Here is a 1,108,469-nt window from a genome sequence, read left to right on the forward strand (position 1 = left end):
CCTGGCGCTGGCCTTCGGCAGCCGCGGCCTGGCCCGGAGCCGCTCCCGGGAGCGCCGGTCCCGGGAGAGCCTCCGCAGCCTGCGCCGGGCGTCGTCCGTCGATGACATCGAGGCCATGAAGGGCGACGGGGACAGGCGCTGCCGCAGCCGCCACGCCAGCGCCGGCCTGCGCCGCGGCTCCGGCACCGGCACCGGCACCGGCACCGGCTCCGGTACGGCCGCGCGGGCACCGCGACGGCTGGGGTCGGGGCTGGGGTCGGGGCTGGGGACGTGGGGCGGCCACAGGCACAGACCCGCTGAGCCCATTCCGCTGCCCCAGGGGCTGGGGACACCCCCGTCACCCCCCGTCACCCCCATCACCACCGGGACCCTCCCAGCCCATCCTGCAGCCCCCTGAGCCACGGGGGAGTCACCCGGGAATCGCCTGGGGAGCCGCCCCGCCGGCCCCAGAGCTCATTAAGCGTATTAAGATAAGGGACAATTAGTGTAATGGCATTAGAGGTAACTGAGAGCAGCTCTGCAGGTCCCGGGGCGGGGACACACGCCTGGGGGGCTGCCCCGCCCTGGGGCTCCTCATTCCCTTCACCTGCCATGGGCCCCACCTGGGAGCTGTGGGACCCCGGGAGCCGTGGGACCCCTGCCCCGGGAGCCGTGGGGAGCCGTGGGCCTGCTCCAGGAGCCGTGGGGAGCCGTGGGGAGCCGTGGGGAGCCATGGGGAGCCGTGGCCCTGCCCCGGGAGCCATGGGGCGCCGTGGGGAGCCGTGGGCCTGCCCCGGGAGCCGTGGGGCACCGTGGGGAGCCGTGGGCCTGCCCCAGGAGCCGTGGGGAGCCGTGGGGAGCCGTGGGGAGCCGTGGGGAGCCGTGGCCCTGCCCCAGGAGCCGTGGGGAGCCGTGGGAAGCCGTGGGGAGCCGTGGGCCTGCCCCGGGAGCCATGGGGCACCGTGGGGAGCCGTGGGGAGCCGTGGGCCTGCCCCGGGAGCCGTGGCCCTGTCCCGGGAGCCATGGGGAGCCGTGGCCCTGTCCCGGGAGCCATGGGGCGCCGTGGGGAGCCGTGGCCCTGCCCCGGGAGCCGTGGGGCGCCGTGGGGAGCCGTGGCCCTGCCCCGGGGCCCGGGCCGTGCCCCGCGGTGGCGGTCCCCCCGCGGCGGTGACGCCGTGTCCCCCGCAGGCGCGGCGGCCGCCGTGCGCAGCGCGCTGCTCAACTCCACCTCGGACTCGGACCTGGCGCGGTTCCGGGCCATCGGCCGCATCCCCCAGATCACCCTCAACTTCATGGACCTGCAGCCGGGGGGGCTCCTGGCTCCCGCCCCGGCCCCCCGGCCCATCATTGCCCCCACCAAACTGCGCGACCGCACCCACAACGTCACCGAGAAGGTCACACAGGTGAGACCCGGCGGGGGGACGGGGGGACAGGTGACACTGGTCACACAGGTCACACGGGTGAGACCCAGGTGACACTGGTCACACAGGTGAGACCCGGCGGGGGGACGGGGGGACAGGTGACACTGGTCACACAGGTGAGATTTGGATTGGGTGACAGATTACACAGGTGACACTGGTCACACAGGTGAGACCTGGACAGGGGGGACAGGTGGCACAGGTGACACAGGTCATGCAAGTGAGACCTAGACGTGGGGACAGGTGACACAGGTGACACTGGTCACACAGGTGAGACCTGGACAGGGGGGACAGGTGGCACAGGTGACACAGGTCATGCAAGTGAGACCTGGATGCGGGGACAGGTGACACAGGTGACACTGGTCACACAGGTGAGACCCGGACAGGGGGACAGGTGACACAGGTCACACAGGTGAGACCTGGATGGGGGGACAGGTGACACAGGTCACACAGGTGACACAGGTGACACAGGTGAGACCTGGACGCGGGGACAGGTGGCATGGGTGAGCCCTGAGGGCTGTGGAGGCCCCCAGATTTGGGTGGGAGCTGACTGGGTGATGCTGGAGGTGACAGGGGGTGCCAGAGGTGGCCAAGTGGTGACAAAGGTACCGGGGAATGCCCTAGTGGCCAGGTGCTGCTGGAGGTGGCCAGGTGACGCCAGGTGCCCAGGAGGTGCCAGAGGTGGCACGTGGCGCAGAGGTGGCTGGGATGTACTGAGGTGTTGGGACAAGTTCAGTGATGATGTGGCCAGGCTGTGCCAAGGTGGCCAAGCAGTGACAAAGTGTCCGAGCAGTGACAAGATGTCCAGGCAGTGCTGGAGGTGGCCGAGTGGTGCCAAAGTGTCCGGGCGATGCCAGAAGCGTCCAGGTGGTGCCAAAGTGACCGGGCAGCGCCAAGGTGGCTCAGTGAGGGGTGCGGGGCTGCCTGGGGGTTGTGACCGTGGTGTTTTGGGGCGGTGGGTGCCATGGCTGGGGGCAGTGGGTGCCATGGCTGGGGGCAGTGGGTGCCATGGCTGGAGGCAGTTGGGTCCAGGACAGTCCTGGAGGGCTCCAAGTGAGATGCAGGGAGCAGACACTGCCAGTGCTGCGGTGCCCCTCGCCCCGGTGCCGCGGTGCCCCTCTCCCCGGTGCCCCTCTCCCCGGTGCCCCTCGCCCCGGTGCCGTGCCTGCCGGGTGCCAGGCGCTGGCGGGCGCCGCTAATCCGCGGCCCGTTGTGTAACCGCCATCTGCCGCGGGAGCAGGAGGCGCCGCTTAATTACACCCTGATTTCCCCCGCTAATGATCCGGGGGGGTCGCGGCTCCGGGCAGCCCCGGCGGCCGTGCGGGCGGGGGCACCGCTGTCTGTCCCTCCCCGCCGCTGTCTGTCTGTCCCTCCCCGCCGCTGTCTGTCTGTCCCTCCCCGCGTGTCCCCAGGCCTCCCGCGGGTCCCGGCCGGGGCTGTCCCCGGGGTCCCGGGCAGCTGGCGGGGGACGGAGCGGCCCCGGCGCATCTGCCCGGCCGCCTCGGCTCCCCCCGGCCCCGCAGCCGCCCGCACACGTGCGGGGCCCCGTGGGACCCCCGCTCCCACCCTCGGCTCCGCGCCCCGCTCGGGCTCCGGGCGGCCGGAGCAGCCGCGGGGCCCTCGGTGGGGCGGGGAGACCTTCTGTGGGGTGGAGGGACCCTCTGCGGGGTGGAGGGACCCTTCTGTGGGGTGGAGGGACCCTCTGCGGGATGGAGGGACCCTCTGCGGGGTGGACGGACCCTCTGCGGGCTGGAGGGACCCTCTGCGGGCTGGAGGGACCCTCTGCGGGGTGGAGGGAACCTCTGTGGGGTGGAGGGAACCTCTGTGGGCTGGAGGGACCCTCTGCGGGCTGGAGGGACCCTCTGTGGGGTGGAGGGAACCTCTGTGGGCTGGAGGGCCCCTCTGCGGGCTGGAGAGACCCTCTGCGGGCTGGAGGGACCCTCTGTGGGGTGGAGGGACCCTTCTGTGGGGTGGAGGGACCTTTTGCGGGCTGGAGGGACCCTCTGTGGGGTGGCACCCCCGTCACTCCGCACCCCGAACCCCCGCTCCTCACGGAACCCCTTGATCGCCTCGGCCGTGATTAATTGTGCCGCCAGGGTGACGCTGCGCTGTCACTTCCCCCGCCATTGCCACGGGGACCGTGAGGGCACACGGGGACCGTGAGGGGACACGGGGGCCATGGGGGCACATGGGGACCATGACGGGACACGGGAACACGGCTGCGGTCACCGGGCCGGGCTCTGCCCCCCGCACGGCGAGGGATTCTCGGGGTGCCCCGGCTGTGCGGAACCGGGGACACGGCACAGGCGGTGCGGGAACTGGGCCGGGGGGCTGTCCCCGCTCGGGCACGGGTCGGTGGCGCTGGGGGACAGGGTGTCCCTGCAGCGGCACCGTGATTCACCCGCGGGGCCGCAGCCAAGCGCCCGTCAAGGTCACCGCGCGCTGGGTGACAGCGACGGGCCCGGCGTGGCTGGGGTGGCCGTGACGTCCCCACGGCTCATGGGACCCCCGGGAACTCCTGGTCTGTTCTGCAGGGATCCCAGGGTGCGGCAGGATGGGGCTGGGGGACCCCAGACCCACTCAGGGCGTGTGGGGACCCCGCGGTGCCACCAGCCAGGAGGTGCCACCGAGGCGTCGCTGGCTCTTGGGGACACCAGGGACCCCCACTGCGGGACGAGTCCTGCCGACCCCGGCCCCGCCGGCACCGCCCGGGTGGGCGAGGGCGCTGCCCCACAGACCCCTCTCACTGGGGCTGGGGGTGCCCGGGGGGCCGGGGGGCACAGCCGTGGGGCACTGCCAGGGCTGGGCAGCGGCCAGGGACACGGGGACACCGGGAGCCGTGAATCAGCCGGGGCTGCCAGGGCCAGCTCAGCGCCACCGTCACTGTCCGCGTCCCCGTCACCGTCCGTGTCCCCACCATCGCTGTCCTTGTCGCCGCCACCGCCGTCCCCATTCCCGTCCCCATCCCGGCGTCACGGGGCTGTGCGAGTCACACTTCGGGGATCCCGCGCGGGGCCCGGCGGTGCCCGCTGGCAGCGGGGAGGGAGTGCCAGTGGGGCAGGCGGGGAAGGCACGGGCTCCGCGGACCCCCGTGCCCCACCGGTGTCCCCGCGGGGCCGTTCCCGGGCGCTCCCGGTCCCTCCTCCGGGGAGTGGCGACGGCTGGAGCCGGGGGGGCCCGGCGGGGGCGAGCGGCGGGGAGGGCTCGGGGGGTCCCGCCCCGCTCCATCTGCCGCGCAGGGCCGGGGGGGCGCGGGGACCCCCGAGCGCGGCCATGGCCCCGGCGCGGCGCGACAGCGGCGACCGCGGCGACCGCCCCGACGGGGAGCGGCGGGAGCGGGTCCGCCGGGCCGTGCGGGTGTCCAGCCTGGTGGCACAGGAGGTACGGCCGGGGGGCGCCGGGGGTCGCGGGGGTCCTTACCGGGAGGGGAAACGGGACCCACGCTTGGCACCGCCGCACGCGGGCTCGGGGTCCCGCGGGCGTGTCCCCCCCCGGAGCGGGCGGGCACCGGGGGTCGTTGGGGGCGGCTCTGGGGGCGCTGCGGAGGGTCCCCCCGCTGCGGGATCGGGGTCCCATTGTCCCATTGTCTTCACCGTGCGCGGGGCTGTCCCCGTGCGGGATGCAGGGCATGGAGCGCTGGGGACCGCGGTGGGCGCTGCAGGCGGCTCTGAGGGGCCCCGGGGGGCTCGGAGGGTCCCCCCGCGGCAGAAACGGGGTCCCGCAGCACGGGGGCCCGGGGGTGTCCCCGTGCCGGGATGGGGGGGAGGGGGGCGGGCACCGGCGATCGTGGCCGGAGTGTTTGGATGGGTTTGGTGGTCCCGGCATTTTCGGGAGGGGGGGTTTCCCCAGCGGACACGGGGACCCGCAATTTATCCTGCCCCGCGTGGGTGCGGGGTGCCGGGGGTGTCCCCCCGCCTGGATGGGGGACACGGAGCGGGGATGGCACCGGGGGTGGCAGCGGGCGGCTCTGAGGGGCTGCGGGGGGCTGGGGGGCCCGGAGTGTCCCCGGCCAGGGGAGCGGCTCCTGTGGCTCATCCCGCCCTCAGCGGGTGTGGGGTACCGGGGGTCCGCCGCGCTTGAATGGGGGGCACTGCTGGTTGTGCTGGGCGACTCTGGGGTCCAGCGAGATCTGAGGCCCCCCAGTGCCTCCCGGGGGTTGGGGGGTGTAACCCCCTCGTGGGTCCCCACTGCCCACCTGGTGCCGTGGCCGGGCCCGGTGCTGTGTCCAGCTGTGCCATGGTGGCTTGGGGTAACTGCTCGTGGCCTCTGCTTTGTCCCAGCCGGTCCCCAGTGTGTCCCAGCCTGTCCCCAGTGTGTCCCAGCCGGTCCCCAGTGTGTCCCAGCTGGTTCTTGGAGCCGTTCCCTTGCCGGTGGCCCGTGCCTTTGGGGTGGCTGCGGGTCAGTGCCAGCGTCACCGGGTAGGGGTCGGAGCTGGGGCGGGCGCACCGCCCCCAGGGACGTCACCCCGTCCCACAGGGACGTCACCCTGTCACGGGGCTTGTCCCCCACCCTGCCACGGGTGCCACAGGCAGCGGGTGTCACTGTCGCCGCCCGCCCGGGCGGCCCTGGTCCCCTGCGCCCATGTCGGGGGGTCCCGAGGGTGCTGCGACGCCGCAGCTCAGCGCCGTGAGTACCCCCGATGCCACCCTGGGGGGCTGCAGTGCCGGGAGGGGAACGTGGGGGGACCCCAGCACCGGGATGTCCGTACTAGTGGGGTGTCTCCTGTGTCGGGGTGTCCCCGCGGTGGTCTGGGGTCCCCTGGCTGATAGCTGGTGCTGCCCTGCTGGTGACCAGAGCGGGTGACAGCTGCAAGGTGACAGGGATGTCATGGGGGGTCAGTGTCCGTCTGGCTGGAGGTGTCCCCGGGGCTCCCAGCGCCTCAGGGTCAGTGACAAGGTGGGTGTCAGTACATCAGTGTTCAGGTTTGTGAGCTCTGGGGGGTCTTAGACCCTGGTGGGGCATTGGGTGGGTGCCAGGGCCTGGTTAGGGCCCATGTGGGGTACCCAGGCAGGTATCAGGTACCCAGGAAGGTGTGGGGTACCTGCCAGTGCTGGTCTTGGGTGCCTGTGGGTGCTGGTCCCTGCTGGGGCAGGATTTGGGGCTGTGTGCCCGTGGGGTCCCTGCTGGGGCAGGATTTGGGGGTCTGTGCCCGTGGGGTCCCTGCTGGGGCAGGATTTGGTGCTGTGTGGCTCTCAGGTCCCTGCTGGGGCAGGATTTGGGGCTCTGTGCCCGTGGGGTCCCTGCTGGGGCAGGATTTGGGGCTCTGTGCCCGTGGGGTCCCTGCTGGGGCAGGATTTGGGGGTCTCTGCCGGGTGCTGGGGCGCCACTGCATCCGTGCTGAGCGGCCCGAGGGCCGGGCAGTGGCGGAGGCCGTGTCAGTGCCTGGGGGCCGTGTCCGGGCGCAGGGGGGCTGTCGGGGTCCCGGGGGGCTGTCGGGTCCCGGGGGTCAGTCGGGTCCCGGGGGCCTGTCGGGGTCCCGGGGGTCAGTCGGGTCCCGGGGGTCAGTCGGGTCCCGGGGGCCTGTCGGGGTCCCGGGGGTCAGTCGGGTCCCGGGGGTCAGTCGGGTCCCGGGGGTCAGTCGGGTCCCGGGGGCCTGTCGGGGTCCCGGGGGTCAGTCGGGTCCCGGGGGTCAGTCGGGTCCCGGGGGTCAGTCGGGTCCCGGGGGCCTGTCGGGGTCCCGGGGGTCAGTCGGGTCCCGGGGGTCAGTCGGGTCCCGGGGGTCTGTCGGGTCCCGGGGGGCTGTCGGGGTCCCGGGGGGCTGTCGGGTCCCGGGGGTCAGTCGGGTCCCGGGGGGCTGTCGGGGTCCCGGGGGTCAGTCGGGTCCCGGGGGTCAGTCGGGTCCCGGGGGTCAGTCGGGGTCCCGGGGGCCTGTCGGGTCCCGGGGGGCTGTCGGGGTCCCGGGGGTCAGTCGGGTCCCGGGGGTCAGTCGGGTCCCGGGGGTCAGTCGGGTCCCGGGGGTCTGTCGGGTCCCGGGGGGCTGTCGGGGTCCCGGGGGTCAGTCGGGTCCCGGGGGTCAGTCGGGTCCCGGGGGGCTGTCGGACCCCCTCCCCCGTCCCGGCCCGGTATTTGGGGTGCGCCGTGGGCGCGGGTGTCTGGGTCGCGCAGGTGCGCTCCGGTGTCCCGGGGGGCGGTGTCGCCGCAGGTGTCGGGGACGCGGCAGCAGGGCGGGACGTGTCGCCGCGTGCTGCCGAACGTGTCACCGGCGCCGCCGCCATCTGTGCCGCCGTGACTGACGGGTGTCGCGGCGGGGGGCGGCACCGGGCCCGGGGTCGGGATGTCGCCGCATCTCGGCCCCGTCCTGGCAAACGCGACAGGGGTGGGGGTCCCACCCGTGCGGGGGGGAGGGGGGTCCCCAGCCCCTCTTCGCGGCACCCCCGAGCCCTGCAGGCACGGGGGGTCTGGGGACTGTCCCCATGGCGGGGGGACACGCTGGGCCGGGGGCTGCCCCGCCACTCGGGGGGCTGGGGCTCAGGGGGGCTCTGCGTGTCCCCCCGTGCGTGCGGGGGGCTGGCACAGGGACGGGGTGCCAGGACAGTCCCTCGCCCCTCGCTGGGACCCCGGGAACCGGCATGGGCTGCACTGGGGCGGCTGACCAGCTGCTGGGGGGTGGGGGTCAGTTTTGGGGGGACCTGACAGATGTATCCGTGGGGCTGATGCGTGGGGGTGTATTCTGGGGGGCTGTGACCAAGTGGGCGTCCCGGTCACTCTCCCGTGCCTTCCATCCCTGCGCAGGTTCCTGCAGATGGGGGTCCCCACTTAGGGGTCACGGGATGGGGGCGAGTTCAGGTGGGGTGCGGGCCACCCCCAGCCCACGGGGGCCACACGGTTTGGGGGGCCCGTAGCCGGGGGTCCCCCCTGCCCCCGGGGCCTTCCTCGGGTCCCCCGCCCCCCGCGCCGCGGGCCGGGATTTGTCCCACTTTGCCGTGGCAGCGCGATAAATTTAGCGGCGGGAGCGGCGGGTGGCTGGGGCCGCCCCCCGACCCCTCCCCCGCTGCCCCCGGGACCCCCGTCCCACCCCCAGGGAACGCGCCGGGGCCACGGGGGGTGTGGGGGTGCAGCCCCCCGGGAAGGGGCTGGGGACGGGGACCCCCGGCACGCGGGCCGGTGTGGCCTCGTCCCTCCGTCACACGGTGCGTGGGGACTCGGGTGGCGCCGGGAATCCCCCGCGTGGGGGTGGCGGCTGTGACGCAGGAGCTGCCGTGTGTCCCGGCGCTGTCATCGCGTGTCACCGTGTGTCCCGGCGCTGTCACCGTGTGTCCCGCCGCTGTCACCCTGTGTCCCGGTGCCGTGGCTCCGTGCCCCCGGGGCTGTGTGCCTCTGCCACTGTGTGTCGCCGCGTGTCCCTGGCACTGCGTGCCCGTGTCACCGTGTCCCGCTGCCATCCCCCGGTGTCTCAGCGGTGTCGCCGTGTGTTCCCGCACCGCGTGTCCCATCGCCCCGTGCCGGTTCCCGCGGCTGTGTCGCGGGGGCCGTGGCACGTTTTGGGGACCCGCACCCGTGGGCACCGCCCGGGTGGGGACGGCCCCGGCGTGTCCCTGTCGCAGTGTGGGCCCTGAGCCGCTGCTCAGTGCTTGGGCAGCGCTGTCCCCCCACACCTGGCCAGGTGTGGGTGCCCTGGGGGTGCCCTGGGGGTGCCCGGGGCAGCGGGGGGGTGACACGTCCCACCCGTGCCGTGTCGCTGTGGGCACCCAGCGCCGCGGCAGTGCCGGTTCCCCGGTGTGTGCCGGTGCCGGGGGCCGGGGGGGCTGCCCTGGCCGCGGCAGCGGAGCAGCCTGGGAAACATTTCCGCCCCAATAATTCCCGTCGGCTCCGGCGGAGCGCGGCTGGCGCGCACCGCGCCGGGGCTCCCCGCTGCCTCCGCCGGTCTCCGCTGCCGCCGAGCTCCCCGTTGCCGCCGGGGCTCCCCGCCGCAGCCGGGGGTCCCGGGCACACAATGGGCACGGGGCCGGGCTGGGGGTGTCCCTGGCACCCCCGGGCCGGCGGGGGCTGAGCCCCGCTGCCGCCCCGAGGATGCTGCCCGCGCTCCTGCAGCTGCTGCAGGAGCTCCCGGGCGCCTCCCCGGCGCCCCCCCGGCCCGGGCCGCCCCCCGGGCCCTGCCCCATGCCCGGGGTCCCCCTCTGCAGCGCCTGCCTGGGGCTCCGCCGCGATGGCACCGGGCACGGACAGGAGGAGAAGGTACCGGTACCGCCCCTTCCGCGCCCCCCGGGACCGGCAAGGGGGGCTCCGAGCCCACCCGAGACCTGGCGGTGGCCGTGGGAGCCTCGGGCCGTGCTCTCGGCACTCGCTCGGGAGGGTTTGGGGGCTGACAGAAAGCTCTGGCTCTGCGTGGTGGGGGCAGCCCGGCCCCCAGGGGTGCCTCGGGGCTGGGGGCCGATGGGGCGGGGGGCCAGAAGGGAGGGGTGACCCCTGTGGACACAGTTTGGGGGGGCCGCGGGCCACCTCCTGTTCCCTCTCACCCTTGCCGTGGGGCTGTGCGTGGTGATGGACCCTGTAGACCACCCCCAGGCACCCCCAAGATTGACCGAGACCCCACGGAGACCCCTGGGGTTGTGCCCCCAGGACGTGCAGGTGTTCTGCACGGGGACTGGCACGTGGGGAGGGGTCTGTGTGCCCCTGGTGGGGGTTGGCACGGCGGGGGGCGCAGGGCAGCACCGTGTCTGTGGCTGTTCGGGGTGGGGGCTGCCCTGGTGGTGTTTGTGGGGCAGGAAGGGGCTGGGGGGCAGCTCTGTGGTGTGCGGGGGCCTTTCCCCCCGTGCCCCGCAGCCCTGGTCACACGTGGTGGGGTCCCTGCACCCCCTCATCGCCTGCGCTGGGCCCCTGTGCACCCCCAGGGTCTCAGAGCCGTCGGTTTTTGGATGGATGTCTAGAACCATGAGGTGCAGTGTGGACCCAGAGCCCCTGGCCAGGTCCCCACCCCTCCCCAGGCTGGGGTCTGCACCCTGCAGCAGCACCGCCCCCCTGCAGCCCCCCCATGCCCTTCCTTGCCCTTTTTGGGGTCCCACCGCACCCCAGAGAGTCCCAGAGCTGCTGAAGCTGTAAGGGACCCTCAGAACCGCCGGGTCCAGCCCTGACCCAGCGTGGCCAAGGCCGCTGACCCACGGCCCCAGGCCCCACACTGCTCGGGGTTGGAGGGGCTCGGTGCTGGGGCTGTTGTGTCACTACAGGACACGAGAAAGTACCACACGAACTGCTGCTGTTGTAAAGGCAGCAAAAGGAAGTTTATTTTCTGACTCTGGTATTTATAGTTTTCTAAAGGCGACAGTGGATGAGGGTGCAAGTGTTATTTCTCTAATGAACACTGGACAAACTACCAGTCTATGAAATTTCTCTACCTCTATGAAGGAATGTAAAAACAATAAGTTATTTACAGAAAGAGCGTGAGAAGGTTTGTTACGAGTGTAAAGTCAGCAGGCTTTAGGAAATGTTCAAAAGTCGGGGCGGCAGTGCTGGGGTCGGGACTGAGCCCGTGTGTGCCCCGGCCCAGGTGCTGTCCCTGGGCGCCGACGTGCTCCCCGAGTACAAGCTGCAGGCGCCGCGCATCCACCGCTGGACCATCCTGCACTACAGCCCCTTCAAGGCCGTGTGGGACTGGCTCATCCTGCTGCTGGTCATCTACACGGCCATCTTCACGCCCTACTCGGCCGCCTTCCTGCTCAGCGACTCCGAGGAGGCGCAGCGGCACCAGTGCGGCTACTCCTGCAGCCCCCTCAACGTGGTGGACCTCATCGTGGACATCATGTTCATCATCGACATCCTCATCAACTTCCGCACCACCTACGTCAACTCCAACGAGGAGGTGGTGAGCCACCCCGCCAAGATCGCCATCCACTACTTCAAGGGCTGGTTCCTCATCGACATGGTGGCCGCCATCCCCTTCGACCTGCTCATCTTCGGCTCCGGCTCCGAGGAGGTGACGCGGGGACGCGGGCTGCGGGGCACGGCTGCACTGCTGGGCAGCGCTGCTCCACGCTGGGGGTGTCTGGGGGTCCCACCTGTGTGTTCTGTGCTGGGGGTGTCTGGGGGTCCCACCTGTGTGTTCTGTGCTGGGGGCGTGTCTGGGGGTCCCACCTGTGTGTTCCGCGCTGGGGGTGTCTGGGGGTCCCACCTGTGCTGTTCCGTGCTGGAGGTCCCACATGTGTGTTCTGTGCTGGGGCCGTGTCTGGGGGTCCCACATGTGTGTTCTGTGCTGGGGGCGTGTCTGGGGGTCCCACATGTGTGTTCTGTGCTGGGGCCATGTCTGGGGGTCCCACATGTGTGTTCTGTGCTGGGGCCATGTCTGGGGGTCCCACCTGTGTGTTCTGCGCTGGGGGTCCCACCTGTGTGTTCCGCACTGGGGGCATGTCTGGGGGTCCCACCTGTGTGTTCTGCACTGGGGCCGTGTCTGGGGGTCCCACCTGTGTGTTCTGCGCTGGGGCCGTGTCTGGGGGTCCCACCTGTGTGTTCTGTGCTGGGGCCGTGTCTGGGGGTCCCACCTGTGTGTTCTGCACTGGGGGCGTGTCTGGGGGTCCCACATGTGTGTTCTGTGCTGGGGCCGTGTCTGGGGGTCCCACCTGTGTGTTCTGCACTGGGGGCGTGTCTGGGGGTCCCACATGTGTGTTCTGTGCTGGGGCCGTGTCTGGGGGTCCCACCTGTGTGTTCTGCACTGGGGGCGTGTCTGGGGGTCCCACATGTGTGTTCTGTGCTGGGGCCGTGTCTGGGGGTCCCACCTGTGTGTTCTGCACTGGGGGCGTGTCTGGGGGTCCCACCTGTATGTTCTGCGCTGGGGGCGTGTCTGGGGGTCCCACATGTGTGTTCTGTGCTGGGGCCGTGTCTGGGGGTCCCACCTGTATGTTCTGCACTGGGGGCGTGTCTGGGGGTCCCACATGTGTGTTCTGTGCTGGGGCCGTGTCTGGGGGTCCCAGCTGCGTGTTCTGTGCTGGGGCCGTGTCTGGGGGTCCCACTTGTGCCCCCAGTGCTGGGCTGGGTGTTGGGGGGTGGGTGCTGTTCCTGGGTGCTGGGTCCTGCCGTGGGGAGTGCCTGGGGGTCCCGCATGCACCACCAGGCCAGGACACCACCAGGGCCCCTGGTGACCCCCCTGAAGCTCCTTCCCGGACCACCTTTGCTCAGGGTGGGACAGCAGGGGCTGATGCGGGGAGAGGGGCAGGGGCTCTTGGCACCCTCTGCCCCTCCAGGGATCTGTGGGACCTCTCTGGCTCTGCTGTCCTGGCGACCTCCCTTTCCTCCCTGCCCACACACCTTCACCCCGGGGGGCACTGGGGCAGGAGGAGACCCCCAGAATGGCAGCGCTGGCTTGGGGCAGGGACCCCCCACCCTTTTGGGTTCCGAGGGCGTCTCTTCACTGTTGCCCCCCCCACCTTTTTCCCGTCCCCCAGATAAGGACGCTGCTGGGGCTGCTGGTGTGGGGAGAGAGCGCGGAACGCCCCTCGCCCTTCTGGGGGTCCCCGGGGCCTCCCCAGCCCGGTAACCCTTTCCCTGCCGCTCCGCAGACCACGACGCTGATCGGGCTGCTGAAGACGGCGCGGCTGCTGCGCCTGGTGCGCGTGGCGCGGAAGCTGGACCGCTACTCAGAGTACGGAGCGGCCGTGCTCTTCCTGCTCATGTGCACCTTCGCCCTCATCGCCCACTGGCTGGCCTGCATCTGGTACGCCATCGGCAACGTGGAGGGGCAGCGCACGGGCTGGCTGCACGCGCTGGGACAGCAGATCGGCAAGCCCCTCAACGGCAGCTTCGGGCCCTCCATCAAGGACAAGTACGTCACCGCGCTCTACTTCACCTTCAGCAGCCTCACCAGCGTCGGCTTCGGCAACGTGTCCCCCAACACCAACTCCGAGAAGATCTTCTCCATCTGCGTCATGCTGATCGGCTGTGAGTGCCCGGGCAGGGGGCAGCGGGGCGGTGAGGAGCTGGGTGAGGTGTGACCACACCGGGTGTGTGAGCTGTGCCTGACTCTGGGTGTGTGTGTGTGTGAGCTGTGCCTACACACCGGGTGTGTGTGAGTTGTGCCTGACTCCGGGTGTGTGTGTGTGTGTGTGAGCTGTGCCTACACACCGGGTGTGTGTGTGAGCTGTGCCTGACTCCGGGTGTGTGTGTGTGTGAGCTGTGCCTACACACCGGGTGTGTGTGTGAGCATCTGTGTGTGCAGCCGCGTGTGTGAGTGCCCTGAGCAGAGGGGCAGCAGGGCGGTGAGGAGCTGGGTGAGCTGTGTCTGCACACCAGGGTGTGTGAGTATCCTCACCCCTGTGTGCACACCTGTGTGTGTGTGTGCACACCTGTGTGTGTGTATCCTCAGCCCTGTGTGTGTGCACGCCTGTGTGTGTACCACACCCGGGGGGCTGCAGGGGCACCCCAGGCTCCGTTTCGGGGCCAGCCCCAGTTGGCACCTTCCCCGCTGCTCTGGGGATCGGGGTCCTCGCAGCCCAGCTCGGGTGGCACGGCTGGCTGGGCTGTGGCTCTGTGGGGGACAGGAGGCTCTGCAGGGATCCACGAGCTGGGGACAGTGTGGGTCACACCAGCCCCTGGGTCACCCCAGCCCCTGGGTCACCCCAGCCCCACGAAACCCCCAGGCCAGGCACAGGGGCTGGACCTGAGCCCAGGGGTGCCCGGGTGGGCAAGAGGCCGACGGCCCCTGGTGGTGCCAGCCCCAGTGTGGGCACGGCCCAGGGCAGGGATTGTCCCCTGTGCTGGCCCTGCTGAGGGACCCCCTGGAATCCTGGGGGCAGCTCTGAGCCCCTCCGAGCAGGGGAGCCCTGGAGGGGCTGGAGTGTCCAGGGAATGGAGCTGGGAAGGGGCTGGGGGAGCTGGGAAGGCTCAGCCTGGAGAAAAGGGGATCAGGGGGGACCCTGTGGCTCTGCACAGCTCCTGCCAGGAGGGGACAGCCAGGGGAACAGGGACAGGAGGAGAGGGAACGGCCTCAGGCTGGGCCAGGGCAGATTTTGGGAATGTTCCTCCTGGAAAAGGCTCTCCAGCTCTGGCATGGCTGTCCGGGGCAGGGTTGGAGTCCCCATCCCTGCAGGGATTTAAAATCCCTGTGGATGTGGCACTTGGGGACATGGGACAGTGGTGGCCTTGGCAGTGCTGGGGATCAGGTGGGCTTAGGTGTCTGAGAACTCCCTTGAGCACTCTTGGCACCACGGTGACAATGACACCCCTCCTCGACAATGGGGACCTCCATGACAACGGGGACCCTCACAACGATTGGGTCCAGTGACAGTGGGAACAGTGCGGGGATGGGGACCACTGTGACAGTGGGCACTCCCGTGAGGATGGGGGCACTCCCATGATGGTGGGGACACTCCCGTGAGGATGGGGACACTCCCGTGAGGATGGGGACACTCCCATGATGGTGGGGACACTCCCGTGAGGATGGGGACACTCCTGATGACGGAGGCACTCCCATGAGGATGGGGGCACTCTCGTGAGGATGGGGACACTCCCATGAGGATAGGAACACTCCCGTGAGGATGGGGACACTCCCATGATGGTGGTGACACTCCTGTGAGGATGGGGACACTCCTGATGATGGAGGCACTCCCATGAGGATTGCACCCCCGTGGCAAAGGGCACTCTGTGGTGATGGACACCCCCTGTGAGGATGGGGACCCCCAGTGACAGTGGAGACCCCATGAAATGGGGACCCTCCACGATGATGGGTACCCCACACGGCAGCCCTGGCAGCAGTGGGGGTTTTGGGGAGCTTTGTGGGGGTTTGGGGGTGCAGAGCCCCCCGACGCGTCCCCCGGCACCGATGTACGGCAGCACCTTCGGGAGCACCTCGGCCCCACGCGGTGCTCGTGCCCGGGGACACGGGGACCCTGCCCCCCGGCCGGGGGTGGCAGCGGAGGTTTGGGGGGCTCGGGGGCGCAGAGCCGGCCTGACCCCGCTGCCCCCAGCGCTGATGTACGCCAGCATCTTCGGGAACGTGTCGGCCATCATCCAGCGGCTGTACTCGGGCACGGCGCGCTACCACACGCAGATGCTGCGGGTGCGCGAGTTCATCCGCTTCCACCAGATCCCCAACCCGCTGCGCCAGCGCCTCGAGGAGTACTTCCAGCACGCCTGGTCCTACACCAACGGCATCGACATGAACGCGGTGAGGCCCGAGGGACCCCAAAGCACCCCAAAACCGACCCAAAAGCACCCCAAACCTCCATGGAACCCCTAAACCCCATGCAGCCCTCAGCCCCTCTTCCAGCATGCCTGGTCCTACACCAACGTCATCAACATGAACCAAGGAACCCCAAACCACCCCAAAACCACCCCAAAACCACCCCAAACCTCCATGGAACCCCTAAACCCCATGCAGCCCTCAGCCCCTCTCCCAGCATGCCTGGTCCTACACCAATGGCACTGACATGAATGTAATGAGACCCCGAGGAACCCCAAAGCACCCCAAAACCGACCCAAAACCGACCCAAAACCACCCCAAAGCACCCCAAACCTCCATGGAACCCCTAAACCCTGCCTGGCCCTCAGCCCCTCTCCCAGCACGCCTGGTCCTACACCAACGGCATCGACATGAACCAAAGAACCCCAAACCACCCCAAAACCACCCCAAAACCACCCCAAACCTCCATGGAACCCCTAAACCCTGCCTGGCTCTCAGCCCCTCTTCCAGCACGCCTGGTCCTACACCAATGGCACTGACATGAATGTAATGAGACCCCGAGGAACCCCAAAGCACCCCAAAACCAACCCAAAACCACCCCAAACTTCCATGGAACCCCTAAACCCCGCCTGACCCTCTGTGCCTCTCCCAGCACGCCTGGTCCTATACCAACGGCACTGACATGAACGTGATGAGACCCCGAGGAACCCCAAAGCACCCCAGACCTCCAGGGGGCCCCCGAACCCCCCTGGCCCTCAGCCCCCCTCCCCAGGGAGCGCTTCCAGCACGCCCAGCCCTGCCCCAGCGGCATCGACGTGAGCGCAGCGAGACCCTGCAGGACCCCTAAAGCTGCCACAGCCCGGGGCCCCCCAAAGCGCTGTGCCCCGCTGTGACCCCCGGTCCCCCCCAGGTGCTGAAGGGGTTCCCCGAGTGCCTGCAGGCCGACATCTGCCTGCACCTGAACCGCAGCCTGCTGCAGAACTGCGCCCCGTTCCGGGGGGCCACCAAGGGCTGCCTGCGGGCGCTGGCCATGAAGTTCAAGACCACCCACGCGCCCCCCGGGGACACGCTGGTGCACGCCGGGGACGTGCTGACCGCGCTCTACTTCATCTCCCGCGGCTCCATCGAGATCCTGCGCGGCGACGTCGTGGTCGCCATCCTGGGTGAGCCCCGGGGGCGGCCCGGGGGTCCCGCGGTGCCCCACGGGGCGGCCGCTGCCCCCGGGGCTCCGGTGCTGCCACCCGGTCCCGGTGCCCCCAGGGTGACACCCCATCTCCCAGAGACCCCCGGTGCTCCTCCGGTGGCACCCCACCTGCCTCCCGAGGGATCCCCCCGTCCCGGGACCCCCGGTGCTGGGGGAAAGCCCAAACTGACCCCCGGGGCCCCCCGGTCCTGTGCACAGCCTGAGTGTCCCCCTGGCGACACTGTGGCTCCCGGGCACGCCGAGTGACTCCTGCACCTCCCGGAGCCCCCCAGCTTTGGGGTCACCCTGAGTGCCCCGGGGCTCCCCCAGCTTTGGGGTCACCCTGAGTACCCCGGGGTTCCCCCAGCTTTGGGGTCACTCTGAGTATCCCGCGGCTCCCACGGCTTTGGGGTCACCCTGAGTACCCCGGGGTTCCCCCGGCTTTGGGGTCACCCTGAGTGCCCCGGGGCTCCCCTGGCTTTGGTGTCACCCTGAGTACCCCGGGGTTCCCCCAGCTTTGGGGTCACCTTGAATACCCCGGGGCTCCCCCAGCTTTGGGGTCACCCTGAGTACCCCGGGGTTCCCCCAGCTTTGGGGTCACCCTGAGTGCCCCGGGGCTCCCCCAGCTTTGGGGTCACCCTGAATACCCCAAGGCTCCCACGGCTTTGGGGTCACCCTGAGTGCCCCGGGGCTCCCCCGGCTTTGGGGTCACCCTGAGTGCCCGGGGGCTCCCCCGGCTTTGGGGTCACCCTGAGTGCCCCGGGGTTCCCCTCAGCTTTGGGGTCACCCTGAGTACCCCGGGGCTCCCCCGGCTTTGGGGTCGCCCTGAGTGCCCCGGGGTTCCCCTCAGCCCTGTCCCAGCCCTGAGGTGACCCCTCCCTCCCTCCCTCCCTCCCGGGTGTCCCCCCGGCCCCCCCGGGCCGGGAGGGCACCTCTGGGCGCCGCCGGGCCCCGCGGAGCCCCGCAGCGCCGTGACCCCCGCACCCCGCAGGTAAGAACGACACCTTCGGGGAGCCGCTGCACCTGCACGCCCGGCCCGGGAAGTCGCGGGCGGACGTCCGGGCGCTCACCTACTGCGACCTGCACAAGATCCTGCGAGAGGACCTGCTCGAGGTGCTGGACATGTACCCCGAGTTCTCCGACCGCTTCTGGGGCACCCTCGAGATCACCTTCAACCTGCGCGACGTGAGGGGGGGCCCGGGGGAGGGTGGGCTTCCAAAATGGGAGGTCCTGAGCGAGCCGGGAGGTCCAAGTGACCCGGGGAGCCCTGGAAAATTGGTGCTCCTGGGCAAATAAGGGGGTTCAGGGCGAGCTGAGGGGGGTCCTGGGCACTTTGGAGGGTCCTGAGCAAAGTGGGAGGCGTGGGGAAGCCGGGGCCGTTTGGAGCAGGCTGCTGAGGGGTTTCCAGCAGTCTTGAGGGACTCCGGGCAAGGCAGGAGAGCCCCGAGGAAGGCTGGGGGGTCCTGGGCAGGTTGGGGGGTCCTGAGCAAGGGAGGGGGCGCTGAGCGAGCTGTGAGGGGCTGGGAGCTCTGGGGGGGTCCTGAAGGAGCGGGAGGGGTCCGGCAGCCCCCGACCGTGCCCCCCGTGTGCCCGCAGACCAACATGATCCCTGGCTCCCCGGGCAGCGACGAGCTGGACGGAGGCTTCTCCCGGCTGCGGCGCCGCAAGCTGTCCTTCCGCCGGCGCCCCGAGAAAGGTGGGGCTCGGGGGGCCGGGACCCCCGGGGTGACCCCGCTCCCGGTGGCCCGGCCCTGACCCCGCCGTGTCCCCTGCAGAAGCCCCCAGCCCCGAGGAGTCCCGGGCGCTGCGGGGCGACGGCGGGGGGGGCCAAGCCCCCGGAGCCCCCCGAGGCCCGGCCGAGTGGGACCCCCCCAGCCCGTCCAGCTGCGGCTCCAGCGACGAGGAGGAGCCCCCCGCGCCCCCGCCGGGGGCCACGGCGCTGTCCCCGTTCCGCAGCGCCGCCCCGGCTCCCCCCGAGCCCGAGGAGCGAGAGGGCAGCGACATGTGCAACCCCCTCTCAGGTGGGTGGGGGGCTCGAGTGGGGGGGCGGCCCCTTCCTCCCTCCTCACTCGGGGCTCAGAGGACGCCCCAAAAGCTGGCACTGCTGTCCCCAGCCCCGCCCCAGCCGCCAGCCCCCGTCCAGTGCCCGCCACTGCCCCCTGTGCCCCCCTAGCTGGGCATGGGGAGTCCCCCCTTCCTTCCCTCCCCGCTCAGGGTCCTGCAGCCTCCCCAAAAACTGCAGCGCACCCTGGCTCCCCAGCCCCCGACCCCCCTCTCCCACTGCCCCTGCACCCCTGGAGCCCTCCAGGTGAAACTTGGGCTGGGCTGGGGGTTCCCCACTCCTGCTCTCCTCACTCGGCGTTCCAGAGCTCTCCCCAAACCCTGAACCCCCCATTCTCAGCCCTCCCCCTCAACTGCCCCTGCACCCCCTCAGGTGGGGATAGGGGTCTCTGTTGGGCAGGGAGGGTCCCAATCTTCCCCTCCCTGTTTAAGGCTGCGGAGCCCCCCAAAAGTCCCAGCCCCCCAAAAGTCCCAGCCCCCCCCCACCCCTCCCCCAGTCCCCTGGATCCCCCAAATCTCCCCCCTCATTTCACAACCCCCCAAAACCCATTCACTCCCCTCTTTTTCCAGGCGCCTTCTCGGGGGTCTCCAACATCTTCAGTTTTTGGGGTGACACCCGGGGCCGCCAGTACCAGGAGCTCCCCCGTTGTTCCCACGGGCCCCCCCCAAATCCCCCTCCGACCCTGACCCGCCGCCAGCGCTCCGACCTGGAATCCCGCTTGGATCTGCTCCAAAAACAGCTCAACAGGTAAATCTGGGGGGCTCAGGCGGGACCCGAGGGGGGCTTAGGCCAGTGGGACCCCATGGGAGCCCCCCGTTTCCAAAGGGGGCTGCAGAACCCTGAGCAGGAAAAGAAGGGAGACCCCCAGCCCAAGCGGAGCCCCCCGAGCCACCTGGGAGCTGGGTGGGGCAGGGATGGGGGTGCCGGGGCGCGGGCTGGGGGTCCCAGGGCTGATCCCGCGCGGCTGTGGCAGGCTGGAGTCGCGGCTGAGCGCGGACATCTCCTCCATCGTGCACCTGCTGCAGCGCCAGGGCCCGGTGCCGCCCGCCTACAGCGCCGTGACCTCCCCGCACCGGCCCCCGCCGGGGCCGCTGCCCCCCGCCCTGCCCGGGACCCCCATGCGCCCGCTCGCCCAGGTGAGGGGCCCGGGCCACACGGGCGTTTGGGGTGTTCCTCGGCCGGACTCGTGCGCTGGGGTCACCCCGAGCCCCCCGGGATGCGGGTGTGCCTGGTCTGGGGGGGCATCCCTTCGTCTCGCTGTCCATCGTGGGCTGGGGTCACCCCGCACCCCCCGGGATGGGGCTGTGCCTGGTCTGGGGGGGCATCCCTTCGTCTCGCTGTCCATCGTGGGCTGGGGTCACCCAGAGCCCCCCGGGATGGGGCTGTGCCTGGTCTGGGGGGGCATCCATCGTGCTTGCTGTCCATCGTGGGCTGGGGTCACCCAGAGCCCCCCGGAATGGGGCTGTGCCTGGTTTGGGGGGCATCCCTTCGTCTCGCTGTCCATCGTGGGCTGGGGTCACCCAGAGCCCCCCGGGGCAGGGCTGTGCCTGGTTTGGGGGGCATCCATCGTGCTTGCTGTCCATCGTGGGCTGGGGTCACCCCGGGATGGGGGTGTGCCTGGTGTGGGGGGCATCCCTTTGTCGCACTGTCCATCATGGGTTGGGGTCACCCCGGGATGGGGCTGTGCCTGGTTTGGGGGGCATCCCTTTGTCGCACTGTCCATCATGGGTTGGGGTCACCCCGATCCCCCGGGATGGGGGCACTGCCCTCCCGCCCCTCAGTGCACGGGGTCACCCTGGGGTGCCGGCTGCGGGGGATGCCCGGAACCCCGGAGCCCCCCACACCGAGCCCCCGTTCCGCAGGTGGTGCCGCGCCCCCCGGACCCCCCGGACGTGGTGCTGCTGCTGGAGCCGCCCCCGCCGCGGCGCCGCTCCCTGCCCGGGGCGCTGCCCCCGCCCGCGGGGACCCCCCCGGGGACCCCCCCGCTCCAGAGACACTGCTCCGACCCCGGCAGCTAATGGGAGCGCCGGGGCGCGGCGGGACCCCCGGAGCCACGGGACCCCCGACCCCGGAAAGCGGGACCCCCGGAGCCCAGGACGCGGGAGCCCTGACCCCGGAGTGTGGGAGCCCCGGGACCCCCGGAGCCCGGCACGCGGGACCCCCGGAGCCGCAGGACCCCTGTCCCCAGCATGTGGGACCCCCGAAGCCCAGGCCGTGGGACGTGCAGACCCCTGACCCCGGAACGGGGGGACACAGATCTCGCAGCCCTGGGGTCCCCAGAGCCTCCCCCGGCCCGGCCCGCCGGGGCTCCGGCCGCTGCCCCGTGGACGCGGCCCTCGGTGCCGGCGGCCGCGGGGGAACCGGGGGCCGCCGGGACCCCCGTTATCCCGCCTCATCCCGGGGCCCCTGCCCGGACTGTCAGACTGTGCTGCTCTTCCTCCTCCTCCTCCTCCTCCTGCTCCTCCTGCTCCCCCCCGAGCCCCGGGGCGGCGGGGGTGCACAGGTGTGTGTGCACAGGTGTGCACAGTGTGTGTGTGCACAGATGTGTGTGTGTGCACAGGTGTGCACAGGGTGTGTGTACACAGTGTGTGTGTGCACAGGTGTGCACAGGTGTGTGTGTGCAGTGTGTGTGCACAGTGCGTGCGTGCACAGTGTGTGTGTGCACAAGTGTGCACAGGTGTGTGTGTGCACAGTGTGTGCATAGGTGTGCGCCGTGTGTGTGTGTGCACAGATGTGTGTGTGTGCACAGGTGTGCACAGGGTGTGTGTGTGCACAGGTGTGCACAGGTGTGTGTGCGCACAGTGTGTGCGTTCACAGGGGGTGTGTGTGCACAGGTGTGCACAGGTGTGTGTGCGCACAGTGTGTGCGTTCACAGGGGGTGTGTGTGCACAGGTGTGCACAGGTGTGTGTGTGCACAGTGTGTGCACAGGTGTGCACAGGGGGTGTGTGTGCACAGGTGTGCACAGGGTGTGTGTGTGCACAGGTGTGCACAGGTGTGTGTGTGCACAGTGTGTGTGTGCACAGGGTGTGTGTGTGCACAGTGTGTGCACAGGTGTGTGTGTGCACAGGTGTGCACAGGGTGTGTGTACACAGGGTGTGTGTGTGCACAGGTGTGCACAGGTGTGTGTGTGCACAGTGTGTGTGTGCACAGGGGGTGTGTGTGCACAGGTGTGCACAGGTGTGTGTGTGCACAGTGTGTGTGTGCACAGGGGGTGTGTGTGCACAGGTGTGCACAGGTGTGTGTGTGCACAGTGTGTGTGTGCACAGGGGGTGTGTGTGCACAGGTGTGCACAGGGTGTGTGTGTGCACAGGTGTGCACAGGTGTGTGTGCGCACAGTGTGTGTGTGCACAGGGGGTGTGTGTGCACAGGTGTGTCCCCGGGTCCTGTCCCCAGGACGTCGCGTGTGCTGGGGGGTCCCGCTGCGCTGGGACACGCGTGTCGCCCCCCGGTCTGTGTGTGCGTGTCCCCCCGCCGTGTCCCCCCGCAGGACCCCCGGCGGCGGCGGGGCCGGCGGGTCCGTGTGTCCCCTCCGTGTCCCCGGGGCCGGCCCGGCCGAGGGAGGGTCGGACCCTCCGCGTGCCCCTTCCCGTCGGGCCGCGCCCCCCGAGCCCCCGGCCGCTCCCCCCGCACAGCCGGGTGGCACCGGCACTGTCACCCCACGCACAGGGAGGGGGACGCAGGGCTCGAGGGGCCGCCGCTGCCCGGCGCCCCGTAGCGTGTGCTGTGTTTGTCCCGTGTCAGCCCTGCATGTCACCCCCGCGTAGGTGCCCCCAATAAACCAGACGGAGACCCCCGGCTCTGCGTGTCACCGCCTGGGACAGTGACCTCGGATGTCACCGTGATTAAACGTTGGGACACTGGGTTGGAGCATGCCGGTGGCCGCAGCATTGGCAGAGACATGGGGACGGAGGAGGTGACATCACCTTTCCTGAGCCCAGCACATGTCCCACACCGTGGTGTCCCTGTGACACTGGGGTCCCGTGTGGTGGCATCACCTTTACTGAGCCTGACGGGCGGTACCGTGTGTCACAATGGGACGTGAGCCGTGCCGTGGTGTCCTGGTGGCACCAATGTCCTCCTGCCAGTGCCAGCAGAGGTGACATTGCCTTTACTGGCATATGGCGCCGTGTGACACCGTGTAGTGTCCCATAGCCCAGCGTCCTGGTGGCACCAGGGACCCACATGCTGGTGGAAGGGTTGGCATCGCCTTTACTGAGCCTGACAGGTGTGACACATCCCACACCGCGGTGTCACCAGGGTCTCACATGGCACTGGTGCCAGGGTCAGAGGAGGTGACACTGCCTGTGCTGGGCCTGGCACGTGGCAGCGTGTGACACGGTGTGTGTGACGTGGCAGCGTGTGACATGGTGTGATGTGTCCCACACCCGCTGGCAGCAGTGTCCCCGTGGCGCTGGGCTCAGGAGGTGGCACCGCCTGTGCTGGGCCTGACACGTGGCAGCGTGTGACATGGTGTGACATGGCAGCGTGTGACATGGTGTGACATGGCAGCGTGTGACACGGTGTGGCATGGCAGCAGTGTCCCCGCGGCGCTGGGCCGGGGAGGTGATGGCGCCGCTGGCTCTGTCGCACGAGCCTGGCCCAGCCCCGCCCCGGCTCGGTGTCCCTGGCTCGGTGTCCCTGGCTCGGTGTCCCTGGCTCGGTGTCCCCGGCCCAGCCCCGGGTCGGAATCCCCGGCTCGGGGTCCCCGGCTCGGTGTCCCTGGCTCGGTGTCCCTGGCTCGGTGTCCCCAGCTCGGGGTCCCCGGCTCGGTGTCCCTGGCTCGGTGTCCCCGGCTCGGGGTCCCCGGCTCGGTGTCCCCGGCCCAGCCCCGGCTCGGTGTCCCCGGCTCGGTGTCCCGGGCTCGGTGTCCCCAGCTCGGTGTCCCTGGCTCGGTGTCCCCAGCTCGGTGTCCCCGGCTCGGTGTCCCCAGCTCGGGGTCCCCGGCTCGGGGTCCCCGGCTCGGTGTCCCCGGCCCAGCCCCGGCTCGGGGTCCCCAGCTCGGTGTCCCCGGCTCAGGGTCCCCAGCTCGGGGTCCCCGGCTCGGGGTCCCGTGCCGCTCACAGCGGGCGGTAGGTGCCGTTGTAGGAGAAGGGCTCGGGGTGCACGCAGGGCCCGGGGCTGGCCGGGGTCCAGCGCCGGATCTGCAGGCGGGAGCAGGCCGGCGGGTCCAGGGGCCGCACGATGACCGGCGCTCGCGACGCCACCGACGGGTCCTCGTCGAAGAAGTTGAAGGGGCGCAGGAAGAAGCCGACGGCGTTGCCGGGGGTGGCCGTGTTGGGGATGTCCTCGGCGTGGGGCACGTGCAGGAAGCCCACGGTCACCCAGGCCACCAGGTCCTGGGGGGAACACCACGGCGTCAGTGGCACCGTGGACCCCCCTGGAGCTGGGGCGACCCTCTGGAGCTGGGGAGCCCCAGAGATGGCCCCGCTCTGGGGAGGAAACCCCCAGCCCCGTGTGCCCGGCGTCCCCCCGGTGTCACCTGGTCCTCGATGGTCTCATTGTCACGGATGAAGCTCTCAAAGGTGACCGGGGGGTCCCAGGGGTTGTTCTGGCTGTAGATGCTGCTGCTGCTCGGCTCGTTCTCGTGGCGCCGTGTCACGGCCAGGTGGTACCTGCGACAAGGGAGGGCTGGGGTCAGCCTGGGGGTGGGGAGCTCCTGTCCCACCCCCGCCCCGGTCCCCCGACTGTGCCACCCACGGCCCAGTCACGCCAGGGGGGCACAGGACTGGTGAGGGGCGTGGGGGTCCCCAGCTTTGTGCGCTCCTCAGCTCCTGAGGGGTTCCACAAGTCCAGGGGAATTCCCCAGCTCCCGAGGGGTTTCCCAAGCCTGGAGGATGCCCAGATCTTGGGAGGATCCCCATTTCCAGGGCTCCCTCATCTCCCAGGGTGTTTCACAGCTCCTGGAAACTCTTCAGCTTCCAGGGGCTCCCCAGCTCCGCCAGCCCCCTGGGCCCCGGGGTGTCCCAACCTCCCACGGGCTGCTCCAGCTCCCAGGGGTTTCCCGGCTCCAGGGCCATTCCCAGCTCTGGAAGCTCCCCGGCTCCCAGGGATGGAGAGGTGCCAGCGGGGAGACACGCCGTCCCAGGAAGGCGTGAGCGGGGCAAGGACGCCGTGCCCCACAGGTGCCACCGTGCCCACGCCGCGGAACCCCGCGGTGCCCACCTGGCCCAGGTGACGCCGCGCTCCTCGCGCCAGCCGCGGGGCAGCACGGGCCCGGCGTGGGAGCTGAGCTGCAGGCGGAAGGTGCGGCGGTGGCCCCAGCGGTTCCGCCGGCGCGGGTTGGAGAAGAGCAGGTACCGCGGCGCGGGCCGGCCCAGCGGCAGCGCGGCCTCGCGCTCCCGGCGCCGCGGCTCCCGGTGCAGCCGCGGCTGCACCACGCGCGCCCCCGCGCTCCAGGGGTTGGAGATGTTCTCGAAGCGGATGTCCATCGTCTCGAAGCTGTTCCCGGAGCCTGCGGGGACCGGGTGTCGGTGCAGGGGCCACGGCGGCGCAGCTCCCCGGGGTGCGGGGCTGGGACACCGCCGAGGTGCCGCCCTGGAGGGGTGGGACACCGCGGGGGTGTCACCACGGATGGGGACTGGGACCTCGTGGAGATGCCAACGCGGCGGGCTGAGGTGCCAGCCCAAGGAAGACTGTGACCCCACAATCGAGCCATCGTGGTGGGCTGGGGTCCAGTTTGGTACACCAGCATGGAGAGGAGGCCCTTTGAGGAGATGCCGGCACAGCAGGCTGCGACACCTTGGAAATGCCACCACCACCACAAGGGGCAGAGACACCAGGAGACCTTGCCATGGATGTGGGCTGGGAAATATCACCCGTGGGCGGCTGGGACTCCAGAGACGCCACCATGAGGGGCTGGGACCCCAGGCAGATGCCATCACCCATGGGGGACTGGGGCCCTGCAGAGATGCCATAGAGGGCCCGAGGCCCAGACATCACCAGGGCCGGGAGATCCCACTGCCATGGAGGGACGTGACCCTGCAGAGATGCCAGCACGGAGGGGATCATTGTCTGAGGGTGCGGGTGGTGCCCAGGTGATGCCACCCTTCCAGAAACAAGGCACCTGAGCCCCTGGAACCCCCCGTGGGTCCAGCCCCTCTCCCGGCACCCTCCCCACGGCCAGGGGGCGTCGGGAGCCGTCAGGGCCCTTCACCTGCCACATCCAGGTCCACCTTGTAGTGCACCAGGTGGGTGTGGATGTTGCCCAGGAGGTGGCTGTGCACGCGGCTGCCGTAGCGCCGGCCCTCCGGCGTGTAGAAGGTGGCGTGGATGTAGCCGGTGGCGTGGACCTTGGCCTCCAGGACGCCGTTGGGGTAGAGCAGGAAGTCCCAGATGTAGTCGTAGTTGTAGACGGTGGAGGTGGTCCTGAGCACCAGCGCCCGTCCCTCCAGCCCCGCGTAGAAGTGGAAGCCGCCCTGGAAGTCGCTGTCGAAGTGGCGGCGCAGGGGAACGCCCGTGGGCAGCTCGAAGACGCAGAGGGCGCGGGGGAAGCGCACGGGGCCGTCGGCGTCCAGGAGGTGGTGGGCGTCCAGGAAGGCGGCGGTCTCGGGGCAGTCCACGCCGCGCGCCAGCTCGTAGCTGGAGGCGCCCATGGCCCAGCCGGCGTCCATGTACTTGGTCTGCATGGCGGCCGGCGAGTGGCCGCCGTAGAAGGCGATGGCCTCCTGCACGCTCAGCTCGTAGGCCACGCGCTCGCCGCCGAAACGCACGTCGAAGAGCTGCAGGCCGGCGGACGAGCGCAGCCGGAACGCCAGGCTCCAGCCGCCGTACTCCAGGCGGTTGCCGCGCAGGCGGTAGCGCCGGCCCTGCGGCTCGCACACCTTGGCGCCGTGCGCCTCGGTGCGGGTCCCGCCGGGGAAGCGCCCGCGGGGCTCGTAGCTGGAGAAGAGGCGGCGGGCGGGGGGCTCGGGCAGGCGGGCCAGGGGCAGCGCGCCCCGCGCGTGGCTCTCGGCCAGCTCCCGCACGCTGCCGAAGTAGCGCCCGTTGTACCAGAGGCGCAGCACGGCCCAGCGCCGCGGGTCGGGGTCCCGGTGGTCCAGCAGCACCTCCAGCCCCGCGGGGTGCAGGAAGAAGCCCTCCACGAAGCGCTGGATCACCAGCCAGCTGCGGCGCTCGCCGGGGCCCAGCCCGCGCGGGGCGACGTCGGAGAAGGTGAGGCAGCGCTCGGAGCAGTTCTGGAAGCCGAAGCCGGTGGCCTCGCGCAGCAGCGGCTCCAGCGGCGCCACGGCGGCCGCCAGCGCCTCGTGCAGCAGCTCGTACTCCCGCCGCGTCATCGGCCGCGCCCAGAACGGCACGGCCCGGCCGGCCGCCAGGGGCAGCGGCCGGTAGGCGCGGGGCCGCGGCAGGGGCCCCACGGCCAGCTCGGTGACGTTGGGCTCCGCCTGCGCCCCGAAGAAGAGCACGACGCGCGCCTCGCGCGGCGGCCGCGCCCCGCCGCGCTCCAGGAAGCGCAGCGCCGAGCGCTTCTCGGGCGGCAGCAGCTCGGCCAGGAACAGCGAGTTCTTGGCCAGCGGCCCCCCCCGGCTCGGCGACAGCCCCAGCTCCGGCCGCTCCATCAGGAAGGTCCGCACGGCGCGCAGCTCCGCCGGGGACAGGTCGGCGAAGATGGACGCGGGGTCCGGGGGCTCCGCGGAGGGGCCGGAGGCGGCGGCGGCGGCCAGCAGCGCCAGCGCCCAGGGCAGCCCCAGCAGCCGCATCCTGGGGGCCGTGGGGACGGGGCTCAGCACCGGAGAGGGGACGGGGCACGGCTGAGCACCCCCCGCTCCAGCAGTGCCGCCATCCCGGCAAAGCTGGGGCCAGCCCCGGCAAAACCGGGGGGACCGAGGCAGGACCCCCAGGAACCACCAAGGGGGGAACAGAGGGCCCAGAAGAACCAGGTGGAACATGGGGGGGCCCCCAGTGAAACCGGAGGGACCATCGGTGTCCCCCGGGGAACTGGGGACACCGTGGGGTAAGCCCCGAAAACTGGGTGGCCCCCAAAAACCTCCCGCCCAGCCCGGAGCCCCTCAGCACCCCCAAACCCCTCTGTCAGGTCGGCTGTTGAACCCCGGCCCGGCGCTGAACCCCCGCTGGGGAGCCCCCGGTGTCAGGACCCCGAGTCGCCCCCGCTCGCCCCGGGGAGCCCCCCACGCCCCCCACCCACCTGCGCTGGCTCTGCCGCCCCGTCCGAGCAGCGCTGCCGGTCTGTGCCCGGCGCCGGGGCACTGACCCCCGCCGGGGCACTGACCCCTCCCGCCCCCCGGGCGCTGCCCCCTCCCGCCCCTCCCCGCCCCCGGCCGCCCGGGGTCACGGCCACCGGCGGCACCGGGGTCCCCGCTGTCCCCCCCGCAGCCCCGTCCGCACCTTCGCTGTCTCCGCCGCATCGCGCCCGCGCGGGGGCGGGGGGAGGGACCCCCGGCACCGACCCCCGGTACCGACCCCCGGCACCGACCCCGGTCCCGACCGCCGCCCCCCGCGGGTTAATGATCACCCGGGGGGGGTCACGGAGGCTCCGCGGCCGCCCGGTCGTTGTCCCCCCCCGCGCTGGGGCCGCTCGGGGCGATCGGGTTCCGGGCCCGAGGCGGGAGAAGAGCCGGGAAATCCCTCGGGAGCCGCGGTCCCCGGGCCGGGGGCGCGGGGCGGCGGCGCTCCGGACCCCCGAGCCCCCCGGGCTCCGCAAAATCCAGGCGGAAGATGCCCCTCGGAGCCTCCGTCCCGCATCCCGTTGCCATGGCAGCGCGTCCCGGCCCTCCCGTTGCCACGGGAACCGGGCGCCCACCCCCAAACTCCGCGCGGAACGGGCTCCGGGACCCCCAGACTCCGCGGCCGCGGCCCGTTCCCACGGCAGCACCGCGGCTGACTTCAAAAGCAAAATAAAATGGGATAAATCATTTTAAAAGAAAAAAAAAAACAAACAAACAAAAAAAAAACAAAAAAAAACAAAAAAAAAACACCAAAAAAAAACCCACCAAAGTGGTTTTAAAAAGCAAATGTCACCCCAGGAAAAGCCTCTGAAAAGCCCCAAAATTTGTTTCAATATTTTCAATCCCCTCGGGGAGGGATGGGTGGTTTGAACGGCCAAAAAAAACCCAGCATAAGCAATTTTAAAAAGAATGGGATAAGTGATTTTAGAAAACTCTGGAAATTTGGTGTGTGGTCGTAAAAGCCCCAAAACTGGGATTTAAATCGCTCAAAAAAGTCCCAAGATAAGTTATTTTTAAACTGAAAAAAAAAAGGTAAGTGATTTTAAAATGGCTCCGGAAAAGGGTTGAGGTTTTAAAAGCCCCAGAATTGTGGTGAGTGGTTTTAAAAGGAAAAAAAAATAAAAAGAAAGAAAAAAGATAAGTGGGGTTTGAAGCAGAAAAAAGTGAGATAAGAGGTTTTTCAAAGACCACGAAAAATGGCCTGAGTGCCTTGAAAAGCCCCAAAACCCAGGAAAAGTCGATTTTAAAGTCCCATAAAACAGAACAAGTGGTTTGAGAAGCCATTAAAAAATACTCTAGGAAAAGTCATTTTTAAAGCCAGAAAAGGGGGGAAGAAAGGTTTTAGAGCCTCAGAAAATGGTGTAAGTGGTTTTAAAATCATGGAGGGGGGAAAACCAACAGAGGATAAGTCCTTCTTTGCAGCCAAAAGAACAAAATGTGACAAATGATTTAAAAAAAAAGGGCAGAGGTAAGTGGTTTAATAAAGCCCAAAAATCGAGATAAGTGGTTTTAAAGCTAAAAAAAAAAATCCTAGGATATATTATTTATAAAACAAACCCAAAAAAAAAAGGATAATTAGTTTTGAAAGTCTCAAAAATGGGAAAAGTGATTTTTAAAGTGAAGAGGGGGAAAAAAATATTTTAAAAGCAAAAGAAACCTTCAGGATAGGCAATTTTAAAAGCCAAAAAATGTCAAAGCCTCCAAAATGGTGACGTCTTTATAAAAGGCTCCCAAAACTGGGGAAAAGAGAGGAGAGGAGAAAGAAAAAGAGAAAGGAAAGAAAAACTGCTTTTAAAGCCAAAAAACCCAGCAGGGCCAAGTGGTCTAAAAGCCCCACGGAATGTTTAACACACATCCTCCCCCAAAAATAGGAATAAATAATTTTAAAAGCCAAAAAGCAAAGGGCTAGAAGTGAATTGGAAGCCCCAGAACTGGGGGAGGCTCCAAAAAGGGCCCAAAGTGGGGAAAAGGGCCCCTAAAGGTCAGAAATTATCGCTGAAGCCAAACTCGAGGCAAAATCGCTCCCCAGAGCTCCCCAGAAATGGAATAATTTGATTTAAAAGCAACAATCTGAATGAAGGGTAGGAGCAGTTTCGAAAGACCAAAAAGCCCAAAATGAGAGGCTTTAAAAGGAAATTAAAAAACCAAAAAGTGAAGTGGCTGAAGGGGCTTTAAAAGCTTTGGAAATGGGAGGAGTGGTTTTAAAAGCAAAAAAAAAACCCAGGTAAGTAAAATAAAAATGAAAAAGTCTGGGAGGGTTCTCAAAGGCCTCCAGAAGGGGGTGAGGGCCCGAGAGGATTTTAGGATTTTACAGCCCCTCAAAAAGAGGATAAATAGCTTGAAAAGCTAAAAATGGATTTGTGGCTCTAAAAGCAAAAGGACCCAGGACAGATCCTTCTAAAAGCCCCAAACCCAGGAAAAGTGGCTTTAAAAACCTCGAAAAGTAGGGTGAGGGATTTTAAAAGCAAAAAAGAACCAAACCCAACCCAATCCCCCTGAAAAAAACCTAAAAGTTCACCAGGATAAATGAGTAAAAATAAATAAATAAAATAAATGGTTGTAAAGCCCCTAAAATAATGGGCTCAGTGATAAAAGCCAACATCATCAAAAACAAACCAAAACACCAAAGAAGCCCAGGAAAAGTCTTTTCAAAGGGCAAAAGTGGGACAAGTTCCAGATTCCAGCGGGACGTTCTGGAATATATATTCATATATAAATATAAAATGCATAAATACATAAAAATATAAAATGATATAATTATATATATATATATATATATATATATATATATATATATATATATAATAGAATTATATATAAATATATAAACGTATTATAGATATATACATCTATATAAAACTATAAAACTATAAAACTATTTATTTATATAAATATATATATATAAGATATATAAATTATATTTCTAATATAAATATATAGTTAAATAAATATCTTTCATATCACTTATGTTAAGTGATATTAAATATAAATATATGAATATATAGGTACGTTTTATATTTATATATAAATGTAGAAATATTTAAATGTGTAAATATTTACATATAAAACCATAAAAATAAAAAGGTAACAATATAAAAATACAAAAATACAATTATGTGAAATAATAATTATATATATATATATAAAATGTGAGGAAATATGAGAACATTTCCCCATTTCCATGGGAAGCTCCATCTATCTATCTATATCTATATCTATATCTATATCTATATCTATATCTATATCCACATCTACATCTACATCTACATCTGTATCTGTATCTATATCTATATCTATATCTATATCTATATCTATATCTATATCTATATCTAAATCTATATCTATATCTAATCTATATCTATATTTCTATATCTATATCTATATCTATATATCTATATCTATATCTATACCATCTATATATCTATATCTACATCTACATCTACATCTATATCTATACATCTATATCTACATCTATCTATATCTATATATCTATATCTACATCTACATCTATATCTATACATCTATATCTACATCTATATCTCTATCTATATCTACATCTATATCTCTATCTACATCTATATCTATACATCTATATCTACATCTCTATCTCCATCTCCATCTATACCTATGCAGATATATGTTTCAAATAGAATAAGTAGCTGTTCTAGACCCATGGCCAGTCCTGTTCCAGGAGCTCTCCTGAGCCCCGTGTCCCTTTTCCCAGCTGCTCAAGGCTGGTGATTTCCCTTCTCTGGAACATTCTGTCCCTGCCCTGCCGAGCTCTGCCAGCAGCTCGGCCTGGCACTCCGCGTGGCACCCGGGGCAGCGTTTGTGTTTTATACCCAGAGCTGCCTGTGCCATGTTTGCAGGAGCTGCCAATATCTAGAATCCATACTGGACAGCGTGTCCTAAACCTACAGAAAAGTGGCACCAGCACAGCGAGGCATGGAGGGCGAGGAGAAGGAGAAGGTCAGGACACATCCAAATCCATCTTGTCCCCTTGGACCCCACATCAAACGCACGGACTGAACACGCTTACATACTAAAATATATGTTAAATGCACAGACCAAACATGCTTAAATATTAAAATACAAATTAAGTGCACGGACTAAACACAGTTAAAATTAAAATACACTTTAAATGCACATGCTAAACACGATTAAAATTAAAATACATGTTAAATACGCATACTAAACACAGTTAAATATAGGTATTAAATTACTCATTAAATACATGTATTAAACACAGTTAAATATTCAAATACACGTTAAATGTATGGACTGAACACAGGTAAATGTTAAAATGCACGTTAAATACATGTATTAAACATGGTTAAATATTAAAATACACATTAAATGCACAGACTAAGCATGGTTAAATATAGGTATTAAAATATATGTTAAAAGAGCGGATTAAACACAGTTAAATATAGGTATTAAAATACACGTTAAATGCACACATTAAACATGGTTAAATATTAAAATACACATTAAAATACATGTATTAAACAAAGTTACATATTCAAATACACGTTAAAAGTACAGACTAAACACAGTTAAATATTAAAATACATGTTAAATGCATGTACTAAACACAGTTAAATATAGGTATTAAATTACTCATTAAATACATGTATTAAACACAGTTAAATATTCAAATACACGTTAAATACACGTATTAAACACGGTTTAATGTTTAAATACATGTTAAATGCACGTACCAAACGCAGCTAAATATTAAAATACATGTTAAATGCATGGACTAAACAGGGTTAAATATAAGTATTAAATTACTCATTAAATACATGTATTAAACACAGTTAAATATTCAAATACGCGTTAAATGTATGGACTGAACACAGTTAAATGTTAAAATACACGTTAAAACATGTATTAAACATGGTTAAATATTAAAACACACATTAAATGCATGGACTAAACACAGTTAAATATAGGCATTAAAATACTCATTAAATACATGTATTAAACACAGTTAAATATTCAAATACACATTAAATACATGTATTAAACATGGTTAAATATTAAATACACGTTACATGCAGAGACTAAATGGTTAAATATTCAAATACACATTAAATACATGTATTCACCACGGTTAAATATTAAAATACATGTTAAATACATGTATTAACCACAGTTAAATATTAAAATACACATTAAATACGTGTATTAAACATGTTTAAATATTAAAATACGCGTGAAATGCACGTACTAGACACGGTTAAACACAGGAGGTGTGAGGGCTTGGGGTGTGAGGAATTTGGGGAGCTGTGAGGAATTTGGGGGGGTGAGGGTTTGGGGTGTGAGGGGTTGGGGTATGAGGGTTTGGGGGTGTGAGGAATTTGGGGAGCTGTGATGAATTTGGGGAGCTGTGAGGGTTTGGGGGTGTGAGGAATTTGGGGGTGTGAGGGTTTGGGGGTGTGAGGGGTTGGGGTATTGGGGCTCAGGGGTGTGAGGGTTTGGGGTGTGAGGAATTTGGGGGTGTGAGGGTTTGGGGTATGAGGGGTTGGGGGTGTGAGGGGTTGGGGTATGAGGGTTTGGGGGTGTGAGGAATTTGGGGAGCTGTGATGAATTTGGGGAGCTGTGAGGGTTTGGGGTGTGAGGGTTTGGGGGTGTGAGGGTTTGGGGTGTGAGGGGTTGGGGGGGTGAGGGTTTGGGGTGTGAGGGTTTGGGGGTGTGAGGGTTTGGGGTGTGAGGAATTTGGGGGTGTGAGGGGTTGGGGTGTGAGGGGTTGGGGTATCGGGGCTCAGGGCTGTGGGTTTTTGGGGCTCTCAGGGGTCCAGGCAGCTGAGCCGCTCCCCAGCTCTGCCTGGGGGATGCGGGTGCAATTTGTACATTTTGATGCGCAAAAGTTCTCACAGAAAACACAGAGCACAAACCTTTTCCTGCCAGACCTGAGAAAACCTTTTCCTCTAAGAGGTGCTGGTTTCACGTCAGGCCTGCGCTCCGCCACAGATCTCGGCTGAGGTTTAATTTTGGCACAAAACAAAAGCTGTGCCTTGACTCTTGTTGAGCTTATAAATACAATTAATTCCTTTTCAAAGCTAGCTGATGCTTTTCCCGCCCTGTTTTTCATGTCTGCGGGTAACTGCCCCATTCCATCCCATCCCATCCCATCCCATCCCATCCCATCCCATCCCATCCCATCCCATCCCATCCCATCCCATCCATCCCATTCCATCCCATCCCATCCCATCCCATCCCATCCCATCCCATCCCATCCCATCCCATCCCATCCCATCCCATCCCATCCCATCCCATCCCATCCCATCCCATCCCATCCCATCCCATCCCATCCCATCCCATCTCTTTTTTGCAGGGAGCTGCACCCACGGCTCAGGAACGCCAGCGCTGTAATTCCCTGGGAAACTCAGGATTTTCATTTCCCTGGGACACTGGCAGGAAACCCAGCGGTGCCCCGGACGTGCTCAGCGCGACTGCGAGTGTTCCCAAAAACGGTTACGGGGCTCGAGGGCTGCTGAGAGGCTTTTCTGATTTCCTCCACCCCCCTTTGGTGTTTTCTTCTGCTAAAATCCTTCCCTTCACTCGCTAATGCTTTTCTAAAAGCTCCCCAAATCATCACAAATTTCACTCCCTCTGGGCAGGCCTGGGAAGGTTAACACAGGATCGCACGATCCCACATCGTCACACCAACTCCCAGCTTGGTTGGACTTTCGGATTCTTCACTGGTTGAAACAAAAGTATGAACCCATAAGATGAAAGTTTTTCTGTCGTTATTCTCTCTTTTTCAATAGAAAGGCAAAATAAAATCAGAAAAAAAGCAAATTAACAGCACATAAACCAGTTCTGTTTACATAACTCTGTAAATATTTGGTCTCCCGACAAGTTGCTCTGGATGAAAACAGGAACAAATCACCAAAGCCAATAAAGTGATAACACAAGCGATGATGGGGGCGGATCAAAGCGCCAGCGGCTTCTGTTCCTGTGAAAGGAGAAGTGAAAGTTCCACCTGCCCCAGAGGGACCATGACAAAAGGAAAAACAAACAGAAAAAGGGCAGAATCCACCACGGGCTCCGCTTCCGCTTCTGTTTCCCAGCGGTTCCTGACGTTTCAGCTCCGTCACTCGTTAACGTCCCGGTTCCCTGCCCACGCCAGGCCCCGTCCCTGGGGCTGTGCCAGGCCACTGGAATTTGGGGTTGTGCTGCCCAATGGAATTCGGGGCTGAGCTGCCCACTGGAATTTGGGGGTGTTCCAGCCACTGGAATTTGGGGTTGTGCTGCCCAATGGAATTTAGGGCTGTGCCAGGCCACTGGAATTTGGGGCTGAGCTGCCCAATGGAATTTAGGGCTGTGCCAGGCCACTGGAATTTGGGGCTGAGCTGCCCACTGGAATTTGGGGTTGTGCTGCCCAATGGAATTTGGGGTAGTGCTGCCCACTGGAATTCGGGGCTGAGCTGCCCACTGGAATTTGGGGATGTGCTGCCCACTGGAATTTGGGGTTGTGCTGCCCACTGGAATTTGGGGATGTGCTGCCCACTGGAATTTGGGGGTGTTCCAGCCACTGGAATTTGGGGTTGTGCTGCCCAATGGAATTCGGGGTTGTGCCAGCCACTGGAATTTGGGGCTGAGCTGCCCACTGGAATTTAGGGCTGTGCCAGGCCACTGGAATTTGGGTTTGTGCTGCCCACTGGAATTTGGGGCTGTGCTGCCCACTGGAATTTGGGGCTGATCTGCCCACTGGAATTTGGGGCTGAGCTGCCCACTGGAATTTGGGGGTTGTTCTGCCCACTGGAATTTGGGGTAATGCTGCCCACTGGAATTTGGGGGTTCTGCCCACTGGAATTTGGGGCTGAGCTGCCCACTGGAATTTGGGGGTTGTTCTGCCCACTGGAATTTGGGGGTTGTTCTGCCCACTGGAATTTGGGGTTGTGCTGCCCAATGGAATTTGGGGTTGTGCCAGGGCATCGCAGCTGTCGGGGCAGGGCTCCCTTTCCCAGCAGCCTCTCCAGCTGCTCCGTCAGCTCACGGATTCCCTGGAATTACCGGGGCCTTTCCAACCTGCTGGGCTTCACTTTTCTGCCCTTGGTGGGATTTTGGCCGATTTCTCCTTTGTGCCTCGCAGGGGCCTGGGGGAACCTGGCCGGGCTCAAGGAGGGGTTCCCAAAGCCTGGCACTGTCCTGCTGCAGCGGGGCACGCTGGCACTGCAGCGCCCTGCTCCTGGCACCCCGTGCCCGTGGGAGCCCAGGGCTTCCCTCTGGCTGCCCTGGGACCCTGGCAGGGGTCAGGAACCCCCTGGACAGAGCCCCCAGAGACACTGGCTGTGATCTCTGCCCATGGAAAAGAGTTTTCTATATACAGGATGAATTACAGGCTCTGAGTGTTTGATATAAGTAATAATTAAGTGTGGCACGGGTGCAAAAGTAAAATTTTAGGATTCTAGATGAGGGGTCCAAAGGGGACAAGCTGGAGGAAATTGGGTGTGCCTTGTCCTTTTTCTCCTTCTTCACGCCCTCCATGTCTCACTGTGGTGTTGGCATTTTTCTGTTGGTCCAGGCTGGGGACACACTGTCCAACGTAGGTGACAGATATTGGCACGTTCTTGTAAATGCAGCCCAGGGAGTTTCTGGTATTTAATGTTTGTCACATCCCACTGAGGGCAGAGCCCCACACGCTGCCCTGCAGGACAGAGCTGGGCAGGGCAGCAGAACATGTGAGAGATCAACAGAATAAACAACCTGGAAACCAGCACAGACCAATTATGGCTTCTGCTTTGGCAGGGGGCTGACAGACAGAGACTTTTACAATCCCGGGATCATCAATGCCTCAGATTCGGACACGTGCCCTGCTCCTGGCTCCCATCCAGCTGTGCCCAGCTGTGGCACAGAGCAGCTTTGGTGCTCCCGGCCCCAAACCCCGCAGGCCCCACGGCCTCGTGCTGCACTGGCGCCGTCCGAGCGCCGCAAGGTTCGGGATTCTCGGCTCCAGAGCAAAGCCTGTCCTGCTCCCTGGGGCCCGAGGGTCACCGGAGCAGCTCCAGCGTAACGCAGGGGACCCGGTGGGAAGGAGTGAGGATGTCAGAAGGATGAATGATTTCTGTATTATAACTGTGCTAAAATACATTAATATACTATATAAAAGGAGGATAATAAAACTACAAACTACTTTCTCTGACTCTAACACAGCTCGTGACCCTCTCTGGAGAGTCCAGCCCCAGGTGGGTTGGATTGGCCACCAGGCTCAAACAATCCTCACCAGAATCCAACCAAGCAATCACCCCAGGTAAACAATTCTCCCAACACATTCCACATGGGAAAACAAGGAGCAGAAATAGAAATTGTTTTCTCTTTCTTTTCTCTCTGTGCACCTCTAAGAACAATCCTGAGAGGGATTCCAAACCCATTCCTGGATAGGAACATTCCAGAATGGGCCATTCCAAACCCATTCCTGGCAGGGAACATTCCAGAATGTGCCATTCCAAACCCATTCCCAGCTGGGAACATTCCAGAATGTGCCATTCCAAACAGGAACATTCCAGAATGGGCCATTCCAAACCCATTCCTGGATAGGAACATTCCAGAATGGGCCATTCCAAACCCATTCCTGGCTGGGAACATTCCAGAATGGGCCATTCCAAACAGGAACATTCCAGAATGTGCCATTCCAAACCCATTCCTGGTCAGGAACATTCCAGAATGTGCCATTCCAAGCCCATTCCCAAATAGGAACATTCCAGAATGTGCCATTCCAAACCCATTCCTGGATATGAACATTCCAGAATGTGCCATTCCAAGCCCATTCCCAAATAGGAACATTCCAGAATGTGCCATTCCAAGCCCATTCCCAAATAGGAACATTCCAGAATGTGCCATTCCAAGCCCATTCCTGGATATGAACATTCCAGAATGTGCCATTCCAAACCCATTCCCAGCCAGGAACATTCTAGAATGGGCCATTCCAAACCCATTCTGGGACAGGAACATTCCAGAATGGGCCATTCCAAACCCATTCTGGGACAGGAACATTCCAGAATGGGCCATTCCAAACAGGAACATTCCAGAATGGGCCATTCCAAACCCATTCCTGGCTGGGAACATTCCAGAATGGGCCATTCCAAACCCATTCCTGGCTGGGAACATTCCAGAATGGGCCATTCCAAACCCATTCCAGGACAGGAACATTCCAGAATGTGCCATTCCAAACAGGAACATTCCAGAATGGGCCATTCCAAACCCATTCCTGGCTGGGAACATTCCAGAATGTGCCATTCCAAACCCATTCCTGGATAGGAACATTCCAGAATGGGCCATTCCAAACCCATTCCTGGCTGGGAACATTCCAGAATGGGCCATTCCAAACCCATTCCTGGCTGGGAACATTCCAGAATGGGCCATTCCAAACCCATTCCAGGACAGGAACATTCCAGAATGTGCCATTCCAAACAGGAACATTCCAGAATGTGCCATTCCAAACCCATTCCTGGCTGGGAACATTCCAGAATGTGCCATTCCAAACCCATTCCCACCAGGAGCTCCCCTCACCCTTCGGGACCCCCCGGGAATCTTTTGCCGCCCCTCCCCGGTCCAGGGAAGGGCGTGCTGCTCCTCCCGGGGCTCCTGCTCCCGTTTCCTGCGGTCCGGGGGTCGCAGCTTCTCCCCAAAGCCCCCGAGGTGCCGCGATCCCTCGGCCCCGCTGAACTCCGGGAGTGGGTCCCACCCCGGTGCTAAGAGTGATGCCAGAAAGGGGTAAAACTCAAACTGCTGAGCGCCAGGGGAGCAGATTCCCTGCTTCCTAGCGCTGCCCTGGCGCTCAGGAGTTTCATTTCCGTGATTTTCCGTATCCTGGCCGGCGTTTCCCTAGAGCTGGGCATCCCCTGGGCAGGCTGCCGTGGGCAGCGGCACGGGGTGAGCCTGGGCATCCAGGGAGCGGGGCAAAGAGGAAATGCCCTCCGGGCCCCGCAGAGCCCGGCCAGCCTCCCGCCCCCTCCGGGGCTCAGCTCCAGCAATGGAATTCCCGGATTTTTTGGCACTGAGGAGATTCAGCCCCACAAACTCCCGTCCTTGAGGCACCTCCGCGCCCTCCCGGCCCCGCTCTAATTTCGGGAATTTAATTGGGAAAATGTCTCCCGGCCTCGTGATCTTATCTGAAAGGGAAAAAAAAGAACAGAAAAAAAACCCGAAGGGAAACTGGGGAATTGTCCCGGTGATTCGAGGCCCCAGCACAAAGGACCGGGCCCAGCGCCTCCCCCCGTGTCCCGTCCTCCCGACCCGATTGCGGCTCCTCCGCCTGCGCTCCCGGGTGGAACTGGGACATCCCAAAAAAGCCACCGGGGCCGCGGCGCTGTCGCAGCCGGGGGTGGCAGGAGGTGACACCGCCGGGGAGCGCCGGGCTGGCAGTGCTGGCAGCAGCCCCGGTGGCACCGAGGGGCATCGGGCAGCGTTTTGGGGCTGTTCGGGGAATCTTCCTGCCGGGAAGAGCTGTCCAGCCCCGGCGGTTTAAGAGCCGCGTGGATGTGGCACCCGGGGACGCTGCCAGCGGTGGCCGCGGGGACGGGGCACCGGGGCCACCGGGGCTTCTCCCATCTCCCAGTCCCGGTGCCGCGGTGCCCCAGATTCCGCCGCGCGTCCCGCCCCCGCTCCAGCTCTGCGGGCAGATGGAGCGCGTGGGGAGCGTGTCCCCGTTCCCCCGGGAGCGCCACCATCTGTCCCCTGCTCGGTGCCATCCGCCGGGGACATTCCCGGTGCTCCCGGTGCTCCCTGCACGGACTGGGCCATACTGGGAGCAGCCGTGGGGCTGCGGGCGCCCCCGGGCGTGCGGACCTTCCCCCGCCCCCGCGGTGGGTCCCCCCCGTCCACAGCTTCTACTCGTTTCTACTTGAACTCGGATTTTTGGCGGTTATTTATTTGGGGGAGGGGGACACTGGCGGGACGTGGTGGCTCCTGCTGTCACAAGAGCCCGGTCATGGTTCGGCCACGACAAAGAGCCCAGAGGAGTCTCCTTCCTCCCTTCCTCCCTCCCTTCCTCTTCCTCCCTTCCTGCCCTTCCTCCTAAAATAAATACAATTTAAAGGGAATAAATAGAATAGAAATGAATAGAATTAAATGGAATAGGAAGGACAGAATGGAGAAGGAGAACCGGAGTAAGCACAATAACAGAATAACAACTGGAATAACTTAAATAGAATAAAATAAACCAGAAAGAATAATAAATGACATAGAAAGAATTTAAAATAAATAGACTTAAAGAAACTTCTGGCTTTAAATACAAAGAGGGGGCAGGGCACTGCCACAGAGGTGGAACTGGCAGGGACTGGAAATGCCCGGGAGGGACATTCCAGGATCCAAAGGCACTTCAGTGTCTGAAGAGAACGCGGAGAAACGTCCCAGAGGGACTTTTCAAGGTCCGGAGATTCTTCGAGGTCCCGGGGCACACGGAGCAGCATCCCCGGGGGATTTTCTCAGGTGCAAAGGTAACCTGGAGAACCATCCCAGAGGGATTTCCCAGGGTCTGCGAGAACTGGGAAGCGCTGCAGGACATGCCAAGGCGCAGAGGGACACGGAGAAGTGTCCAGGAGAGACCTGAGGTGCGAAAGGCACACGGGGACCCGGCCCAGAGGGACTCCCGAGCTCCAGGGGGACACGGGGAACATCGCAGATCCTTTAAGATCCAGAGGGAACGCAGAGACACATCCCGGAGGGATTTCCCGAGTCTAAAGGGACACGGAGAAGTCCCTGCGTTCCAGGAGCCTCCGGGGGCTCGTGGCTCCGGGGTGCCCCGGGGTGGCCGCGGCCCCGGCGAGGTCACATCCCCCGGAGCACCGGGACGGCCCCGGTCCCGCGGCTACTGCTGGTCACCGGCCGGGAGGTCCCTGTCCCTGAGGAGGTCCCCGTCCCCACAGGGCTCCCTGTCCCTGTCCCTGTCCCTGTCCCTGTCCCTGAGGAGGTCCCCGTCCCCACAGGGCTCCCTGTCCCTGTCCCTGTCCCTGTCCCTGTCCCTGAGCGGGTCCCCGTCCCCACAGGGCTCCCTGTCCCTGTCCCTGTCCCTGTCCCTGAGGAGGTCCCCGTCCCCACAGGGCTCCCTATCCCTGTCCCCATTGCTATCCCCGTCCCCATCCCTACCCCTATGTGTATCCCCATCCCTGTCCCCCCAGGGGTCCCTATCCATGTCCCAGTCCCTGAGTGAGTCCCTGTCCCCGCAGGGGTCCCTGTCCCCATCCCCAACCCTACCCCTATGTGTATCCCCATCCCTGTCCCCCCAGGGGTCTCTATCCATGTCCCTGTCCCTGAGCAGGTCCCTGTCCCCGCAAAGGTCCCTATTGCTGTCCTTGTCCCCAGGCGGGTCCCTGTCCCTGCGGGGGTCCCTGTCCCTGTGCCTGTCCGTGTCCCCACGGGGGTCCCTGTCCCTGTCCCTGTCCCCGTCCCCGCTGAGGTTCCTGTCCGTGTCCCCTAGGGGGTCCCTGTCCCTGTCCCCGTCCCTGCGGGGGTCCCTGTCCCCACGGGGGTCCCTGTCCCCGCTGAGGTCCCTGTCCGTGTCCCCGCGGGGGTCCCTGTCCCTGTCGCTGTCGCTGTCCCTGTCCCCGCTGAGGTCCCTATCTCTGTCCGTGTCCCCGCGGGGGTCCCTGTCGCTGTCCCCACGGGGGTCCCTGTCCCTGTCCCTGTCCCTGTCCCTGTCCCTGTCCCTGTCCCCGCTGAGGTCCCTGTCCCTGTCCCTGTCCCTGTCCCTGTCCCCGCTGAGGTCCCTGTCCCGGTCCGTGTCCCCACGGGGGTCCCTGTCGCTGTCCCCACGGGGGTCCCTGTCCTTGTCGCTGTCCCCACGGGGGTCCCTGTCCCTGTCCCCACGGGGGTCCCTGTCCCTGTCGCTGTCCCCACGGGGGTCCCTGTCCCTCGCGGGGCCCTGGCCGCGGGGCCGGCAGTGCCGGCACGTCCTGCGGTGGGCGCTGAGCTTGGCCAGCGAGGCGAAGGCGCGGCCGCAGCGGGCGCAGGGGAAGGGCCGCTGGCCCGAGTGCGCCCGGCGGTGCAGCGAGAGGTGCCCGCGGTGCGGGAACACGCGGCCGCACTCGGGGCACGCGTGGGCGCGCTGGGCGGCGCGGTGCCCCCGCAGGTGCAGCTCCAGGCTCTCCCTCCAGCCGAAGCTGCGCCCGCAGCGCCCGCACTCGAAGGGCCGCTCCTCGCCCGGCCGCCGGCGGCCCGGGGGCCGCGCCCGGTGCTGGTGGCGGTGCCGCAGCAGGTCCCCGCGCAGGCAGAAGCTGCGGCCGCACTCGGCGCAGCCGTGCCGGGCCCGGTTCCCCCGCCGCAGCTTCTTGTGCGCCAGGAGGCTGCGGCGGTGCCGGAAGGCTCTGCCGCAGGCGCCGCACGGGTACGGCCGGCCCGGCTGCGCCCCGGCCCCGCCGCTGCCGCCGGGCGCGAGCCCCGGCGCCGCCGGCACCCGCCGGGGCCCGGCCCGGGCGCGGCCCCCGCGCTCGGGGTCACGGCGGCCGGAGCGGGGGACGCCGGGCCCCGACTCCCAGCGTCCCTCGGCGTCATCCTTGCCGTCGGAACCGCTCGAGGCACCTGCTGGGAGCGGAGCGTCACCGCGGGGGCGTCCAACCCGGCCCGGGGGGTGGCACGCGGGGGCCCCGGCCAGGGCCGGCCCCTCGTCCCACAGCGAGCCCCCAGCCCCACAGGGTGTCCCCGGGCACTCACGGGTGTCGGTGGTGTCGGTGTCCCCGCTGTGCCCCCCGGCGCAGGGAACCCTCCCGTGCGACTCCTCCTTCATGTGGGTGAACCTGGAGTTGGGCTCTGTGCGGGAGGGAGGGTCCTCAGTGCCCCCCGCAACGCCCGGGAGGGTCACGGTCGCCGGGAATCGCCACCAGGCCGGGGTGCCCGGTGCCGGGGTGCCCGGTGCCGGTATTCCTCGCGGCCGGGACACGCCGGAGCCCCGCTCTGGCAGAGATGGGGCTGAGCCCTGCGGGGCCATCGGGCTGCAGAGCCCCGGCTCAGCCTCCGCACCCACAGCTCGGCCTCGGAGCCCCCGCCATGTACCCCGAGCCCTGGCTGACCTCTGAACCCCGGCCGAGCCCTCAGACCCCCAGCCAACCCCCCAAACCCCGGCTCAGCCTCTGAACCGTGCCCGTCAGCCGTATCCCCAGCCCTGGGCACCCCCTGCCCCGGGCACCCCCATCCCTGGGTACCCCCACCCCCGTGACACCCCCATCTCCGTGGCCCCCCCAGGCCTGGGCACCGCCAGCCCTTGGTACCCCCAGGCCTGGGCACCCCCAATCCGTGGCACCTCCAGCCCCGTGACACCCCCAGTCCCATGGCACCCCCATCTTCGTGGCCCCCCCAGCCCGTGGCACCCCCATCCCCGTGGCACCCCCATCCCTGGGTACCCCCAGCCCGTGGCACCCCCAGCCCTGGGCACCCCCAGCCCGTGACACCCCCTGCCCTTGACACCCCCAGTCCCATGGCCCCCCCATCCCTGGTCACCCCCAGCCCGTGGCCCCCCCAGCCCGTGGCACCCCCAGCCCTGGGCACCCCCTGCCCTCGGCACCCCCAGCCCGTGACACCCCCTGCCCTTGACACCCCCAGTCCCATGGCACCCCCTGCCCTTGACACCCCCAGTCCCATGGCCCCCCCATCCCTGGGCACCCCCAGCCCGTGGCTCCCCCAGCCCCACGCCCCCGGCCCCTCACCCAGGCTGGCCACCAGGCCGTAGTTGTCGGCCATGACCTCTCGGTGCAGCGCCCGCTGCCAGGGCGCCAGCTGCGCCCACTCCTCGGGGGAGAAGGACACGGCCACCTCCTCGAATGTCACCTCGGGGGGCAGCCCCTGGCAGGGACAGGGGGCTCAGGGGGGCCGGCGGCAGCGCCCCGAGCCGGGCACGCCCGAGCCCCGCCGCTCCTCACCGGTGCGGCGGGACAGCCCCGCCAGCCCCCGCCCCTCCGCAGGGACCCCCGGCGCCCCCCGCCCCGGGCAGCCGCCGCCGCCCGCCGAGCCCCGGGCACGGCCCGGGCTCACCCGCTGCATGGCCGGGCGGGGCCGATGGCGGCGGCGGAAGGGGCTGGGCCGGGCCGGCGGCACCGGCGGGGGAGAGCACCGGAACCGGGGCTGGGGGCGCCGGGGGCCCCCGGCGAGGCGGGGCTCTGCCGGTGCGGCGGCGGCTGCACCGGTGAGCCGGGATCGGCCCATTCCCCGTGCCCGGTGAGCCCAGGACCCGGTCCCTTCCCCGTGCCCGGTGAGCCGGGATCCGCCCCTTCCCCGTGCCCGGTGGGTGCCGGGATCGGCCCATTCCCCGTGCCCGGTGTGCCCGGGATCGGCCCATTCCCCGTGCCCGGTGAGCCCGGGATCGGCCCATTCCCCGTGCCCTGTGAGCCCAGGACCCGGTCCCTTCCCCGTGCCCGGTGAGCCGGGATCGGCCCATTTCCCGTGCCCGGTGGGTGCCGGGATCGGCCCCTTCCCCGTGCCCGGTGAGCCGGGATCCGGCCCCTCTCCCGTGCCCGGTGAGCCGGGATCGGCCCATTCCCCGTGCCCGGTGGGTGCCGGGATCGGCCCCTTCCCCGTGCCCGGTGAGCCCAGGACCCGGCCCCATTCCCCGTGCCCGGTGAGCCCAGGACCCGGTCCCTTCCCCGTGCCCGGTGAGCCGGGATCGGCCCATTCCCCGTGCCCGGTGAGCCCAGGACCCGGTCCCTTCCCCGTGCCCGGTGAGCCCGGGACCCGGTCCCTTCCCCGTGCCCGGTGAGCCGGGATCGGCCCATTCCCCGTGCCCGGTGAGCCCAGGACCCGGTCCCTTCCCCGTGCCCGGTGAGCCCGGGACCCGGTCCCTTCCCCGTGCCCGGTGAGCCGGGATCGGCCCCTTCCCCGTGCCCGGTGAGCCGGGATCGGCCCCTTCCCCGTGCCCGGTGAGCCGGGATCGGCCCATTCCCCGTGCCCGGTGAGCCGGGATCGGCCCCGCTCGCCCAAGCAGCGTCACCCACCCCCCAATCGGGGCTCCTCGGGGGCACGGCCCTGTCCGTCTGTCCCCCCAAATCCCGAGGAGCCGGCCGGTGGCCCCGGCTCTGGGAGCCCCGCGGTGCCGGCTCCCCCAGAGGAGCCCGGCCCGAGGGTCCCACGCCGCGTGTCAGCCCCGGGGACACCGGGGCTCCGCGGGTCCTGCCCTGCCGCCCCCGTGCCCAAACCTGACAGAACCCACCCGGTGTCCCCAGCCGGGGCAGGGGAGCACGGCCACACGCCTGGCCGGGGGCGCCGGGTGTCCGTGTCCCAGTCGGTGCCCCCGGTGCGAGACCCCCCCCGTCTGTCCCCAGGGAGCACCGGGGCGTTGGTGCCACCCCCGTGGATGTGACAGTGACCCCGGGGCTGGCCCGGTGGCCGCCCTGACCCCGAGCTCTCACCGGGTGTCCGGGTGAGGTCTGGCGGTCACGGAGCACCCTGGAAGGCCCTGGCGCTGTCCTGGTGGCCCCTGGCCATGGACTAGGGGGCAGAGCCTTTCCCGGGGCTCAGGCCACGACTGAGGCTGCAGAGACCCCCGTGTCCCCCCCAGGCCCAGACAGAGCACCTGGAGCCCAGAGCCATCAGAAGCTTTTATTTTAAATAACCTCAAAAAATAGAATTGCAGAGAGCAGAGCTGGGGGAGGGGGACTGGGGAGGGACCCCCTGCCCAGCCGGGGCTCGGGGGTGGCTGTCCCGGTGTCGGTCCCGTCAGAGGATCCGATTCCCTCTGGGATGCAGGAATGGCAGCTCCCAGCGGCGTCTGTGGCCGAAGTTCCTCCCTAGGCCGTGGATCCCCGGCTCTGTCACACTGAGGGGACAGGGAGAGGCCACACAACCCCAGCAAACAGCCCCGTGCCGCTGGAGCCTCCCACAGCCCCACCAGCACCACTCCAGCTCCGGCTCCAGCGGCCCCCCCAGCGTCTCCCATCCCAAATCCGCAATATTGAGTTCCAAAGCGCGCAGTTACCCAGAGCAAGCAGAAGCACGAGCTGCCCCCCATCCCCCCGGCACCGGAGGCGTCTCCGGGGCCCCGCTGCAAGCAGAGCTGAGCCCTTCCAGGCCCTTTTCCTGGCCGTCTTCCCAGCGCGCTCCCAACTCCTCCACGTGGAGCGGCCCCGGGGACCGCGGAGCTCAGCCCGCAGCAGGGCGGGCCCAGCGCTCCCACCCCAGCCGTGTCCTCGGGGAACGCCATCCAGCCCGCAGCAGGCCGGAAGGTTCTGGAAGCAGAGCGAGCCCTTGAGGGCCCCTCTTGTCCCAAGTCTGGCTCCAGTGGATGCAGCTCCACTGTGCCCAGCTCTTCCTGGTGTGTGTGGCTGGAGCCCGCACGCAGATCCGGGTCCAGCACTGTCGCCTCCAGCCCTTTGCCATCTTCCCAAGGCAGAAGTGTGCCATGTCCCAGCCCGGCTGTGCACAGAAGTCCCAGGGCTGAATGCAGCTGGCGGTGCCACCTTGGCACCGAGCCCTCGGCTCCGTCCCTTTCACTGTGTCCTTTGGCCCTGTCCCCTGGGCTCTGTCCTTTGGCTCTGTCCTTTGGCTCTGTCCCCTGGGCTCTGTCCCCTGGGCTCCATCTCCTCCAGGCTCACCGTGGGCGAGCGCAGGAGCCGAGGGCCGGTCCTTGCTGGGGGTGTCCCGGTGGGGGCTCCGGTGTGGGGGTCCCGGGCAGCCGGGGCAGGGCGGGGGTCCTGGTGCGGGGGTCTCGGCGCGGGGGTCACGGGCAGCGGGGCGGGTCCCGGGGCTCACAGGCAGCCGGGACACGGGGCCGGTTTCTCCTCGCCGCACTCGCGCTCGGGCGCTCCCGGCGCTCGCTTCTCCTCGAAGGCCCGGGCGCAGCCGCCGGCCTTGGCCCAGAGCTGCCCGCGGGGAGGCTCGGGAGGGCGGGGGGCCAGGCAGGCGGCGCAGCAGCACGGCGGGGGCAGCCCCGGCGCCCGGGGGCTCGGGGCCCCGCCGGGGCACTTACAGGGGGGCACCGGGGCGGCGCCGGGGCCGGGGGGCGGCTCGTCCTGCATCAGCTGCAGCAGGATGTCGGCGGCGCCCGAGGGGCTGTCGGGGCGCGCCGGGGGCGCCCCGCGGGAGCAGGGCGGCAGCAGCAGCGCGGGGGGCTCGGGGCCCTTGGCCAGCGGGTCCCCGGCGGCGCAGGGGGCGGCCAGGCCGGCGCCGTGGGTGCGGCGGTGCCGCAGCAGGTGAGCCTTCTGGCTGAAGCCCTTGCCGCAGTCGGCGCAGCGGAACGGCCGCTCCCCGGTGTGCGTCCGCAGGTGCACGGCCAGGTTCACCTTCTGCCGGAAGCGCTTCCCGCACTCGGCGCACGCGTGGGGCCGCTCGGCGCAGCCGTGGGGACACTCGGCGCACGCGTGGGGACACTCGGCACACGTGTGGGGCTGCTCGGCGCAGCCGTGGGGCCGCTCGCAGCCGTGGGGCCGCTCGCACGGGTGAGGGTGCTCGGCACAGGCGTGAGGATGCTCGGCGCAGCCGTGGGGACACTCGGCGCAGGCGTGGGGCTGCTCACACGCGTGGGGCCGCTTGGTGCAGGCGTGGGGCTGCTCGCAGGGGTGGGGACATTCAGCGCAGGGGTGCGGCCGCTCGGCACAAGGCAGAGGCCGCTCGGCACAGGGCAGAGCCCGCTCGGTGCAGGGCAGAGCCCGCTCAGTGCAGGGCAGAGCCCGCTCGGTGCAGGGCAGAGCCCGCTCAGCACAGGGCAGAGCCCGCTCGGCGCAGGGCAGAGCCCGCTCGGCGCAGGGCAGAGCCCGCTCGGCGCAGGGCAGCGGCCGATCGGCGCAGGGCAGAGGCCGCTCGGTGCAGGGCTGTGGCTGCCCACAGGCGTGGGGTCGCTCACAGGCGTGGGGATGCTCCACACAGGCGTGAGGATGCTCCGTGCAGGCGTGAGGATGCTCCGTGCAGGCGCGGCGCTGCTCGGCGCAGGTGTGGAGCCGCTCGGCGCAGCCGTGGGGCCGCTCGGCGCAGCCGTGGGGACACTTGGCGCAGGCGTGCAGCTGCTCGGCGCAGGCGTGCGGCCGCTCGCCGCCGCCGTGGCCCGGCCGGAGCCCCCCGTGCTCCGCACAGGCCTCCCCGCAGAGCGCGCAGGGGAAGGGGCTCCCGGCGGGGTCCAGGGCGCCGGGGGCCGCGCCGGGGGTCCCGGTGTGCACCCGCTGGTGCACCCGCAGGGACAGTTTGCTCTTGAAGCGCTTGGGGCACTCGAGGCAGGTGAAGGGCTGGCGGCCCAGGTGCGTCTTCTGGTGCGCCAGCAGGTTGGGCTTCTGCGCGAAGCGCTTCCCGCACTGGGCGCAGGCGAAGGGGCGCTCGCCCGTGTGCACCCGGTAGTGCGTCACCAGGTTGCCCTTCTGGTTGAAGCGGCGGCCGCAGACGCCGCAGGTGAAGGGCCGCTCACCTGTGTGGATGCGCTGGTGGGTGGCCAGGTTGGTTTTGAGGCTGAAGCGCTTGCCGCAGGTGTCGCAGCGGAAGGGGCCGCGCCCGCCGGCGCCGTGCCCGTGCCGCGGCGGCCGCTCGCACTGCGCCAGGCCCCGCCCGCACTCGGGGCACGGCCAGGGCCGGCCCTCGCCCGCCCGCGCCGGGGGGGACCCGGGGGGCTGCTCGGCGCCCGGCTCCGCGGGGGGAGCGCCGGGGCACGGCTTGTGCCCCGCGTGGCTCTTCTGGTGGGCGACGAGGGCGAGCCAGAGCCCGAAGCTGTTCCCGCACTGGTTGCAGATGAAGGGCTTTTCCGGGGAGAGCACGGCTTCCGCCGGCCCCGGCTGCGCCCCCAGGGGCCCCAGCACGGGCGGGCCGGGGGCAAAGGGCGCGGCGGGCGCCTCGGGGGGCCGCAGCAGGGGCACCTTGGGGCAGAAGCCGTCGCCGCAGTGGGCGCAGGGGAAGGGGGGCTCACCCGGGGCCGGGGGGGGGAAGCCCTTCTCGGGGCACGGGAACAGCTCGGCGCCCTCGGGGAGCTTCGGGGCGGGCGGGAGCGGGGCAAACGGGGCGGGGTCCTGCGGGGCGGGCGCGGGGGGCAGCAGGGCGGGCGCGGCCCCGAAGGGCGCGGCGGGGGCCGGGCCGCGCGCGGGGCAGCGGCGCTGGCGGGGGATGTGCGTCTTCTGGTGGGCCTTGAGGGACACCTTGTCCTTGAAGCACTTGTGGCACTGGGCGCAGGGGAAGGGGCGCAGGTCGGTGTGGGTGCTCTGGTGCGTGACCAGGTTGGTTTTCTGGGTGAAGCGCTTGCCGCACTGGGCGCAGGCGAAGGGCCGCTCACCTGTGTGCACCCGGTAGTGCGTCACCAGGTTGGTTTTCTGGTTGAAGCTGCGGCCGCACAGGAAGCAGGAGAAGGGCCGCTCGCCTGTGTGGATGCGCCGGTGCGTGATGAGGTTGGGCTTCTGCCGGAAGCTCTTCCCGCACTCGGGGCACACGAAGGGCGCGTCCTCGGGGCAGCCCCGCGCCGGCGCCCGCGCCCGCGCCTTGCCCTCCTCGGGGTGGGCGCCGTGGATGCGCTGGTGCGCCAGCAGGTTGGCCTTCTGCGAGAAGCTCTTGCCGCACTGGGCGCAGGGGAAGGGCCGCTCGCCCGTGTGCACGCGCCGGTGCGTCAGCAGGTTGGGCCGCTGGCTGAAGCTCTTGCCGCAGTCCCCGCAGCGGAACGGCTTCTCCCCGGTGTGGATGCGCTCGTGCGTCACCAGGCTCTGCTTCTGCCGGAAGCCCTTCCCGCACTGGCCGCAGCGGAAGGGGCCGGGGACGCCCCCCTGGGCCCCCCAGCAGCCGGCACGGGGGGCAGGGGGGTCCCGGGGGGGCTCGGGGCCGCGCTGCCCGCCGGGGAACCAGCGGCCGGAGCTGCCGCCCGCGGCCGGAAACAGCTCCAGGGAGCCGGCGCCAATCCCGGGCTTCTCCTCGGGTTCCACCTTGCTCACCCGCCCGGGCTCCACTGCACCGGAGAGATGCCGGTGTTATCCCGGCTCCCGGAGCACCCCAGGCTGTCCCGAGTGGGGAGGACCCGGGCCCAGCCGCCCCTTTCCTCATGGGCCCCTCGCTCCTGAACCACGGGGACCTGGGACACCCCAAAGGGCCTCAGGTCCCCAAGCCTGTCCTGGCGCGTGACACTCCAAACCCTCCAGTTTGCGACACCCAGGTCCAAAATGGTCCAAACTGGCTCAGAATGGCAAAAACTAGTCTAAAATGGCCAAAAGTGGCTCTCAAAAGTAGCCCGCAATAGCCACAAACTGGCTCAGAATTGCCATAAGCTGGTCATAAATGGCTGCGAGCTGGCACAGGAGGGCCCCAAAATGGCTGAAAACTGTCCCAAAATGGCTGAAAAAGGCCTTTAAACCGGTCCTAAGTGGCTCAGAACAGTCCCCAACTGGCTTCAAAAAGTTCTAAACTGGCTCAGGATGCTCCAGAAGGATCCCAGCCCATGTTCCCCCCGAGCCCCCCAGTCCCACGGATCCGGGCTCACCAGCGCAGGGGCTGCCCAGGGCCTTGGACTCCTCCGGGCCCGTCCGCGCGGCTCCGAACGGCTCCTCCGGCGGCTTCATCCCGAACAAACCCCCCGGCTTAAAGAAGCGGTACCCTGGGGGGACACGGGCACCGCCGTCGGCACCACCGGAGCGCCGGGACTGCTCCCGGGAGAGCCGGGCTTGCCCCTCGAGAACCTGGCTCCAGGTGAGCCGGGACGAGGTGAGCCCCTCCTGGGCTCCGGCTTCTCCCCGCAGCCTCTCCCATCCCCGGGAATCCCCAGAACGCTTTCATCGTCCCAGTTCAAAGTCCCCACAAAAATGCACCGGGCTCTGTGCGGAGGATTCCAGCCCAGGGCGTCCCCCCTCACCTGTGCAGGGATCCGAGGGGATCTCGGCGCCGACGGCATCCAGCTGGGACCCGGCCCGCGGCGCCGGGCTCAGCCGGGAGTACGGCAGCAGATCCAGGGCGTGGGCGGGCTGGGGAGGGGGCAGCGGCTCAGAGGCGTTTTGGGGCCATTTGGGTCATTTTGGGAGGTCTGAGGACCTTTCCCTGGGTTTGGCCACAGGCCAAGGACAGGGATCATGCCCCTATTCCTCCATCCCAAATAGGAGATTCCTTGCTCCAGGATGGAACCCACTTCCCTGCTCCCCAAACCAGACCCCTGCTCCCCCAAATCACATCCCCACCCCCCCAAAACCAAATCTCTGCTTCCCCAGCAGATCCCTGCTCCCCAAACAAGATCCTTGTTCCCCCAAAACAGATGCCCCACCCTGCTCCTGCAGACCGGACCCCTGACCCCCAAACCGGGTCCCTGCCCCCCCCATGCCCACTGCCCACCCCCCAAACCAGCTCCTTGCCCGGCCAGGACCCGCACGAGGGAGGAACCTTTCCCGAAGAGCCAGTCCCGCTTTTCCGGGGACGCTGAACCCCCCAAGTCCCCCGTGCCCTCCCGCGTCCCTCCCGTGTCCCCAAACCCCGGGAGCCCGGCGGCGGCAGAACCGGGGGGTGCGGCCCCCCCGCGCCGCGGGACTTCCCGGTGCGCGGATTTCCCGGAAAAACTCTTGGGGGGCTCCAGGGGCCGAGGAGAAAACCATCGGAACCGGCCGCGGGGATCCCCCCGGGATCCCCCCACGCCCCGGGGCTGGCGGAGCGGGGCAGCCCCGGAGCTCCCCCGGGATCCCCGCGTACCTGGGGCGCTCCCCCCGCCGACATCGCCGCCCCGGGCCGCTCCCGGCCGCTCCGGGCTCCCCGGGCGCTCCTTCCCCGCCGCTCCCCGGCTCTTCCCGGCCGCTGCCCGGCCTCGGCCTGGTCTCCTTCCGCCTCCGAGTCCCTCAAATGGCCGCGGCGGGTCCTGGGAGAGCGGGAGAGCCGCGATGTGAGCGGGAGGGGACCGGGCCGGGAGGGCAGCGGGACCGGGCCGGGAGCGGCTCCGGCGGCCTCGGACCCCCGTCCTCCCCCGCCTCCCCCCGGAATTTGGGGTGCGGAAGGCGCCGAGCGGGGCCGGATCCGGCTGGGAACGGCGAGAGCTGGGGAGCGCTGGGAGTTGTAGTTCGGGAGGGGCTGGGATGGGATGGGATGGGATGGGATGGGATGGGATGGGATGGGATGGGATGGGATGGGATGGGATGGGATGGGATGGGATGGGATGGGATGGGATGGGATGGGATGGGATGGGATGGGATGGGATGGGATGGGATGGGATGGGATGGGATGGGATGGGATGGGATGGGATGGGATGGGGATGGAGATGGATGGGATGGGATGGGATGGGATGGGGCTGTAGATGGGATGGGATGGGATGGGATGGGATGGGATGGGATGGGATGGGATGGGATGGGATGGGATGGGATGGGATGGGATGGGATGGGATGGGATGGGATGGGATGGGATGGGATGGGATGGGGCTGTAGATGGGATGGGGTGGATGGGATGGGATGGGATGGGATGGGATGGGATGGGATGGGATGGGATGGGATGGGGCTGTAGATGGGATGGGGTGGATTCGATGGGATGGATTTGATGGGATGGATTCCATGGGAGCGAGCGGGAGCAGGAAATCGCCCCGGCACGGCATCAGCCCGTCCAGCCGGGAACAGCCCCGGGAGTTGGGAACAGCCCCGGCAGTTGGGAAAAGACCCAGAATTTGGGAATAGCCCCGCTAGCCGGGAATAGCCTGGGAATTCGGGAATAGCCCCACGAGCTGGGAATAGCCCCGGAATTTGGGAATAGCCCCAGAATTTGGGAATAGCCCCGGTACAGCAGCACCTGGAGAACCGGGAATAGACCCGGGAGTTGGGAACAGCCCCAGGAGCTGGGAATAGCCCCGGGAGCCGGGAATAACCCCAGGATTTGGGAATAGTCCCGGTACAGGAGCGCCTGGAAAACCGGGCATAACCCCGGGAGCCGAAAACAGCCCCAGGAGCTGGGAATAGCCCCGGGAGCCGGGAATAGCCCCAGGATTTGGGAATAGCCCCGGTACAACAGCACCTGGAGAACCGGGAATAGCCCCGGGAGCCAGGAACAGTCCTGGAGTTTGGAATAGCCCCGGGAGCCGGGAACAGCCCCGGCACAGCCCCGCCTTGGAGGTCAGGAATAGCCCTGGGGCTCGGGAGGAGCCCTGGCGTGGAATCACCTCATCAGCCGGGAACGGCCCCGGGAGCCGGGAACAGCCCCGGGGCCACCGGGCCGGGCTCCCCCGGCGCTCGGGGATCCCGGCGCTCGGGAGCCCGGCTGTCCCCGGTGCCGGCCGTGCCCCGGGGGGTTCGCGGTGAGCCCCGTGCGCCCCAGCACCGGCTCCTGCGGAAGCCCCGGACCCGCCGCCGCCACGGGGGTTCCCCCCGGAGACTCCGACAGTTCCTGAGACCCCCGGTCCCCCCGGTCCCCCGGTCCCCCGGCCACGTGCCCGCGCCCCGGGACCCTCCCGGGGAAACTCACGGGCGGCCGCTGCCCGGGCTCGGTGACGTCACGCGCGCGGTGACGTCACGCGCGCGGTGACGTCACGGTGTCAGCCCGGCCCCGTCCGGCCGCGCCCCGTTCCGGGTCGGGGGGCGGGGCCCGGGCAGCGCCCCCTGGCGGCGCCGCGGGACAGCGCAGGCGCGAGGGGGTGGGAGGGGCCGGAGAGACCCCGCCCACCCAGCGTCCCCCAGTGTCCCCCCAGTGTCCCCCCAGTGTGCCTTGGTGTCCCCCAGTACAGCCCCAGTGCCCTCCAGTGTTCCCACAGTGCTCCCCAGTGTCCCCCCAGTACAGCCCCAGTGCCCCCCAGTGTTCCTTGGTGTCCCCCAGTACAGCCCCAGTGTCCCCCCAGTGTGCCTTGGTGTCCCCCAGTACAGCCCCAGTGCCCCCCAGTGTTCCTTGGTGTCCCCCAGTACAGCCCCAGTGTCCCACAGTGTCCCCCAATACAGCCCCAGTGTCCCCCAGTGTTCCCAGTGCTCCCCAGTGTTCCCACAGTGCTCCCCAGTGTCCCCCCAGTACAGCCCCAGTGTCCCCCCGGTACAGCCCCAGTGCCCCCCTATGTCCCCCAGTACAGCCCCAGTGCCCCACAGTGTCCCCCCAGTGTCCCCCAGTACAGCCCCAGTGCTCCCCAGTGTCCCGCTCCGGAGCGCATCCCGGGGAGCAGAGTTGATTCCCGGCTGTTCCGGGGGACCGGAGCCGATCCCGGGGATCTGAACCCATTCCCGGGGATCTGAGCCCATTCCCGGGGACTGCAGCCCATTCCCGGGGATCTGAGCCCATTCCCGGGGATCTGAGCCCATTCCCGGGGACTGCAGCCCATTCCCTGGGGACAGGAGCCCGTTCCCGGGGACAGGGGCCCATTCCCGGGCTGTTCCCGGAGGATTGCAGCCCGTTCCCGGGGATCTGAGCCCATTCCCGGGGACAGGAGCCCATTCCCGGGCTGTTCCCGGGGAACTGCAGCCCGTTCCCGGGGGTCTGAGCCCATTCCCGGAGGACTGCAGCCCGTTCCCGGGGGTCTGAGCCCATTCCCGGGGAACTGCAGCCCGTTCCCGGGGATCTGAGCCCATTCCCGGGCTGTTCCCGGGGAACTGCAGCCCGTTCCCGGGCCCGGCGCCGTTCGGGCTGCAGGGAGCTCCCGGTGCAGGTCTGCATTCCCGCAGCCCGTGACGCCGTTCCCGGGGTCTCTCCCGATCCCACGCCGGCCCCTCCTCCCGCGCCCCGCGGGGTGGGGGGGTCACCCGCGGGGCCGTCCCGGGGGCGGATTTGGGGGCAGATCCCAGGAAATGGGCTCGTGCCAGCCCGCGGCCCGCGGATCCGTGAGGCCGCTCCCGGCGGGATGAGGCTCCCGGTGTCCCTGTGGCTGCCGCTGGCCCTGGCGGCGGCGGCGGCGGCGGCGGCGGCGGCGGCGGGGCAGTCCCCGCTCCAGCGGCGCGTGGTGCGGGACGTGCTGGAATATTTCCACGGGCGCAGCAACGTGCATTTCCTCTTCAAGGAGCGGGAGGTGGACGGGGTCACCGAGCGGGTGAGGGACGGCATTCGGCACCGGGAGCCGCCGCTCGGGCTCCGGGATGGCCACGGGAACGGGGCTCGGGCAGGGGCTGCGGTCCCGGGAGCGTGCGGAGGAAGGGGAGCAGCATTGGGATTGGCGTCGGGATCTCGGATTTGGGGCTCCGATGGCCGCGAGAACAGCGAGGGGTCAGGGTGGGTGTCCCGGAGGGAGCAGGGGAGCGGCGGGATTCGGGATTGGGGTTCGGGGTTCAGGAGCCGGGATGACCATGGCACTGGGGAGGGTGTTGGGGTGTCCCCGAAGGAACAGAGAGAGGGCTGGGAGGGGGTTGGGGTGTCCCAGAGGCAATGGGAGATGGACAGGATCGTCGAGCAGGTGTGTTGGGATTTGGGATTTGGGGTTCAGGACTGGGATGCGGGATGGCCACAGGGATGGGGAGGGGGTCGGGTGTCCCAAAGGGAAGCGGCGGGTGCTGGGGTGTCCCGGGGTGCTCTGGGACCGGCCCTGCTGGCCGGGCTGAGCTCGGTTATTCATTAACAGATCCGAGCTGATCCCGGTGCCCCCAGAGCCGGGTCCACCCCGGGGTGCCCCTGGAAATGTCCTGGTCTGGGAAGGGCCAGGACTCCAGGGACCCCACTTGGGGCCACGTGCCCGTCCTGGAGCCACCCTGGGGTCATTCCTGGCAGGGATTTACCTGAGGCTTTCCAGGATTCAGGATCCCTCCCAGAGTTCAGGGTCCCTCCTGGGATTTGGGGTTCCTATGGGAGTTTTGGGGTCCTTCTCAGGGGCTGGCATCTGTGGGGTTCAGGGTCTCCCCCAGGATTTGGGGTTGCTCTCAGGGTGCTTGGGTCACTCCTGGGGTTCGGGGTCTCACCGGGGGCTGCATTCCCTGGGAATCTGGGGTTTGGGGGTCACTCTGGAGGTTGGGATCCCTCCGCAGGAGGATCCTTCGGGGACGTTCGTGCAGCTCCGCCTGGGCCTGGCACAGACGAGCTGCCGCAAGCGAGCGCCGCAGCGGCACTGCCGGGTGCTGGAGAACCGGGTGAGGGGCTGGGCACAGGGCTGGGTGCCCCTCCTCCCCTGGGCACAGGGCTGGGTGTCCCTCCTCCCCTGGGGCACGTGGGGTGTCCCTCTTCCCTTGGGGCACGTGGGGGGTGTCCCTTTTCCCTTGGGGCAACATCCCAAGGTGTTCCCATCTCCCTTGGGCACATCCTGGAGCGTTGTCCCCTCCCTCAGGACACTTTCCAAGCTGTCCCTCTCCCTTGGGCCACATCCCCACTCCCTTGGGGCCTATCCTGGGGTGTCCCTTCTTCCTTGGGGCCTATCCTGGGATGTCCCCTCTCCCTTGGGGCACACCCTATTCCCTCTATAGGGCCTCATCCCTGAATGTCCCCCATCCCTTGGGCTGATCCCTGGGTGTCCCCTCTCCCTTGGGCCCCATTCCAGGGGTCCCTCAGCCCCCCACAGACCCCCCACCCCCCCACCACGCTGCTGAGGGTGCCAGGGTGGGCAGAGGGGACGGCAGTCAGTGCCAGAGGGTCCCTGGGGCTCCCGGGGGTGACACACACCGTGTCCCAGAGGAAGCCCACCTGCCTGGCCTGCTACAAGTTCGACACCAGCGATGTCCCCAAGGTGCTGGACAAGTACCACAACTGCGGCCCCAGCCACCACCTGGCGGTCAAGGTGAGTGCCCCCGGTGTCCCCGGTGTCCCCCAGCATCCCACCGGTGCCAGCCCCTGCTGTGCCCGCAGGAGATCCGGCAGCGGGACGAGGCCGAGTGCCGGGCGGTGGAGGAGGCCGGCAGAGGGGTGGACGCGCCCTACCTGCCCGGAATGTTCGCCTTCTCCCGGGGGCTGCCAGCCTAGGTGGGTACGGGACAGCCCTGGGGACAGCCCGGGGTGGGGACGGGGACACGGGGATGCCAGCACGGCCGCCGCTCCTCGTCCCCTTTGCAGGCGCCCCGGCACCGACGGACGCTGCCACGGTGCTCCCGGCCTGCCCCGCTTGCCACCCCCAGCCCCGTGGGACCACGGAGGGTCCCGGACGTGTCCCCCGCTCCCGCCTGGCCCCGCTGCCCAGTAAACAGCGCTGCCTCCGCTCTCACGGCTCTGATTCCCACCCGCGCCAGCCCCTGCTGTCCCCAGGGATGGGGGACACGGTGGGGGGGGTGGCTCCCTGTCACCACCGCCTGTGTCACCTCTTGTCCTTCCCCGGGTGGGGAAAGACAGGAACGCGACGGGCTGAGCAGTGCGAGACCCCTGAGGCCGCAGGACAGAGGGACACTGGCGGGTGGGACACGTTTAATGCACAGAGGGACACTGGTGGGTGGGACACATTTAATGCACAGAGGGACACTGGTGGGTGGGACACATTTAATGCACAGAGGGACACTGGTGGGTGGGACACATTTAATGCACAGTGCCACCACGGCCCGATCCCCGTGATGTCCCAAAGCCGAGGCCGGGTCCCCACGGCTCCTCTAGTGCTCCCTGGGGATCCCACACTGGGCTGGGCTGGCTCTGGGGGTACCCTGGCTGCAGTCTGGGGGTCCCACGGCTCAGAGCAGGAAGGAGACAGGCTTCTGGTGGCTCTGGGGGTCTCACGGTGACAGTGTGGGCTCTGGGGGCTTTCCTGGATCCATTTCTGGGCCGGCGTGGCTAAGAGAATGAAGTTGGGCAGGGGTGGCACTGAGGGGCTCCTAGACCTGATTTTGGGGTCTCACAGTTCAGAAGATGAAGGAGCTGGACTTGTGATGGCTCTGGCGGTATCTCAGCCCTGGTTTTGTGGTCCCACAGGCTGTGGTGGCTCTGGGGGCTCTCCTGGCCCTGTTTTCAGGGTTCTGTAGCTCAGATGATGGTGGCTTTGGGCTGGGTGGCTCTGGGGGCTCTTCATTCCCCATTTTCAGGGTCCTATGGCTCAGATGAGGGTGGCTTTGGGCTGGGTGGCTCTGGGGGCTCTCCATTCCCTGTTTTCAGGGTCCTGTAGCTCAGATGAGGGTGGCTTTGGGCTGGGTGGCTCTGGGGGTTCTCCATTCCCCATTTTCAGGGTCCCGTGGCTCAGATGAGGGTGGCTTTGGGCTGGGTGGCTCTGGGGGTTCTCCATTCCCCGTTTTCAGGGTTCTATGACTCAGAGGAGGGTGGCTTTGGGCTGTGGTGGCTCTGGGGGCTCTCCATTCCCGGTTTTCAGGGTCCTGTGGCTCAGATGACAATGGCTTTGGGCTGGGTGGCTCTGGGGGCTCTCCATTCCCTGTTTTCAGGGTCCTGTAGCTCAGATGAGGGTGGCTTTGGGCTGGGTGGCTCTGGGGGTTCTCCATTCCCGGTTTTCAGGGTCCCGTGGCTCAGATGACAGTGGCTTTGGGCTGGGTGGCTCTGGGGGTTCTCCATTCCCCGTTTTCAGGGTTCTATGACTCAGAGGAGGGTGGCTTTGGGCTGGGTGGCTCTGGGGGTTCTCCATTCCCCATTTTCAGGGTCCTGTGGCTCAGATGAGGGTGGCTTTGGGCTGGGTGGCTCTGGGGGTTCTCCATTCCCGGTTTTCAGGGTCCCGTGGCTCATATGACAGTGGCTTTGGGTGTGGTGGCTCTGGGGGTTCTCCATTCCCAGTTTTCAGGGTCCTGTGGCTCAGATGATGGTGGCTTTGGGCTGGGTGGCTCAGGGGGCTCTCCATTCCCATCTTTGGGGTGCCACAGCTGCGACACCGTGGGCTCCAGGCCGCGTCGCCTCCGGGGCCCGGCCGGTCGCTCAGAAGCCGAAGTCGCCGTGGTGGCGGCGGCCGAGCGCGCGCCGGGCCTGAGCGATGGAGTCGTCGGCGCGGCGGCCCAGCTCGCGGCACTCGCGCAGGGCCTGGCCCAGCTGCCGCGTGGCCTCCTCCAGCACGGCGCCGCGGCGCGCGGGCCGCGCCTCCCAGAAGCCGGCCCGCACCCAGGGCCGCGGCGGCTCGGCGGGCGCGGCGGGCGCCCCGTCGCCGTCCAGCGCGGCGTCCAGCTCGCCGCACAGGCGGAAGAGCTCGCTGCCGCGCCCGGCCACGCGCTGCCCGTCGATGGCCTTGAGGCCGGGCAGCATGGCGGCCAGCGCGGCGCGGTAGGCCGGCGCGGCGCACAGCGGGTTGCCCAGGTTGCCCAGCGGGTCCCGCAGGCGCAGGCTCTCCAGGTGCCGCAGGCCCCGCAGGCAGCGCAGCTGGCGCAGGCTGCGCAGGCGGTTCCCGGCCAGGTTGAGCCGGCGCAGGCTGAGGCAGCCCCGCAGCGGCTCCACGCTGGCCACGCGGTTCCCGGCCAGGTTGAGCACGGCCAGGGCGCGCAGCGCGGCCAGCGGCGCCAGCCCCGCGATGGCGTTGCCCGACAGGTCCAGCCACTCCAGGTTGGAGCAGTCGGCCAGGCAGCCCAGGTGGGCGATGCCGCGGCCCCGCAGCCGCAGCAGCAGGATGGACTCCAGCGAGAACTCGCCCGTCGTGGCCTTCAGCAGCGCCGGCGTCACCCGCACCCCGGAGCCTTCATCCTCCTCCTCCTCCTCCGCCTCCTCCTCCTCCTCCTCCGATGGCTCCGACAGCTCCGGCTCCGGCGCCTCCTCCCCGCGCCCCTCCATCACTGCGGGGAGGTCCTGGGGGGACGGAGGGGCTGGGGCGGCAGCGGGGACACTGTGTGTGCGAGTGGGGCACGGGGACACGCGTGGGGCATGTGTCAGGGGGTGAGGAGCACGAGGAGACGTGGGGCACAGCTGGCGGTGTCACCTCCTCCTCCCCACGCCCCTCCATCCCGTGGGGGTCCCGAGCAGGGAGAGGGGCTGCGGGTGGCACCGGGGAGCGGCTCTGGATGGACACGCTGGCTGTGGGACGGCCCGGGGTGCGGGGACACGTGTGGGACACATCTGGGCGGGAACTGGGATGCACAAACACACGTGGGAAACATCTGGGGGCGTCTTGGGGGTCTGGGGACACGCGTAGGACCCGAAGGGCATCGCTGTGGTCAGGGGACACGCGGGGCTCATATCTCGGTGGAACCTGGGGTACAGGGACAGGTCCAGAGCCCATGGGGAGCCCCCACACCCCGACACCCCCCAGACCCACCGAGCTCCATCCCCCGGTGCCCCCAAGCCTCCCCAGAGCTCCCGGACCCAGCCCCCGACCTCACAGCCCCCCCGCTCCCTCCCCCGCTGCTCCCGGGCCCTTCTGCGGCCCTCTCCCGGTGCTCCCGTGACCCTCCCCGGTCCCCTCCATCCCACCCGCCCCGCAGCGCCCCCCAGGTCCCCCCAAATCCCCCAAATTCCCCAAATCCCCGCTTCCCCCCACTCTCACCGCACGGCAGCTCCCGGCGGCCCCGAGGCCCCGCCCCCGTTGCCATGGGAACGAGGCCCCGCCCCCGTTGCCATGGGAACGAGGCCCCGCCCCCGTTGCCATGGGAACGAGGCCCCGCCCCCGTTGCCATGGGAACGAGGCCCCGCCCCCGTTGCCATGGGAACGAGGCCCCGCCCCGTTGACATGGGGATCAGGCCACGCTCATCAGGAGGCCACGCCCCCCGCGCCCCGGCCCGCGATTCCCGGGAAATTCCATAAAAAACGGCTTTATTGGCACTTCCCGCACTGCCGCTGCCCCTGCCCACGCCCCTCGTGTCCCTCACCGGCGGCTTTCCGGCGCCACCGGCCACAGCCGCCCGGGATCCTGTGGGATCCCCCCGCCGGAGCCCCCCGGCACATCCCGGCGCTCAGGATGTGGCACCAGCGCATCCTGGCACCTTCCGGCACATCCCAGGGCTCAGGATGTGGCACCAGCGCATCCTGGCACCTTCCGGCACATCCCAGGGCTCAGGATGTGGCACCAGCGCATCCTGGCACCTTCCGGCACATCCCAGGGCTCAGGATGTGGCACCAGCGCATCCTGGCACCTTCCGGCACATCCCGGTGCTCAGGATGTGGCACCAGTGCATCCTGGCACCTTCCGGCACATCCCAGGGCTCAGGGGTCACCACCGGCGCCGCTGCGGGCACGGGCACAGCCCGGCACAGCCCGGCACAGGCTGCCAGCGACGCAGCACTGGCAGCCACTGGGGAAGCCGGCACTTCCCAGTGCTCAGGATGTGCCACCGGGTCCCCCGGCACATCCCGGCGCCGGGACTCGCCACCGGCAGCCATCAGTGCCCGTGGCACCTCCCAGGAGCACATCCTGACACCGCAGTGCCAAGGATTCACCATCGGCACCCACCAGAGCCCCTGGCACCTCCGGGCGTTCAGGGGCAGAGGGTGGGGGGCTCTGGCCAGCTCAGCTGGGCCCCGGCGATGCCAGTGCCACCGGCAGCGGTGGCCGTGCCCATCCCCGCACCGGTGGTGGCCGTGCCCGTCCCCGTGCCCATCCCGGCGCCGGTGCCGTGGGTGCGCTCGTGGCGCTCCAGGTGAGTTTTGCGGGTGAAGCCGCGGCCGCAGCGGGGGCAGCGGTGGGGCCGCAGCCCCGTGTGCACGGCCTGGTGCCGGGCCAGGTTGGTTTTGGAGCTGAAGCGGCGGCCGCAGCGGGCGCAGGCGTGGGGCCGGGTGCCCGAGTGCACCAGCAGGTGCCGCGCCAGGTGCGCCTTGCGCCCGAAGCCGCGCCCGCACTGGGGGCAGGCGAAGGGGCGCTGGGCAGGCGGCACCTGCGGGGGATCCTGCGGGTCCTGGGCACAGCCCCGGCCGCTTTTGGCACCCGGCGCCCGTGGCTGCTGCTGGTGGTCCTGGGCACCGGGCGCTTGCGGGGGCTGCGGGAGGGGCGGGGGGTCCTGGGCGCAGCCGAGGGCGCAGTTGGCACCGGGCACCTGTGACAGGAGCTGGGGGTCCTGCATGAAGGGGGGCTCGGCCGTGGGTAGCTCCGAGGGGTGCTGGGGGTCCTGGGCTGGGGGCTCCTGCGGGGGCTGCAGGGGGTGCCGGGGGTCCCGGGCACAGCCGAGGGCTCGGTTCTCCGGGTGCCGCCAGGGGTGCGGCGACGCGTTCGGCTTCCAGGCGCGGCTGGTGCCGCACTGGGGGCAGATGAGCAGCAGCTCCTCGGCCGGGCCCTCCCCGCCCGCGTCCCGGCGCTCCTCCGCGTGTCCGTTCCCGGCTCCGGGCGCCGCTCCCGCGGGCGGCCCCGGCGGCGACGCCGGGCTCTGCTTCCAGGCGAGGCCGATCTCGCAGGCCGGGCAGGGCGGCGGCCGCTCCTCGGCGGGGCCGGCCCCGCGCCCGTCCCCGGCGCGGAGCCCGTGGGCGGGCGCGGGGTCCCCGTGCAGGCGCAGGTGCCGCAGGAGGTGCTGGCGGTGGGCGAAGCGGCGGGCGCAGCGCGGGCAGGGGTGCGGGCGCTCGCCGGTGTGCGTGCGCAGGTGCCGGTCCAGGTGGGTTTTCTTGCGGAAGCGGCGGGCGCAGCGCGGGCAGGGGTAGGGCCGCTCGCCCGTGTGCGTGCGCAGGTGGGAGCGCAGGTGGATGCGCTGCCGGAAGCGGCGGCCGCAGTGCGGGCAGGGGAAGGGCCGCTCGCCCGTGTGCACCCGCAGGTGCCGCGTCAGGTGCGCCTTCTTCCCGAAGGCCTTCCCGCACTGCGGGCAGCAGAAGGGCCGCGGGCCGGGCTGCGGGCAGCGCCCGCGCCCCGCGGCGCCGGGGCTCGTCCCCTCGCCCGCGCCGAGCCCCAAGCCGAGCCCGAGCCCGTCCGGGCACGGCCCCGGCTCCCAGGCCGGCAGCAGCCCGTATGCCAGCTCCTCCGGGCACGGCTCCTCCGCCTTGCAGGCGCCGGCGCGCCCCGGCGTCCCGGCGGGGTCCGGGGGGAAGGCGCCGGGCGGCGGCCGCGCGCCCAGCGGGGCCCCGGCCCCGACTGCGGCCGCCCAGGCCTCGGCCTCGTCCTCCTCCTCCACCTTCACCTTCCGCACCAGCCACGGCCCTGCGGGGACACGGGAGGGGACGTGCCAACGCTGGCATGGTCCGGCACGGCCCCGCGACGCGGGAGCTGTCACCCGAGGACACGGAGCCGCCGCTGGCACCGGACTCGGTGACCCTCGAGGCCAACGGCACCGGGGACGTGCCGACCGTCGCCGCAAGGACCTGGCACGGTCGCTGGCCCTGGGGACACGGTGACCGTCCCCCAGGGACGCGGCGCTGCCACCAGGCCCGGGCCAGGGTGGCTGTGACCCCACGGTCCCCAGAGACGTCCGGCTCACCTGAGTCGTGCAGCTCTGGGTCCCCTGGATCATCCGCGCCGTCCTCGGGGGTCACCTCCGCCTTGGGGACCACCAGCCACGCTGCGGGACAAAGAGGCACAGACAGGTCCCTCCCCGGCTCGGGGGTGGCCCCATCACCCCGGCACCCCACCCGAGCCCCCCCAGAATCCCCCAGGCCCCACCTGAGCCGGTGCATCCCGGTGCTTCCATCTCCTCCGGCTCCGTCCTGGCCACGGGGGGACCTGCGGTGGGGGGGCACGGCGTGAGCCCCCCAGACCCGAGCGGGAGACCCCCGGCACGCCGGGGGCTTCGGGACCCCCGGGACCCCGGGCACGTAGCCAGGGCACGGCGGGGGCAGACGCTCTCCTGCTTGGTGGGTCCGGGGGTGTCTGCAGGGCTTCAGGGGGGTTCGGGGGGATTCAGGGGGGTCAGGCGGGGTTCGCAGGGATCCGGGGGGGTCCCGTGGCATTCCGCGGGGCTCTGGGGGGGCCCGCGGGGTTCCCGCGGAGTGGCGTCCCCGTCCCTGTCCCCCGGGAGCTCACGGCCACGCCACCCCCGCTCTCCGTGCCCCCCGGACCCCCCCGTACCCCCACCCGAGCCCTCTTCGCCCCCTCGGTCCCCCTCGGTCCCCCCACCCGCCGTTTTTGTTCCCCCGCGTCCCCTCCGCGCCCCCTTCCCGTCCTCGCCCTCCCATCCTGCCCCTCCCCGCCGGACCCCCGCCCTTCCTGCGCCTCCCGAGCGCGGCCCCGGCCGCGATCCCGGCCGCGATCCCGCTCCGGTCTCGGTGCCGCCCGTACCCGTGGCCTCCGGGCCGCCCCGGCCCTACCGGCGCCGCCGCCGCCGCCGCGCCCCGCCCCCCGCGGTGGCCGCCGGTCCCCCCGCCCCGCCGGGACCGCCTCCGGTGTGCGCGCCCCCGGTGTGCGCGCCCCCGGTGTGCGCGCCCCCGGTGTGCGCGCCCTCGTGTCCCTCCGTGTCCGCGTCCCCCCCGGTGTCTGCACCCCCCGTGTCCGCATCCCCCGTGTCCCCCCGTGTCCCCCCGTGTCCCCCACCGCCGTGCCGTACCGGGTGTCCCCCTGGGAGGGGACACGGACACGGACACGGCTGGGTCGGGGACAGGGTGAGGGGGGCACGGAGACACGGACAGGGACCGGGGACACCGGGACCTGCGGACACCGGGGGGCCTGGGGACACTGGGGAGACATGGGGACACCGGGGGGCCTGGGGACACCGGGGGGACATGGGGACACCCGGGGGACATGGGGACAGCAATGGGCAAGGACACGGGATAGAAACGGGGACACGGGAGGGACATGGGGAGCACAGGACCGGGCTTGGGGGGACACGGGGCTGGGGGGACACGGGAGACACGAGAGGACACAGGACAGGGACACGGGGACACGGGTGGGTACAGGGGACACAAGCAGGACATGAGGGGACACAGGACAGGAACACGGGGGGGTACAGGGGACACGGGGGGTACAGGGGACACAAACAGGACATGAGGGGACACAGGACAGGGACACGGGGGGGTACAGGGGACACGGGGGGTACAGGGGACACAAACAGGACATGAGGGGACACAGGACAGGGACACGGGGGGTACAGGGGACACAAACAGGACACGAGGGGACACAGGACAGGAACACAGGGACACGGGGGCTGAGCGTGACCAGGAGCCGCGGCGCTGCCACATCCGTGTCCCCGCGGCGCTGCCACATCCGTGTCCCCGCGGGCCGTGGCGGATCCCGGATGTCCCACGCCATTGCCTTCTCCCGGGAAACGGGGAGCTGTCACCCCGGTGTCACCATGCCCCCCCAGCCGCCAGCTGTGCCCAATCGGCGTCACCGCAGCTGGCGGCGCTTCGGGGGCCCGGCCATAAATCCCGGAGCCGCCGGGCAGCGCCGCAGCCGGGCTGTGAGCGGCGCGGGGCCGGTGACACCGGGCTGACCCCGGGGCACCCTCTGGCCACGGGGCCACCCCGGGAGTTGTGGCAGCGGAGGCGCCTGCATCCCGCTTTTCCGGGAACACCGGGATCCGCCATGGCCGCGGGGGTCGTGGCCATCGCCGCGCTGTGGGTGACAGCCGTGGGGGCAGCCACAGGGTGAGGGACCGGGAACGGGAACGGGGAACGGGACCGGGGAACGGGAACAGGGAATGGGAATGGGAATGGGGATGGGGAACGGGAACGGGGAATGGGAACGGGGAATGGGGATGGGGAACGGGAACCGGGAATGGGGATGGGGAATGGGAACTGGGAATGGGGATGGGGATGGGGAACGGGAACCGGGAATGGGGATGGGGATGGGGATGGGGAATGGGGAATGGGGAATGGGGAACGGGGATGGGGAACGGGAACTGAGAATGGGGATGGGGATGGGGATGGGGATGGGGATGGGGAATGGGGAATGGGGAATGGGATTGGGAACGGGGAATGGGAATGGGAATGGGAATGGGGATGGGGATGGGGAATGGGGAATGGGAATGGGGATGGGAATGGGGATGGGGATGGGGATGGGAATGGGGATGGGGATGGGGAATGGGGAATGGGAATGGGAATGGGGATGGGGATGGGAATGGGGATGGGGATGGGGAATGGGGATGGGGATGGGGAATGGGGAATGGGAATGGGAACGGGGGATGGGGAATGGGGGATGGGACTGGGGAATGGGAATTGGGGATGGGAATTGGGAAGGGAGCTGGGAATGGGGAATGGGAACAGGGAATGGGTTTGAGAGCTGGGAAAGAGAACTGGGAACTGGGGGTGTGAACTGGAGATCAGGGCCTGGAACTGGGAATGGGAGTGGGGAGCTGGGGTGGGTGTCAGGAGCAGGGATGGGAACTGGGAATGGGTGCCAGGAGCAGGGATGGGAGCTGGGAATGGGTGCCAGGAGCAGGGATGGGAGCTGGGGTGGGTGCCAGGAGCAGGGATGGGAGCTGGGAATGGGTGCCAGGAGCAGGGATGGGAGCTGGGGTGGGTGCCAGGAGCAGGGATGGGAGCTGGGAATGGGTGTCAGGAGCAGGGATGGGAGCTGGGGTGGGTGTCAGGAGCAGGGATGGGAGTTGGGGTGGGTGCCAGGAGCAGGGATGGGAGCTGGGAATGGGTGCCAGGAGCAGGGATGGATCCCTGGGGGTGCTCACAGGGGCTGGGAGCAGGGATGGGTGCCCGGAGTGGGGATGGACAGGGGGTGCCAGGTGGGAGCTGGGATGGAGCTGGGATTGTGCCAGGCGCAGGCGGATCCCGGGCAGATCCTGGGCGGATCCCCGCGGATGCCGCGGATCCCGGTGGATCCCGGGTGGATTCCGGGCGGATTCCGGGCGGATCCCGGCGGATCCCAGGCGGATCCCGGGTGGATCCCGGGCAGATCCCGGGCGGATCCCGGGCAGATCCCGGGCGGATCCCGGGTGGATCCCGGGCAGATCCCGGGCGGATCCCGGCAGATCCCGGGTGGATCCCAGGCGGATCCCGGGCAGATCCCGGCGGATCCCCGCGGATCCCGCGGATCCCCGCGGATGCCCTGGCTGCCCGCAGGCGCTGGTGCGAGCGGACGGTGCCGGTGCCGGAGCAGGAGGAGGTGAGGCCGCGGCGCGAGGCCGCGGTGCCGTGTCCCAGTTTGTACCAGTACAGCCTGGCCGGGTGGCGGCTGGACCGGGACCGCACGCGCCGGGAACGCGGGAATTCCCCCGGGAGCACCGGCCCCGACCCCGCCCTCTGCTACATCTACCGGTGAGCCCGGGGGCTGCGGCACCGGCCGGCACCGGCTGGCACCGGGGACGCGGGGTGACGCCGGGCTGTCCCCGCAGCCCCCCGGAGGTGCAGCCGGTGGTCCGGAACCGCACGGAGCGCGGCTGCTGCCCCGGCTGGAGCGGCCCCCGCTGCACCGAGGGTGAGGGGACACGGGGGTGGCACCGGGGGCATCCCTGCTGTGCCATCCCTGCCGGGAGCTGGGATGGGAACTGGGAGCCAGGATGGGAACTGGGAGCAGGGATTGGAGCTGGGAACTGGGATGGGAACTGGGAGCTGGGATGGGAACTGGGATGGGAACTGGGAGCTGGGATGGGAACTGGGATGGGAACTGGGAGCTGGGATGGGAACTGGGAGCCGGGATGGGAACTGGGAGCTGGGATGGGAACTGGGAGCTGGGATGGGAACTGGGATGGGAACTGGGAGCCGGGATGGGAACTGGGAGCCGGGATGGGAACTGGGAGCTGGGATGGGAACTGGGAGCTGGGATGGGAACTGGGATGGGAACTGGGAGCCGGGATGGGAACTGGGAGCTGGGATGGGAACTGGGAGCTGGGATGGGAACTGGGATGGGAACTGGGAGCTGGGATGGGAGCTGGGATGGGAACTGGGAGCTGGGATGGGAACTGGGATGGGAACTGGGAGCTGGGATGGGAACTGGGAGCTGGGATAGGAACTGGGAGCTGGGATGGGAACTGGGAGCTGGGATGGGAACTGGGAGCCGGGATGGGAACTGGGATGGGAGCCAGGAGCCGGGATGGGAACTGGGATGAGCGTCATTCCCAGCACATCATTCCCGGTGTGACCCCCTCCCTGTGCCAGTCCCGCTGGGCTGGGCTGGGGGCTGGGACGGGGGCTGGGTTGGGGGCTGGGGTGAGTGCCACCCCCTGTGCCCCTCGGTGCCACCCACCGTCCCCGTGCCCCAGGCCCCGGCTCCCTGGGCCGCTGTTTCGGCGCCTGGCAGTGCCAGGACGGCGCCGGCGGCCGCAACGGCAGCGCCATGAGCCGCGCCGAGTGCTGCCAGCAGCCCTGGGGACGCAGCTGGCGCGGCGGGCACCCCGGGGACGGCGGGGGGCCCTGCCTGCCCTGCACCCGCCTGCCGCTGGGCGGGGACGGGGGCTCCCCGCGCCACCGCAGCCCCCCGGCCGCGTGCCAGGCCTGGGCCGGGACGCGCTTCCGCACCTTCGACGGGCGGCACTTCGGCTTCGCCGGGAGCTGCCGGTACCGCCTGGCCGCCGCCACCGACGGCACCTGGGGCGTCACCGTCGGACTGGGACGGCCCCGGGTACCGCAGACGGGCAGCGGGGCACGGGGAGGGGCGCCCAAATCGCTGCCGGCGTGGAGCGGGGCGGGGACGGATGGCGGGAGCGGGGATGGGTGCGATGTCACCGTCGGGCACCCAGACACCGGGGAGGGGGACAGGATGGGTCCCCTGGGGTCCCTGGGCCTGTTCCCAGGGCACGAGTGGGGCTGGGAGCTGCAGTGGGAGCCAGGCTGGGAACTGGCAGCGGGGATGGCAGCTGGAACGGGTTGGGGGGCTGGGATGAGTCCGGGGCCTGGGATGGCGCAGCCACGGGTCCGTCCCCGGCACCGTGGCACACACGAGTGTCCCGTGCCCGTCCCCGTGCCTGTCCCCGCGGTCCCTGGCACGCCTGAGCGCCCGGTGCCTCCCCTCTGCCACAGGAGCTGCACATGAGCTTCGGGACGGACACGGTGGTGGCCGAGGGACGGAACGTGTCGGTGAACGGCGCGGCGGTGCCGGAGGGACGCCCCTACCTGCACAAAGGTGAGGTCCCCAAGGCCAGCGGCCCGGCCAGGCTGGGGATGAGCCCCCAGAACCATCGGGGGGCACCGGGACACGGTGACCAGCCGCTGCCAGCGGAACCGCCGCCCCAGCCGCCCCGTCCCTGGCGCAGGGCTCGGGGTCACCTGGCCGGGTGACTGGGTGGCCGTGGCCAGCAGCCTGGGCGTGCGGGTGGCCTGGGACGGGCACCTGGCGGTGACGGTGACGGCGGAGCCCGAACTGCGCGGTGCCACCTGGGGGCTCTGCGGCACCTACACCGACGACCCTGCGGGTGAGTTCCGCGCGGGCGGCGCCGCCCCCGCCCCACCTGGGGGGCCGGGGGTCGCCCCACGCCCCCCACCCTGCCTGTCCCCACAGACGACTTCGTGCTCCCCGACGGGGACATCGCCGCCGTCGCCGCCGCCTTCGGCAACGCCTGGAAGGTGCCGGCGGCTGGCACAGAGGTACCTGAGGGGCCGGGGTGGCACCTCGTGCCCGTCTGGGGGTCCCCGGGGGTCGCCCCCGCGCTGAGGGACCCCCGCCTCAGCCCCCGTGCAGGGACGTGCCGGAGGCTGGCACCAGGTGTGGCCCGGCTGAGCTGGCACCGGCGGTGGCCACGTGTGGGCAGCTGCTGGCCCAGCCCTTCCGGCAGTGCCACGGCGAGGTCGGTGGCACCAGGGGTCCCGGGGGGCTTGGGGTGTCCCAGGGGGTCTCGGCGGGTCTTTGGGGGGTCCCGAAGGGTTCCGGGATGTCCCGGGGGACCCGCGTGGTCCCGGGGCTGTCCCGGGAGGCTCCTGGGGGTTCTGGGGCATCCCAGAGTTGTCCCGGGATGTGCTGGGGACTCCCGGGGGTCTCTGGGGAGATCGGGAGGCTCCCAGGGGATTCCAGAGAGTCCTGGGGGGTCTTGGAACTTCCTGGGGGGTTCTGCAAGATCCCAGGGAGTCCTGGGGTATCCTGGGGATCCCGGGAGTCCTGGAAGGTCTGGGAAATTCCAGGGGGTTCATCAGGAGGGATGTTCTGGTTTCTTCTGGGGAGTCTTGGAAGATTCTCACTGCTGCTCCCCCCCACCCAAGGTGGACCCCAGCGGGTTCTATGCAGCGTGTGTGGCACTGCTGTGTGGGGACGGGGCCCCCGTGCCACCCCCTGATCCCCTGACACCCCCTGATCCTCTGCCACCCCCTGATCCCCTGTCACCCCCTGATCCCCTGCCACCCCCTGATCCCCTGTCACCCCCTGATCCCCTGTCACCCCCTGATCCTCTGCCACCCCCCGGTCCCCTGCCACCCCCCGGTCCCCCGCCCGCCGCCGCCTGCGCCACCTTCGCCGCCTACGCCCGGGAGTGCTCCCGCCGCCAGCTCAACGTGTCCTGGCGCCGTCCCGGCTTCTGCGGTAGGAATTGGGGTGTCCCCCCCCCGGGCGCTCCCCGCGGTGCCCCGGTGCCACCGCGGTGTCGCCCGTCCGCAGAGCGCCGCTGCGGCGCGGGGCAGCGCTTCTCGGACTGCGTGTCGCTGTGCCCGGTGACCTGCGGCACGGCGGGCAGCGCCGAGCAGGGCACCTGCCAGCGCCACTGCCACGGCGGCTGCGAGTGCGGCCCGGGGCTGGCCCGCGACCGGGCCGGCTGCGTCCCGCCGCCCGCCTGCCCCTGCCACCACCGGCGGCAGCGCTACGAGCCCGGCCAGAGCATCCGCCAGCGCTGCAACCGCTGGTGGGTGGCACGGCGGTGGCACCGGGCTGGCACCCGCTGGGGAGGGCCCCGCCGACGGGCAGCCCCGGGGTCCCCTTTGGCGTGTGCCCCCCAATCCTCGCGTCCTCCATGATGTCCCCTCACCCCGCGGTCCCTGCGGGGTGTCCCCCCTTAATCTCAGGTTCCCTGAGACGTGCCCCGCCGTCCCAGCGTCCCCTGCCACGCGTCCCCCATCCTGGAGTCCCCCGCGGCGTCCCCGCATCGCCGCGCGGTCCCTGCGGTGTCCCTCCCCGCTGAGCGGTGTCCCCGGTGTCCCTCCCCGCTGAGCGGTGTCCCCGGTGTCCCCGGTGTCCCTCTCCGCTGAGCGGTGTCCCCGGTGTCCCCGGTGTCCCCAGCACGTGCGAGGGCGGCCGCTGGCGCTGTGAGCAGCGGCGGTGCCCGGCCGAGTGCGCGGTGCTGGCGGGGCGTCACTTTGTCACCTTCGACCGCCGCCGCTTCTCCCTGCCGGCCGCCTGCGCCCACACGCTGGTGGAGGTGAGGGGACACGGGGGACACGGCGGGCGGCCGGGCGCTGGCGGGGCGGCGCTCCGGTGGTGGCCGCGGTGCTGTGCTGGTGACGGGGAGGTGGCCGGGGGTGATGCGGGGTGGCCGCGGTGGCCGTGGCGGTGGCCGGGGGTGATGGGGGGTGGCCGCGGTGGCCGAGGGGTGATGCGGGGGTGGCCGCGGTGGCCGGGGGTGATGGGGGGTGGCCGCGGTGGCCGTGGCGGTGGCCGGGGGTGATGGGGGGTGGCCGCGGTAGCCGGGGGATGATGGGGGGTGGCCGCGGTGGCCGTGGCGGTGGCCGGGGGTGATGCGGGGTGGCCGCGGTGGCCGGGGGATGATGGGGGGTGATGCGGGGTGGCCGCGGTGGCCGGGGGATGATGGGGGGTGGCCGCGGTGGCCGTGGCGGTGGCCGGGGGTGTCACCCTGTCTCTGCCCCCAGGACTTGGTGGCGGGGCGCCTGCTGATCACAGCCGAGCAGGAGCCGTGTGACAGTCACGGGCCCCACGGCTGTCCCCGCAGCCTCACTGTCACCACCAACCGCACCACGGCCCGGCTCCACGGCACAGGTGACACAGCTGGACGGAACCGGGACCGGGACCGGGACCGGGACCGGGACCGGGGCCGGGATCATCCCCACGCCCTGGTGGTGCTGCGGCAGCGTCCCGGTGCCTGTCCCCACTGTCCCCGCAGCAGCGGGTCTCAGCCCTGTGCCCATGCCCCCTGTCCCCGCGGCGCTGGGTGACATCCCAGCGCCCGTCCCCAAGTCTCCGTGGCGGCGGGAGCCCCTCCGGCGCCCGTCCCCGATGTTCCCGCGGCGATGGGACCCGTCCCGGTGGCCACCGCATGGAGCCACTGTGTCGCCCTCAGGGGAGGTGACAGTGGCCGGGCGGGAGGTGACGCTGCCCTTCTCCGGGGCCGAGCTGAGCATCCGCCGCGCGTCCTCGACCTTCCTGCACCTGCAGCTGCCCGACGCCCACCTGCTCTGGGGCCTGGGGACCCCCGACACCTTCATCACCCTCCAGCCCGCCATGGCCGGCACGGTGAGTGGGAGCCCCGGACCCGCGGGATGCCCCAGCGGGACGGAGCTGCTGGGATGAGGCTGTGCCGGGCTGTGCCCTGCTCCGGGCTGGAGCCGCTGGGATGAGGCTGTGCCAGGCTCCAGGCTGGAGCCGCTGGGGTGAGGCTGTGCCGGGCTCCGGGCTGGAGCCGCTGGGGTGAGGCTGTGCCAGGCTCCGGGACAGAGCCTCTGGGATGAGGCTGTGCCAGGCTTTGCCCTGCTCCGGGCTGGAGCCGCTGGGATGAGGCTGTGCCAGGCTCCAGGATGGAGCTGCTGGGATGAGGCTGTGCCGGGCTGTGCCCGGCTCCGGGCTGGAGCCGCTGGGATGAGGCTGTGCCAGGCTGTGCCCTGCTCCGGGCTGGAGCCGCTGGGATGAGGCTGTGCCAGGCTGTGCCCTGCTCCGGGCTGGAGCCGCTGGGGTGAGGCTGTGCCCGGCTCCGGGCTGGAGCCGCTGGGATGAGGCTGTGACCTGAGCCGGGCTGGAGCCGCTGGGGTGAGGCTGTGCCCTGCTCCGGGATGGAGCCGCTGGGGTGAGGCTCTGCCGGGCTCTGCGAGGCTCGGCCCTGCTCCGGGCAGGTGCGGGGGCTCTGCGGGACCTTCAACGGGGACCAGCGCGACGATTTCACGACGCCGGAGGGGGACGTGGAGCCGGGGGTCGCCGCCTTCGCCAACGCCTTCCGGGCGGCCGGAGCCTGCCCGGCGCTGGGCCCCGGCATTCCCGATCCCTGCGACGCCTTCCCCGGGAGCCGGGAGCGCGCCGAGGCCGCCTGCGCCGTGCTGCTGGGGCCGGCCTTCCAGGTGAGCCCCCGCGGGGCGAGCGGGGCCGGCGACGCGGCCGTGACAGTGTCCGCGGCACAGCCGTGACAGTGTCCCCCGGCACAGCCGTGTGTGACAATGTCCCCTCGGCACAGCCGTGACAATGTTCCCCCGGCACAGCCGTGACAGTGTCCCCCGGCACAGCCGTGACAATGTCCCCCGGCACAGCCGTGACAATGTCCCCGGCACAGCCGTGACAGTGTCCCCCGGCACAGCCGTGTGTGACAATGTCCCCTCGGCACAGCCGTGACAATGTTCCCCCGGCACAGCCGTGACAGTGTCCGCGGCACAGCCGTGACAATGTCCCCGGCACAGCCGTGACAGTGTCCCACGGCACAGCCGTGTGTGACATTGTCCCCCGGCACAGCCGTGACAGTGTCCCCCGGCACAGCCGTGTGTGACATTGTCCCCCGGCACAGCCGTGACAGTGTCCGCGGCACAGCCGTGACAGTGTCCCCCGGCACAGCCGTGTGTGACAGTGTCCCCCGGCACAGCCGTGTGTGACAGTGTCCCCGGCACAGCCGTGTGTGACAGTGTCCGCGGCACAGCCGTGACAGTGTCCCCGGCACAGCCGTGACAGTGTCCGCGGCACAGCCGTGACAGTGTCCCCGGCACAGCCGTGACAGTGTCCGCGGCACAGCCGTGACAGTGTCCCCGGCACAGCCGTGACAATGTCCCCCGGCACAGCCGTGACAGTGTCCGCGGCACAGCCGTGACAATGTCCCCCGGCACAGCCGTGACAGTGTCCCCCGGCACAGCCGTGTGTGACAGTGTCCCCGGCACAGCCGTGACAGTGTCCCCCGGCACAGCCGTGTGTGACATTGTCCCCCGGCACAGCCGTGTGTGACAGTGTCCCCCGGCACAGCCGTGTGTGACATTGTCCCCCCGGCACAGCCGTGTCACCGCGTGGTGGACCCGGAGCCGTTCGTGCAGCTGTGCCGCTGGGACGTGTGCTCCTGCCGGGAGCGGCAGCGGGAGCGCTGCCCCTGCCCGGCGCTCGGCGCCTACGGCCGGGAATGCGCCCGGGAGGGGACGGAGCTGGAGTGGAGGAACCGGAGCCTCTGCGGTGGGAAGGGATGGGATGGGATGGGATGGGACGGGACGGGACGGGACGGGACGGGACGGGACGGGACGGGACGGGACGGGATGGGATGGGATGGGATGGGATGGGATGGGATGGGATGGGATGTGTTTGGTATCGGAATGGGCATGGGATGGGAACAGGATGGGACGGGATGTGTTTGGTATCGGAATGGGCATGGGATGGGGACAGGATGAGGTGACGTCTGCCCCCCCGGTGACCCCCATGTCCCCCCAGACGAGCCGTGTCCCGGGGGGCAGCAGTACCGGGACTGCGGGGGTCCCTGCGGCCGTTCCTGCTCGGAGCCCCCCGGAGCCAGCGACTGTCCCCCCCCGGACACCCTCTGCGTCCCCGGCTGCCGCTGCCCCCCGGGGCTGCTGCTGGCCCAGGGGGGCCAGTGCGTGCCCCCCGCCGCCTGCCCGTGTCCCCGCGGCGCCCGCCTGTACCCGCCCGGCGCCCGCATCCGCCGCGGCTGCCAGGCCTGGTGGGTCCGGGGGAATCTGGGGGTCACGGGGAGGTTTGGGGGCTGGAGGGGCACCCACGGGACGGGGGTCACCCCGGCAGAATGTGGCGGTGACGGTGACACGCGATGAAAGCCCCTCCGGCCCGGTGTGACGCCCCGCGGGACGGAGGGGCTTTCGTCCCGTGTCCCACCGTGGGGACAGCGACGGGGCCGCGGCGCAACCGGGGAGCGGGGGGACCCCAGTTCGGGGCCCTCGGTGGGATGGGGACCCCCGGGGATGGGGCTGCAGGGGACCAGCTGGGAGATGAGAATGGGGGTGCAGTGACCGCGTTGTGGGGTCTCAGAGGGATTTGGGGGGAGGAGGGGTGGGGATGGGGACATGGGGACCGCGGCATGGGGGTCTCAGCAGAATGAGGGGGCCGGAGCTTGGGGCGCCCCGATGAGGGGGGGTTGGAGGGTGCTGGAGATGTGGGTGGGGACCCCGGGGCGTTCGGTGGGGTTTGGATTTTGGAGTTTGGGGCCTCAGGCGGACGGGGATCCCTCCCGCCCCCGCAGTGTGTGCGCAGGGGGGTCGTGGCGCTGCGCCCCCGCCCCGTGTCCCCCCGCCCCGCGCTGCCCCCCGGGGCTGCTGCACGCCCCGGGGTCCTGCCTGCGCCGCTGCGACCCCGCCGAGCCCGCCGGCACCTGCGGCGGCTCCGCCGACGGCTGCGTGTGTCCCCCCGGGACCCTGCTCCTGGTAGGTGACACCCCGGGGGGACGGGACGGGACGGGACGGGACGGGACGGGACGGGACGGGACGGGATGGGATGGGACGGGATGGGACGGGATGGGATGGGATCAATGGGATGGGATCAATGGGATGGGATGGGATGGGATGGGATGGGATGGGATGGGATGGGATGGGATGGGATGGGATGGGATCAATGGGATGGGATCAATGGGATGGGATGGGATGGGATGGGATGGGATGGGATGGGATGGGATGGGATGGGATGGGATGGGATGGGATGGGACGGGACGGGACGGGACGGGACGGGACGGGACGGGACGGGATGGGATGGGATGGGATGGGATGGGGGACCCCCCCTTCACCCCCCTCACCCCCCTCACCGCGCTCTGGTGGCAGGACGGGCGCTGCGTGCCCCCGGCCGAGTGTCCCTGTCACCACGGCGGGCAGCTGTACCCGCCCAACGCCACCATCGCCCGCGACTGCAACACCTGGTGGGACCCCCGGGCACCCCCAGGGCCTTGCTGGGCCCTCGGAGCCGCCCCCAGCCCCCGCGGTGGCACCGAGCCTGTCCCCGCAGCGTGTGCCGGGGACAGCGGTGGCACTGCGGGCGCGAGGAGTGCGCGGGGACCTGCGTGGCCACGGGGGACCCCCACTATGTCACCTTCGACGGCCGCGCCTTCACCTTCGCGGGGGACTGCGAGTACCTGCTGGCCCGCGAGGCCACCGGGCTCTTCGCTGTCACCGCCGAGAACGTCCCCTGCGGTGCCAGCGGCGTCACCTGCACCAAGTCCGTGGTGGTGGCCATGGGCAACACCGTGGTGCACATGCTGCGGGGTGAGGGGACACAGGGACACGGGGGACACGCGGGACACGGGGGACACGGGGGACACCGTGGTGCACATGCTGAGGGGTGAGGGGACACGGGGGACACGCGGGACACGCGGGACACGGGGGACACGGGGGACACCGTGGTGCACATGCTGAGGGGTGAGGGGACACAGGGGACACGCGGGACACGCGGGACACGGGGGACACGGGGGCCATGGGGGGACACGGAGGGACACGGGGAAGTGGCGGGGTGACCCACAGTGACACCCCAGCCCCGTCGCGGCAGGGTGGGGTTTGGGGGGAGAGCATGAGGGGACACGGGGGACACGGGCAATACGTGGGAGGTCACGGGGGCCATGGGGGGACACGGGGGGATGTGGGGGAACAGGCAGGGGGACACGGGGGTGACCCTCGGTCCGCACCGGCAGGGCGAGAGGTGACAGTGAACGGGGTGGCCGTGCGACCCCCCAAGGTGTTCGGGGGGTCGGGGCTGGCGCTGCAGCGCGCGGGGCTCTTCCTGCTGCTCCTGACCCGCCTGGGGCTGGCCGTGCTCTGGGACGGAGGTGAGGACACGGGGGACAGGGGGGACACGGGGGGACACGGGGGGACGGGGGGACACGGGGGGACACGGGGGACACGGGGGACACGGGGGGACACGGGGGACACGGGGGACACGGGGGACACGGGGGGACGGGGGGACACGGGGGGTGGCCGTGCTGTGGGACGGAGGTGAGGACACGGGGGACACGGTGGGGGGGGTGTCACCATGCGGGGTCCCTGGCACCGCACGGGGCCCGCAGCGCCGGTGGCACGGCGGAAGGGTGCCCGTGGGGTGCCGTGGGTGCCGCGGGTGGCACCCTGGCAGGCGCGGTGCCCGCAGGGACACGCGTGTACGTGCGGGTGTCCCCGCGGCTGCGCGGCCGCCTGGCCGGGCTCTGCGGCAACTTCGACGGCGACGCCGAGAACGATTTCGGGAGCCGGGACGGGGCCCTCGAGGCCACCCCCGAGATCTTCGGGGACTCCTGGCGCCTCAGCCCGCTCTGCCCCGAGGCCGACGGGCACCGCCCGCACCCCTGCGACGTACGGGACACGGGGACAGGGGGACAGGGGGGGATATGGGGGGACGGGGGGGACATGGGGGACAGGGAACTGGATAGAGACACCGCGGGGCACGGGGAGGCACAGGGGGACACGGGGAGCTGGCAGGGAGACACGGGGAGCTGGCAGGGGGACACTGGCAGGGGGACACTGGAGGACACAAGAGGTGGCAGGGGACGTTGGGGGTTACCGTGGGGCAGTGACGGTGTCGAACCCCAGAGGGAGGAGGATGAGGAGGTGCCTTGGGCTCGGCTGAAATCCCCCCCGGCAGTCTCAGCCCCGCGCTGACCGCTGCGATCCCCGGGGACGGGGCCAATGTGGGGACACGCGGGGCTCCGGCGGGGTGTCCCCGGGGGTCTGGCGGGGTGTCCCCGGGGGTCTGGCGGGGTGTCCCCGGGGCTCTGCCGCGGTGTCCCCGGGGGTCTGGCGGGGTGTCCCCGCGGGGCTCTGGCGGGGTGTCCCCCCGGGGGTCTGGCGGGGTGTCTCCGGGGCTCTGCCGGGGTGTCCCCGGGGGTCTGGCGGGGTGTCCCTGGGGGTCTGACGGGGTGTCCCCCCGGGGGTCTGGCGGGGTGTCCCTGGGGGTCTGACGGGGTGTCCCCCCGGGGGTCTGACGCGGTGTCCCCGGGGGTCTGGCGGGGTGTCCCCCCGGGGCTCTGACGGGGTGTCCCCGGGGGTCTGACGGGGTGTCCCCCCGGGGGTCTGACGGGGTGTCCCCGGGGGTCTGACGGGGTGTCCCCCCCAGGACAGCCCCCAGCGCTCGGCCTGGGCGCGGGGTCGCTGCGGGGTCCTGCGGCACCAGCTCTTCGCCCCCTGCCACGACCTGGTGCCCCCCCAGCGCTTCTACGAGTGGTGCCTGTTCGACGCCTGCGGGTGAGTTTGGGGGCGCGGGGGGTCCCCAAGCCCCAGGGCGGCTCCGGGCGTGGGCCCCGTCCCACGGCGCGTGTCGCAGCTGTGACAGCGGCGGGGACTGCGAGTGCCTGTGCACGGCCCTGGCCGCCTACGCCGAGGAGTGCGGCCGGCGGGGGCGACCCCTGCGCTGGCGGAGCCAGGGGCTGTGCCGTGAGTGCGGGGCAGGAGGGGGTGCCGGGGGACCGGGAGCGACCGGGGGAACCGGGGGGTGCCGGGGGACCGGGAGCGACCGGGGTTACCGGGGGGTGCCGGGGGACCGGGAGCGACCGGGGGTACCGGGGGTACGGGGGCACGGGGGGTCCCGGGGGTGCGGGGGCTGGGAGGCACGGGGGGTACCGGGGATATGGGGGCACGGGAGTTCCGGGGGGCACGGGGGACACGGGAGGCACAGGGCGGGTACCAGGAGTGCGGGGGCCGGGGGGCACGGGCGGGGAGGAGCCGGGGATGTGCCGTGACTCTGGGGGGGCTCAGGAGGGCACAGGGGGGCCCGGGGGGAGCCGGGGACACGGGGGTCCGGCCAATGGGTCTGGGGGCGCAGGAGCCCCCATAGGGGTCGTGGCGCAGGGGGGTCCCCCGCGGGGCTGTGGGAGGAGGGGGGGCAAGAGCCTCGCGTGGTGTTTGGGGGTCCCAGGCTGGGCAGTGGGGGGTTCCACCCCCCTAACCCCCCGATCTCCGCAGCCCTGCAGTGCGAGGGGGGGCAGGAGTACAGCCCCTGCGGCCCCCCCTGCCCCCCCACCTGCCGCGACCTCGGCCGGGCGCCCCCCGAGCCCTGCGGGGCCCTGGGGTGCCTCGAGGGCTGCTTCTGCCCCCCCGGGCGGCTCCTGCACGGTGAGGGGCTTGGGGGGGCGGGGGCAGGGAGCTGGGGGGCGCCGGGGGGCCGGGACGGGGCTCACGGTGCCCCCCGTGCCCCCCGCAGACGGGCTGTGCGTGGAGCCCCCCGCCTGCCCCTGCTTTTGGGACGGCTTCGCCTTCCCGGCCGGCGCCACCGTGACCCAGGGCTGCAGCAACTGGTGAGCCACTGGTGGATACTGGGGTCCCGGGCGGCGGCCTGCCGGGGTCCGGACACCGGGACACCGGGACATGGGGACACCGGGACACCGGGACACCGGGACATGGGGACACTGGGATCCCGGGCGGCAGCCTGCCGGGGTCCGGGACACCGGGAAACCGGGACAGTGGGACACTGGGACACCGGGATACTGGGACACCGGGACGTGGGGACACAGGACACCTGGGAAATGGGATATTGGGATCCCAGGACATTGGAACACCAGGACACGGAGACAGTGGGATTTGGGACACGGGGACCCCTGGACACCGGGACACTGGGACAGGGGCACACCGGAACGCCGGGGCGGGGCGCACCGGGACCCGGCAGCCCCCGGCCCCCTTTGAGTCCCGTCCTGTCCCGCCTTCAGCACGTGCCTCGAGGGGCGCTGGCAGTGCCCCCCGAGCCCGTCCCCGTGTCCCGCCGCCCCCGGCTGCGCCCCGTGGGAGTTCCGGTGCCGGGCCGGGGGTCTCTGCGTGCCCGGGGCCTGGCTCTGCGACAACGAGGACGACTGCGGGGACGGCTCGGACGAGCTGTGCGACCCCCCCTGCGCCCCCCAGCAGCCGCGCTGCCCCGGCGGGCGCTGCCTGCCCTGGGGGGCGCGCTGCGACGGCGTCACCCACTGCCCCGACGGCTGGGACGAGGCGGGGTGCCCGGGCCCGGCCTGCGCGCCCCCCGACTTCTCCTGTGCCGGGGGGCGCTGCCTGCCCCCCGCGCGCGTCTGCGACGGGCGCCTCGATTGTCCCCCCGGGGACGACTCGGACGAGGCGGGTGAGTGAGCACGGGGGCTCGGGGGGGCCTGGGAGTGGGGGGCTGCAGGGGGTTTTGGGGTCCTGGGGAACTAGAGAGCCCTGCAGGCTTTGAGGTCTGTGCGACACAGTGGGGTCCCTGAGCCCCCCAACACTGGGGGTCTGTGCCCCACACTGAGGGTCCCTGAGCCCCCCAACATTGGGGGTCTGTGCCCCACACTGAGGGTCCCTGAGCCCCCAAACCCTGGGTATCTGTGCCCCACATTGAGGGTCCCTGAGCCCCCCAACCCTGGGGGTCTGTGCCCCACACTGAGGGTCCCTGAGCCCCCCAACATTGGGGGTCTGTGCCCCACACTGAGGGTCCCTGAGCCCCCCAACCCTGGGTGTCTGTGTCCCTCACTGAGGGTCCCTGAGCCCCCCAACATTGGGGGTCTGTGCCCCACATTGAGGGTCCCTGAGCCCCCCAACATTGGGGGTCTGTGTCCCACACTGAGGGTCCCTGAGCCCCCCAACATTGGGGGTCTGTGCCCCACACTGAGGGTCCCTGGGCCCCCCAACATTGGGGGTCTGTGCCCCACACTGAGGGTCCCTGGGCCCCCCAACCCTGTGCCCCCCGCGGCATCTGGAGGTCGCGGGGATGGCGCCGCTCGGGAGTCCCCGGGAAGCAGAGACCCGCCGGTGCCCCGTGCGGTGCCGGTGCCCCCGGTGGGAATGTCCGTGCCCACCTGGGGGTCCCGTCCCCGCAGGCTGCGCCCCCCGGTGCGGGCCGGGGCAGTTCAGGTGCGGGGGGGGCAGGTGTGTCCCCTACGGCCACCGCTGCGACGGCCGCGACGACTGCGGGGACGGGAGCGACGAGAGCGGCTGCGCCTGCCCCGAGGGGCACCTGCCGTGCCCCGGCGGCGGCTGCCAGCCCCCCGCCGCGCTCTGCGACGGCCGCCGCCACTGCCCCGACGGCGCCGACGAGGCCAACTGCCCCGGTGAGCGGTGCGGGGGGACAGCCGCTCCGGGACCCCCCCGACCCCTCTGCCCCGGCAGCGTCCCACCGGGGACCCCCACCGGGCACCCTTCACCTGGGAACCCCCACCGGGGACCGACGCGGGACCCCTCTGCCCTGGGAGCACCCCACGAGAGCACCCACCTGGGGACCACCCCCATCCGCCCCGAGAGGCTCCCGATCCAGGGACTCACCCCCCAGGGACCCCCTACCCGGCATCGCCCCTTTGGGGACCCCACCCCGCGACCTCCTCGCCCCTCTGGGACCACCTCCCGCCCCGGGACCCCCCCTCGGACAGCATTCCCCCGGCGGCGGTGTCACCGCTGTCCCCGCGTCCCCAGCGCGGGCCACCTGCGCCCCCGGGACCGTGCCCTGCCCCGACGGCTCCTGCGTGCCCGAGGCCGCCGTGTGCGACGGCGCCCGCGACTGTCGCGACGGCTGGGACGAGAGCCCGGCGGGGTGCGCGGTGGCGCTGCCGCCCGCGCCGCTGTCCCCTGTCACCGCTGCCACCGCTGCCACCGCCGCTGCCACCGCTGCCACTGGCATTGTCGCGCACGCTGTCACCGCCGACACGGTCAGCGCGGTCACCGGCAGCTCCATCGGCGCTGTCGCGAGCACTGTCACTGTCAGTGACACTGACGCTGTCGCCGACACCGTCCTCGACACCGCTACTGTCACCGTCCCCGTCACCGACACTGTCCCCGTTCCCGACACCATCCCCGACATTGACACCGTCCCCGCCACCGACACCGTCCCCGACACCGAAATCGTCCCCGTCACCGCCACCGACACCGTCCCCGACACCGTCTCCGACACCGACACCGTCCCCGACACCTTTACTGTCACTGTCCCCGACACCGACACCGTCACCGCCGGCGCCCCGGCCGCGCCCTGCCCGCCCCGGTCCCTGCGCTGCCGCAGCGGCGGCTGCGTCCCGCGGGGGTGGCGCTGCGATGGCGACAGCGACTGTCCCGACGGCAGCGACGAGGGAGGCTGCGCCCCCCCGTGCGCCCCCGGCCACCTGCCCTGCGCCCCCCCGTGCGCCCCCGGCCACCTGCCCTGCGCCCCCGCCTGCGTGCCCCCTCCCCGCCTCTGCGACGGCGTCCCCGACTGTCGCGACGGCGCCGACGAGAGCCCCCAGCTCTGCGGTGAGACCCCCGGCATCCGCCTCTGGGGACATCGGGGGGAGGTCTGGGGGTGCCCCCGCCTCGCCTCCTGGGGACCCGGGGGTCGGGTGGGGGGGCGACCTCCGGGGTCCCCGGGGACGGAACGGGAAACAGCGGGGAGGGGATCCCAGCGGGGAGGGCTCGGCCGCGGGTACCCCCGGCCGCACCCCCCGGCACCCCCCGAGTCGCCTCTGTGCCCTGGGGACCCCTCAGAGCCCCCTTGCCCCCCCAGAGCCCCCCGGCCCCGGCAGCAGCCCGCGGGGTCCCTGCGCAGAGTTCGACTGCGGGGACGGGGAGTGTGTCACCTTCCATCAGGTAACGGGGCCGCGGGACGCCGCCACCCGCCCGGGCCACCGCGGTCCCCACCCTCCCGGTGTGCCATGGAGCCCCGCGGTGTCCCCGATCCCTCCTGCTGCCACCCCCGGCGTGTCCCCGACCCCTTTCCAGGGACACCCAGCTGTCCCCCACCCCTCCCGGTGCCATCCCCGCTGTCCCCTGGTCCCTCCCGACGCCCCCTGGACCCCCCTCCCGGTGTCCCTGACTCCCGTCACCCCCTCCCGGTGCCACCCCGGTGTCCCAGAGTCCCTGTCAGTGCCGCTTGAGCGTCCCCCGGCTCCGTGCCGGTGTCCCCGCCGTGTCCCGCCGCAGCCGCCGCCGCCGCGGTGTCCCGCAGGTGTGTGACGGGCTGCGGGACTGCGCCTCGGCGGGGGACGAGCGGGGCTGCGGCCTCTGGGGGCCCTGGGGGCCCTGGGGGTCCTGCAGCCGCCCCTGCGGGCCCGGGGGGCAGCGCCGCGCCCGGGGATGTCACCAGCGCCAGCCCGGCCTGCTGCGGGGCTGCCGGGGGCCGCGCCAGCAGGAGAGACCCTGCTTCCACCGGGCCTGCCCCGGTGAGCGCGGGGTCCCGGGGCTGGGGGGGTCGGGGGGGCCCCGGTGAGCGCGGGGTCCCGGGGCTGGGGGGGCCGGGGGTGTTGGGGTGCCGGGGGCAGCGCAGGCAGGGGCAGCCCCGATAGTGCCACGTCTGCCCAGGGAAGTGGGGGGGGACCGCGGGGGAGCTGGGGGGTCTCATGGGGTACCTGAGGGATTTGGGGGTCCCCGCGGTTCAGGCTGCCCGGGGGGGTTTCGGGGACCCCACAGTCCGGGGGTTTGGGGGTTCTGAGGCGCCCTTAACTCGCCCCCCGCAGTGGACGGCGCGTGGGGCCCATGGGGACCCTGGTCCGACTGCCCGGGGGGCTGCGGGGGGCTCCGGCTGCGCAGGAGGGGGTGCCAGCCCCCCCAGAACGGCGGCCGCGCCTGCGAGGAGCTGCGCGGGGGGAGCCCCGGAGCCCTGGAGATGGGTGGGTGCGGGGGGCTCGGGAGGGGTCTGGGGGCGCGGGGTCCCGTGGGACGAGGGGAGCCCATGGGGCGGGGGGCTCGGGAGGGGTCTGGGGGCAGGGCCCGATGGGGTGGGGGGTCCCGGGGGGTTCCATTCGAGGGGCAGACGAGCCCCAGGGTGGGGGGCGCTCGGCGGGTGGGGGTCTCCTCAGGGTGAGGGGCTCTGTGGGACGGGTGGGCCCTGCCGGGACCGGGGGGTGGGGGGCTCAGGGGGGCTCAGGGGGGCTCAGTTGGCAGTGTCCGACCCCTGCCCGCAGCCCCCTGTGCCCCGGGGGGCTGCCCCAACGCCTCGGAGTGCGCGGAGGGGCTGCGCCCCCTCCCCTGCGCCCCCTGCCCCGCCTCCTGCGCCGACCTGGCGGCCGCCGTGCCCTGCCCGCGACCCCCGCCCTGCCGCCCAGGTGAGGGGGCACGGGGGGCTTTGGGGGGGCGCCCCAACGTGAGGGGGACCCCCTGAGCCGCCCCCCGCCCCGCAGGGTGCTGGTGCCCGGCGGGGCAGGTGCTGGACGCCCCCGAGGCGGGCGCGGGGCCGGCGCGGTGCGTGCGGCCGCCGCAGTGCCCGTGCGGGGCCGGGGGCCGCCGGTACCCGCCGGGCGCCCCGGTGCCGCTCGGTTGCCGCCTCTGCTCGTGCCTCGAGGGGCGGCTGCGGCACTGCCGCCCCCACGCCGGCTGCTCAGGTGGGTCCGGGCGCGGCGCTGCCCGCGGGCTCCCGGTGCCCGCCGCCCCCGCGGCGCCGCCCGGCGCTGCCCCGAGCCCGGCGGTCCCGCCGCGGGGCGCGGGGGTCCCGGCTGACCCGGTGTCCCCCCCAGTGGACTGCGGGTGGTCGTCGTGGTCGCCGTGGGGCTCGTGCGCGGGCGGCTGCGGGACCCCCGGCGTGCAGTGGTCCTTCCGCAGCCCCTCCGACCCGGCGCGGCGCGGCGCGGGGCGGCCCTGCCGCGGCATCTACCGCAAGGCCCGGCGGTGAGCGGGGCCCGGGGGCGGCGGGGGGCCCGGGGAGCGCCGGTGCTGAGCGTCCCGCCCGCAGGTGCCGCGCGGCGCCGTGCCGCCGCTGCCGGGAGCGCGGCCGCTGGCGCGGGGCCGGCGAGCGCTGGCGCGGGGGCCCGTGCCGGGTGTGCCAGTGCCTGCCCGGTGGCACCGTCCGCTGCGTCCCCTACTGTCCCCCGCGCCGCCCCGGCTGTCCCCGGGGCCGGGGGCTGCGGGAAGGTGACGGCGGCTCCTGCTGCGCCTGCGGCCCCGCGGGTGAGTGCGGGGTCCCGGGGCTCCGGGGGAGGTGACCCCATCCCCCGGTGCCCGTCACCGCCGCGTCCGTGCCCGCCGCAGGTGACAACGCCACGGCCGCCCCGCCCGCCACGGCGACACCGATGTCCCCCCCCGCGCCGGCCGAGGCCCCCGGCAGCCCCGGGTACGAGAGGGGCGCGGCGAAGCCCCGGGTTTGGGGGTCCGCAAAGCGGGGGGCACTGCGGGCATCCCCTGCTGCCCCTCTGCCTCACTGTGCCCCCTCCAGCCCCACGGCCGGGCCCGAAGGGCTCCGAAGCGCCGGGACCCCGCCGGAGCCCCCCAGAACCGCGACCCCAGCCGAGGACACCCCGAGACCCCCCGAAGGCTCCGCGACCCCCCACGAGCCCCCCCAGCTCCCTGCGCTGTCCTCGCCGGCTCCCACGGGGGTCCCCGCCGCGACCCCCCCAGGTGAGGGGTCCCGGGAGGTGGGGAGGAAAGGCCCCCCCAGAACGGCCCCCCGGGACGGGGGAGTCCCGGTGGAACGGGGGGACGCGCCCCGAAACGGCCGCCCAGGGCCGGGGGATTCGGTCCCGGCCGGGGAGCCGCGCGGTCCGAAATGGGGAGCACCGGGCTTGGGGGGTGGCGGGGGTGGGTCCCCCAAACACGGGGGTCACCCTGCCGCCCCCGTGTCCCCCAGGCTGCGCCCCCCCGCCCTGGGGGCAGTGGGGGTCCTGCAGCCGCTCCTGCGGGGTGGGGGTCGCTCTGCGGCGCCGGGGGGAGACCCCGCCCGAGGGGGGCTGCGCCCACCCCCCCGACACCGACAGCCGCGTCTGCTTCCTGCGAGCCTGCCCAGGTACCCCCGAACCCCGAACCCCTCAGGGGGGGACCCCCATTCCCATTTGGGACCCCCAGGGCCTGGGGACCCCCCTCCCCGGCCCGAGGGGCTCCTCAGGGGGCGGGGGGCTCGGGGTTCGGAGTCCCCGAGTGGGGGGGGTCGGTGCCCACTCGGGGGGTCCGGAGGGGTCCCCGAGGGGGGGACTCCGTGTTAGGGGCGGCCGGGGGGCTCAGCACCCCCGTCCCTGGGTGAGGGGTGACCCCGGGGCGGTGTGGGGGTGCTGACCCCCCTGAGCGCCCCGTGCCCCCCCAGTCGCGGGCGGGTGGGCGCCCTGGGGGTCCTGGAGCGCCTGCGACGCCCCGTGCGGGGGGGGGCACCGGAGCCGCCGCCGCAGCTGCAGCGACCCCCCCCCAAAAAACGGGGGGCGGCCGTGCGAGGGAGGCGCCCTGCAGAGCCGGCCCTGCAACCTGCGGCCTTGCGGGGACCCCCCAGGTACGGGGGGCACCGGGGACACCCCTCAACCTTACCCTCCCTAAATCCCCCCCGAGCCCCCAAACCCCCAGTGCTCACCCCAGCCCCCTAAAATCCCCTAAACCCCCCCAACCCCCCCAACCCCTCCATCCCGACTGCTCCAGTGGCCTCCCCCATGCCTGACCCCCCTGCCACCCCAAATTTCCCCCGAGGCTGCCCACCCCCCCTGACCCCCGTGTCTCCCCCAGCCTGCGCCCCCCAGATGCTGCTGGTGCCCCCGGGGGGCTGCGAGGCTCTGGGGGTCCCCCCCTGCCCCCCCACCTGTGCGGACCTCAGTGGGAACAGCTCGTGCCCGGGGGGCTGCGAGGAAGGTCGGGGGGATTTTGGGGGACACGGGGGGGGTCTTGGGAGGGTCTCGGGGGGGTGACTTGGGTAGGGCTGGCGGGGGACACGGGGGAGTCTGGGGGACGTGGGAGGACCTGGAAGGGCACGGAGGGGGCTTGGGGGGATTTGGGGGGATTTGGGGCTCGGGAACTTGGGGGGCACGGAGCAGTCTCGGAGGGGGGAAGGATTTAGGGGGCGTTGGGAGGGGTACAGGGGTTGAAGCCCCCCTGAACCGCCCCCACCCCCAGGCTGCCGGTGCCGGCCCGGGCTGGTCCTGCAGGGGAGCGGCTGCATCGAGCCCGGGTACCCCAAAACCCCACCGTACCCCAACCCCATAACCCCGACACCTCTGAACCCCGAATCCCACCCGTACCGTGAAACCTGCTGCACCCCAAACCCATCGGTACCCCAAATCCCGGTGCTGGGCGTCCCCAAAAACCGGGGTCCCTGAGCACCGGGGGCCTCCCAGGGGCTCCCCGGGATTCGGAGCCGCCCCCTCTTCCCTCCAGCGCCTGCGGGGTCCCTGCGGGGGTGCTGGGGGTCCCCGGGAACCGGGGCCCCCCTGAATCCTGCGGGTGGTCGCGCTGGACCCCCTGGACCCGCTGTGACTGCGGCAGCGGGACCCGGCAGCGCTTCAGGTGAGGGGCGCCCCATAACGGGGGTCCTGCCCCAAAACGGGGGGGTCACACCCATAACGGGGGGTTCTGACCCATAACGGGGGTCCTGCCCCAAAATGGGGGTCCTGCCCCATAACGGGGGGTCCGACCCATAACGGGGGGGTCACACCCATAACGGGGGTCCTGCCCCAAAACGGGGGGTCCTGACCCATAACGGGGGGTCTGCCCCATAAATTGGGGGGTCTGCCCCGTAACGGGGGGTCTGACCCATAACGGGGGGTCTGACCCATAAATGGGGGGTCCTGCCCCATAACGGGGGTCTGACCCATAACGGGGGTCTGACCCGAAACGGGGGGTCTGCCCCATAACGGGGGGTCTGACCCATAACGGGGGGTCCTGCCCCATAACGGGAGGTCTGACCCATAACGGGGGGTCTGACCCATAACGGGGGGTCCTGCCCCATAACGGGGGGTCCTGACCCATAACGGGGGTCTGACCCGAAACGGGGGGTCTGCCCCATAACGGGGGGTCCTGACCCATAACGGGGGGTCTGCCCCATAACGGGGGGGGGTCACACCCATAACGGGGGTCTGCCTCATAACGGGGGGGGTCCTGACCCATAACGGGGGGTTTGCCCCATAACGGGGGTCCTGCCCCACCTCCCCCTCCCCACAGGTCTCCCACCAACCCCGCGGTCGCGGAGGGCGGCGCCCCCTGCACCGGGACCCCCCGAGAGGTCCGGGGCTGTGCCGAGCTCTGCGGACCCGGTACGTGCCAGGACCCCCCGAGCCCCCGGGCCCGGAGCTGGGACCCCCGAGTGCCACCGGGACCCGCGAGCCTCGCGTCCCTCTGTCCCCAGAGCCCGGCAGCGCGGGGCCGCCCGGGGCCACCGAGGAGCCCCCGCGCCCGGGGTCCCCGCGGCCGCCGGGGGGCACGGAGACCCCCGAGCCCCCGGGGGTGCCAGTGTCACCGCGGGGCTCGGAGCCCCCGTGGGTGCTGGTGTCACCGTGGGGCTCGGAGCTCCCGGGGGTGCCGGTGTCACCGTGGGGCTCGGAGCCCGCCCGGGGCCGGTGGTCGCCGTGGGGGCCCTGGGGCGGCTGCAGCGCTCCGTGCGGGGGGGGCGAGCGCTGGCGCCGCCGGGGCTGCGGGACCCCCCCGTGCCCGGGCCCGGCCCTGCAGAGCCAGAGCTGCCACAGCCACGCGTGCCGCGGTGAGTGCCCCGCGGGCACCGGGACACGGGGACGGGACACGGGGACGGGACACGGGGACGGGACACGGGCACCGGGACACGGGATGGTGACACGGGGACGGGGACACGGGGACAGTGAAACAGGGACAATGACACCGGGACCGGGACACGGGATGGTGACACGGGGACCGGGACACGGGGACGGGACACGGGGACGGGACACGGGGACAGTGCTCAGGGGTGTTGGGGGCGCTCAGGGGTTTTGGGGGCGCTCAGGGGTTTTGGGGGGCGCAGACGCCGGGCGCCCTCGGCTCTGAGCGTTTTTCGGGGGGCATGGGCCGGGTGCCCTCGGCTCTGAGCGTTTTTCGGGGTGCAGACGCCGGCTGCCCCCCGGGCCGCACCTTCCGGGAGTGCGGGGGGGACTCGGGGTGCCCCCGGAGCTGCGCCCACCTGGGGGGCGCCGTGGGGTGCGCGGGGGGGTGCCAGGAGGGGTGCCAGTGTCCCCCCGGCACCCTCCTGCACCGCCGCGCCTGCCTGCAGGTGAGACCCCCGCCACCCCGGGGTGCCCCACGCGGGGGGTGGGATATGGGGTACGGGGGGGATTTGGGGATTGGGGGGGCCCACACACCCACGGCCGCCCCTCAGAGCGCTCGGGGGTCCCGGGGTGGGGGCTCCCGCTTTGGGGGGGGTGTCATGGGGGTGGGGGGGGGGTTCCCTGGGTTCCCCCCCCGGCAGGGGATCCCTGGGTCGGGGGGAATCACGGGAAGGGGTGAGGGACCCCTGGGGCAGTGGGGGGTCCCCAGGGTGCCCCTCAGGATGGTGGGTGCCCGCCGGAACGGTGGGGGGTTCACGGCGGCCCCTGGGGCTGTGCTTTGGGGAGCTTTGGGGTGCCTGGGTGTGTGGGTGCCCCCCGGGCGCCCCCCACCCCCGCCTCAGCCCCAGCAGTGCCCCTGCTCCGTGCCGGCCGCGCTGCTGCGGGGGGGCACGCCCGGGACCCCCCCCGGGACCACCCCCGGGACCCCCCCCGGGCCGGAGCCCTCCGGGAGCCCCGCCGGGGACCCCCCGATCGTGGAGCTGCCGCCGGGCGGGACCCTGACCGTGGGGTGCGCCCGCTGGTGAGGAGGGGACCCCCGGAAGCCTCCCCAGCCCCCGCGGTCCCTCCCCAGCCCCTTCCCCCGCTGAGTGCCCCTCTGCCCCCCGAGTGCTCCTCTGCCCCCTGAGTGCCCCCCTGTGCCCCCTCACTCCCCTCTGCCCCCCGAGTGCCCCTCTGCCCCCCGAGTGCCCCTCTGTCCCCTCACTGCCCCTCTGCCCCCTCACCGCCCCTCTGCCCCCCGAGTGCCCCTCTGCCCCCTCACTCCCCTCTGCCCCCCGAGTGCCCCTCTGCCCCCCGAGTGCCCCTCTGTCCCCTCACTGCCCCTCTGCCCCCTCACTGCCCCTCTGTCCCCTCACCGCCCCTCTGCCCCCCGAGTGCCCCTCTGCCCCCTCACTGCCCCTCTGTCCCCTCACTGCCCCTCTGCCCCCTCACTGCCCCTCTGTCCCCTCACCGCCCCTCTGCCCCCCGAGTGCCCCTCTGCCCCCTCACTCCCCTCTGCCCCCTCACTGCCCCTGTGCCCCCTCACCGCCCCTCTGCCCCCTCACCGCCCCTCTGCCCCCTCACTGCCCCTCTGCCCCCTAACTGCCCCTGTGCCCCCTCACTGCCCCTGTGCCCCCTCACTGCCCCTCTGCCCCCTCACTGCCCCTCTGCCCCCTTACTGCCCCTGTGCCCCCTAACTGCCCCTCTGCCCCCTCACTGCCCCTCTGCCCCCTCACTCCCCTCTGCCCCCTCACCGCCCCTCTGTCCCCTCACTGCCCATCTGCCCCCCTCACTCCCCTCTGCCCCCTCACTCCCCTCTGCCCCCTCACTCCCCTCTGTCCCCTCACTCCCCTCTGCCCCCCTGACCGCCCCTCTGTCCCCAGCTCCTGCCTGTGGGGCCGCCTGCGCTGCGCCCCTTCCGGGGTCTCCCCGTGCCGCGGGACCCCCGCCCCGCCGCCGCCGCCGCCCTGCCCGAGCCCCCCGTGCTCCGGTGGGTCCCGGCCCCGCCGCCCCCCGCCCGCCCCGGGGCCCGCGGCCCCACTGAGGCTCCCGGCGGGCCCGGGGCGTCACCGCCGATCTGTGCCCCGCAGCGGAGCCCGGCCCTACAGCGGAACCCGGCCCCACAGCAGAACCCGGCCCTATATGGGAACCCGGCCCCACAGCAGAACCCGGCCCTACAGCGGAACCCGGCCCCACAGCGGAACCCGGCCCCATATGGGAACCTAGTCCTATATCGGAGCCTGGCCCCAGAGCAGAACCCGGCCCTATATGGGAACCCAGCCCCACAGCAGAACCTGGCCCTACAGCAGAACCCGGACCCATATGGGAACCCGGCCCCATATGGGAACCCGGCCCCACAGCGGAACCCGGCCCTATATCGGAACCCGGCCCCACAGCGGAACCCGGCCCCATATGGGAACCCGGCCCTACAGCAGAACCCGGACCCATATGGGAACCCGGCCCCATATGGGAACCCGGCCCCACAGCGGAACCCGGCCCTATATGGGAACCCGGCCCCACAGCGGAACCCGGCCCCATATGGGAGCCCGGCCCCACAGCGGAGCCCAGCCCTATATGGGAACCCGGCCCCATATGGGAACCTGGCCCTACAGTGGAACCCGGCCCCATATGGGAACCTAGTCCTATATCGGAGCCTGGCCCCAGAGCAGAACCCGGCCCCATATGGGAACCCGGCCCTACAGCGGAACCCGGCCCTATATCGGAACCCGGCCCCACAGCGGAGCCCGGCCCCATATGGGAGCCCGGCCCCACAGCAGAACCCGGCTCCACAGCAGAACCCGGCCCTATATGGGAACCCGGCCCTATATGGGAACCCGGCCCTACAGCAGAACCCGGACCCACAGTGGAACCCGGCCCTATATGGGAACCCGGCCCCATATGGGAACCCGGCCCTACAGCAGAACCCGGACCCACAGCAGAACCCGGCCCTATATGGGAACCCGGCCCCGCAGTGGAACCCGGCCCCATATGGGAACCCGGCCCTACAGTGGAACCCGGCCCTATATGGGAACCCGGCCCCATATGGGAACCCGGCCCTATAGGGGAACCCGGCCCCACGGCGGATCTCGGCCCCACAGCCCCAGGTGAGGGTCCCGTCCCCCCCCGGTGCCGCCCCGGCTCTCCCCGCCCCGCGGCACCGACGGGCGCTTCCCTTCCCGCAGGGCACGCGGAGGAGCCCGGGGGTGCCCCGGCGGTCCCGGCGGTCCCGGCGGTCCCGGTGATCCCGTGGGGGCCGTGGGGGCCGTGGGGGCCGTGGGGGCCCTGCAGCCGCAGCTGCACCGGCCCCGGGAGCCCCGCGAGCCGCGGCCGCCGCCGGGACTGCGCGGGGAGAGCGTGCGGGGCGGGCGGCAGCGAGCGGCGGCCCTGCAACCTGCCCCACTGCCAGGGTACGGGGATTGGGGATTTGGGATTTGGGATTTGGGGTGATCCCTGCACCCTGCCCCACTGCCAGGGTACGGGGACTTGGGATTTGGGGTGATCCCTGCACCCTGCCCCACTGCCAGGGTACGGGGATTTGGGATTTGGGGTGATCCCTGCAACCTGCCCCACTGCCAGGGTACGGGGATTGGGGATTTGGGATTTGGGGTGATCCCTGCACCCTGCCCCACTGCCAGGGTACGGGGATTTGGGATTTGGGGTGATCCCTGCACCCTGCCCCACTGCCAGGGTACGGGGATTTGGGGGGGCTATCGGGGGCCATTGGAGGTTGGGGGGGGTCCTGTGGGTCCCTGGGGGCCCTGGAGAGTTTTGGGGTCCCGGCATCCTGTCCCCTTGTGAAGGTACAGAGGTTTGGGGGGCTCTGGGGTTCTGGGGGGTCCCGCGGGTTCTGTGCCCCACTGTGCGGGTTCTGGGGGTCCCGCGGGGTCTGTGCCCCACTGTGTGGGTTCTGGGGGTCCCGGGGGGTCTGTGCCCCCCTGTGTGGGTTCTGGGGGTCCCGCGGGGTCTGTGGCCTCCTATGTGGGTTCTGGGGGTCCCGCGGGGTCTGTGCCCCCCTGTGCGGGTTCAGGGGTGCTGCGGGGTGCCGCTGACGCGGGGGCTCCCCGCAGCCCCCCCCTGCGTGACGCCCCCCTGCCCGTGCCGCTGGAGCCCCTGGGGGCCCTGGGGGTCCTGCTCGCGGCCCTGCGGGGGGGGGCAGCAGCGGCGGCTCCGGGCCTTCGTCCCCCCCGGCCCCGGGGAGCCCTGGTGCCCCCAAATCCAGGGGGGCCACGAGCAGCGGCGGCCGTGCGCGGTGACGGCGTGTCGGGGTGCGGGGCGCGACATCGGGGGGCCGGGGGGGCCCGGGAGGGTGTGGGGGCCATGGGGGGGCTACGGTGGGACACGGAGGGGGTTTTGGGGTGGCCGGGGGGGGATGTTGGGGGAGCTCAGAGGGGCTGTGGTGGGATCAGGGGCTTGTGGAGACCGGGGGGGCGTGGGGACCCCTGGGGGCTTTGGAGAGGGGGGGCTAAGGGGGACCGGGGGGCTGGGAGGGGCTGTGGGAAGCGGGGGGATGAGTGGGGGGCTCGTGGGAGCTGAGGGAAGCGGGAGGCTCGGGTGGCTGGGGGTCTGGGGGTGCTGTGGGAAGCGGGGGGCTCGGTGGGGCCTGGGGGGCTCGGGGGACTGGGGGGCTGTGGGAAGCGGGAGGCTCGGTGGGGCCTGGAGGTCTTGGGGGGGCTGTGGGAACCGCGGGGTTCGGGGGGACTGGGGGGCTCGGGGGGCTGGGGGGCTGTCCGTGCGGTTCAGGGGGGCTGGGAGCGGGGGTCTCGGGGGTCTCAGGACGAACCCCGGCTTTCCGGGGGTCACCGCTGTCCCCCCGCAGTTCACGGCGCGTGGTCCCCGTGGGGTCCCTGGTCGCGCTGCGACGTCTCGTGCGGGGGGGGCCGCTCCGTGCGCAGCCGCTCCTGCTCCCGGCCCCCCCCAAAAAACGGGGGCAGCCCCTGCCCCGGGCCGGGGCACGAGCTGCGGGTCTGCAACCCCCGGCCCTGCGGTACGGGGGTGCGGGGGGGCACCGGGAGGGACCGGGGGAGGCTCCGGGACCGGGGGGTCACCGGGGGGATCTCCGCTGGAGACCGGCGGCGGGGGAGCGGCGGGAGGCTGGGGGGGCTCGGGGGGTCCCTGGGGGTGTCGCGGCGCTGACGGTGCCCCCCCAGGCCCGCGGTGCCCGCCCGGGCAGACGGTGTCCCCGTGTGCCAGCCGGTGCCCGCGGAGCTGCCGGGACCTGCAGGAGGGGGTGTCCTGCGCGGGGGGCGCGCCCTGCGAGCCCGGCTGCCGCTGCCCGCCCGGTGAGCCCCCCGCCCCCGTGAGACCCCCGGGGGTCCCGCGGCCCCGGCGCGCCCTGAGCCGCTCCCTGCGCCCCCAGGGACCCTGGAGCAGGACGGGGGCTGCGTGCCCCCCGCGCTCTGCGGGTGCCTGGACGCGCGGGGGCACCTCTGGGTGCCGGGGGGCGGCGGCCACCCCCGCGGCTGCCGGAACTGCACCTGCGCGGGGGGGCGGCTGCGCTGCGTCCCGGGGGGCTGCCCCCCCACCGGGACCCCCCCCGGGACCCCCCCCGGGACCCCGCCCTGCGCCTGGAGCCGCTGGAGCCGCTGGGGACCCTGCAGCGTCACCTGCGGGGGGGGGCGGCAGGAGCGCTACAGGTGAGCGGGGGGGACGCGGGGGTCTGGGGGGGCTCGGGCCACCCTGGGGACAGGTGACAGCCGGGGAGGGGGGCACGGAACCGCGGCACACAGAGCTCGGGAGGGAACGCGGTATCTCCCGGGGGGCATGGCCCTGGGGGGCTGCGGGTGCCGCTCCCCAGGGCCCCGTGTGACCCCCCCATCGCCCCCCAGGACCCCCATCCCCGCCGAGGCCGGGGGGGGAGCCTGCGGGGCCCCCCAGGAGCAGGCTCGGCGCTGCGAGGAGACGCCGTGCCCGCCCCTGTGCCCCTGGGCGGGGGGCGAGCGGGCGCTGGGCGAGCGCTGGAGCCCCGGGCCCTGCCGGCAGTGGTGAGCTGGGGGGCCGGGGGGGCCGGTGGCGGGGGTCTGAGCGCCCCCCACCCACCGCGTGTGTCCCCCCCGCAGCACCTGCACCCCCGAGGGACCCGAGTGCTGGGACACCCCGTGTGCGGCCGGTACGGGGGCCCGAGGGGGACCGGGTGGTCCTGGGGTCACACGGGGCATTGGGGGTGATGGGGGGTCCCGGTGACCCCGGTGGCCCCCCGTGCCCCCCCAGAGCCGTGTGACTGGAGCCCCTGGGGGCCTTGGGGACCCTGCGGAGACCCCTGTGCGGGGGGGTCCCGCCTGCGCCACCGGCACCCCCTGAGCCCCGAGAGCGCCGGGCGGGCGTGCGCGGGGGTCCGCACGCAGAGCGAGAGCTGCGCGTCCAGCGCCTGCCCCGGTAACGCCGCGCTGCCGCCCCCTCCCCGCCGCCCCGGGGCGCGGCCCGGGCGCTCAGCGCTGCCGTGCCGCCCCCAGACCCCGGCTGCGGCGGCGGGGGCCGGGCCCGCAGCCCGTGCGCCGGGCGCTGCCCCCGCACCTGCGCGGACACCTGGGCGCCGGTGCTGTGTCTGCAGGGACCCTGCGAGCCAGGTACGGCCGCGCCGCCGCGGGGCCCGCGGGCGTCCCCCCGGTGCCCGGGCGCCCACGGTGCCCCCCGCGCCCCCAGGGTGCCGCTGCCCCCCCGGGCAGCTGCTGCAGGACGGGCGCTGCGTCCCCGTGAGCCGCTGCCGCTGCGGGACCCCCGGCGGGGACCCCGGGAGCCGCGAGGTGTCCCCGGGGACCCTGACACGGGTCGGGTGTCACAACTGGTGGGTGACGCCGCGGAGGGGGCACGGCTGGGACACGTGGGGGACACGATGGGTGGGCACCGTCACTCGGGGACAGACGGGGGTGGGGGGGACACGGGGGGACGGCACGGGGCCAGGGGGTGGGCAGGCACGGCGGTGGCAGCGGGACGGGCACGGGAACGGTGGGACGGGCACGGGGACGGTGGGACGGGCACGGAGACAGGGTCGGTCGGGCACGGGGTCAGGGTGGGACGGGCACGGGGACGGTGGGACGGGCACGGGAACGATGGGACGGGCAAGGGGTCAGGGTGGGAGGGGCACGGGGACAGGGTCGGACGGGCACGGGGACAGTGGAACGGGCACGGGGACCGTGGGACGGGCACGGGGACGGTGGGACGGGCATGGGAACGGTGGAACGGGCACGGGGACAGTGGGACGGTCGCGGGTGACAGGGTGGGACGGGCACGGGGACAGTGGAACGGTCGCGGGTGACAGGGTGGGACGGGCACGGGGACCGTGGGACGGGTACGGGGGACAGGGTGGGACGGGCACGGGAACGGTGGGACGGGCACGGGGACAGGGTCGGACGGGCACGGGAACGGTGGGACGGGCACGGGGACAGTGGGACGGGCACGGGAACGGTGGGACAGGCACAGGGACAGTGGAACGGGCACGAGGACAGTGGGACGGTCGCGGGTGACAGGGTGGGACGGGCACCGTGCTGGCGGGACGGGCACCGTGGCAGTGCCACACGGCAGGACCCCACGCGCGGTGATGGTGACACGCGTGTCACCCCCGGTGCAGCACCTGCGAGAACGGGACCCTGACGTGCCCAGCGCTGGCGTGTCCCTCGCCGGGGCCCGCCACGCCCGCCACCCCCGTGTCCCCCCGGTCCTCCGTGTCCCCCCCGTCCCCCTCGTCCTCTCTGTCCGCCCTGCTCCCCCTGTCTCCCGAGACCCCCGTGTCCCCCGAGACCCCCGAGTCCCCCGAGACCCCCGAGTCCCCCGCCGTGTCCCCGTGGTCCCCCTGGTCCCGCTGCTCCCGCAGCTGCGGCGGCGGCACCCGGCGGCGGCAGCGGCAGTGCCGGGAGGGCCCCGGGGCGGGGCCGCCGTGCCGGGAGAGCCCCGCGGAGGAGACGGCGGCGTGTAACCCCCAGGCGTGCCCCGGTGAGAGCGGGGACACCGGGAGGGACGGGAGGCGCAGGGCTGGGGCGGCGGAAAGGAGGGACGGGGGAACGGGGAGGGGAACAGAGGGACGGGGAAACGGGAGAGGGGAACGGAGGGACCGGGAAACGGGAGAGGGGAACGGAGGGGTGGGAGAAGGAAGGTGGGTGGGTGCACCGAGGAAAAGAGGGAGGGGGTGGACGGAGGGCCGGGGCAATGCAAGGAGGGAGGGCCGGGGATCAGGGCGGTCCCGGTGCCGCTCCCGGTGCCATTCCCGGTGCCGTTCCCAGCGGGATTCCCGGTGGCCACGAGCTGCCCCCCGGGCGAGGTTTGGCTGGACCCCGGCCCCGCCTGCGAGCGCAGCTGCCAGGACCTGGCGGAGCCCCCCGGGATTTGCGGGGGGACCCCCGCGACCCTCGGAACCTCCGCATCCTCCGCGAGCCCCGCGACCCCCGTAACTCCGGACAGCTCCAGCCCCCCCGGGATCCCCGCGGCCCCCACGACCCTCGGCACCCCCGCGACCCTCGGGACCCCCTCGCCGCCCCCGCGCTGCGCCTGCGCCCCGGGGCGGTACCGGAACGGCTCCGGGCAGTGCGTGAGCGCGGGGGGCTGCGGCTGCCGGCACCGCGGGGCGCCGCGAGCGGTGAGCAGGGCGGGGGGCGCGGGGCGGGGGTCCCCGCTCCCGTGTCGGGGGTCCCTGACCAATATTTGGGGTCTCCGCCCCCCTGCAGGCCGGCAGCGAGTGGCAGGAGCCGTGCGGGACCTGTCGCTGCTCCGAGGGACGCGTCACCTGCGCCACCTCCTGCCCCGCACTCACCTGCCCGGAGGTGGGGGGCTCCGGGGGCGGTCGGGGGGCGCGGGGGGGGTCCCCGCGGGCAGGGGCTGAGCCTGGGGGTCCCCGCAGGGCGCGGAGCCGGTGCGGGAGCCCGGGAGCTGCTGCCCCGTGTGCCGGGACGAGTGGCCAGGTGAGAGCCGCAGCCGGGAGCCGCGGGGAGGGGCGGTCCCGGCGGCCCCCGCCGCTGACCCGGGGCCGTCCCCCCGGTGCAGAGGAGCCCCCCGGGCCGTGCCGGCTCCTCACGGCGCTGCGGACCATCGCCAAGGGCGCGTGTGTGCTGCGGGGCGTGCGCGTCTCCTACTGCGCGGGGGCGTGCCGCTCCCGCACCGCCGTCAGCGCGCAGGTACGGGGGGCGCGGGCGGGGGCCCGGGGCCGCTCCCGGAGCCGCCTCGGCACCGGGGCCGCCCGGGGCGCGCCTCGGCCGTGACCGCTGTCCGCAGGAGCCCTACGTGCGGTCGCTGTGCGAGTGCTGCAGTTACCGGCTGGACCCCGCGCGGCCCGTGCGGGCCCTGCTGCTGCCGTGCCCCCGCGGCCGCGCCCGGCCCGCGCTGCTGCCCCGCATCGCCGAGTGCCGCTGCGAGCGCTGCCGCGGTGCGGGGAGCGGGGGAGCGGGGGAGCGGGGGAACGGGGGGTCCTGCCGGGGCTCGGGGAGCGGGGGAGCGGGGGAACGGGGGAACGGGGGAACGGGGGAGCGGGGGAACGGGGGTCCTGCCGGGGTGCGGGGAGCGGGGGAACGGGGGAACGGGGGGTCCTGCCGGGGCTCAGGGAGCAGGGGAGCGGGGAGTCCTGCCGGGGTGCGGGGAGCGGGGGAGCGGGGGAGCGGGGGATCCTGCCGGGGTGCGGGGAGCGGGGGAGCGGGGGATCCTGCCGGGGTGCGGGGAGCGGGGGAGCGGCGGTCCTGCCGGGTTGCGAGGGAACGGGGGTTCTGCCGGGGAGCGGGGCTCGGGGGAGCGGGGGTCCTGCTGGGGTGCGGGGGCCGGGGGTCCCTGCAGGGGCTCGGGGGGTCCTGGCGGTGTGCGGGGCCCGGGGGAGCGGGGGGTACTCCTAGGGTGCGGGGGTCCTGCCGGGGCTCAGGGGAATCCTGCCGGGGTTCGGGGGTCCCTGCCGGGGTGCGGGGGTCCCTGCCGGGGCTCGGGGGGTCCTGCCAGGGCTCGGGGATCCTGCCGGGGTGCGGGGGTCCCTGCCGGGGCTCGGGGGTCCCGGCGGGCTCAGAGCGCTGCGGATGGAGGTGGGCTGCGCTGTCCCGGGGGTCCCGGGGGCTCGGGGAGCCGCCGGCGCGCCCGGGGTGACACCGGAGCCCCCGTCCCGCAGGCGGCGACTTCAGCCGGCGCTGAGGAGAGCCCCGGACAACGCCCCTCCCCCCGCGCGGCATCGATCCGCATCGATCCCAATAAACGGAGTGATCCATGGAGTCCGATAATCGATCACTGACCGGGGATGGATGGGGGATCCATGGAGTCCCGTAATCGATCACTGACCGGGGATGGATGGGGGATCCACGGAGCCCCGTAATCGATCACTGACCGGGGATGGATGGGGGATCCATGGAGTCCCGTAATCGATTACTCATCTGGGGGCGGCACTGGGAGGAACTGGGGGCACTGGGATGAATTGGGGGACACTGGGAGGAACTGGGGACACTGGGGACACCCGGGAGGGACACTCTGGGGACACTTGCGACACCCTGGGGACACTCTGGACACACCCAGGGGACACCCTGGGGACACTCTGGGGACACTTTGGGGACACCCTGGGGACACTCTGGTGACACTTTGGGGACACTTTGGGACACCCTGGGGACAATTTGGGGACACTCTGGGACACCCCGGGGACACTGGGGACAGTCTGGGGACACTTTGGGGCACTCTGGGGACACTCTGGGGACACTTTTGGGCACTCTGGGGACACTCTGGGGACACCCCGGGGACACCGGGGACAGTCTGGGGACACTTTGGGGCACTCTGGGGACACTCTGGGGACACTCTCGGACACCCTGGGGACACCCCGGGGACACTCCGGGACATCCCGGGGCGCCCCGCCCCGATGGCGGCCGCGCGCTCGTCACGGCCGCGGCGCCGCCGCGCCGGGTGATGACGTAAGCGAACGGCCAATAGCCAGTGGGCGCGGTCTGGTGACGTCAGAAGTGCGCGCCTCGGCGGCGGCCCGTGCGCGGGGCCCGGGCGGGAGAGGTCAGAGAGGGACCGGGAACGGGAACGAGAACGGGAATGGGAATGGGATCGGGAACGGGAACGGGAATGCGAACGGGAACGGGAATGGGATCGGGAACGGGAATGGGAACGGGAACCGGAACGGGAACGGGAATGGGATTGGGAACGGGAACGGGGATTGGGAACGGGAATGGAATTGGGAACGGGAACGGGAACGGGAATGGGATCGGGAACGGAATGGAACGGGAACCGGAACGGAACGGGAATGGGATTGGGAACGGGAACGGGGATTGGGAACGGAACGGAACGGAACGGAACGGAACGGAATGGATCGGAACGGAACGGGAATGGAATGGAACGGAACCGGAACGGAACGGAACGGAACGGAATGGAATGGAACGGAACGGAACGGAACGGGAATGGGATTGGGAACGGGAATGGGATACGGGAATGGAATGGGATTGGGAACGGGAATTGGGAATGGAACGGGAACGGGAATTGGGAATGGGAACGGGAATGGGAATGGGAACGGGAATTGGGAACGGGAATGGGAATGGGAATGGGATCGGGAACGGGAATGGGAACGGGAATGGGGATTGGGAACGGGAACGGGAACGGGAATGGGAACGGGAATGGGGATTGGGAACGGGAACGGGAACGGGAATGGGAACGGGAATTGGGAATGGGAACGGGAATTGGGAATGGGAACGGGAACAGGAATGGGAACGGGAATTGGGAATGGGAACGGGAACGGGAATGGGAAAGGGAACGGGAATTGGGAATGGGAACGGGAACGGGAATGGGAACGGGAACGGGAATTGGGAATGGGAACGGGAACGGGAATGGGAACGGGAACGGGAATTGGGAATGGGAACGGGAACGGGAATGGGGAACAGAAACAGGGAACGGGATTGGGGAACGATAATGGGGAATGGGAATGGGGATGCATAATGGGAATGGGGAACAGGAACGGGATTGGGGATTGGATTGGGAACGGGAATGGGAATGGGATTGGGCACGGGAACAGGGATTGGAATGGGGATGGGGATCGGAATGGGGATAGGAAGGGGAACAGGGATGGGAATGGGAATTGGGACTGGGAGCAGGAATGGGAATGGGAACAGGGATTAGGATCGGGGATTGGGAATGGGATCAGGGATTGGAACGGGAATTGGGATCGGGATCAGAGCAGGATCAGGGATGGGAATAGGGATAGGGACAGGGATGGGGATGGGAACGGGGTCGATGATTGGAATTGGGAATGGGATCTGGAATGGGAACAGGAGTGGGGATGAGAACGGGACTGGGATTGGGGATTGGAATGGGAATGGGAATGGGAATTGGGATGGGGATGGGAATGAGGATTGGAATGGGAATGGGAACAGGGATGGGGATGGGAACAGGGATTGGAATGGGAACGGGGATGGGAGCAGGATTGGGATTGGGGATTGGAATGGGAATGGGAACGGGACCAGGATCGGGATGGGAACGGGATTAGGATTGGGGATGGGAATGGGGATGGGAACGGGGATTGGAACGGGACTGGGATCGGGGATTGGAATGGGGATGAGAAAGGGACCGGGATCAGGATGGGAACGGGATTGGGATCGGGATCCGGAGCGGGATCGGGGTCAGGCCCGGGGCCAGCGTTGGGGTCGGGGCTGTGGGACACGGGGGAGGGGAAGCAGCACCGGAGAAGGGCCGCGGGAACCGGGGGGCCGGGCCCGGCGGGAGCGGGGCAGGTCCCGGTGCCGGTGCCGGTGCCGGCGGGGCCCGTTCCAACGCTCGGTCCCACACAGCGTCCCGGGATGCGGCGCTGAGCCCCGCCATGGCTGCACAGCTGCTGCGCCGCTGCCGCCGGCTCCGGCTGCTGCCGGGGCCCGGCCTGAGCACCGGCCCGGCCGAGGCATCCATCCGGAGCCCCGGCCTGGGCGCGGAGCCCGGCCCGAGCCCCGGCACGGGGCCGCGGGCCGAGGCCGAGGCCGAGGAGGAGCGGCGGCTGCGGGAGCGGATCCGCGCCGCCGGCAGCGCGCAGGAGCTGCTGCAGCTGGGCCGCGGGCCCGGCCTCAGCAGCAACGTGGCGGCGCTGGCCATCGGGCGCCTGGCCCACGTCAGCCGCCAGCAGCGCCTGGACTGCGCCGGCCTGCACGGGGACCCCCGCTTCCAGCAGCTGCTGGCTGCCCTGGACACGCAGGTGGGTGGGATGGGGATGGGATGGGGATGGGGATGGGGTGGGACAGGGCTGGGAGTGCTGGGACAGGGATGGGACAGGGATGGGACTGATGGGACAGGGCTGGGAAAGGGATGGGATGGGGCTGGGACAGGGATGGGAGTGCTGGGACAGGGCTGGGACAGGGATGGGACGGGGCTGGGACAGGGATGGGATTGATGGGACAGGGATGGGACAGGGATGGGAGTGCTGGGACAGGGATGGGACTGATGGGACAGGGATAGGATGGGGATGAGACAGGGATGGGACAGGGATGGGACTGATGGGACAGGGCTGGGAAAGGGATGGGATGGGGCTGGGACAGGGATGGGAGTGCTGGGACAGGGCTGGGACAGGGATGGGACTGTGGGGACAGAACTGGGACAGGGATGGAACGGGGCTGGGACAGGGATGGGATTGATGGGACAGGGATGGGAGTGCTGGGACAGGGATGGGACGGGGCTGGGACAGGGATGGGATTGATGGGACAGGGATGGGACAGGGATGGGAGTGCTGGGACAGGGCTGGGAAAGGGATGGGAGTGCTGGGGACGCACCCGGGAGTGCTGGGACAGGGCTGGGGGGATTGCTTGGGACACTCCTGGCAGGGCTAGGGACACCCCTGGCCGTGCTGGGGACACCCTTGGCACTGCTCCTGGGACAGGGCTGCAGTGCCTGCTCCGCTCTGCTCTGTACCTGAGCACTCAGGGCACACCTGTGGCACAGGCTGGCAGTGCCCAGCTCCCTCCAGCAGGCTCAGGGCACACTGGCAGGTGGCACAGGTGCCCCAAGTCCTCCCTGGCTGCCCCTGTCCCACATCTGCCACACCCCTGTCCCTGTGTCCCCATCCCCTGCAGATCTCTCAGGTGTGGAACGCGCCGCTGCTGCAGCTCCTGTGCAGCCTGCCGGCGCTGGGGCTGGCGCGGGGCGGGCGCCCGCTGCGCTCGGTGGAGCAGGAGGTGCTGTGGCGGCTGCGGCGCCTGCCCCTGCGGCAGCTGGTGCGGCTGGCCGAGCAGCTGGCACCGCAGGGCCCCGGCGGGCTCCTGCTGCCCGAGGTGCTGCGCAAGCTGGAGCTGCGCTGGACCGAGCTGGACGGCACCCGCGCCGTGGTGACGCTCATGGCCAAGGTGGGCCACCTGTCCCCCGCCCTGATGGAGCGCCTGGAGGACAAGGTGGGAGCCGGCACCGGGCCGGGGCTGGGACGCTGCGGGCACCCGGGCCCTCAGCCGGGGCTGCCTGGGCTCACCCGGGGGCAGCAGTCCCTGCTGGGGTCACCTGCAGCACCTGGGACCTGTGTGCCTGTCCCTGTGTCCCCTGTCCTGTCTGTGCCAGGCTCTGGGGCTGGCAGAGCAGTTCTGTCCCTGTCCCCTGTGTCCCTGTCTCACCTGTCCCTGTCCCTGCCAGGCGCTGGAGCTGGCCGAGCAGTTCTGTCCCTGCTCCCATGTCCCTGTCCCTGTCCCATGTCCCTGTTCCCATGTCCCTGTCCCTGCCAGGCTCTGGAGCTGGCAGAGCAGCTCTGTCCCTGTTCCTATGTCCCTGTCCCATGTCCCTGTTCCCATGTCCCTGTCCCTGCCAGGCTCTGGAGCTGGCAGAGCAGTTCTGTCCCTGTTCCCATGTCCCTGTCTCACGTGTCCCTGTCCATGCCAGGCTCTGGAGCTGGCAGAGCAGCTCTGTCCGTGTTTCCATGTCCCTGTCCCATGTCCCTGTTCCCATGTCCCTGTCCCTGCCAGGCTCTGGAGCTGGCCGAGCAGTTTGACCCCGACGAGCTGCGCCGCGTGGCGCTGGCGCTGGCGCTGCAGCAGCGCCGCTGCGTGCCCCTGCTGCGGGCGCTGTGCTACCACCTGCTGCAGAAACCCGCCGAGCTGCCCGTGCCCGTGCTCACCGACCTGCTCTTCGCCTTCAGTGAGTGCCCCGCGGGGCTGGGGACCAGCCCTGCCTCCCTGTCCCTGTCCCGGGGGGCCAGGCCAGCTTTGGGGTCCCAAATTTTCCTCTCCCGGCCAGGTGGGCCCGAGCAGCAGTTCCCCGGGGGTTGTCCCATCCTGGGTGGGAGCAGGGGGCCCTGCGGGTCAGCTCTGTGCTCCAGGGGTGGAGCAGGGACGTCCAGCAGGCCGTTCCAGGTGTCCTGGCATTCCAGGTGTCCCACATCCCTGGGAGCTCACATGGGGCCCTTCCATCAGCCCGGGTGTGCCCAGTCCCTCCCCAGCTCCCCTGGAGCCCCTTCAGGCTCCGAGGTGTCCCTGGAGCTTCTCCTCTGCGGGTGACCGTCCCCAGCTGTCACCTGTGCTCCGGGGGGGACAGAGGTGCTGGGAGCCCCCCGTGCTGAGCCGTCCCCCCTTGGCACAGGTAAGCTGAGCTTCCAGCAGCCGCAGGTGCTGCACCGCCTGGCCCTGGAGCTGCAGCCTCACGTGGGCAGCCTGAGCCCGGCCCAGCTGCTGCGCTGCGCCCGCTCCTTCGCCAGCCTGCGCTGGCTCAGCCGGCCCCTGGCCGAGGCCATGGCTCAGGTGAGGCCTGGGGACACGGGGGCACCTCGCTGGCCACGGGGGAGGCAGGGGACACTCACCTGAGCGGGGCTTTGTCCCCTGTCCCAGCAGGAGCCGGGCAGAGCAGGGTCCCCTGCCTGTCCCCTCCCTGTCCCCATTCCCAGTGGGAATCAGGGATCATTTCCTGCTGCATTTGGCTCCATCCAGACCCTCCAGCTGTGACTGCTGGTGCTGCTTCTGGCCCAGTTCTGGCCCAGTTCCCCTCTCTGCCCACCCCCATCCAAGCTGAGACATTCCAGGCCTGCCCTTGCAGCTGGAGGAGATCCCAGGGATCCCTCACCCCTGGTGTCCCACCCAGCATGGTTCCTGCTGATGTTTCCAACTTGTCCTTGCTGCTCTTCTCCCTCATGTCCCAGTTCCTTCCAGGTTGATCCCCCTGCTCTTTCCCACCCACGTGGGGTGTTTCAGAGCCTGCCCTCGTCCCTGGAGAAAGTCCCAAGGTTCCCCACTCTGCTTTCCCCACCTGGAGGTGTCTGTGGCTGACGTGTCCAAGCTCTCCTGTTCCTGCTCTGACATCCCACGTTCCCGTTTTCCCCACAGTACTGCCTGGACAACACGGAGAGCCTGTCCCTGCCCCAGCTCTGCGGGGTCCTTGTGTCCTTCGCCCGCCTCAACTTCCAGCCCAGCTGCAGCGAGGAGTTCTTCTCCATGGTGACGTCCCTGGCACCCAGAATTCCCCGGTGGGCTGGGTGGGGAGGGACCCCAGAGACCCCCACAGCTGGATTCCTTCCCCAAACCCCCCGTTCTCCCCTGTCCTGGCACTCCAGGTGGCCCAAACCCCTCCCAGCTCCCACCTTCAGCACTGGGAGAAGCCCCGGAACCCCTCCAGGTGACCCCCAGAGCTGTCACCTGTCCCTGGCATCGCTGTCCCCTGGCACATTCCCCTGACACAGGAGCTGTGGGATGGCCGAATCGTGGGGCCACAGCATCGCCTGGGAGGGGAGGGGGACCCTGCTGCCCACCTGGGGGACAGGGGCACACCTGGGTGGCTGTGCCAGCCCCACCTGGGGGACAGGGGCATGGGGGGGGCCCTGCAGCCCACCTGAGGGATGTGGGCACACCTGGGTGCCCCTGCTGCCCCACCTGAGGGACACGGGCACACCTGGGCACCCCTGCAGCCCACCTGAGGGACGTGGGCACACCTGGGTGACCGTGCCAGCCCCAGCTGAGGGACACGGGCATGGGGGGGGCCCTGCAGCCCCACCTGGGGGACACGGGCATGGGGGGGGTCCTGCAGCCCACCTGAGGAACACGGGCACACCTGGGTGCCCCTGCTGCCCACCTGGGGGACACGGGCACACCCGGGCACTGTGCCAGCCCCAGCTGGGGGATGCGGGCACACCGGGCACCGTGCCAGCCCGGCTCTGCGTGTCGTGCAGGTGCAGCAGCGGCTGCAGGGGCAGGAGCAGCAGCTGGACGTGCACCTGCTGACGGACGTGGTGTGGTCCCTGTGCGTCCTGCGGCGGCCCCGGGCGCCCCAGCTGTGCCAGGTGCTGTGCCCCGAGTTCCAGGCGCGCCTGCGAGGTGAGCCGGGGGCGCCGCCGTGCCAGCGGCTGCAGCCCAGTCAAATTCGGTGCCGTCCCCCCGTGGCGGGCACCGGCCACCGGCTGCCACAGCACCTCCGTGGCCGCCTGCCCCGGGTCCCCTCCCGTGGGGCCCGGGCGGCGAATCCCACCGGAGACACGGGCACACCTGGGGCTGGGGGGCTCGGGGCTGGAGTTCACCTGGGGTGCAAACTGTGTCTGGATGCTGCACCCAGCGGGGCTGCACAGCCCTTTCCATGGGAATGTTCCCCAAATCCCCCCCAGGCTGGGGCTGCACAGCCCTTTCCATGGGAATGTTCCTGAAATCCCACCCGGGCTGGGGCTGCACAGCCCTTTCCATGGGAATGTTCCCCAAATCCCACCCGGGCTGGGGCTGCACAGCCCTTTCCATGGGAATGTTCCTGAAATCCCACCCAGGCTGGGGCTGCACAGCCCTTTCCGTGGGGATGTTCCCCAAATCCCACCCGGGCAGCCCCGGGGCCGTGCCCGTGTCCCCGGTGCCACCCGGTGCCACCTGTCCTGTCCTGCAGGTGACGGCTCCCCGCGGGCACCGGGCTCGTGGCTGAAGCTGCTGCACATCAACGCCACGGCCCGGCTGGAGGCCCCGGGCTACCGGGGGCCCTTCCTGCCCCCCGAGGCGCTGGGGGGGCACGGCCACGGGCACGGGGACGCCGAGAAGGGCACCCCCCTGCAGCGGGCGCTGCGCGAGGCGCTGCCCGCGGCGCTGGGGGGCCCCGACCTCGTCCGCTGCAACGTCAGCACGGTGTACGGCTGGCACATCGGTGAGTGCCAGCTGCTGCCAGCCCCGGGCGCCCGGGCGGGTGGCAGTGACACCCCCGGGTCTGCCACCCCCGGGCACCTGCCAGTGCCACCCCCCAGCCCCGGCGCCTGCCAGTGACACCCTGAGCCTGCCACCCACCCGGGCACCTGCCAGTGATACCCTGGTGCCATCCAGTGCCACCCCCGGGTCTGCCACCCCCAGGCACCTGCCAGTGCCGCCCCTGGGCCGGGATCCGGGCACCTGCCAATGACACCCCTGGGTCTGCCACCTGCCTGGGCACCTGCCAGTGCCACCCCCAGGCACCTGCCAGTGCCACCTCCCAGCCCTGCCACCTGCCTGGGCACCTGCCAGTGCCACCTCCCAGCCCTGCCACCCCCGGGCCAGGCACCCCGGGCACCTTCCAGTGCCACCCCCAGGCACCTGCCAGTGCCACCTCCCAGCCCTGCCACCTGCCTGGGCACCTGCCAGTGCTACCCTCGGCATGGTATCGACCTGGGCACCCCTGGCCTGGCACCCCCAGCGCTGCTGCCTTCCCCTGTGACCCCCAGTCCCCCCAGCCCTGTCACCTTCCAGCCCTCCTGGCTCTGCCACCCCCTGGCACCCCCCTGGCACCCCCTGGCACCCTCCTGCAGCCCAGTCAAATTCGGTCCCTGTCCCCCAGTGACGGGGACCGGCCACCGGCTGCTACAGCAAGCCCCGTGCCCCGGTGTCCCTGTCCCTGCCGTGGGACCGGGCAGGGGTCCCCACGGACACACCCCCCCCCGGGCTGGGCTCAGAGCACCCCTGGGTGCTCCTGTCCCCCGGGCTGGGCTCAGAGCACCCCTGGGTGCTCCTGGGTGCTCCTGTCCCCCGGGCTGGGCTCAGAGCACCCCTGGGTGCTCCTGGGTTCTCCTGTCCCCTGGGCTGGGCTCAGAGCACCCCGGGGTGCTCCTGTCCCATGTCCCCGCAGATGCCGAGGCGGTGCTGGACAGTGACAACAAACCCCTGCCCGTGAGGGACTTCGCTGCCCCCCACTTGTCCCACTCCGAGGGGACAAAGGCGCTGCCAGCGGGGGCCAGGAGGTGGCAGGGGACAGCGGGGAGGGGCGGGAGGGGAGGAAGGGGAGGGAGGGGAGGAAGGGGAGGGAGCAGGGAGGGGATGAGGAGGGGACATGGAAAGGGTCGGTGGGGGAGGAGAGGGACAGGAGGGGACATGGGACAGGAGGGGAGGGGGCCACGGCTCGGCGGGTTGGGGGTGGCCGTGCTCAGTCCCTGTCCCCAGTGTCCCCATCCCTGTCCCCAGCGTGGCCATGCTCAGTCCCTGTCCCAGTCCCTGTCCCCAGTGTCCCTGTCCCAGTGTCCCTGTCCCCAGTGTCCCTGTCCCCAGTGTCCCTGTCCCAGTCCCTGTCCCAGTCCCTGTCCCAGTGTCCCTGTCCCCAGTGTCCCTGTCCCAGTCCCTGTCCCCCCCCAGGGTGGCTGTGCCCTGTCCCTGTCCCCAGTGTCCTTGTCCCAGTGTCCCTGTCCCAGTGTCCCTGTCCCCCCCCAGGGTGGCCATGCTCAGTCCCAGTCCCTGTCCCCAGTGTCCCTGTCCCCCCCCAGGGTGGCTGTCCCCAGTGTCCCTGTCCCAGTGTCCCTGTCCCCAGTGTCCCTGTCCCAGTCCCTGTCCCCCCCCAGGGTGGCTGTGCCCTGTCCCTGTCCCCAGTGTCCCTGTCCCAGTGTCCCTGTCCCCAGGGTGGCCATGCTCAGTCCCTGTCCCCAGTGTCCCTGTCCCAGTGTCCCTGTCCCCAGGGTGGCCATGCTCAGTCCCTGTCCCCAGTGTCCCTGTCCCAGTGTCCCTGTCCCCAGGGTGGCCATGCTCAGTCCCTGTCCCCAGTGTCCCTGTCCCAGTGTCCCTGTCCCCAGGGTGGCCATGCTCAGTCCCTGTCCCCAGTGTCCCTGTCCCAGTGTCCCTGTCCCCAGGGTGGCCATGCTCAGTCCCTGTCCCAGTGTCCCTGTCCCCAGTGTCCCTGTCCCCAGTGTCCCTGTCCCAGTGTCCCTGTCCCCCCCAGGGTGGCCATGCTCAGTCCCAGTCCCTGTCCCCAGTGTCCCTGTCCCAGTGTCCCTGTCCCCCCCAGGGTGGCTGTGCCCTGTCCCTGTCCCAGTGTCCCTGTCCCAGTGTCCCTGTCCCCCCCAGGGTGGCCGTGCTGCGCTGGGAGCCGCCGCAGTTCAGCTCTCCGGGCCGGGAGCTGCTGGGCCGGGGCTCGCTGGCCCGAAGGCACCTGCGGGCAGCCGGCTTCCTGCTGGCCGAGGTGAGCGCCCGGGCACGGCCTGGGCATGGCCCGGGCACCCCCTGGGCACCCCCCGGGCACCCGGCAGCACCGGCGGGTGCCCAGCACTGCCACATCCCCGTGGCACCCGAACCCTCCCAGCCCTTCCCAGGAGAAATGTTCCCAAAAACGTTCCCCGGACGCCCCCTGAGCTCCCTCCCGGGAGCAGAGCCCGGCCCCCACCCCGTGAGGTGCCCCCAGACTCGGGGCGGCCTCACCTGTGCCCAGCCCCGGGGACGGTCCCCGTGCCACCCCGGTGACCCCGCCGGGTGCCAGTGTCCCCCTGGCACACCTGGGCACGGCTGGCTCCGCCGGGATGGGGGCACCGACTCCAGCCTGAGCCCGGGGCTCAGCAGGGATGAGCCACCGTGATCCCCCCGGGCCACCTGCCAGCCGCCGGGGGGACAGGGGTGACAGGGAGGTGACACAGCCGAGCTGATCCTGTGGGGTCATCCGGGATTAACCCGGGTAATTATAGCCCGGGGGGAGCGTGACGGCCACGTGCCAGCCCCGGGTCACTGCCAGCCCCTGCTCTCCCTGGCAGTGTCACTGTCACGCCTGGCGGGCGGTGGCACCCCAGATTGGCGCTGGGAGCCTCGGGGGTGCCACGGCGTGGGGCCGGGAGGGGACAGGCGCGCCCCGGGGCTGCTGTCACCCCCTGTCCCCCGCAGGTGCCCCACCACGAGTTCCTGGAGCTGAAGCTGGAGCGGCAGCGCGTGGCCTACCTCAAGGACAAGGTGGCCAAGGTCCTGGCCAGTGACACGGCCGGTGACACGGCCACCGACGCGGCCACCTAACCCGCCCTCCAGGTGCCCGCGTCCCTGTGCCAATGCCAGCAGGTCACCACGCCCAGCCGGCCCAGCGCTGAGCCCAGGTGGCCATGTCACCACAGCCAGGTGGCCACGTCACCGGGCCACCGTGCCCGGGTGGGCACGTCCCCACAGCGAGGTCCCCGTGTCCCCACAGTGCTGCTGCCCATGTCACCAACGGCTCAAATAAAACCTGAACTGTACAGGAACAGGGCACTGGGGATGGGTGGCACTGGGGACGGGTGGCACTGAGGACAGGTGGCATTGGGGATGGGTGGCATTGGGGCTGGGTGGCATTTGGGACATGACATCAGGGATGGGTGTCATAGGAGACTTTGGGGACAGTGGGGATGGCTGGCATTGGAGACGCGTGACATTGGGGACAGTTGGCATCAGTGCCAGGTGGCACTGGGGAGTGGGTGACACCCAGGCTGGGTGGCACTGGGACAGGTGACGTGGGAGCAAAGTGACATCTGTGGCAGTTGGTGTTGGGGATGTGACATGGGGAGTGACATGGGAGCTGGGTGACATTGGGGCCGGGTGACAATGGGTCTGGGTGGCATTGGGGGTGGGTGACATTGGGGTGACAGCAAGGACAGGTGACAATGGGGCTGGGTGACATCGAGGCTGGGTGACATTGGGGGTGGGTGACCTTGGGGTGGGTGACAGCAGGCACAGGTGACCTCGGGGCTGAGTGCCATCGGGGTTGGGTGGCAGTGGGTGGCTGGCAGTGGGGTCAGTGCCATCGGCATTGGTGGCACGTGGCAGTGCCCGCACCCCCCGTGTCCCCCGTGTCCCCCGCCGGGGCCGCCGCTCTGAGCCGGGATCGGCACCAGGAGCCGCCGGCCTTGATTCCCGATTATCCCGGGATTGTCCCGGGGAACGGGGACAGGGACCGGGGCGAGCACCGGGACCCCGGGGGGACGGGACAGGGACCGGGGCCGGCGGGGGAGGGGGCGGCACCGGGACCCCGCACCCGGGGGTGTCTCTGAGCGGGGGGGTGACATCCCGGCCGGAGCCCCATCAGTGACCCACAGGCCACCGCACGGGGCGGGGGACAAAGGTGACCTGGGACAAGCCTGGGGTGACAAAGATGACCTGGGACAAGCCTGGGGGTGACAAAGGTGACCTGGGACAAGCCTGGGGGTGACAAAGGTGACCTGGGACAAGCCTGGGGGGGACAAAGGTGACCTGGGACAAGCCTGGGGGGGACAAAGGTGGCTCGGGACAGGCCTGGGGGGCACAAAGGTGACCTGGGAGCAGTCTGGGGCTGACAAAGTTGGCCTGGGACCAGCCTGGGGGTGACAAAGGTGACCTGGAAGCAGCCTGGGGGGGACAGAGGTGGCTCGGGACAGGCCTGGGGTGACAAAGGTGACCTGGGAGCAGTCTGGGGCTGACAAAGGTGGCCCGGGACAAGCCTGGGGGGGAAAAAGGTGGCTCGGGACCAGCCGGGGGTGACGCACCGGGGCCGGGAAGGGCTCTGGGGACGCACCAGTGGCCCCCCGGCCCCGGGACCCCTCCGGCCCCCGGGAAGGGGACGCGGGCCGGCCGGGGGGACACACGGGGCCGGGGGGACACACGGGGCGGGCGGGAGCTGCTGAGTCACCGCCGGGGCCGTGCCTGGCACCGGCAGGCGGGCACGGCCGGCCGCGGGGACAATGCCCGCCCTCATCCCGCACCCCCGGGGCTCCGCGACACGCGGGGGGACACGCGGCTCCCTCCCGCCCCGGTGTCACCGCGCGGGCGCTTCGGGGGGCTCCGCCCTGCGCCCCCTCCCCAGTCCCCCCCAGGGCACCGCGGGATGCTCATCCCCCTTCTTTGGGAGACAAAGTGGGGGAAACTGAGGCCGGCCCCGCCCTCGCGCCCCCCCCGGAGCTGATGCAAGCGCTGGGTGGGCCCGGAGCCCCCTCCCCGCCCCGCCGCAGCGCCGCCGGCACGAAGCGTCTATCGCGACAGAGCCGGGCCGGGCGGGACGCGACTCCCGCTGACATCAGCCGGGCCGGGCCCCCCGCCCCGGCCCCGCCGATGCTCCCGCGCCGCCGCCGCCGCCGCAGCCGCGTCCGCCCGGCCGAGCCGAGCGCGGGGAGCCGGGCCGGGGCGGGCCGCGGGCAGCGCCGGGCCCGGAGCCCCTGAAAGCCGCCGGGGGGGCGGCTCGGAGCCGCAGAACGGGATGCCGGAGGGAGCGGAGCCAGGTGAGGCCGGGGAGCGGGAGGATGAGGAGGGAGCGGGAGGACGAGGAGGGAGCCGGGAAGATGAGGAGGGAGCGGGAGAATGAGGAGGGAGCCGGAGGATGAGGAGGGAGCGGGAGAATGAGGAAGGAGCCGGGAAGATGAGGAAGGAGCGGGAGGATGAGGAAGGAGCGGGAGGGTGAGGAGGGAGCCGGAGGATGAGGAGGGAGCCGGAAGGATGAAGGACGCAGCCGGAGGATGAGGAGGGAGTTGGGAAGATGAGGAAGGAGCCGAGAAGATGAGGAAGGAGTCGAGAAGATGAGGAAGGAGCCGGGAGGATGAGGAGGGAGCGGGAGGATGAAGGACGCAGCCGGAGGATGAGGAGGGAGCCGGGAAGATGAGGAAGGAGCCGGGAAGATGAGGAAGGAGCCGGGAGGATGAGGAAGGAGCCGGGAGGATGAGGAGGGCGCGGGAAGAATGGAAGCGCGGGGAGGGGGGTGCGGGATGCAGCCCGAGGATGGGATGAGGATGGAGCGGGGGGGATGAAGGACGGAGCCGGAAGGATGAAGGACGGAGCGGAAAGGAGGGAGCAGGAGGATGAGGATGGAACAGGAGGATGGAGCGGGTGGGATGAAGGACGGAGCAGGGAGGATGAGGATGGAGCGGGTGGGATGAAGGACGGAGCAGGGAGGATGAGGATGGAGCGGGGGATGAAGGATGGAGCAGGGAGGATGAGGATGGAGCGGGGGGATGAAGGACGGAGCAGGGAGGGCTGCAGGAAGGGAGGATGAGGATGGGGCAGGGGGAAGGCGGATCGAGGTGGGGGATGAAGGACAGAAGGGCAATGATGGAGCCGGAGGATGAGGATGGAGCGGGGGATGAAGGACGGAGCGGAGGATGAGGATGGAGCGGGGGATGAAGGACGGAGCGGAGGATGAGGATGGAGCGGGGGGATGAAGGACGGAGCGGAGGATGAGGATGGAGCGGGGGGATGAAGGACGGAGCGGAGGATGAGGATGGAGCGGGGGATGAAGGACGCAGCCGGAGGATGAGGATGGAGCGGGGGATGAAGGACGGAGCGGAGGATGAGGATGGAGCGGGGGGAGCGGCCCGGCCGCGGCTCTCGGCAGCCGCCACCGCCCGGGCCGCGGGCCTGGCACAGCCGGGGGGCTCCGGCCCGGCCCCGGGGGGCACGGGGCACTTCGGGGACATCGCCTGGGGTCACCGCCGCCACCCCGGGACCCAGCGGGGGTCGGCATCGGGCTGTGCCCCCCCCGCACTGAGGGGCTGAGCCTCGCCCCCCCCCGCAGCACCATCCCAGCCCCGTGGGGGGAAACTGAGGCACGGCCCAAGGTCACCCCACGGCGGCGTCCGCGGGGCCCTGTCACGCGTGGGGGGGGCTGGGGACAGCGGGGAGGAGTCACCGGGGCCCCCCGAGCTGAGGCTGGGGGTCCCCAGGAGAGGGGCGAGGGGGGTCGGGGTGTGCCCCGGGTGTACACAGGGGACCCCAAAACAGCGCCCGGGGCGCGCGGCAGCCGCGGCCGGGCCGGGACGCGCTGATGAACGGGGTCCCGGCAGCCCCCCCTCGAACGGGGCAGAGTCACCCCAAAACGGCACCGGGGGTGTCGGAGGGACACGACCCCCCCCCCCAGTGAGCCTTTCGGGGGTCCCCAGCACGTGGCGGGGGGGTTGTGCCGGACGGAACCATTTCCGAGCGGGGGGGGGAGCGCGGGCCCGCCCCCTCCCGGCTCCCCCCGCGCCGCCCCGCCCCCCGCCCCGTTATAACGCCCGGGGGGGGGCGGGGGGGCCCGAGGCTGCACGAGGGGCCGGGGGCGCCGCGGGACCCCCGCCCGCCCATGGAGCCGAGCCCGGGCGCCGCAGGGAGCGGCCCAGGTGAGGGGGGGCGCGGGGCTTTTGGGGGAGCGGTGGGCGCGGCGGGGCTGCGGACCCCCCCCAAACTGAGAGCACGGTGGGGAGGGGGCTGTGAGCGGGGACGTGCCCGCCGCCCCCCACCCCGGGGTTCGGGGCTGGGGTCCCGCCTTGGTGCCCCCAAACCTCCCGGGACCCTCCCGCAGCTGCTCGGGGTGGGGTCACCCTGTTCCCCCCACCCTGCCTGGTGAGGGGGGCACCGGCCCGGCCCCGGTGCTGCCCTGGGGGTCCCCGGTCCACCGTCACGGGATGGCCCCGGGGACTGCGGCACTCGGGGTGTCCCCCCTCCCCACGGTGACCCCGGGGTGGGGGCTGCGGCACTCGGGGTGTCCCCCCTCCCCACGGTGACCCCCGGGGACTGCGGCACTCAGGGGTGTCCCCTCTCTCCGCAGCCCCCTCGCCGATGCCCGCGCCCCCCCCGCCGATGCCGGCCAAGGACGAGGCTCGCCCCCCGCCCGAGGGGGCCAGCTGCGAGCCCGGCGCCGCCGCCGCCGCCGCTCCCGGTTCTCCGTGCCGGCCGCCGCCGGGCGCGGAGCCGCTGGACGCGCGCATCGTGATGGGCGAGGAGACGCGCAGCCCCCCGGCCGAGCCCCGCGCCGCGCCCCCCGTGCCTTGCCCCTTCCCCGCGCCCCCCAAGGAGCCGCCCCCGGGCCGCGGCCCGCCGCCGGAGCCCGAGCCGTTCTTCACCGCCCCCTCCACGCCGGTGCGGGCGGGGGGCGCGCGGCCGCCGCCCCCCGAGGAGCCGGCGGCGGACGGGGACAGCGAGGGGCCGTGCTCGCCCCCCACGTCCCCCTCGGGCTCCTACATGACGGCCGAGGGCGGCAGCTGGGGCTCCTCGGGCACCGCCAGCACCTCCCCGTCCTGCTCGCCCAACCTGCCGGCCGAGGCCGAGGGCCTGGGGGAGGGCGAGGCCGAAGGTCTGGGGGGGGCCCTGCTGCTGCCCCCCGGCCTGGGGGACCCCCCGGCCTTCCCCCCGCTGTCCCCCGAGGAGGAGGATGACGAGGAGGATGATGAGGAGGAGGAGGACGAGGACGGTCCCTTCGCCCCGCCGGGCTGCGCGGATGACGAGGATGAGGATGAGGAAGGGCAGACGCCGGAGGAGGAGGAGGAGGAGGAGGGCTCGGCGCTGATCCCGGCGGCGCTGCTCCCGTTCCGCGGCAGCCTCCTCTTCCAGGCCGAGGCCGTGGAGATCTCGCCGCGGGGCCCCGCCGAGCAGGAGGAGGAGGAGGAGGAGGATGAAGGCAGCACCTCGGCGTCCTTCCTGCGCTCGCTGTCCGAGAGCTCCATCCCCGAGGGGGGGGACGAGGCCTTCGCCTTCCGCGACGACACCGATGCCTCCTCGGACTCGGCCGCCTACGACGGGGACGAGGACGAGCGGCTCTACGGCCGCGAGCGGCACGCGGGGGGCGCGGCGACCCCGCCCGGGGCCCGCCCGGCCTCCCCCGGCCCCGCCGGCGTCGAGCTCCACCTCCGGGCCGGCTCCCCGTGCCGCCCGGCCCCGGGGTCCCCGGGGACACCCCCGGCACCCCCCGGGGGGTGCGGGGAGCTGGACGGGGCCGCTGTCCCCGCTGTCCCCGCTGCTGTCGTCACCGCTGTCCCCATCGCGGCGGCCACAGAAGATTCCAGAGCGGCACCGGGACACGGAACGTGCCCGGAGCTGGCAGGGCCCGACCCTGTCCCCCCGGCCCCCGAGCTCTGTGCCCGGGACCCCCGGAGCCACCGGCCGGGGGGGAGCGATGGGGAGCCCCAGGGTGGCCCCGGGGGTGACAGCGATGGTGACAATGACCTCGAGCTCAGCACTGGGACAGCAGAGAGCGCTGAAGGCCACAGCGAGCTGGACTCAGCAGCCACCGGCCTGGGGACACCGACACCCCTGGGTGAGATGGACACTGTGGCCACCAGCCTGGGGGCACCGGTGACACTGACATCTTTGGATGAGATGGGTGCTGCAGCCAGTGATGTGGTGACACCAGAGACACCCAGCCTGATGGACGCTGCAGCCACTGACCTGGTGACACCAGTGGCACCCAGCCTGATGGACTCGGTGGCCACCAGCCTGGGGACACCAGTGACACCGACACCTGTGGATGAGATGGACACTGCAGCCACCAGCCTGGAGACACCAGTGACACCCAGCCTGATGGACTCTGTGGCCACTGACCTGGGGACACCAACACCCCTGGATGAGATGGACACTGCAGCCACCAGCCTGGGGACACCAGTGACACTGACACCCCTGGATGAGATGGGTGCTGCAGCCACCAGCCCGGTGACACCCAGCCTGCCTGATGAGCCAGACACTGTGGCCACTGCCATGGTGACACCAGGGACACCAACCCTGCCGGACGAGCTGGATGATCCAGTGACAGCCAGCCTAATGGACAGCACGGCCACCAGCCTGGTGGCACCCAACCCGTCAGATGCTGCAACCCCTGATGTCGTGGCGTTGGTGACACCAAGTCCCCCAGATGAGCGTGACACCGTGGCCATGGGTCTGGTGACACCAGTGACACCGAGCCCCCCAGATGAGCTGGACACCGTGGCCATGGATCTGGTGACACCAGTGACACCGAGCCCCCCAGATGAGCTGGACACCGTGGCCATGGATCTGGTGACACCGAGCCCCCCAGATGAGCCCGACACTGCGGCCACCAGCCTGGTGACACCAGTGACACCGAGCCCAGCACATGAGCTGGATGTCACGGCCCCTGAGCTGGTGACACCGGTGCCACCCAGCCTGCTGGACAAGATGGAAGATGTGGACGCTGTCCTGGTGACACCAGTGACATCCACCCTGAAGGATGCTGTGGCCACCGACTCGGTGACATCAGTGACACCTGCCCTGACGGCTGCTGCGGCCACCAGCCTGGTGGCATCAGTGACAGCGCCCGCCCTGGATGAGAGTAAGGCTGCGGCCATCGACCTGGGGACACCGGTGCCACCTGCCCCGATGGGCACCACGGACGCTGCCCTGGTGACCCCGAGCGCGACGGACACCGCGGACACGGAGCCGGTGGCACCGGTGACATCGGTGACATCGACCTCCCAGCACGACACGGCCGCGGTGACCACCGAGGCGGCGCCCCCCGGCCCCCCGGCCGCCGTCCCCGCCCCGCGTCCCCCCGCCCGGGCTGTGTCCCCCGTGCCGCTGGCAGCGGGGCTGGCCCCGTCCCCCGAGTCCCCGGCTGTCCCCCCGTGTCCCCTGGCACGGGCGGTGCTGTCGCAGCCCCCCGGGGATGTCCCCGAGGGCTCGGGAGACGTGGCCACCGCCCCGGCCGAGGCTTTGTCCCCGGAGCTGCCGGGCACGCCGAGCCCGGGAGAGCCCGAGGAGGAGGAGGAGGAGGAAGAGGCTGCGGCCCCCGCGCCCCCCTCGCCGCGGTTCACGGCCTCGGAGCGGGAGGTGTTTGTGGGGACCCCCCCGGCCCCCCCCGAGCCGCTCCCACCACCCGGTGCCTTTTTGGGGCGCGGGGCCGGGCCGGGTGTCACCGCCCCGCTCTGGGGGTCCCCGGGGGTCCTGCCCCCCGCCCCGCAGGAGCCCCCCGGCCACGCCGCGGGGGACCCCGATGCCAAAGTCCCCCCGAGTCCCCCCGCCGCGCCCCCCGAGCCGCAGGAGGACGAGGAGGCCGTGGGGGGGGTCGCTCCCAGCCCCCCGCCCGCTGCGGGGGCTCAGCCGGGGCCCCCCCGCCCTGAGCCCCCCAAACCCCGCCAAGTGCCTCCCGCCGCCCCGGCCCCCGGCCGGGAGCCCCCCCCGGGACCACCCCTCTCCAGGAAGCACCCCGAAGGTAAGAGAGCCCCCCGACCCCCATGGCTCTGGGTCCTGGGTGGGCGCTGCCCACGGGGGGCTTTGGGGGTCCTGGGTGGGTGTGCCCACAGGGGGCTTTGGGGGTCCTGGGTGGGCGCTGCCCACGGGGGGCTTTGGGGGTCCTGGGTGGGTGTGCCCACAGGGGGGTTTGGGGGCACCACCAGCTCAGCCCCCTCTTGCCATGGGGTGTCGGGACCAGGGTGGGTCAGGGGAGCTGGGGAGGCCTTTGGGGGGTCCCAGGGAGGGCGATGGGGGGAAGCAGGCAGGGCTGAGCCCCAGAGGGGTTTTGGGGACCCCCGCTCAGCCCCTGTGCCCTCGCAGCCCCCCAGCGCTCCCCGCAGAAGGAGCCGGAGCCCCGGGGCCGGGCGGGGGTCCCGGGGCCGGGGGCGGGCCGGGCGCCCCCCCGGGGGTCTCTGCAGTCGGAGTCGAGCTCGTCCAGCGAGGCCGAGGCCCCCCGGCGCCCCCCGGCCCCCCAGCGCTGCCAGCCCAACCACCGAGGTGAGGGGGGTCCCGGGGGTGCCTTCGGGGGGTCCGGGGAGCCCCTCTGAGCGCCCCCCCCTCCGCGCAGGGTCCGGGAACGAGTCCGAGAGCAACGACGAGTCCATCCCGGAGCTGGAGGAGCCCGAGGGCTCGGAGCTGCCCCCCGCCCAGCCCCAGGTGGGCTCTGGGGGCTCGGGGGGGTGGGGACCCCCGGGCCCGGGGCTCGCTGACCCCCCCCTCTCGCAGGTGCCCCTCGGCCACGCGCTGGGCCCCGGCGAGGAGCCGCTCAGCAAAGCCAAACAGAGCCGCAGCGAGAAGAAGGCCCGGAAGGTCGGGGGGTCCCTGGGGTGCCCCTGGGGGTTGGGGTCCCATCACGAGGTTTGGGGAGGGGGGCAGTGCTGGGACTTTGGGGGGGCAAGTCCTCGCTCTGGGAGGGGACTCGGGGGGTCCCCACCGTGGCCTGGGGGTCCCATCCCGGCCACGGCGTCCCCCGTCCCCCCGTTCCCCGGGGATTTGGGGGGCTGCCGGGCGGGTGCGGGGGGTCACCGTGTGCCCCCCCCAGGCCATGTCCAAGCTGGGGCTGCGGCAGATCCACGGCGTCACCCGCATCACCATCCGCAAGTCCAAGAACATCCTCTTCGTCATCTCCAAACCCGACGTCTTCAAGAGCCCCGCCTCCGACATCTACATCGTTTTCGGGGAGGCCAAGGTGGGCTCGGGGGGCCGGGGGGGAGCCCCCGGCGCGGGGGGCCGCGGTGACCCCGGCCCGTGTCTCCCCAGATCGAGGACCTGTCGCAGCAGGTGCACAAGGCGGCGGCCGAGAAGTTCAAGGTGCCCCTGGAGCCCTCGGCGCTGGTGCCCGACGCCGCCCCGGCCCTGGCCATCAAGGAGGAGAGCGAGGAGGAGGAGGAGGTGAGGGCTGGGGGGTCCCGAGCCCCCCGGGGTGCCATGGGGGGGTCCCTGGCACCCAGGACTGGGTCTGTGCCATCTTGGGGGGGGTCTGTGCCATGGCGGGGGTCTCTGTGCCACCATGGGGGGGGTCTGGCACTCAGAGCTGGGTCTGTGCCACCTTGGGGGGGTCTGTGCCACCTTGTCCCACAGCCCTGTGCCCCCCCCCAGGTGGACGAGACGGGGCTGGAGGTGAGGGACATCGAGCTGGTGATGGCCCAGGCCAACGTGTCCCGGCCCAAGGCCGTGCGGGCCCTGCGGCACAACAACAACGACATCGTCAACGCCATCATGGTGAGCGGGGGGCCGTGAGACCCCTTTTCCTTTTCCAGGGGAACTGGGGCCGTGAGACCCCCTTTTCCCACTGGGAATTGGGGCTGTGACCCTCTCCCCACAATTTTCCTCCTGGGAATTGGGGCTGTGACCCTTTCCCCTCTCCCCTTTTCCCCCTGGGAATTGGGGCTGTGACCCCTCTCCCTCCCTTTTCCCACTGGGAATTGGGGCTGTGACCCTCTCCCCACACTTTTCCCCCTGGGAATTGGGGCTGTGACCCCTCTCCCTCCCTTTTCCCCCTGGGAATTGGGGCTGTGACCCCTCTCCCCTTTTCCCCGTGGGAATTGGGGCTGTGACCCCTCTCCCTCCCTTTTCCCACTGGGAATTTGGGCTGTGGCCCCTCTCCCTCCCTTTTCCCCCTGGGAATTGGGGCTGTGACCCCTCTCCCCTTTTCCCCCTGGGAATTGGGGCTGTGACCCTCTCCCCACACTTTTCCCCCTGGGAATTGGGGCTGTGACCCCTCTCCCTCCCTTTTCCCCCTGGGAATTGGGGCTGTGACCCCTCTCCCCTTTTCCCCGTGGGAATTGGGGCTGTGACCCCTCTCCCTCCCTTTTCCCACTGGGAATTTGGGCTGTGGCCCCTCTCCCTCCCTTTTCCCCCTGGGAATTGGGGCTGTGACCCCTCTCCCCTTTTCCCCCTGGGAATTGGGGCTGTGACCCTCTCCCCACACTTTTCCCCCTGGGAATTGGGGCTGTGACCCCTCTCCCCTTTTCCCCCTGGGAATTGTGGCTGTGACCCCTCTCCCCCCCTTTTCCCACTGGGAATTGGGGCTGTGACCCCTCTCCCCTTTTCCCCCTGGGAATTGGGGCTGTGACCCCTCTCCCCCCCTTTTCCCAGTGGAAATTGGGGCTGTGACCCTCTCCCCACACTTTTCCCCCTGGGAATTGGGGCTGTGACCCTCTCCCCATCAGGAGCTGGGGGTGACCCCCAATTCCCTCTGCTCTCTCCCACAGGAACTGACCATGTAGCAGCCGGGGGTGTCCTGGCCCCCTGTATAGATGCACAGAGCCCCCCCAAATCCTTCCTGCTGCCCCCCATCCTCCTCCCGGCCCCCTGGACTGCTCAATAAAGGCCTCCTGCACCCCTTGGATCGCACCTCGCCTCCCAGGCCTGATTTTGGGAGCTTGGGGATCCCCTTTTCCAGCAGTGGGATGGGAGGGCAGCGCCCGGGGGTGTAACTGGGACGGGGGAGGTGGAAGGACAGGTTCTGGGGGAGTGGCAGCACCCCAGGGTGCTCCCCGCATCCTGGGGGATCAGGGATACCCCTCCCCTCCAGATTTGGGGTGTAGCACAGCCCTGGGGTGGGAATGAAGCCCCTGAGCTCCAAGGGCTGGGAAGGGAGGGAGCTCTTGTTCCCCAAATCCCAGGGGTGGCAGGGACCCTCTCCTGATCCCCATTTTCTTGGTGTTGGAAGGGGAAAGGCCCAGGTGAGTCCCCAGAGGTGCCTCAGCTCGTGGGACACCTCAATTCCAGAGGGAGGAGGGGTTGGGATACCCCTGGGAAAGGGGGGGGGGTCACCAGTGGGGTGACGGTGTGGGGGGACACCCCAGGGTGGTGGGCAGGGTGAAGGGGGCAGAGGGGGCTGCAGGCACCGGGGGGCTCTGGGGCCTCTGGAATGTGCTGGAACCCCAAAGTGCCGAGTCAGCATCTGGCTCCGGAGTGGGGGAGCAGCAGAGCCCCGGGGTGTGGCTGTGGGGTAACTGGGGACCCCAGCCAGGGAGGAGACCCCGGGGGATGCAGATAAAGGGGGGCTCTGGGGGTCCTGCCGAGCTCCTCTCCGCAGCAGGGCCCTGGGGAGAATCCCAGACTGGGGCAGCTGGAATGTTCAGGAATGCTCCAATACCATGGATGAGAGGGTGAAAAAATTCACATTGTGGTACAACTTCATTTGGGGGGGGAGGCGAGGGCAGTTCTGGGGGACCCGCTGTGCAAACTGTAAACTGGGGGGGAGCAGATCCAGCCCCTTGGGAACGGATCCCAACACTCAGGACATCCCTCAGGAGCAGATCTGCCCCCAAAATCCAAACCCAGGTCTGTCCCCCCAGCCCCAGCTGGAGCCCCTGGAGCTGGGAATGAGGCTGGGGCAGTGCAGACCCCCTTTCTGGAGCCCCCAGACCCCACAGGAGGGGTCTGGGAGCCCTCTGAGGGCGTCTCCATGTTCCAGGATCTCCGTGAGGGCACAGGTTGGTGGTGTTGGGCACCTCCAGAGTTCCCTTGGGGCAGATCCACGTTCCATGTCCCCCCGAGGGCAGCTCCGTGTCCTGGGATCAGCCTGGGATCAGCTCCATGCTCGGGGGGCAGCCCCAGGTGTTCCCCCAGGGCAGCTCCATGTCCCGGGGTCCCTCCAGGGCCAGCTCCATGTCCTGGGATCAGCTCCACACATGGGGGACAGCCCCAGGTGTCCCTCCAGGACCAGCTCCGTGTCCTAGGATCAGCTCCACGCTCGGGGGACAGCCCCAGGCATCCCCCCAGGGGCAGCTCTGTGTCCCGGGGTCCCTCCAGGGCCAGCTCCATGTCCTGGGATCAGCTCCACACATGGGGGGCAGCCCCAGGCGTCCCCCCAGGGGCAGCTCTGTGTCCTGGGGTCCCTCCAGGACCAGCTCCGTGTCCCGGGATCAGCTCCACGCTCGGGGGGCAGCCCCAGGCGTCCCCCCGGGGGCAGCCCCGGGAGCGGCTGCGGGGCCGGGCTCCGTCAGGACGAGTCCCGGTCCAGGCTGCAGCCCAGGGCCTCGATGTCGCTGCTGATGTGGGAGATCATCCGGTCCCACTCGTCCTCCTCCGAGGGCACGGACTGCTCGTCGGAGCTGCCGGCGGCGCCGGTGCCGTTGGAGGCGGAGGCGGCGCCCAGCGAGCGGCGGTAGCGGCCAAAGCTGTCCGTGATGATGCCGCGGCCGTCCTTCACCCCGATGGTCTCCAGGAAGTTCTCGAAGTGCTGGCTGTCCTTCTCGGGGATGAAGGGACGCAGGCCTGCAGCCGGGACGCGGCGGGGCCACGGTGAGTGCGGGGACCCGGGGCTCCTCACCCGGGGCTCCTCGCCCAGGGACCCGGGGCTCCTCACCCGGGGACCCGGGACTGCTCACCCAGGGACCCGGGACTGCTGACCCAGGGACCCGGGACTGCTGACCCAGGGACCCGGGGCTCCTCGCCCGGGGACCCGGGGCTCCTCGCCCAGGACCCAGGACTCCTTGCCCGGGGACCCAGGACTCCTCGCCCAGCCCGTTCCCGAGCTGTCCCACACAGCCCGGGAGCCTCTCTGTGCCCGTCACTCCCACCTGAGGCTGCAGCCGCTGCTCACCGAGGGCAAAACCCGGCTCAGGCGGGATTTTCTGAGCTCCCAAGCACCTAATCCCTCAGCCGGCATCTCGCTGGGCTTTGCTGAGCTTATCCCAGTGATCTGTCCCACCAGGGACATCTGTGCCGGCCCCTCGGTGCCCCAGGGGGAGGGGGACTGCAGGAGACACTGCTCCTGCTCTGTGGGCACTGGGACTTGCTGACCCCTTCTCCTTGGCTGTCACACTGCTCCTGTCCTGGGAGGATTTTGTGCTCCTGACCCGTTTTCCCAGGATATCGGAGGCCAGCTTGGTTAAATACCCCTGGTCTGGAGGAGGTTTCCTGGCCTGGAGATTTCCAGTTCTGAATTAAATTCCCTGGCTCTGGAGGGGGTTTCTAGGTCTGGGAGAGAGTCTGAGGTCTGGAGGAGGCTCCCAGGCGCTTCACAGGCAGATGGGAGCAGGGAACAGCTCTGAGGAGAGCCTGAAGCTGTGGGATGAGCTGGGCTGGATGCACCAGCTGCCCTCAGGAACAAGAGCCTGAAGCTGTGGGATGAGCCGAGCTGGATGCACCAGGTACCCTCAGGAATGAGAGCCTGAAGCTGTGGGATGAGCCGGGCTGGATGCACCAGGTACCCTCAGGAATGAGAGCCTGAAGCTGTGGGATGAGCCGGGCTGGAGGCACCAGGTACCCTCAGGAATGAGAGCCTGAAGCTGTGGGATGAGCCGGGCTGGAGGCACCAGCTGCCCTCAGGAACAAGAGCCTGAAGCTGTGGGATGAGCCGAGCTGGATGCACCAGGTACCCTCAGGAATGAGAGCCTGAAGCTGTGGGATGAGCCGAGCTGGATGCACCAGGTACCCTCAGGAATGAGAGCCTGAAGCTGTGGGATGAGCCGGGCTGGAGGCACCAGCTGCCCTCAGGACAGAGGAGAGCCTGAAGCTGTGGGATGAGCCAGGCTGGAGGCACCAGCTGCCCTCAGGAATATCCACAGATGGATTGGGATGTTCCTCCCCTGGTGGTGGCACCCCAAGGCCTCCCTGTGCCCCCAGCCCCTCACCCCTCCCTGGCAGCCTCAGCTCCCACACTCACCCAGGAGCAGGAATTTCCTGCTGTCCCCGTAGAGCTGCTTGAGGTTGATGCAGAACTCGTGGATGGAGGCCCCGTTGCGGTACTCGTGCAGCAGCATGGCAAACTGCTGGATCTCCTGCGAGGACAGCTTCGTGCGCAGCTGTGGGACAGCACGGCCCTCATGGCACCCGGCACGGGGCTGGGAACGGCCCGGCAGGACCGGGAACCCGGCACGGGGCCGGGAACGGCCCCGGCAGGACCGGGAACCCGGCACGGGGCCGGGAACGGCCCCGGCAGGACCGGGAACCCGGCACGGGGCCGGGAATGGCCCCGGCAGGACCGGGAACCCCATGGGGACACAGGGTGAGCTGTGGGGCCACTGGGACTGGGGCACGAGGGGACTTGGATGCTGGGGAAGGGAAAAGTGTGGGGGGAAAGCAGAGAGACCCAGAGGAGGCTCCAGAGCTGCTCCAGGGCTGGGAGAGCTGGGAATGTTCCCCTGGAGAAGTTCCAGGGAGAGCTCAGAGCTCTGCCAGGGCCTGAGGGGCTCCAGGAGAGCTGGAGAGGGACTGGGGACAAGGGATGGAGGGACAGGACACAGGGAATGGCTCCCACTGGAAAAGTGGTGATTTAGATGGGACAAAATTCTTGGCTGGGAGGGAAGTGAGGGACTTGAGTGGATTTCCCAGAGAAGCTGTGGCTGCCCCTGGATCCCTGGCAGTGCCCCAGGCCAGGTTGGATGGGGCTTGGAGCAGCCTGGGCTAGCGGAAGGTGTTCCTGCCATGGCAGGGCGTGGGCTGGGATCATCCTTACAGCCCCTCTCCGCCCAAACCATTCCATGTTTCCATGACATGGGCCCACCATCAGGCCCTCCAAGCCCAGTCTGGCTGGGAAGGACAAGCTGTTCCTCCAGCCCTGTCCCTCCCTCAGGGGCCAGGTCCCAGCCCCTGGTCCCAGACGCCAGTCCCGGTGCCAGCTCCCAGCCCCAGCCCAGCTCCCAGCCCCGTCCCAGCCCCATCCCAGCTCCCAGCCCCATCCCAGCCCCACCGTCATCATGTAGTCCTGGAGCAGCTCGGTGGCCGTGGTGCTGAGCTCGCTCTCGCTGGCCGTGGTGACGTGTGGGGACGGCTGTGCCGAGAAGGAGGACGGGGACGTGTCCCCCGCTTCCAGCGTGTCTGCAAAGGAACTGAGCCCGGCACGCCTGAGCCCCCACGGCCCTCGGGGAGCTGCTGCCGGGGTTTTGGGAGTGGGGCTCTGACCCTTGGGGGGCCTCCCGACCCAGGACGGTCCATGATGCTGGAAGCCCCCAGCTCCTGAGGGCACCCCAAGACTCGCAGGGAACTGAGCACTGCTGTGGTGACAGTGACAGTGGGGAATTCCTCTGTGGGGAATTATCCCTGTGGCTGCTTCCTCACTGGGAAAAATCCCCACGCTCCCTACCTTGGGCTTAAACGTGCAATTTTCAATAAGGTTCCCAATTCCCCCATGCTAAACACTCCTATTTATGTTGGCTATTCCCAGAGCAAAGTTAACCAGCTGTTTGGGTTTCATCCCACAAACACTGCTGATGCTTCCAGTGATCCAGAAGGGAGAAGCTTCCCAGGTAAGAAGTTTTTGGGGAAAACCCTTCTCCCAGCTCCAGCAGTGACCCCGCACCATGCTGACACAGGCACTGCTGGCTGTGGACGTGACTCCTGGAATGCTGAGGGCACAACAATCCAGGCCCAGGCAGGATTGTGCCAAGCCCCGGGGCCCGCCGGGCTCAGCAGCGTGCTGATGGCAGCAGCCCCGGGCTAATCCCCGCTCCAGGGCCATGGATCACTCACAAAGTGCTGGCATCTGCCTCGAAGGGCTCCTTCACGTCCACTTTGGTGGAAGAGTCATCTGCAGGGGAAAAATTTGGGAGATGGGATGTGAGAGGCACAAACTCGGTGTCTTCCCAAGCCAGGAGAGACACAAAGTGATTTCCTGACTCGGCTGGAAGGGAGAAAGCCGGGAGTGAAGGACTGGGTAAGAGGAACCAGCCTCAGGCTGTGCCAGGGGAGCTTCAGGCTGGATCTCAGACGGATTCCTTCGTGGGAAGGGTGGTCAGGCATGGAACAGGATTCCCAGGGAAGGGTGGAGTCCCCATCCCTGTGGATGTGACACCTGGGGACACGGGCAGTGCTGGGGGCTGGGTGGGCTCGGGGGGTCCTGAGGCTTTCCCAACCTCAGGCACTCCTGTGTGTGAGCCTGGGGAGGTGCAGGGTGGGCTCGGGGGGTCCTGAGGCTTTCCCAGCCTCAGGCACTCCTGTGTGTGAGCCTGGGGAGGTGCAGGGTGGGCTCGGGGGCTCCTGAGGCTTTTCCAGCCTCAGCCACTCCCAGCTCTGGCCCTGAGGAGGTGCTGGGGGCTGGGTGTGCTCGGGGGTTCCTGAGGCTTTCCCAACCTCAGGCACTCCCAGCTCTGCCCTGGGGAGGCACTGGGTGTGCTTGGGGGTTCCTGAGGCTTTCCCAACCTCAGGCACTCCTGGCTGTGGCCCTGGGGAGGCACTGGGTGAGCTCAAGGGGTCCTGAAGCTTTCCCAGCCCCAGGCACTCCCAGCCCTGGCCCCGGGGAGGCACTGGGTGAGCTCAGGGGGTTCCTGAGGCTTTCCCAACCTCGGGCACTCCTGGCTGTGGCCCTGGGGAGGCTGGGTGCGTTCAGGGGGTCCTGAGGCTTTCCCAACCCCTGGCACTCCCAGCTGTGGCCCTGGGGAGGCACTAGGCGGGCTCAGGGGTTCCTGAGGCCTTCCCAACCCCATCCACTCCCAGCCCTGGCCCCGGGGAGGCCCCAGGGAGGTCCTGAGGAGGTCCTGGGGAGGTGCAGGGTGTGCTCAGGGGTTCCTGAGGCTTCCCCAGCCCCTGGCACTGCCAGCCCTGGCCCTGGGGAGGTGGGGGCAGCAGCAGCCCGGGCACAGCTCTCACGCACCGCTGTGCAGGGACAGGTGCCGTGTGGGCGTCGAGGCGCCGTCGAAGATGGCGCGGTCCAGGAAGTCGATGGTGGACTCGGTGTAAACGATCTGGAAGACCTGGCTGAGCAGGGAGCACAGCTCCTCGGCACCCACCTGGGAAGGAGCAGGCAGCTGTGGCAGGGGCCACGCAGGGACGTCCCCCTCTCCCTCTGGCTCTGTGGGGTGGGAGGACAGGGCTGGCCCACAGCCCAGGTCCATCGCCCTCCCGGTGTTCCCACCCACAGCAGGAGCTGGGATGCTCCAGCATCAACCCAGAGCCCCCCACGTTCCGTGCCGAGGCTCCTCCGAGCAGCTCCCTGGGATTTTGGCTCATCCCAGAGGGGTGCAGGTGCCCCAGGCAGTGTCAGAGCTGGGAATGAGGGGAGTGAAGCTCCACCCTCAGTGGAGATCAGAGAGGCTGAGACTGGAATCCCTGGATCCAGACATTGCATGAAACAAATTCCCAGCTCAGCACAGGGAAAACAGCCCGATCAGCAAATCCCTTTTGTGGGAATGTCCTCGTGGATTCTGTGCTGCTGCAGAAGGCTCTGGGCAACAGGGACCAAGGGCAACACTTCCTGGAGACCCTTTCATGTCCCAGGGTTGGGACAGGGATCAGGAGCCCTTCTCCAGGTGCTCCAACCACACCTGGAATCCCTAAATCTGTGTTTCACAGGTGAGAGAGCAGGGGAGGATCGGGATGCACCACAGGACCTGGCCATGGTGGTGTTTGTGGCTCTGCCATCGCCACGGTCCCCGAGCCAGCAACCTCCCAGCAATGCCAGAGGCTCTGAGGCCGGGCTGGGGTGGCAGCAGTGCCAGCCATACCTTGTTCTCCGTGGCCAGGACCACCAGGCAGCAGCACTCCAGGGGCCCCCCGGCGCTCTCCGACAGCGAGCCCGACGTCAGCGCCTTGGAGCCCTCGGCACACAGGCTCTGGCTCGGCGAGATCCCGGGATCCTGGGCTGAGGGCAGAGCAGAGGTGAGCGAGGGGATGGGAAGGAGTCCTGCAGGGCAGGAGGAGCCCTGAAGCAGGAGAATGGGCTGAACAGCCTCCAGTTTGGAGCTGGTTTTGACAGTTATCTGCCCCTTTCCACAGCTTGGAATTTCCCCCAGATTTCCAGCCCAGCCCCTGAGGCATTTATTCCTTTATTCCACAGCCTATCCATGAGGTTTGTACTCAGCTAAACCCCTGGCTCAGCCCTCCCCAGCTCCCTGTTCCCAAACCATGCAGGTGTGACATGCAGAGCTGCACAGGACACGGAGCGAGGTGTCACGGAATGCTTTGCGCTGGAGAGACCTCGAAGACCACCCAGCCCCACCCCTGCCACGGACAGGGACACCTCCCACTGTCCCAGGTGGCTCCCAGGGGGACAATCCCAACTCCAGGCCCACAGCTCACCCGTCTTGAGCACCACCAGGTGTGCGGAGTCGTCCCGGATGTAGGACACGGAGGCGATGTCGTGGATGGGCACCCTGAGGATCAGGTCCTCCCCGTCCCTCCACACCAGCTTGATGTTGTAGGCAGAGAGGCTGATGACGGCGTCGTGCTCCGGGCTCAGCTGCCCTGGGAGCTGGTGGGCTCTCTGCAACACCAGGATTCACAGGGATTTACTCATGGAATGGCTGGGCTTGGAAGGAGCTGAAGGATTATCCAGCTCCCTGCCACGGCCAGGGACACCTTCCACTATCCCAGGCTGCTCCCCATCCACCCTGGTGTGGGATATTTCTAGGGATGGGTCCACAGCTTTTCTGGGAAAGGCATTCCAGCCCCTCACTGGGGTGTTTCCCCTGGGGAACAGCGGGCTGGAGAGCAGCAGCCTGCATTTGTGCTGCTGGGAGGCTGATTTGTGCTGCCCGAGCAGCCGAGCGCTCACCTTGGCGTTGTCGATCAGGTGCAGGATCTCCGTGCGGCTGGAGGGGTTCAGGTACCCCGGGATGGAAGTGAGCTGCCCTAAATACTGGGACAGAAGAGCCACAGCGTTACCACGGCGCAGACACCGTCCTGGACGTGGCAGAATGAGTCATGGAGATGCTCCAAGCAAAACTGGAGATGGCCGAGAGGTGGGAATGTCCTGAAAGAAGCTCCACAGAAACCTCAGAGCCTCTTCCAGTGCCTCAGGGGCTGCAGGAGAGCTGGAGATCTGGACAAGGGGGAACGGGCTGTCCCTGCCAGCTGGGATATGGGGAAGGCATTCCCAAGGAGCAGGGCCCCTGTGGATACCTTGACTTCCTTCTCGATGTAGTCGTGGAGCAGCAGGTCGGGCTCCACGCGGTCGGGGAGCGCCACCACCACCGTGTGCAGCGGCCGCCGCTCCGTCACCTTCTCCTGAGCCTTCTTGTCCCGGCCCTTCTCCCCCTTCAGGAACACTCGCTTGAACGGGGACACGATTCCAGGCTGGGAGAGGAACAGGAGCACCGGGGCCGGGGTGAGGAGGGGGTCTGGCAGCCCCTCCTGCCCGCCAGGCAGACCCCCAACCCCATCCTGCTGCTTTTGCCCCATGGACAGCGCTCCGTTTGGAGCCATAAATCCGTGGCTTTCCAGAGAAAAGCCTTCTCCTGGGACACAACACGGGTGCTGAGCGTTCCCACTACCAAAATATAGGGATTTCCCCCCAGAGTCACTGTGTGAAACCTTCCAGGTAAGAGAAACACAACTCCATATGCAGCAATATATTCCAGGTAAACAGAGGATCTGTGGTTTTGTACCTCCCCGAGGAGCTGATGGGGCAACTCAACAAGGAATGCCAAAGAAACAGGCAGGGATGTTCCAAGGAGACCCCAGACAAAGAAAAAATGACCTGGAAAGTGGATTTCCCTGGGAAAAACGGGAAATGCCAAACCCCGAAGCGCCAAGTTTGGAAAACCACTGGAGCCAACACACAGCTGTCCTTCGGCACGGGAATGCCACGTGGATCTTCCCAAGCTCCACACCAGATAAATGACTGGGAACATCCCCCAGCTGCTCCAGTTCCAGGTGTCCCAGGGCAAGTGGATGTTTGGAGCAGACATGTCCATGGCTGGACCCAGGAACTCCTCGGATGTGTGACTCCAGTGTCCCATTCCCTGGTGTGCTTCCCACCCCAGCACAGCCACATCCCAGCTTTCCTGATCCTCAGGGCAAGGGAAAGGAATGTGGGATCTGAAGGGGCAGACAACATGCTTCCAGTGGTGGATTCATTAATTACAAAGCAAGGAAAAGCTGCTGGGACAACGGGAATTACCAGCTCACAAGGAAACACAAGGACACTGGGGACAGCCCGGCCTGGAAAAGCAGCCCCTGGATCAGGGAGACAGGAAGGGATCTTCCAGGACAGAGAGGAGAGGAAACAGCTCCACAGCCCTGCTGCAGGAGCAGCAGTGTGGAATTTTGGGGGGCATCCCTACACAGCATCCAGGAGAAGAACCCCACGATCCTTGATCAGGGTGTTCCACCATCCTGCCGAGGGGCTGGGATGCCGGAGAGAAGGGAATCCTGGACACAGCAGGTGAGTTTAGCAAGAGCAGAGATTTGGGGAGTCTCCAACTTTGGGATGTCCCACCCGAAATCCTGCCTGCCAATGCTTAGGGATGCATTTCCACAGGAATCTTTCAGGAATTCACAGCAGAGCAATGCAGGAATGTGCCACCGAGGCTGTACCCAGACCCTTCCCCCTCCGCCAGGCAGGATCCAGAGCCACCCCAAGGCAGAGGAACCCCCTTTTCCCCCCAGGAAGTGGCTGCACCCCGAGGGCTGGGCTGATTCCGGGCTCCCCTGGCTCTCCTGGGCACCCCAAAGCCTGGGGGGAGGCGCCTCCGGTGTGACGCAGCCCGAAACAGCTCCTGCTTTTGGGGCGCCCCAAATCCCAGCACCCACCTCGTCCTCCATGGAGCCCGGGACAGGGGGAGGGAGCCGTGCTGGGGGGCTGCAGAGCTGGGGGGCACGAGGGGACGGGGCACGCTCCCCTCCTTTCGGGGTGCTGCCGTCGGGGCCAGGAAGTGCCACGGTTTCCTCTGCCCCACGTGACGGGCGGAGCGGGGCAGGGACCCACGGCGGGGCATGAGCCTGTTCCCTGCTCCCACCCTGCACCCCGAAATCCCTGACAGCACCCCAACCCTCCATCCTGTGCCACAGCTGGGGGGGATGCACCCCAAAATCCCCAGCAATGCCCCAACCGGGGGGGGAATGGCCCCGTGCCGAGGGAGGCTGAGCCCTGGTTTCTGTTCCGACTCCCAGCTGCATCCCAGCTGCTGCTCCCGGAGCAATTCCCAATCCCAAAGGTCCCACAGCCCCCTGAGTGCGTGGGCTGTGCAGCTTCTTCCTGCCCAGAGCAGCTGGGGCTGCCCCTGCATCCCTGGCAGTGCCCAAGGCTGGGCTGGGAGCTCCTGGGGCAGGAGAAGCTCCTCCACCAGCCCCATTCCCAATCTCCCAGCAGATCCATGATTCTCCTGCATCCCTGGCAGTGCCCAAGGCTGGGCTGGGAGCTCCTGGGGAGGGGAAGCTCCTCCACCAGCCCAATTCCCAATCTCCCAGCAGATCCACACTGCTCCTGCATCTTGGATGCTCCAAAATCCACTTCATCCCCCAGAGCAGAGGGGTCCCAGCCCTGCAGCAGCTCCAGGCCCTTGAGCTGCTGGATCTGGGGCAGCTCTGCAGGTGGGGTCTCACCTGAGGGGCACAATCCCCATTTCCTGCTGCCCACGCTGGGGATCAGCCCGGGCATGGGGCTGGAAATGTGGGATAACAAAGGAATTTCAAGAAGAATTTCCCCCAGGGATGTAACTCCGAGCTCAGCAGCTCCTTGTTTCAGGAGGGAAATGCTGGAGCAGCTGCTGGGAGAGGCAGGTGGCACCAGCCTCAGCTCTCCAGGGCCTCCCCGAGCTGGAAAAGCTGGGAATGTCACACTAAGAGCTGAACCTCAGGGAATTCCCTCAGGGAAACCCTGCAAGCTTGGGATCCCTGGCACGGCTTGTGGAGTCAGAGCAGCAGGGAGATCACTCCCAGAAAATTCTCCTTCCCCCACACTTCCTGGGGATAAGCAGGTGGGAGCACCCATCCATCCATGCTCCCCTGAGGCTCCAGGTGTGACACCAAGCCCTGCCAGATTCCCATGGCCTGCTGGAATTCCATCCTGCCTCCCAGGACTTGTGGGGAATGCTATTCCATCCCAGGACAGCTCCCTTCCCGCTGGGATAACCCCCACTGAGAGCCAGGGAACAGCAGCTCCTGAAGGAATTCCAGGGCTCCAGTTGAAACCAGGTTGGATTTTATCCAAAGCTGGACTCGACCCCAAAGCCAGGCTGGGATTTTCCTCCTTATCCCAACCAACCCTGCCCTGATCCCTCGGGAACTCAGTGCCTCCACTTCAGCTCAGAGTGCTGCTGGAACCATCCAGAGTGGGAGAAGCAGGGAGCAGAGCTCTCCCTGCAGCTGGAACACCTGAGGAAGACAAGGACAGGTCTGTGCTCCACAGGCAGCAGCTCCAAGGGTTGGTTAACCACCAAACCCAGGGAACAGCTGCTCCAGGGAAGCTCCACGAGGCCTTGGAGCAGCTCAGGAGAGGCCACAGGTGAGTGCCAGCTCAGTTCTGCTCCAGAGGCACCGGGAGCTCTTGCTCCAGCGGGATGGGGATGGGACAGGGCCCGAGGAGGCTGCAGGGACCAGAGAAATGGGATTTTCCAGGTGGGATGGAGGGTGAGGAACCAGCCCAGTGTGTCCCTGGGGCAGGGAGGAGGGAGGATCCAAACTCTTCCCAGTGCCAGGAACCACAGCGGGGAGCCCCAGCTGAGCTCTGCCCAAACCCCCTGGAGCTGACTCCTTCCCAAAAGCAGCTCCATCCCGTGTGCAGGTGAGAAATTCCACCAAATTCCTCCCAGAGTGGCATCACGGGGGGTTTAATTCCCAGACCTGCCTGTCCGGGAAGCCTGGAGGGCGATTCCCCACAAAATCCCACTCAGCCTCACTCATTCTGGAACCTGCTGCCCCGGGGCTCCCAAAATCTCCAGTTTTTCCCCAAAAGGACGGGCTCACACCCAGCCTCGGCCTGCAGCTCTGGCTGAGCCTCCCCGAGGCCACAGAATGGGGCTGGGAGGAGGGAAACCAGGCTGGAGGTGCTGAGCCGCGAGCCACAACAACGGCATCAATTAACGCAGGAACGAATTCAATGAATCCGCAGCAGTAATAACATAAATAAATTAGCAAACCCATAAATTAATCCCTCCGTAATTAATACCCCCATCGATTAATAACAACCTTCTCCAAGCCCTCGGGCACAGCGGGACGCTCTGGGCTGGGGGCTCTGGGTGGCTCCCGGGAAGGGGATGCGGGAACGGTCCCGGGAAAGGGATGCGGGAACGGTCCCGGGAAGGGGATGCGGGAACGGTCCCGGGAAGGGGATGCGGGAACGGTCCCGGGAAGGGGATGCGGGAACGGTCCCGGGAAGGGGCAGCCAGTGGCTCCCGGGAAGGCGCTCTGGAACAGCCCCGGGAGGGGATCGGGCACCGCCGGGGAGTTCCGGGCTGGGGCCGGGGGCGGACCCGCCTGGGCTGAGCCACCCTCGGGGGGCACAGCGCGGACCCGGCCGCCCCCCGGGCCCCGCTCTCACCTTCTTGCCCTTCTTGCCCTCCTCCTCCATGGCTCCGGCGGCGGCCCGGGGCCCCCCCGGGGCATCCCGGCCCGGCTGAGGGGCGGGGCCTCAACGCGCGGCGGCGGAGGCGGCCATGGCGCGCCCGGTTCCCGCTCCAGCCCCGCCTCCAGATCCCGATCGCGGTCCCGGTTTCCCCTCCCGGTCCCGGCGCGCCTCAGCGCCCGCGGCTCTGCCCCGCCGCCATCTTGGGCGGCGCCTTCCCGTGACGTCATCGTCCCGCCGCCGGGGGGAGACGAGCGCAGTGCGCCTGCGCAAAGCCATCGGCGCGCGCAAACCACGCCCACCACTGATTGGTCACGCCTACTAGCCACGCCCCATTATGATGTCATCGCATATCACACGCTGCATTAGACCACGCCCCTCGCTGGACCCGCCCACCCGCTCCTCTATGACGTCATCGGGAGGCGCCCGCTCTTTCAGCCATGGCCGCTGCCGCCGCTGGTGAGGGGTATGGCGGTCTGCGCTCATCCGCCGGCATCCGCCGGCATCCGCCGCCATTCGCGGCCGCCACCGCTGCCTCCCGAGCTCCCCGCGCATCGGGCCCCGCCGCGGTGCGTTCCGGGCCGGGCTGTCCCGGGAAACCGAGGCTGACCCGGGAGCAGATTCCCGCCGCAGGCTCCAGCATGGCGGGGCCTGTCGTGGCCCCTGCCATTCCTGCAGCGCTGCCAGAGCATCCCGGGGCCGTTTGAGGCCGCTCCCGGCGCCTCCCGGGGGCGGTTATAGAAACCTCGGACACGGCCGGGCTGGGGAGGAGCTCGGTGGGACACGGGGGGCTGCGGGGTCCCGAAAGCCCCGGCACGGCGGGGCCGGTGACATTGCTGCTGTTCTCCGTTCCAGGCTCCTGCTGCGCGGATCCAGAGGGACTCAGGAAGCCGCCAGGAAGAAAGAAGTGCATTCAAGGGGGCTGGCACCGTAATTAGCCCGGTTTCGGTTAATTAAGGCTACCGAGGCCTCGACCCTCGTCTCCCAGGGGTGAAGTTCTATGGGAATGCCGTGACTGAGACACGGTGGCAGGAGTTGCCTGTCGGCAGCACTGCCCAGGTGAGGGCCAGCCCCGGCTCTGCCCGGGGGGAGGCTGCGGGACTGGGACGCCGTGGGAATGTCGGGGGCCACGTTCCTGGAGCTGCCCGGGGCTCTGCCGTGCCCGGTTCCCCCGGCTCCTGCCGCCGCAGGCACCAGCATGGCAGGGCCTGCCGTGGCCCCTGCCATTCCTGCAGCGCTGCCAGAGCGTCCCGGGGCCGTTTGAGGCCGCTCCCGGTGTCTCCCGGGGGCAGTTATAGAAACCCCGGACACGGGACCCCGAGCCCGCTGGGATTTGGGGACAGGGGCAGCAGGGCCAGGGCCATTCCTCATTCCTGCCTTTCCCATTGCAGGCTCCCTCCGTGGGCATCCAGAGGGCTCCGGGAAGGCTGCAGGAAGGAGAAGGTGGGCACAAGGCTCTTGTCAGTGTAATTAACTCTGTGGTGGTTAATGAGCGCTGGCAGCACGAGCTGTGTGCTGCTGTCACTGCCTGGTGTCATTGCCTGGTGTCACTGCCAGCTGTGTGCCACTGTCACTGCCAGGTGTCACTGCCAGCTGTGTGCCAGTGTCATTGCCTGGTGTCACTGCCAGCTGTGTGCCACTGTCACTGCCAGGTGTCACCACCAGCTGTGTGCCAGTGTCATTGCCTGGTGTCACTGCCAGCTGTGTGCCCCTGTCACTGCCAGCTGTGTTGCTTTATCCCACAGGGACCTGTCCAGAGGCGTGGAAGGAGAGGCCAGGCTGGTGTGGCAGATTCCCCATGGCAGGACAAGGAGGATTCGGCGGCGCCACAATCGAGGAATTAAACCCATTTAATTGACCCATAATTAAACCCATAATTGAACCTGTGGGTTTAACGTGCTTTGGTTCCACAGCTTCTTTATTTCCTGTTTCTGGTCCAAAGGGATGGAAATGGGCATTCGGGGGAGGAAGCTGCTCCAGGTGCTGGAGCAGAGATTCCCCAGGGGAGCAGGAGCCCCCCGTGTCCCCAGGGTCACCTGGGCTGGCTATCCCCATGTGCCAGGCTCAGATGGCCCCATTTCCCCCAACCTCAGTGTCCCCAGTGCCCAGGGTCCCCAAATCCTGATGTCCCTTGTCCCTGAGCTCACGTCCCGTGTCCCCAGTGCCTGGTCCCTGGCTGGGTGGCAGCAGAGCCGGGACAGGGACACGCCGGGGGCTCAGCTCTGCTCCTGCTGGGATCCTGAAGCTGCTGAGGAGCTGCTCCTCTACCAGAACCCATCAAAGAGCTCCGCTAATGGCTCAAACAATTAGATGAGCGAATCAATTAACGGAGCAGATAGTTAGACCAGCAGGTTCAAGGGGCACAACGAGGTGTCCCTGGCACCACCGAAGCGTCCTGGAGCCCTGAATGCACTGCGGGACGCTGGCGGGGCGGGGAGGTGTGGAGAAGGCTAATTAACGGGGTGATTAATTAGCGGGGGGAGGCTGGGCGTGGCGGTTGCCGTGACAACCGCGCCGCTTCCGGGGCGGGGCCTGTCCGTGACAACGGCCGTGTCATCCAATCAGCGGCCGAGGCGTCGCCATGGCAACAGCGCACGTCCCGCCCCCGGTGGGCGTGGCCATGCGCTCCCCTTTGTGGGGGCGGGGCGTTGCCATGGGAACGGGGCCGGAAGTGCGGCCGCGCTCGGAGCCCCGCGGACTCGGTGTCCCGTGAGCCCCCGCGCGCGGTTCCGGCGGGCCGGGCCGGGCCGGGAGCGCACCGGGAGCGGGCCGGGCCGCGCCGCGCCGCGCCGGGATGGAGGCCGTGCCCCGCATGCCCATGATCTGGCTCGACCTCAAGGAGGCCGGCGAGTTCGCCTTCAACGCCGCCGTCAAGAAGGTGCGGCCGGGCAAGGCCCGGCGGGGCGGGCGCTGGGGGCTGGGAGGGGTCGGGAGCGGGCCCGGGGCACGGGGAGCGGGCAGGCGGTGCCCGGGGGTCCCTGCAGCCGCCGGCGCCGGAGCTTTGGATGGCGGACCCCCCCGCCCCGAGCCGCCGGGGGCTGGCGCCGTGTCCCTGCCGCCCCCGCGGGGCCTGGTTAATTAGTCACTTCATTAAGGGCTGTAGCAGGCTCCGGGCCCGCACAGTTTGCGGGTGCGGGGCGCTGCGGGGCTCCTGGCGCGCGTGCCGCTCCCCCCGCGGTTTTGCGGGGCGCCCGGGCGGCCCCGGGAGTGTCCCCGGCGTGCCGCACCTGGGCCGGGCACCTTCCCGGTGCCCGTAAGTGCCTTTTCCACCCTCGGCCGTTCCCGAGCCCGTTCCCGACCCAATCCCCGATGCCATTCCCCGATCCCATCCCTGATTCCCTGTGCCCATTCCCCGCTCCCGTTCCCCGATGCCATTTCTGATCCCGTTCCCCGTTCCCGATCCCATTCCCCGTTCCCGTTCCCCGAGCCCATGCCTGGAGCCATTCCCCGCTCCCATTCCCCACTTCCATCCCCTCCTATCCCATTCCCGGTGCCCGTTCCCCGCTCCCATTCCCGGTGCTCGTTCCCCGGTGCCCATTCCCCGGTGCCCATCCCCTCCTATCCCGTTCCCGGTTCCCCGTTCCCGTTCCCCACTCCCTTTCCCGGTTCCCACTCCCCGCTCCCATTCCCACTCCGCGCTGCCGTTCACCGGTGCCGTTCCCTGCTCCCCTTCCCGGTGCCTGTTCCCCGGTGCCCATTCCCTCCTATCCCCTTCCCCGGTGCCCGTTCCCCGTTCCCGGTTCCCACTCCCCGCTCCCACTCCCCGCTGCCGTTCCCCGCTCCCACTCCCGGGGTGCCCGTGGGTGCCATTCCACCCCTCCCGCCCGGTGCCCCGGTGTCCCGCCGCTCCGGGAGCCGGTCCCGGCCGCTCAGCCTCTGCCGCCCCCAGTTCGTGCTGAAGAACTACGGGGAGAACCCGGAGAGCTACAACGAGGAGCTGCGGAAGCTGGAGCTGCTCCGGCAGGTGAGGGACGCTCCGGGCCGGGGCGGCTCCTCTCCCCCGGGGCCGGGGCCGGGGCCGCTCCTCTCCCCCGGGGCCGGGGCCGGGGCCGCTCCTCTCCCCCGGGGCCGGGGCCAGGGCCGCTCCTCTCCCCCGGGGCCGGGGCCGGGGCCGCTCCTCTCCCCCGGGGCCGGGGCCGGGGCCGCTCCTCTCCCCCGGGGCCGGGGCCGCTCCTCTCCCCCGGGGCCGGGGCCGCTCCTCTCCCCCGGGGCCGGGGCTGGGGCCGCTCCTCTCCCCCGGGGCCGGGGCTGCCGCTCCTCTCCCCCGGGGCCGCTCCTCTCTCTCCCCGTCCTTGCATCATCCCCGGAGCAGCCCTTGGGTGGTCCCAGAGACCCGGGAGCTGCTGGGGGGGCAGGGACAGCTCCTACTGCCGGCCACAGGCTCCCCAAACCCGGGGGGCCCAGCCACCCCCAGCCCGGCTCTGGGGTTTCTCCTCTCGCCGTGCCCCAGGACACCCAAATCCCGTGGCTGTCCCGGCCCGGGGAGCTGTGCCGGGGGTGCAGAGCCTCATTTTGCTGCCCCGCTGCCCCCATCCATGAGGGAGCTCGTTTTTGGGAGAACTCGGCTGTTCCCGAGGCTTTCCCGGAGCCCTGCCCCATCCCGAGCGTGCGGCTGGCTCCGGCCTCCCCTGCGGGACAGCTGCTGGTCCTGCCTGGCAGTGCCCTGAGCCTCTTCCTCCTCTCCCTCCTCCTCCTCCTCCTCCTCCTCCCCCCGGCCCCTTCCCAGAGCGCCGTCAGCGTTCCCAGGGACTTCGAGGGCTGCAGCACCCTGCGCAAGTACCTGGGGCAGCTGCACTTCCTGCAGAGCCGCATCCCCATGGGCCAGGGCCAGGACGCGGCCGTGCCCGTCACCTGGTGAGGGGGTCGGGTGGGGGAATTGGGGTGGGGGAGTTGGGATATGGGGGGCTGGGATGGGGGGCTGAGCCAGGCAGGATGTGGCCATGCCCACCCCTTGGGGAGAAGCTGCTCAAGGAACCCCCTGGGAATGTGGTCCTGGCCAGGGTGGCACTGGGGGATCCCAGGGACCTTTAGGGAATGGGGTCCTGGGGATGGGGATCTCAGGAATCCCTGGGGAAGGGGGATCCCAGTAACTCCTGCTCCCGGGAGAAGCCCTGCTTGCTCCCTGTGCTGTGCCCCTGCCCCCAGGACTGAGATCTTCTCGGGCAAGGCGGTGACGCACGAGGACATCAAGTACGAGCAGGCCTGTGTCCTCTACAACCTGGGTGAGCCCCCCAAATTCCCGCAGCTCGGGGGCTGCCTGGCCCGGGCCCCCGCTCCCAGGGGTGTCCCTGCCCCGCTGAGCCCCCCGTCCCCACAGGAGCTCTGCACTCCATGCTGGGAGCCATGGACAAGCGCGTGTCCGAGGAGGTAACGCCCGCGGCACCGGGCAGTGCCAGCTGGGAGTGACAGGGCTGGGCTGGGCAGGGCTGGGAGGGGCTGGGCAGGGCTGGGAGGGGCTGGGACAGGGATGGGCAGGGCTGGGACAGGGATGGGCAGGGCTGAGAGTGACTGGGCAGGGCTGAGAGGGGCTGGGACAGGGGCTGGGCAGGGCTGGGCACCAGCAGAACCTGGGATCTCTGGGCTTTGGGGTGTCTGGAGCACCAGGAGGGACCCTGGGGACAGGAGGGGACAGCCAGAGGGTGGGGCTCTGCTCCCGGGTGACAGGACAAGAGGGAACAGCCTCAAGGGCAGGTTCAGGTGGGATATTGGGAATGTTCCTCCTGGAAAAGGCTCTCCAGCCCTGACCCAGCTGCGAGGGCAGGGCTGGAGTCCCCATGGCTGGAGGGATTTCCAAGCCCTGTGCATGTGACACTTGGGGACACGGTCAGGGATGGCCTTGGCAGTGCTGGGGGCTGGGTGGACTCCATGATTTGGGAAATCATCTCCAAACCAAACAATTCCATCCCCTCAGGGCATGAAGGTTTCCTGCACCCACTTCCAGTGTGCTGCCGGTGCCTTCACCTACCTGCGGGATCACTTCCCACACTCCTACAGCGTGGACATGAGCCACCAGATCCTCAGCCTCAACATCAACCTCATGCTGGTACGGGCTGGGCACTGCTGCCACTGGCACCCCTCCAGGTCTCCGTGGCCTTGGTGCTCCCCGAGGATCCACGGGCACAGGACTCCCCTGTCCCCCAGGGGTTCTCTGGGGGTCTGGGCTCTCCCCTGGGGTGTGGGGAAGGAGGTTTTGGGAGGCACTGGGGGGTCAGGGAAGGCTCAGTGCCATTCCTGGGCTCTCCAGGCACCCTCAGGGCTGGTATTCCCTGTGCCACATCCATCCCCTGGGAAAGGGGCTGGAGCCAGTGGGTCCTGCCAGGGGTCTGGGCTGTCCCAAGGGCTGGGGACACTGAACATTGCTCTCTTGTCCCTGGCAGGGCCAGGCACAGGAGTGTCTCCTGGAGAAGTCCATGCTGGACAACAGGAAAAGCTTCCTCGTGGCCAGGATCAGTGCCCAGGTGAGCTCCAGGAGCTGCTCCCAGCACGGCCCTGCTCCCACTGGGATCAGGAGCTGGAGAGGGACTCTGGGCAAGGCCTGGAGCGACAGCACACAGGGAATGGGAGATGTGGGCGAGTGTTGGGAAGGAATTCTTGCCTGTGAGGTGGGTGAGGCACTGGAATGGATTGGGATGGGCTGCCCCTGGGTCCCTGGCAGTGCCCAAGGCCAGGCTGGACGGGGCTTGGGGCAGCCTGGGCTGGTGACAGTCCCTGGCTGAGGTGCCAAGCACATCCCTGAGCTCCCCCCACCATTGCTCCGGGTGATCCGAGTCCTTGGGCTGGTGCTGCCCAGGGTGCCCAGGCTTCTCCCGTGCCCTCCCCCCAGGTGGTGGATTACTACAAGGAGGCCTGCCGGGCCCTGGAGAACTCGGAGACGGCCTCGCTGCTGGGCAAGATCCAGAAGGACTGGAAGAAACTGGTTCAAATGAAAATCTATTATTTTGCTGCCGTGGCCCACGTGAGTGAGGGGGAGCTGGGGCTGGGGGGCTCTGCCTGTGCTCTCATCCCACCTTGGGATGCTCCTGGCTGCTCCCTGGAGTTTTCCTGCCCCTCTCTCAAAGCTCTCCCTGGAGTTACAGAGCTCTGATCCCAGTTTTCTTCCAGCTGCACATGGGGAAACAGGCCGAGGAGCAGCAGAAGTTTGGGGAAAGGGTAAGTGGGGCCGTGTCATCCCGTTTCATCCTCGGCAGCCCCTGGGTCGGGGTCCTGGGAAGGGGCTTGTGTCCTGGAGAGGCTGGGCATCCACAGCCAGGCCCGTGGGGAGCCCTGGGCCGGGCAGAGCCAGGACGGTGCCCCCGTGCCCAGCCCAGCTCCCGCTCTCTGCAGGTCATCTACTTCCAGAGCGCCCTGGACAAGCTCAACGAGGCCATCAAGCTGGCCAAGGTGGGTTCCTGCCCCGGGCCTGGGGTGGGTGTCAGGAGCCAGCTGCCTCCAGGCCCCTCCGACCCCGTCCGGAACGCTTCCCCCTCTCCATCCCACAGGGCCAGCCTGAAACGGTGCAGGAAGCTCTGAGGTTCACCATGGATGTCATTGGTGGCAAGTGAGTCCGTGGGGCAGCCCAGGGTGTCTCCATCCTCTCCCAGGGGTCGGGAATGTTGGCGGGCAGGGAGCCTGGGGAGCGTTCCCATGGAGAGCTGCCCCAGGCCCCGTGCATGGATGGCTGCTGTGGGAATTGCTGGGGCAATGCCAGGAGAGCCGGGGGGGAGCTTAGGGAGCCAGGGGTGCCAGCTGCCCCTTCCCCCCAGCACCGCTTCCCCTTTCCAGGTACAATTCGGCCAAAAAGGACAACGACTTCATCTACCACGAGGCCGTGCCCGCGCTGGACACTCTGCAGTCCGTGAAAGGTCGGGGGGCTCTGGGGACAGGGAGCTGCAGGGATTGGGGGGAGCCTCCCTTCGGGAGCGGTGCCAGCCCGCCGTGTGCCTCAGGTGCCCCCCTGGTGAAGGCTCTGCCCGTCAACCCCACCGACCCCGCCGTCACCGGCCCCGACATCTTTGCCAAGCTGGTGCCCATGGCTGCCCACGAGGCCTCGTCCCTCTACAGGTGTGTCCTGAGTATCCCTGTACAGGTACACGTGTGTCCTGGGCATCCCTGTACAGGTACACGTGTGTCCTGGGTATCCTTGTACAGGTGTGTCCTGGGTATCCCTGTACAGGTACACGTGTGTCCCGGGCATCCCTGTACACGTGTGTCCTGGGCATCCCTGTACAGGTACACGTGTGTCCCGGGCATCCCTGTACACGTGTGTCCTGGGCATCCCTGTACAGGTGTGTCCAGGCTCTGGCCAGGACGGGATGGGATGGGACAGGATGGGACAGGACAGGATGGATGGGACGGGATGGGATGGACGGGATGGGATGGATGGGACAGGATGGGATAGCTGGGGCTGTGGAGCCCGCTGTGTTCCCCTGGGCTCATGGACTGTTCCCTTCTGTCCCCTCCCAGCGAGGAGAAGGCCAAACTGCTGCGGGATGTGATGGCCAAGATCGAAGCCAAGAACGAAGTGCTGGAGTACGTGAGGGGCCCGGCCCTGCTGCCCCACGGGGCCTTGGCACTGCCCAGCCTCTGCAGCGGGCACAGTGCCACCCCTGAGGGGCCCCTCTGTGTCCCACAGCCAGTTCATGGACTCCATGCAGCTGGACCCCGAGACCGTGGACAACCTGGACATGTACAGCCACATCCCGCCCGTGCTGATGGAGAAATGCGCCGCGCTCAGCGTGCGCCCGGACACCGTGCGCAACCTCGTGCAGTCCATGCAGGGTGAGGGTGCTGGGGCTGGGGCTGGGGCTGCTGCCTGCCCGGGGCTGGGGCTGGCACTGCTCCCTGCCTGGGGCTGGCACTGCTCCCTGCCCAGGGCTGGGGCTGGCACTGCTCCCTGCCCGGGGCCCTGGGGCCAGCATCACTCCCTGCCCAATGTCTTGGGAGTTTTTTCTCCGACGGCTGGTTCTGTAGTGGCATAAATTCCTGAATGCCAAAGCATTTTCCCTGTTGGATGGGAGGGGGAATCGCCCCAAGGGTGGGGGTGCCCAGGAGCCCAGCACCCCAACGCCCGGGCTGCCGTGTCCCAGCCCCTGGCTGCCCGCAGCTGGGTTTATCCCCGGAGCTGCCGTGTCCATGCCCAGCTCCGTGCCCGGGGCAGGCAGGAGGTGGCCCTGTGCCCACCAGCCCCCCCGTGCCCCCACAGTGCTCTCCGGGGTCTTCACGGACGTGGAGGCGTCGCTGAAGGAGATCCGGGACCTGCTGGAGGAGGATGAGGCGCAGGAGCGGAAGCTGCAGGAGCTGCTGGGGAGGATCCCGCCGGCGCCAGGGTCGCCCCCGGGGCTGGCCGAGGTCAGCAAGGAGTGCTCCAAGTACCTGGAGCTGCACGAGAAGGCGAGCTTCACCAACACCGAGCTGCACCGCGCCATGAACCTGCACCTGGGCAACCTGCGCCTGCTCGGCGGCCCCCTGGAGCAGGTGCGGGCAGCGCTGCCCACCCCGGCCCTCTCCGAAGGTGAGTCCTGGCCCGGGGCGCTGGGGGAGGCAGGGCTGTGCCCCTTGTGTGTCCCCACGGTGCTGGGAGAGGCAGGGCTGTGCCCCTTGTGTGCCCCCAGGGCGCTGGAGGAGGCAGGGCTGTACCTCTTGTGTCTCCCCTGGGTGCTGGGGGAGGCAGGGCCATACCCCTTGTGTGCCCCCAGGGTGCTGGCAGTGCCCCTGGGCTGGGGGAGGCAGGGCTGTGCCCCTTGTGTCCCCCCAGGGCGCTGGGGGAGGCAGGGCTGTGCCCCTTGTGTCTCCCTAGGGCACTGGCAGTGCCCCTGGGCTGGGGGAGGCAGGGCTGTCCCTCTCCGTGCCCCCCGGGGGTCCCCGTGTGTCCCCCGGCACTGGCACCGTCCCTGTGGCCGAGCGGGTCCCGTTTGGGGCCAGAGGGGACAGAGTGTCCCAGCCCAGGCCTGGCTCCGCAGCCCCACCCCGCGGGTTCCCTGCGGTTCCCCGGGACCCCCTGACCCGCCCCACCCGCAGAGGACAAACAGGTGCTGCAGAACCTGAAGCGCGTCCTGGCCAAGGTGCAGGAGATGCGGGACCAGCGGCTGTCCCTGGAGCAGCAGCTGCGGGAGATGATCCAGAAGGACGACATCACCACCTCGCTGGTCACCGCCGACCGCTCCGAGATGAAGGTGGGCTTGAGGCCGGGCCTGCGTCCCCCTCGGGGACCGCGCTGCCCCACGGCCCCGCCGACCCTCCCGTGCCCCGGCAGAAGCTCTTCGAGGAGCAGCTGAAGAAGTACGACCAGCTCAAGGTGTACCTGGAGCAGAACTTGGCTGCCCAGGAGAACGTGCTCAAGGCCCTGACCGACGCCAACGTCAAATACGCGGCCGTGCGCAAGGCCCTGGCCGAGGTGGAGCACAAGTGAGTGAAGAGGGGGTCTCAGTGCCCTGGGGAGTCTCGGTGCCCAGGAACAGCCCTCACCCCCTGGGACCACCACCAGCTTCTGTCCCACCCCACTGCTGAGGCTGTGGTGGCTTTGTCCTGTCCTCGTGCCCATCCCAATGGGAACCGGAGGGTCCCTGGAGCCGGGTGCCCACCGTTACCCTGGTGCCTTGTCCTGCTGAGCCCCTCTGTGCCCCTGTCCAGGTGGAACACCACCGTGCAGACCCTGGTGGCCTCCTACGAGGCCTATGAGGACCTGATGAAGAAGTCCCAGGAGGGGAAGGATTTCTACACGGACCTGGAGGGGAAGGCGGCCAAGCTGCTGGAGCGGGCGCGGGCGGCGTGCCAGGCCAGCGAGGCCCACCGGCAGCAGCTGCTGGAGAGGTGGGTGGGCACCGAGAGCCCCGGCCTGAGAGGGGCCTTTGGGAGCTGTGGGCGCGCTCTGGGGGCAGGGGCGGGCTCCTGGTGCCCGTGGGGCAGCAGCCGGCCCCGCGCTGAGCCCCCTGCCCCCGCAGGGAGCTGAAGAAGCAGCCGCCCCCCCGGCCCACGGCCCCCAAGCCCCCGCTGCAGAAGAAGCCGCCGGAGGAGGCCGGGGGCCCCGAGGCCGCCGAGCTGGGCTCGCTGGCGCTGGCCGAGCTGCCGGAGGAGCTGCGGAGCCTCCCCCCGGAGCTGCTGCCCGGGCCGCCGGGCCCGCCGCCGGCGCTGGCCGCCCTGGCCGGGGGGCTGCGGGCCGCCGAGCCCTACGTGCTGCCCGGGGGGCTGGCCAGCGCCCCGCTGCCCCCCACGCCGCCGTTCCCGGGGCACTACCGCCTGCCCGCGGCTCCCGCCGGCCCCGGCCCCTTTGCGGCGCCCGGGGCGGTCCCGGCGCCGCTGCTGCCGCCCCCGGCCGCTCCCGCCGCGCTCTTCCCGGCCGCGCCGCTGATCCGCGCCCCGGCGCAGCCGGCCTTCGGAGCGCCCCACGGGCCGGCCCCGCGCTCGTCCCCGCAGCACGGGCCCCTGCCCGGCCCCGCCTTCGGCCTGGGCCCGGCCCCCGGCCCGCTCCGCCCGCCGGGTGCCCAGCCGGGGCCGGGCGGCCCGGAGCCCCCGGGGACGCGCCCGGCCACCACCACGGTGGACAGCGTGCAGGCCCCCATCTCCAGCTGCCCCGTGCCGCCCCGGGCCCCCGCGGGCCCCTTCCTGCCCCCGCAGCGCCCGCCGGGACCCTTCCCCTACCCCGCGGCGGGGGTCCAGCCCTTCGGGGCGCCGGCTCAGCCCCCGTTCCCCCCGGCACAGCCCCCGCCCGCCTTCGCCCAGGGCCCCCAGCAGTTCCCCCCGGGTCCCTTCCTGCCGCCGGGCCGAGCCCAGGCGCCCCTGCCCTTCCAGCAGCCCCCCCGAGTGCCCCTGGCGCCCCCGGCCCAGTTCCCCCAGCAGCGCTTCGCCGCTCCGGGGCCGCCGCTGCCCCCCCAGCTCTACCCGCTGCCCGGGCAGGACCTCGGCCCGCACCCGGGGGCCGTGCCCTTCCCCAGGACGCAGAGCGGCGCCCCGGCCCTGGCGGGGCTGCAGCCGGTGCCCCCCGGCTCCCCCGCGCTGCCCTTCTGCCCCAGCCCGGCTCCCCCCGGGACCGCGGCCCCGGGGCCGCCCGCCCCGCCCGGCCAGGCCCCTTCTCCCGGCCCGCTGCCGGGCACCGTGGTGCTCCAGGGCCCGCTGGTCCCGTCCCCGGCGCCGTCCCCGTCCCCAGCCCTGCCCGTGCAGCCCCCGGCGCCGCGGCCGCCCGCCGCGCTGCCCCCGCCGGGCTCCGGGGACGCGCCGTTCCCCCGGCAGAGCCCCTGCCCCGCCGACCTGCTGTCGTCCAGCCCCGAGAGCCAGCCCGGCGGCTCGGCCGCGCCCGGGGGGCTGCTGCAGCCCACCAAGGCGGGGGCGCAGGAGGGGCAGCGGCCCCGGGCCGTGCAGCTCATCGAGGCCGACCCGTACGCGGAGCCCGAGCGCGTCCGGCGGCTGCTGGCCGAGCTGGAGCGGTTCCGCGGCCTGGCCGAGCGGCTGGAGCGGCCCCTGCCCGGCGGCGGCTCCGAGCTGGACGCGCTCTGGAAGGAGCTGCAGGAGGCGCAGGAGCGCGACGCCCGGCAGCGCTCCATCGCCATCGCCCGCTGCTACTCCATGAAGAACCGGCACCAGGACATCATGCCCTACGACCGCAACCGCGTCGTGCTGCGCTCGGGCAAGGACGACTACATCAACGCCAGCCGCGTGGAGGACCTGTCCCCGTACTGCCCCGCCCTCATCGCCACGCAGGCCCCGCTGCTCGGCACCGCCGCCGACTTCTGGCTCATGATCTACGAGCAGAAGGTCTCCGTGGTCGTCATGCTGGTGTCCGAGCAGGAGCTGGACAAGGTGCGCCCTGTCCCGGGGACGGGACGCCCCGCCCGGTGCCCACGGGCGGGACCCGAGGGCCGCCGGGCCGTGCTGACAGCCTGTCCCCGGCAGAAGGTGCTCCGGTACTTCCCGTCGGAGCGGGGCCAGCCCGTGGCCCACGGCGCCCTGACCGTGGTGCTCACCGGCCTGCGGGTCACCCCCACGCACGTGGAGCGGATGCTGACGCTGCAGTACCGGGACCAGAGCCTCAAGCGCACCGTGGCCCACCTCCAGTTCACCTCCTGGCCTGAGCTGTACGCCGGGGGACAAAGGGGGAGCTTGGGGGGGCCCCGATCTTCTGCGGGGGCGGTTCTGGGACCTCGGCTCCGGGGTCGGGGAGGGCATTTGGGCGGCCCTGACCGTCTCGGGGGGCCTGAGTGCGGAGCCCCCCCAGCGAATGCGTGTTCCCCCCCCAGGGGCCTGCCCGACAGCAAGGGGAGCCTCCTGCGCTTCGTCCAGGAGGTGCACGGCCATTACCTGCACCAGCGCCCGCTGCACACGCCGGTCGTGGTGCACTGCAGGTGAGCGGGGCCGGGGGCTCTGGGGGCGGGCGAGAGGGGCTCCCCCATCTCCGGGCTCTGTCACGGCCCGGGGGTCTCTCCGCAGCTCCGGCGTGGGCCGCACCGGCGCTTTCTGCCTGCTGTACGCCGCCGTGCAGGAGGTAGAGGCCGGGAACAGCATCCCGGACCTGGCGCAGCTGGTGAGGCGGATGCGGCAGCAGCGCAAGCACATGCTGCAGGAGAAGGTACTGCTGGGGGCGGCGTGGGGGCCGGGGGCTGCTCCCCCCGGGCCTCACCGCCTCCCCTGCCCTGCAGCTGCACCTCAAGTTCTGCTTCGAGGCCGTCCTGCTGCACGCCGAGCAGCTGCTGCTGCGCCACGGCGTGGGCGGCCCCGGCCCGGCCAAGCCCCCCAGCAGCAGCTCCCCCAAGGTGGGTCCAGGGGCAGCCGCGGGTTTTGGGGAGCGCTGGCACCGCCCGGGCTCACGGGCCGCTCTCCGCCAGCTCTACTTCCAGCAGGACCCGCAGGACCTGGTGCTGGGCGGGGACGTGCCCATCAGCTCCATCCAGGCCACCATCGCCAAGCTCAGCATCAAACCGGGCGCGCCCAGCGCCGAGCCCGGCGAGGGCTGGGGGCCGGATCCCGGCCCAGCCCCGGAGCCCGCGGAGCCCGAGGTGCCGCCGGCGATTCCTGACGGCGTCGTGGATGGAGTCGGGGCCCCCGACCCCCCTTCCCCGAGGCCGCCCCTCCCCGAGGCATCTGGCGATGCTGAGAGCAGCAACCACGTTGGGGGGGAGAGCCCCGAGGGGCCGGGCGGGCCGCCGGAGCCCCCCGCTGCCCCCGCGGCCTCCTCGTCCTCCTCCCTGGAGCTGCTGGCCTCGCTGACGCCCGAGGCTTTCAGCCTGGACGCGTCCCTCAAGGGCAAACAGCGCATGAACAAGCAGAACTTCCTGCAGGCGCAGCCGGGCGAGGGGCTCCGGGCGCCCCGGCCCAGCGACGACCCCCTCAGCATGCTCGACCCCCTCTGGACCCTCAACAAGGCGTGAGGGGGGCGGGGGCCCCCCGGCCCCCAGCCCCACTTGCTCCGACTCCAGGTAGAACTGACTTTTTCAGCTCTTTGCTACTAAAATAAAGCGAGTTTATCTGCAGCGCCGGGCCTGGTGCTGCCGGGGGCGAGGGGTCAGCGCGGAGCCAGGCTCGGGTTAGTTCCGTTTAATGGATGTTCTGCACACGTTATAAAACACGATCGGTACAAAAAGCGTCCCCTGTACAGCACAAAGGTACAGCCGGGCGAAGGCCACCCGCGGGGGCTGGGCCGGGGTCCCGGGGGTCCCCCCTGCCCCAGCCCGGCGCCGCCTCTACAATCACCGGGGGTCGAGAACGGACACGGGCGGGAGGGGTCGGGAGCCCCGGCTCGGGGAACCCCGGTTTGGGGGGAGCCCCGGTTGGGGATCAGCCCCGGTTCGGGATCAGCCCCGGCTTGGGGGGAGCCCCGGTTGGGGATCAGCCCCGGTTGGGGAGCAGCCCCGGCCCGGGGGCAGCCCCGGTTGGGGATCAGCCCCGGTTGGGGAGCAGCCCCGGCCCGGGGGCAGCCCCGGTTGGGGATCAGCCCCGGTTGGGGATCAGCCCCGGTTGGGGAGCAGCCCCGGCCCGGGGGCAGCCCCGGTTGGGGATCAGCCCCGGTTGGGGAGCAGCCCCGGCCCGGGGGCAGCCCCGGTTGAGGATCAGCCCCGGTTGGGGATCAGCCCCGGCCCGGGGGCAGCCCCGGTTGAGGATCAGCCCCGGTTGGGGAGCAGCCCCGGCCCGGGGGCAGCCCCGGGTGCTGCACCTTGTCCTGGTCCCTGGCTGTGCGCGTTGGTCCCGCTGTGCCCCCGCCCGGGTCCCTCCCCGGCGCCTGCAGGAGGGGGGCGAGAGCTCCGCCCGCTCCCAACCTGAGAAAAGCCTCCTCGGGCCCCGCAGCGGGAGGAGGAGGAGGAATGGCAGGAGGAGGAGGAAGAGGAAGGTGCTATTGCTGCAGACGGGGCGCAGGAGGGAGCCGGGCAGGGCGGCTATGCCAGGACACGTCAAGGGCAGCGCTGGCGGGGCTGGAGCCCCGCGCCCCCCGCCCCAATAAATAACTATTTACAGCGTATAAATAAATAGAGTGGGGGCAGCTGCGGCCCCGGGCGGGATCGGGCGGGGCCCTGCCGCGCCCTAAGGCACGTGCGGGCCGAGCCATGCCCGGGCCGGTGCCGGCCCTCCCCCGGCTGCCGGCCCGGGGCTGTCCGGGGGCTGCTCCGTGTCCTGCGGCGCTGCTGGGCCGGGACAGCCGCTGCCGTCCCCGCTCCTGCCCCTCCGCGCCGCCGGGGCTCCCCGGGACCGCCGGGCCGGGCGGAGCAGCCGCGGCCCCTCCCCGCTCGGTGAGCCGAGTCCTCCGGTGGCACCGACGGAGCCGAGCAGCCCGCGGCCGTGTCCCCCCGCCGGCCCCTCCTGCTGCTCAGTCCAGCTTCTCCAGCACCGAGGGCACGTAGACCAGGCTGAGCTCGCTGCCGAAGTTGCAGACGATGGCGGCGTTCTCCAGCACCAGGATCTGCCGCGCCGGCTGCGACTCGTTGCTCTTGCCCAGGTAGACGGTCTGGAGCAGGTCCCCGTAGCCGATGTCCCAGAAGGACACGCAGCCCTGGCCCCCCGTCACCAGCAGGTTGTCGGAGATGACGCCCAGGCTGGCACCGCAGCCCAGCTCCTGCGGGAGGGCGCAGAGCTGAGCTCCGCGGGCACGGTGCCCCGCGCTGGACCCGGCCCGAGCTCAGCCCTGCATGTCACAGGGAGGCTCCTCAGCCCCCAAGCGCAGCAGAGGTGTCTGCAGGGACTGGTGGGGGCCTGGAAAACCCAGCAGGACCCCTGAGGGGTGTGAGATGGAGCTGGGAAGGGGCTCAGCCTGGAGCAAAGGGGGATCAGGGGGCACCTTGTGGCTCTGCACAGCTCCTGACAGGAGGGGACAGCCGGGGGGTCGGGCTCTGCTCCAGGGAACAGGGACACGACAAGGGGAAATGGGCTCAGGGTGGGTCAGGGCAGGCTCAGGGTGGGCAGCAGCAGGAATTTCCGCATGGAAAAGGTGATGAGACTTTGGAAGGGGCTGCCCAGAGTAGCAGAGCAGCCCCCTTCCCTGGAAGGATTTAACAGCCCTGTGGATGTGAATCTGAGGACACAATCAGCGGTGGCTTTGGCAGCGCAGGGGGGTGGTTGGACTCTGTGGTCTCCGAGGGTTCTCCAAGCCAAGCACCTCCTGGTTAACCCTGCGCAGCTGCCCCCAGGTCCCACCTGCTGGATGGAGTAGAGCTTGGTGCCCGAGCTGCGGTCCCAGATGCTGATGACATCGTCCAGGCCGCTGCTGATGACGCAGGACGTGGTGCAGGTCAGGGAGGTGACGTCCCCGCGGTGGGCGAACATGTGGCTGACCCGGCTGCCCGTCAGCACGTCCCACAGGCAGATGGCCCCGTCCTGGCCGCCGCTGGCCAGCACCATGGTCTGCGGGGCACCGGGGCCGCCTCAGTGCCCGGGCACCCCGGCAGTGCCCGCTGCAGGAGCCGCCCTGCGCGGGGGCCGGTGCCCGGCGCTGCCAGCCCAAGGCTTCCCCGCCTGTCTGGGAGCTTGAGCAGGCTGGGGGAGCAGCCCAGCTCCCCCAGGAGCCCCAAGTGCAGAGGCACCCGAGTCACTCCCAGGGCTGGGAGAGCAGCTGGGGGCACACGCTGCTCTAGGGAGCGCACTGGGGACCCCCATCCTCCGGGGGGCTGGGGGCAGAGCCTCCCTGGGGGCTCAGACTCCGTTTCAGGCCTGTTCAGCCCGATCTGGCAGTGCAGGAACGGGGATTCCCTGCTCCAGAAGGACAGAGAAGCGAGAGATCTCCAGGGAATGATTGCTGAGCTCACAGGGAACTGGGGGAAAACTCTGGCTTGGCCAGGGAGAGATGCAGGGACCCAGGTGAGTGCCTCCAGCCGAGCCACGGGCTCAGGGCTGGGAGCAGGGATGAGCCAGGGCTGGGCCGAGGGGTGACCTCAGGGATGGGCTCGGGCCCAGCAGCTCCCCGTACCTGGTCGATGTACACGGCCGTGATGGCTCCCGAGTGGCCCTGCAGGGTGAACAGGCAGCACGAGTCCTCCAGCCGGAACACCTGGGGCAGGACAGGCCCAGTCAGGCTCTGGGACCAGCCCAGGTCCCACTGGCACAGCCAGGGCCCTCGGGGTGCAGGGCAGGGGCACGTCAGGGCTGGCGGGCAGTGCCAGGGTGGTGACAGGGCAGTGACTGCACAGCTGAAGGGGACAGGGGACATCCCGGAACCGGGATCTGCCACTCGGGGCATGTCACAGCAACCTCATGGAATGCTCCAGTCTGGGCACACGGGAGCTGGAAACCTGGGAAGGGCCCTGGGGTGCTGCTGGATGTGATGAGCTGTGCCCAGGTGTGCAAGAAGGTAACAGCACCTGGATTGTATCAAAACCAGTGCGGCCACAAGACCAGGGCAGGGACTGTCCCCCTGTATGGCCCTGCTCAGGGGCCTCAAATCCTGGGAGCTGCTTTGGATCCTCCCTGACAGGAAGACCTGGAGCGTGTCCAGGACAGGGAATGGAGCTGGGAAGGGGCTGGAGAATTCCTGAAGGAGCTGGGAAGGCTCAGCCTGGAGAAAAGGGGGATCAGGGGGGACCCTGTGGCTCTGCACAGTTCCTGCCAGGAGAGGACAGCCTGGGGAACAGGGACAGGAGGAGAGCGAAGTTTAGGTTGGATATTGGGAAAACTCCTTTGTGGGAGAGGGTGGTCAGACACTGGAAGGGGCTGCCCAGGGCAGTGGTGGAGTCCCCATGCCTGAAGGGATTTTAAAGCCATGTCGATAGGGAATTGGGGACATGGGTTGGTGGTGGCCTTGCCAGTGCTGGGGACTGGCTGGATTTGGTAGTCTTGAAGATCTTTCCCACCCTCAATGATTCCATAACTCTTTGAAGTCACCCACTGCCAAGGCATGAGGGTTCAGAGTGACACTTGCCAGGCTCTGTCCTTCAACTCCTCCCATGGCCCATCCGGGCAGAGGAACAGACCCCAGGGAGCTCCTGGAGCCACCCTCCCCACGTGTCCCTGCAGCTGTCCCTGTCCCACTCACCCATGGGCTGTGCTCCCTGTCCCTGTCCTGGTCCCACGGGCTGTGCTCCCTGTCCCTGTCCCACTCACCCATGGGCTGTGCTCCCTGTCCCTGTCCTGGTCCCCGGGCTGTGCTCCCTGTCCTGGTCCCACGGGCTGTGCTCCCTGTCCCTGTCCCACTCACCCATGGGCTGTGCTCCCTGTCCCTGTCCTGGTCCCCGGGCTGTGCTCCCTGTCCTGGTCCCACGGGCTGTGCTCCCTGTCCCTGTCCCACTCACCCATGGGCTGTGCTCCCTGTCCCTGTCCTGGTCCCCGGGCTGTGCTCCCTGTCCTGGTCCCACAGGCTGTGCTCCCTGTCCCTGTCCCCGGGCTGTGCTCCCTGTCCCGGTCCCTGTCCCTGTCCCCGGGCTGTGCTCCCTGTCCCCATCCCTGTCCCCCAGCCGTGCTCCCTGTCCCCACAGCCATGCTCCCTGTCCCCATCCCCCCGGCTGTGCTCCTGGTCCCCCATCCCTGTCCCCATCCCCTATCCCTGTCCCGGTCCCCCGTCCCTGCTCCCGGTCCCCCATCCCTGTCCCCATCCCTGTCCCTGTCCCCATCCCCCATCCCCATCCCCCATCCCTGTCCCCGTCCCCATCCCTGTCCCCGTCCCTGCTCCCTGCTCCCCGTCCCCCATCCCTGTCCCCATCCCCTGTCCCTGTTCCTGTCCCCCGTCCCTGCTCCCAGTCCCCCATCCCTGTCCCCTGTCCCCCATCCCTGTCCCCATCCCCCTGTCCCTGCTCCCGGTCCTTCATCCCTGTCCCCATCCCTGTCCCCGTCCCCATCCCCGTCCCCCATCCCTGTCCCCATCCCCGTCCCCGGTCCCCGTCCCCGCTCACGCGCAGCGTGTGGTCCTGGCTGCCGGTGACGAGGCGGCCCCCTGTCACTGTCCCCATCCCTGTCCCCGTCCCGGTCCCGTCCCGGTCCCGTCCCCGCTCACGCGCAGCGTGTGGTCCTGGCTGCCGGTGACGAGGCGGCCCCCTGTCACTGTCCCCATCCCCATCCCCCATCCCTGTCCCCATCCCCGTTCCCGTCCCCGGTCCCGTCCCCGCTCACGCGCAGCGTGTGGTCCTGGCTGCCGGTGACGAGGCGGCCGGCGGCGGCGCGCAGCGCGGTGATGGGCTTGTGGTGCGCGCAGGCCACGCTGTGCGTCAGGCGGCAGCGCAGCGCAGCGCCGCGGCTCAGCTCCGGCGACGGCGGCAGGCTGCTCCGGCCCGGGCCACCTGCGGGCACGCGCAGCTGGGCAGGGCAGGGCGCCTCCGAGGGGTGGAGGCGCCCTTAAAGCCCATCCCACACCTCCCGCTGCCCCAGGTTGCTCCTTGGCCTGTCCAGCCTGGCCTTGGATGCTTCCAGGGATGGGGCAGCCACAGCTTCTCCAGGAAATTCATCCCAGTCCCTCGCCACTCTCTCAGGGGAGAATTTCCCCCCAGTGTCCCATGTGAATCATCCCGTGTTCTGCTCCAGAAGCAAAGGAGCCCCGTGCCCTAACCAGTCACCCCCACGGCCCCTCTGGGCTGTGCTGTGGTTGTGCCGAGGGCTCGGGCTGTTCCCGGGCTGGGAGCAGGTGAGACAGGGAGAAAGGAGGGAGAAGTGGAAGGAGGTGAGGGCAGAGCTGGCCCTGGAAGCACATGGGAGCCTCTGGCCCCATGCCCTGGGGAAATCCAGCAGGGGGATGATGGGGAAAGGTTAGGATTAGGGTTAGGGCTAACCCGAGTGCTCCTCCCCAGCACAGGGAGCTCCCCCAGCAGCCCTCAGCTCGGCACAGCCCCGGGTGCTTTTGGAGCAGTTACCACCAAAGTTACCAGCAGTTACCACCAAAGCTGAAGGGGCTGTGAGGAAGACTCAGCTACGAGGAGGAAGAGGGAGGAGGGCAAGGCAGGAGCCCAGGGCAGCCACTGACATCCCAACGCCTGCTCACCTCGGAACTGCAGGTGGTTCAAGGACGTGTGTGTCTCCAGAGAGAAGAAATCCAAGGAGCCGTTCAGCCGGGCAGCCACGATCCTGAGGGAGAGACGTGGGGGCTGAGGAGAGGCCCCTCCCCGAGCCCCAAACCTGGGCACCCCCGGGCCATGCACGGAGCACCCACCCCCGGGAGGAGGCCGCAGGGAGCTGGGCTGGGACACTGGCCACAGCTCTGAACGGACTGGACAGTGGCAGTGCCTCTGGAGCAGCAGGGACCCAAAGGTGCCCCAGCCCTGGAACCCTCCGGACATTCAGCTGCTGCAAGACTGAGGGCTGAGGAAGTGGCTGCTGGAGCAGGCCTGGAGCCAGGAAAGCTGGTGAGAGGTGGACACACAGAAGGATCAGGCTGGACGTGAGGCTGGATAGCGAGAAAAGGTGGTTGGGCACTGGATGGGCTCCCCTGGGAATGGTGACGGCTCCAACCCTGAGAGCTCAGGAGTGTCTGGACAAAGCTCTCAGGCACAGGGTGGGGTTGTTGGGGTGTTCTGGGCAGGGCCAAGGTTGGACTCCATGATCCTTGGGGGCCCCTTCCAGCTCAGGACATTCCATGACACCGATTCCAAGGAAGAGACGTCCCAGCCCAGCCTCTGCTGCCGGGAGCAGCCGTGGAGGCCGGGGCTGGGGCTCTCCCAGCACCTGCCCAAGGAGTTACCTGTTGTTGAGGAAGACGAGGGCCGTGATGCCGGATTGTCCTTCATCATTGCTGCTGCGGAGGGTCCCCTCGATGGCATCCCACACCTGGGGGAGGAGGGGTCTCTGCGGTGACACTGGCCAGAGGAGCACGGGACACGGGGAGCTGGGATCCTGAACAGCTCCCTGTGCTCTGCTGCCAGCCCCCGAGCTGAGTGAGCAGGTCACAGCTCCCTGTGCACGCTCCCAGGCTGGCTGTGTGACCTCCACCTCCCATTACTGCATCCCTGCTCCTCACCTCCACCTGTTACTGCATCCCTGCTCCTCATCTCCACCTGTTACTGCATCCCTGCTCCTCTTCTCCTGCTTCCCATTACTGCATCCCTGCTCCTCATCTCCTGCCTCCCATTACTGCATCCCTGCTCATCTCCTGCCTCCCATTACTGCATCCCTGCTCATCTCCACCTGTTACTGCATCCCTGCTCATCTCCAGTTTCCCATTACTGCATCCCTGCTCCTCTTCTCCACCTGTTACTGCATCCCTGCTCCTCACCTCCACCTCCCATTACTGTGTCTGTGCTTGTCATCTCCACCTTCCATTACTGTGTCCCTGCTCCTCATCTCCACCTGTTACTGTGTCCCTGCTCCTTACTCCACTCTTTTACTGTGTCCCTGTTCCTCACTTCACCTCCCTGTTACTGTGTCCCCATTCATCTCCATCTTCCCATTACTGTGTCCCTGCTCCTTACTCCACCTCCCCTTTACTACATCCCTGTCCCTCATCTCCACCTTCCATTACTGTGTCCCTGTCCCTCATCTCCACCTTCCATTACTGTGTCCCTGTCCCTCATCTCCACCTCCCCGTTACTGTGTTCCTGTCCCTCATCTCCTCCCTGTTACTGTGTCCCTGTCCCTCATCTCCTCCCTGTTGCTGTGTCCCTGTCCCTCATCTCCTCCTCCCCATTACTGTGTCCCCATTCATCCCCACCTCCCCACTGCCGTGTCCCCGCTCCTCACCTCCAGCTTCCCGTTACTCCTGCCAGCCACGATGAGGTTCCCCTGCAGCTCCAGGCTCCAGATGGAGCTCTCCAGGTCGCCTCCCCAGGAGTGCAGGGGTGAGGCTCTGTCGCAGCCCGCGCAGGGCTCGTCCCCCGGGCCGCGCTCCCCGAGGCTGCGCCGGCGGCCGCCGCAGCCGCCCTCGTCGGGGCCGCGCGGGGCCGCGAGCCCCGGGAAGCTCCCGTTGCTCCTGCAGCCGGGGCCGCCGTGCTCCTCGTACACCTTCCCCACCAGGCTGCTGAAGTCGTAGCCCGAGTCCCTGTGGCGAGCGCCCACGGCGCGCAGCCGCGGCTCCGAGCCGGCCGCCCCGGCGCGCTCCAGGAAGTTGGTGTCGATGAGGGAGCTGAGGTCGGGCTGGTCGCAGAACAGGGGGGCCGGCGGCGGCCCCAGCAGCCGTTTCAGCTGGTGGCTGCTCTCCAAGGACTCCTCCAGCCCGCTCTTGCCGTCCGGGCTGGCATCCCAGCCCTCCTGGTAGTCGAAGATGCCGCTGCTGTCCCTGCGCAGCCTGCAAGGAGGACAAAGCTCAGCAGCGCGGGGGTGGCTCCTTCCTGGGACCAGGGGCTGTGGGGACAGGGACAGGGCCAGGGACATACCTGGGTTTGGGGGAGCAGGGGCTGTGGGGACAGGGCCAGGGACATGGAGAGGGACAGGGACATACCTGGGCGTGGGGAGCAGGGGCTGTGGGGCTGTGGGGACAGGGACAGGGAGAGGGAGAGGGACAGGGCCAGGGCCATACCTGGGTTTGGGGGAGCAGGGACTGTGGGGACAGGGCCAGGGACACGGAGAGGGACAGGGACATGCCTGGGCGTGGGGAGCAGGGGCTGTGGGGACAGGGAGAGGGACACGGAGAGGGACAGGGACATACCTGGGCTGTGGGGCTGTGGGGACAGGGACAGGGCCATACCCAGGTTTGGGGAGCAGGGGCTGTGGGGCCAGGGCCATACCTGGGCTTGGGGGAGCAGGGGCTGTGGGGCTGTGGGGGCAGGGACAGGGCCATACCCAGGTTTGGGGAGCAGGGGCTGTGGGGCCAGGGCCATACCTGGGCTTGGGGATGACGGTGAGGCAGTCGCCCGTCTGCGCGTCCCACACGCGGATCTGCCCCACCAGGCAGCAGCTCACCAGCAGCATCCCGTCACTGGCCAGGCACTCGATGTCCTGGGAGGAAGGGAGGACAAGCACAGCTCAGTGTGGCACCACCAAGGCCTCTGGATCTGCCCACAGTCTGGTGTGGCTGCAGAACTGCAGAGATGATGGGTTTTAGGTCAAAATTGGCTGGTTTAGGAACTGAGGGTTGCTGAGGACATGGGCATCCCTGGAAGGATCCGAGGGCAGGTTGGATGGCGCTGGGAGCAACCTGGGATAGGGGAAGGCGTCCTTGCCATGGCAGGGGTGGCACTGGATGAGTTTCAACCCAAACCATCCTGAGATTCCAGGATCTCTGCCCAGAGACCTGAGTGTGCACTGGACTGCTGCAAATCCAACAGACTTCATCTTGTCTTGCCTCCCCTAAAAAATTCCACCCCAGTTTGAAGGCGGGCTCAGGAGCAGAGATACAGCTTTTCTGGGAGACACAGCACAGCGCTGTCAACTCGTCTGTCTGAATGCCCAGAACAGGAGGAATCCCAGGCTCATCCCAGGCTGGAAAAGCCCTCCTGAACCACTGAGTCACACCTGTGAGTGATCCCCACCCTGTCACCCAGCCCAGAGCACCAAGGTGCAGAGATCCCAGCAAAGCAGGGAACGGAACCAGAGGCGGTGGGAATCGCAGACAGCAAGCCCCAGGAGGAGATGAGAACACGCTGCAGGAATTTCGTGCTCCAATAACTTTTCCTCACGTGCTCCCTCCTAAGCTGGACCTACCATGAGGTGCCCCCTGAGGACCAGGGGCACGATCTCGGTCTCGGGGGGCGAGTAGCCGTAGTCGTCGCAGGGCAGGTCGCCCCGGCGCCGCCGGCCCGGCCCGTTCTGCCCGTAGTTCTTGGGGCACAGCACCCGGTAGAGGCAGAAGAGCAGCAGCACCAGCAGCATGCCCGACGCCAGGCCCAGAGCAGCCACCCTGGGGGACACACACACACCGAGGAGAGAAGGTAAGAAAATAAACTCCCGGTTTCTAGCCCACGGATAGATTTGGGAAGCCTTGTGCCAGGATTACTCATGCGCTGGTTTGAATTTCTCAGCTGAGGAAGCTTTTCAACAAATTACAGAGATTTGTTGGAAATTAAGCAGGGGGTTAATGGGAAAATGACAATTTCTACAAGATTTTTGAGGCTTTTCAGTAAGGAAAGTAATGAGCAACTAAGGTTTTAAGAAAACACCAGCTGGGGACTGGGATAACAGAGTGTGCTCAGCACTTGCAGATTCAGGCAGGGGTTGTGAGCTGTTCTCTCCACGGAGAGGGAAGTTCCTTGCACCAGAGATTGATCTAACCCCCAGTAAATCATTATCAAATTATATCCAGGTGGTGGCTGCCCCTGGACCCCTGGCAGTGTCCAAGGCCAGGTTGGAGCACGCTGGGATGGTGGGAGGTGTCCCTGCCATGGCACAGAGTGGGACTGGATTGGTTTTAAGGTCCCTTCCACCCAAACCGTTCTGGGGCTCTATGAAATCACATTTAAACCCCCAAGTTTGCCCTTCTGTCCTTATCACCCCGTGGTCATCCCCCCACTGCAGCAGGAGCACAGCCCGTTCCTGCCCCCAGCAGACGGAAAGCTGCCAGGAGACAGCAATGTCCCTTGGCAGGGAGCACCCCGAGCTGTGGCACTGGGCCCTCGGGAGCTTTTCTGTCTCCCAGCAGCAGGAGCAGCCCCGGGGCCGAGGCAGGACACGGTACTTGTAGAGGGTGACGTCCTGGGGGGCGCGGGGCTGCGCGGCCGGGGCGCCGGGGTCGGCCAGGAAGGGCTGGGAGCGAGAGGCCTCCTGCGGGTGCCGCAGCTCCAGGGCCTCCTGAGGCTTCAGGTACAGCGTCACGGGGATGGCCGGCAGGATGCTGATGTACCTGAGGGGCACAGGGCATCGGCTCAGGATGGCACGAGGGGGCAGCACAGCTGCTGGGCAGCCACGGCAGGAGCTGCCTCCAGCGGTGCTCTCATCTCCTCGGAAGGATCTCCTTGGAAATAAACTCCTCTGAAGTTATTCCCCAGGTTATAACCCTTCCAAGAGCCAAAAGAAATGGAGTCCTGGTGAGATCAGGTGGATCCCATGGGTTTAAGTCTAGTTTCCTGTGTGCTGCAGGCTGGGAGGTCTCACCAAGAAGCTTCTTTGGCTCTGCTGTCTCTTCCTCACATGTACTGTTTCCATCCCTTACAGATGATTGTATCAGACAACTGTGGAATTACTGAGGCTGCAAAAGCCCTCTGACACCATCAGGTCTGACTGCTCCCCCTTGTGCTGCCAAAGCCACCACTAACCTATGTCCCCAAGCCCCCCATTCACACAGCTTTCAAATCCCCCCGGGGATGGAGACTCCACCACTGCCCTGAACAGCTGTGCCAGGGCCAGACAACCCTTTTGGGGAAGGACTCTCCCCAATACCCACCGTGACCCTCCCCTGGGAACACTTGAGGCCATTCCCTCTCCTCCTGTCCCTGTTCCCTGGAGCAGAGCCCGACCCCCCGGCTGTCCCCTCCTGTCAGGAGCTGTGCAGAGCCACAGGGTCCCCCCTGAGCCCCCTTTCCTTGTTTTGTAAAATCTGAAACTTCACTTCCAGGGTCAAGGAAGACACAAGACACCCAGCACATTCAACAGCCCAGAGTGAAACAACCCTGATTCCCAGAGGAACAGCCCGGGGGGTTTGTGAGCTCTGCCCACCCAGGGGACCTGCTCAGCAGCTCCTCCCTGACACAGCTGGAATGAGCCCATGGAAGCAGTGAGCATGGGACACCAAGGACAGCAGCACGACAAACCCTTGGGGTCAGCTGCCCAGGTCCCCGTGCCGGTGGCACTCCATGCCAGCCCACTTGCCTCTTGGCCAGGGTGATGTTGTAGTAGCTGAAGAGGGCTGGCCAGTGCCTGAAGGAAAGTTTCCTCCAGATCTCCTCATCCTCTGCTCCCCAGGTAACCTCTGCTTCCGCTCCCAGCTCCAGCTGCCCGTTCCCTCTGCCCCCGGGCCCCTGGGCCCAGGTGTGCTGGTTGGGCTCCTGCTGCTCCCGCTGCTGCGTCTGGTTCTCCGGCAGCTGCACGGGCTCCGACGGGAAGACCGAGAGGTCCATCTTGGGGTCCCCAGCAGGCAGCACCCCTCCAGGGACGGGCATGGGAGGCAGGCCTGCGTCCCCCAGAGGACTCTGCTCGGTGACCTGCGACGTGAGGTAGGTGCGGAGCCCAGCAGGATCCGTGTAAACCAGGATTCCAATCCAGATCACCGTCCCGGCCTGAGCAGGAGGAGCAGAGAGAGACAGAGCTGCCCTCAGTGCCACCACCCTGTCCCTGTTTGAGCAGGATGGGCAGAGACACAGCTGCCCTCAGTGCCACCACCCTGTCCCTGTCTGAGCAGGAGCAGAGACACAGCTGCCCTCAGTGCCACCACCCTGTCCCTGCCTGAGCTGGCCCATGGCACCCCAACCACAGGTACCCCACGTTTCCTGCAGCCTCAGCCCCAGCACTGCTCCGTGGGGGAGATCTGGAGCACTGCCCAGCACACACAGAACCTGGACACCACTTTTCTGTGATCCACGTGATGGCCAGAACCCAAATTCTCTCCCCAAACGCGCAGCAGGAAGGAGACTCGGTGCTGGCAGCTGGGACCAGCACATCTGGCTCTCCAAGCATGATGGAAAGGCTTAATTTGGGATTTTGGATCCACACTCGTGCAGGACCCACTGCTCTGGGACTGTGTGGGGATTGAACTTAGGCTGCCTGTGCTGGCTGGCCGGGCTGGGAACAGAGATCCCTGTAATTCCACCAGAGACATCCAAAACAGAGAGAGGGGAAAGCAGGAGCAGGGCTGGTGTGGCTGCAGCAGCTGTAGAGTGAAAGCTCGAGCAGAATCTCTCCCAAATGCCTTTATCCCCGTGTGCAGAAGGAACTGGGACTGTAAAATCACCTCAGGACTCGGCCAGCCTCGGCCATCTGCTCCTGCAGCCCAGGGGGCAGAGCCAGACCCGTGTGGGAGCAGCACACGGAGGTGGGTCACGCCTGGTGGCCGTGGGTGGCTGGCAGGGTGGGCAGCCCTGCCAGCCTGGCTGTCTCGGTGCCAGCCTGGCTGTCTGGGTGCCAGCCTGGCTGTCTGGGTGCCAGCCTGGCTGTTTGGGTGCCCAGCAGGGTGGGCAGGGGTGCCAGTCTGGCTATTTAGGTGTCAGTCTGGTTGTTTGGGTGCCCAGTGGGGCAGTCTGGGTGCCATCCCAACTGTCTGAGTGCCATCCCACTGGTCTGGCTGTCTGCCATCCCAGCAGCCTGGGTGCCATCCCACCACTCTGGGTGCCATCCCACTGCTGTGGTTGCCATCCCACCGCTCTGGCTGCCACCCCAGCAGCCTGGCTGCCACCCCACAGGTCCGGCTGCCATCCCACCAGCCTGGGTGCCATCCCACCAGCCTGGGTGCCATCCCACCACTCTGGGTGCCATCCCACTGGTCTGGGTGCCATCCCAGTGCTCTTGGTTGCCATCCCACTGCTGTGGTTGCCATCGCACCGGTCTGGCTGCCATCCCAGCAGTCTGGTTGCCATCCCACCAGCCTGGTTGCCACCCCGGCTGCCTGGGTGCCATCCCACCACTCTGGGTGCCATCCCAGCGCTCTGGCTGCCATCCCACCAGCCTGATCGTCACCCTGGCTGCCTGGGTGCCATCCCAGTGCTCTGGTTGCCATCCCACCGCTCTGGCTGCCATCCCAGCCCTCTGCCTGCCACCCCAGCAGCCTGGGTGCCACCACAGCAGCCTGGGTGCCACCCCACAGGTCCGGCTGCCACCCCAGCAGCCTGGTTGCCACCCCAGCAGCCTGGGTGCCCCCACGTACCATGATGAGGCGCTGGGCCAGGCGCGTGCGGGCGAAGAAGTAGATGAGGCGCAGGCGCTTGGGCAGGCGCAGGTTGCGCAGCGAGGACGGCTGCAGGGTGATGGTGTGCGGCGTGTGCGACACGTGTGGCGCGTGCGACGCGTGTGACGCGTGCCCGTGTGGCGCGTGCGGCGCCGCCGGGCGCAGCGAGGCCGCCCGGGCCCGGCACGGCGCCTTGGCCAGGCACGACTCGGCGGGCAGCCGCTTGTTGAGGTCGGCCAGCTGCAAGAGACGTGGACAGGGATGAGGGGTGAGAGCAGGGGGGATCCCCGGGGAGCCTCCCCTGGGGAGGGATTCTCACCCCAGGGTGCAGGTGGTGGCTCCTGGGGGCTCCAGTCAGCACATTGCAGACTTGGGGAACCACAGGATGCTCGGGATGGGAGGGACCTCAAAGCCCACCCAGTGCCACCCAACCATGGCAGGGACACCTCCCACTGTGCCAGGCTGCTCCCAGCCCTGTCCAGCCTGGCCTTGGGCACTGCCAGGGATCCAGGGGCAGCCACAGCTGCTCTGGGCACCCTGTGCCAGGGCCTGCCCACCCCCAGAGAGGAGAAGTTCCTCCTCATGTCCAACATCAACCTTTTTTTGATCAGTTTGAAGACATTCCCCCTTAACCTGTACAACATCCCTCTCCACGTTTCTTGTGGGCTCCCTTCAGGCCCTGGAAGGCCACAGGTAGGTCTCTAAGCTTTCCTTCTCCAGGCTGAGCTATCCCAATTCTGTCAGCCTTTCCTCCTTTATGGAGAGCAGAGCTGCTCCATCCCTCCCATCAGCTTGATGCCTCCTCTGGATTTGCTCCCACAGCTCCATGTCCTTCCCAGGAGTGTCTTTTCCCTCAAGTGCTGTTCCCAAGCCCCGTGTGTGTAACCAAGTATGGAAGCAGAACTTTAACAGCTCAGGGCAAGGGGAAACAGCCTCAAGCTGACCAGAGGAAATTTAGGTAAAATATTGGGAAAAATTGCTTCCAGCAATGGGCTGTCCAGCCCTGCTGCCCAGGACAGGGGCAGAGTCCCCATCCCCAGGGGGATTTAACAGCCATGGATGTGGCACTGGGCACACAGGTCAGTGACAGCCGTGTGCGTGTGGCACTGGGGACACAGGTCAGTGACAGCCATGTGTGTGTGGCACTGGGGACATGGGTCAGTGACAGCCATGTGGGTGTGGCAGTGGGGATAGTGGTCAGTGACAGCCATGTGCATGTGGCACTGGGCACACGGGTCAGTGACAGCCATGTGGGTGTGGCAGTGGGGACACGGGTCAGTGACAGCCATGTGCGTGTGGCAGTGGGGACACGGGTCAGTGACAGCCATGTAGGTGAGGCAGTGGGCACACGGGTCAGTGACAGCCATGTGCGTGTGGCACTGGGGACACAGGTCAGTGACAGCCATGTAGGTGAGGCACTGGGGACATGGGTCAGTGACAGCCATGTGGATGTGGCAGTGGGCACACGGGTCAGTGACAGCCATGTACATGTGGCACTGGGGACATGGGTCAGTGACAGCCATGTGCGTGTGGCACTGGGCACACGGGTCAGTGACAGCCATGTGGATGTGGCACTGAGCACACGGGTCAGTGACAGCCATGTGCGTGTGGCACTGGGCACACGGGTCAGTGACAGCCATGTGTGTGTGGCAGTGGGCACACAGGTCAGTGACAACCATGTGTGTGTGGCAGTGGGGACAGTGGTCAGTGACAGCCATGTGCGTGTGGCACTGGGCACACGGGTCAGTGACAGCCATGTGCGTGTGGCACTGGGCACACGGGTCAGTGACAGCCATATGTGTGTGGCACTGGGCACACGGGTCAGTGACAGCCGTGTGCGTGTGGCAGTGGGCACGCGGGTCAGTGACAGCCGTGTGCGTGTGGCACTGGGCACACGGGTCAGTGGTGAGCACAGTGCTGCTGCTGGGGATGGTGGGACTCCATGTCCCCAAAGGCCCCTCACAGCTCCCCGAGGCTGTGCCTCTGCTCTGGCCCTGTCCCTCTCTGGCCCTGGGTGCTGGGCTGAGCTCCCTGCCCCCCCGGCCGTGCCCCTGCCCACCTCCATGCGGCGGATGTCGATGGACAGCACGGTGGTGAAGAAGAACATCTGCAGGAAGAAGTCTGACACCAGCCCCACCACGGCGAAGAGGCAGAACTCCTGTGGGTGGCACACAGGGATTAGCTCCCACTGCAGCCCAGAACCAGGGACACCCAGCAGTGCTTGGCTGGCAAACCCCCTGAGCCACCTCTTGTGCCGGCTCCGAGCTCAGGGCTGGGTGAGTCCACGTGAGAATCCAAGGATATTCATTCTAATTCACATTCTCTGCTCTTTTTGGCCACAACCCACCAAACCCCTGGGACTCTGCTCCCAGGGAACAAGGGACAGGATGAGAGGAAAAGGCCTCAGGTCGTGGCAGGGGAGATTTAGATTAGAATTTATGGAAAATTTCTTCCCCAGAAGGGGCTGTTAGGCATTGGAAGTGCCCAGGGCAGGGTGCAGTCCCCGTGCCTAGAGGGATTTAACAGCGTGGCTGTGGCACTGGGGGACGCGGGGCAGGGTGGTCTTGGCAGTGCTGGGGAACAGTTGGACCTGGTGCTCTCCAAGGCTTTTCCAAGGCAGCAATTCCCTGCTGCCCGTGCCCCCCTGCAGGGTGAGGCTCTGTCCTGCCAGCCCCTCTCACCTGGATGGCCGGGACCAGGGTGAAGTACCCGATGAGGATGATCCCCAGCTCCGTCGCCATGTTCTTCATGATGGACCAGCTCTCATTGCTCAGGCCTGGGGAAGGGCAGGGTCAGGTCAGGGGAGCCTCCTCAGTGTGCCAGACATGAACACAGCAAAAGGAGCAGCACTTCCCCTCTTTAAAACCAGCAATTTACAGGCAACAGGCCAAAAAGGCCCTTCCAGGCTAAAATTCCCAAGTGCAAAGGCCCACCGGAGTTCTGGGTCCTGTTTCCCAGCTAGGATCCAAACCACTTGTATTTTTAAACTAAAATCAGCATTGCTCTAGAATCTCTTCTCCCTGATGTTTAGAAACAGCTTTGAAGATTACAAATGCCATTTATCCATGGTGTGAGCACACTCAAATCCTTCCACAGGCACAGAGCATTTATAGAATGGAAGAGACTTTGTCACACATTCAGGGGAATTTTGTAGGACCTGTGTTCTGCACTTCTGATATCCATGACCTGAGCACAGTGCTCAGTATCCACACCAGGAGATCCATCTCTCCCCTACTGATATTTTAATATGTTTATTTAGCCTGTTTCAGCCAACAATCCCAGCAAGCAGAGCCCATGACAACAGCATTATGTTCTTGGAATTCACAACAAAAGCTGCACCACTCACCTTGTTTCCATCCCAGAGCTGAGTGAGACCGTTCCCCCTCTCCCAGCCCCTGGCTCTCCCCACTTTTCCCTCCCTGCAGTGCCCCAGAGCAGGGTCCCACCTTGGGCGATGCGGAGCTTCACCTCCAGGTCCACGGGCGTGGACACAACGGACTTGGTGAGGACCAGCACGTTCTCCAGGCCAATCACCACCACCAGGTATGGGAATATCTCCCTGGGGGAAACAGAGGCACAGCTGAGGAGGAGATCCGTGGGGAAAGAGGCAAGTCTGGAGCAACCACAGCCCTGGGAGTCAGCTGAGGGGAGGAGACACCACCCTGTGCCCCAATCCCTTCACTGCACACGGAAAAGGTTTGTGCTTCCTCTGCCTTGGGCAGAAATCACCGTTTTTGCAAAGCTGCAGGAATTCCCATTGTGGAGCACCACTAAATTAATCTTGGTGCTTCCCAGGGACAGAGCTCTCTCCTCTCCAGCATCAGGCACAGAACAGAGATGGACCTGGAACACCCTGTGAGGGACTGGGAGGTGGCTGGTCACTCATCAGGAGGGGCAGGGAGTGTGTCCCACCTCCTTTAAGGAGCACCCAGTGCCATCCCTGCCACGGCAGGGACACCTCCCACTGTCCCAGGCTGCTCCAAGTGCTCAGCCTGGCCTTGGGCACTGCCAGGGATCCAGGGGCAGTCACAGCTCTGGGAAATCTGTTCCAGTCCCTCACAGGGAAGGATTTCTTCTGTCTATCTCACCTAAAGCTCCCCTCTTTCAGTCTTTCATTGCTCCTTGTCCTAACACTGCAGTTCCTGATGAAGAACCCCTCCCCAGCTTCCTGTGGGCTCCCTCAGACACTGGAAGGGGAGAATGTCACTGAATGTCCACAGTGAGTGAAACAACCACCAACAAACACGAGCCTCCCGTGGGCAGCTTCTTGCTCACGCCCAAGAATCCAAAATTCAGCAAGAGCAACTCAGGCCTGCCTTTAATGAAAGCATTTTCAGCTGATAACCCCGGGCAGCAGCAGCACAGGACGGAGAGGGGGGACAAGCTCCTTGGGAATCTCTGACCAGACAGGAGGAGGCTGTGGGGGCCCCAGGAATAACGAATTATCCCAGCAACTCCTCCTGCCTGGCGCCCAGAAGCTCCGAATAAGGAATGTCCGGGAGGTGTGGCCAGCAGAGGAGCAGGTCCCCACCGTGTGCCGGTGCTGCAGGAGCCGCATCCGGCAGGGTGGCAGGGTGGCAGGGTGGCAGGGTGGCAGGGTGGCACGTACCCGCCGTTGAGCGTGGGCGTGAGGCCGAAGAGGGTGCAGAGCCCCACGGACATGAGCAGGGAGCTGAGCACCGTCACCACCGCCGCCAGCGCCAGCCCCCACTTGGACTTCACCATGTCGATCTTGCCTGCAAGACAGCCCCAGGCAGGTCACGGGGACAGCAACGGGGGGACACGGGGGGACACGGGATGGACATGGGGGGGACACGGCTGGGGACATGGGATAGACACGGGATGGACACGGGATGGACACGGCTGGGGACACGGGATGGACATGGGGGGGACACGGCTGGGGACTCGGGATGGACACGGGATGGACACGGGATGGACACAGGGGGACTCGGGATGGACACGGCTGGGGACATGGGATGGACACGGGGGGACACGGGATGGACACGGGATGGACACGGGATGGACACAGGGGGACTCGGGATGGACACGGCTGGGGACATGGGATGGACATGGGGGGGACACAGGATGGACATGGGGGGGACACGGCTGGGGACACGGGATGGACATGGGATGGACATGGCTGGGAACACGAGGGGACACGGGGGGGACACGGGATGGACATGGGGGGGACACAGGATGGACATGGCTGGGGACACGGGGACACGGCTGGGGACACAGGTGGGGACACGGGGGGGACATGGGATGGACATGGGGGGGACATGGGATGGACATGGCTGGGGACACGGGGACACGGCTGGGGACACAGGTGGGGACACGGGGGGGACATGGGATGGACATGGGGGGGACACGGGATGGACATGGCTGGGGACACGGGGACACGGCTGGGGACACAGGTGGGGACATGGGGGGGGACACAGGTGGGGACTTGGCTGGGGACACGAGGGGGGGACACGGGGGGGGACACGGCTGGGGACACAGCTGGGGACACAGAGGGGGACACGGGGGGGACACAGAGAGTGACACAGGGGGGACACGGCTGGGGACACAGCTGGGGACACAGAGGGGGACACGGGGGGAACACAGAGAGGGACACAGGGGGGATACAGGGGGGACACGGCTGGGGACACACCTGGGGACCACACGCTCGTCCTGCCCAGCCCCAGCAGGTCCCAGGATGTCCCCAGCCCAGAGGGAAGGTGCTGCAGTGCTCAAGTCCGAAATGCAGCTCCCACAGCCCCCCGGGACGAGGGGACAAGGTGGGACAGGGGACAGTGCTGGGACCTGTCTGATGGTGGATGAAACAAACTGGGAAAAGGCATTCCTGTGGCATCCGAGGGTGCACAAGGCAGGAAACACCGTGGAGGATGTAAAAGAATCATGGAATAGTTTGGGTTGGGAGGGACTTTAAAGATTGTCCCATTCCACGCCCTGCCATGGAAAGGGACCTTCCACTGTCCCAGGCCTTGGGCACTTGCAGGGATGGGGAAACACCTCCAGCTGGGAGGTGGATCACGGGGAGTAACAGCACCCTGGCTGAGAGGAACCAGTAACCAGCTCCTAATTGTCTCCCTGCCAGTCCAGGACAGAATTCCAACACCCCTCTCCTGCTGGAATGGGTGGGAAGCGCAGTGGTGCTAGACAGGAGCCTGCTCCTGTGGGTTTTGGATTTAGTTAAAGAAAGAAACGGAGAGTTTCCAGCCAGGCAGAGGCCCGAGAAAGAGCTGGGAAAGAATAGAAATAATTCTTTATCTCTCTTGGTTTTTACATTGTTTATAGTTAAGTTTTATATTAAGGACATGATTGCATAGGCAGAGCCTTGCATGATTCTTCTATTAAGTGCACACACCTTACAAAAATAATTCTAATGAATGCAAATCAAAGCAAACCTGCTGCACCTTACTGGCTGGGACAAATCCCAGAAGCCTAAAGGCTTTGCAGCTCTAACAAACAGATGTTATCCATCTTGCCAAATTCAAATTTAGCTGATTTGGGTATGCGCACGTGTTATAAATACCTTCTTTTCTGTCAGGTCATACTCACACTGAGAAATAAGTTTTAACAAATTAGACTGCCAGTTCCTTGACAGTCTGACAATGAATTGTTACTGTCTTAGAGTTAGTAACTGATTCCTTAAAAATTATAAGTTTAGAAGCTCTTTAACCAATCTAAGCCAACATCCAATGAAGTTTTAAATTATCAACTAGTGAATCTTGGAGTTGTGTTTGTCCTCTTTTTTACACGGTGTTCTGACAAACACTGCCTCATTCTTTAAACAAAAAAGGAGGAAATGTGGGTCTCAGATTCAGTCAAAGAAAGAAACGGAGAGTTTCTAGCCAGGCAGAGGCCTGGGAAAGAGCTGGGAAAGAATGTAAATAATTCTTTATCTCTCTTGTTTTTCACATTGTTTATAGTTCTATCACTGCGTGTCAAGCACTGTGCACTGTGTACCAATGCTGGATTTGGTCCTTGAGGAGCTCCGTATAAAAGAGCAGTGTATTTTGAATAAATCAGAGTTTTTACTCTCACATCCTTCTGAATCAGAGCCTCTCCATTCCCCCCTGCCTCCACAGCGCCGCGCACCCTGCCCCCAGCCAGGTGGCCCAGACCTACGTGTGGAGAAGTAGATGTAGGCGAAGAGGATGATGTAGGTGGTGACGAGCGGGATGAGCTCGGCGATGCCGATCTCCTCCTTGAAGTGCACGTGGACCACGCTCTCCTCCCGCAGGCTGCAGTTGGGGCTGGGGTGCAGCAGCTTCAGGCGGGAGCGCAGGCTGCCCAGGAACCTGGGGAACAGCAGCTCTCGCTCAGCCTGCCCCAGAGAAAAGCTGGCAGCTCCTGCAGGAGCACGGGGCAGCTCCGCCTTCGCACGCGCCACCAGAGCAGGGCTCTCTCCAGGCCGTGCTCCCAAGCCTGCTCCTTGCTGGCCCCAGCCACCCACAGCTGATTTCTACAGAGCTCTGCTGGGCTGGCTCACCAAAACTCTGTTTAAAGCAAAGGCTCGATAAGCACGGCCCGGGCCTGTGGGGCAGAGCACGCCATGGCCTCAAACGCTCCCAGAATTTAGGCAGAATTACAGAATTCTGTGTAAAAATGGCTGATGGAAGGTGCCACACAGTGGCCCGCAGGGCTCAGTGCTGTGGAAGAGGAAGTTTAAACTCCATCTCAGCATCCCTTGGGGAATTCCGTGCAGCTCAGAGTCCTCAGATCCACTCGATCCACGCCGGTTTGGCCAACACTGCCAGAGTGTCTTCACCAGGTGAAGCAGTGCTTACTGGAAGCAAACCAGTCTGTGTGCAAATGGGTGAACACAGAGCCACTGGGCCCTGGCTGCCACAGAATCCCCTGGCAGCTCCGGATGCCGCGGGCACCGCCTGTGAAGAGGAGCTGAGAACTGAGGGGAGTTTATTCCCATAAAACACAGCAAGCTTTCCGCCCAGAAAAGCACCGTGGGAGAGGAGAGATACCCTGAAGCATGAGGCGATGGAGGACAGGGAGAAGAGCACGAGGGGAAGCAGCAGCTGTGGCTCACCTGGAGTCGTAGCGCTGCAGCCCCAGCGTGACGGTGTAGGACACCACGCGGCGCCGGTTGGACAGGCTGACCCCGCTGTACCTGCCGGGCAGCCCGAAGAGCAGGTCTGCAGAGACAGGGCCAGGGTGCCGTCAGGGAGCAGCACCCATGGGTGCTCCCTGCCGGCAGCACCAGCGGGAATCGCTGCTCCTGTCCCTGCTCCCATCCCTGTTCCCATCCCTGTTCCATCCCTGCTCCATCCCTGCTCCATCCATGCTCCATCCCTGCTCCATCCCTGCTCCATCCATGCTCTATCCCTGCTCCATCCCTGTTCCATCCCTGCTCCATCCCTGTTCCCATCCCTGCTCCATCCCTGTTCCATCCCTGCTCCATCCATGCTCCATCCCTGCTCCATCCCTGTTCCCATCCCTGCTCCATCCCTGTTCCCGTCCCTGCTCCATCCCTGTTCCCATCCCTGCTCCATCCCTGCTCCATCCATGCTCCATCCCTGCTCCCATCCCTGTTCCCATCCCTGCTCTATCCCTGCTGCATCCCTGCTCCATCCATGCTCCATCCCTGCTCCCATCCCTGTTCCCATCCCTGCTCTATCCCTGCTGCATCCCTGCTCCATCCCTGTTCCCATCCCCGCTCCATCCCCGTTCCATCCCCGCTCCATCCCTGCTCCATCCCTGCTCCCGTCCCTGCTCCATCCCTGCTCCCATCCCTGTTCCCATCCCTGTTCCCATCCCTGCTCCATCCCTGCTCCATCCCTGTTCCCATCCCTGTTCCCATCCCTGCTCCATCCCTGCTCCATCCCTGTTCCCATCCCTGCTCCATCCCTGCTCCATCCCTGCTCCATCCCTGCTCCCATCCCTGCTCCATCCCTGCTCCCATCCCAGTTCCATCCCTGCTCCATCCCTGCTCCATCCCTGTTCCCATCCCTGTTCCCATCCCTGCTCCATCCCCGTTCCCATCCCTGCTCCATCCCGCACTCCCCAAGCTCTGGGCAGACCCCATGGACGGGGTCACACCGAGCTCACACGCTGGATGTTCAAAAACAACCTTTAAAGCAAACTTCCTTTGGGGTTCCGAGCCCCTTTTGGGATGTGTAATGCAGTGCACCACACACTGCCCGATCCCTGGAGCTCCTTTAAAAGCAAAGGATCCAGCCTGGGTACAAACCAGCATTTCCTCTGGCATTACGGAACCACTAATGATCCCACGCACGCTCAGAGGGTTTCTTTATAGTTAAGAGATAGAAATAGTTTTATGATATCCATTGTCAGCTCGGGCTATGTGCAAGGAATTGGAACAAACACTGGAGCAGGATGAATGTTCATTTATCTGTGACAATGAGACAGCCTTTGAGTGCGACAGAGGGAAAAGCCAGGCTGGAGCATGTGTAGAGTGAGAGGAACAAAACCCTGCTATTTCTGCCTGCAGAAAGAAGCCTGATGAGTGATTTGTTCACTTCTCACAAATACAGATCAGGGCTCCAATACACATATGAAATGAGAGTCAACAAAGACTGGGCAGCTTCGGCTGCTGTGAATGAAAAAATACTGCCCAAATTGGCACTGTCAGCATTCCAGGTGCTGGAACTAGTGAGGATGGAATAACAATGAAGCTGTAGGCAACTCCCAGCTGCCCTGGCTCTGCAGCCCTCACCTTTGAGAGTGGCTGACGTCTGCAGGGTCTTTGGCTCATGCTGGTGGATGGTTTTGATGATATCTGGGTCGGCGTTGAAGCGCTCGCGGTCGTTCTGCCAGAAGTTGCCCGGGGACAGCAGCAGGCAGCCGTGCTCTGGGAGCAGATCCCGCAGCTTCCTGAGGCCGGGCAGCAGGTCTGTCACCTGCAGGCAAACCTCCTCCAGGCTCCTGACGCCGGAGCTGAAAGGCAAGCACAGCCCTGCGGGACCCGCTGGCAGAGGGGGACCTGCACCAGGTGGGGTGCTCGGCCTCCTCGCAGCCCAGAGCAGGAGCTGGGGCTCCCTGGAACTGCCACCAGCTCCAGAACTCCATCCCCATTCCTCCTGGCCCCACAGCTCCTGCTCCTCGCCACGCTTTCCCTTCCACATTTAAGTCACTTCCACCTGACAGAGAAACTCTCTCTGGAATTCTTCCAGCCCTCAAACCCCTCTCTGCACCTCTCTCCAGGCGTGGATGGTTTGCAGGAGTCCTGCTCAGCCTTCCTGAGGAGGATCCTTTGAGGTGCCTGTGGGAACCCCAGCCTTGCTCTGGGGTCCCATGTGCTGGTGAAATTCCTCCTCCAAGCTGTGCTTCCAAAGAAAAACTGCGCAGGCTCTTGCTGTTCAGTCTCAAGGCAGTTTATTGTGAGTTATCTGAAAGATTTTCTCCTTGAGCTGCTGTGGTTTGCTCACAGCTCAGGCAGAGGCACACACACACCCTGACATCCTCTCTGTCTGTGTCTTCTTCTTCTCTCTCCTCACCCAGGGCTGCTGCTATCTTTTATATGATATATTACGTATTACATGTTTATAGTTTTCCCCCAGTACCTACTACCTATATTACAAAGTGCTTTTCTACTCTAAACCAATCTGTGAGTGCCAGCATCACCAAGAACATGGAGGCGAGGAAGAAGAGGGAGGAAGAACAGGATCAGCCCACTTTCCTCCATCTTAGAACTCCTGACCCCCATGTACAAAGTAAAAACCCCCTGGACAGGTGCTAAAACCCCTCTGTACAATACTAAAAAATTCCCCTCTGTTTTGTAACTACTTTTACTGTCCCATCTAACCCTTTGTGAGTGCTTGTTCCACCTCCAAAGTTGGTAACTCATCCCATGGCTCAAACCCAAAATCACAGCTGTGTCCAGCTGCCTGCCAGGCTCTAAAATGCTTCTGACCAAGGCCTGGAACCTCTAAAAATGTCTGAGGGACATTTTGAGTTCCAACAGGTGCCCTAAAAGGCAGCCAGGATTCAATGCCTGATGTGGGGTGCTGTGTCCCAGCTCCTGCACGGTGTGGAAAGGAGAACTCCCGAGAGCCCCAGGGTGCACACAGCTGTCACTGGTGTGAACTGGAACCTGGCACCATCCTGAGCAGCCACCAAGTCCAGCAAGCCCCATCCTGGCTGTCCTACGGGCCCTGGTGGGAAGGGTGAGTGCCAGGGCAGCTGCTGGGAGGGACATCTCGGGATCTGTGGTGTTGGGGTGACCCCGAGAGTGTAAAATCCTCATTTCCCAGCCCTGCAGCCAAAGGAGGAGTCTGGAATTCACAGCATCAGCTTATCAAGGCTGGTTATTTTCCCTTCTCTAGAACATTCTCTCCCTGCTGAGCTCTGGCCAGCAGCTCAGCCATGCCATTCTGTCTGCCCTCCAGGGTGGTGTTTGCATTTATACTAAAATCTACGTGTATTATGTTTAAAACATTGTGCCAATACCTATCATTTATGTCAGTGAGTCTCTATCTTAAGCCAAAAGAAAAGTGCCACCAGTGATAGTAAAAGGGTTTTAAAATCATGGGGATTTAGGGTTAAAAGGAAAAATAAGCTTAGTAGGCCCTGGAAAAACAAACACTCTAAGCACACGGAGAACTCAGACTTGCTAGAACTGCACCGTGTAACTAGTACATGATAATTGATGTAATTAAATACAATTACTGTTTAATTGTAAGAATCATCATGAGAAACTCTGGTCAGTGACCTAAGAAAGATCACAAGAAACTCATGTCAATGTATACAATAGAACAATGTAAGTTTAATAATGAATATGTGAGTTGTGTAAGGATAGAATATAAAATACGTTCAGCTCGAAAGCCGTGCCGGAGTCAGATTTGGGTCTGTGCTCCTGATTTCAGAGCTCTCAATAAAAGCACCTGCAGATAATCATATCCCATGATTATGTGTGTTTTTCTGAACGCTGACATTTTGGTGACCCAGTGGGACCCTGCAGTGCTGCTGAGGACCCCACGACCCGACCACGCTGCAGCTGGCACCGAGGGATTCTCGGGGAGCCCATCAACCCTGCAACCCTCCACTGCTCACAGTGTCCCCTGGAGAGAGGGAAGGTGCTTTGACTCTGGTGTGGAACCTGCCAATAACACGCAGCAAAAGCCATGCTTGGTTGGGTTAAAGGAATTCCTGTGGGGTTGGGTTAAAGGAATTCCTGTGGTACTGCAGGGCGCCGTCCGTTAGACATCACAAAAGCGTTGCAGGTTCAGCATTCTGTGGTGTTTTGTGGCTGTAATATAGAGAAGCTTAAAGGTCTCTTGGGCAGCAATGCCCCCATAGCACGTTCTTCTCCTTTGGGGTGCTTAGTAGCACACTGGAAACAACATAATTCTGGGCAAGACTTATGTAGGAGTAAGTTAATACATATAATACATGGTGGTCAGAATATGTTTTGGAAGGTGGTGAAAAATGGCCACTGCATGGAACATTGCAACATAACACTATTTTGCAATTGATGTTGTTTTGTAAACACGAAGGAAAACGAGATGAGGGTCCATATATTGATTTGTTTTTCTTCTTGCGAGATAAGCCAGAATGGCAGGTTGAATGTGGACTGATGGTAGTTAAGGCACGCACAAGTGATAAGTGTGAGGTTCGTGTGAAGGAGAAACGTTGTTTAGAACATTTTGTATTGAAAGAAAGTCTGAGGAACGATACAGATGTTGATTCACAGATAACCCCTGCAAGACCAAGGGAACCTCACCCTATCCTGCCTGCCCCTACCCCCACTTCATCATCTGCTTCACCCAATCCTATTTTGTCTAGTCCTATTTCACCCACTAAACCCTTCTCTCCCTATTCTCCTCTTCCACCATCACCTGTCCCCTCTTCCCCTGGAGATGATCTAAATTTAACTGTGATGCATAGAAGGGGGGCGGATGAAAGTGAAGGAGATAGAGATAGTGGAGATGAAAGTGAATCTGTTACTGGTATCTCATAGGACTTGGAATTGCTCAAAGCCCACCCCAGTTTTGGCCAGAAAAGATCTGGGTAGATGGAAGTGGACTGTGCTTGCCCCCTTATGACAGGGAATAGGAGCGGAGAGGCCGGTGTTTGTAAAGGTACCTTTTTCCCCTGTGGATTTAGTAATTTGGAAACAGTCAGCTGGAACTTATAGGGAAAATCCTGATAAAGTGGCAAGAGTGGTAAAAATGCTTATGAAAACTCAGAATCCCGATTGGGATGATATACAAGTAATGTTAGACACCCTAATGGATTCTACAGAGAAAGAGATGGTACTTAAAGCAGCCAATGAAATAAGTAAAAAGCAACAGCAAAACCTCTTAGCAGTAATACAAGGGAAAAGAAAACTCAAGATTCAGAAAAAAAAAAAAGAAAAAAAAAGAAAAAGAAAAAAGAAAAAAACAGGGAAAAAAAACCCAAACCAACACAAAAAAACCCCAACAACAACAACAACAAAAAACACCCAAACAAACAAACAAAAAAAAAACAACCACAAAGGTGGCCGTGGACGAGGGAGGGGAGGTGGACTTGGCAGGGGACATGGAGGAACTGCTGTGCCAAAATTAGGATTTAACCAGTGTGCTTTTTGCCTGCAAGAAGGTCACTGGAAGAATGAGAGTCCAAACCAGTTTTACCAAGGCAACCAGCCAAGCCAGGATCAAGATATTGCAAAATTAATGGTGGTGGGACAATACAGCAGCTGTCTAGAAAATAGCAAGGAACCTTTCGTGACCACACAGCTAGGTGACAGAGCAGTAAAATTCCTGGTGGATACGGGGGCCACGTATTCTGTACTGAATGATTTGCAAGGACAAACTGGGGACAAACAAACAACAGAAGGAGGAAAATCGGCCATTCCTAAAACCCTTAGAGCTGTGTTTTGGAAATAAGGTCCAGACACATGAATTCCTGTGTGTGCCTGAGTGTCCAATTCCCCTTTTAGGTAGAGATTTACTGGCAAAACTTGATGCGATGATAACCTTTGAGAATGGGGAACTTTTAATGAAAATACCTGAATCAAAGACAGGAAAAATTTTAATGATTAAGGAAAAACCAGCTCCCTCTATTCCCAGGGAAGTAGAAGATGCAGTAATTCCTTCAGTATGGAAAACAGATATACCTGGGAAATCTAAATTAGCACAACAAATACATGTTGAATTAAAGGAAGGGGCAAAAGCAGTACAGATTAAACAGTATCCTATAAAACCAGAAGCACGGCAGGGAATAGTAAAAATCATTGATAAATTTGTGAAATACCAAATTTTAGAAGAATGTGAATCAGAATATAATACACCTATATTTCCAGTGAGGAAACCCAATGGTGAGTATAGACTAGTGCAGGATTTGAGAGCAATAAATTAAATAACTAAGGACATTTATCCAGTGGTTGCCAATACTTACACATTGTTAACATCCGTGAAAGAGACGTATAAATGGTTTACAGTAATTGATCTAAAAGATGCCTTTTTCTGCATACACCTTGACAAAGAAAGTAGGAACCTGTTTGCCTTTGAATGGGAAAATCCAGGAAACAGAAGAAAGACCCAGCTCACCTGGATTCAAGCACAGTCCCACCCTATTTGGAAACCAACTGGCAAAGGAGTTGGAGACCTGGACGGTGAAGGGGCAAGTACCAAGAGAACAATACCTGCTGCTACGGTATGTTGGTGATATACTGATAGCCACAGAGGAGAAAACAACCTGCATAAAGGTAACAATCGAGATTTTAAATTCACTGGGAATGGGAGGATATAAGGTATCTAAAGAAAAAGCACAAATTGCCCAACAGACTGTGATTTACCTGGGAGGTGAAATCTCACCAGGGCAGCGAAAACTGGATACTAACCACATTTGAGCTATTTGTGCCATTCCAGAGCCCCAGAATCTAAACGAGCTGTGAGTCTTCCTTGGGATGACAGGGTGGTGTTGCCTGTGGCTCATGGACTATGGACTAATTGCAAAACCCTGTATGAGGCCCAGAAGATGCAGCCATTTACCTGGGGCAAACCACAGAAGGAGGCTTTCCTCAAACTAAAGGAGGCCTTGACAACTGCTCCTGCATTGGGGTTACCTGCTTTGTCCAAAGATTTTCAGCTGTTTGTACATGAAAGGATGCATCTGGCATTGGGAGTCCTAACCCAACATTTGGGAAGCTGGAAAAGGCCGGTGGGCTACTTTTCCAAACATCTTGACAATGTCAGTGCTGGATGGCCTTCATGTCTGCAGGCAGTCGCAGCCACTGTGATCCTGATACAAGAAGCCAGGAAGCTCACCATGGGAAGGCACAGAGATGTCTGTGTACCACATTTGGTAACTACTGTGTTGGAGCAGAAGGCTCTCCCAGAGTCGAATGATGAAATTCCAGGTAATCTTAATGGAGCAAGATGACGTAACATTAAAAACAACTAACCTTTTGAACCCAGCCTTGTTCCTAGGTACAACATCTGAAGAAAGCCCATTGGAACACGATTGTGTGGAAGTAACAGAACACACCTGTGCAGCTAGAGCAGATCTGAAAGATGTCCCCCTAGAACAGCCAGACTGGGAGTTGTTCACAGATGGAAGCAGTTTCATGGAGAACGGAATCAGACACGCTGGATATGTGGTAACAACAATCAGTACAGTGATAGAGGCAAAAGCATTGCCACCAAATACATCCACCCAGAAGGCAGAACTCATTGCTTTAACCACAGCACTAGAATTAAGTGAAGGGAAAAAGGTGAACATATGGACTGATTCAAAAAATATGCATTTGGAGTAGTGCATGTGCATGGGGCCCTATGGAAAGAACGGGTCCTGTTTTTCTCTCAAGGGATGCACATTAAACATCAAGATGCAGTTCTGCAACTGGTAGGAGCAGTACAAAAACCTGAACAAGTGGCAATTGTGCACTGTAAAGCACATCAATCAGGAAACTCCAAAATTTGTGAGGGAAATCGAAAGGCAGATTGGACAGCTCGACAGGCTGCTTGAAAGGTACAGACAACAATGGGATTGGTCCCTTTAAAACTTAATGTATCTTAATTCAATTTACCTCCACAGCCGAAATATTCAGCAGAAGATGATAAATTGGGACAGTTGCTGAATGCACAGAAGAATCCAGAAGGGTGGTATGTAACTGCACACGGACAGATAGTGGTACCGCCCTTGGTAATGGCAGAGGTTCTACAAATTAAACCTAACGAATGTCATTGGGGTGCAGAGGCATTGGTAAAATTTCTAAAATGTTATTCGGTCTCAGTACGAATATTAACAATGGCAAAATCAATAATGTCAAAGTGTGAGATCTGCTTGGAAAATAACCCAGTGGCTAGACGACAGGCACAGCTAGGAAGGGTTCGGGTAGGGATAGAACCAGGAGATTATTGGCAGGTAGATTTTGTAGAATTACCAAGAACTCAAGGATACAAATATTTGTTAGTAGGGGTTGATACATTTTCTGGATGGCCAGAAGCCCTTCCCTGTCACACGAACCAAGCAAAAGAAACAATTAAGTGGTTACTACAAGAAATCATTCCCAGATTTGGGGTACCTCTAGGGATATCATCAGATAGGAGACCCCATTTCATAGCCAGGGTGGTAAAAGAAGTACGTAGGTTGCTGGGAATAACTTGGGACCTCCACACACCATGGAGACCCCAGTCAAGTGGACAGGTGGAGAGGATGAATCAGACACTAAAAAGGCAAATCAGTAAAATATGTCAAGAAGCCAAACTGCAGTGGTCAGAGGCTTTACCAATAGCATTGCTGAGAATCCGGATAAAGCCTAGGTAGGAGTGGGATGTCAGTCAGTCCTTATGAGATATTGTATGGGAAACCATAGGAATCTCCTGGACCCAATCCAAAAGTACACATCACAGGAAAACAGGAAGTATATAACTATGTTCTGTCTCTTGGGAAAACTTCAGCATGGCTTCAGAGCATCCTCGTGTGGAATAGGCCGCTGACTCTCGAGAATCCTGTCCATGACATACATCCAGGAGACGAGGTGTACGTTAAGAATTGGAATGAAGAACCATTGAAAGAGAAGTGGACTGGACCCCATCAGGTACTACTGACCACCTTTACAGCAGTCAAGGTAGCTGGAGTGGACTCCTGGATAACTACTCTGAGTGAAGAAAGCCCATCCCAGACTGCGGACTGTGTAAACTGTGCACCAACAAAGTTACAGATAAGATGTGTTTAATTGTTTCAGGAATGTTACCAGTAATTGTACCAATGCTCATTACATGGTCCTTGGGATGTGGAATGCAAAAAGATCAATTAACCACTCTTCATTCTAGAATGAAGAGAAAGGTGCAGGCAGAAACACAGGTGATAAAGGTTTCCAATGCAATTCGGGCTGAGAATGTAATGATTGGATTAGTTAAAGATTTTGCCAAAATGCAGAACACTAGCAGAATAACTGCCTGTCTGCCAATACCTAAGGCAGCGGGAGACCCAATAAACTGGGGAATCATAATGACAAAACTGCCTGAAATACAAAAGAATAAAACAATTATATGCAAACAGGTACCAGAATCAAGACAGGTAAGTAAGACCTGGAAAGTAATAAGACAATGGTTGCATCCTTTGAGTCAACGAGACTGTCTTCAAAATAATGGCACAATAGGATATCCTATAGAATGGGCGGGGGGCATCCCAAATCAATGGCAATGCTACTTACCACATTATAAAAAGGTAACAGAAAATGTTACAGAAACCACTCTGGTGTGGAGGTGTGAGGCAGAAGATCACAAAGGTCAAATAGAGCCTTGGTACAGTGCTTGGTCTCTGAGTATACTTCAAAAATTCCAGTACATGGCTACCACTCCTTGGTGCATTACATGGGAAGGTTCAGAAAATGAAACAAATCCAGCAGTAGTGAACACTGCCACTAGTAGTGGAACACAGACAGACAAAGTAAGTTGGTGGGCATGTAATAAAACTTATGATTGCACTTCTGATGACATAGAAATAAAACAAATTCCACCACTGGCAGTGGCCTTACAAATTGGTTGTGCCTGCAGAGGTATCAAACACAAACAGGGTAAAGTGAATTATAAAATACTTGTAGGATGCACCAAGAGTACACTCCGAAGTCCAGGACAATTTGTATGGGCAACAAGTGATGGTACCTGGACAACCCATCTACCTGTTGATGGGAAAGTAAAAGAAATTACTTTAGGCCTCCCCACTTTGTGTCCAATTTAGAAAAGTCCCCATTTAAGGGAAAAGATGAACTTCTGCAGATAAGAACAAGACGAGAAGTTCCAGATAATGAAAATCAAGATGAAACCTGGCAAGAACCCTCTAGTGGAGTGAAATTTGGGTGGGCCTTGGAGTCTTTACTTGGTCCTACAGCAAACTATCAGAATAAAAAATGTTGTACAAACTTACAGGTCAGGTACATAGATGGCTAGGGTCACTAAGGAAGGATTTAGAGAATTGAATGTACAATTACAAGCCACACAAAAATGACCTTACAAAATTGATTTGCCTTAGATTTGTTACTTCTGAAAGAGCATGGAGTGTGTGGATTTTTTAAGGGACAGATTGATCATTGCTGCATCCACATCCCAAATGTAACTGCAAATGTAGAATATGACATCAATCAGTTAAATAGAGCATGAAGTACAAGAAGAGCAGAAAGATTTGACTACAAGCTGGTTAGACAAAGCCTTTAAAGGGTTAGAGTGGAATGTGAGTTCATTAAATCTATCATTGAGAGTGTAATAATCCTATTATTGTATTCTTAGTAATTTGGTTAGTCTACAATATCCTAAAAAGAAAAATACGGAAGAGGACATCCTGGAACCAGAAAATAATCAAGGCACTGACACGGGATCCACACCCATCATCCTCTGATCCTCCAGTCCATGATAACGTCCACGTCAATCCCAGATTTGATGAACATCATTTTGTGGTGGTTTGACACGGAAAAAGAATTTTTTCCGGGAGGAAGAGGTCGATTTAAATACTGACCAATTGAAGGTGGACACGCCTCTGAGAACACAGAGGGGTTAAAAGCAAAATTCCCAAGAAAAGTCACTCTCTTTAGTTGCAGTCAGCGTGCAGTGCAGAACTCTCCCCTGCCCGGCCGTGGCTGGGTGGGGAGGGGAAGGCCCATAGGCTAACTGAGGTAAGCCATAGAGTAAAGAAACTAAAACCAAGCTAATTCTTGCAGATAAAAGAGTAAAAAAATCGAAGATGTCTCTGTTCCCCCCCCAGAATTTCTCTCCTGAGACAGTAGAAAAGCAGCGGGGGGGGCACAAAGTGCTCAGTCGTGTAGGAGTTGCTAGAGTCTAAACACCAAGCCATCCAAAGAATTTAAACTTTTAACCTTTCCTTAAGAAATAAAAGCTTTATAAATTTTCCTTTCCCCTCCTCAGTTTAAAAAAAGAGAAAGAGAGACACCTTAGACCCTGGGATGTTAGAAGGAGAAGTTCTAAATGAGAAGGGGACAAAGAGTAGTTTTTAGCTAGACTTTTCCGTGTTAGCCACAAACTAAACCAATCTTCTCCTCCAAGAAAAACTATGTTTTAAGAATATGCCAGTAAGTCAAGAAACCTACTTCAGCTGAAAAAAGACAGGAGTAAACAGAAAAAAAAGTTAGAGAGTTTATAGTAGTGCCCACTGTCCTCAAAAAAAAAAAAAGAAGAGAAGAAAATCTCTGTTCTTAAACCCTCAGCCCCAGGGGAAATAGAAAATAGGGGGGACTGTAGTCCTAAACAATGAAAAAAATAAACTGTTATTTTCTCCCCTCTTAGCAAAGCATCCTTAAAAAAAAAATCCTAAAAGCAGTCTATCCATCCATGCATTAATAGTGAAAACACTGTACATAAAAAAGAAAAGAGTCACCATAGCAAACTTTTCTCCGGGCGGTGCCATGTGTGACATGGAAACACAGGATGTTCCAGCTGTGCTTCTTTAGAGGTCTGTGGCACAGGAGAGACTCCTGTGTTCCTCAATGAGCTAAATATTAATTGTCTAGAAAGCAGAAACCTGATTAAAGTCCAGATTGTGTCTCACTGTAATTTATTAAAGTTGAGTAGTGGGAAAAAAGAATGTTTTGCAAGGTTTTCATTTTAATCTTTGTGTGCTTTTTTTTTTTTTCCTTTTTTCTTTCTTTTTTTTCTTTTGTAATAATAGCTTAATAAAGTTTTTTCCCTGTTATTAAGCTTAAGCCTACTTTACTCTGTTCTCAATTCCACTTCACAACATTCAAGAGAAAAATTACATTTTCATAAAGGCACTGGCATTGTGCCAGTGTCAAACCATAACACATGTATAAACTTAGGAACCAAAGACTGTATCAAGTGAAAGTATTTGCACTTATGATGAAGTGAAAATACTTTCAAAGGGGGGAAAATGATAGTAAAAGGGTTTTTAAATCATGGGGATTTAGGGTTAAAAGGAAAAATAAGCTTAGTAGGCCCTGGAAAAACAAACACTCTAAGCACACAGAGAACTCAGACTTGCTAGAACTGCACCGTGTAACTAGTACATGATAATTGATGATTGATTAGTAATTAAGTATAATTACTGTTTCATCATAAGAATAATCATGAGAAACTCTGGTCAGTGACCTAAGAAAGATCACGAGAAACTCCTGTCAATGTATACAACAGAACAATGTAAGTTTAATAATTAATATGTGAGTTGTGTAAGGATAGAATATAAAATATGTTCAGCTCGAAAGCCGTGTTGGAGTCAGATTTGGGTCTGTGCTCCTGATTTCAGAGCTCTCAATAAAAGCACCTGCAGAGAATCATATCCCGTGATTATTTGTGTTTCCTAACGCTAACACCAGCACAGCAAGGAGAAGAAGGTCAGGACACATCCAAATCCATCTTGTCCCCTTGAACCCCAGTCCAAAAGCCCCAAAATTCTGCCTTTTCACCCTGTGTTAACTCAAATATCACACTGCTCAAACCCTTGTGGTCTGTAATTCCTCACACAGAGTTGGCAGCTTTTTCCACGGGCTAAAATCCAAGCCACGGGCGTTTGTGACTTGGTGCCAGGGCTGGGGTGTGCTGGGCTCCCACAGGACACGGAGGGGCACCAGGAGGTGGCACCCAGCAGGAGCTGCCCTGCTGCCTGGCACCTCAGTGCTCACCCAGTGCCAGGGCCTCACAGAGCTCCTGCCGTTGTCTGCTGGGAGTTTTCCTGCCTGCACAGGGATCTCACTGCTCTGCTTTCTCCCAGCTGCCCAAAAACACCTCCCTGTGAAGTGAGGCCTGGGACACTCCTCACCAAACCTCCCTGGACAACCTGTAACATCCTAAATTGACACTGGAGCTCAGAGCTCTTTAACTACTCCCAAGGATGCTAAAAGGCTCAACTTAGGTTTTAAAAATAGAGAAGTTCATTTAATTAGCTTTAATGGAAAAAGTATTCTCTGTTACACCACCCAAGTGTGTTTATGGTTACCTGGGGAAAAGTGACTGACTTCACACACATTTGTGATGGCAGATCATGAAGAAGACATTTTAGGGTGTGACATCCTTAAAGGGAAGCTTTGCCAGTTGCCAACCAGGGATCTTTGGTCCTTTGGACCCAACAAAAACACAAAAAAGAGTAATCTTTCTGGGAAGAGTAGGAAAATCAGTCTCTTAAAAAGGGCTCCACTTTTACCTGTCTCTAACTAACATTAACCAGTACCCTGTGCCTCCTGCAGCCAAACAAGGGATAAATGAAGTAATCAAAGATTTAGAACAAAGGGCCATTCTATTTAGGATGCATTCACAATCCCCCTGCTTGACAGGTGATAAACAAAGACAGGAGCTGGCATTTAGAAATTGATTGTCCAAGGCTTGATGCCGACACAGAACCACTCCCTGCAGCAGCCCCAAATATTGCACCGCTGCTCTGCAGGAAGCTGCACACAAAGGGATGGCAGCCTGGCACAGGAAAGATGGTTTTGATGGTCCCAAACCTGCATGCACTGGGAAGGAACACAACCCACCTTCGGCTGCCTGCCTCAGGGGTTTATGCACCCACCCAGCAGAGCACACAGTGCTTCAGCTGAACTCCACGGAAGAAAACCTCAGGAAGGAGAACAGATTTATCACTGCTTTGCTGATGTGCTGGCAGCAGGTGAGGAGAAAGTGCAGGAAGAACAGCAGCTCAGGATCCCCAGAACAGATGAAATGGGGAGGGGATAGAAGTGCCCTCAGCTAAGAGCCCAGGCCCCCCTAAAGAGGCGGAATTCCTGGAACCTGGGGGTAGCAGGCCAAGCTGTAATTCCAGCTGAAACCATTACAAAATTAGATGCTACATCTACCCCCACTACTGAAAAGGAACCTCAAAAGATGCTTGGGGATACTGGAAAAATCATATTCCTGGATTTTCTATAACAGCAAGACCCTTGTACACATTGATGAGGAAAATCCAAAACTGGGAATGGCTTGAGAGCCACAAACAGGCTTTGCAAATGCTGACAGAAGAGTTAAAACCAGCAATCACTTGGGTCAGTTCATGCCAGTGATCCTCTAACAGCTGAATGGGATTTTGCTGAACATGGGACTTGCTGTAATTTGTTCCAGAAAGGGCCACACGCACCCAGAGAAGCATTAGGGTTCTGTTCCACAGCACTTAAAGACACTGAAAACAGAAACAGTGCCTGGGAGAAAGGATTATTGTCCCTCACCTGAGCTCTTGGACAAACAGAAAACATTCAACAGCAGCAAGCTGTGAAGAGCCAGGAGCTTTCAGTCTGGGCCAGTGTCCAGAAGGGCAGCACGCAGAGGGGACTGCAGTGACAGTGCACAAACGGGCTGTGTCTCAGCTCAAAGGGGCTCAAATCCTACAAAATCCCAGAGCTGGACTCCAGGCAGGCAAGGCAGACAAGAGCCACGGAGCTGCTCCTGCCCTGGGTGCTCCTGCTCTCAGCTCAGCCTCTGGAGCTGGGGATGCCTGGGGCCAAGGACGAGGATGGGCACTGGGGTGCAGAGCCTGGAACTGGAGAGGAGCAGGGCCAAAAGGAGCCAGCAGTGCAAGCAAAGGGAAATGTGCCTGTTGTGGTATTAATTAAAGGCTCCCTTATTAATTAAAGACACTACGATCAGACTAAGAATGGTTTCTTGCTTAGATAACGTCAGCCTTCAAGGCCAGGAGATTTATAAGGTTGTTGGTTGTGGTCTGGGATGGTCACAAGTTCTGTGCTGTAAGACAGTGCAGAATTTTCTGATCCAGGCAGCACAGAGTGTGTTTTGCTTTTCTGACCTGTCACCTTTCTTTTTTTCTACTGCAATGTGAATACTTTTATCTAATAAGGTCTGAGTACATGTACACATACATTTCTCTATTATAATATCTGAACTCTTAGCTTATTCTATTACAATCACATTACTACATTATATACTATAAAACCCTTCATTATCTAACACAGTTTCTTACTATTTAAGGCATATTCTTATAACTGTAGAAACATAAATTTATGATTTCTCTGCTCAATGTCTGCATACTTTGCTTTCACATCACTCAAGGCTTCTTCTAAGGCTGAAAATCAAACTCTTTTGTGTTTGTGAGGATTTCTGTCTTTTCAATTCCAGTGTGATGGTGCAAGACTGGGCCAAAAAAGAAGGTATTCAATGGGGTTTTTCATATACCTTATTACCCCCAAGCAAATGGGATTGTGAGGTGTGCCAATGGTTTGCTAAAGCAGTGCCTTAGGCCACGTGAATCTGGCTGGGATAAAAGGTTACCCTCTGTGTTATGTCAGATACAATAAACAACTTATATCCAACATCATAAATAGACAAATAAATAATATATATTTTATTTATTTTATATGTGTGTTCGTAGATGTATCTATATCTACATCGATACAAGTAAAATGATGGGTTTGGGTTGTCCTTAATGATATGCCTTGTCACTGTAACTGGTTTTTGTCAGTAATCATTATATGTATCTATATATATATATCTGTATCAGTGTGTATATATATATATAAAATTAATCATTATATATCAATATATAATCTATATATATATCATTATTATATATCTATATCTACATCTACATCTATATCTCTCTATATCTCTGCATATATATACATATTTATAAAAATATAATAAATAACTGTTCTAGACCAATGGCTAGCCCTGTTCCACAAGCTCTCCTGAGCCCCGTGTCCCTTTTAGCAGCTCCAAATGGCAAAACTGAAGTTTTTTAGTAGGACTGGCAGGGAAAGTCAGTCATGCTGGGGCCCGTGCCCGGGTGGCTCTGGGTTCTGATGGCACAAGGAGCCCCAAAGGAGACTCTGATCCACACACTGGTCCCAGTCTGTGTTTTGCTCCCAAATGTGGGAGCCCAGCACACCCCTCTGGCTGCCCTGGCTGTCCCCAGCCCTGGCACCAAGTCACAAACACCCATGGCTTGGATTTTAGCCTGTGGAAAAAGCTGCCAACTCTGTGTGAGGAATTACAGACCACAAGGGTTTGAGCAGTGTGGTAGATGAGTTAACACAGGGTGAAAAAGCAGAATTCTGGGGCTTTTAGACTGGGGTCCAAGGGGACAAGATGGATTTGGATGTGTCCTGACCTTCTCCTTCCCCTCGCCCTCCATGCCTCGCTGTGCTGGTGCCACTTTTCTGTAGGTTTAGGACACGCTGTCCAGTATGGATTCTAGATATTGGCAGTCCCTGTAAACATGGCACAGGCAGCTCTGGGTATAAAACACAAACGCTGCCCCGGGTGCCACGCGGAGTGCCAGGCCGAGCTGCTGGCAGAGCTCGGCAGGGCAGGGACAGAATGTTCCAGAGAAGGGAAATCACCAGCCTTGAGCAGCTGGGAAAAGGGACACGGGGCTCAGGAGAGCTCCTGGAACAGGACTGGCCATGGGTCTAGAACAGCTACTTATTCTATTTGAAACATATATCTGCATAGGTATAGATGGAGATGTAGATAGAGATATAGATGTAGATGTATAGATATAGATATAGATGTAGATATAGATATATAGATATAGATAGATGTAGATATAGATAGATATAGATATAGATGATATAGATATAGATATAGATATAGATATAGATATAGATATAGATAGATATAGATGTAGATATAGATTATACAGATATAGATGCAGATATAATGATATAGATGTATAGATATAGATATAGATATAGATGTAGATAGAGATGTAGATATAGATATATAGATATATAGATATAGATGGTATAGATATAGATTAGATATAGATATAGATATAGATATAGATATAGATTATATAGATATAGATATAGATATAGATATATAGATATATAGATATAGATGTAGATATAGATAGATATAGATATAGATGTAGATATAGATGTAGATATAATGATATAGATATAGATAGAGATACATATAGATATAGATGTAGATAGAGATGTAGATGTAGATATCGATGATATAGATATATATGTAGATAGATATATAGATATAGATAGATGTAGATATAGATGTAGATGTAGATATAGATTATATAGATATAGATGTAGATGGCTATAGATATATAGATCTATAATAATGAATTCCAGACTCCTTTGGCTCTGGGGCTGGGAATGAGGAGTTTTACACTCGGGGTCACCGCGACACCCGCACCCCGAGAGGGACCCGGGACCGAGCCCGGGACCGAGCCCGGGACCGAGCCCGGGACCGAGGCCGGGACCGAGGCCGGGACCGAGCCCGGGACCGAGCCCGGGACCGAGCCCGGGACCGAGCCCGCAGCGCCCCCGCGTGGCGGCGGCCGGAGCTCTGCCTCCCCCGGGACGGCAAGAGGAATTCCCACCTAAAGCTCCTGCAACAGCGCTGTCACAGCTCCTGCTGGATTTGTGCTCAGTTTCCGCTCATTCCATGAAAAGATTTGCATGATGGGAATTCCACACCAAACATGTGTTTTCCAGTGGCCTTCCTCCAGCTGGAGCGATGCTCCTTCTGGAAGGAGTGACAACCCAAATCTACACACTGGTAAAACCCTGCTCAGCATTGTTAAGGTGCAGAACATTTGAGCTTTCAATTGTTTGGATTCATATCTGCTTATGGTTTGTGCCAGTAGTTCTGCAGCGTATCTGAGTTATTGCTTTGGAACGCTCTAGTGTCTTCAGATTGTCACAGGGGGTGGAAAAGATTTCCCCCTGAATGTAACTTGAATTTTCATATGATTCTGGAATCAGGTTTGTGCACCTCTTCCTATCTCCCCGGGGTAAGGTGTAAAATGCCCCATTGCAGCAGGAAGAATTGGAGTTTTGTTCCACCTGTGATCCCCCTGGGGCTATAATCAGATTATTCTGTAGCACATACACACTTGGTCAGGTTATTGGTCAGCTTAGAGCTGTCTAACACCTGACATGGTGAGCAAGGACATGAGAAATGCTGAGCTTCACTGAGGAACACTGGGCTGAGAACCATGAATGGAAGTGAAGGAGCCACTGACCCATCACTGAACTCTTCCAACCACTGCAACTGAAAAAATAACTCCAGGAACTTTCCTGGATCCTGATTTGCATCCCATCTTTCCTATGATTTTTAACCTCAAGGGGTGGGAAGCATCCTGATCTACTCAGACTGGTAACAATACAGGTAAAATTACTTGTTTGGGTTGTCCTCAGCTACCATGAACACTCTGGATTTAATGCTATACCTTGTCACTGTAACTTTTTTATCAGGAATCATTATATATCTACATCTATCTATCTATCTATCTATCCATCCATCCATCCCCTGAGCAGGGGGATTTGCTTTGTGGTTACTCCAGGGGCTGAGTGAAGGAACCTGAACATTTCCCCATTTCCATGGGAAGCTCCATTTCACTCCCAATATTTTTTTTTTTATTCCTTTGCCAGCTTTAACACAGGCACCTCAATATCTGCAGTGTTTATGTTGTGCTGTAATCTACTGGCAGTTTTTGTTTTATACTGGGGAGTGTTTGCGATTAAGATTTTCCATCTATTTCCTGTTGGTTCAATAAATAATTCATTTTGTTTATAATTAATAATAATAATAATAAATAATTCATTGTATTTAAAGACACCTCATTTGCCATCACTAGAATGTGTGGCCCAGAGGGAGTCCTTAGATTTAAAATGTTGTCAAAATTTGAGGCTAAGGCCTGCCTGGCTCTGGCCCTGCACATCACAGGAAGGTGCTAACAACCTCCAGCTCCCTCCTGGAATAGAAAATAATATAAAAGATACATAATAGAACAATAAAGAATATAAAATAGAACACAAAACAAGCCAGTTTGCATTTGAAAAACCTATTTCTGCTCAGCTTTGTTACTGGCAACAAACAAGAAGAACTTCGTAATGACTTTTGAGGTAATTGCAGGATTTATCTCTAAATTAGACGTTTCCTGAAATATCCAAATGCATCCCCAAAATGGCAACCTTGCCCCAAGGTTTAGGTCTAAATGTTGAAGTAATTTTCTTTTGGTGGTATGAATAATAATAATAATAAAAGTAATAATTTTGTTTCTGTGTTGCATCACTGCTCACCAAGGGCAATGCCAAGGGGAGATAATGAGAATACAATGGGAAGACAAGGGAGATAATGAGCACAAAACACAGGCCTGGGAGCACGAGTGCAACTGGCAACAGCTGATTATCCCAGAGGACAAGGGAGGAGAGGGACTGGGCACACGCACAGAAGGTCAGTGCCAAGGCTGGGGGAGCTGGCAGGGAGAGGAAAGCTGAGGAAATGTGAAGAGCAAAAATGGCATTTCTAAAACATGACCTCGGAGAGCAGCAGCTGGGGGTGAAGGATGGGTCCCCAAAAGGACAAATCATCAGTGAGAGGAGCAGGGTGGTCACTGATCATTTATCAAAAATGATAAATGCATTAGTGCTTTCTCTTAACAGCACCAAGATCAAGACCCTACTTAGGGGTAAAAAGAATTTCTGCTTTCAGGTGGGAGCTGGCCAGCTGGAAAGGACAGAGGGACATGAAAAATCTTAATGTGCAAAACTGATGTGAGTGGCCATGAAAAATGGATTTGTGATCTCAGAGGTGTTCCAGGAAAAGGCTTTCCATGGAAAACAGCCACAGGTGAGACTCCCCTGGCAGCCTGTGCCTGGCTCTGCTCTCCCAGCCCCCGGAATGCCACGCTGGCAGCAGTGCCAGCAGCAGCCAGGGTGGCACATGGAATGCTGAGCCCTCACCCCTGAGCCCAGAGTCTTCTTTTAACAAACTGGGGGAGTTTGCAGCTCCCCCTGCAAACGCCCTGGAAGGTGAGGAAAGCTGCTGTTGTATAGAGCTGCAACAGGATAAAACCAAGCAGGTGTGAACTGGTCCTAGAACAGCCAAAGAAAGTCAGGAGAAGGTTCCTAAGCAGGAAATTCCAGCAGTGGCCCAGAACTCCCTGTGATACAGAGCTGCTGTGGTGGGGAAGGAATTCTGAGACACTGCACCTGCATCACCTTGCAGGCCCCTTCTGGACTCTGACCAGAAAATTCCTGAGGGTTTTCAGTGCTTTACCTGGAGCACAGGTGTTGCCCAGATTTTTAAAAGTGTTTTCTTTTACAGTTCTTTCAGAAGTCTTAAAGTTCTGATAAAACTCCTTCAGCCTTCTAATCTGTTTACATATTTCTACTGGAGTTCTCCTATACTATTCATGTAAATAATAGTCGTTTTACATTCTTCTTTGTAAGAGAAGAGAACTAATAAACTGTTAGTTTAACCAGTGTGGCTAAAGGAGTAATTCCATCCTCCAATCCACAGTCACCTCTAGAATTCTATAAATGTCAAATACTCAAATAAAGCACTCTCCTTTTCAGCCTTTAAACTCACCAAGCGTTTATGTGCTTACTTCGTGTCCCATAGCAACACACAGGGAGCTCTGCAGCACAGCTGTGAGCTGCTCCTGGGGCAGGATGTCCCTCACCCCATCTCTCACCTCCTTCAGGACAGCAGCACCTGAGCCCTGCCCAGCCTGGAGCAGTGTCAGAACTCAAAATGTCCCTCAGACATTTTTAGAGGTTCCAGGCCTTGGTCAGAAGCATTTGAGACCCTGGCAGGCAGCTGCAAACAGCTGGGATTTTGGGTTTGAGCCATGGAATGAGTTACCAACTTTGGAGGTGGAACAAGCACTCACAAAGGGTTAGATGGGATAGTAAAAGTAGTTACAAAACAGAGGGGAAATTTTTTTAGTATTGTACAGGGGGGTTTTAGCACTTGTACAGGGGAGATTTTTACTTTGTGCATGGGGGTCAGAAGTTCTAAGATGGAGGAAAGTGGGCTGATCCTGTTCTTCCTCCTTCTTCTTCCTCACCTCCATGTTCTTGGTGATGTTGGCACTCACAGATTGGTTTAGAGTAGAAAAGCACTTTGTAATATAGGTAGTAGGTACTGGGGGAAAACTATAAACATGTAATACGTACTATATAAAAGATAGCAGCAGCCCTGGGTGGGGAGAGAGAAGAAGACACAGACAGAGAGGATGTCAGGGTGTGTGTGTGCCTCTGCCTGAGCTGTGAGCAAACCACAGCAGCTCAAGGAGAAAATCTTTTAGGTAACTCACAATAAACTGCCTTGAGACCGAACAGCAAGAGGCTGCAGAGTTTTTCTTTGGAAGCTCGGCTTGGAGGAGAGACTTTTCCAGCACACGAGACCCCAGAGCAAGCCCAGGGTTCTCACAGAGCAGGAGCCCAGCCCAGCAGCAGCTCCCTGAGCCTCATTTGTCCCTCAGGGCTCATCAGGACATCAGCATCCCAGCCCTGCCCAGCCCTGTGGAGCAGGAACCCAGCAGCTCCCCAGCCTCACCTGTCCCTCAGGGCGTGGTTCCTGATCTCCTCCACCAGCTGGAAGACGCGGGCCAGCGGCGAGCGGAACACGTCCACGGCCAGGAAGTTCTTCTGCCACGGGGACACGGTGGCTTTCACGAGGATCTGCTGGATGTAGGCCACGGGAGCACCCACGTACTGCGGGGACACACGGCAGCCTCAGGCCCCGGCCAGGGGTGACGCCGGCCAGGGGACAGTGCAGAAATCCCCAACGGGATCCCAGGACTGCTGAGGAATGCACCTCGAGCTGCTTCATCTCCTCATCATCACTCTCATGACACGGTTATGACAATGGCAAGGTGCCAGCAGCTCACATCCCCGCCAGCAGGCAAAGAACTCAGCGTTATAACTTATTTAAAAGTTTTCTGAGCAATCACACAAAGCAAAATCATATTGACAGTAGCTCTGTCTAACCACTATAAGCACACCTACCTTCAGCTAAAACAGTGCTTGTTAATTTTGAATGCAATATCTGCTTGTAAGCCTTAAAACACAGTGCACTGAGTTCCACTGTTAAGCTCACAACTTCTTAATATCTTGCTAGACATACTTTCCCCAAACCCTCTGATTTTACAGATTCCCACAGCCAGGGAGCTCCCAGAGAACCAGAGCAGGAAGGGCTCTGTCCTCCCTTCCCAGATGAGAGGTGCAGCACGGCAGGGCTCGGCAGGAGCCCGATCCTCTGCTTGCATCGCAGGGACCTCGCGCCCCGCGGGTGCCACCTGCGCTGTGCCAGCTCTGCCAGCCGGGCCGGGCTCGGCTGTCCCGTGGCACCGGGGCAGCCCCGTCCCTCCCCCTGGCCCGGGACTCACCCAGTCGGGGCGCTCGCCGGGCTCGCCGCGCCGCGGCCCCGGCGGGGCGTAGTCCTTCAGCGGGGTGCTGAACTCCACGGGGCCCGTGCCCGGCAGCGGCAGCTTCAGCAGCGGGGAGCTGGGGGGACACGACAGCAGCTCGCTCACTTGGGGTGGTCACGGATGTTTATGGCACAGGAGGTCAAGGAACGAGCGGGCACGCTTCGGCAAAGAGACACACACAGGGCTCGGCCTCCGTGGGCCAGGCTGCTGAACCACAGGCCTTCCTTCTCTGTGGGAATCCAGGGTTCCCTCTGGCTGCCCTGGCAGGTCTGGGACCCTGGCAGGGCTCAGGAACCCCCTGGACAGAGCCCCCAGAGACACTGGCTGTGATCTCTATCCATGGAAAAGAGTTTTCAATCTTACAGGATCAATTACCAGCTCTGAGTGTTTGATGTAAGTAATAATTAAGTGTGGCACAGGTGCAAAAGTAAAATTTTAGGATTCTAGATGAGGGGTCCAAAGGGGACAAGAGGGAGGAAATTGGGTGTGCGTTGTCCTTTTCCTCCTTCTTCATGCCCTCCATGTCTCACTGTGGTGTTGGCATTTTTCTGTTGGTTCAGGCTGGGGACACACTGTCCAACATAGGTGACAGATATTGGCACGTTCTTGTACATCCAGCCCAGGGAGTTTCTGGTATTTAATGTTTGTCACATCCCACTGAGGGCAGAGCCCCACACGCTGCCCTGCAGGACAGAGCTGGGCAGGGCAGCAGAACATGTGAGAGATAAACAGAATAAACAACCTGGAAACCAGCACAGATCAATTATAGCTTCTGCTTTGGCAGTGGGGCTGAAAGACAGAGACTTTCTACAGTCTCAGAATCATCAATACCTCAGATTCTGACGTAACTGGCATCCCTGGGTGGGGACCACAGATTCCAACACTTCTCCCTTGGAAAGGGATGGAAAAGTCCTGGGAGGGAAAGCAGGGAGACCCTGCAGGGCCTCTCCTGAATTCCTCCAGCCCAGTTAGCTGTGGCAAAACCCAGTAAGGCCATGGCTCAGTGCCTGTGTATCCCACCCAAACCCCAGACACTGCGTGGCTGCTCCCTGCCCCAAATCCTTTATAGTCCTCTGCTTTTCCTCATTTAAATTCAAACTATCTCCAAAACTCATCAATAACTTCACTAGTCCTCACAGCACTTTTAAGAGCAGCAGTGAGACACCAAAACTATGAGATCTTGATCTTCTTGCTGCTTTGCCACCACAACCTCCAGTGATCGTAACTCTTGTCCCAAAACAGAGACTTTGAACTATTCAAAAACTGACAACACGAGGTTACAGAGAGTTTAGAATGGGAATTTTACCTCCAAATGTTCTCAAAAGTGGTTAAAAGGAAATCAGAATTGAACTGGTGGGAAAAGCAAGGCTGCTGGCACACAGAGATCCACTGAGAATCTGGAATTGTCAGCACCAAACTGATCTGGAGAACAGAACTTCAGGCTTTTTGTGGCCTTACAATTCCTCATATATTTCCCTGTTTGTAGATTAATTTTGTGGCAATATTGACACACTAAATAGAAAGGCCTTGGAATTGTTTTCCTGCAAGGCTCTGCCCACTTCATTAGGGATTAGCTTGGATCATCAAGGGCCATGGAGGAACAAGCAGCATCTAAACACAAGGCTTCAGAGAGAACAACAAACAGCTGAAAAAGAACAATGAAATCAGAAGCCAAGCTTGTCAGATTTGCTTTTCATTGGGCTGACAGAAATACATCTAATTATTAGCATTTCATTGTGCAAGAGTAGGGAAGAGAAAAAGGAATAATAGGTCAAGTGTAAGTGATAAACAAAGCAGAGCACATTCAATAGATGATTAAGGAGGAACTATTTTTTCCCTAAATGATTTCAGTGTTGGTGACTGTGTCCAGAAATCCAAGGAAAAGACTTGAGACTCACAGAAGGTGCTTCTGCAGGGGGTATTCCCCATGAATCCCCTGTGAGTTGGGAGGAGTCAAAACAAACGTTTTTTGTAGAATTTGATAAATTTTCGATCAGAGATTGTTCAGGTTTGTTCTGGCTGTGGAGCGTCCCCTGGCCTGGCTGTCTGTGCTGGCAGTGCTGCTGCTGTCCCAGTCCTGTCCAAGGGGATCTGTCACCCCTGGGACCCCCGGGGCAGCAGGAGCCTCCAAGGGCAGGGGGCTCAGCTCTCCCCAGGGCAGGGCCAGGAGCTGACTCCAGGTGGGATGAGCAGCTCTGCCGTGAGGCCAGAGCAGGATGGGATCCTCTGAGCTCTCACTCCTGGTTCATGGCTCAGCCTTGAGGGAAAAGGGATCCTCGTGGGAGCTTGGCCTCCCCGGTTTGGGACCCACCAGGTGCTGGCAACACGGAACGTGGAGTGGTTTGGGATGGAGGGACCTTGAGGAACATCCAGTGCCACCCCTGCCGTGGCAGGGACACCTCCCACTGTCCCCGGGTGCTCCAGGCCCTGTCCAGCCTGGCCTGGGACCCTTCAGGGGCAGCCCCAGCTGCTCTGGGTGTGCTGTGCCAGCTCTGGGTCACTGGCACTGCAAGGGTGCCCAGAGGGAAGAACAGCCCCACCTCAGCTCCAGGGAAGGCATTTTCAGCACTGGGGTTCGACTCTCCTCACATTTCCCTTTGTTAGAATTTTTTGAGGGGAACACGAGAATGGAAAGCACAGGCAGAGGAGGGAAGAACAGCAGGACCTGAAGTGGCCACAAAGCAAACCACAGCAGCTCCAGCTCAGCAGGAGGAAGAGCCTCTCTCCATGGAGGGGCAGCTGCCCAGGGGGGCTGGAGACACCCCAAACCCACCTGGACACACCCCAGGGACCCTGCCCTGCCAGGGGCCTGGCCTGGGTGACATCCAGACCCCCCCAAGCCCACCCCTCCTGGCACCTAACAAAGATGACAGGAAAGCTCAAGTTGTTCTGGTTTTGGGAAAGGCTCTTTCCAGATGCTCCTGAAACTCCTCTGAAAGCCCAGAATAAAGGAAACACAGATCCTGCAAGCAGCTGGGACTGGTGAGCTGCAGCAGGAACTGCATTTCAGGCAGCAGCAGGAGGGAGGTGCAGGCACAAGTGCTCATCCAAGCACCTGACAGATTTCCAAGACAGCTCAGGGGGCCAGGAGAGCTCCAGGCAAGTCCCTCCCTGCACATTCCCCCTTCCCAGCCCCGAGGGCAGAGGGAAGCAGGGAGCTGCCAGGTCTCAGGGAGCAGCAAAGGAGCTGATCCATGGAATTAAAGCAGCTCCCAGCTCTGCTGGCTCCCAGCAGGACAAGCTTTTGGCCTGTGTGCGGCCAGGACAGAGCAGCTGGAACGCCACTGCTGAGGAGGGAGGGAATCTGCTAACAGGTCCTGCCAGAGCTGCTGGCAGCAACAGTGCCTCTTTAGCCTTGGCAAGTGCACCAACAGCCTGTCCCTGAGTGAGTGGTGGTGGCTGTGCCCTGCTTCCCTCTGACAGGGCCTGGAATTCTGCACTGGAGAGGAAATTCCCCTTTCCTGCTCCCAGTGCCATGCTGAAAGCCCAGAGGAGACTCTGCTCTCTGGGGATCTGGAACATGAAGAGTCTGGCTCTAATTCAGGTCCTCTGATTGCCACATGCCAAGGGTGAAACAGAAGAGTGCAGGCTCCAGGGAGAACAGGACAGGCAGGTGTGCAAAGAAAGATCACTTTCCTTCTCCCCATTTTTAATTCATGGGTTTGGAGTCCACTACCAGGTGCTTGAGAGTTACTTTCATCTCATTTATTGCTTCACTTAGTCAATTAATTTTTACTTATTAAACCAGATGAAGACACTTCATCACTTCATCCCTGCTGTTTCTTTGGTCCCACAAAAGGAGACGACAAAACCTCTAAATTCTAAATAAAAAGGAGCTTCTGGGTGGGCCCAGAAGGGAGAACCCCCCGTCCCCAGTGGCACGAAGGACTCACCAGCAGGCCAGGATGCAGAGGGCAGTGAAGAGGATGATGGGGATGGGGTAGGAGGCGCAGAGCAGCCCGTGGCTGTAGAACGCCCGCGAAATCCTCTCGCGCAGCCTTTCAGTCAGGGTCATCCTCACCTCCAGGCCATCCCGGGCACCTCCAGCGTGGGCAGCCCCTCAGGGAAGGCTCTGGCTCCAGCTACGGAGGGCAAAGGAGGAAAACAGATCAGGAGAAGGGAATTAAACATCATCAGCTCGTTTGAGAAAGCGTTCAGGAATGAGTTGTTCCCTGGCAGGGTGGCAGCCCTGGCACAGGGTGCCCCTGGAGCCCTGGCAGTGCCCAGGGCCAGGCTGGGCAGGGCTGGGAGCAGCCTGGGAGGTGTCCCTGCCATGGCAGGGGTGGCACTGGATGGGCTTTGAGGTCCTTTGCAGCACAAACCATTCTGGGATTTATTTCTTGGTTCTATGCAATGACTGAGCAGATCTCGACCTCACTGTCAGGACTGGACCATCTCTGTTCCAGGAGGAACTCAAGAACAACGTGGATCTGCTGCTCCTGTGGCACAAAATACATCAAAAGTGGCTCTCTGACCAGCCTGAGCTGCCAAAAGCTGCTCTGGGGAGGAGCACAGCACTGGCAACAACTTCAGGTAATTTCAAGGAGCAAAACTTTCTATTTACTCTCCTCACGTGCTGTCCAACAGGAGGAGCATTCTGCAAGAAAACTCAGAGCATTCCAAAGCCACTGTTTCTTTATCACTTGGGCGGGCTGCATATTAAAATCTGGCATCTTTATTTGCTTTACGCTGTGACAGAGCTCCTAAGAGTGAGCAGCAGGAACTGTTCCTGCCCCAAGGCATTTCTGCAAACAGAGATCATCTAAGCCAAAATAAACCTGTGGACAAATGTTAAAGGAGAATTTCTTGCCTCTTGCATGACTGCAGATCCAAGCCAAAGTCTGCTGGAAGCACGAGGGCAGCAGGATGTGCCCACCCTGCAGCCCCACAGGTGACATTCGTGGCTCAGGTACGAGAGGTGGACACGCAGCACAGAATCCCAGGATGAGTGAGCTGGGAAAAGCCCTCCCAGGCCACTGCCCCACCCTGTGCCCCACGGCCACCGTGTGCCCAGCCCTCCGTGCCACATCCAGGGACAGCTCCAGGGACGGGGGCTCCAGCACTGCCCGGGCAGCCCTTGCCAACACTAACCCACTCTTCAGTGAAGGAACTTCCCCAGTGCCCACCCTGAGCCTGCCCTGGCCCTTCCCTCTCGGTGGGAACTCCAAATGTCCCTCAGACACTTTTGGAAGTTCCAGGGGCAGGTCAGAAGCATTTGAGACCCTGGCAGGCAGCTGGAAGCAGCTGTGATTTTAAATGTGAGAACAAGAAGATCAAAAAAATCACAAAATTTAAATGTTATAGTAGGAGTAGTCACAAAGTAAAAAGAGACATTTTGGAGTGCTGTACAAAGTGGTTTAAGTCCTGTACAGGGGTGTTTTGGTTTTGTACATGAGAGTAAAAAGTTTTAAGATAAAGGGATTTAAGCCTATCCTTTCATCCCTCTTTCTTCTTCCTTACCTCATATTCTTAGTAATATTAGCAGTCACAGATTAATTTAGAGTAGAAAAACACCATTTAATATAAGTAATAGACATTAAAAAAAACTATAAACATTTAACACATAATGTACCATATAAAAGATAACAACAGTACTAGGCAGAAAGAAAAAAAAAAAGTCAAAAGTGTGTGTACCCTTGCCTAAGCTACTAAGCAAACCTCAGCAGCCCAAGAAGACAATCTTTCAGACAACTTACAATAAACTGCCTTGAGACAAACAACAAAAAATTTCTGAGCCTTTTTTTAAAAACACAGGTTAAAAGAAAAATTCTTCCAGCACACAAAGCCACCCACAAGCTTAGGTGAACTCCACCACCTCTCCTCCTGTACCTGGCTCCTGTGGCCTGCATTCCTCCAAAAACAAGGCTGGCCAGCAGAAGGAAGAGATGGAAAACTTCCTTTTGTGGGAAAAATTAACTCAACCTTGCTACTTTTCCTCTGACAAAAGCTTTCATCTCACTCAACAATAGTTCCGTGTTCCAAATTCTTTACATTTCTGTCTGAAAGGCTTTACAGCCTTCCCAGGAGCCTCCCAGGACACTAAGAGCAGGGAAACACAGCAGAGCCCACTGAGCTTAGAGGACAAACTAACCAAGGTAGAAAACTTTCCTTTTTCTAGCACAGTCACCTGGGGTTTTAGGCGTGCTCAACTCCATTTCCCACAAAATGTTCTGGAAGCAGGCCCCAGCATTAGTGTAATAAAAACATACAGCTGAGGCAGTGAAGCCTGGAGGTGGAAAATACAGGGAAAAATCCAAAATAAACCCCTGTCCCACGGTACTTTTCTTGCATTCAACACATCCAATAATTTGCTCCGTCACGTCGCCTACAGCTGAACCTCCAAAGGGAATCCCAGTGTTTTCCAGGTACAAGCCCGAGCTTGGCAAAGCAGGGACAGACCCAGCATGGGCCTTGTGGCCCCACACGTTGGGAAGGGTGGATAAATGTAATTGCCTGGCAGAAAACTCACCATAGGACAGCCAGACACCCACAGCCCCTTTTCCAGCACCCCTTTTCCAGCAGCCACAGAGGCGAGGGCTGGCCTGGCTGTCCCCAGCTGCCCTGCAGATGGACACCCCAGCCCGGGGCAGATGTGCCATGTCAGGAGTGCTCCTGCCAAGGCCCTGCTTGGGGAAGGGCAGGGGAGGAAAGAAGGAGGAATTTACTAAAAATGAGAATTTCTGAGGTCACTGGGTTGGTCTGTGCTGGTGCCCAGGGAGCAGCTCAAAGTGATGCTCACACACCTGAGGGCCAGGTGGGCCAAGGACCACCAGCAGTAACCCCCCTGCTGCTGCAGGGACTGCCTGGTATCCAAAAATCCATCCATCCCACACAGGCACCGGGGGATCAGAGCACCTCCTGCCTCCAGAGCTCCCCAAATCCTGCTGTGACTGACACGTCCCAGCGGGGCCCCGAGCCAGGAACGGGGCTGTGGCAGCACAGGGCACCTCGGGGCCACCCTGGCACTGGCACACACACAGAGGTGCCACAGGTGTTGGCCACATCTGGGTTCCTCACAGCACACACAGAATATGGAATTTCCTGGGTTCATCACAGCACACACAGAGCAGAGGATTTCCTGGGCTCCTGGGCTGCTCACAGCACACAGAATTTCCTGGGATCCTCAAAGCACACACAGAATTTCCTGAGCTCCTGAGCTCCCCACAGCACACAGAGAACACAGAATTTCCTGGATTTATCTCAGCACACAGAATTTCCTGGGCTCATCACAGCACACAGAGAACACAGAATTTCCTGGATTTATCTCAGCACACAGAATTTCCTGGGCTCCTCACAGCACACACAGAACATCACAGCACACACAGAACACAGAATTTCCTGAGCTCCTGAGCTCCACAGAGCACACACAGAACACAGAATTTCCTGGGATCCTCAAAGCACACACAGAATTTCCTGAGTTCCTCACAGCACACACTGAACACAGAATTTCCTGGGCTCATCACAGCACACACAGAACACAGAATTTCCTGGGCTCCTCACAGCACACACAGAACACAGAATTTCCTGAGCTCCTGAGCTCCCCACAGCACACACAGAATTTCCTGGGTTTATCACAGCACACAGCATTTCCCGGGCTCCTCACAGCACACACAGAACATCACAGCACACACAGAACACAGAATTTCCTGGGCTCATCACAGCACACAGAGAACACAGAATTTCCTGGATTTATCTCAGCACACAGAATTTCCTGGGCTCCTCACAGCACACACAGAACACAGAATTTCCTGAGCTCCTGAGCTCCCCACAGCACACACAGAATTTCCTGGGTTTATCACAGCACACACAGAACATCACAGCGCACACAGAACACAGAATTTCCTGGGTTTATCACAGCACACAGCATTTCCTGGGTTTATCACAGCACACAGCATTTCCTGGGCTCCCCACAGCACACACAGAACATCACAGCGTACACAGAACACAGAATTTCCTGGGTTTATCACAGCACACAGCATTTCCTGGGCTCCTCACAGCACACACAGAACATCACAGCGCACACAGAACACAGAATTTCCTGGGTTTATCACAGCACACAGAATTTCCTGGGTTTATCACAGCACACAGCATTTCCTGGGTCCCCACAGCACACCCAGAGCAGCATGCACCATCCCCCAGCATCCCCCAGCGAGGCCGGGGACCATTCCCCAGGACTTCAGAGGTGGGAAAACAAGCTCCAGCCAAGGCTCCTTCACAGAAAAGCTGCACAATGGGCTCTAACACCAAGCTCCTGCTCTCCCCTCGCATTCCCATGGGAAGAATAAGGGGCTTTGTGCTGCCAGAGGACATGGAGGTCACAGGAGCAGAGCACTTCCTATGGGAAAATCCCAGCCACGGCCTCAGCCCGGAGGCTGCTGCCTGCAAGGGTTAATCCCACACTGCTGTGGGGAACAGGAACAGCCTCCCAGCCCCAATGGACTTTCCATACTCAAAAGGTAGAAAATGGCATTGCTGAGTCCCCTCCCTCCACTCCGGCTCTGCGGCTACAGCAGGGCTGAAAGTCTGACACAAGTTGTTGAACCACATTTCAATCCCCAAAATGTGCAAACTTACTTCATTTTACCTGTTCTGCCTGACTTTCAGTTTTGCCCCACTTCTTCTTGCCTGTTTTCCTCCCTGTACAACAGTTATTTGTGGTCTGAGTTTAAGACTTCAGAGGTTATCTGGAATAGACCCCGTTTTATAAGTGGTATTTCACTCACAGTACGTATTATTAACCTCTCTTGAAAAGCTGGATAGCAACAACAACAAAGATTTACAGAGAACACTTCAATAATCTCTACATGTCAGATAAAGTGATCTGCTCCCAAAACAGGGGCTGACATTCAAAACCAATTTCCAAAACGGTTTTCAGGACATTTTTAAACTTTTCTGCCACAAGAGGAGAACCTCAGTTACACTCCTGCTTTGGAAGTCATTCACTGAGTGTGGTTTTTATCCTTTATTCCTTCCCAAAATACTCCCAACAGCCCAGACAACAACTGGCTGCTGTGGATGATGAGACAGGATGGGATGTTCCACATCAGAGCTGCAAAGCACAGAAGCTTGGCTTTTGTGACAATAAGATAAAAGACCCAAATTTAAAGCAAACATGATTTCAAAGTTCACTCCTCTTGCTGCATCCAGCCAAGGGAAGCTCCCTTGCACACGAAGAACAGACTCCAAGCAAAGGAAACATTTCCCAACCCCTTCTTCTCCAGCGTGGAAATCTTGCCCCAGCTGGAGTGACCCACCTGCACAGGCACAGAATCCCAGAGGGGTTTGGGCAGGAAGGAACCACCCAGCTCCAGCAAGGGGGATGTGAGGGGCACAGGGAAAACACCAGCCTGGGATTCCCTGGAGGAGTGCCAGGATGCAGAGTGAAACAGGAAACTGTGGGATGTAAGTCCATCCTCACCCGTGCTGGGTGCTGCACACAGCACGGAGAATTCCTGCTCCTCCTCCTCATCCCACAGGGGACAGGAGAGCTCAGGGATGGCCAAAGGCACACAGCAGCTCCAGAGAGGAGCAAAGGGCTGTCTCTGTTATCCCGGGATAAATCAGCTCCAGAGAGGCAGCAAAGGGCTGTCTCTGTTATCCCGGGATAAATCAGCTCCAGAGAGGCAGCAAAGGGCTGTCTCTGTTATCCCGGGATAAATCAGCACCACAGCAGCTCCAGAGAGGAGCAAAGGGCTGTCTCTGTTATCCCGGGATAAATCAGCTCCAGAGGGGCAGCAAAGGGCTGTCTCTGTTATCCCGGGATAAATCAGCTCCAGAGAGGCAGCAAAGGGCTGTCTCTGTTATCCCGGGATAAATCAGCTCCAGAGAGGAGCAACGGGCTGTCTCTGTTATCCCGGGATAAATCAGCTCCTGAGAGGAGCAAAGGGCTGTCTCTGTTATCCCGGGATAAATCAGCACCACAGCAGCTCCAGAGGGGCAGCTCAAAATAAACACGAGGTAAGGCAGGGAAATTTTCTCCCCAGACCACTGTCCCTGTGCCAGGGTGACACAACCCCAGGCCACTGTCCCTGTCCCAGGGGTGACACTGTCCCTGTCCCAGGTGACAGCCCCAGGCCACTGTCCCTATCCCAGGGGTCACACAGCCCCAGGCCACTGTCCCTGTGCCAGGTGACAGCCCCAGGCCACAGTCCCTGTACCAAGGGTGACACTGTCCCTGTCCCAGGGTCACACAGCCTTAGGTCACTGTCCCTGTCCCAGGGTCACAGAGCCCCAGGCCACAGTCCCTGCCCCAGGTGACATAGCCAGCAGAGTGAGCCCCAGGCCACTATCCCAGTTCCAGGGGTGACACTGTCCCTGTCCCAGGGTCACACAGCCCCAGGCCCCTGTCCTGCCCCAGGTGACAGAGCAGCAGAGCTGGCACTGCTGAGCACACCAGGGTCCCTGGGCCCCGGGACACGAGCCCTGGCTGGCTGCAGTGCCCAGGCTGCCCTCGGTGCTCTCCTGTCACGCTGAGGGACAGCCAGGCACCCAGAGAGGCCGGGAGCTGCCTGGCACAGGTCCTCACACTCTGCCAGCCACATGAGCCCTTGGAATAATCTCCTCCTTTTTGTTTATCAGGGCAGCTCTCCACAAGTGGCTGGGGAATCACTTTCTCCTAAAAATACCAGAACTGATGCAACACCCGCGGGCAGTGCCGCCCAAGAGCATCCCCAGCAGGCCCAGCTGGGCAGTGCCAGCTTTGCCCTCTCCTGGCCCTACATCCCAGCCCAGTGCCAGGCACAGACACCAGAGCCTCCATCAGTGCTTCACTCGGGGCTGCAGCCTCGTGAAAACAGCTTGCCCAGCACAGCCCTGCAACGCTCTTCCCTCTCTCCTACACGTGGGATTTCTACTCATGCTCTTTTCTAATCCTCTCCACCACACCAGGGTCAACATCTCAGGCCAAGCATCTTGTTTGGAGTATAAAACAGGCAAAATGCTTTTGGATCATCTGCCTGGATTTGTGCAAAATCTTGGGGTCCAACAGCACAAGGAGCTGCTGGAGCCCTCTGCTCTGGAGCCAGGCTGGGAGAGCTGGGAATGTTCACCTGGAGAGGAGAAGCTCCAGGGAGAGCTCAGAGCCCTTCCAGGGCCTGAAGGGGCTCCAGGAGAGCTGGAGAGGGACTGGGGACAAGGGATGGAGAGACAGGACACAGGGAATGGCTCCCACTGCCAGAGGGCAGGGATGGATGGGAGATTGGGAATTGGGAGTTGTTCCCTGTGAGGGTGGAGAGCCCTGGAAGAGCAGAAGCAGCAGTGGCTGCTCAATCCCTGGATTATCCAAGGCCAGGCTGGACAGGGCTTGGAGCTGGGAGAGGGGCAGGGAATGGAACAAGATGGGCCTTCAGGCCCTGTCCAACCCAAACCATGATTCTCTGCTCTGGGCCATTCATGGAATGGTAACTTGGTCTGATCTGTGCCCTCCTGAGGATCCCAGCACTGCTCATGTCATGGACAAGCCACAAAGAGCCCGGGCCACCCTCGGTGCCCAGCAAAGCCTGTGAAGGACACAAAGTGCAGCTGAGCCCTTGGGCACCCCCTGACAGCTCCCTGGGCATCGCCTGAAGGACACAGCCAGCCTGAAGGACACGGCCCTGCTCATCCTGCAGTGACAGCAAGGACACAGCCCTGCCCTTCTCCACTGCACAGAACCCCTGGGAGCAGTGGCAGTGACAGCAAGGACACAGCCCTGCCCTTCTCCACTGCACAGAACCCCTGGGAGCAGTGACAGTGACAGCAAGGACACAGCCCTGCTCCTCTCCACTGCTCAGAGCCCCTGGGAGCAGTGGCAGTGACAGCAAGGACACAGTCCCAGTGACAGCAAGGACACAGCCCTGCCCTTCTCCACTGCACAGAACCCCTGGGAGCAGTGGCAGTGACAGCAAGGACACGGAGCTGGAGTGACTCTGGGGGCTCTGTACCCAACCCTCACTCAGCATAACGAGTTTTGCTCCAGTTATTCCCAGCAGATTTTATCCAGTTTGCTCTTAAGCAGTGCCAGGAGTGTCTAGAGGTGTCAGAGAGGGTTTGGTACCTCTTGGTACCTTTTCCCCGGGCTCCTCCCTGCTGCCATGGGCACAGCCAGCCCCAGCTGTGGCACGTGGAGCCATGGAATTGTGAGGCTGGAGCAGCCCTGGCAGCCCAACTGCTCCCACAGCGCTGCCAAGGCCACCACCACCAATTTCCACACTCCAACTTTCACCTTCCCACACACACAGGAGGTCACCAGTCTCTTTTTAATTAGGGGTTACACCTCATCAATTATCCTCATGCCTGCAGTGGCTATTTTTGCTTGGATCCCAACCTCACCACCAGCCCATTTGCAGGCCATGTTTAATTGCTCATTTCTCACTCCTGAGGCACACGTGCAGCCCTTGCCTGCTTTATGCCATGTACAAATTGAATGTGCACGGTCTGTTTTGTCCCTTCAGTGATGAGTGAGACCCCCGAGCCCCCAGTGCCCCCCAGAACACCCAGACCCATTAACAAGGCTGTTACTGCCACTCTGAATACATTTATTTAACCACTGTTTTATCCACCATAGACTGGCACCTTCTTAGGTTTGGGTTTGCTTTAACTGCACCTACTCAAGACTCTAATTTGGGATAAAAATCAAACCTTAGAGGATTCATGGCCACAGCTGCTTTCCTGCAGCCAGAAACAGCCCTGGTATCTTATCCTGGAAAGAGCAAACTCACCTTGCCAAGGAGAAGCTGTGGCAAAGCAGCACCAGCTATTCTGCACTCCTGTCCCCTGCCAGGTGCTTTTCCCACCCGCTGCAGGATTTTGGGATGACTGCTACTCCCCATTCTCCTTGTCCCACTCCCACCCACACCAACTGCCCGCTCTCCTCCAGCCTTTAAAAACATCACTGACTTCCCATGTCTCCAAAGATGCCTCCTAAAGCTTCTCAGGTCTTTTTTAGTCCCTGCTTTGAGCACACAGACAGAAATACCTCCCTGAAATGACAGCTTGCAAAGCTGCTCTTCCTTTTTGTAGCCTGCCACTACCACCAGTTGCTCACCAAGAGTCAAAAGGTGCAGAACACTCCAGTTTTGGGGATGCCAGACATCAAGTTTACCTCTCTGTTCTTTCTTTTACCACCTTCTTGCCACGAGGACATTCCCAGAATAATTGTGTGTCCCTCCGTGTGCCCTCTGACAGTCAGGTTTGATTTTTATCTTCATCCTCCCCTTGTGCTCTTCAAAGGAGGAACAGGAACACCTCTGGGTTTGAATCACCCTGAGTGCAGGAGTGCTGAAAGCAACATAAATCAGCATTTCAAGGACTTCTGCCCAGCTCCAGCTCTGCTTTTGTGAGGCAGAGTTTGCCTGGACCATCCCGAGGAACTCAACTGAGGAAAAGAGTGAATCTCCACTACCTTCCACCTCAGCAAACCAGGATCTGAACTGAGCACAGCTCCTCCCCTGCTTCTTTCTCTAGGACAGAGGACACATTTCCTGGCTCAAAACTCTCCTTCAGAGCAGAAATCAGCATTGGTGGTTAATGACCAATATTAGGAAATAAAACCCAAACCAGCCTGTTTAATGCAGGCAAACACATTCTGGCTGTACGGTTTGGTGTTTGTTTTTGAAACAGATAAATCTAAAATTCAAATTCATGTCTGAATAACTGAACTGCACCTTCTCTGCAACTCCTTTTAAGGGATGTGCCATGACAGATGCTTCCATGCTTTACCCCACAGTTTGATGGGCAGGGACACTTAAAGAGGGCAGTAACACCTTCAGGAGTGCCCAGGGTGGGCAAACATTGCCCATGGAAGGAACTGGAGCTCCTTTCCCAGCCCTGCTGCAGCCCCAGGAGCAGACAGCAGCTTCCCAAAACCCTCCCCAGGTAAAGCACATCCCTGTGAACCCTGTAAATCCAGAATTCTGCATTTTCCAGACCCATAGCCCAGATGGGGCCCTTCTGCCTCTTAGGAGAAAATCCCTCCAAAAACCCCTCAGAAATCTCTTGTGAGCACCACGGAACACCCAAAGTCCAGCTCTGAGTGGCAGGAGTTTCCTGATTTCCTGCAATTAGAGCTCGGTCAGACAGAGTTTATCCGTTAGGCACTATCATTTCCCTGAAAAACACCTTGTGGAAACATCACCCAAGGGTGCTCCCATTCCGGAGGGAGGGCCGGGGTGCAGCACCAGGGGCTCCTGTGAAGCTTTGCACAACCTGTGGGTTTGGCAGGGGACCAGGAGCGTGCCCTTGGCTCTCTAGGGAACACGTTCTCCCTTCCACACAGAGCCAGCCAGAGCTTCAGCCGTGCCTCCACCCCAGGCTCCAGAATTCTGGAAGCTCTGGTGTCACTCGTGCACTCACAGGGATGCCCTGACAGGCACCATGTGCAGGATGGCAAAAGGGAGACAAAGCCCACGGTTCTGACCATCAGTCCAAGAAACAAAAAGCAAAAATTCCCCTGCGTGGTTCCCTTGGAATTAACCCCAGAGCTTTGCTCAGGACAGCTTCCGTGGCTCAGGAGTCTGCACTGCCACATCTCAGGGGCTCCCAGAGGGACACAGCACCTGTAAGGTGACACACCTGCCTGGATTGGCTTTCCACAGGTTCTGGGTCACACCGGGCAAGGCTGAACACACCAACTGCCAGGGACACCTCAGAGCACCACGCACAACTCAACGTTTTCCTTTCTAACCATCAGCAGGCTCAGGAAATCACTGCACTCTTTCTTCCAGATGGAGAAACCATCCCAAAACCCCTCTGTGAGGCAGCAAGTCCCCAATCCTGACTGGGACATTGTCCTCTGTAAACAAACCAACTATTATTCCTTTATCACAATGCTCCACACAGGATTCATTCAGATTTAAGAACTGCAATCCTGCTCCCCTCTCCACTGCCCACCACACTCTCACTCCAGCTGAAACCACTCTTTTCCTGGGAGGGGAACTTTACTTTTTCCCAGTTATGCCAAAAAGCCAAGGCTGTTCTGAGCCTTTGGGGCTGGGTCTTCACCTGAGGACGTGAATGAAAAGATTCCCTCCAAGACAGCCACCCTCAGGCCCCTGTTCCTCCCTGTCCTGGGTACCTTGGATGTGAGCAGCAGCACTCCCAGACGTGGGAACAGCAGCTGCACCACCACAGAGCTGCTCAGTGCTCCTTCAGCTTTCCTTTCTCACCCTTTAATGCGCTGCACAAGGTGGGGAAAGGCATTCAAAGGAATTATAATCACAGATATTAGAGGCAAGGAAAGCTGCTTCCACACCTCCTTCCAGTCTCTGGAGCCCTCCGTGCTCCCAGCACAGGGACTGTGCCCACACCTCCCCCAGAGCTCCTGGAGTCTCCTGGGAGAGGGGAAGGCCTGGCCTGGAAAGGATTCCCAGGACTCAGGAGCTGCTGGAAGTGCTGTGCTGCTGCTCCTCACCGACTACATTCCACTGCAGGCGGGTAATGCTATTTTTGTTCCTCAAGTTGTACCTGTTCTACTTTCTCAATTCTCATCAGAGAGGGGGGAAAAAAGGAGTTTTTGGTGCATAATGATCCAAGCTCTGACGCCAGACAGGCCCAGCAACCCCCTGACTGAAAACAGTGTTGAGTAACTCGGTGAGATCCTGACTAATTCATTCATCATAGGATTCTGACACTTAAAATACTATTTGAATGCCTCTGAGACAAACCCTGATTGTTCGTGGCTCTTTTGGGATGCTATATTTGAATCGTGATCGGAAAAATAAACTATGTCAAGTTGTACCTGGAAACACGGAGCTGTGCCACACGTTCAGGGAACATCCCGGGGTGTTCTCTCTTCCCAATCCCAGCCAGCTAATCTCCTTTCTGCATTACACAACAGCTCGAGTAATCCCAAATTCACCACCCTCGTGCTGCCCTCACAGCTCTGGTTTCACAGAGAGGGAGCTCACGCCTCATCTCTGCCCTTTGAATGAAAAGAAACTTGGTTTGCCTTTCAACAACCCGGAAAAACACGTGGATGCTGCATTCAGGAAATTCTGGCACTAAGGCCAAAATCTTTCCGGAGCCCTTTCCTCCCAAACACAGCCCCACCACTGCCTCAGCATTCCAAAAGCTCCTCGCTCGTTATAGCAAAGATAATGTAAAGATGTTCATCCTGACTCCCGTGAGGAAGGCGACTCCTAAATTTTGACCAAATCCCCAAGTTCAGCAAGCCTCGGGGGGCGAGATAAGCGCAGAGAGCACGGAGCCAGGTCCCGGGAGAGGCAGGGCAGCAGATCCGCCTGGTTCTGCGGCTCGGGGAGCTGCACAAACCCCGGCAGCGTTCCCCTCCCGTCCCCCGCTCCACCGGGCTCCTCCTTTCCCCTAAAACGCTCTCTGCCCATCCTGCAGCAGCGGCGATCCCCGCTCCATCTCTGGATTGGGAGCACCGGCCCGGCTCCAGAGCCAGGCATGGGTTATCCGGGGAGCCGCGGCAGAACCCGCGGGACAAACGGCGCCGCTCCCCCGTTCCCCTGAACACATCCCCCAGACGCAGCGGGGCTGCGGGCCGGCAGGCCCGGGCCCCGCCGCGCGGGGAAACTGAGGCACGGAACGGGCGGTGAGGGGTTATTTCCATACCGACCGCGCGGCCGCCGCCCGCCCCGGCCCCGGCCCCGTCTCGCCTCACCGGGAAGCGGCTCCTTCCTCACCTCCGCCCTTTGACCTCCCAGCAGCCGCGGCTCCCGCGCTTCGCGGTTGGAGGGTCTCCTCGGCCTGGTTTTGTTTAGTTAGGGTGCCGTGGGGTCTCGTAGCTCCGGACCCGCGTTAATGCCGAGCTCTTCCGCCCGTTCCCGGCCCGGTTCCTCCCACCCCCTCCCGCCCTCCCCCCGCTGCCGCCGCCGCCGCCGCCGGGCCCCGACCGCGCGCGCGCAGCGCCGCACGCCGGCCACGCCCCCCGCCGTCGGCGCGGCCACGCCCACGCCCCGCCGGCCACGCCCCCAAGAGCGCAGTGAGTCCCCAATATGGGCGCTATTTGCATGGCCACGCCCACGCGGCGCGAGGCGCGTCTTTATTTGCATAATCACGCCTGTAACCACGCCTCCTCCCCCACATCGGCCACGCCCCCGGAAGCGGCGCGGAGGCGGCGGGAGCACGTGGAGCGGGGACCGGGCCCGCGGCGGCGGCGGGACCCGGCGGCCAAGGCAGCACTGGCACCGGGCCCCGCGGCGGCGCCGGCACCGGGCCCCGCGGCGGCGCCGGGACTGGCACCGGGCGGCCAAGGCAGCACCGGCACCGGGCCCCGCGGCGGCGCCGGGACTGGCACCGGGCGGCCAAGGCAGCACCGGCACCGGGCCCCGCGGCGGCGCCGGCACCGGGCCCCGCGGCGGCGCCGGCACCGGGCCCCGCGGCGGGCGGCGCCGTGCGAGCAGGGCCGGGCACCGGCCGCGCCGCGGTGCGGCGGGAGAGCGGAGCCGGCCCGTGCACCCGCGCATGGCGGGAATGTGCGAGTCCGGCGCTGGCAGTCCCGAGTACCCCGGGAGGGGCCGGAGGGGTTGATGGCGGGGATTGGGCATGAGGAGCCCTGGAGCATCCCGGGGCAGAGCACATCGGGAGGGAGGACCTCGCAGCGGGAGCCCTGGCTCGGTGTAGGGGGCAGAGGTGACTGGTTCCCGGGAACAGAAGTGGGCCAGGCACTGGCAAGGGGCAAGCAGTGCCCAAAGGCCAGGGGCTCCTTCTTTCTCCCCAGACATGCCCCTGCTCTCCTGCCAGCATGGCGTGGGATGCTGCAAAACACATGCCCTGCTCCTTCATCTCCGTGGGCCGAGCCTTTCCAGAGTCCTTCTGGCAGAGCAGCAGTCCCTGCTGCCTGCCGCTTTCCCAATATAACACATCCCCTTCTCGCAGGGCCCTGCACCCCTGACCGCCAGCCCCAGCCTCGGTGGGGCCTCCCCTGCTTGCAGGTCCCTCCGAGCTGAGCCCTCGGGCCAAGTCCCACCCGGTTTCTCAGCGTTGCCCAAGCTCGGGCTGGCACACCAACAAACCCGGCCCTGAGCACGCAGCTGGCGGCTGACCCCGGGCAAGGCCACCCCGTGCTGCCACCGATGGCACCATTCCTGACATCCAGTCCCCGCAGCGCCAGCCCCACAGCGAGGCCCCGGCTGGGTCACGGCCGCGCCGGTGGCCTCGGCTCCGGGCAGCCGCCCCGTCGTGTCCCGACGGCCAAGGCCACAGCAGGACGCTGGGCTGGCCTGGCTCTGGGCCTCGACTCGGCAGCCCCCGCAGGTCTCAGGGCCCTGTCCGAGCTCGCAGCGCTGCACAGCGCAGGCAGAGGCTCGTCCCAAAGGGCTCGGATGCCAGGAACACCCCCTGCACGGGGATGTGGCGGGTCAGGCCGAGGCTCCGAGGCTCCTCAGCCCGTTTCCTGGATACAGGCACCGGTTAAGGGCAGAAGAAGCAGGCAGAAGCCAGCAGCGATGATGCCACACAGCCATGATGTCACACAGCCATGATGTCACACGATGACCCTGCTGGTTTCAAAAGAGGGAGGCAGAGCCTGGGAGCCAGGCTTTGGGATCTCTCCAAGGATAACCATACAGATGTTACCCCAATTACACACCATTCTGTGCCCGTCACAGATGCACTTTGAGCTGCTGCTACCGCTCCTCTCATCCTCCCTTTGCAGACTGTGGCAGTGCACTGCCCCCTGGGCACTGCCAGCACGCTGGGACAGCAGCAGTGGCACTGGGCACTGCCACAGCAGAGCACGGAGAGCCCAGGGGACACCAGGGACGAGTGATCCCGTAGCACACACACGGCCTGGCTCCCCTCCCTGCATGTGGCTTTGCCACAACTCCTGGAGCCTGCCTAGCTCAGCAGCCACAGCCCTGAGCTTGCCATGGCTCCCAAAACTCTAAGGCAAAGGGCACTTTCCCAAACCAGCATGGGATGGGTCACTGAGTCTAAGTGGAAAATCAGGAATGTGTCCCACTGCCAGAGTTGCTATCCCAGCTCTGGAGCTGCAAGGACCTGGCAGGCTGCTCTGGACTCTCACAAGTGTGTGGGATGTTTTGATCTCCCAGGATAAATGCGATATCCCAGCAGGAGAAGCTACCAGGAGACCTCCAAGCCAGAGCTCTGCTCCCAGGATTGCCCCCGTGGCCATGGGGAAGGCCCTGTCCTCATCCAGCCTTGGGAGATGCCCATTCCTGCTCCCTGCCAAGGATCAGGTGGGGAGCAGTTCCCACCCAGAGATCCGTGGTTACTCAATCCCTGTACCCTTATCTCACTAAAATTGTGGATTATTAATAAAAAACCCGCTTCAGCACAGGCAGGTCATGTAATTGCTAGTCAGGGTTTGGGATGAGGAAGCAGTGGCTGAGACAAGGCTCCCAGAGGGGTTTATCCAACCACAAGGCCCACCTTGGGAAGCCACAGGGGATAAAGCAGAGCAGCACCCAGGTCCCAGCACAGCCAGGTGAGGGCTATACACGGAGCTGTGGATTTACCACCTGCGTGGAAGCTGGGCAGATCTTTGCCAGCCAGAGCTGGGAGCGAGGAGAGGATTGCGCCAGGCTCCCGGACCGTCCCTGCTCCACCCGCTCTGTGTCATCTCCTCCCGTGCCAGCGGCAGGGAGGGGGTGCTCCCTTCCTGCAGTGCCTGGCACTGCCATGCTGTGCCCAACCACCGGAAAAGGTGAGGCGAGGCACACCCAGCCTGCAGGGCACCCCTGCCTGTATTTACATGCTCTAAGGGCCATTCTTGCAAGTTCTTGCTCCCTTCCTTGGCCTGAGCGTGTTGGGAATGGGGTGGGAGAACAAAGGGATGCAGCAGGGCCCAGGCAGGCTGATCCCACGCTGGCAGCACTTCCAGGTGTGTCTGAGCGTCCCTCCAGGGTCAGTTTGCTGTGCTGCTCCTGAGAGGTGCTGGTGGTGCTTTTGCAGAGGCAGGGACTGCCACTCCCGGGCTCGCACGGTCACAGTGTCACAGGACCGCAGCCGACAGCCCCGGCGCGAAAAAGGAGACGTTCCTGTCCTGGATCTTGTACTGGTAGGTCTGCACCAGATCCTGCTCCGCCGCCTGCCGCAAGGACAATCTCTTGATTATCTTAATCTGCAAAGGGAAAGGAATAGGAACACTGTCCCCGTGGCTGCCCAGAGCATCCTTGTCCCCCATGCCTCTGGCTGGTCTGCAGGGAAGGGATGGCACTGATAAATAATGCGTTGGCAACTCCCTGTCCCTGAGCCCTTGGTGGCAGCCCCTGATGAGGGATCACACAAGCATCAGCACCCTCCCGGCCCTGCAGAGATCACCACAGGCTCAGATGCACCGTTTGGGGAAACATCCCAGGAAAGTTTTCCCTCACCCTGGGGTGGGAGAAGCCTGCACTGCTGTATAAACCCTGGAAAGCTTCCACAGGTGGGGAGTCCCAGGTGGTAGGATGTCCCTGAATATCCCCACAGAAGCAGAGCGACAGCGGGGTGCTCCAGCACACCCTGGTGCCCACGGGATTAGTCCTTAAGCACACTGCAGCCTGGGCTGTCTCCCACAAGCCCGGGGCCTGCAGTGTTGTAGGTGGCAGGGACACGTGCCACCTGGCCACGCTCTGCTGTGCCTCACCTGCCCGTGAACATCCTTGCAGAAGCCGGTGGCCAGCCCCTCTGCCCACAGGATGAGGTCACTGTGATGACACAGGGAGTTCACAACCAGTTCATTCTCCTCATCTTCTGAATCCTCGTTGCTGTGAACCAGCACCACGACGTTCCCCTGGAACGGGAGCAGCAGGCAGGGATGAGCCCCCGGCTGGGTCTAATCCTTTAGGGGAAGGATGGAGGGGGGTGGCAACAGGAGCTTTCACAAACACCCCATCTAAGCTCCAGCTTGGTCTGAATTCCACTGGGAAAATATCCAGCAGCTGCTAGTGGAGAGGTTGGACATGCCCAGCCAGAAACCCCCCATACCCTGGTTAATCCCCAGTGTGGGCAGCAGAGGAGGGGGAATTCTGCCCCACTCAGATGAGACCCCCTCACAGAGCTGCCTCCAGCTTTGGGCCCAAACCAGAGATGTCCCTGCCCACAGCACACATGATCTTTATGGTCCCTTCCAACACAGGCTATTTTATGACATACAAACACTGAAGAGCTCACTGCACGTTGTGTACATGCACATACATGTAGCATGAGGTCTAAAAATACCTCTGGCCTTTGTGAGGAGACAGCGGCTGAACCAGTCTGTCAGGCTGGGCAGATGGCACTAACTGAATTCAGAGCAGGTAAATAAAGAGGTGGCCAAAGGGCTGCAGCAATGCTCACACCCTCACAGCTCTGACAGGGAGCAAACACCTCCCCAACACACCGACTCTATTAACATCCACCTCAAGAGACTGCCTCAGCCCATGCAAGTCACCAGTGACTTAACACAAATTTTCAATCAATTAAAATGTACTTGAAAGCTTCAGAACACCTCAGACAGAAATAGCACAGTGTTAGCGTGGTTTATCATCTTTTTTAGCTCTTTGGAGGTAAATATTCTCTGCAAGCAGATCATCCCCTGTCAGCACGTACAGCCCAACACCCCACGCCGTGTGAAGTGCAGGGCTGCAGGGTGACAACAGCCGACACCATTGGCTCATTCCTCACTCCTGCAGGGAAGAGCCCAGGGGGGGAACGCTGCCTGTGATGGCAGTTTGGATGTGACTGCGAGCACTTCTGGCTGTGCTGCTCTCAGGAGTCCCCACCTCGCTGGCAGATCTCTGTAGGCCATCACCCCACCTTGGAGAACAGCCACGCTGGAGGGTGTGGGAGGAGGGGCTGGTGTGCCCCTGAAGGGCCCTTCACTTCTGTCCCCTGTGAGACTCACCAGCCCCTCACACGACCCCCTTCCACCCCTGCCTTCCCACACAGGGCTGTGAGTCAGGATCTTTGCAGAGCCAGGAGCTCCAAAACCCACCGTTTTACATCTCAAATCCCCGTTCATACATCAGAGAAGCACAGAACCCTTCTCTGGGCAGCATCTCACAGGAATCCAGCTGAACAGGAGCCTGCACAGGTACTCAGGGACCCACACCCCAGAGCCATGGACAGCCACAGCCTTTCAAACACCTCAGCATGGTGAGAGGGGAAGAGAAATGAAGGCAGGCTGTGCTGGAGGCTCTGTGCACAGCCAGAGCCCGGGGAGCAGTACCTTCAGCTGGCAGCACACGTACACTCGGCAGTAGTGGATGAAGTCCAGCACGGCCACGGGTGCAGCCCCCAGGCTCAGCAGGACACTGAGGTCATCCACCAGCAGCACGGGGCCTTTCCAGGAATCAGCAGCACTCAGGGACACCCGCACAAAGTCAAACAGGGCTCGCAGCTCAGGGGTGCTCCCGCTGGAACACACGAAGGAGGTGTCAGCGACTGGCACTGCGTGTCCCCCTCCTCACCCACTGACCCAGAGTGGGGATCACCGGCCTGTCCCTCCCCGCTGTCCCCACTGCTGTGACAGTCAGCACATCACTGCCCTTCAGCCCCTGCTCCTTTATACCTGCGTGTGTGAAACCCTCCTGCCCTGCTCCAGGGGTTGTGGAATGGTTTGGGTGGGAAGGAAACTCAAAGCCCACCCAGTGCCACCTCTCTGCCATGGCATGGACGCCTTCCACTATCCCAGGCTGTTCCAAGCCCTGTCCAACCTGGCCCTGGACACTGCTGGGGAAGTGTTTGGCCTCTGCTGAGCTTCCCAGAGAACATGGAGAAAATGATGTGAGAATAAACCCAAAAGCCAGCACAGATAAAGCAGTACTGTTCTCTTAGAAAATAATAAAACTCAAAAAATATCAAAAAGGGAATAAAACCACTTAGCTGGGGTTTTGTTTGACACAAATGTGTGGAGTGCTGAAATGAATGCTCTTCTAGACCTGTGACATGCTTGGCAATGAGGATGGCGAAGTTCCCCTGAAATTCTGGAAAGGGGGACAGGATTCCCCCCTGAGCAGCAGCGAGGGACAGGCCAGGACACTTAAGAGAGATGTGCACAATGCTGGCATTTCCCTTCACTTGGTGTCCAGCTGAGCCCTTGGGCCTTGGAGGGGAGCACAGAGGGCAGCAGGAGCCTCGGGTGGTGCTCTTGGGGCAGCAGATGTGAGGGGAACACTCCATGCTCGAGCTCACCTCACAAACTGCAGAGGATTGGGCTGTCCTGGCTGCTCCTCCTCCCCAAACAGGAGGTCAAGGCAGGACTGGAGGCCCTCCAGGAAGACAAGCTGTCCCTGCTCCTTGGCAGCTGCCAGATTGACTCCCTGAGAGAGGAAAAACAGAGGAAAACATCAGGTTTCAAAGTGAACACTTATGGAAAACGGTGCACACAGAACCACGTGGGTCAACGACCAAACTTTCATTCTTATTGAATCAAATCTTATCTAAATGTGCTGATAATGTCAGTGCTTCAGGGATGAAATGGGCACTTCTGTTACAGTCGCTGGTGGCATATTCACTCTTCCATACTTTGCTAGGAAACCAAAACACAAATAACAAAACACAAATAACAAAAACACACTGTGATTTGGGGGCTCAAACATCCTGGAATTCCTTCTGGGAAGCCAGCCTGGTATGCAGAGGCAGGGAGAGAACGGCCCAGGCTTCTCCAAAGGCCTGCTGTGAGCAATTCCTTCACCTCCCTCCCTGGGTGGTGAAAGCTTTTGTTTTTCACTATCTCCAGATCATGACTGTGGCAATGAGGGCTCCTGGCACAGCCCACGCAGCTGAGCCTGGCACGGCTTGGATCCAGAGAGCGCCGTGGGCTTGGCATCCTGACACTTGCACAACACCTGGGAGAGAGCAGCCAGGGCTCCCACGGGAAGCAGCCCTGACTCCACCTGGAAGAGAAGGAGGAGGAGGAGGAGCACGACAAACGCCTGGGGCTGCGACTCAGACTCAAACTCAGCTGGCTTGTAGCCCTGCCTGGTGCTGAGGCCATGTGCTGGGAATGTCCTGCTCCACGTGCTGGGAATGTCCAGCTCCACATTCTGGGAATGTCCAGCTCCACGTGCTGGGAATGTCCAGTTCCAATGGAGCAGTCCCACAGCTGCAGCAGACATGGAGAAGACTCCAGCTGGAGATCACAGAATTCTAGAAAGGCTTGGGTTGGAGGGATGTTTAAAGATCATCCAGTGCCATCCCTCTGCAGGGACACCTTCCACTGGACGAGGTTGCTCCAAGCCCTGTCAAGGAGCCCTTTCCTCGCAATTCTCCCCAACACAGCCCCACCACTGCCTCAGCATTCCAAAAGCTCCTCGCTCGTTATAGCAAAGATAATGTAAAGATGTTCATCCTGACTCCCGTGAGGAAAGCGACTCCTAAATTTTGACCAAATCCCCAAGTTCAGCAAGACTCAGGGGGCAAGATAAGTGCAGAGAGCACGGAGCCAGGTCCCCAGAGAGGCAGAGCAGCAGATCCACCTGGTTCTGAGGCTCTGAGCTGGAGGGGCTGGACAAGAGGAGGCTCAGAGGGGATCTTCTCGCTCTCCACAGTTTATTCTCAGGCATTGGAAGGGGCTACCTAGGGCAGTGCAGGAGTCACCATCCCTGGGGGGATTTAAAAGCCTTGTGGATGTGGCACTTGGGTTAGTGGTGGCCTTAACAGTGCTGGGGGACAGGTGGATGCAAGGATCCTTGAGGGCTTGCCAACCTCAATGATTCCATGACCATGTGCAGTACAATTATCTCCTGCAGGATTGGACTAGGTGACCTTTTCAGGCGTCTTCCAACACAAACTATTCCATGATTATCTTCCTAGGCTCAATTTTGCAGCACTATCACTTTGTAACACAGATATTAATAATAATCTGAGGCCTGACCAAACTCCCATCTGCTGGCATCTGTTCCCTTCTTTAAATGGAAGCTGCTTGAACTCCCGAGCCTGGGAATCCTGCTGCCTGAGAAGAATGCTTCCTCTATTTTCCTTCTGCTCAGCTGGGAAGGAACGTATGCCTGAATGCTCACTCCCTCTTCAGACTCCCCCTGTAAAGCAATAGATTTTTTGGGCACTACCCCTCAGTAACAGCTTCAGAAATAGCAGCATTATTGGGCAATTCTGAGCACACACCATGGAAAACTTCCTAGCCAAGGACAGAACCACCTTCATGTGGCAGGTGAGGAGCAGGGAACAGCCAGCAAATAAATACCTGCCATGCCATAAAGAAGGGCTGGGCTGCACAGAAGCCTCACAACGTCAATCCCTCAAGGATTTCTGCAGTCCATAGCACTGGGAACTTGCAGAAATGTTGTGACTAAATTCACTATTAATATCAATAATTCAGCAACTGATTTTACCTTTGCTTCAGCCATTCCTTCCTGCATACACAAACTCTCAGATCTGCAAGTGTCCCCTCCTTCCAAAAGGAACTCAGTGCTGTGACAGCCAGAGACAGAGACAGAGACGGGCCACAGCAGCCAGGGACAGGGTGCCTGTGTGCCAGACCAAGAATTCAGCCCCTCAGTGCCATGGCATGAACTCAGCAAGTCCAGCTTCATTTTCCAGCAGGGGAACAGGTCCCAGAGAAGCCTAAACTCATCCACTGCAGTCATCTGTCACAGCAAACCTCTGCCTGTCTCCCTGCTGGCAGCCCACCAAATGGGACCTGTGGAAGCAGCACAGGAAGCATCAGACAGCTTGGAAAAGTGGGATAAGTGCTGAAAATGGCCAGTGACAGCTTTCTGAGTGTACAGACAGGACTGATATCCCCACAGCAGAACCAGGGCACTGCCCAGCACCCAAACAGCCTGAAAGCTTTCACTGTGAGCCAGCATCCCGCTCCATTAGCCTGGAGCACAGGACATTATCTCTGGCATGCTGTCAGCCATCGACCCAGCCCAGGAGTGCTCCTGCAGCAGCAGCTCAGCTGCTCCTGTCCCTCTGGGGAGCTGCTGGGGCGTGGTGCCCCCCGGCCTGCCAGCAGTGCCACCCCTCAAAGCTCCCTACGGGAAAGCAAAATATCTGAGGGACAGAAGGATGGTGAGCAAAGCAGGGGAATGAGCTCATCAGCAAACACAGCTGTGGGACAAAGTGTGGCCATCACTAATCAGGCCACACCACGTCCTCCAAGCTGTGAGCTCAGAGCAGGGGACAGGAGATGGGCACCAAATGGGGACAAATCTGGTTTCTCTGTAAAACAAAACAAACTTTGTACAAGTGAGGGTGGGAACACCAACCTGGCAGGGTGCCCTGCTGCTGTTTGTCCTGATATAGCCCTGCATGTTCTCTGCAAGGTCAGGGCCAATAACATTGACAGTGCCTTAACATGAAGTGTGGGTCCTCAGGGAAAGGGGACACAGGCACAAAAACAGCCAGGGAAGTTTTTTTTCCTGCAAGTAAAGATACATCCCTGCATTTAGCTAACACATAAGGAAGTGGTTTGGGACTTGTAACACCTGGTACACTGAGAAAGCAGCAAGTCCCTGGAAACATCACTTCAGCTGTGTATAAATACTCACTTTATCACCACACACCAGTGCTACAAGTGTAACTGCACAATCCACCCTGACTCCAGGAGCCTCCTCCTGGGCCTGGGACTGCCCTGCTCCCAACAGAAACTGGGGCATTGCTCAGTTCTGAAGCTCTTCCAAGTGCAGGCATAATCACAGTTGCAGGATCACTGAGGCTGGAAAAGTCCTCTGAGTCCATCCAGTCCAGCCATTTCCCCAGCACTGCCAAGGCCACCACTATCCCAGGTCTCCAAGTGCCACCTCCACAGGGATTTTAAATCCCTTCACCAATGGGGACTCCACCATGGCCCTGGGCAGCTGTTCTAGGGCTGGACAATCCTTTTGGGGAAGGAATTTTCCCAATATCCAACCTGAACTTCCCCTGGCAACCCTTGAGGGGAGGTTGAGCCTGAGCCCCCCTGGCTGTCCCCTCCTGTCAGGAGTTGTGCAAAGCCACAAGGTCCCCCGTGAGCCTCTTCTTCTCCAGGCTGAGCCCCTTTCCAGCTCCCTCAGCCCCTCCTGGGGCTCCATTCCCTTCCCTGGACACACTCTGTCCTGTTCCTGGGGACCACAAAATTGCCCCCAGGACTGGAGGTGTCTCAGCAGTGCCAGCACAGGGGATGGACACTGCCCTGAGCCTGTGGCCACACCATTACTGCTCTCCAGTAAAGACCTACAGCAGCAAGTTCTTAAGCAAATTTAAGAGTGAAAACTACCCAGCCAAAACCCACCTTTTCTGAGCCTGACGTATTCTTCTGCGCAAAGGATTAAAGCAAAGAGATGTGATGGAAAGTTGGATATAAATAACTGATGTTGCAACCTCCAGCTCCTCAGAGCTTGAGAAGAATTCACAGCAAGGACCACAGGGGCACCTAAGAAGCTGCAATGCAAGAGTGACTCAGAGCTGAAAGCAGCTCAGCGCTTCTCTGAGCCATACTTATCACCTCCTTTGTGGCAGCCACCTTTTGTTCAAGTATCAGACAGCAGATCGCCCCCATTTGCATCGCACGTGGCTCCAGCTAATCCTCGTGCCCTCTGCCTCCTCAGCCTCCCAGGCAGGGAGATGTCAGCAGCTCCCCTTAAGCGAACACCGGGAAATCTGGCATTAGGAAACACGCCGGCTCGAGGAGCAGGCAAGGATCCCGTATTTAACAGCTGCCCTTCCTCCCCACACCGGTTGCTGTGCCCCATTTCCTGCCCCACTCAGCAAGTTCCCTCCACGATTTCCTCCTCTCTGCACCACAAAGGCCAGGACAGCTCTGTGCTCCTGGGGGGTGATCTGCTCTGCAGGGGGATAACACCTTGAGCTACAGCTCCCTGGGTAAACACTTTATTTGCTCAGCCCACTGTATGTACCCCGGGCCACTGATCTCCTTTCAAAAGGTAAAAACTGAGCAGAAAATAAAATACAGTTGTTTAGCAGCACCATGTTTACAGTGGGGAATACAATACCTGGTTCCTCAACACCTGGGAGTCTTTATGAGCAGCAGTGCTGCTGGATTCTTATCAGAACCAGAGGAGGGAGGAGCACTGCAAGCCCTCATCCCTTCAGCCCTGGAAGGTCACCTGCACTTCCCACCTGGAGCATTTCACCTTGCAGAGTTGTACAAAGAGCTGAGCGAAGCAATTTGGAGCTCAGACAATATGCTGACATGCAGAATTACCCTGCCTGCTTTGTCTCTGTTTCCTCATTTCAGAGTACACATAATCCTTGTCCAACTCACCGTGGGAAGGAAATCCCCAGGAACTTACCTGTGGCTCCTCACAGAGCTAAAAGGATGGCTCAGTCCAGAGGCCAAAGGAGGCACACAGGTGTCCTCGCGACTCAGCCCTCCATCCCAACAGGAGCCAGGGGACAGGGGACAAAGCCACCTCAGGAGCAGGGCTGCAGGGGTCCTGGGAACACTGACACCACAGCATTTTCCTCTCCAGGGGATTAAGGAACCTCCACCTACCAGTCTGTTTCTGTCTGGGGAACACTGATCCCCAGAAAACACTTCTGAGCACAAGGCAAGCAGCAATCCAGCTCTTGGCAGGGCAGAGCCTGTGGGGCTCCTCACAGCCAGGTTTTTGCCCCAAAATGCTCTTTATCCCCATCACAGGAGCACCAATCCTGACCGTCCCCACCAAGACCTGGAAACATTTGCTCACGCACAATTCCTGCTCCCCATTCCCATTCTTTCCCACCCAACAGAAACCACCTGGACCCGTAATAATGAACCTCTGCCAAGAGACTCACCAGCTTCTGCGCCACGATGTTGTAGTGGCTGAAGGACTGGAGCAGGGCCACAAAGCAAACCTTGCAGCCAGCTGGGGAGGGACAAAAGCACACATTAGCAGTTCCACTTTGCAGCTGACATTATCAGAGCTCATAAATCACAGCAGCCAGGCCACAGAGCTGTCTGGAAAGATCTTGAAGTGATGCAGGTCTACACAAACCCTTCTTTGCTTTCAGTTCTTACCCCTCTAAAGGATATCTGAATTAGTGAAAGTGTTATTTAAAAAGAGAGGGAAAGAAGGAAAGAGTTGACTTTAAAAAGTATAAGGCTCCTTTTCTGTCTTGTGCCAGGCCAGCCTGGCATCTCCTGATCCTGTTTGCTGGTGTTACAGTAAGGAGGCCAAGGGCCAGCTGTGACACTGAACTAGTGAAACCACAGACATACCAAAAATTCCCATTTTGGCTCTCACAGGGCAAATGACCTTGACTGGAAAAACACAGAACAGGGAATTGTGTCAGAGACCTAAATAAAAAGTGATTTTGGAACACAGTTTGGGTATGAACATAACCATGTTTGTTGGACGTGGATTTCAAGTAGAACAAATCAATGGCCCCAGATGAACCTTCAGATGTCCCAAAGCTTTTGGGCACCACATGGACAACACGGGGGTGCTGCAAACAGGGAATAACTGCACCCAGGTCCTGGGCTGGAGAGGGGCAGGTGACAGCCAGCACACCTGTCCTGAGACACATTCATGTCCCACAGGGCTGCCCACCCACCAGGGATGGAAGGCTTCTCCCAGGCACACAGGCAGCTCTGGAAAGCAGCTCCCAGGGCACTGCTGTGGGGCACCACCAATGCCCAGGACACTGCTGTGGGGCAGTGCCAACCCCCAGGACACTGCTGTGGGGCAGTGCCAACCCCCAGGACACTGCTGTGGGGCACCACCAATGCCCAGGACACTGCTGTGGGGCAGTGCCAACCCCCAGGGCGCTGCTGTGGGGCAGGACATCCGCAGAGCCTGAGGCAGTGTCTCTTTGAACAATTCACACTGTTACCAACCCACTTTCCATGGGATTTCCTTTCGTTTCCCTCTGTTCCATTAAGTAAAAACTATTTCAAAGCAGGGTGAAGCCCCATTTGAGGCAGTGGCAGCTCTGGGGGCACAGTGTCCTCATCCCATGGCCTGCCCAGCACTCTGAGCTCCCTTTCAGGTTGCTGGGCTGGTGGCTGTGCCAGCAGAAAGCTGGAGGAGTCCCTGAGTCCAGCGCTTGCCCTGCAGGGGCCAGGAGGTTACTCACAGGGGAAACTGCTCCCAGAAAAGTAATCAGCCACCTTGCCAGGCTCTGTTTGTTTCTTGACTCACTCTGAGCTTATCTGTTGCTAATTGGTCCTGAGATGTGTAATTACATCATAAAATGGCCGCAGTGAGGGAATTGCAGTGAACACCTTCCTGTCAGAGCCTGTGTGATTTACAACCATCCCCACAATCTATGATGAAACATGGCACAGAATTATGGGATGTACCCAAGGATACAGAGGAGTCCCAGGAACAAGTCAGGACCGGGATCCATTAATCCTAACCTCAAAGCCTTGTGTTTATCCAAGGATAACTCACACTCTGCAGAACTGCCCTTTGCTCATGGAGGGAAGCCCTGAGGTGTCCCTGCCCCAGGGAGTGCTGCTGCTGACCCACCTCTGAGGTAGAAGGAGAGGAAGTGGTGCACCAGGAAGCTGCCATCTGTCCGGGTGTCTCGCAGCAGTGTGAATTTACCCTGGAAGACAAGAAGCAAAATAACAGAGTAAGGTGAAGGCACCAACTGCTCTTGGTAGACAAGATGTTGGCTCAAGCTGCAGGAATTCTGCAGGTGCTACTCAGAGGAAGAAGTGGACAAACAGAGCTCCAGCTGCCTGTTTACAAAGGGAAGCCAGCACTTCCTCCAGACACAGCCCACGGGGAGGCATCTGAACCACAGCATCCCTAGGGCTACAAAAGCCCTGTGAGCCCATCAAGCCCAGCCATTAATCCAGCTCAACCACTGACCTAGCACTGCCGAGCTCACCACTGAACCACGTCCCCACATGCCCACCAGCTAAAAACCCTTGTGCTCAACTGCAAGGCCAGCTGGATGCCCAGCTCTGTGCCCAGCAGGTGCCACCCCCTCCCCTGGCAACAAGGGACGTGCAGCACGGTGTCCCCAGTGCCACCACAGCCGGAGCCTCTGGTGCTGGACACCATCAAGGGGGCTCTGGGCAAATTCCACCTCCCAGCTTTGTGTCCTCTCCTCCAATCCACAGGCATCTTTCTTCTGCCAGTGGCAGGGGAACAACAGCCACTTGCTCCCTCCGTTCCCAGCCCATTCTCCCCCTGCCACAGCCAGCACTGCCAGTGTGTTTCAAATGTCAGCACCCCTAGGGCTGCTGCTCCTCCTGTGCCCAAACAGCCCTCCCTGGCCTCCCTTCCAGGTTTACTTCCAGTGTGCCACCTTCGGGGTAGAAAATCTTATCACCTAAATTCTGTAGCACAAGGTATAAACCTTGTTTTGATCAGGCAGAAAATTAATTCTGTTCATTAGTGCACACTCATTATCAGCCCCAGCCTCATCAAGGTGTTTGTTTCCATGAAAATCTTAGTCAGGATGTTTCTTTAATCAATATAAATCATAGATGAGCTGCTTGGAAACACAAAGAACTTATCAAAGTGGGAGGTTTTTCTACTCCCAGAACACAAAAAAGCCTTTCACAGCAACAAGCCCTCTCTGCAGAGGCAATTCCCAAGCCAGCCAGCAGAACAAACTCCCCGGTGCCTAAAGCCTGAAGCAGAGTGAATGCAACGGCAAACACGGAACGTGACTGCAGGGAATGCAAAGCAGAGGCCAGGGCAGGGAAGCTGCTATCCCTCAGCCAGAGTGAGGGCTCTTCTCCCCAAAAAAGGCTTATGCCTCAATGGCCACTGCAGTGACAGGGACACTACCCCAAGACATGCCCTCCATGGAGGAGATTTGTGCTCAAACAGCACAAACCCAGACGTTCAGGGCTTTATCCTCTGCAACTCCTCCCCACCAGAGCCCGGGAAGAGCAGGCCGAGCGCTGCCCTCCCTGCCAGCCGGCTCCCGGAGGCTGCGCTGGCACGGTGGGATTTGTCACTCCTGCCCTTCCAAAGGCAAAGCCCTCCTGCAGCTTCTCCTCCGTGAAGCCCAGCCCGTCTGTCCGTGCTCTGCCCTCACACGCTCAACACCTGCAGGCTGCGAGGCAGAAGCTGCAGCTACTTGTTAGGACCTGGTGTCACAACGCCAGGGTGACACAGCAGCCACACCCAGAGCCGCACCGGCTCCTGGCAGCCCCGCGGGGACAGCGCCTGTCAGCTCGGGGAGCGGCAGGGCCACCGTGGGGCTGCGGGATCGGGAGGGCAAAGGCAGGTCTGCAAAGGGCCGGGACGGTGACAGCAGGGCCGGGGGCCAGGTGGGGATCCCAGCGCGCTCCAGGGCCTGGCGCTGCACAGGCATCGCTGAGCAGGACTTGCACACACACCTGCTCATGGTTCACTACCGAGTAAACCAGAGTCAGCACCACGAGTATCGCAGAGGGCAGTCCCCCACTCGGGCCACGCTGCTGTGACGCCGGACGGAGCGGAACCCGCAGTGTGAGCCGGGATGGGAAGGGCCAGCTCGATCCAGGGGAGTTCCTCACACAGCCAGGCCTTGGTCAGCTCCTGCTCTGGCTGCCAAATCCAAACCCAGCATCCCGAGGCCAGCTCGATCCGGGGGAATTCCTCACACAGCCAGGCCTTGGTCAGCTCCTGCTCTGGCTGCCACGTCCAAACGCAGCATCCCGAGGCCAGATCTTGGGCTTTCGCTCTGTGGAATTTCCTGCTTACACCAAGGTGAGCTCCTTGCCTCAGAACCAAGCTCGTGGATGACCATATTGCTGTTCAGCCCAGAGCTCCACCACCAAACACACCTTAGAGCACAAACTCCACTGAGCACTTCTCCCTTAGTACTTCACATGCATTAAAAACCCAACACCAACCACAGGAACTACAGCACTTTGGAACTCTGCACAGTCACTGTCCTTTACTACCACCGAGCCTCAGCCAACACCTCCACCAGGTCTGCTTTGAGCCCAGGGGCACCATCCCAAATTCCCCTCAGCACTGCTTGCCCATCAGACCAGCACTGCCCCACTCCAGCCAGCCTGACAAGGAATGACCTTCCAGATGAAGGAGAAACCTCCCCTATTCCCATCACAAGCTGGTAGTAGGGCAAGGGGGAAACTGGAGACAAAGGGGGAAACCCAGACTTACAAATTATCACCCAAAGCTTGCTTTTATTATCTAAGCTCGTGACTGCAGGAAAAACACGGAGTAACATGCAGCACATGGATGATTTATTAATAATTGATGACAGCAAGCTGCTGGTGTGATCACACACCAGAGGGACGGGATGGGGCACCCAGAGGGACCTGCAGAAGCGGACATGCAGAAGTGGGTCCATGGCATCTTGGAGCCACGAGGTTCAACAAGGCCAAGTGCAAGGGTCAGGACAAACCCCAGAATAAGCAAAGGATGGGGGATTGAGGGATGGAAAACAGACAAGCTGCTCCAGGGCTGGGAGAGCTGGGGATGTTCACCTGGAGAGGAGAAGCTCCAGGGAGAGCTCAGAGCCCCTGGCAGGGCCTGAAGGAGCTCCAGGAGAGCTGGAGAGGGACTGGGGACAAGGGATGGAGGGACAGGACACAGGGAATGGCTCCCACTGCCAGAGGGCAGGGATGGGTGGAAGATTGGGAATTGGGAATTCCTGGCTGGGAAGGTGGACCAGCCCTAGAACAGAATTCCCAGAGCAGCTGTGGCTGCCCCTGGATCCCTGAAGCGCCCAGGGGCAGGCTGGGGAGGCTTGCAGCAGCCCGGGATGGAGGAAGGCGTCCCCGCACAGGACAGGAGGCAGGACTGGATGTGCTCCAAGGCTCCTTCCAGCCCAAACCACTCTGCGATTCCGTGACTGACACTTCACCTGCGCAGCCCTCACAGACAGCGGGGCTGTTTAGCTCCTGCGTGACTTCATTATCACAAAACCTCCCTGCAAAAGCGACATCGGTTCATTTAGTGCCCTAAGTGACAAACATCGCTAGATCAGCTCCCGGTCCGGAGCAGCGCCCGCCAGCGGGTTTAACGCCCAGTTCTGTGCTTATTCCCCGCACGGGAGCACAGACACACGGCGGGAACGGAGCTCGGCCGCTTCCATGCGGCGGGTGCGGGAGCCAGCGCCGTGAGAGGCGGCGGCAGCCGGTAACGGAGGGTGGAAGGGCCGAAAGCGGCTCAGCCCTGCGACCGGCCGCGGCCGCCGCCTCCGCCTGCGAAGGCCGTGCCCCTCCCAGCGTGCCCGGCCGCTGCCGGCCCGTCCCTCCCGCCCTCTCGGCGCCTTCTCAGCGCCTTCTCAGCGCCTTTCCCGGCGCCCTCTCACCGCGTCCGGGCGCTCCGGGGCGGCCCCGAGCAGCTCGTTCAGCTCCGCCAACATGGCGGCGCCGCTGAGGGGCCGCGGGGCGGGCAGCGCCGGGCCGCGCATGCGCCGCGCGGGGCGCCCCCGGTGGCGCCCCCCGATGGCGGGGTGCGGCCACTGCCGCCCCTGGGAGCCGGCCGGCAGGGCAATTAACGGGCTGGATTCATTAATTAATGGGGTTGGATCGGTAATTAACGGGGCTGGATGGGGAATTAGCGGGGCTGGATAGGTAATTAACGGGGCTGGATGGGCAAATAACAGGGTTGGATTGGTAATTAAGGGGGCTGGATCAGTAATTAATGGGGTTGGATCGGTAATTAACGGGGCTGGATGGGGAATTAGCGGGGCTGGATAGGTAATTAACGGGGCTGGATGGGCAAATAACAGGGTTGGATTTGGTAATTAATGGGGCTGGATTGGTAATTAATGGGGCTGAATGGGGAATTAGCGAGGCTGGATCAGTAATTAACGGGGCTGGATGGGCAAATAACAGGGCTGGATTGGTAATTAATGGGGCTGGATCGATAATTAACGGGGCTGGATTGGTAATTAACGGGGCTGCATGGGTAATTAATGGGGCTGGATCAGTAATTAACAGGGCTGGATCAGTAATTAACGGGGCTGGATCGGTAATTAATGGGGTTGGATCAGCAATTAGCAGGGCAGGAGCACCCAATAATGCCGCTGGGCCCGCGTCCCACTGCCAATTAAAGCGGCTGGATCCTCACCCGTGTGGTTAATTAAAGTGCTAAATGGGACTGGATCCTCATCAGGTAATTAATTAATGGGGTTGGATCACCATCCCAGCGTTAGTTCATTGGGCTGGATCCTTATCCCATCATAATTAATGGAATTGGATCCCCATCCCATCATTAGTTCATGGGACTGGATCCCCATCCCATCATAATTAACAGGGCTGGATCCCCATCCCATCGTTAGTTAATGAGACTGGATCCCCATCCCATTGTTACTTCCCATGGCTGGATCCCCATCCCATCGTTAATTAACGAGGCTGGATCTCCACCCCGTTGCCCATGAAGGCCACGCTGGCTCTGGATCCCCATCCCATTGTTAATTAATGGGGCTGGATCCCCATCCCATCGTCAATTAACGAGGCTGGATGCCCACGCCGTTGCCCACGAAGGCCACGCTGGCTCTGGATCCCCATCCCATCATTAATTAACGAGGCTGGATCCCCGCCCCGTTGCCCACCAAGGCCATGCTGGCTTTGGATCCCCATCCCATTGTTAATTAACGAGGCTGGATGCCCACCCCATCGTTAATTAACGAGGCTGGATGCCCACCCCGTTGCCCACGAAGGCCATGCTGGCTCTGGATCCCCATCCCATCGTTAATTAACGAGGCTGGATCCCCATCCCATTGTTAATTAACGAGGCTGGATGCCCACCCCAGCCCCGAGCCCTGGTCGCAGGGTGCCCCCTGCCCCTTTCCTCACCCCCGCGCTCCTGTGGCAGATTGGATCCCTCTGGGACACTCTGGGACATTATTTGGGGCATTTGCGAGGGGTCTGTTACTCTCTCACTGTTTCCTCTTTCCTTATCAGCACTTTGGGAAGTGCTGAACATCCACTGAGCACCTAAAAATAATCTGCAGTAACAGCAAATTTACAGCCCATAACCACCAAAATCCACAATTTTTGGTGCCATTTTTTGCCTCCAAGCATGAATTTGAGTTGTTTCACACTTCATTCACCTTTCCATTTGCTCCAGCAAAGCTTTTGTAACCTTTCATCACGAGTTTCATCATGGAAGCAGGGATTGCCCTGCTGAGAGATATGCTGGGACTGGAGAGAGGATCCTGGAGCCAGGGATGTGCCAGGGAGATTGGAGTGAGGATCCTGGAGCCAGGGATGTGCCAGGGTGATTGGAGAGAGGATTCTGGAGCCAGGGATGTGCCAGGGTGATTGGAGAGAGGATTCTGGAGCCAGGGATGTACCAGGGTGATTGGAGAGAGGATTCTGGAGCCAGGGGGATTGGAGTGAGGATCCTGGAGCCAGGGATGTGCCAGGGTGATTGGAGAGAGGATTCTGGAGCCAGGGATGTGCCAGGGGGGTTGGAGTGAGGATCTTGGGGCCCGGGAGGTGCCAGGGGAGTTGGAGTGAGGATTTTGGGGCCTGGGAGGTGCTCAGCCACCACTGGAGGCCAGGATGCTGGGCTGTGGGCATCAGGGGCATCCCACGGGGTGGTCAGAGCCGGGAACAGGGGATGGAGGTGCTGCCGGGGTTCAGCTCCGCGGAGCCGCCGGGCATCGCTGCCAGGCACTGCGTGGGCTCGGGAGCGGGCTGCCACGGGAGAAGGGGACAGGGCTGTGGACATCTGGGGAAGCCCTGAGCTGCAGCTCCCTGGGAAGAGAGCAGTGGGAATGAGAGAGGGGTTCCCTCGGCATTCCCTCAGCGTTCCCTCGGCGTTCCCTCGGTGTTCCATCGGTGTTGCCTCGGTGTTCTCCCTTGGCATTCCCTCGGCATTCCATCGGTGTTCTCCCTCGGCGTTCCCTCAGTGTTCCCTCGGTGTTCTCCCTCGGCGTTCCCTCGGCATTCCCTCAGCGTTCCCTTGGTGTTCTCCCTCAGTGTTCCCTCGGCGTTCCCTCAGTGTTCCCTTGGTGTTCTCCCTCGGCGTTCCCTCGGTGTTTCCTCAGTGTTCCCTCGGCGTTCCCTCGGTGTTCTCCCTTGGTGTTCCCTCGGCATTCTCCCTCGGCGTTCCCTCGGTGTTCCCTCGGCATTCTCCCTCGGCGTTCCCTCGGCGTTCCCTCAGTGTTCCCTCGGTGTTCTCCCTCGGCGTTCCCTCGGTGTTTCCTCAGTGTTCCCTCGGCGTTCCCTCGGTGTTCTCCCTTGGTGTTCCCTCGGCATTCTCCCTCGGCGTTCCCTCGGTGTTCCCTCGGCATTCTCCCTCGGCGTTCCCTCGGCGTTCCCTCAGTGTTCTCCCTCAGCGTTCCCTCGGCATTTCCTCAGTGTTCCCTTGGCGTTCCCTCAGTGTTCCCTCAGCATTCCTTCAGTGTTCTCCCTCAGTGTTCCCTCAGTGTTCCCTTGGTGTTCTCCCTCAGTGTTTCCTCAGCGTTCCCTCGGTGCTCCCTCGGTGTTCCATCAGCATTCCCTCAGTGTTCCCTCGGTGTTCCCTCGGTGTTCTCCCTTGGTGTTCCTTTGGCGTTCCCTCAGTGTTCTCCCTCAGTGTTCCCTCGGTGTTCCCTCGGTGTTCCCTCAGTGTTCTCCCTCAGCGTTCCCTCGGTGTTCCCTCAGCATTCCCTCGGCATTCCTTTGGCGTTTCCTCAGTGTTCCCTCAGTGTTCTCCCTCAGTGTTCTCCCTCGGCGTTCCCTCGCCTTCCCACAGATGGATTCCTGTAGGGAAGATGGAGAGGGTGAGGGTTTGGCTGAGGCCCTGCGGCCGCTCTTCTGCCCTCATTCCCGATTTCTGCGTGTGTTTTACCTCTGAAATTCCCCATGCTGCTCTCCAGCCGGGCCCGGGTCCCCGGCGTGCCCCGGAGCCCGCTGCTGCCGGAGCCGCCGCCGCTTCCCTTGGATGCCCCCCGTCCTGCCAAAGCTGGGGCTGAAGGCTTCTCTCAGAGCCCGGCTCGCTCTGCTTTGTTCCCCCAGCCTCCCGGGGGGCTGGGAGCCCCGCTCCGCTCCCCGGAGCTCCGAGATGCTCCCTGCCCCGTGCTGGAGCGGAATTCCTGCAGGAGAGAGCCTGGCCCGGCCTGGCTCCCGGCTCCCCGGGCCTGTGAGAGCCAATTCCACCGGCCAGGGGCTCCCCAGGCTTGTGAGAGCCAATTCCAGTGGCCAAGGGGCTCCCCGGGCTTGTGAGAGCCAATTCTGGTGGCCAAGGGGCTCCCTGGGCTTGTGAGAGCCAATTCCACCAGCCAGGGCCTCCCTGGGCTTGTGAGAGCCAATTCCACCAGCCAGGGGCTCCCCGGGCTTGTGAGAGCCAATTCTGGTGGCCAAGGGGCTCTCTGGGCTTGTGAGAGCCAATTCCTCCAGCCAGGGGCTCCCTGGGCTTGGGAGAGCCAATTCCTCCAGCCAGGGGCTCCCTGGGCTTGTGAGAGCCAATTCCTCCAGCCAGGGGCTCCCTGGGCTTGTGAGAGCCAATTCCACCAGCCAGGGGCTCCCTGGGCTTGTGAGAGCCAATTCCAGTGGCCAAGGGGCTCCCTGGGCTTGTGAGAGCCAATTCCAGTGGCCAAGGGGCTCCCCGGGCTTGTGAGAGCCAATTCCTCCAGCCAGGGGCTCCCTGGGCTTGTGAGAGCCAATTCCGGTGGCCAAGGGGCTCCCCGGGCTTGTGAGAGCCAATTCCTCCAGCCAGGGGCTCCCTGGGCCAGGGCAGCTCCTGCAGGTGCTCTGGAGGTGCCCTGGAGGTGCCCCGGAGGTGCCCTGGAGGTTCTCTGGAGGTGCCCTGGAGGTGTCCTGGAGGTTCCCTGGAGGTTCTCTGGAGGTGCCCTGGAGGTGCCCTGGAGGGGCTCTGGAGAGGCTCTGGAGGGGTTCTGGAGGGGCTCTGGATGTCCTCTGGAGGTGCCCCGGAGGTGCCCTGGAGGTGCCCTGGAGGTTCTCCCTCCTGGCTGCATTTGTATGCGAGGCAGCCCCGCTCAGCTCCTTTGTCTGCCCGGTCACGTCTCCCTCCCTGTGGCACTTCCCTCCCGGCTCCTCAGGAGCCGCAGAGCCCAAATGCCTTGGAAATCCAACAGCAAATCCTCTCTTTTTCTCTCCACGGTGGGAAGGGGACCAGAACCTCATGCAAAGTGCAGCTGCATCTCTCAAAACACCTCTTGTCCTTCCTAATATATTCCTTCCCACATCCCAGGACTTGTTACCGTGCGAAGGCAGCGAGGATTTTGCTCTTGGAACTGGTGCCCCTTCCCTCCCATCTGCTCCGTGCCTATTTCCAGTATTTATCATGGAGCTCTTTCCCAGAGGAGCCATATGGGATCCATAGGTATCCACGCTGCTTCCAATGAAGCCCCCGTGGCAGAGCAGTGGGTGAAAAGCAATTCATGCCCAAAAGTAGAAAAAAATCCCCCATCAGAACAGATAAAACCAATTAATCTTGCAGTGTTTGAGGCGATTCCCAAGAGCCTGGCAGGGAAGGGGAGCTGAACCCACCAGGTTTCACGAGGTGAGTGTGTGAAAAATTATTTTTAGGGAGAAAACACTCGGATTCACCTCCCGTGGTTGTTGCTTATTGCTGAGCTATCCAGGATGGATTTCAGCGCACAAATCCCATCCCACCCCAGCAAAAGGAGGTTTTTCTTCTCCCAGGACACCTCGGCTGTTGCTGACACAATGCCAAGAGCTCTGGAGTCATAAAGGATCACCAGACCTGCGGGGCCAGCGGGGGTTAACAGGAGCAGATGTTGGCCGGGTCAATGGCCGGGGAAGAAAAGAACGGGACAGTTCTGGGATAAATCCCTCCTCCTCAATGAAAAATCCCTCCTCCTCAATGAAAAATCCCTCCTCCTCAATGCCCGCCCTGACGGCAAAGAGCAGCTGGAAGGAATAATGGATGAGCTGAAGCAGGTGCTGGATTTCTCTGCAGAAATGCAGGAGCCAGAGTTGGAAAAGAATTGCTCAGGCAGGCAAGGATCGGTGGGGCAGGCAGCCTCCAGCCCTCCTGCCTTCCCAGAGCCCTTCTCTCGGGGAAAACTCAGGGAAAACCGGTCTCTTTTGGACCTTCCCCTCTGCTTTGGCTTGGCTGGGTTGGGAAAAGTGCTGCCAAATCCCCCAGGTTTTTACAAACTCTGCACATCATGGAATGGTTCGGGTTGGGCCGCAGGGACAAAGCACAAAGGGCGGGACAAGGAAAATAAATATGGATTTAGATCCTTAGGGCATGGCAAAATGGCCAGGACACCTGAGCTGCCCCTAAAAAGATTCCAAACCACGGAGCAGCATCAGTTCCTGGCTCCCTCCTTTACCTTCTCCTTCTACTGCTCGCCTGAGGCCAAATCTTCAGGATGGAGTTCTCACCTCGTGGTATTCCTCGTGCTGGAAGGTTTCATGGGAGACTGATACAACGGGAAAATACAAGAAAAATAGAGGAAATTTATGCTTATTTTTCCCCATTGTAAATCTTACTTTTTGCTTGCTTTTATCCATATAAACAAACATATCTCTGGTGAAAGGAGCAACTGAGAAATGTTGGAAAGAATGACGAGGGCTGAGCTGATCAACCTGCTCTGCACGCCCTGGCAGGGGGAGGGAAGGGCTGGGCTGACATTTCTGATGGAAGAAAAGCAGGATCACTGAGCATGAGGCCACAGGGGCTTCGAGAGGTCGCTGAGACGAAGCAACACCTGCCACCAACAAAATCCGCTCAGCTTCAACCTTCCCTGGCAGATGCTGGTCCAGCCTGCTCCCAAAAACCTCTCCTGGCATTCCTTCCCAGCCCCCCTTGGTTCCCACGCCGTGTCCCCGTGTCCCCCAGGCGTCCTTGTCCGTGCTGCTTCTGCCCATTGCTCCTGGCTGGGGAGAACCCCGGCCTTGCTCTGGGGTCTCGTGTGATGGAAAAGTCTCTCCTCCAAGCCGAGCTTCCAAAGAAAAACTCTGCAGCCTCTTGTCATTCAGCCTCAAGGCAGTTTATTGTGAGTTATCTAAAAGATTTTCTTCTGGGGCTGCTGTGGTTTGCTCACAGCTCAGGCAGAGGCACACACACACCCTGACATCCTCTCTGTCTGTGTCTTCTTCTTCTCCCTCCCCACCCAGGGCTGCTGCTCTCTTTTATATGATATATTACATGTTACATGTTTATAGTTTTCCCCCAATACCTACTACCTATATTACAAAGTGCTTTTCTACTCTAAACCAATCTGTGAGTGCCAACATCACCAAGAACATGGAGGTGAGGAAGAAGAAGGAGGAAGAACAGGATCAGCCCACTTTCCTCCATCTTAGAACTTCTGACCCCCATGTACAAAGTAAAAACCCCCTGGACAGGTGCTAAACCCCCCCTGTACAATACTAAAAAAATTTCCCTCTGTTTTGTAACTACTTTTACTATCCCATCTAACCCTTTGTGAGTGCTTGTTCCACCTCCAAAGTTGGTAACTCATCCCATGGCTCAAACCCAAAATCCCAGCTGTTTGCAGCTGCCTGCCAGGGTCTCAAATGCTTCTGACCAAGACCTGGAACCTCTAAAAATGTCTGAGGGACATTTTGAGTTCCAGCACTACAGCAACAATCTCTGCCTTTTCTCCCGAATCCTTCCTGAAATCTCCTCTTTTCCAGCAACCCCCCCAGGTTGGACTGCTCTTGCCTGCTGTGGCAGGCACTGCTGTCTCGCTGCTTCGCCGTGCTCCTCAGCCCACCAGATCCTCCCATCTGCCGGCTCGTGCCTCCACGTGAAGTTCTCAGCTCTGCCACCACAGCTGCATTTTCACGCTGCATTTCTGTAGCTCCCAGCAAAAGGTGATGGAGACTCCTGGGTGCTCCTGCAGGATGGCTCCAGGCTCCTTTCAGAGATGCAGATTGCACACACAGAATGAATCTCGGAGTTCTGGAGTGGGCTGGGTGGGAAGGGACCTTAAGGATCATCCCATCCTGGGGACACCTTCCACTGTCCCAGGCTGCTCCCAGCCCCATCCAGCCTGGCCTTGGGCACCTCCAGGGATCCAGGGGCAGCCCCAGCTTCTCTGAGCAGCTGTGCCAGGGCTGGACACCCTTTCCATGAAGGGATTTGCCCAAAATTCACCCTGAACCACTGGCACAGCTTGAGGCCCTTCTCCCTCGTCCTGTCCCTGTTCCCTGGGCGCAGAGCCCGACCCCGCTGGCTGTCCTCTCCTGCCAGGAGCTGTGGGGTCCTCAGACACTGTTCCCACATCTCCCTGGCTCTCCTGTTCTCCCACTGCCCACCCCTCCTTGCTGGATCTCTCTTCTTGCTTCTCCTGGACCTTCTCCCGTGGCTTCCATCCCATCTTTCCATACGTGACATGCCCCAAACTGGACTGGCTCTTGGAAACCCTCAGCCCTCCCTTGTGCCACCAAACAGCTCCCAGTTGGCTCTAACTGGTTTTTACCAAACAGCTCCCAGTCGGCTCTAACTGGTTTTTACCAAACAGCTCCCAGTTGGCTCTAACTGGTTTCCCAAGCAGCCCAGGATGAGTTCTGAGGGTCAGAAGCAGTCTGGCTGTGCTGTTCAATATTCCCATTTTTCGGTTGCCGCTCTCTCGGCAGCAGCAGGGCACCTCATTATTGTGGTGGGCATCTGCTGGCACTTGGCACCTCTGAAGGCTGGGGGTTGAAGAGGTTTAAAACATGCCAGTGATCCTGCTGAATTCCCAGCCTCCTTCGCCAGCCGCCTTCCTCCTTCCCTGGGTCCAGACCAACGCTGCCTTGCTCATTCTCCTCCTGCTGATGGAGCCTTTTCTTCTTCTCCTTAATGATTCCTCCCAATTTCCATCTCAATTTGGCCTTTCTGATGTCTCCCCACATGCTTATGCTCCCCTCGTAACTGTCCTTAGTAAGCTGACCTAGTTCCCACCTCCCATAAACCTTTTCCTGGAGCCTGAGGTCAGTGAGGAGCTTGTGATGCAGCCAGGCTGGTTCCTGCTACGTTTCCTATTGGGAATTCCTGTGTGTGCTGCTCGCAGCGTTCCTTTCAAGTCCCGCCAGCTTCCTTTACTCCTTTCACTCCTAAACCTGCCTCCCACCAGATCCCGCTCCCGCTTCTGCAAACCTCTCAGCATCCCTTGTCTTTATTTTTCCCTTCTCTCCCACAGCCCTCCGTGAGGCTGTGAGCTTGGCCGCCCCGCGCTCAGCCTTGGCCACTTTTCCTGCTGCCTTCGTGTTCCAAGGCAGTCTCTGGTGCTGGTGGCTGGCAGTGCCTGCTCCGTCCCCCTCCCAGTGGCACCAGTCATCCCAGTGGCACCAGTCAGTCATCCCAGTGGCAGAGCAGCTGCTGGCCCAGCCCTCGCTGGCGTCAGCGGGCGCATGCCCAGCTCCTCGTTCCCACACTGGGCATTTTACAGTTCACCGAGTTAAGAGGATTTTGCTTTTCTCCTCCCTTTAAATCCAGCACGGAGAGGGTTTAGCACTGGAACCGCTCCCGGTTGCAGCCAGGCTGTGGCTCATGGTGACTGGTGTTTGGTGTTTCCCAGCACTGGGATCCCATCTGCACAAATCCCACCAGGTCCCTCCCAGCACTGCTGGGACACCGGGATGTCCCCAGGCTGCTCCCAGGAGCTCCCCACAGTCACCTACAGGACACGTCCCCTCCCAAACCTCTGGCTCGCTGGGAAGCACCCCAGGGCTCAGCACACAACGCTCCTGTGCTGGGGTCAGCAGAGCAGCTCCCAGGGATGCTCCAGAAGAGTTTGGGAATGGTTCCTCAGGCCTGATCCTCCTTCTCCTGGGAGCTGGGACAGCCAGGCTGGGATCCATCCCACCACTGTAGCTCTGTGTGACTGGAGCCACCGGCGAGCAGAGCCAGACCATGCCACGCTGGAAGATGGGGGACAGAAGCACCAGGCAGGGGAAGGGACACAGCCTGCCTCATCTTCCAAAAATTCCTGCAAGGGAAAGGCTGTGGAGCCAGCCCTCGGGCAAGGAAATGTCCTCGGAGGTGTCTAGATGGGGACAAGGGACAGCATGGCACTGCCAGCTCCTGGCACCTCAGGGAGGGACAGACCCACCTGTAATCCCAACGGAGAACGTCCTGTGCTGAAGGTGTGGGGCACAGCTTGGGGTGCGTGGGGGCTGACGGGGACCACCGAGCTGCTGCCACCCCCTCCTCCAGCCCTTCATGCTCCTGAGCAGCACGGTGACTCAGAACACTTGGTTATGAATCCAGATTTGGTTGGTGAGTTGGGACTTTTGGCAGTGAGGACTCAGCCAGCGATGGGAACTCTCAGTTCCAGGTGAACCTGCCCTCGGACCATGAATGTGAGCTCTTGGTCCATGGATCAGGACCCTGGGTGGTGAGCTGGGCCTCGTTTGGTGGATCAGGACCCTGGGTGGTGAGCTGGGTCTCCTTTGGTGAATGGTGACCCTGGGTGGTGAACTGGACCTCGTTTGGTGGATCAGGACCCTGGGTGGTGAGCTGGACCTCCTTTGGTGGATCAGGACCTGGGTGGTGAGCTGGACCTCCTTTGGTGGATCAGGACCCTGGGTGGTGAGCTGGACCTCGTTTGGTGACTCAGGACCCGGGGTGGTGAGCTGGACCTCCTTTGGTGGATCGGGACCCAGGGTGGTGAGCTGGGCCTCCTTTGGTGGATCGGGACCCTGGGTGGTGAGCTGGACCTCGTTTGGTAGATCAGGACCTGGGTGGTGAGCTGGGTCTCCTTTGGTGGATCAGGACCTGGGGTGGTGAGCTGGACCTCCTTTGGTAGATCAGGACCTGGGTGGTGAGCTGGGCCTCCTTTGGTGGATCGGGACCCTGGGTGGTGAGCTGGGTCTCCTTTGGTGGATCAGGACCTGGGGTGGTGAACTGGACCTCGTTTGGTGGATCAGGACCCTGGGTGGTGAGCTGGGTCTCCTTTGGTGGATCAGGACCCTGGGTGGTGAGCTGGGTCTCCTTTGGTGGATCAGGACCTGGGGTGGTGAGCTGGGCCTCCTTTGGTGGATCAGGACTCACCCCATGGATCCCCACTCCAGAGATTTTGCTGCAGCAGCCGGAGCCTGTCAAGGGAAGAAAGGCTCCTTGTCCCGGGGTCGTGGCTCTGGCCCTGTTGTGTGTCTGCGAGAGAAAAGAGGATGGCAGAGAGAGGAGTCCAGCCCCGCTGCCCATGCCAGCCCCGCTGCCCATGCCAGCCCCGCTGCCCATGCCAGCCCCGCTGCCCACAATGGGCCCATCTCCCTCCAGCCAAGCAGCCAAGCATTGAAATTTAATAGCTCAGGCCTCTCTGCATCGCAGCGCTGAGGTCTGTGATCAAAGCCCCTGTGTTGCCTTGCTTGCTGGGAGGCAAATTCCTCCACAAGGCCGTGAAATCCGTGCCCGCTCCTCGCCCGTGTCCAAGCGGGCACTGATGGGAGCCCTCGGATAACCCCGGCCATCCCTCCAAAATCCACCCCTCCAAAACCCATCCCTCCAAACCCCGGCCATCCCTCCAAAATCCACCCCTCCAAAACCCATCCCTCCAAACCCCGGCCATCCCTCCAAAATCCACCCCTCCAAACCTCGGCCATCTGTCCATCCCTCCAAACCCCGTCCATCCCTTTAGTCCATCCCTCCAAACCCTGTCCATTTGTCCATCCCTCCAAACTCCATCCATCCCCCCAGACCCCAGCCATCCCCCCAAACCCCATCCCTCCAAACCCCGTCCATCTGTCCATCCCTCCAAACCCCGTCCATCCCTCCAAACCCCGTTCATCTCCCCAAACCCCATCCATCCCCCCAAACCTCGCTCCTCCTCCTCTGGGAAGGCAGAGGGGATGATGAGACCCCGCGGGCTGGGCTGGGCCGGTGGCCCCGGCAAACGGAGGCACGGCGGGGGACACGGAGCCAGAGCCGGGCAGCCCGGGCTCACGGCCGGCCGGAGCAGCAGGACGGAGGCTGCTGGGCCCCCGGGACACCGGAGCGCCCCGGGAAGGTGAGCAGGGTCCGAGGGAGCGGAACAGCCCTGGGGAGAGATGGGCTCAGAGCAGGGGGACAGGGCACAAACCCCAGCCTGGGCAGGAGCAGGAGCATCCTTAACCCGCTGGAATCCCCAATCCCAGGAAATCCCTACAGCCCATGGGCAGAGCGGCTGCAGCTGCGGATGGCTCCTGAGCCCAGGGCACCTCGGTGGGGTGGGACTCCTCCGTGGGGCTCCTCGGTGGGGTGGGGCTCCTCGGTGGGGTGGGACTCCTCGGTGGGGCTCCTCGGTGGGGTTGGACTCCTCGGTGGGTCATCCCTCACGGCTCCGAGGCAGGGAGCTGAGAGCCACTGCCTGGCTTTGCAGAGGGGACTGTGCCACCAGTGCCCACCCGGCCACGCTGGGCTCCTGGGAAGGGACAAAAACGGGTGGCGAGGGAATGTGGGCACTGCTCCAAGGTGGGCAACTCTGTGTGGAGGTCCAGGGTGGAGGGGCTGTGCCAGGCTTGAGGGTCTGTGCCATGTCTCCCTCAGCTCCGAGGTGGCACTGTGCACGATGTGCTGTGCCAGTGTCACCTGCACAGTGACAGCAGCCACGGTGGGTGGGCTGTGTCACCCTCAGCTCCGTGGTGACACTGTGCACGGTGTGCTGTGCCAGCCTCACCTGCACAGTGACCCTCGGTGCCACCATGGCCAGTGTCCCCAGGCAGAGTGTGGCTGGACAGACCCACGGACACCGTCAGGGAGGATCCCCGCGAGGAGCAGGCGGTTTCCAGCCCTGGCTGGACTCGCTCCTTGCCTGCCCCACCCCACCCCGTGTCTGCCTGCATCCCACCTTGCTGATCCTCCACGGGCAGCTGGAGATGAGGGGTGGCCTTCCCCACCCCGCAGTGCCCCTTCCGTCCCCCACCCCACCCCACCCTCAGCAGGGCATCACTCTGGGATCCCCGGTGCCCTCTGGCACACACCCCTGTCCTCACACAGCCGGTTCTCCTCCTCGCACACGAGCACAGACCCTCTCTGGTCACAGCGATGCTCGCCCCACCCCAGCTCCCCTTCCCTCCCTCCCATCCCTCGGGAAGCTGCTGCCAGCCTCTGCCCGTGCCAGGGCATCCCACCTGGCTGGGGGTTTGCTCGGCATCCCACCAGCACGCCCCTCTCCCTCCGTGCCACCCTTTTCTTGCCCTGGCCACGTCCCCAGCGCTTTCCCCGTGGCTTTACCTGTCCTGAGCTCCGTGCTGGAGGGGTGGCACAGACCCAGCCCCGCCGGGGTGGATGCTGCGGCCGGGGGAAGATCCTGAGGATTCCACAGCGGTGAGCCCTGGCCGCGCCCGCCGGGATCCCACCAGGTTCTTAATCCCCCGAGAATGAATTTCAGCGGCTCCCGGGTGGAATGTCACCGGGAACACCCGGTCCGGGTGGAATGTCACCGGGAACACCCGGTCCACGCGGAATGTCACCGGGAACACCCGGTCTGGGTGGAATGTCACCGGGAACACCCGGTCCGGGTGGAATGTCACCGGGAACACCCGGTCCACGCGGAATGTCACCGGGAACACCCGGTCCGCGTGGAATGTCACCGGGAACACCCGGTCCGCACGGAGCTGCGGCTCTGGCTCCCCCCGGCCCGGAGAGCGCCGGCGGCATCCCCGGTGAGGGGATCGAAGTGTGAGTGGATCATTGATCCCTAAATGGGGATCAATGTGTGTGTGGATCATCGATCCCGGTATGGAGATTAATGTGTGTGCGGATCATTGATCCCGGTGCAGGATCGATGTGTGTGTGGATCATCAATCCTGGTATGGAGATTAATGTGTGTGTGGATCATTGATCTCCAAGTGGGGATCAATGTGTGTGCGGATCATTGATCCCGGTGGGGGGATCGATGTGTGTGTGGATCATCGATCCCGGTATGGAGATTAATGTGTGTGTGGATCATTGATCCCGGTGCATGTATCAATGTGTGAGTGGATCATTGATCCCGGTGCATGTATCAATGTGTGTGTGGATCATTGATCCCGGTGCATGTATCAATGTGTGAGTGGATCATTGGTCCTGGTATGGAGATTAATGTGTGTGTGGATCATTGATCTCCAAGTGGGGATCAATGTGTGTGTGGATCATTGATCCTGGTGCATGTATCAATGTGTGTGTGGATCATTGATCCCCTTTGCATGTATCGATGTGTGAGTGGATCATTGATCCCCAGTGCATGTATCAATGTGTGTGTGGATCATTGGTCCTGGTATGGAGATTAATGTGTGTGTGGATCATTGATCTCCAAGTGGGGATCGATGTGTGTATGGATCATTGATCCCAGTGCATGTATCAATGTGTGAGTGGATCATTGATCCCAGTGCATGTATCAATGTGTGAGTGGATCATTGATCCCAGTGCATGTATCGATGTGTGTGTGGATCATTGATCCCGGTGCATGTATCAATGTGTGAGTGGATCATTGATCCCAGTGCATGTATCAATGTGTGTGTGGATCATTGATCCCCTTTGCATGTATCAATGTGTGTCTGGATCATTGATCCCTGTGCATGTATCAATGTGTGTGTGGATCATTGATCCCAGTGCATGTATCCATGTGTGAGTGGATCATTGATCCCGGTGCATGTATCGATGTGTGAGTGGATCATTGATCCCGGTGCATGTATCAATGTGTGTGTGGATCATTGATCCCAGTGCATGTATCCATGTGTGAGTGGATCATTGATCCCGGTGCATGTATCAATGTGTGAGTGGATCATTGATCCCGGTGCATGTATCAATGTGTGTGTGGATCACTGATCCCCTTTGCATGTATCAATGTGTGTGTGGATCATTGATCCCGGTGCATGTATCGATGTGTGAGTGGATCATTGATCCCCGTGCAGGGATCGATGGCTCCGTGTCCTCTCTCCCAGGGGCCCGCAGCGCTGGCACGTGTGTGAATCCCTCTCCAGAAGAATCCCGTTCCTGCTGGAAGCACGACGGAGCCGCGGCCGGAGGGGAGGGTGCTGGGCGTGCCGGGGGTCCCTGGGGAGAGATCCCTGCACCGTGCCCGATCCCAGGGATGGCAACAGGGCCGGCCTGGCCTTGCCAGAGCCTCTGGGACAGTGGCGCTGGTTCTTCTCCACCCAGATGGAAACTGGGGGCTGATAACCCCGGGGTGTTTCACCCCAAATCCCACCGACACCCTGGGCAGCTGCACTGAAGGAGCCTGTTGGAGCAGGAGCGGCTGGGAGCTGTCACACCGAGTGCAGCCACGTTGTTTGGGGTGACCTTATGGGGACAGGGCTGGAGCAAACCCTGGTGCAGCCCAGGCACCTCCACCAGACGTCCTGAGGTGTCCCAGCTGTTCCCAGGCGTGCCCAGGGCCAGGATGTGCTGCGCTCCTGGCCTGGCAGAGGCAGGAAGGTGCCTGGAGAGGGTGACAAGGAGGGGACCAGGCACCCACCACCCCCGGGTGACGCTCAGATGGGACCCTGTGGAAGCAGGGTCTGAACCTCTGTCAGGAGACATGGATGTCCATGCTGGGAGACTGCTGGCACCGGCAAGAGGCTTAACTTTAAAAAAAAAAAAAAGGTTTATTTATTTCAAGATCTTACTTTTTTTTTTTTTTCCCTCTCCTTTTTTGTTGTTTTTACCTGTATTTCAAAAAAAGTGGGGCGAAAGTACAAAAAAAGTCAGTTGCGGGACGGCAAAGGTTTAGAAATCACAGCGCGGAACGAACCCAAGCGAGAAACACGGAGCACGAACCAAACACCCCCACCACGACACGGCCGAATTATGACTGGAACTTTTGTTTTCCTCGGTACAAACCACACCAAAGCATGCCACGGAGCGGGAAGGGAGGCGGGCCGGGGGAGAGCTGCGGCCGGGGGCGCCCGGCTCCGGCCCCGCCGGCCCGGCCCCGCCGCTCACGTCAGGTTGTTCTGGAGGCAGTTGGGCTCCCCCGCGTCCTGCTCCCCTTTGCCGCCCTCGTGCTTGGGCGACGTCGAGTTGTGGATGTTGAACGGCTCCTCGTCCTTCAGGCAGGACTTCAGCGAGTCCTGCAGCTTGTGGGGAGCGCTGGGATCGTCCTGCGGGAGAGAGGGGCGTCAGGCAGGGCCGGGATTGGGGGCGAGACCCAGGGGATGTTCCCGTGTCCCCCTGACCCCGTGCAGAGCCGCTGGACGGGACAAATGACAAATGTCCCCTCCCGGTGCTGGCGGCGCGGGGACAGCGCCCGACGCCCCCGCGGTGACCCAGCACAGCCTCCCCACCCCGGGGTGCTGCGGCTCCCGAAGCGCCCAGGAGCTGTGCCAGCCCAGGAGCCCGTGCCAGCCTCGGGCACATCGCCCCGGCCACCCCGCCCGGTTCCTCCTCCCGGCCCGGCGCGTCTCCTCGTCCCCGCCACAGTCAGGCACTCCCGGGCGCTTGGCAGGAGCCCAGAGGGGTTGGCTTTATTGCGGTTCCTCAGCGTACAGCCCGTGCCCCGCGCCGCTGGCAAAGCCGGGCTCGCCTCTTCCCGACGTCCCCGCTGGAGCATCCTCCGTGCCAGGGCCGGGCTGCGCCCGCGTCCGTCCCGCACCCACGGGAGCAGCGGCCCCGCGGGCACCGGCGCCGGGCTCCGGCCGTGCCCACACGGTCCCACGGGGCGGGCAGGGCACGGCAGGGCAGGAGGAGCCCTGGCCGTGGTGGTTACGGTGCTCCCGGTGCCACGCCGAGAGCGGCAGCCGGACGGGGACACCGAGGGCCGGCGTCACACCGGGGCAGGATCCTCATCTCCCGGGCAGTGCCGTCCGGCCGGTCCGGAGCTGGTGCCACGGGCTGCAGGATCCCCAAAAACCCCTTTCCGGGGGTGCTGACCCCGCTGACCCCTCCTCATCCTCGGAGTGCTGCGTCCCAGGCACCGTGTGCCAAACCCTCCGACTCCGGAGGGGCCGAGGGATGCGGCAGAGCCGCCGGGGAGCGGCACCGAGCTCATCCCGGGCTTCATCCTCTCGGCAGCGGGGAGGGAGCCGGCCCCGGAGCCTCCTGCCAGGGCTGCTAAAGGCGCTGGGGAAGCGGGGAGCACGGCCACGGGCAGGGGAAGAAGGCTAAAGGGACCTACGCTCCTCCTCCGGCCCGCGCTCCGCCGAGCCCTTCGCTTCTCTCTGTTCCGAGCCGAAAGACAGCAGGTTGGCAGGGCACCCCGAGCGTGCCATCCTCCAGGGTCACCGCTGCTCCTGCCCAGCCGTGCCACAGCCACGGAGCCTCGCCCGCCCCGCTGTCCCCTCCCTGAGCTGGCACGGCCACCCCTGCCACCCTCACACGGAGCCAGAGCCATCGGGAGCTCGGGATGTGGCTCCTGAGGAGCCACACAGGGGACGGGGAAGGGACAGGGGGTGACACCACCCCCCTGCCTGGCCTAGGCCCAGTTTAGGTCACCGGGGACCCATCGGCGAGGGGACAGAGCCGTGACCATGACAAGATGGGACAGAGCTGTGGCCACGGCAGGATGGGACAGAGCCGTGACCACGGCAGGACGGGACAGAGCTGTGACCACGGCAGGGTGGGACAGAGCTGTGACCACGGCAAGGTGGGACAGAGCTGTGACCACGGCAGGATGGGACAGAGCTGTGACCACAGCAGGGTGGGACAGAGCTGTGACCACGGCAGGGTGGGACAGAGCTGTGACCACGGCAGGATGGGACAGAGCTGTGACCACGGCAGGGTGGGACAGCAGGGCAGCCCTGGCATCATGGGGGGTTCAGAGGGTACCAGACAGAGGGACAAGGACGGGACAGGAAGAGGGACGGGGGGACGGTGCCACGCGGCTCCTTACGTTGGGGTGGGAGCCCTCGGCGATGGTGGACAGGGAGAAGTTGTCGTTGTGCAGCTCGGACGGGGTGCGGTATCTGCGGGGTCAGGAGAGCAGCGGTGAGAGCAGGACCCCCCCACAGCCCCACCCACGTTTTGGGGTGACCCTGGTTTTGGGGGGTGGGTAATTGTTCCCAGTGCTGGAGGTCTGGAGAGGTAGATGTCCCCAGAGATGGAAGTCTGGATTAAATAGCCCCAGATCTAAGGGCTCTGGAGGGATCCATCTTCCCTACTCTGGAGGTTTAGGGTTTTATACCCCCAGCTCTGAGGATCTGGGGAGCTAAATGCCTCCAAGTCTGGGGGCTTTGAGGACTTAATATACCCAGAGATGGAGGTCTACGGGCTTAAATGTCCTGAACTCTGGAGGTTTGGGGACTAAATGTCCCCAGGGATTGAGCTGGGGCTAAAGGAGCCCAGTGTGACATTTTGGGGGGCTCGGTGCCCCCAGCTCTGGGGTTTTGGGGATAGCTGGGCTGGGCAGGAGAGCGGGAAGGGCAGCCCGGGGCAGGGCTGGAGAGGGAGACCCGGGAGCTGGCACCGAGCTTCCCTGCTAATTACACTTGGCATTTCCAAACACTAATTAACAGCTCATTAGGGACCGGGCTGGGAAGGCTCCCTCCTCCCTGCTGCGGGAGCTGGGCAGCAGCGGCTGGGGCTGGGGGGTGACCCCAAACCCTCCCTGTCGCCCCCCAGCCCTGTCCCCAAGCCGGGCCGTCCCCGATGGCCGCCCAGCCGGTGTCGCAGCTCCCAGCTCAGCAGATTAACCGGTGCCAGTCAGGAGCAGCTTTAAGGGATTAGCGCGGAGCGGTCTGCCGCCTCCGGCAGCTTCCCCAGCCGCGGCCCCGGGGCTCCCGGGCTGGCAGCAGCGGGGCAGGGCCGCTCGGGCCCGGCCCGGCACTCACTTGGTCTTGCGCAGTTTGCTGTTCTCCGTCTTGAGCAGGTAGAGCTTCTTGGCGAAGAACACGGTGAGCATGAAGAGCAGCAGCACCACGAGCGCGGCCGAGCCCACGGCCACGCACATCACCTGGAAGTCGGTGACGATGGACTCGCAGCGTGTGCCCTTGTGCCACGTGTAGTCCTGCGTGTTGCACCTGCCGGGGGGCGCGGTCAGAGGCGTCCCCCCGCCCCAAAACGCGTCCCCCCGCCCCAAAACGTGCCCCCGTCCCGCAGAGCATCCTCGGGGGATGCGGTGTTCGCTCCTGGGGGGTTACGGGTGTCAGAGGGGATGATGAGCGGGTCCCGAGGGGGGTGACCCCGAGTGAGATGGGGACACCGGGAGGGTCCCCGCGTCCCCCCGAGCGGGCGGGCCCGGTGCCAGCCGCAGGGCACCGGTGCGGGCGGCACGGCCGGCGTCGCCTCCCGGCGCAATCTGCCGGGGCCGATTAGCGCGACCGCCCCGCAGCCCCGGCTGCATGGCCCTGACCTAATTCCTGCCCAGCCGCCGCCCGCGGGGCAGGGAAAGCCCCCCGCAGCCGGCGGGACGGGATGGAGAGCCCGGGAACGGGGGGCCAAGGGGGCGGGAAGGCTCGGAATGGAATGGAAAAGGAGTTGGAAAGAGTGGGAATGGGGTGTTGGGGGGATGGAGAGCCCAGGGATGGAGCACAGAGAATGGAGAGCTCAGGGAGGATGGAGAGCCTGGGAATGGAGTGCGTGGAGAGGGAGGCTCCAAGGACGGGGTGTTTGGAGGATGGGGAGTGGGGTACACAGTGGATGGAAACCCTGAGAATGCCGGGCCGGGAGGATGGAGAGCCCAGGGATGGGAGAGGGAATGGAGAGCCCAGGAATGAGGTACTTGGGGTGGGACAGACTAGGAACGGGGTGAAAGGGATGGAGACGCCAGGAATGGGTTGCAGGGAGATGGAAGCACTGGGAATAGCGTGCATGGGTGGTGGAGATCCCAGGGATGGGTACAGGGGGATGAAGAGCCCAGGGATGGGATGCATGGAGGATGGAGAGACTGAGAGTGAGGGTGTACAAGGGCTGGGAGGACTGGGAATGGGATAGATGGGAATGGAGAGCCTGGGCAAGGGGTGCAGGGGATGAAGAGCTTGGAGATGGAGTGCAGGGGATGGAGAATCCCGGGGTGGGTGCAGGGGATGGAGAGCCCCGGGATGAGTGCAGGGGATGGAAAACCCCGGGATGGAGTGCAGGGGATGGAGACCCCCAGGGTGGGTGCAGGGGATGGTGAGTCAGGGATGGCGAGCCCGCACAGCCCCAGCCCGCCGGGCCCCGTCCCTTACCGGCAGAAGGCCCCGTGGCTCTCCACCAGGTAGCACTGGCCGCCGTTGTGGCAGTAGCTGGGGACGAGGTCGCAGAGGGAGCGGCAGGAGCTGTTGTGCCGCACGTAGCCGCTCCGGCACTCGGAGCCGTTGTCGGGCGGGCCCCGCTCCCCGGGCCGCGGCCAGCCCGTGGGGCCGCCCCCGGCCGGCGGCGGCGGGGCCGCGGCGCGGTGCCCGGTGGGCCGGGGGTCCCGCGGGCCGGGCGCGGCCGAGGCGGGCGGCCGGTAGCCGTTCTCGTCCTCCAGGCCCCCGGCTTCCTCCTCGTCGTCCTCCTCGTCGTCCTCCAGCTCGTCCTCGTCGTCCCCGTCGGCGTAGAAGGAGGTGGTGGGGTAGAAATCCGCGTCGTCGAAGGGCGTGAAGTCGTCGTAGAGCTCGTGGAGAGCCCAGGGCGTGGCCGCCCCCTCGGGCTCCCGCCGCCGCGCCGGGCCCGCCGCGCCCCGGCCGCCCCCGGGGAAGCGCCCCGGTCCCTCGCCGCCCTCGAACAGCTCGTAGTAGTCGACGTCGATGATGTCGGAGCCCGTCCGCTCGGCCGGCGCCTCGGGCGGGCCGGTGGCGGCGGTGCCGGGCTCCCGCAGCCACGTCAGGTCGGTCCAGCCGCGGGCGCCCTGCGCCGGGGCCGGGCTGGAGGCGGCGGCCCGGAGCTCCGGGGGACCCCCCGAGTCCCCCCCGGCGGCGGCCACGGGGCCGGGCTCGGGGCTGCGCGGCGCGGCCGAGCCCCCGGCCGCCGGCAGCGGCTCGGGGTCGGCGGAGCCGGTGGCGAGCCGGGGCCCGGGCGGGCTCGGCAGCGCGGCCGGGAGCCCCCCGGAGCCCCCCGGGCCGGGCGGGGCGGCCGGCGTGGGCCGATCACCGCTGCCCGGCTCCTCGGGGCTGCCGAGGGCCACCGGCACCGTGCCCCCGGCCCCGGGCCAGGTGACGGCTCGGGGGGGCACGGCGCTGGCCTCGCCCTCCGACGGCTCCGTGGTGGCCGTGTCCCCCCCGGGGGGCTCTAGCTGGGGTCCTGCCGCGGCCCCGCCGCCGCTCGTGCTGTTGCTGGGTCCCCCCGGGGCGTCTCCACTCGCCAGGTCCCATTTCGGGGGGCTGCTCTCCAACGAGCCCTCCCAGGCTCTCCCCTCGCCAACGCTGGAGTTTTGGGGGGGCCACGCGGATGCTGATGGGGGGGGCAAGGAGAGAAAGAGGTGTCAGAGGTGCCCCCGCACCCCTGCGAGGACGTGGCAGCCTGGGGGGGTCCAACAGGTCCCCACCTGCTCCGCCCTGCACCCACCTGGATGCACGAAGGACCTGGGGGTGGGGGGGGCTGCGCCCCGAATCCTTGAGCCTCTCCCGGGGTCTGATGGGGTGAACCCCACAGAAGCCCCCAGCTCTGTGGGTGCCCTCACAGAGGCACAGCCCCCCCAACCCAAGTCTTCCCCGGCCCTGCCCCTTCAGCTGCCCTTCAGGGGGCTCCATCCCCCTGCAAAGGGATCCAGCCCCCCCTGCGAGGGGAGCCAGCCCTCCCCAAAATAAATCAGCCCCCCTTAAGGGGATCCAGCCCCTCCCCAGGTAGATGCAGCCCTCCTGTGGTTCTGGTAAGTGCACTCCGTACACGCCCCGGGCTCCGGCTCCCCGCAATGGGATCCGGCCCCGCTCCCCGCCCCGCGGATCCGGCCGTGCGGGGGGATCCGGCCGTGCGGGGGGATCCGGCCGTGCGGGGCGATCCGGCCGTGCGGGGCGATCCGGCCGTGCGGGGGGATCCGGCCGTGCGGGGGGATCCGGCCGTGCGGGGGGATCCGGCCCCTCCGGCTGCTGCGGATGCGGCCGCTACACACAACGGGCTCGGCCCCTGCGGCGGGATCAGCCCCTCCGCAATGGAATCCGGCCCCTTCCGAGGGGCTCAGCCCTCTCTGCCTCCCGCACGTCCATCCAGGCGCACACCGGGATCCAGCCCTCCCCGCACCGGGATCCAGCCCCCTGCGAGCCGATCCAGCCCTCCTCCGGTTCCTGCCAGTGCACCCCATACACGGAGCCAGATCCCGCCCCTGCAAGGGGATCCAGCTCCCGGCAAGGGTATCCAGCCCCTTTCCAAGGGTATCCAACTCCCCCTGCAATGGAATCCAGCCCCTTGCAAGGGGCTCCAGCCCTTCCCCGGCTCCTGCGGATGCTCCCCCTGCACACGCGGGGATCAGCCGCTGCCGCAAGGGACCGGCCCCGGCGAGGGGATCCCGGCCGCCCTGCAGGGACCCGGCCCCGGCGAGGGGATCCCGCCCTTCCTCCAAGGGGATCCGGCCCCCGGCAAGGGGATCCCGCCCTTCCCCGGCTCCTGCAGACGCCCCCCCCCCAAAAAGAGGATCCAGCCCCGGCAACAGGATCCACAGCATCGCCCCCCCCGCAGTGGGATCCAGCCCCGGCCGGGGGGATCCACCTTCCCCGGGGCTGCAGCCCCCGCAGCGGGATCCGGCCCCGGCCGGGGATCCCCCCAGCCCCGCAGCCCCCACCGGGGATCCCCCCGCGCCGGGATCCGCCCCCCCGCGCCGCGCCCCCGGTCCCGGTCCCGGTACGCACCGAGGGCGCCGATCGCCAGCAGCAGGGCCAGGGCGCGGGGGGCGCGGGGGGCGCGGGGGGCCATGGCGGCATGGAGGGACCCCGGCTCCGCCAGGGGCCGGCACCGGCAGCGGCTCCGCCCGCCCCGCTCCGAGCGAGCCGCGCCGAGCCGAGCGGAGCCGCGCCGAGCCGGGGGGCCGGGCCGGGCGGCGGGGGCGGGACCGCGGGCGCGGCGGCGGCTCCGGGCACGGGCACGGGCACGGCACCCCGCGGGCAGCGCCGGGGGGCGCAGCGGGGACCCCAGCACCGGGGAACGCGCAGCCCGGTACCCCAGCACCGGCATCCCCGCAGGGGCACACCGGGGACGCGTCCCGGCAGCCCCCAACACCGAGGGACGCACATCCTGGCAACCCCAGCCCGGGCATCCTCGGAGGGCACCGGGGCACATTTGGGCACTCCCAGCATCGGGGGGGACACCCCCCGGAAGCCCCCAGCCATCCTCGGGGAGGGACAGCGGGGGACGCATCCCGGCACCAGCGTCCCGGGGCACAGAGGGCACAGAGGGCACAGAGGGCACCCCCTGGCACCGCTGCCCCTGGGGGGACACCGGGGACCCGTCCCGGCACCCCCCAGCAGTGGGGGATCCCATCCCGCAATCCCCCAGCGCCGGCACCCCTGCCTGACCCCCCAAACTGCTCCTGCATGGGGCGGGGACCCCCTCCCCGTCCCCAGCTGGTGCGGGGGTCCCGCCCCGCGCCCACCCCCGCTCCCGCACCGGCCCGGGCGGGGCTGTGCCCCCCGGCAGAGCCCCCCGGGTCGGGCTGGACCCTCCCTGTCCCCCCCGCGCCCCTGGCATTGCCAGACCGGCCCAGTAGCCACCAGCTGCCGCCACGGCCTCTGTCACGCGTGGCCCGTCCCGCGGGCACCGTGGGCACCGTGGGCACGGTGGGCACCCTCCCACGGGCAGGGGGCTGCGCCCGGATGGAGCCGGGGAAGAGCCGGGAGAGGAGAAGGGCGCGGACATGAGTGGCCACGGCCCTGGGCACCCCCGGGCACCCCGGGCACCCCGGCCACCCCCGGGCACCCCGGGCAGACCCCGGCGCCGCAGGGCAGGGGTGGCGGTGCCAGGGCAGCTCCCGGGGACACCCCGGGCTGCTCCGGGCCCATCGGGGCTCCTCCTCGGCTGTCCCTGCCCCGCGGGCTCCGTGGATCCCTGCAAGGTCACCGCGTGTCCTTGGCACCTCCACCCGCAGGAGTGTGCCCGCCCTGGCTGCTCCACAGCCCGTGTCCCGCGGCGGGCACGGCCCACCCTGCATCGGGGTCCTGCACCGGGCACCCCAAATCCCGCACGGGACAGCCCATGTCCCAAATCCCACATCCTGTATCACAAATCCTGCACAGGGCAGCCCATGTCCCAAATCTCACATCCCGTATCCCAAATCTCACATCCCATATCCCAAATCTCACATCCCATATCCCAAATCTCACATCCTGTACCCCAAATCTCACATCCCGTATCCCAAATCTCACATCCTGTATCCCAGATCACACATCCCACATCCCAAATCTCACATCCTGTACCCCAAATTCCGCACGGGGCAGCCCATGTCCCAAATCTCACATCCTGTACCCCAAATTCCGCACGGGGCAGCCCATGTCCCAAATCTCACATCCTGTACCCCAAATTCCGCACGGGGCAGCCCATGTCCCAAATCCCACATCCTGTATCCCAGATCTCCCATCCTGTATCCCAGATCTCACATCCCACATCCCAAATCTCACATCCCATATCCCAAATCTCACATCCCGTATCCCAGATCTCACATCCCATATCCCAAATCTCACATCCCAGCTCTGTCTCTCATCAGAAATCCCTTACCCCCCACCCCACCCAGACCGATGCAGGATGCCGGGGTTGGGGGTCCCAGGGGTTTGGGGGTCCCAGGGGTTTGGGGGGTCCCAGCCTGGCAGCAAGAGGCTGAGGGAAGGAGGGTGGGATCCAGGAATGGGGAAAGTGCTGGGATGGAGGGAGTGGGATCTGGGAATGGGATCTGGGAATGGGGACGGTGCTGGGATGGAGGGAGTGGGATCTGGGAATGGGATCTGGGAATGGGGACGGTGCTGGGATGGAGGGGATGGGATCTGGGAATGGGATCTGGGAATGGGGACAGTGCTGGGATGGAGGGGATGGGATCTGGGAATGGGATCTGGGAATGGGGACGGTGCTGGGATGGAGGGGATGGATCTGGGAATGGGATCTGGGAATGGGGACGGTGCTGGGATGGAGGCTGAGCAGGGCAGCAGCCCCTGGAAGCTTCCAGCACCCACAGGAACTCCTGGCGGTGGGAAGTCGGTGGGACTGGCAGAGACCCCTGGGACCCCTGTTCAGGCCTGGAGCCACCCAGGGTCCCATCTTGGACATGTCCATGGCCAGAGTTCTCACCAGCCCTTGGGACAGGCCAGGCTGATATCCTGGAGCCCTGCACCCCAGGATGGAGCTGTGCACCCCAGGATGGAGCCCTGCACCCCAGGGATGGAGCCCTGCACCCCAGGATGGAGCTGTGCACCCCAGGATGGAGTCCTGCACCCCAGGGATGGAGCTCTGCACCCCAGGATGGAGTCCTGCACCCCAGGGATGGAGCCCTGCACCCCAGGATGGAGCCCTGCACCCCTTGATGGAGCTGTGCACCCCAGGGATGGACCTGGCATGGCCTTTGGCACATCCTTGGCACAGCCCTGGCAGGGACCTGGCACGGCCCTTGGACGAAGCAGAGTGAGGGGACAGTGCACACTCAGACACCTCAAACTCTCCCTGAGCCCCAAGGTGCATTTTGGGCCTGAAATCAGCCAGAAAAGGCCAAAAATGCAGCTTTTCAGGCAGCCGGGGTGGGGTTGGTATCTGAGTTGGCATCAGGGGCAGGACACGGAGGTTTTGGGATGGGCAAAGGCTGTGCCAGCTCCAGCAGTGCTGAGGAACATCCCCGGATCTCCCTTCTCCAGCAGGATCCATTCCTGGGATGAAGATGCAAACCCCTCCCAGGCAGCAGGGACAGGGAATTCTGAGCTCACCCTGAGCAGGAATGAATTCCCTTTGTCCCAAGGACATCTCGGATTGAAATGATCCCGAGTGCTTTTGGAGCACCTCGGAGCCCTGTCCTAACCCCCCTTCCAGCTGCTGCACCACACAGGAAAGAGAACAGCCCAAAATTCATCCCTGATCCCACTCCCAGCCCCGGCCCCACCCCATGCCCAGCCCGGCTGTGGGGATCCCAACACTCCAGATGGTTTGGAGGGACCCCAAATCCCACCCAGTGCCACCCTGCCATGGCAGGGACACCTCCCACTGCCCCAGGGCGCTCCCAGCCCTGCCCAGCCTGGCCCTGGGCACTGCCAGGGATAATCCAGGGGCAGCCCCAGCTGCTCTGGGAATTCCATCCCAGCCAGGAGTTCCCAATTCCCAATATCCCACCCATCCCTGCCCTCTGGCACTGGGAGCCATTCCCTGTGTCCTGTCCCTCCATCCTTGTCCCCAGTCCCTCTCCAGCTCTCCTGGAGCCCCTCCAGGCCCTGCCAGGGTCTCTGAGCTCTGCCTGGAGCTTCTCCTCTCCAGGGGAACATTCCCAGCTCTCCCAGCCCTGGAGCAGCTCTGGCACAGGGGGGGTCTCTGGCCACTCCTTCACCCACCAGCATTCCCAAAACTGGGATCCCCAAACCCAGCCACTCTTCTCTCCCTCCCTCCAGCTCTGCCCGGCCCAGCCTCGGCAGCTGCTGCGACCACAAAGATTCAAAGTCTGTAAAATGAAAACTTCCAAACCTGGCATTTATAATTTACCACTTCCTGCGGATCCCTCCGGAAAATGATCCTCAGGACGAGGAGAAATGACCAGTGCTGGGACAAGCCTTGCTGGAATGCAAAGATCCAAGAGCTCCTTCCCTTTTCTTCCCGTCCTGCAGCTCCACGGAGCCCATAGAGGATGTTCAGCAGGAGATCCAGCCCATCCAAGGAGGAATTCCCAGTTGGGATTGTGGCTTTCGTGGCACGTCCTGAACCCAGGGACACAGCTCTACCCCTGGGCTTTTCCTTCCTAGGGAATTAAGGACTGTGGGCATTACAGGATGCCCAGGAAGAGGTGCCACTCCTGAGGCAGAGGCGGCAGGAATGGCTGGAATAAAATCCAGCCTGGATTCTGGTTTCAGCTCAAGGAACACCACAAACCCTGCTGGCAGCCTGTGGAGCCTGGCAGGATCGGAGGGGAGAGCGGGACAGGCAGCAGGAGGGAACCTGGCACAGCAGCTGGGTGGGAGAGCAGAGGGACAAAGCCTCCCCCAGCCCACCCTGGCACGTCAGAGCTGCCCTCCAGGTGATCCAAGCGGGCAGCAGGCCCCCAACAGCAGGGATGCTGTGAGAATGTGGGAATCCAGAGCTTCCCTCTGGCTGTGGGAGTCCAGGAACCCCCCTGGACAGAGCCCCAGAGACACTGGCTGTGATCTCTGTCCATGGAAGAGTTTTCAATCTTACAGGATGAATTACCAGCTCTGAGGGTTTGATATCAGTAATAATTAAGTGTGGCACGGGTGCAAAAGTCAAATTTAGGATTCTAGATGAGGGGTCCAAAGGGGACAAGATGGAGGAAATTGGGTGTGCCTTGTCCTTTTTCTCCTTCTTCATGCCCTCCATGTCTCACTGTGGTGTTGGCATTTTTCTGTTGGTTCGGGCTGGGGACACACTGTCCAACGTAGGTGACAGATATTGGCACGTTCTTGTAAATCCAACCCAGGGAGTTTCTGGTATTTAATGTTTGTAACATCCCACTGAGGGCAGAGCCCCACACGCTGCCCTGCAGGACAGAGCTGGGCAGGGCAGCAGAACATGTGAGAGATAAACAGAATAAACAACCTGGAAACCAGCACAGACCAATTCTGGCTTCTGCTTTAACATCAGGGCTAAAAACCAGAGCCTTTCTACAATCTCAGAATCATCAATACCTCAAATTCCAACATGAGACTGCAGCTGTGCCCTGCTGCAGCCACCCCTGAGCCCTGAGCCCCTGACAGGACCTGTCCCCCCAGCACACCCCCACTGTGGGAAGGGTTTGTGCTTCCCCTGTGGCTTCTGTGCCTCCCCCAAGCTCAGGTGCTGTTTTTGCTCCTCTGGAGTTCACATTCAGCCCCAAAACAGCCCCGGATCACAGAGACGATTCCCAGCTCTTCCCGCACACAAAGGCAAAGGAGACTTCACAAACTCCACAGGCTTTGTACAAAAACCGCTTTTTTTTGCTTTTATTTCACAAAATTGGGTGGCTGCTGCAGGAATCAAACCGGCCCTATACAGAGATCAGGTGAAAAAGTGGGCACATGGATTTTTTATACAGAAACAAAACAGAGTCCAGGATCCAGGTCCTCGGCAGGACCAGCACTAGGACAGTAAAAAATAGTCTCCACCTGGATCCTGGGAATTGCTCACGCTAAAAACAACCTGAGGTTACTCTAAACTGGACTAAGGGCTGCACCAGAAATCCCATGCTCACCCCAAAGACCCTGCAGGGGAAGGAAGCCTTGGGAAGGGGAATGGGAAGGCCCCGGCCGCTCTCTGCGCGGCACCGTGGAGTCCTGCTGGAAGACCTGGCAAATCCTTAATTTTTAAACGGTGGAAGCGGTTCTGGAGGTTTCAGAGTTTTTGAGAGCCTCTCTCCAGCCCAACCTCAACTCCCAGCTGGCCAAAAGCCACCCCTGAAATCAAGGAGCAGCGTCCGCCCCCTCGGCAGGGAAACCCTGAACGCTCCTGGGCCAGGACGAGGGCAGAGACCCCGAAGCACGGGCAGAAAAGGACTTTTTGCAGGACTTTTGCCCAAGGTTTGGCAGCCTGGAGGTGTGCAGCAGCAGCTCTGGAGTGCTCCCAGATCTGCCTGCTGCAGCTGGTCCCCTCCCCACCCCTCCAGGGTGACAGGGGCTGTCCCAGCCGCGTTCGCTGCCGCCCCGGCCGTCCAGAGGTAGTTCTGGCATTCCCATCCCAGCCATCCCAACCCAATCCCAAATTCTAGCACTTCTTCGCTACCTACTTTTTTTTTTTTTGTTTGTTTTGCTTGTTTTCTTCATTTTAAAAAGTACAAAGTATATGCTCCAAAAAAAGGGACTAAAAACGGGGGGGTTATTCCTCAGTTGGCTACTGCACCAAACTACTCAGGGAAGGTCCAACTACCACCTCCAAAGGCAAAGGAAAGGTAAAACCTGGAGCGAGCAAACTCCTACCATTGAGTGGTTTTATTCCGATTGATTGGCTCCTGGTTTCATTCCCATGGATCAATATTTCCTGTAATAAGTTAGAGGCAGCTCTGGCCGCAGCCACCAGGAACCCTGCGGGCACGGCTGCCGGCCCGCCCGTGCTGCAGCACGCTCTGCTTCTCCTGCTCTGCTCCAGCTCTGGTTTGGCCTCTCCTCTGGGTGCTTTGCTGTGCCCAGAGTCCCCAAACACCCCGGAGAGGGCACGTCCTAAAGCTCAGCTCTGCCCTGACACCCGGCTTCTTTCACCCTCCGGGAGAAGCCCAAGCTCAAAGCACCAAGAGGGAGGAAACCAGCGTGGAGCTCCGCAGGGCAAGCAGGCCAAGGGGTAAAGGACTTCAAGGACTTCCCAGCAGCAAGATGGGGGCACTCCTGGCACCCCCAAGGCGGCTGTGCCAAGGGGACGGGGAGCGCCAACGCGTGCCAAGCACGCAGCCGCGGCCGGAGGCGAGGGGACACCTCCCCGGGGGACAGGAGGGAACTGAGGAATTCTCTTTTGGTCACCACTACGCTGCTGTGGAAGCTCCTTCCTCCTTCCTTGGCTGCCTAGGGAGCGGCCGAGGCCGGCGGGGCTCCGGCCGGGGGTGGGGTCACTCCTTCGGCGGGTGGTGGTGCAGCCGGGCCGGGATCTGCGGGGACACAACGGGACAGTGAGGGACGGGGGACAGGGGGGGACAGGGGGGACAGGGAGGGATGAGGGGGACAGAGTGGGACTGGGGGGACAGGGAGAGACTGGGGGGACAGTGGGACAGGGAGGGACTGGGGGGACAGGGGGGACAGGGAGGGATGAGGGGGACAGAGAGGGATGAGGGGGACAGGGAGGGACTGGGGGGACAGGGGGGACAGGGAGGGACTGGGGGGACAGGGAGGGATGAGGGGGACAGGACACAGAGAAGGGACACAACGCCCGCATGTCTCCAGACCATGGGACAGTCTGTCCCAGGGGAATTCCAGACCCAGGAATGGCACCATGGTGGCTCCTGAAGCTCTGCTGCACCTTTAGTTTGATCTTCCACCACCCAGCACCCTTTCCAGGTGAAAGAGGAAACAATTCCTGTATTTTTATGGGCTAGGTGCTGGGGATGCAGCTCAGCAGCTGGCAAATCCATGCCAAGCAACTTCCAGAGCTGGAATTGGCACCTCTCACCTCCCAGCTCTGTGCTCGAGCCCAAATTACAGCTCTTTTCCGTTTAAAAAGATGGAACAATAGGTTTGATACAAACACGGGCTGCTCCTCCCTCTGAAGGATGGATGTAGGTTAAAGCAGAGGAATGCACAGACGCAGCGAGCAGGAGGGAATAAAGGAGGGATACAAAGAGCCAGCCTCGTGCCCAGAGAGGAGATGCTAATGGAACACGACTGACTTGTTTAGCAGGGGAGGACAAAAAGGAGAAGTTAAGAGAAGGGAAGAGAGCAAACAGGAATACAACCTGACACAAGACATCCCCAGTGGAAAAGGCTGGACAAGTAAGTAAAGCTGGGGAGCAGAGGAACGGGAGCAGTGCCCAAACAGAAATAGCACAGGCGGAGTTCTCCCGCTGGGGCTGGGAACGCCCGTGAGTCACAGCTCGCAGCAGCTCCTGCTGCTGGAGCCAAAACCTAAAGGGCTTCTCCCAATTATTTTTTGGGAGAGGTCCTACAAGTGATGACAATTCCTGCTCGTCCAGTGAGAGCCACACCGAGCGTTTTGGGGGTGAGGGTTCCTGAGCAGCAGCTGGGCCAGGCTGCAATTAATAATGGCAAATTGATTGAGGAATTCCTGATGGAGAATTCCCCAGTCATTCCTCCCTGTGCCAGCCTGTCTTCTGGGCTTGGCCACACTCTCACACTCATTCAAGCAACTCCCACACCACGGCTCCTGATCCAGCTGCTTTTTTGGCTGCCATGAATTAACTTCATTTAGAGAGGTACAGATTTTATACTGGGAATGTTCTTTACGTGGTTTATCTTCTCCTTTTTCCTAATCAGCACTTCCTCGCTCCAATTCCAGGGTGCCAAGTTTTCAGTATGGAATTATGGAATGGATCCTGCTCTGACCTCCACTATTTAGAAATTATAGTTAATTCCTGACCCTCCACTAAAGTCAGAAGCTTTTGATCCTCACCACCAAGCCTGTGCATCGCTATAAATAAAAGAAGGGATGCTATAAATAAAATAAAGGACGATGGAATGTGCAGGGATACCCCGAGGGCTGAGGAGCACTTACAGGTTGCAGCACATCCCTGGCACTGCCCTGGGGCTGGCAGCGTGCAGGGATGCTGCTGTTGGCCTGGGAAGCAGGGCTGGGAGGGGCTGGGCAGGGATGGGCAGGGCAGGGATGGGATGGGCAGGGATGGGCTGGGATGGGCAGGGCAGGGATGGGATGGGCAGGGATGGGATGGGCAGGGATGGGATGGGCAGGGATGGGCAGGGATGGGATGGGCAGGGCAGGGATGGGATGGGCAGGGATGGGATGGGCAGGGATGGGATGGGCAGGGATGGGCAGGGATGGGATGGGCAGGGCAGGGATGGGATGGGCAGGGATGGGATGGGCAGGGATGGGATGGGCAGGGATGGGCAGGGATGGGATGGGCAGGGCTGGGCAGGGCAGGGATGGGCAGGGCAGGGATGGGCAGGGATGGGCAGGGAAGGGCAGGGCAGGGATGGGATGGGCAGGGCAGGGATGGGCAGGGCAGGGATGGGCAGGGCAGGGATGGGCAGGGCAGGGAAGGGCAGGGCAGGGATGGGCAGGGCAGGGAAGGGCAGGGCAGGGAAGGGCAGGGCAGGGATGGGCAGGGCTGGGCAGGGCAGGGCAGGGATGGGCAGGGCTGGGATGGGCAGAGCAGGGATGGGCAGGGCAGGGCTGGGCTGGGCAGGGCTGGGGGCACTTACACATCCCGTTGGGAGCCGCCAGTGGCACGCGTGGCCCCAGCAGGCTCCCGGCCATGGGCGCCAGCCCGGCCGGGGCGGCGCCACCTCCGCCGTGGATGCTGGCAGACATCATCCGGCCTGGCATGGGCTGGCCTGGCAGCATGGAGCCAGGCCCTGGCAGCTGACCTGCAGAGGGGAGAGACACGGCCGTGAGCCCTGGCACTGCCAGGAGGCACAGGCAGTGTGGGACATGGCTGTGAGCCCTGGCACTGCCAGGAAGAGACACAGCCATGAGCCCTGGCACTGCCAGGAGGCACAGGCAGAGGGGAGAGATGTGGCCGTGAGCCCTGGCACTGCCAGGAGGCACAGGCAGTGTGGGACATGGCTGTGAGCCCTGGCACTGCCAGGAGGCACAGGCAGAGCAGGACATGGCCATGAGCCCTGGCACTGCCAGGAAGAGACACGGCCGTGAGCCCTGGCACTGCCATGGGGCACAGGCAGAGCAGGGATAGACACAGCCATGAGCCCTGGCACTGCTGGGAGGCACAGGCAGTGTGGGACATGGCTGTGAGCCCTGGCACTGCCAGGAAGAGACACGGCCGTGAGCCCTGGCACTGCTGGGAGGCACAGGCAGTGTGGGACATGGCTGTGAGCCCTGGCACTGCCAGGAGGCACAGCCGGTGGGGCTGGGCTCCCGGCCCTGCCGCAGCCCCCTGGCAGAGGTGGTGCCAGGCGTGCCCCTTCCCACCCCCCAGCACAGCTCCAGCAAGGGCCAGGGGGCACCTGGAAGCCCTTCACGAGGGAGAAAGCACAGCCAAAGCCAGCGCTGGCACTGCCAGCAGAAAGGGCATCCACGGAATCCAAGTGCTGGGAAGCAAATGGAGCAACGAGGATCAGAGGAAGAGCTGCCATGAAGCCTCATGGATAAATTCAGTGGGAGAACTGAGATTGTACAGTTAAAACTGGGCTGCACAGGGATTCCTACTGTGATTTCTTGCTGTGAGGGAGGATTCCAAGGCTCTTCCTCACAAAGCAGCTCTGTGGGAAACCTCCCTGTTCCAGCTACAACACCCGGCCTTGGGCACCTCCAGCGAGGGGTCGATGCTTTCAGACCTCATCTCAGGGATGCTTTGGCACAATCCAATTCCATTTCCTTCAACACACTTCCATGGAGGGACAGAATTTTAATGAGACAGGGATGGAAGTGGCTCCTTTCCCAAACCCCAGGAAGGACCTAAGGGCCAAAGGGGCTCCAGGAGAGCTGGAGAAGGACTTGGGACAGGACCCAGGGAATGGTTTCCCACTGCCAGAGGAATGGGATATTAGGAAAATCATCCAGTTCCAACTTCCCAAAGACTCAGAGGCTTTGTAGCAGAAGGAGAAGATGTTCACAGCTACAAGGCACGTCATTCGCTGCCAAAATTAAGGTTGATCAGGGAATAAAAATATAACAACTGGAACAATACAGCTGTGTTTGAGAGGCCCAGGAAAGGTGGGAACTGAGAAATTCCCATTCATCCCTGAACACCAAGGGCCTACGAGATTCTCTCTCACTAACAAAGTGATTAATATTAAAATCCCTCCTCTGAAACACCTGCAGCTGAATCAGACTTTACTACACCCTGAGTGGCTTCACGTGAAATTCCAGCACTGGGCAAGGATTCCTTCAGGGAAAGGCTGCCAAACCCACAGGGATGTGAAGATTCAAGGATGTTTTATATGCAAATCAACCCCAGTTGAGCTAAACCCACCACTGAACAGAAACTACATCTACTTTATAAAATGTCTTTTCTTCATAAATGCAAAGTGTGCCCCATCCCTGGCAGTGCCCAAGGCCAGGCTGGACAGGACTTGGAGCAGCCTGGGACATGGGAAATGTCCTTGCCGTGGCAGGGATGGCACTGGATGATCCTTAAGGTCTCTTCCAACCCAAATCAACTCCAAATCTCCCAGCAATGTTCACTGGGAAGCTCCCTCCTCCCTGGGCTGTGGAGTGTCCCCAGCTTTTTTCCCTGTTAAACCTAGGAGGTTTACATTTTTCCCTTCCTGACATGGGCTGCAACATTTTTATCTCAAAATTAGCCTAGGGAGCTGGCAGAGGAACAAGGCCATCCCATCCCAGCTCCAAAACACCCGAGCTGAGAGTACCCAAGCACTGACCCCATCCTGAGTGGGATTAACCAAGGGGAAATCACTGCTGCCACCACAGCAGAACCAGAGCCCTGCTTCTACAGAGATGGTTTTCTTTTTTTTTTTTTCCAAGAGAAAGCGCTCCAAGACAGCGGCTCAAGCAGAAAATGTGGAAGTGTGACCTACATAGGGGGGAGAGCTTAGGAACAGCAGCTGCAGCAGGAGATCCAGCCCAGAGGTTGAACACAATGAGATTTAACTGACTGCAAACCCCTCACACGGAGGGGCTGGGCAGGTTCACCTTCCCCTGCTGCCAGTGCAGCTCCACATCCCAGGGAAACGGGGAGGAACTGCCTTCAGAGGCTCTCCAAGGTATTTATCTCCATTAAAAAGCCTCTCCCTCTATTAAATCAGCACTTGAGGAGCACTGGGCTGATAAGCAGACAGAGGGGTTTTGTTTTGATGCATGAGGCTTGGAGCTGATCCAAATCCTGCCTGCCCAGGGAAAACCTGTGGGCACAGCCAGCGCTCCGTGCTGGAGTGGCCGTGGTGGGCAGGGAGCAGCTCTGGGGCTGAGCCCAGCTGCCAGCCTGCTCTGCTGCTGGAGGAGCTGTTCCCAGCTCAGGGAATCCCTGCTGGCATCCCGAGGTGTGCTCCTTCCCACTGGGAATGGGCTTCAAGGGCTCTGGGCATCCTGCAGTGGTTTGGGTTGGAAGGGACCCTAAAGCTCATCTCATCCCAGGGACGTTCCACCTTTCCTTCCTCCCTCCCCACAGCCAAGCAGGGTGAATAATTAACCACAACAACTCATTTAGCCTCGTGTCTCGTGTCTGGGGGAAGGAGAGGCAGAATTTCCACTTCACTGGCATCCAGCATTTCTGTTCTGCCCCTGCCTCGAGCGTGGGGCCGGGCACCAGAGGCAGAAGCTCCAGGTCACCATTCCCAGCCCCTGGGGCAGCACGTGGGAAGCTCTGCTCCCCTCCCAGAGCAAAGCATCCTCCAGCAAACGTGCAGGGAGAGCTCAGCCCTGGCAGGGGAGGGCAGGGCAGCACGGCCTGCGGTCGCTCTGATTGACTCCGAGTCCAGCAATTCTGAAATACAGCAGATATTTACTCCTATCACTGCTCCAGCCCCAAACACCTCCTGCCCGGGGCAGGTTTCCAACAGCCAGAGTGCACCAGAGAGAGCCCAGTGTGGTGTCAGTGCTCCTGTGTCACCAGCCACCCTCACGGCTCCAATCCCAAATTCCACCCTGGTTACAAAGCCATGGGTCAGCTCCGACCCCTTCACCACCCCCTGGCTTGGGTTTCCTTCCATCCCACTGCTCCCTGCACCTCCCCAGCAAGCTCTGCACATCTGATGGAAAACAGGAAGCACTGACAGCTGTTAGGGAGTATTTACCTAAAGGAAGGGAGCTCAAAATCCTTTTCTGTACCCAAAAAGCCCCCTGGAATCATCATCACTCCAATAAGGAAGCAAAAAGCATCCAGCAACTTAATTTAAACCCACAAATAATTAAATGCTCAGCACCTGGAAAACCCCAAAGCCCAAAATTCCTGACAAAGTCTTTTTTTTGAGTATTTCGACCATTGACAGAAAATGAGGTAAAATCTATCAGGGAAAAGGTTATTAAAGTTGCTCATCCAGTTGTGGTGGGAAGTGCATCCTGCCCTCCTCATTCCATTTTTGCCTTAGGTCAGAAGTTATTTACCAGGTGAAATGCCACCTGAAGGAAGAGTTAATAATGATAGCTACTAATTCCCAGATATCTCCCTTTCTCCAAGGATTTCCAGAAGTTTCTCCTATTCCACACCACGGGTATCACCAGAACCAGGAGTTCTGATCACCAGCCCAGAGCCTGAAGAGAAATCAGTGAAGTGCCAAAAGTGGTACCATGGGAAGAAACTGGGAATTTGATTTCCTATCACAATGACAAGGTGCAGCTTTTCACAATGAAATTGGAATCCAACTTTGTTTTCCTATTCCAGGGCAAAGAGGAGAACAAAATAAGCTCAGGGAAAATGAATTCTATGGTCCAGCAGAGCCAGACACGGCCATGCCAAGGAGAACTGGGTGACCCTTGGCTGGAGATGATCTCCTGATGGGTCCAGCACAACCCTGCACTGGAGATGTTCTCCACCATCGTGTCCAGACTGACAGCTGAGCTAAAAACCACACTTCTGGGAAAAGCCTCACTTTTACCTTTTAGGTGAGAGCTTGACTTTACTGCTTCTGCCCCTGAGCAGGGATTTTCCCTCCTCTCTTCCCTCTCCAATGCCATCTAAATCCTCTCCTCCCTTTGCTTCCCACCATCCCTTCAGCTCTCATCCATCACTCGAGGATGGCGATGCCGCGTTCTGCTCACGGTCTGCTAAGCCCAGGGGGGCACCTTCAGCTGCTGCTGAGGTCAGAACCTGTCTGGAACCACCAGAACCTGTCTGGAACCACCAGAACCTGTCTGGAACCACCAGTGAGCCCCAAGGTCTGCAGTGAAACCTGTCCATCCCAGCTGCTCCATGGTGCTCCTGGATCACTCTCAGGGGTTTGGGGGTTTCTTCTCCCCATCCCTGGCACTGCCCAGGGCCAGGCTGGGCACAGGGGCTTGGAGCAGACTGGGACAGTGAAGGTGTCCCTGCCCACGGCAGGGGGTGGCACTGGGTGATTTGGGTGCAACCCAAACCATTCCAGGACTCCACGATCTCCTCACACTCACCAAATTTTGGGATCTCCACAAAGGCTGCAGGAGACCTGGGGGCAGATCCACTGAGGGAACTCACAGGTGTGGGGTCAGGCTGTCATTTCCTCTCCATGCTCTCAAGCCAAAGTAACTCTACTGTGCAGCCAAAGAGCTTTTTTACCACACTCCCAATCGAATTCCAGCAAAATCCAAACCAGCTCCCAATCCCAGGGATTTTTGTCCACAGTGAACCCAGGAACTCCCTGAGTCTCAAAAACAGAGGGAGCCTGAGCCTCACCAGACGAATCTTCCTGCCCAGCCACCAGAACTCTGCACCTGCTGAGGGAACCCACTTTGATTATTCTGCAGATCCACTTGGATTAGATACTTCCCATTTTCCTGGTCACCTGCAAATCCTTCTGCTCCTTCCCAAACCAAACACTTTTTGTCTCATGAGGAAAACTCAAGTTCCTGCAGCTTCTTGTTGCCATGTTCTACGTGGATTATGACACCCAAACAATTCCAGCTTCTTCAGCAGCTGCCTATGAGAAATCTTCCCAAATATTTTTGGCTAATAATTGATCAGGTTTTCTTCAAGGTCAAGCTCCTCCTTGGCTGTATCCAGTCCCACAACCAGGTTCTCACATCCAGGCTCTATTATTTGATTTTAAATTACCATTTCAACAAGCTTTAGCAAGTAAAAGCTGCCAATTCACATCATCAGCTGATCACCCCACCCTCTGGAATCAGGGGTACCCACCCTTGGAGACAGGCAGCTCTCAGCAGGACTGGAGACTTCCAGGTGTCCCCTCTGACCAACACGGTCCTGTGACCCTCCCCTGGCACCACACACACCCAGGCAGGCCACAGGAACCTCTCACAGTCAGGTCTCCTGCCAGAGAAGGTCCCTAAGGAGCTTCCTGCCTCTGCTGCTCATCCCAGTCCTTTCCCTTAATTTCTGTACGTTTGGTGTGCCATGAACTGGAGAATTTGAGGAGTGATTGTTTTTGAAGGAGCATCCACTCAGATCATCCAGTATAAAACAACTCTAAGGAAATACAAATAACCTAAAACATCTGGCAGTGCTTGGGGCAGCTTCATATTTCACTTTAGAGCTTGAGTATCCCAGGCAGGGGACTCCCAGCCCTGCTGGACAATCTGCTCTGGGGCTGATGAGCCTCCCAGGGAAAAAAGTGTTTTCCTGTGGCTGGAAGGATTTTCTCCTGCTGGTGCCCACGGCCTGCCACCCTGGCACTCCCCCACTCCTGACTTTTGGGGTTCTCACCCTCCTGCACACATCTGGAACGGGGGTGGAAGCTCCACAGTGAAGCTGCAGAAGGTGCAAAGCTCATCTTTCCAGCAAACCCTGCCAGTGGCACCACTATAAACCAGTAACCAGTAAACCAGTAACCACCCAGGGCCCCTTGGGCAGCCTCCCCTGGCAGCTCCTCCCCCTCGGGGCTCAGGGCAGGAGCTCCCAGCTCTTCTCTTACCTGGCTGAGGTGGGTGAGGAGGTGGCATCTGGTGGTGCATCATGGGGTAGGGCGGGGGCTGCTGGTGGGGCAGCAGCCCTGGGTGTGCTGGTGCCCCCAGAGGGTTGATGCCAGGCCCGCTGGGGTGCTGGTGGGGCTGCTGGGGGTTCTGGCTGTGCTGCTGCTCCATTTGCTGGCGAGCCCTTAACTCGGCGTACTTCAGCTGCTCCATGTGGAAGTTCTGCCTCTCCGTCAGCAGCTGCTGCCTCTGCTGCTCCAGCTGTGCCAGGAGGGGACAGAGGGCACAGGTGGGTTAGCAATGGCACAGGTGGGTCAGCAATGGCACAGGTGGGTCAGCAATGCTGCATTTCAGGGGTGCTGCTGCTCCAGCTGTGCCAGGAGGGGACAGAGGGCACAGGTGGGTTAGCAATGGCACAGCTGGGTCAGCAATGCTGCATTTCAGAGGTGCTGCTACTCCAGCTGTGCCAGGAGGGGACAGAGGGCACAGGTGGGTTAGCAATGGCACAGGTGGGTCAGCAATGGCACAGGTGGGTTAGCAATGGCACAGGTGGGTCAGCAATGGCACAGGTGGGTCAGCAATGCTGCATTTCAAACACGCTCCTGCCACTCAGTGGGCTGGCTTGGAAGAAGCCTCCCATCCCAACCCCAACCCAAAAGGAACTGCTGTCCTTTGGATGTTTGCAGCAGGTTCTGGGAAAGGCTCTGGATGAACTCACCTTGTTCTGTCCTAAAACCCCCCAGCAGCACAGCTCGTTACTCACTGAGCTCTGCACTGAGGACTCAGCCCTAGCACAGCTCTGGAAGAAACTGGGGGTTTTTTCTCTCCACCTTCTGCTTGCTGGATCGAGGCAGAACAGGAATCTCAGGGGATTTTCTAGGTAAGCCTGAAGCAGAATGTGTGTGCAGCTGCAGGAGGTCAGGGATCAGAGGCAGGACCCTTCTCCATCCTTTGAGTGCAGGAATTGGAAGTCACAGCAGCCAGACACAGATTTGCACTATTAAGAGCTTTATGTAAAAAACCTCATGTCATTTGGGCCAATTAACATCAAATAGGCTACTTTGATTAATTATGAAGTCATGTAGGGAGTGAAACCTGAGCAATCTGGCCTAGGGAAGGTGCCCCTGCCCCGGGATGATCCAGAAGATCCTTCCAACCCAAACCAGTCTGAGATTCCACGAAAAGGCAAAAAAAGCTGCAGAAAGCACCTCCTGCCACTGGGCATTTGTATGATGGATCAGGTGCCAGTGAAGGAAGTGATATTTGACTTATTCCAGGAATATCGACCATTCCCACATTATCACCGGACCGGGGGCTGCGTGACCGGTTTACAAATATTTCAGCAGTGTTTTAAGGTAGACTCCACAATTCAGCTGAAAAGCAGGTTGCCAAGGAGACTTTCACCTAGCAGGAGTTCTCCAAAAATCCCAAAGCTCCCTCAGTAGCCGGCGCTGGCAGGCTGGCTGCTGACAAGGCAGGGATGGGGAGGGGAAGGCAGCTCCACAGAGCCGGCATTGAGCAGCCCAGATGGGCCGAGCTCATGAATTAAACATGATCCTGGCCGGGTGGAGGCTGCTGCGGGCCCACAATGGCATCATTCACGCTGCCCTGGCTCTTTTCTGCTCTGATATGCTGAGGGAAGCACCAGATAAATCTACCCCACCGGGGAAATGGGGTGTGTGGGGAAACATTCCCGAGGTGGCAGACAGCTGGGAGAGGAATTCCTGCAAATGACCCCAAACAAAGGCTCAGGCAACACTTTTTTGTTCCTTTGAGACCCTTTTGTGGCCTTGCTTTGCTCTCTTCAGGGCACCCCATCCTGTTACAGTTTAAAAGAGTCTTTGCAAGGATGCCCAAACAGCAGCCAGTGCCTGAAAATTCACATTAGAGAACAAAAACCAGGGAAAACTTCCCTTCTACACAATCCCTATGCCCGGAATGAGGAAAGACAGTTGGGCAGAGGAAAAAAAGGACAGAAAGGCAAGTTATGAGCTGGTGAGGCACTCACAAGCTGGTGCTAAAGCTGAGCCAAGCTTAAGCTTGGGCTCTAGTGCAGACCCAAAGCCCTGGTTCTGCAGCAGGCTGTCACCACCTCAGACACAACCCCAGCTGCTCCCCCAGACTGGCATTAAAACAGCTTTTTCCAGGAGCACATTTCCAATGGAAACTCCGTCAGTGACTTGCAGCTGCTCTCCCATCTCAGTCCTTCCTGCAGCTGGAACGAGGCAGGAGTGAGGCTGAGAACCTCCAGCAAGGTCAGCTCCTGCCACCAAACCACCCCAGAGCTCCTGGGCTGGGAGGGTCTGGATGTCACCCAGGCCAGGGCAGGGTCCCTGGGGTGTGTCCAGGTGGGTTTGGGGTGTCTCCAGCCCCCCTGGGCAGCTGTCCCTCCATGGAGAGAGGCTCTTCCTCCTGCTGAGCTGGAGCTGCTGTGGTTTGCTTTGTGGCCACTGCTCCTTGTCCTGTCACTGGGCAGAGCCTGGCACCTTCTCCTGGCACAGTTTGGGAGATTTGTGTGGCTCCCCTCTGAGCCTTCCCTCCTGCAGCCTGAGCAGCCCAGCTCTGCAGTCTCTGCTCAGCAGAGATGCTCCAGAGCCCTGAGCAGCTCGGTGGGCTCTGCTGGACCCTCTCCAGCAGAGTCTGCCCACAAAAGCCCACCCAGGGAATGAGCTGGAATTCAGGCAGGTGGCTCTGGGTGCCACACCTGACAATGCCCCAATATCCAACACAACTGTGCTGCTGTCAAAGTGCTGCAATGGGAGGGGCAACTACAAGCACTTAATGCCCACTCCTACAACAAATCAGTGTGCTACAGCTTCATCTCCAGCACAGAACTTCCTTTCAGGGGAATTTCCCCATGGAAAGGGTGCTCAGGCCTTGGCAGGGGCTGCCCAAGGAGCTTTGGAGTGCCCATCCCTGGAGGTGTCCAAGGAACACCTGGAGGTAGCACTCAGAGCTCTGGGCTGGGGATTGGGCACAGCTGGGACTCCATGGTCTGGGAGGGCTTTTCCAACCTCAGGGATTCAGGAATTCCTCCCTGAACAGAACCAGCAAAGCTTCAGGTGCCATTAGAAATTCTGAGTTGGCCAAGCTCCACCAGCAGCTCCTGGTTCCCCACACTGAGCACTGGCATTGCTGACACTGCTCAGCTCAAACACAAATAAACGTGTTTTGCCTGAAATGTAACAGCCTGCAGTCTGCAGCACTGATTCCTGTCAACACTCACAACCCCTGCTCCTTCCCTGCAAGGAGAAGCCAGGGCAGCAGGAACGACAGGCACAGTGTGCAGTGGCAGCAAGGAGCTTTTGCTGCTTTAATTATTCCACTAAATATCCACAATGACAGGTGAAAAGAGCGAATTTAACCACCAGGAAGCCAAGAGGGAAAATCTGTATGCACATTTTTAAAAAGGGAAATGTCATATGCCTCAAAAGGAGGGAAAAAAACCCTCCCTGTCACTAATGGAATATATCCCCCAAAGAAAGAATCTGCAGGGAACCTTTCCAAAAGAGTTGGGTCCATTTCCTGAGCTGCCAATCACACACAGACTGAAAGAGCAGAGGATGTGGAGCAATCCAGAAATTCCTGCTGACATCCTGCTCCAAGAGACGTCCACATCTTGTCAAACTCCATCAGTGTGGTTAGGGGAACTCTGCATTGGGAAAGGTTCTCCATGGGGAGGGTGGCCAGGCTCCCAGGCTGGGCAGGGCTCAGGGAATGCCTGCATGATGCCCTTGGTCACAAGGCTCAGTTTTGGGTGCTGTGAGGGGCAGGAGCTGGGCCTGGTGCCCCTTCCAGCCCGAGACAGGGTTCCATGAATGACAAAATTCCATTCAATTCACACAGAATGGCAAATGCAGAAATCCCTGCAATTATGAATCGACACAATCCAGGTTGAATCTTCAACACACCTGTAGTAACTGTCTACTCACAACAGGGAGCAGCTGCACAATAGAAGAAATTAAAAACTGGCCATTCTGACAGAAATGAGATTTTGAGTCATCTTTCAAGCAGCCAGAGAGGAAACACTTCTCCAAAGCCTCTGGCACTACACATGACACAATTGCTCGTAATTCCTGAGTAATCCAGGCCCAGACAGCTCCTCTCCATGTCCTGAGCCCACTCCCTTCCCCTCTCCTGAAGCTGCTGCTGCCTTCCCAGCTCAGGCAAAGCCACCATCATCACCACAAAGTGAGGCTGTCACTCCTGCATTCCCCTTGCACCTCCACATCCCACTTCCAGGGCTTTCCCAGGAGCTGCCCCCAAAAACCTGAACTGTCTCCTTGGAAGCCCCTCTTCACTGGGCTCAGGGGGAAAGGCACACAGGGAAGGGAGGGCTCCACCCCTTTCACTCTTGCCAGGGAAAAGCTGTTCTTAGCTCAGACACAATCCATGTGGAAAGGCCACACAAGGCTCAACTCCATGTTCCTGCTCGGAGTAAGGATGAGGAAGCAAATCCAGGATACCCCAGTGTGCTGCTGATGGAATAGAGAAAACACTGGATGGAGGAGGACAGGGCTCAGATGCCTCTCTGGGAGGGAATTATGGATTGCAGCTGAAGGAGAAGGACACAAAGGAGAGCAGAGGAGCTGCTGGTTTTCCAGATGTTGGCCCACAGACCTTGGCAGCGAGAGATTTAATCCCAAATTCCACTTACTGCCTCTTTCTCCCGGTCCATGATGGTTTCCAGCTCCTCAAAGTGGCGAAGTTTTATCTCCAGCTTCTTCATCTGAGTCTCCACCAGAAGGGCCACCAGGGACTTGATCTTCCTCTCCTCCACAGCTGCCAAGTGCTGGGGATGAAACACAGAGGTTGTTCTGTGACACTGGGCACAGGAAGGGGCTTGGAGGGAGGGAATCCTCCAGCTTCAGCCATCCTGTTCCACTTCTGGCAGGAAACAGGGAATTAGATCATGAATTTATGCTAGGAACCAGAGGCCCTTGGAAGATTATTAAGGTTTTGATCAAATAAATAGGTGTGAAGGTTTCATACAAGGGGTGTGGAGGGTGCTCAGAGCAACCCAGCACTGGGCACAGGGGAATGCAGATGAGGGAGAAGGAAGGGTCTGATCAGTGGAGTCAGCTGAGGGGCACCCAAAAAGCTGCCAGCAGGACACACACAGGAGGCTGTGACCCGGAGTGACCCCAAACCAGGGACATGGCACTGCCACGTCTTTGCCATTAAAACAGATTTTTCTCAAGGAGAAGGCAAATTGATTTTTACAAGGATTAACTTCATGCCATTTATAGCCACACATAAATAACACCAGAGATCTGTGTATATATATTTGATACATGAGGCAGCCATGCGAGTGTTTCACACCCTCAGAGTGTGACAATGTGGTCATGATGCCTTTCCCTGTTGCTGTAAAAAACCTGCTGCTCAGCATGAGAGCAGCCTGAGCTGCACCCTGCCCGGGGCTCTGTGCTCACAGATGTGGCCCAGGACACACCCAAGGGCAGGAGGACACAGGGAAAAGCTGGAGCTCATCCAGCTGCAGCTGCAAACAGACCCCTACCCAAACTGCCTCAGAGCTGGAGGAAACAGCAGTAAAAACCTCCCTGGAACCCTCAGCAGAATCTGAATTTCTCAAAACCCATGTGACACCGTGCCATTTGACAACGTTCACCTCCCTGACCCAGTAAACGTGGGTAAATGCACTCCTGGCTCTCTAAAGTGAATTTCAAATCAGGTCTGAGAGAACCAGAGTGACCCCAAGCTCATCCAACACCACATCCCTGAGAAATTGCAGCAGCTGATCCAAAACTGACCAAAGTGCTGCACACAAAATAATGAAACAAAGCTGACAGAACAGGAAATTTCATGTCAAATAACACTGTTTGGTAAAATAAACTTGTTTGTATGAAAATTCAGGGTGAAGGAATCACCTGGTGCTTCAGAGTCTTCTACCAAACATTTCACTCTGTTTCACATGTGCAATTTTAATGAAATGGGATGAATATCTGATCAAAGCATGTGCTTAGGTAAAGGACAGGTCTCAAAATACACCTTGGAAAGGAAATTATCCCTGAAGTTTTTCCTAGAGAGACTCAAAGAGACTCAGCCTGGCAGTACCCAGGGCTTTCCATGGGCAAAGGACAAATCCCTGCAGCTGAGGAAAATCAGGAACACAAATTCAGAGGTAATTTTAAATGCTTGATAAACCCATCACTGCACCAGCCTCGAGTCATCAGTGAACAAGTGATCCTGAAGGGCTTTTCCAAACTAAATGATTCTATAAAAAAAAGAATCATGGAATGCATAAATGGTTTGGGTGGGAAGGGACCTTATAACCCATCCAGTGCCACCCCTGCCATGGCAGGGACACCTTCCCCTGTCCCAGGCTGCTCCAAGTGTCCAGCCTGGCCTTGGGCACTGCCAGGGACCCAGGGGCAGCCACAGCTGCTCTGGGCAGCTGTGCCAGGGTCTGACCATGCTCATAGCCAGGAATTCCCAATTCCCAATCTCCCATCCATCCCTGCCTCTGGCAGTGGGAGCCATTCCCTGGGTCCTGTCCAGTCCAGCTCTCCTGGAGCCCTGTAGCACCACTGGGATCAGCAGCTTCTAGGAATGATCTCTTCAGTCCCAGCCACCTCAGCCAGGAATTTGGGGAGGTCATGAGATCAGTTCCTGGGCAGGATGTCAAACTGGGAGCAGAACAGTTCTGGGAAGGGGCAGTGGTGGATCGAGAGCAGCAGCTCTGCAGCTCCAGCTGGAGCAGAGCAGGAGCCATCAGGGATGCTGTGGCACAGACAGGAAAAAACAGCTCACTTTGGGTGTCCATTGAGAGGAAAATGAGCAGAAGGTACTTAAATTCTAATGGTGTTTGTTCAGAAACCAGAACCTGTGAAAACACATTTCAATTGTTGGTCCGTATGAAATGCAGATCTCGCCCTGAGCATTCATGTTCACCACTTCTCAAACAGCACAACTCAACTTTTAAAAGCCACTGATCCAAAAGAAAAAAAACCAAAAAACTCCAAACAAAACCCCCACTCAATCCCTTGTCTTTAACCCCATCTTCACTCAGAATCCAACTGCAATATTGCTCTGATATAAAATCCTAAGGAAAACAGCTTTTCACATGAGCAGGCCTAGAGTTTATGATGAAGAATTTAATTACTCCCTCAGACAAGACACAGACCACCCAAAGCTCTAACAATGTCTGGCTTTTTAAGGGAGTGGGAAGAGAAATCCCTGCTGAACCTGAATTCTACTCTGAAGTGTCAACCTCCTAATTACAATGCATTATTATTCCCTGTAATGGAAAGCTGAGGCTCTTCCAGAACATTATTATTGCCATAATGAAAAGTGCCATCAGCCAGGTCCCTGCCCCCTCCAACTCCTTATCTCCAGAGGAAGGGGAGCAGCAGATCATCTTCACTTGGAGCAAGTGGCCCTCCATAAAACACAGATTAAAGCTCATGTCTCCTCATACAGAGGTTTTTCCAGCTTGGCTGAAGATATCTGTGAGTTTGATGAACTGAGAGCCACTATGGACTCTGCACTTCACCAAAATACTGAACCTCAGTTTTGCCAGCAATTTGGGATTTTAATGGACAGGGAGCTGTCTGCCATGTGGGATTTTACAGCCTGGTTTGAAAGGTAAGAACTGAAACATCCTCCATCTCCTGGGTTCAAAATGAGGGACTGCACAGGACCCACCATCCTCACTCTGGGGGATGCAGCTGGGGAAAAAGTCTAAAGTTAAAGAGTCAAAGAACAGAGTGGAAAAGTGAACAGAACACACACCACCTCCTTCTAGCCATGGAAATCCATCAGGAATAAACACCCAAGCCTTGCTCTTGGTTTCTGTAGAGCAGGTGGATGTGGAATGTGGTACTGAATCCAAGAGCTATTAAAAAACCCAAATTAAAACTTGGATCCAGACAAATTTGTAAAGACAAAACAGATTGGAAAAAGATACTCTAAAAGCAACGAAAGCAGTGTGGTTCCTGCAGAAGGAAAGGCAAGACAACGTGCAATTAGTAATTACAGGGTAAAGAAAAGCTGATTCAACACAGCTCATTAGAGACCACACACAAACAGGAGTTTAAGGGGACACACCAACGTGCTTTTAACAGAACCCTTAACAAAACACAAGATCATTAAGATGTCTGTGAAAGCTGCAGAGCCAGGACTGAACATCCCTCGTGTCTGCCCCACCCAGAGCCCAGGGATTTTTGTGGAGCCCCGGGGCAGCAGGGGAGGACATCAGAGGGTTTGTGCCCCTCAGCACCACAGCCAGACCTCCCAGCAGCCAAAAGCCCTGCCAAGAAATCACACACACTTCGGGGCTATTCCTTAGGGATGCTCATCCAGTCCAGAATCACCCGAGGATCTGCTTAATTACAGCTGTCCATGATCCCCCCGGGGGCTCAGGCAGGAGAAGGGAAGGCAGCCCTCGAGCACTCCAGGCACAGCCCTGCTGTCCCGGGGAGCCAGGCCAGGCTGTGGCACAGCACCAACCTTGGCTTTGGTGGCAGCAGAGGCCAGGGCAGCAGCTGCAGCTGTGGCCACGTTCCCCTCCGAGATCTCGTGCTCCACTTTCTTCTTCCCAGCCTCGGCCTCCTTGTCCTTGCTGCCGTCAACGTTCTCCTTGTTCTCCTCTGCCTCCTTCTCCTCTGCAAGACATCCCAGCCCAGTCTGTTACACGTGTTCCGGGATGGGAGGGCACCCCACTAATTACTCAGGCACTAATTAACTCATCCCCAGGTCCAGCACTGCTCCCCATCCAAATGCTGACTGGAACTCCAGTTTGAGAGGATCTGATCCAACAAATGGGGCAACTTTAAATGCTTTTCATTCAGCACCTGCCATCAGCTTCCCCTCATCATTTACCAATCAACTCCATCAAATCCAAATACTCCTTATTCTACACAGGGATAAAATTCTGAATGTGAGTTGAAGGAAAAAAACAATATATCCATTCCCACACCTGGCAGTGTCCAAGGCCAGGCTGGACAGGGCTTGGAGCAGCCTGGGATGGTGGCAGGTGTCCCTGCCACGGCACTGGATGATCCTTACAGTCCCTTCCAACCCAAACCCTTCCATGATTTTATGAGGCACGGGGGAGATGACAAAAAGAAAAAGGTTTTATTTTATGTAGATGTTGTTACTCCTCAGCCTGTCAAAATCCAGGCTCTGCATCACTTCCCAGGGAAACTGAGCTGAAATATTAACTTGCAAGGGGAGAAGTGAGCAGAGAATCCCAGAATGGTCTGGGTTGGAAGGGGCCTTAAAGCCCATCCAGTGCCACCCCTGCCATGGCAGGGACACCTCCCACTGTCCCAGGCTGCTCCCAGCCCTGTCCAACCTTAAACACCTCCAGCAGTTCCACTTCCTTGCATCCAAAGTGACCAAATGTTGTGGAATTTGGGCAACCCCCCCATTTCTATGACCCACAGGCACTCTGGGGCCGCAGCTCCTCCCCATGCCCAGGGCTGGGAAGCTCAGGGAGGGATTGGCTAGGACTTAAATTTTAAACTGGAGTGACATTTTTTAACGTATTATTCAAAATAAAGTTTGCATTAATAATATATATATGATATTTAAAACACAATCACTTATTATAACATTTTTATATAAAAGAAAGACTTGAAATTTAAGATGATAAATTGATTAGATGATCTGATGCCTGAGCTCTGCAGGGAGGTTCAGGTGGGACCTGCTGCAGCCCGAGGTGCCAGGGCAAGGTCACAGCTGGGCTGAGGCCTGTGCCAGGCACTCTGGGCAGGAGGTGGGGCAGGAGCTGGGGCAGGGGCAGGAGCTGGGGCTGGGGCAGGAGCTGGGGCTGGGGCAGGGGCAAGAGCTGGGGCAGGAGCTGGGGCAGGAGGAGGGACAGGGGCAGGAGCTGGGGCAGGAGGAGGGACAGGGGCAGGAGCTGGGGCAGGAGCTGGGGCTGGGGCAGGAGCTGGGGCAGGGGCTGGGGCAGGGGCAGGGGCAGGAGCTGGGGCAGGGGCTGGGGCAGGAGCTGGGGCAGGGGCTGGGGCAGGGGCTGGAGCTGGGGCAGGAGCTGGGGCAGGAGCTGGGGCAGGAGCTGGGGCAGGAGCTGGGGCAGGGGCTGGGGCAGGGGCTGGAGCTGGGGCAGGAGCAGGGGCAGGAGCTGGGGCAGGAGCTGGGGCAGGAGCTGGGGCAGGAGCTGGGGCAGGGGCAGGAGCTGGGGCTGGGGCTGGGGCAGGAGCTGGGGCTGGGGCAGGGGCAGGGGCAGGAGCTGGGGCTGGGGCAGGAGCTGGGGCAGGGGCAGGAGCTGGGGCAGGAGCTGGGGCAGGGGCAGGAGCTGGGGCTGGGGCTGGGGCAGGAGCTGGGGCTGGGGCAGGGGCAGGGGCAGGAGCTGGGGCTGGGGCAGGAGCTGGGGCAGGGGCAGGAGCTGGGGCAGGAGCTGGGGCAGGAGCTGGGGCAGGAGCTGGGGCAGGGGCAGGAGCAGGGGCAGGAGCAGGGGCAGGGGCAGGAGCTGGGGCAGGAGCTGGGGCAGGGGCAGGAGCTGGGGCTGGGGCTGGGGCAGGGGCAGGAGCTGGGGCTGGGGCAGGAGCTGGGGCAGGGGCAGGAGCTGGGGCAGGAGCTGGGGCAGGAGCTGGGGCAGGAGCTGGGGCAGGGGCAGGAGCAGGGGCAGGAGCAGGGGCAGGGGCAGGAGCTGGGGCAGGAGCTGGGGCTGGGGCAGGAGCTGGGGCAGGGGCAGGAGCTGGGGCAGGGGCTGGGGCAGGGGCAGGAGCAGGAGCTGGGGCAGGAGCTGGGGCTGGGGCAGGAGCAGGGGCAGGAGCAGGGGCAGGAGCAGGGGCAGGAACAGGAGCAGGGGCAGGAGCTGGGGCAGGAGCTGGGGCAGGGGCAGGGGCAGGAGCAGGGGCAGGAGCAGGGGCAGGAGCTGGGGCAGGAGCAGGAGCTGGGGCTGGGGCAGGGGCAGGAGCTGGGGCAGGGGCAGGAGCTGGGGCTGGGGCAGGAGCTGGGGCAGGGGCAGGAGCTGGGGCAGGAGCTGGGGCAGGAGCAGGGGCAGGGGCAGGGGCTGGGGCAGGAGCTGGGGCAGGAGCTGGGGCAGGAGCTGGGGCAGGAGCTGGGGCAGGGGCAGCTCTCACCTGTCTTGGGCTCCGCAGCCCCTTCGCCCTCGGGCTCCTTCTCTGCGTTCCGCTCGCTCTCCCCTTCCAGGACCTTCTCCCCCTCCTCGGGCTCACTCTCAGCTTTGCTCTCCACCTGAAAGGATGGGATTGGTGGGACAATGGCAGGGAGAGAAGATATTTACTGTCAGCTTTGTTCATGGCCTTCCAAGGAATTCATTACCACAGTGGAAGAGATCACACTTTAAAGGGCAGCTGCTGCTGGAGCCAGAATTGACAAACAAACCCAAAATGTGAATAAAAGTGCTAAACTGAACCAAGTCCAGTGACCCAGGCCAAGCTGGGTCATTCTGTGGGCACAAAACCTCCTGAACTAAGATCACAGAATCATGGGATGTGTGGGAGCATGCAGATTTCCAAGCCCTGAGTGAGTTTCCCCACTTATCTCTTCCTGTTTATCAGGGAGGCAGAACTACCTGAAAACAGAGTGGGATATAACCCCAAAGCTGCACTGATCAGCCCCAGGCTAGTCTGGACTCCTCACCTGGTGAAGGAGACAACAAGAAATATCTCCTGTTGCTGCAGACTCCAGAAAAAAAACCATCTCCATTTATTTGTCAGAAATGTAGCAGGAATAATAATTTAAAAATTAAATTTACATATACAATCAAAATATTAATTTATTTTAATACATATTAAACATCATTATATTAATACATAAACAAAATAATAATAATTTAGTTGTGAGAATAATTTAGCAGGTGAATTCAGGATTTAAGTGCCAGGAAACTCCTGCCAGCAGACCCAAACTCACCTTCTCTGCTGGCTGCCCCTCTGCCTCTGTTTCCATCTTCTCTTCCTCAGCTCCATCTGAGAAACAAAGAGGGAGGGCTTTAGAATTGCCCCCACAGGCACTCCCCACACTCACTCTATTTTGGGCTAACCAAAAGCTGCTGCTCTCCACCCGTGGCATCAGGAAAAGGAGCAGCTGCTCCAGCCCCAAACCAGACCAGAGAGGGCCCAGCTGCTGCTCAGGTGACACCAACATGAGGGCAGAAGAGGAATAATAAAGATGATGATGAAGAAGTCACTGTTCCAGGGGCTGGATGGGTGCACCTCAGAGCAGGAGTGCTGGAAGAGCTGGGATTGCATCCCCCGTGCACTGTTAGGCAATTCATTTATTGCTTTACAAAACACTGATTTAAAATGTTCCTGTAATGCCAGCAGGTGCTGGAGATCAGGGGATAACAACCAGCCATGGAAACACCATGGAGGTGCCTGGATCATGTTCTAGAATCCCTGATATTTGGTGGGATTGCTTAGAAGTTGAAGAAATCCCAATTTATCCACAGCTCTGCAAGGAGGGACAGGAGGAAGCACAACCTCGTGGTCCTGGCCAAGGATTTCACAATTTATAGAGAGGCATTACAGGAGCTTATTTAGATCCTGGACTGGGGTGATGCAGAACTGCTGCTGACAAGCCCTGATCCATCTCTAAGCTTCTGAAGACATCAGCTGCTGCTGGGGGTTCATTTTCAGTAATCCTCATTTTCCTGCTAATTCCTGTGTGCTACACTGAGGAAAAACAAGGTACGAAGTGTTCTTGAACAGCAACACTCCTGTAGAGAGATTTTTACACGAGTCCCTTCCATATGTAAGAAAAACCAACTAAAACATCTGACTGAAGGGTAATAGTTTTCCTTTTGGCCTATTTTAAGATGATAAACCCACTTATCTGAACTATCTGCCACCATAATTCAATTTAGGGAGACTGGGGACATTCTCCCTCACAGGTTTTATCTCAGAGTTAGGATTTAGTGACCCAATAATGTCACAGGGAAAATCTCGATTCGATTTTGTCAGACAGCTCTTTCAAGCCTAGAAGCAGAGTTTCAAACTGGGCTGGAAAGTGTCATTCCTCCTAGGAAAGGGAAGGATTTACAAAGAAAGCTGGATTCAATCCTTTAAGACAAAAAAGGGAGACAAAGCGCAGAACACTCCGAGTGTGCCCAGGTTGGTGGAACTCAAACAAACAAACAAAAAAAATACTGCATAGAAATATCTAATTTTACATTCTAGGGTGGGGGGGATCATTGAGATCATCCCATCCCCACTCTGCCATGGCAGGGACACCTCCCACTGTGCCAGGCTGCTCCAAGCCCTGCCCAGCCTGGCCTTGGGCACTGCCAGGGATAATCCAGGGGCAGCCCCAGCTGCTCTGGCCAGGAGACCACTCCATGGACCATGGGAGGTGTTGAGGGACTGATGCTGCTGCTGGGGAGAAATTCACAGGATCCCAGGATTACTGGGGCTGGAAAAACCCTCCCAGCCCATCAGGTGCACCCTGTGCTTGGTCCCCACCTTGTCCCCAGCCCAGAGCTCTGAGTGCCACCTCCAGGGCACACCTCCAGGGATGGGCACTCCAAACCTCCCTGAGCAGCCCCTGCCAAGGCCTGAGCTCCCTTTCCATGGGGAAATTCCTCCTGCTGTGCCTCCCCTGGCCCAGCCCGAGGCCATTTCCTCCTGTCCCTGTTCCCTGGGAGCAGAGCCTGACCCCCCCAGCTGTCCCCTCCTGTCAGGTAGGATTTCAAACAAACAGGACATCCCAGAAAGACAAACTGCTTCCCATCCACTCTTCAGAGAGGATTTTCTCAAGGAAAAGCACACAGAGCATCTCCAAGTGCTCCCAGACCCTCTTGTGTGTCAGGACACGTTGATGGACACCACCCAAACCCCAGCGCTCCTTCCCTGTTCCCAGGGACAGCCTGGGAAGGAAGGGACGTGTGACACTGAGATTATTGCCAACATCCTGATTTAACCTCGCTCCTCTGGCTCTGCAGCAGCACGTGTGAGGTTAAAACCAGGCTGACAGCTCCAGACAGGTTGTAGTCAATGGGTTTTGAAAAGTGTTTTCCTGCATCAGCTGCAGAGCCCTGACACGCAGCGACAGCACGGTGGCTGCAGCTCCCAGGGCCACCACAGGACAAGGGGACATCAGATTCAATTCTCCATTGTTAGGTTGGGGGGGAAATGAGTTTGCCTGGGTGGAAGCAGGTTTTTGGGTCTAAATCACAGGCTGCTCAAAGGATCCCAGAGCCATTAAGGCTGGAAAAGACCTTCAGGACATCAAGTCCAAGCTGTGCCTGATCCCCACCTTGTCCCCAGCTCAGAGCACTGAGTGCCACATCCTGGGACACCTCTGGACTCCACCACCTCCCTGGGCAGCCCCTTCTAATATTTAACACCTTTTCCATGAAGAATTCCTCAAAATAGTAGAGTCTGGTAAAACTTACTCTGTAATTGCAAAATGAAAGGATGACACAAAGCCCCAAACACGCCTGAGCTTCTGCACAGCCATGACAGAACTGCCTCTGGCCCCTGGCACAGACACAAACACAACTGTACTGATTTTCCTGTGTGATCTAATGAGCTTAATGAAAATACATCCCAGAGGAATTGATCAGCTGGAGATCCCTGTCCCTGGGACAAAGAAAGAAGGCTTGATTTTAAGGAGAGAGCTCCTAAAATCCCTTTCCTCTGCGCCAAAGAAGCTCTTGAACTCTCTTCAGCAAGTTTGATATTGCACCTTGCAGGATGTGGGAATCCAGGATCAAAGAATCCCAGAATCATTAAAGCTGAACACACCTCCCAGCCAGTCCACCCTGGGCCAGTGCCCACCTTGTCCCCAGCCCAGAGCTCTGAGTGCCACAGCCAGGAATTCCTGGGGCACCTCCAGGGATGGGCACTCCAACCCTCCCTGGACAGCCCCTGCCAATATTTAACAACTTTTCCATGGAGAAATTCCTGCTGATGTCCACCCTGAGCCTCCCCTGGCACATTCTAAGGCTGTTCCCTCTCCTCCTGTCCCTGTTCCCTCAATGAAAGGACATTTCTTAGGTCAGCAAGAGGCAGATGGTTGTGAGCCACCCCAGGACACCTCTCAAAAAGGAAAATCCACTGGGAGATGAGGAATCATCACCTCTCCAAGCCCCTCTTTCCACCTGAGTCAGCAGGTACTCCATTTCTGTGGAATTTTGCTCTGTTTTGCACATTTTCTCCAAGAACATAGAAACTTTTTTTCTAACATGTGAAGAACTCGGAGCTGAGCTCTGCCCAAGCCAGTGACTTCACAGAGAACTTAAATGGACTTTAGGTCAACAAGGAAACCCGTGAAACATCTCCCTGCCAAGAACTCCCTGCGTTACCAAAGAGATGCAGAAGCAGCAGATCCAGAACCTCTGCTGTCGTGAGAGGAACAAACAAAGCTCTGCAAACACAAGTGGAGTCACCTGCCTGAGCTTCAGCTCAGCAAACAGTTTAAGATGCCCTCCAGACACTCCAGACTCCTCTCTTCTCACTGAGGCAACACACAACCTGTCACAGCCAGGCTGGGACATTAATATTTAATTGAGAGGAAATACACGATAGCTGTTAAATATCCCAGCCCTGGGTATGACAATGATGCTGTTATCTAAACCATCATTTACATTTCCCACAATAAATCAGGGCTGCACAGCCACCAGAGCTGCCTCTGCTCCTGCCTCACACAGCCTGGGGGCTCAGCAACAGGGGGGCTCCATGGGGAAGCCTGGGAATGCTGCTGGGGGAGCAGGAAAAGCCACAGCAGCTTCTGTGTGAGCCACAGAACTCACCAGGAGAGGAGTGATGGGCTCAATCCCCTGCTGGTGCAGTCTCAGGCACCAGGGCACACCCAAAGCTGCATTATTATTATTGTATTATTGTTATATTCCAGGCACTGTGGAATCCACTGCTTTAGGAATGCTTCCATCACCTCAGAGTTCTCACCCTGGAGAGCAGCAGAGAAATCTCCCTGCCAAACATGACTAAAACAACTGTGTCTATGTGCTCTCCTTGTGTGTGTAGGAATGAATCAAATCCATGCCCAAAATGGTGAATTAACCCTCCCCTGGCACTGTTTGCAGGTGATGGATGCAGGAAATGAAACCACAGTCCCTTACTCACTGGCACAGAGCAGCTCCAGCCTCAGGCCCTCAGGACTGGTGTCAGTGGAAATACTTGTTGGAGTAAGACCTGAAATGCTCAGGTTCCTCCAACAGAGCCCCTTCAGAGAAATCAGTGTCATTAGCACCTTGGAAAGACATGAAAAGGCTTCCTAGGAATGATAAAATGATAAAAGGTGTGCTGATATTGCCCTTCTCTGGAGCTGAATCAAACCTGAAGAGCTGGATCCCCTTTGCTCCCCTCGGGCCACTGTCACTGCCACAGCTGCAGAGCAGCTCCTGTCACTTCTCCACAGCCTGCCCTGGGGCAGGACTCAGAAAGGTCCTGGCATTTATTGTGGGGAACTGTTTTAGAGCCTTAGAGCAGATTGTCCAGAGAAATGGGGCTGTCCCTGGATCCCTGGCAGTGCCCAAGGCCAGGCTGGATGGGGCTTGGAGCAGCCTGGCACAGTGGGAGGTGTCCCTGCCATGGCAGGGGTGGCACTGGGTGGACTTTAGGGTCCCTCCAACCCAAACCTTTCTGGGACTATGACAGCAGGAGACAGAGTCCACCACTCTCACCACTGCATCTGAATCACTCCAGTCTCCTCATAACTTCACTGCAGCCTTCACTTTATCAACTTAAAAGGAATTATCACCAGCTCTTACAAAAGCTAACAATGAAGACTTAGAAGAAGAGATTCTTGGGTATTAACTTAAGCTCCTCCAATCTGTTCCAGTCATTTTCCCTTTTCACATTCCATACTGACTATAATTCACTGATATTAAATAGTTTTAAAATTACTATGGAGCTCTGATATAATTTTATTCTTGAAATATAACAACTAATGAACTTCTCTGCCAATATAACAGCCAGTGGACTTCCACTGCCATGTGGCAGCCCCAGCAGGTGCTTCCATCCCAGGGATGTTTCCATCCCTGCACAGCTCCGGGGTACAATCCCCGGTGTCCGAGCACAGCCACGGCCACAGCCCATGGCACAGCCTCTGCCACGGACACTGGGGGTCCCCGTGCCCAGCTCTGGGGGGTGGGAGGCACCACAGATTGCTGAGTGACCCAGTTCACTCGGGCTGAGCAGCTCCCCCAGGGACAACCATCTGCTCCTGCCCTAATTTATTCCATTAGTCACAGCCCAGCACAAATCGCATTAACGCCGCCGGGGCAGGGCTGGCCCAGCTCCCCACACTGCTCAGCCACAACTGACTGCGGGCTGGCATCTGCCCGAGACCCCCAGACACCAGTGCCAGGCTCCTCACAGTCCCCACTGCCAGCTTGGGCACAGACCCTCCCAGAGGAGAGGCCAGAAAGAACCACCCCACACCCCTGGGGAAAACTCTAGCAGCAAATGTGGTCCAGGGGCACATGCTCAGGACAAGAGGGAACGGCCTCAGGACATGCCAGGGGAGCCTCAGGGTGGACATCAGCAGGAATTCCTTTGTGGAAAGGGTTGTTAAATTTTGGAGGGAGGTTTAGAGTCCCAATCCCTGGAGGTGTCCCAGGAAGGGCTGGAGATGGCACTCAGTGCTGGGGACAATGTGGGCATCAGGCAAAGCCTGGGCTCGGTGACCTTGGAGGGCTTTTCCAACTGAAATGATCCTGTGAAGTTCTTACCAACCCACAGTGGCACCTGTACTGGGAGAATATGGGAAAGGGGAACAAAGACTGGAAGAAAAATTCAACTCAAACTGACCTTATTTTAAAACAACTATGAAATTAAACTCAGCCCCAGATGGAGTAACACAGAGATTTGGTTTATAGCTGACTTGTAAATAAACCCCAAAGCTTGTCCTTCCAGCAGAGCTTCAATGCCTGCTGTCAGCTCAGAGGAACAGGGAGCAGCAGATGTTCCAGATGTTTCTCTTCCCTTTCCAGCACACAATGCCACCATCCCAAAGCACCGAGCTGCCTCACGGCAAGTCTGTCCCACTGAGTGCAGAACTGAGATGTGTGACAGAAGGGCTGAGTGGTTTGTTTGCTTCTTTTCTAATTAAAAACTATCTTGGTGATTTAAATGGCATTTTGCAATCTAATTTACTGGGTAGTTTTGCACTGGACATTGGGTGCTATAAATAGCAGCCCTCTGTGGGCAGCAGTTGATAACTGAAGAGCACCGAGCACAGCCCCTCGTGATGCCATCCCAAAATCTGGCACCTTGCTCGTGTCCCTGCACAGGGTGACAGCAGGTCAGCTCTGCAGTGCAGGAGCACATCCCAAACCCAGCCTCCCATCAGGCTCCTTCACGTCCTGCTCAGCTGTACCCACAGCCAGACGTGCCTTTTCCTGTCCAGTCACTAAACTCACTGAAATCACTTGTGATGAGCTGAACAAAGCAGGAGCCAACAGGGCTGAGAGGAAGCAACAGTGACAAGATTGTGGATCTGTAACCAAATGAGGAGAGCAAAGCCTGAGCAAGCCCTGGGGATGGAGTAAACTGTGTCTGCTCCTCCTGCTGGGGAGAGCCACCAGGGCCAACAGAGAGGGGCACGCAGGGCTTCACTTCCCAGGGAGCTGCTTTGGCACTCCAGAGCAACGAGGAACCAATTTACACCAGGCAGGGCTCCAGAGAAGAGACTTAATAGCAGAATAATTGCTGAACACGACAGGAGTCAAACCAGAGCTTGCTAACACACACAGGTAAAGCCCAGCAGAATTCCAGCCCAACCAGAGCCAAGACTGGACTATCATGTGCCAGTCCAGCACTTGATCAGAAATTCCTCTGCTGCTGCCTCCACAGGGAGCAACACACTCAAAGTACCAGCTCCACCCTAAAACCCACTGCCCAAACCCTCAGTCTGCTTTAACACCACAAAGGCAGCATCCTCCAACAGCCCAGTCAATGGAATATCCTGCTCTGGTATTTTTGGTCAGTCCACTCTGTGCATCCCAAGCAACAGCATTTCCACACAGCGAGAGCAGGAGAACAAACTCCAAAAACTCAAGGTAGCCCTAAATTCCTCAGTTCGGTGTCTGAGTCAATCCTGCAGTGAGCAGAACGACCCATCCCCTCCTCCCTACCCACAACTTCCATCTGCTGCTGGAGAAGGAGAATTTGGAGGTGAATTCTGGGTTTCTCTCAGGACTCAGAGGAGAATGCCCCAGGCAGCCCCAGCTGCAGCACTCGGGGGAGGCAGCACTCACCCATCTTCTCGGGCTCCTCGGGGCCCGTGCCAGCGATGCAGCTGCTCTCCAGGCCGTAGGTGGGATCCACCTTCCCAGAGGCTCGAGCAGCTTCCTGCACCTTCTTCACGTGGGCTTCCACCAGCTCCAGGGGCACCTCCTCTCTGACCCGGGAAAACTCCTCTGTGAAACACCACACACAAAGTGAGACATTCTGGGGCTTTTGCAGCAAATCAAGTCACATTTTCTCTGACTGGTGTGCAGGTAAACCCTGGGACAAAGGGAATTCTCAAGTATCCGAGTTCCTTCCTGTCACACAAGGTGGTTGATTCTGTCTTTCATGTGTGATAGAAAAGAGCCTCTTCCCAATTACATAAAATGGTGTTTTATGTGGAAAAACAATGAAAAAATTGAAAGGAACTATTTTATCAAGTGGACACATCCAATACCCACTCAAGACTTGAACATTCTAGTGCAAGATGTTCCAGGAGGGTGAAGCAGGAGGTTCCTTTAAGGCCCCTTCCAACTCAGTCCAGTCTGGGAATTCTAGGATCTCTGGCAAATCATTTCACACAGGTAAAACAGGAAAACTTTAAGATCCCCACTGAATTTACCCAGAGCTGCACTGGTGACAGTGGTCAGAGGAACACCAACCACCAGGTGCAAACACATCAGAGCAGTGAGGGCAGAAGGCAACACCGGCCATTCTTGGGCACTCAGCGGCCTTCTGGAGCCACTCCAACTTCACACAGAGTGTGGCTTGGGAGGGTCTGGATGTCACCCAGGCCAGGCCCCTGGCAGGGCAGGGTCCCTGGGGTGTGTCCAGGTGGGTTTGGGGTGTCTCCAGCCCCCCTGGGCAGCTGTCCCTCCATGGAGAGAGGCTCTTCCTCCTGCTGAGCTGGAGCTGCTGTGGTTTGCTTTGTGGCCACTGCTCCTTGTCCTGTCACTGGGCAGAGCCTGGCACCTTCTCCTGGCACAGTTTGGGAGATTTGTGTGGCTCCCCTCGGAGCCTTCCCTCCTGCAGCCTGAGCAGCCCAGCTCTGCAGTCTCTGCTCAGCAGAGATGCTCCAGAGCCCTGAGCAGCTCGGTGGCCTCTGCTGGACCCTCTCCAGCAGAGTCTGCCCACAAAAGCCCACCCAGGGAACGAGCTGGAATTCAGGCAGGTGGCTCTGGGTGCCACACCTGACAATGCCCCAGTATCCAACACCACTGTGCTGCTGTCAAAGTGGCTCCTTGGACTGAGGAGCCCAGAACTGGACACGACGGCCCAGCTGTGCCCCACAAGGACAGCCCGGCTGCAAAGGGGATTTCAGGAGAGCAGAAGAGCTTTTCCTCCATGAGCTGCACCCCCGAATTCCGTGACCACGGAGGAGCCTGGGCCCCGTGGCCGGAGGGGCAGCGCGCGCAGGGTGGGGAATGCGGGGTGGAGGGGATGTGAGGGACGGGGCCGGCGTACCGAGGGCGGCCTTGGCGGCGGCCGAGGCCACGCGCGGATCCACCACGGAGGCCAGGAAGGCCACGGTGCTCATGACGGGGTTGCCCGACTGGCTGAAGGGCACGGGCTGGTAGGCCAGGGGCCCCAGCGAGGCGTCCGAGTTCTCCAGGTAGGGATCCTCGATGGGCAGGCGCAGGAAGTGCAGGATGCACTCGTCCTGCGTGCGGCTGCCCACGTGCTCCGACACCTTGTTCCAGTCGTCCTTGTACATCTCCAGCGCCTGCAAAAAGGCAAAACCGGCGGCTACTCGGGGCAAGCAGCGCTGCTGTGGGCAGGGAGATCATCCAGACTGGTTACTGCGAGATGGAGCAGTGAATGGGGAGAGGGCAACTACTCAAAATGGGGTTTTTTTGCTATCAAAATTATCTGTGTAAGAAATGTCAGGATTTCCCTGGAGTGTCAGTGAGGTTGAAGCCACAGGGATCAGAATGAATTGTCAGAAGACTTGGCATTTACTAATATTTGCACAGTAGGTGTTTCCCCATTCTGCTTGCACAGACAACTAAATCTGCCTTTCCTACCAAGTCTCACAATCCTTAATTCCCAGCACTCGCCCCCCAAGGAGTCCTGTTCCCTCTCTGAACACAGGAGCTCTTTGGGGCAGGAACAGGATCCATTTCTCTATTTCTAAATGCAGACTGGCTGTGATGGTGAAATCCAGTCTTTAGGTCCAACAGATGCTATGGAAGTGGAAAACCATCAAACAAATAGACCAGGGCAAAAGGGAAATCTATCCCAGATCCTGAAGCCAGGAGAGATCAGCTCTGCAGGAGCTGTGCACAGTGTAATTTTGATTAACATTGAGGATAACAAGTCATTACTGGCTAGATAAGGAACCTGATAAAGTAAGAACTTGCAGATCATATCAAAGACATTAATTCTGAATTTAATTTTTAAACTTCCTCAAGAAATGTCTTAAAACAATTCAACAGCAAGGAGCTACTGAAGGCCCTGCACTAGCTCCTGAAAAACCAACACATTAATCCTGTAAAACCCTCCAAGTCACAGCCTAATAAATTATTACTCCTTAACAAGCCATTTTTTCCCCTGAAAATTGTTTTAGTGCAGTATCTGGACAGCATAAAATAAATACTGACATACCCTGAACCATTAACTTTTACATTTCTGAGAGGACTCATGGTGCAGTCACCCAGAAAAGGCAAAAAACCATTTGAGTTTTTGACAAAAGATGCTCAGTGTGAAAATGAGTTTTTCCCAAGTAAATCCTCCCCACAAGGCTGAGAACTCCCAGAAATCTCAACCTTCCAGGCTGACTTCACTCTCGGAGCAGGGAGGGAGAACTCGGAGCTGGGCTGGATGTGCCAGAGGTCCCGTGGAGAACATGGCCAAGGTGGGAGAGCAGAGCACACAAGGTTCCTGTGCTGGGGCTTTCAGCACCTCCCAGGGACAAGTGGAAGATCCACACTGAGCCACCAGCCTGGTGCCCAGAATTCCTCCCTCTGGGAAGGGACAGGGTACGTACCAACTTCTGTGAACACCAAGACCAGGCTGGATGGGGCTTGGAGCTACTGGCAGAGGGGAAGGTGTCCCTGCCCGTGGCAGGGGTGGGATGAGCTCTAAGGTGCCTTCCAAACACACTGCTGTCCTCAGAGCAGCTCTGAAGCGTTTTAGTATTTGCTCAGTTAAAAGGCAAGCTCTGAGAATTCCTCAAGGACAAAACATGGATCTGCATGGGGCCCTCAGGCACATGGTGGCTGCAGAGGGTCAGCTGAGGTCATGAAAACGTTTGCAAAAAATGCTCCTGTTTGCAAAGCCGTGGCAGCAAACTGGCTACAAGGACAGATAATTCAATCCAAAAGCATCAGAGATCCAACAGGGATCAAACTGGAGAGACGTGCCCAAGCTGCCTCAGTGGGCAGCACTTCCCAGAGTGATTTAAGTTTAAACCTGGCTCAAGTGTCTCTCTCCCTGCTTAACTTGGGTGGGAGGGAGAACTCCCAGCGTGTCTCCAGAAAGCCTCTGGCTCCCTGCTCCTCCCCAGCTGGGTGGGGAGAACGCCCAGGAGCTGCTGAAGAGCCCGAGCAGCAGCACGAGGGGTTGGGAGAGCTCCATGGAGAGCCCTGGCCTGGGGAATGGCCTGGCACAGGCTGTGCCAGCCAGCCTGCTCCCCACCACGGGAATCCACAGCCCAAACCCTGCCCAGCCCTCCTCCTGCCCCCTTCCAAGGGTCTGACAGAGGACAGACTGCTCAGCCCAGCAGGCCACACTCGGGGAGGTATTCATTCTCTGCTCAGCCTTTATTTCCCTCTGCCTAACTTCAGGCTCTCAGTCCCTGTCTCCATTTTTAACCCCACTGGCACAGGAGAGCAGCTCTGCTTCTCAGCTCCTGAATTTCTGCTTTCTGCTCCTCCTCCTTCCCCGTCTGTTGTTTTCCTGCCAGACAAACCCTCGCTCGCAATAAATGTCCTTCCTAAAAATAGCTGAAAATGCATTTAACTCTGCCTGAGCCGTGGAGACACGCACAGGGCCGTGCAGGGAGGGTGGTTTGGGGAGCAAAACTCTATTTCCTCCCCCAAATTATTCAGTCAACAGGCAGAAGGCCAGTAATTATATTTCAGATACGATTTATTATTTGGAACTTCGCTGCCTATTTGCCCAAAGCTGCCCTGAGGATTTAATTGGACTGAGCTGGCTTGTTACAGCTGAATTACTTATGCTTGAACTGATATACTCTTTACTGATTTATTCATAGAGCAAGTCCATGAAAAAGGAGGAACAAAAACATTATTAATTTAAACTCATTAAACAGAATTGCAATCTCAAGATTTAGGGGGGGTTTGGTTTGTTTTAAACACACAATATGTCATTAGATTATTTCATTGGGCTACAATGTGCAGTGTACAATCATAAGCTAAAAACATACAAACCAATGAATTTTAAATGCTAGTGCTATTAATATTAAATATTTAAATAATATATTTAAATAAATTAAAAAAAAAAATAAGTCAGTATATCACGGCATTAGCTTTGTTTCTCCTTACAAGAATGCCATGGAAAACAGCTCTTTACACCCTAGAAGTAAATTTTTTCCATGTGCCAATAGAAAAATATTGGCTAAACAGCAAATATCAACCTAAAATAAATAGGAAAAAAAGGGAGATTTTGGCTGCTTGATGACCACACTCCATATGTGTGAAGACTGAATCACAGCTGCTGATTTGGCACTGACACAGGTCCATCCTCCAGGCCTTTCCCCAGGAAATTAACTTTTCAATGGGTTTATTGACACATGGGAAGACAAAAAAGCTGAAACAATCAGGCAATTGCAGTTTGCTCTGAGCTCTGCAAATAAAACCCAGCAGAAACAGAGCCCCACACTGGAATCCTCAGAACCTTGAATTACTTTAAAAGAAAGAAATCAGCCATGCAGCCTCTACATCAGGAAAACGTTCTTGTGAGGAGAAGATCTTTTCTTTGCAGAAGTGGCAGCACTTGAAATGATTTCAGGCCACTGAGATTCTTCTGCTGAAGCAGAGAGGAACAATGCCCTGATGTGAGAGGCCAGAACCCTCTGCAGCTCCTCTGGAGGGCTCCATCCCCACTGAATTCCAGGGATCCAACCATCCCCGTGTGCTCCAGAGCTTCACTTGAAGCCACCTGGGGACACCAGCCTGCATTATAAGGTACCTCAAGGAGTCATCTCAGGATTTTTTTTTTGGTAGACTTCCAGAAAAAGCTCAAAGAACACCCCAAGTGCAGCTCCAGGGAGAAAAAGGAGGAGACAGATGGGATGAAGGAGCTACCAAAGAACTTCCTTCTCAGTGGCCTCATGTGTTTCTCAACCAAAATGAGCTGTTTCCCTAACCTATAGCATGGGAAATCAAAATCTCCAAATATTTATCTGAGTGCCAGGTAAACCTTTACCTGAATTATTTACCACTATTTGAATTAGTGACATTATTTCACACTGTCAGTGAGTCCTGCTGAATGAGAATACCTCTCTGCACTGCAAAACCTGTTCCTGACTTACACAAAATTCTTAAATGCTTCATTTCTACCTCAGACCCAGGCAGCCCCTCTCTCACAGAGATGCTCCTGCCATCTCTTTTTGGTAGCAACACTCTTGTAGCCATGACTGCAGCTGTCATCTAACTCCAAAAAATGCACATGTGGATTTTTAAAGCCTGACCCACTCCTCCTGGCTTGGTTTCCTGCCCTTTGGGGCTTGGCCTCATGAACTCACCTCTAACAGCAGCAGTGTCTCCTGCTCTGTCCATTCTCTGCCAGCACTTGCACCTTTACTCTACAAAAGACAGGAGGGAAAAAAAAAGGTGAAACACAGCACTTCTTGCATAAAACCTTGGAGAAAACACTGAGGAGGGAAGGGGAAGGAGCTGTGATTTGATCCACTCCAACCTCCCCCTTCCAGCTGAGCAGCCCCTGGTCACCCCATGCAGGGGTCCATGAGATTTACCCCTCAGTGAAGGCACAGCTGGGGGGTTACACACCCCAAATTCCTGAGCTAAAGCAAAGGGATCTGCACCCTCCTCTCCCAGTGATCCGTGCCTGCACACACAGCAGACAGGGTTTTCCTGAACAATAAACCCCCTCTGAGCACTGGAGGCAGAGTGGGCTGCTCCAAAATAAGTTAATTTATCTGCAAGTTCATCAGTAACTCAGTAGAGAAATAACAACTCTTTACAGGGGGATGAGCTGTGTGAGAAGGCAGGAGGATTCCAGCAGGATCATCTGCTCCAAGGGCTGTTGCTCCCAAATCTAGACCTGCTCAGATTGCACAAAAATTCCAAATTCATGGTAAAACTTCCCCTGACAGCTGGGGACTTGCTCCCAGGGAACATCAGCACCACTGGATGGCTCCGTGCTAGACTGAGAGGAAGAGGCTATTTAGGATAATAAATGTTATCTCCAGATGCATTTCAAACAGCTCATTAACCCCCACAGAACATTAATCAATGTGAGTCACCCAACTGCTGCTCTCCACACCCAAAAGCCCCAGCACACAGAAACCAAACAGGGCAATCTGCCAACAAACCTGCTCCAGTTCACAGCTCCTGTAAACAGAGCCAGAGCCCAGAACCAGCAACAGATTTATCCATTTGGAGAGTATTTATACCTTCCCTAATAAGTGAGTAAGTCAATCCATGAAATGCGAGATGGAACCAGCCTTATAAAAATACCTCTGGAACTGGTTTGGGTTTGTGAGGTTTTTAAAGGATGGTCTGAAGTGGCAAATAGTGTTTAAATAGTTATTTTTTAGGTTTAAACAATGACCTCTGAGGACAATGAACCAATGACATGGAATTAGCCTGATGCCACCCACGAGGGGCACTACCCAGTTCCCACTGGGGGCTGTGCTGAGGTACCATGGCATTCCCACAGCACCTCCAGGGACACATAGGGAGCAGGGAAAAGCAGGAGGCTGTGCAATCACCACAGCACTGCAATGGTGTCTCCATTCATTGCTCTGTAACACTCTGCAGTGACAGTGCCCAAAGGTGCCCTGCAGCTGCCCAGGACACCCAAACCAGTGGGAATGGGGTCCCTGTTTGTCAGCCTGGAAAGCAGGAGAGGCAGAGATCCTGCTGGAAGCTCTCTGTGTCCTAAATCCTTGGATCATTTCCTGAAGCTGAACCATTCCAGCAGGACAAGCAGGAACAAAGTGAGTTTGGCATCTGAGGGCTGACAGTGTGGACTGCTCTGGGAAGCTGCCCATGTCTTTATTCCCATAAAATCAGAACTCCAGCACAACCTCCCACTGCAGTGTCCTGCACAGGGATGGAAGACATCTAAACCAGGAGTGGAGGAGCAACACAAGTCACCTCAGTGCCACAAAGTGGGGGACACCTGAGGAATAACAAAGCTCACTGGGAGCTGGAGGGAGAATCCCTGGACACTTGCCTTGGCCAGAGTCTTTTTGGAGTAGATGTCTGTGCGAAGACCAAAGTTCTGCAGGTCAGTTGGCTTCTCCTTGTTCTTCTCAGGGAAGCTCAGCATTTGCTGGGCAGCTGGAATCTGGGAACAAACACAAACTGAAAGTTATTCAAGGTTTTCAGACCAACACTCAACAGAACATGGACTGAACAGAGAAGCTGAACAAGCCCAAGACACTAAAACAAATGTGAGAGCAACGTGTGAGTGGTTCTGCACAGAACTGCTCCAGATGCTGGGCCCAGCTGCCCATCCATGGGGACATTTCCCCCCAGCTGCCCAGCTAGGGGGGACACTTGCCCAGCCAGGGAGGACATTTCCCCCCAGCTGCCCAGCCGGGGGGACACTTGCCTAGCCATGGGGACACTTGCCCAGCCATGGGGACACTTGCCCAGCCATGGGGACACTTGCCCAGCCAGGGGGGACATTTCCCCCCAGCTGCCCAGCTAGGGGGACACTTGCCTAGCCAGGGGGACACTTGCCCAGCCATGGGGACACTTGCCCAGCCTGGGGGGACACTTGCCCAGCCATGGGGACACTTGCCCAGCCATGGGGACACTTGCCCAGCCAGGGGGACACTTGCCAGCTGGACACCAGGCCCAGGCCGGGCAGGGGCAGGCCCCTCCTGGCCCAGGGCTCACCTGGGGCGTGCGGATGTGCAGGGGCATCAGCCCCGAGGGGGTGTCGGCCAGCACGTTGAAGTGGGGGGTCGGGGGGGGCCCCATGGCCATGGGGCGGCTCTCGGGATCCACCTGGTAGTTGATGAGCCCCCACTGCTCCAGGAAGGCATGGACCCTGCAAGAAACAGCACAAATCCAGCCTTTGCCACCACAGCTTTGCTTGTGCTTCGTGTGGGAGGGCACAAACAGAGCTGGTGTTTCTGGATCAAATCCAGAGCCAGGAGCTCCTCTAGTCCTTCATTAATCCCAAACAGCAAAACAAATCCCAGAGCAGGAGCTGTGTGCACACCTGAGGACATTGCAGTGTGATGGATTAACCAAAGCCTGACTCTGTCCAGTTCTGGGCCCCAAAGACCCTGAGGGGCTGGAGCATGTCCAGGGAAGGGAACAGAGCTGGGATGGGGCTGGAGAATTCCTGAGGGAGCTGGGAAGAGGCTCAGCAGGGAGAAAAGGGGGATCTGGGGGGACCTGGTGGCTCTGCACAGCTCCTGCCAGGAGGGGACAGCCGGGGGGTCGGGCTCTGCTCCAGGGAACAGGGACAGGAGGAGAGGGAATGGCACCAGGCTGGGCCTGGGGAGGTCAGGGAGGACACCAGAAGGAATTTCTCCATGGAAAGGGTGGTTGGGCCTTGCCGAGGTTCCCAGGGAGGTGACCAAGGAAGGCCTGGATGTGGCACTCAGTGCTGTGCTGGGGATGAGACACGGGCTGGGCTCGATTTTTAGAGGGCTTTTCCACCATCAGCTAATTCCACCATGCTGCTGATGCCCGAAATGGCCAGGAGCTCCAGGCTGGCACCTCATGACGGCGCAGACGTCCCCGGTGAGGTTCCTCCTGCAGGCTGTGCTGGTCAGGTACTCCTGCGGGTTCAGCCGGTACGTGTCGATCATGAAGTTCCTGTAGGCCAGGTATCTGCAACACAACAGCCACCAGCTGAGTCCCTCAGCTCAAAGCATCATTTCAACACCCAACCCCCAAACACCGACCAGGAAACACCCACAGATCTTTTATCGGTGCAATTCCAGAACCAGCACCAACACCTAGACGTAAGTTGTTGGAACTCAAAATGTCCCTCAGACATTTTTAGAGGTTCCAGGCCTTGCTCAGAAGCATTTGAGACCCTGGCAGGCAGCTGCAAACAGCTGGGATTTTGGGTTTGAACCATGGGATGAGTTACCAACTTTGGAGGTGGAACAAGCACTCACAAAGGGTTAGATGGGATAGTAAAAGTAGTTACAAAACAGAGGGAAATTTTTTTAGTATTGTGCAGGGGGGTTTTAGCACCTGTCCAGGGGGTTTTTACTTTGTACATGGGGGTCAGGAGTTCTAAGATGGAGGAAAGTGGGCTGATCCTGTTCTTCCTCCTTCTTCTTCCTCACCTCCATGTTCTTGGTGATGTTGGCACTCACAGATTGGTTTAGAGTAGAAAAGCACTTTGTAATATAGGTAGTAGGTATTGGGGAAAACTATAAACATGTAACACGTAATATATAAAAGATAGCAGCAGCCCTGAGTGGGGAGAGAGAAGAAGAAGACACAGACAGAGAGGATGTCAGGGTGTGTGTGTGCCTCTGCCTGAGCTGTGAGCAAACCACAGCAGCTCAAGGAGAAAATCTTTTAGATAACTTGCAATAAACTGCCTTGAGACCCAACAACAGAGACTGCTGAGTTTTTCTTTGGAAGCTCGGGCTGGAGGAGAAATTTCACCACCACATGGGACCCCAGAGCAAGCCTGGGGTTCCCACAGTAAGTGGAATTCACACCCTTCCAGACTGTTTCACTCTGGCTTTTCTCCTGTGTTTGGATTAGCAGCACATGGAAACATGTTTAAATTATCACACAATTATCTGTTGTAACTTGGTCACCGATCAAATGTTCCCACAATAGAACAGAAGCTGCAGGATGAAAATAACAGTGTCTGGTCTTCACACAGGAACAGGATAAATAATCCTTGTGCACCCCTGCGTGAAGGAAAAAAGCTGCACAGAAAAGGAGAAGTGGATGGAACACTGCTGTGGCTGCATGTGGAGTTTTTAATGGATGAGAGGCTGGAGAACAGCAACATGGAGAAGAAAAGATCTTTGAAAAGCAGAGGACAAGAGCCCAGAGCCAGCACAGCTGGGAACAGCTGGAGCAGAAACAATCCCTGAGAGATTCCCCCATTTCAGGAAGTTTCTGGAATGTACTGATGCTTCCTAATACAAATTATCCTGAAGAGAATAACCATAAAATTATTGATAGTCCTGCTCCTTAGAGGGAACAAACCCAATCTGCCACAGACAGGATGGCACCATCCAGGCTGGATGGGGCTTGGAGCAACCTGGACAATGGAAGGTGTCCCTGCCCATGGCAGGTGGGTGGAGTGAGGTGGGCTTTGTGGTCCTTTTGTACCCAAATTATTGCAGCACTCTGTCTAGTAAGTACCCAATGCAAAGCTGTGTGTAAAACAGTGGTTTTAAAGCAGATTTCTGCCTTTGGAAATTTCCAGGGGGGAATGTTTCACATACAGCGTGAAGCAGCTGGGAACAAAAAATATAAATCATGCAGGCAAGGCCTGAGCAGGCAGATGCTGCAAGCACATGTCCCTGCCAAAATCCCACATCTTCCTCCTGACCAGATCATATGTGCAACTGGCTGGAAGAAAATTGCTGGAGTAGGTGTTTGGCTCTGTGTGGGATGCTGGGGAGGCAAGAAACAAAAAGGAGCTTCTTCCACAGAGGAACACTGAGAACATCTCTGAATGCTCCAGGGGAGGAGGGGAAGAACCTGCCCAGGAACAGGTCCTGGCTGCAGGAATTAGTATTTATTAGCAAAGGTCACAGCACGAGGTGGAGAGAGAAGCCCAAGGCAGAAACATCCCCAGGTTGATTCTGAAGGGAGATGGCTTTGAGCCATGACACGACCCATCAGCCCAGCCCTGTCAGCAGTGGGAAGTCAAGCAGGATTTAGCTGAATCCCTTTGCAGCCAGGGCCCACCCCAGGCACTGCTGTCACAAGGATGAACCTGTGTGAGCTCCTCCAGCACGGCGCTTTGGCCTGAACGTTCAGCTGAAGGCCACTCAGCTCCATTCAAAGGGATGTTCCCCTTTTATCTCAAAAGAAAACAGAGCCAGGACCACGTGCTGCTCCTAGAACCCCGAAAAGGCACCACAAGGAGATCTCCAGGATGACAGGAGGACTGGCAGGAGTCCCCAGGCTGCTTCCATGGCAGGCAGTGACCAGGGAGGAGCAGCAGGAGCACTGAGCTGTGATGCCAGCTGCAGAAGGGCACCCGGGCCTGCAGTGACAACCACAGGGACCAGAGATGCAGGAGGGAAACTTTCCTCCCACATTGCAGCTGTCTGCTGCCTCTCACTCTGAGAAACCCCCACTTTACAATCTCCTGGGCAGAAAACCTGCTGGAACAGAGTCAGTGGTGGATGAGCTGTGGAGCAAACCCATTTTGCAATGGCAGGGAGTGGAACAAGAGGATCTCTGCAGTCCCTGGCTCCCAGGCTGTGCTGGGCTCTGGGATCCAGCTGTGGTCACTCTGCACTCACACATGCAGAGCAGCTGTGAGGACAGACCAAGGACTGGCAATCCCTGGAGGTGCCAGGAGCCAAGCTCCTGCTCAAACCATGAATTGTCACCAGGTTTCTTAGGGCTTTGTCCAGGCAGGCCTGAAAGACTCCAAGGAGAAGCAATCCCAATTTCCCAAGCCCCCATCTCAGTGCCTCGTCTTGTTCAGAGCCCAAAACTGCCCTTTCCTCCAGCCAGAACCTGCTGCTCCATCCCAGCCTGAGCTGTTTCTGCCCTGTCACAAACCCAGGCACAGCCTGGCTGCACCCCAGGGACCTCCTGGGGCAGGGGACAAGCATCTCCAGGGCCCCAGAAAAAAGGACAGTCCCTAATTTCTGTTTCTTTACCAGACCCAAAGCATCACAGACCAACAGCCACACCTGAGGTGGGATGTGGGAATCCAGGGCTTCCCTCTGGCTGCCCTGGGACCCTGGCAGGGGTCAGGAACCCCCTGGACAGAGCTCCCAGAGACACTGACTGTGATCGCTGTCCATGGAAAAGAGTTTTCAATCTTACGCTCTGAGCGTTTGATACAAGTAATAATTAAGTGTGGCACAGGTGCAAAAGTCTAATTTGAAGTTTCTAGATGAGGGGTCCAAAGGGGACAAGCTGGAGGAAATTGGGTGTGCCTTGTCCTTTTTCTCCTTCTTCATGCCCTCCATGTCTCACTGTGGTGTTGGCATTTTTCTGTTGGTTCAGGCTGGGGACACACTGTCCAACGTAGGTGACAGATCTTGGCACGTTCTTGTAAATGCAGCCCAGGGAGTTTCTGGTATTTAATGTTTGTCACATCCCCCTGAGGGCAGAGCCCCACACGCTGCCCTGCAGGACAGAGCTGGGCAGGGCAGCAGAACATGTGAGAGATCAACAGAATAAACAACCTGGAAACAGCACAGACCAATTATGGCTTCTGCTTTGGCAGCAGGGCTGACAGAGACTTTCTACAATCTGGGAATCATCAATAGCTCAGATTCTGACAGTGAGAGATCCAGCACAAGGACAACCTCTGCAGGAATTCTCCTCTCCAGGCTGGGAGAGCTGGGAATGTTCCCCTGGAGAGGAGAAGCTCCAGGGAGAGCTCAGAGCCCCTGGCAGGGCCTGAATGGGCTCCAGGAGAGCTGGAGAGGGACTGGGGACAAGGGATGGAGGGACAGGACACAGGGAATGGCTCCCAGTGCCAGAGGGCAGGGATGGATGGGAGACTGGGAATTGGGAATTCCTGGCTGGGATGGAATTCCCAGAGCAGCTGTGGCTGCCCCTGGATCCCTGGCAGTGCCCAAGGCCACGTTGAAGCAGCCTGGGACAGTGGAAGGTGTCCCAGCCATGGCAGGGGTGGCACTGGCTGTTTTTTAAGGTCCCTTCCAGCCCAAACCATTCCAGGATTCCAAGGAATACTGTGTATGAGCAATGAAGGGCCCAGATGACATCAGGACAATGAGGAGACAACTCAGACACTTCCTATAGTACTTGATTTTAAAAAACTCCTTATAAAATCCTCAAAAGCTGCTTTGGAACCAAGCCAAGATTTGACAGCAGGACCAAGTGACCCCAACCGGGCCAGTCCCACTGCCCACACTGACCAGCACACACTGGTGTCCAAACCCAGGATTTTTTGATGTGAAATCTCAGGGTTTAGGCTCATTTTAAGAGAAACAAGCATATTGCTTAAAACCCTTTGACTATATTTGCTTTATCCGTGGCCCTTTCAAGATCACTCTGAATAACCAAACTCAGAACAGAAAATTCACTCCACAGCCTGAGACAGGATCTACAACACACAGAAATACAGAAATGGAGCATGGCATGAGGAGAGAGGGAGGAAGAGGGAGGACTGTTCCACTTTTACCCTTTCATGACATTTTAACATGACTTTGGGAGTTGATCACATCTTGTAGCACACAGAGTTGAATAATTTGTTCTAGTATTACTTGGGAGAAAGTAGTTTTATTTTCCCTGAATAACCATTGGTAAATACCACTTTGGTGTTGAAACTTTTACCTTTACCACAACAATGTACAAACTTTGCCAGTGGCTCTGTCCCCCTTTCAGGCCCTGCAGGAAGTACCAGCCTCACACGCACCCAGCTGTGTCCACAGGATTTATGGAATGGGAAGCTCCTTTATTCTGTTACACTGTCACTGCCCATTTCCCAGGTTTTACTCACATTTCTGGAGTCTTGGACTTGTTTTTCCCATTGAAGAATTCTGGAAGTGCACGACGTTCAATCACGTGGATGCTGCAACAAAAGCAGTTCAGGCATCAGATCCTGAGACAGCCCTGACTCCAAGGAGACTTCCCAGCTGCAACAAATGTCCTCCCTCTGGAATCAGTGGCTTCTCCTCCAAGTCAAAATTAAAAGGCTTTCAGTAGTAGAGATAAACACAGAATGGTCAGACAATGAGTAGAGAAGTAAAAGAGAGAAAGGAATTAAGGTGGGAATTACAGGGAAATCAATGTAAGCAAAACCAGCTGAGGAGGCAGAGTGAAGATCTCTGCTGCTTAAAATTCTCTTCCTCATTCCCAACCCCTGAGAAGGGCCAGAAAAATTTCAGCACAAATCACAGGAACCAGACCTAAACAAGAATCACTTCCTTCAGCTCCCAGGCTGATGGGTGAGAAAACAAAACTAAATGAAGCCTGCCTGTGGAATCCTCTGAATCCTTCCCCCTCAGGGGAATCCCCAGGGCTGTTGTGGAATCCTCTGAATCCTTCCCCTTCAGAGGAATCGCCAGGGCTGTTGTGGAATCTTGAATCCTTCCCTCTCAGGGGAATCCCCAGAGCCTTGCCTTGGAAGAATTTACCATAGATTTTTCCCAACCTAGGCTGAAGGAGAAGACTTCCCCATGGAGTCTTGCACAATACCACAAACCACTCCAGCTCCTTCCCTGAAATCTCCCAAATTCTGGTGGTTTCTCCCTTTCCCTGTTCCCTCGTTGGCTGTGGTATTCCTGGTGGCTGGCCCTGTCTTCCCTGCAGCCCAGTGCCCTTTGTGCCAGCCCCATGCCCTCCCATGCTTAACCTGGTGCCCACCACACATCTGGTCCTCTGTCCCTGATTTCCCCTGGGTGTGCTGAAACAAACCTGGCTGGAAGTGACCCTACAAAAGCCCTCCTGCCTCTCCTGTGAGCGTGCTGTGTGTGCAAGCCAGGCAGCCCTTCCTCAGGAGATGCTCCAAGGGGAAGAAGCCACAGGCAGCAGCAGCAGCCAGTGTGGCACGTGAGCCCCTGGCACCCCTGGCAGCCCTGGCAGCCCAGCCCTCACCAGTTGTAGTCGAACCAGGAGGCATAGCTGGGGATGATGATGTGGTTGGTCTGCTCGGTGACGTTGTCCTCCCCCGCGTCCACAGAGCGGCTCTGGTCGCCCTTGTTGGGGTCCTCGTCCTCCTGGGGGGACACGCAGCAGGGTGAGGGCAGGACAGGAGCTCCCCAAGGCCACCTCCTGGGACACCCCCAGAGCAGGGACAGCTCTGGGCCCTCTGCACCCAAGCCTCCTGTGAACGGCTGCTCTCCTGCAACTCAAGTTCCAAGTCCTGACCCCAAGTGATGGTGAGGAGGGCACAGAGGAGGCAGCGAAACGGGGTCAGGATATGTCAAGAACTGCACAAAACGCCTCAGGTGTTGTTTGAGCAACGTTAAAAACAGCCAAGTCCCACAGGCACACCCTGAGGAGTCACTGGTGTCAATAATGGATCTGTATCTGTGATCAGGTCTTTATCTGAGCTCCCCCAAAGACAACAAGGTACCACTCTGAGCACGTTCAGTGAGCTGACATCTGTTAAAAATAGTGCCTGGCGTGCCACAAATGCAATTCAATACAGAAACTACCCTGCAGCTCTATTGAAATGATCAGGAAGCCAAAGCAGGGTTTAGATTTAGTCTTAAAACCTAAAAAACAAAGCAAAACCTCTGAAAAACCTCTCATCTAAAGAATGTTTCTTGGAAAACACTTGGCATCTGTCCCCTCATTCTCCTTTTTAATACACTAGATTTAAAAATATCAAGTCATGCCACAGAATCTGGAGAGTTTTACACTAACAAACCCTCAATCCTGTCAGTAACTGATTTAATCTTACAGATCCCTGGAAAATGAGTTCAGGTGAAGTTGCTGAAGGTGAGATTAAAATATTGACAGGACACAGGGAACAGCTTCAAAGAGAGAGAGGGCAGGGTTGGATACTGGGGAGGAAATCTTCCTGGTGAGGGGCCAGGATGGAATTCCAGAGCAGCTGGGGCTGCCCTGGGTCCCTGGCAGTGCCCAAGGCCAGGCTGGACACTTGGAGCAGCCTGGGGCAGTGGGAGGTGTCCCCGCCATGGCAGGGGTGGCACTGGGTGTTTTTTAAGGTCCCTTCCAGCCCAAACCATGTGGGATTGTACAATCTCAGTTGTTAACAAATTTAGGAAGCAGCAGGTGCTGTTACCTTTCCTCCAGTCGCCACTGTCTCCTCATCCTGCTCATCTGAAAGGTAAAAACATTGGGAATTACACCAATAAACTCATTTAAATGTCCATGAGCTCTTCCAGCAACACAAATGTTTAACTGGAAAGGACATTTCATTTCTTTTGGAAGGGAAGGGAGGGGGGAAACAAAGTGGATCCCATATAACTAAAGCAATTACACCTTTACCTATCCCAGACCAGGAAACAGGTAAGAATACAGAGAAAGGATAATTAGAATTTCTCAACACTTCAGGATGCATAATTAATTACTTCCTTTCTCAGTGTCTGGATGACTCTTGTATAATAAGACACAGAATACAAGTTTGTATTTCGTGTCAAAGCTCAGGGAACCTGTGATTTACCCTGATTCCCAGTTAAAAAAAACATCTGCTAGAAAAGAGCTTGTATGTCATGTTAAAAAAATAAAAATAACAGTAGCCTATGATGAAACAGCCTTGCAATGAAGAGCAGGTACGACGGAACTCGAATATGCATGAAATATGAATTAATTCAACCAAATAGCAGAAGTAGAGATTGCTTTTTAAATGGAGGGATTTAGAAATACTTCAAATATATTTTAAAAGATGGACTGCAAGCAGGATGTGAGGGTGAGGCTTGGGGCTGCAGGGGCTTTACCCAGGTCTGCCACGGTTCCTCCTTTCACGGGCGTGTTCTCACTGTCCTTCTTTGGGTTCACTGCAAGAACAGGAGTGATGAGAGAGCAGCAGACAGGAGTTCTGAGCCTGGCCTGCTTTCCCTGGGCTCTGTCTGCAGCTCAGGAGTTCCCAGGCAGCACAAGGGCCCGTCTGTGCCATTGCCCTGCACTGCCAGCTGCACAGAGAGCAGGACAGCCCCGCTCCTCCCCGCCTGCCCAACACACAGCAAGGCTGCAGTGCAGATCCAAACCAAGAACACCCACATGGAGAGACTCCACAATTATCTGGGGCCAGGGATGCACAAGGAATTCTTCTTCCCAGACTTATTATTGCCCACACCAACACTTCCCAGAAAAGGACTAAAAGCACTTGACACGTAGCACATTTTCCACCCATTTAACATCCTCCTTCTGGGGGCTTGGCAGGGAAATACTTTGCTCCAGAAAACTCCATTTCCCCCAGCATGAGCCCGTGAAATGAAACATCTAAGCAGATCATTGCAAATCTATTTTTAGAAGTGTCTTTTATAAATGTAGTTTTGTATTTTGAAAGGCCAAAAGGAGGTGACACTGCTGCCCTTTTGAGCTGTTACATGTCTGACCAGATAAATTTATGGGCAGAGACCACCTGCCCCATGGCCACGGAGTATTTCAAAGATTTGACAAAATGTATACACAATTTTAATGTGGTTTCATTTCTAACATTCAAAGAGCCCAAAGTGTTCTCGTATTTTACCATTTTTGGGAAGTACCACTTCTTCTATGTTGGGTACTGGGGTGGGATCCTCCATGTCCTTGGTGAGATCCTCCTGCTCATCCTCCTCCTTCTGTCCCCTCCTTTTGCCATAGAGAGCAGCTTGGCTGGAACAGAGCAGACACAGGGGCTGTGCCAGATGTTCCTGCACGATGCTCAGGTGCCAGGACAGGAGGGTGAAACCCTCCTGAAACCACTCTGGGAACAGAGGCAGAACCAGCCCCACATCTCCTCACAGACTCCAACTCAGGCTTTACACTTGGAAGGAGGAATTCACATTCATTCTTGATAAAATTCCAGTTTTGTCTTATTAGAGTACATAAACAAGCCCTGAATTTTTAGCTTTGAAGTGCTCCCCTCCACACCCACACATAATACCCCATAGTTAGTAATTAAGTTTTAATTACTAGTAAAAACTTCCTTATTACTATTTCATTAATAGCAATTAAGTTTTTCTTTGTGTAAAATACTGGTAGAATACGGAATTGCACATACTCCTCAGGAATAATCCCTCAAGCCTATCCAGAAATAATTAGAGAACCCCAGGTCACAGAGCTCTCCCCATAAACATTTCTTGAATTTCTTCTTTTCCTCATTTCTTTTCACCTCAAATTCCAGGCCTCTGGAAACCTCCAAACACTCACCCTTTCTTCCCTGTCTTTTTCCTGGACTCCACAGGAGTGGGGGGTGGAGAAGGGGAATGTTTCCTTTTCCTTGTGCTGGCTGCTGCTTTCCTGTCCCTCCTCTCAGGGCTCCGCACGGGCTGGGAGGGAGCAGAGTTCTGAGTTACTCCCAAATTCTCCCACTGCAGAGCTGGAGGCTTCATCCTTCCTTAGCCCACCCCAAAACAGGATGCCACAGCTGCTCTGGGCACCCTGTGCCAGGGCCTGCCACCCTCCCAGCCAGGAATTCCTCCCAGTCTCCCATCCATCCCTGCCCTCTGGCAGTGGGAGCCATTCCCTGTGTCCTGTCCCTCCATCCCTTGTCCCCAGTCCCTCTCCAGCTCTCCTGGAGCTCCTTCAGGCCCTGGCAAGGCTCTGAGCTCTCCCTGGATCCCTCCCTTTTCCAGCTCTTTGCATGCAGAGATAAAGGACGTTCCTGTCCCCCCAGGCTCCCCTCGGCAGAGCACCACTCACCTCCTCATTCTTCATGGAGATCCTCTGGCGAAAGCTCACGGATTTCCTGTTCTCATCCACCTCATAATCCTCCTCATTCATCCACTCATTGAACACATCCGTGTCCAGAATCCACTTGGCATGAACCTGCACGACAGGAGACACGGGGAGGTTGATGCTTTGGGAAGAAATCACTCCATGAGAGACCGCCCAAGATTAAGGACATTCCCAGAGCTTTATCAGGTCTGAATGTCTCAATCCCTCTGGTTTCACACATGCTGTGGCAGTGTCACAAGGCAGGACCACAAGGGATGAACAGGACTCAGAATTCAACCTCTGCTCCTCAAGCATTTTCAGGTCTCCTGAAGCGTGAGGTCAGTTCTGAGAGCTGGGACAGCAGCTCTGGGTTACCAGTGTTCTTTGGATGCTGAAAATTGCCATCAAAACCTCCTAAATACACACATCCCCTTGGCAGGTGTGCCACAAACACCAAAACGTGAGGAAGAGTTGGTCATTCCCTGGAGGGACAAAACCAACTGTCAGGGTTATAACATCCACCTTTAGATAATTTGGTTCACACGGCTGAAAAACCTTCTGGTGCTTTAGGGTCATTTATACAATCTATTACTGATTTATTAATACTTCACACAATTCTCTCTGACCATTCTTAGGAAGGTTTATACCCCAAAATCCTATTTTCCAGTGGGTTACAGACTCACCTCCAAGGACTGAGCTAGACTCACCTTCCAGGGCTTCTCAGGGATCGGGGCGTCCTCAATTTCTGCATCGATTTCGTTGGCGTGGACCCAGGTGTCGTAGCTGGGGAGGGGTCAGAGAGAGCAGCTCAGCCACCAGGAACACCAGCAATGGTTTTCCAGCAGCTCTGGCACGTGCAGATCTCACTGCTGGCACGGCAGGGCTTCCCACGGGGAACAATCCTGCTCTGTGCCACAGGAACTGGGCACAGGGAGGGTCCTGGGGCATCTAATGCACATCAGGATGTAAAAATCCTCCCAGTGAACCAGCTCCAAGTGCAAGTGTGGAGAGATTCAGGGGGCAAAGGCAGCTCTGAGTCACCCAACCAAACCCTGCCCTAATTCACTTCTTTCTGTTCTTGTGACTTCAAAGCAAGAGCTACTGGATTCCTGGAAGGGAGGAAGTTGCACTCCGTCCTAGAATCCATTCATTATTTATATTCACTCTTCCACATGATTCCCTCAAAAGTCTATTTATTAACAAACTGCACTGAGCGACAGCAAAGCCAAAGTCCTTTGTAAGCAACAGCAGGTGCTGAGGACCAGGGAGGAGTCAGGTGCAAGGAGAGATGTGCACAAAGCATTCCTGGCTTTATACTGTTTTGTGTGTACCTGGTTTAAAAACACCAATAAAAGCTTGACTACTGACAGAAATAAAAAAATATTTAAAGGCTCTTCATCTGTATGAATAGAAAACTTCAGTCTAATTACTGTTTGCTCTCCTCCATTGAAAGCCCCATGTGAAATAGAGTGCCTAGTAATTTGGTGTGTGAACAGATTTTAGTGGCCTGAAAAACTTAATTAAACAGAAGTCAATACTGGCTTATCAATGTTTTGATCTTCCATAGCCTGGGCTCAGAAACCAGTTATTGCAAATACAGTGAATTCCTATCAGCATATACACTGAATTTTAACATGTTCCAAGAGCACAGGGCAGGTTTCTCAAAGGGGTGCTTTAACAGTCACTTGCACCTGACTGAAGACAACCCTTGGAGTGAAATCTCCTTGGCAGAGTTCAGCCAGGTGACTGGAAGTTCTCCCTTTAAAGTTTAAGGAAAGACTCATTCCAGCTTTAAAATCTGCTTCAATTTCCAGCCAGTGCCTTATGGCTCTGCAGAACTCCTTTTCCAGCCTCACCCACCTGCCAGTGCCACAAATGGATGTGGATATTGCAGTTTTAAATCATTGGTTAATTCTTTTCGAGCTTAGCACACTGGGATCAAGACTTTTTCATCAACAAACAGTTAAGACTCAGGGTTTGCTTTCCCCCCAGTTTTTGGGTTTTTTTTACCTGTCTGGAAAAAAGCCCCAATGTACCAGCACCTGCTTGTCCTTTTTCATCACAGGTCTCAACCACTCATCTGCAAAGGGAATGAGATCCAGGTCAGATGTGGAGGGAAAAGCACAACAATTCTCTTTTCCAGAGAGTCAGAGGGATCCAGGGGCAGCCACAGCTGCTCTGGGAATTCCATCCCCGGGCCTGCCCACCCTCCCAGCCAGGAATTCCTTCCCAATATCCCACCCATCCCTGCAGTTCTCAAGTACCAATCCCTGCACCCCAAATCCCCAAAGCAGAGCCCAGAGAAGCATTACAGGAGAAACCCCAAGGATGTGAACCTGTCTCTCTAATCCCTGCTGGAATTTTGGGCTGCTCCCCACAGTGTGACCTGGGGCTCAGAGCCTGGGACACACACAGGGCTGAGCTGCTGCTGCCAGAGGTACAAACCATCCCTGATCCCTGCAAACTGCAGGGAGCACTTCCATCTAGTGGCCAGCACAGGCCAGGGAATGTGGAAAAGGGATTTATTTTTGTCTGTCTCAAGCAACTTGGGCTTGAGGACAATGACCCACCAGGTAATTGAATTTATTTAAGATGAAAAAGGGAAGAAATGTTTTTTGCTATTTGCCAAAAGAGGCAGCTGTGAATTTGCTTTTTTAGATCTTGCACTTCATGCAGGCAGAATGAACTTTAACACAGTCAAGCCTCATGGAGGAGCTCTCCTTGCCACCCACACACCAGCATTCCCTGCAGGATTCCGGGAGAGCCAGGAACTCGGAATCAGGGAGTTGCTGAGGCTGGAAAAGCCCTCCAAGATCAGAGTGCAGCCATTCCTCAGCACTGTCCCGTGTCCCACATCCACAGAGCTCTGAAATCCCTCCAGGCACTGGACTCCACCCCTGCCCTAGGCTGGAGGAGCTTCCCCAGTATCCAGCCTAAACCTCCCCACACACATTATCCACACTGCAGCAAGTGTTCCTCAGCAGCAGGCTGGCAACAGTCCTGGTGAACACTTCCACAACTTCTCATGGCATTAATTACAAAACTATTCCCACTTAAAAAGTGCCACAGAACGTTACCATCATCCATTGAGGTAGGACTTGGATACACGTGGTGGGTAGCCTTGGATTTCTCTTCAGTGACTGTTCCCTGTGGGAAACACGGGAGAAGGGGAGAAACTGCATGAGAAACCCTCAGCACATCACCCCAAAAGGCAGCTGGTGTTCAAAACTTACATCCCATAAACACGTAAGAGATTGATTTAACAGCACAACGAGCTGCAGAGCCCACCCTTGGATGGCAGCAGCAGGAATTGGAATGGTGCTGTGGGAGTGGGATGTGGGATGCTCTGGGGTCAGGGGCTGAAGGACAAGAGTTCCCACAACTCAGCAAAGGGACAGGGGCAGCTCTGAGCAGCAGCAAAGGAGGGAGCTGGGAAACAACAGAAGTTGGAGCAGGGAGAACTTGGGATACAAGTACCGAGATGAGGTAGTGAGGAAATGACAGCAAGGGGTTAAAAAATGAAAATAACCACCACAGTGAGGAAGCAAAGTTAGTGACAAGATGAGAATTCAGAGGCAGAGCAAAGGAAAGCCCAAAAAGCAGAATTAGGGACAATTTCTGTTTTCATCTCCTCACATCCTCGTAGAGACAAAGCTGCTTTAAAAATCCCTTAAATCACTCATGGATACAGCGTGGAGCTCACTACAGACTTCCTTTATGAAAGGAAAATTGACTCATTCACTCTAATTTAAGCAATAACACCCATCCTGAATCAGCCAAATCATTAAGAGCAACTTGTGAAAATCTGCCCAACTGAGGCTGAGACAATGGTTCATAATCACAACACAGGAAATACATTAAATCTGGAAAAGAAACTCTTTGGCTACAGCTGTGAATTGTCCTGACACAAAAGCCATCAGACCATCCAGAGGTCACATTCCAGGTTATTTCTCTCCAGACAAGTGAGAAGACTGTTTATGTTTTTAAGGATGAAGCCATTAATCTTGCTCAAGTCATCCTTGAGCACCTGGAATTACGAGGGCAAGGCTCCCTGAGGCTGCCTGGGCTCTGCTCAGCACCAGCAATCAAAGAGTGAAATAAAGCAGAAACCAACGAGCACTCGAGGAGCGAAGCTTCCTTCTGCTGTCCCACACATCTGGAACAGCTGCCTCACTCCCTGCTTCAGAGCCAGGTTTGGCCAAATCTGTACTGACAATAAATCAGCTGGGGCTGCCCCCAGCTCAGCCAGAGCCATCTGGCAGCAGGTCCAGGTGTGCTTTTAGAGCACAGCCAGCCTTCAGCCTCCAGGGGAGGAGAAAAACCATTCCAGAGGGGAGCTGCTGCTGCTGCCTGTGTCCTCAGAGCCTCCAGGCTAAGGCAGAGCAGCCCAGGGTACAGCTGTGCTGTGACACTCACCTGGTGACGTTTGACAATGTCCTTCAGCTTGTTGGCCAGCTTCAGCTCCATGTCAGGGATGAGGTAGATGGTTGGTCTGCTCAGACAGTTGTTCTGTGAGAGAACAGCAAGTTGAACAAGGAATTAGGAGGTGATCTGTGGCAAAAATCAGCATATTCCTATAAAAATCCCCAGTGCTGGAACTCCAACAGAACCCAGACCAGGGAGTGACCCAGGTCAGTGATCCCAGCTCCAGGAGCCCTGGGACAGGGACATTCCCTTCACACAGCTCCCCAGCAAAGCCCTGCCCAGGCTTTATTATGTACTGAAACCACTGTACGTGAACCAGGTTTTTTTTTATAATAAGAATATTGTTGCTATTTGCTGTTCTTCCTGTTTCCATTCCTAATGGACACCTGAAAGTTATGTTTTGACTGCATCATACACTGAACTTGGCTTCAGAGCTTGAAAAAAAATCATCTATTATTCACACAAAGCAGTTAAAAAATTTAACTTCAAATGAGACTCCACAGAGCTGCTTAATGGGTACAGATAATATCTTGTTTGGTAAAGTGAGAGTAAAATGGATGTTAACCTGAAAAAGGCAGTTTTAGATCCAACTGGAAGTCAGCCCTGGAATGTGTTCAGGAGCAGGCACCCAGCCCCAAGGGTGCCACCTCCCCAGGGACAGGGGGACACCTGGGATCTTTTATCTTTCCTTACAACAGGTTTTCCTCACATAAATAAATAAAATGAAAACCTCTGCATATCCACAGAGGGCCAATGGAAACATTCTGCATTTTTCAAGTGAAAAACGTGGAATTGTGACTACACTGGGTGGGAGAGGGAGGGGAGAGTCCCCCATTGCTGCAGAGGGCCGGGGTGAAGTCGTTCTGAGTGCCCAGGGCACCGTCCTTGCCTGCACCAGCGTTTTCTCAATATTCATGAACATCTCCACGTTCCGATCCATCCGGGAGGGATTCTGCAGGTCAAACCTCCTCCTGTGGAGGGAAAGGATTCACAAATTTTAACTGCACATCACCCAGCTGCCAGCAGTCCAGAACCTTCCCTGCTCCACACGAACACCGGATGGTGGCAGCCGTGCCGGGACACTCGGCACAGCCACAACTACTCCTGCTGCACTTGGCACCCTGGCCAGCAAGAAACCCACATGGACAGATGCAGCTGATCTGGGAGATGTTTAGGGAGGAAAAGGAAGGCTGACAATGTCCACCAATCCCTCAGCAGGGTCGTGCATTCCTCCACAGTCACGGGGGTAACTGAACACACAAGCACCGTGGATTCCAACAGCAGATGGGAAAACTCATGGAGGAGCTCTCGTGGCTCTCTTCCTCCTAGCTGCACCCATCCACCAGTCCTGGGAACTCAGAGAACCAGCAATTCCTCTGCCTGATGTGAGAACAAGCCACCCCAGGACACAGGCAGCTAATAATCCATGGCAGCATTTTATCACTGCCTTTACCGGAGCCTGGTGCTTGAAGTTTGTTATTTCACAGACAAATCATCACAATTACTGCAATGCCAATGGAGAGCTGTCCATCAGAAATGGGGGGAGGACACAAAACCTGAGAAATCCTCCTGGGAAGAAGCATGAGAGCCCCCACATTCCCTCTGCTGTGCCCTCCTGACCCCTAAACACGTCTGGAACTCATGGATGGGACAACCCAAATGAGGGACTGGGGTGGTGACCCCAGGGCTTGAGGAGGGACAACCCCAGCCCCAAACCAGCCCCAGCAGCGCAGGGATTGCCACGGATGGGGCTGAGCCCTCAGGATCCAGCCTGTCCCAAAGCTCCAAGCTGTGTCTCCAGGATGCAGAACACAACCTGGAGCATGGCTGCACCTCCAGGTTTGGGAACACGCTGCTGCTGGGCTCTGGAAAGGCTCCCTGGGTGTGGGGTGGTGGCAGGGTGTGAAACCCAAAGCCCTGCACAGCCAGTGCACTGGGAGGCACTGACAGGCTGCAAGCAGCACCCAGCTCACAGCAGTCCCTCACAGCCAAGGGCAGCTCCTATAAACACACCCCTGCTCCCAGCAGCAGATCCCTTTTTCCAGTCCTTAAATGTTCAGAGGTGAAGGAAAGCAAAGCTTAGCCCCAAGGCTTTTAGCCCCAGGCCCTGTGACCCCACTAAATAAAACATGACACCCCAGCTGGGTTACCACGATCTTCTCCAGAGGATTTTCAGGAGGGAGAAGCCCAGGCAGGTATTTCTGTGGAAATACCCTGAGGTCCTGGGCAGCTCTAGCAATATCCTCTGTCAGGGAGGATGGTTTCTGTCCTAAAGCACATTACCCTTCACACCGAGCACACGGCAAACAAATCAAATGTAAGATCCTGGCACATTTATTGGAATCAGTCTTTTAAAGAGGAATTTATGACTTTGTTGTGTGCTTTGGAAAGTTCACCCTGACTTGCAAAAGCAGGGCCAGACATCAAGGCTGTCAGGGCACTGTTAATAAGGTATTTTACAGCTGTAATACTGAGGATTTTTTAGTCAAGATCAAGCCCCTTCTCCAGGATTTAGTTTAGCCATGGTGTGTATCCAAAACACCCAGAATGGGACACAGATGCCAAATAAACACCTACAGACCTCTTGACACCTGTGAGACAAAGACACTCAGGGCACGACCAGAACGTTGACATTTTTTTGCTCAACACCTGCACTGTGCATCCATGGAATGCTGCATGCCCCCAGATCCCTGCCTGCTCCAGAAGCCCAGAGGAGAACATGGACACATTAATAACAGCACTGCTTCAGCTGCCCATTTGGATAAAAGGGCACTTAATTCTTCCTGTGCTCAGCTGAAGAGGCTCCCTGGGCCAGGCATGTCCAGCTCTCAGACATACCTATTGTGGCGAGGAAAGGGACTTCTCCTATAAGACAGATCAGTCACAAACAGGTTAAGCAGGAGCGACAATGCAGACCAAAAATAAAAATCAAATCAATCAGAGAGGGCAGGCAAAGAGCAGGGATTACTTGGCAGAGCCAGTGGGGAACAATTCCAGGCTGACCCTGAGTTAAGGTGCAGGATCAGCCCACATGCACACACACCAGGCACTACCACGCTAATCCTGAGCAGCAGCAAGGCAGGGACAGGGGAGGAGGCAGCTCCAGAGCCCAGCTGGGCAGCTGACTGCAAACCACACTTGCTTGGGAAAAATGTGGGGTGGTGAAATATTGAAATGTTCCTGAAGTTGGAATCATTTCATTCCTGTATCTTAAGGCAGAGAGGTAGCAAGACACTGCTGATAAACCACACTGCAAAGAGGTGCCTGTCCCAGGTGCTGGTAAGCTCAGGCAAGTCCCTGAGACTGGTTTATTCCTGATATAGCCACCTCAGACAGAGCAAAAATGAATCTAAATAATTCCTAAAAACAACCAACCGTTCTCAAACAACTTTGTTTTGCCTTTTAAATGGCTCTTGTGTGTAAAACCAACCCAGTCAATTCCAGGAATGCTGTTGCAGATTTAAATTTGTGGACAGGAACAATCTCTGCTTAATTTTATTGTTTGTTTACATTTACTGAATTTTCATCCCCACTTTTTTTTTTCCCCAGTGTTCTCAAAAATAGCAATTTCAAGGCCAGGTTGAACACTGGGGCTTGGAGCAGCCTGGAATAGTGGAAGGTGTCCCTGGAATGGCAGGGGTTGGAACTGGATGGGCTTTAGGGGCCATTCCAGTCCAAACCATTCCAGGATTTTATGATGCTGTGCTGCTGCTCCTTTGGGAAGAGGATTATAACTTAAAAACACCCAGGTTAAAGCACTCCTGAGATGTCCCAGGGCTATTTTTCATCCCAGTACCAACAGCTCCAGGGGCAGAGTTTCTTAGTGCTCACACTCCCCATTTTTGGAGCAATGGAGATCTGAGTATTTCCTAGGATCTGCAGTGCTTCATGCTTTCACAGTTATAACTAAACCAAATAATCAATACAGCAACAAAGATTTATGTCTCACAGATGCGCGACTGATTCTGGTTCATTTCCTCAGTCAGACTGCAAGAAAATAAAAAAGGAGCCTCAAACTTGTAATTAACTTCAACTACAGGCCCAAAACCTTAAACTTGCCCAACTCCTCTTTAAATTTAGAAGTGTGGGGGTGTGTCTTAAAAAAGCTACCATCAGCAAAACAGGAAAAAAGTTCCCTCTTCCCATCTCCACTGCCTTGCCTGCCCGATTCTCCAGGAAGGATTAAATTTAGGTAGTTTGCATAAGCAATTCATGTGCTTGGTTTCATGCAAAAGGTGTATAAACCACAAATAAAAACTTACCAGCCCTGTTCATTCTTATATTTGTAAGCAGCACCAAGAATGTGACATAATGTACCTCCAGCTTTGAAATCCATGAAGCACTTTGCCTGAAACCCAAAAAACAAGGAAAAACAGTGATACTGACTTTCATGCAATTATTTTAAACAAATACATATGGGTTAGCTGAGCTTTAGACATAGAACATATCAAAGGAAAAGTTAATTTTCAGATGAAACACTTCTGGAGTTTGAGGTTCTCATTTCAGAATTTTTCTGAAGATTAAATGTATTTGGATTAAGCAGAAATCCGTGTTTGAAAAAACGTGATGTATCTGAAAGCTCCAAGTCCTTCCTTGCAGAGCTGTAAAAACCCAAAGTACACTTTGAACACCCATTTCATAGTAAATTAAACCTCACACATTGCAGCTGTCAGGGAAGCAGCTTTTCATCTGTATGAGAGCATCAAAGCAGATCAGCAGGAATGAGCACCTGAAGCAGAGTTCAGATATTCCACACTCACATCCCTCCCCCAGGGAAAGCTGTGCAGATCTGCCCCAAAACACCAAAACCAGCTCATTTCTTCCCTCTCAGCTTCACCAGAGCACATCTGAGCCACCCATTCCCAAAGCAGCAATTCCACAACATTCAAACAGGAGCACGAGGAGGCTGGAAGCTCTGGAGTCCCACCAAGTCCTTTCTCTGAAAGGTTATCAAAAACCACCCTGTTTCCTGCACTGAAAGCTCAGTTTTTCTGATACATTTTAGTCTGGGATTTGCATTTTTCCTGCTCTCTCTGGTCAGGATGGTTGTGCCTGTGGTCAGAGTCCAGAGCTGCTGGAAATGGAGTCAGGTGGATGGGGCAGCTGAAGGCAGGACAGGGACAGACAGCACCAGGATCTGCTTTGGTCATGGATTATTCTGTGTTTCCCAGTAAATATAAAAAACTTGGACAAGGTACAAAGCAGAATTTGGGGAGCTGCTCAGAGCCAAGGGCTTTCTGCTGGCAGCAGAAGAGACCCCCACAAACAGCAGCACCCCTGGAGATGCACTGAGGAGTTGTCTCCTGCTGGAGGTAACCGAGATCCAAGTGCTGTAAATTAACCTGAGCAAATTTGGCCAGATTAGAGCTTTGAAGCAGCGAGAACAAACACAGGAACAACATCTTTATGATGCCACTGCAACGTTTATTGCCCACTTTTAAGATAAGACAAATTGATTTAAGGCTTGGGAGCACTCCAGTGGTTTATGCACTTGAGGAATGTGGGCAGGTTTATGGTTTGTGCTGCCACATCCAAATAAAGCTCTGCAAAGCTCTCCCTGTCCCTAAAGCTTCCCACTATCACTGAGGTATCAGGAGGGGTGGTGAGATCTTGGGGTGCTTCTAGGTGCACTCCAAAGCACCAGGAGATTCACAGAACCCCAAAATGGTTTGGGTTGGAGGGAGCTTAAGGCTCATCCAGTACTCCCCATGGTGTGGGCAGGGACACCTCCCACTGCCCCAGGGTGCTCCAATGTCCAGCCTGGCACTGGACACTGCCAGGGACAGCCACAGCTGCTCTGGGCACCTGTGCCAGGGCCTTAGCACTCTCAAAAGGAAGGATTCCTTCCAAAATTCATCTGGGAATTGTTCTGGGATTCACCCCATGAGTGAAAACCCTTCCAGTGAAGGAGTGTGCACGTCCCACCCTCATGGAGAGGTTGCAGGGACACCAGCAAAGAACAAAAAGAGGACTGCCCTGTCATGTGCACCCACCACAGGAGTTCTGCCAACAGTTTTCAAGCCAACTTCAGTTTCAATGGGCTTCAACACCTTAATTGGCTATAAATTATTCCAGCTTTGTGCACCCACCCCAAAGAACCCCAGAGGCACGACCCCCAAGGCCAGCACACATCCTGTGGCAAAGATGAGCACACACCTCCCTGCTGGTGCCACACTGACAGGTTTAGGACAATTGTCCTGGCCCACAGACCTCCCCTAAATCACCCAGCTGGGCCTTGGCATCAGGCTGGCATCCCTTCCCTCCTCCCAGACCCCTCTGTCTGCATCCCCTCCCCAGAAGCTGATCCTGTGGTGGTGGGCAGGGCACCAGGCTGCAGAGTGACAGCACAGCCCTCACAGAGCTGACATTGTTCCTGGCTACCTGTGTCCCGAGGGACTGGAGAAACATCCCAGGGCCAGCAGCTCACTGCTGCTGCAGAACGTGGCAAAGTCCTTTCTCAGCCGTGGCAACTTCACAAGTCTGGAGCTTCATCAACCAGAACACCTAATGGGAGCTTGTTTGCCCTGGAGAGTGCATTTTACTCACTCCGTTTAGGATGCACCAGTCCAGATTTGACTTTAATTACACTGAGTTTCAGCAGAAATGAAAATCTTCTCACAGCATTCCAGAAATCATTTCTAATACACAGGGAATAAGCTGTATTACACTGAAAATCTGCACTAAGGAGAGGTGTGCTACTCCAGCCCTTCCAGAGGCTGCACCAGGAGGAGCCTGGGCTGGAGCAGGGATGTCCCAGGAGCAGGACATTGAGCTGTGCCAGCAGAGTGAGAGTCCCAATACTCACAGGAAGCTTTGTGAAGGCAGGATTGGTGACATGTTTTCCAAAGGCATCTTCCTGGAATTGCAGCAGCTGCACCACCAGCCCAGCCAACGTTTTATTGGTAGGAGCATCTGCCTGAACGTACTGCAAGACAAAAAGCACACGTTTGTTGGGGACAGGGAAGCTGGGAGTGAAGGCTGGCTACCCTCCTGCACTTGCAGAGTTCCAGCATTTTGGGATCCCTGCGTGGCTGGGAAGGGCTGCAGGGGGGTTTGCACAGGAGAAGCACCAAGCCAAAACATTTCCCAAGCTTCAGGCTGAACATCCAGCACTCACCTGTGGCTGATGCCCAGCTCCTCAGGCTGGTTCCAGACAAGGATTAACCACTCAGGATGATCTCAGCTCCTAATAAAGGAACAGGCTTGTGCTGCCCCCACACTCAGAGCTTTCTGCAGTAACTCCACAGCCTCCTGCTGTAATCAACTCCTAATTAATCCTCAGAGCAGCCCTTTGATATAAATACGATGTCCTGCACAGAGGGAAAAGCTGAGCCACACAAAGGTGCCTGCGATGTTTTGGGACAGTCTCAGCAGCTCCCAAGGTTCTATAAAATTACATTTACGTGGTGAATGTAAAATCACAGCATGGAATATTAAATCCCTCCCACGGTGCTGAGTTTTTGTCACCCTAATATCCAGTATTCACTCACTGGATGTCACCTCCTCGCTGTGCCAGGTGACTTCCAAGAGAACAAACATCACTTTTCCAGGAAGAACATGGAGCAATTTGAGCTACCCCAGTCTCTCAGCTTTTCCTCTTCCCTCAAATCAGATTCTTCTAAAACCCCTTAAAAAAAAAAAAAGCTTTTGAGACCCAGAACTCTCAAAGTTTTAAAGCTGTGGTGCTAAATAACAGTCAAACCTAACTGAGCTTTGCAAAGCATCAGCTCAAAGCCAAAGACACCACAAAGACACAGTGAATGGAAACAATTATCATTTCAGTGTCTGACCACCCTGAGATGTGACTTCCCCCAGCACTTTCTCAGGAGCAGGCACATATCTGAGAAATTAAATCTTCCCAACTCAGAGGACACAAATTCCCATGGGGCTCCCCAGTGTCCTGTCCTGTGTATAAATCCTGAACTAGAAACACGAGCCTGGAAAGAAGTGAAAGCTAACATTTCAAAGCTGCATTTCAATTTGCCCTCTTCCCTCCCCCTGGAATTAATGTTTTAATTATATCAAAATCACAGAATATCCTGAGTTGGAAAGGATCCACAAAGATCACCGAGTCCAACTCCTGGCTCTGCACAGGACTTTGGACAAGGGCTGGAGGGACAGGACAAGGGGGAACAGCTTCCCACTGCCAGAGGCAGGGATGGATGGGAGATTGGGAGTTAGGAATTCCTGGCTGGAAGGGTGGGCAGGCCCTGGCACAGGGTGCCCAGAGCTGCTGTGGGTGCCCCTGGATCCCTGGCAGTGCCCAAGGCCAGGCTGGGAGCAGCCTGGGACAGTGGAAGGTGTCGCTGCCTGGCAGGGGTGGAACTGGATGATTTTTAAAATCCCTTCCAACCCAAACCAATCTGGGATATTATGAATCTCCTTCAAAAAACAAATCCAGAAGAATTTGCATCCTTGTACTGATTTATTCTACTTCTCTTTTCCAGATATTTTCCTTCAGAGAAAAAAGAAAATTACATGAGAATGCACCTTGCAAAGCCTATCCTTAGTCATGTGAACTTTTTCAGACAATAAATTTCTTTTCTTGCAGCTCCCATTTTTACCTCTTGCAGGAGGCACTGACAGCTGGAAGCTAAAAAGGAGCACAACACCTTCTCATCCTCCTTTGCACTGCCACTATCCTGCAGATCCTTTTAATGAGAAGCCCATTACCTTGCCTGAGGTTCCCTGAACAATAAGGGGGAAAACCCTTCAAAAAGAAGCCCAAGACTCCCCTCCATCATTTCTGCATCCTAATGAGCAGCACAAATGGATCTTTAAGCAGTAAAACACAGCAGCCAATTTCCCAATCAATTCACAGTGGCTTTGAGGGATCACAGAGGCATCAAGTCCAACAGGTCTCCAGGTTCTCCCCTCATGCCCACAAAATGATCCTGCAGCAAATAAAGGTTTCTAAGCAGTGAATTCCAGAGGACAGAATGATGCTCTGTTCCATAAGAGGATTTTGCTCCCATGCTGAAATGCCAAAGCCCCACTGACACAGCAGAGTTCTCCAACCTTTCCACAATAATTAGAAACACAAACCACCCCCTGTCTTTAAGCAGAAAATGTGTGGTCAGAAAGCAGAGTGTGAGCAGCAGCAGAGGGAACGACTGCAGCCAGAGCTGCACTGCAGCTGCCCTGGCAGCATTTGTCACTGGTGGGGGACAGATCCACAGGCAGCTGTGATGTGGGCACTGACCTCAAACACCCACACCAGCTCTGCAGGTGGCTCTGTGCACAAACCTTCCCCAAACAAAGCACATTTCAGCTCAGGGCACACATGAGAGCCAAGGGAAACCCCACACTGAAATGCTTTGATTTGGGATAAACCTTTGTTCCTTTGCAAAGGTGAGAGCACAGAGGAGCTGCAGACAGAACCTCCCTGGACCCCAGCTGCACACACAGAACCCTCCCTGGATCCCAGCTGCACACACAGAACCCTCCCTGGACCCCAGCTGCACACACAGACCCTCCCTGGATCCCAGCTGCACACACAGAACCTCCCTGGATCCCAGCTGCACACACAGAACCCTCCCTGGATCCCAGCTGCACACACAGAACCCTCCCTGGATCTGAGCTGCACACACAGACCCTCCCTGGACCCCAGCTGCACACACAGAACCTTCCCTGGATCCCAGCTGCACACACAGAACCTCCCTGGATCTGAGCTGCACACACAAAACCCTCCCTGGATCCCAGCTGCACACACAGAACCTCCCTGGATCCCAGCTGCACACACAGAACCTCCCTGGACCCCAGCTGCACACACAGAACCTCCCTGGATCCCAGCTGCACACACAGACCCTCCCTGGACCCCAGCTGCACACACAGACCCTCCCTGGACCCCAGCTGCACACACAGAACCTCCCTGGATCCCAGCTGCACACACAAAACCTCCCTGGATCTGAGCTGCACACACAGAACCTCCCTGGATCTGAGCTGCACACACAGAACCTCCCTGGATCCCAGCTGCACGCACAGAACCTCCCTGGATCCCAGCTGCACACACAGACCCTCCCTGGATCCCAGCTGCACACACAGAACCTCCCTGGACCCCAGCTGCACACACAGAACCTCCCTGGATCCCAGCTGCACACACAGACCCTCCCTGGATCTGAGCTGCACACACAGAACCTCCCTGGATCCCAGCTGCAGACACAGAACCTTCCCTGGATCTGAGCTGCACACACAGACCCTCCCTGGATCCCAGCTGCAGACACAGAACCTTCCCTGGATCCCAGCTGCAGACACAAAACCCTCCCTGGATCCCAGCTGCACACACAGAACCTCCCTGGACCCCAGCTGCACACACAGACCCTCCCTGGATCCCAGCTGCACACACAGAACCTCCCTGGATCCCAGCTGCACACACAGAACCTTCCCTGGATCTGAGCTGCACACACAGAACCTCCCTGGACCCCAGCTGCACACACAGACCCTCCCTGGATCCCAGCTGCATGCACAGAACCTTCCCTGGATCTGAGCTGCACACACAGACCCTCCCTGGATCCCAGCTGCACACACAGACCCTCCCTGGATCTGAGCTGCACACACAGAACCCTCCCTGGATCCCAGCTAAAACCCCTCCCAAACTACCTTGGAAAGAGTTTTCAGAGACAACAAATAACTGCTTTGGGACAGCCCATTTTAATATGAGGGATTATTGAGAAAGGAACTGCCTGAACAATGCACAATGTCCTAGATAAATGAGCATTGAGATAATAAAAAGAGAATTGCCCAGTTTACTTCTACACTGTGAATTTCTAAGTTACTATGGTGACATCAAGGTGTCCATTACAGCCTTTCCAAATTACTTTGAACAAGGGATCGAGGGACAGGACACAGGGAATGGCTTCCCACTGCCAGAAGGCAGGGATGGGTGGGATATTGGGAAGGAATTCCTGCCCGGGAGGGTGGGCAGGCCCTGGCACAGGGTGCCCAGAGCAGCTGTGGCTGCCCCTGGATCCCTGGCAGTGTCATGGACAGGGCTGGGAGCAGCCTGGGACAGTGGAAGGTGTCCCTGCCATGGCAGGGGGTGGAATTGGATGGGCTTTAAGGCCCCTTCCCACCCAAACCATTCCAGGATCTGTGACTTTGTTCCATGTAAGTCTCTCAGATGCCCCAGGACTCCAAACCCACGGCATGAGCCCATTCCCAGCTCTCAGGGAAGCAAGGCTCCACCATCCCTACTGCACCCGTACTGCCTGGGATGGGGCTGGCCACCTCCTGCATCCCTTCATGCACAGAACACCACAAACCCACTTCCAGACACTCCACACACAAACTGGGAGCAGGAGGGAGCCTGGAATAAATCTGCTCAGTACAATACCAATAATTTAATTTTCTATCATTGTCTTTGGTGCCTGTCAATGAGTTTTTCAAGGTCCAGTGTGAGTCTTCCACACTACTACTGAAACCTCCTTTGCTCTAAATTGTACTCTGAAGATACAGAGAGCTCCTCCACAGCTGTTGTACTCTAGAAACACAGAGAACTCTTCAATATTTAAGTCTTGTCTAATCCAGAGACAAAATGAGCAGCTCTGTAAATGCAACTCTCCAACCCTCCCTGCCCCTCAGGACCTCTGGATCCCTGACTGAGCTCGGTGGTGCTCTGGGATTATCTCCAGCTGGTCCCCAGTGTCCCTGGAGCTGGACACACCAACTGCTGCTGACAGCTTCACCACTGAGATGTACAAACATCTATTTTTAAGAGTATAGACTGGACAAAAGCCAGTTAAAATCACCACGTACTTCTCTGGGAGGAGCCACGCACCTACAGCAGGATGAAAACAGAACAAGTTGAACCAGAGTCCATTTCCAGCACATCCAAAAGGGAGCCAGCCCTTCCCTCCTGGAGTGTTAAGGCTTGATCCTTGAGCACTAGTATCAGTTTTCTTGTTTCCTCAAACCAAAATTACTTTTCATTTTTTAAAAGGATCGTCACAGCAACATTCCAAAACTCACTCACCCTGTAAAGTCTCCTTAGCCCAACTCTAATTACCTTTCAGATTCGCGAGAAATAAATACCTATTTTAGATAACCAGTTTGAAAGGAGGGGCTTTCCCTTGGCTCCCATTGCTGCACCACACAGAGCCAGCACAGAGCCAGCCTGGCCGGGGATTTCGAGCCACAGCAAATCCTTTCCGTGCTCAGCAGGGCACCTGGGCCCTTCCCGGAGCAGCGATTTCCCGGGATCATCCCGGGGCTGCTCGGCCAGGGCAGGGAAAGGCGAAACCACAGCTGCTCCAGGGCGTGGGACAGCACAGAACCGCAAGCGGAACAAGCCAAACTGCACGAGTATTCCGTAACATTTCCCCGTCAACACAAAGAGCTCGAGCGGCCGCTGCAAACGGCGCCCCACGCCCCGAGCCCAGCTGGAAGGACTGGAAAAACACACCCGAGCCCGGGCGGCTCCCACCCCAGGGCGCTGCAGCTCGGATTCCCAGGTCGGATCGCCCTTCTCGGATTCTCCGCCTCACAAAGAAGCCAAGCGCCAGCCGGGGCTGCTCCAGGGGCGGTGACAGCGGGGCTGCCCCAACCCGGGGAACGGCGGCGAGGAGGCGGGCCGGGGCCGCGCGGCTTCCCCGGGCACCGCCGCGCGGCGGAGCCGCTGCCAAGCCACGCCGGCCATCCCCCCCGGCTGCGGACCGAAATGGAGTTAGAAAGTCAGCACGCTTTAAAATTAAAACGCATAAAGAAAGCGAAGCAGCCGGGGCGTGCGAGGAGGAAGAGGAGCCCGCGGGCAGCAACGACGCTGCCGCAAGCGAGCCCGGGGCACGGCGCGGGGTTCAGCGCGGCTCCCAAAGCTCCCGCTGCGGTTTCCTCCCTTTGCCCAGCACTGCCGGCACCGCCGGGGCGCGGCTGAAGCGAAACCCGGCGGGGCCGGGACCTGCCCGCGCAGGAAAGTCGCTGCCGGGGCGAGCGGGCACCGGCCGGGCCCCGCGGGCAGCGGGGACGTCCCGGGGCCAGCGGGGCTGCCCCAAGCGCGGCCCCGGGCACCGGCCGGCGCCGAGGGAACGGAAATGTGCCCGGCGCTGCCGCCGAGCCGGCCCCGCGCCCGCCGCGGCTCACAAAGAGCGGAGCAAAGCTGCGGCCCCCCCCCGTCCCGTCCGCCGCCCGCCCGGTGCCCTCCGCCCCCGCCGGGCCGCACCTTCTTGTAGTGCTTCCCCAGCCACACGCGGACCGAGTCGAGCTGGGACACGGTGTCGGGGCTCTCCCAGAACTTGCCGGCAGGGCCGCCGTCCTTGCGGCGCGCCGCGGCCAGCGCGGGGCCGGGCCCGCCCGCCGGGGCCGCCGCGGGGCCGCTCCCGGGGCCTCCGCCCGCCGCCAGCGCCGCCGCCGCCATTGTCCCCGCGCGCCCCGCGCCGCGCATGCGCCGCGCCCGCGCCCCGCCCACCCCGGCAGCGCGCCCGCCGCCGGAGCGGGAGCGCGCTCGGGGACGCGCTCGGGGGGTCGGAACGGGAGCGCGCCCTCGGCACCGGCAAGGGGGTGCTCCGGGCCCCGAACTCCCCGTCCGTGCCCTCGGTACCTCTCTGGTCTGCTCAGGCCCCGCCTGGAGACCCCGAGCCCCAATTAAGGAGTAAATTGGGTGCTGACATAATTACCTGCAGGTGTCTGCACCAAGTCTTCACTGTTTGGGTGCCTTTATCTTTCCACAACCAGAGCCCTGGAACGGGTCATTATGAAGCAATTCCCCCCAATTTTCCTTTATAGAAACCACTTAGTTTTGAGTGTCTAGTAATGTTTTATTTGTGAATTGAACATAACAGAGAAAAAATTTAACAAACCAAAACCATGATAAACCATTTAAAAATACATATTTTAGTTCCAACATTATTAAATAGAGCACCAAGAGGTCCTTCATTAAAATCACAATCCCCAGTATAAAACTGTCCCTTGCATTTACAGTAGTTTGTAAATGTTCCTCGTCCCTGAACACTCCAAAGCAGAAATAAACACCTGCAGGAAAGGAAACCTCTGGAGATACAGGGAACAATAAACCCAGCAAACATCCTGCAATCTGAACTTCACCATTTCAGAACTGCCATTCTCAAAAGGCAGCACAATGAGCCCAGCCAACAATTCCAGAGGGTCTGTCTTGGGAGAGCCATAAAATCTCATCCCATCGCATCCCTGATTCCAGAGGGTCTGGCTTGGGAGAGCCATAAAATTTCATCCCATCGCAGCCCTGCCGTGGCGGGGACACGGAGCACTCGCTCCCTTCCCCTGTCCCGGCTGCTCCAGCCCCAATGGGACACTGGCCTGGGACACTGCCGGGGATCCAGGGGCAGCCACGGGTGCTCTGAGCAGCTCCCCGGTTGGGATCGGGATCGGGGCTGGTCCTTCCCCAGGATCGGGATCGGGGCCGGGATCAGGATCAGGGCCGGGATCGGGGCTGGGATCGGGATTGGGGCCGGGATCGGGATCGGGATCAGGACTGGGGCCAGGGCCGGGGCCAGGATCGGGGCTGGGATTGGGATCGGGGCTGGGATCAGGATCGGGGCCAGGATCGGGACCGGGATTGGGATCGGGGCTAGGATTAGGATTGGGGCTGGGATCAGGGCTGGCCAGGTCCATCCCCGGGATCGGAATCGGGGCCGGGGCCGGGATTGGAGCTGGGATCGGGATTGGGGCCAGGATCGGGGCTGGCACGGTCCATCCCCGGGATTGGGATCAGGGCCGGAATCGGGATCGGGATTGGGGCCGGGATCGGGGCTGGGATCGGGATCAGGGCCGGGGCCGGCCGGGTCCATCACCAGGATTGGGATCAGGGCCGGGATCGGGATTGGGGCCGGGATCGTGACCGGTGCCGGGATCGGGGCTGGCCGGGTCCATCCCCGGGATCAGGATCGGAATCGGGATCGGGGCCGGGATCGGGACCGGGATCGGGATCGGGATCGGGCCTCAGACCGGGATCGGGACCAGGACCGGGACCGGGACCGGGATCGGGCCTCAGACCGAACGGGTCCCACGGCGGGGCCGAGGCTACAGCGCCCCCAGAGGCCGCGCCGCCCATTGGCTCTGCCGTTGCCATGGGAACAACCCTCGCCGCCCATTGGCTCTGCCGTTGCCATGGGGACATCCCTCACCGCCCATTGGCTGTGCCGTTGCCATGGGGACAGACCCCGCCCCGCGCCCACGAGGGGCATCGCGCCGCGGCGCCGCCGGCCGCGGGGAACGCGCGGGCCGCCTCAGTTCCGGGGAGAGCGGAAGTGAAGTGCGCCGCGCCGGAAGCGCGCGCGGGTGCTGCCGGGAGCTGTAGTCCCGAGGGGCGGCCCGGCGGCGGCAGTCGCGGTGCGGAGGTCGGTGCTGGGCGGGCGGGGGTCGGACCGCGACCCCTGCGGAGAACCGGGGGGGCCGCGGGGGCGGCACGGCGGCGGGAGGCGGGGGACGAGCGGGGGATGGCGCCGAGCAGCGCGGGCTGAGGCGGGGAGGGCCGTGCGGGGCCGCGGCCTGTGCGGGCGGGGCGGCGCGGGCGGGGATGCTCGGCGGCACCGGGGATGCTCGGCGGCCCCGGGGATGCTCGGGAGGCCTCGGGGATGCTCGGGGAGGCTCCGGGGCACCGCTCCCCGCGGGCCCTGGGCGAGGGGTCGGCGGGGGGAGCCCCGGGAAGCGGCCGCGGAGCGCGGCTGTGCCCGGAGCTCCGTCCCTGCCCGGGGCAGGCTCCGCTCCGCTCCGCTCGGAGCTGCTCTGCCGCTGCCCTTCCCGCTCCCGCCTCTCCGCGCCCGCCTGCGGCTCGTCCCCGCCGGCCCCGTGGAGCCCCGGGGCCGCGGGAAGGGTCGCTCCGGGTCAGCGGTTTGGCCCCGGCGCCCGGGGCCGCTCGGAGCCCGGTGCCACCGGCAGCGCGTCCTTGCCGCCGCTCAGCAGCGAGGGTCCTGCGGGGCTGGCCGGGAGGAAAGGATTCCTGTAGGGAAAGGTTTCCTGCAGCCCTCCGCCGCTCCTTCGGCCCAAAGCACGGAAAGTACAGGATAAATCACGGCTGCGAGCGGCGGGCTGGCGCTGCCCGGAGCCCGGGCAGGCAATCCTTGGGCTGGATGTGCCGACAGCAGGATTTCTCCTTTGTTCTCCTCACAAAGCACTCGGGGCTCTGCCCCTTCCAACACCGCTGGACTATCCCAGCAGCCAATAATCGGAATTGCTGTGATTTTCCCTGCGTCTCTCTCGGCGATGTGGTTTTTCCTCATGTAGTTGTTTTCCAGTGGATCAAGGGACCCCAGCAATTCCTTCCCATCCTTTGGGATTTTATCTGACAATGTTCCGTGCCGCTTTGCCTGGTTTCACTCTTTGCCTTCGCAGCAGGAGCACTGAGTCTGTTCCTAACAAACTTTTAGTGTTTCTTGTGCCACTCGGGGCTCTGGAGTTTGCTGGGTGTGAGGCACAGGGCTCCACACTCCTGTGGATTCTCATTCCAGCTGTGCCATTGCCTGTCCAGGCCATTTCTTCACAAATCCAGTGTCCTCGGAGCTCCCACATCTCTCCTGTCATCAGACAAAATCCATTTTGAGTCTTGCAGTATCCCTTTCCATCTCTGTGTTTCCCTGCGGGCTGGAGCAGCTGCCACAGTTGGACACTTATTATTTGGGATTAGGATCTGCAGGAGCAAACCCTGGGATTTCCCCCAGGCTGCTGGATGTGCTAAAAGTGATTCCCAGGTTGCGCTCCTGCTGTCCAGATTCAGCAGATCCTTTATTCTCCTCCCTGTCCTGCCCCACTCCCACCCAGTCTGATTCTTACTGGTTCCCAGTAAGGCTCCCAGCCCAGCTGGGATCTGCAGCCAGGATCCTACCAACAGCTGGGTTGGAATCTTGCTTATCCAAGGGGATCTCAGTTGTTCACCTTGGAGCCTCATCCCCGGAGGGTTCTCCATTTTTTATTTCTTTGTTCTTGAGCAGAAAAGACCACTCTCATCAACTTTGTATTGCATTTACCCTTTTGGGTTGGAAGAGAGTGTAAGGATCATCCAGCAAGGCCGTGGTCAGGCTGTTCCCAATGTCCAGCTTGGTCTTGGACACTTCAGGGATGCAGGGAACACCCACAGCTTCTCTGGGAATTACATCCCAGCCCCTCCCCACCCTCCCAGCCAGCAATTGCTTCCCAATCTCCCATCCATCCCTGCCCTCTCTCAGCTCAAAGGCATTTTTGGAAGAACCCTTTTCCCCACCCCAGCATGGCTGGGGCATTCCTTGTTCCTGCTCCCTGAATTCCCACTAGGGAACGCTGCAGTTTACCTGCCCATCCTGTCCCAGGAGCTGAGGGAGGGATTCCCTGGATGATTCCCTGGGGTACCCCCAAAAACAGCTGCCCCTCTTTGGTCAGAATGTGCAGGGGGATGTGGCCAGTGCCCTGGGAGATGCATTCCCTGCAGCATTCCCTGTCCCACTCCTGGTTTCCTCTCTGCAGCACTTCTGGAGCATTCAGGGATTGGCTCCTTTCTGTCAGAGCAATACTGGACTCACCCAACTCATCAAAATCCCCTTGGCTTTAGGGCAGTTTAAGCCAGGCTGGGGTGATCCCCATGGAAGGGGACACAGGCTCCAGCCTTGGCAATCTGGCTCCAGAACCACAAAAAACCTCCCCGACTTTGTTCCCTGCAGTGATTTATCACACCAGGGACATTCCCCTCTGAGAATCACCACAGCACACGTGGGGTTGAATTCTTGCCAAGTCAATTAATCTGGTTTTATTGATTTCATCCTTGGAAAAGGCCAGGTGTGGCCCTGGCAGCCAGGGCAGGTTGGTATCCGTGTGTCCGTGGGGAGGAACCCATGGACCATGGACAAGGTGTCACATCCAGAGATGTGGCCAGAAAATGGGCTGGGTTTATTTGAAGCCTTTTTTTTTTTTTGCTACTGAAGTAATTTTGTCTTACTGAAAGCAGAAGTGAATAATTGGAATGATAATTGCAGGCTATTAATTGCATGCTCAGGAAGTCATTGATGGGGACAGTCAATGTCCATAGAATCCCAGAATATCCTGCCTTGGAAGGGATCCACCAGGATCATGCAAGTTCAGCTCCAAACTAACTTTGTGTGTAAATAATGACCTTCACTCCTCACCCATCTGACCTGAGTTTATAGAAAAGCCTTGTTACTGTTTCCAAGAATCCCTACAGTGTATTTAACACTTGGCATGACAGATAAAACACCCCAAAACAAAGTTGGTTTTCTTAACTGAGTGAAAGTTATTTTAGTAAGAAAATAAATAGGAAGTTTAACACAGTTTCAGTAAAGAACATTATCAAAATTACAGTTCTCTTTCTTCTCCTGGTTTTTTTGGTTTTCATTTAAAGGGAATAATGGCAACAATCTACTTCACCTTGGCCTAAAAGGCTTTTAAAAACCCCTCATTTTCACCACTGAGCCAAAGCAGAAGCACCTGAAACATTTTAAAGGAACTACCAATTCTAACTTGCAGTTTCTTTGTGCTCCCTCCTGCTGTCCCAGGAACCCACCCTTCCCGCTGGGATGGAGATGTTCTCGCTGAATTCCCTCAAAGGTAAGAGCTGGCACAGCCTGGGGCTGCACTGGGGATTGTCCTGAGCTCGGAGGGGGAAGCTGGAGCAGGTGGCTGAGGAGGAGGAGGAGTTCACTGGGTGAGGAAGGAGCTCAGTGTGGCAGCAGAGCTGGCCCAGGAGGGACAGGACAGGATTTCAGGGAAGCAGAGGAGCCCTGCAGTGTTATCCAGAGACATTGGACACTTGCTTGCTGTTCAGCTTCAAGCACAGGTTTTTTCCCTTTTAATTTTGTCCTCCTAAATATTCCTGTATCCCTCAGTACCTACTCCACGAGCTCTTTATCCTTGGGATTTGATCCTGTAATACCTGTCACTGTCACCATGGCTCTTTTCCCTGCCATTGCTTTGCCAGCCTTCCTTTCAATCATATTTTGTCCTCAGAAATCCCTCCAGTCACCATTTTCTGCTTTAACTTGTGGATCTTTCCTGAGCTCTGTTACTTGGTCTTAAAGAGAGTGGATAGAATGGACTAAAATATTCCCGCTCTGGCTGAGGCAGAGGGAGCCTGCCTCCATCCCAGGGAATTCATCCTTTCCCCTGGCACTCAGGACACGCAGCAGTGACCCCACCACTCCTGTCACTGCCCTGCTCTGAGCCACCAGCACTGGGGCTGCTGGATTTACCCTAAAAATCCCAGAATTCTTCCCAGCCCGGGGCAGGAATTGTGTACAGAGTGCCTTCAGCTGGGAACAAAGCCCCTCTCCTCCACCAAATCCTGTCAGTGGGGTTGGAGTTGGGTGGAGAGACGGAATTTCCTGGTGAGGGCTGGTGGTTTGTCACAGCCAGGCTGGGTTTGGGACTCGGGATGCTCCAGCCCTGGGGATGAAGGAATTCCTGAATGACCCGTGGCTCCTTAAGGAGCTGCTGCCCCTGCACAGGCTTGGCTGGAGGGGCAGGTCCAGCCCAGCTCATCCAGGAGCTGCCAAAGCTGGGAGATGGCTCTGGAGACCCTGCCTGTGCTGGCTAACGCTGCTCTCTGCAAAATAAAGATACCTGGAATCGGCGACCTCTGGAATTTTTTAATAAATTGAGTCTTCACCGCTCTTTCTGTGCCCACAAGATAATTTTTTATATCATTTTTGGTGACAAACCACCAGCCCTCCTCACCCCTGACTGTCCCTGCACACTGGGACTGCCTGTCAGCCTCTTCCCCCAGCTTTTCCAGTCTCCTGTCTGTGTGTTTCCAAGATTTCCCCAGCTTTTCCAGCCCCTTCCTGTGTGTTTCCAGGATTTCCCCAACTTTTCCAGCCCCTTTCTGTGTGTTTCCAAGATTTCCCCAGCTTTTCCAGCCCCCTTCCTGTGTTTCCAAGATTTCCCCGACTTTTCCAGCCCCTTCCTGTGTGTTTCCATGATTTCCCCAACTTTTCCAGCACCCTGTCTGTGTGTTTCCAAGGTTTCCCCAGCTTTTCCAGCCCCCTGCCTGGATGCTTCCATAATTTCCCCAACTTTTTCAGGCTCTTCCTGTGTGTTTCTGAGGTTTTCCCAACTTATCCAGCCCCCTGCCTGTATTTCCAAGTTTTTTTCCAGCTTTTCCAGCCCCCTGCCTGTGTGTTTCCAAGGTTTTCCCAGGTTTTCCAACCGCCTGTCTGTGTTTCCAATATTTCCCCAACTTTTCCAGCCCCTTCCTGTGTGTTTTTGAGGTTTTCCCAGCTTTTCCAGCCCCCTGCCCATGTTTCTCCAAGATTTTCCCAGCTTTTCCAACCCCCTGTCTGTGTTTCCAAGCTTTTTCCCAGCTTTTCCAGCCCCCTGCCTGTATTTCCGAGGCTTTCCAGCCTCCCTTTCCTTCCAGTCCTCCCTGAAGCTTTTGCTTCCAAACCCACCTCAGTTTATTCCTGAATAAAAAGTAAAAATTATGGTAAAACAGTAAAAACAATAGTTTTTACTGTGCAACGTGCTGTCACAAGATTAACACAGGATTAATTCCCTTAAATGGAATGAGTTGTTTTCCTTTTTAGGGGTCTGGGTGATCTTTGGACGATTTTTGAATGAACAATCAGTTTTGAATGATTTTTCCCGATTTTAGTGGACCAATCTCTTAAAATTTGTGGTCCAAGTGCCAGAATAACTTAATGTATTTCAAAAAAGAAAAAAAAAGGTGGGTTTTTTTTGTCATCTGGTGCCGATTCAGGATCTGGGTTTGTGTCTCCACTTGTTGGGTTTGTTTTTTAGTAAAAGAACTTACAAAGACAAATCAGCAGCTAATTCAGAGGTTCTAAAAAGGGAATACATGAGAAGGCAAACTTGGTGTAATATGACTTTTTTGAGTGTTGAACTCTTCTAAAAAGTTGGGTTGTTTTTTTTTTTTCCCCTTTTTCTTAGTTTTTTTTTTCCTTTTTCCTAAGGGGTTTTATTTGATTACTTTATTCATCTTGAACCTCTTCTCATGGAGCCCAGGCTTTGTAAAACTGAGCTGTGCCATTGTATTAGTCAATATTTTTTACCTTATTGAAGATTTCTCTTTCTGATTTAAAGAAAAAATCAGAAAAAAACCAAAAATAAGCAAACCCTCCTGAAAAACTTTTAAAAACCCCTTTTGCATCATGGTGCTTAACCAGCCATTCATGTTAATTTTCACTTTACACACAAAATACTCAATAATAAAGTTTTTGACATAGAAATGAGACCCTGGTTTAAAGAAACGCAAAACTTAATGGTAGTCCCAGTACAGCCAGGGCTAATGGAGATTAATTGCTTAGGAAAACAAAAAATCAGATTTAAATAAATAATCCTGTAGGGTCAGAATTTCATTCGGCTCTAGAGCCTTAAGAATTCTAGACCTGGATATGAAATAATTAATGTAGAACTAATTATTAAATAATGAGTAACAGGAGACTCGGAGTTGTGGGGAAGAGCTGACTTATTTCATGAAGATTCTAAGATCTTTAAGATTTTCATTTTTGATTGTGTAGATTTAAGACTCGGTAAAAATTTAAGTTTTTAAGTTCCTTAAAAGACTTCTTTTAAAGCTTATGAAGATTTTGATTTTTTCAGTGTGTATCTCAAATATTAGCAAACGACGGGCTGCAGGAGCAGCTGGATTTTGGGGATACGCACTTGACCGTGAGGGTGGGACAGTGGCTCTGGGCACCGCGGTGCTCCTGGGCTGGAATTCCCGGTGTTCCCTGGCCGTTATTCCCGGTGTCCCCATGGCTGGAATTCCCGGTGTTCCCTGGCCGTTATTCCCGGTGTTCCCCGGTGTCCCCATGGCTGGAATTCCCGGTGTTCCCTGGCCCTGATTCCCGGTGTTCCCCGGTGTCCCCATGGCTGGAATTCCCGGTGTTCCCTGGCCCTGATTCCCGGTGCTCCCCGGTGTCCCCATGGCTGGAATTCCCGGTGTTCCCTGGCCCTGATTCCCGGTGCTCCCCGGTGTCCCCATGGCTGGAATTCCCGGTGTTCCCTGGCCATTATTCCCGGTGTTCCCCGGTGTCCCCATGGCTGGAATTCCCGGTGCTCCCCGGCCGTTATTCCCGGTGTTCCCCGGACGTGATTCCCGGTGTCCCCATGGCCGTGATTCCTGGTGCTCCTGGGCTGGAATTCCCGGTGTTCCCTGGCCCTGATTCCCGGTGTTCCCCGGTGTCCCCATGGCTGGAATTCCCGGTGTCCCCATGGCCCTGATTCCCGGTGTTCCCCGGTGTCCCCATGGCTGGAATTCCCGGTGTCCCCATGGCTGGAATTCCCGGTGTTCCCTGGCGTTATTCCCGGTGCTCCTCGGCCTCGATTCCCGGTGTCCCACGGCTGGAATTCCCGGTGTTCCTATGGCCCTGATTCCCGGTGTTCCCCGGCCACTATCCCCGCTGTCTCTATGGCTGGAATTCCCGGTGTTCCCATGGCCCTGATTCCCGATGCTCCCCGGCCGGACTTCCCGGTGTTCCCCGTCCACGATTCCCGGTTCTCCCCGGCCGGAATTCCCGGTGTCCCTATGGCTGGCTGGAATTCCCGGCGCTCCCCATGGCCGCTATCCCCGGAGTCCCTATGGCCGCGATTCCCGGTGCTCCTCGGCTGTTATCCCCGGTGTCCCTATGGCTGGAATTCCCGGTGTTCTCCCACCGCAGTTCCCGGTGCCGCACGGCCCAGGAGCCCCGGAGCGCGGCCCAGCGGAGCCCCGGAGCGCGGCGGGTCCGGGAGCGCGGCGGCCCCGGAGCCCTGGGAGTGCTGCGGGCCCGGAGCCCCGGAGCGCGGCGGGCCCGGAGCCCCGGAGCGCGGCGGGCCCGGAGCCCCGGAGCGCGGCGGGCCCGGAGCCCCGGAGCGCGGCCCAGCGGAGCCCCGGAGCGCGGCGGGTCCGGAGCCCCGGAGCGCGGCCCAGCGGAGCCCCAGAGCGCGGCGGGCCGGGCCGGGCCGGGCCGGGCCGGGCAGCGGCTCCTGCTCCGGCTCCGCTCCGGGTCCCTCGCCGCCCGCCGGGCCGCTCTCGGTCCTCCCGGCCGCCGGGGGGCGCTGCCGGCGCGGCCCGCGGGCGCGGGGCGGCCCAAGATGGCGGCGCTGGGGCTGCTGCTGCAGGCGGCGGGGCCGCTGCGCCTCTGCCGCGGCCCCCGCGGGCCCTGCGCGGGGCCCCGCGGGCTCTGCTCGGCCTCCCGCGGGCCCGCCGAGCCCCGCCGGGACGAGGAGGACGAGGAGGAGCCCGAGGCGGCGCAGGGTGAGCGGCGGGCCGGCGCTCGGGGCCCCGCGCGGCGCAGCGGAAGGGAGGGGCGAGCCCGGGCCCGCGGCGGGGCGGGGGAGCCGCCACATCCCTCCCTCAGTCCCTCCCTTCTTCCCGCGGCTCCGCCGGGACCGGGATGCGCGGCCAGGGAGAGGAGCCGCCGAGCTGCGCAGGTACCGGGGGGAGCGCGGGGCTGCCGCGCGGCCGCCCCGCCGGCCCTTTGCCGCCCGCGCTCGGGTTTCCCGGTGATTCCCCTCAAGGTCGCGGGGCCGGGCCTGGGCGGAACTCCGGCCGCCTCCCGCGGCTGACGCGGGCGGAGAATCCCCGCGGGGCTGCGGCGGAGAGCGGCCGGGCGCCGCCGCTCGCCGTGAGCGCCGCTCCCCGCTCTCCGTGCCCGGGATCGCGCGGCTCCGGCGGGGCGGCCCCGGGCCGGGTCCGCGGCGCCGGGCCCGGGGCCGCAGCCCGGAAGGTTTTCCCCGGTCGGATGCCGGCGGTGCGCGGGCCCCGGTGGGAAGGGTGAATGCCTTCGGAGTTGTCGCTGCTGTAAGAGAATGTTTAAAACTCGGCTGTGGTGTCATGTTTTCAATCGCTTTTTGTTGGATTGTGGAGCGTGGAGAACACTTGGAGCTTAGAGAGATGAGAGTGGAGAGATGAGAGTGGTTTTGTGCCAGAGGTTGTGACTTGAACCATTTTTCCTTACAAAAAATCGCTGTTTTGGTTTCAGTTTTCTTTCGTGGGCTGTGTTTTGAAAACGTGAAGTGTTATTGTATTTGAACATTTTTTTCTCAGCCCTCATGCTTCTGTGTTTGGTGGTTTTTTTTCCCATGCCTCAGCATTATTAAGGTTATTATTTTCTCAGTAATTTCTGGATTCTTTGGATCTTGGTTCCATTTATCTTTCAGAAGCTACCGAGTTTCATCTTGGAGTTCAGAGTGGGATGGTGTTTCAGTTGTTAAATACAAGCTCTTCAACTAAGCAAATTACCTCCCTGCTAAAGCAAGTGCTGAACCACCCCAAATTATTGTTTAACGAGCTGCTTCAGGTGTTGCCTGAGAAAAGGAATAAGCCAGGATTTTTTTTCTCTTCTTTCTTCTTTTGTACTTCATCCCGCATCACTTTTTTCTAACTTGTTTTCAGACAGTCTCTGAGTACTTTTATTTTTGGTCTTCAGTTCACTCATCCTCCCAGTTTGTACGATGGATTGACCATGGAAGGCTCTTGATCTTGAGATGGGAGTGTGGTGATACTGGAATTGTTTCCAGTAATGGATTTGTTTTGGATGAACAAATAAAAGCCCTCAGGGTCTAGTGAACCTGCCCTACCTGTCCAGCTGCTCCTTGAACACGTGGAGATGAGAAGTGTCATTTGAAAAACCTCTTTCTGAGGTTGGTTCTGAGCCCTCAGCTTGTGAGCTGATGTCTCATTAGCTGTGCTCATTTGGCTGCTTTGTTATTAGCCTTGGATGCAAATATGGAAAAATCCACTCAGACCCAGGCCAGCTTCAGAAAGTCACTGTTAGATCCCTGTTGTTATTGAGGCTTCAGGGTTTTGGCTCAGACAGGGGGGTTTGGGAGCTCAGGGATGGTTTCAAACCCCCCAAATTCCCCCAAAGCCGTGCTTTGGTGTACTCCAAGCTAAGCTGCCAGGTGGAACCTCCTGTGTTTCCCTCCATCTCTGCAGTGGAACATGTCTGGGCTAATTCCTTGTGAAATGGATATTGTGGAGCCACAGGGCTTCTTTACTTCCTTGGGGATTTTTGATGTCTTGGAAACACTTTTGGATTTATTACTTGAATTTGTCATGGCTTGAGGATTTTTGTCTTTGACAGTTTGTCCTTGGTGCTCGTTTGTTACTTTTCCAGGGAGTAGAACTGGAGAGAAACTGATGGATGTCCTCTGTCCTCCTTGAACAAGACTTTGGGCTGTTTTGTTTGTGCTCTGGTACCTGAGTGTTTCCACTCCTCACGTTGGTTGGGGTTTGGAGGAGGCTGGGGCTCTCCAGCTTTGTGGTTTGTTGGTTTTGGGGTCTGGTTTTTGTGGTTTTCAGCGTAGCTTGGAATTACCCTGGACTTTCACAATCAAATTAAGCTAAAGCACTTACTGGCTTTGAGGAACTTTAATTAGTTAATTGGCTTCTTTGATAGCCCCACCCTGACTTGTCTGCTGTCCAAGACAGGCTTTTAATATTCCTTCGTTATGTCAGAGCCGTGGTTTGGGTGTCACGTGTGGCTCGGTTTGGGGAGTTTTGGGTTGTACTCCTTGTGCTCCCACTGACACGATTCCCACCCAAACATCCACCCTCAGCTGTGGCAGACCTGAGACGCTCCTTGGAGCAAGATGCTGAGAAATCCCATTTGGCAGGGAAGGGAACATTCTGCAGATCCAGTTCTGCAGTTGTTCCTGTAAAAGCTTCAAGGGAGGGATGGCTTCCTGCAGGATAAGATCCTCTCAGCTCTGGAACTGGGGCAGGAATGGGCTGAAGGTGATCCAGCAGCCCTTGGCACAGTCAGAACGTGGTGCTGAGTGTGGCATTGTCAGCTGGGGAGAAACCACTGCACCTCGTTGGGAATTCCAAGCCTGAGCTGTCACCAGAACTGGGCTTTGTTAGTCACAGATCCTATTTTCCTCTCTAGAGCAGATTAAATATTTAGTCTTCACTGAGGAGTCACCTCAGAATGTGAGAAAGCGCCTTTGTTGTAAGTAATTGCACTAGGAGGGCATTAAAAAAATGAGTTGCACACCCCTTATCACAGAATTTCCCAGGTTATTGTTTGTGAAAGAGGAAACAACTGGAAGCCGAATCACCAGCCTGGTGCTGGAGGTTTGCTTTTTGCTTTTCTTTTTAATTAGTGAATTGAATGGTGCATTTGGGAGCTGTGTTACTGCTCCTCCCTCTGCAAGTCCCAGCAATGTGGAATGGAATAGAACTGCAGAGTGCCAAAATCTTGGACACTTTTCCAGTTTTCCTGAGCAGGCCAAAGTCTGAATATAGAGGGATTTGCTTCAGTAGATAGAAATAGCACATCTGCCGTATAATTAGAGAAAATTGGCTTATAGTTTTTCATAAGGCTGAGACCATTTTCCTTCTCCCTTGGCCAATATATAGAAGGTAATTCATGGACAAATTGTGTTCATAAATCAGAGTAATTCCTGCAATTCCCCTGGAGTTATCCAAGGCTACTGAAAGCATTTCTCGAGATCCAGGTGGTTCTTCTATGGTATACAAGAAGCAGTTTCAAAACTGAGTGTCACCAGTGCATCTTCTGTGCTGAGCTGTGGACCAGGCTGCTGGGTTTGGCTGGAGAGGGTGATGGGATCAGCAATGGCTTTTTGTTCTCCTTAGCCAAATGTCCAAGGCAGTGTCAGGCCTGCAGTGGCACGGCACAACTCTGCTCTCTCTGAATCTCCTGTGGTTTCCCAGTTGCTCCCTTCCAGCTGGGCCCTCCTGGGACATCACTGTAATGAGCAGCTTCTCAGAGAGAATCTCTTCCACTGCCTGTGGGACAGAGCCTCTCCTAAATTCCTCTTGAACATCTCGGGAAGTGTCCAAGGCCAGGCTGGATGGGCTTGGAGCAGCCTGGGATAGGTGCCCCTGCCCATCTGTTAAATAAATGAATGCAAGATCTTCATGGATCTTTCCAACCCAAACCATTCTGGGATTGCCTACAGCTCCTGTGTTTTTCACGACACTAACTCCAGAATCAGTTTCCATCAGACCATGGTGGCACATCTTGGTGATGCTCAAGTGAGTGACTCTTGGCTCCTCCTTTCTCCTTGGATTTGGTGGCTCAGTTGGAAATTCTGGTTTCAGTACCAGTGATCTCTGTGCTGGCTTCTGATTCATTGCTGAAACTCACTCTGGATTCCTGCAGGGGATGTAGAAACTCTCTTAAGAGGGAATGCTCACCCCCAGGGTGGTGTGCAGGGAGGTTACCCAAGTCCTGGCTGCCCAGGGAGCGTGTGTGGGATGAGGCTGAGTGAGCTGTGCTTGGTGCTGCAGAGAGGAGATCCCATCCCTCTCCCTGTTCCCTTGTGCAGCTTTTGGTACCTGCAGGACTGGCTGATTTACTTGTGAGCCCAGCAAAAACGTGTGGGTTTCCTTTTCCTGCCTTGGCTTTCTGTGGGATTAGGGCTGCAGATTGGCTCCCTGCATGTCTGCCTCAGTGGGAGTGTTGGAGCCTGGGAGAAGGGGCAGCTGCCCCTCTCCACAGTTGGAGCTGTGAGTCTGTGAGGTGTTGGAACATCCAGAATTGTTATCACATTGATCTGATCACGCTGGACCTGCTGCTGCAAAAAAAGGCCCTTCCCAGTGCTGGCCATGGCAGTGGGGCAGGTGAGAAAAGCTGGAGTTGGTCAGGGAGGAGACTGGGACAGGAGGTGGGTGTGACATGGCTTTGTGGGGTTTTATTATTGTTATTATTATTTTAAATGAGTGATTTGATCTGACCATGAACATCCCCTCCCTGCTGTACCCTGAGCAACATTTCCCTGTGGGGGCAGAGGCCAGTCCCACCTGCCCTCTGTCCTGCTGCCTCTGGGGCTGCTGTGTCTCCAGACCCTGTTGGCAAACTTCTTTCCAGGGGGTTCTCTGGGCAGTTCAGTACTAAACCACATTCCCAGGCTCTAATCCAGCCATCTCAGTCATTTCAGGAAGAAGTCCTCAGGCATTTTTTCTTGTTCCTACTGCTGGTTGGATCTCATGTGTACCTTGTGAGATCCTGGATTTAACCCACGGCTGGGGGGGACGTTGCAAACGCCCAAATCGTGCAAAGTTGTTAATGCTCAGCTGGGTTTTGATATTGAGGAGTGACACAAACAGAGCTGGTGGGGAAACAGCACCGGCTCCATGCTGGTGACAGGGGCTGGACCTGAGCCCAGGGGTGCCCGGGTGGGCAAGAGGCCGACGGCCCCTGGTGGTGCCAGCCCCAGTGTGGGCACGGCGCAGGGCAGGGATTGTCCCCTGTGCTGGCCCTGCTGAGGGACCCCCTGGAATCCTGGGGGCAGCTCTGAGCCCCTCTGAGCAGGGGAGCCCTGGAGGAGCTGGAGTGTCCAGGGAATGGAGCTGGGAAGGGGCTGGGGGAGCTGGGAAGGGGCTCAGCCTGGAGAAAAGGGGATCAGGGGGGACCCTGTGGCTCTGCACAGCTCCTGACAGGAGGGGACAGCCAGGGGAACAGGGACAGGAGGAGAGGGAACGGCCTCAGGCTGGGCCAGGGGAGGTCAGGGTGGACAGCAGCAGGAATTTCCCCCTGGAAAGGGTGCTCAGGGCTTGGCAGGGGCAGACCAGGGAGATCTGGAGTGCCCATCCCTGGAGGTGTCCCAGGAACACCTGGACATGGCTCTCAGGGCTGGGGACAAGGTGGGCATTGGGCACAGGGTTGATTTGATGATCCTGGAGGTCTTTCCCAACCTCGGGGATCCAGGAGCTCGCTGGTGCCTGGAGATGCTGCAGGTGAATCCTGGACCCTCTGCCTGCCCCCCGTCCTCCCCAGGAGCCAGAGCTGGAATGGGACTGCACAGCAATTGGGAGACATTTAGCTCCTCTTTGGTTTTTTTTCCAGATTCCAGAGACTTACTAAAGGAATTTCCACAGCCTAAAAACTTGCTCAACAGTGTGATTGGCCGAGCCCTGGGCATTTCCCATGCGAGGGACAAGCTGGTGTACATCCACACTAACGGGCCAAGGAAAAAGGTAATCCCATGCTGCTGGAAGGGTGGGACACAGAGAGTGGGAAGGGAGCCACAGAACTGCTAATCCTGGAAGTAGCTACCTAGAGAAAATCATAGGAGAGTTTTAATTCCACTTAAAAGTTGTGTGATAATCTTTCAGACAAGAAATATTCTCACTTCTTTATATTTTTCCTGATCTTTGTGTGTTTTAAAGGTGTGTAAATGCAGGTGCTGTTCCTCTTTTTTGTGTGGATATTTTTCTTTTAAATTACTTGCTGTATCTGGCCTTTCTCAGCAGAAAGACACATAGTCTGTTGCTTAAATGTGCTTGAAGGTGTCCTACTACCTTAGAAAATTATGATTGAAAAGCTTTATTGTAGCCCTGCAGACCCCTAGATTTGATTGTAAATTCCGACAGAACAAATTCTGAAGCCTAAAATGTCCAATTGTGACCAGAAAAGAGGAGTTTCTTTGCAATGGAGGGAGGCTTCTGATAGTACTTAGGAGCAGAATGAAATACAGCCTCTTTGTTTGTTAAATGAAGCAGAGGAGTCCCAAGCAAACAGTTTTCCAGTTGCTTTGAGCTGTCACTGGGATGCCCGAGCCCCAAATCGGTGTCTGAGCTATGAACTGAGCAGGAATTCTCACCTAATGGTGCTCCATGGCCAAGGCTGTGCCTCCTCCTGCCACACCAGCTCTCATTCCAGAGCTGAAAGCCCTTTCCAGCTGAAGTTTAACTGTAACCTACATTCCAGGAAAAGACTCAGTTCTGAAGGCTTAACATTTTCCAACAGCATTCTGTCTAAAGTTTCCCAGACAGTTTTTATTGCCACATCCTTTTTAAGCATCCCTGGATTTTTGGGGATACGTTAGTAATGTTGCTTCAGAGTCCTTCATTATTTTTGTTTGTTTTTCTTGCTCTTTCTCAAGCAGTAGTGCAGTTTCCCAGCTTAAATTTTGGAATACCATAGCCAGTGCCTCATCCCTAAAATTCGGAATACCCCAGGCAGTGCCTCATCGCTTTAGTTTGTGTAATTGGTTCCCATTCTTGCCAGCACTTAAATAGATTAATGTGGAGAGTAACTTCAGATTGAAACAAAAAACTAAACCAGGAAAACGATAAAGGAGATAAAGGAGCCTTGGGAAAAAATGAGGGTTGGCTCACAATTTAAAAACAACCCAGCTGAGAGCCTGGAGAGCTCTTGTTGGATGTGAACAAGGGGTTGTGAGCACTTGGCCTTCCTGAGACACCTTTTTTCCCAGCAGGTCTGTGCTTTCCAGGCTGTGCCCGAGGCAAAACCCATAGCAATTCCCTCCCTGAGCCAGGTGCAGGGGCAGGAAGGCAGCCAGCCAGGTGCTGGGGAGTCAGGAGCCTGTCTCCAGCCTTGGGGGATCCACTGCTGCCTTTCATCTGTGCTGCAGAAGCAGGAGAGAATTCCCTGGGCATTTCCCTCTTGGAGCCTTGTGGCATCTGCAGGGCCAGGAGCTGAGCGAGCTCTTGATTTGGAGCACTTCTTTGAAGAGGACAGAGTTCAGCTCTCAGCATTCCTTGCCTCTGCAGGTTTTCTGTGCTCCCTGGCAGGAGCTGTGGTTCTGCCAGGGCTTGTGTTGGGCTGGAGCTGGGTGCTCCTGTGCCTGGTGAATGCTGGAGTGCCTGGGAGCTGAGGCAGCCCTGTGCTGCTTCCATTGCAGTGAGGAAGCAGCTGGGAAGATTTCCTGGCTGTTGCAACTGGAAGGTGTTGGAGAGGGGATTTGCTCCAGGGCACGCTCTGGCTGCTGCAGTGTGCAGAGGGGCAGCCCTGGGATGGAATTGTTCCTGCAATGCCCTCCTGGCATTTATCCCTGGGAGCTGACACACTGTGGCACCACAGGCCATGCTGGACCTCAGCCCTGCAGCTCCTGTGGGGCTGTGGCACCTCTGTGCCCCGCTCTGCCTTTTCTTGCACTGCTGCTGCTGTGGAGCTTCCCGTGAAGGGACCAAGACGTTTGTTCCATTTTCTTCTGTATTTCTCTTAGCCTGGAGTGCAGCGATGTTTGCAGTGGGTGTGCTCTGGTGGAGGGGAGAGCTTGCCCTGGCTCACCCTGTGGTTCTCCTTGCCTTTCAGAAAGTCACTCTCCATATAAAGTGGCCGAAGAATGTGGAGGTGGAGGGCTATGGGACCAAGAAGATCGATGCGGAGCGGCAGGCGGCGGCTGCGGCGTGTCAGCTCTTCAAGGTGAGCCCTGCTGTGTGCAGCCAGCCTGGCCTGCTGATGGGAGCTTGCTCTTTGTCTGTGCACTCCCTTAGCTGGCCCCTCTGCTAGTCAGGGGTAGAGGGCCAAGACCTGAGTCTGAATCCATTTGAGCTCAAAATCCCACATGCCTCAGGTAGTCCTGGTCCCTGTTCCTTTTGTTCCTTTTCATCAACTCCTTAGCCTCAGCATCTACAGCGAGTAGAGTTTCCCTCAGATGGGTTTGCTGGTCACTAACTCCCACTTCTGCCAGTGCAGCTGGGTGTGTTTGCAGTTGTACAACATTCAGAGCCTCCTGTTTCCTCTTCATCAAAGCCAGTGTGGCAATTACATGTAGTAATTCACTATTACTCCCCAGTTATGCTTTGTTTGGCACTTATTTACAGCTGGAAATGGATGTGTGCAGCCAGTATCAAACAGGCACAGGAAAACTATAAAGGTCACTCTTGAAGGTGTGAAAAAGATGCAGTTTTATCTCCAGCTCTGCCCCTGGTGGTTCTGTGTTACCTTGAGCAAGTGAGACTGATTTTGGAGTTTCCTGTTAATCTATTCAGTGGGAACAGGGGGATCTCTGTGCTCAGGAGAGGATGCTGAGGATGCTCTGGCAGTGAGACAGCTTTTGATTTGCTTGTTGATCAGAATGCTCTTTGAGGAAATAGCCAGCCTTCAGAAATTCAGGAGGGCAGTGTGAAAACTCAGCTTCTTCAGCTGCTTAAACTGGTCCTCTAATTCTGTGATCAGCAAAATTTGCTTCACTCACTGACTTCATTGCACCTCACTCAGTCAGCACTCACTGGGAATACATACTGGTTCATCCTCTCTAGTCCAGTTCCCTGTTTTCTTTGAGACCCTGGAAGTTTTCAAAGGAAGGAAAATACCCTACTAATACATTTTCCCCTAGTTTTTTTGGAAATGGCTGAAGTGTACTTTAGAGCTTAAACCAAAACCCAACCACCTGAAACCACAGATTGAACGTGCAAAGCTTTCTTTGCCAGCTAAACTGGAACCTGGCAGAAGACCCTTGGGGTGGGAGGCCTTGTGTGATCACAGCTATAAAAAGAGCTAAAATGCTGCCTTAAAAAGTCATCAGTCCAAGAAAATTGTTAATGTCTAATTAGTGCAGAGAGTGAATACAGAGGCTTTGAGTAGAGCAGCGAGCCAGGTGAACTTTGATGACTTAGGCACTCCCACAGCACAAAATAATACAGCTTTTTCTAATGTAGGGCCATTAAGTCCATTAAATGGCCTACAGTTGTAACGTTTAATTTATTAAAATTAAAGCTAGAACTTATTGTAGCAGTGTGGTAATTCCAAAATGGTGTGTGCTGCACTCTGGATATGTCTGGAGTTTCCTGCAAGATTCAGTCCTAAATGGTGATGGCAGGAAAGATTTTAATTGCTGCAGGCTTCTTCAGGACATTTTCCTGCTGCTTGTACAAATAAGTGTTCCTGGGAGATAGAAGGAGATGAACCATTCCCTGAATTCTCACCCTGTATTATCCCAGATTATGCTACTTCAGATTAGCCTTCCCAAAAAGATGCATTTCCTGCTCCAAAGGGTGGTTTCAAAACTTGAGGGTGCTAAATACAGCCAAGAGTTTGTAAAAGGCCAGGAACTCCCGGCCCACCCATTCTGAGGAGCTGTGTGGGGCTGAGGGCCGTACCCTGGGAAGGGAGGGCAGGGACCAGATTGCCGCTGGGACAGAGCAGTGGGGAAGCTCAGAGCTCCTGCAGGTGCCTTTCCTCGCTCTGCCTGTGCGTGGGCAAGGGGGAGGCCGCTCCTGCCCCGTCATCCCCAGCAGGGTGGGGGTTCCCAGAGCTGCCCCTTCTCTCTGCAGGGCTGGGGCTTGCTGGGGCCCCGCAACGAGCTCTTCGACGCGGCCAAGTACCGGCTGCTGGCCGACCAGCTGGGCTGTCCCGACGAGCGCTGGTGCTCCGAGGGCAAGTGGCGCTCCAAGTCCGGCCCCTCCCTCGCCGACCTGTCCACCTGCTGGCGCCGCATGGAGCCCGACGATGCCATCCAGCCCATGGAGCAGGGCAGGATGCCCAAAGCCATGAGGAGGGAGGAGCTGGAGGAAGGGGAGCTGGAGGAGGGGGAGCTGGAGGAGGGGGAGCTGGAGGAGGAGGCCATCGATGTCTCGGATTACCTGCCCATGGCACACCAGGACGCCCGGACCCCCGGCAGAGACGCCAGGTGGGTCTGACTGGGAATGCTGAGCCAGGGCAGAAGGAAGGGAGGGTTTTCCTGTAGCTGGGGGGGCCTGGAGGTGGGCCAAAGGAATAGTGGGGCAGCCTGGTCTTGTACCTGGCTGCCATCCAGGGAATGCATAGACTTTTCTCTGCAGCTCTGCCCTGTGGAGAGACTGCTGCCAGTCTTGTTACCTGCCTGATTCTTCTGTGCCTAAAGACATTTCCATCCCCAGAAGTGGTGCATGTGCCTAAAGACACCAGATTTTGACCACCCTGGTTTTGAGGGCAGTGTTAAATCTGTTCTCTTCCATCCCCATAGCTGCCTGGGGAGTACAAATCTTGGATTTTTACTCGGCAGCAGGAGCAAGATCTGTAAGGTGTGGTGTGTTTTTTAAATTCAGAATTATGTATTAATTAAATCTGTCTCAATCTGTTGATGCTATCTAGTTTGCAGCCTTGGTGTAAAGGTTTGATTCCTCTGTAATAGGTGGCTTTGCTGGGCTGGGTGGTTGTGGCTGACAGATTTTAGTAGCAAGGGACAGCTGGACTCTGCCCATCACCAGAATTACCTGGGCTTCAACTGAGTCGTTTCAGAGCTCAGTAGCACTCCTGGAGTGAGGCAGGTCTGAGCACAGGTGGGCATTTGTACATCCAACTCTCCTCATGTCCCACGCAGCCGAGGAGGGAGTTCCATTGAAATGACAGACGACAACACTGCCATCCGTGCCCTGACGCAGTTCCCACTTCCCAAAAACCTCCTGGCCCAAGTGATTCAGATTGCAACCTCTTCCTCCACAGTCAAGGTAAGGTGCTGTCTGACCCCTGCCAGGGAGGAAGCCCAGGGGCTCCACCTGGAATCATTTTGGATGCTTTCTTTGGGCAGCAGAACTGGGGAGAGGAGGGAAGTTAAAACTAGGCCTAGAGAAATCAGTGTGAACAGCAAAGGAAAGACTTCGTGGTCAGAACTGGAGGGAATGTCGTAACAGAACCCTGAGGAATACTGCTCCTGAGGCCAGGGCAGTACAGGAGCTGCTATCTGAATGAAGGAGGTATTTTCTAAGGTTTCCTTTCCCCATATACCTGCAAGAAGCACAAGTTTGTGTTGCTGGGAGCAATGTGTAACTTCTGTGCTGATAGAATCTTTCCACAGCTCCATTCTTGCCCGTATCCGGTGATCCTCCTTCCCGGGATGTGTCACCCACCTCCCAGAGCTTGTGTGCTCAGCAGGAAGGAGCTGAGCTCCACCCTGAGGCTCTCAGGATGTTCCCCACAGCTGTCTGCTCTCACTTTGGCTTAGACAGCGCCTTGTGAACTGGGGATTCAGTGCAGTAATCTTCTTCTAGTGCTTCACTTGAAAAAAATCCAACAAGTCCAGCAAAAAAATCCATGGTGAAAGGTCAGAGGGGCCACACAAGGAGTGACTGAGGCCACTGGGTTGGTTCAGCTGGAGCAGAGCAGACTGAGGGCAGAGCTCAGCAGGGGCTGCAGCTCCTCCCAAGGGACAGCTCCAATCTCTGCTCCCTGTGACAGGGACAGGACCCAAGGGAGCAGCTGGAGCTGGGCCAGGGAGGGTCAAGCTGGAGATCAGGGCAAGGCTCTTCCCCAGAGGGTGCTGGGCACTGCCCAGGCTCCCCAAGGAACGGGCACAGCCTCGAGGCCGTCAGAGCTCCAGGAGCGTTTGGACACGGCTCCCAGGCACAGGATGGGGTTGTTGGGGTGTCTGTGCAGGGCCAGGGCAGGGGCTGGGTGGTCCCTGCTGTCCCATGAGCCTGGTGCTGTCGTTCCTGCAGGAGTACATGCAGTTCCGCACGGTGGGCACCAAGACCAAGATCTGCAAGCTCACGCTGCGCTGGCCCTGCCCCATGACCTTCGCTGCCAAGGGCCGGCGCAAGGTGGAGGCCGAGAACAAGGCAGCAGCTCTGGCCTGTCAGAAGCTGAAGGTGAGTGCCCCTCGCTGCGTTTGAGCCTGGCAGGGATGCTGGAAACTTCCTGAACTTTGACTTGTGTAATGAGCTAATGCTTAATAAACATCTATTTGCAAAAAACGTTGGGACTCGCAGCATGCCAGAACCACAGCAAGGGACTCGGCAAGAGGGTTTTGCAGTCATGGCTGCTGTTCCTTTAATGGATCTGTTTGAGAACTTGCAGGTGTAGTATCAGGGCAGGTGGTTGGTTCTGGTGTGTGTGGTCCTCCAGAGTTGGAGTGGGATCGTGTCTGGTTTCTTGCTGTGGCAAGAAAAGCAGGAATTGATGGGTTTGGGATGGTAAGCAGTTGGCCTATCCAAACATGGGATCCAAGTGCTCTGTATCCCAGCCCTTGGTGTGAGCAGCCTCAGACCTGATGGTGTTGTTTGCCTGTTCCCTGCAGAGCCTTGGCCTGGTGGACAAGAACAACAACCCCCTGAGCCATGCCATGTACAACATGACTTCCCTGCGGGAGCTGGGCGAGAACCAGAGGAAGCCCTGCCACATCAAAGTCCCTGAGGCCACCCTGCGCAAGATTGAGAACTACCTGAACCACGTAAGGCTCAGCCCCCGAGGATCCCCTTTGCCTGATCCCCTTTCACTTCAGGAATTGGATGTGTTTGAAAGTTTCCTGTCACAATGTTGAGGGAATTCATGGTTTGATTGTTGTCACAAAACCTGATCACTCTTTGCTGCCCTTTCTGGGCAGTGGTCTTCCCTTTTGGAATACTTGGGGGTTCTTAAGGTTGAATCCAGAAGATGTGACTGATTAAAAGTTCAACAACTTTTAATGCCATTAACATCTGGGCCAATGCTTTGATTTGTATTCTAGACAATTCCTGACCTCTTGCTCCTTGTAGTTCTTCTTGTGGGATGTGGGACTTCATTTTTTTCTTTTGCCAAGACAGAATATTTCTGGCTTAGCCAAAAGCTTGTCTTTTGCCCAAGTTATGTGTCTGGGTGGTGGTGTAACTTGATAGTTTCCAAAAGTTGTCTTTGAGGGGCCGTTGCATCGCAGAGCTGAAGTTACTGGTCTGTGCCTGTCGGTTCAGGCAGCAGCACTAATACCCCTCCTAAAACAGGGAATGCAGCAGGAAGCACACAGGGGGCAGCCCAAATTAGTTCTCACTTAAATAACCTCAGCTCAGAACATGACTGAGTTACCCACGATCTGAGGACACCTTGGCAGAGCCTTGGCCAAGCCAGACTGGCTGAGTCTGTTCCAGGCACTTGTTCCTTTCTGTCCTTCGTGGGACCAGTACTAACCTTGCTGTCCTCGCCTGCTTTCTCCCCCTCTCCCAGTATCCCGTGGACATCAGGGAGTCCCGGCCCCGGATTGCCGATGACATGATGAACCTGACCAAGGAATCGGGAGCGATCAGCGACGCCATCACGGGCAAGACCTACATCCCCATGCTGGAAGCAGAGGAAGTGCGCCTCAGCCAGAACCTGCTGGCCCTCTGGAAAAGGAGAGGAGCCTCCTGGCAGGAGAGCCACCCGCTGCCAGTAGACCCTCACAAGGACACCATCCTGTCAGCCATCGAGCAGAACCCCGTGGTGGTGATAGCGGGAGACACGGGCTGCGGGAAGACCACGCGGATCCCGCAGCTGCTGCTGGAGCACTACATCCTGGAGGGCCGCGGCGCGCGCTGCAACGTGGTCATCACCCAGCCCCGCCGCATCAGCGCCATCTCGGTCGCCCAGCGCGTGGCGCAGGAGCTGGGGCCCAACATGAGGAAGAACGTGGGCTACCAGGTGCGGCTGGAGAGCAAACCCCCTGCCCGGGGAGGGGCCCTGCTCTTCTGCACCGTGGGCATCCTGCTCAGGAAGCTGCAGGGCAACCCCAGCCTGGAGGGCGTCAGCCACGTCGTGGTGGACGAGGTGCACGAGCGGGACGTGAACACGGATTTCCTGCTCATCCTGCTCAAAGGCATCCAGAAGCTGAACCCTGACCTGCGCCTGGTGCTCATGAGCGCCACGGGGGACAACCAGCGCTTCTCCCACTATTTTGGGGATTGCCCTGTGGTCAAGGTGCCGGGCTTCATGTACCCGGTGAAGGAATACTACCTGGAGGAGATCCTGGCCAAGCTGGGCCGGCACCGACACCGGCACTACGAGATCAAGGTGGGTGTGCAGCCAGGGGGGAAGCTGGCCCCTTGGATGGGGCACTGGCTTCTGCCTATCAGCAGGGGGACAGTTCAGGCCTGGGACTGCTCCTGCTTCCCTGTGGTTGTTGCACACTGCTTGCTTAGCTTTAACTCCATGCCAGTCCTCGTGAGGTGAAGTCAGCTTAGCAGAACCTCAGAGTATTTTGATTAAATTATGTATAAAGATGACTTTGCATTGGGGTCTAGTTGCTTTTGTCTCCCTTTAATGGGAAGTTTGATGTTTGAGTAGGCTGAGAGCTCATTGCTGTGTGTACACAGACACAGAGTTTAATGTTTCCACACCCTAGGCAAGCCTGGCCCAGGAGTGGGATGGCTGTAGCTTCCAGCACTGTTACCTCAGTGCTCACCGTCCTGCATGACTGAATTCCCTGATTGCTGCTTTCTGCAGCTGGTCTGTCCCCCTGGAAAATGCCCTCAGACATGTGCAGTGCTCTGGGTAATCCTACACCAGTGCTGGGTCATGGAGTCACACACTCACAGAGGTTAGCCAGCATCTCCAGATGTTTTCTGGTCCAACCAGCTGGTCTGGAGTCTGTCAGCCCATTTTGCCAGCCTGGAGAGATCCCTCCCTGTGGCTGAGCAAGTGTCTGGAGTATCAACCACTTCTCCCAGTCCTGGATCATCAGCAAACTCGCTTGGGCTATCCCATTGCCTCCAGGACATTCTTCCTGTTTCTGTTGTGGCAGGGATTTTATGTGAGCTTTAGTAGTCTGTTCCAAATTCCTGAGAGCTACAGAAGCTCCTGCTCGGAGCCTGATGCATTTGAACTCCCAGGTGCATGTGGCAGTTTTGTCCACAAAAATCTTGTGGGAATTCTGTTACTTGTGAGGTGCTGTTCAGCAGATCTGGACAGTGGGAAGGGACTGTGTGTTCTCTCTGCACAGCAGGGAAACTGGCAGCACTCGTGACCAGATCAGGCTCCAGATGGAGCCCAGAGCAGGCTCCTGGCTCCAAGTCCTGGGCAGGCTGTCCAAGTGAGGCGTTTGCTGCCTGCAGAAGGTGCTTTGGAGTGTCCCTGTGCTGTGCTGCCACCCCCTGACCCCCCTGTCCTGTCCTACCCAGCAATCCGACGATGAGTGCGTCCTTGACCTTGACCTGATCACCGACCTCGTGCTGCAGATCGATGCCCACGGAGAGCCAGGTGGGTCCTGCCTCGCCCCGAGCTCTTCCTTCTGCTGGGGGGAGAGAAGGGGGAGCCTCCAGAGCCTTTGCAGAGACACCAAAGCAAGGGATGCTGAGCCTCTCGTGCAAGGGCTCCTTGATTTCCTGCTGATCCAAGTGGTCGTGAGCCATGGGGCACGAGCAAATTCTGAGTCTGTAGCTAAGAAAGGGCTGGACTCCTCAGTGTCCTGGCAGCTGCTCCAAGCCTTGTTTGTGCTCCAGCACTGGGAGCCTTGTGCTGCCTAATTACCTTTTCTATTGGAGTCTCATCCCTGTCAAATACCCTTGCCTGGAAGGTGATGTGTTTGGGAGGAAGGCAGGACTCTCAGGTGACTTCAAGAGATTTAAGTGTTTCAAAGCTCGTGGGTATTCACTGTCAAACTCCAGGCAGTGTAGTAGCTTTCTGCCCTGGAAACATGTGTCTCTAGCTAGGGAAAAGCACCTGGATTTAGAGGCTGTGTGTTCTTAAGTGCTGGTGTGTTCCAGGTGGGATCCTGTGCTTCCTCCCTGGCTGGCAGGAGATCAAAGGGGTGCAGCAGCGGCTGCTGGAGATGCTGGGCTCGCAGAACAGCCGCTACCTCGTCTTGCCAGGTGAGAGGGCAGGGCCAGCCCCTTCTTCCCAGGATTCGGGAGAATCTGGGACAGTTGGCTTGATGTGCCCCTTCAGCTTTGCTCTGCTACAGAGCTGGTGAGCTTTGATGTCCCAGCTGTGTAATGGTGTGTGGTAAGGGTGAGTAACTCCTCCTAGCAGAGGCTGAGTAACTCCTTTGTGTGATCAAAGACAGTGGCTTCCCATTTGCCTCCAGCAATTTGGAATTAGGCAAGGGAAAACAGCTCAGTTCTGCCCTGCTGTGCCTGCATGCTGGGCCTGCCCAGAAAAGATCTCAGGACCTGTTCCTTGGGGTGCAGGTGGACTCTGGAGCTTAGCTTTGATCAGTGAATTTAACATTCCTTGCCCCAGGAGGAAATTCACAACAAAAGGCAGCTTTGCTCTGCAAAGCTCTTAAGGTTTTTGGCATTTTTTGTTTGTTTTTTAGCAGCTCTGCCTATTCAGTGTCAAACCAGGCAGGCAGGAGCAGAGCATTGAGCAGCTGGGCTGTTAATTGAGTGCAAGTGTAGTTTGGTGGAAAGCGCTTGCTCCCCTCTTCCCTGCCGTGCTCTCCCAGGAATTCCTGCATGGTGCTGAGCTGTGGCAGGGAAAGCCGGGATACAGGACAGCCATGGGCCCTCACTGAGAGCACTTCTGACAGAGTGGCCCATGTGGCAGTGAGAATCCCTGCCCCAGGGGACTTGGGAGGAGGGGCAGCTGCAGAACTGGACTGTGGGAGGCTGTGGGATTTCTGCCAGGGATATTCCTGGGGTGCCACCACGCTCTGGGACAGGAGGTGAACAGAGCTCGTGCTGCCGCTGAGCCACACGTTGAAGCAACTGAAATGAGGCCTTCTCAAGTGACTTGTGGCTGGCAGGGAAACTTTTCCTGGGGTCTGGAAGCTGCTGGCTGTGCCCACTGGCAGCTGGAATCCCCATTCCTGCGAGAGGTGACGGTACAAGGAGAAGCTCAGCTGGGTGGGTCTGACTCTGCTTTGGTTTCTCAGTGCACTCCAACATCCCCATGATGGACCAGCAGAACATCTTCCAGAGGCCTCCACCGGGCGTCAGGAAGATCGTCCTGGCCACCAACATCGCGGAGACCTCCATCACCATCAACGACATCGTGCACGTGGTGGACAGCGGCACGCACAAGGAGGAGCGCTACGACCTCAAGACCAAGGTACTGCTGCCCTGCTGCCTCTGACTCGTTTGGGACACTCTGGAGCAGAGGGCTGTGCTCAGAGGAACATTGGAGGTGCCATTAATGGGATGATGGAGCTGCTTCCCATTTGGCCCCTGTTCCCATTTGGGGCACAGGCGTTGTGTTGTCTGAGGAGAGTGCTTGACTCCTCAATCAGTGTTTGCTGTGTCCAAGCTCTGGGCCAGGCTTCCCACCAGATTCTGAGTTTTTTCAAAGAAATTTAAGGCAAATCCTCCTCCCTTCCCAGCTCTGTTTCACTATAGAACACCAGTAGCTTTTCTCTTTGCTTTCAGCCTTTTTTATAATTTCTCAAAAACCTCTTGCTGTCTCTCCTGACCTGTTAGATCCTGCTCTTGTTTCCAGCTGTCCTTGCCCAATCCCTCAGCTTTCCAAGGGGGATCTGCTGCCCCCAGGCCCATTCCCTGCAGTGCTGGGCCCTGAGCCTGGGAAGGCTCGTGAGTACACCTTTGCAACAAAGTGAAGGCAACTGTGCTCCTGTTGCTGTTGGGAAAAGGAATTTGGCAACATCCCTCTGCCCCTGTTCTAGAACATCATCTCCCAGGGCCATTCACACTTTGGAACAGTTCTGGGCTGGTTTAAACCCAGCCCTTTGGTATTTGCCCAGTTTCTCCCAGTTCAGAATGCAGACCCCAGGCAGGGCTGGGATGAGGAGCCCTGGGATGGGACAGGGACAGGTGTCCAGCAGGTGGCATCTGGGTCCCATCCACGCAGCCCAGAGCTGCTGCTGGACAGAGACTGGCACTGCACGAGGCAGGAGAGTGGGAAAGGCTTCCCTGGCCCTTTGGGACCATTCATCACTCATGACAGTCTGAGTTCTCTTGGCTGGGAGGAAAGATGGCAAAGGGAGGGACTTTGGATATGGACCTGCAGTGACAGGACAAGAGGGAATGGATTCCACTGCCAGAGGGCACGGTTGGACGGGATACTGGGAAGGAATTCTTGGCTGTGAGGGTGGGGAGGGGCTGGAATGGATTTCCCAGAGCAGCTGTGGCTGCCCCTGGATCCCTGGCAGTGCCCAAGGCCAGGTTGGACAGGGCTGCAGCAGCCTGGGACAGTGGGAGGTGTCCCTGCCATGGCAGGGGTGGCACTGGGTGGGCTTTGAGGTCCCTTGCAGCCCAAAGCAGTCTGGGGCTCTGTGGTTTGAGCAGGCCAGAGCTGCGGGAGTGCTCACCCTGCTGCTGTCCCCACAGGTGTCCTGCCTGGAGACCGTGTGGGTGTCCAAGTCCAACGTGGTGCAGCGGCGCGGGCGCGCCGGGCGCTGCCAGTCGGGCTTTGCCTACCACCTGTTCCCACGCAGCCGCCTGGACAAGATGCCCACGTACCAGGTGCCCGAGATCCTGCGCACGCCCCTGGAGAACCTGGTGGTGCAGGCCAAGATCCACATGCCAGAGAAAACGGTGAGCACCGCACTGGCTGCGGGACTCGGGGCTTTGTGCAGCCCCAGGGACCGGAGTGGGAAGAACCCAAGGGCTGATCGCTTGAGTTCCTGCTTGGCTAAACATGCTGCTGTCCTGGGAAGTTCAGACCAGGAAATGTAGATCCCTGAGATCACAGAGTGTGTCTGGAAGCTTGAAGGAATGGAGAGGGATGAGCTCATATCCCTGGAGGCGAACAAAGAGGGAATTGTGCTGCAGTCTGGGTTCCCGAGGGCTCTCACACCTGTATGGGAAACAGGCTCACTTCTTCCCTCTTCCCTTTTCCCTTTCCCTGCTGTGTTGCAGGCAGTTGAATTTCTCTCCAAGGCTCTGGACAGCCCTGACATTAAAGCTGTGGATGAAGCCGTGATCTTGCTGCAGGAGATTGGTGAGTTAATCCTGTGTCCTGCAAACATTTGCTGTTCTCAGCATGGGAATGGGACTTGGCACAGGCTGCTGTGGGGCAGACTGGGCAGGATTGTCCCTGGATGGGGATAGCAGTTGACAGTGACTTTCCCAAACCACGTGCCCTGTGCTGTTTGATTTCCCACATTGCTTTACTTAAAAATTTGGGATAGCTTCCCAAGGTTAAAAAAATAAAGGGGAGGCAACAGAAAGAAGGGAAATGGTGATCTGGAGTTCAAAGGTGAGTGAAGGAAGGAAGGAAGTGGTGATCTGGAGTTCAGAGGTGGGTGACAGAAGGAAGGGAAGTGGTGATCTGGAGTTCTGGGCTGGAGAACAGAAGGAAGGGAAGTGGTGATCTGGAGTTGAGGCCTGGGCCCTGTGGATGGTCCTGTGGCTGTGACAGCTGTTTCTTTGTCCTGAGCTCAGTTAGACCTGGGGGTTCTGGGTGCTTACTGCAGGCCCCTGTCCGTGTGCCTCTTCTGGAGGTCACCCCGAATCTTCCCAGCCCTGGCAGTTCCCCAGTCCCCTGTTCTGGCTGCGCTGGGAGCTGATGGGTGTGCCACACGGGTGGCTCTCCTGCAGGAGTGCTGGACCAGCGGGAAGCCCTGACCACTCTGGGCAAACGCCTGGCCCAGATCTCCACGGACCCTCGGCTGGCCAAGGCCATTGTCCTGGCCTCCATCTACCGCTGCCTCCACCCGCTGCTGGTCATCGTGTCGTGCCTGACGCGGGACCCCTTCAGCAGCAGCCTGCAGAACCGCGCCGAGGTGGACAAGGTGAGGAGCCCCCCGGCGCAGGTGGGGAGCAGGGCCGGGGGCTGCCCGAGGCTCAGCTGTGTCCCTGTCCCAGGCCAAGGCCGTGCTGAGCCGGGAGAGCGGCAGTGACCACCTGGCCTTCGTGCGGGCGGTGGCGGGCTGGGAGGAGGTGCTGCGGCGCCGGGACAGCCGTGCCAGGGACAACTACCTGCAGGACTACTACCTGTACGGGCCCAGCCTGCGCTTCATCAACGGTGAGCTCCGAGCCATCCTCCCCTCCCCTGGCCCCAGGCGCTGCTGCACAGGCAGGGACACCAACGGGCTGTGCTGGGCCGGGGACCGCGGGACCGGGCAGGGTCTGGCTTGGCCCGGGACAGGTCGTCTGTCCCAGCCCAGACCGGTGCTGCCTGCCCTGCTGAGGTGACTCGTTCCTTGGGGGGAAGGAGAGGATGAATCTCATCCCTGGGGCTGTCTCCTCCCTCCAGGCCTTGTCAAGCAGTTCTCTGAGAACCTCTATGAAGCCTTCCTGGTGTCATCCCCTTCCGACTGTACCATGCCCTCGTCCGTGTGTAACCAGTACAGTGAGGAGGAGGAACTGGTCAAGGGTGTCCTCATGGCTGGGCTCTACCCCAACCTCATCCAGGTACTGGCACTGCCATCGCTCCGCGGGGATGGCTGTCACAGCAGGTGGCACCGGGAAGTGCTGAGGTGCCAGAGAAGCTTCTGCTCTCTTGGGAATGAGTGTCAAGCCAGATGTCTTGCCCTGGGCTCCAGCCTGCACTCCAGTGCTGTCCTTGAGCCCCACTCACGAGGAGTGGCCACCCCAGCTTGTGTGGGTCCGTGTTTGGGTTCTCATCACTGGGTTTGGGAGCCACTGAAGTGGCATTTTTCTCCTGTTTGCTGCCTGAGGTGGCATCTTCCTCCCCCTGTTGTCTGTGATGGCACCGGGTGACGGCCAGGTGTGATCACCCCAGGAACGCGCTCCACTAACCCATGGAGCTCCTGGGAGCGGAGGGGCCATTGCCCTCCCCCTGTCAGAGGGTGGCCGTGGCTGTCAGGTGTGTGCCAGTCCCCCGGTGCAGGTGTGTGACAGTCCCCTCCCTGTCCAGGTGAGACAAGGCAAGGTGACGCGCCAGGGGAAGTTCAAGCCCAACAGTTACGCGTACCGGACCAAGGCCGGCACCGTGCTGCTGCACAAGTCCACCATCAACAGGTGGGTGATCGGGGAGGGGGTCCCTCAGGCAGTGGCCGTGCCTGGGCCTGGCTGGGCTGACAGAGCTGCTCCTGCAGGGAAGCATCCAAGCTCTACAGCCGCTGGCTCACCTACTTCATGGCCGTCAAGTCCAACGGCGGCGTCTTCGTGCGCGACTCGTCGCAGGTGCACCCGCTGGCCGTGCTGCTCATGACTGACACCGACATCCACGTGCGAGGTGAGTGCTCGGGGCGCCCAGCCCGCTCCAGCTGCTCCCTGGCCCCAGCTCCTGCTTCCCGAGGCTCTGGGGCTGGGAACCATTGCTGTGGCGGGGCCACGGAGGTGATGGTTTGTGAGCTGTTCCCAGCTGCTGCTCTGCAGGGAGACAAAGCAGCCCCGGCAGGCTGAGCCTTAGGGCTGTGCCTGATCATCCTGGGGCAAGGAGCTGAGCTGCCAGGATCCCACTAGTCCCTGGGGATGTGTCTGTTCAGCCTGTGGGGTTTTGGCACTGGTCTCTAGCCTGCGAGCTCAGCAGGGCTATGCCATCGGTCACCTCCTGTGGGAAACGGGGAGCATCCCAGTGCCTGCTCAGAGCTGCCTGGCGTTTGTGGAGCTGTTGGCCCAGTTGAGTCCCCAGACAGGGCTAGAACGGGCATGGGGAGGAGCTGCCTGAGGGGCAGCAGAGGAGCCCCAGCAGCCCCGTTCCCCGCTCACGCGCTCTCCCTCCCTCCAAGATGACGGCTGGCGAGCGACGGTGTCCCTGACGGACAGCGACCTGCTGGTGCTGGAGGGGGACTCCTACACCATCCGCCTGCTGCGCGACTTCCGCGTGTCCCTCTCCAAGATGGTGGAGACGTGCCTGTGCTACGAGATGGCCGCGATCCCCGGGGACCTGCACCACCAGCACAGCCAACTGCTCGACATCCTGGTGGATCTGCTCAAGGGCCCTCCCGGCAGCTTCGGCTCGTAGGCGGAGCTGCAGCCTCGTGTGGGGACTTGTAATTTGTATAAAGATGTTCACAAATGTTTATTTAAATAAAGTTCTATTTATCCCTTGTGAAGTCATCTCTCTCCATCCTAGAAGATTAATGTTGTCCGAATCTCCTGCTGTCGGCTCCGTGCATGGTCACCGCGTGGGAAGAGCAGCGCAGTCCCGCCGGGAAAGGACTGGGAGTGCCGACGGACCCCGGCGCGAGCTCCGTGGACGCCCACCCGCCTCCTCCGCTCGTCCAGCGCCGGTCCCGGACCGGGAGCAAGCCACGGCTGCTGCGGGCCCTCCTCTGCCCCCTCCCCACGGGGCCAGAGCTGCCCTGGGCTCACGAGGAGGACACGGATGTCCCGGCTGTGCCAGGATCGTGGATGCAGCGGCTCCGGCAGGGAGCTCTGGCTGATCGTTGTCTCTCCGCTCTCCACATGGAGGAAGCCCCGAAAGCACTGGATGGAGAGGAATTCCAGGGATGGAGAGGAATTCCACGTGGGATCCGAGGGGCCCTGCCAGCCCCAGCACAGTCGTGGCGTCTGAGTGTGAGATGTGACTCGTCCTTCCCAACTTGCCTGTACTTCTCGTCCTCTTGCGTTGTTCCTATGATTTTTTTAAATTCCTCTTCTCCCCACGTGGAGGAGGCCGGATCCCTGTCCCTTGTGCAACACAGGACGTGATTGTAGCTGCCAGGCTGCCTGTGAGCGCCGCTCCTGCGGGAAGCCAGGAGCAGAGGCACAAAATCCTTTGTTTTCTATGAACAGGGACCATATTTCTGTGGAAGGAGGATTGCGACAGGCACAGCACTCGCTGAGGAATCTGGAGTTTAATCCCAGCTTTGCCTTGGATTCTCTGTCCGAAGACAGTGACCTACCTCACAGGGCTGTTGTGAGGGTCGGGGTTTGTAACGGGAGCCCTCGGGCCCAGGGCTGTGCCCCCCGGGGCCTGGGCTCCTTTCTTTTTATTCCCATTTCTTACGCTCTTTGTACCTGCAGCCGGGAATGGGAGCGAGGCCGTTTCCATGGCACAGGGGCTCCTGGCCCGGGGCCACCCTTTGGTTCTCCCAGTTCTGCCATTTAAGTTCCTGCTCATGGGCTGAGGGCGCCGGGGCTGTGCCAGCACAAGGCCCGGGGGCCCTGCCCAGGCTCCGCTGCCCCCGGCCGTGGGGACGCCGGCGCGGGGCCCTTGGAGTCCTGCAGCCTGGGCTCACTCCAAACTGCTCATCTTCATTTCACTTGCTTGAGGTTGTCACTATTATTTGACCAGTGTTTGTTTCTTTTGGCCTGTATAATGGGCAGTATGGTTTTCCCTTCCAGCAGGTTTAAAAAAAAAAAAAAGACAAAAAAAAGACAAAAAAAAAAAAGACTAAGCTATTGTCTAAATGGTTCCGAACTAGTGTGATATTGGGATACTTCCGTGGCTGTTATGTGATACTGGATCTTTTTACAACATAGATTAAAGACAATAAAAAGGGATAGAGTAGGAACTGCCTCTGTCCTCTTCATTCTTTTTTTACTGTATTTTTTTTCTGCAAAGGTTGGAATTTTGTGCCTTTCCTGGGGCAGGGAAGAGCAGCAGCAACTGCTCTGCTGGGCGAGGTCAGAGCTGCCCTGGAGCTCCCACACCGACCCCAGCCACCCCGAGGGGACAGTGGCCGTGGGCACCGGGGGCTGGCACTGAGGGAGGGCTGCTGGGGGAGATGTCCTGGGGCTGCTGGTGCCTGGAGAAACCAGCCCAGCGTGTCCCAGAGCCACCCAAAGCCAGCCAGGCTGTCCCCGTGCTGCTGTGCCCGTTCTGGGGGAGCTGAGCGGGGCTGGGGCTGCTTCCACAGCAGCGCTCAGGGACGGGCAGAGCAGCGGCTGCTCCAGGCACAGGCACCTGCAACTTGGCTCCCGGTCCTGTCTGGGGTCTCGGGTCAGGGCCAAGCCAGGGTGGAAAACCTTTTCTTTATCTGTGCGAGTGGCCAGGGCACCTCCGGGAGGTGCTGGTACCCTCTGGCTGTGCCAGCTGTTCCAGCTGTGCCGTGGGCACCGGGGCTCCCACAGGGCCCTTGTCAGCCCAGAGCCCCTTCCCCTCTGAGCCCAGGCTTGCGGAGCAAAGCCAGGGATGGGAATTCTCCAGTGGCTGAAATCAGAGACACCCAAATTCCTCCAGCCCCTCCTTACCACATCAGGAGCCCCGGGCTGTGCCACCGCCCCCCGCCCGGCCCACAGAGCCACAGCAGCCTGAGGAGGAACATCTAGAAGCTTTATTTCAACCCTTTACAATAGTAAGAACCACAACATCAAGTCAGGAAATGTTGCTAAGGAGACGACGCTCTTACAGCCCCCGGGGAGGGGAGACACACAGGCAGAACCAACCATGGGCTCCGTTGTCTCACACCAAGCACTGACCTCCCCTCCCCAGCCCTCGCCTCCCCGGGCACGGCGCAGGGACAGCCGAGCCCCCCTCCTCGGGCACGCCCTGCAGAATCATCCTATGACACAAAATCATCAAAACACGGCACATTGAGAGAACACGCCACGCGCTGCTCACGCCTCACCAACAGCCCGGTGAGGACAGCGGGGGCCGCGGGTGCGACCGTGCGGGGCGGGCGGGGAGCGAGCGCTCCCGGGATGGGGCGAGCATGGAAAGGGCTCTGAGGGGCTCCGGCTCCCCCGGCCAGGGGGAGCCGGAGCCCCTCAGAGCCCTTTCCATGCTCCAGGGGCAGCCGGAGCCCCTCCGAGCCCTTTCCATGCTCCAGGGGCAGCCGGAGCCCCTCCGAGCCCTTTCCATGCTGCTGCTGCTGCTGCCGCCTCCGCCGCACCCGCCGGCCACGGGGCCCGGGGACATTCCCTGAGCCCGGAGGTGCCGAGCCCTGGGGACATTTCACATTTCCCCGAGCCCCGAGGCCGCCACCGCCACCACGCTCCAAAGAAACCGGGAATTCTGCCTGAACACGAACACGCGAGGGTCCCGGGGCCCCTCTCACACCGACACGACGCGGGGACAGCGAGAGGGGCAGCGGAGAAAAAGCTACATTCATTTTGCGGCCGGGACCGCAGAGCCCGGCGCTGGGGCGGCCCCGGGCCCGGACTGGGCGGCTCGAACGCTGCTATTAACGGGGTGAAAACCCACGGGAACCGCGGCGACTCGAACGCTGCTATTAACGGGGTGAAAACCCACGGGAACCGCGGTGACTCGAACGCTGCTATTAACGGGGTGAAAACCCACGGGAACCGCGGCGGCTCGAACGCTGCTATTAACGGGGTGAAAACCCACGGGAACCGCGGTGACTCGAACGCTGCTATTAACGGGGTGAAAACCCACGGGAACCGCGGCGGCTCGAACGCTGCTATTAACGGGGTGAAAACCCCCGGGAACAGGCGGGAGGCGCCGGGCTCCGGCCCGGAGGAAGCGCAGCCCCGCCGGGACGGGGCTCGCCCCCAGCCGCGCCCCGGCCCCGCCGCCTCCCCAGCGCCCTTGGGCGGCTCAGCCGCTCCTCGCCCCGAGCTCCGCCACGGCCTCGGCTGAGCCCTGCCCGCAGCCGGCCAGCAGCGCCCGCCTGGCCCCGCTCAGCCCCTGCCCAGAGTCCCCGCAGGGCGGCCAAAGCCAGGACCCCCGTCGCCAGCCCGGGACAGGAACGTGTACATTCAACTTGCACCTCATTCAGAGCTCAGCTCCTGCTTCCCCCCGGATCTGCTGCCTCCAGCCCTCGATGGAGCCACCGGCGCCCGCAGCCCCTTCCCCAGCAGCGTTAAGGTCTCAGCGGTACCCAGCTCATCCCACCTCTCCGGACAGGAAACTAAAGTCATTCCCAGCACACACGGCTCCTTCCCAGCCTAGCAATATGTACAGCCGCTTCCTCCAAATAAACTCGAAAAACAAATCCGTATTAAAACTGAAGCTGTCCTAGAAACACCACGGCAAACTAGTGTATCTGGATTTAGTTCATCAGCTAAACACAGGCACAACAAGTGTTAGAGAAGTGGCACAGAAGCACGGGCCGGGGGCTCGGCTGGGCCGGGGTTTGGGCAGGGACAGCCGGGGCACCGCACGCAGCCACCTCCGCCCGGCGCTCGGGATCATCGGGAATCGGATAAAAGCAGGGAGAAGGTGACGCCCCTGTCCCCTTGCAGCGGGGCAGGGCTCGTTTGCTTTTTGCAATCTCAGAAGATAAAGTGCAATGTTGCCACTTGCCTTCCTCCTGCGGTCCCTGAACCGGGACCGGCTGCCTCCCTTCGCCCGGGGCCTCGCCTGGGCACCCTGGGAATCTCATCTCAGATAATCTCATCCCGGGACATCCCAGGGAATCTCATCCCGGGGCACTCCAGGAATCTCATCCCGGGACATCCCAGAGAGTCTCATCCCGGGACATCCCAGGCCACCACAGGCCTGGGGTGCCCCAGGAAGAGCAGCAAGAGGAACGCGACATCTCAGCCTCCACCTCGTCTTTGGTAGCCCACGGCTGCCTCCGGCACACAGACCCTGCTCCCAGCGCCCCTGCCCGGCCTGTGAGCCTGGACTCGGCTCCAGCCCTGCCAAGGCCACCCTGGCTGGCCTCAGCCTGGGAACCAGGAGGCTCCAGCCTGGGAACCAGGCTCCAGGCTCCCCGTCCTGCCGAGGGGCTCCCCCTGCTCCTCTCCTCTCCTAATTTTCCCTCAATTCAAGTGTTGGAAAAAGAATCGCCCAAAGCAAAGGCAAGGCTGCCAAGCTGAAGCTGGTGTGTAGAATTTAGCAGAAAAGAAAGAAGGAAGCGTCACGGGCGGGCAGTGATATATACCGGCACACAGGGACCGAACAGGGCCACGGGGAGCGGGGCCGGCTCCAGCTCCTCCCACCGAGCGAGGCCCGGTGGCGGCGGCTGCTCCGGGGACACACCGGGACACACCGGGACACACCGGGAGCGACGGCACGGCCGCCTTCCCCGGCCGGGATCACGGGGATGCGGAGGGGAGAGGTGGGGAGGAGGAAGAGGAAAAGGAGGAGGAGGAGGAGGAGGAAGAGGAAGGGAAGCACTGGGAGGTCTCTGGGTATATATAACCGCCCCTTTCAGGTGCAAATCTGCATCGTTTAAATTTGTATTCAGATGAAAAAGCACTTATGAAACTACCAGACGACTTTGATGCAAACTAGTACATTTTAATGCCATTTTATTAGAAACCATGCAAACTTTAATATAAAAAATACAAGTGCAATAAGAATCTTTGTGTGTAAATACAGATTCCGGGTTATCGTGTCGTTGTTGGCTTCCCAAAGAAATACTCCCACAAGCACGAGAAGCTGCAGGCTTCCCTCTGTCCCCTCCTGGAGCAGCCCCCCTTAGCACACGCCTGGTTCAGTTCTTTTTGATCCCAGTGTTTTGTTATTCTGCTTGCCTTTTTTTTTTTTTTTTTTTTTTAATTCTTTAAATTAGTTTGACCACCCAAGAACACTTTCGTTTTTTTGTTTTGTTTCAATTTATTTACATTTCGTTTCTTTAGTGTCATTTGAAACGAGGAGCTCCAAGAGTGGTTACATCTCCTTCCTAGTCAGAGCTGCAACTCCCTGGCACCAACCCTGCCCTGCTGCCCCGGGATGAGCGCTGCCCTTCCCTGCTCCTGCTGTCCCTGCTCATCCCGGCGCATCCGTCACCCCAAAAACCCCCCACACCCCCCAGACCTGCTGCCCACACCCGCACGGACCTGCTGCAGCCTCAGAACTCCCGGCCCTGCCTCCTGCCCCCGCCACGGCCGCCTCCGGCCTCGGCCCTGGAAAAACGGGAGAAATCCCAGGGCTCGGAATAAACAAACCACCCCGGCAGAAGGCACCGCGGGGAGGGCTCGCGAGCATCAATTAACACAATCTCCAGCATCAATTAACGCATCTCCAGGTCAACACAGGCTCCACCTGAGCTCTCACAGCAAGTTTGCCCCTTCACACATTCCTGTGCCTTTCCTTCCGGACATGGCTTAATCCCATGAACTCGCTCCATCGTTTTAAAATAGTAAAAAGAAAAAACCCCAAACAACAACAAAGAAGTTACAACGGCTGGATATGTCAGTAAGAAGCCGGCACGGCAGCAGCGGTTAAATGTCCCTACTCTCCTACGGGTCGGAAAAGAAGGAAAGAGAAAAGGAAACTTAGCGCGGGTTCGAACACGATAATTCATCAACACTTCGTCACAAAGAATAAAAGGTTCAAGTCAACAGTTAAAACAGCCTAACGAGTGTGGAGGGGACTTATCGGCATCCCACGGGCGGCAGAAACTGAAGCGGCGAGGAGGGAAGGGGTTAAAAAAAGACAGAAAGAAAGATCACAGCTTATCCCTGTTAACTCGGCCCGGCCCGGCCCCGCGGGCTCGGCCGGCCCCGAGGGCGAGGGGAGCGCTGCCCGGCCGAGGCAGGCCGGGTTAGGAGAGCCAAGCGGGGCCGGGACACGAGCCTTGCTGCGAGGGCGGCGGTGGCGGGAGCGGCGGGGCCCGGGCCGGGCGCTGCGGGGAAGGGTGGGGGGTTTGGAGACCATGTCCGCTCCGTGGTCCGTTCGAGCTGGGCCTTGGCACGGAACGTCAGCTGGTGAGACTCAATCTGCAGCGACACAAGGGCAGGGGACAAGGGCACGCGGGGAGAGGAGGAGACAAGGGACAGGAGGGGAATGGAAGACGATACCATAATGTCATCATTAGATGCCTGGAAGATAAAAGGCGATTTTCCGAATTACAAGAAAGGCACGACAACCCCGCCGACGTCGCTAGCAGCGGTCGGGGGCTGCCGGGCTCCCTCCCGGGGCCCCGGCACTTACTCGTTTCTTGGATGTGAGTGTCGAGGCTCTGCGTTTCCCTTTGCTCCGCGCTGCCCGGGCCCGGCCCCGCTCCGTTCTCCGGCTCCGCGCCGCCCTCCGCCTGCAACGACAAGCGCGGCGCGGTCAGGGCGAGCCGGGGCCGATGGCAAACCCTGGGAAAGCAAATCCTGGCCGGCCCTGCGGGGTCTGACCCACCCCGCGGCCCCGGAGCTCCTCCGGGTGCTCCCGGGTCCTGGAGCTCGGCTGGCAGACACAGCTGGAACAGCTGGAACAGCTGGCACGGGGAGGGCCAAGGACAGACCCCAGCGCTCTGCGGCCGAGGGGTCGCTGCTGTGACACGGCATCGTGAGCTGGGGCTGCCCCTGAAGGGTCCCAGGCCAGGCTGGACAGGGCTTGGAGCACCCGGGGACAGTGGGAGGTGTCCCTGCCACGGCAGGGGTGGCACTGGATGGGCTTTAAGGTCCCTCCATCCCAAACCACTCCACGTTCCGTGTTGCCAGCACCTGGTGGGTCCCAAACCGGGGAGGCCAAGCTCCCACGAGGATCCCTTTTCCCTCAAGGCTGAGCCATGAACCAGGAGTGAGAGCTCAGAGGATCCCATCCTGCTCTGGCCTCACGGCAGAGCTGCTCATCCCACCTGGAGTCAGCTCCTGGCCCTGCCCTGGGGGAGAGCTGAGCCCCCTGCCCTTGGAGGCTCCTGCTGCCCCGGGGGTCCCAGGGGTGACAGATCCCCTTGGACAGGACTGGGACAGCAGCAGCACTGCCAGCACAGCCAGCCAGGCCAGGGGACACTCCACAGCCAGAACAAACCCAAACAGGTGAGGTTCTGGAGCTTGGGCGGAAGCACCCCTCACCAGCAAACAGCACCAGTGTCCTCACCAGCCTCTCCAGTCCTCTGGAATTCTCTTACAGAAAGTTCCACATCCCTCCCAACGCAGGAGCACCTTCTCCAGCTCCTTCCAGCTTTCCCTGAGCCATGATTTGCCAGGATGGAGTTTCCAGACAGGGCTGGAGACAGGAGAATCCTGAGCAGTGGCCAAGCCCCGTGCCCTTGCTTTGCCAGGAATGACTGAGCAAATCCTGCTGCCCCTCAGGACTGGCACTGCTGCTTTCAGGCTCTAACACAACAGCTCAGCCCAGCTCTGAGCCCTTCTGCACACACAGAGCCTCAAACAAACCAAGGCTGGGACACCCAGGGGATGCCAGTGCCTGGAGGGGATTCTCCTGGGTCTGCCTGTCCTGCTGGCAGCCCTGAGGCTGCCCCCAGAGGGGTTTTCTCTGCTTCCAGAGCCACCAGCCCCTTTGAAACAGCATCCTCTCAGAGCTCACCTCTGGAGAGGGACTTTTCCTGAGGGCCTGGAGTGACAGGACAGGGGGAATGGCCTTAGGCTGAAGGAGAGCAGGCATGGATGGGATATTGGGAAGGAATTGTTCCCTGGGAGGGTGGGCAGGCCCTGGCACAGGGTGCCCAGATCCAGCTGGATCCCTGGCAGTGCCCGAAGCCAGGCTGGACACTGGGGCTTGCAGCAGCCTGGGGTAGTGGAAAGTGTCCCTGCCATGGCAGGAGTGTCATGAGTCCCTTCCAGGGACCCCTGAGAACAATTCCCAACTCCTGGGGTTGTTCCAGTGACTCCCTGAGCACAATTCCCAACTCCTGGGGTTGTTCCAGCGACTCCCTGAGCACAATTCCCAGCTCCTGGGGTTGTTCCAGTGACTCCCTGAGCACAATTCCCAGCTCCTGGGGTTGTGCCAGCGACTCCCTGAGCACAATTCCCAGCTCCTGGGGTTGTTCCAGCAACTCCCTGAGCACAATTCCCAGCTCCTGGGGTTGTTCCAGCGACTCCCTGAGCACAATTCCCAGCTCCTGGGGTTGTGCCAGGCCCACACATCCCTCAGGGACGCAATGTCCCCTCCCTGAGCACAGATGTCCCATTGCTGCAGGCAGACCTGCAGCGTGCAGAGCGAGCCTGGGGACAGTTTGTGTTCCTGTGGGAGAGGGGATGAATCAGCCATGAGAGCTGTGCTCTGCTCTCACCCCCACAAAAACAGAGCTGAAGGACTGGGCTGGACAGATCCTTCCAGCTCAGGGCATCCCATGGATCTGGAGATGCTCCCGAGACTGCCAGGGGCTCTCTCCCAGCACAGAGCAGGGGATCTCAGCAGCTTTCACTGGGGCTGAAGGCCCTGCCAGCCCCTCTGCTGGGCCCACAGCCTGCAGGGATCCCTGCTCCCAGCTTCCAAGAGGATGGAGATGGGCAGTGCCAGCCCTCGGGATGGCCAGCAGGGTCAGGCACCCCGAGGGGAGTCCAGCGCTCTCCTTTCCAGCCAGACTCACCCAGGGCTCCATCCTCACCAGGGCTCCATCCCCACCCAGAACTCCATCCTCACCAGGGCTCCATCCTCACCAGGGCTCCATCCCCACCCAGAACTCCATCCTCACCCAGGCTCCATCCTCACCAGGGCTCCATCCTCACCAGGGCTCCAGCCTCACCAGGGCTCCATCCCCATCCAGAACTCCATCCTCACCAGGGCTCCATCCTCACCCAGGCTCCATCCTCACCCAGATCTCCATCCCCACCCAGAACTCTATCCTCACCAGGGCTCCATCCTCACCCAGAACTCCATCCTCACCCAGGCTCCATCCTCACCAGGGCTCCATCCTCACCAGGGCTCCATCCTCACCAGGGCTCCATCCCCACCCAGAACTCCATCCTCACCCAGGCTCCATCCTCACCAGGGCTCCATCCTCACCAGGGCTCCATCCTCACCAGGGCTCCATCCTCACCCAGAACTCCATCCTCACCAGGGCTCCATCCTCACCAGGGCTCCATCCTCACCAGGGCTCCAGCCTCACCCAGGCTCCAGCCTCACCAGGGCTCCATCCCCATCCAGAACTCTATCCTCACCAGGGTTCCATCCTCACCAGGGCTCCATCCTCACCAGGGCTCCATCCCCATCCAGAACTCCATCCTCACCAGGGCTCCATCCTCACCAGGGCTCCATCCTCACCAGGGCTCCAGCCTCACCCAGATCTCCATCCTCACCAGGGCTCCATCCTCACCAGGGCTCCATCCTCACCAGGGCTCCATCCTCACCCCAGGGTGCACAGCAGAGGCCCCAGGAGCAAGGAGGCTGTACCAGGCTGTGGTGGAGGAGCTGCACAGCAGCAGCAGCAGGACAAGAACTGGATCAAAGCCATTCCCTGGCTGTGCCACATCCCAGCCCTCACCTTGACGGCTCCTCCGGCCGGCGAGTGTCCCACGTTGTCCAGAGATCCCACTTTGGCCTGGGCCTTCTCCTTGAAGTTCAGCTTCTGGTTCTCGATTTTGACGTCTCCTCCCCCTGCAGGGACATGGAGCAGGGCTGAGTTTGGGGAAGCCCCCAGCAGTCCCCCCCAGGAGCCCCTGGGGACCTTTGGGAGGAGGGCCAGGCCAATCCAAGTTCTGGAAGAGCACAGTTGGTGCTTTCCAGCCGTGCCACCTACCAGGGCCCTGGGGAATGCTGCACATCCAGACAGGCTGGAGAGATCCTCCCTGGATCTGCTCCTGAGGCTGTCTCCTCCACCAGAGGTGAGAAACGCCACCCCACCGTCCCTCACTGTCCCCCTGCTCCCGTCCCTGCCCCTGCCCAGCCCCTCCAGCTCAGCCACCCGTGCGCTCAGCAGTGCCAGGGCACCTCCTGCCCCTCTGTGGCACTGCCTGCCTCCCCTCCCTACCCCAGCACACACCCCAGGACGCTGCAGGGGAACCTGGAGGGCACAAACCTCCTGCAGAACTTCAGCAAGATTTGCCCAGAGTGGAACAGATTGCAGAATGAGATACAGATAGATACAGATCTAGATCTAGATCTAGATAGACAGAATTAGATATAGATTCCCACAGCTAGAATTAGATATAGATGATACAGCTCTAGATCTAGATCTAGATAGATCTAGAGACAGAATAGAATAGATAGAATTAGATACAGACAGATTCCCATAGATATATACAGATATATAGATATAGATATATAGATATATATAGATATAGATCTAGATCTAGATATAGATATAGATAGATATAATAGATAGAATTAGATATAGATAGAGTCCCATAGATAGATACAGATATATAGATCTAGATAGATAGATATAGATATAGATATATATTATATAGCTCTAGATCTAGATCTAGATCTAGATCTAGATAGACATAGATATAGACATATATATATATATATATATATATATAGATAGATAGATAGATAGATAGATATAATAGATAGAATTAGATATAGATAGATTCCCATTAACCACAGAAGCCAGAATGGGCTGGGTTGGAAGGGATCATCCAGTGCCACCCCTGCCATGGCAGGGACACCTCCCACTGTCCCAGGCTGCTCCAGCCCCAGTGTCCAGCCTGGCCTTGGGCATTGCCAGGGATCCAGAGAGCCACAGCTGCTCTGGGCACCTGTGCCAGGGCTGCCCACCCTGCCAGGGAACAATTCCTAATTCCCAAGATCCCATCTCTCTCTGGCAGTGGGAAGCCATTCCTCTTGTCCTGGCACTCCAGGCCTTTGGAAGTCATCTCTCCCCATCTTTCTTGGCTCCCTTCAGGTCCTGGAAGGCCACAGTGGGGTCACCCCAAATCCTTCTCCTCTCAGGCTGAACAATCCCAGCTCTCTCAGCCTCTCCTCCCAGGGGAGATGCTCCATCCCTCTGATCACAGCGCTGCCTCCTGACTGACAAATAGACAGTGCACAAACCCCCAGACTGGAATCCTGGATCCTAAGGATGATTCCAACCCCCCTGCATGGACAGGGCCACCTTTCCCTGGCTGCAGCTTCTCCAAAGCCCAGCTCAAGTCTGGCTGAGCACAGCTTTGCCTCCCAGCGCCACCATTAAAGCCCCAGGCTCTGGGGAAAACCCGAGGGGTTTGGTGCAGAGCAGCAGCAGCAGCCCGTGCCAGGGTGGCTGTGCCCTCCTCAGGCCTGCACAAGGCCCGACTGTCCCTCCCTGCTGGTTCTGTGCCAGCGCTGAGCTCGCGGGGTCGTGCCCGCGGCAGCGCGTTCCCAGCGCCCGGCGCGGGGGGCTCCTGCAGGAGGGGGGCTCTGCTCCGGCCTGCCAGGCTGGGCAGGGTCCCCCCTGCTCCTGACCCTCCCAGAGGGGACAAAGAGCAGCCTGTGGGGCTCCTTGCCACCCTGGGCAGGGAGCTGTGTCCCCAGGCACAGGGGCCAGCCAAGGCGCTGAACTGAGCATCCCTCGGGCCTCCAGCCCCAGGAGCTTGGGCTGGGCAGGGCTGGGACCAACCTGGGGCTCCCAGGGCTTCAGGCAGAGCACCTGCTGTGCTCCCTTCCCACACTCATCCCAGACACTTCACCCCAGGGCCACGGGGGTTCCACCTGAGGCAGGAGCTGCCCTGGAATCAAGGCTTAAAGGACCCTGGAATGTGCTCTGAGGAGCTGAAGGGAATTTTCTTTATACTTCCATATTCCGTGAACATCCTGGGATGTTCCAAGTGCCCCAAAGCTCTGTGAGCAAGGGTGAAGCTTCCTGGAATGACTGCGGAAGCATCCTTGTTTTCCTTCTCAAATGAGCAGGAAAAGCAGAATTGAGTCAAAGCTGTGGATTATCTTCACAGGCAAGAGGACAGCCCACATCTCCTAATCCCCCTCTCTGCTCATCAAACCACCAGGAATTGTGGAAGAAGCATTTTTAGGAATTTCCAGAAACGCTGGGGACTTCCTCTGAAAGCAACAAGCCCCTTAAACTATTCCAGTCCCAATCCAGGACTGTGTCTAAGGAACAAAACCTACAGAAAACGAGGGAATGGTAAAATTCCTACCTGGCTTATGCTTGATATTTGCTTTAGAGCCACACTTGGAGGACACCTTGGAAAGGTCGACTTTCTTGTTCTGGATCTGCACCTGGGGAGACAAAAAGCAGCAGCTGAGCACAGAGAAAGCCCTGCAGACTCTGGAGGCCAAAGGCACCTCAGGCTGTGCTCTGTGAGCCTGTGCCCCTGCTCTCCTTCCTCCTGCAGATCCCAGGAATCCTGCCTGGCACTCCCAGCCCTGGGCTCACCCAGAGCCAGGGGGCAAAGTGAGGACAGAGCTGAGACAGACAGCAGGACAGAGGGACAGAGCCAGCCCAGGCTGAGCTCAGGCACGGCCATGGGACACAAGCCCTGGAACAGGGACAATAAATGCCAACCCTGCTGCTGCCAGGGTCCCCACACGGCTCCTGGCCAGCCTGGGGCCACCTCACAGAGCCCTGCTGCAGGGCCAGGGCTGTGCCACAGCTCCAGCCTCTGCTCTGCACCACCACATCCAGCAGAGGAGAAGCTCCAGGGAGAGCTCAGAGCCCTGCCAGGGCCTGGAGGGGCTCCAGGAGAGCTGGAGAGGGACTGGGGACAAGGGATGGAGGGACAGGACACAGGGAATGGCTCCCACTGCCAGAGGGCAGGGATGGGTGGGATAATGGGAATTAGGAATTGTTCCCTGGGAGGGTGGAGAGGCCCTGGCACAGGGTGCCCAGAGCAGCTGTGGGTGCCCCTGGATCCCTGGCAGTGCCCAAGGCCAGTCTGGGAGCAGCCTGGGACAGTGGGAGGTGTCCCTGCCATGGCAGGGGTGGCACTGGATGATCCTTAGGGTCCCTCCACTCAAAGCAGATGGGAATTCTCAGAGGGATCGTGGTGCCCAGATGGAATGCACTGCTCCAGGAATCCATCCCTCTCCAGGCCAAGGTGAGAGCAGCTGGAACCTGCAGGCTCAGTTCTGCTCCAGGTCATTCCCAGAGGAAACCCAAGGATTTCCTTTCCAGTGACAGCAATTCCTTGCCCACCAGCTGCTCTGGGAGTTTACTGGGAGCTCTCAGGAGAATCTGCCAGAACTCCTCCTAGGGAAGCAGGGGCTCCCTGTGCCCAGGGGGGAGTCCCAGGATGCTGCCAGGGGCAGCAGGACAGCCCAGCTCAGCCTCCTGCCAGGTCCCATGTCCCCAGCTCAGTGACAAAGCTCACTCACAGACCCTGACTGGATTTTTTCAGGAGTAAAGTTACTACAGCTTTCATCAGCAGTCCTTGCTTGCTCAAAACTGAGATTAAATTTATCTCACAGAATGCACTTGGAAATCCTTCTTTTGTTACCAGCTGTGACTCCTGACCTGAGATGCAAACTGTCCCACCCCCACTGAAGGGTCTGTTCGTAGGACTTCCAGCAGGAGCTGGGTCTGCACCTTGGCATTGCACTTAGAGAGCCAAACACAGACTCTGGTGCCAGAAATAAACTTTGGGAGTTTGGCTCTTGTTAGCTTTTGTGGCTCTGACCATGTGCCAGTGCAGCCCAAGGACAGGGGAACACAGGGACGCCCCAAATTCCCTTCCCAAACTTCCTTCACCCACAGACATTGCCTGCACTTTGTAAAATCCACCTCTGTTCTGATTCTTGGAACAGAAAACTTGCTCAGAGGTTGGACTCGATGGCCTTGGAGATCTTTTCCAACCTCAGTGGTTCTGAGAGTGGGAAATACTCAGCAAAAAAACCATCCAAACCATTTCCCCAGGAACTGAACCATGCTTGTGTCCAGGTATTTCTGGTGAGCAGCAACAGCAGCTGCTGCTTTTGGGCACAGCTCCTGGGGAATCTTGGCTTGGAAAGGAAATGATCTCCTTGGGGAGAGGGCAGAATGGGCACTGAGGGTGCCCTGGGCTGGGGTGGCAGCACAGTGCCCATCCCTGGCAGCGTCCCAGGCCAGGCTGGGCAGGGCTGGGAGCAGCTGGGACAGGGGAAGGTGTCCCTGCCATGGCAGGGGTGGACTCAATCATCTCTAGGGTCCTTTCCAACCCAAACCATTCCATGTCCATCACTTCCACCAGAGCAACCCTAAAGTTCCATCAGGAATTGCTTCTAAACCACGACGCTCTTGTCCACAGGATTCCTAAAAGCCCTAACTGAAGGCACAGACCAGAAGAGACCTTCCAGGCAGACTCACCTGGGAATTCAACACTGGGAATTCTGTCAGAAGTGACCACCACAGCTACCTGAGCAAGAAAACGTCTTGGAAGAGGCCACTCAAATCACAGTGCTCCAAAGGGAGCGAGAAGATACAGAAATGAACAAAATAAAAATAAAAAATGATTTTTTGGGAAGACAGACTGAGCGCTCACATCCACACTGCCTGTGCTGGAGGGCTGGGAATGCTTGCCTGGAGCTGCTCTGGGAGCATTTGGAGCCTGGAAATGAACTTTTGGCTCAGAAAATGCAGGATGAAGAGCTGCTTAAGCAGCTGAGCAAGGAGCAGAACTGCAGTGGTGAAAGGAGAGTGTGGGAGAGGAGAAGAGGAGAAGAAAGCAGGGACACAGGTGTCCCCAGGGCTGGGAATGTAGAGGGAAGGACAGGAGGGTGATTCATGAGCAGAAGGACACTCCACTGACACAGTTAACCAGGCAAGGAAAGATCCCCCACATTCCAACCCATTTCTGGCAGCCTGAAAGAACAGGAAAGGCACCTGGGGGGCTCCTGAAAGGCTGAACAAGGTGAAGGTGGCAAAATGGAAGTGGCTTATAAAATGCAGCTCCTTGGAGTGCATGGACAGGGAAATGCCACCAGCTGCTCCAGAGCTGTCACCAGCGTGGCCAAAGGCACTTCTGCCACCACGTCTGGGACAGGCTGGGGGACAGCAGCAGCAGCAGGAACAGGCAGCAGAACAGAAAGAGAGCTGGAAACCCCCTGAGGGCTCCTCATGCACACCAGGGCTCGAGGCCAGCATTTCCCTGTGGGAGCATTTCCAGGAGAAACACTCCCATCATGGACAAGGTGCAAATCATGGAGACAGCAGAGAGAACCACAAATCCCAAATCCCCAGAAAGGAGGGCAGCAGGGATGTGGGAAGGCAGCCTGGAGGGAACCACTTGTTAGGAACCCACGTTTGGTTGCCATTTGCAAAGATTTGTGGAAAAATCAGTCGTGTGGAGGTTCAGCCAGCTGGACATGCATTTCCCAGGAGAAGTGGCCCCAGCTGGCTCCACAGGCAGGTCCTGAGCAGGGTTTGTGTCACTGCACCAGGCTCTGACCAGACACCCCGGGCACCTCACCAGATGTGACAGCTCCTCGGGAACCCAGGGTATTTAAACACCACTGGAACAAACTTCCTTGGGCTCAGGTCCTTCAGTGTGTTGAATCCACCCAAACTTTGCATTCCTGAACCTGTCCTGTGCCATCAGCCCAGGTTTGTCACAGATCTGCCCCACTGAACGAGCCCCCAGACCACGCTCGTGGCTCTCCCAGCCTCTAGGTCTGGACAGGGAACCTGGCTTGCCTGGCAGACCCTTGGAGCACCCAACACCCCAAACCAAGCTGCAGACACCACCAGATTAACTTTCTATTTTAATAAGCTCAGCCCTGCTGCCAGAGATACCAGCAGCCTTTAAATTTAGAAATTAATCTCAGCTCAAAGGTTCAGTCCCAGAGTCTTTGCCTGCTCCAAAGTCTCTTTTATGAAACAAGGAGTGAATGAGTGTGGCTCCAGCTGGCCAGGGGAGAGTAACAGGCACTGCCAGGCCATAAGGGATCTGCTCTGGGAAATGCAGGCTCCAGGGAGCTCAGGGGGTGAGGAGGGGCTGAGGGAACCCCCAGGGAGCTCAGGCTCAGCCACGTCCCCAGCCCGAGGCTGCTCACGGCCAGCCCAGGGAGCAGCTGAACACTGAAACAAAAACCAAGGTGCAGCCTGGCAGCCCCAAGAAAAGCAGCAATCCTCCAGGCTGGATGTCTCCAGGAGCCCTGGGCTCCAGCAGAGAGCTGCTGAGGCTGGCACACCCACCAGAGCAGAGAGAAGGAGTTAGCAGACAGACAGCTTGCCCAGACCCATACTTACATTCCCACCTCCAGGGACATGCTTAATATTGTCCTTGGAACCACACTTGGACTGAACATGGCTGTAGTTCGCTTTTTTGGAGACTATCTGGACCTGGAACGTCACAGAATGGAAAACAACACAAGGGAAGAGGACTGGTTAGAGTTGTCATTCTGCAGAGCCCCAGGGGCTCGGGGGCCACCAGGGACCCCGTGGAGCTGGACCCAGTGCTGGGGGAAGCCACCGAGGAGGAGAGTGAGAGAGAGTGAAGGACAGGAGCTGCACAGACAGTGTTAGTGGCAGGCTGGGAGCACCACGGGGACAGCTCCTGGGGACCCTGCAGAGCCCTGGGGTGGGCTGGCATGGGACTGTCCAGGGCCTGGAAACCTCCCTGGAGCAGGGAACCAGCCCAGAGGGTGGGATGGGACTGTCCAGGGCATGAAAACCTCCTTGGAGCAGGGAACCAGCCCAGAGAGGTGGGATGGGACTGTCCAGGGCATGAAAACCTCCTTGGAGCAGGGAGCCAGCCCAGAGAGGTGGATGGGACTGCCCAGGGTATGAAAACCTCCTTGGAGCAGGGAACCAGACCAGAGAGGTGGGATGGGACTGCCCAGGGTATGAAAACCTCCTTGGAGCAGGGAACCAGACCAGAGAGGTGGGATGGGACTGTCCAGGGCATGAAAACCTCCCTGGAGCAGGGAACCAGACCAGAGAGGTGGGATGGGACTGCCCAGGGCCTGGAAACCTCACTGGAGCAGGGAACCAGCCCAGAGAGGTGGGATGGGACTGCCCAGGGTATGAAAACCTCCTTGGAGCAGGGAACCAGACCAGAGAGGTGGGATGGGACTGCCCAGGGCCTGGAAACCTCCCTGGAGGAGGGAGCCAGCCCAGAGAGGTGGGATGGGACTGTCCATGACCCAGGAAAACCTCCCTAGAGCAGGGAACCAGCCCAGAGAGGTGGGATGGGACTGTCCAGGGCATGAAAACCTCCCTGGAGCAGGGAACCAGACCAGAGAGGTGGGATGGGACTGTCCAGAGCCTGGAAACCTCACTGGAGCAGGGAACCAGCCCAGAGAGGTGGGATGGGACTGCCCAGGGCCTGGAAACCTCACTGGAGCAGGGAACCAGCCCAGAGGGTGGGATGGGACTGTCCAGAGCCTGGAAACCTCACTGGAGCAGGGAACCAGCCCAGAGAGGTGGGATGGGACTGTCCAGAGCCTGGAAACCTCACTGGAGCAGGGAACCAGCCCAGAGAGGTGGGATGGGACTGTCCAGAGCCTGGAAACCTCACTGGAGCAGGGAACCAGCCCAGAGGGTGGGATGGGACTGTCCAGAGCCTGGAAACCTCACTGGAGCAGGGAACCAGCCCAGAGAGGTGGGATGGGACTGTCCAGAGCCTGGAAACCTCACTGGAGCAGGGAACCAGCCCAGAGGGTGGGATGGGACTGTCCAGAGCCTGGAAACCTCACTGGAGCAGGGAACCAGCCCAGAGGGTGGGATGGGACTGTCCATGACCCAGGAAAACCTCCCTAGAGCAGGGAACCAGCCCAGAGGGTGGGATGGGACTGCTCAGAGCCTGGAAACCTCTCTGGAGCAGGGAGAGCCAGGTGGGATGGGACTGCCCATGCCCCAGGAGCCTCCTGGGAGGTTTCCAGTGGCAGCTGGCCAGAGCAGGGAGAGCCAGGCCTAGGAGCCACCATTCCAGCACGCTGTGAGCTGCTCCATGGCCACACCTGGACTGGCTCCAGCCCTGGATAATGTCCCCCCAAAGCCCTGGGCAGTACAGCTGGGTCTGAGAAAGGTTTTTCTATTGAAGGTGGTCGCAGCTTCAGCTGAATGAGCTCAGATGAGTCTCAGGTTAATGAAATGGTTTCTCCTTCACACTGACTCAGATTTAAGGGCGTGAGAACGTGGCTGGTGGTGGCTTGGCAGTGCTGGGGGATGGCTGGGCTCTGTGATCTCAGAGTCTTCTCCAGCCTCAGTGATTCTGTGATTTTTAAAGGCAAGAGGAGTGGTTTAGGTGAGCTCTACTCACGGCAGTTAACTGGGTTAGACACCAGTGTTTACAAAGGTTAGTTACAACACAGGTTTAGTCTGGAGCTGAGTTATTTACCACAGCACAAGCAGGCCCCAGCTGCATCCTGGCTCCTACAGGAGGTGACAAGCTTGGAGCACAGCAGGGATCACCCAACACTCTCACCTGGGCAGGTTCCCAGAGCCCCTCAGCCAGGTGAAAGGCTGGATTCAGGAACAGCAGCTCTGGGAACATACCTGTGCCACGGAGTGTGGGGAGCTTCACTGCCTCCCTAGAGGTACAAATCCTGTTCACTCCTGACCATTCCTGCCTGACAATATTGGAATTAAACTGTGGCACTCCCACCTCACGCCATCCACTTGTACTTTGGAGTAACCCATCCACTGGTGTGGAGTTACAGAGTTTTGGTACAACTGGGTTGGGAATATGGCAGGAAAGATGTGAATTCCCACATATTCTGCAGTCCTAAAAGCAGCAGCTGTGAACTCAGCCTCTCTGCCTCGTTGCCAACTGGTTCTGTGTGTGAGGAACTGGGTTTAAGGGAAACCCACTGACCCCTGTATTAATCTGGCAGTGAAACAGGAGGACTCTGCTCTGGAAACCCTTCCAGCAGGAGTGGAGAAGGTCCCTGCCTGGAGGAATTTCCCTGGAAGATCTCAGGGTGCACAGGAGAGAAGGGGAAGTGTCTGTGCAAGGAACAGTGCCACTGACAGGAGAGAGCAGGACAGCTGGAGAGGAGGGACAGTGACTCAAAAAATGGAAACGTTTTCCTTCATCTCCCCCAGAGAAAAGTGTGAAAGCAACTCACTTTCCCATTGGGCTGTTTGGGGACCCCCTCTTTTGCTGCCACTTTAGGAGCCACTTTAGTGCCCGCGCTGGGCTCAGAGCTGGGCGCGGCGGCGGCTGACTCTGGCCTTTTCTCTATTTTCCCCTGGATGGAGACAAAGGGATGATTTCAACCAGCAAAAGCAGAAGTGTGGGAGGAGCACGGGAGCACGGATAAACCTGGTGCAGCAGGTGACCCGGGAGAACTCCCTGCACATTCTCATTCCCAGGCCAAGGAAAACCCCACGCCCAGCAACGGTGACACCAAGGGCACAGCAGTGCCCAGCCCGGGTGCAGCGGGCACCCTGGGGGCACAGAGCAGGGATTCACTTCTCAAAAAGCTCCTGGTGCCTTTCCTCAGGATCCAAGAGACCTCAGGACAACGACCCTGCCAAAAAAATCCAACCAAATCCCTGGGGAGCCCAGCAGCAGTGCAGGACCAGCTCCTTCACGGGGAGGATGCGGTGAGGTCTGGGAGGTGCAGACCCCCGGGGCTGCCCTGGGGCTCTGAGAGCTCTGCTGGACACACACCCCGAGCTCCCAGCTCAGATTGCCACCCAGCCACACTGCACTCAGCCTTGGAGCCCAACAGCTCCTTTAGTTTTTATCTACCAAAGGGCAGGTGCACCCAGAGGGTCCAGCTGAGCAGAAAATTGAAGGAAAATTCACAGGCTTCATAAAAATTCAGCAACTACCTGCCCGCATTGTTTTGCTAGTTAAGATGCAGGGAAGTGCAGCAGGACCTGCATTTTTTGGGGGTGGCTCAGCATAAATCTTGTATTTCACTAACCTACAGACCAGTGAGCAAAACTCCCCAACACTACAACATTCTCAGACTCTAAAAACAGCTCAGTGTAAACAGGACTACACAAAGGACAATTTGCTTAACAAGGCAATCGTTAGGATTTAATAACTCTATGAAAATATTTAGAAAATCAAGGACAGTGCAATTCAATGCAAATTAAAGTCCCCTGAGCTGACACAAGGAGGGCTGTGCTGTGCTGCTGCACAGCCAGGAGACTGCTGACTCTGAGGATAAATCCATGCTGTATCGATGCTGTCTGGGACACACAACACCCAGCCAGGAGTGCCCTTGACTTTAATGTGCCTGAGAGCAGATTAAAGCTCTCCCAGCATGGAACCTGCTCCCTTGGCAGCAGATTAAAGTTCTGGGCCGGGTTATTCAGCACCAGAGCTGGAGGAAAGAGAATGGAAAGATCTGTGTCCCACTGGGGGGGAATCCCAGCTGCTGACACACGTGGCCAGGCCTAGGCTGGGCTGACACAATCAGGGCCCTGTGGTGGATCCCACCTTTGTCCTTCCCATGGGAGGTGCTGATGGTGGAAGTGCCACCTAAGGGCATTAAGATGCAGTGAGAGCCCCGGGTTTTATCTCTGGCAATGGTTTTCCAGCACTACCCTCTCCTCGTGCCCATCACGGGTGGTCCCACAAGACTCATTTCACGCCAGCTTCGGGGCTGGGCATGGGGAAGGTGGTGTGGAACCCACATCTGCCTCATCCTGGAGCACTAGCCCACCTTCTGCAGCATTGAGCAGGCTCAGCTCCTGGACTCGGGGGCAAAGGGCCGGGATACGGACACGAGTGGGCAGCACACAGGGCGTTCTGTGCCAGGCCCGAGGGTGAGGGCGGGAGGGCAGCAGCGGAGCTCCGGGTCCCTGCGCCGGTGCTGGGGATGGGTCCCTGTGCCCAAGCAGGAGCCAGCGAGGAGCTGGAGCGAGCGGGGAGGACACAGCCACCAACCCAGCAGCGCAGGCAGGGCAGGCAGGGCAGGGCAGGCTCACCTTGCCCCCGCCGGGCTGGTGCTTGATGTTGTCGGTGGAGCCGATCTTGGAGCGCACGTTGCGGAGGTCGGGCCCGGCGGCGCTGGCCGGGCGCGGCGCTCGGGGGGCGCCGGTGCCGGTGCCGGTGCCGGTGCCGCCTTTGCTGCCCGTGGCCTTGGCCGGAGCTCTCTTGGCGTCCGCCGACACCGTGGAGGCCGCGGCGGCCTTGGGGGCCGTGGCTTTGGCCTTGGTGGAAGGAGCAATGGCGCCGGTCTTGGCGGCACTGCCGGCAGCGCTCTTGGGGCGGCTGGAGTCTGCTGTGGGATGGCAGGGAGCGTGGAGGGAAGGGAGAACAGTTACACAGACTGCCTCGGTCGCACAGCTGGCACCTCAAAGATCAGCTCATCCCACCCCTGCCGTGGCAGGGACACCTAACACTGGCCCAGGCTGCCCCAAGCCCCGTCCAACCCAGCTGGGACAGCCCCGTGCCCAGAGGTGTCCAGGGACCCCTCAGTGACCCCAGCCCCAGACAGAGGGGATTTGATTGAGACTGAGGAAACAGCCTCAGGCTGTGCAAGGACAGGTTCAGGTGGGATACTGGGAATATTCCTTCCTGGACAGGGCTCTCCCAGGACATGGTGGAGTTCCCATCCCTGGAGGGATGTGACATCCATGTGGATGTGGCACCTGGGGACATGGTCAGGGGTGGCTTTGGCAGTGCTGGGGGATGGCTGGGCTCCATGGCCTTGCAGGGTTTCCCGGGAAGCGAAGCGAGCGGTTACCTGTGGGAGACTTTGCAGGGGTTTTCTTGGCATCTGCCGGCTTCGCGTCCGTCTTGATGGCTGCCAAGAGAAACAGCGGCCGGGATGTCAGGGGAGCATCCCCGCAGCCTTCCGGGCTGGGAGCAGCCCAGGGAGTGACTGCTCTGCAGCAGCACCTGGCCAGGGAGCTCCTGCTGGCACAGAACCCCTCGTGTCTGGCAGCCAAAGCCCCCATCCACGCCAAAGGATCCTCGCTGGCTGACACCACACACCTGGGGGCAAGGGCTGCATTTTCCCTCACAGGAACTTCCGAAATCTGGCAGCACTCCCTTGGAGAATTTTAATCCTGCCCCACCTTTGTTTCTTAAAAAAAAACCCAACCCAGCAACAGAACTCATCCCAAAACATTCCCTTTTTTTAAAAAGGAACAAAAGCAGCCCCACATTTGTCCTTGCCCAACCTTGCTCTCATTGCCAGGCCAGTCCTTCCCCGTGCCAATTTTCTTGCACAGGAGTTACTGCACATATTTTGGCTGCTATTTTAATTGTATAAACCCAAAAATCAATCCCTAAACTGAGCTGCCTTTGGGCAAAGCCCAACGATCATGACCTGATTACACTGCACAGAGGACACTCTAAACCAGGGATGCAGCCACACTTCTCCAAGCAGGAGAAAACCAAACACCAAATTGCTCAAGGCAAAAAACCACGGACTGAAAAATAGACATGAGACTTAATTTTAAAGAACTCTTTGATCATGAAATTGCAGGGTTTTTACTATCAGTGACGAGCACGTTTGGGTAAAATCTGATTCATTTCAACAGCCAAAGGAAGGCAACATTTAAAAGAAATAATACATGGAAAAGACCCAAGTTAGAAATTACGAAAAGCCTCATTTTTTAATATTTAATTTTCATTAAGTCTCAGATTTTTAGATAGACTCCAGCAGCTGTCAGGGTCCTTTATGGAATATCAATACCAAAAAGACCAAGGGGAAGAGGCAGATAACTACAGGCCAAGTTAGTCTGGATCATTCCACCCTGACTTTGCTAAAAGCATTCAATTAAACACCCCAGATAAGATTCCAGCTAATGAGGTGAAACCCATTTGGATAATTTAATAAGGCCTAAAGGATGGATACATAATTAATAGCAAACACTTCAAACAAGGGGCTGGCAAACCAACCTAATTTCATTCCTTGAGACCACAACTTTAACTGGGGGAACTGCACGGACAGAACAGACTTAGGTTTATGTAAAAGGCAGAGGAATATTATGTCACATGAATATACAGAGTTTTTTGTCTGCTGGTGTCAGTGGGGAGCCCAATGCTGAACACTTCTGTCTGCATGACTTCGAGGTGCTGAAAACCCAGACAAAGCCCCTGGGACAATGGCCTGTGTGACAGACTTTGATCTGTGCCTGATCTGAAGGGCTGAACACGGTCTTGTGCAAACATTCAAGTAATTTCCACAGGGAGGGGGACAGAAACTAATGAAGAAACAAAATTGAAAATCAAACCAGCAATCCCCACATAACCCATGGCTCTTCTTTAGCAGAGAGACTGACCTGAAAATACCTGAAAAAGTGAAGCTATATAAAGTCAAACCTGGCCTTTACAGACACATTTCATGTGAGACAATGACTGAAACTTGATGGCAGCTCAAGGCACCGAGTGCCTGGCAGGAGAAAAGCACCAGCAGCTGTCCTCAAAGAGCATCTTCAGCCACAAACACCATCTCCACCCCAAACTTATTCTCTGCCTCAACACTTGTCATGAGAAACTAAATCCATGGAGTAACTATGGTTGGAAAAGCCTTGCCAGACCTTCCAGTAGAACTGTTTCCCACCACTGAGCATGTCCCCAAGTGCCACATCCACGTGGCTCCGAAATCTCTCCGGGGATGGGGACTCCACCTGCTCAGCCCATTCTAAGGCCTGACCACCTTTGCCATGAGGAATATTCCAAATATTCACCCTGAGCCTCCCCTGGCCCAGCCTGAGGCTGTTCCCTCTCCTCCTGTCCCTGTTCCCTGGAGCAGAGCCCGGCCCCTTGGTTGTCCCCTCCTGTCAGGAGCTGATCAGAGCTGTGACCCCAGGAGATCCGGGTGTCCCCACCCACATCTCACCCAAACCAAACCAACCAAACCACAGCAAACCCGACCAAACCAAATGAAACGAAACAAAATGAAAGAAATGAAACCCAACCAAACCAAACCAAACCCAACCCAACCCAACCTAACCCAACCCAACCCAACCAAACCAAACCAAACCCAACCCTGAGCACTGGGCTCACTGTGGTTCCCTCAAGGCCCCAGGGCACCTTCCACCCTCTGTCCCACCCCTGTTTCCACCTGACCCAGAACAGGACCCCATGCTCTTCCCATTCCTGCCTTCCCTGTGCATTTCCAGACCCAGATCCAGACTTCTCAGCCTGCCCATGGAGTCCCTCAGCTGACCTCACCCTCCCTCACCCCACGGCCCTGCCTGTGCTCTGGCAGGGTCCCACCACGTTCCTGGTGCCACAGCCCCTTGCCCTGCTCATCCTGCCTCTTGGAACAGCTCCCTGCAGCTCTGCATCGCTGCCTCCATCTCCTTTCAGATGTCAGCAGCAAACACTCCTTTGTTTGTGGCTCAGTTTGGGCAGCAGGAACGAGCCCAGCTCATTAGAACAGATCCCGCATTCCCGGGCTCCTGTTGGCCTCCAAGACCACACAAAATGAATTTTACCAGGCTGCCCACGGGATCAGACAGGAGATGTGGCTCTTGGAATGTGCAACACCTTCTCTACACTTGATTAATTCGATTTTCCCCCAGAGCATAAAGTCTGGGATGTCCATCAGGATTAATCCATCCCAACACAGCTAAAGCATGACAATTCTTTTGGGAGAGCTGGCATAGGAATCCATGCTTTGGATTCAAACCAGCCTGTGTCACTTTACATTTTTATTGACAAATTTGACAAAAACACTGAGGTCCAGTAATTTGAAAAGACTTGAGAAGACTTAACTATAATCTTATCTGATGTTAAATCTCTCAAGCTCCATTAAAAGGAGTGAGAACAGTGTTAGTTTATCTAAAACACTGCTCGGGTTTCCTGTTGAACTCATGGGAGGATCCCTCTTTAGCAGCAGTCTGGGTGGGACACAGTTTTTGGATGAAGCCGACGTGATTTCAGCGTCAAATTCTTCCTGCTCTACTAAAAAATCCTCCACTTCTGCTCAACCCTTTTGGATTTCACACACCAGTTCAGGTGTTTCAAGTCCTCTTGCAAAGATTTGCTTTCCTGAGGTTTTATTTAGTGTTTATTCTGTTCCTGTGGCAAAGTACAGAGGGAACAGAATACCCACTCTTAAATCAAGTGTGTCCAATAATTGCATTAACCCAAGATCACACACAGCTGATCCAGGCTGGCCCTGAGTGGAATTTGGAAGAGGAAGCCCTGGAGAGAAGAACTGTCAGAATCCAGGCAACGAGGGAGTGGCTTTCCAACACTTCCAGAGGTGGGGACTCCACCAGCTGTGCCAGGGCTGGACAGCCCTTTCCAGGAGGAACATTCCCGATTTCCACCTGAGGCCGTTGCCCTCCTCCCGTCCCGTTCCCTGGCTGTCCCCTCCTGCCAGGAGCTGTGCAGAGCCCCTGGTGCTGCTCAGCCAGGAGCCTGCAGCTGCTGAGGCCAGCCCATCCCGAGGGAAAGGGGGGAGCACTCACAATTCGGCCTCTTGGCAGCAGCGGCCACCGTGGTTTTGGCGGCGGCCGCTGCCGTCACCGGCGACGGCACCGTGGTGCGCGGAGCGGCAGAGGAGCTCCTGGAGGGAGTCCTGGCGGTGGTGGAGGATGGAGGCTTGGAGAGGGAGGTTCTCTTCTCCGCGGGCTTCGCATCCGCGACCTGGGAAGGAACGGGCGGCGTCACAAGGGAGCGGCGGCGGCGGCACACGGCGCGCTCAGCGTGAGGGGAAGCGCCAGGAGAGCCCAAAGAACGGGAATCGCCGACGTTCCTCGGCACTTAATTAAGCCTGGCGCTGCTGGAAGGTCATAATGCAATTAAAACATCATTAAAGATGGAGCGAGTGATGGTGTGGAGGGCAGGACGCGGAGCACGGACCCTGCGGAGGAGCAGCTCCCGCCCAGGGCTGGCTCAGCTCTGATGTGTGGAGGCCTCTCCAGCTGGGAAGGAGGTTTTGATTTCTGGATAAAATGGAACCATCGGAACACCAGCAATGCTCCTGGGAGAGATTCCCATCCTCCAGGAGCAGCAATGCTCCCTAAGCTGAAATTTGTTTCAACAGTGGGGACCTGGGAATCAGGGGTCCACGGCTCATCCCTCACTTGGAAAACTCTTTCCTGCTGTTCCTGGTCAGGCACTTGTTTGTCAACTGCCTGATCTCTGAGGTATGGAAACACTGGATTAATGCATGGGAATAAATATTATTTTATCAAGAAGGGATTCAGAATGATACAAAAACTTGAACCAATCCAGTCACCAGCTCAGAGAAAAGCAGAGATTTACACCTGGACTTTCATTTGCCTTCTGTTATTTTTAGTTAGTTCTAGAAGACACTAAAATGCTTGAGTGTAACTTGAGCTTAATACAGCAGGAGTGGTGGTGTTCAGCTATCAGTAAAAGCTTCTGAAATAGATTTTGATGATCCCTTTAAAATCTGAATTCTTCTACTCTCTAAGATCACAAGTTAACATAGGAGACATTCAAGGGACACCTCCCATTCCTAACACATGGGGATTCCCTGCTTATGTGGCAGATGCAACATTGTCCATGAATCCTCTCTTCTGGGGAATTACAAATCTCCAGAGTTTTCTAAGTGTTATCAGTCCTCTCTGTGCAATTCTGCAGTGACCAGCCATCATAAAATGACCACTGGTGGGAAATATGGAGCGTTCACAAGGATTTGTGTTTCTTCAGTATTCGTATCAAAGGTCTCCAATTAGGTTTCCCATGTTCTTGTCTGGATTTAGGAGTTGTTACAGAAAAAATTCCTGGCTGGGAGGGTGGGGAGGGGCTGGGATGGAATTCCCAGAGCAGTTGTGGCTGCCCCTGCATCCCTTGCAGTGCCCAAGGCCAGGCTGGACAGGGCTTGGAGCAGCCTGGGACAGTGGAGGTGCCCCTGCCATGGCAGGGTGGCACTGGGTGGGCTTTGAGGTCCCTCCCAACCCAACCCAGCCTGGGATCCCTGCTTCACGGCAGCTCATCAGCACGATCTCAGCACTACACTCAGCTTTAACTCTCCTCTGTGGTGACACAATTCAGTGCCAGGGACACGATGCCATCCCTGGGAAGCTGCTCCAAGCCCCCTGCAGCTCCCAACACACTGAATCCCACTGGGGATCTCAGCCTAGCACAGGAATTCTGCCCTGCCCCGTGGCTGAGGGCTGGGACTCTGCCCTGCCAGCGAGCCCTGGGTGCTCCCCAGAGCCTGGCACCTCTTACCTTTGGTTTAGTCTCTTTTGGAGTTAGGGTGGAGGGACGGGTGCTGCTGGTGCCGGGGCGTTTGGAGGTGCTGCCCGGAGCAGGAGCTGCAGTTGGGCTCGTGGGCTTTTTGGTTGTGCCCGGGGTGGCCGAGCTCGGCCGCTTGGGGCTGCTGCTGGCCGAGGCCTTGGCCTTCGCCGCCTTGGCAGTGGAGGTGGATGCAGCAGGCTTTAGGGTTGGGCCAAAAAGCAAAATCCAGGAGAAAACCAAAGAAACACAACAGAAAACAGCGCATTGTAAACCAAAACATTGGGCTGCAAACAACAGAAAAGTGATATTTTAAAGGAAGCAAATCATAAGAATAAGAATAGCAATAATAATAAGAAGAATAGTAATAATAAGAAGAATAGTAACAATAATAAATAAATAAATAAATAATAATAATAAGTAGAAGAAGAAGAAGAAGAAGAAGAAGAAGAAGAAGAAGAAGAAGCAGAAGCAGCAGCAGCTTTCTGTTTTCTGAGCGCAACAAAGACCGAAATGCAGCACCTGAGGGGGTTCTGCCATTCAATTCCAAACCAGCAGGATTTATTTCAGCAGCATGGAAAGCAACAGAAGGAATGGCTGGTAAAGCTGGATTAGTAATTGGGTGCTCCTGGCATCCAGGGCTATGTGCAATCCACGGGCCGTGGCTTTCCAATTCTGGGCACGCAGGGATTGCGAGCTCCAAATCCCCATGGGATCAGCTCCCGTGGGTCTTGGGGGGACAGAGCCCCCAACCCTCCTGGGGACACTTGGGGGGCTCTGCTGGGTGCTGGGAGCTCCTGAGAGCACAGCCCCAGAGGCAGAGGGGGCTGAGCAGGGCTCTGCCTGCACAGAAACGTGCTGGGAACAGCTCCCAGAGCATCGCTGAGCACAGGGGTTACTACACGTTTGCTAGGTGTTTACTACAATCACTGCACCAGCCAGGGAAGTCACTGCAATGAAGTTTCCACGCTTTTATCAAAGTTTGCCCGGGCTGGGCCGTTGGCAGCTGTGAAGTGGGATGTGTTTGCTGCAGGTGGCAGCTCAGAAAACAGAACTGGGGCTGGCACGGCTGAGGGAGCAGAAAAGCTGGGAAATGAAAGCCCTGGGAGCAGAGATGGGAGCAGGGAACAGCTCCTACCTTGGTCTTCTTCTCAGGGCTGGGTGGGAGCTCCTTGTTGGGAGGAGCTGTGATGTCGTTCCCACTCACGGCCTCGGCTGCTTTGGCCTCCTCTGGCTTGGCTGGGGGAAGGAAAGGACATTTCTAAGTTTAAGCTTTATTATTTTTTTTTTTAGATATGTTTTTTAGTTTACTGTTATTCACCACAGCAGCAGCAGGAATCAGAACTGACACAGCACAGGCTGGTGTTAGTGGAAAAGTTCCTAAACCCCAGAATACCTGAAGGAAGAAAGATTTTCCCTGAAACAGGACAGGTTCATCCAGATGCTGTTAGATTCCAATTTCTCGTATTATCCCAGTGGGAAAAGCCAGGCAGCAGATGAAGGAAACCTGTGATTTACTTTAAATAGCAAATCTTCTCATCTTTTAAGTTGTTACAGGAAATTGTAAGAACGTTGCACCAAATTGATCAAGGAAAAAAACCACTGGGTTTTTGGGGACTGGGGACTTTGATAAAGAAATTGTAGGTGAAGATGAAGGTGAGGTTCTGACCTCTTCCAGGCTTTACACTTATCCTGGAGTGGGGCTCTGTTCCCTGCTATTCCCTATTGTTACAGCTGTTCCTGCTCAACCTTTCTTCTGCCCACATGCACAGCTGGAGCCCTCAGTGAGCAGGGAGGGTTCCCAGGAGCCAAAGGGAGCAACAGGAAAGGTCACACAGGACCCTGGATCCAGCAGCACAAGGATCTGGACCTGCTGAGAGACCCAGAGGAGGCTCCAGAGCTGCTCCAGGGCTGGAGCCAGGCTGGGAGAGCTGGGAATGTTCACCTGGAGAAGCTCCAGGGAGAGCTCACAGCCCTTCCAGGGCCTGAAGGGGCTCCAGGAGAGCTGGAGAGGCACTGGGGACAAGGATGGAGGGACAGGACACAGGGAATGGCTTTAGCTGAAGGAGGGTACATTTGGGTTGTTTATTAACAGGAAATTCTTCCCTGGGAGGCTGGGCAAGTCTGGCACAGGGTGCCCAGAGCAGCTGTGGCTGCCCCTGGATCCCTGGCAGTGCCCCAGGCCAGGCTGGATGGGGCATGGAGCAGCCTGGCACAGTGGAAGGAGTCCCTGCCATGGCAGGGGTGGGATGGGATGGTCCTTAATGCCTCTCTCCATCCAAACCTCTCCAAGACTCCCAGAGCAGGAAGATGGAGATCCCATTCTGGCACACAGGATCACGCTGACCTCGCTGGAGCTGTGCTACAGCACAAAGCTCAGAGCCAGCTCCAAGAAGTGCCACTTTTCCCTGTGCTTGTTCATTCTGGCCATTGCCACCCAAGCTGTGACACTGGCTGGGGACAGTGAAGACACCCTGAGGGGCTGGAGAGCAGCACCCCCTCCTCATGTCCTCTGGAAAGCCAGAGCCCAAAGCAGTGTCCAGCCCCAGCAGCCCCAGCACCGCCCTCCAACCCAACAAATTGTTCATTTAGAAACAGTTTCCCCAGGTTTTCTCCCCAAATCCCTGAAATCCCACAGCAGCCCTTGGTGCTGCCCAGCACCAGGGGACAAGCAAGCAGCAGCTTCCCTAAAAATCACTTCCAGGCCCTCCTTCCCCAGGGTGCAGCTGCACAACCACACTGCCCTGGGCTGGATCCCGTGCCACGAGCCCAGCATGAATTCCTGCATCTCCCCTGTCATCTGGGGATTCAAATCCAGCCTTATCCGTGTTGGACACTGCTTTTTATAACCCTGCAACAGATTGTGACAAGCCCAGGGTAAGGATTCCAGCAGCAAACAGCCTGTTCTCCACATCTTTTGGAAATTAGTCTCTATTCCCCGTTCTCCTGCTTGTCAGACTTGACAGGAGCGTCCCAGAGGATGGCTCAGTCCTGCTACAAGCCAGGAAAATAAAATCATCCCGTGCCTCCCTCCTACCAGAGTATGGCTTGTTGTTCTTATGTTCTGACTCCAGGGTAAGCTCAGGATAAGCCTTTTCCCCCTGAATTGGTTTAACCCCTTCCTACCCATCTGGCCTGCCAGTTCTGCAGCACTGGGCTGAGCATCCTGGGCACCACACAAGAGCCTTGTGAAGGAAAACCAGCAAAATGTAGAGGCTGCTTTAATGCAAAATCCTTAGGAATTGTGTCCGTTCACCTGGAAAACCCGTTGGTATTGCAGCTGGTGTGTATTGGCTCCTCTCTCTACCTGATTGCTCCCCTGCATTTCAAGAATGCTTTCTCTTCTCCTCGTTTCACAGTTCCATCCACAGCAATGCCAGCAGCAGCAGTTGTCAGCAGCTCCCTCTCCTGAAAAACAGCCTCCTGCCCATTCCCTTCCCAGTGCTTCCCTGCTTCCTCTGGAACCCTGCCAGTCTCAAATATCCCCCACATCAAGGTGACTTCCCAGCTGCTGGAAGCTGCTGTCATTAATTATTCCAGCTAATTCAGCAGCAACATTAAACCTCTGGCTGACGAGGGGCTGCAGCACCCACGACAAGAATTCCCAGGATCAGGGAGTGCTCCTCAAATCCTACAACACCCAAATGTTCAGGATCTGAACTCCAGCAGCTTCCACGTGTCTGAACCAATGACAACATGAATTTCATGTTATTTCATTTTGCTTAATAGAAGGTGAATAAAAAACACGACAGGACAAGGGGAATGGCTTGCCACTGCCAGAGGGCAGGGTCAGATGGGAGATTGGGAATTAGGAATTGTTCCCTGGGAGGGTGGGGAGGGGCTGGGATGGAATTCCCAGAGCAGCTGAGGCTGCCCCTGGATCCCTGGCAGTGCCCAAGGCCATGGCAGGGGTGGCACTGGATGGGCTTTAAAGTCCCTCCAAATGAAACCATTGCATGATTCTATTATTATTATTATTATTATTATTATTATTATTATTATTATTATTAATCCAGGGGAACTGGGTAAAAACCTTCCCTACTTATAACTCAGGCTCCATCTCTCACAGACTCTGACATTCCAGGATACACAACCCTGCACCATCCCCCAGGGATTACAGAAGGAGAGGTTTGGGGTTTAATATTCATTTGTCCTGTGCTCATCAGGACATTTGCCCTCATTCATGGTTTAATTACGAGGGTGTTCTCAGAGCAGAGAACTGGGACCATTTCCTAGTTACAGGGAATATTAGGAAAAGCTGCCAAACCTTAATCAAATTTGTTCATTAGGCTGCAAGAATGATTTAGGAGACTTTTGAGTTTGCTTGCTCCCCCAAGCACAGCCAGAACCCCCTGGAAGATATTTGAAAAGCATTTTTTGTTGGAGCTGCTGTGCCCCGAGCTGGCTCCTGGTGCTGCTCACCCGGCTGAGTCAGCAGCACCACGGGACATCCCCAGGGAAAGGGGCTTCAAGGAGCCAGGGAAGGACATTCCCAGCTGGAATCTTCCATGGATCCCTCCCAGGCACAGCCCTGCCATCAGCAGCTTTCTCTCCACACTGCTGGCAGGGCTGGCAGTGCCTCCAGCCTCATCCCCTGTTCTTACCACTCCTGTTCCTGATGGTGAAAATCACACATCCCAAAATCACACTGCTGGCATGTCCCAGCAGTTCCCAAGAGCCTAGCACTGCAAGAAATGATCCCTGCCATTATTCCTATCATGATTCCTATCAAGAAATCATTCCTATCACTGTTCAGGCCCTGGCACAGGGTGCCCAGAGCTGCTGTGGGTGCCCCTGGATCCCTGGCAGTGCCCAAGGCCAGGCTGGAGCAGCCTGGGTGATTGGATTGCCTTTAAGGTCCCTCCCAACCCAAAGCAGCCTGGAATTGTGTATTTAAGTGCACCAGTGAGAACAAATGACTCCACAAACTGAACCTACCAACTCCAGCATTTGCTTTGGGGTTCTACAGGCACCAGTGAGGAAGGAGCAAACTCCTAAGTGGCCTTGTGTAACCTGCAACAGCAACACCAAGAGTCCTCCAGAGACACCCGTGGGCTCAAACTCTGCAGCATTGCCAGCAACAGCCCCCAGCAGTGTCTGAGCTGTGCTGGTGGAGCCCCAGGCTGTGGCCAGCTCCATGGCCAGCTCCATGGCCAGCTCCATGGCCAGCCCCAAGCCCTTCCCAGCCCACAGCAGCTCCCCAGGCTCCTGGAGCTGAGCACACCAAAGCCCCAGCAGCTGGAGGGGGCACACACTGGGTTTATCCCACGTGGATCCATCCACTTGGGAGTGCTCGGTGCAGTGTGAGCCCAAAGCACCAAAAGCACGTCTGGCAAAGCCCCACTAAAGTTTAAAAGCCTGATTTTAAAATAAATTTGTCTCCAGAAACCGGGTACTTGTTATGGTTGGATGAAGGTCCCAGTGAACAACACCACGTGGGGTTTGGACAGAACTGGACTCGGAGGGAACAAGACTCAGAATAAATCAGCAGTGGTGATTTTTCAGAATAAATAGTAATAATGAGATGATCTGTGCCAAAACGACACCCAGGAAAGCAAGATGGAACTCCTTGTGCTAAAAGCAAATAACAGCCTCCCTACAGATCTGCAAAATGGGAAGTGTAACTCTCAGGCTTGCCCTGATGCAGCAGAGTGAGCCACCAAAGCCCACCAGTGAGGGATCTCACCAGAGCCAAGTGACACACACGGAGCGGGGACAGCCCTGCAGGGACCCTCAGCCCGCCTGGGGTGGTGGCAGCCACCTGGAATGGGAACTCTGGGGCCTGAGGAGACTCTGAACGTGTTTTATCCTCCAGCTCCCCCTCCTCTACTCGCTGCCCCTCTCCTGGTGGCTCCTCCCTGCAGCTGAGGAACCTCTGGAGGAGATAAAGCCTGGCAGAACACAGCCCAGTGGGCGAGGCAATGGCTCTGAGAGCCTTCTTCCCCAAAAACCAGAGAGAGGATCAGCTCCTTCATCAGCTGGGAAGGCCAAAGGTGCCCCCAAGGCTCATCACGGAGCAGCCTGCCCCTTATTTCCCCAAATCTTGCCAGTTTGGACACCGAGTGTCTCTCCGAGGGTTCCTGGCCAGCAGCTCAGCAGAACATCCCGAGGAGCTCTGAGCACATCCTGCCAGTCAGCCAAGGCACTGCTGGGGCTGGAAAAGCCTCTCAGACCAGGGAGCCCCAGTGCCCCCAGCACTGCCCCCAGCACTGCCCATGGCCCCAGGGGACACATCCACACTGCTTCTGAGTCCCTCCAAGGAAGGAGAGCCTTCCTGGGGAGGAACTGGGAATGGTTCCCATCTCATTCCCATTGCCTGAGGGCAGGGATGGATGGGAGATTGGGAATTAGGAATTGTTCCCTGGGAGGGTGGGCAGCCCTGGCACAGGGTGCCCAGAGCAGCTGTGGCTGTCCCTGGGTCCCTGGCAGTGCCCAAGGCCAGCCTGGACACTTGGAGCAGCCTGGGACAGTGGGAGGTGTCCCTGAGGTGTCCCTGCCCACGGCAGGGGTGGCACTGGAGGGGCTTTAAGGTCCCTTCTAACCCAAACCCTTCTGGATCCCCGTGGCCTCAGCAGCTGGACACCCCTCAGGTGACACGGGGACACTGAGCAGTCACGGGCTGGAGGAGCCCAGAGGACTCCAAAGTCTCCATCCATGGGAGGGACACACCTGGGTGGGCCTGGAACAGCCCCCTCTGCCTGCACAAGGCTTTGGGCTGGGGTTAAACCAGCCCAGCCCTGCCTAAGTGACTCCTGTGCCAGCTGCACAGAGGGGGTGCCCACCGTGCCCACAACTCCTCCGAGGGATTCCTGAAGCCAAATCCTCATTATGGGTAACTATGAATAGAATTCTTAACCAGAAGGAGGGGAAAAAAAAAAAAACCCATCCCACCCACTCCTGGAAAAAACATCTCTGCCCATCCTGTGAATTCCAGCCTGGAAAGCATCTGCCTGTCCAGCTGCTCCTCAGCACAGGCAGCCACGGCCCACTGGAGCACCAGGACAAGGCAGCTGGGAGGGGATATGGGGAGCTCATTTACCCCAATTCCCCACTCCAGCTACACCTGACTGCTCAGGGTGTGCTCACTCTCCTTCTGAGCATCTCCAGCAATGGACATTCCACAGCTGGGGGCTTCTCTGATCACCCTTCTGGTAAAAAAAACCAACAAAAAAGCGCAAAAATCTCACAGTTCCCAAATTCCTGGCAGGAGCCGTTTTACAGCTTTGTTGAAATCTCTCACAAGTCACCCAGCATGGTTTGCTTTCAGCTGCTGCTGTTATTTTTCGTTGGCTGACCCATATTCCTATCCTGGAAAAGCAGAACTGTCTCCTCTGCTTCACAACTTGCCTGTCATTGATGACTTTTCAGACAGCAGCCAGAGCCTCCTCCCCATGTTCCTCTCAGGGGTCTCCTTTGGCACTGCCTGAGTGACTCCTCCTGTGATTTATCTATCCCAGCTCCCACTGCAGAGCCCCTGCAGGAGCAGCTGTGCACTGAGACACTGCACTCAAAGCAGGCACACGCAATCATGGAATCCCACAATGGTTTGGGATGGACAGGCCCTAAAAATCATCAACCCCCTGCATCCTGCCCACTGCCCCAGGCTGCTCCAAACCCTGCCCAGCCTGGCCTTGGGCACTGCCAGGGATCCAGGGGCAGCCCCAGCTGCTCTGGGCACCTCCCCACCCTCACAACCAGGATTTTTTTTCCATTTATCTTCACCTGACCTTTCCCTCTTTCACCCATTAGGATTTACAAACTGAGTTTTTCCTTTTGCTCTCTCTCTTTCTGGACTCCCACAACTCCCCGTGCTGGAGGAAAGCCACACAGGAGCATCTTTATGCCACCTCCACCCTGCAAATCCAGTGCAGGGAGTCCCAGCTCGTGTGAAGTGATGCTGAGCTGGAGCCAGGAGGGAGCAAACACAAACCTTCAGTCTTGGGTAACAGCTCTCCCAAAAGCTGCAACTCTGTGTGAAAAAAAAACCCAAACAGGCAAGAAACTGAAAAGCTTTGCTGTTTGTACTCCCTGAAGAAGTAAAATGAGGCAACAGCACTTACAGGGACGTACCCAGGAGGATCTTTTTGAAGTTGAACCGTGTTACTGCACTGTTTTATAAATCACAGAGCCCAGGAGCAATGCCTGTGTGCAGCTCAACACCAACCAGCAGCTTAGGAAAGAGCAAGAATTCCCAAAAATCCATCGTCCATGCCAAGAGGAGGACCCTGGCAGAACTTATCTTGGGCTCCTCTCAAAAGGCCAGAAGTGTTCCTGTTCTCTGGCCCCACGGTGGGCCAAGGCTGGATCTGTAACCCCATCCTGCTTTTTGGGACTGTGGCACCTCGTGTCCCATCCAGAGGGTGCTGGGCACTGCCCAGGCTCCCCAGGGAATGGGCACAGCTCCAAACCCACCAGAACTCCAGGAGAGTTTGGACAGCACTCCCAGGGATGCCCAGGCTGGGATTTTGGGGTGTCTGTGCAGGGTTGGCTCAATGATCCCTGTGGGTCCCTCCTGCCTCAGGACATTCCACGTTTTTCTGTGGCTCCTTTCTCCCTCCAATAAACGAGGTTTCCGTGGATGTTTGAGGCTGTATCCCCCAGGTGCTGTCCCTCCTGCCTGTCCCCCTGGCTCTGTGTGGCAGGTCCCTGTGTCACCTGCCCTGCCTGCAGCTGCAGCCCAACGTGAACCAGGCCAGGCATCATCCCCAGATCCCCAGGCAGGGATATTCAGCAGGCTAAGCTCGACTAAAACATCATTCAATGAAACAGCTCCATAATTCTCATCGGGATTAGAGTCATCAGCTGAAAATCCATTAAGAGAAATAGATTAAGCAATAAGGCAATGACCATCCTTGTCTTTACTCTCCCTTTTGAATGTAAACAAGCACTGGGACAAAACCTGCTCGTGTGGAACCACAGAGAGGCACCAGCTCCTTCCTCACCCATCAGCTCCCTCCTCATCCACCAGCACCCCAAAGGAGCAGCTGCATGCCAGAAACCACCCTCAAATGAAGCCTTTTTGTCTAAAGCTCTTACAGAAAAGTATTTACAAATACAACAAATCTTCGTTTGGGCAGGAATACAACCCTGAGCTGCTTCCTCCTCCCCAGAAAAGGCAGAATCCTCGCTTGACCCAATCATCTCCTGCTTGACCCAAATGCAGAGGGCTCAGCATTGTATTTGGCAACAAATCCAACTCAGACAACATGTACATCTTCCCTCGTTATCAAGAACTGAGAATAAGTCCGATTCCTCTTTGCCTGCATTTGTAAACATAAAGCTCCAGGATTGTTAAGACTCTTATTTTTACCCCAGCAAGGGAAATCCTACATCAGAACAACCTGAAGTTCATCCAACAGGGCATGAACTGCAATTATGAAGCTGTTCTGGGTAACAGCTCCCATCACAGTGACCCACCAGCAAAACCCCTCCTGAACAGGAGCTGCCTTGGGCAGGACATGCAGTGAGGAGCAGGCAAGAAACAGGGCCCAAATTCCAGTCTCAGGCTGGCCCTGAAGCTGCTCTGAATGTTGGTGAAACCTCAGAGAATCTCTGGGTGCCCAACTGAGCTTGGGCAGTGCTCGGGCCAGGGGACAAGGGGATTTTCAGGGGATTTACATGGAATTCAGAGATTCCCAGACTGGGTTGGGTTGGGGGGGACCTTAAAGCTTCAGTGCCACCCAACCATGGCAGGGACACCTTCCACTGTCCCAGGCTGCTCCAAGCCCTGTCCAGCCTGGCCTTGGGCACTGCCAGGGACCCAGGGACACCCACAGCTGCTCTGGGAATTCCATCCCAGCCCCTCCTTGCCTTCCCAGCCAGGAATTCCTTCCCAATATCCCACCCAGCCCTGTCCCCTGGCAGTGGGGACCATTCCCTGTGTCCTGTCCCTCCAGGCCTTTGCCCAAAGCTCCTCTTCAGCTTTTCAGTGTCTGAAGGCATAAAACTGCTGTTCCACACTGTTCAGAATGTAAAATAAAGACAATCCTGTATTGGGAACACTCAAGCACAAAGGTGTCACTAATGATCCAACGAATTCCAGGGAGGTTCCTCAGTATCCCCCCATCCCAACCAGGCACAGAGCAGCTGCAGTCACTTTTGTTTTTTCTCCCCTATTACAAACACCATTTCCTGTGCTCAGGAACCTGCTAGACCTCACCACTGCAGTGCTGGTTTTTTACAGGCAGCTGGGCTGACATTCCCAATCCCAGCACGAACTTCAATCAGTGCAAACCTGAGGTCAGGGCTCTCACACCCTCACTGTCGCTGGGAGTCTTGGATTCTGTATTCATCTAAACCACAGCGTTCTGCTGGGAGAAAATCCTTCAGGAGATACTGGAAGCTAGGCTGGACTTTATGGAGTATAAAGAAACCTGAGCTGGAAACCCAGGATGGTTTCCTGAGCTGGTGCTGGGTGTGACAGACCCAACCTGCAACTCCTGGTGTTTCAGAGCAGAAAACAGCTCAGGGAGATGCCAAGGGAGTGAGAGAAGGCAGCAGGTGAAGGCAGTGCTGGAGGACATCACTTCTGGCAGGGCCACTGCTGGAGGTGACACTGGGTACAAATAAATGCCAATAAATCACACAACGCTCGAGTGTCAAACCTGTCCTTCGTGCTGGGAACAGCCACTTGTCCAGGGAGATTTGATTCCTGAGGGAGCTGGGCAGGTCCTGGGGCTCAGCTCTGATCAGGACTAATCTGCAGGCAGCATCTCCTGGCTGGAAATGCCCACAGTGGGCACGCGAGGGGTTGAACTGGGAGCGCCTTTGGGGCAGTTTTTATAAGGAAATTAAACTCAAATTAAACTAAATGTGCCATCACCAGATGGGCTTTAAGAAGGTCCCTTCCAATCAAACCACCCTGGGATTCTGTGACCACACCAACACCCACCTGTCTGCAAGGAAGAAAAGTTTTATGTACAATTCTACTAATTCTTGCTATGAAAAGAACACAAGAGGAGCAGATATTTAGCAAAAAATCCCCCAACCCTCGGTGGGCAGAACCAAGGAAGTCTGCTTTAAGTGGAGATACCATACAAATGATTTGGATCGGGCTGCACAATTCTTTAAAGTATTTTTGGGATGATAAAAGGTGCAAGTGACAGAATTTGTTACCCCCAAGTGTGAGCGCAGAGATGAGGGTGAACAGACAGAGCAGGCAGAAAAAGAGAGGGGTTAACAAAAAGCAGGGAAAACCTCTTTGTGTCAGAAGAAATGGATCCATTGAGCACTTTGCCTGGCGAGGGGATGGAGACCTGCAAGGTGAGTGCTGGGATGGGGCAGGGAGGATGATCAGGAGCTCAGGGCAGGAACTGAGAGGGAATGAAATGCACAGGAGGGATTTAGCAGCAGCTCCACCTTCCAGCCAGCACTGCCTTCCAGGAGAGTTATTTTAACTACAACCACCTCTCTGCTGATTAACAGGGGAGAGGGAAAAATCCTCAGCACAGAAAGTTGGAAAGCTTTTCAAGAACATCTAAGGAATTTCTGTCTGGTTTCTCCTGCGTTCTGAAAATCCTCCAAACTGCACATACAGAAAACATTTTGTTGCATTTACTGCTTTGTTTGCTTCCAGGAGAGGATAAAGCCAGAGATTAGAAGAGTAAAAGCTACAAAGAGTAGAAAATAAGTTTTCAAATTCTATGGTATTGATGCCTGTGAGAGCTCTGCCAGCTCAGTGATCCTCTGTATCAGCTCACCCAGACCTGTGATTGCAAGGACAACAAACAAGCTTTCATAATAAAGATTGCAAGAGCAAAATTTTAAACCAAATGCTAAAAAACCCTTGGCAATCTGAATAAGCCATCTGCAAAACACAACCCAACCAGAACACTCGGAGCACTCCCGTCTCAGTGACCTTTCCATCAGTGATGCTCAGCCCCTCTGGGGAAAACATATCAATCCACTTCAGAGGAGGTTTTAAATGTTGTGTCTGATTTAAAGATCCCACCGAGCTGTGCTTTCAAACAGCTGCCCCTTGAGCTGCACAGATGCCACCAGCCAAGCCAAACTGGGGCTCCCAGTTGCCCAAAATATGAATTTAGTTGATGATTTGTCTTGTAGTTAAACCTTGGTGTCAGGGCAGGCGTCGGCAAATCCCACCACCCCAAAAAAACTGGGACGTGGAAAGTGTCAGCAAACACCATCACCCCAAAAAAACTGGGGCATGAAAATTATCAGCAAACCCCTAAAACTGGGACATGAAAGGCGTCATCAAACCCCAAAAAACCTGAGACATGAAAGATGTCAGCAAACCCCCAAAAATCTGCGACATGAAAGGTGATGGCAAGCCCCTTCATCCCAAGAACTCTGTGATAGGAAAGGTGTGCACAAATACATCATTTTTGGGTTTTTTTTCTGCTCCACATTTCCTGCCAACATCTTTTTACTCCTGCCACAGTTTCAGTTCCCAAGACTGATGACCCTCTCATGTTTAGGTACAAAATCAAGCCCAGGTGACCGCAGAACACGCGGGTCTGACCTGAGCCCAAGGGAACATCCCCAAGTGTCCCATCCCACCTTGGCTCTAGCCAGGACCTCCCTGGGACCAGCACAGGGCAGCCAGTGGCTCCCACCTGCCTGCCAGGAGCCGACAGCTCTGTTCAGGCTCCAGAAGCCAGGGCTGCACTCCTGAGGTGCTGCCACCACCATGGCCACCACCTGAGCTCGTTAAAATCCGTCCCTCGAGCCAACTGTGAGGAACCAGGCAACGCCGAGAGGATGGGAAGGGAAGAATCCCATCCTCAGAACTCCATCCTTGGAAGTGTCCAAGGCCAGGCTGGACAGGGCTCGGAGCAACCTGAGATAGGAGAAGGTGTCCCTGCCCATGGCAGGGGTGGCACTGGATGGGCTTTGAGGTCCCTCCAACCCAGCCCATCCTGAGGTCCTGTGGTTCAGAAAAGGTGAGAGACATTGGCACATCACCGAGGGCAGTTTGTACTACCCAGATGCTCCCCAGCTATGAGATTGGGAACTGAAGCATCTCGAGAAATAATTCGAGAAGGCAGGACTCTAACTGGGCACAGCGGTGGTGAGTGACCGCTGGCTGCGGGGCGATGACCGGAGCCCGGCGCGGGCACCAGAGCTGCCGGAGTGACCATGGGGTGTCACTCACACACCACAAAGCCAAAGAAACCCGTGGCTGTGCTCACACAGCCCCTCGGGGACTGCCCTGCCCCGCTCCGAGAGCTCAGCTCACCCCGGGACTTTTGGGGCTCACTCCCCTGCACACTTGGGTTTTACCCTCCCCTTCCTCTCAACGTGACCGTTTCCATTTTGCATCAGCCCTCGAGGGGCTGACAAACCAGCTGGCTACAAAAGGATGCAAAAATCCTTTTGTGAATCTTTTGTCTTTATCCCCTGACACATTTTCTCTCCTCTCCTTAATGCGGGCGACACACAAAGCACAAACACCCTCGTCGCATCCAAAATCTGGGGGAAAAGCAGGTTTATTGCCGGCTGGGGCTGGCAAGGGGGACACGGAGATGTTGTTCCAGGCGGGAGAACAAAGATTAACTACTCTTCTCACAGATTTTAAATCCGGGAAGAGTGACCTCATACACCACAGCACCATTGAAACAACAAACCCCACAGAACACAACAAGCTGCTATTGACCCTTGGAATGGGAACGGCTCCATTCAAACGGGGGGTTTGGGAAAGAGCTTCCAGAAAGTGACAGGGAAATTCCACTTTGAATTTCACCACCGGCAAGAGCTTAACTCCATTAATCATTGCACCCATCACTCTTGTGCTCCCCTCAAACACAGTGCCCGAAGCTTACGGGAAAGGCACAATCTGCAGATTTTTCTGGCAGGGGCCGAAAGGTTTTAACTTTGCTATCACCCTGCTCTCAAAACGCAACTCGTGATCTGGGGTTCCTCTCTGGGGGAGGTGTGGCAGGAGGGTACCCAGGGGAGACCGGTGGGGATGCCACGATCTGAAAATCCAGCTCTCCCTTTTAGGATCCCCAACAAGCCATTGACAGCTGCTGCTGCTGCACCGGACGCTGTGCAACCAGCCAGGCAACGAATTTCCCTGTTTTCCCCTCCGTTTCTGTCTGGACAGATCCTTTGTTCTGCCTGCCGAGCGCGGCCGGTGCCGGGCTCCCAGGCGCACCCTCCGCTCTAAAGTCACCGGGCACTTCCCAGCTCCTGCCCGGAGAGGTAAAAACCAGGAACATACCATCACTTGGGAAATCTCCTTGCTTGGGAGACGGAGAGCTCTGCACGCTGCTGACCTCGATTTCCTTCCTCTCCGGAGGAGCCGTTTTGCCGGGCTCCAGCTCGGCGCCTTTGCCTTTGGAAGCATCGAGCCCCGGCGCTCCATCGCCGCCGTCCCTCCGGTGCCTCTCGCCCGCCGCCTCCTGCCGCTCTTTGTCCTGGCTGCCGAGCTCGGGGATCTGCTCCAGCTTGCTGCGGACCACGCTCGGGCTGCCCGGCTCTTTCTTGAGCGAGCTGCCGCCGTCCCGCTCCTGTCGCTTCTCGGCGGCCGGCTCCTCCCGCGCCGGGGCCGGGGGCTGCGCGCCGGGGCCGGGGCTCGGCGGGGCGGCCGCCCGCTCCTCGGCCACCGTCAGCGACCTCTTCATGGGCGAGCTCGGCTTGCCGGCCGTGGGGCTGCGGCTCTGGGTCAGGCTGCTATGAGGAGAGAGCAGCCCGGTGGCGACGTCTTCTCTAAGCACCGGCTCAGGGTATTTATCGGCCAGGTTAAGGGTTAGGGGCACCGACAAGTGAGAGCACTCTGACATCGCACGCCTCATCGCCTTCCTCTGGTGGGCAGCCCCGGCCAGCGAACTGCCCTCCGAGCCCAGCTGCTCGTCCATCTCCTCCTCCAGCTCGGGGCTCTCGCTCAGCTCGCTGCTCTTGGACTCGTCCTGGGCCAGCTCCACGGTGGTGGTCGGAGGGACCCCTCTGGCTGCGGGAGCGGGGGAAGAGAGCCCGCTCTGCCCGCGGCTGTCCTTAACCAGCCCCAGGACACCATAGCCGGGGGCTCCGTCTTTCTTCACGGCCGCTTCTTTAGAGCCCGAGTCGCTCGGCAGGATGGGCTGGAAATTGGGGTTCCACACGCTGATTTCCTGCTCCTTCATGTATTTGCCGGGATCGCTCTCCGGCACGGATAGATGGGGCAGCTTTGGCTCCGGCTGGCACTTGGTCTCCACCCCAGCCTTACCCACGGCTTTCTCCTGGTCGGTGATGGCTTCATTTCTACCCAGCCCGGGACCGGCTTTCTCGGCTGCCGCCTGTCCCACGCGGAAATCGGTGGCTTTAGGGTTCCCGAAGTTGCCTTCTGCAGGAGGAAAGGTTTCCGAAATCAAGGACCAGCTCTCAAGGTGACCTGCAGCCGCCTGGTATTTCTTGCCCGGCACCTCAATTTCTCTTTTGTCCTTCTGAGCTATTTTTAGCTCTTTGTCTAGCTTTCCCTCGAAGAAGCAGAGCTTGTCCTCATCCGTGAAACCGGCGTTCTTAACGAGCCCGTCCTTAATCGGTCCCCCGGCGTTCACGTTCAAGCCGATCTCGTTCAGCTTCCCCTCGGTCCTCTGCCACTCGAACTCGGTTCTGCCGAAGTCCTTCGGGGGCTCCATGCGGTGGAAGGCGGCCGGGAAGCTCTCGGGGCTCTTGCCCTTGCCCAGCGGGCTGTAGTCGGGCTGCTGGTCGGAGAGGGACATCGCGGCGGCTCCGCTGCAGCGCCGGGCTCGCTGCCGTGACGCCGCGGCGTGCCCCCGGTGTTCGTGACCAGCCCCGTGCTCCCCACCCCCTGCGCCGCCGCCTTCACTTACTGCAGGCAGCCACTAGTTCCCAAGGAAGCGGCAGGTTGCATCCTTTCGTGGAGAATCCTCAGGAATTCGCTCGGGGAAGGCGAGCGCCCGGCCCCGGGCTGAGGATGCTCTGCGTTTATCGGCTCAGGGGAAGGTTTTTCTGTCAGCGGCTTTTGGGGGGGTCCCCGCACACGTCTGGGGGAATTTGGGCTCCTCCTTTTGCTCTGCCGAGCTCTCGATCGATGCTTTTATCGGTATCAATTCCCGCTGATGAGCCATTCCAAGGTCAGCGATTCCCCCGCGAACAAAACCGAAGCACGGCCCCCCCCCAGCCCAGCCCCGACAGCACGGGGCAGAATGAGCTCTTTCAGCAGCAGGGCTTTGTTTTCTGTGAATTTTAATATATTCTTCCGGAGTCAACAGCGATCACAAGTCCTGCTGTAATGAGGATTTCACAATTCGCAAACTGGATCGCTCCCGTAAGCAAGAGGACAAAGCTGAAAAGGATGGGATGGGATGTGTCTGGAAAGGTCCCAGAGTCTCAAATACAGCAAGATTCGTTTTAATTATATTTTTTTAAACATGAACACATCTTACAATATTTTTAGCTGGTTTAAAGACGCCACGTATCTGTGTTCTGAAACGCCTGCCTCTTTGGGTCCACAAAATCTGCCAGACAAGCCAGACATGTGCCCCAGTTGTCAAAAATACAAACTTCACTGCTTGTTGTCCTGGTTGCAGGTGGATTTTTTTTCTGTCACCCTTCGTCCACACCAGCACTGCACACTTTGTGTTGACCCATCCCAACCCAGCCTCAACAGCCCTGATGTGCCCTCCTCAGCCACCTCTCCAGCTCCTGCAGCTGGGAGTCATTTGGCCACCATTCCCCTGCTTGAACTGGGCTGCAGCTTGCTCAGAGGCTGCATTAGCACCAAACTGCAGATTCAGCTTTCATTCTTAAGTGTCTGGTGCAGCTTAATCCTTGACTGAGGCAGGTTTTGCTCTCTGAACCAGGGTCACAGCACATGAAGCATCCCAGATACTGCCACACTCCACTCCGGAGAAAATGTCCTTAGAGCTCGTGGAAAAGGCCTCCCCTGCTCGAGTTGAACTGAAAGAAATGTATTTTTATACCCAGAGCCTGCAAGTTCCACTACGCCCCCTGAATTGAACCTGCTGTGAGAAATGCTACAATCCACACATTTATCTGCTTGTATTTAAGCTTGGGATTTAAGGCACTGCTATATTTAAAAACAATGACTAAGGAACTGTAAGTTATATGAATCTTTCCTGACAGCCTTTAATTAACCAGAATAGTTCCACCCACAACCTTCACTTCTCAAAGAGCCTCAACAATTTTTCTCTGCTTTAAAATATTCCGAGGTGTCTTGCTGTGGGAAACGGGCTCTCAGCTCACGGCTCGTGCTCTCCTCCTCCCTGATGTAGGACTCATGTTTGCAAGCATTTGTTCACTCTGAAAGTACTGACTGTGCTCCCCAATCTGGCAGGCCCCGAGTTCCTCTAATCCTGTGTAATTACTGTTATTCCTCCATTTCTCATTCAATCCAAACCAAGATTTTTTTTTACAGGAAATCTCAATCCACCAGATATCCCTTAAAGCACTTCACCAGGAGTGAGGGCAGCCCTGTAAAGCTCTCTGAAACCACCTAGGAGCTTTTTATTTGATTTTTTTTTTTCTTTTTAAAGCAAATATCTACTATTTCTAACAGAGGAGGAGAAAACCCTCTCTGGTTTCAGGGCTGGTACTTCAGAGCCTGGCATCGTGGAAGGGATTTGCATCACAGGGAAGAAAAGCCTGACTCCATGTCCGTGCACAGCCCCCACTGCTGCCCTATTAAATAATATTTTCTCTGCTCACTTATTAAATAATATTTTCTAATGCAGGAAATGAACCACAGTCAATACCTGGGATGCTCAGAAGCGGGAGAATGCTTAGCTATGAAAAATCTCCAAAGTCAGCCAGTATTTAATCTCCCAAGACATGAATGGAGGTAATGCAGAGTTCACATGCTGAGAGCTTCCCAACAGCTTCCTCCTGCCCACAGCATGCTGCTCCCAGAGCCCTGCCCAGCTCCAGGGCCCTGGCCTCTATCTTCTACCCAGTCCTCTTCTTCTGATTTCCATTTATGAATATTCTGCCTCTGAAGCTGTGCCACGGTGGTTGGGCAAGGCCAGGAATGGCCACTCGATGTGACCAGCAGCCCTCCCACCAGAGCTTTGCTCCCTCTTGTTCCTTCAGATTCCCATAAACCTTAAAATCCCTGAAGAATTAAAAGGCAAACTGGTCAGTGAAGATGAGCCAGAAAGGGTGGAAGGATGTTCAGAATACAGAATTGGGAAGATTTTGAAGGTGACTCAAGTAAGGGATGGTCTCACTGGAGCAGAGCTGCGTTGGAAGGGAGAGTCAGATACCCTCAAAGAAACCCCACCACTGCTTTTACCCTCAGTCCAACGAGGAGGAACATTTCATACTCCTCAAGTACCAAATCTGATGTTTCCCTCTCCTCTGGGCTCCCCACCACCTTTCATGTCAGGCAGGAGCAGTGACACCATTACAAGATGCACGTGGAGCTTGGTCCCCACTCCCTCCCAGAGGTGAGAGAGCCTGGGCTCGAGGAGGAAGGCTCTGTTTTGCCTCTTCAGGAGGAGGAAGGCTCTGTTTACCTGTACACAGGGAGGTAAGCTCTCTTTTGCCTGCTCACACCCTTTAATCCTCATTAAACCCTGTCCTTGCTTGCAGGGGGAGCTGACAGGACCAGCCTGCCCGGGATGCTGAGCACAGTGTCAGACCCAGCAGCAAGCTCTGCAGCCACCCAGAGCTACTGGGATGCTTCCACTGATCCCTCTGCCAGGGCAGCCATCCCAAAGGATGCCTGAGCCCTCCCTGGGCTGCTCCAGGTGGAGCTGGGCTGTGCCAGGCCCCGGAGCAGGCGGAGATCACTGCATCCCACGTCAGCTCTGGCACCCAATCTGCAGCCTCCCAGCCTCAGCAGATGAATCAGCCTAGTGCTTCTATTTTTGCTTCACTCCCAAAGCTATTACTTATCCCTGCTAATGCTCTGGGTTTTTTGTTTTTTTTTTTTTTTTTTTTTTTGCTTTAATCTAACACGATCATTTCTGTGCAGCCTCTTGCACTGGTTTCTAAGGCAACATCACTTTCCAGGATGATGAGCTCCTCCCTGCCAGCATGGTTGGTGTGGTCTCTAATTAAGAGTTATTACCAAGAACAGCAATCAGAGGCAGCAGAGCCACGAGGACACGCTCTGTGTGCCCAGGAACCTGGGGTTTACACACCCCTGCCCTGTGTGCTCACACACACACATGGGTTGTGGAACCAGCCTGACATCCTGCTCAGCTCACGCTTCACTTCTTCCCACAGGCTGCAAGAAACCAGGCTGAAGGATAAAACTGGAATATTCAGGATTCTGACCACCAGAACCTTGCACTAGAAGCTTAACATTGCAAAGGTGTGGAGCTGTACAAACCTTGAACACAGCCTCATGTTTTATAGGACGGGTCGTTTACACATCAAATCCTCAGAATTTACATCAGAAATCAGAGATCAGCCAAAACCAGAAATCAAACACACTCAAGAGTGTTTCCAACTCAATATTTGCTTACTGTGGGGGTATTTCATAGTGGAAACCGAGTAGATTCAACACAAAGTTCACCAAATGATGCACAAGCCACAGACTGGCAACATCAGCCAGGGAAAGAGGTTGGGAATTCAAATTTCCCAGAAAGTTGCACAGCATCACTAAGGAAATGTGGTCAGCAGCCTCAGCCTGGCAGACACTGCAGCCAGAAGTGGATTTATTTCACTCCCAGCTTTTCTTGAAAATCTGAGAGTCAAGGATGAGCAGGAATATAAAATAAAGAGATCAACCTCAGGAAGGCTGGCCAAGGAGCAGCTCCAGGGGAGAGCTGGGCACGGCTGCATCCAGCTGGAGAGGAAGCAGAGCTGGTGCAGCAGGGTGAGGAACCAGCTGGGGAACAGCAGGGGCATCTGCATGGCATCAGCTGCTTTGGGCAACCCCAAAAGAACACCGAGCTGTGGGGTGGGGCAGGACAGGGAGGGGGGATTTAGATGGGATATTGGGCAGAAATTCCTGGCTGGGAGGGTGGGGAGGTGCCCAGAGCAGCTGTGGCTGTCCCTGGATCCCTGGCAGTGCCCAGGGCCAGGCTGGATGGGGCTTGGAGCAGCCTGGGACAGTGGGAGGTGTCCTTGCCACGGCACTGGATGAGGTTTGAGGTTCCTTCCAACCCAAACCATTCAGGGATTCTGTGATCCTGTTGGATCAGAGGCCACTGAGCACTGAGCACTGCAGAGCTGCACCTCTGGAAAAACATCCTGTAAGCTCAGCTCAGCTCAGCTCAGCTCAGCTCAGCTCAGGTTTTAGCCAGGAACACAAGCAACACCTCCACAAAACCTTCTGTTCAAGCTGAACCAAACTTGAATATTCATAAATGGAAACCAAACCAAGGGCCAAGGTCCCCTCTCCAACCCGTGTGACACTGATAGAACTGCCTGGTGACACCGTGTGGGGCCCAGCTCCCTCACACACCCCCCTGGGATAATTAACAGCTCTGTAATTAATGAACAGCCTGCAATACGATGACACTGAGCATTTTCAAAAGCATTATTAGAGCAGCTCTGTTATTACCAGCTCCTGCACCACAACTGCATTAGTGCTGATGATCTCAGGATGACTGGCTGCACTTACACATCCCTCAGCCCCTGCCCTGATTAACACAACATTAATCAGCTGATGAGTTCCTGTAGACAAACCCAATTACAGTTTGGGGTCCCACAGGAGGACTGCAAACATGATATGACTGAGAGGTTACTGGGCAAATGCTAAACCCACTTAAAATTATGGAGACCAGGCAGGAAAAGAAAATACTTACAACAAGAGCTTCACTGTGGCTGCAAAAGCAAAGCAAATCCTGTCATTCGACAGGGATGGGCATTTCTTGCTTTTAAATGGATTTGATTTGCACACCAAGTGTTGAGAAATCTGCCCAGCATCCCACAGGGTGACTGTGGCAATGGGCAGCACGACAGCCTGGCACGGGCTGGGGACAGGAGGCAGCCACAGGGATGGGGATGGATGGCAGGGAAAGAGGGCTCCAGGCACGAGATGAGCACTCCAGCCCCCATCTGGGGCAGGAATTCGGGAATTCAGGAATTCAGGAGCAGACTGTCTGCACCACAGGGTGGTTGTGCAATGAGCACTCAGCTGTGGAGCTGGCCCTGGGCTGAACAGCTTATGCAAATCAAAATCCATAAGAGGATACAGCCCCCAAACATTGAAACAAATTAATTTCTTTTTTTTTTTTATATATCAACTATTCTTCAAGGACACATTGAAAAAAAAAAAATCTTCTGCAAGTCTCCCTTTGAAATAAAGCTTGAGGAGCAGAGAGAAGGGGGATGTCAGCAGCAGATCAGTCCAACAGCCCAACCCTGGCCCAGTGAAAACTTTCCATCATTCCCCCCTTAACCATTCCCCAGAACTTCCTTGGAAGTACAAAATTTAGGACCCTGATTGTCATCTCTAATTCCCTAATTGAGTTTTAATTCACACAAGAGGCAAGACAAAGGTTCGGTCCCATTGTGAAAGCTGATAAATTCCTGTTGTGTTTCTGTTATCAGTTCAGCTGCCTCCTGACATTAAAAGGTATAAAATAATTTTCCAGGAGGCTCTGGGGCAGTTTTTCCAATGGCAATGACAACAATGAGAAGCTGAAATAAACCTAAAAGAGGGATAAGGGATTCAATTTAAGAACTGCACAATCAGCCTTATAGCCAATGCTCCTTAAGCTGCACAGTCAAAAATAGAAAAAAAAAATAAAATTACAGAAGTGTGCAAGGCCTAATTTCCAGGAGATGGATCCAACTTCCCTCGGAGAGAGGATCTGCAGCATCACAGTTGCCATGGCTCCCGAGGGAGCTGTACCACAACGCTGGCACCTATTTTAGCAGCACAGACAGGAGCTGATGTTTTTAGAGAAGCATCCTGTTATCCTGGAACACACAGTGTAGGACACAGGGAGCCTGGCGAAGGAGATTTCATCACTGAACTTCAGCAGCAGGTCCTCCAAAATGCCTTCACTGCCTGCCCACCAGGGGAAAGAAGCAAAGATGGAAAGGGACTTGGGCAAGGGCTGGAGGGACAGGACCCAGGGAATGGCTCCCACTGCCACGGGGCAGGGATGGATGGGAGATTGGGAATGAGGAATTCCTGGCTGGGATGGAATTGCCAGAGCAGCTGTGGCTGGCAGATCCCTGGCAGTGCCCAAGGCCAGGCTGGACAGGGCTGGGAGCAGCCTGGGGCACTGGGAGGTGTCCCTGTCATGACACTGAGTGTTCCTCAAGGTCCCTCCCAACCCAGACCATTCCAGGATCCTGTGAGGATATCAGGTGTGGAGTAGGAGCCTCCCAGTCCTGCCTGACAGTCAGATGTGAGGTGTTGGCCAAGGTGTGGCATCAGCTGAAGATACAATCCCCCTGAGCATCCCACTGTTGCACAGCAGGAGCACAGAGGCACGTGGAGGGGACACACAGCCCATGGGACACCTGGACTTCCACTGAGACCCCCTGGCTCCCTGCAGCCCTGCCCAGGGAAGCACTGCCACCACCAGCCCTGGAAATGGTCACAAACTGGGGAACGTGGCTCAGTGGTGGCCCTGGCAGTGCTGGGGTTAAAGGCTGGGCTTCTCCAACCTGAACAATTCCTGATCTCTGCCACTGGACAAGCACAGTCACCTACCAGGGGTCTCAGCCCCTCTCCCTTCCCTGACTGCTGGGCTCAGCTGGGTGCCACTTGCTGGAACTCAAAGTGTCCCTCAGACATTTTTAGAGGTTCCAGGCCTTGGTCAGAAGCATTTGAGACCCTGGCAGGCAGCTGCAAACAGCTGTGATTTTGGGTTTGAGCCATGGGATGAGTTACCAACTTTGGAGGTGGAACAAGCAGTCACAAAGGGTTAGATGGGATAGTAAAAGTAGTTACAAAACAGAGGGAAATTTTTTAGTATTGTACAGGGGGGTTTTAACACCTGTACAGGGGGGATTTTACTTTGTACATGGGGGTCAGGAGTTCTAAGATGGAGGAAAGTGGGCTGATCCTGTTCTTCCTCCCTCTTCTTCCTTGCCTCCATGTTCTTGGTGATGTTGGCACTCACAGATTGGTTTAGAGTAGAAAAGCACTTTGTAATATAGGTAGTAGGTATTGGGGGAAAACTATAAACATGTAATATGTAATATATCATATAAAAGAGAACAGCAGCCCTGGGTGGGGAGGGAGAAGAAGACACAGACAGAGAGGGTGTCAGGGTGTGTGTGTGCCTCTGCCCGAGCTGTGAGCAAACCACAGCAGCTCAAGGAGAAAATCTTTTAGGTAACTCACAATAAACTGCCTTGAGACCCAACAACGAGCCTGCAGAGTTTTTCTTTGGAAGCTCGGGCTGGAGGAGAGACTTTTCCAGCACACGAGACTCCAGAGCAAGGCCGGGGTTCCCACACCCCTGAGGTGTGAGTTCCCTCTCCAGGCACTCCCACAGCTCTTGTGCCAAGTGGGGGAACCAGCCAGGCCCTGGGGGTGTTTCCAGCTGTGCAACAGCTGCTCCATGAAGGGCCAGCAGGATGGAAATGGAGACCAGAGCCTCACTCATGTATCTGCAGTTGTGCCAGGGCTGCCCAGGCAGGCTGTGAGTGCCCATCCCTGGGGGTGTCCCAGGAACATCTGGAGGTGGCACTCAGAGCCCTGGGCTGGGCATAAGGTGGGCGTTGGGCACAGGACTCCAACCTTAATGATCCTGGGATGCTGGGAGGGCAAAGCCCCTTCAGCTGCTCTGGGAACACGGCACCAAGAGATCCAAAACAAGCTCAGCCCTGGAACCATGGAAGCTCCTGAGCTGGGAGGGACCCACAAGGATCACTGATCCAACTGCTGCTCTGCACAGACACCCCAAAATCCCAGCCTGGGCACCCCTGAGAGTGCTGACCAAACACTCCTGGAGCTCTGGGAGCCTTGGGAATGTGCCCATTCCCTGGGGAGCCTGGGCAGGGCCCAGCACCCTCTGGGGGAATTCAGAGCTGGGCATTCTGAGCTCCTCCTAAAAACCCCAACCAAGCAACAGTTGACTCTACAAAGTGTTGAAAGGAGGAAAGCAGTGGAAGGTTATCAAAGCCCTGAGCAAACTGACATCAGGACAACTTCCAGGTGCAAAGTTTGTGCCAATTTACTCACAGGCTGCAGTGCTACTCTGAGCCAGGACTCCTGCAATCCGTGCACGGTTACCTGTGCAAGATACTCAGGAGGAGCTTTTGTTCCAAAACTCCTGGCAGACAATGGAAAGGTTTGGAAGAAATGTTGGTTGTGTAAAAGATGCTGCCTTCAGCTTTCCCTTTGTTTTGTTGCATCATGCACCAAAGAGCATCACTTCTGCAGGCACAAGTTCATGCAGAGAACACCACTTCCACTAAAATAGAACTAACTACTTCAGGTTATGCAACGCTCATTAAAATTACAAAACCTCTCAAAAACCTGAGCAGCATGTTAAGGCACTCTGGAGCTCGGGGTCTGGTGAGTTAGTGGCTGCATCATGCAAACTGGCAGCAAGAAACTCCACAGGAACAGCAACAAACTTCCATGCCTGATGACAAGGCAAAAATGGAGAGCACCCGAGGGCAGGGATAAACTTCCCGGCCCATCTTGGCAGAGCAGGGTTCACAGAGATGCCAACTCTTTCTGAGGAAGCTTTAGAATGAGCACAAGGACAAGAATATTTGTAATTTCATCTCTAGCCATATTTCAAAATTTGTAAGAACTGGATTCAGTTCTGTGGGATGAATTCCAGCTCATTTCCTGTGAGCCCACAGCCAGGGTGCCCAGCCCTGGATGCTGACCAGCCCATCCAAAGTCTCCTAAGAGGGATAAAGTCCCAAAATTTCCATTGTTTTGTTAGAGCTGCTTTGGAAAAGGCTTTGATTCTAGAAGGAAACACGTTTTGTAGATGAAGAGGCTCGAGGAGGCTTAAGCCAAACCAACTGCAGGAGGAGAAAGGGATGCAGTTGGTGTGAGGTGGGATAAAGCCAGCCCCTGCAAACAGCAGGGACCCAGAACATTCCCTGCCCCTGGCATCCTCCATCCCTGAGCAGGGACAGGGGGCACCTCACAGCACAGCTCACGGCCCCTGGCACCCCAAAACCCCTCACCTCAACCCCAACGGGGCAGAGCCTGGCGCTCGCAGCCAGCTGCCAGCCCCCCAACTTTGGGAATGAGCACTGTGAGCCAGGCAAGCAGCCCTGGGAGCAGGCAGCAGCCCTCATGCCACGCTGGGATGCCCGCTGGGGCTCATGCCAGGCCAGGCCCTGGCACACACACTCGTGGCAGGCCCTGGCACACACACACACCTCTGTCCGGCCGCCGGGGCACGGCTCTGGCCACCAGGGCTGGCACCAGGGCTGGCACCCCTCGGGCCTTGGTGGGTCTCATGTAGCCCTTGAGCTGCTCTGCTGCCTTCACTCTCTCTTTCCTTGCCTCCTTCACTGCTTTCTGTTCATGTTCTTCTTCTGTCTCTTTAGCTGAGGCTTGAGATTCCTTTTCTTTAGTTATTTCTTGAGATTCCTTTCCTTTGGCTGTGTCTTGAGATTCTTTTCCTTTAGTTATTTCTTGAGATTCCTTTTGTTTAGCTGTGTCCTGAGATTCCTTTTCTTTAGTTACTTCTTGAGATTCCTTTTGTTTAGCTGTGTCCTGAGATTCATTTTGTTTAGTTGTGTCCTGATATTCCTTTTCTTTAGTTATTTCTAGAGATTGCTTTTCTTTAGCTGTGTCCTGAGACTCCTTTTCTTTAGTTACTTCTTGAGATTCGCTCTCTTTGGTTATGTCTTGAGATTCCTTTTCTCTAGTTGTCTCGTGAGTTTCTCTTTCTTTATTTGTATCCTGAGACTCCTTTTCTTTGGTTTTGGCTTGAGGTTTATCCACCTCTGACACCGGAGTGTCCTTCAGAACCTCCCCAGCACGAGGAGCATCATCCTTCAGGAGAGCAGGGCCCTCCTCTGCAGGCTGACAGGAACCTTTTTTGTTCTCTTTGAGCTGTTTTTGGGTAGTTTGGGCAGCTGTCCCAGCAGCCTCAGGCTCAGTGCCCTGGTGTTGGGGTGAGCTCTGCTCACTCCTGGTGTCCCTGCCCTGCTCAGCCTCTCCATCCTTCCTGTCCTTCCCAGCTGCTGGCACAGCCTGGGACACGGCTGCAGAGGCTGGGGACCTCCCTGTGCTGCCAGGTGTCCCTGCAGGGGCTGGGGACCTCCCTGTGCTGCCAGGTGTCCCTGCAGGGGCTGGGGACCTCCCTGTGCCCTCCTCTGCACAGGACACGGTGGCCTCTGGTCCCCCTGTCCCCTCAGCAGCTCCAGAGGCTGCTCTGTGTTTTGGACCTGCTGCCTCGTGAGGAAGCTCTGAGGGAGCCTTGGCAGTGTTGTGCTTTTTATGGGTGGGTTTGATTTCTTTGTCATTCACCTTTGCCACAGGACAAAGGTGACTTTTGTCCTCGGGCTGGCCACCCTGGGAGCCAGCCTCTCTGCTCTTCCCATCTTTCTGGGAAACCTCTTTTCCAGGTTCTTTGGGCTGCTCACGAGATTTTTGGGTCTGCATCTCCTTCTTAGCGCCAGGTCCAAGCTCTTTGCTGCTTTCCTCTGCCACTGCTTCCAGAGGAGGAGGAGGAGGAGGAGAATGAGGAGGAAGGCCCCCAGTCCCTGCACCCTGCTCTCCTTGCTTTGGGAGGCCACAGGGAGCATCACCCCCATCACCAGGGCCACTTGCTGGGCTCTGAGACATGGATTTGAAGTCACTTCCTTTATTATTCCCAAGTTTTTGAGGGCCAGTGGGAAAGTTTTTAATGTTTCTGTTTTCATCTATGAGATCTGTGTCTTCCACCCCACCTTCCAGCCCAGATCCTACAGCAGGCTGTGCTTCACTCCTGTCTGGTTCTGCCTCTAGAGGAACAGGCTGCCTGGAGGCATTTTTAGCCTTTTTACTGCTTCCATCATAGCCCCTCTTTTTAGATCTCTCAGTGACTGGGGCCAGGCTGGGATCCGACACTGCTGGATGCTCTGCAAAATGATTTTTATTCCTGCTGCAAGGACTGACACCTCCTGCCTCAGGTTTGTCCCTGATCTCCAGGCCAGCAGGAGGGAACATCCCTGCTCCTGCTTTATGCTCCAGCAGAAAAGGCTGCTGTGGGTCAGGCTCCCCCTTTTTGTGTTTCTCTTCACCACCTGTGTGTGCCTTCCCTGGCTCCAGAGGCAAAGCAGGAGCCTGTACCTTGGCAGGATCAGGCAGGTGAGCCAGCAGCACCTCTGGACTCCTGGAATTCTCTCTGCCCTTCTCAGACTGGGTTTGTTGAACATGTCCCACTGCAGAGATGTCACCTGGCTGCAGCTCAGGACTGTGCTCAGCCCTTTTGCCTTTCCCATCTCTGCTTTTCCCCTTGGGCTTGTCCGTGCCCGGTTCCCTGGTGGGACTCTGCATCCCTGCCCTGTGCTCTGGGAGAGGCTGGGATTTACCTGCTTCCTTCCCTTTATTCCCAAGCCAAGTTTCCTTACTTTCCAAGTTTCCTTTCTTTATTTCTGGCTCTGAAGTCTCTGTTTTCTGGCCTGAAAGATTTGGCTGCTCAGAGAAGCTCCCAGTGCCACCCTGGCTTTTGGGCTTGCCCAGCTCCTCCTGCAGCCCATCTCTTTGCAAACCAGAGCCCTTCTCCTTAGCCAAGCTCGTTTCCTTCCTGCCTCCAGCCACCTGCTCCTGCCTGGCTTCCCCCCCAGCCCCCAGGAGAGCTGCCTGCCCAGAGGGGCTTTTCTCAGGCTGTTTCCTTCTCCCATCACTGCTCCTCTTCCTGGGTTTCTCTGCCAGCAGCGGCACATCTGAGCTGAGCCCAGCACCTCCAGCCTCCCTGCCTTTCCCAGCCAAACCCACCTGCTCTGAGGGGCTGATGGTGGCAGCCAGAGCAGGAGTTTTGGCTCCCTCTCTGCTCTTCTCCAGCAGCAAAGCTTGGTCTAAAGCTCCCAAATCAGCTGTTTCACCATTCCCAACATTTTCTTTCTGTTTCTCCGGTGCCAGCTCAATTGGCCTTTGCATTTTAGCTGCATTTTCCTGCAAGACCCCAGCAGGGACACAGCCCTGCTCTCTGCCCTCATCACTGCCCTCTTTCACCTTATCAGCTGCCTCAGGAAAACTCCCTGAGTCCACCTTATTCTCAAGGCAAGGCTGCTGGAAAAAGCTCCTTTCTCCTTTTTTGCTCCTTCCATCGCTGCCTCTTTTTTTGGGCTTGTCTGCAGGACAGGCCTGTGCAGCACTGCCTGGTGGGTGTCCTCTGCCAGGAACACCCTGGCCATTTTCAGGACAAACCGTTTCCTTCCCAGCCTCATCTGTCCTCCCTCCTTCAGTGAATTTTCCTCCATCCTCCGAGAGCATCACCTGCTCCCAGCAGCTTTTCATTCTTTTGCCTTTCCCTTCGCTGCGCTTTTTTTTAGGCCTGTCCATCCCGTGGGTCAGACTGGGGTCTTTCCCAGCCTGCTGCTCAGAAGCAGGGACTCCTTTCCCTTGGTTTGGGTCTGGGGGATCTGCTGCCACCCCCCTGCCCTCTGCCAGGCCGGGGCTGGGATGTTTGGGAGCACCCTGGGCTCCTCTGCCCTGCCCAGCTGGAACTTGCCCAGCTTTTGGTGAAAGTGGAACAGAAGCTCCAGGAGCTGCTGGGCTCCTCAGTCCTCCCTCTGACCCTCTCTGACTTTCTCCAGCTGCCTTTGGCTCTGTAGGGAGCTTTTCCTCCATGGCTGCAGCCTGTTTGAGGGATTCCCTTTCAAGCCCTTTGCTTTTTTCCCAGCTTTTCCTGGCTGCTGTTTCCAGGGAAGGCTGATGGATGGAGTCACCGGGTGCTTCCTGCCCTGGAGATGGGGTTTGGGGCTCCTTGTTTTTATGGACAAGGGGCAATTCCAAAGGGCTGGTCTGTAAGGGAGCTTCTGCTTCGCTCAGATTGGCCTTCAGCTCAGCACCTTTTGACTCTTTGCCCTCCCTCTTCTCATTTTTCTTGGGGAAATCTCTCTCTGTGGCCTTGGTGGGTCCCTTGGCTGCAGCAGATTCCTCCAGCTCAGTGTTGCCCACGTGCTCTGAGGGAACCTCTTTGCTCTTGCCCTTGGATCCCAGCATGGAGCTGTCACCTCTCCTTCCCTCTGTCTCCATCTCCTCCCTGGGTCTGGCATCCAGCACTCCGGATTTTGGGCCCTGCTCTCCTGGGGCTGGCACTGGGAAGGTGTTTTGCTCCTCCAGGATATGACCCCCAGTTGTTATTTTAACATCCTGTGGCACATCCAGAGCTCTGCTTCCTGAGGGTGTTCTGGGACACGTGCCTGGGTTCTGCCACTCCACCCCAAAGGGAGAGCTCCTGGCACCTCTGGAGGTTCCGTTCTCATCCCAGAACTCCATCCCTCTTGGCAGCTGGTTCCTCCTTTGCTTTGGTTTCTTTTTCTTTTTCTTCACCATGGCACCTTCCAAATCCCAGTTTTCCTGGGGGGCATCTCTGCAGCTCTCCAGAGGCTCCGTGGGGACATTGGTGGCCTTTTTGTGAGGAACCCTAAAGCGAGGGGATGCTCCAGCACCACAGCCAAGCTCCACTGTGGAACAGGGGTCTGCTCTGGGCTCAGGACTCTTCTGCTGTGGGAGACCTACAGGATGCTCCTCTGGCACATCTGTGAGAGGCACTGGGGCAGGTTTTGCTCTGCCAAACCCACGGTCCCTGGATTTGGGAGCTTGCCTGACTTGTGCAGTGGGAAGACCTGGAATACAGGAAGCCTGCTCAAACATCAAGGCCACTATTTGCTTGATAAAAGAAATAATAAATATATTCTCTGTGTGGCTGCAGCCCTCTCAATCAGGCCCTACAGGCAGATGTGCAGCATTTCCCAACACTGGAACCACACCAGAGCCACCTCAGGAGGGCTGGGGTAGGTATTTACCCCAACACCTGTGTGATCTACCCCAGATCCATCCACCAGGACTATTTAAATACGTCTGACACAGGCTCTTACCCCACCAAAAAGCACCAGTTCTTGCAAGGACATGCCACTGCTTTTTAAAAATGCATTAAGGATCCATTTTGTCTCAGCAAGACAAGATCAGAGAGAGCCTTTTTATATCTCTAGCTGGCATCCTTCCAGAGTGGGAAAACAGAAGTTTAGTGGGAAGATGGGAAGAGAGATGGGGGCAAGACAGCCAAGTTTCCCCAGCACCCGGGGAGGAAGCAGGGGGAGGCAGAGCCCCTGTCCCAGGGTCACCTGCTGTGTCCCTGGGGATCCCTCAGGGCATGAGGAGAGCAGCAGTTGTTTCTCACTCAGCCCTGGCCCACAGATCCTCCTCCACACCAAGTGTGAGCAGCACCAGCCCTTCTGGAGGCTGGGTCAGTGGAGCAGGAGAAAAATCACATCTTCCTTTGGCAATTGCACAGCTCAGCTGGGAAGGAGATCCTCCCTGGGAATGTCCTCGGGACAATTAACAGTCCTTTGCAGCACCAAAAGAAAAGCCAGTGCTGATGGCAGAGAGATGAGAGCTCTGCAATCCTCCAGCACAGCTGTGAGCCAGTCCCAGTGATGAAAGCACTCAGAGCACTTGGATTTGGGGTTTTAGTTTGAACGTGGAGGGAAAAGAGCCTTGGAGAGGGCAGGGATCCGAGGGGAAGGGTGAGCCCAGCACCAGGAGCACTGAGAGCCACACAAAGACATTTCTGCTTGCCCAGGTGGCCCCACAGCCAGGAGCAGAAGATGAAGAGTTCCCAGAGTTTCCATGAGGAAATGGAAGTATATTTTATATGATGATTTCTGTCCTACCTGTGGGCTCCTGCAGGGTTTTCTCCTCCTGAGGTTCTGCATGTTGGACGTGGTTGTGCTCAGCCTCCTCCTGCTGTGTCTCACCATCCTCAGCAGGAGCAGATTTTTCTGGAAGGTCTCTATTTTCTAGTGCTCCTTTTGCTTCAGCTGGAACATGAAAGACAGGAAGAGAAAGCTTCAGGTCTCAGGAGTACAGGCAGCCTGCAGCTAAACCCCAGCCCTTGCAAAGGGGTTAATTCTGTGTTCAACAGGAATGAGGTTTATGAGACGTGCTTGGTTCGTCCCCTCACAATCCCATTTCAGCAGCACTTTTATATCTGGCACGTGCCAAGGTGGGGGCAGAACATGAAGCAGGGGCTGTTTCAGGGCTTTTAAGCACAGGGTGAGGGTTTGTTTGGGTTTCTTCCTCTTTGTAATCAGCCCAATTCAGACTATCCCAGCTTCCCACTGGGAATTCAAATCCAGAATGAACTCCATTATCAGCCTGGAGTCCCTGGCTAATACCGATCATCTTGTATTCATCTATACCTTACAATACATCCACACAGCCACCACAACATTCCTCACTCTGCATAATTACAGCCAGCTTTCATCTGTGAGGCGTAATTACAAGGGAGAGCAGTTCTCTCTGTAATTAATTTTATTTCCATTTTAAACAGAAAGGAAAATGATGGCAGGCACTGGTACAACTGCTGTGCACGAGGAAGGGAAGGATGAGTCCTGTGGATGTGCCCTGTGCCAGCAGCCACTGAAACCTGCTTGGGGTTGCAGGCTGGCCCTGGCTGGGGGCAGCAGGCAGTGCCTGTGTGGGGCAGAGCTGTGCCCTGGCTGCTTTGCCCACCTGCTGCCTCCAGCTGCTGCTTGGTTTTCCCAGGAATTTCCTCCTCCCGGGGGCTCGGGGGAGGTTTCCCATCCTTCATCTTCTCCGAGTGATCCACACAAACTTCTGGGATTTTGGATTCCGCCTCCACCTTCGCTGTTGTTTCTGCAAGTGGAATGGAAAGAGAAAAAATCCCTGTTTTTAAATATAGATCAGATTAAATTCATTCCCTCGCCTAATTTTTTATATTCTGCAAGGTTTTGTCACTTCCAAAGCCTGATTTTTAGGATCTTTCTACCTTCCTGCATTGTCTTGCACTTCCTGTTTTATTCACTCACCTCTCAGCTTCTACATTCCAGTGTGGTTTTTTTTTTATTTTGTTAAAACTTCTCTCTTGAAATTTATCCTCATCATTAAACTGAAGAGTATTAGAAGATAAGAAAAAAATCTCACTCCAATCCCATCCACAACCAATCCATATATGCTGTCTCTGCCCAGGACTATTTTTTTGCTTTTTAATAATATAAATATAAAATAAATACAATTTTGGAGAGCTGTTTTCTCTCCAGAGGGATGTTGTCCCTGGAGAAATCCACACAGCAGAGCAAACCTGCACATGGAAAACCCAACACACCCTTCCCAGCATTCAACACCTACAGTCATCCCAAGGAAAGCTCCCAAAATGATCAACTAAGCCTTTTAATCTCTTCAGAAATTGTTCTCAAGAACCTCTGTTTGTCAGCTCTGTGTCCTACAGGGTTTGGGAGATTTCAGGGAGAGCTGAGGGTGGTGGTGACACAGAGCAGGGATGAGCCAGCACCTCTCCATGGCTGTTCTTAGACCACTCAGCCCTGCTAAGAACACCCAATGAAAATTTAAAAATCATTAAAACCCTCTAGTTTTATGTTTTGCCAGTGAAGAATCCCTGTGATGCATTTTCTGTGTATCCTGAGAGCAGAGCTGAGCTCTCCTCAAGGTGCTTCACCCAAAGCCAATCAACGCTGGGCTCCGTGACCTCAGAGGCCTTTTCCAACCTGAATTTCCTGTGACTGGGATTCTGGGATTCTGGGATTTGGGCACACTCACCTGCAGGAGGCTTGTCCTGCTGAAGGGCAGCCTCAGATGTCAGCAGCTCCCCAGACACAGCAATCCTGGGGGCAGCTACGGGGCCAGGCTGAGCTTCCACTGCCACGCTCCCACCATCCACAGCAGGGCCAGGCTTGGCTGGAGCTGCAGGAGCAAACCCCGAATCCAGGCCATGGTGATGGTTGACTTCTGCTGCTGGAGCAAACTCTGCATCTGCTGCTGGGCCAAACTCAGATCCCATAACATCCTGAGCTTTGTTATCTGCTGCTGGAGCAAATCCCAAATCCAAGGTATGGTGAGGTTCCACATCTGCTGCCGGGGCAAACCCCAAATCCATGGCCTGGTGGGATTCCACATCTGCTGCCGGGGCAAACCCCAAATCCATGGCCTGGTGGGATTCCACACCTGCTGCCGGGGCAAACCCCAAATCCATGGCCTGGTGAGATTCCACACCTGCTGCTGGAGCAAACCCCAAATCCATGTTCTGGTGGGATTCCACACCTGCTGCTGGAGCAAACTCCAAATCCATGTTCTGGTGGGACTCCACACCTGCTGCTGAGGAAAATCCAAAATCCATGGCTTGGTGGGACTCCATACCTGCTGCTGGGGCAAATCCCAAATCCATGGCCTGGTGGGACTCCACACCTGCTGCCGGAGCAAGCCCCAAATCCACCCCATGGTGGAATCCAGCATCTGCTGCCGGGGCGAAGCCGAGCTCTGTCCCCGGGGCGGACACGTCATTGACACCTTTGGCAGGGCTGGCTTCAGGTGCAGGAGAAAAGCCCCCAGCTGTGGTCTGGAAAGGGTTGGCTGCTGCTGCAGGGCTCTGGGGAGGTTTGGTGTCTCCAGCAGGGACAGCCCCAACCTTCTCTGCGGGAAGGGACGCGGCGTCGGCGGCGGGAACGGAGGCTGCACCTGGCAGAACACGGGCACCACAGGTCAGGGAAAAGCCCGTGGCAGCTCCTGACCTGCTGCCCTGTGGCTGGGCAACACTCGGGGCTCACTCCCTGCCTCTCCTCCTGGCTTTCAGCACCACCTCCTCCCCCTGCCAGCGGCTCACCCCAGTTGTTCCAGTCCTTCTCCACTGCCGGATGCATCCAGAGGCTCTCCCGCCGCAGCCCCACGTGCACCCCTGGCTGCAGTGGGGCTCCCATCTGCTCCAGCCCTGGGAGCAGCAGCTGGCATGGATTGCTTCTTGTTCCAAAGCTCCCCTGATGCCACGCCACTGGCAGGGGGCCAGGGCTGCTGGCTCCTCTGCCAGGAGCACATTCCAGCAGAGCCCAGCCAGGAACCACAGCCAGCAGCTCCCGGCGTGGCTGGAGCTGGAAGGCACCTTAAAGATGTCCCAGCTCCAGTCCCACTCCCTTCTCCTGGCAGGGACACCTCCCACCACGCCAGGCTGCTCCATCCTGGCCTGGGGCACTTCCAGCAGCCACAGCTCCCTGGGGAAGCTGTTTATCCCTCTACTGCAGGATACAGAAATTGTGGAATCACCTGTGTGAGCCCAGCAGGTTTTCCAAGAGCAGGAAAAGTCCTGGCACGCTCCAAAGCCACACACTTCATTCTAAACATGGTTTGTGCTGGTGGTGGGGTTTGGGTGGTGCTGGCACTCCTGACACAGAATCCTCCCACGAATCCCAAATTCTCTCTATTCCTTCAAATTGGCCTCGTTCATTTTTCACACAGTATCTCCTAACACTGAGCTGGTAGCTCCAAACCAACATTTGTCACTTCACGGCACAATCAAACCTCTGCATTTAAGCTCCTATTTGCCTAAAATCCCCTTGAAGGAGGCTGTTCAGTCAGTTTTTGTTTAATGTTTCAGCTGTCCAGAGGCAAGCTTTTCCAAATGATCAGTGCCAGAAGCACTGGATCTCTCTTCTGCAGCTCCTCATCTGGACAGCCCCAAGCTCTGCCCACCCTCTGTGTCCTGCAGCTCAGTGCCCTGAACATCTCCCATCTATTGCTGATGACCAAAAACCAACATTTCTACTGATTTTTTGAGTCACATCTAAAAATATCCTCCCCAGCCAGTGGAAAACGTATGAAATCTAAATTAGAGATACTTAAACTGAAGTCAGAAAGAAATAGAACAATCAAAAAAGTCCCTTGGAAAATGGTCCTTAAGGATGCATTTAGATAAAACAAATATTTTAGTGAACCAAACCAAAAGGATCCATCATGCACCAGCCCTCTTTTGGGTTTCACTTTGTTGTGGGATTTTTAAGTGATATCATAATCTTCTCCAAAGGAAAACATAAAAGATTGTGATTTTGCACACGAGTAAGACTGTAAATAAATAGATATGAAAAGCAGTATGGATGATGCCTGGAGAATTATGGAAATGAGTGGGATAAAGTATTAGGAAACTGGACAACAACTGGCACTATGAGTCTGTGTATAAATATGTTGAAAATGGAACTTTTTAAAGAGACACTTTTAAAAGGGCAGGTTAAAGGTCCTTGTGAATAGATCTGGCACCTGGGGCTGTGGCTCAGGGGTGGCCTTGGCAGTGCTGGGGAAGGGTTGGACCTGGTGACCTCACAGGGCTTTTCCCCCCAAACCATTCCCTCACTCTGTGCTGCAACCACACCCTTGAGATTTTCCTGGAGCTAAAATGTGGAGACAGCAGAGAACCACAGAATCACCTCCTGGCCTGGGACACAACTGAGCAGGTTTGCTGCATCCCCCTCGGGTGTGCCCGCACCTGCAGGCACAGCAGACCTGTTCACACCTCAGGAGAGGCAATTCCATGTTCTGCCACCCCCACGCCCTGCCCCACGCTCCAGGCTGCAGGAATTCACCTGGAGCTGCAGCTTTTGGTCCATCCGTGGCTGCAGCCTCTCCTGGGAGTGCTGAGGCTGCAGCAGGAACGCTTCCAGGGGCTGCTGCCGCCGTGGGGCTCTCGGGCAGGCTCGTCCTGATGGCCTCGGTGGCTGCGGGGGGCACTGGGAACAGAAGGAGCTGGGATCAGCACCTGGAAAGGCCTCGGATCGTGGAGCTGCTGGGATGTGGGGGACACCCCCAGGTGCTGCCTCAGCCACCCCGGGGAGGGAATGCCCCTCAGCTCAGAGAAAGTCGGCTTGGATTGCCCACTCTCAGGAAAAGAATTTGTGCAGCACCCAGGAAAACTCTTGGATCCCAGGAGAAGTGGCAAAGCTGGGGAGGGCTGTGCTACAAACCCCCCCAGCTCCAGAAACACTTCCTACCCATCACCAGGGTGAAACTGTTCTCAGCTTCTTCACTGATATAAAGATCCCACTATGGGTCAAGTTTTGTAATACACACAAATTCCCAATGGGATAATGTCCCAGTGGAGCTTCAAAGATTTATCTGTGACCAGAATTTAAAGGTAATTGTAAAATCCCAGGAAGGTTTGGGTGGAAAGGGACTTTAAGGATCACCCAATCTCACCCCTGCCATGGCAGGGACACCTCCCACTGCCCCAGGCTGCTCCAAGCCCTGCCCAGCCTGGCCTTGGGCACTGCCAGGGACCCAGGGGCAGCCACAGCTGCTCTGGGCACTTTAAACTTTCAGTTTAAAGCTATTCCCACTCCTCAGATGCATTTCCATTCTAAACTGATGCGAGCAGCAGAAGCAGTGCCATCCTTGGCCAGCTCCCACGTGGCTCTGTCCCAGCCTGGTGTCCCTTGAGGAGGCAGACAAGGAGAGGAGCTGGCTCTGCTGCTCAGGAGCTCTCTGCCAACACTTCCTGCAGATCAGCTCAGAACTGGTTTTTACCTGGTGGCTCAACAAAGAAAGAGGTATCTGGTCCCTTCATGTCCTGCTGAGCTCCCATCCAGTATTCTTCAGGGGCTGTGGGAAACAAACACACTGTGAGTCCAGCCCTGACTCACAGGGCCTTGACTTTCCCAGGGGAAGGTCCTGACTCTCCTGGGTTTGGAGTTCATCCTCTGGGAATTTCAATTCCGTCTACAAGAGGCACCAGAACCTCCTGTTCTTCCAGGATTATTGGGAGTCAGAGCTACCATCAGACAAGTTGCACCCAGCACTGGCCCCAGGAGCCAAAAGAGGAGTTTCTCTCCTCAGTTCTCCTGGGCAGGTGGTGCTGGGTAGCCCAGCCTAGGCAGGAGGGTTGGAAAGGTTCTAATCTCAACCATCCTGTGACCTCCTAATGTAGAATCCCAGAATGGTTTGGGCTGGAAGGGATCTTAAAGCTCATCTCACAGGCAGGGACACCTTCTACTGTGCCAGGCTGCTCCAAGCCTCATCCAACCTGGCCTTGGACACTGCCAGGGATCCAGGGGCAGCCACAGCTTCTCTGGGAATTCCATCCCAGGGCCTCCCACCAGAACGTTGCCCTGAACCAAGAGCTGGCCATGCCAAGAGGAAACTTCCCAATCTTGACTCATTTTTTGTATCAACTCCTCATCAAGATTCTTTAGGACTCATAAACTGGGATTTCCCAGCTGCAAACCCTCCAAACCCAGCCAGTTAGAGAAAACATTTGCTTCTCACCTGCTTTTCCTGGCAGGAATTCTGGGCCCGAGTCGAGGCCAATGAAGGCTGATGGGTCCAGAGCCTCTGCAGGGGAATACAGGGATCCCAGGAAAGGTTGTTCAGGTCCCATCATGGATCCATGTGGAGCTAAGGAAATAAAAAAACTTCTGTTAATCATCAGCCCTAATGACTCCTCTCCTGAATTTCAAGTCCTACCACACTTGGACTGCCCTGCTCAGCAGCAGTTCAGATAAATCTGCATCAAATTTTAGCTCTGCTTCACAAACCATAAATTCTGCATTTAACAGAACTTTTTGACAAGGTGTAAGAGAGTAAGCACAGGCAAATGATTTCCTTTGGCTTTCTGCTTCTGCTCCCATGAATTCCAGCTGGTAATCCCTTAATAATCCAATATTGATATAATAATCCAAGAGTTGAAATCCTGAAGAGCACTTTGCAGAAACAGCTCCTGGGTATCTGGGTTTTACCCATTAAAACAAGAACAGGGGAAAAAAATGCTTATGAATTTACAACTGTGGTAACCTCCCTCGTGGATCCCCCGATGGGGAGAACCCTAAAAAGTTCTGTGATGGGACTTTTGGGTTTTTTTCGGTTTTCAAGTTGTTGTTTATTTTTCTCTTACCAGAAGTTCTGCACGCCGTCTACATGCCAGACTTAAGAGTACAAAGAGAAGGCACCAAGTCACAAGACACACAGATTCAAGGTCTCTTAAAACTATTTTATCCAATTAACTCTTAGAATGTATTTTATTTCCACCTTTCTATATATTTTATTTTCACCTTTCTACTAAGAAAGGTAGAAATGGGTTCCACCATCAACCTTCAACCAACGTCCCTGGTTCCAGCATCAACCCTTTGTTTTCAGGACATGAAAATGAACCTTCAACCAACGTCCCTGGGTTCCAACATCAACCCTTTGTTTTCAGGACACGAAAGACGAGAGAGAAGTGCCCAGCTGGCAGCTGGGGAGGGATGCCCAGGGCAGCTCACCAAGGATGTCCCTGGCAGCGTCGGCGTGGCCCGGGAACAGCGGCACGTTCTTCATGTCCGTGGGGAAGGACAGGTCCGGCAGGTTCTCCCCTCTGTGCATGCTGAAGGGGTCTGCCAGAGACACAACCAGGCAGGGTCACCACACAGGCCACAAGGAGCACCATTGCAACAAGAGGATGGAGATGCAGCAGGTCCCAAAGCTGCACTTCCAAGGAAAAGCTGCTTTTGGGATTATCCGCCAGGAGCAAACCCCTTGGCAATTAGAATTTACACCCAACAGTAACACCCTGTTGCTCAGGATGATTTCTGGGGAGAGTGGGTCATGATTGTTCCTGGAGAAACTGAGCCCTCCCCTCCAGGAAGGACCATCTGCCTCTGCCCTGATGGACACAACCCATGAATCTGAGTCAGGAACAAGGGCTCAGCTCAGCTCAGCCCAGAGCAGGGAATGCTGTGGGATCTCTGAGCACTCCCAGCCAGGAGCTGCATCCCAGTGTGAACTGGGGTGATGGACTGGTATTTTAAGCAACTTACTGGGAAATTGAAACATCTCCTTGAATCTCAGGCAGAATGTCCTATCCCTGGAAGTGTCCAAGGCCAGGCTGGACAGGGCTTGGAGCAGCCTGGGACACTGGAAGGTGTTCCTGCCATGGCAGGGCTGGATTGGGATGGGCTTTAAGGTCCCTGCCATCCCTGCCTCTGGCAGTGGGAGCCATTCCCTGGGTCCTGTCCCTCCATCCCTTGTCCCCAGTCCCTCTGCAGCTCTCCTGGAGCCCCTTCAGGCCCTGGCAGGGCTCTGAGCTCTCCCTGGAGCTTCTCCTCTCCAGGTGAACATCCTATTTCCAGACACTGGATTTCCTCCAGTTAAACCCAGCTCAGAGGGATTTGATTGATTTTTGATTTGATAATCATTTTCATGCCAGATGTGCTCCCTGCAGGGCTGACACTGAGCTGTTCCCATGCCCACGGTGGGCTGGGATGTCAAGATCAGGTGAGCTGAGTGAATTCCTTTAGAAACCTGTCAGATTATTTGAGATGCCAAGACAACATCTTGCCTTGGAGCAACGTGCAGAATATTTTGATTTGGAGCTGTTTACAGCAGTATTGCTATGTCTGAACAACTGCCTTCTTCCCAATTAAAAAAACAACCCCAAAAAACAAGGGGAAAAAAAGAGCATGACTGAAACCAATTTAAAACTAAAAGAAATCCTGCTAATGTTCCCTCTTTGCCCAGCAGTTCAATGATGTGGAAAAAACGAGCAGCTCAGATCTCTGGGCCAACCCATCTCTGCTCCAGAGGGAAAAGGGAGAGCTGAAATTTCCCCTCTTTCTCCCAAGAAAAAAGGAATTACAGGGATGGTGGTCTGGAGATCCTTTACACCACTGGCCAGAGAATCCTCTCCTTGGGGGGAAATCATCCTCCCATATTCCAAAGAGTGGGCACACAAATATTGAATAAACCAAGTTATTTCTCTGAGTCTGATGCTCTCATTTTTCTCCTCTTGACAAATCCTTAAAGCTGCTCTGTGTCCTCTGATCCCTCTGCTCCATTATGGGAACTCTAAGCAGAATCTCATTTGTTTCCAATTGGAAGAGCAAAACAATACAACCCTAACTTTGATCCTGAACTTTATGTGGGGCCTGCACAGGTGTGCAAGACACTCCAAGGACATGAAACCTTAAAAAATGGGGTCTCATGCAACAAATAAACTAAAATATTCATATTATTCAGGCCAAAAGAACACTGGGTGATGGGCCAAGTATGTAAATTGTTCTTAATTAACAAATTTGACATCTGGCTCTTGAGCAGAATGACACCTATGTCCCATTCCTGCAACAGGAGGGAAACTCCAACGAACCTGTGGCTTTTCCAGTTCTTCCATGAATCATTTCTTACCCTTGTCAAAATACAGAAGGTGTTCACTGCATCTCTTACAGAGATTCAGTCAGTAAGAAAATCATGCACTAAGCAGGCCTACAGTACTCAACAATATACTAAAAATTTCCAGTCTGTATCTTTCCAGGTTGATTGTCTGGGATAATCTGGGCAGGACCCACATTTCTCAGGTGCTCCTGGAGCCAGCGAGCAATTTAATTTTAAAAAATAAGGGGAAAAAAGGAGAATATTGAGGGCAATCTGCTGGGTGAAAGTGTATCTGTGCAGGGCTGGGTTGCACAGGGTGCAGCTCATGCTCAGCAGCGTCAGGTTGGAAAAGATCTCAGAGACCATCAACTCCAATCTTTAAAAAATACCCCCAAAACACACCACAAAATGCTGTGTCTGCCTGGGTTTTGAACACTTCCAGGGATGGGGAGTCACCACTGCTCTGGGCAGCTCCTTCCAACACTTAACCACTCATGATTTCCCAAAATCCACCCTGACCTGCCCTGGCCCAGCCTGAGGCCGTTCCCTCTCCTCCTGTCCCTGTTCCCCCGGCTGTCCCCTCCTGGCAGGAGCTGTGCAGAGCCACAAGGTCCCCCCTGATCCCCCTTTTCTCCATGATGGGAGCAGGAGCTCCCTCAGGGATGGAGGCCATGGTCCATGAGGGGAGCAGGAACCCCTCAAGGATGGAGGCCATGATCCATGATGGGAGCAGGAACCCCTCAAGGATGGAGGCCATGGTCCATGAGGGGAGCAGGAACCCCCTCAAGGATGGAGGCCATGATCCGTGAGGGGAGCAGGAACCCCCTCAGGGATGGAGGCCATGGTCCATGATGGGAGCAGGAGCCCCTCAGGGATGGAGGCCATAGTCCATGAGGGGAGCAGAAACCCCTCATGGATGGAGCCCACAGTCCGTGAGGGGAGCAGGAGCCCCTCAGGGATGGAGGCCATGGTCCATGAGGGGAGCAGGAACCCCTCAGAGATGGAGGCCATGATCCATGAGGGGAGCAGGAACCCCTCAGAGATGGAGGCCATGGTCCATGATGGGAGCAGGAACCCCTCAGAGATGGAGGCCATGATCCATGAGGGGAGCAGGAACCCCTCAGAGATGGAGGCCATGGTCCATGATGGGAGCAGGAACCCCTCAGGGATGGAGGCCATGGTCCATGAGGGGAGCAGGAACCCCTCAGAGATGGAGGCCATGGTCCATGATGGGAGCAGGAACCCCTCAGGGATGGAGCCCACAGTCCGTGAGGGGAGCAGGAGCCCCTCAGAGATGGAGCCCATGGTCCATGAGGTCCCCCAGCTGCTGAAATCAGGGTGCTCCAGCTCCTGAGCCATCCTACCAGCCATGTCCATGGGTTTGAAGCACAGGTCCCTCTCCTCTGCTGACCAGGAGTCGTTGCGATCCAGGAACTCCTTGTAGGACATCTTCTCATCCATGATTCCTCCTGGGAATACTGACATGGGAGAAGGAAATGACCCAGTCAAAAGCCAGATATTGAAATATTTCAAATGGATTCTTGCACCATGTGGATGTGCAATTTGGATGTGCAATTTGGATGTGAATCCCCAGGTATCAGGGACTGGCAGCCAAACCAGACACCAGAACATTCATTTTTGGCTGGTTTGATCCAGCTCTTCAAATACAACAAATACACAAAATAATGGGGATTTCTGTGTCCTGAGGCACATGTAAGATCAAGAACAGACTCACATGGAAGTGCTGTCCTGGTCCAAGGCCACAGTTGTACAAAAGGAACAAAACTGTAAGTCCTGAGGCTTTAAACAGGACAAACTCAGTGGAAAAGTTCAAAATTAATACCCAGACTAATGACTTTTAGCTTTATTTCCATTTTAAGGAGGCCTGAATTTTTCAGCTCTTCTGAGGACAACATTAAAGTTTTAAACTGGTTCCAGTTTCTTCTGGAAAGAAACACAGAAATATTTACAGGCACTCCTTCTCTCAACCCCCATACATTTTCTACATCTCTTTATGCTTTTAAAATTTTTACTTTTACTTAGGTTGACAATACCTGCAAGCCTGGAGCTCAGGAGATGAAATTAATCCCAAAATATCCCTAGATATAACCCTAAATTCAGTGCAAAGCTGCAGTTACTAAAAACAACCTACTTTTAAGGCACAGAAGGACCAGAAGGGAAGAATTCATTAAAAACATGATCCTGGTCTGTAAAACAACAACCTGGAGGTGCCAGGTGGGCTGAGAGCTCACAGCAAGGTGGGCAGAGATTAATAATAATGATAGTAATAATAGTAATAATAGTAATAGTAATAATAATAATAATAATAATAATAATAATAATAATAATAATAATAATAAATGATGATGATGATGATGATGATGATGATAATGTTATTGAAAAAGAATAAGATGAAGAATAGCTTTTGTGGGGCTTGGAGTTTGTTTTACATCATGAAACAAGGAAAGGTCACCGGTACAAATCATCAGTGGGTTCAACAGTTTGCTCAGAGTTTGGGTTTAGAGGAGCAGGAGGGGATTCCTTGGAGTTTGAAACATGTCCAAACCTCTCATTAGAGGTAAAAATAAAATATTACTTCTCATTAATAATAGAAATATTTAATAATTTAAATAACAGTTTAAATTATAACACATTCTAAATAACATAAAACATGGGATAATTTATGTTACATATGTTAAAATTCATTGTAACATAAATATATAGCACATATTAGATAGCATATACATTATATATAATATATACATTAGATACATTCTAGAATAGTTTCTATGCTTTCATGCACATTATACTATATATTATAAAATGTATTTTATCATGTATAGCTTATACATTTTCATGTGTTTTATATTATATGCCTATACATGATATAATTTCATCTATTTATAAATACATGTAAATTATGTATGATACATTATTCTATACATATTTTTATTTATATATACAGACAGACAGACACATAGACACATACATACATATATATATATATATATATATATAAAGTGCTGCTGTGTCCGCAGGGTGTGGCCCTGTGAGCTGAGGGCTGTGTGACACTCCCTGTGTGACACTGTGTGTGTGACACTCCCTGTGTGTGACACTCCCTGTGTGTGACACTGTGTGTGTGACACTCCCTGTGTGTGACACTCCCTGTGTGTGACACCGTGTGTGTGACACTCCCTGTGTGACACTCCCTGTGTGTGACACTCCCTGTGTGACACCATGTGTGTGACACTCCCTGTGTGTGACACTCCCTGTGTGTGACACCGTGTGTGTGACACTCCCTGGTGTGACACTCCCTGTGTGTGACACTCCCTGTGTGACACCGTGTGTGTGACACTCCCTGGTGTGACACTCCCTGTGTGTGACACTCCCTGTGTGTGACACTCCCTGTGTGACACCGTGTGTGTGACACTCCCTGTATGTGACACTCCCTGTGTGACACTCCCTGTGTGACACTCCCTGTGTGTGACACTCCCTGGTGTAACACTCCCTGGTGTGACACTGTGTGTGTGACACTCCCTGTGTGTGACACTCCCTGGTGTGACACTCCCTGGTGTAACACTCCCTGGTGTGACACTGTGTGTGTGACACTCCCTGTGTGTGACACTCCCTGGTGTGACACTCCCTGTGTGTGACACTCCCTGTGTGACACTCCCTGGTGTGACACTGTGTGTGTGACACTCCCTGGTGTGACACTGTGTGTGGTGTGTGTGACACTCCCTGTGTGACACTGTGTGTGTGACACTCCCTGTGTGTGACACTCCCTGTGTGACACTGTGTGTGTGACACTCCCTGTGTGTGACACTGTGTGCGTGACACTCCCTGTGTGTGACACTCCCTGTGTGACACCGTGTGTGTGACACTCCCTGTGTGTGACACTCCCTGTGTGTGACACTCCCTGTGTGACACTGTGTGTGTGACACTCCGTGTGTGTGACACTCCCTGTGTGTGACACCGTGTGTGTGACACTCCCTGTGTGTGACACTCCCTGTGTGACACTCCCTGGTGTGACACTGTGTGTGTGACACTGTGTGTGTGACACTCCCTGGTGTGACACCGTGTGTGTGACACTGTGTGTGTGACACTGTGTGTGTGACACTCCCTGGTGTGACACTCCCTGGTGTGACACTGTGTGTGTGACACTGTGTGTGTGACACTCCCTGGTGTGACACTCCCTGGTGTGACACTGTGTGTGTGACACTGTGTGTGTGACACTTCCTGTGTGTGACACTCCCTGTGTGTGACACCATGTGTGTGACACTCCCTGTGTGACACTGTGTGTGTGACACTGTGTGTGTGACACTCCCTGTGTGTGACACTCCCTGGTGTGACACTGTGTGTGTGACACTGTGTGTGTGACACTCCCTGGTGTGACACTGTGTGTGTGACACTCCCTGGGTGTCCCCTTTCGTCCCCATTCCCAGCTGATCCCAGGCCAGGCAGGAGCTTCCCGGGGTTTAGGTCCCTCTGAGGGTCACATGGAGGGATGGCACGTGCTCAGGGACACGGTGGTGCTGGCACCTTGTCCCCAGTGCCACCCTGGGTGGGAGCAGGACAGGAGCTCTGCCTGCCCCATCCCAAAATTCCCACCTGGGTGGCCCAAAGCAGCACCCACACAGCCCCAGCAGGAGCTCCCGGGTGCAGAACAGATCCTAGAGATGCTGCTCCAAGGAAACCCAAATAAAATGGATTTTTCACACTTACACACGCTGGGTCCAGGCATCACAACACTCCCACCCCTTGTCTCCCAGGAAAACAGGATCCCGAGCAGCCCTGCAGCCTGCCCAGATCCCATTTATCCTGAGCAGCCCTGTTGTGATCCCATCCCTGATCCCATCCCTGCCCTGATCCCATCCCTGATCCCATCCCTGTCCTGATCCCATCACTGACCTGATCCCATCCCTGATCCCATCCCTGTCCTGATCCCATCCCTGTCCTGATCCCATCCCTGTCCTGATCCCATTTATCCTGAGCAGCCCTGCCCTGATCCCATCCCTGATCCCATCCCTGCCCAGATCCCATTTATCCTGAGCAGCCCTGCCCTGATCCCATCCCTGATCCCATCCCTGCCCAGATCCCATTTATCCTGAGCAGCCCTGCCCTGATCCCATCCCTGATCCCATCCCTGCCCTGATCCCATTTATCCTGAGCAGCCCTGCCCTGATCCCATCCCTGATCCCATCCCTGTCCTGATCCCATCCCTGCCCTGATCCCATCCCTGATCCCATCCCTGATCCCATCCCTGCCCTGATCCCATCCCTGCCCTGATCCCATCCCTGCCCTGATCCCATCCCTGATCCCATCCCTGCCCCGATCCCATCCCTGTTCTGATCCCATCCCTGCTCTGATCCCATCCCTGATCCCATCCCTGTTCTGATCCCATCCCATCCCTGATCCCATCCCTGTTCTGATCCCATCCCTGCTCTGATCCCATCCCTGATCCCATCCCTGCCCTGATCCCATCCCTGCCCTGATCCCATCCCTGATCCCATCCCTGCCCCGATCCCATCCCTGTTCTGATCCCATCCCTGCCCTGATCCCATCCCTGTTCTGATCCCATCCCTGCCCCGATCCCATCCCTGTTCTGATCCCATCCCTGTTCTGATCCCATCCCCGATCCCATCCCTGCCCTGATCCCATCCCTGCCCTGATCCCATCCCTGATCCCATCCCTGCCCCGATCCCATCCCTGTTCTGATCCCATCCCTGCTCTGATCCCATCCCTGATCCCATCCCTGTTCTGATCCCATCCCATCCCTGATCCCATCCCTGATCCCATCCCTGTTCTGATCCCATCCCATCCCTGATCCCATCCCTGATCCCATCCCTGTTCTGATCCCATCCCTGCCCTGATCCCATCCCTGCCCTGATCCCATCCCTGCCCTGATCCCATCCCTGTTCTGATCCCATCCCCGATCCCATCCCTGCCCTGATCCCATCCCTGCCCCGATCCCATCCCTGTTCTGATCCCATCCCTGCTCTGATCCCATCCCTGTTCTGATCCCATCCCATCCCTGATCCCATCCCTGTTCTGATCCCATCCCTGCTCTGATCCCATCCCTGCCCTGATCCCATCCCTGCCTGGGCAACACTGTCTGAGCTTGGAGCAGCTAAAAGCCTGATCATTTTAGTAAAAAAAAAAGATTAATATTTTATTTAATAATATAATGTAATTTTGGTACTGTTTTATTTAGCTTTGCAAAGTGCTTTGGAGATAAAGTGCCACTGCAATGTGTCAAGAGACATTATTATTATTTACCATTATTTGTAGTACAGAACAGCAAGGGATTTAATTAGATTCCACTGTAAATTCCTCTAGACAGGAGCCTGTCATTCGCATGTCTATAAAACTATTTAAAGCCAAAAGAAAAAAAAAGACACTAAAAGTCCTTGACAGTGTGAGGAAGAGCCTGGGAGCAGTTAAAAACATTCAAGAACTTCTTCAAAGATGATATTATGATATTATGACATTAACAGAGTGCTGGGTTGGACCCACACTGAGGCTGAGGGAGAGCACCCACTGCTTGAACTCTGATTATTTGAAACAAATCTATTTGTTAACACTAAAAATATATTGGCATATTGCCATGATGAAAGATTTCACAGGGAAGAACATAAAATTAGGGTCAGAAAGGTAAACCTGAAGAAACCCCTCCATTTTGGGGGGGGTTTTAGTACCAGGTTGTGTTCATGCCTTTCAGTACAGAGGGGAACCACACCCGGGGCTGGAGAAGGAGGGAGCAGCAGGAGACAAAAGGAATTGTGATGGGAAATATTTCCATTTCCACCAGATGAAAAACCAAGTTGAGCAAAACTCAGTCAGTGTTTGCAAGCCCTGAGCTGCAGCAAAGCCCCAGAGCTGGCTGGAAGCTGGATCAGGAGCAGCTGGGAGCTGCCTCTGCCAAATCCTTCCCAATCCAAACCCAAGACTGGAATATTCCTCACACAATATTTTCACAACAGATGCAAATTAAAAACTCCAACCAGGCAGTGCTTCCCAGCAGGAATCCTGGTGCAAGGAGGGATGCAGGCAGCTCTGGAGCAGGGAGAGGAGAGCAGAACAGCCACAGGGACAAGCCTGGACCAGCCACCCCTGCCAGAGCCAGGACAACAAAGATTTCTGGATCACAGTCACCATCAGCAAACCCCCTCAGCTATTCCCAAAATGTTTCCCAAGTTATTTGCCATGAAGTGGACACTTCCAGCTTATTTGTTGTCCCCACCCCATCCCAATATTCAGCTTCCCCTTATCAAACCTGGAACACAAAACATGATCTCAGATTTCCCAAGGACTGGGAAAAGAGGATTTTTCGGTTCCAAACCTAAGCTCCCCAAAAACCCCTTCTGCCTCTGACCTACCGACAAAAGACACAAAACAACAAAAAGGAGAAGCCAAACTCTTCCAAGACACAGTGCTGCCAGTGCCTGTGATTGTGCAGCAGCAGCAGATAATGCACTCCACGCAAAATGCAAATCTGACAGATCCCACAGACCTGTAAAGCAATTTTAGCAAGTATTAAAGCTGGCTGATAGCTGAAAATCCGGTTACGAGCCCTGATAATATAAACCAATGTAGGATTAGAGCTTACAAAGTCTTGCTTAAAGGAAAAAAGACCATTAACAACGTACTTACAAAGCAAACTTGCTTCTGAAAGGAAAAACAAGGATCCCATGCAAGTAGCACCTTCTGTGCACTGCTCCCAGGGCAGGATGAGGGTGGAACGCTCAGCAGAGCTGCTGACAGCGTGGAATCGTTTCTTTGATCATCCCTCTGCACAGGTCAGCGTGGTCACATCACCCAATTCACAGCTAATCCAGCCAAAAGTGCCCCTGTGGCCACCTACCCTGTGCCAGGCTGGGAGCTGGGAGCTGGGAGCTGGGGCAGGACACGCTGCTGGAGCTGCTGGCACGCAGGACACCCCAGGGAATGTCCAGCCAGGGGCTCCGTGAGCACAGGATTACCCTCTAAAGCCTTTGCCCTGCAGGAGATGCTAATCTTGGCAGGTCACTGGCCAGACCTCCAGCTTGGGGTTAAGGAGCTTCAAAATTACCAAGTGAGCAGGCAGGAGAGGGCCCTGCCAGCAGCCAGCAGGGAAAATGGGGAAAGGAGGCTTGGGAGTGCCAGTCCTGCAGTGGATCCCCAAGGGAATTTGCCCAGATCACCCTGGGATGGGGAGGCACAGCTGGGATCCCCAAAGAGCAGCAGTTTTATCAGCCATGCCAATCAATTCCCTTCACAAGGAATGGAGGGACCCCCAGACACATCCCCCTCTGCAGGGTGTGGGAGCTGCAGCCTTAAAAAGGAGCTTCACAATCAGAGTCCCTGAATGGTTTGGGCTGGAAGGGACCTCAAAGCCACCCAGTGCCACCCCTGCCATGGCAGGGACACCTCCCACTGTCCCAGGCTGCTCCAAGTGTCCAGCCTGGCCTTGGGCACTGCCAGGGATAATCCAGGGGCAGCCACAGCTGCTCTGGGAATTCCATCCCAGCCAGGAATTCCCAATTCCCAATCTCCCACCCATCCCTGCCCTCTGGCAGTGGGAGCCATTCCCTGTGTCCTGTCCCTCCATCCTTGTCCCCAGTCCCTCTCCAGCTCTCCTGGAGCCCCTTCAGGGTCCAAGGTCTCCATGGAGCCTTTCCTTCTCCAGAGTGGATGCTGTAAGGATTCCACACGAGGTTTAGGCTGGTTTGGGAATGCTTGGTGCCTGTGTGAGGAACTGTCTGTGCTCAGGACATTTATTACCAGGAGCAGCTTCTGATTCCCATCTGAGGGATTCATGAGAACTTTGCCTGCATGTCCTGTCTGAAAGGCACACAACCCTACAATCTGCTGCCCAGGATGGAATCTACCTGGAACATCAGATAAAAACACAACAGGCAGCCAAGGCATTCCAGGGTCTCCTTCCCTTGCTCAGGACATTATTTCCAAATATTCTTCAGGGTAAGGGAAGCAAAAGTTTCCCCTGAAAGGTCACAGGGCACCTCCCCCAAGATACTCAGGCTCCCCTTGTGCCTGCTGGCTTTAGAGTAAACATGGAGTATCCTGCAGGAATATCCCCTCAATGCTTTATTATCAGCCTCATCATTCTGTAAAATAAAATATTGTCTAGCTCAGTTCAGAGAGGTCTGAAAAATCCCCACGAGTGAGTTTTGCAGACAAGCTTCACTAATCCCCAAAATCTAAGGAATAAGCACAGACAGGAACTACATGGAAAAAGATGTCACCCAGCCACCCAAAGGGAGCTGTACATTTTTATCCAACGGGATAAGAGCTCAAGATCCCAAGAAGTTTTTTGCATTTAATGAATATCTAAGGCACTGAGCTGGCAGCCCTGATGGAGGACAACTCACGCAGAGCAGAGCTGTCAGAGCTGCTTACTCCCTCCCTTTCCTCCTGGCAAAGTGAAATGCAGCAGCTCCATCCTAGTGAGAAGTGCAATCTGAGGGGGCAGGACACAGGGCAGGGTGGCCAGAGAGGCTGTGGAGTGTCCAGCCCTGGGCTGACTCCAAACCCAGCTGGGCAGAGCACGAGCAGAGGCTGCTGTCCCTGCTCTGGGTGAAGGTGCAGAGGTTCCTCAGCCTGCTGAGCCTTCACAGGCTCCTCAGACCCAGCTTTCTGTAGAAAAGACATTTCTGTCCTTGCAGGAGAGGAAAGTTTAACTCCCAGCAGCCAGTGCTGGCTGAGATTACACAAAATACTTTAATCTCATAGAATATCAGAATGGTTTAGGCTGGAAGGGACCTTGAAGATCATCTCATTCCAACTCTCCACTATGCCAGGCTGCTCCAAGCCCTGTCCAGCTTGGGGTTGGAAACTTCTGTGGATCCAGGGGCAGCCAGAGTTGCTCTGGGAATTCCATCCCAGCCTCTCCCCACCCTCCCAGGCAGGAATTCCTCCCCAATATCCCATCCACCCCTGCCCTCTGGCACTGGGAACCCAGTCCCCCTTGCCCTGGCACTCTCAGATTCCTGCAATGAGAAGCAAATTAAATTCCACCACTGAGCTGCATGGGGAGAAGAAGAAGAAGAAGATCAGGGATCTATGAAAGGCCCTCAAGAAACTGCAGGGCATTTCAGAGGGTGCTGACAGCTCCAGAAGGGTTTTACTGCTTTCCCTCTGAAATTCCATGAGGTTACATAATCCTGAATGCTAAAAGGGCCCTGTGCCTACGACTGTCAGAACCACTCTCTCCAAACTTCAGAGATGCAAAGTCAGTAACTTGAAAGTTCAACACAAGGTTCATGTTCTGCCTTGTAAAAAAAAAATCTACAAGGGGAAAAAAAAAAAATGCAGTTGCTACAGTTTCTTGTCCAGCTTTTTTCCCTTCCTTACTTCTCCTTCCCAGAGGGAATTTTCGGCAGGGATTGCTTTGTCATGGATGGGGAGGTGGAACCGTGGAGCTGCAGGGAGCTCCCAGCTCTGCTCTGAGTGCTCCCTGCTTGTCCTGCTGCTCCTGCTCCCCACTGGGAACATCAGCAGCTCCTGAGCCCTGCTCCCATTTCTTCCTCACAGCTCCCACCTCTCCAGGCTCCTCACCTGGAACCACCCTGCACAGACTCCTCTGTTAATGGCAAAGGCACCTGAAGCTCCAGTTTTAAACAAAAGATTCCCTAAAGATTTATTTCCACTGCACTGGAAATGCACCACGTGTTGGGAGAGGGACAAGGGATGGAGAGACAGGACACAGGGAATGGCTCCCATTGCCAGAGGGCAGGGATGGGTGGGAGATTGGGAAGGAATTGTTCCCTGCGAGGGTGGGAGAGGCTGGGATGGAATTCCCAGAGCAGCTGTGGCTGCCTCTGGATCCCTGAAGTGTCCAAGGCCAGGCTGGACAGGGCTTGGAGCACCTGGCAGAGTGGAAGTGTCCCAGCTTGCATGTTTTGTTTGGTTTTTCTCAGCCAAGTGGTACAACTGAGACACTTCTGTTTCACTTGGGGTTCCTCCCTAAAGCCAGGAGCCTTCTGCACATCCTTGGCAGGGAATATTTCAACCCACAGCCAGGCAAAACCCCCCAGACGTGCTCAGCAGGCCCAGTGGGATGTGCAGGTGATGCAGAGAACATCTCCTGTGCCCCACAGGAATGTCTGGGGCACCCTGCCCAGGCTGCCTTGCTTGAAACACGTGAAAAAGTTCAATTCTGAGACAAAAGAATCACAGAGAGGAGTGGGCACAGGAGAGATCCCAGAATCCTGGAATCACCCAGGCTGGAAAAGCTCTCCAATGCCATGGAGTCCCAGCTGTGCCCCATCCCCAAATTTGCCCCAGCTCAGAGCTCTGAGTGCCACCTCCAGGTGTTCCTTGGACACCTCCAGGGATGGGCACTCCAAACCACCCTGGGCAGCCCCTGCCAAGGTCTGAGCACCCTTTCCATGGGGAAATTCCACCCTGACCTCCCCTGGCCCAGCCTGAAGCTGTTCCCTCTCCTCCTGTCCCTGTTCCCCAGGCTGTCCCCTCCTGTCAGGAGCTGCACAGAGCCACAGGGTCCCCCCTGATCCCCCTTTGCTCCAGGCTGAGCTGTGGCCACCAGCTGGACTCTCCTCCTCCCTGTGCCAGCCTGGCCACAGCTCCTGAGCAGGAGATCCCAGAGCCATGAGCCCGCAGGGCTGGGGGTGATGTGACAAAGATCCCGAGGGACAAAACCTCGGTGTAAATAAGGATCACCTGAGCTTCCATGAACAATCCCAGCGAGCTGTGCTGCTTGCATGCCCTGCAGAAGGCTCCTGAGTCCCAGAGCAGCCTGGCAGGAGCCCCCGAGGAGTTTTTGGGGGAAGTGCAGCCCTCCCTGGCCGGTGCCAGCCCAGGCAGGGCAGCGTGTCCCCGAGCTGGCAGCAGTGACAGTGCAGTCTGCAGAGCTGTGACCCGCAGCGCTGTCAGCCCTCCTCCTGAGCAGGCAAAGGCAATTTGCCCTGAAAGGGCTGTCTCCAAATTTAAACTGCTCCCTCCTGATTCAGGGCATGCTCAGGGGGGGCAGGGGCTGGAACCTGCCCGTGCTCCACGTTAAGGCAGGGTCAGGAGCAGGGCAGGAGCCAGAGCAGCAGCCCAGCACAAGGGCAACTCCTTCAGCAAAGGTCTGAGCTTGATCCCTTTCACACAGGGCTGCAGGGACACAGGAACTGCCACCCTGCAGGATCTTTCAAGGCAGGCAGGGCTGGAAGTTCCTTTCCCCCAGGAAAATGGAAGCAGTTTCTAGGACAGGGACACAGGAGAAGGGGGGAGCCATGAGCAGACATTACCAGAGACTCACCACACCCAGACAGGGAACCCAAGGGTTTGGAAGGTGAGCAGGAGCAGCTGTGAGCTGGAGAATGTGCTCTGGTCCCTCCCAGGTGTGTGGTGACTCCTGGGGCTCAGGAGCAGAGGACTGGAACAGGGTGCCCAGAGAAGTTGTGGATTTTGGTCCCTGGAAGTATCCCTGGCCAAGCTGGATGGGGCTTGGAGCAGCCTGGGACAGTGGAAGGTGTCCCTGCCCATGGGTGGAACCCTGGAAGATCCCTTCCCACCCACACCCTGCCATGATTCTGTGGTTCTACTCTTGCTCAGCAAGAGGCCAGGAATACCCTCCAGTCCAGCTGAGATTTTGGGCTGGTACCAGCCACAGTTCAGGGAATCCTGAGCTGCAGCCTGGGCTGATGCCAACACCTGCAGAGGGTTCAGGACACCACAAACACAGAGGAGCAGCCAAATCACCATCTGCTGCCAGTCTGCACACAGGACTGGGACTTGCAAAGTGCCTCCTGCTCCCAGGAAACCCAAGAGCCACAGAGTGAATTTAAAAAAAAAATACCTGAGGAATAAAAAGTCTGAAAAATTGCAAAAATAAAATACCCCCTACTTCCCACGGATGATGATCTGGTACCTCAAACCTTCCCTAAGCATTATCCTACTGAGACCCAAGCACATTTAGCAGACTTATCCTCAGGGGAACACAAAGCACTCCTTCAGCTCCTAAGGCAGCCCAGGACTGCTCCTCCTGCTGTGCCCACTGCAGACAGAGCAAGCCAGCTCTGCTCTCTCGGTGGCAATTTGGTACCTGAGCTGGCTTGCCAAGGGCCAGGCAGTGAGCACACGTTGCCCACGTCCCCAGGGCTTCCCTTGGCCTGGCACAGCCTGGGCAGAGCTGCCCAGCCAGGCCGGGCTGGAGCAGTGCCCAGCTCCCAGAGCCATCACCCCAGCAGGACACGGCCACGCTCCCCGTGCTGGCTGCTGCAAACCCCAAATCCTGCCCCCACACCATCCAAGGGCTGGGCTCTTCTCTTTTAAATGCCATCAGGGCCAGAGGAGAAAACAAAAAGGTAAAAGCAGCACTTACAGTCTCTGCTGGAGATCACGAGCTCCAAGTGTGTTCCTTGGAGAGTCAATATTTACAGAAACATGAAGAAGAGCAAGGTCCACACTCCAGCTCACTTGATCCACTAACAGCTCTTTGCAGGAGCTCCTCGGGCTGAGGAGGGCACAAAACTCTGACTCTTCTCAAAACTTACAGCAGATAAAATACATTAAACAAACCATCCTCACTGCACCACGCTGTAGCTACACTTTGCCTGCTGCCTCCTCACACTTTTATCACTCCAGCTGGCTCTTTCTGGCTGTGTCATTACTTGTTCTGGTACCTTGAAATGAAATAGGTTTTAAATTAAATTAAATTAAATTAAATTAATAATGCTTCACACCCCTAGCCCAGGGTGGTGCCTGCCCTGTCCATCACCTGGGAACACCCATCCCCATCCCTGAGCCCCCCTGGATCCCTGGCCTGGATGGAGCCTGTGCTCCTTATCAAATGATAACAACCAGAACTAAAGCAGGCAAAGGGCTGAACCCTGCAGCCTCCCATGCATCACTTTCCCCTCCAGCCCTGCTTAATAGTCATTTTCCAACCTTCTCTTATCTCTAACAAAGTGGAAATCCTCTTCTTTTGACTCGTGCACTTCAGCACTTGTAAATCACTGTGCACCATAATCTGGGCAGCTCTTAAATCTCTCCAGCTCTAAGTCCTCACTTACATTCTTATTAATTTCCTCCTCTTTTTTCCAGACTCTTAAAAGCATTCAACACAGCCTCCTTGGAAATGGCCTGTGTCTTTCCTATCCATACAAATCACTTCCCTCCATTAGATTTTTAGCACTTTACCTTCCCAACAGGTTTAACTCCTGCCATCCCTGACTGCCAAGATGAGTTTAAATTTATTGCCCTTTTCTCCCTCCTGTTCATGTTTTTATTGACTAAAAATAGCCAATTCTATCATATTCCTCATTTCCCACCTTTCCTCATTGTGCTGCCCTAAGGGAAGCCATGCAGCAGTTCCATGATTAAGCCTTCTCCAGGTTCAGAACATCCCAAATCTTCAGCCCAGGTATGTAAGGAGTGTGGGAACTCTGGAACACATCCCCAAACTCCTGCCCCACGTTCCACCACACGGTACCAGGAATTCCAGCCCAGAATTCCAGTATTTGGTTGCTGCTTGGATGCAAAATACTTCATTTCTTTTGACCTACATATTTTGGCACTTTCACTCTGCCTCACATGAGATGGAGAGGAGCCACTCAGAAGTGACAGTATGTACTGTCACCCTTGAAACACACCAATACACACACACATATATCTCTGTATTCTCAATATGCATTTTTCCTCCTCCTTCCTGGATCCCATCTGTGGGTGCACGACCACAACACCCCCCCCCCGCCACATGCTTGTTGTGCAGAATGAGATGGTGATAATGGAAATAAGGGCTTAAAATAGCAGATTTCCCTTCAGCACTCGAGTGCTGTTTGTTTGTGGCTGTGATTCCAGCATCCCTGCTCACTCACATCACCCTGACCTACTTTTCAGCTTCCCCAGCCCCGTGGCACAGGCAGAGAGCTCGCAGGAGGAATCAGAAGCAGTCAGGAGAAATCCCTCTGCCACATTTGTAATAGAGTTTTATGGCCATTAATTCCAGCTAGTGTCAAACTAATGACACGAGGGACATCAAAGCATGAAGGCATTTACATAATACCAGAAGAATCTACAATTCTATTACTGTTTATTCGGGCAGCTTCTGCTTGAGAATGAGGAAGATGACACGCTGTCTGTGCTCTTTTGAAATCATTCTAATTTACAGCCCTGCAGAGAGGCAGCCAGATTTCTAGGAATTCTTTAATTCCTCACGAAGGAGTTTCTGATGTTTTGAAATAAACCCTGCCAATTTTATTTTCCTCAGAAAATCCAGGAAATAAAGTGCTTTCATTCCTGTGGACGAGCCCTGAGAGACTCAACCTGGCATCTGAGGGAGCAGCTCACCTCAAAGCAGGAATGCTCCACGGGACCTCCAACCTGAGCACCAGAGGCACGGGATGGAAGGAATAAAAAAAGTGAATTATTGCTCAGCCCCGTGCTCTGGTACTGAACTGTCTCACCTAGATGGAGCTGACAGCGCGGGCGGCGCCGCGGTTTGACGGTGACACGAGAGGACATCGCCGGGGCTCTGGGAGCTGCTCCCAGCTCTGCTCACCCTGCAGGGCTCAGGCAGCCCAGACGTGTCCCCTGCCTCGGCTGGGCTTGGGGACAGCATGGCAGAGCACACCAAGTGTCACCTTCAAAGCCAGCGCCGTGCCCCAGGAGGGGACGAGACGGTGCCACCGACGCCGCTGCAGGAAGGGGCCGGGCACAGGGCAGCTGTGGGTGACTCCAAAGGGCACCAACAAGGGACAAAAGCCTCAATTCCTGCCCTCCAGGTCCCTTTGGGTATGGCTTGGAACTGGAATTCAGCACCGAAGAGATGAGCATCGAGAGCAGAATCTCTGAATGGTTTGGGCTGGAAGGGACCTCAAAGCCCATCCAGTGCCACCCCTGCCATGGCAGGGACACCTCCACTGTCCCAGGTGCTCCAAGCCCTGCCCAGCCTGGCCTTGGGCACTGCCAGGGATCTGCCAACCACAGCTGCTCTGGGAATTCCATCCCAGCCCCTCCCCACCCTCCCAGCCAGGAATTCCCAATTCCCAATATCCCACTTGGCAGTGGGAGCCATTCCCTGTGTCTTCTCCCTCCATCCCTTGTCCCAGGACCCTCCCCAGCTCTCCTGGAGCCCCTTTAAGCCCTGCTGAACCTCTGCTGGTCTTCAATTCACAGAGGTTTAGTGCTGAAACCTGATTTTAGCAGGACTAGAGACACCCCTGAGCCAGAAAAGTAGCACAAGACTCAGAAGGTAAAATTCTGATGTGACCCCTGTGAGCAGCAATTCTGAAGTCACCACAAGAAACACAACTGCCATGAACCACTCATCAGCTCATTTAGATATACATATTTATTTGTTTTTAACTGAAAGTCTGGCCAGGTAAATCTCATCTTCCTCAACTCTCAGCTACAGAATGGGGCAACTCTAATTTGGATCTTTCCATGACTGTCAGGTTCCCATTCCTATTGAATCTGAGATTGCCTTTGGTAGAATACAGAGCTGCACAAAACTACCTGCAACTTTCAGTGATGCACACAAAATTGCAGATTCTTTTTTTAAAGCAGAATCAGTAATTTTGGTTGTGAGATTGAGACAAGGAGCCCCTAAAATCTTGCAAAACTGCCCATGAGTGACATTATGAGAGAGCAGTTTGCATCACTGGCAAACAGGAGAGTGTTAATGTAGGAGATGGAATACCACAGATTTTCCAGGCAAAGCATGGAAGGCTTGACGAAGCTGAAAGCAAAGTATTTTTATCTGTAGCCAGGGGAAATGTTAGGGAAAGTGGAGACACAAGGAAATGACACAAAGGTAAATAAACAGTTGGCTAAGTGACAAGTGGCAAGGCAATGTCAAAAGGGGAATTCTCTTCCTGGAGGAACATAACCAGTTATGAGAGTGTGAAGATCAAGGATCCAAAACAACCCTTGCTTAATGCTTTCATTTTTAATCCTAGAAATCAAAACCTTCTGATGAAATTAATTTAAAAGTATCTTTTCTCAGATAAAATATTCAGCCTGCACATCCCAAGACTCAGCTGAGCAGCCCAATTTCTGTTACCTGCGTGTGCTGGAGGAACAGATCAGATGCTGCTGCCCAGTGATCAGAACCTCCCTGGAGTTTGATGATCCCTGGGTTTCCCTCCCAATCCAGGATATTCTGATTTTATGACTTCTCTTGGCAGCTTCCACTCCCCAGCCTGGCACTGGGATGGGAGATTTGGAAGCACAAAAAGCTGGGCTCCAATTAAGGCAGAATTGGTGGCATCCTGAGAGCCACCATCCCTTCTCCTGTGCCAGTGCCATTAACAGGGAATGTCACAGGGCCACTGCAGCCTGACCCACCAGTGTCCTGTGGCAAACCCTGCTCCTGCTGCTCCCACTGCCAGGGCTGCCCTGGGAAGAAACCATTTTAAGGGTTGGCTCAGGAAACCTGAGCTCTGCTCCCTCCCAGCCTTCCCCACTAACTCACCACGACCACCAGCAAATCCCAGTTTTCCTCCTGGAGCTGGGAAACAGCCACGTAACATGGTCAGCTTTCATCTGCACGGGTGAAAAAGGACTCCAGAAGAATGAAAATGTTGTTTTTCAGCCCTTCAGTCATCTCTGAGGGAACCCCCAACCCTCTGAAATCCAAGACACTGCTGAATCCCCACGAGCTCAGGAAGAACAGGGAAAGACAGTGAGTTTGGCCAGGCTGGTTTTTCAGGAAGCCAGACCAAACTGAGGGCATGGAAAACCCCATTTCACAGAATCACAGAATATCCTGAGCTGGAAGAGACCCATGAGGGTCCTCACAAGCTGAATTTGTCACAGAGAGCCACAGGAAATTCTCTTTGAGAAGAGACAGATCAAACCTCTGCAGCTCCACAACTCCTGACAGGAGGGGACAGCCAGGGGGGCCGGGCTCTGCTCCAAGGAACAGGGACAGGAGGAGAGGGAACTTCAGCAGGAATTTCCCCATGGAAAGGGAGCTCAGGCCTTGGCAGGGGCTGCCCAGGGTGGTTTGGAGTGCCCATCCCTGGAGATGGCACCTGGAGGTGGCACTCAGTGCTCTGGGCTGGGGACAATTTGGGGATGGGGCACAGCTGGGACTCCATGATCTTGGAGCTCTTTTCCAACCTCAACAATTCCATGATTCAGTCAGATGCAGTGTGCTCTCACTGCAAGGAAGAAGATTAAACAGCATCCTTGAGTTATGTGACAGAACAAAATCAAACATCCCTCCCAGATATTTTTTGGAGGGGTGGGGGGGGTGGTGAACTGTGCTTTGCTCATGTCCTGCAGTCTCCTGTCACTTCTGTGCCTTGCCAAGTCACTTCTAATTCCAGAGGTGCCTCCAGCATCAGTTGTCCACAGAAACAGCCACAGCCCTGAAGTTCCAGAACTCTTCCCAAGGGAACTGTTAATCCTGCACTATTTAGCAGCCATTGATTAATGCCAAGAGAAACAGGGATCCTGCCTGCTCACCTCCAGGAAGGAGCTTCTGCTGCCTTCCACTGCTGCCAAAATGAAGGGACACGTTTATGGGAAAAGCCTCATCCTCCAACACCCAGAAATGCCAATCCCACCTTGGGAAGGAGCAGCTCCAGGTGAGGAGGGAGCAGCTCTGCCATGCTGAGCTGAGCTTTTACCCACCAAATGGAAAAAAAACACTTAGAAAAGCATCCAACCCAGCATCTGCCACCATTTCCAAGGGCAGGGTGAGCAGAGTTATCCCACGGGAGAGGAGACTGCTCCAAAGGGACCAGGCACAGCTCCCTGGGAGAGGATGAAGATCCTGAACATTTCAGTTGTGTAACTCCAGACAGCAGCAAAGTTTTCCTGCTCTGACACTCAGCAGGAATTCAGGAAGGTTTTATGCCACATTGCCAGAAGTGTTTCAGACACACCAACTCCACACAAGGTGTACTCAGCATTTCATGGGTCAGAGCTGGAAACCAGCTGCAGGAATTGCACCAAAACAGCAGCAAAAAGGGGAGATTACTGCTGAGGATGCATGTAATTTCTATTTCATGGACTTGCTCATGCAGGACTAAGAGAGCCTAAGTTGTGCAAAGCTCTCTCCAGGGAGAGCAGCTCTGTGGGGTTCAAGGAGGAGGCAGCACAGCCTTGCTCAGCATTTCTGAGCTTCCCTTTGCTCAGCCAAAGCTGCCCCTGCTCCAAGGTGTAGATCTGCTCTCAGCCCAACCACCAAAGAGCTCCTGAGCAGCTTCACAGCATCCTTAACTATAAAATTTCCTTTTTCCATAACAAAAAAAAGGTCCCCTTAATCCAAGATTACCCTGCTGCCAACCCACCCCGAAAGGAGAACGCTCGAGAGCAACAGCTGGGGTGCAGCTAGGAGAGATAAAATGCACAATATAATCAGCCTTACCCTATTTGCAGTGATGGCACTGAAGTGGAAGAAGATTAAAGAGCTCAGGCCTCCGAGGGAGCCTCGAGCAGAGGCAGGATTAGGGAAGTTTCCTATCCCAGGTTCGGATTTAGCCGTGGCACAGGAGCTCCCAAGCCTCCCCAGCACGGGGAAAGCAGGATGAGGAAGGTTGGGAAAGCAGGATGAGGAAGGTTGGGAAAGCAGGATAAGCCCCCCAAAAATCCCTTTGGACAGGCAGAGCCCCAGCCCGGAGCAGGAACAAAGGAGGGAAGCTGAAAGGGAGAGCCTGGGGGGAGGCAGCAGCACGGCGGGGCCAGCCCCACCTGCAGGGAATGATGGAAATGGGATCCAGAACTGGGATTGGGATCCTAGAGTGGGAATGGGATCCCAGACTGGGAACAGAAACCATCACTGGGATTGGGATCCTGTACTGGGAATGGGACCCAGCATTGGGAATGGGATCCTGCACTGGGAACGGGATCCTGCAGTGGGAATGGGATCCAGAACTGGGAATGGGATCCTGTACTGGATATGGGATCCTGCACTGGGAATGGGATCCAGAACTGGGGAGGGTATCCTGCACTTGGAATGGGATCCTGCAGTAGGAATGGGATCCTGCACTGGGAGTGGGACCCAGCACTGGGAATGGGATCCTGCACTGGGAACACAAATCATCACTGGGAATGGGATCCTGCAGTGGGATTGGGATCCATCACTGGGAATGGGATCCTGCAGTGGGATTGGGATCCATCACTGGGAATGGGATCCTGCACCGGCTATGGGATCCCACACTGGGAACGGGATCCTGTACTGGGAATAGGATCCAGCAGCTCCCAGACCTCGTCCCAGCCCTGCAGATGCAGATGGCTGAAGCCCTGCAGGAGGAATTGCTGAAGCCCTGCAGAAGGAATTGCTGAAACCCTGCAGGAGATGGCCGAAGCCCTGCAGAGCTCATCCCTGCTCTTCCTGCTGTCAGCCCAGGAGCTGATCCCTACATCTCCAAGGGAAATATTTACCCAAGTGATTGAAGGCAGAGATTAACTCCCATTGTGAAGCCAAACCATGAATCCCACCTAGCAAGAAGGTGATAAAGGGTTTAAACGAAGCTTTATTTTTTGTGCCTTCTACAGTGCTGCTGTTTATTTTCCTTTGACAAGCCTCTCATTGAAATTCCCTACGTTTCATCTGAAGGATCACTGCAAAGACTCCCCACGAGCTACTGGAATAAGCAAGGGAATAAACATGATGTTGTTTTAAGCATTGAAAAGGGAAGGGGGAAAGTATTTTTTTAAGCTGCAGTTAAGTTCCAGAGAGACAAATTAAAGGCAAATTGGGTAATGTAAGTGCAGGATAAGAGCAGGGCTCTGCAGGAAGAGCAGTGAGGGTCAGCTAGCCCTTGTCTGCAGCACTGAGTCTCTGTCTCCCACCTGCCTCAAACCCTGAAAACACCAAGAATTTAAAAAGGCTGCCTCATTACATGCCCAGGAACATTCCAGTTCCACAGAAACACGGTTCAGAGGAATGACAAGTCAGTTTTGTGAGAAGGCTGACGAGCTCAAAAGGATGGGCAGAGAAAAGGGTTCACATTTTCCAGGAGCTCCCAGCCTGCACAGTTCTGCAGCACCTCCCCAGACAAGGTGGTTTAAGTACACTAGCAACACATGAAATCCAAGCTACAACCTCCAAAGTTCATGGCTGGAATATTTTAAGTCCCAGCTACTTGGTCAGGAAATTCAAGCCTTGGAGGACCCCATTAATTCACTGTCAGATCCTTGCCAGAACAACTCCTGAGCACGCTGCAAAACAGAAAGGGGTTGTATTCCCAGTTTTTAAACCTCTCTAAGCCTCCCTGTTAAGCTTTTAATAGACTGCTTGACATATGTATGACTTCATTATAATCCTTTTAATTTCCCATTCAATGAGCCAAGTCAGGGACATCCCACCTCTGAAGAAAAAAAATAAATAAAGCCAAGCAGCAGGTTGATGGGGAAGCCCCACCTGAGAGAGAGCCAGCATGAAATCAGCATTTTGCAGACAGAAAAGGTCCCTGCTTTTCCTTGTGGCCCCCAGAGGAGCTCCCAAGGCATTCCCAGGGCTGCAGCAGCTCCAACACTCACTGTCCTGTGGGGACACATGGTGACACTGGGACAGCACAGTGAGAACCTGCACCCTAACCCCAAATTCTCCAGCCCTCACCACGACACCACAGATCCCAAAATCCCAAAATCCCAGGATGGTTTGGGGTAGGAAGGATCTGAAGCTCATCCCTGCCACGGCAGGGACACCTCCCACTGCCCCAGGCTGCTCCCAGCCCTGCCCAGCCTGGCCTTGGGCACTGCCAGGGATAATCCAGGGGCAGCCCCAGCTGCTCTGTCTGGAATTCCCAGAGTTTCTCAGCACTTCCAGCACCTGGGAAATTTCTTTCTGCTCTTTGAACAGCTCAGGAGCTGAGATTGTGCAGCTGCTCAGCTCCTGAGCAGTAGGAAGCTGCAAATTCCTCATCTGAAAGAGCAGCAGGACCTGCAGAAAAAAATCAAACCTCATCCCCCACTCCAGGAGCTGGGGAAGCTCCAATGCCCTGGAACAGCCTCTGTCCCCCCAGGACCAGGGACGGAGACCCCCCAGCTGTCACATCACCTTCCCCATCCACCTTCCCCCCAAAACAGCCACCCCACAGCTCAGGGAGGCTCCCACAAACCTCCGAGTCACAGAGGAACTCAGCAAAGCTGCTCAATTATTCACTTGGCTGCTGCTTTGAGACTGGAGCCACGGGAAACATGAAGTCCCCAGCAGTGAGCATGGCTGGGTGCACCCCCTCTGAGGAGCCTGAAAAGCTCTGCCTGAAGCCCAGGAAGGATAAAAGCCTCTGTGAATAAAAATTTGTACCAAGAGGGAAACACACAGGCAGGTAAAAGAGGAAAGCCAGGAGAAAAGTTCTAATCAGAAGAACATACCTGTAGCTGTCCTATTTACAAAATGCTACACAGAATAAACAGAGTTTGGGTTGGTTTCGTTGGGTTTTTTGTTTGGGTCGGGGAGATTTTTAAATTATTTTCTCCCACAAATCTTTGTCCTCAGGGTTCTCCATCCCTTCATGCCCAGCCTGGATTTGTGCTTGGGATTGTCCCAGCCCAGGTGCAGAACTTTGCTTTTGGCCTGGTTGAGCCTCCTGAGGTTGGCACAGTCCCACTTCTCCAGGCTGGCCTGATGCCTTAAGTGTTGCCTTTCATATTTTCCAGTTTCTGAATTTAGTTATTTCTTTATAAAAATAGTATTGTTATTATGATTATCACCACCATTATTATTAATATCATTATTATTATTATACTCTGAACTCCATATAAACTGTTAGTAAGTTCTCCTCACAGTTCAGTCAGACAAAACAATCCTTTTCCAGCCCCAGACCCAAGGGCACCTTTACAGCTTCAGGCCCAAAAAGTGTAAACAACATGAATTGAGGAGAGCAGTCTGGGAGGATGGGGCTTCATAACCTGAAGCTGTAATTGGACAATTAACTCCAATATATGAATGAACCAAAACTTATAAAAATATGACAACTCATGACACGGAGTCCATCTTGGGTGGAGCCTCAGCCAGACTCTTGTACTGCCCAAGGGGAGTCCTCTGAAGTTTTTTACTCAATCCCTGCCCTGTGCATGCCCCATCCCTCCCTGCTGGAACTCAAAATGTCCCTCAGACATTTTTAGAGGTTCCAGGCCTTGGTCAGAAGCATTTGAGACCCTGGCAGGCAGCTGCAAACAGCTGTGGTTTTGGGTTTGAGCCATGGGATGAGTTACCAACTTTGGAGGTGGAACAAGCAGTCACAAAGGGTTAGATGGGATAGTAAAAGTAGTTACAAAACAGAGGGGAATTTTTTTAGTATTGTACAGGGGGGGTTTAGCACCTGTCCAGGGGGGTTTTTACTTTGTACATGGGGGTCAGGAGTTCTAAGATGGAGGAAAGTGGGCTGATCCTGTTCTTCCTCCTTCTTCTTCCTCACCTCCATGTTCTTGGTGATGCTGGCACTCACAGATTGGTTTAGAGTAGAAAAGCACTTTGTAATATAGTAGGTATTGGGGGAAAACTATAAACATGTAATATGTAATATATCATATAAAAGAGAGCAGGAACCCTGGGTGGGGAGGGAGAAGAAGAAGACAGAGAGGATGTCAGGGTGTGTGTGTGCCTCTGCCTGAGCTGTGAGCAAATCACAGCAGCTCAAGGAGAAAATCTTTTAGATAACTTGCAATAAACTGCCTTGAGACCCAACAACAAGAGGCTGCAGAGTTTTTCTTTGGAAACACGGCTTGGAGGAGGAATTTCACCAGCACATGAGACCCCAGAGCAAGGCTGGGGTTCCCACCCCTCCCTGCAGCTGTGACAGCACCCAGAGCTCGGTGGCACCAGCAGAGAGCCCGGGGTGCCCCAGCCCCACTGCCAGGAGGCTGGCCAGGGCTGTCCCACCCCGAGTGTCCCTCTTGTCACAGTGACACAGCTGAGTGTGACCATCAGCCCCTTCCCATACACCGAGAGCTCCAGCAGGAAACCCCTGTCCCTCCACCCTGGGACAGGATGGAGTGTGGGACACAGTGGGATGCTCTGCACATCTTTTTTGAGGGACAGGTTTGCCAACCTCTGCCAGGCAGCAAAGGACAGCAGTTCCAGGCATGTCCCCTTCCAGCAGTGCCAGCAGAGCAGAACATCCCCTGCAGGAACCAGCCCTGGGCTGGCAGAGGGACCCCGGAGACTCCCAGCACACAACAACTCGGGAGGGGTTAGTTTGAGACGTTTATTAGGGAGATTTATTCCACAGCAGTTACAGCTTCACATCATAACAGAGCATTGGAATTAATAATTCAGCAGCAGGAGTGACAACAGACAGGCGTGGAAGCACAGGGATGTTAGAGCACAGCACAGGTACAGCTCCAGGGCTGCAGGAGAGCAGGGGTCTGAGCAGAGGAACCCTCCCGTGCCTCCCTGCTCGTGGGGCTGCACAGGGACACCCACCCCGAGCTCCCAGTGGGACACAGGGATGTTTTCCAGGAGGGACAGAAGATCCAGCACTCTGCACAGACCCCCCCCATCCCTTACATCCTCAGGGTCCCATCCCAGCACACCCAGAGCTCGGGGTCAGGGCTGCAGGAGCATCACCCAGCCCCACAGCACACCAGGGACCCCGTGGCACTTCCCATCAAGGGGGTACAACCATGGGGTGGGGCATGGCGTGGGTGATCCATGTTTGCAGAGGGGACAGCCAGAACCTGGGCTGGAGGAGCTGCCCCTGCCCTGCCCCATCCCACTCAGGGCTCCCAGGATGAGCAGCTGCTCCCAAACCCCTCTGCCCACCTCACTCTGCCTGCACATCCCTCTAGCCAAGATTCAAAACATTTCTGCCTTTCATTCAAGCAAAGCATCTGTGGGAAGTGGGCAAAGTCTCATGTGCAGGTCACCTGAAACCTTCCGTCATTCAATCTGAAAATATTTCGTATTTCCATATTTCAATCTGAAATTTCCTTCCTTACTTCTACGGTTTTTGGGGAAGGAGAACGACACCAAAGCCAGTCCCTTGGACAGGAATTTGGGGATGGCTGTTCTCCTTCATACTCCCAGTTATGGCAAGGGCTTGGACCCCAAAATGCACCCATCAGACACCAGTCTTACACTATTTATTCTCCACTTCTAGGGCACAAGAGTTAAGCCCACTTAAGGCAAAAGGTGAGAAAGAACAATTGAGGAGCCAAGTTCAACTGATGCTGCCTCGCTTCAAAATCACATTAAAAAAAATAATAGCTATGAAAAGTCTTTGAAAAGAAAGCCAAGAAGGCAAGAATCTCCTTTTATGGCCACAGACACCAAAAACCCAAAGGAAAGCAGAACATGAAGGACTCACAGGTTGGAAGTGAGCTCAGGTCTTTCCCAGCTTGCAGGATGCTGTGAACCTGATGGGCTGGGAAGGAAAAACCCATTTTGGGAGCCTCCAGGAGCTGGAGTTTTCCCAGAAACAACACCACCAGGAGGAGCAGCCCCGGGGTCAGCTGCTGGGAACTGGCACCACCAGGACATCAGCTCCTGAGGAGGGCTCGGGGTGGGGGCACAGAGGGGCAAATTGGCACCAAAACGAGGAGAAAAGCGCCAGGTCCTGCCCAGGCTGTGATCCAGCGCTGGCACTGCCACCCGCCCCGGAGCATCTGAGGCCTCACTGGGGACACACAGCAGAGCAAGGCTGCCTCTGCCTGGGGGAGATGCCCAAAACTGCTCTGCTGGCACTGGCACAGCCCTGGCACTGCTCGTTCCAGCTGGGGCATCCCCTAAATCCGGGCTGCAGCAGGGACAGGGCTGCAGCGGGTACCACTCACTCCCCTCACGACAAGGAAATGCCATTTTTAGGTAAGTGAAGCTCTCAGCTCTTGTTTTGGGCAGCTCAGCCTCAGGCTGCATTGGGGTTTAAGTAAATCCCTTCCATCAGGTGTTGCAGGCCAAGTGCCCTGAGCTCCAGCACAGGATTCTCCTCATCCAAAGCCAGGCTGAGCCTGTCTCAGGTAAAACCCTGCTTTCCCTCTCTAATTATCTCCTCATTTCATGCTGTGTTTCATCTATGATGGAAAAACGAGCACTTCTGTCTTTGGAAAGCTTTGCACCTCTGTGGAGCCATTGGAATCCCACTGGACGTGCTCCTGTAGCTCTGGCTGAGGTTAAACCAGGCCTGCTCCTTCTGCTGCTGGAAAATGTCAGGATTATTTCAGCACAATTTCACTAAAACTCAGTGCTTTTGTTTCCCTCAGTTTTAGAAGGGACAGATTCTTTCTCATGGCAGGTAAATTTCCATCCAAGGAATTTTCTCCTCACAGGAAGCCAGAGGAGTGAAGTCTAAAAAAGGCAATTTCCTTCCTTACCTCTACGGTTTTTAGGAAGGAGTATGACACCGAAGCCACTCCCTCAGGCAGGAATTTGGGGCTGGCTGTTTTCCTTCATGCTCCCAGTTATGGCAAGGACATTTTGAACCCCAAAATGCACCCCTCAGACACCAGAGCTGATCCACCTGTACCTCAGGACACTTGGTTTTCCCTGATCTGTCTCTCAAGTCTACAAAGTGCTGAAATGATCTGAAGCCACCCGTTTGGAAGAAAACAACACTGCTACAGACCAGGCCCTCAGGTGAGAGGGTTTCAAAGCAGCAAGGAGCAAGGCAGGTACTCTAAAAGGCTGTGGTGAGTGTGGGGAGAAGGGAAGGGAGCTGCAGTCATGGTGGACCCATCCACTATGGAAGCACAACTGGAAATGTCAAACCTTCTCTTATGGAGCACCACGAAAACGGAGAGAAATTAAATTTAAAGGTGATCAAACCAAGAATGGAGCTGTGGTCGTGATTTCAAACCAGAGGCACAGTGCAGATCCAAAGCAGGGTGCACTTTTGTGCTTACACAGAGAGAGGAAGGTTTCAACAAGCACTGCAGAGCACAGGGAGGAGGAGCAGGATGGAGCCACCCTTTGGTTCTTCTACAGCCAAGTCCAAGGAGGTAAAGCAAGAGCTCTGTAAAATGCTGCAGATTTTAGAAGTGTAATGGCAGTAGAAAAGGACACTGGTCTCGTGTCAGTGGCAGCCCCAGTGTTAGGAGACAGTCTAGGCTTCTAGGAGGAGAAAATAGAAGAGAGGAAAAGAAGTAGGAGAGGGAAAGGGGATGGGGAAGGGGGCAAGAAAGCGCAAGTCATTAGTAAACATCACCATGGAGCAGCACTGCACAACACCCAACACCTCATTAGGGCAGCCAGGAGATTTGCCAAAAGCCAGGTGGAGACACACACACAGGTCTGCTCCCAGGGCTGGCACATGTCCCACACGGAGCCACCACGGGCAGGGCCAGGCCACCACCAGTGACAGGCCCAGGGAGCAGCACCTCAGGAGCACGGCTGGCACTGAAAACAGAATTTCTGCGAGCCACTGGTGGGTGAGAGAACTGCCAGCAGCTGGCTGGAGGGAAAGCCCAGCTAGGGGAAGTATGAGCATCCAGCAGGAATACTTCCCTAGGGAGCTTCTCACCTGCCAGCAAGAGCATGGACAGCAACTTGGGCAAGAGGCATATCCACACCAACCGTGGGATCATCCTTGATGCGTTTCTTTCCAGAAATTTGGTTGGGTTTTATTTTTATGTACGTATTTCCTTTGAACTCTAGGCAAATATCCCGCAATAAAGAGTTGCAAATTGCAAATTACACGTGAATTTTTGGTTCTAAGCGTGCTGTTGGTTTGACCAAACCCTCCCTGACCTTTTCCTGGTGGAGGTGAGCAGTGAGCTGCCTCCCCCAGCAGGGATTCCAGAGCACCACCGAATTCCCTGTTCCCAGCCCTGCATCCCCAGGAACGCTGCTCCAGCCTCTCCATTTCTCCTTTTAAGGAAGAACGGGATCAGCAGCAGGATTCCAGGGGATGTGCCCAGCACCCAGAGCTCCCCTCTGCAGCTCTGCAGCTCCCAAAAACAAACCCCACAGGGCCAGGCAGCGATGGTCACGTCGGGCTCAGCCCTGCCAAGGACTGCCCAGGAGCTGCCAGGGGCTCCCTGCCCAAAGCCTGGCCTAAGCACAGCCCTGAGCAGGGCTTGGAACACAGCCCTGCCAAGGGAGAAGAATCCAGCACTTGATGGAGGCTTTGGGTCCCTGCCAGCTGCTGCACCGAGGGTGTCTGGGGGTGCCAAGGAGTGCCAAGGAGTGCCAGGAGCTCAGCCTGGCCAATGCCAGCCCTGCAGACACACCCCACTGCAGGGGATGCTGCACGCAACAAAACCAGGTCAATCATCACCTTGTTTGATGTGATGAGTGGAGGAAAACATCCAGTAGTGCTTCCTGAGCTCCAGCCCAGAGAGATCCACATTTGGATGTGCAAATAGCTGAACTGGCCCTTTTCCCTGGAGTCTGTTTCAGAATCAATTTAAACCCAGCTCTGCTTTTTAAAGCTCTCCCTGCAGCTTTTAACACTGGTTTTTGTAGCAGAAAGCTGCCTTGCCTGAGCATCACCTTCCTCAGGCCTCTCCTGGCTGATCCATTTCTCTGCACACATCCCACGTCCCTAAAATTCATTTCAGCTTTCAGACACAGGGAATGGACCCTGCTGAAGACAAAACCCCCAAAGCAGAGGTGGTTTAGAGGCAGGGACCCGGGTTTAGGCAGCAGCACCTCTGAAATGTGGAAGCAGGCCCTGCTCAAGGCCATCCCCTGGTGCAGATGGGTCTGAAGGCCTCCAGTGCCTGGTGGAAATTCAGCATTTCTCCCTTCTCCCCCATGGAGAACCAGGAATACTGCAAGCATTCCACAAGGAAGGGGGCAGGGAAAGGGGCCATGAAGGAATTGTGTCATGGAAATCTTCTGTTACTCTGGCAAACCTAATTAATTTGATGGCCACAGCTCCTCTTCCTGACACACTGCTCTGCCACTTTGATGGCACTTTTAGACAGACTTGAACGAGAGAAGAAAAAGAAAAAAATCAACTCTACCCCACAAAGAGGGAATGTATTAATAAATTAAAAAGCTCCAGACACATAAAAGTATCTTTGATCAAAGTTGTTAACATTTAGTGTGAAGAGTTAAACCTCCACAAAGCAAGAGTGAGGCAAATAACAAAGAATTTTTTAAACACAAGCCAGAAGTTCAATACTAAAATCCTGATGCCTTTAATTATTCAGACCATAAATCTGATTGCATTTCTATCTCCTTTAGTTAGAAGTATTAAATAAGAGGGGGGAAATATCCTTAGGAAGGTTCAGGAGTGCTCTTAATTTCAATTTATACTGGATTATAAAAGATGCACATTTTCCTTTTGACCAGATTTCCAATGGCAAATAAAGCAGAAAGATCAATTTTTCTATTTCCATCCTCACTGAGGACACGAAACTCACTCACACTAAACCAAACTCTAAAATCCTAAAGAGAATTAGAGCCAAGAGGTGTTATAATTCACCCCCATCTCCCAAATGTTCATCATTATTTCCTGGATTGGTTTTTAACTTGGGGCTGCACCTCTGGATTAGGGGGGACAACACTGGGAGCACCCAGCCAATGATCTGGAGCTGGGATCATCACCAGGGAGACCAAGGATGTCACCCATGGTGACAGGGTGACAACTGGCTCTGGAATATTCCATTCCCAAGGAATGAGAGGTCCCAGAGCCAGAGGCTTTGTGGCAGAAGGGACAGATGGGCTGAGTTTGGCAGGAACCCCAATTCCCAGGCAGAAAGGCTCAAGGGGAAGGGAAGCAGAGCTCCCTAAGAGAGCACCAACCAACCTCAGCACTTCAGCCTGGTTGGAAAGGTCCACTCTTTTCCAGGTTCTGAAATGTTCCATCACAAGCTTCTGGCAGTCAAAATTACCCTGATGCCTGAAAAAAGGTCCCAGAGGCTCAGTGTCACCTGTGCCACTGCTGGGGCAGGTGTGGGGACACGTCCATGGTTGGGTCATGGCAGAGAATAAAAACTGCTCCAAAGGATGGGGGACGTGGGAGAACACCACTGTGGGGCACAGGGGAAGGCACAGGGCAGGGGACAGTTCACCTGTGGGCATTAGGGACTCTCTCCAAAAGCCATTTTTATCAGCTGCCTTCCCAGCACTGCCCATGGGTAGAGAACAGCACGCCTCCAGAACCAGCTTTTCTCCAGAGAAACCCTTTAAACTCCAAAGAAACTGCAGCTCTGTTTTGCTGCCAAGTCCTTGGAAGCTCTCTAAAGCCAAGGCCAGCCCCTGGGAGGAGTGAGGACTGCAGAGCAGGGGTGGGTGGCCCTGGGCAGCCCAGAGGCAGCACGTACCTGGGTGGTCCTGCAGCCCGTGGTCGCCGTTCTCCACCACCGTCGGCCCCGAGGCTGAAGAGTCTGCAAGGAAGCAAGCCAGGGGTTAACACTGCATGGAACTCATCTCAACCCAGACCTTGAAAACAGCACTGTGCAACTGTACAATCATTGAGTTGGAAAAGAGCTCCAACACTGAGCCCAAGCTTTGGTGGATCCCCACCTTGTCACCTGGTGGTGAGCCTAAAACCAACAGAAGAAATCATCAATCCCAGCCTCGAGCACACTCACAGGATTCCAGGATCCCTGAGGCTGGAAAAACCCTCTGGGATCACATCCAGGCTGTGCCTGATCCCCAAATTGTCCCCAGCCCAGAGCTCTGAGTGCCACCTCCAGCCCTTCCTGGGACAACTCCAGGGATGGGCACTCCAAACTCCCTGGGCAGCCCCTGCCAAGGCCTGAACTCCCTTTCCATGGGGAAATTTCTCCTGAAACACCACATATTGCTAAAGCAGGGATCAGGGCAGGGTGGAAGATCACCAATTCCAAAAACCAGCACAGAAAATCCTTATCACTGTGAGATTGAGTCCCTCTTGTCCTGACACCAACAGCTAAAATTTTAACCAGCAGCAGGATTTCCACACTGAGCTTGGGAAACCTGGCAGCAGTGGGCAAGGGGGAACACTTGGAAGCTGTAGAGGGTCCATTTAGATGATATAAAAGAAGAAGTTTTGTACAATGAGGGTTGGAGGCCCTGGCACAGGGTGCCCAGAGCAGCTGGGGCTGCCCCTGGATCCCTGGCAGTGCCCAAGGCCAGGCTGGACAGGGCTGGGAGCAGCCTGGCACAGTGGGAGGTGTCCCTGCCATGCCAGGGGTGGCACTGGATGACCTTAAGGCTCCTCCACCCTAAACCAGTCTGGATTCTGTGACTTTATGACCCTGAGCAGTTTTAGGGAAGCAGAACAAGCAGCACCAGCTCCTGCCTGGCCCTCAGCTCTGCTGACAGTGAGGAAATGCTCATTTTATAAATAGTAAAGGTTTCTCCCAAAGAGACACACACTCGGTGAGCCCCAGTTTTATAACAGAGCCACGTTACCAGGGTCCTTCAGACACAGCAGGGCTGAATCCAGCCCTCAGCATGGCAAAAGGAAAAGTATTTCCAGCTCCATCCGTGGCTCATCCTGGTGTTTTACAAAAATTCCCCACGAACTTGCCAGTTTATAGAGAAACACACCCCTCCATCCTCCAGGAGGAGCTGGGAGCAGCACAGGCACCCCTGGACCTGCTCCCCAGCACTGCCACAGCCCAGCTGCCAGGCTCTGCAAAGGCTGCTGTGCCCTGGAATGGGGTCTGGAGCAGCCCCTGGGGCAGGTCCTGACAGCCCCTGGATCCCCTAAAATCGGGGTCAGTGTGGTTGAAACAACCCTGACTCACAGCTGCCCAAAGGCACACCAGGAGTACGAGGGTCCTGCAGTGAGACCCCTGAGGAAATCCATGCAGGAGCTGCTGAATCCCCCTGGGAGCTCAGCCCAGCTGCAGGAGCCACACATTTCCTTAAATCCTGTAGAACCATGGAACCTCCTGAGTGGGAAGGAACCCACAAGGACCATCCAAAGCCAGCTCCTGGCCCTGCAGAGGACAGCCCCAAGATCTCCTCTGTGATCACATCCTGCTTTCTTTTCTCTCACAGCTGCTCCTTACACCTTGCACAGGCAACTGAGCTGCTGGGATGTTTCTCAGTCTGGAGGAATTTCTCCATGGAAAGGGTGCTCAGGCCTCAGAAGGGACTATCCAGGGAGGTTTGGAGTCCCTGGAGGTGTCCCAGGAATGGCTGGAGGTGGCACTCAGAGGTCTGGGCTGGGGACAAGGTGGGGATGGGGCACAGCTGGCACTGGGTGGTCTTGGAGGGCTTTTCCAGCCTCAGTGACCCTGATGTCACCACCATTACTGACGCATTAAACCCCTCCAAAGTGGGTTCCCACAGGAGCAGAAGGATCAGAAATGCCACTGCTCTCCTTGGGAGGGACAGAGAGCAGGTGAAGTGGTTCCCTTTACAGTTTCAGCTTTTTGGGAAGACAAGCTTCCAGAAAAATCAAGTCAAATCACACCAATCCAGCACGAGTGGCTGTTATTTTTAAGTCTCTGAAGGTCAGTACCTTTGGAGCAAATCGATCTGGGTTTGGTTTGCTGAAGCCCCAGTGTGAAAGCACCCAGCAACCTGCCCAGGGCCAGGGCTCCTCCCCTCATATTGCAAATTGCATAAACCCAAAACCATGTCAAGATGCTGTAACTACCTAATCCTCATCAGAATCACAAGATGGTATTTGCATCTGCCTGGTGGATCAAAGGATTGTTTTTTATATAAACAAATTTAAGGCAGCGCTGGCTAAACCGATAATCTGGAGCAAATGGGCAGTGCCACCACCAGCCCCTAATCCCAGGGGACCACAGGGGACAGCACCACGGCCAGCACGTCCCCAGGGGCTCTGGGGGGGCTCTGGGGGTCAGGAGCTTTATCCCACGCTGACATTGAGAGGAAAACGTGAGCAAAAGCACTGGTGGACAGAGCCTGACCCAGCTGGTGACTCTGAAACAAGGAGTGCAATCTCCTTCCATTCATTCCTTTCAATATTCTGCCTCAAAATCACCTGCTGAGCTGCCCCAGCCCTGGAGCCAACAGCACAAGGACCTGGAGCTGCCCCAGGGCTGGAGCCTCTCTGCTCTGGAGCCAGGCTGGGAGAGCTGGGGATGTTCCCCTGGAGAGGAGAAGCTCCAGGCAGAGCTCAGAGCCCCTGGCAGGGCCTGAAGGGGCTCCAGGAGAGCTGGAGAGGGACTGGGGACAAGGGAAGGAGGGACAGGACACAGGGAATGGCTCCCAGTGCCAGAGGGCAGGGATGGATGGGAGATTGGGAATTCCAGGCTGGGAGGTGGGCAAGCCCCAGCACAGGGTGCCCAGAGCAGCTGGGGCTGTCCCTGGATCCCTGGCCAGGCTGGACTTTGGGGCTTGGATCACCCTGGGACAGTGGGAGGTGTCCCTGCCATGACAGGGGTGGAATGGGATGAGATTTCAGGTCCCTTCCAGCCCAAACCATTCTGGGATTCAGTGATATAACAACTGTGGGGCAGGAATGGGGCTGGACAGACTTTGAGAGTGAAAAGGTTTAAGGTCTCATCTGAGACAAAAATGCAAATATCATGATTTGCTGATTTATCTTTGATCCCTCTGGAACTCTGGGCTGTGTGGAACATTGTCCATATCCATTTTCTTATATGACCAAGTGTCTGAACTCCCTCTGGCTAAAGCAAACCCTGCTGCAAGGAAGGCACTCATTCCTGGGGTGGGATGGGAGGGAAGAGCAAAAGGAACCGAGGTCTGGACAGGATTCCAGCTCTGCAGCTGTGGGACAGAGGGCAGCAGGGCCAGCAGAGCCACCTCGTGGTGACACCTCTGCTCCCAGGGTGGGACTGACTCAACAAAACCAACCCCATCCCCATGGGAAAGGGCTGGAGCCTGCAGGGTTTAACCCCATGGGATGGGCTCCAGCCCTGCAGGGTTTAACCCCATGGGATGGGCTGGAGCCTGCAGGGTTTAACCCCATGGGATGGGCTCCAGCCCTGCAGGGTTTAACCCCATGGGATGGGCTGGAGCCTGCAGGGTTTAACCCCATGGGATGGGCTCCAGCCCTGCAGGGTTTAACCCCATGGGATGGGCTCCAGCCCTGCAGGGTTTAACCCCATGGGATGGGCTCCAGCCCTGCAGGGTTTAACCCCATGGGATGGGCTCCAGCCCTGCAGGGTTTAACCCCATGGGATGGGCTGGAGCCTGCAGGGTTTAACCCCATGGGAAAGGGCTGGAGCCTGCAGGGTTTAACCCCATGGGATGGGCTCCAGCCCTGCAGGGTTTAACCCCATGGGGATGGGCTCCAGCCCTGCAGGGTTTAACCCCATGGGGCCCACGGAGTCACCCACCCACCCTGTGGAGGAGAGTGCAGGGCAATGAACCCCAGGGCTCAAGGACAGCTCAATACATGAAATAAATAATAGAATTATAATAATGAAAAGAGGGAGGGGGATTGCTCAGCCTGGAGACAAGGGGGCTCAGGGGGGACCCTGTGGCTCTGCACAGCTCCTGCCAGGAGGGGACAGCCGGGGGAACAGGGACAGGAGGAGAGGGAACAGCCTCAGGCTGGGCCAGGGGAGGTCAGGGTGGAAATTGGGAATGTTCCTTCTGGAAAGGGATTTCCAGTCCTGGCACAGCTGCCCAGGGCATGGCGGAGTCCCCATTGCTGGAGGGATGTGACATCCATGTGGATGTGGCACTTGGGGATGTGGTCAGTGGTGGCCTCAACACTTAGCTGGACCCCATGGTCTCTGAGGGCTTTTCCAGCCTTAGCAATTCCATGATTCTGTGGATAAACCCAATGGGAAGCAGTGATGCCCCAATCCCCTGGATCACCAGGCTCTGATCAATGCCCAGCCTGTCCCCTGCAGTGCCTGGCAGCTCCCGGCCAACTCTCCCAGTTCATACTGGGCAGGATGCTCTGTGCTGTGGGACACCCCTCTGGCCAGGTGGGATCAGCTCTCCTGGCCATGCTCCCCACCTTCCTGGGAAATCCAAAACTCCTCCATCCAGAGTGAGCAGGGCTCAGGGACTACCAAACCACCTGTGTGTCATCGACACCATTCTCACACCCAACTCCAAACACAGCACTGCCCCAGCCATGGAGAAAATCAACTCCATTCCAGCCCAGATCAGGACAATGCCCTCCAAAAAAACCTGTACAAGGTTAAAACTCACCAAGGAGTCTGTGAGCAGAGCAAGGATGCAGAACAGAGGGACTGAGCAGGAGGCCACGTCCTGTCAGCACAGGGCTGCCCTTTGGTCTGTGCTCAGCTCCTCACCAGTAACACAATTCCTCACCAGTAACACAATTCCTCACCAGTAAACCTCACTGCAGAGCCAGAACTGCTCCTCACCCCAGCTGAAACATTCCCCAGGATGCTGCAAATTATGAAATCCCAGTGTTTTCCTTTCCCTTGGAATGTGCTGCCACCTGCAATCCCTTCCTTCACCCCGTCACATGAGCACCTGAATGAAACTGCTGCAGCCTCCAGGACTTTCCTGGAAGCTCCAGAGGATCCTGAAAGCCTTGGAATAGCCAAGGAAAGCCAGCTGCAAGCAGGCAGCACACATCCCCTGCTGTTATGTAAAACCCATGAGGTTATAGGGGATAATCCCAGAATTTGCCAAATTACCATGTCCAGCCAGGTGCAAGGAAGAGTAAACCCATTCCTCCCTGGCACTTTAGGAGTTAACCATCATTAAAGCTTTATTCTAGGACAGATTTGTAGGTGACCAAATGACTGCTCATCTCTGCCCTTCTCCACCCCTCTGTACTCACCCAGCCCCATGCTGGGGCCCTGCTCGAAGTTATCTGGCTCCTGGGTTTAGGAAAAAAGGGAAAGAAAGCCCTGGGGCAGAGCTGGAGCAGCTAAAGCCTGACAGGATGGAGGATTAAACCTCTTCTGACTGGGGAAAGACAATCTCAGGAGCACAGACCGTGGTGCCAGAACACATTTGTGCCTTTTAACATAAATAAATGAATGAACAAGTGGAGGCTGAAGAGCCTGAGCTCTGCAGGCTGCTCCTCTCCCTCAGGGAAGCCAGGCTGCTGGGAGCCAGGGACTTGGAATGAACTCTGCTCTTCCCCAAAAACTTGGTGTCACACTCAAACATGGAACTACAACACCAAGACCCCCTTAGGATGCCAAAAATCTCACCCAGAGCTCATTTATTATTATTCTGGAACCTCAATAAATGAAGCTCATTCACTTTACTATCTTTTTAAACAGTTACAAATATTAAATAAATTCCATGGAAGAAACAGGTATCTGTTTTTCCATGAAGTGCTGATATCACACACTTCCATTCAAACTCCACCCCCACAATCCCAGTTCTGTCATTCCATTTTGGAAGCTTCTCCACGGCCTCAGGTCAATGCAGTGTTCTCCTGGGGGTCAGTGCCTGGCAGCACAGAAAGCCCAAAATTCTCAGCAGAGTTCCAACAGGTATCCTCAGCACTTCAGGGGAAAGCAGGGAAGAGAAATGAAGACATTCCAGGACCAAATCCTAAACCTGGTGTGTGGTAACAGATCCTGTTTTAGCTTCAGTCCTTCCCTGCTGGCCCAAGGTGGGAAAGCTGAGCAGCTCCACTCAGGGCAACTTCTCCATCTCCTCACACAGGGTCTCGTTTGCATCTTGCCAAAGATTTAGATCATGCTCCTGACTGCTCTCCAGCTCTCCCAAAAAAGGGAAAAACCAATCTCCAAAGCAAGAGTAAGAAACTGCATCCCCCCCTCCCCTTGCCACGCAGGAGGGAAACGAGTTCTGCTCAAGCAGCCCCATGATGGAGGGGAGAGGAGGGGTTGGAAAAGCCAGGAGATCCCAGAATCCCTGAATTCCTGAGGTTGGAAAAGGGGAGATCCTAGAATCCCTGAATTACTGAGGCTGGAAAAGGGGAGATCCCAGAATCCCTGAATTCCTGAGGCTGGAAAAGGGGAGATCCCAGAATCCCTGAATTCCTGAGGTTGGAAAAGCCAGGAGATCCCAGAATCCCAGAATTACTGAGGCTGGAAAAGCCAGGAGATCCCAGAATCCCTGAATTCCTGAGGCTGGAAGAGGGGAGATCCCAGAATCCCTGAATTCCTGAGGTTGGAAAAGCCAGGAGATCCCAGAATCCCTGAGGTTGGAAAAAGGAAGATCCCAGAATCCCTGAATTACTGAGGCTGGAAAAGCAGGAGATCCCAGAATCCCTGAATTCCTGAGGCTGGAAAAGGGGAGATCCCAGAATCCCTGAATTCCTGAGGCTGGAAAAGCCAGGAGATCCCAGAATCCCTGAATTCCTGAGGCTGGAAAAGGGGAGATCCCAGAATCCCTGAATTCCTGAGGTTGGAAAAGCCAGGAGATCCCAGAATCCCTGAGGTTGGAAAAGGGAAGATCCCAGAATCCCTGAATTACTGAGGCTGGAAAAGCAGGAGATCCCAGAATCCCTGAATTACTGAGGCTGGAAAAGCCAGGAGATCCCAGAATCCCTGAATTCCTGAGGTTGGAAAAGCCAGGAGATCCCAGAATCCCTGAATTCCTGAGGCTGGAAAAGCCTTCCTAGCCCACTGAGTCCAGGCTGTGCCAGTGCCCACCTTGTTCCCTTGTGCCCAGAGCTCTGAGTGCCACCTCCAACCCTTCCTGGGACACCTCCAGGGATGGGCACTCCAAACCTCCCTGAGCAGCCCCTGCCAATGTTTAATAACCCTTTCCATGAAGGAATTCCTCCTGAAATTCTGTATTTGTGTCTGAGCTCTGCCCACAGGACCCAGCCTTTCTCTCACAGAGTTTTAATTACTGAGCAAAGCCCAAAGGCTTCGTTACCCCCACCCCAAAATCCTGGAGTTATGTGGAATAATGAGTTGGGATAGCAATGTCCAGGGATGCACAGCTGGCAGGACACACGTAAGGGAGTTGTATTTTACACCAATATTGTGTCATGATTTTAGCACTGAGAAATCCTGGTTTAGGATCTGCAGCTTCTACAACAAAGGATTGCTTTAAAATATCCTCAAATCATATACAAGATGTTAACAAGTCCTCATGTTTCTCTGCTTCTGTGATGCTAAAATACAAATGAAATAAATAATACACACATTCCAAGTTTTATAATAATCCCTTTGCCCATTCCAATGCTTCCTGCTCCCCTGGTGCCATTTAATAACTGTGTCAGCATGGAAAATTCAAGGTTACATTTTCTGTATTACAAGGCACCCAATGCACTTCTAAACAAAGCAAATAAATGCCTTGAACAGACCAGAATTCCCCGTGCTGTGGTCCTGGAGGTTCTGTTTATTCTGAGGAATCACATTTCACCTTCCTCAACACTGATGAGCAGCAGGATTAAAGCAAAAAAAAAAAACTTCTTCTGAAGGAAGTTCATCAGGTTACCAAAGGTTTTCCTCTTCTACACAGTGCAGATCAAGGCCACAGAATAAATAAAATCATCAAGGCACTGCTGGTCCCAGTGACAATTCCCACTTGGGCAGGGAGGGGACAGCACACAAGCAAAGGGAGCAATAATTTAAATTGCTCACTGGGAAAGAAACTCATTGCATGATCCCCAAATCTCACTCTTTTCTCTTTCACACAGGGAAGCATCTGTTCAAAAATCTCCTTTGCCTACAGAGTTTCAGAAAAAGCACTTAACATGAATAAATTGGTGATGTTCCACCTCAAACTCATGGGGCAGTTCTGGGGTCCCCAGGTCCAGGACAGAGCCAGAGGGGCTGGAGTGTGTCCAGGGCAGGGAACAGAGCTGGGAAGGAGGTGGAGAATTCCTGAGGGAGCTGGGAAGGGCTCAGCCTGGAGAAAAGGGGGATCAGGGGGGACCTTGTGGCTCTGCACAGCTCCTGACAGGAGGGGACAGCCGGGGGAACAGGGACAGGAGGAGAGGGAACGGCCTCAGGCTGGGCCAAGGGAGGTCAGGGTGGATTTTGGGAATGTTCCTTCTGGAAAAGGCTCTCCAGCCCTGGCACAGCTGCCCAGGACATGGTGAAGTCCCCACTGCTGGAGGGATGTGACATCCATGTGGATGTGGCACTTGGGGACATGGTCAGTGGTGGCCTCAGCAGTGCTGAAGGAGCTGCTGCGTTTGATGATGTCCAAGATCTTTTCCAACTTAATGATTCCACGATTCTAAATATCAGCTGGGCTGAAAAGCTTTCAGCAGAAGCAGCAGAGACAGCAGCACGTTTTGATACCATGCACACCACCAGCACAGCCAAAAGAAATCCAAGTAAATAAAGCCTTGGGTCAGAACCGTGGGATTTAGCTGGCAAATATCTGGGAGATGATGAAGATTCCCATCTGCTGGCCTCACCAGCAACAGCTCATCACCCACCTCTCTTGCTTGGATCTGCCATCCCCCAGACTGGTGGCACCTTGCACAGCTCTGTTATTTTGGGACACTGCTTGTGGACCACGGCACCGCCGAATTTGGTCAGGGCTTCCTCTGAGAACCCCAAAAACACCCAACCCCAAATACGAATGGAAAGCAGGGAGAGGTCCAGCAGGGAGAAGCTGTTTCACAAGCTGAAGGGCAAAAAGTTGAAGTAAGCGTGTCAGACCAGCAGCCCAAGTCCCACCTCAGCGGCGGCACAGGCGTCCCCCTGATGTCTGGGTGGCAGATTTTGGGACACTTACGTTCCACGGCGATTCCATCCAGGTGGCCTTTGCTTTTGGGCTCCTGGCTGCCGGGCGTGGCACCGTCCTCGTCATCCAGCAGGGGCACGTAGTCCGTCTTGTCCACGGTCTCGCCCACCACGTCGTCGAACTTGTCGGCCTCCAGCGAGGCGATGAAGTCCTGCTGCACCTCCTCCTCCACGGCGGGCGGCGGCTCCGTCAGAGCGTCCGCCAGGCTCAGGTTGTGGTCCAGGTCAGCCATGCCTGAGCACCTGGAGGCCACAGGGAGACACAGAGAATTCCATCAGACGCCTCAGCGCCCCCACGGCGTGCCCCGGTGTTGGGGAGGATGGATAAATAAATAAAAGATTTACAACACTACAAACCCTCTGCTGGTGGAACAATGCCCGTGCCTACAGATAGGTCCAAAGGTCAAATGGAGTGTTCCATCTCAACCCCCAAAATGTATGGTTCATCCCTGTTGGAACTCAAAATGTCCCTCAGACATTTTTGGAGGTTCCAGGTCTTGGTCAGAAGCATTTGAGACCCTGGCAGGCAGCTGCAAACAGCTGGGATTTTGGGTTTGAGCCATGGGATGAGTTACCAACTTTGGAGGTGGAACAAGCACTCACAAAGGGTTAGATAGTATAGTAGAAGTAGTTACAAGGTAGAGGGGAAAATTTTTTAGTATTGTACAGGGGGGTTTTAACACCTGTACAGGGGGGTTTTTACTTTGTACATGGGGGTCAGAAGTTCTAAGATGGAGGAAAGTGGGCTGATCCTGTTCTTCCTCCTTCTTCTTCCTCGCCTCCATGTTCTTGATGATGTTGGCACTTATAGATTGGTTTAGAATAGAAAATCACCTTTTAACATAGATAATAGGCATTGGGGAAAAACTGTAAACATGGAACACATATCATATAAAAGATAGCAGCAGCCCTGGGCGGGGGGAGAGAAGAAGAAGAAGAAAGAAGAAGAAAGAAGAAGAAAGAAGAAGAAAGAAGAAGAAAGAAGAAGAAAGAAGAAGAAGGAAGAAGGAAGAAGTAGAAGTAGAAGAAGTAGAAGAAGTAGAAGAAGAAGTAGAAGTAGAAGAAGAAGAAGAAGAAGAAGAAGAAGAAGAAGAAGAAGAAGGAGTCAGAGAGGATGTCAGGGTGTGTGTGTGCCTCTGCCTGAGCTGCTGACCAAACAGCCACAGCCCGTGAAGAAAATCTTTTAGATAACTTGCAATAAACTGCATTGAGACCAATCAACAGAGACTGCTGAGTTTTCTTTGGAAGCTCAGGCTGGAGGAGAGACTTTTCCACCACACAGAACCCCTGAACCGGGCTGGGGGTTCTGGCACATCCCACACCTGTAACCCTCCCCTGAAACATCAAGTGTCTGTGACCCCATTGGCCTAAATCTTGTTCCAGCCCACCCTGAAGCCCCCTGATAAGGGGTCCCTGAGGAGCCAGAAGCTCTCTTGGAACCTCCACCCTCTTGGAATGTCCACCCTCTCCTGAAGCATCCTCTTATCTCCCTCTCCCCCTTGCCTCTCCCTTCCCCCACACCCTAGGGCCTGCCAGGGGTCAGGTCTGGCAGCTCCAAGCAGGACCTTTCACCCTCTATAATAAACTTTATATTCTACGAGCAGCCTTCAGAGATCTCTCATCTCCATCCACCCAAACCATCCTGGAGCACAACATCCCCACACCCCGGCTCACACGCAACGTTTGGGTAATTCCCAGAATGTTTCTAAACCCCCACAACGGATCAGAAATAAACTGGGATCATCTAAAACGGGTTTAGCTCATGGATGTGACATTTTGTGGGGTCTTTCATCAGAACCTTACATGAAAAATGTCAAAAGTAACGCCCAGCACCTGTCCGGGGCAGCCATGGTGTGACAGTGGCTCCTGCCCTGCCCCAGATCTGGAGTTAATTACACCCTCAGCAGCACAAAGTGACGCAAGAGAATTTAGTGCTGGGCTTGGCTCCACCCAGCCTCCCCTATGGAGATTAGGATTTTACATAATCTCTGATGTATACTTCAGTGCTGGCCCTGATCCCTCCCAGAGGGTCCTGCAGCACATCCCTGTCCTCAGCAAACCTTGCTAATCCCAGCAAACCCCCTCCAGCCCTGGGATTTGGGAGGGAAAGTGACATTTTAATAATGTTCACGTGGCAAAAAAATACAGCAAAGTGCACACGTGGGCATTATATCCACAGCTGTGAACTGGAAACAGGGGAGAAGTAATCACCAGTTATCCCTCCCTGATTTGCATCTCTGTGTTCAATTCCATTCCTGGCACCAAGCTGAAAAAACGCACCTGAACTGACTCATCTCCAGCCTTGAGGTTGGCACAACACACACCCTTCATCAATTCTTTACTTTTTCACTTTTCAGCCTTTTTGAAGTTATCCTTGGCAGCAAGGGCCAACAAAAGCTGCTGGAATGTACAGAAAGACTTTGTCCCCCGTCCCTCTCCAGCTCTCCTGGAGCTGCCTGGAGACCCTGAAGGGGCTCTGAGCTCTCCCTGGGTTTTCCTGGGTCCAGGTGAGCATTCCCAGCTCTCCCAGTCCTTAGGAAAGGCAGATTTAAGATTTTATTAAAGATCTCTCAGCCTCCATCTCTTTGCCTCTAAGAAGCTTCTGGTGATCTGTGGATTTCCTGTGACTCCAGAAACAGCCATAAAGCAGAGCTCTTGCTGTGTTTAAAACAAGAAATAAGTGAATCCCACTAGTTTAGAATGTGCCAAAATAGAAAAAAACGCACCTGAACTGACTCATCTCCAGCCTTGAGGTTGGCACAACACACACCCTTCATCAATTCTTTATTTTTTCACTTTTCAGCCTTTTTGAAGTTATCCTTGGCAGCAAGGGCCAACAAAAGCTGCTGGAATATACAGAAAGGCTTTGTCCCCTGTCCCTCTCCAGCTCTCCTGGAGCTCCCTGGAGACCCTGAAGGGGCTCTGAGCTCTCCCTGGGTTTTCCTGGGTCCAGGTGAGCATTCCCAGCTCTCCCAGTCCTTAGGAAAGGCAGAGCTGCTGACACAGAGCTGCAGCCCCAGCAACACAAGGGACATTTGTTCTGCTGGGTCAGGAGGGGGGACCCAAGTGGCCACTGTGCAGCAGCCCAGGCCTGCTGCCTTCCATGGGGTGGCAGAACACAGATCCTCTTGTTCCCAAAAAAACAAAGGCTCCTACTCCTTGAACTCCAGCAAATTCAGTGTCAGCACTGCAGGGCCAGCACATACCTACAGGCTCCAGCCTCACATTCCTTGGGAACAATGGTGTCCCACTGCTAAGTGGTGTTTCTGTCCTTGCAGGCAAGTCTATGATGGAAAATAATTCAGTTCAAGCTCTTCTTTTTCATTCTCTGAACAATGAAAGGTCAGGCTTGCAGGCAGACCACACTTCAGGCAGCAGCTGCAGCTCTTGGTGGATTAGATAAAGGCCCTGAATCACAGCTTGGAAATGCAGAGGTGAAAAGTTTTGGAGCTCTCCACCCCCTGTGTGGGGTCACAGTTGAATGGATTATGTCAGAAAAAAAAAAAAAACAGTTTCTGTTTAAATGAAAGAGGCTTATCAAAAAGGTTTCTTTCAGAGTTCCTGGCTATTTTAAGACAAACCATCATCCAGATGTGCACACAGCTGGCTGCATTACCCTGTAGGAGCACCAGCCAGGGAAGGCATTTCCAGAAGTTTCATCCTTGCACTTCCTTCAAGGAACAAATGGGGCTCAGACAGACACAGCCAATTTTTCAGGCACATCCTCCTTTAACTCACAATTGAGCTGATGGCTTTAGGTCATCGAGCCTCATGGTGCAGTGATCAATTTTTAATCATCTTCTTCTGAAAATGTCATTTAGCATCAGAAGGAAAAACAATATTTACATTTCCCAACAAGCTGCATCATGAGCACAGAGTGACTGAGGCTGGAAAAGTCCTCTGGGTCCCCAGCACTGCCAAGGCCACCACCAACCCATGTCCCCAAGTGCCACCTCCACAGGGATTTTAAATCCCTTCACCAATGGGGACTCCACCATGGCCCTGGGCAGCTGTGCCAGGGCTGGACAGACTTTTTGGGGAAGGAATTTTCCCAATTTCCAGCCCCTGGCACAGCTGGAAGCTGTTTCCCCTTGTCCTGTCCCTGCTCCCCGTGGCCAGAGCTGCACTCCATGGAAGAGCTGCCATAAAATATGTGGCATGTGGGGGGCTTGTGGCACTGACAGTGCTGCTAATTCAGGTCTGCACAGGAACTAGGACACTGGAGTGATCTACTTTCAGGGGAAAAATAATAATGAGGCTACGCAGCCTTATCAGCAGGACATTTCCCTGCCCATATTTAGCCAAATAGGGGATGTAGAAATGATGTATAAAAATAAACCAGTGTACCTAAGAAAAGGCCGTATTTTAAATACAGCACTGGTGTCCCAGACATGCAGGAGCACCTGGCACAGACTGCAGGGATCCCTCCTCAGCCCAGGTGGGCTCCAAAAATTCCTCCTTTTCCCTCTCTGGTGTTACAGCAGCCAGATTCTCCAATTCCCAGATTCCCAGGGCCTGCCTGCTAACTAAAGCAAGAGGAAAATGAGGATATTGCAGGGGTTGTGCCCAAGGGCAGAGAGCAAATCCTGGAGCATATTCATGTGTTGAGCAGCTTAGAGAGACAGATGCTTCCTACCCCATTTCCATTCATATAGAACAGAGCTGGCTGGGAAACATTAAAGAATCCTCAGCAATCCCCTGCCTCCACAGCTCTGGAAATCAGACATTAACAGAGCACAGGGAAGAGGAGTTCTGGCATTAACCTTGGGATGAAAGAGAAAAACTGAGGAGTGACAGAGATTTCTGAAGGTAGAAGTTTAAGAATACACTGAAATTCCTTCCTGGAAAGGGGGGTCAGGCTCTAGAACTGCCCAGGGAGGTTTGGAGTCCCATCTCTGGAGGTGTCCAAGGAACACCCAGAGGTGGCACTCAGAGCTCTGGGCTGGGCACAAGGTGGGGATGGGGCACAGCTGGGACTCAGTGGGCTGGGAGGGCTTTTCCAGCCCCAGGGATTGTGAATCATTCTTCAGCTCTTGTGGCTGTGGGTGACACCAACCTGACTCCAGGTCTGTATCCAGAACAGCCTCCAAGGCAGCCCAGCCCTCCCTGCCAACAGCAAAGGAGGGGTTTGCTCCAAGGAAAGGTGTGGAAGGAGCAGGAACAGCCCTGCCAGTGCCACAGGGACAGCTGCACCATGGAGAAGGGGTTTCCTGCAGCCACACATTCCAGGCAGCCTTCAAATCACCCCACAGCAAATCCATCCTGTTCCTTGAACTCACAGGTTATTTTTGCACAGGAGGGTTGTTTAGCTCTCTCCTGTTCCAGGCACAGCTCATCTGTTACACTCAGGGTTTGCTCCATCTGCTCTTCCCCACACTCAGAATCTCTGTGTACTCACTGAGTAACCTGTTTGTAGGGATAAATAAAATCCATCTCTCCTCAGCTAATCTCAAAGATTCAGCAGGGTTATTTTAACCCCTCAGCCACATCACAGACCCTCCAGCCTGGTGTCTTGTTCCAAAGAGTTCCAACTCTTCACTGGATTTTAATCCCAGCTGCCCCATCCCTGGAAGTGTCCCAGCCTGGTTTGGGTTGGGAAGGACCTCAAATCCATGGCAGGGACACCTTCCACTGTCCCAGGGTGCTGCCAGCCCTGTCCAGCCTGGCCTTGGACACTGCCAGGCATCAGGAGCATCAACAACTTCTCAGGGTGTCGAGAACTTCTCTTCAGCAACTCCCTCACCCAGGTTTTACTTCAAGTGACCCCCTGGAACAACTTCCCAGAGCCACCACCCCACTCAGCACCCTCTGGAAAAGGAGGCAAACCAAAGCCTGCATGAGCCACAGCCTCCAGCTTCCCATCCAGGGAAAATCAGGATTTATTTCCTCAAATTTGTGCTTCCATTTTGCAGCTTCCCTGACTGCTCTGTTGTGTTCCTGCCTCTGGGCACGCACAGGCTTGGAATTTCAAGTTATGATCAGTCTGACCCAGATTCTGTGCTCTTGTCTGAAGGCAGAGGAAGAGGAGAGCAGGCACGGGGATGCTGCCCAAAAAGCCCAACTTGTCACCTGTCCCAACACAGTCCCACTCAGTGTGGGACCCTGCCTGACCTCCCTGGCATTCCTGGCACAGGCAATGCTGCTTTTCCCACAGGAGCACACCCAGGTACCTCATGATGCCTTGGGCAGGCTGCCCTAGAGCAGAGGCTGGACACAGCTAAAGAATAAACTTTATAAAATACAGGGATCTCCTCCTCAATGGATCCACCTTGGGCAGCACCCAAGATGACCCAAAATGGTCCCAAAATGCACGAGCGCTCCCGGGGCTCTCCCTGGGATCAGTTCTGCTCCATTGGCACCTTGGAGTTCATTGTCCCATTCCAGCTCCAGCCCAGGCAGTCCCATCCTGCTTGTTTTTCTCTCTCCAGACCACGCTGTTTGTGCTCCTGGGCTGAGGTTTGGATCATTTGTCCTTGGTGCCCAGCTGGAGCAGGAATTGTTTTGTCTCCCTGCTCTGTGCACAGAGCTCACCATGCCCTGATATGAAGCCCAGAACTGCACCCCAAAGCAGCACAGGATCTGAAAATATAGAAGCTGAAACCTGAGGCATCACTGCCAGCCCTGCAGTGACAGTGACACAGCATTCCAGCCTGCTCCAGAGCCCTGCCAGCCTCCATCCATGGCTCCATCCTGCTCCAAACAGCCTGGACCCAGCCCCTTCCTGCCACAGAGGGAAGAGAAATCTGCTCAGGGAAGGAACACTTCCTCACTTTTGGTTTAAAGTAGACCCTGATGCCCAGATTTACAAAAAGTACATCCATTATCCCATCAGATCCACTTGCTCCTTTAAAATTAGCTCCTAACTCCATCCCAAATTAAATGCCTGGCTGGGAGAAACGGGGACAGCTCGGTCATAATTCCCATTTCTCCTGGGTAAGTCAGGTTGCTTTTCTTAGCTGGAGCTGTTGGGAGCACTCAGCCATGAGGAAACAGGAGATCTGCTAAGTCATCCTCCTTCCAGAGCCCTGGAATCCATGGAAAGATTTCTGCATCCATCCTCCCCGAGGAGAGGACACAGCGACCGCCCGGGCCGCCGACGTTCCTCACATTCCCTGGCTGGGCACAAAAATCTGTGACCCAATCTGTGATATTTTTTTTTTTCTATTTTGGCACAGTCTAAAACAGTGGGATTCACTTATTTCTTGTTTTAAACACAGCAAGAGCTCTGCTTTATGGCTGTTTCTGGAGTCACAGGAAATCCCACAGATCACCAGGAGCTTCTTAGAGGCAAAGAGATGGAGGCTGAGAGATCTTTAATAAAATCTTAAACACACTCTGCTCAACTGCTGGAAAAACCAGCCTCAGAAAGGGTGACCTGGATTCCAGAATTATATGCATCAGTTCCCCAAGGACTCCATGGCACAGGGAAGGTCTCCAGGTCTTTGGGATGCTCCAGACCTGCTGGACCAGCCCAAGCACCCGATGGCACCAGCAAACCAGGATTAAATAGGATATTCCAGATATTTCCACAGCAAAATCAAACCAAACTTCAGCTTGGAGGTGTTGTTGAGACCAGAGTGAGCTGGTAGCTTCCTCAGAGCTCCTGGGAGAGCAGACAGGGAGGCAGCACATCAAATATTCCTGGTTTCTAGTGCATCTTTGGACTTCCAGCAAATGAGGATTTCAGGGAGAGCCACAGAGCCACGTTCTCCTTCACACAACCCAGAAATACAGCAAGAGATTTTCTAGCTATTATTTATAGGGCTTAATGACTGCTGCCCTCCTGTGTGAGACACAACAGACAGGGCAGGACCAGAGGAGGCAGATCTGGGGACAAAGAGAGCAGCTTTGGGTGCAGATTTGGGGCATTTGATGATTTTAAGCTTGGACTCCCCTTTAACAGACAAAGCACTTGTAGAGTTGTTTCCCTTCTCAGCACAAACTCCCTGAGCCTTCTGACTCACTTTAATTTTCTCAGAACAAATTCAGTCAGCCCCAGAGCCTTTTCCTGCTACAGGAAAACCAGAAATGCACAAGTCAAGGGAAAACAGTTCCTACTATTGCCTCCACTAGGGAACACAAGGACAGCACAGGTATTTCCACTCAGAAATCCCAGATTCTCCCTTCCAGGGCATAAAGGGACACCAGGAGAGCTGGAGAGGGACTGGGGACAAAGGATGGAGGGACAGGACACAGAGAATGGCTCCCACTGCCAGAGGGCAGGGATGGATGGGAGATTGGGAAGGAATTCCTGGCTGGGATGGAATTCCCAGAGCAGCTGTGGCTGCCTCTGCATCCCTGGAAGTGTCCAAGGCCAGGCTGGAGCAGCCTGGGGCAGTGGGAGGTGTCCCTGCCATGGCAGGGGTGGCACTGGGTGATCCTTGAGGTCCTTTCCAACCCAAACCATCCTGGGATTCCAGGATTGTAACCATGAAATACCTCCGAAGGCTTCATGCAGACCTCAGTCACTTCCACAATCCCTTCATGGCCACGCACCAGACAATAAACAGGAAGTTTTGAGCTCTCCCTTCAGATGGGTTTAATGACATTTCAGCAGGATCCCAAAGCTGAGGCAGAACTTTGGCCCCGATTGCTTCCTCCTCTCACTGTCAGCTCCAGCCACTTCCTCTTCCACATCTGGCATCTCCCTCCTTCCACTCCTCAGGTCAGGAACAACCTCTGACTGCTGCTCCCACCTGGGCCTTCCACCATGGGGAAATCTGAGGCTCCTCAAGGTTGTCCATCAACTGCAGGGTTTCATTCCTTAGGGATTCTGAGCCATTTCTCTGTTTCAAGCATTGCTTTTGTTGTTATTGGTACTGCAAATAAACCCAGCTTGCTGCATCTCGGTCCTTAATGATGATTTCTGCTCCATGATCAGAAACATTCTCATCAGCCTCATTTCCCTTAGGAAAGCACTGACAAAGCCATCAAGCTGTGCCTTCCCATCATCAATTATTCAGATGCCACGTGAATTAGCAGAGCCTGGCAGCAGACAGCTCCAGCATTCCTGCCTCGTTGGGAATGTTAAAAAGATTCTCTCAATTTCTGGAGATGGAGGAAACTTCTATTTTCTCCCTGCCTCGCAGCCACTCGTGGCTTGGAGAGCTTAAATTTCATGGAATGATGAAGTCTCCAAGGATAACCAGGCTGAAATCCCACTCTAGCCAAAGGCAAGCTGTAAAACAAGCTCCTTTCTCCACGTGTGGAGCTCCTACTCACTGTCAACTCAAAGCCATTACTGAAGGTGGCCTGAAGGCTGCCAGACCAGCATTTCCCAGCTTTGCTAAAGCAGTTCCCACCAGCTCTTTTTCAGTGTGGATATTCATTCATACTAAAATTATCTGTATTTGAGTCAACAAAAAAAAAAAAAAATTTTTTTTCTTTAAAGTACAGGGACTTTAAGGAAAGCGCAGGACCAGAAGGGCACCCAGGGGAGGCAACAACCACCAGGATGACTCAAAGCTACTCGAGTCAAACTGTGGTTTAGTTGATATGGGGGTGTCAGTCAAAGGTGGGGAGTCTGTGATTCTGTGCAAGCCAGGAACATCACACAATCCATGAACTGCACGAAGGAAAAGCACCCAACAGCCATAAAAACTGCACTGGAGCTGCAAGACTGCTGTAGGAACTATGGCAACACCAAAGCCCCAAAGGACAATGCACGCTTAGAGCTGGAACAAGCCCGGCTGCTCCAGGAGGTGCTTCCAAGGGATCCAGTGAGGATGGATGATGGATGCCCCAGGAGCCTCTCAGCTCTGCACCTGCCCCTACACGGAGCTCTTCCAGAGGAGCTCGAGGCTCTGCACTGCTCAAACACAACCTGTGCCCAGCCAGAACACGTTTTACAGCCTGTGGTCCTTGAGGGACCTGGGGCACTCCAACCTTTACCTCCTGCAATCCCCAGGAATGGATCTCAGCACACACCTCACTGGTGATGCTGGCAAACCCAGCCAGCAGCCAAAACCTCTGCCACTGCCTCTTCCCATCTTGCTGCCAATGCATCCCACAGAGCATTCCCTGCCAAAAGCTGCAGCACAGCCCCACACAGGCAGGATTCCAGTGAGGAATGCATGCCCTGCACAGGCAGAACTGCCCTGCACACCCCACCACGTTCCACTGAACGTTTCCTGTGGAAGAGCCTTTACAGCGACTCCTGTGAGCCAGAGAGGATCCATGTTCACCCCTGCAAGAATTTCCTACCAAGGTCACTGACTAGAAACCAAGAAAGAAAGAAGGATAAATAAGAGAAACCTGCAACTGTCTACTCCAATAAGCACTTTGTTTGTCTTTCCTGACCAATGAATGAAGTGTAAACTCACTTTTTAAATTTTGTAAGAATGTATAAAAAGCATGCATGCTATAACAAAAACGGTTTGAAGCCTTCTGAAAATGGAGTGTGTTGCTTTGGATTGTCTCTGTCTCAGCTATGAGAGTTTCCCTCTCTCACAGCACAGTTGCCTGGAGAGGACTGATACCATCAATGCCAGGTATTATGGAAGGTTCCAGGTCTCCACACAAAAGGATCACTGTGGCCAGGGCTGTTGTTAGCAGGGGAAAGGGAACAGAGAAATAAATAAATACCAGCACTTCAGGACTTCGAGGAATTCCAGTGGCAGGTAACATGAATATTACATGTCCCTGATTAACATTATTTTCAACTCGGTAAAAGCAGTTTAAAAATAAAGTCCACATTCTGCACTTATGCAAAATAAAAGTAATTAGCTGGAGCCAGATCTCTGTCAAAGATCAAGGCAGAAGGAATATCCAAATGCAAGAGAACCGGGGAGAATTCCTGTTTGAGCGTGTCTAAACACACACACAAACACACACACACACACACGTGTTTGCAGGTATGTGGTGTCATGGAATGCTGTCAGAGGATGGTTTGGCTTGAAGGGATTTTAAGGATCATCCAGTGCCACCCCTGCCATGGCAGAGACACCTCCCAGGTTGCTCCAAGCCCTGTCCAACCTGACCTTGGGCACTGCCAGGGATGCAGGGGCAGCCCCAGCTGCTGTGGGCAGCTGTGTCAGGGCTGCCACCCTGCCAGCCTGGCCTCTGGAACTCAGCTTTTCCATGGCACAGATCCTCTGTCTGATCTCATTCAGCTGCACTGAGAACTCTGCCAAGTCTCAGACTCTCACCTGCAGCTTTTCCATCAGCTTCCCCTCTGCTCAGGGTGAGGAGATGAAGCACGAGCCTGTTTTATCAGGGCACTCCACAGCAACTCTGCTGCTCTCAGGCTCTGGAGAGCCACACTCTGCACAAGAACTCAGACAGAAAACTCCAGACACCCAAGAGAGCAGCCCTGCCACATTCCTGGGAATTACACTGCAATTGCTCTTGCACTTGTCCACAAGCCTGAGGGGGGTTTTGCAACTTCCCTGTGGAAGGCAGCACTGGAGAGGCAGCACTGGAGAGGCAGCTCAGCTCCCCAGCCCCAGCACAGGGCCCTGAGGCACCTCCCAAACCCTTCCCTGGCACCACACTGACCATCAGAGCTGCCCAAAGCCACCCCACTGATAACAGCAAACTGAAGGCAAAATTGTTCCAGCTGCCCTCCTGTCCAAATCCATGGAAGGATGACAATGGAGCCCACCTGGAGCAGCCTGGAGCCTCCAGAGAGCCCTCCTGGAGCCAGAGCAGCTTTTGGGAAGGAATGGTGGGAGGGGGGAGGCTCACACAGGGAGGGGGCTGGACACCAGCACAGCACAACTGGATGAAAACCAGAGCTGGGAGGCTTTAGGAATGTCAGGCTGAGCAGAGGAAGAGTGATACAACTGCAAAGAATCACCCCAGCAGCCCACTTGCAGCCCTGACACCCCTTCAGCTGCAGCCATTCCCAAACAAGATCTGCAAAGAGTGATTTACTCCGGGTAATTATGCCTGAGGTAAGAGCACACCACCCTCCTGCAGATTCCCTCCCTTTGGGCAATCCCAGTGCCATCAAGCACTTAGCAGGATGGGGTAAGACTGTCCAAGCTGGATTGCTCCATCCTGAGCTGTACCCTTTCCAAGCTGATAAAAAGTCACATTAATAAACTTGCCTTCAGTTACAGAGTGAGATGCTCTGCCAGAGCAGCTTCACTGGGAGGACAAGAATAACTTTCCTCTAAGCCCCAGCAGGGATTAGGGACTCTAGAAGGTGGGGATTAATGCTCTTGGCTGGCCTTCAAAAAAGCCACATGGAAGATGAGTTCATAGATAATAACTGTGAGGGACTTTCAAGTGTCGAGCTCTGCACAGGCCTACCAGCACTGAAGTAAGAGACCTAAAAAGGACTCCAAAAATCAAATATTTACCTAAGAAAACAAGAGAGTCTGCCCACCTTCCTGGAAGTTTTAGCTCCAAAGTGAGCAGCTGTAGAAAGCCAGCCCCCCAGGGCCCTGCAGGTTTTAGGGCCTCGCAGCAGAGGGGATTTCATCTCGTGGAGGCAGCACCAAAAAAGGAGAGTTCCATCAATCATGGGGGAAGAGCCTCCTGGTTTCTCCTGGCACAGGGAAGGAGAAGTGGGGGCAGGGGAGGAAAGGGCTGTTTGCAAAGCCCTTTCTCTGGAGGATGCTGGGCTGAGCAGCCCCAGCAGCTGCTCCTGTCAGCTGCTTTCCTTTAATAGCAGCGGGGCAGGGAGGAGCTGGGTCCCACCTCCCCCCAGAGCAACCCCACAGCACACGGGCAGCCTGGCTGTGCCCACAGAGATCCTGCTCCTGGCAGAGAGGCAAGGCTGGCACATCCCTGACAGAGTGCAGTTCCCATCTTCCCCTCCTCGCTCTTCTCCCTGCGGCACCACCTCGCTGCCACAGCTGGACAGCACAGCTGGCTGCACAACAAGGACAAGTTCCACTGCAAAATTTCACCTCAGCCCTCGTGCCAGCTCCTCTGAATTCATCCTATTCCACCTCTGTCTCACATACATGCCTCCCAGAAGAGAGGATTTTGTTCTCACGTGAGAATTTGGGTGCTGATTTCTACAACGGGATGAAAACCACACGGCACAAACACCGGAAGGACAAACCCAGAGACGAGAATGAGTTCAAGTCATGCTGTGAGATGAAAATTCAGAGGTTTAGTCTGCCCTAATTACAGTTTGAGTACCACTGTGTAGGCCCTCAGTGCTTTCATCAACTCCCAGGGTTGCCTTCTGTAGATATAACAAATATAAATACGTGTATAACACATCTGAGAGTGTAGGAGGGAAAGCAAGGCCAGAGAGGATGAATTCTGAATGAAGCTGGGATCAGGCACAGGTTGGACTCCATCTCTGCTTCCAGCCACCCCACTCCTTTCCCTGCACGGAGGAATTCCAGTTGTGTCAGTGACTGTACCAGAGCAGCTGCTTCACTTTTAATTAAAATAAGCCCTTCTCCTGACAGCTTAATTACAGAGCACCAGAACCTGCCCATCAGGACACAGGACTGGAAGCTTCCACATGAGAAATTTGAGTGGGGAATTGTTTTCATTCATGGCAAGTCAGCACCAGCTCGGTGTTCCAGAGGAGTGGAACAGCAAACCTGGCAATGCTTTTCCAAGGGGATTTGTCAAGAGAAAACAATATTTTAAAGCTTTCAAACACTACTGGAATAAGTTTTGGAAGAATGAATGTGCCCAGGGACCTGCTCCACAGGGATGTGCCCAGGGTCCTGCTCCTGATCCATGGGATGTGCCCAGGGACCTGCTCCTGCTCCATGGGATGTGCCCAAGGACCTGCTCCTGATCCACAGGGATGTGCTCAGGGACCTGCTCCTGATCCACAGGGATGTGCCCAGGGACCTGCTCCTGCTCCATGGGATGTGCCCAGGGACCTGCTCCTGCTCCATGGGATGTGCCCAAGGACCTGCTCATGCTCCATGGGATGTGCCCAGGGACCTGCTCCTGCTCCATGGAACATGCCCAGGGACCTGCTCCTGCTCCATGGGATGTGCCCAGGGACCTGCTCCTGCTCCATGGGATGTGCCCAGGGACCTGCTCCTGCTCCATGGGATGTGCCCAGGGACCTGCTCCTGATCCATGGGACGTGCCGAGGGACCTGCTCCATGAGGATGTGCCCAGGGACCTGCTCCTGCTCCATGGGATGTGCTCAGGGACCTGCTCCTGATCCATGGGATGTGCCCAGGGACCTGCTCCTGCTCCATGGGATGTGCCCAAGGACCTGCTCTTGCTCCATGGGATGTGCCCAGGGACCTGCTCCTGCTCCATGGGATGTGCCCAGGGACCTGCTCCTGATCCATGGGATGTGCCCAAGGACCTGCTCCTGCTCCATGGGATGTGCCCAGGGACCTGCTCCTGCTCCATGGGATGTGCCCAGGGACCTGCTCCTGCTCCATGGGATGTGCCCAGGGACCTGCTCCTGCTCCATGGGATGTGCCCAGGGACCTGCTCCTGATCCATGGGGACGTGCCCAGGGACCTCAAGCACCTCTCCACTCCAGCCACAGGCTTTGTCAGGCCAGGAACCAAATTCCCTCCTTTTCTATGGAGGCCACTCAGGTGCTCAGAAATTCATGGAGAATTAAAATCCCTAAGCCCATTTTGGGTGGGAGCAGAATTACATCTGGAAGGCTCCAAGCTGTGGAACCTGTTCCTGACTGCTCTGGGATACCCCAGTTCCTGACTCTGTTAAACCCAGCTCAGGAATATCCCTGTTCTTACCCTGCTGAGGACAGAGTATCCAGTTTGGGATATCCCAGCCAGCCTTTACACCCTGGTGTGCCCCTAAATCACGCTCAGAAAGGGCTTTTTGCATCACCTTTGGCAATTCCATGTATGGATTTTGTTCATGTTGGGGAAACTCCACAATAGATGTAATGGAGATTAACCATATTGCACATTCATAGGAATTACTTCTAAGTAGGGATATTTGTGCCTACACACAGGTGAGAAAGGCAAAACTCTGAAATCCTTTTAAACCAAGGTAGGAGCCTTTAGCTTTAAAAGCCCTGATCACACCTGGGCCCCTCAGCAAGCAGAGCTAAACCTTTGGCTACAAAAGCTCAGGAAAGGATTTGTTGGAAGCTTGGGAAGCAAAACCTGTGATCCAAGGGAGAGGGGCACTCCTGGTGGTGATGGTGCAGCTCCCAAGGCCAGGGAGCAGGATAACTGAGCTTCAGAACGGAGTGTGAGGCAGGGAAAGGTGCAGTGAGCCCCCAAACCTCCCCAGGGGAGAACTTGGGGTGCTCTGAGTTCACAGCTCCAGCATTAAGTGCAGAGAGAGGGACCTTCCCCCTCAGCCAGGGAATTCCTGGGAACATGAATCAGCTCAGATCCCTCAGCAGCTCCTGTGCTGCCCAGGGGAGGGACGAGGACACAGCTCCAAGGAAGTGCCTGAAAACGTGTTCAGTGGCACAGCCAGCAGCTTTCCATCCACAGGGAGCTCTGCCAGGCCACAGGTCCAGCAGGTTCATCCCCACCCCCTCCAAAAGTGGCTCTGGAAGCCAGGAGAGCTGCAGGTGCTGGCCAGCCCCTCCTGGGGCCCTGCAGCTCATCCCTCCAGCCACAGGGATGCCAGCCCAGCCCTTAAGCTGCTGTTATTGCCTCCCAGCAGGAAATTTAATTCTCCCCAGGCAGGGGGACACTCCTGCTCTCGCGTGATGTTTATTCTTAGAGAGGATCCCAGGGATTTTTCTTTAGCTGCTTCAGCCCCACGGCTGGCCCAGGGCCAGAGGAGCAGCGCTGACCTGCTGGGCAGGGAGCAGCCCCAGCGTGGCACAGACACAGCACAAGCATTTGCTGTGGCAAGAAGGCAAGAAAGGCTGGGAACTGAGGAGCAAGAACTGCCCAGAGACTCGTTCCTGCCACACAAAGTCCATGGCAGTCAGTAAAAAAAGCAGATGACAGGCACAGAGTGAGGCCAAGCGAGCGCTCACATCCAACAGCTGAGCCCAATTCCTCCCGAGTGAGGCCAAAGAACAAATTCTACATTGGAGCCTTTCAATTATCCTGACCTGGTTGTAATGACAAAATTCCTGCTGACTGAGAGATCAACCAACATTAGCTCCCAGTGACCAAGCACATCCAGCACAACCACACTTGGGCAACAGCTCTCACAAACAGCTGCAAACTTAAGGCTGGACACTCAGGTTGGTGATGGCTCCAGTTTTTTTTTAGTTTTTCTTCTAGGAAATGGGCTCAAATGTTGCAAGGAGAAGAATGCAGTCTTAGTTCAAGTAGAACAGTGCCTGTGTGGCTTATCTAGTTAAAAAATGGGATGTGCTGGTAGGCAGGAGCTTGGGGAAATGCCAAGAGGAGCCAGAGCACGAGGCCTTGTGCTAGTTCTTGGTCTCAAGGAGAGAATTGTCTGTCTCTGAAATCTGATGAGGTGGCAGCAGGGGCAAGAACAGTCCTTTCTGAAATGAATTAATGCAGAAGAACAGCTCCCCCCATCCCAAGTGCATGCAGGAAGGCAGGGGGAGGAAGGGAGGTGCTGCTGCAGCCCAACCACCATTGTATTTACATTTCCGTGCTCCTGATAGCAAACACATTCAAGGGTGCCTGGAAAACAAGGCTTTGGTAAGAAAACAAAAGCTGAGATTTCATGACAGAAAGAGCAATAAAAGACATTCCAGGTGTCCCTGCAGCCTTATCAGGCATGGTGTGGTGGTTTCCTTAGAGAATGATTCACTTTCTTATCCCAGGTGTGGCTGCAGCATCCAGTGCCACACTGAGATGCCCTTGGACACAGCAACTCTCTTCCAAAAGGGGAAAAAGAGGGGACTAAATAAATAATTATTCAGTGTAGAACTGAAAACAAAACCAAAAAAAACCCAAACCTTTTGATTGTAGTTCAGGGTGCTTCCCACAACACTTTAGGAAAGTAAAACCTTAAGCGGTAAAGCGACTCAGAAACCTCAAATCCCTGAATGTTTGGGCTGGAAGGGACCTCGCAGCCCATCCAGTGCCACCCCTGCCATGGCAGGAACACCTCCCACTGTCCCAGCCTGCTCCCAGCGCTGTCCAGCCTGGCCTTGGACATTTCCAGGGATCCAGGGGCAGCCACAGCTGCTCTGGGCACCCCATGCCAAAAACTGACCCTAAAGATGTGGGTTCGTCAGTGCTTCTTCCCAGTTAGAGCCATTACACAACAAAATATAAATTTACCCAGCAGGTAACGTTTTCAGAAGTGTTTTCTCCCCATGTGTACACGTGGAACCAACACAAGAACCAAATGAAGATCCAGGTGCCACAATCATGACCAGACATTCCCCTGGGCCTGGGGAATGGAGTGAGCAGGAGGAACTGGGGTATTCCTGAGGGGCAGTGTGAGAAAACAGCTTCAGGCTGGCACAGAAGCCAAGGTACTCCTCAGCCAGGTGAATCCAAGCAGGAGCAGCCCAGCTCCCAGCAGTGGGGAGGAAGCTGCTGCTCCTCATCCTCGCCAGCAATGAGCCTGGCTGAAAGATTCCCGGGTAAATCCCTCCAGGAAGCACTTCAGCTGCTCAGTGCAGGCTCTGGGAAAGCCCTGCTGGCTCTGCACCTCCTGAAACCTTGCAACAAGGACTGTGGAGATGTGGGTGCCTGGGAATGCAGGGGGCAATTCTGCCACAGCTCCCAGTTTGTACCAGGGAGAAATATCCTGATGGCAAAGTCACCTCCCTGGACAAGGTGGGAGGTACAACACGACCTGTCAGAGCTCCAGGGGTGCCTGGAGAGGACTCTCAGGTGTGGCATTCAGTTTTAGGAGGTCCTATGAGGAGCAGGCAATTGGATTTGATGATCTAAGGGTCTCTTCCAACTGGAGATACTTCATGAAGTCCAAATCGAGTCCAGACATCCCAGGAGCCTGGCAGACCTTCACAGCACACTGGGCCAAGCCAAGAGAGGTAGAAAAGAGGAAAAATAAAACCCACTCAAGATTGGCAGGTGCAGGGAGGAAAACACCAATCTCTCCCATTCCTCTGTCACCTTTTCCTGTCCAGCTCCTCCCTGAGGGGAGGTGACACCCTGTGACCCCTGCAGGTCCACTGAGGCCACGGGGAGGGCACGTGGGGCACTGTGGGCACGGCCCCCCCTCCAGCCCACCCTGGGCAGATAAGCCATCTTCCTTGGCTTCTCTTCAAGTGGCTTTGAGACAACGACTTAAGATGGTTTGGCCAGCAGCCACAGCCCTGGAGTGACAGCAGGAGCTGGGAATGCCCCAGGGAGCCTGGGCACAGCCCCTGCAGCACTGGGAGAACCTTCCAGCCCCTTGGGAACTGGGGGAACCTTCTAGACCCCTCAGGAACTGGGAGAACCTTCCAGCCCCCTCAGGAACTGGGAGCACCTTCCAGCCCCCTCAGGAACTGGGAGCCCCTTCCAGCCCCCTCAGGAACTGGGAGAACCTTCCAGCCCCTCGGGAACTGGGAGAACCTTCCAGCCCCTTCCAGCCCCCTCAGGAACTGGGAGCACCTTCCAGCCCCTTCAGGAACTGGGAGAACCTTCCAGCCCCTTCCAGCCCCCTCAGGAACTGGGAGCACCTTCCAGCCCCCTCAGGAACTGGGAGAACCTTCCAGCCCCTTCCAGCCCCTCAGGAACTGGGACACAGGAGCTTCTTCCAGTCCCACCATGAACAGGAGCATCAGCCCCACTGGAAATGAAGAACTCTGCACCCACAGCGTTATCTCTACATCTGTCATTTAAGGACACCGGGAAAAAAAGGCACCTGAGGAATAAAAAACCAAAGTTTTAGGAGACTTGGGAAGCTCCTGTGAACTGCAGGCAGTTCCAGGAGATGACAGGGGATAAAGCAGGTGGGATGAGCTCTGTCCATGTGGCCCCTCTGCACTCCTGACTGGGGGTCCCTGCGTGGAACCAGCACTGCCACTGACAGCTCAGGCCTTTTCTACAGGAAAATGCAGAGGGATGGCTCAAACAGGGAAGAAGACAGCAGAAATTCCTCTCAGGACTTAACACGTAACCAGCATTTGAGAACAACCCCAAACTGCTCTGCAGAAGACACCTGGGTCTCTCGGTCCACACAAAAATCAGGAATAAATGGTAATTCCTTCCCCAAAGCACATCAGGTGAGCACCTGCACCTTGAACATCCTGACTGCAGGGCTGATGGCAGATTCCAGAACTGGAGCTTTGCTGTGCCTTCCCCAAAGGAAGCTAGGATAAAAAACCTGGATGATCTGCTGCTCCCAATTCCTAACAAATCAAATCAGACTTGTTTTTCTTAGCCTAGTTTCCCCATTTTAATCTTTTGTAGTCCTCTTACTCTGATAAGAAGAAGATTTGAATGACCAAGTCAAACAAGATGTGAGCCCTTTGAAGCAGAAAAGGCAAAGAAGGAAAGTCCAAGTGGCCAGAAAAGATAAGCCTGGAGTTCCACACCAGCCCTGTTATAAACAGAACCCCAAAAATGTCTGAACTTCAATGAATACCTGAAAGGCTGGAGCTCCTCTGCTCTGGAGCCAGGCTGGGACAGCTGGGGATGTTCCCCTGGAGAGGAGAAGCTCCAGGGAGAGCTCAGAGCCCCTCCAGGGCCTGAAGGGGCTCCAGGAGAGCTGGAGAGGGACTGGGGACAAGGGATGGAGGGACAGGACACAGGGAATGGCTCCCACTGCCAGAGGGCAGGGATGGGATGGGTGGGATATTGGGAATTAGGAATTCCTGGCTGGGAGGGATGGGAATGGAATTCCCAGAGCAGCTGTGGCTGCCCCTGCATCCCTGGGAGTCTCCAAAGCCAGGCTGGACAGGGCTTGGAGCAGCCTGGGACAGTGGAAGGTGTCCCTGCCATGGCAGGGGTGGCACTGGGTGGGCTTTGAGGTCCCTTCCAGCCCAAACCTTTCAGTGAGTCTGTCTGGAAGGATTTTAACTGGCAGCATGTAAAAAGAGCAGTAATTAGCAGTAATTAGAAGGTTTATCAGCACAGGATGGGAAGGTGAGTGCATTCCAGCCACGCTTGCTCCACAGAAGTCCCCAGTGGCAGAACTCGCACCCCAGATCTCTGGATGGTGGCTGCAGCTCCCAGCACAGCTGTTCTGCTGTGCACACACAGCTGTACCAAACTCTGCTTTTGAATGCAGCATTTCCTGCTGGGTCATTAGAAAATCAGTTCCTACCTCACGAGCAGGAGTTCCCTGGGCAGGTACTTCAGTCCTCAGAAACTGCTTATCTGCAAGACACAAGGCAGAAGGAACTGTGTGAGCACAGAGCCCTGGGATGGCAGGAATTGGGGATGCTGGGACATGAGTGGTGGAACTCAGAATTAACTGAGACCTGGGAGATTTTGCTGCAGTCCCCCATCAATGATGCAGGCAGCTTTTCTTGGTGTTCCTTCCTCAACAGGAGTAAGATCCCAGTGTTGCTGGGGTCAGGAGTGAGGGAGGGGATCCTGCCCCTCTACTCAGCCCTGGTCAGGCACAGCTGGGGTGTCGTGTCCAGCTCTCGGCTCCTCAGTCCAAGGAGCCACTTTGACAGCAGCACAGTGGTGTTGGATATTGGGGCATTGTCAGGTGTGACACCCAGAGCCACCTGCCTGAATTCCAGCTCATTCCCTGGGTGGGCTTTTGTGGACAGACTCTGCTGGAGAGGGTCCAGCAGAGCCCACCGAGCTGCTCAGGGCTCTGGAGCATCTCTGCTGAGCAGAGACTGCAGAGCTGGGCTGCTCAGGCTGCAGGAGGGAAGGCTCAGAGGGGAGCCACACAAATCTCCCAAACTGTGCCAGGAGAAGGGGCCAGGCTCTGCCCAGTGACAGGACAAGGAGCAATGGCCACAAAGCAAACCACAGCAGCTCCAGCTCAGCAGGAGGAAGAGCCTCTCTCCATGGAGGGACAGCTGCCCAGGGGGGCTGGAGACACCCCAAACCCACCTGGACACACCCCAGGGACCCTGCCCTGCCAGGGGCCTGGCCTGGGTGACATCCAGAGGTCCCCCCACATTCCAACCACCCTGTCATTGCTATTTCTGTGCTTGCTATTGCCCATCAACACTTGCTCAGCTGTTCATGATATTCCATGAAAACCGTGAGCTGCTTTTCCCTCGTTGCACACCTTAATAGGTTTCTCCAAACACAGCATTAAAGCTGAATTAAGCCAGGCTAATCAGGACATCCCTGCCCTAAGCAGCATTTCAGGTGCTCAATGAATGGCTTAAGAGCTCACAGGGCCCCTGTCAGCCCCTGTCACACCTGCCCAGCCACCTGTGACAGCCACATCCCAGTCACGAGCCCACCTTCATCTGCTCTGGCTGTTTGCTCTACTTCTGCCATGATTCCAGTGCAGCTGCTCCCACCAGATTTACCAGGAACCATCTCCTCACCTGGGTGTCGCGTTCCAAATTTTTCTACCCGATATTTTACATTTTGTTGATAACGTTTCTTAATTGTGAAGCAATCACCAAAAAAAAAAAAAAAATCTATCCCAGTAATTGCTCCTTCTATCTGCCTTGAAGAAGAGAGCACAAACTGAGCCACAGAGTTAAAGTATTTCAATCCACATGGAGAAATAAATGTCCAACTTGTTCTCCACCACTGCAAGTCATCAAGCCATTCTCCCAGGAAAAAAATCATCTCAGTACCTGCTCGGCAGCCAGACAGAAACACCAAACGTGTTCCTCTCCCCACAGATGGATATTTTGTCTTCCAGGGAAGTGAAATGCCAGAGTTTTTAGCTAAACGAGGAAACAGCCCAGTGAAAAGTGTCAGTTCAGCTTCAGTAAAGCACTCAGGAGTGAGAAAAGCCTTCCAGAGGAGTCCTGAAGGGCTGGCAAGGGGAGTTCCCACATTCATTGTGGAAAGGAGGAGTCTCTGGTGCAGGATTCAGCTGCACCAGGTGCTCAGTGCCTTCCTCAGAGGGCCACAAACCAACACCAACCTCCCATCCCCACATCCTTACTGGCAGGTGAGCCAGCCTGTGACAAACTGGGACATCAGAGTCCTTCCCACTGGAGAACAGCCCCATCCCCTCCCCAGGCATCACAGCCCCACTGCTGCTCCCCTGGTGTCCAGCCCACAGTTCTTGCTGTGATCCAGTCCTTTGCACAGAAACCACCACAACTTTACCTTATTTGTTAAGAAAAACAACGCAGAGACCTCTCTTTTCAGGCAGAATTGAAGAAAATGAGAAGCAGAAGATCCTTTTTTAGTGCTGCTCCAGTTCAAATAGGGCAGTGGCTGGGGCAGCCTGGTAACTGTGAGATAAAATCCACCCCAGGCTATTGGTCTGGGCAAACCAACTTTTTCTTTGGTAAAATGTACCTCTGGTTGCTCTCTAAACAACCCCTGAAGGGCAGAATTCCTGAACTGTGGGAGTCTTAACTGCCCCCCTTGTTAAATTGATGCCCTTTAAGTTAGGGGGTGTTCTCACTGACAAGAAGTGTTAAATATCTTAAAAGATCTAAAAAAGATTTGCTGAAATTGAAGGTGGGGCTGCGAAGATTTCTTATGTGTTGGGTCTTCAAATAATCTGAGAGACTTTACTCCATCCCCTCACGGGATAAATTGAGGAAGACTGTTTCAGAAACCTTGCTAAACAGCAGGAGAAAATCCATATATACAGCAAATCCCAGCTCCTGTGGCCCATGGTTAACCAGGACTGCTCTCCACTTTGGAGAAATGCTTCTGAGAACTGATTCAAGGAGTAGAGACAGCTGTCCATGCATTCTGACCCCAAACTCCCAACTTCCTTCCTTCTTCCTTCCTCCCCAGCACTGTTTCCCCACAGCTGCCACAGAAAAGCAGCACCAAGGCAAAGCAGGGATCTCATTAATGCCACTCCCCACTGGGTCCTGCCTGGCATGCACCCTGTTGGTGTTTACTGTCCCTGTAAGATCCAGTTCCACATCCTGCACCAGTACTTCTTGTTCCTCAGCTCCTCTGCTCCCCATCCTGTTGGTACAGAACATTCCAAGGGCTTCTCCAGCTCCAGAGATTCCCCTCCCAAAAAACTGCATCCCCTGCATCCCATTAACACACTGACTATCCCCAGTTACCAGCCAGGAGCTCACCAAACACAGCCCATCTGGAACACACAGGGTTTCTGAGGAGTTCCAAAATCATATCCACATTTCAGGGCAAATATTAACAACTCCCTTCGTGTTTCTGTAGTTTTGAAGGTTTTTACTACTTTTAGCAGCAGTTACTCATCTCTGCCAGTTTGCAGTGACAGCCCTTTGGAGGATGAACTCCCAGCTCAGCCTGGTCCTGGGGAAAAGCACCGAGCCCATCTTGGTAAGCCACCCAAAAAGGATGTGAGCAGCTCTCCACACCCACCTCATCAAAGGATCATCACTGGACAGCCTCCAGCTCTCCAATTCCAGCACCCCAGGACTTTGTGTGTGTACAGTGACTGCCTCAGCCCCTGCTCAGAGACAGGGAGCAGAGCAACACTGGATTATCACTGACCCCAGCCAGGTGGAATGCACTCCACTGAGGTTACCACAAGGAAAAAATGTGCCTTTCCCCATCTCAGAAGCCCTTATCAGCTCCCTTGAACTCCCTAAACAAGCAGCACTTTCTGCTTTCCCACCCCAAACTCAGGACTGCTCCTGTGCCTTGCAGGAGAAAACCCCTCAACCTTGGAGTTTCCTGTTCTCTCACCCTTCAGGCCTGGCTTCCAAAGCTCTGGATAAACAGCTCCCTTTAAATAGCTCCTGTCTCCAACACACACAGGGCATGAAGATCACTTGATAGAGAAGCCAAGAGGGGCGTTGCCCACCCCACTCCAACATTCCACATGCAAAGCAGTCCCAGGGTGTCGGATGCCGGCTCCAAAGGCAAAGGCTGGTGAACCCTGAGCTAAATATACACAGTGGCCATGAAATCCAGATTGGGCAGCTCAGATTTCCATCCCTGGCTCTTCCCAGCAATAACTACAACAACCTGACAAGGAGTCACAGAATGGGGTGGGGTAGAAGGGACCTTAGAGATCTCATTTCAATCCCTGCCACAGGCAGGGATACCTTCCCTCAGAAAGAAAACTGCCTTTATGGCCACCTACATTGTCTCCTTGCCTGTTCCTGAACTCACCAAGTTCCTACACCAAGAGTTTATTCACAAATATGATGGAATTTTTTTCCTTCACAGGCACCACTGCCAGATACTCCATGAATTTCTGTTCAGCATCAAACTCCTGCTCCCACACTACATGAGGCATCTGAATAAAGCTGACAGTAAATCCTAGGAGAAATGGATAAGGGAGCTGGGAAGGGGCTCAGCCTGGAGAAAAGGAGGTTCAGGGGGGACCCTGTGGCTCTGCACAGCTCCTGGCAGGAGGGGACAGTGGAGGGGAACAGGGACAGGAGGAGAGGGAACAGCCCCAGGCTGGGCCAGGGCAGGCTCAGGGTGGACAGCAGCAGGAATTCCCCATGGAAAGGGAACTCAGGGCTTGGAAGAAGCTGCCCAGGGAGGATGTGAGTGCCCATCCCTGGAGGTGTCCAAGGAACACCTGGATGTGGCACTCAGAGCTCTGGGCTGGGGACAAGGAGGGGATCAGGAACAGCTTGGACTCGATGGCCTTGGAGATCTTTGCCAACCCAAATGATTCTGGGATTTGAAAGAGACTGCTTTTACATTTAACTCCAGGCTTTTTGAGTGGAGCTTCTCCCAGGAGAAGTTAGACTAATAATTTAAAGAGTCTTCAAAACACAGGATGTATTTCCACTGCACTTGAAGAGTGAATCATTTTCTAGGGAAATATTCATGAGCAGCAAGTCAGAGCTCCACGGCAGTCACGCAAGTCCTGCTGCTTGGAGAAGGAGATGCTCCTCCCCAGTCCCAGGTAGGACGTGGAAGGATGAAGAACTTCCACTGCAAAGCAAGCAGATACTCTTTGGCAGCATCCACATTTCATCCTTATTAGAGGGGACACGCTTCACAAAGAGAGTCTTCGGCAGCGATTCGGGCTGACAAAGTTAAAACCCAGTGAGGTTCATAGAGTCAGACAGGAAAGAAGCAGCTGCACAAGTGGGGCTGTTTTTATAGCACCGCGGATTTTGGGATGTCAGGAGCAATTTGAAAAAAAGATACGACGTGCAATGACTCTGGGAAGTTGAGGAGTGACTCATGGCTTATCACGGTGCCAATGTCAAGGACCAGCCAAGGACTTTCCCAAAGGGCTCCAGAGGGCTGGGCAATGCAGCAAGGGCTGCACTCACCTGGGAAGGAAAGTTCCAGAAGCCAGAGCCCGAGACAGGGACGTGGGAGAGACTGTGTTACACATAAACTCGATGTGACAGGAGGCTGCAAACACCCAGAGAAGGCTGAGATGAAGGATTTTGACACCAGCGATGCGTAGAAAGATTCAAAAATCTTTCTGAAGTGTCAAAACAAAACAAAACCTTAACATCCAGATTCACACCACAAAGAAACCCAGCACCAAAAGCCAGGGCAGAAATTGCCCTTGGTGAGAATCAGCAAAGCCTGTCCGTGTTCAGCAGAAGCTCAATAAAAAAAGAAAGTGATTTAAGCAAGAGCAAAGTGTCTCTTTTCACAGCTGAAGGACTCTGCTGCTCACAGGACTGAATTAGCTAAAATTAGCTCTCACAGTTGCATTCTCACCAGCACCTCGAGCCTCCCGTGTGGATGAGTAGTTTTGGTGAAAGCTGCTTTAATTTGGATTCAGAGCATGCAAATTTAAGGAGAATAGTGATTTCTGACCAGATCCTTCCATGAACATTGATGCATAAAAAACACTGACTTCCACATTCAAGTTTAATCCTCTTCTGAAATATTTATTTTTGGAACAATTCAGGGAACAGAAAGCCTTCAGCCCAGACGAACTACATCTAAAAATAGAGGGTTTAAGAATTCAGGAATTCTTCCTGCTGTTCTGTCTAATCAATACAGATCCACTGTGACTCCTGTCATCTGCTTTATTTGCCAAAGCACATCCCCACACCCACCCTCTGCCAGCACTATCCAACCTGCATCTTCTGGGATACTACAGGCCAGAAACAGCATTTGTAATGATCTGAGATTCATAAAGACCCAGTTGCACACACATTATACAAGCAGCAGCAAGAACAGAGTCAAGCCTTGAACTATGAAATCATCGTCCAAGGCTGGAGCTCCTCCAGTGCCCATCCTGCCTGGGCTGGGGGAGCATTAATGAACTCTTTGATGGCATCGAGGAGAAGAAGCAGCTTTCATTATCCAAATGTCATTTGTCCACTAATGAGAGGCTCTAAGCCAACTGCTGGCCCTCCTGAGACGCCTTCCTGCACCAGGAAGGAATGGGAAGGAGCTCCTCAATGCCACACTGGAGTCAGAGTGACCAGGAAGATGCTCACAGATAAAATCCTGCACCCCACACCAGGGCTGCTCCGTGCAAACAGATCTGAGCATGGTCCTGGTCCATGGCAGCTCTGGAACAGCACCCACCAATGTGTGGGAGAGGATTTTTGCCCAGGGTCAAAGGCTGCAAGAGGAAAACTCCTGAAATAAAACATCCCAGCACTACCAGAGACCACCAAACATCACATAACTCAGCAGCACAGGGGTAGCCAGAGACACCAGACTGTGAGCAGCTCTTCCTGACCCTTTTTTATATTCACATCACCCCAGCTTCCTGGGAGCTCCAGCAAATCCAGCTCACCTGGCACTACACAAGAGCAAACCAGCACAAAAACCTCCCCAGCCTACAACTACAACTAACAGGGCATTTGCAAGGGCTTCTCTCTCAGTGCCTCTGTAAAAACCAGCAAAAATGTTAATTTTTAGAAAGTCTCTCAGCCAAGGTGTAACCAACAGGTCCAACATAAGGATCCTCCTGGCACACAGCACCCCCAGAGCAGCAGCAGGACACAGCTGCTCCCCACCAGCTCCCTGGCAAGGCTGGAGATTCTTCCAGAACAACCCCTGAGGTTTATTCTGCTTTCACCCAGGACAAACCTTTGCTGTGCAGATCAAAGGGTCAGCAGTGTTCTGGACACCCAAAATCAGAATGTGCAGGTGTGTCCTAAAGGGGCTTAAACAAAAGACAGAGAGAAAATGGAATCAGAACAAGGGGTGATGGGTTTAAACTGAAAGGGGAGAGATTTATATCAGATATTGGGAAGGAATTGCTGGCTGGGAGGGTGGGCAGGCCCTGGCACAGCTGCCCAGAGCAGCTGTGGCTGTCCCTGGATCCCTGGCAGTGCCCAAGGCCAGGCTGGACAGGGCTGGGAGCAGCCTGGGACAGTGGGAGGTGTCCCTGCCATGGCAGGGGTGGCACTGGATGGGCTTTAAGGTCCCTTCCTTTCCAACCCAAACCATTCCATGACTGTATCAAACACAGGGATGTATTTACATCCACGCACCCCAGAATGGAGAACTCCCTAATCCCATTGGAACTACAAAACATTGGCTTTCCTCAGCTTTGGAGCAGGAAAACCAAGAAGGAAACTGCAGGCACCAACCATGATTTTACCAAGTTACACCAGATTAAGGAATGTTGTCTGCAGTGTCAGCTCAGGCCCTGCTGTGGGCAAACAGGAGAAAAGTTTGGATTTCCCACTCCCCTGGGCCCTGCAGGCTGCCACAGACACAGCTTCAAACCAGACAGCTCCTGGAGAATTCCCAATGGTCCCTGGCATTTATCAGTGTAAGAAAACATGAAAATTCACCAGCCTGGGATCTTCTCATGTTTTCAAGGCTTGTGAGAACCCCGGGCTTGCTCTGGGGTCTCATGTGGTGGAAAAGTCTCTCCTCCAAGCCGTGCTTCCAAAGAAAAACTCTGCAGCCTCTTGTTGTTGGGTCTCAAGGCAGTTTATTGCAAATTATCTAAAAGATTTTCATCTCTGTCTACTGTGGTTTGCTCACAGCTCAGGCAGAGGCACACACACCCTGACATCCTCTCTGTCTGTGTCTTCTTCTTCTCCCTCCCCACCCAGGGCTGCTGCTCTCTTTTATATGATATATTACGTATTACATGTTTATAGTTTTCCCCCAATACCTACTACCTGTATTACAAAGTGCTTTTCTACTCTAAACCAATCTGTGAGTGCCAACATCACCAAGAACATGGAGGTGAGGATGAAGAAGGAGGAAGAACAGGATCAGCCCACTTTCCTCCATCTTAGAACTTCTGACCCCCATGTACAAAGTAAAACCCCCCTGGACAGGTGCTAAAACCCCCCTGTACAATACTAAAAAAATTTCCCTCTGTTTTGTAACTACTTTTACTATCCCATCTAACCCTTTGTGAGTGCTTGTTCCACCTCCAAAGTTGGTAACTCATCCCATGGCTCAAACCCAAAATCACAGCTGTTTGCAGCTGCCTGCCATGGTCTCAAATGCTTCTGACCAAGGCCTGGAACCTCTAAAAATGTCTGAGGGACATTTTGAGTTCCAACAAAGGCTGATGCCTGCCAGGTTTCATAACTCACGTGCCCAAACTGCCCGTTAATATCTGCTCACCTACAGCAGGTCACAGCCTCCTCGTGTCCCTGTCCTGGAGGATGGAGGGGATTATCCCCTGGGGACGTGTGGGTGGGCAGGGAGCTGCAGGTCCCAGCTCAGGACAGCTCAGGGAACACTTCCAAACCCCCCTAACAGGGATTTGATGGGACAGGATCCATGCAGAGATCAGCGGGGTGCTCCTGCAGCTGAGCTTTGCTTGGTGCTGATGAATGGTGGAACCACTGACCTGTGCTGCTCCACCCCAACTCACAACTGCCCCAGTCCTGGCCTGAAAGTACAACAGAGATTTTGGATTTATTTAAGTCCCGGCTTTTCAAGTTGGAAAATTATTATTGCCGTAGATTTTGCATGGATGCTTCAGAGGAAAAAAGGAAAACCCACCAAATTTCAACAGAATACAGGCTGGCAGTGTGACCAGGATAGTAGGATAAAAGCTCTGAAAATACATGTTATTTGGTTAATAAATATATAAATATTTCCATGAAGGTAATCTATGTACATTTCTATAAACTCAAGTTTCATGCCCAGATGTGCTCTGAACAAAGAGCAGTATCTCAGCAGATCAGTGTGACAGGTTAAATAAGCTGTGTCTTTGAGGAGAAATATTTCACGTGTGCAGGAACACACGAGGAGAGTGATCCAGGCATTCCTCAATCCCCAACAACCAGTCCCAGCAGAGGTGACAAACACTGCAAGATGAACCCACCCCACAGCAATCTCAGCACCTCCTCTGCTCAGGGATGGTTTTTGATGAGCTGAAAGAATAGGATTGGATGGGATCTTGGGAAGGAATCCCTGGCTGGGAGGGGGGGCAGGCCCTGGCACAGGGTGCCCAGAAAAGCTGTGGATGATGCCCAGAAATGCCCAAGGCCAGGCTGGGCAGGGCTGGGAGCAGCTGGGACAGTGGGAGGTGTCCCTGCCATGGCAGGGGTGGCACGGGCTGGGATAGAAGGTCCTTTCCAACACAAATCATTCTGGGATTCTAGGATTTTGCTGTTACCTTTTCCATATCAATTTTGGGACGATGATGATGATACAGCAGATGCTTCATCACTCTTTTTAGGCAAAAGGATTGCAACTTTTGATTTTTAAATTATGCCAGACAGCAACACAAATAGTGTTGGAGGAATACATTAAAAACCAAACAATCTTTTATTTTCCACTGCACAAACAGAGCAGGTTCAAAGTCTCAATCATCATTTGATTTCCCTGTGAATTCTCAAGAGCAAAAACGTGAATGTGGATCGGAAGGAGAAGGTAAAAAAGGCATTTACACCAGTGCAGACACAGGACTGCTGCTGCTTCAGGGCTAGAAATCACTGAGCTTCCTTGCTTATTTTCTGGAATCTCCTGCTACTGACCCAGCTGCTCCTTGCACATCTGAAATCTGAGTGCCCTACAGCTCTGATTACACCAAGCACCAAATCTCCCTTGTTTCTTCACACACAAGAACCTCCCTGAGCTCCTGCCCGTGGAGCAGCGGGTGCTGGGACCAGGGGACACATTCCCCTGCTGAGGACAAAATCCAAACTGCCCAGGGCTTGAGTGACCCACTGTCTGACAGCTGAGTACTCCAAATCTTGCTGTTGTAGAGCCTGGGCTGCCCAGTGCAGAATGACAGCTCCTCAGTGTGCCTCTGCAGCAGGAGCCTGCACTGCAGGGCAATGAATGAGCACTGTAAAACAGCCCTGGCACAGGGCTCTGCTCAGGTGGGTTCTGCCCTGCTCCTCCTCCTTCCAAAAAGCTTTTCCAGGAGCCATGGCTGCTCAGCAGCACAGAGAGGATAAATTTTGGCTAGTGTCAAAATAGGTAAACCATAGGATCAGAATTCCAGGGACACTTCCACTGTCCCAGGCTGCTCCAAGTGTCCAGCCGGGCCTTGGGCACTGCCAGGGATCCAGAGGCAGCCACAGCTGCTCTGGGAATTCCATCCTAGCCTCTCCCCACTCTCCCAGCCAGGAATTCCTTCCCAATATCCCATCCAAACCTTCTCTCTCTGTTTGAACCACTCCTTGTCCTATCCTAGCTGAACTCCCTCTCCATTTTTGTTGGCTTCTAGACTAGAGAGCATCCTCTGCTAGAAAAGTTAATGACATTCAAAAATCATTGCACAGACAACATGAAGTGTTAGAATCAATTCAAATGAAATCCATTCAGAATATGAGCGTATTCCAGAAGTTTTCAGAGGATTTGTTGCCTGAAAGTTTTCCACGGAAAAGACCAGATTAGCAAGAATTAAGCAATATCTGTGTCCTGAGATACCAAAATAACTAAAATATTAAACTCCTGATTACACAGTGACTTTGTCAGGACCCCTCTGGGATCCAGCTAGGCAGAAGTCACTCATGGAACATCCCAAATTCTCCTGGCAAATTCAGGAGAAGCCTCAAAACATCACTTGACCTCCCTTATGTGGGGACAGTGCTAAGACCTGCCAGAACTCACAGCTCAGCTTAGGCAGAGCTTTGTTAGGCCAGCTCTGAGTGATCCCCAGCACAACCAACCTCTCTCCACCCCAGGAACAAGAATTTGGGCACTACCAGGGTGCAGGAGAACCAGGGAAAACCAACACTCTCCTGTTATTTCAGATTTCCAGCTAAAATCAGAGCTGGTTTGTTCTGGGAGGTGCAAGCAGAACGTGATACCTGTACCTGGGGAAAGGGGAGATGGGAGATAAAGGTCAGGGAAGTGCAGCTAGATAGGGTTAAGGTCATTAACATTTAGTTCTTTGCCTCTTAGCTCACAGATCACATTTCCAAGGCATAAAGACACTCACCTTACCCAAGCTTTTCAGGCCCAGATTGAAAAACAAACCCACCAGAAAAAAAAAAAAAAAAAACCCAAAAAAAAAAAAACTCCATTTATAAGGGGTAAGTTTTCTTTTGTTGAAGGTGCAGAGTAAGACTCAAAGCCATCTTGTGGATAAATTCTTGGACTGAGCTGGAACACATTCATTTATTCTGCATCAAAATTATGGGTTTTAGGGATTTTTAAGCAGTATCACTTCCTAGCAAATTCAAGGTAACAGAGACCAGCCCTGAAATTACCTGATAAATTCTTCAAATGTTTATTTACAACCGCAGTAAAATAATTAAGGTTTCTAGAGGAAAAAAAGTTTCTAAAGCCAACAACAACAACAAAAAAACCTGGAACAGAAGATGAGCAGTCACTTCCCGTTATGCAACTGTCTGAAAAAACAGATTTGTTCAATTCAGCGTGAAAAACTGGGCTGGAGTGTGAGTACCCACCACCAGCTGCTGACAGGTTACAACAAGGTGCAGACAGCTGAGTTAAACCAGAAGCAAATTGCTGCAGGACCTGAGACAGATAGGGGAACAGACCCCAAACACACCCTACAGAGATCCAGGGCACTGTCACCCACTGTCCTGCACCCTGCAGCTCCTCATTTCAGGTTTTTAAATCTATCTCTGGTTACAGTCCTGGCAGGACCAGCCCGAGGTGAGGAGGGCAGGAGCATCCCAGAATTCAGATTGGGAAAGAGCTCCAAGGTCACTGAGTGTGGCCCACCTTGTCCCCAGCCCAGAGCTCTGAGTGCCACAGCCAGGAATTCCTGGGGCACCTCCAGGGATGGGCACTCCAACCCTCCCTGGGCAGTGCCAAGGTCTGAGCTCCCTTTCCATGGGGAAATTCCTGCTGCTGCCCACCCTGAGCCTGCCCTGGCCCAGCCTGAGGCTGCTCCCTCTCCTCCTGTCCTCGGCTCACTGCAAACTCCTCCCAAGTTGATGCAGAGAGAGGAGAGAGTTGTGCACTTTCACTTTGCTGCATTTTTGAGGGTTCAGTCACAGTAAACAATGATTTGGATAAGAACTACGGGGAAAATAAAAACAAGGGAGAGATTCAGCACCTTCAGTGATTCCATCCCCACAGACCCTCTTATCCTGGGAAAGCAGAGGAGCAGCTCTCACCCTGCCTGTGTTATCAGAGCAACGACAGCCTAAGCCCAGGGAGCTGCTGCAAGTGTTTGCTCTGATCCTTCTGTGCTTATCAAGGAAAGCAACTCCTGCTCTGAAAATGCAGCAGGACCAACAGCAGTTTCCTCATCAAGATTGGAACCAGTACAAAGTGTGTTACTTCACACCCAACCAAATAAATCAGTGCAGACTCACTGCTCAAAAACCTCAAATAATGCCTTCAGAAATCAAAAGCTGCATTAAGAAATACTGAACTATGACTGCATGAAAATGCTTCAGAGGTACCCATAAAATTAATTTCCAGCATTATACTTAATCCACCCGATTTCTATTTCTCACAGCAATTGGTATTCAGAAAGTTCTGTGGTTTAATGCACAGGTTCTTACTGCAAAGACCAATTAAAAAATAATTACACCATCCAGCTTTTAATCTGGACTTAAAACTGCTCAGCTCGGACTCATTAAAAAAAAAGAAAGAAAAAGAAAAGCCCAGCTGTTCATATGTTCATCCACGATTTCACTTGCTCCTGCCTGGGACACAAACCCACTCCTGCCCCTGGTCACTCACCCAGACCCACAGAAAAGCAGAAGTGCCGAGGCCATGGGGTGTGGAGGTGTGTGAGACCCACCTGCAGAGCTGCCCAAGGACCTGGAGCTGCTGAGAGACCCAGAGAGGCCCCAGAGCTGCTCCAGGGCTGGAGAGAGCTGGGAATGTTCCCCTGGAGAGGAGAAGCTCCAGGGAGAGCTCAGAGCCCCTGGCAGGGCCTGAAGAAATGGAAAGGGACAAAGGATGGAGGGACAGGACACAGGGAATGGCTCCCACTGCCAGAGGACAGGGATGGATGGGAGATTGGGAAGGAATTCCTGGCTGGGAAGGCAAGGAGGGGCTGGGATGGAATTCCCAGAGCAGCTGTGGCTGCCCCTGGATTCCTGGAAGTGTCCAAGGCCAGGTTGGACAGGGCTTGGAGCAACCTGGCATCATGGAAGGTGCCCCTGTCATGGCAGGGGGTGGCACTGGACGATCCCTAAGTTCCCTTTCAGCCCAACCATTCTGGGATTCCAGGATCCAGCAAAGCTCCTTCACTGCTGCTGGGTGCCTGCACTGCCAACAGTGCACTCGCTGCTCCAGGAATGCACCAGGAGCTGGGAATGCTCCCTGGGAGCTGGAGGGAATTGCTCCCTGCAAGCTGGGAATGCTGTGACACTGGCCTGTGCACCACATCTGACAGCTCCTGAGGAAAACAAAGCTGTGGCAGAGCTCTGCTCCTGCAGGAGCTGGGGTTTGAGGCAGCCCCACCAGGAGGGATGCAGCAGCTCCAACCCCAGCTCACTCTCCCAGGGATTTAAAACCACATTCCAGTGACAAGGGAGACAAGTCTAACACATTGTCTCACATGCAATTCCATTATTTTTACTGTTCTCAGCATTTCTTTAGTTGGCAGAAATAAAAGATTTGTACTGGAGTTGCAGCAGCTCCCAAACCTTCCGGCCTCCCCTACACACAAATATTGCAATTTAAACTGGAACCAGCATGAGGCTCCCAGTGCCTCCAAGGACAACAAAGCAGCTTATCAGGGTGAGAAACTGAAAGAACAATGAATAATACAACTTCTGATGTTTAAAGTTGACTTAGAATGAAGCAAACTCTGTTTCTGGCACATCACTGAATTCCCACTCAGCAAGATCCCAGTGTCAGCCCCCACAAGCATTGCACAAGCTGAATACTCAGGGCTTGCCCTTACTACAAATAGTTTTCCCAATCAACTGCTAATTTTAAAGCATCAGTTTCATAATGTTAAAAACAGAAACAGGTAGAAAGCACAGAAGGCACAGTGAATCAGCATACTATGTTTTAAAAGGAGTAACTTAAAATTATAAAGCCAAGAGAGCCACTGATACATAATTTTTAATTTCAATCTTGCCTGGCTTTACCTCAAGATCTAAGTGATGTTTCTCAATGAAGATTGGGACCGCATTTCTTCACTCTTCTGTAACCTTTCCTCATTAGAGTGGTTTGGGGTGGAGGGACCTTAAGGACCATCCTAATCCATCCCCTGCCATGGCAGGGACACACCTCCACTGTCCCAGGCTGCTCCAAGTGTCCAACCTGGCCTTGGGCACTGCCAGGGATCCAGGGGCAGCCCCAGCTGCTCTGGGCACCTGTGCCAGGGCCTGCCCACCCTCACAGCCAAGAATTTCTCCCTAACAATTCAAATCCACCCTCCTTCAGCTCACAGCCATTCCCCCTTGTCCTGGCATTTGGTGCCCTTTGTAAAGAGTCCCTCTCCAGCTCTCTCCATGTACCTCAAAACAGTGTAATTGCCAGGAAAATAAATACAGCAAATCCACAATCCAAACTGCTGCTGACCTCACCTGGGAAGCTGGGATGGCCCAAGGCTCCCAGCTCCCCCAGCACGACCCCACAGCCCAGGCTGGGAGCAGCAAACAGCTCCAGCCCTGCCCAGTGCCCAGCTGGGCACCAGGATGAGCTCATTCCCAGCAGCAAACTCCATCAAAAAGCTTTTTGTTGCAAGCTGCTGTCGTTCAGTTTGCTTGGTTTTCCCATTAATTAGCAAAGATGTTTTACAGAAAGATCCACTTTATCATTCAGAAAATGTTCAGTACTTCCACCCTCTCGTTCTCTTGCACTTCTACCTCTTTAGATTTAGAATATTTATAAGAATTTTTAAAAAATTTTAGCCAAATTGTTAGGATCATGAGGGGATGAATTCTGGAGGGGCCTTTTCTTTGGGTTTGCTTTTTTTTTTTTTTTTTTTTTCTCTTTCTTTCTTGGGTGTTTAAAAGAATAAATACTTTCAGGTTCTACTTTCAGGTCTGTCCATCCCCTTCCTAACCAGGCACTCCAGGTTTTGACTTCTGTTTAAAGAACTGTTTCTGTGTTTCATGCAAGAAACTTTCTGGAATAAAACAAAATTAATTCCAGGCTGGTTTGGGTTGGAAGGGACCTTAGGGATCATCCCAATCCACCCCATTCCATGGACAGAACACATTCCACTACCCCAGGTTGATCCAAACTGACTTTGGGCACTGCCAGGGATCCAGGAGCAGCCAGAGCTTCCCTGGGAATTCCATCCCAGCCAGGAATTCCTGCCCAACGTCCCACCTAACCCTGCCCTGTGCCAGCTGCAATGGTGCAGAATTCAGATTTGCACCGTACAGCCCAGCACTGAAATCACAGCACAGGGACTTTTATTAACAGCCAGGCCTGAGGAATGAGGAGGACACAAACCAGAAGCCCTGCAGTGTTTAGGAATCAAAGAACCTCTGATTATGTTCTGTGAAATGCCCAACCCTGCAGATCTGCACTGAGGCACAGGCTGCCTATTCCCAATTCACTCACCAGAAGGAAGCTCAGATGCCTCAGAGAGTTTCACTCTGTGCTGGGTTTGTTTTTTCCTTCACCCCATCATGTGCAGCCTCAGCCAGACTGAATGAATGAGTCACTTAATTAACCCAGAATTTACACAAAGGACATGGGAGAGCAAAAGCCTGCCTTGAATCTGGCCAACCCGGTGAGCATCTGAAAACACTCCATTTTTCTTTTTTTAAAATATATTTTAAAAAGAAATCAGTAGAATAACAGAATTCAGTAAAAACTTGCTGAGAGAGAACAATCCACATGCAACCTCCACATTAAAAACCATAAGATTTCAGTCAATTCCATAAAACATAGCCTACATCCCCTGTTTAGGAGATGAAAATGCTCCTCCCAGTACACAACCCCCTTTTTTGGTATTATGCTTCTGGAAAGTACAATATAAAGCATTTCATCTAGAAATCCCAGCTCGTGTACTTGGAGAGATTACCAGAAAAGTCTCACACACAGGAGATAAGCAGGGACAGGAGTGTCCAGGGTGAGCTGCAGGTGTGAAACCTTGTGCTGAGGACAAAGGTGACAGTGGCAGCCACAGATGATCTTTTTGATTTGCCACTATTGAGACTTCAGAGCTGGGTTATTTCCTTGCACAGAGCACTTGGCTTGGAGAGGGAAAAAGGCATTTTCTGCTGCAGAGAAGAAGGAGAGCCCCTGAAAAAGCCAAAATAGGCACCTGAGGCTGGGGAACTCTGCTGGTGCCACCAAGCTCTGGGTGCTGCCACAGCTGCAGGGAAGGGATGGGAAAAAAGAAAAAAGTGGGGAGTGCAGCACTGCCCTGCTGACTTACAAACACATATCACAGCCACTGACTCACCTCGCCCTCCTGCTCTGCTCTTCATGCTCTATTATTTGCATTTTTTCCTCTGACCCAGCTTTTTTTTCTTCCTACCCATAAGCCCACAAAAAAAAGTTGAGGCTTGAATTTAAAGCATTAACAGGATTGCTGAAAGAAAACTACTTTGAAAAGCCTGTTATCACTCAGAGAGTGCAGCTGGTGGATACCCAGCCTCCCTTTGTAGCTGGAATTCTCTAATAAAGGAACATCTGAGCTTAATCCAAAGCCTCTGCTTCATAAATAATGAGATTCTGCAAACCTTCATTTGAAAACTCACCTAATTTAAGGCCAAAATGCAGGTGCTCCGAGGCACTTTGGAAGTTTCCTTGCTTTGAAGCAAGGGTTAAAAATTCAGTATGGAAAATTACACTGCTCAAGGTGATCTGTGTTAAACAAGATATCCATCAGCAGAGGCCCCCCCTGTTTCACTTCTGTCTTTCAGAGGATCATTTCCCAATCTCTGTCTATATTGCACACCTCAGGTTTTAAGTTGGGAAGTTTCTTTTAAGTAATACAATTATCTAGAATAAAGCAGGGTGTTACACTTGTACAACCAGGATGCTCTGATGCATTTCCATTTAGATTAACTATTTGCATTACTCCTTGTGCTCCCCCCACACATTTGCAAAATTAGTTCAGTACAATGTTTAATTATTCAAATAGAGCTGAAAAAATAACTCCCACTGAAATTTTGATGAGGTGTTAAGGATCTGTAACCCGCTTCCCCCGTCCTCAGGCATAAACTGCCATCTCTTAATTAAAAAAATTAGCACAAGCTAAGTTACTGAATAGCACAAACAGCTACATGAAAAATACCCAAAAATAATTCCACATGGATATTAAGAGCAAACTTGGCACTACACGATTTCTTGTTGAGGTCAAATTCAACTGTTTGGTTACATCAGCACCTCAAAATGATCTTGGAAGAAGTGAAGCTTGCCAGGAATTTCACTGGGGAAACGTAACAGGCACAGTCAGCATATCTGGCTGCTGAAAAATGATTCCACAGATAAATTACACACTAGAAAAAATAAACATATCCCACACTAGCAAGAAAACCAGCTTCATTTTGATAAATCGTGGGCATTTCCCATGTTTCTGCAGGCATATCCCAGCCCAGGGAAATCAATATTCCACTTTAAGTCCACGGGGAGCTCAGAGTTGCAGGGGCAGAGTGTGCAGGGAGTGTGGTGTGCTGAGCCTCAACTCCAAGGGCAGGAGCTGGGAAAACTCAGCCAGTTCAGTGACTCCCTGCCAGAATCTGCATCCCTGCCTCCCAAAAACCCTGCTGAGGGACAGCAAACTGCCCTGGGAACTTCCATTTTTACCCCAGCAGCAGCAGGAAAAAGCAGTTTTCACTCTGGTTCCTGCACAGTGCCTGGCACTCCTGGGAGGGAAGGGGAAGGTAGTGAGCTCCTTGGAGACAAAGCCACACGCACAAATTCAAAAATAACTTCCACTCATGGCTACAAATGCATCGGCCAAAGGCAGCACAGCCCCTGGAGGGTCCAACTTGGAGACTTCTGGTGTCTGGCAGCACCTCATGGAGGAGAGGAAAAGCAGTTTGGAAAGGGTTAAATCCTCCAAGAGGAATCCTAGATGTGCACGGGCAGCTCTGTCCTCACCACAACCTTCCTTCCCCTGCTCTGCCCTGGTCACTCCCTCACTTAATTCCTTAAACGTGTTCCTCTCACTTTCCCAAGAGCACTGGAGTTACCTGTGCCCTCACGAGCAAATTTTCTACTCTCCTGTCAAACAGTCACCAAAATAACTTTGCTATTCTCCCAGTGTCACTTTTGGAGTATTTCCTTCTCTCATTATATAACCACAGAGCTCTGCTTTAAAAGGGAATCTCCTTTTATCACAGGAAGTCAAAGCCCAAGGGGAAAAAACATCAAGTCTGTGGTATGTTTGAACAAGACACCATCAGCTGATGCCAGGCAGAGTCAGGATTTCTGGGAGCAGGGTTCAATTCTGGGTTCCAACAGCCTTTTTAAAAGGTCCTTGTAGCAAAAAATGAAACCCACCCTACACTGCAGACGTTCAGAAAGCCTAAAACAGGATCTGAGCAAACAAATACGGGAGGAAAAAGCAGCTGGGAGCTTTGGAGAGAGAGCAGAGCAGCAGGAAAGGGGGAGCAGAGGGAATCCTGTGCCACAAACACAGCTCAGGGAAAGGAAGGGGAAATGCAAACCATGCTTGGGAGCTGAAGGCAGCACCTGAAGGGACCCCAGGACTCCTGTGAAGGCCAAGCTGCAGGCAGGAGAAGGTGCCAGGCTCTGCTCAGAGCCAGCACACAGGGATGTGCCCACGGGCACAGTCTGGCAGCAGCAGCAGCAATTACTGCTCCTGCCAAAAGCTCAGCTCCGAGGTGCAAGGAGCTCCCCCAACGCCTTCAAATTCATCTCAATTCCTTCCAGGAGAGGGAAATCCCACAGAAGCTGCCAGCCAAGGGACACAATGCACTAAAATAATGCAGAACAGCACAAGTGAAAGAGTTGTTACAGTTGTAAGGACAAGCCAGTGACTGATGCAATGAAAGAATCTTGCGAAGCTGATAATGACAAAGGTTTTTTTCACACCATTGACACCCAGAGGTCTCAAATGTGCAGCTCTTGGGATAAATTTGGGTTGCAGCTGTGCAATACAGCTCTACATTCATATTTAGAGCTGTTAAATCCTGGTAAAACCACCACTGCTTTTAAGGGAAAATACAGGCAAATTATAGCATCCCTCCTTAAAAGTGAATTCCCCAAGCTGAAAATAGTTTGGACCAAAAGCAAATCAGCTCGAGTCAAATCAAACCAGTGCTAATGCAGATATACATCCCCATAAATCCAGTCATTCACCAATTACACCCCTTCAAGCTCCTAAGAGGGTCACTTCAGGACAAATATGTAATCCCAATGTGACACTTGATCCTATTGCCCTACATGCTCTGCCCAAATCCCAATGCAAAAAAAGTACATTTTATCTAAAAAAAAATACCCAGTTAAAGAAAATCCGGCCCTCAGAACAGAAGATGGAAATATCCTTTAATTCTCATGTCATAAATGCTTAAATAGGTTAAAATACAGCCCAAGGAAAATTAGTATGTATGCTTTAAACATGAAGATATCCTGGGAAAATTAACCCTGCAGACTACATACACTGCAGTTTCATATATAAATGCAAATTTGTGATATCAAATACAGCTCCAGCCAGGCACAGCATCCTGCAGTCCCCACTGGGGTGGTGTCACAGGACCACCTGAGATGGACATCGTGTGCCAACCCCACAGCCTGGCACCCCAGAAGGACTGAATTCCTCAGTGAGCCCCTGAGGGTGTGTCCATCATCCTGCAGCACCCTGCCCATGGAGGTGGAACCAACCTCGGCTCCGGGGTCCCACCCTGCACACCTGGGCAGGAGCAGCCACTCCAAGCAGCCAGAGCAGCTGCTGAGCTGAGCTGAGCAAACACCCCCAAAATCAGAGCCCCAGGATGGGCTGGGCTGGGACCTCAAATCCCACCCAGTGCCACCCCTGCCATGGCAGGGACACCTCCCACTGTCCCAGCTGCTCCAGCCTGGCCTTGGGCACTGCCAGGATCCAGGGACAGCCACAGCTGCTCTGGGAATTCCATCCCAGCCCCTCCCCACCCTCCCAAAATCCCACCCAGCCCTGCCCTCTGGCAGTGGGAACCATTCCCTGTGTCCTGCCCCTCCATGCCTTGTCCCCAGGCCCTCTGCAGCTCTCCTGGAGCTCCTGCAGGTCCTGGAAGGTCACACTGAGGTCACCCCAAAGCTTTTCCTCTCCAGGTGAGCATTCCCAGCTCTCCCAGCAGAGCTGCTCCATCCCTGGGATCAGCCTGGAGCCTCCTCTGAGCTCTCTCCAGCAGCTCCTGCCTATGCTGGGGTATGCACTCAGAGCTATGTAATCAACAGTCCTGAGCCTCTGCATCCACAACATCCCAGTGGCAATCCAGCACCAGGCCACCACACAGTCTATTCCATTTATTGCTTTTTATGGATATCACTTCAATCCACAGCTCCCGCTAAGTAAGAAGTCTGAATGATCCACCCATTAACATCCAGAACCCTTTTGCTAATTGCTCTGATTTATGACTTAAAGCAGAAATTATTCACTCCCACCACAAGAGTGCAAAGGAAGGAAGAGAGGGTGACTCAGTTCTTTGTCTCATTCTCTGCCTCCCCCATCTGCAGAGCCTCATTCAGAGCCTCTGCTGGAGCTGCTTGGGCATTTTTGTCTTTGCTTTCCCAGTTTGGAAGTTTCCCATTATCTAATTAACAGCATTGAAAGTATCCATGGACAGCAGCAAAGCTTCTGAGATCCCTTAAAACCAGTACTGATAAGCAAAGGAGCATTTTTAACAGAGAAATGCACTTAATAATGCTGCAACAGAGAAATGGCTGAAATGGAGAGGTTAAACACAAAAAACCCCACAAAGAGGAATATACCTCATCAACAACACCAAAATCCCCCATCCCTGGAAGTGCCCAAGGCCAGGCTGGACAAGGCTTGGAGCAGCCTGGGATAGTTAAGGTGCCTCTGCCCATGGCAGGGGTAGAATGAGATGATCTTCCAACCCACACCACTCTGGGATTCTAGGGAAAATTGACATTCCAAATTCTGTGCTGCCTTTGGTGTGAACAGCATTTCAGTGCACCAGAAAGGGAACCTGGGTGCAGAGAGCAATGAGGGTACAGGCAGGAATTAAGCACTTGGAACTGCTATAAAAAACACCATTTATGACATTTAAAAACACTTTCTTTAAGCTGCTGTTTACAGTTGGGTTTTCTTCAGTATTTCCAACAGCATTTCACATCCAGCATCACTGCTGGTTTCACATCATTGCTGGTTTTCTCCCCAAGTGTGCATCAAGCTGCACTGGCCCACAGGGGAAGGGAGCAGATGGACTTCCCCAGCAGATGTCACTTCATCAGCAGATGGCCCTGCCAGGAGCACCTCCCAGGGACCTCCAAACCCAGGAACACCTTTCAGCACAGCCCACCTCCTCCTCCCAGTGTGCCTGAAACCCAGGCAGATCTGAACTACTGAGAGTCGGGTGCTTAAAAATGCCCAGTGCTTTCCAGAAGGGATTACAGGGAGAATGTCAGTGAATAACAACTTTCACATTCCCGTTTGCATCCTGCTCAGAGCAGTTCCCAGTGCTTCACTCTGCCCTGTCCTCACTGCTGCCTGCCCTCAGGGTCCCTTTCTGAGCTGAAACGGAGTTAACAGCAACCCCAGCAACACTGAATTTGGATTTGGGGTCTGCCTTTGATGAGGGGTCTGCAGCCTTTCCCAGATGTGGAGAGGCTGCAGGAGAAATTCCCCTGGGATGCAGGGTCCTACCTGTTCTGCCCAGCCCAGCTTTCCCACCATCTCCCACAAACCTGCCCCTTTCTCCTGGAAGTGACCTCTGTGAAGCTGAGGATGGTGCCAGGCTCTGCCCAGTGACAGGACAAGGAGCAGTGGCCACAAAGCAAACCACAGCAGCTCCAGCTCAGCAGGAGGAAGAGCCTCTCTCCATGGAGGGACAGCTGCCCAGGGGGGCTGGAGACACCCCAAACCCACCTGGACACACCCCAGGGACCCTGCCCTGCCAGGGGCTTGCCCTGGGTCATCTCCTTCCAGCTCCAATCATTCTGGGATTGTGCCTGGCAGCCTCAGCCTTTCCAATGAAACTTGGCCAGGGATTTTTCACCCCAAGCTCTTATTCATCCCACTGACAGCATTTCCCCACCACATTTTCCCCAGCAAAGCCAGTGATGAGTGCTTGGCATCCCCTTCTCCAAGCAGTTGTTTCTACTTCCCCTTTAACAGAATTGATGCAGCTTCTAAAATGAGTTGTAGAAATCCCACCTGAGTGCCGACCCACTTCTCACTGCCCCACTTCACTGCACTCAACTTCTGGCACAACAACCTGATAGAAAACCTGAAGTGGAGGAGGGCTGGAACCTCAAACCAGTTCTGTTAGAGAAAATCAAGTCATAATATGGAAACAAACCCTCAGTATCAACTCCTGGAAGGACAAACTGCCAGAGCATCTCCAGCCAAGAGCCAACACACCACAGCCCCTGCAAGAAACACGTGGGAGGAGGCAGAAATAAGAGCAGGTAAAAGCACCTGGATGTTTTTCTACCCTCCAGAGGATTTTAAGCACTTCACAAACATAATTTCACTTACATGGAGATATTTGCCCCAGTCCTCAGTGTGAGAGCTGAGGGTTTCCACTCCCAAGAATGAATTGAGCCCCGGCACTTCGGGAGTCACAACTCCAGAGTATGTAAACACACTTTGAAATTGCTCTGATAAATGCCCCCATAGCTTTACTTTGTTTAGAGCAAGTGTCAACACCCTAAATTCAGCTGAAAAACAGCTTTTGGGGATGATGTAGCCCTAATACAATTTTACAAAAGACAATGACTCACTCCCAGGCGGGAGCGTGTTGGAAGTGTATGACCTAATGCTCAGAGACGTTTTGCTTTTCCAAAAACGTCCAGTTGGTTCCCAACCAGTGCAGTTTTTAAAAAAGAAAGTTTTTGCACACAGGAATTTACACGGTTACCTCATTTTTTGTCTTTTTTTTCCAATTCTAGGCAAAATCCAACCAGCTGATGTGCAGTTTCCCCACCCTCAACTTCAGCCTTGTCTTTCCCTATCATCCCATCCTGGATTTGTTCTCCAGCCCCTTCAGCCCTGGCTGTTGGAGGCCAGAGGAGCCCTGCCCCAAGGTGCCAGCCAGCACGAGGAGTTCCTCAGCATACAGGGATGGAGATGTTAAAATCCAAGTGTCAGGACACACCAGACAAGGAACGTGAGCAGAACAAGCCTACTCCATGCTCAGCCAGATTCCCCAGAGTCCTGCTGAGGCTCCCCCAGCTGTGAAGGGCTGACTTGTCAGATGTTCTCTTCAGCCAGCAGCTGGGCAGCTTTCTGAGGAACTTTGTTCCAACACAAAGCCCAGAATCCTGGGATCCATTTACAATTCCCAGCCTCCCTGCTGCTGCTGACACTTGCAAACACCCCGGATAAAAAGGGGCAAAGTGTAGGAAGAAACTGGGAGTGAGTGACACAGGCTAATCAGGATTTTAATCATGCTAATGGATGTGATTAACTGCATACTTGTCCCAGAAGCTCCTGGGAGCAGCCTGACGGCCAGCACGCAGCCGGGGCACTGCTCATCCCACCTTAATCCACAGCCACACCACGAGTGGCACGTCACCTGAACCCTCCTCCCACCCACACAGCCACTCTTGCACCCAGCCAACACGCTCCTTTTGGGCAGGGGACAGACCCCAGCACGCTGCTTGTCCGTCTTAAACTCTCTTTACAAGAGGAGTTCCAGCTCCAGGAGGCTGGAAATCCAACCTTGGCAAAGGAAAGCTAATGCAGGGCCTATTGCTTTACACAAACCTCCCTCGATAATGCAACTACAACTCCTGTTTGTGTTTGCCAGTTTTGTTCAAATCACAGGGACACTGTGAGCTTTATCTCAGCGCTGCTATCTTGCTACTCCCCGGAGGAGCTACCAATTCAGCAGCTGCCACTCCATCCGAGAGAAGTTCTCAGAGGCAGGGAATAAAATAAAGTAAGGCAAGGATTAAAAGAGCAGCAAGGAGCAGCCTTTTCTAAGAGCAAGGGAAGAAATCAGCCCCTTCCCTCCCTGTCTCCAGGGGAGCACAGAACAAATAACCCAGAACCCTCCCAGCTTCCAGCAGACATTTCCAGGGAACAATGTGCATTATGGAGATGGAATACACCATCATTTACATGCACAGCCATTTTTATCCTACATATAAATTTGGTGTCTCTCCTATTTTCTACATCAGCAATTGCAAAAAGTTTTGCTCTCCAGCATGCCAAACTATGGGCTCTCGTGGCAACACACAGAAATTAGTAATTTACTCAGAGGAGTCTAAGACTGATCTTGTTTGGGGCAAATCCTCAGCACTATCCTGATGCAATTTTTAAGAGTGCTAGAGCGTGACACCCATGTCTGCTCATAATCCTTCAGAGTAAGATTACCCAATAATTTTAAATAAATTTAGTATTTAATAATTTCTAACGCAGTATCAAGAAACCAGAGCAACACAAGGCACCAGTGTGAGCCACAAGTATTTCATTCTCCTCATTACCAAGTTAAAATCCGCATAACATCCACAGCAACTGATTTCACTGACCTTTTCTTCCCACAAGAAATTCCTTCCCATGTGTGCAACACTAAGCCATGGAATTGCTTTCTGAGCTGTAGGAGGAGGAAACCCCCCCCCACAGGATGCAGGGGTCCTACCTGCTCTGCTCAGCCCAGCTTCTCCACCATCTCCCAAGAACCTGCTCCAGAGGACATCCACCCTTTCTTCTGGAGATGAACTCTGTGGAGATGATGCAGCACTGGTGGCTCCAGCTCAAGGCTCCAGCTCTCTGCCCCCTCCCACGTGCTGTAATGACAGACCCCTGGCTTCTCTGATCTACAGCTGACTATAATTTCATTTGCCTTCAAGGAGGAAAAAAAGAAAGCACAGAAATAATCAGTTCAATTGCTGTTAAAAGCACGAGGAAGCTGTAGACAGAGACATTTGACTAAGCAGGAGTTTCATCTGCTTCATTTGATACAGGAAGCACAAACACAGAGTTCCAGGAAATAACTCTGCCTTTCAGAGCACTATCAACTTCTTCAATTTGCCTTTGAAACTCCACAGGTACCTACACAAATTATAATTTTGTTGTCTGCAATCTGACTCGCAACAACACGATGAGTAACACACCTTGAACTCTTCATTCTCAGCGGAGGAGGCTGGAATTTTATCTTCCAATCTGTGTCTGGCTTAGCAAAATAAATTATTTGGGGTTTTTCTGGACCAAACCAAGGTATAGTCACACATTATTTCGCTTTCAAGTAACCATCACTTTCATTTGAATTGCAAGTAGCTTGAATTCATGCTGACAGACTTAAACCCTGTCTGACCAGTGGCTTCCCTGAGTCATAAGTTTGGTGTAGGTCAGAATTTGGAAGCTTGCACATCAAGACAGTGCAGAGACAAATGCAGTCCAGGAACTGAGTGGAGGAGACATCACCGGCTCAGCAAACAGGTGAGTTTAAGCCTGAGGTACACAAGAGCAAGAACATGCAATGGGTGTAAACCAGATCTGAACCCTGTAAGGACTCAGAGCTGACTGAATGGCTCAGATTCATTTATTTCTAGGGAAGACAAGCAACCACTAAAACACTACAGGAGTTGGGACCTCAAATATAATTACAGCCCCATTGGCTGAAATTACAGCTGTGTCAGCCCTTTTACCAGCAGGAATACGTAATTCATCTGCTTCAACTGAGCACTCCTCAGACTGCACATAACAAGCTTAAAGCTGGAAATCCAGTCCTTCCCCAGCCTCCACTCAGCCTCACCTTCTGCCCCTCCAAAACCCCAATTTGCTTCTGTTCTCACTGCTGCTCGGGCTGCTGGAGGCGTGGGGGTATTTGATAACATCACAGAACAGTCTGGGCAATCTCTGCTATTTAAAACCTTGACTTAAAACTGCCTGGTGTACCTGGGAGGGAACAGACACTGAACTGAACCCAAATAGTTCAGAATTAGTACTGCCACCTGTAAATGACACTTACCAGAGTAAGGCCAGGTTGGCTCCAGTAGTGTCTGCAAGCCCCTGGTGTGATTATTCACCCAAACAGGGCTGCACTCAGCACTTACCACAGCACTCACAAGCTTCAAAGCTCCCCACAGACAAATCAGGCAGCTTGCTAAAGCAGATCTCCAGGTCTGCTGCCAGGGTGAGGTGCTGCAGCTGGCAGAGAGGAGCCCTGGTGTCCCACGGTGTCCCCACTGCCTGGCATCAGTGGGCAGCACAGGACAGCGCCTGGCACAGCCCTGCCTTTGGAGGAGCAAGCTGATAAAGTCAGGATCTGCTGCCATAAGAGTCCTCCAGCAGCCTCCCCGTTTGCTCCTTAAGGACAGGAGTGACATAATCCTCTCCTAATATCAGCTGAGGGCTCGGGGGGAACCAGGGTGACCCACAAACTGTACCCATGGCAACACCGGGCTCTAGCTGAACTCCCAGGCTGGCATCTCCAAACCACTGACACTTCTTTGTATTATCTGATCTTTCCCTGATGTCATTTCTGCAGAGACACACAAAAACAGATTTAATAATATCCACGGCCTTCAGCTTCAGAGTCAACAATCACAGTCACAAACAGATCAGCTATTCTGCCTTCAAGCTTATTATTTGTCACTAACATGTAATTATTACCAAACAACACAAAAGACACAGGATATTGCTGCTGTTGCAACAGCAAGCAAGTTAAGCTCTTTTTCAAACTGAAAAAGCCCATCTCTTCTGATGCAAGCAGGCACAAAAGAATAAAAAAGTTTAAAATTTAAAGAGCCCATGAATCCCGCAAAATGCATCTGGAAGGATAATCAGAAATTTCCTTGCTTCTCACAAACAAAAACAAACAAAACCACAAAAAGTCAATTTGACAGACAGGTCTGTCCAGCCAATGTCATAACTGTATTGTCAATAATTCTGAGTTACAATTTTTCTTTCTCAAATAAAAGGAGTTAAGCTGCAATAGCACCTGATAGATACAATACCAGCAAAACATACCAGATGGGACATCAGGCCCTGGCAAGGAGAAAAGAAGCTTTAGAGTTGTAAAACTCCAGTGCAGTCCTGTCCCTTGAGTTTACAAAATGAAGCTGCAGCAGCATCACACGCTGAGCAGGAGGAGGCCCCGAGCAAGGCTTGTTACTGCACACTGAAACACTGAGCAGGACTTGGACGCCTATTGTATTATTCAAGAAGCCTTCCAGCTGGAATTGTAAACTGGGAAGAACATGGTTCATTGAATGGATGAGTCCAGCTTTAAAAACAAATAAAAACTTTTTTAAAAACTCTAAAATCAATGGGCTAATCTACTAAATCCATACAGAAATCAGGAGAAGGAAATAAGCGAGGGAACGACCGAGTAGGAGAGATCAAGAACCACCTAAAGAAAAGAGACCTGAACATCCAAATTCAGCATGTTCACAGAGCTTTTAACACACCCCTCGTAGAGAAGGAGAGCGTACAACACTCATACTACCAGGATACACTCAGAAGCGGCTTTTGGCAGCAGAACAGCATCAAAACTTCACCGCCTCGAGCTTGAACTTATTACCAGCAGCCCCGCACCGCGAGCACGGGTTTAACTGCCGTCCCTCCCAGCCCAGCTCCGCAGAGAAGTTTGCTCATCCCGAAAGCGGGCCCGCTCGGCCGCGATGACTGCGCACAGGCCTGGCCGGAGCCTGGCGCATCCCCGGCCCGCCACACCCAGCGCTGCGAGCCGCGCTCTGCCCATGCTCATCCTCAGCCGCGGCCCGCCGCCCTCCTTATAAAGCCGGCAGCGGAGCCGCAGCGCCGGGCAAGGACGGGGCACGGAAAGTTCCCCGCCGTCCCGAGGAGAACTGCGGAACCGCTGCGCCGCCGTTGAGCGAAACCCCCGCGGGAGCCGAAGGGACCCCGCGGGAGCAAGGCCGGGGAACGCCCGGGACCACCACCCCACCCCGCCCGACCCCCGGACCCGGCCCGGCCGCCTCCCCCGGGCAACAAAGCCGCGCCCCGGCAGCGCCCGCTCCCTCCGCCCGCTCCCCCGGGAGATGCTCGGGGATGCTGCGGGCGCTCCCTGCGCGGCTCCCGCGCCCCGCAGCCCCTGCCGCCTCCCGGCCCGGCCGCGGGCACCGGCGAGGCCGGAGCCCCCGCCCGGCCCGCGTCGGGGAGCGCCGCACCCGCAGCGCGCTGTCCCCGCGCCCCGTGCCCGGCCGCAGCCCCCTCCCCGCGGCCTTACCGAGCGGCGGGGGCGCGGGGCAGCGCCGGGACGGAGGCGCCTGGCGAGCGTCGCTGTCCCCTGCGGGCCCGGCGGGAGGAGGAGCGGGGAGCGGAGCCGCGCTGGCCGCGCGCCGAGCGCACTACCCTGCTGGCTGGGGGGGCGGGGCCCGCGCCGCCCGGCCAATCAGCGCCGCGCCGCGCCCGGCAGCGGCCAATCAGCGCCAGCGCGGGCGGCGCGCGGCCGCGCGGGGCGGAGGCGGCGCCGCGGTGAACGGGCAGCGCGGTTGGGTGCGGCGCGGGGCGGGGACTGGGGCGGGGCCAGAGCGGAGGGCGGGGCCAAGGGCGGTGATGGAGGGCGGGGACGCGGCTGAGGGGACAGAGGAGCTGAGGGGGACAGAGGAGCTGAGGGGACAGGGGAGCTGAGGGGGACAGAGGAGCTGAGGGGGACAGAGGAGCTGAGGGGACAGGGGAGCTGAGGGGGACAGAGGAGCTGAGGGGGACAGAGGAGCTAAGGGTACAGGGGAGCTGAGGGGACAGAGGAGCTAAGGGTACAGGGGAGCTGAGGGGGACAGAGGAGCTGAGGGGACAGGGGAGCTGAGGGGACAGGGGAGCTGAGGGGAGCGGGCTGGAGGGACAAGGTGAGGGCATGAAGGCGATCCCATGGGAAGCATGCTGTGGGGCAGGAAAGGGCGATATTTAAAGAGGGAGAGGAAGCCCTGGGAGCGTGCGCACGCCTGGGTGGCACAGCACTCGTGGCTGTGAAGGAGCCGAAGGAGCCTGGTGACAAAGCAGGGCCCAGGGACAGATGGAGCACCCAGCCGCCCCTCCAGGTGGCCGAACAGCGGGGACCACTCGTGCTGCTGCTCATAATCCTCCACGGCCCTTCTGGCCCAGAAAGGCAGCCCTCTGTGCATGCAGGAGGGCAGGAGGAGAGCAGGAGGATAAAGGGATGACGTGTAGCCAGCAGGACGGTGAGGGATGAAGGGATGTGTTTTTACAGTTACAGAATCGCAGACTGGCTTGGGTTGGAACTGACCTTAAGGATCATCCGGTGCCAGCCTCTGCCATGGGCAGGGACACTTCCACTGTCCCAGGTGCTCCAAGCCCCATACAGCCTGGCCTGGGATCCAGGGCCAGCCACAGCTGCTCTGGGCACCTGTGCCAGGGCCTGCCCACCCTCCCAGGGAGGAATTTCCTCTTAATAAAAATCTAAATGTACCTTCCTTCAGCTAAAGGCATTCCCTGTGTCCTGTCCCTCCATGCCTTGTCCCCAGTGCCTCTCCAGCTCTCCTGGAGCCCCTTCAGGCCCTGGAACTCCCGACCCTGAGTGTCCCTCTTGTCACTGCTCTGCACTCGGACACCGAGCCAGCGACCACAGCTGAGAGTGACCATCAGCCCCTTCCTCACCCACCGAGTGCTCCACCCGGGAAATCCCTGTCTCCCCAGTCTGGGGACAAGGATGGAGTGTGGGACAGTGTCCAACTCTTTACTCAAGTCCAGGTGGGTGACACGGCTCACTGTTCCCTCATCCACCAGCACTGTCTCCTCCGTTGTCTGCCCTCAGTGAAACCATTTCCCGTGGCTGAGGTGACAGCAGTTGATGCAGTGACAGCAGCCACGGAGGGTTGATGTTCCATGGGAGGAACATCCAGCCTCGTTCTTCAGGGATAAACCATTCCAGCGTGGTTTGGGAGTTAACCCGGGCAGCAGGCAGGGAGGGACACCGGCCCATCTGTTGACAGCCAGGCTCCTGCATGTCCCCGAGGGCTCTGTGTCACCCATCTGCCCAGAGGGAGCTGCAGAGCTACTAAATCATGAAAATACATGACACGCTGGCCTACCAGATAAGCAAATCAAAGCACGGTGACTAAAACTGAAATAGGTGTGTCTCATGTCTGGTCACTGGAGGGAGGAAACACCCTTGGCATGAGGTGTGGGAGGGGGCACACCCCATCCAGGCAGGGTTAAGCTGCACCCTCTGCCCACCCCTCTCCCAGCCTCCCAATCCTGGGTACCTTTCCAGGGCTGGAGCCGGTAAGGGGAAATCCCATGTCCTGATGAAAGGCAGATCCATAACAACTGCTTGTACCGTGTGCTATTTTTAAGCTCCAAATAAAATAGCATCCTGATGGCTCTCTTTAGGAGGGTTGGGCAGAGGTTTGAATTTCAGAGCTGTCCCAGCCTACCCTGATCATCGGACCCTTAGAGATCCCTCCCTCTCTCTCCTTAGGAATTCCACCTCTCTTCCCCTCTGGAGCCTTTCTGCTGCCTGTCTCCTAGAGCAGGACAGTACCTCCTGTGTCTGTGGAACAGACTAAGTAACTCAACAAAAAACAGGGTTTACAACACAATAATACAACAAAAAATACACATCAGTGTGTGTCTGACCACTGGGCTGACTGCTTTTGGCTTCAAAAAGAGACTCTGGGTTGTTCCTTCTAAATTCTGAGCCTAGAATTTATTCCCCAAAAGAAAAACCTGAGAGCCCAAAGCCAGGCCTTCACTGCACAGTGATCACACAGGAGCAAACCTTTGGTGGATTAAGGACATGGTGTGCCCAGGCTTTGGGATTTCCTTCCATGGAACCAAGGAAATCACAGAATAACAGGGAAGGAAGGAGGGAAGGAAGGAGGGAAGGAAGGAGGGAAGGAAGGAGGGAAGGAAGGAAGGAAGGAAGGAAGGAAGGAAGGAAGGAAGGAAGGAAGGAAGGAAGGAAGGAAGGAAGGAAGGAAGGAAGGAAGGAAGGAAGGAAGGAAGGAAGGAAGGAAGGAAGGAAGGAAGGAAGGAAGGAAGGAAGGAAGGAAGGAAGGAAGGAAGGAAGGAAGGAAGGAAGGAAGGAAGGAAGGAAGGAAGGAAGGAAGGAAGGAAGGAAGGAAGGAAGGAAGGAAGGAAGGAAGGAAGGAAGGAAGGAAGGAAGGAAGGAAGGAAGGAAGGAAGGAAGGAAGGAAGGAAGGAAGGAAGGAAGGAAGGAAGGAAGGAAGGAAGGAAGGAAGGAAGGAAGGAAGGAAGGAAGGAAGGAAGGAAGGAAGGAAGGAAGGAAGGAAGGAAGGAAGGAAGGAAGGAAGGAAGGAAGGAAGGAAGGAAGGAAGGAATCCAAGCTTAGCACAGCTTCTCAGGGCACTGTTTAATATGAAACTTCCTTGGTTTAGTTTAAAATCTGACATCTATTCTTTGCTTCCTGGGAGCAACCTCAGGCCACACTCCATTTGTTGCCTCCCCACATACTTCACCTGTGCAAAAATTCAAAGCATCTCCTTTATCTTTGTTTGTCCCACTAAAGAAAGTAACCTATTTTCTTTCCACTTACTTTTCCAGACTCCGAGTCCACTCCATCTCCATGTGGCCTGGAAGGGAGGGCAGCAGGAACCAATGTCCTTGGTGTAAGGCAGACAAGATCTGTGAGACGCCACAGGTGTGTCTGTCCTTGTCCTGGCAGAGGGGGAGATTTTGTTTGGTGAGGTTGATGGCAGGAGAGAAGGTGCTTAGGCAATGGCTCTGCCCTTTCATCAGGTCAGACAGGGAAGGTGGCTGTGAAAAGGGAAAGGACCCAGCTCATCTCCCTAAGGAGTCACTCCTGGCCAGCCCCATTAGGCCAGCAGGGCAGGTAGGGCAGCCAGCACCGGGGCTGCTCTCAGCGTGGGCCTGACCCGTGCTGGGTGAGTCCCCTCTGGGCACTGGGAGAGCTGGAAAGGGAAAGCTCGGTCTGGGGAAAGCTCCTTTGTCACCGCTTTGATGGGAGCCGGTGCAAATGAAGGACGCTGGGTGACACAGCCCATCCCAGGACACTGACAGCACAAGTGTTGGAGATAAGCAGTAATGAACCGGGCAGCTTTCCTGCCCTTTGGCAAGAGCTCGTCATTCCCTGCTCAAAGCAGGGATGTGGGTGCCCACAGGGGCAGCACTGGCTGTCTGCCCGGGCTCTGGGGTCTGTCTGAGCTCCGGGGTCTGTCTGAGCTCCGGGGTCTGTCCTGGTTCTGGGGTCTGTCTGAGCTCCGGGGTCTGTCCTGGGCTCTGGGGTCTGTCTGAGCTCCGGGGTCTGTCCTGGTTCTGGGGTCTGTCCTGGTTCTGGGGTCTGTCTGAGCTCCAGGGTCTGTCCTGGTTCTGGGGTCTGTCTGAGCTCTGGGGTCTGTCCAGGCTCCGGGGTCTGTCTGAGCTCCAGGGTCTGTCCTGGTTCTGGGGTCTGTCTGAGCTCCAGGGTCTGTCCTGGTTCTGGGGTCTGTCTGAGCTCCAGGGTCTGTCCTGGTTCTGGGGTCTGTCTGAGCTCTGGGGTCTGTCCAGGCTCCGGGGTCTGTCTGAGCTCCAGGGTCTGTCCTGGTTCTGGGGTCTGTCTGAGCTCCAGGGTCTGTCCTGGTTCTGGGGTCTGTCCAGGCTCCGGGGTCTGTCTGAGCTCCAGGGTCTGTCCTGGTTCTGGGGTCTGTCTGAGCTCCAGGGTCTGTCCTGGTTCTGGGGTCTGTCTGAGCTCTGGGGTCTGTCTGAGCTCCAGGTCTGTCCTTGTTCTGGGGTCTGTCCTGGTTCCGGGGTCTGTCTGAGCTCCAGGGTCTGTTGAGGCTCCAGGGAAGCAGCGCTGCCAGGGCTGAGCTGTCACTCCTTGCATCCCTCACTCATCCTGGACAGAGCCCGTGCAGGGGTCACATCCAAAAAGGAGTGGCCAGCAGTGCAGTCAGTAAGTAATGAACATTAACTGTATCAAGGAGAAAAACTCATGAAGCAGATCTCGAAAGGGTTTGAGTGGAATTGCCTCCATGCTTGGAGCAGCACCCACAGACTCTCATGGTCAGGAAATTTCTGCTCATTCACTTTTGAATGTCTGTAAGCAGCTTGGAAAATTTGAATACTCTTACAAAACAGATGCCTCATCACTCCCCTATCACGGATCAGGGATGCAAGGAGAAGGTAACTACTCAACGAGGCAGGACGCTGCTCTGGAGACAACAGAAGCATTGTGGGTCACTGGCAGATATTTGCCAGCCAGACAGGGCTGTTCTGCTCATCAAAGCTGACTCCAGCACAATGGAAGGCATGGAATTTTGGCCAGGGATCCCAGCCATCCCAGAGACCTGTCAAGGCTCTCTGACTGGTCATGGGATTTGCCTTGCAGCTGGCACACCCCGTGATCTCCTGATCTGGGATCTCTCTGTCAGCTCTAACCTGGTGTGGGGCTACAGAGGAGGAGGAGGAGGAGGAGGAAGGTGGCTGGGGGCTGCACTGAGGCTGGGGCAGTGAATTCCATTGCCAAGAGTTCTGTGGTGCCAGAAAACACAGCTCCTGCTGCTGTCCTGCACCACGGGTCCTGCTGTGGGTGACCTGGGACACTTCCCACACACAGCACGGGAGCAGGAGCTTGGGATTTCACATGTGGGAAGAGGAGAACCTGCAGGGCCTTGTCAGGATGCAGTAGCTGATATTTGCATCGTTCTGTCTCCAAGCACAGCCTTGTCCTGGGAAGCACGGGGCAGCCCGGCCTTCTGGAGGGCTTCATCCTGCTCCTCTGGAGAGGGCTGTTAGTATCAGAGCTGATCTCTTCTCTAGCCTGGGCCTTCATAAAACCAAGCCCAGTTATTCTGAGGAGAAAAATCTGTGCTGTAATGACAGAATGAAATGTCCCCAGGAGTTTGCGCGTAGCCTTAAGTTACCTTTTATAAATAGGTTAACAGCTGGAGGGCCCGTGGTTGTTTAAAGGGAAAAGACATACAGGACATGCCCTATATGATATGTTCCATCCTAAGCAATTCTGCCACTCTACTGATTTATATCTGCAGATTAAAGGATTTGCCTTTCAATCAAATTATTCTCCTCAAACTCCCAAATGGGGGGCAGAGGGGATTGTGACATTCCCCACTCGGTGCCGCTCTCTCTGGTACAGCCATGGAGGTTCTCTTCCTTGCTGTGTGAAACACGCAGCTCCCAAATTACTCCTGATCACTTCGATGGTGGTTTGCTCTTTCTGTCCTGCTTCTGGTGCTCAGGACACTTGGGGGACAGGAGAGGGTGAGAGGTCTTTGGGCCCTGAGGAGCTCCCAGCCCGAAGTAGACAGAGCATGTAACCAGGACTGACAAAAGCTGCCTTAAGAGACAGAAGATGACTGTTCTGGGGAAAAGCCATCTGCAAAGAGCCCTCTCCATCAAGCCTGAGGGTTTGCAAGAAGTTTTGTGCAAGTCATTCCCTCCACTGACAAGGACAGTGTGCCAGGGACCAGGGTCTGGGTGGGTTTTATTTACTGTTCCTTCCCCAGGTGAGCAGGTACAAGATCAGGTGCAGAGAGCAGCAGAGGGGAAAGTTCTGACCACTCACCTGCAGGCTGGGAGGAGAGGTCTGAGGGTGCTGACATGAAGAACACGGCGTCCAGAGGATTTCCAGGCCTCTGCTGTGAGCCCTGCTGTCACTGCTGGGACAGAAAGAGGGAACTGTGAAGGGCAACCAAAGGCCACATCTGGTGTGGGGCCATGTGTGGGGACAGCTGTGCCAGATGTGCTGTGCCAGGTGTGCTGTGCCAGGCACAGGCAAGGCCAGGCCAAACGGGGGTGATCTCCTCTTGCAGGGTCTCCCGGGCTGCTTGGAGCTCTGGGATAGGACTTTTCACAGCAGAGACTTTTCACACCACTCCTTAGGACTACTCTGGGCAATCCTGGGACCCAGCAATCCACTTCTTTCTGAGTCCTCCTAACCCAGGGACAGCAATCCCCGTGGCTATAACTTACAGAGGGTAGTGGTCCTGCCTTCTAATTCCTGTGTTTTCATGTTACAACAGAAAAAAGAATGGAAGCTCTCTGCTGTATCCTCCCTTGGCCGTTCAGAATTTTCTCTGGTTCCACCACATCATTTCTCATCTCTCCTGAGGTGGGTGATCTCTTAGTGTCTCACTTCATGCTCTCCTCTCTTCCACAGGTGTCCCTGTCCTGCACACTCAGCACTTCAGGCATGCAAATAAAGGGTGTGTGGCTTTCATGCAGATGCTGCAGCTTTAAATATGAGCTGCACAGGAAAATTGCATGAAAACCACCTTTTCAGGCTGGAAGCAAGCTCTCTGTGTGGATTAAAGGCAGTGTCACCTCAGCAGTGAGGGCAGAGCTCTGTTGAGTAGAGAATTCCTGATTTTGCTGAGAAGGGACCTTGAGGATGATCCGATTTTCCCCCTGCCCTCGGGGCAGCTCCGTGGCCTCCTCTGGATCCCCTGGAAGAGCCAGAGCTGGTTCCTGTCCCTGGCAGCCCCTCGGCCCCAGCCGCTCGTGCCGGGCTGGACTGGTAGCTCCAGTGCCAGGTAACAAATCCCACAGGCTCCACAGCCCTGGAACCTGAACCTTCCACAAAAATCCCCTCAGCAGGAAGGTTTTTCAGGCTCGGAGAAATCTCCTGCCTCTGCTCCCTGCTGCCAAAGCAGAGCAATCAGCTCAGCCCTGAGGCTGGGGCAGGAGGGGAACTCGCAGGGATTGTCTGACATCCAAAGCTGGAGTGAGGACGAGGAAGGGACAGCTGGGGTGAGGGTGTGACTGCACAAAAAACTGGTCCCAAGGAGCACAGTGAAAGTGCAGCACAGGCTGCAGCAGAGCTGCTCCAGTTACAGCTGAACCAGAGGGTGGCTGGCGGCAGAATTAAGAGTTGCCTGGAAATGCCGAAGGATGGAACTCAATCTGTCATCTAATTTAATCACCACGTTGGTAAAGCCCAGCTTTCTGGAAGACACAACTTAAACACAGGCTCTAGAAAGAGATTTCTTCCCTTGGGACTGCACAGCAGACCTGGAGACCCGATTGTGAAATTCCATCATTGCAGGGAGGAAAAAAATGCCAATAATATCCAAAGTTTGTTCTGAAAGGTCACAAACTGCCATGATTTCTCTACATCTCTTTCTGCTCTTGCTTTTAAAAGACACGAGAGCTGGGGGAAATGGCAGCAGCTCTCAGTACTGTGGGGGAGAATTCCCATTTAAATTCTTATTCATCTCCCAAAAATGAGCAACTTTAAGGAAGGGGTGGGGGGGTGAATGTGCTGCAGTGGCTTGGAATAGGAATACAACTTGTTATACAAAGCATGGAAAATAAAGATAATCCAAGGGGGAAAAAAAATCTTGGCAGGCTATGAAATTCAAAAAAGGCAAAAAACTAGAAAGTCTGAGCAATGGCAGAAGCAAAAAGACTGAGAGACAGCCCCTTTCCAGCCTTTTGAGAGATAAAACAGCCTTTGGGGAGAGCAGGCAGGTCTGAGGGCCCAGCAAAGGAGGCTGTTGGCAACTGATCTTAAGTATTATCTTGGCACTTTAATTTTTGCAGCCTAGAGGATTTATCACAGAAAACAGCAGGGCAGCAGACAGGCAGGAATTAAGGAAAATTTAGGCCCCCACCTCTATGAATTGATTATAATTGGAAGCATCCACCAGCCAAAGATCCAGGCAACCAAACAGCCCAATTCAGCTGTTTTCAAGTTTTTGCTAAACTGAATGAATCCCTAATAGCAACACTCAGCTGTGGAGTGGTGTCTGTATTAAAAACTGCTTTTAAGGGGAAGAAAACAAACTCGGAAGGAATCAAAGCCCCCCCCTTGTCCAAACTACTCCCAAATTATCCGATGTGAAGAAGGGCTGTGCCAGCTGGGAAAGCGAAGGGCATGAAATGCCACACGTAGTAGGTGATAAAGAAATAAGTGCTGAAGACATCTATAAATAGAGGTGTTCAGTGCCAGCATCAGGCACCGAACAGGGAATGGTACAGGCAGAGCAAGCTTGGGAAAAGGCTCCTGGAGAAGGAGAGGGGAAGATGACAGGAAAGTCGTGAAGATCAGAGAGCTCCGTGGCAATTAACTCGTGTCAGGGAGAGACGAAGGCGTCGGCGACAGACAAGCAAACCCTCAGGACATCAGGATGTGAAAGTGGGGGAGATGGTGGCTGGGGAGCCTGAATGACTCAAGGATCCTTTCCCAAATTAAAGCCAGTCCCCAAAGGTCGTTACACATCATCATGAGAGTGGTGCAGTCTCTGCTCAGGAGCAAATCTGCTCCTCAGCTGGCCCAGGCTCGGGGCTGGCTCAAGCCCTGCGAGCCACAGACTCGCTGAGGGCACCTGGGAGGGCCTCACCCCCCTCCCAGCAAGAATTTCCTCCTAATAAACAACCTAAATGTACCCTCCTTCAGCTAAAGCCCTTCCCTGGGTCCTGTCCCTCCATGCCTTGTCCCCAGTCCCTCTCCAGCTCTCCTGGAGCCCCTCCAGGCCCTGCCAGGAGCTCTGAGCTCTGCCTGGAACCTTCCCTTCTCCGGGTGAGCACTCCCACATGGGGTGGATTGAACCTGAATTGAGGTAACAGGAGAAACTGTGGAGGCAACAGGGAGTTTGGGAAGCTGTGGGGTCATTCAGTGCCCAGACAGATGGGACAAGGCATTTAAGGTGTCTCAGCACATCCCTGAGGGTGACCTTCAGGCCATTCCTTCCAAGAGGAGCACCCACAGTCCATGGAAGAGCTGCTGGTGTTCAGCCTTTGCTGTGTGCAGTTCTTTCCAGGCCTGATCGTTACTAAATCACTGATAAAAGATTTTAGCTAAAATCCTGCAGAAAACAAGGCTTTAGCTGAAAACCCTGCAGGCTGTGCTTGTGGTTTCTATAAACCCCATCTGAACCCAGACAAGACCAGGACAACATCCAGATCCTGCCAGGAGAGCACTTGGAAACCTTCGGAGTGCTTGGTTTCCTGGAGCAGAGAACCTTTTAATCTCTCATTGCAGAGGCAGTTTTGGAAAGGGAATCTGCTTGAAGTCGTGTCCCATGTGGACATGGCTCCCTTTTCTCCTTAATGGATGACTTCTGTCAGAGTTGGCCTCAGAGCAGTTTTCAAAGTCAGTGAATTAATTCTCCTCCCTCTGAGAAAAGGCTCCCATGGCTGTTGTCTCCTCTCCTTGGCCGTGGAGTCTTTGGAAGGGAGAATTAGGGATAATCAGTTTGTCACAAGTGTCAGGAGCGCGCTGCACGGAGCTTTACATGCTGACAGAGTAGTGCTGGTTGTAACCAGCCCAAGCATTTCCCTAAAATTAGTATCTAACTAAATCCATTCCTTTGGGAAAGCATCTGCCCTGGAATTAAATTATTCCAGATCGGAACATTAGCAGGATTTTTGCTAAACTCGAGCTGTCACCCTACCAGAGCACAATTAAACATTAAGTCTGCAACAAATTCCTCAGGAAACTTGAGAAGTCAAATATGAAACCACTGAAAAGAACCAAATTACTTCAATGTCAAACTGCTGCTTCAGCAAATGGAAGCAGATTTGGGGCACTGGGGGAAGATGCAATTTCTGGGTTGAGAAGATGAGCCACAGCCATAATGAGTGTTTTGCCAAGCCTGTATCTAGTTTCAAAACCTTCCCACAGTCATCCCAAATAAGCACTGGTGAGAGAGAGTTATTAAAGGGGGGATGTACTAAGAGCAGCCTGAGCATTAATGAAGGAGTACAGGTTTGCAACAGAGCTTGTCCCATCAGGAGAACTGCTCGAGGTCCTCACACGGGGACAGGGCTCTTGCGAAAGCAGGATGGGGAAGGAGCTGGGGTGAGCCTGTGCTTGGTGTGTCCCACCAGGGCTCCAGAAGCTGAGCCCTCACAGCACTGCTGCTCCCAGCCTCTCCTCCCCACAGTGGCTGGGCTGGAAGGGACCCTCAGGATCACCCAGTGCCACCCCTGCCATGGCAGGGACACCTCCCACTGTCCCAGGCTGCTCCAACCCCAGCGTCCAACCCGGCCTTGTTGGGATCCAGGGGCAGCCCCAGCTTCTCTGGGCACCTGTGCCAGGGTCTCAGCTCCCTCTCAGCAAAGAATTTCCTCTTAATAAACAACCCAAATGTACCCTCCTTCAGCTAAAGCCATTCCCTGTGTCCTGTCCCTCATCCCTTGTCCCCAGTCCCTCTCCAGCTCTCCTGGAGCCCCTCAGGCCCTGGCAGGGCTCTGAGCTCTCCCTGGAGCTTCTCCTCTCCAGGTGAACATTCCCAGCTCTCCCAGCCCTGGAGCAGCTCTGGGGGCTGCCCTGGATCTCTCAGCAGCTCCAGGTCCTTGTGCTGCTGGATCTGGGGCTGCGGCAGCTCTGCAGGTGGGGTCTCACCTGAGGGGCAGAGGGACACAATCCCCTCCCTCAGGATCACCCAGGAGCACCAGGATTACTCTCCCTGTGTCCCTCAGGGTGGAGCTGTGGCCATGCCCGCTCTGTGTCCCTCTGTGTCCCTGTGTGTGTCCCAGCCCATCCCTGGTGCCACTGGGCTCCTGCCCTGCCTCCAGCAGCCACGGCACAGCCCAGACTCCTCCCAAGGAGTGCACAGAGACAGGAGAGGGGAGGGAAAAGGAATTGAGGCAGGGGGAAAGGGGCTTGTCTGCAGAACTGCTGGCCAGGCTCTTCCAGGAGCTCTGGGATGTGACCAAGGCCATCCCAGGGAAAGGGAAAGGCTCAAGGGAAAGGTGACAGAAGGGCAGCAGTGCCCCTGATTTCCCTCTTCACTGCAAAAGCCATGAGTGTAATTATGCCCTGTGTTAATTACAGGCCAGACTCGCTGCCTCCACAAATGCACTCGGGTACTTTAGCAGAGGTGACTCGTTTTTTATCTTCTGGCTGGGCCAGAGGAGCAAGGCCTTGCTCTTCCTCACCAGCTTTAAACCTTCACCATGAAATGGGAGACTGATAAAACAAAGAAACACGGAAAGAAACTTTCCTTACTTGTTCAGAAACTGAAATTCCAGCAAAACACCCCCAGGTCCTCCGTGGAGCGCTGGAGCTGACAGGAAGGGCTGGAGCTGGGGAGATCCCAGGAACTGGGAGCACAGGAGCCCCTGCAGCTTCCCAATCCTCTCCTTTCACTGCAGGGATGGTGCCTGGCTGGGCAAATAAACCTTTTTCTCCTTTGCTGATGGTCCTGCTGACAAGGTCCTGCACCAAACTCTCCGTGAGCTGCTGCCAGGTCAGGCTTTGGTCTGGGAGAAGAGAACCAAGAACAGAATTTGGCAGCGTGCTGAAAGACCACTGGGGGTAAGGATTGTGTCCAAGCTTTCTCTAGGATTACATTAAAAGAGAAGAAATCCTGGAGGGTTTGTGATGAAATAGAAAGTTTTTGGCTGCATGGTAAACACACCCCATTAGTAAAGCGCATTAGGATGTGATTTGTAACCAAATATCACAAATATGGCCATTTATTACCAAATTATCCCGTGGTAATCCCTCAGAGCTTCCCAGCCAGGACACTCGGCACAGAGAGCGGGGAGATCATCTGTCTTCTGGCAGCTGGCAGCAGACAGGCTCTGTTCAGGGAGAAAATCAGACCCAAACTCCAAGAACAGTTCAGGAAATGCAAGGCTGCTCCTAGGGAGGGTTGGAGCACCCTCAGCCCACCGCTCAACCCCAAAAAAGGCACGGGTGGGGGGCTTGGCTGTTTGCTGCTGTTCATTTATCACTGCAACTGCACCGAGCTGAAAACGATCAGCGTATTTTGGAGCCCTGATGTTCTTTAGAATAAAATATTTCCTTTTCTGCCAGGCCAGCGGAGGAAACGGAACCAAAGCCCTGAGATGGCACCGTGATGTTGTGCAGAGCCTCACCACAGCCCTGGGTGGGGGGAGCAGCTTCAGCTGAGCCCCACAGCAATTCTGTCTGGTTCTAATCTTTCCAGGCCATTAATCCTGCAGCAATTAAAGCTGCTAAACAAAGAGACAGCGTAAAATCCACATGTTGTGCATACACATCTCCATAACCACGTGCAGCAGGGATTGCTGCTATTGTTCCTTCAGGGAGTCCTGGAACCACAGAATCCCAGGATGGTTGGCTTGGAAGGGAGCTCAAAACTCATCTCCATGGCTGTGGAAACCAGTGGGTGATGTGGCTCTCTGTCACCCGTGGGTGGCTGTGGCAGGTTCAGCTCCTGGCTCTGTGCCATGGGAGGTGTGGGGCTGGGGGGAACACGGGGGGTGCAGGGAAGGGATTCAGGATGCTGCCAAACCCCACACTTCTAAACAAACCTTTCGTCCCTCCTGACCCCACCTTGAGCACCCTTCATTCAGGAGCTGGACTCCATGGTCCTCTTGGGCCCTTCCAGCTCAGTTCATTCCATGATTTACTTGTGGGAGAAAGGCTCAGGGGTTGCCAAAAAGCACCTTCTGCTCAGTTTGTCCTTGTTGGCATATAAACCCCACGAAGGATCACGTACCAGCGCTGAAATAATCCCACTGGTACCAATCTTGGCTGCCGTTATTTGAATATTGAATTTCTTCTCGCAGGAAGTCTGATGGAAGTGCCTCAGGGCACTGATTGTGCTGGGGGAGAAGGTGGAAACCCCTCACATCTCCTGAGCTCCTTGAAGCGTTCCAGACTGAACCTCCCTGAACCTGCTGAACTGTTCTGCTCTTTTCTGCTGGAACAGCTTCTCCTGGCCTGATTCAAATGTCTTGGCTGCTCCCAGCATCCCGAGCCCGTGACTCCTCTGCAAGGCAGCCCCAGGAGAGCCCCGGGATGAGCTGCAGAGGCAGCTCAGGGTGGGCCTGGGCTGCTGGGGAGGGAGCAGCGCCCAGCACAGCCCAGCCCCAGGGGACCGTGGCAAAGCACGGCTCTGCTTGGCAATAACCGAATTATTTATGAGCGGGGGGGTGTCTACATACTCCTGGCAATGGCAACATCGTCCCACAGGAAGAAAAGATTGTTCTGGCTGTCCTGCGGTGAGGGAGGAGAAAGGGCCTGGCAGGGATCTCCTCATCACTTCCAGGTGGAAGAAAAAGCCCCCGAGCCCCAGCTTGGCCATCGGCGTTCAGCAAGGCAGGGAAGCTCCTCCTCGGTTCCAGCCAGAAGCGGGCTGGGAGAGCGAGCTGCTGCGAGGGCTGCCAGCAAAACGCTCCGTGTTTTCCCGGTGGGAAGCTCCGTGCGCAGGAGCAGCCCCGGGACAGCGCCAGCCCCGGCTCCGGCTCCGCACGAACGGGACTGAGCATCCCCCGGGAGCTCCCGGCTCCGGCTCCACGGCTGGGAAATGCCCAAATTCCCTGCCGGGCTCAGCCAGGCTCGGGGCAGCTCCGCGGGAGCCGGGGCTGAACTCCCGGGAGATGCGCTAGGGGCAGGAGCGGTGAGGGTGAGTGTGAGTGTGAGTGGGTGTGTACATGAGTGGCTGGGTGACACTCGGGACAGGCTCCGTGGTGAACCCCGCGCTGCTGCCGCCCGGAGGTACCGGCGGTACCGGCGGTACCGGCGCCGCGGCCCGGAGCGACCCGGAGCTGCCGGGGCAGTTTTGCAGGGAAAGGGGCCGGGAATGCCCCCGGTCCCTCCCACGGCCGCGGGGATGGCACAAAGCGCGGCGTGGGCATCCCGCGGTGCCCACCCGGGACGCTCTGGGCCGGCCCGGCTGGCGCAGCCGGGACGGGGACAGGGGGACACGGCCCGCGGGGACGTGTGGCAGCTCCCCGGGGTGGCTGCTGCCCATCTCGGGCTCTGCCGCTGCCCGGTGCCCACGGGGCCATCGCGGAATGGTTTTCCCCGGGCTCCGGCTGCTGTTCGGCGGCGCCCAGAGACGCCGGGGGCAGCCTCGCTCCCCCCGAGCCCGGCCCAGCAATCGCGGCTTGGGCTGCGGGCGGCTTCAGCGCCGGGGGCAGCTCCCCACGGACACACCGACACACGGACACAGGGACACACGGACACACGGACACACCGACACACGGACACACGGACACACCGGCACATGGACACACTGACACACCGACACACGGGCACAGGGACACACGGACACACCGGCACAGGGACACACTGACACACCGGCACATGGACACACCGACACACGGACACAGGGACACACCGACACACGGACACACTGACACACCGGCACATGGACACACCGACACACGGGCACAGGGGCACACGGACACACCGACACACCGACACACAGGCACACGGACACACCGACACACGGACACACGGACACACGGACACACGGACACACTGACACACCGACACACGGACACACGGACACACGGACACACGGACACACCGACACACCGACACAGGGGCACACGGACACACCGACACACTGATACAGGGACAAACGGACACACGGACACACGGACACACGGACACACGGGCACAGGGGCACAGGGACACACGGGCACAGGGGCACACGGACACACCGACACACGGACACAGGGACACACGGGCACAGGGGCACAGGGGCACACGGGCACACGGGCACAGGGGCACATGGACACACCGACACAGTGACACAGGGACAAACGGACACACCGACACATGGACACACGGGCACACGGACACACCGACACACGGACACAGGGACACACCGACACACGGACACAACACAACTCACAGACACACGGACACAGGGACACACCAACACACGGGCACAGGGACACATGGACACACCGACACACGGGCACAGGGACACACCGACACACCGACACACGGGCACACGGACACACCGACACACGGACACAACACAACTCACAGACACACGGACACAGGGACACACCAACACACGGGTACAGGGACACATGGACACACGGACACACGGACACACGGGCACAGGGGCACACCGACACACCGACACACGGACACACCGACACACGGGCACAGGGACACATGGACACACGGACACACCAACCCACTGACACACAGGCACAGGGACACACGGACACACTGACACATGGGCACACTGACATACAGGCACAGGGACACACGGACACAGGGACAGACACACGGGCACACGGACACATGGGCAGAGCCGTGCCCGTGGCTGGCACAGGAATGTCCCCATGGTGGCCATGTCCCCGTGGTGGCAGAGCCATGGCCACGGCTGGCACAGGGATGTCCCCATGGTGGCCACATCCCCATGGTGATAGAGCCGTGCCCATGGCTCGCACTGGGATGTCCCTGTGGTGGCAGAGCCATGGCCACGGCTGGCACAGTGATGTCCCCGTAGTGGCAGAGCTGTGGCCATGCTCCCGTGGTGGCAGAGCCTTGCCCATGGCTCGCACAGGGATGTCCCCATGGTGGCAGAGACGTGGCCGTGGCTGACACAGGAATGTCCCTGTGGTGGCAGAGCCATGGCCATGGCTGGCACAGGGACATCCCCACAGGCTGGGGGATTTCCTCACGGAGCAAAAGAGAAAGAAGGAAAGGGCTCTTGGCCACGTTCCTCTTGGCCTCCTTCCACTTTCTGCTTTTGATGTTCTTCTCCCTTTTCACAGCTCCTTGCTGGAGCCCCAGTGAGCGTGGAGAGCTCAAACAGCAGCAGCAGCACACCCAGCCCTGGGCCAGCGCTGCAAATGGGGCTGTGCCCCCCGAGCAGCCAGAGCTCCCTGCTGGCACCTCAGTGACATCCCTTCTCCAAAGGTGCCCGAGGGCCAGACTGGCAGGAGGTGGCACTGAGGGGACAAGCCTGGATGGGACATGGAGGGGTCTGCCCCTACACCCCCCTGCACTCTGCCCCTCCAAGGGAGGGATTTTGGGTCAGCAAAACCCTGGCAGTGCCACCCCCTCTGCTGCCCGGGGCTGGTGCCAGCGAGGGCTCTGATGGCAGCGGTGATGCAGAGGCTGAGCAGAGCCTGTTCCCTCAGGAAGGAGAACTTGGGGGGAGCCCATCATTGCTTTCTGCTCTGTGCCACCCCCAGATCCCAGAGCAGCCCCCCGAGAGCAGGGTGGCACCCAGGCCCAGCACAGGCTGGGACAGCCACTGGGACAGGGACAGTGCCAGCCCCAGGCTGGCACCGCACCCGCCCGGAGCTTGGCAGCAGCAGGTTGGTTTCCTTTCCAGCTTCGCCTGGATTTGGTGACCTCTGACAAGGACCTTGCACCCTGCCTGGCAAAGCTCGCTCCTTAGGGCCTGCCCTGGGTCCCTGGGGAGCTGCCATTGTCCCCTCGCCCTGCCAGAGAGCTGGCACTGTCCCTTCACCCTGCCGGGGACCTGGCACTGTCCCCTCACCCTGCCCGGTGACAGCAGCACCCAGAGGGAGCCCAGGGTGGGGGACGAGGCCGTGGCACAGCAGCAGCACCCGAGCAGGAGGGGCTGTGGGCACTGGGGTGTGACAGAGCCCCCGAAATGTCCCCGTGGGAGCAGCCACCACCCAGCCCCAGCCCCACAGAACCCCAGCCTGGCTCCCAACATTTCCAGGAATTTTGGGGCACTGCTGCCCACGCAGCAGCAGGTCCAGGAGGCAGCTGGGTCACACTTGGCACTAAAAACCACCGCCAGGACACGAAGCCAACAATTTTCTTACCCAAGCAGCCTCTGCCCAGCGAGGCCACGTGAATCCCCCTCAGGAAATCAACTCGCCAAGATTTCATGCCAGGCAATTCCTGCTGTGCCCTCCTCCCTGGCAAAGCTTTGGGGAGAGGGGATTCTCCCAGCCACTGCCCGACACATCTGGCAGTGCCACTTGCAAACCTGCAGGAGTTTGGCTTGTTGGGGAATTTTAGTGAATTTTACCTGGTTGGAACCTGTGCTCGGCCCTTTCGTGGTTCTCACCCCGCGCTCCTGCCTCCAGCTGGGATCATCATCATCCCTCGTGGCCCAGCAGAGCCTCGGGTGGGGCAGCTTCACTGGGCAAAAAACTGCAGAAAATGCCAAGTTTGGGATTCACAGGGGCTGGGCACGTGCAAGGCAGGAGCAGGGAGGTGGGAAAGGGGCAGGGATTTGGGAACGGGGCAGCGATTCGGGAACGGGGCAGCGATTCAGGAAAGGCCCAGGGAGGTGGGAACAGGCTCCAAGAGGCCTGGGAAGAGCTGCTGCACAAAGAAAACAGAGGAGGCAGAAGGGCAAAGACAGGAGGTTTTTTTGAAAAGATGCAAAAGATTTCAAACCAGACAATTGCCCAGTTATGGCTAAAATCTCCTTTTGCCTCTTAAGGGAGCTTGAACGCCGCTGAGGCAGCACTGGAGGGATGTCCAACACCCACTGCCAATTCTCAAGGGGATCCAAGGGCTCCAGGAGCTGTTGGCACAGCAGGGCAGCTGGCCCTTTGCTGGTGCCTTTATCAGCCCCAAAGACAGAGCAGGAAAATCCTTTAGGCCACAAAGGTGACGTGGTCTGGGAGGAAACACCGAGCTCTGCGGCGTTCAGGAGCTGGGGGCTGAGGCTGATGAAGGCTGAAGCTGCTTTCAACATCACTTTTCAGGGTGCCAGATGGAGGGAAGGGGGAAAGAAACCCCACCCCGTTCTCTGCTGGAGCCTCCCGAGGCTTTGGAGGCACCGTGCTGGATTTCCAGGGAAGCTTTTAAATCCGACCCCATTGTTGGCCTCCTGCTCATCACATCCCCGGCACAACAGCCCCCCTGGGAAAAGCCCAGCACAGAGCAGGAGCCTCAGCCAAAATTTGCCAGCTGTGACTGGCCACAGCATGGATGGAGGGAGGGGAGCACACAGCTCTGACACTCAGGGGGCTGCAGGCAGAATCGTGGAACTCAGAATGGTCCAAAGGACCTCAAAGCCCACCCAGTGCCCACCTGCCATGGCAGGGACACCTCCCACTGCCCCAGGCTGCTCCAACCTGGCCCTGGGCACTGCCAGGGATAATCCAGGGGCAGCCACAGCTGCTCTGGCATTTATCCTGGAAGCAAGGAGCAAAGACACAAACAGCACCCACCACCAGCCTGGGGTTCTGCCAGCGTGAGCAAGCAGCTCACCTGCGTCCTGCTGCAAGGAGAGGTGCAGGCAGCAGCTTGGGGGTTGGGATTTTTTCCCTGTGCCCACAGCAATCTCTTAGCTTTGAGAGTTTGGATCCTGTTTAGATGCCTCTCCCTCCCCAGGACTCCCAGCACACAGAGGGGAGTGGGCTGGGACAGGGACAGGGGGGTCTCCTTTGCAGCCCTCTGGGGTTTCAGCCATTCCCAGTCCCTGCACTGGGCTCCTCCCCAGCACTCACCCCACACCCCGAGCACCAGGCACTGAGGGAGGAGAGATTTGGGGAAGTGCAGCTGCAGAGCAGGGATGCTGCCATGGTTGTGCTCCAGCCGAGTGACCTCGGCAAGGAGCGTCCTGGCCCAGGCCAGTGTCCATCTGCTTCTTCTGGACACGGAGGAGGAGTCAGAACATTCCCATGGAGCAGCTGCTGGCTGGCAGAGCGGGACTGAGAGATCCTGCCCAGCCCTTGTGGTGCTGAGCTGGTGCTTCACCCCCCCTGGCCTGGGCCAAAGGACAGTTTGGGGCACTGCCCATCACCTTTCCTGAGTCTCCACCACCCCACATCCCCTTCCCAAGGCAATGGAAGAAAATTGTAACCATCACTTCCGATTTCACATTTCATCATCTCCTCATTCAAGGGATTCAGCTTTGAGGGAAAACAGCAAATTACGATTTTTTTTTTTTTTTTAACAAGATAATTCCAAGTTTAATCCTCTTGGGAGCAAAAGGATTAACAGCAGGTTTTAAGAAATGGGTTTCAAAAATGAGCAAGTTAAAATTCCACATAAGGTATCTCCATTTCAGTATTTTTTGACACGGATACAACAGAGTGAACCAGGAAGTTCCCAGGCACGCGGAGCTTCCCAGGAGCACCAGTTTTCACCTGGAAGTTGGTGTGAGGAAGATGGATCTAAGAGTTGGGGCTGAAGTGACCCCAAAACCAGCAGCAAAACAGTTTGGAACTGCAGAACTTTCTCAGCTGGGGGAGTCCAACACAGCTGAGAAGTTCTGCTTCCCCCATGGATTATTCCCACCTCCTGCCTTTCCTGGCAGATGGAGAAGGCACCACAGCCACCCCCAGAAGTGGTGTCAGAGCAGCTGCTGGGATCCCTCACAGCCAGGATCCACTCTGGCAACATTTCAGGATACAGAGAACAACTCCCAGGCTCAGAGGCAGCTGTGACACCACTGAGAATCCTGGGATCACCCAAGCGCTGAACCCCCGCAGCTCCCAAAACCTCTCCCTCCACAGAAACACCAACTCCTCCAGAACCAACACAAACACACCCTGAAATGAAACACCCTGCAGGAAGTGAACGAGGTGAACGTGATGTTTATGAACAACAAGCAGTTTCCCTTAGCTGGGCTCCCAAGGCTTCCTGCAGCTCGCCCAGGTGGGAATCCTGAGCCATCACGGGACATTTCCCATTTTCCTTCCCACAATGCTGCACAGAACCAAAACTGCAGCTGAGAAAAATAATGACCCCCTCAATCCCCCCCAGCAGGTCACCCTGGAGCAGAAACAAGGTTTAAGTACAACCCAGATGATCCAACCGCAGCGGTATTGGCTTCATTTGACTGTATTTAAATAAAAGAAGCATTTAAAAATTAACAGGCACTACAATTCCCTGGCAGTGCTGACACCGAGCCCAGCCCCACGAGGCTGTCCCCAGCCTCCCTGGGCGGTCTGGGGGTGTCACACAACACAAGAAGCCACAACATTTTCACGAAGCAACGTAACCAAGAGAATCCCAAGGCGGCTCCCAGCCGGCGTCCGGCTCGTGGGGCCGAGGTCCAGGTGATCCCAGGGAGGAGACCCAGGGGAGTGGGAGCACAGGAACACGGGGCTGTGCCACTGCAGCCCCCGGGCTGGGCAGTCCTTGCAGGTCCCTGCAGCCCTCAGAGCTTCTTGAGCCGACTGTACATCTCCCTCTTGCTCTTCTCCCCGGCCCAGGTCCGGCTCTTGGTGCGGAACCGCTTCAGGTCCTCCTTGAAGTCCTTGTGGTGCATCGGGCGGTAGCTCTGGGGCTCGCAGAAGCTCTGGGGAAACAGGAGCTGGGGTCACCTCAGTGTCACCAGCGTGGTGATCCCAGCACCAGCAGCCACTGGAGCAAACGGGGACAGACCCCCCTTCCAGGCAGGAGCGCTGTGGCGGACACACAGAGCTCGGGGAGATTCAGGTTACAGCCAACAAAACAAGGGCTTTGTGTTCAGGGCTCTCATCCCAAATTTCCTGGCAGGCAACGCACAGGCTGAGCTGGTTGAGAGTTCACCTTGCAGTGGCACGGACTGGAAGGATGTTCCAGCCCAGCTGGCCAGAGCAGGGCTGCTGATCACGGCAAGGTCGTGGATTCCACGCACGGAGGGAACACTGATCACTGCGGGTCCCCTCCAGGCCAGAGCATGCCATGATCCCCGTGGAGCTGCCCTCGGCTGTCCCGTGCTGCCACCTTGAGGCTTCGGTGCCCCCTCCTCGGGACAACCCAAAATCCACGGGGACACCCCAAAGCACGGGTGTCCCTCAGCCCAGGGGAGCCAAAACCCAGCAGCACCGGCTGCCAGGGCTGGGAGAGCCAGCATCCCACAGGGAAGGAAGGAGCTGACAGCCCCATCCAGCCAGCCATGGCCAGGCCAGGTACCTCCCACCTCCCAGGGGATGACTGGAAGTGTGGGGGCCTGAGGAGCTGAGGCCTGCTTGTGTCAGAGCAGCAAGACAGATCCCAGGAGCACTGGGACCATGGAAATGCTGCAGGAGCCAAGGACAGGAGCAATCTCACCCCTGAAGTGCTGGGAAGAGCTGGGAGGTGGGTTTTAATTTCCTTGTCTTAATTAGAGGCTGCAAACTCCAAGCTCAGGTTTTCAATTTTGCTGGTTTAGGACTGTACAAGACCTCAGGTTTCCATTTATCCAGCAATTACTGTCAAGCCTTGTCTTCTCCCCTGCTCTGAGCAGGCTGAAATCCTTTCTCTGAGTGACAGTTTGTTCTGAAGGGGCAGAAACCACTTCTATTTTGCTTGAGACAAATAGAGAAGCCCTTCAGCTATATGGCAGGAAGACAGCTCTGAGACACAGAACAGGCTGAGCTGCTCTGGAACAGCCCAATGAAAAGAGAACGAGGAGGAAAAGCCCCCCAGCCAAACCACTCTGCCCCAAAGAGAAATGTGAGTAGGAAGAAATTAATATTATTTATCTACTATTTCTTCTCTGAGTGTGAAAGAGACCATAGAAAGGCTTGAGCTGGAGGAACCTAGAAGATCTTCTTCCATACCCTGCCATGGCAGGGACACCTTCCACTGTCCCAGGCTGCTGCAAGCCCCTTCCCACCTGACCTTGGACACTTCCAGGGATGAGGAATCCACATTACTCACCTGGCACCTCGAGAAGAAATCCTTGTAGCCCCCCTTGAGCACGTAGAGCTCTGGGTAGTGCAGGTTGGGGTACTCATTGCTCAGCCTGTCCTGTTCCCTCACAAACCGGCACCTGCGGTGGGGAAAATCCCGTGTTAAATCCCACATTCAACGAATAATTCCCAAAGCTGCATCCAAACCTCCATCCCTCGATGGAGGAGCTGGAGCTGCCTGTCAGGGAGAGCCTGAGGGGCCCCACAGCCAATGTTCAGAGGGGAAAGGAAAAACCTCTGAACGTTCCAGTGCTCCAGCCCAGGCCCAGCACGGCTCCTCACGCCCCGGCTGTGCCAAACGCAGCCAGTGCAGGGTGACAGCCAGCCCAGGATGACAGCCCACACAGGGTGACAGCCCACACAGGGTGACAGCCCAGCCCAGCCCCTCCGAGTGCTGAGGAACAGCCCAGGCAGGGAGGGGAGCTCACATGCGAGGGCCACGCTCCGAGGAGAACTCGCAGTGGAACACCACGATGACGCGCTTGTCCTCCGACGGCTGGATCGGCTTCTTCAGCAGGAAATTCTCCACCTCCTCTTCCATGTGGAGGTTTATGGCACCCTGCAAGGGCAGAGTCCGAGCACTGAGTGGAAGGGAACAGCCACGAACTCATGCCACTCCCATGGGAAGCAATTCCTCATCTGGGTTAGCTGGGAGAGCTCTGGAACCCTCTCCCAGCACAGCTCCAAACCCCGCCAGGGCACCACAGACAGTCTGGAACTGGCTCTGTGTGATTCCACAGCCAGGAATCCCTTCCCTATATCCCACTCATCCCTGCCCTCTGGCAGTGGGAGCCATTCCCTGTGTCCTGTCCTTCCATCCCTTGTCCCAAGTCCCTCCCCAGCTCTGCTGGAGCCCCTCTAGGCACTGAAAGGGGCTCTAACACCACAAGGTGTCTGGGTGATCTGCTCCTGTTGTGTTTTACACAGCCACTTTTCCTTTGAAGTCTGTCATTGAAATGAAGCTCAGCATTCCAGTTTTAGCTTCCTGAGAGATGAGGATGCTGGACACAGAGTGTCACATCCCAGGCAGTGGGTGAGCATCACAGGATCCCAGAAAGGCCCCTCAGGAATAACATATCCACAGGGCCTTGGATAAAATCAGCCCCACAGGGACCCCAGTGACCCCAGGCTGCAGCTTCAGACCACCTGCACTGCTCTTATGGGGCCAAAATACCTTGATGTGCCCCCCTTCGTACTCATAGGGGTATCTACAGTCAATTATCACACATTGCTTGATGAAGCTCTCAAACTTGCCAGTCAGCACAGACACAATCTGAGAAAAAAAAAACATCACAAAAACCAGAGTTCAGTTGTTTCAAGCCATTTTTTGTGTTGTTCCCCAACCCTCACTAAAGAATTTTTCTGGCTCCCTTGGAGCACTCACCATTTCGGAGTCGATGTACTTTAAATCTTGGTGTTTCCCATCGACAGTGTCAAATAAATAACTCTGGAAGAGACAGGATTGAGAAAATTCCAGCTGTGAGTCACATGGGTGACCAGCACAGCATCCAGCAGTTCACTCTCTAACAGATACTCTGCTGGCCAGAACCTCTGCAGGAGTTAAAAACTAAATTTTGTGCCTGATTTTAGCATTCTTAGGCGTTTTAACTCCTACACTAGAGGGATTTTATAGGGCTTTAACCACAAATGGATCAGTTTGGTCTAACCTGGGATATCCCCTTCTCACCAACAGCCTCTCCTGGTTGTTTGAAGGCCAAAGAATTGTTAAGGTTGGAAAAGACTCCAAGAGCAAGCCCAAAGAAGCAAGGGCAGGTTTGAGGGAACAGAAAAGCCTCTATAAAGGGAAGTGTTTTTCTGGGCTGGTTTGAGACATCCCCACCAAGAGAGGCCCTTAGAACACTTCATTCAACACTTGGCCATGGAATCTCTGGCATTACCTTGGAGAAGTCCCCGATAAGGTCTCTCTGGTCACTGTCCAAAATGCTCTCGATCTCTGCTGTGGAGGGCTGGGTCCTCACCAGCTTCAGGCTCTGCAGGACACAGAGATCCATGAGCACTGAGGGCAGACATGTCCCATTCCCTGTTTCCCATAGCTGACAGCCTGGAGTGCACTCCCAAGCCTGAACCACACCCCTCAGCTTCCCTGCTCGGAGCAAAGCTCAGGTTCAGGACTGTGGAATTGCTGCCCCAAAAATCCACCTGGAAAAGCTCCCACCAACCTTCACAAACCAGACCCCAACCCTGCATCTCCCCTCATCAATTCTCTGTCACAAACCGTCGAGTCCTCGGAAGTTCCGGGCAGGCTTTTCCTCTTCTTGCTTTTCCCTGGAGAATTCTCCTCCTGGGATCTCTCCATCCTTTTCTGGGTGGTTCTTCCTGCAATGCTTGACATGGATGAAGAGCCAAACAGCCGGCACCGCTTGGCCTACGAGGGAGAAGAGGAGTTGAGTTGTCCAGCAAAGGTTTATAAAAGAAAATAAACCCAACTCAGGCTTTCAGATTATCCCAAACTCGGCCTCAATTAAGGCACCACCGCTGCAGAGCAACAGGGGGCTGTTAATCTGAATTATCCAGGCTTTACATTTCCAGTAACACTTGTTACTAGGGAGCTTGGGGCACCATAAGCAAGATAAAGAGCCAGCAAAGTGTTCTACATCAATTAGCAGCCAATTTATCAGCAGATTAAGGAGCTTTCTGCTGGAGCTCCTTTCCCAGTCTGTTATCAAAGCATCAGGTTACAGCATTCCAGGTGAGTCCATGCAGAGTGAATTCCAGATATGCCAAGACTCTGATAAGGGAAGTCAAGATCTTCTCACATTTATGAGATGCAAGAAGAAATTCTATTCCTATAAACACCAATTGTTCCACGCTGACAAAGTCTGCTCCAGAGATAAGGGAATTCTGCAGGAGGTCATGCTAGGGCTTGTCCTGTTGTTCTTGGGGAGGCAGGAGACAGCAGGATCACTTGTCCCACTGCTTGTTCTGTTCTTGGGGAGGCAGGAGACAGCAGGATCACTTGTCTCACTGCTTGCTCTGTTCTTGGGGATGTAGGAGCCAGCAGGTTCACTTGTCCCACTGCTCGTTCTGTTCTTGGGGAGGCAGGAGCCAGCAGGATCACTTGTCCCACTGCCAGTCCCTGTCCCTGTGGGGGACACTCACCCGACTGTCAGCTCTCCTCATGACCAGCGGTGCTGTCCAGAGGCTGGACACGTCTGAGGGCATCTCCTCATCGTTCTGGAAGAGAGGGAAGCTCCTGCTCACCCACCCAGACTGCAGGTACAGCTCAGCTGAACATTCCAGCTGCAATCAGCTGCAGGGATTTAACTCCATCTCCAGTCCAGTTCTCAAGGAAACAATGCAACTGAGCTGAGCCATGTTGGAGAAGGTGAGTTTATCAATTCGTTGATTGATTAACAAAGATGAGCCTCCGGGGCTTTAAGCATTTCAAATGCCCTTGGAAACAGTCTTGTATCTAAGTGGCTCAAAGCAATCACCACCTCTGACTTTTTCAGCAAGTTTCTAAAGAAAAATTCCAACTGTTCAAATAATTCCCTCAGTTCTCAAACTAAAAATAATTCACTTGTTGAGACCCCAAACAAACCCCACTGGCTGCACTAGGAAAGAGCACTTAGAAGATAGAGACACCCCAGTGGGAGTTAGAAAAGATGATGAGAACTAATTAATCTCCTTGTGGGAGGTGTCCCTGCCCATGGCAGGGGATTGGAACTGGATAGGCTTTAAGGTCCCTTCCAACCCAGACCAGTCTGAGCTTCTGATTCCCAAAAACCCAGCGTGGTGCAGTTTGAGCAGCCTGACTGCAGCCAGAGCACACCAGACACACCAGGCAGAGCTGATTTGGGCATCTCCACCCCATCCCCTCTGCACACACCTTCAAGTCCTGCTCATCCAGCAGCTCCATGAAGCCATCGTCATCCTCGCTCTCCGAGGAGGGCAGGGAATGCTGCTGCAGGAAGGCTGCCCTGGAGTTCTCCTGTTCCCCAGAGGCTCTTTCCTCCATGGGCAGCTGGGAGGAGACAGAGGGAGGGTTAACAGCGTTCCCTCTGCTCCCTGCAGGATGCTGCAGCCACGGAGGGGCCACCACCGTGGTTATCCCCAGCTCTGAGCTGCAGCACAGGCAGGGATCAGCAGGATTCTGGAAGGGCTGCTGGATCCAGGGAGCTGAGACAAGGCCTGGCTCCCCAGCTCTGTTTCTGAACAATGATTTTTCAGTTGCTTTTTGTAAAAAACAAGGTATGAATAAGGTGAATTTTCTCGCTAGATGTCACATCTGGACATAAAATCCAGCTGCATTTACACAGCTGGGTTTGTTGTTCCAAATGCATCTGCCTGAACATTCAGTATCAACCTTACTAATCACTTCAATCCAAATCAATGTCCACACTCCACTCACTGAGCAGAACCCCAGTTCTTTGCTGACTCGTTCCCAGAACAATGTTTCAAATTTCTCATGAGCCAAAGGTGAGAAGAATTTCCTTATCTGGCAGATAAATAGGTTTTTCTATCTGGCACCTGGCTCACATCACCACTTTAGAACCCTGATTTGGTTATTTTGATCCCAGAGAATCAGGTGAGAATCGGTTGAAAAGAACCAAGTACCTGAGCTGGAGATGAATTCTGCCTTGCTCCAGGAACACCCCTTCCATCACGGAAGCCACGAGAAGCTGGCTTGGTTGGCTTCTTGAACTCAAATGCTTCCTGAAATAAAAAACAGAAAAATGATCATTTTACCAAAATTACAAACTGTGTTAAGTTGCTTGGATTATTTTATCTTTTCCATTTTGTTAAACTGCCTGGCATTCTGGATTTAAGCTCCCTGCTGCCAACAGGAACAGTCTGAAGGTGAATGTTTTCAAATTAAAGATGCGACAGCAGTGTTTCATCTAACATAATCCAGGAATTTATGCTCTTGGCATCACCTACAGGCTTCAGGGCTTTTTTATTCCTGTCAGTCAATTCTCTGCAGAATAAATAAATCATTCTTGGAGGCAGCCAAGGCTGTGTCCTCACACCTCATCCCCCACAGGATTCCCAGCAGCCAGGGCAGAGCCAGGACACTGAATCCAAGAGGAAACAGGGCTCCCCATGGCAGCAGTGGGAAGCCAGGGGTGACCTCCCCAAACCCCTTCTGGAGGCAGCTCTTGTCCAGAGCAAGCAGTGGGAACAGATTTTCCTCAGCCACAGCCAGAAAGGAATCAGGGTCAGTGGCACCAAGGCAGAACTGGGCTAAGTCTCCCCAGTTTTTATTAACCTGCCCAACAGTTTGCAGCCACTCTAATCAGAGCTGCAAGAGTCCTTCAGAAAAACTGAGCTAAAGGTGGCTGTGCCTGAAGAACAGCCTGGCAGGGGATAATTGAAACCTTTCCCATCACACTCCCTGTGCAGGGATGTGCTAATCCAGCTCTCCCTCCCTTCCCACAGGAAACAGCACTTACATTTTCCTTATTTTCATCCTGTTCCAAAGGTTGGAAAGCATCAGTGTCCAGAGAGTCAGAGTTGTTTCTCTTCAGAGCAGGGCTGGAGCCCAGCAGGCTTTGCTACAACACAGAAGGGACAGTTCAGGACCGTGCATCAGTCCTTGCACAAACACATTTCAAGCTCTAAAGGGGTTAACAAAGACTGGAAAGCCTCTGACTACAAATTTTGCACACCCTGTGCAGGAATTCTCTGCTGGCATCCTGGTACAGGGACCAAAATGCTTCAGTGCACCAGTGATGGAGCCACATCAAGGAAATTTCACACTAAATTAAGTGAGATTGGGAATTTACAAACTCTAGTTTTGACATTAAGCACCCCAGCAGCTGGAGTTGAAGCCAGAAAATTAACAAGTATTCAACTAAATGCATTCAACCAAAACCATGCTAAATCCTTTAACATCCCACTCTCACTTACTGGCAGGGAATGGATTCTTCTGAAAGGTATTCGAAGGCTACAATGAAAAAGAACAAAAATTTATTTCAACATTTTGCTTTAAAAGGCAGTGACATGAATAGAAATCACCCCCCAGTTCCATAATCTAAAAGAGACACCAAGGAAAAATTTTAAATAGAATTTTACTTACTTCACCCTGCTGGATTTGATTGCTTTCTCAAACCTAAAAGCAAAAGATCAAAAGATTGGTCTTGAAAGTCTTTTAAGAGGTCTTTGCCAAATTAAATGGATCTGTGGTTCTTAAGGCACAGATTTAAACGAAATACTAAAAAATGCAGTTTAGACAGACCTTGGTGCAGCCCCAGGCTGCAGGTAGGTGCCAGGGCCATGTGGCTGGCACACCACCCTGCTCAGAGGCAGCTCTGCAGTGCCCTGGGCAGGGGCAGGGCCAATCCCAGCATTCCAGCTGAGGAGCACATGGAGAGGTGCAGCGGCAGGGAAAACCCAGTGCACATGTGCCAGCAGAGGAAAACCCTCCCCAGGCCTCATTAGCCCTATTTGTTTAACTGTGTTTAACACTCACATGTCCTCCATGGTGTCCTGTGAGGTCGCAGGGCCAGGAGAATCCAAAGCCAAACCTGCAGAGGAGACACAGATTTCCCACTGATTTATACACAGGGAATATCACACACTGCTACAGATTTCCACAGAAAGACCCAGGAAATCCATGTGGAAAGTCCCATCTGCAGCCTCACCTCGGTGCAGAATAAATTGGAGTTGCACCCACTCCCCACTGTGGATTTGGCTGTGGCACATCAAGTGCCAGCACTTGGGGAAAAACAGGGATAATTTAAAAAAAAAACCCCAAGCCCTGCCTGGGCTATCACACAGTGTGCTGGCTGGCACTCAGCATAGAATACTCTGTTTATTCTCCCACACACACCTTAATAAACAATTTAGTCCTTTAGGGGTTTTTAAAGTCATGTTTTCAGTTACACCTACGAAGAAATTTTGGGCTCGTTCCCAAAAAGAAGCAGTCAAAAGGCCCCTCTGAGTGTCCTGGAATTAACAGGAAGCACTTCAGAAGCACAAAGCAAGCACAGCTTTATACCCCACAGCATTTCAGACACATCCAGAGTCACTCCAGCACGGGTTCCTGAGGAGCCACAGAAAGTGAGGCTTCAGCAAGGCTGGCTGCTCTGTCCTGCTCCGTGGTTTGTGAGCTGCACTGCTGCTTCAGCACTTCACAAAGTTCTTTTTTGGGCTGAAAGTGCCCTCAAAATGGGGCATAAATCCAGGTGGAAACAGTGATTTCCCTCAGCTGGAGCAATGAAGCACCAGAGGGAATCTACAAGTTATGGGGTGAGAGCTTATTTCATTTTCAACGATAAAACATCTTGTGTGAAAAACAGGAAATCCTCCCAGGAAGTACCAGAACTGAGGGGTTTCAGATCAGATCACCAACCCATGCCCTTGGTAACAGGAGAACACAGGACAGAGCCACTCACTGGCACAGTCTGGGTTTAAAGAGAGAAAACACAGTGAGGACTTGTTTTTACTCCCTACTGCTCACAGCCCCCAGGACAATTAAAGCAAAATTAAAAAAAAAAAAATAAATCTACAGCCCAAACCACGAGCTGCAGAGGTTTCCTGGGGGATTTTCCATCTGCCTCCCTCCTTCCAAGGGCATGGGAATGAGAGGGGGCTGCAGGCTGGGCCATTTCTCTCTCCAAACCCTGGGTGCCATGTAGGAGTGCATTGCTTTGCAATTCCTAATCAGAATTTATTAATTGAGGCTGCCCCACCTGAGTCTGTGGACTCTGAAGATGCTGATCTGTGCAATCCATTTTTGGTTCCCACGTCCTGGTCCACGTTTTCATGCTGCCTGGAAAGGAAAATTTGGGATTTGCTTTAAAAGCAAGAAACACAACACTGCAGGTAGGTACAGCACAGGTGGGCATCACCTGGAGTTCTATCAAAGCCCAGTTATCCTTCCTGGAACTGCAATCCTCTTTGGCAGACACTCCTTTAATTCAGGTTTTGCATTGATAAAATTGCTGAATTTCTAATTCAAACCCATTTTGATAAATAGTTACCTCCCAAATTTTGTTTTATCTGCTAAACCTCAGTGCTGAGAGAGAAGAAAATCATATGGAGTCCCACATATAGAAAGGAAAAGCTACTTGAGTGAGGCTCCAGCATGTGGTTAATTAAAAAAAGAATGTAGCCAGGGCTACAAAATCAAAGGGCTGAATAAATTCCAAGAGGGGCACTGCCAATGGCTTGCAGGAATCCCAGGAATCTGAAGGAAGGACGGGACCATAAGGCAGGTGGTGGCAGAAATGAGAACGCCAGAAAATCAACAAACAAAACCCAGGAGGGTCATTGAGACCTGAGTGGGCCAGGACAAAACAGGAGCCACACAAGGGAGGAACTGTGGGAATAATGGGATTAGAGGAGTTAAGAGAGCAGGAAAAGGGAGCAGCTGGGGTTTAGGGAAGGGGAGCAGCTGCAGAGCACAGAGCAGGAACGGGGCAGGCAGGAGGACACGGAAGGGACACAAAGCTTTTTGTGGGAGAGAGGGAAAGCCAGGGAAGGGCTCAGGAGGGAGGGGAATGCCCAGAGCAGAACCAGGGCAGGGGGAAGGTGTCCCAGAGCGTGGATCTGTGTGGGATGGGGGCAGGAGGGCAGAACAGAGGGGAGGCAGCAGCAAAAAGGGGCCCTAAGGGACTCCTGGAGGTTTGTGGGGTGGTGTCAGCGGTCAGGAGCACACAGAATCACAGGATATGATTCTATGCAGCTGCTTCTATTGAGACCTCTGGGAATCAGGGGTACAGACCCAAATCTGACTCCCACATGGCTTTCGAGCTGAACGTATTTTATATTCTATCCTTATATAACTTACATATTAATTATTAAACTTATATTGTTCTATTGTATACATTGACCTTATTCAACCATGAGTTTCTCGTGATCTTTCTTAAGCTTCTGACCAGTTTCTCATGATTATTCCTACGATTAAACAGTAATTATATTTAATTACTAAACAATCATCACATCTAACAATTATATCATTTATCACGTACCAGCTACACAGGTGCAGTTCTAGCAAGGCACAAGGCCTACACGTTCCCAGGGTATTTTCTCAGGGCCTACTAAGCTTCATTTTCCTTCTAACCCTAAATCCCCGTGATTTTAAAACCCTTTCACGATCAGCGGGAGGGTTAAAACCGAGGCCTCGTGGGTGGGCGCGGGCAGAAGAAACAGCCCCGGGAGGCCTCGTTTTTGGGGGAAGGGCTGGGGGAAGAGGGGCTGGAGGTGTGGGGAGGGCGCCTGGAAGGAGAGGAAGCGGGATGAGCCCGCAGTGCCGGGCGGGGAGAAAGGGAATAAAGAGAACCCTCCATTGGGGGCTGGGGGGAAAGGAAAAGGAGGGATCCACGAGGCTGTTTTTTGGGGGGCTAGGGCAGATGAGCACCCCGAGGCTTTTCCTTGGGAAGGAGGGGGGACAGGGAAGGAAAGGAGCTCCTGAGAGCTGGGAATAGCTGGGGAAGGTGAGGGGGGGGGTGTTAAAAGACGTGCCTGGGGCTTTGGGGCTTGCGAGGGGCATAAAGCCATCAAAGGGGTTTGGGGTTTTTATCTGTGTAATTCCCTAAGGGTTCCCAGTGTAAAATACGCGTTTTTCACAATAGCGCGGGAGGGAATTACGGGGGTGGAGGGAAGGCGAGGAAAACGACTCCTGGAGGCCTGGGGGGGGTTTATACATGGGGGAGCCTCCCTAGGCCCGGCCCCGGGCCCGGCAGCGGGAAGAAAGCGTTTTGGAGAGGGACAAAGTGCCCGGAGCAGAGCAGGAAGGAGCTCCCTTGGCACGGCAGGAAGCAGCGCGGGACGAGCCCTCCAAACCTCGCTTTTTTCTGTGGGAGGGGGGGGTCACCACAGAGGGGAGAAAAAGGAGGCGCCCGGGCTCTGGTGGGGCCCGCGCCCCGACTCACCCGCGCCCCAGCTGCTCCATGGTGAGGCGGAGATCCGAGACAGGCGAGAGCTCATCCTGAAACAGCGCCTTCACCACGGCGGGCGAGGCGGGGGAGGCCGGCGAGAGCAGCAGGAGGCGGCGGCGGCGGTGCGCAGCGCTCGGGGTGGGCTCCATCGCAGCGGGACCGGGGATCCAGCGCAGCCCTGCCGCCCCGTCCCGTCAGCGCGGCCGCCGCGGCGTTTTGACCCCAACCGGTGCCCGTCGCCCGCTCTGAAGCTGGCGCCAAACCGCGGCTCGGCCAATCAGCGCGCGGGGCCCCGCGGGGGGCGGGTTGTTTTTTTTCAAACCTCCCCTCCCACCGCGCGCGCCCCGGCCAGTAGGAACGGCGGCGCCGCGGCCAGGCCCCGCCCACGGCGGTTGCTTGGCGTCGCTCTGGACCAATAGGAACGCGAGGAAATCGGAGTTGGGGGGGAGTGCGCGCCAGCGCGGAGGGACTACATTTCCCAGTATTCCTAGCAGGCGCGCCGCGTTATCGATGTCTGCGTTGCATGCTGGGTAATGTAGTTCCCGCCTCATAGCGGCGCCTCTTTGCCGCCATGTTTCCGGCCGTCTCCCTTTAGCCTGGGCGTGAGGGGAAAATGGGGAACATGAGGGGAAAATGGGGAACGTGAAGGAAAAAAGGCACGAACTCAGCAGATAACGCCACCTCGCTGAGACAAAGAGCCCTTCCCACATGGTTTCTCATCAAATGAGCTCTCCCTGAGAACAAAAGCCACTTTGTGAGGCGTTTGGTGAGTGGCTGGGGAAGTAAGGCACTGCACATCCCTGCAACACCAGGATGGGGTTCACGGACAGAGGAGCAGGAAAAGGGAGACTTGACAGTACTCCACATAAACTCTTTAGGACACTCAGCTTCTCCCCAGCTGAGCGTTCGCGGATCCGTGCTGTCCAGCCCCTGGCAAATCCTCTGCCACGTCTCTGGTGGTTCCAGAGGCTGCCGTGTCCAGCTGATCTCTTTGGATGCAGGGGATCTCCAGGACACGACCCCTGCGCCCTGCCACCCCCAGTCACACAGTGCTGCTGGTTCCTGGATTAGACAGTGGGGTGTTTAATCCTTCCCTGAGCATGCCGGATCTCAGAGATCGCCATCACACCCCGGCTCCTGCTGCTCTTCCAGGCGCCCTCACTCAGCTATTCCCTCCCTGAACATTTTCCTTTTTACAAGACTTTTTTCAGCAGTTATCACCTCCAAACAGCACTGGCTTCCTAAACCAGGAATTGTGGGTTCTGTTCCATCTGGGTTGCCAGAACTGATGCCTGGTGAAGGCTGACCCATAACAGAGGCTAGACAGAGTTAAAGAATAAAGTAGGTATTTAGTAAAAGGCCTTAATGGCTGCATCTTGAGCAGCACAAGAGCCCAGCCAGGGCTACTCCCAAAATGAACCAAAATGGTCACAAAATGCATGACCAGTCATGTTATAAGTTTTGTTCCATTTGCATATTGGAGTTAATTGTCCAATTCCAGCTTTAGGGTTATGTAGTCCCACCCTTCTTGTTTTTCTCTCTTCAATTCACTGTTGTTTATACTTTTTGGGCCTGGACCTTCTAAGGGTTATCACTGGTCGCAGGCTGGAAAAGGATTGTTTTCTCTACCAAGCCTGTTAAGAGAACTTGCTAACACCTAACATAAAGCTCAGAGCTACACACCAAAGCAGCACATAATCCAAAAAATATGAAAGGCATCATTATCAGCTCATGGCACCATTACCAGCTCAAGGCATCATTATCAGCTCGTGGCTCCAGCCTGGCTTCCCGAGTGTGGGGTGACTGCATCGTCCAGCACAGCATAGCACAGCTGCCACCAGCCCTGCAGTACTGCCAAAGGCTGGCATGGACAATCAGAGCCTCTCCCCTCCCTCTTCCCGATTATTCTGTGGCCTCAGTGCCCACAGGGAGAAGACACCATCACCATGGGATCTAGCCAGGATACCAGCAGGCAGACACCCCCAGGCAGGACAGCACTTCTTTAATGCTCCAAAGGACTCAGCGGGAGGAGATGCAGAAAACTGCAGAGAGGATCCAGCCCAGGCAGAGCTGCACTGAGGCTGCAGTGTGACATTCCCACAGCTCCTCCCTGCTCAGCTAGCCAAGTGCACAGGCAGCTATCCCACCCTATCAGTCACACACCCGGATGTGTGTACCTTGGGAGCAGACCCAAAAATACGGGAAGACTTTCTCAGTGAAGGTGGCCTCAAACTGCAAGATCTGCGTCATGTCCTCTGCATCGTAGAAGGTCACTTGGCCCGCTTCGTAGTCCAGGTGGAGCCTGATTTTCTGAGGTGCCTTCCCAAGTGCCAGCGGGTAAGGGGACACACGTTCTGCTCTGTAGTAGCCTCTCCAGTCCAGCTGCAGGGCCCAGACCTTCTCAGATCTGAGCAGGTTGAGCGACTCCTTCCTCGGCACAGACTCCAGGGCCACCCCCAGGGCCCAGGAGCCCTTATTCCAGACCTCCACCTCCCAGTAATGCTTCCCAGACGTGAAGCCCTGGGAGCCCAGGACACTGAGGGTGCCCGTGAACCTCTTGGGAATGTCAGGGGGGTTACGTTTTCCGCTGAACCGCACAGTTTTGCGGTCGTCCGAGAGGATCAGGTCAAGATTCGCCGTCTCTTGGTCCAGTGTCACCTGCTCTAATGGATGACAGAAACATCAATCTGTGCCTGCTGAGAAGAGAACCAGCAGCTCTCCTCCAGCCTGCACCACGGGGCTGGGATGTGTCCTGGGAGCACAACGGGCACTCCTGCAGCCCCCTCGGGTGGCATGGGACACAGGACCCTTACTGTCCCCACTTACTGGCACCTGAGGGTGGAAAGATGCTCCCTGAGGCAGGACTGAGCCAGGCAGTGTCCCCACATGCAGGGGACAGACACGATGGGCTTTGTTAAATCTGCTGCCAGATCTGCTGGATATTGCAGCCTGTGGGGAGCAGTGCATCCCTCGGGTGTGAGCAGGCACTGCTGCAAGGCAGGAGGGGCCAGGCCAGTCCCTGCTCTGTGACAAGGGCTCACCCAGCCCAGAGCCCTGCTCTGCCGAGCAAGCGGGCAAGCTTGCTTCCCATCCACCAGGGATGTTCTGCTGCCATCCCGTGGCCATCCCACAAGGCCACACTGCTGTCACTGTGCAGTGTCACCATCCCAGACACTCTGCTAAACCCACTCCTCCGGGGACTGCAGGGGGGAAACTGAGGCACCACTCTCCTTTTGGGATGTGCTCAAGTGCATCATCCCAAAAACTGAGAGAGTGGAGAGCGGCCTTAGCACAAATGCTGCCAGCCTGACCTCAGCCCAGCAATGCTGCATCATGTGGGCCCCGAGGACCTGCAAAAGCACTTCTGATCATGCCTAAATGCCAGCTCAAAAAACATGTACAGCCCCTCTGCTTAACTGGGCACAGCCTGACATGGCCTCCTGCTGTCCTGGCCCTCGCCTGGCGTCACAGGACAGCATCCCTGGCGCTGCCTGGCACAAGGACAGACCTGGATTTTTACAGCAGGCCTAGTCAAAACAACAGGACTCAGTTCTAGACAGAAGCTGGGTTTAGATGTGGTGTGAGCCTATCTCTGCACCAAGGACATGAGGATACTCATGCTCCTTCAGTTTCCCCCCTCAGCTCCAGAAACTTACCCCTTTTTCCCCTGTCCATCTCGCTCCGCAGGTTCACTGGAAGGAGGAAAGAAGAGGCATGAGTGTCTCTCTTCCTGCTCCCCATCAGGACAGCAAGCCAGATGTGGAGCCCCAGGCTCCAGCAAAGCCCATCCCGGGATGGTGCCCACCTGGAGCAGCCGTTTTGCTCCTGAGCCCCAGGCAGAGGCACCAGGCAGTGAGGATTTCCCACTGCCAGCCAAGCCCAGGGGAAGCACAGCACGGAGCCAGCAGGGCTTTACCTTTGAATTTGTCCATCATGTCCACGATCCACTGGCTCTTCCTAGTGAGGCTCCCAACGCTCTCATGCAGCTCTGAGGAAACTGGCTTTGGGATTGGGGCCTTGGCTGCCTCACAGCTGAGGGGAACAGGGAGAGGAGCTCAGAGCCCAGCCACCAGCCAGGGCCAGGAGGGAAACGGAATTCCCCGCAGCCACAGATCCCTGCTATCAGCACAGGGATATAACCCCATCTTTAGGAGGGGTGCAATGGCCTCTGGTTCCTGGTAACGTCACATGAAATCCCAAATACCCAGCAGGGCAAACCACCTCCTTCCCGGCTCCTGCAGCGCTCCCAAACCTCTGCCCAAAGGAGCTGCACAGGAGCAGAGGGACACCAAGCCTGTTTCGTACCTGTGCAGGATTCTGCCAACGTCCTGCAAGAGAGAGAAAACATAGGTGAGCTGTGGCACTGCCGAGGGACAGGGAGCTGCAGTGGCTGCCCAGCTGTGTGAAGCAGGCTAAGGGGGCTGGAGCTCACCCCACCCCTCATTCCAACCCTCCCTTCCCTCAGGGCCCTGACCCAAAGCGGGCAAAGCACAGTGTCACTGCACAGTGTCACAGCACGGTGCCACAGTGTCACAGCACGGTGTCCCCACGTGGCCCAGAGCCGCAGCAGGATGCAGAGGGTGCCAGGTAGGTGTCCCCAGCCCCACCAGGGCTCACAGTGCCCAGGGGGGTGTCCTAGGGTGACGTTATGGTGTTTGTATCTCCAATCGTGTGTTCTGGTTATGTTTGATACTATGTTCTGTGCTTTCACAACTGACTCTGAATGTGAAGGTTTGTTTTGTCTTGTTATCAGCCGGTTCACCTCCCCCCATGGTCTGCTGTCTAGAAAAGGCTGGTGCTTGCTTGCTTTGCTTGCTTCTGCTTTTGCCTTTGCTTCCTAGTTAGTTTAGCTAAGCAGTCCAATTCTTTCCCTGGACTGTTTCCTTTCCTTTCCTTTTCCTGAATACCATCCAACCTGCTCCGGACTGGGATCTGGGAGACACCAAGGAACACTGGAAGCCTGCATTTTGTGATCTGCAGCAGCCACCCCCAGTGAAGGAGAGCAGTCCCCAGCATCCAGACCCGGGCCACCACCCCCAGGAAAGACTTTCTGGATTTGTTCATCTCTTCAGAGTGGTGAAAGAGTTTTGTTGTCATCTGGTGTTATTTTCTTTGGTGCTGGGGAGTGCTTTGTTTGTTAAATAAACAGGTTCTTTTCCACTTCTCTCAGAGAAATTTGTTTCTCCCGAACCAGGGTGGGTGGGGAGGGGCCATGGGGGTCTGTTTTCTGGGGGCTCCTTCCAGAGGGTTTTCCCTAAATTTGCCCTAAACTAGGACAGGGGGAATGCTGCCTCACCATGAGGAGCTTGACCGCCGGCTGGTCCCGCTTCTCCTGGATCTGCGCAATCACCGTGTCCAGCAGCGACTGCCTCTCCAAAACCCTGGACTTGTATTCATCGCTCTTACTGACCAGCTCCTGGGACATCTGCTCGAGCTGGGCCAGCAGGATCTTCTTCTGCTCCTCCATGAACTGCTGCAGCTCCTTAAAGGTCTCAGGCACGCGCTGCAACTCCCACATCACTGCCATCTGCAAGGCACCACACGGAGGCCCTGAGCCCACCCAGCCTCCGGCTGCCTCCGCAGGGACACGGCTGCTGCAGAGAGGGGGCAAGAATCACACAGGAGGGAACCAGAGGTTTTGTACAGGAAAAGCAGGAAGAACAGAGAGAGGAGTGGATCTTGATGGGCCCAAGGAGGCCATATGAGTTGGACAGAGAAAAGAACGTTGGCATGGATTAGGATGCAAGTATATATGGAGAGAGGGAAAGATGGGACATTCCTGGGGAGCCATGTGGGTGAGCAATGGGGGGCATGGAGAGGAACACGCACCAGCAGGTTCTCACTTTTCTGGTCTCCTCTTCTCTTCAAGTATTCCTTGTGTTCTTGTAAAGAAAGCAGGTTTTTCTGGAGTGTCTCCTAGGGCAGGGATTAAAAAAGAGCATTTTTGGTAATTTTGGAGTGATATTCACAGGAGGGAGATGATGTCACCAAACAACCCCTGTGGGGACAATCTCAGTCTGGGGAGTCACTGGGGGTGACCCCTGAGTGTCTGGGAGTGAGTTTTGAGCTCAGAGGCAGCAGCCGCCTCTCCAAAATCACTTTAGTCAGGCTCGGGAGATCCCCATCCACAGCTCTTATGGCCAGAAACATTTCTGGAATAACTTCATGCAGAAACCCCGGAGTTTGTGGCTTTTTAAATTGGTTTTTAATTAGAAAAAACAACTTTCAAAGTTGGAAGTGGGATTTCTCGGAAGAGGTTTCTGGTGACAGTAGCAGAGACTCAGACATGCCCCATAAATTTGCTGGAGTATTAAAAAACTCCTCATGCTCTGAATCATCTCCTGCGTTACAGTGAGCTGTGACCCCAGCCCACACTGTGTGGGAGAAAGCCTGGCTGGGGACATGTGGGCCACAAGGGACCATATGGGGACACAGAGGGCTGAGCAGTGAGAGGCACCTGGGCTCCTGCGTGGGCTGGGGCCGGGCGATGGGAGACCCAGCAGCCCCAGCAGGGTGGGGTACAGCACCCACACTGGTACCCAGCCAGGGACCCCAGCCAGCTGCCCCTGAGGCCCCAGGTCTGTGGCTTGCCAGGGACACACCCTGACCTGTGTGTGGAGGGAACCAGCCCCTGAGTGAAACCCGGACCCTGCTCAGAGGAGACCCACCCAAGCATGGAGGGGACCCAGACCCATACCCAGAGGAGCTCACGGCCAGAGCAGACCCCAGACTGTCCTTGAAGGGAGCCCAGATGTGTGCCCGGACAGGACACTGACCTGTGCCCACAGGGGACCCCAGCCCATGCCGGAGGGGACCCCGATCTGTGCCCCTCGGCCACCCAAGCCCCCAGCCCCTCTCGCGGCGCCGCCCCGTACCCGCAGCTCCCGGGCGGCCTCGTCGGCGGGGCGGAAACAGCTCAGGTGGAAGCGATGCTCGGGCCCGTCCCGGCAGATCGCGCAGACCAGGGCGGCGCACGGCTCGCAGAACAGCGCCAGGGGCTTGCCGTGCTGGGGGCACCGCGGCCACGCCGCCGCCTCCCCCAGCGACCGGACCAGCTCGGCCACATCGCCCAGCGAGCGGTTGGGGCGCACGGAGCCCGGCTCCAGCGGGGCGCGGCACTGCGGGCAGGCGGCGGAGCGCGGCGGGCGCCCCAGCACGCCCGCCAGGCACTGCTGGCAGAAGCTGTGCCCGCACGCCGTGAGCACGGGCTCCCTGAACAATTCCAGACACACCGAGCAGGTGGCCTGGAACAACAGCCGCTCGCGGAGAGCCAGCACCTCCTCAGCCATGGCCGCGACGGCGCGAAACGCACGGAAGGGGCCGGCACCGGGCTGGGGCCGGGACCCCTCCGGGGGCGGAGCTGGCCGGGGCGCCACGGGAACGGGCCGGGCCGCGGGGCCGGGACCGCGCTTGGGGATGCGAGTGTGTCTGTAGGAGTGTGTGTGCGTGCGTGGGAGTGTCCCCGTCTCTCCCTGGGCATATTCCTGTGCCTGGATCTCACAATACGCACACGCGTGTCCGTGTCTGCGTGCCTGTGTGCAAGCAGGAGAGGAACGAGCAGGAAAACCCCGGGGGGGACACGGGCACGGGGCCCGCTGTGTGCGCTGCGTGTGCCCGTGCGAGCGGGGACGCAGCGGCGGCCACGGAAGGGGAGGGCTGGGATGAGTGTGATTGCGAGTGTGAGTGTGAGTGTGATTGCGAGTGTGAGCCTTCATCCCAGCCTTCCCCCGGGGCGCAGCCGGCACGGCGCCCGCGGATGCTCGGGATGCTTGAATTAGTTTAATCGTTAATAACTTGACACGAGGCGGGGAGCTTTGCCCTGGCCCGGCCCTGGCGGCGGGTCGGAGCTGGCCGTGCACCGCGATCCTTCCCGGGGCCCGGCTCTCGGCGGAGCCGCTCCCGGCCAGCCCGGCTGCGTTAGTGCGGTTTGAAGGGATGGTGTCGGAGCGGCGGCTGCGCCGTGCGGGAGCCCAGGATGATCCTGCGCTGCCTCCCTGCGCTGCCAGCCCCGGCATGCTCACCTGAAATCCCCCCAAGGCCCCGGCTGCTGTGGTCGGGAGGGCTCCGGCCTCCATCCCTGCACCGCATGGCTCCGGCGCCTCTCCCAGTGTCTCCTTCGCTCTCAGCCCAGCTCCAAAGCGCCCGGAGAGCGGCAGCGGCAGCGCTTAGGGAAGCAGAGCCCCTCGAGCTGCCTTGTTCTTCTCGGCCTGCTGGGCCCACATTGTCCCTTCTGTTCTTCTGCCCTGGGCTCAGCGCTGGAGGGTGCTGGGCGCCCAAAACCAAGCCCCTGTATTCAGCTGTCGGTTCTGCTCCTCTTCCACCCTCATGTGCTGCCAGCCAGGGCCCAAGGAGTGTTTTGGGGGACACCATTCACCCCCTGACACAATAAAGCAGTAGAACAAATCCCTCTCCGGGCACTTAGTGCCCTGCCATGGCCGTGCCCTCCTGAGTGTCCCTGCCATCCCACTGCCAGCTTCCCTGCCCCGGTGGGTCCCAGGCCCTGGGCCGGTGGCTGTGACAGCCCATGGCTGCCAGCCCCCTGCCCACCATCCCTGCAGCAGCTTGGGGTGACAGCCAGATGTCCCCACTCATCTGGGGTGCTGCCCAGGGGTACACTGCCCATCTCACACCCAGGTGGGCACAGCAGTGCCTTCTGCTCGTCCCCTGTTCCTGGAGCTGATTTCTGGGAGCATCTGTGTCCAGTTCTTCCAGCAGGCCAGGGAAGGCTGGGTGAGTGTCACTGGCCCAAGCTACAGGGACAGGAGCCAGCGAGTCCGTGTCCCACCATGGGACAATGCTGTCAATTGCCACCACCCAGGTTTTCAGAGTCGCTGCCACCTGCACTCAGGGCCACGATGGCCGTGTTGTCCCACTGGCACGGGAGATGTCTCTGCAGATGGATTGGTGACATTTGAGCTGCTGAAGGTCACTGGGATGTTGTTAAATCTTGGCAGTGTCCAGTGACTGAGGCTGTTGGAGCCGTGTGTGGCGGGCGAGGAGCAGCACGAGGGGCAGGAGCTGCTGTGTGGGGCCCAGAGACACAGAGCAGGGCACTGCCAACCTGGCCACACCGAGGTCCTAGCACTGCAAGGGACAGCCAGGCTAGTACAGGCACCTCAGCTGGATTTTTTTGCCAGTAAAAAGCTGAATTCATCAATTTTTAGGAAGCAAAAGGATTCTGCCAGGTCCCCGTTGCTGCCAGTGTGATGAAGACAAGCCACTGAGAACCAGAATCAGTTCTGCTTTTCATTTCCTCCTTCCCCATGCTTGCATTCAGTCCTGGTGAGGGGGATGCAGGGAGGCTGCTGAGGGACACAGGGCTGCAGCCAGGCCCTCCTGTCCTGCCCCCACACCTCTCTCCCAGCACAGCCCCTCCACAGCACTTTTCATAGAATCCCAGAATGGTTTGGGTGGGAAGGGACCTCAAAGTTCATCTTGTTCCACCTCCTTGGAAGGGCAGGAACACCTCCCAATATCCCAGGTTGCTCAAAGCCTCGTCCAGCCTGACCAACTTCCAGAGATGGAAGTTCAACTCCTGTCAGACAGCATGCCCTGACCCAAAACCCCAAACTTCTTCCAGGGAGTTGCAAGCACCACCCCAGCAGTGGGAAAGCAGGAACCCTGGCAGGAGCCTGCCCTGGCAGCCCCAAAATGCTCCCACCCACAGCGATGACCAGCTGGTGGCTCTAAGCAGCTCCATGTGGCTGCGCTGCCCTCTGGCACATTCTAGCACCAAAAAGGCCACAAATCCCAGCTTAGGAGGGGTTCATACACAAGGTCCTGTGTGAGGACTTTGGTTCTGCAAAGGCATTAACAGGTCCTGACAACTTCTCCCATCATCGCTCTGTTTATTGATGCCACTCTCCAAGGAGAGATCTGACAGCACCGGGAAGGAGCCTGGCATGCTCTGGGGAGTTGGTGCCACCAGCCCAGCCCCAGCCCAGCCCTTCAGATGGTTCTCACCCAGCCACAGCCCAACCTCAGGAGCTGCAGCCAGGACAAGCTGGGATCCCCAGGAACCGAGCTGGTACGAACAGGAGCTCAGACCAACAGCAGGGAGATGGATTGTGTCCCACCCACCCCGGCAGCAGGTACTCAGGAGCAGGGAGGTCTTTCCTTGGAGCCAGCCTGGAGCTGCTGCTCCCCTGGGCAGAAATCCCACCGCTCCTGCCCCTGAGGAGCGCGCGGTCGAGGCCACCGGCAGCAGCTCAAGGACAGCAGAGCAATTAAACACAACCAGGTCTTGCTCTCGGTCCCTGCTGACCCCACAGCACCCCGTGGCCTCAGGGGCGGCAGGGCCAGCCCCCAGCGGGAGGATTGAGCGCTAGGAATGAGTTTTAGGAGGAGCCTTGCAGAGGGGTCCTAGCAGAAAAAGGGTCTTTTACTGCAACTAGAATTTTATTCTATTGTATAATTCAGGAGTGCATCACAGCCCCGCGAGCCGGGCAGGCACCTATCAGCGCTTCCAATCTAGACACACGCAGAGCTTCCTCATCAGCTGCATCTGTTAATTACTCACCTCCCCCCGGCTGGAGCTCCTCCTGTCACATCCAGCCCAGACGAGGCAGCACCTCCACAGAGCTCCTGGACAAAAAGTGACTGTGCCAGAATCAGCCTACAGAGCAGTTAACAAAACAAAACAAAACAAAACAAACAAAAAAACAAAACCAAAAATAAAATCTTGGCCATCCTAAGGTTGCTTATCAAATAAAAAGTTCCTCCACATTTATTAAAAAAAACTGAACAGTAGATTTAAAAAGCAGTTACGAGTCCTACTCCGGCAAAACACCCTGCGTACAGGTTTCTTTTGTTGGTGGTTTGTTTGCTTGTTGGTGAGGACTCCCCCTAAATCAGCTGCTTCTGTTAATTTCATATATATATAATCTTTTAATTTTGCCGCGCGTTGCTTGCTTTAATTCATTAATTTATTTCCAATCAGCCGAGTCTCCACCAGACCAGCGGCGCTACCACACAAAGCTTCCTTGATGTCCATGCCCTGAGCCGGGGTGGGGGGGAGACGGATGGAGGGAGGGTGCGAGAGATCAGTGGAGGAGAAGGAGGACGAGGAGGAAGGGAGGGAGGGAGGGATGGAAGGAGGGAAGGAGGGAGGGAGAGGAAGCCTCGGCAGCCCCTCACTCTCCCATGTGCGTCCTCAGGTGGTACTTGAGCGACTGCTTGTAGCGGAAGCACTTGGTGCACTCGGTGCAGGGGTAGGGCCGCTCGCCGGTGTGCGCCCGCTGGTGCTCCAGGAGGTGATGCTTCTGCGTGAAGTTCTTGCCGCACTCGGTGCAGTGGTAGGGCCGCTCGCCCGTGTGGATGCGCTGGTGCTCCAGGAGGTGGTGCTTGCGGATGAAGCCCTTCCCGCAGACGGCGCAGGCGTGCGGGCGCTCCCGCGTGTGGATGCGGTAATGGTTGGTGAGCTTGGACTTCTCGCTGAAGGTCTTCTCGCACTGGCTGCACTGGTAGGGCCGCTCGCCGGTGTGAGTCCGCTGGTGCCGCAGCAGGTGGGAGGGCCGGGTGAAGTTCTTGCCGCACTGGGGGCACAGGAAGGCCATCTCGTTCTTGCCCGCGTGGATCCTCTGGTGCATGAGCAGGCTGATCTGCAGGCGGAAGCTCCTCCGGCACTCGCCGCAGGTGAAGGGCCGCTCCCCGACGTGGGTGATCTGGTGTTTGCTGAGGCTCGACTTGTGGCTGAAGCTGCTCTCGCACTCGGAGCACTTGTAGGGCTTCCCCGGGGGCGGGGGCCGCGCCGGGGGCTTGAGGCCGTGCTCGGGGCGCCGCGGGACCCCCACGCCGCGGCGCGTGTGGCTGCGCTGGTGCAGCAGGAACTGCTGCTTGTTGCGGAAGCTGAGGTCGCACTCGTGGCACTCGTAGGGCCCTTCCTTGAGGTGGTTGCGCTGGTGGATCATGAAGTTGATCTTGAGCATGAAGCTCTTCCCGCACTCGGGGCAGATGTAGGGTCTCTCCCGCGTCCGGTTCCGCTGCTGGCCGCTGGCCGGCTTCATGTCCCCGGAGTCCCTCTCGCAGGCCGACGGCTTCCTGACGCGGGCGGCCAGGCCGCGGGGCTGCCCCTTGGAGCTGCACTGCGCCTCGCAGCCCAGCCCGGCCTCGTGGCTGGCGAACGCCGGCGCCTCGCTCCGGCCCGAGAACATGGCGCACGGCTCCAGCGTGTCGGGGTCATCCTCCTCCTCCTCCTCCTCCTCCTCCGTCTTGATCACGATCCCATCCTCTGAGGGGGAAAATCGAACGGCGTTAGGGTCATTGGGTGGGACAGGGTGGCCTCTTATACCCCTGGGTGCTACAGAAACACCTGCGTGGGTTCCTGCAGCTCTTTGTGCCTGCCTGCTCTGCCCGACCACCCGGACACGAGCTGGCTGCAGCTGGAGCCCGGAGCACTGAGATGGGCCATGTGCCCCCAAACACAGAGTTGAGACAACCCAGCCCGGCCAGGCTCCTCTGGAGGATGAGCTCCAACCGCCTGCTAAAAGCTTTGGCAACTCTGCGCTGCTGCAGGATGTGGAGGGTAAAAGCACCATGGGTTCACCAGGGCTCGGGTGGCCGAGTGATTTCAGAGCAGCTCCATCTGCTGCCGTTTCGCTGGGCTGCAACAACACCGCTCGACAGAAACAGCTCCGGGCTGGCGGCTCTGCTCCGTGGACAACACAGCCTGCCTGGGGCTGTCCCCTTCCCTCAGCCCCGCTGCCATGTGGCATGGTGAGACACCCACCCCTCTCCTTCCCAGAGCACCCAGCAGTGGGATGGATCAAGAGTGGGATGGAATGGCAGTGGGATGGATGGCAGCAGGCCAGGCTCCCCTGCGTGTCACCGGGGCCGGAAGTGAGCCGGGGACTTTGTTTGGTGACAACAGCCATCCCAGGGACACATGGCAGGACACACGGCCAGCACGGCCCAAGGAAAGGCCCACAGGGCATCCCTCACGTCACCCCCCACTGGCCCGTGAGCCAGGCCTAAATACTCTCTCAGGAGGAGCAGCTGCAGTTTCCCAAGAAAAGGAAACCGATGGGAGTGGATGCCTCAAAGCCGTGGCCCTCTTCCCTCTGAGGAAGGGAAAACCCAGGTCCTTCTCCCTGTCCCCTCTATGGACCTGGGGGCTCAGCCCCCATCCCAGCCAGCACGGCCGCAGCTCCTGCCCAGCCCCACCAGCCAGGCCCTGTGCCCTGGCAGAGGCAGCAGCTCTAGGACAAGGATCAGCTGCAGCCTCACTGGTGGCTTGGCTGGTTTCCCTCACAGAGCCTTGGGCAGACCACAGGACCCACAAGACGGAGTTGAGGCCCTCGAGAGCCCAACTCTCTGTGTCTCTGTTTGTGTTAACAGCACCACAAAGCCGTCAGGAGGAAGGAATCCAGCATTCCCAACCTCTCGTCTCCCTGCTCTCCCATCCCCAGCCTTACAGCACATCTGTAGGACTTGGCCTGTATCTGCCACTCCACCAGCAGAATTCTACACACGAAACACTCAGTGCCATCATCTCATCTCTCCACAAATCACCTCATCCTTTCCCTTCCCTCTTGGCAGCTCGCAAATCACAGAGCTCCAGCCACATTCTCCCTATCCTGTGGAGCTGCCCTGAGCGACTCCCACGCCTGGCAACCTGCAGGACCTCCCACACTCCTCCAGCAGTGTCCGGTGTGCAACCATCCACTCCTCCACACCTCACACCAACCTCGTGCCCTCTGCCACAGCAGGGTTTTGGGAGCAGGGCTCACTGGGGCCCTCACAGAACACTGCCTGAGACACACCTTCCCTTGGTCTCCCATGGGTAACCAGGGCTTTTCCCAGACTCAGAGGACTGGGCCAGTGCTCACTCTGCACCTGAGCAGGACAGGAGTCCTCAGGGACCACGCTCTGCATCCACCATGGACGTGCTGCCTCCTCCTCCAAGCTCAAGGCGTGACCAGAGCCACTCTTGGAAGTCGCTGTAGCCATAAACTTTCCTTCTGGTGCTGGTTCTGGGGCAATTTAACTCCTCCTGTCCATCCAACCCCTTCCCCACCTTTTCCTAAGCCACCAGAGCCCCCCAGGCCTCCTGTCCCTGTGCAAGGCTGTGTCCGAGCAGCTCACCCGTGCAGCTCCCGTGGTGAACGATGACCCTCTGGATCTCGTTGAAGTCAGCTCCGTACTCGGACGAGTCGCCCAGGCTGGTCCCCGGGAGGTCCCTGGGTGGGGACACGGAGCCGTAGGGGCTCTCGCAGGCCGCCTCCTCGTCCGGGCTCTGGAAGCTGCCCTCGGACTGCCCCGACATCCCGTGCAGCTCGGGGTTCTCAGGGCTGTCTTCGGGAAGGAGCTCCTCCGTTTTGATCACAACTCTTATTCCAGCTGCAGCAATGAGAGATTCCCACCAGCCGTCACTCCCAGGAGTCAGGACAAAGGATCTGCTCTCAGCAATCCCTGCCAACTCCAGCTGCTGAGCCCACGGAGGGTTTCATCTGCTCGGCCTCCTCAGCCCCTGCCCTTCACCCATCCCTGCCACGCTCCCAGCTCCAGCCCAGGACCCTTCACAGGCACAGGGAACTCACTCCACCCAGCCTGGGGCCGTGGTGTCACAGCTCAGCATCCCTCGGGCACCCCACATCCCCCAGCTGCAGCTCCCTGTGGGCCTGTGATCTTCCCCTTCCCATTGGCCTCAAGTTAATTTGAAGATCCTTGTGATGGAAAGCACAAGCAGGGTGTTGGTGTGACCCCACATCCACAGCCTGCAATCAGGGATGACAAGTGGAGGTGCCACCATCTCTTCCAGGCCACCTCCTTATCTCCTTATCAGCCCCCTTATCACAGAGCAGGAGTGGCTCTGGGACTCAGGATCACTGGTGCCCCATTCCCAACCCACCATCCCATCTCCCTGCACACAGCCTGGCACCAGGCTTCCCTGCCCGGGAAGATGTTCCAAGGATAAACCCAGGCACCATCCACACAAAGAGAGGGTGGGGAGGATTTCCTGGGTGGATGGGCTCTCCCAATGGGACCTGATTCTCCTTCCTTGCCAGGCACACTGGCTCCCTGAGGACCTGGTCTGGTTGCAGATGTTTCCCTTGCTGGGAAGGGCTCCCAGTGCCCAACTCTCTGGGCTCTGCTTGCCCTGGTTTCTATGTTGGGCTGTACCTGGACATCAAACCTCCAATCAGCCCAATTTATCCCATTCCTAGGCAAGGTTTCTCCTGATAAACCACATCAGCCACAGCTCCCAGCAACATCTGCTTCAGCCTTGGGAAGAGAAAGGGGACACAACCCGGGGCTGCCCTGGTGCCAAGGTGCCACCTCACCTGCCGTGGCATCAGTAATGATCTCACTCTCCTCCAGGTCCTGCTCATTCCTGCCCCGCGATTCCTCCCCTTGCTCAATCTGAGACAAAACACCAGGTTTGGAAATTGCATAGTCTGTTGAGAGACAGAGGGGTGGGAGAGAGGGATTACTGCACTGGGAACCTGATAGCGGCTTCCACCTCTTCCCAGTGCACGGGGGACACGTGAGGACACTCGGGAACATCCACGGGTGCAAAGTCCTCTGAAAGATGGGCTGGTACCCACTGCAGACCCAGGAGATGCAGGGTGGCCCTCCCAACAGCCACGGGGAAGGAAGGAGCTGGTTTTTGATGGCATAACTGTGGCTGGAAGAGGTTTGGGAGGTCTCCAGCCCACCTGCCCACAGGGCATCCCTCACCCAGCCATAACACCACCACAGCATGAGCCAAAATAAACCCAGACTGAAAACATCCTCCTGTGTTTTTAAGCCTTTGAAATGGACACTTGGGTCTCATCCAAGGGGATCTCCAAGGAGGAGCCAGAAGCAGCCTCCTGTCCCTCAGCAGGGCGAGGACACCCCGTATTTACCCAGGGAGATCAGAGACTCGTAGTTCCCCTTCATCACATTCTTGTACAGCTCCTTCTGCCACTCCTCCAGCTTCTCCCATTCCTTGTCATTGAAATAGACGGACACGTCATCAAAGGTCACGGGCACCTGCAATTCCAACAGCGGCTTCAAGCAGGAGCCTGGACACAGCCAGGCTTCAGCTCCTTCCAGGCCGTCGGTGAGCTGCTTTTTGCATTTAAAACAATTCCAGGGCAGCTATTTCTTTGGGAATAAAGGACTCAACCAAACGGATGGCTCCTGGTGATGAATCCAGACTGGGATTTCCCCAGAGGACCCCTGAGGCCTCCTCTCAGTCCCTGCTCTCTGCAGGGTGATCAGGCTTGAGGGACCATAAGGGAGAGAAAACCCAGGAGATGGGCTGGACTCATCCCTATTGATGAGCTGACGTAACTCCCGGATTCAATTACCCCAGAACTCCAGGGAAAACTCTACCCGGGCCCACAGGGGCCCCCATTATCCCTGGTTACTGTGTGCCCACCATCTGCAGCTTCCCAGCTTGTTAGCCAAGGAATAATTCTTAAGGATAAATTCAGGATGTGCAAACTGAAGCAGAGCTCTTCAGAGAAAACGCAGCACTCCAGTTCTGTCCCCCAACTGCACTAATGGGGTGTCAGGGTCTGAACCCACCTTTTCCTGATCCTCTCTGCTCTCTCCAGAGATACTCCCTCTCCCATGTCCTACGTGGTCTCATTTGCACACTCTTTTAGCAGGAAGGTTGTGAAATTCAAGTAGGAACTGAATATTGATGGTGGGCTCTTTCCAGAGCTATGCCCAGGGAGCTCATCTGCCTTCCTGAATCTCAAAGCTTCCCCCTTCCCTGCAGAAGCAGCTCCCACTTGCTCCTTCCCTGGCCTGGGAGACTCTGCAGCGTCAGGGTGGTCAAAACAGAAGAACCACAAAATCTGCAGGGTTTCTAGAAATGGTGGCAAAAAAAAAAAAAAATGAAGAAAAAAAGAGTCAATGGCCCCAGGGCTGTGCAGCGCAGTGGAGCAGAACTGAAACCTCTGGCCTGAGTACCAGGATGTCCTCCCAGGCCTCTGTCCCACCGTATTTTAGCCCCAGCAGGGGATGAGCTGGGAAGCTGCAGTGGAGGCGAGAGACTCACCTGTGCCAGGGGCTGTCCCCGCTCACCCACCCCGGGCCTGCCCTCCGGGAGCATTTCGGGTGCAGTGCCCGGCTCCCACACCCCAGGACACCGTTACCTTGGGCACTTCCCCCTTCCTGCCTGGGGGCAGCCTCAGGATCCAGAAGTTCCTGTTCTTCAGGAGGTTCTCCATGTTCTCCAGGCGCCGCTGGAGCAGCCCGTACTCCTGGATGAGGGTGCCCAGCGCCGCGCACTTGCTCTCCAGCTGGTTCCCCAGCTCCGCCGCCGTCTTCTCACAGTCGATCAGCTTCTTCTCCGCCATCCCCGTCCGACCCTCCAGGTCCAGCAGGCGGGTGGAGTGGGAATCCACCTTGCGCTCCACCGCCTGCACGGCCGCCACCACGGTCAGGGACAGCTCCGCCGTCTGCGTCTCCCGCTCCGAGGTGCGCTCGGGGCCGGCCGCCGGCCGGAGGGGCGAGGGGCAGCGCGGCGGCCGCACCTGCTCCGGCGCCTGCGGACAACAAGGGAGCGGGGTCAGGGCGGGGGATCCCCCGCGGGGGGATAGGAACCCTCCCGGGGCGATAGAGACCCCCGCCCCCGGTGTGACAGGGGCCCCGGGGCGATGGGGACATCCCCGGGGCGATGGGGACAGCCCCGGGGCCATGGGGACAGCCCCGGGGCCATGGGGACAGCCCCGGGGCCATGCGCACCCCGCGGGGGGGGCCGCTGCGGGGCCCAGCGCTGGCCGGGGCGGCGGGGACGTCCCCGTGTCCCCGCTAAGCCGCTTACGGCGGCCCCGTGCCGGTCCCACGGGACGGGCAGGACCCGCCGCGGCGCGGGTGGGGGGAGGTGACAAGGGCGGGGGGGCGCGGGGTGACACGGGCCGGCCGAGCCCCGTTGCCATGGGCACGGCCAGGGGACACCCGGGGGGCTGCGGGCGCCCCGTCGCCATGGGGACCGGGCGGTGACACGGGAGGGGGGGCGGCGGGTCGGTGCCGGGGGGCCGCAGGGCCCGGCGGCGGCGGGCGGGTGGCGGCGCGGCGGCCGGGCAGGCCCGGCCCCGACGGCAGCGCGGGCGCCGCCGGCCGCGGAGGCCCGGGCGGGCTCGGCGCGCCGCCGCCGCCCCCCCGGGGCCGCCCGTCCCGTCCCCGCCCGGCGGCCCGGGGGGGCGGCCGCGGCCCCGCGCGGTGACAGCGCCCGCCGCCCGCCGCGCCCCCCCCGCCCGCCGCGGCCCCGACGGCGCGGCCCGTGAGCCCCGACGTGCGGCCCGCCGGCGGCGGGCGGGCGGTGCGCGCCGGGCCCGGCCCCGCGCCGGGCAGGCGCCCTTTACCTGAGCGGGGGCCCCCTCGGCCATGGCCCTTTGTTCCGTGCCCGGGGCCCCGGGGGCCGCGGCCGGGAGGATCCAGCGCCCGCTCGCTGCTTCACCTCCGCCCGCCGCCGGGCATCGGGCTGGGCGCGGGGCGGCGCGGCGGGGCGGGGGCGCGGCGCGGCGGGGGCGGGGCGGAGGCGGCGCGGGCCTAGCGGGCGGAGGCGGCGGAGGCGGGGGCGGCGGCGGCTCCGACACCGAGCGCGGCTCCGGGTCCGGGTCCGGGTCCGGCGCTCCGGCCGCGCCGCTGCCCCGCCGCGCCGCCAGGGGGCGCTGCCGCCGCCGGACCGCGCGCGGAGCGGGGCGGGGCGGGGCGGGCGCGCGCCGCGCAGCGCCCCCTGGCGGGCCGACGGCATCAGCGCCCCGCCCCGTCGGGGCCCCCCCCCACCCGGCACCGCCCGCACCGGGAACCGGGGAACGGGGAAACCGGGGGGGACCGGGATCGGGGAATGACTGACCGCGGCTGGGGGCGCTCGGGGATTGCCCCAGGGGCTGGGCTGGCAGCGGGGAGCAAGGGGAGACTGGGGGGCCGAGGAGTAACTGGGAAGGAGGCGGTGCAGGGTGACGGGAGGAGCTGGTTGGAGTGGGGGAGACCGCGGGGGCTCGGGGCGACATGGCGGGGCAGGGCAGGGACCGGGCGGGGTCACTGTGGAGGCCCCGGGGCAGCTTTTCCGGCCCCGCCCGTCGGGTCCCCACCGCCCATCCCTGCGGGCTCGCAAATGGCGGCCGGAGGCGGCGGCGCCCTGGAAATGGAGCGACCCCTCCCCACCCACCGCGTCCCCTCCGGACGGACCGCAGCATCGCACCCCGTCCCATCCCGTCCCGTCCCTTCCCATCCCATTCCTGTCCCGTCCCATCCCATCCCGTCCCGTCCCTTCCCATCCCATCCCATCCCTTCCCATCCCATGGATCCCATCCCATCCTGTCCCATCTCGTCCCCTCTCACGTCATCCATTCCTATTCTCTCCCATCCCACCCCATCCCAATCCATCCTGTCCTGTCCTTCCCGGTCTTGCGCTGCCCCATTCCGTCTATCCCACCACGCCCTGTCCCATCCATGCCCTCCTGTCCCACCTGCGCTGTCTCTTCATGCCCTGGCCCATCCCACTCCATACATTCACTGTCTGATCCCGTTCCATCCCCTTCCATGCTGTGTGTCCACTCTTGTCCCATCCACTCCCACCCTGTCCATCCCACATCTTGTCCCATCACGTCCCATTCCATGCACGTCTCATCCACTTCTGTCCCATCTCATTCCATTCATCCTGTCCCGCTGTATCCTTCCGTATCCCACCTGCCCTGCTCCATCCCACCCCACCCCAGTCCCATCCCTGCCTGCTCTGGCACAGCCCTGGCACACCCTGGGGGGGAAGCTGGTGACACTGAGTGCAGGGAAGGGCAGGAAATTCTTTTTGTTTGTGGGAAAAAGGGAGAGGACACGTGGGATGGGTCACCTGGGCTTGGGGGAGGACAGGGGTGTGACAGCAGGTGGGGACCCCCAGTTAAAGAACCCCTGTCCAGGCCCCTCTTGGGCTGTGCCAGGGATCCACAACTCCTGTCCGGGGGCTGATCCATTGGGAGGGGAACCCAGGAGCAGCTCTGGGATGGAGTTCCCTGCCTGGGGTTTGTACACCCCAGTGCAGTGGGAGTGCCTGACCCCAGCTGTGGGAGGCCCCACGCTGTCACAAACCACCCCAACATCTCCAGCATCTCCATGCCCACGTGGGGCAGCCCCATTCCATGGAGAGGCTCGAGTGTGGGGGATTCATTTGGGTCACTCAGAGCATGGGGGGATTCACTGGGGTCACTCAGAGCATGGGGGGATTCACTGGGGTCACTCAGAACATGGGGGATTCATTGGGGTCACTCAGAGAATGGATTCACTGGGGTCAATCGGAGCATGGGGGTTTCTTTGGGGTCACTCAGAGAATGGATTCACTGGGGTCAATCGGAGCATGGGGGTTTCTTTGGGGTCACTCAGAGAATGAATTCACTGGGGTCAATCGGAGCATGGGGCTTTCTTTGGGGTCACTCAGAGAATGGATTCACTGGGGTCAATCGGAGCATGGGGGTTTCTTTGGGGTCACTCAGAGAATGGATTCACTGGGGTCAATCGGAGCACGGGGGGATTCACTGGGGTCACTCAGAACATGGGGGATTCACTGGGGTCACTCAGAGCATTGGGGTTTCTTTGGGGTCACCCACTCTATCCCCCCAGGCCCCCAGCACAGGTTGGGATGGCTGAGGGACTTTGGCACCCCCTGGTCTCTGTGGACCCCAAGTGCCACATCCCCGTGGTGGCTCTGACCCAAGGGCTGCCCTCTCCCCTCCCACACCAGGTCCCAAGCTGGAACAACCCCTGGGCCTCCTTGGAACTCGTGGGGTCTCTGGTAGGGAGAGGGAACTGTCTCTGTGTCCTGGGCTCTGGCAGAGCCTGGGGAATGCTGGGCTGAGAGGGAACCTGGAAGGAAAGAACACCCGGTGTGTGGCACCAGCTGAGCACCCTATGAATCCCCTTCCAAGCCAGGCCGTTCTTTGATTCCATGATCCCAGCTCCCAGCTGGCCACAGCCACCAGCGCTTCTCCCTGTCCCTCACCCTGGTGTGGGCTATCCCAGCTCCATCCCACCACGGATCCAAGGGTTCCTCAGCTGTTTGTGGCACAGGCTGGCTCCTGGAGCACAACCCCAAATTAAGTTAAAAGCACCAATCCCAGCTGCAGCATCCCAGAGCAGCCTCCTCTGCCAGGCCTGGCTCTCCAGCTCAGCTGGGCTTGTGCTGCTCACCTACTCCCCAATTCCCTGGAAAAGCTCCCGGCCAGGAGCGGGGTGAGGGAGCTGCAGGTCCCCGCCAAGGGCAGACACGGAGTTCAGAATGGAAACACTGTATTGACAGACTTTACAAAAGTTATTACAAAACACGGTCACGAATCAGCAGCTGACGATACAGAGCGAAGAGACACTTACAGCCACCTCAGAACAACACCAACAGCTCCAGAAGTCATCCAATATTTACACAAATGGCTGGAAAACTCCGGGCGGTTATCGCATACATGGAAGTGTTTTAGAGCAACTGTGAAATATAGTGTCACACCTTTCCTTGTAGTATTATCATCATCATAATTAATAATAATAATAATAATTAATAATAATAATAGGACTACTTCTAGGTTAACTAAAAACCAAACAGCTCTTTACAGGGGTTAGGAGAAGCTGCTTTCACTCGTCTGACTTACCTGAGTGAGACCAAACCCAGTTAAAAAATAATAATAAAATCACCTTCATTGTCAGGAGTCTGCGTGTCGGCCCAGCGGCGCCGTTCCCCCGGGCCAGAGGGGAACCACAGCCCGGCTGGTGCCAGCGACACCCTTGCCAAGAACGGAGACGTGTCCTCCTCCTCGTGTGAGCGACCCAGCGCGCCTCCAAACGCTGCCCTTCCCGACTCCTCCTGCTCCAAAGTCCTCAGCCCCTTTCTCCTGCACCTGCTTCATCTCACCCCGCTCCTTGCCGCGCTCTCCTCTCCGCTTTTCCGCCTTCCACAAATCCCGCGTGGGTCGTGCCCTGAGCACCTCTCTGCCTCGCCTCTCCTGCCTTCCTCCCAGTCCTGGCCTGGCAGCCTTTCGGGACACGGCGACGCAGCGGGAGCGGGCGGCCGGCCGGGAGCGGCACCTTCCTTCCCTCCCTCCCTCCTCGCGCTTCCAGCCTTGCAGTGAAACGAGTGGAAAAAAGAAAGCGAAAGCTTGTCACTCCTGAATATGCACAAAGATAGGTGGGGGAACACCTGCTAAATACGGACCCCAGAGAAATCGCTCGGGATTATTCTCTACAGGCAGAATCCAACCCTGCGTAGGGAACAGCGAGCACGGGGCCTGCGCCGCGGTGGGAGCGCCACGGAACCCCGCGGGGTCCCAGAGCTGCCTGGGCTGGCCGAGCAGAGTCTTTAAGAGGAATTCCTTGGATGCTTCACCAAAGCGGGCTTCGTAGCATGACCACACGGATTAGCTGCGATACAAGTCACCTGCCATCATGCTGCACGTCCACCTGCCAGACCGTCACGGTCACCGCGAGCCCTCCTGCCCCGGCCCCACCTCGGCTACTGCTTAGTCTCTTTTTTCACGCAGAAGTGGTCGGTCTGGGTGCCCGCCGAGCCCAGGTTGTGCTGGGAATCCTCCCCGGGCCGCGGGTTGCGGGAGTGGATTTTCTGGTGGCAATTCAGGGACTCTTTGTAGCGGAAGTGCTTCCCGCAGACGGGGCACTGGTAGGGGGTCTCCCCGGTGTGCACCCGCCAGTGCTTGAGCAGGTGGTCCCGCCGGATGAAGCTCTTGCCGCACTCGGTGCACTGGTAGGGCCTCTCCCCGGTGTGGATGCGCTGGTGGCGGATGGCTTTGGAGAGGTCTCGGAAGTCCTTCCCGCAGTAGGTGCACGTCAGCGGCCCGTCGCCCTTCCCCGTGTGCAGCTTCTGGTGCAGGATCAGACTCACTTCCAGGCTGAAGCTCTCCTTGCACTGGGAGCAGGTGTAGGGCCTCTCCACCATGTTGTTCACCTGGTGCCTGACGAAGCCGTACTTGAATCCCGAGCTCTTCTCTCCGTCGGGGCGCTTGGACGCTTTGGAGCGGGAGGGGCCCTGGCCCTTGGCTTTGGATTTCTGCCGGAAGCTCTCGCCGCGCTCCAGGGACGTGCAGGCCTCCTCGCTGGCGTGCGCCTTCTGGTGGGTGGCGAAGAGCTGCTTGTCCAGGAAGCTCTGGCCGCACTCGCAGCAGATGTAGGGCCCCTTGTCGGCCGCCGCCTCCTCGGGATCCTTCTTGGCCAAGTCTCTCCCGCGGCGCACCGAGCGCCTCAGCCCGTTGCCCGTCGCCGTTCGCTGCGGCGGGGCCGAGCCGCTCTGGCTCTTGCTGCTCGATTGCACCTCCTCCTCCGGGTTGGAGAAAACCTCTTCTTCCCACTTTCCTGTCAACGACCTGGAAAGCTCCAGGCTCTCGGAGCCTTCCTCATCGCACGGCTGTTTGTCTGGCGGAGCAGAGACACTCGTGTCATTCGGGGAGGCAAGGACTGGGCTGCTATTTACTCGGTTCCCTTGGGACACAGGTGGTCTCTGCTGTGCACACCCAGCTCAGAGCCTGGCACTGACGGGGCTGCGAGTCCGGCTGGGAGCACCTACTCTGCCCAGAGGGACTTGACTCGGAATCTTGGAATTGTTGAGGTTGAAAAAGACCTCGGAAATTATTAAGTCCCAGCACTGCCAAGGCCACCCCGAACCATCTCCCCAAGTGCCACATCCACATGGATGTTACATCCCTCCAGCAATGGAGACTCCACCACTGCTCTGGGCAGTCCCAATGTGTAACAACCCCTTTTGGGGATGAATTTTCCCAATATCCACCCTGAGCCTCCCCTGGCCCAGCCTGAGGCCGTTCCCTCTCCTCCTGTCCCTGTTCCCTGGAGCAGAGCCCGACCCCCCGGCTGTCCCCTCCTGTCAGGAGCTGTGCAGAGCCACAGGGTCCCCCCTAAGCCCCCTTTTCTCCAGGCTGAGCCCCTTTCCAGCTCCCTCAGCTAATCCTGTAGTTCCAGACACTTCCCCAAGTCCATTTCCTTTTCTAGACACACTCTGGCAACTTCCTGCTTTCAATTATATTGTAATATAATATTAAATATATAATCTAGTTATAGGCAGGTAGCCAGAGAAAAAAAGAGGGTTCCTGAAACAGGACAGGTCTTTAAGAACTTGAGCTTTAGGATAAAGCCCAAAAAATGGAGGAAATGGGAATAAAACTTCTTTTCCTCATGGGCTTGGACAGCGCCTGAGGGTGAAGGATCTCCCATGGTATAAACTGACTCAAAGCAACTTCCTGAAATTCTGGAAAAGCATCATCCAGAAAAACTGAGCTGCTTCTGGGAATTAGGCTGGGAAGCCAAAAGCACATCTAGGCAAGGGACACTTCCCATAGCAGCTCAGCACACTCACATGTACCGGAGACCTCCATGCTCTCCTCTTCCTCAGAGCCTTCGTGGCTTTCAGCCAGAGTCTCTTCATATTTACCCCATGAGCTGTCATCAGGCCCAGGGAAGAAAAATTCTTCTGAGTGCAAGAGAAAAGAGCAGGAGTTACACTCCAACCTTCCAGCTGCTTTAGAGGATTCCAGGAGAGAGAGATGCATCAGGTGGGAGACAAGTGGAAAAGCAAAGTCCCCAATACCTGAGGAGAGAGCTGACAAAACACAACAGCCCCGCATCTGCATCTACCTGCCCCTTGAGTCCCAGGAATCTCGTGGCTCACCAGTGCTGGGGTCCGTGGGGGTCTCTCCTCCCTCGGAGTCCTCCTGATCCTCAGCGTTGGGATCCTCTCCCTGCTCAATCCGTGTCAGCAGATCAGGCTTGGAAATGGCAGCGTCTGCACATAAAAAGAAGATGAGAATGTTTCCCCTGCCCCGGTGGGAGAGCAACTCTGCAGCTTTTGCCCACCAACCTTCCTTCGCTGGAAAATGAACGGGAGAGGCTTAGGAAGCTGCTCTCAGCCCTCTGCCCCGCTCACCTTGCGTGGGCCCTGGATGCAGGAGCACACTCTGCTCAGGTGAGGAGCACCTCCCAGCCTGCAGCGTGAGGAGGACAGTAAGAAAAGGCATCCAGGCTTACCTGCAGGCTCTCCTGTCTTCTCCTCTCCGCTAAGGTCCGCGGATCCATTACAATGGGGGCTTCAGCTCGGGAGGCAGCAGCAGAGCTGCCAGCACTGCCCTCCCCGTGCGGTTCCCTCCAGCCAGGACCGCTCCGTCCTACTCGTCCGAGTCCCGGGCTGCTCGCGGATTTTGGTGGGGGAAAGGGGACAATCACCATCTCTCCTCGGGCGGAGAGCAGAAAACTTCACTTCCAGACACGTGGGAGGCCCTGGGGGTTAAATTCCACCTCGCTCTGGTGGATCTGTTTGCTTTACTCGTTTCTCAAGGGAAACCTTGGGATGAAGCACAGCTACGTCTCTCTAAGCTCCAGGCTCAGATCCCAGATCCCCTGCAGCAGCAGGACAGCTGCATTCCTGTGCCACAGGAGCAGGACACGGGACTGGTTTGAAAACAGGAGAATGGGGCTGTGGTTACCCTCCACCTTTCTCCCTGGCACACAGGGACTGCAGGAAACCTCGGGAAAAAAATAGCAGAAAAGGCCTGGATTGGGCAGAGCTGGATGGCAGGGAGGCAGATGAGCCTGGACTCGGCACAGGGAAGTGTCTGGCTACCAGGGACGGCGTCTGCGCTCCCACCCCCGGTCCAGCCAAGGCAAGGTCATGTCTGGAACATGCTGTGAAGGCAACGCGTTCCCCAGAGGGAACTGCCGCGGCCAGGACTGGCAGGAGCGAGCGGAGCGCGTTCCTTTGGCTGGGAATGCACTGCCCTGAGCTGCTGAGGGGAAGGCAGGAGGCAGAGCTCGCCCTCAGCCACTGCTTCTCCCCAGCTCTGCCCCAGCAGAGCCCGCAGCACCTCGAGCAGGACTCGCTCCCTGGGGCTGGACAGAGCACCAGGCAAACGTCACTTCTCCCTCGTGGGATAGGAAAGGGAAGTCGGCACAACTCCCCATGGAAAGGGCTGGAAGGAACCTCAGAGGCAGGGCACAGGGCACCCTCCGCTGCCCCAAGCAGCCAGCGGGCTGATGCACCCAGCGCAGTGGATCTGTGGACCTTGGCGTGACAAAGGAACTTCCCTCTTCCCCAGCTTTGCTTGGATTGAGGGTGCTCTCACCTGCCCTCCTCCTCCTCCTCACAATCCCAGCACTCGCTGGCCCGCAGGGACCATCAGGGAGCCACGTCCTTCCACCCTCAGCATGGCTGTGAGGGCTGAACTCACTGCCAGGGCTGTGGAACACCTCCCCAGAGCACACCACCCCCTCCCTGATCCTGCAGGACACACTGCTGCTTCCATCCACCAGTTCCCAGGAAAACTCTGTGCCGGGAGGCTGAGGGCAAACCCTGGCCCGTCGTTACCCATGGAGATGACGGCCTCGTAGTTGCCTTTCATGATGTGCCTGTAGAGCTCCTTCTGCCACTCATTGAGGCTCTTCCACTCCTCCTCAGAGAAGTTAAACGAGGCGTCGTTGAAGGCCACGGGGACCTGCAAGGAGCAGCACCACAGGGTTTGTGTCTCATTTAAGAAAACACCTGGGGACGTTTTCTCATTCGATTTTCTCGCTCAAACTCTTCGAGCATTGTGCAGGATGCTCCCAGGCAGGAACTTCTGCTCCTTCCCACGTGTCTCACGCTCCTCATCCCTCAAGGGACCCGACAAGGATTTCCCCTGTCACTCGCCTGTCACCTCCCTCTGCTCAGCCTCCTCCTGTCACAGGCGATACCAAGTGCACAGCACTTGTTTTCACCTCTTTTTTGACACAATTCTGCTGCCCATCACCTCTGAACAGCCCCTGGGGATGTTCCCAAGCCTTCCCAGTTACACAGGGCTGAGCCACAAAATTCCACGTGACCCAAACACAGGGATTTGAGACATCCCTCCCAGATCACAGGCGCAGGAGTGGGGCATAATCAACACAGCGGGACCTGTGCTTTGGTGCTTTGGGCACTGAAGGGAAGACAGGGCTGTGGGGGAGCCATGAACTGCTCTCAGCACTGCAGCTCTCCCAAAATGCGACTGTGAGTGCAGGGATCAGGCTGTCATTGCAGGGATAGGGCTGTCAGTGCACAGGAGATGGGGCTATCAGTACACACACGCTGAGGGCTGGGAGTTCACAGGAAACAGGGCTGCCACTGCAGGGATGAGGCTGTCAGTGCAGGACATGGGGCTGTGCAGGGCATTGAGCTATCGGGATATGGGCTGTGAACTCAGGATACGGGGCTGTGAGTGCAGGGCATGGGATTCTGAGCCCAGCATATGTACAGAATAACCTGTGTACAGAATAGCCACCTTTTGCAGCGGGGAGCAGCAAACCGTTACCTTGGGCACTTCCCCTTTTGCCCCCGGGGGCAGCCTCAGGATCCAGAAGTTCCTGTTCTTCAGCAGGTTCTCCATGTTCTCCAGGCGCTTCTGCAGCTGCCCGTACTCCTGGATGAGGGTGCCCAGCGCCGTCCACTTGCTCTCCAGCTGGTTCCCGAACTCCACCGCCGTCTTCTCGCAGCCGATCAGCTTCGTCTCCGCCATCCTCATCCTGCCCTCCAGGTTCATCAGCTGCGCGGCCTGGGTGTCCACCTTCCTGTCCACGGCCTGGATCTCGGTGACCAGCGTCAGGGAGATCTCGGCGGCCGGCAGCTCGGCCTCGCCGCCGCCGGGGGGGCCCTGCTCGGGGGCGGGCAGCGGCTGCTCCAGGCCGAGCTCCTGGGGCTCCATCATGCACTCCAGCTCCTGGCGGGGAAGGCGCGCCGGTCAGCGCGGGGACGCGCCGGGCAGCGCGGGGACGCGCCCGCAGCCCGCGGGAGGGAGGGGGGGGGCGGGACGCGGGGCCGGGCGGGCCGGGGGGCGGCGGCCGGCGGAGGAGGCGGGGGGCGGCGGCGGCGCTTACCTCAGCGGGGGCCCAGTCGGCCATGGCGCGGGGGGCGGCGCGGGCGGGGCGGGCGGCGGCGCGGGCGGGCGGGCGGCGGGGCCGGGCGGCGGCGGCGGCGGCTCAGCAGCGGCGGGGCGGAGCGGCCATGCCGAGGGCGCGGGGCGCGCTGGGAGCGGCGGCGGCGGCGCCCGGCGCCACAGCGACCCCCGGCGGCGGGCGGACCGCGCGCCCATTGGGCGGCGGCGCGGCCAATCGGGGGGCGGAGCGCTCGGAGGGGGCGGGGCCCGGCGTCACGCACGCTCCCGCCGCCGGTAGCGGGGCCGCGCGGGGCGGGGGCGGCACCGGGCGGGACCGAGCGGGCAGGAGGGGACGGGGAGAGGGACGGCGACAGGTGCGGCAACGCCACCGCGGCCCACCGGGGCTCGGCGGCCCCGCCACCGGCCCCCACGGGCACCGCCGACGCCGCGTTCCGCCGCACGGCCGCGCGTCGTCATCCCGGTGCGGCATCACTCCGTCACCGCCATCCCTCGCGCTGCTGAGGCCTCGGCGGGAGCAGTACCCGGAGCAGCTGCCGCCGCCTTTCCCGACGACCGGGACGGTGCCGGTGCCATGAAGGAGGACCGCCAGCATCCCGTCGAGCTGGGTGAGGCACCGGGGCCATCCCGGCACCGCTCCTCGTACCGCCGGTCGTGGCCGGGCCATGAGCGAGACCGGCGCTCTCACCGGGTTGATACCGGGAGCAGGAGGTGACGGGGTGGCTCTGGGGTCACCACGGGACCACACCGGCTGCCTGTACCCATCACCCCGGGCAGCCAGCCTTGGCCTGTTGGCATCTCTGGTGGCATGTCCATTGGCACGGCCGCAGGCTTCACCGGCTGTCCCTCCTCTTGTCTCTGTCACAGGTTACGCCATCACCAAACCCGACATCCTGGCCGAGGTGGAGCGAGGGGACGAGGGGGTGGCGGCGGCAGCGGGGCGTTACGGGGGGCAGCAGAGCCCCCGGCCCCACGCGGCCCCCGCCGGCCCCTCCCAGGGTGAGCGGGACACGGGGACGGGCGGGATGCTGGCCAGCTGGGACCGGGAGCAGGAGCCGGGCACCGGGCCGGCGTGCTCCCGCGGCATTCCCGGTGGGGCGGCCACTCCGCAACGCGCTCCTGTCTCCGCAGGGGACTGGCAGGGGAAGGAGGTGAAGAGCGAGGACCGGGTGTCCCCGCCGCCCCGCTCGCCCCCGTCCTGCCACGCCGGCCCCGCCGACTTCGTCGTCCCGCTGCGGGAACGCGGCTGCAGCTACTGCGGCCTCCACGAGCCGGAGCCGAATCCCGGTGCCGGTAACGGGGGGTTCGTCGCCGCGCCCCCCGCCTTCGAGAGCCGCCGCTGCCGGCCCGGGGAGCCGCCGCTGGATTGTGCCGAGTGCGGCCGAGGCATCGGGCAGAAGCCGGACCTGGTGCGGCACCGGCTGGGGCGCGGCACGGAGCTCGGCTACGCCTGCGGCCGCTGCGGGAGAGGCCTCGCCGAGCCGGCGGGGCTGGGGGCCGCGGGCAGCCCCCACCGGCCGGGCCCCTGCACCGGGCGCTCCCCGGGCGCGGCGGAGGGAGCGACGGCGGCGCCTCGAAAGGAGCGGAAGGAGCTGTCGCTGACCGAGAAGGTGCGAGTGCTGGAGATGCTGGAAGGCCCCAAGGTGTCGCAGAGCGAGCTGGCCAAGCGCTTCGGGGTGTCGCAGCCCCAGATCTGCCGCATCATCAAGAACAAGGAGCGCATCCTGAGCGAGTGGCACCGCAACGGCGACCCCGAGCGCAAGCGCAAGCGGGAGGGGAAGGACGCGGCGCTGGAGGCCGCGCTGCTGCGCTGGGTGGAGGGTGCCCGTGCCGCCGACCTGCCCGTGGGCCGCCCGCTGCTGCAGCTCAGGGCCAGGCAGCTGGCCCGGCCCGAGCCCAGCGGCGGCTGGCTGGCTCGCCTGGGCGCTCGCCACGGCCTCGCCGGCAAGAAGCCGCCGGCGGAGAAAGGGGACGCGGAGCAGCCCACGGCGGAGCACTGGGCCGGTGCGGTGCTGCCCGGGCTCCTCCGCAGCTACACGCCTGCCGAGATCTTCGCCTGCGGGGAGACCGCGGTGCCGCTGCCGGCCGGCGCCCCCGGTAAGGGCGAGAACCCCGGCGAGCGGCTGACGCTGCTGCTCTGCGCCAACGCCAGCGGCTCGGAGAAGGTGCCGCTGCGGGCGGTGGGGGACAGCCCCCGGCCGCGCTGCCTGCGGGGCGTCAACCTGGAGCAGATGCCGTGGAGCTACCGCGCCGGCAGCCTGGCCGGCCTGACCGCCCCGCTCTTCGCCGAGTGGCTGCAGGAGTTCAACGAGGGGATGCGGCGGCGGGGCAAGAGCGTCCTGCTCCTGCTGGCCAAGCACGAGGCGCACCCCTACCTCCAGCTGTCCAACGTCAGGATGGTCTTCGTCCCGCCGGCCGCCGCCCTGGCCCAGCCGCTGGACCGCGGCATCGCCGGCGACCTCAAGGGCCACTACCGGCGCCGGCTGCTGCGGTGGCTGCCGGCGGAGCGCGGCGCGGGGCAGCCCAGCCTGCTGGATGTGCTGCACATGCTGGCGCAAGCCTGGGGCGATGTTCAACCGGGGCTCATCGCCGGCTGCTTCCGCGCCGCCGGCTTCACCCCTGACGCGGGCGCCGAGGCCGTGGCCCTGAGCTCGGCGCCCGGCCTGCCCAGCCGGGAGCGGCTGGAGCGCGACGGGGACCCGGCGGAGGCGGACGGGGACGAGGGCATGGTGGAGGGCAAGGATGCGGGCGAGCTGGCGGCCGTGCCGCCCTGCCCCTCGGAGCGGGAGGTCTGGAGGAGCCTGGCCACGCTGCGGAGGTACCTGGAGTGCCAGGCCACCTCGCCGGACCTCTTCCAGGCCTTCTACGAGCTGGAGGACGCGGTGCACATGGTGTCAGCCGGCGCGGGGCGAGCCTTCCCCGGGGACAGCCCTCCCCAGCAGTGACCCGGGAGAGGGGCCGGTGCTCCTTGGGGCCGTCACCAGCTGTTCCCTGCAGTTGTGCCGTGCGGTTTGCCGTGGCTCTGGATGGCCCCATGCGGAGCTGCCACGCTCTGGGTGTCACCCGTGGGGCAGTGGCAGTGCTGGGGACACAAACCTGCTGCCGCCAGAACCTTCTCCCAGGGAGTGGCTGCTGCAGCCAGCAGGAAACGGTGTGGAGCTTCTGCCAGCAGGGATTTGCCCTGAGTGGGGCAGTTGTGGCTGCTGTGGGGGGATGTGGGTGGTGCCGGGGTGTCCCCGTGCGGGGACAGCAGCTCCTTCCCATGGGGGAATCGGGTGCCTCCGGCTGCTGTCACCACGTGGTGCCCAGAGGATTGTTACAGGCATTAAAAAGCTGGAATTCAGCAAAGCGAAGCACGGGTGGTTTTATTCTGCTGTCACATCCTCTGTGAATGGGGCAGAGCTCCGCAGGGCTCCCGGGAGCAGCGGGGCCACCCCAAACCCCCCTTCTCCTCCTGGGAACACCGTGCCCCCCACAGCCACCCCGAGCTGTGCCATCCCCACCCAGGTACCAGGGCCATGGCAGCACCTGTGCGCAGTGAGGACCTGGCTGATCACCCTGTCCTGGCTGTGCCAGCCTTGGTGGCACCCACCGCCACCCTGGGGTCCCCTGCGCAGCCCCCCGTGTGCACTGTGCACTCTGTGCCCCACACCAGGGTCCCTGAGGTGGGATGGGGTGCAGGGATGACTCTGCTTGTCTGCAGCAGGTCAGGGACAGCTGGAGGCCACCAGGCCACCAGGCAGGGACAGAGGTGTCTCCACAGGCCCAGCGGGTACTGGGATGGAGGCCACAGGGGGATCCCCACACAGATACAGGGTCACGGGTGGGTGTGAAGCACCCGGGAGAGCGGGGTGCTGTTATAGGGAATGCAGGTATGGGGGGCAGCAACCCCACAGGGATGCACAACCACGGCTGGCAAAGTGGGGGGACGCAGGGGCTCCTGCACGGGGGGCTCCCCACGGGGACACCCCGGCATGGGGGTGCACAGGGATGGGACTCCCATGGGATGCGCCTCCCCGAGGGTGCATGGCGAGATCCCCACGGGGACACAGCCCCACAGGGGCACCCGCGGTGCTCTCGGGACTGGGGTACAGGGATGGACCACCCCGAGGGGACCCCCGTGGGGATACATCCGCAGCGGGTACCCGCCGTCCCCTCGAGTGGAATGCAGGGATGTCCCCTCCCACGAGGCTGCCCCGTGCCGGTGGGATATCCGGTGCCGGTGGGATGTCCCGTCCCGGTGGGCTGTCTGGTCCCGGTGGGATGTCTCCTCCCGCGGGGATGTCCCCTCCCGGTGGGCTGTCCCTCCCGCAGGGCTGTTCCTTCCCTCCCGCAGGGCTGTCCGGTCCCGGTGGGATGTCTCCTCCCGGGGGGATGTCCCGGTGTGCTGTCCCTCCCTCGGGGCTGTCCCTCCCGCTGTGCTGTCTCCTCCCGCTGTCCCACTGTGCTGTCCCGCTGTGCTGTCCCGGTGTGCTGTCCCCTCCCGCCGTCCTCTCCCGTTGTGCTGTCCCCTCCGGGTGTCCCCTCCCGGTGTTCCGCTGTGGTGTCCCTTCCCTCCCGCTGTCCCGGTGTGCGGTCCCGCTGTCCCCTCCCGGTGTGCTTTCCCTCCTCTCCCGGTGTCCCGCTGTGCTGTCCCGGTGTGCTGTCCGGGTGTTCTCTCCCGGTGTGCTGTCCCTCCCGCCGTCCCTCCCCTCCCGCTGTCCCGGTGTGCGGTCCCGGTGTGCGGTCCCGCTGTCCCCTCCCGTTGTGCTGTCCCCTCCCGGTGTCCCGCTGTCCCCTCCCGTTGTGCTGTCCCCTCCCGGTGTCCCGCTGTGCGGTCCCGGTGTGCGGTCCCGCTGTCCCCTCCCGTTGTGCTGTCCCCTCCCGGTGTCCCGCTGTGCGATCCCGGTGTGCTGTCCGGCTGTCCCCTCCCATTGTGCTGTCCCCTCCCGGTGTCCCGCTGTCCCCTCCCATTGTGCTGTCCCCTCCCGGTGTCCCGCTGTCCCCTCCCGGTGTGCTGTCCCTCCCTCGGGGCTGTCCCTCCCGTTGTGCTGTCCCCTCCCGGTGTCCCGCTGTGCGATCCCGGTGTGCTGTCCGGCTGTCCCCTCCCGTTGTGCTGTCCCCTCCCGTTGTGCTGTCCCCTCCCGTTGTGCTGTCCCCTCCCGGTGTCCCGCTGTCCCCTCCCGTTGTGCTGTCCCCTCCCGGTGTCCCGCTGTCCCCTCCCGGTGTGCGGTCCCGCTGTCCCCTCCCGTTGTGCTGTCCCCTCCCGGTGTCCCGCTGTCCCCTCCCGGTGTGCTGTCCCTCCCCTCCCTCCGTCCCTCCCTCCCGGGGCCGTCCCGGCGCGCGGTGCCGCCCCGCGGTTGGCGGCGGTGCCGCCAGGGGGCGCGCGCGGCCGCGGCGGCGCAGGGCCCGCGCAGGGCCCGGAGGAAATGCAGGCGAGTTCCGCCGAGGCGGGAGCCATTACCCGCCGCCGGACCTGAGCCCCCCCTCCCGCCGCCGCCGGGGCCCCGCTCCGCGCCCCCCGCGCCCCGCACGCCCGCCCCGGCGCAGGTAAGCGCTGCCCCGGGGCCGGGGCTGCCGGCGGGCCGGGCGCGGCGGCGGGGCGGCGGCCGGTGCCTGCCCCGCGCAGCCGCCCGCGGCGGGATCCCGAATGGGGGGGGTCCGCGGGGCAGGCCCCGGCCCGGCCGCTTTGTCCCCGGTGGGAGCAGCGCGGACAAAGCCGGGGCAGGGCAGCGCGCAGCCCCCGGGCCCGCGGCGGGCGCCCCGAGGCCGCGGGCGCCGCCGGGGTCCCGGGGATGGGGAGGGGGCCCGGGGCACGGCGGGGGCCCCGCGGGGCTGCGGGCTCTGCACCGGGCTGCTGCGCTGCTCCCGGGGCTCGCCGGGGGTCGGTGGGTGGCTTCGGGTGGGCGCAGAGGTCTTTGCTGTGCCGCCGTGCTCCTCGTGGGAGCTCGAGGTGCGCACACCTGCCCAGGTGTGCACCATGGCCGAGGGCTTCTTCATGGCCCTGGAGCACTTGCTGCGGGCCAGGGTTTTTGATGTGGTCCCGAGTTCCTCACGAGGAGTTCGGGCTGCTCACCGTGGCCGCGGTGTTTGCCACGGCCGGGCTCTTTGCCGTGGCCCCAGGGCGGTCACTGGGAGCTCCAGGTGTGCGCTGTGGCCGAGGTGTTTGCAGTGTCCACAAGGTCTTTGCTGGGAGCTTGGGGTGTTCACCATAGTCAAGGTCTTTTCTGTGGCGCCGAGCTCCTCCCTGGGCTCTTCAGGTGCTCGTCATGGCCGAGGTCTTCACCACGGCCTTGCAGCACTTGCCGTGGCCTTGGTCATTGCCCGAGTGCCAGGGTGCTCACTGCGAGCTTGAGCTGCTCACCATAGCCAAGGCCTTCCATGATGCCTTTGCCTTGGGGCTCTTACTGTGGCCGTGGGTTTCACCATGACTCCAAGGTTCTCAGCGGGTGCTTGAGGTGTTCACAGGGCTCTTGATGTTCTCACCATGGCCAAGACCCTTGCCAAGGCTGCTTCTTGTCCAAGGTCTTCACCCTGGCCTTGAGGTTCTCCCTGTGGCCAAGGCCCCTGGACCTGTCCTTCAGGTCTTAGTCAGTGCTGTGTCCCCGAGGCCTCGGCTGGGAACATGAAGTGCTCATCATGCCCAAGACTTTCCCCACCCTGGCCAGCATTTCCAGGAGCCCCTTGCCGTGGCCTTGAGGTGTCCCCATCACCCTCAGCCCGGCCCTGAGGTGCTCTGAGGCACCCTGTGAGGCTGGTGCCGTGCCCGAGGCGCTCGCCACGGCCCCTCACCGCGGTGCTGACCCGCGGCACGGCCACGTCCCCGCCCGCGGCCCCCGTGGCGGCTGCCGGGGGGCTCCCGGCTGCCTCTGGCTGGAGAGAGCCGGGGGACCCTCGCCGTCCCCCCGCGCTGCCACCAGCCACCGCTGCCCTTTCCTTTTCTCCCCTCCCAGGTGCCCTCGAGCCGGGCGAGGCGATGCGGTGCGCCCGTGCCGCGTGCTGTGCCGAAGCGGCTCTTTAGATCCTCCCCGGCCCAAGCCTCCCCTGCCATGGATGCCTCCGGGGCTCTTGCTTCGGCTCCCTCCTCCGCGGCTCCCTCGGGCTCCCGCAGCCCCATGTTCCCCCCAGGAGCTGACAGAGAGGAGTGGGGACCGAGGTTCAATTGTGCCCCTTCCACCTCTGCCGCAGCCTCGCAGGCGATGCCAGCGTCTGGCCGGAAGAGGAAGGCCAACTTCTCCAATGACGAGACCGAGACGCTGGTCTGGAATGTGGTCCGGCATTTCAGCGCCCTGTACGGGTCCGAGGCCCTGCGGGCTCACCCCGTGCGGCGGAAGCAGCTCTGGACCCAAATCCAAAGCCGCGTCAACTTCCTGGGCTACACCGAGCGCTCCATCGACGACCTCAAGCACAAGTGGCGCGACCTGCGGCTGGACGTCAAGAAGAAGATCACCTCCAAGAAGCACCTGCCCATGAACCGCGCCGGGGGGCCGCTCCACAAGCCGCGCCTCACGCCCCTGGAGAAGATGGTGGCTTCCACCTTCCTGCAGGCCAGCCATGACTCGGAGCCCGAGATCATCCTGGACCCAGGTCAGTGGGGGCGGCTCTGCGGGCAGAGGACGGCCGGAGCGCTGGCTGCGCTCCCTGAGGGACGTCCGGCCACGTTCTCAGCTGGCTGTTGTGGATTGTGCAAAGAGACTCTGGGGTTTGTGCTGGGGTTGTAGCATCCACCAGAGTCACGGTCCTGTTGGGCCAGCCACCAGGGTAGGGAACTGCATGTGCTGGGATTAGAAATCCTCCGTGGAAATAACCTGGGATCGGTGAGCTGTAGAAAACTCCGAGTGGTTTGAGTTGGAAGGGACATTAAAGCTTATCCTGTTCCACCCTGTGCCATGGGCAGGGACACCTTCCACTATCCCAGGGTGCTCCAAGCTCCATCCAGCCTGGCATTGGACACTTCCAGAGATCCAGAGGCAGCCACAGCTTCTCTGGGAAAACTGTGCCAGATCAACAGGATTCATAGGAACACCTCAAGCTTTGCAGGAGTGGGTCTTTTTTGTTCTCCTTTCGTCTTTTCTTTAATTGGATGCTTTCAGCGGTCTCTCTGGTTTCACTGGCAGCATCACAGGCTCAGTCCATGTGGCCCAGACTTGGCTGTCATGTGCCAAGCACAGGGCTCTAGGCTGAAGGAAGAAATCCTGAGTAATGGCATGAAGCTGTTCCAGGGGACGGTCAGGCTGGAAATCAGGGAAAGGTTCTTCCCCAGAGGGTGCTGGGCACTGCCCAGACTCCCCAGGGAACGCTCACAGCTCCAACCCCGCCAGAGCTCCAGGAGAGTTTGGGCAATGCTCCCAGGGACGCACAGGGTGGGATTTTGGGGTGTCTGTGCAGGGCCAGGAGCTGGATCAGCGATCCCTGTGGGTCCCTCCCAGCTCAGGTTATTCCCCATCCCCATGATTCTCTGGCACTAGGGGCTGTCAGGCCCCTGGGGGCTCAGCCTGGCGCTGGGGCGGGTGAGGCTGAGCCGTGGCCTCGCGGGAGCATCTGTACCTCGGGGCCGCCGTGTCCCCTCCGGCTGAGGCCGCATCCTCTGTGTCCCGCAGATCTGTTCTTCCCCGGCGCGTCCAAGCAGCCCTTCATGCACCTGCAGCCCGGCGTGAGCCACCCCAGCATCTACATCGACACCAACGGGCAGCCCTCGGCCCTGCCCGACGTGGAGGGCTCGGCCGTGCCGCGCCTGCCGGGACAGAGCCCCGACCCCGCCGGCGGCTGCGAGTACGGCCGAGGAGAGGGGCAGGGCGGCTCCGGTACGGCGGGAGCGGCGCGGGCTGGGAGCAGGGCGGGATGGAGATGGGCTGGGAGGTGAAGGGTCTGCGTGGAGACTGGCTGGGGACAGGGTCTGGATGGAGCGCTGCTGATCTGAATGGAGAAACACTGGGTCAGGATGGGTATCTGCTGGGAAGTGTGGGATCTGGATGGAGATCCGCTGGCAGCAGGGTTTGGGTGAAGATCCAGCGGCTCTGGGGTTCTGGATGGGGATCTGCTGGGAGTGGAGTCAGGATGGAGATCCTCTGGGTCAGGGTGGAAATCCTCTGGGTCAGGGTGGAGATCCTCTGGGTCAGCATGGAGATCCTCTGGATCAGCATGGAGATCCACTGGGTCAGGATGGAGATCCACTGGGTCAGGATGGAGATCCTCTGGGTCAGGATGGAGATCCACTGGGTCAGGGTGGAGATCCTCTGGGTCAGGGTGGAGATCACTGGGTCAGGGTGGAGATACTCTGGGTCAGGGTGGAGATCCTCTGGGTCAGCATGGAGATCCTCTGGGTCAGGGTGGAGATCCTCTGGGTTAGGGTGGGGATCCTCTGGGTCAGCATGGAGATCCTCTGGGTCAGGGTGGAGATCCTCTGGGTTAGGGTGGAGATCCTCTGGGTCAGCGTGGAGATCCTCTGGGTCAGGGTGGAGATCCTCTGGGTCAGCATGGAGATCCACTGGGTCAGGGTGGAGATCCACTGGGTCAGGATGGAGATCCTCTGGGTCAGGGTGGAGATCCTCTGGGTCAGGATGGAGATCCACTGGGTCAGGATGGAGATCCTCTGGGTCAGGGTGGAAATCCTCTGGGTCAGGATGGAGATCCTCTGGGTCAGGGTGGAGATCCACTGGGTCAGGGTGGAGATCCTCTGGGTCAGCGTGGAGATCCTCTGGGTCAGGGTGGAGATCCACTGGGTCAGGATGGAGATCCTCTGGGTCAGGGTGGAAATCCTCTGGATCAGCATGGAGATCCTCTGGGTCAGGGTGGAAATCCTCTGGGTCAGCATGGAGATCCTCTGGGTCAGGATGGTAATCCACTGGGATCCACGTGCCGGGGAGGGCCTAGGGCCAGGGCAGTGCTGTGGTTCACTGGAGGTTTCTCTTCTCTCCCAGCCGAGTCGGGACCGGAGCTGCGCACTCCAGACGCGTCGGCCATCTCCCCATCCCTGCGAAACGAGTCCCTGGTCTCCTACGCCTCCATGTCGGAGGAGGAGGAACGGGAAGGCCGGGAGGTGGAGAGAGGCCACGGTGGGGCCGCGGGGATGCAGCCAGGGCCCGAGGCCCCCATGTCGGCGGAGGAGGACATGAAACTGTCCCGCCAGGCCATGCTGATCCGCCGGTGCAGCTCCCAGGGCTCCGTGACCTCCCTGCCCGAGGACTCCCTCAACCCCGCGGACGCTCACTCGGACTGGGGGCACGAGGGGGTGTCCGACCTGCCCGCCCTGGGCCGCGGGCTCGACTCGGCGCATCCCGAGGAGCAGGCGGGCGGCCCGGGCCCGGAGGTGGGCGCCTTGCCCAGGGTACTGATGGGGCCCAGCTGGGAGAAAGCTCCGGCGGAGGAGGAGCCCCCGGCCCGCTCGCCCCTGCATGGCGCCCTGACCGAGGAGTCGCTGCCCTCCTCCGCCTCCCCGCCCGGAGACGCCCCGGCCGCCGCCGGCCCCGGCCGCGGGCTGGGCTGCTCCCGGCTGCGCGAGGACCGCCGCGAGAGCTGGAGGACTAGCATCCACCACCTGCTCGACCTGGAGGAGCAGTGGGACCAGCTGTACCACCAGGAGCTGGCCATGTGGCAGGAGGAACGGGCCACCCAGCGCGAGGAGCGGGCGCGCGACCGGGAGCTGCAGTTCCGCCTGCTCGGCGTCCTCACGGACATCCGCGACGAGCTGCGCTACCTGCGCCAGGAGCGCGCCGGCGCCCGCCAGAGCCCGGCCCCGCCGCCCCCCGAGCCCCGCCGCGACCCCAGCCCGCTCCTCGAGCAGCCCAAAGCCGAGCCCGGCTTCCCCGAGCCGTCGGCCGGGAGCGCCGGCTGGGCAGACACCGCCGTGCCCAGCCGGAGCCCCTTCGGTAACCGCGGCCGGGGCCGGCGCCGCGGGCGGCCGCGCGGCTCCGCTTCCCGACACAGACGCCTCTTCCTCGCCAACAGCTAGGGACGGCGGGAGCCGCTCCGCCACGGACACGGAGAGCCCGCGGCCGCCCCGGCGGGACGGTGAGCGGTGACGCGGGCGGCACCCGGGCGTTCCCCGCGGGAAGGGACAGGAGGCGGGCGGCCGGCGCTGCCCAGCGGGCTCGGAGCGCTCCGGGCCGGCGCGGGAGCGCCCCGAGGCGACGCCGCCGTGCCCGCGGGGACACGCGTGACAGCGCAGCCTGACGGCGCTAGTCCAGTAGGATTTACTACCTGTCGGGGGGTGGGAGTTAGGAACACTTAGTCGCTGACGTGCGAAGATTTTATGCAAATCATTTAATGACCTAATTTGCATATAACCATAAAACTTCTATTAAAAAAAAAAAAAAAGCCTCCAAAAAAAACTCAGAAATGATGGTTTTGCGTGTGATCTCTGTGTGGGGGCGGGAGCTGGGCCAGGGGGAGTCGTTTGTCCCGTGGCTCTGCAGCCCTGGATGGGGACAAGGCCATGGGACAGACGAGCTTCGACCCCGTTCCTTTGGGGCAGCCCAGCGCCCTGGGATCAGGGCTGGGCAGCAGCAGCTCTGCGGACCTGGAGAGGGGTGAGGGGGGAATGTGGAGGGTGCCTTGCCCAGGAGTGTTTGGGGTCTCCAGGCAGTGAGCAGTGTCCCCAGCAAGTTCAGAGCGTGCCCAGGAATGTGCCGGGCCCAGGCAGCCTGACAGGTTACTGGAGTGTCCCGAGGGATTATCCAAGGTTCCCTGCAGTGTCCAGTGTCCCCAGGGAGTGTGGGGGGTCCCTGCCATCATGCAAGACCCCTTGAGCAGTGTGCAGAGTCCCCAGGGAGTGTACAGGGTCCCCAAGCACTGTGCAGCGTTCCCAGAGTGTGTGCAGGATTCCCAGAAATTGTCCAAGGTCCTCAGCAGCATTTGGGGTCTCCATGCAAGGTGCAGTGTCCCCAGTAATGCTTGGGGTCCCCAGGGATGTGTGGGGTTCCTGGCATCATGCAAGACCCCTGGACAGTGTGTAGGGTCCCAGGGAACGCCCAAGGTCCCCAGCAGTGTGCAGGGTCCCCAGGGAATGTCTGAGGTCCCCATGGCATGTGCAGCGTCCCCAGGGCACGCCAGCCCTGCACCCCCTGTGTCCTCCCTCCATCTCCAGGGTGACAGCACTGCTGAACCCTCTGTGCTGTGTCCCCTGTGCTGTCCCCTCTTCCAGCCCCCCAGCTGCCAGGGCCCCTTGACTGCCACGTCCTGGTGGGGTGGGACAGGAAGGTGCAGCCCCCAGGGAGGGGACAGTGGGACAGCAGCAGGAGCTGTGGCATTTCCAGGGGCACCCAGCTCTGGTTGTGGCCTCCCAGGAGGATGGTGACGCCCAGCTTGGGGACCCTGGGGTGCCTGAGGAAGGGCCCTGGAGTCACACGGCTGTGGGGAAAGAAATGTGTGAAATAATAACTCCTATCCCCAAATCGGGGGTAGGAGGGACCTGGGATGGGTCAAGGACAGGGGACAGGAAGGACCCAGGGGTGGGTCTGTGACACGAGTGGGGGTCTCTAGACAGCTGCACCTGCACGAGGCCACTGCAGCCGGTGACACAGGGACCTCCTGAGCCACCACACCCCTGGACCCACAGCGCTGCCATTCCCACTGCCCTGTGTCCCACCACGTCACTCCCCCCGTCCCATCCTGCTGCCGCCGCCTTCCCCGGCACCCCGGGGACGGGGCGGGAGCGCGGCCACAGAGCACGGGGGACCCGCGGCGGGGGTGCCGAAGGCTCTGCGGCCCAGCACGACTTTATTCCGTATCGCTTCGTCCATACAAAACTACACCCCAAGCACTGTACAGCGGGACGGCGCGGGGAGGGGGGGCAGTAAAAATAAGCAGCGGGGGCGAGGGGACAGAGCGGCAGGCGGGGGTGGCGCGGGGGGACGCGGCGGGGGGCTGCCCCCCACCCCGGGCGGCGACATTGTCCGTGGGGGGAGCGCTGGGGGGGTGAAGTGTCCGTCCGTGGCGGGGGACCCGGGGGCTCGTCCCCCCGCCCGGGGCTCCCCGCCTGCCCCCCGCCGCGGCCGGGCACCTCGGTTCGGTGGGAAGCTGCGTGGCCGGGGGATGTCCCGGTCCCGGGGGGTGGCCCCTAGTCGCCGGGGGGCAGGATCCCGGGCGGGGGCAGCGGCGGCGGCCCCGCCTCGGCGCCGTGGACCCGCTGGTGATCCTTGAGCGACTCCTTGTAGCGGAAGCTGCGGCCGCAGGCGGGGCACTGGTACGGGCGCTCCCCGGTGTGGATGCGCTGGTGCTTGAGCAGGTTCTGCTTGCGGATGAAGCTCTTGCCGCACTGGGCGCAGGCGAAGGGGCGCTCCCCGGTGTGCAGCCGCTGGTGGTTCTGCAGGTGTTCCTTGCGGCTGTAGCACTTGCCGCACTCGGAGCACTTGTAGGGCCGCTCGCCGCGGTGGATCATCTGGTGCCGCACCAGCCCCGAGTGGCAATTGAAGCTCTTGCCGCACTCGGCGCACGGGTAGGGCCGCTCGGCCGCGTGGCTGCGCTGGTGGATCCGCAGGCTCTTCTTGCCGCTGAAGCTCTTCCCGCACTCGGCGCAGCCGTGCGGCCGCTCCTCGGCGGGGCCCGGCGGCGCCGCGGGGACGCCCCCGGCATCGGCCCCCGGGCCCGCCTCGGGGCCCGGAGCTTTGCCCAGTCTGTGCTGCGCCGGCAGAGCCACCGCCGCCGGCACCGCCGCTTGTCCCTCGGGGGTCCCGAAGCCCGTGCCGGGGAAGAGCAGCTCCCCGGAGCTGCCCGGCAAACCCACCTCCTCGGGGGGCTCGGCGTGGGGGCACCGCTCCTCCGTCTTCACCAGCAGCCCCTCGCTGGCTGCGGGGGACAGAGAGACCGGTCAGTCCTACCGGGGACACTGGGGATGTCCCCAAGGCACAGCTCCCACCCGCCCCAGCCCCGCGGTGGGGATCCTCACCAGGAGCAGGGCCCGGGGGCAGCATCTCCCTCTCGGGCAGCTCCCAGGGCTCCCGGACGCAGGGCTCTTCCTCCTGCTTGATCCACGACAAGAAGTCGTGCGCGGTGATCAGGGCGTCCGCGCCTGCAGGGAGGGACAGGGACGGGGACACGGGGACAGGGACTCAGGCACGCGGAGCCACACCCTGCTCCGGGAGGCAGGGGAGGGAACGGCTCCGCCGGGGGCAGGCTCAGCGCCGGGCTCACCTGCACAGGGGTCTGGCGGCATCCCCCGCTCCTCCGGGAACTGCTGCTCCCCCACGAAGGCCACCTCCTGCTTGATCCGGGACAGGATGTCGGAGGTGGAGATCAGCGACTCTGTTCACAAGGAGAGACTTGGCCGGGGCCCGGATGGAACCACACGTGTGACGCACGGCCACCACACCCGGGGTGTGTGACCCCTGGACTCCGGCCTCAGGGAACATCCCCATCCCACAGCAGTTATGGACATCCAACAGCCCCAGGGAGCTGCGGGGACAGGTGGCTGTGGGACAGCCCTTGGAAATGGGTGACACTGAGATGGTCCACGGGGATGGATGACTGTAGGACAGCCCTTGGAAATGGGTGACACTGAGATGACGCACGGGGATGGGTAATCCTGAGACAACCTTTGGAGACAGGCACAATCCCTGGGAACAGATGACTGTGACAGACCCCATTGGGGACAGGTGACAACAGCACAGCCTGGGGCTGGGTGACTGTGACACAGTCCATGGGCCCTGACACAATGTGGTGGCAGCAGGGGACACGTGGATCTCCCAGTGACAGATATCCAAGATCTCCAGCACAACAGTCATGGATTTTCTGGGGTCACTCATGGCAGCTCCCAGTCACAGCTGGAGAAGTGGGCCCAGTGGGGATGGGACTGTTTGGGAGGGAGGAGGGGCATCCCTGGGGTGAGGAGGGTGGGAGAAGTGAGGTGGGGACAGTGGGGACAGTGGGGACAGCGGGGACGGGTCCTCCTGCAGTGCCTCACCCGCGCAGGTGTCCGGCGGCAGCTCCCTCTGCTCCAGCTCCCGCTGCTCGGGGACACAGGGCCCGTCCCCGCGCTCGCTGCGGGGCTGGGCCTCGCTTCTGGAGATGGCCCCATCTGCCAGGGACACAGACCGGTGTCACCATGCCTGTCACCCCCTCCCTGTCAGCCAGGCTTCGGGGGACACTCTGGGGACACACCAGGCTACCAGGACCTGGCGTCTCTCCTGGCAGAGAATGTGCCTAAAATCCCACGGTGCCTCCATGCTGGAGGTAGTGTGGGCACTCAGGTCCTGGGTTCTGGGGGACAAGGACCCTCTCCAGGCCCCTGCAGCACTGGCATGGCATGTGTGTCACCCTGTCCCCACGCACAGCATGAGCCATGGAGCATTCCCTCTGCAATGGTCCCAGGACACAGCGAGTGCCACCACTGACCAGGGGCAGGGCACCAGGCCACCCACGTTGGGGACCCACTGAGGAAACAACACAGCCATCGCTCCATCCTGCCAGGAGAGGGGAAAAAGGGACATTTACCCAGGGACAGCAAAGCCTCGTAGTTCTCCTTCACCAGGTTGTTGTACAGCTCTTTCTGCCACTCCTCCAGGTTCTTCCACTCCTCCGCTGAGAAGTAGACGGCGATGTCAACAAATGTCACTGGCACCTGTGGGGACAAGACCCTGTCGCTCAGTGGCACCCGCTCCCCAGGGAAACCGAGGGTCCCCCCACTGCCCTGCAGCCCCCCTGGGACACTCTACCTTGGGGACCTCGCCCCGGGGGCCAGGGGGCAGCCGCAGCACCCAGAAGTTCCTGTTCTTCAGGAGGTTCTCCACGTTCTCCAGGCGCCGCTGGAGCAGCCCGTACTCCTGGATGAGGGTGCCCAGCACGGCCCACTTGTTCTCCAGCTGGTTCCCAAATTCCATGGCCGTCTTCTCGCAGTCCAGCAGCTTCTTCTCGGCCGTGCCAGAGCGGCCCTCCAGGCTGAGCAGGCGGGTGGCCAGGAGGTCGATCTTCCTCTCCATGGCCTGCACCGTGGCCACCACGGTCCAGAGCGAGGCCTCCGCGGAGTGGAGCTGCGCCTCCCGCACGTGCGCGCGCTCCGGCAGCAGCGGCGGCTGCAGCGGCATCAGGTGAGGGGCCTCCATGTTCCACTCCTGCACCTGGGCCACGGGGAGGGCACGAGTGGGAGGAGGCCCACGGTCACCCCCTGGAGCCTCTGTTCCCCGCTGCCGGGGCTTTTGGCCACCAGCAGCCCCAGAACTGCAGGGGACCCCCGTGTGCAATGCCCACCGGCCTGAGGGGTCAGTGCCCATCCCTGTCCCCGTGGAACACCTGCCAGAACTAGGCAGGTCACCGTGGTGACCCCCTCCCAACTTGTCACCCCAATCCCTTGGGAGCCATTCCTGGCTCTGCCCAGGCTGGAACCCACTCGGGAGGAGGATGGGGCTGGGTGGGCAGGGAGCAGCCAGGGCAGGTGTGGACCAGGGGCGTGCAGGAACACCCTGGGGACACTGAGGGACATGCCAGGACAGAGGTGCCCGGGACGTCCCTGGGCTGAAGCCTGCTCAGAGCATTCCGGGGCACCCTGGGGCATCCCGGGGGCACGGGGATATCCCGGGGCAGAGGTGCCTGGGGACATGCTGGGAACACACGGGCATCCCGGGTCAGCGGGGCATCCGGGGAGCACCGGGGCCACGGCGGGTCACGTCCCTGGGGACATCCCGGGGCATCCCGAGGGCACGTGGACATCCCGGGTCAGCGGTGCCCGGCGCATCCCGGGACGCACGGCCGTCCCGGGGCAGGGGGGCTCAGCCACGTCCCGGGGCACCGGGGCCACCGCGGGTCCGGTCCCCGGAGGCGGCGGGGCCCCGCGGGCTGGGGGTGCCGGAGGGTCCCGGCCGGGCGCGCGGGCCGGGCCGGGCAGCGGCGGGAGCGGGGCGGGCGGGGCGGCTCCGCCTGCGGCCGGTTCCCGGTGCCGGTGCCCCGGGCCGCGCTTACCTGGGCGGGCGCCCACTCGGCCATGGCCCCGCGGAGCTGGGCCGGGCCCCGGCGGCCGCGGCCGGGGCTGGGGCTGGGGCCGGGCGGCGGCGGCGGCGAGCGCGGAGCGGGGCCGGGCCGGGGCCGGGGCCGGGAGCGGGGCCGGGGCCGCTGTCGGTGCCTGCGCACGGGCCGGGCCCCGCCGCCCCGCCGAGCAGCCACGGGCAGCCGGGGAATCGCATCCGCCTCCTCCGGGCTGGGCGGCAGCGGGCGGGGAGCGGCGGCAGCGCGGAGCGCCGAGCACTGCCGCCTACCGGCACCGGCAGCGGCTCCGCCACCGGCGCGGCCCCGGTACCGCCACCGCCACCGCCACCGGCACCCACACCGGCCCCGCCGGCGGCTCTGCCACCGGGACCGGCACTGCCACAGTCCGCTGGCACCGGGTACCGGCACCTCCAGCACTGCCACCGCCACCGGCATTGGCACCGCTGTGCGAATCGGTATCAGCTCTGCCACCAGCGCCAGGCGCTGCGGGACATCAGCACCTCCGCTGCCACCAGCCTGGGACACTGGACTGGACCCGCGTCCCGGGAGCACCGACCTGGGTGGCACCGAGGGCCAGGAGCCGTGGGGGACGGGACATGACCACCCACAGCAGGACCCCCGTCCTGGCCACAAGACCCTCGTGCGGGGACATTGTGGGTGTGGGAACCACCCCGTGTGCTCATCCTGACCCTGGAACCCTGCGGGCTGGGCTGGTGCCAGGCCACAGAAAAGCGTTCCGCTCCCACCTTCCCGGGATTATCCCGGGAAAAGCTCCTCCAGTGCCTCGCAGCTCCAGGATCCGGGCATGGCGGGGCTCCCCCGGGCTGGACAGGGAGGGGGATGACCCGGCCCCGGGGAAGGGAGGGCAGTGGGACAAGAAGGGTTAACGGGCTGAGCAGCATCACGGGAGCCGGAGCAGCCATTTCCCTGCAGGATGTCATCGCTCAGTCCCCTCCAGCACTGTGTGCCCCAGCTGGGACACCCCGAGCTCCTCAGGCTCTGCCCCATGGCCCCAGGGCTGAGCCTTTTTTCATCAAGACATTTTCTCCAATTTGCAATCCAAATATGAATCCATTTCCAATTTTCCTGTCCCTGTTCCCTGGGAGCAGAGCCGGACCCCTCCTCGGCTGTCCCCTCCTGTCAGGAGCTGTGCAGAGCCACAAGGTCCCCCCCTGAGCCTCATTTCTCCAGGCTGAGCCCTTCCAGCTCCTTCAGAAACCTCTGAGGCTTCTTCATCTCAGCCACAGATTCACCTGCTGCCAGTACACACGTGGTTTGCTTGGTTTATTCCCCAGATTTTCCAAACATCTCTTACCACGCAGATGCTATTTCCTTGGGAATGTCAGATCAGAAGCTTTGCTCCCCAGGCCAGCACCCGCTGAAGATCCCACCCCTTGTGGCAGTGGGCAGTTGAAGCTGGGTCTGACACAGCGGCTCTGAACCCCTCAGGAGTGAGGGGTGCTGAGGCCTGGAGCATCCCATGGGATCCAGGGGTCAGGAGAGAGAGGAACATCCCCTCTGTGGGAATGGAGCTGTATCCCAGTCCAGGGAGCAGTGCAGGATGGCCGGGCTGTCAAACCACATCCTACCCTGGAGCATCCCCGCCTGGAGAGGGGCTGGGGACAAGGCAGGGAGGGACAGGACACAGGGAATGGCTCCCACTGCCAGAGGGCAGCGATGGATGGGAGATTGGGAATTAGGAATTGTTTCCTGGGAGGGTGGGCAGGCCCTGGCACAGGGTGCCCAGAGCAGCTGTGGCTGCCCCTGGATCCCTGGCAGTGCCCAAGGCCAGGCTGGAGCAGTCTGGGACAGTGGGAGGTGTCCCTGCCATGGCAGGGGTGGCACTGGATGATCCTTAACATCCCTTCCAATCCAAACCATTCCGGAATTCTGTGAGGAATAAAAGCAAAGCCAACCCCAGAACTTCACTTATGAGAAGGAAATAATGAGAAGCCAGTGCCAAAAGGCTGGCTTTTTGGGACATTATTCCTGTACCTAGGGTGGCCAGGATGCTTTGGGGCCAAGTGCATTTTCCCAGTCCTGCTCAGAACTCCTGGAACTCCAGCACAGCACCAGCTGGATGTTCTCTGCTGCTCCTCAGGGGCTGCTGAGCCTGGAGACTTCGTTCCAGCTGGAGTCTGTGACTGAGGACACCTCTCCAACTGAAGGCAACACATTTTCCCTCTTGGCACGCAACTGGAATATTCAAAAATGCTGAAAACTACCAGCATGTGGGGAGAAAACACAAAATTTGCATGTGCTCCCTCCCCTCTCCTCTCCCCTTCTCCCTCCTGTGTTTCTGCTTCCCAGAGGAACCTTACCAACACATTGTACACACATTTCAAATACACCCAGGGTTTTTTTCCCCTAGAATTTCAGAAACCAAAGCATCATCTCACCCCACAGGAAAATATGGGGTCAATATAGGAATAGAACCCAAAAATAGAGTTAGTTCTGCAGGTATAGTAATGGGAGAACAGTTAAAGTAGGGGAAGTAATGCCTGGAATTGGTTGCTTCAAACATCAGCTTACAATCCCATCCCAAATTCTTCATTTTTCATCCCTGAAAACTTCCACTGTTTCTCTGTGGTACTCTGGATACTCTCCAGCACATGTTGTTTGGTGCACCAGGTCTTTTTAATGCCCCTTTTGGTACAGCCAGTGCTGCTCTGTCCAACTCCTGCTCCAAGGAGGAGCTGGATGGAGCATGGAATGACAGGAATTACCCAGGTCCTGATCAATGACCATTAGGCCAGCACCAAATGAATCAGAACTCGATTCATATTTTAGGTTGGTATACAAGATGTAACCAAAAATATGTATTTTATAAAACCAGCTGGGGTGGTTTTCTTTCTTTCTTCCAGGACTCATCCTCCCTCCAGGAGATCTATTCATGGCCACTGAGTGTCCCTGCATGGCTGAGAAAATTCCATCATCCATGGGGAGATGCTGTGCCCAGGGGAGGAGCCAAGCATTCCTACCTGGATCCAATCTGAGATTTTGGAACAGCACAGCAGTCTTTGCCCCCTGCATTCCCAGAGGAGCAGCTTCCTTCCCCCTGCATTCCCAGAGGAGCAGCTTTCTTCCCCCTGCATTCCCAGGGGAGCAGCTTTCTTCCCCCTGCATTCCCAGAGGAGCAGCTTCCTTCCCCCTGCATTCCCAGAGGAGCAGATTTCTTCCCCATTGCATTCCCAGAGGAGCAGCTTTCTTCCCCACTGCATTCCCAGAGGAGCAGCTTTCTTCCCCCTGCATTCCCAGAGGAGCAGCTTTCTTCCCCCTGCATTCCCAGAGGAGCAGCTTCCTTCCCCCTGCATTCCCAGAGGAGCCCAGGCCCATCTCCCCCAGCCCTGGAGCTCCAAGGAAAACTCCCCCCTTGTGCAGGATCCTGCTCCAGCAGAAGCACAGCTGGCACTGCAGGAGGGCTGAGCCCCCCTGGGATGGGGCTGTGCCACCTCCCTGACCCACAGGCTGCCAAGGTGTATCCCGACTCTGTCAGTGTTTTTGTACTACTGCATTTTATTCTAATTTTCCTATTAAATTGTAGATCTGGCTTGGGATCTCCCACTTTCAAAGCAGCACGATTCCATTTTGGGAAAACTGCCTTATCCCCAGAATCCACTCTGCCCCACACAGGACTATAAACCCCCACCTCTGGGCAGAGCAGGATTTTTCACAGCTGACTGCAAAGCTGCACCCTCGGCAGGCTTGTGGCACGTGCAGGACGGGGAGAGGGACTCGAGGGGGCTGTGGAGGGTGGGGGGCTCCGGGAGGCAGGGGGGGTTCTTTGGGAAACGGGGGTTTCTTTGGGAAACAGGTGAATTTTTCCAGGAAGTAGGGGGATTTCTTGAGGAAGCAGGTGAATTTCTCCAGGAGGCAGGGGTGTTTCTCCAGGAAGAAAGGGGGTTTCTCCAGGAAGCAGGGATGTTTCTTCAGGAAGCAGATGAATTTCTCTGGGAAGCAGGTGACTTTCTTGAGGAAGCAGGTGAATTTCTCTGGGAAGCAGGGGGGTTTCTCCCGGGATATTGGTGAATTTTTCCAGGAAGCAGGGGGGTTTCTCCAGGAAGTAGGGGGTTTTCTTGAGGAAGCAGGTGAATTTCTCCAGGAAGCAGGTGACTTTCTCGAGGAAGCAGGTGAATTTCTCTGGGAAGCAGGTGAGTTTCTCTGGGAAGCAGGTGAGTTTCTCTGGGAAGCAGGTGAGTTTTTCCAGAAAGCAGGTGAATTTCTGCAGGAAGCAGGTGAATTTCTGCAGGATATTGATGAATTTTTCCAGGAAGCAGGTGAATTTCTCTGGGAAGCAGGTGATTTTCTCAAGGAAGCAGGGGGGTTTCTCCAGGTTATTGATGAATTTCTCCAGGAAGCAGGTAAATTTCTCTGGGAAGCAGGGGGGTTTCTCCAGGAGGCAGTGGGGTTTCTTCAGGAAGCAGGGGGGTTTCTCTGGGAAGAAAGGGGGTTTTTCCAGGAAGAAAGGGGTGTTTCTTCAGGAAGCAGGAGAATTTCTCTGGGAAGCAGGGGTGTTTCTCTGGGATATTGGTGAATTTCTCCTGGCCCGCCCGCCGTGGGCGCGCTGGTGCCGCAGCAGGTACCCGTGGCGGGCAAAGCCCTTCCCGCACTCGGCGCAGATGAACCACGGCACCGCCGTGGCCTCCAGCTGGCCCTGGTGGTAGAGCAGGAACCGCCTGAACTCATCCAGCTCCTGCGCCGCCAGGACTCTGCCACCGCTCCTCATTCCCACCGGATTTGTTCCCGCATTGTGGCGGCTCCCCGGTGTTTGTGCCAGCTCAGAGCAGTGGCGGCGCGGGGCGTGGGATGCTCTCGAGGATGATCCTTGGGTCATGGCACCACCACGGCCTGGAACAAGGAGATTCCAAACATTCCCTGAGTCTGATGTGACACAACATAAATCTCCAAAGAACAACAATTGCCCCCCGCAAAAAAACAGGGATGAGCTGGAATCCCCCATCCCTCCAATCCTACCAATTTCAAGGTGCTGCCAGTGAATTCCCACAACACCACACACCTGTGCTGAGGCTGGCAGGAATTTTCCTTCTCTCCAGATCCTGTTCATCCTTGACCTGCACTGCTCCTCCTGCTGGAATATGGCTTTTGGGAACAGGACAGCCTGAACAAGGAACAGAAAGAACATGGCAATGATGGTTATTAATATTTCCCCCTGATGGTTTTCCAGTAAATCCCTGCATCACTCACTCTTTAAAGAGCATCTCTGTTATTCCAGGAAAAGATCCAATGGGGAAGGAAAAGCAGCAGCTGCCCCAGTGTCTAAAGGGGTGTCTGGGATGAACAGGATTTGTGTTCCAATTTTTATAAAATATTCCAGAAATTACACCCAGAAGGTTGAAGATTAAATGTTGAAAAGTGGAAGGTCTCGGATTTGAGCCTTAACCCCAAATTCAGCTGCCTGGTGCTGGATTTTATGGTTCAGTCCTGTCTTTTTGCCAGCTAATTCCTTCTTGTGCAATGCCCCAAATTTCAACAGGTTCTTCTAAGACTCAATCCAAGGAATTACCTGAATGCTGAGGAGCTAGGGATGGCTCAAAGCTTCAGATTTAAAATATCAGTGACTTCAAGCAAACTATATATACTTGGACACTTGAAGCTAATTATCAAGATTTCTTCATTTTCTGGGCATCATTCAAGTTATTTCACTATTTCTACATTAAAACAGTTCAATTCTCTTCAGTGAATCCCAAACCCAGACATATATCAGGGTCTGGGGATGAGGAAAACACAACTTCACTGTAATTAATGAGGGCACAGGATTAATTATCCTGTGTGTTGTTGGAACCCTGGCTGCTGAAAATTCCAGACTTTCTGTGCTGCCAGGCACTGAGCCCCAGGAGAACACTGCATTGACCTGAGGCTGTGGAGAAGCTTCCAAAATGGAATGACAGAACTGGGATTGTGGGGGTGGAGTTTGGATAGAAGTGTGTGATATCACAGGGTGGGAAACTTAGAGTTTGAGGGTTTAGAATATAGTAATCGATATAAATTTAGGATAGAAGTTTTAGGGCAAAGACTAATCCTTCTTCTTCATGGGTTTGGGTAGTATTGTGTAACTAGACAAAAAAGGTCCACATTACAAGACATAAGTGATTAATTGTTAGGTTAGAAGTAAAAATAATTTAGGTAAAAAGTAAAAATAATTGTCATTTCTTAATTAGATTTTTTTTTTCGTTCTAAGACCTTGTAGAGGGACAAATATGGGGCCATTATAACTTGTTAGTGCAATACTATAGAACTCACGACTTGTAGGACTGTGATATAGATAAGAAACAGTAAACATTCAAGTCCAAATATGAAATACTGTCTCTGTGCATTTTAATCCTAACCCTGACCAAGACAAAAAAAAAAAAAAATTCAAGAGTGTGTCACTGCAGCTCCTGTATCCAAACCTTTTCCATTCCTTGATCCTTGTTTTTATTGGCAGCTGCATTCCCTGAGATCCTAAACTGTCCTTCCACCTTTTAAAGGAAAATTGTGGAGCTTCTTGTTTCTCACAAAGATTCACAAGCACTTAAAGATGAATTCTCTAAAAATCAGGGATGTGAGGAGTGACAAGAGCCAGGCCAGGCCCAGCAGGTGTCCCTTTGGAGAAGGAAAACTCACCTTTTTCCAGTGTGAGCAAAGATCCAAATTTCTCCTTCAGCAATTGCTTATAAAATTCATTCTGCCAATCCTGCAGACGTGGCCACTGAGGAAACATCCCAGAGACCTAAAAAGCAAAATGTTCCAGAGTCAGGGGAGCTGTGAATCCCTGAAAACCCTCTTATCCCAAGAGTTGAAACACGTGGGCACCTCCCTGCTGCTCCCAGTGATGTTTGTGCTATGTGTAAGCAGCATATTAATGAAGGATTTTACATAAGAACCTTCTCCTGCTAATCCAGAATGAGAGAAAAGGCTTTAAAGCGATGTGACTCAGCCAGAACAATGATTTTTTTCAACAACTGGGTCAGAAATTAGTCATAAAACCAAATATCTGTGGTCAGCATCCACGCCCAGCCCCCTCAGGGAACGTGGTTCTTCCTTCAATGTAAAATATAATAATTCAGTGTTTTAAATAAACCCTGAGGCAGAGCCACGATCTGTCAGACCGGCTGGAAAGTCTCCTCTCTGGTAATGAAAGCTTATTATTAGGGAATAACAACATTATGATTATTAATTAAACCCTCTAAGGGATATTTTCCCAAGCTGCTTCCAAGGCTTTACACACAAATCACCCTTTAATTTAATGCATTCCCACTATCCAGCCCCACAATTACCCTGCAGGGCTCGGAATTCCGGATCCGTTTTCGGCTCTTGTTGCTCAGCACGTCGGCGAAAACCCGCGGGGTCCCCACGAGCCAGGTCCCGTCCAAGGCCAGGATGAATTTGTTGGGAACGGCTTCCTTCAGCAGGCGCCGTCTCTTCCTGTGGATTTTCACGGGGTGCGTCTCGAAGGAGCTCTCCTCGAAGTGCTCCGAGCACAGGCACTGGTATTTGGAGGGGGTCTCCATGTCCCGGCCCATGTTTTGGAGCCACTGCCTCAGGAGGGCTTTGTTGTGGAGGGGGAACCCGTAAAAACTGACCGAGCTGTTCTTGTAGGGCCCGCTGGTGCCGTTCTGGCAGTTCAGGGCCGCGCAGTAACCCATAGGCACGCACCAGGAAACGGGGGGAAAACCCCCAAAAACGCACCAGGGAGAAGCTTCAGGGAGTTCCCGATCAACCTCAGTCCCAAACAGGTCTGCATTTCTCTGAAAAGCCCATGGTTTTGGCAAAGAGGAGATGAGGTGTTGAGTGAAACACGGGACTGAACTTCCCACGGGAGCTCCACACAGAGAGGAGCCAGGTCTGTCCCAGCTGCTTCAAATCAACGACCTGAGAAGGGAAAAAAGCTTTAAAATCAGCTTAATGTCCACTGAATATGCAGATTTATATTTAATTAACCCCTGTGGTATGCACACAGAGTGAGCTCCGTTCATTTCTGTATCCAGGAGGGATCCCGGGCTCCAAAGGTTATCCAGCACACAGCACAGGGCTGAGAGACAAATGACTCCCAAAAAATGAAAGTTTGGACTGTACCAGAGACTCAGAATCTCAGGGGTGCCCATAAGTGAGGAGATCTTTGGACAGGAACAATGAAAAAGGGAATAAAGCATCCAGGGATCCTGCTGCATCCTGCTTTGAAGAAAGATACCAAGGTTTGAGGACACCCGGGGTTAAAAAGAAACAAGGATCAGAAGGTCCAAAAAAAGCTCCCAGAGCCTGGTTATTAAATTAAACACTCAGCATGGAAATTGGTATTTTTGTTCTTATCTTCTGTTATGAGAGAAATAAAAAATAAAAAAGAGGGAAGAGAGAGAGGGAGACCAGATGGGAGAGGGAAGGAGATCACCAGTCCTGGCTCCAGCACTAATCAGGTTCTGAGGGCACATTTTCACAGGTATTCACAATTCCACCTGGAATTAGGTTTCTCCTTTTTCATGTAAATGGGTGAGGATGCACAGTCCCTTCTCCCAGAGCTTTCTGGAAATGGGCTTTGGGGCTCTTGATCACCTCTCCTGGATCAATCTTTGGCTGTGCCCTTTTCCCGACCCCAGGAGGTGCAGCCCCACCCCCGTGTTCCTCCTTTCCCAAACCACATCCTGTCCTACCGTGCTGCTTACGGGGGTTTGGGACACAGCAGCACAGCAGCTCCGTGAGGCCCGGGTGTCCCCAGGTCCCCAGCACGGGGATGGCAGGGACGGAGCGAGTCCAGAGGAGGCCACAGAGCTGCTCCAGGGCTGGAGCTCCTTTGCTTTGGAGCCAGGCTGGGAGAGCTGAGAATGTTCCCCTGGAGAGGAGAAGCTCCAGGGAGAGCTCAGAGCCCTGCCAGGGCCTGAAGGGGCTCCAGGAGAGCTGGAGAGGGACTGGGGACAAGGGATGGAGGGACAGGACACAGGGAATGGCTCCCACTGCCAGAGGGCAGGGATGGGTGGGATATTGGGAAGGAATTCCTGGCTGGGAGGGTGGGAAGGGCCTGGCACACGGTATCCAGAGAAGCTGTGGATGTTCCCTGAAGTGTCCCAGGCCAGGCTGGACAGGGCTGGGAGCAGCCTGGGACAGTGGAAGATGTCCCTATCCAAGGCAGGGGCGGCACTGGATGGGCTTCCAGGTCTCTTTCAACACAAACCGCTCCAGCCCAGCCCCGCTGTCTGTGCCTCTCCCCGTCCCACAGCTGTGGGGGAAAGCGGGTGGCAGCGCTGCCCTCGGGGAGCTGGGGCCCTTGGGAAGGCTCCGGACACGCAGCACCACCATCTTCCTCCCCCTCAGCCGCGCCGAGCCGCACCAGCCAATCATAGGCGGCGTCGCGGCAGCAGCAGCCAATCAGAACCCAGCCCTGACCATTTCTCCCACGCCATTGGCCCGCCGGGTCCGCCCAGCCCCCGGCACATCGCGGCCTCCACGACGGGAGGGCGGGAGGGACGCTCATCCCCATTGGTCAGCGCGCGGGGAAATCAGGAAGCTGATTGGGCGAGACGAGAAGGGAGGCGGAGATTGCGAGCGGCGTCCATCGTTGCCATGGCAACGGCGGCGGGGCCGAAACCGCGGGAGCCTCGCGGAGCACCGGCCGCGGGTCGGGACCGGAGCCCCGGGACTCCCTTACCGAGCACTGACCGCGGGTCGGGACCGGAGCCCCGGGACTTCCTTACCGAGCACCGACCGCGGGTCGGGACCGGAGCCCCGGGACTCCCTTACCGAGCACCGGCCGCGGGTCGGGACCGGAGCCCCGGGATTTCCTCTACCGAGCACCGGCCGCGGGTCGGGATCGGAGCCCCGGGGTTTCCTCTCCAATACCGGTGGGACGCGGGATTCGCAGCCTCGGAGCGCGGTCCCGGTCCGGGGGAGCGGAGGAACCCTCCCCGCCTGGAGCGCAGGCGGACCCCGGGACCGGCCCCCGCCTCCCCGCCCGTTTCCTCCCAATGACTCGAAACCTGGGATTTGGGGGGTGGCAGCCGCTGAATTCCTCCTGTTTTCAGCCTTTCCCCTCCCTTCTCTCCCGCTGCAGAATGACCCGTGGCACTCGACAATTTTAATTAAAACCCCTGAAATTTCCAGCCAACAAATCAAACATCCGGACAAAACTCAAGCAGAAACACGCACGCAAAAAAGGTCCTTTAAGGAAGTTTCCTTTAAGGAAAAGGAGCTCTGACCCCAAACAGGCTCTTCCCTGACTCTGTTTCTCTATTTCTACCCCACGGCGACACCGACAAAGTGACAGGTGACAAATCCAGACTCTACTGAGTAAAATGAATAAGGCCACGACATAATCCCGTGAGAAACCCTGAACACGAGCAAAAGGTCTCGGAAGGAGGATGTTTAACGAGCAGTACCGTGTCCCACTCCAAATGAGGGAAACTCCTCAGGCGTGGAGATGCCCAGGGTCCAAAGGGAACGACAAACAGAAGGTCACGAAAGAGCTACAAAGTTTGATTAGTAAATTTTACACTTGGCATGGGAATTGCGATGAGTTAGCACCTTATCTTCTATTAGTAAATGAAAAAGGAAGGAGGGAGAGGTCAGGGAACATCACCAGTCCTGGCTGCAGCGCCGATCCGGGCGTCCAGGGTGTGCACAGTCCCCAGGATGCTGCGGGGGCACCTTCTTATGGGTCAATTTTCCCCGCCCCGCTATCAGGTTTCCCACTTCCCATGCAAATGAGCGTGCGCAATCCTGCTCCTGGACCTTTCTGGAATTGGGTTGGGGGGCTTTGAGGGCTTGTGGTGATCTCGATGCTCCTCTGCAAATCTCCCTGCTCGCTTCCCCGCTGGCCTCGTCCCGTGTTTGTGGGGTCTCCGCGTCCCCAGGAGGATTTGGAACAGCACTGGTTAATCTGCCATGCCCTCCTTTCCAACCACATCCTTTTCTGTCCCGCTCCTTATCAGTGTTCAGGGCACAGCCTTAACTCCTTGGAGCCTTAGCTGCTACAAGTGCACAGATCAGAGAACCGCTTGTGTCCCCTGAAGAACGGGATGGAAACTCGCGGTGATCCCGAGAACCGGGCAAAGGGAATTCCTTACGTCCTCCAGCAGCCCCGCTCGGGGGTGCAGCGGGAAATGTCTCACCAAAAGCGATCCCGTTCGATCCGATCCAGGTTCATTTGCAAGAGCACCCCGAGCGCTGTGGAAACAATCCGGAGCCTGAGGCCGGGAACTGCCCGAGCTTTCCATAACAAAGGCCACAGTGAGGGACACAGCAGGAGCCGACCATCCCACTTTTCTGTTTAGGTTGTGAGGTGAGAAAAGCCCGGAGAGGGGGTGGAATTCTTTTGTTTGAGGTTTGAAGCACCACCTTGAGCTGTTACCCGGCCATTGTATCAAGATTAAATTATTGCAAGGATCCAGCTGGCCGAGGCTCTGCAAAGGGAAATCTGGGATGGAAACCTGTGTGAGTGTGGTGTGGGATCAATCAGAGACCCATGGGCTCACAGGAGCCCATCTCAGCTCAGGTAATGCTCATCTGTGACTCCACAGTGGCTCTTGGATGGGCAGACAGGGAAATTTCCTTAACAGCCACACATCCAGCAAGTGGAATCTTATCCATGCAGCCAGAATAAAAGTCTGGACATTCACATTCCAGCTGGTTCTCATCAACAATTAATAAAAAAATTTAATAGACACGGAAGCGCAATGTCCAGTATTAACACAGCAGCATGCTGGTGTAGGACCTGGAGGGTAAAGAGTTAAAATCCCTGGGGCAAATCCCCCTGTGCCAAACTGCTCAGGTTAATTTATGGCTCCTGGGTGAGAAGCAGAAATCTGCCAACCTTAACCCCAAAAGAATTCCAGAGGCTACAGCCACTGACTCCTTGGTTTAAAATTAAAGTACCAGAATGGCAAATTCCTGCCGTGGCAGGAATGGGAATTTCTGGAGTTGCAGCTGAGTTGGCCCCAGTAAGAGCTGTGGGTCCCAACACCGTGCAGGCAGTGCCCTGGGGTGTAGCAACCCGGACATCAAGGAGTTAAAAGCTGCTGTGTCCCAGACCTGGGTAACAAGGGACAAACTGGAATAAGGTGTGACTGCAGAGGGGGACCCTCGGAAATTTTCAACCCCTCTGGTTTTTCCAATTTTGGGCTTGGCTTCCTCCTTTTCTTCCTTAACTCTTTCTGCAGTTGCTCAGTTTTCACTGACAGCAATAATTCAGCTCTTTTCCTTCCTTTCATTTCCTTTCTGGGGTCTTATTTCTCTCTACCGTGCTTTTTCCTATCTAAATTCTCAAATAATTCTCTTTCCCTGTGTTCTACTGAAGCAAGTAGAGTCCCAAGCTGGTAATTTTTCAGGTCCATGTTTATCACTTTGGATTCTGTAGAAGGCCAGGAGATAAAGGGGTGTGTCTCAGCTGTGCAGCCAGCCAAGGGCTGTTGTATAACACGTGGAATGGGGAACTACAGGATGTGGCTGGCAAAGGGGGGCACACGGAGCAGGCACAGCTCTTTTTTGGGACAAACACCCATGTTCTGGCTCCTGGAGATAAGCACAGCATGCACAGCACAGGGCATGGAGCATCCAACAAAGGCTGATCAATCAGGGGGGATCAAAACCACCAGAGACCCCCCTGACCCATTCCTAAGAGGATCCAGAGGTATGGACTGTGTCTGCTGACTTGTTTGCATCAAAAGTGAAAAAAGTAGTCCCAGGGTGTGGGAAACTTGGCTGTAAAAGGGTGATCCAAGGCTCACAGGGCACCTCTGGGATCCTGGACACAGCTGGATCAATGCCACAGCCAGGACTGGGGATGTCCTCCCCTTTGTCTCTCTGATCTCCCTCTCTCTTCCCTCTTTTCTTTAACCTTTTTATTTCTCTTCCTAACAGAAGATAAAGTCAAAAATACCAATTCCCACACTGAGAGTGGAATCTGCTATTAGAACTCTGTGAGCTTTTTTGGACAGTTCTAACACCTGTCATTCCTTTTTGACCACAGGCATCTACAGACTTTGGGTGCTTCTCTCCTCTTGGGAGTGGGACACACAGAGCCCAGGGAGGAGGCTGGAGGAGCAGAGCTGCCCTACCTCCACACGGCCTCCTCTCCAGCAGATCCTGTCATCAGTGTTTGGGACACAGCAGCTCATTAACTCTGCGTTTCCCAGATTTCTGCAGCATCTCCATGTTCTGCTTTCACAGGATTTGGAGAACTGAACAAACACAGAAGACAGTGAACAATGTGGGAAAAGAAATGCAACACAACTTCAAGGCTATGCAAAATGAAAACCATATTCCAGGCTCCGTGGCCATTTTATATCTCCCAGGGAGGATCTCAGCCTTCAGGAATTCTCCGTTTGGGTTTCAAAGTGAGGAGCCCCAGGATTTAACAGTGGGAATAAGCTGCCTCCCAGGCTCTGCAGCCTTCTTTCTGTTTGCCACAGAAGAAAGAGGTTTCCTCCTACAGCCACAGGAGCAACACTTCCTTTCCCAAAGCACCTCACCCAAATGTGTGTTTCCTGACACCCTTACACTCCTTTAGTGGACAGTTAACACCTTTAACTCACTTGTTCCCAGCCCAGTCTAAGGACTCCGAACTCGTGGAATAACATTTTGGGTAATTTCTCTCTATTCAGACACCTCTTCTTTGTAACACACACCACAAATTGTTCCATGTCAACGTGGTTTCTCTCCCACATGGACTCACAGCCAGCAGTACCTCCGAACTCCACCTCCTCAAATCCACAGGCACTGGTGAATGCTGTCTAACACTGAAAACAACCCCCAGCCACCTCCTTTTTCCAGGGAGAGGCTCGGGATGGCTGCACCACAGCCTCCTCCTGCCATCAGGCTCTGGCACAGGGCTGGGGGTGCTGCCCTGGCCCAGCGAGGCGCCACCAAGGGGGTGTGGGGGATGTCCTATATGGAATGCATCACGGAGCCCCTGATGTTCCTGCAGGGCCAGCTGACCAGCGGCACGTGGGTGTCCTGCATGTGACCCTCCTGATGCTTCAGCAGGCTCCTCTTGAGCACAAATCTTTTGCTGCAGAGAGGACACTGGAAAAGCCTCTCTCCCGTGTGCCGGCGCTGGTGATTCAGGAGGTAATCCTTCCTCCTGTAGGTTTTGTCACACTTGGAGCACTTGTAGGGCCTCTCTCCTGTGTGACTTGTCTGGTGCCTAACGAGCCACGAATGGCAAACAAAGTTTTTCCCACAGTCGCTGCAAATGTAGGATTTGCCCCGGCCCTGGCTCTGCTGCTGGGCAGGGCTGCCCCGGGCCAGGGGCGGCTCCCAGCAGGGGCTGGATCCCGATGTGTCCGTGGGGAAGCTCTCCTCGTTTCCAGCAGCTTCCTCTGTGCCCAGGCTGTCCTGGCCACGGGGCCTGCCTGTGCCCAGGGGTGTCTCTCCACACTCAGAGCGGGGTCCTGGCCCCTCACAGGAGGTGGAAGCAGCTCCAGGACCCATTCCTGTCTCTCCCGGGCCCATTCCCGTCTCTCCCGGGCCCATTCCCACCTCTCCTGGGTGTGGGTGCAGCAGAGGGAACATCCTCTCATACATGGGGCCTGGAAACATCTCCCCTTCTCCCTGCAGTGCCTGAGGCTGGTCCTGCTGTGGGCAGCTCCTCTCACACTTGTACACACAGGGCCTCTTTTCCAGGCTCTTTTCCTGAGTGCTAAAGAAATCATACTGAACATCACCCCCAAGGCTGCTCCCATTCCCTGTGGTGGCTGTTTCCATTATTTCTGAATTCCAGTGACTGTCCCATGTCACTCCATGGCTGGGATCTTTGGGAAACGACTCTCCCGGCTTTCCTGGTACCTCTAAGTCACAGGTCTTGCTCTCCACGCAATCTGTTGGAGGGTCCCTCTTCAAATTTTCATCTGAAACAGAGAATTCAGAGATTTTTTTAATTCAGGAGTCCCCTTAGGAATGTCCCTCCCAGCCCAATGCCAAATCTTTAATACTGAGGGAGGAACAAAGTACCAGCATCCACTGAAACAAAATTCCCAGGAAAATGGGACTTTTTTTTAAACTGTATTGTTAAAAATCTACATAAAAAATGACTGCTGCAGTCTCAGATTCAGCCTCTCATTCAGATGACAGAGCAGACACTGTCCCACCTCAGTATTCCCAGCTGCTCTCCAGACACTCTCCTGAGCATCTCCAGGAGCAGAGTCCAAGCAGGGCCCTGAGCTAGCTCAGCAAGTCACAGAACTATGGGATCTCCTGAGCTGGGAGACACCCGCAAGGATGGAGTCCAACCCTTGGCCCTGCAGGGACACCCCAACAATCCCACCCCATCCCTGAGAGTGTTGTCCAAATGCTCCCTAAGCTCTGGCAACCTCGGGGATGTGCCAATTCCCTGGGGAGCCTGTTTGGTGCCTAACCACCCTCGGGGGAAGAACCTTTTCCTGATATCCAACCTAAACCTCTCCTGAGCTTATCAGAAGCACCCTCTGCTCCCAGGAACTCCTGCTGTCTAAGGAGCACTTACTTTTTAATGAACAGCCTCAGAACCCATTTTTCTTGCCTGAATAACAACCCAAGTGGAGTAATATTTTTGTCAAGGAACTTTCAAAGAAAGTCACTGACTCGAATTGCAGCCAGGATGGAAAATCACTGATAAAAGCCCATTCTCTTGTGATCCTATAAACTGTGGTCCAAAGTGAGACTCAGTGAGGTCCAATTGACAGAAAATAAAGGAATGTGTGTCCCAAACACTGGTACCTGGATGGCCATGGAGCCATGAGAAAGAACAAGATTTGGCTGGAGAAGGGGTGCCATATGGAGATAAGGCAGCAATTTCTGGGACAGACATGCACAACACAGAGCAAAGGCAGGAATGAGGTCAGGAAGTGGGAATGGATATAGGGAGGAGATCAAGACCACCAAAAATCCCCAGAGCCTCCAAACCATTTCCAGAAAGGCCTGGAAGAACTGACAGCATGGAAAATGAGAAATCTATTTTCAGGGCAGGGAATCCTGGCCATAAAAAGGACTGAGATCTCCTCCATCCCCTCATCCACATCACTGATAAAGACATCAAACACAATGGCCCCAGTATGTCCCCAACTTCGGGGACACCACTGGTGACTGGCCACCAGCTGATGTCACTCCTTGCCCAGCACTGTGTGGGCCTAGCCCTCAGCCAGGTTTTTATTCAGATAAAAGCAGCACAGACTCCATCCATACAGCTCTGGGATTGCCTCAACACAAGCCAGTGTCTCTGACAGCTTTTGGCTGGCTCAAGAGGGAAGGAGCCTCTTCAGCTGACAGAACTCAAAATAAATTTTTGTGACCAAATATTAACCAGCAAACTGAGATTTGTCCCAGTTCTCTCATGGTTAACACCGTAAGGTTGTGACATTTAATACAGTATCAAAAAATACTAAAAATAGTATTAAAATATTAAAAATAATATTAAAGTAGTATTCATATAGTATTAAAAAATACTCTAAACTGGATTTACTGTCCCCAAAATCCCAGCTGAAATCCATTACTGACCTGTACTTGGATCTGCAGAGATTTCATCTTTCTCCAAATCCTGTCGTTCAGAGCAGGGTGGCTCCTCCTCTTGTTTAATCCACGATGAAACATCCCTTGCATAAGTCTGAAATCCTGTTCATTGGGGAGAATTTACACAACTGAGAAACACCAGGGGAAGACACAAAGCCTGGATAATTTGGGAACGAGCAAAGTTAACAAAGCAGCAGGGAAGGCAGAACAGGAAGAGCCATTAAGGGGTAATTCCCGCAGGGGAGTTTTTGGTTTTTGGCAGATCCTCACCTGTGGCAGGATCTCTCCGGACATCCTCACCCTCTGTGCCTGGCAGCTCCCTGGCATCCACCTCGTTGCCTTTCCCGGTCTGACTGGATGCCTCAGGCTCGTAAAATTCTTGCTCTGCTAAGGGAGGAAGTCCAGGAGAAGGGTATCATACCTGCCTAAACTCAGGATTTCACAAGGCTGAAAACCTGCTCTGGTCTGGGCTTTGTTTGGAAGTTGTTACCCCAAGCCAAGCTCCCCTAAGCCCAGTTTCTTAAGAAAACCTCTGGAAAGGTTTAAAAATCCCAGCTGGCTACAAACACAGTTCTAGTGGAGCCAACAGGCAGCACTACTACCTTTGCAAAGAGTGAGGAAAATCTTCAAAGCAGAGCAGCTCATCAGAGGTTCCAAGTGAGCCGCAAAGAACAGGGCCCTGGGCTCTGCAGCCTTTCAGAGGAGTCTCTATGCTCCTTACCCAGGAAAAACCCCAGAAGGGAGGAAGGAAAAGGCAACCTGAAGGAATTTAGGGAGATCCACACTTGGATAAAAACCACCCATGCAGCCACAAACTCCAAAATGTCTGTGAGAAGGGAAAGGGGCAATACCAGCCCTTGCCTGTCAGATCTGCTGGCAGGTCTGCTCAGAACTTCTTAAAGATTTGGAATACATGAGCAGAGGTGGGGAATTTAAGCACACAACCTGGAATTTAATCACTCTGTTTAATTTTCCCTCTGAGGTATGCAGTTAGTCACCTGGGCAGGGCTCTCCAGGAGCTTCTGCAACCTCCTCCTCCTGATCTGCAGTGCACAACTCTTCCTCTTGCTTAATCTGGATTATGCTGTCTTCTGTTAACAGGAACCAGTATTATTTTAACACCATACAAAATTAATTCCAATTGCCAGCCCAGCCCAGGCAGATCTGCTCTGTTCTAGCTCACATTCCGGAGAAAACCTCGCTCCTGTTCCTGCTGACCAAGGCCTCTTAAACAGACCTGAAATGTTGGTTACAAAACCCTCAGCAGATGTTTGAGCCTGAGAAATGCACAAATTTTTCATGCAAGTGAAAACACGTTCTCCATGGCCCCAAGAGAGGCCAGAGCCACTTGAATTCTTGTCCTTGAGTTTTGTTTCTCTCTTGGTGCCGCCAGAGTTCTGTTGTTTCTTTTCAATCCCTCTCAGTCACACACCACTTCTCACCCATCAGAAAAACATTCATGAGAACAGAGTTCTTAGAGAAATTTACTCAAGTAATGAAAGGTATAGAAAAAAGAAAAGTCTGTAGAGTAAATAAAGAAAAGCAGATGGGCCAGTGCTCTGCACCTTTACAGTGCAGACATGGCAGAGGGGAGTGGTGGATTTCCTAGGAAAGGGAAAAAAGGTGTTATGGAACATCCTGGAAAGGCTGGTGGGGATAGAATGCCTGATAGAAGCAGTTGGAAGACCAAACTCAGCACAGCTAGTGCCTTGGAGAGATGCTGGTCACAGAATTGTGGAATTGTTGAGGTTGGGAAAACCCTTTAAGGCCATTGAGTCCAACCATTCCCCCAGCACTGCCAAGGCCACCACTGACCGTGTCAAGTGCCACATCCACAGGGATTTTAAATCCCTCCAGCAGTGGGGACTCCACCACTGCCCTGGGCAGCTGGGCTAGGGCTGGACAGACTTTTTGGGTAAAGAATTTTCCCAGTATCCAATGAAACCTCCTCTGGCCCACCCTGAGGCTGTTCCCTCTCCCCCTGTCCCTGTTCCCTGGAGCAGAGCATGGCACCCTGGCTGTCCCTTCCTGTCAGGAGCTGTGCAGAGCCACGAGGTCCCCCCGATCCCATTTTCTCCACACCAAAACACCACCCAGATGTCCCCAGATCCCGGCAGGTGCTCTGTGTCCCACCTCCCTCTCCCACCATGGCCCCTGACACCACTCACCGGAGCCGGTCTCTGCGGGATTCCCTCTCACATCCCGGTCCTGGCAGCTCCGAGCCCCGGGCCGGTTCCTGCCCTCCGCCGGGGTCGGGGCCCCGTGTCCAGCGGCGTCCGGCCCTGCGGGGAATGGCAGCTGAGGGGCGGCCGGGGGGCACCGTGGGGCTTCTCTGGCTCCCACCGTGACCCCGGCCGCCCTTACTGATCCTGGCCACACGCGCACCTGCACCTTGTCCACAGCGCTCTGTGGGGGAACAGAGCTCTCCTCAGAGCTGTGAGGGATCGGGGTCCATCTGGGCCATGAGGGAACAGAGCTCTCCTCAGAGCTGTGAGGGATCGAGGTCCATCTGGGCCATGAGGGAACAGAGCTCTCCTCAGAGCTGTGAGGGATCGGGGTCCATCTGGGCCATGAGGGAACAGGGTCCCCCTCAGAGCTGTGAGGGGTTGGGGCTCACCCAGAGACATGAGGGAACATGATCCTCCTCAGAGCTGTGAGGGATTTGGGTTCAGCCAAAGCCATGAGGGAACAGGGTCCCCCTCACAGCAGTGAGGGATTGGGGACCACACAGAGCCATGAGGGAAGAGGATCCCCCTCAGAGCTGGGAGGGATTTGTGTTCAGCCAAAGCCATGAGGGAACAGGATCCACCTCACAGCTGTGAGGGACTGGGGCTCACCCAGAGCCATGAGGGAACAGGATCCTCCTCAGAGCTGGGAGGGATTTGGGGTCCACCCGGAGCCATGAGGGAACAGGATTCTCAGAGCTGTGAGGGATTTGGGCTCACGCAGAGCTGTGAGGGAACAGGATCCCCCTCAGAGTGGTGAGAGACTGGGGTCCACCCGGAGCCATGAGGGAATAGAATCCCCCTCAGAGCCATGAGGGATTTGTGTTCAGCCAAAACCATGAGGGAACAGGATCCCACTCAGAGCCATGAGGGATTTGTGTTCAGCCAAAACCATGAGGGAACAGGATCCCACTCAGGGCTGTGAGGGATCGGGGTCCACCCCGAGCCATGAGGGAACAGGATCCCCCTCAGAGCTGTGAGGGATTGGGGTCCACCCCGAGCCATGAGGGAACAGGATCCCACTCAGGGCTGTGAGGGATTTGGGTTAAGCCAAAGCCATGAGGGAACAGAATCCCCCTCAGAGCTGTGAGGGATTGGGTCCACCCTGAGCCATGAGGGAACAGGATCCTCAGAGCTGTGAGGGATTGGGTCCACCCCGAGCCATGAGGGAACAGGATCCCACTCAGGGCTGTGAGGGATTGGGTCCACCCTGAGCCATGAGGGAACAGAATCCCCCTCAGAGCTGTGAGGGATTGGGTCCACCCTGAGCCATGAGGGAACAGGATCCCACTCAGGGCTGTGAGGGATTGGGTCCACCCTGAGCCATGAGGAAACAGTGTCCTCAGAGCAGGGTTCACCCATAGCCATGAAGGAAACAGGATCTTCTCTGATCCATGAGGGCAATTTCCCTCAGAGCAATGAGGGATCGGGGTTCCACCCAGAGCCATGACGGAACAAGGTCCTCAGAGCCATGAGGGATCAGGGATCCTCTCAGAGCCATGAAGGGTTAGGGGCCCACTTAGAGCTGTGAGGGATCAGGGTCCCATCTGAGCTGTGATGGGCTTGGGGATCCTCTCAGAGCCATGAGGGAACAGGGTCCCCTCACAGCACTGAAGGATCAAGATCCTCTCAGAATTGTGAGGGACTGGAGTCCCCTCACAGTTGTGAGGGATCAAGGATTCTCTCAGAGTTGTGAGGCACTTGTGGATTCCTTCAGAGCTGTGAGAGTTTGTGGTCCCTGTCCATTTAGGTGGGATATTGGGAAAATTCCTTCCTGGAAAGGGCTGTCCAGCCCTGGCACAGCTGCCCAGGCCAGTGGTGGAGTCCCCATCCCTGAAGGGATTGAAAAGCCATGTGCATGTGGCACCTGGGGACATGGGCCAGTGGTGCCTTGGCAGTGCTGGGAAATTGTTGGACTTGATAGTCAGAAGCCTTTCCCAACTTCAACAGTTCTTTGATTCTGTGATTCCTGCAAGCATCACTCTGCCTGTGCACAGAGACAATCTCAATTCTTCCTCTCAGTCCTGAGGAAGCAGTGCCTTTCTGTGTTACATTTTGTCTTGAATTCAGGATTCTATTTTGCAATTCAAACAACACAAATCCCAAAATAACTTGGAGATTTGCTACAAATACATGTATTTGTCTCTGAAATTCAGGAGAGCTGGGCTGGAACAGAGAAACTGTGACTGACTGTAAAATACTGCGACACCTTTGATATCAAAGGCATCTTCAAAAAGTGATGAAACATGTAGCATGTAAAATACAGAAACAGTCCAAAAAGGGGCACCTCAGGTTGTTTGCAGAATAATCCAGCAGTGCTGCTGAGATGATCCCAAACAGAACTCAGGATATTCTGATCACAAGGGAATTGCAAATGTCCCTTCACTGCTTCATGAGGCCACAACTTCCCCGCTTTATCCCAGAATACATCCTGCTCTTATGGAATCCTGGAATGGTTTGGGTGGGACCTTAAAGCTCATCCAGCGCCACTCCCTGCCATGGGCAGGGACATCTTTCACTATCCCACATTGCTCCAAACCCTGTCCAACTTTTCCTTGAACACTTCCAGGGATCCAGGGACAGCCACAGCTTCTTTGGGCACCCTGTGCTAGCGCCTGCCCACCCTCAGCCAGGAATTCCTTCCCAATAACCCACCTAATCCAGCCCTCTGCCAGCAGGAAGCCTCAATATTATCCTGCAATTTAGGGCACTAAGAATATTTCTAAAAAGGAAGCTATGAAATGTTTTAATCCAAGTTCTAACTGGACCAAAACACAGAGTGTAATTTTCCCTGTTTCTGTACTAAATCAACCAAAGTTTTAAGGAGAGTTCTAAACTCATTTGTTCCTGAGTGAAATCTGACCAAGCAGATTGTAACTGGGAGTTTCTGTCTCCAATTATTAAATCCACAGGAGATTAAATGCTGCAGGAACCCCAACAGTTCCATTGTCATGACTCCATCGAGTCAAGAGGTTTGATGTCTCCATGACATTTTGATGCAAGATGAACTGTTAATTTCATTATTTCCTCAGGAGGGAAAAACTCCATTCAAATAATCTGATAGTCCACAGAAGCCACAGATTCTTGGATAAGAGCAAGCTAAAAATGCTCTTCACAACTAAGCATTTTGACTGAAACCCCAGATTTTATGCTAAACCAGAAAGCATAAACTTTTCCATGGGAAACTGATTTCCGTGTGACCTAAAAAATGAGGTCATTATTATTTAAGTGTTATAATTTATTAATTCTGTTTATTTTCAAGTTCTCTCCACCTTCCATATCTGGGTCTAAATTTCTCTATAAATTGCAATATTCTACCACTCTTGTGACTCACGGGCACTCTGGAGGGCAACAACCCCCCTGAACTCTGTTCCAGAACAAACAGCTGCTGTCAAAACACAAATGAAATGCACCAAGAAATAAAAAACCCTCAAAAGAAACTAAACATTTTTTCTCTTCCTGGACTCAACCCATCATGAGCACAACACTGAAAATGTGTTGCTGGCTGGATTGACGTGATCTGGGTGAGAATTGTATTGTGAGCTTATTTACACCCTAGCTTTAGACATTTTTACACTTCAGGCCTGTTTGGATCTTGGATACACACATGGAGAATAATTCTCCTGCTCAGGGTCCACCACAGCATTGAAAAAACAATTAAAAACAGTTGAACGCCATGGGTATTTTTTGATTTGAGGTCAACTTCTGTCTCTCCATCCATAAGGTACAACACTACGAACTACCACTTACAGCAGGTAAAATTATTTGAAAAGACTGAAAGAAAGCATTTAGAACTTCATGGGCTTAATGTTATTTTTATTAAAAATCAAGTCTTTACTGCTGCAAATTTAACCAGTATTTTTCAAATAGACAGAAACAAGTTCCCTGTCCTGAATTGTTCTCAACTTAATGATTCTTGGTATTCTGAGGGATTCATTTCAGGTATGCCAGAATCCTCACCCTCAGTGCCTCACCCTCCCAACACTTTCACCTTCCCAAAAATAAAACTCTGCCCAGGCTTCCTGCCCACTCCCCACCTCAGCACGGCTCCTGCTCTCTCCCCACATCTCTGTCCCACAGAGGGAATGTCAGGGATTCCCACATCCCCAGCAGCACAGGATGCTGTGGGATCACTCAGAACTCACCCACACCAAGCTCAGAGAACTCCACACCCTCCATGGCTCCCTGCTCCTTTGCATACTGCTCTTCCTCCTCTTCCTGCTTCACGGTGACAGCAAAGCTTGGCTCTGGAATGCTGCAGTCAGCTGAGGAAAAGAGGAAACTCCTTTACTGGTAATCACAGCTCCACTGGACTTCTCCCTTGCTACCCCAGAAGTTTGTGCCCACCCACCCATGCTGAGGTTGCCACACACAACCTCTCCAGCACCATCCATTCCTGCTCCTGGGGCTCTGCTCTGCCCTCCAGGGAAGTGGTTTCCCCCATTCCCCGCAGTTCCAGATGGTTCTCCACACCCTCAAGCCCTTCCACAACACTCACCATGGCCAGGTTCAGCCAGCCCTGCTCTTCCCTCCTGGTTTTCCTGCGTTTCTCTGCTGTCCCAGCTGCTCACATTGAGTTCAAACAGCAGAGCCTCTGCCAATGTCAGAAATTGTGGAATCAGATCACAGAATCCCAGGAGGGTTTGGGTTAATCTTGTTCCACCCCCTGTCATGGACAGGGACACCCCCTATCCCAAACTGCTCCAAGCCCTGTCCAACCTGGCCTTGGACACTTCCAGGGATCCAGGGGCAACCACAGGGCAATCTGTACCATGGTCTCCCCATCCTCACAGCCAAGAATTTCTTCCTCAATTATAATCCTAAAAATCAAACCTGTTACATTTTCTTATCACTCTGTTACTCCCCCTGAACCTGCTCCTTTTGAGATCCAAGAAGTTCCCTCCGTGCAAACCAGGACCATCACCTTGTGCCAGCCTCTGTCTGGTGACAGCACCACACGACCCTCACCCTCAGGATTAAAGCTTTAATTCATCCCTGGCTCGCACCTGGTTCTGCTGGGATCTCTCCAGGAGCTGCCTCCGCCTCACTGCAGGGTGCTTCCCCTCCCTGGAGCCGGGACAGGAGGGCAGGTTCGGAGATGACATCGTCTGACAAGGAACCGAGAAAGGAATGAATGTTTCTGTGCTGCATGTACAGGAACACACCCACTGCGCTCCCCAAACCTGCTCCAGCAGCTACAGCACGTGGCTGGGCAGCACGGAGAGTCCTCAAACACAGGCAGTGGTCTCACTGTGTTCCCACAAATGTGCTTCCCACATCTGGGAAAGATTCCCTAACCAGAAAGTGCTGATAACTGATCCAACAGCAACACTCACCCAGCTGGACCAGGGCTTCTCTCTTCCCTGTCAGTACCTTTCCATACAGCTCCTTCTGCCACTCCTCCAGGTTCTCCCACTCCTGAGTGGAAAAGCCGGTGGCATCGTTTTCCAGTGCCACAGCCGGGCCCTGCAATCCCAAAAGTGACACTCAGCGCCATTCCTGGAACACACAGAATCCTACTCCCTACTTATTCTTGCTACCAGGTGTCAGGGAAAGAAACTTCCTGCCTTGGGGCATCCTCTGGACACTGAGAGTAACAGTTTAGATCTTTGCTAAACTTTGGGAGATGAACTGTGTATTCCACGATATTCTTACTTCCCCCTGGAGCCTGATCCCACTGGGGACCTCGGAGTGGGGAAGAACTTCCCGCTGTTGGTAAAAACGTGACAGCCCATCCTTTTGTAGGGAAAACCAGCTGAATGTAACAATATGCAGGAGCAATCACTTCCTGCTTCGTGCCTTGGCACGACAGGCGACAGAAGAAACCTTGGCGGAGACCGTGGAATGATTTCCATGGCGGAGAGCTGCCGGGAGAGCTGAGGAGCAGAGGAACCTCTGCGCTGGTCCTGTCCCCCCCAGGCCCCTTAAAGACCCATCCGTTACCTTGGGCACCTCCACCCCGGGGGGCAGCCTCAGGATCCAGAGATTCCTGTTCTTCAGCAGGTTCTCCATGTTCTCCAGGCGCCGCTGGAGCCGCCCGTACTCCTGGATGAGGGTGCCCAGCGCCGCGCACTTGCTCTCCAGCTGGCTCCCGAACTCCCCGACCATTTTCTCGCAGTCCAGGTGCTTCTTCTCGCTGTTCCCGGCCCGGTGCTCCAGGCTGAAGAGGCGGGACGCGTGTGCGGCCACGCTGCGCTCCAGCGCCTGCACGGCCGCCACCACCGTCCACAGCGAGATGGTGCTGCCGCCCGCCAGCTCCATCCCCGCACCGGGAGCGGCGGAGCGCAGCGACGGGCTGCGACACCGGCGAAAGGCGGCCCCGGGGCGGGAAAGCCTCGCTCCGGCCGCCGCACACCGGGGCGGGGCCGGCCCGCTCCTCGCCGCGCCTCCCGCACCGCAGCCGGAGCGCTCCGCTCGCACCGGCCCTTGCCCGCCGCCGCTCCTGCCCTGCCTCGCCGCCGCCTTTCCTTGCCGCCAAGAAGCGCCGCTTCCTCTTCCTCCCCCGCTTCCGCCGCCGCCACAGCGGCCCCCGCCGGCCGGCAGCCCCCGCGGGGATCGGCAGCTGTCGGTCACCGCGAAGGGGCTGATGCTGATCGCAGTGGCAGGAAACCCCCACGGGGTTCCACCGCAGCCGATGCGGAATCTCAGAATTCCTCAATGGAAGGGACCACAGTGGTGCTGGCTCCAGCAGGGTCATCCCAGGGCACAGGGCTCAGGATTACATCCTGGCAGCTCTGGAATATCCCCGGTGAGGGAGACACCACAGCCTGTCTGGTCTCTGCTCAGGGCTGGGCACTGCCCAGGGCAGAAGTTCTGCCTCCTGTGCCGGGGGAATTCCTGGGATCAGTCCCTGCCCATTCCTCTGGTGCCATTGCTGGGCCCTGGAGCACAGCCTGGCCCTGCTCTGACCCTCCCTGCACACAGGGACAGCCAGGGACAGCCAGTGAACATCCAGGGACACGCAGGGACAGCCAGTGAACATCCAGGGACAGCCAGGGACACCCAGGGACAGACAGGGACACCCAGGGACACCCAGTGAACATCCAGGGACACACAGGGACATACAGGGACAGCCAGTGAACATCCAGGGACACACAGGGACAGCCAGTGAACATCCAGGGACAGCCAGGGACAGCCAGTGAACATCCAGGGACACACAGGGACAGCCAGTGAACATCCAGGGACACACAGGGACACCCAGGGACAGACAGGGACACCCAGGGACACCCAGTGAACATCCAGGGACACACAGGGACAGCCAGTGAACATCCAGGGACACCCAGGGACACCCAGGGACAGCCAGGGACAGCCAGTGAACATCCAGGGACACACAGGGACACACAGGGACAGCCAGTGAATATCCAGAGACAGCCAGTGAACATCCAGGGACAACCAGGGACACACAGGGACACCCAGTGAACATCCAGGGACAGCCAGGGACACCCAGGGACAGACAGGGACACCCAGGGACACCCAGTGAACATCCAGGGACAGCCAGGGACAGCCAGGGACACACAGGGACACCCAGTGAACATCCAGGGACAGCCAGGGACACCCAGGGACAGACAGGGACACACAGGGACACCCAGTGAACATCCAGGGACAATCAGAGATACCCAGGTACACCCAGGGACACCCAGGGACACCCAGGGCTCAGGCCCCTCTCACTGGGGCTCTCTCCAGGCTGAGCAGCCCCAGCTCCCTCAGCCTTTCCTGGGCACCGAGATGTTCCAGGCCCTTCCTCAGCTCCAGGAGCTCCTGTCCCTGCTGCACTGAGGATCCAGAGCTGGACACAGCACCCCAGAGGTGCCTCCAGGGCTGGGCACAGGGGCAGGATCACCCCTGACCTGCTGGGAATGCTCTTCCCAAAGTACCCCAGGATCCCATTGGCCTCTTTTCCCCAGCACACTCCGTTGGCTCAGGGACAGCTCATTGTCACCCAGGACCCACAGTTCCTTCCCCACGGAGCTGCTCCAGCAGCTCACCCCCAGCCTGTGCAGGTACCTGGGGTTGTTCCTCCCCAGCTGCAGCACCTGGGCTTGCCCTTGTTGAATTCCAGAAGTTTTATCTCTGCCTATCTTTCCAAGTTGCTGAGGTCCTCCTGAAGAGCCACACAGCCCTCGAGGGGATCAGCCACGCCTCCCTCCCAGCTCTGAGCCCTCAGCGACCCCTTCACCCGGGCCAATGATGAACCAAGCAAACAACACCGAGCCCGTCCTGCAGCCACACCCCGTGCCATCCACCCCGACCCTCCGGGAGCTGCCACTCAGCCCCTTCCCAACCCACCCCTCCATCCCTTCAGCCCACCCCTCCGGGCGCTCGGTGCCGCCCTCCCAACCCACCCGTCCATCCTTCCGTCCATCCGAGCCACCCGTCCGGGCGCTCGGTGCCGCCCTCCCAGCCCACCCCTCCATCCTTCCGTCCATCCGAGCCACCCGTCCGGGCGCTCGGTGCCGCCCTCCCAGCCCACCCCTCCATCCTTCCGTCCATCCGAGCCGCCCCTCCGGGCGCTCGGTGCCGCCCCTCCGGCGGCGTGTCCCGGCGCGGGGCCATGGCGGAGCTGCGGGCGCGCCTCGAGGCGCTGGAGCGGCGGATGGAGCGGGCGGAGGCGGCGCTGCGGGAGCGGCCCCTCGCCGCCCCGCGGCTGCACGGGGTGAGCGCCGCGAGGGGCGAGCCGGGGCGGCGAGGGGGTGGTCGCTTGTGAGGGGAGTGATGGGGGTGTCACTTATGGGGTCACTGTGGGGCTGGAGGTTGGGAGCGAGACTGGGGGGGAGCACTTAGGGGCTGGTGGGAGGTCGAGGGGGAGCCTGGGTGTTGCTTATGGGGCTGTTGGAAGGAGGGATTGTGGCTGGGAAGGAGCCTGGGGATCGCCCGTGGGGCGCTTGAGGGCTGGGAGCGCTTTGGGGGGGCTCCTGAGGGGGCTGCGGTGGGTTTCGGGAGACGGGATGGGAATCCAGCGGATTCCCGGCTGGCCGGGAGCCGCCCGAGTGGCTCCTCAGGGGGCAGCAGTGGGTTTTAGGAAACTGTGGGGATGAATCCAGTGGGCTGCTGGGAGCAGGCTGGTTCAGGACATTGGGAATAAGCAACGGGGACTCCGTATGGGGTTTTGGAGCTGTTGAAGAGCTGGGGTGGGTCTGAGAGTCTGGGAGTTGTTTGGGGGAGCTGCCCTGTCCCTCATCCCAGCCGATGCTGCAGGTCCCGTTGCTGTTCGAGGATGTGGCAGTGCGGTTCAGCCGGCAGGAGTGGGCAAGCCTGAGCGAGGGACAGAAGGAAATGTACCGGAGCGTCATGGAAGGCAACTACGAGATGCTGGTGTCCCTGTGTAGGCTGCGTTTGCTCCGGTTTAGCAGCCCCAGGGAGCTCTCTTGGGGTCATTTCTCTGCCTCTTTGCCTTTCACTGGAATCTCCAGCTCTCAAATAATCCTCCCTTTTCCCTGTCCCCTCCGGCAGTGGTTGGAGTGTGGCAAGGACACGCAGGACAGGGTAGTAAGTGCTTGGTGTCTTTTTCTCTTGGAGAACAGGTACATTGTCGGTGTTGTCATCTCCCTGGGTTGTCACCTCCAAAATTCTCTGCCTGGGACACCCCTTTCCATGAGAATTTTCCCTAAAAACCAACCTGAACATCCCCTTGAAGCTGTTTCCTCTTGTCCTGTTCCCTGGGAGCAGGTCCTGATTCCCTCCTGGCTCCACCCTCCTGTCGGGAGCTGTGCAGAGCCAGAAGGTGCCCCCTGAGCCTCCTTTTCTCCAGGCTGAGCCCCCCAGCTCCTGGTGCTCTGTTCCCCTGGTCTGTTCACTTCTCTGAACACGCTCCAGCCCCTCAATGTCTTCCTTAGCATGAGGGGCCCAGAATTGCCCCCAGGATTTGAGGTGGTCCCTCAGCACTGCCCTCATGCTCCAGGCGCTCGTACAGTCAGGAGCCTCATGATTCCCTTCTCGTCATTCAGGGTGTTTTCCTGTCTGCAAGGTGAATTTCTGAGAGAGCTGGGAATTCTGTAGCAGAGGCAGAGCAAGGATGGATTTTCTTGCAGTTGTTCCCAGGGGACTGTCAGAGGTTGCTTTCCATATTCCCCTGTCAGCTCTGCCTGCTGTTTCCTCTCTGTATCCATAACTCCCGTCGTGGCCCTGGTTGGAGATGAAGTTTCCTGGGTTGGGACTGGCTCTGTTGCCCAGCTGTGAGTGCAGAGTCCCTGTCCCATCCTGTGCCTGATGTCTGTCCTGCTCTTGCCCAGACTGTGCCCTGTCCAAGCCTGAACTGTTACTGCAGCTGGAAAGAGAAGAGCTGAACACCCCGCCAGAATCCGAGGCAGAGGCAGCAGAGGTGTCCCCAGAGCTGGCTGTAGGTGGGTGACACTGGGTTCCTTCTGTGCCACAAGCTTCTGTGGGACTGTGAATCCCAGAATTTTGCATTTGGGTTGAGAGGAATCTTAAAGCTTATTTCTTTCCAACACCCTGCCATGGGCAGGGACACCTTGCACTAGTGCGTGTTGCTCCAAGCCTTTTCCAATCTGGGACACTTCCAGAGATTGGGAGGTGTCCACTGTGAGGGAACAGCTCCTGGGACATGTGGGTAGCCTGGAAGGTCCTGCCCCAGCAGCTTGCTGGGTGTCAGGGATCCTGGAACCTTGTGGAATGGGATTTTTCACTGGCTGCTGGTGAATTCAAATGTCCTTGTTCTCCACAGAACCAGCCCGACAGAACTGCACCAGCGATGATGCACTGCTGGAGACGGAGACAATGGAGAGGGGCTGCAGGGAGCCAGAGGAAAGTGGGAACATGGCAGAGAAAAGTGGGAACTGGGTAGAGGAAAGCAAGAACCTAGTACAGGAAAGCTGGAGCCTAGTGGGGACAAGTGGGAACCTGCTAGAGGAAATCTGGGGTGTGACAGAGGAAAACAGGAGCCCGGCAGAGGAAAACAAGAGCCCAGCAGAGGGAAACAAGAGCCCGGCAGAGGGAAACAAGAGCCTGGCAGAGGAAAACAAGAGCCTGGCAGAGGGAAACAAGAGCCTGGCAGAGGAAAACAGGAGCCTGACAGAGGAAAATAAGAACCTGGCAGAGGAAAATAGGAGCCCAGCAGAGGAAACCAGGAGCCCAGCAGAGGAAACCAGGAGCCTGGCAGAGGGAAACAAGAGCCTGGTGGAGGAAAACAGGAGCCTGGCGGAGGAAGACAGGAGCCTGGCGGAGGAAAACAGGAGCCCAGCAAAGGAAAGCGAGAACCCAGCAGAGGAAAGTGGGGACCTGATGGAGGAAAGCAGGAACCCAGTGGTCCCAGAGAACTGCAGCACACGTGAGTGCCTGGCAAATCCTGCTGCTGTTGCTGTGAGGGGTCCTGGATCCCTGCCTGGCTGTTCCTTCCCCACCTTCCTCACTGCTCTTGCCCTCGCAGCACCCGTCCCTCTGGAAGCCACTGCTGTCCTGGCGGATCTCAGGCAGCCAACCCCGTCCCCTCCCCGCCCGCTCTCCGTGCACTGTCAGGAAGCCGTGGGTCAGAACTCTTCTCCCCCTGCAGCAGGTACTGGGGCAGAACCTTTAACCCTCCTTGGTGGGGCCAGCAGCTTGGGGGAGTCTGTTGGGCCTCTCTGCAGGCTTGGGGCTTCCAGGAAAGGGAAACAAATCCTGTTACGAGCCCTTGAAACCGTTTGGGTACAGCATGGCATCGGTGCACCTGCCCAGACGAGCCCCAGGGTGGTTGTCAGAATTCCCTGTCTCCCTGGGTGATGTTTTCCACCTCAAACTGCTCCTGGGGTGTCTACAGGGGTAAGCTGGGGATGTTCCTGGCTTTTACACAGTCCAGAGACTGAGTTGGAAGAGGAGAGTGGAGCTGGGGTTTGTGCTGGCTGGGAGCAGGGTGGGAAGTGAGGGAGGGTGGGAGCAAAAGCTGTTTGCTGTTCATGCCTTAAAACCAAAAACCATGTGGAAAGTGAGGTTTGGATTCTAAAAAATTCCCAGGAGATGCTGAAGCAGGGATCCCAATGGAGGTGCCGCAGGAGGAGGTTGCCGCAGAGAAGCCATCAATGCCCAAAACACCCTCCAAGGGTCCGGAAGAGGACAAGGGTCATGAAGAGGAGGCTGTGAAACATTTAGGAAATACTGGCCAAGATCTGGTGACCGACATTCCTGAAGAACCAGGAAAGGAGGTGACACCAGATGTCCACGAAACGACAGAACGGGCAGATCCCAGCCCCGGGGAGCCGGAGAAGGACTCCTGCGTGGGCCGGCCCATGGCCTGTCAGCGAAATGCCACGCGGGAATTTTACTCCTGCCCCATCTGCAGGAAAACCTTCCTGCTGAAGATCAACCTCCTGATCCACCAGCGTGGCCACACCAACTGGGTGCCCTATGTCTGTGTCCACTGCGACCGCAAGTTCATGTCCAAGAAGAAAATCAGGCGGCATCTGCGTGCCTGGGCAGTCAACGGGACGTGCCAGCCCTCGGAGCTGGAGGTGTGTGCCAGCCAGGTGCCATGCCCAGCATCCCATCCCCAAACCTGGGCAGCTAACGGGACATACCAGGCTGCGAAGCCAGAGGAGTGTCCTAGTAGGACACCGTGCCCACCATCCCAGCCCCAAGCCTGGGCACCCAATGGCACCTGCCAGCCCTTGGATGCAGAGGCATGTCCCAGCCAGGGGACACCGTGCCCACCATCCCAGCCCCAAGCCTGGGCACCCAATGGCACCTGCCAGCCCTTGGATGCAAAGGCATGTCCCAGCCAGGGGACACCGTGCCCAACATCCCAGCCCCAAGCCTGGGCACCCAATGGCACCTGCCAACCCTCGCTTGTGAAGGCTCATCCCAGTCAGGGGACACTGTGCCCACCATCCCAGCCCCAAGCCTGGGCACCCAATGGCACCTGCCAGCCCTTGGATGCAAAGGCATGTCCCAGTCAGGGGACACCGTGCCCACCATCCCAGCCCCAAGCCTGGGCACCCAATGGCACCTGCCAGCCCTTGGATGCAAAGGCATGTCCCAGCCAGGGGACACCATGCCCAACATCCCAGCCCCAAGCCTGGGCACCCAATGGCACCTGCCAACCCTCGCTTGTGAAGGCTCATCCCAGCCAGGGGACACCATGCCCAACATCCCAGCCCCAAGCCTGGGCACCCAATGGCACCTGCCAGCCCTCACTTGTGAAGGCACATCCCAGCCAGGGGCCATGCCCGGCACCCCAGTGCCCAACATCCCAGCCCCAAACCTGGGCAGCCAACGGGACCTGCCAGGCCTCGAAGCCGGAGGAGTGTCCCAGCCAGACCCTGTGCCCATCCTCCCAGCCACAAGCCCCCAACAGGGACTGTGGCACGGTGTGGCAGGAGCCCGGCCCCACCCAGTGCTCGCTGTCATCTGGAAAAATGATGTACACGTGCACCGAGTGCCGGGAAACCTTCTCCAACCAGGGCTTCCTGACGGTGCACCAGCGCCGGCACTCCGGCCACCACCTCATCCTGTGTCCCTGCTGCAACCGGAGCTTCACCTGGGTGTCCGACTTCGTCCGGCAGCACTGGATGCACATGGGCGTCCGGCCCCACCAGTGCGGCATCTGCCAGAAGACCTTCAAGAGGTTCTCCCACCTCAAGGTGCACCAGAGGATCCACAGGCGGCAGGAGCGGCCGTTCCCCTGCGCCAACCAGGTGCCCCTCGTGGTGGCACCTGCAGCAGGAGACGGGGTGGGAAGCCAGGCTGTGACCCCCAGGGATGGGGCGCTGCTGTCAGACCTTGAGGTGTCCTCCCGGGAACGGGAGGCCGCTGCTGGATCTCAGGGTGTACACCCAGGGGTGGGAAGCTGCTGCTGAAATTTGAGGTGACCTCCCAGAGACTTGAGGTGACTTCCCAGGATGTTGCTGATGGAATTTGAGGTGACCTCCCAGGACACAGGGTGCTGCTGATGGACTTTAAGTTGACCTCCCTAGGACAGGAGGCTGCTGTCTCATCTTGAGGTGAAGGATGGGATGCTGCTGCTGCTGGCCTCTTAAGGTGTCCTCTCAGGAATGGGGTACATGATGAATGTTGAGGTGTCCTCCCAGGAATAAGATGCTGCTGTTGAACCTTGAGGTGACCTCCCAAGAATCATATGGTGCTACTGGACCTTCGAGTGACTCGCAGGGATGTGATGCTGCTGCTGGATTTTGAAGTGACCTCCTGGGGACTGGAGGCCACTGTCAGACCTTCTCCCCTCTATCCCTCTCCAGATGGAGGCTGGAGCATGGACAACATTTTCTGGCTCCCCTGCCCTGGTGTGGGGATGGGGGGCACCTGCCCAGCCCATGTGAGGGGGGCTCCTTGTTCCCAAGCCCTGGTGGGGCAGGTGGGATGCTGGGAGTGGGTGGCTTTTCTGGAGAGTGCCAATAGATGCTGTAGAAACCAGGACGCTGCACGTGGATTCCTTGAGGGGCCTCTGGGAGGGTCCTGCTGGGCGGGTGGCACCAGGAATGGGATCCGTGGCATGGAGTGATGGAAGAGTGAGAATGGAACACTGGGCGGGGGGTGTCACCTGCTGCTGGGGGGTTGCAGTCCCAGTCTGAGGTGGGGATGGGGTGGGATGGGATTGGGGTCTGGATGGGCCTCTGGGATTGGCGCTGGGGGTTGCTGGGCGCTGGGGATTTGAGGGCTGGAGCTGTGGTTCTCATGCAGGGGTGGGGACGGATGGGATGAGGATGGAATAGGGGTGGGGTGGGATGGGGGTGTGAGAGGGGATATGGATGGATGGAATGGGGATGGGATGGGATGGGATGGGATGGGATGGGATGGGATGGGATGGGATGGGACGTGACAAAATGGGATGGGGGTGTGGGTGTGATAGAAATCGGGATGGGGATGGAGGTTGGATGGGATGGGACTGATAGAGCTTGGCTCTTCGCTGTGGGACCTGGCAACAGGACAAGAGGAACAGGCAGGAAACTGATGCCCAGGAGGTTCCACCTAGCCAGGAGGAAGAACTTCCACCCTGTGCAGTGACTGAGCCCTGGAACAGATTGTCCAGAGAGGGTGTGGAGCCTCCCTCACTGGAGATATTGCAGAATGGTTTGGACAGAATCCTGTGCCATGTGCTCTGGGATAACCCTGTTTGAGCAGGGAGGTGAGACCAGATGAGCCACTGTGGTCCCTTGCAGCCTGACCCATTCTGGGATGGGATGGGATGGGATGGGATGGGATGGGATGGGGATGGGGATGGAGATGGGATGGGATGGGATGGGATGGGATGGGATGGGATGGGATGGGATGGGATGGGATGGGATGGGATGGGATGGGATGGGATGGGGATAGGGATGGAGATGGGATGGGATGGGGATGGAGATGGGATGGGGATGGAGATGGATGGGATGGGGCTGTGTCCGGGCTGTGTCCAGGCTGTAACCGGGCTGTGTCCAGGCTGTGTCCAGGCTGTAACCGGGCTGTAGCTGGGCTGTAACCGAGCTGTAATTGGTCTGTAACCGAGCTGTAACCGGGCCGTGTCCGGGCTGTAACCAGGCTATAACCGGGCTGTAACCAGGCTATAACCAGGCTATAACAGGGCTATAACCAGGCTATAACCGGGCTGTAACCAGGCTATAACCGGGCTATAACCAGGCTGTAACCGAGCTGTAACCGGGCCGTGTCCGGACTGTGTCCGGGCTGTAACCGGGCCGTGACCGAGCTGTAACCGGGCTGTGTCCGGGCTGTGTCCGGGCTGTGTCCGGGCTATAACCGGGTTGTAACCTAGCTGTAACCAGGCTGTGTCTGGGCTGTAACCGGGCCGTGTCCGGGCTGTGTCCGGGCTGTAACCAAGCTGTAACCGGGCCGTGTCCGGGCTGTAACCGGGCTGTGTCTGGGCTGTAACCAGGCTATAACCAGGCTATAACCGGGCTGTAACCGGGCCGTGTCCGGGCTGTGTCCGGGCTGTAACCAGGCTATAACCGGGCTGTAACCGGGCTGTAACCGGGCTGTAACCGGGCCGTGTCCGGGCTGTGTCTGGGCTCTAACCAGGCTATAACCGGGTTATAACCGGGCTGTGTCTGGGCTGTGTCCGGGCTGTAACCAGGCTGTAACCGGGCTGTAACCGGGCTGTGTCCGGGCTGTGTCCGGGCTGTAACCAGGCTATAACCGGGCTGTAACCGGGCTGTAACCGGGCTGTAACCGGGCTGTAACCGGGCCGTGTCCGGGCTGTAACCAGGCTATAACCGGGCTGTAACCGGGCTATAACCGGGCTGTAACCGGGCTGTAACCGGGCCGTGTCCGGGCTGTAACCAGGCTATAACCGGGCTGTAACCGGGCTGTAACCGAGCTGTAACCGGGCCGTGTCCGGGCTGTGTCCGGGCTGTAACCAGGCTATAACCGGGCTATAACCGGGCTGTAACCGGGCTGTGTCCGGGCTGTGTCCGGGCTGTAACCAGGCTATAACCGGGCTATAACCGGGCTGTAACCGGGCTGTGTCCGGGTTGTGTCCGGGCTGTAACCAGGCTGTAACCGGGCTGTAACCAGGCTATAACCGGGCTATAACCGGGCTGTAACCGGGCCGTGTCCGGGCTGTGTCCGGGCTGTAACCAGGCTATAACCGGGCTATAACCGGGCTGTAGCCGGACCGGGCCGGGCCGGGCCGGGCCGGGGTCTCGGCGCGGCGGCCGCGGGCGGGGCGGCGCTGGCGGCGCGGGGCCGGCAGGGGGCGCCGCGGCGGCGGCGGCGGCGGCGAGGGGCGGCCATGGCCCAGCGGGGCCGCGCGCAGGTACCGGCGGGACCCCGCGGCACCGGCAGCCCCGGAGCCCCGGCGGCGCCCCCCTCACCGCCCTCTTCCCCCCGCAGCAGCAGGACCCCGAGTGGGCGCCCGAGGCCTGGCAGGGCGCGGGCCCCGATCCCGGCGCGGGCCCCGGCGGGGCGGCCCCGGCGGGGCTGTCGCTGCGGACGGTGGCGGCGGCGGAGCGGCGGCTGGAGCGGAGCGTGGAGGCGGCGGAGCGGCGGCTGGAGCGGCTGGAGCGGCGCGTGGCGGGGCTGGAGCGCACGGTGCGGGCCGGCGGGGCCCGGCTGGCCGCGCTCCTCCGGGACAACTCCCGCCGCCTCCGCCGCATCCAGCGCCAGCTCCGCCGCTGCCGCTGCGGGGGCACCGCCACCGGCACCGGCACCGGCACCGGCCGGGAACCGACACAGGTAACCGCCGCGGGGTTCGGGCCCGCACGGGGACGGGATGGGCCCGGGGAACGGGAACCAGCCGCCGGGAACGGGGATCGGGCTGAGCCCGCGGGGACGGGGCCGTGCCAGCGGTGGGTGGCAGGGACAGGCTCTGGGGAACGGGATGAGCCCATGGCTGCAGGAATGGGCCCACGGTAATGAGGATGAGTCCCAGGGAACGGGGATGGGGTGTAGGCAATGGGGACAAGCCCCAGATAACGGGAACATGCCGGCGGTGACCAATGGGGACAAGCGCCAGCTAATGGGAATGTGCCAGAGATGGACAGGGATGTGTCCCAGCTCTCAGGGATGTGCTCAGCGTGACAGGGAGAGACCACAGGTGACAGAGATGTGCCCAAAGCTGTGGGAAAGTGCCCCAGGTGACCGTGTGGCCATGGGAAGTGCTGCTGGCTCTCAGGAGCTGCAGGGAGCCAGAGGGACACGGCTCTTCTGGTGCTTGTCCCTGTCCTCAGGGAAGAGGGGGAGCAGAACACCCACCCCAAGTGTTTCAGCCGTGTTGGGCCTTACTGGATTGATGTGGGATGGTGCCACCTGTCCTGCTCCCACCTGAGGTGTCACTGCTCGCCTGGCTGCCAGGATGGATCCTGGGAATCTGCCCCGGTCTGGGGAGGAACGGCTGAGCCTCGCTGGGATGTCTGGGGATGTCCCCCCTGACCTGGCTCTGTCTGTAGGGGCTCCAGACCCACAGGGGCTCGGGGAGGGGCTCAGTGGAGACCCCCAGGTGGAGCCTCCTGTACTTCCAGGTGCCAGCGGCGGGTGAGGAGGCTGCTCTGTCGGAGCAGGAGTTGGGGAGCGTGGACAGCCGGGAGCTCCGTGGGATCGCCAGGAAGGGGAATTATGAGGCCTCGGTCCCTCTGGGTGAGGATCGCTCAGATCATGTCAGAAGCATCATCATCCCTGGGTTGATGCAGCTTCCAAACCCTCCCCATGTGGAACATGGGGGGATTCCAGGTGACATGTCCTGCAATCAGTGTTCCTGCACTGTTTTTTTCCTGGGATATGGGCTGTACATGGATCACCCTGCACAGATTTGCTGCAGAGAGTCCTACATTTTAATTAATTTTGGGCTGGAATTTTAGAGCTTGAGTGTCCATCAGGCGCTTCCTGGGATAAGCAAAAATCATGTGCCTGGATCAGCTGCCAGTGGCCTGTATGATCAGATGTCCTGGAATTCCAGGACCCTGCTTTGGCTGGTCCCACTGTCAGCAGTTCATCCCACTGCTCCCTCCTTCCCAGGGTCTGAGGATGTTGGTTCCAAACCTGCACTGCTGCCACCAGCCGAGGACAGGGAGGATCCAGGGAGCCCCGGGCTGCCGGAGAAGGGAGCGGTGCCAGGACAGCTTGGTGACAGTGAGTGGCAGCGAGGGGGGTTGAGGATGGGCACTGACAACCTGCCCAGGCTGGGCCAAGTTCTTAAGGATGGAAAACGGGAAAACCTTGGGCAAGGCTCAGCGAGGGTGGCTCCGGAGCTGGGTACCTGTGGGGGGATGCTCCCTCCTGCTTTGGGGAGGCTTTGCTTTGATCCTGGATTCCCTGGATTCACACGTTTAAACTCTGCCATTCCTGATGAGGTTCCTTCCAGAATGGAGGACTCTGCACCTCAGCTTTGCCTTCACTTTCCCTCTGGTTTGGTTTTTTTGTGGGGATTGTATTGTCAGTCCATAGTGTCATTGAGTGCAGCATGCCCAGGGCAGGGGTGAAGTCTCCATTCCTGGAAGGATTTAAAAGCTGTGTGGATGTGGCAGTGGTGCCCTTGGCAGTGCTTGGTTGATGATTTGACTTGGTGATCTTGAAGGGCTTTGCAAACCTCAGTAATTCCATGATTCCATGATGTCCCTGAGGTCCAACAAGCTGCCCGGACAACCCCCCTTCACCTCCTCTCCTCCTGGGAATCCCTTCCTGCTCCCTTTCGTTCTTTGCCAGTTCTTCTCACCTCCCACTCTGGAGCTGGAGGCACGGGAGGACTTCCCGGGAATGAACTGTGGTCTCTCCACAGGTGAGATGATCGTGATCAAGACGGAAGAGCAGCAGCCGCAGGAGGACGGAGCTGAGCTCCTGGCACTGCCGATGGTGCCCGCGGTCAGGCTGGACGAGGAGGTTCCCCTCAGCCAGGAGCAGCCGGTTTCCTGGGAGAGCCATGGCGTGGCCGGGCCGAAGGCGGCCGGAGAGGGCTTGGGGGAATTCTGCCTGGGGGAATTCAAGCCGGTGGTGGTGCCGGTGGAAGCTCACCCTGCCCCGGGCCTGCCCTTCCCCACGGAGCAGGCGCTGGGCGCGGGCACGGAGCAGCCGTTCGCGCTCGCCCAGGGAATGCCGCTGGGAGAAGACCCGGCGGCCGAGGTGGCGTCGCCGCAGCCCGGCTGGGAGCAGCAGAGTCCCCGGGACGATCCCCGGGCGCTGCCGCCGGGCTGGAAGAGCGTCCGGCTGACACGGAACCTCCTGGCGCGGCAGCAGAACCGGGCGAGGAAGAGCAACGGCTCCTTCATCTGCACGTCGTGCGGGAAGAGCCTGGCCCACCACGCCGCGCTGCTGCGGCACCAGCGCCTGCACACGGGCGAGCGGCCCTTCCAGTGCCCGGCCTGCGGCAAGAGCTTCAACGAGAAGTCCAACCTCAACAAGCACTACCGGATCCACACCGGGGAGCGGCCGTACCGCTGCCCGGCTTGCGGCAAGGGCTTCGTGCAGAAGCACCACCTGCAGAAGCACCAGCGCATCCACGGGCCGCAGCTCCGCAGCGCGTGGCCGGGCCGGGCGACGCGGGGCAGCGCCGGCGGCGAGCGGCTCTACCGCTGCATCGAGTGCGCCGAGAGCTTCCCCCAAAAAGCGTCGCTGGAGGAGCACCAGCGCCGGCACACGCAGCAGCGGCCCTTCCAGTGCCACGGCTGCACCAAGAGCTTCCGGCACCGCCAGTCGCTGAACCACCACCAGAAGGTGCACGCCGCCGTGGCCACCTCTCCGGCCGGCAGCTTGCCGGGACACGAGCCGGAGCTGGAGCCCTGCGAGGCTCTGAGCCAGGATAATCGGTAGCCAGAGGGCTGGAGAAGGGAAGGGACAGCGGTTCTGCACGTGGGACGGCTGGGGCTTGTGGCAGCAGCGGGAGTTTGTGCACGATGCTGTGGGAGTTGTGGCACCACCTGGGTGGCAGCAGGAGGAGGAGGGAGCCTGGTGTGCTGTTGGGCAGGGAAGGGCCCAGGGTGGCATGGGACTGGCCCCGAGGCAGCAGAGGAGCGGCTGTGTCAGATCCCAGGGTGGAACTCGGTTGTTTGAACAGCACCACTGTGCTGGGAGCGGCTGGGAGTGGTCAGTGGCCTGGGGGCAGTTGATAGCCCAGCCGGGAAGAGAATCAGATAAAAGACTGAACTGACTGGTCTCCTGTTGTGCTCAGGGGCAGCTGGGGGGTGACATCCCCGGAACGCAGAGCTACCTGCTGGGAATGTGATGGGAATGTGGAGAGTCCCACAGGAACCCCCCACAGGATTCTCAGTAGGATCTGGGTACCTAGGGACTCCCTGCAATGCTGAGGGACGTGTCCCACCCATGGTGGCCAGGGTCACTCCATTCCCTGTTCCTCCCAGCTTCCCTTACCCACTTGTCCTTCCTGGCTGGGATTCCACAACTCTGTCAGTGGCTCTGGAGTTGCTGGCAGTGACTCCCAAAACCCTCCTGCTGATCAGCTGTCCTGGCTGATCCCAGTTCTGTGCCCAAGGCACCAGCACAGCCCCCAAAGCAGCCAGACATAGAGACAAATACTTTATTGATTCCACAGCCTGAGAAAGGGATCAGGAATGTCGCAGGAAACGCCGCTCCTGGTCACAGCAGATTTAGAAATGCCAGGCTGGGGCTGCTGACCCCTTCTGCTGGCCTGGGGGCATTCAGCCACCAACACACAAGCTCAACCATGCCCCTGGGATCAACTGGGGAGCATTGGGATCTCTACGTGGGCAGGGATAACAGGGATAACCAACAGCTGGCTCACTGCCAGATCCATGGCCGTGTGTCCACAAGGCACCAACTGCCCCTGGCACCCCTCCTGTCTCCTGCTGCAGGCTTGGAATGCTCCACAATGCAATCCCAGGGGCGGGAAACGTGAGACACCAGCCCAGAGGAGCAGTGGGATGTCATGTGTATTGCTATGGAGCAGCTCGGACCCTGCTGTCCATCCCATGGAGCAGGAGGTGGCTGAGGATCACACCTGGATGTGGCACAGGCGTTCCCTCAGCTCCCAAAGCTTCCCACAGCAGCATCACCACACCTTGGGAATGACTCCGAATAAAAGATGGGAAAAGCCTACCAGTGCTCACTGCTCAGAGAGGGACAGAGACCTCAGAACATCAAATAATTACATCGAGCAACCCAAACCCAATAAAACCTGGAAAGCTAAATGCAAGAGCCCCCAGCAGCTGCTCCACCGTGTCCGTGTGGCGCTGGCTCCGGGCGGGAGGTGCTCCCTGTGCACACCCGGCGGGTGGGATGCACGTGGGGCACGGACACTGCTCCGGTGGCTCCCGGGGACACTGGGGCAGTGCCAGGCCTGGCTCCCACTGGCTGCCTCTGGGCAGGTCCCCCTCTCCCTCACTGAGGTAGCTACAGAACTGTTTTCCCATAGGATTTGTTATGGTGGGATTTTGGGCGAAAGGGGACGAGCTGTGGTTGGGAGAGTGGGAGTTTCCCACAGAGCTGAGGGGCTGCTCTGGGCACGCACATCCATGAGGATTGGGGTGCTGCTGCAGCATGGGGCTGGCTGACCCGTCAAGTATTCCTAAAATCACTCTGCACCCACGCAGGATGGTCCTGAGGGCGTTTGTGGCCTCCCTGATGCTGGGATCCCTGGGATACGCCAGCACAGAATTTTAGGGTTTGGTTTGTCCTATGGATCTTCCAGTGCAAAACTCCAGTGTTCCCAACCTGCTGGAGGGAGTGTTACTGATCTCCGCCCCAGGGTGGGGGTGGCAAGGGTGGCCAGGACACAGTGGGGTCTCAGAGATGTCACTCTCCATCTGGTGTCTCAGTCAGGAAGCTTGGTCCATGGAGCAAAGGGCTGCTTGAGAATGCTGCCAGCTTCATTCCCTTCTCCCTGCCCTCTTCAGTTGTGTTTCCGAATGCAAGGGATCAGCTCCAACATCAAAGAATGCGAAAGCTCTGCTCCTGTTTGACCAGGATTCACCTGGTCATCTCCCAGGAATGTCAGCTTGGGAAAATTCCAACTATCAGCCAACTCGAACAAGTCAGTGGAATGGTGAAGCATTATACATCACTGGAGGCTTCTGCAATTTGCTTTCTGTTGTGGTCTCCAAGCTTCCCATTCTTTCCACAACCCAGGAAACTCCTAAAACACAGCAGATTCCCATTCTCGGTGTCCCACGAGACACCAAACTCGCGCGACAAACGCAAACAAACTCGCAGCTTCTCTTCAGGGTCACACACAGTTCACATCTGTCCCAGGGTCTGTCATCTGTCATTTCTCTGTCATCTCCAAAGCCACTGCCCTCGATCCCAGCTGGACCACGGGCTGCACAGCTTTCCTGATGCAGTCAGGGAGCGGGGATCCTCTGCCCGGGAGCCCCAGTGGCGTCGCTCCCAACAGCAGCACGCTGGGCAGGCTCGCTTTTGCAGCCTCAGGGCGCCCATTCTCTTGGGAAGGGCTCCTCTCAGCCTTGGGAGCTTGGTGCTGCAGGGACGCCGGGATAGCAGCGGGGGCCTGGGCGCTGGCCTCCTGCTGGACCGCAGCCAGAGCCCTCTCGTGGATCTTCTTGTGGCGCAGGAGGTGATTGCTGCGCGTGAAGCACTTGTTGCAGGAGCTGCAGCAGTAGGGCCGCTCCCGCGCGTGCGTCTGGAGGTGCCGCCGCAGCGACGTGGAGCGGGACAGGAACTTCTTGCAGTGGGGGCATTTCTGCCTGGAGTTGGGGGGCTGCACGATCCCGGAGCCGGACAGGCCCTCTCCGTCCGGCTCCTCCTTGGGCTGGCCCGGCCAGGCCGCCCCGGCGTGGCCGCCGCCGCCCGGCCTGTGGCCGCCGCACAGGACCCTGCGCGGGCGGACGCGCAGCTCGGGGTGGACGTTGCCCCAGACCTTGGCCCCCAAGGCTCTGTCCTTGACGTGGATGCTGCGGTGAAGGTCCAGGTGCCGCTTGTTGCTGAAGCCGATGTCGCACACGGGGCACTCGTAGGGCCCCTCCTTGGCGTGGCTGCGCTGGTGGATGATGAGGTTGATCTTGAGGCGGAAGCGCTTCCCGCACTCCGTGCAGGGATGGGACCACTCCCGCACGTACCCGCGCCGGCAGTTGCCCATCAGGAGGTTGCTGGCCTCGCAGCGGTTTGGCTTCTTCTTCATCTTGGCTTTCACCAGCTCGTTTTTGGGACACTTCTGGATCTCTGAGCCGGGTGAGGCTGTGGATTCCTCTGCTAGCAGCTCAGGCTCCTCTTCCTTCACCTTGATGTCCTCAAGAGAAGCCCCTTCGCACGGTGTTTCATCTTCCATGGAAAAGGCTTCCTCTGGAACAGAGAGACACCGTGCTGGTGTCAGCACCGGTGTGACACGGGACCAGGGCCCCTCCCTGTGCTGGCCCTGCTGGAGCACCTCCAGTCCCAGGGGCAGCTCTGGGCTTCTCATGACAAGAAAGACATTGAGGGGCTGGAGCGTGTCCAGGGCAGGGAACGGAGCTGGGAAGGGTCTGGAGGAGCCCCAGGAGGGGCTGAGGGAGCTGGGAAGGGGCTCAGCCTGGAGAAAAGGAGGCTCAGAAAAGCTGTGGCTCTGCACAGCTCCCTGACAGCAGGGGACAGCCGGAGGGGTTGGGCTCTGCTCCCAGGGAACAGGGACAGGGCAAGGGGAAACAGCCTTGAGCTGTGCCAGGGGAGGTCCAGGTTGGATATTGGGAAAATTCCTTCCCCAAAAGGGTTGTCCAGCCATGGCACGGTGGCCCAGGGCAGGGATGGAGTGCCCATCCCTGGAGGGCTGCCAGGCTGAGCCCTCCATGGGTGCCATGGGGACCAGTGGCATGAGGGACCCACCTCTAAACCCACATGATGTTGCAGGAAAAAATAAAAGGAACCCCTGAAACTTATTTTTCCCTCCCTATTTCAAGCCCATCACCTCTGGAAGCTGCTTCCCACCCGCCTGCCAGGCCCCATGTCCCCAGCACAGGGTGACTCACCAGTGTCAGGCTCTGCCAGATCCTCCTCCATCTCCGGGTGCTCCTCTGCCGCCGTCCCCGGCTGATGGTCCCCCAGGGACATCACATTCATCATCAGGATGGGGAGTTCTGCTGCAGGGAACAGGGATTTGAAAACCCATGGAGACCTCCCAGGTCCCCGCTCCAGCAATATGAACCAGGGATTGCTGGGAGCGTGTGGAAGAGCTGGAGAAAGCTGTGGCTCAAGAGCCAGGATGTGGATCAGCTATCAGGAAAATTCCTTCTGGAAGGGGCTGTCCAGCCCTGGAACAGGCAGTGGTGGGGTCCCTGTCCCTGCAGGGATTTAAAGCCATGTGGATGTGGTACCTGGGCACATGGGGCCTTGGCAGTGCTGGGGGACAGTTGGACCCAAGGATCTCCGAGGGCTTTTCCAACTTTTCCAACCCCAGCAATTCTGTGGAAAGGCTGGAAGGTATCAGGAGTGAAACCACACATGGGCCAAAAGCAGAGGGAGGGCTGGGAGGGAAGGACAGCAAGGTGGCACATGCCAGCACCTCACAGAGCAGCCTCAAGCCTCACCCCACCATCTCCACAGGCTGCATTCCCATGTCCAGACCCTCTTCACTGTCCAGTGACAAGATCCCAAGGCTCCCTGGCAATGCCCCTCCAAGCACCAGGGCCATGCACCTCTGCCCTGGACTCTGCCAGAGCCCCGGACTGCTGGGGAAGGGGAAGCACATCCTCCCTGGCACCCCTGGAACTCACCTGGGCCAACTTCCATGGTCATAGGATCCTCTCTCAAAGCCTCTTCCCGCTGCTCCATCTCTTCTGGTGCCACTGGGGGCTTCTGATTGTTGGGGACACCTGTCTGGAGGGGGTTCTGACTGTCCCCAGTCTGTGTCTGAAGCAGTGTCTGGCTGTCCCCAGTGTGTGCCTGTGGGGACTTGGGGCTGTTCCCAGTCTGCGTCTGTGGGGGTTTTGGGCTGTTCCCCCTCTCTGTCCTTGGGGACTTTGGGCTGTTCCCACTCCGTGTCCATGTGGATTCTGGGCTGTTCCCACTCGGTGTCCTTGGGGACTTTGGGCTGTTCCCACTCCGTGTCCATGGGGATTCTGGGCTGTTCCCACTCCGTGTTCTTGGGGACTTTGGGCTGTTCCCACTCCGTGTCCATAGGGATTCTGGGCTGTTTCCACTCTGTGTCCTTGGGGACTTTGGGCTGTCCCCAGTCTGTATCTGTGGGGTTTTCTGACTGTTTCCACTTCGTGTCCATGAGGATTTTGGGCTGTCCCCATTCTCTCTTTGTGGGGATTTCTGGCTGTTTCCACTCCATGTCCATGAGAATTTTGGGCTGTCCCCAGTCTGTGTCTGTGGGGTTTTCTGGCTATTCCCACTCCGTGTCCATGAGGATTTTGGGCTGTCCCCAGTCTGTATCTGTGGGGTTTTCTGGCTGTTCCCACTCCGTGTCCATGAGGATTTTGGGCTGTCCCCAGTCTCTCTTTGTGGGGAGTTCTGGCTGTTCCCACTCCATGTCCATGAGGATTTTGGGCTGTCCCCATTCTGTATCTGTGGGGTTTTCTGGCTGTTCCCACTCCGTGTCCATGAGGATTTTGGGCTGTCCCCATTCTCTCTTTGTGGGGAGTTCTGGCTGTTCCCACTCCATGTCCATGAGGATTTTGGGCTGTCCCCATTCTGTATCTGTGGGGTTTTCTGGCTGTTCCCACTCCGTGTCCATGAGGATTTTGGGCTGTCCCCATTCTCTCTTTGTGGGGAGTTCTGGCTGTTCCCACTCCATGTCCATGAGGATTTTGGGCTGTCCCCAGTCTGTGTCTGTGGGGTTTTCTGGCTGTTCGCACTCCGTGTCCGTGGGGATTTTGGGCTGTTCCCAGTCTGTGTCTCTGGGGGGTCCTGGCTGTCCCCATTCTGTATCTGTGGGGTTTTCTGGCTGTCCCCATTCTGTGTCCATGGGGGCTCAGGACCCTTTTCGTTGCTGGGCTCTTCATCCCTCTCAATGCGTGTCCGGCCGTTGGGTGTGGACTCGGCACCGTCTGTTCCCAGGGCACAGAACAGGGGCTTTATTAGGATCTGCACCTTTATCCTGCCAGATTCCCAAAGGGAGCCTTGTCCCCTCTCACAACACCTCCAACCCCCATGGCAGAGCCGCCTCCTTGGCCCCGTGGCAGGATCCACACAGGACAGAAGCTGTGAGTAACAAAACGTGAACCCCAAAGGAGATGTCCCTCTGTGTCCCTTTTCCTCTCCCCAAACTCCCACCTGGGCTCCAGCTGAGTTTTCCCATGGGACAGCACCTGCCCAGCTCCTCAATCCTGCAGGAAAGAGCCCTTGACCACAGCTCTTCCCACATCTCCGTTGCTCCCAGCTGTTTGTCCCTTTCCAGCACCTTCCACCTTCCTGCCCAGCCCTCCCACTCTAAATTCATGCCCCAAGGCTCCCCAGACTCCTCTGTTCCCCCAGCACAAGCAGAGCAGCTCCAGCCTCCCCTTCCCACCTCAGCTCCCAGTTTCTCACTTCCCAGCATGTTTCCTGTCCCTCCACAGCAGGCAGGAATGCCTCTGGAAGCCCCAGTCTTACAGAAGGCCCTTCCCACTGCTCCAGACCCTCCTGCAAGGCTTTGACTGCTTTTCTCCCTGGGATTCATCCCACCAAGCACAACCATTCCTCTTGGAATGAAGATTCATGGCGCTCTGGGGTGCTTTAGTCCATGGAGCGAGCTGAGCCCTTCATCCCTAAGGAAGGGGAGGTCTCCAGGAACAGCCACCTCCTCCTGGCACCCACCTGGGGCAGCTTCCATGGGGGTTTCATCTCCTGGAGCCTCGTCTGCCTTGTCCCTCTCTTCTGCTGCCCGGAGGGGCTCCTGACCATCCCCAGTCTGTGTCCATGGGGGCTCCTGGCCCTCTTTGTCACTCAGCTCTTCATCCCTCTCCATCTGGGACAGGATGTCGGGCTTGGACACGGCGTAGTCTGGTCGTGGGGCAGAGGATGAGGGGTTGGTTAGGATTTGGCTGCCTTTAGTCTGGCACATTCCAGCAGTGACCCTTGTCCCCTGTCCCAGTCCTGGCGGGGACACAAACACCTCATCCCTACTCCAAACACTTCCTGGGCCCCAAGGCAGGACCCACCCCCAGGCACACACGCAGCTGAGGCAGAGAGGATCTTAACCAGCAGAACAGGAACTAAAATCCCACGAGGGAAAAGCTTTGGCTGCAACGTTTCCCTCTAGTGGCAGTCAGGGACATCTCCCACTATCCCAGGTTGCTCCAAGCCTCATCCAACCTGGCTTTGGACACTGCCAAGGGTGTGGGCGACCCAGGCCAGGGCCTCACCACCTCACAGTCTTTCAAACCCACGACTCCATGAGCTCCAGCCTCCCAAGCCTTACCCAGGGACACCAAGGTCTCGTAGTTGCCCCTCATCACGGCCCTGTACAGATCCTTCTGCCAGCGCTCCAGCCTCTCCCACTCCAGCTCGTTGAAATACACCGAGATCTCATCGAAGGTGAGCGGCACCTGGAATCACAGGGAATTCCCTGGAACCACGCGTGGCTCGGGACACGTCCAGCCCCGCCACGGGGACACGCAGGAGCTCGGCCCCCAGCCCTTGCACGGCATCCCTGGGAAGCGGCCGCTGCTACCTTGGGGATCTCCCCGCTGGAGCTGGGGGGCAGGCGCAGGATCCAGAAGTTCCTGTTCTTGAGGAGGTTCTCCAGGTTGAGCAGGCGCTGCTGCAGCTGCCCGTAGCCCTGCAGGAGGGTGCCCAGGGAGGCCAGGCCGCTGCCCAGCTCTCCCACCAGGTTCTCGCAGGCCAGCAGCCGCCGCTCCGCGCGCTCCGTGCGGCTCCGCAGCTCCTGCAGCTCCGCCGGGGCCGTGCCCGGTGCCGCCTTCTGCCGCAGGCTGCCCGACACCTGCGGGGGATTCGGGGTCAGGGCCTGGCCAGAGGGTGGTCAGGGAATGGGGACCCGCTCAGAACCCCCCGGCAGTCCCGAGGGATTCCCCCAATTCCGCAGGGATCTGTCACAGCCTGGCTGCCACCCCGCGTCCTCCTATCCCCACCTTGCCATGGACCAAAGGGAGACCCCCAGAACAGACACCCCAGGGGAACCCCTGCCAGCAGCACCTCGGGGGGGTTCCCCAGTTGCTCCTCTGCCAGGAGCATCCCTGGGAGATCCCTTCACCCCCAGGAACCGAGGCACCCGCACCCTCCCGGGCTGCCATCCGCTCCAGGACCCTGAGGGACACCCCTGACCCCCAGACCCAGCACCCCTCCCCTGTGGACCCCTGACCCCCCGACCCAGCACCCGTCCCCTGGACACCCCTGACCCCCAGACCCAGCACCCCTCCCCTGGGGCCCTCTCACCCCCCCAGACCCAGCACCCCTCCCTTGGGGACCCCTCACCCCCCCAGACCCAGCACCCCTCCCTTGGGGACCCCAGACCCCCCCAGACCCAGCACCCCTGCCTTGGTGACCCCTCACCCTCCAGACCCAGCTCCCCTCCCCTGGGTACCCCTCACCCCCCCAGACCCAGCACCCCTCCCCTGGGGACCCCTGACCCCCAGAACCAGCACCCCTCCCCTGGGTACCCCTGACCCCCCCAGACCCAGCACCCCTCCCCTGGGTACCCCTCACCCCCCCAGACCCAGCACCCCTCCCCTGGGTACCCCTGACCCCCCCAGACCCAGCTCCCCAGGACACCCCCGAGCTGTCACCCCACAGCACCCACCCCACGCCACCTCCCTCCCCCCTGCCCAGCACCCTGCGGGACCCCCCGTCCCACTTCCCCCGTGGGACCCCCGCGCGCCCCTGACCCGGCCCGGCTGCGGCCCGCCCCGTCCCCCGGCCCGTGGCGCACCCCGGCCCGTGTCCCGTGCCGCGGGCGGGCCCTGACCTGCGCGGGCCCCCGGCGGGACATGGCCGCGGCCGCCACCGCCGCCCCGGGCCCGCGCCCGCGCCGCCGCCGGGCCCGCGGAGGGCGCCGCGCCAGAGCGGCTCCGCGCCGCGGCGGCGCCCCCTGCCGGCCGGGAGGAGCCAGGGCCGGGGCCCGGAGGGGCGGGGCCCGGAGGGGCGGGGCCCGGAGGGGCGGGGCCCGGAGGGGCGGGGCCCGGAGGGGCGGGGCCCGGAGGGGCGGGGCCGGGCAGGGGGTGGGGCCCGGGGGGCAGGGCCCGGAGGGGCGGGGCCGGGCAGGGGGTGGGGCCCTGGGGCCACCAAGGCCGGACCTCTGGACACTGCCCAGGCCCTGAACTGAGAGCCTTCCAGGACCTCCAGGAGCTCCCACATCTTCTGGGAGCAGCATTCCTGGGGGATCTTGCCATTCCTGTGATCCAGCATTCTTGGGGATCTGCCATTCACCTGAACTGAGAGCCTTCCAGGACCCCCCAGGAGCTCCCACGTCCGCTGGGAGCAGCATTCCTGGGGGATCTCGCCACCGCTGTGATCCAGGATTCTTGGGGATCCGCCATTCTCCTGAACTGAGAGCCCTGTGGGACCTCCAGGAGCTCCCACATCTTCTGGGAGCAGCATTCCTGGGGATCTCCCCATCCCTGTGATCCAGGATTCTTGGGGATCCGCCATTCTCCTGAACTGAGAGCCCTGTGGGACCTCCAGGAGCTCCCACATCTTCTGGGAGCAGCATTCTTCGGGGATCTCGCCACCCCATGATTCAGCATTCTTGGGGATCCGCCATTCTCCTTAACTGGAGCCCTGGAGGAGCTCCAGGAGCTCCCACATCTTCTGGGAGCAGCATTCCTGGGGGATCTCGCCACCCCTGCAATCCAGCATTCTTGGGGATCTGCCATTCCCTGGGTTTGAGAGCCCTGCGGGACCTTCAGGAGCTCCCACATCTTCTGGGAGCAGCATTCCTGGGGGATCTCGCCATCCCTGTGATCCAGGATTCTTGGGGATCTGCCATTCCCTGGATCTGGGAGCCCTGCGGGACCCCCAAGACCAGCATCGCTGGGGGGGTCCTCCAGCCCCACCTGCCCTGGGAGCAGCATTCCTGAGGGATCTCCCAATCCCTGTGATCCAGGATTCTTGGGGTTCCGCCATTCTCCTGAACTGAGAGCCCTGCGGGACCTCCAGGAGCTCCCACGTCTTCTGGGAGCAGCATTCCTGGGGGATCTTGCCACCCCTGTGACCAACATTCTTGGGGATCTGCCATTCCCTTGAACTGGAGCCCTGCGGGACCTCCAGGAGCTCCCACATTCGCTGGGAGCAGCATTCCTGGGGGATCTCGCCATCCCTGTGATCCAGGATTCTTGGGGATCCACCATTCACCTGAACTGAGAGCCCTGTGGGACCTCCAGGAGCTCCCACGTCCGCTGGGAGCAGCATTCCTCGGGGATCTCGCCACCCCTGTGATCCAGCATTCTGGGATCCTCCCAAACCCTTGGACTGACATTCCTGAGGGACCACCAGGACCAGCACCCCTGGAAGTTCCCCACGCAATCCCCCTGTGCAGACACCCCCCGGGTTGGCTCTGACCCCCGTTGTCCCCAGTGTCCCCACAGTGCCACCCAGCCCAGCCCAGCGTGGGGTGGCTCTGTTGGATGTCACCCACACTTCGTGTGTCCCCCCAAGCGCATCTGCTCCCTCTGGTGTGCCAGCTTTATTTGGGGGCTTGGCAAAGCAGGGGCAGCTGCCCCAGAAGCATTTTGGGGGGTGGGAAAGGCGGGGGGCTCAGCGCAGAGCAGGGAGCGGATGGCTGAGTTCTGTTGGCATGGGGCTGCTCCCGGTGTCCAGCAGCATTCCCGGGCTCCGGCATTGCTCCCACCGCGCTCTTGGCTGCTCAGTCACTCCTGAAATGTCCCGCGGGGGCTGCCGGGGGGTCCCTGCCGGTCCCGGGCTCCTGCCGGGGTTCCGCTGTCACCGGTCACAGCAGCAGGATGCGCCCGGAGTGTCCGGCAGGCTGGGACGGCTGCAGGCTCTCCCTCCTGGCTCTGGCCTGCGGGAGGGAGCGCGGTGTCACAGGGAGCCCGGAAGAGGGAGATGCCATCCCATCCCATCCCATCCCATCCCATCCCATCCCATCCCATCCCATCCCATCCCATCCCATCCCATCCCCATCCCCATTCCCGGGCAGCCCCGGGCACACTCCGGTACCTCCAGTCCCTTCCTGCTCCGAGCCCGCCTGCCCAGCTGAGCCGCATCCTCCTCCCGGGAATTCCAGGGCATCGACTGCGACTCCTGCGGGACAGACACGGGTGTAGGAGCCCCCATCCCCCGACCCCGCATTCCCGCATTCCCGCGTCCCGGCTCACCTCGCTCAGCACCGAGAAGCAGCCGGAGCAGGGTCTGTGCGGCCGCCGCCGGCCCTGCGGAGGGAAGGTTGGGATGGGGGCCGGCATCTCCCGGAGCGCAGGGTGGGAATGCGGGCACGACCGGCAGGTGATGGGAATGCCGGGGAGCCCCATCCCGCCGTGCCCTCCCTGGGATCATTCCTGCGGCCCGGGAATGCCGAGCCCATCCCGGCAGGGACGGGAGGCTGGAAAAGCCGCAGCCCGGGATTTGTCCCGGTGTGGGGCCAGCCCCGAGGAACAGAGAGGGGGCAGGCTGTGCCGAGCTCTGTCATTCCAGCCCCGTTATTCCCAGTTTTACCCCTCTCCACACACAACCGACCTCTCTCCTCTCTGCCGCCATCCCGGAGTCGCCGTGGTCAGCTCCGGCCACTCCGGCCACGGCCACGGCCACAGCGCAGAGCAGCCACAGCCTCATGGTGCCACCGCGGCTGTCCTGGGACTGCGGTCACTGCCCTGCCTGGACATTGGCCCCGATGTCACCACGGTGACCCCGGAAAGGTCACTCACAGCCGGAGCTGCTGGACACAGGGAGAGGAAAGGGCTGGCTCTGAATAAGAGATGGGCTGGAGGAAACTTCTCCCCAAAATTCTGTCTTGGGAGTCCTGCTCTTCCTGCACACCTCTCACGGAGTCCTGGAATGCTGGCATGGCCTGGGCTGGGAGGGGATTTAAGGATCATCCCGTCTCCTGCCAACAGCAATTCCAGAATCTGCTTCTGGAACCCCCATAATTCCAGGTTCTGGGATTGCTGTTAAACCAAACTGGGCTTGTTGTATGCGTTTAGTGATGAGCAATTAGTCCTGGCCACTCCTGAGCATCCCTAAGATACAATGGAACGTGATTCATTCCACGTTCTGGCTTTTGGTGGCGCAGACGCGAAGGGTCCAGGCAGGACAGAGGAATTCCATAGGGAATTCCAGGGGCTAGATGGAGACTACTTGCACGAGGTTGGCAGAAAGGGACTAATGGAGAAGCTGCACACAGGAGATACAGAACCATTGGGAAATTTATCCGCGAGAAGCGGGAAATCTGGAGGAGGCGAATCCAGGAGCCAGCGGGGATGGACGCGCGGGCAGCGGGGAACACAAGAATGGGACAACACGGAGCGGGGACCACATCTGAGCGCACTTTTGGTGGAAAACCTGAGGATTCTCACGCTAATTTGGGAGAATCGCTGACTCTGGAGGCCAAAGGGCACCAGAGGGGGCGGGAGCGGGGCGGGCTCGGCCTGCGCTGGCACGGAACGGGAAGGAAAAGCCTCGGGGCAGGGACACATGGGCAGGCCCGGCTCGGCCCTTCCCCTTCCCCTTCCCGTTCCCGTTCCCGTTCCCGTTGGGTTCAGCCCCGCCTCCGGTCCCGCCTCCCGGGCCGGGTCACGGCGGCGCTTCCGCCGAGGGCCGGGCCAGTGACCGGAAGCGCGTGCGGGAGAGGCGGCGGGACCCCCGGGACCCCCGGGACCCCCCCGGGACCCCCGGCCGCCATGGCGGGGCAGGAGCAGGTAGGAGTCAGGAGCTGGCGGGGAGACCCCCGGGCAGCCCTCGCCTCCGCCCGGGGGTCGATGTGCGACCCCCGACCCCACCCCATCACCCCTCCAGTGCCCCCCACTCCCATGGAATTCCGCCCTGAAGACCCCACCCCCCATCACCCCCACCCCATCACCCCCCAAAATCCCCCATCGCTGCCCAAATCTCCATCAGCCCCTAAAACCCCCCATTCCATCCCCCTAATCCCACCCCCCACCCCAAAATCCCCATCGCTGCCCAAATCTCCATCAGCCCCTAAAACCCCCCATTCCATCCCCCTAATCCCACCCCATCACCCCCCAAAATCCCCATCGCTGCCCAAATCTCCATCAGCCCCTAAAAACCCCCATTCCATCCCCCTAATCCCACCCCCATCACCCCCCAAAATCCCCATCGCTGCCCAAATCTCCATCAGTCCCTAAAACCCCCCATTCCATCCCCCTAATCCCACCCCCCACCCCAAAATCCCCATCGCTGCCCAAATCTCCATCAGCCCCTAAAAACCCCCATTCCATCCCCCTAATCCCACCCCCCACCCCAAAATCCCCATCGCTGCCCAAACCTCCATCAGCCCCTAAAAACCCCCATTCCATCCCCCTAATCCCACCCCATCACCCCCCACCCCAAAACCCCTGTCAAACCCCCACATTTTCCCCCCATATCCCTCCCCGCCCTCTCTCCGCCCCCTGTTTCCCCATCCCCACTGGGATAGCTCCTGAGGGATTTCCTGGGATGGGGCTGACGGGGGGCTGCTGGGAATGTCCCCCCAGCCCAGCTCCAGGTGACCTGGAGCTGTCCTGGACTATCCCAATCCCATGGGGATCACAAAATGCTCGCGGTAGGAACCGTAAAACACATCCCAAGGTGTTGGATTCCCGTGTTTGGCACTGGATTCCAGCCTGTCCTTCTCCCAGATCCATAATTCCCACCCCAGGGGGGAACACGCCTTCCTGGGACAGTGACAACCATGGCCTCATGTCCTGGGAGCTCCTTTGGGCTGGGAAAGGCTTCCCCTGTTGGGAAGGGAGGTGTGATCCGTGAGGGAGAATTAGATCCCTGAGGGAAGATATGATCCCTGAGGGAGGATAAGATCCTTGAGGGAGGATTAGATTCTTCAGGAGGGTGTGATCTCTGAGGGAGGATTAGATCCCTGAGGAAAGATATGATCCCTGAGGGAGGATTAGATTCCTGAGGGAAGATGTGATCCTTGAGGGAAAATTAGATCTCAGATAGATCTCTGAGGAAAGATTGGATCCCTGAGGGAAGATGTGATCCTTGAGGAAGAATTAGATTTCAGATAGATCTCTGAGGAAATATGTGATCCCTGAGGGAAGATTAGATCCCTGAGGGAGGATTAGATCCCTGAGGGAAGATGTGATTCTTGAGGGAAAATTAGATCTCAGATAGATCTCTGAGGAAAGATTGGATCCCAGAGGGAAGATGTGATCCCTGAGGGAGGATTTGATCCCTGAGGGAAGATGCGATCTGTGAGGAAAGGTGTGATCCCTGAGGAGCGTGAGATCCCTGAGGGAAGATTAGATCCCTGAGGAGAGTATGATCCTTGAGGGAGAATTAGATTCCTGAGGGAAGGTGTGATCCTTAATGCAGAATTAGATTCCTGAGGGAAGGTGTGATCCCTGAGGGAGGATTAGATCCCTGAGGGAAGATGTGATCCCTGAGGGAAGATGTGATCCTTGATGGAGAATTAGATCTCAGATAGATCCGTGAGAAAAGCTGTGATCCCTGAGGGAAGGTGTGATCCTTAATGCAGAATTAGATTCCTGAGGGAAGGTGTGATCCCTGAGGAAAGATTAGATTACTGAGGGAAGATGTGATCCCTGAGGGAAGATGTGATCCTTGAGGGAGAATTAGATCTCAGATCCCTGAGGAACATGTGATCCCTGAGGGAGGATTAGATCCCTGAGGAGGGTGTGATCCTTGAGGGAGAATTAGATCTCAGCTAGATCCCTGAGGGAGGATTTGATCCCTGAGGAAGGATTAGATCCTTCAGGAGGGTGTGATCTTTGAGGGAGAACTAGATCCCTGAGGGAAGGTGTGATCCCTGAGGGAGGATTAGATCCCTGATTGAAGGTGTGATCTTTGAGGGAGAATTAGATCCCTGAGGGAGAATTAGATCCCTGAGGGAAGGTGTGATCCCTGAGGAAGAATTAGATCCCTGAAGAGGGTGTGATCCCTGAGGGAGGGTTGGATCCTTCAGGAGGGTGTGATCTCTGAGGGAAGCTGTGATTCCTGATCCCGTGGCAGGAGCCGGTGACCTTCAAGGACGTGACGGTGTTCCTGAGCCGGGCCGAGTGGGACGCGCTCACGGCGGGGCAGCGGGAGCTGTACCGGGACGTCGTGTCCGACACCTACGAGCTGCTGACCTCTTTGGGTAATCCTGAGAATCGCCCTGGCCAGAGCTTCCCTCAGATCCCACCCCAGCAGCTTCCAGAGCACGGAATCCCACACTCCCAGAGTGGCTGAGGTTGGAAAAGGCCTTGGAGATGCCCAAGTCCAACTGTTCCCCAGCACTGCCCAGGCCACCAGTAATCCATGTCTCCAAGTGTCTCATCCACACTGCTTTCCAATCCCTCCAGGGCTGGACAACCCTTCCCGTGAGGAGATTTCCCTTCTAGGGGCTGATCAGGGAATTTAGTGCTGGAAAAGGCATGATTTGGGTCTGGGTTTGAGCAGCACTGGAAATGATTCTCTAAGATCAGGGAGCATGGTAGGATATCCCACCCCTTGGATGAGCAGGAGACATCCTTGGGAAAGCCTGTCAGTGGAACTGGGGAGCTGTGGACCTTGCCACACTTCCATCAGGGCTCTCAGGAATAAATCCCTCTCTGGAAGCAGCTGCGGTTTCTCCCTCATTTTTCCCACATCCCAGAGGTGTTTCCATGCATGGTGAGGCACAGCTGGGATGTCCCAGTCCTTGATTTTCCTGGAATCATGGACAGTCCAATGCCCTCTGTCCCATTCCCAGGTTATCCAGGCCCCAAGCCCGACATCCTGCACCGGCTGGAGCGTGGGGAAGAGCCGTGGATCTGCTCATCTTCAGGTGAGCAGCAACATCCTGACCCTGAGGGATGGAATCTGCATCCAGGATGGGGTCAGGGCTTCCTGCTCCATCCCCGTGGCTGTGGAGAAGTCAGGACTCCTGGTGGGGACAAGGACAGGGCTCTTCCTTCTTTCTCATGGCCATGGAGAGTCAGGATTTCCAGCCTGGCTGGTGACATCTGCTGTTTTCCCTGCAGGACATGCCAGGAGCTGGCTGGAGGAGCCTTCCTCTGGCTGGTGGCCCAGAGCCAGCAGGGACCAGGGGCTGGAGCCCTCGTGTCCAGGTGAGTCCTGCTTCAGCCCCATCCCTGGGCCACTCCCAGGGCTTCTCCCACTGCAGGGCTCCCCTGACGTCTGGCAGAGGTTGGGATGTGGAGTCCAGGTAGCCCTGGAGTAGGAAGAAGGGATGTTCTTCTCCCTGCTCCAGCCAGGAAGTATCCAACCCCTTCCCACCTCTCTCCCAGCAGGACCAGGAACGTTATGGTGTCTCCAGGACAGGAGCTTCCAGAAGAAGGTTGGCTGTCACGAGGAAAGGAGCGAATTCCCGTTGGAAGCAGACAGTGGAGTGGGGAGCCAAGCCCAGCCATGGCTTGTGAAGGAGGAAGTGGAGGACAAACCTGTACTCATGGAAGACCTAACCCACAGTGAGACATTCCTGCCTCATTCCACAGTGGAAGAGCAGAGCCTGGATCCTTGGGAACAGCTGCGGGATAGCCCTGGGGAGAGGCATCAAGGGAATGCCCAAAACCATGGACACACCTTGGGAGAGGCGACGCTTCTCCCGGGATCCCAGGAGCTGCGGGTGGAGGAGCTGAGAGCGGCGGCGGCGAAGGACCACGGTTACTGCCTGCGGAGCGAGCCGGTCGCGCCCTGCACCCCGCAGCCCTGCTGCCTGTGGGAACACAACTACTGCCGGCAGCGCCGGGCCGGGAGGAGCCGTGGGGCCAGCGACATCCAAGCTGCGCGCCGCCGGCTGGCGTGGCGGCAGTTCCACTGGGGCAGGAGGGTCCGGAGAGCCAGGGAGATCCTGCGGCGCTACCAGCCCTACTGGAGGCTGGGCTTTCCGTGGAGAGGCCACTCCAGCTGTGGCGATGCCGCGCAGGGGACGAGCCCTGGGGTTTGTCCTCCGATGGAGGTGGCCGCACCGCGCCAGCTCCGGAGCGCCGGGAACGCCGAGGGGGTGACATCAGACACACAGTGTGTTCCAGAGGGGATTTTGGGAAGTGGGGCTTCGCGCCCTCCCCTAATCCTGGCTGCAGGAGTGGAGAAGAGGGAAAAGCCTCTGGAGCATCCAAGTGCCAGCCAGGAACTTGAAGGATGTGCGGAACCCCAGAAATTGCAGGGGGTGTCGCTCCATGACATGTTCCGGAATGTGATGAGGACGATAAGATACATACTGGACTCCATATGCCAGAAGTTTGAGCTCCAGGGGGTCTCCCAGGGGAAGAGCATCTGGCCCATCATCATCCAGATCGACAACTTGGCGGAGATCAGGAAGTGCTGACTCCCAGGAGGAGATTGGAATAGGATTCCCTGAGGCACAACTCTTAATCCCCCCCAGTTCCGGGGGGTTTAGGAGGAGAAACGTGACAGAGGTGGATTGAGGGAGGTGAAACTGAGAATGTGGGGCCTGCCCTGAACTGGATTGATTGAGAGGCTTTGGAGAAAAGCAGTGGAAAAAGGGAGGATTTGTGTGGCTCAAAGGAGGAAAGAAGGAAAAGTGAGCATGGTATCCTGAAGTCCTGGAATGGCTTGGCTTGGAAGGGATGTTAAATCCATCTCTAAAAACCAACCAGGGTTCAGGCTGTGCTCCTGTCACTGGAACTACAGGAAAAACAAAAACCCTCCAACAACATTTTTGGTGTTAGAACATCGAGGCATTTCCTTATTTCTGTCTGGGATGTGCAACAGAAATTATTTCACCCACATGTGGCCCAACTGTGCAGAGAAAATCATTCCATGACATGCAAAGTTTACTCAATTTTTTCTTAAAACTTTGTGTAGTTCAAAACAGAAATCCATTGGTTAAATGTTCATTGGTGCCAAATTGCAGAGTTCTCAGAATTTGGTTTCTTCATTGCAGCGGGATTTTTTTGCCTCGATGTTTATTAAACCCTCACTAATTTCTTTATCAGCCTTTCCAGCCCCAGAGTTCTGGGGTAGATGTTCCTTGACGTTTGCTGATGTTTGTTATAATTTTGGGTGTTTTTGGGCTATTTCCAGTTTGTTGAGATGTTAAGTTTATCACACCTCACAGAGGAGAACAGTACCCTCAAAAAATACTCTCATTCCTTTCTCCAAGGCAAAGGCAAACTGAGCGTGACTGAGAAATAAAATAAAGGAATTTAAAAAGTTGTATATTTGCCAACGCTCCCAAGGAAAAGGGACAGGATGAGGGGAAACAGCCTTGAGTTGTGCCAGGGAGGGTCAGGTTGGGTTGGGTTGGATTGGATATAGGGAAGGACACAGGAAGGTTTAGTTCCAGTCCTGTTGGAAGCATTTTCCTGGGAAATCCAGCCTGGCCTGAATTCCCAGCAGCTTTTGGAATCTCTGGGATCGGATCTTTACAAGGAAAAGGTGATTTCTGGGATGTTCTCCAATGCCCTCCCAGGGCCCAGGTGCTGTTTTGGGGCCAGAAGGAAGCTCCAACAGATCCAAGCAAACCGAGCACCGTGGATCCGTTCACTTTGCCAGTTCTCCATGGAACTGGGGCTGGCCTGGGGAAAATCTGGGATGCCTGAACTGGGGATGCTCCTGCCATGGCTGGTGCTGGTTTTGGCAGCTGGGGGCTGTTGGTTTGGGGCTTTCAGCATTCTCCCCTAGACCCCAAATCCCTCTGAGGGAGCTCGAGGGGCTCATCCTGGAGAAGAGGAGGCTCAGGGGGCACCTTGTGGCTCCTGCAATTCCCGGGAGGAAGGTTGGAGCCAGGAGGAGTTGGGCTCTGCTCCCAGGGAACAGGACAAGAGGGAACGGCCTCAAGGGCAGGTTCAGGTGGGATATTGGGAATGTTCCTCCTGGAAAAGGCTCTCCAGCCCTGGCCCAGCTGCGAGGGCAGGGCTGGAGTCCCCACGGCTGGAGGGATTTCAAAGCCCTGTGGAGGTGGCACTTGGGGCCATGGGGCAGTGCTGGACTTGGACTCAGGCATGTCAGAGGGCTTTGCCCATCTCAGCAATTCCATGACTCCGCAATTCCTGTAAGGACATTCCCGCCTGGCAGTGCTGGCGGGCGGTGAAACGGGACTCTAAAGCCAACAACACCGGTGAAATGTCTCGGGAGCCGTTTTGTCGCGGCTCCAGGCGTGCTTTTAGTGCCGGGGGTTCCCGTGATGCTCCCCCATCCCGGGTACCACTCAGGACCCCGCACAGCACCAAGGCGATGCGGCCGTGCCGCCAGCCAATCGCAGCGCGCGCTGCGGGTCACGTGCCACGCCCCGCCAATCGCGCCGCCCGCCGCGCTGCCCGGATGCTGTGCGGCCTCCCAACATGGCGGCGCCCGATGAGCGCGGGAACGCGCTGCTTCCGGGTCGAGCGCGAGGCGAGGGTGGGGGCGTGGCTTAAAGCGGAAGTGCCGCGCGCGCTGCGCGGCGTGGCCACGCCCCCCAACGCGGTTACCATGGGGACCGGGGGCGGTGCCGTTGCCATGGAAACCAGGGATGGGCCGGGAGCGGGAAACCGGGAACGGCGGGAACGGGAACGGGCAGGGAGCGGGAACTGGCAGGGAACGGGAACTGGCAGGGAACGGGCACAGACCGAACAGGGAATGGGCAGGGAACGGGAACAGGCAGGGACACGGCAGGGAATGGGCAGGGAACGGAAACGGGCAGGGAACGGGCAGAGAACAGGCAGGGACAGGGGAGGGAATGGGCACGGACTGGGCAGGGAATGGGAACGGGCAAGGAACAGGCAGAGACCGGGCACGGACCAGGCAGGGAATGGGCAGGGACACGGAGCCGCTGGAGAGACCCAGAGGAGGCCCCAGAGCTGCTCCAGGGCTGGGAGAGCTGGGAATGTTCACCTGGAGAAGCTCCAGGGAGAGCTCAGAGCCCTGCCAGGGCCTGAAGGGGCTCCAGGAGAGCTGGAGAGGGACTGGGGACAAGGATGGAGGGACAGGACACAGGGAATGGCTCCCAGTGCCAGAGGGCAGGGATGGATGGGATATTGGGAAGGAATTCCTGGCTGGGATGGAGTTCCCAGAGCAGCTGTGACTTCCCTTGGATCCCTGGCCAGGCTGGACTTTGGGGCTTGGATCACCCTGGGACAGTGGGAGGTGTACCTGCCATGGCAGGGGTGCTCTGGAATTGGATTTCTGCTCCGTTCCAACCCGACCCACTCCAGGGTGATTCCGTGATGGACCAGCCGTGCCCTCCCTGCAGCATCCCAGACTTGTTGGTGGGGAAGGACCTTCAAGCCCCCCCAGTCCCAGCCCCACCTCGGGCTGGGAACCTTCCAGTGCCCAGGTGGGAGCAGGGAATGGCTGTGGGAACGGCTCCAAGACAAACCCGCGGCAGTTCCGGAATGAGGAAGGACAGCACAACCCTGGGAAGGGCAAATAAACCCAGAGTCAGATTTATGAGCAAGGAAATTCCCCAGCTCAGGGCTCAGGGTTTGGTTTTTGGGAGGGATTTACTGTCCCTGTCAGAGGCGGGAGATGTTCTACAAATCACAATTTCACGGAGAAAACTCACTAAGTTTTCCCTTTTTTATTCCCAAAATGGCCTCCCAGGATTTTGTGGCTTTTTGGAGCCTGCTCAGGGCTAGCACAGGCACCTAAAAATGAAATTTAAATATTTTACATCTATTTTGAAACTCTTTCTCTTGCTGTTAAATCCTAGGTGGGATACATGGGGAAAATGGGAATAACTGAGGAGGTTGGAAGGAGTTGGGAGGAATTTGGAGGAAATTTGGAAGGAATTGAAGAATTTGGAGGGAATCTGGGGAGGAAAGGGGAAGAATTTGGAAGGAATTACAGAATTTAAAGGGAATTTTTAAGGACTGGGGGACAGTTTGGAAGGAATTGGGAAAGTCTTGAAGGGCAGCAGCGAGAATCAATCCCTGGGGATGTGCTGGATCCCCATCCCTGGAGGTGAGCCTGGATGTGGTGCAGGATAATCCCACCCATCTCCGTGGAAGGTTGGACCCGGCTGCACCCGGAATGTTCCAGGGTCGGGTGGGGTTTGCTGCAGGGCAGTGACAGACACCGTCCCTCCCTGGGGACTTCCAGCTGCCACCCCCACCCCGAGTCTTTGTCCCCTGTGTGATTTATGTGTGATTTGTGAGGATGTTTTCCACTGATCCCAACCTGCCACTTGGCTCCAGGGTGGCCTGAGCTGAGGGTCACCCTCGGGGCAGGATCCTGGGTGTCCTCCTGGAGCTTCCTGCTCCCCTGTTTGCAGAGAGGGACAGGCCATAAATCACCCCCGGGCTGGAAAACCCCGTCAGGCTTCAGAGAATCCAGGGGAAAAGTCCTCAGAGACCAACGAGTCCACCTCGACCACGTCCCCAGGTGCCACATCCACAGGGATTTTAAATTTCCCCACGGCCCTGGGCAGCTGGGCCAACCATTTTTGGGAATGGGATTTTTCCAAAATCCAGCTGAACCTCCCCTGGCACAGCCTGGGGCTGTTTCCCCCTGTCCCCTGGGAGAAGAACCTGACCTGTGGCAGGCACGTTCTTCTCTCACTCAAGATTTTCTTCATAGAAGAGCACAGAGGAAAGAAAGAGAAAACAATTTCTATTTCTGCTCCTTGTTTTTCCCATGTGGAATGTGTCTAAATAATTGTTTACCTGGGGTAATTACTTGATTGGATTCTGGTGAGGATTGTTTGAGCCTGATGGCCAATCCAACCCACCTGGGGCTGGACTCTCAGAGAGGGTCACAAGTTGTGAGTTAGATTTAGTAGTTAGAAAAAATAAGTGTGTAGTTTAGTATCTCCTTTAAATAGTATATCAATGTATTATAGTATAGTTATAATAAAAAATCATTCGACCTTCTAAAGTCAGACATCATTTCTGCCCACCAGTTTCACCTGCATTTACAATACTGACGCTCACCTGGCTCGGACCTTTCATCCCCACCACGGATGGCCAGTGTGGGAAATGGATTTGTAGGGAATTCTCCAGGCCTGACAGGAGGCTCACACAGTGTGTGCATCCCTGTGCAAAACTTGAGATAAGAAATGCTGGCTTAGAAATTCCACGGAACAGGACGCACATTGCTGAGAGGGAAATGGAGGCAGACACAAGTTTTAAAGGATAGATTTGTAAGTAAGACTAAATATTTTTCGAGAAATAGAACTATGAACGATGCATTGTAGTGGGACCCCTGAGGGGTAATTTTAGAGGATTGGCATTAAGACATTTACAGTATGGTGTGGCAAAAGCTGATAAGCCAAGAAACACTTACAATGTGTTGTAATTAGGAAATAATTGGCTTCTGATTGTGATGGCGTGAATTATAACATCTGTATTGTCTCACCCTCCACATGAGACTGAAAATGGAATAAAACTTTTTCAAACACCTCTCAGTTGCCCCATCTCTGGGTCAGAAAGGAGCTTCATCTGACAGGCCACGTCTGTCCCCGCTGTCACCCCTGGTCACACATTCCCCCCCTGGGGACCCCCGTGGCAGGGGGACCCCAAACCCAGCGGCCTCTCCCTGCTGAGCGAGGTGACAGAGCCATCCCCACCGCCCTGGGGACCGCAGGGCTGGGCTGGGCTCCTGGCCAGATTCATCCCCCTGGAACGTCCCCGTGTGCCAGCCCCCGTGTGCCAGCCCCCGTGTGCCAGCCCCCGGTGCGCCCGCGGCGGCTCCCATAAAAGCGCTGCTGGCCCGGTGGGGAGCAGGAGCGGGATCAGGAGCGGGATCCAGGAGTGAGACCCAGGACTGGGATCCAGGACCAGGACCCAGGACCAGGATCCAGGACCAGGACCCAGGAGCGGGACCCAGGAGCGGGACCCAGGAGCGGGATCCAGGACCAGGACCCAGGACCGGGATCCAGGGGTGGGATCAGGAGCAGGACCCAGGAGTGGGATCCAGGAGCGGGATCCAGGACCAGGACCCAACAGCAGGACCCAGGAGCGGGACCCAGGACCCAGGACCAGGACCCAGGACCAGGATCCAGGACCCAGGACCAGGACCCAGGACCAGGATCCAGGACCCAGGACCAGGATCCAGGACCAGGACCCAGGACCAGGATCCAGGACCAGGATCCAGGAGCGGGACCCAGGACCAGGATCCAGGACCAGGACCCAAGAGCGCGATGGGGCCGAGCCGGGCACTGCCACCGCTGCTGGGGCTGCTGCTGGCGCTGGCGCTGGCCGGAGCCACCACGCCGGAGCCACGCGGATCCATGGCGGGACCGGACGGAGCCACGCTGGGGCGGGAAGGAACCGCAGGAACCGCGGCGGCCTCATCCTCACCGCGGCCCCTGAGCTACGGGGCCGTGGTGGCGGCGGCCGTGGAGCTGCTCAACGCCAGGGCCGTCAGCCCCTACGTCCTGCGGCTCCGCGAGGCTCAGCCCCGGCCCGGCTGGGTGAGCGCTGGGCTCTCCCTTTCCAGGGGAAGCTCCAGGACTGGGCAGTGCTGGATTTGGCCCTTCTCAGGGTGGGTCTGCCCCGTTTTGGGGCTGACCCCCGAGTCGGGGCTGAGCCTGACCCATTCCAGGCTGGATGTGGCCCCTCTTAGGGCTGGTTCCGGCCTGGTATGGGGCTGGGCACTGGGGGGTGGTGGATCCCTGATGGGTCCTGTCCCTTTTCCCAGCCCTCGGACCTGCAGAGCCGGCAGGAGCTGAGCTTCACCCTGGAGGAAACCACATGCCGGACACCGGGAATGGCCACCAGCAACTGCAAGAGCCGCTGGCTCGGGGTGAGGCTTCGTCCCGCGGGAGCTGGGGATTATCCATCCGCTGGGGAAACTGAGGCACGAGGGGGTTGGGCTCTCCCGTGTCCCCTCTGTGCCCCACAGGCGGTGACCTGGTGCCAGGGCTCCGTTTTCCGGGAGGGGCAGCAGCCCACGGTGGAGCTGTCCTGCGAGAAGGCGCCGGCTGCGGTGAGGAGGGGCCGGGATGGCTCCGTGTCCCCCCGGCTGCTGGGGGTCCCCCAGGTCCCCTCCTCACCCCCCAAAGTCTGACCCTGCTCTTTGTTTTCCCAGTTTGGCCGGATCTGGAAATCCAAGATCAAGGATTTCTTTGGCAAGATCAAGCAGCGTTTCCAGGGGTTCCTCCAGTGTGGTCGGATCTGGATCCGGGACAGGCTCAACCTCGAGGCTCCCAAACCCTGAGGGGTGACACTGCTGTGTCCCCACCCTGTGTCCCCTCCCCGTGTCCCCTCCCCAGCTGCTTCACTGCCAATAAACATCCCTGCATCACTCCTGGTGTCACCCTGAGTGTCCCTGCGCCCCAGTGGGGACCCCCGAGCGCTCCCAGCCCCCCCAAATCCCCAGCCACGGAGCTGTGAGAGCTGGGAACACCTTGGGGGTCATGAATGGGGGACGTCACGAGTGGGGGGCTCTCACTGGGGCAGATCTGGGCTCCCTCCACCTCTCCAAGGCTGTGGAGAGGCAGAGACCCCCCTGCGGGTGCTGCCACCTCAGGGACCCCCTGACAGCCCCATCCCAGCTCCAGCTGCTTCCCGGCCCTGCCGTGCCGTGCCCCGCCACTGTCACCAGCAGGGGACACGAGGATGGGGACGGTGCTGGTGACAGAAGGTCCAGGGGGAGCAGGATCGGCTCCCCCAAAATGGGCACAACACGGGCACCACCAGCGTCTCCTCCTGGCACCGGCCTCCTGCAGGGACTTGGAGCCCTGGGATTGTCCTTCCCTGTCCCCAGGACACCCCAGAGTCTGGAGGGTCCCACAGAGGTGTTTGTGGGGTGCAGACCCGCAGGAATATTGGGGGGACAGGAGGGACACCCACAGGAGGCTGCAGCCAGACTCTGCTCCAGCCACTTTTGGGCCCCCCCTGTCCCAAACTGGGTCCATCATGGGGGTCCCCTCGGGACCTGAACCCCCCCAGCCCCTCCCTTGCAGCTCCCTGCAGTGTCCCCTGTGTCCCCCCCATCTCCCTTTGCCATCACTGCTGGTTTGGGGGGGACAAGATGCAGTGGGGACAATGCCACCGCGGGGACAACGGCTCTGTGGGGACAGTGACACCCTGGCGATGACCATGGTCCCTTTTTTAGGGTGCTGGGGGCTCCCCAGAGCAAACCCATATCCCCGTCCCCAGTCCCTCCACATCCCCTTGAGGACGATGTGGGGGATCAGCCCCGTGTGGCAGCCGTGCCTCAGTTTCCCCGTGTGACAGAGCCAGGAGGACGCGGTGCCTGCACGGCCACCCCCGGTGGCCTCTTTATTGCTCAGCCCAGCCCCACGGTGCCCTTCAGGCGGACGTCGAACTTGACCCTGGGCCGGAAGCGCCGGACCTTCCTCAGGAAGCGCCCGAAGCGGCCGCGCTGGACCAGAACCGGCTGCGGGAGGGATGGGGGGGTCAGGGGGTGCGGGGTGTGGGACCCCCACCTTGGGAGCACACCCGGGACCCCACCCAGGGACCCCCGCACCTGGAAACCCACCCAGGACCCCAGTCCAGGATCCCATCCCCAGAACCCAAATCCAGGGACCCCATCCCCAGGACCCCACCCAGGACCCCAATACAGGAACCCCATCCTCAGGATCCCACCCAGGACCCCAATCCAGGGACCCCATCCCCAGGATCCCACCCAGGACCCCAATCCAGGGACCCCACTCCAAGGACCCCATCCCCAGGATCCCACCCAGGACCCCAATACAGGAACCCCATCCCCAGGATCCCACCCAGGACCCCAATACAGGAACCCCATCCTCAGGACCCCACCCAGGACCCAAATCCAGGGACCCCATCCTCACCCAGGACCCCACTCCAGGGACCCCATCCCCAGGACCCCACCCAGGACTCCACCCCAGGATTATTCCCCACCCAGGACCCCAGTGCAGGGACCCCATCCCCAAGACCCCACCCCAGGGGTATTCCCCACCCAGGACCCCAGTGCAGGGACCCCATCCCCAGGACCCCACCCCAGGGGTATTCCCCACCCAGGACCCCACAGCAGGGACACCACTCGTGTCCCCACACCAGGGACCCCACACCTGGGACATTTGTGACCCCATATCCAGAATCCAACACTTGGGACCCCACCCATGTCTCCACGCCCAGACCCCACCCAGGACACCCCACCCGAGGCCCTGCACCCACACCCACCCCTGGGACTCTGCACCTCAAACCCCCCACCCAGGACCCCCCACCCTCCTCTGGAGCCTCGGGGTGTCCCTTTTGGGGGACCCCCTCCCCTGCCGCCCCCTGCTCGCCCCACGCACGTCGGAGGAAGCGTCGGAGCAGCGCAGGTCGATCTCGGGGGAGTCCTGGCGGAACCGCACCGGCCCCGAGCACTCCTTGATGGCCTGGGGGGACACGCGTGTCACGCGGGGATGGCAGCGGGCCCCGCGCCGCCCTTCCTCCCGCTCCTCCTCCTCCTCCTCCCGCTCACCCCGTTCTCCTTGAAGTCGCACTCGTCGGGGTTGGCGCGGGCGCTGGCGGCGCACTCCGTCTCCATCATGCTGAAGTTGAGTGTCCGCAGCGAGCTCAGCTCCACGCCCTGCGGACACGAGTGGGTGGCGGGGCAGCAGGGGGAGGTGACAGGAGAGGGGTCAGCGATCGGGGTGTCACCAGTGGGGTGGCAGTCGCTGGGCGGTCACAAGGTGGGGATCATGAGGGGTGGCACAAATGAGAGGTCACGAGTGGGGTGACACGGCTCGGCACTGTGCACCCCGAGTGGGGGGACAGGAATAGGGGTGATGGTCACAAATGAGGGGTCACGAGTGGGGTGACACGGCTCGGCACTGTGCACCCCGAGTGGGGGGACAGGAATAGGGGTGATGGTCACAAGTGAGGGGTCACGAGTGGGGTGACACGGCACTGTGCACCCCGAGTGGGGGGACAAGAATAGGGGTGATGGTCACAAATGAGGGGTCACGAGTGGGGTGACACGGCTCGGCACTGTGCACCCCGAGTGGGGGACAGGAATAGGGGTGATGGTCACAAGTGAGGGGTCACGAGTGGGGTGACACGGCTCGGCACTGTGCACCCCGAGTGGGGGGACAGGAATAGGGGTGATGGTCACAAATGAGGGGTCACGAGTGGGGTGACACGGCTCAGCACTGTGCACCCCGAGTGGGGGGACGAGAATAGGGGTGATGGTCACAAGTGAGGGGTCACGAGTGGGGTGACACGGCTCGGCACTGTGCACCCCGAGTGGGGGGACAGGAATAGGGGTGATGGTCACAATTGAGGGGTCACGAGTGGGGGGCACTCACCGGGGTGGACTCAGGGTCGGGCTGGGCAGCCCCAGTCAGGCACCACGAGTGGGGTGGGGGTGTCACCCGTGGTGGGGGGGGGTCCCGCGTGGGGGGCACTCACCGGGGCGGGCTCGGGCTCCGCGCTGAGCAGCCTGAAGGCGTTCTGCACCTCGGGCTGCTGGTTGTAGGAATCCACGGCCTGCGCCAGCGCCTCGACGTAGGAGAGGGACGCCGGGGTGGGGAGGGCACAGGCCCCCCCCAGCACCGCCAGCACCAGCACCCACGAGCTCGGCATCGCTGTCCCCACGGCCACCCCCGCGTCCCTTTTATCACCCCACCACGGGGGACCCGCCCCGGGGCTGCCCCTCGGGAAACGCCCGGCCCCAAGCCGCAGAGTGGCCGTTCTTTTGGGGGGACGCGCGGGGCGGGGGGGTCCCCGCGTGTCCCCGTGGATGGGCGGTGGCATCTGAACCCCTCGGGGTCCCCCCTTGGCCGGGCGCGGGGGATGTGGGGGCCGGGACCCCTGGGGCGGTGGTGACACGTTGTCCGTGTCAGGTCGGTGCCCGCGGGGTTGCACAAGCCCGGAGTTGCCCCATCGCTGTTGCCCAAGGCCGAGGGTGCCCCCCGGGTCCCCCAAACCGTCACCCCCAGACACGCACACGTCCGACCCCAAAATCTCTTTATTGCAGCTGCGCTGGGGACAGGGGGCGGCGGGACGGCCCCTGCAGGGACGCGCTGGGCCGGGGGCGAGGCCGCGGGGGCGGCCCCGAGGATGATGATGAGGATGAAGATGGGGAGGAGGATGAGGAGGATGAAGATGAGTGACCTGGGTTGGTACCAGGGGAGCGGGGCTGGGCGCTGTCACCGGACTGCTGCGGGGAGAAATAAAAGAGGGGGTTTCACTCCAGAGCCAAAATTGCCCCCGAAGTGAGGGGGACGCGTGTCCCACCCGCAGGACGGGCTCCGGAGCCCTCACCGGCTCCCGGCCGCACTCCACCATCGACAGCGGCACGTCGGGCAGGAAGGTGAACACGGACACCTGGGCCGAGCAGCGCTGCACCTGGGGACACAGCGGCCTCAGCACACCGGGGACCCCCGTGCGTGCCCCGGGGCTCTGGGGGTCCCACCCCACGCTCACCCTGCCCGGGCGGCCGCGGCAGCCGCGGGGATCCGGGGCGGGCTTGGGGCAGGGCGGCTGCCGGGCCGTGAAGTTGATGCTGAAGTGGGTCCCCCAGTCGAAGCTCTGCCGGCGAGAAAAGCTCCGTGGGCGACCCGCACGGGACGGTGCCGGAGCCGGAGCGCACCCCCCGACCCGAACCCCCTTTTTCCTACCGTCCTGGCCACTCCCAGCAGCCGCAGCAGGCGCAGCTCCTGCCCGTGCGCCTCCAGCACGGAGCGCGCCAGCTCCCGGGGCGCGGGCGCGGCGGCAGCGCCGGCCGCCAGCAGCACGGCCCCGAGCAGCAGCGCCATGCGGGCGGCACCACCGGCCTCGGCCCCCGGCTCGGCCCCCGGCTCGGCCCCGGGCCCCCGAGCCGCGGGGAGGGATCGGCGTGCGGGGTTGTCCTTGGCCCGGCGCCGCGGAGGGGAGCGCGCCTGGACCCGCAGGAGATGCGGCGATGCTGGAGCTCCGGCACGGCCGATCCCCCTCCGCGGCCCCTTCTTCCCGGTGCCTGCTCCCGGCTTCTTGGCACGCTGCTCCAGCCGACATCCTGCTCCTCCCAAGCTGGGAGCCACAGCATCCTGCTGGAGCCCCCTCCCTTCTCCCAGCTTCTTGACGCGATTTTGGGGTTTAAAAATCCCTCTCACCTTGCCGTTTCATCCAAACACCCCAGGCCCAGGTTTTCCTTGGATTCAAGAAGAACACAGGGTTTACCGAGGACTCCACTGTGCATTCTGCTCTCCCAGTTTGCCTTCCCTGGGTGGGTGGGCCTCCTTTCCCCAAAATTCAGTATTTTCCTGCTGCCTTTGCAGCCAGGAGCTCCCCTTTCTCCTCGCTTCCTCCACAATGGAAAAGCAAAGGAATCCCTGGGGAAGGAATCCCGGGAAGCACAAGTGGGAAACACCCGGGATCCCTGGGCTTGGGAAGAGCCCTGGGGTCAGGGGAGCTGCTGCTCTTCCAAAGGTATTTGTTCCAATATTCCCAATCCCATGGACACAAGCCCCAGGTGGGAGGGAGAAGGGATAATGGAACACCAGGAGAGCAGCTCACCAGAGCTTCCTCTGCCCATGGAGACCATCGGGAGTGGTCCTGGAGAAGAGAAGATGCCACGGGCAACAACTTCATTCTAATCATGTTTTTTCTTATTTTTCCTTTTTAAAGTCTGAGCAGCACAGAAAAGTCCAAAGGATTCCCATTTCTGGGAAGCCAGCAATGGATAGATGTGGGAGAAATGGATATGTCCCGATAGATCACATTTATAACCAGATATGCTCATGATAGACCCTAAAATATACACAGTACCCCAATATAGACATCCACATATACAGCCAGAGTCAATCCCAGGGATGCTGGGAGCAGGAACAGACACCAGGAGCGGGGCTGGGGGGCACATCCCGCTCCTCCCAGCCCCTGGGAATGCCAGGATGGGGGAACAGCCCAAATGCCTGGCAGCTGGGGTCGGGCCAGGTTCCTGCTGCCTGGCCCTGCCTGCCCGGAGGAGGTATGGCAGTGCCCAGGGTGGCACGGGAAGAGCCGGGCACGGAGAGCTCCGGAGGGACGGCGGATCACGGATCATGCAGGACAGGGGCTGAAGGGCTGATGCAGGGAAGATGCTGCCAGGCAGCTCTTTGGCTCTGCCAGCGTTCCAAAGTTTCCTGGCACAAAACCCATGGCAAAGACCTTTCCCAGCAGAGCACGACAAACTCACGACGTATTTTCCTTGCCTCTCCTAAAATATCCCAGCCTTTCTGTTCCAGCTGCCTCTTAGGCTTGGAAAATACCTCAATATTTAATTTAAAGGACATCCTGATCATCTATTTTCCATTTTGAAACCCTCAGGCTGTTGCCTGGAGTCGTTACCATCCATCCTTCTCCAGAGCTTGCCCAAACAATCCTGGTTTAACTGAACTTCTCCTCTTCCTGGTTTCTCCATCCTGTGGCTCTTGTGGAGAAGTTTTCCACATCAAGCTGAGGAAAGCACGAGCAACTGGGGGCGTCTTGTGCAAGAAGCTCCTGGAAGCGACAGCGCCGTGTTTGTCCTCTTTGGAGACCCCTTTGTGCAACCAGGACCCCCCAAATCGCTGCTGATACCCCTGGGAGGGCTCAGGTGGTTTTGCTGCTCCCAGAAGGTGCAGATGGATTTTCCAAGTCCTTCAAGTGGCTGTTTTTATGTCACAATGAAGCCTGGCCCCCTCCCCCAGCCCGCAACGGCACTTCCCGAAGGCGCAACCGCAGGAAAACCAACGAGGGATGGATGGATCCGCTCGGCTCCGGAGAAGGCCGAGGGGTGTTACAGAGAGGGTCTTTGCCTCGCACACAAACTCACCACGTTTGGCCCTCCAGGACCTTCAGCCCAAAAAGTTACAGGTGGGGGATTGCTCTCAAGTCAAGTCTCTTTGCGTTTGGATCGAGCACCTGCAAATCCCGACCGCCGCCGAGACGCCCCCAAAACGGCGGCGGTCAGATGGTGAGGAGCGGCACGCAGCCCACGCCCACGCCGCCCTCGTGGCACACCATGGGCGCCATGAACGTCCAGCGGTTGGTCTCGGGGTCGTACATCTCCACCGAGCTGAGGTTGGACTGTCCGTCGTAGCCGCCCACGGCGTAGAGCCGGCCGCAGTTGGCCACGAGGGAGACGCGGCTGCGCCGGGTGTTCATGGGCACGATCAGGTACCACTGGTCGGCCATGGAGCTGTAGACCTCGGCGGCGCTCAGGAAGCCGGAGCCGTCGTAGCCGCCGCACACGAACATGCGGCTGCCCAGCGCGGCCGCGCCGTGCCGGCACCGCTTGTTCAGCATGGGCGCCACCGCGTGCCAGCTGGACGTGTGCGGGTTGTAGTATTCCACCTGCCACGGAGCACGGCCACTGTCAGGGATGCTGCTGCCTCGGGAATCGCCCGCTGGCGTCCCCCGCGGCACCTCCAAACCGGGGGCAGTTTTGGGTTTCTCGTGCTGAGACGGTGAGGGGATGCTCAGGGAAGGGAAGGGAGATGGGGAAGGGTCTGGAGCAGCTGAGGGAGCTGGGAGGATTGAGCTGATTTCATTTAAAGGTTCAGCTGCTATGGGGTGGTGCCTGAAGGGTTTGGGTTGGAAGGGACCTTAAAGTTCATCCAGTGCCACCACTGCCATGGGCAGGGACACCTCCCACTATGTCAAGGTGCTCCAAGCCCTGCCCAGCCTGGCCTTGGGCACTGCCAGGGATCCAGGGGCAGGCACAGCTGCTCTGGGCACCTGTGCCAGGGCCTGCTCACCCTCCCAGCCAGGAACTCCTTCCCAATATCCCACCTAAATCTCCCCTCCTTCAGCTCAAAACCATTCTCCCTGTCTCCTGTCCCTCCATCCCTCATCCCCAGTTCCTCTCCAGCTCTCCTGGAGCCCCTTTAGGCCCTGCAAGGGGCTCTGAGGTCTCTCTGGAGCTTTCTCTTCTCTCCCAGCCTGTCTCCATATCCAGGGGGCTCCAGCCCTCAGAACATCTCCATGGGCCCGAGTGGATAAATGAGTCACTTCTGTTCCACCTCGGGTTTTTCTGTTATGGGTGGGAATGACACAGTGTGGTGGCACAACCACCTGGGGCTGTTTGGCTGCCCAGGGAGAGGACACGGAGCCTTCCAGCCCCATGCTGAGGTGCAGGGCTGAGCCCTGCCCAGGGCCTTACACTGTTGAAGATCTGGAGCCCGTCGTGCCCTCCGGACACGTAGATCCGGCCCTCGAACACGGTGACTCCGGCAGCGCTGCGGTTGGAGCTCATGGGGGTCACGGCTGTCCACCTGGGAGGGAGAGGGGAGAGGTTACCAGGACTCCCACAGATCATTCCATGCTTTTCTAGTGCTGGATTCTACCATCTCTCCTTTCCCCACTCCTTATTCCCACAGCCCTGATGCCCAGCCGTGCCAGGACACGGAACACCGGAGGGGAAGATCCTGGAAAAGCTCGGGGACACGAAGGGCTCTTACTTGTTTGTCTCTGGAGAGTAGGACTCCACCGAGTTGAGGGATGAGTTTCCATCGTAGCCACCACACACGTAGATCTGCCCATCCAGCACCACCGTTCCCATGGCACTGCAAGGAACAGCAGGAGGTGGCTGGAGGTGCTGTCACCCTGTCCCCAACACTGTGACCCCACACACTCTGCCCGTGGCATCCCACCAAACTGCCTTTTCCCTGGATTCACTGTCACCCTGATTCTTAAGATTTTCTAAAGCCTTCTGAGTTTATATTCTGTTAGAAAACTTTCTCACAGTATTTCTATAAACAACATATTGTTTTGCATTCCTTCATAGGGGTGGTGAAACTTGATGTACTAGTGGTTTGTCCAATGTCTTTGGAGAGGTGGCCCATTCACTCTGCAATCCACTGTCACCTTTGGAAAAGTATAAAAGTTGGAGTCAGAGAATAAACTTTCTTCTTCTTTACCTTGCAAATAGCAGTGGCTCGTGTTGTGCTTTCACGTGTCCTCTAGCGACAATTCACCTCCAAACTGCTCAGTCCCACTTGAACTCTGAGTTCACAAAGGGGAAAGGTGCTCATGGCAGGAGCACCTCAAATCCTGGGCTTGCATTTGGGCCCCTCACAACAAAAAAAAACATCTGGAGTGTGTCCAGAGAAGGGGATGGAGCTGGGGAAGGGGCTGGAGCACCAGGAGTGGCTGAGGGAGCTCCAGAGAACCTTGGTGAGGGGCGTGTACACCCTCCACCCCTGCCCTGGACAGCCTGTGTCAGGGCTGGATAACCCCTTCCAGGAAGAATTTTCCCTGTATCCAACCTGAACTCCCCTGGCACAACTTGAGGCCATTTTCCCTTGTCCTGTTCCTGGGAGCAAAGCTCAGCCCCTACCTGTCTGCACCAGAAACTAACCAAGGAAATCCCAGCTGCTTCCACACTGCCTTTCCCATTTCCCCACACCCACACCCACACACACACTGCTGGGCACCACCTTCCTCCAAAACCGTTTCTCCTTGCTCTTCAAGAACCGCTCTTCCTCCAACCTCATTTCCCCCTGCTTTTCCAGAAGTCTCCTCCCTGTGAGCTGCACGTACCTCCTCTTACTGTTCATGCTTTCCACTTTGGACCAGGAGTCGGTGTCTGGGTTGTAAACCTCCACGGTGCTGAGCCTCAGCTGGCCGTCGTAGCCGCCGATGGCGTAGAGCAGCCCGTTGAGCACGGCCACGCCGACGCGGCTGCGCGCCGTGGCCATGGGCTGGCACTTCTCCCAGCGGTTGGCAATGGGGTCAAACACCTCCACCACGTTCAGAGAGTCGCCTGCATAGAAATTTGCTACTCAAATTAAAAGAGGGAGACCTGATGAAGCCCTGGGATGGTGAGGGGGGGTGGAGGGGTAAGGGGTAAAGATGGGGTTGGCGTGGGGAATCTGCCTGCTTTCCTTTGGGGAAATATCTTGTGGGGGGGAAAAAAAGGAATGGGAACCTCGTGAGATTCAACAAGGTCAAGTGCAAAGTGCTGCACTTGGGTTGGGGTAAGAAATTCTTCCCTGTGAGGGAGGTGAGGCCCTGGCACAGGGTGCCCAGGGAAGCTGTGGATGCCCCCGGATCCCTGGAAGTGTCCAAGGCCAGACTTGACAGGGCTTGGAGCAGCCTGGGAGAGTGGGAGGTGTCCCTGCCATGCCAGGGAGTGGAATGGGATGATCCTTAAGGTCCCTTTCAACCCAGACCATTCTGGGATTCTCTGTCCTATCCTGGGCTCTCACATCCTATTCCAGCCTTCCTGCTCCCACATTTCCCAGCCACATATCCCTGCTGGTCCCCAGAGCAGGGATTGTTCCCTGAACAATTCCCATTGCTCCCACAAAAGATCGGGGAACATTCCCAAGCTCTGCCATGCTCTGCACGAGGGGCCTGGACAAGTTCCCTGTGTGGAAGTGGCACCTCCACCGTCCTCCAAGGGGCAGCAGAGACCTGCAAGTCCCATCTGTGGTGTTGATGCTTCTGGGGAGCGCAGCTCCTCTGTAAAATGTTTTTCCTTGGTCACTTTCTGTTCCCTTTTTATGCCATGGTGAGGCTCGTGTCAAAGTGCTGTGATGCCACAACACCAACAACATTGTGGGAATCCCTGCACATCCTGCTTGGGGCTCCAGGGCTCAAAGCCTTTAGGAATATGTCCTAAGTAAGCCTCACTTGGACAGGATTGCAGATGGAAGATGTTAAATTATGTTAAACCATCCTGAGGGTTTCACTGGAAGGGTGCAAGGAGGATGAGACAGTGCTCCATGCTTCCACGGGTGGGAATTCCATCATCCCATCACCCCACCCAGCCCCTCCATACTTCCATGGGTGGGAATTCCATCATCCCATCACCCCACCCAGCCTCTGGTGGTCTTTCCACTGCAAGGTACCTGCTGAGTTGAGTCCCCCCACGGCGTAGATCAGCCCTGCGATGGAGGTGCAGCACCGCGGCCGCGTCTTGAACGCCGGCAGGTGTGGCCGGCGCTCCGGCATCAGGTGGTAATCCTTGGCTTCGTCGACCAGATCCCTGAAATCCAACCATAGAATATTAAACAGGAGATCTGACTGTCTGGTGTGGGAATCAAGGACATCCCTCTGGCTGCCCTGGCAGGTCTGGGACCCTGGCAGGGGTCAGGAGCCCCCCTGGACAGAGCCCCCAGAGACACTGTCTGTGATCTCTGCCCATGGAAAAGAGTTTTCAGTCTTACAGGATGAATTACAAGCTCTGAGTGTTTGATATCAGTAATAATTAAGTGTGGCACAGGTGCAAAAGTCATATTTTAGGTTTCTAGATTAGGGGTTCAAAGAGGACAAGCTGGAGGAAATTGGGTGTGTCTTGTCCTTTTTCTCCTTCTCCATGCCCTCCATGTTTCACTGTGGTGTTGGCATTTTTCTGTTGGTTCAGGCTGGGGACACACTGTCCAACGTAGGTGACAGATATTGGCACGTTCTTGTAAATGCAGCCCAGGGAGTTTCTGGTATTGAATGTTTGTCACATCCCACTGAGGGCAGAGCCCCACACGCTGCCCTGCAGGACAGAGCTGGGCAGGGCAGCAGAACATGTGAGAGATCAACAGAATAAACAACCTGGAAACCAGCACAGACCAATTATGGCTTCTGCTTTGGCAGCGGGGCTCAGAGACAGAGACTTTTACAATCTCAGAATCATCAATAGCACAGATTCTGGCAGTCTGGAGTGTGAGATGGAAGGATGTGAGTCCGTGGCCAGGCCTCACCTGCACTTGTGGCAGCAGCGGACCAGGTCGTCCTGCTGCACGCGGTCCGTCAGGAACTGTGGCCGGCACAGCGGCAGCCGGATTTTGGAGAGCAGCTCGGGCAGGAAGGATTCCCTCTGCTCTCGGTCGTACCTGATCCAGGCCAAGGCAGCTTCAAACACCTGCCAGGAGACAGCGGTGGGAAGGTGGAGTTTGGGGGCTGGGCAAGTGGATGGGTGTCGGATGAAGCTCCTTTCTGACCCAGAGATGGGGCAACTGAGAAGTATTTTAAAAAGTTTTATTCCATTTTCAGTCTCATGTGAAGAGTGAGGCAATTCAGATGTTCTAATTAACACTATTACAATCAAAACCCAACTATTTCCTAATTACAATACATTATAAGCGTGTCTTAGCTTATCAACTTTTACCACACTATTCTATAAACATTTTAATCATCTAAAATTACCCCTCATGAGTCCTACTACAATGCATCTTTCATAGTTCTATTTCTCCAAAATATCTAGTCTTATTTACAAATCTATCCTTTAAAACTCGTTTCTAGTTCCATTTCTCTCTCAACAATGTCCTATTCCATGGCATTTATAAGTCAACATTTCTTATCTCGAAGTTTACATACAAATATATACTATGTGGATCTTCTATCAAACTTTAAAAAGTCTCAACAAATTCATTTCTCACAGATGGGAATGAAATGACATGAAATCTTGGAATGGTTTGGATTGGAAGGAACCTCAAGGATCATCCAGCATCACAGGGCTTAAAAACCCCAAACCAACTTTCTTCCACTCTACAGGATGCTACTGGAATTTCTGAAGGGTGCTGCAAGGGCAAGGGAACACTTCCCAGGATGGACTCTTTGGATCCTACCTGCTCTGGGAAAAACAGAGCGAGGAATTCTTGGTATGATACAGGAATGTGGCTGGAATGTGGGGCAGGTTCCCCTCCGTCCCTCCCTAAACCTGATTAAAGAAACACATTTTTACCCTACAAGGAGAAGCAGAAGGTCTGCTCTGCCTTTGTCACCTCCTCAGGAACAGCAGGACAGATTTCCAGGCTCAAGGACAGACTCCGTTTTCCCTTCTCACTCTCAGCCCACACCCATGGATTCTCAAGGCTGTGGGAACACCCTAAACTCCTCTCACTCCCACAAACTCCCTGTCAGGAGGGTGCAGTCAAGTGGGATTCCAGCTCTTCTCCCGGGGAACAAGGAACAGGAGGAGAGGAAACAGCCTCATGTTGTCCCAGCAGAGGTTTGGATGGGAATTTGGAAAAATTCCCCCATGGGAAGGGCTGTCCAGATGCAGCACAGCTGCCCAGGGCAGTGGTGGAGTCCCCATCCCTGCAGGGATTTAAAAACCATGTGGATGTGGCACTTGGGGACATTGGTCTGTGGTGGCCTTGGCAGTGCTGGGGGAAGTTGGACTCGATCCTCTCTGAGGGCTTTTCCAGCCTCTGTGATTCTGTGATCCTAAAAAAGCCCTGCCTTCTGTTTCTTTAGGAATGAGGCAGTCTGGAATAGGCACAGGAAACCATCACAGCTCTGTCCAGCACCTCTGAGTGTCCCCACTGTGCCAGGACATCTCAGCTTCACCCAGCCCAGGAACAGGATCATTCCCATTCCCATTCCCATTCCCATTCCCATTCCCATTCCCATTCCCATTCCACTCCCAAGCAGAAAGAAACCCCTCAAGGCCAAGCCCTACTCAGTCAACACCTACACCAGGTACCCACCTGTGGCAAGCACATTTCTCTCCCTCTCAGGATTTTTCATAGAGGTGCACAGAGAGAAATGAAAGAGAAAACAATTTCTATTTCTGCTCCTTGTTTTTCCTATGTGGAATGAGTTTGGAGAATTGTTTACCTGGGGTGATTGCTTGGTTGGATTCTGGTGAGGATTGTTTGAGACTGATGGCCAATCCAACCCACCTGGGGCTGGACTCTCCAGAGAGGGTCACGAGTTGTGTTAGAGTCAGAGAAAGTAGCATGTAGTTTTAGTATCCTGCTTTTATATAGCATATTAATGTATTTTAGCATAGTTATGATAAAGAAATCATTCAGCCTTCTGAATTGAGCCAGACACCCTCATTTCTTCTCACTGGGCTTGCCTGCATTTACAATACCCACCTGCTCCTCAGACTTGACGTTGAGCTCGTCCCTGGACACGAGCTCCAGGACATCCTCGAAGGGCAGGGCCAGGAACTCCTCGGACATGGAGACCTCCACGAAGTGCTGGTGGATGAAGCTGTTGGCAGCGTCGTAGAGCACCGTGCACATCATGGTCTCGGCAAACTGCCGCACGCCCAGGCAGTTCTTGGGATGGAGCCTGCAAAAGGGGAGGAGGAGAGCAACAGGAATGTCAGGTTCATGGAAGAGAAGATGGCTGCTCCTGGATCCCTGGAAGTGTCCAAGGACAGGTTGGACACTGGGGATTGGAGCAACCTGGGATAGTGGGAGGTGTCCCTGCACAAAGCCAGGGTGGAATGGGATGGGATTAAAGGTCCCTTCCAGCCCAAACCATTCTAGGATTCTGGGAAGCACAGGACACACAGTGCACTGGAAGATGTGTCCTCTCCAGTGATGGCCAATTCCAGCTCAGCCAGGAGCTGATCTCCACAGGGAGCTCCAGGTGAATCCAAGGCAGAGCCAGAGGATGGAAAACACAAATGTCCCTTTGTCCCTGCCAAAGAGGCATTGGATAGATCCAGGTGGCTCTGGAAGCATCCACAGCTTCCCTGGGCACCCTGTGCCTGTTCCTCCCCACCCTCCCAGCCAGGAATTCCTAATTCCCAATATCCCATCCATCCCTGCCCTCTGGCAGAGGGAACCATTCCCTGCGTCCTGTCCCTCCATCCCTTGTCCCCAGTTCCTCTCCAGCTCTCCTGGAGCCCCTTCAGGCCCTGCCAGGGGCTCTGAGCTCTCCCTGGATCCTTCTCCTCTCCAGGGGAACATTCCCAGCTCTCCCAGCCTGGCTCCAGCCCTGGAGCAGCTCTGGCCCTCCCCGGGGTCTCTCAGCAGCTCCAGTCCTTGTGCTGCTGGGTGGGGAAGTGTCACATGAGGGTGACTCCGAGGGCTTGGTTACAACACAGCTGCCTAAAAATATCCCAATTCTCAATTCCACTTGAGAAGGAGAGCTCAGCATCCATGTTCCAGCTCTCCAGGGCGGCCAGAATCCACTGATTTTTTGTTATTAACCAAAGTGGCAGCTGTGCACTCAAACCAAGGACTTCACATAGGACACCTGGCTGCTCCTGGTGGATTTGGGAGAATTTTGGTGGCCAGTCCTTGTATTTGGTGGGTGTGTTTAACATCACACCACAGAATGCCCTGAGCAGCTGCAGAGAAGCCAGGCTGGGAAAAGTGAACATGTCAGACTCCCTGGCAGGGCTAAGAATCCACGTGTAATGTGGACAGAGAGTATCCCAGATTTCCATTTCCACACCGTGCTGCTGGAACAGCCTCACAGCCAAACACCAGTGAGGAAATTGAAAAACCTGGGACCAATTTAGGGATCTGTCACAGTTTCCTGTCCAGCTCCTGGGCTGAAGCACTGTGTTCTTCCCCTTTAGCACACACAGCAGCAGGAAGGGCAATTCCTGCCAGGATGGGCTCTCCAAAAGGGAAATGTCTCCTCAGTTTTGCTCTGAGTTTTGATTCTTGTGGCAGGCCAAGGTTTTTTATTGTGCCCCCATAAAGGGGAATAACCCCAGAATAACCCATAGGTTATTCTGAAGGGAATGAGAATGGTAGGAGAAGGGGGCATGGCTTCCCACTGGGATAGTGGGAAGGAATTCCTGGCTGAGAGAGTAGAGAGACCCTAGGATGGAATTCCCAGAGAAGCTGTGGCTGCTCCTGGATCCCTGAAAGTGCCCAGGGCCAGGCTGGACACTGGGGCTTGGAGCAGCCTGGCACAGTGGGAGGTGTCCCTGCCATGGCAGGGGTGGCACTGGGTGGGATTTAAGATCCCTCCCAACCCATTTTGTGCTCTGTAACTCTACAGATGCCAAGCTTTTGGATACACACTCCTCATCCCGCTAGAAGGACACATCCTGCTCCTCCCAAGCTGGACACAGCTGACTGAACCTCACTGCTGCTGGGGAATCCCCTCAGAATTCCCCTGGAATTCCCTCAGGATCCCACCAGCCTCACTCACCTCTCCCTGAGGAAGGTGCAACAAGCATCCTTGATGTTCTGCAGCTGCAGGAAACTTGCCCCCATGAGCAGGGACTGCACGTTCTGCTGGTCTATGGCCAGGTGACCATTGTAGGCAAAGTTGATCAGAGCCTCCAGTGCACTGAAAAAAGGGAGAAAATGCAGCGAATTCCAGCTGGGATCACACTCTGCCAACAGCAGGGTGTTTTTGTGGGATCACTCACACTGAGAACAGGCTGTGAGCCTTGCAGGCACTATGAGGCAGGGCAGTGGTGGTCCCTGGGATTTCCCTGGGAATTTTACCTGGGATCCATGCCCTGCATGACGATCTCATCCTGCTTGCACTCCATCATGTCGTTGGTGAACATGGCGTGGAAGTAGGGGATGGAAGCTGCCAGCACGATCCGGTGAGCGCTGAACTTATGGTCCCCCACCTAAAGCAGGAGAACAGGGATCAGCACCAGCACTGCTCCAGGGATTCCTGCAGCTGTAATTCACCCCTGGCGAGTTTTGGAAGGAATTTCAGATGGGATCTCGGAGCTGTTTTATTTTATTGATGTGGTTTGTTTTTCCTATCCTCTACACAGGCAGGAAGGGTGAGCTGACATCTTCACAGCATGAAGGTCACAAGTTACTCACAAGACCTTTTAAGGATTTATTGACCAGTAAAACACTGCCAACAAGGATATTTTTCTGCTTTTGACATTAAATATTTTGTCCTTAAATATTATATCCCTAATTATGTCACAGAATCACAGAATAATGAGCTTGGAAGAGACCTCTAAGACCATCAAGTCCAACCTATGCCCTAACACCACAACTACACCATAGCACAAAGTGCCAAGTCCAATCTTTTTTAAAACATATCCAGAGATGGTGATTCCACCATCTCCTTAAGAAGAAATGTCCTAATATTAATATTATATCCTTAAATATTTTCTCTTACAGACCCATGCTGCAGTGTGAGCTTTCTTATCCAATCATGTTATGGCACACAAACTTAAAAGTACGACACTCTAAACTTCTTGTTTCCCTCTGTAACTACTTTTATTTTTATATCTTAAACTCTAAAACTCTAATCTTTCCTTTACTTTGCTTAATGTGTCTCTGCTTTAAACTACAAATCCACATTCTCACCTCTAGCACCTCAGTTTGGAAGCCTTTTCCAAGGTCTCAGATCAAATCCTGGGTTTAATTCTAAGCTTTGGCTCACAGGCCCAAAGTTCTGAGAATTCCCTGCATTTTGGATTCCAACATGCAACATCCAAGCCTGTTGCAATAAAGCAGATGGGACTCAGGTTTTTTTTCTGTAGGAAAAGTTCATTTTTAAATTTAATTTACATAACTCATTTTAATACAGTTTTTACAGATGTAATTGGCTAGTAGCTTTTTTGCTACTCAATTTATAGGCTAAAATGTGGTTTTGTGTGTATGTGTTAAGATGTCCCGAGGTGCTGCTCAGGATGGGGAGATCCCTCAGGACTCTGCTGGAGCTCTGGGTTTGGGAATTCCCAGTGGGAAGGGCTGACACAGTGTGGTTGTTGTTGTATTAATTGAAGGGAGGGGATTGCCATCAGATTAAGAATGATTTATTGTTTAGATAACATCAATCTTAAAGGTTATGAGGTTTATAAGATAGAAAGTGGTCAGCCATAGTCTAGGATGGTTATAAATTCTTTGTTGTAAGACAGTATAGAATTTCCTAATCCAATGGACAGTTATAGAGTATGTTTTGGGTTTTTAACTTATTACCTTTATTTTTTTTTCTACTGTAATCTGGATACTTTTGTCTAATAAGGTCTTATTATGTGTATTATATATGTATTATATTATTATATGTATGTATCCACATACACATATTTTACACATATTAAAACATCTAAACTCTTAGTTTATTCTGTATAAACACATTGCTACGTTATTATATTATAAAACCCTTCATCATCTTAACTAACACAGTTTCTTACTTATTTAAGGTATATTCTTACAACATAAGACACACAGAAACTCTCCAGTTCTCCTGTTGCTCTTTCTGAAAGGTGAGAGAACAAGGCCTCCTCTTATCTCTGAAATCCTGTCAGGAATTCACTCCAACTGCAAAAGTTCATTTGGTTTGTTTGGCTGAGTGCTCCCATTCAGGCTGAGTGTGCAAGAAAAGCAACATTTTACTTGACTTTCGTTTCCCCCTAAGCCCAAGCTGCCAAAAATCACAACTGTCCAAATCTCATTTCAGCTTTTTAATAAATGAAACGTGGTGCTAAAACTGAACAGGCACCTCTTAAAGTGAAACACCTGCTTCAAATGCATACAGTAACCTTCTATTTATAGGCAAAATTATCTTTATAACTAAAGATAACAGGAATTTCAACACCAAGGTTATATTTACTCAAACCCCAAGCCTGTAGTGTGACCCAAGGAGGAGAAAAAGGCCCTTATTTCAGAAAGTAACTGTAATTTACAGAGCCCAGGTGGCAGCTCTGGGCCCCTCGTGACAAGAGTGACATTGAGGAGCTGGAGGGTGTCCAGGGAAGGGAACAGAGCTGGGAAGGGGCTGGAGAATTCCTGAGGGAGCTGGGAAGAGGCTCAGCCTGGAGAAAAGGGGGATCAGGGGGGACCTTGTAGCTCTGCACAGCTCCTGCCAGGAGGGGACAGTGGAGGGGAACAGGGACAGGAGGAGAGGGAACGGCCTCAGGCTGGGCCAGGGGAGGTCAGGGTGGAAATTGGGAAAATTCCTCTTGGAAAAGGGAGTGAAGCCTTGGAAGGGACAGCCCAGGGCAGTGGTGGTTCCCCATCGCTGGTGGGATGTGACATCCATGTGGATGTGGCACTTGGGGACATGGTCGGGGTGGCCTTGGCAGTGCTGGGTCATGGTTGGACTCAGTGATCCAAGAGGGCTTTTCCAACCTGAACCATTCCATGATTCCATGCCCCCAGTCCCTGGCCAAGGGTGGAAGGGTCCCACCAGGCTGCAGCAGAGGAGCTGCCACCAAACAGCCTTGCAGGAGCAAACATCCCCAGGCATCTTGCAAGATTCCTGGGGGTAAGGAGAGCTGGGATGAAATCATCACTGGGATCAAATCCCCTGGCTCTGGGCACTGCTGCCCCTCCAGGTGCTCCCAGACTGGGAACCTGGGATCCCTGTAGGTACTGGGATTCACGGAGCTGCATCAGCAAAGAGCCTGGGAAATATTCCCTGCTGCTGGACAAGACGGAAGCTGGAATTCCTTCTTTTTGGAACTTGCTCCTGGAACGGTGGGGAGCCCTTGGGGAGGTGGAGCAATTGGGATCTCTGCTCTAAAAGCATCACTGTGTTCTGTCAGAATCCAGGGCTTCCCTCTGGCTGCCCTGGGACCCTGGCAGGGGTCAGGAACCCCCCTGGACAGAGCCCCCAGAGACACTGGCTGTGATCTCTGTCCATGGAAAAGAGTTGATGAATCACCAGCTCTGAGTGTTTGATATCAGTAATAATCAAGTGTGGCACAGCTGCAAAAGTCAAATTTTAGGATTCTAGATGAGGGGTCCAAAGGGGACAAGATGGAGGAAATTGGGTGTGCCTTGTCCTTTTTCTCCTCCTTCATGCCCTCCATGTCTCACTGTGGTGTTGGCATTTTTCTGTTGGTTCAGGCTGGGGACACACTGTCCAACGTAGGTGACAGATATTGGCACGTTCTTGTAAATCCAGCCCAGGGAGTTTCTGGTATTTAATGTTTGTCACATCCCACTGAGGGCAGAGCCCCACACGCTGCCCTGCAGGACAGAGCTGGGCAGGGCAGCAGAACATGTGAGAGATAAACAGAATAAACAACCTGGAAACCAGCACAGACCAATTATGGCTTCTGCTTTGGCAGGGGGTGACAGACAGAGACTTTTACAATCTGGGAATCATCAATACCTCAGATTCCAACAGTGTTCATTCCATCAGCGCTTCATGGGAGTCCCCAGGGAACAGCTGCATTTCCTGCTCAGGCAAAGGACAGGATTTTCCTGTGGAATATGGAAAATCCTTCCAAGGATGAGTCCATTCAGCTCATCCTATTCTTTCCCAAAGTGCTCCCTTCCTCCAGAGCCAAAGGCTCTCCCTTTCCATTACTAAATTAATGCACTTTCCTGGTGCAGTCACCTAAGGAGAAAGTGGGGAAGAGCTCATCCTCTTCCTGATACCATTCCAGGATGTTCTGTTTTACAGTTTCTAACTTTAGGTCCTTTGCTTTTAAGGCAAAAGATTCTGTTTCCCAGAAGAAGGAGCTTTGCAAGCATCCCTCCTGACCTCAGGAATCCTGGAATTCTCTTCTGATGTGTCTCTGAGAGGGTAACAAAGGAATCTGGCCCCAGACACCCCCACAGCCCCAGTGAACAAATTCCAGGGCACAAGGAGCCTTTCTCCAAGGAAAATGGTGTAGGTGGGAGAAAGGCATTTCTTGTGCTCCTGACATCACCAGCCTGCTTGCTGAGTTTTGTGCTGCAAAGGTCTCCAACAACCCCAAATCCACCTTTTCTGTGGGCAGGTTGGCACTGAGGGCACGGAGAGGCCAGAGCAGAAGCAGAGCTGGTGTCCAACCCCTCCCAGCCCTGTTTTGCCAGGAAGAGGTAACGGGGTGCAGCTGGATCAGGACAATCCCAAACACAAATCCAGGCTGGGGGGACAGTGAGAAGGGAGGGATTTGGGGCTGTTGGTGGATGAGGAGCTCCACGTTCCCTGGCCTGAGCCCCCCGTGCCCTGGGCTGATCCCCCAGTGTGGGCAGCAGGAAAGAGGGAATTGTGAAGGCTTCCCAGTGCCAGGGGGCAGGGATGGATGGGATATTGGGAAGGAATTCCTGGATGGGATGGAATTCCCAGAGCAGCTGTGGCTGCCCCTGGATCCCTGGCAGTGCCTAAGGCCAGGTTGGACAGGGCTTGGAGCAGCCTGGGATGGTGGGAGGTGTCCCTGCCATGGCAGGGGTGGAATGGGATGATCCTGAAGGTCCCTTCCAACCCAAACCATTCCAGGATTCCATGAGAATGGTGATCAATTAATTTGAAGCACAGGACACATCTCCTCTGGGTGTACAGCAAAGCCACACTCCCAGAGAATTCCCTGCCAGCTCAGAGAAATCCAACTCCGTTTTGGAATTCCAGTCCCTCCACTTCCCACATGGACAGGGAGCATCCTGAGGGGATCAGCTCCAGCCTTGCCCTCCTCAATGCTCCTGAAGGGACAGCAAAAAGGAATTTTGTGTTATCCTGGAACTAAAAATCCTCATATTTTGTGTACGGGGAGAGCTGATGGCAGCTGAAAGCTCGGGGGAATCACATCCAGGCAGAATCCCAAAGAATTCCTGTCTGCTGGGTGACAAGGCTGGAATCACATCCTCATCCTGCAGCTCTCCTGTGCACAGTGGATCATCTGCTCTTCCAGTCTGTCCCATAAAACAGATATTCCCTCTCTTTCCAGGGCTGTTTTCCTGGAAGATCTCCCAAACATGCTGCAACATCTGCAGAACCAGCCAGGCACTGGGTTGTCAAGGATCCTGCTGGGATCAGGCAGGCAGCCTGAGATGTCTGGAATTCCACTTATCCAGAGGCTCCCCCACCTCTGCAGCAGCTCTGGGGGGTGCAGCTGCTCCAATTTGGGGGGTTTGGAGTTAACAGTCTGCTCTGGAAAAACTGGGATCACGATGGGAGAGAAGCCCCCAGGGCTATGAGCTGTTGGTGCCGTTGGGATTGTACACCAAACAAATATTGTACCCTCTCCACAGCTGGGAATTATTTCAGTTTGCCAGACCTGGGTTATATTTTTAGGAGAATTTTCTAATTAGTCTTGGAGTTAGTAATGGAAAAATGGCATTGGAGTGGCTCAGATCTGCAGGAGGAGCTGCAGCAGCAAGAGGAGCCCACATCAGCTCTGCTCTCCAAGGATCTGGGGAGGCACAGCCCTTCCCTCCTGCCACAGCTGGGTCAGGATTTCTGGAGGTGCCAGCCTGGCACGTTCTCCTCCAGCTGCAGTGGGAGCCAGCAGGAGGTAGGAAGGGATTTATTCCCTCTCAGTTTGTAAGGAAGCAATAGGATGGATCCGTTTGCCCTGGTTTCTGCATTCCAGCAGCCTCTGATGTGTCCCTGGAGAGCGCTTGGACCTCGGCCTGCAGCACACACAGCACATCCCAGAAAACAAAGCTGCCCAGGCTGCTTTCATCCTGCAAGGATGAAACAGCTCCAGAAACAATGCCCAGGAACAACACCAGCACCGAGGAGCTTCTTTTGTGCTGTTAAAAACCAGCTCAGGATCTGCAGCTCAAATTCCTCCGTGAGCCGGAGGAATTCCTGGGGCTTTTGCAGGGTGTAGTTGTGAGCTGCAAAGGGGAGAAGCCTGGAAACCCACTAAAAATCAGGAGGAGAGGTTCTGAGGGAGGAATTCTGCCCCTTGGCTGGTCCACAGCTGGAGTTCAAAGCCTCAAACCCCACGAAATTAGAAGAAAAAAGAGGCTCAGGAGCCTCATTTCTGCTCTCTCTGTGAATATTCCAGCCCTGGTGTTTCCCTGCCCCTGCTGGAACCTCCATCAGCTTTTCCACCAGCAGCACCAGGAGTGGATGAGGAGGGAAGCACAGGAAATCACGGCTGGGATGGGGCTCAGCTGGGGAGGAGGGTTGGGTTGGACATTTTATGGCCACACCGACGCCCAGCCCGGTGATTCTCAGAGAAGAAAGCAGAAATGTGGCTTTGCTAAGCAAAATTCCTACTTTTTTTTTTTTTTTTCCAAAGGAAAAGGACTAACCACAGACTGAAGTGCGTCTCCTCCCTCCCCTCCTCCCTGCAGTCCATCCATGTGTGCTCCTAGCAAATGAATATTTAATTAAACATTTCGGAGAGGCTCCAAAGGGAGCTCGGAGGGAACATCAGGAGCAGCCCTGACCTGCAGCTGTTAAAGAGACAGGGAGAGGAAAGAATTCCCTAAATCCATGAGGCAGAGCATTGGGCACATCAGGATCCAGCTTCTGGGACAAAGGGGTGTTTGGAAGCTTTTTGGTTTAGAGATGGAACAGAACAAAAAGTAGCAGGAGTGGAAAAAAGGGGAATAAATTCACTGCAGTGGTGTGGGAGCACCTGGAGGATCCACTGTGTTGGACTTGGAATGTTTCTCCAAGCTTTTATCAGAAAATCCTGGAATGGGCTGGGCTGGGAGGGATCTCAAGGATTATCCAGTGCCACCCCTGGATGGGCAGGGACATCCCACTGACCCAGGCTGCTCCAGCCTGGCCTTGGACACTGCCAGGGATAATCCAGGGGCAACCACAGCTGCTCTGGCAATTCCATCCCAGCCAGGAATTCCTAATTCCCAATCTCCCATCCATCCCTGCCCTCTGGCAGTGGGAGCCATTCCCTGTGTCCCGTCCCTCCATCCCTTGTCCCCAGTCCCTCTCCAGCTCTCCTGGAGCCCCTTCAGGCCCTGGAAGGGCTCTGAGCTCTCCCTGGAGCTTCTCTAGGTGAACATTCCCAGCTCTCCCAGCCCTGGAGCAGCTCCATGACCTTCATGTTCCTCCCTTACTCCTGAGTAAGAATCCCCCAAACTGTGTCCCTGCTGGAAGCCCAGCCTGGATTTCCAGTGGGAAAACCTTCCTGAGCCAGGGCAGGGCAGAGGGAGTTTGTGCTGGCTGATTTTGGGGTGCCTCAGTGATCCAAAGCCACCTCCAACTCCTGCTGGAAGGTCCAGCAGCTGGAGCAGCCAGCCTGTCCTTGGGAATGGCTGCACTAATCCCACCACCAGGTGGGCACTGGGAAAAGGCATGGCCAGAGGCAGAAGCAGCACAGGGTGGGATATTTTCACAGCATGACCCCAGACAAATGAATGAAACGCTTGGAATTCCAAGCTGTGGGTGTAGGAGGGAGAGCTGGAATGCTTGAAACAACATGGACAGAGGACTGACAACTCAGCAGGTGCTGCTGGCATCTCTCTTGGGGATTTTGGGAGGGAATTCTTCCCTGTGAGAGTGGGGAGGGGCTGGGATGGAATTCCCAGAGCAGCTGGGGCTGCCCCTGGATCCCTGGAAGTGCCCAAGGCCAGGTTGGATGGGGCTTGGAGCACCCTGGGACAGTGGGAGGTGTCCTACCCATCCACTGGATGATCCTTAAGGTTCCTCCCATCCCAAACTGGTCTGTGATGGTTTTGATCTTTCCTAATATGTTTTAAAGCTCTGTAGGGATAAAGAGGATTTAAACAGCTCTTTGCTATGGAAAATCCACACCGATGGATAATTATTCACAGGAATTTTATAAACAATGGTGAGGATTTTATCCAGGATAAGACTGGGATCATAAACCTCCTTGCCTTGTCTCCCAGAAATGCGGGAATGCCAGGATCTGGTCATCTCCTCCTGCCACAGTTGAATCCTAAAAGCACTACACCCTGCACCCCAAAGCAGCTTTGACACAGAATTCCCCCGGGTTCCAGCCCAGCCTCTCACCAGTCTCACCCTGCAGAAGGAACAAGAGCTCCCAAGGAGGACCCCGAGCTTCAGCCCCTCCTCCCGGGGATGAAGCAGCCCCCGTGTCCATGGAATGCTGCCCATCCCCTGGAATGCTGCCCATCCCCTGGAATGCTGCCCATCCCCTGGAATGCTCCACATCCTGACAGGCCCAGCTCCCTGGCAGGTTTCAGGGTGAGTAGGCAGGCAGCACCTTCCCTGTTTAATTAAAGCACGGAGTTAATTCTGCAGTGACTCAGAGCTGCGTGTGGCTCCCAGCCCACCAGCTCCTGCCAGTCTGCAATCCTGAGGGATTCCAGAAATCCTGAGGGATTCCAGCAGCTCCTGCCACTCTGCAGTCCTGAGGGATTCCAGAAATCCTGAGGGATTCCAGAAATCCTGAGGGATTCCAAAAATCCTGAGGGATTCCAGAAATCCTGAGGGATTCCAGCAGCTCCTGCCACTCTGCAGTCCTGAGGGATTCCAGAAATCCTGAGGGATTCCAGCAGCTCCTGCCACTCTGCAGTCCTGAGGGATTCCAGAAATCCTGAGGGATTCCAGCAGCTCCTGCCACTCTGCAGTCCTGAGGGATTCCAGAAATCCTGAGGGATTCAACAGCTCCTGCCACTCTGCAATCCTGAGGGATTTCAGAAATCCTGAGGGACTCCAGCAGCTCCTGCCTGCCACAGGACAGTCTGCCAGCCCTGCAGAGCCAGGGACACCATCCTCAGCACTTACCACGCTCAGGGATGAATTTTGGAATGCTCAGGAGGGGGGTTTCCTATAAGGGAATAATGGTTCCCTAGGGAAAGGTCCCTAAACCTGGATCCACAGACCCCGCAGGGCTGGGAAGGTCCCTGACACCCCACAAAGGGGCTTTGGGAGAGGTCTCAGCTCTGTCTCTGCTGCCAAACCCGTGGGAAGGGGGAACCTCAGTTCCCTCTCCTGTCCCCTTTACCCCCCACCAAAGGGGTCTGGGGGAGCTCCAGCTGCCTCCTTCCCTCTGGGAAAGAGACTTGGGGGGCACTTAGCCCCCTCTGGTAAGGGCTGGGGTCCCTCCTCAGGGGTCTGGGGGCTCCTCAAGAGCCCCCTCCAGAAGCTGAGGCCCCTCAGCATCCCCCAAATGGAGCCCCCTCAGCATCCCCCAAATGGAGCCCCCTCAGCATCCCCTTTAGGGAGCCCCCTCAGCATCCCCCTGAAGGGAGCTCCCTCAGCATCCCCCAAATGGAGCCCCCTCAGCATCCCCCAAATGGATCCCCCTCCCCAAAACCCGCGACCCCTCAGGGGCCGAGGTCCCCCCTCAGTGTCCCCTCAAGGACCGGGGGTCCCCGCTCAGGAGCCGGGGGGATCCCTCGAGGTCTCTCAGCCCCCCTGAAGGACCAGGGTCCCTCATCCCCATCTCAGCCCCGCTCGGTCCCCTCAGGGCTCCGGTGGTCCCCACCCCGAGGGGCCGGGCCGCACCTTGAGCGTCACATCGCAGAGCTTTCCCTGCCGCCGGATCTCGCCCATCACTCCATAGCCGCGGCTCGGCAGGTCTCCCACCGAGAAATGCACCAGATCCTCGGGATCCAGCTCCGGCTCCGCCGCCGCCGCCGCTTCCAGCATCGTCCCGGTCGCTCCCGTCCCGCTTCGCCCCCGCCGCGCCCTGGCCCCGCCCGGCCGCCGTCCGCGGGGGCCACTTCCGGGAGGGAGCGGAAGTGGCCGTTGCCATAGAGAACCCGGAAGTGGGCGCTGCCATGGCGACCCCGGACGCCGCGCCGGAATTGTCTCAAGTGGGGTCGCAGGTGGGGCAGAGCCCAGGGGATGCCCGATGGGGTCACCCTCGCCTCCTCAGGGGGTGATCGGAGGTCGTATCCCCGCACCAGCCCCTCATCAGCCCCCAGGCATCGCCCCCATCCCCGCGGGCGTGGCGCCTCGGGAGGTGCGCTGGAGGAAAACACGGCGTGATGCAGTTGGGGATCCTTTAGGATCATCCAATTCCACCCTCTGCCCAGGGTGCTCCCAGCCGCATGTCCAGCCTGGCCGGGGACACTGCCGGGATCCATGGGCAGCCCCAGCTTCCCCGGACAGCTCCCAGCCCTTCCTGATGGGTTTTCCCCAAAGTCCTCCCAAAATCTGACCTGTGGGAAGGAGAGCCTCCTGCTCGCAAGGCTGTGGAGATGTGTGGGTCATCCCCTGTGTTTTTCACCTGGGACTGGGGCTGTTTTTCCCTGGCAGGAGGAAGAGGAGCAGGAGAGCTCCGAGGGGCTGGAAAAGACTGAAAGTTCTGCATCCAAAGCAGAGATTGAACCAGCGGTAATTCCTGCCAGATCCTGGGGTGCTTCGGGTGGGAAGGGACCTTAAAACCCACCCAGTGCCATGGCAGGTGTTGGAGTTACTGATGATTCTGAGATGGTAGAAAGTCTCTGTCTGTCAGCCCCGCTGCCAAAGCAGAAGCCATAATTGGTCTGTGCTGTTTCCAGGTTGTTTATTCTGTTTATCTCTCACATGTTCTGCTGCCCTGCCCAGCTCTGTCCTGCAGGGCAGCGTGTGGGGCTCTGCCCTCAGTGGGATGTGACAAACATTCAATACCAGAAACTCCCTGGGCTGCATTTACAAGAACGTGCCAATATCTGTCACCTACGTTGGACAGTGTGTCCCCAGCCTGAACCAACAGAAAAATGCCAACACCACAGTGAGACATGGAGGGCATGAAGAAGGAGAAAAAGGACAAGGCACACCCAATTTCCTCCATCTTGTGCCCTTTGGACCCTTCATCTAGAATCCTAAAATTTGACTTTTGCAGCCGTGCCACACTTAATTATTACTGATATCAAACCCTCAGAGTTGGTAATTGATCCTGTAAGATTGAAAACTCTTTTCCATGGACAGAGATCACAGACAGTGTCTCTGGGGGCTCTGTCCAGGGGGGCTCCTAACCCCTGCCAGGGTCCCAGACCTGCCAGGGCAGCAGAACATGGTAGAGATAAACAGAATAAACAACCTTGAAAACCAGCACAGACGAATTATGGTTTCTTCTTTAGCAACGGGGCAGAATGACAGAGACTTTTTACAATCTCAAAATCATCCATAGCACAGATTCTGACAGCAGGGACACCTCGCACTGCCCCAGGCTGCTCCAACCTGGCCTTGGGCACTGCCAGGGATCCAGGGCAGCCACAGCTTCTCTGGGAATTCCATCCCCCGGTGTTAAGAGCCACTCCCAGCAATGATCGCTGCTCTCCCCAGCTGTGCAAAGCCCCACAAAGGGCGCTGTTGCAGCAAGGAAAATGTCACTTTTTTACAATTTGTCCTCTCTCTGATTCCTAGTGGAGTTTTTCCAAAAAAACCTTCCCTTCCTCCTTTCCCTTCCTCCTTTCTCTTCTGCTTTCTTGCTTTGGAGAAATGATTCCCAACTGCTCCAACAATGGGTTTGGGTTTTTTTTTTTTTTTTTTGGTTTTTTTTGGTTTTTTTTTGGACAAATTTCTGTGTTCTTTGTGAAATCCCAGCAGCAGGAACAGGAGAAGGAGCAGGAGAAAGACCAAGAGCAGGAGCAGGATGAGGACCAGGACGAGGAGAGCATCATTTCCCTCCTGCTCTCTGACACAGAGCCCAAGGGTAAAAGACACAGGTATCCCCCAAATGTTCCCACGTGCAGGGCTTTAGATTTGTCCAGTTATGATATTTTTAAATTCTAAAATTTTTAAATTGATGTGTTGATGAGTGTGGGGTGGGTTTTAGTGTTGGTTAATTCCTAGTGTATTTATTTTTTACTGTGAGATAGGATTAGGAGAAAGGTAAAATAGATTTAAAACTTTCAAAAGGGTACAAAGAAAATTTTATTAATAGTGATTAAAAGGAAAAAAATTAGTGAGAATTAAAATAAACCTTTCAGAATAGCTCTCTTCCCTCCCCTTTTTTTTTTTTTTTTTTTTTTTTTACTGATAATGTAAAGAAATTATCCCTAAATTTTTTAGTTAGTTTATTATTTTCGAATAATCTTTTTTTAAAAGTTTATTTAGGGGGAGAAGTCTTTTTTGTTAAGGTCATGGAGATTTTTTTTACAAGCAGGAAAACCAGGTTTTTTGTGGTTTTTAATTTTGTTGCCTGGGGAACTTTGTTCCTGACACCCTGCTTTCAACCCAACAAATCCTGGCTCAGCTCCAACCCCCACAATTCATTTTACAGCAGCTCAAGTATGAGAGGTCCCAAACATCCTGGAGGCACCAGAAATCCCAAAGATTTTCTCCCAAACCAGAAGTTGTCACTGCTTATTCCACAATTGTTGAGCATGGGCTGTCTGCAGGAAGGGTTTGAGGAAAAATGTGGGATTTACACATTTCCAGGGATTTAAAAATCCTCAGTGCAAGGGGCTTTAGCAGCTGGAGCTTCCTCGTGGGGGTTTTACTCAGCAGATCCTCCAGCCTGTGGATATTTTCCTCCAACAAATTGAAAATCAGCTGTTCACTGGGAATTTAGATTATTTTTAAAATTAAAACTCTGCCCGTGACAAAAGAAAAATCCCTCTCCCATTCCTGCAAAGATTTTGCTTCCCAAGGCTGAGAGGAAGAAAACTGGTGTTGTGCAGCACTTCAGGAAACCAGAATCATTTTGACTTTTCTTCTTCCACATCCTCAAGATTTCCAACAGGACCAGGCTGGAAGGAATTTTCAGCAACTCTTTGCCCGCAGTGCTTTTCATGGGGAATAAAAGCTGCAGCAAATAATTGCCAATGTTTCACTTTGAATTCTGACTCCTCATCCTCACCTTTTGCTGAGAAATAATGTAAATTTCAGGGATTCTTTTCCTTGTTTTTCCTCTCTCCTTAGAGCACCAAAGCGAGTCCTGGCATTCGTACGGGTCAAGCCAACAGCTCATTTTGCCCAAGATATGATCAGGCTTGGCTCAGACAACAAGGTAGAGTCAAAGAAACTGCAGGTGGGAAAGGTTTGGAGTTTGGCTCCAGCTTTTCCAATGGAAAACCAGGATTTTTCCCATCCCTTGAGGCCATGGATAATGCTCTGGGGGTGCTGGTTTTTGTGTTCCTGCTTGGCAGTGGTTTTGTCACAGCAGAGTGTGAGGACGGAAAACACAATTCCTGTGGTACAATCACCAGGAAAAGCCTCCAAAGGACTGAGGCTGGCTGATCCATGAGGATTTCCCAGTGCTAACCACAAATTGGCACAGTCTATTTCCATCCCCTCTTATGCAAATTCCTCCCTTTGCCTTCTCTTCCTTAATTAATTTCCCTGAGGCACAAAATCGCTGAAAGTTGAACAGATGAGCTTAACCACATTTCCTTTTATTTAGCATATTTGTCACCAGAAATTTGAGAGCATTACCAGATACTTTCAGGACATCTAGAACAGTGAAATAACTCTTGTTATTTGTGCTCCCTTTTCTATTTAACCCCAGGTCCCGAACTGCTGAAAACCCTCAGGGCTTTTGAGTTGATCTCCCTCTCTTTTTGGCTTGCAGAGCATCGAAATCTACATCCAGAAGAGTCCCAGGGGAGGAGCTGTGAATAACTCTCAGACTGACTGGTCCTTCAAGCTGGATGGGCTCCTCCACAACACTTCCCAGGAAATGGTTTATGAGACCGTGGCAAAGGGCTTGGTGTCCAGAGCTTTGCAGGGCTACAGTGGTGATTTATTGCAATTATTATTCTTTTGATCACACCAAGAGGTTGGATTTGAGCAGAGAGCCATTTGCTGTTCTGTTGGAGGCTCCCTCCCGAGTTTATGCTTTTGTTTTTGGATTTTTTCTTTTTAGGCACCATCATGTGCTATGGGCAAACTGGAGCTGGCAAAACTTACACCATGACAGGAACAGCCTCTGAGTACAGGAACAGAGGGATCATCCCCAGAGCTATCCAGCAGGTACTGACTGCAGCTGCCTGGGAAAAGAGGAGGGAGAAACACCAAGGAGCACTCTTCTATCACCCCTTGCTGACAGAAAAGTGTTTGAACACAATGAATGTGTTTTTTTCCCCTTCATTTTACCCCAGAGATGATGGTTACAGAATAAGGGAGTTTTATTGTCATTTTCAGAGCTTGTTCCCCTTTAGTTCCTGTTTGAGGTCTTGCTGCTCCCCTAATGTCGCCAAGCCTTCAAAAGAGGTGTTTCCAAACTGTCGTTGTGTGAAATCAGGTTAAAAACTGATCATAAAATCATTTAAAAACACCTCTAAGGCACAGAGACACTGGCACAGGGTGCCCAGAGCAGCTGGCAGTGCCCAAGGCCAGGCTGGACAGGGCTGGGAGCAGCCTGGGACAGTGGGAGGTGTCCCTGCCATGGCAGGGGGTGGAATGGGATAGGTTTTTAGGTCCCTTCCAACCCAAACCATTCCAGAATTCTATGCTTCTCATTAAATCTTCTCATTAATGCTTCTCATTAAATTGATCATTAAATCCAAATCCAAGCTGAGCCCTCAGAGCTCAGATTTAGCCCCACACACTCCTGGAGCGGTTCAGAGCTATTTCTCCGTCAATATCTCTATATTACAGAAATTGATGTCTTGTACACACCTCAATGTATTTATTTGTATTTGATACCTAATTATATTTTATACCCTTCTCATTTCACATTCTTAGATTTCCAAGCAGGACAAGGCCAGAAGGAATTTCCAGCAACTCTTTGCCCACAGTCGCTTTTAATATATATATCTTTTTGTATCTTCATATATCTTTATATATCTTTATATCTATGTACCTTTATATATTTTCATATCTTTATATCTTCTTTTTATATCTTAAGACATATTTTACATCTTCTCTGTTTATATCTTACATCTCCTTATACCACACCCGTTTATATCTTACATCAACATCCACCCAAATATCTTCTCCGAAAAGCCACAAATAACTGAAAACTCTCCCTGCGAATGGACACGAACCCTTTGTCTTGGTGCAGATCTTCAAATCAGCTGCAGAATTCCTCAATATCATGGTGACTGTCCGAATTTCCTACCTGGAGATCTACAACGAGGCCTTGTTTGACCTGCTGGCGCCGGCGCTGGGCCGGGGGTGCAAGGAGAACCAGCTGGCGGTCATGGATGGTCCTCAGGGGGTTTATGTCAAGGGGCTCTCCATCCACCCTGTCAGCCACGAGGAGGAGGGCCTGCATCTCCTTTTTGAGGCAAGACAACCCAAATATTCCTTTTAATCCCGTGGTTGTGGCTGCTGGCTGAAGGAGGAGGTGGAAAAGCAGGAGTGGGTGGCTGAGATGGTGGGAGGAAGTTCAGCCATTGAACCCGTCTTGGTGGTGGGGAGAAAAACTGGAAACTCTTGGTCTCAGGGAAAATGTCCCTGGTTCAGGGATTCTGGAAGATGCTCCAAGAAAAGATGAGGTGATCGTGGTGCTGTTGGAACTCACACCACAGCTGTTCAGGGTGAGAGGTTTGTGAGGGGACTTTGATTACAGGGATCAGCATCTTTTCCTCATGGATGATGCTTCAGTTGGTGAGGAAAAAAGGGATAAAGAATTGGATCTGGCTGCAGGAGGTGGATCTCACCCAGAACCATCTGCTGCCCTTAAAATATTTCTCTGGCCTTTTTAATGACCCAGTGGTGTCCTGAGCTCTGGAATGTGCAGGAGCTTCCTCTTCTTTTTAAAGAGCAGAAGGAGGGTGATGATAGCTGGGAGAGCTGGGAATGTTCCCCTGGAGAGGAGAAGCTCCAGGGAGAGCTCAGAGCCCCTGGCAGGGCATGGAGGGGCTCCAGGAGAGCTGGAGAGGGACTGGGGACAAGGGATGGAGGGACAGGACACAGGGAATGGCTCCCACTGCCAGAGGGCAGGGATGGATGGGAGATTGGGAATTAGGAATTCCTGGCTGGGAGGGTGGGGAGGGGCTGGGATGGAATTGCCAGAGCAGCTGTGGCTGCCCCTGGATCCCTGGCAGTGCCCAAGGCCAGGCAGGACAGGGCTTGGAGCAGCCTGGGGCAGTGGGAGGTGTCCCTGCCCCAGGGGGTTGGGTGGGATGGACTTTAAGGCTCCTTCCAACATCCCTTTGTGTTCCTGGCAGAGGTTCAGATCCATGCCCATCACACCTGTGGGAATTTTCAGTGCCATTTGAAGCTTGGGGAGCTCTTTGCTTTTCCAGTCATCAGGAAATGGAAAGAGCCACAGAGATATTGCCTGCTTATCCTCAAAAAGCCACAATTCCATGAGCTGAGCCTGGAATTTTCTTTTCGTTGGCAGGGTGAGACCAACAGAGTGATATCAGAGCACAGCCTGAATAAGAATTCCTCCAGATCCCACTGCATCTTCACCATATACATTGAGGTGAGAGCTCCTGCCCTGTTCCTATGGATTGAAATGACTTTCTAGGGATCCAAGGGGAACTTTGCAGCCTGTTTTTTCCTGGTTTTCAGTTTTGCCTGCCCCTAAGTGCAGTTTCTCTTCCCCTCTCCCTCAGTGTCGTTCCAGAGATTACACCAATCACAAATGCCTTAAATCTAAAATCACCTTCATTGACCTGGCAGGGTCTGAGAGACTGAGCAAGACAGGGGTGAGTGGTGGGAGCTCCTCAGGTTCCTTTGGGTCCCTTTGTCAAAACAGGGCAGGGAACAGAGCTGGGAAGGGTCTGGAGCACCAGGAGGGGCTGAGGGAGCTGGGAAGGGGCTCAGCCTGGAGAAAAGGGGGATCAGGGGGGACCCTGTGGCTCTGCAGAGCTCCTGACAGGAGGGGACAGTGGAGGGGTTGGGCTGTGCTCCAGGGAACAGGGACAGGGGGAAATGGCTTCAGGGAGAGGTTCAGGTTGGATTTTGGGAATATTCCTTCCTGGAGAGGGCTCTCCAACTCTGGCCCAGCTGCCCAGGGCATGGTGGAGCTCCCATCGCTGGAGGGATGTGACATCCATGTGGATGTGGCATAGGGGACATGGTCAGGGGTGGCCTTGGCAGTGCTGGGGGAATGGTTGGGCCAATCCAAGAGCTTTTTCCAACCAACCTCAGCATTTCCCTGATTCTGTGACGTCCAAAATCAAAACGACATCAGCCCTGCTGAGGAAGCCTCCCTGTCCTGTGTGTGACCAGAGCTGTTTCCTCCTGCCCCCACTGCAGTCCGAGGGCCAGGTGAGGGTGGAAGCCTCCTACATCAACAAGTCCCTGTCGTTCCTGGAGCAGCTGGTGATCGCCCTGGCCGATCCCAAGAGGGACCACGTCCCCTTCAGGCAGAGCAAACTCACCCACGTCCTCAAGGACTCGCTGGGTAAGAGCTGGGATGTGGGAATCCCAGCCTTGCTCTGGGGTCCCATGTGGTGGTGAAATTCCTCCTCCAAGCCGTGCTTCCAAAGAAAAACTGCGCAGGCTCTTGCTGTTCGGTCTCAAGGCAATTTATTGCAAATTATCTAAAAGATTTTCTTCTCTGGCTGCTGTGGTTTGCTCAGTATTAAGGCAGAGGCACACACACACCCTGACATCCTCTCTGTCTGTGTCTTCTTCTCCCTCCCCACCCAGGGCTGCTGCTATCTTTTATATGATATATTACGTTTCCATGTTTACAGTTTTCCCCAATACCTACTACCTATATTACAAAGTGCTTTTCTACTCTAAACCAATCTGTGAGTGCCAACATCACCAAGAACATGGAGGTGAGGAAGAAGAAGGAGGAAGAACAGGATCAGCCCACTTTCCTCCATCTTAGAACTGCTGACCCCCATGTACAAAGTAAAAACCCCCTGGACAGGTGCTAAAACCCCCCTGTACAATACTAAAAAATTTCCCTCTGTTTTGTAACTACTTTTACTATCCCATCTAACCCTTTGTGAGTGCTTGTTCCACCTCCAAAGTTGGTAACTCATCCCATGGCTCAAACTCAAAATCACAGCTGTTTGCAGCTGCCTGCCAGGGTCTCAAATGCTTCTGTGCAAGGCCTGGAACCTCTAAAAGTGTCTGAGGGACATTTTGAGTTCCAACACTGGGAGTGCCCACAGCTCCTGCAAAGCTGCTCTTTCCATGGGCACGGCAAGTCCTAAGGTCATTTTTTATCAGGGAATGCTGGAATGGTTTGGCTTGGAAGGGATCTTAAGGATCATCCATTCCTCCTCTGCCATGGCAGGGACACTTCCCACTGTCCCAGGGTGATCCAAGTGTCCAATCTTGGACATTTCCAGGGATCCAGGGGCATCCTGAGAAACAGAATCTTTACCAACACCTGGGACTCAGAGTTTTTATTCCCACGAGACACAAACTTCACCTTTTTAGTCACTCTGTGCCCATTCCTGTGCCCTTTGGAGGAACAGTTTCACTCTGGTGTGTCCTTCGTGCTTCTTTACACTGAAAGAAGCCTTGGGTGGGATATTGGGAAGGAATTCCTGGCTGGGCTGGAATTCCAGAGGAGCTGTGGGTGTTCCCTGGAAGTGTCCAAGGCTGGGCAGGGTTTGGAGCAGCCTGGAGCAGGGAAGGTGTCCCTGCCATGGCAGGGGTGGCACTGCATGATCCCTAAATCCCTTCCACCCCAAACCAATCTGGAATTCTGTTGGAGCCCTTGTTGCTAAAAATTTTAGATTTTCTTTGTTAACAGACACTGATCCCCAAGAAAACATTGCATTTAACCTAAAACCATAGAAAAAACTTTCCAAAAATTAAATAATAAAACTAAAATTATATGTACATAATTTAAATAAGTGTGTAATATCACATAGTCGAAAACTTAAAGTTTAAAGTTTTAAAATATATAAATATATAAATATATAAATATATAAATATATAAATATATAAATATATAAATATATATAGAAATATAGAAATGTATTTATATAAAAATATGTAAATATATAAACATACAAATATACAAATATATAAATATATATAAATATATATGTTATAATATATATTATAAACTATAGAATAAATATATAAATATATATAAAACAAGATAAAAGTTTTAAGACAAAAGCTAATCCTTCTTTATTTTCTCCTTCACAAGTTTAAATAATATTATGTAATTAAATTTTAAAAATCCGCATTACGAATCACAAGTTAAAAATAAAACTAACTTAAGTATCATTTCTTAATTAAAGAATTTATCCTTGAGAAACCTTGTTAAAAAAATATACAAGTCCATTTTTGTCTCTCCTGTATTTTAATCAGCACGTAATAAAACACGCTGCAGGAAAGGAAATAACAACAACAACATAAAAAATCACCCAAAATGATATTATTACCTTTATTTTTATTACTTTTTTTTTCCCAGGGGGAAAATGCAACACTGTCCTGGTGACAAACATCTATGGGGAAGCTGAGCACGTGGAAGAGACGGTGAGTTGGAGAATTCCTGCAGAATCCAATCCTGGTTCAGGGCTCAAATCCAAGTTCCTGTCAGATGAGAGCCTGGAGCAGAGCAGGAGCTGCTTGGATTGAAGCTCACTGGAGAGATACTATATTATTATTATTATTATTATTATTATTATTATTATTATTATTATTATTATTATTATTGTTGTTGTTGTTGTTGTTGTTGTTTTGTTGTTGTTATTATTGTTATTGTTGTTGTTATTATTATTAACATTAACATTATTATATAATAATATACTGTGATATTGTTATTGATACTGAATATATAATAATATATTAATTATTAATATAGTTATTAAGTATAATTTCTAATTTATAATTAATAATAATATATTAATTATTAATATAATTGTAATATTAAATATTGTTATTACTATTAACAATATATAATATATAATAATATACTAATAATGTAATAATATATTATTATATAATATGACTATATTAAGAATATATCATTATTAATATTGAAATAATATTATTGAATAATTATTATTATTATTATTACTATTACTATTATTATTACTATTACTATTATTACTACTTTTTATTATTGCTATTTTTATTACTATTACTATTACTATTACTATTACTATCATTATTACTATTATTATTACTATTATTACTACTATTATTTAATGTGTTTCCATTGGAAATCCCCTCATGGACTCCCTGGAATTGGTCCACTTCACAGCAGAGCTGAGCTGGCTCCCTGCTGGAGCAGGAATGAGGAGAGAACCTCCCAGAGGTTATTTTTAAACCTAAATTTTTTAACCTAATAATTTGTAAATGATCAAATGGGTGAAATTCCCCCTGTGTGAGCTGGATCCGTGGCAAACAGGGAGGAATCACCTGGAACAATTTACAGATTTTATATCTTTTCTGCTTTAGGGTCTGACAGAATTAAGTAGAAAGATTAGGAAAATGATATTTATGGAAGTATCCTATTTTTATTTATTTTAAACCTTTGTTTTGCAGCTGTCCTCCCTCCGCTTTGCCACCAGGATGAACTGGGTGACAGCAGAGCCTGTCCCCAACGGGCCCTTCTACCAGGAGGTAAGGAAGGGGAATTTATAATTTTATCATTAATATTTAGGAGAAGAACCTGAAAAACCTGAAGAAAATCAGGTAGTTTCATAAATAACCTTTCCTCAGCCAAGCTGACACTGCTGATTTTAGGTGGGTGATAAAATGGATCAATATTAAACCTTTTTATAGGTTTTTAATTGTAGTTCCCTGGTTTATCTAAGGCACAACCATGCAAGTGGTCACTTCTTCCTGGGAATTCTTTCTTCTGTATATCCCACATTTTTCTGATGAGATTCAGCTCTCGACAGAGAGGTTTTATGGTGAATTATTCTCCTGGGATGGAGGGAAATCATCTCCACTCCTCCTGCATCTTTATCCCTGTTGCTGCTGGTAACAGAACAGCTTCTCCACAATTAGAAAACTTGGGTAATTAAGGAAATCCTTTAAAGGAAGGGATCACAGGATATTAGAGTGCATTTTCAGAGTGAAACCCAAACTGGAGGAGCTGATATTGAAAGGAAGCTTTGTGGTTTGCTGCTCCAGAGGTCATGCAAAGCAGCTCAGTGCCCACTTCTCCCTGAATCCCAAGATTTTTGTGCTCACCTTTCTGGAAAGACATTTTAAAAAGTGAATTCTTGAAGATATTCTATGGTATGGAGAAATCCAGTCAAATCCAGCAAAGAAAAGTTTCCCCTTTGTCCCAGTTATTGTCAGAGCTGCTGAGTTCAGGGCAGAGGTGAGGCCTGCACAATGCTTGGCTTCCAGGATAATGCTGGAATTTGTGCTATTGATGATTCTGAGATTGTAAAAGTCTCTGTCTGTCAGCCCCGCTGCCAAAGCAGAAGCCATAATTGGTCTGTGCTGGTTTCCAGGTTGTTTATTCTGTTGATCTCTAACATGTTCTGCTGCCCTGCCCAGCTCTGTCCTGCAGGGCAGCGTGTGGGGCTCTGCCCTCAGTGGGATGTGACAAACATTCAATACCAGAAACTCCCTGGGCTGGATTTACAAGAACGTGCCAATATCTGTCACCTACGTTGGACAGTGTGTCCCCAGCCTGAACAACAGAAAAATGCCGACACCACAGTGAGACATGGAGGGCATGAAGAAGGAGAAAAAGGACAAGGCACACCCAATTTCCTCCATCTTGTCCCCTTTGGACCCCTCATCTAGAATCCTAAAATTTGACTTTTGCACCTGTGCCACACATAATTATTACTGATATCAAACACTCAGAGCTGGTAATTGATCCTGTAAGACTGAAAACTCTTTTCCATGGACAGAGATCACAGACAGTGTCTCTGGGGGCTCTATCCAGGGGGTTCCTGACCCTGCCAGGGTCCCAGACCTTCCAGGGCAGCCAGAGGGAAAATCTGGATTCCCACATAATAACATTCCAGATCCTGGAATTTGATGGTCCCTGCAATTCCAGACCAGGAAATCATCCCATTAAAAAGCAGAGATGGCTTGAGCAGGTTCTGCAGGCAGGACCCAGCAGAAACTCTCCTATAGGGAGCTCATCAAAGGAAAATCAAACTGATTTCCAAACCCACTGATTCCCTGAGGGAGCTGGGATCCAGCTGGGATATTCTCCAGTGCTGCTTTTAGCAAGTTTGTTTTTCTTCCAATATAATTTAATGGTTTGCTCAACCTTTTTATCCCTGCTAGGCATCAGTGAAGGTTCTGGAGGAGGAGATCCAGCTCCTGAAGCAAGAGCTGATCATGCAGAACACCTTGGTGAGGAGCAGTGAACTCGTTGTCCAGTGGGGTTGTGTCCTTCCCTCTTTTCCCAGCATCATCCTCTGAGGCTCAGGGAAACCTCTGAAGGCCAGAGGGATGGAGTTGGAATTTCAATCCCCAGCCACTGGAGGTGAAGTTTGGCTTTATCCCAAAGTCCTGAAGCTCTTCTCTTGGTTTATTGCTCCCAAATCCCATCTCCTACCAAGTCAGGTGATGACAATCCCAAGTAGAAATGGGCACAGCAATTCCAGGTGTTTGCCAGACCAGTGGAATCACAGAATTCCAGAAGGGTTTGGGTTGGAAGGGGCCTTAAAGCCCATCCAGTTCCACCCCCTGCCATGGCAGGGACACCTCCCACTGTCCCAGGCTGCTCCCAGCCCTGTCCATGACACTTCAGGGATCCAGGGGCAGCCACAGCTGCTCTGGGCACCCTGTGCCAGGGCATGCCCACCCTCCCAGCCAGGAATTCCTGCCTAAAATCCATCCTGAATCCCCCCTCTTTTAGTTTAAAGCTGTCACTCGTTATCCCACCACGACAGGACCTGCCCAAAGCTTTGTCCCTGTTGTTCTCACCAGCTCCCTCAGCTGTTTGTAACTCCCTGATTCTCAATTTTCCAATATTTTTTTTTAGACAGATAATTCCTTGATGAGTTACAACCCACTGACTACAGCCCAGAGAGCAGAAATCAAATCCCAAGTCCAGAAATACCTCAGAGGAGTAATTGAGGAAATAGATGTAAGTAATAAAAAAAAGACTTAAACCCTGATTCCATCCTCTTTTCCTCCAAGAGAGGAGCAGTGACAATGTCTTTTGAAGAGGCTGTTTTTCACCCTAAACCCAGTACAGAATTGTAATTTAATTACTTTTTGCTTTGTTAAGTCTGTTTTTTTGTTTTCATTCAATTTTTGCTGGTTTGGCATCTCCAGGAGACTTTTCCTTAATCATAAAACCCTTTAAACAGATTTATTTGGAACTCCTTTATATAATTAATACCAAAATTGATGGCTTTGTACCTCTCTTCCTCAGATTGTGAATGTCAGGCAAATCCAGGAGGTGTTTAGACAGTTCAAAGCGATTTTAAAGTAAGTCCAGAGATCTCAGAGTGGTTTGGGCTGGGAAGAACCTTAAGGATCATCCCATTCCATGGGCAGGGACACCTCCCACTATCCCAGGCTGCTCCAAGCCCCCTCCAACCCGGATTAAAGGTTCAAACAAGGGGATGGGACTGAGCAGAGCTAGTATGGTTTGATGTGGACCATTAAAAGGTCCTGGAAAGTTTTAAAATAAGCATCAAAAAGCTTTAATATTAAAGATCCCTAAAGGAATATCATGGGAAAGGAGAGGAAGGGAGTGGACAAAGGTTATCATGGGAAGCCTAGGGTGGGTGTTGAGGGATAAAACCACAGGTAAAAGGGGTTTTTGTTTGGGAATGTGGCTTTGGCAAGAATCACAGGTGGGAAAGGTTCCTAAAGGGCTGGTTTTTTCTCAGCCAACAGGAGGAAGAAGTGGAGAGCAGGCTCTGGAGCAAGTACGGGCTGAGATACATGATTGAGTCTGGGTCCAGTTCTAGTTTTGATCTGCGTTTGGAGAAGGAGCAGGAGGACATGGTAATGCCTGGTGCTTGTCCTGGCCCAGAATCCACCTGAGAGCTGGCTCCTTTGCTGCCCAAATGGGAATTGTATAAAGCAGATTTTTCCTTGTGGAAATCAAACTCAGAAATGTCACTGGGGTGAGTTTGTCATCAAATGCGTCCAGAGCAGAGATGCACCATGAACAAAGAGGAATTCCTGGCAGCAGAGGGATTCATTGGGCCCTTTATCTGCACAGAATAATTCATGAAATGGGAATTAGAATCCCAGAAAGGTTTGGGTTGGAAGGAACATTAAAGATCATCCCATCCCATGGGCAGGGACAACTCCCACTGTCCCAGGTTGCTCCAAACCAAATCCAACCTTGTGCACATCCAGGGGCAGGCACAGCTGCTCTGGGAATTCCATTCCAAGGCCTTGCCACCATCCCAGGCAGAAATTGCTTCCCAAAATACCATTTAAACAGTGCCCCTTTCACTTTAACGCCTCCTTAATGTCCTGTACAATGCAATCTCCAAAGTGACTTGTGTGTCACTGGGTTGGAGAAGGTGAGGTCCTGCCTCTGCTGAGATTCCTTTTTTAATCCTTATAATGTCTGGAGCCAAGTGTATAAATCCCACTGAATCCATAAATCCTCCTGTGGGCTCTCAGAGACTTTTTAATTCCCATATTAGGCTGTTCCAGGGGATGGAGGAGCTGCTGGGTGAGGCCTGGACAGCTTCCATGGTGTGCACAAATGGGATATTCCTTTGTGTTTCCATGTTTCTGTGCTTCCATGGTGTGCACAAATGGATATTCCCTTGAGTTTCCATGTTTCTGTGCTTCCATGGTGTGCACAAATGGGATATTCCTCTGTGTTTCCATGTTTCTGTGCTTCCATGGTGTGCACAAATGGGATATTCCTCTGTGTTTCCATGTTTCTGTGCTTCCATGGTGTGCACAAATGGATCTTCCTTTGTGTTTCCATGTTTCTGTGTTCCATGGTGTGCACAAATGGATATTCCTTTGTGTTTCCATGTTTCTGTGCTTCCATGGTGTGCACAAATGGAATATTCCTTTGTGTTTCCATGTTTCTGTGTTCCCATGGTTTGCACAAATGGATCTTCCCTTGTGTTTCCATGTTTCTGTGCTTCCATGGTGTGCACAAATGGATATTCCTTTGTGTTTCCATGTTTCTGTGCTTCTATGGTGTGCACAAATGGGATATTCCTCTGTGTTTCCATGTTTCTGTGTTTCTATGGTGTGCACAAATGGGATATTCCTCTGTGTTTCCATGTTTCTGTGTTTCTATGGTGTGCACAAATGGATATTCCCTTGAGTTTCCATGTTTCTGTGCTTCCATGGTGTGCACAAATGGATATTCCTTTGTGTTTCCATCTTTCTGTGTTCCATGGTGTGCACAAATGGATCTTCCCTTGTGTTTCCATGTTTCTGTGCTTCCATGGTGTGCACAAATGGGACATTTGTGTTTCCAGGAAGGAAGAACTGATAAGGACGAGGATTTGGAGCAGGAGGATGATGCAGGGACTCTGGAGATTGGAAGTCCTCCTACATCCCCCATTCCTCGTGGGAAGAGGGAAGCCAAGAAGGATGATGAGTGAGTTGAGCACTCACACCCCTCTCCTTTACCTCTGATAATCATGGAATTGTCAAGATTGGAAAAGCCCTCCAAGACCATTCAGTCCAACCATTTTTCCAGCACTGCCAGGGCTACCCCTGACCACGTCCCCAAGTGCCACATTCACAGGGATTTATGTCCCTCCAGGGATGGAGACTCTACCACTGCCCTGGGCAGCTGTTCCAGGGCTGGAGAGCCTTTTTGGGGAAGGAATATTCCCAATATCCAACCTGAAGTGTTTCCCCTTGTTCTGTCCCTGTTCTCTGGCACCTCCTGTCCCCCTCCTGTCCCAGCTGTTGTCCCCAATCCTTGTGGTGGCCCAAGTGCAGGACCCAGCCCTGCTCAGGCAGGAATGTGCAGCCCATGGAGGAGGGAATGGAGGGAGCTGCCAGAGGAGCAGAAGAGATTTGGGGAGGGAAGGGGGAGCCAGCCAGTCCTGAGCAGAGGAAGAGCCTTCAATTTACAGAAGTAAACCCTGCTTGGTTCCTCCCCGACATTTCCCCAAAGCCCTCATGGAGGGAGTAGAAGAACCACCAAGGCTTTGGTGTCCATGTGACCCCTGGGCTCTGCTGTGCTGTTCTGGTTTTAGGGAGCCTCCAGGAGATGTGGCAAACACTCCTCTGCCTGTGATCCAAATCCCACTCTCCTGCTCACACCATTCCTTAGGAAGAAATCCCCTGGCAGGGTGGGCAGGCCCTGGCACAGGGTGCTCAGAGCAGCTGTGGCTGCCCTGGATCCCTGGCAGTGCCCAAGGCCAGGCTGGACAGGGTTGGGAGCAGCCTGGGACAGTGGGAGGTGTCCCTGCCATGGCAGGGGTGGATTGGGATGGGTTTTAAGGTCCCAACTAAACCCATTCCATGATTCCATGATGATTCTGTTTCTATTCCCTGCAGTTTAAGCTGGAGGGGTTTGTGGAGGGAAAGGAGCAGGGAGCCCGGCTTGCTTTGAAAGTGGGCTTGGATCAAATCCTTGGGGATTTCTTTTGGAGAGGCTCAGCCTTTGTCCAGCTGTGCCCAAAGCTGGGCAGGGTGGGGCTGCTGTCCTTGAGACCCTTCTCAGGAGAGCTCCTCCAGCCTGGCCTGTATCCCACAGTACTCTGAGGATGAAGGATTTGTGGGAACAAGGCTGGTTTTATTCCTTGTCAGTGGGTGTTTCCCTGGAAACTTTGGTAGAAGCTGCCTCAGATCAGTTTGGAACTCAGCAAAGCCAAACCCTCAGCGTGTTTTGGTTCCAGATGCCTCTGGTGAAGGAATTAATGAATCTGGTTTGTGTTTTTCCCCCTGTCAGGAAGGAAAGCTCTAGGAGCCCTCCTCCTGAGACAAATCAGGATGAATCCTCACAATCCAAAACACCCACCATAGAGCTGGAAGAGGAAGAGGAAGAGGAAGGAGCTGACCAGGACAGTGATGAAGAGCCCACAATCCCATCTTCGGAGGATTCCCAGAACCTCAGGTAGGTTTTCCCTGGGAGGGAGTAAATCCCTTTTTCCAGAGGGTGTTTTACACTGGATTGTGTTCCCTGAGTGCAGCTCCAAGGCAAAGGGGAGAGATCTGGGGATTTGCAGGGAATACAGGGCAAGAGTGTTGGTGGGAACACCCTGAACTCCACATGGTGATGGTGGGGGTCATCTCTGCTTCCAGCTCTGCCCTGCCCACTTGAATATTTAAAAACTTCACTTATTTAATTTTTATTTTATTTTATTTTAATTCATTTAATTCTTTAATCTCTAAAAGCTGTAGCATCCCTTTGGTGAGTGGGAAAACTGCAGGGAGACCTCACATGCAGCCAGAAATGGAAATGGAGCAAAAGAATCATGGAATTCCAGGCTGGCTTGGGTTGGAAGGGAATTTAGGATCATCCCTTTCCACCCCCTGCCATGGGCTGGGACACTTCCCACTGTCCCAGGTTGCTCCAGTCTGGCCTTGGGCACTTCCAGGGATCCAGGGGCAGCCACAGCTGCTCTGGGAATTCCATCCCAGCCAGGAATTCCCAATTCCCAATCTCCCATCCATCCCTGCCCTCTGGCAGTGGGAGCCATTCCCTGTGTCCTGTCCCTCCATCCTTGTCCCCAGTGCCTCTCCAGCTCTCCTGGAGCCCCTTCAGGCCCTGCCAGGGGCTCTGAGCTCTCCCTGGAGCTTCTCCAGGTGAACATTCCCAGCTCTCCCAGCCCTGGAGCAGCTCTGGGGGCTCCCCTGGATCTCTCAGCAGCTCCAGGTCCTTGTGCTGCTGGATTTGGGGCAGCTCTGCAGGTGGGTCTCACCTGAGGGGCAGAGGGGCACAATCCCCCACTCCTGCTGCCCAGGATCAGCCCAGGATTTGTGCTTTGTGGGTTCCAGCAGAGCAGTGAATTGTTGCAGAATTCCTTCCTGGAGCTCCTCACTGTGTTTCCATGCCCTCCACACAGGATTTGTGTCCCTCTGATGTTCCCAGGGCTGGCAGGACAGGCTGCTGCAGCTGCAGGAGGCACATCCCAGAGCAATTCCAGCAGCTGGGAGCTGAGCTGTGGCACTCTGCCCAGGAGCTGTTGTTTACAGCCCCGTGCCAGCTCACACAGCCCTGGAGCAGCTGGAAAATGCCCTTAAGAGGGCACCCAGGGAAGGCAGGAGCTGGAGTTGGGAGTGAGGAATGTGGAGCCCTCTGGGTACCTGCCTTGGAGCTTTAAGGTCCCTTCCAACCCAAATCATTCCATGGTTTTCTGTTTCTCCCAAACCCATCCTGCTCTCCAGGAGTATCTGTGGAATGTGACATTCTCCTTTTTTTGCCTGGGGTGGCTCATATTGGAATAACACCAGGTGTTCACAGGGACATGCTGGCATCAAAGCCATTTCACAGAAAAGTCAGGAATGGCACTTGGAATTCTGATTTGGAAAACATGCAGGACTTGCAAGGCATGGCAGCAGTGTTGTGGAGCTGGCCAGTGCTTGGGGCTGCGGGGGTTTGGCTCCAGAGGGGGCTGATCCTGCTGGGAATGCAGCATGGGCAGAGCAAAGGCATTTGTTTAACAATAGGGAGGGACAATATCCATGATTTTGGTGACAATCCAACCCATGAAAGGCCAGCTTTCCAGGGAATACTCAGTTGTGAGGCATCTCCTGAGGAATATGGTGTCAGGGTGAAGAACTTTATTCTGGGAGCAGCCTGGGGGACAGTGGGTGTTGGGGCTGGCATGGGAACAGTGCCAGGGACCCCAAAGGAACCCACTGAAACCCCATCAGACCTCAGCTGTGGCTATTCCCAAGGACTGGGGTGGCCACACCTCAAATCCTGAGTGGAGTTCTGGGCCCCTCACCACACTGAGCATATCCAGGGCAGGGAATGGAGCTGGGGAAGGGGCTGGAGCCCCAGGAGTGGCTGAGGGAGCTGGGAAGGGGCTCAGCCTGGAGAAAAGGGGGATCAGGGGGGACCTTGTGGCTCTGCACAGCTCCTGACAGGAGGGGACAGCCTGGGGAACAGGGACAGGAGGAGAGGGAACAGCCTCAGGCTGGGCCAGGGGAGGTCAGGGTGGATTTTGGGAATGTTCCTCCTGGAAAAGGCTCTCCAACCCTGGCTCAGCTGCCCAGGGCAGTGGTGGTTCCCCATCCCTGGATGGATTTAACATCCATGTGGATGTGGCACTTGGGGACATGGGTCAGGGGTGGCCTTGGCAGTGCTGGGGGATGCTTGGACTCGAAGAATTTGCAGAGCTTTTCCAAGCTGCAGGGCAGGGCACAGTGAGCTCTGTGTCTGTGTCTGCTTCCAGGCCCCCTGTGTCCAAGCAAGAGGCCTTTGAGCTGTTTAAGAAGGCGACTGGACAGGAGATCCACCGGATCTTCAGGGACAACAAGAGAATCCTCATAGCCAGGAAGAAGAGAAGCCATGCTGTGGTACAGGAGATCAACAGCCTCAAGCAGCAGATGGAGGCAGTCAAGGAGGCTCTGGAGGCTCAGAAGCAGAAGAGGAGGCAGGAGGGTGAGGAGGCAGCACGGGACAGGGGATGGACCTCTGGGCTTCGAGGTCTCATCTGGGTCTCATCCTTGATTTAATTTACTAGAGGTGCTGGTTAAGGAATTACCCCCAGATAGGGCTTTGCCCCTGGATTCACAATATTTCCTCCATCCCTATGTGATTTCCAGGTTCCAGAGCAGTTTTGGGTGGTCATAGAATTCCAGAATGGTTTGGGCTGGAAGGGTTGTTAAGGACATTCCCACTCCACCTCTGCCATGAGCAGGGACACCTTCCACTGTCCCAGGGTGCTCCAAACCAAATCCAACCTGGCCTTGGGCACTTCCAGGGATCCAGGGACAGCCACAGCTTCTGGCAACCTGTGCCTCCCAAGCCTCCCAGGCAGGAATTGCTTCCCAATATCCCATCTAAACAATCCCAGGAATTTTTCCCCTGAAAGCCAAGTCAGAGCCTCCATCAGGTGTCACATCTGCAGAGCCCTGTCCCTGCTCTCCACCCTCACAAGGACCTTCCCTTCCTTTTCTCCCTCTCCAGGAGAATACATGGATGAGAAAGGACAGGTGATCATCGATGAGGAGGAGTTCTCCCTCATCCTGAAGCTGAAGGGGCTGAAGGAGGAGCACAGGGCTGGCTTTACCGAGCTGCAGGACCTGAAGGCAGAGATCCAGTACTGCCAGCAGCTCCTGGATAAGTGCAGGAAAAGGCTCATCTCAGGTACAGAGCACCAGGGCTCAGCACCCTCCAGCTCAGCTGGGACAAATCCAGACTGGAGCACTCCCAAACATCATGGAATCCCAGAATGGTTTGGATTGGAAGGGAACTTAAAGCTTATCCAGTTCCAATCCCCTCCTACTGTCCCAGGTTGCTCCAAGCCCTGTCCAGCCTGGCCTTGGGCACTGCCAGGGATCCAAGGGCAGCCACAGCTCCTCTGGGCACCCTGTGCCAGGGCCTGCCCACCCTCCCAGCCAGGAATTCCCAATTCCCAATCTCCCATCCATCCCTGCCCTCTGGCAGTGGAAGCCATTCCCTGTGTCCTGTCCCTCCAGCCCCTTGCCAAATTATCACTCTCTGTTGTCCAGAATGGATTTTATCCATAATCAGGTGGGGTTTTCTGACCTAACCTTGAATTGCTGCAGATCCTCTCTTCCAGATAACATCCCTCTACTTCTTGATCCCACCCCTACATGGGGAAAAAAGCCTCCTACAAGGAATCTTACACTGCTGACCTCACATCTCATCCTTGATTTTATTTCATAGAGCTGCTGGTTAAGGAATTGCCCTGGGATAGGGCTTTGCTTCTGGATTCCCAATATTTCCTCTGTCCCTGTGTGATTTACAGCTTCCAGAGTTGCAGCCTCATCAGGAAAAGCAGCTTGGCCACAGCTCTGCCTGGGAAATCCCTGCAAATTCCTGCTGGGCTCCACATGGAAATCTGTGCATTCAAACTGCCCCTGCAGTATCCCTGGATTTGCCCCTCTAAGGGAAGCTGGACCCTGTAGGAATTCCAGATTTCCAAACATTTGGATGCTGTGCACATGGCAACATTTGCCAGGGGGCAGCTTGGATCCATCAGAGCATCCCAGGCTGGAAGGAATGGGATAATCATTCCCATCATTCCAGGGATAAACAGGCCCCAATCACAGCTGTGCCACTGCTTTCTGTGGGATCCAGGTCTGGCATTTCTGGGTGCTCCAGATGTTTGCTGTTTGTTCAGACATCCAGGGCTCACCCACATCAGGAGTGGGAAATTCCCAGGATTAATAAGGACGTGATTCCCACCTTCTGTGTGTTCTCACTGCCTATTATGGGATGGCAAATGGCTGTGCCTGAGTGTGTGGGTTTGAAATCCGAGCCCCAGCCGTGCTGCTCATTCCAAAGAGATTCTGGGGGCTGCAGGACTAGTGCCTTCTCATGGCCAGGGGACTGTCCCCAGAGCTGGCCACCACCTCCTGGCCACCTCAGCACAGCCAACAGCCTCCTTAAATTCACTTTTCCAATCATTTAAACTCCAAATCCTGCAGTTCTGAGCTTTTGTCTGAGGGTTTAAAGAGCACTGAGATCCTGCCTGATCCATAGGGACAAGCACTCCATGCTGTCTTTTGGGTTATTAATTACAGCCATTAATTGCCCCTCTTTGCTTTGCAGAGTTTGAGATCTGGTACAACGAAAACGTCCATCTCCCTAAAGATGTGAAGAAAGCTCTGGAGCCTGGTGGGAACATCAGACCTGGAATGGTTCCCTTAAGGAGAGTCATGTGCCTGGTGAGTTATCCCAGAGCTCTGCTGATTCTCCTCGGGAGCCACGTGTGGTGTGGTGAGGGAATGAGGGAGCCTGTGGAAGGAGGAGGAGGAGAAAAAGGAGAAGGAGGAGAAGGAACGAGGCACAAAGGGAATATCTGGAGCCACATCCTGCTGTCACATTCCCTTCACTGTCTGGAGGCTAAATCAGGACAGTGACTGAGCACCTGGGTATCTGTGGAATATCAGGAACTGGGCAAAGTGCCTGGGACTGCAGGGATGTTTGGATTCCCAGCCTGTGGGATCACAGGTTTGCAGCCAAACTCTTGTGGCACTGGTCAGTACCAGTCCTGTGGTATGAGCCACTGTGGGGATCTGGGTCTTTTCTCATCCTGAAATTCTGTTAAATTCCCATTTCCCAGAATTCTTGCATCTAAAAAAAAGCGTGACCACAAGGGGGGAATTCTGCACCTCCGAGGTGAGACCCCACCTGCAGAGCAGCCCCAGCCCTGGATCCAACAGCACAAGGACTTGAAGCTGCTGGAGAGACCCAGAGCAGGGCCCAGGGCTGGAGCCAGGCTGGGAGAGCTGGGAATATTTTTTCCTGTGGGAAAATCCCAACCCTTGCAGGTTTTTGCCCAAAGCTGCTCCTCCGAGGTGTGGAAAGGGAAACTTCTCACTTTCAGGGTTTTCCTGGCTGAGTTGGTGCTTGCTGCAGCAAAGGGGATCCTTGTCCCAGGTCTCCAGGTGTGTGTTTTGCACATGGAGTGGGGAATGCTTTTCCCTGGCAGGATGAAGACGTGCAGGACAAGTTTGAGCGGGTGCAGGAGACGGCGCTGCCGGACTGCCCGGGCTCCGTGTCCTTCTACAGGGCCAGGATGAAGACAGATCAAAAGGTAACCCCAGCTGGGCCTGGGAGAACCCCAGAATGGATTGGGATGGAAGAGACCTTCAGATCATCCAGCCCCTGCCATGGGCAGGGACAACTTCCACTATCCCAGGGTGCTCCAAGCCCTGTCAGAACAAATTCACCCAGAGAGAGCTGGGAATGTTCAGCCTGGAGAAGGCTCCAGAGAGAACTCGGAGCCCTTCCAGGGCCTAAAGAGCTGGAGAAGGACAAGGGATGGAGGGACAGGACACAGGGAATGGTCCCCAGTGCCAGAGGGCAGGGATGGGTGGGATATGGGAAGGAACTCCTGGTGGGGAGGGGCTGGGATGGAGTTCCCAGAGAAGCTGTGGCTGCCCCTGGATTCCTTGGAGTGTCCAAAGCCAGGCTGGATTTGGTCTGGAGCAGCCTGGGACAGTGGAAGTTGTCTCTGTCCATGGAATGGGGTGGATTGGGATAAGCCTTAAGGTCCAACTGAAATAATTCTGGGATTCCATGAAAACATCTCAACATCTTTTCAGTGCCCTTGGAGAACTTCCTAGGGATTCCTGTCCCCTCCTTGGGATTTGCTCTCAGCAGAGCAATGCTGGTGTAATGGGGATTTTCCCAGCTCTTTCCAGCACCACTTGGAAAGTCTGAGAAGGCATTTGGTTTTATTTTTCAGGAAAAAAGCTTTTAAAGGTGAGAACTGTGCTCTGAGCTCAGTGTGATCCCTTTGTGTTCCCTGTTCCCAGCAAACCTTCAACAGGACCATGGCGGCCCTCCGGAAAATCCACAGGAAACCCGGACTGGTCCCGGATGCTGGGAAGAAGAAAGCCCTGTCCTTCCTGCCCCTCACGTAGCCTGGATCCCAGCATTCCCGAAGGAATGCCACCTCAGGAAGTGCCTCCTGCTCGCATCCACCATCGATTTGTAAAAATAAACAGCAGGAAAAGTGAACCACGCAACCTTTGGGCAGGCAGGGAGTTCTAAGTGGGAATCGATGCCGCTGTTTGGACAGGACACGAGCCAGGCAGTTCCAGCAGCACCACTTGTTTTCCTGAGCCTCTGGAAAAGGCAGGATTACAGCACAAAGGTTGCTGTGGATAACCCAGGCTGCTCCTGATTCCCTCTTTCCTGCTGCTCGAGCAGCAGGCTCTCCTGTTGTTCCCATTGGAGCAACAAGTCAAGGATTGGCCTGTTGGATCTGCCTGGAGAAGGGAATGAAACAAAGATTGATTTCTGGGGAATCACAGAATGGTTTTGGTTGGAAAAGTCCTCCAAGGTCAAGTCCAACCATTCCTCAGCACTGTCAAGACCAACCCTGACCATGTCCCCGTGTCCACAGGGCTTTGAAATCCCTCCAGCAGTGGGGACTCCACCCCTGCCCTCGCAGCTGGGCCAGGGCTGGAGAGCCTTTTCCAAGAGGAACATTCCCAATATCCCACCTGAACCTGCCCTTGAGGCCGTTCCCTCTTGTCCTGTTCCCTGGGAGCAGAGCCCAACTCCTCCTGGCTCCAACCTTCCTCCCAGGAATTGCAGGAGCCACAAGGTGCCCCCTGAGCCTCCTCTTCTCCAGGATGAGCCCCTCCAGCTCCCTCAGAGGGATTTGGGGTCTAGGGGAGAATGCTGAAAGCCCCAAACCAACAGCCCCCAGCTGCCAAAACCAGCACCAGCCATGGCAGGAGCATCCCCAGTTCAGGCATCCCAGATTTTCCCCAGGCCAGCCCCAGTTCCATGGAGAACTGGCAAAGTGAACGGATCCACGGTGCTCGGTTTGCTTGGATCTGTTGGAGCTTCCTTCTGTCCCCAAAACAGCACCTGGCCCTGGGAGGGCATTGGAGAACATCCCAGAAATCACCTTTTCCTTGTAAAGATCCGATCCCAGAGGTTCCAAAAGCTGCTGGGAATTCAGGCCAGGCTGGATTTCCCAGGAAAATGCTTCCAACAGGACTGGAACTAAACCTTCCTGTGTCCTTCCCTATATCCACCCCTCCTCTGCTTCCCACTTTATCCCTGTGAGTCCTTCCTGTCCACACCATTCCCCCAAATCTGGGAAAATCCCAGAAATCTTAATGTTGGAAGCTGTAACTGTGGTTTGGAGGATTCCTGAAGCAGCTGGGTCTCCTGAAGTGCTCCGGCACCATTCCATGGAGGAGTTCTCCCAGGGACTGGGAAGATGGGAAATGCCCTGTGAAAGGAAAAAGAGGGGGTTTAGTGATTTTTAGGGGAAATGGGGCCTGGAACAGCCCCAGGGATCTGGTGCCAAGGGGTGCTGGTGTCCAGGTGTGATCCTGGGGGTGCTCCTGGGATGATCCCAGTGTGATGCTGAGAGATCCTGGTAAATTCCTGCCTGTCCCTGAGTGATCCCAACAGTCCTGCAGCTGATCCGGGTGCGGCCCCAGTGATCTCCCACGTGCTCCTGGTGAGATCCTGAGGATCCCATGGGTGATCCCAAGGAGATCCTGCAGCCAGTCCTGGTGTGGCCCCAGGGGAATCCCGCTGAGATCCCGGGAATAGCGTGGCCGAACCTGGTGTGGCCCTGGTGATCCTGGGGAGATTTTAGTGATCCGATGGCTGATCCTGGGAGTGACCCAGGCATGATCCTGAGGAGATGCTGGTGGTGCAAGGGCTGACCTGGAGGAGATGCTGGTGGTGCAGGGCTGACCTGGAGGAGATGCTGGTGGTGCAAGGGCTGACCTGGAGGAGATCCTGGTGGTGCAGGGCTGACCTGGAGGAGATGCTGGTGGTGCAGGGCTGACCTGGAGGAGATGCTGGTGGTGCAAGGGCTGACCTGGAGGAGATGCTGGTGGTGCAAGGGCTGACCTGGAGGAGATCCTGGTGGTGCAGCGCTCACCTTGAAGAGATCCTGATGGTGCAAGGCTGACCTGGAGGAGATGCTGTTGGTGCAGGGCTGACCTGGAGGAGATGCTGGTGGTGCAGGGCTGACCTGGAGGAGATCCTGGTGGGGCAGTGCTGACCTGGAGGAGATGCTGGTGGTGCAGGGCTGACCTGGAGGAGATCCTGGTGGTGCAAGGGCTGACCTGGAGGAGATGCTGGTGATGCAGGGCTGACCTGGAGGAGATGCTGCTGGTGCAGTGCTCACCTTGAAGAGATCCTGGTGGTGCAAGGGCTGACCTGGAGGAGATCCTGATGGTGCAAGGGCTGACCTGGAGGAGATCCTGATGGGGCAGTGCTAACCTGGAGGAGATGCTGGTGGTGCAAGGGCTGACCTGGAGGAGATCCTGATGGGGCAGTGCTGACCTGGAGGAGATGCTGCTGGTGCAGCGCTCACCTTGAAGAGATCCTGGTGGTGCAGGGCTGACCTGGAGGAGATGCTGGTGGTGCAGGGCTGACCTGGAGGAGATGCTGGTGGTGCAAGGGCTGACCTGGAGGAGATGTTGGTGGTGCAGCTCTGACCTGGAGGAGATGCTGGTGGTGCAGGGCTGACCTGGAGGAGATGCTGCTGGTGCAGCGCTCACCTTGAAGAGATCCTGATGGTGCAAGGCTGACCTGGAGGAGATGCTGGTGGTGCAGGGCTGACCTGGAGGAGATGCTGGTGGTGCAGGGCTGACCTGGAGGAGATGCTGGTGGTATAAGGGCTGACCTGGAGGAGATCCCGGCAGTCCCGCGGCTGATCCCGGTGTGCCCCGCTGACCCCTTCCTGGATCCCGGCGGGATCCCAGTGCCACCCCGGCTGATTCTGGCGTGCCCCCGGCGATCCCTGGAACGATCCTAGTACGTCCCCAAGGAAGTCGCGGTGGCCCCGCGGCGGCTCCCGGTGCCCGCCGCGCTCTCGGCGGCGGGGCCGCGGCCGCCGGCGGCACAGGCGGGCGCGATGCCGGCGTGCGGCGGGCACCGGCGGCCGCTCCCGGAGCGCTCCCGGCGCTGCGCGGTGCCGCGGGAGGAGGAGCCGGCGGCCGGGGCGGATCGCGGCGGGGCCGGGCCGGGCTGGGCGCGGGTGGCGGGGGGGCCCCGCCGGACCATGTGAGGAGCCCCGACGGGGCGAGCGGGGCCTCCCCGGCCTGGGGGCACTTGCGGAGCCCCGCGCCCGCCCACCCACCATGGGGGATTTCTACGACCCGGAGCACCCCACGCCGGAGTAAGCGCGGGCCCTCCGCGGCCTCGGGCCCGCCGGCGCCGCGCGGCCGCCGGGCTTCTTCCCCTTCCCCTTCCCCTTCCCCTTCCCCTTCCCCTTCCCCTTCCCCTTCCCCTTCCCCTTCCCCTTCCCCTTCCCCTTCCCCTTCCCGCTCCCTCGCCCCTGCCCTTTCCCCGGCCCGCCGCCCTCCTCCTTCCCGCCGTCCTCCCGCCGGTCCGGGGTAGGCCGCGCATCCCCGGCCTCGCGTGATGGCCGCGGCCGGGGCGGGCGCGGGGAGCGCGGGGCGCGGGCGGCGGGAGCGGCCGCGCCGCGGGTGCCGGGTCGGCTCCGGGGCTGCGTCCCCGCTGCCCCTGCCGTGTCCCCTTCCCTGTCCCGTCCCTGCCCGGGGGTGCGCGGGGGGAGCCGGGCGGAGCGTGCGGACGTGTCCCGGCCTCCCCGCGGGGCCATTTTTCTGTACCTTCTTTATTATTATTGTTGTTATTAATGCTGTTTTTCCTAGTTACCGAGCCTCGTCTTGGTTTTAGCCCTGGAATTCTCTCCCCTCGGGCGGCCCTTGCCCTGACCCCATTTTCTGCCAGGAGGAAGGAGCCAGGGAAGGGGGAGCAGCCTAATGGCCGGGAACTCTGGCTCTCCTTTGGAGGGGGAATTTCACCAACCCACCCCCTTGATCCCGCCAGGGCCTCCGGCTTTATCGCCTCTCCTGAGAAGTCACTCCGTCCCTGCCGGGTTTCTCCCCCCACACCCGTTTCCCGCTGGTTCTCAACGCTATTTTTACATTTTTAGACTTCCTTGGCGAAGGATTCAGGGGCTCCATAAACTTTGCCAGCTCTGGGGTGGAAGGAGCAGACATCTGGCACGGAGCACCCTCCAAGCAACGGCCGGATTGGAGGCAAAGCTAAAAATGGTGGTTTTTTTGAGCAGGGACAACAGAGCAAACCTTTTTTGAACGAGTTCTGCCCGTGCCCACCTGGAGCAGCTGAGGAACGGCTTCCCCTTGTTGCAGCTGAAACGATGCCGGTGGCTGAGCCTTCTAAAATTAGCGAGGAATGGAGACTTTCCTTTGGAATCCAGGTTGTGTTTTGCCAGACGTGGCTCCTGGGATGGGAGTAAATCCTGGTGGGATGATCACTTCCCTGGTGACCCTCTGGGTCCAATGGACTCTCGTTCATCCCAAAACTTTTAGGCTAATTCAGGTGTTTTACCTTTGTCATTTGGAGCCTGTGGAGGGACCCTTGTGCCTGGGGTTGATCTGGCACTTGGAATTTGGTATCCAAAATTGTCCACGTTGTCTCATGTCGCTGTTTGTTGGCTAAAAATGTCCGGTGGTGCCAACCTGGCCTGTTGAAAGGAGCTGGAGCGGCTCCTCTAACGACTTTCTAGTGGAATTATGGATTAATTGGCCTGGTTTTGGGGTTTCCTTGAGTTGGCTGTTGCGTGCTGGGACTCAGAAAGTTTTTGGGAGCTGTCCTGGTGTTTTTAGGGTTGTTGTTTCCCCATCCCCACCTCGAATCCCGGCGTTCTGTTTAGTGGCGTGCCTTAATTTGGATGTGCTTTTCCCAGCACAGAACTTTTACCTGGAGAAAGGGATCCTTTGGGAGAATTGGTTGAAGGTTGTTAGGAACGTCTGGGGATCTGTTGGGTGTTTGGGAAGAGTGGAATTCAAACGGAGCCGTGCTGCCTGTGGGATGTTTGTGGCTTCCCCCATTCCGTACCCACCGCGGGGTGGGATGAGGAGGCGTGTGCAGGGTTGGTTTTTTTGGGATGAGCTGCTTTGGTAGCTCGGAACGTTGGGATCGTGCTGCTTGGAGAGGTTTGATGAGAGCCCGGTGAATCCTCAGGCTCAGCCTTACTTTTCTTGGGAATTATTCCCTGGATGGTTTGGGTGGGAAGGGGCCCTAAGGATCGTCTCATCCCCCCCTTGCCATGGCAGGGACACCTTCCACTGTCCCAGGGTGCTCCAAGCCTGGCCTTGGACACTTCCAGGGATGCTGCTGAGCTGGAGCTCCAGGCTGGCCGGAGAAGGTGGATGCTGAGCCAGGAGCTGAACGATGGCTTTTACTGGAATTTTCCTGTAGGAAAGGAACTCTGGCTGGCTTTTACCTCGTGGGTCGCTCTCCGTGTCCGCTTATCAACCAGAGCTCGCATTCCTGGGAACTTCGGTGTCCAGCAGAACCAGGTCTCCTTGACTTTTTGGATGCTTAAATTTGGGCCAGCCCAATTCCCAGAGCTCAGAGGTGCCACCACATTCCACGTGGAGCTTCTCCATGGAGTTGCCCACGCTGGCCTGGACCTGTTTAGAATCCCAGACTGGTTTGGGTTGGAAGGGACCTCAAAGCCCATCCAGTGCCACCCCTGCCATGGCAGGGACACCTCCCACTGTCCCAGGCTGCTCCAAGCCCTGCCCAGCCTGGCCTTGGACATTCCAGGGATCCAGGGACAGCCACAGCTTCTGTGGACAAGCTGTTTCTGACGGACACGGACGGTTGTTTGTATCCTGCTGTGAGCAGAAGCCAATTCATCTCTTGGTGCTGCTGTTTCCTGGAAGAAGATTCCAAGATCATCCCCATCCTGAGGGTGCAGGAACCTCTTGGACCAATGACACCTCCATGATGGGACAGAATTCATACTCCAAGGATTTCTTTTCCTCATGTTCGTCTGTCATCATGGAAATTACATTTATCCATCTGCTTCTGGAGACCTCCCCAACAGGAATTCAGCTCCCTTTTGGAGGAAGAAGCTTTTCCAGCCATCCCGGTGATCCTGGTGGGGCTTGCTGGGTGGTTTGGAGGGTTGGGATTTAGGATCAAACTATGGAATATTCTGTTGGTTTTGTTACCGTGACTCGATACGGATTCAGACAGTCTGGAACTCCAGGTTTCTTGGTTGTGGCTGTTCCCAAGGAATTATTTTGATGCTCCTTGGAGTTGTAGAGTCTCCCAGGCTGTTCCCTGTTGGTGTCACTTTGGGATGTTTTTTTTCTGGGAATCTGGATTCTGTTTTCTGCTTTTCCCTAAGGAAAACCATCCATAAGGTTGGTTCCCTCTGCACAAGCTCCTGGCCAAAGTGCTGTGGTTCAACACCCAGATGTAGGTCCTGGAGCATGTTCCAATCCACCTGGGAGATGCTGAGGGGAGGGAAAGGCTGAGTTTTCCACCTGCATTTCCCTTGGAATGCTCTTCCCCTTTATTAAGGAGATTCATGATGGTCTGTGGGATGGGAAAAGGGAGAAGCTTGACTCTCGCAGCTTGAGCGTATCCATGGGTTTTCCAGCTTTAAAGTGTCTGGAGACTTGGATTATTTAAGGAAAATTCACTTTATGTGTCTGGCCTTGGGAGCCTGAATGGGGAATTTGGGATCCTTACCTGGGACATTTCCAGGAATGGGGCAGCTGGAGCTTCTTGGGGCAGCCTGTTCCCAGATGTGCTGATGGAATTTTAAATATGATTTGTTTGGATATTTAGAAAGGAAGAGAGGATTTATCAGCACCTGTTTTTAATGGGCATTTTTCCTTCCAGAATTTTAGAACTCCTTGAGGAAAAGTCTTGAGGACGTCCCAGTGTGGCTCTGGTTGATGGAGTGTTGGTAGAACAGGCTATTTTCTTTTTCCTTTATTTTTTTCCTGACTTTTCCCATTTTTTGGAGTTCTCTAAAAATGCTCCATCCCTGCAGCTACACCACTCCTTCAGCTTTTTGGGATCCACACCAGAGGCTGCAATCCCTGGGAATGATGTGGAGGTGGACCTAAAACTCAGGAGAATATGAGCCAGGAGTCAAAATTTGATCCCAAAATATTGATGTGAGGAAGAGGCTGGTTCAGGAAGGAGCTGGAGCTCCTTGTGGATTCTCATTTCCAGTGGATTCCCTCTGGATTGCTCCAAGATTTTACAGCTTCCACAGCATCTTTGTAATTCCCTTTTCCCCTTCCTGTTTGAAATGCAGCAGTGGAAGTTTTCCAGCTGGAAATCCAGAGTGTGTCATTCCCAGGTAGCAGGAAATAATTATAATTCCCCAGCTTTTTGCAGCTGGAAATCCAACAGGAAAAATCTCCAGAGCCTGGTGCTTGGTGTTTGCCTGCACAACCCATTCCCAGATTGGAATTTTATGGCAAATTTCTGGTGTAAAGGAGCATGAAAAGGATTTATTCTCTCCTGTGGGATTGAGAGCAATTCCCAAGGTGTCCCTGCTCCTGCTGGGCAAAATCCCAGGACGTTAGACTTCAGCTATAATTAGGTAAGAAATAAATCCTTGGAGAATTTCTATTTATTTCTATTTTTATTTATTTTTGTCAAAGGAGTGACTTTGAGCTCATCAAAGGGCCTTGCAACGTTCTGTTCCTTATTTTTTGGGTTGCAGCTGCTCCCCTTTGGAATGGGATTTTAGGATCACCTCATGATTGGGAATTGCCTTCCTGTTAAATTTGGGATGAGTCTGGGCTCAGAACGGGATATTTGGGCCTTTGATCTGGTGAATTTTGGGAATATTTGGTGTTGCACGTGTGTGAAGTAGGAGGTGGTGACACTAAAATTTCCTGGTTTTTCCTCAGTGTGAACCTTGGGATGGAGGGGACAGGATGGCTTCTTTTTTTCGGGGGATGTTGGGAATGGGTGCCACGGATCCATCTGTGTCCCAAAGAGAGAATTCCTTGTTTTCCGGGCATTTTGGGAGACAAAGGTGCCGTGCAGTGCCTGGGGGGGGTGATGTCATTCAGGCTCCATAAGATCCCGCTTGGAATTTGCTGCCCCATTCAGGGAAAATCCCCCGGCATGGGGATACCTGATAGGCCAGGGGGGTGATGGAGGGCTGGAAATTCCTGGATTTCCCGGGAAAGCAGCAAGTGTTGGATGCTGGGGGCCATTCCTAAATCCTCCCCCTCCGAGGGAGGGGCTTGCTTTGCTGCTCTGGGGAGTTTTTTTCCCTGATTTTTAGCACAAATCCCAAATTCTTTGCTCAGTTCAGGTGGAGCCTCAGCACCTCTGCATGCCCAGGTGCTGGGAATGAATCCCAGTCCCTGGGAATGAATCCTCATCCTTGGGAATGTCTCGGTCCCTGGTAGCAACAATTGTAAGTAAACTGGGATTTTTCTGATTATTTGTTTAATTTTAAAATCCCAAAATTCCTCCAGTTTTCAGGTTCCAGGACTTCCTCCTGAAAACTTTTTCCTGCTCAAACCTATTTTAACTTAAATCAGAAATTTACAAAGAGCAACTTAAAAACAGCAACTTAAACACAGGAACTTTATCTGGGCACGGATAATTTTGGGATTTGAGCAAAATGATAAAAAATTGGGTTTTTTTTTTCCCCCTACTATTCCCACTGGTTCAATTTTCAGTCCTGGAAGTGGCTCTGTGCTGGCAGGGGAAGCGTTTTGGTGGTGGAACTGAGCCTGAGCTTTAAATCTGGCCTAACTTTGGCTTTAGGATGGTTTTAATTTGAATTATGAATTGTTAATAAGGGAGGAAAATCCAGGGTGAAATGATGCCCTTGGCTGCTCTGATCCCACATCTGTGTCCAAAGTTTCCATGGAATTTTGGATGTTATGTGGATTTGGGGGTTCTTTGGACAGCTGGGTTTTAATGTGGATTTTGGGGGTTCTCAGTGCAATTCCCACCTGTCCATCCCTCCCGTGGTATTCCACAGGGAGAGATCCATGGGAAGCCACCCTGGAGGTGCTGAACTGCATTTGTGTGTGGATCCAGGCCCATCCTTCCCCCTGCACCCTGGATGGACTCAGGGATGTGCCCAGATTTTGGGATTTCATTTGGGAAAATGTGCTTTTCCCTTTTTGGAGGGTTTTTCCTTGGAAGGCTCTTTGTGCCCCAGGAGGGATTTGGGGCAGGGATTACCTGGGAAGTGACCCCGTGGCCATGTGGTTTATGGGAAGGTGCTGACTCCCAAAGCTGCTGCTGGAATCTCCTTCCCTGCTCCCAGAGGAGGAGGGGAAAGTTTTCCAAGAGCCATGCTTTGAATTCCAGCGGGGATTTGTGCCTCTATTTTGGGTCCCATCCCACTTCCACCCCCATCCTCATCCTCACCCTTCCATCCTCCTCCTCTCCCTCCCTGTGCCAGGTGAATCCCTTTCCCATCCTCTGTGGGAGCAGGTTTGCTTTTCCTGATTCCTGTCAGGATTTCAAGTGGAATTTCTTCCTTAGGTGTGCCCTGAGCAGAAAGGGAAAAGCAGGATTTGGGGGGAGTTTGGGAGTTTTCAGGCAGCTGGGAGAAGGAGCAGACTAACTGGATATTTTTTTCTTTACTGGACTTTTTTCCTGGAGTACATCTTGACTTCTCTGAAATACTAGAATTATGGAATAATTCCATTATGGAATAAATCCTAGATAAATTATGGAATAATTACTAAATGAAGTCACTCAACCCCTCCTCATTTCTATAAATGAAAGGATAAATCCCTATTTTCAATATATTTGTCTCCTTCTCTCCCTGGAATATCCAGTCCTCCCTGTTCTTTCCTATTCCAGCACAGGAGAAACTTCCCTTGCTCCAAAATTCCAGCTCCAAACCCTCCGTGGGGATGTCTAAACCAGGAATTGGGGATTTTGGGAAGGAGGAGAGCTGGATTTGGGGATTTTGGGAGGTACCTTCACCTCATTTCCCGGGAAACACAGCTTGGATTCCACCTCCTGGTTAAATAAGACTTTTTCCAGGGATTTTCCCTACTCATGTGAGTGCTTTTGCCTTTCCACTCTCCATGTTTTTTTTTTTTTTTGTGGGAAGGAGCAGGATTGCCTGTTACCTTGCCAACTCTTTTCCTGCCTGTCCCTTCTCCATTTGCAGTGTGGTGTTTTTGGGAGCAGGGACACGTTGGGATATTAAAAGCCCAGTGCTCTGCACAAAAGCCTTCCCAGGAATTCCTCCCAGTATTCCATTAATATTCCATTAAACACAGGGACAGCTGCACTTCTGTCCTTGGTTTTTTATCCCACCTTAGGGATTCATAAACAGAGGAGCAAAAGCACTTCAGGCCTGGGAGTGTTCCAGCAAATCCTTCAGTGTGGAGGATGGAAATAAATGGAGGGGAAAATTGGGATAGATACGTGGAAAGAATTCCTGGCTGTGGGGGGAATGAGTTTTCCCAGAGAAACCGTGGATGTTGCATCCCTGGAGGTGTCCAAGGGCTGGGAACAGCCTGGGATGGTGGAAGGAGCTCATGGCAGGGCTGGAATGGGATGAGCTTTAGGGTCTCTTCCATTCTGGAATTCTGGGATTCTGTGAATTGGAACAGCAGAGAGGGAATTTCCTCCCCAGCTTCCAGGGAATTACATTCCCAGCAGAAACCCAGGGGTGCAGCTCTCCATCAGCATCCAGGAAAAACGGTAAAACCCACCTGGATAATTCCTTTTGGGCTTCAGGATCTTGTTGGAATTCCAAATTTCCAGCTGTGGTGTTGGTTTGGTTCGTTGCCTTCCAGTTTCCTGCTGTGGATGAGGGTGATGATCCATGGAATTCCAGCTGCAGCCAGGATATTTCAGGCTAACCCAGCCTGAACAAAACAGGTTAAATCCCAATTTCCTGAGCTGAGCTTCCCTTTCTTTGAACATTGTGGTGGCTTTCAGATGGATCTCTGTGAATTCCTGAGCTGAATTCCTGCTGGGAATGGGTCTTTTCAGCTCCCAGGGCTGTTAGGCTGCTGATGCTTAGATAAAAAAAAGCCCCAAGCTTCCACATTTTCCTCTTTTAAAGGGAAGAAAAGAAAAAAAACCTCAGTATTTAGGGGAGATGAGGCTCCTAAAGTTTTGTCTTTTAGACTTTAGAAGCCTGAGGGCATTTTTTGGCTCCTTTTGCATAAGGAAAACCAGGATAAAATTCCAATTATTGTGTGGGTTGCACTTTAAAAGGAGAAAAATGTTCAGCTCAACCTGTTGAAGCACCAAGAAATGCTGGAGCTGCTGAACCCTGGAATTAAAATAAAATTTTACTTTTTATCACCATTACTGTGGCAAAATTGGGATGTTTCCGTCAGGAGAGAAGGTGATAAAGTTTAAATATAAAAAGTTTTCATCAAAATACATGTAAGGTCAAAATATATGTAAGGAAAATTCAATGTAAAGAATTTTGGTGGAAATGTGGCCTCAAATAAATAATTTTGGTTGAAATGTGGATCCATATTAAAAAAAAAAAATATAGAAATGTGACCCATGTAAAGAATTTTGATATAAATGTAGTTCTGTAGTCTTAGAAAAGCTTTTCCTGGAATTTAAGTGGTGCCTGATTTTTGTTTTTTAACAAAATTAACACATCGAGTAGCTGGAAACAGATCAAAGGTGGTGAAGCTTCCTGGTGCTGGGGTTATTTTTTTGTTCTTTGGTTGATTTTGTGGTTCTTTAGGTTATTTTTTAAAATTTATTCAGCACTTCTCAGGGTGTTCAGTTTTATTTTGGGTTTCACCAACTCTTTTCTCCTGACTTTCCCAGGAAGGAGCCACAAAATTCCGTGTTCACTTTCATCCCAGTTCTATTTTTGGTGCCTGCAGGGAGCAAGGTGAAGCTGAGGGAATTGTTCCAAACCTGTGGAGCTGGAAAACCCCTGGGTTATGTGTTGGGAGCAGGGGGGTTTTATGTAACTTCATCCCAGTGTGGGAGGAATTTGGCACAAAGTTCCTGAGGGAACGGCTGCGCCTTCCCTAATTTTGGAATTCTATTTTTATGTTTTTGTTGGGTTTTTTTTTTGTTTTTTATTTGGGGAGAAGGAAGAAGCTGGAAAGGAAATGGGATCCATAACCCTGCTTTTAGGAAGGTCAGCACCTTTTATTTTAATTGATGGAATCTCAGAATCCCAAATGGTTTGGGTTGGAATGGGATCATCCTGTCCCTCGCAGGGACACCTTCCACTATCCCAGCCTGCTCCAAGCCCTGTCCAACCTGGCTTTGGACACTTCCATGGATGGGGATCTTTTGTTTCCTCTCTTTTTCCTGCAGGCTTTTTCTGGGATTTGAAGGATCCTGACTCTCTTTTCTCTTTATCATTAATTATCCTTGTTATTAATTATAAATATGAAATTGAATTACCTCTCTCTCAGTATACAGCTGATTAAAGATGGATTTTTGTGTATAAAGAGTTATTTTTGCCTTAGATCCCTCAGCTTCCACCTGGTGGTCGTAATTCTCTGCTGCATCTCCTTAGGAAGTCTGGAAAATCTTCCTGGAATAATCACTGAGGTTGGGAAAGACCCTTCAATCACCAAATGCAAGGTTTTTGTTGAGTTTTGACCCCACAAAACCTCAAACCCAAACCACGTGAGGCTTCCTGAAAGTCCCAAACTCCTTTTTTGGTGATCCTGAGATTGGAAGCTCCTTTTAGGCCTTAATTCCAGTAAAGTGGTGCTCTTGGAGATCTCCTGAATCTGTGGGATTTGGAATTCCTGCCTTGCCTGACCCCATTGAATCCGGCTGGAACTCCCGGCTCAGGTTTCCCTGATGGAATCAAACCCCGTTGGCGCTGCTCTGGGAATAATTTATGGTTTTTTATTAAGCTGGATCAATTGGATGGGATCCTTTGGAGGGGCAGGAGAATATTCCTGAGGGGAAAGTTCTTCCCTTTGCTCCCAGTTCCCAGTTGGGGATGGTTTCAGTGGGGACACGGGTGGTTCTTGTGCCGTCACCGCGTCCGCGTTGCTCCGAAACGAAAATCTTGAGTTTTTCTTCCAGAATTGGGTATTTCTCTTTGAGGTGGAATCTGTGAACTTTTCTGTGGGAAATCTTTGGCTTTGTCACCACAGCGGTGCTGAATAAAAGCTGGTAAAATGTCGGAGAATTCCAGCCCTGAGCTGTGTCGGAGCGCTGGAGAGGGTTTTGGGATCTCTGGTAGATCCATGACAGAGGACGGGTTGATGTCTTGGCTGAGGTGTGTTGGTTGGGCCAAGAAATTCCCTGACACTCTCCAAGGAACTGAGCAAAGCAAGGAGAGGGAGTTGTGTTCCTGTTCCTTCTCCTTCCCTGAGGAGAAACAACTTCGCCGTGGGATCGGAGCAGAAAACTTGGGAAGAGTGGAAAATTGGGAGAACCCAACTTTCCTGTTGGCTCGGCATGGAGAATGATCCTAATTAATTCATTTTCAAGCTGCCAAAGTAGGGATTAATTATGCAAATAGCCAGGGCAGGTGCACAGCAGTCAGACCTTCGTTAATATCTTTAATTTCTGTCAATGAGAGGCAGAAACTTTCAGTTATTCAGGAAAGTATTCAAATGGAAAGAATCCTAAATCCACCTTTTTCAGTCAATTTTTGAGGGTTTTATTTCTGCAGCATGTTGGAATAACTGGAGACAACACTAAGCCAGCAGTTCTCTCCAAAAAGGTTTGCTCTGTCCTAATCCATGTGGGATTTTCCAGGGAATTTTGGAGCCTCCCAACTGTGCCCTGCTCCCCTCAGAGCCCGGTTTGTGTCCAGGTGTTGTTGGTGTTTCCCTCACTCCGCGTCCCACATCCATCCCATTCCAAATCCAGATGCCCAATGCTTCATTTCTTGTTCCTACCTGCTGTTCACACCTTCTTTTCCTGTTTTTTTTTTTCCATGTTTCCCTGGCTGGATTGCAATAGAGAAGAAGAAAATGAGGTGAGTAAAACCAATTGCAACGTTCCTGGATCTCCTGTGAGCCCAGCTGGGTTGGTTTGACTGAGGTATTCCATGAATCCAGGGCTGGATAAAGCAAAGGGATGCTTTTCTGGGATTCCTCTGGTTAAATGGGGAAGGAGGGGCAGTAATTCTCATTAAATTAGGGAAGGAGGGGCAGTAATTTTTATTAAATTTGGGAATGAGGGGCAATAATTCTTATTAAATCTGGAAAGGAAGGGCAGTAATTCCAGTACCACTTGTGCCACAAGCACACGAGAAATGATGGCACAGCTTGGTGTGGGTTGGTGCTGATTATTTAAAGACTTAATTTGTAAAAATAATGAGTTTTGCTGCCTGTGACTCAATTAATTTATTGGGAAAAGAGAAAACTTGGAGGCTTGGGATAGATTTTAATCTCCTGGCTTTGGAATGAGGGCTGTTAATCATTTTGGATGTGCTTTTTTTTTTCCATTTTGAGTAATGTTCCCTTTGTGTCAAACAGGAGAGGAAGGAGAATTCCTCTTCTCCTGGGGAGCTTTTCAGTAATTCCCACCTATTACATTTACCAATTTACCTGTGGAGTGTGTTTCAAATTCTGGGAATTGTGTTTTGTTCAAGTTGCTGTTATGTAAGGAAAAAAAAATCCCTGGAAGGGTGAACAGATGAGGGGAAATATCCTGGAATGTGTCAGCTCTGCTGAGTTTGCTGTGGGAAGGGGAGGAATGGAAATGTGGCAGCTTTTTTTTGCCTGCAGATCCCATATTTGGGAAAAGGTGAATTTATCCAAACCCCCTTATTCCCGTTATTTCAGAGCTGTTGTGCTTGAAATTAAAAGGATTTTGATCAAAACATTGACACTTAAAATAACGGCACCAAAGTTGTAGCAAGAAGGAAAACTCTGAAATGCTGATTCCCTGAATTTCCAATATTTTAACCTATATATTTATTATATTCTTATTTATAGTTGATATGATTAAAAAATCCTATCCCTGATAAGAATTTGACCTGTGGGGATCCTTCAGGGTATAGTTGGAGAGGAAGCTGCTCCCTTCTCTTGTCCCAAGTTGAAGTAAAAAAATTGGGAATTTCTGGTTGTAAGGATAATAACTGATCCAGGATTCTCCCAAAATGCTGTTCCCTCACTCTTCAGGAGGCTGAACTCCTACAGGAGGGTGGTCTCAGTAGTGTTCATTTTGTGCTTCATCCTTCCATGAATTAATGTGGATGAATCCCAGGATCACTTTTGTTGTGTGGATTCTCTGGAAAGCCAGGATGGCATTTGCAGCAGGACTTTGTGGAGATGTTTGTGAGTTGTGCTGAGAGGAGCCCATTTCGGAGCTGGAGATTCCTTTTTTCCAAAGTCAATGTTTTGGATTCTCTTTTAGCCATGAAACTCCTTTAAAATCATCCCTGAAATGTCCCCTAATAAAAGACACAGATTTCAAGGAAATTTTTTTGGGTTTTGCTCCCGGTTTTCCCACAGCGAAGGGAATTTTCTGCTGCAGATTCAGAGTGATGCTGGGTTGGGTCCCCAGGACAAGTCATGGATAGACCATTAACAAGTGCTCACAATGAAACCCCCAGTGTGTTGAAAAAGAGGAGTTTTTGGGATATGTGATGTCCCAGGGTGCAGAAAACACAGGATTTCCAATCCACCAATGTCTCATTTAATCATTTACTGTGGTGCCTTGATCCTGGGCAGCTCCACGTTGTTTTCCATGAGTTAAAGGATAACAAAATCCTTAATAATTCACAGGGGGCTGCAAGAAACTGCTGCTCCTGCCAAAAATGTGCTCATGGCACAGCTACAGCAGCAAAACCCGGCTCTGGACAATTTGGAAATGACTCTTTCCATTGGAATTAGGGTTAAAACACAAAATATAATTTCCAGAGCAGCTGTGGCTGCCCCTGGATCCCTGGCAGTGCCCAAGGCCAGGCTGGACAGGGCTTGGAGCAGCCTGGGACAGTGGGAGGTGTCCCTGCCATGGCAGGATTGAAGCAGGATAATCCTGAGGGTCCCTTCAACCCAAACCATTTGGGAATTCCGTGATTCCGATGCAATTTGGATTTTTGGAGATAGGTACTATTGACAACAAAGCCCTTTTCCCACTTTATCTTCTCCAGGATGTTATTCCTGGGACACAGATGAGCTTTAAGATTTAAAACAGAGGAAGAAATGCTCAAATGGAATAGAGGGTGCTGTGTGCTCTGAAAATTCCTGGATTTGGGCTTGCAAGGTGCTTAGTGAGCTCCTGGGCAGGAGGCAGCCAGCAGCTCCTGGTGGGAAGGACATGGAGCTTGGAACAGTCGGTTGATCCAGAGCTGATGGAGTCATCATGCACCACTGGCTCCTGATGGGAATTCTTGGGGAGTTGTTCATTAATGCTGGTCTAGGCCTGAGCCTGGGAACTTGCAGGAATTCGTGATGACCAGGAGATGTCCCTCCATCCTTGTCCCCAGCCCCTCTCCAGCTCTCCTGGAGCCCCTTCAGGCCCTGGAAGGGCTCTGAGCTCTCCTTGCTGCCTTCTCCAGTACTGGAAGGCTGCATCCAGGTGGATTCACATAAACAAGTGCACTTTAAGCTTAAAACTCAGGATCTTTTGTAGCCTGGGACCACAGAAACAGCATAAAAAAGGCAGAATTTTGCCCTCAATTAACTTTATAAGCTGAACTTTCTTTTTCAAAAAAATAGGAATTAAATGATAAAAGGACTTTGAGTTTGGTCATTAGTAAGTCAGATAAAAAGGCTCAGCCCAAACCTCAGAGGAGGCTTAGTTTCAGGCTGGAGAAGTCTTAGGCATTGATTTTTTCAGGACAGAGCCGGGCAATAAAGATAGACACAGGGTATGCATTTCTCTTTTATCATCATGAAAAATTCACCAGGTGAAAGAAAATGCTGCAGAACTGAGTTGAAACCCCCCCCAAAATCCAATTCCTCCAACTGCATCTTCTTTTTCTTTCACAGGGCAAACCTGAAACGGTGCCGAGAGCCGGTTTTATCAAAGGCCCCGTGTTCAAAGGCGTCGCCTCGAGTCGCTTTCTGCCCAAAGGCACCAAAACCAAGGTTAACCTTGAGGAGCAGGGAAGACAAAAAGTGTCTTTCAGTTTTAGTTTAACCAAGAAAACTTTACCCAATCGATTCCTGACTGCTCTGGGAAACGAGAAACAAAATGAAACTCCCACCCCTCCAGCGGTTCCCCTTCCCACTGATTTTAACCCCAAAAATAAACTGGACCTGGGGGACACCGCCAGTTCAGCCGAGGAATCTTCGCCTCCGAAACCGAAGGTAGAATTGGGGAAGATTCATTTTAAAAAACATTTACTGAACGTCACGGCAAAGCCACCCCCAGCTCCGGCGGCGCCGGTAACGGAACCGGTGGCCTTGGCCGTGGATCTCCCCCCCACGCCGCCGCCTCCCCCGCCCCCGCCGCCACCGCCGGCGTCACCGGTGCCGGTTCCTGGAGCCGCGGCCCCGCTGGCGACACCGATGCCGGCGCTGCTGCTGTCGCCGCCCGGCGAAGCCGAAGCCCCCGTGCCGAGGGAGCCGAGCCAGGCGCTGCCCAGGGAGGCCTCGGAGCCGGACGCCAAGCAGGATCCGGCGTCGCGCGGCTCAGAGGAGCGCGTGACTCCGCCCGCGCCCGAGCAGACACAGGTAACCCCGCCCAAGGAAGATTCCCATATTGGGAAGGAGGATGAGGTTCCCGACAGCTCAAAGGGTGCTCCCGTGTGCTCCCGGAGGCAGGGAGCCAAGAGGAAGTTCTCCCAGTCGGATGGCGCGCTGCAGGGCTCCGAGTCCGACGAGGATTCCGTGAGGACCTCCTCCAGCCAGCGGTCGCATGAGCAGAAGATCTCGAGCACGGAAAAGGACAGAGATCCCAGACGGAGCTCCGCGTCCCTCCGGAGCGATGACCTGGGCAAGTCCTCGTCGCGCTCCAGGTCGGACAGGGATGAGAAGTACTCGAGCTATTCCAAATCGGAGAGAGACTCGCGGTACTCGTCCTCCCGCTCCCGCTCGGAGAGAGAGAGAAGGCGAAGCCGGTCTCATTCGCGTTCCCGCTCCGACCGCAGCTCCCGAACCAGCTCCTCCTACTCCAGGTCAGAACGCTCGCATTACTACGACTCCGACCGCCGGTACCACCGGAGCTCCCCGTACCGGGAACGGTCGCGCTATTCCCGGTCGTACGCGGACAGCCGGGCGCGGGAGAGCTCGGACTCGGAGGACGAGTACAGGAGGACACATTCCAGGTCCAGCGACTCCAGGCGTACGTCCTCCCATTCCTCCTCCTCCTACAGAGACTCGAGATCCTCTTACTCCAAGTCGGACAGGGACAGCAAAGTGGAGTCGTCTCATGCCGACGTGGACAGGCGAGGGAGGTCGTCTTCAAAAGCGGATCGAGATTCCAAAAGGACTTCTGAAAGTGAAGTATCCAAAAGGTGCTCTCCCCTTGATGAACTGGGCTATCGGAAGGGGACATCCCATTCCAAGCCCGACAGTAATGTGAATTCCTCCCGCTATAAATCCACCCCTTCCAAGGCCCCCGCACCAAAGCCTGATAAATTTAAGAGTTCTTTCTGTTGTACAGAATCAATTGAAGAAATCAAGTCCAAGTCTAATTCTCTAGATTTAGAGACCTCTTGTGTAAAGAACAATGAGATCAGGGTGTCCAGTGTGAAAAAGTTGGAAAGGGAAAAGACACTTTCTCCATTAAATCAGTTCAACGATTCTCCCGCTTTGCCGAAGGCCGACGAGTCCAAGGCAGGTTTGGCAAACTCAAAATCCGAGGAACTTGCAGCAAACGAAGGCCATGACAGTGTTAAGGAGCAAGAAACGTTCTTAAGGGCAAAGCACGATCCCTTGAGAATGTGTTTCCCCACGGAATCGAGCGTGAACGGCTCCCCGGAGGGTCAGGATGAAGGTCTGGCAACTTCCAGTGCCTGCAAAGCAGAGGATGTTGCTGCATCCTCTGACCACGGCCCGGGTCGGTCGGAAGCATCGCCTGCCATCAATACCAGCCCGTCATATCCGTTGCCATCCAATGGGTTTGAGAGCACGGATGTGTCCCAAGAACAAGAGCTGGATGATTCCCGGGTCCAGTCCAGCGAGTGCAACAGCCTGTTCCAGGAAGCGGAGGCTCCAGAGCCGGAGGAAGCCGCTCCTCTCCCTGCCGTGAATGTAGATCCCACTAACGCTGACCTGAAGAAGTTGGATGAGGAGGTGACTCACACTCTGTGTGACAAAACCAAAGAACCTGTTTTTTGCTACATTTCTGATGCCACCCCTGGTTTGTACCACTCGGAAGTGGAAATCGAAGCGGAACCTGCGGATTTGAAAGTGCCATCCGAGACTTTCCTGGACGTGCAGGTGGAGCCACAGACGGTGACGTGCGATTACGAGAGCGCGGAGGATTCCCATTCCAAGTCTGCCGGGGAGGATGAACAATGCCATCCTTCCCATAAAATCAGCCTGGCAGTGGAAAGCTCGAGTAGGGATTCCTCCCAGGATGGCTGTTCCCTGAGGCTCCAGTCGGATCATCCCGTGCTGGAGGAAAGTGTCTCTTCCAAATGGGACGTGCCCCCGCCGGGTGTGTGCCAGGAGCCACTCCAGCATTCGGAAGCCGAAGAGATGCTGGAGTTGGATGCTCAGCACGTTGATCTTGGCTCAGCAAAAGGCAAGTTGTCGTTCCAGAATGAACATTCCTACTATTCGGAAGTGCCGCTGGAGCACCGTGGCAGAGAGGTCGTGGAAGAAAGTGCTGTTTCCACGGAGGGAGCTGAGCTGGATGAGCTGAGGGTTCAGTCTCCCGGCGTATCGGCCGAGAGGGATGAGGGAAGCGAGCCCTTGGTGGCCTCGGCTTTTCCAGACACTTTATATCCCTCCTCCGATGTCATTGTCACGGCAGACGACACGGAGATGGTGACCCAAGCCCCAACGTGTGACAGCAGCGGCAACGCCTTGGAATTCATTCCCGCTGGCCACGACGATTATTCCGACTCAGGGGACAGCAACAGCGAAGGGGGCAGTGAGGACAGTGACACCGAGGACTCGGATTCCGATGATGGGACGCCGCGCAAGAAGCTCCAGTCAGTTGTGGTGGTTCCCAAGAACTCCACCATAGCCATGGAGGAGAGCAGCCCAGGCTCCTCCCGGAGCACCCGGCGCTTCTCTGACCACTGGGATGATGAGCGCCCCGAGCCCAGCAGGCCCTACTATGAGGAGAGGTCAGAAAATACGGGGAGTAAAGGTGGTCCCCAGGTGGAGAGCAGGTGTTCTCCCAGAGGGATGGAGAAGAGTCCGGCAACCTCCACGGAGCTGAGCAGGAAGGAGCTGGAGGAGCTGCGGGCGGATCCGTGCCAGGCCCAGAGCGATGGCGTGGACAGCACGAGCCAGGCGGACCTCACGGCCGATTCCCACGGCAAAGCCGGCACGGAGGAGAGGATGGGGCTGCCGGACACGGCGGCCGTGGGAAGGTCCATGGGCCGGCCGGAGGAGCAGCCCTTCTGCGTCCCGGAGAGTTTGGAAAGCACCGACACATCCCGGCACCAGATGAGCTCTTCCAAGCCTGACAGTCGGCAAGGACAGGGCGGGCTGAACCAGTCCGGCCTCGGAGACTACTCCAGGCTGGATGGTTTCCGTGCCCCGGAGGAGATGGGTGCCGTGGGCTGGGACTTCTCCCAGCAGGAGAAGCCCAGCAGCACCTACCAGCAGCCGGACAGCAGCTTTGGGATGTACTCGGGCTACGTTTACCAGCCGGGCCCGGGAGCCTATCCCAGCTCCCAGAGCTACTGGCAGGGCAACGGTTACTGGGATGCGAGGGCAGCCAGCAGAGCCTCCGTGGTTAACTACGAGCGCGTCCAGGGCCAGGTGCCGGATTCCCTCACGGAAGACCACGAGGAGTTTGAAGAGGACGAGCGTTGGGATGAGGAGTGCAAGCCCCGCTTCCCCAGCCCCTCTGGAAAATCCCAGCTGCCCGAGCAGAAGGAGAAGGGCTCGGTGCAGGCGCACGAGATCAGCAGTAATTCCACCAAGGAGCCGGTGCCTGGCGGGGAGAAGAAGGACGAGGCGAAAGCTTTGGAAAAAAACGATGTGAAGGAACGAGGCCCACCGAAAAAAAGGCGGCCAGAGTTGGAGAGCGACTCGGAGAGCGACGGCGACTCCGGGGAGAAGAGGAAGGGGAAGCTGGAGGGGGAGCAGGTGGAGCCGGCGCCGCAGGATTCCTCCATGGTGGGCAGGTTATGCATCATGGATGATTTCAGGGACCCCCAGCGCTGGAAGGAGTTTGCCAAGCAGGGGAAGATGCCCTGTTACTTCGACCTCATCGAGGAGAACGTCTACTTGACGGAGAGGTAACTGCTGTTTTAGCCTTGTTTTAATTCCTGGAGCAGGTTTGGGATTTAGCTTCCATTTGCTTCCAGGATGGTTGGGGGGTTTTATGGCCGAATTGGCATCCTTTGGAGGAAGGGGCAGGGATGCTGCATTCCCCACATTTAGCAAAGCCACCCCAGGCTCTCTCCTCCTAAAGGGAATCGCCCACTTTGGCCCAGACAGTCCCAAGTGCTGAGAAGAGCTGGAAAATGGGAGGATCAGAGGGCAAGGTTGATTTATTTATACCCTTTACCAGATCCTGCCTGTTTAATGTCCCCAAATGCCAGCTCACTCCCTTTCTGTTGGCACAGGGAATTCTGTCTGGGTGTTGAAAAGCTCTTGGACAAACAAGGCGCTTTTCCAAAGGTTTTGGTTACTTCCTTGTCTTTATCTATCATCTCAGAGGAGCTTTTTTGGATCTAATTGCCATAGTTTGACTTCTTTTCCTTATATTTTTTGCCTTGTTGGGATCCACACTCTAGAGCATTCCCCAAATCCTTCATGGAAGCTAAAATATGAATTAGTGGATTCCCTGCTTTTTGTCTAACTCTGATTTTCTCCTCTTTTTCATCCTCACACTTAACAGCAAAGCAGAGGCTGAAGTAACCAAACCCTCCAATTTGCCTTATTAAAATGTGGGTGTCCAAATAAACATAGACAGGGAGGAGAAAGGAAAAACAGCTAAATATCCTGGGAATTCTCTTTAAAAGAAATCGCCTTTTGCCATCACAAAGTCATCACCAAGCCAAGTGTCCTTGGTTATTCTTGTCCCTAGGGTTATCAATGCATACGTCGAGAAATTTATTTTCCCTTTTTTTTCCAAAAATCACTGATAAGGATTGAGGAGGAGTTTCTCCACCTGGCTGCTGTCTCACCTGTATTCCCATGCCTTGGCTTCCCAGGAAGAAGAACAAATCCCACCGGGATATCAAGCGGATGCTGTGCGAGTGTCCCCCGCTGTCCAAGGAGGAGCGGGCGCAGGGGGAGGTGGCCTGTGGAGAGGATTGTCTCAATCGCCTGCTCATGATCGAGTGGTGAGTTGGGGTCCATGGATTGGCCTGGAGGTGTCCTGGGAATCCCTCAAATAACCCGGGAATTCCTGGGAGGTGGCAGTGAAGTGTCTGTGCTGGCCTGCAGTGAGCTTCGGAGCTGCCAGCAGAAGCTGTGGCTGCTCCATCCCTGGAAGGTTTTGGGGGTTGGATGGGGCTTGGAGCAGCCTGGGACAATGGGAGGTCTCCCTGCCCATGGCAAGGGGGTGGAATGAGATGGTCCTTAGGGTCCCTTCCCACCCAAACCATTCCATGATTCCATGATTTAAATCCTTGGATGATCTGCAGGAGATCAGCCCTCACAACCTTCTGGATCTTCTTTCCCCAGAGCCTCTCCAGCCTATGGCTGATGTCTCCTTCTCCCTCTGGAAGAGGTTTGCTGCTCCATGGGAGCTGCAGGCAGGGACAGGGTGCTTGGTGGGATTTCCCCCTGGCACGAGGATTGTGGAAGGATTGGAATTACCTGCCAGAATCCCAATTTTTGCTTTTATCTCATAGGTCAGGCCTAGAGCAGGAAATGTCTTGAGGGAATAACCCCCAGAAGAAGGGGAGAAGAGCCCAGTTCTCCCCACTGGGATGCCCTGATACAAAAATACAGTGGGATCAGCATTCCAAATGTTTTTATCTTTCCAGAAATAAACGATCTGCATTTGCACGTTGACAGCCACGTGGTTCTGCTTTTTATAGCAAACCACATTTGAAGCTTTCACACGGAATTTCTCCTGATTATTTGGGATTTATTTCCCATCTGAGCCCTTCCTGTTGGCGCTGTTTTCCTGCTGGGAATTGATTTGCTCCCTTCCTTTCCCTCAGCTCCTCCCGGTGTCCAAACGGTGACTACTGCTCCAACCGGCGCTTCCAGAAGAAGCAGCACGCGGATGTGGAGGTGATCCTGACCGAGAAGAAGGGCTGGGGGCTCAGAGCTGCCAAGGACCTGCCATCGTAAGCCTTCCCTCTTCCCACGGCCTTTTCCCACCCTTTTCCTCCCTCCTGAAGGGAAAAGGGCCTGTGGGGTCTGGATTTATCTGACAGGAGATGGGCTGAGTTCTTCCAGCTCATCCTTGTCCCTGCTGGGTGTCCCTCTTCTCTTTGGCATCTGCTCGTCTATTGTTTGATCTCCCAGCCTGGTTTTGCTCTTTGTGGTTTCCCAGCATCCTTTCTTTCCATGGCTTGTTCTTGGGATGTTCCTGCTTCATTCCTGTTGTGTCCGTTCATCTCTTCCCATCTCTGCAAAACTTCTCTTCCCGAGTCCTCCTCCCCCTGGGACAGCGAGAAGATCCAGAGGGGATCTTTCCTCCTTGTTTGTTAATTCAGGATTGTAATTCCAAGTGCTGGGTTAGGTGAGGCCAGCAAAGGAGAGAGGAGTGAGGACATTGAAATCTCCTGAGGCACAGGGGAGGATCAGGATGGGGAGACCAAGATGAGGTTCACTGGGAGAAGGAAGCATCCTGGAGTGTGTCCAGGGCAGGGAACACAGCTGGGAAGGGGCTGGAGAATTCCTGAGGGAGCTTGGAAGGGGCTCAGCCTGGAGAAAAGGGGATCAGGGGGGACCTTGTGGCTCTGCACAGCTCCTGACAGGAGGGGACAGCTGGGGGGATTTGGGATCTTATCCCAGGGAACAGGGACAGGAGGAGAGGGAACGGCCTCAGGCTGGGCCAGGGCAGGCTCAGGGGAGATATTGGGAAAATTCCTCTTGGAAAAGTCTCTCCAGCCCTGGCCCAGCTGCCCAGAGCAGCTGTGGTTGTCCCTGGATCCCTGGAAGTGTCCAGGGCCGGGTTGGATGGGGTTTGGAGCAGCCTGGGACAGTGGAAGGTGTCCCTGCCATGGGAATGGTGTTGGAATGGGATGAGCTCAAAGTTCCCTTCCAACCCAAACCATCCTGTAATTCCATGAATATATTGAATTTATAGAACAAACCCTGCTCCAAGGGGAGCTTTGTCCCTCTGTCACCTTCCCATGTGACAGCATAAAATCCCAAATTAATCAGAATTCCCTGAGATTAAAGCACACCATTATTGCTACACCACCAGGATGGCCAGGCTGAGAGTTGTGCTCAGAAAATCCTCCTGAACAGGGATTATTTTGTGTTTGTAGTTTTTTTCTAAGAAAATTAATATTTTTCCCTTTTTCAGCAACACTTTTGTCTTGGAATACTGTGGGGAAGTGCTGGATCACAAGGAATTCAAGGCTCGGGTGAAGGAATATGCCCGGAATAAGAACATCCACTATTATTTCATGGCCCTGAAGAATGATGAGGTGAGCAGTGGGATTGCTGGGTTGGGCTTTGGGAAAGGCTGGATTTAGCTGTGTACAGCACCAGCTCCTTGGGAACCCATGGAGCAAGTCCTGAATCCATTGGGAATGTTTTCCTGAGGAAAGGAAACATCAAGCCTCAAGATTTTTTAACCCATTGCTCAGTTCCAACAAAACTATGGCAGTTTAAATGTATCCCAGCATCCTTAGGGAGGGAAAAGTGTTTTTCCAAAGGAAAAGATGGAGCATGGCTCGTTGTTGCATGGGCAAACATCCATGGGAGAGAAGTTTGGGAAGATGCTCCAAGCTAAACTTGCCCTTTTTGGGTGCCCAAATACACCAAAAATCCACATTTCCTTTCACATTAAACTCCATGAAATTGGGAGCTGGCAGAGTTGCTCTGTGCAGGATTGCCACTGGGATATTTATATATGGGATATCCTTAATTATTTATGGCTGCTTCAGCTCCAAGGGATGTGGAGCTGTTCCCTCTACCTGAGAACAAGAAGGATAAATAGAAATTCCATCTCTTATTCTCCTTTATTCTCCTTGTCTCTCCTGTCAGGACTTTTTAGGTCTGGGGAGCTTGAGAGAAAAGGAGCTAAAAATACTCAGAGTGATTTTTCCTGGGTGTTTTTTCTCCTAAAATAAGGGTTTTTTGAGATTGTTGTGTGATTTTAAGTGTCACAAATGAGCATTTCCAGTCATCAAACGAGTTTTTATTTCTGGGATGACTTTTCCCTTGGAGCATGAGGTGTGTGGGAGAAAAATTCACTGTCCCAGGCCCTCATGGCTGTATCAGAAACAAAATGCAGGATCTGCATTCAGCTGGAGAGCTCTTGAAAATGAGGAGCCGAGTACCTAAGTGCTCTTTTTGGGTGGAATTAATGCCCTAGCAACCCCCAATCTCTAGAATAAAGATGGGGAATATCAGATAAGGAGTGGGAAGGGGGATGATTCCCACATGGAATGGTTCCCATGCCAAGGAATGAACCTTTTCCCCTGCATTTCTTGTCCCTTTTCAGATCATCGACGCCACCCAGAAAGGAAACTGCTCCCGCTTCATGAACCACAGCTGTGAGCCAAACTGTGAGACCCAAAAGGTAAAATGCTGGGTCAAATCCAGCAGCTCCTCCCTCTGGAGAGCTCAGACTGAAACGTTTTCTTCCTTTATTTTGGGGAGTTTTGTTGCTGTTGTATCGGTGACATGAAAACGCCTGGATTTAAACCGGGCGCTTTGCTCGCTTTGAAACTCCCCAGTGCTGCTTTCTCAAGGATTGGTGTGTCCAGGGAAAGCAAACCTGGAATAACTCCTGGCATCTTTTTCCCACAGTGGACTGTGAATGGGCAGCTCCGGGTTGGGTTTTTCACCACCAAGCTGGTCCCGTCGGGCTCGGAGCTGACGTTTGATTACCAATTCCAGAGATACGGGTACGTCCCCTTTCCTGGCACAGGAATTCCTGCTCTTCCCCTTCCCCACTCTTCCTACTCCATCCCTTTCCCAGACAATTACCTTCCCTGCTTCTTCCTGTCTGATTGTTAATTAGCCAGGCTCCAGACTTTGCAATATCCCTCAAGAATTCCCGTTCTTCCCTTCCCACTCCTGTTTTATGGCTTTGCAAGTACCTGAGGAGCTGTAAAACCCCCTGGATAACTCATCCTCTCTTCCTGGCCTAATCCAGGGCAGCAGGGAAAAAGCTCCAGCCTGGAATTGGGATCCCTTGGCTAAACCTGAGTTTAAGATTTCTCCATTACTCTTTGGTGAAGTATAACTTGAGGAATGTCCTTCCTTTTCCTTCTGGAACCTTCTTCAGGCCCTTCTGTAAGCAGGAATGAGTTTTTAGTTGCGTTTTAAGATTATTCCTCCTTCCTAGAAATTCCTGGAATTGAGCATCCCTGCTTCTTACCACTGCAGAGCCACGTTCGTCCAGTGGGTTCCATGTATTTAAAATAAACCCCTGCTATTTTCCCAAGAAATTGTGGAATGGAGTTTAAAATGGATGGTGTGTCAAGTGAGAAATACAGAGACTTGGTGGAAATATTCCTTGGGAACTGTATTGCATGTATTGCATTTATTACATTTATTATATATATTGTATTTTTTAGCCATGGCTGAACACCCAAAACAAATTTTCCATGTGGATTTTGCTGCTTCCATGAATCCTGAGCTCATTCTTTATCCTGTTTTGAGCTCTAAAATTCAGTATATGAGCTATAAAATGCTATGAAATGCAAGCTTTTCCTAATGGATGTATAATCCTGAGGATAAATTCCTTAGAAAAATTAGGATATTGATGGCAATGTGGGATAAGAAGTTGTCAGCCCCACCAGCTCCTCCTTTTCCTCTCGGATTCCTGGTTCTTGGCCTGTGGAGAGCCTGGAAGTGAGGCAGGCTTGGCTTTCCAGCTCAGGATCATGGCAGCTGTGGTGGGAATGAAGACTTGATTTGGATTTTCAGTGGCTTTTCCATGCAGAGCCATTCCCATTCCTGGCTTCGGAAGGTGCAGGGGCGGCTGTGGCTGGGGTTGAGCTGTTGTTGAACCTCCCCTTGTGTCCCCCCACAGCAAAGAGGCCCAGAAATGTTTCTGTGGCTCCTCCAACTGCCGGGGGTACCTGGGGGGAGAGAACAGGGTCAGCATCCGCGCGGCCGGAGGCAAGATGAAGAAGGAACGCTCCCGGAAAAAGGACTCGGTGAGTTTGAGGATTGAACCCAGCCATTCCCCAGCACGGCCAAGACCACCCACGTCCCCAAGTGCCACATCCACGTGGCTTTAAATCCCCCCAGGAATGGGGATTCCACCACCACCAGCCCTTCCCGTGAAGGAATTTCCCCAATATCCGACCTGAGCCTCCCCTGGCACAGCTGGAGGCAGTTTCCTCTCATCCCATCACTGTTCCTTTAGGAGAAGATGACTCCTGATAACCTCAGGGTTCAGTTTTTCCATGGATCTGTCATTGGATTGATAATCTTGGAGGTCTTTTCCAACTCCAATGGTTTTATTTCACAAGGCCCCTCAAGATTTGTGTCCTCTTGGATCTACGGTTAAATCCAATTTCCTTTCTCCTGGTTATTTGAAGTCCCACCAGAGAGTGACTTTCCCAGGTCCAGTATTTGCTCATCCATAAGTAAACACCACCATAAACTGGATTTAAAAATGTGGGTTTCATTGATGAAAGATGAACAATACTGGCTTTGCCGTTTAGGGCATCACCTGAAATCTGGCATCTCCAAGGGCAGAGTTCCACCATTTCCAGGTTGGGAGGTGGAATTTTAGAGAACACATGGAATTTCAGGTTTGGGTTCATGCCATGTGGAAAAAGGGCAGAGAATCCAGAGCAAGAGGAATTTTTTGGGTGAAATCTTCTGCAAGAACCTGCACAGGCTCTTCTTTAATTCCTACAAATTGTAATTATTCCATCCTTGAAGGGACAAACCTCTGTTCCTATGGAGAAGATTGATTCCTAATTCTTTTGGGAAGTTTAAAAATGCCAGTTTCATTTTAATGTGCTGTATCAGAGAGTGAAGAAACCAAGAAATAATTCCTAAATAATTTATAAGGTGTTTTAAAACACTAATTAGTCACTAAATGAGAGGGTGATATTTCAGTGGGCATATGGAGAGGGAATCTCAGGTTGTAAGGATAATAAATCTGTTACAGTTTATAAGCCATTAATCATTACAAATTTATAAAGAAGTTACACAACTCAGAATATAAATAATAACTTTACCTGCAATTAAAGAGAATTTCTTAGTTTGTTTTCCTGCATGAAAAGATAAACTCAGGACTGAGGGGGTTTTGGTGCAATCACGTGGAATTTCTAGCAGAGCTGAAACATTTTCCATAGGGAAAAGGGAGCTTGGGAGTCAGGGAATTGGCTGGCCCGAGCCTCAGGGTGTTTCCTGTGGCTCTGCAGGTGGATGGGGAGCTGGAGGCGCTGCTGGAGAACGGGGAGGGTCTCTCGGATAAGAACCAGGTGCTCAGCTTGTCCCGCCTCATGGTGCGCATCGAAACCCTGGAGCAGAAACTCACCTGCCTCAAACTCATCCAGGTGAGGAGCGGCCTGGGAAGGAACAGGGGGAGTGTGGGAGGCAGGTCCTGCCCTTTCTGCTGCACCCCAGGCTCAGCGAGCAGCTCCAGGATACGTTGTCCTTCGGTGTGATCCCCCAGTGGGAGCTGTAGTGGTTGGAATGGTCCTGCTGCTGGATCCCTGCTCCAGTCCCAGCAGTTCCAGCCACTCAAATCACCTTGGACCTGCCGAGTTCTGGCTCTGCCATGGCTTTGACCATGCTTCCAGAGCAGTTTTCCATGTTTTTGCCTGGAAGTCTCTGACTGTTCCCACATCTGCCTCTCCAGAACACGCACTCGCAGTCCTGCCTCAAGTCCTTCCTGGAGTGTCACGGCTTGTCCCTGCTCTGGATCTGGATGACGGAGCTGGGTGATGGCAGAGGAAGCACGGCCAACAACCTGAAGCTGCAGCTGGAGGTCAGTGATTCCCTGGGATTGGGAGCTCTCACGGAATGCTCGAGGTGGGAAAAGCCCTTTAAGATCAAGTCCAGCCATTTGCCAGCGCTGCTGAGGCCACAACTCACCCTTGTCCCCAAGTGCCACGTCCACAAGGTCCTTAAATCCCTCCAGGAATGGGGACTCTGCCCTGTGCCAGGGCTGGCCAGCCCTTTTTGGGGAAAGGGGTTTTGGCAGCTTTGCTGAACGCTCGGGATCACCAGAATTTTCTTTTCCTTCTCTTTTTTAAAACACAAATCCGTGCCAAGTGTTTGTGGAAAACAGCCTCAGGTGCCTCAGAACTACAGGCCTGAAATTTCTGCCCTCAGGCAGATCCTTAATAGATGGAAGGAATTTGCTCCTGTGGTTTTCTTTAGATTCCTGACAGATTCCATGAGCCAGATTTAAGGGTTGTTGCTGTTGCTGTTTATTCCATGCTGAAGCACAGAGATCCTGAGAGTCTGAAGTGGAGCTGGAATGTTTCAGTTTTCCATAAACAATTTAGGAATAGATGCTCAAAGACTTCTGGAAGTTCAAGGTCATTGAGTCCAAGCTGTGCCCGTTCCCCACCTTGTTCCCAGCCCAGAGCAATGGGTGCCAACTCCAGGTGTTCCTTGGACACCTCCAGGGATGGGACTCCAAACCTCCCTGAGAGCCCATTCCGATGTTTAACAACCCTTTCCATGAAAAACTCTTCCCAAAACCTATCTCCTATGACCTGTGACCATCGTTAGATGAGATCAGATATTTAGATCTTAGATTTTGTGATATTGGGAAGGAATTCTTGGCTGTGATGGTGGTGAGGTCCTGGCACAGGTTGTCCAGAGAGGTTGTGGACTTCCCATCCCAAATCCAGCTTGGATGGGGCTTGGAGCAACCTGGGATAGCTGAAGGTGTCCCTGCCCTTATGGCAGGGAGAACTGAATGAGCTTTAAGGTCCCTTCTCACCCAAACCAAGATTTTATTATCACCTTGATAATTCAGAGTTAATTCTTCCTGAGAAAAGTTGGGCACAGCTTTAAATCCTGCTGGCTCTTACAGCACCCTGCTTGTCCTTTCCCTCAGATCATGAAGACCCTGGAGCTGCTGCCCATCCCTACCAAGAACATGCTGGAGGAGAGCAAGGTGCTGCCCATCATCCAGCGCTGGGCTCAGACCAAGACGGCGGTGCCGCAGCTCAGCGAGGGCGACGGGTACTCCAGCGAGAACACGTCCCGCGCCCACACCCCGCTCAACACCCCGGAGCTCTCGGCCAAGCAGGGCGTGGAAGGTGACACGGACACCCCCAAGAAGTTGGTGTTCCGCAGGCTGAAGATCATCAGTGAGAACAGCATGGACAGCGCCATCTCGGACACCACCAGCGAGCTGGAAGGGAAGGAGGGCAAGGAGGACCTGGACCAGCTGGAGGCAGCCCCAGTGGAGGTGATGGAGGAGCAGCAGCAGCAGCAGCAGCAGGACATCAAAACTGGTGTGGAGGCGCCGGTGGAGAGCAGCAAATCCCAGCCTGCGGAGCTGGAGGCCGAGCCCGAGGCGGAGGTCAAGGAGAGCAATGGAGCGAAGCTGGAGGAGCCCATGGCCATGGAAACGCCGTCGCAGGATGAAGAGGAAGGAGTTTCCGACGTGGAGAGCGAGAGGAGCCAGGAGCAGACGGATAAAATCGTGGATGTGAGCGACTTGGCCACCAGGCTGCTCGACAGCTGGAAGGAGCTCAAGGTAAGAGGCAACTCCGTGCAGCTCCAGCACTTGGAGCTCAGGAAAATGTGCATTTGGTGGTGGTGTGGTGCAAATGGGGCTGGTTTGATGTCTTTTGGTCAATATTTGGTAACTAAATGGCCTTTTCTACACAAAAAGTGCTTTCTGTATAAATCCTCTGGTGGCAGCTGCCCTGTGTGTGACCTGAGAAGTGTCCAGGTGTTGGTGAAACCAGCAGCTGGTTGGGTTTGGGCACGCAAGGACACTTCGGTCATCCCCTTAGACTTCCAAGGAATGGGCAGCTCTGAGGGACTGAGATTCCCATAAGCATTTTGGGTGGAATTGGCCCACATCCCTCAATGTGGAAACAGATTGATGGACTCTCTGCTCCTGAATTCCATCCTTGGAAGTGTTCAAGGCTACTCCTAAATGTCCCATCCCTGGAAATGCCCAAGGTTGGCCAAGGCTTGGAGCAACCTGGGATAGTGGGAGGTGTCTCTGCCCATAACAGGGAGTGGAATTGGATGATCCTTAAGGTTCCCCCCAGCCCAACCATTCTGGGATTCTCTGAATTGAGTTATCCCGAAATCCCCAGCTTTTCCTGTCCTTTCAACCTCTGCTTTAGATCTGCACCGTGTGGAACCTCCAGAGAAGGGTCTGTTGGCCATGCCAGGGTCTCTCAAAGGCAGTGTTGGCTCAGCCCTTGGGTGTTACAGTTGGAAATGTCCGGATTTGGGTGTTATTTGGGACTTCAGTGGTTTCACTCCCATCAAGGTCTTCTGGAGCAGAAAACCTCTCCAGGAGAAGGGCTTGGTGGCTCCCTCTGTCCTCTGGAATTGTGTCCCTGTCCCATAGGTGGCCAGTGGGATCTGCAGCCAGCAGCTTCCTTTGGTGGGACGTAGGGTGATATTCCAGTAACGGTTCTAAACGAAAAGAGGAAAGATTTAGCTCAGTGCTCAGGAAAGAATTAATTCCTCCTGTGAGGGTGTGAGGCCCTGGCACGGGTGCCCAGAGCAGCTGTGGCTGCCCCTGGATCCCTGGCAGTGTCCCAGGCCAGGTTGGAGCTTGGAGCAACCTGGGATAGTGGAAGGTGTCCCTGCCTGTGGCAGGGGGTGACACTGGATGTCCTTTAAGGTCCCTCCTCATCCAAACCATTCCGTGACTCTGTGGATCTCACTCTCCACTCAACACTTCAGCCATTCCTTGGGTTTCTTTAGATCTTTGCAAACTCTTCACTCAGCTGCTGCTCCTGTAGGATTGCATTCCGTGCATTACTTCATATTCCATACATTGAAGGGCAGGAGGGCTGGGAGCCTCTTTAATATGTCCAAACCCAGTGATTCCTGAGGATCCAGCAGGAATTGAAGGCACTGCCACAATCCCAGCTTCCTTGGTGGGACTTGGAGGCTCTTTGCCCTTCTCTTAAATCTTAATCTTAATCTTAAACTACCAGCCCATTTTTAATTACTGGCAGTAATTTTAAGCAAATTCATGTTTTCTGATGCATGGTAGAGCTAAAGATTTACCCATTGACTTTGATAATGAGTAACAAATGGAAAAGGTTAATTAAAATAATGGGTGTTAATTGTGCTGCGGCACCAGTGCAGGTGAAGGAGACCTCACCTTAAGTTTTGCTTGTGCCATTTCTGGAGCTGCAAATATCAGGATTTAGAAATGCAGAGATTCCCAGGAGAATTCAGGGACATTTTACCTCAGCCTGAATTTTTCAGGAGGATCAGATACTCCTGAACTTTCACAGATTTTGGGCACAATCATTTGTGACACAAATCTTAGAGGGGGGAAGAAGTGAGGTAAAACACATTTCTGTAGAGAGGTTGGGTTGGGATTTGGTGTTTTCCCTCCTTTTTTATCAAATGGATCTGATAATTTACCAGATTTGAATTTGCAGACTCTTGGTGTGGTTTTCCTCTCGAAGCGACACCGTCAGGTTGAATTTGTGGTTCAGTTGGGGAAAATCCTTTTTTTCCATCCCTTGCAAAGGGATCCTTTTCTCCCTTGCAAAGAGCATTGTTAGAAGTTGGAAAACACCTCCAAGATCAAGTCCAACCTGTTTTAAACTAAAAGTTAAGTCAGGCCTTAGTCATCCTCTGCTTTGGAGACTTGTTTTGGGTATCCAGACCGAGCTGCTCCTTTGGAACAGTTGTGTTCCCTTCCACACTCATGCACATGGAACAGCACAGAGAAACGATAAAATATTAATAAAATGTGTGAAATTTCACCAAACTCCCCCAAAACGTTGCTTTAAGACCAAATTTGATCTGGTGGTGTCGTTTTATCCCCAGGATTTGTGTTTTCTTTGGAGCTTGGAGAAGCTCAGCTTGGGAATCTGCAGAATTTTGTTGAAGTTGTGGTCGGACCACGGAGTCCTGACACGTTCCCGTATTTTAGATGTGGATTCTCATCATCTCTCTGTATTTATTAATGAACCTCGGGTCGTGGTCTGCTTGTAGGGATGGGGTTGGATCTCGTGGGCTTGGAGTAATCCCAGCAAATCCACCCCAAAAAAGCAAGATCGTGACACGGGGCTGTGACAATTCATTTCTCTCCTATAAAACAACTGTAGGGAAACTGGGAGCTGGGAATTTATCCTGTCCTGGACTTTTTCATGGCTCTGGGAGTTAACTGCCTCTGTCCAACTCTCACCTCATAAGGTGCCACCAAAGCCCACCCCGGATGTCTAAAAGACAAATCCAAGCTGGAAGGGGGATGGATAATTCACCCCCAGGTGCCTTTCCCAGCACATCCAAACTTTGGAAAAGCCGGGTTTTTGGAGTGGTGGAACACCTGGCCTTGGCTGGGGGGCGGGAGGGTCGGAAACGTCGTGACTTAAGCGCTGTCCTCTCCAGCCTTGCTGATGACCCCCTTGTAATTTCCACCGTTTCCATCCAGCTTCTCCGGGCAGCCAGAGCTGACCAAGGGGCTCCTTTTCTCCAACTCCGTGCGGAAGAAGGGAGAGGACATAGCGCCAAGAGCCGGGAAGATGGTTGGGAAGCTGGCTGATGCATGAGCAGTGTGATAGGTGAAAGGAGGACAGAGGTGGTTAACTCGGGGATGCCGACGTTATTTTGGTGCGTCCATTGCCGGCAATGGACGTCGCTCCGGGGAAATCCCAGCTCCTGGCCTGAAAGGATTAAGTGAGCTTAATTTTTTTCTCTACCTCTACACACAGGACTCGTAAGTCCTCCCAGGGCTCCAGGGCCACGGCCACACCCCTGGCACCACACACACACACTCACATTCCCAACGGGATGAGTTTTCAGCCCGGGCTCGTGGGCGCCGTTCCCGCTCTCCGGGGGAGCGCTGCATGGCTTCTCCCGGGCTGAAAACTCCCTCCCAGTGCCAAAGGCTGGCTGCTGGACACCCAGCAAGGGCACAGGTGGTGCTTCCACGTGGTTCTTCCAGGTGGATTGTGCTCAGGTAAGGCTCCGTGGGATGATCCGTGTGGAGAGGCCCGTGCTGGAGGTGACACGTGGTGTGACGGCCAGCAGACCTCTTGGAATCACCAGGACATGCCGTAGGGCCAAGCTTGGGAAGCTCTTCCCGAGGTTTTCCTGAGGGCTGAGGTTGAGTAGCTGAGCTGAGGGACAGAGAGGACGTTTTGGTGCCTCTCTGCCTCATGTGGGACTGAACTTTGGGAATCTTGCCCCACCCCAGAGGAGGCCCTCACCTTCTGGGAAAGGGCAGCTGGGAGTTGTGGCTCTGAGGATCCACAGGCCCTTTCCTTGTGATTTGGAGAAGGTCTTGGTTTTAGGAAAAATCTTTTGGAAGAGCCGGTCTTGGGTTTAAAAGTTTTTAGTTGGATACTTCTGGCCTTGTGAGCATTTGCAGTGACTTGGAGCTCAAGGCTGAGTCCTCACCCTGACTTGGACCAAAGTGGACTTTTTTTTTTTTTTTTCACCTATCTGGAGCTTAATAATCATGGCATCAGGGAATTGGTGAGGTTGGAAAAGCCCTCAGAGATGCTTGAGTCCAACCATCCCCCAGCACTGCCGAGGCCACCACTGCCCCCTGTCCCCAAGTGCCACATCCACAAGGCTTTTAAATCCCTGCAGGGATGGGGACTCCACCACTGCCCTGGGCAGCCTGTTCACTGCTGGACAACCCTTTCCATAAGGAATTTTCCCAGTATCCAACCTGAACCTCCCCTGGAAGCCATTTCACCCTGAATGGGACATCTTGGGTGACCAGAGGCAGCTGAGCTGAGCTTCCTTCATCTGCTGGGATGATCTTTCCAAGTCTCCTCTGGTTTATCCTGGTAAAGCTCCTTGAAGCTGCTCTTGCCTGTCCCTTTCCCAGTGAAGCCATCCTGGAGTGCCTGGCTCCGGCATGCACATCCCATGTTTTCATCAGGAATTTTATAATTTGTTATAACTCAGAGCAAGGAATAGTTGGGGGAAACAATAGGGCTGGGGAGCAGCCAGGCTGTGATTTGCTGTGGGATCTTCTGGCCTTCAAGCAGGGATTTCATGGTGTTGGTCCCTCCTCTTGCTCTGCTCCGTCCCTTGGGGTCACATTGGAGCTGCAAGGGAAAAAGAGGAGAGGGGAGAGGAAGGGAGGGAAGAGCATCCAGCCTGGTAGGGGATGGATTTGGCTGCGTTGTTCCTTAGACAAGGCAACAGAACTTCACAAACTCATAGAATAAACTCACGGAATCATTAAGGTTGGGAAAGACCTCCAAGTTCATAAAGTCAAAGCATTAATTCAGGAATGACTGGCAGCTGAGGGACAGATTTTTGGAGAAGGTTCTATCAAGACACAATCTTCCTTTCCCACTGCAGAATCCTTGGAGTCATGACTCCATCCTGCAGCTCTCTTCCCTTTCCCAAGCCAAGGCTGGGTTGTGCCTGAGGCTGGACAGCCTCAATCCCATTTTTTCCTCCTCTTTTGTGTCGAACAGACTCGTGTCACTTTTCCTTCTGCATTTAATTTTCCGTGCAATCCCTTCAAAGTCGTGCTGGGAGCTCGGGAGCCATTTGGAGCCCGTTAGCGGCGGTCGCGTTGATTGAGGAATTCTGCAGCTCCCAGCCAGCAGCTTCCGTTTCCAAAAATAAAACTGGGAGCTTTTCTTGGGAGTTTCCCCAGCCTGGCCTGACCACCATCTGCTTTTCATGGAGCAATTTGCACAAATCCCTCCGTTTGTTCCTGGTTCAAAGCCTTTGCTGCCTCCATCTTCCCACATGGAATGGATGCTGGAGGCTCCATTGAGTGGAGCTGGAGTTTCCAACAGCACGGAGCTCACTCCCTGCTCATGATTAACTTGGATTTTGGGCTTCCTGGACTTTTTAGGGCTGGCCACTTTGTTGGGATGGATGCTGGAGTGGGCTCCCCCAATGTCTTGGTGAAGCTACAGCAAGGCAGGAGTGGCAGTGCTAGGATTGCCGAGTCCCCTTTCTCCAGGTGCTCCTTATCCTCCCTCTCTTCCCACTTTTCCCGGTGATTTTCCATCCCCATCCTGCTCTTTAATGGGACAGATCTTTTTTAGGAGCTGAGGACTTGGTGTAGTTTAGCTCTTCCCAACACTTGTGTTGTCCTTCTGCTCCGGGCAGTTCATCCACGATCCCGTTCCTTGGTGGCTCCTCATTCCCCCTGGGAGCATCCAGGGTAGACTTGTGGGGGTTTTTGGGATGTGCTGCTCTGAAAATGAACATTTTTAGGAGTTTAATGTGGGAAAGAAAGAAAAACCTGGCCAAACCTATTGGTGGAAGGTGATTTTGTGGCTTCAGAACCTGCCCCTGTGGTCGCCTCCGTCCCACATGAGGTAGAGAGAGGCAGAGTCATCCCTGCCATCCATAGCTATGGAATTCCGTAGGAAAATAAAATTAAATCCATAGATTATGGCTGGATGGGGCTTGGAGCAACCTGGCCTGCCTGGTGGGAAGTTCCCTGCACGTGGTAGGGGTTGGCACTGGATGAGCTCCAAGGTCCTTCCAGCCCAAACCATTCCACGATTCCATAATTCCATTATATGGATTACAGCATTTATAAATATATAAATCGTACATAATTATGGGCTCATCTTGTATCCCTCCCTACCCCATTTCATCTAAAAAAAATGGATTTGGCGTATTGTACCCCATAGCAAACACATAAATAAATTTTAAAAACTTTAATTTGAAGGGCATTTTTTTGGGAATTTCAATGCCTCTCTTTTTTGAAGATGCTTCAAGCTCCATGTGGTGTGTTCGGGCTCCAGAGAAAAGCAAAAATATCTTTAAAAACCTAAAACTCTTGGCCCAAATCTCTATTTTTATAGCCAGCAGCAGCACTTTTGAAGTGGTTTTGCCTCGTGGACAAACCACAACAGGGTTTCTTCTCCTTCCCTTTTTTTTTGCTAAAGGAAATTCTCATGTTTAGCCCAGCCAGTGCTGGGGGTGGACACGTTGCTAATGAGCCCCCTGAGCCACCCATTAATTAATTCCCAAACAGCTTTAAAAACTCAAGGAATTTTAAAAAAAGAAGACATTAAAAAAGAGGTGTAAAATCTGCGAGTCAAGTCAAAGTAAACGCCACATTTCTGAATATGTGGAAGCTTTAAATTCCCAACTGGAACAGCCTTCACCCCCCTGCCTCATCCAGGGCCTAAATGAAAGGATATTTTAGGGATAGTGCTCTGGGAAAGCTGGAATGTCAGCAGAGCTCCCCAAAACAATTTATTTGTGTTAAACTGAGCTTCTCCTTTATGATTTAATGCTGGGGTTTTTTTGGGATGCAGCTGCTGCTCCAGCAGGGATGCTCCCATCAGGGATAAACCAGCTGGTTGATCACATTCTGCTGGAAGTAACTGGGAATTCTTGGGAATTCTGTATTCCTTCAGGAAGGGAACAGAGCAAGGGCTTGATAGAAGCTGGAGTTAAACAAAAATGAGCTTTTTTCCCCAACCTTCCAGTACTTGGATAGTCAGGAATGCTGCAAAACGTCTGTAGGATCATAAGCAACACTGGGGTAAATGGGATTTACATTGGGAATGCCAGAATATTCCAATTAAAAATCTAAGGAGCATGGAAAGGTGCTAATCAACCTAATTTCTTACTTGGAGGGATGCACAGTTGGTTCCAGTGATGTGGGAATGGCTGTTCCTGCCCAATCCAGGGGGGATTAACAAGGATGTTGTGCTAAACCTGCACCTTAGGGAAGTTCTGATCCTCATTTCCAGCTCTTCTTCCCTTTCTTCCCACGGTGCCATCTCCACCTGGAGCTGCCAGGATCTTTGGGACCATCCAGTGCCACCCCTGCCATGGCAGGGACACCTCCCACTGTCCCAGGCTGCTCCAGCCTGGCCTTGGACACTGCCAGGGATAATCCAGGGGCAGCCCCAGCTGCTCTGGGAATTCCATTCCAGCCAGGAATTCCTAATTCCCAATCTCCCATCCATCCCTGCCCTCTGGCAGTGGGAGCCATTCCCTGTGTCCTGTCCCTCCATCCTTGTCCCCAGTGCCTCTCCAGCTCTCCTGGAGCCCCTCCAGGCCCTGCCAGGGCTCTGAGCTCTCCCTGGATCTTCTCCTCTCCAGGTGAACATTCCCAGCTCTCCCAGCCTGGCTCCAGCCCTGGAGCAGCTCCAGGTCCTCCTCTGGATTCACTTCCAGCAGCTCCAGGTTTTCCCTGTGCTGGAGAGGAGCTGGATGAGCAGAGGGTTTGGGGTTTGCTGCTGTTGAGGACGTGGTGGGCTTTGGGGTTTGATCTCAGCAGGGCCTTTGGTCAAAGAGGCCACTCAGAGCTAGGCCTGGTCCTCCTGCTCATTTCCCTTGGGATGCTCCCACATCAAACACCAGAGCTTGGGAACATCATGGAAGTGTGACCCTGTCCCCAGTGAGGCTGAGCTGGGAGAAGCTCAGGGATGGTCCCTGAGCAGGGGGAGCAGATGTTGGCCACCAGAGCCAGGGTCACAGAGCCGTGGGATGTCTCCAGTCAGAGGGGATCTGTTGGGATCACCCAGCCAACTCCCTGCTCCTTGCTGGGTTATCTCAAATTTCCTTGGAGACCAGGACAGGGACAGCAGGAGCTGCTGCTGGAACACTCTTCCACCACCTTGGAAGGTGTAGGACCCTACAGCTCTGCCCGGAGCTCTTGGCCCAAAATCCCACTGAGATCCATGAAAAATCAAACACTGAGCAGAGGAAATATATGGAAAGCACCACAAAAACCCCAGAACTTTCCTTCAAGGCACCCTTTTCTGGTGGTTTCTTGTAAATGTGTGATTTATGGGATTCTTGGCTGTTTGGGGTGGTTTTGGGAGCAGCTGGAATTCTGACCCTGCTCCTGGTTTTTCCACAGGAGGTTTATCGCATCCCGAAGAAGAGCCAAGCAGAAAAGGAGAGCAGTGGTAAGTGCTCACCTTTTCCCATGTTTTCCTCTGCTCCCGTGAAACTGCTTCATTTTCCCAGCTGGGAATGTCAGGGGATGTTCTGCCTCCATAGCTGCTCCTCCTGGGAATAGGGAGGATCTGAGTGGTGGGTGGGGAGAGATGGGGCCCTGAGGGTGACATGGAGCAACCTAGAATTAAAAACATGGAATTGGTGAGCTTGGAAAAGCCCTCCAAAATTGAGTCCAACCATCCCCCAGCACTGCCAGAGCCACCACTGATCCGTGTCCCCAAGTGTCACCTCCACGTGGCTTCTAAATCCCTTCAGGGATGGGGACTCCACCCTTACCTTGTCCCTGGCCATCGTTTTCCATGAGAAATATTCCCAATATCCAACCTGAACATCCCCTGGCACAACTTGAGGCCTTTTGTAAGAGAGGCGAGCTCTTAATACCCAAATGATAAAAATTCCCTCCTTTTTTCCCCGACAGCTGAGCGTGGGAGAGACACAGGGGGGCTCCGGGATCAGACCCCCACTGCCAAGAACCCCATCCTGAGCCGAGAGCGGGACCCAGAGCGGCAGAGCCAGAGCAAGGAGAGGAAGAGGCGCAGAGATTCCCTGTCCCCCCCGTCCTCGGCCTACGAGCGGGGCACAAAGAGGCCGGAGGACAGGCAAGTGGTGGCAGGGAGCTGCCATGTTGCAGGGATGTGGGTAAAACCTGCAGGAAAAACCATCCTGGAGATCTTTGGAATGCCCCCTGAGAAGGGAGTTTTCTCCTGGTGTGTCAGAATCTGAGTTATTGATGATTCTGAGGTTGTAAAAGTCTCTGTCTTTCTGCCCCACTGCCAAAGCAGAAGCCATAATTGGTCTGTGCTGTTTCCAGGTTGTTTATTCTGTTGATCTCTCACATGTTCTGCTGCCCTGCCCAGCTCTGTCCTGCAGGGCAGCGTGTGGGGCTCTGCCCTCAGTGGGATGTGACAAACATTCAATACCAGAAACTCCCTGGGCTGCATTTACAAGAACGTGCCAGTATCTGTCACCTACGTTGGACAGTGTGTCCCCAGCCTGAACCAACAGAAAAATGCCAACACCACAGTGAGACATGGAGGGCATGAAGAAGGAGAAAAAGGACAAGGCACACCCAATTTCCTCCATCTTGTCCCCTTTGGACCCCTCATCTAGAAACCTAAAATTTGACTTTTGCACCCATGCCACACTTAATTATTACTGATATCAAACACTCAGAGCTTGTAATTCATCCTGTAAGATTGAAAACTCTTTTCCATGGACAGAGATCACAGCCAGTGTCTCTGGGGGCTCTGTCCAGGGGGGTTCCTGACCCCTGCCAGGGTCCCAGGGCAGCCAGAGGGAAGCCCTGGATTCCCACACTGGTGGTGATTTAATCCTGGTGGGAGTTGGGTGGTTCCTTGGTGTTGGTGGCTTCTTGTCTGGGATAACCTGCACCTCCATCTTCAGGTGTGTTTTGGGAATGAGGTGGGGATTGAGGAAAGCTGTGCCAACTCCTGCACAGAAATTAGGGATTGTGGAATGGTTTGGGTTGGAAGGACCTTAAAGCCCATCCAGTCCCACCCTGTGCCATGGGGACACCTTCCACCTTCCCAGAGTGCTCCAAGCCCTGTCCAGTCTGGCCTGGGACACTTCCAGGGATGGTGAATCCCGGAATTCCAGGATGCAGCCCTCCTAATACAAAGAGTTCCCTGGGTCCTTCAAAACCCATTCCCTTCTCCTGCCCCCTCATCGTGCTGGGAATTGTTCTGAACTTGGAGCAATCCCTGCCTGTACAGGAGGGAGCAGTGCCCAAACCAGGATTTCTGACTCCAAAATTTTCTTGACTGAGTGGTTGTTCCCTAAAAATACCTGTAAGGACAACAGTCCAGTCCTGCTGTGATCCCAGCAGGCTGCTGCCAGGTCTCCTGCTGAGCACGCGACTCCTAATGAAGAGAAGGAAAATATTCCATGTCTTGCAGTTCAGAGGGACTGGAGATCGTGTTAAAGGCAGCAGAAATACCATGGAATTTCCTTTAAAGAAGTCACTTCTCTGTTGTCCCTTTCAAAGCCACTCCATAATTAGGGAACAATTGGTGCCGAGTCAGCCAGACGAGGAAACCTCGCGTTGAGCTGAGCTGGGAAAGTTGGAAACATCTGGATCAAAAATACAGATGTAAATCTATCCCTCTTTAACGAGGCTGGAAACATCCCCAGGAAGTAAAACCTGGATTTTTGGGGTTGTTTTAAACAGAACAAGCATTTTTTTTGGGTGAGCAGCTGCTGCTCTGGCTCTCCCCCCTGTGCCGTGTCCGTGTCGGTGAAGGACCAAATTCCTTCTCTGGGAACATTCTCCCCACTCTGAGCATCCCTCTTTGTTATTCCAAGGATTTAATAAGGAAAATAATCAAATAGATGGAGAAAGGAACGCTGAACCCTCGGTTTCCTTCTTCCCACTCCCTCCATGGCAGCTGCTTCTCTTCCAAACTCTCCAGGCAGTGCCAGGAAAGACTTTAATTAGGGAAATCAAACTCCTCCTGGCAATGAGGTTCCCATTAGTGGATCCTGCAGCTCCTCTGGGAATGCCAGGAAACAGCTCCAGCGGATCTGTTGGTAGCAATATGCTTTTGATATGTAAATGGATCCCGGGAACACAGAATATATGGAGAATATCCTGGATGCTTTGTAGAATCCATTATATTAAGGCTGTAAAGCATTTTTCCTTGTAATCCCTGTTTTACCACACTCATAACGTCTGGAAATATCTACCTTTGATCTGAAATTTTCCTTGGTTGGGCTTTGATCAAAGTCCTTAGGCTTTTTTCCCCCCCATCTCCTTTAATTCCCTGGAAAAATCCCTCCAGCTGCAGCGCCTTTTGGGATGAAAACTGTTAAGGAATTAAGAAAACCCATCCACACCGTTATTTTTTGAAGCTGAAGCTGCGGTTTGGGAACGAGCAGAATTCCAAACAGGAATGTGCTGCTTGTGATTCCCTTGTTCTTTGCTGTGTCTGCAGCTCCCATGTGGAACCCCCACACGGGAAAGATGGAATTCTCACCCCAGCACTGGAATTTGGGGGGGAAGGTGCTGCGTTGTGAGTTGCCCCTGTTTGGGATCCTTTTCCAAATTCCTTGTTTGTCCTGCTTTGGGAAAACATGGCAGAGTGTTTCCAGCAGGGCCTGCTTGGGACACCCTGCAGATCGTGACCTTCCCTTGGGTTCTCTTGGAGATGTTCCCTCCCTCTCCAGGTATCCTGGAACAGCTCCTCCAGACAACTTCCCTTGGCATCCTTGCACCTCCATCAGCACCAGGCTGACATTGGCCAATCCACTGGGATTGCTCATCCCTGGCTCCCTGTGGATGAGCAGGACCAGCGGGTGTTTCTCTTCAGATGGAAGAAAGGGAATGTTGGAAAAAAGGGAATGTTTTTAGGAATTCATGCTGCTGTTGGGCATTCCAAGTTTTCCACTGTCCCTTTTGCTGCTGGAGCCCCGGGCCTGCAGCTTCCTGAGGCCTCACAGCCGTTTTCCCTGTTCCCTTTATCCCAGGTACGACACCCCAGCCTCTTCCAAGAAGAAAGTCCGGCCCAAGGACCGCAACAAGCTGTCCACCGAGGAGCGCCGGAAGCTCTTCGAGCAGGAGGTGGCCCAACGGGAAGCCCAGAAACAACAGCAGCAGCTCCAAAACCTGGGAATGACATCCCCGCTTCCCTACGACTCCATGGGCTACGGAACGCCCCACCACAGCTTCATGGGGTACCCGCCGGGGTACCCCATGCAGGCCTACGTGGACCCCAGCAACCCCAACGCCGGCAAGGTGCTGCTGCCCACGCCCAGCATGGACTCCATGTGCTCTCCGGCGGGATACGAGCATTCCCAGACTTTGGTGGGGCACGCGGTGGAGCCGGCCCTGAGCACCCCGCAGCCGGTGCCCGTCGTGCAGCACGTGGCCGCCGCCGTGGAGGTGACGGCCGCGCCGCAGTACGTGGCGCAGGGCGACGCCGTGGTGCACCAGGAGGCCAACGTGGCCGTGCTGCCGGTGGCCGCGGCCGGGGCGGTGCAGAGCCAGAGTTACGGCGTGTGGGATTCCAGCCAGCAGCCCGCCGTGGCCGTGCAGCAGCCCTACTCCCCGGCCCAGTCCCAACCAGCCATCTACTACCAGGGCCAGACCTGCCAGACCGTCTACGGAGTGACCTCGCCCTACTCGCAGACCACCCCGCCCATCGTCCAGGTAATTCCAGCTGGGAGCTCCCCACGGGATGGGGGAACCAGCTGGGAAAAACACTTGAGTTACTCACCCTGTGCTTCTCTTGTTGGAGCATCTTCTTAGGTCTTCCCAGGGAGCTTCCTTCCCTGGAGTAGGAGGAAAGCACGTTCCAGGGTGTTTTCCGTCTTCAAACGGCATAAATTAGAGAATCGTGGAATCCTGGAACGCCTGGGGTTGGAAGGAACCTTAAAGAATGTCCAGTACCACCCACTACCATGGGCAGGACACCTTCTGTTATCCCAGATTGCTCCAAGCCTTGTCCAACCTGGCCTTGGACATTCCAAGGGATGGGAGATACTGAGAACATCCAGGGATGGGGGATATGGAACACATCCAGGGGTGGGGGATATTATTGAACACATCAAGGGATGATGATTCATTCCATAGTTGTTTGGCCCAATCAGGAATTTGCAACTTGCAGCAGTATTTTGGTTTTTTTGACTGTTGAAGGGAGATTTGTGGATAAAAGCTGAGGAAATGTGTGAAACACAGATGTGGGAGCTCAGCTTCCGCTGGTTTTTAGAAGTAGAGTCTGGAGCTACCAGAATTAATGATAGTACAAAAATCTGGGGGTGATGTTGGGAAGGAATTCCTGGCTGTGAGGGTGAGGAGGGGCTGGGATGGAATTCCCAGAGCAGCTGTGGCTGCCCCTGGATCCCTGGCGGTGCCCAAGGCCAGGTTGGGTGGGCTTGGAGCAGCCTGGTCTGGTGGAAGCTGCGCTCCAGCAGTGAAAGTTTTTTTGGGAGCAGCAGCTGAGTGTGATTCCATGTTCCAGAGCTACACCCAGCCAGGTCTCCAGTACATCCAGGGCCAGCAGATCTACACGGCTCACCCGCAGGGAGTCATCGTGCAGCCCCCCACGGCCGTCACCACCATCGTGGCAGCCGGGCAGCCCCAGCCCATCCAGCAGGTGAGGATCCCAGGGGATGGGCAGGGTTTTCCCGTGGGATAAAGAGCTGCCAGGGCACTTTTTGTGATCCCTCACAACTTTTCTCTCCATCCCTTCCGTGCTGTTTGCAGCCAGAGCTGGTGGTCACCAACAACCTCCTGGATCTGCCTCCACCTTCCCCTCCCAAACCCAAAACCATCGTCCTCCCTCCCAACTGGAAAACGGCCCGGGATCCTGAGGGAAAGATCTACTACTACCACGTGGTCACCAGGTGGGTGTGGGCATCGCTGACCCCTGTCCCCAAGTGCCACATCCACAGGGCTCGGAGGTCCCTCGGGGATGGGCACTGCACCCCTGTCCAGGGACAAGCCTTTCCATGAAGGAGTTTTCCCAATATCCAACCTGAACATTCCTGGCACAACTTGAGGCCGTTCCCTCCTGTCCTGTAGCTTGTTTTTTGGGAGAAGAGCCCAGCGCCCACCTCCATGGGAAGAGACACAGTGTTCCCAGTGTTTTTCCTACATCTTTCCCATCAGTTTTGGAAAGAACCAGGTTTTGGGTCAATGCTTGTGAATTTACCTGAAATTAAAATTAATGTATGCTTCTAAAAAGGACTTTTTAAAAATTTCCAACACCATGGGAGGTGTGGGTGAGGATCCACCTCTGAAGGGATAAGCAGGGATATTTTCTTCCATATCAGTTTCCTGCTGTCACTTCTTGCTCCTGGCACGCATTTCCCTGCATCCATAAATCTTTTCCATCTCCCCTTTTGGATTCCTCCCTGCTCCCTGGCACACAGCAGAGCAGGAGACCTTCAAACACCTGGAATTCAAACCAGTGGAGCAGGAATTGGTGAATTGTGACGTTTGGAAGTCTCGGGATGAGATGAGGAGACCCTGGGGAGCCTTGGTGGAGGCTGAACCTTCCCTGGGCTCTCTGCTGGGATGTTCCCACCTTTCCATGCTGGGAATTCCATCCTGGTGATGAACATCCTTGATCTCACAGCGTCACCATGGTAGAAAATGGTGCAGATTTCTTTCCTTCTGTTCTTCCTGCTTGGTTTTAACCTTCTCCAACTTAGAAACCTTCAAACGAAGAGCAAGGCCGTGAATTCCGTGTGCCAGGAATTCCGATGGCCGATGGAATCTGGGCGTCCCAGCTGATGGGATAATCCATGAGCAGTTTCTCTGAGGAGGTGACAGTGGTGTGTTTTCCTTCCTCCAGACAAACCCAGTGGGATCCCCCAACCTGGGACAGCCCCGGGGACGACGCCAGCCTGGAGCACGAGGCCGAGATGGACCTCGGGACCCCCACGTACGATGAGAACCCCATGAAGGTGAGGACACAAATCTTTGGGATAGGCCATGGGATGGGAGGTGGCAGGGGGACAGAAGTGACCCCGGATCCTTTGGAGTGGCTGCATTGGCCACACTCAGGGCTCAGCTGGAAGTTCTGCCCAGAATTCCATTACCTGTGTGGAGCTGGTCAGAAAAGTGGGAATAAGGGGGAGTAACACTGAAGAAGGACAAACTAATGGTGTAGCTCAGGAGCCTTTCCCATACCTTTCTGATTGCTTAAAAAGCTGGAGAAAATCCATGGAAAGAGAGGAATCAATTCTGTTGCTCTGGTGCTCCCACATTCCTGGGATTTTCCTGGAGGTGTTGTCCATCCTGCAGCACCCAGGAACATGCCACGTGGCTGCTGTTGTCTTTCCATGTGCTGCCAGGATCCCAAGGGTTAATCCCATTCCCAGAACACCTCCGAGTGCTCCAGCCAGGAATCCTGGCGAGTTCACTCCGACGAAATTACGGACAAATATTTATCTCCCTGGAAAAAAGTTAATTGGAAAATGAGCTCAGAGCTGGCACTCCCCGCTCAGCCGAGGGGCTGTTGCTTCCACAGAGGAATCCAGGGAAGCCTTTTCAAGGATTTTTATCCCTGGATCAGTGTCACCTTTGTACCATGACATTCCCTGATATTCTGGGATCTTGGTGTTGCAAATATTGTTGAAGGATATTGGGATTGAGCAAGAAAATGTTAATTGGAGGCTCCAAAGGGAGATTTGAAGCTGGAATGGCTGGGAAATGCATCGCTGTGGAGGGATGAGCTGAAGTTCAGTGGTGGAGAGCAGCTTGGAGATGTTTGGGAACATCCCTGGGATGGGACTGAGGTGCTGAGGAGAAGGTTGGGCTCTTCTGAGCAGGGAAATCAATCTGTGCTGGTGCTTTCCAGCTTGGGAGGTGTTTTCCTATGGAATTGTGAGGGTCTCAGTGCTGCCTGCACAGCAGAGGGAGCAGCAGGGGAAGGTGCTTCCATGGATGTGGGCTTTTATCCCATTAATTGGGATAAAGAGGAGCTGAGGGCCGAGGTGACCATCCGAGGGCTTCACCTCAGGCTGGACATGAACAGGCTGCTCCTTCCAGGCTTTGTTGCTCACTCCAATCCCAAAATCCCTGATTTTTCCCGAATCCCTCATTCCTAAATAAGCCGTGGCTGTGGCTGACCTCAGGCTGAGGTGGTTCCTACTCGCTCCGGAGCTTTAATTCCTTTTCTTCTGAGCCAGGATGGCCGGAAGGTCGGGTTTTTCCTGGCACTGAATTCCCATGCTTGCAGCTCCTGCCTCCAATGCTTCCACCCTGAAATTACAGCCACATTCCTTGGATGTTTTACCCTCCTCCCCACCCCACTCCACACCTTTCCCAGATGGATTAAACCCACCCAGGAGGGATTAAACCCACCAGTACCGTGTCCGACAGCTGCTGCTGCTGCTCCCAGTGTTCCCAGGCTGTGGGGGAGGATTTTGTTGGAAAAGCACAAGAGGAGTGGGAAGCCAGGATCACTATTCCCTTTAAAGCACGCTTGAAATCCTGTTTTTCCCTTGGAAAACAGCTTTCCTGAGGGAGTGGCCCAGTGGGAAGGCTGGCAGGGACACCAGGCTGGATGCTGAAGGTTTTGCATCCTTTTAGATGGAAAAAATTTGGATTTGGGATGGATTGGTTCTCCATGGAAAGATCTGAGCTGCTGGAAAAGAGAATCCCAGGTTTTCCCAAATGTTTGGCTTCTTGATCCCCTCCCAGGCTGGTTTTCTCCTCATCTTTGTGGCTTCTCCATTCCCATCTCCTCCAGAGGCTGGAAAACAGGGACAGCACCATTCTGGGGATTTTCCTGTGTTAGTTTTCCTGGCAGCCTTTGGATTATGGGATTTCACTTTGGAGGGGTGAGGGAGGAAGGCCTTGATGTGGAAGTTATGATATTAAAATAAGTTTAAAATGGAATTTTAGCCTAAAATTAGGAAGAATTCTCCAAGGAGGAATTGGCACCTTGGCACGAGGAAGAGCTTGGAAACAAAGTTTTCATTTCTCCTCCTTGTCTTTCCCTGCCAATTTTGACACCGATTTTTGCCCTGATCCCACGTGGAGAGGGGTTGGATGGGGAAGGATTTTGGGGTGGAGAAGGGATTGGTGGAGAAAAGTTTGGGGATGGAGAAGGAGTTGGTGGTGAGGAAGGGATTTCTGATGAAGAAGGGATTCATCATGGAGAAGGGTTTGGGGGTGGAGAAGGATTTGGGGTGGAAAAAGGTTTGGTGATGGAGAAGGAATTTGGGGGTGGAGAAGGATTTGGTGGGGAAAGGATTGGAGATGAAGAAGGATCTGGGAATGGAGAAGGATTTGGGGCAGTAGAAGGGGTTGGGAATGACAAAGTGTTTGGGAATGACAAGGGTTTGGGAATGACGAGGGGTTTGGGAATTACGAAGGGTTTGGGAAGGGTTTGGGAATAATGAGGGGTTTGGAAGTGTTTGGGAATGATGAAGGATTTGAGAAGGGTTTGGGAATGACGAGTTTGGGAAGGGTTTGGGAACGACGAAGGGTTTGGGAATGACGAAGGGATTGGGAAGGGTTTGTGAATGATGGGTTTGGGAATGATGAGGGGTTTGGGAATTACGGCGGGTTTGGGAATTATGAGTTTGGGAAGGGTTTGGGAATAGCGAGGGGCTTGGGAAGGGTTTGTGAATGATGGGTTTGGGAATGATGAGGGGTTTGAGAATTACGGCGGGTTTGGGAATTATGAGTTTGGGAAGGGTTTGGGAATGCTGAAGGGTTTGGGAATGATGAGGAGTTTGGGAAGAATTTGGGAATAATGGGTTTGGGAAGGGTTTTGGAATAACAAGGGGTTTGGAAGGGTTTGGGAATGATGAAGGATTTGAGAAGGGCTTGGGAATGATGAGTTTGGGAAGGGTTTGGGAATGATGAAGGGTTTGGGAAGGGTTTAGGAATGATGAGGGGTTTGGGAATGATGAGGGGTTTGGGATTTTTGAAGGGTTTGGGAATGATGAGTTCGGGAAGGGATTGGGAAGGGTTTGGGAATAACGAGGGGTTTGGAAGGGTTTGGGAATGATGAAGGGATTGGGAAGGGTTCGTGAATGACGGGTTTGGAAGGGGTTTGGGAATGATGAGGGGTTTGGGAATTACGAAGGGTTTGGGAAGAGTTTGGGAATTACGAAGGGTTTGGGAAGGGTTTGGGAATTACGAAGGGTTTGGGAAGGGTTTGGGAATTACGAAGGGTTTGGGAAGAGTTTGGGAATTACGAAGGGTTTGGGAATGACGAGTTTGGGAAGGGTTTGGGAATAACGAGGGGTTTGGGAATGACGTTTCCGTGGAGCTCTGCAGGCTTGGTGCCGGAGCCATCCGGAGCCATCTGCTCCCCATTCCCGGCCTTTTGAAGTGCAGCCGAGCCCGGGGCTGAGCTTTGATGTCCCTGCTCCGGCCGAGCCTGGCCATAAAACCTCCCTGGCCATAAAACCTCCCTGGCTGATTCACAGCCCGGCCCTCTGCTCTGGCCTTCTGCAGCTCTGCCCTGCAGCCAAGCACATTTTTAGGGATTGAAAGGGATTTTTTTTTTCCCTGCTTTTTTTTTCCAGCTTTTAAGTACTTGTAAAAAGTGGGATTTTTAAAATGAAAAGAAATATTGGGACATCATCAAAGAGCAGAAGGAGAAGGGAAACCTCCCCTGGCTTTCCAAACCTTTAACAAAATCCTTTTGCTCTTCCTGTCCTTACAATCTGGGATGACCTGGATGCCAGACCTCTCCCAGAAAATGGTGCTGGTGCAGGGATGCTGCTTTTCCCTTCTTAGGCTCCAAGGAGATGGCAGAGTTTGGGATGGGAGCGTGTGGGAGGTGGGTGTGGATGCAGCATGAAGGGATGGGCTCCGGGATGCAGCTGGGCTGGATTCTACCCCGTTAGTAAATCAGGGATCAGTACTCAGGAAAGCAGCCAGAAATTCCTAGAAAATTCCCTTTATCTTGACTGTAGCTAAAGATAATCCATGTGAATGCTTGTGGGCAGCCCCAGCCCTTCCAGGGAATTTCTGAAGGAAAATCCACCACCACAGAACTTATTCCCACTATGGACCTGCCTGACTTCCCCAGGACCCGCTCCTGCTCTTTTTTTCCAGCTTTTTTTTCCAAAGAAAACAAAGAGCAAGGAGTGGTCCCTGTGCCTCCCAGGCCAGGAGTGTGCTGGGAATTGTGCCAGGATTGGGCTGGGAAATGTGTTGGGACTGAGCTGGGGAGTGCCAGGAGCAAGGCTGGGAAATGCTGGGACTGGGCTGGGATCAGGCTGGGAATTGTGCCCGGACTGGGGTGTGGAGCGTGCCGGGACTGGGCTGGGAAGCTCACGGGGATGAACTGGGAAGTGGGGCTGGATCAGGCTGGGAAGTTCACTGGGATGAACTGGGAAGTGGGGCTGGATCAGGCTGGGAAGTTCACTGGGATGAACTGGGAAATGTGCCTGGATCAGGCTGGGAAGTCCACTGGGATGAACTGGGAAGTGGGGCTAGATCGGGCTGGGATTGGACTGGGAAATTCACTGGGATGAACTGGGAAGTGTGCCTGGATCAGGCTGGGAAGTTCACTGGGATGAACTGGGAAATGTGCCTGGATCAGGCTGGGAAGTTCCCTGGGATGAACTGGGACGCTGACCTGAAAGTTCCCCAGGATTGAACTGGGGAATCGCCAGGGCTAAGCGAGGCTGGGATAAGGCTGGGAAGAGCACCAGGACAGGCAGGGAAGCTCATGGGACCAGGCTGGGAAGTCCCTGCTTTGGGTTGGGAGCGTGCTGGCATTTGTCTGGGAATTGTACCTGGATCAGACTGGGCAACGTGCCGGCCTTGGGCTGGGAAGGGCGTTGGGAATGGGCTGAGGAGGCGCTGGAAGGGGCCTGGGAGTTCCTTGGAATTGGGCTGAGGAGCTCACTGGGATCAGGCTGGGAAATCTGGATTGGACTGGGGAGTGTGCTGGTGTTGGGCTGGGAATGCCCCTGGGAATGTCCCTGGGCTGGAAGCTGTGGGACAGGAGCTCTGTCCCCAGGGTGGAGTCAGGGCAGCGTTGCCATCCCTGTGTTCCCTCTCCAGTCTTCCAAGAAGCCCAAGACGGCGGAAGCCGACACGTCCAGCGAGCTGGCCAAGAAGAGCAAGGAGGTGTTCAGGAAAGAGGTGAGGGATCCCACCCCGGGAATGGGAATGGGAATGGGAATGGGAATGGGGATGGGAATGGGGATGGGGATAGGGATGGGATGGGATGGGATGGGATGGGATGGGATGGGATGGGATGGGGCTGTAGGTGGGATGGGATGGGATGGGATGGGATAATGGGATGGGATGGGATGGGATGGGATGGGATGGGATGGGATGGGATGGGATGGGATGGGATGGGATGGGATGGGATGGGATGGGATGGGATGGGATGGGATGGGGCTGTAGGTGGGATGGGGTGGTGGCAGCAGGGGGTGGATCCAGCGCTGTGTCCCGCAGATGTCCCAGTTCATCGTGCAGTGCCTGAATCCCTACCGGAAGCCCGACTGCAAGGTGGGCCGGATCACCACCACCGAGGACTTCAAACACCTGGCACGCAAGGTGGGAGCGTGGGAATGTGGGGGGACACGGGGACACGGATGCGGGAACGTGGGGACGTGCAGGGTACGGGGACATGGGACACAAGGAGACGGGAACACGAGGAGAATGGGAACATGGCGGCATGGATACAGGGACACGGGGACGTGGTCACACGCATGACACGGGGACATAGGATGTGGAGACATGGAGGGTACAGGGACATGGGGACACCGATACAGGGACACGGGGACACAGGAATGTGGGGACAGAGGGACAGTGGGATGTGGGACATGGGGACACGGATACAAGGACACAGGAATGTGGGGACATAGAGGGACAGTGCCATGTGGGACATGGGGACATGGATACAGGGACATGGGGACAGTGGGATGTAGAACATGGGAGCACAGATACAGGGACATGGGGACACAGGAATGTGGGGACATGGGGTACAGGGAAATGGGGTACAGGGACATGGGGATGTGGGACATGGGGACACAGATACACGGACACAGGGACACAGGAATGTGGGGACAGAGGGACACTGGGATGTGGGACATGGGGACACGGATACAGGGACATGGGGACACAGGAATGTGGGGACAGGGACAGTGGATACGGGGACAGGGATGTGGGACATGGGAGCACAGGTACAGGGACATGAGGACACAGGAATGTAGGGACATGGGGACAGTGGGATGTGGGACATGGGGACACAGGAATGTGGGGACATGGGGACACTGGGATGTGGGGCATGGGGACACAGATACAAGGACATGGGGACAGTGGGATGTGGGACATGGCAGCACAGGGACACGGGGATGCTGAAATGGGGACACAGGGACATGGAATGTGGCACTTGGGGACATGGAGGCTGCAGGTTCACTGGAATGTGGGAAGAGGGGACATGAGGGTTATAGGGACATGGGGAGCAGGGACACGGCGATGTGGGGACATGGGGACACCCAGGAGAGAGGGATATGGGGACACAGGAACACGGGGTTCAAGGAGTTGGGAACGTGAGGAGCATGGGAATTTGGGAATACAGGGATGAGGGGACATAGGAACATGGGGACACGGGGATAAAGGGACATGGGGACACAGGGACATGGGGATGTGGGACACCAGGACACGGAAAGTCCAGGACACAGGGATCTGGTGGCTGTAGGGACACAGGGATGAGGAATAACAAGGAATATTTGGGCAATAATAGTAAATAACTGGGAAATAATAGGTAAATAATATGGAGGAATAATAGGAGATATTTAGGGAATATTTGGGGAATAAGCAAATATTTAGGGAATATCTGGGCAAAAATAGAAGAATAATTTAGGGACTATTTGGGAATAAAAGGAAGTATTTGGGGAATTACAAATATTGGCACAACAATAGCAAATATTTAGGGAATACGTGGAAAGTAATAGCAGATTGAGTATTAGGAATTATTTGGGGAAAATTTGGGAAGTAACAGAAAAATAATTTAGGGAGTAATATGAAAGAACAGGAAATATTTGGGGAGTAATGGGAAAATAGCTTGGGAATGTTTGGAAAAGAACAGCTGATATTGGGAGAACAATAGTAAATATTTAGGGAATATTTGGGGAATAACAGGAAGGATTTGGGCGATAATATGACAGCAGCTCAGGGAATATTTGGGGAATAATAGGGAAATAGCTTGGGGAACGTTTGGAAAATATAGCAGATATTTGGGGAACACTACCAGATATTTCAGGAATATTTGGTAAATAGTTGAGGAATATTTGGGAAACATTTGGAGAATAAAACAACAATAACTTGGGCAGTATCTGCAAATAACAGGGAATATTTGGGGAATAATAGGAAAATAGCTTGGGGAATGTTTGGAAAACATAGCAGTTATTTGGGGAACACTACCAAATATTTCAGGAATATTTAGGGAACATTTGAGGAATGTTTGGGAATGCTTGGGGAGCATTTGAGAAGAATTTGGGAAATATCTGGGGAACATTTGAAGAACAATATAACAATAGCTTGGGCAGTACCTGGAAATGAGAGGGAATATTTGTGGAACAATTAAGAAAACAGCTTGGGAATGTTGGGAAAATAACAGCAGATATTGAGGGAATAATACCAAGTATTTAGGGAATATTTGGGGGATAGGATGACAACGGCTCAGGGAATATTTGGGAAGAAGAGGAAGTATTTGGGAAATAGGAGCACAGTAGCCTGGGGGTGCCAGGTCTGGGATTGGTGGGAATTTTGGGAGTGACCCGTGGCATTCCCGTGGCATTCCCGTGACATTCCCGTGGCATTCCCGTGACATTCCCGTGGCATTCCCACAGCTGACCCACGGCGTGATGAACAAGGAGCTCAAATACTGCAAGAACCCCGAGGACCTGGAGTGCAACGAGAACGTCAAACACAAAACCAAGGAATACATCAAGAAGTACATGCAGAAATTCGGGATCCTCTACAAGCCCAAAGAGGACACGGAGCTGGAATAGCCCCTGGAATCAGCCCCGGCCCTCCCGAGCCACCAACCTGTGAATTTATTATTATTATTATTAATTATTATTATTATTATTATTATTATGACAATGGATTTTTTGGTTTTTTAAGGAAAACAAACTTGGTTCCCGTCGCTGAGGAGGACGAGCTGGGCTTTCCCAAGCCTGTTTTTGCTGATCCAGGCTTTCCCAAGCCTGTTTTTGCTGATCCAGGCTTTCCCAAGCCTGTTTTTGTTGATCCAGGCTTTCCCAAGCCCGGCTCTCCCGGCGCTGCTCCCAAGCTCTGTATTATATTTTGACGTATATGTGAATATATTGATAATAATTTGCTTTTTTCCCCCCCAACACCGTTGCTTTCAGCCCCAAACGTGCCGATCCCACGGGAGCGTTTGGCAGAATTTGGGAGTTATTCCCGGATATTTTTTTTTTTTTTTTGTTTTTTTTTCCCCCTCTTTGGTTGTTTCCTTGGTTTTTAACTTTTGGTTCTGCGAGGTTTCCTCCATTTCCCTGTAAATACTGCAGATTTCTGGCCATGTTGATAAGATTGATTTTACTGCTTCGAGCATTTTACTTTATCCAATTTTTACGGAACTTTGTATGTAAAAAAAAAAAAAAAAAAGAGCAAAAAAAAAAGAGAAAAAAATAAAAAATCAAAAGAATAAAAAACAAACAACCCAAACCCCAGAATTGATGCTGGGCAGGGCCACAAGGGGGACCTGGCTGGGGATGTCCCCTCTCCCCTGAGGACCTCCTGTCACCCTCAGCATTCCCGGGAATCTGGACTCCCTGGGAAAGGAAGTTTGGGGTGACCTGGGAGCCTTTTTGGGGTTAAAAATGGCTTTTTCTGTCCCCAGTGCCACCTGCCTTGGGGTCATTTGGGTGTCCCCTCCTCCTGCCAAGGCCACCCACGCCTGGGACACACGGACACCCCAGGATGTGTCCTGGTGGCACACCTGGAGGCCCAGGGACACAAATCCCAGGGACACTGGGACACCTGAGGGGTGCCACCCTCCCTGGGGACACCCAGCCCGGACACCTGAGGGGATGTCACAGGGATGCAGGGACACCTCTTGGGGACAAAAGGGACACCTGGGGACATTTGGGACACGTCCTAGGGACACACAAACGCCCGAGGACACAAATCCTGGTGACACACAGACACCCCCAAGGGGACTCGGGGACAGCTGGGGACACTGGGACACCCGAGGGGGAACATTCCAGGGGGACACCGCAAGGGACACATCCCATGGACACTGGGGACACCCAAGGGGGCACATTCTGGGGACAAACGCCCGAAGGGACACCTGGAATACTGGGGACACCTGAAGGGACACATCCCAGGGACACATGGACACCTGGTGGCACCTGCAACACCTGAGGGGACGCACAGACACCCGAGGACACAAACCCTGGTGGCACCCAGTGACACGTTTAATGCCCCCACCCAGGCCACCAAAGTCCCGCCCCCCTAAAATCCCTAAAAAAGTACAAAACCCACGTAAAGAAACAAATCCATGGGGAAGGGGAGCGCCGGCGGGGCCAGCCGCGGTGTCCCGGCGGTGTCACACGGCGGAGGTGGCGTCCCCCGGGGCCGCCGCGGGCTCCGGGAGCGGCTCCGGCTCTCCCGGTTCCTCCCGGTGCCGCGGCGAGCCCGGGAGCAGAGCGGGAGCCTCGGCGGGCGCTGCGGGGAGGGGCGGGCTCAGCACCCGCGGTCCCACCCGGGACGCACCGACCGAGCGTGGCGGCGGCTCGCGACCCCCGGGAGGTGCTGGGGACCCCCGACCCCATCCGGGGGCTCGGTGATCCCATCCCATCCCATCCCATCCCATTGATCCCATCCCATTGATCCCATCCCATCCCATTGATCCCATCCCATCCCATTGATCCCATCCCATCCCATCCCATCCCATTGATCCCATCCCATCCCATTGATCCCATCCCGTCCCATCCCATCCCATCCCATCCCATTGATCCCATCCCATTGATCCCATCCCATCCATCCCATCCCATTGATCCCATCCCATCCATCCCATCCCATCCCATTGATCCCATCCCATCCCATTGATCCCATCCCATCCCATCCCATCCCATCCCATCCCATCCCATCCCATCCCATCCCATCCCATCCCATCCCATTGATCCCATCCCATCCATCCCATCCCATTGATCCCATCCCATTGATCCCATCCCATCCATCCCATCCCATTGATCCCATCCCATCCCATCCCATCCCATCCCATCCCATCCCATCCCATCCCATCGCATCCCATCCCATCCCATCGATCCCATCCCATCGATCCCATCCCATCCCATCCCATCCCATCCCATCCCATCCCATCCCATCCCATCCCATCCCATCCCGTCCCATCCCATCCCATCCCATTGATCCCATCCCATCGCATCCCATCCCATTGATCCCATCCCATCCCATTGATCCCATCCCATCCCATCCCATCCCATCCCATCCCATCCCATCCCATCCCATCCCATCCCATCCCATCCCATCCCGTCCTGTCCCGTCCCAGGTGTCCCCAAACCCTGACCCTCCCCAGATCTGGGTGTCCCCAATCCCGGGGCTGTTCCCAATCCCCAATCCCGGGGCTGTCCCCAATCCCCGGTCCCAGCTGTTCCAAATCCCCGGTCCCGGTTGTCCCCAATCCCGGGGCTGTCCCCAATCCCCAATCCCCGGTCCCGGCTGTCCCCAATCCCCAGTCCCCGGTCCCGGCTGTCCCCAGCCCGTGGTCCCGGCTGTCCCCAGTCCCCGGTCCCAGTTGTCCCCAATCCCGGGGCTGTCCCCAGTCCCCGGTCCCGGCTGTCCCCAGCCCGCGGTCCCGGGGCGCTCACGGGGCCGGGGCCGCTCCGGGCCGGCGCTCTCGGGGCCGGTGCCGCCGTCCCCCCGCGGCTTCTCCGCGTCCGCCGCGTCCCGCGCCTTGTCCAGCCGCCGCTTCCTCCGGCAGGTGCCCCAGCTGCGGCCACCGGGACACCGCAGTCACCAGGGACACCGGGGACACCGGGGACACCGGGGACAGCGGAGATCACCGGGGACACCGGGAGTAATCGGGGGACACCGGGAGTCACCAGGGAACACTGGGGACACCGGGGGAAACCGGGGGACACAGGGGGACAGCGCGGGACACCGGGAACACCGCAGTCACCGGGGGGCACCGGGGACACCGGGGACACCGCGGGACACCGGGGGGCACCGGGGACACCGGGGACACCGGGGACACCGGGGGGCACCGGGGACACCGGGGACACCGGGGACAGCAGGAGTAATCGGGGGACACCGGGAGTCACCAGGGAACACTGGGAGACACCGGGGGAAACCGGGGGACAGCGCGGGGCACCGGGAACACCACAGTCACCGGGGGTCACCGGGGACACCGGGGACACCGCGGGACATTGCAGGACACCGGGGACAGCGGAGATCACCGGGGACACCGGGGGACACTGGGGACACCGGGGACAGCGGAGATCACCGGGGACACCGGGAGTAATCGGGGGACACCGGGAGTCACCAGGGAACGCTGGGGACACCGGGGGACACTGGGAGACCCGGGGGAAACCGGGGGACACTGGGGGACAGCGCGGGTCACCGGGGGACAGCGCGGGGCACCGGGAACACCGCAGTCACCGGGGGTCACCGGGGACACCGAGGGTCAGTGCGGACACCGGGGAAGCCGGGGGACACCGGGGGAGACCGGGTAAACCGGGTGGGACACTGGGGACACCGGGGGGACACCGGGGGAAAATGGAGAACAGCGGGCGACACCGGGGGGACGTCGGGGGACACCAGGTGGGACACTGGGGACACCGGGGTCACCGGGAATCATCGGGGGACGTGGCGGTCACCGGGGACACCGGGGGACACCGCGGGACACCGGGAATCATCGGGGGACACCGGGGGACACCGGGGGGACACCGGGGAGACACTGGGGACACCAGGGAAACCGGGGGACATCGAGGACACCGCGGGTCAGTGCGGACACCGGGGGACATTGCGGGACACCGGAGGGGACACCAGGGGACATCGAGGACACCCCGGGCCACCGGGGGCCACCGGGTGGGACACTGGGGACACCGGGGGTCACCGGGAATCATCGGGGGACATGGCGGTCACCGGGAACACCGGGGGAACACCGAGGACATTGCAGGACACCGGGGGACACCGGGGGGACACCGGGGGGACACTGGGGATACCGGGGGGACACCGGGGGGACACCGGGGGGACAGCGGGGGACACCGGGGGACAGCGGGGGGATACCGGGGGACACCAGGGGGACACCGGGGGACACCAGGGGGACACCGGGGGACACCGGGGGGACAGCGGGGGACACCGGGGGGATACCGGGGGACACCGGGGGACACTGGGGATACCGGGGGGATACCGGGGGACACCGGGGGGACACCGGGGGGACACTGGGGGGACAGCGGGGACACCGGGGGCCCCGAGCCCGCGCTCACCACTTGAAGGCCACGTAGGCCACGAGCGCCAGGACGAGGCCGGCCAGGAGGGCGCAGTACAGCGGGATGATGTCCCCGGGGGGCTCGGGGGGCGCCCCCGGCGCCGGCGGCGTCACCCGGGCGGTGCCCGGGGCCGGCGGGGCCCCCGCGGGGAGCGGCGCCGCCGCCGCGCCTGCGGGAGAACCGGAATGAGGGCACGGGCGGCCGTGCCTCAGTTTCCCCTTTGGAGACAGCGCCCGGCTTTGGGGAGACAGAAGGGGAAACTGAGGCACGGAAAAGGGAAAAGGGGAAACTGAGGCACGGTGAGGGGGAAATGAGGGACAGAAGGGGAAACTGAGGCACGGAAAAGGGGATAAGGTGGAAAAGGGAAACTGAGGCACAGGAAAGGGACACGGGGAGAAAGGGAAACTGAGGCACAAATGGGGCAATGGGGGACAAAAAGGGGAAACTGAGGCACGGTGAGGGGGGATGGGGGAGAGTAGGGGAAACTGAGGCACAGGAAAGGGTCAAGGTGATAAAGGGAAACTGAGGCACAAAAAGGGGGAATTGGAAAACAAAGGGGAAACTGAGGCACGGTGAAGGGGGATGGGGGACAAAAAGGGGAAACTGAGGCACGGAAAAGGGACAAGGTGGAAAAGGGAAACTGAGGCACGGTGAGGGGGGATGGGGGAGAGAAGGGGAAACTGAGGCACAGGAAAGGCGCAAAAGGGAAACTGAGGTACAAAAAGGTGAAATTAGGAAGCAACATGGGGAAACTGAGGCAGGAGGGGGAAACTGAGGCACGAAAGGGAAACTGGGGCACGAAAAGGGAAAATTTGGCACCAACATGGGGAAACTGAGGCACAAAAGGGGAAATTAAGGAGCAACACGGGGAAACTGAGGCATGAAGGGAAACTGAGGCACGAAAGGGAAACTGAGGCAGGAAAGGGGAAAATAGGGAGCAACACGGGGAAACTGAGGCAGGAAAGGGAAACGGAGGCACGAAAGGGGAAATTAAGGAGCAACACGGGGAAACTGAGGCACGAAAGGGAAACTGAGGCACGAAAGGGGAAATTAAGGAGCAACACGGGGAAACTGAGGCACGAAAGGGAGCAACATGGGGAAACTGAGGCACAAATGGGAACCTGGGGCATAAAAAGGGAAAATTGAGCACCAACATGGGGAAACTGAGGCACGAAAGGGAGCAACATGGGGAAACTGAGGCAGGAGAGGGAAACTGAGGCAGGAAAGGGAAACTGAGGTAAGAAAAGGTGAAATTAGGAAGCAACATGGGGAAACTGAGGCAGGAGAGGGAAACTGAGGCACGAAAGGGAAACTGGGGCACGAAAAGGGAAAATCTGGCACCAACATGGGGAAACTGAGGCACAAAAGGGGAAATTAAGGAGCAACACGGGGAAACTGAAGCACAAATGGGAACCCGGGGCATAAAAAGGGAAAATTGAGCACCAACATGGGGAAACTGAGGCACGAAAGGGGAAATTAAGAAGCAACATGGGGAAACTGAGGCAGGAGAGGGAAACTGAGGCACGAAAAGGGAAATTAAGAAGCAACATGGGGAAACTGAGGCAGGAGAGGGAAACTGAGGCGCGAAGGGAAACTGAGGCACGGAGGGAAACTGAGGCACGAGGGGAAACTGAGGCAGGAGAGGGAAACTGAGGCACGAAGGGAAACTGAGGCGCGAAGGGAAACTGAGGCAGGAGAGGGAAACTGAGGCAGGAGAGGGAAACTGAGGCACGAAGGGAAACTGAGGCGCGAAGGGAAACTGAGGCAGGAGAGGGAAACTGAGGCACGGAGGGAAACTGAGGCACGGAGGGAAACTGAGGCACGGAGGGACACTGAGGCACGGAGGGAGCCGCCGGTGCCACTCACGGCCGCAGGGCGGGCACGGCCCCGGGGCGCGGCGCGGTGCCGCGGGCTCGGCGCGCTCCGGGCTCGGGCGCGGCGGCGCCGCTCGCGGGGCCGGGCCCGGCTCCGGGTCCCCGGCGCCGCCGCCGCGCTCGGGGAGCCCGCGGGGACACGGGGGACACCCCCCGGGCCGGGCCGGCACCTGCGGGGAAACACGGCAACGTAAAGGAAGGGAAAGGAAAGAAGAAAGGGAAAAAGAAAGGGAAAGAAAGGGAAAGAAAGGGAAAAAGAAAGGGAAAAAGAAAGGGAAAGAAAGGGAAAGAAAGGGAAAGAAAGGAAAATAAAGGGAAAAAGAAAGGAAAAGAAAGGAAAAAAGAAAGGGAAAGAAAGGGAAAAAGAAAGGGAAAGAAAGGGAAAGAAAGGGAAAGAAAGGGAAAGAAAGGGAAAGAAAGGGAAAGAAAGGGAAATAAAGGAAAAAGAAAGGGAAAGAAAGGAAAAAATAAAGGAAAAAAGAAAGGAAAAGAAAAGAAAATAAAGAAAGGAAATAATAAAGGAAAATAAAGGAAAATAAATAATGGAAAAAGATAAATGAAAATAAAGGAAAAAAAAAGGAAAATAAAGGAAAATAAATAAAGGAAAATAAAGGAAAAAGTAAAGGAAAATAAATAATGGAAAAAAGAAAGGAAAATAAAGGAAAAGAAAAAAGGAAAAAATAAAGGAAAATAAAGGAAAATAAAGGAAACAATAAAGGAAAAAAAGGAAAATAAAGGAAAAAATAATGGAAAGTACAAGGGAAAATAAAGGAAAATAAATAAAGGAGGAAAAAAGAAAAGAAAAAATGAAGAAAAAATAAAGGAAAAGGAAAAAAGGAAAAAATAAAGAAAAAATAAATGAAAAAATAAAGGAAAATAAAGGAAAATAAATAAAGGAAAAAAGAAAGTAAACTAAAGGAAGCTAAAGGAAAATAAATCAAGGAAACAATAAAGGAAAAGAAAGGAAACTAAAGGAAAATAAATCAAGGAAACAGTAAAGGAAAAGAAAGGAAACTAAAGGAAAATAAATCAAGGAAACAGTAAAGGAAAAGAAAGGAAACTAAAGGAAAATAAATAAAGGAAAAAAACCCCGAAAAAATAAAGGAGAATAAAGGAAAAGAACTAAAGGGAAATGGAATGGAATGAAAGCAAAGGAACGGAACCGGAATGACCCAAACGTGACCCAACAGAGCCAAAAACAACGAAAGCCCCGGGGCGAAGTGACCCGGCCCGGCCCGGTTCCGGTCCCATCCCGGTCCCCTCCCGGTCCCGGCCCGGTCCCGGCTCGGTTCCATCCCGGTTCCATCCCGGTCCCGGCCCGGTTCCGATCCTGTCCAGGTCCCGTCCCGGTTCCATCCCGGTCCCGTTCCCCTCCCGTTCCCATCCCGGTCCCGGCCCGGTTCCGATCCCGTCCAGGTCCCGTCCCGGTTCCATCCCGGTCCCGTTCCCCTCCCGTTCCCATCCCGGTCCCATCCCGGTCCCGGCCCGGTTCCGATCCCGTCCAGGTCCCGTCCCGGTTCCATCCCGGTCCCGTTCCCCTCCCGTTCCCATCCCGGTCCCATCCCGGTCCCGGCCCGGTTCCGATCCCGTCCAGGTCCCGTCCCGGTTCCATCCCGGTCCCGTTCCCCTCCCGGTCCCCTCCCGGTCCCGTCCCGGTTCCGATCCCGTCCAGGTCCCGTCCCGGTCCCCTCCCGGTCCCGTTCCTGTCCAGGTCCCGTCCCGGTTCCATCCCGGTTCCATCCCGGTCCCGTTCCCCTCCCGGTCCCCTCCCGGTTCCGGTCCCATCCCGGTCCCGGCCCGGTTCCGATCCCGTCCAGGTCCCGTCCCCGTTCCATCCCGGTCCCGTCCCGGTTCCGTTCCTGTCCAGGTCCGGTCCCGTTCCCCTCCCGGTCCCGTCCCTGTTCCGTTCCTGTCCAGGTCCGGTCCCGTTCCCCTCCCGGTCCCATCCCGGTTCCGTTCCTGTCCAGGTCCGGTCCCGGTTCCGTCCCGGTCCCGTCCCGGTTCCGTTCCTGTCCAGGTCCGGTCCCGGTCCCGTTCCTGTCCCGTTCCCCTCCCGGTCCCGTCCCGGTTCCGTTCCTGTCCAGGTCCGGTCCCGGTCCCATCCCGGTCCCGTTCCCCTCCCGGTCCCGTCCCGGTTCCGTTCCTGTCCAGGTCCGGTCCCGGTCCCATCCCGGTCCCGTTCCCCTCCCGGTCCCGTCCCGGTTCCGTTCCTGTCCAGGTCCGGTCCCGGTTCCGTTCCCCTCCCGGTCCCGTCCCGCCCGCACCGGGCTCAGCAGCAGCAGCAGCAGCGGCACCGGGAGCGGCCGCATCGCCGGCACCGGCCCGGGAACCCGCTCCGGGCCGGGCCGAACCGCTCCGGTCCCGTCCGGCACCGCTCGGCCCCGGTTCGGCTCCGCTCCACTCCGCTGGGTCCCGGTTCGGCCCCGTTAGGCTCTGCCGGGTCCTGCTTGGGCTCCGTTCGGTCTAGGTTCGGCCCCGTTCAATCCCGGTTTGGCCCCGGTTCGGCCCCGTTCGGCTCTGTTGGGTACTGGCTTGGCCCCGTTCAGTCCCGGTTCGGCTCCGTTCGGCCCCTTTTGGACCCGCTGGGTCCCGGTACAGCTCCTTTCGGCCCCGTTCGGTCCCGGTTCGGCCCCGTTCGGTCCCGGTTTCGCCCCGTTCGGTCCCGGTCCGGCTCCTTTTGGACCTACTGGGTCCCGGTCCGGCCCCGCTCGGCCCCGTCGCGCCCGGGCCGGGCTGGGCGTGGCTCCCCCGGGCGGGGCGCGCTCCCATTGGCTGCGCGCGGCCTGGGGGCGTGGCCAGGCGCGGAGCCCCGCCCCCAGCCCCGGGGGTCGCGGGTTCGAGTCCCGCCCTCGGGACGGCTCCGACCGGGAGCGAGGGCACCCAAGGGACGGGGCCACCCACCCCTCCCGCACCTCCCACGGCTCTTCCCGGGGCAATAAGGGCCTGGAAGAGGGAGAAGCAGCTTTATTGAGTCCCGCTGTGGGTGCAGCACCCTGGAGTGGGTGGAGGGACGTGGAGGGGGTGCAGAGTGGGAATTGGGTGCAGGGTGCAGGAGTGGGTGCAGGGTGCAGGAATGGGTGGAGGAATGGGTGCAGGGTGTGGGAGTGGGCACAGGAGTGGGTGCAGGGGGTGGAAATGGGTGCAGGGTGCAGGAATGGGTGCAGGAGTGGGTGCAGGGTGTGGAAATGGGTGCAGGGTTGGGTGCGGGACCTGGCAGTGGGTGCACGGGGCTGGCACGGTGGGGACACGGAGCTGTGGCACACACCTGGCACGGAGGGGACACCTCCCCGCAGTGTGCCGGGGAGAATTCAAGATCTGCCCAGATGTGCCCAGGTGCCAGCCAGATGTGCCCGAAATCCCCCTCAAAGACTCAGGGCTGGTGGGTGTCCCCCTCCAGATCCCCCCACTCCCCCCCAGATGTGCCAGAGCACCCTCCAGCTGTGCCCAAGCATCTCCAGATGTGCCAGAGATCCACCGAGATGAGCTGGACACCCCCCCCCCCAGATGTTTTAAAGCGCTCCCAGATGTGCTGGAGACCCCCTCCAGGTGATTCTGGGAGCCCCCAGATGTGCAGGAGACCTCCCCAAGATGTGTGAGGCTGCCACCAGATGTGCCCGGGAGACCCCACTTGCGCCAGAGATCATCCAGATGTGCCTGGGATCCCCTCAACTGTGCCAGCAATGCCCCCCAGATGTGCCCGGGACCCCTCCCAGGTATTTCTGGACCCCCAGATGTGCCCGGGACCCCTCCCAGGTATTTCTGGACCCCCAGATGTGCCCGGGACCCCTCCCAGCTATTTCTGGACCCCCAGATGTGCTCGGAACCAGCCCCAGCTGCGCCCGGGAGCCCCCCAGATTTTGGGGAGGGGGTGGAATCTGGGGTTTCCTCACCTCCCGCCTCCTTTTCCCATCCGGCCGCAATTCCCCGCAGGATGCGGACCCCCGCCGGGATGAAAGGGGGACAGGGAGGGGACAATGCCCCGGGTCACATCACATCAAAAGCCGGCGGCGCCGCCACCACCCCCCCGGTGACAATGCGAATCCCCCCATAAAGGGACCCTCAAAGCCCCCCCTGGGGGGGCTTTGAGGGTCCCTTTATGGGGGGATTCGCATTGTCAGCCCAGAGCCGCGCTGCGGGAAGGGGACTGGAACACCTGGACCAGGTGCTGTGGGATGGGGACACCTGGGACAAGGACACCTGGGTCACCTGGGAGAGGGATACTGGGAGTAGGGAGAGCTGGGACTGGAATCTATGGAACTGGGACACTTGGGACACCTGGGATTGGGAAAGAGGGGACTGGGATATATGGGATTGGGAAAAAGGGGACTGGGACATTGGGGACTGGATCATCTGGGATTGGGAAAGGTGAGACTGGGATATATGGGATTGGGAAAACTGGGACTGGGATATATGGGATTGGGAAAACTGGGATTGGGACACCTGGGACTGGGAAAGCCGGGACTGGGACATTTGGGACTGGTACATTTGGGATTAGGAAAGCTGGGACTGGGACATTTGGGATTGGGACACCTGGGATACCTGGGATAGGGAAAACTGGGACTGGGACATTTGGGATTGGGAGAGCTGGGACTGGGACATTTGGGATTGGGAGAGCTGGGACTGGGATATATGGGATTGGGAGAGGTAGGACTGGATACATGGAACTGGGAAACTCGGGACTGGAACACCTGGGACTGGGAAAACTGGGATTGGGACATTTGGGATTGGGAGAGCTAGGACTGGGACATTTGGGACTGGGAAAACTGGGACTGAGATATATGGGATTGGGAAAACTGGGATTGGGATATATGGGACTGGGATATATGGGATTGGGAGAGCTGGGACTGGGACATCTGGGATTGGGAGAGCTGGAACTGGGACACTCGGGACTGGGACACTCGGGACTGGGAAAGCTGGGATTGGGACACCTGGGATTGGAAGAGCTGGGACTGGGATATATGGGATTGGGAAAGAGGGGACTGGGATATTTGGGATTGGGAGAGCTGGGACTGGGACATTTGGGATTGGGAGAGCTGGGATTGGGATATATGGGATTGGGAAAGAGGGGACTGGGACACTGGGGACTGAACACCTGGGATTGGGAAAATTGAGACTGGGACATTTGGGATTGGGAGAGCTGGGACTGGGACATTGGGGACTGGGACACCTGGACCGGCTGCTGTGGGATGGGGACACGGGGCACTGGAACACCTGGGACGAGGAATTTCGGGAGGGATCCTTGGCACAGGAGGGAGGGGCACACCGGAGCCGGGAGGGGACACCGGAGCCGGGAGGGGACACCGGAGCCGGGAGGGGGACACCGGAGCCGGGAGGGCACACCGGAGCCGGGAGGGGACACCGGAGCCGGGAGCGCTCCTCCCGTGCTGCCACACGGGACAGAGGCCACGGGGACACGTGCCAGGGACCCACTGCCCGGCCTGGGACATGGGGGGGACAGATGATGTGCTGAGACCCCCAAAACTCGTGACACATGTCTGGGGAGCTGCTGAGACCCCCCCAAACTCGTGACCCGTGTGGGGAGCTGCTGAGACCCCCCAAACTCGTGACATGGGGGGTGCACAGCTGCTGAGACCCCCCAAACTCGTGACATGGGGGTGCACAGCTGATGAGACCCCCCAAACCCGTGACATGGGGGTGCACAGCTGCTGAGACCCCCCCCAAACTCGTGACACACGTGTGGGGAGCTGCTGAGACCCCCCAAACTCGTGACATGGGGGGTGCACAGCTGCTGAGACCCCCCAAACTCCTGACATGGGGGTGCACAGCTGCTGAGACCCCCCAGAATGGTGACACACGCGTGGGGAGCTGCTGAGACCCCCCAAACTCGTGACATGGGGGTGCACAGCTGCTGAGATCCCCCAGAATGGTGACACACGCGTGGGGAGCTGCTGAGACCCCCCCAAACCTGTGACACACGTGTGGGGATCTCCGAGACCAAAATTCTGGACACGGGAGCAGGGGCACACTGGGGGACACACACAGGAGGGGTTGTGTCCCCATCCTGGGGCAGCCACGGGCCTCACACCTTGATTTCCCACTGATATATTATTATTATCATTATTAATTATTATTAATAACAATTCATCTTCTGTAAAAGCTCTAAAAATGGATAGAAATAAAAAATAAGGGACGGGGTTGGGGGGGACACCCACACGCTGCCGGCTCCTGGCCAGCGGGCACGGCGGGGGGGCTGTGCCACCCCCTCTCCCCAGCGAGGGGTCCCCACCTCCCCCTGTCCCCCACCCTGCTGTGACAACGGGGGGGCGGCTCCCGAAAATCCAGGGGGGCTGGACACGCCGGCGGGGCTGGATAAGGCCACGGATGTCGGGCAGGACGGGGCTCTCCGGGCCCCCCTCGGCGCCCGGGGGTGCCCCCGGTCCGTGTGGGGGGCACGGGGCTCCCCTGGGTGCTGGGTGGGTGGGTGGGTGCTGGGTGCCGGCCTAGGCCCTGCCCTCGGAGGGGTTGTACTCGGTCTCCCCGGCCGACACCTGGGAGATGCGCCGCGTGGAACGCCAGAGCCGCCGGTGGAACTGCCCCGGCCGCACCTGGGGACGCGGGAGCGCCTTTCACATCCCAAAGCCTTCATCCGGCCCCTCCCCTTCTCCATCCCACCCCAAGGTCCTCACCCCCTTCTCCATCCCACCCCAAGGTCCTCTTCCCCTTCTCCATCCTCATCCTCATCCCCTTCTCCATCCCGCCCCAAGGTCCTCATCCCCTTCTCCATCCCATCCCAAGGTCCTCATCCCCTTCTCCATCCCACCCCAAGGTCCTCACCCCCATCTCCATCCCGCCCCAAGGTCCTCATCCCCTTCTCCATCCCCATCCTCATCCCCTTCTCCATCCTACCCCAAGGTCCTCACCCCCTTCTCCATCCCGCCCCAAGGTCCTCATCTCCTTCTCCATCACCATCCCACCCCAAGGTCCTCACCCCCTTCTCCATCCCGTCCCAAGGTCCTCATCCCCTTCTCCATCCCCATCCCAAGATACTCACCCCCTTCTCCATCCCCATCTTGTTCCAAGGTCCTCATCCCCTTCTCCATCCCATCCCAAGATATTCACCCCCTTCTCCATCCCCATCCTCACCCCCTTCTCCATCCCATACCAATGTCCTCATCCCCATCCTCATCCCCTTCTCCATTGCCATCCTCACCACCTTCTCCATCCCCATCCTGTTCCAAGATCCTCATCCCCTTCTCCATCCCCATCCCCTTCTAAGGTCCTCATCCCCTTCTCCATCCCATCCCAAGATCCTCATCCCCTTCTCTATCCCTATCCCAAGGTCTCCATCCCCTTCTCCATCCCTATCCCAAGATCCTCATCCCCTTCTCCATCCCCATCCTCACCCCCTTCTCCATCCCCATCCCCATCCCAAGGTCCTCATCCCTTTCTCCATCCCCATCCCCTTCCAAGTCCTCATCCCGTTCTCCATTACCATCCCAAAGTCCTCATCCCCTTCTCCATCCCATCCCAAGGTCCTCATCCCCTTCACCACCCCCTTCCAAGGTCCTCATCCCCTTCTCCATCCCCATCCCAAGTCCTCATCCCCTTCTCCATCCCTACCTCCTCTGCATTTCTCATTCCATTCTTCCTCCTCATTCCTTCCCAGATCTGCTTCTCCATCCCATCCTCTTCTCCTTCCCCATTTCCATCCACGTCTTCTTCAAGATCCTCATCCTTTTCTCCATCCTCATCCTCTCCACCATCCCCATCCCCTTCCGGACTCTCATCCTCCTCTCCACCCCAATCCCCTTCCCAAAAATCCGCTATCCAACCTCGTCTTCATCCCCTTCTCTACCACCATCCCCTTCCAGACCCTCATCCTCCTCCATCCCCACCCCAGCCCGGTCCCCCTCAGCTCTGGCGAGGACACCCCGATGTCCCCACCCCGGGAACACCCAGGGGACACCGAGCCACGTCCCCCTCGCACCCGGCCTGGCGGGGTCCCGCTCACCTCCGCGGGCTGCCCGGCGCCCACCACGATGAGCTTTCCATCCTCCAGCCCCACCAGGATGTGGCTCTTCTCCTTGGTGACGGACACGCTGCGCACGGGCACCCGCATGGGCACGGGGGGCACAGCCGCCCTGAGGCTGGGGACACGAGCCACGCGTGGGACACCGAGGAGTGGGACACCATGGAATGGGACACCATGGAATGGGAGACCACGGAACGGGACACCACGGAATGGGACACCAAGGAACGGGACACCGAGGAGTGGGACACCATGGAGTGGGACACCATGGAGTGGGACACCACGGAACGGGACACCGAGGAGTGGGACACCGAGGAGTGGGACACCATGGAGTGGGACACCATGGAATGGGACACCGAGGAGTGGGACACCGAGGAGTGGGACACCATGGAACGGGACACCACGGAACGGGACACCATGGAACGGGACACCACGGAACGGGACACCGAGGAGTGGGACACCACGGAATGGGACACCATGGAGTGGGACACCATGGAACGGGACACCACGGAGTGGGACACCATGGAGTGGGACACCATGGAACGGGACACCATGGAGTGGGACACCATGGAACGGGACACCACGGAGTGGGACATCACGGCATGGGACGCCATGGCATGGGACACCAAGGAGTGGGACACCATGGCACAGGACACCATGGAACGGGACACCACGGAGTGGGACACCACGGAACAGGACACCACGGAATGGGACACCACAGCATCACAGCATGGGACACCATCGCATGGGATACCATGGCATGGGACACCATGGAATGGGACACCCTGAGGGCGTGCCAGGGACAGGACAGGGCGCAGCCATCCCTCACCTCTGGAGCTCGCGGATCTCCAGCCCGCACTCCGAGGTCCCCAGCACCACGAAGTCCTCGGTCAGGCACATGGCTGTCACCTCCCGGTCCAGCGGGACGGAGGACAGGAGCTTCCCGTTCACCGAGTACAGGTGCAGCGCGAACCTCTCCTGCGAGGAGCACAGCGGCAGCATGGCGGCGGCGGTGGCCAGGAGGGGACCGTGGGGACACCTGGACCTACCTTGGAGCAGGAGGGTTGCCCCACGGCGGTTTGGGCCACCACCTGCCCCTCGGGCCCCACGGCCAGGTGGGACAGGACGGCGGGGGGACAGCTCTCGCCGGGCGGCCGCAGGGAGCGGATGAAGAGCCCCCGGCGCACGGTGTGGGTGATGATGGTGCCGTCCTGGGGGAGGAAGGGGACGCAGGGTGACGCTGGTGGTGGCACTGCCCATCCCACGCCCACCCCGCGGCCCCACCGGCTCACCTTGGAGCCGGACACGGCCATGTCCAGCTCGGTGCTGATGGCCACACACGTCACCTCGGCGTCGTGGCCGTACAGCACCTGGACGGGTTTGGGAGCCAAGCCGCTGGAAAAGCCACCCTGGCGTTGGGGACATGGGGACATCAGTGACCTGCTGGCAGTGCCCACACCATGAGCTCCCCCTCATCCTCGAGCCCTCACCTGCTGTAGGACCTGCCACACCATGCAGGTGGTGTCCCGTGAGCCAGAAATGAGGTAGATGCCGCAGAGGTCGAGTGACAGGCAGGTGACAACATCTGTGACAGCCAGAGGGACACCGTGAGGTGCCGGTCCCCTCCCACCATACTTGGCCCCCCATCCCATGGGATGGCACCATAATGTGTTTTTGGATGTAGAATTGCTGCCAATCCCATTCCGAGATGTATTTAGGCGTGTGGATGCTGCTGCTCCTCACCCCACTCCAGCTCTGAGGTTGGAACCTGGACTGTCCCCAGGAGATGGAAACACCGGGAGATGCCCTTCATGGTGTCACCCCTCTCCTGCCGTGGCCCTACAACCCCTCAGGGCATCATCAGATCATCATCATCACCACCACCACGGGAGGAGGACGTACCTATGTGCCGGGTGATGTGCCCCACGACCTTGCCTTTGGCCAGCGAGGTGACACGGAGGCTGTTGTCCCAGTGTCCCCCGCTGAAGAGCAGCTTCCCGTCGGGGGACACGGCCAGCGTGCGCGAGCTCAGGTCGGCCCCGGGGGCGAAGGGGCCCTGCAGGAAGCGCTGGGTCCTGCCAGGAGAACGTGGGATGGTGGATTTGGTGGCACCTCCAGGGACCATCCCTGGGGACCCTGAGCCCCGGTGACTCACTTGGCGTTGGTGACAGTGGGGTCTTTGGTGAAGCTGAAGTAGTTGGAGATGTTCTTGTCGTAGGGCAGCCAGTTATGGGTCCCCAACAAGCCGTTGGCACTCACGGTGACCTGGGCAGAGAGGGAGGGCAGGTGACACCCCTCTCACTGTTGGGATCCTCCCTGGTTTGGTCCTGGACCCATCCTCGGACCACAAAACGTCCCCGTGCCTCAGTTTCCCCACACTCACCAGGATGTCAGATCCCTGAGTGATGAAGGAATGGGCTTGGTTCTTGGGGACCACGGCCTGCACCAGGGCCACCCCATCGCTGATGCCCTGTGGGGACACGGCAGCTGCTGGGCACCCTCCTGGCCACCCCAGCCCTGCCAGCGCTGCCCAGGGACCCCCGGGGGTGTCCTCACCTCCACAAAGAAGGACTTGAGCTGGTCCAGGTTCTCGAAGACGTTGGGGGAGCGGGTGTCGAGGTGGGCCAGCCTGCGGGCGGCGCTCTCTGCCGACAGCCGGGCGGGGTGCGGCTCCTGGGGGGGGGCAGGGCACCCGTCAGAAGTGGGGGGACCCCCCAAAAAGGGGCTGGTTTTGGGGGCTGGGGGTCTGGGCTACCTTGAGCAGCTGGCAGGGCGTCTGCCCGAAGTTGCTGATGATGCCCTCCAGGGCCTTGCGCTGCGTCTCGTCGGTGATGGCGTCCAGGTCCACGGCCCCTGCGGGTGGGGACGGTCACGGGGGGACACACCCCTGGCGGGCATCCCCCTCGCTCTGCCCCGCAGCTCACCCTCGTAGGTGCAGTAGTAGAAGACGTTGAGGGCCTCCACGGCGGCCGGGCCGCGCTGCTTGTACCCAAAAATGAGGTCGATCCACTCGTGGAGGTGGGCGGAGACATATTCCGACTCCTGTCCGAGGATGGGGTGTCAGGGCGGGGTGGGAAGGGCCCCGAACGCCCCCAGGGCTGAGCGGGCTCCCCATCTCACCAGGGCTTTGCGGTGCTGGCGGATGAAGTCCTCGCGGGAGCGCGCCCACCGCGGCAGCACCACGTCTCCCACCTTCTCGTTGGAGAGCTGCAGGCAGCCCAGGTCAAAACCTGCGGGCAGGACGAGGGTGATGAGGGACACAGAGCCACCCCTGTGCTCCCCTGTTGGTGACAACGGTGCCCCTCACCGTTCTGGTTCTCCAGGAACTCTGGGAAGTAGAAGAACTCCGGGATGAGCTCCTTGACGTCCACAGGGTTCTCCATGCGGGCTTGCCACGCCGCCGGTACCGAGTGGAACTGCCGGTCCGAGCAGTCGAACCTGGAGGCACAGGACACCTGGCTGGAGCCGGTTGTCCCCACCATGTCCCCTCTGCAGGACCCACCCGCCGGGTGCCCACCTGCCACTCTGCAGCTGGATGTGGAGGGTGGTGAAGGGCTCGGTGCGGATCAGGTAGTGCATGACCCCGGCGGCGTTGGAGTAGTGAGTGCCGTAGTGGAACTTGTCCACCGTGCCCGTGGGGTCCTCAAAGCTCTCGTACCTGCAGGCCAGGTGGGATGGGGTCCACCAGGAGGTGGCCAGGTGCTCCCCGCTTCCCTGCCCTCGGTTTGGGGGGTACTCACTTCTCCTTGACGTCGCGGGCGTGCCGCTCGTTGGCCACCCCGATGGGCTTGGACAGGTCGCGGAACACGGCGGGGTTGGTGAGGTCCAGGGTCTCGGAGACGTAATCCCGCAGGATCCAGGGGAACTGGGTGGGGGCGGGAGGTGGGTGAGGTGGGGTGGCACCAGGTCAGTGTGGGGACAGCGGGGGACACCGGGGCTCACCACGGGGTACTGGGACAGGTCGTTGTAGGTGCGCCCCGCGATGGTGTTCAGCTGCATGAGGTACTCGAAGTTGGAGATCTCCCGCAGGACCCATTTCTGGAGAGAAGGGAGAGGGTGGAGATGGGCGTGGGGGCAGAGGAGACAGGGCAGACACCCCCTGCCACATGGCAGTGCCTGTCCCTTGGCCACCCTTGGTTCCAAAGCTGTCCCCAGTCTCATGGCCGTCACTGGTCCTGCAGCAGTTCCCAGAACTGTGGCCATGTCCACCCCATGGTCATCCTTGGTTCTACAGTCACCCCTAGTCCAATGGCCACCTCCATCCCACAGCCATGCTCCATGGCCATCCCTGCACTCAGATCCTCTCATGTGTCACGGATGTCCTTTGTCCCATGATTGTCCTCACCCCATTGCCATCCCTGGTGCCATGGCCACTCCCAACAGCCATCCTTCATCCTCTCTCCAAGCCCACATCCATCCCTGGTCCCATGGCCACTCCCAGATCGACAGTCATCCCTGATCCCCTGTCCATGTCCGTCCCTAGTCCCATGGCCACTCCCAGATCCACAGCCATCCCTGATCCCCTGTCCATGTCCATCCCTGGTCCCATGGCCACTCCTACATCCACAGCCATCCCTGATCCCATGTCCACCTCCATCACTGGTCCCATGGCCACTCCCACATCCACAGCCATCCCTGATCCCCTGTCCATGTCCATCCCTGGTCCCATGGCCACTCCCAGATCCACAACCACCCCTGATCCCCTGTCCATGCCCACGTCCACCTCCATCACTGGTCCCATGGCCACTCCCACATCCACAGCCATCCCTGATCCCCTGTCCATGTCCATCCCTGGTCCCATGGCCACTCCCAGATCCACAGCCATCCCTGATCCCCTGTCCATGCCCACGTCCACGTCCATCCCTGGTCCCATGGCCACTCCCACATCCACAGCCACCCCTGATCCCCTGTCCATGCCCACGTCCATCCCCGTCCCATGGGCATCCCCACCCCATGGTGTCACCCTCTCTTTTCCATCTGGGAAGGGGACACACGGAACATGGACGGGCGTGGTGGGGCCGGTACCTGCGTGAGCCCCGAGGCTTTGAGCAGCTCCTGGGGGGACCGGCTGCCAAAATAGGTCTGGTTGGGGGGCCGCAGGCCAAGGATGCAGGAATACACCTTGTTCCTCACCTGGAGGGGACACAAGGACACGGAGCTGCTGCAGCTGCGGCCCTGGGAAGGACCTGGGAGGGGATGAGGGGGTCCCCACCTTCTTTCTGAAGTTGAGGAAGTAGTTGGCCTGGTCGATGAAGAAGAGCTCGAGGGCAGAGCGGCGCAGGTTGTAGCGGCGCAGGTGGACCTCGCGCAGGTGGGACAAGGGGCGCTTGAAGTCGTAGCCGATCCCTGCCGAGGGCGGGGGGACATGGAAGCCCCCCAGGTGTCACCATCCCGCCATTCCCGAGGCAGGGATGGGGCTGGGCTGGGGTTCCTCACAGCCCTCGAGGAGCGCCCGCTGTTACCTCCCTCCGTCTCCTCCTTCTCGCTGCTGCCGTCGTAGAAATAAACGTGCTGGGTTGTCACCTCCAGGCGCCCAGGGACCACGGCCACCGTCGTGATGAGCTCGCAGTCCTCCGACACCACCAGCTTCTCCCGCTGGTTCTGCTCCTTGGGCTCAGCCCTGCGTGGCACCGTGGCGTGAGGACACTCTGGTGACACCCCCAGCCCAGGTGAGCCCGCGCTGGGGTAGGGGTGGCGTCACTCACTGGTTGTCCAGGACAGGGAGGTCCTCCTCGGCCAGCTGGTCATCCTCCAGCTCGCTCACCTTGGCCTCCTTGGCCATGGCGAGCGGGAGGGACTCGGCGGGGTTCTGGAGGTGGTCAGCTCCTGAAATGAGGAGGGGGTCAGCAGGACCCTCCACCCCCATGAGCTGGGGGCAGCTCCTGTGAAGGGCTCCCAAATCCAACGCTGTCCATGCCACCTCCCAGCCCAAACCCACCGGTGACATCCCTTGCCCGTGGCACGGGAGGACCCACAGGTGCCCCAGTGCCACCACCTCACCCAGATTGTCCCGTAGGGCGCTGGCCTCCAAGTGTTGGTCGAAATTGAGGTTGGGCACCAGCTTCAGCCTCATCCGGGAGTAGGTCTCGGCACTTGACAACTTCCAGCGAACCTCCGGCGGGTTCCTGGGGGACAGCTGGGGGTGAGGCACCCTGGGGAGCCCTGGCTGTGCCACCCCTGCCCGGGGACGAGCTGGGGACCCACCGGTCGGCCCAGGCGGAGCGGGGCGAGGTGAGCAGGCGGCACAGGGAGCGCCACTGCTTGAGCACGGTGCTGTGCTGGTTGTTGGTCTGCTTGAGGACGTTGGCGTGCCGCGCGTTCTCCGCCTTGCAGCGCTTCGCCGCCGGCTCCAGCACCAGCTCCTGCCGAGGGGGCACCACCAGAGTGAGGGTGACAGCAGCCTGGGGCTTGGGGACATCCATAGGGTGACGTCCTCAGGTAAGGACAACATCGCCAGGGTGACGTGGTTGGGATGAGGAGTATCCCTGGGATGATATCCCCGGGATGAGGAGCACATCCCAGGGGTAATGTGCCTGGAACCAGGAGCACATCCCCAGGACAATGTCCCCAGGAGGAGGAGCACTTCCTGAAGGCAATGTCCCCAGGATGGCATCCCTGGGGTGAAGAGCACAACCCCAGGATTAATACCCCAGGGAGAGGAGCGCCTTCCTAGAATGACATCCCCAGAGCAAGGAGCACATTCCCTGCATGAATCCTTGGGTGAGGAGCATGTCTCCAGGATGAGGAGAACCCAGAGCAACACCCCAGGGATGAGAAGCTTGTCCTCAGGTTGAGGAGCACCCAGAGAGACATCCCTGGGGTGAGGAACATGTCCCCAAGGTTGAGGAGAACCCAGAGTGACATCCTTGGGGTGAGGAGCATGTCCAGAGGCTGAGGAGAACCCAGAGTGACATCCCCGGGGTGAGGAACATGTCCCCAGGTTGAGGAGAACCCAGACTGACATCCCTGGGGTGAGGAACATGTCCCCAGGGTGAGGAGAACCCAGAGTGACATCCCTGGGGTGAGGAACATGTCTCCAGGTTGAGGAGAACCCAGAGTGACATCCGCGGGGTGAGGAACATGTCTCCAGGTTGAGGAGAACCCAGAGTGACATCCTCGGGGTGAGGAACATGTCCCCAGAATGAGGAGAACCCAGAGTGACATCCCTAGGGTGAGGAGCATGTCTCCAGGATGAGGAGAACCCAGAGTGACATTCCCAGAGTGAGGAGCATGTCTCCAGGTTGAGGAGAACCTAGAGTGACATCCCTGGGGTGAGGAGCATGTCCTTAGGCTGAGGAGAACCCAGAGTTTCATCCTTGGGGTGAGGAGCATGTCCCCAGGATTAGGAGAACCCAGAGTGACATCCCTAGGGTGAGGAGCATGTCCCCAGGATGAGGAGAACCCAGACTGACACCCCAGGGATGAGAAGCTTGTCCCCAGGTTGAGGAGAACCCAGAGTGACATCCGCGGGGTGAGGAACATGTCCCTAGGCTGAGGAGAACCCAGAGTGACATCCCTGGAGTGAGAGGGTAAGGAGCATGTCCAGAGGCTAAGGAGAACCCAGAGTGACAACCCTGGGGTGAGAACCTTGTCCCCAGGATAAGGAGGACATCCCTGGATGACATCCTGGGGGTGAGGAACATATCCCCAGGATGAGGAGCACCCAGAGTGACACCCCAGGGGTGAGCAGAGTGTCCCCAGGATAAAGAGCACGCCCCAGGGTGACATCCCAGGGACAAGGAGCGGGCAGTACCTGGAACAACTTGCGGCTGGCCGCCTTCTCCTGCTCCCGGCGCTGGGAGCTGCTCATCAAGGCGTCGTAACAGGCGTTCCAGAAATTGGACATCAGGTCGTGGCTCCTGGCAAACGTGTCCATCTCAAACTGGGCCATGGTGGGCTGCACCTGGACGAGCGGAGAGGCATTCCCAGGGCTTGGCACCCACCACCCCTCATCCAGGTAACCCCACAACAACCACCCCACCCCACGGCACCCACGTGCTTCTCGATGAAGCCCCTCCACTCTGGGGTGGTGCAGAAGAGCTGGAAGTCCTCGTAGAAGGTGGGGCTGCCGTTGGTGGGGGGCAGCGAGGGCAGGAACTGCTGCAGCTGCAGGGTCTCGTAGCACTGATCCATCAGCGTGCGGATGATGGGCACCAGCCAGGAGAAGGTCTCCGACCTGGAATCCAGGGAACGCCGCAGGGGCGTCTCCAGCTTCCCCAGCAGGTAACAGGCCTCGTCCCGCCGCGGGGCCGACGTGGTCTGCAGGAGGCTGTGCAGCTTCACGTAGGCCGGCGAGTGCAGCTGCGGGGACGGGGGACATCAGGCGGGGCCACCACGAGGCCACCGCGGTGCCCAGGGAAGGGGGGACCCACCTGGGGGTCCTGCAGCAGGATGTACCCGACCAGCACCCGCAGCCCCGTCTGCGCCATCTCCTTGAGGTCCGAGGTGCCGTCGGCCAGGTGGTGCCACACGCCCAGCTTGTCCAGCAGGCTGCTGACCCCCTCGTAGATCTGGGGGGACACCGTGAGCCCCCAGCCCTGCCCAGCCACCGGCCCCATCTCCCAGCCCTCCTCGGATTCGGATTGGGGTTTAGGATTAGGGTAGAACCCAACTCGTGGCGAACTAGTCTGGGCTTGGCATGAGGTTGGGGCTCAGGATTTACGGTCAGGGGTCAGGATTAGGGCTGGAGTTAGGGTTGAGCTGCGGGACAAAGGTATAGCAGTAAAGTTTAGGATGTGGGAAGTACTCCTAATCCTAACAGAGATTACAGGCTGTGAGTTAAGGTTAGGGTTTTGCATTTAAAGAGTTAGGATTAAGATTAGGATTAAAATTAAGGATTGGGTTTTATGACAAAGATGTGGCGTTAAGGTTTAGGATCATGATTCAGGAGGAACAGTTACACTTAAAGTTTATGAGTTAGTCTTAGGGTTTAGGTTCAGAGTTTAAGAGTATAAAAGGTTGCATTTATGCTAAAGGTTTAAGATTAAAGTTTAGGATTAGGGGTTAGGATTAAGGTTTAAGGATTAAGATTACAAATAAGGCACAGGTTATTTCCTAAAATTAAGATTAGGCTTTGATTTAAATCTAGGATTGAGGCTGAAGTTATTTCCCAAGGTAAGGATTAGGCTTGGACTTCAATTTAAACATAAATCTGAGGTTATGTTCAAGTCCTGCAGGCGGGGCTGCTTTCAGGGCCAGGGCCGTGTTTAGGGATTAGCAGAGCTGCGGCTGGGGATCAGGAATCCCTGCTCACTCCCACCCACCTTCTCGCTCCACAGCGCCTGGTTGTTGTGTCCCTCGGAGAAGAGGAAATCCTGGAGCAGCCGCAGCAGCTTCAGGGCGTTGTGGCTGAGCCCGGGCAGCGTGGCCGGGCCCGACTCCTTCAGGTCCGTCAGCGCCGACTCCAGCATCATCTCCAGCAGGCTGTGGGACAGCAGCGGCTCCGGAGGTGCCCATCCCTCGGGACGCACCCCCGGGACGCGGGCGAGCCTCACCTGCGCTTGATCTCGTCCGGGGGCCGCACCAGCTCGCAGGCCGTGCCCAGCTTGGTGAGCACGGAGAAGACCTGGCCGCGCTCCCTCCAGGCCGCCTCGTCGCAGCCCTCGACCCCGCGCCACGTCACCGAGAAGATGATGTTGGTCAGGAGGTTGCACAGCTCCTCCTCGGGGGTTTGCTGCCGGCGGAGAGGAAGGTGAGAGGCGCCCGCAGCGCCCAGGGTGGTGGGGATGAGGGTTTGGGGCTCACCTGGGGGTTGCTGGTGTTGGAGACGTTGTCGCTGGGCAGCGCGTCCTGGTAGCTGCTCTCATCCAGGACGTTGGACAGGCTGGAGCTCTTGCGCGCTCGCATTCCCGGGAAGGGCTTGAAGCTCTCCAGGGGCGAGGGGGTGCCGGGGCCGCTGGCCGGGGTCTGGGTGCCGCTCTCGGCCGTGGCCATGGAGCTGGTGCTGGCCAGGTCCAGCCCCAGGTCGAAGGGCGAGGTGGAGAAGGGGGACAGCGGGTGGTAGACGCCGTCGAAGGCGGGACCGTCCCCGGGGTTGGAGGACGAGCGGCTGGCCCGGTCCGAGGAGTCGAAGGACTTGAAGTTGTAGGAGTGGAAGGACTTGGTGCGGCCGCTCGGGGAGATGGAGTGGTCGGAGAAGCCCTCGGAGAGCTCCTGGTCCGAGGCCTCGTATCCCAGCGGGAGGAAGACATCGAGCTCCTGGAGCTCAGCGGGCGGCGGGCTCATCCCGTCCTTGCCGGAGGGCTCGGACAGGCGCAGCGGCTCCGGGCAGCCCGCGGTGCTCCGGCCGCGCTGGCGGCACTCGTAGGACTCCTTCACGTAGAGCTTGGTGAGCGTGTCCTGCCAGCCGGCCAGCCTGGCCAGCTGCTTCACCAGGTCCTGCTGCGCATAGATCAGGTGGAAGAGCTGCAGGAGAAGGGAAAGGAGAAGGAGAAGGAAGGACACTGGATGCTGCTGCTCCAGCTCTTGAGGGATGGATCCATCCCAGGAACGGGAGCACCCCACATCCTCCAAAATCGTCGTGGGGTGCTGGAGCTGCACCGTTCCCATGCTGGCAGATGTGTGTCACCACCATCCCCACGGCCACCGCTTTTGGGCACAGCTGGGTGTCCAAGGAGCTCAACCCGGGGGTGACACCTTTGTCACCTCCCATTGTGGCCCGGCCCCGCTCACCTTGCGGCAGATGTCGAGTCGGATGCTCAGCTCAGCCCGGTGGGACAGGTACACCACGGCCACCAGGTCCTTGTAGTTGGGAGGGTCTGTGGACAAAGAGTCAGCACAGTGGTGGGACCCTTCCCGCTGTCCCCAAAAGCCACCAAAGACTCAGCCCGGCTGAGCCTTGTGGGAAGCCACCAGTGATGATCCCATGGCACGCGGCTGGCGTGGCTGGCACACGGTACCTGCCCCCAGGACCTGCTCCGAGAGGCAGCGGAAGAGCAGCATGGAGCCGGGAATGTCGCTGAGGTAGGAGATGAGCCCGTGGTACCCGATGTCCTTCAGCTTCAGGCGGCTCTTGCTGCGCTCAGGGACCTTCTCGTACTTCAGCATCTTGTAGAGGACCTGGTGGGACAGCGAGAAGAGGCCACCTGGCTGTGACATCCCTTCTGGGGGCAGGAGGCGGTGGGCGCTGGGGACCTGCCCTACCTTGAAGACCCTTTCCCTCACTTCATCCGAGAACCTCTTCTGCACCAGCAGGGAAAAGAGCAGCTCCACATGGCCCGGCTCGAAGAGGAAGGTGAAGAGCTGCTCCTGGGCTGGGGAGCCCTTCAGCAGGCTGTGGATCACCTCCAGTGCTCCACAGACCTGCAGGACACCAGCATGGTTGTCCACTGCCCTCCGAGTGCCCCACCAGGATCTCATGGCTTCTCCCCAGCCCATGATTCGGGGTTTGGGGACCACAGCGTGGCCGGTGACACACCTGCTGCTCGTCCTGTGCCCCTGCCAGGTAGTTCAGCAAGCTCTGCATCTCCTCCCCGGAGAAGCTCCTGCAGAAGAAATCCTTCACCAGGCTGAAAAGGGACGTCTGCACCGTCCTGACGTCATCGGTGGCCGTGGTCTTCTCCCTGGAGGTGTTGACCGACAGAAATGCGTGGGGATGTGTCCCTCGTCATCCACCACCATCGCCAGCATCATCCCAAATCCCAACACAAAGCCTGAGGAGCTCCAGGGATCTTCTACCCCGGGACATGTCCACCCCACACATTTGGGCCTGCTCATTGCAGAAGCCACCTCACTCCTGGCGGCTGCCGGGGGTGGATTTTGGAGCCGGGCGCCGGCTCAGGGATGGGACATGGCAGGTCCTGCACCCACCACAACGCTCCCACCCCACAAAAATGGTGTTTAGCCAAACCACAGCTCCCGGCTCCCAATCCCACCCCGTCAGCATTCCGGGATTCCGGCCCCGCGCGGCAGCTGACCCGTAGTAGGTCCGGATGGAGTCCAGGATGAACTGCACCCCGTACTTCTTGCGGATGCGCTGCTTGTGGTCCTTGACCACGCTGGCCAGGTACTGGATGTGACCTGCAGGGAGAAGGTGTGAGGAGCCCAGGGAGGCCGGGTGGGATGGACATTCCCAGGCGATCCCTGCTCCCACCTAAGCGCACGGCGAAGTCGCTGTTGCTCCAGATGCGGAAGTCGAAGAGGAGGTGCTGGTAGAGGAGGTGCAGCAGGAGCCCGCTGCCCTCGGAAGCCACCTGCTCCATGAGGATCTGCGAGGCCATCAAGGCGCTCATGTCCAGTAGCGTGCCAGGGACCTGCCACGGGGGACAGGGGACACTTCCAGCCCCTTGGGAACGGCAAGGACGGCGGACTGGGGTTTTGGGAGCCTCCCCCACCTTGTGCAGCAGCGCTCCGATGATGGCCGGGCCGTGGCACTGCACCAGGCTCTCCTGGTTCACGGCGTGGTTCCGCAGGAAGTTCTTCACCAGCAGCAGGAAGGCGGCCACGCTGTTCCTCTCCAGCCTGCTCTCTGCAGGGCACCGGGACCCGTGAGCCCCAGGGCCCACCCAAACCCCTTCCTGGAGATCCCACGCAGTTGTCTCTCCGAACTTTTCGCCCTGTTCTCCTGTTTTCTCCAGATTTAAGGAGATGGAAGCCTCTGGTGCTTTGAGCTTGGGAATGAGCAGCTGGGTACTGGGAGAAAGCACGTTCCACCCACGCCAAAGGTTCCTGGAGCCACCCTCGCCGTCCCAGGACCGTTTGTTTGTGACTAATTGGGTCATAGCAACATCTAAAGTGGTTCCTCCATTGCCCCGTAACTCCTGGAGCCTCAGGCAAGACTTCTCCTGCCCGTGGTGGACACCTGCCAGGTCCAGGAACCCCCCTGTGGTCACCTCCAGCCACCCAAGCAGGACAGCTCCTGCTTCACATCCCCTGAACTCCTCACCCGAGGACTTCCCCAGCGGGATGAGCATGCCCTGGGCGTTCCTGGAGGATGTCAGCTCCGGCCCCACCAGGTCGTTGGTCTCCTGCTCATCCTCGGGCTCCTCCGTCTTGGACACCACTTGCTCGAGCAGGGGCAGGAGCACCCCCATCCCACCCACGCAGTTGACCACGTCCTGGGGGAGGGAGGGGAGAGGCTTTGCTGGGTGGTGACAGCAGTGTGGAGGAGAAGATCCATGGCACCTGGGCTCCCCAAAAGTCACCTGGTCCCCTGCACCACCCACGGTGGATGATGAGGACCCACGGGACAGATGGGTCACGGTGGACCCAATACCACGGGCAGAGTCCCTGCGGTGTCCAGGGGACCTGTGAGGGTCCTGCCCTGGGACTGTGCCCCAGGAGGGATCCCCTGGCTCCAGGCCATGGGGTGGACAGGTCACCCCGTGCTCAGCCTACCTTGATGTCCCAGTTGACCACCTTGTGTCCCGTCAGCCTCCCGTCCAATCCGTGGCTGGGAGAGAGGTCCAAGCAGATGTTGTTCCTGCAGGCCTGGAAAAGAACACCATGGGAGCATCCTCATCCTCCTGGACGTGTCCCTGGTGGCACAGGGTCCACCAGCCCTGTCCCTGTCCCCAGGGGGGTGGGACAGCTCTCCTCACCTGGGGGGTGTAGTACAGCAAGAGTTTACTGCTGAGCTCCACCGAGTCACCTTCCAGTGTGAACGGGGATGTGACATTTGGTCCTGGGGGAGAGGACTGGGATGAGCTGGGACCTGGTGGAGGAGACCCTGGCCACCACCAGCACCCTGGGGACATCCTGCACGTCCCAGCCTGACACACCTGCACAGAAGAGAGCCTTGACCTGGGCTTGCTGCAGAGCCTCGCAGAAGATGGCCACGGAGCCCAGGTGACCCTCCAGCGAGGTGGGGCTGCCCCACTCCGTGTCCTGGCTTCCGGCTGCCGTGGTGGCCACCACCCCCTCCGTGGGCAGCTGGGTGGGGGTCCAGGAGTGGGGACCGAGGGTGGCGGGGACAGACTGGGAGCGTCCCAGCACAGGGTGCTGGGTGAAGACCAGCTCCGGCCCGTGCGGTGCCGGCGGGTGGCTGGCAGCGGTGGCGGCCGTCGTGGTGGTCCGGTGGCCCGCGGAGCCGATGCAGCAGGAGGTGAAGGACTGGGAGGGAGAAGGGATCCCACTGAGCCCCCAGCGAGGCCACGCAGAAGGGTCTGGCTGGGCGCTGGGAGGATCCCCCACCTCGTGGAGGGAGGGGAAGCGGAGCTGCGCCGTTTTCCGCAGGTGTCCGTCGGCGTAGATGCTGACGATGTTCTGGCCGAAGGGCCGGCGGCCGGCAACGTGGACGATGTCAACGCAGTGCTGGGGTGGGACAGAGAGGGACATCAGGACATTGCGGTGTCCCTGATGGGAACAGGGGCGGGGATGGGGATGATCCCCACCCAGGCAGAGTTGTTGAAGGCAAACTCGGGCAGTGCCACTGTCATGTAGTCCTTCTTGGTGCACACGGCCACCACCAGCACGCCGCCCGCCGTGAAGAACGCCTCAAAGCCCGTCCCGCCCGCCGTGAAGAAGCTGGTGGAGAAAACCATGGAGAAAACCACGGTGGGGATGGTGCTGCTGCCCTTCCCCACCCTCACCTTGCCCCTCCAGCGAGCATCACCTGTAGAGCTGCCTCCTCTTCGGCCTCGCCAGCGGCTCCGGCTCCTCCTCGCTCAGGCACAGCCAGGCGTGGAAGGCGAAGGCGCCGCCGGGCCACTTCTGGATGGTGGGCACCATGATCCCGGCCATGCCGGGGCTCAGGTCGAAGCTCTGCAGCGCCCGCGGAGGCCCCTCGCCCCTGGCCATGCCGGACAGCGCCCGGATGACCGGAGCCACGTAGGGGTGCGGCCCCCGGCCCCGCTCGCGCCGCAGCAGCCGCAGGAGCTGCCGCAGCTCCCCGGGCCGGATGGAGAGGCTGCCCAAGGAGCGCAGCAGCTCCAGCAGGTTTTGGGAGCAGGCGCTGGGAAGCGCCGGCTCGGTGGCCAGGGCGCCCAGCAGGGAGCCCACCATGCCCGCCTTGACGCAGGTGAGGCGGCTGGGCAGGGAGGCCTCGCAGAGCCGCCGCAGCCACGCCGACAGGAACACCTGGAGATCCCGGCATTCCAGCGCCGGCAGCCAGGCCAGCAGGATCAGCAGGGGCTGCTCGTTGCGGATGGGACGCACCGGGAAGGAGCTGTGGTCACCCTCCACTGCCTGCAGGGACACGAGAGGGGGTTGGTGCAGCTCCAGTGCTTGGAGAGGGATGGATCCATCCCAGACCGCCCTGGGCTGGTGGCAGAGACCTTGCGTAGACCCTTGTGCATCCAGAATCTTGGAGACTCCCATGCATCCAGAATTTGGAGACCCCAGACATCAAGGGTCTTGGAGACCCTCATGGATTCAAGATCTTGGAGACCCTCGTGCATCAAATATGCCAGAGACCCTTATGCATCAATCCTTTTGGAGATCCTGTGCATGAAGAATTCTGGAGACTCCATGCATCAAGGATCTTCAGTGCCTCCATGCATCAAGGATCTTGGAGATCCTCACGGATTAAAGTCTTGGAGACTCCCACGCATTAATAGTTTTGGAGATACTGTTCATCCAGAATTTTGGACACCCCAAGCATCAAGAATCTTGGAGGCCACCACGTATCAAGGATCCTGGACGCCCTCATGCACCAAGCATTCTGAAGATTCCTGTGCATCCAGAATCTCGGAGCATTAAGAATCTCCGTGCATGAAGTGTCTTGGAGGCCTCCACGAATCAAGGATCTCGGAGACCCTCATGCATGAAGCACCCTGGAGACCCTCCTGTGCACAGCAGTACCAGAATGAGCAGTTCCACATCCGAAAGGCTCAGAACTCCCAAACCCAAGCACAACTCCGAGTGAAAGACGGACCTGGGACCCCTCGGAAGCTGCTGAGAAACCAGCAGAGTGGAGAGGATGGCGGGCTCAGAACGGGGCCTGAGATCCACAGGAACGCCCAGTGCCGAGAGTTTTGCCCAGAATCAGGAAAAGTGGGAATGCTCACCATGTTGAGGAGCTCCTGGAGCAGACGCTGGGTGGGCTGACCCTGGCTCCTCAGCACCTCGTAGAGGTGGGCGTAGCCGATGCGCTCCTTGAACACCTCCTTGAAGCACAGGGACAGTGGAATCCCAGATGAGCCCCACCTCGGGTTAAGCCACCTCAACCCGGGTAAAACTACCCAAATCCCTCTGGTTTTGGGGTGTCCTCCTCAGGGGAGGCCCCCTGCCCACCTTGGCTGACGGCGAGTTGCTCATGATGGCCGTGAGCACCCCGAGGGCGTGGACAGCGATGGTGTCGGAGCTGCTGGCGTTGACCTACGGGGAACACGGGAATGCGGGAGCTGCCGGGACATGGGAATGGGGGGACACGGCCCACCAGGGGTGGTGGTTGGGTTATGGGGTACCTGCTGGAGTCCATCCCCGTTCCACGTGGGAACCTCGTCCCGGGCTTCACCCGCCTCCCGCGAGCCGCCGAGGTAGAGCTGTGGGACACGGGGTGGACATGGGACACAGGGAAGGGGTTCTGGAGGGTCCCCACGCCATGGATGTGCGTGGGGTGAGGATGGAGATGGAGATGAAGGTGCCCAGCCCTGGTGTCACCAAATGCCTGTCCCAGGGTCATTTAAAGAGGAAATGAGGGAGGGAGGGAGGGAAGGAATGAAGGAGAGGGAGATGGATGGAGATGAGGGAAATGGATGGATGGAGATGAGGGAGATGGATGGATGGAGATGAGGGAGAGGGATGGATGGAGATGAGGGAGAGGGATGGATGGAGATGAGGGAGATGGATGGATGGAGATGAGGGAGAGGGATGGAGATGAGGGAGAGGGATGGATGGAGATGAGGGAGAGGGATGGAGATGAGGGAGATGGATGGATGGAGATGAGGGAAATGGATGGATGGAGATGAGGGAGATGGATGGATGGAGATGAGGGAGAGGGATGGATGGAGATGAGGGAGATGGATGGATGGGGATGAGGGAGATGGATGGAGATGAGGGAGAGGGATGGAGATGAGGGAGAGGGATGGATGGAGATGAGGGAGAGGAATGGATGGGGATGAGGGAGATGGATGGATGGAGATGAGGGAGATGGATGGAGATGAGGGAGAGGGATGGAGATGAGGGAGAGGGATGGAGATGAGGGAGAGGGAGATGGGGGCATTTAAACTTGGTGTCACCTATCTCAGGTTTGTCTGGCATCAGGAAGGTGACGAAGTTGGAAATGAGGATAGGGATGAAGATGGTGATAAGGACAGGAGATGGAGATGAGAATGGGGATGAAGATGGTGATGAGGATGGAGATGACGCTGGAGATCGGGACGGGGACACTGAGGCACCACCCTGTACCTTGCTGTTCTGGAGCAGGCGGATGATGTGCTCGAAGCAGTTGTTGCTGAGGAACACAGCCTGGAGCACCGGCCGGTCCTGGCAGCTCAGCATGGCCGGGATGGCGTCTACGGACAGAGCACCTGGCTCAGCCCCGCCCCATCCCATCCCATCCCGTCCCGTCCCGTCCCGTCCCATCCCCATCTCCATCTCCATCCCCATCCCATCTCATCTCCATCTCCATCCCATCCCACCCCATCCCATTTCCATCCCCATCCCATCCCATCCCCATCTCCATCCCATCCCATCCCCATCTCCATCCCAACCCCATCCCATCCCATCCCATCCCATCCCATCCCATCCCATCCCATCCCATCCCATCCCATCCCATCCCATCCCATCCCATCCCATCTCCATCCCATCTCCATCCCATCTCCATCCCCATCCCACCCCACCCCACCCCATCTCCATCCCATCTCACCCCATCCCATTTCCATCCCCATCCCATCCCACCTCACCCCATCCCATCTCCATCCCATCTCCATCTCCATCCCATCTCCATCTCCATCCCATCTCCATCTCCATCCCATCTCCATCTCATCCCCATTCCATCCCATCCCCATTCCATCCCATCTCATCTCCATCTCCATCCCATCTCCATCCCACCCCATCCCATCTCCATCCCCATCCCCATCCCATCCCATCTCCATCCCATCCCATCCCATCCCATCCCATCCCCACCCCATCCCATCCCATCCCACCCCACCCCACCTTCCCAAACCCCACCCCATTCCCAACCTACCCAACATGAGCACCCGCAGCGCGATGAGGCCGCCGGCCGCCTCGGGCTCCGGGGAGGCCGCGGGCAGGTCGGAGTTGAGCACCCTGAAATACCCGTCCAGGAGGCTCCGCAGGGACACGGGGCCGGCGCCGGGGCTGGAGCCGTGCAGGACATGCACCGCGGCCACCACGGAGCGCAGCGCCGCCTCCTGCAGCGCGGGGCACGGCGGGGCCCCGCCGCAGCGCCGCTGCAGCAGCCGCAGCAGCGCGTCCAGCGCCGCCGGCGTGATGGCCTGGAGCGCGTTGGGCTGCGGGGTGGGGAAAGCGGGAATTCCCATCCCGTTATTCCTTGAGCCCCAGCGCTGCACGTTGTACCCCGGCGCTGGGAATGGTTTTCAAGGCAATTTTGGGATTATCGATCGAATGGATTTTTAACGGCTGCGGGAATTAAAAGCCATTCCGGCTCCGAATTATTAATCCAAGGATTTTGCAGCTTCCAGCCCGGAGGTGAGTGGGTGGTGAAGCTTCAGCTTAAAAGCTTCCCATAGTGAAATTATTTAATTAATTTTAACAATTTAACGTAATAGTCCAAGAAAATAATTTAACTTAGTAATTTAATGATCATATTTAACTATTTAATAATTCAAAAATAACTTCATTCAATAATTTAATTATTTAACTTATTTACATAAATTAAATAATTTTGCTTTATTTTATTATTTCTTTTATTTCATTAGTTTCTGTTATTAATATTAATAATAATATTAATCAATTATTATTAATTAATTATTATTAATTATTATTTAATTAATATTATTTATTTTATTTCCTTAAACTTAATTATTATTAAGTTAAATTATGAATAACTTTATTTTATCTAATTGATAATTAATTATTAATTTATTTTAATTATTATTTAATTATAAATTATTTTAGTTATTTTATTATTTTATTTGTTCTACGTCATTCTTAAATTCCTAATTTAATAAGTAATTTAAATAATTTTATTTAATTTTCAACTATTTTGTTTTATTTTATTTTTTTATTTTAATACTTTAATTCTTGAATTTAATTCCTTAATTGAATGTTTCTGAGCCGATCCCACCGAATTTAAGGCTGGAATGATACACATGATTTTTAAAAGCTTTGGAAAATTCACTGGTTTAATTCCAGCCTTGGAATGAACAAAACTTTGGGGTTTATCCCTGGAATGAGGAGCTCCCATGGGTACCTTGGATCCGGAGAGGATGGCTCCAAAAAGATGGATAATCCGGAGCTGGATCATTTCCGGGAGCTGCTTCCCACCTTGGAAACTCTCTGTGAGGATGAGGAGGGACAGATTTCATCAGAGGAGCAAACAGCAAAAAAAAAACCAGCCCAAAACCAAAGAGAAAAGGGCCCCTTTCTAGCTAAAAATAAAGAAAAAAAATCATTTTTTCAGCCAAAAAATAGGGAAAAATCCCTTTCCTACCCAAATCCACCCATGGGGGTGCTGGACCCTGCTGGTGGAGGGGAGGGTGAGGATGCTCCAGGTGTTCCAGCTCTGGTTGTGCCAGGAACGGGGTTTTGGCCCCAAAAATGGGGATTTGTGCCACCCTCGGGTTCAGCTGGGGCTTACGGGCCGCAGTTTTAGGGGATTTTTGCAACGGCGCTGCCTCTAAAAGGGGATTTTGGGGCTTCCCTGATAAAAATCCCCCTTGGGGGTGGTTTTTGTGGGTTCTGCAGGTGCTGCTGGGCTTAATTCCTGCTTTGGGATCCCGTTCCTCTTCCCAGGACACGGGAGCAGGTACAGGACCCTAAATTTCTGGGGCAGGTGTAGGATAACCTGGAACGGCATCCTACATTTGCCCTGGAATCCTACAATAATCCTGACATAGGTAGAGGATAACCTGGAGCAGGTGTGGGATCCCACATTTGTGGGATAAGTACAGGATAACCTGGAGCAGGTGTGGGATCCCACATTTGTGGGATAAGTACAGGATAACCTGGAACAGGTGTGGGATAAGTCCAGGATAACCTGGAGCAGGTGTGGGATAAGTCCAGGATAACCTGGAGCAGATGTGGGATCCCACATTTGTGGGATAAGTCCAGGATAACCTGGAGCAGATGTGGGATCCCACATTTGTGGGATAAGTCCAGGATAACCTGGAGCAGATGTGGGATCCCACATTTGTGGGACAAGTCCAGGATAACCTGGAGCAGATGTGGGATCCCACATTTGTGGGATAAATCCAGGATAACCTGGAGCAGATGTGGGATAAGTCCAGGATAACCTGGAGCAGGTGTGGGATCCCATATTTGTGGGATAAATCCAGGATAACCTGGAGCAGATGCAGGATCCCACATTTGTGGGACAAGTCCAGGATAACCTGGAGCAGGTATGGGATAAATCCAGGATAACCTGGAGCAGATGTGGGATCCCATATTTGTGGGATAAATCCAGGATAACCTGGAGCAGATGCAGGATCCCATATTTGTGGGACAAGTCCAGGATAACCTGGAGCAGATGTGGGATCCCATATTTGTGGGACAAGTCCAGGATAACCTGGAGCAGGTGTGGGGTCCCACATTTGTGGGACAAGTCCAGGATAACCTGGAGCAGGTGCAGGATCCTTTAAGGTCCTTGGATCAATACCTACCCCTGAACACACCATCCCTCCCCGGATCCTACAAATATTCCCTGATCCCACCCCTGCCCCAGCACCCCCCATCCCTGGACCCTCTCCCCACTTAGGGGTCCCACACCGACCCTTCCCTTTCCCAAATCCTGCTTTTACCTTGGAAAAAGGCACCGAACTCGGGGGGCAGCGGGGCGGGCGCGAACTTGTATTTGCTCTTCTCCTTGGAGCTGATGGATTCCCTGGAAAGAGAGGGGTGAGGGGAGGGGATCCGGGACGGGGGAGGGAATTTGGGGGGCGGGGGGCGCCCCTCACCCGCTCAGCTGCCGCCGCCAGGTCTGGTAGGGGTCGAGGAAGCACTCGCAGAGGTGCAGGGCATGCAGCATCCCGTTTTCCAGCTGTGCCCGGCTCTCCAGCTGTGCCTGGCTCTCCAGCTGTGCCCCATTTTCCAGCTGTGTCCCATTTTCCGGCCGTGTCCCCTTCTCCAGCTGTGTCCCGTTTTCCAGCTGTGTCCCATTCTGCTGGCTCTCCAGCTGTGCCCCATTTTTCGGCAGTGTCCCCTTCTCCAGCTGTGCCCCGTTTTCCAGCTGTGCCCCATTCTGCTGGCTCTCCAGCTGTGTCCCCTTGTTTTCCAGCTGTGCCCGGCTCCGCTCGTCCCCCGGGATGTTCCGCAGCTGCCGGGAAAGCCGAGCTTTAATCCCTGACACGCTCCAAAAAACGGGATGCGTTTTTTTTTGGGTAGGGAACTCCTCTTTGTGGGGAGAATGGGATCATCCATCCATCCGTCCATCCGTCCATCCATCCGTCCATCCATCCATCTGTCCATCCATCCATCTATCCATCCATCATCCATCCGTCCATCCATCCATCCATCCATCCATCCATCCATCCATCCATCCATCCATCCATCCATCCATCCATCCACCAATCAATAAATGAACCAGTCAGAGCTCAGAGCAGCACAAGCTGGGATGCACTGACCAATCAGCAGCAAGAGTGACACCACCTGTAGGGCTGCTGACCAATGAGAACTCAGAGCTGCACTGACCAATCAGCACCAGGCACTACAAAGCTGTTGGCCAATCAGCACCAGAGTAGCACAAGCTATGGACTCATGAACCAATCAAATTACAGAGCAATGCAACCTGTACAGCTCTCAACCAATCAACATCAAGAGTCACACAAGCTGTGGACTCATGGACCAATCAGCATCCAGAATCACACACCCTAGAGACCTGCTGGCCAATCAAATCCCAGAGCAGCACAACTTGTAGGGCTCTCAACCAATCAGCATCCAGATTCACACAACCTATAGAGACACTGGCCAATCAGAACTCAGTCAAACAGCCTGTGCACTCACTGACCAATCAAATCCCTGATCAGCACAACCTGTAGAGCTGCTGACCAATCAGAGCCCAGATTTACATAATGTATGGACTCAGTGACCAATCAGCGCTGAGCCCTTCCCCAGCCAATCAGGCCCTGCCCATTCTCATTCCCAGCTCTGTTCCCATTCCCTTTCCCATTCTCATTCCCAGCTCTGTTCCCATTCCCTTTCCCATTCTCATTCCCATGACCATTGCCATGATTGTTTCCATTCCTGTCCCCATTCTGATTCCCATTCCCGTGCCCATTCCCACTCTCATTCCCATTCTCGCTCCTGTCCCCATTCCCATTCCAATTCCCGTTCCCACTCCCGTTCCCGCTCCCACTCCTGTTCCCATTCTCATTCCTGCTCATATTCCCATTCCCACTCCCATTCCCGTTCCCATTCCAATTCTCATTCCTGCCCACATTCCCAGTCCCATTCCTGTTCCCTCTCCTGTTCCCACTCCCATTCACGCTCCTGCACCCGTTCCCATTCTCATTCCTGCCCACATTCCCATTCCCACTGCCATTCCTGCTCCCGTTCCTGCTCCCACTCCCACTCCTGTTCCCATTCTCATTCCTGCTCACATTCCCATTCCTGTTCCCACTCCCATTTCCTTTCCTGCTCCCATTCCAATTCTCATTCCTGCTCACATTCCGACTCCAATTCCCGTTCCCCCTCCCATTCCCATTCCCGCTCACATTTCCGTTCCCATTCCCATTCCCGTTCCTGCTCCCATTCCCGTTCCTGCTCCCATTCCCGCTCCCACTCCTGCTCCCATTCCCGTTCCCATTCCTGCTCCCATTCCCATTCCCCCTCCTGTTCCCGCTCCCATTCCTGCTCCCATTCCCACTTCTGCTCCCATTCCCGCACACATTCCCGTTCCCATTCCTGCTTCCGTTCCCCCTCCCGTTCCTGTTCCTGCTCCCATTCCCGCTCCCATTCCCACTTCTGCTCCCATTCCCGCTCACATTCCCATTCCCACTCCGTTCCCGCTCCCATTCCCGTTCCTATTCCTGCTCACATTCCCATTCCCGCTCCCACTTCTGCTCCCATTCCCGCTCACATTCCCATTCCCGTTCCCCCTCCCATTCCTGTTCCTGCTCCCATTCCTGCTCCCGCTCCCATTCCCACTCCCGTTCCCATTCCCGTTCTTGCTCCCATTCCCATTCCCCCTCCTGCTCCCATTCCCGTTCCCGCTCCCATTCCCACTCCTGCTCCCATTCCCATTCCCCTCCCATTCCCGCTCCCCCTCACATTCCCCTCCCATTCCCATTCCCACTCCCATTCCCATTCCCACTCCCATTCCCATTCCCACTCCCATTCCCACTCCCGTTCCCATTCCCGTTCCCACTCCCACTCCCATTCCCATTCCCACTCCCATTCCCATTCCCACTCCCATTCCCACTCCCGTTCCCATTCCCGTTCCCACTCCCACTCCCATTCCCACTCCCATTCCCGTTCCCATTCCCACTCCTGTTCCCGTTCCCATTCCCACTCCCACTCCCATTCCCACTCCCATTCCCACTCCCGTTCCCGCTCCCGTTCCCGTTCCCACCTGGCTCCCGCAGAGCCGCAGCAGCCGCAGCACGTGCGGGAGGCAGCCGGGGCTCCGGTCGGGCTGGATGTTCTCCAGGTTCCTGGAACGGAAAACGTCGGGAATCCATCCCGCACCAGGGCGGGAGGGAATTTGGGAAGAGGAAGAGGGAAATTTGCGCGGGAATAAAGTGATTGGAGCAGGGAAAATGCCATAAAAAATTATTCTATTTTACACAGTTTTTATTGTATTATGTTGTGTTATTAATGTTTGTTATTAATAATAAAAATAATTTAATTTTATTTTTTAGAGATGTGATGCAATTTGTGGAGGGGGGAAATGATGGAATTTTGGGAGGAATAATGGTTTCCTATTTTTATATTTTAATTACATTACATTATTCTATTATTATAGTCATGATTACCATCAAATACATTAACCATTAATAACATTAATTATTTCCAAAAAATTTTTTTAGAGATATAATGCATTTTGGGGAGGATACTCCACTGGGAGGGAATGATGAAATTTTAGGGGAAATTGTGTTTTTTGATTGTTATATTTTTATTGTATTACATTATTATTATTAATACATATTATAATATATATTATATATAATAATATAGAAATATATAATATATATTTTATATAATATATAATAATATATAAAATACACATAATAAATATAATATATAATATATAATATATAATATATAATATATAATATATAATATATAATATATAATATGTAATATATAATATATAATGTATAATATATAATATATAATATATAATATAAAATATTAATAAATAATAATTATTATTAATATCACGATTTAAAAATAATTATTTTTACAGATGTGCTGCACTTTTGGAGGGGCACTACACTGGGGGAAATGACAGAATTTTGGGGGGCAATAACATTTTTTAACACTTACAAATTAACGTTCACAATTTCACATTTATAATTCCTTTTCTAAACGATTATATTTTCCAAATCTTTTTTTATTTTGCATTATGCAGAATTACTGCTGTTATTATTACCGTTATTACTACTGCGATTATTATTATTAATTATTTTTAAAGACGGCCTGCGCTTTAGAGGGGATTTTGGGTGGACCCCAAATTTCACAATGCTTCCCCTCAGGGAGGAATTCTCTGGGTGTATTTTTTTTTTGGGGATGCAGGCCGCACATCCCCAAATCCAAGGGATGCTCTGGGACAAAGCGAGACCCGGTGAGGACGGAATTTTGGAGCCGGGGATTTCGGGGCGGGCGGCCGAGGGGCGCAGGGGGGATTTGGGGGGTCACCCACCTGCAGATGATGCTGAAGAACTTGAGGAGCAGCAGCGCCTGGCCCAGCCCGGCGGCGCGGTCCCCGGCGCGCGTCCCCAGCGCCACGCTGTGCCCCAGCCGCTGGCTCAGCACCTGCAGCACCTCCCGCGGCAGCGCCGGGATCTCGGAGCCCGCCTCCTCGGGCCTGGCAGCATTTGGGGTGCACCGTGTCACCCCGATTTTGGGCTGCGGGGTGTCACCCCGCCGTCCCCGGGGAGCCCCTGAAGCGCCCGGTGGCTCCGACCGCGGGGAGCGAGTGAGACGCCGCGGCCGGATGCGGGCCCGGGGTCCCGCGGGGGGTTCGGGGACACCCGAGGGTTTTGGGGGTCAGCCAGGGGTGCTGGGGTCACCCATAGGGGTCACTCGGGGGTGCTGGGGTCATCCAGGGGTGCTGGGGTCACCCGCAGGGGTCATTCGGGGGTGCTGGGGTCATCCAGGGGTGCTGGGGTCACCCGCAGGGGTCACTCGGGGGTGCTGGGGTCACCCAGGGGTGCTGGGGACCACCCAGAGGGGTCACTCAGGGGTGGTGGGGTCACCCACAGGGGTCACCCAGGGGTGCTGGGGACCACCCAGAGGGGTCACTCAGGGGTGCTGGGGTCACCCACAGGGGTCACTCAGGGGTGCTGGGGGTCACTCAGGGATGTTTGGATCATTTAGGGGTGCTGGGGTCATCCAGGGGTGCTGCGGTCACCCACAGGGGTCACTCAGGGGTGTTTGGGGTCACCCAGGGGTGCTGGGGTCACCCGCAGGGGTCACTCAGGGGTGTTTGGGGTCACCCACAGGAGTCACCCAGGGGTGCTGGGGAACACTCAGGAGGGTCATCTTGGGGTCACTCAGGGATGTTGGGGTCACTCAGGGACACTGGGGACCACCCACAGGGGTCACCCAGGGGTGCTGGGGGTCACTCAGGGATGTTTGGATCATTTAGGGGTGCTGGGGACCACCCAGAGGGGTCATCAAGGGGTGCTGGGGTCATCCACAGGGGTCACCCAGGGGTGCTGGGGACCACCCAGAGGGGTTACTCAGAGGTGTTGGAATTCACTTGGGGGTGCTGGGGGTCACTCAGGGGTGCTGGGGTCACCCACAGGGGTCATCCAGGGGTGCTGGGGTCACCCACAGGGGTCACTCAGGGGTGCTGGGGTCATCCTGGGGACCACTCGGGAGGGTCATCTTGGGGTCACTCAGGGATGTTGGGGTCACTCAGGGGCGCTGGGGACCACCCAGAGGGGTCACTCGGGGGTGTTTGGGTCATTCAGTGGTGCTGGGGGTCACCTCCAGGGGTGACTCAGGGGTGCTGGGGGTCACTCAGGGATGTTGGGGTCACCCAGGGGTGCTGGGGACCACTCAGAGGGGTCACTCGGGGGTGCTGAGGGTCACTCAAAAGTGTTGGAGGTCACTGAGGGGTTCTGGGGGTCACCCATAGGGGTCACTCAGGGATTTTGGGGTCACTCAGGGGTTCTGGGGACCACCTGGGAGGGTCATCTTGGGGTCACTTGGGAGTGCTGGGGGTCACTCAGGGATGTTGGGGGTCACCTACAGGGGTCACTCAGGGACATTGGGGTCATCCAGGGGTGCTGGGGGATCACTCGGGCAGGACATTTAGGGGTGCTGGGGTCAGCCAGGGGTGTTGGAGGCCACCCAGGAATGCCTGAGGGTCACCCATGGGTGCTGGGGTCATCCCGGGTGGGGTCACTCAGGGTGTCCGGGGTCACTCAGGGTGTCCGGGGTCACTCAGGGGTGTCTGGGGTCACTCAGGGCTGTCCGGGGTCACTCAGGGGTGTCCAGGGTCACTCAGAGTGTCTGGGGTCACTCAGGGGTGTTTGGGGTCACTCAGGGTGTCCGGGGTCACTGAGCGGGGTCACCGCGGGTTTTTGGGGTCCCACCTGCGGGGCTCCAGCGAGGGCAGGGCGATGACCCTCTCGAAGCTGGCGACGAAGGCCTCCAGCCACTGCTGCAGGTAGGACAGGTCCTTCTGCAAGGGAGGGCGGGGCTGGGGCTGGCAGCCAATCGCGGCCCTGCATGGCCCCCGCCCGCAGGGATTGGCCAATCACAGCCAGAGAAACCAGCCCCGCCCACTCAGGTGTGTGACACACCCGTGGCAGCCTCTGACCAATCAGAACCTCGAACCGCAGAACCTGCAAAGCCTCTGACCAATCAGAACCTAGAACCACACAAACCGAGTAGCCACTGACCAATCAGAACCTCGAACTGCAGAACCTGCAAAGCCTCTGACCAATCAGAACCTAGAACCACACAAACCGAGTAGCCACTGACCAATCAGAACCTCGAACTGCAGAACCTGCAAAGCCTCTGACCAATCAGAACCTCGAACCGCAGAACCTGCAAAGCATCTGACCAATCAGAACCTCGAACCGCAGAACCTGCAAAGCCTCTGACCAATCAGAACCTAGAACCCACAAACCGAGTAGCCACTGACCAATCAGAACCTCGAACTGCAGAACCTGCGAAGCCTCTGACCAATCAGTGCGCAGCACTGCATCACCTGTGGACTCGCTGACCAATCAGCAGCCAGAGCCGCAAAAACTTGTGGAGGTGCTGAGCCAATCAGAGCCCAGCCCAGCACAACCTGTGGTACTCACCGGCCAATCAGCTCGCAGAGCACCTGTCCCTGCAGCCAATCAGGGCACAGCGGGCCCTGCCCGGCCCAGCTGTGGTTGTGCAATGGGGACAGCGGTGAGAGCGGGGACAGAAGTGACAGCAGGGGACCCACCCAGCGCCCCGGGGGCACCCGCAGCCCTGAGCACCCCAGGGTGGCACCTTCAGGTGTCCCACATCCCGGAGCACCCCGTGGGCCACCTCGGCGTCACCCACAGTCCTGGGCACCACACGGGGCACCTCGGCATCACCCCAGTTCCTGAGCACCCCTACAGGGCACCTTTGGGTGCCCCGTGTCCCTCAGCACCCCCGGGCTGCACCTTGGGGTCACACAGAGCCCCGAGCACCCCAGGGTGGCACCACATGTGTCACCCCATCCCTGAGCACCCCAACGGGGCACTTTGGGGTCACACAGAGCCCCGAGCACCCCAGGGTGGCACCTGTAGTGTCACCCCATCCCTGAGCACCCCAACGGGGCACTTTGGGGTCACACAGAGCCCCGAGCACCCCAGGGTGGCACCTTTAGTGTCACCCCATCCCTGAGCACCCCAACAGGCACCTTGGGGTCACACAGAGCCCCGAGCACCCCAGGGTGGCACCTTTAGTGTCACCCCCATCCCTGAGCACCCCAACGGGGCACTCTGGGGTCACACAGAGCCCCGAGCACCCCAGGGTGGCACCACATGTGTCACCCCATCCCTGAGCACCCCAACGGGGCACTTTGGGGTCACACAGAGCCCCGAGCACCCCAGGGTGGCACCACATGTGTCACCCCATCCCTGAGCACCCCAACGGGGCACTTTGGGGTCACACAGAGCCCCGAGCACCCCAGGGTGGCACCTGTAGTGTCACCCCATCCCTGAGCACCCCAACGGGGCACTTTGGGGTCACACAGAGCCCCGAGCACCCCAGGGTGGCACCTTTAGTGTCACCCCATCCCTGAGCACCCCAACAGGCACCTTGGGGTCACACAGAGCCCCGAGCACCCCAGGGTGGCACCACATGTGTTACCCTATCCCTGAGCACCCCAACAGGCACTTTGGGGTCACACAGAGCCCCGAGCACCCCAGGGTGGCATCTTTAGGGTCCCTCTCGCCCCCGAGCACCCAGCGCTGCCCTTTGGGCTCACTCACAGCCCTGAGCGCTGCACTGCGCCAATTTGGGGTCCCTGTGCACCCCACTGTGGCACCCTGGGGACCCCCACACCCTGATGCAGCACCTTGGGGGTCACCCCAATCCCTGAGCACCCCGAGTCCCCCACATCCCGCGGCGTCCCCCCATTCCCACGGCGACCGTCCCCGCTTTTCCGGGATCCCGGCGCTCCGCCAGGCACCGCCTCGACGGGGGTGGCGGGGGGGGGACACCCCAAAATCCGCCTCCCCCGCCCTTCCCGCTGCACCCCGAGCGTCCCTCGGGCCGGGGGTGTCCCCCGGTCCCCAGGGCCGGTACCTGTCCCCGCGGGTGGCCGTGGCCATCCATGGCCCCGCAGCCGTGGGAGCGGCGCCGGCGCAGCGGGGCCGGAACGGGGTGCGGGGGGTGCTCAGGATGGGGGCCCCCCTTTTTTTTTGTCACCGCTGTCGCTTGTGCAAAGCCACCGAAAAAGCCCCAGAGCCAGGAAATGCCAAGTCACCCGCGGCCCCGGCGGCGCTTCCTGCCCCGCCGCGGCCCCGTTCGGGGACCCCGCGGTGCCACCGGCGCCCCGCGGCGAGGAGCTGCGCTGCTTCATCCCGGAATTCCCGGCAAATCCAACCCCCAAATCCCGCCCGAGTGTTGAGCTCGCCCCCAAGTTCCCGGAGCGCCCACCGGGAGCTGCACCCCCAAACTCCCGGTGCGCCCTCCCCGGAGCCGGTGCCCCGGAATTCCCGGTGCACCCTCCCCGGAATTCCCGGTGCCCCGGAATTCCCGGTGCGCCCTCCCCGGAATTCCCGGTGCGCCCTCCCCGGAATTCCCGGTGCGCCCTCCCCGGAGCCCGTGTCCCGGAATTCCCGGTGCACCCTCCCCGGAATTCCCGGTGCCCCGGAATTCCCGGTGCGCCCTCCCCGGAATTCCCGGTGCGCCCTCCCCGGAGCCGGTGCCTCAGAATTCCCGGTGCGTTCTCCCCGGAATTCCCAGTGCGTTCTCCCCGGAATTCCCGGTGCGCCCTCCCCGGAGCCGGTGCCCCGGAATTCCCGGTGCGCCCTCCCCGGAATTCCCGGTGCGCCCTCCCCGGAGCCGGTGCCCCGGAATTCCCGGTGCGCCCTCCCCGGAATTCCCAGTGCGTTCTCCCCGGAATTCCCGGTGCGCCCTCCCCGGAGCCGGTGCCCCGGAATTCCCGGTGCGCCCTCCCCGGAATTCCCGGTGCGCCCTCCCCGGAATTCCCGGTGCGCCCTCCCCGGAGCCGGTGCCTCGGAATTCCCGGTGCGTTCTCCCCGGAATTCCCGGTGCGCCCACCTGGAGCTGCTGTTCCAAAATCGCCGGGGCACCCGCGCGGAGCTGCATCCCGGAATTCCCGCCGTGCCCACCGGAGCGGCGCTCCCCGAGCTGCCGGTGTGCCCCGGTGCCGGTGGCGGTGCCACCCGCGGAGCTGTCGCAGCCGGTTCCCGGCTGGCAGAGCCTGTTCGGCGGCTTCGGGGCTCGGCCGGCGCGGAGCCGCCTGGGAGCGCCGGGAATCCGAACCGGGAATGCCAGACCGGGAAGGGGAACCGGGAATGCCCAGCAGGGAATCCGAACCGGGAATGCCAGACCGGGAAAGGGAACCGGGAATGCCCAGCAGGGAATCCGAACCGGGAATGCCAGACCGGGAAGGGGAACCGGGAATGCCCAGCAGGGAATCCAAACCGGGAATGCCAGACCGGGAAAGGGAACCGGGAATGCCCAGCTGGGAATCCAAACCGGGAATGCCAGACCGGGAAAGGGAACTGGGAATGCCCAGCCGGGAATAAGAACTGGGAATGCCCAGCCGGGAATGCCAGACCTGGATGCCCAGCCAGGAATGCCAGACCTGGATGCCCAGCCAGGAATGCCAGACCAGGAATGCCAGACCAGGAATGCCCGGCCAGGAATGCCCGGCCAGGAATGCCAGACTGGGAATGCCCAGCCGGGAATGTGAACCGGGAATGCCAGACCAGGAATGGGAACCGGGAATGCCCAGCTGGGAGTGCCAGACCGGGAATGCGAACCGGAAATCCAAACTGGGAATGCCCAGCCAGGAATTTGGACCGGGAATGGCCAGCCCGGAATGCCAGATTGGGAATGCCAGACTGGGAATGCCAGACTGGAATGCCAGACCAGGGATGCCAGACTGGGAATGCCACACCGGGAATGCCCAGCCGGGAACGTCGCCCTTCCGCCGGGAGCCCCCAAAAAGTGACGGTGACAAAGCTGGGGGATGTCACCCCCTGCACTGAGCGCCGCGGGTGACACCGGGTGACCCCGCGGGGCTGGCACTGGGGTCACGCTCCCACCGCCCCTTGGAGGGGTGGCACAGCACAGCCACCCCTGGGGACAGCCCTGTCCCCTGTCCCCTGTCCCCTGCCGGGCCGTGACAGCAGCTCTGTCCTGCTTTGAAGCCACCGGAGACACCGCAGCCATGCCCGGGCCACCGGCTGGGGGTGGCAACAGGGACACAACCATTGAGTGACACCGCCATGGAGGGACACTGCCATGGAGTGACACCGCCATGGAGTGACACCGCCATGGAGTGACACCGCCATCGAGGGGACGCTGCCATGGAGGGGACACCGCCATTGAGTGACACCGCCATTGAGGGGACACCACCATCGAGGGGACACCGCCATGGAGGGACACCGCCATTAAGGGGACACCGCCATGGAGGGGACACCGCCATTGAGTGACACCGCCATTGAGGGGACACTGCCATCGAGGGGACACCGCCATTGAGGGGACACCGCCATCGAGGGGACACCGCCATGGAGGGGACACTGCCATCGAGGGGACACCGCCATCGAGGGGACACTGCCATGGAGTGACACCGCCATCGAGGGGACGCTGCCATGGAGGGGACACTGCCATTGAGGGACACTGCCATTAAGGGGACACTGCCATCGAGGGGACACCGCCATGGAGGGGACACTGCCATCGAGGGGACACCGCCATCGAGGGGACGCTGCCATGGAGGGGACACCGCCATTGAGTGACACCGCCATTGAGGGGACACTGCCATCGAGGGGACACTGCCATTGAGGGACACTGCCATCGAGGGGACATCACCATCGAGGGGACACCGCCATGGAGGGGACACCGCCATGGAGTGACACCACCATGGAGGGGACACTGCCATCGAGGGGACATTGCCATCGAGGGGACACCGCCATCGAGGGGACATTGACATCGAGTGACACTTGGAAGGGACACTGCCATGGAGTGACACCGCCATCGAGGGGACACCGCCATGGAGTGATACTGCATTGAGTGACACTGCCATTGAGTGACACTGCCATTGAGGGGACACCGCCACCGAGGGGACACTACCACCAAGGGGACACTGCCATGGAGGGGACACTGCCATGGAGGGGACACCGCCACCGAGGGGACACCGCCACTGAGGGGACACTTGGAGGGGTCACTGCCATGGAGTGACACCACCACCGAGGGGACACCGCCATCAAGTGACACCGCCATGGAGGGGACACCGCCATGGAGGGGACACCGCCATCACCTGGGCCATGTCCCCCCAGCCTTGTCCTCGCCAGGGCCTTGGGGACATGGCTGTGGCACAGGCCACAGGGTTTTGCTCTGTGTCCTGGCTGGGAGGTGACACCAGGCTCTGGCCACGTCCCTGGTGCCTCAGAGGTGACACGGCCACCCCACTGGTGTGGCACGGCCAGCAGGACACCCGGACAAGTGGCACCTGTCCCCACACAAGCGTGGGTGACACGGGTCCCCTGTGAGTGCCCTGACAGCACGATGGGACCCTGCAGGGCTGTCAGCCCCTGGTGACACCGCACGTGTCCCCACGGACACGCCACAGTGTGACATGTGTCCCCTGCCACCACACACCCCCCTGACGGATGGCACCGGTCCCCATCCATGTCCCCTCTGTGACCACGCACAGCTGGAGGGTGGCACCTGTCCCCTGGACACAGCTCAGCAATGGCACCTGTCCCCAGAGTGCCACGGCCACCTCGATGGTGTGGCACCTGTCCCTGCACAACCACGGCCACCTCAGTGCCCCCATGGCCACCCGGACAATGTGGCACCTGTCCCCACATGGCCACGGTCACCTCAGTGCTGTGGCACCTGTTCCCAGAGTGCCACGGCCACCTCGATGGTGTGGCACCTGTCCCCACATGGCCATGGCCACCTCAGTGCTGCGGCACCTGTCCCCACCCAACCACGGCCACCTCAGTGACCCCATGGCCACCCGGACAATGTGGCACCTGTCCCCACATGGCCACAGCCACTTCAGTGCTGTGGCACCTGTCCCCACCCAACCACGGCCACCTCAGTGACCCCATGGCCACCCGGACAATGTGGCACCTGTCCCCAGAGTGCCACGGCCACCCCGATGCAGCGGCACCTGTCCCCGTGTCACCCCCCAGCACGTGGCCCTGTCCCCCCAAAGCAGGGGTGACCCCGTTTTGGGGTGCCGAGGAGGGTCCCAGGTGACATCGCAGGGCCAGCCGAGGTGACAGGCCCCATGGGTGTCCCCAGCCCGGGCCACAGCGGGGTTTTGGGGGAGCAGCTTCACCCCAAAACCCACCAGGGTGGGTGACAAGGGGGTGGTGACACTTGGGTGCCACCTCTCCGGCAGGACCCGCCCCCACCCGGGGTAATTCAGGACAAAACGACCACGAGCGACTTTTGGGGTGGCGCGGGGGGGGGTCCCCACCTGGGGACCCCCTTGGGGACATCCCCCAGGACTGGCAGAGGGTGCCGGGGGTCCCCAAAACCGCCCCCCGCCCGTCCGAGCCCGCTGTCCCCGCCCTGTCGCCGCTCCAATGTCACCTGCGCCGGGCGGTGGCGACACGCGGACCCCAAAAATCCTCCCGGGGGGACCCCCCAAACCCCCCTGGGGAGCGGCGAGAGGGGCGGGGGGGACCCCAAATTCACCGCGGGATGGGCGGGTGGGGGGTGGTCCCCGCGGGATGCGCTGTCCCCAAGGCGGTGGGGGGGTGTCACGGGGGGCTGGGTGGCTTTGGGGACACCGCGCAGGTGACAACGGCGTGCGGGGGGGACACGGGGGTGGGTCCGGGGTGTGACAGCGCAGGGGGGGATGCGACAATGGGGGACAGGCGGGGATGGGGACACGGGGGCGGGGGGGTGTCCCCGGGGGTGGCGGTGGCGGTGGCCGTGGCTCACCTTGGCGAAGTAGAGCATCCAGAGCTCGCAGAGCCGCTCCCGGGAAGAAGCCATGCCCGGGGCCGGGACCGAGCGGCGGCTCCGCCCCGCCCCGAGCCCCCCCACCCCCGGCACCTCCCCCAGGTGTGTGTGTGGGGGGGGCGGGGACTCCCCTCCACCTGCTGCGGGCCCTTCCCCACCCTCGGCTTTCCCTTCCCTATTCCCGCATCCCCGCGCGCTCATTAATGGGGTGAGCAAGGCGAAGCCGCACCCCGCCCCAAATAATTAGCGCTGATTAGCGCAGCTGAGCCCCGCTCGCACTCGGAGGTGCCCTGCACGAACCGAACCCGACGCTTTCGCCTCGTTTTCCCCTTTAATCTCCTTTTAAAGCATCCCCAAACATTTAATGGGGAATTTTTCACCTTCCCCCCCCCGCCACCGCCACCCCAATCGCCCCCAATCGATTGCTCGCATCGATACGCTCGGCGCTCGGCACGCCCGGCCTGCCGCGCATGCGCGCCGCGCGCTGTACGGCAGCGGGGGACGCGGGGTGCAAGATGGCGGCGCCCGGCGGCGGCATGGACGGCGCGGAGGAGGCCGAGGGGTTCGTTCTGGGGCGGCTGGAGGCGGAGGCGCTGAAGCGGCGGGAGCGGCTGAAGGCGCTGAGGCAGCGGACGCTGCAGGTCGGGCCGGGCCGGGCGCTGCCAGGGCGGGGGAAGCGCTCGGAGGGGCCCCGCGGTGGGGCCGAGGCCGCGGAAGGCGCCCGTGGGTGCCGCGGCCGGGCGGAGGGGCCCAGGGGAATTCTGAGAATTTTGGGATATTTGGGGTCCTCGGGTCTTTTGGGGTGTCAGAGGGGCCCCAGGTGGGTCGCAGTTGTTTGGGGTGTGGGGGTGTTCAGGACATCCACGCGGATCCCGAGTTTTTTGGGATGTGGGATGCGGGTAGTGTGGAATGGGGCTGGGAATGTTGGGGGTGGCTCTGGGATTTGGGATGCAGAAGGTTTGGAATGGGGCTGAGGATTTTGGGGTTCCCGAGGGTCTGGAATGGGGCTGGGAATGTTGGTGAGGAATGAGAACATCCCATGTGGATCCCGAGTTTTTTGGGATGTGGGATGCAGGCAGTCTGGAATGGGGCTGGGAATGTTGGGGGTGGGTCTGGGATTTGGGATGCAGAAGGTTTGGAATGGGGCTGAGGATTTTGTGTCCCAGAGGGACAGGGAATGTTGGAGGGGAATCAGAACATCCCACACGGATCCGGAGTTTTTTGGGATCCTCTCTTCTTTGGGTGGGATGGGATTTGAGGATTTTGGGGTCCCAAAGGGACTGGGGGTGTCACATCCCAGACGGATCCTGAGTTATTTGGGATGGGGCAGGAAGGGATTTGAGGATTTTGGGGTCCCACAGGGGCTGGAGATGTCCAAGGGTCCCTCATGGATCCTGAGTTTTTTGGGATGTGGTGGGACAGAGGATCTGGCTCTTCCCTGCCCTCACCCCCTCCATGTGCAGCCTCTGGGATTTTTGGGGTGGAATTCCCAATCCCACAGGGATTGAAATCCCGTGGCTGTGGGACCCGGATCAGTGCTGGCAATGGTTGGACTCCATCTCCAAGGCTTTTCCAACCTCGAGAATTCCAGGATTCCAGAACTCTTTTCCCATCACCAGCGGAGGCAAAATCGTGGGAAAAACCCCATTCCAAAAATTTTCCTTCTTCTCCTTGAACAGGATCTCCCCGTTTCCTGCCAGGGAGGGTTAATTCCTAAAAAAACCCTGGGATTGGCTTTTCCTCAATCTCCCCTGCCATTCCCATCTCCATGGCAATGTGCACGGAGATTTTCCCTAATTCCCTCTTTTCATCCCTCTCCATTAAAAAAAAAGGATTAAAGGCTCCTTGGGATCCCAGACCTCATCCCGGGCTCCTTTCATCTCCTGGAATTCCAGCTGGATTTGTCCTTTTTTTCCGGAGCTTTGGGATGGGATCCGTGGAAATGAGGAGTGACACGGAGCCTCTTTGGGATGCTGTGCCAGAATTCCCCTTGGGAATTCTCTTTCATGGGATGCTTTGGTGGGAAGGACCTTCAAGGTCATCCCGTTCCATGGGCAGGGAATTCCAAGCAGCACTTTGGTTTTTAGTGGAGAATTCCTGGTTTTCCAAGGATGGAAAGCTGAGAGGAGGAAAAAAAGAGTGGGAAAAGGAAAAATGGTAGGAAAGAAAAAGGATGGGAAATAAATTTTTCCAACTGATTGGATCAAGTATCATTCCAGAGGGATGGAGGACAATCCCAAGCTCTTGGAAAAGAGCTGGGATATAAAGGAAAACTTTTCCCACCCTGCTGGAAGATTCTGGGAGAGCTCAGCCATTCCTGGCCTTTGGGGAGAAATTTGGGAATTCTGTTGTGGTGTGGAAAAGGTTTGGGTTGAAATTCCTGCTTTATCAAACCTTGGAGAATCCCAAAATCCCGGATTTCTTTTGGGAAAGAGCCTGAAAGTTCCATGGGCAGGGAATTCCAATCAGCTGCTGTGGAGCTCTTTGGTTTATGGAAAATTCCTGGTTTTCCAAGGATGGAAAACTGAGGGAGGAAGAAAAGGGTGGGGAAAAATGGTGGGAAAGAAAAAGGGTGGGAAATAAATTTTTCTTTTGGGAAGAAACCTTAAACCTCACCCAGTTCCATGGGCAGGGAACCCAGAACATTCCAGGCCTGAAATCCATAGGGAAGCAAACCTGAGGCTGCAATCCCGGCAGGAATTCCAGGTTTTAATGGGAATAAACCCTGGATATTCCAGGAGGAGCCGCCCCAGGATGATCCCGAGCTGGTGACAATTCCAGCAGTTTTTGTGGAGCAGCTCAAGGTCCTTGGGAAGCTTTTCCTGCTTTTTTTTTGGGAGCTGTGAAAGGCTTTTATCCTTTTCCTTTATTCCCCGTTGGTTCCGTTCCCTTTGACAGCTCATCCCTTTGTTTTCCTGCCTGAATTCCAGAAATCCAGGGAATGCAAATGATCCCAGCTTCAGATCTCTGGGAAACGTTTCAAGGGCAATGGATTTTCACTGGAAAAAAAATCCTTGGACGTCCAGGACTTCCTAAAAATTAGGGAGAAGCTGAAGGAAGGAAAATATCTCAGAAATATCTGGATTTTCCCTGTTTCTTGCATCCCTTGTGTTAAGGAATTTTGCTTTTCCTGGAGTTTTCCTGTCACTCTGGTGTCTTGTGGGTGAAATTTTGGGTTATTCCCACTGAAAACAGTGGGAATGTTCACGGAGAAACCTGGATTGTGTCCTGCCTGTGGAAAAATCCAGTTTTTCTGGGATTCTCTTAGGGTTGGAGGCACCAAAAATAGGGAAAAAGGGAATTTCTTCTGTCTGCTCCTTCAGTTTCCAGATCAGATTCCCTCAAGGAAAATTCTCCAAAAATATTTTGGTGTAAAAAATAACGGGAGAGGAGAATAAATCAATGGAATAAGGATGTTCCTGCTTGAAAATTCCATGGAAAAATGGGAAGCTGCTCCTTTGTCTGCAGTGCTCAGATTCCCTAGGGAATCCAGCAGAGGCTGAGCTGTGGGAAGGTTTCTTTGTGGGAATATATTCCAGGATTATCCAGAGGATTTAAGTTAAAATCTGGGAATTCCTGCTTTGGGATTCCCACTTTTCCTTTCTTCCCATGGAAAGTAGGGGATGAAGGACTTTTTCCCATAATTTAAGGAAAAAATTCCTTGCTGGGACAATATTTGGGAATTCCCATTGGGCACATCCTAGATTTCCAGTTTTTCCCCTTTTTATGTGAAATTCTGGGATCTGATGGCTCGAAGTTCCACTCTGAGGGAATTCCCAGGAAAATTCCCTGGGAATTCATCTTTTAAGGTCTATGGGGGTGCTGCTGATATTCCCAAAGGATCCCTCAGTAAAATCCAGGTGGGATCGCTGGCTCAGATTCCCAAAATTCCTAATCCAAGACCTCCACAGCTCCTTCTCCTGCCTTTTTATCCCCAAATCCTTAAAAAATCAGAGCTTTGCCGTGGTTTTTTTTGGGAAGGAAGAGTCTCCCATCGCTCCGGAGCATTCCCTGTGTTGTTCCTCGAGCTGGAAAAATTCCTTTGGCTGCATCCCAAGCTTTTGTTCCCGGCTGGATTGGCTCCAGAGCCACATCCCAGCTCCTCCACACCTTCCCGGCGGGAGGAAGGGCCGGCACTGCTCCTTTCCGCTGCCTTTTCCTGCTTTTCCGCCCTTTCCCAAAGCTCTGGACTTTGGCTGCTCCTGTCCTTGTTTTTCCTGTTTTTTATTTATTTATTTATTTTTTTTTATCGTGCTGGGATTTGTTTTTTGCTCCTCGTGATCCAGCGCCAAAGGCTTGGGAGAAGAGTTGCTGTAGAAACGGAGCCCTGGGAAGTTTTTCCAGCCAGGATAAAACCCCTCGGAGGGCTCTGAAGGATCCTTTCCTATCCAGGCTTTTTTTGGAAAGTCGGAACGGGCTGGAAATGTTTCATCCTGGACGTTCTTCCCAACAATTCCAGCCTGGGAATGTTGATTTGGAGATAGGAGAGGGCTGGGATGGCTCAGGTGGGATCCTCAGGGCTGGAGCAAAGTTCCTGGAGCAAATCCAGACGAGGTCACGGAGCTGCTCCAGGGGTGGAGCCAGGCTGGGAGAGCTGGGAATGTTCACCTGGAGAAGGGAAAATTCCAGGGAAAGCTCAGAGCCCCTGGCAGGGCCTGGAGGGGCTCCAGGAGAGCTGGAGAGGGACTGGGGACAAGGATGGAGGGACAGGACACAGGGAATGGCTCCCAGTGCCAGAGGGCAGGGATGGGTGGGAGATTGGGAATTGGGAATTCCTGGCTGGGATGGAATTCCCAGAGCAGCTGTGGCTGCCCCTGGATTATCCCTGGCAGTGCCCAAGGCCAGGCTGGAGCACCCTGGAGCAGTGGGAATTCCCTGCCCATGGAATGGGATAATCCTTAGGATCCCTTCCAATCCCAGCCTTTTGTGCCCATGGGCTCAGGGGATGTTGGGAATTCAGGAATGCCACAATCTCCTTCCTCCATAGGAATAAAATGGGGATAGGTGGAGCTGAGCAGTGTTTGCAGTGCCCAGCCCTGCTGCCATTCCTGGAAAATCCAGAGCTGTGCCGCCTTTTTTCCTGCTTTTGCCTTCCTGCCCTTTTTTCCTGCCGTTTTTCCCTCATGATTTTTTTCCCGCCGTTTTTCCCTCACGATTTTTTCCCGCCATTTTTCCCTCACGATTTTTTCCCGCCATTTTTCCCTCATGATTTTTTTCTGACGTTTTTCCTTCATGATTTTTTTCCTCACAATTTTTTCCCTGCCATTTTTGTTTCCCTCTGTTTTTTCCTTTCCCTATCTTCCCACATTTTTTTCCTTTCCCACACTTTTTCCTGCCCTTTTTCCCTCATGATTTTTTCCCTGCCATTTTTGTTTCCCTCTGTTTTTTCCCTCTCCTTTTCCCTTCCTGCCCTTTTTTCCTTTCCCTCCCTCTTTTCTTCCCTCCCTTTTCCCTCACAGCTTCCCTGGAAAACCTTTGCTTTGATTTTCTAGGAATATTCCCAAGCCTTTAAAAACTTTGGGTTTAATGGGAAGGAAGCCGGAATTGGGGATTTTTGGGCAAGCTTGTGGCAGGATTGGAATATCCAATATTCCAATGCCCGGGAAAAGCAGGAATTGGCAGGAATGGGAACAGCCAGGGCTCCCGGGGAATATTTGTGCCAAATATTTCCTTATCTTGGAACCCTCTGGATAGAATTCCAGCGGGAGTGAGGGGAATGCAGCTCTGGAGGAGAGGAAAGGAATGGGAAAGGACTCGGAGTGTGGAAGGGACTTGGAATTCCATGGATTCAAGGGTGGCTAAGCATTAGCCAGCTTGGAGCTGCAGCAGGGAATTCCAGAGGGCTCTTCCCAGGTTTTATTGAATTTATGGAGCAGGGAATTCTTGGGAGTATCCTAAAGTTTTAATGGACTTAGAAACAAGGAATGAAAATTGAATTAATTGGGGTTTTGGGGGTGATTATTGTTGGTTTTTCCTTGAAAAAACTGGGAATATTTTCCTTGTCTTTGGATCAGGAGCTGAAGCTGAACAATTCCAGCCGTGGCTCCTTTCCCTGTTGGCTGGGAATGTAATTTTTAACCTGGATTGTGGAACAGACTTTGGAAGAAGAGGGATCCAGGGAATGAGTCAGCACTTTGGGAAACATTCCCAGGCCTGGAAGAGCTCCTGGATAATATCGGGATCCTGGAGCTGGTGTTGGGAAAGGGACTTGGGATAAAGGATGGGATCCAGGGAGTGGATCCCAGTGCCAGAGGGCAGGGAGAGGTGGGATGTTGGGAAGGGATTCCCAAGAAATTCCATGGCTGCCTCATCCCTGGAAGTGTCCAAGGCCAGCTTGGAGCAGCCTGGGATTGTGGGAATTCCCTGCCCATGGAATGGGATCATCCTTAGGATCCTTTCCCATCCAAGCCTTTAGGAAAAGTTGGGAATTTAAATCTGGGAATAGAGAAGGCTCAAATCTCCTTTTCCCCAATCATTTTCCATGGAAATAAAAGTTGGGATAAGGAGTTGAGCGGTGTTTGCTGTGTCCATCCCTGCTGCTATTCCTGGGAAATCCAGAGCTGCTCCTGTTTTTTTTTTTTTTTTTTGGGAAGTTGGGATGTTCATTTCCTTCCGGGATTCCAGAATTCCATGGCTGCTCATTCCCAGCTCCCCCTGGGCACCATTCCATCCCTGTTCCTGCCTGGATAATGAATGGGAGAGGGAATTCCACCGCTTTTCCTGGGATCTGCTGCTGCCCATGGAGCCTCTTTCCCTATTCCAGAGAAGCTGGAATTCCTTTGTTGTGCTGCTCCCTGTGGGATTCCACGTTTTCCATCCCAAATGGTAAATTAGGGAAAAAAGGAATCCTGCTCTGTGAATTCCCAAATTTTTTATGGATTCTCATCACTCATTCCCACATCCTTTCTTAACCCAAAAATATCCCAATCCCAGAGGATTTTGGTGTCGTTTGCTCTCCCGATTTTCCAGAGAAGCCAAAATCTGATGGATTATCCCATTTTTTTTGCAGAACAAGGAGAGCGGAGAACCTGAATCCAAAATTCCCAGAGAAGATGAGGAAGAGGAGCAGGTCAAGCACAGGTAATTCCTTCTTTATTCCCACTTTTCCCATGGGGATTTTCCCTTGGATCTCTGTGATTCAATGGGAATTTTCCATAGGAATTTGGTGCAAATAATTTGGGATGAGGGATGGGTGAATTTCTATTGGAGGCAAAATTCCATGGATCAAGAGGGAAAACCTGGAACATTTCCAGAGGCAGCAGGAATGTTGGGAGTTTCCCTGAATTCCCAGCCATTCCTGCAGGGATTGGTATTTTTCCATGGATTCCTGTAACTTTTCCCTGGAAAACAGGAGTTGAGGCAGATCTGGCTGATTCCCACCAGGGCTTTTTTTGGGATTAAAATTTGGGTGGAAAACATGGAATGTGGATAAATCCCATGGATTTATACCTAAAAACTTCCTCTGTGGCAAAGATGAACCAGGAAAAAAAAAACAGGAAAATCCTTCTTTTTAAATTTTTTTTTTTTTTTGGAACAACTCATTGGAAAAAGCAAATCCCGATGGAGAAAATCCCGCACGGATTTGGGGCTGGAAATTTCTTTGGAGAGGGAAATTTCTGTGCTTGGAATTTGTGCCAGACAAAGCTCCAGAGGAGAAACCAGAGCTTGGGAAAATCCTGAATAATGAATGGATCGGGAGCTCTCGGATTCCAGCGCTGCCACCGGATCCGGAGCCGACGGAATCTGGGTTGCTTTTCCCACCCCTGTGGATCCAGGCCTGGCTGGAATGAGGAATTCATCCTCCAAATCCCAAAAAAATTCTGATTTTTATCCTGGGAATCATCCTCCAAATCCCCCCCAAAAAAAAACAAACCCAAAAAACCCAAAAAAACCCCAAAAAAACAAAACAAAACAATCCTGGTTTGGGCTGATCTTCTCCTGGGAATTCTCCAAATCCCAAAAAATCCTGTTTTGGGCTGATTTTCTCCTGGGAATTGTCCTCCAAATCCCCCCCAAAAAATCGTGCTTTGGGCTGATTTTCTCCTGGGAATTGTTCAAATCCCAAAAAATCCCAGTTTGGATTGATTTTCTCCTGGGAATCCTCCAAATCCAAAAAAAAATCCTGGTTTGGGTTGATTTTCTCCTGGGATATGTCCTCCAAATCCCAAAAAATCCTGGTTTGGGCTGATTTTCTCCTGGGAATCATCCTCCAAATCCCAAAAAAATCCCGGTTTGGGCTGATTTTCTCCTGGGAATGGCTGCTGGGATTGCCTGGAGGGATCTGAGGCCTCTGTGCCATTCCTGGTGTTTCATTCCTGATGTTCAGCAGCACCAGGAAATGAGTTTTTCCATGGATTTTTCCTTCATCCTGTGGCAGATCCAGACAAAATCCTTCTCCTGCCTCCTGAATGATTTCCTGGAAAATGATTTCCTGGAAATCCAAGGAAGTTTCATGTGGAGAGGAGAGTGTGGAGTAGGAAATTCCATCCCGGTTTTCTCCTCAAATTCATGGAATTCTTTCGAATTCTCCTCTTTTTGGGGGAAAACTTCACTTCCCTGTTTTTCCACTTTTCCCATCTCAGCCTGTTTTGTTGGGATCCAGAGGGAATTTTCCCAAGGTAAATTCCAGCAAAATCTGCTCCATGGAAATGTCTGAATCCCAAATTTTGCCCAGATAATTCCCAAGTTTCGATTTCCTTTTGCTTTTCTTGTGGAATTTCTGCTTTTCCCATTGGAATTGGATCTGGAAGAGCCCATCCCTTGCTTTTCTCTTGGATTTGGACTTCCTGAGAATCTCCCTATGGAAAAGGGAATTGCTGGGCACTGCTGGCCTGGGGAAAGGGGGAAGAATCTGCTGGAATTTCACCTGGATTTGGGAAATGTGGAGTCCTGGTGGCTGCAATCTCCCTTCCCTCCAAAGCACTTCCAGGAGCTGGGCTGGATTTTCCAGGCAGAAGGAATTTTGTGGGATAGGGAATGTGGCAGTTCAGGGAATAATCCCGTGGTTTGTGGAGCAGAATTCCAGGATTTTCTCTCCTGGCTGCTTCATTTCAGCTCCATCCCAGCCCGTCCAGGTGTGGAATTCCAGGATGGATTGGCTTGGAATCCTTCCTGGATTCCTGGGATCCTGAGGATTCTCCACAGGCTCCGTATTCCCAGCTAATCCCAGGAATGTGACCCTGGAATGGCTGGAAGGGAAAACTCCAGGAGAAGGAGCTGGAGGTCCCTGCCAGGGCATGGGATCATTCTGGGAGTTATCCAAGGATTTTTTTTCCCTGCTTTTCCCTTTAGTTATGAATAGATTTTGGGAATTTCCTCTCAGCCACTTGGGATATGGAGAAATCCCATTAAATTCCATCCCTGGAAGCGTCCAAAGCCAGCCTGGGATAGTGGGAGTGTCCCTGCCCATGGAATGGGATCATCCTTGACTCCCTTCCAAGCAATCCATTCTGGAATTTTGGGATTCTCCCACCCCTTCTCCACATTTTTCCAAGAATCTCTGGGAGATCCCACACTTACCTGCTCCATGGCATCCCAGTGCTGCCAGGAAAGCTGGAGCAGGGAAAAACCCTGGAATGGTTTGGGTGGGAAAGACCCAAAGGATGATCCCATTCCATGGGCAGGGACAGCTCCCACTATCCCAGGCTGGCTTTGGACGCTTCCAGGGATGGAGATTCCCAACTTTTCTGTTCCAGTGGCTGCAGGAAGGACAAGATCCCCTCGGCTCTGGTTTTCCCAACATTTTTCCCGGCCTGTGATCCCATTTTTTGGCCACTTCCTGCTTTGTTCCCGCTCCACTCCAACCTCCCCATCCCGTTTTTCCTTCCTCATTTTCCTGCAAGGCCTGCTTTTCTCCCAGGAATTCCAGATCCGAACTCTGGGAATTCTCTCTGGAGCCGTGAAAAACTTGGATCGTTTGGATTTTGGTGTGGACCAGGAAGCGGAGCTGCTGCTCCGCCTTTCCCAGGAAAAGGGTGTGGGAGGATTTCGGCTTTTCCGCCTCATTCCCGCGGGATAAAACGCTGGATTTGGGAATCAGGGACCTGCTGGAGCCTGGAATTCCCATCCCGCAGCGCTGAGCTTTGGAATAATTGGGCTCCTTGTGCCAGCAAAGCTGGGCAGAGGTGGGAAAAGTGGAGCTAAAAATCCAAGGAAAAGCTTGGAGAGGGATGGGACAAAAATAATCCTCAATTTCCCAGTTTTAGGAAAAGTGAATCCACGCGGAGCCCTGCCCTTGGACAGGGAATTATCCTTGGAAGCTGCAGCTCCCGGTATGGGGGAGGAGCGGGGCTTGGGAAACCCGATCTCCCTCAGGAATTCTGCCTCTGGAATGTCACTGGGCAGGTCCGGAGCCCTTTTGTTTGTTAATCCCTGCCTCAAAATAAATCCCTCGGGATTCTGCTCCAGAGGGGGTTGGGCTCGCCAGGAGAATCCAGGACGTGATTCCCTTCATCCCAGGGAGGAGGAAAAGAATGGGAAAAAATCCGGATTAAATGCGGGAGGTGGGAGCTGAGCAGGGGACCCGGGGAGGGTTTGGTTGACACTTCCCGGGATCTGCTCCCGCTTGGACACGGCCATGGAGCATCCCAGGGATCCCTTCCCAGTGGGAATGTGCTCAGGAAAAGGAGTGGGAATGGGCAACGCTGGGAACTGCCACATTTTGCTCCAAGCTGGAAAAGGGAAAGCTGGGATTGAATCCCACCCGGAAGCTGAGATCAACGGGATCCAGGCTGGGGAAATTCCTGAGCCGGCTCCATCCTGAAGGTTCTGATCCATGTTTTGGTCCTTCCTCCCTCTGGAGCTGGAGGATGCTCTGGATTTTCCCTCAGGATGGAGCTGATCCATCCCTAGGGAAGGATCCATGGAGCTTCCCGTGATCCCAAGCTCTGGGTGATCCTGGATTTTCCCTGGGATCGGGATGAGCCTCCAGAGGTGACACCGTGCTCCTTCCAGCCCTTGGCTCTTCCCAGCGCTCTGCTCTTTTCCAGGAATCATTCCTGGGAATTCATCCACCCCACGGTGTTTTGGGCGTGGATTTTTGGGTGCTCAGACTTCCAGCTGCCCCTCCTGGGGGAGAATTCCTGGGAGTGGGAGCACATCTGGAGCATCCTTCTGCTCCAAGTCCTTGTGCTGGCTCCGTGCTGAGCTTGTGGGTCTGATCCCAGGAATTCCAGCAGTTATCCCGGGTGTTATCCCGTGGCCATCTCCATGCTCCCAAGGTGCCTCCAGGGCTCCTTTTGGTTGAACCTCAAGGGTGGAAGTTGGGTTTGGATCCATCCCAACCTGGAGGAGCCGCAGGAAAGCATGGATGAGCTTTGTCCTCGTTCCCACACTGGTATTCCCGGGATGGCTGCGGTGGGAATGGCTTGGAATCCTCCAGCTCCAGCAGGATCCCACGCTCCACATGGAATGTGGGCTTTGTCCTGGCTTGATTCATGGATATTGAAATTCCCAGTGTCCAAGAAAAGCTCAGGTGCTTGGGAAAGCCCTGTGGGAAGCGATGGGAATCCTGATGGATTTGGGATCTTCTCCAGCTCTCCTGGAACACCTGGATGTCTCCCAATCCTTGCTCCAGCAGGGAAAACCAACCTGCCTGGCAAGTTTGGTGGGATTTTTTGGGATTCCTTCCTTCTGGAGCCACTCTGGGAGCAGGGTGGGCTTGGACACGCTCGGGAGCTCGGGCAGGAGCAGCTTTTCCAGGGAAGAGCTTTTCCTCAGGGCGAGTTCTCCTGGATCTCTGCCTGTTCCTCCTCTGGTGCCTCGGGTGAGGAATCTGGGAATGGCGGCAGCACCTGCTGGAGTCAGTCCAGAGGATCCCATGGAGCTGCTCCCGAGGCTGGAGCCCCTCTGCTCTGGGAGAGCTGGGAATGTTCCCCTGGAGAAGGGAAGAATCCAGGGAAAACTCAGAGCCCCTGGCAGGGCCTGAAGGGGCTCCAGGAGAGCTGGAGAGGGATTGGGGACACGGGGACACAGGGAACGGCTCCCACTGCCAGAGGGCAGGGATGGGTGGGAGATTGGGAATTGGGAATTCCTGGCTGGGATGGAATTCCCAGAGCAGCTGTGGCTGCCCCTGGATCGCTGGGAATGTCCAAAGCCAGGCTGGAGCAGCCTGGGGCAGTGGGAGGTGTGGAACGGGATCACCCTTCAGATCCCACCCAGCCCATTCCAGGATGATTCCATGATCTCCATCCATTTTTCCTGCTGTTCCTGGAGGTGGAAGCCTCATCCTCAGGGAGCGGGATGGGGAAGCTGCTCCTGAAGCAGCTCCTGGTGGCTTTTGGGAATAACGACAGGAGCGAGGAACCTGTGACACCGGGAGAAATCCCTGTTCCAGCTTTTTCTGGCAAAGCCATTCCCGGTGCTCCTGCCACAAGGATTTTGGCAGCCAGAAGGCTTGGAGAAATCCGTGGAATTGTTTGTTCCATAAAACCCTTGGGGCTGGAACAGAGAAGCACGAGCCAAGCTCGGAGGGGCCTGGTTTCCATCTGGAACACTCCGGGCATTCCGCACATTCCCGGCGTGCCGGTGCCAAGGGCCTCTTCCCAAAAAAGTTGGGATCCCTCCTGCTTCCCCAGCCAGGAGCTCCGGGCCTGAGGGAAACATGGATTTGGGATATTCCTGAGCTCAGCCAGGGAATGTGCCACCCCTGGTAGTGTCCATTGCTTCCCTCTGGAATGCTGCACTCCCCAGATCCTCCCAGTTCCATTTTGGGAAGGAATTCCTGGCTGGGAGGGTGGGGAGGGGCTGGGATGGAATTCCCAGAGAAGCTATGACTGCCTCTGGATCCCTGGAAGTGTCCAAGGATGGGGCTTGGATCACCCTGGGATCATGGAAGGTGTCCCTGGCCATGCCCCTGATCCCAAGGGTCACTTCCATTCTAGAATTCCATAATTTACCTCAGCACAGTCCTGGAACACATCCCAGTTTTCCCAGCACTCCCATGGAGTGGCTCGGTCTCTTGGCCAGGAAATTCCCGTCCTGGAGCAGGAATGGGATGGAGTGGGAAGGTTTGGATTTTCCACTCATGCTCTGGTGACTTCCAAGGTTGGATTTTTGGTGCTTTCCATAAAAACCTGGTCCTCTGCTTCCCAACCTTCCCAGCTTCTCTTGGAGCGTTTATCCCAGTTAATCCCATCCTCGGTTAATGAGCTTCACCTCCCTCATTTTCCCCGTGGGCTGAGCTTTTCCATGGATCCCGCAGCCTCCTGAGTGTCCTGGAGCTGGGATGAGCTCCTCAAAGCTGGATTTTCCAGGATTGTGGCTTTGGGAATTCCCCTTGAGGCTTGCAGGGTTTGGCTCCAGCGAGGAATCACTCACGGGAATGAGGGTGTCCATTTATAGCCCAAGTAAGCTGGGATATCCTGGAATTGTGGCTCAATCCTGAGTTTTCCTGGAGGAGATGAAAACATGGAAAAACTTCCAGGTGATGGTGGGGCCCTCATTCCCTTAGCTCCACCATCCATTTATTCCAGAACTGGGATTTGCTCCCTGATTTTAGCACTTCCAGAAATGCTTGGATAACCACCTTGTATCCTAAATAATCCTTTTCCCACCCGTGTCTTTCCCTGAAAGATTTATTTCCATGATTTTGGATTTTCCCTGGGGTCTCCATCCGGAGTATCCCAGTTTTTGGATCCAAAAGGTTGGAGCCAGGTGGGAATTGGGTTTTTCTCCCAGGGACAAGATAGGAGGGAACAGCCTGAGGCTGTGCCAGAGGATATCCCAGGTTGGATACTGGGATTATTTCTCATGGAATGGGGAATGGGAGTCCCCATTCCTGGTGGGATTTAAAAGCCATGGATGTGGCACTTGGGGACACTTGGGGATTCGTGGTGGCCTTGGCTGGATTTGATGATCTTGGAGGCTTTTCCAACCTCAACAATTCCATGATTTCAGCTGCCTCTCGCTCCCGATTCCAACATTCCCACTTTTCCTGAGTGCCCACTGGGGCACCCTGGACTTTCCTCACTGCTCTTCCCACTTTTCCCAGGGAGATCAAGCTGCGGAATTACGATCCCGAGGATGAGGAGCTGAAGAAGAGGAAGCTGCCCCCGGCCAAACCGGCCTCAGGTGGGAGAAACCGGGAATGTGGGAAGGGAAATGAAGGCTTGGGAAGCTCCGTGCTCTTCCCAAAAGTGGGAGATCCACTGGGATGAGGTGTCCGTGGAGGGGCTGGAATATCTGATCCTGTCACCCTCACACCCAGCATTGCACAAGAGGGGTGGGAACACTCCCAGGCCCAAATCCAAGGATTCATCCTCGGAGGAGCCTCCCGGAAATTCCGGCTGCTTTTTTGCTGGATTTATCTTGAAGGAAGTCTTAGTCAGGAGTTGAGGGCGTTGGGGCTGGAATTTCCTCACCTGGAATTTCCATAAATCACCTGAGGGGGAAGTGAAAGAGCTCCCCGGATCCCGAAAAGTGGAGTTTTCCTGGAATAAATCCCTTGAAACATGCCCTGAATAAAAAGGGAGGGATGGGAATGGCTGGGAATTCTGGCACTGCCCTTTCCTTGTGTTTTTGTAGGAGCTTGAAACTTCCATGTGAAAGGAAAATCATGGAAAGGCTGGAGCATGTCCAGGGAAGGGAATGGAGCTGGGAAGTTCCTGAGGGAGCTGGGAATGTTATCCTGGAGAAAAGGAGGCTCTGGGAGAACCTTCTGGCTCTGCACAATTCCTTGACAGGATCCCGGGGGAAATTGGGATCTGCTCCCAGGGAACAGGGACGGGAGGAGAGGGAATTACCAGGTTGGATATTTGGAAAATTCCACTTGTCCCGCAGTGGTGGAGCCTCATTCCTGGAGGGATTGAAATCCCTGTGGATGTGGCACTTGGGGACATGGGCAGTGCTGGGAATGTTTGGACTCAACCCAAGGGGGCTTTTCCCACTGAAATTGTCCTTGATTCCATGAAATCCACGTGCTGGATGTGCTCCCTGGTGCCACAGCCCCTCCGTGGGTGCCTTTTTCCATGAGTGTTTTCCCATTATCCCAGATATCTCCGGAGCTTTTCCCAAGGCCTGGGCTGGAGCTTGACTCCCCCAAAGTGTCCCAGGCCTGGAAATGAGTCTGGGAAAGCAAAATTCCAGACCTTTGGAGCAGCTGATCCCTTGCAGATGTTGGGAGAAGAGGCTTTGATCCCAACCGGCTTCCAGCTGCCGTTGCTGTTTGTGGGATTTCCATCATTCCCGGATAATTTTTAGGAGTCTCCAGAAGGGTTTGGATATCAAAGGGATGTACTCAGCCATGTTTTTAAGTAAAGCCGTGGGAATGGGATTTTAGGGAAACTTTTGGGAGCCTGGAGCGCTGTTGGAATTCCCGGTTTTCCAACACTGATCCTGTTTCCCCATCTAGTGGAGGAGACGGTGAAGGAGCAGCTGGAAGCGGCCAAGCCGGAGCCCATCATCGATGAGGTGGTAGGTAGAGCTGGAATTCTTGGGAATCCAGAGCTGGAAATCCAGACTGGGAAATCTGGATCTGAAAATTCGGGTTAGGCAATCCAGAGCTGGAAATCTGGATCTGGGAATCCAGATCTGGGAAATCTGGATCTGGGAAATCCAGAGCTGGAAATCTTGATTGGGAAATCTGGATCTGGAAATCCGGATTGGGGAATCCAGAGCTGGAAATCTGGATTGGGAAATCCAGAGCTGGAAATCCCGAGCTGGAAATCTCAGTTGGGAAATCCGGAGCTGGAAATCTGGATCTGGGGAATCCAGATATGGAAATCTCAATTGGGAAATCTGGATCTCGGAATCAAGAACTGGGAAATCCAGAGCTGAAAATCTGGATCTGGGAAATCAGGATTGGGAAATCTGGATCTGGGGAATCCAGAGCTGGAAATCTCAATTGGGAAATCCAGAGCTGGAAATCTCAACTGGGAAATCCAGATCTGGAAATCTCAACTGGGGAATCCAGAGCTGGAAATCTGGATCTCATAGTCCAGATCTGGGAAATCCAGATCTGAAATCTGGATTTGGGAATCTGTAGCTGCTCCGTGCCAGGTCCAGGCTGGAATGTTGCCTTTGGCTTTCACTGGCTGTCTTCTCTTCTTCCTAGGATTTGGCAAACTTGGCTCCCAGGAAACCTGACTGGTGAGTGCCTATGGAATGCTGCTCCCGGGAAAAGCGTGTTGGAGTCAGCGGTGGGGGTTCCAACACCTTGAGATTGTGCTGGAAATATCCAGGAAAACCTGAGCTGAGGGTTAAAAATGCCAGGAAAATCCCATGGGAGGTTGGGATGAGCTGATCTTTAAGGACCTTTCCAGCCCTGATTGATCCATGATTCCATGGAATTGGAAAACTCTCCTGGCCATGGAGGAAGACTCAATTCCCTCTTCCTGCTGATTCTTGGGAATGCTTGTCACCGAGGGATGGGTTGGTTTTGGAGCAGTGGCACTTGGGAAAGGGAAGGAATCTCCACTGGGAAAAGTGGGCCCTGCCTGGCCATGGAATTGTCCTGACCTTGTGGCTCTCCTCCCAGGGATTTGAAGCGGGATGTGTCCAAGAAGCTGGAAAAGCTGGAGAAGAGGACGCAGAGAGCCATCGCGGAGCTGATCCGTGCGTTCCGGAGCCGCGGGAATGGGGGTGGCTCATTCCAGAGGGATTCCGGGATCCCTGCTGGGAGCTCGCTGGGCCGGGGAGGGATTGGTGGGGCTTGATCCCTTCCCAAATGGATCTGGGAAGCTGTTGGTCCCGAGGAGCTTCCCAAGGAGGCTCCAGGAGCGCTTGGATTGCGCCAAGGGAAGGGTTTCGGGGTCCTGCGCTGGGTCACTCCCGATCCAACCAGTCCATCCCTTCTCCATGGCTTTTCTCCCGGCAGGAGAGCGCTTGAAAGGGCAGGAGGGGGAGCTGGCGTCGGCTGTGGGATCAGCAAAGCAGGAGGGAAGCGACTCCGAGTGAGGAGAATCCATCAGGAAAGGGCTCCGGATCTGCCTCGCACCGACCCCGTGTCCCTCAGCTCCCTCCCTGCTTGGGACTGCTCATCCCTTTTCCCAAACTTCCCTGATCCTGCCGTGCCTGGAGGAGGGGCAGATCCAAAGAGCCTGGCTGGCTGCTGAGGAACTTCCATGGAAAACGTTCTGGGATCGTGGGGGGGTTGATGGGAGCAGGACAGACCCCCCCTCAGTTAGCTGGAATTTCCTTGGAGCAAGGAAAAAATGGGAAAACTCCGGGCTGGGGCTGGAAAGGTCAATCCAGACTGGCTGGGAAAGGAGGGAAATGCCAGCAGCCCTTGGAAAAGCAGGATCATTTCCCAGGGATTGGTGCTCCTGTTCCTGTGCAGACTCCTTGAGGCTCTGAGTATTTGGGAATATCCGTGGCCAGCCCCGGAATCCCTGTGGGAAGGGGCTCGGGAATTGTTGGCTGCTCTGCATCTGGCTGAGTTTAACGTGGGATTTGCTTTGCTCCCGAATTTCCCAACCCTCCAGGAGCGTGGCCCGCTCCTCCTCTTGGGGGGTTTTTATTGTTAATGGATCTTTTCCTAATAAAACAATTCCATGTGGAAAGAGTTGTCACTTGTCCTGCAGAGGAGTGGGAGGAGGAGCAGTGGGATTAAGCCCATGGAAGTTGGAGTGGGATTGAGTCCATGGAAATTGGAGGAGCAGTGGCATTGAGTCCATGGAAATTGGAGGAGCAGTGGCATTGAGTCCATGGAAATTGGAGGAGCAGTGGCATTGAGTCCCTGGAAATTGGAGGAGGAGCAGTGGGACTGAATCCATGGAAGTTGGAGGAGGAGCAGTGGGACTGAATCCATGGAAGTTGGAGGAGGAGCAGTGGGACTGAATCCATGGAAGTTGGAGGTGGCCACAGCAAGTCAAGCACAATTCCTGGGATGGGCTGATCCAGGTTATTGTGTGCTCCAGGTTCCTGGGGTGATCCCAGCCCTGTGCCTCTGGAAAAGGTGAGCAGATGGGATCTGCCAAGCAAGCTGATCCTGCGTTTTCCCTGGAAATCTTTATTGTGGCTCTGGGAGATCTTGCAGGGTGGTGCTGGAATCCTTCGGGTATGATTCCAAAGATTTTATCCTGGGTGGAACAGCTGGTGCTGACAAAAGATCCCAACTGGGATAAGAAGAGCTGTTCCTGGTAATTCCCACGTCCTGCTGGTTTTTTTCTGGTGCATCATTCCCAGAGTGATGGATCCTTGTCCCTGTTCCCACTGCTCCATGCTCCTCCAGGAGGATTTCCCACCTGCCAGAGCCCTGTTCCTGCTTCCAGGGGATGCCTGGGAGCAAAGAGCAGCTGGAAAATTCCCAGATTCCACCTCCATTCCCAGCTTCCTTCCTTCTCCTTGGCTCTCCCATTCCCGGTGTTTGCAGCCATTCCTGCTCCATCCTCTCCCCTTGGAGGGGCCATTCCCAAGTGTGTGAGGACAACGTGGACATTCCATGGAGCAGTGGGAGAGATGCACCCACCGAGGCCAGGCTCGGTGTTGGATGTGCCTCTGGATTCCCTCTGGATTCCCTCTGGATTCCCTCTGGATTCTCTGGTGGGAAAACACCTGGGCTGGGAGCCCAACCATCTCCCTATGGGGTGGATTTGGTGGTTTTCCCTATTTTTTCTTGGATGGGAGACATCCAAGTGGCCCTCACCCTTGTCTTGGAGCAAAATATTTCTGGAAAATAAGTGGGAAGGTTCCATCAGGAAATGCTGTGGCTGCTCCATTCCTGGAAGTGTCCCAAGACCAGGTCAGACAGGGTTTGGAGTAGCCTGGGACAATTGGAGGTGTCCCTGCCCATGGAAGTGGGATGGATGGGATGATCCTTAAGTTCCCTTGCAACCCAAATTGTTCTGGAATTCCCTGATTCCATGGAGCTGTGGAATCTCTGGAATGCCCTGTAGATGTCAGCAGATCTCCATGCACAAAACTCTGCCATGTCCAGCTGTTCCCAACAGCTGGAATCTGGATGAAGCCAGGCTTTGCATCCCTGACTGGGATGCTGCCAGCTGGAATTCCCATCCATCCATCCGTCCATCCATCCATCCATTTGTCCATCATCCATCATCCATCCATCCATCCATCCATCCATCCATCCATCCATCCATTTGTCCATCATCCATCCATCATCCATCCATCCATCATCCATCCATCCATCATCCATCCATCATCCATCCATCATCCATCCATCATCCATCCATCCATCATCATCCATCCATCCATCCATCCATCCATCCATCCATCATCCATCCATCATCCATCCATCATCCATCCATCCGTCCATCCATCCATCATCCATCATCCATCCATCCATCATCCATCCATCTGTCCATCCATCCATCATCCATCATCCATCCATCCATCATCAATCCATCCATCCATCCATCCATCCATCCATCCATCCATCTGTCCATCATCCATCCATCCATCATCCATCCATCCATCCATCCATCATCCATCCATCATCCATCCATCCGTCCATCCATCCATCATCCATCATCCATCCATCCATCATCCATCCATCTGTCCATCCATCCATCATCCATCATCCATCCATCCATCATCAATCCATCCATCCATCCATCCATCCATCCATCCATCCATCCATCCATCCATCCATCCATCATCCATCCATCCATCCATCCATCCATCCATCCATCCATCCATCCATCCATCCATCCCTTCCTTCCCTGGCTGAAGCAAGACCAAGGTGGGAAGCAGAAAATTTTTCCCTCGTTAACTCTCAAGGGAAAAAAAATTCCCTTTAAACTGGTTCCAGTTCCAGGCACCGCTTTTCCCAGTTCCTGAAGGGATAATTTTTACTTTCAGCCCTCCCGGAAAATCTGACCTGGAAATGAAAAATCCCAATGTTTTCATTTAGGGCAAACCTCAAGTGAAGTGTCCTGAATTTTCCTTTTCCTGTGTATTTTCCACTTATTCCAGGTTGAAATTAAAGCAGGATCAGAGTCCTGGACAGATGCGGGAGCTGGCGTGGGAATGGGATCTCGGCATGGGATTGGGATTCTGGTGTGGGAATGGGATCCCAGTGTGGGACTGGTGTCCTGGTATAGGATTGGGATTCCTGCATGGGGCAGGGATCCAAGGATGGGAGTGGGATCCTGGAATGAGACACAGAACTTGGGATGGGACTGGGGTGCCAAACACAGGGCAGGGATCAAGGAGTGGGACTGGGATTTCAGTGTGGAACAGGGAACCCAGCGTGGGACAGGGATCCTGACAGGGATCCTGGCATGGGACAGGGATCCTGACAGGGATCCTGGAATGGGAATGGGGTCCCTGTACAGGAGAGGGGTCCCAATATGGGACAGGGATCCTGGAATGGGACAGGGATCCTGGAATGGGACAGGGATCCTGACAGGGATCCTGGCATGGGAATGGGGTCCCTGTACAGGAGAGGGGTCCTGGCATGGGACAGGGATCCTGGAATGGGACAGGGATCCTGACAGGGATCCTGGAATGGGAATGGGGTCCCTGTACAGGAGAGGGGTCCCAATATGGGACAGGGATCCTGGAATGGGACAGGGATCCTGGCATGGGACAGGGATCCTGACAAGGATCCTGGAATGGGAATGGGGTCCCTGTACAGGAGAGGGATCCCAATATGGGACAGGGATCCTGGAATGGGACAGGGATCCTGGAATGGCACAGGGATCCTGGAATGGGAATGGGGTCCTGGAATGGGACAGGGATCCTGGAATGGCACAGGGATCCTGACAAGGATCCTGGCATGGCACAGGGATCCTGACAAGGATCCTGGCATGGGAATGGGGTCCCTGTACAGGAGAGGGATCCTGGCATGGGACAGGGATCCTGGCATGGGACAGGGATCCTGGCATGGGACAGGGATCCCAATATGGGACAGGGATCCTGGAATGGGACAGGGATCCTGACAAGGATCCTGGCACGGGAATGGGGTCCCTGTACAGGAGAGGGATCCCAATATGGGACAGGGATCCTGGAATGGGACAGGGATCCTGGCATGGGAATGGGGTCCCTGTACAGGAGAGGGATCCCAATATGGGACAGGGATCCTGGAATGGGACAGGGATCCTGGAATGGGACAGGGATCCTGACAAGGATCCTGGAATGGGAATGGGGTCCCTGTACAGGAGAGGGATCCTGGCATGGGACAGGGATCCCAATATGGGACAGGGATCCTGGAATAGGACTGATCCTGGAATGGGACAGGGATCCTGACAAGGATCCTGGCACGGGAATGGGGTCCCTGTACAGGAGAGGGATCCTGGCATCCCAATATGGGACAGGAATCCCAATATGGGATCACGGAGGCATGGGACAAGAATCCCAGTGTGGGGCAGGGGTCCTGGCATGGGACAATGATTCTGGAGTGGGACAGGGATCCTGGCGTGGCGCTGGGGCTCTGGTGAGGAACAGGGATCCCTGTGTGGAAAATCAGGGATTCCTTCATCCATAGGAAAACCTGTTTTCCTTTGGTTTGGAGCCTGAACCACTGCCTTTTGTCTGGGAAATGTGGAGAGCACCGACACAGCCCCAAACTGACTCCGGGGTCAAATCCATCCCTCGGGATCCTCCTGGCCATTCCCTCTGGATTATCCCCCGCCAACATTCTGGCCTTTTAAAACTCAGCATGTTTCTTTCTCCCTTCCTTGGAAATGCCACCTCCTGCCTCTTTTCATTGGATTCCCTCCTGTGCTCTCCACGCTCCGGCCTTGGAAGTTCTGACATCCCTCTGTCCTATAAAAACCAGGCCCTGGGATGCTCGTGGCCAGGATAAAAGGCACCAGGGTGGGCTGGAATTTGGAGGAGCCTCTGACATCTCCGTGACACGAAGCAGGATTGGCCCTGGAGTGCCGGAGTGGTTGGGATTCTCTGACCTGCTGGGATGATGGAGAGGAGCCTTCATGCCGAGCCCTCGGCCCTCCAGGCCGTGGTTTTGGAGTGGTCACACCCACGGCCGAGGTCCGGCTTTCAAGTGTCCATCTGCTGCAGGGATATGAAAGGAATTCCCAGTTTTTGACAGCTGCTGAAATTCCTTTTGTGGTGCTCCCGGCCGGACTCTGCCCAAGCCGAGGGTTTGTGCCGTCTCTTCCAGCTCCGGGGGGATTTGGGATCATTTCTGCGTCTGGACACAAATCCTTCTTCTGGGCTGCTGGCCTGACTCTTCAGGTCCGAGGCTTCCAAAGCAGGTTCCTGGGATTTTTTCCTTTGGAATGTCTGAGCAGATCTGTTGGGAATAGTTTTTTTCCTCAAACATTTGGGATGCTTGGAAAATGCCTGGCCGTTTCCAAGGGCTCTCTGGGGTGGTTGATGGATGGGGTTTGGGAACTCTGGGAGACCTGTGGCAATGGCAGAGGGGGAGCAGAGGGATCCCGGGGGATGTTTCCCAGGCACAGGATACTGGGATGTGGGAATTGGGAGTCCACGCGTCAGAACTGGCCTCTGAGGGGGTGGGGAAGGGCAGCTCTTGGAATTCTTTGGGATGAGACCCCCCCCCCCGCACTGCAGAGCTGCCTCCAGCCCTGGGGCCTGGCCAATGACTCCAATGAATTTCCACTCAGGAAAATGTTCCTGGGACTTTTCTGTCCTTTTATCCTCCTGCCCCGTTTCTTTGTCGTTCAGCTCTTCCAGCCAACGTTGCAGGAATTGCCTTGGGAAATTTTCCCCTGCCTGTGCTGAGAAGAATGGAAAATTGGGGTGTTGGAGTGTGGTGGTGCAGCCTCTGCTGGACACAGCCCATGGGATTGGCTCCGGCACCTGCTCCGAATTCCCGGGAGCAGCAAGGAGCCCTGGGCAGGGAGGAGCACGTTCCTGCTGGGATCAGAGCCTGTCAGATCCAAAGGGAATTCCTGGAAGGAGAGCTGCTCCTGCTGCCCATGTCCCACTTCCAGCTGCTTTTCTGCCTCTGGGCCCCCCATGGAAGTTCAGGGAAAGTCGTCACTCGGAGCCGGGACGATTGGAGCAGGATCCTGTTGTCCTCTCCTCTGCTCATCCCGTGTCCATCCCTAATGGATGGTGAGTGTGGAACTCGTGTCCCTTTGACCATTGCAAGGTCATGGAATCATAGAATGCTTTGGGCTGGAAGGGACCTCAAAGCCCATCCAGTGCCACCCCTGCCATGGGTAGGGACACCTCCCACTGCCCCAGGTTGCTCCAACCTGGCCTTGGGCACTTCCAGGGATCCAGGGGCAGCCACAGCTGCTCTGGGAATTCCATCCCAGCCAGGAATTCCCAATTCCCAATCTCCCACCCATCCCTGCCCTCTGGCAGTGAGAGCCATTCCCTGGGTCCTGTCCCTCCATCCTTGTCCCCAGTCCCTCTCCAACTCTCCTGGAGCCCCTTCAGGCCCTGCCAGGGGCTCTGAGCTCTCCCTGGAGCTTCTCCAGGGGAACATTCCCAGCTCTCCCAGCCCTGGAGCAGCTCTGGGGGCTCCCCTGGATCTCTCAGCAGCTCCAGGTCCTTGTGCTGCTGGATTTGGGGTTGGGGCAGCTCTGCAGGTGGGTCTCACCTGAGGGGTCAGAGAAGCAGAATCCCACCCCTGGATACCCTTTTCCAGCAGAAAATTCCAACTGTACTACATAACTCCTTTCCTTGGCCCAGTGCTGCTGTTCCTGAAGAGTTTTTGCCATTGGCTCAGAACAATTCCTGTTAAAATCCCTCTAAAAACAAGAAAAACAGGAGCTGCTTCCAGCTCTGTAGGACTTTCCCCCCTTACCCTTGTATTATGATATTTGAAATAAAAACACCCTGGGAGTTCCCATAAAAGTCCTGCTGAATTTATGACGTGATTGTTAGAGAGCAGAAAACTTCCAATAAAAAGGAATTTTCAACAAGAGCCCGACCTCCCACGGCTCTTCCTGGGCTCCATCTGTGGTAGATGGAGCTGGGAGGAATAAAACATCTTGGAGGCGTTTGCAGATTGTAAATGTAACTAAAAATAGCAAATCCGTGCCTTTATTAAGGATTTTTCCCTCCGGGGATTCGGAAGGATTGAGGAAAAGTGGAAGTTGGATGAGCTCATCCCACCCAGGTAGAGCCAGGAAAGGTTTGCCGGGGTTTTTCCCGGGAGTGTTTCCCTTCCAGCTGCCTGCCGGCTGTGGGGATCTGACCTATTGTTCCCAAAAATAATGACATGAAAAGAGGGAAGGACTTGGCATTCCTCTGTATTTAATGGAGAATGATGGATGTTTGGGAAGATGAGGGTGGTTCTTGCCCTGGGAATACTTGGCAGAGCCGTCCTGGCTTGATGTTTTCCAAAATGCTTCCCAGGGGCACTGGAGCTACTGGGGTTGTGTCCTTCAGAAAGCTGAGGAGCAGCTGAAGTGTGGAATTTCTTAAGGAGCTGTCCGTGTCTCTGCGTGGAACAAAAGCTGGGAGAACCAAAAACCCCTGTGGCAGGAGATGTAAGGAGAAGGCTCTTCCCATGCCTGTCAACACTCGGAGTCGGGAAAGAGAAAAGCTTCCCAGCAGGTCTCCGTTGGAGCTGGGGTCGGATTGTGCCAAGGAAAAAAAAAATCAGCCTGGAAAATTTATTAATGGAAATGCCTGGAAGTCTTGGGGAGGCCTGAAATAGCAGGAAAAGCTTCTCTTTCCATGTTCTCCCAGCTGGAAAACTGGGACAGGTATTTGGGCAGTGACGTTGTGTTAAATGGATCTGGAAGGTTCTTCTGAAGGTCCTACTGGGAGGTAACTCCACACCTCAATCCCATGAGGATTCTGCTCTCCTTTATCCCTTTGCTGCTAAAACTTGTGGAAATCGGGAGGAGCTTGGCTGATGAAGGATCTCCGAGTCTGGGAGATGAAGGAGGAGTTTGGCTGATGAAGGACCTTTGATTTTGGTTGATGAAGAACCTTCAAATTTGGCAGGGAGTCATGTTTGAACGTTCCCACCTCCCCGTGATCCAGTCAGGATGATTTTATTGCCTCCAGTGAGGATGGAAATCCTTCCTCATTCAGTGGGAATAATAAAGCAAAGGAATTTTAACCTTCTCGATGCTTCTTTAATCCCTGTTGGCGTTTTGGAGACGGAGATCCCGACCAAGCGTCTCCCTGCAAAGGGACAAAGAGCAGATCCAGAGCCTTTGGAAATCCAGGGAAAAACTTCCACTGGCTTTAGTGAGTTTGATCCAGATCCATGTGGATCCCATTTCCAAGCAGAGCACTAAGTGGGATAGGAGATAAAATAACATAATTGCAAATTAAAGCACAGCTTAATCAATAGGGAATGGCTGAATTCCTGGGCTTTTCCTTAAAATCAGCTGGGTTGGGCATCAAGGAAAACTGAGGGTTTTGGGGAATTTCCTGCTGTGATTGTTCATAGGAACGATGGAATTCCAGAGAGGTTTGGGTTGGAAGGGACCTCAATGGTTTGGGTTGGACGGGGCTTGGAGCGCCCTGGGACAGTGGGAGGTGTCCCTGCCCATGGCAGGGGTGGAACGGGATGATCCTGAAGGTCCCTTCCATCCCAAACCATTCCCTGATCCAATTCTTTGACCATTTCACTTCCCAAAACACCTCATCCTTTCTTCCACAGGATTCAGTCCATCCTGGGGAGTCACACTTCCCAGACAGCTCCCTGTGGAATTAAAAATTCCCTCCAGTTCATACATGTCAACACCAAGGTGACTTGTCCTTCCCTTTCCCGCTCTTTCATCCCACGACATTCCAGAGCCCAGGAATCCCGGCTTTCAAGTGTCTGTTCCCATTAAAACTCCTCGAGAGGAGCTGTGGACAACGACTAAAGCAATTCCCAAATCCTCCTTGCAGCCGTGCAGGGACGCACGTGCGCTCCCGTCTCCGACCAGGAAGAGCCAGCCAATGTCAGGATGCAAATTTATGCAAAGTGCCTCGTTCTGCCACGGAAAGCTTTTCATTCTTGACTCTGCTCCAAGCAAAAATCCCATTAGGTCCTAAAAATTAATTTCAGGCACGTTTCCCCAGTTGTTTGCAATTCCCCTCTCCGCTAATTCCGGCCGCATGCCGGGCCCCTCCTGCTGCTCTCCTGGATTTATTCCAGCCTCGTCTGCCGCCTCCCCGCAGTCACGTTGTGTGTGCTGGAAAAGCAGAAGATTCCAGGGCGGGATCCTGTTGGGATGGACAGAAGCTTTATCCCTGGATTCTCTACGGAGCTGTAAAGCAGGGCGGGATGAGGGGCCAGGATGGGCTCGGATTTTGCTCAAGTTTATCCTCCGTCCAACGAGAAGATGGGAGTCGGGAATGTCCTGGAGTGAGTTCTGTTCCACCTTGGCCTTGGCTACAACAGAATTCCAAGGCAGAATTCCTTTTGCATAATCATCATCAAATCATGGAGGGGCTTGGGTCAGAAGGGACCTTCAGGATCATCCTGGTCCATGGTCCTCTCCTACTCCAGCCCAATAAATCCCATTGCCATCAAGACCAAAACTTCCCAGCATTTTCATCGGGAGAGCTGGGAATTGCTTTTTCCCACAAAAGCTGATGGGGAGGTGCTGGTCCATGGTCCTGCTGCTCATGGAGATGTCCTGTGCCACCGGGAGAAATCCCGCTGGATCCCCTGGCCCCTGCTCTGGTGTCCCTCTCCCACCTCTTGGGAGGTTTTTAGGAATGGTGGCTTTTCCATGATTTGCTTTTCCAAAGCTTTTCCAAAGGGGTGGGATGTGCTCAGGCTGTTCCCAGACTTTAGGAAAACTCTCTCCAATATTCTGGATATCTTTCCACAAGGAATCCTCTGATTTTTTCCACTTGTGGCTTCCTCCCTCCCTTCTATCCCCATTGTTCCTGTCCTTTCCAAGATCCTCTCCTTACCTCTGTCAGCTCTTCCTGCTCCACACCTCCGAAATTCCAGCCTTTCCTGGATTTCCTGCTCTTTCTGACTCACATCCAGCGACAGGGAATTGTCCCAAGCCTTGAGAAAGTTGGGATGACCCAAGACCCAGGATCTTTGGATGCTCTCGTTGGATGGTGCTCGGAAGCCAAGTGGAGCCTAATTTCAGTGGAATAATTTAGGTGGAAAGGGAATTTTAAGTTCACAATCCATCCTCAAGTATCCTTGGAAGTCCAGATGGTGCCAGGTGCTTCCGGAGGCTTCTCTCCCGATGTCCCCATGGTGTCCCCTCGCTGTCCTGCTCTGACCCAGCCACCACTGCACCAACTCCATGGGCAGGTTCTTTAATTAACTCATTAGCAGGCGCAGGAATTCCAGTAGCTCCGGATCAAGGATTTTATTGGGATTGATCCCTTCAGTGGAGGGAAACAGGCTGTGTTTCCCTGCTCCCATGATTGAAATCCTGGGAAATTCTGATCCCTGCTCCAAACCAGCGGCTGTTGGTGATTGAACCAGGACAGTGGCTCTTCTCTTGGGGCTTAGATGGGATATTGGGAAAGAATTTCAGGCTGGGAGGATGGGGAGAGACTGGAATGGAATTCCCAGAGAAGCTGAGGGTGATCCTGGATCCCTGGAAGTTTCCAAGGCCACTGGATGGGGCTTGGAGCAGCCTGGGATAGTGGGAGGTGGAGTGGGATCATCCTTAAGGCCCCTTCCCAACCATTCCAGGATTTTATGATTCCATGTCTAACCAACATTTTAGGGAGAACACAAGGGAATGATGGAAGTAGAAGTTCAAATTCTGGTGCATCCTCAGCGAAAATGAGGGAAAAGCTCAGGAAATCCTGGATTTGATCCCTTCTTGCTCCTAAGCCTTGTCAGGTCTCACCTCCTCCACAAGAGCAGGAAAAAGGTCAGGAAAAGAGGGAATCCATGTCCTGAATAAAGCAAGCTTGGCCTTGGGAAGGGCTGATCCCAGATCCCGGGGTCCAGCCACGCTGCTTTCCCAGAGGTTTTCCTGCAGGAGGAAAGCATCTTCCTTGGAATATTTCCTGTGAGCGGATGGATTTATCCAGCGATCTGCAGAGGGCTCTCTCCACTCGGTCATGGAGAAAGTCTGGATTCAATCCCAGGAATTCAGCAGGGTGAAATAACCGAGGCTGGGGCCGCCATCAGCAGCTGGGCTTTTATGATCCTGGGATAATAAAATTTCAGGCATTAATATGGAGTGAAACACGATCCCTAAATCTTGGAGTGAGCTCTGGAAGCAGCCAAGGAGGAGGTGCCAGAACTCCAACATTACTGAGGAGCTGCTTGGGAAAAGGGAAGGTCAGATCCTGATCCCTTTGGAATCCAGGGATGAGGGAATTGTAAAAATTCAGTTTTTAAAAATTCAATTGTAAAGATTTTTACAATTTTTACAAAAAAACCTCAAAGCTGGGGATTGGCTTTGAGGGAAAAATTCCTGGCTGTAGAAAGGTGGGATTTATTGGGAGAATTGATTTGAGGAGGTAAATTAATTTATTTGGGAAAATCTGCTTTGCAGGACCCTGGGATTCCATCAGATCCACCAGGGAAACCGGTCACCAGTTGTTGGGGTGGACTGGGATGGAGGGAAACGCCTCTGGCTGGATTCCCTTCCCTATGGAATGAGGGTTTGTTCCCTCTCCAGTGGTTCCCTCTGAGAGTGAGAAATTCCAACACAAAACAGAAAGGAAAAGAGGAAATAAATGATGTAGGTGAGGGAAAGCACACTGGATTTTGGGAATATTTCAGTTGTTTTCCACAGAATTCCAGAATCCCAGAAAAATTTGGTTGGGAGGGAAAAAATTCCCATCCCAGCCAACCCAGGATTTGTGCCTTTCCCAGCAGTTCTGTCCCTGCCCCAGCTCCGTGACCCATCCCAAAAAACCTGGGAATGACAAGATTCCTCTTTATTTCCATACACATGGGGCATTGATCCCAAGCTCTGTTTTATGGGATGAGGAGGGGGGAAAATGGGATGGGAACAGGATGGGGGAGACCATGAGGGAATTTCGTTTATGAAGTCAAGCCCTGTTCTGGTAGAAATCAAAATTCCTGTTTCTTTTTTCCCCCCGCTCTGTATTAAACTCCCTGTCCTTTTACAGGAAGTCTTAATAAATTCCCTTGGGATCTTTCAAATGGAGTTTTCCAAAATCATAATTCCCCCATGGAAGCGTTGGCCTCGGGATCCACCACAGGGGGAGAGGCTGGAGCCAGGGAATGTTTGGAAGCCTGTAAAATCTCCTCGTTAAGTTGGAATTCTGAATGCTTTGCCTATGGAGAAAGTTCTCCAGGAGCTCCTTCCCACCTCTGGAGCAGAGGGAAAAGATGGATTTCCAAGCCTGGGATGGAGGGGGAGCAGCACTTGGAATGAGGGAGGGAAAAACCCTCACGGACCTTCTGCTCCAAGGATTTCTCTCTCCAAGGATCCCTCATTTTTCCCCAGGTCCTCACAAAGAGACTTTTCCATCTGTGAGGGGATGGGAAGAGGCCTTGGAGTGCTGGAATTGGGACAGGGAGAGATCATTCCCATGGGATTCTGATCTGGGATACAGTGAGGCGGGAACAAACATGGAAAGGTGGGGAAGGGATGATCCCAGAAAGGCCAGAGGGCAGGGATGGATGGGAGATTGGGAATTAGGAATTCCTGGCTGGGATGGAATTCCCAGAGCAGCTGGGGCTGCCCCTGGATCCCTGGAAGTGTCCAAGGCCAGGCTGGATATTGGGCTTGGAGCAGCCTGGGACAGTGGGAGGCGGGAATGGGATGAGCTGTCAGCCCCTTCCTTCCCAAACCATTCCAGGATTCTGGGATTCAGCCACTGAGCAGAAGCTTTTCCTAATCCTCCCTCTGGGTCAAAGCTGAAATTTTTTCCATCCCAGTTTTTCCTCCAGGTTGCTCCATTTCCTTCCTATCATTACCTATGAATCCGTTATTAAACATGAGTCCATTATTAATGCCCAGCTTCTCCAAGAAATCCATTCCACCCTCCCTGCCAGGAATTCCTTCCCAATATCCCATTTATCCCTGCTCTCCTTCAGTTTAGATCCACTCCTTTCCAGGCTGTCTGGAGCTGTGAAGGCCCTGAACCTGGAATTCTATTCCTGTGTCGATTCCCAGCCTGAGGAATTTTTGGAAAAACCCAAACCTTCTGCACCATGAATCCCCTTTGTGAGGTTTAATATCCCAAAATATTTCAGGTATAAAATTCCTCCCCTGTGGAGTGTGTCCCAATCCCAAGCAGCAGAAGGAAGCTCACACTTCCCACTGTTTTCATCCCCATGGAAAACTCCCCCTCGTTTCACCGGGATCAATTCCACCTTTGGGATCAGCCTTGCCTGGGGTCGGTGGCACCTGCAGGACTCATTCCATGATTTATTAAAGGACAATTCCCGTCCCTCCCAAGACATTTATCATTCCATAGGCTCAACCTTTCCCTTCTTTTCCCTTCCAAAGAGGCTTTCCCAGCAAAAGGATTGAGAGGAAAACCAGGATTTGCAGTTCTTGAGAAGGCAGTGATGCTCCAGGGGGAGATTTTCCTTCCCAAAACCCCAAAAGGAGAGTTGGGAAATATGGATTCCCACTTCCATCAACACAGAAGCCTTTAAAATCTGGGAAAAGGGGATTTTAGAGGGATAATTCCATGATCCCCCAAGAGAGGGCATCTCTGCCCTTCCCGTGGAGCTTCCCGAGGCTGGAGCTCAGATCCTCAAACCTTCAGCCCCTTCCTGCTCCTCCGCAAACCTTCTGGAAAAGATGGAATTTTTTCCCCTGCCTCACTTCCCCTCGGAGCAGGGAATGTCCTGGGATTTTTTTTTTTTTTTTTTTTTTTTTTTGGAAAACCAGATATTTGTGGGGTTTTGTTTTGTTTTAATCCCTCCTGAGTGTTTTTATGACCCATTATCCAAACCACAGCAGGGATTCCATTTAACAGGAGCTCCTCAAAGCTCGGGGAGGCCATTCCAAGGAAAAGAGGGATTTCATCCATCCTTGTCCCAAAAAACAAGACTCAAGGGGAGCAGGAAAGTTGGTTCTGTTACTTTGGTTTTGCTCCAATTTGGGGATTTTAAAATTGTTTATTTTTTTATTCCTTGGGTGTTTTGCCATCCAGGAGTTCTGATAATTCCCAATGGAATTTTTTCACTCCCAGTTTCATCTCTCCCCTCCTATTTTTGGGAATTTTCACTCACTCTGGGTTTGGGCTGAGGTTGCAGCCCCCACTTGGGAAGGGACTTCCTTGGCCAATTGACTGAGAATTCCCAATAAAACCTATTTTCCTCCAGACCGATCCCATTCCCATCCTCACAATCCCACAGCTGGATCAAACCTTTGTTTCCCTCAGAAATTCCTGTTCCTGCTGACAGAAGTCAAGGAAAACCAAAGCCAGGATTTTGCTGGTGGAGTCATTCAGTAGAAGAATTGGAAATGTTGGGAATGTTCAACCTGGAGAAGAGAAGGATCCAGGGAAAAGTTAGGGCTGGAGAGGGACTGGGGACAAGGGATGGAGGGACAGGACACAGGGAATGGCTCCCACTGCCAGAGGGCAGGGATGGATGGGAGATTGGGAATTGGGAATTCCTGGCTGGGCTGGAATTCCCAGAGCATCTGGGGCTGCCCCTGGATCCCTGGGAATGTCCAAGGCCAGGCTGGAGCACCCTGGGACAGTGGGAAGTGTCCCTGCCCATGGCAGGGGTGGGAATGGGATCACCCTTCAGATCCCTCCCAACCCAAATTCTGGAATTCCAGGATTGTGTAGCACTTATTTCACACAGCTAGCACAAAACAAATTCCAATGGAGTCAAAGACTGCTGGGACATGGAGTATTCCCAAGAAACTCTGAGGAAAGCCACTTGGATTTTCCTCAAAAGGGATCTTCAGCTCCTGCTGGATTAATCCCATTGTTTGATTTATTTAAATGCTTCCCTTTCCTGGAGGTGCAGACGTGGAATATCAGGGCAAGGAAAAGCAGAGGGACGCCAAGGAAACGGCGCTGGGGCTCGGTGAGGAGAGTGGGAAGAGTGAAAGGATCATCCCAGGCTGTAAATTTTAACTTCCCAACTTTCTGGGATGAGTCTGGAGCAGGGAAATGCAAGGAAAGGTCCATTCTCCTGCCCCGTGGAGGCTTTAAAGCTCCTGAGGGACATTTTGCTCTTCCCAATCCCATGGAAGTGGAAAAATGTGGCTGGGAAGCTGCAGGAACGCCTGGAGGTTTTCCTTAAAATCCCTGGGCCCGCTCCAAGCTTGGTAAAACTGTTCCTTGGAGTTTTTATTGTGGCTTTTCCTGCCTTTTGGCTCAGCTCCTGAATCCTATCCCGAGCTAAATGCTGGGAACCACCTCCACCAATTCACATCCCGCCAGGAGCACAGGAGCCTGGAGATCGAATTTCATTTGGAAAAGCAGGAAAGGGAAGGCAGAACTCCACAAGCCTTTGCCAGGAACGATTCCTTCAGGACAAAAGGATGTGGAGCTCGAGGTATTGTGCCAGCTCTGCTTGGCGAGGAGAAAATCTGGGATTTGCTGGAGCTGAAGGCCCAGGGTGGCTCAGGCATCCTTGAAATCCTGGGGGAAACCCCAAATCCAACATTTTGGCCCCGTCCCACTGTCAGGGAATGATTATTTTTGGAATAATGGGGTCATATATAACCACGTCTCACCTTCTAGGATATTCTTGGAAGGATTTCTCTGCCTCCCTGGAATTCCAGGGAATTCCAGGCAGGAGGGGGCTCCAAAAGGACGAGGGCTGTGTTCCTGTAATCCACTACAAACCGAGGGGGGAAAAAAAGGGAATAAAGGCAGGGAATGAAAGCTGAGCTTGGTGAGGGGACAACAAGCAAGGCTTGGAAGCCCCGGGTCCCTCTGACCATTCCTTTGACTTCCAGACCAGATTCCCACTGGATTTGTTTCATTCCATCCTCAAGTGGCCAAGTTACCCATCATAAAAAATGAGGAAAACCCCTCAAAAATCTTGGATCCAACCTTTGTGCTCTGGGATAATTTCCTCCCTCAATCCCTTCTTGAATCCAATTTCAAAGACCTGTAGGAACCCTCTGGTGTCCCCATCCCAATCCAGGCTCCTCTCTGCTCGTTCTCTTCCTCAGCAGTATCCATAAAACTTGTGGAAACTGGGATGGGCTCCAGCCCCCCAAATCCCAATTCCCTGTGTTTGTGGGAAAAGCTGGATCAGCAGCTCTGCTAAGTCACTTCCAGCTCTGACTGGATGGAGGAGCTGTGGGGAGCTGCCTCACAATTATTCCTCACACGGATCCCAGAGTCTTTCCAGGTGGGAATGTTTTTTCATCCCAATATATCCTGTTTTCCCAGCCTCTCCTAATAGGATTTATGCCAAGCTTGGAGATCCCAGGAAAATCAGTGTTGGACATGTCAAAGAACCTGAATCCTCCACAGCACCCCCAGTTTTATTATTATTATTATTATTATTATTATTATTAGTAGTAGTAGTAGTAGTAGTAGTAGTAGTAGTAGTGTAGTAGTAGTAGTAGTAGTAGTAGTATTTTCCAAGCTGAAAAATCCAGTTTCCTTCCTTGTTTTCCAAGGAATTTTCTCAGCTCTCAGGACTGGGCAAGGCAGGACAAGCTGGATTTTCCAGGATGGGCTTGAGGCAAAGCTGGCCCAGACTCCTTGTCCTGTTTTAAATCCAGCTCATCATTTTAATCCAGAACAACTCCAAGGATTCTCTGTAATCCATTGAAAGCTCTGTCCTGCGAGAATTCCATGCTGGATCATCCTTGGAGTCTGTCTCTTCTCTGGAAGGTGCCACATCTGCCCACATCTGGTTCCTCACCCCACACCAGTTGTTTTAAGCCAGGAAAGAATAAGCAGGAGCCCAGCCCATTCCAGCCGTGCAGAATCCATGGATTTATGGCCACATCCCATAAAACCAAGCCATGAAATCCTATCTGTCACCAAGGGAATGAGCAGTTCCTTGTTCAGCACCTCCTGGACACATTCCAGCGGCAGGACAAGGATCCATTGTAACTGCTCCGAGGTTATTCAGCCCCAGTTCCCACCTTCCTTGTTCCCAGCTTCTCCTTTCATTCCTTTTCCACTCCGTTGGAATGTCCTTGTTGCTGGAGAACCCAACAGAAAATGAGGTTTTGTCACTTTTTTTTTTCCCCTGAAAGGATTCTGCCCTTCTTTTGTGGATTTGTGCTGGAAAATCAGAGTCACTGGGCTTGGAAAGCACCTCTGGATATCCTTGGATCCCAATTCTTTGCTTTCAGTGATGTCTCCATCAGAATTTGGGATCTGACTCAATTCCCATCTCTTTTTGGGGTTAAAAAACACAAGCACTGCCCAATCTGACCGGTCAAGGAGTGAGAACAAACTCTGTATCCACAAAAAGGACGTGGAATATACCCAGGATGAAAGGAATTCTGTCTTCATAGCAGCACCACGAGAGGGGAAAAAGGGAAATTGGGATCCCAAGTGGCAGAGTTTGATCCTTGATTCCTGTCCTCTCCATCCTCTCAGGAAATCCAAGGTGCCAAGGAAGGTTACCTGGAATTTCTGGAGTGCCAGTTGCACTTGCGGTTCTCCGGAATTAGGAAAGTTGCTGCTTTATCCTGCTGGTGATCTTCCATGTGGATTCCCCACATCCTAGAATTTGGTGGGATCTGCTCTTGGGATCCTCTGGAGCAGCAGGATCCAGGTCTTGCTCCAAGTCCTGTCCCTGTGACGAGCTCTGGTGTCACTTTGGAACTCATGGATGCTGGCATGGGGAGAAACCTGGAGCTGCTGAAGGAGGAAAAGCGGAGATTCCAGCCTTTATCTTGGACAAAGAGAAATGTCTGGATATTCAGCATGAATCAGTGGCTCTTAGGGGTGAAATCCCAGACATTTCATCCTGTCACAGAATCCCAAGATGGTTTGGGTTGGGAGGGAACTGAAGGGTGATCCAGTGCCACCCCTGCCGTGGGCAGAGACACCTCCCACTGTCCCAGGCTGCTCCAGCCTGGCCTTGGACATTCCCAGGGATCCAGGGGCAGCCCCAGCTGCTCTGGGAATTCCATCCCAGCCAGGAATTCCCAATTCCCAATCTCCCATCCATCGCTGCCCTCTGGCAGTGGGAGCCATTCCCTGTGTCCTGTCCCTCCATCCTTGTCCCCAGTCCCTCTCCAGCTCTCCTGGAGCCCCTTCAGGCCCTGGCAGGGCTCTGAGCTCTCCCTGGAGCTTCTCCAGGTGAACATTCCCAGCTCTCCCAGCCCTGGAGCAGCTCTGGGGGCTCCCCTGGATCTCTCAGCAGCTCCAGGTCCTTGTGCTGCTGGATTTGGGGTTGGGGCAGCTCTGCAGGTGGGTCTCACCTGAGGGGCAGAGGGGCACAATCCCATCCCTAATCCCACCCTTGGGATCATCCTTGGGCCAGGGGGTCTCTGGCCTGGGCACATCCAGCCCCTCATCCATGAACATCCCAAATCCTTCCCCGCAGGGTTCTCCATCCATTCCCCACCCAACTCGTGTTTGGGATTTATCCCACCTGGATCCAGGACCTTGCCCTTGTTGAACCTCATGAGATCCCTCGCAATGAGATTTCTGAATTCCCATTTCAACTGCTGCATTCCTGTGCATATATCCATGTACAATTCCTGAAAATCAGAGATAATTCCTGCGAATCAGGAATATTTCCCACGAAATCAGTGGCACTCTCAGACAAACTGGGATCGGGGCTCCTTGCTGGCATTTGTGCCGAGGGTTTTTCCCTCCAACCTCCTTCAATGCTCTCTTGTCCACTTCCCGTTTCAATTTAGCCCCCAAATCCTCATTTCCTTTCCCGTTTTTCCCTCTGGGCATTCCCAGGGGCAGGATCTGCAGCAGGAGCAGCAGGATTAACCCACTCCAGCTTGGACCCTGGACAGAGAGGCTGCACAAGCTCCGGGAGAGCCTGGGCAGAGATATTGGATTCAAAGCATTCCCTGGCTCCCTCGGACAGCGGGAAGGTCTCCTCTGTCAGGGAGTTTTTCCCTGTGGCTTCCAGCACACACATAATTTTTGGGAACGAGGCCCCAGGGCCCTGCTGCAGCGGGGAACTGTTTTGATTGTAACAGGCTTTGATTCAGAGCAGCCAGAAATTATTTATTTTCCTTCAGCTTCCCTCCCTGCCCCACATTCCCGGTCAGGATTGAGGAGCTCTGTTTGCTCGGGGGCTCCTCGGGATGAGCAGAGGGATCCTGCTGGAGCAGGACACCAAATTTTGGGGTTCAGGTGCTCCGAAGTGTGTCCCCTCTCCTATTCCCTGAAATTTGTGCTGGCAGGAAGGAACGGGAAGCCCAGGGAAGTTGGTCTCATTGTAGGGAATCTCCCTGCCAGGAGTGATTCCCCTGCAGGAATGACAAGGAATTCCACGTGGTCCTGACATTCTCGCCATAAATCAGTGGAAGATGAGCAAAGCCCTTCCCTGTTCCTCAGTTTCCAGAGTATTTTGGGCCAAAAATCTCCCCAAGGAGATGCTGCCATGGCTGTAGGGAATGTCAGCAGCACCCCAGCCCTTGGATTGGGATCACGGATGTTCCATTGCTGTGACCTCTCCCTTCCTGCGGGACCCCAGGCCCTGCTCCAGCCTGGCTGGATCAGGGGATTTCTACCCATGGCAGAGGGGCTGGGAGTAGATGATCCTAAAGGTCCTTCTGACCCCACCGCTCCACGACTTCATGATTCCCTGATTGTGTTTAATTAGGCCCAACTTCAATTTGGTCTCTCTTGGGAACCACCGACGATTCCGCACAAATCCTGAGGGACTTTTCGGAGCTTTGCCAAGTGACTGCTCCTCGTTTAATGCTCCCAAAAGCTTGGAGGTGGATCCCAACGCTAAATAAAGCACTTTGGGAGCCACGTTTGGGAACTGTGGCCACCAATTCCTTGGCTTGGTGCTCCAGCTGAGGTGAAGCTCTGGAAAATTCCTGGATGGCAGCTAAGACGTGTAGATAAGGAAGAAGGGGATGGAACAGCAGCACAGGGTGCCCAGAGCAGCTGTGGCTGCCCCTGCATCCCTGGCAGTGCCCAAGGCCGGGCTGGACAGGGCTGGAGCATCCTGGAACAGTAGGAGGTGTCCCTGCCATGGAATGGGATGATCCTTACGATCCTTTCCCACCCAAACCATTCCACAACTCAGTTTTTCCTGCTCCCCACTAAATTTCCAGCTGATTTTTCCATGAAGTGACTGGGGATGGATTTGATCGTTGGCCCAGATTTTTGGGAATATCAGAACCAAAGCTGGGGAGCTCTGCTTGGATTGGCCTCCAACAGGCAGACAGACATCTCATCCCAGCACTGGGAAAGTTCCTGGGACTGGGACAATCCTGGGATTTCCTGGATATTCCCTGTTATACACAAACACCAGGGATTTCCTGTCCAAACACACTTGGATAAAACACTGTTTCCCCAAAACCCGCTTTCCCTTCCCAAATCCTTTCCAGGATGCATTTTTTGGGTCTGTTTGCACTGATCCCTTTTGGAGCTGTCCCTTCCATGGCTCATCCCGTGTTCCCTCGGATGGACCCTGACTCCACGATGGCATCAGGGATGGACTGTGGCCTCTTCCCTGGATGAGAGCTCAGAATTCATGGCTGGAATGACAATGACAAGAAGCCAAAGCAGCTCAACCTGATCTCTCTTGTCCTTGTGGGAAGCAACAGCTCCCAGGATCTGGGAAGTGTGAGACCCCTCCTCTGCACCAGGAGTTCAGGCTGGTATGAAGGACGCTGGTGAAAATTCCAATTTTCCCCTTAAAACAACACGGCTCTGATGTCTTGGCAGAAATTTTGGGGTGGAAAAATCCAATATTTCGACTTCTCCTCCTGCCGAGACAGGAACAAACACGGCCAGGAGTGGATTTGGCCATCGGGATTTTCTGTGGCCGTGACTCAGGGGGACCAGTCTGGGAGGCACCAAACCCTCCCTCGGCCCAGTCTGCCAACTGGGAGAGGCCTTGGAGGACAAAAACTGGAACCTCTCATCCCATCCTCACATCACCTCCGTCCCAGAGTGACTGAAGAGCAGGAGAAGTTCCACAGCATTCCATCAGCTCCATGCTCCTAAAAGCAGCAAAATCCCATTATTGAAATCTTTTCTTTTCCCCCTGCTCCATGGGATTCCTTCCAGAACATTGTAAATGATTCTAATTTTGGGATCCTTTCAAATCCAGGCAGGATCTGGGCTCTGCAGAACATTTCCCTGGTTGGCAGAGACTTTTTGGGGTGAATGCAGAAGGTTATGAAGGCAAACAAAACCTCAGCTGAGTTCTGGTGACTGGAAAAGGAACAATTTGTTTCTGGAGTTGTCAGGGCAGTGGTTTTTTTGTCTACACCTCCTCTCACCAAACTGCAGAACTCATCCCTGAAAAAACACTGTGGGTCCATTTTTCTTCCCTTCGAGAGCGTGGCTGGCATTCCTGGATGATTTATCTGCCCAGTTTTACGGATCACGCATTGGGAGCTAATTTGGGCTTGTGACAGCTGCTTAAAACTCATCCACTTGGAAAAAATTCCTGCTGTCAGAGGAGTAAAACCAAGCTGGTCTCTGTTTCTTGTAATGTTCAGGATGACAGGGACTCATGAACTTCAAATGTTTGTTTTTTTCTGATTCTGACCCAACTTTTGAGTCATTTTTCTCAAAATGGATGCTCAGCTGCAGGAAATCCGAGGTCTTGAGTGGGATGGGTGCATTTATAGAACCCTGGAATGGTTTGGGTTGGAAGGGAACTCAAGGATCATCCCAGTGCCATTCCCTGGGACACCTCCCACTGTCCCAGGCTGCTCCAAGCCCCATCCAGCCTGACCTTGGGCACTTTCAGGGATCCAGGGACAGCCCCAGCTGCTCTGGGAATTCCATCCCAGCCAGGAATTCCTAATTCCCAATCTCCCATCCATCCCTGCCCTCTGGCAGTGGGAAGCCATTCCCTGTGTCCTGTCCCTCCATGGCCTTGTAATCAGGCTTTTCATGTCATACCTCATCCCTTATTATTCCTTTGACATTCCTTGGATAGCATGGACACTCCTTTGCCCAGAATGAATTCCCGGGATTGGCCATTGAAATATTTTTCTTCTGTATTTTTGTGTCTTTGAGTTTTCTTTTCACTCTGGGCTCTGCAAATCTCCAATGGTTGGTTTGGCTGTGCTTTAAAAACATCCACACGGGGACTAAAGAAATGTTTTATTGTTATTATTGTTGTTCTTTACTACTGCTATCTCCTTTCCAACTTTCTTTTGGCCTTTGGGATTCTCTGAGGATCAGAATCATCCCAGGATTCTTCTGCTGCTCTTGCTCAGCCTTCACTCCTTTCAGTCGGTGGCTTTGGGTGCTGGGAGGAGCAGTGGGAAGGTGATGAGCTCCAAGTCCCAGCTCAGCCCCTTGGGAAGAGCTGGGAGGGCTGGAGGGGGTCCCATCCCACATTTGGGAAGGGAATCCCTGTGTGAGCCCCTCTGGCTGTGAGCAGGAGCCCGAGGCAGGAGTCAGCTTTGGAATGAGATGTTCAATGTTCCTCCTTACCATGGCAGCCCCTCGGATTGGGGTTCTCAGGATAACGAGGGGCCACGCCCAAGATCCGGACTGGGAGCACCAAGCAGGATCTACCTCCCCCTTTTTTGGGGTGGAGCTCTTTGGATCCTTGATAGGATCACGGAATCCTTAATTTGGAAAAGATCTCCAATTCCAAGTGCAACTGTCCCCAGCGCTGCCAAGGCCACCACTGACCATGTCCCCAAGTGCCACCTCCACATGGATTTAAATCCTTCCAGGAATGAGGCCTCCACGGCTGCCCTGGGCTGGACAGCTCTTTCCAGGAATAAATTTTCCCAAAATCCAGCCTAAACTCCTCTGGACCAGCTGGAGTGCAACAACTGCACGTTGTCAGCCTCCTCGTGCTGTGAGGACATTCCAGGTGCACATTCCTGCTGTGCCTCATCTCCAGCAGGACAGGAGATTCCCCAGACAATTCGGGAACGGCCTCAGCGGGGCTCAGGCTCTGAGTGGTCCTGTCAGCATCTTCCCAGATCCTGCTGAATTCCTGCTCCCTGGAACTGTGAATCACTCTAAAATCCAGGAATACGAGCCGAGGTGATGCGTGATTTATGAAATCCAACACCACAACACCACGGGAGCTGTAACATCCAGGGAATTCTGGACTTCATATACACATCAACACCACGGAGCGAGGAGTTTCCAGGCGGATCCAGGGGAGGGAAAAAAGGCATCCGGACACCTTGGTACCAAAAAAGTGTCAGCAATTTGGAAGGAAAACATGGAAAAACGTTGCCCCAAGGGCTCCCTCAGCCCTTAGGAAAATGAAAATAACAAATCCTCTTCAGTTTATTAAATAAATTGTGGATATTTTCCTGGGTCATCTGGAATATGTTAAGGGGAAAAGAGATGTCAGAAAGTTGGGAATCAGGATCAAATAGCAGATGACATTTCAATTTCAGATCTCACTTCCATGAGCATGGGACTCATAAAAATAACCTGGGTATTGGACACGGATTTTGGGAATGAAACACATGGATCATTTACATTGCACGTGAGGGAGAACCGAGCAGGACCTGGACTTTGGGAGAAACCTCCACTTCAGGATTGGAAGAACTGGTTTAGAAGTGACTGGACCTTGGTCTGAATGGCATTTTATATTCTGGAAATGGGAATGTTTTCCATGGTTGGGTAATCTCTGTCCCTGCTCCCATGTGGGCCGAATCCTGCAAGAAGAGTCACAAAGGTTTGCTTGGAAATCTGTGTGGAATAGCCCAGAAAATCCAGCTTTCATCTCCTGATCCCATTGTTGGGCAAGAGGGATCGTGTCTGGGATCTGGGGTGAGTCAAAAAATTCCAGGCTGGTGCTGACTGGTGGAATCCAGTAAGAGTCCTCGTTCCTGGAGGGATTTGATATCCCTGTGGATGTGACACTTGGGAACACGGTCAGTGGTGGGGAAGGGTTGGACTTGATCTTGGAGGGCTTTTCCAGCATCAGCAATTCTGTCCTGCTGTCATTCCAAGTCTGCCACTGAGAACTCCATCCCAAATGAGTTTTCCCTTCCTAAAAATAGGGATAATGGCTTGCTCTGGAGGAGACAAAGAACAGCGACTCCATCTGCACCACCGGGATTATTCAGACATTTCTGTGCCTCTTATAAATCCTCATTTTCATGGAATGAAGAAGGACAATCCTTCCCCATCTGGGATCTTCTTTGCCCCACTCACCACCCTCATGGTCCTGCTTGGAACATCAGGAAGAACCAAGTGCAGGATGTTTCCATGGATTTAGCAATCCAAATTTCCTTGAATTTCTTCAGTGATGTCCCTTATGGATATCACCCATTATCCCAATTAAGGAGGATTTTCCTGGGGGTGATAGGGGCTATTGGAGGTGCAAAAAATCTGTTTGTATGAGGAGAACCTCTGGAGAAGGGAAGGAGAAGGGAAGGAGGGAAGAAGAAGATAAAAAGGGAAGAAGTGCAGAAGGGAAAAAGGGAAGAATAGAAGAAGGAAAAAAGGGGAAAAAGGGAAGAAGGGAAGATTACCTTCAGACTTCATGCAAACCATGAAAAATGGCCTGCGCATCCCACTGGCAGAAAATCATGGAATTATAGAATTGTTAAAGTTGGAAAAGAGCTTTAAAATCAAGTCTGACCATCAACCCATCACCGCCACCATGTTCACCATTCCAACGTGTCCTCAAGTGCCACATCCACACCTTCTGGAACTTTTCCAGGGATGGTGATTCCACCACTGCCCTGAGCAGTCTGTTCCAATGATTTACCTGCCTTTCCATGAAAAAAATTCCTAATATTGAGTCTAAACCTCTTTGTATGTCTGCAAGGCGTTTCCCATGGTTTCAATCTTGAGTGAGGGAAGGGGGGCATGAAGCGGTGATGAGGCAGGTCCGAAAACTGGGAGGGACACTTGGAAGAGGACACTGGGAATTCTGGCTTGCTGTTTTCCTCCGTTTATGGTTTCGCTGCCTCCTAAGTCCGTGTAGCTCCTGGACTGAATCCAGCTCCATTCTGCAGGAGCAGGAGCTGAATTTGAACCTTTGCTCGTGGTAGAAACCATCAGACACGGCAGCACCTGGACCATGATGGGAATTGATGGAAAACATTTAGGAAATTGGGAGCAGTACCCAAAACTGCTGTGGAACGTGCTGCAACCACGAGTTGATGTTCCCACTTCATCCCTTGCGGCGCCATTTCATTCCATGGGGGTAAAAAATTCCTAAATTTCTTCCCTGCAACCTCTTGCAAAGTGAACTGGGCTGAGCTTAAAATATGGGTTGTTTCAAGCTTAACTTTAGGCAGCTTTAGCAGAGGGGTGAGGGATTTTCCCTCTAAAACCTTGGATGAGTTTCTCACCCCTCATCTCCTGAGTGCCCTTGGTACTGTAATTGTAGCACTGATGAATTTCCATGTCTGGAGTCGTAACGGAGACATTTCCATGCAATACCTGGGGCATTCCTGCCCCGTGTCCCGGCCACGCTTCCAGCGATCCCAGCCCAAACAGAAGCCTCACTCTTGTGGCCATGGAGAGTTTTTCCTTCCCTACGTTTTTGGCCGTTAAAGTCTCCGCTCCCTTTCTAAATCCGGCCCTGGGACTGGGCTTTGCAGACTTTGGCAAAGGTGAATTCCACAGGATGTGGGGCCATTTCCTCTAATTTCTCTTAAATATGGCCACTAGTTAAGTTTTACGGACTGTTTTCCTGACTCTTTTCCTGTTCTCATTTCAGGGAGCGGGAACGGCGGCACCGCCGGTCGACCCTGCTGCAGCTGGATTTTCCTCTCCTAGTTTTCCACTCCATGGAGATTCCCAAACCAGAAACATCCCTAAACCAAACTCCTTTGGTGTCGTAGAGGATCCAACACCTCCAAAAACGGTGATCCCCCTTTTCCAGAAGTTGCATTCATTCCCAGTGTCTCTGCACGGAGCACTGGGATGTACTGGTTAAGGCTGAGGTTTTGGTGTCCTCCACTCTCCTCCTCCCTCAATCCAATCCCAATTCCCCCTGGAAGTGTTCAAGACCAGGTTGGAGCACCCTGGGACAGTGGGAGGTGTCCCTGCCCATGGCAGGAGGTGGCATGGATGAGCTTTAAGGTCCCTTCCCGCCCAAGCCATTCCATGATTCCATGATAATAGAAAAAGCCAGGAACAGCATCCCATAAATCCATTGGAAAGACAGCAACGCGATGTACTCCATAGTTGGAACTGTAAATGTTTATTTTTTTTACTCTGGCATTTTTTCCTTTATTTCTTCTTCTTCTTCTTCCAAGAAAGAATTCCCTGAATCCCAGTTCCCCACCAGTGGAAGGAGGGATGGACCTGCAGCAAGGGCTGCGTTAGGAGTGAACAGCCTTCCCAGAATTCCAGGGTTGGAACTGAAGGAAAAACACTCTGCAGAGGTTCCCAGGCCAAAGCCCTGGGGCAACTGAAAGCTAAATTAAAAGGGGAAAAAAAAATGAATATTCCCTATTAAACACAAACCCCAAAGCCTAAGGAAAACACTAAAAGCAATGATTAATATGACAACTGGGCAGCTTTCCCTGAAGACCTGAATTCCCATCAGGATAATCAAATTTGTCTTAAAAATGATAAATAGAGCTACCACTGACCTAAAAATGTTCCTTGATCCCACCACGCTCCAGCTCTTCAAACAGTGGCTGCTTCATCGGGAAAAAAACCCATTTAAATAAACAAATCATATAAAACAAAACCCACAGGCCCGACACGGATTTTTTCAACGTTCCCTCAGTCTTTTTTGGCTGTTCCGTTCCCTCCCTGGTGTCCAGGTGTAAACAATTCCCAAAAAGAGACGTCTGTATCCCTGAATTCCAGCAAAGGTAGCGCTTTGTCTTCCTTTCCCAAAAAGGCTCTCTTTGTGTGGAGTCTCTCCACCAAACCCGACGATGTTTGGGCCTTTTGATTATTTTTCCCCTTCCATTTTTTTTTTTTTTTCCAACATTCCCGTCTCCTTCCATTGGTGGCTCTGGATTCCTTAACGAGATTCCTCTTCCTCCAATCGTCTTTCCACTGCCTGCTCCCCACAAATCCCACATTCCTGGGCAAAGCTTTGGCCTTCATTCCCACGCTCCCCGGGCTCCTTGGAGATGGTCTGGGGGCATCAGGGATTTCCAGGTGAGGATGGGAAGGGATCTTTTGCATGGATCAGAGGAAAAGGCCCTGCTCAGCTCTTTGGGCAGCAGTATTCCTGCAGGAGAAAATCATGGAATGCTCTGAGTTGGAAGGAACTTCAAGCTCACCCTGTGCCACCCCTACCAGGGTAGGGACACCTCTGACTGTCCCAGGCTGCTCCAATCCCTCTCCAACCTGTCCTTGGACACTTCCAGGGATCCAGGAACGGCCACAGCTGCTCTGGGAATTCCAATAAATCAGTACCATGATTCTGATAATGAGAATTGATAAGGGATTAAGTCTTCTGAGGGTTTTATGTTTTTAGGAGTAGTAAAGAAATTCTCTTTCCCAATAAATTGTAGATCCCTAAATGCACGGGACCCAGTGGGAATAGCTGGATTCTGGAGCACTCACTAGAGGTGGGTGTTTCTCAGGCATAGGGAAGTTTTATTTCAGATAAATAAAAGAGGAATTGTCCTGGAAAATCTGTAGATCCAAGTGTCTCCTTTTCCAACATAACGAAGCCCAGCAGGGTCAGGACTGGGACTCGTGGCAGGGAGAAAAACACAGGGAAAAGGGAAAAAACAGGGGGAGAAAAGGCTGGGAAAACAAAGGGGAAGAGGGAGAAATTCAGGGAGCAAAGGCATGAGAAACCGAGGGAAAAAGGGAGAAACACAGAGAGAAAAGGCTGGAAAAATAAAGGGGAAAATGGAGAAACAAGGGAGAAAAGACTGGAAAATAAAGAGTAAAGGGAAGAATCACGAGGAGCAAAGGCTGGAAAAACACAGGGAGAACGGGAGAAACTCAGGGAGCAAAGGATGGAAAATCAGCCCCAAAAAAATGAGATTTTGAGAGCTGAGATTTCAAGGGATCCCCCAACGCGAAATCCCAGCAGAGAAGGAGCTGCTTTGGGAATTCAGGAGGTCCGAGAGATTCTCATTTTCTCGGTGATGTCCATGTCCACCTTCCTAAGCCCAGCCTTTTCCCAGGTCCGGGAAAATGCTTTTCCCCGCTCCAGCATTCCCAGGGTTAATCCAGCGGAACGGAGATCGATTTTCCTGCCGGGAGTTCGTAACGTGAGCCGGGCTGGGGATGGACGGAGGAGCCCCGGCATCGATTCCCAGCCTGGAATATGATCCCGGGCTCAGCCTGGAATATGATCCTGGAATCGCACCAGTCCTTGGTGCTCCTTCTGCAGCAACGCCTCCGGGATTTTCCCAGCCCTCTCCAGGATGCTCTGCAAATCCAGAATCCTCAGTGCGAGGATGCTCCCAGAAATCCTAAAAAGGCAGAGGTGGCTTCCCAAACACCTGGGTGCTGTTAGGGAAACAGGGATTGGGAATAGCGGTGCTGGGAGAGGCTTTTTTTTGCTGGAGCTCTGTCTCTGGGATGGATGAGATCTCACCAAAAATACCCCAACAAACCAAAACCAAAAAACCAAAAAACAAAAACCCCTCTCAAAAACCAAAACAAAAAACCCCAACAAACAAATAAAAACAAACAAACAAAAATACAAAATCCCCCCAAAAACCCACCGAAACAAAATCCCAACCCAACAAAACCCACCAAAAAAGGAGTTTTCGGCTCCCGCTCTCCCAAGGGATTTGGGTTATTTTTTTGGGACAGGCTGCTCTTGAGATGGGACATTCCAAGGTGGCTTTGTCCTACAGGAGATTCCAGCTTTTTATAATTTTTTTACAGCATTTGGACTTTCCCCAAGGGAGCTGCAGCAGTCACAGCACCCTGGGAGGGTTTGGCTTCTCCAAGAACTTGTCCCAAGTCCTTCTCCAGCTGCCAGTTTTTAATGGAGATTTTTATGGAGAAACTCCAAATCCTCTCCTTCCAAACTTGGGCGGAGTCCCAGTTTTTCCCTCCGTTAATTAGGATATAAAGACTCCGTGAGTCCCATGAGCAGGAACGTCCCACAACCTCCCTGATCCAAGGATCCCTGTGCATTTTCCTGGTTCAACACCTTCTTTTTCCATGTAAGATTCCTCCTTGGCCTGTCCCAAGGACATTTTCAGCCACTTCAGAGGCTGAGCAAGCTCTGATACTTCCATTCATTCCTTGGAAAGTTTCAGGAATTGTTAACAAAGTATTGACCTAAAATCGAAGGAACATCTTGTTATGTTGCTGCTGGATTGAATTAATTTAATTAGATTAATTTAATTAAATTTTAATTAATTAAATTTAACTTTAATTCCGAGTGAGGAATTAAACCTGAATCCTGCAGAAGCAAAACTGGCAGGAAGATCATCTCTCCTCCCAAAACTTTCCCATCTTGATACAAATCCTGAGATTTTTCCACCTGTTTCTTTCCTCCCAGCCCATTTTCCACACATTTGGCTCTGACCCTTCCCTTCCCTTCCCTTCCCTTCCCTTCCCTTCCCTTCCCTTCCCTTCCCTTCCCTTCCCTTCCCTTCCCTTCCCTTCCCTTCCCTTCCCTTCCCTTCCCTTCCCTTCCCTTCCCTTCCCTTCCCTTCCCTTCCCTTCCCTTCCCTTCCCTTCCCTTCCCTTCCCTTCCCTTCCCTTCCCTTCCCTTCCCTTCCCTTCCCTTCCCTTCCCTTCCCTTCCCTTCCCTTCCCTTCCCTTCCCTTCCCTTCCCTTCCCTTCCCTTCCCTTCCCTTCCCTTCCCTTCCCTTCCCTTCCCTTCCCTTCCCTTCCCTTCCCTTCCCTTCCCTTCCCTTCCCTTCCCTTCCCATTTATAAAATATTCCATGGGAATAAGCACCGAGGGAGAGCAGCTCCAGAGAGGCAGCACAGCCTTTATTTATAATTTTAATTTTTTTTTTTTTTTTGCACAGACAGAATCAAACTCACCATGCCTGAGGGAGAAAGAATTCCCAGCAAAGAGAAAAGAGCAGATAATCCAGATTGTTTGATCTTAGATTTATGATCCAGGCTGGGGAATATAAACTCCAGGTTATCCAGTGAGTCTGACTGTAAAATCCTTGGTTTTAAGAACCTCATTTCTCTCCCAGCAGCTGCATTTTCTAAAGGACTCGGAGGAAATGAAAACGACGCCCACAGGCCCTGTTTTTCAGGAAAACCTGCCCTGTTTCCAGAGGATTATTTCCCATTGCTGTGAAAAAGGTGTAGGAAGAGCTACTTGGAACGTGCTGGAAGTTCCTCTTCCGCTTCCACAGCCGCTGCAGCCGCCTCTGGTTTTTTTAATAAATTATTTTCCTGCTGCAAATTTCTTCAAACTCCAACTTCTCCCATGGTCAGGAGAAGACAAGACCCCAGAGGCCTCTTTTATTTCCAGCCCCGTGTGATCCCCTAAAACGTTTTTCATCATCCGTTGTCTCCTCTTCTGTCATTCCACGCGGGAATTCCGGCTTTCCGCAAGGCTTTGCTCCATTATTGGGTATCTCAGTTTGCCGTGGAGTATTCCCAAAATCCAGTGGGAGCTGGCAGAGGGGTATTTTGGGATCAGGCACAGTTGTGCTTCCTTGGCTGGTGGCCAGGGCTCCGTAAATATGAAATGGGACAATGGAATCGTCCCTTTTGTGTCCAGAGCAGCACAGGAATGGAAAAGGTCTAGACCTGGTGCTAGAAAATGCTGCAGGAATGATCCCAGTTGGTCTCCAGCAGTTGGGTTTGTTGGATTTCCCTGGAATTTTGCACAATTGAACCCTTGGCTGGATGGTACCAAAGGGAGAAGGAAGTGGATCCTATTCCCGGTGAGAGTGGGACATTCCTGACTCCCCATCCTCCTTCCAAAGGTCCAGCTCCTTCCAGAATCATGGAACAGTTTGGTTTGGAAGGGACCTTTAAAGTTGATTTAGGTTCACGATCCAACTTGGATCCAACCCTTCCCTTGGGCCAGCACCAGGAGCTTCCCTTTCCCTCCCATCCCCTCATTTTGTGGGATTCTGGATGCTCCCACAACATAAACTGAAATTCCAATAGGGCTGTTCCTGAAGGAGAAGACATTCCTGAAACCCTCAGAACTTCCAACTTCTGCCAAACCCTCTGGCTCCTGGGAACTTGGAACAGTTTGGCTTGGAAGGGACCTTAAGGATCATCCAGTGCCACCCCATTCCATGGCAGGGACACCTCCCACTATCCCAGGTTGCTCCAAGCCCTGTCCAACCTGGCCTTGGAAAATTTATTCCAGTCCCTCACCAGCCTCACAGGGAAGAATTCCTTCTCGATATCCCATCTAGATCAGTCCTGCTCATCCAGGCAATTCCCAGGCACGTTTTGGAGCTTTGTGCAGGTGAAGAACGACTTCCAGTGGGTGCTGAGCGTGCGACCACCACACCGAGAGCATCAGAATGGATCCATGGAATCCCGGAATCCGCCGAGCTGGAAGGGACCCGCCGGGATCACGGGCAGGGATTCCGGATGTGTCGCTCCAGCCGAAGACACCCAGGACCACAACCCCCCTAAGGAGACATCCCAACCTTCTGTCCAGGCTGAGTAGAGCCAGAGCTTCCCAAACTGTGTGTGAGGCACTTCCAAGGGCACGAGGGAAATCCAGGGATGAGTGGAATTTGTGCTTCCCAAGGACACAGGTTCATTCCCACTGCAGTGCCTGGTGATCCTTCACTCCAGCACACTTAAATGACTTTTTTTGGCTCATTGCGTGCGTCCAACACTTCCGGAGCACCCAACAGTGAAATTGAGCCTGGAAATACTTTTCCACAGCTGTTTTTCCAGCCTCTTTCCATGGATTAGCCCTCACACTTTAATACACTAAATCTTCACAGCTCGTTGGTGGCCACCTGGAGGTTTATAGGGAAAAGCTCCCAGAATGGAGGGGAGAAAAAGAAATCCAAGCAATAACAGGTGATTCCTCACCCAGATTCCACATGCAGGCCTGGATTTGGAGCCTCTGTCTCATCCAGGAAATGGGATGTTGGGAGTGACATCATGGGATATCCTGCTCATTTTGGGATTAGGTTTGGGATCCAGCTCAGGTTTCACTTGGCAAATCCCTCAGCTGGTTTTTTTAACCCTGAAAAGGAACATGGGGTGACAGCAGCTTGTTTATCCCACTGCACCTGCATCCCAGGGAAATTCCCTGGAATTCCTGGTGTCACTGCCTCCCTCCTTATCAGCATCCATCAACTTCCCTCAACTTCTGGAAGTTCAGAAGGTTTGTGGATGTGGCACCTGGACATGGTTTAGTGGGGAAATAAAATTGTCTCTGAATCCGAGCAGGCTCATCCTCCAGCCAAAGCTGGAAGAGAGCGGCACCTCCCTATTCCAGGGATTCCTTGGCTGGGATCCTCCATGGCCTGGCAAGACCAGAGGTCAGGGAGATGCTCTGGACCATCTCCAAGCCTCTCCCCCTCCCTGAGCTGCCTGGTGGCATTCCAGGATTATCCCTGCTTGGATCAGGTGCCAAACCCCACGGAGGGGACTCATCCCATGGGAACGCCTCCCCCGACCATGGAAGGGACTCACATTCCTGGGATTCCCGTGAGGAGCCCCTTCTCACCCATCCATACTCTCTGTGTTTAGACCTTAACTGTGCAAAGGGTTTTCTTTATCCACTCACCCACAAGAGAAATCAAACAAGTCCAGCCAGAAACCTCTAAATTATGAAAATTCACTTTTTTAGGTGCCTGTAATTAAAAAAAAATGGGCTCTAATTCTTGTCTGAAGTCCTGTGGACAAACTCAGGCAGAAAATGGGATGAACCCAAAAATCCAGGTGGGATCTTCGAACTGAATGCAAAGGAAACACATAAAAAAGACCCCAAGTGGAAAAGAAACTTGAAATATTCCCACTGGAGCTTTTCCAAGAGTTGTCAGCAGTGTTTGTAACTCACGGCTCCTTTGGTTGGTTTTTCCTGCTTGGATTTGGGTGAAGGCAAAGGAACAGGTGGAAAAGTAAATGGGACAAGACTGGAAGATCCATCCCAATCCCTGCATCCCTGGGATGTGGCTGTGGCTCCCACTCATCCCTATCCTTCTTTTCAAGGCCCAGAATTTGGGATGGGATTGCTCCTACACCATCTGTGGCAATAAGCTCGCCAACAGCCTCTGCCAAGCACGAGGAATTGTTGGAATGGGGAAAAACAGCTCTGGACCCTTCTGGATGCATTTGATCTTGGATCTGCTTCCATCCGAATCCGAAAATAAGGCGAGGAATTTGGATCTGCTCACGGACCCGGCTGTGAGGAAGGAGCAGAACCCTCCAACCACGGCGGATTCCGATTTCTGGAGGCACATCTGGGCTGGATGTGCTGTTCCCTGATTCCAGCAAAAAAATGTGGAGGCAAGATGTGCTCCCAGCTTGGAGCTGTCCGCCTGGCAGGGGTGGGAAGTGATGAGTGAGTGGGAGTGATAGCCCGGGCTGCTGACGGGTTCCTGCGTGAAATCCCGGGATGCTGGAGCGGGATTTGGGATTGCTTTCCCTGTCTCGACACCCCCTCCTGCTCCCAAATGCCAGAGGGGAGGAATGTCTACACCACAGAGCAGGCTGAGCACGGGATGGTTTTCCTGAGTCCTCCTGGCTTCTTCCTGCAATGCCGGGCCTGTGGATCACAGAAAACGGGAGGATCCATCCTTGTTAAAGGTGGATATGGACAAGACGGATGTTCCGGATGTTTCCAGCCTCCCTGAAAAGCTTTTATAGAAACTTAATCAATGATGATCTCATCCAAAACTGAAAAACACATGATAAATTGATAAATCCAAACGGATTCCATGATTTCCTGCTTGTTGCTGTGGGAATCATGCAATCACCATCTGACCTGGAGCTGGATCCACCCTGGGATCATCCTGATGTGCTCCAGTTCTGGGCTGGGATTTGTCCACCTCCACTAACCCAGGGTGCTCCAAGTCCTGTCCAGCCTGGCCTTGGACACTCACAGGGATCCAGGGGCAGCCACAGCTGCTCTGGGAATTCCATCCCAAGTCCTCCCCGCCCTCCCAGCCAGGAATTCCTTCCCAATATCCCACCAAAACCTCACCTCTTCCAGTTTAAATGACCTTGAGTGATTTGAAAGTGAAGGAAACACAAAATTCACATTCCAGTCGTTGCATCTTCCAAAAATATGGTGTTAACTAAAAAAGGAAAATCTGGGAAGACTGGAACACCACCCCTGGACAAATTATTCCCTAGGACGGCCCCAGTGAGCCAAGAACATCTCACGTGTTCTCCTCTCTGGATCTCCACAAATTCCAAGGAACTCTCCCAGATCCTCAGGGAATGGCCGTGTGGGACATCAGAGCTTCTCCTCCTTGTCCCGTGCCTCTGCCACTGGCGCTGCTCCACAGCTGGCACCACTTGGAGCCAGGAAAAGGCAGGATTGGTTTCCGGAAAGATGAGTCTGAGCAGCTCCTTGACGCAGCTGGGAGCAGATGTTGGGAGCTCTGGCACGGCTCTAATTCCATAGGGAGCACACGGATGAGGGAGGAGCAGACCTGATTGGAACTCTTTCAGACAGGGATGAAACGTTCCTCTTTGGAAAGAGCTGGAATATTTCAGCTTGTCACTCAGACCCTCTCTTTTTTCCCTGCTTTTCCCCTGATTTTTTTCTGGTTTCCAGCTGCGCCGATGAGATTTCACTCGTGAAGATTTTTGGAGAATCAAAGGCCAATTTTGATTGAAAAGATAAGGTTCAGTGGGATTCTTTTATTTCATGGGGTTTTTTTATTCCATGGATCTTCATGGAGCTGGAAACATTCTTATTCAGGAAGGTTTACCTGGTTTTTGTGTAATAAAAGAAATTCTCTCGCTGATTAAAGCTTGCCCTGCACTGTATTTCTGGATCACGGAATGTGTTGCTGGATCATCATGGAATGACACAACCAATAAAAAAATCAACAGAAATTCGTGCCTGCTTTGAGTTTTAAATGTTGTTTATTTTTTTCATAGCAATCACGGTTGGTGGAATTCTTCTCGGGCAAAGTCAACCATTCCCTGGAAGGCAAAGGAATGACAATTCCCAGTCCGTGTGGGCTTTTCCCAGCCCATGCCTCAGCTGAGGGGTCTCTCCCATGCCCCACATTTTCCTTTGGGCCGCTCCATGGATCCAACAAAACCTGGAATTCCTGGCTATGCTGGATGGGCGCCGTCCAACGTGACAACCACTCTCCCTAAAATCAATTTTAAATGCTGTAATATTTTTACTCAACACTTTCCTGAGTCATCCGGGTCAGGGAGCTGATTCCCTTTGTTCCCGGCTTTATCTTGGCCACAGACTGGGTTTGCAAATAAGGGATCAGCCAGAAGGAATTTGGGGGACGTGACTCCATTCCTCGGCTCTCCTACGGGGCTGGAGCATCTTGTGAGTTGGAGTGACACAAATTCTTCTCCTTCCTCACCTGGATCCTCCTGGAGCTGCTGCAGGGTTTGTGGTGAGGGGCTGGAGCGAGTCCAGCGAAGGGAATGGAGCTGGAAGGGGCTGGAGAATTCCTGAGGGATCTGGGAAGGGGCTCAGCCTGGAGAAAAGGGGATCAGGGGGGACCTTGTGGCTCTGCACAGCTCCTGACAGGAGGGGACAGTGGGGGGATTTGGGATCTTATCCCAGGGAACAGGGACAGGAGGAGAGGGAACAGCCTCAGGCTGGGCCAGGGGAGCTCAGGGTGGATTTTGGGAAATGGTCCAAAGGGAACATCCAGGAGAGCTGGGGAGGGACTGGGAACCAGGGATGGAGGGACAGGACACAGGGAATGGCTCCCACTGCCACAGGGCAGGGATCAGTGGGATACTGGGAAGGAATTCCTGGCTGGGAGGGTGGGGAGGGCTGGGATGGAATTCCCAGAGCAGCTGTGGCTGTCCCTGAATCCCTGGAAGTGTCCGGGGCCAGGTTGGACACTTGGAGCACCCTGGGACAGTGAGAAGTGTCCCTGTCATGGCAGGGGGTGGCACTGGATGATCCTTAAGGTCCCTTCCAATTGAAATCATTCCATGAAAACATTCCTGGAAGGGGAATGTCCAGGTGCTGCTTGGATCCCCCCCGGGTTGAACATCTAGGGAGCTTCAGTCCCTGGAATGATGAATGTTTGGTTCCAATCCAAGCTAAAACTCACAACAGTAAAATGAAATCCCCGTGGGTACCTGTGGGGCGTTACCTTCAGTCAGGTCCGGAGGTTTGCGTTCCACAAAAAGTGTTTTCCATACAATATTTCCCTCCTTTCCCTGAGCAGGATTCCCAGGGCAGAGGTGGGGCCCCATCCCTGGAGGGATTTAAAAGCTGTGTGGATTGGGGACACGGTCAGTGCTGGCCCCAGGGCTGGGGAATGGTTGGAGCCCATGAACTTGGAGGCCTTTCCCAACCCCGCGATTCCCTGGTTTAGCGCATCCGGAGCAGCCGGTTGCCCTCGGAATGTTCTCCTGGCCGTGGTGTGAACCTCCTGCTCTCCTCAGGGCTCCCTGACCTCGCTCCGGCGGGTGTGGAAGGGTTGGGATGAATCCAGAGGCGGGAGGGGTGAGGATGTCACCGACACCCTGCACCCTTTGTGTCTCCCTGCCCGGAATTCTCCGCAAACACTGAGGGAAAGGAAGAGCGGCCAACAATTCCCAGCCTTTGTTCCTCTCCTCGCCTCCGCTCCTCTCCCTCATCCCACCCTCGGCAAATCCCAGGCTATGGGGCTTGACATGGATTTTCTCATGAGCTCATCTCTCATCCTTTTCCTGAATCCAGGGAGGTTCCAGTCTGGAATCCCAGCTGTGGGAAGGAGGGAGGCAGCTCCTGGAATCTGCTTCGTCCCACATCATTCCAACTGGAATGGGGGGACATCCAGGATCTCCCTGGCAAGGGAACACTGGACGTGGCACCAGCCGGGTGTGCCCAAGGTGTCCGAGGTGATTCTTTCCCTGCTGAGGGTCTGGAAAACGGGAACAGGCACCTGGTGGAGGGATTTGACTGCCTTGGGAAGCGTGGGGAATGTGGGAGGTGAGCAGGGCTGGTAAACACGGCATTCCTATCCCCACCCTTCCGGGGAAAACAAAAATCAAGGATTAATAGCAAACAGACAGTCCAGCTGTCCTCAGCTCTCCGGTTATGAGGTGATTCCCGCTCCAGACAATCCCCAGGAATTGTTCTTAAGCTGGCTAAAAATGAGGGAATAGCTGCAAGGATGGAACGCCATCATTTTCCTGGAGTTTAGGTTTGACTTCCAAGATTCCTGGGGAAGGGAAAAGTCTTGTGCAGCAGGTGGGGAACCTGGAATTCCCAACGAGAGAGGCAGGAGGGCCAAGAATTCCTGGACCAAGGGCCGGATGCCGGTTGGTGCTGGAGCATCCCTTTCAGGTGGGCATGTTCCAAGGTGCCCTCACCAGGAAAAACAAGATAAAAACAAAGACTCTCCAAGGATTAATGGCTTGAACCCATGGAGACTGGGAAAAATCCAGTTCCGAGGAAGTGATGGGATGGTTTCACGCCCATCGCTTCCATGGGATAGGGAACAACCTATGTTGGAAATTCTCCTCCCCTCCCTGTGATGTCTCGGTGTGCTCTGCCCTGACTCTTCCACGGTTTTCTGGGATCTGTTTTTCCAGGCTCAGTTCTCCCATCCTTCTTTTGACCTTTTTTTCCCTAAGAAGTTGATTATCCACTTGTTTGGGTCTGCTCAGGAGGTCCCTGTGGGCTCTTCCCATTGGAGTTGCTCAATGTTTGGAGCTGTAAAAATATTTATGGCTCCTGCATTCCATACCTGGAAGGAACTCCCTCTGTCAGGAGGCCGGATTGCTTCCAGGTGGTGATCCAAGCGTTCTGGTGGCCTCCATCAAGTTCTGGAGTAGGGAAAGCCTCTCCTTAAGGGTCACCAGATCCAAAAAGGAGCAGAACTCCCTCCATTTTCCCACATTGGCTGATGGAGAAATGGCGCTGGGAAATCCATGGGAGAAAACCGCTGATCCCATGGACAAGGCCGTGATCCAAAGGGAAGCAGAACTGGAATTTGGAGGCAGAACCCCTTGGGAGAACATTTAGGCTGGAAATGAGCCAACTCCATGGGGAGGGAACAGAAAAAATCCACAACTTTTAAGGAACGTTTCTCATGGAAATGAACTGGGACTCTGACCCCAAAAATAATCTTTTCAGGAAGAATCTGGAGACAAAGATCTGGGATTTGGGATTTCACTTCCTCCCTTTCCATCCCTCCCTGGGATGAGGGTGGGCAAGCCCTGGCACTGCCCAGAGGAGCTGTGGCTGCCCCTGGATCCCTGGCAGTGCCCAAGGCCAGGCTGGACAGGGCTTGGAGCTGCCTGGAATATGTGGAAGGTGAGAAGGAGGCAGAATGGAATGATCCTTAAATCCCTTCCCATCCAAACCATTCCATGATTCCGGGATTAAAAGGTCCGGCTTGGACTCGGTGGCACCTGGTGTGAACAGGTGAGATACAAACCAGGATGTGACATTCCAAGTGTGGAGAATTCCCAGCATCACCCAGCAGCGGAAATCCCGGGAAATCCTGAATTCCAGGCTAAATTCATCACGATTTCCCACCAGGAAGCAAACAGCTGATCCTATGGACAAGGCCGTGATCCAAAGGGAAGCAGAACTGGAATTTGGAGGCAGAACCCCTTGGGAGAACATTTAGGCTGGAAATGAGCCAACTCCATGGGGAGGGAACAGAAAAAATCCACAACTTTTAAGGAACGTTTCTCATGGAAGAGAACTGGGATTCTGACCAAAAAAAAAAATCTTTTCAAGAAGAATCTGGAGACAAAGATCTGGGATTTGGGATTTCACTTCCTCCCTTTCCATCCCTCCCTGGGATGAGGGTGGGCAGGCCCTGGCACTGCCCAGAGCAGCTGTGGCTGCCCCTGGATCCCTGGAAGTGCCCAAGGCCAGGCTGGACAGGGCTTGGAGCTGCCTGGAATATGTGGAAGGTGAGAAGGAGGCAGAATGGAATGATCCTTAAATCCCTTCCCATCCACACCATTCCATGATTCCGGGATTAAAAGGTCCGGCTTGGACTTGGTGGCACCTGGTGTGAACAGGTGAGATACAAACCAGGACGTCACATTCCAGGTGTGGAGAATTCCCAGCATCACCCAGCAGTGGAAATCCCGGGAAATCCTGAATTCCAGGCTAAATTCATCACAATTTCCCACCAGGAATGCCTGTGCAGAGCAGGGAGCAGCATGACAAAGAGGGAATTCCAGGCTCTGCAGCAGTTGGAATTTGCCATCCCTGCCTTAAACCGAGAGTTTATCCCATGGGATGGAGCTGCCCAGGGAAACCCCCATGTCATTCCAGGCCTTGGAGAGCTGTGGAGTCATGGAATATCCTGAGCTGACCCACAGGGATCACCCATCCCACCAATCCCAGCCTGAGGAGCTCCTGGAGCTTCAGAATTTGGGATATTCCTGAGATTTGGCTCTCCAAGCCCAGCTGTGAGGGAGAGGCTGCAGAGCTGCAATCCAGGCAGTGCCCAGCACCTGCACTTCAGCTTCCTTATCCCTGGGAGAGAGGTGCCTGGAATCCTGGAATTTTCCCTGGAATTCCACGTGGGGCGTGCTGGTCCTTCACTCCTCTTTGAAGCGTGAGCTGTGTGTTTTCCTGATCCCGCTCATTCCCACCGCTGGAATAAATCCCATCCAGCTGCCGTGTGTGCGCTCGCCGCAGAGGCCTCGGCAGCTCCCTGCGGGCGCCAATTCCCCAAAGCTCGGCAGCTTTTCCACCCCTCGGATCCCGCGTCCTGCTGGAGGGACCACCCAGCAGTGGCAGCCTGGGAGAGGTGAATCCCACCCAGGAGAATTCCAGCCTGGAGGAGGGAGACCTCGGAGCCCCTGGCAGGGCCTGGAGGGGCTCCAGGAGAGCTGGAGAGGGACTGGGGACAAGGGATGGAGGGACAGGACACAGGGAATGGCTCCCACTGCCAGAGGGCAGGGATGGATGGGAGATTGGGAACTGGGAATTCCTGGCTGGGATGGAATTCCCAGAGCAGCTGTGGCTGCCCCTGGATCCCTGGGAATGTCCAAGGCCAGGCCGGAGCAGCCTGGGTCAGTGGGAGGTGTCCCTGCCATGGCAGGGGTGGCACTTGATGATCCTTAAGGTTTCTTCCAATCCAAACCCTTCTGGAATTCTGGGACCTGACAATTCAATATTTCCCAATTCAATACTTCCCAATTCAATATTTCCCAATTCAATATTTCCCAGTGGCTGCTGAGCAATCCCACGTATGGATTTCTTACGGATGCTGCACTAAGCGGAGGCTTTGGGAAAATATTCTGGCTTTGAATTGACATTGGCTTTGACATTTAAACATCCCTGTGTCCCTCAAATGAAGGGGCTCCAGGGCAGCAGCCACAAAACAAGGGCAGAAGGATCATGGAATCATGGAAGCTGGAAAGAGCTCCAGGAAGGAGCTCTGGAATCCAACCTCCTGCTCCGTGTGGGGCCACCTCAGGGATTTCCAGTGGGAAAACCTCCAGGAGTGGAGATTTCCCAACCCCTCTGGACACCCTTTTCCAGTGTCTCAGTGTCCTAATGATCCAAACAACATCACAGGAAGGAAAAACATCCCTGACAGAGAAAGGCAGCTGAGTTGGAATTCCCAATCCCTAATATTTTAACAGACAGGGGGAAAATACAAATCCTAAGGATGAGGAGATTCCCACAGGGAAAAGTGGACTTGTTCTTCTGGAGATGTGAGCCTGGCTGCAGCAAACACCCTGATCCTATAAATAAATTTTAATTACCCCTCAGAGAAGGAAACTCCCAAAATTACTGCATCGTGCCCTGTCTTCAGTAATAAAGGAGCAGCAGGGAATAATCCCGGGACACTCCGGAGTGGCAAACGCAGTTTGTCACAATCCCTGCCTCTCCCAGACTCCCAGCTCCAGCTGGAAGGGCTCTGATTTCCCATCTGCAGCAGCCACTTGAGTTTTCCAGCAGTTTTCCAAGCCAGGGTCTCCCAGGAGCATCAAAGAGGATCCAGGAGGGAGGAAAAACCATTCCCAGTTCCCTCTGCTGCTGCTGCTGCTGACAGTGCTGGGAAGTTTGGGAGCAGAACATGAGGATCCCGTTTTAAATTCCCACCCCTGGATTTTGACAGTTTCATTGGAGCTGCCTGGAATTGTTTTCCTTTCCCAGGAAATCCCACTGGGCCCTCCCTGGTCCTGTGTCAAGGACCGGTTTGAGGAGGGATGGAAAATTTTGGGGCAGAACTGGAAGGATTAAACCAGATTTTGTGCTCAATCCCAGGGGTGTGGAATTAGAGAAACTTTAACTGAGCCAATGCCACCTGTTTTAAAGGAATTAATGCAGGGATTGGGAAGACTCTGGAGCAAAGGAGGCGGGAGGGACCAGGATTTATCCCATTTTATATCAAAACCAGACCCCTGCAATTCAATGTAACAGACAATAAGGGATCTCTTGAATTCCAGCAGAATTCCAGGGATCGTTCTGTTGTCCATACAAAGGTAGCAGGAGTTAAAACAAGATGTCCTGAGGACATTTAAACATCCATATGGGCCTGGAAGGGATGGAATTTCTGTGGCCTTTCAGGGGCTGAAGGACAAAGGGGACAAGGAAAGGAGCGGGGTTGGAGGGGGGTTAAATTAAAGCAGGGGGATTTAATTGGAGCTAAGGAAGGAGGGTTTACAATGAGGGTGGTAAAACCCTGGGATAGATTTCCCAGAGGAATTGGGGCTCTCCCATCCCTGGAAATGCCCAAGGCCAGGCTGGACGGGGCTGGGAGCAGCCTGGGACAGCGGGAGGTGTCCCTGCCATGGCAGGGGTGGCACTGGGTGGGCTTTGAGGTCTTTTCCAGCCCAAACCATTCCAGGATCTTTTTTTGCAGCCTTCCAGAACACTGAAGGGAGCTATGAGAAAGATGGAGAAAGACTTTTTCCAAGAATCTGGAATGCCAGGATAAGGGGGAACGGATTCAAACTGAAACCCAGCAGGGTTGGATGGGATATTGGGAAGGAATTCCTGGCCAGGAGGGTGAGGAGGCTCTGGCACAGGTTCCCAGAGAAGCTGTGGCTGCTCCTGGATCCTCGGAAGCGCCCAAGGCCAGGCTGGATGGAATTCTGACCAACCTGGGATAGTGGGAGCTGTCCCTGCCCGTGGATTTTCCCTCCCTCCCAAAACCTGGCAATGCCAACCCAACACACGCTTTTGGGGTGGAAACTGTGGGAAGTGTGAATTAAATTCCAGTCCCACTGGGATTCCCCATAGAAATTCCACCCTGTCCCAGCTTGGGGTCCCTCTGTCCTGCCCTGAGCTGGATGTGCCCCTCCAGCACTCCAGAAAAAGTCCAGGAAGGGTTTTTCCAGGCACTGCGCTGTCCCAGTTGTGTTTGTACCCACACCTCCATTCCAGGCTCTTCCCACTGTCGGACAATAAACCAGGAGTGACAATTTCCAGCCTGGAGATCCTCTGGAATGGGTGAGACCTGCTCCAGAGGCTTTGTGCAGCTCGAGGAGCAGAGCCCTGGGAATTTCCAAGGCTGGGATGAAGCAATGGGACTTGAAAGGGATTGTAGGAGCTCCAGGGAACGTCCTCATGCTGCAGCTCCTAAATCTCATTAATTGTGGCACTAATTAAGGGCTGGGTAATTAAACTATCTCTCCACTCTGGGAAGAAAACAAACAAAGGCATTCCATGGAGCTTTTAAATCTGGATTCCCAAAATGTGTGTCCCATCTGGCCGGGGCACTGGGAACAATTCCCTGCCTGTGTTCTGTGCGGGGATGAATCCCAGGACACCTCGAGGGTATTCCCGAAGGAATCCCACAAAACCAGCCCCTTTTGGAGGCACTTTTATGGCCCTGCCACCACCAGCTGGAGATCTGACAGGCAGCTGGATTTGGATCCATGAATGGATGATCCTGGGAAGGCCGAAGCGGCCTTTTTGTGCCGTGCATCCCAAAAATCTCCTCTGGGAGCAGGGAGCATTAAAACCAGGCTAAAGGAGGGAAATCCCGGTCTGGAGCAGGGAAGGAGCTGTTTCAACACTCCAATGCTCGAGAGGATTTCCAGCTGGCTGCCCTCGCCCCATCCTTAAATATTTTAGGAGCCAGGCAGTGGAATTGCAGATTTCCAAGGGCTGTTGCACATGGAAGACAGATGAGGGACCCGGGGAGAGGGAAAAGTGCAAGGCAGGGCTCGGAAAAGGGAAAGACAAAGGAAGGAGTTACTGGGGAGTAAATCATGGGAAACTGCTGAGGAAAAGGTTTGGAAGGAGTCATTCTGTTATTTGGGATCCCCAACCCCACAGCTCTGTTGCTAGGGGAGATGGAAAAGGGATTTATGGAAAAGCATGAGGGGTCCTGGTGGAAATGGAGGAGATGATGGATCGGCACTGTCCAGTTTGGGGTTTCCCAGGAGAGGAAAACCATGGAAACGCTGGAGGGAGCCCAGTGGAGGACACCAGGGGGGCTGCAGGCAGGAGCAGTGGATGTAGGAGGGATCGGGAATTCTTCTGCCCGGAGGAGATCTGGGACAGAGGTTCCTCACATTTACCTGGTGATCCAGAGCTTTCCCATTCCTGGGATTGGGAATTTCTTCCAATACCAGGGCTGGGATTTCTTCTGCAGAGACCAGGGAAGGAGGCAATAATTGGATTTGGGTTTCATATTAAAAAAAAACAAAAAAAAACCCCTAAAATGGCTAGAACAGCAGCAGAGCCAAGGAATTCTGTTCCACTTCCCACCAAATTTAGGATGAGGGAAGAGAAAAAGCCCTCAGTTCCCAAACCTCTGGCAATTCCTTCCTTTTCCACTCTTTCCTTACTTTGTGCTACCGGGAGGAGGCACAGGAAGCCTCCAGCTTCCCTGGATTCCTGATTTTTTTGTTGTGCAGTTGTAGGGTTATTGGGAATTGCAATTCTGGATTTTTAGTTGTTTGTAGGGTTTTGGGGAATTGTAATTCTGGATTTTTAGTTGTGCGGTTGTAGGGTTTTTGGGAATTGCAATTCTGGATTTTTAGCTGTGTGTTGTAGGGTTATTTGGAATTGCAATTCTGGATTTTTAGGGCTTTGAGAATTGCAATTCTGAATTTTTAGTTCTTTATTTGTAGGGGTTTTAGGAATTGCAATTCTGCAATTTTTGTTGTGTAGTTGTATAGGTTTTGGGAATTGCAATTCTGGATTTTTAGTTCTTTATTTGTAGGGGTTTTAGGAATTGCAATTCTGGATTTTTTTTTTTTTGTGTAGTTGTAGGGTTTTTGGGCATTGCAATTATGTATTTTTAATTGTGTAGTTGTCAAGTTTTTGGGAATTGCAATTCGGGATTTGTAGGACTTCTGGGAATTGCAATTCTGGATTTTTTGTTGTACATTTGTAGGGTTTTTGGGAATTGAAATTCTTGATTTTTAGTTGTGTATTTGTAAGATTTTAGGGCATTGCAATTCCATATTTTTAATTGTGCAGTTGTAGGGTTTTTGGGAATTGCAATTCTGGATTTTTAGGGCTTTGGAAATTGCAATTCTGAATTTTTAGTTCTTTATTTGTAGGGGTTTCCGGGAATTGCAATTCTGGATTTCTTGTCATGCAGTTGTAGAGTTTTTGGGAATTGTGGGCCTTTATGCTTTGGAATTTTTAGGTTGGATATCAGGAAAAGGTTCTTCCCCCAGAGGCACTGAACAGGGTCTCCAAGGAATTCCCAAGGGGGAATTCCCAAGCTCCAGGAGGGTTTGGACAATGCTCCCAGGCACAGCCGGGGGCTGCTGGGGACGGGGCTGGGATGATCCTTGTGGGTCCTTCCAACTCAGGATATTCCTTGATTTTTCTGGTTCCAATCCTCTTTTCCCAAATCCCGGATGAAATTCCTCCAGCTCTTCCTTGTCCATTTCCCCCAGCCAAAATGCTCCCTAAAAAACGGAGCTGCTCCTTTCCCAATCTGGATATTCCATTCTCCTAACAAATCCCACAAAACCAACCTGGGAGCGGGGTTGTGACCTCATTCCTTTCATTCCAGAGCCATTTACTCCCAAAAGACAACCCCTGTTGGTTTGCTTGTTTGTTTGTTGGAATATTTGGAGGGAATTTTCAGTCTGTTTTCTTTTCCAGAGGAGTGGGAATTCCAAAAGCCACCACAGAGCCTCCTTTAAAGCCAGCCCAGGAATTCCCTCCCACCTTCCCACTCCCAGACAGGACAGAAATAGGGAAATAAATAAATCCCTGGATCCAAACAAACCCCGTTGTTTTTCTGGTGAAAAATCCCGGGATCTGTTTAATTTCGAGGCTCTGACATCTTCAGGGATTTTCCTCTGGATGAATGAAAAGGGGGAAAAGGGAGTGGGGCTTTGTTTTCCATCCCAAATGATTCAATGAGTCTGCCCCGGCCTTTGCCCATTCCCAGTCCTTTTATCTGGGAATGATCCAGGAGTGGACGCAGTTCCTCGGAGCGTGCGGGAGGAGAAACCACAAAAAAACCTGGATGAGAAGAATCCAGCTTAACCCACATCTGTGACTCGTGGCCTCAAGCTCTGGCACCGCTTTTCCCAGGAGAACGGTTTCTTTGGGATCTGCTCCAAAGCACAGGAGGTGGGAATCTTTGATTCCTGAGCTTCAGCTTCTCCCTCTCCAAGTCCATTCCTCTGCAAGGAGCCAGTGGCCCCTGGAATGTCACTGGGAGCCACCAGCACGGAGCAGGACTCGCTGGGAGTGATCCCAACTGGAGAGCAGTGGGAACTGGGAATAGTCTGGCCTCAGGGAGGGAATTCCTGCCTGGAAAAAGGGAATAACAGCAAGGTGAGGGAGGTCAGGGGGAGGACTTGGCAGGAGCATCCTGGGATCACCTGGATCCCTCCAGCTGCCTGGAGAGACTTGGGAAGGACCAGGAAAATCCCCTCGGAGTAATTCCCAACACTGGGATTATTCCCTCTGCTGGGACTCCTGGGAGCAGGAGCAGGTTCCAACACTGAGCTATTCCATGATTGTACGGTTAAATAAATCCAGGGATAATTCCCGGTGGATTCGAGGACAATGCTGCTCTCAAGGAGCAGGAGGGGGAATTCCAGGATCAGCACTGACCTCCTCTCCCGTGTTTCCAAGGACAGGGTTTGGACTTTTTGTCCTTTTTAGAAGAACCTGCTGGACTGAGGGTTTGCTTATTTTTATTTTTTTTCATGGAATGGTGTCAGTTTTGCCAGGGAAAAGCATGGAGTGGAGTCACATGGGCTGTAAACAGGGGAGCAGCTGATGTTCCAGCCTTTCTGTGGAGAGTGCAGGGAAAAGGAGGCAGAGGGAGCAAGGAGAGAGCCGGGAGGGATGACTGGGGTGTGCTGGGATCCAGGCTGGAAAGATCTTCCTTGCTTAAATTAGAGCCAGGCTTAAGTGGGCCTGGCTTTGGTGAGGGGCCCTGGAAAGGGATCTGACAATCCAGTCAGGCAGAAAAGGGAAAAAAAGGCAGGAAAAACACTTCTCCCACTTTCCCAGGAATGAAGATCCCTGGGCACTGGCGGACCTGACCTTCACAACACAAACTGGATCCTCGGCTGGCTCCCTAAAAATGGACATGGGATGAAATTCCATGAATGGCAGGGCTGAGGGAGCAGCTGGGGCCCTCCTGGGATGCCCTGCTTGGATCATGGAATCATCCCAGAAGGGTTTGTGGCCCTGGGATGGAATTCCCAGAGCAGCTGGGGCTGCCCCTGGATCCCTGGCAGTGCCCAAGGCCAGGCTGGACAGGGTTTGGAGCAGCCTGGGGCAGTGGGAGGTGTCCCTACCCATGGAATGGGATGGGCTTTGGGGTCATTCCCAACAGAAAATTTCCAGGATTCTCTGATTCCCAGCCTGAATTACTCTCTGGGGAGTTGTGACAACTATTTCACAAGATCTCTTTACCTTTACATGTTATTTTAGCATTCCATGGGAAATGGCAATCCCCAGGGATGGTTAGTCCAGAGGGGATTTAAGGGAGAGGAATTATTTTCCCTGGATTAGCAACACTCTACTTCCCAAATTGAAACCATCAGTCCAGGGGAATGCTTAGAGCATCATCCAAGGGGATGAAATTCATCCGTGAGGGTGAGATTCACAAAGGAAAACAACGGAAAACTGAGGGAGGTGACGACTCTGGAGGTGAAATTCCAAAGGGATCCTCACAATTCCTTCTGTCTTTGTGCCCTTTTCCCCTGTCCTGGAGGTTGGAATTTTTTGGGATCTGCCTGAAGAAGTGGGAGAGATTTTCTTGGGTGTGGTTTCTTTCCTGTGGGGAGCTCTGGGCTGGTCCCAAAGCCCACGTGGAGAGGGAGCAGTGAAGATCCACAAAAAGGCCCCAAATCCTCTCTCCTCGTTATTCCATGGAAGAGAATTCCCAACTCGGGGCAGGGTTTTGTCACTGTAATTACTCAGTGAGTGCATTAGAGCCCTGCTCTTCCCTGGGAGCTGTTCCCCTTTGTCTGGATGCTGCTTTTCCATGGAGAGGGAGGATCCAGAGCTGGCTGCCGGTCTTACATCCCAAATTCCCGCTGGGCGCTCCGTGCCGGGGGTGGAACAAATGTTTTTAGGAAGCGCTGCTGCTTTTCCAGCCTCTGGCAGCTTCTCCAGAAGGAACTGTCAGGAGAGCAGCACACCAAGAGCTGAGGGGGATTAAATTTAAACTCAGGCCAAGGGCTGAGCCTAGTTAATCTCCTGATTAAATCAGGGAACGTGCCTGAGGGGGCTTCATGGAATTTGTCACCATGGAAGGGGCCCGGGAAAGCCAAATTGAGGACGAGTGGAAATTCATGGATTTGCAGAGCCAGGAGTTGTTGGAGTCAAAGCTTGTCACCAGTGGAAAAACTGGTGTTTATTAATGATCCTATTCCTAATTAAAATCCTTGGATTGCCACTGGTGCTGCAGGAGCTCAGCATTCCTGGGAGAAGAAGCGCCTTTTTTCCCTGGTTTCACAGCTCATGGGAAGAACTTGGAGGTTCCTGATTCTGCCTCGGGACAGGAAAAAAAGGACAATTATTCCAGTGAAAAATAATCTTTTCCTGCTGGGAAGAACAAACTGTGCGGGAAACAGATGGTCCGAGGAAGAAGGACTGTCCTGGAGCTGGGATATCAATCCATGGATGTTGGAACCCTGGCTGCTGAGAATTTTGGACTTTCTGTGCTGCCAGGCCCTGACCCCCAGGAGAACACTGCACTGACCTGAGGCCCTGGAGAAGATTCCAAAATGGAATGACAGAACTGGGATTGTGGGTGTGGAGTTTGAATAGAAGTGTGTGATATCACAGGCTGGGAAAATCAGAGTTTGAGGGTTTAGAATACAGGAATAGATGTAAAGCAAGATGGAGGTTTTGGGGTGGAGGCTGCTCCTCCTTCTCCTTCTCCTTCTCCTTCTCCTTCTCCTTCTCCTTCTCCTTCTCCTTCTCCTTCTCCTTCTCCTTCTCCTTCTCCTTCTCCTTCTCCTTCTCCTTCTCCTTCTCCTTCTCCTTCTCCTTCTCCTTCTCCTTCTCCTTCTCCTTCTCCTTCTCCTTCTCCTTCTCCTTCTCCTTCTCCTTCTCCTTCTCCTTCTCCTTCTCCTTCTCCTTCTCCTTCTCCTTCTCCTTCTCCTTCTCCTTCTCCTTCTCCTCCTCCTCCTTCTCCTTCTCCTTCTCCTTCTTCTCCTTCTCCTTCTCCTTCTCCTTCTCCTTCTCCTTCTCCTTCTCCTTCTCCTTCTCCTTCTCCTTCTCCTTCTCCTTCTCCTTCTCCTTCTCCTTCTCCTTCTCCTTCTCCTTCTCCTTCTCCTTCTCCTTCTCCTTCTCCTTCTCCTTCTCCTTCTCCTTCTCCTTCTCCTTCTCCTTCTCCTTCTCCTTCTCCTTCTCCTTCTCCTTCTCCTTCTCCTTCTCCTTCTCCTTCTCCTTCTCCTTCTCCTTCTCCTTCTCCTTCTCCTCCTTCTCCATGGGTTTGGGTGGTTTTGTGTAATTGGATAAAAAAGTCCCCATTGCAGGCACGGGTGGTTGGTTATTGGGTTAAAAGTAAAAATAATTCAGGTGTCATTTCCTAGTTGGACAGTTGATCCTCAAAAGGCCTTGCAGAGAGAGATGGGCTCCATGTTTAGTTTGTCAGAGTGAGGGGCTGCAGAACTCAGGGATGAGAACTGAGAAACATCTCAGTCCCAACATGAAATTCCATCTCACACATTTAATCCTGACCTTGGCAGAGAAAAGAAGCAGAAGTGCTGACACATGGATATCAATCCATAGATATGAATCCAGGGGCATCAATCCACAGATCAATCCATAGATATCAATCCTGGGATATCAATCCATACATATCAATCCAGAGATATAAATCCATGGATATAAATCCAGAGATATCAACCCATGGATATCAATCTAGGCATATCAATCCATAGATATCAATCCATGGATATAAACCCAGAGATATCAATCCAGGGATGTCAATCCAGGGATATCAATCCAGGGATATCAATCCATGGATATCAATATGTAGATATAAATCCCTAGATATCAATTCAGGAATATCAATCCATATATATTAATCCAGGGATATCAATCCATGGATATCAATCTATAGATATTAATCCAGGGATATTAATACATAGATATCAATCCAGGGGTATCAATCCATGGATATCAATCCAGGGGTATCAATCCATGGATATCAATCCAGGGACACCCTCAGAGAGAGGATGGAGAGGGATGGAGATCCCAGATATACTTGGGACCCTCTGGCTCCAAGGAAGGAAGAACTTCCTCGTTTCTGGATCTCTCTGAGGGTAAAACTCAAGCCAGGATGAATCCCAGGATTCATCCCAGTGGGATACAGACCACCTTGGAGAAACATCTTTTCCTTTGCTTCCCAATGAAGGAATTCTGTCAGGCAAGGCGAAGTCAGGGACACGTCCCTGGGATCTCTCCTCCTGCAGAGTAATGAAAAATTCAGGAGCTTCAGACAAAGGAAAGGGAATCTCTTCACATCCCCATTCCCTGGCTTCCCTTGGAATATTATCCCCAGAGCTCAGCAGGGTTTGCTTAATGATACAAGCAAATTACCATTAATTGGCTTTTAATTGGCTTGGAATGTTTTTCTTTTTCATTTTCTGACAGCTCCCCAACTGTGCAGAGTCCTGGAATTCCTTCTCTTTTTTTTGGCCAGGATATATTTTAGAATGGAATGGGAACTAGAATTTTCCCTGGTTTGGGACAAACCAGAGTGTTATTCCTGGCTGGGCTCAGCTGGGATATTGATGAGCTTCCTGCAGGAGCGCTGAACCTGCTCTGCTCTTCCAGAGCTTTTCCATGAGCTGGCTGTGGAGAGTTTTGCCATGAAAATCAGAAATTTTAGATTGAAAGAGTGGTCACGCTCTGAATATTGCAACATCCAGAATATGAAGGGAATATCTCAACATCCCAGAATAATTTGTCTTGGAAGGGTTCATAAGGATCATTCCATGGGCAGGGACACCTCCCACTGCCCCAGGCTGCTCCAGCCTGGCCTTGGACACTCCCAGAGATCCAAGGGCAGCCACAGCTGCTCTGGGAATTCCATCCCAGCCAGGAATTCCCAATTCCCAATCTCCCATCCATCCATTCCCTGTGTCCTGTCCCTCCCTGCCTTGTCCCCAGTCCTTCTCCAGCTCTCCTGGAGCCCCTTCAGGCCCTGGAAGGGCTCTGAGCTCTGCCTGGAACCTTCCCTTTTCCAGGAGAACATTCCCAGCTCTCCCAGCCTGGCTCCAGAGCATCTCCTACCCTTGGAGCAACTCCGTGGCCTCCTCTGGACCTGCTCCAGCAGATCCATGTCTTTCCCATTCTGGAGATGTGGTGATTCCCACCCTTCTGCTGTGGCCAGGCTGGCTCCTGTTTTCCTTTGGTGGTGGCACCAGGAATCTCCCAGATTTTCAGGGAACAAAGGATCTTTAACCTCTGCCCCTTTGAGGGAATTTTCCAGGGTTCAATTCCTGCCTGGGAAGAGAGAACAAAATAAATGTGGTTTGGGTTTAATTCGCCTGTTGAAGGTATCCAGGTGGGAATAAGAGCAGTTGGTGCTCCCATAAATACCTTGGGAAGTCGGTGTGATGAGGAGAAACGGAATTTGGAAAATGCCATCGGTAACATTTTCCAGGGAAAATTCAGGAGTGCAAAGCATCAATTTGTATAGGATTTTATATGGATTTAGGCCTTTAATGTCTTCCAGGTTCTTGGAAATCTCCCCTGTGGATTGGGCTGGATATAAGCATGGCAAGGACAGGGAAAAGCACAAAGGGAAATGATTGGAGATAGCTGGAATTTTTTGGGTGTCCAAAGCCCTGAGAATGAGGATAAAACCTCCTCACTCTTCTCCAGAGAGAGATTTCATGGAATCTCGTGATGCTGGGGGATGGAAAAGCTTCTTCTGCCCTGTACAGGGCCAACAAAGCTGGAGATGTATCAAATATACAGAATTTACCAGGGAAAAGCATTTTATTGAGGAAATGAATAATTTCAGACAGCATAAACTAATCAGAGATGTTTGGAGACGAGAGCTGCCCATGAATTGGATTTGATCCAGAAGTTAATCCAATCAAAGGATAAAAATAAGGTTGTTTATTACCTGTTGTAAAAGAGTTGTCTGGGCAGCGAATAAAAGCCAGTTTTGTCTCTGTAATAAAATTCCCCAAACATCCTCATGTGGGCTTGTGGGATTTAAAAGAGATGGGATAATTTAATCCCCAAATTTGACCTCAGTGATGTCACTGTCCCTCAGTATCCCCCTCCATGTCTCCATTGCGCTGTGTTTGGGGACAATTAGAGAATCCAGTCTGATTAAAATTTGAGAGTCAATTACACAGCTGATATTCCCAGAATTTCAGTGATTTGGAGGCATGGAGACCTTGATGTCAAACTTGAAGGACTAATAATAATAATAATAATAATAATAATAATAATAACAACAACATCCTGATTTTTATAGTGCTCCATGAAATGATTGGAAACAAACCTTTATTAGGAATCATCCTGAATTTTCAGCATGTTCTGGTTTGGACTAGAAAAATCCCAAGTCCTTTTTTATGAACCAATCCATTTTTGCAATTTTTCCATCTCGTAAAACCCCTCGTGTTTCGGGACCCTCCCCAGGACTCCCACCTCTCAAGATCTTGGATGCACACGGAGATTTATGGAAGTTCCTTTACCCCAGTCCCACACCAAGATCAGGGCAGGTGTTGGAGGGAGGATGAACGGACGAGGCAGGACAGAGCCAAATCCAAGAGAAGTCAAAACCTGCTGGGAATAACAGTGGGACTGGGGGAAGGAGGGATTTTCACCATTCCCGTGGCAGCATTCCAGCTGTTTAACGTTGGATTCTTTTTTTCTGCCTGAAACTCAAGACTCTGTTCCCCACATCCCTCAGCTGTTTTCGTCAAGGAAAGTGATTCGGAATGCACCAAAGTTGTTTTTCCTCCGGATCCGGCGGCGTCCTGCCGGCAGATAGGAGCTGACAAAGGGAATGTGCATGATAACAAACAAGGATTGGTTTGGATCCGATGGATCCCTCGGGATTGGTCTCGTGTCTTCTTTCCCTTCGGCTTTTCCCCGCCAGACACTCCCTCAAATAATTCTCGCTGCCCTTCAGGCCTTGCTGGTTCCTCTGAATTTACTGCCGATTTTCCAAGAGAATTTTGGAAAATTCAGGATTCTTCTCCTGGAGCCCTGTGGTTGTTCTCAGAGAGGGCAGATTTCCCTCAAAATCCAAATGAAATTTCCAGTCCTCAAGGGGCAGCTGCAGCTTCTCTGGGAACCTGTGCCAGGGCGTCCCCACGTTCCCAGGGAATGATTCCATCCCAAAATCCCATCTAAAGCTACTCCCTTTCAGTTTGAAGCCATTCCCTGTGCCCTGTCCCTCCATCCCTTGGGAATGTTCTCTCTCCATCTTTCTGGTTGCTCCTTCAGGATCTGGAAGGCCACAATGTGGTCAACCCAGAGCTTCTCCTCTCCAGGCTGAACATTCCCAACTCTCCCAGCCTTTCCTCATAGGAAAGGTTCTCCATCCCTCTCATATCTTTCCCAAACTCATAGGAACTGCATCCACCGGGAGCGAGCAGCCTTTCAAAAGAGAGTTCCAGGTTAAACAGAGCCTTTCGAAATAAAAATTCCAGGCTCCTCCTTTACCACAGTGATTTCACTGCTTTGCCATCTCCCAGACAGGATCGAATACATCCAAGGAATATTGCACGAGCTGTTTGGATGCTGGAACTCAGGGATAGGCTCCGGATGGACTCGTGGAACGGCCGGGTTGGCTCCCACCCTGCTGCATCCACAGCCTCAATTTACCCCCTCCATTTGCCCCCTCACCGAAGCCCCTCATCCCTCCCAGGTGAACCGGCTCGGAACGTGCTTTGTGATCCACCTGCTGCTCCAGGGAAACCATTGCCCATCCCCGCATCCAGCAGGATTCCTGCAGAAAGCCTGCTCCGTATGGAATCCAGCTGTTCCTCAGCACTTTGGCACACCTCGACCCTTCCCCTCTCCAAGGGCTGTTGGTTCCAAACAGACAGCGCTTGGATGAAATTTCATTTTCTTGCTCCAAGTTTGGCTGCTTGGATGTTCCCTCTTTTCCAGGGGCTGCCTGGATGTTCCCTCTTTTCCAGGAGCAGATGAAGGCCCTTCAGCGGAGCTGATATTACTTGTTAATTCTTGTGGCATTCCCCGGAGCAAAGAGAAATGGAAAATGTTTTCCAAAGGTTTTGTTCTTTGAGAGAGAGCTGTTGAAAATCTGAAACCCCTGTTTCAGACTGAAATCCATGTTTCCCAGCGGGAAAATTATCCATGGTTCATGTCCAGCCTGGCCTGGATACTACCTGGGGTCCAGGGGCAGTCACAAATTCTCTGGGAAATCCACCCCAGCCCCTCCCCACCTTCACCTCAAAATTATCTTCATTTTATCCAGTCTGAATCTTCCCTTATTTAGTTTAAAACCCTTATCCCAGTCCTGGCCATCACAGATCACAGAGGGATCACTCCAGGCCCACTTCCATGAAGCAATCCTGTGGAAAACAATTTATTGGAAGACTCAGTTCAGTAAATCTGAGCCTTCCCTTCCTCTCACGTTAAGACTGAGCCTTTCCCACATTGTTTTCCTGAAGTTTCCCTGGATAAAAGGCTGCACAGCATCTCCCTGAGCGTGGCCCTAAATCCCAGCTGGAGAATTCAGGAGAAATTGAGGAATAAACAGAAAACAGTAGGAAAAGCTGAACTGGCCAAACGTCCTTTTTGTCCTTCCCACAGCACGGAGCCGTCTGTTTTGAAGGAAGCTCCTCTGGGATTTGGGGCACCTCATGGATCCCCTGGAGCTCTGACCCATACACGGAGGAGGCTGGAACAGGGCACGAGCAGATGCTGCTCCTCCTGTAAATGTGAAACACAATCCCAGGGAAACTGAGGCAGTCCTTAGCGGAATGTCATTCCCACTGCTTTGGCTGCTCAATACCATCAAACCCTCCCTGGAATTCACTCCTCCTGCAGCCCTTCCCTTCTGGATTAGTCATCCCAAAACAAAATGGCTCCAGAATCCGCAACTTCACGAGGCCTGGTTCAGTGATGGATTTTATTTCAGTGAGACTGGGGCCCTTCTTATATCCAGGTTGGACAGGGCTGGGAGCGGCCTGGGATAGTGGGAAGTGTCCCTGTCCATGGCAGGGGGTGGCACTGGATCATCCCTTCCAACCCAAACCATTCTGGGATTCTCTGAGTGAAGGAGCCAAACCAGGCGTAAGGATGTCAGCAGTGGGATAACATCTCCAGAACTCCTGGAAACACGGATGGGAGCTGACCTGGGTTGTTCCCAGTGCTCCTGAAAATCACAAGCCTAAGGAGGATTTGAAGCCGCCCACTGTGAGATTTTCCTGAAGGAATCCCAGAGAAACTCGCTCCCATCTTTCGGTGTCCTTAATGAACTGCAGGATCCCATGGAGCTCCTTCCTCAAGAACCCAGAGGAATAATTAACCCACATCCATCCAAGTGCTCCCAACAGGACTTTTGAGGGTCTGAGTCCAAGAGACAGAAGACACGGGAGAAAGATTCCATGAGAATCAATAAAGGCTTCTTTTTTATTGGAATTCCCTTTTACATACACCTGTGGTTTGCCTTTTCCCGCTCGTTACTTTGGTCCATGCAGAAAGCAGAAGTGGAGGAATGTAAACCAGATTCCTGCCTGGAGACACACACAGGGCAATGCCCCTGGAATCACACCTTTATCCTGTAGTTTTTTGGGTTTGTCCCTCCTCTGGAGGGGAACAAGGTCTTGAAACCCACTTCAGTGTTGCAGAGGGACAAACACACCCCTGCTCCTCTCCCTCCTGCCCCGAGTGGAAGAAGGAGCCAATATCCTGGAAAAACGCCTTTTCCCAAAGCCCAGACCCCGTGACTTGTGGTGACCACCAGGGCTGGATCACCATGAAGCTGCTGGGATGAAGCAAAGGTGTTCAGCAGCAGGTTTGTCTCCTCATGGATCCCGACGGGAAGAGCTCGGCAAAGGATTGGGAATGCGGGATGGGTTTGGTGCTCGGCTGTGCCTGTCCCTCCTCTTCCTCCCAACACCCCTGTCCCACCAGCTCCACCTCATCCAGCCTGGCCTTCCAAAGATCCCACCTTTAACAACAGAAGGCTTCTTGTCCAAGGCCACGCTGGACAGGGCTTGGAGAACCTGGGATAGTCCCACGGGACTGGAACTGGGTGGTTTCTAAGCTCCTTTCTGACCTAAACCCATCCTGGGCTTCTCTGGTTCCTCCTTTCCTGCAGCTCTCAAGGGAGAAGGATTTCCTTGGACAGAGGATGAGGAAAAAGACTGGCCTGGCAAGAAGAGCTCAGGTCTATATTTAGGCTGGCTCATGTCTCATAAAGCTCTGCTTTAAATCAGTGCTGCTTCTCATGGTTTTGTCTCCTCCTCAGGCACCTGAGCCTGCCTGCTTGGACCACCCTTCAGTCCAGCTGGGCTTAAGGTGCCTTTCTGGTGGATTATGTATCCCTGTTTCAGAGGATGCAACCCTGGGCATTTTGGAAACCAGGCACACACTGATCCCTCCATCCCAAAGATTTTAATTCCACCCAAGTATCTCCCACATCCTAAATCTCTCCATGGGGAAGCTGATACCAAGAGAAAGTGAAGAATTTTAGGAGATGAAGCTGCCGCTTCTTCTGTGTCTGGATGTCAGGGATCCTGCTGGATTCTGGACCTAAAGGATAAACACACCCTGAAATCCCAGTGCCAATTAAGGTTATGGGAACAGGGAATTTATTTGAATAATTCCCCTTTTCCTCTTCAGAATTTATGGGGGAAGGCCACTCCATGGAAATCAATAGACACCTCGGTTTTGATTTTCCCGGGATCAGGATTTCATCCAAAATTGTGCCAGCACCTCTGGTTTTGCACACCCCATCATTAACCCCCAGTCCGGGGAAATAATTAAATTCAATTGAATTCTCTAGTTAATGTGCCAGGAAGATCATTACTCCAGTCAAATGGAGAAGTTACTCTGTGGGACCCAGGAAAAATGGGTTGGAATTCTGTGTTCTCAAGTACAGTTTGCTCTAATTTACGTATTTTTTTCCAGTGAAAAAATAGAAGAAGTGGCAGTGAGGATGAAGAGGAAGAGGAATTTGTACTGACTTTGTCACACCCCACCTTCCCCCTTTTGCTGTCTTAATATTCCTCCAATTAGGAGAAATCCTAATTAAGCACTAATTTACCCCTGTCAGATCTGTCTGCATGGAAAGAAGTCAGATTTATTGGAGCTACTTCTGATTAACTGGGTGAGTTTTCCAGAATTTTTCCATTCATTCCTGGCCCCTGCCAATCCCTCAGCTGATTTCCAGCCCTGGAAATCCTGGAAATGCCTCTCTGGGGGCAGATTTTGGGATGTGCCACAAGTGCAAAGGCAGCCCAAGGGACAAGTGTTCCCCAAGGAGGTTTATCGGAGAATCAGGGAATTGCTGAGATTGGAAAAGCCCCTTTGGATCATCAACTCCAACCAGAATCGCTGACCCACGGCTGGGTGCAGAAACCGCAGGAGCAGATGAGAAGGTGAAGCTCAAATTAAACAAGAATATTTAATGTTGCGTCAGCTCTAATCCCAAACCCCTGGATGTGCTGGAAAGATTCCTGGGAACTCTGGAACACAGAGTCTGGATCCTTGAGGGAAACAGGAGTTCACTTGGAGGGTGAAATGCTGGGCTGGAAACTCTTCCCTGCTCCGTGGGAAAGATTTCAGAGGAACCTGAGTTAATGTTTCTTTTAATGCTCCCTTGGGATCATCTTTCCTCTGCTTGACTCCCAAATCCTGGCAAAATGTTGATATTATTGGGAACTTTGTGTGCTCTGGGGCTACTGGAAACTTGGAAAACAGTGGGAAAAGCTGGAGGATCCGACTTTACATGCAAGGGAGGGAAGGGAAGGGAAGGGAAGGGAAGGGAAGGGAAGGGAAGGGAAGGGAAGGGAAGGGAAGGGAAGGGAAGGGAAGGGAAGGGAAGGGAAGGGAAGGGAAGGGAAGGGAAGGGAAGGGAAGGGAAGGGAAGGGAAGGGAAGGGAAGGGAAGGGAAGGGAAGGGAAGGGAAGGGAAGGGAAGGGAAGGGAAGGGAAGGGAAGGGAAAGGGAAGGGAAAGGGAAGGGAAGGGAAGGGAAGGGAAGGGAAGGGAAGGGAAGGAAAGGAAAGGAAAGGAAAGGAAAGGAAAGGAAAGGAAAGGAAAGGAAAGGAAAGGAAAGGAAAGGAAAGGAAAGGAAAGGAAAGGAAAGGAAAGGAAAGGAAAGGAAAGGAAAGGAAAGGAAAGGAAAGGAAAGGAAAGGAAAGGAAAGGAAAGGAAAGGAAAGGAAAGGAGAGGAACAGATAAATGGTATTGTTTTATGTCCAGCTGATCATTGGGTGTCCTTGGATTTAATCCCAACACTGAGCCTGGTCTGTAATTCTCAGCAGAGCATTTCTGGAGCTGCAGTTGGAAGCTGGATTTGAAATCCATTCGGCACATTGCACATGAGTTCTGAGCTGTGCTTTATCTCCAGAGCTGTTCTGCCTTTTCACTGCTCTGAGTTACCCCAGTTCCCCTCAGCCGTGCAGCTCCTGCCTCATCCCAAGGAATATCAAATCCACATCGGAGCTGCTTCCAGCCGTCCTGCCCCAGAACCCAGCTCAGAACATCTCTGCCCACTCCCTGGAGAGGTTTTATCCAGGACAGAGAATTGGGAAAAATCAGAATTCCAGACACTGTCCAGAGCCCAGCAGAGCACTCAGCAGGGCCCCAGAAAATAAACAAAAATAGGCTAAGATTTCTATTTTGTTGTTTGAAATCCTCCTGGAGTGGGGCACAAACACGAGCGTTTTCCCTGCTCTCTGTGCCCTTTTCCCATAAATCCACCAAGATTTAGGACTACTGGGGAGTCATCTCCCACCTTGGGATACCTGAACTCTGCCCCAGGTGTGACAAGTACAGCGAGACCCAGATGATCCAAGGAAATCACATTCCCATCCCAAAGCTCTGGATTGCTTTGGGAACTGCCAGTTGAGATTGGCTTTGAACCACGAACACTTTCCTCCAGCCAAATTTGCACCCACTTAAAAGGGGAAATTAAATCCTGAATTAAGTTATTTAAATAAGTTTTTGAGGTTGTTTTGGAGGGACAGTTGGGAAAAAAGAATTGAAGTGTGGGAAGAGAGTCCCAGAAGAAAAGCCTGTCTCCAAACAGTCCCAAACCTCTTAGAGAGCAAAGAGCAGCCAGTGAGGATTCCTGTCAGCACCGAGGGAAGGAAAACCAGGATTAGGAGATTTACCAAGGGCCATTAGAAGCCTTGACAGCAAATTAGTTTGGAGTTAATTGCTAACTGAAGCACATCTGGAGCTTTAAATGCCTCTGAGCTTTAAATGGCGAAGGAGGATCTGGGAGCACCAAGGAGGACCTGGGAAACACTGAGGAGAACCTGGGAAACACTGAGGAGGACCTGGGAAACACTGAGGAGAACCTGGGAACACCGAGGAGGACCTGGGAACACTGACAAGGACCTGGGAAACACTGAGGAGAACCTGGGAAACACCGAGGAGGACCTGGGAAACACTGAGGAGAACCTGGGAAACACTGAGGAGGACCTGGGAAACACTGAGGAGAACCTGGGAACACCGAGGAGGACCTGGGAAACACTGAGGAAAACCTGGGAACACCGAGGAGGACCTGGGAAACACTGAGGAGAACCTGGGAAACACTGAGGAGGACCTGGGAACACCGAGGAGGACCTGGGAACACCGAGGAGGATTTGGGAACACTGAGGAGGATTTGGGAACACTGAGGAGGACTTGGGAACACCAAGATGGACCTGGAAACACCGAGAAGGATTTCAAAACACGGAGGAGGACCTGGGAGCACTGAGGAGGACCTGGGAATACCAAGGAGGATTTGGGAACACCAAGGAGGACTTGGAAACACAGAGGAGGACCTGGGAACAGTGAGGAGGACCTAGAAATACCGAGGAGGACCTGGGAACATGGAGGGGGACCTGGGAAACACTGAGGAGAACCTGGGAACACCGAGGAGGACCTGGGAACACTGAGGAGGATTTGGGAACACCGAGGAGGATTTGGGAACACTGAGGAGGATTTGGGAACACTGAGGAGGATTTGGGAACATGGAGGAGGATTTGGGAACACTGAGGAGGATTTGGGAACACTGAGGAGGACCTGGGAACACCAAGATGGACCTGGAAACATCAAGGAGGACTTAGAAACATGAAGGAGGACTTGGGAACACCAAGGAGGATTTGGAAACATCAAGGAGGACTTGGAAACACAGAGAAGGACCTGGGAACAGTGAGGAGGACCTAGAAATACCGAGGAGGACCTGGGAACACTGAGGAGGACATGGGAACACAGAAGAGGACTTGGGAACACCAAGAAGGACCTGGGAACACCAAGGAGGACCTGGAATCATCAAGGAGGACCTGGAAACACTGAGGAGGACCTGGAAACACTGAGGAGGACCTGAGAACATCAAGGAGGACTTGGGAAAAGCGAGGAGGACATGTAAACCCAACCTATAAATGAGGTTTCTTAACTTTTTGAAACATCAGAATCTTAAATTAAAAGCCCTTTCAGTCACCAAGTTTGTCAAGACAACCAAGAGGAATAAAAACTTTGGAGATCTTCCCTTTCTGTGGATTTTCCTGGTTTAAAAAGTGGGAAATTCTTCCCAGCACTGTGGATGTTCCCTGACCTCCAGCTGATTGCCCATAAACAGAAAAACAAAGCCAATCCCTGGCTAAAAAATTTGACTTTTGGAGATCTTTGTGAACATTTTTGGCTCCAGAACAAGACAAGCAGCAGAGTTGAGGAATGATGAGGGGTAGGACAAGACATGATCTCATCCGAACTCGGACCAAGGGGAATGGAGAATGCAGGAAAACTTATCCAGGAGGAGCAGGACTGGTGAAACTGCTGCCAAAACTCATCCCGAAGAAATAAAAGGAAGATTAAACAGCTGTCAAATCCCAGAAAAGAGCGGGATCATGGAGCAAGGAATCCCAAGGAGTACTCTGCTGCTGTGGATGGGAATAGAAGAGGAACAATAGAGGAACCTGCCAGGGGTGAGATTCCCTGTCCGAGCCCAACACGTGGCTCTGGAGAAGAGGATGATGATCCAAGAGATTCCAGGGAGATTCCGTGTGAGCCAGTCAGCCGGAAGACTGCAATGCACAGCTCGGCTTGGGGAAGTGAGAGGTTCCATGGAAATACTCCATGGAGTATTTCCAGGTGTTTTCTAGGATGAGAGTTAGACAGGCACAGGTCTGGCACAAAGGAGGAGGGAAAACTAGGGAAAAACAGGGAACAGCTCTTTGGGATCTTTTCCTCCTCCTTGAAGTGAACTTGGGAAAGTTTCTTCCCCTACTTTCCAAGGTGGACAGGGCTTGGGGCAACCTGGGATAGTGGAAGGTGTCCCTGCCCATGGAATGAGATGGGCTTTAAGGTCCTTCCCAACCCAACTCGTTCTGGGATGATTCCATGACAACGATTCCATGGCAATGATTCCGTGGCAACGATTCCGTGACAACGATTCCATGGCAACGATTCCGTGGCAACGATTCCATGGCAACGATTCCATGACACCAATTCCATGGCAACAATTCCATGACAGTGATTCCATGGCAATGATTCCATGACAACAATTCCATGGCAATGACTCCATGCTGTTTGCTACACCCCAGCTCCAATCTGCTCTCTCCACTCCACGATCCCATGTTGGATCTGAACCAGGGTGGGCACAGCCCCTGTGATTCCTGCAGGATTTGTGGAGGGTAGCGGGTGAATCCTGAACAAATGAATCCTCCCCTCCACGGTTTCTGTTTCCCGTGGCCTTTGGGGCTGTGTTTCCACAGGAAAATCCCACAGGGGAGGGAATGTTATCCCAGGGGGACTCAGACCTTCGGATGGGGACAAACTCCCTGGGAAATGTCCTCAGCCCCTGGTGATGGAGGAAGGGAAGAGGAGCCTGCTCTGGATCCAGAGGCTCTGGCTAAGCCCCAACAGGATCATTCCATTTGTCCTTCCAGGGCAAATCCCACCCTCAAACTGGGGCTTCTTCTTTCTTTCCAGACATCCCAGCTCTGATTCTTCCTCACTAAAATCCAGGAGGGATGACCCTGGATCTCCAGATAATCCTGATCCATACACTCAATCAAGAGTTTGGGACCAGGAATGATGGGAGCACACTGTGACAAGCAGATCCTGCTGGGCCTTGGTGGCAGTTTTCCCCCTGTTTTGGGGTCAGCATTATCCCAATTTTTACACGGATGTTGCCCATGCACAAAAACATCCAGGAAATAAAAATCTATTTATGATTCACAATTCAAAGTATTTAAAAAAATATTTCTTCCCCCTGCACAACCCTAGTGCCTGTAATTTTTATTTTAATCCTAAATAATCCAGTATTGATTTCATTTCAGTGAGAGCTGTGTTTTAGGAGGGGGGATATGTTTGCTTATAAATAAATTTATGGCTTTTGCTGATTCCTTAAATTTCTGAGGGTTTGTCAAATGTTCTCAATCTTGAGTAAAAAACACAAGCAAAGAGTGAGTCACTGGTTGGGGTTTTTTGGTATTTTTGCTTTGTTCCAGCAGTGAAATGATAACTTAGAAATGTCTTTGAGCCAGAAAATCAGGAGGGGTAGAAGAAGAGAGCGGCAAAAAGGATTAAGTTTTGAAAAGTTGATATTTTGATTACTCTTATTTGGTGGGAAATGGTTATGATGAGGTTTGACTTCTTTTGATGAGGCTAAACAAGAAAAGAACATCACAAATAAATATTGGCTGCCAAAGATTTCTGTTCAGGACAAGAGGGACCGGCCTCAGGCTGTGCCAGGGAGGTTCAGGTTGGACACCAGGAGGAATTTCTCCAAGGAAAGGGTGGTCAGGCCTTGGAAGGAGCTGCCAGGGAGGTTTGGAGTGCCCATCCCTGGAGGTGTCCAAGGAATTCCTGGATCTGGCACTCAGAGCTCTGGTGGGCATCGGACACAGATCAGACTTGATGACCTTGGAGGGCTTTTCCAACCTCAGGGATTCTGGGATTCTGTAACCTCCAATAGATGGGGAGGAGCTCCAGCTTCTGTCAGAACCTCACAGTCACCACATCCACCACCAGGTGTGAATCCAAACCTTGGACTCGTCAAAGGGAGGAGATTTTTCCCTGGATTCCGCCGGGCTTTGGTCAGGCCCTAATCTGAGAAGTTGATAAAGATGTGGGACACAAAGTCAGGATCCCACCTGCTCTTCCTGACTTCCTTCAGAGTTTGGGGAAATTAATCCTTAATTAGCCCTCAGAAGAGCAGCTGGCTGCTGCTGGTGGAATCTTTCTCCTCATTAGGGTTTGGATTAATTGTCCAGAGAAACTGTGGATACTCCATCCCTGGCAGTGCCCAAGGCCAGGCTGGACAGGGCTTGGAGCAGCCTGGGACAGTGGGAGGTGTCCCTGCCATGGCAGGGGGTGGAATGAGGTGACCTTTAAGGTCTCTTCCAACCCAAACCATCCCAGAATTCCATGACCCCGTGGACCAGGACATTCAGAGGGCAGAGCAAGGAACAATCCCGAGATTTAAGACAGGATGGAAGCCGCTTTCCAGGGACACCCACAAAAAGGGAGGGCTGAGTTCTCCGCCCTGGGAGCTGATTTTAGCCACAACCACTGCTCTGGGATGTGCAAATTCCGTGCCCTTGGTGGTTCCCTCTTCACCTGCCCCTCTGGAAGAGCAGGAATGCCGCACATTCCGATAACCACATCCAACCCTAAAATTGTCCCGACTCCTGCCTTGCTCCCAGGACTCATGGAATGGAGAGGACAAACCCTTCCTGCATCCACGAGCTGTTAACCCTCCCCACCCCAGAGGAGCGAGAATTCCCAAGGGAAGAGGACCACGGGGCTTGTCGTACCCAACGCGTGACTGACGGATCACGGGGCCTTCCCCAACTCTGTGTGTGTCACCAGGCAGATCCACAGGCAGAGAACAAACCAAACCCAAGCCACGGACCCCCAGGGTGGCTTGTCCCCTCCCAGGGTGGCTTGTCCCCTCCCAGGACGATGGCACTGCACCCTCCCTGCACGCCTCCTGCCTTCCCGGGGGACGCTCCCGTCTTCCTTGGCCACCCCAACTCTCCGAGGGATCCAAGGACCGCGCAGGGCTTTGCAGCCCTCCCCGGCGAGCTCCCGGCATCTCCGGTGTCCAGCAGGTCTGGAGAGCTCTGTTGTCACCAGGAGAACCTGGATCACGGAATTCATGGATGGCATCACCCGCTGGCCACGTCGGTGGCTCACTTATTTGTTCCCCCCCCCCAAATAACTTAATCTGCCATTCCACGGAACAGAGGAGCTGCATGGAAACCCTTGGAATCCGCTGCATGGCCTGATGGTCTTTTCCCACTAAATGCTCTCCAGGAACCTTCTGTGCATCCTTTGGCTGATTTTTTTGTTCCCCTCCTCCTGTCTCTACATCACTGTCTCTCTCTCCTCTTCCACAAGGACCGTGGGTCTGTCTCCATCGTAAAGCCCGGAGCCGTTCAGGTACTCCTCATCTTTGTTGTACTGCTCCGGGCCGGAGGAAGGCATGGAATTCTCTGAAATGGAGCCATTTTTCACATAACCTGGCAAATTCCGGTGGCCGTTGAGGGTCCCTGGAATAAGTCTCGTGTTGAGGTGCAGGGCAAGCGCCCCTCTGGTGGCTACATTTGTGATGCTGGTGTGGGAAACCATTGGTCCATAACTGTAGGTTGTGCTCCCACTCCGGGCTTTCCTTTTAAAGTCAAGTGCTAAAGTCCACCTGCTCCATGACTTCTTTATTTCTGCTTGGACCTGAGGGGATTAAAAAAAAAAAAAAAAAAAAAGGAGGGGGAAAAAACCCTGTGAGTGGGAGAAGGAAAATGCTGGGAAAATGTGGATGGAATGGGTGGGAAACTCTGTGGGGGACTTGGAATTTCATGGTCTTTATGGGTCCCTTCCAAATCAGGAGATTCTGTGATTCCGTGGAATTGGAAAGAACGATGAATTCACATTAAATCTGCAATATCGATTAAATATTGGACACTGGGAAGTTTGAACGGCTGAAAATCTCTGGTCGGAAAGGCGAGGGATGCCCAAGGGTTAAGGGATGGAGAGCAGCACATCCGGGAGGGAATTGTCTCAATGTCCCATAAAAATCAAGTGTCAGTGGGAAAACTACCTTGAGAGGCACCTGAATCCTGAGAAATTTCCCTAGGATGGGAATTTTAGACTGGGTCTAACATAGATTGCTAAATTTAGGATGAGATCAATCCCCCTTAGTTTTTATCCTTGTTTCATCTGCAGAACACAAACAGTGATTTTGTAGTTTAATTTCCCCTTAAAATCCATAAGTTTAGGTCATAAATTCCCCTTAAAATACATAAATTTAGTTCATAAATTCCCTTTAAAATCCATAAATTTCATTTGATGCCAGTCTCTGGAAGTTCTTCCGTGGGGTGCAGCTACTGACTATCCACTTTCTTAATTAGCAGCAATAGAGGGAATGAATGGAAATGAGAAAATTAAAGTATATTATTCTGGAAATAGATTAAAAAAAAGTCAAAAGAGAAAATCCAGATTTTTTTGTTAATCAGTGACTCTATCAATCTGTTTTTCTAACTAATTTGAACTGAAGCAGCACTAAGCTTGAGGTAGGAAATTAAAAATGCCACTTTTTTTCCTCCATTAGCTGCTTCCAGTAGCTCATTTTTCAGTGCCACGTTGACCTGGGGGTTTTCCGCCGGAAAAAAATGAGGATTTGAATTTTTTTATTGGGACTGAGAGACCTTGGACTGCAAAATAAAGTTGTTCGTTGCAGAAAAATGAGGATGTGCTGATGTGCATCCACCTGGGAGTGGAATTAACCCAGGAAAGGAGGGAATGAAGATATTCACGACTCACCTCTCCATTGCAAAAACAGTATATGATGGCAACAAAAAATCCCTGGGAGGAGGAAGAAACAACAAATTAATGGGAATTTAGGGAAATTTGGGTCTCTTTCCTGCCCAGCACGCCCAGGTTTCTCTGAGACTGGGGACATTCAGAACCTGCTGAGGAAATGTGGGATTGTTCAGTGGGGCGGGAGAGGGGACAGGGAAAATTCCCTGTGGATGGAGCTCCTGGTGGACAAGGAGCCAGCAGAGGCCAAGAGGGGACAAGAGGCCAGTGGGATCCCGGGGTGCTTTGGGAAGAACATTTTTTTGCTGGACAGATTTCCCATTTTCTTGTTGCATTTTGCAAGTAGAAAACAGATTTGAGGGTAAAATGTTTTCAAATCCCCTCAAGAATTAATTCTAGTGGACTGTAAACCCAGCCCCGCTCCCAAAGGCAGCCGTGCACCCACATTTCCCTCCTCTCCCCGTTGGAATTCCCAGGTTTTCCCGGCGTTCCAGTACCTGGAAAGAGTTGAACAGCATTTCATAGTGCATTTGAACTTGCCAAAGAATCCCTGACACGTCTGTGTATGGCATAGCCATGAAAACAATATAGTGAACGCCAAACAGAGGCATAAGGACGAGGGTAGATTTCAGCAGCTTCCTGCAGGGAAAAAAGCGGGGGAAAAAGGGGAGAAAAAGGAAAAAAGAGGGGGAAAAGGAGGAAAAAGAGGAGAAAAAAAAAGAGTGGGAAAAATAAAGAGGGGGAAAATAAAAGAGGGGGGAAATAAAGAGGGGAAAATAAAGAGGGGGAAATAAAAGGGGGGGAAAATAAAAAAGGGGGGAAATAAAGAGGGGAAAATAAAGAGGGGGAAAATAAAGAGGGGGGAAAAAAGAGGGGGGAAATAAAAGAGGGGAGAAAATAAAGAGGGGGAAAATAAAAGAGGGGGAAATAAAAGAGGGGAAAAAATAAAGAGAAGGGGAAAATGAAAGAGGGGGAAATAAAAGGGGGGGGAATAAAAGAGGGGAAAATAAAAGAGGGGGAAAATAAAAGAGGGAAAAAAGAGCGGGAAAAAAGAGGGGGGGAAAGAGGGGAAAAAAGGAGGGGAAAAAAAGAGGGGGAAAAAATTTGAAAAAAAAGAGGGTGGAAAAAAAGAGGGGAAAAAAAAGAGGGGGAAAAAGAGGGGGGAAAAGAGGGGGAAAAAGGAATTAGTGCATGGATAAACCTCTCCAGCATCCCCAGCCCAGCCAGGTTTGTCACTGGGCACAAGTTGCTTGTGGTTTTCTCCCTGACCCCTTGGATATGGGATGTTTACACAGGTGCTGTGGAATTCCACCTGGAATTCCAATGGTTGGTTCATGCTCCAGCATGTGCCAGTCCAACCCTCAGCTTGTCCCTGTGTGACGCTGGAGGTGACATCACTGAGGTGGCTTTTCCAGCCTCTGACCAGCCCCAGGTTTGGGTCAGGATCATGAGGGGAAGGTGGAAAGAAGGAAAGGAATTCGTGCTGCGATTCCAGCCCTCAGGCTCCGACTGAAATCCATCAAATCCCCTTATCCCTAAAGGATGGCTCTCCATCTTCCCGTGGTCCTACACGACCTGCAGTGGCTGCCACTGCTTGGGCAGGAGGGTGGAGAACTGACTTCCAGAGGTCTTCTCCAACCTCAGCCACTCCCTTGAGGCAAGACTGGAAAATCCACCCTGGGTCAGTGTCTCCTGTGCAACGAGCAGATCTGGAGGAGAGGGAGGTGAGTTGGGAGTGGAATTGCTCCAGATATCCAGGGGAAGAGGACAGAGCAGAGGTGGACGCTCCTAGGAGGTGCTTTGAGCATCCCTTGGAAAAGCTCCTTTTGTCGGGAAGCAGCTCCACCTCAGCACGGATCAGCGCTGGGGATCCACGGAGGCACTAAAACCCGGAGTATTTGGCTGGGCTGGCCCTGCAGGGAGTCAGCTTTGCCTGGAAGTGACATTAATTGAGGGATTCGACCTCGTGCCAAGGGTTCCAGCAAGTCCCTGGGTGCAGCAGGGATCGGGAAGGGCAGGAATGGCTCCCAGAAATCCCCGGCACCGCCTCCGTCCAGCGCCTCCAAACCACCCAGGGAATTTAACACTTTAAAAGGAGCAGGCCGCATCCAAACCGTAATTAATGGCAAAGCTTCAGCCAGGGAGAAGTAAATAAATGCATAAATCAGAGCCCTGACAGGGCAGCGAGGAGAACCGGGAGGTGTTTTCCTGCCAAGTCTCCCTCCTGCCTCAAATGTGTGTTTGGAGAGGGGGGTGGGAGCAATGAGCTCGTGGCTTACATCCCAAACCATTCCGCTCTCCCCCCTTCCCAAGTGTCCTGTTGGGCAGTCCAGGAGATCCCGAAAAGCCTTGGGAGCTCTGAAGCAGCCGTGGTGTCCCAGCAATCTGATTTTTCCATCCAATTTTTGACCATGCTACAAATAACCTGAATTATCAAGGGAGACGAGCTGGCAGAACAAAGGAAAACCGAATGAAAAATGAAACGAAATTGGAATCTTTTTTTCATTTCAGCCAAGGCACTGAAACACCCGCTCAAGGGCAGGTTTAACCAATAGGCCAAGCTTAACAAAGCACAGGAGGAAAATAAAAATAAGCAAATAAACTGATACAAGTTTTACAGCCTTCAACAGCACAATGTTTTATTTCTGCACTTTGGGTTCAAAAACTGGCTGAAGAGCTGGAATTCCTCCCTAACTTCCAGCAGGCTGTATTTGAAAGGTTTAGGAAAATTTTAAATTGTTCTGGCTCATTCTGCATTACCACACTTGGGAGACAACAAACTTTTCAAGTTATTTTAGGCAGCACCAGTGTCACCCTGGGCTTTGCCCACAGCCAGGGGGGGACAGGACAGGTGACACTCACCTGTACTGTTGTCTCGAGTCGCACCTCCCTGCATTCGTCTCTCGGAGCTTGGTTGCGAGGACTCTGATAATATTGATAAAGAGAATAAAATTTACCTGCAGGGAAAAGAAAACAAACAACAAAGAAGTGAGAACCGTTAAAAAAAAAATAAAAACGGATGAAAATGGTGGAGTTGTTCAGTTGGTGTTTCCCCCAGATGAGGCAGGGGCTGGGGCTGGGGAGGAAGCTCCTCCTGTGGAAGGGATGAGCATTCCAGGGATGATCCAGGGGTTTTTAACCTTCACGGAGAATATGGAATTGCTCACAAGGTGCGGACATCTCACATGAAAACATCTGAGCCAGCCAGCCCAGCAGGCACCTGGAGAAGGCCAAAATGGGGTTTTATTTGTCTTTACAGCCCAGCTGGGATGAAGATCCATTCAGGATACCAGGAGCACTCGTAGGATGTCTTCCCACATTTCCATGTGCAAAAGGAAAGAGGAACAAGCCCATGGTGAAGATACAGAGTGGACCTAACTGGAGATGACAGCTCAAGAATGCAGAAGGGTAATGGAAACTGTTGGATTTGTCCCATATTCCCACTTCCTCTGGGAAGTGTTTAGGATGGAGCAGACAAGGACAGTCAGGGAATATCGTCTACTGCCTTTCAAGGAGACACATTTATGAACCCAACTCGTGGCCAGCTGATCAAGATAATTCCAGTGGTGCTTGAGCACCTTGGAACAGGCTGCCCCAGGAAGAGTGGAATCCCCATCCCGGGAAGTGGTGGAATCTCCATCCCGGGAAGTGGTGGAATCTCCATCCCGGGAAGTGGTGGAATCTCCATCCCGGGAAGTGGTGGAATCCCTATCCCGGGAAGTGGTGGAATCCCCATCCCGGGAAGTGGTGGAATCCCTATCCCGGGAAGTGGTGGAATCTCCATCCCGGGAAGTGGTGGAATCTCCATCCCGGGAAGTGGTGGAATCCCCATCCAAGAAAGTGGTGGAATCCCCATCCCGGGAAGTGGTGGAATCCCCATCCGAGAAAGTGGTGGAATCCCCATCCCGGGAAGTGGTGGAATCTCCATCTCAGGAAGTGGTGGAATCTCCATCCCGGGAAGTGGTGGAATCCCCATCCAAGAAAGTGGTGGAATCCCCATCCCGGGAAGTGGTGGAATCCCCATCCGAGAAAGTGGTGGAATCCCCATCCCGGGAAGTGGTGGAATCTCCATCCCGGGAAGTGGTGGAATCTCCATCCCGGGAAGTGGTGGAATCCCTATCCCGGGAAGTGGTGGAATCCCCATCCCGGGAAGTGGTGGAATCCCTATCCCGGGAAGTGGTGGAATCTCCATCTCAGGAAGTGGTGGAATCCCCATCCCGGGAAGTGGTGGAATCCCTATCCCGGGAAGTGGTGGAATCCCTATCCCGGGAAGTGGTGGAATCCCCATCCCGGGAAGTGGTGGAATCCCTATCCCGGGAAGTGGTGGAATCTCCATCTCAGGAAGTGGTGGAATCTCCATCCCGGGAAGTGGTGGAATCCCCATCCCGGGAAGTGGTGGAATCCCCATCCAAGAAAGTGGTGGAATCCCCATCCTGGGAAGTGGTGGAATCCCCATCCCGGGAAGTGGTGGAATCTCCATCCTGGGAAGTGGTGGAATCTCCATCTCAGGAAGTGGTGGAATCTCCATCCCGGGAAGTGGTGGAATCCCTATCCCGGGAAGTGGTGGAATCTCCATCCCGGGAAGTGGTGGAATCCCCATCCGAGAAAGTGGTGGAATCCCCATCCCGGGAAGTGGTGGAATCCCCATCCCGGGAAGTGGTGGAATCCCATGTGGATGTGGCATTTGGGGACCAGGGTTAGTGGTGGCCATGGTGGAGCTGAGGGAATGGTTGGACTTGATCTGGGAGAACATTCCCAACCTTCATGGCTCCTACAGGAACACGCTGAGGAAAATTTAACGGCAACGCCTCCTGGAGAGGAAAGGTGGGTTGGCACCGGGGAGATTCCCGTCTTTGGAGAGCTCTTCAGAGCTTGGCTTCCCTGGATTCCACCAGCTTCTGGCCCAGCCAAAGCCATCCGTGGGATTGTGGAGAGGGTACAGGCAGGACTGTCCTGTAACTGCACGGAGCAGATCCGCGTTGTTGGATAACGCCTTCGGATTCCTCTGGAGCCCTCAGCATTTCAAGACGTGGAATTACCACACCACACAGCGGCTCGGAGTTTTAGGGAGGGAGCACTGTGAACCTCAAGCTGGATGGTGCAGGAGACCTCCTTGGATTCATTTTGGTTGGAGCCAGAGCAGATCCATGTTCTAGCATTTCCATGGGACAGATTTCTCCACTGCAACCATTGAAGAGTCGTTCCCATGGACATTTATCCTCCCTGGGAAAACCAGGAATTCCCTGAGCTGCTGAGCCAGCAGGGGCTGGTTTGCCATGTCTTTGTCTGCTGTGGTTGGATTCCTCCTCCTTTGAGGATGTGCAAGCTTGTTTGGAACTCTTTTCCATAAAAAAAAAAAAAGCAGGGAAGGTTGTGCCACATCCTTTCTGTCACTGGGATATGCATGAAAATTCTCTCCCATATCCATTTCCTTGTTCTCACAAGGTTGGTGAGAATTTTGCACCCCTGCAATGCCATTCCCTCAGTTCCATTTGACTGAAATTTTCTGACTGACACAGGAATTATGAGAGAGGAATGGATAGAGCGACAGGCTGGGAAGGACAGAGCTTGGGGGCATTTAATTCCTTGGAAACCATCTGAAAGGGAAAAACCAAGCAGGATTTATGTCTCTATAAGAGCTTTTCCAGCTTTAAAGGCTCCGAAGCGGGATCTTGTTTTGCATTTGTCGGCAAAATTAAAGACGCCCTGCCTTATCACATCCAGGAGGGAAACTCCTCTGAGCTCCCTAAATGTGCTAAATTTGAAAAGAAAACCAGACAAACAAATCACATCCAAATTAGCAGAAAGTGGAGAGATTTTAAACCCCTCAGCCTCCAAAATCCCATCCAGAAAATGCAGGACTTAGTCCAGCATCGTGGGAATGGCAGAAGCAGCCAAATGAACAATACGAAACCACAGAAATTAAACAGATACAACCAACGGAATATTTTTGCATAATAAACAGCTGCATTTGCAAATTGCCAGGGCACAGCTTCCTGGAGAAACCTTGTTTTTCCAAGGATGAGCCTCAATTGGGCTCTTTGTCTTCTGCTAATTGGCCTGTAAATTAAATGCGCTGGGTAGCTGGAATTAATTTAATTGAACCATCTGAAATTTCTTCTCCAGCCTCTGCTGTTCCATTTCCAAAGATGTGGTCTCGGTGATGCTTTTCTTCCAAGGAATTGCTGGAGCCAGGTGGAGAAATTTCCACCAAAAGCATGAAACCCAGCCCCGTCCCCAAACCCCAAAAATCTCACCTAATGGCACAGATGAGCACATCCACCTCAGAAAATTTCCTGCTCTCTGCGTGTCTGGTGTTCTTCTCACCCACACTGAGCATCTTCCAAGGCCTCCTGATTTGGGAGGCAGGAGGAAGAGCCTGATTCCAAAGCTTCTTGACTGTGGAGATTCCTACCGGTTCCACTCGTGGATGAGTGGAAAGGGAGATGGGATTGAGGGGAGTGCATGAGCTCTTTTACATGGATTCCATCAGGAGACTGAGCAATGGAGAACCCCAAATGAAGAGGGGGGGGGAAGAGGGTAATTAATTAATTCATTAATAAGGACGTAGTTGAATTCACCATGTGCAGATAATGAACTCTTATAACGCCCTCTCCAGCTTTGGAGAGCTCCTCCTGTGTCGGGATAATATCACTTGGGTCCTCCGTTTCCCCTCTGGCTCTTGGGTGGGGGGTTGGAATAATCCACCCTCAGTGATTAAAGACCCAATCAAAGCTGGGATGGTTTAATTTCCCTTCCCACCTCAGGCTTCCCAAGCTTTTACCAGTTCAGGAATAACGGGATGACCCTGAAACACACCTGGGAAAAGCCTTGGTCCAGCTACAGACACCAAATTCCATCTCTTCCATCTGGAGATGCCTGGTAAAAGTGTGTCATGGCCCCAAGAGTTTCCAAGATCATCTGGGTTGGAAATATTGCCTTGGATGTTGTTTTCATTGGTGATTTTAGGGTCTCAACCCTGAAAATGTGGGATTTTTCTCTCCTTGAGGTCACTCACAAACCCTTCTGCCATATTCAGCTGCCAAAATTCCAGGCAGAACCCCTCAAAGTGGAGATGTAGGGACTATGACAAGGCAGGAGTTTTGATAGCAGGGTGATTAGAGCAGGAAATCCTGGATCAGCTCTTCCCAAGGACCCAAAGTTCTCCCAGCCCCTCACTCATCCCATACTCACCACGATAGCTGCCAGGATGGGCACCTGAATAATCCACTTTAAATTGCCAGCACTCAAGTCCCAACACCTGAGGAGAGATGGACATCCTGTCAGGAAATCTTTGGAAAAGCAATCAAGTTCCATTGGAAAAATCCCCCTGGAAGGATGAATTCCTCCAAAGCCTGGTGGAAGGACCTTGCTCTAACCCTGCCTGCACCCAGTGAGACTTTGGAATATCCCTTTTCCTGGTGTAAAGCTACTAAAAAATGAGAATATTCCTATGGAAGGGATGGTTTTTCTCTCCAGAGGGTGAAGCTCTTTCCAGCTCTTTCCACACCCATCCAGACTTGTCCCTTCTGGCCAGGAACGGATCCTTTTCCACTTCCTCGCTTCCTCACCAAATAAATCCCTACATTAAAAGGAATCCAGGTTTTATGAACACAGGAGAGGCTGAACGGATGTGGGATCACAGAACCCTGGAATGGGTTGGGTTGGAAGGGACCTTAAAGATGATTTAATTCCAAATCCCTGTCATGGGAGAGAGGTTGCTCCAAGCCTCCTCCAACCTGGCCTTGGACATTTCCAAGGATGAGGCAGCCACAGCGTCTCTGGGTGACCTGTGCCAGGACTTCCCCACTCTCACAGGGAAGAATTTTTCCCATTATCCCATCCATCCCTGCCCTCTGGCAGTGGGAAGCCATTCCCTGTGTCCCGTCCCTCCAGTTCCTGATGGATAATCCCTTCAGTTTCCCTGTAGGCCTTTTCAATCCTGGTTATGTCCCAGCTCATCGCAGGGGGTTGGATTAGATGACGTTTAAAGGTCTTTTCCAACCCAACCATTCCATGATTCCCCCTCGGAATAAACCTGCACAGCTTCCCATGGGGACAGGTGGTGATGGGGACAATGCTGGGGTTCCACACTTGCTTCCCGGGTTTCCTTCAGCCCTGCCCTTGTGGCCAAAATCCCCCCAAATCCTTTATCTCCATCCACCCCCAGTCCTCATCCCAGTGAGGATGAGGAGCTGGGAGGGCCAGCTGGTGAGGTGGATGTTGGAATGTTGGGATGTTTGGATCCAATCCTCCACCTGCCAAGAAGGGACAGGCTCTATTTGCTCCCAGGAGTCTCCAGCAGCCATTGGAAAAGCTGACTCAATGTTAATTATCCTGCTGGAATTCCCTCCAGCTCTGGAGAAAGGAAGGCCACAGGTTTTTCCTTATCTGATCCTGATCACCCCCACGTGGCAGCTGCAGTTCTCCCAGGCCATCTCCTCAGGCAAAGAGAGGCTGGAAAGCCACCGGTGCTCCCTGGAACCTCTGCGAGGATGAGCCGGTGTCAGGGATGTGTCACCCTTCAGCAGCTCTGCTGACCCACCCGCCCAAGCCTGGAGCTGGAATCCCCTTTGGAAAGCAGCGGCTTCCCATGCGAAGCCGTTTGGGAATGCCTGGGAACCCTCAGATGGAGCACCCTGGGAACATGGAAGCGCTTGTGTGGTCAAGCCTACGAGTTTTGGGGGAACAGCCAGGTTGGACAGGGCTTGGAGCAACCTGGGACAGTGGAAGGAGTCCCTGACCATGGCAGAGGGTGGAATGGGATGAGCTTTAAAGTCTCTTTCAACCCAAACCATCCTGGGATTGTGAAATCCATGGAGGAGTTGCAGTTCTACCTCTCCACCATGACCAAACCCTCTCTGACTGTGCTGCAGCTGCTGTGTCCCAAATTCATTCCTGCTCATTCAGGATTTTAAGGATCCCTGTCTCGTCCCTGCCCAGCTGTGACACAGTCCCTTTATCCCCAGGGATAACAACGGCAGGTATTCCCATTCATTGGATCCTGCAAAATGAAAGGAAAAACTATCCTTCCCTTCCATCCACCACCCTCCTCCAAAAGTTAATGATGCCAGAGTAGAATTCCAGCTTTGCCTGGTTCTTTTTCCTTTTAGATTCACCCCTAAATCCCACAAGACTTTGCACGTAAGAGGGAGAGAAGGAAACCCGGTGGGACTTACTCTGTGTCGGCCAGAGTGGCTCTGACGCTGGCCCACACTGTGACAAACACAGCAGGGAGTCCTGGAAAAGAACACAGGTGACACAAGGTCAGTGGGGACCGAAGGCTCCGGCACCGAAATTCCAGGTGGACTGGGATAGGGGAAGGTGGAAGGAGTGGCTTTCCATTTTTCAGGCATAATTGAGAATTGGAAAAGCTGAGCTTTCACATCCGAGAGCTGAACTGGTTCAGTTTGGGGTGCCCACAATGAAGACATTGAGGGGATGGAATGTGTCCAGGGAAGGAAAAGGAGTTGGGAAGGGGCTGGAAAATTCCAGGGAGTTGGGAAAGGGCTCAGCAGGGAGAAAAGGGGGATCAGGGGGGACCCTGTGGCTCTGCACAGCTCCTGCCAGGAGGGGACAGCCGGGGGAACAGGGACAGGAGGAGAGGGAACGGCCTCAGGCTGGGCCAGGGGAGGTCAGGGTGGATTTTGGGAAAATGCTTTCCCAAAAGGAGCTGTTACACACTCGGACTGCCCAGGGCAGCAGGGGGTCCCCATCCCTTGAGGGATTTAAATCCCTGTGGATGTGGCACTTGAGGACATGGTCAGGGGTGGCCTTGGCAGTGCTGGGAATGGTTGGACTCGATGATCTCCGAGGCCTGAGAGTGCTGGAACCTGAGAGACTGAAACCAGCTTTGGCCAGTTCATCCCATGGGAAACAGAGAACTCTGCTCTGGAGCCGGGCTGGGAGAGCTGGGAATGTTCTCCTGGAGAAGCTCCAGGGAGAGCTCAGAGCCCTTCCAGGACCTGAGGGGCTCCAGGAGAGCTGGAGAGGGACTGAGGACAAGGATGGAGGGACAGGACACAGGGAATGGCTCCCACTGCCAGAGGGCAGGGATGGGTGGGAGATTGGGAATTAGGAATTCCTGGCTGGGATGGAATTCCCAGAGCAGCTGTGGCTGCCCCTGGATACCTGGCAGTGCCCAAGGCCAGGCTGGACATTGGGGCTTGGAGCCCCTTGGGACAGCGGGGGTGTCCCTGCCCATGGTAAAAGGTGGAATGGGATGATCCTCAAGACCCCTTTCAACTGAAATATTCCATGATTCCGATGTTTTTTTTTCAGAAATCCTTCTCTAAGATATTTCCTTCCTTCCTTCCCATCATGGAAAGGCAGAGCAGGAGTCAGGCTCCGGCAGTTTCTCCCAGAAAATCCCTGGATGGATTGGAAGATCTGTTAAATATGGGAGAGCTGCTGCACAAAGCAGAGAAATGCTAAAATTCAGGATTATGTTCCAAAATATCCAGCCAAATGTCATTCCCAAAGGAACCATCCTGATTTCAGCACAGTTACCCCAGGCCATCATCTTTTCCCTATGAAACGTGGAAAAAAAAATCCCCCAATATCCAAAAGCAACCTTGTATTTATTTTTTTTTGGGTCCAGTTATTTGTAAAACCGAGTCCCCTACTGGCTTCCCTGAAAAAGCAGGATCCAATCCACAGTAGCTTCCACAAATTTGGGAAGAATGACCCCTTTCAGGTGGAAAAAAAATTATTAAAAAATAAATAAAGGCAACATTTATCAGCGGGGACTGTGAAGAGGCTGTTCCCAGTCTAAGCTCACTGGGGCTCGGGGATAAGCCCAGGCTTAACTTTCAGCATGCACTTAAGTCTCATTAGGGTGCTTAAAGGTTTTCCTGACCACGGGGTGTGGAGCAGGGACGGCTGTGTCCCAAACCCAGGGACAACGGGGCCCTTATCCAGGCTGGGAGCTGGGAATGCCGAGGTAATATAAGAAAGCATAAATAATTAAACACAGAGCCTCACTCAGGCCCAGCGCTCCTACAAAGCCACATTTGTAAGGAATTCATCCCGCTCCACAATTCCCTGTGCTGCCAGCACTGGGAAGAAAATCCTTGACCTGTCGCACCGGGAACTTGGAGCGAGGGAAGTGAGGGCTCGGGGAAGCTCTTTGCTCCTCCCTGCCATCCACCTATCCATGGAAAGTAGGGCAGGCTCTGGAAAATCATCCAAGGTTTAAATGGATTGGATTTTTTGGCGCTCTTTCGGTTTATGTCGACTGAGGAACTGCCATGTCCATGAAATACGGGATATTCCCACTGCAGCAAAGCTCTGCGTCTGAAGGATGGATTTTTTTGGAGATTTGGATATATTTGACAGGAATTTGTTCCTCTCTTGCCTGTCCTGAGCTTCAGAAGATACAATTCCCATTCTTAGAAATCCTGTAACATGGGACTTTGAGCTCCTAAACAATAAAAAAATACCCAGGGGAAAACAGGTATCCCTAAAAATCCCAGCATGTGCATGGATGGATGGAAGGATGGATGGATGGATGGATGGATGGATAATGGATGGATGGATGGATGGATGGATGGATGGATGGATGATGGATGGATGGATGGATGGATGGATGGATGATGGATGGATGGATGGATGGATAGATGATGGATAATGGATGGATGGATGATGGATGATGGATGGATGGATGGATGGATGGATGGATGGATGGATGATGGATGATGGATGGATGGATGGATGGATGATGGATGGATGGATGAGGGATGGATGGACAGATGGATACATGCATGCACGGATACATGGATGCATGGATGGATGGATGGATGGATACATGGATACATGGATGCATGGATGGATGGATACATGGATACATGGATGCACGGATACATGGATGCATGGATGGATGGATGGATGGATGGATACATGGATGCATGGATTCATGGATGCATGGATGGATGGATGGATGCATGGATTCATGGATGCATGGATACATGGATACATGGATGCATGGATGGATGGATGGATGGATGCATGGATACATGGATGCATGGATGGATGTCCTTCCCCTCCAGCCCAGCCCCGCCGTGCCGTGAGCGACTTGTACAGAATCCACATTGTATGCGCTGTGCATTTCCAGCCACACACACAGTGTGTACAATGCAGGTGCTATAAAGTCAGGAATCTCCCCAGCAGCCGGAAAATGGGAAAGATCTGCTGGCCACCCCACCCCTTCGAGAGCTTTTCCTGTGTCCATGTCTCCCAGCAGCTGGAAAATGGGTTTCATGCGTGTGGAATTTGGGAGTGACTGCTGGAAGGGAGTTTAGGAATAAAGCCCTTGTGTAGGTCTGAGAATTCTGGTCTCAATTCCCTGGGATTTAAAAGCTTCTCTGAGGAACAATGCCTGTGTTTTATGAGTCCCTCTGTGTCCCTTTTTCCTGATGTTTAATGGGAATAACAATAATACTTTTAAGGCCTCTAGTCCTGCTTGGTACAAATTTTTCAGGGAAGGATTATTCCTGCTTGGATAAACACGCAGGGATCATCATCATGGATTTTTGAGGCACCACCCACCATCCTTTTAACTTTTCCGGGTGTCCCTGCAATCCCCAGCTTGCTGAAATCCAGGGCAGCCCAGCCGTGCGTGTGGGAATTAATGTGGTGTGAAGGAAAAAGGCCAATGGAATCAGCTTGGATTTCCTGGCTATTGGTCATGGTACCTAAACTTCCTTCAAAAAACAGCTGCAGGGAGCTGGGAGTCTCCCAGGGGATTTATTGTTGCCCGTACTGTAAATATTTATTTATTTTTGGGTGGGTGCTGGCATGGAGCGAGTTCCTTTCCGTCAGCAGGGTCTCCCTTGGAAGAAGGGAGTTGAGGACTTTGATGGAGTTTGTGCCAGTGAGGATGTGGGTTGAAAATACTGGACAGAAGTCCATGGAGATGACATCAAAGAATTGCTCTTTGTCCTGCTTTTCCCAGAAATAAGATGTTGTAGGGTGATTTTTGCTCCCTGTTTCCACCTTGGAGTTTTCCAGGCAGGACAAATTCAATGCTGATTATTGCCAGAATATTCCAGTTTTTTTTGGGGGGGTAATCTGTCTTTTTGGTGGAATAATTATTTATTCCTGATTCCCTGTCACTCATTGCTGCGGTGTGGGCAGGATCCAGTGCCCGCTGCAGGGAACTGGAATTTTTCCACTGTCTCCAGTGGCTCCTGGATTGGTTTGCCCTTTCCAGTGCCCAAAAATTATCCAAACAATCCGCCTGAGCGGGTGTCTGTGTGGACATTATCATCCCAATCCAAACAAAGCAATCCCAGCCACCTCCGGGAGGGATCGAGTGTTCTCATTCCAGAGGAATTTCCACGGGCAGCCTCAGGCTCCTGGAAGCGCAGGGATGCTGGCTGTTGTGACAGGTGTGCCTCCAGCCCTGTGGTCGCTCCGATAAAATGATTATTCCCTGGCAGAACTTGGGAGGGCTAACCAGAGCAATCCCCGCCTGTCCCAGCTTTTTCCTTTGGTTTTGCTTGTTAAACACATGGCATTATTTTCCTGCTGCTTCCCTCTCCTCCCAAATTCCCTCTGGGAAATGGCTCCTTTTAAGTCTGCTCTTTGCAGTTTAATGTTATTATTTGAGAGGGAACTTTTACACAGCCTGAAGGTTTGGAGGAAGATGAGTTTATTTCTCTTTTCTAATTTAATTTAGTTGGGGTTTTGTTCATTTGCTTTAGAAAAGAGGTGCCATCCAAAGCCCTCTCCGTCCCTCAGCAGCTGAGATAAGAAATGCCAAATCCCCAAAATAGAATCCCAGAACCATCTGGGTGATGAGGGACCTTAAATCCCATCTCATTCCACCCCCTGCCAAGGGCAGGGACAACTTCCACTGCCCCAGGTTGCTCCAAGCCCCATCAAATATCTCTTAGTTTGTTGATTTCCCCAAAATTTTTCCAGCTGTCCAGGACTAGGCTTTTCCTGAGAGATGGATTCCCACTTTGGAATATTTCTATATTTACACTTCCCATCATTATCATCTGTCAGCACCAGCAGTTTCTGAGCTATGGAGCAGCTGGACAGGAGGTTTGGAAGCAGCTCCTTCCCCATATCCCATTTGGGAAGGAAAAAGGCTGGAGAGAGCCCTGCCCCGGAGCATTGAATCCCAAAAATCTGCAATCCTTCATAAACTCAGTTCTGTGTGCCCTGCCTGTTCTGAGCCCCACCCTTCGAGACAGCCACCAACTTTTTTCCATAAAAAATCTCAGTCTGGAATCGGGTGGGGGTGGTGCACACCTGAACCTCGTCCTAAAATGCAGTCAGGAGGTGGCCAGGTGGATCTGGGATATGGAATTTGGGAAGTGGTGCTGTGCCAGGTAACCACAGCCCCCCAGGTTTTCCTGATGTAACTCCCGTATAATCCTGCACCCCATTATCCTTCCTTGCATCCTCAAGGATCATCGGAAACATTCCCTGTTCTCCTCCCAACCTCCAGACTCTGAGACAACTGTGGGCAGTTGTTTTATTGTCCCAGCACCTCGTAACTCCTGGGAAGCCAAAATTAAAGCCAGGAGTGAACAGAAATCCCATTCTCCTCCGAAATGTGCGCGCCCAAAACGTCTTCTCCTAATGAGCCCCTTCCCTGCACCCACATCCCGCCCCTTTCTCGTTACTCAGGGAAAAGATGCCCAAGTTGAAAGAAAAGGAAAATAAAAACCTCTTCCCCACAAATTGCAGGTTTCCAGTGGTGCTCCAAGGCTCAGGAGACCTCAAGGATTTGAACCAGCTGAGGTTTGCGTGAGGAAATCAGAGCCTGGGGCTCTCATTGGGAGCAGATGCTCAAAACCTCCCACAGATTTCTGCCCCTCCAGCTCAGCACTGGCTCCCCAGCAGGAGATCCTGGGAAGAGGTGGGGATGAATCCCTGAAATTGGCTGTCCCATCCCAAATTTAGCCCTCGCATTTCCTGCCCTGGAAGGGTGGCAAAATGTGAAGGTGGTGAGGCACCACCAGGGCAGCTGTGGGTGCCCCTGGATCCCTGGAATGTCCAAGGCCAGGTTGGACAGGGCTTGGAGCACCTGGGACAGTGGGAGGTGTCCCTGCCATGGCAGGGGTGGCACTGGGTGGGATTTGGGGTCCCTCCCAACCCAAACCCATCCTGGGATTCCCTGGCTCTTTGTGCTGCCTCTCCAAGCCTGGGCTGATCCTTCTGGAGACCCTGGAAGAGCCACAGTGAAAACACCACCATCCCAGAATGATAACACCAAAATTCCCAAATGATAACACCACCATCCCAGAATGATAACACCAAAATTCCCAAATGATAACACCACCATCCCAGAATGATAACACCAAAATTCCTGAATGATAACACCACCATCCCAGAATGATAACACCAAAATTCTGGAATGATAACACCACCATCCCAGAATGATAACACCAAAATTCCCAAATGATAACACCACCATCCCAGAATGATAACACCAAAATTCCCAAATGATAACACCACCATCCCAGAATGATAACACCAAAATTCCCAAATGATAACACCACAATTCCAGAATGATGACACCAAAATTCCAAAATGATAACACCAAAATTCCTGAATGATAACACCACCATCCCAGAATGATAACACCAAAATTCCCAAATGATAACACCACCATCCCAGAATGATAACACCAAAATTCCCAAATGATAACACCACAATTCCAGAATGATGACACCAAAATTCCAAAATGATAACACCAAAATTCCTGAATGATAACACCACCATCCCAGAATGATAACACCAAAATTCCGGAATGATAACACCACAATTCCAGAATGATAACACCAAAATTCCCAAATGATAACACCACCATCCCAGAATGATAACACCAAAATTCCCAAATGATAACACCACCATCCCAGAATGATAACACCAAAATTCTGGAATGATAACACCACAATTCCCGAATGATAACACCAAAATTCCCAAATGATAACACCACCATCCCAGAATGATAACACCAAAATTCCCAAATGATAACACCACAATTCCAGAATGATAACACCAAAATTCCCAAATGATAACACCACCATCCCAGAATGATAACACCAAAATTCCTGAAGGATAGAGGCTTCCCAGTGTTGGAATTCGAAATATAAGGAATTCATAGAATTTTGAATTTGTAAATCAAAGTTTAGAAAACAAAGGATTGGATTTAAGACTTTAGAAAAAAGCTTTTAAACTTGGGTCTTGGAAATAAAAATGTAGATTTATAGTTTAAAGTAAAGACATGTTAAACTAAGTACAAGAATGTTTAGAGTTTTAGAGATACAGAAAAAATAAAAGTAGTTATGGAAGTGAACAAAAAATCAGATTATAGTATTATAAGTTTGTGTATTATAGTATAATTAAGAAAGTTTATATTGTAATATAAGTTTATAAGACAAAATATTTAAAGACTATGTTATTTAAAAAAAATTATTATTAGTGTTTTATCAATCAATAACTCCTTAAAAAATCTTATAATTAAATGCCTTCTGATTTTTTTAAAAACCAACTCAAAAGTCCCATGTCTAACTTATTCAAAACTCCCCACAAAAAAAAATTTATCACTTCCCAGGATGGAAATCCTGTCCTTGGAGGAGTCCCCTGACGCTCATCCTGCCTCCATCCCCTCTCCCACATTTCTGTACATCCACAGTTTCTTTCAGGAACCACCTCCAAGAGCAGGAGCAGCCATGACTTACCCCAGCCAAATAATGTGAATCCCCAGAGATATTTCTTCTCCGAGAAAAATGCCATGAAGATGAGGCTGTGGAGATAGAGCCCTTCCACCAGGATCCAGTAGTAATTGGTAGCCAGGAAGTAGAGGAAGAAGGTGACAGCTACTTTACAGCCCACCTGCAGCGACCACAGAAGGACAGAGAAGGAACAAGGGGTGAAACTCCTGTGCTGCGCAAATACGTTGAGGTGGGGTGAGGAGACAAGGTGGAGAGAGGAAATAAATCAGAAAAATCTGTTTCAGGGTTTTTTTATGAGGAGGAAAATCTGTTGAAGAGCAGGAAAGATGGACTGTTGGGAAAAGAACTCCTGAGCCAAAGGTGATTTTTCCTACAGCAGATGAGTTGGGAAATAGAGAAAAAGAGATGGTGGCCTGATCCTGTGCTCTTCCAACCCGGTGATGAGGGGCTCACGCACTTCCTAGAGCAGTTGGGGTTCATCTTTTCCCTGTGTTCCATCTTTTCCCTGTGTTCCATCTCTTCCCTGAGTTTCATCTTTTCCCTGTGTTCCATCTTTTCCCTGTGTTCCATCTTTTCCCTGTGTTCCATCTCTTCCCTGAGTTTCATCTTTTCCCTGTGTTCCATCTTTTCCCTGTGTTCCATCTCTTCCCTGAGTTTCATCTTTTCCCTGTGTTTCATCTTTTCCCTGTGTTCCATCTTTTCCCTGTGTTCCATCTTTTCCTTGTGTTCCATCTCTTCCCTGAGTTTCATCTTTTCCCTGTGTTCCATCTTTTCCCTGTGTTCCATCTTTTCCCTGTGTTCCATCTCTTCCCTGTGTTTCATCTTTTCCCTGTGTTCCATCTTTTCCCTGTGTTCCATCTTTTCCCTGTGTTCCATCTCTTCCCTGAGTTTCATCTTTTCCCTGTGTTCCATCTCTTCCCTGTGTTCCATCTTTTCCCTGTGTTCCATCTTTTCCCTGTGTTCCATCTTTTCCCTGTGTTCCATCTCTTCCCTGAGTTTCATCTTTTCCCTGTGTTCCTTGTCCATGCCGGAGGCCAAAGGGCCTTGGCCAAGTTGTCCCGGTCTGGGTGTCCTGCAGTTGGAATTACAACTCCTTCCTCAGCTCATGGAGCGACCGAGGTGGGATGGAGTCACCCCATCCTGTCAGGGATGTCCACCGGATCCCCCAGGGTTGTTTGTCTGTCCTCAACAACCGGGAACGGCTGCAGACGGCTCCTGCTGCCTTCGGAGCCAGGCGCTCCAAGAGCAAACGGGACCTGGAGGTTTTTCCCTGGAAATCCCAAGGTGTCCCACCTGAGCTGCACGGTGAACATCTGGGAGAGACTTCCAGGACATCCTGATGTTAAAGCTGAGCTCTTGCTCCGTGCTGAGCTGAAATCCTTTAATTTTTTGGGAGCAAAACCCTGACTGTGGCCCAACACTCCCTTTGGGCAAAGCCATCCTTCTTCCCAACTTCTCAGCTCCAGGAGAGACAGGCTGCAAAATGTTGGTGCCACTTTGCTCTCGTCAATGTGGATATCCTTGGAGTCTGGGAAGTTGGATTTCCCAGGAATTCTGTGGCTGCCACATCCCTTGGCACATTTTTGTGCTGTCCCTTCCTTTAAGAGGAATACAAAGGACTGACAGAAAATGCCAATATAATACCTTGGAAATAAAAAGAGAATTTTTTTTTTTTATCCTGGCACAGCTCTTTTGCTAATTTTTTATCCATCAATATACATATCTATACATATATTTGCATATTGATAAGATATACATACATGACACTCATTTTCTTTCATAGACAGAGGGAGTTAAAATAGATTAATTAAAAATCCCCCTAAATTAATTGGTATTTTTTATATTTATAAAAAATTCCCATCTAGATTTGATAATATTTCCTGTATTTATTTTTTATATTTATTGCCTCAGGCAGGGAATGTGAGTCACTTATTGCAAAGTTCACACTCCATTTGGAAACAAAAGAAATCCATTGTCGCCTTCATCGCTTGTTTGCCTTGCAATTCCGAAGAGTAGAAAATGCCATTAAGTGCTAATATCCAAAGAATGCCATAGATTATCCTAATTATTTCTTATAATGAGCCCGGCAAGAGGAGAAACTCCAAACAATGCAGTGAAACATTTTGTGTTCTTCCCTAAAAAATGAGAGTTTTGGAGCGTGCTGAGTGAGGCTCTGTAAATTGATGACACGGATCTCCGGGATGGGAAAGGAGCACAATGACAAAGCTCCAGTTGGGACACTTGGATGCACAGTGGGACATTCCCAAACCCTCTGATTTTTCACAGGGTGTTGCTGGTCCATGGTTGTAACACGAGCTGGGAAAGACTTGAGAAGTCAAGCAAATCCATAGACAGGAAGTTTATCCCAGAATTCTTCAGGCTGGAAAAGACCTCCAAGACCATCGAGTCCCAGAATCCTTGAGGTTGGAAAAGACCTCCAAGACCATTGAGTCCGTGATCTGCCTGATCCCCACCAGAGCACCAAGTACCACATCCAGGAATTCCTTGGACAACTCCAGGGGTGGGGACTCCAAACCTCCCTGGGCATTTCTAAGGCCCAGCCACCCTTTCCATAGGGAAATTCCTCCTGGTGCCCACCCTGAGCTCCCCTGGCCCAGCCTGAGGCCGTTCCCTCTCCTCCTGTCCCTGTTTCCTGGGAGCAGAGCCCAACTCTCCATGGCTGTCCCCTCCTGGCAGGAGCTGTGGGAAGTGAACAGGTGCCATATCCGGGATTCCATGGGAAATCCGTGGTGGGATCACTGACAAGGAGAGCTGAGAGCTTCAGGATGTGGGAAATGTGAGGATGGGCTTCATCCCCCCCCCAAGCACATGGACAATGCAGACATTGCCATCACAGATTTCTACAGAGTGACATCCCCATGGGATTTTGGAACTGACCTCACTTCCATTTTTATTTTGGGATGCTGACTTCTCTCCATGGGTTGACTGCATTGACTCAACCCAACCATGATGGAGCCTGAGGTTCAGGCTGGACACCAGCAGGAATTTCCTCATGGAAAGGGTGGTCAGGCATGGGAAGGGGCTGCCCAGGGAGGGTTGGAGTCGCCATCACTTGGAAGTGTCCAAGGAATTCCTGGATGTGGCACTCAGTGCTCTGGGCTGGGACAAAGCTGGGATGGGGGACCTGCCAACCATTCCAAGGTGGGATGACTTCGGAATTCTTTTCCCATGCAATGATTCTGTCTGAGGTCCCTCTCACAGACAGCACCTCCTCTTTGCAGATGAGCCTCACTCTTTCCCGTGACACCACATCCTCCCTCCATTTTCCATTCCAAAATGTTTTGTTTTGTTTTTTTCCATATGGGAAAGAGAAAAGTCGTGCATTCCCCATCCATGGAAGTGTTGTGAGCCCAGCTGGATGCACCTTGTGCTGGGATGGTCAGGAATGTTTCCACAGCCATAAACTCCAGAGGATATCAGGGGAATGTAGATGGGAATCAAACCATCAACCTTGACTGCTGCAGGAGCAGCTTTTCCTTGGCTCAGGAACTGGGAATCCCTCTGAACCAATGGATTAAGACTGGGAAAGGATGGGATGAGGCTGTGAAAGATGAGTAGGGTGGAAAACTCCCCAAAAGAGGGCGAGTGTTGAAAAGAGAGGACAAAGACACGAATCCTGGAAAAACGCTGCTCTGGGAAGACTCACAAACTGCGATTTGTCCGCTGGAGGTGCTTCCGTGATGGATTTCAAGTCCTCCTCGGAGATCCGCTCCATCTCCTCCAGGGCTGACCCGGAGTACAGGACTGCGTCCTTCACGAAGATGCTGACGGCCCTCAGCATGAAGGACACAAACAGGTGCATGTGGATGTAGTTCCTAGTGCAGTGCAAACGTCTGGAAGAGGAGAAGAAGGATTGGGAAGTTCAGTCTGGTTGCTGGATGAAGCCAGGGCCACGTCTGGCTCTGGAGAGCCTCAGCTCCTCCCACCAGCACCGTGTCCCCATGGGGAGCAGAGAGAGGGTCGTGGATCCCTGCTCTCCCATGGGGTTGGGAAGTGGATTAATACCTTCTCCAGGGGCTTCAGGGAATCATGAAATAGTTTGGAATGGATGGGACTTCAAGCCCATCCAATCCCACCCACTGCCATGGGCAGGGATGCCTCCCACTATCCCAGGCTGCTCCAAGCCCCCTCCAACCTGGCCTTGGATGCTTCCACGGATCCAGGGCCAGCCACTGCTGCTCTGGCTCTGGGCACCCTATGCCAGGGCCTTCCAACCCTGCCAGCCAGGAATTCCTTCCTAAAATCTGCTCTAACCCTGCCCTCTGGCAGTGGGAATTCCCGCTCTCCTATCCACTCCTGCCCTTGGATTCCAGAGGCTCCGGAACCTGGGGCCACTGGAAACCTCACAGAACTTCCTGTAAACCATTAATTTTTTTGCCCAGCTCAGTTTAGGATTAACTCCAGCAATAACTCAGGTGTGCTGGGCTGTTCTCCCTCTTTTCCTGCTGTAAATGTCATCCTTTGGAGCATCTTGTGGGCTCCACCCCAGCAGTGGCAGCAGTGACCCCACAAATCCCAGCTGTAAAGCGCTTTAAGGTCCTTTTTGGAGGAAAAGCTTTTTTGGGGATGGTGAGAGGTGAATGGGTCAGAACCAGGAAGAAGAGGTGTATTTTGGAATCAGGATTTTGGGAAGAAGGAACTGACCTCTTGGGGTCCCCTCTGTCCTCTGGAGCTCTGGTGCCGTGCCTGGATTTATGAATGGATTTATATTCCTCTTAAATCCCAATAATCTGCACTAATTAAAGGCTGTGTTTTTATCCCTCTTGCAGGATGTTATGATAACAACACCAGTTGTTCGCTGTGCTTTTATAATCCAAATTACACCAAGTGGAACTGATGAGGTTTATTAAATGAGGATTGGCTTTGTTCCCTGCATTTGAAAGGGAGTCAATGGATCTCTGCGTTATCGAGGATAAAATCTGCCTTGATCCCTGCTGCTACCCTGATCCTTGGGATAAAGATGCTCCAGCACAGCTGCCCAGGTCGTTTGGGCTGGAAATGAAGTGGGATAAAGACATGGATAAAGAAAAACCAGGAATTCTCTTGCACACGTGGACATGGAATATTTTAACAAACATGCGAGTGTCCAGTGGGAAATGAAGCGGAAGGAAAAGGTCAGGAGAGCAGGAGTGTGGTGTTGGGATGGGGTCTGCAGTCCCCTTTGGATTGGGTCTTTCATGGATTTGGGATTTTCTGTCCATGCAAACCCTCCTGACACCTTTTGCTGTCAGCTGAGAGCTCTGAGCACTTTCAGAGCCCAAAGCCACACATTTCATTCCCAGTGTTCCATGTCCAGGGCTTGGCCCAAGCTTCCCAAATCCCTCTGCAGACACCACGTGGCTGTTTCGCCACCACCAGCTCTTCTCCAGGTCCTGCTGGCTTTTTTTTTAGGAGAAGACACGAGCAGACATCGAAGGGAAGCAAATCTGGGGCTCAGGGTTTGGGGTCATCCTGTTCTATGGGGTCACCAGTAGAACATTCCCAAAGGAAAAATCCCTGGATGTGGGTGACACCTTTCATCCCTCTCATCCCATGCTGTCTGTGATAGCAAGAATCCCAGAATCCCAGAACGGTTTGGGCTGGAAGGGACCTTAAATATAATCTCATTCCAACCCCCACACCTTCCACTATCCCAGGCTGCTCCAAGCCCTGTCCAGCCTGGCCTTGGACACTTCCAGGGATGGAAGCTGCAACACTGGATTGAGGAATACATAATGAGGGTTCAAAGTGGCATTTTGGGGTCTGAATCCCTTGGCAGGGATGGTGGGAAGGGAAGGGACACAGGTGGATCTGTTTTGGACCCCTGGGAAGAGCAGCAGTGTGGGGAGATTGGAGGAATCAGCCTGGGAGTTTTCCATCCTTTTCAACTGGGTTTTTCTTCACGAACATTTGGATTTAGAGTGGGATTTCCCTCAGGAAATCTTATTTCTCTGCAAATCAGCCATCTTAAGCTAAGACAGTCACCTGCAGGGACAACAAGGACAGAAAATCCTGGACAGTTTTCCAAGGGATTCCTGGAGACACCCCTCTTCCCATTTGCTACAAAGAGGGCCTGGAAAACTCCACCTGAGGGAATTGGAAGGAGTTCCAAGATCCCACCCACCGTCCCCCAGGAAGTTTGCCCTAAGATAGCCTAACACAGCCCAAATCACAGATGCCACCACCACTGGAGGCTTCCTGAACTGTGCCACCCCAGTTTTATCCTTCCGGAAAAACCCGCGGCTTTTCCGCTGTCGCTTAGGTAAAAACAGAGCCGCCTACCTGAAGTATCCCAGGATAAGGACAGCAACTGTGAGGGATCCCAGGGAGATGGAGTATCCAACAGTATAAATCAAATAGAGGCGATCAAAGACCTCCTGCAGCAGAAACGATGGAGAAAAGAGCGTCACATCGGGAACGCGGCCCTACTGCACCACACAACCCTGGCAGAGCCCCCATCCTTCGGGAATCCCATCTTTTTGGCAGCTTTGGGAAGTGGGGTTTTTGTTCCCTGAGGTGGCGAGGTGGGATTTTCCCAAGGGGTTTATGGTGGATTTGGGTTAATCCCATACCTGGGAGTTACGTGGTGTTTTCATCCCAAAGGACCCCAAAGCGCTTTACAAACTCCTGACCCAATTCAAGGATCACTTGGGAATTTTCACCTGGATAAAAATGCCTGCTGGCCTGGGAATTTTGCAAGGGATTAATGATGGAGTGGGGTTAATCCCATGCCTTGGAATTTCACAGCATTTCATCCCAAAGGAACCCAAAGCGCTTTACAAACTCCTGACCCAATTCAAGGATCACTTGGGAATTTTCACCTGGACAAAAATGCCTACTGGACTGGGAGTTTTGCTGGAATTGCACAATTTAGCCGTTGCTGGATGACTGATGTCCAGCCTGGGGGAGCGTAACCCACACCAGAAAACACGGGAAGGAAATACTTTGGCTATGGGATATGAGGAAAAAAAATCACCTGCGTTTATTTTCCCATTTTTTAAATCCCAAGCAGCCTCTGCCTGTGGTTATCCAATCCAGACACAACCTGAGCTTGCCAAAATGCCACTGGAAAAGGTCCCGTCACAGGAGAGTTCCTAATAATTAATCCTTTAGGAAGTTTTAGGTTGCTGTTTTCTAAAGCTGGCCTTGAAACCCTGAGGTTTCCGTTAAATATCGGGATATTTTCCTTGATCCAACTCTGGGATTCCTGGAAAGGGTTAAAATGCCTGCTGCCTCCATCCCAGACTGTCCTGCCTTTCCCAGACTGATTTCAGCGAAAAAATCCCAAAAAAACCCAACCAGTTCAGCATCTTTCTCCTCATTCCCTCCTTTCCCTCGCCCTGCCCACGGGGCTGAAATAACGTCAGGAATGCTGGGCTCTGAATGACAGCTCTGATTGGGATTTGAGGCTTGGAACGCTCTCCTGGAATGCCAAACCTCAGCCCTATTACATCAGAATCCACAGATTTGGGAATGTTTCTCTGCGGTTTGCACTGGAGGAGTGAAGCCCTTGCCAATATTAATTTACTGAGTGTGTCTGTGCGTATTTATGGGATATTTTTATAGATTTTTATAGATCTGTCTGTGCAGGCAGCAGGCCCTGAAAAGCCAAGAAGAAGAGATTTCAAAGCTTTCAGGGAAAAATATCCTGGTGTGATTTCCCTGCTGCCAAGCTGGAATCCTCTTGGAGCTGGAAAACGGTTGCCTCCATAGTAAAAAATGAAATAATAATAATAATAATAATAATAATAATAATAATAATAATAATCTCATGTCAAGGTTTGAGTTTTCAGTAAAACAAAAGTTGTGAGGCCTTAACACAACATCCCTGAGCCCCATTCACAAATTTCACTGGGAAGATCCATGTTCCTGTGGGTGGGAGTGTCCTTGGGAAGAGCCTCTGGATTGGCAGGAGGTTTTGGAAAGTTGAGCGCTCTGATTGACCACAGGGCCTCTCTTTGAAAGGAGGTTGAGCACCAAGAGCCAAGAAAGCCTCTCCTGGAGCCTTCCTTGGAGGAGGGGGCGTCTCAAATCCTACCTGGAGTCACTCTGGAGAGCCCGTGGGAAATGTGATTTCCTGGAGGGGGTACTCAGATCTTTGGGAAACCCTTTGGAGCAAAAAACTGAGGTTCTCCTCTTCCACTTCTCCCTCACTTGGAGCTCAGGACTGGTAGTTCCCAGGGGCTTTTCCTCCCTGGATTTACCCATGAGGGGACAAAATCTCCAGAGGAGTTCCGTGTATCCCGAGGGAGGTGCTGACTCCATGAAAACCTCAACGAACAACCAGGAAAGATTGTCCAGGTAGGAAAATATTGAATGATCTGCCAGCTGCAACGACAATCTCCACGGTCTGAGGAGCATCCTTAGGGAGCTGAGATGGATGGGAAGTTAAATAATTCCCAGAAAACCACAAAGGCCATGATGGCCAAGCCATGGACACGACCTGGAGATCCATCACTCCAGGAAGTTCCCACCTGAAGTCTCCTGGAAGTCCACCCTGAGGAGAGCCTGACCATCCCTGGTCATCCCTTGTTGGAAGAGGCCAAACTTGGCTTTGCCATGAGATCCTGGTCTATAAAGTAACTAAACCGATGGGATTCAATTTAATTATCATTTAATCAGAATATTCAGGGCTTTGAGCAACCTGGGCTGGTGGAGGTGTCCCTGCCCAGGACACAGAGCTGGAACTGGCTGGACTTCAAGGTCTCTTCCAACCCCAATCAATTCAGGATTCCAGGATTCCATGAATTAGATTCCTGCAGGAACCCTCCACTCTTTCAACTGTTGCCATGTGTGCAAAAAGAAAAGGAAAACCAGACAGAGCAGGAATTTTCTGGTGGCAGATCCTGTCCTGAGTTTCATGGAGCTGTGCCCTGTATCCAAATTTTTCCTTTCATCCTTTTTATTCCCCTTCAGCAAGACACCAGGAGCAGCGGGGCTGTGAAGCTGGCAGGGATACAGTGCTTTTTGAGGAATGGGAAGGCTGTGAAGGGTGGGATAAGCAGCACAGAAAAGCATAAATCAGGATTTTCCAGATGAAATTTCTGCAGAGTTTCTCCGAGCTGCTGATTCCGATGTCATTGAGGACGCATTTGGAATTGGGGATTTGCTGCTTCAAGTGATAAATAAAGCCAGAAAATCTCTGTCCTTGATTTTCTTGTCAGTTTGTTTTTTTTTACAGCAAAATGGGACTAAATAAAAAGCTAAATGGGATATTCAGAAAAAGGGATATTCACAAAAGGCACAGAACAGCCTCAGGGAAAACTCTGAGTGTTGATGACCCTGTTCCTGCAGGACTCTGTTCCCCTCATCCACTGAGATTCCAGGCTCTTAAATCCTCCCTGTCTGGAGCGTGAGAGCGTGACTGGGATCAGCTCTCACAAAAGATCCCCAATTTAGCCTCAGACACTCCAATTTTCTCTCAGACACCTCAATTTAGACACGCATGTCCATAAAAATCATCTTTAAGCTCCTTTTCAACCTAAGCCATTCCAAGATTCTTGGATTCTATTTCCAGGAACGCACCAGACCAAATCCATAGGCATGGAATGAGACTGGCACCTCGGGGTTAATTGAAATTATGAACAAAACATCTCTCAGATAATTTTTTCTATTCCTCCACAGACTTTAAAACCTCTGCCCGTGTCCTGCTGCAGACGCCTGACACTTTGCTGACATTCCTTTGTGGAAATTGGGGACAAAACAATCCGAACCCGTTCCTGTGCCGTCACTTTGAGGCTCCACAAAGTTGTTTGCTTTTCCCAGGACCCCAGAGAGCTCCAGGACTGCTGCTTGGAACAATGGGGTTTAGATAAAGCAGCCCTGCAACACGCTGGGCCCTTCCCATTGTGTTTGGAAGGGGATGGATTCTCCAGGCCCCTCCGAATTCCCGGGAAGCCGTAAAAGCCTCACGCTACAAACAAGCGGGAGCAGATGAAGGCAGGATTGGGGTTGGATCTGAGGATGGCCCATCCTGCTGGTGGTGGCTCCCAAGCTGAGCCAACCTCCCAAGTTGCTGGCTCCGACTCTCCTTCCGCAGGGTTTTGGGAGATGGAGATCCCATTCACCCTTCAGCTCACCCTTGGAAAGAGGATGGGTTTGGGCTGCTTTAAAAAGCAGCTGTGTTTGGCATCCCTGTTCTTTTGGGGGAGATGGGAATGAGGGGAATTCCTGGGAATGCCATTGCTGCTGCCACTGTTAGAAAAAGTGACCGGAAAAATGATCCTGCTGCTGTTGGCTGGATGTGTGGAAGGTAAGGGATCCACAGCCTGTCAATTGTATGGAATTTGGGGAGAAACGGGCTAAAAAGCTGCCTGAGGTTCATCACTGTCATCTGTTCTTCATTTTTTTCCAAAGATTCAGGAGCTCCAGGAACACAGGTCACCCTCCCTCCTGATTTTAAGGGAATTCAGGGAACAAAGGAGAAGGGCCAGGACAAAAGTCCTTTTAACTCTGCTCCCTGTCTCCTTCATGGCCTGGAAGGGGTGCTTAGGGAAGAGTGTGGGAACAGAACAAATCCACAATAAATACGAGCTGCTGAAACAAATCCAGAGGAGGTCACAGAGCTGCTCCAGGACTGGAGCCAGGCTGGGAGAGATGGGAATGTTCACCTGGAGAGGAGAAGGTCCAGGGAGAGCTCAGAGCCCTGCCAGGGCCTGAAGGGGCTCCAGGAGAGCTGGAGAGGAACTGGGGACAAGGATGGAGGGACAGGACACAGGGAATGGCTCCCACTGCCAGAGGGCAGGGATGGGTGGGAGATTGGGAATTGGGAATTCCTGGCTGGGAGGGTGGGGAGGCATGGGAATGGAATTCCCAGAGCAGCTGTGGCTACCCCTGGATGCCTGGAAGTGCCCGAGGCCAGGTTGGACTGTCCCAGGAGCAGCCTGGGACAATGCAGGTGTCCCTGCCATGAGGGACAAGCCCACCCAGTGCCACCCCTGCCATGGACAGGGACATCTTCCACTGTCCCAGGCTGCTCCCAGCCCTGTCCAGCCTGGCCTGGGACACTTCCAGCTGATTGTTCTCTCCCTCTTTAACGTTATCTGGCAGGAATTTGAGGAAACACTTCCCTGGATTGCTTCATCCTACCTGACTAAAGGAGGAATCAACCTCCAGGGCTGTCAATTCCCATCCTCCAGTGGGAATTTTCCCTGAGGAAGCAGCCCAGGAGCAGTCCCTCTCCGGGCAGTTACGAGCTGTTAATTCTGCAGGCTCTGATGGCTTTAACACACTTTGCTCTTTGCAGAGAGCGGTTTCCGAGCTGCTCTGTGTGAAATAATCCCCATTTATTCGGGGCAGGACACCAGCTTGCTCTGGGGCCCTCTTGTTTGCTGCTTGGGCCAATCTTAAAATTATCCCAGCATGGCTAAAATGGGAAAACTCCCCACCTAAACAAACATCCCTGGCTGGAGATGTGCGCACGCACGTGGTGTTTATTTAGGTGTGGATATCTCCAGCTATCTATAGGTTCAGGCCTGTTTCCAGAGATAGCCAGCAAATCCATATATTTATAGCCACAGACAGTTGGTTTGTTTTTTGGTTTTTTTTTTTTTTTTTTTTTTTTTTTCTAATAGCCCAGTTTCTTAAAATTCCCTCTGGTTGCATCTGCTCGGAGTCAGCCACAATCTCCTGGCAAAACGTTGGGTAAATGCAGCTGTTGGTGGTGACGCAAAGATGCCGCTCCCCAGGGAGGGAAATAATAATAGAAAACCATCTCTCGCTCAAGACAACGGCTCAATGTGGCCAAATTCCCCTGTTCTGACATCTCTGGACATATTTACCCCATGAAAAAGAGATATCAAAGGAAGGTTTATTAATCCCAGGGCTGCAGTGCCACATTTGTGTGTGACAAGAGGCCTTGTGTGCTCTCTGTGAGTAAAGGCATCGGCACACTGAGGGAAAAAATTGCATTTTTATCCCCTTATTTTATTTCCAGAGTGGTTTTTATACCCCAAGGCCCAAGAGACCTGCAGTGGATGCACAGATAGTGCTTCATTTGTCACCAGAATTCAGCCACTTCTGTGATAAAACCAGGGAATTCCATGACAAGGCATAGAATTGCTGAGGGCAGGGCTGAGGAAAAGACCTCTTACAAACACAAGGCTAATAATAATAATAATATTAAAATTAATAAAGAGGTGTTGTTGAAAATATAATCCATGAAAAAAAGAAATCAAAGGAAGGTTTATTAATCCCAGGGCTGCAGTGCCACATTTGTGTGTGACAAGAGGCCTTGTGTGCTCTCTGTGAGTAAAGGCATTGGCACACTGAGGGAAAAAATTGCATTTTTTCCCCCCTCTTTTATTTCCAGAGTGGTTTTTATACCCCAAGGCCCAAGAAACCTGAGTGGATGCACTTTATTTGCCACAATAATTCATCCACCTCTGTGATAAAATCAGGGAACTCTGTGACAAGGCACAGAATTGCTGATGTGAGGCCAGGCCTGAGGAAGAGACCTCTTGCAGATATAAAGTTAATGATAAGAATAAAAATTGATAAATAGATGTCATTAAAAAGCATTTGTTGATCAAGATATGATTTAAAAGCTGGCAGAAACATCAACTTTTTCTGTGTTCTTTGCCCTGGGTAAGCACCATTAAGTAAGATCAGCCTGGTCATTTAATCTGAACGGTGATGATGGTTGAATTTGTCTTAATATTAAATATTATTCCATTCACCTTTGTAGCTATGACAGAAAATTCCTGGTAAAAGATGCCTCAGCTTTGGCTACAGGATAATGAGGGTGAGGATTTTGGGGTGGGTTATTAGAACAGCCCCTTAAGGGAGAGTTTATGAGGAGCAGTAATTTTCCAAGAGGTTGAGAATAAAAAGGAGGTGACACCTCCTGTAAATGTCTCTGCTGGAAAGCACTGCCCGAGTCCCCCGTGCTGTGATCCCCCTGTTGTTGGAACCCTGGCTGCTGAGAATTTTGGGCTTTCTGTGCTGACAGGCCCTGACCCCCAGGAGAACACTGCACTGACCTGGGGCACTGGAGAAGCTTCCAAAATGGAATGACAGAACTGGGATTGTGGGGGTGGAGTTTGGATAGAAGTGTGTGATATCACAGGCTGGGAAACTCTGAGGGTTTAGAATACAGGAATAGATGTAAAGCAAGATGGAGGTTTTGGGGTGGAGGCTGCTCCTCCTTCTCCTTCTCCCTCTCCCTCTCCCTCTCCTTCTCCTTCTCCTTCTCCTTCTCCTTCTCCTTCTCCTTCTCCTTCTCCTTCTCCTTCTCCTTCTCCTTCTCCTTCTCCTTCTCCATGGGTTTGGGTGGTTTTGTGTAATTGGATAAAAAAGTCCCCATTGCAGGCACGGGTGGTTGGTTATTGTGTTAAAAGTAAAAATAATTCAGGTGTAATTTCCTAATTGGACAGTTGATCCTCAAAAGGCCTTGCAGAGAGAGATGGGCTCCATGTTTAGTTTGTCAGAGTGAGGGGCTGCAGAACTCAGGGTTTGTGGGACTGTGACAGAGATAAGAACTGATAAACATCCCAGTCCCAACATGAAATTCCATCTCACGCATTTAATCCCAACCCTGGCAAGAAGAAGCAAAGACTCCTCACCCTGTGACCACTCAGTGGACACAGACGAAGTCAGGCACATCAAACCCACCACAGGAGATTTTGCTTTCAACCTTTTAAATCACCCTGGAGGTGGAAAGTCTCTATTTATTCCTTGTGGTGCAAAAAATAAAAAAAATGGGGGGGCAACTCTGTTGCTCTTTGTGCCCTTCCTTTAGCAAGTCACCCTGACAAGTCCTGCCAGTGGGAGGTTAAAAGGGAAGGATGTCCTTTCCCTAGGAGAAGTTCTGGAATTCAGCTGGACAATGCCCAACCCAGGGTGTGGCTCAGGGCAGTGGGACAGGGGAGATGATTTCCGAGAGGTCAAAAGTTTGCACATTGATCAAGGTGTTCCATGACCCCAACACCCACTCCAGGACCTTCCTGGAAAACTCCGGGGCTAAAAGAGTTCTTTCCACTATGAACTGGGAAAAACCCCACCAAACTGGTTCCGGAAGGGAACATCACCCAGGTCTTTGCTGGAGTGGCTGGAGCAGCACCCAGGGCACACAATCCTCTGCTCCTTGTCCATTTGAGAGAAAACACTCAGCAGCTCTAAGAAATCATTTCCTCCTTTCCCTCATTTCCTTATTTTCCTTAATCGCTTCATTTGTGAGTTGCTTCACTCTTAAGGAGAAAAAAGCAACAACAACAAAAAAAAAGGCAACAAAAAATGAAAACCAAGCAAACAAACAAAGAAACCAAACAAAAAATAAATTAAAAAAACATCAAAAAAACAAAACAAAAAAAAGAATCAAAACGCCCTACTCTGTGGTTAGATTTAAAATTAAGAACATTGTCCCGAAGGGCCCCTGGGTCATCCTCAAGGAAGCTGTGGTTAGATCCTTATCTCCAGCTGTCTGGGATAATCCTCCCTCCTCCCTGCAGCTGATCAGTCCCTGGTGCCGTGCCTGTATCCAGGGAGACTCTTCCAAGAGCCACTGGAAAACCAGAGGGTTTGGGTGGATTCTTTGGAATTACAGGTGCGTGTGGGTGGGAACGTCATTCTCTGTGGGACAAGGAGGTCACATCCTCCCGAGTGACACCAGGGACAGCTTTGCTGTCACCTTAGCATGGAATTCCTTCCAGACTTCTGGCATTACAGAGCCCCAGGCTGGGTCATGGGGAGGAAGGAAGTTTCTGCCAGCTGCTATTTTATCATTATCGGAATTTTTGTAAATTTATGGCTCATGGAATTTTTTTCCCCATCCCAGGAGTAGGCCAGACCCTCTCCATGTGCTTTGAAACCCTTTTCCAACTTTGGACTGCTGTCACTGTTTCCACATTGTGACGACACCAGAATTAATTCAAGATCATGGAATACCAGTTGGGTTTGGGTGGGAAGGGATCTTAAGGATCATCCCATTCCACTCTCTGCCATAGGCAGGGACACCTCCCACTGTCCCAGATTGCTCCAAGCCCCATCCAGCCTGGCCTTAGACAATTCCAGGGATTCAGGGGCGCCCACAGCTATCTGGGCACCTTGTGCCAGGGCCTCACCTCCCTCAGCCAGGAATTCCTTCCCAATATCTCATCTGATTCTACTTCTTTCAGCTCAAAGCCATTCCCTGTGTCCTGTCCCTCCATCCCTTGTCCCCTGTCCCTCTCCAGCTCTCCTGGAGCCTCTTTAGGACCTGGAAGGGCTCTGAGCTCTCCCTGGAGCTTCTCCAGGGGAACATTCCCAGCTCTCCCAACCAGTCGCTCTGGATTTGATTCCACATATGTTTGGACATCCCCTCCCAGAGACAACCACATAAACACTGGAATTTTTGATAACAACCTGGCAGCAAAAGGATTTCCTGCTGTGGCAGAGGGAGTCTCAATGCCATGGAACAACCTCCAACCACTTCTGAGCGTCCCTGAGACTGCTCCAATTTTCCCCAAGATCTCTTCAGGAATGGGACCATGGCAGCTGCAGGAAACTTTTCTGCCTTTGAGGACAATTTTCCAATCAAATCACCGCCCATCAAAGCACGGTGTGGCTTTGGCAAGCTCAAGAAGGGTTTCCAAGAGGAGGAAGATGAGCTGGGGCTCATCTGGGGTTTTAAATGAGACAGAGGTCCGTGGGTTAGCCTGGCGTGAGGCCAGAAATTCCTGCTGCCTGCAGGAGTGGGAATGCCTACCCTTTCCCTCGTCTCGTTGGTGAGGAACTTGGCGCACTCGCTGTAGTTGGCCCAGGTGCGGTTGTTGCCCGGGACCAGCTCCCAGCTCCCGTTCAGGTCACACCGGCGATAAGCGTGGCCTGCCGAGAGAGAGGAGACACGGATCAGTGGGAAAATGGCAGGAAATTCATCCCAAATTAATCCCTGAAAAGACAGAGGAGACACGGATCAGTGGGAAAATGGCAGGAAATTCATCCCAAATTCATCCCTGCCGAGAGAGGGGAGACACGGAATCAGAAGGAAAATGGCAGGAAATTAATCCCAAATTCATCCCTGATGAGAGAGAGGAGACACGGAATCAGAGGGAAAATGGCAGGAAATTCATCCCAAATTCATCCCTGACGAGAGAGGGGAGACACGGAATTAGTGGGAAAATTATGGGAAATTCATCCCAAATTCATCCCTGCCAAAAAAGGGGAGACACGGAATCAGCGGGAAAACGGTGGGAAATTCATCCCAAATTCATCCCTGGCGAGAGAGAGGAGACACGGAGTCAGTGGGAAAATGATGGGAAATTCATCCCAAATTCATCCCTGCCAAGAAAGGGGAAGACACGGAATCAGTGGGAAAATGGCAGGAAATTCATCCCAAATTCATCCCTGCCAAGAAAGGGAAGACACGGAATCAGTGGGAAAATGGCAGGAAATTCATCCCAAATTCATCCCTGCCAAGAGAGAGGAGACACGGAATCAGCGGGAAAACGGTGGGAAATTCATCCCAAATTCATCCCTGGTGAGAGAGAGGAGACACGGAATCAGTGGGAAAATGGCAGGAAATTAATCCCAAATTCATCCCTGGCGAGAGAGAGGAGACACGGAGTCAGTGGGAAAACGATGGGAAATTCATCCCAAATTCATCCCTGACGAGAGAGAGGAGACACGGAATCAGTGGGAAAATGGCAGGAAATTCATCCCAAATTCATCCCTGCCAAGAAAGGGGAGACACGGAATCAGTGGGAAAATGGCAGGAAATTCATCCCAAATTCATCCCTGAAAAGAGAGGGGAGACACAGAATCAGTGGGAAAATGGCAGGAAATTCATCCCAAATTCATCCCTGATAAGACAGAGGAGACACGGAATCAGCGGGAAAACGGTGGGAAATTCATCCCAAATTCATCCCTGATAAGAGAGAGGAGACACGGAGTCAGTGGGAAAATGGCAGGAAATTCATCCCAAATTCATCCCTGATAAGACAGAGGAGACACGGATCAGTGGGAAAATGATGGGAAATTAATCCAAATTCATCCCTGCCAAGAGAGAGGAGACACGGAATCAGTGGGAAAATGGCAGGAAATTCATCCCAAATTCATCCCTGATAAGAGAGAGGAGACACGGAATCAGTGGGAAAATGGCAGGAAATTAATCCCAAATTCATCCCTGCTGAGACAGAGGAGACACGGAATCAGCGGGAAATTAGTTGGAAAAGTTGGAAGAATATTTTGGGGTTCTACTGCTACACACAGTTCATGGAGCCAAACAAATCCAGGTTTGGAAATCGCCAGGATTTACAACTGGGAGCTGTGCACAGGTAATTGGTGTTTAGAACGTCACAGTCCGTGAGGGGCAAGTGGCAATTTTGTGATTATTTCAGTTCCAACTGGGCTTTTTTCCCCAATAATTTATGTTTGTCAATAAACAATGGCCGCTCCTTTCCTTCCTTCCTTTTCCCTCATGCTCGGAAGGGAGGCACCACGTGAGGAAAAAGGGATTACGCAGGGAATTCTGAATTTCCTGGCTGTCGTGAATTCCTTTGTGCATCCCCCAAGCTCTGCTGGTACTGACAGGGAGGAATTCCCACTTTCTGCTCCCAGACACCCGCCAGGGCTCTGGACACAGGATTAACAAAGCCCAAGGCAGGGGATAAAAGTTGGAAGAATATTTTGGGGTTCTATTGCTACACACAGGTCATGGAGCCCAACAAATCCAGGTTTGGGAATCGTCAGGATTTACAACTGGGAGCTGTGCACAGGTAACTGGTGTTTAGAACGTCACAGTCCGTGAGGGGCAGGTGGCAATTTTGTGATAATTTCAGTTCCAACTGGGCTTTTTTCCCCAATAATTTATGTTTGTCAATAAACAATGGCCGCTCCTTTCCTTCCTTCCTTTTCCCTCATGCTCGGAAGGGAGGCACCACGTGAGGAAAAAGGGATTACGCGGGGAATTCTGAATTTCCTGGCTGTCGTGAATTCCTTTGTGCATCCCCCAAGCTCTGCTGGTACTGACAGGGAGGAATTCCCACTTTCTGCTCCCAGACACCCGCCAGAGCTCTGGACACAGGATTAACAAAGCCCAAGGCAGGGGATAAAAGTTGGAAGAATATTTTGGGGTTCTATTGCTACACACAGGTCATGGAGCCCAACAAATCCAGGTTTGGGAATCGCCAGGATTTACAACTGGGAGCTGTGCACAGGTAATTGGTGTTTAGAACGTCACAGTCCGTGAGGGGCAAGTGGCAATTTTGTGATAATTTCAGTTCCAACTGGGCTTTTTTCCCCAATAATTTATGTTTGTCAATAAAGAACGGCTGCTCCTTTCCTTCCTTCCTTTTCCCTCGTGCTCGGAAGGGAGGCACCACGTGAGGAGAAAGGGATGAGGAGGGGAATTCTGAATTTCCCAGCTGTCGGAAGGGTCTGTGCTGGCTCCACACCCACCTTTGTGGTTGAAGTCGTAGATGTACTCGGGGCAGGGCATGGCCACCACCTTGCCGGGCACGCCCTCGGGCCAGCACACGATGCCGTCCCACTCCGGAAGGCAGAACCCATCTGTGGGAGAGAACGGGGACAAAGAGGAGTCACTGCCCCTGCGGAGGGGACACCCTGCCTGGAGAGGGCTCTCCGTGAAGAACCAGCGCTGGCATTCCACTGGGAAACCCGCCCTGGGAATATTGCCAATTCCTTCTTAGTGTGCGGCTCTAGAAGGTGCGAATTGTCCCAAAGTTTTATTCCACAAGGACAAACTGTCCAGCTCTGGGATTGCCAGCATTTGGAAGACGTGGCTCTGCTGGAGAGAGTCCAGAGGAGACAACTCCAGAGAAGTTTCTCGCAGGGCTGGAGTCTCTGCTCTGGAGTCAGGCTGGGAGAACTGGGAATGTTCCCCTGGAGAGGAGAAGGTCCAGGGAGAGCTCAGAGCCCCTGGCAGGGCCTGGAGGGGCTCCAGGAGAGCTGGAGAGGGACTGGGGACAAGGATGGAGGGACAGGACACAGGGAATGGCTCCCACTGCCAGAGGGCAGGGATGGATGGAATATTGGGAATTAGGAATTCCTGGCTGGGAGGGTGGGGAGGGGCTGGGATGGAATTCCCAGAGCGGCTGTGGAAGAGTCCAAGGCCATGCTGGATGGGGCTTGGAGCAGGCTGGGACAGTGGGAGGTGTCCCTGCCCATGGTAGAAGGTGGAATGGGATGATCTTCCCAGGTCTTTGGGACCTTGCTGAATTCCAGAAGTTTCCTCCCTGCCCATCTCCCCAACCTGTCCAGGTCCCTCCACAGTCCCCCCAAGGCGTCGCTCGTCCCAGCTCTGTGTCCTCAGGGAACTCCTCTGCTTTGGGCTGGGGAGCTGCACCCACCCATGAAATTCCAGCTGCAGTGCAATACTGAGAAAGAAACGCTCAAAGTGGTGGATTTGTCCCAAATCTGCTCCCAGAGCCGTGTCTGCCCTCGGCCACGAGGTTATTGAACATTGGACACAGCTACCTGGGAATCAAAAGGAACAGGAACCACCTGCTGTCATCCTCAAAAAAACCTCCTCGCAGAACTAAATCCAAACAGGGCCAAGATCTCAGCATGATCCATGGATATCGAAGTTTCCCACCACTCAGGAATTCATCCTTCTTCACCAACGTGATTCCCCAAGATTAAAGGAAAACCAGGATTGCTGCGAAGCCCTTTGGCTGGTCTAGGGCCAGAGCCGACACGGATTAATTCAGTTTGGTGGTTTTTAGGATGTGGAAAACACTGAAAACCTCCTCATTTAGCAGCTGAGTTCTTATCTCTTATTTAGTGCGGATGAAAAGGACCAGACAAATCGGAGCCCTTCTTCTAAAGCATCAACTGGGAGTGAGGGTCAGGAGCAAAAATTCCTCCACATCCGCGTGATAAAAAAGAGGGAAATAATTTATTGCATTTTGTCTGCTTAAAGTCCCACCAGGAGAAGAAAAATACATTTCCTATTCATGAAAACTGAGAAAATCCTTCCCTCTGGCTCATTATTTGCAGGATAATTTACACTGGGAAAAAAGAGTTTATTTATTTCTCAGTTCTCTGGAAGGTACAAAAGACAAAGGAAAAAACCAAAAAACAACACAGGGCCCCACAAAATTTGGCTCTGGACAAAATGTTGATGTCCTTGACATTTTTTCTGCAGACAAGAAAGTAAATAAAGATTTAATGGAGCCCTCAAAGTGTTCTTGCCTAAAATAAAATGAGTTCTTATGACAAAATAAATCAATTTGGGTAAACATTAAAAGAAACACAGTGGAGAAACAACTCTGAGAGAAAAACAGTCCTCCAAAAGTGCTCTGAAATGAGAGGGAAAATCTCCCACTTTTCCAAAACCTTTGCAAATTGCAAAGGGCAATTTCACTTTCAAGAGGTTTCATTTTGCATCCCACCAAAATATGTGGCCACAAAAGAAGAAAGTGCTAAATTTTGTGGTAGGTGCATCCTCCTTGTGCTGGAAACATGGAAAACTGAAAACAAACCACACAATTATCGATTCTTGGGTGCTTTGAGCCTCCAAAATCCTCCCCAAAAACTGAAGGGAACGGTGGTGGGTCACCTCTGGAATGTTGCTTTATGGGGGGAAAAATTCGAGAGCCAAGACGTGTCCTAAAAAAATATTTCAAAAGATGATTTTTGCATTTAAAATTTTGACCTCTGCATGGAAATGATTCCTTAAATGATTAATCCTGAGTCATCCTGAGTATTGAATCCTGATAAGAATCCAGTGAGACTCAAAATCCGGGAAGTGTCTGAGCCTCCCAACAAAAGGATCCATCGTTGTTACCAAGACCTGATCCACTCCCAGAGAAATCTCTTCCCGCTCCTCTCCATCATCTCTGGCCTCTCTCTCCCCATTCCTTCCTTGGAAAAGTCATTCCAGGACAATTTTGGAGGAGGGATAAAACATCTCAGTGATAATTTCCTTCCTAAAATTCCTCAGTGACGGATGACGAGTTAAGGGAAGGGTGGATATTTTGGATCTGCCACCTGGACAGCCCCCTAAAATTCAGGATAACACAGCTGTTCCCTGAAAATCCCAGGAATCAGGGGGGAAGGAGAGAGGATCTGGGTTGGGAAAAGGGATTGCGGGTAGGGGAACCTGGTGAGGAACATCCACAGGTCAATCCGGGTGCATCTGGAACTCCTGGAGTGATTTGAGGAGCTCCTACATTGACTGAAACTCTTGGAAAACCTCTTTCAAATGGAAATATGGACTGATACCAGGAGCAGTCGCACTTTGGGATTGTTGGATCCACATTCCTGGGGTTTAACACAGCCAAAAGCTGTTTGTGCTGCAGAGGAGCCTCACCATCCTTCTCTCCTATCCCAAATCCCTCCAACCCTCCCATCTAAGGAGACCTCCCAGGACCACAAGGAGGGATGGGTTTAAGCCACAGGACGGTTCATTCCCACTAATTCCAAGGAATATTTTTTTTATCATGAGGGTAGTGGGACACTGGAACAGCCTTTCCAGAGAATTTGTGGATGCTCCATCCCTGGAAGTGTCCAAGGTCTGGTTGGAAAGGGCTTGGATCACCCTGGGACAGTGGGAGCTGTCCCTGGCCGTGGCAGGGGTGGGACTGAATAGGCTTTAAGGCCCCTCCCAAATCCAAATCATTCCATGAACCTCTGACAAAACAGGAGGGGAAAATCCCTTATTTCCCATTGTGCCGGAATCCAAACAAGCCATTCCTTTCTGCTTGTTTGCCCAAAGAGCTCCTCCCAACATTTTTTTTTCCCCTGAATTTATAGAAACATTCACGGTATCAACAACTTGGCTTCTCCCTTTGTTTTCCTTTTCTTCTGGTCATTTCTCCAAGGAGATCCAGGCTGAATTCCAAGAAGAAAGTAGAAAATTGGGAAAGTTTGGCCTGTTAATAGGTCCCTCCTGAGACACTGGTAATAATATTCCAAAGCACGGAGAATTCCAAAGGATCCAGGTGGAAGAGCTTATTGAAAACCTCTTGGAATTCTGGTGAAAATGAGTTTGAGGGTTCCACTGTGCTGTTTGGATCGATCCAGGTAGTTCAGGACGTGGAACTGGAAAAGTCGAACGTTTCTTTCCTTGGAAGAAATAGTAGGATTCACGGATGATGGAAGTCCAAAGGAATTCATAAACTATTAAGAAAACAGGGAAGTCTCACACATGTCCCACATCCCAGAGTGTTTTGGGTGTGTATCCATCATCCAGACAATGCTGAAGGGATGATTGTGTTTATGCCTCGGGGATTTGCCTCCTCCTCCGAATCTCTCATGGATGGGGACAGGAAGGTGGGAATGGCACCGGAATTCCTCGTGATTTGAGGACATCACTGACCACTTCAGTGCTGGAGAAACGAGTCCTGAAGTGAAATATGGGATCCCTCCAGGATCCCATTGGCTCGTGTCCACCAGGACATCTCTTGGATCTCACCTTCCCCCTTGAAGCACATGGAAGTTGCAGTAATTCCAAGGTGGGAACATGCAAAAACTCTATTGGATGACATTCCTGAAGAAATGAGACCTGAAGGGAAGCATGGGATCCCTCCAGGATCCCCCTGGCTCCTGTCCACCAAGACATCTCTTGGATCAATCTTTTCCTGTTGGAGGTTGGAATCTCAGGACGTGGAAGCTGAAGTCATGCCAAGATGGGAACAACCTAAAACACTCCTGGATGTCATTGCTGCAGGATTTCCCTCTGGAAGGCAGGAAGGCCAATCCCAGAACACTTTGGGAAGGGGCTATCCTTAATACATCCCTCATTTTGCTCCTTGATTTTGCTCCCCAGCCTGAGCCAAGTCAGAATTCCAGAATCCCAGAGGTGGCTTTGGTAGAAGACAGAAAAGTAGGAGCAAATTTGGGCCATCCCTGCTCAGGGTGCACGGAGAGTCATTCCCTCCTTCCTGCTCCTATCCCATCCCCTTTTCCCTTTCCCTTCCTGCTCCATTCCTCTCCCCCAGCCTCAATTCCCGTTCCAGCCGGAATGGGACACTTTGCATTCCGACCATCTGCGAGGCTCCTTGGCAGCTGCACAAACGCAAACACGGGCTCGAGGTGTTTATCCAGGGGCACGGAATATAAATCAGCCCGGCTCATTCCGGCACCCGGGAGACCACAGTTGGAATACGCTGTGTGATTGTGGTCACTCCATTACGGGAAGGACATTTGGGGCATTGGAAGCAGGCGGGGAGGAGTGACCCAAAAAAAAAAAACAAAAAAAACTGAGGCAGCATTTTGGGATAGGAATGGGGAGAAATCATTTGGGGATAGGAAAGGGGAAAATAGTTTTGGGATAGGAAGTGAGGAGGAATTGATTTGGGATAGGAAGAGGGGAAAATCATTTGGGGATAGGAAAGGGGAAAATAGTTTTGGGATAGGAAGAGGGGAGGAATTGATTTAGGATAGGAAGAGGGGAAAATCATTTGGGGATAGGAAAGGGGAAAATAGTTTTGGGATAGGAAGTGAGGAGGAATTGATTTGGGATAGGAAGAGGGGAAAATCATTTGGGGATAGGAAAGGGGAAAATAGTTTTGGGATAGGAAGTGAGGAGGAATTGATTTGGGATAGGAAGAGGGGAAAATCATTTGGGGATACGAAAGGGGAAAATAGTTTTGGGATAGGAAGTGAGGAGGAATTGTTTGAGGATAGGAAGAGGGGAGGAATAATTTTGGGATAGGAAGCAGGAAGAATTGTTTTGGGATAGGAAGGGGGAAAAATCATCTGGGCATAGGAAGGGGAAGGAATTATTTTGGGATAGGAAGTGAGGAGGAATTGTTCTGGTATAGGAAGAGAGGAGGAATTGTTTTGGGATAGGAATGGGGGAGAAAGAATTTTGGGATAGGAAAAGGGAGGAAAGGGGGCTTGCAGGGGCAGGAATTAAGTTTGTGGCTTTGCAGGTGGATTTTGAACGTGGCTGTGAGGCAGGGGGGATGAGGGGCAGTTTTGGGGCCGTCTTGGTCTATAAGGGGGTGGGCTGGAGTGTGTGACCCGGCTGTGTGACCCGGCTGTGTGTGGATATGGATGTCGTGGATATTTCTTGGACAGTCTGGAAGGACGTGAGGGGTGGGATCCTCACTGATCCAACCGAATCAGGCTGTAAGGAACCACAGTGGATCAGCTGCTCCAGCAGGGCCATCCCAGGGCACAGGGCTCAGGATTACATCCTGGCAGCTCTGGAATATCCCCGGTGAGGGAGACCCCACAGCCTGTCTGGTCTCTGCTCAGGGCTGGGCACTGCCCAGGGCAGAAGTTCTGCCTCCTGTGCCGGGGGAATTCCTGGGATCAGTCCCTGCCCATTCCTCTGGTGCCATTGCTGGGCCCTGGAGCACAGCCTGGCCTTGCTCTGACCCTCCCTGCACACAGGGACAGCCAGGGACAGCCAGTGAACATCCAGGGACACACAGGGACAGCCAGTGAACATCCAGGGACAGCCAGGGACAGCCAGTGAACATCCAGGGACAGCCAGGGACACCCAGTGAACATCCAGGGACACACAGGGACACACAGTGAACATCCAGGGACAGCCAGTGAACATCCAGGGACACACAGGGACACCCAGGGACAGCCAGTGAATATCCAGGGACAGCCAGGGACACCCAGGGACACACAGGGACACCCAGGGACAGCCAGTGAACATCCAGGGACAACCAGGGACACCCAGTGAACATCCAGGGACAGCCAGGGACACCCAGGGACACACAGGGACACCCAGGGACAGCCAGTGAACATCCAGGGACACACAGGGACAGCCAGTGAACATCCAGGGACAGCCAGGGACAGCCAGTGAACATCCAGGGACAGCCAGTGAACATCCAGGGACACACAGGGACACACAGGGACAGCCAGTGAACATCCAGGGACAGCCAGGGACAGCCAGTGAACATCCAGGGACACACAGGGACACACAGGGACACACAGGGACAGCCAGGGACAGTCAGTGAACATCCAGGGACAGCCAGGGACAGCCAGTGAACATCCAGGGACACACAGGGACAGCCAGTGAACATCCAGGGACAGCCAGGGACAGCCAGTGAACATCCAGGGACACACAGGGACAGCCAGTGAACATCCAGGGACACACAGGGACACCCAGTGAACATCCAGGGACACACAGTGAACATCCAGGACAACCAGGGACACCCAGGGACACCCAGGGACAGACAGGGACACCCAGTGAACATCCAGGGACACTCAGAGATACCCAGGTACACCCAGGGACACCCAGGGACACCCAGGGCTCAGGCCCCTCTCACTGGGGCTCTCTCCAGGCTGAGCAGCCCCAGCTCCCTCAGCCTTTCCTGGGCACTGAGATGTTCCAGGCCCTTCCTCAGCCCCATTGGACCTGCTCCAGGGGTTCCATGGCCATAGGTGGATGCAGCTTCTGTCTGTCACTGCTCAAAGACCTTTCCTGCTCTTCACCCAGTGTCTCATGGACAGAACACCCCTTCCATGCTCATCCCTGGAGGAAACAGATATTGGAGGGATGGACACAGGGGCCAGGAGCTGTTCCACGTCACAACATGTCTTGGCTCACCCCAGTCCCAAGGCCACCAGACAATTCCATGACCCAGCTCTGGAAACACCTTCCTGACCTCACCAGCCAGTTCCAGCTGGACACTGCCCACCCAGCCCCAACTTCCCAACCCAGGAGCTGAAACTCAACCTCCAACATCCCATCGGGAACTCCCTACCTGCCACTGCTGGCACATCCCGTTCTTTCCTCATTCCAGCAGATCCAGTCCTTCCAAACCCCTCCAGCCTGCCTCTGAGCGGGAAAACTGTCGCTCCCATCAACCATTAAAACAAGGTTGATAATTAGCATTAGAGTTCAGCCACCCTTTGGAATGTTTTCCAACCTTTCTCTGTGTTCCTTTACAAATCTAAACTGCAGACCACTTGTGCCTCTCGTAATCCCTGAGATCCGTTCCTCCCATGAGTTCCAAGCCCTGTGGACATTCCTCAATAGGACTGGGAGCCCCTGGCTCATAAAGCTTTGTAGGTAGAAGCCGCATCCCAGTTTCAGCTCCTTTAAGTCCATCACGGTTCATATCGGTGACTCTGAACTCTCTCACACTCCAGAAGAGCAGTTTGGTCTGTGATTCCATCCTCAGAGGTCTCCCGATCCATAATTCCATCCTAGATACTATCCTGGTCCATAATTCCATCCTAGAAACTCTCCTGGTCCATAATTCCATCCTAAACACTCTCCCAATCCATAACTCCATCCTAGAAGCTCTCCTGGTCCACAATTCCATCCTAGACACTCTTCCAGTCCATAATTGCATCTTAAACACTCTCCTAGTCCATAATTCCATTTTAGAAGCTCTCCCAATCCAAAACTCCATCCTAGAAGCTCTCCTGGTCCATAATTCCATCCTAGCCACTCTCCTAGTCCACAATTCCATCCTGGAAACTCTCCCAGTCCATAATTCCATCCTAGAAACTCTTCCTGTCCATAATTCCATCCTGGAAGCTATCCCGCTCCGTAATTCCATCCTAGAAGCACTCCTGGTCCATAATTCCATCCTAGAAGCTCTCCCTGTCCACAGTTCCATCCTGGAAGATCTCCCAGTCCATAATTCCATGCTAAAAAGTCTCTTGGTCCATGTTGAACCCCCCCAGCTGGTGTCCACTGGGGCAGTGGCAGCTCTTCCAAGCCAAAACTGTGCTGGGAATATGTTCACAAGGAATGGTTAGGGTTTTTTTTTGTGGAATTTGGGCCACATCTGCAAGGACTGAGAAGAGAAACTGGGAGAAGATGGAAATAGCTGGAGAAATTATGGATTTGTAGAGGACTGGGGTGTTTAGACCTTAGGATGCCTCTGTCTCCCTTAATTTCTGAGGTGCCTGAGGCTTCTCCCAACCTCTGGGAGCTCCTGGCATCAGGGAATGGTGCTGGACCCTCTGGAGAGGAAACCAGGAGCAGATTTTGGGGGTTCTCGAGGCAAGCAAGTGCCTGGAATCAGCTCTAGGTCTTTTAGGGACAGTGAAACCAAACTGGGATGCACAACCCAGGTAAATAGACCCAGATTCCCAACTAAAAATAACACCTTTCCTGGGAAAACAGGTTTATTTAGTAAAAAAACAACACAGTTTGGAGCTGCAACACCTCGGGCTCAGCGCAAGGGTTGGCCATGGCCTTTGCTAATGACAGGGTTGTGCAAAACTCCCTCTTCTTTCCCCACAAAATGTCCCATCTCCTTTTCCAAACCAGGCAAAGACAAGCTTTTAATTCATGGATTTAAAAAAAAAAAAAAAAAAAAGAAAAAGTCAGGTCTGATGGCTCAGGGCTGGGAATTTCACTTCATCCCCTTCCAGGTTTAACTTTGGGGTGGCATCAGCTGCCCACCAGGGCTGGGATGGAATATTTGTGTCGGGAGAAGAGAAATTTTCGGGTTTCCTGTTCTTTCCCAAAGGCTTTCATCTGGAGACTAAATTTAAGGAAAAAAAGTGGAGGGGGGGGGTGAAAAAAAGAGAAAAGGAGGAAACCAAATGCTTGTGGGGGAAGGGTTTTGGGGTTTTTTTGGTTTTGTATTTTGGGTCTCCAGCCCTCAGTGCCTCAGCCAAAGGTGGAGATGACGCACGAATCCTCTTTGGAAGCTCCTGGAGCAGCTCAGCCTCGGCTCCCCGTGGCACAGATCCATGTGGGAGCCACATGGATCAGGAGCAGGGCTCAGAGACACCTGGGAGGCGACCGGGGGCCAGAGGATCCCTGTGAGCCCTCCAGGAGGAGAGGAGGGACCTCATCCTCCCATAAAACAGAATTTTAACCTGTTTAGGGGGTGAAAAAAAATGGAATTTGGAGTTTTTACACATAAACACTGGCTGAAGAAAGTCTGAAATTTTAGAGGGTTTTAACTTTTTTGTTCCCTAAGAATTTTCTTTGGAATATCGACCCTGCCAGCTGGGACATGTTCCCACTTTCTGGAATGGGGTCAAAGACTCTTTTCCTACGACCCCTGTGGCGAGGAGTTTCCCAGGAGAGATCCCCCTCAAGTCCTCAAGCTGGGTCAGGAATTTTAAGTGGAAACTTTCTCCTTTCTCAAACATCCGACACTGCTGGGCTGTCGGCAGGGTCGGCCCTCGATTGGAGTTGCTCCAGGATGATCCCAGAGGGATTCTGGCTCTCTAGGAAGATCCCTTCCAGCAGAGCTGAACAAGGATCTTATCCCTCACCACAAACAACTCCCTAAGAAAGGCTGGAGAAATCCCATCCTCGGATAAATGCGGGATGTGTTTTCCTGAGGATCTCCCCAAAACTGCTGCCTCTTTGTGGGCCTGTCCTTTTCCCTTTGGAATGACAAACCCATCATGGATTTGACCATGGGTCAACTGGAAGCCACATCCAGCATTTATTTTGCTCCAAACAAAACCTACTTTTCATCAGAAATTTTTCCTTTTAAATCCTATCTGTGAACAGGAGCTGGAGCATCATAATGGTGAAGACTTCCCAGATTTTTCTTTGGGATCTGCAGTCACTGAAGAGGTAACGGGATGAGATCCTCCCTCTGGATGAGGAGGGCACGGGTCTGGATGTCTCTGATCACCAAAACAGACGCCACATCCCAAATTCTGGATCATCCAAGGAAGAAAGCACCAGACCCACCGCCCTCCCTGTGTCCAAGGGCATCTGAAATCCCAAAATCTGTGGATTGCAGCTCCTCTGAAAAGTGGAAAGAACTTTTTCAAATTGAAAAACTCTTTGTTGAGACCACAAACTCCTTAAACCATCTCAGGGGCAGTCTGGCAAATCCCTGCCTTGTTTGGGAAGTCTTAAAGGGAATTTATGGGGTGCTAAATGCTCAAAAGCTATTCCAAAGGTTGAGTGGGAATTTGTTCTGCTTTTGGATTGGTGCAGATTAATTGGATCTAATTCTCGTCTGCTAATGGGTGAAGTCTCCAAAGCCTTGAAATCCAGCTGATTCCTCCTCTTGGACTATTTGGGATTGGATTTGCTGTAGAGGATGGAGCAGGGGGTCTGAGGAGCTCAGGAGAGCTTTTTCCAGGGGCAGGATGTGGTCCATGGGATCAAACCATCGGATATTGGAAGTTTCTCGTTCCAGTCCCAGACCCAGGTCTCCAACCAAAACCAGGGATCTCCGAATCCCTGGGATCTGCTTCCTTTGCTCTGCCCTTGGGAAAGAGCCCAAAATCCAGCTGTCAATCACATCCCCATCCCTGCCCTCTGTGAAGGGGGAATCAATCCCAAGCGCTGCCTCAGAAAAGCTGGAAAAGGGGCAGGACCAGGTGGGCAGCAGCAGGAAATGCCTTCACACATGTGCTCATTAACGAGGTGTTAATTGGGCACGGGGTGAGGGGACAAAGGAGCAGCAGAGGATGTGGCTTGAGGTTTGCTGATGGAAAACAGGAGGCTCGGGATCAAAGGAAAGCTGGGATTTTATGGGCCTTGCTGGCATTTCCAAAGGCACCGGGAGGGCAGGTGGTGGAGCTGGGTTTGGGGACAATTCCCACCGCGAGGGAAGGGAAAGCCGAGGTGCAGGAACATCGTGGCTTGTCCCGTTTTCCCAGGAAACAGAGGAAGTGGGACAGGACACCCACCCCGGGGACTGAAGGGTCCCTCGGGAATTAACACTTGGGAATGCGAGGGAAGGAGAAAGCGGGGGGTGAGGGCTCTGCTCCCACATCAGAGAGTTCTCTCCTTCCTCCTCCCCACCGGTCCCACAGCCGGGAGTGATTTTCCAGCCCAAAATAGAAAGGAAACGGAAGGAAGAGGCTCAGCTGAGCTTGGGCCCTTCCGAGGAGAAAGAGTGGGGAAGGAGAAAGGCCTTGGGGTGCTGTTTTGTTTTCTCTGTCACTGATTGCAAAGGATTTTTGGGATTTGGAATAGTGGCTTTCCTCTGGAGCAAGTCCAGAGGAGGCCCCAGAGCTGATCCCAGGGCTGGAGCCGGGCTGGGAGAGCTGGGAATGTTCCCCTGGAGAGGAGAAGCTCCAGGGAGAGCTCAGAGCCCCTGGCAGGGCCTGGAGGGGCTCCAGGAGAGCTGGAGAGGGACTGGGGACAAGGATGGAGGGACAGGACCCAGGGAATGGCTCCCACTGCCACAGGGCAGGGATGGGTGGGATATTGGGAATTAGGAATTGGGGATGGAATTCTCAGAGAAGTTGTGGATCCCTGGAAGTGTCCAAGGTCAGGTTGGAGTGCCCTGGGACAGTGGGAGGTGTCCCTGCCCATTCCAGAGGGATGGAACAGGGTGTTTAAGGTTCCTCCCAACCCAACCCATTCTGGAATTCTGTGATCCGGGCAGAGCTGGTGGTTGGTGCTCTCCCTTAGAACAACCAGGGCTATAATTCCACAACTTCTTCATCCTCCTGGACCCTCGGTGTTTGGAATTCTAGAGCAGAACAAGTCTGGGACAGCTTTGCTTTCCAACTCTTCGCACCGAAACCTCCTCCCCATGGACTATCTTGGAAAACCGATTCGCTGGGATGCTCCAAGCGCCTCCTTCCCTCCCTGCTCCCAGCACGTGGGGCTGGGGGAAGGGCTGGGAGGAGCAGGGGGGGGTCCAGCTCCAGCCCCGGAATTTGGGAGCACTCACCGTGCACCTTGGGCACCTTGGCTTTCAGGTGGCGCTCGCACTTGGCCTTGGCCTTCAGCAGGAGGAAGATCTGCTCCTCCTTGGTGATGACATCGTCGGCATCCACCTGCAGGGAGGGGACAGAGAGGTCAAACTCCAGTTCCAAACCCTCCCCTGCATCCATGATTTCCTCAGCCTCGCCCTGGGAATCCTGGTTTGCTGTGCAGTTGTGTCCCAAGGAGCGGCTCCTCCATGGAATGACCATCCACGGAGGTGGGAGGAAGTTCAGGCTGGGGCTGATCCCATCGTGCACATTCACACGTGGAAGCAGCAGTTTTGGGATGGAGCATCCCAGATTGCAGGGATGAGGCTGCTACCCAGGAGGAAAACATTCCTAGGAAATAATTTAATGCCAAGGACCCCTCTCCTCTTAGGAATTACAACCTCCCGTGCTGCTTCCTCCTCTGCATGGAGATTTGATCCATAGACGTCAGGCTCCACAAAACCCTGCCTGAATCCCAGGAATGTGTGGAGGGATCTGTCCCAGGCAGAACTGGGAGCTGACAGCATCTCCCCACCCTCTGTCCCAGGAGAGCTCAGAGCCCCTGGCAGGGCCTGGAGGGGCTCCAGGAGAGCTGGAGAGGGACTGGGGACAAGGATGGAGGGACAGGACACAGGGAATGGCTCCCACTGCCAGAGGGCAGCGATGGGTGGGAGATTGGGAATTGGGAATTCCTGGCTGGGCTGGAATTCCCAGAGCAGCTGTGGCTGCCCCCAGATCCATGGAATGTTCAAGGCCAGGCTGGAGCACCCTGGAATAGTGGAAGGTTTCCCTACCCATGGAATGGGATGGGATTGGGATAATCCTTAAGATCCCTCCCAACCAACCCATTCCATGCTTTCCCTGCACTCCCCAAGCCACCCCTATCCCAAATCCAGGTTCCTTCCCCCGTTTCCAGCTCATCCCCTTTGCCAAGGCAGTAACAGGAACCAGCTGAGGGCCAATTAACTCCCGACACAAACTCCCTCCAAATGCCATAACGAGGGTTAATGAATCCCAGCTCCCACATCAGCCGGGATTCGAGTTCCCAGTGGGCTCCCAGGGAGAGCAACGGGGGCAACGAACGCGCAGCCGTGCGGTTCAATCTGATAAGGGGCCGGGAGTAAAACAGGAGTTGGCTTTTCGTGTCCTTGGAACGAATCCAGGCTGAAAACCCTTCACAAGCGGGAGTCGCTTCCAAACCGCGTCCACGTTAATGGGAACGGTTCCAGCCCTTCCCAGATGTTTGGCCTGTCCACATTGAAGGCACCATCCCTCGCTGCAGCTTGGATTGGGAACAGAAAAGCTCGGGGTCAGCTCGGATCTGTACAAAGCCAGAGCGATTCCGACAAAGCTGGAGGAGTTAGGCTGGATTTAGAGGGATGGGACCTCAGGAATTCCAAGGGATTCATCCCAAGCACGCTCAGTCCTCGGCTGCTCTGGCTGTGCTTGGAGGGATGCGCAGAAAACACATTTTCATTCCCAGAAATAAAAGGGAAAAATCACCGAGGGCTGGGCCTGGAGTTGGGCAGAGACAGAGCTCCGAGCCCAGCTCAGGTTTAATTTCCTAAATCTGCTCTATCCTTAAAAAAAATCCACCAAAACTGACCCCACATTCCCTCCTCTCCTCCCAAAAAATGGTTCAGATGATAAAAAAAAATCTATTTAGGACCTGACTTTGTGGGTTTCCCCCTGGTCAAAGGGGTGGAAATGTGAATGTAAATAAATTTATGGATTAAACCAGAGATTTTTCGCAAAATCCTTGTGTTTGAAGACATCAGTTCTTAAAAGCTTTTGGGAAGACTGTGGAATGGTGCTGGATAAATCCCATGAAAAATCCAGGGAAAACCAGGCTGGGAATTTGGAACTTGGCATTCCCTCTGTCCCAACCCCTTGTGGGGACATTTCTGTGCCTCTGTGGGGCTGAAAGAGCCCCAGGGATTTGGGATGACCCTGGAATTCTCAGATTTGGGATCAAGGGACAGCAGGTGGAAGAGCACAAACACCCAGAGCTCAAAAACCTGGAGCACATTTGGATCTTCCAGCTGTGGGAGGAATTTCAATTCCCTAACTGCACATTTTCCTGATTTTCCTTGGATTTTCCTGCTCTGGATCTCCTGATTTTAAGGCAAAATTAAATCCCCTGCTCCTCTTCCCAGCCTAGCTGTCCAAGGTGAAAGGAATCCATGGAATATTTTCCTTGTGATAACTTCCTGATCCAAGGCATGTTTGGCTCTGGCCAGGCAAAGCTTTCCCTTGGGAAAACAATCTCAACACCTGATCCAAAAAAAAAATGCCGGGGGACGGGCTTGCTTAAACCATTTGTGCCAATTTTTGGGAATCTGGAGATTCCCAGGCAGCAAAAGAAGCAGCTTCACTTCCTGGAGTGCCCAGGTGGGGCTTCAGGATTTGGGAATGAGTGGGAATTGCTGGGAATGGAGCAGGCGCTGCTTTGGAGGGGATTCAAATCCCTTTGGGTGGGACAAAACCAGGGATGGAGGTCCCAGGATGAGATGTCCATAGGGGATGGAGAGAGGAGGGAAATTAATCCCTAATTTGCAGGATTTGAGACTCGGATGAAAAGAACAAGGACTGAAAAATCCCAGCAAATCCCAACCAGGATCAGACAAATGAACAAAGCCCAAATCCAGCAGGAGCTGGGAAAATCCGGAGCCTGGATGCAAATTCTGGGGGCAGGAATATCCTAAACTGCCCCAAGGCTGGGAGGTGCCAGCCTCAAGTGTCGCCTCTTTTCCTAAACTGGTGCCTCCTGGAATTAGGCTAAGACGGAAAATTGCCTAAAAAGGGATATTTTCATCAATATCCACGGATTTCCTCTCTTTTTAAGGCCACCTGTGCCATACTGAGAATGCCAAAATCCACATTAATTCCAGAATTTTCTCTGTTTATTCCATGAACTCCCTGCACATTCTGCTCAGGACAATGAAAAAGGAGATAAAAGGCACTGGGAATTTTTCATCCCAGTGAATTCCAGTGCCAAAACCTCCTCAAGATTCCCATATTCAACAACTCCCTCCTCTTTTACCAAATTCCCACATGCCTTCACCTTTTTATCCCCCCCACTAAAATCCCTCATCCTGGTAAAACCCTTTCTCCAACAGAAAGGAATAAATACAGGATATATTTTTCCCAATAATCCCTGCCTTGATGGAAAACTGGGAATATCCAGGATGGGATTTACCAACCTGAGCTATTCCCTCAGGGCTTTTCCTATGGTCTTTTCCTGCCCAGAGCAGCTGGGACTTACTTCTTCCTCAAACCAGCACCTGAAATAAATTGGATCAGCCTTTTTTTGGGATTTCTTTCCCCCCCACCCTCTTTTTTCCCATTAATTGGCCACTCAGGAGCACTGAGAAGATTTTTGAGGAGGAATTTTTGCTGATGGGAATTCTGGGAGCAAGAGGAGGATCCAAGGGAAGGCAGAAATTGTCCCAGATGCGCCCAGCTCCCAAATCCAGCTGTTTTGGAGGAAGAGGTCGAGGTTATCCTGTCCCAGCTGACTTAATCCCTCGAAAAACTGCCAGCAAATCCCTTTAAATCAGCTTTCCCTAAATTTCCTCGGCAGAAATTCCTGCACTGAGTTCCTTGGCATGCAGTTTGTCCAAGGAATAGTTTTATCCCGAGGGATGTTTTCCCCCTCTGTTCCCAAAATCCCAGGAGCACCTGGAAGGGATGGAGGCTCCTCCCAGGGCTTCCCGGTTTTCCAATCAAATCCCACCTGCTCCTCTTGCTCAGTCGTCCCCTTCTCTCTTCCCACTGCTGGGTTTTGCTGGAAAATAAAAGTTCCTCGTGGGGAAAATATCTGGGAATGTCGCTATTCTCTCCTTGCCCGGAGAAAGCAGAAATGCCAAAGGGAAGGAGGACACAAAAGCTTTATCCTGAGGCTGTTAAATCCATTTGGATCAGTTTTCCTCCCTTTCCTTGCCCCTCCGGAGCCTGTGGGGTAGGACGAGGATGTCCTCTGGAATTGCCATTCCCTGGCTGATGTCCCAGCCACGAAAGCAAATCCCAAATGTCCCCTGGGAGGTCCCGGTCATCCCCGTTTATGGGCTTCATTTTGGGGAATAACGGGGTCCTTGCTGTGCCACTTCCCTGGCAGCAGCTCAAAAAGCAGCTCCAAGCAAAGGGATTTGTTGGGATGGAGGGCTGGGATCTGCTGGGAGAGCGCCAGGGAATCGCTGGGAAGGGGAAAGGGAGCGCAGGAGAAAGAAGGGAAGAGGGAAAGCTTTGCAATTCTGGAACGGTTTGGGTTGGAAGGGACCTTAAGGCTCATCCCATTCCCTGGGCAAGGAGGTTTTCCACTATCCCAGGCTGCTCCAAGCCCCATCCAGCCTGGCCTTGGGCACTTCCAGGGATTGGGAACCCACAATTTGCAGTCAGCACGTGCCATTTATCCAGGAGAACTGAGATTTGTGGCGCCTTTTCAGGAACAGCAATTTGGGGACAACATTTGTCAGTCCCAAAGGGTTTCCTGCTTTTCCACCCCTGGAGCAAATGAGGTGGGACCTGAGAGGCTGAGCTATGGAAAAATCAACTTCCAAGCAAGGAGAAGATTCCCATAATTTCCTCTCAGGCTGCCTGAGCAGAGATGTTCTTCCCAGAGATCAGAGCATGGAGCAGGGGTTGGAATTCTATTCCTGGATCACCAACAACACCCATGGCATTCCGCACTTCAGGGATGATTAATCCCAACCGAAATGTCTCCGATATTCCAGGATTCCCATCCTGGTCATCCTGGAGAAGTCCTAGTCCTCCTCAAGCCCAACTTTTCAAGCCGAAAGGGACCTGTGGAGGTGATTCCAAGTCTCCTGAAGAAGCAGAGCCAGGATTTGGGATCACCTGTGGCCCCTCCATGGTCCTGCACCTCCCTGCTCCAGGTGAAAAGCTGGAATATCCCTCAAGAGGCAAAACATCCTCAGGGTTCACCCGGACATTCTGGGTGATCTTGTCTTACTGAACTCCAGACATGCAGATCCTGCACACCTCGGTGACTCCAAGCTCCCTAAAAAATTCCACCTGGGAATGTGAAAAGCAGATCCTGCCTCAGTTTCCCACAGGCCCAGCAAAGCTTCTCCCATTTCCCTGCCTTATCCCTTTGGACTATCCCAAAGTTTTTGGTCCTCTGCCTCCGGAGGAGGGGAGGAAAAGAAGGATTTGGGAGCAATGAGCCTGAGACGCAGGAATTTCTCTTCCCCTGGGATCAGAGGGAGCTCTGCCTGCACCAGGAATGGGAAAAGAGCTCCTGCTCCCGAATTCCAGCCTTCCCATGGGTGAATTATCCAAAGGTTTGACTGAAATCCCAATGCAGCTGCTCCAGGAGCCCATGCTAGGATTGATTCATTTTTCCCCTTTTCCCCCCCAATTTTCCTGGTCTTTCCTCCTTCCAAAACACCAACCCCTCACCTTCCAGCAGCCCTGGCTGGGAATCAACACAAGATCACTGCGTGGCCTCTGGCAGCCCAGGAATTTTGGGAGAGAGGCAAAATCTTGGCATGACTTCCCTGCTGCAGCTTGGAGACCTGGGATAGCACAAATCCTTCGGGTCAGGATAACCTGCTCCTTTCCCTGGAGCATTTGTTCAGACATCCAGCTGCATCCTAATCCCAGCAATTCCCTTTTCCAGAGGCACAGGCCTAGAGCAGCCCTCCCTTCTTCCCTCCCATCCGGAGAAATGGAGCTGGAAGCAAAACTCTCCCTTTGCCATCCTTGATGTCCCTAAGGGGGCTTGGGGGATGATCCCAAGATATTTCTGCTGGAATGGTCAGTCCCACATCCCTCCCTGCTGCCCCAGCGGGGATTTGGGATTGACTCCTGCCAGGTCACGTCCGCCGGTGGGATTGGAGCGCGGGGAGAGGCGGAATCCGTGCCCTGGGAATGCCGTGCCAAGGCCGTGGGGCAGCTCTGGGCCACGTTCCCGCTGCTCCGCGTGTGCCAGGAGCCACAGCCGGAGCAGGGAAACCTCGGAGAGCTGCCAGTGCCAACAGCCGCTCCCTCGGGATCATCCGCGGATCATCCGCCTGGGCAGCACCACCAGGACTGAGGGCACGTCCCAGGGGACAGCGGGGACAGCAGGGACATGTTCCAGCACGGATTGGGCAGGGAATTGTCCCTCAGGATGGGAGCTGCCGTGGTGGGGGTGAGGCTGTGCCCGTCCATTTCCACCAGTGAGCTCCACATCGTGGAAATTGGGGCAGGAGAAGAAGGATTTCCAGATGGGGAGGGGGGCCCTCCTGGCCTGGATGTCACCCCAACAAGGCTGATGTCACAAAGGCTGCTCCCTGGATGAGGTCAGAGCATCGTTGCAGCCACGGGAAGGATCCCGGGTCTGGATCTTATCCAGGGCAGGAATCCCGGGAATCACACCTGGGAGAGGGGCTGTGGGTTTGCATTGGAAAATCCAAACATCCGGCATCAGTGTGGGATGGTTTGGGTTGGAAGGGATTTCAAGGATCATCCAGTGGCACCCCCTGCCATGGGCAGGGACAATTCCCAGTGTCCCAGGCTGCTCCAAGCCCCAGTGTCCAACCTGATCTCGGGCACTTCCTGTCTCTTCAGATTCCCGCTCTGGCTCCAGCTCCTGGTTTCCATCCCTCTCTTGGAATAACAGATTCCTCAGTCTGGTCAGCCCCTGAAGGTTTCTTATTTTTGCCTCCCTGTTGGATTTGCCTGGAAAATCCCCCGGATGTGTCCCTGGGAGACGCGGGGCTGCAGGTGGTGATGCCTCTGCTCCGTGAGTCAGCATTCCCCTGATCCATCAGCGACCCAAATTCCAGGGGACACTGCTGGCCCAGACTATCCATAAACACAGGGAAAACCAGGCTTAGACAGACCTCCATGAAAAGCATGGAATAAACAAGTGGGGTGAGGGAGATTATCAGAGGAAATAACACATCCTAATGCTTAGTCACGGAATCAGGGAATGGTTTGGGTTGGAAAGGACATTCAGGATGATCCCTGTCCACCTCTGCCATGGGCAGGGACATCTTCCACTATCCCAGGCTGCTCCAAGCCCCAGTGTCCAACCTGGCCTTGGACATTTCCAGGGATCCAGGGGCAGCCACAGCTGCTCTGGGAGTTCCATCCCAGCTCCTCCCCGCCCTCCCAGCCGGGAATTCCTCCCCAGTATCCCACCTAACCCTTCCTCTGTTCCCTCCAGACTTCCCTTCCCAGCTGCAACTGTGTTTGGAACCATGTAAAACAGACCAGGCAAGTCCAAGTGACCCAAAATAAAATCCCATTCAGGGACTATGCAGCTGATCCGTGCAGATCCCACTGGAACTGGGCACCTGGGGCTGTGTCCGTGCCAGCCCCGATCTGCCCAAAATATCTGGGATTTATATTCCTGAGGGGATGAGTTACGGCTGGGGAACCCCTCTGGCTCTGGAGCAGCACCCAGACCCGTGGGCTGCCCCATTCCTTCATCCCAGATTATTCCTGGGCACGGCAAAAACCCCATCCCTGCCCTGCTGCTGGGCCGGGGCCACGCGCCGCCGGTGGCCGGAGGAGTTTGATCCCGAGTGGAATCCCGAGCGGATCCAGGCGGTGTTTGGTTTGTTGGAGCCGGCTGTGCCTGCAGTGCCAGCAGTGATTTATCTCCTCCTAACCCAGACACGTAAACAGGGCCATGAATCATTCCTTAAATCATTCCCTAAAAGTGCCTCTTTTCCCTGGGAGGCCGTAAAGGGAGCCTGGGATGAGCTCAGAGGGAGCGGCTCCGCCGCCCAAAGGGGCTCGAGCCTTCCTCCCGCTCCTCTGCACCCTCCTCGCCACGGGCCTTTCCCAGAACTGCTGTTCCCGATGCCAATCCCTGTTTTCCCCCTGTTAACTCGGGCTTTACGAAGTTAACAGCCCGGTTTAGGCAGGGACAGATGTTCCCGATAAGCCACGGCCTCCTTAAAAGTGTTGCAACCGAGTTTTCCTTCCAAGCGCTCCCTGCCCGAGCCAGAGCTTTGTGGTGGGGAATCATGGATCACCTGGCTGGGGCTGGGATTTATTTCCTGCTGCTGCTGCTGCTTTCCCTAAAAAAGCCACTTATTAATCACCAGCTTCTCCTGCAAATGGTGGGGACCCCCCACTTGAGATTCCATCACCTTTTCCAGGATGAAGGATGTCCTGGTCCCTCCAGCACAGCCAAAATTCCCGGCTACCCGTGACCTTTTCAGCACGGACAGAGGCAGATCCTCATGATTTATGGGAAGGGAAAAAGCCCCAACAACCCCACACTAAAAATATCTCCCTGTATTTCACCGTCCCAGCTGGAAGCTTTTCCAAAAATTCCCTTTGGATTCCAAAACAAGGCCAGTGCCCATCCACAAACCCGTAAAACAAGTAATGAGTTTTTGTCTGGATGAAAACAGACTTTTTTTGGGATGAGGCTGGTGCAGGGATTCCAACAAACAGTGCTCACATCCTGCTTTGGAGGCTCCACCTGGCTGTCAACAAGAAACAGAGGGGAAAAAATTCCATTGGAATCACGGGGATGTCGGGGAGCTGTGGGAAGGTGGGACTGGAGCAGGACTCAAGGGATGCCCCATCCCTGGAAGTGTCCAAGGAAAAGTCTTGGATCAAACTGGGACAATGGAGGGTTCCCTGCCCATGGGGTTGGAGATGGTGTTCAAACTCCCTTCCAGCTCAAACCAGTCTGGAATTCTGTGACTCTGGTACCAGGATGACACGGAAATACTGGGAAAGGAAACCTGAGCCGGGCAGGTGCCTCCTGCACTTTTTCCCTGTAGGTGAACCAGGATTTTCCATCAGAAAAAAAAAGAGAAGGAAAACTCTGGAAATCAGAGGTGAAAGGAATGAGTTTTTATGGCTCTGGAAATCTCCCAGTTCTGCCAGCAGGGAATATTCTTAATTGTGACTATTCCTGATTCGGATTTTTGGACACAGCTGTAAAGATGCTGCCAGGAGCTCTGGGTGTGTGCTGGAAAAGGCCATTCCCTAAATTTGTTTTTTTGGGAAACAAGATGCATTTAAGTTGTCCTTGTCCTTGTTCTCCCTGGGTCTGGCTTAAGTGCCAATTCCCTGATCTGAGCTTTCCCAGCCAGCCCCGGGTGACCACCCCACAATTTTGGGGTCACCTTGTTCCCCTCCCTGCACTGCCCATCCACAACATCCTGTGATCCCATCTTTCCGCCTCTCTCCGTGTTGTTTGGAATTTAGGCTGCGCTATCCCAAAGCTCTGACACCAAAGCTGAGGCCACCAAAGCTGGCCTTCCCTGGTCACTGCTGAGCTTGGTTCATCCCGCTTTTCACAGACTTCAGGGATACCCTGACAATGGGATTTCTCCCCAGGGTTGCTCCATCTTTGAGAGGAGAATCCTTCCTGACACTTCCCACTGCAATCCATTGGTCATTCCCAGGGTGTCCTGCAATCCATTGGTCATTCCCAGGGTGTCCTGCAATCCATTGGTCAATCCCAGACCAAGCTGAGCCTGATTTAGTCACCTCAGGCCTGGCTGAACTTGGACTGGCTGTCCCACATCAGGGAATGGTTTGGGATGGAAGGGAACTTAAGGATCACCCATTCCCACCCCTGCCATGGGCAGGGACACCTCCTGCTATCCCAGGGTGATCCAAATCCCAATGTCCAGCCTGGCCCTGGACACTTCCAGGGATCCAGGGGCAGCCACAGCTTCTCTGGGAATTCCGTCCCAGCCCCTCTCCACCCTCCCAGCCAGGAATTCCTTCCCCAAATCCAATCTCAGTGCACTCTCCTTCACCTTAAAACCAAGGGAAAAAGGATATTTAAGCCTCACATTCCCAGGTCTGGTTTGGAATTCTCCAAACCCAGGCAAGTCTGGTGCTCATAAAAACCCAACACCTATTGACATCTCCCCTTTGTGCTCCTTATCCCGGAGCTGGGAAATGCAGGGCTGCGTTTTTTTGGTGTCGTTTTCCAATCCCTATCACGGCGGGAATGGCGCGAATTCTCCCTGCATCCCCAGCCCCTCCGAGACACGGCAGAAAGACCTGGAATTTGGGGCGGTGGAAATCGAGCTGCCCCGCTGACGTCAGCTGGGAAGGATCCCTTACTGAGACCGTGCCCGAGAATCCCACAGCCCCAATCCAGGGTTTGTGTCCAGGAATATCCCGGAGGATCCGGCTCTCGGCACGTGCGGATATCGCCTTACTGGTGCCGCGGTTAGAAACGCTCGGAGCAGCACCGGGAATTTCGGGGCACACCCAGGCCCGTGACTTTGGGATGATGAATTCACTCCTGTCTGGGCCTTAAATTTAGCACAGACTCCTCTCCATCCCAAAAAAAAAAAAAAAAAAAAAAAAGATTGGATGCCTCCTGAAAAAGACATGGGGATCTCATCCATGAGAAATGGGCTTTGTTCTGGAATAATGGCGGGAATTCCGTCTGGAGTTTTGTATCTAGGAATAGTTCACGCCAGCAAATCCATGAGTAAACAATGGATGCAGGGAATTCCAGTTTATCCCAACCTGGACTCTGGATGCCTCGCTGGGTAATAAAACCAGGGCAGGTTTGAACTTTGAGCTCTCAAGGTCACCAATGGTTCCATTTCTCTCCCCTCACTCCTGGGGGATTTTCCAGACGTTATCAGCTTTAATACCTCAGCTAAAAATCAGATTGATTCCAAGTTTTCCAATATATTCCAAGCTTTTGGAAAGTTAGAGTTGCAAGGGAAGATCATGGCAGGGTCAGGGTTGGAAGGGACCCTGCGGGTGATCCATCTCCAACCCCAGATGTGCACACACAAAAAAATCAAATAAATCAAATTTCTTTGGGGAATTCCATTCAAAAAATTCCAAATTTGGACTGATTAAAGACTCCTCAGGATTCCAGTTTTTATTCAGGAGTCGGAGGTTGGAAAATAAACACGGATGGAGGAGAGGGATGTACACCACATATTTTTACAATGGCGTTTTTCCCATACCTCCTAACATGTGGGGTTTGGCCCCTTTGGAACCAGGAATGGGGTTGGAAAAGCCCAGCTGGGTTTAGCTGAGCCTGAGCCTGTTTTCCTTGGGAAAATTCCCGCTGCTGTCCCCTGTCCCCACCATGGGACCCTGGTCCCTGCAGCGGTGGCCTCCCGACTCCCCCAGCAGCTGTTCCCAACGGGTGACGAATCCCGACTGGAAGCAACGAGCACGGAAAGAGGGCCTGGAAAAGAGAAGGGGAAACGTGGCCTCTGGCTCCCGGAGTTGGTGACCCCGAAACAAAGAGCTGCAACGGGAAACCACTTGTGTTAACACAGTCCCCGACAGCACCCCGGGGCTTTAGTCCTGAGCCTTCCCTAAACCAGGCTTAGGGAAGCAGATGGGGGAGGGATGACAGGAAGAGGCGCGAGGAGAGGGAGCTCAGGTTTCCCGGGACACAGGAGCTGGCTCAGGGTCTCGGTGGGTTCACAGCAGACCTGAGGGAAGCCCCTCCACCCCTTCGCCTCTCCGGTGGTTGAGATGACCCCGAGATCATAAAAAGTCTTTTTTTTCTCCCAGCCCGCGCAGCCAAAGAAGTCGGAATGCGCAGGGTCGGCTTCTCAAGGTGGTTTATTTTCTCTTATCTATAAGATGCTTTCTCAAGGAGCTGGGTCTGTCTGGTCAGTCTGCACAGACTCCCACCCCCTTGGGCTGGTGTTGCCATTTTACACAAAAAACTACGTGTAGTATGTTTAAAATAACGTGCCAATATCTATCATTTATGTTGGACGGCGTGTCTCTACCTTCAACCAATAGAAAAGTGTCACCAGCACAGCAAGACACGGAGGGCAAGAAGGAGAAGAAGCTCAGGACACGCCCAAATCCCTCCATCTTGTCCCCTTGACCCCTTATTTTAAAAACCTAAAATTCTACTTTTCACCCTGTGTTCATTCAAATATCACACTGCTCAAACCCTTTTGGTTTGTAATTCCTCATGCAGAGTTGGAAGTTTTTTCCACGGGCTAAAATCTAAGCCACGGGTGTTTTTGTCTTTGTGCCAGGGTCTGGAGACAGCCAGGCCAGCCAGAGGAGTGTCCCGGGTTCCCACATTCGCCCACCCCGGGCACAAACTGATCCCTTCCAATGGGAATTCAGATGGAAAAGTGACCGCAGCATTCCCTCTAGGCACGGATCCAAGAGCACTTTGCTTCCCCACACCAAGTGTGATGGGATTCAGCCCATGCTGGTGGATTTGGGCTTCTCTTGGAGCTTCTCAGCCAGGAGATTGCAGCTCCTCATGGCTCCAGCCCATCTGGGGGGAATTCCCGTGGCTAAGGAGCAGTTCTCCCGTGCCGGGAGAAATCCTGGGGCACTTGGGAAGAGCTTCTGGACATTTGGAAATGGCAGAAAAGCGATTCTGGATTCCTGGGGATGTGGGGGGAATTTTGGATCATGGTGTGCAGCACATCCACAGGAGGTGGAGTCGTGTGCTCCAATGCCCTGAGGAACCAGGCAGGAGTTCCTGTTTGGGAACGCAATATTCCAGAGTAAATTGGGATTTGGGCTTTAATCCCAAGCCATGGAGATCCAGGGGTTTTGTTTCCTTCCCAAAACACCGCGGCCACAGCTCCGACTGCTCTGATCTCAGCTCACCTCCCACAGCACCGAAATCGGGAGCAGAGTTTGTGGCAGCCCCTGCTCACCACAAAGGGTTGGGAGCTGTGGGATGAATCAGCCCGGCCCAAGCCACGGCTCCTCTTGGAAAAGGCCACACTGGCTGCTGGGAAAAGCTGGATTTGAGCTGGACTCGAGAATTGTGGCTGTCTCATCCCTGGGATTGATCAAAGCCAGGCTGGACGGGGTTTGGAGCAGCCTGGGATACTGGAAGGTGTCCCTGCCCTTGGAATGGGGTGGAATTTTTCCTGAATGAAAAGCAGAATCCTGAGGAGTCTTTAATCAGTCCAAAATTGGCATTCTAAAATTTAATTCCCGAAAGAAATTGGATTTGTTTCATTTGGGTCCCTTCCAACCCAAATCATTCTGGGATTCTACAAATCCTGATGGATTTCTCCCTAAGGGCAGGTGTGAACTTTCCTCTTCATCTTTCTGCTGGATTTTGGGGTAAAAATCCAGAATTTCTAGAGAAACAATGACAAAATCATCCCTGGCCAATTCAGCCTGGAGTCTCTGCCTGTACTGGGAAGGAATCCTCAAGGACACTCCGGAGGCATTCACACATTTTGGGTTTGGCTTTTCTCGTGACAGGAATAAACCAAAACAACTTCCCAGCCTCCTTTGTGTCCCAAATAAACCCGACTGCTCCCTCTGCTCCTTGACCAGGCCCAGGTCCTGCTTTTCCACACTTTTTCCAGAGGTTTCTGAAGGAGAGGATCCCATCGTGCTGTGTGGAATGCCAGCCCTTCCCTGTCCCCCCATGGTGTCTCCTGTGGAGCACCGAAGGTTCAGAGAACTTGGAATGTTGGACCCGGCAGGGATTTGGCGATTGGAACAAGAGGATTGAGCTGCTCTGGTGGGATTTTATTTCAGAGGCTGCCTTTGGTTCCCCTGTGCTGGGACAGAGCAGCGGGATTCTGGGAATATTTCCTGTGGAGCCAAGGGAATTCCAGCCCAAAGCTGATCCCTGAGCTTTGAAGGACAACATCTCCCGGGGCTGCAGAACCTCAGAGCTTTGCCCAAGGCTTGGGCTGCACAGGGGGCTCAGAGCTACCCTGGAGCAAAAAAATCCAAGGCTGAGACAATCTCTGAGTGGTTTTCTTGGGAAAGAGGGAGAACCAACATTTGGGAGCCACAATTCCATCCCCAGACAGTGATCCCAGAGGCGACCATGCCAGAATTTCACAGAATTCCCAGAATGAGCAGGTTGGAAGAGACCTTCAAGCTCATCGAGTCCAACCCAGCCCCAACACCTCAACCCATCCCTGGCACCCAGTGCCACATCCAGGCTTTGTTAAACACACCCAGGGATGGGGACTCCACCTCCTCCCCGGGCAGCCATTCCAGAACTTTATCACCTTTCTGTGAAAAACTTTTTCCTGATATCCAACCTGAGTTTCCCTTGGTGCAGCTCGGGTCTGTGTGCTCTGGTTCTGTCAGTTCCTGGAGAAGGAGCCCAGCCCCAGCTGAGCACAGCCACCTTTCAGGAGCTGTGGGGAGCGCTGAGGTCAGCCCTGAGTCTCCTTTTCTCCAGGCTGAGCACCCCCAGCTCCCTCAGGGGTTCCTCACAGGGTTTGTGTTCCCAGCCCCTCTCCAGCCTCGTTGTCCCCTCTGGATGCATCCCAAGGTCCTTCCCAGGCTGAGGGGCCGGAGCTGGGCACAGCCCTCGAGGTGGGACCTCAGCAGTGACCAGCGCAGGGGCAGAATGAGCTCCCTGATCCCATCCCATCCCATCCCATCCCATCCCATCCCATCCCATCCCATCCCATCCCATCCCGAGCAGCCCCAGGCAGTGGAAGGGATTGTCCAGTCCCTGAGACACAGAAATGTCTCCATGGCTGGAGATGGGAACAACAATTTTGGTGGGAGAGGAGAGCAGGGATGAAGAAAACTGGGAGATGGGAGCAGAGCCATAAAGCTGGGAAAAGCACCAAGTCAAGGCTCAGTGGATCCTTTGCAGCTCAGGAGAAAATTTAGGAACATTTAGGAACCGGAATCTCTCCTCTGACATGAATTCTTGGGATGAACGTGAGCATTTTCCAGCTGCAAACTCCCTGGAATAAAACCAGCCCTGTGGCTGGAATGGAGGAGGTTTGGGAATCCAAATCAGGATGAGATGTGGAACAGGGAAAAAGGTAAATAAAAAAAGGGAGCAGCCCTTATAATAAATAAATAAAATAATCAAGGAAAATTCGGGACTGGGTTTGACCCCACACTCTGACTCTGGAGTATCCCAATGTCCCGGGAAGACAAAGGATCCCAACCCTGCATTTTTCCTGATTGGAAACAAATGGATGCTGTCCCTTTTCCATTCCCTGGTTTTACAACAGTTTGGAATTAGGCTGATGAGGAGTTTCCTTGCCAGCCCTGTCTATCTTGGGCTAATTACAGAGAGAAAATTATGGGGAAATTAAGCTAATTGTGGGATAAAACCTATGGAATTACAGCATTCCTGCTCTGGGCTAATTACAGAGACCCTTCTAATTGTGGGATAAAACCTATGGAACCACATCATTCCTGCTTTGGAATTTTAGAGGGAATTGTATGGGGGAATCCAGACTCCTGCTCATCCCATCTCTGCCCTCCCTGGGTGGTTCTGCTCCTGAAAGGAAAATGAAAGGAGAAGGCAGCAGGCAGGAATCAGCATTCCAGGCTCTGGAGAAGAGCCAGGGGCTGAGCCTGGCTTAGGGAATGCACAGCAAAGAGCTGGAGGGGCAGAATCCAGGGATTTGGGAAAGTCGAGGCAAAGTGAGGAGCGGCAGGGCTGGCTCTCCTCGGTGGAGAAGGATCGGGAAGGTTTTGGATTCCCTGCTTGGACGGCGCTTGGAGCAGCCTGGGGTAGTGGGAGCTGTCCCTGCCCATGCTACGGGGCTGGAATGGGATGGGTTTTTAAGTCCTTCAATCCCAAACCATTCCAGGATTCCACGGAACTTGGAACATGGCTCCACTCTGGGAACAGGATCCAGGGAGCTCCTGTTAAATGATCCCTGGGAAACACTGGGAGCCTTCCCGAAATCCCTGGAGATGGGGCCCTGAAATGACAGCAGGGGCAGGAGAAGGGGAAGGATCACTCCCAACAATTCCATCATTTCTGTTCCCAAGCACTTGGGAATGTCCTCTGTGGAATCAGGGCCTGAGGCTGGGCAGAATTTTCATGGAATTGCAGAATCTGAGACTGGCTTGGGTTGGAAGAGACCTTAAAGCTCATCTTGTTCCAGGGACACGTCCCACTGTCCCAGGCTGCTCCAGCCTGGCCTTGGACACTCCCAGGGATCCAGGGGCAGCCACAGCTGCTCTGGGAATTCCATCCCAGCCCCTCCCCACATTCCCAGCCAGGAATTCCTTCCCAATATCCCACATAAATCTCCCCTTTTCCAGTCTGAAGCTGCTGCTCCTTGCGCTGTCCCTGCAGGGCAATCCCTCCTGGATCAGCTCCAGGACCATTCCCAAGGATCTCCCCAGCCTTGGCTCTCTCCACATCCCCCAGTTCATCCCAGTATCCAGGAGCCTGGAGGTGCTGCCCGTGGTGCCAGAGCCGCTCCGGGGATCCCGGGATGGGACCAGCCGTGATCCCACCGGTGCTCCCTCTCCCTTTGGAGAAGAGACCATTCCCGCACAGCAAAGGGATGCAGGAATTTTCCGGGATGCAGGAATTTTCCCGGCTGCAGCCAACTCAGCGGGAAGCTCCGAGACATTTGCTGCCATCTACGGCCAATCCCAAATAGTGCAAAAGCCGGGAGAGTCCTGCCTCTGGCTCCAGGCTGGATTTTCCTGGGCACTGGGATGCTTGGAGGAGGCTGGGAACGGGGAATGGGGGAGCAGGGACGAGCCGTCTACAAAGGAATTCCTAGGAATCCTTTTCCATGGAAAACTTCCATCCCAGGATGCACAGAGCCCGCCAGGAACGGGTATAAAGTGCAGGGATGGGAGAGGAATTTCCCGGGATAATCTGGGACTGGGAATGACAGTGCAAAACTGCTCCAGAGAGGACACACCTGAAAGGCTTTGGAAAATATTCCTGCCCTTTTCCTTCCTTCTCGTTCCCTTTCCCCCTGTTTTTCCTGAGCAGATGCCTGGAAAACTTCCAGTCCTGATGGTGTTTTCACCAGCATTTTCCCGGGAATGTGCGTCCCCCTATCCTGACCCAAATTCTGGGAGCGTGTGCGGCGTGAGCAGCGGGATTTGGGATGTGAGCACCGGGGATTTTAGATACGGACACTGGGATGTGGGATGTGAACACCGGGGATTTGGGATGTGAGCACTGGGGATTTGGGATGTGAGCATGGGGATTTGGGATGTGAACACCGGGGATGTGGGATGTGAGCACTGGGGATTTGGGATGTGAGCACTGGGGATTTGGGATGTGAGCACTGGGGATTTGGGATGGGAGCACAGGGATTTGGGATGAGAATACCAGGATTTGGGATGTGAGCACCAGGGATTTGGGATATGAACATTGGGAATTTGGGATATAAACACTGGGGATTTGGGATGGGAGCACAGGGATTTGGGATGAGAATACCAGGATTTGGGATGTGAACACTGAATTTGGGATATGAACACCGGGGATTTGGGATGGGAGCATGGGGATTTGGGATATGAACACCGGGGATTGGGGATGGGAGCACGGGGATTTGGGATGAGAATACCAGGATTTGGGATGTGAACACTGAATTTGGGATATGAACACCGGGGATTCGGGATGGGAGCACGGGGATTTGGGATCGGCGCAGGGGGCGGGCGGTGCTTCCCTCCCTGCCCCACTCCCTCCCTCCCTCCCGGCGAGGCAGGAGCGCATTCCCGGTGTGGAATTCCCGGGAATCCCGAGCGCCGCCGCTTGTCCCGGCAGGGTCCCGAGGCCGCGGAGCCGCTTCCCTGCCAGGCTCCGCTTCCCGAGCTCGGGATCGGGGATCCCTTTGGATGCTCCCGGAGCTGCCTCCACCGCCTTTCCAGGGAGGTGGGAGCTCTTTTCCAGGAGAAGACCAGGAAAAGGGGTTCGGGATCCTGGGAAAGCCCAGCAGGGCCGGGACACCGCTCTGGGGACAGCAAAGGGACCGGGCTGGTCCCTTTCCCTCCTTTTCCCTCTCCAAATCCAGGTCCTCTGATACCTGGGAGAATCCTGTGGGAAGCCCAGAGCGGAGCTCCAGCTCCGGCTGGGACACTGCTGTGGGATTGCTCCGGTGAATCCCAGAAATCCGGGAAACGGGAATGGGATTGGGTGGCAGGGTGAGATCAGAGCCGCAGGGAAATGTCCCATCCCTCCAGCTTCCATGGAAAAGGCTGGATCAAGGATCAGCTCCAGGGAGAGAGCGGCTCCTCCACAGCTCATCCCTGAGCCCTCTTCCCATGGAAAATCCCCGCGGAAAATTCCCGCATATTCCTGCTGTGGTGATCTTGGAATTTCCAGCCCCAAACCATCCCTGGGATGTTTCCCTTTGTACAAATCCTAAAGCAACCAAAGGAAAGTTTGTGGATTCCCTGCTCCCGAGTTATCCCGAGGTATCCGGGTGTTTAACTCAACTCAGTTCTTTATTCCAAGGGGAAAAAATTTGGGATGTTGAGTCCGGGACTGAAACGGAGCTCAGGTACAGCAAGGAAAACTCGAACTCCAAAGGGTCATCCCTGATCCACCGGGATGTGTCTGGATCCCACATGGAATTCTGAACACAATTTTCCTTTTGGGAAAAGGAAGTGGGATGCCCAAGATTCCCCTGGGAAATCCAGGAATCAGCTTCCTTCAGCTCATCCCACCAGCCTGCCTTGATAATTCCAGCTCTGCAGGAATTCTGGGAAAGCTGGAAAAATTCTGGATGTAAAACCCTGTGGATGCTGAAATTTTGTGGGAACAGATTCGGGAACAAACAACCAAAAATCCCACTCAGGTCCTGAATTTTGTGGGAAAATAAAGCCTTGGTCAGGAAATCCCCGAAATTTGCTTTGGATTTGGAAAGGAAGTTTTCCATTATCCTTGACCTGGGATTTGTTTCCAAAGCTCTTGGCCACCTACAGAGAGGAGCAGAAATATTTGGAATATTTGAAGGAGCAGGGCTGGGAATTGTGGCCTTTTCTGGGTGTTTTGGGGGCTGCTGCTCTGCGGGATTTCCTTCTTCCCTGAGAGAGCAAAGCGTTGGAAAAGCTTTCCAGGGAAATGATGGGATGACTGTCCCTGGAAGTGTTCAATAAAGCTGGATATTCATGGAATCATGGAATGGTTGGGGTGGGAAGGGAGATTAACAATCTTGTAATTCCAGCAGTAATGAAATGATTAAATAACCATTTAATTCCTTCCCCTATCCCAGGGTGCTCCAAGCTTTCCTAGGACACTTCCAGGGATTTGTCCTCTCTGTCCTTCCTGCCCTTGGAATACCCACGGGGCTGACCAACGTTCCTTATAAATATCTCACAAACTCCCTAAAAATTAATATCTCCTAAATTCCCGAAAATAAATACCTCATAATTCCCTAAAGAAAAAACCTCAAAAATTCCCTAAAAATAAATACCTCATAATTCCCTAAAGAAAAAACCTCAAAAATTCCCTAAAAATAAATACCTCATAATTCCCTAAAAAGAAAGAGCCCATAAATCCCTAAAAAGAAATATCTTCTAAATTCCCTAAAAAGAAATACCCCATAATTCCCTAAGAACAAGTGTCTACCATATTCCCTTAAAATAAATATTTCCTAATTTCCCTAAAAAGAAATCTTTCACAAATTCCCAAAAAATAAATATCTCATCATTCTCTAAAAAGAAGTATCTCCCAAAGTCCCTAAAGAGAAATATCTCATAATTCCATAAAAATAAATACCTCCTAAGTTCCCTAAAAATAAATAATCTCATCATTCCCTAAAAATAAATATCTCCTAAATTCCCTAAAAATAAATATCTCCTAAATTCCCTAAAAATAAATATCTCACAAATTCTCTAGTAGTAAACATCTCCTAAATTCCCTGAAAATAAATCTCCCACCAGCTCCCTAAAAATGCACCAGAGACACTCCAAGGCACAGAATCCTGCTGCCGCTGGGATCAGAAAATGCTGCTGGGATATCCCAGATTCCCAAGCAAAGCCCACCAGGACTCAGCATTCCCATGGGAATGATTCAGTGTTTCTGGAGAGGGGATTGCTGGAAAAAGGGATGAATTGGAGGAGGTCATTTCCTCCTTTCCCTCGGGATATTATTCCCAGATTTTTTCTGCGGATAGGGAATAGCAGGCGGAGCCCATGGAGAGGGAATTCCAGCTGTGCCCCCTGCGTGTCCCCCAGCCCTCCTCCCGCTCTCCATCCCTTTTCCAGCTGCTGCCTTTGGGAAATCCTGGATGTGCCCGGCACGGCGGGAGCAGCGGGAGAAGGGAGGTGCCGATTCTTTATCTGCTTTTCCTGCCTGGTCCGGGTCGGGATTGAAACGCTCGAGATGGAATTTCATGTTGGGACTGGGATGTTTCTCAGTTCTCATCCCTGAGTTCTGCAGCCCCTCACTCTGACAAACTAAACATGGAGCCCATCTCTCTCTGCAAGGCCTTTTGAGGATCAACTGTCCAATTAGGAAATTACACCTGAATTATTTTTACTTTTAACCCAATAACCAACCACCCGTGCCTGCAATGGGGACTTTTTTATCCAATTACACAAAACCACCCAAAGCCATGGAGGAGAAGGAGAAGGAGAAGGAGAAGGAGAAGGAGAAGGAGAAGGAGAAGGAGAAGGAGAAGGAGAAGGAGAAGGAGAAGGAGAAGGAGAAGGAGAAGGAGAAGGAGAAGGAGAAGGAGAAGGAGAAGGAGAAGGAGAAGGAGAAGGAGAAGGAGAAGGAGAAGGAGAAGGAGAAGGAGAAGGAGAAGGAGAAGGAGAAGGAGGAGCAGCCTCCACCCCAAAACCTCCATCTTGCTTTACATCTATTCCTGTATTCTAAACCCTCAAACTCTGATTTTCCCAGCCTGTGATATCACACACTTCTATCCAAACTCCACACCCACAATCCCAGTTCTGTCATTCCATTTTGGAATCTTCTCCATGGCCTCAGGTCAGTGCAGTGTTCTCCTGGGGGTCAGGGCCTGGCAGCGCAGAAATCCTGGAATTCTCAGCAGCCAGGGTTCTGAGAGGAAGGAGCAGATTTTGGGATGGGAAGGATCCTGTTTATCCAGGGATATCCCGTTAAAGGTTCTTCATCCATGACCTGAACATTCCCTGTCCTTTCTCCATTCCCATCCCGTGTGGGACAGGGAGGGATCCTTCCCACCCGGAATCCCATCACCACCCATGGAATTCCTTCCGTTCCTGATCCGTGGGAGCCAGAGCGGATCCCTCAGCAGGATAAACGCTGGATTTTCCACCAGTTCTGGACCTCAGTTCCAAGAGCCTCTCTCAGCCTCCTTTCCAGCCTTTCCAAAGGCTCAGGAGAGTTATTCCCTGCCTCTGGAGTGAGCCTTGGGATGAGGAGCATGAATCTCGTCTGACCGAGCCCAGCACGGATTGTTTGGATCCTGGGGCTGCTGAAGCTCTGCGGGAACTTCAGACTGGAATATTCTGTGTTTGTGAGGGATTGAATTCCCTGCTCCCTCCAGAATTCCAGCTGCACCCTGAGGAGATGGCGTGGATCTGGGTTTTAAGAAGTGCAGCACAAAATATTCCCTTTTCCGAGACCCATCCCATTTCCCAACCTTTTATGGGAAAAGAATCCTCCTTTTCCCACCACAATTTGACAGGAATCTACAGTTCGGCCTTCCTTTATTCCCACAATTCTGGGAATCTGGGAATTAGAATTCCCACCTGCCTCTTTCCAGCCTTTTGCCTCTTTTAGGTGCTTTGCACTATGAGAGAAATCTGCCAGGGAAGGGAAGGAAATGGGATCAAATATGGATCGGCTCTGGCTCCTGGGAATTCCAGGAAAAGCAGCATCCCAACATTTCCTGGATAGAACAGCAGGAAGGAGAAATAATATCCATTAAAAAGAGGGAAAGAGAAGTGGGAGCCTGAACTGGGTTGGAAAAATCCCTTGGTTGCACTTTCCATGAGTTTATTTTGGAGAGATGGAGCACAGGATTATCCCGATCCGTAACTGGGGGTATTCCCAAAAAATGCTGGTGGCCGAGGGAACAGAACTGGCACCAGTTTAGGCAGGCTTGGTTCTCCTTCTGGAGATTCCCATTCAGGAGATTCCAGATTTGTTCCAGTGGAAATGGCCCAGAGTTGTCAGGAAATCCTGGATTTTGGGGCTCTGGAATTGCATCACCTTCAGAGGGCCTGCACATCCATGGAAGTGTCTGGAAAATACGGATCAACCACCTGGAAATCAGGTCCAGAGCCAGAGGACACAGAATTCCTCTTGGAATTTCTAGAATTCCTGATGGAATTTCCAGATTTCCAGAATTCCTCATGGAAAATGAGCACAACCAGAGGCTGAGCCAGCTCCCAGCTCTGTCCGTGCTCCCAATTCCCACATTCCTGTGCTTTGCTGGGACATTGTGGAATCGAGTCTGCACATCCATGTGGATGTCTGGAAAATACGGATCAACCACCTGGAAATCAGCTCTAGACTCAGAGAACGCAGACTTCCTCATGGAATTCCCGGATTTCCTCATGGAATTCCCGGATTTCCTCATGGAAAATGATCACCAACAGAGGCGGAGCCAGGTCCCTGCTCCCACATTCCCACATTCCCATGTTCCCACTTCCCACATTCCCACGTTCCCGTACTCTCCGTGACATTATGGACTCCCAGGATCATTTTTGTTGGATCATGGATCATGGAATTGGATCATGGAGTCAGCACTGCCAAGGCCAACACCCTATGTCCCCAAATCCCACATCCACACTTTTAAATCCTGCTGGGACCAGGATTCCACCACTTCCATGGACAGCCTGTGCCAGGCCTGGACATTCCTTTTGGGAAAACTTTTCCCTGTTGTCCAATCTCCCCCTGTCCTGGCACAACTTGAGGATGTTCCCTATTATCCTGCCCCCATTCCTTGGGAGCAGGGCTGACTCTTCCTGCCTGGAAAACCTGAAGGTGAAGCAGATCTAAACGTCCTAAAAATCACAGAAATATGGGAAACCCTGGGAATATTCCAGGGAAGGCTTTGCCTGGCCTTCATTAAGTGCTTTGCAGGGCTCTGGTGATGCAAAGCAGCTGGAGCTCGGTCATTCCCATGAAAAACCATTTGGGATGAGCCAAGCCTCACACGTGGGGCTGGGAATATCGGGAATGTGCTCCAGGGATTGCACCCTCCTCGGGTCACTGAGGGGTGTCCTCTGCATCCTTGGAATGCTGGAAGTGCTGGCAGCTCCGGGATGGGAATTGGAGCTGAGGCAGCTCTGGAGAGTGCAATTCCATGGTTAAAACTCCGGGAGTTACAAAACAAAGGGAAAGCAGCCGGGCTGCAGGGGAAGCGCTTTTGTTCCACTTGGGAAAGGGAGGATTTGTTGACAGTCCCGGGATCTCCCTCCAGCCAGGGACACTCAGAGAATCCCACAAAATGTCTCATTCCAGGAGATCCTTTATCCAGTGATTCCCTGTCCTTGAGGACTGTCCTTCTGGGATGGAGACATCAGCTCATCCCACTCTCCAGCCTCTGGAAAACATCCCGTGGTTTATCCAGGACTGTGCCCTGCTCTCCTTCCTTGGAGCGGAGGGAATTGTTTGGGAAGTCCTGATCGCTTTTCCTTCCAATCTCAGAATTAAGGAGGTGGGAGAAGCACCTTGATCCAGCCCAGCTCTGCCAAGGCCACCCCTGTCCCCAGGTGCCACATCCATGGCTTTTAAATCCCTGCGGGAATGGGGACTGCCTCGGGCAGCTGGGCCAGGGCTGGACAACCAACTCCAGGAAAGAATTTTCCCAATGTCCCACCGGGACCTTCCCCTGGGGCTGTTCCCTCTCGTCCTGTCCCTGTTCCCTGGGAGCAGGTCCCAGTTCCCCCCTGTTGGAATTTGTGGTATTGATGATTTTGAGATTGTAGAAAGTTTTTGGTTTTTTGCCCCGCTGCCAAAGCAGGAGCCATAATTGGTCTGTGCTGGTTTCCAGGTTGTTTATTCTGTTGATCTCTCACATGTTCTGCTGCCCTGCCCAGCTCTGTCCTGCAGGGCAGCGTGTGGGGCTCTGCCCTCAGTGGGATGTGACAAACATTCAATACCAGAAACTCCCTGGGCTGCATTTACAAGAACGTGCCAATATCTGTCACCTACGTTGGACAGTGTGTCCCCAGCCTGAACCAACAGAAAAATGCCAACACCACAGTGAGACATGGAGGGCATGAAGAAGGAGAAAAAGGACAAGGCACACCCAATTTCCTCCAGCTTGTCCCCTTTGGACCCCTCATCTAGAATCCTAAAATTTGACTTTTGCACCCGTGCCACACTTAATTATTACTGATATCAAACACTCAGAGCTGGTAATTGATCCTGTGAGATTGAAAACTCTTTTCCATGGGCAGAGATCACAGCCAGTGTCTCTGGGGGCTCTGTCCAGGGGGTTCCTGACCCCTGCCAGGGTCCCAGAGGAAAGCTCTGCATTCCCACACCCCCCAGCTGTCCCCTCCTGTCAGGAGCTGGGGAGATCCAGAAGGTTCTTCCCGAGCTCCTTTTCTCTGTTAACCCTTTCATCCTCCTTTTTCTGGGAACTTCCCTTTGGGCAGGAGGTAAAACTGGGCTGGAAGGGCTTTGGGATAATCCTGGCACTGCTGAGCTGTTGGAAACATGGATCTATGGGAAGCACTGAGCCCGTTTTCCTAATTAAACCCAGGATCAGCTCTGCTTTAATTACTCTGATGACATTCTGGAGCTGAGACTCCCCCCTGAGAACCAATCTCTCCCTTCCCAATAATCCATCCCCACCATCCTCCCAGGAATCTTCTGACTTTTAACCCAATTTCCTTCCCAGAGATCTGAGGTCATCCCAGCCAGTCCCGGAGGGATTGAGGAAGAGTTTTTCCCTCCTCTCCTTTCATGTGTTGGGAGCTGGGATCATGTGTCTCCTTGATCTCCTCCAGCCCAGACGTCTCCTTGTCTCCTCTCTCCCGGATCATGGATCACGAGATCCTGGTGCTCCGGGGCCACCTCAGAACACAACCAGGTAACCTTGGCCACAAGGATTTGATGGCAGCCAAAAATCCCGGGATTCTCCAAGTCTGTACCACCAGGAAAGATTTCCCTGATGCTCCGGGTGGAAGGGAAGGAGCAAGGTCTCGCCTTGGAATTCAGGTGGAAAACCCAAAGGATCTGGGATTTTCCAGCCTTGGATGCCTCCGTGTTCTCAGGGAGGTTTAAAGATAACTTCTGGAGGGGTTTCTCCAACAATTCTTCTCCTACCTCTGCTCACAAAGGGATTTATGGGAAAGAAATCCAGGGATGGAATGTGCATCTGAATGTTCAACCACAGCCTGAGGGATGGATGTTGGATCCAAAGGGAAGCGGGAGCTGCCTTTCCTAAATATTCCCCAAGTTCACAGGTTTTTCCATGAGAAATAAGGAGAACCAGGAGAGAATTTGGGATAAAACAAAATCCAAACCCAGCTTTCCCTGCTGAGCTGAGCAGGAGTGTGAAACAGTGCCCAGGAGCGCTCTGGTGCAGGAGGAGAGGGATAAAAGGGGATTTTTTGGGAGGGATATTCGATCCAAAGGCTGCTGGAGGGAGAGACGTTGGATCCAAAAGGAACTGGGACCTGGCCCTCCTGAATATTCCCCAGGCTTTCCATGGGAAACAAAGAGAAGCAGGAGAGAATTTGGGATGAAACAAACCCAAACCCAGCTTTTCCTGCTCACCTGAAGCCATATCCAGGAGCACTCTGGTGCAGGGGAAAAGGGAAAAGGGGAATTTTCGAGCGGCTGCGGAAGCCACGGCGCTGCCGGGCCCAGTTCCTGTCCTAATGATCCCTCAAATCCATTAGCTGGGATCCTTCCTCCCCCTCCTTCCCATCCTGGCTCATTTACAGCCGAGACAAGGAGGGAGCAGAAAGCTCCATCCAGCCAGGGACACGGCGTTCTCCCCAGGGAATTCCAGCCCTATCCTTGTTTTTCCCTGGAATTCCCGCTGGGTCTCTGCTGCCTTCAAAGCCCTTGGACCAGGACTGGCGTTCCCAGGTCCACATCCATGTGAATGTCACATCCCCCAGGAAGAGGGGCTCCACCACTGCTGGACAAGCCTTTCCATGAGGAATATTCCCAATATCCAGCCCGGCACAGCTGGAGGCCTTTCCTCTTCTTCCGTCACTGATTTCTTGGAGGAAGGGACCAAGCCCCACTTGATTACAGCTGATTTTAGGGAATTTTAGGAAGTGAGGAGGATTTGGCAGCTGGATCTCAGCATGTCCCTGAATTCCACACCTCTGGATCCACGGAGGATCCTTCCTGACTGGAAATCATTCCTGCTCTGCCCTGAGCCACTGAATTCCCACAAATCCACACAAAACACCTCTGTGCTGGGAGGAACTCCTGGCCCAGAAATTGGCTGGGAAGTTTTGGAGAGAATTCCCTCAGAATTCAGGGAGAGCCTGGATGCTTCTGAAGCCAAGCTGAAAGAAGGAAAAGGGAAGGAAAGGGAAGGAAAAGGGAAGGAAAAGGAAGGAAGGAAGGAAGGAAGGAAGGAAGGAAGGAAGGAAGGAAGGAAGGAAGGAAGGAAGGAAGGAAGGGTTGAACATCCAGCCCAGGGTGTTTCCATGGATCTCAGAGAAAAGCAGGAACACACAAAATTCCATGGGATGAGAACTCTGGACCTCCATAGGAAAAACCTCCATGATTTATAAAGGTTGGTTCAAGTGAGATGAAATATTCTCATCCCTGTTCTCCTGCTGTTCCCGTGCCACGATCCACAGCTGATCCCAAATTTCCCTCCAGAATCGGAATAATCACTGGGACTTGGAATATTGGGGATTAACTGCGGACTGAGTGGAGGCTTTCGGCCTTTATCCATCGTTTTTTTGGGAGATGTGGACCTTGTCTCATAACCTGTGTCTATCAATGATGGATTTGGGAAGTTTTATCTGTCTTTTTCCAATCTCTTGAGCCGAGCTCAAACCCAGGGAGGCAGCAGATTTTATTTGTGCTTCCAGATGTTTCTGAGAATATCCCTGAAGTTCACGCTGGGATTGGGCCAACCACTCTCCAGCATTCCATGAAAATGCATGGAGATGACAGGGATGTGCCGTGATTTTCCTGCTCAGCTGGGTGTTTTCCTTGCGCTCTTTGAATTTCATTTACGACCAGATAAATCCCTGGATCCCGGATGGTTTTTTCTCCACCAAAAGTGTTTTGGGCATTTGAACTCATGGAATCATCAAGGTTGGAAAAGACCCTGTTAAATCTGGAGTCCAATATTCGGGAGAGAAAGGAAGGATAAGATTCCCACCCTTGCTGCTGTCTCAGAGGGATTTTTATTGGGATAAAAACGGAATTACTGCGCATTTGGAGCGGGAATTGGAACCGCCCGGGAAACCTTGGAGCAAAATTCCACCAAATCCGGAGCTGTCCCGGGGCAGGCCCAGCTCAGTCAACAGAGAGAGACAGACCCTGCTTGTGAGGGTGCTGCTCCCCTTCCAGGGGCTGCCTTGCTCCCTGACCACAGGCGGGAAAATCCCGGCTCCTGCTTTTCCAGGGGCTGCTGGGAGCGAGGTGTCGAGTGCTACTTGATGCTCCACGGCTTCCTGCTGGTCCCCAGCCAGCTATGCCTTCCCTGGGAAGGTTTCTTGGACAGCCTGGGTGTGGGAATGCAGAGCTTCCCTCTGGGACCCTGGCAGGGGTCAGGAACCCCCTGGACAGAGCCCCCAGAGACACTGGCTGTGATCTCTGCCCATGGAAAAGAGTTTTCAATCTCACAGGATCAATTACCAGCTCTGAGTGTTTGATATAAGGAATAATTAAGTGTGGCATGGGTGCAAAAGTAAAATTTTAGGATTCTAGATGAGGGGTCCAAAGGGGACAAGCTGGAGGAAATTGGGTGTGCCTTGTCCTTTTTCTCCTTCTTCATGCCCTCCATGTCTCACTGTGGTGTTGGCATTTTTCTGTTGGTTCAGGCTGGGCACACACTGTCCAACGTAGGTGACAGATATTGGCACGTTCTTGTAAATGCAGCCCAGGGAGTTTCTGGTATTGAATGTTTGTCACATCCCACTGAGGGCAGAGCCCCACACGCTGCCCTGCAGGACAGAGCTGGGCAGGGCAGCAGAACATGTGAGAGATCAACAGAATAAACAACCTGGAAACCAGCACAGACCAATTATGGCTTCTGCTTTGGCAGCAGAGTAAAAAACCAAAAACTTTCTACAATCTCAAAATCATCAATATTTCAGATTCCAACACCTGGGTGCCTCTGGATGACTCTGGGAAGGCCAAGGAATGAATGGAGCCTTCAGTGTCTCCATGGAAAGAACTGGATTCCTCCCCAGAATCTCCGTGGACAAATTCCCACCACAGAGCCCGGGAGACACCTGGACATTCCAGGGAATCTTCCTCCCAGAGGATGAACTGGGAGCAGGGCATGAGGGAGACTCTGCCTGGGAAGAATTCCAGCCAAGAGGAATCAGGAGCACCTGGAGGAGAAAGCAGCTTCCTAATTATCCTAATTACCCTAATTATCTTAATTGTCCTGCTGGGAGATGCTCACAGAGGTCCTTGGAATATCTGGGCTCACTTGGGCCAGGATGGTCTCTGCAATGCCTAAAAAGCTCGGAGACACAGCAAGGAGAGATGGGATTTGGGAAGGAATTCCTGGCTGGGAATGTGGGGAGGGGCTGGGATGGAATTCCCAGAGCAGCTGTGGCTGCCCCTGGATCCCTGGCAGTGTCCAAGGCCAGGCTGGAGCAGCCTGGGACAGTGGGAATTGTCCCTGCCATGGCAGGGGTGGCACTGGATGGGTTTAGGATCTTTTCCAGCCCAAACCATTCCACGATTTTTTGGCAGTTCTATCCTTTAAAGTGTCTCGCTGGACCACATTCCCAAGCCAGGAAGGAGAAGCTCTGAAATTCCAGAGTCGCATGGAAATAATCTGTAAGACAAAAGGTGAACCAAAGCCTGGGGAGCTGCTGGGGCTTTTCTGGGAAGATTCTCCCCATTTGTCATATCCAGACAAGGAATTCCTGGCTGGGAATGTGGGGAGGGGCTGGGATGGAATTCCCAGAGAAGCTGTGGCTGCCCCTGGATCCCTGGAAGTGCCAAGGCCAGGTTGGGCATTGGGGCTTGGAGCAGCCTGGGATGGTGGGAGGTGTCCCCACCCTTGGGAATGGGATGAGCTTCAAGGTCCTTCCAACCCAAACCATTCCAGTATTTTCTGATTCTTTTCTACCCTGGAATTCTGACTGGGATTGTTCACTTTATTCCCTTCAGGACCCATTTTTGGAATCTTTTGGAATTTAATTCACATCCAAGCTGCAGCTCTTGCTCTTTCCCAAGGTGTTTCGTCCAAATCCGACCACAAAAACTCCGACATCCAAATCTTCCCACTGTGAATGCCACAAATGCAACAAAACCCCAAACCGTGCCCAAAACACTGAACAAATCCGACTCATTCCAGGAGAATCCCTGTTCCTGTGCACACAAACCCCCACAGGAATTAAAATGTGGATTTTTGGGATCCTTCTAATTTGCCCTGGCACTTCCCTCTACCCCACAGTGACCAACTGGATAAGGTGAGAAAAAAATAAATATAACAGCAAAAGAGCTTTTAATTCCAGGAGTTCCCCCCCAAATCTTTGGATATCTCCTTTGTGGACTCCTTCCAAAGGGGGAATTGCTGAAGGACACACAGGAGGGAGATAATAGGAATTTTTTTTTTTAACTCCTTTTCCCCTTTAAGGACATGGGAATGTCAGGATTGTGGGTTCTCATTCCTTCCTCTGCCGTGTTTTAGGAGTGGTTTTCCTCCAGCCTCAACTTCCAGAGTTATTTATGGAGAGATACAAAATTCCCAATTAAAATTTACCTGTCCTGGCAACAGGGAGAAGCTGGAGATGAAGTCCAGAGTGCCAGGATAAGGGTACAAAAAGGAAAAGAAATCAGGGCAAAGGCTCAACAGGCAGGTTAAAAACCAGTGAGTCCTCCTGGAATCTTGGAACAGAGCTGGGAAATCCCTGGAAAACTTTCCTTTTTGTCCTTTTCCTCTTCATTTCCCTTTTCCCTTTTCCCTTTTCCCTTTTTTCCCCTTTTTTCCCCTTTTTTTCCCTTTTTTTTCCCTTTTCCCTTTTTTCCCTTTTCCCTTTTCCCTTTTCCCTTTTTTCCTTTTTTTCCTCTTTTCCCTTTTTTTCCCTTTTCTCTTTTTTTCCCCTTTCCCCCTTTTTCCCCTTCCCCCCCTTTTTTTTCCCTTTTCCCTTTTCCCTTTTTTCATTTTTTTCCCTTTTCCCTTTTTTCCCTTTTCCCTTTTTTCCCTTTTCCCTTTTTTTCCCTTTCCCCTTTTTTCCCCTTTTTTCCCCTTTTTTCCCCTTTTTTCCCCTTTTTTCCCCTTTTTTCCCCCTTTTTCCCCTTTTTTCCCCTTTTTTCCCCTTTTTTCCCTTTTCCTTTCCTTTCCCTTTTCCCCTAGGGTAACACCCACAGGGAGGATCCCTAGGATTGGCCACCACCCCCTGGATCCCAGGAATGTTGATATTCCCACAGGAACATGCCCGGATATCCCATTGCAACGTGCTCCAGGGTTGGATTGATTTGGATACTGGATTTGGCTTCCTCCAATGTGTCACAGGCAGGTTTTCTCTCCCCAGGGATTTTCCTTCTCCATCCCATAATCTCCTGTGGAAAAGCCAATCCAGCTTTCCCCTCTCCTGCCTTATCCCGGGGTTTCCCTCAGCTCCAGAAGCAGCATCTCCACTTCTTTCCCAGAAAAAGGAGAAGAGGAGGGAATTCTGGAGCTGTCTGGATGGAGGAGGAGATGAGGGAATGCGGGAACTGGTCAGCTGGATTTGGGAAATATGGGAATCACAGAGCTGGTCAGATTCCAAGGATTTGGGATGTGAGGGATGTCCTGGAAGTGCCACTGGAGCTGGGATGTGAGGGATGTCCTGGATTTGGGATATGAGGGATGTCCTGGATTTGGGATGTGAGGGATGTCCTGGATTTGGGATGTGAGGGATGTCCTGGAGCCGGGATGTGAGGGATGTCCTGGATTTGGGATATGAGGGATGTCCTGGAGCCGGGATGTGAGGGATGTCCTGGATTTGGGATGTGAGGGATGTCCTGGATTTGGGATGTGAGGGATGTCCTGGATTTGGGATGTGAGGGATGTCCTGGAGCCGGGATATGAGGGATGTCCTGGATTTGGGATATGAGGGATGTCCTGGATTTGGGATGTGAGGGATGTCCTGGATTTGGGATGTGAGGGATGTCCTGGAGCCGGGATGTGAGGGATGTCCTGGAGCCGGGATGTGAGGGATGTCCTGGATTTGGGATGTGAGGGATGTCCTGGATTTGGGATATGAGGGATGTCCTGGAGCCGGGATGTGAGGGATGTCCTGGATTTGGGATGTGAGGGATGTCCTGGATTTGGGATATGAGGGATGTCCTGGATTTGGGATGTGAGGGATGTCCTGGAGCCGGGATGTGAGGGATGTCCTGGAGCCGGGATTTGAGGGATGTCCTGGATTTGGGATGTGAGGGATGTCCTGGAGCCGGGATGTGAGGGATGTCCTGGAGCCGGGATTTGAGGGATGTCCTGGAGCTGGGATGTGAGGGATGTCCTGGAGCCGGGATGTGAGGGATGTCCTGGATTTGGGATATGAGGGATGTCCTGGATTTGGGATGTGAGGGATGTCCTGGAGCCGGGATGTGAGGGATGTCCTGGAGCTGGGAAATGAGGGATGTCCTGGAAGTGCCACTGGAGCTGGGATGTGAGGGATGTCCTGGAGCCGGGATGTGAGGGATGTCCTGGATTTGGGATGTGAGTGATGTCCTGGATTTGGGATGTGAGGGATGTCCTGGATTTGGGATGTGAGGGATGTCCTGGATTTGGGATATGAGGGATGTCCTGGAGCCGGGATGTGAGGGATGTCCTGGATTTGGGACGTGAGGGATGTCCTGGATTTGGGATGTGAGGGATGTCCTGGAAGTGCCTCTGGAGCAGGAGCACGTGGAGCATTCCCTGCGGGCTCCTGTGCCCCACACAGAGCCGCCCTTGTTGTCCCGAACATCCCATCCCATTCCATGCTCCGCTCCCGGGCACCGCTGGCAGCTCCCGCCTGGGATTTTTTGGGAACAGCACGGCCCTTCCCAAGAAAAGGGGGAGAGAGGGATCTGCAGGGAGCAGAGGGAGAGGGGAGGGGGATGTCCCGGCTCTGCCGTGGGGTTGTGAATCGGGACATTAAGCAGCATTCCAGGGATCGGGATGGGGTTGGATACCTGTGGTTTGAGGCACTGCTGGAGCCAGAACGCCACACTCTGCTCCTGGAGTGGGAGCTGCGGCATTCCAGCAGGAATCCGGCCGGGAAAGGAAAGGAAAAGGGTTAAAGGGGGTTAAAAGGGTTAAAATAAAGTGAGAGGAGAAGAGGGAAAGGGAAGGGAAGGGAAGGGAAGGGAAGGGAAGGGAAGGGAAGGGAAGGAAAGGAAAGGAAAGGAAAGGAAAGGAAAGGAAAGGAAAGGAAAGGAAAGGAAAGGAAAGGAAAGGAAAGGAAAGGAAAGGAAAGGAAAGGAAAGGAAAGGAAAGGAAAGGGGAAAGGAAAAAGGAAAGGAAAGGGGAAAGGAAAAAGGAAAGGAAAGGGGAAAGGAAAAAGGAAAGGAAAGGGGAAAGGAAAAAGGAAAGGAAAGGGGAAAGGAAAAAGGAAAGGAAAGGGGAAAGGAAAGGACAAATCCAGGCTCAAAGGGAGTTCCCAGATCCAGCAATCCCGGCCTTTCCAGGCAGAGCTGAGGTCTGCTCCAGGTCTGCTCCCAGCCTCATTCCCAGGTTTCCTGCAGAGGGCCCAGGGATCTCCTGGAATGCTGCAATCCTCACAGCCAGGTGGATAAATCCAGGCAATGAAGTGATTAAATCATGGAATTGTGAAATAATATGGGTTGGAAGGGATGTGTAAAGGCCACTTTATCCATCGCCTCTGGAATGAGCAGGAAAATCCGCTAAAAGTGGCAGAGACTCTCCAAATCCCACAAATGGCAGTTCATTGATCATTTGTCCTCTTCTGGGTGGGAATTCCCAATATCTGCTGGAGCGACAGGAGGGATGGCAGAATGGGGGATTCACCTCCGTGGGAGCAGGGATAGGAAAGCCGGGAAGCAGAAGGACATGGGAATGTCCCTGCTGTGGCCTCTCCTCAGCCGCCCAGGGGGTGACAGGCGGGTCACCCTGGGGCTGTGCTGTCCTTATCAGAGCCCTTATCACCTGGGGGTGCTGAGTCAGGGGAGCTGGCCGAGCCTGCATTATCCCACATGGAGATTCTCCCTGCGATCCCATTCCCTGGCACAGCCCCAGCTCCTCCCCTGGATCCCAAACACGGGAACTCGGCTGCTTTTTCAGCGCCTGAGCTCTGCTTTTCCAGCAGCCCGAGGCGCCTCTGGCTGGCGGCACAGAAAATTGGGAATACACAACACAGGGTGCTGATTTCCTGCATCCGAACCTCCAAAATCCGTGGGAAAGTGATTAAAATTCAATTTGTTGATCATAGGGACTTTGCTGATGACACTGAAGCAAAATCAGGAAAAAAAAACTGGGGAGCAGAGAAGAAAAAAAGAATTTCCTGACCAATCTGCTTTAAATACTGAAACTCAATTTGCCCAAATTTCCAAGGTGATTTGGCAGCCCTTACGAACAGCTCCAAATCCGCAACGGGATCCAGCCCTGTCCTGTGGTTTGGAAAATCCATGATTCCAGAGTGTCCATCCCCCTTCCCAGGGTCAGGAGGGACATTCCTGCTTTGCTGAGCCCCCACATGGCTCTGCTTGGAATCATTTCAGGGAAGTTTCACAGCTCAGGGTAGAGAGGAACCATAGGAGCTGCTGGAGATCTCCAGGACTTAAAGATGTGGCTGGAAAACTGGGATCTGTCCATTGGGAAAATCCCTTCCCATTCAACTGGGATCTCTCCATCTGGAGAATCCTCTCAATTCCCAACTGGGATCTCTGTACTGGGAGAATCCTCTCCCTTCCCATCCAACTGGGATCTCTCCATCTGGAAAATCCTCTCAATTCCCAACTGGGATCTCTGTACTGGGAGAATCCTCTTCCTTCCCATCCAACTGGGATCTCTCCATATGGAGAATCCTCTCAGTTCCCAACTGGGATCTCTGTACTGGGAGAATCCTCTCCCTTCCCATCCAACTGGGATCTCTCCATCTGGAAAATCCTCTCAATTTCCATCCAGTTTGGACCTCTCAATTTGGAGAATCTCTCCTCATCACCCTCTCTCCTTTGGGAGAATCCTCTCCTTTCCCACCACCCTCTTTCCATTGGGAGAATCCTCTCCCTTCCCACCCAGCTGGGACCTCTCCATCTGGAGAATCCTCTCAGTTCCCAACTGGGATCTCTGTACTGGGAGAATCCTCTCCCTTCCCATCCAACTGGGATCTCTCCATCTGGAAAATCCTCTCAATTCCCATCCAGTTTGGACCTCTCAATCTGGAGAATCCTCTCCTCATCACCCTCTCTCCTTTGGGAGAATCCTCTCCTTTCCCACCACCCTCTTTCCATTGGGAGAATCCTCTCCTTTCCCACCACCCTCTTTCCATTGGGAGAATCCTCTCAATTCCTTTCCAGCTGGGACCTCTCCATCTGGAGAATCCTCTCCCCACGACCCTCTCTTCTTTGGGAGAATCCTCTCCCTTCCCATCCAACTGGGATCTCTCCACTGGGATAATCCTCTCCCTTCCCACCACCTTCTGTCCATTGGGAAAATTCTCTCCCTTCCCATCCAAGTGGGATTTCTCCATCTGAAGAATTCTCTCAATTCCCATTCAGCTGGGATCTCTCCATTTGGAGAATCCTCTCCCCATCACCCTCTCTACTTTGGGAAAATCCTCTCCCTTCTGATCCAGCTGGGATCTCTCCATCTGGAGAATCCTCTCAATTCCCAACTGGGATCTCTCCATTGGGAGAATCCTCTCCCTTCCCACCCAGATGGGATCTCTCCATTTGCAGAATTCCTTTCCTTCCCATCCCACCCAGACCTCTCCAGCTGGAGATTCCCTTTCCTTCCCATCCCCAGCCCTGCAGGGACACCCTTGCACTCTCTGGGATGCACAAACACATCCCAGTTTTGTACCGAATTCCATGGATTTGTACCGAATTCCATGGATTTGTACCGAATTCCATGGATTTGTACCAAATTCCATGGGTTTGTACCGAATTCCATGGATTTGTACCGAATTCCATGGGTTTGTACCGAATTCCGTGGATTTGTACCAAATTCCATGGATTTGTACCGAATTCCATGGGTTTGTACCGAATTCCATGGGTTTGTACCGCCAAGGGAAAAACGCCCCGAGGCAAGCCCAGTCCTGGCCCTATCCGGCCTTATCCCAGTCCAGCAGCTATCCTGGACAAACAGTCCTGGAAAATCAGCACATGGGAAAATCAGCCATGCCTCTGTTACCCTGGAATGGTTCGGGCTGGAAGGGACCCTAAAATTGGAATAATTTTATGGGATCATCCCATTCCAGCCCTGCCATGGCAGGGACAGCTCCCATTGTCCCAGCCACATCCATCCCAGCCTCAGGCACTTCCCAGGATCCAGGGGCAGCCACAGCTTCTCTGGGAATTCCATCCCAGCCCCTCCCCACCCTCCCAGCCAGGAATTCCTTCCCAATATCCCACCTATCCCTCACCTTTCCCATTTAAAGCCATTATAGATCCACGTATTATCACCCTGGAAGTCCCACCTCCATCAGCTCCCTCCCACTTTTATTTTAGGGATCATTTTCCGGTGTTTTTATTGAGCGGGGTCGAGTTGCAACCCACAAAATAAAAGCTGCTTGTAATGGATATTGATCCGAGTCTCGGAATAAACCTGGGACAAGGAGCTCGTGTCCTTGCTCAAAGTCCCAAAGCCACTCGGATTCCTCCCTGTCCAAGAGGAAACATGGATTGGGATGCAGGAAAGCAGCAGGAAGTCAAGGTGATGTTGAGGCAACCCAGGGGTTCAGGCAGTTAAAGACCATGGAAATAATTCCAGAGTTTTCAGGGAATTTTGGAATTTGATTGGTGTCTTTGAAAAATAAAAGGCACCTGAACAGTGGGATGAATTTTAAGTGACTCCATCCTGGAATTCTGGGAATCCATGAAAGCCAATTAGTCCTTGAACTCTTTTAAGGTGCTTAGTTCAGAAGATTAATTAATTAATTAATGACTCCATGATTTCCTACAGCTGAGCATTCCCTGGAGTCCCAGGTCCTGCTGTATCCCTAAACTAACTGTGCTCCAGACCATTCCCAGGTTTTGGGGTTATGGAAGAACAACAGGGCTGGGTGGGGATGAAGCTGAGGATGAGTCAGGACCAGATTCCCCTTGGGAAAATTCCATGTGTCCACAGGGATCAGCTCTGTGGCCCTTCCAAAACAAAAATGTTGATTTTTTTGTCCCAAGAATTGTGATAAAAGGGCCAAATCCAGGGATGGAAATGCTGGAGCAGGGTCTGATCCCGATGGGAGATGGAGCACGGGAATGGTGAAGGGAATGGGACCAATCCAGGCTCAAAGGGAATTCCCAGATCCAGCAATCCCAACCTTTCCATGCAGAGCTGAGGAATATCCCGCTCCAGGTCTGCTCCCAGCCCCATTCCCAGGTTTCCTGCAGGGGATGGGCCCAGGGATCTCCTGGAATGCTGCAGTCCTCACAGCCAGGTGGATAAATCCAGGCAATGAAGTGATTAAATCATGGAATTGTGGAAAAATATGGGTTGGAAGGGATGTGTAAAGGCCACTTTATCCATCGCCTCTGGAATGAGCAGGAAAATCTGCTAAAAGTGGCAGAGACTCCCCACATCCCACAAATGGCAGTTCATTGATCATTTGTCCTCTTCTGGGTGGGAATTCCCCATAAAGCACTCATCCCTAAATCCCTGAAAATCTCAAGCTGAATTTTGGGTCTTTGTTAAAACACAGAAAAAAATAAAACTAAAAAAAAAACCCCAAACCCCAAATCCCATTTCAGTCCCCAAGCCAAAATTCCAGGAAGGGAAGAGCAGGTTTCCTAAGGACACTCCAACATCCAATCCTGCCTTTCCAGATCCAGCTGGAGCTGGAGAAACCCCTGGGAATTCTTGGAGAGGGGGGGAGGGAAGCTGGAGCTGAGATAACATCGGGAGCCCGGATCAGCACCGGGGCAACCGTGTGGAAAACCAGATAAGGAGCCGGAGCTGCTGAGTCAGCAGTTCCTGACCCCTTCCCTGCCCCAGACACGGATCCTGGGATCGTTTTCCGAAGGCCAAGATTCCTTTGGATGGGTTTTCTGGGAGAAGTTCGAACCCTCGGGATCATTTGGTGGAAAGGCTCCAAACCTTGGGATTTGGGGGATGGTTTGCACTTGGAGAGAGTCAGGGAGGGGATGGGATGGGATCCATGGGATGGGATCCATGGGATGGGATCCATGGGATGGGATGGGATGGGATGGGATGGGATGGGATGGGATGGGATGGGATGGGATGGGATGGGATGGGATGGGATGGGATGGGAAGGGATGGGATGGGATGGGATGGGATGGGATGGGATGGGATGGGATGGGATGGGATGGGATGGGATCCATGGGATCCATGGGATGGGATGGGATGGGATGGGATGGGATGGGATGGGATGGGATGGGATGGGATGGGATCCATGGGATGGGATCCATGGGATCCATGGGATGGGATGGGATGCAATGGGATGGGATCCATGGGATGGGATGGGATGGGATCCATGGGATGGGATCCATGGGATGGGATGGGATGGGATCCATGGGATGGGATCCATGGGATGGGATCCATGGGATGGGATGGGATGAGGTGTCAGTGCCAGGACAGTTTTGCCCCTCACCCCACAGCCATAAAATCCAGGATTTCAGGGTGACCAAAGTGACCTTTGTGTCCCAAATCCCTCTGCAAATGGGGCCTGATTCCAGCTGGATTGGATGGAGGGAATTCTCCGAAGGATGGGAATCCTCCGGCGGGACAATCCCTTATCCCAGGAAGAGCTCTGGGATGTCCCTCCCAGCATCACCTTCCAAAGGGACAGGGGGTGGCCCCGGTGGCTCCAGCTGTCCCTGCCCGGGGGATCCCTGCAGACACAGCCACGCTCCAGCCAGGATAATCCCGCTGATCCCAAAAATCCTCTCTGGGCTATTTCTGGGACAACCCAAACCAAACAACAACTGCCGGGAGCCAGGACCACTCCCGGCTTCCATTCCCGCAGCGCCGTGGGCTCAGCTCTGCTCCTGCTTTCCCTCTTCCCAGGGCCAGCAGCTCCCACAAATCCAGCGCGGATTGCCCGGAATTTTCTTGGCCGGTGAGAACTTTGCCCCCCACAAGGGTTTGTTGGTTTTGCCTTTGCTGCTGGAGAGGTTCAGCTCCAGGGATATCAGAGGTTCAGGGATGTCGGGATTTTGGCTGATCCCGAGTAACAGCGGGAGAATCTCTTGGAAATCTGGGAGCAGGGATGTGTCTAGGAAAGGACATTTCCCATTGGTTGGGGCCTGTCTTTGTTTGGTGAATTGTTGGATTTTTATCTTACAGGACCATTTATAATTTTAATTTTTATTATTGTTATTATTTTATTATAATTATTATTTTTTATTTTTATTATTTTTATTTTCTTATTTTCCTGTTTTCTTATTTTTATTTTTCTTGTATTTCTTACTTTTCTTATTTTTCTTGTATTTCTTATTTTTCTTATTTTTCATGTATTTCTTATTTTTCTTCTTCTTTTTATTGCTATTTTTATGCTGAAACTTTTATTGCTATTTTTATGATTTTTAAAGCTTAAATTTTTTTAATTAAAAAAATTAAGTTAAAAAAAATATTATGGGTTGTATTCCGACAATGAGCATTCTCATTCGTTCCTTCCTGATTTCCCCATTCCCTTTTCCCGACTTCTGGAGATCTGTGGGATTGATCTGTGCAAGAAGGAACGAGCCCAAGAGGAAAACCCCATCCAGCACCTCCTTAATCCAAACCTTCCTCCACAGCACGGAATTCCGGCGTGCTTTGCCTTGGGAAGGACCCCAAGGATGATCCCATTCCAACCCCGACGCCTTCTCCCATCCCAGGCTGCTCCCAGCCCCACCCAACCTTTCCCAGGACACTTCCAGGGATCCAGGGCTGGATGTGGAATGGGGAATTCTCTCCAGGTGTGCCAGAAAAGATTCCCAATCCCCCAAAGCTCGGGATTGGAATTTTTGTGAGTGTCCCAAAAGCAGAGGGAAGTTCAGCATCACCCAAACACCCTGAGCAGGCCGGGGCAGCCAAGGAAAAGTGGGAATGGTCCCTTTTCCCACCTTGTTCCCACATGGATCTGCTTCCCGGAGCTCAGCCCGCTGCAGCCTGGCGGCTGACTCCAAAAACTGGGATATTCTGGTCCCAAGCCCTGCAGGAAGCTGCTGTCTTATTCTTATTAATAATTAATCCATGGATTGATTAATCAGAATATCTCCTCCAGTGCCGGCAGGGCTGGGATCTGCCAGGCTGAGCAAAAGGAGGGAAAAAAACGGGAAAATAAAAAGGGTTGGAAGAGCAAAACCTTGGAGGTTTTGTCTCCGTGAATCCCAGGATTAGGTCGGAAAGATCTTTCAGATCCTAAAATCCAACCTTTTAGGACATGGGGAGATTTTCCCTCTGCCAGCGCCTCCCGAATAAAAATCATTCCCACATTTTCCCTTCTCCCGAGCTCTGCTGGTGTCAGACTTTCAAAGCTCCTTTGGCCACAAATTCTCCTCAAACCCATCTTTGCAGAGCTCTCCACTTTAGACCGGTCTTAATTCCTTAATCCTGCGACTAACGAGCAGAATTATCCCGGATTCCCACCCTCACCGCGCCGGATTTCAGGCACTCCATCCAGGTGGAATTCCACCCATTGCCCAGGCAGGTGTTACTGGGCTATTCCAGGGAAATCTCGGGAAGGTTTCTCTGGATTGTCAGAGCTGGAGCAAAGCTGAGCCTTGCCCAAATCTGTCCCTAAACCCCGGGATTGGGATGCTGATCCCTGATCCCACAGGGATTTGAGGCTCAGGGAAGAGGGCCCTGATTTCCCAGACTTTTCTCTCCTTCCCAGAGATTTTTCCCAGTGCTGGATTTCCCTCCCTGCTTGGAATGCAGGGACAGCCAAGGCTGCTGCAGAGGAGGGATCCAGCTTCAGCTTCCAATCTGGGATATCCCAGGGATCCAGATCCAGTTCCCAGTCCTGGGATATCCCAAGGATCCAGATCCAGCTCCCAGTCCTAGGATATCCCAAGGATCCGGATCCAATCCTGAGATATCCCAGGGATCAGGATCCAGCTCCAGCTCCCGATCCTGGGATATTCCAGGGATCCAGCTCCCAGACCTGGGATATCCCAAGGACCAGATCCAGCTCCCAATCCTGGGATATTCCAGGGGTCAGATTCAGCTCCCAATCCTGAGATAACCCAGGGATCCAACTCCCAGTCCTGGAATATCCCAGGGATCCAGCTCCTAATCCTGGAATATTCCAGGGACCAGATCTAGCTCCCAATCCTGCGATATCCCAGGGATCAGGATCCAGCTCCAGCTCCCGATCCTGGGATATTCCAGGGATCCAGCTCGCAGACCTGGGATATCCCAAGGACCAGCTCCAGCTCCCAATTCTGGGATATTCCAGGGGTCAGATTCAGCTCCCAATCCTGCGATAACCCAGGGATCCAGCTCCCAATCCCGGGATATCCCAGAAATGATTTCCCAGCCCTGCTCCAGCGCTATTCCCTCTAAAAGTGCCTTAGGCGCGATCCTTGCTCCAAGGGGAATTCCGGGAATGTCAGCGCCGGCTCTGGGACACTCCGGGCTCTGCCCCATCCCAGATCCCGGGAATGTGGGCCCGCATTCCCAAGATTCAGCCGGGAATTGTGCCCTGGAGCCGCCTCTGGCTGCGGGAATCTCCCGATCCGAGCCCGCAGCTGAGCCGGGCTCTGCCGTGCCCGGGGCAAAGCTCGGCAGCGCTTCAAGCTCAGCCCGAGCCTGAATTAAATCCCGGCATCCCCATCCATCCACGGGTTTTTCCTTGTTGCTCCAAGGAAAGGGAAAATTTACGGCAGCAACTCCCCCTCAGAGCCAAATATCAAATATATTTGTGACCCTTGTGTAAATAACAACAACGAATCTTATAATAAATAACGACAACATTTATAATAAATATTACTAACACATTTCGTAATAAATAATAATAATAACAAACGTTAGGATAAATCCATAAAATCTCTCCCTGCTGACCACCCTCGATCCCATTCCTTCTTTCCAGAGTCCCTTTAAAAATCCAATTAGCTGGAAAAAGAAGCAACAACTCCAGGGAAAATCCAGGCTGGAGGCGATTCTTGGATGGGGGTGACAGGGGGTGACATTATCCTGCCTAAGGGGGACACTCGGGATCTCAGCGGCTCCCGGACTGTCAGGATGGATTTGGAACCATCTGGGAATTCCTTTTGCTGTCAAGATCGGTTGGAAAAGCAAGGGAAGTGTCTAAACCGGGAATTTAAACCTGGCCTAGCTAAACTGAGCAGGAATTGGAGCAGCAGGACCTGAAACCAGTAAAAATCCGAGTTGGGAAGGATCCATGGGATCGGCAAATCCAGGTCCAGGAGGGGTTTTAGGGAAACTCCTGTGCTTTCCCAGCAAATCCCATGGATTTCGCAGCCCTCTGGGATTCTGGCAGAGCTCATTCCCAATTTTTGCCAGGTCCAGCTCACCCTGAGCCGGTGCTGGGGATGTGGGGGCACCTCCCAGCTCATCCCTTGGGATGGGGGATCCCAAAGAAATCCCACTGTGGATTACAGGCAGCAGATACTGGGAGAGAGGAGTGGGCTGGGACTGGGAATAATGGGAGTGGGAATGGGAAGAATGGGAATGGGAATGGGAATAATGGGAATGGGAATAATGAGAATAATAAGAATGAGAATAATGAGAATAATGGGAATGGGAAGAATGGTAATAATGAGAATAATGAGAATAATGGGAATGGGAAGAATGGGAATAATGAGAATAATGAGAATAATGGGGATAATGGTAATGATGGGAATGGGAATAATGGGAATGGGAATGGGAATAAAGAGAATAATGGGGATAATGGGAATAATGGGAATGGGAGATGCAGCCTTGCCCAGGTTTTTTGCACCCTGAAACTCCCCCAGCTCCAGCCTGGCTGGTTCCCAATCCTGATTTTCCCAGCCCCAAAGCAGCAGGAATTGCAGGAGTTCTGGAGCAGGAGGCAGCAGGTGCTGCAGGACCTGGACACAGCCCCAAGGTCAGGAGATGCTGATCCAGCCCTGGAATTTGGGAAAAGCCTCATCCATCCCTGAAATCCCAACAAATCTCCAAGTGGTTCTCCTGATCTCCCCAGTTTTCTTTGGGTTTTGGGAGGTTTCTCCACACACCAAACAGGGATGGGCTCAGGCAGGGATCGTTTTCCAAGGGGCTGTTCCTTCTCATTTAGCGAGGAGAAATTTCCCACTGGAAAAGCTGGAAAATCCCCCCACACCTCTGCGCAAGATTCCAAACTGTCAAATCCAGGGAGAAGGCCCAGGCTGGTGGATCCTAAAGGGACAGGAGGGACCTGACTGGAGCCAGGATGGTCCTGATCCTGATCCTGATCCTGATCCCGATCCCAATTCTATTTCCATCCCTCCTGGAGAGCAGATCCCACTTCCCATGGGTGTCCTGCTCCTTCCTGGAAAACGCTGGGAAATGGGAGCAGGAGTGAGAATCCCAGGGATGGGGAGAGCCAGCAGAGCTCCTGTCACAGGGAATTCCAGCACTGGCTCCACATCCAGCAGCTGATTCCCAAGGAAATGTCCCTTCCCTGCTTCCTGGAGGTTTCGGAGCTGCAGGTCTCACACCATTGCCCAGTTTGGATGGATTTATCCCGGTTTTCCAGCCTTGGGAAGCCTGGTGTGTGCAGGAAGGGGTGGAAAGTGCCAAGGAGCAAAGGGTTCCTACAACTTCCCTGTTTTTCCCAAATTGAATTCCAAAGGAGAGGCTCAGTTTCATTGGGATTAAGGAGATTTGCAGGGAAAGGAGAATTGGGAACGAAATTGTCTTGGAGGGGGTGGAGAGGAAGGGATGGGAAAGGGAGGAAGAAGAAGGAGAAGGGGAAGGGAAAAGAAAAGGAAGAAGGAAAAGAGGAAGGTAAGAAAAAGGAAAAGGTGGAGGAAAGGGGAAAAGGGAAGGGAAAGGAAGAGAAAAAGTGAAGGGAAAAGGAATAAATAGAAAGGAAAAAAATGAAAGAAAAAGGAATAAGAAATAAAGAAGAAAAAGAAAAAAATGAAAGATAAATGAAAAAAATAAAAGCAGAATAAGAAATCAAAAAAGGGGAAAAATATGAAAAAGGAAGCAAAGTTGTCGTTTCTCCATAGGCAGATCCCGAAATTGTGCCCCAAACGCTGTCCCGGATCCCTGTCAAGCCTCCCTCGTCCTGCCCTGAGCTTTCCAAGCGATCCCAACTCTGGGAAGCACAGACATTTTCACTGCAGCGCCCGCAGCCCCGCCAGCGGATCCCAACACCCCCAAACCAGCTTTTTAATCCTTCATCCCTTCATTTCTCCCTCCTGGCGGCAGGATCCGCACGGATCCTGCGGGAAAAACCACGGGGGGAGGAAAAAAAAAACCAAAAAAAAGGAAAAAAAGGCAAAAAAAAAAAAAAAAAGAAAAAGCGGGACTCACCAGCGCGTAGACGGAGCTGAGCACGGAGCAGCAGAGGATCAAACCCAGGCTGGGATACAGCAGAGATGATCCCATATCCAAGGGGCTGTTCCAGCATCCAGCCTCGCGCAGGGAAGCGGCAGGAGGCGAGCTCGGAATTCCAGCGGCGCGGCTTTTTCCTCGTCCTCCCCGGCGTGCGCCCGGATCCGCGGGATTTTGGCTCCTTCGGCTCCCCAGCTTTCAGCCAGAGAGGCACACGGCGAGAGATCCCGGGGCTTTTCCTCGTTTTCTCATGGCTGGAGTGGCGGGCAGCTCCCAAAATTGCGCCGCGGAGCCCATGGGGAGAGGCAGCCGCGGCTCCCGGTGCCGCTGGATCATCTGGGAGAGAGCTGGGAAATCACATCCATATGGGCCCGGCTGCGCCTCGGGATCCCGAGTTTCTGCGGCTCCGGGAAGTTCAAATCATTTCTTTGTCAAACGCAAACACGGAGAGGGAGGGAAGGAGGGAAGGAGGGAGGGAAGGAGGGAGGGAGCAGGGAGAGGGCTGGAAGGGGTGGGAGATGCCAGAGGGAGGGGGAACCTTCAACCACCGCTTTATTTTTAGCCGCAGTAATTTTATCTTTTCGCTCGCCGAGGGGACAAAAAAACCCCAAACTTCCCCCCCCACCCCGCCCTCCGTCCCTTTTATTTTTGGGGTTTTTATTTTTTTATTTTTCTTTTTTTTTGTTGTTGCCTCTCCTCCTCTCTGCCGCACGCAAACAAATCCCAAATTTCCAAAACGCCTCAAAAGTTGGGAATGTTTTCCCTCCGCTGTCGCCTTTGGGGCAGCGGCGGCGCTGGGGAGGTTTTGCTCGGCTGTCCCAAAAAGTTGGTTCTGCCAGGCAGGGAATTCTCTATTTTTAGGGGAAAATCGGAGATTTTTGGCTTCTCTCTTCCTCTCTGCCTCCAAGGAGCTGCAGTTTGGAAAAGACGATTGCAAACGTGGGGCTGAAAATTCCCGTTCCCTCTTTCCACCCCTTTCCCGTCCTTTATTTTAGGATTTTTTTTTTTTTTAATTTACCCCCCTCCCCGGAGCAAAAGCGCTTTGCCCTCACTCCGAAATTCACTGAAATCCTCGGCATTTGGGGCTATTTTGATTTTGGGATTTATTTTTTTTTTTTCACCCACATGGGCGCAGAGTTTTCCGGGAGATCCCAGGATCCCTGAAAACCGGGAAAAGGGTTGGGATATCACTCCCGGCTCAGCCGGGAGCTTTCATTCATAAAACTCCGCTGCGAAAAAAAAAAAAAATATTAAAAAAATCCAACCCACCCTCTCTTCCCCCAGAGCGAGCTGTGTGTGTGTGTGTGTGTGGGATTATTTGGGAATTGCGGCGGGATCCAGCATTCCCTGCTGGTTTTTCCATGCTGGGAAGAGAAGCGAGGCTGGGAAAGGGTTACAAGCCCTGCCAGGGATGCACCACGCGGGCAAACACGGAGAGGCGCCGGGCTCGGGGCTGACTCACTCAACTTTAAAAATCAATCTCGGAGCGATTTTTTTGGGTCGTTTTCCCCCTTTCTTCCCCTTTATTTCCCGCTTTTCTCGCGGATATTTAGGAGCTGAGGAGCGAAAAATTCCAGTCTCTCCTCTCTCGGGGAGCAGACGGTAAAAACATCAAATTTTCGCTGCGAGCATTTCTGGGTTATTTTTTAGGAGCGCCAAAAAAAAAAAAAAAAAAAAAGAGCGAGAGGGAGAGCGAAAAAAAAAAAAAAAAAAGAAATAAACCCCAAACTCTCCGCTTGCTCGGTGCTCGGGTTGGGTTTTTTTTAAATCCTTATTTTTTTTTTTTTCCCAGCTCCATGGCCGTGAATGGGAGCCTTGAGCTGGGTTTATGAAAGGCTCTTTCCAAGCGAAGGTAGAGTTGGGCTTCCTGTGAGAGGCAGAGAGGGGAAGGGATGAAAAAGGGCCGCTCTTGGTGCGATCTCTGCCTCCTCCTCTTCCTCCGCCTCCTCCTCCGCCTTCCCCTCGCCCTGGAATCCCGAAGGATCTCCCGGGCGGGGGGGATCACGCAGGGGTGAACCCCCCGATCCCGGTGGGGATTGCAGCGGATCCGGGGCAAATGGATTGGGAGTGAAGGGGGGTTCTGAATTCATCCCATTGCGTCCCATCCCATGGGTCCCGTCCCACTGCATCCCACTGCATTCCATCCCATGGATCCCATCCCATGAATCCCATTGCATCCCATCCCATGGATCCCATCCCATGGATCCCATTGCATCCCATCCCATGGATCCCGTCCCACTGCATCCCACTGCATCCCATCCCATGGATCCCATCCCATGAATCCCATTGCATCCCATCCCATGGATCTCATTGCATGCCATCCCATGGATCCCGTCCCACTGCATCCCATTGCATCCCATCCCATGGATCCCATCCCATGGATCCCATCCCACTGCATCCCACTGCATCCCATCCCATGGATCCCATCCCATGGATCCCATCCCATGGATCCCGTCCCACTGCATCCCACTGCATCCCATCCCATGGATCCCATCCCATGGATCCCGTCCCACTGCATCCCATCCTGTGGATCCCATCCCATGAATCCCATTGCATCCCATCCCATGGATCTCATTGCAAGCCACCCCATGGATCCCATCCCATGGATCCCGTCCCACTGTATCCCACTGCATCCCATCCCGTGGATCCCATCCCATGGATCCCGTCCCACTGCATCCCATTGCATCCCATCCCATGGATCCCGTCCCACTGTATCCCATTGCATCCCATCCCATGGATCTCATTGCATGCCACCCCATGGATCCCGTCCCATGGATGCCATCCCATGGATCTCATTAAATCCCATCCTATGGATCACATCCCATGGATCCCATCCCGTCCCAGCCCATAGATCTCATTGCAAACCACCCCATGAATCTCGTCCCACTGTATCCCATTGCATTCCATCCCATGGGTCCCATCCCATGGATCCCATTGCATCCCATCCCATGGATCCCATCCCATGGATCCCATTGCATCCCATCCCATGGATCCCATCCCATGGATCCCATTGCATCCCATCCCATGGATCCCATCCCATGGATCCCATTGCATCCCATCCCATGGATCCCATCCCATGGATCCCATTGCATCCCATCCCATGGGTCCCATCCCATGGATCCCATTGCATCCCATCCCATGGATCCCATCCCATGGATCCCATTGCATCCCATCCCATGGATCCCATCCCATGGATCTCATTGCATCCCACCCCATGGATCCCACCCCATGGATCCCACCCCATGGATCCCATCCCATGGATCCCATCCCATGGATCTCATTGCATCCCACCCCATGGATCCCACCCCATGGATCCCACTCCATGGATCCCATCCCATGGATCCCATCCCATGGATCTCATTGCATCCCACCCCATGGATCCCATCCCATGGATCCCATGCAATGGATCTCATTGCATCCCACCCCATGGATCCCACTCCATGGATCCCATCCCATGGATCCCATTGCATCCCATTGCATCCCATCGCATCCCATCCCATCCCATCCCATCCCATCCCATCCCATCCCATCCCATCCCATCCCATCCCATCCCATCCCATCCCATCCCATCCCATCCCATCCCATCCCATGGGAGCGGGATTGGCCTGGAGGGTGCTGAGGGATTTCCGAGCAGTTCTCCCCCACACTCCTCCCACCCCATTCCCATTCCAGCTGGATCCCAAATCTGCTTTTCCAGCAGCGATTCCAAAGTTATTCATTAGGGAGAGCGGGGAAGGCTGAGGGGAATTTGGGAATTTTGGGGCAGCTATTCCCACCGGTGCTGGGGATTTTGTGGGATCTGGCTGCTTTTCCCACTGAGGGAGGCCTGGGACTGGGGAAATCCTTCCCAGGGATTCCCAGGATCTGTGTGGGTTTAGGGACACAGGGATCCACAGGCCTTGGGAAAAGGGGGAAAAACTCCCCTGCAGCATTCCAGGGGCTCCGTGGTGGATGTTTCCCTGGAGAGAGGGGGAAGCAGGGAAAATCGAATTTCTAAAGTTCTCATTAAAAATGAGGATTTTATTGGGGCCTTGTCCAGAGATTCCAGTGCCAGGAGGGGATGGGAATAAACTGGGATCCGAGATGGTTTGGGAATGGCCACATCCAGGTTTTTGGTGTCCCCTCTGTGTCCAGGGATTGATCCAGGGATGCCTCTGATCCTGTTTGGTTTTCTACATATTTTGTAATTTAGAGATATTTCATTATTTAGAGATATTTATTTATTTATTTATTTATTTATTTATTTATTTATAATGAATTAATTTAGTTATTTCAAATGTGTTTATTTAGAAGTTATTTCAAATTTAATCATTATTCATTTAATTCATAAATTTATTTTAGTGCTATTTATTTTATTCATTTATTTAATTTATTTCTTTAAACTTCCTCTATTATTTCCATATCTACATTTTTTTTTATTCCTCCCCCAAACTGAAGGGATCAAAGGGAGATAACGCTGAACTGCTGGAGCTGCACAAGGAAATGATTCCCAGTTTAACCCTTGCACAAGACTGGGAATTTTTCCAGTTTAACCCTGGCATAAAACTGGGAATTTTCCCAGCTTAACCCTGGTATAAAACTGGGAATTTTCCCTATTTAACCCTTGCACAAGAAAGGAATTTTTTTATGCCAGGGAATTTAACCCTGGCATAGAACTGGGAAATTTTCCCAGTTTAACCCTTGCACAAGACTGGGAATTTTCCCAGTTTAACCCTGGCATGAAACTTGGAATTTCCCCAGTTTAACCCTGGTATAAAACTGGCAATTTTCCTAGTTTAACCCTGGTATAAAACTGGCAATTTTCCCGGTTTAACCCCGGCATTAAACTGGGAATTTTCCCAGTTTAACCCTGGCATAATACTGGGAATTTTCCCAGTTTAACCCTGGCATAATACTGGGAATTTTCCCAGTTTAACCCTGGCATAATACTGGGAATTTTCCCAGTTTAACCCTGGCATAAAACTGGAATTTTTTTCAGTTTAACCCTTGCACAAGACTGGGAATTTTCCCACTTTAACCCTGGCAACAAAGGGAATTTTTCCCAGTTTAACCCTGGCACAAGAAGCTCTTCTGGGATATCTGCCCCTGACTCCAAGACTGAGAAATTTTGGATCCCTTTTATCCACAAAAATCCAAACTCACTCCTCAGGTTCCTTAGATCCAAAGTCCTCCCTGGCCAGATCCAACAGCCAGGGAATGATTAATTCCCCCATTTCCTCCTGGAAAAATGGGAATTACAGGGCCTGGAGCGATTCTTTGGTGGCATGAGCTTCAAATCCAGTCCAGCCAGGTGGATTTTTTCCAGGAAATCCTTTTCCCAAACACTCAGAGAGAGGGAAGGCTGGACAATTCCCACCCTTCTTCTTGGATCCGTGGGAATTAGGGTTTGATTCCCAGATCTGCATCGTTCCCGTGGATTTCTGGGGAATCCCACTCAGGGGATGAGCTCAGATCCCGAGGAAGGATCCACCCTGCTCATCCCGTTCCCTGTGCTTTGGGAATAGCGGGAATGCAGGCACGGGCATAGGGAGGGGGGGAGAGCTGCCCTATAATCCCAGGGAATCCCATCCCAGCTCCAGAGGGGCCATGTGAGCGTCTCCACATCCACATGATCCCGAGGAGCCTCTCCAGCTTTTCCCCACATCAAAGGATCACGCGGTGCAGGAGCTCCGACCCTGCGCTCGGAAGCTTTTCCTTGGAAACTCAGATTTATTCCAGCAGCAGCCCCAGCCCCACTGCTGGAATTTGGGATGCTCCAAGGATTCTGGCCTCTCCCATCATCCTGAAGCTGCTTCCAAAAGGAATTTTTCCCTCTCTGCAGCCTTTGGAGGGCAAGGGGAATTCTTCAGCTCATCCCGGGGTTTTATTTTTGGGATCATGCAGCCAAGTGTGGGAGGGCTTCGCTTGGAATTCTTCCCTCTGGAGAACTCCATTCCCTGTCCCAGCCTTGCATCCCTCTCAGAGGGAATTCGGACATTTTGTTTTGCTTCCCTTTCTGATTGTATCCATGAACAGGGATTTAAGGAAGCGGGAAGGAATGTGGGATAAAAGGAGTGTTTGTAACGTTGTTGTTTTATGGAGCCCCTTGGGAATGGCAGGGCTTGGAATGTTTCTCCAACAGCTTCAAATGAACCTTTCCAAATGTTTGGATGCTTCCACTGTTGGAAATCAGCATCCTGGGAAATAAAAAAATAAAAAAAAAAAAAAATAAGGGATCATCCATTTAAAGTGCTGCAGTTTGGGCCAAGAATGGTCACTTTTAGGAATCAGTTCCATATTGGAGGGAATTTTTATGCAGTTTAAGCATAAAAATCTCCCTCCCCTGGATTTTAAAATTGATTTTCAGCTGGGGAGAACATTTCCCTCCTGTGGGAGTTGAAATTCCAGTTCTGGATGAAAATATCTTCTGTCCTCTCTCTCCTGGTCACTAAAGTGACAAAGGGAAGGGATGGATGGGATATTGGGAATTAGGAATTCCTGGCTGGGACGGTGGAGAATGACTGGGATGGAATTCCCAGAGAAGCTGTGGCTGCTCCTGCATCCAAGGAAAGGTTGGATGGGGCTTGGAGCACCCTGGGATAGTGGAAGATGCACATGGGAGGGGTGGATTGGGATCATCCTTAAGATCCCTTCCATCCCAAACTTTCTGGAATTCCATGGCAAACTAGAACCGCCTCATCTTGGTGTCAGACTTCCAAGGATGAAAAATTCCATCCCTGCTCTCCTTCCCTTGGCTCGCAGCTCCAACCATGGGGAGATCACCTGAAATATGGGAAAAACTTCCCCTTTTTTGTTCTCTCTCTGACTTTCTCCAGCAGTATTCCACACTCTGGGAACAGGAATTCCCTGCAAAAGTGGGACAAGATGAAGGAAATTCCTGAGTGTTTCTCATCCAGCCTGGGAGAACTTCCAGAATCCTCCTGGAGAGCCGGAGTGAGAATCTGAGCTCCTAAAACTCTTCCCAGAGTTATATTTGCTTTCCAGTATGTTTGTTGTCTGGGCTGGGAGAAGAGGGACATGAGTAATGTGGAGTTGAGGGGGTTTGAAGTCATGGATCACCTTCTGGAATCATGGAATGCTTTGGCTGGGAAGGGACCTTAAGGATGATCCCATTCCATGGGCAGGGACATCTCCCACTATCCCAGGTTGTTCCCAGCCCTGTCCAACCTGGCCTTGGACACTTCCAGTTTTTCTTCCAGTGGATCATTCCTTCCTTCCTGCTTCCTTCCTTCTTTGATTTTCCACCTCCGCTTTATGAAACAGTTGGGATTTATCCATTCATTGGAATAATTTATCCAATTTCTTGGGAATTTGCTGCCCCAAAGCAGCACCGTGACCTGAGAGGTTTCACTGTTCCCCGTTGTTGCTGTGCCTCCTGCTCATCCCAGTTTTTCCATTCCAGGGATTTCTCCACGCCCTAATACAAAAGGAGCCTCTGGAGCCTCCACATTTTTCTCCCCATTGAAAAAATCTTTTATTATTTTCCCTTTCCCCCTCCTCTGCCTCGATGTCCCCGCTCTCACTCCAATTATTCTTCTTTCCCTTTTCCCAAACTCTGACCAGAATCCACAGAAAAACTCTAGAGGCGAGCAGGAAAATTCCTTGGAAACTGTTGGGAACCGAAACAATTTGGGAAAACTCCTCAGGAGCCAAGTGCCAGCCCAGGATGAAGGAATGGGAGCGTTTTTCCAGTGGGAGAAGCTCTGATTAGGGAATTTTCCCTGGAGCGAGGTTGATCCCAGCCAAGGAGCCTTTTCCCACCTGCCAGGGAATCAGGCATGGAAAAAAGTGGGACAGAGCCTTTGCAGCTTTGCTGGATCATCCTGGAGCTCAAACAGCTGGAGAAACCCTGGGAGAGCCAGGAATCTGACTCCAGACTTCTCTGGAAATCTGGGAATTCTGTGGGATGGGCCAGTTTTTCCCATTCCAACAGCACCAAATGCAGCCTTGGGAACTGTTGGGATCTTGCAAACTTTGGTTGTGTCCAGTTGCTCTTTTGTGAAAAATCCCAATTTTTTGATGAGCAATCCCAATTTTTTGATGAGCAATCCCAATTTTTTGATGAGCAATCCCAGTTTTCTGATGAGGAATCTCAGTCTTTTGACGAGCAATCCCAATTTTTTGACGATGAATCCCAATGTTTTGATGAGCAATCCCAATTTTTTGATGAGGAATCTCAATCTTTTGATGAGTAATCCCAATTTTTTGATGAGGAATCTCAATCTTTTGATGAGGAATCTCAATCTTTTGATGATGAATCCAAAATTTTTGATAAGCAATCCCGATTCCTTGGGATTATTGGGATAGACAAAGGATGAGCTCCCAGGGATTGGGAATGCCCTGATCCAGGAGGAAAAAACAGGATGAAAGCAGCTGGAATCACTCCCACCCCAACTGGTGACTCCGATAAGGGGACGATGAGGGATGGGTTTATTTTTTACCCTTTGTGGGGCCACCACTGGGCCTGGAGCATGGAATGTCACCTCCATCCCATTCCCAAACATTCCACGAGGATCCGCAACCTTCATCCCGGCAAATCTTCTTCTCCATCCTGGAAAAATCAGCCCTGGAGAAGGGATGTCCAGCCCTGGGTGATTTTAGGTTGTTGGGCTCCATCCCGGGTTGGCACTTTGGGGAAAGCTTTTAAAGCTGGAAAGGGACCTGTGAAAATCATGGAAAATGCCACAGGGAAATGGGGATTTGGGACTTTTCCTAAAAAAGGGTTGGAGCACAGCGCTGAAAATTCCAGGAGGGCGAAGCAAAAGAAGGAGGTGGCTCCTTCCAGGTGGAGCTGAGGAACCCCTTCTGCAGGATTTTGTTTGTGTGGATTCCAGCTGGGATTAGATAAGGAAAAAAAAAAAAATTCCAGGCTTTTAAAACCTGGAGTGAAATGTCTGTGCCCTGGGAGGTCCCTGAGTTTGGAGTTGTTGGAGGCTGGGGAATTTCATGGAAAACGTTTGGATGTTCCCACTGTTCTCCTGGTCATGAGGAATTCTCCTCTCGGGAGTTACCAGCCTGTTGTTCCCTCATTGTCCATCACCAGTGCTGCTGGAGACTCGAGATTCCAGAGGATGGAATTTCCATCTGAGATGGATCAGCAATTCTGGGGTAAAACAAAAAAACAAACAAACAAAAAACAAATCAGGGGAAAAGGGATTTTCCAGGTAGAAAACTCCTCCCTGGCCAAGCTCACTCCTCTCTGAAATTCCAGAACTGGAAGCAGGGAATGCTCCTGATTTTCCAAGCCCATGGAGCATCCACAGTCCCTCTGGGTCCCACTGGATGCTTTCCTGGGAATTTGGGACTCCCAGAGGTGGAATACCCTGGAAATACTAAAATATCAGGGCTCATCCCTCTGTTTTCTCTCCCAGTGTTTTGGTGGGATCAGTCTGAACCTGGCTCTGGGAATGTCAGCTTTAAATTCTCCCACGAATCCTTGGGATGGTTTTTCCAGGTATTCTGGGATTCATGGAGCTGGTTTTGCTGGAGGATCTCCTGATTATCCCGAATTTCCCTCTTGGGGTGGGGCAGAACAATCTGGAGGTCATCCCATCCAACCCCTCTGGAATGGGCAGGGACACCTCCCACTATCCCAGATTTTTCCAAGTCTGCCCAGCCTGGCCTTGGGCACTTCCAGGGATCCAGGGGCAACCACAGCTGCTCTGGGAATTCCATCCCAGCCCCTCCCCACCCTCCCAGCCAGGAATTCCTAATTCCCAATCTCCCACCCATCCCTGCCCTGTGGCAGTGGAAGCCATTCCCTGGGTCCTTCATGCCATTCTCCTTTTCCCAGATCCATGGAAATTGGGAATATCCGGATGTGTGTCCATGGGGGTGAATCTCATTTTCCATGTACAGAGCCAAGGATGAGCTGGGAAAAATCCAGGAAAACTCCATTCCAGCAGTTGGGGTGGGAGTGATTCCAGCTGCTTTCATCCTGCTTTTTCCTCCTGGATCGGAGCATTCCCAGTCCCTGGGAGCTCATCCTTTGTCTATCAAGAAATTGGGATTGCTTATCATAAAATTGGGATTCCTCATCAAAAAACTGGGATTGCTCATCAAAAGATTTGGATTCCTCATCAAAAAATTGGGATTGCTCATCAAAAGATTTGGATTCCTCATCAAAAAATTGGGATTTCTCAGCAAAAAATTGGGATTTCTCAGCAAAAAATTTGGATTGCTCATCAAAAAAACTGGGATTGCTCATCAAATAATAAATTCCAGCCCAGGGAGGGCTACGGCTTCAATCCATGATTTTTCCTTCAACAGAGGTATGAATCTGAGCATCCCACAATTCATTTTATCAGGGATTAAATCCATGATTCCAGTTTTAAAAGTCCTCTCCATCCAACTTCCAGCTCCTCCAAACTGATTTATTTGAACAGAATTCTCCCATTTATCCCTTAAAATTTGATTTTTAATTAAGAAGCTTCACAAATTTTTTAGGAAAGCTCCAAAGCAGCTCCTGTCATGGATTTGTAGACATTTAGGAGCCTCAAGAAGTTCCAAGGATCTGCTGCTTTCCAAATTTTCCAAGTCAAGGGTTGGGGGAGAAAAGATGTCTTTTATTATATCCTATTAAAATGGAATTAAATTATTCAGCATTCCCTGTTGCTCTTACATTCCCGTTTTTACATTTCCCACTCTTTTAAGGATTTGTATGAAAAAGAAGCTGCAATTCCTAAATTTTTTTTTGGGTGAAAACAAGCTTTAATAGAAAATCATGGATTTTTCCTTCTTTTTACAGGAATGGAAATATTTGAAAAGAATTTTAAATTGTTCAGATATTTCCTTTTTATATATTTTTATATTCCCATTTTTTTTCACACCTGACAGCTGGGAATTAGGATTTTCCTATAACTCGAGATGGAATTTAGAGGGATCTCTGTGCTTCCACACTTCCATGAACTGTGGAAAGGCCATCTGTAAAATACTCCGGGATCGGGGATGGTTTCACTCCATAAAATTTTTTGCTGCCTAAGGAAAAGCTGGAAGTTGGCTCCTGCATGTTCCAACAACGCAGCCAAGCGTAAGGATAAAGGAGTGGAATGGGAATTAAAAAAAAGGAAAAAGGAAGAAAAAAAAAATCCACCCCAGCCTTTGGAACATTTCCATTTTACCAGGATTTCACGAATTTTCACTGCAGGAATATTTTCCAACTTGTCCACTAAAATCCTTAGTTTTAAAAGGTGCTGCTATGGCAGGAATGGGTGATAAAGGAAATTTGGGATGATAATAAAATTCCCAACTCAGGACTTTTTATTTCAGCATCCAGGTGGTCAGAAACAAGGTCTCATCTAGGGAAAAATCTGGATCTTTGCATCCAAAATGTCCTTGCTGGGATGGTTTAGGATGACCCTGGGATCCTTCTCCATGTGTGTGACTGGGAAAAGAATAAATCCATGGATTAAATCGGATGGATCAAGCTTCATGTTGAGGATTAGGAGAGATGCATGTGGAGCTGGAATTACGGAATTCCAGGATCACTGAAGTTGGGAAAGATCTTTGGGATCACCACCAGAGCCCCAAGCGCCACATCCAGGAATTCCTTGGACATCTCCATGGATGGGGACTCCAACCCTCCCTGGGCAGCCCCTTTCCATGCCTGACCACCCTTCCCATGGGGAAATTCCTCCTGGTGTCCAACCTGAACGTCCCTCAGATGTGCTGGGACTGGGAGTGAATTGCTTCTCAAAAATCCTGAGGAGTTTGGGATTAAACCCCAGGAAAATCCTCTCCTGGAGTTTCTAAACTCACCTGGAGAGTTTTGGCAGGGCCGAGGGAGGGGATGGAGGGCGTGGAGGAGGAACGGAGATGGGAAAAGTGGCTTTTGCATCTGGAGAATCCTAAAATCACTGAGGCTGGGAAAGATCTCTGGGATCACCGAGTCCAAGCTGTGCCTGATCCCACCAGAGCCACGAGTGCCACATCCAGGAATTCCTTGGACACCTCCAGGGGTGGGCACTCCAAGCTCTCCTGGGCAGTTTCAATCCCTCACCACGCTTTCCATGGAGAAATGATCCCAAATATCCAATTTAACTCTTCCCTGGAACAACTTCAGGCCATTCCCTCTCCTCCTGTCCCTGTTCCCTGGGAGCAGATCCCAATTCCCTCCGGCTGCCCCCGCCTGTCCCAGAAGGTGCCCCTGGAGCTCCTTTTCTCCAGGATGAACATTCCCAGCTCCCTCCTCAGCACCATCAAGCTCATCCCAGTTATTTTCAATATTGAATTGAATTATTTGATTCCATGTGTTTTATCCCTGGGATTCCCAGGCCTCCCAGTCCCTGCCTCAGGAACTTTCAACCCCGTTGCTCAATTTTAAATAAATTTCCCAGAAGGATGAAAGTCCCGTAAATATTTTGTGTAAATTCCATCACAATCGATTGTGAGAGTGGAGGGAAAATTCCAGGAGAAAAATCAACTCCTAACAGGAGGCTGCAATGGAAAATCAGTCACCAAAATTATGAGATGGAGATGCAGGGATAAAGAGGTTTGTAAGGTCTGGGAAAAGGAAGGGAAGAGGAAAAGGAAGAGGGAAGAGGAAAAGGAAAAGGAAAAGGAAAAGGAAAAGGAAAAGGAAAAGGAAAAGGAAAAGGAAAAGGAAAAGGGAAAGGGAAAGGGAAAGGGAAAGGAAAAGGAAAAGGAAAAGGAAAAGGAAAAGGAAAAGGAAAAGGAAAAGGAAAAGGAAAAAAGGAGAAGGAGAAGGAGAAGGAGAAGGAGAAGGAGAAGGAGAAGGAGAAGGAGAAGGAGAAGGAGAAGGAGAAGGAGAAGGAGAAGGAGAAGGAGAAGGAGAAGGAGAAGGAGAAGGAGGAGGAAGAGGAGAAAGAGGAGGAGGAGGAGGAGGAGGAGGAGGAGAAGGAGAAGGAGAAGGAGAAGGAGAAGGAGAAAGAAGGAGAAGGAGAAGGAGGAGGAAGAGGAGAAAGAGGAGGAGGAGGAGGAGGAGGAGGAGGAGAAGGAGGAAGAGGAGGAGAAGGACAATTCCCAAAGAGTAGAGAAAATCCCGGGAAAGCTGAGCAGGAATCCCAGCACTCCTCAGCCAGGACACTGTGTTTGGCTCAGTGCTGCAGTCAGGGGAAGATTTACGGCTCCTACTCAAAGAATTTCATGGATGAGTCAAGGAAAAACGTCTCGTTCCCAGATGGTGAACAGAGTCACCCAAGGATGGAGTGATGGCACGGGATCATAAAAACCGGAATTACAGAGCTGGGAGCTAATCCCAAATCCCATAAATCCTTTCCTGGTGACTTCAAATACGCTGCCCATGATGTTTCTCCTGCTGGAAGGGGAGTGTCCAGGTGAAATCCATGACCTGGATTCCTTTTTCCTGAATCAAGGAGCAGTTGGAGCTCCAGAGGTTTTGTTTTGCATCTATCCTCAGGTGGGAATACCCAGCTTGGAGTCATCCCTCTCCAGTGACTGGAAATGAGGATTTGGACAATGGGAAAAGGAAGATCAACACGGAAATTTGCCCTGAAGGGATTTCCTGCCCCAGCACGAGTCCTTTTTATAAATAATTCCATGATGGACATTTTATGGAAAGCCAAATTTCCAATTTAAACCCAGCTGAATTATTAATTTCCTAATAGATATTCCAGAATGAGATTCCTTGTGATTAACGTAACTATATATTAATTAAATAAATTAAATAAATATAAATTATTTAAATAAATGTATTTTAAATTAAGAAATAGATATTAAATAAATATATATGGGAAATATATAGCAATTATATATTAAATATATAAATACATGTTTAATAAATGAATTATATAAACTTGATAAATATATGTTGAATATTCCCTATTAATTCTGATTTCCCGCTCCCTCCAATCCACGTTTGGGCAACCACAATCCTATTGGACCAGTAGGAAAACTCATCCAGAATAAAACAAATTCCATTGATTCGGGGCCGGTTTAACTCCTGAAATTCCTTGCCCCAGCCAGTGTGGGGGAGATTTCTATGAGAATTCAGGAATGAGCAGGAAATTCCTGCTTCCATAGGCTGGGGAGCAATGCCAATAAAATATCCGTGCCTATGATCCAACTGGGAGAGGAGCTTCAGCCTTGGGTTGGACCTAAGTGCAAATATTTGGATTGTGTGGAAATGTTTAACCCCAGAACAAACACAAAAAACCTGGAAAAAGGAATTTTCTTCCTTCATCCCACCCTCCTCCCTGTGAATATCCAGGATTCAGGAAGGGAAGAGCTCCCATTCTTTTCCTGGAGCTGCGGGGCTGGGTCTGTCCCACTTTTTCACTGCCATCATTATTCCCTCAATCCAATTATTCCTGAGATCGTTATTCCAAAGTCAACATTCCTCAACCGGAAGGAAATATTTGGATTATTTTCCCTGTGGGAAGTTCTCTCCTGTAGGATTTTTCTAGGCTTAGGCCAATCATGGAATCATGAAGGTTGGAGAAGTCCTCCAGGAGCATCAATTCCAGCCTTCAACCAAACTCCCACTAAGCCATATCCCATGTTTTTTAAAAATTCCAGGCATTGTGATTTTGCCACTTTGTCCCAAATATCTTCCCAGGGGAAAGATTTCCCTTTGGAATTTCTGACTTTTCTTTACGAGACTTTAATTTTATTAACGTAAGGAATTTATGCTGACTTAGAGGCCGTGGGGATGAATTTCATGGTGACTTTCCATGTGGAAAAATCCCAAGAAACCCGGGAAAACACCAAAAATTCATCCATGATTGCTGGGAAGAGAGGAAAGCAGATCCCGGGGGGAAAAAAGGTGGAATATTCCTGGGATATCTCAACACAGGCCTGGTTACACCTCACAGCGTGATTTTTCTTGGGATTTGTTTTGTTCTTTTTCTGGAATGCGGGAGCAGAATTCCCACGTGACTTTATGGCAGCAACCCTTGGCCCTTCTCACCCCATTCCTGCCTCCCCTGCAATTCCGATGGAATTCCAGGAGTTAAGGAGGACAAACATGAGAAGGTGATAAGAAGAACCTGCTCCTCCACCACCGGAGTTCCCTGAGTTCACGGGTGGAAAAGGTCCCAGACAAGCCTGTCTGGAGCTGGATTTCCAGGAATCTTCACTGGGAAGGTCATTTGAAAACACATCCCAGAGTGCTGTGGGTTGGAAAGGAACAGCAGCACTAGCAGGAGAATTCCCAGGATTTGTCAGCCTGGGATAATTTGGGAAATGCTGAGTCCTCAGGGCCATTGAGGCCCAAAATATCTCAGGGGATTGGGAGCCGTGGTCAGAGCCTGGATCTCAGATGGAATCCCAGATTTCCTTGGCATGAGATGGAGAGAGAGTTTATTTATATATAATATTTTGGGATGTTGAAAGGCTGGGGAGTTGGGAATGCTCATCTTGGAGAAGAGAAACCTTGGGGTGACCTCGCTGTGGATCACCCCTTCCCACCCCATTCCATGGCAGGGACACCTCCCACTGCCCCAGGCTGCTCCAGGTGTCCAGCCTGGCCTTGGGCACTGCCAGGGATCCAGGGACAGCCACAGCTGCTCTGGGAATTCCAGTCCAGCCAGGAATTCCCAATTCCCAATCTCCCATCCATCCCTTCCCTCTGGCAGTGGGAGCCCTTCCCTGGGTCCTGTCCCTCCATCCCTTGGAAATTTTCTCTCTCCACGTTTCCAGCAGCTTTTCCAGGTCCTGGAAGGTCACACGGAGCTCACCCCAAACCTCCTCTCCAGGGGAACATTCCCAGCTCTCCCAGCCTTTCCTCCCAGCAGAGCTGCTCCATCCCTGGGATCATCCTGGAGCCTCCTCTGGGCTCTCTCCAGCAGCTCCAGCTCCTTCCCATGCTGGATCCAGGCCTGGGGCAGCTCTGCAGGTGGGGCCTCACCTGAGCGGGGCACAGGGGCAGAATTCCCTCCTTGGACCTTCTCCCCACATTCCTTTGGATGAGACCAGGACACGATTGGATCTCTGGGCTGCCTCCACACGCAGCGAGGTCACATCCAGCCTCTCATCCGTCGGGATGGGCCAGGCTGGGATGTGTTTTCCCAGCCACAGCCACCACCATTCCTCGTTTTTGAGGGTTTTGGTTTATTTAATGCAAAATTCCAGGTGGACTAAAAATAATCTCGGTGTTTGGGACCCACAGAGGGCAAGAAAACCTCTGATCACCTTTGGGGTTGTCCACCTTTATCCTTCTGACTGGCATCCCAAAAAACCATGGGAATTGGGGTAGCACGATTTTGGGGAATTTCCTGTCAGTTTTGGAGATGCCAAATCCGGGAAGGTGAAGAAGGGAAGGTTCAGCTCCTCGTTCTCGCAGCACCGAAGGAAAACTTCTCGTGTTGTCCTCCAAACCTGCAGGGGTTGCTTCCTGCAAACCTGAGCAGCTCCTCCTGCTCTGCACTAATTAATTGCATCAATCAATCACGTTAATTACAGCCGAATTATAAAATCGGCTGCAGAATGGAGCAAAGCAGAGGAAGAGGCTGTGGAAAAACAAGGATTGCGCCTCCGTTTGGATTTTGAGGATGTCTGGGCTCAGCCGCTCTCTGGTCATCAGCCCACACTGTGCAAAGGCTGAGTTTAATTAATCCAGGCTTTATTAGGAGCCATCCCGCTGCTCCTGGTGTTCTGTTGCACTTTGCCGTGGGCAAAGGTTGGGAATTGGCTGCCTAAACAAGAGTGGCTCAAAAAATGAAGTTATTGTTGATTCCTTCCGAGTTTTTCCAGCTTTATCAAGCCACAAACAGGGATTTTGTGCTGTTTCAATGATCCTGGCACAGCCAAAATTCTGATTGCTCTTAATTCCCATTTATAGAGCAAATAAAATCCCATTATTATATAAAAAGCTCCTACTGTTTATTCCTATTTCCAGAATTAATTGTGTGGGTTCCTTCCCTCCAAGTCACGGCTCTGCTAAGGGCTCCTTTTCTATACATATTTTTAATTAAAAAAATTATCTATTTATGCTTATTAATTCTTTTATATAGCATTAATTTTCATGTTTGTTATTTTATATATTAATTATTTGTACATTAATTAATTTGTATATTCAGCACTGTATATATTATAATTTTGTATATTTATTATTTTTATATTAATAATTTATATATTTGTTACTTTATACATTTGTTACTTTATATATTGACTATTTTATATATTTATTATTTAATATAACATTATTTTATATATTAATATCTTTAGATGTTATTTTATATTAATATTTTTATGGATTAATTTCCAGAAAATTATTAGTAACATTTTTTGGGGGGATTACCCTAAAAAACATTTCCAGATTGGTCACTGTCACCGAATTCCCAGAGCAGCTGTGGCTGGGATCCCTGGAAGTGTCCAAGGCCAGGCTGGACACTGGGGCTTGGAGCAGCCTGGGATGGGATTTAAGATCCCGCCCATCCCAAACCATTCCATAATTCAATTATTTTCTTCTTCCCTGCCTGTGGAATGGTTTCTTTAAGAGCCAACCCCCACGGACACAAATCCCAGGAAACTTGAGGTTAAAATCCAGCTGGAAATGGATGATTTACCCAGCGCTCAGCCGGGGTGGGTAATGAACACCCGCGAGGGAGAATTTTCCCATTCCCTCGGGGTCAGCCGGAGCCGGAGCGAGCTCAGCGAAACAGCGGGAATGGTTTTGGGAGCAGGGAGAGAGGGAGAATTCCTGCTGGGCCCCAGGGATGGCCAGAGCACACCGGAGCAGCCAGAGCACACCTGAGCAGCCAGAGCACACCGGAGCAGCCCAGAGCACACCTGAGCAGCCAGAGCACACCTGAGCAGCCCAGAGCACACCTGAGCAGCCAGAGCACACCTGAGCAGCCAGAGCACACCTGAGCAGCCCAGAGCACACCTGAGCAGCCCAAACCAGGCTTGAGTAGCCCAAACCAGGCTTGAGTAGCCCAAACCAGGCTTGAGAAGCCCAGACCAGGCTTGAGTAGCCCAGACCAGGCTTGAGTAACCCAAACCAGGCTTGAGTAGCCCAGACCAGGCTTGAGTGGCCCAAACCAGGCTTGAGTGGCCCAGACCAGGCTTGAGTAGCCCAAACCAGGCTTGAGTAGCCCAAACCATGCTTGAGTGGCCCAGACCAGGCTTGAGTGGCCCAGACCAGGCCTGAGTAGCCCAAACCAGGCCTGAGTAGCCCAGACCAGGCTTGAGAAGCCCAAACCAGGCTTGAGTAGCCCAGACCAGGCTTGAGTAGCCCAAAGCAGGCTTGAGTAGCCCAAACCAGGCTTGAGTAGCCCAAACCAGGCTTGAGTAGCCCAGACCAGGCTTGAGTAGCACAAACCAGGCCTGAGTAGCCCAAACCAGGCTTGAGTAGCCCAGACCAGGCTTGAGTAGCCCAAAGCAGGCTTGAGTAGCCCAAACCAGGCTTGAGTAGCCCAAACCAAGCTTGAGTAGCCCAAACCAGGCTTGAGTGGCCCAGACCAGGCTTGAGTAGCCCAAAGCAGGCTTGAGTAGCCCAGACCAAGTCTGAGTAGCCCAAACCAGGCTTGAGTAGCCCAGACCAAGACTGAACGGGCCAGACCAGACCTGACAAGCCCAGCCAGATCTGAGTAGCCCAGCCCAGACCTGAGTAGCCCAAAACAGGCCTGAGAAGCCCGGACCAGACCTGAGTAGCCCAAACCAAGACTGAACAGGCCAGACCAGACCTGAGCAGCTCAGACCAAGCCTGAGTGGCCCAGACCAGACTTGAGCAGCCCAGACTAAGCCTGAGTAGCCCAGCCCAGACCTGAGTAGCCCAAAATTGGCCTGAGTAGCCCAGCCCAGACCTGAGAAGCCCAGATCAGACCTGAGAAGTCCAGACCAAGCCTGAGTAGTCCAGGCTAAAGCGGTCCGCTGGTGTTGCCTACAACTGAACATTTCCTGTTCCTTGGGGATGAATTTCCCCAGGTTTTTTGGAAGCAGAACCAGTTGCTCCAAAGGTTTTTCCGAAGGCTTTAGGCTGGGTCTGTTCTCGGCCGCACACAAAGCCAGAGTCAGCAGAACGATCCCGGATCAGGAATCAAAGCAGGAAAACACAAACAGGGCCTGGGCTGGGATGCAGGGAATGCTGAGGGATGTCAGCACTGGTGATACCTCAGGTTGTAGCTTTTATGTTTTAGCTTTTATATTTTAACTTTTATATTTTTCAGATTCTGTTCTTTTCTATTTTTAAAATATTTTATTCAATTATTTTATATTTTCACATTCTGTGCTGCTTTAGAGTGTGGGTCTGAGCTCCATACCAGGGGATGCTGAGCTCTGTGCACAGAGCAGGGAGACAAAACAATTCCTGCTCCAGCTGGGCACCAAGGACAAATGATCCAAACCTCAGCCCAGGAGCACAAACAGCGTGGGCTGGAGAGAGAAAAACAAGCAGGATGGGACTGATGGGCTGGAGCTGGAATGGGACAATGAACTCCAAGGTGCCAATGGAGCAGAACTGATCCCAGGGAGAGCCCCGGGAGCGCTCGTGCATTTTGGGACCATTTTGGGTCATTTGGGTGCAGCCCTGGCTGGGCTCTGGTGCTGCCCAAGGTGGATCCATGGAGGAGATCCTTTAATAAATCCCTAATTTATTTTTTAGCTCTGTCCAGCTCTGCTCTGGGTTAGCCTGCACAAGGCATCAGTGGAAACCCCATTTGTAGGAGATTGAAGCTCCATCTCCTTTCCCATTTTCCCATGGAATGCTAATCCAGCTCAGGATCAGATCTTGTGTATCCCAGCTTTTACTTTTTCCAGGCAGGATGTGCTCTTTAGATTTATTTCAGCATCATCCCCAGGCCTTGCTTTTCCCAGGATAATCAAGGGTTTGCTTAATCATCAGCTTTTATTCTTCTTGTGGCCAGATATGGCTCCTCTTTATTTTCATGGAAGTTTAAATTGGAATTTGAGGGAATCACTGGCAATTTTTGCTCCTTTAACTTCGTGGAATTGCTCTGGGCTTGGGAAGCAAGGATGGGATTAATTACATTAATTAAACTCGTGTAAAGCTGGGATTGTTTTAGGAATTACTCAGAGAATGTGGAGACACATGGAGAAAGGAAAAAGGAGATCCTGGGGTTGTCTGCAGCTCACTGCAGCCCTCAGTGCATCCATGGACTCCAAACGTTCCCTGAAAGGCAATGGAAGCTGTTGGGCAGCAGGAAAAATGAAAAATTTTGGGAAAAGTGTGATTCCAAATATTTGGAATCCTAGACCCACAGAATATCCAGGCTTGGAAGGGACCCACAAGGACAATACAAGCCCAATTCCTCCTTCAGTGTGTTGGAAGTTTGACAAATTCCAGTTTTTCCCTGACTATTTGGCTGTGGGAAATCCCAACTGACTCCAAAAATTATTCCCTAGGGGTGGGAAAAGCAGCTTTGGACTTGGGGGCTTGGGATGGGGGAGCTCCAAGAGCTGCTGGGACAGCCCAAAGCACCTGGAGGAAATTAAATTGGGAATTAAGCAACAAGTTTTGGTTTAAGCACCTCAGAAATGGATAATGAGAGATAAAACTGACCTTAAAAATTGGTGTTTAAAAGAAAAATCTCCAGATCTGTTCAGGCTGTCTGTGATATCTGAGTTTTCCTTTTGGGATGAGCAAATCCACATGGAATTCCGGGTCCTGCACAATCCCTGGCAGCTCTTGGATGAGAGTTGTGCCCTGAGAAAGTCACTGAAAATGTTAAAACTTCTTAAATTTCCACCAGCTGCAGTGGGGAGGCTTAAGCAGATCCTGAAATAATGGATTTGCCTTCTGATTTGCAAAAATTGGGAATAAAGAAGAATTCCAAACATTTATATTCATCCTGCAGTGTTGGGTTTGCCTTTTGACTTGCAAAAAATGGGAATAAAGAAGAACAGAAAACATTTAAATACATCCTGGAACGTTGGGTTTGCCTTTTGATTTGCAAAAAAATGGGAATGAAGAAGCATTCCAAGCACTTGGAAGCATTCAAGCTTTTATAGGAATGAGGAAAACTAAAGGAAGGGAGCTGAAATGTGGGAAATTCCCTTTAAATTATCCTGGACTGAACTGAAACTCAAATTTGAAAAGGAAAAACTCCAGAAAAACTTTATCGGGTGAAAATTTCCACACAGGAGCTACAAATCTGGGAATTCACAGTGGACATGTTCAACAAGGGCTGGGAAACAGAGGGAATATCTGGGAATTTTGTCCCTGGAGCAGCTCAGACCTGGATATTTCCTGTTCAGAACAAAGTAAAACACATGGAAAATCCCAGGTGTGGTTCTGCCGAGACATATTTTTTCCAGCCAGTGAGGAAAATTCAGTTTCCCAGCACTTGGAAAGATTTGGTGGGGCTGAGATGAGCGCAAAGTTCGCGGATAACGGGATTGCGGAACATTCCGTTCGGACAGGAAGGTCCAACAAATCCCACCTTTATCCCCTCTGGATAAGGAGATAAATCGGGATTTTCCGGGTCAACACCAGCAACTTTTACTGCTGCAGCTTTTCCCAAGACCAGGTGTGGCCGGGCCTGGCTTAGAGGGAATTTGCAATCCTATCGCCATGTCCTCATCCCGGAATTCTGGGAAGTGCTTGGGGATCCCTGTACTCGAATCCCTGGAAATATTTGCTGGATGGGGAGTGTTTGCATGGTCAGGAAAGGGCAGGGAGGCTGTGGAGGTGCTGGGGCTCCTATCCAGGTGATCCCGGGTGTGATCCATGCCCTCAATCCTTGGGAATTCCAGTCCCCGCTGCTGGATATTCAGAAACCTCAGGAAAAAGCACTTTTCCAAAATCAGGGAATTCTGGCATAAAGCAGAACAGAAATGGATCAAATCTCTCTAAACCACCCAAAGAATTTCCATTAAAATCTCCTTCCTGGGATTTATCTGACCTCAGCTCAAACTCCAGCTTAGAAAAGGAATTTATTGCCTGAGTTTAATTTTAGGCCTGGCTTTTCACAGCTGAGCTGGGCTCAGTTCTCTTGTCTGGCTCAATTTTAACTCTCCTTGCAGCTTTCAAAATAAAAATCCTGTTGGAAAGGATTTGGGGGAGTGGGAAGCAGCTAGAAATTACATTTTAATAATTGAACTATAAACGGTCTTTTAAGGGACACCCAGGAAAGGGAAATCCCAGTGAGGAATTCCTATGGAAGGCTGGGAAACAGCCACAGGATCCCAATCCAGCCCATTCCCAGCAGGAATGTGAAATATTCCCCAAATTCCTGCGGGTGTGGAATTCAAGTTCTGCCCTTCCTCCAATTCCTCATCCTCACACTTTAAAATCCCATAATTTTGGAATGATTTACTGAGGAGACAGTTTTCCAAGCAAAGCATTCCCAATGTTTGCTCCTTTTCTTGGATTTTTTTTTTGGGAATGCTGCCATGCCCACATGAGTCCTGTGAGGGTTTGAAGGGGTTTAATTTCTGTATCTTTTATCCCATAAATTAGATTAAAATTGTGGAATTAGGGAATTATTAAGAAATTATTAAGAAAATTATTAAGGAAAAGCCTCTAGGACTGAGTCTAGTTATAAACCGGCATTTCCAGGTCCACCATATTTTGATATTTTTGGGATAATTTTTTTTTATAATTTTGGGACAATTTCCCCCCTGAGAGTGAAATATAGGACAGAGAGCCCTGAATATGGGACATGGATCTGGAGCTGATCCCAGCTGATCCTCTTGGAAGTGAGATGTGAGGAATTGCAGCTGGAAAAGTCGGGAGGGACTGGGAAAATCCGGTCCTGCCGGAGCAGGGAGCTCAGATCAGAGTTTGGTTGTACCGTGCTCCCTTCCAGCCGTTCCCATGGTGGATTCTGTGGTTCTGGGATTCTGGGATATTTGGATTCTGGGATTCTGGGATTCCAGGACACTGGAATTTTGGGATTCTGGGATATTTGGATTCTGGAATTCTATGATTCTAGGATTCTGAGATTCTGGAAGTCGGTGGTCCTGTGGTTCTGGGATATTTGGATTCTGGGATTCCAGGACTCTCGAATTCTGGGAGGCTGGGGTTCTGTGATTCTGGGATTTCGGGATTCCGGGATTCTGGGAATCTGGGATTCTAGAATCCCCAGGGAGCTGCAGGCAGGCTGCTGCTCTCCAGATTCTCTGGGAACACACGTCCCTGTTCCAGATGTTATCCAAGTGCTTCCAGGAGCCTGTTGAAAACGCAGGAATTTATTCCTGTGGTTTGGGATCACCTAGCCTGGGATCAGACTCCGATCCCAGATTTCCCTCCTGTTTTCCAGCCTCAGCTCGGGCTGGGTCAATCTTTAACTCCTCTTCCAGTGCCAACAACGACCTTCAGGATAAATCAGTAACTCCTTTCCCGCTGGGAATTCTTCCATGGATTAATCTTCCCGCTTCGCACCCGTTTTGCCGGATCTGTTGGCACAACCTTTGTTTTGCTCTCACGTCCTTGGCTCCCGCTCATGCCCATTTTTTGGGATTAACCATTTTTTTGGCTGGGAGCTCAGTATCAAGGTTCAATCCATGCCCCTTGGAATGGAAAGAGCGGGACATTAATTAATGCACTTGGAGGTAATTTATTCATGGCGTTAATCACCCCTGACAAACGAGGCCATCCCTGCCCACGGAGCTTTTCCACGGAGTTATTTTTATCTCTTTCCATGGAAATTGGGAAGGCGCAGAGGGCAGGAGGTTCACTCCTGGGAGTGTCCGAGTTGTTCAGCCACATCCAAACGGAGAAAAATTCCTTAAAAGTCCCTGTGGGGCCAAGGTGCCCCTCAAGGATCTTTGCAGTTGGACTCAATGATCCTAAAAGTTATTCCCAGCCTTAATTCCCATCCCTGGAATTGTCCAAGGCCAGGTTGGATGGAGACAAGAGCAGCCTGGGATAGTGGAAGGTGTCCCTGCCATGGGAAAGGGTAGGACATTAAAAGTTCTTCCCAATGCAAAACATTCCATGATTCCATGATAAAGAGAATCCCAGATGTGATTCCCGATGGGATCCCAGAGGCCCTGGAAAGCAGGATGTGCATTGCACAAGGAACAGGGATAAATCCCATGGGATGCTTCCTTATTTATTGTTTTCATTTTCTGATGGACATCGGGATTTCCAGCTGGATATTGGGATAAAGGGAATAAAACATCCCAGTATTTTCAGCTGGATATTGGGATAAAGAGAATAAAACATTCGGATTTTCAGCTGGATATTACGATAAAGGGAATAAAACATCCTAATCTCCATCTGGATACTGGGATAAAGGAAATAAAATGTCCCAGTTTCCAGTTGGATATTGGGATAAAGGGGATAAAATATTTGGATTTTCAGCTGGATATTGGTTTAAAGGGAATGTTTGGATAAATATGGATATTTGGATAAAATACTTGATCCAGTTGAAGCAGGATCCTGGAATCCCTGATCCAAGCAACTGATCCCAGGGACTGATTTATTCCTTCATTTCCTTAGTGTTGTTACCTGCAAAGAGGAGAAGGAGAATTCCATAGGGATATTCTTGGGAAGCTGAAAGTGAAGCCCAGCCTCAGATGAGACCGAGGTGACTCAGATCCAGGCGTTTTTATCCCCAGAAGGAATTTCACACTTCCAATATAGCAGCTGGAAAGTCAAATTCCAATGGGATGCCAAACTGGGGGATCTCCCCCATTTTTTACCCTCCTTTTCCCTCCATTCCCGGATTTCTTGTGTCTCCAAGATGCCAAATCCAGGGCAGGTTTCCTATGGAAGGGGGAAAAAATATAAAAAATAACATATAAAAATTCTCTATAAAATCTATCAGAGACCTGCAGGACCAATTCAAAGGCTGATATTCCAGGAATTCCAATCCATGATCCTGCTGAATTCCATGGATTTTGTCCCTGTGCCACGTTTAAGAAAGGCAGTGCAATGGGAACCCTTCACAAAGCATTGCTCTCCTGGCAACATTCCACAGGGAGTTGGGAAAACTTCAATCCTCATTTAAAACATTCCCAAATTTTTCCTCAATGGCTTGGATCTGTTTTGATAAGACCCTCCTGGGAGGATGGGATAAGGGATAAGGCTCCTTATCATTCCCGTTATCCACTTTATAATGGATGGAAGCGTTTCCTTCCTGGATCTCCTATGGATTGTAACTCAGAAACTGAATTTTATCCTAAACCTGGCTTTGGGTTTCTTTCCCCAGGACCATCAATTCTGGGAATCCCTGGAGTTCCTGATCAGCTGAAATTTTAGGAATCTCTGGAGCTCCTGATTAGCTGAAATTTCGGGAATCTCTGGAGCTCCTATCAGCCCAATTAGCTGAAATTTTGGGAGTCCCTGGAGCTCCTGATCAGCCAAAATTTTGGGAATCCCCGGAATTTCTGATCAGCTGAAATTTTAGGAATCTCTGGAACTCCTGATTAGCTGAAATTTTGGGAATCCCTGGACCCCCAGATCAGCTGAAATTTCAGGAATCTCTGGAGCTCCTGATCAGCTGAAATTTTTTGGAATCACTGGAGCCCCAGATCAGCTGAAAAACCCCATTTATTTCCAGCCTCCACAAGTCTTTAAAGCTCTTTTCTTCCCCTGGGAGCATTTTCAGGATGAGTTTTCCTCCTGGCAGCTGGAGCTGAGTTATCACTTCCAGCCAGGAATGCTGACAGTGCTCAGCTCCGTCCCTTGCCAGAATTTTGGGAGAAAATAAAACTTTTGTGCAACTCCTGGAGCGGCCGGTTCCAACTGACTCATCCTGAGGGAAGGACTGCACAAGATGATCTAAAAATAAGGACCAGGAGAAGCTCCAGCAGATCTGTCACGGCCGTCCTGGAGACTGAAGTCCTGTCTGGAAGTGGAAAACCGATCCCGGCTCATCCCAAATCATTCCTAAGGCCAGAATTCCGATGGAAAAATCCTTCCGTGCCACTGTCCCCTCTCAGGTGGTTTTGAGGATGGTTTGAAGGTTTGGACATTTTTTGGTTCATCTTCTTCTGTCTCTCCACAGCTGGATGGGAGGGAAGGGATCCCCTCTGGAATTCCTGATTCCCTTGGCTGGGAATTTTGGCACATGCTGGATTTTATCCAGTCACCTGCTGGGAATCTGGGATTCCTTTCCCTCCATCTTAGGTCCTTCTCCCTCACAATTTTTTGGGAGATCTCCCCGCTGGGCCAAAATCTCCCTGGTGTATTCCTCAAATCCTTCGTGCTGAGTGGACACCGTTCCATGATCCTGCAGGATCAGAATTCCCTGTCTTCCTGGCTTTTCCTGGATCCTGCTGCAGTGGGAAGAACATGGGAGAGGGGAAAGGAGGCTCTGCCATTTGGGGGGTCTCATCCCTGTGGTTTTGTGGGATAAGGACTCAGCAGGTGACGGAATTGATGGAACAACTCCACACCCACCCACAGGGAGGGAAAATCCTTTGCGCCCATCCAAAGATGACTTTTAAGCAACACCAGGAGTATCCCAAATTCCCCACCCTCCTGTTCCATAATTTCCCTCCAACAGGGGCTCGGAATTGAGTCCCAAAATCCGCCTCCAGTTCCTACGGCCTTTGTATTAATGGCTTGCTGAATTCGGGATTTATTATCCCAGACATCGGGCCAATGTAAATGTTTCCTTTCCTTAAAGCCAGCAAGGATTTGTAATATTCCTACGGATAATCCTCCCCTCCAACCACATCAAGGAGAGGGCAGCGAATTCCAGAGAGGAACAGACAATTCCCACCCTGGGAGAAGCCGTGGTGAGTAATTCAGTGTTGCTCCTCTCCGTCAGATTCCAGCTTTTATCCTCCCAGCTTCGAAGGGTCCGTGACATCCCAGAACTTTAAATGATAAATGTCAATCCTTATGAACCATTATCCTGCAATTCCCAGGAATTATCTCATCTGGGAGCAAAAGGTTTTTGTCATGGGGAACAGGAAGTCTCCTCTCTGGGAATCACGGATTTGACATCTCCGAAAGGTTAACTCTTCGCTGCTCCCTTTCAAAGCTGGTTCATATCCTGGGAAATAATTTTTTAAAAATGGAATTTCTTGCTCCTTCAATGTTTTCTGGGATGGTGATCCCACAGAGTGTTGATCCTACCGCACAGAGATCCAGTTTAATTTTGGGGAGAAAAAGTCCAAACTCAACAGTGATTTCAGTGGCTTTTATTCCAAGGCAGCAAAATGTGGAAATTCCCAAAGATCCAACAAATGAATGCTATTTTTCAGGCCCTGAAATTAAGTGAGCTCATATCCACTTCACCCTTCCCTCTCTGTTTGCTTTTATTAAAAATCAGCCATTTTTAGCTAAAAAGATCTTTCACCTTGAAGGATTTAAGGAAAACATCTGGAATTGGGTTGTGGTGGCAGTGGAAAAACACCTGGAAAGCCCCAGAATGATCTAAAATTGCCCCACAAATACCAAATAAATCTTTTTTGTGTCCAGTTCAAGCGAGTTTCACATCTGGGTGATTTGGGTGGGAGTCTCCACCCTCTCCAGGTTCTTCTGGAGCTGGGAATGGATTCTCCCAGCCAAGGAGGACAACTCAGGTGGAGCCTCCATAAATCTTCCTTCCGAGTGAGATCTCGCTGATCCTTATAAAGTTGGAATTCTCCTCCCAGTTTTTCTCAGGAGCAAGGGTTGAGTGCCACAACCTCCTGCAGGGTGCTGGGAGTCATGGATTTTTTGTTCGTAATATCGGAATTCTGTTATAGTCCCCAATTCAAATTAAATCCTGAGTGGTTTAGTGACCTCCAGGTAAAAGGATCCATCTTTTTTAGAACTGGATTTGTAATCCAGGCTGGAATTTCAGTGGAGAGCTCAGTCCTGCTCCTCTTCCTCTTTCCAGACAGGGCTTTGCTCTCCATGGAATTCCATTTGAACTGGCATTCCCTTTAAACCAGCATTCCCGTTAAACCAGCATTCCCTTTAAATCAGAATTCCTGGACTCTAAGAGCAGGCAGAATTAAAATTCCTGGAATATCTTCTCCCAGACTCTGGAATCCACCCTGTGTTGTGGGAAGAAGTTTAAGGACAGGACTGCTGGTTGATTTTCCTGGGATTTAACCCATCTTTGGGATGAACCACAGCCCTCATTCCCATTTTCCCCTTACTCTGCACTTGCACAGCCCATAATTTCTGTAATTCCTGTAATTTCCATAATTAGAAGTCAGAGGGATCCGTGTGGGACATTGGGATGTGGGATTTGGAGCTGGGAATTTGAGGAATCTCCTCCCCAAATGCGGGCTTTTCTGACATGGAATTAGTTTAAATGAGCAGTTCAGTTTAAATTAGCAGGTTAGTTTAAATTAGAGAGCAGTTTAGTTTCAACAGTCCAGTTTAAATTAGGAAGCAGTTTAAATTAGCAGTTTAGTTTGAATTAGCAGTTTTGTGTAAATTAGCTGTTTAGTTTGAATTCGCAGTTCAGTTTAAATTAGGAGTTCAGTTTAAACTAGACAGCAGTTTGGTGTTAAACTAACAGTTTAGTTAAATTAGCAGTTTACTTTAGTCTAAATTAGCAGTTTAGTTTAAATTAGACAAAAAAAGCCACCTCTATTTTAGGTCCCTGTAATCTCTGTAATGCCAGAGGCACAATCCCAGCCCAGTTTGGGTGGGAATGTGCTGGAAAATCCAATCTTGTGTCCCAGGCTGGAATCCAAGGTTTACCCAAGGGATATTCGGGAGGTTGAAAGTGAAATCCAATTTATCCAGTTTATCTGTGTTAGTTAAAACTTGATCCTTCCCTTCCCTTCCCTTCCCTTCCCTTCCCTTCCCTTCCCTTCCCTTCCCTTCCCTTCCCTTCCCTTCCCTTCCCTTCCCTTCCCTTCCCTTCCCTTCCCTTCCCTTCCCTTCCCTTCCCTTCCCTTCCCTTCCCTTCCCTTCCCTTCCCTTCCCTTCCCTTCCCTTCCCTTCCCTTCCCTTCCCTTCCCTTCCCTTCCCTTCCCTTCCCTTCCCTTCCCTTCCCTTCCCTTCCCTTCCCTTCCCTTCCCTTCCCTTCCCTTCCCTTCCCTTCCCTTCCCTTCCCTTCCCTTCCCTTCCCTTCCCTTCCCTTCCCTTCCCTTCCCCTCTCCAGAGCCATTTTTTCCAAGGGTCATGGAAAGGGCCTGAGCTAACATTTGTATCATTTAGTTTGGGTTTTTTTTCCAAAGAAAGTGTGGGATGTCAGGGTCATCTTGCTCTGAGGAAAGCCGGACTGTGATCCCAGGAGAAACACGGAACTGTAGGGAAAGGAGACTCCGGGAATCCTGGAATGGTTCGGAAAGGACCTTAAGGATCATCCCATCCCAGCCCTGCCATGGGCAAGGACACCTCCCACTATCCCAGGGTGATCCAAGCCCCAATGTCCAACCTGGTCTTGGACACCTCCAGGGATCCAGGGGCAGCCACAGGTGCTCTGGGAATTCCATTCCAGCCAGGAATTCCCAATTCCCAATCTCCCATCCATCCCTGCCCTCTGGCAGTGGGAGCCATTCCCTGGGTCCTGTCCCTCCATCCCTTGTCCCCAGTCCCTCTCCAGCTCTCCTGGAGCCCCTTCAGGCCCTGGAGGGGCTCTGAGCTCTCCCTGGAGCTTCTCCTCTCCAGGGGAACATTCCCAGCTCTCCCAGCCCGGCTCCATAGGGAAGTGCTGCAGCTCTCCCAGGGAAGGACCCAGGGTGGGCTCTGTGGGTGCTTTGGATGTCATCCCTGTGTTTTTGGATGGAGTTGGACAGAGAAGGAAAAGAGGGATCCAGACCTGGCTGAAGCTGGGATTTGGATGCAGTGCCCAGCCCAGGCCAGGCCCAGATGAGTTCAGCTGTGATCCTCCCTGAGCAGAGAATGATGGGTTTGGCCATTCCCAAGCCATTCCCAAACCATTCCCAAGCCATTCCCAAGCCATTCCCAAGCCATTCCCAAGCCATTCCCAAACCATTCCCAAGCCATTCCCAAACCATTCCCAGCTTCCCTGCATCCCACATGGATCCCAAGCTGCATTTCTCTCCCAGCGTTTCTCTCCCAGCACTTGTCTCCTGGACTCTGGGAATGTCCCGTGCCAGCCTTTCCCAGCCGTTCCTGCAGGAACAACTCCAGGACAGGCTCCAAACACCAAGATTTCTTTGCAGCTGCGTTTCCATAAAATGTTCATCAGAGAAATAATGGGAATATTGCCCCCAAATCTGGAATTCCATCTTTTTTCTGTGCTCCTCCTGGTCCCCTTCCCATTTTAGGTGTTTCCCTCTTCCCCTGGCACCTGACCTCACTGCGGGTGATGCCCGGATTTGGAACTGCCGCGGATTTGGAATCCTGACATCACCCAGACAATGAATTCTTCACTAAACTTGGCCCCAGTCCCCACCAGCTCCCCAAATCCAAGGATAAAGTTGCTGAGGAACGTGGCCAGAAGAGGAGGGAAACCAGAAAAACAAAACAGAATCCGAGCCTGAACCATTCCAGCGAAACTGCAGCCACCCAAAAATGCAGGAGCAGCACAAAAAGGAGCCACGCTGTGCCCTCACCAACTCCCACTCCGTAATTTAAGGAAAATGCTGAAGGTTTGGGATTTTTAAAACCCTTCTCTGGTTTCCTCGGGGCAAGGATAAAAAAAGGAGGAGAGGAAAAAAATTCCTCGTGTTCTTTCCCTGGGTAAACAGCAGAATTCAGGGATTAATTTGGGCTGGAGGGTCCTTCCCCTCGGTTGGTTTTTCTCCCTGATTTCTAATTTTGTTCTTAGGGAGAGCAGGAACTCCTTATGGCACAGGAAAGGGATATTTGAGCTGATCCAGGGGAAAATTCCTGGTGTTTTGGATGAGAAATGGATGAAATTGAAGTGCTGGGGAGGGAAAGTTTGTCCTTTAATCATTCCTTTAATTATTCCAGGGAGACCAGGCCTCTGCTGGGGAATTTTCCTATTCCCTGGGATAGGAGTGAGGGAAAAGCAAAAGGAAATTTCTGTGCGGAGTTATTAAGGATGAACCCATGAGCTTTTCCTTGGGAAAATGGGTTGGGAATAATGTTTGGACCCCATTGAGAATCCCAGTGTGGCTGTGGAGCCTGAGGGACTCCCAAGTTCAGATGTTCCCATTTTTCTCCATGGGACAGATGGAATTCCCCATCATTCCCCACAGCATGATAGGCAAATAAAACCCACGGAATCCTGGGAAATGTAGTTAACTTCGGGAATTTTCCTGTGCTGGAACAGATTCCATCAACTTTTCTCTATTAAGATGTTTTGGTGCTCGTCCTGAACTATTTTAAAATAAATTTCAATTCCGGGGAGAAAAATTCCACATTTTTTGCTAAAGGCAGGAAAATTCCTAAAACCAGTATAGATAAATTTATTATCTTTTCAAAAACATTGGAAAACCCTGAGGAGATGCCCATGCCATTCCTAATTATTTTAAGAATGATTTTTTTTCCCTTCTTTTAGAGCTGCCTATTTTGATTATGCTTTAAAAGTGAAATTGAAAATCTGAATTACATTGAAATTAAAAATAAAATTGGTTTAAAAATGTAAAGACCAAACTGGGAATGTGAAGGGAATTTTGGTTATCTGTAGAAGACAGAAAAAAAGTTTTGGGATAGGAGAAGAGAATTTCCATCCCAAATCCATTGTGAGCTTCTGCCAGGCACTGATGATTGATTTCCTTGGAGAACCATAGGGAGGTTTTCACTGAAGAGATGCAAAATGTGCAGGAAAAAATAAAACACAGGGAAGCCACGGGCTGATCCCAAGCCTTTTATCCATGTTGGGATTTGATGTCCAGCCATTCCTTCAGGATAAAACCTTCCATTCTCACTTTGGGGTGATTTTCCCTGGATTTCAGGCACTCCAATTCCACCACGAGCACCCTGAGGGATGCCTGGAGATGCTCCAGGATTAATCTGGGACAAATTCCCAGCTGATGGAGCTGGGAAAGGGGCTCCAGAGGGATCTTCTGGCTCTGCACAATTCCTGCGGGCAGCCAGGGGGTTGGAATCCGCTCCCAGGGAATAAGGGATGAGATAAGAGGGAACAGCCCAAGGTTGTTCCAGGGAAGGGTTAAATTGGATATTTGGGATCATTTCTCCATGGAAAGTGTGGTCAGGGCTTGGAATTTCCCAGGAGGATATTTGGTATAATTTCTCCATGGAAAGCGTGGTCAGGCCTTGGAATTTCCCAGGAGGGTTTGGAGTCCCCATCCCTGGAGGTGTCCAAGGAATTCCTGGATGTGGCGCTTGGGGCTGTGGTGGGGATCAGGCACAGCTTGGACTCGGTGATCCCAGAGATCTTTCCCAGCTTTAACAACCCTGGGATTCTCTCTGCTACAATTCCATAACCACAAATTTCCATAGAAATGCAAATATTTCCTTGCCCCAATCTCCACAGGATTTTATCCATCCTTTATCCTTAAATCCCTGCTGGAAATCTTTATGGCCGTGTTGGCACCGGGATTTTTTGGGATGTGGCTATCCCTGTTTGTGCAGGTATTTGTGGACCTGCAGGACTGCAATTCCTTGGAATTGTCCCTTTTCCATTCTTCCATGCAGGTGAAGCTCCCAGGTGCAGCTGGATGAAACTCCGGGCTGGGACAGTGAGCCTGGAATTAAAGCTGGATAAGGAGACCCAAACACGGCATTGGAGAGGGTGGAAGGAGCATCCTCTGGAAGTTGGGAATTCTCCCCTTTCTTAAACAATTCCAGCTCCAGCTGCACCATCCTGGGACGGAGAAAAGACTCCCAACACTCAGCTGAACTCTCCGGCCTTTTTAAGGAGAGGCCACTGCTTTATTTACTGCTCTTGGAAGGGCGGGAGAGCCCCGGCTCCCGGCCAAAATCCAGGCGGGAATAATGGCTCCAAAGAGCAACTTGAACTTGGAGGAGCCTCTTCACTCCCATCTTTCTCCTTTCCTGGAGCTGCGCGCAGCCTGAATCCGTCAGAATCCCTGGCACGGATCCTTATCTTTGCCATCGGCATCCCGGACTTTTCTTGCTGACAAAAGAGGAATATTTACGCCAGGAGGCTGTGGGAACACGGCATTCCCCCCCGGCACAAATGAATCACGGCACAAACATGATCGGGGTCTGCAGGGAACGGACAAATCCATAAAATTCCCTGGATGGAGAGGGTCAGACCCCGGCCTGCCAATCTTGGCCGACACGGGGAACAGGAGGATTTATTCCAAGAAACTCCTGAAGCTCCCAGCTCCTGAGTAAATTTTGGGATTATAGGCATTAAGCACTAGAGAATTAATCGCTGTCATTATTGTGGATCAGCTGTGATCTCAGCATGGCTAACACAGATTTTATTCCCTTCCCGACTGGAATTTTTAACCCCTAAACATCATACTAAATTATCTCATTTGCAATTATTAATTAGATCATTATTAGACCTATAGAAATATGATTAAAATATAATTTAAAGGTATCGAACGTGATTTTCAGAAGAAAGATCTGAAAATCCTGCTGTTGAAAATTCCAAGCCTTTCAAGTGTTGCCAATCCCAGAAGTCAAGAAGAGGAAATAAAGGCTGGCACTGGGAATGTGTGTGAAGCCATTGTTTTCTGGCTGTCAATCAGCAGCAGCCTGTGGTTCCCGACAATGGAATTGTTTTCCAAAGTTTCCCAAAGTTTACTCTGCAGAGTCATCGCAGCCTCGTGAAATCCGACTCCCGCTGTTGCTGTGGTTGGGAAGTAAACCAGGGAGAATTCTCCTTGTTTTCCTCACGGCTGCAGCTTCAGGATTTGCCCTCGGTGAGCGCTGGGGGATGCAGCTTTAATAATCCCAAATCCTGGTTTTCATAAAAAAAAAAATATCACCGGAATGCTCATTCCAATATCCTTTATCGATCCACAGAATCCATGGATGTTTGTTGCATATTGTTCATTGAGAATTTAAAAAAAAATTATTTAAGCTTCTTGTGCCCCGCTTTTCTATCAGAGGAGGTTTAGTTCAGGAGCATCCCACTACTGGAACACAAAGGAGAGCCTGGATTGGGAATGAAATGGAATTTGGGATCATCACAGTTCATCATTCCTGTCATGGGATCCCAGAATGGTTTGGGAGGGAAGGGACCTTAAGGATGATCCCAATCCCATCCCATTCCATGGGCAGGGACACATCCCACTGTCCCAGGGTGATCCAGCCTGGCCTTGGGCACTTCCAGGGATCCAGGCCACAGTTTCTCTGGGAATTCCATCCCAGCCCCTCCCCACCCTCCCAGCCAGGAATTCCCAATTCCCAATCTCCCACCCATCCCTGCCCTCTGGCAGTGGGAGCCATTCCCTGTGTCCTGTCCCTCCATCCTTGTCCCCAGTCCCTCTCCAGCTCTCCTGGAGCCCCTTCAGGCCCTGCCAGGGGCTCTGAGCTCTTCCTGGAGCTTCTCCTCTCCAGGGGAACATTCCCAGCTCTCCCAGCCCGGCTCCAGCCCTGGAGCTGCTCCAGGGCCTCCTCTGGATTCACTTCCAGCAGTTCCATGTCTTTCCTCTGCTAGAAACCCCAGAAGAAGTTGAGGATTCCCCCATAATTATTAATTTTTCTTTTTTTTTTTTTTTTTTTGAGTAACCCTGACATATGGAAACCAAAGTTTTTTGTGATTCCACAGCACTTTTCCCAGACTTTCCATGGGATGTAGTGGGAATATTCTCAGTTTGGGCTGGAATTCTCTGATGGAAGCACAGTCAGATAGGATGAACATTTGGAGCCGGCAGCTGATTATTGAGGAACCCACAGGGAGCTCGGAGCCACTGGATGAACTCTGCCCACCTTTTATATCCTTTGGGATTGCCCAACCCAAATTCCAAACACTTCCGAACCCCCCCTGCTGTGAAGCTTCATCCATGGAGAAAATCCAGCATTTCAGAGGATCACTGAACCAATTCTGTTGGGAAAAACCTCTGAGATCCTGGAATCCCAGCTGTGACTCCTTTTGTTGCATGTGGGAGTGGTGGAACTGCAGGAAATTTTCTGGGATCTCCCTGTGCTTGGTTGTGATTAATGGAAGAGGGGAAGCCTGAACTCTGCTTCCAGACCAAACATCTCGGGAATCATTCCATTTTCCAGAGGGGAATCAGGATGGGAATGTGCTTGAGAACGGAGGAGGTTTTGTTGTCCCAGCAGGGAGCAGTGACAGGAATTCCAGGGAGAGCTGGCACTGCATTCCAACATTTAAATATTTATGGAGAGGTGGCACGAGGTCTCTGAAAACACCTTTGGCTTTCCCTTCACCTCATGAAACCCTTGGCATTCCCTGGATTCAGCCCAAGGAGCTGCCAAAAGCCTGGAATGGGGGGACAGTTGGGGGGCTGGGAGGGATCACAGCAAACTCATTGCCCTGAGGCCTCATCCTCGTCCTCGTCCTCATCCTCATCCTCATCCTCATCCTCATCCTCGTCCTCGTCCTCGTCCTCGTCCTCGTCCTCGTCCTCGTCCTCATGCTCATCCTCACCCTCACCCTCACCCTCGTCCTCGTCCTCGTCCTCGTCCTCGTCCTCGTCCTCATCCTCATCCTCATCCTCATCCTCATCCTCGTCCTCGTCCTCGTCCTCGTCCTCGTCCTCGTCCTCGTCCTCGTCCTCGTCCTCGTCCTCATCCTCATGCTCATCCTCACCCTCACCCTCACCCTCATCCTCGTCCTCGTCCTCGTCCTCGTCCTCGTCCTCGTCCTCATCCTCGTCCTCATCCTCATGCTCATCCTCACCCTCACCCTCACCCTCATCCTCGTCCTCGTCCTCGTCCTCATCCTCATCCTCATCCTCATCCTCATCCTCGTCCTCGTCCTCGTCCTCGTCCTCGTCCTCGTCCTCATCCTCATCCTCGTCCTCGTCCTCATCCTCATCCTCGTCCTCGTCCTCATCCTCATCCTCATCCTCACCCTCACCCTCATCCTCATCCTCACCCTCATCCTCATCCTCATCCTCGTCCTCGTCCTCGTCCTCGTCCTCGTCCTCGTCCTCATCCTCGTCCTCGTCCTCGTCCTCGTCCTCCTCCTCCTCCTCATCCTCATCCTCATCCTCATCCTCATCCTCCCCTCATCCTCATCCTCAGGAATGATTGGGAAATCTCCATGGATTCTTCTTGGCCAAAGTCTGGGAAAATGGAGCAGAAGGAGGCAGGAAAGGTCTGGCCAGTGTCACTTCCTTGGTTCGGTTTCCCTCTCATTCCTGGGGCTCCTGGAATAAGGAATGCCAGGATCTTCATTCCATCCCCTTCCAGCTGCACCAGAGAATTTGGGAATAAAGAAGTCCTTGAGGGGAACTGAAAGGAGAAAACCAGAGGGATTTTCCTCCTGGAAGTGCCCAAAGCCAGCTTGGACAGGGCTTGGAGCACCCTGGGATTATGGGAGTCCCTGCCCATCCAGGGGGTGGAATGGGATGATCCTTAATGTCCCTTCCAACCCAAACCATCCTGGAATTCTGGGATCCTCATTGCCCTGCATCCATGGATTTGATGGAGCGTCACAGTCCTGGCTTCCTTCCAGCACAGTGACCCCAAAACACAAACCAAGCCCATCAGAAGGGCTGGAATTAGGGGGTGTTTAAGCTCTCTTCCATCCCAAGCTGTTCTAGGATTACATGGATATCTCGGGAAGCGCCCGGGACAAAGATTTGGTGTGGCAGGACTTTTCTGCTCTGTGAAACTCCGTTAATGATTCCTTAGGGCAAGGAAAATGCTCCCTAAAAATTCCACTGTGAACTCCAGCTGGGTCCTGGAGTTTAACATTGCCAGAGGTCGATGTTCTCCAACTCCACAGGATCAGAGCTTGGAATAAATGGAAAACCAGGGGAATACTGGAGAGGAAAAACAGCCCTGAATAAGTGATGAGGTTTTTGCTGTTCCATCCATGCAATCCCCTTTGGGATAGTTAAACAATCCCTTTGTCCCACACTTTTCTGCTTGGGGCAGGAATTTTTAATTAGGCATAGCTGGCATGGAGTTAATGAGTAAAGAGTGGAAAATTAACTTCCAGAGGCTGGGATAGAGCAGGGACACAGCAGGGACAGGGTTCCCAGCCTGGCTTACCTGATCTCAGTCCCAGGGTCAGGATTTGATAAAGCATGAATTAATACTGAAGGAGAAAAATCAGGAATCTGTGCCTGGAATTGGAACGCGGAGTTTGGAGAAGGGATTTTTCCCTCTCTTGGTCTCCTCTGCCTGATACAGGCGGGGAAAATGTACAGATTCCTCAGGAGGCTGATGCAAAGACAAAAATCGGGATGTGAATGGAGCTGGTGATCCAAGCGGATCCCAGAATCATGGAATGGTTTGGGTTGGATGGGGCCTAAGGGTGATCCAGTGCCACCCCTGGATGAGCAGGGACATCTCCCGCTATCCCAGATTTTTCCGAGCCCCATCCAGCCTGGCCTTGGGCACTTCCAGGGACCCAGAAGCAGCCACAGCTTCTCTGGGCAACCTTTTAAGAATTGCATTTAAACCGTTTTATAAAACAGATTTAACATTTTCATTTTTAAATTTAATTTCTTCCTTCCTTTATTACAAAAGGGTAAAAAAAAAGGACAATAAATTCTAAAATAACCCAACTCCACGCCAAAACAATTTTTAATTTTACTTCCATATATTGGAAAAACCTGAAAGAAATAAATTTCTTATTAATTTAAACGTTTTAATTTGTCCCAGCGAGACATTTTAAAGGATAAAATTGAAAAAGAGTAATGGAATGGTTTGGGTTGGAGAAGATCCTAAAGCCCATTCTGTGAGCCTGGTTTAGTTATTCTGAGCTTAATTACACCCTGCTCCAGGATCATCTCAATCCACTGTTCCCTGAACATCCCGGAATTCCCATCTGGGCCTTGATCAGCCCCATGGAGCAGGATGGATAAATTTAAAATCAAAGCTAGCTCCAAAGGTGAAGCTCACAGGGTTCCCGAGGGCAGATGTGCAAATCTGGGACACTGAGATGATTTTTGGGATCACTGGGGATGGCTTTGGGCTGCAACGAGGAATTTCAAGTCGGATTTAGTGTGGGAAAAGCAGGATAAAATGTGGATGACAGGCGGACAACAGGAAAAAGAAAGTCCGAGTGTTTCCTTTTCCTGTCAGGAGTCCTCTCCAACCTGGATCCAGCTGGATGTGGCAGGATGTGTGGAAAGAAAATAATCTGGGAAGAATTGGGGTACCTGGGAATAAATTTCCAACCTCACCATTTGCTCCTCAGGACATGCAGAATTCCCTGGTTTTTCTGCTTCCTCACTTAATCTTTGATGAAAAAAAAAACAGTCCCAAATGTCACAAAAGGAAAATCCTAATGAATAAATATGAACATGAATAAAAAATTCATGGATTTTTTCCTTGGAGGAGGGAGGAGAAACCAGGATTGGGTTTGGGTTTTCCACGCCCAGGAGGGTGAGACTCTTCTTGTCATCCTAAAGCAGCAGAGATTCGAGGGAAAATCCTATGGGATGGGATTTTTCTGGATGTTTCTGCATCCTGTAGGACCTGATCCTATTCTTTACACACAATTCATGGATGGGGTCCCTGACCTGGATTTGGGAATGGAACAGGCACAGCCACAGTGGGAAATGGAAGCTCAGGGATGAATCCTAAATTTCCAATCTTTTTCCTGCTGGAGTCTGATCATCTCTAGATTCCTGAGCAAGAGTTGAGCAAGGGGAAAGACGGGGAGGAGAATGAGGAGCTGGAATACCAGTCCTGGAAAAATCCATGTTTGGGAACCTGAACCATCACGAACTTCCAAGGGATTTTCCACCAGCAGGAGGAGGGATGAGATCAGAGCCTGACTGGAGGCTGAGACAAGTGGGAATAGCAGGAGGTTTTTAGGGAATAATGAAAATATTTTGGGATCAGGTGAAAATTCTGTGATTAGGAAGGAGGGAGGGGTATCCAGCAGAAATGGAGAGGGAAGATCCCGAAGGAAGGCGGAGTGAAATCCGGAGTCACACAAGGTGGCACTGCAGATTGTCAGCAGGGGCTTGGGGACATTGGGAAAAGGATAAAAATATCCCACGGGATCAGATGCAACAGGAGAATCCAGGCATTCGCTGCTGGTGGAATTCCAGAGAGGAATTCTGCTTAGGAGACTACGCTGCATTTGGTGTCCACAGGACAACACCAGAACAATTCCTAATTGTTCCCATGGATTAATGAACACCGTTTCCTGATCCAGTGGGGCTCTAGGCAGAACTGATCAGACTTTTCCATCGTCACTCCTCGGACACCATCACTCAGACGGGACTGAGGGCTATTGGGACCTCAAGGAACACAGAGAAATTCCAAAATCCTGGAACCACTGCTTGGATCTGATAGCCGGGGGCTCATGGAATGAGCTCCATGCAGGAGAGGAACATCCAGGTGATTCCTAACAAATCTGGATGCCGAGGAATCCCAGAATTCTGCAGTGGTTTGGGTTGGAAGGGATCACCTCATTCCAGCTCCTGGAGATTCCGATTGCCTTAGGGTGTGAGGAGTTTGGAGCTCAGCTGGGAATGTTCATCCTGGAGAAAAGGAGCTCCAGGGGCACCTTCCGGGACAGGCAGGGGCAGCCGGAGGGAATTGGGATCTGCTCCCAGGGAACAGGGACAGGAGGAGAGGGAATGGCCTGAAGTTGTTCCAGGAAAGAGTTAAATTGGATATTTGGGATCATTTCTCCATGGAAAGCGTGGTGAGGGATTGAAACTGCCCAGGAGAGCTTGGAGTGCCCACCCCTGGAGGTGTCCAAGGAATTCCTGGATGTGGCACTCGTGGCTCTGGTGGGATCAGGCACAGCTTGGACTCGGTGATCCCAGAGATCTTTCCCAGCCTCAGCGATTTTAGGATTCTCCAGATGCAAAAGCCACTTTTCCCATCTCCGTTCCTCCTCCACGCCCTCCAGCCCCTCCCTCGGCCCTGCCAAAACTCTCCAGGTGAGTTTAGAAACTCCAGGAGAGGATTTTCCTGGGGTTTAATCCCAAACTCCTCAGGATTTTTGGGAACCAATCCACTCCCAGTTTCAACACATCTGAGGGTGGAGCAACTTCTGTGGGAATAAGGAGGAAGGAATTGTGGGCAGCTGGGAATGACCTTGCAGGGACATGAGGAGCTGCCCAAGAAGGAGATGTGTGAAAATCCACCAGAAAACACTTGGAAAGGCAGACCCGGGACAAATTTCCACCATCTTGTTAATTTTAATATTTATAATTTTAAGGCTCAGCTCCTACAGAGGGACCTAAAGGAAGAGTTCCCCCTGAATGAAGGATCTTCCCACCTAATTCTCCAAAATTTTGGGATGCTGAACAAGAAGCAGCATGATGAGAAAGCAGCGGGAATGATCCCTTTCAGGGATGTGTCACTGATGCCATCACGGCGTCATCCCATGGGAATGGGGTGCAGGAGAGCAGGGAAAAGTTTCTCCTTTTGGAATTAACAGCAGAACCTTCAGTGCTTCATACACAGAAATCCAGGAAAGACATCAAAGAGGGAATAAAAACCAGGAAAGAAAATCCAGAAAAAACATCTTCATTTCTTCCCAGCTTTTTTATTTCTTCTCAGCTTTGTCCCAGCTTTGGAATTCAGCCCCCACAAATTATTTCAGGGCTGTTTTCCTCACATTTCCATTCCTGGCTCAGGATAAATCCCTAATTTGTTGAAAGCTGGATGGACAAATTGGGGCAGCAGCACCAGCAGCACAAGTCGAGAGTTTTTGGGAGGAGCTTGGGAAAGCTCCAGCAGCCCTGAGAGATTCCAACATTTCTGCTCCGCTTCTGGAAGTGGAACTTCGCTTTTGGTCGCTCGCTCTGGATTTCGCTGCCAAAAACCCACAAGGAAAATAATAAAGAAGCAAAACAACTCCGTGGGCTCGGGTTTCTGGGTGGTGACGAGGCCAATCTGCGTAAAACGTTTTGATCCCGCGTCGTTCCCTGGGCCTGGGCCATGGAGAGAGCTCCGAGCGCCGCTCCAGAGGCGTCCCCTCAAGGGCCGAGCTGGAGACAGCCGCACACAAAGGAAAGGGAATTTATAAGGAGAGCCGGCTGCTGGAAAGGAGGGAAAGAGCATTGCAGGGAATTCTGAGGCGTGGCCAGCAAGAAGGGAGGTGAACAGAGGGAAAACCAGGATCAGGCGCTTTTTTTTGGCTGATACTGGACTAAAATAGGGGGAAAAATGGGATTATTTGGAATGAGATCAGAATTAATGGGCTTTTATCAGGGAATTGGCTCCAAGTGCAAAAATAGGATTGGGGTTTGTGGAGGAAGCTGCTCCTTCCAGTGGGATGCAGCACTGGGAAGTTGGAGGAAGGGAGGGAGGGATGGATGATGGATGGGTGGATGGATGGATGGATGGATGGATGGATGGATGGATGGATGGATGGATGATGGATGGATGATGGATGGATGGATGGATGGATGATGGATGGATGGATGGATGGATGGATGATGGATGGATGGATGGATGATGGATGGATGATGGATGATGGATGGATGGATGATGGATGGATGATGGATGGATGATGGATGATGGATGGATGATGGATGATGGATGATGGATGGATGGATGATGGATGGATGATGGATGGATGATGGATGATGGATGGATGATGGATGATGGATGATGGATGATGGATGGATGATGGATGGATGGATGATGGATGGATGATGGATGGATGGATGATGGATGGATGATGGATGGATGGATGGATGGATGATGGATAATGGATGGATGGATGGATGGATGGATGGATGGATGATGGATGATGGATGATGGATGGATGGATGGATGGATGATGGATGGATGGATGGATGGATGGATGGATGGATGATGGATGGATGGATAATGGATGGATGGATGATGGATGGATGGATAATGGATGGATGGATGGATGGATGGATGATGGATGGATGATAGATGGATGGATGGATGATGGATGGATGGATGGATGATGGATGGATGGATGGATGGATGGATGGATGGATGGATAATGGATGGATGGATGGATAATGGATGGATGGATGGATGATGGATGGATGGATGGATGGATGGATGGATAATGGATGGATGGATGATGGATGGATGGATGATGGATGAGTGGATGGATGGATAATGGATGGATGGATGATGGATGGGTGGATGGATGATGGATGGATGGATGGATGATGGATGGATGGATGGATGGATGGATAGATGGATAATGGATGGATGGATGGATAATGGATGGATGGATGGATGATGGATGGATGGATGGATGGATGGATGGATGATGGATGGATGGATGGATGGATGGATGGATGATGGATGGATGGATGGATGGATGGATGGATGGATAATGGATGGATGGATGGATGATGGATGGATGGATGGATGGATGGATGGATGATGGATGGATGGATGGATGGACGGATGGATGCATGGATGCATGGATGGATGGATGGATGGATGGATGATGGATGGATGGATGGATGATGGATGGATGGATGGGTGGATGGATGATGGATGGATGGATGATGGATGGATGGATGATGGATGGATGGATGATGGATGGATGATGGATGGATGGATGGATGGATGGATGGATGGATGGATGATGGATGGATGATGGATGGATGGATGAATGGATGGATGGAGGAATGATGGATGGATGGATGGATGATGGATGGATGGATGATGGATTGATGGATGGATGGATGATGGATGGATGGATGATGGATGGATGGATGATGGATGGATGGATGATGGATGGATAGATGGATGGATAATGGATGGATGGATGATGGATGGACAGATGGATGATGGATGGGTGGATGGATGATGGATGGATGGGTGGATGGATGGATGGATGGATGGATGGATGGATGGATGGATTGATGGATGACTGATGGATCAGGAGGGGTTTCTTTAAACCAGGAGTGGGAGGTTTTCCCAGTGGCAGCTGAGCTGTCACATCCCAGGCCTGGGGATTTGTCAGGATCTGCAGGACGCCCCTGGATGAAACCTCCTTGTGGTCAGGACACCTCCCACTATCCCAGGGTGATCCAGGCTGGCCTTGGACACTTCCAGGGATCCAGGGACAGCCACAGCTTCTCTGGGAATTCCATCCCAGACCCTCCCCACCCTCCCAGGGAAAGATTTTTCCTGATATAAAATTTCCTTGCTTAAATTTTACTTTGCTGAGTTTTCCCTGTTTATTCCTCTTTTTTTCCCCGTCACCTTTTTATTCCATGGCCATCCAAAAAGGAATCCCCTCACCTTAGGACTGGGAGCCCCACAAATGGATTTACATCCAAAAAGCCCAAACAGCCGAGATTTTCCATTTCCTTAAATGAAAAAAGAGTTGCAAGCATCTCAAAGGACGTTCTGGGAGTTTTATAGGATTATCCCGTTCTCTCCGGGCAGGAAGAACATTCCCTTCTGCTGGCTCCACGACCATTTTCCAATTCCATATTTAATTGCTGAGGAGCCCAGATAAGATCAGGTGAAACTGGGAGGGCTCCATTTTATGGGAATTTCCAAACCAGGACTGGTCTGCTTCCAGGTTTGGAAGATAATGGATAATTCCAGACATTTGATTCCAATCCCTGGCATTCCGTGTTGCCGGACAGGAGCACATGGACCGGGAGATGCTCAGCACACACTGAAAGGATTTATCTAAACGTGGGAAAATTAAGGAATTTTTTCCTCTGGTGTCACTTTGGAGGAGATATTCCCAAAGCTGTGTCCCAGCTCCCAAGTGCCCCACCCAGTCTGTTTTTCCCTGGTTTCGTCCTTTTCCCATGGATCTCATCGATGGGTGGGATTTTGGCAGCTTAGTTATGACTTTGGAACAAAATATTTGGGCAACAAACTTCCAAAAAGAAAAATTCCCTGTGCTCTTCATCATTCCCTGCTGCCATCCCAGGCTGAATGGCCCCATTCCTGAGTTTCAACAGGGACAAATGACTTTCCAGGGATTTGGAGTTTGGGAAATTCTGACCACTGTCCTCAAAGTTATTTATGGAAAGTTAATTTATTCATTATTTATGGATTATATATATATATAATTAATAATTATTAATTATATATGATAATAGATAATATACATTTATATATATATTTTATTTATTTATTTATTTAGGGATTTATTATTTCCAAGGAATTATCCCTTTGGTCCATATCCGTTCCCTACTTTTGACAAAATAAAAACAGGGAAAAACTGAATTAACTGGAATCACTGAGGGGAATGGGGACGAGGGCAAAGCACTCAGGATCCGATCCCTCAATTCCTAAAACTGGCTAAAAATTGCCTTCAAATTCTGTAAATGTGGGCCCATAGGAATATGAGGTTTTTCAGTGATTATTAACAGCTCAAACACTTGAGGATGTGAAAAATGAGGATAGAAATCCATGGAAAACTCCCCATTTCCAACTATTCATGGAAAACCACTCCAACTCCAGCTTTTTGCTGTCCCATAAAGGGAGTATTGCACTTTTCCTCCTCATTCTAAGCAGAATTTTGGGAATGCTCAGTGGAACTGTGCAGACACCTTCAAATGTGATCCCAGAGCAACAAGCAGCTCCTTCCCATGGGATCTACTGGAAGATGGGAAGGAAAAACAAGGAATGGGTCAACCTATGGGGTTTTTTTCCTTTTTTTCCTCCCTCTTTTTCATTTTCTCCCTGTTTTTCTTCCTCCTCAGCCTGGACAGTTGATGCTGCTGAAGGGAAAACACTGAATTTAGGGGAATTTGATCCTGTTCTTCTCCAAGACCCAAATCTCCACCCTTAATCCAAGGTTTCTCGAGGATTATTTGGAACAGGCCACTCAGGGAACTTTGTGGACCAATCCCTAGAAACATCCAGGGCCAAGCTGGACAGGGTTTGGAGCAACCCGGGATAGTGCGAGGCGTCCCTGCCCATGCCACTGGAATGATGGAATGTTTTAAGTCCCTTCTGACCCAAAATATTCTGGAATTCTTTGCTTTTCCATGCGTTCGTTAAAGGCTGTGTTGGAGTGTTCTCCCATATTCTTTGTGCTGATGGATCTGTCCTTGCTTCCAAGCCCAAGGCAGAATCCGGGGACTTCCCAAGTCTCGAGGAATTTCCCCTTTGCCAGGAGCTGCAGTGGGATGAAGCCAGCCAGGCTCTGACCCTCCCACTCCAATCCCCCCTGGATAACCTGGGGAAAATCCTTGGAAGATGAGAGATGGAGGGAGATGGAGTTTGGAAGGCCTCTAAGAGGTCATCTATAACTTCAACACTTACGGAGTCACAAGAAGAGACAAACCCCCTGTGTTAGACACCACAAATCCATGGAAAAAGGAATTATCACCCTCAGGATCCTGCACATGCCATGGATAATTTCCCAGGTGAATTTCCAGTGCTTTCCATTCGCTGTTCCTTATTGGAATTTGGGAAGTTTCTTGCCTGCAAGATCTTTAAGTGGTTTTCCTCAATAGATTTAATGGCAAAATGTGCCATTAAAAAAAAGATAATTCCAAACATCCCTGTATTTATTCCCTGTATTTCCATGTTTTTTTCTTTTCCCCACTCCATAGCTCCATGGTGCCACTTGTCATCTGGGATTCCTGCAGCCTCTGGATTTGTGACTGGAAAAAAACAGGATCCAAACTAGGATTTAGGGAGGGAGGGAGAGAAAACAACTATTTAATGAAATCTGGGATCTGGCAGAAGGAAAGGGAAATTCAGGATGTGTGGCCAGAGGAGAGGAGAGACAGGATGACGGAAAAGAAAAGGAAAACTTACTCCAAGCCCAGGTAAAATATTTCCCCCCCTGGGATTTCTCAGAAGGAACAATGCTGGGCCAGCTCCCGTTCCAAACCAGAAATAAAGGGATCAGTTAGGAATAAAAACAGAGGAATGTTGTCTGGAAAAGCCCGACGTGGCATTTCCCTGCGGATGCTCCGCGCTGACCACGGCCAGGCCAGGTCCTGCAGGAGATGGATGCAGGGTGACAGCCCCACGTCCCTGCCCGCCGCTCACACAGGGACACTCTGTGAATTCCTGGAATGCAGCCCTGGAATGCCCTCGGGAATTGGTCTGGCCACTCCACTCTATTTAAATCCAGGCAATGGCCTGGTTTTCCGTACCCTCCTTGTTCCCGGTGTTTTCTTTCTGCGCCCGGGCTGTTTACCGGGTTTGAGGGCTCGACCAGCACAGGGGGTGTTGGGCCAAGCAGGAGTTATTTTGGAGATCCACCCCGCTGGCTTCAGGAATCCAGAGGGAAATTCCATGCTCTGGTTTTAACTCGTCCCCAGGGATGGCTCCGTTTGCACAGGTGGGATTTTGGGGAGCTCAGGGGGAAAACAGGGATCACCCACCCTGGGAGCGCTGAGAGGCATCGGTGGGGTCTGGGAATGTGCCTGATTCCTGGTTTTGATAAGGATTGGGATATTCTTTGGCCCTGTGGAGCATGGAGGGGCAGTTAATGGGAGGGGACTGCTCTGATCTCCTCAGGATTAGTGGGATCTCCTCAGGGATTGGGAAGAGCAGGAACATCTCCAAACTTTGGTGTGATCCAGGCATGATGCCTTTGGAGATACCCATGATTTTGTTCCTGGTTCCTCCACAACTTCCCACTTGCAGTTAATGGGAGGGGACTGCTCTGATCTCCTCAGGATTAGTGGGATCTCCTCAGGGATTGGGAAGAGCAGGAACATCTCCAAACTTTGGTGTGATCTAGGCATGATGGCTTTGGAGATATCCATAATTTTGTTCCTGGTTCCTCCACAACTTCCCACTTGTAGGAACCTAGGACATCCCTCTGGCCGCCCTGGCTGGCTCCAGACCCTGGCAGGGGCTTTGGAGACCCTGGCATGAAGTCACAAACACCTGTGGCTTCCATTTTAGCCCGTGGAAAAAAATGCCAACTCTGTGTGAGGAATTATAGGTCTCAAGAGTTTGAGTTTATGTAGCACAGGGTGAAAAAGTAGAGTTTTGGGGTTTTTTAGAATGGGGTTTAGGAGGAAAGATGGAGGGATTTGGGTGTGTCTTGTCCTTGTTCTTGTCCTCCATCTTTCACTGTGATGGTGACACTTTTATTGGTTTAGAGACACACTGTCTAACATAAGTGATGGGTATTGGGAATTAATCGTAAATAAAGTACTCGTAGTTTTTAGTATAAAATGTAAACACTGCCCTGGAGGGCAGAGAGAATGCCACGATCTGACTGGCTGGACAGAACTTGGCAGGTCAGACAAAGAATTTTATAGATAAGAGAAAATAAACAACCTTGAGGAGCAAAACTGATGCATCTGGACTTCCTCTTTGGCTGGGGGGCTGGGAGGAAAAGACTTTTTATGATCTCGGGGTCATCTTGACCACAGAACCCCGAGACTCACTCTGAGGAGGAGCAAACCCTCCTCTACATGGAAAGAAATTCCTCAGGATTCTGTAGGACCCAGTGACAGCTAAACCCATAAACCCCTGAGCCCCGAGAGCTGGGACGTAAAAGATGAGAAAAGATTTTGAAGATAGGAGTGTGGATTTGTGTGGCTTTGGATGGGCACAGATTTACGGAGTGCGAGGAAAGATTCCTGAAATCCCCTCTCCAGTCTCCCCAGGCAGCAGGGACTTGGATTGGGCCATTTTTACCTGGATTTGGATGGGAACATTTCCATTTGGATTTGGATGAGGACACGTGTACCTGGGTTTGGATGAGGACACCTCTGTCTGGATTTGGATTGGGCCATTTTTACCTGGATTTGGATGGGGACATTTCACTTTGGATTAGGATGGAGACATTTCCATTTGGATTTGGATGAGGACACTGCTACTTGGATTTGGATCAGGACACCTCTGTCTGGATTTGGATGACGACGTTTCTATTTGGATTTGGATTGGGACATTTCTGTATGGATTTGGATGGGGACATTTCACTTTGGATATGGATGGGGACGTTTCTGTTTGGATTTGGATAGGGACATTTCAATTTGGATTTGGATGAGGACACTTCTACCTGGATTTGGACAAGGACATTTTTATGTGGATTTGAATGGGGACATTTCACTTTGGATTTGGATGAGGACAGTCCTGCTTGGATTTGGATCAGGACAACTCTGTCTGGATTTGGATGAGGACGTTTGGATTCGTTGTTTGGATTTGGATGGGGATATTTCTATTTGGATTTGGATTGGGACATTTTTACCTGGGTTTGGATGAGGACATTTCCGTTTGGATTTGGATGAGGATGTTTCTATTTGGATTTGGATTGGGACATTTTTATCTGGATTTGGATGGGGACAGTTCTGTTTGGATTTGGCCAGCCCAGGTAAGAACCCTTTGAATTCCCCTTTATGTGATGGAATTTTTGAGATTCCCTGGCTGGGAATAACTCTGAAGTGAGGATAGAGTTTATCCAACCTGGAATGAGGAGGGAAAGCCCCAGGCTGGCTCCGAAGTCAGGTTCTGCTCCTTCCCACTGCTGTTTCTGGAATTCCTTGGAAGAGCCTTGGCTTGGGCCAAAATAATGTGTGAGCCACAACTCCCCTGAGGTTGGGAGAAAGATTTGGAGGAATCTGGAGAAAGGCAGGAAAATCCAACATAATCATCCTGAAAAAAAGTAATCTTGAGTAGATTTGTGCATAATAAAGAAATAGAAATATAACAAATTAAAAATACTGGAAATGTAGCAGAAGTTAATAAAAAAATATAAATTCAAACTATAATATAAATATAAATATAAATATAAATATAAATATAAATATAAATATAAATATAAATAATTGTAAAGAATAAAAACATTTAAAAATCATAAAGTAAAAATGAAAAAATATTTTAAAAAATTATAAATCATGTAAAGGGGTTTTTTAGATGTCACTCCAAAGAATGTCCCTGCTTTATTTATGGCTTTCCAGCTGCCGGGACATGGAGCAGAGGATTTATCTGCTCTAAATTTAGTCCCCCAAATGCTGGCCAGCCGGAATCCCAGCTATTCCAGAGATTAGCCTGGATAAATTGTGTTTGATAGATGCTTGAGATAAGCAAAATATTCCGAGAGATAATTCCTAATCATAATGGAGGATCTGGAGGCTCAGACTTGGATTCAGAAGAGCAAAGGGAGGAGATAAATCCCTGTGGCAGAAAGTTCCTTAGCCCTGGATTCCCACCAAAGAGTCTGGGAAAGGAGTTTGTTCCATTCCCGGGTTCATTTCCCACCAACATTCCCAGACAGGCAACCAAAAAATGTCCTGGTTTTTCACACAGAGGGAGAAAACTTCCTGCTCTTTCCACACAGCAGCAGAACAGGAAAGAAAATCCCTGGATCAAAATTCAAAGCCTGAGGAACTGAAGTTGTGCAAAAGCCTTTGGTCGACATCTCTTGGAAAGGGTCTGGAAAATGCAGCTCCAACTGGGAATGGTGTCTGATCAAACTGGGATGTGGCCGCTGGTGATGGCAGGGAATTAACAGGGATCTGTTCTCTTTTCCAAGGGCCTCCACCCACACTGGGACAATCCCTGGAATCAGCATAACCAGGGGGATGAAGGGATTGGGAAAAACCCCTGGAGAAGGGCTGGGAGCGCTGGTGGGGGAGGGATGAACTCGCCCTGACCTTGTGCTCCGGCAGCCCAAAAATCTGGAGTTGTCCTGAGCTGATCCCACAGGTTGGGAAGCAGGAAAAGGGGAATTCTGCTCCTCTGCCCCCTCAGGTGAGACCCACCTGCAGAGCTGCCCCTGATCCAGCAGCACAAGGACCTGGAGCTGCTGGGAGATCCAGGGGAGCCCCCAGAGCTGCTCCAGGGCTGGGAGAGCTGGGAATGTTCACCTGGAGAAGCTCCAGGGAGAGCTCAGAGCCCTGCCAGGGCCTGAGGGGCTCCAGGAGAGCTGGAGAAGGACTGGGGACAAGGATGGAGGGACAGGACACAGGGAATGGCTCCCACTGCCAGAGGGCAGGGATGGGTGGGAGATTGGGAATTCCTGGCTGGGCTGGAATTCCCAGAGCAGCTGTGGCTGCCCCTGGATCCCTGGAAGTGCCCAAGGCCAGGCTGGAGCAGCCTGGGACAATGGAAGGATCCCTGGGGCAGCATGAGGATGTCAATCCTGTTTTATGGACAGCACCTGGAATCTCAGTTTTCCCATCTGGCTCCTGTTGTATCCATACCATGGAGGCCTCCCTTTATGTTTTTTGATTTTCTTCCCACTAGAAAAGCCCCAGTTCCAAGAATTCTCTTTTCTCCTGTGGAATAATGGTCAATATACAAAACTTCCCCACTCTCTCCCCATTTTTGTGTAACTTGGATTCTTATTCCAACATTATCTGTGCTCTCTCATTCTGATAATGTTAAAAAAAAAAGAAATCCCAACTTTTAATTAAAATTGCATAATTAAAGTCTCCTCCACAGATAAGAAAATGAGGTGCTTTGGCCTGTATTAATGCGTGATATTCCCAGGAAATGCAGAGAGAGGGAATACGTCACCTTCCCACAAGGAATCCTGGAAAAACTTAATGAAAATATCTCCCATCCCATCATTCCCTTATGGACTGTGCGGGAAACTTGGAAATTCACAGGAATTCTCTGAGCTTTTTTTGGAAATCCAAATGGATTTCCCTGCCTCCCAAGGTGTTCCCATCTTTATCCCTGTCCTCCACCCCACTGATTCCTTTTAGGGTTTCCTGGTTTGCATCCTAAACAACGATGCATCCCTGCTTTTCCCAAAGTTTCAGTGGGGTTTGTGGGATCCCAAGGATGGGAAGATGGGGCCAGGGAGAGGATCTAGGGAAGGGAGGATGGGGAAACTTCAGGGATGGGAATGTGGGGGAAATTCAGGGATGGGAAGATGGGGGAAATTTAGGGATGGGAAGTTATAGGAGGGATTCAGGGAAGGGAATGTGAGGGAAATTCAGGGAAGGGAAGACGGGGGGAATTCAGGGAAAGGAAGAGGGGGGGAATTTATTGATGGGAAGATGGGGGAAATTTAGGGATGGGAAGATGGGGGAAATTTAGGGATGGGAAGACAGGGAATTCAGGGATGGGAAGATGGGGGGAATTCAGGGATGGGAAGATATAGGAGGGGTCCAGGGAAGGGAATGTGAGGGAAATTCAGGGAAAGGAAGACAGGAGGGATTCATGGATGAGGGGAATTCAGGGCAGGGAAGATGGGGGAATTCAGGGAAGATCAGGGGCTGATCCCTCTGTTTCACACTTCCATTTCCCATCCCCAGGGCTCTATCCCGAGCTCCTGGATTATCAGGAGCCAATCCCAGGGAGCATCCATGGATTTCTCCCCTCGAGGCGAGGCACGGCTGAGTTTTGTTCCTTGACAGCTCAGCGTGGATTAAGGAGCCGTTAATCCCGAGGGGGGGATTTGTGAGCCGAGCCCCAGGACGTGATCCCTTGTAAACAGCTCATTAAGGACTTTACATCTCCCAGCTTTTTTTCCCTCTGGCTTTTCCCTCCCACACTCCCAGCCGGGTTAATTACCTCAATCCCAGGCGTTGTAAGAGGATCCCGAGGCCATGCCCGGGATATTTTTAAACCTCCACAGCTGCCAGACCATTTTGAAGTCCTGTTTTAAGGCTGGTTCATCCTTGGCCTTCATAACTTTGCATAACCCGTGGCTGGAATTCTCTGCTGTTCCCTCTGGGATACGAGAGAGACACGGAACTGATCCAAGGGCTGGAGCCCCTCTGCTCTGGAGCCAAGCTGGGAGAGCTGGGAATGTTCACCTGGAGAAGCTCCATGGAAAGCTCAGAGCCCTTCCAGGGCCTGGAGGGGCTCCAGGAGAGCTGGAGAGGGACTGGGGACAAGGATGGAGGGACAGGACACAGGGAATGGCTCCCACTGCCAGAGGCAGGGATGGATGGGATATTGGGAATTGGGAATTCCTGGCTGGGATGGAATTCCCAGAGCAGCTGTGGCTGTCCCTGGATCTCTGGAAGTGTCCAAGGCCAGGCTGGAGCACCCTGTTTTTCCCACCCATGGTTGGAACCATTTGACTTTTAACCTTCCAAGCCCAACCATTCCCTGATTCCACAATAAAATTCCCCAATAAAATGGATAATGTGGCAATTTTCACTCAATCCTGTATCACTCTGGTGTCACATCAGGGATGGGAATTTTGTCCTTGCCCTGCTGGAGCTGCCTGGACTTTTCCATCCCTGGATTTTCTTCTCTTGGAAGGAGCTGCTGAGCTTTTCTCCAGGCTGCCTGCAGTGGGAATAATATGTTTTATGGAAATTAAGTGCCTTAAATAAACACTCCCTGGGATCCAGGAGCTCCCAGCAGAGCCTCATTCCCAAAATCGCTAAAACAACATTGAGGCAAAAAGAGAGCAGGAAACACTCTGGAAAAATGGGATAAACACTGTGAAAGTTGATTTTCCTGCTGTTTAATTGAGGGAATAGGTGGGGATATTGCCCAGCTCAAACTGCTTCCCATCCCTCCCCTCCACATTTCCAGGCTGGGATTTCCTTCCCTCGGATTCTGGGGAATTCCTGCTATGCTAAGTGCTCTCCTGGCATGGAGAAGAGGAATCCCGGAGGGATTTTTGCTTGCAAACATTCCCTGGCTGTTGGAATAATGTTACAGTGATGGCTTTCTGCCAGGTGTGAAAAATGCCTGGCACAGCTGGAATTCCGTGTGGAACTCCACGTGTTTCCCGTGCTTTGGATTATTCCAGCACAAGCTGAAAGGACGATTGGGTTTTTTGGTTTGTTTGTTTTTGTTTTTGTAGGTTTTTTTTTGTTTTGTTTTTTGATATTTTTTTTTGGGGGTGTTTGGGTTTTTTGTTTTGTTTGGTTTTGTTTTGTTTTGTTTTTCAGGAATATCCTATGGAATAACAACCCAGGCCTTTCCCAGGAAATGTAATGGCTTTGCCTGGAGTAAGGAATGCCAACATTATCCCATCCGGGATGCAGGGATATGAATTTCAGACTGGGAATAGGCACTGCTGGATGCACTTTTATCCAGAAGAAAAAGTCTGGGAGGGAATTCCAGTTCCCCTGACAGCCAGGCTCTCCAGGGCTTCCTCTTGTGGGAACCCTGATTCCCGAGAATTTTAAACTTTCTGTGCTAGCAGACACTGACCCCCAAGAAAACACTGCATTTAACCTAAAACTAAAAAAAACATTCCAAAATCAAATAATAAAACTAAGATTATAAGTGTGCAGATTAAACAAAATTATCTGATAACACATAGTAGAAAACTTAAAATTTGAAGTTTTAAAATGTAGTAATATGTATAAAACAAGATAGAAGTTTTAAAACAGTATCTAGGACTTCTTCTTCACAAATTTAAATAGTATTATATAATTAAATTAAAAGTCCACATTACAAACCATGAGTAATTAGTTATTAAGTTAAAACTAGAAAGAATTTATGTTTATCTCTTAAATAATCTTTCCTTAAAATAAACCTTATAAAGAAAAAGATACAACTCCATTTTTTAATTTCTTAAAGTACGATAAAACTCACAATTTGTAAAACCGTAGCATAAATAAAAATGAATAAACATATAAGTCCAAATAAAAAATACCATCTCACACATTTAATCCCAACCCCCCCCAAAAAAAAAAAAAAAAAGCCACCAAAAAACCCCCAAAAAATTCCACATCTCTCAATTTCCAGGGATATTTTCCTGCTGTTTGAGTGATGGGATGCAGGAGCTGAGTTGTGGGATGAACAATTCTCAGCATAGGAAGGGCCGTGGGGAAACGGGATCTGCCAGAACCTGCAGCCTTTGGAATATGGGGATATCCCAAATCCCAGTGGGAAAGGCAGACCTCCGTCCCCTGATTTAGCATCAATCCATGCTCCGTGCTTGATTTCCAGAGGAAATTCCAACTGCAGCAGCTCCTGGATTGGCCCACTTGGGAATCACCAGGAAAACCCACGTCCAGTCAGAGCTGGGAAAAATCCCTGGATGGATCAAATCAACCCCGAGGTGGAGCTGGGATAGCTCCAAGGCATTCCAAGATGGACTGGTGGAGGTTATGGAAAATCATTCCCTATCTCCCATCTCTCCCTGGTGGTGGAAAAAATTGAGCTGGAATATTCCTAATCCTGGGAATAAAAGTAGGTCCTGATCTGCCTGGATGGGCCTGGTTTGGTCTCCTTTCCTTTCTCCTCTACTTTTCCAAGTGATGAGGGAAAAATCCCTGCTCTGGGCTGACCTGGCTCATTCCAGCTCTTTCTGCTCCTGCAGGAAGCCGAGTCCCTCTGGCTCATGGAGCTCGTCATGTGGAATTCAGAGTTATCCCAGCCTGGGATGCTGTTCCATGAGAAAACCTGGATCCCATGGATGAAAATGTCCCGGGGAACCTGGACCAGTGGCAGCCTACTTGTCTGTACTGGTACCAGTCCCTGCCCCACTGGGCCCAGTTCCTCTGGCTCGTGGAGTTTGACATGTGGAATTAAAAGTTATCCCAGCCTGGGATGCTGTTCCATGAGAAAACCCGGATCCCATGGATGAAAATTTCCCGGGGAACCTGGACCTACCTGGCTGCACCACTGGGGCCAGTCCCTGACCCACTGCACCATGACTTGGGAGGTCAGGAAATGGAAAACCCTGGAATCACCTCAGGAGTGGTTCGTTGCCCTCACCAGCCTCTTCCATGGAAAACCCCTTCCGTGAGGTCACCTTGATTCCTGAGTGTGGGGATTTTGGAAAGAACTTTGGATGAGCTAGAGATGGAACCTCGGAGTTGTTTTGGATGATGGGATTTATTTTCTTATCCTCTGCACAGGCAGGAAGGCTGAGCTCAGCTCGCATCTTCACTGCGTGGCTCAGGAGGTCACAAGAGTTAGTTACAAACCTTTTAAGGATTTATTGACCAATAAAACAAGGATATTTATGGTTTTTTTGACCCAATCTTTAAATATTTCGATGATCAAAAGCGGCCACTCTCTCGGGATCAGGGAAAACGAGGGAAGTCCAAGTTGAAGTGGTCCCATTTCCTCCATGGCCTCGTTAATTCTTCTAAAGTCATGAAGTGATCTCCAAGAATTAGAGGTTTTCTTGTGAATGGCGAACACTGGAGAGGTCAAGGCTTGTGTTATAAATTCATGATAAGTTGTTGGCTTCTCACAATATCAAGATGAATGCTATATATATGATGTTAAAATATAACATTATTTTATTTGTGCTATTAACAAAAACTTAGTAGTAGTAGTAACTGATACAGTTGTGAGTGAACTGTCTGTTTAGTCAAGGTAACACCCAGTGAACAGATAATAAATTAATGTTATTAATATGCCAGCTATCAACATCAGCCGTCAAAAGGAAATATGAACCAAAGCCCAAACTAGAAGTAATAAAAAAACCAGACCAAAGCCACAAACAAAAAACACACATGCTCTAAAAAAGCTGACCCAAAGAGAAGCCATGCAAAATAGCTCCTAAAATGTGTAAAATAATTTATAGCAAAAGATGAATATACATAAGAGTCTATGAATATGCAACGAGATAATGTAAGAATAAAGTATTTAAAGAGTATCTCGAAAATAACAGTGTGCTCCTGACTGAATGCCAGGCACCCAGCCGTTTTAACCCTTTGCTTTATTTCTGCTGTCTTTTTATTAAACTTTTACAGTTTTACCAAGAAAATAAACTTTGTTTTTCATGCTTGCATGATGTGAATGAAGCATTGTGCAGGTCACTACCACTCCAAGAAAGATACAAACGGGAAACCCCTGTGGAGAAACTTCCAGAACAGCCGCGTGCAGAAATGAGCCGTGGCAGTAACGCAACCGCCCGAAATCTCTCGGAAAAAAATAAAACGCTCCAAGAACTTCAATCAGATCCCCACACCCGAGCCCAGCTCGCTTTCAGGATCACCAGATCCTTAGGATCAGATGTCAGGAATTGCTCCTACTGCATCCCCAACTCCGCCTCTCATCGGAGAAGAATGTCTGGAACGCTCCATCCTTGTGTTCCACAGGGATGGGATTCCACTGCTGGGATCCAATTAAACCCGGACAAATTTTGGCAGCTCTGCGGCCCCTGCCAGAAATCCATGCTCCGACTGGTTTTGGGATGGCTGCCTTGGGACAATCCTAATTAAACCCAGCTGGCCCTGGTTATATTTAAGGGTATTTATTTGGGGTTTGATGCTTTTTGGGTTTTTTCCTTCCTGTTTCATCCATATGGCTGTAAGGAATTTCCAGCCAAGCAGCAACAGGTGTGTTTGGACCAGGTAATGGGAACAGGGGATGGATAAAGGGGTGGAAAATCAACGGAAAGGGCTGAAATCCCAAAAAACTGACAAGGGCAATATGGGGATTTATTTGTTGTAGGGCTGTGACTGGAAAGGAAAGCCCCAGATTTTCACAGCTGTGGGAATGAGAGGTGGGATTAGTTCTGATTCCTGGTGGGAATTTTAACATCCTGAGTGACCATCCAATCCCAAGGCGGGAATAACGACATCGCTGCTTTTCCTGGCAGAAGTTTATGTAAACCCAGCTTAAAGCTTTCCAGCAGGCCAAGTTTTCCGTCCGACAGATTCCAGCACCCGGGATTCATCCGAACACGGAGTTTCTCCAAACATTTCAGCAGGGAGATGAAGTGCAGGTTAAGCTCTTCTTGCGAGCACTGGCAACGGAGTTTTGTGTGCTTTGAGCCACGGCGAGGGAATTTTTATCAGGACAGGTAGTGATGGGACAGGTGGGAATGGCTTTAAACGGAAGGAGAGTGGGTTTGGGTGGACACTGGGAAGGAATTCCTTACTCTGAGGGTGGTGAGCCTCTGGCATGGTTTTCCAGAGAAGCTCTGATGCTCTTTCCCACCATCCACCCTCTGCCAAATGATGGCGTTTCGGCTTCCTCGGCAAAGCGAGAGGGGCAGGACAGGTGGATCCATTGGAAAAGAGCCCCAGGGATCATTGATTACAGGTAAATCAATAAACTCCATCCATCTGGGAATAAACAGGAGGATTGTGGGGATGAGAGAAGAGTCCTGGAGATTTGTTCTTTGGGTGAGGGGTATCCATTGTTACCCTGCTGTCCTCGGACCAAAGGAAAAGGTTTTAATGATCCCTGGAGAGGGCAGTGATCCTCACTGGCTTCCCTGGGGAAAAATGCACATTAAGAACAGACTCAAACAATTCCAGAATGGTTTGGGTCGGAAAAGACCTTAAGGATCCTCCAATTCCATCCCCTGCCATGGGCAGGGACATCTTCCACTATCCCAGAATGCTCCAAGCCCCATCCAGCCTGGCCTTGGACACTTCTAGGGGGCATCCACAGCTTCTCTGGGAATTCCATCCCAGCCAGGAATTCCCAGTTCCCAATCTCCCACCCATCCCTGCCCTCTGGCACTGGGAGCCATTCCCTGTGTCCTGTCCCTCCATCCCTTGTCCCCAGTCCCTCTCCAGCTCTCCTGGAGCCCCTCCAGGCCCTGGCAGGGCTCTGAGCTCTCCCTGGAGCTTCTCCTCTCCGGGTGAACATTCCCAATTTTTCCAGTCTTTCCTCACAGGAAAGCTGCTCCATCCCTGGGATCAGCCTGGTCAAACTGAACTGGCTCATCACAAGCAACTTTCCAGCTCCCATAAATCTCTGCCCTTCTTTTCCCAAATCAAATTCCATGGAAGTTAAAGGTGGATCAGCTGAGCTGTCACAGACCTCACGCAGTCTCCAGTCCTTGGATATGTATCCGAGTCTTGTTCCAGCTCCTGGAGTCTGGATGTGGGAAATCTCTCCTAGAAGAAAGGGGAAAGGGAGGGGAAAATCAATTTAAAAGGGGGGAAAGGATGGCTTGTGAAGGACAGTAAAATTTTAATTGGATGTCACGACTGAAATGCTGTGTTTGGTGAACGCCTTATTAAAAAAAATCCCAAAACCTTTCAGAAATGAGGGGGAGAAAAGGAATAAGAGAATAAGGTGGGAACTGAGGCAGAGAAATAAAAGGAACTTGAAGTCCAGCCTGGGGCAAATCCTGGGTGCGAATTCCTGACCATGGGATCCCATTCCCTGTTCACGGGACACCTTTGGAGGTTCCCCTTGAGCCCGAATCCTGCTCCAGACCTCAGCTCTTCTCACACCTCCCAGGCTTCTCCAGCCAAGCTGGGCGGAGCATTCCCAGGATTTTGGGAGCACAACCCTCGCAGTCCTTGATCCCAGGACATTCCTGGCGTTCCGACGTGTCCATTGTTCCCGAGCTGGTGGCTCAGATTCGGTTACAGCCCCACAGGGAAGCGGGAGGGGGGAGCGTCACAGCCAGAGCCCAAATTCCACCCCGTGAAAAAGGCAGGAGAGTATTTTGGGAAGTGACATCGATGTTCCACATGTGGCATCCCAGAAAAAAGGCTCCGTGTTCCCTTTGGATCTCCCCTCTCCTTGTTAAAACACGGAAGAGCATCAACACCGGGAAAATTAAGGAAATTTACTTTTGAAACATTCCTTTGGAAGTTTTCCCCATTCCCTTTTTCCTCCTCTTCCCACTTATATTTAGGATTCATTTTGATATTTTATTCCCTTTCCCCCCCCATAATTTTAAATTTCCCTTTCCCCCACCGCGTCTGATTGTGATAAAAGCTGGAATTGCGGCTCCTGCTGCAACCTCAAGGGAATCCCAGGATTCGAATCACAACAAAAAATGATGGCAAGGTGCAAATTCCCTGGATCACCACTGCGAAGGGATCCATGTCTATGGACATGGCTGGAATTTTAAATATCTCTGAGAAAAAACAGGAGGATGACCAGGATAATTTTCCAAAGGGAACGGAAGTCTGTAATGAAAAGAAATAGACGATAATGAAACCTGCAGAAATAATTGTTAACTAATCCTTTTAATGATTTAATTAATAATTTTTTTCTTTCCCAAAACACCTGAAGAAGCCCATTGATTTTTTTTTTTCCCCAGGATTTTGGATTTTTTTTTAATTGGCTTTGCAGCAATGAAGTGCCAAAACCCAGATCCCTCCTGCTCTTTGTCCCATGGTGCCTCCACAGCCGAGGATCCATCAGAAACTCATTTTCCATTAAATCCCACACAACTTTGTGAGGAAGAGCATGTTTTTCCTTGGATTTTGCTGCTTGGTATCTTTAACATTTAACCGTTCCATTTTCTATAGAAAAGATACTTTTGAGTCTAATTTTGGATCCTTCTTTCCTTGTCCCAGGGAGGAGCCAACATGTGTTGTCCTGATCCCAGAAGTTGGGAAGGATCCTGCTCCATATCCACAGCCGGGATAAATCGGCATTTTTCCCTTGAAGTTTTGGAAGTGGCTGATTTAGAGCAGCTGGAGAGTTGGGCCAAAAGTGGGAATTGGCTTTTTTTGGGACCTGAAATTCCTATAGGAAACAGGGATAAGATTGGGCAAGCACCCCATGGAATTCGGGAGCGGGAATTTTCATCCAGGTGGGAATTCCCATTTTTCCCTTTATTTCTGTGCCTCCCAGCAGCTTCTCAGGAGGAAAACCCCTCTCAAGGTCCCACCTCATCCGTTTTTCCATGTGGATCCAACACCTTCCCTTCTCCCTTCCCTTCCTGTTTCATCCACTCTTGTGTTGATGGAAAAACTGGGAAGATCTGGCAAAAAATTGGGAGTAAAATTGAGATTTCCTCTAAATTCCCCATCTGTTTTTTTGCTGTTGTTGGATTTTTTTTTTGTTTTGTTTTTTCTTTTTATTTAAATCATTTTCCTTTTATTTTTAAACAGTTTTGTATTTTTCTCCTATAATTATCTTGGAAATGCCAAAGCCTTTTGGAAAGCTTGGAATTTCTGTTTTTAACTGGGTTCGCTAAAGGGTGAGGAGCAGATGTGGTTTGGAGATGGTTTTCCTCATCCAACATCTGTCAAGAACATCTGGGCCTGAGAAACCCCCCAAAAAATCCTCATTTTTGGGTTGCAGATCTACTAACAACACTTTTTTTATGCTCTCAAGCTGTGGCCATCACCCAATTCCAAGAGCAGAATTCCTCAGTGGGAAAAGTTGCACAACAATTTTTGGTTGGAATGGGAACATCTTTGGCGTGTCAAGCTCTCGTTTAAAGACGTCTGGAGACCTTCCAGGGATGTTTTTGAAGTGAGAATTGGAGTTTAAAATCCCAAATTAATTTGATTTTTATTTTGAGCAGAAATCCCAAAACGTTCCAGAGGGGGAGAAATCAAACATCTGGAAACTGATACTTTTTTTTTTTTCCCCAAATAATTGAATTTTAATAGCCCACAACAATATTCCATGGGAATTGGTCACTTCTCCCAGGTTTTTGTTTTCCTTGGAAAAAGGGGGTTCACATTCCCTCTCCAGTCTCCTTTACCTGAGGGGGAATGTGGTAAAGTGCAGGAAAAGGAAGGAAATCAGGAGATAATCTCTTCCAGGTCCCTTTTCCATGAAATGTGGCTCCAGAGATTTTGAGGTCCCTTCCAACCTGATTCCAGCAGACGTTCCAGCATTCCATTCCAGGGGACAGCCAGATTATCAAGGATCATGAGGCACCGTGGCAGCATTCCCAGATTTCAGTGATTCAGATTTTATCTGGAATGTTTTGTTTTCACTTCAATCCCAATTTTCTGGTCCTTAAACCCAGTTGGTGTGGGGTTTTGGGCTTATTTTTGGGTTTTGTGGGAAATGTCTTGCTGAGTGGCCTGGAGAAAGTTATCCTACCCTGCAGATCCAGGGAATTTTAGACAATTCCCAGCTATCCCAGTTTCTCCTATGGGACTCCAGAATAACTTCTTGGCACAGAAAAGTTGAGGAGGAATCTCCACCCTCTGCCCCAAATTCATTTGAAGGAAAAGGGATTTTTGGGCAAGTTTGGGGGTTTTTGGGAGCTGCTGGGATTCCAGGGATCTTCCTGGAAGAGATGGATGAAGGATTTAGGAAAAGATTGGGCTGTTAGCAGAAGGATTTGCAGGGCACTGGAATATCTTGTATCCATGGAATTGGTCCAATAAGAGGTTCGGTGCCTGCAGGGATTAAAAATCCATCAGGTGCTTCCCTGGTTTGGGTGGCTTTTGGATATTTAAATAAACTTAAGAAATTTTGGAATCTTGGAATGGTTTGGCTTGGAAAGGACCACTGGACCATCCTCTTCCAATCTGTGGGCTCCAAGTCTTGTCCAGCCTGGCCTTGGACACTCCCAGGGATCCAGGGGCAGCCCCAGCTGCTCTGGGAATTCCAGCCCAGCCCCTCCCCACCCTCCCAGGGAAGGAATTATTCCCAAATCCCGTCTATCCCTGCCCTCTGACTGTTTCCTGTGAAATCCACCTTTGGCCGTCCACAGATCCTCACCAATGAACTCCCCAAAAAATCCATGGGATTGCCCTGGGTTGAGAAGAGGAATGGACAGGAGGAAACAGAATCAAATCCCAAAGGATTTATCTGGGATTTTAATCCAGAATTTTCCAATCCAAGCAGAAGTGACTTCCCATAAAATGTCAGGAAACGAGACATTTTGGATGTTGACAAAAGAGCGAAGGATAATTCCTGAATATTCTTTACTGCAAATAAATAAAAATATTACGGAGAAAATATTGGATAATCCAGAATTTGGTCTGAAAATCCAACGGAGGTGATTTCCAGCCCTTTTTCCGGACCATCTTTCCTATTATTTATTTTTAGTCGGAAAAAAGCTGAGGGCGAAGAAAACAATCCCAAAAAATCAGCCGACCTCCCAAGTGTGGCTGATATGTGGGATTTGGGAGAAAAAGGAAATCTGATTTATGGGATTTGGGACAGAAGGGAAATCTGATTTATGGGATTTGGGACAGAAGGGAAATCTGTCTTTCCCAGTTTTTCCGGGCTCCTCTTGTCTGGCAGAGGTGGAGATGACGATCCCGAGCTGCTGCTGGGATCCTGATGGCATCTCAGTGGCCTGATATTTTCCAGGCCTGTTTTCCACTCGGGAATGCATCCTTCTGGCTTTTTAAATGTGTAAAACCTGTCCCTGTGGCTACAGCCGGTCCCAGATCCCAAATAGATTTTTCACTGGAATTTTGCCGCTCTAAATGAGCAGAATCCAAAATTTCCTGCACGTGTGTTGATCCCAGAAATGTGGATTGAGGAATGAACATGGTGAAATAAATCCTTGGGATTTCTTGGGATCTGTGAAAACTCCCCCAGTTCTCCAGCCACGACTCATTCCAATGTAGGAATTAAAGTGGGAAAAACTTTTCCAGGACATGAAAACAAGAAATGATTCCTGTTATTTTTGTTATTTTTCCCAATCCCTGGGAGTTTTCCAGGCCAGGCTGGAATACCCTGGTCTAATGGAAGGTGTCCATTAGATAAATGGGATAAATGGGATAAATGGGATAAATGGGATAAATGGGATAAATGATCTTCCAGGAGCCTTCCAACCCAAACCATTCCATTGACTCAGTGATCCCATGCTTCTGTTTCTTCCCAGGGATATCTCCACTGTGCAGTTTGTAGGGATCCCTTCCGATCCCAAAAAACCTTCCTGTCCTAATTCCTAATTTGGGACAGAAAATGGGGAAATGGGAAAGAGGAATCTGCAGGAAAACCTTTCCAGTGGGGCTTTGCATTCTGAAGGAAATCCGGGAAGAGGGGGGATCCAGGAAAAGCAGATGGAGGGGGTTTGGATTGTGAATATCCAGGATGACATCAACAGGAACTCCAAGAGATTTACCAATCAACTGGTATTTATTGGAATTCCAGCCTGGATCCCCTCACAAGTACACTGTGATTTGGTGGGTGGCTACCTTGTTCTGGGTTTTTGGGAAAATACAAATTATCCAAGGAATGTGCAAATGCCCCTGTGTCAAATGATCCTCCCGGTACAGAAAAATGACCTGGAAATGGAAAATACCCTGGAAAAATGACATAAATCTGGGAATTATTCCCTGCATTTTGTTTCGGGGGGAAGCGTTATCCAGTCCAAGTGTGTCTGTGATTAGGAAAGCTCCAAATGGACGCTCTTATCTCAGTCCTTGGGACGGGAATTTGGCACTTGAGTGCCTAAAAAGGCCTGGAAAATCCAGGATGAGGATGCACTTCCAGCGCTGCCCCTTCCCTGTGGGGCTGTGTTCTCCCTGCCCCTGGATGCGTTTTCCTCAAAGCAATCCTGGTTTTTGGGCCCCTTCCCAGGAGAAGGGCAGCGTGTGATCCGAGACGGGAATTCTCCCTGTGCCAGCTGACACGGCGTGGATGCTTGAGCTTCCCTAAAGCTGCATCCTCAGCTCTAAATATAAACCTGGGCTTATCTTTGCGTGACAAAGGCCAGGGGGGCCATCCAGCCTGGAAAAGTGAGCTGGGAATGTCACTCAGGAGCTGGGAATGTCACTCGGGATGGCCCTGGCAAGGACCAAACCCATCGGAGCACCTGGATCGTAACCCAGCCCGCCCCTTGTCCCTGCACAGCAAAAATGTTTGAGCCGGCGCCAGGCTCGGCCTAAACCCCCCAAAATCTCTTTTCCATGGAAGTGTTAATTGGGAACAATGCCGGATCCAAAATAGCCGGGGCCAGTCTTGTCCTTTTATAGCCGTGGCCCCATTGTGAGCGGCGGCATGTGACAGGTCTGGGAGGGACAATGCGGCACTTCCAGAGGGGATAAAGACCCACCCCAGCCCGGGATTTTTCCTGCAGCAGCTCCTCTTTCCTGCCTTTCCCACCCTCTCTGCCTCTCCTTCCCAAATCTGCCATGGCTCCCAAGAAACCCGAGCCTAAGAAGGCCGAGCCTAAGAAGGAAGAGCCCAAACCAGCGCCTAAGCCAGCGGAACCAGAGCCCAAAAAAGAAGTGGAATTTAACCCAGCTTCGGTCAAAGTAGGTGGATTGATGCTGTGGTGGAGATGGATAATGGGAATTATCCTCAAAAATTTACTGGGAATTGGGTTTGTGCCGAAATGTGTGTGTCTCTTGAGGGATACACACTGCAAGGATTTCTTTGTGAGGCATTGTCCTTTGGGGAAAAGAATTGTCCTTTGGGAAAGGGCATTGCCTTTGGGAATTGTTCTTTGGGAAAAGGTATTGCCTTTGGGAATTGTCCTTTGGGAAAGGGTATTGCCTTTGGAAAAAGAAGAGGAGGTTTGCAGGATCTCTTTTTAGTGGGAATTGGAGCAGACATTCACAGAATCAGGGAATCACAGAATCCTGGAACAGTCTGGAATAGGACAGACCTTAAATCCCATCCCATTCCATAGGCAGGGACACCTTCCACTATCCCAGGGTGATCCAAGCCCTGTCCAACCTGGCCTTGGACACTCCCAGGAATCCAGGGGCAGCCACAGATTCTCTGGGAATTCCATCTCAGCCCCTCCCCACCTTCCCAGCCAGGAATTCCCAATTCCCAATCTCCCACCCATCCCTGCCCTCTGGCAGTGGGAGCCATTCCCTGTGTCCTGTCCCTCCATCCTTGTCCCCAGTCCCTCTCCAGCTCTCCTGGAGCTCCTCCAGGCCCTGGAAGGGCTCTGAGCTCTCCCTGGAACCTTCTCCCTTCTCCAGGTGAACATTCCCAACTGATCCATATCCCCCGATTCTCAAAGAGCAGTTTCTCCTCAGGAAAACATGGGAATTATGTGAGAAAGGGAATAAGTTGCTTTGTCTCATTGATTAAATCCTTCTTCTCCTCCACATGGGACCAATCCCACAGCTCAGGATTCAGGACAAATCCTGGAAGGGAGTTTTCCTGCCTTGAATCCCAAATTCCCTGTAAATCTTTATATATTGGTGAAAAAAACCAATGATTTGTAGCATATCAAGAAATCAAGTCCCAAGGAATTCAGTTCTGGGGAAGTTTTGAAGGGAATAACTCCAGAACAATTCCATGACCTTGGGAAAGGGGTTTGTGATGGGATCCAGTTCTCTCCAACAGCTCCGTGCCCGACATTCCAGAGCTGAAAAAGGACAGGGACAAAGGGAATGACTTCCCTTGGAGGCACAGGGAGCTCCAGCTAGGACACCGTGACTTTGTGGGAATATCCACTGGGATTCTGGGACATTGTGGGATCAAGGGCAGCAAGGATGAGTTGTCATTAAAAAAACCCCAAACCCAAAATGGCATCACCCAAAAAAAAATAAATCTTCATTTTTTAATCAAAACAATTCCATGTTCCACCTAATTTTTTTATCTTGAAAAGAAATTAATTCCTACATTTAAAAAAAATTACTCTGCACAATTATTTGGGAAAATTCTTATTTTTCATGTAAATGTTTATTTTTTTCCCCTTTGGCACACTTTGGAATTTCGAAGGTTCCATATGTTATATTATGTAAATTGTAGGGTTCTTTTAGTGCCATTTTGAAGGTGCTTAAAGTCTGTATGGAATTCCCAAATAATAAACAAATCCCAATCCCTGCAGGGAATATCCCATTCCCAAATCCTGGATCAGGGAAATTGGGAAATACAGAATTGGAGTCTGGGGCATTTTTCCCCCAACTTCATAGAAAAGGGAGAGGATATTTCCTACAGAAATTTTTTTTGGGAATTCTTTAATTTGATAAGTAATGCCCTTGTCTGTCTGTGCAAATTCCTGCTCCATAAATCCAGCTCTGCTGGAGCCCAGAATCCCTTCCCAATGTTTGGAAAAATGCTTTAATGAGGGTTGGAATTCTTCAAACATCCCAATTTCTGCACTGCAGGGTGAAATCCATTCTCATTTCCACAAACTATGGATAAAAAAAGTTGGAAAAGCAACCTTGTATCCAAACAAAATGTTCAAAATCTATCTTTTTATGGGAATGTCTCAAGTTATTTCTATTTATTCCCAGATTTTATTGGTTGTGTTTGGAATTTTGAGACTTTTTTTTTTTTTTAACCACTAAAACGTCTCAAAATCAAAATATTCCTTCGGTAGGGAAAGGTGCTCCTTGTTGGAATTTTCCTGCCTTTCCCAGTCCTGGTAATGATCTCAGGATCTTATTTTGCACCTGGAATTATATTGGATTTTCCCTTTTTTTTTCTCTCACCTTTGGATGCTCCTGGTCTCTTTTTTTTTGGATGCCAGTTCCAGGGGCCTAAATGTGGGATCCATGCCTTACCTAAAGCCATTATCCCAAATTTTTTGAGCTTCTCTCATGCATGTTCCCATTGGATTTGATCCAATGCTTGGAAATTTTCAACATTCCAAAGATTGCCCAAATTTCCAAGAGTGCGTGCAATTGGATGTTGTTTGCAATTCATCCAAATGAGGTTTCGGGGGATTTATTTTCCAGAAGAGTTGGGCTCATTCCTTGGAAAGCATTTTTTTAAGGAAGTGTTTTCTGGGATGATCCCTGAACTCTTTATTTTGAGGAATAAATTGTCCTACAAGGATTTGGTAGCAAAAAATTGTCTTTTCCTTAAACATTTAATTCATTCCCACCTGGAAGCTTTTTAATAGGGAGGTGCATTTTCCCAGGAATATATTTTGCTTCTGTGAAAAATAATCTGAAAAATGGGATTGATTTATGGTTTTTGAGGACACGGAAAGTGGGAACGGCTCCTACAGCTTTAACCATGGGAAAATGGATAATTGGAATTAAATCCGCAATAATGATCAGGGAGAAAATCTCTGGAAGTTCATCCCTTGGGATGGTGCCAAATTCCTATATCTGGGTGGGCTGAGTCACCCCTGGGAGCCGCTGAGCTGGGATAAAGGGAGATGAGAGGGGAATTTGGGAATTTGGGCGCCAGCATTTCAGTGGCTAAAGTTGGACAAGGTGACGTTGCTCCAGGTCTGGTGACTGGGATAAAAATCCACGTGGAGACAGCTGGGATACGTGAGGACCTGGAAGAGACACGGTTTTCCGTAGAGAGTTTTCCATGTTTTCCACACTTTCCTGGGGAAAAAGCAGCCAGGAATTATTTTTGGGGGCACACTGGGATCTCAAGGCAGTGTGGAATCTGTTGTCCCTGCAAAGCCCGGCTGGGATACTGGAATGGAAAAGTTTCTTCCCTTTTTATGCATGGAAAGGTGGAAAAGCAGCAGAGGGAAAACCGGGATGGTGGAGCACCAGGAATGGTGAGTCCTGCTGCATTTTCCTGCTCAGCTCCAGAGCTTGGAGTGTTCTACGGGCAGAAGGGCAGCACGTCAGGCTGGGAAAAGGGAAGCTTCTCTTGGGATGAACGGGTTGGTTTTGGGAGAGATGGGTTGAATTGTTCAGTTCAATCCCGCCTCAGGGGTGGGATAATTCCGACTGCCGGGACCCATCAGGAACTCTCTATCCTCAGGAACTTCCAACTCCTGAAACATCAAACTCCTTAAAAATCCAGCTCCAGAACCTGGAGCTCTTCAATATGTCCCTGGAACTGTCCTGAAAAATAAGCAGGAATGATCTGCCCAAGAGGCACTGGGATAACGGGGTAACAGAATAGTGGGATAAAGGGATAACGGGATAACGTGGTGACAGGAGAACTCTGCATTTATTTCCCAACTCTGGCAGGCACAGCATTCCCAAAATAATTCCTCTCTTACCCGGTCCCACTTCCAAAGGGGCCAAAAACTTCCCTGTGGAAAATGGTAGAATCCCAGAAGTTTTGGGTTGGAAGGGACCTTAGGGATCATCCCATTCCAGCCCTGCCATGGCAGGGACACCTCCCCTTGTCCCAGGCTGCTCCAAGCCCTGTCCAACCTGGCCTTAGGCACTGCCAGGGATCCAGGGACAGCCACAGCTGCTCTGGGAAATCCTTTCCAGTCCTTCCCACTCTCTCAGCCAGGAATTCCTTCCCAGTATCCCATCCATCCCTGCCCTCTGGAATTCTAAGAGCAGACAGAAAATGAGGAAATTATTTTGCGGGGTTTTTATGCAGCAGCAACCTCTGCATGATCTTGACAAAGATTCTGCTTCATATTCCTGTTCCTGAAGTATTTTGCTTTGGAATTAAAGCTGCAATTAAGGGTTGAATTCTGTTTTTACTTCCCTTTCCTTCGGAGGGCTGGAGCTGTTGGAGACTGGATCAATGTTCCTCCCAGGGCACTGGAGGAGATTCTATCCATCATAATTACTGTGGAAAGTGATGGGAAAGGGGATGATGAGAATGTTGTGTATTAATAGGATTAAAAAGGTTTTAGTGGAAGAAAAAACCCCACATGATGATGAAGTCCAAATGTAACCTCAACCCCAGGATCCTGATGGTTTTCCTGGCCTCTTTCCAGCTCCTGCATTTCTGTCTCCTGAAGCTGTGTCCCGAGGGAACAGTAAAAAAAACCCCAAAACAACAACAATAAAAACCCCAACCAAACAAACCCCCCTCAAAAAACCTCACAAAAAACCCCAAGCACCCCCAAAACCCCAGCAAAATAAATAAATGAAAAAAAAAAAAAAAATCCAACCTCCTCTTCCTCCCAAACTATCCCTGCCATGGCCGAGTGAAACTCCTGCTGCTCATCCCCGGATCCCTTGGTGTCCTGTGAAAAACCAGGAATGTTGTTTCATGCTTGGAAGGGCTCCATTGTCTAAATCCTTCCCCCGGCTCAGCTCCTGACCGCTGGGTGACAACAGATTTATTCATAGGACTGATGTCAGGCTTAGCTGTGCCTGGCTTAGTGCGGAGTGACGGAGTTTATTGGGATGATAAAAAATTCCAGGAGGTTGGAAGTTGTGAATGACATCAGCGGGGCTGAGGGTGGAGTTAATCCCTCCTGGAGCCAGGACAAAACCAGGGAAAGAATCCAGCAGAAGGATCCAGCTGATACCATCAGGTGATGGTTCCCTAAAGCCAGGATTGCTGGAGATGAGGAAAGCTGGAATCATGCTGCTCGAAAGGTTTGGATTTGGAGGTTGGATATCCTCATGGAATGTCTAGAGTTGCCTCTACATCAGAGCAGGACAAAAATGGGGATTTCTCTGTCTCCCATTTGGATTTGGACCAAACTTCACCACTGGGATCCTTGGGGAGAGGGAGGCGTGGATGGGAATGCCCTGGCTTTAAAACCTCCATTCCCAGTGGAAAAAAATGCCAGGAAAACTCAGTTCTTCTGAAGAAGATCCCTTTTGCCGGGATATTTCCCACAACCAAAATCCCTAGGGAAGCCATCCTAGCGTCCTTCCAAGGAAAAGGGGAACGCGGAGTCATGGACTCATTTAGGGTGGGAAAGTCCTCCAAGTTCATCAGAGCCAACAATTAATCCAGGATTACTATCATTGTCCCCAGGTGCCACATCCACATGGATCTTAAATCCCTCCAGGAATGGGGCCTCCAGCTCTGCCATGGGCAGCTGTGCCAGGCCTGCTCAGCCTTTTCTGGGAAGATTTTTTCCCAATATCCAACCTGAACCTCTCCTGTGACCAAGGTCAGGCTGGGCAGGGCTTGGCGCAACCCGGGGTAGTGGGAGGTGAATCCTTCACGGACCTCCCAAAACCCAGGATCATAAAACTGAGACTAAACCCATTTTGTCTTATCTGAGTAATTTCCCCCCTTCTTATCTGTTTTCTTATCTTGTTTTTGTCTCATCCAGGTGGAATTCAGCCCTGACCAGATTGAAGGTGAGGAAGATTTTTCTCTCCTGGGCTCAGTAAATCCATCCCTGGGAAGTGCTGGGATGAGCAGGGCTGGGATATTGGAATAACTTTGGGAAGGCTGAGCTTTAAATCCTGGCTTTTCTTCCTTTCCTCCTCTAAATCCTTCCCTCCAAAAGAAAAGCAGGGAATTCGTGTCCCATTTCCGAGAGTTGTACCCCCAAACCAGCCAAAATACAGGTTTTTCTTTAGGAAAAACCCATCAGTATCAATATTTTCAAAGGAAAACCCTCAACTCTGCTTCAGATAATTTTTCCTGCCTTCCATCAGAACGTAACGTGTTCCCGCTCTCCCGAATCCAGCAAATAATGCCAGGCATGGAATTTCTTTATCCTTTCAAAGCCAAACATCAGCATCAGTTTCCAAACCCTTTGTCCCAGCACAGGAAACTGATCCCAAAACCTCCTGCCTGAAGTCCTGGGAATGCTGGGACTGCAGCTGTCCCCTTTCTCCTCAAAATCAGCCTGGGTTTTATGGGATAATTGATGGATGGAATCAAACATCTGGCCGGATTTGCCTTTGGTCTTTAAACCCTTGGGAGAGCCCCTAAAAGATGGGATCAGGGAAGGGATTAATTAGAGCAGGGGGAAATCAGTCAGAGAGATGTTTAATTATCGCCTCCCTTTGTGTTTCCCTGCTGACCCGAGGAGGATCCAGGGGCCTCAGGAAGATTGGATGTTTCCCAATTTGTCAGCTGATCCCAAAGCTGACAAATTCCTTTGGAATTCCCTAAGGAATTCCATCCCTGGTCTATCAGCATCAATCGGGGTTCTGGCAGCTGATTCCCACTGGAGGTGGTGGAGGAGAAACAAGCTGCAGCACCTCAGGGGCTTTTAAAACTCCCCAAATTCCTTCTGTTTGCTAAGGAAAATGTTGTGTGGAAAAAAGGATTCCCTGGAAGGATCCATGGGTGTTTTGGTCCCCAAAATGTGGCTCCAGGAGAAGAACTGATGGTCTGGGCTGAAGCTTTGTGGAACACCCCCATTTTTATGTGTCCTGCTGCTTAGCCACGAGCAAAACCTGTCCCTGGTGGCAATGTCTGATTTGAACTCTGGGTTTGGGTCTCTTCAGCTCCCAGAATTGCTGGAAAATGGGAAAAGGAGCTGTGCCAGATGGGCAGAGAGGCAGTAATTAGGAATCTGAAAATATCCAGAGGGTTCCTGGCCAGAGGGAGGGCAAAGTTCAACGAGGTGGTTTTGGTGCTTGGATGGGAATTTCATGGAGTCAGCAAATGCAAATGAAAAGATTAAAATAGTAGGGGGAAAAAAAACCCAAAACAAACAACCCAAACCCCTGGAAATCTGAGCTGTCAGGAATTTTGCTGGATTGGGAATCTTCAGGAGATGGTGTTCAGCACTTGGTCCCAGGGAGTCAGAGAGTGGTGATGGATGAGGAGCTCAGGAAGGTGGGAATAATCCTCATTTTTCCTCACCCACCTCGGCTGCGAGACCCCCGGGAAAGGAGCTGGGAAGGGTCTCTGCCCCCATTCCACCGTCAGCAAGGAGCCCAGGAAAATCCACGATTGCCCTCTGCTGGAATGAGGGGCTGGAAAGGGATCGGGGCTCTGCCCAGGGACAGGAGGCAAAATCCAGGAGAGAGAGGCAGGGAGAGGGGGAAAGAGAGGAAAGTGGGAAGAGGAAAACAAGGGAATGTTAATTAGTCCCAAATGGGAAGGTTCAGTCTTGTTTGGAAGTGTTGGATGAAGAAGGAAATAAGGAAAATGGGAGTGGAATGATCAAAGTTGAAAGGGAGGGAGAAAGAAGGAGAGGAAAATCCAGCAAAAGTCAAAGAAGGAAGGACAGAGGGAAAGAAGCCAAGGAGGAGAAAGAAAAAAGAGGGAGCTGGAATGAAGAGAGGGGTTTGGGGAAGATGGAGAAAATCTGGGGTGCAGAGTGTGTGGCTGAATGAATCAGGATTTATGGAAAAGAGGAAAATATCCTGGAGTTTGGAAACGTGGGAGGGAAATAAAGGTGGAAAAGCAACATCAGCACAAGAGCCAGATCCAGGGATTTAAAGCCAAAGGGATTTTTGGGCTCAGTTGTGGATGGTGCACTGGGAAGTCAAGGATAACAGTGAAGTTAGAGGATTAAGGATAAAGTTAAAGGATAAAGGATGAAGTTAAAGGATAAAGGATAAAATTAAAGGATAAAAGATGAAGTTAAAGGATGAAGGATGAAGTTAAAGGCTAACAATAAAGGATAAGAGCCTGTTACTGCTGCTCCCTGGGATCCTCCTCTGACCCTGCAGTTCCAGCAGGGAAAGAAAAGCCTGAGGAACTGGAGTTCCTGGGGAAGTTTGGATCCTGCATGAGAACCACGGAATCATTCTATTTGGAAAAGATCCTTATGGAAAGATTCCTGATGGAAAAGATCAGTGGCTGGGACAATTGATCCCAACCCTTACCCACTCACTGGCAATGCCTTCAAGCACCACATCCACATGAAATCAGTGGTGGAAAGGAGAACCTCTCCCATGGGAATGCTCGGAGGAAGTCGTGAGGGACTCCATTGAGGGAGATGGGAAACCTCTGAAGGGAAAGGTTACAGCCCCACACCACAGATCCGGCCTGTTCCTATTCCCGAGGGAATAGCACACCCTGTTCTCTGGATCCAGCCCTGGAGGCACCTCTGGGGTGCTGTGTCCAGCTCTGGATCCTCAGCGCAGCAGGGACAGGAGCTCCTGGAGCTGAGGAAGGGCCTGGAACATCTCGGTGCCCAGGAAAGGCTGAGGGAGCTGGGGCTGCTCAGCCTGGAGAGAGCTCCAGTGAGAGGGGCCTGAGTCCTGGGTGTCCCTGGGTGTCCCTGGGTGTACCTGGGTATCTCTGAGTGTCCCTGGATGTTCACTGGGTGTCCCTGGGTGTCCCTGGGTGTCCCTGGGTGTCCTGGATGTTCACTGGGTGTCCTTGGATGTTCACTGGGTGTCCCTGGGTGTCCCTGTTTGTCCCTGGGTGTCCCTGGCTGTCCCTGGGTGTTCATTGGGTGTCCCTGCTGGTTGTCCCTGGATGTTCACTGGCTGTCCCTGCGTGTCCCTGTGTGTCCCTGGATGTTCACTGGCTGTCCCTGGATGTTCACTGGGTGTCCCTGGTTGTCCCTGGATGTTCACTGGCTGTCCCTGGATGTTCACTGGGTGTCCCTGGTTGTCCCTGGATGTTCACTGGCTGTCCCTGGATGTTCACTGGCTGTCCCTGTGTGTCCCTGGATGTTCACTGGCTGTCCCTGGATGTTCACTGGCTGTCCCTGTGTGTCCCTGGATGTTCACTGGCTGTCCCTGGCTGTCCCTGTGTGCAGGGAGGGTCAGAGCAGGGCCAGGCTGTGCTCCAGGGCCCAGCAATGGCACCAGAGGAATGGGCAGGGACAGATCCCAGGAATTCCCCCGGCACAGGAGGCAGAACTTCTGCCCTGGGCAGTGCCCAGCCCTGAGCAGAGACCAGACAGGCTGTGGGGTCTCCCTCACCGGGGATATTCCAGAGCTGCCAGGATGTAATCCTGAGCCCTGTGCTCTGGGATGGCCCTGCTGGAGCACGGAGGTGCCACCGACTGTCCCACTCTGGTCCCTTCCAACCCAACCCATCCTGGAATTCTGGGACAAGGTTTCCCAGACACCTTCACCCTTCCCCACCAATACACAGTTTGCTGGGTGATAATCCCACTGTTTTTTCCTGGCATAGCTCACTCCCAGCTCCTAGGGGTGCTCCTGGAGCTCCGGGCACTGGGTCAGTGCTCTCCAAGTATCCAGTGTTTGATCCAAGATCTGCTTCTCCCATCAGCAGAGCTGCTGTTGAATCCTGGGCCTTCCTGAGTCCTCCTGAGCAGCTGGAAAGCTCCCAAGGCCAGTGATTTCTCCTGTTTTCCACAGTTTCTGAAGTTAACTGAGACGGAAATACCACGGGAGAAGCATTTGACCTCTCCGATTCCATTCCCCTGGTGGAACCGGAAAACGCAGGGAAGGAGGAACACAAACACCAGAGATAACAAAGCTCATCCAAATTTTTCCCAAACCACAAAATGAAACGGTCAGGGCAGTCAGCGAGGGAAAGGTTTCGGTTGGGTTTATCTTTTATCCGAGGGAGCACGGAATGAATTTCTCCTGACCTTTTTCCCTTCCAGAATTTAAGGAAGCGTTTTCCCTTTTCGACCGGACCCCCAAGTCGGAGATGAAGATCACCTACGCCCAATGTGGAGACGTCCTGAGGGCTTTGGGGCAGAACCCGACCCAGGCTGAGGTCATGAAATTGCTTGGCAGGCCCAAACCTGAAGGTTGGTGGTCTCCCCTGTCTGTTTTGGGAACGGGCACTCCTAGAATAATTCCTGGAGAAGGTGAGGTCTCCCTGTTCTAAGTTCAGAGTAACTCAGGATACGGAGCAGCCTCTGAAATTGCCAGCAGAAAGGGAAGGGAAAATTGGTCTGGAAGTCAAGATAATTGTCCCAGATTGAGGGGAATTAATTAATTTAACAGCCCTGGGCATCAATGTGCTTTAAAATGACAAATTTTTTGCCTTTAAAAATTGCGTTAATGGAGGAATTCATGTGTTTTTCCTAAAAAACACTGATTATTTCCAACACATCCAGAGAAACAAAGGGATAACCTGGATGTAAAGACATGGATTGTTCCACAAAAGATGGGAGGGAAGGCCTGTAATGATTGCAGTGATGTCCTTCTGTATTCCATATTGCCGTGTTCTTCTCCCTTTTAATCCAACCTTTATCACCGCAGTTCTCCCCTCATGGTGGATATTCCACAGTTAATTCCCAGCTCTCCCAGAATTCCCACAAACTTCCATTTCCAAGCTCTTTTCCCTTTTATCCAACATATATAATCACACATTTCCAAGCTCTTTTCCCTTTTATCCAACATTTATCATCACAGATCTTCCATCCCATGGTGCGTATCCCATGGTCAATTCCCAACTCTCCCAGAAACCAACAAATCTTCCATTCCCTCACTCTTTTCTCTCTCAACCTGGAACTCATCACCGCGGTCCTGCCCTCATGGTGGATATTCCATGGTTAATTCCCAGCTCTCCCAAAATTCCCACAAACTTCCATTTCCAGGCTCTTTGCTCCTTTTATCCAACATTCATCCCCACAGTTCTGCTCTCACGGTGGATATTCCATGGTTATTCCCAACTCTCTCAGCACCCTTCCAAACTTTCATTCCCATTATCTTCTCTCCCGTTACCCAACATTTACCACCACAGTTTTGCCCTCACGGTGGATATCCCACGGCTATTCCCAACTCATTCCCAAACTTCCATTTCCCCTGTGTTTTCCAGAGATGAATTCCAAGATGATCGACTTCGAGACCTTCCTGCCCATGCTCCAGCACATTGCCAAGACCAAGGACACGGGAACCTACGAGGATTTCGTGGAAGGGCTCCGGGTGTTCGACAAGGAGGGGAACGGGACGGTCATGGGAGCCGAGCTCCGCCACGTCCTGGCCACGCTGGGTGAGGAAAACTTCCCTTGGGAATTTCCACCCCTGCCTTTCTCCCTCCCTCTTTCCCCTTCATGTTTAAATATCTCATTCCCATCACCATAAAATGATTCCAGAATTTCCAACCCCACCTATTCCTGTGGTTTTTCCCCATTTTTCTGTGCTTCCAGCCCTCCCTTCTCCTCTCCCTCACTCCTTCCTCTTGTGTTGGATTTCTCTCAATAAATATTAAATTTCCATAAATCACCCAACATTACCAATCCCAACGATTGCCTTGGTTTGTCTCTGTTCTGCTTCACCAGAATGAAGCCTTACAAACCAATAGGCATCAAATATTTAAATAATAAAATTAGATTTAGTTAAATCCATCATGCATACCAAAGATCCCAAATCTGACTTTGGAATCTTCCAGAACCTCCAACTCAGAGGGGAACTGAGTTTTCACTGAGAGTTTTTTTCATCAGGGCTTGGTTAAAACTGGCTCAAACCTTCAAGATTTGGCACTTAGACCAAGCTTATTCTTAGGAAAATGGGTTGTGCCCATAATATCCTGTAGCTTTCCGTATTTTTCCTGTCTTTCTGCATTTTGGATCAAATTTACTCTCAAATTTGGGTCAAGTTTGGAATTTGGATCAAGTTTGCAACTCCAAAAAGAGCTTTTCTCATGGTCAGCACTCCAAACTCCCCCCAGGAGAAATGTCCCCCTCTTCTTTCTCACTCCCATTTGTCTTCTTCAGGAGCTTCCTAAATTCCTAAACCGGGGATTTTGATCCAGGGATTTTGTTTTCCATGCAGGGGAGAGGCTGACTGAGGAGGAAGTGGATAAATTGATGGCTGGGCAGGAAGATGCCAATGGCTGCATCAACTACGAAGGTGGGTGGGGCCCTGAAAGCTTTCTTAAAATATTTCCAAGAAAGTTTAAATCCATGGAAAATCTGGGGCAAAATTTCCAAATTCTAGACAATTCTGAGTCTGTAACTCTTCTGATAAACCCCATCTATGAAAGGTTAATTATGTTTTCCATATGATAACTGATCCTTCTTTCCCTCTTTTTTCCAGCTTTTGTGAAACACATCATGGCTAACTGAGCCCAGGTGAGTCTCCTCTGCCCTTCTCCTGGATTTCCAAATCCTCATTCCTTCAGGATTGACTGGAAACCTCCAAGAAAAAAATATTTTCCATGTGTATTTACAAAGCTCTGCTCCCAAACTCCTAAAAAAAGCAAGGAAACAGAATTGAGCTAACGAGAGAGGGGGGAAAAACAGAAGGAAAAGAGATAAGAAGGAATCAGGAATGTTTCCACCACTGGCAGTATAATTAGTGGCTTTCCATAAATCCGGCCCCCACCATCTCCTGACAATGGATTGGTTTTCCAGGAAGAGGCCGGAGCTTTGTCCAACATGTCCAAACCACAGCTCCACCCAGGGCATCTCTGTCTTGCCCTCACAAGGAGCTGGGCTTTGTTTCCAGGATTTCCTGGGCAGGGCTTATCCCAGTTTTACTGGAAAAGGTGCCCGCTGCCTTTATCTGGCATTCCCTGGGTTTGCTCCCTGCTCAGATCTTGGGGGAGGAGTTGACCAATCCATCTATTCTGATATCCCGGGAAAAGCGGCACTCAGATTTGGTCTGGTTGCTTTGGCTTTCCTTTGTTTGTTTTTAGTCTTTTCCCATGGCTCTGGTTTATTTTTAGGCCTGGCTTTGGTTTGGTTTTGGAGCTGACCTGGCTGTGCTGTGGTGACTTTGGTTTCTGAGTTAAGTAGGAGTCGCATCCAGGTTTTTCAGGAATTCTGTTCCAAGATGTAACTTTACAAAATATAAACAAGCTAAAAAAACCCCCAGATTTGGTTTGGGGTTTTTCCCCCTTTATTTCTATTTTTTCTCTGTTAGAATCCATTTTTTTTTCCCATTAAGGCATTTACCTTTTGAACTTGGACTTTTCCAACTGGTTCCCAGTTTTTGATACCAAAGATCAGGAGCCTTGGTGAAATCCCAATCTGTAGTCCCTGCCTGTTGTTCAGGGATGTTTTCAATCCTTAATCCAAACCCATTGGAAAATCCCATTCCAATGGAAACTAAGGTCAGCCACCAGAGAAGACAAGTGAGCACGGAAAGATGGGAAGCTGGAAAACTGGAACAGGATTGGAAAGAAATTCCGAGGGTCTTTGATGGGTTTGTAAAGGGGGCTGGGAGCTTGTGATTCCCGGGAAACCAACATTCCTGGGATTTGCCGATGAGCCTCGGTGGTGTCACCCAGTGGTGGCCCTCCACCCCTGCTGAGGGGCTCTTGGAATGATAAGGGAAAGACAAATGGAATGTCCACCCTGGAAGGAGCGAAGATCCTTTGCCACAGGATCTGAACTCGGTGGGAATCTGGAGCTGAGCCCAAAAATTCAGGAACGGCTCCGTCTCCTGTAGTAGTTTTTAAACTCATATCTCTTTAAAATACTATTCCTACCCAAAATCTAAAACTCTCTACCAGGAAACAACCTTACAACTACAGCTTTTACGCAAGACTCTACACTAAAAAAACTTTTTACACAAACTTTGACACCTTAAACTCTTTACCTTCAAAACTAATATATGAATATACATATTACAATATACAACATATGCAATAGACGATATTAGAATAAAAATCTTTTAGCAACTAACCACTACTCCTCTCTCTTTAAAAACCTAAAACCCAACTAAAACTCAACAAGGGCCGGGGATAGATGGGGGGAAGATAAATTTGCATCTCTGTATCAGCATGAAACTGGGCCTTTCCTTTTCTCCCAATTTCCTGAGGGAATTGGCACTATTTCATATGGAATTTTCATACCATATGGATTGGCTCCAGGTGTTAGGGACTGCTTCCCATGTTTTCTCCATCCCTGAGCATGGCACTGTGGGATTGGGATGATTCCTGGTGTTTTGGCAGCTCTTGTTGATAAGCTGAGAATGATTCCTGGTGGAATTCTTTGTTCCTTCTTTTTTCCTCTAATTCTTAAAAAATATCTTTATCTTTCAGGACAAGATAAGTGCCAAGAATTCCAGATACTGGCCTTGGATTTCCATGTGCTGGAATTTCTCCTTGTTTTCCAGCCCAGATTCCCATTCCAGAGCTCCAAAACTGTGCCTAAATCCCTGAAGATATTTGGATATTTTTATTTAGTTTGACTTGTTCCTCCATGGGAAGAGGGTGGATCCAGCGGAGATCCAATGGAAGAAACTGGAATGTGAATTATGAATCCCTGGGAATTTTAGGATGAAGGATATAGACAGAAATACAAAATTGAGGAAAAGGGACGAATTCTTTTCATTAATAAATTGATTGATTATGAATAAAATGATTGATGCCTTTCTCCATCCCAAACTTCACCCTTCCCCTGTGTTTATGGGACACCTTTATAAATCCCAAGAATATCCTTCAGCCTTAGAGAAAAACTGTGGAATTCCTGGAAATTAGTGACAAACAGAACCTTGCTGATGTTTTTTCCTCTGCTTTGGATCATGGAAGATTAGGGATATAAAAGCAAAAACGTCCCAAACTAAAGCAAAATTTGCTAAAATCCATCTTTTCTCCATGAGGATTCCTTCCCATTACAATAATTTACCTTGGAAAAAAGGAAAAGTCTTCCCTAAAAGGAAATTGGAAGTTGTTCTAATGAACACATTTTGGTCCTGGAGTTTTTGCAGTAAAAAATGGGATTTTCCATGTCTTTATTTCCTCATTGTTTCTCTGTCCATGTGAGGGAAGGGGAAAAGGGAAAGAAATCCTGAGAAAAACGTCAGCAGAGGCCAAGGAAAGTTGAGAAGCACGGAAAATCACATGGATTAGGAGAGCTCCTTTCCTGGGGAATAATAATTGAAAAAGTAAGGGGGAAAAAAATTCTCTGGGGCTGGAAAAAGGAAAAGCCAGGAGCTTGTAGAGTATTTTAGGGAATGCCAAAGAACCTGGATATGCAAAAGTCCCGAAGAAGAAGGGGCTGTTAAAACAGGGAAATTCCGAGTTTAATGGAATGATCAGTGGAACATTGGAATTCCGGGGTACGAATGGATGAGAATGAGTGAGCAGGTCAGGTCCTTCCCACAGAGGATGGAAAAGAGAGCACAGACTGACCCCTTCCCTTCCCTTCCCTTCCCTTCCCTTCCCTTCCCTTCCCTTCCCTTCCCTTCCCTTCCCTTCCCTTCCCTTCCCTTCCCTTCCCTTCCCTTCCCTTCCCTTCCCTTCCCTTCCCTTCCCTTCCCTTCCCTTCCCTTCCCTTCCCTTCCCTTCCCTTCCCTTCCCTTCCCTTCCCTTCCCTTCCCTTCCCTTCCCTTCCCTTCCCTTCCCTTCCCTTCCCTTCCCTTCCCTTCCCTTCCCTTCCCTTCCCTTCCCTTCCCTTCCCTTCCCTTCCCTTCCCTTTTTTTTCCATGTTTTCTCCCCTTTTTTCTCCCTTCCCCCCTCACTTTTTTTCCCCTTTTCCCCACTTTTCCTTCCTGTGCATTCCATCAGGAATTTCCATTGCCACACCACTCCCCCATGGAGATGGAGCCGAGAATATTGGCTGGAATTTCATTGCCCTCTCCTTAATCCCATCCCAGCCTGGATTGCAGCAGGGAGTGAAGTTTGGGAATTTTTTATCCAAAGGAAAGTGAATATTTTAATATTTTAATATTTTTCCAGTGCTATTCACAAGGAGATAAATCAATATAAATCAACAATGTAATTAGTTCATAATTAAAAATCCTTTGCCCCCAAGGGCTACATTTGTATTTATTAATTCCTTGTGAAGCTATTAATTAATTAATCCATGTACATCTCTATGAAATGAAATATTTTTACCTTTCCAACAATTTCCTCTAACAGCAAATTTTTTTAAAAAAATTTTGTTGCCAAAATTGCCCCTGATTTTAAACCTGAATTTCCTCCTAAAAAATCTGCAGGGTTTTTTTTTCCCCGGAATTGATCCCAGGATTAATTCTTCTCAGCTGGCTAATTCCATTTTCCATGTTTTGTTTTTTTTTTTTTACTCAGGGATTAATCCCCCCTTAGGATCCCTGTTTTTCCCTCCACTGTGGATAAAAGAACTCCTAACGACTTCTTCGGGAACTGGCGGTTTGAGCTCAATTCCCAGTTTTATTTAACACAGAAATTCCTGGAATTCCCCAAAGTTCCTTACGCAGCTCTGTCCACCTCTTCTTTAAAACAAAGTGGCAAAAGTAACTTGCCTGTATCCTATAAAATCTCATAAAATCCCATAAAATCCCATAAAATCCCATAAAATCCCATAAAATCCCATCTATCCCGGGAACTGCTGTGGGATAACGGGGTGCTGGAATTTTCCAAGGAGCTGCCCTGTGGATCTGGGACCTCCAGGCTGGTTCTTCCTCCATTCCCTCTCCTTCTGCTGACTCCAGCAAGCCCCAATTCCCTGGAGGAGCCTCAGTTCTGACACAGATAATCCATAAATTATCCCAAAACCTCGGGAAGATGGGAAGAGTCTGGAGCCAGGGCAGCACAGCCAAGGAAAACAGTTCCCAAAGATCCCAAAAATGCTTCTCCAGCCTGTCCCCGCTGCCACCAGCAGGGCCAGATTGGCTCTGGATGGGCTGGGAATTGTTGCTGGAGGGGAACGTGCTCAGCCCATCCCAACTTTCCCTGGATAAACACAGCACAGATCCTTTTCCCTGGGACTTCCCACAAATCCCTCCAGGAGAAAAAGGAACAGCAAACAACAGCGATAAAGAAGGAAAAGCCTGTGGGGATGTGGCCAGATGGAGGAGCACGGAGTGTCCCCAAGGCTGGAAAATATTCTCCTTTTATCCAACATTCATCATCACAGATCTTCCACCTCATGGTGGGTATCCCGTGGTTAATTCCCAACTCTCCCAACAAATCTTCCATTCCCTCACTCTTTTCTCCCTCAACCTGGAACTCATCACCTCAGTTCTGCCCTCATGGTGGATATTCCACAGTTAATTCCCAACTCTCCCAGAATCTCTCCAAACTTCCATTTCCAAGCTCTTTTCTCCTTTTATCCAACATTTATCACCACAGATCTTCCACCGTATGGTGCGTATCCCATGGTTAATTTTTGCAATCCCATTTTACCTCTGGGCTTCTTTTTAATCAATAAATCCCAAAATCCTCTCTGGAAGCCCCTCCTGGGCTGGGCTGCAGTGGGATAAAGACAAAAATGACAAACAGGAATTTCTAGTTTTGTTTGTAGCTCCTACAAACAAACATTATTCCTGGTTTCCCAAAAAACCCAAAAAAGTTCAGGTGTGACATTCCCAGCCACAATAGCCAAAAAAACCCTGCCAGGTCCAGCTCCTGCCTTTCAAACCTTTAGAACATCACAGTCCTGTCTCCATATCCATGGATTCCAAGGATCAAATGCTGGAGGAGCTCCGAGGCTTCCAAAGGTCCATTTCCATGTTGGTGGCTCCATCTCCCAACCGCCCTTGATGAGCCAGAGATTCCCAGAATTGTTTGGGTTGGAAGGGGAGCATAAAGATCCTGGAATTCAGCCACCAGTGGTGTCCGTCAGGGCTCTGTGCTGGGCCAGCTCTGTTCAATGTTTTTATTGACCACATGGATGAGGGATTGAGCCTTCATCAGTAAATCTGCGGACAACGCCGAGCTGGGAGCTGCGTCCGTTTGGTGGACAGTAGGATGGCTCCGCAGGGAGACCTGGAATGGTTGGATGGATGGGCCGAGTCTAACAAGGCGAAGTTTAACAAGTCCAAGTGCCCAGCCTGCATTTTGGCCACAAGTCCAAGTGCCCAGCCTGCATTTTGGCCACAAGTCCAAGTGCCCAGCCTGCATTTTGGCCACAAGTCCAAGTGCCCAGCCTGCATTTTGGCCACGATAACCCCTGCAGCGTTCCAGGCTGGGGACGGTGTGGCTGGGCTGTGCCTGGGCAGAGAGGGACCTGGTGGCCAGCAGGCTGGACACGAGCCAGCAGCGGGTCCTGGTGGCCACAGGCCAGTGGCTCCTGGCCTGGATCAGGAATGGTGTGGCCAGCAGGAGCAGGGAGCTCATTCTGCCCCTGCGCTGGTCACTGCTGAGGTCCCACCTCGAGGGCTGTGCCCAGCTCTGGCCCCTCAACCTGGGAAGGACCTTGGGATGCATCCAGAGGGGACAACGAGGCTGGAGAGGGGCTGGGAACACAAACCCTGTGAGGAACCCCTGAGGGAGCTGGGGGTGCTCAGCCTGGAGAAAAGGAGACTCAGGGCTGACCTCAGCACTCCCCACAGCTCCTGAAAGGTGGCTGTGCTCAGCTGGGGCTGGGCTCTTTCTCCAGGAACTGACAGAACCAGAGCACACAGCCTCGAGCTGCACCAAGGGAAACTCAGGTTGGATATCAGGAAAAAGTTTTTCACAGAAAGGTGATAAAGTTCTGGAATGGCTGCCCGGGGAGGAGGTGGAGTCCCCATCCCTGGGTGTGTTTAACAAAGCCTGGATGTGGCACTGGGTGCCAGGGTTGGGTTGAGGTGCTCGGGTGGGTTGGACTTGATGAGTTTGAAGGTCTCTTCCAACCTGGTCATTCTGGGAATTCTGTGGATTCTGTGAATTCCAGCATCTGAGGGATACCTGCCACAATCCCAGGCTGCTCCCAGCCCTGTCCAACCTGGACCCTTCAGGGATAAGGGTTGAGCTCCAATCTAGGAATGTCCCCAGGACAAACACATTTGTGCATGATCCCATAAAAGCTGGAATTCCGTGAATGGAGTCCTGCAGAATTCAGCCAATCCTTCCTGGATTAACAATTCCCAGAAATCCTGCAGCTTCCCACAGGAGATACTTTCCCACTCTACCTCCCTGAGTCTGGGGCAGTTCCAAGCACTGGATTCCATGGCACTGACAGAGCCCCCAGTGACATTTTTCTGGGATCCTGCATTTCCTCCCCACGGATCAGCTGCCGAATGGAATTGGATTCCAAACCTGGATATCTGCAACCCCAAGGATGTGCTGAGGATTCTTTTCCTGCACCAGTAGGATCCCCCCCAGGGTAAATTTAGAGCCTGAGCTGCATCCCTGAAATCCAGCTCCTGTTTTGAGGGATTCTGTGGAACCACCCTGATTCCCCCTTCACAGCTGAAGGAGTTTTATGTCCTCTCCCAGCCTTTTTTCCACATTTCCCTCCTCCTATTTTTTTTTTTTCCTAGTGGAAAATCACTCTCAAAGTGCCCTGAGAGTAAAAACCATCAATTAAAACCCCCTCGTTACCAAGGGTGGAACTCCACAGCCTCAAATTTGCAGCTGGGGAAGAGAAAAAAAGGGATTTTTGAATTCCTTGTTTTTGAAATTCCAGGTTGATCCAACTCCCAGGTTGCTCCATCCTTAACGGGCCATTAAAAGCAATGCTCAAAACACAAAGGACATCATCCCGTCGGGAAAGTTAATGGAGCAGAACATTCAGCTCCACGTTTTCCCTCGTGTCTGCCCCGGGAATGTTTGTTTGGAGCGGCTTTTAATGGAGAACAGGTGCTGGAGGCAGAAATTTGGGAACAAATGGAGTGGAAAAAAGGGCAAAAGAGAGCGGGAGAGAGCAGGTTGCAAATTCCAGGGATTATTAATGCCATTGCTTGGATTTGAGGGAGAAATAATGTTTTTGTGATTTCCTGAGGTTTTGAAGCTCCTGGGATTAGGCTGGGATTGGGCATGAGCATCATTCCCTGGAATCAATGTGGGTTTTTTCCTTACAAACAGCTCAAAAAATGAAAATGTTCTTTCCGAAGGGAGTATTTCAGTGGTTTGTGTTCATATCCTTATTTCTCTTTTCGGTCTCGAGACCAAATGGAATTTTTTTTCCCCATTTTTTTCTCCTCATTTTTTTTCTCCTCCAGTGCCAGCAAAAGAAATTGGTGGCAGGAAAGCTGGAAAAAGGCAAAAGGAGGAATATCTTTAAAATCTATTATTAGATCAATTGCAACTGATAGGGAGGCATCAGGGATTGTCAAGGAATTACAAAAAATCTTCTTTATTCTGAGAAAATCCTCCATAGGATGAAATTCTGGGTAGAGTTGGAGGAAGACCAAGGACAGCAAAGCAGAAAAAACTGCAGATTTTGGCCAAAAAAATCCCCCCTTGTTACAAAAGCATCACCAAGGGATGCATCCAGAGGATCCAGACTGGTTTATTCCAGGAATTTGAGGAGCAAAGACCAGAACACTTCTTGAAATATCTTTTTTTTCCAACTCATTGACAGTTTGCAAACAAATTTGGGATAGTGAGAGAGCAGGGAAGAAAGACTTTGGCAAAGCAAAACCTTGTGGATTATCCGGGATCTCTTTCAAATTTGGCTCTTTCCTGGAATTTTATTAAGGATCAAATTATTTGGAATTAAAACAAAAAAAAAATAAAGACAAGAATTAGAAATATTTTTCATTTTCCAGAATTTTTGCCTTTTCTACTCCCAGGGAAGAATTACCATTAGTTTGGGATGCACATTCTGCCTTCTCCCAGAAAACAATTTTTTTGGGGGGGATAAAAATCTCCTCAGCTGTGGCATTAATTCCCTACTCCAACCCCGAACCTTGGGAACAACATCAATTTTCCAAGTGTGTGGAAGAAGGAGTTTGGAGCAGAGGTTCTGGCACGGCCTCCTAAATCCCAGCCTGGGAGAGAACCGCAGTGAGCCCGAGCTCATCCCAGCCCTCCCGAATTCCAAGTGTCCGTGGGTGACGTTAGCTCCGTGTGCTCGGATCCAGTTTGGCTCCCGGAGCTGCCATGGCCCAGCAGCACCTTGGCTTCTTCGGGAATTTTCACACTTCCATGCACTTGACCTTTGCATTGCAACACTTGGCCCCAACTCTTTTATTTTTCCTTTTTTTTTTTTTTTTAAGGATTTTGCTCATTGAAGGAAAAAAACCCCAATGCCAGAAAGCTTCTGGGGAAAGGATTGGGAAGAAATAAAATGAATATAAAAAACGTTATTGTGATGAGCTGCTGACATTCCTGGGAACTCCAGAGGTTCCTCCTGTGCTGGGAAGCAGAAGTTTTCCAACAGAAAACACAAGGATGTCCAAATCCCAGGAAAAGAGGGGGAGATTGCAGGAACAATGGGAGAGGAGCAGGAAAAGCAATTCCCCACGGGAAGGTTTCCACCTTGGCTCTGGATCTGTGCTGAAGGTGGTGATGGATCTCCTTGGATCCCCCATCCCTGGAAGTGTCCAGGGCCAGGCTGGATGGGGTTTGGAGCAACCTGGGATAGTGGGAGGTGTCCTTGCCCATGGGGTTGGAATGCATGGATCCTGATTATTTGGGGGATCGAGAACTGATGGAATCAGGAGGTGTTAATTGGAATAAAAACAGGATGCGCACCACGAGGATTTACACAAGAGAGATGGAATTAGGGAAAGGCAAATTCCAAATAATTCCAGCCTGCGATAGTGGAAGGTGTCCCTGCTGCGGCAGGGGTGGGGATGGATGGTCCTTAAAATCCCTTCAATCCAGGAAATTCCAGAATTCCCTGCCCCAGACTCAGGACAGATCATTTATCTCCAGGGATCCCAAGGAGCCGTCCCAAATTCCCTGTTCTCCCCACAATTCCAGGTGGAATTCCCTGTTCTCCCTGCAATTCCAGGTGCAATTCCCTGTCTCCCTGCAATTCCAGGTACAATACCCTGTTCTCCCCACAATTCCAAGTGCAATTCCCTGCTGACACAGCAATTCCAGGTGGAATTCCCTGTTCTCCCCGCAATTCCAGGTGCAATTCCCTGCTCTCCCTGCAATTCCAGGTGCAATTCCCTGTTCTCCCCGCAATTCCAGGTGCAATTCCCTGCTCTCCCTGCAATTCCAGGGGCAATTCCCTGTTCTCCCCTGAATTCCAGGTGCAATTCCCTGCTCTCCCTGCAATTCCAGGTGCAATTCCCTGTTCTCCCTGCAATTCCAGGTGCAATTCCCTGCTCTCCCTGCAATTCCAGGTGGAATTCCCTGTCTCCCTGCAATTCCAGGTGCAATTCCCTGCTGACTCTGCAATTCCAGGTGCAATTCCCTGCTCTCCCTGCAATTCCAGGTGGAATTCCCTGTCTCCCTGCAATTCCAGGTGCAATTCCCTGCTGACTCTGCAATCCAGGTGCAATTCCCTGCTGACTCTGCAATTCCAGGTGGAATTCCCTGTCTCCCTGCAATTCCAGGTGCAATTCCCTGTCTCCCTGCAATTCCAGGTGCAATTCCCTGCTGACACTGCAATTCCAGGTGTAATTCCCTGCTCTCCCTGCAATTCCAGGTGGAATTCCCTATTCCCCAGTTGATGCCACAATTCCAGGTGCAATTCCCTGCTCTCCCTGCAATTCCAGGTGCAATTCCTTGCTCTCAGTGCAATTCCAGGCACAATTCTCTACTGACACCACAATTCCAGGTGCAATTCCCTGCTCTCCCTGCAATTCCAGGTGTAATTCCCTGCTCTCCCTGCAATTCCAGGTGGAATTCCCTATTCCCCAGTTGATGCCACAATTCCAGGTGCAATTCTCTGCTCTCTCTGCAATTCCAGGTGTAATTCCCTGCACTCCCTGCAATTCCAGGTGCAATTCCTTGCTCTCAGTGCAATTCCAGGCACAATTCTCTAGTGACACCACAATTCCAGGTGCAATTCCCTGCTGACACCACAATTCCAGGTGCAATTCCCTGCTCTCCCTGCAATTCCAGGTGCAATTCCCTGCTCTCCCCTCAGACATCCGACTCAGCTAAAAAATTCCTACGGGGATCAGCCAAGGGAAAATGGCCTCAAACCGTGCCAGGATGCCAAAGGAGAAGTTTCAGTTTCTTCCCTTTTCTTTCTATTTATCCCCCCCCCGAACTGACAGCAATGGATTTTCCAACCATTTCCACATTTTTCCATTTCCTGGGTGATCCTAACAAATTATTCCTGCTTCCAAAAAAAAAAAACAACAAAACCGGAATGGGGATAATTGTCCCTCTTCTTTCATTCCCAAAAAAAACCACACACTTGCAAAACTGGGGGTTTGCTTTGGGCTTGCTGTTTTTTCCCAATAAAAAAGTTTGGAATGCATTTTTCCATTACTCCTGGTGGCATCAACACCAGGATATAAGATCAGAAATGAAGAATCCATAGGGAGAAACTTGGAATACGGAGAGGAAAATATTCCCAGCACTTGCTTTGTGCAGCTCCAACAGCTGCACCAAAGGTGGGGGTGGTGACATCAAAACCTTTGGGAAGTGGGGCCTGGGATTTGAGCTTCCTGCAGGTAAAATTCCATCTATTCTGGGAATCCCGGAATGGTTTGGGTGGGAAAGAACCTTGGAAAAAATCCAAGGGGACAGGGACACCTTCTACTCCCCCAGGGTGCTCCAAGCCCCAGTGTCCAACCTGGCCTTGGACACTTCCAGGGATCCAGGGGCAGCCACAGCTTTGGGAATTCCACCCCAGTCCTCTCCACTCTCCCAGGGAAGAATTTCTTCCCAAAATCCCATGGAGATCCCCCCTCTTTCAGTTTAAATCTGTTTCCCTTGTCCTTTCTTTCTCTTCCCATATAAAAAGCCTACTCTCTCTCCTTGAATCCTGGAATTTGGAATGTTTTCCACCTCCCAAACCCTCCCTTTCTGCGGTGACTGTTTGGAACCTGTGGCAAGCACAGGACTTCCAAAGTGCCCTTAAATCGGGAGTCTGGGATCAGCAGCTTCCGTTACAAACGGAGAGCACTGGTGGCTCCTTAAAAAATCCCGTTGGAATTCTGAGGAGGAACAGGGATCAGCCCGAACTCTTCCTTCCCGAGCTGGCCGGAACAGCCGAGAACGGGCTGCCCTCGAACCTTTAATCTGTCCTATCTCACGTTCTTGGCTGCAACACAGGCTCAAAATTATCCCAACACCGACTTCCTGAGATCCATAAAAACATCATTCCCAAAAGCACGATGGAAAAGGACCAAAGTTATTTATTCCTCACAAATATTCCTGCAGTTCTTCCATTTCTGGGCTGAGGGAGAAGTTTCATGCAGGAGAAAAATGACGGGGAATTCAAAAGTGGGATTGGTTGCAAACTTCTCGTTTTTTCTGCAGTCCCATGGGTGAGGGAGGAGAATAAAACGGGAATCTCCATCCCAAACATGCCCGGCCACCTCCTGCTGTGCCAGACACTCAGCTGAGGGGACGTGGCGCTGGATTCCCGAGTACTTGTATGGATCCCTGTGTCCAGAAACGATCTCCCATGGGATTGCGCCGCGGCAGAGAGCCTGGGGCTCCGGGACATCGTTCCAGCGGCCTCATGGAAACAAAAGTGCTCCTGAGAGGAGCAGGTTTTCCTTGGCTTCGTCTGGCCTGAGGCATCCCAGGAGCCAGCCCCGGCTTAGTCATCCTTATGGGAATACTGGGGCTGATCCAGAGCCTCCCAAGTCAAAGGGAACCTCTCCATTGGCTCCAGCAAGGCTTGGATCTGACCCGCCCGTTCCTCATCCACATGGGAAAACCGTTTTCCTTGAATTACCCAGTCTACAACAATTCCAAAGTTTCTGCTTTTTAATTTCTCCCTCCCTTCCACTTTTCAATTTTTTTCCTTGTTTTTTCTCTACCCTTTGGCACCAGATGCTCTGAAAAAGTCACAGGAGAAACACGATCAGGATGTTTTCCTCACTCGTGGCTGCCCTTGGCGTTATCCCGAGGAACTGGGCTGCTCCCTATTATCCATCATTCCCTATTTCATGTGGAATGGTTATCAGGAGCTCCAGGTTCACCAGGAAAAGGCTTTTGATTGGATTGCTGGGATTTAATTCCCATTTTAAAGACAATTGGGATTGAAATCCAGGCCCAAATCACTGCAGTATTCCACAGAATTCCATTGCTGGAAGCATCCAGGAATTGTTATGGATAAACATGTGGTGGATCCCATCAACATCCAGCAAGTGCTCAACGAATCCTCCTTGGTTCCGCATTCCTCACCCTTCCAACAAGGAATGTGGAGCCCAGGGGGTGTTTCCTCTGCAGATTCCCCCAGGGAATTAAGAGGGATTGGGAAGGGAGATCCGACCCCCTCTGGATGCTGAGCACGGCCCCATTATTTGTGAAAAGGTGTTAAAGCAATTCTGGTGGGGAGTGACCTCCTGTCCACAGGGTTTTGGGAATTCCCTGGTATTCCAGGTGGGATTTAGGATCTTGGCTAAATAAATAAATAAACAAACAAATAAATAAATAAATAAAGGTTCCAAGCTGCCTATCCAATCCAAAAATCCACTTATCCATCAGATTTCTTGGAAATCATTGGGCTGCCTTGACTTACAGCCCCGATAATCAATGGAGCAAGGGAATTAATTTATGGCAATTAAACAACACCCACAACCTCCTCTCCCTGGAATGGGAGTTTGAATAAATTCCCTTCCAGTAGTCTATTGAAAATCAGAGATGGTTCCTTATCAAATTCTTATCCCACTGGATGAATATCCCTGGATAAGTTCAGGTTCTGGAAATACACAACACATGGGTTGTTCTTATTTATCTCAGAGAGGATCCCAAATTCTCGGCTCTGCAAAGAGGAATTTGCAAGATTCACTTCTTATTTGCTATCATTTTTTCCCCAAATAAATTAATAGAATAGAATAGAATAGAATAGAATAGAATAGAATAGAAAACAACAACACAACAACAAAACAACAACAAAAATAACAATAACAACAACAATAACAATAACAACAAAACAACAACAACAACAACAACAACAACAACACAACAATATTATTATTATTATTATTATTAATAATAATAATAATAATAATAATAATAATAATAATTCCAGGAGGGTTTTGGTGGGAAGGGATCTTAAAGATGCTCCTGTTCCCCCATTCCAGGACACCTCCCACTATCCCAGCTTGCTCCAAGCCCGATCCAACCTAGCCTTGGACACTTCCAGGGATTCAGGGGCACCCAAAACTTCACAGGGAAGAATTCCTTCCCAATTTCCCACCTTAACCCACCCTGCTTCAGCTTAAATCCCTTCCCACTTTGAGTCCGTGTTTAGGTTACAAATATTTATGGGGGAAAAGAATCCAGGCCCATTCCCATCTTTGCCAATCATTTCCCGGGATATTTGGTGGCATCAGACAGCTCCTTTCTGTAGGAAAAGGCACCAAAATGGTCCTTCCATTGTTCAGTGGGAATGGTGTGCATCCCTAGGGATGAATCCATTCCAGCCCATGGATCATTCTGCATTATTGTCGTTTAGTGAATTCTGCAGCAGAGATTTGGAATTCTCCACCCTCTCTTTGCTCGGAGCCACAATCATCCCAAAACATCGAGTCTTTGCCATGTTTTTTTTTTTGTGGGATAGAAAATGTGAGGAATTCCAGTGAAAAAAAATCTCCCACTGTTTTGTCTCCGTAATTCACTGGAGGAGGAACATTTTAACCGCCCTGAAATTAAAATGTTCTACTTCGACGTGTTGAAAAGGGCTTTGTTTGGGGTTTTTTCCTCATCAAACTCTGGTTCTCTGATGTGGTGTGGGAGAGCTGGAGCCCCCAGAGGGATTGGAATCTTGTTTCTTTTGTAGGATGAAAGTTTTATGGCCAAATTACATCTCTTGTCACCCCAAGTCAATCCCTGTGAAAGAATCCATGCTTTAGAATGAGCACATGGGGACCAAAGGCTTCCAGGCCACTCATCCCACAAGATTTCCACTATAATTCCCATAAAGCTTTCAATTCGTAGGACAATGCAATGGAATTAAATCCTTCACACCTAGAGCAGCAAAGTGAAATCTTTAGGATGTGATTTATCAATCAGACATTGATAATTTCCCTCATTCCCCAGAGTAATTCAATCTTACAGGAATTTTCAGGGCAGAAATATTTGAGGTAGAAGAATCCTGAGCATTCCTATCCATTGATCCTTTGGAGCACTGAGCTCCCAGGAAAGCTGTCACTGCAGGAATTACATCCAGCAGTTTATAGAATCTGTGGCTCTCTATATTGTAGATATTAAACATTGGATTATCATGGAATCCTGGAATGGTTTGGGATGGACAGGACCTCAAAGCCCATCCAGTGGGCAGGGACACCTCCCATTATCCCAGCTTGCTCCAAGCCCCATCCAACCTGGCCTTGGGCACTTCCAGGCATCCACCATTTCTCTGGACAATGAAATCTGAACGTTTGTGTTGCACCTGGCATGAGGAGATCACAATCCTGAGTGGAATCAAGAATCCCAGGGAAAAAATAACGGAATACTCGGAAAACCCAACTCCTTCCACTTTATGGCCAAGAAGTTGCTCCTTATCCAATGAATTTCCCTTTGCACCAGGACTGGGGCTGCTTGGGCAGGAAAGATTTCCCTGGGCATGGTGGGATTTGAAGGCTGAACTTTGGAGACCTTTCCCAAGCTTCAAGATTCCAGGATGGAATCCCAGATCTCTGGGATCACCAGAGCACTGAGCGCCACGTCCAGGAATTCCTGGGACACCTCCATGGGTGGGAACTCCAAACCTCCCAGGGCAGTTCCAAGGCCTGAGCGCCCTTTCCATGGAGAAATTCCTCCTGGTGTCCACCCTGAGCTCCCCTGGCCCAGCCTGAGGCCATTCCCTCTCCTCCTGTCCCTGTTCCCTGGAGCAGGGCCCGATCCTTGCCTTGCTACAGCCTCCCTTCAGGGAGTTGTGGGGAGTGAAACTTCCCTGAAATGGGATGTAACTCGGTCCCATATTCTGGATCCTTCAGTCTGTGCCTTGAAGCAGCTTTGAGTGCTTTGGAAGCAGATTCATCTTCAAGGGAAAGGATCCCTGGTCTGAGGGACGGCTACTGGAATTCAGCCTCCGCTCCGAGCTGCACAGCTTGGAGTTTTACTCCAGATTTTGTGTCCCAGCCTAACTCGAGCCCCTGCCAGCCTGCCAGGAGCTCAGGAAGCAGGAAAACAGCAGCTCCAGGGAAGTTCCTCTCAGGTCACTCCGTGCGGAAAAACCGGGCGGCTGGGAAGGAGGACGGGGGATCCTGGTTCCAGCAGAGCCTGGAGGATTTCTCCCCAGGCTGTGCCAGGAGCAGGGAAACGAGCTGGGTTTTGTTCCTGTCACAGGAGCGAGAGCACAGGGCTTGGAATCCCCTGGGAAAACACATGGGATTTCTTGAGGGAAAAATCCCTGCGCACACAGAGCTGTCCGGGCCTTTTTTTAAGTGCTGGAAGTGAGACTTTCATCTAGATCAGATTTCCTCTTGGCTGGAACTCCCGTCCAAACCTGCTGGCCAACGGCAACAAAACTCCAGCCTGACTCCACTCCCAATTGGGCTTCCTTGTTTTCCTGCTGCTGTTGGGATTGGATTTGCAAATGACGCCCAAAATATTCCAGGACAGCAAATCCACCCAAACAGGGCCACGCTTCCCTGTGTTTGTCCAAGCCCAGGAATAAAAATGATGATTACAATAATAATAAATCCTTGCTGATTTATAAATAGGGGCTGGAGAACCCTTTGGAATTGACTCCATATCTGCTTTCAGAGGATGGATGCAGTTTATTTTTGTAGGAAGCTAAAAATTTAGGAATATTCCGGGAGCTGCAGCAAAGGGGAGGAAAAGTGGAGGAAAGAGGGTTCTGGGTGGGGGGGAAATATTTGGGGCTTTTCCAACTACTGCTGCCATAGATGGGAATGCCTGAAAAGAGGGAATGGGGATTTGCCAGTGAAAGTGAAGGAAGGAGAGGAGAAGTGGGAGAATGAGAACCCTGAGGAAGCTTCAAGGTGATGGAATCAGAAGAAGGGAAGACAAAATTCCACAATTCCCAAATGTCTCGGTACAAGTCTGTGCATTCCTCCCATACTCCCCAATACCAGGATTCCTTCTCTTTTTATGGGAGGGGATCTGAGATGCAAACAGGGAGAAAGGAGGAATTTTTCATCCAGAGCAAAGGGAAATGCACTTGGTGAAGAAATTTTTGGGATGTGTTGGGAGCAGGGAGATGTCTCCCAGCATGGAAGAGGACTCGGGGCAATGGGAAAGAGGAGAAGGAGGATCCCGAAGGCTCGAGGAGGGAATGGGGTTACAACCTGCAGGGCCAGAGGGTCCTGAATCCCTCTGCGCTTCCAGATATGACCCTGGTGGAAAAGGAGAGTGGTGGGATGGCTGTGGAGCCGGGAGAATCTTGGATCCAGCAGCTTCTGCCAGGCAGGATGGACAAAGGGCAGGAAGAGAGGTCACAGGAAAGGTCAGACCTGGAGATCTGCAACCACACCACCAAATGCCAGGCCGTGGGATTTAATTCCCATGAAGGATCCCCTTTCCTTCCCTTTCCCAATAAATTAGACAGCAAATCAAACACTCCAGGCCATGGGATTTGTTTCCCATGCATGATCCCCTCTTCTTCCCTTTCCCACTATTCATAGAGCAAATCAAACACTCCAGGCCATGGATTTTGTTCCTACACAGGATTTCCCGATTAATCATGGAGCAAATCAAACACTCCAGGCCATAGATTTATTTCCCATCCATGATCCCTTCTCTTTCCCTTTCCCAATTAATCATGGAGCAAATCAAACACTCCAGGCCATGGATTTTGTTCCTACACAAGATTTCCCAATTAATCATGGAGCAAATCAAACACTCCAGGCCATAGATTTATTTCCCATCCATGATCCCTTCTCTTTCCCTTCCCCAGTTAATAATGGAGTAAATCAAACACTCCAGGCCATGGAATTAGTTTCTACACAAGATTCCCTCTCCTTCTCTTTCCCACTAAATTCCAGAAAAACTGAAACACTCCGGGCCATGGAATTAGTGTCCACACAGCATCCCATCTCTTTCCCTTTCCCACCTAATTATGGAGCAAACCAAACACTCCAGGCCATGGATTTATTTCCCATCCACGATCCCTTCTCTTTCCCTTTCCCAATTAATCATGGAGCAAATCAAACACTCCAGGCCATATATTTATTTTCCATCCATGATCCTTTATCTTTTCCTTTTCCAATTAATTATGGAGCAAATCAAACACTCCAGGCCATGGATTTCGTTCCCGCACAAGATCCCTTCTCTTTCCCTTTCCCAATTAATCATGGAGCAAATCAAACACTCCAGGCCATGGATTTCATTCCCATCCTCAGTCCCCTCTCCTTCCCTTTCCCACTGAATTCCAGAGCAAACCAAACACTGCAGGCCATGGATTTTGTTCCCACACAAGATCCCTTCTTGTTCCCTTTCCCAATTAATCATGGAGCAAACCAAACACTCCAGGTGCTGTTCCTGGCCCCGAGGCCCAGTCCCACGTCGTGACTCACATCCACTCACAGGAACTCTTTCCCTCCCCACCCTCCCAAGAAGAAAATGTCTAATTCCCAACTTTCCTTTGGGAATTGTTCCTGGATCCTCCTGCCTCAAAATCCAGGGATCTTTCCAAGCTCCCAGGATCCTGGTTTATTTGTAATGGATCCGTGAGTATTTCTGGATTGGAAGGAGCTGGCTGAATCCTGAGATTCAGTCATTCCAGCCCAGAGGTGTTCCAGTGTTTCAAAAACAAGGAATGAACGAATGGAATTGTCTTTATTCCATGGCTGGAATCCAGTGAGGGCAAAGGGATTAAGAGACTCACTCGAGCCAAACAAATGGATACTGATGGAGCAGTCCTCGGACTCTTGGATAAATCTTTGTTTCGGAAGTGTGCAAGAACTTCTGTCAGCTCCATGATTCCTTTCCAGCTTCAATAAATACCCAGGCTGAAATCCCAGACTTCCTAGTTTTTGGGGTTTATTTTCCCTTTAGAAAATGCCTCTCTTCCTACACCCCTCATATGAGTGAAGGTAAATATTCCCACATTTATATCTGGTGGAGAAAATTCCTTGTAGCAAATTCAGGATTAGCAATTTCTGACACTGCCCTAAAGCTTTATTGTGTGCAGTCCAAAAGGAGTGTTTAAATATTAAATAAATCTTAAATAACGAAGAATGAATCATAAATTCATATGAAATATCATGGTTTTATGAGGAAGACCAGCCCACTCCCTAGGGATCAGATGACACTGGAGAACCTGATAAGCAGCTGGGACAAAATTCTTGATGATGCCAAAAATGTTTCCAAAGCCAACAAGGAGCAAAGAAATCCCAGTGACCCCAAGGATTGGCAGGAAGCCAATTTCTGGAATGTCTACGACAGGGCAGAACTACAAAGCTGGATTTTTTTTTTTTTTTGGGAATTATGAGAGATGAGAGCAGCTCAAGAGAAGCACTGAAAGATGGGTTTCTTTTGGGAGAACATCCATTGATTTTTATCTCTCTCCAGCTTGAATTTCCCTGGATTTTCCATGGGTTGGCTGACAGCTTTGTCTGAAGCTGTCTCAGACCAACCTTGGAGCTGTTCCTGGGCACGGAACCACAGGAAATATCCCGGGAAGAGCACGGCCTCCCTGACACCCCCTGCTGCTGTCATTTCTCTGCTGATTCAACTCTTCATGTCCTTTACATCCCTCTCTCCCAAAATCTCAATGGCTCCGAGCCTCATCACTGTTCCTGAATTTTCTGTATTTTCCTCTACTTTTTAGGAGGCTCCAAACCTTGAGAGTGGGGAGGTCCTGGAGCAGTTTTCCCACAGAAGTTGTGGCTTCCCCTGGATCCTGCAAGTGTCCAAGGCCAGGTTGGATGGGGCTTGGAGCAGCCTGGGACAGTGGGATTTCCCCCAGCCCATGGAAGGGGATGGTCCTGAAGGTCCTCTCCAATCCATTAATTGAGAAGGAATTTCATAGCACAAAGCTCTTCCTCATTTTCCTGATTTTTCCCCACACTGAAAGTGGTTCCATTTCTCCCAAGTGCTCCCAAAATTAGGGATTGATGCCCAGAACTCTCATCCCAACCAGAACTACAAGAGATCACATTCCATGTGTTTCTCATGGAAAGTTTTCCCTCTGCTTGAGACCAGCAGGGGTGTAAAGATTTACAAAATCCTGGGAAAAACAGGAAATTTTCCATCTTTTTACCTTCTCTGGAAAGGCAGAGAAATTTGAGGCAAGGCCTGGAGTGCAGGACAAAAGGAAATGGCTTTAAACTGAAAGGGAGTAGGGGATAGATGGGATTTTGGGAATTGGGAATTCCTGGCTGGGAGGGTGGGGAGGGGCTGGGATGGAATTCCCAGAGCAGCTGTGGCTGCCCCTGGATCCCTGAAGTGTCCAAGGCCAGGTTGGACAGGGTTTGGATCCACCTGGAATAGTGGAAGGTGTCCCTGCCCATGGCAGGCTGGGACTGGATGGGCTTTGAGGTCCCTTCCAATCCAAACCATTCCAGGATTTTCTGGAGATAAGGAAGGGATCTGAACGGGGCCCCTCTGGCTCCCAAACGGACCTTTCATTCCTTGCCTGCGCTTTGACCACGTCCAACATTCCAAGATTGCTGGAAGGTCCCACTCCCGCTGCAGCCGTTCCTCTGAAGCTCTTCAGAGGAGACACGTGAAGAAAATCATGGAAATTGCGACAGCGGAGCAGAATTATTTCCCAAAAAACACAACGTGGGACAGGAAAATATCAAATGCAGGAATCTCCTGAGTTCCAGGGAAGGGCAAGGATCATCCAGCTCTTACATATCAGTTCCTCCATAGCCCAAATTTCTTGGAATGGCCTCTGGATCTTCCAATCCTTCCTTTAGACGTGTGAACATCAGATCAGCTCCAAAGCAAAGCTGCTCCTGCTTTTTCTCCTTTGACCACACAATTCCAGTGCTCAGGAGGAGCTGAGCAGATCAGGAAGGGAAGAGCAGCAGTTCAGGAATATCCCAGAAAATCAAGCACGTGGATCTTTTTTAGAGCTCTGGAGAGAAGATAATTCAAAATCCTGACATTGTCCAAAAATGAAATCATTTAAAAGGCCACTACACCCTGAGTTCTCGGCGTCTTTGCTCCAAGTCTGGGTGTGTGTCATTCCCACCTCCCTGTTTGTCTGGAAACAACAAACTCTGGAATTGGAAAGGGATGACATGATGATGTAGAAAACCTCGATCCATGGGGAAAACTCAGGGATAATTTTTAGCTGCTGGGGTGACGTGGGAGAATTTTATTAAGGAATACAAAAAACTTGGAGCAACCAGGAAATGCATGAGACACCAACAACAGTCGTGCCATTCCCAAACAAGTGCTGGAAAGCTCCCTGATGTTCCCAGCATGGATTAGTCACCCTGCTGGGAAGGCCTTGGCAGCTCCTCCTGGTGGGCAGTCCAACAGGTGGGGCTGAAATTCCAGGGACTTCAATCCATCCGCTGCTCTGCCAACACCGGGAATGTCCTTCCTGGGAAATGGGGGTGTAAGTCACACAAATATCAAAAAAGCCATCCCAAAATTCTGTGTCCAGGGTGTGAAAAAACACCTCCGACCCCTCCTGCAGCCTGGCAAACATTCCTTCATTTCTGTGCTTACTGAGGATTTTGGCTTCCCAACTTCTTTATTATTTTGTCGAAGAATGGATGATAATTCCCGTTCTTTTGGTTGAATTCTAAATTTTGTTTTCTCCTCTTACTGCCATTTGCCAGAATCCTTTTTTTTTTTTTTTTTCCCTTAAAATTGCTTTTAAAGATTCCATAGGACATTCCAGCAGGGAGTGACGAGGACACAAATTCTGAAAGTAGAAGGCAAACACACTGAGCCAAACTTCCTTTTTTGGGAGCGGGTGTCCAGGTGGCGACTTTGTTCCCACGTTCATGCAAAGGAGACATCAAACTCCCGAAAACCAGGACATCTTAGGAAAAAAAATGTCCTAGGACAAAAAAAAAGTCCCAAAAAGTTGTTGGGATAGGAAATCCTTCAGGAAAACAGCACTTGTGTGTCCCCCGTTAATGATGTCATGATCCCTCAATTTGCATTTTTCCGGGTGCTTTGTGGCAAAGAGAGGTTCCAGGAGCCAAACATCCCTAAAATAGGAGCAAGCAGCAGTGTCACATTCCCAATCCATGTTTTGGGGGAGCATCAGGTCCCTCCTGTTCCAAACAGGGAAATTCCAGACTCTGTTGGCACGGAGTTGGAAAAGAGCTCAGAGCCCAAACTCCAACTTCTCGATACAATCCATGGAGATTCTGGAAGGAGTCAAAGCTGGAAAATCTCCTCCTTTTGTGATGGGACAGCGAGAGCATCTCAGATATCCCTGTCCCATCCAACCAGGGATTTTGGGTTGAGGCAGATGATAATGACATTTTTCCTTCTCTGTTTGTGGCTGTGTCCAGGCAGAATTCTCTGCAATCCTTCATTTATCCAGCCAAAATCCAGGATGAACATCACCTACCCCACAGGTTTTAGCTTTTCCTGGCTTCCTAAAAAACACCCCTTTCCCGACACCCGAGTTCCATCCATTTCTGTGTTCACATCCTTCATTTTGCCCCCCAAATCCTGTCCATTTGTGTGTCCACATCCTTCATTTTCCCTCTCCATCCTTCCCCTCCTGACCTTTTTTTAAAGTGCAATAATTAATGACAACTGGATTTGCGGTGCTGCCTCAGATTCCTGGGAAATTTTGCGGCCAAAGCTCCCCAGACAAGGGAGAGAAGAGTTATTTATAACTCCTCAAAAATAAGGAAAAAGAACTTTACCTTTTGGAACCAGCCAGCCCCTGCAAACAGGAATTCCTTTGTTTTCCTGCTGCTCCAAGCCCAGCCTTTACAAATTCCAACAGGGCCCCATTGTTAATCCCAATCCTGGAAGCCATCAACGTGCCGGGATAATTTTTCAGCACATTCCAGCACCTCCTCATCCATAATTTTCCTCTTCAGGAGCTTTTAAGTGGAGCAATTTCAGACCCAGCCTCCTCCTCCTTCCGTGCTGAGGCTCTTTGGGGGGAACTTTTCCCACTTCGACGCTCCCAGAGCCACCGGGAAACCTGAACTCCTGGAAAGAGATTTGGCACTCCATGAAAATTTCACTCCATCCTATGGAATCACATCCAAGAAAACCAGAACAATCCTATGGACTTTTCTTCCTGCTGCCGCTGCCAATTAAATCAAAATATTTTGAGGTTTTTTTTCAGCTTTCCTGCTCCTGAATGGAGTCTGGGTTTTGTTTTTTCTCCTCTTTCCCAATATTTTCTTTGTAATTCCAGAGCTTTTAAAATCCATTCATGGACTTGAGGAGTTATTTTTATCCAGGGGCTTCTCCAGGGCCAAACCCTGAGAAAACAGTGCTGGGCTTTGAGAGGGAATAAAAATTGCCAGGGAAATATTCAGGTTCATTTATTATTAGTTTAAAAATTGTTATTATCTATATATATTATAGTAATAAATATTATTAGCAACAATAATTTGTGACATGAATAAAAATCCTTTATTGAAATTAGGCAGATTTTGGTAATAAAATATACAGTTTTTATTTATTTTACTATTTCTGACTAAAATTAAGGATGTATTTCCTTTCCTTTCCAACAGCTGGAGCAGCAGGAGGAAAATTTCACCCAAATTCTTTAAAAATTATTCCTTTTTTCCCTCCTTTTCTCTCTCACTTCCCTTTCCCCCTTCAGCTTTGATTTTACTCCTCCCAAATAATTGATGATGCCATTTATTAATTGATTGTCATCATCCTTAAAGCAAATTAATTCTGATTGTATGCAAATGTGGTCTTTGTTCCCGTGTGTAGGATTCTAAGAAATGACATTCCCTCCCTTTTCTCTAATTTATTAATTAATTAATTACTTTAAAATTATAATAATAATAATAATAGTTATTATGTTAATATAATTTATATATATCATTTAGTATATTATAATAATTATTATTTTAATAATGTTTTTTAAATGGCTATTTTTGGCTTGAGATTGCCAGCCTGGAAAATGGCAAAAAAAATTTGGAACAATGAAAGATTAATTAAATTTTAAATAAAATTAAATTCAAAGGGCTCCCAAAATGGGAATGAGCATCCTGACATTCTATTTCTTCCTGGTTTTCCTTTTTTGTGATTTTTTGGGATACAGAAATAGCCAGGGAGGCATGGATGGATTTCAAGCAGGACTAAAAAAGCCCCAAAATTTTCGAGGAAGAGCCTGAAATCCCAACAGAGACGTTCCGTGCTGAGAGATCAAAGGCTCCTGGATAAACATCTGGATCCTTGGATTTTTCCATCTGAGTCAGCGCCTCTGTCCGATCCTTCAGAGATTCTGGAGCAGGAGGAGGAAAATTTCACCCAAATTCTTTAAAAATGACTCCTTTTCCCCTCCTTTTCTCTCTCACTTCCCTTTCCCCCTTCAGCATTGATTTTACTCCTCCCAAATAATTGCTGATGCCATTAATTAATTAATTAATTAACTCATCTAAGTCAACGCCTCCGTCTGATCCTTTGGAGGCTCTCCCATGCTTTGAAACAAATTCTGCTTCAAACTGAGCTCCTGTCGGAACTCCAAATGTCCCTCAGACATTTTTGGAGGTTCCGGGCCCAGGTCAGAAGCATTTGAGACCCTGGCACAGCTGGAACAGCTGTGATTTTGGGTTTGAACCATGAAACTATTTACCAACCTTGCAGGAAGAACAAGAAGTCACAAAAGTTTAGATATTAGAGTAGAAGTAGTTGCAAAGTAAAGGGAAGAATTTTTGAGTGCTGTACAGGGGGGTTTAGTTTGTACATGGGGGTCAGAGGGTTTAAGATGGATTTGGGATCTGGGCCTGCCCTGTCCTCCCTCTTTCTCCTTCCTCACCTCCATGTTCTTGGTGATGTTGGCACTCACAGATTGGTTTAGAGTAGAAAATCACCATTTAATATAGGTAATAGGCATTGGGAAAAACTGTGAACATGTAACACGTAATGTACCATATAAAAGATAGAAAATCACCATTTAATACAGGTAATAGGCATTGGGAAAAACTGTAACCATGTCACACGTAATGTACCATATAAAAGATAGAAAATCACCATTTAATATAGGTAATAGGCACTGGGGAAAAACTGTAACCATGTCACACGTAATGTACCATATAAAAGCTAGAAAATCACCATTTAATATAGGTAATAGGCATTGGGGACAAACTGTAACCATGTCACACGTAATGTACCATATAAAAGATAGAAAAGCACCATTTAATATAGGCAATAGGCATTGGGAAAAACTGTAACCATGTAACACGTAATGTACCATATAAAAGATAGAAAATCACCATTTAATATAGGCAATAGGCATTGGGGACAAACTGTAACCATGTCACACGTAATGTACCATATAAAAGATAGAAAAGCACCATTTAATATAGGTAATAGGCATTGGGAAAACTGTAACCATGTAACATATAATGTCCCATATAAAAGATAGAAAATCACCATTTAATATAGGCAATAGGCATTGGGGAAAAACTGTAAACATGTAACACATAATGTACCATATAAAAGACAGAAAATCACAATTTAATATAGGTAATAGGCATTGGGGAAAAACTGTAAACATGTAACATGTAATGTACCATATAAAAGATAGAAAATCACCATTTAATATAGGCAATAGGCATTGGGGACAAACTGTAACCATGTCACACGTAATGTACCATATAAAAGACAGCAGCAGCCCTGGGCGGGAGAGGAGAAGCAGTCGGGGTCAGAGAGGATGTCAGGGTGTGTGTGTGCCTCTGCCTGAGCTCTGAGCAAACCACAGCAGCCCCAGGAGAAAATCTTTGAGATAACTTGCAATAAACTGCCTTGAGACTGAACAACAGAGACTGCTGAGCCTTTCTTTGGAAGCTCGGGTTGGAGGAGAGACTTTTCCACCACACGGAGCCAGCCCTGACCTAGGGTGATCTCCAGCCAGCTCCCTCTTCTGGATAGATCCAAGGAATCCTATGGATCTGGCTGCCCCTCTTTGCAGCCTGGGGAGCTCATCCCAGCTGGAATTCGCCCGAGGAGCTCCTTGCTGGCAGACAAGTGGCCGGCAGCGATCCCGGGAATGGCTCCACCTGGCAGCTCTCCTTGGATGGCGGGAGCAGCGGGATCATCGGAGCACGGGAGGGCGGAGGGCAGATCCTGTTGATAGCAAAAGGGTTTTAAAATCACGGAGATTTGGGGTTAAAAGGAAAATTAAGCTTAGCAGGCCCTGAAAAAAAAAAAAATACCCTGGGTACATGAAGACCTTGTACCTTGCTAGAACTGCACCTGTGTAGCCAGTACATGAGAAATTGTTAGATGTGATGATTGTTTAGTAATTAAATATAATTGCTGTTTAATCATAAGAATAATCATGAGAAACTGTGGTTGGGGGCCTAAGAAAGTTCATGAGAAACTCATGTCAATGTATACAGTAGAAAAATATAAATTTAATAATTAATATATAAGTTATGAAAGGATAGAATATAAAATAAGTTCAGCTCAAAAGCCGTGTCAGAGTCAGATTTGGGTTGGTACCCCTGATTCCCAGAGCTCTCAATAAAAGCACCTGCAGATAATCATATCCCGTGATTATGTGTGTTCCTGAACAATGTAAATTTAGTAATTAATATGCAAATTAATATATAAGTTATATAAGGATAGAATATAAAATAGGTTCAGCTCGAAAGCCGTGTCAGAGTCAGATTTGGGTCTGGACCCCTGATTTCAGAGCTCTCAATAAAAGCACCTGCAGAGAATCATATCCCGTGGTTATGTGTGTTCCTGAACGCTAAAACCATTGGATTGTAATTCCCTTGGAGGAAAATCAGTCCCAATCCCCAGATTTCATTCCCATGGATCTGCGTCCTCCACAAATAAATCAATAGGGAAATAATAAATTAGGATAAATCAATAAATAAGTATCTGCCTTCCTCCATGTTTATACATTTCCAAGACAAGTACTTGGAAAAAAAATTTGGAAGAGAGGCAGTGAGACTCCAATTAACATGAAAATAATAGATTTGTTTTTCTTTTTTGAATTATCCTTTCTTTCTGTCCAGGCAAAACAGCAGGATGAGTGTTCCACTACAGCCCTCAAAGAACAACATTAAATTAAAAAATCTGGGGGACTAAACAACCATAATTGAGATAATTGTTTAAAGTTTGCACCTAGTTCCCTTAACTACTTATTAAAATTAAATTAATTAACATAAATTAAACTGAAAAGAATTAAATTTTTGCAACATTGAACCTGCCTGTATTTGATATTTCTCTATCCAATTCAAACTGATCTCTCAACTCTATGCTTCTTTACGCAGGATTAGGGGAGTATTTGGATAATTGGTATCATGTCATGGAATAAATGGCATTTGGGATTAATCACATTCAAATAATCTTCCTGGAGCATTCCCAAAAAACCACAAACCAACAGGAAAAGCCGGGCATGGACTGATCATCCCTGACAAATTCCAGCTCTCCAGATGTTCTTTAATTGTACAGCAAAATAACAGCAGCTGCAGACCAGGGAGAGAAGTTTGGAAATGAGAATATTCCCGCCGAGAATCCCAATTCTGTGGATATTTTCCTGCTTCTCCTTCCTTTCCTCCTATATCCAGGAAAGTGCCGGGTGGGAATCCTCAGGGTTGGGAGGTGAGGGGGGTCTGGAGCTGTGAAACCCCTCAGGTAAAGGAGGACACCTGGAAAGGCTCGGGATAAGGTGCCATGTCCAGGTATCCTAAAATCTATCCGTTAATTCCTAAATTTCTCCATGGAAAGGGCGCTCAGGCCTTGGAACTGCCCAGGGAGGTTTGGAGTTCCCACCCATGGAGGTGTCCCAGGAATTCCTGGACGTGGCGCTCAGTGCTCTGGTGATCCCAGAGATCTGGGATTCCATCCTGGAATCTTGAAGCTTGGGAAAGATCTCCAAAGTCCAGCCTTCAAATCCCACCATGCCCAGGGAAATCTTTCCTGCCCAAGCAGCCCCAGTCCTGGTGCAAAGGGAAATTCATTGGATAAGGAGCAACTTCTTGGCCATAAAGTGGAAGGAGTTGGGTTTTCCGAGTATTCCGTTATTTTTTCACTGGGATTCTTGATTCCACTCAGGATTGTGATCTCCTCATGCCAGGTGCAACACAAACGTTCAGATTTCATTGTCCAGAGAAATGGTGGATGCCTGGAAGTGCCCAAGGCCAGGTTGGATGGGGCTTGGAGCAAGCTGGGATAATGGGAGGTGTCCCTGCCCACTGGATGGGCTTTGAGGTCCTGTCCATCCCAAACCATTCCAGGATTCCATGATAATCCAATGTTTAATATCTACAATATAGAGAGCCACAGATTCTATAAACTGCTGGATGTAATTCCTGCAGTGACAGCTTTCCTGGGAGCTCAGTGCTCCAAAGGATCAATGGATAGGAATGCTCAGGATTCTTCTACTTTAATTATTTGATGACCTTGGAAGTATTTCCAACCTCAATAATTCCTTCATTCCATGCCTAGCACCATGTCCCAAAGCTATTCCTTCATTCCTAAACCTGCAGGGAAGGGCACTGTGGGAATCCGTTATGAATATATTGGGATAATCCCATTGAACTCTGACAATGATAAAATCCCTGGATAGAGGCACCGAAATTTGGGAAAATCCAAGCACTGGTGGCCAGCTGGCAGCTCCTGAGCGTCACCAGTAGCACGAGGAGCTCCAATCCAGGACTGCGTGGAGCCCAGCTGGCAAAAGGGAACACAAATCCCTGGATGAGGTGGGAATAAGCTGGGAAAGGAGCACCCTGAAGTCACATCCTCTTGTCCCACCACACCAGGTCCTGGTGGACAATACATGTTCCACCTGGGAACAACTTCCCTTCCCTTCCCTTCCCTTCCCTTCCCTTCCCTTCCCTTCCCTTCCCTTCCCTTCCCTTCCCTTCCCTTCCCTTCCCTTCCCTTCCCTTCCCTTCCCTTCCCTTCCCTTCCCTTCCCTTCCCTTCCCTTCCCTTCCCTTCCCTTCCCTTCCCTTCCCTTCCCTTCCCTTCCCTTCCCTTCCCTTCCCTTCCCTTCCCTTCCCTTCCCTTCCCTTCCCTTCCCTTCCCTTCCCTTCCCTTCCCTTCCCTTCCCTTCCCTTCCCTTCCCTTCCCATGGATATGTGGCACAGGTTCAATCATTTTGGCAAATCCAAATAATCTTTGGCAAATCCGGCTTTTAGGCTCGGCCTGTAGGCTTGGCTTTGTCCCCAGACCAAGCAGGAGCAAGGGAAGGTCACGAAGGACAACCTCCAGCCCTGCCACCCTGATCCATCCGGAGAACTTCTGGAAAGCCCTGGAGAAAATCCAACACGTCCATTTTCGGCTGGAAGCTGCCAAGCCAAACAAAGCTCTCGTAGCCACATGAATGAGATCCACATGTTTTTATGGAGTGCTCCCTTCAGATGGATCCACACAGAGGAATTGTGCTGATTTTGAGGGAAAACCATCCATGAAGAAGCTGCCAGATCTTATTGCAAAGCGCTTTTTGCACAAAAAAATTAGTTTTTTTCCCTTTTCCTTTCTTTATTTCCTCCCAAAATGAGAACAGGGGGGGGAAAAAGAAATCCCTATAAATAACTCTATTATACTACTCTGTCTGAAAACTCAGGGGATATTTTACGAGCTGGACTCAGAGCCAGAATTTGGGACCTGCAAATGGGAGCCCTTTCTGCGGTGGTTTAAAAATGTGGGGAAATAATAAAATGAGGAATGTCTCAGCTTAAAAAAAAAAAAAAATTGAAAAAGGGAATCCAAACCCTCTGGTCTGTATTCCTGTTTTTTAATGGATTAAGTACAGGGGAAACATTCTTTAATTTGGGGGTGCTTGGAAGGGCCAGGGAAGGATCTAAAGCTGAGGGAAGGGTTTGAGCATTAATCAAAAGCAGCTGAAAATAATCAAATTTAAAATGAGGGGTGGGGGGAATGGGAAAAATGTTATTACATTTTACTCCAATCTTTTTCTGCTCGGGATTCAGGATGACCTGGGATAAAGGATGGCCTTGAGCCTCTTGTGGATATGGACCAGTTCTTCAGAGAGCTGAGAAATCACGGAATTCCAGAGTGATTTGGATTTGAATGGACCCTAAATCCCATCCCATCCCATCCCATCCCATCCCATCCCATCCCATCCCATCCCATCCCATCCCATCCCATCCCATCCCATCCCATCCCATCCCATCCCATCCCATCCCATCCCATCCCATCCCATAGGCTTGGACACCTCCCTCTATCCCAGGGTGCTCCATCCTGGCCTTGGGCACTTCCAGGGATCCAGGGGCAGCCACAGCTTCTCTGGGAATTCCATCCCAGCCAGGAATTCCCAATTCCCAATCTCCCACCCATCCCTGCCCTCTGGCAGTGGGAGCCATTCCCTGTGTCCTGTCCCTCCATCCCTTGTCCAAAGTCTCTCCATCTTTCCTGCAGCTCCTCCAGGTCCTGGAAGGTCACACGGAGCTCACCCCAAAGCTTCTCCTCTCCAGGGGAACATTCCCAGCTCTCCCAGCCTTTCCTCCCAGCAGAGCTGCTCCATCCCTGGGATCATCCTGGAGCCTCCTCTGGGCTCTCTCCAGCAGCTCCAGCTCCTTCCCGTGCTGGATCCAGGCCTGGGGCAGCTCTGCAGGTGGGGCCTCACCTGAGCGGGGCAGGATGGATTGACACCATCATGGAACTCTGTTGTGTGTTTCCACAGAATTCCAAAATCCATCCCCCTGCTGCTATTCCGGACCACCCAATTCCACCTGTCTGGAATGACGTCGTTAAACCTGAGCAAAACAAATCCTGGAAGGGTTTGGGTGGGAAGGGACTTTAAAGCACATCCCATTCCATGGACAGGGACACCTCCCACTATCCCAGGTTGCTCCAAGATCTGTCCAACCAAATCCCACCACCAGAGCAGTTTGAGGCAGATTTATCTTTTCCTTGCGTTGTCAACAACTTTAACAAAATCAACAAAATCAACAAAATCCAACAAAATCCTCAAGTGATGCCGGTGGTTTTTGACGGATCCTCTGATCCTTGCAGTGCTTTGGATTTCAATCCCTAGGAATTTGCCAGGTGGTTTTTGATGGATCTGCTCATCCTTACAGTGCTTTGCTTTTTTTTTTTTTTTTTTTTTTTTTAAGGCAGATTTGTCCTTTCCTTGCATTTTGCACAAAATTAACAAAATTAACAACAAAATCAGCAAAACCCTGAAGTGATGCCGGTGGTTTTTGATGGATCCTCTGATCCGTGCCATGCTTTGCACTCCAACACCCAGGAATTTGCCAGGTGGTTTTTGATGGATCTGCTGATCCTTGCAGTGCTTTGCAATTTTTTTTGAGGCGTATTTGTCTTTTCTTTGCATTATCCACATGATTAACAGAATTAACAAAATCAACAAAATCCCAAAGTAATGCCGGTGGTTTTTGATGGATCCTCTGATCCTTGCAGTGCTTTGCATTCCAATGGCCAGGAATGGCAGCCCTGGGAGCGATTATCAGGGATTGGCATGCCTGGAAATCGCTTTCCTACTGAGGAACCATCAGGAAAAGAAGATATTTTAAATTGTGGGAATGATTTGAGCTGAAGCTCTGAGGGGAAGGAGCCGTTCCAGAGCATCTCTGGCAGCTCCGAGGTTGCTAATGAGGGAATCTTTATGGAGCTTCCTGCTGGGAGAGAGGGAAAATCTGGGATTTATTTCTGCGTGCAGTTTGTGCTTGGCAGCCAGAGGTGAAAATAAGACAGCAAAGCAAACAAAAATCAGGCACCGTCAGCAAATTGGAGGCCGTGGAGCAGAGAGGGATGGAAATTTAATGGGAAAAAAGAGGGAAAATGAGGGGGAAAAGAGGCTCTGGGAGAGGGGAGCCACAATTCTTTCCAACTAATCAGCAAATCCAGGTTTCCTTTTCCAGGCTGGAGATTTGAGCGTGAGGGGCCAAAAGCAGGAAGAAGTTACAATATCCAAAATATCCTTGGGAAAAGTCGAGGAGATAGGGAGGTTGGAATGACGGGATCCTAAAGGTCCCTTCCAGTGCGACCCGTTCCAGGATTCTATGGATGGAAGGAATTTAAATCCAGCTGGAGCATTTCCATGGGCTGAGGGAAAGCAAAGGATTTGGGAGGTTTCCATGTTGGCATTTTTCAAGGGAATTCTCAATTTGTAAAGGGAATTTCCCATTTTAAAAGGAAATTTTCTATTTTTAAGGGAATTCTCCATTTTTAAACAGTATTCTCAATTTTTCAAAGGGAATTATCCATTTTTTCAGGGAATTATCCATTTACAAAGAGAATTTTCAATTTTGAAAGGGAACTCTCCATTTTGAAAATGAATTCTCAATTTTTAAAGAGAATTTTCAATTTTGAAAGGGAATTCTCCATTTTTAGAGGAATTCTCCATATTAAAAGGGAATTGTCCATTTTTAGAAGGGAATTGTCCATTTTAAAAGGGAATTCTCCATTTTTAGAGGGAATTTTCCTGCTTTCAGCTGGGATTTAGGTTGTTGAAGGCAGCAACCAGATCTCCCTTTAGAATTCCCTATTCAAGACTGGAAACTTTTTGTTGCCATGGGATTTTTTGGGAATACAGGTCAGATGATGGCAGAGGAGCCACCCTTTGGATTCCCTTCCCAAGGCGTTGGGAAGTCCAAGCCATCCCTTAGAAAGATCCAATGGCAAATAAATGAGGGATTCAGCACCCTCCTACTGCTGTAATTCCCAAAATCTCTTCCTTAATTTTGGAGACTGGAGGATGGATGAGATCAAGCTGTGAATTTTGTCTGGATTAAACTCGGTTTTGGGTCTTCTGAAGGAAAAGCAACACTAAAGAGGATCAAAAATCCTGGGATTTTCCAAGGTCTGAGTCCTCAGGGATGGGGATGTGGAACCACCGCGTGGTGAGGAAATGGGGAAAGGACAGAGAATTTTTTACTTCAGGATTTTTTAGCAAACCGTCATTTTAAATTGGGAAAATCCAGCATTAATTGCTGTAATTAAAGGGCAAAACTGATGGGCTTCCACCACACCCAGGATTTGGGATAGGATACACCAGGATGATTCCCTGCTGGATACAGGAATGGTTTTCAACACCTGAACTACATTGCAGTGGATTTTTAGCTGAATTTTGGGCATCTTCAGGGAAGGAAACAAGGCCCTCTCAGCATCTTCAAAGAGATTTTATCAACTCCCAGATATGTGGGCCGAAAAGGAGTTTTTAGACCATTTCCTCAGAAGATTAAATCCCACAAGGCTTCAAATTCCCTGATTCCCTTATGAGGAGCCACAGGCTGTGAAACCCACCAAAATCCAGAGCTCCCCACTCCCACCCGTCCTGGTGCTCTCGTGGGAGCAAAATGGGGAAGTCAGGAAGAAAGATTTTTACTGGGGTTTTTTTTGGAACTCAGCATTTTGTGGTTGTAAAATGAAGCGTTTTGTCCCAAACCACTTTTGAGGAGCAAAAGGTGTATTTGGAGAACCAGACTTCTCCAGTGGTTTGCTGGTTTCATTTTGGGTGGTTTTGTTCAAAGGCAGGGGTGATTTTGGATTTCAGTTCCCAAAATCCATTGGCTATGAACTGAAAATAGAAACCCTTGGCCACTCAGAGCCAGAGATATTTTTTTAAAACCTATTTTATTTTTTACCCACATTTTAAATCCTTTTTTTTTCTTTTTTTTTTTTTTTTTTTTTTTAATGAAAGCCAGAAACTCATTTCAGGGGGGACAGCAGGGAGAACTTCTGGATCCATTCCAGTTTTTCTATCCTTAATTATTTAATAAAGATGAGATTATTTTTGTCTCTTCCAAAGCTTCTAACACCCCTAAAAAATGGTGTTTAATTAGTGCAGAAGGTTTTAATGAGGGTGGAGCGCTCGTTCATCTGGAGATGGAGATAGGGGGAGGACTTTGGATGTTTTCACACTGACAAAGAGGAAAAACAAACTTCCATCATTTTTCATTCTTTATTTTAAGCATCCCCATCTGCCTTGTAAATCCCCCCCCTTGGCTGCTGGGGATCCTGCTTTTTTTTTTTGAGGAGAAATCAAGCTAAAAATGTAATTTGATTCCAAATCCAGATGTTTATTGAGTCTAAATCCACTCCCAGCCCTCCAAAGGAATTGTCTGGTGGTTTCGGACCTTCTGCTCAAATGAAATTTGGGAATCATCCCTGCTGAGAGCCTGGATTAATTTTAGGATTGGGATAGCAGGGATGGCCTGGATGCAGAGTGACATCAGCAGAGTCTGCTCTAAATGGTGTAAAGAAAGACACCGGGAACACGTTCCCTGGAAATGGCTTCCAGCAGGAATCTGATTCATCCCAAAATTCACAGATGTCTTTTCCACTGGCCTGGGATCACAAAACGAAGCTTTTTATTCCCAACTTCCTGGCTCCAACTTCAGCTCTGTGCTTAAAGTCTCTCCCCTTGAAGTGCAGCTGGCAAAGGATGCGATGAAATGAAGGATGAGGGACAACTCCCAGCGGATCATCCCATCCCTTCTGGCTTTGGGAAGCAGCAGGGACCCTTTCCACCATCCCAGGCTGCTCCAAGCCCTGTCCAGCCTGGCCTTGGGCATTTCCACGGATCCAGGGGCAGCCACAGTTTTTCTGGGAAATCCAATCCAGTCCCTCGCTGCTCCCTGTCTCAGTTTGAAGAGACAGGTGTCCGCTAAGGAAGGCACGAGCTTCTCCTGAAATGGAAAATGTAAACCCATTCCCTCTGAATTATTATAATTTTGAAATTAAGGGGCTCTCAGGCAAAGATGTGGGAATAGGAATAACAGTTCTTTATTAGGGAAATTAAAAATACAAATGCAATAGTACAAAAAAAACCCAAACCAGAGTCAGAATCGGGATACACCCTGACCCCCTGTGGGTCAGGGAGTGGCTCAGCCCCATCCCAGGGGGGCTCAGCCCTCCTGCAGTGCCAGCTGTGCTTCTGCTGGAGCAGGATCCTGCACAAGGGGGGAGTTTTCCTTGGAGCTCCAGGGCTGGGGGAGATGGGCCTGGGCTCCTCTGGGAATGCAGGGGGAAGGAAGCTGCTCCTCTGGGAATGCAGGGGGAAGGAAGCTGCTCCTCTGGGAATGCAGTGGGGATAAAGCTGCTCCTCTGGGAATGCAGGGGGAAGGAAGCTGCTCCTCTGGGAATGCAGGGGGAAGGAAGCTGCTCCTCTGGGAATGCAGGGGGAAGGAAGCTGCTCCTCTGGGAATGCAGGGGGAAGAAAGCTGCTCCTCTGGGAATGCAGGGGGAAGGAAGCTGCTCCTCTGGGAATGCAGGGGGAAGAAAGCTGCTCCTCTGGGAATGCAGGGGGCAAAGGCTGCTGTGCTGTTCCCAGGTCAGATTGTATCCAGGTAGGAATGCTTGGCTGCTCCCCTGGGTGCAGCATCTTCCATGGATGATGGAATTTTCTCAGCCATGCAGGGACACTCAGTGGCCATGAACAGAAGATAATTAATAATTAATGGCCCATGGACAGCAGAGATCTCCTGGAGGGAGGATGGACTGTGGGGGAGATAAAGAAAACTGCCCCATGGAGAACAGAGACCTGCCCCAGCTCTGACAGATGGTGACAGAACACACACCCCCAAACACATCCTGCATTATTCCTTCCCAATTTATTCCTTCCCAATATCCCAGATAACTCTGATCTCCTTCAGGTTGAATCCACTCCCCCTCGTCCTGTCTCTCCAAGCTTTTACCAACAGATCCTCTCTGGAATTTTTGCAAGCCTCCCTTTAGGATTACTCCAGGGATTTTGCAGTTTTCATTGAGTGTAGGAAATAATGTAGCTCAACTTGCTAAAATCAGAGTGTGCCCAATTAAATTCAGTCCCCGACGCCGTGTGGAGGCAGTTGAAGGAAAGGAAGAAGTGTGGATACACAGCAGGAAATGGTTTTCCCTTAAAACAAAGAAATCTGGATATTTTAACAAGATAAAAAACTATTGCTAGCATCCCTTTCCCTCACAAACCACGGTTGCTTTTATCTCTTTGCTCACCTCTCTTTTCCATTCTCTCCATGCACAAAAATTCACTTGGATTTCATTTAATCACCCATTAAAAAGCAGGATGGAATCCCTTTGGAAGAGTCGAAAAAGGGGGTTATGGATTAATTTGTCTGAAGCAGGTGCAGAGCCACTGCTCAGTGATGGGATGGAATTCCCGGATTTCCAAACAGAAATTCCTGGATTTCCCTGGCCTGGCTCCTCAGGCTCCTTGAACCGGGTTTCTTTTTCAGATCTGGGAAGAATCTCCCGAAATCTCAGGGAGCTGAGCAGAGTCAGTCTCTTCCCCCAGGGAAAAGGAAAGATGGAATTTGTGCCAGGAGAGGTTTAAATTGGATGTAAGGAAAATTCCCTTTACTAAAACTGTTGTCCATGGCTGGAGGCAATTCCTGAGTGATTCCTGAGGGATTTAAAGCCCTGTGGATGTGGCACTTGGGGACACGGCCAGTGGTGGCTTCCGCGGTGCTGGATTAATGCTTGGACTTGATGATCCTAAAGGTCTTTTCCAATCTCAACAATTCCATGATTCCGTTTTAATTTAAGCCTCATCTTCCATTCTTTGCAACAAGAAGCGAGGTTGAGCCGCTGTTCTGAGTTAATTTTGATCAACTTTACATGAGCTTGAGCAGATTAAACTCAGCTCCACGTGGACTCCATCCCTTTTTATAATGGAATAAGTGGATTAAAATGATTCCAGCAGATAGAAAATCTCTCATCAGTACCACAAACTTGTTCTCGCCACAGAAATTTAAGTCAGCCTCTCTCCAAGCAGCTGCCCAGGCCAAAAATGCTGCAAATAAAGAGCTGAGGGTAATGAATCATCCCTAATATTCCATGGCATTGCAGGGAAGCAGTTCAGTGGCATATCCACACGGAGCAGTGGGAGACAACATCCTTGTTCGTGATCTGGCAGAGAACTGAACACAGGCATGAATGAAATTCACGGATTTTACTCGAGTGGGAAGTGCCAAAAAAAATCCCAGTGGATGGAGGATTTGGGGAACAGGGCCAGAAGAGTTAAAGGAGCAGGGACAGGCAGGAGCAAGCCAAAAGGAAAATTGGGAATTGCCCGTGCCAAAGGGTAGATGGAAGGGAGATCAAAGGAAAGAAAGCTGCAAAGTGTGAAGAAAATGGGGGAGGCTCTGAAGTGGAATTCCCAGAGCATCTGGGGCTGCCCCTGGATCCCTGGGAATGTCCAAGGCCAGGCTGGAGCAGCCTGGGACAGTGGGAAGTGTCCCTGCCCATGGCAGGGGTGGGAATGGGATCACCCTTCAGATCCCTCCCAACCCAAATTCTGGAATTCCAGGATTGTGTAGCACTTATTTCACACAGCTAGCACAAAACAAATTCCAACGGAGTCAAAGACTGCTGGGACATGGAGTATTCCCAAGAAACTTTGAGGAAAACCATTTGGATTTTCCTCAAAAGGGATCTTCAGCTCCTGCTGGATTAATCCCATTGTTTGATTTATTTAAATGTTTCCCTTCCCTGGAGGTGCAGACGTGGAATATCAGGGCAAGGAAAAGCAGAGGGACGCCAAGGAAACGGCGCTGGGGCTCGGTGAGGAGAGTGGGAAGAGTGAAAGGATCATCCCAGGCTGTTGGTTTTCCCAGCTTTTACAGAGATGAGGCAACAGAGAGGTGCTTTAAAAGATTTCATTCCATTATCAGTCTTGATGAAGGGTGGGATGTAAGAAATGAAAAACTCAATGCCAATCCATCAGAACCTAACTTATTTCCTGGTTACAACGCCTTATAAATGTTTTTAGCCTATTAGCTTTTGCCACACTAAATGCTGCTTATTACTTCTAACACCAATCACCTGTATTTTTACTTGCTAGAATGCATCATTCACAGTTTTAATTCTCTAAAATATCTGGTCTTTGTGCAAGGCCATCTTTTGAAATTTATTGAAATTAGTTTTTAGTTCAACTTCTCTCTCAACAATGCCATCTCCATTCCATGGCCTTCCTAAGTTGGCACACCTCATCTCAGAGTCGGCACGCAGATGTACAAGACTATATGAACTTTCTATCAAGTTTTGAGAATTCTTTACAAATCCATTTCTCACATCTGTCTATAAATTTTAACTTCCCAAGTTTCTGGGATGAGTCTGGAGCTGGGAAATGAAAGGCAAGGTCCATTCTCCAGCCCTCGTGAGACTTTAAAGCTCCTGGAGGACATTTTGCTCTTCCCAGTTCCCAGAGAACCTCTAGCTGCCCCTGGATCCTTGGAAGTGTCCAAAGTTGGACAGCCTGGATTGGGATGGAGTTTAAGGTCCCTTCCAAACCATTCCATGATATTCAAGCAGAGTGACCCCACATCCCTGCCCTTGGTGCCAGCTCCCCACAATCGGAAATCGGGAATCTGCGGCTTCCTAAGACACAGCTTTGTTTCAGGACCTGGAATAACATCCTCAAGGAAAGAACGGTGTTACAGCTGAGGTGCGTGGCATCAGGAAGAAGATCTGCCACCCCTAAATCCCGCTGAATGCTCAGGAATTCCCTTCTCCGGGCTGGCAGGAGGAGAGGCCATTTTGTCCCGCTGGGTGTCCCAGCTCCAGATCCGCTCCCTGCTGGGCCGGGACCTGTCCCACCTCAGCACTGCCTCTGCCTCCTCCAGGCTGGCAGCAGAGCAGATCAATCACCTCTTATTGGCTTCCCAATCACCGCTTATCAACCGCACAATCACCTCTTATTGACTTCCCAATCACCGCTTATCAACTGCACAATCACCTCTTATCAATTAACATCTTATTGACTTCACAATCGCTGCTTATCAACCGCACAATCACCGCTTATCAGTTAACCTTTTATCAACTTCGCAATCACCGCTTATCAACCACACAATCACCTCTTATCAATTAACATCTTATTGACTTAGCAATCACTGCTTATCAACCGCACAATCACCGCTTATCAGTTAACCTTTTATCAACTTCGCAATCACCGCTTATCAACCACACAATCACCTCTTATCAATTAACATCTTATTGACTTCCCAATCACCGCTTATCAATCGCACAATCACCTCTTATCAATTAACATCTTACTGACTTCCCAATCACTGCTTATCAACCGCACAATCACCTCTTATCAATTAACATCTTATTGACTTCACAATCACTGCTTATCAACCGCACAATCACCTCTTATCAATTAAACATCTTATTGACTTCACAATCACCGCTTATCAACCGCACAATCACCTCTTATCAATTAACATCTTACTGACTTCCCAATCACTGCTTATCAACCGCACAATCACCTCTTATCAATTAACATCTTATTGACTTCACAATCACTGCTTATCAACCGCACAATCACCTCTTATCAATTAAACATCTTATTGACTTCACAATCACCGCTTATCAACCGCACAATCACCTCTTATCAATTAACATCTTATTGACTTCCCAACCACCGCTTATCAACCGCACAATCACCTCTTATCAATTAAACATCTTATTGACTTAGCAATCACTGCTTATCAACCGCACAATCACCTCTTATCAGTTAACCTTTTATCAACTTCGCAATCACCGCTTATCAACCGCACAATCACCTCTTATCAATTAACATTTTATTGACTTCCCAATCACCGCTTATCAACCGCACAATCACCTCTTATCAATTAACATCTTATTGACTTCACAATCACCGCTTATCAACCGCACAATCACCTCTTATCAATTAACCTTTTATCAACTTCCCAATCACTGCTTATCAACCGCACAATCACGTCTTATCGATTAACCTGTTATCATCTTTGCAATCACCACTTGTCAACCGCACAATCACCTCTCATCAATTAACATCTTATTGACTTAGCAATCACCTCCTATCAACCGCACAATCACCTCTTATCAATTAATCTTTTATCAACTTCCCAATCACTGCTTATCAACCACACAACCGCCTCTTATCAATTAACATCTTATTGACTTCCCAATCACTGCTTATCAACTGCACAATCACCTCTTATCAATTAACATCTTATTGACTTAGCAATCACCTCCTATCAACCGCACAATCACCTCTTATCAATTAACCTCTTATGAATGACACAATTGCATCTTATCAATTAACCTCTTATCAACTTCGTAATCACCTCCTATCAACCACACAATCACCTCTTATCAATTAACTCTCATCAACCACACAAACAGCCCTTATCAATTAACCTCTTATCAATGACACAATTGCATCTTATCAACTTCGTTATCACCTCTTATCAACCACACAATCACTTCTTATCAATTGACCTCTTATCAACTGCACAATCACCTCTTATCAATTAACATCTTATTGACTTAGCAATCACCTCCTATCAACTGCACAATCACCTCTTATCAATTAATCTTTATCAACTTCACAATCACTGCTTATCAACCGCACAATCACCTTTTATCAATTAATGTCTTATCAACCACAAAATCATCTCTTATCAATTAACCAACCACACAATTGCCTGTTAACAACTGAAATCACCTCATATCAATTCACAATCAATCACCTCTTATCAACTTAGCAATCATCTCTTATCAATTGACCTCTTATCGATTCACAATGAATCACCTCTTATCAATTTAGAATCACGTCTTTTCCACCCCACTGTCAGTCGCCTCTTATCAATTCACAGACACCTCTTATCAGCCTCGCAATCACATCTTATCAAGTGACCTCTTATCAATTTGCAATCATCTCTTACCAATTCACAACCACCCCTTATCAACCTCACAATCACATCTTATCAATTAAACTGTTATCTATTCACAATCACCGCTTATTAAACTCACAATCGCCTCTTAGCAATTCCCAATCACCTCTTATCAATTCCCAATCACTTCTTATCAACCTCACAGTCAGAACCTCCAGGGAATTTCATTCTGGAAAAAAAACTCCGCATCCACCCAAAATCTTACCAAAACTTTGTTTTGGCAGAACTTTTTCCAGCAAAAATTCAATTTGTGTGATTTTCTTTTTTTTTCTTTTTTTTTTTGGTTTGTAGGAAAATTCTCCTTTCCCAGTTTATTTTTGAGTCCCTGGATTTTAGCATTGATCTAAGAGTTTGTATGAGGAAATAAATAAGACATAATGATTAAGAATGATAATATTTATTGTAATTAATTAAACATTCTTTAACAAAGAAAATATTCATCAATAACTGGATTATTGCTAGGGTTGAAGGAAGCAGAACAAGTTTTTTGGACAGCTGAATCTCACTTTTTTCCCAAATTTCCTTCCTGGAGAAAAGCCAGGTGAAAATGCTGAGCTGAGCTTAATGCAGCCCCTCCATCTCCATGGGAATTGACCTCAAATCCCATGGCTCCTGCTCCAAATTTTCTCATTTTGGAAAATTACAGGCTGCAGCTTGGCTCTTTCCTCCCCCACCTGGATGTTCCTCCCTTCCCAAACCCCAGCTCCGAAGGCCCCTGATCCCCTCCCAGGAATATCCCACAGAATATCCCACAAAACTCTATTTTCAATCCTAATTAACGGCTCTGGCTGCTTTTGTTTGCTTTTCTGGTTAACCATCTTTACTACTCCACCTCCTCCTCGTTTTTCCAGGAAGAATGTTCCATGTGCACCCCACAATTAAATTCCAGACAGCGCTGGGGGAGATTTGGGCTATTCTGAAAGAAAAAAAACAACCAACCCAAGGTGCTCAAACTATATTTGACAACCCAAAAATGAGGTGAGGATCCTTCCAGGCAGAGTGAAAAAAAAAGAAAAATTACAAAAATAAAAAACTCAACTCAGCCACTGTGGGAGCCTCTTTTTTTGGAACGGCAAAACCAAACCCAGAGTTCAGCCCAAATGATGAATGCAAGAAAAAAAGCAAAATTTTGTGGTTTGCTGCCTTGAATCAGCTCCCACTTGATCCCCGGGGGGATTTGTTTCTATTTGAGCTCCACGTGGGATTTAGGATCGTTATCCCAGAGTGGCAATTTGCAAATTAGGACCTGCACTTGGAAGGAATTAAAACTGGAATTAGCTGAGGCATAATCACGCCACTGTCTTCTCTCAAGGTCTTCTTTATTCCCTGCTGGAGTCTCCCAAAAAAGCTTCGGCAAAACCCAAGTGGAGTTTTGGAGATGCCAGGTGGGGATGGGACAGTGAAGATCAAATGATCTTCCCCCTAAATATCCTCCCAGTCAGAGCTGCTGATCCCAGAATTACCAAAATCCCAAATATCCCCCAGGTCAGAGCTGCTGATCCCAGAATGACCCCAAATCCCAAATATCCTCCCAGTCAGAGCTGCTGATCCCAGAATTACCAAAATCCCAAATATCCCCCAGTCAGAGCTGCTGATCCCAGAATTACCAAAATCCCAAATATCCCCAGGTCAGAGCGGCTGATCCCAGAATTACCAAAATCCCAAATATCCCCCAGTCAGAGCTGCTGATCCCAGAATTACCAAAATCCCAAATATCCTCCCAGTCAGAGCTGCTGATCCCAGAATTACCAAAATCCCAAATATCCCCCAGTCAGAGCTGCTGATCCCAGAATTACCAAAATCCCAAATATCCCCCAGTCAGAGCTGCTGATCCCAGAATTACCAAAATCCCAAATATCCTCCCAGTCAGAGCTGCTGATCCCAGAATTACCAAAATCCCAAATATCCCCAGGTCAGAGCTGCTGATCCCAGAATGACCCCAAATCCCAAATATCCTCCCAGTCAGAGCTGCTGATCCCAGAGTCACCAAAATCCCAAATATCCCCCAGGTCAGTGCTGCCAATCCCAAATCCCAAATATCCTCCCAGTCAGAGCTGCAGAGCCTAGAATTACCAAAATCCCAAATATCCCCCAGGACAGAGCAGTTGATCCCAGAATTAGCCCAAATCACAAATATCCCCCAGGACAGAGCAGCTCGTCCCAGAATTAGCCCAAATCCCAAATATCCCCAACGTGGTTGTGTCCAGCCACTTCAGCATCTCTCACAAGGGACATCACGACATTCCCAGATGGAGCAGCACACACTAAAGCCCAGCCTAAATATTTAGGCCGGCTTAGATGGAGCTTGGAGTCCAGTAGAAGGTGTCCATGGCATGGGGTTGGAATTGGATCTTTCCCAAAGCTCTTTCCGACCCAAACCATTCCCAGATTTTATGGCAAACACCCAAAAAAACTCCTCGGAGCACAGAGCCACAAAAGGCACCTCCAGGCCTTGGATTTCAGCGGGAGGATTTAATCCCATAATGTTTTCCTGCCCTGGCATGAGCGGGAACAATTCATTCCACTCCCTAATCCCAGAAGTATTTTGTGGAGGTGCTGCCTCGTGCCTTTAGGACCTTGCAGCTGATCCTGAATTAATTACAGGGATTAATCCAGCTGGAGTTCCAGCCTGGCCCATCCCCGTGGACACGCTGACACCACAGCCTGGAATTCCAGCAGCTCAGCCTCTGGGAAAACCACTGGGAAAGCAGAGAGGAAAAGCATTCCCAAGGGATCGCTCATCCCATGATCTGGGGGGGCTGGAAAAGCGATTCCAGGAGGGGATCCCGCAGCAAGGAGAGCCGGGAATGGGCAACGCTGGTGAAATTCCTGCCTGGCCGTGCCCGGCTCTGGAGCCATTTCCCTCCCTCCCGAAATCCCACGCCACCCACACCCACTGACAGCTTTAATTCCAGCCTCATCCCAGAAAATCGGGTCCCTGCACATTCCCTGACGGACACAATGGAATTACAAAATCCTGGAATGCTTTGGCTTGGAAGGACCTGAAAGATCATCTCATCCCACGGGCAGGGACACCTCCCACTGCCCCAGGCTGCTCCAAGTGTCCAACCTGGCCTTGGGCAATTCCAGGGATCCAGGGGCAGCCACAGCTGCTCTGGGAATTCCATCCCAGCTCCTTCCCACCCTCCCAGCCAGGAATTCCTTCCCAAATTGAGTTTAAATGGATCTTGAGTTTGAAATTAAAGGTGGAATTAAGCTGAGGCAATATCGGGGATTTTGGGAGTTCTGAGCTCTTTTTGGAGCTGGACTCCAAGGCTTTGGAATCCCTCAGGGAATGTTGGAATATTTTCCCTCTGTGCTGATGCTGAGTTCATCTGCTTCGCCTCAAAGTCCCAACTGGAACACTTCAAAATCACGGAATTGTGGAATTATTAGGGAATCTTAAAGATCTTCAAGAACATCCAGTTCCAACCTCATCCCAGGGACACTTCCACTGTCCCAGGGTGCTCCAAGTGTCCACCCTGGCCTTGGACAATTCCAGGGATCCAGGGGCAGCCGCAGCTTCTCTGGGAATTCCATCCCAGCCCTTCCCTACCCTCCCAGGATTTTTTTTAATCTCCAAGCTAAACCTGCTCGGTTCCTGGTGATATCCCAAGTTCCTGGTGACAGATCCTGAAAGGAAAAGGGAAAAGCTCCAGGAGCAGCAGTGCCGGGGGCGTCTCTCTTATGGGAATTTTGGGAAAAATTCTGGATGAGTTAGAGACGGGATCTCGGAGTTGTTTTGGATGATGGGATTTATTTTCTTATCCTCTACAGAGGGTGAGCTCAGCTCACATCTTCACTGCACGGCTCAGAAGGTCACAGGACCCTCAGTCACAAACCTTTTAAGGATTTACTGACCACTAAAACACTGCCAACAAGGATATTTATGTTTCTGACCTGAAATATTTTGTCCTTAAATATGATATCCTTAATTATGTCCTAAATATTAATATGATATCCTGAAGTATTTTGTCTTACAGACCCATGCTGCAGTGTGACCTTTCTAATCCAATCGTGTTATGGCACACAAACCCATGGTGCTGCATTCTAAACCTCGTTTACCTCTGTAATTACTTTTATTATTTTATTATTAATGATAATAATAATAATAATATTAATTATTATTTATTTGTCTTAAACCCTAAAACTCCAGTCTTTCCTTTCCTTTGCTTAATGTGTCTCTGCTTTAAACTACAAATCCACATTCTCACCTCTAGCACCTCAGTTTGGAAGCCTTTTCCAAGGTCTCAGATCAAATCCTGGGTTTAATTCTAAGCTTTGGCTCACGGGCCCAAAGTTCTGAGAATTCCCGGCATTTTGGATTCCAACATCTCTTTTCCTTGGCTTTCCTGAGGTGCCAGACTGGGACAGGGAAGGGCAGGAAGGTGGAAGAAAAAAAACCAGGAATGGAAAGAGGAATGGTGGGAGCAGGGGTGAACGTTTGCCATAGAAACCACTCCTCTTTCTTGCCGTGCTTCCCTGGATAATTCCAGCCTGGATAAGGCTCCCTGATCCTTTGGTTCTGGTGGAAGGTGTCCCTGGCCACGGCAAGGGGTTGGAATGAGATGATCCAACCCAAACCATTCCAGGATTTTGGGGTTTCAGTCCAAACACCTCCTTCCTGATGGTGACACTGAAGTGAGTGCAAGGAAAGAGCTTCCGGAGGAGTTTGGCTTCCTTATTCCAATAGAAAATGGGAGCGTGATCCAGAAGTTTCCATAAATAAGAATAGTGTTTTATTTTGCCCAAACAAAAAAAAAAAACCAAAACAAATTGGGATTGGGATAAATCCTCCAATAAAATTCACACGCAGCTGGCAGAAAGGAAAGCTTTGAGAAATCCCCCTCAGCTTCAGAGATTTGGGATTCTTGTGTCATTCCTGCTTTTTTCCTGAGCACTCCCTTACTCTCTCCAGACCCTACCGGGATCCATGGGATTGATCCTCATGGAAACGTCTGGTGACTCTTTGGAAAACCCGGTGCATTCCATGGATGTTCAGGGAATACTGGAATACCTGAACTTTGCATCATCCATTCCTGGAAGCCAGGTGGCTTCAGAGCCCTTCTCCTGCTTTTTTTTTTTTTTTTTTATGGAATCATGGATTGGTTTCCATCCTCTAAAATTGTCAAGCCCACACTTTAAACCCCAAGTGTCACATGGATAATAAATCCCTCCAGGAATGGGGACTCCAAACCTCCCTGGGCAGTTCCAATCCTTGGCCACCTTTTCCATGAGGAAATTCCTGCTGATGTCCAACCTGAAGATCTCCTGGCCATTCCGTCTCCTCCTGTCCCTGTTCCTGGGGAGTGGATCCCAGATTTTCCCCCGGCCGTCCCCTCCTGTCAGAGCCAGGAGGTGCCTCAGGAGCCTCCTTTTCTCCAGGATCCTTGGTGGGATTAAGGGAAGAATTCCTGAAGCGAGGCAGAGATTCCTCTCTTCCCGCAGCAAACACCAAAATTGGGCTGATGGGAAACATTCCCAAAATGTTCATTTCTCCATGCTGATTATATGGATAACATGGATTTCTCTGGGGATATCCACGATCCCAACACCAAAATCCGGCTGAGGTGACACTTCCACAAGACCTCGTGGAATTTTCTTTCCTGCTCACCCACCCTCCCCCTCATTCCTTTTCCTTGGAAAAGCCTCACATCAGGAGTTCCTCGGACTCTGCCCTTTGGAAATTCCCAGAGGTGACAGCAGGACCTTGTTGGGGGTGTGCTTTTCATGGATTTGCTTCCCTGGGTTCAGTCCAAGAGGGAAAGATCCTTGATGGGATTAAGGGAAGAATTCCCGAAGCGAGGGAGAGATTCCTCTCTTCCCGCAGGAAACACCAAAATTGGGCTGATGGGAAATATTCCCAAAACGTTCATTTCTCCACATAGATTGTACGGAGAGATGTGATCCCAACACCAAAATCCGGCTCAGGTGACGATTCCACAAAATCCTGCGGAGTTTGTTTTCCTGCCCATCCACATCCACCCCTCATCCTTTTCCTTGAGATTACCTTGGAAAAGCCACAGACCTGACTTTGCCCTCGGCAAATTCCCAGAGGTGGCAGCAGGACCTTGCTGGGGCCGCGTTTTCCATGGATTTGCTTCCCTGGCTTCAGTCCAAGAGGGGTCAGGCGGTTCCTGATATTCCCGAGGGGGTTTTTCCAGGAGCTGCTTAACGAGGGACGAGAATGTCCCACAAATGTCCCACAAATGTCCCACAGGAGCCCGGGACTCAGGTCACTGCTCCCGCTGCCGGAGGGCTGAGCCGGCACCATTCCCCTTTCCAGGTTTTTCCATGGGCTCCACATTCCTGGGCACTGGGGAGGACCGAGGGAACAGCCCAATCCCTCTCCAGGCCGGCTGGGAATGTGTCTAACAAACGCTGGAGCACTCAATTTTTCCTTCTGTTTTCCATGGGAAGCTAATCCAGAGAGAAAACTGGGAGAAACCAGCACCAGGAGCAACTTCAGCTGGAAGATTTCCCAAATCCAGCTTAATTTCCCATCCCAAACAAGCCCAGATTCCTTAAAACTGGGTCTAAGATCCCAGACAAGATCCCCTCTAGTGGGAATTTCTGGAATATGTGGAGATCCTGGAATTTACTCCAGGTCCTGGCTGGGAGATTTTTCCTTCTCCAGGACCAGTGTCACCCGAATCCAAGAAAATGAGCGATCCTGTCATTATTCCCTGGATTTCTGAGAATTAAATGCAACTTTTGCCATCTGGAAATCCGGGACAATAAATCTAATTTGCCACTAAAAATTCCTTCCCACGGCTGTGGCTTTTCCAAGGCAATCTCTCCATCTGCTGGTGGAAAAGCAACTCCCAAGGTGCTGGAATTACTCCGGGCTGGAATTTTCCACCTTTTTTTTCCACTCCTGGCCTCCAGATCCCACTAGAACAGGAAAAACATCGATTTTGGGCTGGGAATTTCTTCCCTCTGTTTCCACTTCAGGAATTGGGATGAATTTTATGGGCAGGGTGATCCCTGGAAACTCTAGGAATGGATTCCCTGATCCCAGGAATGGATTCTGATCCCAGGAATGGATTCCCTGATCCCAGGAATGGATTCTGATCCCAGGAATGGATTCCCTACATTTCACTCCCATTCTGATAATTCCAAACCCAATTATTCCCAAAGAATATTTTTTTTTTTTAAATGGAGAATCCCTTTTTTAAAATCAATAAGACAGTCCCACAAATCTTTTGGAATATTTGTTTGGAAAAAAGGGACTGAGGTGGATTTTAAAGGATTCCCCAATCCCAATGAATATTTTATTTCAGATTTTGATTATTTTTAACAAGATAGGGATGGAAGTGGGATGAGGGAGAAGGAATTCCATGGAAAAGAGAAGGAGTGGATTTTCCTCCTGGAAACCTTTGGATCGGGAATAAATCCACTCCTCTTCCCTCTCCAAATAGAGCCACATCCCAAATTTCCAGCACGATTCCAACTGCAGGACAGGAATCTGAGTTTTCCTGCCCCAATCCCACTTGGATCCCATCCTGGAGTTTTTGAGGCATAAATATCCTTTCCCAAAATTCCCGTGGATCCAGCAGATCCCAGGGAGCAAAGCCTGAATCCAATGGAAAAATCTTTTTTTTTTTTTTGTCATGGTTCCTGATTATAAAAGTCCTTGAAAAATTTGGATTGGGATGGAAATTCCAAAGAAATCCAATCTTTATATCCCTATTCCCACTTTTCTATCAGTGCCATTCCAAGGATGGAGATTTAGGGCTCCTCTGTGTCCAGGTGCAGAATTCCCAATGTTGGAATTCCAGATTTCCCTGGATCATTCTCTTCCCCAACATTCCCAGGCTTCCGAACATCATTCCCAACGTCTCTCCTTAGGTTTTCCGCCTTTTCAGGGGCTCTGGAATTTTGGGACATTTTGGAGCTGGGCGACCTCACTGAGACAGAAAATTCCCTTCAATTTTCCAGGCTCATTTCCCACCAGGATGAGTTGGGTGGGACAGAAGGGAAAGGAAAATTGGGAAAAGTGGGAAAAATCTTGGCACTGATTCATCCAGGTTGGAAAAACAGCTGGAAAACAGCTGAAAACAAAACAAAGCAAAAATCAATTAAATATCAAATAAATGCCATTCCTGGGGATAAAGGATTGGAGGGAATTCTCCCTATAGAGCAGACAGTTCCAGGATATCCTGAATTTTAATTATCCCAAGATTTTCCATGTTATCCCCCAAAAAATCCAGAGTTAAATCCCCCCAGCTGGAAATTTTAAGGCAGAAATTGCTGGAATATTCCCAATAGGGCTGGAAAATGCCGCTCTGGATAAATCCACTCCACAGGAATTCCTGGGAAGGGAGGCAATAGCAACCACATGGAAGCAGAGCGGAATTCCTGGTCTCAGAGCTGCCCTTCCTCAGCAAAAAAGTTGGAAAAATGTTGATAAATCTCCTGGAAAAGATGGAATTCCTGGTGTTTCCAGCAGCAATCCTGGGAAAGGGGCACTGGAGAAGGAAGGAAAAATTCCCATGTGTCCAAAAACCTCTTGGAATCCACAGGAGCCACACCTTGGAGAATTGCATCCTTTGGGATTTTCCCAGAATTTACATCATCCCTGAAATTCCCCACGAGGAGGTGCTGAGTGCCAGGAAATCTTTCTCCAACTTCTCCAGCTCCTCCAGGAGAAGAAATTCAGGATGAATCCCATTCTCCTTTAGTTTGGATCCTTATCCCTGAGCATCCCCCTGTTTATCCAACGTCCTCATTCCCATTCCAGCTTCCGGGTTCACGTCTATCCCATTCCCACTGGATATTTTTCCTGATTATGCAACCAAATTCCCAGTTTTCCTTCGCAGAGCCGAATCCTGATGGCTCCACCTCCAAATGGGAAGAAATCCACGCATCCAACAGTATCCCACAGGAATAGCTGGAAAAGCACATCCTGCTCCAAGTGCTCCTCCCCCAGCAACTTGCCAGAGCATTCCCAAAAAAAAAAAATTCCAGCCCCACCCTTCCGGGATGTCACTTCTTCTTTGCCGGAGCTTTGGAATTCCCACCGGCTTTTCCATCGGTTTTGGCGCCTCCGGATTTTCCAGCTTCGCCTTCTTTCTCCCCCTTTTTCCCTTGTTTCTTGTCGTTGGTGTCCTTTCCCTTTTCCCCCTTTTCCTTTTCCCCCTTTTCTCCTTTCCCCCCTTTTTCCTCTTTTCCTCCTTTTTCCCCTTTCTCCCCCTTTTCTCCGTCTTTTTTTTTGGCTCCGTCCTTCCCTTCCTTCTTGGATTCTTCCTTCTGCTCCTTCTCCCCGTCCTTTTTCTTGGAGCCTTTGGATCCATCCTTCTTTCCCTGAGCCTTGTCCACTTTTCCGGACACAGTGGGAACTTCTTCCTCTTTTTTTTCTTCTCCAACCTGGGCTGTTTCCAAGGAAAACAAAACAAAACAGAACAAAACAGGAAAGGAATTGATGTGGATTCAACAGCCCAGGGATTGTCAAAATTCCAGCTCCCTGCTAGAAATCTGGGATAAAGGGAAAATATTCCTACTGGGGATTTGCCCATCCAGATGATTGCTCCCGGTGAGGTTTTTTTGGGATTGAGAAGCAGCAAATCCAAGGATTGATGGATCCCCTTGGAAAAGAGAAGCCGCAGGCGGACGGGAACCAAAATTCCCTAAATTCCTTGGAGAACCATCTCATCCCATAAGGATTAATTGGAAGGACAAGGATTCAGTGGAAGGACAAGGATTTATTCATGGAATTGAGTTCAGCTCCAGAGGGAGGGCTGGGAATTCCCATTTCCCGGCACCCCTGAAATGGTGGGATTTGTGCAAATTCCCGTTGTTCAACTCCTAATTCCGCATTTTGATGGTGTAGGACTGAATTCCCCCGAGGAATTCCTGAATTCCTACAGTGGTGGGATCTGCCTCTTTTCCCACGGATTGAAGCAGCACATCCCAAATTTCGGAAATGCCGTTTTTATGGAATTACAGCTCCCGGAGAGACACAGGAAAGAAGGAGAAAAAAAGTCATCAAAAGGTGTCGAGGAAACAGGAAAAATCCAGGAATGGAGAAGCAGCAAATCCAAGGATTGATGGATCCCCTTGGAAAAGAGAAGCCACAGGCGGCTGGGAATCAAAATTCCCTAAATTCCTTGGAAAACCATCTCATCCTCTTCCTTCAGCACAGGCAGGGAGTGGAGAGGTCTGGACTGGCCGTGGCCAGAGAGAGTGAGGAGATTTTCGGGAGAGCCTATGGAATCAGGAAAGGAGAGTGAAAGCAGCGGAGAAGAAACATTCCAGCAGGAAAAACCGGGAATGTGGAATTCCAACCACGCCAGTTTCGCTCCCGGTATTCCCCAACCCAAGGGCAGGCCCTGAAATGAAATTAATTCCCACTGGGAATTTTCAGCATGGAGTTCCCCTTCTAACTAAGGAGGGTGAGGGATGGAAATTGTTGGGAAAATGGGATACGGCCGCCAGATGTCCCAGGAAAACTTTGGATTGAATATTAGGGAAAAAAATCCCTAATATGGTGTGAATAAGGATTGGGAAGCGTCGGAATCACCATCCATGGAAAGGGCTCCAAAACCCAGGAGATGTGGAATTCCACAGGATTTTTAGTAGGGTTTGGTTCAAAATAGGATTTGATGGATTTGAGAAGCTTTTTCCAAACCTAATTTGGGAATGAAGAAATGATTCCGACTCGAACTGACGGAAAAGTTCCCTCTTATCCAAAGGATTTTATCCCAGTATCCTGAGTCCATGCTGGGAGGGTTGACACTGGTGGTGGCACCACGGGAGGGACTTGGAGCTCCCAGAATCCCAAAAAAAAAAGCAGGAATTACCTCTGGAATGTCAGTGAGCTCATTGAGGGAGTTTGTGTTGCCACAATCCCAAAATAAAGTGGGAATTACCTCTGGAATGTCAGTGAGCTCATTGAGGGAGTTTGTGTTGCCACAATCCCAAAATAAAGTGGGAATTACCTCTGGGAATGTCACTGAGCTCTTTGAGGGACTTTGCACTGCCACAATCCCAAAAAAATAGTGGGAATTAACTCTGGGAATGTCAGTGAGCTCTTTGAGGGACTTTGCACTGCCACAGTCACAAAAAAATAAAGTGGGAATTACCTCTGGGAATATCACTGAGCTCTTTGAGGGATTTTGCACTGCCACAATCCCAAAAAAATAGTGGGAATTAACTCTGGGAATGTCACTGAGCTCTTTGAGGGATTTTGCACTGCCACAATCCCAAGAAAAGAGTGGGAATTAACTCTGGGAATGTTGCTGAGCTCTTTGAGGTATGTTGTGCTGCCACAATCCCAAAATAAAGTGGGAATTACCTCTGGGAATGTCGCTGAGCACTTTGAGGGACTTTGCACTGCCACAATCCCAAAAAAGGAGTGGGAATTACCTCTGGGAATTTCGGTGAGCACTTTGAGGGACTTTGCCAGAATCCCAAAGAAAGAGCGGGAATTACCTCTGGGAATTTTGGTGAGCACTTTGAGGGACTTTGCCCTGCCGGAATCCCAAGGAAAGGGTGGGAATTACCTCTGGGAATGTCGCTGAGCTCATTGAGGGACTTTGCCAGAATCCCAAAGAAAGAGCGGGAATTACCTCCGGGAATGTCGCTGAGCTCATTGAGGGACTTTGCCAGAATCCCAAGGAAAGGGCGGGAATTAACTCTGGGAATGTCGGTGAGCTCATTGAGGGACTTTGCCCTGCCGGAATCCCAAGGAAAGGGCGGGAATTACCTCCGGGAATGTCGGTGAGCTCATTGAGGGACTTTGCCCTGCCGGAATCCCAAGGAAAGGGCGGGAATTACCTCCGGGAATGTCGGTGAGCTCCGCCAGGGCCGGCACGGTGTCCAGCTGGTCGGCGTAGCCCTTGGCCGCCTGGCGCTGGGCGTAGCGCGCCTCGATCTCCTTCCGCGTGCGCGGGATCCGGCACTTGAAGATGCAGCACAGCGTGATGACTGCAACGGGAAACCGGGAATTCCGGGGACGGAACGGGAAACCGGGAATTGCGGGGAGGGAAACCGGGAATTGCGGGGAGGGAACGGGAAACTGGGAATTCCAGGAACGGAAGGGGAATGGGAAACGGGGAATTCCGGGGAGGGAACGGGAAACCGGGAATTGCGGGGAGGGAACGGGAATGGGAAACCGGGAATTGCGGGGAGGGAATGGGAAACCGGGAATTGCGGGGAGGGAATGGGAATGGGAAACGTGGAATTCTGAGTGAGGGAATGGGAATGGGAAACAGGGAATTCTGGGTGAGTTATTGGGAATGGGAAACGTGGAATTCTGGTGAGGGAACAGGAATGGGAAACGTGGAATTCTGAGTGAGGGAACGGGAATGTGAAATGTGGAATTCCGGGTGAGTTATTGGGAATGGGAAACGTGGAATTCTGGTGAGGGAACGGGAATGGGAAACCGGGAATTCCAGGTGAGTTAATGGGAATGGGAAACGTGGAATTCTGCGTGAGTTATTGGGAATGGGAAACGTGGAATTCTGAGTGAGGGGCCAGGAATGGGAAACGTGGAATTCTGGGTGAGTTAATGGGAATGGGAAACAGGGAATTCCAGGTAAGGGAACGGGAATGGGAAACGAGGAATTCCGGGTGAGTTAATGGGAATGGGAAACGAGGAATTCCGGGTGAGTTAATGGGAATGGGAAACGAGGAATTCCGGGTGAGGGGCCAGGAATGGGAAACGTGGAATTCCGGGTGAGGGGCCGGGAATGGGAAATGTGGAATTCCGGGTGAGTTATTGGGAATGGGAAACGTGGAATTCCGGGTGAGTTAATGGGAATGGGAAACTGGGAATTCCAGGTAAGGGAACGGGAATGGGAAACGTGGAATTCCGGGTGAGTTATTGGGAATGGGAAACTGGGAATTCCGGGTGAGTTATTGGGAATGGGAAACGAGGAATTCCGCGTGAGGTCCTGGGAATGGGATTCATGGAATTCCGGGGGAATTTTTGGGATCGGGAATTGAGGAATTCCGGGTGAGTTGCTGGGAATGGCCATGGGAAGGAGGAGGGGCTGGCAATGGAAATCCGGGATTTGGAATTCCCCCGTTGATTTTGGGATGGCGCCCCCTGGTGGGAGTTGGAATCCCCGCTTGGATCAGATTCCTGGATTGATTGGATTCCTTTTGTTTAATTTTATTAATATTAACCTTAATAGAAACATTAATATTAATTTATCAAATAGTCAATAATTATATTATGAGAACAATTCATTAAAACATATCTCTTATTAATTATAATGCTGTAGAAAATATTATTTATAACGTAAAAACGTATGTGTTAAATATTTATAATTTATAATATATTTATTATTATAATTACTTATAGTCACTATTTAATATTATTATAACTATAATGCTAATTAATGACATTATTATGTAAATACATTATTCCTTATAACGATATATTTCTATATATTCCTTATAGAGCAATATCTTTAGATGGAATATTTGTTTATTTAATATTTATTATTTGTTATGTATAATTATTGTAAACATTTCTGAAATTTTATATTGTTCTAATTAATTATTATAACTTGAATTATAATTAATTGTATAATAAAAATATATTAGTATTTGTAACATTGAAATATATTTAGATCAAATAAATATTATTTATTCAATATTATTTCTATTAATCTATATTAAATATTTATTATAAGTATACTATATTAAATATTTATTATAATTATACTATTATTGCTATAATTATAATTAATTCTCTTATTCAAGAAATATATTTTTATTTATGACATGGAAATATATTCCGTTACGATAATTTAATTTATTTAATTAATTCTTTTTATTTCCTTCTTTAATAAAATAATAGTTATTATAATAAAATAATTAATTATAACTATAATCGAAATTATTATGCCATGAAATACATACATTATTATTAATAAAATAGAAATATATTATTAAAAACATATAATTCAAATTACTTAATTTTATTTCCTATATTTATTATAATAATGAAAATGAAGTTATTAATTATAACTGTAATTACAATCAGTTATAACATTGTATAAACATTATTATTTATAAACATTATTATTTATAATACAGAACTCTATTATTCCATAAATATAATTTTAATTAATCCTAATACTTTATAATAATAAAAATTATTTTAAATTAGTAGGTCATCGATAAAGTAATACTCACTATAATACTAATTTAAATTATATTTACAACCCAATTACCTTTTAAGCATAATTCCTGTATTTCTATTTTATTTATGTTTATATTTGGTTCTTGTTTTTGTTTTTCAATTATTTCCATTTCTTAACTTTATAGTTTATATTTAATTCTAGTTTGAATTTACAGCTTGATATGAATTCTATTTTAAAATGCTACATTTTTGTATTAGTTTCTAATTTTTAATTTCCTATCTTATGGTTAATTTTATGTTTTCTATTTTTTGTATTGATTAAATCCTATTTTCATATTTCATTCAATGTAATATAACAGATTTACTAATTTATATTTAATTATATGTTTAAATTTCCCATTTTTCTATTTATTTTTTAATTTTATACTTTTATATATTTTTTAATTCCCCATTTTTATATTTATTTTTATATTTATTTTTATATGTATTTTTATATTTATTTTTATATTCATTTTTATTTTTCATTCCCTATTTTTGCGTTTCATTCCATTTCCCAGTTCCCCGTTTTCCATGGATTTTTCTCCATCCCAAATCCCATCCCAGGCAGGGATGGGGGCGGAGCTTGGGCCATCCTCCCTCTGCATTCCCACTGGGAAATCCCTCCGGAATTCCCACCCCCAGCTGGGAATTCCAGCCCAGAGGAATTCCCGAATTCCCGGACACCGGCAGGGAATCCAGGAAACTCCGGGATCACTCCCAGGGACAGGATGATCTTGGAAAGAGATTCCAGGTGGGAATCTCCAGTTTAGGGCTGGGACCTCCCTCTGGAATTCCCACACTCAGCTGGGAATTCCTGCCCGGAGGAATTCCCGAATTCCTGAAAGCCTGAAGGGAATCCAGGAAACTCACCCGACACATTCCACGATTCCCAACCCGATGCATTCCGCAATTCCCAACCTGCATCATTCCATGATTCCCAACCCGACACATTCTGCAATTCCCAACCCCCACCATTCCATGATTCCCAACCCGATGCATTCCACAATTCCCAACCCGACACATTCTGCAATTCCCAACCCCCATCATTCCATGATTATCAACCCACATCATTCCATGATTCCCAGCCTGACACATTCCACAATTCCCAACCCAAGGCAATGCACGATTCCCAACCCCCACCATTCCATGATTCCCAACCCGACACATTCCATGATTCCCAACCCAAGGCAATCCATGATTCCCAACCCACACCATTCCATAATTCCCAATCTGCATAATTCCATGATTCCCAACCCTCATCATTCCATGATTCCCAACCCCAGGCACTCCATGACTCCCAGCCTGAATCATTCCACAATTTCCAACCCAAGGCAATCCACGATTCCCAACCCGACACATTCCACGATTCCCAACCCCCACCATTCCACGATTCCCAACCCGACACATTCCACGATTCCCAACCCCCATCATTCCACGATTCCCAACCCCCACCATTCCACGATTCCCAACCCGACACATTCCACAATTCCCAACCCCCATCATTCCACAATTCCCAACCCTCATCATTCCACAATTCCCAACCTGACACATTCCACGATTCCCAACCCGACACATTCCACGATTCCCAACCCCCACCATTCCATGATTCCCAACCTGACACATTCCACAATTCCTAACACATTCCACGATTCCCAACCCCCATCATTCCACGATTCCCGACACATTCCACAATTCCCAACCCCCATCATTCCACGATTCCGAACCCCCATCATTCCACGATTCCCACCCCCCACCATTCCACGATTCCCAGGCCCACGGCTCCATCCCGCCTTGGGGCGGGAATGTTCTGCCGGAGCCGATTCCCACCCCGGAACGTCTCCAGGCTCTCCCTGGCGACGAATCCCCGGTCATTCCCAGCGGAGAATCCCTCCCCGCACGTTCCTGGGATCCCAGAGAGCGCCCTGGGGAGTTTTCCAGGGGAGAATTCCTGGGAATTCCGGGACTCACTGATGGAAAGGACGAAGAGGGCGAAGATCCCGACCACCTGCCAGAGGCGCAGCCCCCAGATCACCACGGTCTCCGACGTCACCGGATCCGGCTTTTTCTTCGGAGGGGCCGTGGTGGCCTGGGAAAAACCAGCGGGAAAAGATGGATCCGGGCAGCGAAATTCCCAAAAATACCCCGGGAGGCGTTGGGAGCACGGGAAATGGCGGAGAGGTTGGTGAGGGCTCAAGAATTCGGGAATGCTGGAGGGGTTTTTAAGGAATGGGAGCAGGAGGAATCTCCTTTTTCCAGCCGCTCCTTGGCTCGCTCTGGAATTCCTTTGTCCGCTTTTCCAATGGATTTTAGGGATTGGGATCTCCATCAATGAATGAGGAAATTCCTGGGAAAACTCCTGGAAAATTCCTCCCTTCACGTTCCCACTGAATTTTCATGGAAACACATCCTCGGGATGTTGGAAAGCCGCGGCTCCAGGAGGAAGCAGCATGGAATCACGTGGAAATTCCGGGATAAAAACTTGTGGAATTTCTTAATGGAAAAAATCGACTCAGCCTCAACCTAAGGGATGGAAATTGCACTAAATATTCCATGGGATTTTTAGGGAACACCTTGGAGCAGCAGCTGGAAAACAGCTGGAACACATCCGATGCCCAAAAGAAATTCCCGATTTTTTGGGAAGGGGATTTCCGAGCAATCCCGCTGCAACGAGGAGATTCCTCCAGGAATTTTATCCCGAGCTGGGAATGAAGGATTATCCCTGATTTCTCCTCCTGGGATCCAATTCCCGGAGAAATCCCTCGATATCCCGTTGTTTGCTGATCTCTGGATTTTCGGGATCACGCAGGGATTTGGGGGCACATCCTGGGATTTCAGGGTTTCGGATTTTCTGATTCTCTTCCCAAATTTTGGGAGAATTCCCAGCCCTGGGAATTTTTCCGAAGGCCTGGGAGCCTTTTCTCCATCAAATCCAAGATTTCAAGGGATTTTTGCTTCAAATATTCCCTTGCTTTTCCCCCCTTTATTTTTCCTTATCTTTGGGGTTTTTTGGGAATTTTTTTCAGCCACCAGAATTCTTTTCTTCTCCAGCTTTTTTTTCCTCCTCTGTCTGCTCCAGCCTGGCTGAGCCGGAATCGAATTATTCGGGATAACTCCATTATCCAATTATTTCCAGGAATAAACTCCTCACAGGGCTTTCATTTTTCCAGGAAAAAAAAAACCAAAAACCTGGAATAAACAAAGCAGATCCAGGAATTCTCGCTGATTATCCTGTTTTTTTGATGTTTGCGTGTTTTATTTTTAGTTTTTGGGAATTATTTGGAAAAAAAATGGGAAATTTTCCGGCTGGCTGGGTCGTCCTTGGGATTCAGGGAAGGATAATTTGGGAATTCTGCGCTGTCAGGGGAAGTTCTGCCTCATTTCTCCCCTTGGGAATGGTCGGACAGCTTGGAAAACCTGGAATTCTTCCTGGAGCAGCAGCCTGGCCTGGGAAAGGATTCCTGGATTTATGGAATGCTCAGGTAGGATGGGATGGGGAAAAGCAGGGATTCGGTCGGGAATGAGAGGCCAGAAATCCTGGAAAAAATCAGGAAAAAGGAAAGGATGAGAGACTGAAAATCCTGGGATATAAAAATATGGGAAAGGAGAGATGAGAGGTTTGAAATCCTGGGGAAAAATGGGAAAAGGAGGGAGAAGAGGCCAGAAATCCTGGGAAAAAAATATGGAAAGGGAAATCCTGGGAAAAAAATCAGGATAAGGGCAGGGGTGAGAGATTTGAAATCCCAGGAAAAATGAGAAAGGAGGGATGAAAGGCCAGAAATCCTGGGAAAAACATAGAAAGGGAAATCCTGGAAAAAACGGGATAAGGGAAAGGATGACAGACTGGAATACTTGGAGGAAAAATATATGGAAAAGGGAAAGGGATGAGAGGGTTGAAATCCTGGAAAAAAATATGGAAAAGGAGGGAGAAGAGGCCGGAGAGGCTGGAAATCTTTTGGAAAAATAAATCTGGATAAGGGCAGGGATGAGAGGCCAGAAATCCCGAGGGAAAAGCGTGGAAAAGGGGAAGGATGAGAAGCTTGAAATGCTGGGAAATCCCTGGAATTTTCCAATCCCAGAAATCGCAGCCAAATGTTGCTCCAGGAATTCCCAGGCGGAGCAGGGAAAAGGATCCAGAGGGGGGAAAGTGAAAGTTTTTGGGAAGTGGGATTTGTGCTCCGGGCAGGAATTTCCCTCTGGAATTGCAGCCAGGGCTCGGGAGCCGCTCTTCCCTCCCGGAGCATTCCCGCTTTTTCCATAAATTTGGGAATGCAGAGTCATCCTTAGGGAAAAGCTACTGTGGAGGGGCAGGAATTCCCTGAAATCCCACAATTCCATGAAATCCCACAATTCCATGGAATTCCACAATTCCACGAAGCCCAACGCTATCGGGAATGAGGGAAGGCAGGAGAAGGAAAACCCATCCCAAAGATTTCCAAAAGTTTCCAAATATTTCACGGGAATATCCATCAGGAATAGGATTTTTCAGGATCATTTTTGCCCTGCTCCTCAGACCGTTGAAAAACCAGGAAAACCCCGCGATTCCAACCCGAAATTCCCGATTCAGCCTTTCAGGAAGCACCAAAAATTCCCAAAAAAACCCTCCTTGGATCCACCTTAAATCGCCGGCCGCTCGTTTGCCAGCGAGATCTCCCATTCCCGGCCCTCATTCCCACTTTTCCCGAGGGTTTTTCCAGCGGGATGATTATTTTGTGTTTTGTTTTCCCTCACCTCGATCAGCTGCGCCAGGGAAAGTCGGGATGGGAGCAGGACGAGGCAGGAAAATCCCAAAAATTCCCAGCCGGGATCCCACGCCATCTTCTCCTCCCTGCCGGGATTTTCCACCTCCTGCCCAGCCTGGGATATTTGATTTTTTATTATTATTTTTTTTTTGGGAATTTCGGGAAAAGTGCCGGCCTGGCTTTTCCCAGCGGCGCCCTGGGAGCGGCGGCGGGCGCCGTTAATGAATTAATTAGTTAATGAGGCGGTGTCGCTGACGGAGCCCCGCGAGGGGGGAGCGGGAGCTCCGCGCAGGATTCCCGACTCCGCCGATTCCACCTTCGCTGTCCCGGCTTTTCCCGGTTCTCCCGCTCCTTTTCCAGGTTTTTTGTCAAATTTGTGGTTTTTCCAATTTCCCCCCATTTTTCCCCCATTTTAGCCCCCATTTCCCCCCATTTTTTCCCCCCTTTATTCCCATTTTTCCCCATTTTCCCCCCCTTTTTTCCATTTTTTATCCCATTTTTCCCCATTTTCTCCCAGTTTTTTTCTATTTTCCCTATTTTTTTTCCATTTTTTAATTTTCCCTATTTTTTTTCATTTTTAGAATTTTTACCCATTTTTCCATTTCCCCCAGTTTTTTTTCCATTTTCCTCCCATTTTCCCATTTTTTTCCATTTTCCCCATTTTTCCCCATTTCCCCCCAGTTTTTCCCATTTTTTCCATTTTTCCCCAGTTTTTTTCTATTTTCCCTATTTTTTTCCATTTTAAAATTTTTACCCATTTTTCCATTTACCCCCAGTTTTTTTTCCATTTTCCTCCCATTTTCCCATATTCTTTTCCATTTTCCCCATTTTTCTCCATTTCCCCCCAGTTTTTCCCATTTTTTCCATTTTTACCATTTTTCCCATTTTTTCCCCAGTTTTTTTCTATTTTCCCTATTTTATTCCATTTTTAAAATTTTTACCCATTTTTTCCATTTTCCCCCAGTTTTTTTTCCATTTTCCTCCCATTTTCCCATTTTTTTTCCATTTTCCCCATTTTTCTCCATTTCCCCCCAGTTTTTCCCATTTTTTCCATTTGTCCTATTTTTCCCATTTTCCCCCAGTTTTTAATATTTTTCCCATTTTCCCCTTTTCCCCCCATTTTTTTCCCTTTTCTCCCCCTGTTTTCCTTTTTTTTCCCATTTTCCCTCATCTTTCCCCATTTTCCCCATTTTTTTCTTTTTTCTTTTTACTTTTTTTTTTTTTTTTCCATTTTCCCCCATTTTTCTCCCGGCTTTTTTCCGTTCCGTTTTTTTCTCCCTTTTTTGTTTCTCTCGGGTTTTTTTCCCCAGTTTTTATTTTTATTTTTCCCTAGACTTTATTTTTCCCACTTTTTTCTTCCCGGTGTTTTTTTATTCCCAGGTGTATTTTATTCCCCAGGTTTTTTTCCCCCAGGTTTTCTTTCCTGGCATTTGTTTTCCCAGGTTTTTTTTTAGTTTTTTAGGGGTGTTTTTTTTTTTTATTATTATTTTTTATATTTTATTTTTTATTTTTTTAATTTATTTTTTCCCCAGGAGTTTTTCCCTCCCCCTGTTTTGTTTTTTTTCCCGGTGTTATTTTTCCAGGAGTTTTCTTCCCCCGGGTTTTTTCCTTCCCCAGTTACTCCCCTCCAGTTTTTTGGGTCTTTTTCCCTCATTTTTTTTAAATAATTTTTTTTTTGTTGTTTTCCCAAATCTTGTTGCTTCAGGGAGTGAAATTCTTGATTTTTTTTTTTTCCTTAAAAAGAAAAAATTCCCAAACCCCGCTGGGATTCAAGCCAAGCTCGATGTTGGAATTCTGGGATTTCAGGGATGATTTCCTTCACCTGCATTTAGTGGAATTCCTGATTTTTGGGGATTTAAAGCTCATCCCGTTCTCCAGGCAGCAACAGCTCCCAATATTCCAGGGATATTCCAGGGATATTCCAGGGATATTCCAGGGATATTCCAGGGATATTCCAGCTTTTCTGGGAATTCCACCCCAAAATCCCACAAAAACCTTCCCTGATTTGGGAATTCCTGGGATTTTGTCCCGGGAGAATCCCGGGATTTCGGGCGGCTCAAAAAGGGATCCAGGAGTATCCAACATTTTCCGGGAATCCGAGAGAATTCCAGGATCAGCGCATTCCCACGGGAAGGAACATTCCAGCAGCTCCAAGGTTTCATCCCGGATTAACTGGGAATATTCCAGCCAATCCGAGTCTTTGGTTTTGGGGGAATTTTCCAGGGGAAAATCCTTGGGAATTCGGGATGAGGGAAGAGCCACGCGGTGGCAGCAGCGCGACGGGGAATTCCCGCTTCCCAAAATTCCTCTGGAATTCCGGGCTGGGGCTCCAAGATTTTAAGGAATTCTTTGGTTTTTTGGGAATGAGGCTCCTGCATCCAAGATTTTCCTTGCTCCTCTCCCGCTCTCTCCTCCTTGATTTTCCCGGATTTCCCAAATTTCCCGTTTTCCCAAAAATCGGGATAAAACCGCGGGAGATCTCGAGGAATTCCTTGGGTTTTTTGGGTCTGGTTAAAAAAATTCCCTCTGGAAGCGAAAGGGATCAAATGTGGCGAAATCCTGGAGCGCAGATCTTTGGGAATTCTGGGTCAATCTGTGGGGAATAACCCGGAATTCCCAAATCCACACCAAAGCAAATTCTGGAATTTTCCCTTTTGGAAAAACGCCATGGAAATTTGGGATGTGGATAAGAGGATTTGCTGGGAATTCATTGGGAGTGCTGGGAATATCAATGGGAATTGTGGGATGGGAATTCCAGGTCATTCCTGTCCACAAAATGGGAATTCCAGATCCTTCATTTCATTCCCAGAGCTTTGGGAATGGAATTCTTTCCTTGTGGAAAATTCCGTGGAAATTTGGGATTTGGTTAAGAGGATTTGCCAGGAATCCATTCCAGGTGCTGGGAATATCAATGGGAATTGTGGGATGGGAATTCCGGCCCCATCCCAGAACTTTGGGAATGGAAATCCCCGGATGTGGAGCAGGGAATTTCCCGGGAATCCATTCCGGGTGCTGGGATATCAATGGGAATGCCGGGCCTGGCCAATCCATGGGAAGCTGCGATTCCCAAATCCATAATGAAGCAGAATTCCCGGATTTTTTCCTCTTGGAAAACACTGTGGAAATCTGGGATGTGGTTCAGGGAATTTGCTGGGAATCCATCCCAGGCGCTGGGAATTTCAACTCCGGGAATTCTGGGATGGGAATTCCAGGTCATTCCTTCTATTCCCGGAGGTTTTATTCTCCATTTTCTGCTGGTTTAATTTTATTTCTTTTTATTTCTTTTATTTGTTAAAAATGAAGGTTTTTTTCCTTGATTTTTAAATTTTACTTTGAATTTATTTTATACTTTTTCCCCTATTTTAATTTATTAAATTTTTAATATTTTCCTCTATTTTTTAAATTTCCCTTAAACTTTGTTTTTATTTTTTATTTATAATTTTAAAAAAGTTTCAAATGTATCGAATAGTATTTTTATTTATTTAATTTTTAAATTTTTATTTATTAGTTTTCATTTTATGTATTATTTATTCTTATTTTTATTTACTTCTCTATTTTTGTTTTAATGTATTTTATCTTCAACTTTTTTAATATTTTCAATTATTTATTTTAAATGTCTTTAATTTTTTTTTAATTTAATTCTTGTTTTATTTTTACTCATTAAAATTTTTAAATTTTATTTTTATTCCAATCTGATGTAGTTGTTGATTTGATTTTCTTTCTCTATAATTCTTATTTTTACTTTTATTTATTTTTATCTGGACTTTGAATTTTTGTTTTACTTTTATTATATTTTAAGTGTTATTTAAATGTAATTTAAATAGTGTTTAAATAGTATTTATTTTTTTAAAATATTAATTAAATATTATTTTAATATATCTTAACATAGTTTAAGTTCTTTTAATTGATTTTATTTCATTTTAATTGTATTTATTCTTTTAGTTTATTAAATTTACCAAATCCGGCAAGATCCGTCCCAAATCCCTTTGGCTGCAGGGAAATCCCTGGAAAACGGGAAATCCTCCCCTTCGTCTTCCGCGTCTGGAATTGTCCCGGCGGATTTTTGGGAATGGGGGAAATCTCCGGGAATTCGGCGCGTTCCCTTTAAATCCCGCGGAGCCGCTCCCGGCTCGGGTTGCGGCCGCTGGAATTTTCCAGCCGCGGAGTTTCCATGGACACCGGGAATGCTGCGCCTGGCGAGAAAAGAATTCCAGGAATTCCCGGAATTCCCCTTCCCTCCCTCTGGAATTGGGGCCGGGAATTGTCCCCGTCCCGTGGATCCCGGCTCATCCCGAGCCTGGAGGGAATTCTTGCGCCTCTGGAATTGTTCCTCTGGGAATTCGTGGGTGTCAGGGGATTCCAGCTGGGGAATTTTGGGATTTGGGAATGTCCGTGCCCAGCCGAAGGCACAAGGGAGGAAACTGGGAATTGTGGAAAAGGCCGTTCCGTGGGAATGCGCCTCATTTCCTACAAATATTCCCAAATCCTGGAGATGGATGGGACATTGGGAATGGGATAAATATTCCCAAATCCTGGAGATGGATGGGACATTGATTATGGGATAAATATTCCCAAATCCCGGACAGGGATGGGACATTGGGAATGGGATAAATATTCCCAAATCCTGGAGATGGATGGGACATTGATTATGGGATAAATATTCCCAAATCCTGGAGATGGATGGAACATTGGGAATGGGATAAATATTCCCAAATCCTGGAGATGGATGGAACATTGATTATGGGATAAATATTCCCAAATCCTGGAGATGGATGGGACATTGGGAATGGGATAAATATTCCCAAATCCTGGAGATGGGTGGAACATTGGGAATGGGATAAATATTCCCAAATCCTGGAGATGGGTGGAACATTGGGAATGGGATAAATATTCCCAAATCCTGGTGGTGGATGGGACAGCGGGAATGGGATAAATATTCCCAAATCCTGGAGATGGATGAGAAATTGGGAATGGGATAAATATTCCCAAATCCCAGACAGGGATGGGACACTGGGAATGGGATAAATATTCCCAAATCCTGGAGATGGATGGGACATTGGGAATGGGATAAATATTCCCAAATCCTGGAGATGGATGGGACATTGGGAATGGGATAAATATTCCCAAATCCTGGAGATGGATGGGACATTGGGAATGGGATAAATATTCCCAAATCCTGAAGATGGATGGGACATTGGGAATGGGATAAATATTCCCAAATCCTGGAGATGGATGAGAAATTGGGAATGGGATAAATATTCCCAAATCCTGGAGATGGATGGGACATTGGGAATGGGATAAATATTCCCAAATCCTGGAGATGGATGGGACATTGGGAATGGGATAAATATTCCCAAATCCCGGACAGGGATGGGACATTGGGAATGGGATAAATATTCCCAAATCCCTGCTGGTCCCAATGGAATGTTGGGAATGGGGTAGAACAGTGGGACAAATATTCCTAAAATCCCTAACTTGGATGTAACATCAGGAATGGGATATAACGGGGTGATAAATATTCCCAAATTCCTGCCCGTCCCGATGGAATGTTGGGAATGGGATGGAAGACGGTGGGATAAATATTCCCAAAGTCCTTGAGTTGGATGGAAAG

At 55.0% G+C, this 1,108,469-nt stretch overlaps 43 protein-coding genes, 5 long non-coding RNA genes, 4 other non-coding genes and 1 pseudogene across 111 annotated transcripts in view; 23 read left to right on the forward strand and 30 right to left on the reverse strand.

Moving 5' to 3' along the window:
- The window catches only part of KCNH2 (potassium voltage-gated channel subfamily H member 2), a 27,265-nt gene extending 6,366 nt beyond the window's left edge, over nt 1-20,899 (forward strand). Inside the window, exons 4-16 of one of the 2 annotated variants that reach the window (XM_085572865.1) lie at nt 1-212; nt 1,168-1,382; nt 10,882-11,307; nt 12,884-13,038; nt 13,177-13,262; nt 15,287-15,486; nt 16,412-16,664; nt 17,676-17,869; nt 18,281-18,380; nt 18,460-18,705; nt 19,316-19,493; nt 19,720-19,882; nt 20,609-20,899. The exon at nt 1-212 is cut by the window's left edge and continues 265 nt beyond it. In XM_085572865.1, the coding sequence (XP_085428991.1) occupies nt 1-212; nt 1,168-1,382; nt 10,882-11,307; nt 12,884-13,038; nt 13,177-13,262; nt 15,287-15,486; nt 16,412-16,664; nt 17,676-17,869; nt 18,281-18,380; nt 18,460-18,705; nt 19,316-19,493; nt 19,720-19,882; nt 20,609-20,764 (2,584 nt within the window). In that variant the 3' untranslated portion in view covers nt 20,765-20,899. Of the gene's footprint in view, nt 213-1,167; nt 1,383-10,881; nt 11,308-12,883; nt 13,263-15,286; nt 15,487-16,411; nt 16,665-17,675; nt 17,870-18,280; nt 18,381-18,459; nt 18,706-19,315; nt 19,494-19,719; nt 19,883-20,608 lie in introns of both variants that reach the window. The other variant, XM_085572864.1, reaches the window with a different exon arrangement.
- An 82-nt stretch (nt 20,900-20,981) lies between these two features.
- Nucleotides 20,982-22,544, forward strand: LOC146768080 (uncharacterized). Of its 5 annotated transcripts, none has more exons than XM_085572890.1 (3): nt 20,982-21,846; nt 21,915-22,067; nt 22,116-22,544. In XM_085572890.1, exons 1-3 carry the CDS (start codon nt 21,478-21,480, stop codon nt 22,509-22,511), a joined length of 918 nt encoding a protein of 305 aa, XP_085429016.1. In that variant the 5' UTR covers nt 20,982-21,477; the 3' UTR covers nt 22,512-22,544. The 5 variants fall into 5 exon arrangements, with proteins under 5 accessions (XP_085429016.1, XP_085429017.1, XP_085429012.1 ...); XM_085572891.1 differs by having other exon boundaries at nt 20,982-21,741; nt 21,799-21,846; nt 21,915-22,544; XM_085572886.1 differs by having other exon boundaries at nt 20,982-22,067.
- A 389-nt stretch (nt 22,545-22,933) lies between these two features.
- AOC1 (amine oxidase copper containing 1) lies at nt 22,934-28,450 on the reverse strand. 2 transcript variants are annotated; one of them, XM_085572870.1, is made up of 5 exons: nt 28,090-28,450; nt 25,901-27,444; nt 24,910-25,198; nt 24,227-24,359; nt 22,934-24,083 (listed from the first exon to the last, which is right to left on the reverse strand). In XM_085572870.1, exons 1-5 carry the CDS (start codon nt 28,107-28,109, stop codon nt 23,805-23,807), a joined length of 2,265 nt encoding a protein of 754 aa, XP_085428996.1. In that variant the 5' UTR covers nt 28,110-28,450; the 3' UTR covers nt 22,934-23,804. The 2 variants fall into 2 exon arrangements, with proteins under 2 accessions (XP_085428996.1, XP_021394694.3); XM_021539019.4 differs by lacking the exon at nt 28,090-28,450 and having other exon boundaries at nt 25,901-27,770.
- Nucleotides 28,451-39,789: 11,339 nt separating this feature from the next.
- On the reverse strand, nt 39,790-43,943 carry LOC146768081 (uncharacterized). Of its 2 annotated transcripts, none has more exons than XM_085572874.1 (4): nt 43,905-43,943; nt 43,580-43,715; nt 42,591-42,686; nt 39,790-42,458 (listed from the first exon to the last, which is right to left on the reverse strand). In XM_085572874.1, the coding sequence occupies exons 1-4, from the start codon at nt 43,911-43,913 to the stop codon at nt 40,750-40,752; spliced, it is 1,950 nt and encodes a 649-aa protein (XP_085429000.1). In that variant the 5' UTR covers nt 43,914-43,943; the 3' UTR covers nt 39,790-40,749. The 2 variants fall into 2 exon arrangements, with proteins under 2 accessions (XP_085429000.1, XP_085429001.1); XM_085572875.1 differs by having other exon boundaries at nt 43,793-43,922.
- A 1,507-nt stretch (nt 43,944-45,450) lies between these two features.
- On the reverse strand, nt 45,451-51,620 carry LOC116183190 (uncharacterized). Its single transcript, XM_085572866.1, has 4 exons — nt 51,486-51,620; nt 50,665-50,773; nt 50,296-50,409; nt 45,451-49,767 (listed from the first exon to the last, which is right to left on the reverse strand). The coding sequence occupies exons 1-4, from the start codon at nt 51,507-51,509 to the stop codon at nt 46,610-46,612; spliced, it is 3,405 nt and encodes a 1,134-aa protein (XP_085428992.1). The 5' UTR covers nt 51,510-51,620; the 3' UTR covers nt 45,451-46,609.
- Nucleotides 51,621-54,514: 2,894 nt separating this feature from the next.
- Nucleotides 54,515-56,854, forward strand: RARRES2 (retinoic acid receptor responder 2). The gene is made up of 5 exons (XM_021538990.4): nt 54,515-54,771; nt 55,697-55,798; nt 56,335-56,439; nt 56,508-56,621; nt 56,712-56,854. Exons 1-4 carry the CDS (start codon nt 54,586-54,588, stop codon nt 56,619-56,621), a joined length of 507 nt encoding a protein of 168 aa, XP_021394665.3. The 5' UTR covers nt 54,515-54,585; the 3' UTR covers nt 56,712-56,854.
- A 189-nt stretch (nt 56,855-57,043) lies between these two features.
- LRRC61 (leucine rich repeat containing 61) lies at nt 57,044-60,148 on the reverse strand. Of its 3 annotated transcripts, none has more exons than XM_077790058.2 (2): nt 60,043-60,148; nt 57,044-59,348 (listed from the first exon to the last, which is right to left on the reverse strand). In XM_077790058.2, exons 1-2 carry the CDS (start codon nt 60,142-60,144, stop codon nt 58,494-58,496), a joined length of 957 nt encoding a protein of 318 aa, XP_077646184.2. In that variant the 5' UTR covers nt 60,145-60,148; the 3' UTR covers nt 57,044-58,493. The 3 variants fall into 3 exon arrangements, with proteins under 3 accessions (XP_077646184.2, XP_085429018.1, XP_077646186.2); XM_085572892.1 differs by having other exon boundaries at nt 57,044-59,385; nt 60,043-60,137; XM_077790060.2 differs by having other exon boundaries at nt 57,044-59,365; nt 60,043-60,119.
- Nucleotides 60,149-60,292: 144 nt separating this feature from the next.
- On the reverse strand, nt 60,293-63,751 carry ZNF467 (zinc finger protein 467). The gene is made up of 4 exons (XM_085572876.1): nt 63,685-63,751; nt 63,070-63,129; nt 62,888-62,968; nt 60,293-62,610 (listed from the first exon to the last, which is right to left on the reverse strand). The coding sequence occupies exons 2-4, from the start codon at nt 63,095-63,097 to the stop codon at nt 60,971-60,973; spliced, it is 1,749 nt and encodes a 582-aa protein (XP_085429002.1). The 5' UTR covers nt 63,098-63,129; nt 63,685-63,751; the 3' UTR covers nt 60,293-60,970.
- A 179-nt stretch (nt 63,752-63,930) lies between these two features.
- LOC110475116 (SCO-spondin) lies at nt 63,931-97,902 on the forward strand. Its single transcript, XM_085574128.1, is given in 59 exon segments — nt 63,931-64,988; nt 66,417-66,611; nt 66,689-67,517; nt 67,519-67,914; nt 68,313-68,415; nt 68,546-68,704; nt 68,791-70,117; nt 70,492-70,630; nt 71,079-71,205; nt 71,507-71,679; nt 72,273-72,494; nt 73,407-73,578; nt 73,831-74,077; nt 74,612-74,792; nt 75,183-75,277; nt 75,364-75,620; nt 76,043-76,177; nt 76,495-76,694; nt 77,455-77,582; nt 77,662-77,771; nt 78,300-78,449; nt 78,538-78,631; nt 79,040-79,440; nt 80,165-80,395; nt 80,754-82,159; nt 82,204-82,465; nt 82,760-83,102; nt 83,187-83,385; nt 83,446-83,623; nt 83,756-83,906; nt 83,971-84,185; nt 84,267-84,376; nt 84,888-85,017; nt 85,294-85,491; nt 85,719-85,841; nt 86,103-86,157; nt 86,250-86,492; nt 87,147-87,723; nt 87,955-88,200; nt 88,597-88,758; nt 89,617-90,714; nt 90,796-90,859; nt 90,916-91,206; nt 91,345-91,998; nt 92,550-92,717; nt 92,881-93,012; nt 93,090-93,366; nt 93,559-93,714; nt 93,790-93,839; nt 93,941-94,105; nt 94,183-94,296; nt 94,373-95,189; nt 95,280-95,659; nt 95,947-96,299; nt 96,388-96,483; nt 96,561-96,621; nt 96,704-96,834; nt 96,932-97,082; nt 97,803-97,902. Coding segments are annotated over 59 exon segments (15,912 nt in total). The 5' UTR covers nt 63,931-64,926; the 3' UTR covers nt 97,826-97,902.
- A 646-nt stretch (nt 97,903-98,548) lies between these two features.
- On the forward strand, nt 98,549-109,032 carry TBRG4 (transforming growth factor beta regulator 4). Its single transcript, XM_077783204.2, has 11 exons — nt 98,549-98,680; nt 100,459-100,853; nt 101,725-102,039; nt 102,598-102,769; nt 103,211-103,368; nt 103,948-104,058; nt 104,787-104,931; nt 105,482-105,733; nt 106,682-106,793; nt 107,884-107,998; nt 108,688-109,032. Exons 2-11 carry the CDS (start codon nt 100,488-100,490, stop codon nt 108,811-108,813), a joined length of 1,872 nt encoding a protein of 623 aa, XP_077639330.2. The 5' UTR covers nt 98,549-98,680; nt 100,459-100,487; the 3' UTR covers nt 108,814-109,032.
- Nucleotides 104,962-105,081, forward strand: LOC116184672 (small nucleolar RNA SNORA5). The gene has a single exon (XR_004149418.1). It is a non-coding gene; the product is annotated as a small nucleolar RNA SNORA5 (small nucleolar RNA).
- LOC146768082 (small nucleolar RNA SNORA5) lies at nt 106,360-106,489 on the forward strand. The gene has a single exon (XR_014953472.1). It is a non-coding gene; the product is annotated as a small nucleolar RNA SNORA5 (small nucleolar RNA).
- A 1,674-nt stretch (nt 109,033-110,706) lies between the features above and the next one.
- On the forward strand, nt 110,707-119,580 carry NACAD (NAC alpha domain containing). 3 transcript variants are annotated; one of them, XM_085572853.1, is made up of 9 exons: nt 110,707-111,017; nt 113,315-116,704; nt 117,046-117,222; nt 117,293-117,381; nt 117,451-117,534; nt 117,767-117,913; nt 117,985-118,116; nt 118,324-118,446; nt 119,439-119,580. In XM_085572853.1, the coding sequence occupies exons 1-9, from the start codon at nt 110,996-110,998 to the stop codon at nt 119,451-119,453; spliced, it is 4,179 nt and encodes a 1,392-aa protein (XP_085428979.1). In that variant the 5' UTR covers nt 110,707-110,995; the 3' UTR covers nt 119,454-119,580. The 3 variants fall into 3 exon arrangements, with proteins under 3 accessions (XP_085428979.1, XP_085428977.1, XP_085428978.1); XM_085572851.1 differs by lacking the exon at nt 110,707-111,017 and adding an exon at nt 112,733-112,886; XM_085572852.1 differs by lacking the exons at nt 110,707-111,017; nt 117,046-117,222 and adding an exon at nt 112,734-112,886.
- Nucleotides 119,581-120,334: 754 nt separating this feature from the next.
- CCM2 (CCM2 scaffold protein) lies at nt 120,335-132,634 on the reverse strand. 4 transcript variants are annotated; one of them, XR_014953192.1, is made up of 11 exons: nt 132,377-132,634; nt 128,017-128,190; nt 127,670-127,753; nt 127,195-127,378; nt 126,621-126,757; nt 125,771-125,906; nt 124,651-124,708; nt 123,872-124,010; nt 122,846-122,984; nt 120,927-121,452; nt 120,335-120,774 (listed from the first exon to the last, which is right to left on the reverse strand). XR_014953192.1 is itself a non-coding variant. In XM_077790054.2 (10 exons), the coding sequence occupies exons 1-10, from the start codon at nt 132,404-132,406 to the stop codon at nt 121,178-121,180; spliced, it is 1,356 nt and encodes a 451-aa protein (XP_077646180.1). In that variant the 5' UTR covers nt 132,407-132,634; the 3' UTR covers nt 120,335-121,177. The 4 variants fall into 4 exon arrangements, 3 of the variants coding, with proteins under 3 accessions (XP_077646180.1, XP_085428998.1, XP_085428999.1); XM_077790054.2 differs by having other exon boundaries at nt 120,335-121,452; XM_085572872.1 differs by lacking the exon at nt 132,377-132,634 and adding an exon at nt 129,649-132,167 and having other exon boundaries at nt 120,335-121,452.
- A 174-nt stretch (nt 132,635-132,808) lies between these two features.
- On the forward strand, nt 132,809-134,300 carry LOC110475086 (uncharacterized). 3 transcript variants are annotated; one of them, XR_013341582.2, is made up of 4 exons: nt 132,809-132,969; nt 133,256-133,459; nt 133,792-133,843; nt 134,146-134,300. It is a non-coding gene; the product is annotated as an uncharacterized LOC110475086 (long non-coding RNA). The 3 variants fall into 3 exon arrangements; XR_014953196.1 differs by having other exon boundaries at nt 132,809-132,866; XR_014953195.1 differs by having other exon boundaries at nt 132,809-132,859.
- Nucleotides 133,028-133,156, forward strand: LOC144248248 (small nucleolar RNA SNORA9). The gene has a single exon (XR_013341635.2). It is a non-coding gene; the product is annotated as a small nucleolar RNA SNORA9 (small nucleolar RNA).
- LOC146768083 (small nucleolar RNA SNORA9) lies at nt 133,585-133,713 on the forward strand. Its single transcript, XR_014953474.1, has one exon. It is a non-coding gene; the product is annotated as a small nucleolar RNA SNORA9 (small nucleolar RNA).
- Nucleotides 134,301-135,093: 793 nt separating the features above from the next.
- On the forward strand, nt 135,094-146,838 carry PTPN23 (protein tyrosine phosphatase non-receptor type 23). The gene is made up of 25 exons (XM_021538988.3): nt 135,094-135,278; nt 136,290-136,364; nt 137,127-137,254; nt 137,546-137,622; nt 137,718-137,767; nt 138,312-138,443; nt 138,778-138,858; nt 139,224-139,355; nt 139,502-139,549; nt 139,724-139,780; nt 139,879-139,937; nt 140,162-140,241; nt 140,326-140,440; nt 140,843-140,908; nt 141,012-141,157; nt 141,582-141,890; nt 142,397-142,551; nt 142,632-142,783; nt 143,009-143,188; nt 143,320-145,171; nt 145,265-145,446; nt 145,609-145,713; nt 145,799-145,937; nt 146,008-146,121; nt 146,194-146,838. The coding sequence occupies exons 1-25, from the start codon at nt 135,195-135,197 to the stop codon at nt 146,734-146,736; spliced, it is 5,061 nt and encodes a 1,686-aa protein (XP_021394663.3). The 5' UTR covers nt 135,094-135,194; the 3' UTR covers nt 146,737-146,838.
- Nucleotides 146,839-146,887: 49 nt separating this feature from the next.
- On the reverse strand, nt 146,888-207,874 carry SCAP (SREBF chaperone). 2 transcript variants are annotated; one of them, XM_077790073.2, is made up of 23 exons: nt 207,641-207,874; nt 194,909-195,097; nt 190,974-191,091; nt 190,142-190,299; nt 170,149-170,369; nt 168,502-168,607; nt 167,583-167,755; nt 165,061-165,187; nt 163,898-164,010; nt 163,133-163,227; nt 162,511-162,609; nt 160,431-160,691; nt 158,444-158,850; nt 157,314-157,478; nt 156,344-156,539; nt 155,523-155,638; nt 154,445-154,988; nt 153,450-153,535; nt 152,754-152,836; nt 151,892-152,058; nt 149,760-149,840; nt 148,991-149,197; nt 146,888-148,412 (listed from the first exon to the last, which is right to left on the reverse strand). In XM_077790073.2, the coding sequence occupies exons 2-23, from the start codon at nt 195,028-195,030 to the stop codon at nt 148,167-148,169; spliced, it is 3,891 nt and encodes a 1,296-aa protein (XP_077646199.2). In that variant the 5' UTR covers nt 195,031-195,097; nt 207,641-207,874; the 3' UTR covers nt 146,888-148,166. The 2 variants fall into 2 exon arrangements, with proteins under 2 accessions (XP_077646199.2, XP_085428980.1); XM_085572854.1 differs by lacking the exons at nt 167,583-167,755; nt 207,641-207,874 and having other exon boundaries at nt 194,909-195,049.
- A 1,529-nt stretch (nt 207,875-209,403) lies between these two features.
- Nucleotides 209,404-225,139, reverse strand: ELP6 (elongator acetyltransferase complex subunit 6). Of its 2 annotated transcripts, none has more exons than XM_021538985.4 (7): nt 225,066-225,139; nt 221,303-221,381; nt 219,627-219,697; nt 214,077-214,204; nt 213,112-213,298; nt 211,549-211,695; nt 209,404-211,041 (listed from the first exon to the last, which is right to left on the reverse strand). In XM_021538985.4, exons 1-7 carry the CDS (start codon nt 225,117-225,119, stop codon nt 210,913-210,915), a joined length of 795 nt encoding a protein of 264 aa, XP_021394660.2. In that variant the 5' UTR covers nt 225,120-225,139; the 3' UTR covers nt 209,404-210,912. The 2 variants fall into 2 exon arrangements, with proteins under 2 accessions (XP_021394660.2, XP_085429020.1); XM_085572894.1 differs by having other exon boundaries at nt 213,112-213,294; nt 214,076-214,204.
- A 6,513-nt stretch (nt 225,140-231,652) lies between these two features.
- On the reverse strand, nt 231,653-235,384 carry LOC116183188 (uncharacterized). Its single transcript, XR_004147727.3, has 2 exons — nt 234,726-235,384; nt 231,653-232,601 (listed from the first exon to the last, which is right to left on the reverse strand). It is a non-coding gene; the product is annotated as an uncharacterized LOC116183188 (long non-coding RNA).
- Nucleotides 235,385-235,925: 541 nt separating this feature from the next.
- LOC116183187 (uncharacterized) lies at nt 235,926-240,195 on the forward strand. The gene is made up of 2 exons (XR_004147726.3): nt 235,926-236,621; nt 239,518-240,195. It is a non-coding gene; the product is annotated as an uncharacterized LOC116183187 (long non-coding RNA).
- A 185-nt stretch (nt 240,196-240,380) lies between these two features.
- On the reverse strand, nt 240,381-247,427 carry CSPG5 (chondroitin sulfate proteoglycan 5). 2 transcript variants are annotated; one of them, XM_077790046.2, is made up of 5 exons: nt 247,255-247,423; nt 244,678-245,863; nt 243,340-243,528; nt 242,403-242,475; nt 240,381-240,675 (listed from the first exon to the last, which is right to left on the reverse strand). In XM_077790046.2, the coding sequence occupies exons 1-5, from the start codon at nt 247,316-247,318 to the stop codon at nt 240,514-240,516; spliced, it is 1,674 nt and encodes a 557-aa protein (XP_077646172.2). In that variant the 5' UTR covers nt 247,319-247,423; the 3' UTR covers nt 240,381-240,513. The 2 variants fall into 2 exon arrangements, with proteins under 2 accessions (XP_077646172.2, XP_077646173.2); XM_077790047.2 differs by lacking the exon at nt 240,381-240,675 and adding an exon at nt 241,013-241,731 and having other exon boundaries at nt 247,255-247,427.
- Nucleotides 247,428-252,485: 5,058 nt separating this feature from the next.
- Nucleotides 252,486-318,241, reverse strand: SMARCC1 (SWI/SNF related BAF chromatin remodeling complex subunit C1). Its single transcript, XM_077790035.2, has 28 exons — nt 318,022-318,241; nt 311,674-311,793; nt 309,131-309,216; nt 305,758-305,839; nt 304,860-304,952; nt 303,521-303,590; nt 302,454-302,523; nt 301,151-301,226; nt 300,429-300,554; nt 299,937-300,055; nt 299,275-299,399; nt 298,520-298,579; nt 297,865-297,902; nt 296,709-296,830; nt 295,612-295,683; nt 290,688-290,801; nt 289,854-290,007; nt 289,183-289,296; nt 287,507-287,566; nt 283,264-283,522; nt 281,829-281,990; nt 274,523-274,578; nt 273,730-273,844; nt 271,130-271,284; nt 267,318-267,452; nt 262,663-262,921; nt 256,384-256,548; nt 252,486-254,141 (listed from the first exon to the last, which is right to left on the reverse strand). The coding sequence occupies exons 1-28, from the start codon at nt 318,214-318,216 to the stop codon at nt 254,059-254,061; spliced, it is 3,285 nt and encodes a 1,094-aa protein (XP_077646161.2). The 5' UTR covers nt 318,217-318,241; the 3' UTR covers nt 252,486-254,058.
- On the reverse strand, nt 311,800-317,809 carry LOC146768084 (uncharacterized). Its single transcript, XR_014953197.1, has 3 exons — nt 315,431-317,809; nt 314,494-314,765; nt 311,800-314,249 (listed from the first exon to the last, which is right to left on the reverse strand). It is a non-coding gene; the product is annotated as an uncharacterized LOC146768084 (long non-coding RNA).
- A 1,647-nt stretch (nt 318,242-319,888) lies between the features above and the next one.
- Nucleotides 319,889-351,443, forward strand: DHX30 (DExH-box helicase 30). Of its 4 annotated transcripts, XM_021538984.2 has the most exons (20): nt 319,889-320,173; nt 323,315-323,366; nt 333,575-333,705; nt 335,789-335,899; nt 337,753-338,108; nt 338,781-338,907; nt 339,895-340,044; nt 340,473-340,625; nt 341,372-342,193; nt 343,300-343,378; nt 343,885-343,989; nt 344,994-345,169; nt 346,402-346,608; nt 346,933-347,014; nt 347,614-347,807; nt 347,881-348,040; nt 348,272-348,429; nt 348,896-348,999; nt 349,077-349,216; nt 349,713-351,443. In XM_021538984.2, exons 1-20 carry the CDS (start codon nt 319,904-319,906, stop codon nt 349,946-349,948), a joined length of 3,813 nt encoding a protein of 1,270 aa, XP_021394659.2. In that variant the 5' UTR covers nt 319,889-319,903; the 3' UTR covers nt 349,949-351,443. The 4 variants fall into 4 exon arrangements, with proteins under 4 accessions (XP_021394659.2, XP_085428982.1, XP_085428981.1 ...); XM_085572856.1 differs by having other exon boundaries at nt 320,130-323,366; XM_085572855.1 differs by lacking the exons at nt 319,889-320,173; nt 323,315-323,366 and adding an exon at nt 327,841-328,014.
- Nucleotides 351,444-352,183: 740 nt separating this feature from the next.
- On the reverse strand, nt 352,184-505,118 carry MAP4 (microtubule associated protein 4). Of its 18 annotated transcripts, none has more exons than XM_085572840.1 (24): nt 504,954-505,104; nt 476,666-476,718; nt 456,621-456,871; nt 447,395-447,457; nt 418,645-418,758; nt 415,417-415,527; nt 414,425-414,553; nt 413,687-413,761; nt 412,750-412,893; nt 409,946-410,860; nt 408,881-409,024; nt 408,040-408,186; nt 402,586-406,992; nt 378,533-378,633; nt 377,389-377,595; nt 375,654-375,831; nt 371,966-372,025; nt 371,205-371,497; nt 369,386-369,508; nt 366,564-366,656; nt 362,539-362,620; nt 359,946-360,058; nt 356,717-356,816; nt 352,184-356,604 (listed from the first exon to the last, which is right to left on the reverse strand). In XM_085572840.1, the coding sequence occupies exons 3-24, from the start codon at nt 456,859-456,861 to the stop codon at nt 356,597-356,599; spliced, it is 7,848 nt and encodes a 2,615-aa protein (XP_085428966.1). In that variant the 5' UTR covers nt 456,862-456,871; nt 476,666-476,718; nt 504,954-505,104; the 3' UTR covers nt 352,184-356,596. The 18 variants fall into 18 exon arrangements, with proteins under 18 accessions (XP_085428966.1, XP_085428964.1, XP_085428961.1 ...); XM_085572838.1 differs by having other exon boundaries at nt 352,184-356,502; nt 371,205-371,500; XM_085572835.1 differs by having other exon boundaries at nt 371,205-371,500.
- Nucleotides 505,119-518,534: 13,416 nt separating this feature from the next.
- Nucleotides 518,535-523,163, reverse strand: LOC146768085 (uncharacterized; annotated as a pseudogene).
- A 1,955-nt stretch (nt 523,164-525,118) lies between these two features.
- CDC25A (cell division cycle 25A) lies at nt 525,119-537,023 on the reverse strand. The gene is made up of 16 exons (XM_021542232.4): nt 536,794-537,023; nt 534,610-534,689; nt 533,388-533,442; nt 532,995-533,027; nt 532,826-532,862; nt 532,369-532,470; nt 531,533-531,631; nt 530,805-530,939; nt 530,075-530,149; nt 529,191-529,340; nt 528,853-528,945; nt 528,339-528,401; nt 528,129-528,227; nt 527,383-527,513; nt 526,923-527,034; nt 525,119-525,594 (listed from the first exon to the last, which is right to left on the reverse strand). The coding sequence occupies exons 1-16, from the start codon at nt 536,946-536,948 to the stop codon at nt 525,454-525,456; spliced, it is 1,560 nt and encodes a 519-aa protein (XP_021397907.2). The 5' UTR covers nt 536,949-537,023; the 3' UTR covers nt 525,119-525,453.
- A 1,761-nt stretch (nt 537,024-538,784) lies between these two features.
- On the reverse strand, nt 538,785-544,144 carry LOC110476937 (E3 ubiquitin-protein ligase TRIM7-like). Its single transcript, XM_031503769.3, has 7 exons — nt 543,675-544,144; nt 542,629-542,715; nt 542,096-542,326; nt 541,105-541,127; nt 540,716-540,831; nt 540,456-540,491; nt 538,785-539,462 (listed from the first exon to the last, which is right to left on the reverse strand). Exons 1-7 carry the CDS (start codon nt 544,086-544,088, stop codon nt 538,951-538,953), a joined length of 1,419 nt encoding a protein of 472 aa, XP_031359629.3. The 5' UTR covers nt 544,089-544,144; the 3' UTR covers nt 538,785-538,950.
- A 3,034-nt stretch (nt 544,145-547,178) lies between these two features.
- Nucleotides 547,179-555,255, reverse strand: LOC144248181 (zinc finger protein 783-like). The gene is made up of 6 exons (XM_077790040.2): nt 555,102-555,255; nt 553,890-554,282; nt 552,648-552,774; nt 552,081-552,194; nt 550,882-551,136; nt 547,179-549,028 (listed from the first exon to the last, which is right to left on the reverse strand). The coding sequence occupies exons 1-6, from the start codon at nt 555,123-555,125 to the stop codon at nt 547,932-547,934; spliced, it is 2,010 nt and encodes a 669-aa protein (XP_077646166.2). The 5' UTR covers nt 555,126-555,255; the 3' UTR covers nt 547,179-547,931.
- Nucleotides 555,256-558,004: 2,749 nt separating this feature from the next.
- Nucleotides 558,005-564,740, reverse strand: LOC116183282 (zinc finger protein 783-like). 2 transcript variants are annotated; one of them, XM_085572877.1, is made up of 6 exons: nt 564,622-564,740; nt 564,060-564,464; nt 563,099-563,225; nt 561,410-561,523; nt 561,098-561,208; nt 558,005-560,142 (listed from the first exon to the last, which is right to left on the reverse strand). In XM_085572877.1, the coding sequence occupies exons 1-6, from the start codon at nt 564,643-564,645 to the stop codon at nt 559,229-559,231; spliced, it is 1,695 nt and encodes a 564-aa protein (XP_085429003.1). In that variant the 5' UTR covers nt 564,646-564,740; the 3' UTR covers nt 558,005-559,228. The 2 variants fall into 2 exon arrangements, with proteins under 2 accessions (XP_085429003.1, XP_077646169.2); XM_077790043.2 differs by having other exon boundaries at nt 561,098-561,211; nt 564,622-564,738.
- A 5,284-nt stretch (nt 564,741-570,024) lies between these two features.
- Nucleotides 570,025-576,134, forward strand: LOC144245918 (uncharacterized). Of its 2 annotated transcripts, none has more exons than XM_085572881.1 (4): nt 570,025-570,167; nt 571,806-572,204; nt 573,218-573,421; nt 574,538-576,134. In XM_085572881.1, the coding sequence occupies exons 2-4, from the start codon at nt 571,817-571,819 to the stop codon at nt 575,566-575,568; spliced, it is 1,623 nt and encodes a 540-aa protein (XP_085429007.1). In that variant the 5' UTR covers nt 570,025-570,167; nt 571,806-571,816; the 3' UTR covers nt 575,569-576,134. The 2 variants fall into 2 exon arrangements, with proteins under 2 accessions (XP_085429007.1, XP_085429009.1); XM_085572883.1 differs by having other exon boundaries at nt 570,062-570,167; nt 571,571-572,204.
- Nucleotides 576,135-577,300: 1,166 nt separating this feature from the next.
- On the reverse strand, nt 577,301-581,644 carry LOC116183281 (zinc finger protein 398-like). The gene is made up of 7 exons (XM_031504143.3): nt 581,508-581,644; nt 580,268-580,669; nt 580,047-580,173; nt 579,517-579,630; nt 578,748-578,858; nt 578,503-578,625; nt 577,301-578,402 (listed from the first exon to the last, which is right to left on the reverse strand). The coding sequence occupies exons 1-7, from the start codon at nt 581,529-581,531 to the stop codon at nt 577,675-577,677; spliced, it is 1,629 nt and encodes a 542-aa protein (XP_031360003.3). The 5' UTR covers nt 581,532-581,644; the 3' UTR covers nt 577,301-577,674.
- A 4,144-nt stretch (nt 581,645-585,788) lies between these two features.
- Nucleotides 585,789-589,844, reverse strand: LOC146768086 (uncharacterized). Its single transcript, XM_085572893.1, has 4 exons — nt 588,809-589,844; nt 588,156-588,261; nt 586,549-586,650; nt 585,789-586,379 (listed from the first exon to the last, which is right to left on the reverse strand). The coding sequence occupies exons 1-4, from the start codon at nt 589,175-589,177 to the stop codon at nt 586,009-586,011; spliced, it is 948 nt and encodes a 315-aa protein (XP_085429019.1). The 5' UTR covers nt 589,178-589,844; the 3' UTR covers nt 585,789-586,008.
- A 3,294-nt stretch (nt 589,845-593,138) lies between these two features.
- On the reverse strand, nt 593,139-607,146 carry LOC110476951 (uncharacterized). Of its 2 annotated transcripts, XM_021542252.3 has the most exons (10): nt 606,170-607,146; nt 605,563-605,692; nt 605,233-605,334; nt 604,725-604,820; nt 604,372-604,491; nt 600,170-600,283; nt 599,000-599,092; nt 598,272-598,388; nt 597,990-598,103; nt 593,139-596,365 (listed from the first exon to the last, which is right to left on the reverse strand). In XM_021542252.3, the coding sequence occupies exons 1-10, from the start codon at nt 606,485-606,487 to the stop codon at nt 595,404-595,406; spliced, it is 2,166 nt and encodes a 721-aa protein (XP_021397927.2). In that variant the 5' UTR covers nt 606,488-607,146; the 3' UTR covers nt 593,139-595,403. The 2 variants fall into 2 exon arrangements, with proteins under 2 accessions (XP_021397927.2, XP_021397929.2); XM_021542254.3 differs by lacking the exon at nt 599,000-599,092.
- A 1,530-nt stretch (nt 607,147-608,676) lies between these two features.
- On the forward strand, nt 608,677-614,885 carry LOC146768087 (uncharacterized). 2 transcript variants are annotated; one of them, XM_085562012.1, is made up of 5 exons: nt 608,677-608,879; nt 609,422-609,548; nt 610,456-610,566; nt 610,908-611,735; nt 612,173-614,885. In XM_085562012.1, the coding sequence occupies exons 1-5, from the start codon at nt 608,778-608,780 to the stop codon at nt 614,008-614,010; spliced, it is 3,006 nt and encodes a 1,001-aa protein (XP_085418138.1). In that variant the 5' UTR covers nt 608,677-608,777; the 3' UTR covers nt 614,011-614,885. The 2 variants fall into 2 exon arrangements, with proteins under 2 accessions (XP_085418138.1, XP_085418139.1); XM_085562013.1 differs by having other exon boundaries at nt 608,862-608,879; nt 609,422-609,712; nt 612,173-614,884.
- A 1,979-nt stretch (nt 614,886-616,864) lies between these two features.
- LOC110476940 (uncharacterized) lies at nt 616,865-620,738 on the forward strand. Its single transcript, XM_031504142.3, has 5 exons — nt 616,865-616,916; nt 616,994-617,335; nt 618,121-618,235; nt 618,614-618,727; nt 619,374-620,738. Exons 1-5 carry the CDS (start codon nt 616,893-616,895, stop codon nt 620,399-620,401), a joined length of 1,623 nt encoding a protein of 540 aa, XP_031360002.2. The 5' UTR covers nt 616,865-616,892; the 3' UTR covers nt 620,402-620,738.
- A 373-nt stretch (nt 620,739-621,111) lies between these two features.
- On the reverse strand, nt 621,112-629,463 carry LOC110476941 (uncharacterized). 3 transcript variants are annotated; one of them, XM_077789998.2, is made up of 7 exons: nt 629,400-629,463; nt 628,149-628,418; nt 627,897-628,023; nt 627,293-627,478; nt 625,267-626,544; nt 624,523-624,633; nt 621,112-623,863 (listed from the first exon to the last, which is right to left on the reverse strand). In XM_077789998.2, the coding sequence occupies exons 1-7, from the start codon at nt 629,421-629,423 to the stop codon at nt 622,830-622,832; spliced, it is 3,030 nt and encodes a 1,009-aa protein (XP_077646124.2). In that variant the 5' UTR covers nt 629,424-629,463; the 3' UTR covers nt 621,112-622,829. The 3 variants fall into 3 exon arrangements, with proteins under 3 accessions (XP_077646124.2, XP_085418136.1, XP_085418133.1); XM_085562010.1 differs by having other exon boundaries at nt 624,523-624,630; nt 629,364-629,456; XM_085562007.1 differs by having other exon boundaries at nt 629,364-629,456.
- Nucleotides 629,464-631,100: 1,637 nt separating this feature from the next.
- On the reverse strand, nt 631,101-640,828 carry LOC144245905 (uncharacterized). Of its 2 annotated transcripts, none has more exons than XM_085572906.1 (4): nt 640,661-640,828; nt 631,768-631,821; nt 631,610-631,693; nt 631,101-631,451 (listed from the first exon to the last, which is right to left on the reverse strand). In XM_085572906.1, exons 1-4 carry the CDS (start codon nt 640,761-640,763, stop codon nt 631,300-631,302), a joined length of 393 nt encoding a protein of 130 aa, XP_085429032.1. In that variant the 5' UTR covers nt 640,764-640,828; the 3' UTR covers nt 631,101-631,299. The 2 variants fall into 2 exon arrangements, with proteins under 2 accessions (XP_085429032.1, XP_077637500.2); XM_077781374.2 differs by lacking the exon at nt 640,661-640,828 and adding an exon at nt 632,126-632,316.
- LOC110476942 (uncharacterized) lies at nt 633,149-638,746 on the forward strand. Of its 2 annotated transcripts, none has more exons than XM_085572905.1 (5): nt 633,149-633,303; nt 635,594-635,720; nt 636,315-636,389; nt 636,586-636,672; nt 636,853-638,746. In XM_085572905.1, exons 1-5 carry the CDS (start codon nt 633,286-633,288, stop codon nt 637,890-637,892), a joined length of 1,347 nt encoding a protein of 448 aa, XP_085429031.1. In that variant the 5' UTR covers nt 633,149-633,285; the 3' UTR covers nt 637,893-638,746. The 2 variants fall into 2 exon arrangements, with proteins under 2 accessions (XP_085429031.1, XP_031360001.2); XM_031504141.3 differs by having other exon boundaries at nt 633,154-633,303; nt 636,856-638,746.
- Nucleotides 640,829-643,646: 2,818 nt separating the features above from the next.
- LOC110476943 (cathelicidin-2-like) lies at nt 643,647-645,051 on the forward strand. The gene is made up of 3 exons (XM_085574129.1): nt 643,647-643,919; nt 644,147-644,251; nt 644,351-645,051. Exons 1-3 carry the CDS (start codon nt 643,647-643,649, stop codon nt 644,513-644,515), a joined length of 543 nt encoding a protein of 180 aa, XP_085430255.1. The 3' UTR covers nt 644,516-645,051.
- A 652-nt stretch (nt 645,052-645,703) lies between these two features.
- CAMP (cathelicidin antimicrobial peptide) lies at nt 645,704-649,363 on the reverse strand. Its single transcript, XM_021542233.2, has 7 exons — nt 649,044-649,363; nt 648,850-648,954; nt 648,688-648,771; nt 647,833-648,583; nt 646,904-647,011; nt 646,734-646,817; nt 645,704-645,850 (listed from the first exon to the last, which is right to left on the reverse strand). Exons 4-7 carry the CDS (start codon nt 648,175-648,177, stop codon nt 645,740-645,742), a joined length of 648 nt encoding a protein of 215 aa, XP_021397908.2. The 5' UTR covers nt 648,178-648,583; nt 648,688-648,771; nt 648,850-648,954; nt 649,044-649,363; the 3' UTR covers nt 645,704-645,739.
- Nucleotides 649,364-649,990: 627 nt separating this feature from the next.
- On the reverse strand, nt 649,991-670,296 carry KLHL18 (kelch like family member 18). 2 transcript variants are annotated; one of them, XM_021542258.2, is made up of 10 exons: nt 670,111-670,296; nt 660,516-660,646; nt 660,214-660,354; nt 658,188-658,386; nt 656,064-656,224; nt 655,218-655,354; nt 653,905-654,127; nt 652,824-652,928; nt 652,526-652,637; nt 649,991-651,717 (listed from the first exon to the last, which is right to left on the reverse strand). In XM_021542258.2, the coding sequence occupies exons 1-10, from the start codon at nt 670,252-670,254 to the stop codon at nt 651,331-651,333; spliced, it is 1,740 nt and encodes a 579-aa protein (XP_021397933.1). In that variant the 5' UTR covers nt 670,255-670,296; the 3' UTR covers nt 649,991-651,330. The 2 variants fall into 2 exon arrangements, with proteins under 2 accessions (XP_021397933.1, XP_021397932.1); XM_021542257.2 differs by having other exon boundaries at nt 653,905-654,142.
- A 43-nt stretch (nt 670,297-670,339) lies between these two features.
- Nucleotides 670,340-693,900, forward strand: KIF9 (kinesin family member 9). Of its 8 annotated transcripts, none has more exons than XM_085572898.1 (23): nt 670,340-670,433; nt 670,867-670,944; nt 672,139-672,260; nt 673,459-673,546; nt 674,108-674,273; nt 674,402-674,508; nt 675,542-675,766; nt 676,829-676,912; nt 677,046-677,138; nt 677,584-677,839; nt 679,826-679,890; nt 680,905-680,982; nt 682,621-682,689; nt 683,324-683,428; nt 683,720-683,775; nt 684,183-684,300; nt 685,758-685,879; nt 687,188-687,352; nt 689,640-689,848; nt 690,377-690,556; nt 691,988-692,103; nt 692,871-692,975; nt 693,700-693,900. In XM_085572898.1, exons 1-23 carry the CDS (start codon nt 670,386-670,388, stop codon nt 693,805-693,807), a joined length of 2,763 nt encoding a protein of 920 aa, XP_085429024.1. In that variant the 5' UTR covers nt 670,340-670,385; the 3' UTR covers nt 693,808-693,900. The 8 variants fall into 8 exon arrangements, with proteins under 8 accessions (XP_085429024.1, XP_085429028.1, XP_085429025.1 ...); XM_085572902.1 differs by having other exon boundaries at nt 677,692-677,839; XM_085572899.1 differs by having other exon boundaries at nt 672,142-672,260.
- LOC146768088 (uncharacterized) lies at nt 693,600-697,010 on the reverse strand. The gene is made up of 2 exons (XM_085574130.1): nt 696,552-697,010; nt 693,600-696,519 (listed from the first exon to the last, which is right to left on the reverse strand). Exons 1-2 carry the CDS (start codon nt 697,008-697,010, stop codon nt 695,017-695,019), a joined length of 1,962 nt encoding a protein of 653 aa, XP_085430256.1. The 3' UTR covers nt 693,600-695,016.
- On the forward strand, nt 696,894-747,415 carry SETD2 (SET domain containing 2, histone lysine methyltransferase). Of its 3 annotated transcripts, XM_077789996.2 has the most exons (21): nt 696,894-697,046; nt 707,591-707,606; nt 710,572-714,950; nt 715,872-716,003; nt 716,832-716,960; nt 718,151-718,274; nt 719,297-719,374; nt 719,605-719,702; nt 720,836-720,962; nt 722,187-722,321; nt 722,627-722,755; nt 723,839-724,486; nt 732,758-732,806; nt 733,277-733,457; nt 736,342-737,023; nt 737,835-737,969; nt 738,080-738,219; nt 739,173-739,284; nt 744,359-744,439; nt 744,758-744,859; nt 747,160-747,415. In XM_077789996.2, the coding sequence occupies exons 1-21, from the start codon at nt 697,009-697,011 to the stop codon at nt 747,319-747,321; spliced, it is 7,677 nt and encodes a 2,558-aa protein (XP_077646122.2). In that variant the 5' UTR covers nt 696,894-697,008; the 3' UTR covers nt 747,322-747,415. The 3 variants fall into 3 exon arrangements, 2 of the variants coding, with proteins under 2 accessions (XP_077646122.2, XP_085429033.1); XM_085572907.1 differs by lacking the exon at nt 696,894-697,046 and having other exon boundaries at nt 697,424-707,606; XR_014953198.1 differs by lacking the exons at nt 696,894-697,046; nt 736,342-737,023; nt 737,835-737,969; ... (3 more) ...; nt 744,758-744,859; nt 747,160-747,415 and adding an exon at nt 727,376-727,620 and having other exon boundaries at nt 697,423-707,606; nt 733,277-733,367.
- A 361-nt stretch (nt 747,416-747,776) lies between these two features.
- LOC146768089 (uncharacterized) lies at nt 747,777-751,917 on the reverse strand. The gene is made up of 3 exons (XR_014953199.1): nt 751,789-751,917; nt 750,169-750,290; nt 747,777-749,005 (listed from the first exon to the last, which is right to left on the reverse strand). It is a non-coding gene; the product is annotated as an uncharacterized LOC146768089 (long non-coding RNA).
- Nucleotides 751,918-759,716: 7,799 nt separating this feature from the next.
- Nucleotides 759,717-795,624, reverse strand: NBEAL2 (neurobeachin like 2). The gene is made up of 55 exons (XM_085562018.1): nt 795,475-795,624; nt 788,442-788,530; nt 786,539-786,703; nt 785,246-785,327; nt 782,634-782,992; nt 782,478-782,560; nt 780,932-781,017; nt 779,723-780,008; nt 778,942-779,048; nt 777,999-778,076; nt 777,826-777,909; nt 777,600-777,698; nt 776,207-776,778; nt 775,986-776,118; nt 775,786-775,905; nt 775,374-775,704; nt 775,194-775,276; nt 774,991-775,083; nt 774,539-774,710; nt 773,988-774,121; nt 773,747-773,906; nt 773,571-773,673; nt 773,072-773,216; nt 772,798-772,956; nt 772,554-772,713; nt 772,327-772,412; nt 771,400-772,059; nt 771,150-771,328; nt 770,919-771,078; nt 770,028-770,165; nt 769,651-769,956; nt 769,409-769,558; nt 767,860-768,017; nt 767,656-767,780; nt 767,361-767,481; nt 767,118-767,275; nt 766,868-767,001; nt 766,681-766,788; nt 765,598-765,693; nt 765,396-765,520; nt 765,173-765,313; nt 764,963-765,093; nt 764,776-764,885; nt 764,580-764,697; nt 764,411-764,508; nt 764,212-764,328; nt 764,039-764,125; nt 763,811-763,920; nt 763,558-763,730; nt 763,146-763,240; nt 762,948-763,064; nt 762,705-762,866; nt 762,485-762,633; nt 761,638-761,773; nt 759,717-760,231 (listed from the first exon to the last, which is right to left on the reverse strand). Exons 1-55 carry the CDS (start codon nt 795,526-795,528, stop codon nt 760,127-760,129), a joined length of 8,490 nt encoding a protein of 2,829 aa, XP_085418144.1. The 5' UTR covers nt 795,529-795,624; the 3' UTR covers nt 759,717-760,126.
- Nucleotides 795,625-795,928: 304 nt separating this feature from the next.
- Nucleotides 795,929-812,993, forward strand: CCDC12 (coiled-coil domain containing 12). The gene is made up of 7 exons (XM_021542235.2): nt 795,929-796,136; nt 802,505-802,575; nt 809,486-809,565; nt 810,845-810,906; nt 811,547-811,581; nt 811,970-812,046; nt 812,309-812,993. Exons 1-7 carry the CDS (start codon nt 795,966-795,968, stop codon nt 812,386-812,388), a joined length of 576 nt encoding a protein of 191 aa, XP_021397910.2. The 5' UTR covers nt 795,929-795,965; the 3' UTR covers nt 812,389-812,993.
- A 61,261-nt stretch (nt 812,994-874,254) lies between these two features.
- Nucleotides 874,255-968,556, reverse strand: PTH1R (parathyroid hormone 1 receptor). The gene is made up of 13 exons (XM_077781366.2): nt 968,103-968,556; nt 924,762-924,867; nt 912,664-912,774; nt 909,974-910,092; nt 900,574-900,668; nt 897,959-898,145; nt 894,298-894,451; nt 886,777-886,837; nt 884,792-884,858; nt 880,460-880,554; nt 878,095-878,236; nt 877,601-877,642; nt 874,255-876,511 (listed from the first exon to the last, which is right to left on the reverse strand). The coding sequence occupies exons 1-13, from the start codon at nt 968,175-968,177 to the stop codon at nt 876,149-876,151; spliced, it is 1,617 nt and encodes a 538-aa protein (XP_077637492.1). The 5' UTR covers nt 968,178-968,556; the 3' UTR covers nt 874,255-876,148.
- Nucleotides 968,557-1,031,313: 62,757 nt separating this feature from the next.
- MYL3 (myosin light chain 3) lies at nt 1,031,314-1,045,930 on the forward strand. Its single transcript, XM_021542236.3, has 7 exons — nt 1,031,314-1,031,495; nt 1,037,108-1,037,135; nt 1,041,275-1,041,424; nt 1,042,441-1,042,614; nt 1,043,397-1,043,474; nt 1,043,661-1,043,695; nt 1,045,612-1,045,930. Exons 1-6 carry the CDS (start codon nt 1,031,373-1,031,375, stop codon nt 1,043,687-1,043,689), a joined length of 582 nt encoding a protein of 193 aa, XP_021397911.1. The 5' UTR covers nt 1,031,314-1,031,372; the 3' UTR covers nt 1,043,690-1,043,695; nt 1,045,612-1,045,930.
- A 46,897-nt stretch (nt 1,045,931-1,092,827) lies between these two features.
- On the reverse strand, nt 1,092,828-1,103,163 carry TMIE (transmembrane inner ear). 3 transcript variants are annotated; one of them, XM_031504138.3, is made up of 4 exons: nt 1,102,848-1,103,163; nt 1,100,088-1,100,205; nt 1,095,764-1,095,913; nt 1,092,828-1,093,359 (listed from the first exon to the last, which is right to left on the reverse strand). In XM_031504138.3, exons 1-4 carry the CDS (start codon nt 1,102,932-1,102,934, stop codon nt 1,092,974-1,092,976), a joined length of 741 nt encoding a protein of 246 aa, XP_031359998.1. In that variant the 5' UTR covers nt 1,102,935-1,103,163; the 3' UTR covers nt 1,092,828-1,092,973. The 3 variants fall into 3 exon arrangements, with proteins under 3 accessions (XP_031359998.1, XP_085418253.1, XP_085418267.1); XM_085562127.1 differs by lacking the exon at nt 1,102,848-1,103,163 and having other exon boundaries at nt 1,100,088-1,100,563; XM_085562141.1 differs by lacking the exons at nt 1,092,828-1,093,359; nt 1,102,848-1,103,163 and adding an exon at nt 1,093,937-1,094,192 and having other exon boundaries at nt 1,100,088-1,100,563.
- Between the last annotated feature and the right edge of the window lie 5,306 nt (nt 1,103,164-1,108,469).

The sequence above is a fragment of the Lonchura striata genome, chromosome 2 (genome assembly GCF_050655825.1).
Source record: "Lonchura striata isolate lonStrDom1 chromosome 2, ASM5065582v1, whole genome shotgun sequence".
NCBI lineage: Eukaryota > Metazoa > Chordata > Aves > Passeriformes > Estrildidae > Lonchura > Lonchura striata.

What these genes read in the sequence shown, in the direction of transcription:
- LOC146768080 (XM_085572886.1), top strand. Translation starts at nt 21,478, where the DNA reads ATGTGTGTGTGTGCACAGGTGTGCACAGGGTGTGTGTGTGCACAGGTG. An exon ending in GTGTGCACAGGTGTGCACAG is followed by an intron (nt 22,068 to 22,115) that starts GTGTGTGTGCGC and finishes GTGTGTGCACAG; the next exon opens with GTGTGTCCCCGGGTCCTGTC.
- AOC1 (XM_021539019.4), bottom strand. Translation starts at nt 27,632, where the DNA reads ATGTTCCACCTGGTTCTTCTGGGCCCTCTGTTCCCCCCTTGGTGGTTC. An exon ending in CGCGGCGTCACCTGGGCCAG is followed by an intron (nt 24,360 to 24,909) that starts GTGGGCACCGCG and finishes CCCTTGTCGCAG; the next exon opens with GTACCACCTGGCCGTGACAC. An exon ending in ATGAGACCATCGAGGACCAG is followed by an intron (nt 24,084 to 24,226) that starts GTGACACCGGGG and finishes TGTTCCCCCCAG; the next exon opens with GACCTGGTGGCCTGGGTGAC.
- LOC146768081 (XM_085572874.1), bottom strand. An exon ending in CGGCCTGGTGGCCAGCCTGG is followed by an intron (nt 42,687 to 43,579) that starts GTGAGGGGCCGG and finishes CCTCCCGCACAG; the next exon opens with AGCCCAACTCCAGGTTCACC. An exon ending in CACCGACACCACCGACACCC is followed by an intron (nt 42,459 to 42,590) that starts GTGAGTGCCCGG and finishes CGCTCCCAGCAG; the next exon opens with GTGCCTCGAGCGGTTCCGAC.
- LOC116183190 (XM_085572866.1), bottom strand. Translation starts at nt 51,509, where the DNA reads ATGTCGGCGGGGGGAGCGCCCCAG. An exon ending in CGGCGGGGGGAGCGCCCCAG is followed by an intron (nt 50,774 to 51,485) that starts GTACGCGGGGAT and finishes CCCCCTCCCCAG; the next exon opens with CCCGCCCACGCCCTGGATCT. An exon ending in CCCCTCGGATCCCTGCACAG is followed by an intron (nt 50,410 to 50,664) that starts GTGAGGGGGGAC and finishes GTGTCCCCCCAG; the next exon opens with GGTACCGCTTCTTTAAGCCG.
- RARRES2 (XM_021538990.4), top strand. Translation starts at nt 54,586, where the DNA reads ATGAGGCTCCCGGTGTCCCTGTGGCTGCCGCTGGCCCTGGCGGCGGCG. An exon ending in GCCGGGTGCTGGAGAACCGG is followed by an intron (nt 55,799 to 56,334) that starts GTGAGGGGCTGG and finishes ACCGTGTCCCAG; the next exon opens with AGGAAGCCCACCTGCCTGGC. An exon ending in GCCACCACCTGGCGGTCAAG is followed by an intron (nt 56,440 to 56,507) that starts GTGAGTGCCCCC and finishes CTGTGCCCGCAG; the next exon opens with GAGATCCGGCAGCGGGACGA.
- LRRC61 (XM_085572892.1), bottom strand. Translation starts at nt 60,116, where the DNA reads ATGGCAACGGGGGCGGGGCCTCGTTCCCATGGCAACGGGGGCGGGGCC. An exon ending in CCGCCGGGAGCTGCCGTGCG is followed by an intron (nt 59,386 to 60,042) that starts GTGAGAGTGGGG and finishes TCGCACACACAG; the next exon opens with TGTCCCCGCTGCCGCCCCAG.
- ZNF467 (XM_085572876.1), bottom strand. Translation starts at nt 63,097, where the DNA reads ATGGAAGCACCGGGATGCACCGGCTCAG. An exon ending in ACCGGGATGCACCGGCTCAG is followed by an intron (nt 62,969 to 63,069) that starts GTGGGGCCTGGG and finishes TTTGTCCCGCAG; the next exon opens with CGTGGCTGGTGGTCCCCAAG. An exon ending in CCCAGAGCTGCACGACTCAG is followed by an intron (nt 62,611 to 62,887) that starts GTGAGCCGGACG and finishes GTGTCCCCGCAG; the next exon opens with GGCCGTGGCTGGTGCGGAAG.
- TBRG4 (XM_077783204.2), top strand. Translation starts at nt 100,488, where the DNA reads ATGGCTGCACAGCTGCTGCGCCGCTGCCGCCGGCTCCGGCTGCTGCCG. An exon ending in GTTCCAGGCGCGCCTGCGAG is followed by an intron (nt 104,932 to 105,481) that starts GTGAGCCGGGGG and finishes CCTGTCCTGCAG; the next exon opens with GTGACGGCTCCCCGCGGGCA. An exon ending in CCGGCTTCCTGCTGGCCGAG is followed by an intron (nt 107,999 to 108,687) that starts GTGAGCGCCCGG and finishes TGTCCCCCGCAG; the next exon opens with GTGCCCCACCACGAGTTCCT.
- NACAD (XM_085572851.1), top strand. Translation starts at nt 112,850, where the DNA reads ATGGAGCCGAGCCCGGGCGCCGCAGGGAGCGGCCCAG. An exon ending in CTGCCAGCCCAACCACCGAG is followed by an intron (nt 117,223 to 117,292) that starts GTGAGGGGGGTC and finishes CCCTCCGCGCAG; the next exon opens with GGTCCGGGAACGAGTCCGAG. An exon ending in GCGAGAAGAAGGCCCGGAAG is followed by an intron (nt 117,535 to 117,766) that starts GTCGGGGGGTCC and finishes TGCCCCCCCCAG; the next exon opens with GCCATGTCCAAGCTGGGGCT.
- CCM2 (XM_085572872.1), bottom strand. Translation starts at nt 130,353, where the DNA reads ATGAAGTGGATTTTGGAGCATCCAAGATGCAGGAGCAGTGTGGATCTG. An exon ending in TCCTGGCCACGGAGAACAAG is followed by an intron (nt 125,907 to 126,620) that starts GTATGGCTGGCA and finishes GCTCCTTCCCAG; the next exon opens with GTGGGTGCCGAGGAGCTGTG. An exon ending in GAGGCAGATGCCAGCACTTT is followed by an intron (nt 124,011 to 124,650) that starts GTGAGTGATCCA and finishes TGCCGGGCTCAG; the next exon opens with TTCCTTTGCAGACACGCTGG.
- PTPN23 (XM_021538988.3), top strand. Translation starts at nt 135,195, where the DNA reads ATGGAGGCCGTGCCCCGCATGCCCATGATCTGGCTCGACCTCAAGGAG. An exon ending in CTGTGTCCTCTACAACCTGG is followed by an intron (nt 137,623 to 137,717) that starts GTGAGCCCCCCA and finishes CCGTCCCCACAG; the next exon opens with GAGCTCTGCACTCCATGCTG. An exon ending in AGGCCATCAAGCTGGCCAAG is followed by an intron (nt 139,781 to 139,878) that starts GTGGGTTCCTGC and finishes TCCATCCCACAG; the next exon opens with GGCCAGCCTGAAACGGTGCA.
- SCAP (XM_077790073.2), bottom strand. Translation starts at nt 195,030, where the DNA reads ATGACCCTGACTGAAAGGCTGCGCGAGAGGATTTCGCGGGCGTTCTAC. An exon ending in CAGGACGTCACCCTCTACAA is followed by an intron (nt 156,540 to 157,313) that starts GTACCGTGTCCT and finishes TGTGTCCCCCAG; the next exon opens with GGTGGCTGCTCTGGGCCTGG. An exon ending in TCCTCAGGGGGCACCTCATG is followed by an intron (nt 155,639 to 156,343) that starts GTAGGTCCAGCT and finishes CCTTCCTCCCAG; the next exon opens with GACATCGAGTGCCTGGCCAG.
- ELP6 (XM_021538985.4), bottom strand. Translation starts at nt 225,119, where the DNA reads ATGTTGGCGGAGCTGAACGAGCTGCTCGGGGCCGCCCCGGAGCGCCCG. An exon ending in ACATCGTGGCGCAGAAGCTG is followed by an intron (nt 214,205 to 219,626) that starts GTGAGTCTCTTG and finishes TTCCTCTCTCAG; the next exon opens with GGAGTCAATCTGGCAGCTGC. An exon ending in GCAAGGATGTTCACGGGCAG is followed by an intron (nt 211,042 to 211,548) that starts GTGAGGCACAGC and finishes TTCCCTTTGCAG; the next exon opens with ATTAAGATAATCAAGAGATT.
- CSPG5 (XM_077790046.2), bottom strand. Translation starts at nt 247,318, where the DNA reads ATGGCCCCCCGCGCCCCCCGCGCCCCCCGCGCCCTGGCCCTGCTGCTG. An exon ending in AGCCACGGGGCCTTCTGCCG is followed by an intron (nt 243,529 to 244,677) that starts GTAAGGGACGGG and finishes GCCCCCCGGCAG; the next exon opens with GTGCAACACGCAGGACTACA. An exon ending in AGCAAACTGCGCAAGACCAA is followed by an intron (nt 242,476 to 243,339) that starts GTGAGTGCCGGG and finishes CTGACCCCGCAG; the next exon opens with ATACCGCACCCCGTCCGAGC.
- SMARCC1 (XM_077790035.2), bottom strand. Translation starts at nt 318,216, where the DNA reads ATGGCGGCGGCGGCGCTGGCGGCGGGCGGAGGCCCCGGGAGCGGCCCC. An exon ending in AAGTCCAAGACTCCAGAAAT is followed by an intron (nt 290,802 to 295,611) that starts GTGAGTAAAACC and finishes GTTGTGTTGCAG; the next exon opens with ATACCTGGCCTACAGGAACT. An exon ending in GGCGGCTCCCAACGGGATGT is followed by an intron (nt 254,142 to 256,383) that starts GTAAGTGCCCCC and finishes GTGTCCCCGCAG; the next exon opens with ATCCCGGCCCGGCTGCACCA.
- DHX30 (XM_021538984.2), top strand. Translation starts at nt 319,904, where the DNA reads ATGGGAACAACCCTCGCCGCCCATTGGCTCTGCCGTTGCCATGGGGAC. An exon ending in CTCGCTGAATTCCCTCAAAG is followed by an intron (nt 323,367 to 333,574) that starts GTAAGAGCTGGC and finishes TTTTTTTTCCAG; the next exon opens with ATTCCAGAGACTTACTAAAG. An exon ending in CTAACGGGCCAAGGAAAAAG is followed by an intron (nt 333,706 to 335,788) that starts GTAATCCCATGC and finishes CTTGCCTTTCAG; the next exon opens with AAAGTCACTCTCCATATAAA.
- MAP4 (XM_085572835.1), bottom strand. Translation starts at nt 456,861, where the DNA reads ATGGCTGACCTGGACCACAACCTGAGCCTGGCGGACGCTCTGACGGAG. An exon ending in GCAGCAGCTGGAGGCAGCAG is followed by an intron (nt 408,187 to 408,880) that starts GTGGGCAAAGCA and finishes TTCATGTTCCAG; the next exon opens with CTGAAGCAAAAGGAGCACTA. An exon ending in AAATATCAAGCATAAGCCAG is followed by an intron (nt 360,059 to 362,538) that starts GTAGGAATTTTA and finishes ATGTCCCTGCAG; the next exon opens with GGGGAGGAGACGTCAAAATC.
- CDC25A (XM_021542232.4), bottom strand. Translation starts at nt 536,948, where the DNA reads ATGGAGCCCACCCCGAGCGCTGCGCACCGCCGCCGCCGCCTCCTGCTG. An exon ending in ATCAAATCCAGCAGGGTGAA is followed by an intron (nt 532,863 to 532,994) that starts GTAAGTAAAATT and finishes TTTTCATTGTAG; the next exon opens with CCTTCGAATACCTTTCAGAA. An exon ending in AGAATTCATCTCCAGCTCAG is followed by an intron (nt 530,940 to 531,532) that starts GTACTTGGTTCT and finishes GTCTCCTCCCAG; the next exon opens with CTGCCCATGGAGGAAAGAGC.
- LOC110476937 (XM_031503769.3), bottom strand. Translation starts at nt 544,088, where the DNA reads ATGGCTGAGGAGGTGCTGGCTCTCCGCGAGCGGCTGTTGTTCCAGGCC. An exon ending in AGGCCGCCCGGGAGCTGCGG is followed by an intron (nt 542,716 to 543,674) that starts GTACGGGGCGGC and finishes TCCCTGCCCTAG; the next exon opens with GAGACACTCCAGAAAAACCT. An exon ending in GTTGGCAGAATCCTGCACAG is followed by an intron (nt 540,832 to 541,104) that starts GTACGAAACAGG and finishes TGTTCCCCTCAG; the next exon opens with CTGTGAGGCAGCCAAGGCCC.
- LOC144248181 (XM_077790040.2), bottom strand. Translation starts at nt 555,125, where the DNA reads ATGGCCGAGGGGGCCCCCGCTCAG. An exon ending in CGAGTCTCTGATCTCCCTGG is followed by an intron (nt 552,195 to 552,647) that starts GTAAATACGGGG and finishes GTCTCTCAACAG; the next exon opens with ACTATGCAATTTCCAAACCT. An exon ending in TCACCACGGGAGCTGCACGG is followed by an intron (nt 549,029 to 550,881) that starts GTGAGCTGCTCG and finishes TTTCCCCCTCAG; the next exon opens with AGGATGGGATCGTGATCAAG.
- LOC116183282 (XM_077790043.2), bottom strand. Translation starts at nt 564,645, where the DNA reads ATGGCCGACTGGGCCCCCGCTGAG. An exon ending in CCGACTGGGCCCCCGCTGAG is followed by an intron (nt 564,465 to 564,621) that starts GTAAGCGCCGCC and finishes CTTCCCCGCCAG; the next exon opens with GAGCTGGAGTGCATGATGGA. An exon ending in CAAAAGGGGAAGTGCCCAAG is followed by an intron (nt 563,226 to 564,059) that starts GTAACGGTTTGC and finishes TGCTCCTTGCAG; the next exon opens with GTCCCCGTGGCCTTCAACGA.
- LOC144245918 (XM_085572883.1), top strand. Translation starts at nt 571,667, where the DNA reads ATGGATGCCTCCGGGGCTCTTGCTTCGGCTCCCTCCTCCGCGGCTCCC. An exon ending in CGAGATCATCCTGGACCCAG is followed by an intron (nt 572,205 to 573,217) that starts GTCAGTGGGGGC and finishes TGTGTCCCGCAG; the next exon opens with ATCTGTTCTTCCCCGGCGCG. An exon ending in AGAGGGGCAGGGCGGCTCCG is followed by an intron (nt 573,422 to 574,537) that starts GTACGGCGGGAG and finishes CTTCTCTCCCAG; the next exon opens with CCGAGTCGGGACCGGAGCTG.
- LOC116183281 (XM_031504143.3), bottom strand. Translation starts at nt 581,531, where the DNA reads ATGGCCGAGTGGGCGCCCGCCCAG. An exon ending in CCGAGTGGGCGCCCGCCCAG is followed by an intron (nt 580,670 to 581,507) that starts GTAAGCGCGGCC and finishes CCCGTGGCCCAG; the next exon opens with GTGCAGGAGTGGAACATGGA. An exon ending in GCCGCCAGACCCCTGTGCAG is followed by an intron (nt 578,626 to 578,747) that starts GTGAGCCCGGCG and finishes CCCTCCCTGCAG; the next exon opens with GCGCGGACGCCCTGATCACC.
- LOC146768086 (XM_085572893.1), bottom strand. Translation starts at nt 589,177, where the DNA reads ATGGGTTACTGCGCGGCCCTGAACTGCCAGAACGGCACCAGCGGGCCC. An exon ending in TTTGCTCACACTGGAAAAAG is followed by an intron (nt 586,651 to 588,155) that starts GTGAGTTTTCCT and finishes TTCCTTGTTCAG; the next exon opens with GCTGTCCTGTTCCCAAAAGC. An exon ending in TCCTGCCAGCCTCAGCACAG is followed by an intron (nt 586,380 to 586,548) that starts GTGTGTGGTGTT and finishes TCCTTGTTCCAG; the next exon opens with GCCGTGGTGGTGCCATGACC.
- LOC110476951 (XM_021542252.3), bottom strand. Translation starts at nt 606,487, where the DNA reads ATGGAGCTGGCGGGCGGCAGCACCATCTCGCTGTGGACGGTGGTGGCG. An exon ending in GCTGGCTGAACCTGGCCATG is followed by an intron (nt 604,492 to 604,724) that starts GTGAGTGTTGTG and finishes TCTTTTCCTCAG; the next exon opens with CTGACTGCAGCATTCCAGAG. An exon ending in CCGGAGAGATCCTGCCACAG is followed by an intron (nt 598,104 to 598,271) that starts GTGAGGATCTGC and finishes CCCAATGAACAG; the next exon opens with GATTTCAGACTTATGCAAGG.
- LOC146768087 (XM_085562012.1), top strand. Translation starts at nt 608,778, where the DNA reads ATGGCGGAGCTGCGGGCGCGCCTCGAGGCGCTGGAGCGGCGGATGGAG. An exon ending in CCGCCCCGCGGCTGCACGGG is followed by an intron (nt 608,880 to 609,421) that starts GTGAGCGCCGCG and finishes CCGATGCTGCAG; the next exon opens with GTCCCGTTGCTGTTCGAGGA. An exon ending in CGAGATGCTGGTGTCCCTGT is followed by an intron (nt 609,549 to 610,455) that starts GTAGGCTGCGTT and finishes GCTCTTGCCCAG; the next exon opens with ACTGTGCCCTGTCCAAGCCT.
- LOC110476940 (XM_031504142.3), top strand. Translation starts at nt 616,893, where the DNA reads ATGGCCCAGCGGGGCCGCGCGCAG. An exon ending in TGAGGCCTCGGTCCCTCTGG is followed by an intron (nt 618,236 to 618,613) that starts GTGAGGATCGCT and finishes CCTCCTTCCCAG; the next exon opens with GGTCTGAGGATGTTGGTTCC. An exon ending in GCCAGGACAGCTTGGTGACA is followed by an intron (nt 618,728 to 619,373) that starts GTGAGTGGCAGC and finishes GTCTCTCCACAG; the next exon opens with GTGAGATGATCGTGATCAAG.
- LOC110476941 (XM_085562007.1), bottom strand. Translation starts at nt 629,423, where the DNA reads ATGTCCCGCCGGGGGCCCGCGCAGGTCAGGGCCCGCCCGCGGCACGGG. An exon ending in GGCACGGGACACGGGCCGGG is followed by an intron (nt 628,419 to 629,363) that starts GTGCGCCACGGG and finishes AATCCCCCGCAG; the next exon opens with GTGTCGGGCAGCCTGCGGCA. An exon ending in CCCCATGGAAGCTGCCCCAG is followed by an intron (nt 626,545 to 627,292) that starts GTGGGTGCCAGG and finishes CCCTGGGAACAG; the next exon opens with ACGGTGCCGAGTCCACACCC.
- LOC110476942 (XM_085572905.1), top strand. An exon ending in GTGGATCTGCTCATCTTCAG is followed by an intron (nt 636,390 to 636,585) that starts GTGAGCAGCAAC and finishes TTTTCCCTGCAG; the next exon opens with GACATGCCAGGAGCTGGCTG. An exon ending in GCTGGAGCCCTCGTGTCCAG is followed by an intron (nt 636,673 to 636,852) that starts GTGAGTCCTGCT and finishes CCTCTCTCCCAG; the next exon opens with CAGGACCAGGAACGTTATGG.
- LOC144245905 (XM_085572906.1), bottom strand. Translation starts at nt 640,763, where the DNA reads ATGCTGCAGGGAGGGCACGGCTGGTCCATCACGGAATCACCCTGGAGT. An exon ending in GCTTCTCGGTGCTGAGCGAG is followed by an intron (nt 631,694 to 631,767) that starts GTGAGCCGGGAC and finishes TCTGTCCCGCAG; the next exon opens with GAGTCGCAGTCGATGCCCTG. An exon ending in GGAGCAGGAAGGGACTGGAG is followed by an intron (nt 631,452 to 631,609) that starts GTACCGGAGTGT and finishes TCCCTCCCGCAG; the next exon opens with GCCAGAGCCAGGAGGGAGAG.
- LOC110476943 (XM_085574129.1), top strand. Translation starts at nt 643,647, where the DNA reads ATGGGGCCGAGCCGGGCACTGCCACCGCTGCTGGGGCTGCTGCTGGCG. An exon ending in CTCAGCCCCGGCCCGGCTGG is followed by an intron (nt 643,920 to 644,146) that starts GTGAGCGCTGGG and finishes CCCTTTTCCCAG; the next exon opens with CCCTCGGACCTGCAGAGCCG. An exon ending in GCAAGAGCCGCTGGCTCGGG is followed by an intron (nt 644,252 to 644,350) that starts GTGAGGCTTCGT and finishes TGTGCCCCACAG; the next exon opens with GCGGTGACCTGGTGCCAGGG.
- CAMP (XM_021542233.2), bottom strand. Translation starts at nt 648,177, where the DNA reads ATGCCACCGCCCATCCACGGGGACACGCGGGGACCCCCCCGCCCCGCG. An exon ending in CGGAGCCCGAGCCCGCCCCG is followed by an intron (nt 647,012 to 647,832) that starts GTGAGTGCCCCC and finishes TCGTGTCCGCAG; the next exon opens with GGCGTGGAGCTGAGCTCGCT. An exon ending in GCTCCGACGCTTCCTCCGAC is followed by an intron (nt 645,851 to 646,733) that starts GTGCGTGGGGCG and finishes TCCCTCCCGCAG; the next exon opens with CCGGTTCTGGTCCAGCGCGG.
- KLHL18 (XM_021542257.2), bottom strand. Translation starts at nt 670,254, where the DNA reads ATGCTGGAAGCGGCGGCGGCGGCGGAGCCGGAGCTGGATCCCGAGGAT. An exon ending in TGCACCTTCCTCAGGGAGAG is followed by an intron (nt 658,387 to 660,213) that starts GTGAGTGAGGCT and finishes CCCCTTTTGCAG; the next exon opens with GCTCCATCCCAAGAACTGCC. An exon ending in ACGTCAAGTCTGAGGAGCAG is followed by an intron (nt 656,225 to 658,187) that starts GTGGGTATTGTA and finishes GTCTCCTGGCAG; the next exon opens with GTGTTTGAAGCTGCCTTGGC.
- KIF9 (XM_085572896.1), top strand. Translation starts at nt 670,460, where the DNA reads ATGGGGTCACCCTCGCCTCCTCAGGGGGTGATCGGAGGTCGTATCCCC. An exon ending in GGCTTGGCTCAGACAACAAG is followed by an intron (nt 673,547 to 674,107) that starts GTAGAGTCAAAG and finishes TTTGGCTTGCAG; the next exon opens with AGCATCGAAATCTACATCCA. An exon ending in ACGGGCCCTTCTACCAGGAG is followed by an intron (nt 680,983 to 682,620) that starts GTAAGGAAGGGG and finishes TATCCCTGCTAG; the next exon opens with GCATCAGTGAAGGTTCTGGA.
- LOC146768088 (XM_085574130.1), bottom strand. Translation starts at nt 697,010, where the DNA reads ATGGTGGGTGGGCGGGCGCGGGGCTCCGCAAGTGCCCCCAGGCCGGGG. An exon ending in ACTGCCGGGATCTCCTCCAG is followed by an intron (nt 696,520 to 696,551) that starts GTCAGCCCTTAT and finishes CATCTCCTCCAG; the next exon opens with GTCAGCCCTGCACCACCAGC.
- SETD2 (XM_085572907.1), top strand. Translation starts at nt 707,505, where the DNA reads ATGCTTCATTTCTTGTTCCTACCTGCTGTTCACACCTTCTTTTCCTGT. An exon ending in AACGTCTACTTGACGGAGAG is followed by an intron (nt 714,951 to 715,871) that starts GTAACTGCTGTT and finishes TTGGCTTCCCAG; the next exon opens with GAAGAAGAACAAATCCCACC. An exon ending in ACCTGAAGCTGCAGCTGGAG is followed by an intron (nt 722,756 to 723,838) that starts GTCAGTGATTCC and finishes CCTTTCCCTCAG; the next exon opens with ATCATGAAGACCCTGGAGCT.
- NBEAL2 (XM_085562018.1), bottom strand. Translation starts at nt 795,528, where the DNA reads ATGGCTTCTTCCCGGGAGCGGCTCTGCGAGCTCTGGATGCTCTACTTC. An exon ending in TGCTGTACTACACCCCCCAG is followed by an intron (nt 775,084 to 775,193) that starts GTGAGGAGAGCT and finishes GTTCTTTTCCAG; the next exon opens with GCCTGCAGGAACAACATCTG. An exon ending in CCAACACCAGCAACCCCCAG is followed by an intron (nt 771,329 to 771,399) that starts GTGAGCCCCAAA and finishes CTCCGCCGGCAG; the next exon opens with CAAACCCCCGAGGAGGAGCT.
- CCDC12 (XM_021542235.2), top strand. Translation starts at nt 795,966, where the DNA reads ATGCGCGCCGCGCGCTGTACGGCAGCGGGGGACGCGGGGTGCAAGATG. An exon ending in TGAGGCAGCGGACGCTGCAG is followed by an intron (nt 796,137 to 802,504) that starts GTCGGGCCGGGC and finishes TTTTTTTTGCAG; the next exon opens with AACAAGGAGAGCGGAGAACC. An exon ending in AGCCATCGCGGAGCTGATCC is followed by an intron (nt 812,047 to 812,308) that starts GTGCGTTCCGGA and finishes TTCTCCCGGCAG; the next exon opens with GAGAGCGCTTGAAAGGGCAG.
- PTH1R (XM_077781366.2), bottom strand. Translation starts at nt 968,177, where the DNA reads ATGGGATCATCTCTGCTGTATCCCAGCCTGGGTTTGATCCTCTGCTGC. An exon ending in TCAGCTCCGTCTACGCGCTG is followed by an intron (nt 924,868 to 968,102) that starts GTGAGTCCCGCT and finishes CCCTCCCTGCAG; the next exon opens with GTGGATGCCGACGATGTCAT. An exon ending in CAGCGGACAAATCGCAGTTT is followed by an intron (nt 894,452 to 897,958) that starts GTGAGTCTTCCC and finishes TGGTCGCTGCAG; the next exon opens with GTGGGCTGTAAAGTAGCTGT.
- MYL3 (XM_021542236.3), top strand. Translation starts at nt 1,031,373, where the DNA reads ATGGCTCCCAAGAAACCCGAGCCTAAGAAGGCCGAGCCTAAGAAGGAA. An exon ending in TTAACCCAGCTTCGGTCAAA is followed by an intron (nt 1,031,496 to 1,037,107) that starts GTAGGTGGATTG and finishes TGTCTCATCCAG; the next exon opens with GTGGAATTCAGCCCTGACCA. An exon ending in TGGCTGCATCAACTACGAAG is followed by an intron (nt 1,043,475 to 1,043,660) that starts GTGGGTGGGGCC and finishes TCTTTTTTCCAG; the next exon opens with CTTTTGTGAAACACATCATG.
- TMIE (XM_085562127.1), bottom strand. Translation starts at nt 1,100,445, where the DNA reads ATGGAGATCCCAATCCCTAAAATCCATTGGAAAAGCGGACAAAGGAAT. An exon ending in CCTCTTCGTCCTTTCCATCA is followed by an intron (nt 1,095,914 to 1,100,087) that starts GTGAGTCCCGGA and finishes TTCCCGTTGCAG; the next exon opens with TCATCACGCTGTGCTGCATC. An exon ending in GCTCACCGACATTCCCGGAG is followed by an intron (nt 1,093,360 to 1,095,763) that starts GTAATTCCCGCC and finishes CCTTGGAAACAG; the next exon opens with CCCAGGTTGGAGAAGAAAAA.